This window comes from Paroedura picta, chromosome 1 (genome assembly GCF_049243985.1).
Source record: "Paroedura picta isolate Pp20150507F chromosome 1, Ppicta_v3.0, whole genome shotgun sequence".
Lineage (NCBI taxonomy): Eukaryota > Metazoa > Chordata > Lepidosauria > Squamata > Gekkonidae > Paroedura > Paroedura picta.
Window position 1 is genome coordinate 64,770,966 of NC_135369.1, and position 1,067,627 is coordinate 65,838,592.

At 43.6% G+C, this 1,067,627-nt stretch overlaps 4 protein-coding genes across 17 annotated transcripts; 2 read left to right on the top strand and 2 right to left on the bottom strand.

Annotated features, from left to right (window-relative positions):
- The first annotated feature begins 1,459 nt into the window (after positions 1–1,459).
- Positions 1,460–818,260, top strand: ALK (ALK receptor tyrosine kinase). 2 transcript variants are annotated; one of them, XM_077341212.1, is made up of 29 exons: positions 1,460–2,159; positions 237,134–237,253; positions 292,450–292,608; positions 418,353–418,554; positions 581,243–581,370; positions 654,328–654,459; positions 669,032–669,166; positions 670,851–670,951; positions 687,582–687,751; positions 711,161–711,255; positions 713,356–713,490; positions 748,239–748,401; positions 755,370–755,517; positions 761,809–761,940; positions 763,507–763,651; positions 766,895–767,077; positions 772,817–772,918; positions 774,377–774,529; positions 777,220–777,327; positions 781,829–782,015; positions 789,460–789,550; positions 790,067–790,131; positions 790,568–790,697; positions 797,062–797,159; positions 806,865–806,957; positions 808,290–808,391; positions 809,303–809,437; positions 810,622–810,712; positions 813,641–818,260. In XM_077341212.1, exons 1-29 carry the CDS (start codon positions 1,493–1,495, stop codon positions 814,343–814,345), a joined length of 4,875 nt encoding a protein of 1,624 aa, XP_077197327.1. In that variant the 5' UTR covers positions 1,460–1,492; the 3' UTR covers positions 814,346–818,260. The 2 variants fall into 2 exon arrangements, with proteins under 2 accessions (XP_077197327.1, XP_077197337.1); XM_077341222.1 differs by lacking the exons at positions 1,460–2,159; positions 237,134–237,253; positions 292,450–292,608; ... (8 more) ...; positions 748,239–748,401; positions 755,370–755,517 and having other exon boundaries at positions 761,810–761,940; positions 766,895–767,003; positions 813,641–818,257.
- Positions 818,261–822,340: 4,080 nt separating this feature from the next.
- On the bottom strand, positions 822,341–896,401 carry CLIP4 (CAP-Gly domain containing linker protein family member 4). Of its 13 annotated transcripts, none has more exons than XM_077341283.1 (17): positions 895,788–896,399; positions 876,425–876,572; positions 869,875–870,014; positions 868,731–868,824; positions 865,902–866,063; positions 860,262–860,380; positions 851,793–852,029; positions 846,512–846,647; positions 844,772–844,909; positions 841,995–842,081; positions 839,412–839,555; positions 834,919–835,053; positions 832,618–832,741; positions 829,803–829,867; positions 829,454–829,480; positions 828,816–828,888; positions 822,341–825,127 (listed from the first exon to the last, which is right to left on the bottom strand). In XM_077341283.1, the coding sequence occupies exons 2-17, from the start codon at positions 876,555–876,557 to the stop codon at positions 824,806–824,808; spliced, it is 2,136 nt and encodes a 711-aa protein (XP_077197398.1). In that variant the 5' UTR covers positions 876,558–876,572; positions 895,788–896,399; the 3' UTR covers positions 822,341–824,805. The 13 variants fall into 13 exon arrangements, with proteins under 13 accessions (XP_077197398.1, XP_077197379.1, XP_077197388.1 ...); XM_077341264.1 differs by lacking the exon at positions 895,788–896,399 and adding an exon at positions 886,115–886,172; XM_077341273.1 differs by lacking the exon at positions 895,788–896,399 and adding an exon at positions 885,974–886,065.
- A 261-nt stretch (positions 896,402–896,662) lies between these two features.
- Positions 896,663–909,737, top strand: LOC143839354 (photoreceptor cilium actin regulator-like). The gene is made up of 2 exons (XM_077341232.1): positions 896,663–900,524; positions 909,522–909,737. Exons 1-2 carry the CDS (start codon positions 896,806–896,808, stop codon positions 909,631–909,633), a joined length of 3,831 nt encoding a protein of 1,276 aa, XP_077197347.1. The 5' UTR covers positions 896,663–896,805; the 3' UTR covers positions 909,634–909,737.
- A 19,439-nt stretch (positions 909,738–929,176) lies between these two features.
- On the bottom strand, positions 929,177–1,043,246 carry TOGARAM2 (TOG array regulator of axonemal microtubules 2). Its single transcript, XM_077341373.1, has 19 exons — positions 1,043,175–1,043,246; positions 1,041,772–1,041,872; positions 1,016,251–1,016,385; positions 1,009,303–1,009,560; positions 1,007,546–1,007,769; positions 1,002,774–1,002,952; positions 1,002,469–1,002,515; positions 995,313–995,503; positions 993,194–993,344; positions 986,961–987,099; positions 971,706–971,811; positions 966,332–966,567; positions 965,246–965,404; positions 963,342–963,459; positions 962,997–963,094; positions 960,085–960,283; positions 958,679–958,895; positions 949,924–950,010; positions 929,177–943,497 (listed from the first exon to the last, which is right to left on the bottom strand). Exons 3-19 carry the CDS (start codon positions 1,016,342–1,016,344, stop codon positions 943,241–943,243), a joined length of 2,760 nt encoding a protein of 919 aa, XP_077197488.1. The 5' UTR covers positions 1,016,345–1,016,385; positions 1,041,772–1,041,872; positions 1,043,175–1,043,246; the 3' UTR covers positions 929,177–943,240.
- Positions 1,043,247–1,067,627: the final 24,381 nt, after the last annotated feature.

Below are 1,067,627 nucleotides of genomic sequence, written 5' to 3' on the forward strand. Positions count from 1 at the left end.
ATCCCCCAGTTAAAACCCTGGGGAAGAAAAAATGAGCTGGCCTGGCACCAAAGGGCACATATTCCATACTTTGCTCTTCAGCGTTGTGTGGTATGTAGTCCAACGCCTTTCTCCTAGATGGTAAGTTATATCTTGTTACAGCCATTACAGAGGTGGTGAATGAATGAAAGGTTTCGTGTTTACGTTCTGTATCATTTCATAGGGGCTTCCTCCTCTTCTTTTGCAGGTCTAATCTTTCAGTGCATAATTAGAAAACAAAAGTGCATGATTGCAAATTCCCTTGCAAGGGTGCTCTCATTTGCCGAAAACAGTCCGCCTCATTCGTTCTGCCCTCAGGGAAACGGAGCAGAACGCGCGAGAGAGCCCAGAGCGGAGCGAAGGGATCGCACTGTTTTTCTCAATGGCCGGCTCCTCTCCTGGAACAGGCCCCCACCCCAGCCCGCCCCCGCTCATTAGCATAATAAATCCCCCGCCACGGCCATTGGCTACGAAGCGCCGCGCTGGTGCGTGATGTCAGCGCTCGCAGAGTAATGCCAGGGTTGTGGCGCGTAGTTGGAGCCTGTAAAAATCCTCGGCGCGGCCGTGGCCGCAGACAGCAGAAGGGGAGTCGGGCAAGTGCGAAGTAGCAGCCGCGAGCGAAGCGGAGGCACGAGCAGCTTCCACGGCTCGGCTTTGCCTTGGGCTGCGGATGAATGAAGCGCTCGGGAGAAGGGAGAGGTCGGCCGCCGGCGGAGAGGCGCCGAGGAAGCCCCGCCGTCTGCCGGGCCCTTCGGCCAGCCTTCGAGGCCGGCGCTGAAGAGGTGGTCTGAGGGGAGGGGGCGCCCTTCCCGCCAAAAAGGAGGCGCGCTCCTCGCCGCGCGCCAGTGCGAGAGGCAGCCGGGGGAGAGTCCGAGGAAGGAAGCGCAGCCGGCAACCTGCAAGCGGAGGACCCTGCCGGGGGAGTCTCCTGACGGAGGGCCACCCCGGGAGTCCCGCGCTCCGCCGACCGGGAATCCGCTGAGCGGGGCCAGGGCGGCCAGGGCAGCGGCTCGGAGACGCCGGAGCCGGGCAGAGGGGTCGCGAGAGAGGGATCTTTTTGCCCGGCTGTTGAGAAGCCCGTGGCTGCCCCCGCCCTCCCCCTCGCCTGCGAGTCGCTCCGGACTTGAAGAAGGAAGCTCCGCAGGCAGGCGGCGGGGACCAGTCCCAGCGGGCAGAGGAGCCGTCGGGTGGCTTCGTCTCGCCCCCGAAAAGCCGCCGGGTGTCGGATCAGGGCGCGCCCGCGGCGTCTTCTCAAGCGCCCCAAGTCGAGGGATTCCGCGAAGCCAGACGGTGGGGCTGGCGAAGGCGATGTCGGCAGGGGGGTCGCCCTGAGACACCCCCCCCCCCCAGTCTCTCGAGGGCTCAAGGCGGAGACTCGCCTGGCCAGAAGCGAAGCGCACGGCAGGAAGGTTCCCTTCGGAAGCTCGCAGCTGCCTCCCCCCCCCCCCGCAGCTCCGCGCCATCCTATGGCAAGATGAAAGCTGCCGGGCTTCCCTCGCTTCTTCTGAAGGCGCTGCTCGTCTTTGCGGCGCAGCCTTCGGACGCGGGCAGCTCTCCGTCAGGCTCCTCTCGAGCCGGCCACCCGCCGCAGCGGGACGCCCCGAGTTTCTCCCGCCTGCAGAGGAAGAGCCTGTCGGTGGATTTCATCGTGCCGTCCTTGTTCCGCACCTACGTGCGAGAGCTGGTGCTGGGCGGCGGCGGCGGGGAAGCCCCGGGCTGGTTCCGGGCGCGCTGCAACCTGGTGCTCGACTGCCCGCCCCTGCTGCGCGCCGCCAACACTTGGCTTCCCCGCGGCGGAGCGGCGGAGCCGGCGGGCCGCGCCAGAGCCCCGTCCAAGGTGCTGAAAGGGGGCTTGGTGCGAAAGCTGCGCCGCGCCAAGCAGCTGGTGCTGGAAGTGGGAGAAGCCAGCCTGAGGGAAGGCTGTGCGTGGGATCCGGCCCGCGAAGGCGCCGAGGCAGAGGCGGCCCAGCTCGACTTCAACCTCACCGAGCTCTTCAGCTGGTGGATCCGCTCTGGAGAAGGAAGGCTGAGGATCCGGCTGATGCCCGAGAGGAAGGCGTCTTTCCTGGGCAGAGAAGGCAGCCTGTCCGCCGCGATCAGAGCCTCAAAGCCACGCCTGTCTTTCCAGATGGCCACAAGAGGTGAGCAGATCCTTAGCAACTTCTGGGTCCAGACACCAGTGACCACTGGCTGGCACGAGGGGGTAACTTGCTGGAAGGACCAAGTCTGCCAAAGCGTGTGTGTGTGAAAACTACTGGGAACCAAACAGTAAGGCCTGTGTGTGTGTGTGTGTGTAGGAGGAGATCCTTTTGATTTTCTGGAATCTCTCTGGTGCCCTTGATTAAAATGAGAGTAGAAAGAGCACTGAGTTTTCACTTATCTTGAAAAGGTATCACTGTTTTGTTAAGGTCTTTAAGGTCCACTCTACCAACAGCAACTATATGCCCACTCTCATTGCTTCTTTTACAGTCTATTGTCTGAGAATTTTGGAAGGATTCTGAACTTTAAGGAAAACATTACGCTATAAAGGGAGTGTGTCTCTGAGCAGCATTGGAAGAGTTAAATGAGTACCTGTTGTGCTGGCTTTTAATTCTTTTCATCCAGTTGGCCTAGAGTATTCTGTAGTATAGTTGGCAGTTCTGATAAGGTGCTGAAGGTTTGTAGACTGGATGTCTTGCTATGCTGACTTATTTGCTCTGTCCACAAGCCTTGGTGCTGACTTAGTCATAGCATGTGACCAAAGGCAAAATTTCTTCTTTCCTTGCTCTCTTAATGGTATCCCTGTCCAGAAAGTGGCCTGCTTAAGGGAAAACAGATTATGGTCACTGTCCTCAGAACTATCTGTACCTTGGAACAGTAGACGTTGGTGGGATGACAGAAGACTAAATGAGTAGTAGATGTCCTGGTTCCACAGGATTTTTTAAATATCCTACCGTGATGCATTTTTTAACATACAGTATTTGCTGGCGTATAAGACTACTTTCCCCCCTGAAAAACATGCCTCCAAGTGGGGGGGGGTCGTTCTATACGCCGGGTGCACTTCAGTTGGGATAGACATAGCTGCCCATAGTGGCCCATAGTACTGTAATGTAATGTAACAAACTCTATATTTTGAGTGGAAATGTTGGGGGGTCGTCTTATACGCCGGCAAATACGGGTATGTATTTCTGAGCCCTTATCTTACAGCTTCATTACAAGTTTACCTAAACTTTCCTAAGTAATAGTGCCATTGGGTCTATCTGTTGTTCTCAGGAAACAATCTACACAACATGGGTAAGGAGAAAGCTTTGCTGATTGAACCAGCTATACTGGTAAAAGGTTGTATTGCTTTTGAGTCAGAGTCTTTATACAATGGTTGTCTGTTAAACAGTGACTTTTGTTAAATGCAGTATAGAAGCTACATAGTCTGGACCAGCTTCACAGAAGTCCCTTATAAATATATAGAGATTAAGAACTAGCTTTTGCCAGTGGCAGTCCATTTCCAATACTCAAACACGTATGCTAATACAAAGTTCAGTTACATACTTTGGGGTTTGTTAACATCAGAAAATTTGTGCCATTGTAGTTTGTTGAAGTAAATTGCAAATTTCCCAGATCAGGATTATGGGTTAAACCGAAAAATGGGATATATTTCAAGGCAAAGGGAGCAAAATTAGTTCAATGCAGGAAGCATTTACAAGGTTTTTTGCTCCAAAAAAAGTGATTGAATTAGTCTGCCCAAATGGTCAGCTGGCTAAAACTTTGATATTAGTGACCAGGTTTTATTCCTTGATAGTTATTAACTATTTTAGTCAATATTCATTTATAAGTGATATGTCTTAAATATCTGAATCAAGAATTCTTATTGATTGTTTAACAGCATGATTAATCAGCTTCACATAAGGCATAGATGTGATGCAAACTCTGTGTTTGTAGAATCATAGAATGATAGAATAATAGAGTTGGAAGGTACCTCATGGGTCATCTAGTCCAACCCCCTGCACTATGCAGGACACTCACATCCCAATTGCTCATCTAATGTAACCTGCCAACCCTTTGCCATCACAGAATCAGCATCTCCATCAGATGGCTATCTAGCCTCTGTTTAAAAGTTTCCAAAGATGGAGAACCCACCACCTCCCAAGGAAGCCTGTTCCACTGAGAAACCTCTCTAACTGTCAGGAACTTCTTCCGGATGTTTAGATGGAATTTCTTTTGAATTAATTTCATCCCATTCATTCTGGTCTGTCCTTCTGGGGCAAGAGAGAACAATTCTGCTCCATCCTCATATGGCACCCTTTTAAATACTTGAAGATGGTTATCAGATGCCCTCTCAGTCGTCTCCTCTCTAGGCTAAACAGACCAAGCTCCCTCAACCTTTCTTCATATGTCTTGGTCTACAAACCCCTCACCATCTTTGTTGCCCTCCTCTGGACATGTTCCAGTTTGTCAACATCCCTCTTCAACTGGGGTGCCCAAACTCAACACAGTACTCCGTGAGGCCGCACCAGAGCAGAGTAAAGCGGTACCATCACCTCCTGTGATCTGGACATGATACTCCGTTTGATACAGCCCAAAATCCCACTTGCCTTTTTAGCCACTGAGTCACACTGCTGACTCATGTTCAATGTATGGTCTACTAAGACTCCTAGATCCTTTTCGCACATGCTACTGCCAAGACAAGTCTCCCCCATCTTATATTGGTGTATTTGGTTTTTCCTACCTAAATGCAGAACTTTACATTTGTCCCTCTTGAACTTCATTTAATTCAGTTTAGCCCACTTCTCGAGCCTATCAAGTTCATCAGAACAATTAACTGGAGATCCAAACTGGTAAAGATAATTGCAATAATTTTAAGCTGTCCCTTACAGATATACCCCTTAAACTCTATGAAGGGTGGGAAGCAACACAACAGAAAGGTTTCTTCCTAGAAGACAATTTTGTCCCATTCTTGCCTTCATGAGCAGAAAAAAAATTCTATTCACATATGTGGTAGTTGGGATTTTGCCCACTATCACTTGACGAAATTAGATCACTTGGATTGCTTTACAGAAAGCGGTTTGTGTACTGTATCATATTTTGTGTACAAATGAAATAGAATGTTGACAGTATCAGAATTTTTTGAGGGGGGAAAGGTCAGTGCATAGAGGTAAATTATGAAATGATAGTAATCCAGGTCTAATATAAAAGTTGAATTAGTCAATATTTTCTGGATTGTCTTAGTTGTAAAAATGTTTTTCAATGGCATCAGAATTCTTCTATATTTCAAGGATGCAATGGCCAACTGGCAGCCTCAGGACTAGGGATGGGCATGAACCGTAAACTTGCAGTTCAGTTCATGGCCAAACGGTGCACCAAAACAGTTTGTGGTCTGATGAACTAGTCCATTTAATCTTTTGTGGCCCCAACAAACATCATTTAAAGAGACCACAGTTCCTTTAAACAGGGTTCTCAGGAAGTAGCAAAAAAAAAAAAAACTTCCTCAGAAGTTTCTCAGAAAGCAGCCAAAAAAAAAAAAAACCTTCCTACTGGGCCCAACTTTGCTGTCATTGGGAAAAAAATGCTACAATAGTTGGCAGAAAATGCCCAATGCATGTGGTCTCCAGGTGGAAGCGTCCTCCTTTGTGCTGGCACCACCTTCACCACCCTGTACAGCCATGGCCCTGCTGCCATTGCATGGCTCAGTGCAGCTGTCTCCTCCAACCAACTAAACCAGCTGTCTCTTTTCTACTATTGGCTTCCTCCTCTACCAGCTTCCGGATAGGAGGTCCAGGGGCATCCTCAGGCAATGTGGGAGAGTGGATGTGCCCAAGCTCTCCTGGATTGGCAGGCAATGGACAGAGGCTTCATCTATTGAAATAGCACCTGACCTTGGACAAACTGCTTTGTTTTCCAGCTTTCTTGTGCAGTCTCTTTACACTTTAAATGGATTGTACAAGAAAGCCTGAAACAGCTGAATGGTGAGGAGTACTGTCAGCTGCTTAGCTTTCTGCTGTAGTGGAGAGGAGCTTAAAGAGTTGTTGTGTCCCTTTAAACCCTTGCTTTCTGCTCCAATGTAGAACTGGCATGAACCCCATGAAGTGCCTTAAAAGTTCAAGGAAGTCCATGACCCATCATGGACTTTGGTTTTTGAACCATGAACAGGGCAAAATTTGTTGGGTATTTTCCTTTGTGGTTCTGTTCACACCCATCTCTACTCTGAATGCAGCCTGTGTCCAGGTTCTCCTTGACTCCGACCACTTCCTATACATGCCTGGAAACTTTTACCTAGTTATGCAAAGCTATAGTGTGTTAATTTAGGGCAGGATGGTTCCATTCTGGGTTTGAGGTATCTTTTCAGTTTGTGCTGGGATGAGCACCAGCCAAAATGTTCTGCTTGATTCAAGTAGAGCTTGGCTATGGAGAATTTACAGGATGACCATGTTCTATGTGGCTCCAGGGTGTTGATCAGGAAAGATTTGTCCTTCCACTATGAAGAAACTATTCTTACTATATGCAGTTATTCAGTCCCTTTAGCTCCAAGAGGACCTTAACACTGTTCACCATGCAATCATTGAATTGCTTGTTCCTTTGGTAGTTATTTCACGTTGAACATCCTAAGGACAGTTGGATGCAACATAGTCCAGATCATGAATCAAAATGTTCCCCTTACACTTTAGTATGGAAACTATCTGGGGCTCTTTGCTTTTTCATCAGTGTTAAAAATTCCCTAATTAGCATCCTATTCTCTGTAACGTGCCATAAGGACATAAACTAGCATTTATTAAGTGGAACCCTAATCAGTGGAGTGTTACTGAGTAACCACATTGTTAATGACCTGCATAATAGTCTTAGATAAGTCTTTTAGAAGAAATGTATCTTCTTATCAGTTTGGAAGTAGAAGTGGAAGCATCCTGTTTCTGGCCTATAAAAGAATCAATGGGCTAGAAAGTTTAAAATTACTTCAGTGGGTTCAGTCTAGATTAAAAACAGTGTTAACAGTCTTAACAGAAATAAAAATTGGACAATAGGGAGTCATGTGCAGTTTTTGAGTCCTGATAGCAGACCTCCAATGGATGATAAAAGTTGAATTTCAGTCTCAGAACCCTGAAGAATGCAATTTTCAAAGAAATGAGGTAGGATCTTGAAGTCTTTGTGTCACTCCTAGGGTCTTTCCAGTCAAAGGTCATCCTATCTGAATGGCTAGGTTCCAGCCTGCGTATGTGTATAATATAATTATATATGTTACTAGACTTTCTGCCATTGGAATTAGCAGTCATTCAAATGTTCTCATTTAATAATCATGTTTGCTCTATTATTCAGGTATCCTATAAAAGCAGTGATATGCTAACAGCTCTATACATAATCAGCAGATCAACTACACAAAAGTTTTCATTATTGTTAATACCAGCCAAGCTGTTGAAAAAGGACACAGTTGAGATCTTCTTCCAATGACATCTAAGCAGTTGTTCCTTTGCTCTAGTTAATTGGAAACACATTGCAAACAAGGCAATCCTAAAATTAACAATGCAAAACGTCTACATTCTGTTTGATAAACAGTGGGTATTTCCTCATTTCCCTTTTAGGGAACTGTTCACGTAATTAACATGTTTGTTTGTTTTTTTGCTAGTAAAAGATGGAGGTTACAGTATGAGTTCTTTGTGAAATTGCAGCTGCACTTGTGTCTGACCCCTAAACAAGCAAGAAGTAACTGTAAATGTATGAGTCTCCTTAACTGTCACCCCCACTGTACTTTATTTAAAAGGTATTTAGCTGAAGTTCACCCTTTCTCCATTTAACAAACCACTCTAGAAGAGAATTCTATAAAGGATGGCGCTCAGCATGCATGTGCTGTATTATTAAGGAAAGAGCGAACAGAAAAATGCCTTTATCTTAAAGATAACTACAAATGCTCTCTGGAACTTTCTGCAGAACATGGCAGCAGAAATCTTTAGCTGAAAAGAATTTACATTCTCCTAAGTGGTATGCATGAAAAACCATAAATATGGGAATCTATGGGTTCTCAAACTTTCATATAGCAGTCTTTTCTAAGTGCCTTCATTGCCTTTCCCCATTTTCTTTATTTACAGGAATAGTCTACCAGTGACAACAAAATCTTATCAGTCTCAGTCGTGTCACATTCTGCAGTCTCTGAAGAGCCAAATTATTCCTTGCTGCAAAATGTGCTGCAAGAAAGTACTAGTTCCTCCATTCACTGGGAACAATATCACCCATGCGTGCTGTTGGAGGGAGCTGGCTCCCTCCTGACTACCATGTGAATAATATGCTTTGTACAAATATTCATTCACACGGATGTTGAATTCTTGATGAAACATCATGTGAACCAATGCTTCTTGTAAAGTGCCTATCTCACATGAGAGAGAAGGAGAAAGGGGGTAAAAGCATATTGGACCACCATGCATGGAAAGCTTCCTTCCATGTATGGGGTGGTCCCTAAACTGTGGGGTGAGTCAGTACAATGATGGGTAAATCTTCTGAAAGGGTTTTTTTTTATTTGTCCTGTCATTTGGGGATGGTTCAGTAATCTGTGGATCAAACTCAGGAGTTAGCTTCTGATGGTGATGAGTTGCTGCTTACAAAAGTGTATGTGTGGGGTGCATATTGAAGCACAGGCAGGGCAGTGAAGCCTGAAAATGATTCAGAAAGTCAAGACACTTTGATGCATGAGACTTATTGATATGTTGAGCAGCATTCTTTAAGATAGCAGTGCATAACATATTCACTTGAGACCGGTCAGTGCATTTCTCCTTATAGCATGCATGAGGATTAATACCAATTTAAATCACAGGGCTAGTTCTGAAGCTACTTGGGCATTTGCCAGTTGCCATGTCCTCATCATTGCATTCTTGCTAGAGTTACTGACATGTCACATTTTAAAAGCTGCTGGATATTCTTCTGAAGGGGTTCTTCAGTGTAACGCCTGGTTTCCTTTAATGATCCTTACATTGTCAGGGTAGCAATTATTTTAGTATGCAACACCCTGGAAAGTGTGTGTGTGTGTGGGGGGGGGGGGGTGGGACAGAGTGGTGACATAAGCCAGCCAGAAAAGACTTGCAGAATAGAAGTGTGGAAAGTTGTTAATGACTATGGGACAGAAGTGATTTTGGATTTTTTGAAGAATCATAGAATCATAGAATAATAGAGTTGGAAGGTACCTCCTGGGTCATCTAGTCCAACCCCCTGCACTATGCAGGATACTCACATCCCAATAGCTCATCCACTGCCACCCCCTTGAGCCTTCACAGAATCGGCCTCTCCATCAGATGGCTATCCAGCCCCTGTTTAAAAATTTCTAAAGATGGAGAACCCACCACCTCCCGAGGAAGCCTGTTCCACTGAGAAACCACTCTGTCAGGAACTTCTTCCGGATGTTCAGACGGAATTTCTTTGGAATTAATTTCATCCCACTGGTTCAACTCTACATGCTGGTGGCTGACCTTGGAGACAGAAGGATGTTGGGTTCACTTTCCTTTCTAATCATGTTTGTAACAAATTGTGTGATTCATTTTGGATTCTGCAACCCACTTAGGAGTTTTTGTAGCATGCATACAATATATTTTAGGCTTTTCCAAATTTGAATTACGAAATTTTGACTATGCTCAGTGCTGTGATACTAGTCATATTAAAATGGCTATAGAAAGAAAAAGGCTTACATGTATGTTGAGACATCCTTACATAAAACATTTTTTTAAAAAACCAGTCAAAGATAACCCCAACCTTTTTTTGGAATGATCAATTATAGAATGTAAATTCATAAAATGGACTTGTTGAGTTAATTGCATAGATATCTAGGGTGCATCCTTCTAGGGCTTATCCATACCAATTTATCAGGTTTTTGGGTTACTCAACTTGATGCAAAGCTGGAAATACAGGCAGTTGTGAGTATTCCAGGTTGTGTGGTTGTGGTCTGGTAGTTTTAGTCCCTGATATTTCACAAGTAAATGTGGCTGGCAATAACATGGCAAGATGGGAATATCTCTGTGCCAAAGTTTATGTGAGCAGTTGCTGGACATTTTACTTACTTGGTGTAGTGGTTAGGAGCACCAACTTCTAATCTGCCGAGTGAGGTTTAAATCCCTGCTCCTCTCCCATGTGTAGCCAGCTGGGTGACCTTGGGCTCGCTACAGCACTGATAAAGCTGTTCTGACCGAGCAGTAACATCAGGGCTCTATCAGCCTCACCCACCTCACAGGGTGTCTGTTGTGGGGAGAGGAAAGGGAAGGTGACCGTAAACTGCTTTGAGAATCCTTCAGGTAGAGAAAAGTGGCATATAAGAACCAGCTCTTCTTCTTCCTCTTCTTCTCAGGGAGGGGGCTAATGCATCACATTCCTGTCTTCGTACTCCCCTCCCCATGAGAAATAAACTGTTCACACACTCCACATTTAGGCATGAAGAGAATCGCATCTTATCATGTCCTATCCCTGAAGATGCCAGCCAGAGTTACTAGCAAAACATCAGGGACTAAAAGTACCAGACCATGGCCACGCAGCCTGGAAAACCCACAACAACCAGTTGACTCCGGTGGTGAAAACCTTCAACAGTTCATCAATTCAGGGAACACTTCACACAAATAAGAGATATGATTATTCAGGCTTTTAAAAGAAATCTCCAGCAATTTCCTATGTGGACTATGCCACTAGTACCCAGAGGTTCCCTCTTCTGTTTGATTTATAAAGAACTGGTCTAGTCACCAGCATGTAGATCTAGTGTGTATTGGTTCAGTACCCTCAACAGCAAAATAATTTTCTGTCTGGAAGTTCTCATAGAGTTCCTGAAGTAGGTCTCTCTAAGTATAAGCCACAATGCGCTTGCTTCTACTGGCTTCAGTGAGTTTATGTCAGATGAAGATGCTTGCAAAGTTCTGCTTAATTGCTTTTAAGATTGCAGCTTTAGGACTTGTTTGTAACTTCCTACATTAAGCAATTTCATCCTTTCAGGCTGCTGCACACATTGCATTCACCATGGGGAAGCTGCCAAAATAGCCCTGGTGTGGCAAATTGTTCCTGTTCCTGTCATAACAATGTGGAATTACTTACCATTTGGATCTTTGTCATCATGTGAGACTCTTCTATTCCAGGGGCAACCACCAGAGGAGATGTGGAGACTCATGGAGATATACATGATAAATAGTTCTATATGTTATGGCTGAGTCTTACCAAGTAGACTTTTTTGTCAGCAACTATTATATGTACTGTGATCATTACCTGCTGCTAACTGCTTAATTTGCTTCTATATAGCTGCAAACTTATCTCAGCAGTGGCTAGACAGAGGTAGTTCACAAGGATCAAGTATGAATCTGACAATGTATACTCAACCTCCTTATAAGGGAATTGATAGGAGCTGATCGTAATAGTAGTGTTGAAGAATATGTGGCCCTTTTGACAGAAACAAGCCCTCTTAGTCTAAAGATATATCTATACTTGGTATCTTTATCGGATTTACACCACTTTAAACATCAAGGCTTTCCCTAATACTGGCAATTGATGAGAGTGCTAAGAATTCTATTGAAGTTTGCTACCCCTCTAAAGTTCCCAGCATTCTGTAGGGGAACACAGAACTACTATTAAACAGGTTTAAATATAGTTCAAAGATACCCTTAAGGCTTGGAACATAGAAGAAGAAGAAGAGTTGGTTCTTATATGCTGCTTTTCTCTACCCAAAGGAGGCTCAAAGTGGCTTACAGTCACCATCCCTTTCCTTTCCCCACAACAGACACCCTGTGAGGTGGGTGAGGCTGAGAGAGCCCTGACATCACTGCTTGGTCAGAACAGTTTTATCAGTGCTGTGGCAAGCCCAAGGTCACCCAGCTGGCTGCACGTGGGGGAGTGCAGAATCGAACCTGGCATGCCAGATTAGAAGTCTGCACTCCTAACTACTACACCAAACTGGATAATAATACTCAATATCTCCAAATGGAGTATGAATTTCATGTCATGTCTTTTGTTTGCTTTAGTGATCCTACCAGCAAAAGCAGTTTGATAATGAGCAGCCTAAATGGAGGGCAGTAAAGGCTAATAGGAGGAACCACATCATGTAGCATTCATGTTTTTTTTTTACATTTTAAGTAGTATTGCTCTGATTTTGCTTAGATTTCTCATCTGTATTTCTTTTAATTAATGGGGATATTTAACCTTGGATGCTGTACAACCTCAGCTGAAAACTTTTATTGATCACTGGAAGTCCAAAAGCAACACCTGCCACCAATTCTCACTGATGTCTGTCAAATATGCAGGCATGTTTTAATGCTAATATGTTAATTGTTACTTTGACTGATCATGAATTATTTGTATTGTTAATATGTAAAGGGCTTGTACTACCAGTACCCTCAGTTCTGTTTTAAGTTCAGTTGAATTCCACGGGACTTGTGTCTGTGTCTTTTTCTGCACCTGGAATTTGCCCTAACCAACCACTCATACAGTGGCAGGGCAGATTCCTGGTTTTGCATGACATTGGTGCTGTCCCTAGACATCCCAGAGCTGGCGTAATTCTGGCCATCAGTTGCCCCAATGCAGATAAATCCATAGTCCTAAGATATTTCTTAGAAGTGAAATTTGGCATCAAGCTATGAAATCTGGATACTAGTTCATTTAAATTGGTTTTGTTCTGATGTCGACCCATACGTCAAATAATGTGTTTAGTCAAGTCAACTAGTATTTATCTGGAATCTTTCTTATCTGTCCACCAAGATTTCCTTTTTAAACACACTAAATTATATCTGTTCTTTATTTCCTGAGCGGTTTTCATGACAAATAATTTATTTGACAAACTATAGCCTTGTCCTCTGTTTGCAAACTGCCTGTCTAGAGTTATCGATGTTTCTGACTTGTCAGAGTTATTTGATGTGTAATTTCAGCAAATGTTTCTTGGTTTGTAACTTGTGTATGTGAAGGCCACTGTGCACATTTGATATTCAGAGTTCATGCTTCTTTTTGAAGGCTAAAGGTATGTATTTGTTCCTGCATCTTGTACCTCACACCTAGAAACATCCAGAGACAGTGCAATCCAGGTAGGGAGTCACATTGAATTGATCTGACTAGGAGTCTGAGCAAACTTGCTTAGGACAGCACTGTAACTACATGTTTGCCTTAAGAAAATAAATTTATTATTTGGATTTCTCCCCCGCCGCTATCGGCAAGCTGTCTTGCAGTGGATTGCATAAGAGATAAAACCCCATATAAAAGTTAAAAACATTATAATCAAGACCCAGCAGTGAAAAAAAGTAATAACCCTCCAACCCCCACCAAAGTGCCCCTCACCAATGCCTCAGAGAGAGTCCAGGAGTCCTGTTGATAGTCTTATTTGATGTCAGTTTGGAAGGGCCCATCAGATCTTCTGCACCTTGGACTCAACCAAAGACCTGGTGGAATAGCTTTGTCTTACCAGGAGAGCTCCTGCAGGGCCCTCAGCTCTTCCAGGAGCTCATTCTACCAAGTTGGGTCCAGGACCGAAAAGGCCCTGGCTCTGATTGAGGCCAGGTGAACCTCCCAAGGGCCAGGGACCACAAATAAGTTAGTGCCCACAGAGCACAAGGTGCTGCAACAGGCCTAGGGCAACAGGCAGTCCCTCAAGTATGTGGGTCCCAGACCATGAAGGGCCTTGAAGGCCAGAACATTGAACTTGATTTGAGCCACAACTGCCAACCAATGCAACTGCCTCAGCTCTAACGGTATGTGGGCCCTCCAGGGTGTTCCAGTGAGGACTAGCAGCTGCATTTCACACCATTTTTGATTTCCAGATCAAGGACAAGGTTAGGCCCACATACAATAAGTTACAGAAGTCAATCCTGGAGGTGACCATTACTTGGATCACCATGGCCTTTACACTTCTGTGACATTCAATTGTTTTTTGGTAAGGTTCCTACTAGTAACTTTATCTACTAAATACTGATAGGTGTTAATATAGTATACAGTCAGCTGAGTCAGTACATTTAACATATGACAATGTACCCATGGTTTCTTTTAAATGAATTAACAGTAGAGATTATTTTACAGAGATACATTTCTAGAAATGTTGAAGCTATGGGGAATACCCATTTTTTTGGTGGAGAGAATAGAAGTTTTGGGGGGAAATGAAATGTATGCAATACTTACTTGTCAAGTCTGAACTTATTTTACTCTTTTATAATACTATATATATTATACTATTGCCCTCTACTGAAAAAAAATTGCTGGATCCTTGAGACTCTGCCAGCTACCACCTGGTATCACACCTTGCATTTCTGGGTAAGGTAGTTGAAAGGGCCACCACGAACCAGCTCCTGGCATTCTTGGAGGAAACTTTGGTCTTTGATCCATACCAGTCAGGCCTCTGTCCTGGCCATGGGGTGGAGACCTTGATGGATGATCTCCGTCACCAGCTGGATCAAGGTGGTTTGGTTATCTTCATGCTTCTAGATCTGTTGGCTGCATTTGACATGGTCGACCACAAGTTGTTAGCCCACTACCTTGTTGGGGTGGGGATTCAGAGGACAGCCTTACAGTGGCTGATCTCCTTTCTCCAGAACCGGACACAGAGAATGGCAGTGGGGGAAGTGTCCCTTCATGCTGTCTTATGGAGTGCCACACGGAGAGATACTCTCCCCCACACTCTTTAACATCTTTATGCGCCCTCTGGCAGAGCTGCTTCAGAGTTTCATGCTGTGTTGTCATCAATATGCAGATGATGCCCAGCTCTAACTCCTAATGAATGACCGGTTGGAATCCCCTCTATTTACATTTGCTAGATGTTAGGAAGCAGTGTCTGGATGGCTCAGGCAGAGATGCCTGAAACTCAACCTCTCCAAGATGCAGGTCCAGTGGCTGGATAGAAGGGAACAGGATCAGGAAGCATGCCTCCCCTCTCTGGATGGGGTGTGGCTTACTGCTGTACCAACAGCCAGGAAATTGGGAGTGATCTTCAACGCTTCCTTATCTATGGAGGTGCAGATCACGAAGGTAGCCCAAGTGGCATTCTACCATCTGTCTTAGGCTAGGTTCCTAGCATCCTACCTGTACCCAGAACACTTGGTCATGGTGATCCATGCAACCGTCACTTCCAGATTTCTGTAACTTGTTCTATGCAGGTATTCCACTGTCCCTGACCCAGAAATTACAGTTGGTACAGAATACAGCTGCTAGGGTCCTCACTAGATCATCTTGGAGGCCCTTGTCCAGCCAGTGCTGGTTGACAATTGTGTTCCAGACAAGATTCAAGGTTTTGGTACTTACATTTAAAGCCATCCATGACACCCTGAATATCTGTGGGACCACCTGTCTCCTTATGTCCCCTGCAGGGCTCTTTGCTCTGTGGGTTTGAATCTGCTGGTGATCTCTGGTCCACGGGAAGTGTGCCTGGCCTCAACCAGGTCTAGGGCCTTTTCAGTCCTGACCCCATTCTGGTAGAATGATCTCCTGGAAGAGCTGAGGGCCCTGATGGAGCAATCACAGTTCCACAGGGCCTGAAAAATGGAGCTCTTCTTCCAGGCATTTAGTTGAGGCCAGGCTGTGAAATACTTGGGTCCTTCCTCTAATGGCCTCTAATGGCCTCCATGGCCCTAAATGCCCCATCCATCTTGGGCAACCTCATGAAGTTGGTAGGCATACTGGGACTGGTTGGGGAAATTGGGGAGGGTATTGACTGGTTTAGACCATTGGGAGGATGTGTTTTATTCTTGTTTTATTGTGCTTTTTTAAACCACCACGATCCAGCGTGGTCTGGGAGTGGCAGTCAATAAATCAATATATAAAAAAGTAAATAAAAATGCATCATATGTAGCTTATACTATTTCACGTATTTATGGAATTTAAAAGTATAATTACCTTACAGTATAATCCTTAACAGAGTTATACCCTTCTATACCCATTAATTTCAATGGATTTAGAATTGCTGTTAGTTTCCTACCATTACCATTAAACACATTATAGTATATGGGTTGTTACCAAAATTATTCACATTTAAACAATAAAAAACTATCCTTGTAAATATGTTGTGCATATCTAAGATTAGCATTATCTGATGTTGCAGATGGTTTTATATATATATTCAGAGGTTGCTCAGAATAGTGAAAGTACTATAAATTAATTAGTATATCTATAAACTTTTGCTTGAAATATTTAATGATTTGTTAGGAGAACCAGAATGCAACCTCCAACTCCCCAGCCAGTCTCTGAAAATCCTTCTCAAGCTGAGTTATGACTCTTTCGGTATACAAGGATATTCAGAAGTGTGTGTTATAGCATAAGCAGCCAGGCATAGATGAAAAAAAGGTTCTTTCTGAAATGAGCTACATTTGTCTTGCTTCTATAATTCAGAAAAAATTTGGTTGGAGAAAAATGTCATGGAAGTATAAATGCAGATTTGATAAGTTTGACCTTTCTTCTCTTCAGAACAATAAATGTCAGGAAGCTTAAAATGACAAGGTGGAATGGTTGGAGGTTATTTATGTGCTTAAATATTTAGGCAAGAAATGCATTTTAAGACTAACAGGGTGATCATGTGGTTCTGTTGTGCCAGGGTCTACAAAGCCAAATGACTCCCATACAGTTATCCTGATTTTGTGCAGCAAAGTGCAAGAGTACCGGTAGAAACAAATAACACAGCTACATTTTCACCAATTCTACCTCTAGCACGTTTCAGTCAAAACAGTGCCTGCTGCCCCATAGTGACATTTAGAGAACAGAGACTGAGATCCTAAACCCATGTCCTAGATTCACTGATTTCCAGCTTTCAGCCAATCAGTGAACAGACTTATGGTCTAGATTCAAGTAGATAGCTGTGTAGGTCTGATGTAGCACAACAAAGTAGCACCTTTAAGACCAACAAAGATTTATTCACGCTTGAGCTTCCTCACACTATGTACTACCATCATAACAGTGGGAATATAAAGCAAAAGTTAATTCTGTTAGTAAACTGTGTTACAACATCCAAATTCAGCTATATGATCATTCTTTGCTAAAACAGCCAATCAATCCCCTTGAATTCAGTTGTAGTTCACAAAAACATAGGAGAAATAAAACTGTCTATGTCAGTGATTAACGGCTGTCACTTTACCATGTGTTACTGTCCCCATCCGTCTCCACCCAAGTGTGAAAACATTCCTGCAAGTGAAAAGCTGTGCTGGCAGCTATCTTGTCCTGAGACCAGAGAGTTAAATGCAGAATTACATTACATATTACTAATATCACCTTATAGTCACATTGCCCCAAATAAAGTAAATTAAAAAGAAGAGAAGATTGTGAGGAATATGGATATATGAGTTAAACAAGGTTAGCATGCATAGTGAGATAAAGACCCTATGTCCTTGTTAAGTCCAGGGTATGTCATTGTTTTGAGTGTTTTAATAACTTGCATTTCTGCAGTCTCCCTTTCTAACCTGTTCTTGAAGTTCCTTTGCAATAAAACAGCTACTTTCAGGTCCCTTACTGAAAGACCTGGAAGGCTGAAATGTTCCCCTACAGTGGAACATACCCTGGACTCAACAAGAACATAGATTTTTTAAATCTCATTATGCATGCTAACCTTGTGCTGGTGCTGATACACAGCTAGCCTGACTGGCTTGCACCCTCATCCAGCACAGCACTATGTGTATAGGTGGGTATGATAGCTGCAGACAATACGTCTGCCTCCCTGGCATAGAGGAGGTTGTGATGCCACAGCTGATACAGCTGACCTGCCTAGCACATCAGCAGCAGCCACCCCCCCCCCCAAAAGAAAAGAAATAAAAAGGGGATAGGGCTGTTCAGAGTGCTGGCCATTTGTTTACATGGACTGTTCTGTATTAGCAAACCACTGGCTCTCCAACTATTTTCCTTGCCCTTGATTGGCTGAGGATCACAACTACCTCTCGCAGACATATGTGCTCTCATGCCACTCCTTCTCTTAGTGGCTTTCCTGTGTTGCTGCCAGGATGTTGCTCTTTGCCTCTTGCCTGATCACCATGGTAAGACAAAAGTAGGCAGAGGGTCTGGGTTTCTGAGCTTGAGGGACAGTGAGGTCAGCTACCAGGTGGAATCAGCTACTAGCTATTGGAATCAGTCAGCTGGTAAGAAAATGTGCTGCTATCTAGAGAAGATATTCCTTCATTCCCCATCCAGTATCTCCTTGATGTAAACACCTGAACATTCATCTTCAAAGAAGATAACATAGTCATTGAAAGCTCGCATTAAGAACTTCACGGTTTCCCTTCATGCTTCAAACCATGCCTACTAAGAGGTCCATATTGGTGGCAGGCACAGGTCTCACTTTCAGAAGCTGTATTTTATGTTGTATATAGGAAATAACAATGGTTTCTATTTACAGCCAGCTGACTGATTCCAATAGCACCTGCCACAAGAAAGTAGCGTGCGCATGTATACATCTGCCCCCGCTTTCCTCTCCTCCCAAATCACCGTTGGGCCAGCCTTCTTAATCAAAATTGTTTGAATGCATCACTCTTGCTGATGCCTAGGCAAGCAGAACTTGCATTTATCTCTCTCTATACACGATTATTCACACATTTTGGACATTCTCATCACCCTTTGTGAATGCTGGACTGTTTTATATGCTTACTATCAGAAATTGTCTGTAAATGACCACTGTAAATCACTGTAAACCCAAATATTTTTTTCCTATTTTTCTCTTTAAAGAGAAATAGGGTATATTGAAGAATACTGTTAGAAATGAGGAAGAACTTTCATTAATTCAAAGGGAATATTTGATTCATATTAGGCAATCATAGGCTGCTGGTCTATAAGAATTTTAAAGAAGCATGAGAAGTTGAGGAATGTATCTGTGCCAGTCCATTTTGAAGTGATTTGACACTAAAAATAGTGTGAGGAGCTACTACAGTCTCCAGCTAATTTCTTGTGCTTGATTGTAACTGATTGGCACTCTCCTTCCTGGTTTACTCCACTGGAAAGTTAGTACTTTATGAGAGGGGTAATAACTTTGCTGCAAAGGGTGTTCCCCAGCCAGGCCATTAATGTGTCTCAAATTCTTCCTCATTATCGCAATCTTTTTTCATTTATAAAACAAATATAAAAAGTTAATAATTTTGGCGTACCCACCTTGTTTCCACCTAATTTGATTTCTGGCATGGGTGGCCTTAGCTATAGAGCAACCAGGGAATCTGCCCATAGCCCTATGGCGGAGTGTGTGTGTCATGGGGGTGGGGGGCACAAGCCCTGTGCAGCTGCCACTACTGTCTCTGATGTTGCCATAACATTGAGTTAAACAGTGATGCCAGACAGAGACTGTGGAAACTTGAACAGTGAAAGTGGATTGCTATATTTATTTGTGCTTGTAGCTACCACTCCCGGCACAGCTGGCTTATGGCAGCTTACCATAAAAATGATAAAGCCCCATAAAACAACAGCAACATCAATCTTCATGGTGGGCAAAACTTATCTATTTCCCTCCCCACCAGGCCACACTAGTCCCCAATGGTCCACCATCATCCTTGGGATTGGATCCCGTGCCCAGCTGACCAGAACAATGCCTCTACAGGGCCTATAAATTGGTCTAAGCAGGGAGGGACCCAATATTTCTGGCCTGGCCTCAACTAAATGCCTAGCAGAAGAGCTCCATTTTACAGGCCCTGTGAAATGCTGACAGTTTCACCAGGGTCCTCAGCTCTTCCGGGAGTTCATTCCACGAGGTCAGGGCCAAGACTGAAAAGGCCCTGGCCCTGGTTGAGGCCAGGCAGGCCTCACGGGGACCGGGGATAATTACCAAATTCATACTCACAGAGTGAAGAGCCGTGTGGGGGGCATAAGGAGACAAGTGGTCCCTCAGATATGCAGAGCCTAGCCTGCAGATGGCCTTGAAGGTAAGAACCAAAACCTTGAACCTGATCTGGAAGCTAACTGGCAACCAATGCAGCTGGCTCAGTATAGGCTGGACATGGGTCTTCCAAAACAATCTTGTGAGGACCCTAGCAGCCACATTTTGTACCAACTGCAGTTTCCAGGTCAGAGACAAGGGAAGGCCCATGTAGAGCTTTCGGTGTTCTTCAGGGCCTGCAAGACGGAGCTCTTCTGCCATGTCTATGGATGAGACCAGGGCAGAGTGGAGATCAGTTGGGGGGGGGGGCGATCTTTAAGAAGTAGATACAGCCACTTGAACATCTGATGGTGTTCAGTTATGGCTCCCCTCCCCTGCTAGGAGTTGCATTGCTGAGAAGGGTAGATGAGTTATACCACCATGTTGTATTTTATGTCTCCGTATTTAATGTTTTTTTAATGGGGATTTATTGTGGATTTTATTGTCTATGGATTGATATTGTAGCATGCCACAAGCTGGCTTCTTGGGAGTAGTGGGAAATAAATTGGACTAATAGTAATAACAGCAACAACAACAATAATCTGGAAGTGACCATTGCATGGATAACTATGGCCAGGTGTTCTGAGGACAGGTAAAGTGCTAGTAGCCTTGCTTGGTGCAGATGGTAGAATGCTACTTGGGCTAACTTGATGATCTGAGCCTCCATAGACAGGGAGGCATCAAAGATCACCCCCAAATTCCTGGCCACAGGTACAGCCATAAGCTGTATCCCATCCAGGGAAAGGAGGTGTGGTTCTTGATCCTGCCTCCTTCTTCCTAGCAACAGGACCTGCATCTTGGAGGGATTGAGTTTCAAGTGACTCTGCCTGAACCATCCAGACACTAAACAACTGGCAAATGTTTCCAGAAGGTAGTCCGGCTGGTCTTTCACCAGGAGTTAGAGCTGGGTGTCATCTGCATGCTGATGACATCCCAAAGCCCCAGACCAACTGTGCTAGAGTAGATGTTGAAAAGCGTGGGGGAGAGTATTGCTCCCTATGACACCCTACAAGGGAGCGCAGAAGGGCCGGACAACTCTTACTCCATTGCCACATTATGTCTCCAGTTCTGGAGAAAGGAGATCAGCTACTGTAAGGCTATCCCCCTAATCCCTGCTCTGGTGAGGCAGTGGGCTAACAACTTGTGATCGCATCAAATACGGTTGACAGAGCAAAAAGCACAAAGATAGCCGAACCACTCCGATCCAGTGGCACCGGAGATCATCCGTCAGGGCAACCAGGGCAGTCTCTACTCTGTGGCCAGGACAGAAGTCCGACTGGTATGGGTCGAGGGCTGAAGTTTCCTCTAAGAATACCAGGAGCTGGTTCATGGTGGCCCTTTCAACTACCTTCCCAGATACACACAAGACCGGATAGTAGCTGGTGGGGTCCTGTGGATCCAGAAATGGTTTTTTCAGAAGAGGGCAAACCACTGCCTCCTTCAGCCCTTCAGGGAACTGTCCTGATGTCAGAGAGAGGTTGACAATATCCCTCAAAGGGCCTCCTATATGTCAGTCACCCAATTTGAGCAGCCATGATGGACAGGGATCCAGGTGGCAAGTGGTCACCTCCACGGACCCCAGCAACATGTCCACTTTAATTAAAGAGAACCATCTGAAGTCACATAGCTAGGCCATATTGCATAGGCACACCTTCTTGTGACTGACAATTGCCAAATGCAAAGGGAGAGAGAACATGCATGTTCATACACCAGACATGACAGACAGACATAAGGCATTTGTGTGGATCCTACCATCATCTCTTCCTCCATTCCTCCTTGAGTGATAGTTGTGATCCAAAGAAGCTTGCCATGGGAACAGGGTGCCGGGCTTCCCTCCCCTGTGGGCCAATAAGGCCCTGGGTAAGTCATTTCCTTTATTCTTGTACAGTGGTGGATTGGGTAGGAATGAGTAGGTTGTAAGAGTCCTCCCATAGCTTTTCTCATGGCTGCGGAATCACTCGGACCCCCTTGGGCATTCTAAATGCACAGATGTAAGTGCATTAGAACATTTCTTGTTTTTCTTTAAAAAGAGAAAAGCACAGAATCCTAAGAGAAGCAATGATTCCTGTACCTTGAAAGATAAAATATAATGAAAATATAATGGCATATATTTCACATGAGTAGGTGCATTCTAATTAAAAATGGGGGTATAAATATGCACATTATAATCCACCAGAAAGGGGGAATTTTTTGTCAAGACAGATTTGGCAAGGATTTTCTTTTTTGTAACTGACAATAACAAGTAAGTTCTATATGATTCTGAACAAACCACTATAAACAATGGGCATCACCTGTCATCCTTTAGGTTTTCAGATGATACATTTGGAAATAATCTGATCCTCACCTGAGAATGTGTCCTATGTAAAAGCAAATTCTTCCTGTAGTGAATGAGTTTATATAGTAGGATTCTGGTTGTTAATGCAAGAAGGAGATAAGAGCAGTTATGATGGAAGGTAACAGCTCCTCTCTGACCCTTTACAGTTCAGATGTTTGCCAAGACAGTCATAGGATAAAGACCTTCAGCCGTTCTCAGAACCGCTTACAAGGGCTGGAGTTAACTCTCCTTGCCACAAACAGGCTCCACAGGCTTGCTGCTCTAACCAGCCAAAGCAGCGGAGGGGCTGTTGTGTAGCTTGTGATCCAAGTGGTAGTCAAACCAGAGTTTGGTGTAGGGTTTGCCAGGACGGAGAGGACCAAGGCACCCTCAAATCCATGGTGTTGGTTCCTGGGTGGGTCATAAAGGAAATGCAGGTAACTGGTTCCTTAGAATTGAGGCTGGGCTTGAAATTTACTCTGGGAACCATAATAGGTGTGAAAACTTGCATCTGATGCTGAATTGAGCACTGATGATTCCTGAAACAGGAATCAGACTCACATACTGCCTCCCTGCCTCAGCAGTGTCGTTTGAAATAGGCAAACAATTATACGTTGTTAAAACTTTAAATATTTTCACTATATAATACAGATTAGATATAGATCTTGTATATTTTTGAAATTGTTAAAGCTTGCATTTCTATGGATTTTGAGAGCTGGGAGATTAAGAAAAAACATCTAAAGAGGGCAAAACGAGGCTCTGGCAGAAAGGGATCAATCCTTTTAAATTCATCTAATTGAGCAGTTTTGGTTGCATCCAGAAGATGGCACTAGCATGCTCAGGAGTACATATTGAGGTCCTATCCTGCAGAATTTTACATATATGTTTAATCCTATTGATTCATTGAATGCTTCATTGTGATTATAGTTAATATGCACAGAGGATACATTTCTTAGCAAAGGCATGGGCTGCTGATATGTACTTAATGTCTAGGTCTTACTATTGTACTGTATGCATAGTTTATACTATCCATGCTTAAATATGATGTTTTCTTCTTCTTTTTAAAGGAGTACGCAGAGGCTGTGACTTGAATTGAAGGACTTTGGGGCATTTTCTGACTTAAAATTATTCCTGCCTCAAGCAATTTATCAATCTGTAGGGCTACCTGGAATACTGCTTGTAATATTACATTAAGCATTATAGAAGAAGGAAGGAATCTTTCTCTCGCTTAGATTATGATCTACACCAGAGAAGCACACAGGGCCTTGAAACTCATTTTATAATGCTGGTGAGTGTTAGGAGTGGCTGAAACTGGTACATTCGGTTTCTTTCTTTCTTTCTTTCTTTCTTTCTTTCTTTCTTTCTTTCTTTCTTTCTTTCTTTCTTTCTTTCTTTCTTTCTTTCTTTCTTTCTTTCTTTTGATTTGGCTATGTCTTTCCCAACAAAGCACACTATCCAAGTTGTTCTCAAGATAAATCACATGGCACAGTCATCTAGACATTCTAAAATGGTTGTACAATTTCTTTATGTATTTTAACGTTGATTTATGCTCTGTTTCTCCCTACTGGGAACCCAAAGTGGCTTGCATTGTTCTCCTCTCCTCCATTTTACTCTCATGACAACCTCAGTAGGTTATGCTGAGAATATGTAACAGGACCAAGGTCACCCAGCAAGCTTCCATGGCAGAGTGGGGGTTTGAACCTCAACCTCCCAGATCATATTCTAACAATGGCAGAGCACAATTTGGCCTTTGGTGCCTTCTAGTTCTAATTGTTTTGTAGGGCTGATACATCCCACAAAATGAGACATGCAGAGTAAATTGAATTATGTTGTCTTATTAGACTAATTGCTTATGTAAAATGCAGAAAGCTTTCCAGCCCACATGTTCTCCATCAAGCAAAGCCAAAATAAGTTGTTCCTGTGGGTAAAGCCTAAAGAAGTGCAAATCTTATTAATCATCACAATTTGCTTTCACAATCCTTTAGTGCTAGACATAGATGACAATGTAATTTTGTTTATGCACAAAATATAGGCATTTGACAAAGAACCTGTCAATTTAAACTTGCAGACTCTTAGATGACTCATGCATCTAATAAATGATCCCATTTTACCTACTTGAAATCTCTTCACTGGGATATTAGACTCACATAAAACAGCTCCTTACCGTTTCAAAGGTTATCTAGTCTTAAATCCAACCAGATGACCATGGAAAGTTTAGAAACAAAGCAAGAGGGCCAAAGAGACTTGCCCTGGAAATTACTTTCAGCTCCCAAGGTTTGTTCATGAGTTTTTGACTTACTTTTCCTGAATTTTTCTAATACAATGTAAAACCATTTAAACCTATGCCCATTGCAGCAATGAATTAAATACATTACTTCTCCATTATATGATGCTCTTTCTAAGCTTACACACTTCCAAAGAGATTTGCTTTGGACCTCTATTTCCCTCCTTCGTGAAAAGAAAAACAAGAAATTGGAACACGGCTCCACCTTTAAAGAAGTACATCCACTAGTTTTTCTGCTGCTGAGTATTGCAGAGATAGAATGAATTAAAGGGGAAATAGAACCCAGAGGGTTAAGCTGCACCTGAAAAGTTCTACCTTTCGTTAGTGTACCAGTCTTTAGCACTAGGCCCCTCCCTCCTGCCCATATCTGTTTGCTACCTGGTTAAATCCAAATGTCCATTCCACGTAATTAGACTTTATAGATATAGGAAATATGACCTTATGATTTTTTCAGAAGCAGTTTTCATTATTGATGCTAATTACACTTGAAGCAAATGAGGAAAGATTACTTTTCAGGGCTTAAGAGGAGCCAGAGCAGTTATTATAGGTTAATTATTTTTTCTAAAGGCCCAGTTTAAGGAACAACACATTTTGTCAACTTTTTTCTCCCCCTTTCCTTTGGGCTGAATGAGATCTGATTGAAAAGGATTCAAAATGTAATTGCAGCAGTGACCTCGTCTATTGCCTGATCAGTAATCAGTAATTTTGCAGGAACACTTGGGGGGGGGGGGGGAAGGAAGGATGCAGGACGCTATTCTTTGCAAATGTTTCCTGCTAGTATTTCTAGTACCCTTTACACACCCTCTAAAACTTGGGAATGAAATGCTTAATTTTTGAATTGTCACAAAAAAGGATGTCCAGTTGAGAGGGAATCATTAGTGCAGATTGCATTGATACTGTGTTTCCCCGAAAATAAGCCATAGCCATAAAATAAGCCATATCAGGATTTCTAAGTGTTTGCACACTATAAGCCATAGAAGTAAAGCTGTCTCTCTCCCCCAGCACCAACCAGCAACAGTCTGTGGTAGGTTTGGGGGGGGGCACCAGGGCTCCGGGCTGGGAATCCGCCCTGACTTGGGGGTATTTCTCTCTCCTGTCTTCAAAGGAGGGGGCGGAAAAGCCCAGCCAAGAGGAGATAAAGGGAAGAGCTACCCGTCCTCTCTCCCACATGGCAGATTCTGGCGTGTACCACTTCCTCCTCGGCATGGTTTCAGCAATCCCAGTTTGCTCCCAGCAGCCACAGCAGGAGAGGAAAAGCGGTGAAGAGGGCGGTTTTGTAACCAGGGACAACCAGCAGCAACAAGTCAGCTGATGCTTGATGGAAGACTTGGGCGCCTGCAGCCAACTAGGCATTTCTACCCTCACCCAGCTTTTATCCCCCCTTTCCCCACCGTGGGGCATTTCTACCCACTTTCCCCCAATGTTTCTCCCCCCTGGCCCTTTTGAGGGTTACTTTCCTGGTGTGGGGGGGGCAGAGTCGGCACCAGCATGCCAGCCAGCACCCTCCTGCGGGCACAGAGCATCAGTACTCCGCCTCTCTACGCCATGGTGCTGGCTGCCCCAGTCGCTCTCACCCCCCACAAACACCAGTAAAGCTGCTGCTCCCCAGCACTGACCAGCAACAGTCTGTGGGTCTCTCTCACCCCACACAAACACCTTTGTTGATGGCATTGGATTTTCTAAATACCAATAAGACATGCGCTGGAAATAGGCCATAGTGTGTCTTCTTGAGGAAAAATAAATATAAGACAGTGTCTTATTTTCGGGGAAACATGGTATTTGTGTTAAATGTGGATTAAATCTCTGGGCTGAATCTGAACGGAGCTTTTATTCCAATCCCAGGTTGATTCAGACCCTGCCATCTACACTGAATGCGATTTCCATTCTGATTTGGGGTGATTTAAATTTTCCATCTGCAACAAACATGATTGATCTGGAGTGACCGTACCTTTCCCCCGCAATATCCTTGAGTGGATATAACCTCTCCAATCCTCCCCCCCCCCCCCCCACATTCAAAAAAACTATGACTGCACTGGCAGTAACAGACCAGGAGAAAGATCTTGGAGTCATGGTAGATAACTTACTGAAGACGTTGACTCAGTGCACAGTTGCAATAAAAAAGGCCAATGCTATGCTGGGTATTATTAGGAAGGGAAGTGTAACCATATCAGCCAGTATGCCCCTGTATAAATCTGTGATGCAGCCTCATTTGAAATATTGGTCACTGCACCTCAAAAAGGTGCACTGGAAAAAGTGCAGAAAAGGGCAACTAAAATGAAGTGTTCCATCCCCTTAATCATTTTAGTTGACTCTTTAGGTTAGGGTTGTTTAGCTTGGAGAAACTTGGAGAAACAATGATTGAAGGGTGACAGAGGTTTACAAAATATGTGTGGGATAGAGAAGGTAGAGAAAGACATACTTTTGTCCCTTTGTCACAGTGTAATAACTCATGGGCTCTCAGTGAAATTAATAGGTTTAGGACAGAAAAGAAAGTATTTCATCCAAAGAGACACAAGGAATTCACTGTTGTCACTTGCATCTGCAAGGATAGACAGTTTCAAGAGGGGACTGGATAAACATATGGAGCAGAAATGCATCAGTGGCTATTAGCAACAAGGTATTGTCTGGGGCAGTGATGCCCTGTATTCCTGGTGCTTGGGGTTACAACCGTAGGAGGGCTTCTGGAGTTCTGGCAATGCTGGTGGTCCTCTTGATGGTACCTGGGTTTTGGCCACTCTGATGGACTGGATGGATCATTGGCCTGATGCAACATGGTCTCTCTTATGTTCTTACAGGGGTGGGCAAAGTGTGGCCCTCCAGATGTCCATGGACTACAATTCCCATGAGCTGCAATTCCCAGGGCATGCTGGCTTGAGCTCATGGGAATTGTAGTCCATGGACATCTGGAGGGCCACACTTTGCCCACCCCTTATTATGTTCTTATGATGGAACATTAATGGTGGATAGTAAATTATAGTGTTCGAAGTGACAAAAGGTGATCCCTGTTCTCAGACAGCCCCCTTTTCCTGCAGCCAAGCTTTTTTACACTGCATACCTGAAAGTGATACTGATAGTTTGTTTTGAGTTCCAGGAGGTATGTTGTGCAGCTCTTAGAAGAAAGACAAGGAGCTTCCCATCTTTCAAAAGCCATATTTCCTCTCAGCTATTTATTCAGGTGTTTGAATTAAATAGCTATTAGCAAAACCAAATAAACAAGTATTTTAAGCAGCTGGCATAAAATGTTATGCTACAAGTTCTCCAGGTGTTCACACGGTCCTTAGGGGAAAATATAATGCCCACAGGCTGAACATCAACAAATATTTTATTTAAATACTGTCTGTTACAGCCACATATTTTATAAACCTCAGCTAAAAAATTACTTCCTTATGTCGCATCCTCCAAACAATTCAGCCACAGAATAACAAACAAGTCAACTGCTTTGGTGTCCTCAAATCCCAGTTGATTGCAGTATCTCATATGCAGTTCAAAATAGAAGGTGGGTATGTAAATCCTTATTTACTAGTTCAGTGCTTTTCCATGACTGAGAGGTGTAGTTAGTTGTCAGGAAAGGTACAAACACTGTTCTTACCCTCTCTCTAAATTAATGTTGGTTGTTGTTGTTGTTGTTGTTCGGTGCAAAGTCATGTCTGACCCATCGCGATACCATGGACAATGATCCTCCAGGCCTTCCTGTCCTCGACCATTCCCATTTAAGTTTGCACCTACTGCTTCAGTGACTCCATCCAGCCACCTCATTCTCTGTCGTCCCCTTCTTCTTTTGCCCTCGATCGCTCCCAGCATTAGGCTCTTCTCCAGGGAGTCCTTCCTTCTCATGAGGTGGCCAAAGTATTTGAGTTTCATCTTCAGGATCTGGCCTTCTAGGGAGCAGTCAGGACGGATATCCTTTAGGCCTGATCGCTTTGTTCACCTTGCAGTCCAAGGGACTCGCAAGAGTCTTCTCCAGCACCAGAGTTCAAAAGCCTCAATTCTTTGACGCTCAGCCTTCCTAACTTTCACAGCCATACATTGCAACTGGGAAGACCATAGCCTTGACTAGACGCACTTTAGTTGGCAGGATAATGTCTCTGCTTTTTAGGATGCTGTCTAGATTTGCCATAGCTTTCCTCCCCAGGAGCAAGCGTCTTTTAATTTCTTTGCTGCAGTCCCCATCTGCAGTGATCTTGGAGCCCAGGAAAATAAAATCTGTCACTACCTCCATTTCTTCCCCATCTATTTGCCAGGAATTGAGAGGACTGAATGCCACGATCTTTGTTTTCTTGATATTGAGTTTCAAGCTAACTTTTGCACTCCCCTCCTTCACTCGCATCAACAGGCTCTTTAGTTCCTCTTCACTTTCTGCCATTAGAGTGGTATCATCTGCATATCTGAGGTTGTTGATATTTCTCCCTGCAATCCTGATCCCAATTTGTGACTCATCTAACCCCGCCTTTCTCATGATGTGCTCCACATACAAGTTAAATAGGCAAGGCGACAGTATAAAGCCTTGCTGAACTCCTTTCTCAATTTTGAACCAATCAGTGATTCCATGCCTGGTTCTCACTGTTGCTTCTGTTGTTAATTTTGATTACTTGTATTCAAATTTACTGTTGTTGATTTTGAATACTTGTATTTATTTAGCAGTTTCAATCTGCCCTTTGGACCCAAAAGGCCTCCCAAAGCACCTAATAATAAGGCAAGATGTACGGTAATAAATGACAATAGAAATAAATCATTTAAAATATTTACTTATAAAAAAAATCATGCACTCTAAAAGGACAAGTGCCATCTGGAAATGATGTCACAACACTAGGAATTCATACTATAGTTAAAAAAAACACAGAAATGAGCAGATTTGTAGATTGTTACTTTGGGGTACAAATTAGAAGTTATAAAAACATTGTACCTCATTGCATGATAGTACTCCCTGTCTCCCATAGACTCTTCCTGGTTACCACCACTGAGCTGAAGGAAAGGAGGTTCCAATTTATTGTTTGTGACTCGAGTCAGCTCTGTCATGTATTCATCTCTGGAACAGATGCCTTCCCTCCCTGGGTGGCTCTTACAGCATCCCTTCCCCCAGTCTTTGTTCCTCCTGCATTCTGGAGCTGTTTCTGTTATCTTCTGTGGGTGGTACTGTTTGGCTTTTTTGTAAGGAATGCAAACGACTTTGCCCAGTAGTTCATGCTGTGGTGTAAAGTCTTTTGAAGTATGGTTGTGCTTTGTGGTTAAATAACTTTGCATAACTGTGAGAACCCTGCTTGGTGGGTAAATCTCTTGGAAGAGGGGAACATGGGTATATCTGTTCCTGGAAAACTCCATGAGGTGTTTTCAACAACGTACACTTTGTGATGGCAACGTCCTGTGGATGCTCCCTCAAGACCTTCAGTAAAGCTGCTTTTGCTCATCACTACAATGGGCCCTGAGTCTGCTCAGAGGTACACGTTCCCAGGGTCATGACAGGCTCTCTGTAAGGGTTCTGAGCACAGCAGTATTAGAATATGCAAAACAAAGTAACTTTTCTTCAATGGCTGCTTGAGTAAAGTACTCCTTTACTGAACAAAGTACCTTTTCTCTTCAGCAAAGAAGCAAAGTCCCCTGTGAGTATTCTAAGAATTCTTGACATGGTGTCATATAGACATAACCCCCTGTCATTTTATATATGGGTCTCCTGGCTGGAATTTATACAGTACTGAGGTCAGCTGTGATTGGCTGTAGGCTTAGTCGGTATCCTATGCCAGTGGTCCGCAAGCTTCCACTTGCCGTGGACCGCTGTGGAGTTGTGGGTAGAGAGGGCGGCCCGGGGGCCCACGCACGCGCGGCAGCCCCAGCGCAAACGCGCATGCATGGACTGCCGCGCACACGCGTTTGCGCCTGGCAGGGGTGCAAACGCGCATGCGCGTTTGCGTGGCCGCGGCTTCTCCTCCCGGCCCCTCTGGGCCGCGAGCAAATCGGCCGCTAAAGCAGGCGATTAGCTTGCGGCTCAGCAACCTTCTCTTCCCTCCCCAAGTGAGAAGCTTGCCAGGCTGCGAGCTAATCGGGCGCTTTGGCGGCCGATTTGCTTGCGGCCTGGCGAGCTTCTTGCTTTGAGGGGGGAGGGAAGACGGAGCTGCGGCCCGGTGCCGGGCCACGGCCCGCGGGTTGGGGACCACTGTCCTATGCTATGGTATCCATGGCTTGGCTTGGAGATGTGATGGGAGAAGTCATTTGTCTTTCTGATACAAGACATTCCAAAGACTCTCATATAAATAATGCCGGAATCTCATTGGCCAAATTTTGCATACGTTTCGACAGATTGATACTAAATGGCTCATTCCCCCAAGATCATCCTGGGGAATTCACATTTGCCTCTGAGAGAGGTAGCAGTGTGATTGACTATATATTGTTTCCCCCTGCTTTGAAAGACAATTAGAGGTATTTTGTATTGGAGACCGCACTGATAGCGATCACCTCCCACTGATATTGACCATCAAGACGCCTTCTCCCCTAAGGTCATCTCCACCAATTATGGGCTCTGAAAATGTCCAAGGTACCCTATGTAAGATCCCATGGTCACAAAGCACTGCTGGAAAGATCAAACATCTATTTACTGCCAGTACTTTAACAACATTTAACTCCATACCCAACATCAATGATAATCCTTCTAAGGTTATAAAAAATTACAATAATATAATCACTCACATTCATCAGCTATTTAGCCCCCAATCAAACTCACAGAAAATAACCCAAAGAAGAACCCTAAATCCCTGGTTTGATGATGAATGCTGCAAATTAAAATCTCAAATCTGTGCCATTTATCGTGATTATAGGGAATCCAGGCTAAGCTTATGCCTGCAGAATATTTCCATTTGAAAAATCAATTATATCAACTAACAAAGAAAAAGCAAAGTGATTATATTAAAAAACAATGGGAACTACTTGTGCAGGCTACAATTACCAACAATACAAGACAATTCTGGGTCCTAGTTTCTGGAGCTTTTCATGAGAAATTTTCTTTAACAAACTTCATCCCCTCCCTTACTTGGTATGAATATTTCTTAAACCTATTCCATGAGGACAGAGTAAGCTCCTGTAGTCTCCCCGAGATCAACCTGTCAGATATCCCAGACTGGGCCCCAGTGATGCCTGATGAAGTCAGGGCTTGTATTGATCAACTAAAGCCTAGAAAAGCACCAGGACCTAATGCGATCCCTCCTGAGTTGCTTAAAACCTTCCCAGACTGGTGGGCTCCTCTCTTGGCTGCTCTCTTTACTGTAACTAACAAAACAGGCTTAATGCCTGACTCATGGACAAATGCAATCCTTGTTCCAGTATTTAAAAAGGGTGACCGCTCGCTCCCAACCAATTATAGACCCAGCCTTCTCTCTATTGTTGGGAAACTATATGCCAAACTCCTATCAAATAAACTTACCTTGTGGTTAACTAAGGAAAAGATTCTAGGCCCTGAGCAGGTTGGATTCTGTCAAGGGAAATCCTTCCTTGATCATTGCACCATCCTTGCCCACCTTGTCAACAAATATAGTAAGAAAGAGGGTCTAAAGCTCTTTGCAGCTTTTCTGGACCTTAAGGGGGCCTTTGATTCTATCCCTAGAGATCATCTCTGGGACAAGCTGTTAAAGATGAAGATAGATAAAAGGCTCCTATATCTTATAAGGAAACTCTATTCTTCTACCTGTTGCCAAGTCAAAGTCACCCCACTTGGGAGTCTTACTCCTAAAATACCAATCAACAAAGGGGTAAAACAAGGATTTGGTTTGGCTCCCCTCCTATTTAACCTTTTTATAAATGACCTTGCTTTGTCCTTATCCCCCAATTCTGGCCATAGCCCCAAAATTGGTCTCTTCTCATCCCACTGCTTTTATACGCAGATGATGCGGTAGTGCTGTCTCATTCACAAATTGGCTTAAAACGCTTGCTGATTCAATTCCTGGACTTCTGTGAAGTAAACAAACTTGATCTGAACTTTGAGAAGTCAAAAATTGTGGTTTTTGGAAAGCCTTGGAAGCCTCTTAAATGGAATGTAAGAGGAAACAACATTGAACAAGTTAAAAGCTTAAAATGCAAATTGGGCTACACAGAGGAAATATGCAATCACATCTGCAAAAACTAGTGCCCTGGCAATTACACGTTTCTTCTACACCAGTGGTAACCAGTACGTGCCAGCAGCCCTCAAAGTATTCAGTGGGAAACTAAGTGCCCAACTGTTCCATGGCATCCCTAGTTGGATCAACGCTTTTAACCAAGCAGTTGAAAGTCTCCAATCTGTCTTCCTTCATAAAATCCTTGGGACCCCAAACTGTGTCTCTTACGCAGTCCTATGTCTAGAAACTAGCCAAAGACTATTGGAAACCAGAGCATGGTTGTTAACAATCAAGTTCTGGCTTCGTATTCATTTTAGATCTGACCCCAATAGTCTAATTTCCCTCATGCTATCTGAACATGAGTCACCTACTTAGGACACATTGAGGGAAAAATTAAATCTATAGGGATATCTTTAGACTCCTTGTATCTGATATCTGAAAAGACTGCATTTAATTTAATTTAATTAAATGCAGACTGTTAGACATAGAACTGCAGGAACTTAGCAGTAAAGCTAGAAATGTTTGCTCACCATTGAGCTTGGGGATCTCACCAAGCTCTCAGCCCCTAGCTGTGTACTTCTACCATCTAATCATCCCACAACAGCGTAGAGCATTCATGTTAGCTAGAACGAATGCTCTACCTTCTGCTGTTCTATATGGGAGATTTCAACAGATCCCATATTCAGCTAGGTTGTGCCCCTGTGGACAATGCTGTATAGAATCAATTGCACACGTTTTCTTCCATTGTCCATTTTATTCTTCGATCCGAGCCAAATTTCTTAACTCACTGTTGTGTAAAAGAGAACTGCATTCGGATGAACGAAAGACTGTTTCTTTTGACATCCCAGAACCCTGATATAATTGAACCAGTAGCAAAATGTTTACATCTTGCCATGAGAAATCATGAATGTATTATGTCTAAAGCATTATCTTTGCCTTTGTTCTCACTAGCAGTGGATCCTTTTGCATTTTCCCTTCTTATATTGTACTTTTATATGCTATTAAAGGCTTGTTGTTGTTGTTGTTGTTGTAATATTACACCAGACCTAAGGAATGGGCTGGGAAGGCTTGGAATATCTTGCTGTAATCCAGGCATAGGTGTTTGTTGTTCCAAGAACTTTAGAGACAGAGCTTAAAAGCAATACTAAACTTGATGTTCATCTCATGTTCTCCATAACTGGTAACAATCCACCAACTGCCAGTCCCCTTGGAGAACTCCCTCTAAAAGTGTCAAGGGCTCCTGTGGCCAAGACTGTAGTGTGGGGGCCTCCTCCCTTCCCTATGACATTTTCCTGATCTAAAAAGGTGCCAGGGCATTCTGTTACTGCCCCCCCAGCTGTCTCTTCCATTTGACCAATTATACACTATTCCTTCCCTTCCTTTTTGAACTCTGTTGTCAGTTGAAGGATTGGAGCCTTTTAAAACATTTTGAATTAAGATTGTTGATGTTTTACTATCTTGTTTTGAGTAACCATGTTGTTTTAATTGCAATCTTACTGTGACTGTTTTCATTTGACAATTGCGAACTGCCCAGAGCTCCCTCAAAAAAGTGGAAAGGGTGGTATATAAACCTAATAAATAATAATAATAATAATAATAATAATAATAATAATAATAACAACAATAATAATAACAATAATAATAATAATAATAATAATAATAATAATAATAATAATAATGTACAACCTCATGGGACAAATAATACCTCCTTGTGTCATTTAAAGTTGGGAAAATGCTGTGGGTAGATTTTAGAGCCCCCCCCCCCAGCACTGTGGTCCTGGTCAGAATCAGGGCCCCATGGCACTTTTAGTAGGAGTTCTTCATGGGGACCAGCAGCTGTTCTTTTCCTTCCAATGCACTGCCAATCTAAAATCTTCACCTCTTAGGATATAACTGAAAGCAGCATTAAATTTAAAGACCTGGTTCAATAATACTTTATGGATGAATATTATGGCTGCTTATGAAAGACTTAATGTATTGAACTTTAATACCAACCCAGCTAACCTCTTTGAGCTTTGTTTTGGGTGGGATGTAGAACGATGACAGCTGTACAGATTCCAAAGACAGCAAAAATGTGTGTTTAAAACAAGGATGCTCAAGCACTGATTTTGGGAATTCAGAGCACATGCAAAAGCCATTAGCTACACTTCATAAACCTTCTTGGAAGGTTCAGTGCAGTGTAGCTGCCAATGTTCTGAAAACAGAAGGAGGTATAGTGTGGATCACTGTCCTATTGCAGCAGCTCTCCTAGCAATAGCTGTCATTTCCATCTCGTGTGAAGAGACTTCTACAACCCAAGCTGTAGTGCAAGAGAGAACCAATGTGGTGTAGGACTTCTGTGTAAGTCCCCACTTAGCCATCCCCCTGGACAAGCCTGTACTCACCTCTAGAATGCATCCAGTCTTTGTGACGACGACACCAAAGAGGATGGTGTGTGTATGGGGGGGGGGGGAATCATGCCTAGTGGCAATCTAGCATCTTGTCCTCATTTGCACCTTTGCTGAGACAGAGCCCTGAAAGACAGGACTCTCTCACACTACAGTGATGTTATATTCTGTAATCTGCTTGCTGATTGAATAACTAGTTTTGTTTTACTAGACATTTTTGATCAGATTTAAATGTTACCATTCAAATATTAATTTATCAGCATTGACTGAATAGTCAAACAAACAGATGCTATTACATGCTGTTAAGTGGCTGCTGATTAAATTGCAGACATGATAAAATGTGGTATAGTATCCTAACTGGCTTTGGTACGTTTCCTCACGTTGATCTAGCTAGTTCATAGACTTGTCCTAGTGAAGCATCCCAGTGAAGCATCTAAATAGTCACATGCTTAACAAAAATGGAAGCTTAATTTTTTTTTTCATTTCTGTATTTTGGTTGAGCTTTCCCCCTTGTCTAGCTTGCATGAAGAATGGCTGTTTTACAATATGGCTGCTCACTTGCATCCCCTTGACTTCTCTGCTGTGAAAAGCAACGGGAATTCTAAGAGGCCCCAAGAGCACTTTTGTGGCCTTACTTTGACATGTCCAAATAGATGAATAATGGAAGTACTTAGAATCAATTTACACGTGATGGATATCCAGGAATTAGGAATCTCAAACTATGTGCAACAGAGCTTTAGGGGGGAAAGGGCTTATTGTAGAACAAGAATAATGGGAAGGAAACTTTTATTCTAACAAAAATATACAAGGTTGGCTGGGATACAAGACATGAGCAAATAGCTAAAGTATTAGATGAAAATCAGAGAGTAGTAGATACATGTATTAAAAATAGAATGTTCTGGTCAGAGTGTTCACAAGCTTTGCAATACACTTCCTTTCATGGACCATTCATTCTTTAGCCATTTTAATTTCCAAATCCATTTGGAGTAGCGATCCCCAACCTGTGGGCCGTGGACCACATGTGGTCCTTCGTTGGGCCCCGAAGGACGCCTTCTCCCGCCCCCCAGCCCTTTACTTCATCCCCCCCAGCCCTTTACAACACACTTCGGGTGTCATTGTCTCCCATCACTCCCAGATGGGACTGTCTCGTTGCAGAGAAACAAGCTCAGGGTTCCCATTGATTTGTCATTGTCATGAGTTAAAATTTCCATGAAAATAAAATGTTCCTTATGTTCATTGTTGTGGCGTGTCTGTATCTTACTTTGAAGGGATGTTTAAACATTACCATAGCGATCAGAGAGCGTTAGGGCAGTGGTTGAGAGTAGAGGAGTAAACTACCCCCCCCCCCGGGCCTCAGTAAAAGGCGCTGAGTGGTCCCCGGTGAATGGTCCCCGGCGTTGAGTGGTCCCAGGTGATAAAAAGGTTGGGGACCACTGATTTGGAGGATATCGCAGCTTTGGAGATTATGGTTTATGGCCTCACAACCCCACGGGTGAAGGGAACTTTGGCTCTCACAAACTTATACCCAAAAGATCTTCTTGGTCTCTAAGGTGCTACTGCACTCAGTCTTAGCTATTGTACTGCAGATGAACAGGACTACCCTCTGAGCTTTGTCTCCTCCCAAGCTTCAGTCTCCACAGGCGTCTGCCCCCCAAATCTCCAGCAATTTCCTATGCTGGAGTGGAAGATCTGAGCTCTGTTTATCATACTACTGTTCAATTATTCCCATCATCAATATATAAAGGGTTAGAGAAGTAAAGGAAGTTAGCGAGGCATAACACAGTGCTTGCCAAATTTGAAAGCAACATCTGCTGAGGAGCTTGTACATCTGCTTTAGGACAATCCTTGCAAGTTTAAATAGATTCTAGAGTGCTCAGACCTCCCATGTGGAACAGTGGCCAGCCTGATGGGACACTAAAATGTCACAGGTGCTAGAGTGTGTTCTGGGGCACAGTCAAAATTCCTTGCATCTGTGCCTTTCGGAGGAAGATTGGTGATGGTGGGAAATACGGCTTTGAAGAAAGCTAGTCTGCCTTTATTTATCTTCTTATTAAGGACCCTGGAAAAACAGGCTCTACGTTTCTTCCCTTATTAATTTTGGTTTTATAGGTGATTTGGCTTTCTTGATTATTTGAGCGAGTTTTTCAGTTCCATTTCTGTTGGTTTCAATGAGAAAACCAATAGCTCATTGTTAGAAATTGTACCATTTCCCCCTCGGGATTGTACTATTAATTAAGGAATCTTTCCAGCAGAATTTCAGAGGATGGATCCTGTTCAGTAGGCAGTGAGGGAAGGAGGAAACACTTGGCAAGGTAACTTAACAAGGCCCAATGCAGAAGTCTTCATTTGACAACCCACAAAAGTAGCTTGGCACAATGGGCACATGTAAGTAAATAAATAAGTAAAATGCCATGGAGCAGGTGCTCAAACAAGTCTAAGGGTATTTTTAGGCCAATTATTGGCCACTGCCGGCCACCATGGACTGGCACTGCTGCCTCACTCAGAACCAAGCCTCCATGCCCTGAGTTGGGCTGCCCACTCTGGACTGGGATTTACTGGGGAGGGATCTCACTGGGGTATAAACGTATGGAGCCTACCCTCCAGAGCAGCCACTTTCTCCAGGTAAACTGATGTCTCTAAATTGGAGATCCCGTATTTGCCGGCGTATAAGACGACTGGGCGTATAAGACAACCCCCCAACATTTCCACTCAAAATACAGTACTATGGGCCACTATGGGCAGCTATGTCTATCCCAACTGAAGCGCACCTGGCGTATAGAACGACCCCCCCACTTGGAGGCATGTTTTTCAGGGGGGGAAAGTAGTCTTATATGCCAGCAAATACTGTAAGTTTGAATTTCAGGAGAATTCCATGGCACCCCTGAAGTTTGGCAACACTAGTCCCCAACACCACACCTAGGACCAATGTGCACAAACTTGGGAGGGAGAGGAGATGCCACTATACTGCAAACTGGGTTTCTGGGGAGCCCAGTGACAGCGCTTCCACCAACATGTGCTAATATAACAGTGGTTGTTTTGTACCTTTACTGTTAACAGTGGTTTCAGTTCTGAACATAGTGGTATATAAATAACCTGGTATTGGTTATGGCTAGAGGCTTGTTCTTCAGGAGCCATTGATAATGCTCCCATTTTTAATTTGATGACAGACACTGGTCTAATGGAGTAGTGAAAGCTGTCTAAAAACATGCAAAATATTTCCAAACTGCATGTGTGAGAGATGCAAGCAATAAATAGCAGGATGATAATCAGATGCAGAATGTCTTATCTTTAAGCAGCACAGCTTGAAAGATGGCAATGGTGCTAGATAAACATAAAAGCAGCTATGAAGTTAAGGATGAATAGAGCAATATCCTCTAAACAGGAAGGAGCTGGAGCATAAGGCCCATATGAAGAAACAAGAATTATGGCTTGAAAAAGACACCTACAGCTGCTGAAAGTGAGAACATGTCTGGGTCTGGGATGGGCTGATAGGAAAGATCAATCAAAGAGGGCAGTATTATTCCTACTTGAAGGAATGTTGGATAATGCAGATGCTGTCCCTGCACTATATGCAATCAAAGGGCCGCATTACATTTCTTTTGCATAATGGTGCTTTTGCACTTTTATAGCAGGGATGATTTTCTAGCTGACTTTGTAGGAGTATATCAGGCTTATGGTTATAGGATTGGGCTAGCTGAACCCAAAGTATTCAATGCGTGTGGTTGATATATTAATTTGGAACAGAGCAAAAGTGTAAGTTTGTATGGGACCATGAACAGATGAACAGATCAAGACTCCCTTCTCTCTTCAACATTTCAGCTATTCCTCCCAATGGTTGCTCATTTCTCTGTCTCCCCAGATGCATCTATGCTGGACAGTATAATCCTTAAATGAGGGGAAGGCCTTGGCTTCTGTGCCCTGAATTCCCAGTGCCCAGAGGGACTGCTCAGTCACTGTGTGAGGCAGGAGGCTGGACTTGATGTATCATGGGTCTGATCCAGCTGGCTCATCTTATGAGTTCTGCAGGGATGTAGGCTTCAGTATATGCCCAGGCATGCTGACCCTGGGTGTCAGCCACGGTTTGGAATTTGCAGTTGTGGTTTCTGGATCCACAGAACAATCAGCTCTTTCCTCACTTTAGGCAAATAGTTTAAAAGTCAGTTTACGATATTGATATAATTGCTTTCAATTCAAAAAATCTCAAGACATCTAAGAAACCAACTGAGCATAAAACCAATTACTAAAAATAAAATTAAATCAATAAAATCAATGACTAAATCATGAAGTTCCATTAGTAAAATAGCAGTACTGTCATTAGCAGATATCATTTACTGAAAACTCATGAGAATGAAATAAAACATTCTTCACCTTCTGCTGGAAGTCAGCATGTTGGTATCAACATTGTTGGCATCAAACCCTGAGGAGGGTATTTCACAACTTAAGTAAGTCACCTCATCTTTGAAAGAAAACCATATGAAAAAGGCACTTGAGGATTATTTCAAAGGATAAGCAAGTTCACAGGGCTCTACGTCAATATCTACCAGTATTTCAATAACTTTCATCTGCATACAGAGTCACCACTTTAGTATAACTATATCTAACCAGAGCCCATAGTGATAGCTATAGGGGACTCTTCAATTCCAACCAAGCCCTGTGCCACAGTAAGTTATTTATAACAAATTTACACATTTAAAAACAATTGCATTTATATACTATATATACAACACAGTTTAGCTTATTTAACAGATTTAACACTGTCAGTTTCCTCTCTTTCCCCTTCCTTTGACCTATTTTGTACTGTGTCTTTTTAATTATTTGCAAATATGTAATTTATGTAATTTATGTTGCAAGTCCCTTGGACTGCAAGGCGAACAAACCGGTCAGTCCTAGAGGAGATCAGCCCTGACTGCTCCTTAGAAGGCCAGATCCTGAAGATGAAACTCAAATACTTTGGCCACCTCATGAGAAGGAAGGACTCCCTGGAGAAGAGCCTAATGCTGGGAGCGATTGAGGGCAAAAGAAGAAGGGGACGACAGAGAATGAGGTGGCTGGATGGAGTCACTGAAGCAGTAGGTGGAAACTTAAGTGGACTCCGGGGAATGGTGGAGGACAGGAGGGCCTGGAGGATCATTGTCCATGGGGTCGCGATGGGTCGGCCACGACTTTGCACCTAACAACAACAATTTATGTTTTGAGCCTATGCATTTTAGAAATGTATGTATGCTGATGTATGCCTGACCACTGAAGAAGGCTAGGCCAGTTGGTCCATGTTTGATGTTTATAATTGATTTTATATGAGGCTATAATTGAGGTCTTATAGTATGTTTAACTTTCATTGTCAATAAATACATGTATTTTGGTAAAATATTTTTCATTTTTCTACACATTGCACATAATAGGCTGCATGTTCATATTTTCATATTTCTTTAATGCATTTTGGTTTCTTAAATTGGGTATTCCTTATGTTCTTTCACAGCATGACTTGTGGACCTTCTGGGACTCCCCCCTTTGAAACGAATCAAGTTCAAAGGAGGAGCTGGCTTGGTGCCTGCTGCAGTATGTGGCTACTCGCTACCTGTAGGCAATATGCAGCAGGATTAAACTCTTTGGCTCTTTAAAGGGCTTTACAGCAGTAGTCCCCAACCTTTTTATCACTGGGGACCGGTCAATGCTTGACAATTTTACTGAGGCCGGGGGGGGGGGTAGTCTTTTGCCAAGGGATGTTGCCTCCTGAGCCGCTTGCTTTCCCGCCGGCGCTCCTGACTTCCTGCTGCCCACTGGGGGTGCTGCCAGCAGAAGCTGCGCAGTGCCATGCTAAGAGGGAGCCCCAGCCATGGCGGCTGCCAGAGAGCACCAAAGATAAGCCAGCGGCAGAGTGGCAGGGCAGCCCCCGAGGCAGCAGCTGGGGAGAAGGACGAGGGGCAGTCACAGCCCAGTACTGACTGATCCACGAACTGGTACCGGTCCCCGGACCGGGGCTTGGGGACCACTGCTTTACAGGAACTCTTATTCAAATACTTTAAATCAGAGGTCCTCAACCCCCAGTCTGCGGCCCGGTACCGGCCTGGCTAGCTGCTCGCTGCGAGAGGGGGGGGGAAAGAGGCAGGCACGGCCGCCGGCACTCCACTGACGCAAACATGCAAGTGCAGAGGTGCCGCGCATGTGCGTTTGCACCCCCTGCTGGTGCAAACACGCATGCATGGCAACTCTGTGCATGTGCGTTAGCGCCACCTGGTGGTGAAAACATGCATGTGTGGCATCTGTGCATGCGTGTTTATGTGCAGCTGCCGCGCATGCGCGGCAGCCAGGCCGCCGGCTCTCCCCCACCCCCGGAGGCGGTCCCTGACCACAAGAAGGTTTAAATGGACTGCTTTAAATGGACAATACAAATATCTTCCTGTTCTTCATTATTGTACCTGGTCTTTCTATTTTAAAGAAAGATGTTCAGTATGCATGCAAAAATACCAGAATATTTAAGGGCACAAGTGTCTTTCTGTACACACAAGAATTGCATATCTTTTAAACTGATCAGCTTGGTCATTTTGAAGTTGGGAAGAAGTGTGTAGGTCCTGCACTATATAATACATAGTGTATCCTTTACAGAGACACAGCAAAAAATGCTCTAACATTATTTATTTGGGTAATTAATGGCACACATTTTCCATTTTCCATCAAGGAGGCTTACATAATAAACCACATTCAATATATTACTAAAGAAAGCTCAAAGAATAATAAACAGAATAATAAACCAGCCACTTAAAAGCATTTTAAAACAGCAAATAAAAACAATTCAGTGTAGCTGATAAAATCCTATAATAAACAATTCAATTCAACTTTAAAGCAGCAAATTAAACCCCATAAATATTGGAATGTGAAATTTTGTGTGGCCAAAATTATTCCAAGTTAATTGACTAACAGTGCAGTCTTAAGCTTAAAGCGCATTGAAGTGAATGGTTTTAGAATGGTGTAAGTCTGATTAGAATTACATGGTAATGTATTTTGCAAAACTATGCCAGAGTAATTTAAGAAGAAGTACGGGAAAAAGCTAAAGAAATTCCAACTAGAATTTAACAAAATGAGATCTTAATAAGAAAGAAAAGATAATGAATTCCAAGGTAGAACTTCTCTATCTGTGTTCATGACCAGATTGAAAATAGCTTACTTTAGCTGCTCACAAACAATCAATAAGAAGTCAGAAATGAGAGTGGAGGCTCTCTTAAAGATAAGGAGTATGATACTCTCATCTCTGTCCTCAGAACCGTTCAGAAGCCAGACAGCCATGTGGCTGGTTAAATGGAGGAATTAAAGAACGGCCTTGTGAAAAGGGGGAAGCTCTATTTGGCATCAAACCCCTGCTAATTAACAAACGGAGGCATAATGCCAGTAGAGAAAAGCAGCCAAGGTGAATTACAGAATTACAGGGAAAGTATTGAGAATCAGTCTTTGTGGTAGTTGTGATAATTCACTGGACCTAAGTCATACATAGATGGCATATCCTAAAGCATCCTGCTGCACAAGTGGTTACAAAATGGAATACAATTTTGTGAGCTTTAGATGAGTGAAGTGTTTGAGGAGAGCATTGTTCAATTTCACAGGCTTTCTGAGTAATGCTATGTAAGCACCATCAAATTTGACTTCAATTGACTCCTTTTATCCTTGTGTGAGTTCCAAAAACCACCCCTCGCTTTTGAAGTGACTGCTAGTTGTGCCTTATCTGTTCTTTTATTTTTCAGAGATTCTGTGTGATCTAAGTGGTACTAAAAATGCCACATGACCTTTTTTGTTTGTGTGGTTTATATTCTCAGCAATAATGCATGTATTTCTCACTCATCACTTTGCTTCTAGAGAGCTTTTGCAAATTGAATTTTGTCAGAATGTTCCAACTCTTTGTAAATGAGTTAAATGGTTACCCCCACCTCTTTGATTTGAAAAAGCAGCAGCCCACGCTAGGTGAACATCATTGTGGCCACTTGGCACTGATTATTATCTGCTGTTCTCTTTTTCTGTACACATAACCTTGAAGAATATCTCACCACTCATTTATTTCCAGTATTTTTAAAAACCTAAGGTAGCTTCCTATGCTCAGGATGGGCACCAAAAAGCACAGTTGGGTGCATCTGTTCGGAGTAGGGCTGTTTGCAAAGCCCCTGAAAAAGTGTTGCTAATTTCATTGAAGCTCTTAACTTCTTTTGGAATGTTTCAGATGTGTTCCTCAAATAGGAATCTTCCCATTTGAATGTACTGATCTCGAGATTGTCCCTTGATTAATTTTGTTAAGCATATTGACATTTATATTGACAAGTTCAGATTTTAGAAGTGCACTTCCTTAGGTTCCTGACTTTCAAAATGAAATACCCTAAGTCATGATTGTTTGTAGATTTCCAATTGTGCCTCTTTGCTCTCTCTTTCTCCTGCCCCACCCCCCAGTTTCTACAAGAATTTCATGAGTATTAGAAGTCAGATGCTGCTACATAAACATCTCTGAAACACAATTAGATTAAAGTGTCCACTTTCTCAGTTCCCACACTCCAACCTCATCTCACACACCATATTCTTTTTTGATGCTTTTACTAGAGGGTGTTAATATTAATTTCTTTTGTCATCTGGATCTTTGTGAGTGATCCTCTGAACAGTGTCAGGTTTGTTAGAAACCCTGTCATAAATTAGCCTGAGTTTCTCCATGACAGTTAGATTGCTTGGTGCCTGGGAGCCCCAGGTCCTATATCATGCATGCTAGTTAAAAGTGAAACTATGTTATTATAGCCATTATCTCTGAATGTACTTTTCTGTGAGGCCTCTCGGCTGGGTCTGGTTCTGCTAACCATAACATCTTATCTCAGCTTGAAGACAGCCAAGGACATGTGAAAGTAACACTGTTTTTAATTGCATTTGTCTCCTCTTTCTTCCTCCCCTCCCTTGGGAACTTTCAAGTTTTGGGCGGGAGAATTGTATTGATAAGGAGAAGCAAATCTGTCCTCAGGCAGATTTGACTTCTCTAGTCTAGGTGTATGAAGTACTTCTCATTAAACTTTCTATTTCTAAGAAGTTGTTTGTGAGTCCTTGCAACGTCTGACAAACAGGCCTGATAGATTTTTTTGTAAAGGATGCCTGATCTTGTCTGTATCTTGGCTCTGTGTTGTAAATTAAATGACCAGACACATTAAAAGAAGTGGCAAGAAGATCCCTAAAACTACTCACAACTGGAATTCTAGCTTTTCTTTCCAGGATACTCATATTTCCATATCACATGTTACTTCAAAAGGCCAATGTGCAGACGTTTCTAAATTTTGCCCTTAAGGGATCATATGTGAGGACACATCTCCATGTGAACATCTGTTTTGAAAGAGAGTTGTGAATTTCTAATAGATACAATTCTTGTGTTTTTCTTTTTGGAAGATGAATGAGTTTTCACTTCGCACATTGGCCCAGAAGTGCAAGCAAGTTAAATGTGGCTCACCTGCATTATGGTGCTTACTGTAATGTGCAAAATCATCTAAGATATCTTTGACAGTTCCTATCAAAATATACTCATAATGTAGGTGGGTTATGGTTTACTCTGAGTGTCTCCTGAAGATTCCATTCCAATCACTAAAGTAGCTTCTCTGAAATGCCTTCTTTCTACTTTGTCTCTTAACAGGCATCACATAAGTACTTGTGTTGTACAGATAATTGGATATCAAGCCGAAAAGGCTTCAGCCTAGAGTCAGCTCCATCTCTTGCTTCTTTCAGCACTAAAGGCCAAAACTGGTTTCCTTTACTCCTGTAGGGTGATAGAATAAATTATCACTAGACTAACTGGAGGGTGGCAGACGTGGCAACTATTTTAATGTGATTACATGTGGCATTATATACTTATATCATTGTATGGTGGTGTTATTATCAAAGCCTGTCTGTGCAGATCTTATGTGACAAGAAAAATACAATGTTGTATTATTTCATTTTTCCCTTCTTGTGAAAAGGCTTGCCTGAGGAAAGCTATCATGCTGTGCCTACTCCTTGGTTATAAATATATGACAAATAAATGAGTGAAAGGAGGTTCAGCAGCAATGTAATGGGTTGTTAACTTGTGGCTCTCTATAAGGGAATGATGATTGTGGCAGCATTTGATTTGTGGCATATGAGAGCTGCACTGCCTGTAGAAGCAAGCCTCACTAGCAACAAAATGCATTCCTAAAGTACCTAAAAGAAATAAACTGCCACTGAAAGTACTGAGTCAATATTGATGATTTCTTTAAAAATTGATATGTTTACATACCATAGTCTTTTTGTTTTACATTTTGGGAAATATTGAAATATGATCATAGAACTGTAAAGCTTGTAAGGGACAAAGATAGTCCAATACCCCCATTGAAGCAGAATTTTACTTACACACACATAATATAAATTAGGTGTGTGTATCTTATGCACGTAGGATATAGCCCTGGCCCACAGCTAACTAGTCAAGGCCACTGAGGGCGGAACAGAGCCTTGCCTTCCTCATGAAGCGGCCTGTGGGGGAAATGGCCTGTAGTTTTCTGCTGCTGTGATGCTTCAGTGCCTCTCCCCCACACCCCACTCCTGTCCCCACAAGAGTTTGGATCCCTACTAGCTGTTTTTCATTATTTTACTCTGAATTATTCTTTTATTGCATTGTGAGGGCGTTTGGGTTTTAATCCTCATAGCCTAATATCCAGAACACAAATTTAAGAAATATGAAATGAACAAGACATAAATATGTTCCCCCTCCTTCCCCCATACTGTGAATATATAAGGCAGGGGGGAGTCAAACTGTGGCCCTCCAGATGTCCATGGACTACAGTTTCAATGAGCCCCTGCCAGCATCTGGAGGGCCGCAGTTTGACTACCCCTGATGTAAGGCATTGCCTTATTAGGAGGAGAGTAAGAAGCACAATCACTCACTTTTCTCCCTCTTGTCTCTGCAGTCAGGACTGAGAAAAAGGCATGCCAGAACAGAAGATACATGTTGTGTGTGCTCTGAAAGAGTCAGGTCAATCCAAGAACTAGTTGCCAGCCTTTAAAAATACAATATGTAGGATCTGACTTGAGTTGGCTGTCAGATTAACTTTCTGTCTCTAGAAATTTCTGAATGAGCCCTGGGATTGGCAGGCTCTGGCTCAGGCATTATAAATTCTATGCAAAATCACAAAACATAAACAGTTCCACATAGGCTATATTCCCCACACTGCATACAATAAATAACGAGCTTGTATCTGGTAAGGAAGGGGGGCGGGGCATTTAGAAAACATTTGGAAACCCCACACCAGTCTCTCAGAGACTCCCATAGGATACTCCCACGGGCTCAGCTGACTGATTTCTGCCCACTCACTGTTATCCCTTGATTTGCATTCAGTTGTTCTCAAGATTTCATCCCTTCTAGAGCATTTTCAGTGCTTCTTAGGCTATTTTTTAAAGTTGCCTATATTTTCTTGGTTCATTTATTCCTGAGAAATAGCTGCATGTAGTCTGAAACTTTGGGATAGGGATTAGTCCTCCCTAAATAGTGTCCCTCGTGTGCCGTGTTATCAGTGTCCAAGGCTTGGTGTCTCTCCCAAAGACTTTTGCTTTAAGTTGGATTTCTTTAAAATGGTGTTTAGCTTACAGCAAGCATTTCTGCTGTTGCCTGAAGGTTCCGAATGGCTGCAGTTTAGAGTGTAATCTGGAGGGTCTGACAAGGTTGCTTTGACGGCTGTCCTTTTGCAGGCCTCCCTATCTGTTTCTCTCAAACTGGAACGAATGCTACTGTAGCACATTACTGCAATATAACGTCTCCCTACAGTGGTGCACATTAATTTAAAGAAGCCGCAACACAATTTCCGGCTCCACTGAAGATTGTAATAAGCCTAGCCTTTTGTGCTTTCCAGTAAATTCCTTGGACCTGTTTCCAAGGACAGATAAGTGTTGCATTCTGTTTCCCTGCAGTGCTTATAGACTCCTTAATGCTGCCATCCTGTTTTTGCACATCTCAGCTCTTTTGAAATCCTCTGTAGCTTGGAATGCAACACTCAGATTTATTGTGGCCCTTGCACACGAGTGCTCTTCATGGGGGTCAGCAGAATAAAACAATTTGAAAGCCAAGGACTTGTTAAGTTAGTCTCTGAAGACTCTTCATTGAGTTCCGAGTCACACATGAGTTTCCTTAACGCCTCAGAACAATGGCCTGGAGTGTTTGGCTGTTACCTAGGACTAGTACTGTGCTCATTCACAAGGCAGCATTTTTGTTCCTTACTGTTCTCTTACTGTCGGCATCAACAAAGAGACTACATGCCAGTTGCTCTTGTATGTGCGGACTGAAAATTAGGGGTCTGTAGTAGGGGTTTTAATGTGTACCCAGTTAATCAGCTAAAACCATGTTGGTTTGTCCCTAATTAAATTAAGAAAGCATTTCAAAAAAGTAAAGGATAAATAGGAGTGTACACTTCAAAAATACCATTTTAATTCCACATTGATAAGTTGAGAAGGGCATGATTACCATTTTCATCAAATGTTGGGAGTGTTGTTATTCTTTTGGAAAGTTGTATGAGGAAAAATTTCCATTTTAATTACTTTCCAAAGAATATTCCCAGTTGAGTGAAAATGATAATCATGCCCGTTCTGAAATTACAAAAAAGAAATTAAAACAGTAATTTTTGAAGCAGCCCACTCAGAGGGACCAGAGAGGGAGGGAAAGCATGCCCTGGCTTGGATATGATCTGTGGGGCACTGGACCTTTAAACTGTCTGTGGGCAATAGATGTGCTTTCCAGAGGCCAAGGCTTCCATTCTTTGAAAATAATGGTGCCTCTAAAGGGCTGAGGTATCATGTGTGCTGGCTTCTCTCTAGCTACTCCTGCTGCCACCCTGAAACAATTCCCAATCCTGATACTTATAGCAGTGGTCCCCAACCTGCGGGCGGTGGCCCAGTGCCGGGCCGCGGCTCCCTCTCCCCGCCCCCCCCCCACAAGCTTGCAGCCCGGGAAGCTTCTTACTGCGGGAGGGCGGGGAGAGGGAATCAGGGCCGGGCCGCACAGAAAGGTTGGGGACCACTGACTTATAGGGAGTGAAATATTGGAACCAGGAATATTGGGGTGGGTACATTTCACAGTACTGGATGCTACCAATCTAATACTGGAAATATCAGGCATTTTTCTAAGTTAGAAATATCTGACTGTATATTCCACTAGATTAATGTGTCTAACCAAGAGCTCTGTTGATAGAATGGACATTTTCCTCCCTTCCTCCCTTCCCACAACAACCCAGATTTTATTTTGAGGATGGATGTTTACCTGCCACGAGCCACTGTGTAGGAATGGTGGGATACAAATAGAAAAATAAAAAATAATCAACTGACAAGGATTCTCGCTCCTTATGTGGAACATCTACATAAGGGGCAAGAATCCTTGTCCTCTGCCCACTCCTTCCTCCCCTCTCCCCCACCCCCTTTCCCTACTTGAGTGCTTGGCTCCTGGGTGGCACAGCCTCGATGGCTGGGGCCCCACTGAGGCGTGCTTGCTGCCACGGCCGCTGCCAGTCTCCCAAGGCTTCTCCTGCTCTCCAGAGAATGGGAGCAGCTTTGGAAGCCTAGCAGAGATGGCGCCATCCCAGCGAGCCACAGTGTTGAGGCGTGCTTGCTACTGCCACCCCTGCCAGTCCCCCAAGGCTTCTCCCATTCTCTGGAGTGTGGGAGTGGCCTCTGAAGCTCAGTGGAGGTGGCACCAACACATAGAGCCACAGAGCTGAGGCACGCTTGCCACTGCAGCCCCCGCCAATCTCGCAAGGCTTCTGCTGGTCTCCAGAACATGGGAGAAGCCTCGAAAGCCTAGGGGAGGCAGTGGCAGCACAGCAAGCTGCAGCGCTGAGGCGTGCTTGCTGCCGCCACCCCCAACAGTCTCCTGAGGCTTCTCCTGCTCCTGGCGGCATCACCAGAGCAATGAACGCACCTCAGCACTAGGCCTCAGTGCTCTGGCGCCACCTCCGCTGCTGCCACTGATGTGCTCTATAAGGCGGGATAATGGACGTCATGTCCATCTACATATCCGTTTGAAGGAGCGTGCCAGTAGATGTTCCACATCAATAAATCTTGCATTGCTGAAGACATCTGTGGGCTGAGCACCAACAGTAAACCACATGATGAAGAATGAAGCATTTTGGGGGAGATGTATTGGGTGAGGTAGGTAGGTAAGAAGGTCCCAGACTGTTATGGCTTTAAATGTGAAAACCAGTACCTTGAATTTGATTCAGAAAGCAATAGGCTACCACTGCAGCTGCTTATGTTCAGGCTGAGTATTGGATGACTACAAGGTATTGGTCAACAGCCTAGCAGCCACATTCTGTATTACGTGAAGTTCCCGAAGCAGCCTGAAGGGCAAATTGCAATAGTCTGACCTGGAGGTGGCTGTGGTATGTATCACCATGGCCAGGTCTGACTGAGACAAATAGGGAGATAGTTGATGAACCTGGCAGAGATTGAAATGTAAACAGAGAAAAACAGAACTTTCCCAAGGCAATTGGTACAATAAATTTTATATTTCAATAATTTTTTAAGAACCAACCAGTTATTGATATATAAAATTTATTGTACCAATTGCCTTGGAAAGGTTCTGTTTTTCTCTGTTTATGTTTTGAACCTTTCTTCCTTTCTCATATTGTAAAGAGATTGAAATGTGCCAGCCTCACCACTGAAGACACCTGTTTCTCTAGGGTGAGAGAGGCATCCAGCCATACTCTCAGCCTCTTCCTAGAATCCACCTGACGAGAGCTGGGAGCCACAGACTCCTCCCCACCACATGCCTTCTGTTTTTCCCTCTGCTCTTCTGGATCACTCAGGGAAGGTAACGTTATTAAAATGACAGGCCAGGCCAGAAAAAGGAGGCTCTGAGACCCCTGGGATCCCCTGCTAGGGCCAGGCTGCCTTGGGCTGGCCACCTTATCTGATCTTGGTAGCTAAACAGGAGGCCCCCAGGGGAAGTTCTGTAAAAACTTACTGACTGGACTCTGTTTTTGTTGTACCTGAAAGAACTTACGTATATCAGGTTTACAAAATTATGCATGAGATAGAAAAGTATTTCTCATAATACAAGGATTTGTAGGCACTCAATGAGCTGTAAGCATAAAACAGATAAAAGAAAGTATTTCTTCACCCAAAGAGTAATTAATTCACTGCTGTAAGAACTGGGGGCAGCTACAAGTAGATACAGTTTCAAGAGGGAAGTGAATAAGCACATGGAGCAGAGGTCCATCAGTGTCAATTAGCCACAAGATATAGATGGAACATTATGTCTGGGGCAGATTCAAGTCTGAAGTGTCAGAACAAAGTTTGAGTCCAATGACAACTATAAGACCAACCAAGTTTTATTTAAGGTATAAGTTTTTATCTGCAGATGTACACTTGCACACAAAAACTTATTCCTTGAATAAAATTGTATTGGTCTTAAAGGTGCCACTGGACTCAAACTTTGTTATTTCTGGGTTAGTGATGTACTTATTCTTGGTGCTTGGGAGGTAATAGTTGTTGGGCTTCTGGAGTTCTGGCCCTGATGGCACTTGGGTTTTGGCCACTGTGTGACACAGTGCTGGACTGGAAGTGCCACTGGCCTGATCCAACATGGCTTCTCTTATGTTTTCATTTTTTTATCTGTGTTTTGTTTTAACCACAGGCAAGTTTGTGCAGATTTAAACAAAGTTCACAGTTTAATTCAGGTGAAACCCAAATGCTTGGGTGAAATCCTCATCCATAGTACTATTAATTACATTAAATTAGTGATTTTTACATCAAGAAAGAGATGCTATCATCCAATGGGTCTTGATGGGGCATCCTTAAGAGAAATCCTTGAGATTTGGTTGAGGCTTTATTCACACATTCTTAGGCATATTATGTTGAGTCATCATGAAATATCATTGGTATTTCGTTTAAACAAACCAATTATTTCTTTATTTAAACATTTGTTATTTAAACAGGAAATCACTAGATGGCTCTTGCCCTTGAACCACAACTTGTTGATGCTTAGAACTGCCACATCAGTTACAGTTAGATCGGAGTCCATTAGAGACCAACAAGATTTTTCGTGTATAAGCTTTTGAGAATCATGGTCGCTAAGGGGTACTGCACTTGAATCTAGCTGTACAACTGCAGACCACCACAGCTGCCCTCAGAAACTGTTTTTAAGTAGTTAGATGACTTACCACCAGTCCTCCTCTATTTATTGTAGCTTATTCAGAAGGAAGCAGCACACTTAGTTCCCAGTTTAGGCCTAAATAAAAATGCAGCACAAAACAAAAAATCTGTGGATAAAATCAAAGCAAAACACAGGGGAATTTTGATTTGTATCATATGCTTTTGAGTGTCATTTCATTTTCAGTGATGCTTTTGCTATGTACTTTAAATGAACATACTTCCTGTGTTCTGCACACTTTATATTGGCTGCCTGCAGAGCAATCAATTATAAATCTGAAACTGCTGGTATTTTAAGGCCCTGAAGAGTATCTGTGCTGAGATGCTGCTAGCTATAAGAGGACCTTGCTGTTGTATATCAAGTCAGTGGTTAATTGGACCTTTGTAGTATGCTCTCTCTCTGCATGGGGCACTCTACTTAGGCCTCTGCCTTTATCCTTTCTCCTCCTTTTAAAAAGATACCCAAATATTCATTTTTTTCCTAGGTGTTTCAGTGACCCACTGATGGTTTTGTCTTTAAAAAAGGATCTTCCTTTTCCTGTACTGTTTTTCCTTTTAAAAAACCTGCTCTAAACTTGCCACATATCATAATTTGTGGGCAAATTATCAGCATGGTATCCTCTACACAGAACAGTTCGTATTCATTTTACAATCGCATTGAGGTTACAAAAAGTACAATATGATCCCTTAAGATGTCATATGAACAGCTGTTTTGTTGACATAAAGGATATAGCCTATTAGGATGCAGTGGGTTATGAAACCAGCCGAAATCAGATCACTAGTGGAGATAAGATTTATTAAATGGTCAAGGCATGCAGTCCCCTGGTCCTCTTGAGGCACATCGAAATGACATCAACAGATGGAAGTCTTTGATGCTTGGTTACTTGGCCCATAACAATATCAATAGCTTAAAAATGTGTCAGTGACAACTTGCAGCTCTTTGTTCCTCATGATGACAGGAGGGAGGATTGTGCTTCTCATGATTCATTTGAATGTCTCTGGAGAACAGCTTTCTACCAGCTTTCAGGTACCTCCATGCATCACTGTTACTTGCTTAGTGTTTAAATATCGAGAGAAATATCCCATTATTCTTTAAAAATAAATATCACTAGATCACCCAGTAAAGAAGAGACATGTAAAAAGCTGTATTTAGAATAATGTTCTAGTAATGCTGCTGGGCTGTCTGCCAATGTGGATGCTGCACACTTGAGAGAAGTAAGTTATGATTATAGGGTTATGGACACATATTCAAAATAGTTTAATGTGGAATATATGCCTCTTTCAACACAATCTGGAGTATAAAGAACAGCAAATAGGGCATAGAAGTTTCATTAGCTGTGATTAGCAAAGGATGAGCAACATACGAAAACACGGAAAGAATCTCTATCACTATTCACAGTGGAATTAAGTCTGTGTGTTTGTGTGTGTGAAACCAGGATCTTTTCTGCACCGGTGGTGCTGCACCAGGCTGCTGCCAGGTGTTTTGGCTGGGGCAGGTTGCCCCGCTTCTTCCTGGGTCCGTATGGGAGAGCATTTTCCCCTCCAGATCTGGTCTGCCCTCGATTTGTGCTTCTAGATGAGGCAGCCAAGGTGGCAAGGTTCCGCCACATGGCTCCACTGCCAGGAGCACTCCTTTTTATTTGTAAGAAGGTACAATGCAATCCCATCTTCTTAAAAAAAGCCCTAGGTGGCTCCATGGTGCTGTGCAGTGCTACAGAGCCATCTGGGGTATTTTGTTTCCCTTCCAGGATGCCATAGGTTGTGCGAGGGTGGGGAGGAGTTGTGCCAGTTTGGTCTGACCCTTGCCTGACAGATGGCCCTGGCCCAACATAGGCCTCAGTGGTACCCGCAGAAAGGAACCGACTGTGGAAGAATCCATGTTTCGTTGCTGCAGGGCAACAGAGGGTCTGAGTTGGGCCATCTGTAAGTGGGCGTTAGGTCCACAACTGGATGTGTGCTGACCTGGACCAAATTCCCCTGCACAAATGGTCTAGGGACCTGTGGCTAAATCTTAAAGTGGCTGAAGCACATAATAAATAGAGGGCTATGAAAAACCACCTAGTTCCATGGGTGGATGAGAGGAGGCAATTAGAGAGCCCTTTGTCAGTGTCTTTATTTGTTGGGCTCCATCCTCCCATTAATTGCCAGTCTTACCGTCCTTTTAGTCCTATCTCAGATCAACTCAAAATGCCTGTTAAAATACTTGCATACCAGGGATGTAAACGTAATAGACTATTTGTCCCATTCACAGGCCTACACCCAGTGACCTGCAATCATAATCAGCCAGTCACCAGAGGGGACAGCTAATTTTCAAGGATTAATCAATTTAACCAGCAAGAATTTTACCTTAGTTCCCAATCTCATTTTTTAAAAAATCTGTTATTTCAGTGTGCAGTTTTCCACATGTAGTGGCAAAAGGAATACTTATTTATTAGATTTTTATACCGCCCTCACATATGTCTCAGGGCAGTTTACATATAATGTCATGGGATGATAGATGTAACAACCTAAACATATAACATAGTCAAAAATAACATCTGTAACCATTGATCCTCTTAATAAAAGGATAAGAGGTTGGTGGGAGAAACTGGTGTTAATGCCTACCTACCAATCATGGAGGCTGTCCCACCTGTCCCAGTTACAGATTGGCTGTCCATCCATCGAATGGCCAATCAGGAGGGATTTCCTGCTCCTTGCGGCCTCCCCACAAGCCCTCCTCTTCATCCTTAAAAAGCCTTTCCTCCCTCCCTCCCTCCCTCCCTCTTTCTTTCCTTCCCCACCTGGAGATCCTAGCACTTATTGTATCCTGTGGTACAACGGGCTTTGCCCCTAGTCAACAATAATCCAACAGTGGTTCTAAATCAACACAATTTCAGTGGTCTTAACAACAATATAACAGGACCAGCAACTTAGGCAAGGCCCCCAGAGAGGTCAGACTGCTTCTGGCCATGGAGGGGGTGTCTGAGGGGACCTGTGGATGTTATTGGGTTTGGTTGGTCTCAGGCAAATGCCTGAGTAACCCAAGAGTAATTATTATTGGATAACACCAGACTCACACTGATGAATACCACCAAAAATGTTTGATGTAGATTATTTTTTCAGCATAATACTGGTAGCAACAGGAACTTTGCCATTATTTTCAGGGTTGTTTTCTATGCTCCCAGGCTAGCAATAGTTAATATTATGGTGTATCTCAAGAAGCCCTGTGCCATTACACAGAAAATGGCACTACCCATATTGCATCTCCAGATATCCTTATTAACCATATGGACAGCAAGGGTACTAGGACAGTCCAAAGACCACAGGTCATCTGGACTGTTAGCTCATACTGTGTTGCATCCCTTCACACACACATGCACAATAAGCATCATATAAGTCATGCTGTTAGTGGGCTGACTTAATGGTGAAGTCTTAATGGTGGGCTGACTTAATGGTGAAGAAAATGCTTTTTCTTAGTGATGAATTCCTGTTAATATTTTTTACATTCTATTTTTTTTTATTTAAAAGGGTCCTCTGTTTGCCAAAATTCATTAAAAACATCCCTTAGCTGCTTCTTCCTTCTCCCCCATGGCATTCCCTGTCAAACCAAGAATAATGGTCAAGTCATAATGAACTGTGAGATAGTTACTAAAATTTTATTTATTTATAAGGTTTTTGCCCTGCCTTTCGGCCTTCATATGACAGCTAAGGCTCCGTGCAGCTTATTGTTTCAAAAGTTTCAACTTTTCTCTCCTCCATTTGAGTACTACTTATTTATGAACAGGCGATGCACCACTCTTGCCTTAGTCTTGAGGCAAAACTGGCTGTAGCTGGAATTAGAGGGGGAAACAGTTTGTGTTGTGTTGATATCAGAAACTATGCCAAAAGCTACTTGTGCATTTTGAGAACAGGACAATAATGCTCTCGTCAAACAGCTTGTCCTAAAGGAGCTGTAGAAGTCAAGTGTGTAGATCAATCAATAAGTGTGTCATTTTAAAGAGATTTGTGAGCCTGCCCAGCAGTGTGGCTGCATCATAATATGTTGCCAGGTGGAATTCAAGAGTCTGAATCTCATTTCCTTCTAAAAATCAAAAGAGAAAAGGCTTGTGGTAGCAAGTCAGCTTCTTGCATCATCAAAGACTAATAAAACCAGGAGTAAAATACAGGGAAGCCAATAGCCTTCTGCCAGTACAAAACAGGTAGGACCAGTCCTTTTGGATGATCGTGCTCATTGCAAGCAGACATCACCACTGATTTTATTTTATGGACAATAGATCAAAAGTAAGATTCAGCTCCGTCTTTTGCAACTAATGATCCTCTCTAATTTATTGACGTCATAGTTGTTTCTGTAATGGCTTAGATTGTAATTTCGCCTCTAAATGTTAAAGTCTAAATATTTGTTGCATACAATAAGGATAACTATAATGATACCATTTCCTAATTTTGCTTTGTATCAGAAATACAGAAAGGAGAGCCCTTGGAAACTCTTTTCCCATGGCAAAATTAAGATAGAAGAAGAAAACTTCTGATACTAGAAGATAGACAGATCTCTAGGATATTGTTTCATGTTTTTATAGTCTTACTGATTCTATCAGAATATTGTATTGATCATTGAGGTAGGTCTATAAATCAAATAATAATAGCAACAAATAATATCTATGATGATGTCAGCATGGAGATCTGATTCATCGCAATCCTTGGATAGGAAACTCATTTCCTTGGTGATTCTACATAATAATGGGTCCTGCTTCTCTTTGCATTGTTTTCTATTATTTGAGATTGGATCTACTAGGTGGAGAAAATACGTTGCTTATATTCAGTTTCAGACATGCAGGACTAGGCTGCAGAGAATAAAAAGAAAGAGGCAAATATGTGGCTTTATTGGCAGGTAGGCAGAGTAGCTAATGGCATTGTCTGCCTTTCAGGAAACAAGAGGTAAATACTTTGTTCATGCTCACTGGCAGGCACATAGGTCTATGCAGAAAGAGCAGTGGATAGATGCAGGTGCTAATAATTAGAATGTAAAAGCAACTGTGAGGGACTTGACAAATGGCCCATCTAGTGAAACATACTGTTTCAGACAGTGACCAACCAGATGCCAATTAAAGGCTTACAAGCTGGTTACAGAGGCAATAGAAGTTCCATTTAGTCATGAAATTTCATGAATTTGCCTTATCTCTCTTTAAATTATCTTGATTAAGACAAGTACTTTGTTTTGTTTGCCCTGAGTTCCTTTGGGTTGGGATCTTTTGTCTCCCCCATGACAGACAACTTGCCCAGTTTGCAGATGCTGAGGAGAGAACAAGGACAGGCACCCAGGCTGATTCTATATTTAGTACTTTGTTTATTCCATTGTCAATCCTGCTGAATTCAGATTGATTTGAACCCGGGTCTTCATGCTTCCTCTCCCCCCCACCACCTGAATTGAAACAGAAGGCCTTCTGCACTTGATTGGGGAAGCTCAGAGAGGGAGGGGAGCGGTGGTCACGATGCTTAACTACCTTTCCTGAACTAGCAAAGGTCAGGTGAAGTCCAGCGAGCATTAGTGCTTCATTTATTCTCTTTTGACTTTTGGAAATCAAATTCAGTGCAGAAGGGAGGGATTTATTCAGGCTGGGTGTGGATAAAAAGCCCTGTGCAGACTGGACCCCAGTCTTTTCCTCTTGGCACTAGTAACAGTAAATTCACACAGAACTTAAGAGGTCAGAGTTGAGAAAAGATAGATCTCCGCATGTGGATGAACCACAGGCTAAGAATCTGAAATATTGCAATTATAATTTTACTAGTAATTAAGCCCGCTGTAGTTTAAATACAGCGGGCGCTAGGGCGGCAACGGGGGTGGGGGATGGCTGTATGGCCTGGGGGGGCGGGCGCGGACCATAGGCTTTGGATGGGCCGGGGCGAGGCTGTCCCGCGTTGTCTGGCGGCTTCTGTGGATGTCTTGCTGGGGCAGGCCATACCTGATGCATCCGTGGCTGTGGAACACGGTCGTTAGCTGCAGAGAGTCAAAGGGATGGATGTCCTTGCGGCTGTGGCCTGTGCTGGCGCCAGCTACTCGCGTCAGAGGCGGAGGCCGCGCGGTTGTGGCAGCGGCCAACATTGGTTGCGGGGCCGCCGTTGGAGGTGCGGCAGCGGCTGGCAACACCTGGAGGCTTCGCGGGGCGGCGTGGAGGTGCTGTCTGTGGGTGAAGGCAGGCACGGCGCTGGCACGGCTGTCGGCGGGACCAATGCTGCGGGGGAAGGTGGCGCTGGGTCGTGCGCTGTTGCAGCTGTAGCAGGAGGCGGAGGCGCGGCCGCAGTAGGTAGGGAGGCATGTGGGGCATTCACGAGGTGGGCCGGTCGCGTGTGAGGGCAGCGGCGGCTCCTCATCTGTGGGTGGCGAGGCAGCAAGCGGTGTGTGCGGGCGGGCAGGCAGCAAGACAATGGCGTTGGTCGACCGGATGCAGGCAAGTGGGGGGGGCTCCCGATTGGTTGAGCTGTGCGCGATTGGTCCCTGGCCGCCAGACTGATACTCAGAGGGGCCAATCGGCAGGCGCGAAGCCTGTGGAGCGGATTAAATAATCGGTTAAGGGCACCTAAGGAGGGCCCTGTCCGTGATAAGGAAGGGTGCCGAAAGGCTCCCTCCTCATGACTGACAATCAGAGGGCCCAATCGTCAGGCGCTTTGCGCCTGCTGATTGGGCCCTCTGATTGTCAGTCATGAGGAAGGAGCCTATCGGCACCCTTCCTCATCACGGACAGGGCCCTCCTTAGGTGCCCTTAACCGATTATTTAATCCGCTCCGCAGGAGCGGTTTAAAGATTTGAAGAGATGGAGAGAAGCCCCTCTCCCTGCTTTTTAAACCTCTGAGCAGGGAAGGGTGCAGTTTGGGAACTTGAAAAGGCATGTGGTTTTAGCCTGCCTTGGCACTACTTGCCTGAGATTTTGCATACAGAACCCCACATGTGTTGGGTACTAATTTATTAATTCTAAACAGCAGAAAACCAAAACATGTTCTAGGTGGGACATATATTTAAAAAAGAAACCTATTGCATTAAATAAATAATAGAAAACAAGATCTGAACTGCTGTAAAAAGTATAATACTGGTACAGAGTAATTTTAATTTTGTTCTCTTTTTATCCTATATTTTTCTCCAAAATTTCTTGTTGCCTACTTCAAGATCTGGCTTGGCATGGAAGATAAATTGAACTTAAATAGATGAACAGATAAAATGCTGTATAAACTCAGAAATAGCAGCATCAGCATCTTGACACTGATACTTGACCCACCCCTGCCACATATACTGTTTATTCAGACTAAATTGAATTCAGAAGAAGTTACTTGCTGGGGTGAGTCACTCTATCATATCCACCATTCAAATAGTTTGGGTGGAATCAACAGCATCAGCTCCAGAGAAGGGGACAAATCCATACAAACTACCTTATTACTAAGCTTTGAGGCTCAAAAGTGAAGTAGATGGATGGCAGTGAATCTTCAAGTATATCTTCTACCTCATGTATTCTTCATGATCTTTCATTATGGACCTCCTCTGTCTAGCCACCAGTTTTGGTAACTTTTTTTTGCATTGACTCCTCAGAAGTTACCCAAATATTGCATCATGACTCAGCTGCATTATTGAATCAGTCATACCATCCTTATCCATTGCTGTTCCTTTATATATTTGTGAAACAGCCTGGGGGGCTGGGACGTGTCCGGCTGTCCAAATTGGAATGCGGCCACTCAGCTGGCTGCACCCTGATTGGCCCTGCCCCTGCAGCTCCTGCCCTCTGTCCCTGGACTCTAGCCTTTTTGCTCTCAGACGCGCCTCAGTGCCTGGAGCCAGCAGCAGGTAAGGGGAGGGAGTCCTGGGCAAAGGGTCATGGTGGAGGGCTTGCTAACGAGGGCCTCTTGTCCTGCTAGGCTGGGCCTGCTGACAAAGGCCTCCTGGCCTGCTGCCTGCCTACTAAGGAGCTCTCTCCCAGGCCTGCTAACGAGCTGCCCAGCCCCGGCTTGCCCCACTTGATCTGGCTGCGAGCTGCGGCCCAAAGCCACCTTAAGCTGCCTGGCCGGGGGCCAGGGGAGGGGGCCATTTCAAGGCCCGTTCTTAGGAATGGGCTTTGAAGCTAGTATATTAATATGATTTTATTTGCTTACATTTGTATCCTGCTTCTTAGCCACAACAGGCCTCCTAGGTGGCTTATCATAAGAGATTTCTAGTTAGTATATTACATTGTTATAAAGGAGGGTTCGTTTCTCTTTTTAGCCTTGCAACAACCCTGCATCAAACCCTTTGAGCCAGGGAGACCCGAAGTCACATCCTCAACCTGCCATGATGCTCATATTGAGACATTAACTCTTTCTCACCCTGACCTACCTCACAAAGTTGTTGTGAGGGCAAAACAGGGCAGAGACAGCCATGTATGCTACATGGAACTCTTTGGAGGAGTGGGTGAGATGATGATGATGATGATGATGATGATAATAATAATAATAATGTTGTTATGTGCGAAGTCGTGTCCGACCCATCGCGACCCCATGGACAATGATCCTCCAGGCCTTCCTGTCCTCTACCATTCCCCGGAGTCCATTTAAGTTTGCACCTACTGCTTCAGTGACTCCATCCAGCCACCTCATTCTCTGTCATCCCCTTCTTCTTTTGCCCTCGATCGCTCCCAGCATTAGGCTCTTCTCCAGGGAGTCCTTCCTTCTCATGAGGTGGCCAAAGTATTTGAGTTTCATCTTCAGGATCTGGCCTTCTAAAGAGCAGTCAGGGTTGATCTCCTCTAGGACTGACCGGTTTGTTCGCCTTGCAGTCCAAGGGACTCGCAAGAGTCTTCTCCAGCACCAGAGTTCAAAAGCCTCAATTCTTTGATGCTCGGCCTTCCTTATGGTCCAACTTTCACAGCCATACATTGCAACTGGGAATACCATAGCCTTGACTAAACGCACTTTTGTTGGCAGGGTGATGTCTCTGCTTTGTAGGATGCTGTCTAGATTTGCCATAGCTTTCCTCCCCAGGAGCAAGCGTCTTTTAATTTCTTTGCTGCAGTCCCCATCTGCAGTGATCTTGGAGCCCAGGAAAATAAAATCTGTCACTATCTCCATTTCTTCCCCATCTATTTGCCAGGAATTGAGAGGGCCGTATGCCATGATCTTTGTTTTCTTGATGTTGAGTTTCAAGCCAACTTTTGCACTCTCCTCCTTCACCCGCATCAACAGGCTCTTTAGTTCCTCTTCACTTTCTGCCATTAGAGTGGTATCATCTGCGTATCTGAGGTTGTTGATATTTCTCCCTGCAATCTTGATCCCAATTTGTGACTCCTCTAATCCCGCATTTCTCATGATGTGCTCTGCATACAAGTTAAATAGGCAAGGCGACAGTATACAGCCTTGCCGAACTCCTTTCTCAATTTTGAACCAGTCAGTGATCCCATGTTCAGTTCTCACTGTTGCTTCTTGACCTGCATATAAATTTCTCAAGAGACAAATAAGATGCTCTGGTATTCCCATCTCTTTAAGAACTTGCCACAATTTGTTGTGCTCCACACAATCAAAGGCTTTAGCATAGTCAATGAAGCAGAAGTAGACGTTCTTCTGGTACTCCCTAGCTTTCTCCATGATCCAGCATATGTTGGCAATTTGATCTCTAGTTCCTCTGCCTCTTCGAAATCCTGCCTGTACTTCTGGAAGTTCTCGGTCCACATATTGCTGGAGCCTAGCTTGTAGGATTTTTAGTATAACTTTGCTAGCATGAGAAATTAGTGCAATGGTGCGGTAGTTTGAACATTCTTTGGCATTGCCCTTCTTTGGGATTGGAATGTAAACTGACCTTTTCCAATCCTGTGGCCATTGTTGAGTTTTCCAAATTTGCTGGCATATTGAGTGTAGCACTTTTACTGCATCATCCTTTAAGATTTTGAATAGTTCAACTGGAATGCTGTCACCACCACTAGCTTTATTGTTGCTCAGACTTCCTAAGGCCCATTTGACTTCACATTCCAGGATGTCTGGCTCCAGGTCAGTAACTACCCCACTGTGGTCATCAGGGATGTTAAGCTCGCTCTTGTATAGTTGTTCTGTATAATTTTGCCACCTTTGTTTAATCTCTTCTGCTTCTGTGAGGTCCCTACCATTTTGGTCCCTTATCATACCCAATTTTGCATGAAGCGTTCTCTTCATATCTCCAATTTTCTTGAAAAGATCTCTGGTCCTCCCCATTCTATTGTTTTCTTCTATTTGTTTGCACTGTTCATTTAAGAAGGCATTCTTATCTCTTCTAGCTTTTCTCTGGAATTCTGCATTCAGTTGGGTGTATCTTTCTCTTTCTCCCTTGCCTTTCACTTCCCTTCTCTCCTTAGCTATTTGTAAAGCTTCCTCAGACAGCCATTTTGATTTCTTGCATTTCTTTTTCTTTGGGATGGTTTTAGTTGCTACCTCTTGTACAATGTTGCGAACCTCCATCCATAGTTCTTCAGGCACTCTGTCTATCAGATCTAATTCCTTAAATCTATTTGTCACCTCTACTGTGTATTCGTTGGGGATATGATTTAGTTCATACCTGAGTGGCCTAGTGCTTTCCCCTACTTTCTTCAATTTAAGCCTAAATTTTGCAACAAGAAGCTCATGATCTGAACCACAATCAGCTCCTGGTCTTGTTTTTATTGACTGGATAGAACTTTTCCATCTTTGGCTGCAGAGCACATAGTCAATCTGATTTCTGTGTTGACCGTCTGGTGATGTCCATGTGTAGAGCCGTCTCTTGGGTTGTTGGAAAAGAGTGTTTGCTATGACCATTGTATTCTCTTGACAAAATTCTACCAGCCTGTGCCCTGCTTCATTTTGTTCTCCAAGGCCAAACTTCAAGGATCCCCCTTCAAGGATCCCCCTTCAAGGATCGCTGCCTTGTTGTGGCAAGGGGGCTTGCGTAGTTCAGTGAAGCTATGAGCTATACCGTGCAGGGCCACCCTAGACGGACAGGTCATAGCTGAGAGGTCTGACAAAAGGTGATCCACTGGAAAAGGAAATGGCAAACCACTCCAGTATCTTTGCCATGAAAACTCTATGGACAGTTCCAATAGGCATAATAATAATAATAATGGTTAAAATTGTGCAGGTTGTTCAGGCATATTTTCAGTCATGTATGCCATGATGAAGATGCTTGCTAGAGGATTTCAGACCTACCACCCTTAAATGCTGAGAGCTGCTTACCTTTATTAGAAGACAGAAGAGGCTTTGTTTCATATTCTGGATAACAAATATATTCCTGGAAGGGACTAGGTGACAACCATTAACTAAAGCTGTCTCAAGCCACATGCTGAAAACTGGGTCCAGGGACATACACAGAATAATGAGTGCAGACATGTGGATCAGCATCAAGGCCAAACAAAAATTGCCATAATTGAGACTTGAATTAAACAAATTAGACTGGGCAATCCAAAAACAGCCATATAGACTTTGTAGGAGGGCTTGCAAGGCCCTAATATTCCAGCTTTCCCCAGATTATAGGCAGGGGGCTCATGATCCAACCATCTTGCTGAAACTGGTCAATATAAGGCTTGGATGGTGACCTGCAAGGAATCCTGTGTAAGCTGCCTTGATTTCCATTGGGATAGAGCAAAGTCAGGATACAAATGGAATAAACACAAGTTGAAAGCTAACCATCAAGTGGGGCTCTGGAGGCAGGACAGGAAGAAGGATTGGGATGACCCAAGGAGCCTGCAGTCTAAGACATAGCCAAGACTGTTTCCATTCTAGCAATATTGTTTCGAGTTGAATTTCTAAAGGGTCAGCTTTTCTGTCCATTTCCACATTAAAATTTGCTGGTCCAGGTGCAGTCCCAATGTACTGTCTGACTTAGCATGCATTTTATGAGTTCCCAGCCTGGAAAATAAGTGGAGGAAAGCCCAAATGCAGAAACACTCGAGTTGACTTGCAGCATCTAAAGGAAATCCAAAGCAAGGCTAAAACAAGGTATGTCTCTTAATGCAGAAATGGTCCAACGGACACTGTCAGTCTTTATGAGGTTCTTAACTTTATGTTTTTCTTAAATTAAATGGCTAGGAGAAAACAAATTTAAACTAAATCCTGTCGACAAAGGTAGTGCTCCACTCAACTGGCAAACTGTGTAAAACTTGGAATGGTTCAAGAAGATAATAAGGGATAAGGAACTATGAACTGTACTACTGCGTATAGTATGCCGTGTCTATTGCTGTACATACAAATCCTACTAGATAATTTTTAACATGTTATGCTTTGTTTTAGTTTTGTTTTAAATGTCTGCATGGTTTCATATTTCTGCAAACCTCCTATTCCACTGCTTATTGGATATGTCATACTGTTGACTGCATTGACTTACAATGTGTAATATACCTTGAGTTCCAGTGAGGGGAATATATATATATATATATTTCATTTATATCCTGCAGTTGGAAGTTGGAAGTGACTCCTGGGTCAGGAATGTTCCTTGAGATTTGGAGGCAGGGCCTCAAGAGTCCAAGGGTGGGCAGGAGCTTTTTCCAGGTAGTCCCCCCCCCCCCGGAAGGCCACAGTGCAGGTTTGCATCCTAGTGTCCATTGTATTCCTGGGTACAACAGGCTTTGCCTTTAGTTCTATATATTTGTTTCAGTTTATTTTACTTTATTTTTTTCTAGTGTTTGAAAATATACAGGGCTAGAACTCAGTTGGTCAAAAAACTCATTTTTTAAAAAATGAGATGTTCAGTCAACTCTTTTAAAATCCTTCACTTTTGTCTCACTATGGGAACTTGGAATTCTGACTTTACAAAGCCTGTTCTTCAGTTTGATTTCCCCTCTTCCTTAGAATCATAGAGTTGGAAGGGACCTCCAGGGTCAGGGCCTTCAGGCTTTAGCGAGTATGAAAACTGGTGTCCAAATAGGAAAACTATATTTTGTTATTGCATAATGCAATGAATGAATAGCATAATGAATATTGTGATGAAAGTAAAAATGCCATTGTTTAAAAGAATTTCTGATAAAAAATTCTGAATGACCAAAATGCTTATGCTTTTTATCCGGAGCTACTGGGAGCTAAGTAGATGCTATCCTGGAAACTCAATTCAGTGGTGGTACTCCAGTGCATAATATAATATCACATGAAAGCTAAAGAGTAGTTCTTGATCTTCTATGAATGGTGTTCTCCCTTGCCTCTAGTTGCAAACTGCAATTATAGGGTGCTTACTGATTCTCTATTGAATCCCCCTAAGGAGGGGAAGGGACAAGCATGCCTGAAGATTGCAGTCAAGACCCTATCTTATGGAATAGCGCCTCTTGCCATTAGTAGGGTGTTTCTGAATAAATCTTAGAATAATGTATTGAGATCAGTAGATTGGCTACAGTTCATAATCGCTCTGTGCCTTCTGAGACCAGGGTAACCTAGGCTATACTATTCTGCCTGATAGTTCCTGTCCCATGCCAACAAAAGTGCAAATAGAACTGTGAATGGCTTCCTTCTGGAAGTTCCCATGGCAGTAAGCCAGTTAGTACTGTAATGAATGAGGTGTGCTTGCCCAGAGCCACAATGGAGTGTTAATTAGTTTCCAGTTTTGAAAACAATGTGAATTCACAGTTGATGGCACAGGGGAAAAACACAAAGCTAGAGCAATCTAACAAAATGCTGGATGCCAACTGGTGAAGAGCTTCTGGGTTCATTTTCAGTTGTTTCCACTCCTGCTTCACAGCTGGTTTGCAGAGAATGCTATAGGTCTGACACATGGAGTGACAGGTATCCAGGGTGCTTGCAGCCTAAATGCAATGGCATCTTTCAAAACAGTGATACTAGCATGCATAATTAAACAGGCATAATTAGAGCAATTGGGGTGGAATTATGCAAAATATCATGGTTTTGATATTCCATGTTACTGAAAAATGACTTAGTATTTAAAAAATATTCACATATCATTATCAAGCTTTTGAAAAAAAAATGACATGCATAAAAATGGGGAAAAAAAAGAAAACATAGGGATGTATGAACTCTTTAGGGTGATTATACCAAGGCTGTCACTGAGTGACATCATGTAACCTATTTGTTTTGTTATACCATGCAATATGACTTGTGGATTCCATACTGCAGTTTGTGTGTGTGTATTTCTATGTAGAATCATAGAATCATAGAATCATAGAGTTGGAAGGGGCCATACAGGCCATCTAGTCCAACCCCCTGCTCAACGCAGGATTAGCCCTAAGCATCCTAAAGCATCCAAGAAAAGTGTGTATCCAACCTTTGCTTGAAGACTTCCAGTGAGGGGGCGCTCACCACCTCCTTAGGCAGCCTATTCCACTGCTGAACTACTCTGACTGTGAAAAACTTTTTCCTGATATCTAGCCTATATCGTTGTACTTGAAGTTTAAACCCATTACTGCGTGTCCTCTCCTCTGCAGCCAGCAGAAACAGCATCCTGCCCTCCTCCAAGTGACAACCTTTCAAATACTTAAAGAGGGCTATCATGTCCCCTCTCAACCTCCTTTTCTCCAGGCTGAACATTCCCAAGTCCCTCAACCTATCTTCATAGGGCTTGGTCCCTTGGCCCCAGATCATCTTTGTCGCTCTCCTCTGTACCCTTTCAATTTTATCTACGTCCTTCTTGAAGTGAGGCCTCCAGAACTGCACACAGTACTCCAGGTGTGGTCTGACCAGTGCCGTATACAATGGGACTATGACATCTTGTGATTTTGATGTGATGCCTCTGTTGATACAGCCCAAAATGGCATTTGCCTTTTTTACCGCTGCATCACACTGCCTGCTCATGTTTAGTTTACAATCCACAAGTACCCCAAGGTCTCGTTCACACACAGTGCTACCTAGAAGCGTATCCCCCATCCAGTAGGCATGCTTTTCATTTTTCTGACCCAGATGCAGAACTTTACACTTATCTTTATTAAATTGCATCTTGTTCTCATTTGCCCATTTTTCCATTGTGTTCAGATCTCGTTGAACTCTGTCTCTATCTTCCGGAGTATTTGCCAGTCCTCCCAATTTGGTGTCATCTGCAAACTTGATGAGTAGTCCCTCCACCCCCTCATCTAGATCATTAATAAATATGTTAAAAAATACCGGGCCGAGCACCGAACCCTGAGGTACCCCGCTACTCACCTCTCTCCAGTCTGATGAAACACCATTGACAATAACTCTTTGAGTGCGGTTCTCTAACCAATTCCCTATCCACCTAACAATCTGAAAATCCAGATTGCAGTCCTTCAACTTATCCATCAGAACATCATGGGGAACCTTGTCAAAAGCTTTACTAAAATCCAAGTAAATGACATCAACCAAATTTCCCCGATCCAGCAAACCTGTTACTTGGTCAAAAAAGGAAACTAGGTTGGTCTGGCAGGACCTGTTGGAGACAAATCCATGCTGACTTCCTTGGATCACCAAATTGTCCTCCAGATGTTTGCAGATCGCTCCCTTTAATATCTGCTCCATTATCTTCCCCACAACAGAGGTCAGACTCACTGGTCTGTAGTTTCCCGGGTCATCCTTCCTCCCTTTTTGAAGATCGGAATAACGTTTGCTCTTTTCCAGTCCTCCGAGACATCTCCAGTCCTTAAAGAGGTTCCGAAGATGATGGACAAGGGCTGTGCAAGTTCTCTGGAAAGTTCTTTGAGTACTCCCGGGTGCATTTCATCTGGACCAGGGGATTTGAACTCATCCAGTGCAGCTAAATGCCTCTCGACAACCTCTCTATCCATGTTAACCTGCCACCCAGACACTATCCTTTGGCTACAGCCATCTCTAGATGTGCCTAAACACTTTGACCTGTGGGAAAAAACAGATGTAAAATAGGCACTAAGCCTTTCTGCTTTCTCTGCATCTTTCGTTAGAGTTTGTCCATCCGCACCCAACAGCGGGCCTATTGCCTCCTTTACTTTACGTTTGCTCCTCACGTAACTGAAAAATCTTTTCTTGTTACAATGGGCTTCCCTGGCCAATCTTAGCTCACTCTCAGCTTTAGCCTTTCTGATGATTGATCTACAGTGCCTAGTAACCTGTAGGTACTCTTCTTTAGAGCTCTGTCCTTCCCTCCATTTCCTGAACATTTTCCTTTTCTTTCTTAGTTCCTCTTGAAGTTCTCTGTTCATCCAAATAGGCTTCTTAGAGCTCCTGCAGTGTTTTCGTATTTCTGGAATAGTCATTGATTCAGCATGCAATAGCTCTTGTTTGAGTAGCGCCCACCCTTCACATGCTCCCTTCCCTTCCAGCATTCTCGTCCATGGTATGACACTCATCATGTCTTTGAGTTTATTAAAGTTTGCCCTACGAAAATCCAACATCCGCGTCTGGCTACAAGCTTCCTTGGCTCCCCATCTCAAAAGGAATTCTATGAGGACATGGTCGCTTCCCCCTAGGGTCCCCACCTCCTTCACCTCATCCACCAACTCTTGCCTGTTGGTCAGTATTAAGTCCAGTATGGCTGAACCTCTTGTGGGTTCATCTACCATTTGATAAATGAAATTGTCAGCCAGGCAGGTCAGAAACTTGCATGACTGAGGACGCTTCGCAGAGTTTGTTTCCCAGCACACATCTGGGAAATTGAAGTCACCCATGATGACAAGGTCCTGCCATTTGTATATTTTCTCAAGCTGCTCACAAAGTGCAGCATCCGCATCCTCTCGTTGGTCAGGCGGTCGGTAGCAGACACCAACCACCACACTGTTTGTTTTCCCCTCGCTTATTTTCACCCAGATGCTTTCCACTGTAGATATGCTCTCCTCCACTAGAATTTCCTGACAGGTAAGCCCTTTCTTCACATACAGTGCCACTCCTCCACCTCTTCGATCTATTCTGTTTTTTCTGAACAGTTCATATCTGTGTGCACATACACACCACACATCATTTCATCTCTAACATCTGCCAGGGCAGCTTGCAATAATATTAAAATAAATCAAATAAATCAACATATTGCCAAAGAAATGTCCTATAACTGTAGCTCACAAGAGAAACTAGATAATCTGTCCTGACAGTATCAAACACCAGTAACTAGCTAAGTCCTTAACAATGAAGCAGTATTAAGGCTTTCTTGAAGGACACCAATGATGGGGCTTTGCATCTTCTGGTAGAGTATTCCAGAGAAGATAGGAAATGCTAGATGCCTAGCCAAGCAGTTGAGAAGATGGGAAGGATGAGTGAGATGATTTGAGTTGGTACATGGGCTCATTCATGCCAAGAGATAGGTGCGTCCCACATCTCTAATGGACTATAGAGGCAAGAGATCAATCCTAAACATGTCTGTTCTGGTTTCTACTTAGATCTGTTCAGTAGAGCTTTCTCCTAGGAAAGTGTTCATAGGATTGCACTCTGAAAACCTTAATTGAGCCTAGAAGCAAATTAGTAGCTAGTGCAGCCATTTCAGCTGTCAGGAATCTGCTCATATCACTTTACAACTATCAGGGTGCCTATATTTTCTCAGTAGAACTGTGAAGGTAGAACTCAGTAGAAATCAGTGTGGTATATCTAATGCATAAACTCTATTGAAATTAATATGAATCCTGCAAGAACACATTTCAGTAAGAAGCATTTCCTGCTAGGTTGAGCAATAGCTATTTTAAAAAATTGTTTTAACATTCTTAACACACCTTTAACATGTTCCTGTAAAGCCTAAAATAAATGTTGCCCAGACCTCATAGACTAGTTGACAGTATAGTCCTGGTTCTACAAGTTAATTTCCTGAAAATTTATAATAACTGGTGAGCTTTATTTTGAATTGGATGACAGGGTAACAGTGTAATAAATAAGCATTTATAAGCAGCAAAAGTCAGTGCATATATGCAGTCACTTTCTTCACTGTGGAATCACCAGAGTGTGCCCTTACATATCTAACCTTAGGGAACAGGACTTCCAGGAAGGTTTAAACTCCCATTCTTATAATCTGAATAGTAACCACTGTCTGTGTGACCTTCCCTGAAACAATGGCCATGTCCCGCCCCCTCCTCAAGTGTATATCACTTTAACAACTGCAGCATTATAATGGTCTGCATCCTCAGTGTCTCACTATGATTTCTATCCCTCCATCTTTCACACCTGTTGAAGGAAGAATGGAAGCTTTTGGTTTTGCTTCACAAAAGGTAATCTAGGAGGATATGACAAAATAGACCAATAGAACAAAAGGAGCGGCAGCTATAGATTTGCCTTGGCGAAGTAGATGGCATGGCATTTCAAGACAGAGTCTCCATGGACAAACTTGACAGCCGTATTTCCTGGTCTATACTGGTGTGACTCTTCAGGGTGCACCTTCATTATATTCAAGCCTGTGAACAGGCAGCAATCCTCTTACATCCCCACGATCTTTTAAATCTATATTGTATTTACTTTAAACACTACCTCCTCCTGCCCTCTTTATTATTCCATGCAGATGGTTATGCAGAGTGTCGCTTTCCACTGAAACAATCTCCCGCTGCGACTTGCATACGGCCCACACACTTCCATGTAGTCCTGTCCCACAATGCAGTGGATCTGAGGAAGCTCAGTGGAAAGCAGAGGAAAAGGGGGTGGGGGGGAGGAAACAGAGCACAAGGTGTACATTTGCTCAGCCGGGGCTGCATTTTATAATCAAAACCCTGGGCGGAAAAGAAAAAAAGAATACCATACAAAGTATGGCCATTGATTTTTATTTAATTGTCTCCTACACTTTTCCGCACATAAGGGCAATTGAATTTAAAATGTTTACAGCTGGCTGCACAGCACTTTCTCATATTAGACTTGCAATAATGAGCTGTTTCTTGCTCCTCTCAGGCAGCAGGGTTCAGAAATACAGAAATCATGAAACCTCAGAGGTCTGAACCTCTTTAGGTCTGAGACAGAGAGGCCAAAAAAGGCAGCCTTGGATTAAGGATTAGAAATTTAATATGTTCTTTCAAGAGACTGCCAGACACCATGTGCTTCTTTTTAATTCCTTTCCTTGTTTAGTTTATATACACATATTGCATAATTATATATTAAAGCATGTACACAATTGCTTTTAGCCTTCTGCTTACAAGCACAATACTTTAATTTATAGACAATTCTAAATGGTTGAAGACAACACATACAAAAATGAGATGGATCATTTTTCCAAGCCCAGTACCTGAACTATGATGAAACCTGTACTGAGAAGGCAGTTCATAGGTTTGGGTGAAATCATTCAAATACTGCTGAGTGGAGAAAGCTTTCCTCCAGCCCAAATAGAGTAGTGGTTATAATGCCAGATTCAGATATGAGAGACACAGGTGCCATTTTCTCCAGGGAAACTGATCTCTATAGTTTACAGATGAGTTGTTATTTTAGGAGATCGAGCCTTCATGTGTAGGCTGACAACCATAGGAATGGAGAACTATGTAAGTTGCCTGGAGCTCATGGGAGGAAAGATGGAATAAAAATGTGTTATTGTCATTCTTGTACATTGTTTATGAAGATTTACTAGTGGAGAAGGCCAAGTTGTATAATGACCGGCATTCAGGACATTATATGTGATTGAGCAAATCCACGGCACCCAGCTTTTTCATTTTCCCAGGTGGATTGTTTGAAATCATAAAAGGGAAAATAATAAATGGTGAAGTGAAATCATGTTTGTTATTTTGCTAATCATATATTGGTTATAATGTATTGTTCTGAAGCATAGCAGAGCCTTTTATACAATCTAAGAGCATAATTTAGAACTTTTGATTTCACAGTTCACAAGCCCTGCAAAATTTTGAGACAAGATAGATTTTCTGGTTGGTTCTCTGTATACCTGTGAGGAATATAACTAAGATCACTTAACTGAAACGTAATGCTGCAGTCCTGTGCACACTTGTGTGAAAATAAATCCCATAGAATAAATTAGTATTTCAAAAGATACAGCATGATCAAGAACTAAAAGTCCAAAATGTTCCATAAACAAGGACATGTAATAATTCAGTGAGATGGAATGAAAATGTTCATGCTGTTTGGTTAACAAAGTTCTAACAGCCGGAGATCTGAGAACCCCTCAGGTAACTGGAGGACATAAGGTAGCAGGTTATCTATATGATTGCTATGGATAGGCATATAATTTTAGGCTTTACTTTGGTGGGCCTTAAGAAATTTCCTCTGTGAAGTGTGACAAACTCACTCAGCCAGCAAATTCTGCTCACATTCATGGTACATGTACCATGATGTGCGGTCAGGACGTTCACTTTCTGGAAGCAACCTGTTAACTGAGCTGTTTTGAAACTGTTTATACAAATATTGTTATGGGAAATCTTATTAGGTTTTGGTTACAAAATGAATCGACTGACAGGTTAGAGGGGCCAGGGAGGCTAAAATTTATATCTTGAGAGAAACTGCCTTGACTTTTATCCATGCTGTATTTAACTTGCTCTCATCTAATACATGTAATTTTTTTTTTATCAGGGATGTCTTGTTTTGAATCCACCTTTATTTTCTGTTGGAGTATTCACACTAGAAAACCTAGCTCTTGAACTGCCATGTTTCACTGAAAGGGCAGACTGTGACAGACACCCCCTGAATTGTACTGACAGTGATAACTAAGTTTCTGTTAAAGAGAACGAATGTATCTTTCCTTCTTTTTTAAATCTGTGGTTGCCTGTTAAGTTCCTCCGCCCTCTATTTAGCCAAGATTCTTCCATCAGCCCCTTGTGACCTCTCACGCTTCAGTTGTCTCCCCAGTCCAATATGTCTACAATTTCTCCAGTGCTCCAGTATTTTCAGATAAAAACTAAGTGCTATGATAGGGAAGAGGAAGGGACATTTGAGAAACAAAGCAGGCCACTATGGTTGCCAACTCCAAGTTAGAAAATTTCTGGAGATTTGAGGGTGGAGCCTGAGGAGGCCACGGTCTGGGAGTGTGCAGAATGCCATAGAGTCTACCTTCCAAAGCCACCATTTTCTTCAGGGGAACTATTGTCTCAAGATCATACGCAGTTCCGGGAAGTCTTCAGGTTCCACTTGGAGATTGGGCATGCATAAAAAAGGCGTGTGGTAGGCCCCCAGGTGACTATTGATGCAGACTGAGAAATACACCTCAAAATCCTTTGGGAGTTGCAAGAGTATTCTCTTCTCTGGAAATAAGTAATATGAGCAATGCCTCTAGCATCCCCTGTGATATCACAGAGAATGTTTGGGATTCTCTTCCTAGATCATACACTCTTTCCATTATTGGCAAGTTTGTAAGTTCAAAGATAAACCTCAGTAGCTTAATTAATACCATGTAATAGAATCACCTTATTTCCAGGTATAGAGGGTAGGAGTGAGATGTATAGATAGTTTTAATGTATTTTAAACCTGAAATGTATTGTACTGCTTTTTAAATTACTGTGTAAGCTGCTCGATAACCACAAGGCCTATAATAATAAAATTGAAACATAAATAAATAAACCAAAGGCAGTAGCTTCTCTGATATTATGTAGGATAGGGGAGATCATACCTAGGAATAAATTGAAGTCAGTATGGTTTCTTAGTCCAGGTACAAAAGTCATCATGGGTTTTTTTTCTTTCTGGTGCTACGCTGAATACCACCAAGCAAACCTGAGTCATTTAACTGTATTAAATCTTTAGGACCAAACTGCATGTTACAAATTTGAAATGCCAGTGTCCAGTTCTGTTGAAATAAAATAGTTTCAGTTGGGGGCAATGCATAGTTAAAGAATTTTGACAGGGCTATGTGAGTACTTAATGTCACTTTTTGACCACAATTTTTGACCCTCAGACTTTCCTCATAGGGCTTGGTCCCTATGCCCTGGATCATTCTTATTGCTCTCCTCTGCACCCTCTCAATTTTGCCCATGTCCTTTTTAAAGTGAGGTCTACAGAACTTAATATAGTGAAGGGCTCCAGATATGTACATATTCTCCAGATAAATGACTATAAATGGAGGCGTGGGGAGAGAGAAAAGCTGCTGGGGAGGGGGAGTCTCAGTCAAAAAGTGAAGACTTTAAGCACCCTCTCTCCTCCTGTCAATTCTTAGTTCAGACTGTATCATCTAGAACAGCCTTTCCCACATATATATGTGTGCTACATTAGATTGATTGTATTAGTGTTCACTTTTCCCACATGATGTGAGTTTCTGTGTTCTGTATTAAGTGTTTCACAAACTGTCTTTACAACTTCAGTTAACTCAAGTGGGAAAACAGTACAGAAATACATTTCTTTTTTGTATTGTCATATATATGCGGGCCTAGCCACCTCAGGCAAGTTTGCTAAAGGAGCAGCATAAGAAATTGATAAACAAATCAATCAATAAATATGGGGTGCAGTGATCTCTGTATTAATTAAGACCAGTACATGGGGCTTTCCTCATCCTCAGTTGGTATTTAATATCTTCTAATGATGCCAAAAACAGAATTTCAGCACACAAATAAGTGCTTGGATGGATGTGATTTGTGTGTGTGTGTGTGTGTGCGTGTGTGTGTGTGTGTATGGGGATAGTGGGGATACCCACAAGCCTCCCCTCTCTTTGGCACCCTATGGCACCTAACCTGGTGCCTACCAGGCCCAGTGGGGTCCATAGATGTTGGCTCTAACAGGCACATGCTAGCCAGCCAATCATTGGTTACTGGACCTTTAAGAATCAGCCAATCAGTGAGAGCTGCCCCTTTCAGATAGCCCTGTCTGACAATCAACTGTTTGGTGGCTCCACTCTTAGGGCAGGGGAGTAGCCAGGAAGAGACTTCTACAAGGCGGCCATTAGTGCCTAAGGGATGTGGCCATGCCTCCAGAAGTCCAGTGGGTAGTGGAAGGTTACTGGGAATGTCCCAGTCATGCTAAGACCTTTAAAAGGTTTGTGGGGGAAGTGGAGGAAGATGTACCAGCTCTGGCTGTTAGCTCAGAGGGGAGTAGAGCTAGAGGAGGTGGAATGAGTTACTGTTTAACCACCTCCCTGTAGCCCTGGATATATGTTACAGTGAGTACAACTTCATGTGCAGGCCTCACCTATTTCTCACCTATTTGTAAGAAATAACCAATATTTGTTCATTTTATAAATGAAGCCAGAATGAAACCACAAAATTGAAAAACCTGTAGGGGAACACTTCAGCCTTCCAGGACATTCAGGGGCTTTTTGCACGCCTTCAAAATAGCACAATGGTTGCCAATTGAAAACGCTACTGATTTGCTGTTTTGCACAACGTCGTCGACAATCTGCCACACACCTGAAACCAATCTGCAAAAAGCGCTTCCTTGTAGCGCTTTCAGGGAAATCCCCAAAAGTGGATTCACCCTCCGGAAAGCGATACACTCCTGCAACCAATCTGCAACACTAGCGAAAAAGACCTGTGTGTTAACATTGTTGTGGTTTCTTCAAAGTCCCTCCTCCTGAGCCTGTCCTCCAAACTTCCGGCGAACTGTTCGCCATTTTTTTTTCTCCGAGCGAGCAGGGATAACGCACCAGCGAGCCTCTTTCAGTTTAGAGGCTTCCCTGGCTTCAATCCCTCCCCTTCAGTCACTAAGCACACACATTTTACACATTCATTCAGCCGAAAATCGGGCCCGTGAGAGGGGGGGGATTTTTTTTTCACTCGGAGGCAGCGTGGCAACGATCAAATGACAGCTCAAACAGAGGCTTCCCCGGCTTCAGTCCCTCCCCTTCAGTCACTAAGCACACTTCAGTCACTAAGCATACTACTAAGCAGTCACTTTATTTTTTACACAGTCATTCAGCCGAAAATCAGGCCCGTGAGAGGGGGGGGGGTTCACTTGGAGGCAGCGTGGCAACGATCAAATGACAGCTCAAACAGAGGCTTCCCCGGCTTCAGTCCCTTCCCTTCAGTCACTAAGCACACTTCAGTCACTAAGCACACTACTAAGCAGTCACTTTATTTTTTACACAGTCATTCAGCCGAAAATCGGGCCCGTGAGAGGGGGGGGGGTTCACTCGGAGGCAGCGTGGCAACGATCAAACGACAGCTCAAACACCCCAGGCAGCTGGATGGGTCTCTCCGTTGCAACGAATCTACACAGATTCGTTACAATGGGTCTGTTTTTTTTTTTTTAAACTTTCTTAAAGGGAAAGGGGCTGTTTGGGAGCATGCTAACGGCTGCCCATTGGCTGCTTGACGGCCAGGGGCGGGATGAGCTCGGCAATAGCGCTTCCTTTCTAGCGATTTCTGCCGAGACCAGAAGCCTGTGGGAAACGCTACAAAACGCAACTGGATTCCACTACAAAGGCAGGTATGCATAACGACGAATTCCACTATTTTAAATGGCGATTTTTCATTCAGTGACCAATTTGCTACAAAGATCCCGGTGCGTAAAGCCCCTCAATAAGGGACCTGAAAGTAGCTGTTTTATTGCAAAGGAACTTCAAGAACAGGCTAGAAAGGGAGATTGCAGAAATGAAAGTTATTACAACCCTCCAAACTATGACTTACCCTGGACTCAACAAAGACGTAGGTTTTTTCATCTCACTATTCATGCTAACCTTGTTCAACTCATGTATCCATATTCCTCACAATTCCTCACAATTTATTTTATTTGTGATACTGTGATAATGTGACCATAAAGTAATGGTAATGTTATGGGATGTTGAGTTTACTCCCTGGCCTCGGGATAAGATAGTTATCAGCAATTACCTTGTAAGAATGTTTCACACTGGTATGGAAACAGATGGGGTAAGCACCATATTGGGGCTGTGCATTTTCAATATAACAGGAAGTGATTCACAATTAAGAACTTTTAAAAAGAGGAATGGGCTGAAAAGTTAGTAATCAATTCCCTGCATCTCATCAAAGCAGGCTGAGCACTACAATATCATTATGGAAGATCTATGGACAATAACTGTTGATTGGAATTCTGATGACAAAGAGAATTGGAGTTATTTCACAGCATGCAAAATGGGAACACAAACTTTTTAATTTCTCTTCTCAAATTCACTCTTGGCCATATCTTGTGCCAGTTTTTATCTTCTAAATTTTTGTAAGGTTCTTTCCTTTCCCTTTTCTCTGAAGCCACTCTTAATAGTGTAGTCCTAAACTGAACCACACTCTTTTAATCCCTTTGACTTCAATGGATTTAGTAGGATGTGGCTCTGTTTAAAATTGTGCTACACTGCTTCACTGTCCTCATCAGCCTACCTTCTTCTCATCCCATCTCATCTCTACTGCTTGGCTTTTGTTATGATTGCTGCTGCACACCTTATTTTCTCTTCTTGACACTTTGACCATGTCATTTGTTTGCTTTGTAAAACTTCATTGGTTCAGTTGATTGTTGCTATTACATTTAAAACGCCATGTCTCATGGCTAAATCATTTCATTCCTTTCTTTCTGATCTTTTTAATGCCAACTTCAGCTGTACATTCTTTCTTTGCTTCTGTGTCTTGTCTCCTTTTTCAACTTCTTCCTCATACTGTTTTTTCTCTATTCTTTGTTTTGTTTTTTAGAGTTCACTCTCCCCTGTTTGTCATTCTGCTACTTCTATGATTATGTGCTTATTATTTCTTAAGACCACTTATCCCAGGTTTTCCCAAACTAACCTTTTCTTACCACTGATCTTTTTGCTGAATTCCCTAGAATTTCTTTCACTCAGTGAGAACATTTAGACAGTTGCTTTTTCAAATTGTGTAGTGCCCAGTAGAAGGTGCTGTATAATAAATAATGATAAATATTGATTGAACAAGTCATTCTTGCTGCTGATCTATAAGTGATGTCATATTTCTTTATTATGGAGTGTGCTAAATCACTGCATGGCAATGATTGAAATGAATTTATTGTGACATCACTTTGAAGAAAAAGCTAACAAATTGGACAATAGCAGTTTAAACAGACTTTAGAACATTCTTCATCTTAAAAAAATAGGATTAGAGGGAAATAAAAGTAATATATTAGATAAAGATATTACCATAGAAATAAACTAACTGAGAATAAGTGCAGCCATACTTTGAGATGCTAATTGGTTATTATGGTTCTTTGTCAATATGTTTCTTTACCGTTTGTGTGAAAAGAAGGGAGAGTTTGGAAATGTACATAAGGTTTGGTCTGGACCCTGCATACCTGAAGGGCTACCTAACTGACTATGCCCCCTTGAAGAGTCCTGTGCTTGGCTTAGATGAACCTGCTGGTATGTTTGGCACTAGGGAAGTACAACTGGCCTCAACCAGGGCCAAGTTCTTTTTGGTCCTGGCCCCTCCCTGGGTGAACTAACTCCTGGAAGAACTTCGGGCCTACAGGAGTTCTCCCAGTTCCAAAGTTCCTGCAAGACAGAGCTCTTCCACCAGGGTTTAGGTTGGGGCCAGTAGACAATTGAATGATACCATCGTTTTAGCCGTCCCTAAGATCCCACCTAAGATCCCTAAGGGGGATGCAGAAACTTTGGTTGATGCAATTTGAAAGCAAATTTTAACTGTTTTAATTGTTTTAGACTATTCATTTTATCTGTTTTATTAAATGATGTGAACTGCTACAAGCTAGTACTACTGAAAGGGGCAGTATAGAAATGTATAAATAAATATCTCATTTTGTGTGGAAATTCTCTCACCATGGAGTTACTTGATCCTGCTATAGGTGCTATACCTAGAATCATAGAATCATAGAATCATAGAATCATAGAGCTGGAAGGGGCCATACGGGCCATCTAGTCCAACCCCCTGTTCAACGCAGGATTAGCCCTAAGCATCCTAAAGCATCCAAGAAAAGTGTGTATCCAACCTTTGCTTGAAGACTTCCAGTGAGGGGGAGCTCACCACCTCCTTAGGCAGCCTATTCCACTGCTGAACTACTCTGACTGTGAAAAACTTTTTCCTGATATCTAGCCTATATCGTTGTACTTGAAGTTTAAACCCATTACTGCGTGTCCTCTCCTCTGCAGCCAGCAGAAACAGCATCCTGCCCTCCTCCAAGTGACAACCTTTCAAATACTTAAAGAGGGCTATCATGTCCCCTCTCAACCTCCTTTTCTCCAGGCTGAACATGTTCTAAGTCAGATCTGGTTGTTAAAGATTCATCACTACTCTAACTCTTTCCCATATGAGTGTAGTTCCCTAATCCGTGTGACTGTTATACCATGTAGATTCCTGTCACGGAGTTTTAGCCTGAATGCCAAGGGTTCTTAGGTATGTGCAAACAGACTGTTGTAAAAAATATGTAGTTTATTAAAGGAAGTACAGAAGTTTATCAATACCTATTAGTCATAGCACAAGTCTCTAAAGCAGTGGTCCTCAACCCCCGGTCCGGGGACCGGTACCGGTCCGTGAATCAGTTGGTATCAGGCCGCAGCTCCTCCTCGTCCTCCGCCCCAGCTGCTGCCTCGGGGGCTGCCCTGCCATTCTGCCGCCGGCTCACCTTTGGTGATCTCCAGCAGCCACCATAGTTGGGCTCCCCCTTGGCATGGCCGCTGGCAGCGCCCCCCAGTGGCCGGTGGGAAGGCAGGGGTGCTGGTGGGAAAGCAAGTGGAGCAGGGGCTCAGGCGGCAGTGGCGATGTCCCTCAGCAAAAGACTACCTCCACCGGGCCTCAGTAAAATTGTCAAGCATTGACCAATCCCCGGTGATAAAAAGGTTGGGGACCACTGCTCTAAAGCAAGCAACTCAGAAAATAATAACTGTTGGCTTACTATCTAAAACTTTGAAGATTGTGTCGGGCAGCTCCATCTTACTTCTTGCAATTGCAGGCATTCAGTCTCAGAAAATCCCAGCCAGCCAACCTTCTCTCTGATTCTCAGGCCATTTATAGGTTTTTATAACAAAGGAAGTATAGGAGTGAAACAAAGAGAAATACTGTGCTATTAGCATTTTCTGCCACACAGTAGTTCTCTTTGTTTCATTTGTAAGTTTTGGCCTATCTGAATCAGACAGTGACTATGAACCAATCAGAATATGCTCTAGAACCATCTGGAGAATTACCTCATTACTCTAATTCTCCCCATAGTATTTCTGTAGCTCTCTGATTCTCATGGGAAGCCAATTATCCCATTCTATACTTCAGCCTTGAATATGACAAGAGGCCTGTGGGCTGCTAGGCACAAATGGGAACCCCTGCAAGATGGACCAGCTTGGTATATTAACCCTTGAGAAGAGGGCCTGGGGTTGCTTTGCCTGACAAGTGCACCTATACAGGAAAGCAATCCTTATGCTTATTGTGCTTATTTTTATTTATTTATATATCCTGCTTTTCTTGCTGATGGGGACCCAAAGAGGATTATCACATGGTTCTCCCCTCTTCTGCCATAACCTCACCATAATAACAGCCCTAAGGTCATCCAATGAAGTTCCATGACAAACTAGCCATTTGAACAGAGTTAACCCAGGTCTTAGTTTAACACTGTAAGAACATAAGAAAACCCTTGCTAAATCAGACAAATGGTCCAGCATGCCATCTCACACAGTGGACAAGCAGTTCCTCTGGAGGTCCAACAACGGCATAGAGGTCTTCCCCTGATGTTGTCTCCTGATATAGGGTTCAAAGGTGAATTTGGAGGTTCTCCTCAGCCACCATGGTTAGTAGACTTACCCTCTATCTAATCCCCCTTTAAAGCTGTTTATTCCTATGTTCATCACAAAATCCCCTGGAAATTTTAATCCCTCTCTTTGTACAGTAGTATAAAGCAGCATTTCCTTTTGTCTGTTCTGAATGTACCACTCATCAGCTTCATTAGAAGTCCTCAAGTTTTAGTATTTTGAGAGGGTGAAAAATCCTTTTTGTCAAATCTCTCCACTCAACAATCTCTATCATGCCTACCCTCCCCCCCTTCATCGCATTTCTAAACTGAAAAGTCCGAGACTCTTCAACCTTTCCTCACAGGGAAGGTGCTCCTGGCCACAGTATTGATCCTTGTGCGATTTACTTGCAGAAATTAACAATCCTTGTGGAACAGCTTACTTCCTTCACTTGTGAGAACTGTCCATTAATTCTTAAACCAGGCAGTTTAAGGTGGCTTTGGGCTGCAGCTTGCAGCCTGATAAAGTGGGATGGGTGGGGGCTGGCCAGCTTGTTAGCAGGGCCAGGATAGAGCTCCTTAGCAGGCAGTCAGCAGGCCAGGAGGCCCTCATTAGCAGCCCAAGAAACCCTTGTTAGCAGGCCCTCTACCAGGACCCTTTGGCCTGGGCCCTCTCCTTTTACTTGCTGCTGGCTCCAGGCACTGAGGCGCGTCTGAGAGCAAAGAGGCTAGAGTCCAGGGATGGAGGGTGGGAGCTGCAGGGGTAGGGCAGCTGGCTGCACCCTGATTGGCCCTATTCCAACTTGGACAGCTGGACACGTTCCACTGCCCAAGCTGTTTCACAAATATATAGAGGAACCATGGATAAGGACAAGGTCCTCAATTCCCTCCATAGCACAAATACAAAGATGATTAGGCAGTGGGATATGGAGGAATTGACCACCATGAACTTGAGTCAGCATGGCATGAAACCTCAAATGGGTAAATACCATTATTATAGTTAAGGGTGATGTGCTTCTATGTATCATTCCATCAAGATTCTTTTTGATGTGCACAGGAACTACTATGGATTGCTAAAACATCGCATACAAAAAAATTGTTTCACCCATATGTACAATCCTATCACAATTACTTTTCTTTGTGATGCTTCAATAAAATGCTGCAGAAGAGCAGAACAGGGATCTGTGTTCCATTGAAGCAAGGGCTAGGGATCTGTCATGCATACCAGTCACCATACCAGTAAATTCACTAAATTCAACTGCTACAGTAGAAGATTGACTCAATCTAAAGCAGCACCATTACCACCATGAACTTGAGTCAGCATGGCATGAAACCTCAAATGGGTAAATACCATTATTATAGTTAAGGGTGTTATGGCTACTAGGTATGGGGATCTGTGATAGTCTCTTATAAATGATTTAAATAATGGTGCTGCTTTAGATTGAGTCAATCTTCTACTGTAGCAGCTGAATTTAGTGAATTTACTGGTATGGTGACTGGTATGCATGACAGATCCCTAGCCCTTCCTTCAATGGAACACAGATCCCTGTTCTGCTCTTCTGCAGCATTTTATTGAAGCATCACAAAGAAAAGTAATTGTGATAGGATTATACATATGGGTGAAACAATATTTTTGTATGTGATATTTTAGCAATCCATAGTAGTTCCTGTGCACATCAAAAAGAATCTTGATGGAATGATACATAGGAGCACATTACCTTTCTGTAGAGGGAAAAGCCCTTGTCCTGTATGGCTCAGGTTAGGCTGCTTTGTTCAGATATTGGTAATGAAAGTAGTTCAGCTCTAGTTCCTATTTGGATGAGAAACCCCCAAGAAAATCCAGTTGCTACACAGAGGCAGGAAATGGCAAACCACTTCTAAACATCTATTGCTTTGAAAACTCCATACATTTTAATAACACATACATTTGCTGTGACTTGGTGGAACTTTTGACCACTAGAAGGAGAAACATAGCATGTCTCTCTGTGTGATCATAATTGAAATGAGACAATTCAGACAAATTGTGACAACCAGCCACAAATTAAAGAACAAATCCAAAAAACGCAGACTGCAACGGTTTGGCCATGTCTGCAGAATGAACACCAGCAGACTGCCTCATAAACTCACCTGACGAGAATGACCAACTGAATGGAAGATCCAATGACTGATGGCAAAAAAAATGTGGCATAAACAGATCAACGAAGACCTAAGAAACCAGTGATTGACTATCCACATGGCCAAAACTATTTCCACCAATTGCCAAGAGTGGAAACATTATAAACAAGGCAAAAAATCCAGCAGCACCTACAGCAGTGTATTGGCTCAGAGGACAACCTGCTCCACCAATTGCCAGCTAACGGATAAAAAAGAGAAGCATTGAAAATGCACTGAAAGAGACGAAAACATCCGCAAAGAATATATGCTCTAATCCCTGAGTTTTTTCCTGGTTACATTTGAATCCAGGATGAGTAGAAACTGGGAATAGAATGTGATGGGGACCTCCTATCCCTACTCCTAATTTATTGTACTAAGAAATTTACTTAGTTTAAATAATCATACATGGTTTAATAAAAATTATTCTATTTAGGTCATAATATATGATAGCATAATTCATTAGTCAGACAACTTAACAGTAAAATATAGCAACCTTCCTGTGGGATGCAAGGTTATGGGCAAGTGGGCCAGGTCACTGTTGTAAAATTGCCCTCTTAATATACTATTTTGATGAGTACAGTTCAGTACAAATTTTGCATACTGTGTAAATGAGTACTTCCTCACTGACTGTAATTACTGCCTTTCCGACTTCGGCTACAACAAGCTTTCTGGAGACTCTGGGGGAAGCAAAAAAAAAAAAAAACACCCTCAGTACAATAACTTTTTATTAAGTGACTATAACAGATGGCAAAGCATTCTTCCCTGGTCTTTCATCTGCTTGTTATGTTCCTTTCCTGTCTGATTTTAACAACTGTAAATGAAACAGTCCAACTTGACAGTGAGGTCCCAAAAGTGCACTTGCTTGAAATGTTCATGGGTGCATGGCTCATACTTAAAATCACGCCCAAGTAAATGTACTGAATAGAATTTACCTCCAGGTAAATGTTCTTAGGACTGCACTATAAATTGCTTACATATCCATAGGTGGAAAAAGTGGGAAAAGCCATGGACTAGGGCACCCTTTCTCCACTTTTTTTTACTGTTGAGAAACCCCCGAAATGTACTTCAGGCTGTAAGAAACCCCAGAAGTGGCACAATTATGCAGAATATGGTTGGGAAGAAGAGCTGTGTATACACGTACCTAGGGCCCCTCCCCTTCCTGCCCCTTCCAGGCTCATCATTGGCCATTCTGGGAGAGGTAGATGAGTCATCATGATCATATATGGTCATTTCACCTGATAAATGTTTAACAAGTTTTAGTTCAGCCGTGAAATAGGCTGCCTAAGGAGGTGGTGAGCTCCCCCTCGCTTGCAGTCTTCAAGCAAAGGTTGGATACACACTTTTCTTGGATGCTTTAGGATGCTTTGGGCTGATCCTGCGTTGAGCAGGGGGTTGGATTAGATGGTCTGTATGGCCCCTTCCAACTCTATGATTATATGATTCTATGATTCTATAAAAAATAATTACCTCTCATTCCGGAAACCCTCGTTGAGAAATCCTGGAGTAGGGTTTCCAACTCTAGTTTAGGAAATTCTGGTAGATTTGGGGTTAGAGCCTGGGGTTAGAGCCTGGGGAAGGCAGGGTTATGATGTCCATACATTCAAACCTCTGAAGTCTCCACTTTCTTTAGGAGTCTGGAGATCAATTGTTCTTCTGGGAAAGCTCTGTGCCCCACTAGGAAGGTAGCATACCTATCAATGCCAAAGTCTGGCAGCAACTACCTATGTTTTCCCCAGTAGGGACAGCAATGTTGTTTTAGATAGCTTAATATATTTTGGTTTTAACTTACATTGATTTTAAACTGATATACTCAGCCCAGATGGAGAGGAGCAGTGTTATAAATCCAGGTAAAAGGTAAAGGTAAAGATATCCCCTGTGCAAGCACTTGGTCATGTCTGACCCTTGGGGTGATACCCTCTAGCATTTTCATGACAGACTCAATACAGGATGGTTTGCCAGTGCCTTCCCCAGTCATTACCGTTTACCCCCCAGCAGCAAGCTGGGTACTCATTTTACCGACCTCGGAAGGATGGAAGGCTGAATCAACCTTGAGCCGGCTGCTGGGATTGAACTCCCAACCTCATGGGCAAAGCTTTCAGACTGCATGTCTGCTGCCTTACCACTCTGCGCCACAAGAGGCTCTTATATAAATCCAGGTATAAATAAGTAAATATACTTGGCTCCCATCTCAAGTAGCCAGTTTTGACAACTGAATGCAGGGTCCCCTCACTAGACAGCAGGTCCTCCCAGCCTGTCTTGTTCTTGACATGTGGATGTATTTACAGTAAGTAAACTGTGAAGTGCATGGACACTGCATGTTACATTTTCCATTCCAGCTGTCTCCTCCTTTGACATGATTAAGAATTTCTTGTTTGGAAAAAAATCTGGTCCTTTAATCATTGTAAACATGTGGTTTAATTGGTTTTCTCCCCACATGTCATGGCTCTAAACCATGATTCAGCTGAAGTATTGAATCCTAGTTCGTAGGGAGAAAACTCTGGTTCAGATGGGTGCTTGCATTACTACATCATATGGAACTGGAGCTTGTTTCTGACTAGGAATCTTTAATCACATGATGTGTGAAAAGAAAAGGGGGAGAAGATTTCCATGTCCACACACATGACCAAATGATGCATTTGTGCATATCTTGGCTCAACTGCAGCCTATTGTGATTCCTTGTAGTCTGCAGAGGAGCAGAAGAAAAAGAAAATTATTTAGTCTTTGTAAGTTGGGTTGAAAGTCTAGCTGCCAATATTAACTTGTATCCCATGATGCTCTAACTCCTAAAGCAAGATGGAATTTGCATTGAAATGTAGATTGCCCAGTCCTCTAATAGCTGCTGACCATGTGTTCCAAATCTTATATTTCTGCAAATGGTTGTTTTCTCATTAGAAAACAAATCTAATGAGAGCAAAAGAAAGAACACAGACTTATAATGATTTCTAGGTAATAGCTTTTATGCACTTTTTGAATTTGTACTCTTGGCAGCATAATTGATGAGAATGCTTATCATGAGCTACACGATTTCATTTGTGTTCTTAGAATTTAATTATATTTTATATTAAGAACTGTGTTGTAATATAATTTTGAAATAAAATATTAAAGAAAAGAAATCCTAAACTTGTTCCTGAACATCTGACTTATTTTCTGCATCCGCATCTGACACAAATGGTTGCATTAAAATCAAAAATGAATATGTTACTTTAGAAGTAGTATTGCCTCCAGATTTTATTTGTTATTAAATAAGTTCAGGTTCAAATATTTATTTACACCGAACCTTTGGTTTTAAAAATGCCAATAGAATTCTTACCTTTTTTCTTACATTCTTCCATCCTATATATCCAGGAGCTAAAATAGGAATATAAAGCATTAGTGCTGACTCATTCCTCTTTTGCACAGTTTGAAATACCTGAATTGATGTATCACCTATGTTTACTGATTGTATAAAAAGAGTTTAAAAAATTTAAATAGCTGGCCCAGTGATCTACAGCAAAACTTCTTCTTTATCTTCACTGCTGAGTGTACATCTTGAATAACATCTTAAATAAGAATAATAAAATAAGAATATTGCATGAAGCAACACTAGTCACAATAAATTATTCACATTTATATAAAGCACTTCAACTTGCATAGTGTTTTGTAACAGCAATATGTTTTCACAGCATCAGAACCAGACATTATTTTGCAGGTTTTGTGTCTGTAAAGTGTCATCAAGTTGCAGGCAATTCCATAGGGTTTAAAAGGGAAATTATTAAGCAGAGGTAGTTTGTCTTCCTTGGTAGTTTCTTGGAGGTTTCCTTGGTCTTCCTTGGTGGTTTCCAGTCCCAAGTACAGACTAGGGATCTGTTTGGGGAAAAACTGGATTGTTTTGCTTTGGCCCAAAGTGATTCAGACTGAATCTGATTTGCCTGAGTTACCCATAGGTTTTGTGGATTCAGTCAAATTGACTGAAGCCAAATCAATTTGGCACCACTGAAACCAATGGTGCCATTTAAGCCAATGAGAATGTTTCCCTTTTTGTCTTTTCTGGGCTCTGTGTGGATGAGGGTTTGAGGTACAGGCACCAAACCTGCAGCGTTGCTGCAGGAGTCTCACTTCAAGAGAACCTCCAAGTTCCAAAAGGGTTTGGGGCCTCTATATCAAACTCCCCCCCCCCCAAGAGCCTGGAAAAGACAAAAAGGGGAACTCTCCCCCCCTTTTGCTTTCCCTTTAAAGTTCAAATGGTCACTTGTTTGAATCTCCGTATCATGCTGAATGATTCCGTGATTCGAACAAGGTTGATTTAGTCATTTATTGGAAAATGGTGATTCAGGCTGGATTTGACTGATTTGGGTAATTTTTAGCTGATCCGAATTGAATCACACATGTCTAGTACTGACCAAAATGACAGTTCTCATAATGGAGGGAAGCATGGTGAAAACCATGGATGAATTTGAAGAGCTCCACGAGGATCTCTACAAATGAGGTGTCAGTGCTGGTAAATGTAAGGTGATGCACATTGGAACAAAAAATCCCAACTTCAGTTATAGGTTAATGGGGTTGAAGTTGGGGTCATAGTAGATTTCTCAATGAACGTGTCAACCCAGTAAGCTGCAGTATTGAAAAAGACAAACTCTTTGTTGGGGATCATTAGGAAAGGGATTGAAAACAAAACTGCTGATATTATACCATTGTATAGATCTATGGTGCAGCTTAGTCTGGAATACTGTGTAGAGTTCAAAAACAACAACAACATTGCAGAGCTGAAAAAACTGCAGAAAAGAACAACCAAGATGATTAGGGGGTTGGAGCAGCTTCCCTGTGAGGAAAGGCTGAAAAGTATGGGACTTTTTCATTTATAAAAGAGAAGACTGAGGGGATATGATAGAGGTTTGTAAAATTTTGTATGATGTGGAGAGAGTTAACAAAAGGAACTTTTTTTCTCTCTCCCAAAATACTAGAACTTGAGGGCATCCAATGAACTTGACTGGCAGCAGATTCAGGATGATAAAAAAAATTGAAAGAGTGAATAAAATGCAGAATTTGTTGCCAGAAGATCTTGTGATGTCCACAGGCATAGATGGCTTTAAAAGGAAGTTAGATAGATTCATGGAAAAGAGTTCTATCATTGGCTACTAGCTATGGTGAGGAAAGAAACCTCCTTGTTCAGTGGTAGGCAGGCTAGGACCTGTTATGAGGAGGCAATATCAGGGGAAGGCCTTGGCCCTCTAGAGGAACTGGTTGGCCATTGTTTGAGGCATAAATATGCACTAGGTCTCATTCAGTAGAGCTGTTCTTCTGACCCTACTTAGCGTCCATCTGACAAGACCAGGCTATACTACTCCATGGGAAGTTACCAGGGTTCAAATATTGCTGGCATTTTGGTTCATCATGGTCAAAGTCAAGGACATTGTTGTGTACCTAAAAATGTGCTGATAAAATGAAACTATGATTTCAGTTTCTCTTTATCTTGGTTCTAGTCATATCTCATTCCATCTTCAAGGCATCACTTCTTTCCATCGTCACGTACTCTTGTCATGTCTGATTTTGATATATGGTAATTAATTCCCAGGGACTCTTTATACTAATTCACCTGAAAGTTCAAGGATGTTATCATAGGATATCAGCTAATTAATCAAAGGTTGCATATTGGTCATTAATCAAGAATCTCTTGTGAAATACATTTCTTCAGAGTACTGAAGACATATAAGAATGTCATAAATAAGTGTGTTACTGTGTTAAAATAAATTTTAGCATTTTATTGAGAGAGATGATAATGTTTATGTTCAGTTCAGTTCAAATTTATTACAGGATAATGTTTGTGATGTTTCTGTCATTGGTGACAAAAATGTGGACTTTGAGACAGCTGGGCAGAACTAAAATAATAATACAATAAATCTTTGCACTGTTTTTATTATTCTCATCTCAAATATCCTTCCTTATTATGAGAGTTGAAATAGAATAGATTGAAATATCTCTCATCAGTAACTAGGACCCCAGATATATAATCTGCCCCCAACTTGGAGAGATTGTAGAATAGCTCAGTCGTAACATCCAATTAGCATAACTGTTACTTAGGAATGTATTTGAAATAATTGCTGTGCATTATTTCACTGTATGAACATATGTCAACAGTAATTAATTTAAACAGAAAGGTCGGATTTCCACTTGTCTGGTGGGGGTGGGGTTCCTGCCCAGCTGTGTAGCATTACTTTGGGAAGCCCCTGTCAGATGTCTGCCTTTCTGTCATTGCATCACTAAATGAAAAACTGATTTATTTTCAGCCTTCTGTGCAGTCCTCCATTGGGTCTCCTTTTGAACAGGTCTGCTGTGGAAAAGTTTATTCCAAAGCTAAAAAGTCCTCTAGAAGGCACTGCTCCTCCCTCCCATTGTTGTGAGATGTCCTTTTACTGCCCAGAGGATGGTCACATAGTCACAATGGTGGGAGGGAGGAGGCACCCACTCACCTTGGTTCCTTTTGTGCTGCCATTGAGAAAGGTTCTATCCATCATTGCTCCTCCTAATAATCTGAAAGAGAAGAAAAGAGAGATTAGTCATTTTGTTCCTAGTAATCCTTTTCCCTTCATTCAAACATGTTGCCTTATTGCATGCTGGGCAGATAGGGAAAGTTGTGCTGTTCTTTGCCTTGTGCCATTATTCTTGGGGATTCTGTGTGGCCTTGACTCCCAACCTCATTCTAAGTGGGCATTACTCCTAGTCCTCTGATCCCTAATGGCCCCAAAGTACTTGAAATTTGGTATCAAAATGCTACATTGTGATGAGCATAGCCTTTGCTTCAGAAAGGAACAATATAGGGATTTGCAACATGTGCCAGCAATTTACCCCAAACCTTGGAGCAACAGCGTTTGCCATCTCAAGGCAACCTTCTGGAAACAGGCTCTTAACTTCTCTGATAAACCTCCTAAAGCAAACTCCTCTGACCGCTTCTCAATCCATGGATCCATCTGCTTGATGACATTTATTGCCCCTGGTTCCATCAATTCAGAATGTTTTGGAGTCTCCCACTAAGAATGACTAATTTAAGTTCGAATAAAAAGACAGACACAAATGCCCAGGAACTATTGTGGAACAGAAGCCCAAGGAAAAGATCCTTAGCCAGTAATATTTTGAGACTCCCAGCTCTATTACCTTCCCCATATTAGAGCATTTTAGGGATATTTATAGAGATGTCTGAAAGAGATCTGCCTCTACATCTGCTACATCAAGGTACATAGAGAGAATGATGCCATGTTCCTGTCTACCTGGTTACTCCTTACTGAATGAAGAGCTTCAGAGAAGAACCATTTTTTTCATTCTTTTCTGACAGAAAGGAAGAGAAAGCTGGACATGTCAGGAAACAAGGTCTAAGTCTCCTCTGCCCAGACCATTAGAATTTCCAATTTCCAAGCTATCATGGGAGCCTAGCAACTGTTTTTATGGTAGAAAATCTTCTCACCTTGAGTTCCTTTCTGAGGACAAGAAGGACCTTGCCAAGATTTCCCCCACAGAGGCCATTAGGCTGTCTAAACAACAAATGAATGCTTCTCAGCACTCTATTGACTCTGCTAAAGGGCCATTGCTTCCGCTGTGGTGATTAGATGACATGCCTGTTTGCACTCAACTACCCTGCTTGTTGAGACCAGGAGTAAAGTCAAGGACTTACCTTTTGAGGGTACCACACTCTTCTCAGAATGTATTAATGAGACCCTGTCTCAAAGAAAAATCACCAAACAACAGGATCATTGGGTTATCTACAACCCTTCTCTACAGTGTCTGCCTGCTTCTAAATCTGCTCCCTTACCACAGAGATAAGGATCCATTCAACCCAACCTGGTTTCCATATCCTCCTCAGAGGCTGACTTCTTTCCTTCCCCCTGTCTTTTTGATGAAGGAATGGACCCAAGTTAAAGCCTGGGCAGCAACTACCGAGTGTCTTTCACCAAAACCATCATTCTGACTAGCCCAGTGTTCTGAACTAGACCCTACATTTTAGGACAAGATACTAATGATAAATGGGTCCTCTCTATTGACAATCAAGGTTATATGTTAGAATTTAGCTCATCACCCCCCTTTCAAAGAGTCTCTGAGACGGTTGATAACCTGAGTTAGTTATAGCTTGTCAAGTTGCTGGAGAAGGAAGCACATTTCCAACATCATTTTATTTTATTTTATTTTACATAGTATGCAGTGCAGTCCTATGCAGTTACTGTATTCTAAACCCATAATGAGGTAATCAGGAAAGAGTAATTTTGAATAGAATTACACAGATAGTTGAACAGATTATATTTTATATAGTACAGCTGGGACCCAGGAGAAAATTGTGAGAGAAGTTATCCCATGTTTCCCACCTTTGTTTCCTCCCCTTTCCCCTTCTTTCAATTTCTAACTATTTCTCCTTTCTACCACCCCTTTTCTTACTGTCTCTCTCTTGCTCATGCCTGTCAAATTTTCCTTTTCTTTCCACTCTCCTCTCTTAGAGTCAGTGTGGCATAGTGGCTAAGAGAGGCGGACTGTAACATGGATAATTGGGTTTGATTCCCCAGTCCTCCACATGAAGCCTGCTAGGTGACCTTGGGCCAGTCACAGGGCCATTCCGCACCAGGATCCATGTAGCAAATTGGTTGCGGAATGAAAAAATGCCATTTTAAATAGCGGAATTCGTCCTTATGCATACCTGCCTTTGTAGTGGAATCCAGTTGTGTTTCTATCGTTTCCCACAGGTTTCCGGTCTTGGCAAAAATCGCTAGCCAGGAAGCAATATTGCCGAGCTTTGTCCTGCCCCTGGCCGTCAAGCAGCCAATGGGCAGCCGTTATCATGCTCCCCAAAAACCCCTTTCCCTTTAAGAAAGGTTTAAAAAAAACATACACACACACGTTGCAACGAATCTGCATTGATTCATTGCAACGGAGAGACCCATCTAGCTAGCAGGTGGTGTTTGAGCTGCCGTTTCATCGTTGCCACACTCCCCCCGAGTGAAAAAAAATACCCCCCCCACACGGGCGCGATTTTCGGCCAAAAATACAGTGAAAAATAAAGGGAAAATAAACCAGCAAACGGGGCTGTGTGTTGCTTCGTGCTTGGTGACTTAAAACAGCTCTGGGAAGGGACTGCAGCCAGGGAAGCCTCGCTGGGTAAACGAAAGCTCGCCTGTGCGTTGATCTCCACTCGCTCCGAGAAAAAAAAATGGCGATCACTTCACCGGAAAATTAGAGGAGAGAGCTAGGGGGAGGGACTTTGCAGAAACCGCAACAATGGTAACACACTGAACTTTCCCGCTAGTGTTGCAGATTGGTTGCAAGAGTGTAGCACTTTCCGGAGGGTGAATCCACTTTTTGGGATTTTCCTGAAAGCGCTACAACGAAGCGCTTTTTGTGGATCGTTTTCAGGAGTGTTGCAGATTGTCAACGATGTTGTGCATAACAGCAAAACAGTAGCGATTTCAATTTGCAACCATTGTGCAATTTTGAACAAGTGCGGAATGGCCCACAGTTCTCACTAAACTCTCTCAGCCCAACTGGTATCACAAGGTGCCTGTTTTAGCAAAAGGAAGGGAAAGATTATTGTAAATCAGTTTGAGACTCCTTAAAGTAAGGTGACCAGATTGTCCCACTTTTGGAGGGACATCTGGGGGCACCTGGCAAATTGTACTTATGTTGAAATTTAAAATATATATATATTACAATACTATTTTTACATTCTATGCGTTCTATGAAACTTTTTGTTGCTCCATATAGACCAAATTTTTAATCAAGAACCCCCCCCCTCCGGTCAATGGTGTCTTGCTTTACCAGTGATGTAATCTGGTCACCTTACCTTAAGGTAAAGAAAAGCAGGGTATTAAAACCTCCTTCTTCCTGTCTCCCCACTATATTACTCGCTTGCTCTTTCTACCTCCCCACCTCATAACTTTCCCAGCGATCTGCCTACTGCCCTTTCATAGCAATGCCAGCTCTCTTGGCCACCTGCTTCCCTACCTCCAGGATTGGCAGCAGCATTACTAGCCACCCAACCACTTCCCCCATAGCAATGGCAGTGACTCTCCTGGCAATGTGCTCACTTCTTCCCTTGCAAAGAAGGAGGGGTTAGAAATATCCTCTCTTTGGAAATGTTTAATATTTTCCTGCAAACCTAGAGGGTTTCCCAAGTTTGTAGAAAAACCTCTTTATTGTCCAGCTGGCTCCAATATGTAGATTTAAGTATTCACAGTTCAGGGCAGAGTTAACAACCATTGATATAGATAAAAGGCAAAATAAGAAAAATTATCCACTTAACAGTAAGCATTTTAAAATCCCCATTGTCTTGAAAATGAAACAACTCTCTGACTGAAATCACTGTAGACTGACTATAGAATCCAAACCATGTTTACTCCAAAGTAAGCCTCAGTGGTCTCAGTGGTGCTTATTCATGGACAAATGTGCTATTCTTGAAGACTTAAGGTACTTAAAAACAATAAAACACCTGCAGTCACCAGAACTATACAAAAGATAGAAATGCAAGGCAAACTCCTTGTCCACATAATGTCTTCTCTGGGACTTGCTGCTTCAAACTTTCTAACCTTTTTTTTATCCCCATGGCCCCAAGTTCTCTTTTTTACTTTTAAAAGAGTCAGTCCTGCCACCATCTACTCATACAGGCAGCTGGAATTAGGATGGAAAGACAACTGATTGTCCACAAAGGTCTCTCCCTTTCTAGCTTTCTTTAGTTGAGCTAATAGGATTTCTCCAGGAACATCCTTCCTGGATGATGAGTGGTCATTTCATTCCTTTTGCTGTGATGAAAAACAAGTGGGCAGGGGTGTCACCAATGTAAGAAGCCATGGAGGAAAGGAGGAGCTCATGCATGCAGCTTGGGCCATAGTAGTTGCAGATTTATTTAATTAGAAAATAGTAGACATTTATATGTATGTTTCCCCCCAGTTAATTTACTGGACAGAATGGGAAATACTTGGACTGTTCAGTTCAAAACTGGACACCTGGCAACCCTATTCTCCACATATGTCTATCAGTTCTAAAATGACAGAGAAATCAACAGTTTGCTCAGATTTAAGCTGTTTAATCAGATTTCAAGACCAGTTTCATTTAACCAGATCTCAGAAATTAAAGTCACAGTGATCAGAGAAGCAGAGAATTGGGATAAATTGGCAATATCTGCTTAGCAAAAACAACAGCCTACCTTCTGGCAACTGCAATCTTCATTTGAGGCCCTTCTCTGAGGGGAAAAAAGCTAATCACCCGGTCATATACTCTTTCATTGCAGAAACATACAAAACATGAGTCTTGAATTAAGCCTTTGTTAGCTTACTGTCAGGGAAAGGGGAATTACAATCAGTTTTGCAGCCGTTTGGGTCTGGAACCGTGGATTTACAAAAAATATTGTGTGGATCTCAGATTCCATTTAAAATAACTTTTTCTTTTTGTTTTGATAGATGTGGTGAAAACTTGAAAAGAGAATTGCAGTCTGCTCCTAAAGGCACAGCTAAGAATGCCAATATATTGAATGCATCTTCGTTTTATTATAGTTATATGCTCTCACAGTTTGCTCTAGCAAAACGTACTTTTTTGTAAACAATCAAGGCAGGCTATTTATTTGCATGCTTTTTGGATAACAGTTCCTGTGGCACTTATAAAATTAAATGCTTAAACACACACACACACACAATGGGCATTTCAGCAAATTTTTTCTAAAACAGGTAGGGTGTCATTAGATAACAGCAGGAAGTTAATTACTTGGAAGAATTGTGCTACATCTTTTTACAAATACATAGTCTCCTGGATCATTTCCAGCATCCTCTGCCCTAGATGTGTTGCTTACAGATTTTCATTGTAGCCATTTGGTTTTTGTATTAATTATCTTGGGAAGCTTACAATTGTTGCCAACAGGCTGTTGACAAATGGCTGACTATAAATATTCCATATGGCTTCGCTCACCTGTAAGTATGCATTTTAAATTTGTAAGACAAGTGAAAAATCGAAAAGAAAAAAACTAGTTTGCTGAATAGATAGGACAATCTTGGTATTCTACTTATTTCTTGCTATTCTGGGCACAAAATTAATTTTATTACATGATGCAGTTTTATATTTAGAATATCTTGACAGTAAAATATGTTTTGCATACCTTCTGCTTAAATTTGCAGCACATTTTTGAATCATCTGTGTATAAAGTGTTTGCGTTCCCATTATATCCAAGAATATCAATACCATCAATATATCTAATTCTCAACATGGCGGAATCTATGGTATGTAAATCTAGAGCCAGCTTGGTGCAGTTGTTAAGAGCGGCAGCTTCTAATCTAGTGAACTGGGTTTGATTCCCCACTCCTCCTTCACATGCAGCCAGCTGGATGACCTTGGGCTTGCGACAGCACTGATGAAATCATTCTGACCGGGCAGTCATATCAGGGCTCTCTTAGCCTCACCTCACAGGGACCATTTCCGCATGGAGATGGATAATGCGTGCTGCCTCCTGCTGGCAAACACATATTATAAACCATGTGTTTGGCTACTTCTTGATGTGATCACACCACAACAATAAAACATTTTTCAATATTTCTTTTTGGGATTTTTTGTATAAGGGTCTTGATTTATGTTCATGTAGATTTCTGATAGGCTGGCCACAGTAATTGGACCCAATGATTGTGCATTCACAATAAGTATTAAAAATACAGAACATGGATGTCATGCTAACAGGGAGAGGATTTCTTCATTAAATGCCCCCCCCTTTCCTGTTCTTGCCCTACCACCAGAAAACAAAAACATGCATGTATTTTAGATAGGGATGCTGCCCGTTCCCAGTATTACTGTGCATACTGAAGAGAACACAACAGTACATTTTATTTCCACTGATACACAGGCATGCCACTTTGTGGTCCCATAGCAATGTGTACCGCAACATTAAAAAATATTTTTTTAGCAATATGTAAATGGAGATGGGAGGGTGGGCATGAGGGTGGGCAAAACGCTAGCAAGACTATTCCGTGTTTCTTCTTTCAGACAGGCTTGCCCCTGTTTGTGCCTTGTTGTGCGCTGTGACAAGAAAGGGCAAGTGGATTCTCCAGCATTCCCTCACTGAAGGGCAGTGGAGACGAAAAATTGTGCCAAACATTGGAGAGCTACGGGTTGCTGCCAACATCATGAAGCAGCAGCACTAAAACCCACAAACAATGAGAGGCTGGGAAGGGGCAAATTCCTCGTGCAGAAATGGTCAGGGTGTCTATCGTGGGGAGAGGAAAGGGAAGATGACTGTATGTTGCTTTGAGAATCCTGGTAAAAAAAAGCGACATATAAAATCAACTCTTCTTCTACAGCTGTTTTGGCCTTTAAGAGATGATTTGTTGGGGTCATGCCTAGCAGCAACCCCTGGATGATTTGCTACCATGTGACTTGCATGACTTATACAGCTTGGTACTGTTCAACAGCAACCACACCATGAAAGTTAGTATTGAGTAGTGGTTAGAGTTTCAGACTGGGATATGGGAGACCCATGTTTAAATCCCTACTCTATCATCAAAGCTCACTGAGTGACCTTGGGTCAGCCACAAACTCTTAGCTGAACTGACCTCAGCTAGGAGGATAAAAAGAACGGCGAACAATGTAAACTGCTTTGGATCCCTGTTGTGAAGCAGTGCAAGATATAACTGGAGTCAATAATAAATATAGCTTATAATAGAGGGCAAATAAAATTTAAGCTAGATATTTAAATGCAGAGATTAGAACCATAAACAGACAAGAAAATTTTAATGCAGTCCTAAAAGCCCAGGTTTGCAGAAAAATCTGATTTTTTTTTTTTAAATTGAGGGGTTGACTATCAGGAAATGACAGAAAATTATAGAAAGCAGATGTAGCAAATAACAGAAGCACCACCTGTAGCTTTTTTAAAAAGCATGTTCTCCATGCAACCAGAGAATATCGCTACCCCTCAAACCTTGGTACCCATCTATAAAAAATAGGGGAATAGGCAAGGCACTTTCCAGGGCTGTTTTGGCATTTAAGAGAGGATTAATTGGGTCCATATCTGGTAGCAACCTTCAGAATACTTGCTACCCACTTACAATTGGGGATGATCGCAACGGGTCTCGCCCGTGACTGTCACTGCACAACTCGGGCATCTTATTCCTGGGTCATGGCTGCCAAGGGAAGGAATGAAAGAAAGCTGAAGACAGGAGGCAAATAAAAATAAGTGGGTGGGAAGGAGGGAAAGAAAGAGAAAAATGGTACAGGCTATAAATACTTTTGGGGATGGGAAAGAGGAAATAATGGTGGAGGGGAAATGATGTGTCCCCCTGCAAACCCTTGTAGGTCCTCTACGTGTCATCACCTATAAAATTAATTTTAAAACTGTTCTACAGCAGAAGCCAAATCAAATCCCCACATGCCTTCCAAAGTGCAAGCCAGGGCTGGTTGATCCATGTAGTATAAGCTATGGGTCCCACACTTCCAGAGGCCCCATACAGTGTCTCTCCACCATGGTTGAAGCCCATAGCCTCTTTCATCCCCTCTTTTACAAAACTTGGACTTTCTAATGTGGAGGGCTCTTCTGTCTCCAATCTGGCTGCTCCTGCCACAATTGTACTTTGCTAGGGCCCTTTGAATCCTTAAACTAGCTATGGTGCTACAGGCCCTGAAAATCCTAAAACCACTCCTGGTGCAAGCAGTATTCCCCTTTCCCTTAAACAGAACACTGTACATTCGGAGCTAATCTGTTCATGGAAATAAATTGAGAAATTTATGTGAAGAAAATGTGCAACATTTATTTAAAAGCTTTCAGTTGAAATTCATCTCTATTGACTATTTTAGGATTTTTTTTTGCTAACTAAATAACCCTATTATAATGAAGATGAAGAAATCTGTATGATGACATTATCTCTATGGTATTATTCCAAACATCACAATTTTTGTTATGAGCTGTAATTGTGATATTTCAAAGGACCAGCCTTGCATCATGTTAAATACAGATTCATTTTAGTTAAATACAGGTTCATTTTATTCAACATGAGGCAAAGGGCAAGAGATAGAGCTCTTTTTCCTATGGCTCTTTGTCTGGGGATCACCCTAACAACTTTATCCTACAGGTAAAGATTCTAGAGTGAAGGAATTTATGATTTTGAAAGACAATAATGGATAGTCAAGACCCACCTGCAAGGAGTTTACTATGTTTCTTTTCCTTGTCATAAGTGTAAATTGATAGGGCTTTTAGAGGAGAAGATTAGGGGTCTGGAGGAGAGGATTAAAATTCTGCATGTAATCAAGGAAGGATTCGTTGATAGGAGCTGTGCAAACCTGCATATGAATGAAGACATCCCTCCAAAAGAGAACATAGGGGTTGACTTCCTTATGGAGCCTCCCTTTACTGCTGCAACATGAGCCCAAAGTCATCAAGCTAGATGGCACTTTGAGCCATCGGCACTCAGGAATAGATTTCAAGCCCTTGTGAAGGAGATAGAAGCAGCAACAAGGGCAGAGGAGGAACCAAAACAAATTCAAAAATTATGTGAAGACGACATGGGAACAAGAGGAAATGGCATTTGAAGGAAAAGGAAAGTGTTGGTTATTGTTGACTTTCTGCTTAGGGGCATGGAATGGCATGTGGCTAGGCCTGACCCCTAGTCCAAGAGGTGTTTGTTGCCGGGGGCAAAGATGTTATGGATCAGATGCCGAAAATGATAAAACCTATAGATCTCTACCCATTTGTGATGGTCCATGTGGGAACGAATGACATGACCATGAACACAATTGCATGTATTAAGAAGAAATTGGGAGGTGGCTGAGACAACTGGGGGCACAAGTGGTTTTCTATTCAGTGCTGCCTGTCAAGGTAAGAGAAATGAACCGGGAGCTGAAAGGATGAATTGTTGGCTGCCTTGGTGTTGCTGGCAGGTGGGATTTGGATTCTGAGACCACAGCATAGGTTTCCTAGAAGAAGGCCTGCTAGTTCAGTAAGGGCTTCACTTATTCAAGTTAGGGAAGAATGTGTTTGGCAGAAACTTGGGGAGATTCATCAGGAGAGCTTCAAACTGAAGACACAAGGGAAGGAGACATTCAATGTAAGGATTTTAATTCTTTGGGACCTCTTGGATGATTGGAGATGTGCCAGAAGACTGGAGGAGAGCCAATGTTATTCCAATCTTCAGAAAAGGGTGGAGAGATTACCTGGGAAACTACAGGCTAGTAAATCTGACATCAATTTCAGGGAAGATAATGGAGCAGATTTAAAATGGGATGGACTGCAAACATCTGTTGATCCGTGGAAGTCAGCGTAGATTTGTCTCAGCAAGTCCTGACAGTCCAACCTGATTTCCTTCTTTGACCAAGTGATGGACTTATTAGATAATGGAAACTCAGTTGATGTTATTAACTTGGATTTCAGTAACAAGGTTCCCCATGACACTTTGATGGGAGATATGTAGACTGGAGGAATGTAGACTGAATTTTTAGAAATTGGCACCGTGCTGCGGGTGGGGGAGGTGCGGGCGCAGGTGGGCCAGTGCACACAAACACACAAGTACGGCAGGTCCCGGGGGGGGGGGAGGCACGCCTGGTGGTTTGTGGTGTTGGTGTGCCAGCGCCCATGCCTCCCTCTCCCCCCGGTCCCTGGGCCTCCCTCTCCCCCCCCAGTCCCCAGCCTGACAAAGGTTGGGGGCCGCTGCTCCAGAAGATACCTGCTATTGTCATTCACTAGCTATTGTAAGTTGCTTGCTAATGTCATTTTGCATCTGAAAGCATCCACTTTCCAATATATAGGCCAGATTGACCAATTATGCATGAGGAAGATTGCCCGAGATGATGGTGACAGGCCGTCAGATCAAATCACTGATTATGCCTGACATTACAGCCATCCTGGGCACTTTTGAGCCCTGGTCCGACCCAGGTTCCCGGAAGGCCCACGTTAAGGGAACATGGAATGTTCCGTATTTCCAGGGCTGCCACAGGTCCTGGCATGGGCTGGGTTCTGCTAGCCTTCTCTGACCTAGCCTCCCCCGACCTATGGTGTCCCTGCAGGGATGCCTCTCACCCCTGCCAGCTCCGCGGCTCTGCATGACCCATGCCCCTGTTCCCCCCACCTCTGCCGTCACTGCAGAGCACTCCTGGTGCTTCTGGCCCAGAGAGGGGCCATTGCAGTGGGGCGGCCCACTTATGCCAGAGAGACCCTCCCCCATACACATGCGGGGGAATGGTGGGGCTTTCTTCCAGCGTGGCTGCCGCCATGCATAATGGGTCATTTACTCACATTCTAGCTGTTTTTGAAGAAGTGAGCAGTGACTCATGAAAGTTCATACCCTGCCACAAATTTTGTTAGTCTTTACAGTACCACTGGGGTCTTGATCTTTTCTACTGCTACAGACAAAGTAACTTGGCTACTCATCTTGATCTATCCCCAAGTTATGTTTGCTATAACACAAATTCAAATAGGGATTTATATGGATAATTTGATAATAAATGAATGCAAACTGCAACATTTCAACATATACAGAAACTATATAAGAGAAGCCAACACTATTAATTCCTATATCATAGATACAAAGAGCTCTTGCATAAAGATAGTCACCTGTCCTAAAGTCAGCCACTGGATTTATGAAAGCGATCTAAACCAAGGGGTTCTCAGTTCACAGCACAATTGCTTAACAACTATATTAGCTGTACATGTGTCTTGAGAAACATGGCTACTTTCATGTATATCTTTGTTGTTGTTAGCCATTCAGTTGTGTCTGACTCTTGGTGATCCCATGGCACTGCCCCCACCATAATCCCCGATCCTGCACCACTTCCCTCAGCCGTGCAATATTCTGGCCAGTGTCCATCCCAATCGTGTCCAGCCGCTACACCCTTTGTCGGCCTGCTTTCCTTTTTCCACTGACCAATCTGAGCATTATTGCTTTATCCATTGAGTTGGATCACATGGTATGGCCAGATTAAGTGTATATCTTTAAGAGTGTATAAAATATTTAGCTATGTGGTCCAACTTTACACCTGGTTTATACAACTTGCAAATGATGCATGTTCTTGCAAGTTTAGAGAATGGACTATAAATTGCCTGTCCCTGCAAGAAAAGGCCAATTACCCTTGATCCCATTCAGGATCAGTTAATGAGCATTATGGTAGGTCACTGGTTGCTCAGATTATTCCAGCTAAGTACTTCCAATGGTGGTGGCCTACTGCTGAGAGTAAGAATGTAGGGTGGTCATAATCTGGCATGTGACAGTTTTCTAGTGCCTAACCCATACAACATGGAATATGCATCAGAATAATAGGACAGACTGTGAAATCACTTAGCCCTGTATAAATTATTTGAGTTTGTTCAGAGCTTGGTAATATCCTTTAAATATGTTGGGGTTTTTAATTGCATTCTTACTCAAAGGGTATCCTCTAATGCAGTGGTCTCCAACCTTTTTATCACCGGGGACCGGTCAATGCTTGACAATTTTACTGAGGCCGGGGGGGGGGGGTAGCCTTTTGCCGAGGGATGTTGCTGCCATCACCTGAGCCCCTGCTCCACTTGCTTTCCCGCTGGTGCCCCTGACTTCCCACCGCCCGCTGGGGGGTGCTGTCAGCAGCAGTTGCGCAGTGCCAGGCCCCAGCCCGGTGCCAACTAATCCATGGACCAGTGCCGGTCCAAGGACCGGGGGTTGGGGACAGCTGCTCTAATGGGTGTAAAGTGCATCCTGATAATGTGTTGCATCCAACACCCGCATTGACTTAGCATGCAGAGTTACTGGCTGAGTACGTTCATCGCACTGAGCATACCAAATAAAATTTTCAGCCGTGCTTTATTTGTGGGCTAAATCTTTAATGAATCATGCATGTTAAGATGTTTAATTTAAGAGTTAACTAGGAAAAAAACATTATAAATATAACTGATGTTGAGACAAGTCTCATATGAGTTCCAGATTATTTGCTTATACATAGCAATTATATCGTCCAGCCTGTTGCTCAGAATACAAATAAATTAAGCTATTATCTAGAGAGGCGACTGTTAAATGGAGTAACTTGAATATTGGATCATGTATTCCATTGCAGTTCTATATAGCAGGAAACCTAGCAGTAGGGTCAAATATATTGAAATGCCTGTTGCTGAATAACAAAGAGGAGTATGACAGCCATCCATTCTCTTCATGTGAAATGTTTCTTTTGGCTTCACTGCTTCCTCAGAGTTTGCTTATAAGCACTGATGAAGCAGGTCAGGTATGCAGAACCACCACTTCTGCTCCCTAAGAAAAACCATTAGCTTTGACTTTATTCAAAATTCTTTGGATATTTTGTCTGAATTTTTTAACTTCCTGTGTGCATGACATTTTCTTGTGCAGAAGATTAGGTATTTGCATTTTTGGATGCCCACATACAACCAAAAATTTCATTAGCCTTACAAAAAACCTTGAAATTCCTCAAGCATATGGTCTGATCACGTACTTCCAAATCCCTCTCGGAATTTTGCTTTGGGTGAAAGTGGGTGGCAACAGTAGCTTGTGAAATGCTATATGGCAACATAGAGATTCTTACCCTTGGCCGGTTATAATGTCCACATCTCATCAGCCATCAGTGAGCTGTAAAAAGCAATACATGTGTCTTCTTGGCCTGATTTTGTCAGGCAACAGCCACATCACCTGCTCCGGTTCTTGAGTCTCTTTTTCGGTTTTTCATATGGAGCAGCTTCATCATTACAGCTGCAGAGTGAAGTAACTTAACAGCTGTACAGATCTTCAGTTCTCCAAAAGCCCCATTCACCCAATTTCTTTGCTTCCAAAGGGGTAGGGAAGAATCTCACAAGCAAAGTCTCTTCAGGGATCCACCATCACAGTTATTCTCCAGTTTGCATATCATTTCCCTCATCTATCTGCAGTGATGAGGCCACTTTGTGAGGATATCTGACATCTAAGGGCTCTTTCTCGCATTACAAAATGTGAGATATGGCAGATGAGAAACTACAGTTGAGTTCCACTTCTTGTTTCATATGCCTGTTGCAAAGGAGAAACTCTCCTGAGGAACTCATGAACAATAGATTTAGAAGCAGCTTATGTATATCTCCACAGGGATATGTGCCTGTTCTCCCTTTACACAGAACAGCAGGGTACAAGAATGTGTACGTCAATCTTCCTCTGTGCAAAAGAGCTCTGGGATTCAGCTGGAATGCTCTTGCACTGTCACAAACGATTACATTAAAAGGCCAAAACTTTCTTAAAATAAAAGCACATCCTTTGCCATGATTGATGCACTGACATACTAACAAAGTTGCCAAATGTATGGCAAAGGGCAAGACGACTGCAGCATAAGCTGAGCTAACCACTCTGGGATTTATTGTGGTGATTAATCAGGAGCTGGCTTAGAGGCCAGCTTCGAAGCATAGTGTAGTTCCCTCCTGAGATTCTACTCCTTCCTCCCATGCTCCTGCTTAAAGCACAGACTTGCATAAACATTTTAATATTGCATGAGGTTGTCTAAGCCTGAATGATCATGCAAATGTTAAAACCCTAGAATACAAGAAGGCCCCTAGAAAGAAGTCACTGTTCGTGGAACTTTCCCACCAGTTAAGAACCTGACTATTAAATTTCAGCCTTCACTAAGCTGGACAGAAAGAAAAGTTCTTCCCTCCTTTTATCTCATAAATATCTCAACACTGAGAAATCACAGAATCATGGAATTGGAAGGTACTACCAGGGTCATCTAGTCCAACCCCCTGCGCAATGTGGAAAACTCACAACTACTTGCCCACCCATAGCACCTTCAAGTGCATGACCAGATGATGCCCCCCCCCCAAAAAAAACTAGAATCCCTGGCCAGTCTGGCCTGGAGGAAATTCACCTCCCGACCCTTATGTGGCAATCGGCAATTCCCTGAGTATTCAAGAAAGGGCCACAAGAGCCAGGCACTGACACATCCCTTCCTGCCCACCCACTCACAATCTGCCTAAGTTTCTTAGCATCATTTCTGTCAGATGGATATCTAGCCTCTGCTTTAAAACCTCAAAAGGAGAACCCACCACTCCCAAGAAGGTATGCTCCACTGAGTAACTGCTTTGTCAGGATTTTGTTCTGGATGTTTAGCTGAAAATTCTTTTGAATTAATTTCAACCCATTGGTTCTGGTCCACTCCTCAGGGACAACACAAAACAACTCTGCTCCATCCTCTGTATCAGCTTTTCTCAACTTTTTTACCATTGAGAAATTCCTGAAACATTCTTCAGGCTTCAAGAAACCCCCAAAGTGGTGTGATAGTGCAGAATATGGTTGGGAAACATAGCTGTGTACTTGTCCACTTGGGGCCCCTTCCATTCTTACCCCCTCCAGATCAATCATTGGCCATTTTGAGGGGGGCATGAAAATGGTTATTATATAATCTCTCCAGGCTAAACAGACCAACCTTTCCTCATACAACTTGGTCTCCAAACCCCTCATCATCTTTGTTGCCCTCCTCTGGACACACTTCAGCTTGTCTACATCCCTCTTCAGTTGTGGTGCCCAAAACTACTCTAAGTGAGGTCTAGCCAGAAAGGAAAAGACTGTTTCCAAAGCCGACAACCTGTATTGGAGAGGACAGCCTTGGGAACCTAGTCTCTGAGTAAGGAAATTGTAGAATTACCACTGAAGTTCACCAGTTAAAGAAATGAACTCACATAGCTGGTTTCCATAACAGTGCAAAATTACCAGTTCCCAAATCCTTTCAACTATGTCTGTGTAACCTCTGTTGAAGGTGACTGAGCTCTCAGAATAAGACCAGAACATTGAAAGATGATGATTCTTCCATGTAATTTGCATACCATTGGCAGAGCTTAAATTTGCAAAGAGGGGTGCAGCATCAGGATGCTTAAAAGAAAGCAATAGTTTTGTTGTGAAGAGGAATGTCTTGGTATAGAAAGAGAACAGGAAGTCTTGTCTGGTTTGTTCATTTGATCTCTTGTTATAGAGACAAGCAGGGAGCAAGGAGCAGGAAGTCTCCAATGAGCCAATCAGGACACTGAAGAAGAGTATTTGAAAATGCTAAATACCTCCAATGCCACCTGTAGGATACACTTCATATTCTGTTCAATCATGCACAGCACAGATCTTGTGTATTCCAACATGTACTTTTGCCCAAGGAAAATGGCTGGCAAGGAACACAACAAAGAAATTATGTACTTCCAAAAGCAATACCCAGGGCTATGAGAGAATACTGGACAGGGAGTACTACGGCTCTTGCTCTGTGATTTAGGGTCTAGGGGACCACAGGCCTGTGCTTTCTCCATCAACAATATTCTCATTGCAATCTCTTCCTCTTTCCCCATACATTCTGAAAGGAAATATGACCAACAATAAACACCTGTGCTAATACAGCAAGTTTGAGGATTATGCTGTGTGAAATGACTGAGATTTATACACTGCCATTGGCCTTAAAAAATTGTTGATCCAAGAGTTCTATTGATCTTCCAGATCTATCTCAAGGGTCTATAAGCTTTGTCGTGGTGAGCTGCTCTGGCACCATGATGCTAAATTCACTTTATATTGAGTTGCACAAACAGTTGCACAGTCACCGTTACATCTTTATGAAGGCAAGCAGAGCAGAGCTTTGACTGCAAGTTATAACTTCAGCTCTTTTCAGCCCCCTCAGGGACTTTTCACACATTATAATTACTGCTATGGAGATAAACTTTTATAAAAAGGTGTTTGTCCAAATCATTTGAAGTCCAGTGAGAGTGGCCTTTTTGCTGTGACAGTACTGAATATGCAGTCACAACTTGAGTAAACTGGACACATTTCTTTCCTGAAGGAAACTTCTCACTGTTAAAGTGCCATTAATGTATTCTTCCAAATGATAAAATCTGAATCTGGCTCAGTTAAGGGGGTTATTTTCTCAAAACACCTGATGATTTCTTAGCATCATACTTTTCATACTGGGATTTCTCTGAGAAGTTTTGCTCCAAGTCAGACTGGATAATGAGCAAATCTGGGCCCATTCTGCACACGTAGGATAATGCACTTTCAATATGCTTTGGCAGCTGAATTTTCCTGTGCATTGAAAGTGCATTATCTATTGTGTGCAGAATAGGCCCTGGTGTGTATGTGTGTTTAGAAGTTATTCAGATGTGGTATAGCTCACTTATACTTGAATCATCTGAGAGTTTTTTCGTCTTCTGTGCGTTATCTGAATGAAATGTGCCTAATCTGTGATAGGGGTAGAGAATTATGCTTCAAAATATTGGAAACTGCAGAACTAGGCTAGGTTCTTTCCAAGGAATCCAGAAATCTCATGATTGTACAGCTGTGGTGATCCTCATGATATTGATTTGTAGATTACAGTTCTGCAGATTGTACTCTCTGAAGTCCTATGTTTTAAAGTCTTCCACATTTTGGGAATATCTGCAGCTGAGTATAGGCTTTATTGCAAGTAAATCAAAGTTTTACAGTAGGGGTTTCCAAAGGGGGTGGTATGCCCCCCTGGGGGCGACGGAAGAATCCAGGGAGGCGGTGAGGGAGGGTGTGTACACAGCCACTTCTGGGTTTTTTCAAAGTCTGAAGAATGTTTCAGGGGGTTCTCAACAGTAAAAAAATTGAGAAAGGCCGTTGTATAGGTTAAAAATCATAACTTGAGGTATCACCTTTCTGATTCTTTTGACTACATACATTTTCCAGCTTTATTAACAGTGCAGCAGTAAATGCCTGCCATTGCTACTGCACCTTTCATCTGTCAGAATGATCAAACTCTTAGCAAAATCCACAATTACACAGTGCTTCTTCTTCTGCTTTAAGGTGTTCAGAGAGTGCAAATAGAACAGGCTGTCTGCTGCCTCTTAGCTATCACATCTTATCAGAGAAGAGAAGACTGAGAATATCTTACATATATATTTGAGATGTCAGTCTACCTTTAATTTGACTCAGAATAAAAGTGTATGGAAATAAAGAGCGCTCCCGTTTTCTAACTACTGTGCATTTTATTTTGTTTATTAGTTCTGCAGAGTGGAAACATTCAGAATAAATAATTCATTCACCACCACTAATTTATTAGGGACATAAAAATGGCCATACTGGGCCAAACTAGAGTTCTTTAAAAGTATCTCAGGGTTTCACAATTTAACCACAATCCAGGAAACTATTTCAGGCAAGAAAACCATTTACATGGACAACAGAACTAGTGCTGAATAGCAGGGTCCATGCAGTACCACTACCTGCTTTGTATTTCCTTAGATTTATAAGAGATACATCACACAGTATGGGTGAAATGCTGTTCAAGAAATCCATGTACCAAACTTCACTTTGCATCATGATCCTTGGACTGGGAAAAGCTTGTTTTCTTTGCTGTGCATTTTCTAGGGCCAAGCAACATTCTGTGTCATGATGTTGTTTTTTCAAAAGGGTAAATGTATGGCCTTTATTATAGGAAGCCTCTGCCTAGCATCTCTGGTCCCTCTGGCAATTTGGAAAATGGTTAGGGAGTGGAGAACATTTTAAAGTTGAGAGATCAGAGGCCACAATGGAATTGCATGTGTTTATGTTAATGTTTGAAAGTTTTGCAAAATTTCCTGTTTTGTTAAAGGAACTTGCATTTTGACAGGAGATGTTCTGTTATCTGCTATGCAGCAGTCATCACATCTCCAGTCTCTCATAGAGCAGCTTTGGATATTTCAAGAAGACGTGTAAATGCCTTTGGCTTTTGTTTTTGTGTTTCTAGTATAATGTCCAGGGAGTAAGGAAGAAGCAATCAGAGTGTAGGGGATACAATAATGGATATTGGAGGGACCAGCGTTACCTTGGTTAGCAAGGATAAAATTAGAGAAACCAAAATATGCTGAACTCCTAAAGGAAGGAGAGGATTCAAGTGATCTTAATGATAATTACAATGGATAACAAGCATGAATCTCTTGTGCTTTCTTCATCTTGTAAAATCTACAACCATTCAGTTTACCCAGACTCAGGATTGTCAAGAAATGAACCATAGTAGCCAAGTCCAACATTAAAAAAGAGAATAGCTCACATTTGCGGCTATCCTGCTTAATGGAGTTGTTGGAAAGATTCTTACTATGGCAACTGAGTGACTGTAGAATAACAAAATGAGACCTCTCAGTGAATCTCTCAAACCTTTCTTTGACATAGATTACCCTATCCATAGTAGCCTGTTCTGGCTCTTTTTAGAAACTTACCACTCAGATGAGATCAGAAGTGTTTGCTATACTGCTTGTATTCCACAAAAGCAAACCATTTTATCATGGTTGTACAGAACAATATCAACATCGATTCAACTTCTCTCCATAGCTGGAAGCACAATTAGGCTTCAGAAAACTGCCAGCTGCTAAAACAACATTGTAAGCTGTTGAGGTGCAATTAGAAGAAAGTTTGATGACATGGTTGTAACACCCAAAGAGGTGCAAGCTACATTCAGGTGACACTTCTGCAGTACACATTTACAGTTTTATCAGGGCTTGACAAAGAAAGTTTAACACCCCAGCTAATTAAAAATGGATCAGGCTATCAGAACGAGGTTTTCTAAAGTGCTTTAATGAACATTTCCCCCCTTAAAAAAATCTTCCTATATCTTTTCTTCAGTTTACAGCACTTAATCTAACAATACTTTTGAGTCAGTGACAGACACCTTTTTCAGTGCTATTTTAAAAGGGATATAAAAATAAAGCAAAAGGACAATTTATTGCTTTTAGCTTTGATGAGAAAAGGAGCAAACAAATTTGAAAAATGTACTTCAAAATAACTTTATTTTACCAGATAATGTATCTGTGCTTTCCCATCTCCATTAAACCTCTCTTGTAAGCAGAATGTGAGAGCATTTCAAGCACTTCTTTTGTGTGCAAGTTCTTCTGAAAACCTTTGAGGCTTAATCATACTTACTGGCATGAGTTTGTGATGTTGCACGGTGTCTATCATCTGGCCTTTAAATCTCAAACTAGATAGAAATTTGTTGTCTTGAAAGTTCCAGGTTTAAGAAGCCTTACTATGGAGGAGCTAGTTTCTTTATCGTCTCAGTTCTTGTCCTAGAATGGCTTAGTATGAGTGAGAAAATGAAAGGGCCTATGATCCATTGGCCATAGTTAAATGAGAAGGCAATGCAGGGCTCCTCCATAAGGAATTCCCTGGGTTTCATTTTTAAGTGAACATTAGTCCATCTAAACAAGAGTAAGTTGTTAGTCACTCTCTACTCAGGTTATGGGTTCTTTCCCAGACCCACTAATGAATGTTGGCAGAGTTCAAATATTCAAAGAGGTGTACAGCACTAGGATGCTTAAAAGAATACAAGAGTTTAATTTTGAAAAGAAACAAACTTTCTATAGAAAGAGAAGAGAGAGACCTAATTGACTTTCTAACTATTGTTATGCATTCATTCCTGCAAAATATTTTTTTTTAAGCCATGAAATGCTGTGAAGTTGTCAAGGGCATTTTTGCATCCTGCCAGCCTTTGTAGGGTGGGGTTGGCCCCTACAGCGCTAAAAGGGAACATGGAAGAATCTGTATTCCCTTAGTGCGGGGCTTCTGGAGCTCGATCTGTGCCAGGCCTGGGAGGGGAGTGACATCATGGCCCATTATGCACGGCCGCCGAAACGGCGAATTTGGGTCACATCGAAAAAGCGGAGGGGGAAGACGCGACGCATACCGGTTATACACGGGCGCGACGGCGGCAAAACCCAGAGTAACCGATTATGCACGCGCCGATCCGGGCGCCGCTTCTGGTTGCGCCCCGCTCACCCGGAAGCTGCGCTTTCTTCCGCGTTTCACTGACGCGGCTTTTTCGGCGGCATGCACCGAAGCTGCAGCCGGTTGCAGCCGGCTCCGTGCGTTATCCGTGATTTTAGTCGCCGCCATTCCACCCCGAATGTGCGCTAAAACCCCCGTGCATAATGGGTCCATGTGGAGACAGGGGTTAGCCCAGGGTCCATGTTGATGGCCACCCCTGCCCTAGATATACAGTATGTGCTTTGGCTCATTTCATGGCAATGCTACTGATTTCAGCTCCCATATACATAGAATAATCTACAAATGCATACACAATTTCCTCACAGGAGTTAGTATGGACACTTGTTCTTCTAGCCCTGCGCTATCTTGATCTAACTGGCTATAGCTCTGAAAGATCTTTCCCAGCCCAGCTACTTTAATTTTTTTTTAATTGAACATGTCTAATACCAAACTTTGGTCCACCTATTTAAAAAATATGCATCTAGACCTTTTCCTCATGTAGATAAGGAAAAGGATAGGAAGAATTCTACAGATATTGCTGGAAAAGAAATAAAACTGTTAGTAGCTTCTGCATTCTGAACAAAGTAACTGACAAATGCTGACATTTAAAAAACTGTATGTGCATTAAGATATCTGATTTCAAGGGGATCCCTGGCCTTTCCCCTATATCCTGCCTTAATAGACCCTGCCACAAGCTTTTCCTGGCATTGCCATGAAAGCAGGGATGGCATTCTTACTTGGCTATCATGTCTGGAAAAGGGGATGGAGCCTGGGTGCCTACTCCTGCCTCAAACCACCTCCTTTCTCTCCCTCCTCAGTCCTCCCTGGGCATGGCCAGCTGACATCACTTCTGACCTGGTTCCAGAGCTCCTCAAAACCTGAAAAATATTCCACGGGCTCATCCACAGTCAAATGGTTTAGGTCTATTTACAGTGCCTTCTCCAATATGACTAAATTCACCTCTGCCCCCAATTTTTGACTATAGTTTTTTTGACACTGATTAGAAGAAGAAGAAGAAGAAGAAGAAGAAGAAGAAGAAGAGTTGGTTCTTATATGCCGCTTTTCCCTACCCGAAGGAGGCTCAAAGCGGCTTACAGTCGCCTTCCCATTCCTCTCCCCACAATAGACACCCTGTGGGGTGGGTGAGGCTGAGAGAGCCCTGATATCACTGCCCGGTCAGAACAGTTTAGGTATTCTTCGAGGACAAAATGAGATTTTGAGAAAGATCTGTGGTAATCATGGGCTTTTTATAAACCATCAAAATTCAGAAACATTGCTTTATTATCTCATTGTTTTTGTTTTGAGTAATAAACCATTTATTCCTTGGTGCTTCAAGGCAGAGTTCAATATAGATAGAACTGTACATGTTCACATAGTTACCTGTGCTGTATATGTATATTTGGAAGAAACCTATTTTTAGTGTCTGCATGAAATAATGAATTCTGTACTGTTTAGTAAATACCCCAGTGGCTGAGTATATGATTACATACCCTGGTTTTAAAGAAAAGCCAGAATCCACTAATCTTGGAAGGTTACTATCTTTCTTTTAACTTATGTCATTTTCTGATCAACTCCTTAAACATATAAATAAACCTGGAGCAGAAATGAACTCATGAATTATAACTCTAGGATCACTTTGCAGAGACAGCTGATAGTGGGACCAGTTTTTGAACAAATAAAAAGCTACATTGTTACAGGCTGACCTATGCATTTCTAAAATTAAAAACAATCCTTTCTAAAGCATTTACTACTTACTAGATTTTACTTATCTGCTATTTCTTTGTTATGTCTGAATTCTCAGTCAAACAGTTCATTTCAGCAATGGAAATTTCTGCCCTCCCTGTCAGAATCTGTTACTTGGCAAAACCACTAATAGAGTAAAAACTGTTGTACAAAAATGGAATTTTGTGATAGGTGCCTGTTATGCTTTGCAAAACAACTGCTTAGAATGGGAGAGTGGGAGGAAGTTTTTTTGTTGCATGCTTCATGACATGTAGAAAAGTGATCTCTTGGGACTCACTCAAAAGATGTCTAGAAGCACAGAAGGAAAATCGAGTAAGAGGCCACAGTAAAATAGTAAAAACAGAAGGGCATGGAGGAGGGTGTGCTATATTACATATATATCAGCTCCCTGAGAATGCCCAACCTGGCCTGACTTGTTCCTACATGGGAGGGGCTTGTAGAGGTACAGGAATTCAAGTACAGGTATCCTATCACTGTACATCTCTGAAATCTGCCAAGTGAAGACCTGGAACTTGAAGAAATGATGGCAAGCTCCAGTCAAGAGGTGCATTTCCCCCCTCCCTTCATCTTCCCCTCTGCTGCTTTGAAGGAAGCCTCTTTTCATTCTTCTTCCCCATATCTGGTTCTTTCTAAGATCTCATTTTGCTGCCCTAAGTGTCTTAGAGAAAGTGTGGCATAAAAATTTAACTTAAAGATAATGATTTTCCCCTGCTTGATCTGGATGGGAATATTTGTCCATTGTCTTTTTCTGCCTTAAGCTTTGTGGTAAACTCTGGTTATATATCACTGCATTGTGGAGTCAGACAGTAAGAGTAAGGACAGTGCACACGACAGCAGTTAAAATCATTTACATGAAAGTGATACCACTGGCTTATTTAACTTCCTGTGGATAATCACTGAGTCATATCTCCATACTAAACCTGAGGTCCTGGAGCCTGTCTTGTCTCCCATACACATTAGTAGCAACACCGCAGAAATTCATATTGTTGTTCACCACTGTGTTCAGTATTGTTATGCAGTGATTCTGCAGCAGCAAAAACATATCTACTTTGCCACGGTTTTATAGAAACAGTCTGGTTTGCGCTTTCATTATTCATGTGAGTCACAGTTTCTGATGGATGGAATCCAATTTGCTAAAACTCTATTAGCCCTTTGCTATGAATTATAGAGGGGCATCTAAGATTAAGTAGTTTCTGGGGACTGACAACATAAAAGCTATTAAAACTAAACTAAACTATTGTAGGTTAAATTGCTACAGAAGGGACAAATTCTCTCCATAGGTATATGATCAATGTAAATATGTGACCATGGCTTTTTAAAAGTGTTCTCAGGTCTGCATAGATAAAATTTCACAGAAGAAGGAAGGTGTATTGAAAAGTTATATGCCTTCTGTGGGTGTGTATGGTGGTACTCATCAGTATTGTGTACTGGCACGTTTTGACAGGAACATCCTAAGTCCTAAGGAAGGAATTTTGTGAAATCAATGTAACCATATATATGACTACTGTAAAAACAACAGCAAAACACTGTTTGATTTCCAATAAATACTATAAATGTTATGCTAAAGGTGCACATCAACATGCATATTTCCTCCGAAGTTTACTATAAAAAAATGAAGCACTCTCAATAGTGGAGACTCAAGTGGGTAGCCGTTTTGGTCTGAAGTAGCACAACAAAATGAGAGTCCAGTAGCATCTTTAAGACCAACAAAGATTCATTCAATTGAATAAATCTTTGTTGGTCTTAAAGGTGCTACTGGATTCTCATTTAATGGTGGACACTGTGTACTTGAGCAGAAGGCCAGTGGAAGAAGGGCATTTTTCCTTTCAAAATAGTCCTTTCTCAGTTGTTTTCTCTAGAAAGAAAACCTGTACATTGGGATTATAGGTGACCCAAAGGCTATTGTAGGGTTGCATGCTCTGGCCACTTCGGTGATAATGGAAGCCCGAAGTGGCTAGCACCATGGTACAGAGGGGAGGGATGCCAGCGGCGTGCCAGCCAGCACCTGCACACAGGTGCAGAGTTCTGCACTTGTGTGCAGGCACTGGCTGGCGCGCTGCTGGCACCCCTCCCCTCTATGCTGCTGGCTGCCTCAGGCTTCCATGATTGCCGAAGTGGCCGAAGCGTGCAACCCTATGACCCCCTTTGGGTCACCGAGGCCACTGCTGCACTGCCATGGCGGCAGCAGCAGCCTCGGCAACCCCCCTGAAAGGGTCGATCAACCCCCTGAGGGGTTGTGACCCCCACATTGAGAACCATTGCTTAATGGCTATTAATGTTTATGCCTGTTCTTTTGCTTTTTATTAATCTGGATGGTTGTTTCTATTTTTTAATCTTGTTTGCAAAATTTCTCCTGATTTTTACTTTTTAAATGATAGGCTTTAACTGTTTTGTTGATTTATTTATTAGCCATCTTGTCAGTAGCTTCATATAAATATTTCAATAAATAAAATGTTTTGTGATTTGATTCCTAAAAGGTTTCTATCAATTCTGTCATGGATTCAGTTGTTTCTGGTCCATGAAGAAGCAGCTGGTGTCTCATGAGAATAGAAAAGTAATGTGATGTGACATATTCTCAATGACATGAGATGTTAGTTGAGCAGAATACATAAATACTAGTGTTCTGCCACAGTGGACATAGATGTAAATTTTAAAAGACCTGGTTAAAGGGAACTGAAGGAAGAAAAGATGTAACTTGTACGTGAACGAGTGGGGAATTGTATAAAATATAAATAAGATCTTGGTAGAATTTTGTGGCTAACTTCATGGATATGTTGCATGGACAAGGGACCACTCTTGCAACTATTCAACTTAAAAAAAAGATGTTGAAGCAGTAAGCAGTTCAGGGATACAATGACAGCGAGCAGAAAATGAACAAGATGAATATGCAGTTAAGTTGGGGCTTTCAGGAAACATTTTGCCTCCCAAAGCATTGTTTTCATCTCAAAACATTTAACGAAGCCAACATTTGACACACCCCTATGCCTGGAGAGACAATTGAGATTTTTCTTTCTGATTAATTATCAGAAGAATCCGCAAAACTACAGAAACACTGGTCTGCTTTGCTAAACACTTTGATCCTTAGCAGAAAGAGATATGGGGGGGGGGGATCTCATAAGCCTTTCAGTTTGTTTCACCTGCCACATATAATAATGAAAACATTTTCCTTCTATATCATCAGTAAATGGCTCATTATTTAATTTGTTTTGCAGACAGATTTTGGGGGACTTATTTGGACGAGGGAAAAGAAAAAGGTATTACTGGGTGCATTGGTATTATTGGTTGAAGGCAGTTCAGTCAGTCAGCATTATCCCTTGGCCACAAAACCTAATGCTAAATAATGAGGCTTTTAAGTCCTGATTCAGAAAGGTCATATGGGCCAAGGGAAACTAAAATTTTGTTAGCTGTAGCTGGGCTGCTTGGATGCAGTCTAAAGCTAGATGAAACCCATTGGGTGGAGCTTTGTTCTACTTATGTCAATTAACATGTAGGAATGTAATCAGGGCTGGTTTTGGAGAACATAAAGTGTCAAGGTGGTTCTGTAGTGGGGGTGATAGCAGAAGAAGTGGGAGTGGGATCTGGAAAAGGCTTTTCATTTTACTTATGGGAAGGCATAATCCCGGGGACTTTCCACTGCTTGCAGTTTTGCTTGGAGCAAAGGTCAAGAACAATAAGAAAGGAAGAAAGCAATTACTTATACAGCTGAATCCCATTTGGCACCCTTTGCTGATTTCTGTACTTGGTCTGCATCTGTGATGCTGCTGAGCTAGTTGCTGCTCAGGGCACAAGTCCCTGTTTGGGTTGTACTTGAGAGCTTTACTCACTTGTGAAGAAACTGGTATAATTACACAATTTCTTTCTTCACATATGGGCTTCTATGTATACCATTTGATGTTGGAAAAAGCCAAGGCTTCATTTGAGCCAGGGTTTATCCTTGATTTTGGTTTCCAAAGCTAAAAGTCAGCCTAGTGACATATGATCCAAATAGTTGTCACTTTAAACAGCTGATACACATGGGACAGTGGTAAGAAAAATGGTTTTGTACACATTTTTATCCCCTTCTTACAGGTATCCCATTCATTACCAAGTTTTTCAGAAGGATGCGCAGAAGAAGGGGGAAAGTAGTGATAAAGTAATGGAACATGAACATCTATACATTTCTATGTATTTCCATTGGGTTGTCATGAAAGGAAACAGAGTAGTCCCTCAGGGGAAGAGGTTTCCTTGGGAGATAGCTCCTTCTTTGGAGGTTTTTAAACAGAGGCTAGATAGTCATCTGACAGAAATGCTGACTTTATGAACTTAGGCAGATTGTGCGTGGGTGGGCAAGAAGGGATGTGCCAGTGTTTGTCTCTCGTGGCTGTTCCTTGCTTACCCAGGGGATTGCTGATTGCCACTGTGGGATGGTGAGTGAATTTCCTCCAGGCCAAGTTGTATTCTGGAGGTTTTTTTTGGGGGGGATCACTTGGGCATGAAATTGGGGTCACTGTGGTTAGGCAGGTAGTTGTGAATTTCCTGGTTTATGCAGGGGATTGGACTACATGACCTGGAGGTCCCTTCCAACTCTATGATTCTATGTTTCTGTCTGTAGTCCTTACAACTACACATGGCCTCCCAACTTCACTGCTTCCCTGGGGGCAAATACCTTCTCCCTTCTGCTCTCCCACTCCCAGTACTTATAGCTCTGATTGAGAGCAGTTTTGTCAAGCTGAACCATCCTCTGAGTTTCATCACAGGTCAGTTCCATTGGCTAGGCAACAAAGTTACTGTGGGACTATGACATGTTGCAATTTTGATGTGATGCCTCTGTTGATATAGTCCAAGACTGCATTCCCCTTCTTTACCACTGCATCACACTGTCTGCTCATATTTAGTTTAGTTCACAAGTACCCCAAGATCTCGTTCACATACACTGCTACCCAGAAGTGTATCTCCCATCTAGTATGCATGCTTCTCATTTTTGTCTACTAGATGCAGAACTAGATGTCCATATTGAATTGCATATGAATTCCATATGAGCCATATGGAAGGGCGGTACAGAAATCAAACAAACAAACAAACAAATAAATCTTAGGCCCATTCCGCACAAGGATCAATGTGGCAAATTGCTTGCAGAAAGAAATAACGGAATTTAAAATAGTGGAATTAGGCGTAACGCATACCTGCCTTTGTAGTGGAATCCAGTAGCGTTTCAATCGTTTCCCACAGGTTTCCAATCTCGCCAAAAATCGCTAGAAAGGAAGTGATTTTTTCCATGCTTTGTCCCACCCCTGGCCATCAATCAAACGAACAGCCAATGGGCGGTTGTTATCATGCTCCGGAAAAGCCCATTTCCCTTTAAGAACAGGTTTTTTTAAAAAAAGAAAAACACACGTTGCAATGAATATGCCTTGATTCCTTGATTCCTTGTTTCCTCCTAACGTAGAGATCCATCTAGCTGGCAGCTGGCGTGTGAGCTGCCGATTTATCATTGCCACGCTCCCCTGAGTGAAAAAAAAATCCCCCCCCCGTGCACAGGTGTGATTTTCAGCCAAAAATAAAGGGAACTTGCAAACGGGGCTGTGTGGTGCTTGGTTACTTAGGGGAGCTTTAAAGCAGCTCTGTGGAGGGACTGCAGCCAGAGAAGCCTCGCTGGGTGAATGAAGGCTCTCCGACTCTTTGCTCTCCGCTCACTCTGAGAAAAAAAAATGGCGATTGCTTCGCCGGAAGTTCAGAGGAGAGAGCCAGGGGGAGGGACTTTGCTGAAACCACAACAATGGGAACACACAGAACTTTTTCTAAACTGTTGCAGATTGTTTGCAAGAGTGTAGCGCTTTCCAGAGGGTGAATCCACTTTTGGCGATTTCCCTGGAAGCGCTTTTCACGGGTCTGTTTCAGGAGTGTGGCAGATTGTGTGCGACATCATGCGTAACTGCGAATTAGTAGCGTTTACAATTTGCCACACTCCTGCTACATTTAACTTGTGTGGAATGGGCCTTATTATTTGCCTGCTTTTCCAGCATGTTCTGGTTTTATTGAACTCTTTGTCTTCTGGAGTGTTCACTGCTCCTCCCAGTTTGGTGTCATCTGAAAATTTAATTAGTCCATCCACTGTCTCACCCAGTCATTGTTAAGACACTGTAAAGAGAAAAGAGGAGTCTGAAAATTAAGACAAATATTCCATTTTTATATTTTGACATAATTTAGCACATTTCTTGCTGATATTGAGCTTCCCTGGTGGGACTTTTGTGCCCTGGCAACAAGCCTAGCTTACTATTCAAGAACTCATCTAAGTGGCTCAAGACTTATCTGAGTCATTAACCCAACAGCCTTAACAATCTGTAGAATGGAAATAATAGCGACATTTCATCATTATCAGTTCTCCCCTAAGCTTTAGTTCTGATTTACCTGGCCCTATTTCTGAAATGGAAACAATGTATTCAGAATCTTCCTTTTTGTGTGGTCATGGTGCTTTATTAAAGTGTATTTCCACAGATGTATGTATGTATTGATAAAACATATCAAAAATCTTAATGTCACTACATATGATTGTAGAGCTTTATTCTCTGTGTTGTAGAGCTTCATTCTCTGTAGAGCTTCATATGAGAGCTTCATTCTCTGTGTTGTTTTACCTATGCATATATGAATCGGTAAAGCTGCAGCAAACAGCATGAGCTTGAATTCTGTAATTGTCTTAGAAATTCTGATTGCATTGGAATGCAGGAGGAATCGAGTTTGGGGTGGAGCAAACCCACAGAGTGATACAGGAATGGAACATGAACATCTATACATTTCCATGTTCTTCCATTGGGCTGTCATGAAAAGAAACTGGGGGGGGGGGAGGGTAGCAGAACACTTGGGAAAATGAAGGGGCTCATGGGAAGTCCATGAACATCTGGAGGACCACAGGTTGACTACCCCTGATCTAGGGTACAAGTTTTAACGTTCGATCCAAACATTGGATCCAATGTATCTAAGAGACTGGATGCATGTTATGCTCCAGCCTGATCTCTCAGACTGATCAATAGCATCTTCTTCACCAGTTAAGGACATCCAAAGTATATGGCTCCTATAGAAACTAGAGCCTAGGTTGTTATGACAGAAATACAATTTATACAGAACATCAATACCAGCATCTCTAAGAGTTTTCCATCCCTTACTATCATATGATTCCATGCATTTGTCATCATTCCATGAATTTCTCCACTCCTGCTACTGCCCGCATACCTGTTAATGAGGAGCTGAGGGCAAAGAAACACACATTGCAATGACATTAGGCCATGTGAGTACACATATAATGAAATAGTGGAAGAGAATTGACATTGGTATGCTGTTTTATGTGCACCCCTATATCAAGTGTAATATGCAGTTCTCTACTAAGGCTTTCTACATTCTATTTCAGTAAGCTTTTGATTTGGGATGAGGACTTTCCCTTCAGTTTGGGGTGTTCCTGAACTGAACCTCTGAACTGAATCAAAAACCCTGAAACAAATCGGCTTCTGAAATGGCGGCCAGTCATTTAAACCTAACAGCTTGGCAGGTCCTCCCCATCAGATGTTAGATTTATATGGCTGGAATGCAATTTCACCAACTGTTTTTGCTCTCTCTCGCTTTGAAGCAGTGGGAAGGGGAAACCAGTCAGTGAAATGGCTGCCAGCAGTCCCCACTTGGATGGAGGGAGCAAAACAAATGGCATTTAAACCTAACAGCTGATGAGTGGGCCACCCTACTCTGCTGATAGGTTTAAATGGTCTGAATACCCAAATCGGACAAAAGTCCAATAAATGTGGGGGTGGAGGGGCATGAACGGCACTAAATTTGTCTTGCATTTTTGTTTGCGAGTTCCTTTGTGTCTAAACTTGTGATGGCTTGGATTTGGCTTTGAAATGGTGTTATAATGAGTTGTAAGAGAGGGCCTCTGGGATATGGTGGACTGAAAAACCAAATAAATATAAGGGAAACTGAGGGGAGGTTTCCAATGGATGTATAATAAAAGAGAGAGAAGGGAAGCAATTGAGGCATCCATCCCACTGACAGTTACTGCCAATTTCCATAAGATAAGCAGTTGGAAATGTATCCTGTGCTAATCACAGGAAAGCAGTATTCTCAGTGCAGCATGGTGGCTCCTTCCCCCTTGTGACTGTGTCCATGAGGCCAATCCATACAGATGATTTTTATGTGGTTCGTATCACCTGTATTTCTGTTAGATCACTGAACTGTAACAAGAATGGGTGAATTAGAGATGCAAGTCATAGGCTGATGGTTTGAACAGGCATGGGGGTGGTTTGTGGGATAAAGAAAGTCCTATGGGGAAATCAAAAGGCAGGATAGGCAAAGAAAGTTGAAGGCTCAGGACTTGAAGAATGTGGAATAGAAGCAAGGGCTGCTGTTGGGGATTCTTTTTTGTCTAATGTGCCATTACTCCTAAGGATAACTGTTTAGAAGTATATTGAGGTGTTTGAAACAATTGTGGATTGCTCTTTTTAGTTCTACCTTTTTAGGTAAAATTTTGCTAATTATAAGGGTTTCAGCTTTAGAGAAGTAGAGGAAACTCGGCACCACTAAATGTGAGTGGTATTGTGCCATATGACTCCCATTTGTAGTTTGCAAAATGAAAATTCAGAGGCCCAATAGCCAGCATGGTGTAGTGATTAAGGGTGGTGGAGTCTAATCTGGAGAACTGGGTTTGTTTCCACATTCTTTCACATGAAGCCACCTGGGTGACCTTGGGCCAGTTCTCTCCGAATTCTCTCAGTCCCACCTACCAGATGTGGTGAATATGTGAGGAAAGGAAGGAGAAAGTAAGCCACTTATGAGATTTCATAAGGTAAAGTGGTATATAAAAGCCAACTCTCCTTCTGTTTCATATAATAGGGACAAAGATATCATAGCTAGACCATAGAATGGTTTTGTCTTTAGAAGTGTCCTAGAGAATAGCCCAGTCTTCCAAATTCTGGCATATAGTCTTTAAATAGTTAACCGAAGAGAGCTTGTAATAGTCCTTAATCAATTCTCAGTCAGTGTTTTTTCTATCAATCTTTTCTGCTTAACAAATCAAAACAGGATCTTTCTAACATATATCACAGCTATTTAGTTAGAAACTGATGTTGGACAATCAAGTCCCCCTCCAAACACACACGTACCCCATTTATCATCATCACTGCCAGGAGCATTGGTAAAAACATTAATATCTGAACCTGGCCAAGTGGAGTGTTTGTTAATCATGCTGGAGGCAAAGAGACAGCCACAGTCCATGAATTCACACCCACACTGGTTTTGAAGGGTCATTGGTTGTTTTGCCTGCATGTTAATTAGATTAATTGAATTTCAAAGATATATATGGAATATATGAGAATCATAAGATCTTTTACAGAAGTCTTTTACAACATTCCCCCCCCCCTTCTGGCTAGAGCAAATGCTAAAGATGTACAGATTTGAGAAACCCCTAGTAGAGCACGGCCTTTCCCCCTGCCTTGTGTAGCCGTTTTGGCATCCTACCCACTCTCCCATAGTTAGGTTACAGGTTTTCATCTTGGGCGTTATTGTTGTATTTTTACTGTTTGTATGTTATTGTCACAGCAGTTGGGTATAAGCATGGGGAGGATTGTGTTGGGGAGGGCCAAGCTTGTGCACTGGCCTCCCCAGGTTATAGGGGCTCCCATAAGGGACCCTGAGGATGTGGGCCAGAAAGCACTCCACTAAGGGGTGAGAGGACCATGGTGTGGCTCACATTTCCAGGGGGCTGGGGAGTCCTGACAGAGGCTAACGCCCAGCGGGTTCTTTGAGTCATCACCTCCTGTGGGATGACAGGCTTTGTGTGGCTTGGTGAGCCTGGCCTGCTACTCAATTCTGTCCTGTGTGGTCTTCCATCTGCAAACAGGCAGATTCCCCCCCCCCTATGCTGTGCCACGTGCATTTATAATACAGCTGTGGACAAGTTTTGCCAAATGTATATGTCAGAGTCCTTACTTCTGACACAAATAATATTCCCTTGCACAAGCAAGATTGAATGTATTAGTGCCCTTTTTTGGCACTGTATTTTAGGTGACCCAAATTCTATTGGATATGCCTTTTTGTATGCTGTTGGGACTGCACCTGCTGGAATCCAGAACATGTTTAAATACTGGTTATACCTTCATTTCAGTCACAACATACCAGTTTAATAACTGATTTACTTGCTGGCCCTCATTGTTTTAAACTTTCTCAGTATACCCTTCATAATATTAATACTCTTCGTATTAATATTGACTCCCTGGCCTATTCAGGGGAGAGTTATATTCTCTTGATGAGGAGAAGGATATTGGAAACTGAGAAACAGCTCATTGAATTGGGGATGAATCAAGTTTGCTCTCCCAATTTCTTTGGTCTCTTTTTTACTCAGAACTCTGTGGCCCAATATTTCTCTAAGGCATTAGACCCAATTCATCCTCATGTATTCATGATGGCCAAGATGAATGTTTTTTCTATCAACTGTTAAAGGGAAATACCGAGGGGCTTTCTGCACAAAGGGCAATGTGGCTAAATCTGTGCGCTATTGAAAAACACTGCAGGCAAAAGCGGCAGATTGCGGTAACGAACACAGCCGTTTCTAGTGAAAAAAGGCTCTCCCACTAGCGCTGTTCTTGTAACACACAAATTTCCGGTCTCGCCGAAATCGCAATAGGGGAGGCAATATTTTTCTGTGCTTCCTCCTGCCCCTTAACAGCCAATTAACTGTTGTGTTTGTGTTTCCCTTTAAGAACTCTTTTTTAAAAAGCCGAAAACACCCATAGCAACACATATTCGTTCCTTCGATGTATCAGAAAGACCTTTTACGCATGTGTAGGAGCTGGCGCTTAATTGTTTACAGGCTCCTCAAGTAAAAATAAAAATCCCCCCCCCATGGGCGAGATTTGTGGCTGAAATTATGGGCAGTGTCGAACAAGGGGCTGTATTGTGCTTGGGAACTTTAAAGACACTTGCAGTAGGAGCTTTGTTTAACTTTTAATCACTTCTGTGGAGGGACTTTAGCTGGAGAAGCCTCTGAGAAGCCTCACTCGTTCGTTGCTTTCCCCATCTAAGGAAAAAAAATGGCGATTGCTTTGCCGGAAGTTCGGTGGCGAGAGCGGGGGAGGGACATTCTTTCTGCCGCTACATTGAGAACGCACATGCCTTTCACTGATGTGTTGCAGCTTGTGCGCAGAAGTGTAGCGTTTTCTCAGGGGGAATCCACTTTTCCCGATTTCCCGAAAAGCGCTACAACGAAGCATTTTTTGCGAGAGTGTTGCAGGAGTGTTGTAGATTGTGGTCGACATCATGCGGAACCTTGAATTAGTAGCGTTTACCAAAGGTAAGACTTCTGCTACATTTAAGTCATGCGGAATGGCCCCGAAACATACCTATGGAACAAAAGATATGTGCCAGCCATCTTGGTGAACCAGAAGCAATCACACATATATTAGTAAACTGTCCTCTATTTTTCAAACAGTGGTCACACCTAATTGAACTCATTTTGCAAGCTCAAAATTATCTAACTGTATATGTGACACAGTATTTATTAGCCAATAAGATCCCTGATATGTTGCAACATTTTACCTACTGTTTACTGGAGAAAGGTTCAGATACACTGACTGATACCTTTTTTTTTTTTTATTTATCATACTTATATACCTTGATTATACATCACATTTATTTTATATATCTTAATTGGAGGAACTCGGTAAGTTTTATTTTGTAATATTTGTTTATAAATGCTATTTGGCAATAATTGGCATTTATTATTTATTATTCAGGTTTACAGTGGCTAAAACATCTTTTAGTATGTCAATAAAGGTACTGTAGACTGTGAGCATGTGTGTATGTGTGTGTGTGTGTGTGTGTGTAGTGGAAGCTGCATGGGTTGCCCTATTTATTTTGCCAGCCTGACAAACTGATGCATGTTCATTAAGAGTTCCAAAAATGTATCACAAATATATACTTTAAAAAATCTTTCACAGTCTCACATTGCTTCCTGGAACTTTTACTCATGAAGCTGTATTATATTGAATTGGACCATGGATTTACCAAGAGTGATGTAGTGGTTAAAGAGAGGCAGACTCTAATCTGGAGAACTGGGTTTGATTCCCCACTCCTCCACATGCAGCCAGTTGGACTAGTCAGAGTTTTCTTACAGATGTTCTCTCAGAACTCTCTCAACCCCACCTACCTCACAGAGTGTCTGTTGTGGGGAGAGGAAGGGAAAGATGCTTGTAATCTGCTCTGGGACTCCTTCAAGAAGTGAGAGGCAGGGTATAAAAACTAGCAGTTCTTCTTCTCCTTCTCCCCTCCTCCTCCTGACGTGTGTGCTAACTGGCAACAGATCTGTAGGGATATTTCATATGATTTACCACTTGATCCTTTCAACTGGAGATGCTGAGGATTTAAGTTGGAATCTTCTGTATGCAAATCAGATGCTCTGCAACTAAGTTATAGCCACTCTCTGAAATTCTGAACCAGCAAGATAAATGCCACTAGCTGATGAATGCTATCTACTGCACAAGAGCAAAAGCAGCACATAAATTTGAAAAGTAACTGGTTTACAAGAATGCATAGCTTGCCCATCATTGACCCTGAGGAATATATGCAATTGGAAATATGTACCTCAGGTGACTACTTATTCACTGTGCTGAATGCCACCACTGTGCAAACACAACTTGAATTATATTGCAAATAAACCAATACATGATCATATGAAATACTCACTTTGAGAGAAACCAGACTTGGCAAATTAGGCTAATTTGATTTTCATATATCTTATTTACAAAAATGGACATTTCTCCTGGAGATAACTCAAAAGGGATGAGCGGTGGTGGTGGGGTCTGGTACTACAACAGAGGTGTAGATGTCTTCATCAGTGGTATTGTGGGCTCAGCAGTTGAGAGATGATGAACTTCCTCAGGTATTTGATCACTGAGGGTAACCATGACAATGGTTCCTCACAGAAGCTTCAACAACTGAAAGCAACTGGTGGATGGCTCTTGCAAGCCATGTTCAGATAGCTCTTCCCAGGAACCTTTACCATGTGGAAACACTCCCTTGCCATAATGCATGAAGTAGTCCTGGCAAAGGATACACAATAATACCTGCCTGTCAGATGACGGAACAGCATTCAGCCTTCGGATCACTGTAAATGCTGCAGATCTTCAATTCGGCTTTTGTGCCAAGTTTGTTGAAAATTTACTGTTTCAGCAAACTTTCCTGCTAGTAAATATGCTTGCTAGAATATTTCCAGGAAACCATTACAAAAGAGGTGTGAATGAGCAGTCATAACAAGTTCATCTTCAAATGTGAATGCATTTTTATGAGCAATTTTGGAGTCAAAGCCCAGTACAGAGGAGAGTCTTTCAGTTGTGCACAATAGTTCTATAAATCTCATGAAGACAAGCACCCTGTAAAAAGGGATTGTTGCTTTCTGCATTTAAACTGGAAGTATATGAAGGCTTTTTGCTAAGCTTTCTGATCACAGCAGTACCAGCAAACACAAGGGGAAAATGTAGAATAATAATGGAAAACAAAAGAAAGCCTTCAACCAACAGCAACAAAAAATGGAAAGACAAAAGGTTTAAGTTGAAAAGTATTTTTATACAAGCTGTAGATGCTATTTACATCTCAATAATTGTTATTTCAGGTAAAACAGAAAAAATCTCTACAGACTTCAAATGATGGATAGTGAATCAATCCATTTTCTGTTCCTATTGCTTTTTAAACACATTTAAGAATGTGAAATGATAGTGTGCTTATGGAAACACATCTATTTGTGATTGTTTTTAATTCATAAAACCATTAATTTAAATTATATAATCTAAAACCTTGTTTTGCCCTAGAACTATCACTGGAGGACAGCACGGGGGATTTTAAAGACTCACTTTCACGCACTTGACTTTTTGTTGTAGAGTTCTCAAATTTGTTAGTTGCAAATAAAAGAAGCTGTCCATCTTGTCATCAGCCTCTGTCTTGAAGAGTCTTGTTTTTATCTTGGATATGAACGGTATTAACAGTTTAATCCATGTTAAGAAGAGTCAGATCATATAATTCATATTCATATTCCTTAACATTTTACAGTCATCCAATTTTATATTTTATCCATTTTATATCCATCCAATTTCTTACACTTTTTTTAACCTTACACAACTGGACCACAAGAGGCTACATTTGTTAAATTATGTGCTTCTAGGTTTACAATTCACAATGTATCTGTCCATCTGCTGGAGAAATTAAGTTGGCAGTAAGCATTAGAGGAATCTGCCTGCTGTGGGTTTTCTGGGCTATGTGGCCGTGGCCTGGTAATTTTAGTCCCTTACATTTCACCAGTAACTGGCATCTTCAGAGGTAGGACATGGCAAGATGTGAATCTCTCCGTGCCAAAGCATGGAGTGTGTGAACAGTTGCTGGGAATTTTATTTACTTTGTGTGTGTGTGTGTGCATATGCACGCAGGCAATGTCACATTCCTGTTTTATCTGGGAGTCTCACAGAGGATGGATTGGAACTAGGAATCCATGAAGCTACCTTCTATTGAGTCAGGCCATTGCTTTATAAAGATCAGATTTATAAAGATAGTCTTCTCTCACTAGCTGCTACTTTCAACTGTCTCAGGTAGAGATCTTCTATTTAGTCCTTTAACGGTAGCTGCCCTGGATTGAACTTGGGACTTTGTGCATACAAAGTAGATGCTTTACATGAGCTAAACACTTGGGGAAGGGGCAGGTGACTGCTGTATACAAGTCAAAGTCCAGCTCATTGTTTTAAGTTTTCATCTCTTTAAGCCTTTTTTAATTAACCCACAATATAATTCCAAATGGAACAGTCAAAATAAACTTTGAGAGAGAGAGAGAAGTGCAAGGGGGTTAAACACTAGATATACATGAGAATTAGCAATAAGTAACCATATAGAGCAGTGGTCCCCAATCTTTTTATCACCGGGGACCAGTCAATGCTTTACAATTTTACTGAGGCCCGGGGGGGGTAGTCTTTTGTCGAGAGACGTTGCCACCGCCTGAGCCCCTGCTCCACTTGCTTTCCCGCCAGTGCCCCTGACTTCCCACTGCCTGCTGGGGGGCGCGGCCAGCAGCAGCTGTGTAGTGCCATGGCGAGGGGGAGCCCCAGCCATGGGGGCTGCTGGAGAGCACCAAAGGTGAGATGGCAGCAAAGTCGCAGGGCAGCCCCAAGGCAGCAGCCGGGGAGGAGGAGGAGGAGGAGCCACAGCCTAGTACCGACTGATCCACGTACCGGTACTGGTCCCCGGACCAGGGGTTGGGGACCACTGATATAGAGGATATAGAGCTGAAACTCAAGCTGGCAACCAATGGGAGTCCACTGGACATCAGAAGGCACAACTGGCACATTTATAGTGATTTTCTTTGGAACAAAGAGGGTTGGAGAATTTTTTTTCTTGTGAGTTCTAAAAAAGATCTATCTCATCGCTCATTGGGAATAGCATGTATATGAGGAGGGATGCAATGAAGAGTCATGCAGAGTTTGTGAGAGACACATCAAGGATTTTTACCAACCTTACCTCCTGGCACTATCTATTTTGTATTAAGATTAAAACGGCACAAGTGAAAAAGGTAAGGGAGAAAATGATGGTTCGATTTTGAAAATGGTCTCTAACAACTACCTGATGTTTCATAGAATAGATGGAGTCTGAGATTGCTAACAGAAAATAGATCCCCCCCTTACTTTATATATCTGTGTTGGATACTAAGCAGTAAGTTTACTGGCTTTACAATCTATACATCACAAATTTTATTGATAGTATGACCTTGAAATTGGAATGTGTTTTCTGATGGTTTAAAATCCATTGGAATCATAGGAGGAATGAGTCCAGCTATACATTGTGACTGATCTGGTCAGCCTAGAGCCAAATCCAAAAGGGAAGACTGAAAGTAACTATGAGTAGATTTCAGGCCTTCAGGTTTGAACAGCCACTCTACCATGGAAGCTTGCTGGGTCCTCACAAAATTGTTATGAAAATAAAATGGTGGAGGGGACTAAATATGAGCATAAACCATATTTTGTCATGAAATTCTCCCCAAACATTTCTTGAAATTATGTCCAGTTTGGTTTGGGTAATTTAAACCTAGCAGCTGAGCTCATTAGCTGTAAGGTTTAAATGCCTGTGAGCCATTTAAACTGTCCTTTTCCAGTCCCCCTTTCAGTGGGTGGAAGTGAAATGGATGACAGTGGATGGGGACACCTGTCATCTGTTAGGTTTAAATGGCTGACAACCATTTAAATCATCCATTTCGCTTCCCCTTGGTTGGAAGGGGGGAAGCAAAATGAATGATTTAAATGGATGGGCACACCCATCTGTGGTTAATCTGAAATGGCTGCCAGCCATTTCAGCAATCTATTTTGCTCCTCTCTACTTCTATTTATTTTTATTTATTTATTTATTAAATTTATATGCCACCACTCCCGATATCCAGCTTGTGACAGGTAACAGTTGATAAAACCCCGTAACAATAAAATCCCATTATAATACCAATAAAACATTCCAAAATCAATTACTTAGGAACACATAGCAGTAAAAATCTCAGCCTTCCCACACTGGTAAACCTGCAACTGGGGCAGCAAGGGGCTATGTCAATGAAGACACATCCTAAGGGGGGAGCCTGTTAGATTTTCCTGCATTGGCCTCAACCATAAATGGGAGGAAGTGAAATCAATCGCTGAACTGACTCGCAGTCTTTTTAGCCTAACAGAGTGGGAGGTGCATCCATCCTCTATTGGTATGAAATGTTGGCCTGGCAGCCATTTCAGCAGTCCATTTTGGTTTCCCTAACTTGGAAAGGAGGAGCAAAACAGACTGGCCCAAATTGGCCAGTTCATTCAGGGCTTAAGACTCACGTCTGTTCAAGGTTTCAGTTCAGGAATACCCTGAAACCCAAATCAAACTAGAATTTTCTGATTCATGCCTATACCTAGAGGGAAGAATGATATTCTGAGTTGATTTGGATTATCATTGGGAAGATTATTGGGTTTACATATCTGAGCCCCCGGCAGCCGTGCTCGTGCCTCCCGAGGTGTCAAGCCGCCGGCAAGGGAGCAGGTGCTCCCTTCACGGCGGTCTAACGCCGCCGGAGGTGCGAAGCGCCTGCCGCGGCATCAGCACACCGCCAAGGGAGTCTCCTGATCTGCCCCATCCCCAACGACTTCGCCCCTCTGCGGCAAGACGCCGCCATTCTCTCCCTCTGTCGGGAGGCGGCCCACGATACCGCAGTGGTGGACGCCACGGAGCCGCCGCTCCCAGCAGCCGCCACCGCCAGGACGCCTCGCCGCGTGGCCGCACATGCCACAGCTGGCCGCGGAGCCACCTCGACCCGCCGCACACGCCGGACAACTCCCTCGCCGCCTCACAGGTCAGCCGTAGTCCGGGGGGTCCCAAGGACAAGCCGCCCAACGATCACGGCCCTCCCCATGCCCAGCCTCCCCTCTGGGGACTCGCCCTCCAACGCTCCTGAGCCACCCCACCAACCTCCAGAGCCCTGCTAGCGCCCGCTGTATTTGGGCTGCAGCGGGCTTATTTCCTAGTATGAATATATTACAATGCAGGATTTTATAACTATAATATTTTAATTATTCTAACAAAACTGTTTTTAGGATTGTGGCTATGTTTTATTATATATGTTGTAAACCATCCTGAGCCCATGTCGATAGGGTGGTATAAAGATTCAATCAATCAATCAATCAATTTCTATATTTGTGAAAAAAGCAGTTTCTGGAAACATGTAGTTTGGACCCAATAGAACCCCCTTCCAAAGTTCACTTCTATACTAAACTGGAATAAATAATCATGTCTAATCTGTGTATAACTAAATCCAGGGACTAGGAACATGGACAGGAATTACAAACTTTTCTGGAACCTGAGAAAAGCCCCTTGGTTTCAGGAAAAATGAAATCTATAAATATACATTTGGGAACTTCTGGGGAAATATTCAGAAAGAACATTTCTAAAAACTCCAGACTTATCTCTCTGTAGGTATATTTATGCCAGGATAGAAAAAAATATTTTTCTATTCTCACACCTTCCCTACAGAGGAGATGCAACTGATAAGTGAACTGATAAGTGATTTATTTAGACTCTACTTGGGTTCTGATAATATCAAGGTCAATACAAAATAAGGAGGCTTTACCAGCAAAGGTTGACCCCTCACTTCTACTTATATTTCCTTTTTTGTTTTTTATCTTCATAAATCTGTAATCTTTTGGCTTGCTTTTAAAGATTGATTTGGGAATTACAATTCATCTTGGAAGACTAGAAGATTTTGATCTAACAGGGTTGTGGTGAGGATATTATAAAGGAGAGGAAAAGTTACTTTGGGACCCCACCGGGGACACCAAGTGAGATAAATAAAATAGAGTAGAGCTGAAGATGGAGAGCAGATAAAAAGTAGCTTGGAGGGTAGATGTGAAAGTCAGTAAAAGCAGTAACAGGGGAAAGTTAAGCGCAAGGTGGAGAGCCAAAGTTTGTGCTCTACTATATCAAACCATGCTGTGAGATCCAACATCACAGGCATCACCATCCTGCTTTGATCCAGGTATAGTCTGAGGTCATCCATAAGGGTAACCAGTGCCATCTTCACTCCATAGCTAGGCTGGAAGCCAGACTGCAATGGATCCAAGGCTGAAACTTTCTCTAGGTATGCCAATAACTAGTCCACAGTAGCCCTTTCAACCACATCATAGAATAATAGATGCCTGATAGATGTCAGGAATAGATTCTAAATCTCATTAATAATGGACAAATTCCTCTTGCTGGTTCACCTCAGCTTTTTTATTGCTTTTTCTTGTAATGGATCATGAAGAAGAATTTCTAAATTCAAGAAAAAGGAACAATCTTACTACCTCCTATTTCAAAACCACCATTATCTCCTGACCATACCACATGCTGCTCGTTTCCCTTGTCTCCCAAATTTACCTTGCAATGGGAAGGAATACTGGCAGTAGCAAAGCATCTTTCTCTCATCTTGTCTCCCTCCCTCTTACAGCAGCATTCTGTATGACCTTTTATGCATGGCAGTGGTTGCACCAGGCTGGTGACAGTTCCTTCCGCTGGGGTAGCATGCCCTGCTGCTTCCCGAGAACGCATGGGGGAAGGAATCCCCCAGTGCACACGGACTCCCCTGATATTGTGTGTGTACACACACAACGCCAGGGCTGGAAGAGCCTATCACACCACACGGTAGCAGAAGCAGCAGGGGGGGGGAATGCGGGGCATGGGGCTCCCACTGCACAATTGCAGGAGAGCAGCATGCTGCTATCCCACCATCGTGGGGGTGAGAAAACACACTGTTCAGCTCCACAGCACTGCAAAGCTGACTAGGGCATTTGGTGTCCCTGCAGGGACACCTTAGGTTTATGTATGGGGCTGGCCTGGCAGGGCCACAGATGGTGACCACGCAACATAGGGTATGTGGAAGCATCTGCGTTGCCTTACCATGGGCCATCCAAGGTCCTGATTCGGGCCAGGGCTGGGAGGTGGCTGGGATGGCATCGACGTCATGCATGGCCCCACTGCCTTGTTGCCACCAGCCCGGCCATTCCACCCTGTGCATAAAACAATTTTTCCTTATGCCTGCTGATCTTGCATTGTTAATTTGCCCAAGGTGGCTTATAACATTCTCCCCTTTCACATTTTATCCTCAAGCTTCTCTGTGAAAGAAGTTAGGCAAAGAGTATGTAGACTGGGCATCTGGAAATCTTCTGTGGCAGAGTGGGGATATGAACCTGGGACTCCCAGATCCTAGTCTGAACTAGTGAGAAAAGGAAGAGGGAAACCGTGCTGCTGTCACCACTGGGGCTGCTGCCCTTCTCCCCATTCAGTGGCAGTAAACCTCTGGGTGAAGTAGAATGCTGGACTAAATGGATCAGCTCCAGCAGGGCTCTTCTTATGTCATGTCATGTTCTTATGTTGTGTTCTTATGTCATGTTCTTATGATAATCTAAGGCCAATTCCGGACAACCACCAATGTTGCTAAATGTTTGCAGTATGCAGAAACGCTATATTTAATAGTTGAATTTTGTCATTCCGCACATCTTCAATTCTAGCGGAATATTGAATTCCCAGTAGCGGTCTATTCATTCCCCACAGGTTTCCAGTCTGACCAGAATCGCAACAAAGGAGGCAATATTTTTACACGCTTCTTCACACCCCTGGCTGTCAATCAGACAGAACAGCCAATGAACTGTTGTGTTCGTGCTCCCGAAAAGCCCCTTTCCCTTTAAAAACTGTTTTTTTAAAAATCATAAACACCAGTAGCAACAAATATTTGTTCATTCAGTATCTCAGAAAGACCTTTTTCGCTGGCTTAGGAGCTGACGCTTAATCGTTTACACACTGTTCAAGTAAAAAAAAAATCCCCCCCCCCCCGATGGGTGCAATGTCTGGCTGAAATTACAGGCAGTGTCGAACAGGGGGCTGTATTGTGCTTGGAAACTTTAAAGACAATTGCAGAAGGGAGCTTTGTTTTACTGTTAAACACTTCTGTGGAGGGACTTCAGCCAAAGAAGCCTAGCTTATTCGTTGCTTTAAGGGGAAAAAATGGAAAACATCTCTGGAAGCTCGGGGGTGAGAGCTAGGGAAGGACATTCTTTCTACCACTATTTTGAGAATGCACATGTCTTTCGCTGATGTGTTGTGGCTTGTGCTCAGAAGTGTAGTGGTTTTTTGGAGGGGAATCCACTTTTCTGGATTTCCCTTTAAGCGCTATAAAATTCCAATTTGTTGCTGGAGTTTGGCGGGAGTTTTGCAATTTGTTTACAACATCATGTGGAATGTTAAATTAATAGCGTTTACAAAAGGTAAGACTTCGGCTACATTTAAGTTGTGCAGAATGGCCCTAAGTTTGGAGGAAGAATGGGACATTTGGTGACTGGGAAAACCCTGTGGGACGCAATATGGAAATTCACCTTCTATTGAATAGGGAGAGTTTGTATTCTGAACTACTCCAATGGAAACTTTGCTCCTTTCTTCACCAGTTCTCATCATTCAGTATAAATATTCTCTTTGCAAGCACAGTAATGTGTAGAATAACAAACATTAATCTCAAGCACAATAAACTTCAAATTTTAAAGTATCTGTTCCCTAGAGTATGAGGAAACAGTGGATAAATAAACTTCTTATCATGCTCTGAAGTGTTGTAAATAAATTATTCTGAGATTATAAACAAGGTATTACAAACTAATCAATTCTGATTTAGAAAGAGGAGGAGGGAGCATCAGAATATTTCTTTGTTCTGGCCTTCTCCTGTTGATCCTCCTTTCCGCCCTCTCTCTCTTGTGCCACTCCTGTTTGACACAATTAGCTAGTGGGCAAGGCTTATCTTTCCTTTTTTCCTCTACAGCTTTTGTAGGTACATTAGAAAAAGGTAAAACTTCCCATTTCTAGACCCTTGATTCTTTTATTGTGTAGACAGTACTCTGAAAGGTACATTGAAAGGGAACCAGCGTAGCAGGCTCTAATCTCCCAAGCCAGATTTGATTCCCCACTCCTCCACATGCAGCCAGTTGGGTGAACCTGGGCTAGTCACAGTCCTGTTCTCACAGACCAGTTCTGTCAGAACTCTGTGAACCTCACCTACACCACAGGTGTTTGTTGTGGGGAGAGGAAAAGAAGGTGGTTTTAAGCTGCTTTGAGACTTCCTCAGGTAATGAAAAGCAAGGTATAAAAAACAACTCTTCTTTCAACCCTCCCTCGTCCCCCTTCGAACCCTATCCTGCTGTCAGATACTGTCTCCTGCTTGTCTTCAAGTGCATGTTTCTTAACATTTCTAGATAGGTAACATGTCGAGGGATCTCATTAGCCTTGGTGCATAGTTGCTTCAAGATATTTTCTTGCACCAGAACTTCTGCGATTCATGGCCAGATATAGAAGTGCTCAGGTTGATTCCTCGTGCTTACATCTGTTACATCTATGCCAAACTATTGACAGCTTCAGATTTCTTCCATTTTAATGAAAGTGCCTTAGATAAATCTGTAGTAGCAGCAGAAGTAGTAGTAGTAGTAGTAGTAGTAGTAGTAGTAGGAATCAAACCACTGACTAAGAGCATAGTGTAAAAACAGTTGGTGGCAATGAAACATTCAATGATTAACAGAGAATACCCCCTCTGTACCCATGGAAGTGAATCATGAACAGTTATTCAAAATATTCCCTTAAATGCTGTCTTTCACTTTAGCAAGATTATTTGCTAACTGCATGGATGACAATTTTATAGCAATGCAGTATCAAAAGTTGTAGCATTTTATATGTTGTCATATGCAAAATATAGGCATGGACTGAGTGGTTTTCCACATGAGACAGAGCACAGGAGGCAGCTCTCAACTGAGCTGTTGGGCCAGTTAGAAGGAGACAGGCTTGAACTGTGGAAGGGATATCAAAGCCAAAAAAAGGCCTGACATCTGCATGCAGGAGGACAAAGAGCCTATAAAAGCTTCTTGAGACATTTAGGGAAGCAGCCAAGGCTTGGCAAGGGAGGCAAGCAATAGGTGGGAACAGAAGATGCAGTTCATAGATGCAATCCAGTGTTTCTACAGGCACCACTGGGCTGATTCTGCACTTACTTTGTTTTTTCTAATGTCGATCCTGCTGAATTCAGAGCAATTTGAACTTGGGTATTTCCCCACCCCAAATTGAAACATAAAGTATTCTGCACTTAACTGGAGAAGCTCAGAGCAGAGAGGGGAGCCAAGTGCAGCAGGAGGCTCTTTTTTTCTTCTCCTGAACCGGGGAGAGGGCGGGGCGGGGAGAGGATTGGAGACAGCAGCTTCACAGTGAATGAGGAGGGGGAAATAAATACAAGAGGCAAATCTCTGCTCAGAGAAGTGTGGGCTTCTGGAGTGCAGTCACTTTAAAATAGGGCAAAAATAAATCTTGGGAGGGAAGCCTTGCAACCGGGAACCAGGAAGTCTTTGAACTGACACCGTGGCCAATCAGGGAAGACTGCTTTGCTACATCAGTGTTGGAGGCACAGAGCAGGATGTTAATTTGCAAAAAGCAGAAATCTACACACATATTGGTGGCTTTAAAAGCCGATTTTCAAATATCGTAACTCATATCCACTCCTGGATATTGTGGGGAAAAGGTAGAGTCACCATGGATCAATCATGCATCTTGCAGAGGGAAAATTTAAAGCACCCAAAATCAAAAGGGAAATGGAATTCAGTGCAGAGCAGAGTGGTTTATTCAGGCTGGGAGTGCATAAAAAGCAAAGTACAGACTCAACCCTGGTCTCTGCTGGGTTTTGGATTCCAGTCAAGCTTGGCTCCCTTTGCAACACTATTTCTGAAGGCACTACTCTCCAAATTGAATTATATTGGCTTCTTGTGTCTGCTCATTCTTTCTGAATTCATATTTGTTGTGCTACTCTCTGAACATCTACAGCAGTGAGTCTGCAGCACAACTGTCCTCTTCACCTTCAAGTTTCATTGAAAATGTTGACACTTCACAGGGTACAACAAACTCCTTGTACCCACTGGAATTTCTGACATTTCTTTATCCATTGTGCTATGTGGAAGATCATTATCAATCTTAAGACTAGTATGCTCAAGCAAACAAGGATCAGGGGATATAACTTTAAAGGGAGAAATAATAAAATGTTTTTGGTACAAGCATACATCTTTATGCATACCTGTCTGTTTCAGGAAATTATCTTTATTTACCTGGGTTTTGAAGATAGATCTGCCATCCAGTAAATCTACTTGTTAAGCTAGCAATTTAAGAAAGCTGTTTAGAGAATACCAAAGGATACAAAACAATCTTAGAGAATACTAAAGGATATTGCCTGCATTGCAATCTGCTTGGGGGCGTGTTTGGATTGCTGGATCTTTAATAATAATAATATTTTTTATTTATATCTGAAGAATATAATAGATCAGTGTAAAATAAACTTCAGAATTTTGCAGAAGACTGGGGCCATTCCACTAATGAGCTATTCTAAGGACTGTTAATGCTTATTTTCCTGAAGTAATCAGAAATCAGAGTAACTCAGAAATGTTCATAATTCTGCTTCCCACTGCTCAGTAAATCTTCAAGTGATATGTATAGCACACCTTTGTATGTGTCATGACAAAAACACACTGAGCCCTTGTAGTGTATGAGTTTTGAAGTATTTCCTCGTTGAGATAAGCAAGGTGTCAGCAGCCTTCCATCTTTACTGCTTGTGCCCTGCCAGGTCTGTCTCATCAACCCCGAGGCTGTCTAAATCACAGCACTGTAGTTCCTGCGAAAAGGCATACAGTTAATAGCCTCCCTGAAAATACATCTGAGTAATGCTGAATATATTTTAAAGTTTTTATACCCATTCTTTAAAACCCTGACTGCTACCTCCATTGATATACTGCCTGGAGGCATTGTCCTACAAGTTTAAAAAAATCATTGTATTGCTACCTGGCTGTCCTCTTCCTTATTTTTTAATTCTCTCTCCCTTGAAATATGATCGACTTTGTTCTTTTTCTGTTCCTACTCAATACACACATACAGACACACACACACACACACTACACATTCAAATGCACACAGATATTTGCTATTATTACTTATTAAATCAGGCTAATTCCATTTTTGACTGGGGTTACTTTCCATTCCCCCCCTCCCCGCAAACATTATCTGGGGCATTAATGAATGACTTGTCAGAACTATAGTAATATATACTTAAGGAGTTACTAAAGTAAAACAGCAGGTTATTGAACTATAAACATTTTAAAAGCTAATTTAAATGTTTTACTGAAATAAAATGATGCAAGAGGAAAAGAAGCTCTAAAAATTATTATGCTCACCAGTAGATACTTTAAAAAGTAAGGTGCTCTTCTTTCTAGCATATTAAATCAGTCTCATACTTTCTCTTCTCTTCACCAGTTCCATCCTGGGCTGGTCGGAAAGCAGCAGTGAGGTTACAAAGAACCTCCAAACACCATTCCCAGATGATCTGGCGGTCCCTTGGGAACTCACTATGCATTCTGAATGAGAAGATCCGTAATGCAAGACTTGAATGAAGAAGAGCTGGCTTTTTATACCCAACTTTTCACTACCCAAAGGAATCCCAAAGCACTTTACAAACACATTTCTTTTTTCCCCTCAACAGACACCCTGTGAGGGAGGTGGGGTGGACAGAGCTCTAACAGAACTGCTCTGCAAGGACAGCTCTAAGAGAACTATAACTAGCCCAAGCTCACCCAGCTGGCTGCATGTGGAGGAGTGGGGAATCAAACCCGGTTCTCCATATTAGAGTCTACTGCTCTTAACCACTACATGACAGCCTGTTCACCTGTCCATTCCCCTGCAAAGTCAGATCACAAGGAGTGATGCATGCATTTTAATGCACATGTCAGGTCAAGCAGGGTGATGGTTCTCCCAAAATATTTGGTCAATGTCTCCCTGAAGATGCTGGAATGTATTGTAAATTGCACACTCAGCTCATGTCCTAAGGAAGACACTTTGGGAATCCTTGGCAAACAGTCAAGGTGTAAAATATTAACTGACAGCAGAAACACTGTGGTATGCTTTTACTGGTACATGTTTGTTCATATCTACCACTCAGTCTGATATTCTGTGTAGGGCCTGTGTTACCCATTTTACCACAAACTTCATTTTCCCACTTTTTATGGTTAGCCAGCCCCACGTTCACCACATGTACCTGTTCTGCTGACTCCAGCAGACACTGTGGGTGGTTAAGAAGCTCTCCCATAATGGCATTTGGCATTCATATTATTTTGTATGGAGGTTGACCTAGAGTATTACCATCTGGAATGGTGCAAATACATTATGCTTTTGAGTGTCTGTTATATATTGTTTGTATTCTGACTACTAAAGGTAAAAGTAAAGGTATCCCCTGTGCAAGCACTGGGTCATGTCTAACCCTTGGGGTGACGCCCTCTAGCGTTTCCATGGAGACTCAATACGGGGTGGTTTGCCAGTGCCTTCCCCAGTCATTACCGTTTACCCCCCAGCAAGCTGGGTACTCATTTTACCGACCTCGGAAGGAGGGAAGGCTGAGTCAACCTTGAGCCATCTGCTGGGATTGAACTCCCAGCCTCATGGTCAGACAGCTTCAGACAGCATTACTGCTGCCTTACCACCCTGCGCCATAAGAGGCTCCAATTCTGACTACTAGTGGATGTCTAAAGGTTAAGATGATGAAAGGTATGGACTGTAGGTCTCCATAAGATGATGTTTATCCATCTAAATGGACATTTCTGAAGCTGATCCCAAACTGAAAGATCAAGTTTCTTAGAGTCTTTCAAGTTCTACATTATTATAAAACCTATTTTTATGGTTAAATGTCCCTGATAATCAATGGTTTGGGAGTATATGAAGTGAATTTTATCTCCGTTTCCGTATTTACAATGCAGCTTAATTGCGCTGAGCCAATGGGATCGCAAGATAGAAAGAAAAGTGATAAAACAAAATCTTTGAACAAAATCTTTCTATTTGACCTCTGACCCATTCTCACATTTCAATTGTAATCTGTTGTAATCTAGCAGTAAATCTCACTGAAATCAATGGTATTTACTTCTCCATACAACCTGCCTAGCCATACATACATGTATTTATTTATTTAGTATTTATTATATTTATATACCGCCCTCCCCGAGGGCTCAGGGCGGTTTACAGGAAACAGGAAAAGATACAGATAACCTTACTCAAAAAAATGTGTAATGCCTAAACCTACATGGTTTGTGATAGCTGTTGCTAAATTTTGGGGCATTTTTGTGGATTCTAAACAAGTAGATACCCATAAATATGTTTATATGTGTGACTAAGTTCAAATGTTTAGATGTGTGACTAAGAGCCCGGCAAGATGTGGCAACATTTAGAGCCATGGCGACACTGGATTTCTCGCAGTTTGTTTCCAGTCCTACCCATCATGCTGGCCACACCCTTGATTTGATCTTTGGTGCTGGGGTAGAGGTGGATCTGATGGCAATGGAGGTCTTCCCATGGTCAGACCACCATACCCTGAAGGCCTGGCTAAGGATGCCACCCCTCCCCATTTGGGTGACGGGAGCAGTTTAGCCCACCCATGTAGACTTATGGATCCGGTTGGATTCCTGAATGCTCTGCGGTACCTGATGCCTCCTGGTGACATGTTGGTGTTACTGGTGGAGGACTGGCAATCTCACCTATCTGCCACCATTGATAAGATCACTCCCTCTCTGATGCCCTCTCTGTCCTTGCCTCAAACTGGCCCCCTAGTATACCAGGGAGTTTCGGGAGAGGAAGACGGAAATGAGACAGCTAGAGTGAGTGTGGAGGAGGACCAGTGATGAAGCTTTGCATGCTTATGAAGGAGTATGAGATGGCGGTGAAGATGGCAAAACATGAGTTTTTTTGCCACTTCCATCACATTTGTAAGCTCTCACCTGGCACAATTGATTAGGGTAGTTTGGTCTCTTACTGCCTTCGAATGGGCCCCCAAAAATCATAGTCAATTGGATTTGAGCTGTGAGGCATTAGGGAGCTTTTTCACAGATGAAGTCCTGTTGCTCTGTTGCAACCTACCTGCCATGCTTGATATACTAAGGGAACTGGAAGTCCATGGCCGCCATGGGAGATAGCATTTAATGGCTTCTGGTAGCTCTCATTAAACGAAGTGGACAAGTTGCTAGGGTCAGTGAGGGCAACCACCTGTTCCCTTGATCCCTGTCCATCCTGGTTACACAAATCGAGTCACCAATGAATAGGAGCCCCCCTTAGGGATGTTATCAACCTCTCCCTGTCATCTGGGGAGTTCGCAGGGGCTTTGAAGAGGGCAGTGGTTCATCCTTTACTGGAAGAAAACATCACTTGATCTGCGGGACCCAGCCAACTGCTGCCCAGTTGCTCATCTTGTGTTCCTGGGTAAGGTAGTTGAAAAGGGCGCTCTTCCCCCTGCCACCCATTCCCTCCTAAATGCCTTTCACATAAACTCCAGCTGAGGCCTAAGCCACAGTCTTCCCTCCTCGGGCTGGCATGTGGCGAGGGGGGGGGGGTGCCTCTCTTGACTCCCTTCCAGCCACACTCTGGGACTGCAGAGACATCAGAAAGTGGAGAGTCGAAGCCCTGCCCTCTCCAGCTGCCTCCCCCAGCCCCGCACCACCTGCTCGCCCACCTGCCCGCCCACCTACCCCTCCTGACGAGAACTCACCCAACAAATTTGCTGTTGCTGTTTTTACATGAGCTGCTGCCGGCTGCTCCCCTCACTCTCTCCCGCTCCTGTACCTGGAATGAGCTCACTTTCCCAGCTTGCCTGCTTTCCTCCAAGCTCTCTTAAGAAGCTGAGCCTCAGCTGCTCCGAGCCGCTAGTGCACGCCTTGCCAGAAAAGCAGGGAGGCGGAGAAGCCCAGGCAACTTCTAAGCGCTGGGACTTCTGGGGGGCGGGGAAGCCTGGGCGATGCTTCAGCTCAGGGAGGCGGGGTGGCTGGGGCGGGAGAGGAAGGCACAGGCGTCGGCATTCAAGCAAGCTCTTTTAAGCGCTGGGACTTCCGGGACTTCCAGGCGTCGGCATACCAGTGGGCGAGGCATGGAGCTCTGCGCCTGCAGGTGTGCACCCGCTGGCTCGTTGATGAGGTAGAGGGTCAGGGGAGGGGGGAGAAGGCATCCTTCGCGGCCCACCTCCAATTAGCCGATGGACCACGTGTGGTCCCCAACCCACAGGTTGAGGATCGCTATCCTAATGGACTCTCCTGTGGAAACATTTGCCAGATTTTGGAAGACGTGGGCGAATGATTAGAGCTGAGCTACCTGAAACTCAACCCCTCCAAGATGGAGATCGTGGTTGGTCAGGAGGGAGACAGATTCAACTTAAAATCACACCATCTGCCCAGAACTTGGGTGTGATATTGGATGCCTCCTTATTGATGGAGGACCATGTCACAAAAGTAGCCTGACAGGCTTTTCCCATCTATGTCAAGCAAGGTTACTAGTGCCCAACCTGTCCTCTGAGCAACTGGCCACAGTGATCCATGCAACGGTCACCTCCAGGCTTGACTTCTGTAACTCGCTCTATGTGGGCCTACCCTTATCCATGACCTGGAAATTACAGATGGTGCAGAATGCAGCTGCTAGGATCCTCACTGGAACACCTTGGAAGGCCCATAACCAGCCAGTGCTGAGGCACTTGCACTGGCTACCAATTGCGCTCCGGGCCAGGTTCAAGGTTTTGGAGTTAACCTTCAAGGTCATCTGTGCTCTGAGCCGCACATACCTGAGGGACAACCTATCACCTTATGCCCCCTGCAGAGCCTTGAGCTCAGTGGCTATGAATCTGCTGGTGGTCTCCAGCCCACAAGACATATGCCGGGCCTTGACCAGGGCTGGGGCCTTTTCCAGGCCCCGACCCGGTAGAACAAGTTCCCAGAAGAATTGAGGGCACTGACTGAGCTTATGCAGTTTCATGGGACCTGCAAGCTGGAGCTCTTCCACCGGGCATTTGGTTGAGGCTGGGTGGCAATAAGGGCTCCTCCTCAGTTCGGCCAAGACATCAGGCTGTCCTTCATTTCATCTTTTCCCCTGAGGCATTGGACCAGGGGTGTTGTTGAACAGAGGGGTGTGGAGAGGGTTAACTGGTCATTGGACAGAATGGTTTTTGGTGATGATGGTTATATTTTATTGTGAGGTTTTTTAAATGTTGTAAACCACTGTGAGTCAGCTTGCTGGGAGTAATAATAATAAATCCAATAATACTAATACTGATATTAGGATGCTTAGGGCTGATCCTGCATTGAGCAGGGGGTTGGACTAGATGGCCTGTATGGCCCCTTCCAACTCTATGATTCTATGATTCTATGATATTACTACTAATAATGATAAATGTGGTCAGGTGCAGTGAAGGTTTTGGGAGTCTGATCCATACAGCAAAAGGGGTGCATGAGTGATGAAGTAGAAATCTGCTCCCCTTGGCCTTCCTCTTGCTATCTGTACTCTGGTGCCCGTTGTCTCAGCTGTGCTCTCATAGGAGAAAAAAACCTGGGATGTTTGCTGCATGGGATCTGTTGCGTTGTGCTGCCACCTGGTTTTTGGGTTGGACAGGTTAACCCACCTCTTCCTGGTTCCGCATGGGTGAGCATTTGGCCTGTTGTACCCCATCGACCCTGGATATATGCTTCCACAGGTCTTGCTGGGTGGCAAGTTTCTGTTACACTACAGGTTAGTGTAGGCCTTAAAAAACAACAACAACGTGGTATCGCGTAAAAATGCACTACTGGGTTTTTAAAAAAAATGCCCCAGGTGGCTCTGTCATGCTATGCAGCACAGCAGAGCTGCCTGGGCATTTCCCCCACATCTGGGATGACATGTCTGGGCATAGGTAGGGAGGAGCTGGACCAAGATTGCCCGATTCTTCCACAGTCATATGGCCCAGGTCCGACACAGGCCCCGATGAATCCTGCAGCAAAGAAAAGAATGCTGATGTATCTATGTTCCCTTGCCATGGGTCATCCAAAGACCTGAGTCACTCCAGGCCTGGGACTGCCCCAGACCTGCACCGATATTATGTAGCAGCAGGAATTTGGCCCGATCCACAATGAGTGGTGAGTCCCTCATGCTGTAGAGGTCTGGGAGAAAAGCATCTATGAGAAAAGTTGTAGGGAAGACAGTAGTGGATATGGGGACAGTTCTGTGCCCCTCGTCTGCATGCTCATTTTGCTCTTTGCATTGCATTCCTACCCCCAACTCACTTTGTTTATAATTGGACACTATCATTTATAGATTGATTAGCTATCATCATACATAGTTCTTTGTGGGTTTTTAAAATTAATAATTTCACCTGGGAAGATCAGTGGTTTTGCCTAATGTCTGCAAGGACATATACATACACAGCTGCAATTGCTAATAACATCAATCTTATTTATTTACCTTATTTTTGTGGGGATTTTCTCTCAACCATTTGTAACTGTCTTACTGTGACTGAAGTTATAATAATTTTTGTGCTGGAATATGCTAGTTCTGTAGTGTACATGATTCAAAAACATATGAAGAGTGTTCTGCAGGGAGCATTGGGGGAGACATGTGTTTATTGTAGTTAGACTGGGAATGTTTTGCTTTTTTCAAATAATCTCCTCCAGTGCCCTGATTGGCTCATTTGGAGACTTCCTGCTCCTTTGAGCATATCTCCTCCCTGCTTGCCTCCAAGGCAATGACTGTTGAAAACAGTTAGAACAGTTAGTTAGGTCTCTCTTTCCTTTCAACACAAGTTCTTTCTCTTAACAATAAAACTATTTTATTCTTTAAGCAGCTTGGTACTTTACTCTTTTTGCATATTTAAACTCTGCAAACAGTTTGTTTATATTTTGGGTCCTCTTTTTATTATTACATACACATTTGCAGAGTATTTTGTCAAGCCCTAATTATGAAAAACAGTAATTGCTTGAGATCTTTTAAATAAAATGCAGCTCCTGGCTCATAAACTTGAATTGCCAGGTTCAGATTCTTAACACTGAGCAAGTCTCCTTTTACTGGCATATCTATGCTATAAAACAGAAGTGCAGGGTAATGAAAAAGGCACTCCCCTGAAGGGTGTTCTGCCTTGAACTGCTGTGAATGAACAAAGCAGAAGCTTCCATAAATTCCTCCTGAGAGTACCTGAATATTTTCTGTTTACGTGGAAGAAATGCAAATTTATATTACCCAGTTTAGATACTCCTACTTTCCATGGTGATGTTTAATATTTTGCATCTTAAAAAAAAAGTTTACTGAGAATACAGCTTTGCTTGAATAAGAATATTTTGTGCTCTTCTTAATAGGCTTGTCCTGCTTTATATAAATTGGTACTGGATGCAGAAAATTCAGCCTTGTGATTTGATAGCAACATAACAACATAACTCAGTCACCTGACAGTTTTCTTTCCAGTGTTGGACTGAACAATATGTAAAACCATTCATCTGTCTCATTAGTGAATACTCCTGTTGCAGTCTCCAACCCATTCCCCAATCAAACAAGGGTTTGAATTACATGGGGGGGGGGGCTGCCCCCCAATGTCTTCTGATGGTCCCTTGGCTACTTTTTTAGAAGGCTGTGGCAGGACATGATTTGGCCTCCTAGCTCCTCTAGGCACTTGTATCTGGATCTTTCTGCCACACCTCGACGTCTGACTGAGGAGAGCTATCTGGTTGACAGTTATGCATTGCTTTGCTTATTTCAATCCTCCTATATTATGTGTCCCTATAGGATGTCTTTTTATTTTTCAGGCTATCTACCTTTCCCTGCTGTTTACATATATACACTTGGTTTGGTTAGGTACTGTTTCCTGTCAGTTTCTCACCACTCTACAAGACCCCACGCTGTCTCCAAGTCTACAGCTGTCTGGACTGGGACTGATCAGAGGATGAGGACGTTAGGATGGTTGACTTCTAGAGTTCTCAATTATGCGTAGGGAAATACTGGGATATTGGGGGGGAGGCAGTGCCAGGGTGGAGTAGGGTGGAACTATAATGTTACTTCCAGAAGAAACTTTAGGAATCATACCTTACCTCTAAATGAGGTAACTGGTGAAATTCTGGTGAAATAACTGGTGAAATTCCTAGAATGTCAATATGGAGGCCAAAAGAACACATTTAGAGTCCAGTGGCACCTTTAAGACCAACAAAGTTTCAATGAAGGCCATTTTTCCTTACACTCCTCAGTCTTTTGAGAGGAGAAGTAGGATTTTGGGCTAGAGGTAGATAATTCCCCACTGAGCCCAGGCAATGGAGAAGTCTACTGACCCAGCAGAGTTCAGAACCCTGGCAGATAACTGGGCTTCCTGATTCTCAGGGCCATCAGGAGAAAATCAGCCAGTCATAGTTGTCAGACCAGAAGGGCAGATAGCCCACAAGCAGAAGTTAGGCTCTGAAACTGGGTCTACTAAGGACACTACCAAGGAGATTTGCCTGTTGCCCAAGGCCCCCATTATCACCCCCAGAATCCCAGGAGCTGACAATAGAAAGCCCCAGCAGGAGCTCACTTCAGAAGGCAGAGTGCACAGTTGGCTGGATGGAGCATCTCTTCTACATATCAGACATGAACACCAGTCTCCACCATGAGACTTTACAGCATGCTGGACAGTGTCTGGCTGTAAGTGCCTGTAAACTACAGGCCACTGCACTAGGTCATATAAATAGCCTCAGAGCCTAACTAGGGGCCATTCCGCACAAGGACCAATGTTGCCAATTGCTTTCACAAAGCGGAAACGCTATTTTAAATAGTGGAATCTCAGCGTTCCGTATACCTTCATTTGTAGTGGAATCCAGTAGCATTTCATATGTTCCCCACGGGTTTCCGGTCTCTCAGGAATCGCTAGAAAGGAAGTGATTTTTTTCTGTGCTTGTTCCCACCCCTGGCCATCAATCAAATGGAACAGCCAATGGGCGATTGTTATCATGCTCCCGAAAAGCCCCTTTCCCTTTAAGCACAGTAAAAACACACACACACACACACATGTTTCAACATATATGCCTTGATTCTTCGCAACATAGAGACCCATCTAGCTGGCGTGTGAACTGATGATTCATCGTTAGCACGCTCCCCCGAGTGGAAACCCCCCCCCCCCCCGCACAGGTGCGATTTTTAGCCGAAATGAAAGGGAACTGGCGAACATGGGGCTGTGTTGTGCTTGGGGACTTAGGGGAGCTTTAAAGCACTTCTGTGGAGGGACTGTAACCGGAGAAGCCTCGCCGGGTGAATGAAGCTTCGCTGGTTCATTGCTTTCCCTGCTCCGAGGTGAAAAAAATGGCGATCACTTCACCGGAAGTTCGGAGGAGAGAACCAGGGGGAGAGAACCAGCGGTTGTTGCAGCCGCTACATTGAGAACACACATGTCTTTTTCGCAAGTGTTGCAGGTTGTTGGCAAGAGTGTAGCGATTTTTTGAGGATGAATCCACTTTTCCTGATTCCCCGGAAATCGCTTTAACGAAGCGATTTTGGCGCTAGTATTGCAGGAGTGTTGCAGATTGCTCACGATGTCATGCGGAACATTGTTTTAGTGGCGAAAACAAAATGTAAGACTAGTGCTATATTAAAGTTGTGCGGAATGGCCCTAGATATTGTAAACTGCACAAGAAACCTCTATACTGTAGCTGCTAGTTCCCAGTGGCAACCCTTGAGTAGGAATGTTCCTGAGAAAAAAATCCATACAGTTTTGGATTCGGCTGGGATCTGTTCAGCTGGAATCTGAGTCACTTGAACAACCCTTCAATGGTTCTGAATGGATTCAGCCAAAGTTTTTTGATCCACATATGCCTGTTCCCCTCCTTGCTGCCTTCCTTGGCATCATAGAGTATCTCTGATGCCTGAGAAAGCAGGGGGGGGAGGCATTTAAAGGGTATACCAAGCAGCGTCCTCCCAGCCATTCCCAGCAGCAGACAATGTTATCCCCTACCAGAGAAGGCTGAGGGGGGAGGCATTTAAAGGGTCCGCAATCAGTTGATTATGACACATCAGCTACTTGTTACATGCTCTCCCCCCACCTTCTTAGGTGCTGCCTGAGAAAATGTGTGTAGAGGGGAGGCATTTAAAGGGCCTGCCAAGCAACTGATAATGATACTTCAGCTGCTTAGCATGCTCTTCCCTCTCTTCTCAGGCACTTCCTGAAAAAATGGGAGGGGGGAGAGATTTAAAGGGCATGCCAAGCAGCTGATGTGTCATCATCATGCCTCCTTCCAGCCTTTTCTGGTAGCAGAGAAGTTATTTGAACCAAATCACCCATCCCCACTCTTGAGTAAATGCGCTGCACAGCCAAATTTGGAATTCCTGTCTTTTCTCCTGAGCTGGTTTTGGCAACTGAAACAATCCAGGGGCCACAAAGTTAGCATTATTTTACCTGAGGGATGCTTTAATGTGCAAGCATTCATTGCATGTGCTAGCTCTTAAAAGAGCAAATACCATTTCCCCTCTTTGCTGTTACCAGAAATGCACGTGTCCAAGACATGTGTCTGTGAGCAGTGGGGGATTGCTTTGCGAGAGATTTGATAATGCAACATTAAGGATTATTGCCAATGTTTATGAGGTAATTGAACCTTTTAGAACTCAAGGCAGAGAACAGGTAGTTATAGTGAAATAATAACAATCCTTATTAGAAAGAAAATAATAAAATAGGCAAACATATATCTGGCACACTAACAGTCAAGCAGGTAGGAAAATAAAAGGGGAAAAGGATTGTAATCAGTATTTTTTACCAGTCCTGAAGAGTGGAGACGCAGAGAGCAAAACAACCAACCAACAGCGGGAAGGGTGTTCTGAATGGATCCGAATAAGATGCACACTTTGGCTTGGCAAAGCCAGAGTTTTTATATGTTTTTGGGAGACGGGGTCATGCTGAGCTCATGATGGGGGCATGACAGGGGCAAGGTGAGTACATGATGGAATTTTCTATGGGTAGAAAGTTGGGAAATGGCCTAGCCAGGTCTAAAGATGTGTGTTAATGGGTCTACACAAAGAGAACCATCATGTCTCAATGGGTCTAGTTATGGAGGTGGGTGAAATGATTTCCCCTGGCAGATTGGCTTAGGATGAGTCAGAGGTGAGAGACGAAGGAGATTGCTTAGAAGCCTCTAGGTAAACATAGCTCTGCCGGCCACTCAATCAGTAATACAATGGAGTGGTGGGCGGGAAGAGAGGAAGGCAAGACATGACTCAGGCTGCAGCTGTCATGTTAAATCTGTGGCTAAGAACAAGCTGGGGAGAAGATGGAGTCTGGCCTTTTCAGGTCTTGGAAGACTTTAACAGTGTCTGGCTTTAGCATAAGCCTAGATGATTGAGGGGTGCCACTGGTCATTGGAGACAGTATGCCAGTCTGTAGAGCACAGTCCTGCCATACATAGTATTGCCCCTTGGGCTGTTTCCACCACCAAAAACAGCACAGGAGAAAAGGTGGAATTCCTTGTTCTCCTACACATTGATCCCAATCTACATCAGGCTGTGCTGCATGTTTACTCACAAATTGCCACTGGGAACTACAGTCTAGCTATCAGTCCCTGTGGTGAACTCATGCAGCTTGTAATATCTAGTTAAGCTCTGGCTGTTGCGGGATGAACAGCTCTGAGAGATCCTGCCAACCTTGACTCTGGCTGTGAGCTGATCTGCCAGCTCAAGCAAGACAGCCACCAGCTGAGGGAACTGTGCAGTCAAGTAGCAAGTACCTAACTGCTTTGAAACTTCCTTTATATGTGGAGCAGTGGCTGGATCCAGAATGAAGATAATGAACAAAGTATGAAAATTATTTTCTTGAATTAAGAAGATGGCAGCAGAATAGGTTTCCGCGCAGAACAGAATGAGGATCCTGTGGATATTGTTTCAGCATAATATTCAGAGGAAGTGGGCTGTGCAGAGGCGTCATTAGCCAAAGAGTGGGTGGGGAGGCCACATGGTCTGATTCAGCTTTGTGTGTGTGTGTGTGCCTGTGTGAAAGGAATAATGTAATTGCTGCCACTTTCATTCTTTGCCATCTCCCTTATATCTCTGTTGATATTCCTTCCCATGTGAAGTCTTTGTTAGGTGAGCCCGGCATTCAGTTCTTTTGTCCCCCAAATTCACAATAGACATCTTAAAGACTTCAGATAGAAAAAAACTGATGAACTGAATACAGTTCCTAGGCAAGAACATTTCAAGTGACCCAATCCTACACAGACAAGGCCTGTGGTGTGTGTGTGTGTGTGTGTGTGTGTGTGTGAGAGAGAGAGAGAGAGAGAGAGAGAATCAGAATCAGAATCAATTGTCAGGAGAAAAATACCTGCCTATCCATTATTCTCTCCACATGCCATTTTCTTCCCCATTCACAGCCCCCCCCCAAAAAAAATAAAGGGTACAAAACAGATAGTGAATCTGAATGGAAAAATAGTGTTAGGGGGTATCTACTAGAAGAAAATAATTCAAACAGGATGGAATAAATAGCATTTCTCTCTTACCTGTCAATCCTTCTCTGTTAGTATCCCTTCATCTCTGAGTCTCTGTTTACCATGATAGCATCCAGTGCCATCCTCAGCCTGCAGTCAGAGCCATGCAGGTAGAACCTGGGACTGACAGGGTTTGGGGAGAGGAGGGAGCCCACAGGGCATAATGCCACAGAGTATACCCTCCAAACCAGCCATGTTATCCAGGGGAATTGGTCTCTGAAGTCTCAAGATAAGTTGTCATTCTGGGATATCCTCAGGACCTTCCTGGTGGTCGGCAACCCTACCAGACCATCAGAGCTAAAGTATTTGAATTTACACCAGTGTGTTTGGCTTGTTTTGTACCCTTTTTGGGGAGGGGGGTCTGTGAATGGGGAAGAAAATGGCATGTGGAGAGAAGAATGGATAGGCAGGTATTTTTCTCCTGACAATTGATTCTGATATCATGAAAGATATCCACATGGATCTTTTGCTTTCGTTCAACATGTGCTCATGAAAGCTTTCCCCCCTGCTTTTAAGTCTGGAGAATCATGTGTCACAATTACTCGCCCAGGGATATCTATGCTGTGTGCCTTTTGAAAATATAGCAGCATCCAAATTAATTAGTTGTTAACACATTTTACTTGATTAAATGCTTTACACATCACCCTTTGATCAACTGAATTACAATTACAAAGAATCAACAATTCTTGTAGATTAAAATAACACAAGAAGCATGGCTTCTGATTTGCCTCTTGGTGAGGCATATAATCATATCTTTCTTCAGCTCTCTTGTATTCCTGCTGCTTCAGCTCTCTTGTATTCCTGGGATAATGAAACTTCAATCATGCTGTTGGACTCAAGGTCAAGGCAATTGAGGGCTGGATTTTTTTCCTACCCTTTAATACATGCTTATGGAAAAAGTAGTGATTTTGATCCATATTAGTGATAATGAATACAAATTGCAGAATGACACCTGTGCTTGATTCATGGATCCATTCCAGAGTTAATGTGTGGCCCTGTATAAATGGCAGTAGTGCATCCCTGTGTTTTGGTCCATGTTTCAGACAAATGGCATAAAAGGGTAAATGTATTTCAGTGTTCATGCAGGGTGATCTCATTCTTTCCTCAATCAAACCTCCATTTTATTTCCCTGATTACAGATGCTTTTTATTTTAACCTGAATCCTGGCAGAGCAAGCAAGTTCTTAGCTTGATGAACTGAAGCACTGGTACGTGCAATCTCCCCCTCCCCCCCCCAAATTCCTTTTTTTCTTCATATACTATGACAGTTGGCATACTGAGTTTCCAAAGGCAACTGGGTACTAGAAGTCATATCTCTTCCAACCTTTTGGGGGGGGGGGGGAATTCCAAAGAAAGAGGACGCCATGATTTCCTGAGGACCTCCCCTCTGTGACGCCACATGTCTTTTGGGCCCCCTACATGAGGCTTGACTTGGAAATTGGGAGCATGTTAGCAAAGACCCCATAAGACTGAGTGCAAGAATGCAGAGTTATGAATGCATCTTCCCTGTGATGAGGGGAATGTCACAATTTTGTTGTCCGGTAGAACTCCTGAGTATGGTTTTGTAATATTTCAACATCTATCAGCCATATTTCTTATAGCACATATGGTGCTATAAAGCTCATCGGGTTTTGCTCCTGGGGCCTATTCGATCATTTGTGATCATTGTTCTAGAGTTGCACTATATGTTAGAATCTGCAGTGTGTCATCCAATATCCTGGGTTTATTGCAATTTGAAAACAGCAGGATAACTTCTAGCCAGTAAATGAGAGAGGAGAGAAATAAAACTGTACCTGCTGTTTAAATGTGATTTCATAAAATGGTTGTTTCTTCCCCTTTCATGCAATAATACATATACTGTTATCCATTTGAAGTTCATGGATATTTATCATTTCTAGGCACGTGAATATATCTCAATTCTAATTCAGGAAAATAAATCTGTGCTCCACAATAAATGCTTTACATTATTATTTCTATACTTGAATGGCTCCACATAGCCTAACTCTCAAAGGGCAGCTAAAGCATTTGGGATTTAAAGTGCATCAAAATCTGCTGACATAATCCTGGTATATGGATGTAAAAAGTAATCAACACAAACACTTGATCTAAAACTAGACAAAACATACTGAATGACATTAAGGTTGTACTGTCACTTTTGGAGCCTGGAATCATCATTGGGATGCATAGTATCTAGCCATTTGTGATGCATAGACGGCCCAGTCTTATAGCAGCTTAGTTTGTAATGTATTTCCCAAGCTTGGAATACAAAAGCACGCAGCAACTGTAAATCTACAGGAAAATGTACATTATTCAAATTTATAACCATGATTGAACCATAGCATGGGACAATGACAAGAGCTCACATTTTTAATAAGATGCTGCATGGACCCAAGAATACAATAAGGTTCTTTACAGGTAAAGAGAATATGATTTTATTCTCAACAAACTGGATAAAGAAAACAAGTATTCCACTCCAATCCAGAGTGTCTGGCTTGGAGGTCCTTTACATTCTGCTACTCTGGCATGGTAACAAAATGTAAACTGATTTCTGTGCCTTAAACAGGGTGTCATTAAGCTTATGCTTTTGTCCATCTTGTAAGAGAAAAAGTGGAGCCTTAATTCTGGTTCTGATTATTAGGATAGGAGATCTGCCTCTCTCTGCCCTTTTCTATGGAGAAATCATCTCTGCAGTGAATTACTCTTGATTAACTAGCTGTGTTTATCTAATAGTTAAAGCCTGTTCCATCCTAACTTTTAGGGCCTGTCTCTTTTTCTTTTTCTTTCTACTGCTGATCTTTTGGGCAGCTGTACGTGGAGGCAGGTTTTCTGGAAAGAGCCATCTTGTCCAACCTGCTGCTCAAATAAGGATCCACTTAAGGCATCTCTGACAAGTGTCTGCCCAGTCTCTGCCTAAAGACTACGGGAACTCACTATCTTCCTAGGTGACCAATTCCACTCCTGAACTACTTACTGTAAAAAAAAGAGGAAAACAGACCTTCCTAGGTGATGTTGTCAGTGACTGCTAGTGAGGATTTCCACATTTTCTAGGCCATGTGGTCACATTCTCAAATGATGTGAATTGGCATCATTCATAGTGGCGGCTTCTGGTCTTTATTTGTAACACATCCTGAGTGAATGGTTTTAAAAGCATGGCTTAAAGACCCTAGATATTGAGACTAAATTCTTTAGCTCTGCAGTTGTTTCAACAGTGTTAGAGTTATACATGTGAAGAATAGAGTTTGCCCACTCCTGACAGTTAATTCTCCTGACAAAAGGAGGAAAGAGAGAGAAACATTGCAGCTGCTAAAAGGGAAATGACACTAAATGAATCCATTCTTTTGTCAAAAGGCCATTATGAAACCATAGGGAGAGAGTGACACAAAATCAATTCACTCTTATTATAATTTTATGATTGTGATCTTGCTGTTTGCTTGGATGCAGAGCTGATGTGCTAAAAATTGGCTTAGGAAGTGTTCAGACAGGAGCATCTTCTTTACATTGGCTCATGGGTTTGAGTAATTTTGCCTCCCAGGATAAATCTGGTATTAAAATTATATATCTGCATGATATCTCCTTTCTCTGGCTTGGATCTTGTTTAATTTACCATGGGCAGTCAAATTTTCACCAATAGAAAGCGGTTTTCTCACTCTCCCTTCTCTCTGCAGCTCAGATGCCTCCAGATGCTGCTCCTGTGAGATGGTCAACCTCTAGGAACAGCTTGAGGGGGGAGTTGGAGGGCTGCCATGAAAACAGGAAGTGTCAAAAGGGACTGACCTTGTAGTTTCCCATAGTGCCTATCTTCTAGAAGCTAGCAATAAGATGGTTACATAAAATGGTTACATGAAAATGGTTACAGAGATGCCAATGTGAACAAAGCGGAATAAGGCAGGCCAACTCCATATAGAAATCATGGTAGAACCATAGGATTCTGACACCCCCTTTTTCCTGTTGCTTGAATTGTAGGTATAAATTTAGTTGCTTGGCTGTATATTCCATGCACCTGATAAGAATCATAGAATCATAGAGTTGGAAGGGGCCATACAGGCCATCTAGTCCAACCCCCTGCTCTATGCAGGATCAGCCCTAAGCATCCTAAAGCATCCAAGAAAAGTGTGCATCCAACCTTTGCTTGAAGACTGCCAGTGAGGGGGAGCTCACCACCTCCTTAGGCAGCCTATTCCACCGCTGAACTACTCTGACTGTGAATTTTTTTTCCTGATATCTAGCCTATATCGTTGTACTTGAAGTTTAAACCCATTACTGCGTGTCCTCTCCTCTGCAGCCAACAGAAACAGCATCCTGCCCTCCTCCAAGTGACAACCTTTCAAATACTTAAAGAGGGCTATCATGTCCCCTCTCAACCTCCTTGTCTCCAGACTGAACATTCCCAAGTCCCTCAACCTATCTTCATAGGGCTTGGTCCCTTGGCCCCAGACCATCTTCGTCGCTCTCCTCTGTACCCTTGCAATTTTATCTATGTCCTTCTTGACGTGAGGCCTCCAGAACTGCACACAGTACTCCAGGTGTGGTCTGACCAGTGGCGTATACAATGGGACTATGACATCTTGTGATTTTGATGTGATGCCCCTGTTGATACAGCCCATAATGGCATTCACCTTTTTTACCGCTGCATCACACTGCCTGCTCATGTTTATTTTACAATCCACAAGTACCCCAAGGTCTCGTTCACACACAGTGCTACCTAGAAGCGTATCCCCCATCCAGTAGGCATGTTTTTCAATTTTCTGACCCAGATGCAGAACTTTACACTTATCTTTATTAAATTGCATCTTGTTCTCATTTGCCCATTTTTCCATTGTGTTCAGATCTCATTGAACTCTGTCTCTATCTTCTGGAGTATTTGCCAGTCCTCCCAATTTGGTGTCATCTGCAAACTTGATAAGGTGAACTCTGGCTTACAAAAGCTTATACTGGAATAAATTTTTCCAGTCTATGAAGTGCTCCTGGATTCCTGTTTGATCAAATCTGGAGTTAATTATAAGAAAATAAGAACAACCGTTTTGACTTAGACGAATTATAGTCCATCATCTGATTCAACATAGTGGCCAACAAGATGACATTGGAAAGCCTATGGGCCCTGCATGGAGGTCAAGGTCACCCCTCCCCAGCACATTCAGAGTGTCCCTACTGATGATACTTTATTTTCAGAATCTTCCTGATCCTTATTGAGATTGTAAGAAAGGCTTAGTGGTCAATTTGCTTGAGACCGAGGTAAGAAAGAGATGAGGACGGATAGAGAATCTATGGTGCTAAGCATTAATTAATAACAATAGGTTCAAGACCTTTGTTCTCATTTACTCTTACAAATGGCAAAATATGAGTATTATATGGAGTCCCAGAGATCAGCAGAACATTGCATAGGCATCACTGGTCTAGAGGCGGAACATTAGTCTGACAAAGTATAAAGCAGCCTCATCAGTCCATGTGTTGAAGTGCAAGGGCAGTTTTGCTGCCACCAGAATTGTGGTGCTGAACCTCTGTAAAGACAGAACTTGTTGAAAGGAAATAGCATTGTCTGGATCATCCAAAAGCATATATGAAGCAACAACCTAAAAGAAAAGGGACCATTATGCTCCCCCTGAATCACTTATCTTCACCAGAATTTTCTGATGTCAAGATCTAGAAATAATTTCAAAGATTAGACCTTTGGGTTCCGTTTGAATCTTTCAGGCTTGATCTGTATGCACTAAAACATCATATGATTTCCTTATTGCTAATAATATAATTCAAACACACATAGATCCAGGAGGTAGAAGATGATAAAACTGTGTGCTGGCATAGATTTATAGAGAGAATTTCTTTGTATAAGCTACTGCTGTGTCTAGAAGGGTATTTGGCTGTGTACAAAAATTCTACATGGAATAATTCAGTGTAGGCAGCCTAACAAATTAACTGCAGTGGGACTTTGATGTAACTCTGTGTGCGCTAGCGATTCCTTTAAGATATATATTCTTTTAACAGCAAGACAGGCTGACATTTATTGAACTTACTTTTGATTTGTTGGCAACATGTTGCAAGCCATTTGGAGGACATCTTTTTCACTTTCTGTGCACAGCTGCATGTGCTATAGCTTCATGCATAATAGAGAAGTTTAGCTCAGGCCTTTATAAGGGAACAGATATCTAAGTGGAGACCTAAACCTTTTTATCGAGTGTGATGTTGTCAAAAGTGTGTGGAAAACCAAACAGTCTGGAAGGACATGAGAACAGTGGAGGACAGTGACAATGTGCTAGCTGCATTCATTACCATAAGGTAAAAAGTACTATATAGGTTGATTGTAATAAAGCAGATCATAGCCCTCCACACCTCAAAGGTAAGACAAAGTCTAGGAAAGTTTGAGGCATTTGAAAATGGGCAGGATTTTTAATAGCTTCACTGATTATGAGCAAAGGATTTTCCACACTGGGTTTTAGGTATCATGCCAGGCTGCAGGCTGGAGTTTTAGTCATGGCAGGTTGTCCCACCTCTTCCTGCACCCACACGGGCGAGCATTTGACCTGGTGCACCTCATCTGCCCCCGATCTGTGCTCCTGACAGGGGGCTGGGGCAGTGAAGTTCCCAGTGCATAAACGGTCCTAGTGATTCTGTGCATCTGCTGTTTGCAAGTAACATTGAAATTGTATCGACCCATATGTTGATCTGTGGAAATTCACAATCACTTCTGATTAGGGATGGGCACAATCCAGGCTACAACTCATATTTTCCCATGCTTCCCAAACATTTCACCATTGTACGATTTGGTTCAGGGATTCAGCTGGCAACCATTTCAGGCTGACTGCAGGCAGGCGCAGCAGCCCTGCTGTCAGGCTAAAATAGCTGCAAGCCATTTCAGTGATCAGTTTTACTCTCTCTTGCTAAGAAGCCTGGCGGCACTCCCATCTGCTCTACATCTAAATAGCTGTTGGCCACTTTAATTGTCCCTTTCTCTTCCACTCACTTGAATGGGGGGGGGGAGCAAAATGAACTGGTTGGATCATTTTGATGCTTGGGCTAGATTCCGTTTGCGTGTTCAGTTCGAGAACACCCGGAACTCCAAACCAAACTGGATTTTTTCTGGTTCATACCTAACCTTACTCCTGATAGTGAAATTTAAACAAAGGAAAATTGTAGGACATCCTCCCCACCTACTTTGATACCACCATTTTCTGAAGTGGTTTTCTGTTATAGAACTAAAACTCTGAATTAGGAGTGTGGCAAATTATATATCCTTAAAGATTTTTCAGTTTCATACATGCATAAATTATTGACATTGTTGCATCTCTATAATATAAATCAAGATGACTATCTTGCTTATACCAAACTGGAGGGCATATCCTATACAATAAATTCTCTTGTGCAAACCCCATTGAAATCAGTGGCAACTACAGAAGTACATATGGTTCTTTATGGTGGGTAGTCTCCCAAATTACACTCTTCTAGGTCCCTTGAAGTTAAATGTATTAGAACAGTGATACATAGTGGCTTGGCAAATACCTGTGGTTCATCTGAGCACCATTCCTCAATGTGGCTTTTGCCACATGTTTTAGAAAATTAGGTGGGGCTATTGCTGGTGGAGTTGGCAGGTGGTTTCCATTTAGCACATAAAGAGGATCTAACTGCCCTGTCTCTTGCAACACTAGAGTTACACTTGGAGGGTATTTTAGCACAAGGAAGTATTTACCTTTTAACATCCAGCCTAAGAAAGAACCCTCTAGAACCTGAAAGCTTCCACATTGTTTTATGTTCTAAGGCTGTCTTAAAAATCCTTTATTCTGGATAAAAAAAGCGCTGGCTGAGTTTCAGTATAGGTAGGGGAAGACCACCCTACATGATCAAAGGTATGTACTTCAAAAAGATTATATTTATACATTTAATATACTTATATCTTATTTTATGTTTGTGTCTGCTGGGGTGATGTAGTCAAGTGGCTCTTTGGGTTGCAAATGTGGCTTTTCATGAGCCACTGAGTGAGTGCCACTCACTGGGTTAAGAAGGATGTAACTCTGCTTCGGACGGCACTGCAAATCACAGTAAGGGATATGCAGATGCCACATACTCTACCAAAACATTTTTGTAATTTTTTAGAAAGACTTATAGCTTTTCTCAAAATTGCTTTGATATTTTGGCAGGAACATCACCCAGATTTGCTTTTAGTTTTGCTTTGTATAAAATACTGAGACTATCTAACCACGTTTCCACTCTTTTGATAAAATTGGGTAGTTGATTCAAATCAGATATTTCCCTTGAAGATGAATTCAAATTTTCTTTTAATTTTTAGGCAGCTTTTGGCACAATTATTACCCAGCACTAAGTGAACTTAGTGAAGTGATTTTTAGTAAAATCATGAAGTCCACTTTCTTCAGAGGACTAGCAAATCTATAATAACCTCGTTCCCTACTGAGATCCAATTACATCTCTATGACATGTCATCAACAGATTTCTTTGTTGTGGGAAGGGTTGGTTATACGTACTGCTTACTAAAAAAAAAGAGTCTCTTAAATTCTGTCTTTGGAAGAGGCCATCTTCCTGCTTCCTGTGCTGCCCTGCTGGGATGCACCTACTTGCCTGGGTCGTTCTGCCAAGGCAGGAGGGCAAGAATCCAAGACCAGAGTCCAAGAGGTCAAAAGCCAGCGTGACAGTTCATACAGCTAGCAGCGTAGGCAGTGGAGCCAAGCTGAGCCAGGTCAAGAGCCAGATAAACAGTTAAAGCCAAACTGTGGTCAGAAGTCAAGAAGTAGATCTAGAGCTGGGAGCATATTCAAGAATCAGGCCAAAGTCAGGAACTAAGAGTCATTCATCCACAGCTTCACTGCAGCAAAGCAGAACAAGGAGCTGACTGGGAAGACAAGCAAGGGAAAATACACATTGTACCCATAAAGAACCTTGAGGCAAGGTCCTTCTGAAATACACAGACCAGGAGGGAGCAGCCCTCAGCCCAAGGGCTTGCAGCTGGATCTAACCCTCATCAGAGGAAGGAGGTGCAGCTGTGCCCCATCTACCTTGAATATGAGCTGACATGTGTGCTGATTTTCTGACAGCTGTCAAGGTAGATCTCCTTTGTTGATGCTGCCCTTCAGGGTTTGCCAGGATCTTGGCCTGGAGCCACTGGTGATTCTCCTCTGGTGAGTTTTCAGGGCTAGTGGGTATATCTTGTCCTGGGGTTGGGTCTCAGCTTGGCTGGTGCCAGGTTGCTTATCCTCCAGGACAGCAAGCACTTCCTGGTCTGTGGCAACTAGATCTCCTGGCACCTCCAGGAGATCCTCTGACACTGGAGCACCTTCTGGCACTAGAACGGAGGGTGCGGGTATGACATCATCCCTTTTCCAGCATGCCTGTGTGGGATACCTCAGCTATAAGGAGGACCAAGGTATTTTATTACTTCCCCCACACCTCTGTCTGCTTTCTGGTTTTGAAGACTTGGCCTTCTTTGGCTTTCTCCATGTAGACCTGATAAAGTAGTAGTTGGAGTGGGACTTCCTCAGGTTTCCAGTAACATATACATCAAATACATCATATACATGATGTATTTGTATATACATATACATCAAATACGGAGATACATCAAACCCAGGGGGCCGAAAATCAACCATACTCGAGCCCCCTCCAGACTCCGCCCCATCCCTCGTGACACTAGGGTGGAGGCAAAGGTAAACAACCCGCCTCTGACACTGGTGCTGTGCAACGCCAGGTCAATAAACAACAAAACCTCTACGCTGCAAAACGACTTTGTAGAGCAAAGAGCGGACCTGGCGTGCGTGACAGAAACCTGGACCAGGGACGGGGAAACGGTTGCCCTCAAAGATCTAGCCCCTGCTGGGTTTTCTGTCCTCCACCAGTCCCGGACAGCGGGGCGGGGAGGAGGGGTGGCAATCCTAACCCGAGAGGCTTTCTCCTTTAGAACCCTTCCTGCGCCGTCAATACCAGGCATTGAATGTGTTGGCCTCAGATGGGGATCAACCGAGAGCGTGGCCATCTGGCTAGTGTACCGCACGCCCAATGCACCGCCAGATGCCCTGCCTGCCCTGCTAGAGGCGGTGGCGGCCTGGACGCTACAGTTCTCCAGTCTACTAGTCCTGAGGGACTTTAACGTCCATGCTGAGCTACTGTCCTCTAGAACTGGACAGGACCTAGTGTCATCCATGGCAACACTAGGGCTCTCGCAATTTGTTGTTGGCCCCACCCATCAAGCAGGTCACACCCTGGATCTTATTTTCGGCGCAGGTTTGGATATGGATCTGGTCACAACAACAGCCGTGCCATGGTCAGACCACTATGCTCTAAAGGCTCGGCTAAGGCTCCCACCACCTCCTCAGTTGGGCGCCGAGCAAATTTTAGCTCGCCCACGGAGACTTATGGATCCAATAGGATTCCGGAATGCTCTACGGAAACCAATGCCTCCCGGCACTTCTCTCAATGGCCTGGTCAGTGACTGGCATAACAGACTGCTGACTGCCATTGATGAGATAGCTCCCCGATGCCCTATCCAGCCCTGTCTCAAGCGAGCTCCCTGGTACACCGAGGAGCTTCGCGACAAGAAATGGGAACATCTTATAGAATGCAGATGAAAGCCTATGAGATGGCGGTGAAGTCAGTAAAACGCAATTTTTACTCGGCTACCATCGCATCTGCAGACTCACGCCCAGCTAAATTGTTTAAGGTAGTTCGATCCCTCACTGCCCTGATTGAAGGGCAACAAAACAATAGCCAATTGGACATCAGCTGTGAGGCATTTGCAAGTCATTTTGCGGACAAAATCTCGACACTCCGCCACGACCTCCCTCCAACCTTAGATACAAAAAGTGAACTAGAGGCCCCATGGCCGTCTTTGGAGAAAATTATGAGTAACTTCAGACGACTCACGCTGACCGAAGTGGACAGGATTCTAGCGACAACAAGACCAACTACATGCCCACTAGATCCTTGCCCATCCTGGCTCTTGAAAACACCTGGCATAAAGATAATGGGCCCCCTCCGGGAGATAATCAACCAATCTCTAACAACAGGAGAATTCCCGGAGGGTTTGAAAGAAGCTGTGGTATATCTACTGTTGAAAAAAACATCTCTAAACCCACAAGAGCCTAACAACTACAGGCCTGTCTCGCACTTAGCGTTTCTGGGCAAGATGATAGAAAGGGCAGTCGCAAACCAACTGACAGAATACCTGGAAGAAGCTTCAGTCCTAGACCCATCCCAGTCAGGCTTCCGGCCTGGTCATGGGGTAGAGACAGCGCTAGTCGCCCTGATGGACGACCTCCGTCGCCAGTTGGATCGAGGCGGGTCGGCACTGCTGATATTATTAGACCTCTCAGCAGTGTTCGACACAGTCGATCACGAGCTTCTAGCTTGCCGCCTCATCGATGCTGGAATACAAGGGACAGCCCTTCAATGGCTGATCTCCTTCCTCCAGGATCGTGGACAGAGGGTTGCAATAGGAGAGAAAACATCAGGCCGCCGGCAACTTCCTTGTGGAGTCCCACAAGGAGCGGTCCTCTCTCCTATCCTATTCAACATCTTCATGCGCCCTCACGCACAGCTGGTACGGAAGTTTGGGCTGGGTTGCCATCAATATGCAGATGACACCCTGCTCTTCCTCCTGATGGATGGCCGCCCTGACTCTCCCCCAGAAACATTAGCCAGCTGCCTGGAAGCAGTGACGAGATGGCTCAAGCAGAGTCGTCTGAAGTTCAATCCTTCAAAGACGGAGGTCCTGTGGCTAGGTAGGAAGGGCCCATGCGAGGAAGCAAGACAAAGGGAAGAGGCCACGGGGACAGAAGGAAATGGAGTTGAGAAGAAAAAAAAAAGGAGAGTACTGGTAATTGGAGACTCCCTGCTAAGAGGAATGGATCGCCATGTGGCTGGGCCCGACCCCCTAACCCGAGAGGTGTGTTGCTTGCCAGGGGCGAAAATTAAAGATGTTTCAGAACGGCTGCCCAAACTCCTCAAATCTACGGATCGCTACCCATTTGTGATGGTCCATGTGGGAACGAATGACATGTCCCTGAATACCATCGCTCCTATTAAAAAAGACTATTAAGATCTGGGGAGGAAGCTCAAGCAAATGGGGGCACAAGTGGTATTCTCTTCAATCTTGCCTGTCAAGGGAAGAGGAATGCGTTGGGAGAGGAAGATAATGGAGGTGAATCACTGGCTGCGTAGTTGGTGCCGGCAGGAGAGATTTGGTTTCTGGGACCATGGGATAGGCTTTCTTGAGGAAGGCCTACTAGCACCTGATGGACTGCACTTATCGAAACTGGGGAACAATGTGTTTGGCAGGAACCTGGGGAGATTCATCAGGAGAGCTTTAAACTAAAGCCACTAGGGGAAGGAGACGATCAACATAGGGAGTGTATGGAAGGAAAACGATCGGAGGCAGCCCAACCGGCAAGGCCAGCTCATAGGGAACCAAAAGTAAAAGGATTCAGATGTCTTTATACTAATGCCCGAAGCATGGGCAATAAAAAGGAAGAGCTGGAACTTCTCATGCTGATGGAAAGGTATGATCTAGTAGGCAACACAGAAACTTGGTGGAATGATTCTCATGACTGGAATGTAATGGTAGATGGATATGAACTGTTCAGAAAAAACAGAATAGATCAAAGAGGTGGAGGAGTGGCATTGTATGTGAGGAAAGGGCTTACCTGTCAGGAAATTCTAGAGGAGGAGAGCATATCTACAGTGGAAAGCATCTGGGTGAAAATAAGCGAGGGGAAAACAAACAGTGTGGTGGTTGGTGTCTGCTACCGACCGCCTGACCAACGAGAGGATGTGGATGCTGCACTTTGTGAGCAGCTTGAGAAAATATCCAAGTGGCAGGACCTTGTCATCATGGGTGACTTCAATTTCCCAGATGTGTGCTGGGAAACAAACTCTGCGAAGCGTACTCAGTCATGCAACTTTCTGACCTGCCTGGCTGACAATTTCATTTATCAAATGGTAGATGAACCCACAAGAGGTTCAGCCATACTGGACTTAATACTGACCAACAGGCAAGAGTTGGTGGATGAGGTGAAGGAGGTGGGGACCCTAGGAGGAAGTGACCATGTCCTCATAGAATTCCTTTTGAGATGGGGAGCCAAGGAAGCTTGTAGCCAGACGCGGATGTTGGATTTTCGTAGGGCAAACTTTAATAAACTCAGAGACATGATGAGTGTCATACCATGGACGAGAATGCTGGAAGGGAAGGGAGCATGTGAAGGGTGGGTGCTACTCAAACAGGAGCTATTGCATGCTCAATCAATGACTATCCCAGAAAGACGAAAACACTGCAGGAGCTCTAAGAAGCCTATTTGGATGAACAGAGAACTTCAAGAGGAACTAAGAAAGAAAAGGAAAATGTTCAGGAAATGGAGGGAAGGACAGAGCTCTAAAGAAGAGTACCTACAAGTTACTAGGCACTGTAGATCAATCATCAGAAAGGCCAAAGCTGAGAGTGAGCTAAGATTGGCCAGGGAAGCCCAGTGTAACAAGAAAAGATTTTTCAGTTATGTGAGGAGCAAACGTAAAGTAAAGGAGGCAATAGGCCCACTGTTGGGTGCGGATGGACAAACTCTAACGGAAGATGCAGAGAAAGCAGAAAGGCTTAGTGCCTATTTTACATCTGTTTTTCCCCACAGGTCAAAATGTTTAGGCACATCTAGAGATGGCCATAGCCAAAGGACAGTGTCTGGGTGGCAGGTTAACATGGATAGAGAGGTTGTCGAGAGGCATTTAGCTTCACTGGATGAGTTCAAATCCCCTGGTCCGGATGAAATGCACCCGAGAGTACTCAAAGAACTTTCCAGAGAACTTGCACAGCCCTTGTCCATCATCTTCGGAACCTCTTTAAGGACTGGAGATGTCCCGGAGGACTGGAAGAGAGCAAATGTTATTCCGATCTTCAAAAAAGGGAGGAAGGATGACCCGGGAAACTACGGACCAGTGAGTCTGACCTCTGTTGTGGGGAAGATAATGGAGCAGATATTAAAGGGAGCGATCTGCAAACATCTGGAGGACAATTTGGTGATCCAAGGAAGTCAGCATGGATTTGTCTCCAACAGGTCCTGCCAGACCAACCTGGTTTCCTTTTTTGACCAAGTAACAGGTTTGCTGGATCGGGGAAATTCGGTTGATGTCATTTACTTGGATTTTAGTAAAGCTTTTGACAAGGTTCCCCATGATGTTCTGATGGATAAATTGAAGGACTGCAATCTGGATTTTCAGATAGTCAGGTGGATAGGGAATTGGTTAGAGAACCGCACTCAAAGAGTTGTTGTCAATGGTGTTTCATCAGACTGGAGTGAGGTGAGTAGCGGGGTACCTCAAGGCTCGGTGCTTGGCCCGGTACTTTTTAACATATTTATTAATGATCTAGATGAGGGGGTGGAGGGACTACTCATCAAGTTTGCAGATGACACCAAATTGGGAGGACTGGCAAATACTCCGGAAGATAGAGACAGAGTTCAACGAGATCTGAACACAATGGAAAAATGGGCAAATGAGAACAAGATGCAATTTAATAAAGATAAGTGTAAAGTTCTGTATCTGGGCCAGAAAAATGAAAAGCATGCCTACTGGATGGGGGATACGCTTCTAAGTAACACTGTGTGTGAACGAGACGTTGGGGTACTTGTGGATTGTAAACTAAACATGAGCAGGCAGTGTGATGCAGCGGTAAAAAAGGCAAATGCCATTTTGGGCTGTATCAACAGAGGCATCACATCAAAATCACAAGATGTCATAGTCCCATTGTATACGGCACTGGTCAGACCACACTTGGAGTACTGTGTGCAGTTCTGGAGGCCTCACTTCAAGAAGGACGTAGATAAAATTGAAAGGTTCCATGGAGAGCGACGAAGATGATCTGGGGCCAAGGGACCAAGCCCTATGAAGATAGGTTGAGGGACTTGGGAATGTTCAGCTTGGAGAAAAGGAGGTTGAGAGGGGACATGATAGCCCTCTTTAAGTATTTGAAAGGTTGTCACTTGGAGGAGGGCAGGATGCTGTTTCTGTTGGCTGCAGAGGAGAGGACACGCAGTAATGGGTTTAAACTTCAAGTACAACGATATAGGCTAGATATCAGGAAAAAGTTTTTCACAGTCAGAGTAGTTCAGCAGTGGAATAGGCTGCCTAAGGAGGTGGTCTTGGCAGTCTTGGCACTGGCAGTCTTCAAGCAAAGGTTGGATACATACTTTTCTTGGATGCTTTAGGATGCTTAGGGCTAATCCTGCGTTGAGCAGGGGGTTGGACTAGATGGCCTGTATGGCCCCTTCCAACTCTATGATTCTATGATTCTATGAAGTGCGCCTGCCTACCCTGGATGGCGTGGAGCTCTCTACAGCTCACTCTGCCAGGAACCTAGGCGTGATTCTGGACGCCTCCCTCTCAATGGAGGCCCAGATTACAAAGGTAGCACGACTGGCATTCTACCATCTCCGCCAAGCCAAACTACTAGCTCCCTACCTGGCCCCGGAACACCTAGCTACAGTGATCCATGCGACGGTCACCTCTAGACTGGACTTTTGTAACTTGCTCTACGCAGGCCTGCCCTTAGCCCTGACCCGGAAACTACAACTAGTTCAAAATGCAGCAGCCAGGATCCTCACGGCAACACCGTGGAGGTCCCATATCCGGCCTATTCTCCATCAGCTGCAATGGTTACCAGTTGAATTCCGGATCAGACTAAAGGTTCTGGTAATTACCTTCAAGGCCATATGCGGTCAGGGCCCAGTGTACCTGAGGGACCGCCTCCCCGCCTATGCCCCCAAAAGAGCTCTACGCTCTACTGCCTCCAATCAGCTAAGGATCCCTGGCCCTAAAGAAGTCCGTCTGGTCTCGACCAGGGCCAGAGCATTCTCTGTTCTGGCCCCTACCTGGTGGAACGAGCTCCCAGAGGAGATCAGGGCCCTGACGGTTCCGCAGGGCCTGCAAAAAGGAGCCCCTCCACCAGGCATTTGGCCGAGACCAGACGTAATCTACAGCGACCAAGGGCCCCTGCTCCCCTCACCCCCCCTCAGAATTCAATCAATAAGCCACCCCCCTTAGAATCCCATCTACAAGCCCTGGACCTGTTTGTATTATGATTGTTTACTGTTATACTGTGTTGTGTTTGGTTGCAATTGTTGGTTATCGATGTACATGTTCTACAGACTGTTTTATGTATGGTTCTCTGTTATAATGTAAACCGCCCTGAGCCTCCGGGGAGGGCGGTATAGAAGTATGATAAATAAATAAATAAATATAAATAAATATCCCAAGCTCCTTTAGAGACTGGTTTACCAGACAATGGGCTGTTGTCACTGTACTCTCTCCAGTCTGTCTTTACTCTTCCAAGTCTTTAAAAGCCTATCCAAGCCCCTCTTCCTTAGGGCTAAGGCCCATCCTATATTTCCTAAGGATGTTTTGGGCCTGCTGGGCCACCTACCTGCATCAGTGATTCCCCAGAGGCTGTCCTTCCTTATTTTGATTTTCTGTCACTGCCCAGCTGGCATTGTCTCACCATTCATTCATTCATTCATTCATTCATTCATTCATTCACTCACTCACTCACTCACTCACTCACTCACTCACTCACTCACTCACTCGTCAAACTTGTATGCCTCTACCCTTAGCTAGCTAGCCCATGGTGGCTTACAACATGATTAATAACAGAGACATCAGACAACAGTAAAAATCCCCTCCCACCCATCCCATCAGAACTGCCATATCACATATGTGCTCAGAAGATGGAAGGGACAGGTGCAAAAGGCATGAAGGGTACCGGAGGAAGGGCCACATCTTTCTCACCCTGATCTCAACCTAATGTCTGGTGGAAGAGCTCCATTTTACAGGCCCTGCAGAACTGGAGAAGCTCTGGCAGGACCCTCAGCTCTTCCAAGAACTCAGTCCACCAGGCAGGGGCCAGGGCTCATCTGATGGCAGCCAAGGATAGTTGCCCAAGGCCCTGCTAGGAGGGCAAGGCTAGCCAATGGTGGAGGCTGCAGGAAACTGCCAGTGGTATGATGGCATTTTGCCCGGCTCTTCAGAAGGAGTTAAGTAGCAAGTTTGTGGGTCTCTCTGCCCAGACGTATCTGTATGTTTGCTTTGTTCTCCATTTCAAATAACTATTATGTAATGCAGCTCATGCCTGTGAGCATCGTATATGACACTTCGTCTGTCTTACTCTGTCTCATAGGCCGTAAGAACAACAAGTTGTAATATGAGCACAGTTTTATTTTTTAGCATTAGTTTATTCTTACACAACTGAGACTGTTTCTGCACCAGTGGCTCGGGGCCTTTGACCTTTGGTACATCTCATCCCCCCCAGATTTGTTCTCCTGCATGGGAATCAGTTCCTAATGCAGAAACAGTGTCAGTATGAGATATTTTTGTGGAATGAAGTATGATAAGAAAGGTGAATGATGTCTCTTTCCTCATTCTTTAGCTGTCAGTGGATAATCAGATATGTGGATGGTTAGTGATTGTTGGTGTTTTTACCTTTCTTGTACTATTGTTTGCTTTCACCTTTCGTGCACCATTATGATGGCCAATAATTTAGGGGTGGCTAGATGCAGGAACAGAAGGGTCGTTAGCATTTCCACGGTGAAGCAAGTGACAGTGCTTTCCTAATTGGTACTTGGACTGATAAAGAAGAAACATTTATCCCAAAAAAAGGTGTCTAGCTGGAGAGGTGCTGTCAGATTGATGTTGTGAACACACATTACATCAGACAAGACCTGTTCCTCAATCAGGACAGGGAACCACAGTAAATTGGAAAATGTCATATATTTCCGAGCTTAATGATTCCATCAGTTTTAGCATAATTAAGATGCAAATGGAATGATATCCCAAAGCGTCAAACTAGCTTTGTGTAATCTAGAGAAAAGAGCCTCATGTAACCTACGTTTGTTTAGGAAAGGAACAACAATTAATTCCCTGGCAGTCTCAGTCTTCCCTTTTGTGATGATGGCATATCTTCAGTGCAACATGAATTTAGTGCTCGGAGGGCCAAAGCCAGAAGACCCCATTCTACACATAAATAGGAAAAGATTGTGCTCCCCCCCCCTTCTAAATCAGGCATATCCGATAGAATGCAGCTTCCATATTGAGTCTCAAATCAAGGGAGAGACTAAATAATGAAGTGTTATCAAGTTGCAACTGCTCATGGGGTTTTAAAGGCAAGAAATCAGCAAAGGGGATTTGCTATTGTCTTCCTCTGCATAACACCTCAGACATTCCTTTATTTTACACAGTACCCCAAGATCTTGGTCCCGTCCAGTATGCCTGCTTCTCATTTTTGTGACTCAGATGTAGAACTCTGTACTTGTCCTTACTGAATTCCAACTTGTTCTTATTCACCCACTTTTTCAACATATTTATATCTCATTGAACTCTATCTTCCTGGGTGTTCACTCCTCCTCCTAATTTGGCATAATGTACAGATTTAATGAGGAGTCCTTCCACCTCCTGATCCACATTGATAAAAATGTTGAAAAGTACCAGCGGTTTGTGGTGTCTCCTGTGGGGTCTGGCTCAACTCTGCTCTCCCTGGGCTCCATTCAGCACAGCCTTCCTGCTCTTGCTGACATTTGCAGATGCCGGCCCAGCTGAGCAACCCAAGCCAGCCAGTCACTTCCCAGGCCAGGGAACATATGGGAAGAGTCCTCACCATCCTCTGGGTGCTGGGAAGCTGGACCTCATGCAGACTAACTCGGTGAAATCTGTGCTGGGGCAACAAGACACGTGCCCACAGAGAGTGCTCTTAGTGCTGTCTCTGGCGTGCCATAGGTTTGCTACCATTGCTCTAGAGGATTATAAAACACCTTCTCTCCCTACTATTTCTCCAAATTGCCCTCTCCCAAAGTTGCTTTTCTTTTTAAAAACCAGTCAGAGACTGAAGTGCATATATTTGCACATAATGTGTAGCCGATCTCTTACTGGAGGCTTTGTTTACCTCACCCCACCCCCAAGTGCCCATGTGGTGCCAAACTATTCCAGTGTAACTTTTTGAAGGTGTACATGCTCACCAGAATGCTTTTAAAAATCCTTATGTGAGTGAGAAATGCTACACTGGGAATCATCCAAATAAAAGTAATTTCTAATTTAAACAGGTACTGTCACTTCATGGCAGGGAGTGCTAGGTATTTCCTTGAGTTATTTTCCCCCGGCTCTGTACTCATTTCCTAAGTACAGGAGAAATGCTTGCATAGTGCTATTAAACCCACCTGCCTGCCTGATGGATTAGTCATTTCAGCAGCAGGGCCCTTTTGAAGGGAGACCAGCAGATAATTGACTGTCAAACAGCTGAGCAATGTTAAGGTCAATTGGAGCTGAGGTTAGTTTATTTGAACAATGGGACAATCTTCCAAAGGGGGCCCTAATGCTAATAATAATAGCAACAACAATAACTTTCACTTTAATGGAATTATTCAATATTGCCAGGAGGTGGTGTGGGAAGAATGAACTAGAGAAGGAAAGGTGTTTTTTTGTTTTGTTTTTTTAAGTCAAGAAAGCCAGATTCACTTGTCCTCCTTAAGTGAATATGAGGTACCAACAATATGTAGGAAAATATCCTTGGGGGAAAAATGACCACATTGCAAGAACCATTGATTTTCCTGTTTGTCAATTGATTTTGAATTTCTGGTCTACCTGCACTGAATCTTTTTTGTACATATCTTTACTCAACAAGCATAATTCTACCCTAAGTAGAGGGAATGTTAAAAGGATTGAGGATCTGTTATTGATGCATTCTTATACAGTGTGAGGTTCTTTCTCTGATAAGCTAAAGTGTATCAGCTAAAGCTCCCATTTTCAAATGATCTGCATTTGGGAGACCTTTTCCAAATTAACTCTAGGAAATTCGCATGCATGATAGAAGAATTTAGGATATGGGGGGATTAGGCCCATGTGGGCAGTAAGAAGACATTCTCAATTCTACTATAATCAGTTTGTCCCTGAAATACAGAAATCCTTTTCATCTATTTAGGAATTTGGAGTCAGTTTTTAATCAATTCTGTCCTCTATAAAATCTATATAGTCTTTTCTGTCTGTTACTGTAAGAATGATCCTGCTATGTAACTTCAATATTGCTTAATGTATCATGTTAGTGTTTCAACTCTGTTTTCCCATTTCTGCAATTCAAAGCTTATTGTTTTCTTTATTGAATGTCCCATCTTGTTGGTTGTGTTTGATTGACCCTATGTAGTTGGCCTTTCAACTCTGTGAGAAAAGTAGACTACATATATAATATAAATAAATAAGTAAAGAAGCAAATAAAAGGAAGGAAAGAAAAACCATCCTTCAATAGAGAAAAATTGTAGTAAGACGAATCAATGGCTATATAAAAAAAACTTTGAACTTTGGAGAAAGAACTTTCCAAACTAGTACGCAGTCAGGTCATGGAGACCATTTGCTAAGACTCTTGTTTCTGACCACTTATCTGCATGAGTGCAGGATATGCAGCCCAACATGCTCCTGTTGCTGTGCATTGCAAGGAAAGATTAACTGCCTTTCTGGGAAGTTTGCCTGCAATAACAGATCTTGTTAGAGCAGATAACGGTAAGGATGTTTTCATGAATGCTTGCTGCAGTAACAATAGTAAACAGCACCAGTTCTCTTGGAGAGTCTTCATCATGGATAACATAAAAAGCATCAGTTTCTCCCTGCACGTGGACGTTTAAAAAAAATTGTAGTCCAATTGTTGTCAGGTTCACACTAGTCTAGGGGTGGACAAACTGTAGCTCTCCAGATGTCCATGAATTATTATTATTATTATTATTATTATTATTATTATTATTATTATTATTATTATTATTGAATTTATTTCCCGCCACTCCCTTGCGGCTCGTGGCGGGTTACAACAGTATAAAAACCCCATAAAATACATTAAAACCAATTAACATGTCAATAGTTAATGACTACCTGGCAAGAGCGGCTAATCAACTACCCATTCCCCCCCTAGCAAGTAGAGAGGGGATACTGATGGTACTCGTGTCTAATCCCAATCCTCAGGTCCTGGGGGGGCGTAGGTGTTAAGCCTGGTCTCAACCGTAAACCTGGCGGAAGAGCTCCGTCTTACAATTACCATGAGCCGCTGCCATGCTGGACTTGGCAACATTGACCCTCTTCATGGTCCCTACCTTTATCTGCCTTAACAAGATCTCTAATGGCAGACAAGTTTCCCAGAAAGACTGTGAATCTTTCCCTGCAATGCACAGCAACAGGAGCATGTTGGGCTGTCAGATCAGGAAGAGTCACAATTTAGCCCCTCCGGACCTAGTACATACTGGCAAGGTTGCAAGAGACAGATTGTGCTGCAAATTTAGTTGCCACAGAGTGGCAAGACTGGAACACCCACCTTAGCAGCTGGTCTGTGATCCTGCAAGGAACATCTTGAAAAATATGTTCGACAAAAAGAATCTTAGTTGACAGTGGGAGCACTTATAAGGGCAATGAGCACAAGAATTCCCCTATGACTCTGTTGAGCATGAACAAAGATGAAGATGGATGCCAAACTCTGTTTGGCAACCCAGGTGAGAAGCCATTGCCATCCTGTCTCATTCACATCTCCATCCTAAGCCCCTTATGCACATGGGGAGCCAATGATATCATAATGCTGTGTCTGCTCCAGCAGAGAGGGCAGTCTATAAATCCAAATAATTAAACATCACCAGTCAGCATCCTATGGCTATTTATTATTATTATTATTTATTAATCTACCCAACGTGGAGCAGCAAACTGATGAATGATATGCATGAGCACAGCCAACCACTGCCTGTTGATGAAGTCGTAGTCCCTTGATGTCACAGAGCCATCACCCATGTACAGAATGGGAAAAGGCAGGGAGAACAATGCAAGGAGAACAGAGTCACTGGCCACTACCATGGAGGCTGCTGGTAAGTGCAGTGCAAACTCTGGAGTTAAGATACTCCTTTTTACTAGGTAGGATTGCATCAAGGATTGCATTTTTCACAGTCAGAGTAGTTCAGCAGTGGAATAGGCTGCCTAAGGAGGTGGTGAGCTCCCCCTCACTGGCAGTCTTCAAGCAAAGGTTGGATACACACTTTTCTTGGATGCTTTAGGATGCTTTGGGCTGATCCTGCGTTGAGCAGGGGGTTGGACTAGATGGCCTGTGTGGCCCCTTCCAACTCTATGATTCTATGATTCTGAGGGAATTGATTGGCTAAAGGCTATTGGTAGAACCATCACTCATTAATCTGTCTGTTTAAAAGTGATGATCAACCATAATATTTATTTATATGGTCATAGACCAAGATACAAAAATATAAGAAATAAAAAGCTTGTGGTATTTTAGAATAAAAGATCAGATAATAAAGTGTTAAAAATTTAACTGAACAATATTCTAAAATATTAAAAGAACCTTTAACTATTTTGAATAGGTCAAAGGATCAATTTCTGGAACTTTAGGCAAGTTTCCTGGCCTTTTATCGAGCTTGGATCACAGTGGCACAAAATTTCGCCATCAACAGAGAGATCTAAGACTTTTCATCCAACAGAAGCTCTCCAGTCTGCTCTGCACTAGATTTAAATGGCATTGCATCTATTAGAGGGAGAATGAATAAGTTTGATATTCACTTTTCATTAAACTACAAAAATCTAAGATAATTATATTATCATTTTGCTGCTCCAAACAGCTGAAACTCATTGTGAAGAGACCACCTTTCATTTCAGGGAAGTTACAACTACCTGTCAGGAGAAAGTCAATGAACTGAATAATGCTTTGTATAGAGCTATTGCTAAATGGGTCCCAGGCTGTGGGAGACAATTCAGTTACGGTTATAGTTTACTGGACCAACTAATCTTGCATTGTGCTATGTAGGCAGGTCTTGACATAACATGGTTCATGAGTGAGTCTGAAATTACAAGTACTCAAAACTCATGGAAGAATAACACGGCTACTGACTTTTTGTAATATGTAGAACAAAGTAAAGCCTTCATGAAGTAAAGCCTGAATTATAGACACTTATCGCATGAAATAGGAATGAGATATTAGTCAGCAAGAAATTGTAAGTAATGAGCTCAAAATTTAAGATGTACATATAATTTAATTATATATAGTATCTGTTTGTCTCCCACAGTTCTACTCTGCAACACTATCCCTACCATAGAAAATCATCAGTCTACAAATCAGATCTGGCAACAACTTGTCAGCAATTTATTTATTTTTATTTACATTTGTAAACTGCCCCTATCGAACGTGTCATCTTTTGTTGGTTTACAACATTTATAAAATACAATTAAAACAGTTAAAGTTAAAATCAGCAAAATATTATTTTATTGATGATGACGTTATCCGTTCAGTCGTGTCCGAACCTCGGCGATTCTATAGGAAAGTCTTCGCCATGTGCCCTTGTCTCTGACAAGGTTGGTTCATGTTGGTTCATGGTCATCCCTGTATCGGCTTTAATCGTGTCAAGCCAGCGGATCCTTTGGCGACCAGGTTTCCATTTGCCACTGACCATGCCAAGCATTAATGATTTTTCTGGTGAGTTTGATCACATGATATGTCTGAAGTAAGTGAGCTTTAGCCGTAATATCTTCCCTTCTAATGACATTGTTGATTTGCTCCTCTCTAAAACTATCTTGTTGGTAACTTTGGCTGTCCGTGGTATTCGCAGCATTTGTCTCCAACACCATAATTTGAAAGCATCAATTCTCCTCCTGTCCTCCTCCTTCAGGGTCCAGCTTTCACATCCATAGGTTGTTATGGGAAAGACAATGGTGTTGACTAGCCGGCACTTTGTATTAAGGCTGATATCCTTACTCTTCCACATTCGGTTTATGCCTAACATTGCGTTCCAGCCCGGTGTTATTCGCTGTTTGATTTCATGGCTGCATCCACCACTTTGGGTGATCATAGAGCCATGAAAGATGAAATCATCAAACCATTCAATGTTCTCGTTGTCGATCGTGACTTTGGTGCTACTGCCAGTAGTTGTCATGATCTTGGTCTTTTTGATATTTAGGTATAGTCCCATCTTTTCACTTTCTTCTTTTAGTCTCTTTATCAAGGTCTTCAGATCACACTCCGAGAGTTGGTTCTTATATGCCGCTTTTCTCTACCCGAAGGAGTCTCAAAGTGGCTTACAGTCAGGGCCGTTGCGCATTCGTCCAAAATAGCACAATGGTTACAAATTGAAATCGCTACAGTTTTGCCATTATGCACAATGTCGTTGACAATCTGCAACACTCCTGAAACTGATCCGCAAAAAGCGCTTCGTTGTAGCGCTTTCAGGGAAATCCCAAAAAGTGGATTCACCCTCCGGAAAGTGCTACACTCCTGCAACCAATCTGCAACACTAGCAGGAAAGTTCTGTGCGTTACCATTTTTGTGGTTTCTGCAAAGTCCCTCCCCCTGGCTCTCTCCTCTGATCTTCCGACGAAGCGATTGCCATTTTTTTTCTCCGAGCGAGCGGAGATCGACGCACCGGCAAGCCTTAGTTTACCCAGCGAGGCTTCCCCGGCTGTAGTCCCTCTGTTTAAAGTCACAAAGCACAAGCATCATAGAGGCCCGTTTGCTGGTTTATTTTCACTTTATTTTTCACACTGTTTTCGGCCGAAAATCGCGCCCGTGAGGGGGGGGGGGATTTTTTTTTTCACTCGGGGGAGCATGGCAACGATGAAACGGCAGTTCAAACATCACCTGCTAGCTGGATGGGTCTCTCCGTTGCAACGAATCAACCTATATTCGTTGCAACAGGTGTTTTTTTTTTTTTTTTAAACCTTCCTTAAAGGAAAAGGGCTGTTTGGGAGCATGATAACGGCCGCCCATTGGCTGCTTCATGGCCAGGGGCGGGACACAGCTCAGCAATAGCGCTCCCTTTCTAGCGATTTTTGCCGAGACCGGAACCCTGTGGGAAACGCAACTGGATTCCACTACAAAGGCAGGTATGCATAATGACGAATTCCACTATTTAAAATGGCGATTTTTCGTTCAGCAAACAATTTGCTACATGGATCCCGGTGCGGAATGGCCCTCACCTTCCCTGTGAGATACCCTGTGAGGTGGGTGAGGCTGAGAAAGCCCTGATATCACTGCTTGGTCAGAACAACTTTATCAGTGCCATGGTGAGCCCAAGGCCACCCCGCTGACTGCATGTGGGAGAGTGCAGAATCGAACCCGGCTCACCAGATTAGAGGTTTGCACTCCTAACCGCTACACCAAAGCTGGTTCCAGGTATATACCATCATTCTCATTTAAAGGAAGGCTAGTGAGAGTGAAGAGCTGGATGTATTGCAGCAGGAGAGCCTATCGATGTTCAACATATTTACTTGACTGATGTGGCCTTAACCATAAGTCTGGCGAAAGAGCTTTATCTTATAGGCCCTATGGAACTGTGCTAGTTCTGTTAGGGCTATGAGGATCTCTGGGAGATCATTTGATCAGACAGGGACCAAGTTAGAGAAAGCCCTAGCCCTGATTGAGGCCAGTTGGACTTCTTTGGGGCCAGGGACTACCAGAATGGTTTGTAGTCACTGAGCGAAGCACCCTCCCTGGGACATATTCAGATAGCTGGTCCATTAGATATGCCAGGCCCAGATCACGTATGGCCTTATAGGTTAGAACGAAGACCTTGAAGCGACCCAGAACTCTATTGGGAGCCAATGTAGCTGCCAAAGTACCGGTCTAACAAGTCTATAGTATTTCAGTGAGGACCAATGTGGAAGCATTTTGGACCAGTTATAATTTAGGGTCAAGGGTAGACCTATGTAGAACAAGTTACAGTAATCCACTCTAGAGGTAACCATCACATGGATCACTGTGGCCAAGTGCTCAGGAGCCAGATAGGGTGCTAGTAGCTTAGGCTGGTGAAGATGCAAAAAAGCCAGCATTTGTACTCTTGACAAGGAGTCATAAAAAATCATGCCCAAATTCCTGGCTGTATATACAGTTGCCAATTGCACTCCATCCAGGTAGGGCAGATATACTTCCTGATCTGGCCTTTTCCTCTCCAGCCACAGGACCTCCATCTTTGAGGGGTTGAACTTCATGCAGCTAACCTTGAGCCACCCCGCCACTGCTTCAAAACACCTGGCCAACAAGTTTGGGGGTCATTTGGTCTATCATCCATTAGGAGATAGAAGTGGGTGTCAGCATATTGGTGATACCCAAGCCCATAGCTCCAGATCAGTCTGGCAAGAAGGCACATAAAGATGTTAAATAATGTCAGGGAGAGGACCACCCCCTGTGGGACCCTACAACGGCATTGGTAGAGGTGTGATTGATTCTCCCCAATTGCAACCCTTTGCCCTCAACTGTGGAGAAAGGAGGCAACCCACTCATGGACTATCCCCCATATCCCACATTGCTGAAGTGGTGAGCAAGAAGTATGCAAGGCCTTCTTTTGAAAGGACCTCATTTAGCAGTGGGTAGGGATGGAACCATGTGAACTTCACTTGTGAGGGAATTCCTTGCTCATGCTTGCTTAGCTACACATCTGTCATAGCTACACATCATACAGGAACATATTTCGAAGACCCTCTGGGCAATTCTATGTGGGAAAAAGTAGAACATAAAACATTGTGATGTGGTCCCAAAGAATTTAGGGAATTAAAATGAGCTATCATTTTGAATTGGGCACAAAGCTGAATGGCATCCAGCAAAAATAATTTTCACTAAATGGATAAACCCACAACTGGATTTTTTTTTGTACTCTATGATGTCAACAACATTTTTATGTATGTGTTTTATTGTGTGGAGGAACATGTACAGCCCAGACACAGATTTTCCAGCACAATGGCCTTTCTTTGGCAACAAATCCCATTGATTCCTTAGCAATAAATCCCATTGAATTCAGTGACACAAAGACTTTTGCCATGGAAATTCTAGCTTTGGATGGATAAAACAGTTATGTGATAGCACAGGAATTAATATTCACTACCTCCTACTGCACATTCAGTGTTCTGGTAAAAAAAAATCCAATAGAATGTCTTCTATAGAACCACTTTATCATGATTTTTCTTCCATCAAAGCATTTGAGTGAATTGGTTTTATGCCTGAGCCAGTAAGTGTATAGAGTACTGTGGTCTTTGTCTACATAATGCTTCAGTGATCATTTAGTGCAATGTAAAGAAAACCATAAAGGTAAAATGCCAGAATATGCGGCAGTGACCCTGCCGCTGTTGAAATGACAATAGACCCAAATTTTATTTTCTAATACAATATCCCATTGGTATCTTACGCCCAAATTCCACTGGTATCTTACTCTCAAACTGATTTCCAGGGTATATGCTTCTGAGAGCCAAATTTTCCTTTCTAAGTTTCTAAGGTTCCCCTGAAACTTGGGGCAAATGTTAAGCCTGTTTTAGTCTGTGATGCAGTTCTACATGTGGTGAAAAAAATAGGTACTCTTCCGATCAGCTACTTGTTCTTGAGAACCAGGGTGAATATTGACACTTAAGTAGTAACATATCCATTCCGGATGGTAGTGCATCTGAAAGTTAGTGTTTTAAAATTAGGTGAGTGATTTATGGCACTGAGCCTTCTGAAAGAAGCTAATATAGTGATCTTGCTCAATAGCTGTGCTATAAACAAGTTGTGTACTTAGTGTAAAACAAGCAAACATGTTTTCTGCTATGAAAGGTTAGAAAGGATGCAGTTGCTAAGGCGTTTTGTCACCATGCTGAGCTTGGCTCTTCCAGAGCCCAGCTATGATTCTAGGGAAAGGCTACAGCAAGAGAGCATGTGGCTGCATGCAAGCTGCTATTGCTCTTTTTTGTCCTTTTTGAATGCTAAATGTCCTTTTTTTCTGAATGGCTGCCAGCTCTCTGATGAGTTTGTACTTGCCTTTGTCTGCCCGAGTCATAATACAGTGCCACAAAGAAGATGAATCCCCTGAATGCAAGGAAAGAACGAACCAGCAATTGCATAGACATAGCCTTCCCCTATCCCTGTTTTTCCAGAATAAGATAAAGCACACAAATGGAGCCCAGAGTTCTCTTGAATTAACACTCTGATTAATAGATCCCACATGTCAAGTAAAAACGAAAATTGTTCTGAATATACTATATTAAAAATATATGAACCTAATTAATAACAAAAATTGATTCACGCATTGACTCCTCAGGTCAAGATGACACTCCCACCAAAGTTCTTGCATTTTGTTGTGTATTTATAATCACTAATGTATACTGATTTATGTAGTTTCTCTAATGCAGTTGCAGAATGATCCTTTCAGTTTTGACCTAGTGTACAGATATTATCACACCTGATTTGGAGGAGAGATTGGTGACCCAATTTTCCTTCATTCATCACCTCCTACAGTTCCACCATTTCCTTGATGACCTTGTTCTCTCTTTTTTCCTTCCCCTCTCTCCCGCTGCAAAGGAGAGAGAGAGAGAGAGAGAGAGAGAGAAATGGAGTGGAAAGCTTTCCCCAGTACCCATCTTTCCTAAAAGAAATGAAAAATATTAAGTTTTGAACACGCAGTGATTGGCATACTAGTGTGAAGGTATAATTCTTTATTGGAAACTCCTCTCCTTGCACCTTTTCTCAGCAACTATGTCTCCTAGTGTCCACTTAAGCTGAAGGCAGCTTATTTTCCCCCATGTCGATCATGATGCATAGGTAACAGTTATTTAAAAAAGAACAAACAAGAAAAACACAGCTTTACAATATTCCCTAGAAAAATCTAGTGAGAGTCCGACTATCACAGCATATGTGGAACACATACCTGCTGTGGGACTCCATGGTCCTGGCCCCCTCCCTCTCTGACACACATACATACACTTACACACACACACACACTTCTTTCCCCTCCCTTCTTGCCTCTCCTACTTACCTCTCCTTCCTGGTCCCTCCCCCCTCAAACTCTCCCTCTCCCCACAAATTCCCCCTACTCCCCTTTACCTCACCGACCTACCTTTCCTTCCGGGTCCCTCCCCCTCCTTCTCTCTCTGTGTGTCTCTCTCTCACACACACATATACACATATTCTCCCCCTCACCCTTCCTTCTCCTTACCTGTTGCAGCAGGAATTCTGCGGTTGTCTGCTGACAAATGCAACATCTCCCCCTCTTCCCAGGTCTGTCCTGCTCCACAGAGGGTGGGGCTGGCCTGGGAAGTGGGCTGCTGCCATGGCAGAGCTGCAAGGCCCAGCTCTGAGTCTCACAGCTCTGCTTCTGTAGCTGCCGTCTACTGGCACGCTCCCTAAGGTGGGACAATGGACATAATATCTGTTATTGTTTCTGTTTTAGGGAATGTGCTAGTAGATGAGTTCCACTTCAATAATATCATCCTTCTGAAATTAATTGTGAAATGGCTGCCTAAAAAGAATAGCCTTACATTTCTTAGGTTATACAGACAGCATAGAGCCGTTACCCCAGCCCCCCTTTCGGGAGGGTGGTTCTATAATATTGGAGCTGCTAGCATAGCTGGTACAAACAGTTATCTCACTCTTAGCCTGGAAGAAGCTCTTGAAGAATATGGGATGGTAAATAAGCTCATAACAAGTAAGGGAGAAATGTAGATGGCATGAAATAGCATTCCAGCCAAGACAACATTATTTATCTTAAATGAAGTAGTCAAGGATGGGCCCATCTGTGGATTCTTAAATTTGCAGATCAGGCCACACTGACATAAAATATAGTTGTGCAAACTTGGGGACCTCCCAGATCTGTAGAAAAATTGAAAAAACAAATAACATGGATGAGTTTAAATTCCTCCCCGCCCCAATAAAGAACATTGTCTGCCCATGTGCTATTGCAGGATCGCCTTTTCCCTTAGAACCCCCCAGGAGCATTACTATCCTCAGATCAGGGGTTCCCAGCCCAAGAGAGGCTACGCTGGCCTGATGGGAAAAGCCCTGAGCCATATGGAAGGATGGTATTAAAATATAATAAATAAATAAATAAATAAATCTTCCAAGGGAGATTGAAGAATCTTACTACACAAGGCTTGCTTATGGATGTTGCAATGAAATTGCATGGGAAGTGCAAAAAACGTTACTTGCATTTTCTGATGCTAATTAAAATGGATTCTTAAACATTCTTATTTCTTTTCCAAGCTTATGACAATAAATGAATCTGTTCTGAATTTCCACCTGCAATAGGTTCAGTGCTTTGATGTGTCTTTCAACATTGAATTGTAAATTCTTCTCAAATTTTAGTCCATTTTAGTATGAGAAGTTTGAAAAGTTACATCACTAACTTGCTTCCAAAAAGGTTTAGTTTTGATTCAAAAGCTTTTAATACAATATACACATAATACACAAGCTTTGCTTTCCCTTGTGACCTTAGATTCAATGTGTTCAGATCCTCTGTGAAATCCATTAAGTAAGTCAAATTAAAAATCCATTCAGGTTCAGAAAGTGCTTCTAGACCTTTTCTTTTCTCCTTAATAAAGACATAAATTTCATGATGAATACTGAAAAAATATTTGAGGATTTTGCCTCTGCTAAGCCACCTGACTTCTGCATGATAAAATACATCCCCATTTTTTGCATCTATCTCTGAGAGAAAATTTTGAAACTGACAAGTTCATGATGCCTGATGTAATTAGTGCTAGATACAACAATACACATTATGTTTTCCCACTGGAGAATCTTACTACACAAGGCTTGCTTATGGATGATGCAGTGAAATTGCATGGGAAGTGTACTGATTAATTTTAATATTTCTTCATTGATTTTTGCATCTACACCAATTTTACTTCCCACCATATTTCTTGCACCCTCAGTTGTGATGCTTTTCAATTTATCCCAACTCAGACCAGTATTTTCTACACACCTTCAAGTATGTTTTCTGCAGTGTGGTGCGTTTCGAACTCTGCAGTGCATACAACTCTTCTGTAATTCTGAAGTTGGAATCTATACCCCTGATAAAAATTAGTAGTTGAGCAATGTCTATAACTTCATTGCTCTCATCTAATGCCAAAGGGAAGAAAATCAAAACTTTTTGCCTTGACAACCAGTGACATATGCAGCTCTTCTCCTAGTTCTTCAACATGCCTGGTGATTGTAGATGCAGATAAACTGACACAACTAACACAAGATACCATCTCAGGGCACATTTCCTCCATTAGTTAAACCATGCACTTTTTAACAAATTCACCAGCAGAGAATCGTCTACCACTCTCAGCAATACATTTAGCAACATGATAGCTGGCCCTCACAGTAGACAGGTTCTATTCAACATGCTTTCTAATACTATTTTGCTACAAAAACATTGATTTTTTTTTTAAGAGAGTTTATCTTGTTCACTCGCACCTCTCCTTGAAATATTGAGTAGCTCTTGTGACAGGATACAAAGTGCCTTTTAATATTGACAGATTCAAGATATATCAGGGATACTGCTTTATCCTTGTTTAAAACAAAGAAGTACTCAGTAGTCCATTTGTCATTAAAGACACGGTGCTCATCTGCAATTTTTCATTTCTTTAAAACAGAACTTCCTTTTGCAGACATCTTATAGGGCTTTTAGCAGAGCAGAAGTTGCAGAATTTCAATGTTATCATTGAATAAATAAAAATATGAGTAGCATAATTTTAGGGGCCTAACTCCTCCCTTTCCCATTAAACCTACTCCACCCTAGCTGCTATTAACTGGGGATGTTCAATTTGATGATGGCAAGGAAGAGAAGAGACTCCCTTCCCCCCATCCACTACAGTTCTCAGAAGCACTAAGCTATATACTCAGGCTAGGAACAATTTGTTAAAACTGGATTGTGAATCCAACCTACCAGATGTTAGAGTTGCAATTCTAAGTACGTTGAATACTATGAGATTTATTTCTTAATAAATACAGTCCCTTGAAGTTTAAATATACACCTGCTATTACATTTTAATTTTAATACTGTAAAAATTGGGGGCCCTCCAAAAAAGGGCAGGTAGACAGAAAGAGTGAATGAGGGCAGCCTTCTACCTGGAACAGAGGATATGCCATTAAGTTGGCTTCAAATTATATGTAGGGGGCACATACACATCACTGCTTGCCAGCCAAGCCTCAATCATGAGAAGTAAAATGGCAGCCAGAGGGATGGGAACTTGGCTGGAGGAAGATGTGATGTGGTTGGTTGGTGAAGCAAGGAAGTTGTATGTGGTGGAGGAACACGGAATGAACGTAGATTGCAAAGCTGGATCTGGAGTTTTCCCCTTCATTGGCTTCTAGCTGGTGTTAGGATGCCTCAGCACAACGGCAGGAGTGGGAGGTAAAAGGGGCAGGACCCAAAACCCGACATGTTGCTGTTGTCTTTTTTGCAAGAAAGGGACAGAATGAACAGCAATAGATGGTGCCTCTGAGGCAGGAAGAACAGTATGGGTCTGAGGGAAAATGCCCTGAGGGTGATCGCAGCAGACAAACAGGTTGGAGGGCCACACACAGAAAGAGGTTGGGGGCTGCATGCAGCCCACAGGCCTCAGGTTGGTGTAGTCTATTCTACCATATTATTCCCACTGTAGTCTCTTCAGTGTGTCAGTGAGATTCCCAACTCCTTGAATAAAGCCAGTGTGCAGGGAGAAACATCTGGAAGCTGGAGTTATAGCATGCATCTTGGAAGCTAGTGTCTATTTTACAATAGAAAGTCTCCTTTAAGCTGTTCTGGAACACATCATCACTTAAGTGTTGCCTTTCCCAGGTATAGGTTTTGCCCCAGTGATTATAGGTATTGTAGAAGCCCCATGAAAAGGGACTTCCACCCACTGGATTCTGACTGCAGCAAACACCATCAGAATCTGAAGAAACTTGGTAAGGTTTGTTTAGAATAGTGAGTAACAATGTCCCCATCACTGTAAACCTCTCTGGCCCTATGGATAGAATCACTCAATATTTACTAGCTGATAAATCCCCAGAAATAACAGAACTAGTGGCTGAATTCTTGGCTAGGGTGATACAAAAGGATAATCAGCTAAGTAAAAAAATAATTCTAATCCATGGGCATTATAGTCGGTGTGAGTTACTGATTACTGAGCATTTGATAGAGGAATGTATATTTGATTATCATTATTTTATTTCACCTATTTGTTTTTATCTTATAACTATGTAATCATTTTGAATTATTAATGATCAACTACTTCTTTTATATAGACATTTTTATATGCCATTAAAGGTTTTTTTTATTTTGAATTTTGATTTGAGTAACAATGAGGCAGTCCCAACCACCACTGGGCATTATACTTGGATACAGAAACTGCAGCTTGTTTTCAGTTTTTCCCCTCCATGGCAGATGGCAATGAATCTTGTATCTGAAATATCTCATTTTCTTAGCATAGTTTGTGCCACTATGTTCATTCCCAATCTTTATGCAACCAGTCAATTTGGTTCCACAGCCTGATGCCCACTGCAATGGTTCAAGTGCAAATGCTGCACTGCACAGATAATTGGAATTCGTTGTAGTTATTCAGTGGCAGTAAGCAAAAGAAAATGTTTTTCTTTTTTACTAATATTTTTAATTTTATGTTATTGATGACTAAGCCTTATCAGTGGGTTTCTGGCAAATCTTACCTCATGTTAAATACATAGCAAAATATCCACAGGACAGAAAATGAATGCTTCTTTCATAAGGACCATGTTCTGTGCAAATGTTCTGCTTTTGCAAAATATGGAGTCCCATTCCTCTGAACCTATTTATTTGCAAAGGGAATTTTTCCAGTAGATATAGTTGACACTGTGTCCATAAAATACACTGATGTGTACAATCTGGGGAAGGTTATCTCTTGTATTGGTTTTAGGTTGTATTAAATTAAAGAATAATAGTGGACATACTTTTATTTCCCATTTCCATAGGGGATCCCTGTAAGAGAATCCTCATCTTTTTGAACAAACATGGAATTATTTCAGCTGAGCAACAGCTAATGTCAGTGGTGTACTAATTTATGGGCAATTATTTATCCATGTTTTCTCTCACTAACTTGCATTGATTTTTCTTTTAAGAAAACTTGACAAGGAATATTGTGAGAAATATCCTGTCATCTGAGTGGGAAAAAAGATTGATTTTAGAGGGTGAAAAATATTTTAAAAGGCCACATTTGCTGATGAAGAATAAAGAAAAATGTTCATTTGATGTATTCTTCTTAGGCAGTCTCCAAGACCAGAGGAAACGCAGGAGGAATAAACTAATGAATAATGTATCTGTCAACAGAGGGACAGGGGAAAAATATTTCCAGCTCTTTATGCAGCTTGGTGTAATGACTAAGAGCAGCAGCCTCTAATTTGGAGAATCATGTTTGATTCCCCACTCTTCCACATGTAGACAACTGGGTGATTAGGGCTAGCCACAGTTCTCTCAGAGCTCTCTCAGCCTCACCTACATCACAGGTTGTCTGTTGTTGGGAAAGGAAGGATATGCGATAGTAAGCTGCTTTGAGACTCCTTTGGGTAGTAAAAAGTGGGGCAGAAAAAAACAGCTATTCTTCATATCTTGGGTGACATTATTGTCCCAAATGGTAGAAGCGCAGAGGGAGCTGGAGAGAAATAATCTGAGCACAGATACAGTGATTAGCATAGTCAGAGGCACTGATGACTGTTTGGCTCAGCCTGTCCTATATCTTGGTAATCGTCAGAGCACTCATAAAAGCATAGCTCCACATGCTGACTGCACAGCCTGCCAGAGGGGACATGAGGGAGTAAAAATATGATGATGAAACAACAAAGATGAATTAAAGGATTAAAGGACACAGGGACTTCACAGTGATCCATGTACTGGGGTACCACATGTCTCTCATTCATAAATCATTATTCCTTTTCTACCATATCCAAAACTGGCAAACACAAATGTAGATATGAAACCACATGCACATGCTTGCAAATAAAGACATGATGAAATGTTTCCCCCAAAGAGGAAGAATATTAAGGCATTACTCCTCCGTCTTCTACAGATTGGAATGTATACAGTGTTTTTAGAGAGCACTGATATCTCCCTGATTCCTGTGACAATTCTGTAGGGTGGTGCTGTTGTCCTCTAGGTCCAGCAGAGGACTGAGGCTGAAGGGAAAACAGTTTTTGTGAGGCCATGCTTTATTTTCTGGCAAACACAAATGCTCATTCAGGAATTTTTTGGTTCTTTGCTTGGTCTTTAAAAAATTCATATGCCCAGCTGATTGTCATGGGTTACTTCTCTCTCAAAATCTCCAACATTTTCCTCTTCTTCCTCCAGTCTATGCCAACCAATAATCCAGGGTCATTTCCCTTTGTCTCATCTGATTGCTAATATGATGTTTACTATTGTACAATGAAATAAATTCACTTATTTAACTGAGTAGACTTATTGTACAGCTGAAGATGATTTTAAAAAAAAAAATCTTGGTCAAAATCCACATATCTGATAGTATGTTGTTTTAGTCTCTTGTAGTTTTTCTGTTTCTTTTAAAGTGCTGTTGATAACAGCTGCATGTGTATAATTCCTTTTATTGGCTTAGCTAACTTTTTTATTTACACCCCAAGGAACAATGGGTATATAGTATGTGATAGAAGATGAGTGAATGTAACAATGCACAAACATAGTCACAAAGAAGTATAGTATGATGGTCTTCATTTAGAGAGCTGCTTGCCAGGTTTCCAGAACTGTTCATAATTTTATCTCTAAGGTTTTATATAGTACAGGATTCAACCTTAAGCAGAAGAGAAAACAAGGCCAAGCATGAGCTGTATTTGTAGCATGCTTATTTAGGATCTGAACCAAAATCAAATGTCTCAGACTATAAAGATAACTGTGAGTCATGCTTAAGCAGCCATTGAGCTGGAAATGAAAATTGTTCCATGTGCAAATCAAATTTTCTACTGCAAAAATTGTTAATTTAGTTATATTTAAATCTAGCTGCTTCTAGAGAACAAGTACTAGCTACTGTTAAAAGATGCACTAGTATCTAAATTTTAAGTTGGTAGTTTCTCAGCATGTAAACTATTGTATAATGTATTTTTATAAATATATATATAAAATCACGAAGGTTCCCACTCCTCTTTCATTCTGCAGAATGTGTAAGACAAATTTTCAGGAAGACATTTTTATAAAGGGATTAGAATTGAACAGTTCAATAGGGTGTCTTCATGCTGAAATAGGATTGTAGTCTACTACAACAATTATAGTAAATATATGATATTGTTTTTCTGTCTTTTTGTATATTTTTATTTACATATACACACACACACAAAACATATAACAAAACCATCTGATAATCTCATATCCAGTATAAGAAATGGTACCATCATGTTGATGATTCAATCTTAAACCCCGCTGTGCCGCGGACTAAATAAAGTCCTAAGGGCTTAGGGGGAGGAGTTAGGGCGGGTTCTGTCCGGGATGAGGAAGGGTTCCTATTGGCCCCTTCCTCTGGACAGACCATCGGCGGGGCCAATCGGCAGGTGCAAATCGCCTGCCGATTGGCCCCGCCGATTGCCGCCCCAAAGCCAAGGGAGCAATTGCTCCCTTCCTGGCGGCCTGACGCGGCGAGAGGCAGCGCGGCTGGCGGGGGCTCCCTGGCCTGCGGCATGACGCCTCAGCTCCACCTGCGCCACAACAAGCCGTTTCCGCCTCCTGAGTCGCTGCCGGATGCGCCGCCGCCACGGGACATCGCCCCCTCGGCCCGCCCAGCCAGCGCCGGCCACCGGAGGACGCCTTGGGACCGCCGCCGCCACCGCCCACGCGCCGCGCCACACTTCAGGAGCCCCCAGCAGCAGTGCCGCTGCCCTCCACCATGGCCTGCCAGCCGCCCCAAACCAAGCCGCTCCCGCCTTCCGATCACTGCCGGACACCCGGAGCCACGCCAAGACACCAAAGACTCTCAACTTCCTCCTGCCCTGAAGCTCGCAAGCACTCCAGGTAGGCTGCGAGCCCCTGGCCCCACAGGACAAACCCGGTCTTGCAAAGCCAGCCCACAGAGCCCCGCAGCCCTCATGGCATGCCCTCCTAGCGCCCACTGCATTTTGACTGCAGTGGGCTTTTTTACTAGTCAAAAAATAAAACTAGAAAAAATATATATAGAAGAGTTGGTTTTTATACTCTACCTTTCACTACCTGAAGGAGCCTCAAAGGAGCTTACTCCTTCTCTTCCTCTACCCACAACATACATCCTGTGATGTAGGTAGGGCTGAGAGAGTTCTGAGATAAACTGCTTTGTGAGAACAATTCAAATAGGACTGTTGCTAGCTCAAGGTCACCCAGTTCGCTGCATATGGAGGAACTAGGGGCAAAGCCCATTGCATTCAGGAATACAGTGGTGCTAGATTGGGGGTGGTGGAAGAACTCTGTGGATGGCCTCTCCCTCCCCTTGGGACCTGGAAAGGCTGGAGGCACTGGGGAGGAAACTCACCGTCAGGGGCAGCTCTCAGGCAGCAGGGATCTGCAGCCTCCGAGCCTCAGAGGAAATGCAAGGAGGAGGAGGTGGTCAGGGGTGGGGGACAAAACGTGATTGGCTGGTTGCTGGACGGACAGGCAAGCCTGTTAGAGGAGGAGGCACTCAGGGCTGGGACAGCCATCCTAAGTGGGTGTTAAGGGTACTTAAGCCACGAGACCAGCTCCTCCTCCAAGCCCTTACGAGAAATATTAAGTGGAAAAGATGGAGATTCAAACCTGGCTCTCCAGATTAGAAGCCATAGTCCTTTAGCACTACACCAAATTTGTGCAGTGAAGAGGCAGAACTACCTATCCTATTACATTTCCCCAGTGTACATACAGCCCCCACACATTTAGAATTTCACATTTCTAATAGTTCTAACCTCAGACTCCTAAATTAATTTAATGAGATAATGAGATATGAAATTTGGTCTTGTTAACAGTCCAGCAAAACAGAAGAACTGAGTGTATATAAGGAGAGGCCATATAAGTTTAGTTTATGGGATTTATTGTAGATGTTGGACAAATGTAAGTACTGTATATATTTGCATATAAGCCAACCCACATATAAGCCGAGGCACCTAATTACACCACAAAACCTGTGCAAACTTATTGACTCGCATATAAGCCGAGGGTGGGAAATGCAGCAGGCTACTGGTAAATGTACAGGGTGGCTTAAGCGCTTAATCCATGTTCAATCATCACAGGCTCTCCCATCCAGCCTCCCTCCAAGAAATACAGAAAAATCAAGAGGATTAATAGCTGTTGGTTTTTGTACCCCACTTTTCACTTATCAAAGGAGTCTCATAGTGGCTTACAATTGCTTTCCCTTCCTCTCTTGATGCCAGACACCCTGAGAGAGCACTGACAGAACTGCTCTGTGAGAACAGCTCTAGCAGGAGAACCAAACAGTACCCCCCAGGCCAGCAAACCATAGCAGAACAATAGTACCCAAAGTTGGCAACCTACTACAAGTACCACAGCTACCAAACCAGGGGCTACAGTGCCCCCCAGAACAAAACACTGAAATAAAAATCTGTAAAATTGAAAACTGAAAGAACTGTAAAAGTCAACTTTTAAAAGAAACACAATCCCAGGAAAAAAGGCAAACAATGCTGCCCCTCAGATAAAAGAAGAAAGAAACACTAGAACAGTGGTCCCCAACCTGCGGGCCGCGAAGGCCATGGCGCCGGGCCGCGGCTCCCTCTCCCCGCCCGCCCCCCCGCAGTAAAAAACTTCCCAGGCCGCCCATGAGGGCGCGGCCCGATGCGCGGGCGTGGCCCGTGGGCGCGGCCAGCAAGTGCAGCCAGATTGTGGGCGCGGCCCACAGGCGCGGCCCGATGCGTGGGCGCGGCCCACGGGTGCAGACCGATGCGCGGGCGCGGCCGATGCGTGGGCGTGGCCGCGCCCCGATGCCCTGCCGGTCCCCAACCTCAGAAAGGTTGGGGACCACTGCACTAGAAGAAACAATAAATCCCAAAGCACCTCCAAAACCCACCCACCCCACCCACAGAAACCAAAAGAACAGTTTGGAGGAAGTGATTAGGAAAAGAAGGGGAAAAAATATCAGAATCCCTCAGTCAAACCATTGATATCCTACAAGCTGCCAGAGTAAGCTAAGCTTTCAAGATATTTGCAGAAGGCAATGGTTGGCTTGGAGCAATGAGCTCACTTGCAAAAAGCTTAGCTTTTAAACTCTTTGCAGAAGGCAATGGTTAACTGGGAGCAACTAGCTCACTTGCAAACAGCTCAGTTTGCAGATGCAATCCTATGAATGGCTGGCTGGGAGCAGGCTGTTAATCAATTACCCACGTATAAGCTGAGGAGGTCTTTTTAGTGCTAAAAACTGTGCTGGAAAACTCGACTTATATGCGAGTTTGTTTTCACAAAGCAATTAATTTGTTGTATTAACAATTGTAGGAAGGTACAATGGGTTTAAAAAGAGCTGTGTAAGGGGGATTAGTAAAGGGACCATGCACATTTAGTCACAGTATTTGGTTTGTTCTACTCACTGACATCCTTCTTTCCTTTTACTATACAATTGCAGAACTGCCACAAAGCAACCATCTCGCATTCATGTGCACCATTGCTATTGGATATTATCTCATGAAGTGTTTTATCATAGCACAGTTGCATTGTCATGTATTTGTAGACAGCCACACAACAAATTGGCTTGGTAGAATTGCATATACAAGGATGGATCCAGCACAAGGATCATACAAAAACTCCCCAGTTTACTTTTCTCTCCCTCAACCCCCAGCAGTCCTTGGAAAGTTTATTCCCATGCTGCCAGTACCTAAGTTGTCAGACAGCCATTTGATTTGGGAGGGCATATCATGGAAGAGACAAAAAACATTCTCATATTTTCTGAGCAGAGCTCTGATCACAGAAGAGGCAGTAGGGAATGATTTTGATGCCTTCCCCCTCCCGAATGTAGCTTCCAGACCTCTATGGAATTAGCTTCCCAGGATCAGAAAAACCCTCTGGGGGGAGAGGAAAGCCAGGAACATTTGTCAGCATTCTATCCATCAATGGATTGCGAGGCCATGTTCATTATTACATCAAAATGTTTTTTTTTCCAGTGACATCAACATGTATATGCATATCAGTATCAGAGTGCAGAGAAAGATTCTGCATACTGTACATACATAATACATTGTTCAACATTCGAATATCTTAGAGAAAGAGCAATGGATAATTTCCACTTTGAAATCCAGAGCACCTAAGTTGTAACTCCAAAATCAGGGAAGAAGTTGGAATGAAGGGGATTTCAAAAGTATCCCTAATTTATTCTTTCATGATCAAATCCAGTTTTTACTCCTTGTTTGGGAAAACACTCACCATAAATAAGAGTTTTAATTTAATCAATCAGATGAAGAATGCTTGACTAAGCAGTTCTTTATAAAAGCTATAAAATGAGCAGTCTTGTTCATTCCTTAACACATACATGATATGAGTGAAAGGAGTTTGATCTGGATACGAAAATGTTGCTGAAGTTACAAAGGTGTGAGACTGGAATGTATACCCACAGTTTCATGATGAAAGACAAAATATGGCTATGAATGTAACACATGAATAGATCCATATGGATAAGAGCATGTTAGTGTGATGTTTTTTTATTCTTTGAGGTCACTCTATCAGATACATGTTGGGACTATTTCCTGTATTTTCTTTGTTCCATTTATGCCACTAAAAGAGCAATTGTATGTTATATTTCATTTTTGTTACTCTTGTTTCACTGTGGTTTCATGGAGAATGAGGAAGGTTTTCTGCATGTCATTCAGCTAAGCACTCCTAGTGTGACTTTGGACAAGTCATCCACTACAGTCTAAAATTTTTATTTCTAAAATAGAAATACAATAGACTTTGCTACAGATGTCCTTAATCCTCCCACCGAAACAAAAAAAAAGAAATCTATAATTCTTTAATTTGAATTTGTTTCAGTATTCCAGGTAATAAGTGCCCTTATTTTTAAAACAGCATTGTAAATTACTTACTCTAGCAGATACTTTTATCTGAAAAGCAATGACAATTTAAAATATCACTCAATACAGAATTGCAAATGCAAAGTCTAAAAAGGTCCATTTTTGCTGCATGTTGAGTTAACATATGCACAGCCAAAAGCCTACAAATATAATCATCTTTAGTGAAAATATACTCAATTTTCTGGTTGGAAAATGCCCATTTGATGAGTATTTTTTCCCTTAGACCGTTTATGCACTGGAGGTTTCATGCAAGACTGCAGGCTGGAGTTTTAGACATAGCAGGTTGCCCCACCTCTTCCTGCACCCACATGGGGGAGCATTTGGCCTGGTGCACCTCATCCGCCCTCAGTTTGTGCTCCTGTACGGGAACTGGGGCAGTGAAGTTCTCAATGCATAAACAGTCTTAGTGTCCCTTCCATTTCTCTCCCCTCACTTGCATAAAGCCAATGTAATAATTATAAAATACTCTAGCAGTGTAGCTGTGAACACGGTTTTTTCCACCTACGTCAAGCCCAGCTATTAGCGCCTTACCTGTTCCCAGAGCACCTGACCACTTTGATCCATGCAACGGTCACTTCCAGATTAGACTATTGTAACTCGCTCCACATGGGCCTACCCTTGTCCCTGACCCGGAAATTGCAGCTGGTACAGAATGCGGCCACGCAGGTCCTTACCATGTCTTCTTGGAGGACCCACGATCAGCCCTTGTTGAAACAACTTCATTGGCTACCAGTCTGCTTCCTGATCAGGTTCAAAGTATTGGTGTTGACCTTTCAGACTTTACGTGGCTTGGGCCCTACTTACCTATGGGACGCCTATCTCCTTATACCCCCTGCAGGGCACTTTGCTCTGCGGGTATGGATCTGCTGAGGGTCCCAGGTCCCCGGGAGGCATGCTGGGCCTTGACCAGGGCCAGGGCCTTCTTGGTCCTGGCCCCTACCTGGTGGAATGAGCTCCTGTATAAGCTTCGGGGCCTGACAGGACTCTCTGAGTTCCACAGGGCCTGCAAAATGGAGCTCTTCCACCGGAAATTTGGTTGAGGACAGGTGGGGAGGCACCCTGGGGCATGAGATCTGGTCTGCCCCCCCACCCGACTTCAGACTCAGTATTATAGTTGCTGACACCCTCCCCTGGTTGCCACCCTGGGTCTTGACCATCAGCCACTGGATAACATCTGGAACATTTGCCAGAGGGACAAAGCATAGGAAGCATAGGAGGAGTTTTATCTTGTATTGTTTTATGCTGGAGTGTTTTTTTTTAATGGATGTTAATATCGGGGTGTTTTTATGAGAGTTCTGTTTTATGTTTTATATTAGTTTGTGAACCACTGCAAGCCATCTTGCTGGGAGCGGTGGTCTATAAATCGAATGAATGAATGAATGAATCCCGTTTGCTTGACAGCCATTCTTGGAAATGCCCTTTTCTTCCACTTAGCATGGTATACAATGGTCCATTGAGAATCCGGGACCTTTTTCTCATCTCTCCCTTCTTCTTCCAGACACAGTAGCTCTGTGAAGGGACAATCGCAGCAGATAATCAGTTGCATTGTTCCTAAGTTAAGGTAAAACCTAGAAGAGTATTATTGAAGCTTTGTAAACTATCTTAATTTTCATGGTTGGCAACACCAAATCCTGAAAAGGGATTTGTAGAATGAAGTCACATAATCAAGCACATCATTGATCTAAGCTTAATCTTCTGTAACAGCCTTTGCAAATGCTAAGAGGGGTCTTTTCCCTCTGTTCTATAACTCAAAAGTCTCTGCCAATATCTCAATAATGCTAGAGGCCCCTGGCGCTTTTCTCGAACACACTGCAGGTTTGCACTGATCAAATGAAAGCTGTTTACTCATTATTGTTTAAGATTAAGCTCCAGGTGGAGAATTACTCTTGATTTGGGGGGTTTAGGCTGATAATGTGAAAGAAATAAAAAAAGAAAACAAAACAAGCCCAGCTAATTCTTGCATTATGTTGACTGTGTTATGAAGTTTCTAGATTGGTTTTTCTAATGTATTGTATTACATTTCCCCAGGATTATCTGTAAACTTTGAAGTTAGTGCAATTACATTAAATGCATGCTTAAAGATGGGACAATAGTTTGCAAATTGGTATTTTAAATAAATAAACCTCTATTTTTCTATCTCACCCTTCCCATGAGGCTCAGGTCATGTACCAGCAATCCATAAAAACAATAGTTTTAAAATCACATTTTACATAAAAACAATTCAAAGACTAGCTGGTCTGCCAACTAGTTAATATTAAATATTAAGGAGGGTATTCCTCTTTGGGTAGATGTATTTTCCTTTGCTGTTGATGGATTTCTTCAAGAAATGTCTTCAAGGGAGGCCAGCCAATTATAATCCTGATCTCAATCATAAGCCTTGTAGAATAGCTCTACCTTACAGCCCTGTGGAACTGACCAAGGGCCCACACTGGGTCTATGTTAGGACCTGTGAGCTGCATTTTGGACCAATTGGAGACTCTGGATCAGCCTCAAAGGAAGCCCTGCACATAACAAGTTGCAGAAGTCTATCCTGGAGGTGACCTTTCTAACCCGGAGGTGACCTTTCCCCTGTATCCTGCCTTAATAGACTTGGCCATAAGCTATTCCTGGTATTGCCATGAAAACAGGGAACTGGTTATTTCCATTGACCCTGCAGAGGCATTTTCACATGGTTACTGTACCTGGGAAAGAGGTACCTACTGCTGCTTCAAACTGGCTCCTTTCTATTCCCTCTCAGTCTTCCTTGGGCATGGCACGGAGGCATGGCCAGCTGACAACACTTCTGGCCTGGTTCTGGGACTCCACAAAATTGGAAAAATATTTCAGGGGCTCCTTCACTGTCAAAGGGTTGAAAAAGGTAGCTCTGACATATCCCTTGTAAGATCAGTTGCCATTTAATCTTCTCTTATGTTCAGCCCTGGGAAAAATGGCATCCACATGGAGCAGACAGCATATTACTGACATTCACTAGAAGGAGCTGGCTAATATCCCTGCGATGTACTAACTGATATGAGAAGTGGGAGCCATGATAAAACTCCAACCATTTCTGCACTAGGAAAATGTTCCTGGATAGCCTTTGCATATAAGCGGCATATAAGAACCAGCTCTTCTTCTTCTTCTAAATTGCGTGAACCACCGGTGAGCAACCAGAGATAAGACTGTATGGATGAGAAAACATGCAATAGTCTCGGCAGCTTTGTCCCGCCCTTTGCATTTCCTGTTTTAATTTTTCTTTAAAAATGGCTCAGTCCATGTTGCAACGCGACCGCAAACCTACATTATTCAAGGTGAAATAAAATCATCTTTAAAGTGTTCATGATTTTCTTGGGATCAGGCAGGGAAAATACAGCCCCATTTCTGTTTTCTGGCAGTGGGGAATGATTTGCGAAAGGAGGTGGGTGGGTGATCTGGCAGCCTTCTCCTGATCATGCAGGGGTCTGTGCAGCTTGATTTCAAGCCAGCCATTAGCACAAAATGTCTTTCTGGGCTCCAGGGACAATGTTCAGCATCTCAGAAATCCACCTAGACAGAAATAAAAAACACTAGTATTCAAAAAAAAGTGTGTGGGGGGATGCTGTATCGTTCTGTTGTTTCTCCATAGCAATGTTGATTTTATTAAAGATGCATCTGTGCATTACCACATAGCAATGTGGTAGTGCCTTTAAAATAATTTTGGGGCTTGGAGGGAGAAGAAATTGTCAGTCCATAAGAGAACTGCTGTGCTGTGATTGGTGGCTTGCTGTGATGGACAAGCCAAGGAGCAGAGGGAGAAGTTTGGCTTGTTTTCCCTTGCGGCCTCCTCAGGAGGCAAAAAGCCTTGATGGGACAAAGGGAACATGCAGGAGGGGTACCCCCGTGAGGAGGGCTGCAAATGCGTTTGCCAGCAGGAAGCCACTAATGTTTTACCCCTCTGTGTGGAAATGGCCGCTTATTTTTTGTATGGTACACTTCCTATTTAATTTGAGAGACTCCCATAATCGTCCTATTAATAAGAACCACATTTCCTTCAAAGTGTTTCCAGTCTTTATTTGCAGAATAAGTTCCTTGGGTTCTGAACATGATTTGGAGATCACAGTTTTAATAATACTGTGTGCTTGGCCAGGATTATTCTACAGCTGAAAAATGTATAATTTATGTTACTGTTCTTTACTGATAACTAGCTCAAAACAATAGAGCACTGAAAACAGAGACTAGGCATTAAAAATCCTGACCAGGTAGCAACTGTAATCAGCAGGTGTTTGCTTAGAATGGCAGGCTGCCATGTTCCACATTTTTATATAATAAAACTCTGATTTTGACTGAAAATTAATTTTTGGTGTCACTTGTCACTTCTGCTTAAAAACAGGTTCCCAGTCAGGTTCTTGCCAGTGGAAAACAATAGAGAAAGAGTTGCTCACCCGTACCTTTGCATGCCTGTTTTTCAAGGGATAGCAGAGGTGTCCTGTAAAATTATGACCTTTTCTGCTATCTGCTCTTATTCTGCAGTCCCGTGTATGAGGTATCCGTAACACTATTTCCCTCCCTTATGTATTTGGGAAGCCTCCTGGGAGGAGACTGTCCGGTGCCCTGTCCATCCATGTCCACCCTGATTGGCCCTCCCCCTCCAGCTCCCACCCTCCATCCTTGCCTGCTAGAAGCCTTGTGGCTGTGGCCTCCATTGTCGCCCATGAGGAGAGAGGCAGCAACTGGGCTTTGCGGCCCACAGGTACGCTCCTGCTGGGAAGGAGTGGGGGGGGGGCTTTCCACTCCCATTAGGCCGGGAAGCGCTCTCGCCGTGGCGAGACTACTTGCATCAGTACCACCCCCGGGGGTGGGGGAGGGAGCTTCCCACTCCCTTTAGCCCAGGAAGTGCTCTCACTTGCTGGGTCAAAGGGAGTGCCTCCTGTGGCAGTGCCACCGGTGTGTGGGGGGCTTTCCACTCCCTTTAGCCCGCTTTGTGGGCCAAAGAGAGCTGCGGTCACCCTCTCACACCCTCCTGCCTGCCCCCCCTTTCAAAGCCCATTTTTAAAATGGGCTTTGATACTAGTAATAATCCATAAAACTATTTTAGTTGCAGGTAGGAATCTTTCCCACTGAAATTAATTTGTATGATCCTGAATACATGACAAAAAAGCGAGTTATCCTAGTAGTATACGGTTTACTACTAGATTCATTTTTCACCTACTCTTCACTTTCTTCACTTATGTTGAAGAAAGAATGATCACAGGTACAGCTTTTCCTACAGGTATAAGACAACTTGCATGTGCAATTATTATCTGTTATTATTTGCATGTGCATGTGCAAATATTATCTGTTTTGATTGACAGTGAAATGTACAAAGTCCTGATTCTCCTTTGTATCAGGTTATATGGCTTTGGCGTAGGAAGATTCTGACTACTTTTGAGAATTACTACAATTACTTTCAATAGAAAGAAAGTTTTAAGATTATCTCTTAATGACGTTTTAAAGTCAGTGATGTCAAAACCTTAAGGAATATTTAACAAAAAAACAGAAATGAAATTTTTGCAGCTGTTAATTTTGTTTAATATTACTAGATCTAACCAGAACCTGTATGAAAGTCAATACAGAACACAGAAATTAACTTTTTTCTGAATCTGTTAGGAGATGGAAATATTGAAGTATATCTCAGTAATATAGGATTCTATACTTAATCAATATTGCTTGGAATATCGCCACTGATGTTATATTGGCAGAAATGTTACTTAAATTACAGAGGCATTTTCATTTATTTAGCAAAGTATCTTTCTGATGTTTTGCCAAACCATTAAGTCTTTTATTCATTAAAAAAGATTTTGGCTGACTTTCTTTCCGGTTGCTCTAGGTAGCTTAATTTGGGCCCTTACTGGTTTCGCAGAATTAGGAAGAAGAAATCTTTACATTTTTGTTATTGGATCTTTTCCCATTTGGCTGTCAGGGACATTACTGCAGAGCCTCTTCAGTCATCATGACATTTGTGTAGAAAGAAGCAGGTACTTCTGTACAGCTGGGGATATGTCGACATGGACATGTGTCATGAGACAAAAGAAAATTCTGGATTGCACTTGTTCAGGAAGGCAGGAGAAGGAGTTTTAAAAAGTTTAAACTATTTTCAAGCCTCTGGGATAGGCATGGTTCTCAATTTTGAAAAATAAATGAAAGATGGAGAGGAATCGATTTCCAAGGTATGAAATTTATGTACAGTAGATATTTTTCTTTCATAATAGGATGTAATTTTCAAGTTATTAGACTAGGGATGGGCACAAACTGGGAAAACTTAGGTTTGTATAGGTTCATGGGTCTACATGAAGCATCTCCACAGCCTCCTTCTAGAAGGCCACTATTCATGTTTCCAGGTTTGCAGAAGTGCAAGTGATCAGCACTAGCATGTCTGCCAGAGATGACACAACATGTCCTTCCACAAACCACCAATGTTGCTTGTTTTGCTCAGGCAAATTACTGTGCACACATAAATGAAACTAACTTCTTATTTAACAAGCATTTTATTATTAGTGATGATGATGATGCCATGCACCTTGCAAACACGTGACTTCTAGGGCAGGGAAGCATGGCTAGCTGCAATAACTCCTAGGGTTACTTGAAGCCTGAAGAATATTTGAGGGGTTACTCCATGGTCAAAATGTTGAAAAGGACTGCCATAGAGTATTTCTGCTGCTAGAAGGACTGCCAACAGCAATGGGAAACTTCCATGCCTCACCCTTCCTGCTGCAGCGCCAGATGATCCTGAAATGCTGTCCCTGGCCACTTCAGGAAAAAGAGCTTTTAAGGGACTCTTTGGCATGTAAACATAGCAGGGAGAGTTCTTAACCCTTTCCATACTCCAGAATTACCACTAAATGACTTTCATAATCAGAATCTCAATTATAAATTCACCTTCACAAATGTCACATTTGTAATGACAGCCAGTGCCATTTAACGGTTTCAGTGGTAGTCAAAGTTTGAAGAGAACTGGGTTCAAATTCTAAGTTATGAGGATCACTGCAGTCCTAAGAAGCTAGCATGATGTAACGGTTAAGAGCAGCAACCTCTAATCTGGAGAACTAGATTTGATTCCCCACTCCTCCTTATGAAGCCTGCTGGATAACCTTGGTCCAGTCAGTTCTCTCAGAACTTGTTGGGATTTTTGGACTAGACTTTGTCCTAAGTCCCTCCAGAAAAATAGAGTTGCAGAGTTTTTCATAGAATCTATGATTTTCATAGAATCATAGAGTTGGAAGGGGCCATACAGGCTCCTTGCAGAGCATTTTGCAGAGCATTTTCAGTTAATGGCTACTTTTTTGTGGATTAGGCAAAGATCCATATTCACAGTGCTTTGAGGTTTAAAAAGAATAATCTTTACTAGAAATATTATACAGAATATATATCTGTAGCAGTGATCTTTATCTTCCTGAAGAAAAAGGAAAGTGGGCCCACCTTTTAAAAAAGGGCTTGGAAAATTCTACTCCTCATGGCAGCAATCCCACAAGAAACCATTTGGTGTCACTAGTGAGCACATAGGTACAATTTAATAACAACCCTTCAGGGTTGACTTCATAGAATCACTTGCTGATTGCAACTCCAACAGGACTCTATCAACCCTACCTACCTCATGAGGTGTGTGCTCTAGGGAGAGGAAGGAAAGGCAATTAAAAGCTGCTTTGAGACACTGTAGGGTAGAGAAAAACAATTCCTCCACCTACTTCTCCTCTTTCTCCTCCTCCACATGGCTAAGCCCACAGAGTGTTACATCTTTCTACACCCATTACATAGGTGATTTTAGAATGGTATAAGTCTTAGGATTACCCTGTCAGTGACCCTGGACTGGCCATACTCTCTTACCTTGGAAAACAGCTGCAACAATAATGTGAAGCATGTAGCATGCATGTACGGCATCACTTCTCAAAATGCACTTTCCATCAATACTACAAAACTGCAGATTTAGGAATGGCCCAATTCTAATGCACTCATGTGGGAGCTTCCACATGTATGAATCAGTTCCCAGTTGTTCTCTTCCCATGTAAATCCTAGATAATAACATTGAATTAAGAAACCTGATTGTGTTATGTTCCCTCTTTCATGGAGAAAATGTTATAACAGATTCTGTTACTTGCTGTTAGCTGTATTCCCAAATTACTCTGCTGCTTTCTTTTTCCTTGCTTTCTCCCCCCTGGAATAAGCAACAGGCTCCTTAAAGCCTTTACAATGGTGTCACTTTGATTTCTTCCTGTATTTCTTCAGCTTTTCATGAAAGGCTTTTGTAAGACTTATTACTGAAAACATTTCCTTCTATGTGCTATTAAATTATCATAAGGATGAAAATAATAGTACAATATATTTTCCTCTATCGTGAGATCTCATTTAATAAATGTCTTATCTGGAATACGTTTTTTTTTTTTTTTTGGCTCCAATAACGGTGTGAATGATGCCCAGCCTTCCTAGAACTGCAGTACCTGATTTTTCATTTATCTACACTGGAAGGCCCTGGATATGTTTATTTTTACGTGAGGGCTGTTGCACTTCTCTGTCCAGAAGATATGCAATGACCTCTGGTGGGGATATTATCATGTAGCCAAATATATCATTGTGCTTCAAATGATTACAGCAAGTTTGAATAAATGCTTATTAAATAGATAATGGGGGAAACTTGTATGCAGCACCATTGTTGTCAACAGGGCAATTGCTGTAGAGTTGCTGATTGCTAAGGCTGGATATCAAATTAATAGTCTTCAGATTAATTACTCGGCATTAGAAAATGTGCGGTGAATAGGAACTGCCTTTGGACACAGTGTGGATCAAACAGCACTGGCCTGTATTTGTGTGATATTCAGAGCATCATCTTCCAAGTTGTGGCTTTGCTGTAAGCTTGCATGCTTGTGTGCTTCACCAAGAAGAAAAATAACTGGTCTGATCAGTTTTCTACTTTTAGAATACTTAACTTGGAATTGGAAGAGGCCCTGCTTTTTTTTTTTTTAAAGTAAGCATGTGGTTGCGCCTTGACTGACAATTGAACAGAAGCCAAACAAGGCAGTCAGCCGTATTGCTGGACCAGTGAGGGCAAGGAAATATTAGTAAACAAAGCAGTATTTTGTTGGAAATCTATTTCTCTATGTAACTGCAGGTCATGAGAAGGTTTGTAAGTGGCATGCTTCTAAAAACTGAAGCAGCAAAGAATAGAATAATTTAACTGGAAGGGGCCATACAGGTCATCTAGCCCAACCCCTGCAAGACAGAGCTCTTCTGCCAGGTCTTTGGTTGAGGCCAGGGCAGTGAGGAAGATCACTGGAAGATCACACCCGCCCCCCCCCCCCCAGGGCTGGTGTTAGCACCTGGGCATTGCCAGCTAGGCCCTCTCTCCTCCTCGATAGTGGGTATCAACTTTGGTGTGGGGCTTGTTTTATTTATTGCCTGTTGCTGTGTATTTTATATTGTATCAGTATGTCCTTTTAATGGGGGTTTTAATGGGATTTTTAATGAGGACCTTGTGACCCACCACGAGCCATTGTATGGGAGCGGTGGGATATAAATCAAATAAATAATAAAAAATAATAAAAGAATAGCACATTTCTATGGTAAACATAGAGATGAACACAGTCCTAGAGCCTCATGATATCATTTCCCAGTACAAATCAGAAGTGACATCACAGTACCACACATCATCATGCACAGTCACTTCCCACCTTTAGTGATGGCTAAGTTTCCTGGGTACACTGATGATAATGACAAACATGCTGCAATGGAGAGGGTGGAGGAGTTCTTTTGATTTCAGGCTTATTGAGACTATTCTAATGAAAGTGAAGGAGAAGTTGAGGTGTGGGATTGGCTTTGGTTTGGGTGGGTGGTCTTTGGATTGCACACCTACAAGAGAAGCATTGCTTGCCTTGCTTCTTCAGGTGCAATAGAGGGCAACTTACTGAAGATGGTTACAGCTTTCTTTGGGACAGGTAACACGGTTCACCAAGAACAGGTGGAGAGTGTTGGGTCTAGCAGTGAGCCCTCCTCTCCTCTTGGCAATATCTGTGCAGGCAAAGTGTATTATCTAAGTGTAAAGATTAGGTGAGCATCTTGAAGCATCATTTGAAGAATGAAAGAGAAATTCCTCAGTCCAGGATGTTGGTGTTACAGTGCCTCTTATGGAACTGGAACAGGAACCCCTTGGGTGCCATTATCCACAATCCAAAGGCCTTGTGATGAGGAAGAATGGACATGGCACACCCACATGAAGAATTTTTAAATGAATGGCAAAGTAGTATACAACTTGACTGCTTATGGCTTGGTGCAATGGTCAGCCTATCCCTAAATACACGGATGTACGAATAGGGGAGGACACATGCTGATGCGTCCTATCGGTTGCCCACATGGTGATTAAGTATGGCGGTGAGTTTTGCTCATGGTTGTCGCAATTCCCTGTCTTGATGATAAAATGAATTTGACCCTTGATTACTCTAATGAATAGTGTTGACTCCTCTAATACCATGTTCATCTTCCACAACAGACTTGACACCTCAGCATTTCACCCCACCAGCTTTAAAGCGGCTTCTGAAGGAGTAGGATTTGTCCTCCTGTTTTATAGAAAGGAAAGGATAGAAAAGAGTTTTCATTTAGTCTGAAAATAAATGGTCTTACCGAACTATCTAGACATTTTATACCAACTTACTTCTTTCACCCCCTTGAGTTTATGACTGTCTAAATCCCTTCCTGCAAAAGTGAAATAACGTAGCTCCCATTTCCGCTGCCCAGATTCTGTGCTGTTGGAAAAGAATTTCCCGAAGTGATTACTGCGAGGCCTGAAAGAGAAATGATTACAAATGGCTGAGTTAACTGCTCCAGACGGCCTCATCAGTCATCATAATGCGGCCTCAGCACAAGTCTCTTCAGGACAGGCAACTTGTCATGACAGATGACACCTCTTTAAGGAGACTTCCTCCCCTGGCTTTTCCTCTAGCAAATCCTCAAGGGGGAAAGATGTTTGCAAATAATGGTTTTTAAGCAATAATCTCAGGAAAATCTCTTTCCAGCTGCCAACAGGACACCAGTTAGTGGTTTTCCTAAGCAGAAACTGGTGCTTGAATGCTGAATGTATCTTGCTTTCTGAACCAGATGGTCAAAGTACTTTTGCGGTGATTCAGCTATGGAGTCTATTTTCAAGTGAATTGATTAAAGGCACCGAAATGTGACATATGGATAGTGAACAGGGCAGGTATAGAATTGAGTTGCCTAGTTAATTAGTTGCATGAAGCCTCACTGACCTATAAATTGGAGACAATTCCATTGACTCCATTGCACATCTAATACATTCCCACATGTGTCATTAATCACTTCTATTGCATGATGTGCATTATCATTTTTTCAATTTCATGGCTATGAGATTGCTTAGAATGGGAAAGAGAAAGCACCTCACTGCATGGGTGGGAGTGATTGAGCCTACAATCCCAGGATCTGAATCCATTGTTCACAACAGGAAACTGGCACACCAAAGTATCATTTGCTTGTTCATCCCCTCTCAACATGCGAAACTCTGAGCAAACATAACCATATCATGAATAACATTTTCCAGAGCTACCAGCAATAAGATAAAATGTCTCCATTGACTCCAGTCAATGGAGCTGGAGTCCTATAACATTGCATAACATTACATTGATTTCAGGAGATTATAACTCCCATTTTGTAGATGGGGAATTGAACATGACCGATGACACTTTTCTATCTGTTACATTTGTATCCTGCTCCTCCTTCAAGGAGAGTGGCATACCTAGTTATCTTGTTGCTTAGTCTCATGATAGCCATGTAGGGTGAGTATGAGACAGAGTACCTGGCACAAGGTCACTTAATGAGCTTCATGAGTAAGTTGGGATTTGAACCGGTCCTGGAACAGGGGTTGGCTAATGCCTACTCCTGGCCTCAAGGGGGTGCCAAAGGGACTGCCAGAGATGGAGAGGGATGGCAGTCCCACCTCTGGATGAGAGGGAGGGTTTTTGGACCAACAAGGAGTCCCTAGCGGGGAGACCACGAACAGGGCAAGGGCTGTCAACCTGTGGCACCCTGGCAGGATTGGAGATGTAGGCACAGGCAGGCTGAAAGATGGGGCTGTGCCTGCATTTCCCCATGATGAGCAGGGAGTTTGGAGGGCCACCAAGGTCCTAAGCTGGGACCCACTACCACTGAGAGTGCAAGTGGAGACAGCATGGGGTACAGGAAGTGAGGCAGGACAAGGAATTAAAGGGGGCAGAAAGGGCACTTACCTATGGTACTGGAACCCACTGCCAAACAGAATCACAGAATCACAGAATAATAGAGTTGGAAGGGGCCATATAGGCCGTCTAGTTCAACCCCCTGCTCAACGCAGGATTAGCCCTAAGCACCCTAAAGCATCCAAGAAAAGTGTGTATCCAACCTTTGCTTGAAGACTGCCAGTGAGGGGGAGCTCACCACCTCCCTAGGCAGCCTATTCCACTGCTGAACAGGTGGAGGCAGGGCATGCCCAGCCCCTGGGTAGGCAGCCACAGCATGGAGAACCAGGGGAGATGATAGCCTTGGGAAGCCCTGCCAAAGGTGCAGGGGGGAGTTAGGTGCAAAATGCAACCCCACCTCCCTTTCCCCATCAAAGGGTCCAGTGAGAGAGTTCACCCACAGAATGGCAGCCTAAGCAGACATCGTGCGGCAGCTGGAAGAAGCAGGAGGAAGGATACCTACCAGAAGTCTTGCTGAGATGTGGAGTTTCCACTAACGGAGGCTGTGTAGCTGGGGAAGAGGGGACTCCAGTTTAAAAAATGGAGGAAGAGCAAGCAGGAGAGTATAAAAGGTTGCTAGGGCAGGGGGGGAGGGTTGTGTTGTGAGGGAACAGGTAGCCTTGTGATGAGTGTTATGGGAAAAGAAGAACAATACAATCAGAGCACCTTTAAGACCAACAAAGATTTATTCAAGGCATGAGCTTTCGAGTGCAAGCACTCTTTGTCAGACTAAGAACTGACCTTCATGACAGTAGGAATATATAAGCACAAGTTAATCCTGTTACATTAGTAAACTGTGTCACAGCATCCAAATACAGCCATATGATATTTTTTTGCCAAAACAGCCAGTCAGACCCCTCGAATTCAGTTGTAGTTCACAAAAACAAAAGAGAAATAAAACTGTCATTGCCAGTGATCAACGGCTTACACTTTACCATTTTGCTGCTGGCCCCATCTGTCTCTATACAAGTGTGAAACATTCCTACAAGTAGAAGCTGAGCTGGCAGCTATCTTGTCCTGGGACCAGAGAGTTAAATTCAAAATTACATTATATATGACTAACAGTCACATAATCCCAATTAAAATAAATTGTGAAATATGTGGATACACAAATTAAACAATGTTAGCATGCATGGTGAGATAAAATCCCTTTTTCCTTATTGAGTCCAGGGTATGTCATAGTATTGAGTGTTGGAATAACTTGCATTTCTGCAATCTCCCTTTCTAGCCTGTTCTTGAAGTTCTTTTGCAATAAAACAGCTACTTTCAGGTCCCTTATAGAATGTCCTGGAAGATTAAAATGTTCCCCTACATGTTTTTCAGTCTTGTAGCTTTTGATGTGTCCATTAATTCTTTGGCGGAGGGTTTGAGCTGTTTGCCCTATGTAGAGAACAGAGGGACATTGTTGGCACTTGATGGCATATAAAAGGTTGGAAGATGAGCAATTGGTGTAGGTGATGTTGTTAGGTCCATTAACTGTGGCATTGGAGTGTATATGGCAGCAAAGTTGGCATCTGGGTTTGTTTCAAGCTCTAGTACTAATGTCCATGTTCACATTATATGCTGCATTGTTGTAGGTGAGGAGTTGTTTGATATTGGGGGGCTGTCTGTGTGAAAGAAAAGGTTTACCCCCCAGTGCTTGGGAAAGAGAACTGTCATTATCCAGTAGGAGTTGTAAGATACTGATAATGCATTGTACTGTCTTGAGCTGAGAGCTATAGGTAACCACTAGTGGTGTTCTGTTGTTTTCTCTTTTGTGTCTGTCTTCTAACAGGTTTTCTCTTGGTATCCTTCTGGCTTTGTTAATCTGTTCCTTGACCTCACTAGCTGGGTACTTTAGTTCCAAAAAGGTTTGTTTTAGATCATTTAGGTGAGAATCTCTGTCCGTGGGATTGGAGTAGATGTGGTTGTAACGTAGGGCCTGGATTATACAGTGGATTGTTTGGTATGTTCAGGATGGTAGCTGGAGGCAGGCAGGTACGTTTGCCGGTCAGTAGGCTTCCGGTATAAGGTAGTCTCTAGCCATCCATTGTTTATTCTTACAGTAGTGTGCAGAAAATGTGTTTCTTGCATAGAATGGTTCATTGTCAGGTTGATAGTGGGGTGAAAGTCATTGTATGCCTGGTGGAAAGTATCCAGGGCTTCTTTATCATGTGTCCAGACAATAAAAATGTCATCAATGAATCACAGGTATACAAGAGGTGTGAGTGGGTGAGCATTCAGGAAGCAAGAGTAAACCAAAATATATGACAGAATTGAACAACAACATTATGTGAAAGTTTCTTGAAAGGGCAGCCAAGACAGCAGACAGCTGGCATCCCTGGAGCATCTCATCCAAGATTTTGGGAAGGCCATAGAAGGCTTACAAGCCTCGAGCAGCCAGATACTACTCCTTCTACAAAGTCTACAGAATATACCTGTCTACAGAATATACCTGTATCTATGCAAGAAGCCCCAAGTCATAGCCTGGCTTTTGAGAGAATCTCAATGGATACTCTTCATATGGGTTCCTATTTTAATTGCTCTGTTTTACATACAATGTGGTACACTGCCCTGAGCCTGCTTGTTGAGAGGGCAGTATAAAATTCAAGTAAATAATTAAAAAAATAAACTAATGTGGCTGTCTCCTGAGGCACCATGACTTGGCCAAGGACTATTGCTGAGTTTATAGTGTAGCTTCTGGTCCTTTATAAATTGTAGAGACCTGCCAACCAGATTCATGACAACAGGAACAAGAGGTGCTAGATTTCATCCAACTATCTTCTATAGCAGTGGTCACCAACCTTTTTATCATTGGGGACTGGACAACGCTTGACAATTTTACTGAGGCCCGGGGGGCAGTCTTTTGCCGAGGGACATCACCGCCTGAGCCCCTGCTCTGCTTGCTTTCCCGCTGGTGCCCCTGACTTTCCGCTGCCCGCTGGAAGGCACTGCCAGCTGCACAGTGCCACACTGAGGAGGAGCCCCAGCCATGGTGGCCGCTGGAAAGCACCAAAGGTGAGCTGGCAGCAGAGTGGCAGGGCAGCCCCTGAGGCAGCAGCCGGGGAGGAAGATGAGGAGGAGCTGTAGCCCGGTACCGACTGATCTATGGACTGGTTCGGTCCTTGCACCTGGGGTTGGGGACCAGTGCTCTAGACCAGTGGTCCCCAACCTTTTTATCACCGGGGACCGGTCCACACTTGACAATTTTACTGAGGCCGAGGGGGGGGGTAGTCTTTTGCCGAGGGACATTGCTGCCACCTGAGCCCCTGCTCCACTTGCTTTCCCGCCAGGGCCCCTGACTTCCCCCTGCCCACTGGGGGGCGCTGCCAGCAGCAGCTGCGCAGTGCCACGCCAAGGGGAGCCCCAGCCATGGTGGCCGCTGGAGAGCACCAAAGGTCAGCCCGCGGCAGAGTGGTAGAGCAGTCCCCGAGGCAGCAGCCGGGGAGGAGGACGAGGAGGAGCCGCGGCCCGGTACCGACTGATCTACGGACCAGTACCAGTCCCTGGACCGGGGGTTGGGGACCACTGTTCTATAGGACTGGCTCGGTGCATTAAGCTGTTTTGAAGAAATGTGTTAAATAATATTATATATGAAGTAAAACCTAGCAGAAGGAAGAAATTGGCACAATTGTTTTTTGAACTTTATCTGGCCTCACTATATGGGCTCAGCATTAATTTTGTTAGTAACAGCACGAGAGTGAGATAGTCTTTCTAATAACACAAATGGTCCACCATTACAGTGAGCCAAATGGAGCATTTTCTTTCCAGTTTCTTTTTAAAATTCATATCATATGCTAAATACTGCAGTAAGAACCGGTTTTATTAGAATGTATTATGCAAACAAGGAAAATAAACATATGCCTGATTTTTTGGGGGGAAATCATTCTGATAGGGATGGGGAAGAGTGAGGAAGCTTTATATTTGACTATTGCAAGTCCTTTTCAGTTACTCTCAAGTGTATAAGATTTCAGCAAGCACCACACACATTTTCAGCATCATTGCCACATCCATAAAGATTAGATTGTTAAGGTTTCTAAGATGCAGTTTAAGAACTTCAAGATGATGAATTCCATACTAGGCACTAAATTCTGTCCATCTACAGTGCTATCACAGATGTACCATATCTTAATCAAGTGTACAGCCTTTGGAAAAGTTTAAAAGGGCTTTAGTTAATGTTATTGCTGACATAGAAATAGCAAGTATACAAGATCTAGGTAAGAGTGTGCAAAAAAAATGGGGGTTTTCCAAAAAATCCCAGTCCAGTATGATATTGGAACATAGGATTTTTCACAAATCCCCAATAGACATGGGAACCTTCCCCCCCTTTTTAAAAAAGCTCCAGGATCTATGTACAGAGATCTTTCAGCTGTATGTAGATCTAGCCTTAAAGTCTTCTGCTAAGAGTGGGGTGGGGTGGGAAGAGCTGGAAGAGGAGTCTCTATGGGGATCAGCTGTTCTCTTCCTGTTCCCCCACCATTCCCAGGTGGAAGAAAGCTTGTTTTCTGCTGCCTGGGAAGGGTCTGTAAAGACTCACCAAACTACTGATTCTTAGGATCAACTGTTGGGTGCCCCCTCCCCTTCCAGTGGCATTTAAAGAGTCACCAAACAGCTGATCCTAAAGGCTCTCCCCCCTCCCTAGACACTTCCAAGGCAGTGGTGAGTGAGTATTTTTAGGCATATCTGAGATAAATTTCTGATCCCTAGCCATCAGTGGTGGCATTTATTTATTTATTTATTTTTAAATTTATATACTGCCGCTCCCCGGATGGTCTCGCAGCGGTTTACATCACAAAACATTAAAATACATAAAACCAAGAATTTCCAGGAATCTCTGAAAATTCTATGGCTTTTCTGCAGTTTCCAGCAATTCCTAGACATTATTTCCCACAGAACTGACATCACAATGTCATTGATTCCCCCCCCCTTCCCAATATATACTCCCTACCTGTTCTCCTGCTGGTTGGCAGGCTGGGCAAGCATAGATCTAGGCCATGTGTTAGCAGGACCTAAGCAAGCTTCTAGGTAGAAGCTGCATTCTTTTCATTGTTTCATACTTTTTGTTCTAGATAAAGTTTTCAAAGTTGTTTTCAAACCAGAAATAAAAGTTGTTTAATTCAGTGAGCTGTTTCTCTCAGGGAAAGAAGCACACACACATGAATGTGTGCATGAAAGTTAACATGGTATAGTTGTGAAGACTGGCAGATTCTGATCTGGAGGATTTAATTCTCCACTCTTCTGCATGAAATCTGGTGGGTGATCTTGGGCTAATCACAGTTCTCTCAGAGCTTTCTCAGCCCCACCTACCTCATAAGATAACTGTTGTGGTGAGAGTAAGGGAATGTGATTGTAAGCTGCTTTGAGATTCCTTAAGGCAGAGTAAGAGCCTCTTGTGGTGCAAGGTGGTAAGGCAGCTAATATGCTTTCTGAAGCTCTGACCATGAGGCTGGGAGTTCGATCCCAGCAGCTGGCTCAAGGTGGACTCAGTCTTCCATCCTTCCGAGGTCGGTAAAATGAGTACCCAGCTTGCTGGGGGGTAAACGGTAATGACTGGGGAAGGCACTGGCAAACCACCCCGTATTGAGTCTGCCATGAAAACGCTAGAGGTCGTCACCCCAAGGGTCAGACATGACTCGGTGCTTGCACAGGGGTACCTTTACCTTTACCTTTCTCTGCTTTAAAGGTAAATGTAAAGGTATCCCCTGTGCAAGCACCGAGTCATGTCTGACCCTTGGGGTGACGACCTCTAGTGTTTTCTTGACAGACTCAATACAGGGTGGTTTGCCATTCCCTTCCCAGTCATTACTGTTTACCCCCCAGCAAGCTGGGTACTCATTTTACCGACCTCGGAAGGATGGAAGGCTGAGTCAACCTTGAGCTGGCTGCTGGAATCGAACTCCCAGCCTCATGAACAGACAGCTTCAGACTGCATGTCTGCTGCCTTACCATTCTGTGCCATAAGAGGCTCTAAGGCAGAGAAAAGCAGGGTATAAAAATCAACTTTTCCTCCACTTCTAAGCTCCTAGTCTTTTAAGCTCCTAGACACTGTGGAGTGTCTGAGTGAGGGGCATTTAAAAGAGATTCAGATTCTCTGTCTGATGATGTCTCAATTACCACAGGGCTGCATGACTGTAGACATGATTCTCAAAGGCCTGGTCCCACCCCCAGGCAAGTTCTCTTGCACACATGCTGATCAGTACTTCAGGTCCCTGCCTTTCTGTTCATGTCAGAATCCTCTAAGCCTTGGCTTTTTAAAAGTCTTCACACATAGCAAAAGCTTGATGGATTATATTTTTCACATGTTCAAGAAACACAAGATTAAAAACAAACAAACAATCCACTTTGCTTGGAATTACACACCCATAACAGCAGCAGTCCAAGAAGATCTATTCTGGTTAACCCTTAGGCTAAGTCCTATTGCATTTGCTTTCAGCATTTCTTCAGCTGCTTTGTGCTTTTGTATACATGTATTTTCCTTCCATCACCACAAAACAGAGCAAAACAAAAGCCTTAGTAATTACAACACTTTGTAAAAATCACGTATTTCTGGTTCTCCAGAAGATCTCCAACCTTCTCTGCTGTAACTGCTTGATTTTAAATACAGTCCTGTTTGGTTAAACACACAGCCCCTGTGATGAGCTCTGTTTCAATTTCTTCTATGTGTGAGCAAAATTCCATGTCAGGGGAGGGGTAATTCCTCTACTTGAAAGTTCTGATTCAGGGACATTTCCATTATCAGCAAGCAGAATTTCGATGGCAAATTGTAGAAAAGGTCCTTTTTTCTCCTTTCTGTTTCTGAACTGTTTCTTTGGCCAATCCAATTTTGGTCTGGATTTCCAAGCTAAGTACTTCTACAAGACTTTATGTTGGGACTGGACATATTTGACAGAACTATCAAGGCTAGTCTGCTCTAGCCCAGACCATATACTCTCTGCCTGGCTGTCATAGGAATGCCAGACTCCCAGGTTGGGACAGGGTTCCCCCAGGCTAGGCACCACTGATCAGTTTGCTGGGAGGAGGATTACCTCTCAAAAAAGGGAAGAACACCCAACATTTCAGCAACAGGCCTATGATTTAAATGAGACCCAGAAGTGACTCTTGGGGACATTGGGATGATGCTCTTGGTTTTAGGCAAAAATTTTGGTAGAAGCTAATTCTACCATAGAGTAGTTGGGAGTGTCACCCTGATGTATCTACATTACCTCTGGGTCATGTTGGGAGTCGTGATTACATTGCTGAACTGTGTGATGAAACTCCCTGCTCCCAGTAAGCCCATCCCCATCCACTGCCACCCTAGTCCACATAAGCAGGGCAGGATTTCCAAATGAAACAGATTGATCCTCCAGTCTCTTTTTCCTATGTAACTCCCAGACCAAGGCATTTATTTATATCCTGCCTTTCTCCACCATTTGTATTCAGAGGGGCTTAAAACATAGTTCTCCCCTCCTCCATTTTCTCCTGTGTGATAGACCACACTGAGAGTTAATGACAGGCCCAAGGTCATCCACCTGGCTTCCTGGGTAGAACCCAGGTTACCCAGGGTCCTGGTCCACTGCTCTAGCCAGTATACCACACTGGATGGCCCTCACTGCAGGGATCTGTTTCTGGGGACACAAGCTGTATGGATCTCTCGGGGATCTTCTCGTGGTACATATGGGGTAGCTGTCCTGAGTTTGCAGAGATGAGGCAGGGTGCAAATATTGGGAAGAAAGAAAAAACCCTATAAAGGCTTTTTCTCTCCCTTATCTCCAGGATGTGGCTGATCTCGTTCTGGCACACATACTTCCCTTGCCTCCTGAACATTCTTTTGTGTGGCTGCACATGGGAGAAAGACGAAGTCTTTACGAAGTTCTTTTTCGATGGCTGCAAGCCATCACTCTCAAAAGCACTCACTTTCTTTTCATCCTTATCACTGCTGGCAGGCTCCTGGACAAACAAATCCTGCTGCTGTTCTGGTACAAACTGCACAACTCCGCATTCCAAACCCATCAGCTGTTCATCCACCTCCTGAATCTTCTCAGCCATCCCCAACCGAGTCCTCTGTAACAGGGCTTCTGGCTTCCTGTAGCTGCTAGACAACAAAGCTTTCATCTTTTCATAGTGCGGTGCCATGCCATGCACTGCCTTTGTTGCTGCTAAATCTCCATTTCCTGCTGGAACACTGTTTCTTGCTAGTGCTGGAACATCGCTTCAAGTCACTTGCCATGTTGCTGGATCTTGGCTTCATGCTGCTGAAACTTGGCTTCAAGCTGCTAGCTGTGCTTCTGGCTTTACTGACTGTTCAGAAACCAACCCATAGCTTCTTTCCAAGGAAACACAATGCCTTTGCTAGACCCCATGTTATGCACACTCCACTTCCCCATGCAGTAAAAAGTTACCATGCTAGTTCCCCCTGGAGGAGAGAGAGCACTGGGTTCTTTATTTTCATTGTAATTTCCTTTATTTTCAAGTATATAGATGGAGGATTGACAGAGCATACATGCGCTTCTAACCCACATCAGGTTCCCAGAGACAGATCCTGCATTGCTCAAAGTTACCTGAAGCTTTAAGACAATATGAAGAACTCAACTGAATCAGACCAAAAAGCCATGTGGTCCAGCATGTTGCCAGCTAAATCCTTCTAGGAAATCACTAGCAAAGCAAGAAGGCAATAGCCATTTCACACAACAATTGTTAATCAACATCATGCTGCCTCTGAAGAGAAAGGCTCTGTTCACACCATTATTTCTGATAGCAGTAAAAGACAGATCCTCAATGACTTTAAAGTCACCTAAACGAGTGGCCGTGATGACAAGAGTGTAAGATGCCTTGCCTTATACCCTGTGGACCCTGGTCTCAGGGAAGAACACTCTTCCCCAGGAAAAGGAGTGATGAAATGCTTAAATTGCCAATGGAGTGGAGATGAATTACATGCAAGAAGACAACCCATTTGCCCAATTGCCAGGAATGGGCAAGGTTTGAGTGGGGATTTTTGGACCTCACTTTTGACTACCTGAAGGATTCTCAAAGCAGCTTGTGATTACCTTCCCTTCCTCTCCCCACAATAGATGCTCTGTGAGGTAGGTGAGACTAAAAGAGTTCTGAGAGAACTGTGACTGGCCCAAGGTCATGCAGCTGGCAGCATGTGGAGGAAGAGAGGGGAAACAAACCCGGTTCTCCAGATTAGAGGCTGTCACTCTTAATCACTAAACCAAACTGGCTCTCAAAAAGAAGGAGATGGGAGCTTCAAGTTGATTGGGTGAAAAAGTGTCAAGTGACCCTTATGTGTGGTATCAATCTAAATTCAGGACTGAGTGAACGGAAGCCCACCCAGCTGGGGCAGGAAGGGTTAGGGCTATATCTGGACACACTGTTAGCAATGCTCAAGCCACAAACAGGAAGGGGAAAAAGTAGTCCCTGCCCTGAGTTTCCGAAGTTCCAGTAGGCTTGTGTCCATCCCAAGGAGGGGATGCTAATATAACATTTGTGACTTCAAAGTTTAGACTAGACTCGTATGTTTTCTTTTTCTTTCTTAATTCTGCATTTGTATTTTAACATAATTTCCCCTGTACCTGTGCTCTAGAGTAGCGATCCCCAACCTGTGGGCCGCGTACCACATCTGGTCCTTCGACTAATTAGAGGTGGGCCCCAAAGGACGCCTTCTCCCCCCCCCGGCCCTTTACTTCATCCCCCCCCCCCAGCCCTTTACAACACACTTCATTGTTGTGGTGTGTCTGTATCTTATTTTGAAGGGATGTTTAAACATTACCATAGCGAGCAGAGAGCGCTAGGGCAGTGGTTGAGAGTAGAGGAGTAAACTACCCCCCCCCCACCGGGCCTCAGTATAAGGCATTGAGTGGTCCCCGGTGATAAAAAGGTTGGGGACCACTGCTCTAGATCAGGGGTAGTCAACCTGTGGTCTTCCAGATGTCCATGGACTACAATTCTCATGAGCCCTTGCCAGCATTTGCTGGCAGGGGTTCGTGGGAATTGTAGTCCATGAACATCTGGAGGACCACAGGTTGACTACCCCGGCTCTGGAGACTTTTGTTTAAGAACTTGGTTTGTGTTCAAAAGACACATTTATACATCACAGACCACTAATTTCATGCCGAAGCTCCTGGATAGGTTGGGTTGGGTAGAAAAAGGCAGAAAGTGAAGAGCTAGAAATGCAGACACCTCATGCTCAACCCGTTTCCCAAGCCACTGGTAAATTAAGGAAAGCACAAAAACACTTGGGTGGTAGTCATTGCTTGAATGGGGAAATGGAGAAGAAGTGGGGAAAATCCTCCACCACGCATTCACACGTGCCCCCTTGCCCATGGTGACCATGGCTACCACCACACTTTCTGGAAGAAGATGTCATATCTGTTCTGTGAAGAACTTTCTTTCATCTCCAAGCTAGGTGCTGGGAACTGCATGTCGAATACTGTGTATCTTGAGATCTTTCAATGCTTCCTCTTTCTATTTCTCTTCTATACCCTCCCCCCACACACTCCTTTTCAGCTCAAAAAAATACAATGATAAGGTACTATAATTTTCTTGTCTCTGGCTTCCATTTGCAGTCAGTTCTGAGGTGCCTATCTGGGTGAAGATAAGAGCTTTTCATGTTTCGCTCAGGTGTTTTATGGCCTTCATTTCAGGAATGCTTAGAAAACTTTCATGAGAAATGCTTCCACATATTTAAATTTCCCACAGTTGTAGCCAGAGATGATATCCTTTACCTTAAGCGAAGTAGAAATATTGCAGTGAAAACAGACAACATAAGCACACTGGCATCCTTCCCAGTGAAGGGAATATGAACAAGGTTTTATTGTTACTGCCAAGACAGCTGGATTTTAGATGGAAATAGTCATCTCATTCTTTTGCTGGTTTCTAAGAGTAATACAGTTTTCCCACTCTTAACAAATGGGTAGTATTCTCTTTGCATTAAAAAAACATCTTGTGAGTTCATTATCTTTTTGCCAGGGGTATTTCTGAGCCCCAAAGCCTAATTTACCTAATAAATGGTATTAAACACAGAAAAGACAAGAAAATCAAAGATACAGTGCCCTGTAGCCATCATAATTTGTTTCCATTGTGCCTGTGTAATGCTTCAGAGTATTCTGTAGACTGAACATTAGCTTTAATGGCCTGAACTTTTCCAGGTTTTAGAAATTAAACAGATTGTAGATAATACTCCAGACATGCAAACTTGTACAAGTAGATCCCTCACTAGGTAGACTTTATAGCTTGATCATTTACATTGGTAAAAAAATGGCTCATTACTCTGGCCATTAGTTGCACGAGACTTCTGGATTGTGCCTTATCTTTCTGTCAGGATAACAGCTAAAACCACTATGATAAGGAGTGTTGCAAGAGCAGGTTAGAGTCATCTAGATTCCTTTGCTTTGAACAATTTGATGAAGCAGTTCTGAGTTCAGGTTGTACAAGGTTTCTAAAACATTTTTGACAGATTGGACTGCAAATATGTGACCTGGGTTGCTTTGGGACAATTTCTGCCTGTCTGGTGCTTGCTTTTGTGCCCAGATAAGTTTCCAGTATTTTCTTAGGAGGCTCTCAAACACTCATGTAATCAAACTGTGCCATAGAACAGGCCTTCTTTCTTTCAGACTGTTCTTCAGATTGAATCTTGAGCCACTGGATGACCAACCAGCTGTCCAAGAACCCTGGTGTTGTATTTTTAAGATTCAATAAATCGGCTTGAGTACTGTCCCAGTATATTGAAAGTTAAATTGGGCAAGTCTTTTTTAGCTGAAAGAGCACTCAGTATATTAGTTAGTATGGGAATGAAACTCTGAATAGGAACATGAACTGAACACCTCCAAAGTTTATGCCTTTGGATGTGGAATGAGGAAGAGAAGCAGTGGTAGTAATAATAGTAGCAGCATCTGTTCCTTGTCCATGAGGACTTGGATAAGGGGAAGAGAATGTAAAGAGTTACAAGTCTTCCAGATTCCAAAGCCTCCACTAGGGTTGCCAGGTCTGGGTTAGGTGATACCTAGAGATCCTCAGGATGGAACTGGCATTGGGTGGGATTTGGTGCAAGGAGGTGTCTCAATGGAGTATAATGCTTTGGAGCCCGTCCTCCAAAGCAGCTGCTTTCTCCAGGGGAACTGATCACTGTCTCCTGGAGATGAACTGTAAAACTGGGAGGTCCCCAGGTCCCCCCTGGAGACTACCATCCCTAGCCACCACGGAATTTCAGTGGAGCATCTTCTGTTCAGTGGAACATCTTCTGAGCAGATGACAATCAGCTTGTTGCCAGATGGAATATATTGATTTGGCCAAAGTCAGAGCAACAATTTCAAAAATCTCAGTAGGCTTCAGTACAGCAACCTTTTCACCAGTACTTTTTATCTTTTCCTATTTTGAATTCAGCTTTTAAAAATTATCTGATGTGAAAGTCAGAATAAGCCTTATCTCCCAAATAAAAATGAATGGTTGTACAGGAAAATCCTGTTCTGATTGTACTCTTTGGGCTGTGTGTAGATCACGGTTTATAGTGGCTTTGCTAGCATCTACCAATGGGATGTTCATGCACAAAAAGAGGGCAGGCCGAAGACCCCAGTGCATGTGGACTAGTGGTCTTCTACAGATGCATAGATGAGCATATTTATGCCCCATATAGACACCCCAAAATAACACAGATATTTACTGTGACCCTGTCTATGTTTTCACTGTTGGTACTCAATCTGTGCTAATAGTTTAACATATTATTTTTCCTCAAATCCTTCATTCATCCAATATCCTAGTAGCTCTTTTTATATATATGAAAAAGTTAACTTTTCAAACTTGTGACATTCTTACATGCACATGCTGGGATGAGGGGTCATAGGTTCCTTTTCCATGCCGATTTTAGTTAGGAGAGGAGATTCTAGAAATAACACTTTCCACCTCTCAGTGTGATAATCACAATAATTAGCAACGGTGCAATCATCTCCCTGATTTTTTTTTCTTTTTCTACCTCTTCTCATATGAAAACCCTGCATTTATCCACCTGGCCAGCTATTGCAGATGCAATTGTTTAAATGCACACATGGGTGTTTTAAAAGAAGGACTGTAGATCCCTGAGAAAGTGTCTGCTATCTTTTCTTATTAGAATTCCACAGCATATGAACAAGAAATAGTGTGGAGTCAACACACGAGGCACAGGTTCTAGGCAGGTCCTGCTCTGCTTGTTAACACCGGCATCACATCTCTAAATGAGGAGCCCTGAAATCCTGAGGGATCGGCCAATGCAGTGTCTGGAAAGTCACACTTTTTCTGTATCATAAAAAAGTCTGCTTTTCATATAATATCGGGGGAAAGAATAATCAGCATTGAGAGAAGAGGGGGACAGTGAAAGTAGCTAGTCTGACTTACAAGATAAAAATCATAATTATAGCATGGAATATCCTGCATACAAGGGAGGAAGAAAATGAAAGAAATAAAAATAGCATCCATCCTCATCTGTCTAGGGACACTGTAAGCTTATTGCTGTGCCATAAACAGCCTTCCCGATGACATGATTCAAACATGAACTTTCTGAAATCCCCTTCTGCATCTGTGTTAGAGAACAGCTGCTAGAAAAACCTTCCTCTTTTAAATATGAAATTAAAATTAATATTTGAGGTGAGGTGGTAGTTTTAAACATTCCAATAAGTTTAGCAGAGGTCTGCAGAAGTGTTTTTATTAAAGATTTTATTAAAGATTTCAATTCAGTAACACTATGCAAACACATAACACAGATCAAGTTTGAGACATTTCCCTTCTGACTTCTTTATTTGTGTGTGTGTGTGAGAGAGAGTGTGAACAACCACCAACATAGTTGGAAAGATGGAATTAATCCTCTAACGGCCTCCTCTAAAATCCTCTGACTTTTCTCCCATGGTCACATTACTGACCATTTCAACATATCCTCTGGAAATGATGTCGGTCCGTTTTGTCTTCCATTGCGCAGTGTAAAACAGGCACGCCACAGAAACTTGTAGTTACCAGGAACATCTTACTAATGCTGGCAAGTCATGATGCTTGCCTTCTGCCAGTGGTGAGAATTAAAGACCAAGAAGTTTTTCTTAGTTTCTCACAGGCTGGGATGTCCCCAAAACGTTTTGGAGTCTACCCCAAGCATTTCCTTACACTCAGTGCCATGAAAAATGCAGTGACTCGGTGTAGACCATATGGTACTGAGAAGGCCCCTCGGTGGTACCATGGGGTGTTTGTTTGTGGCAGGTTCAAAATGGTAGCTGAGAAGAGCCCTTCCACCATGTGAAAAAAGGTTTATTAAAAAAAAAATTCTACTCTTATTTGTGCAGGTTGACCCACCCCTTTCCAAAGTGGCCATTGATGGGCCTGGAGGGAGTGGGGAGGAGAGGGGTCCTGGCCATTTAAACCCTTGCCATTTGAGGCTCCTTTCACTTATTTATTATTTATTAGTTTGTTTAATTAATTGATTTGTATACCACCCTCCCATTCAGGGCAGCATGACAGGGAGGCATGGCCAGCTGACATTAGTTCCTGGTGCTTTGAAGCCTGAAAATATTTCAGCAGTACCTCAATGGTCAAAAGGTTGAAAAACGCTATGTTAGGAGGCTTCTTCTGGAAAGCTAACTTCATGTGTGCTGTGAATACTTAAGCTTTCTATACTTCAGACTGGAAGGGTACAACCAGCTAGAACCATAACACCTAATAGCTTCATGTCTGCCTTTTGTCTCTTTTTGTTGCTCCATCTTTTAGAACAATCTTTTAAAAAAATATTGCTCTCCGTAAACTAATGAAATAAATTTAGAAGCAGTCCTAAACAGGTCTACTCCGAAGTCAGTCCCATTTTAGTCAGTGAGTCTTACTCCTAGGTCCAAAAATATTAGGCTTACATCCTAAGAATACTTCAAGTCATCATTCCACCATTCAAGCTCTAAGTCAGTGGTGATACTGCCCCGTGTCCAATGGCTAGACACACTGTAATGCTACCAATACAAGAAGCCCATGGCAGACTTTCTAGTGAATTAGGACTAGTGAATTAGGACAGCAATTTTTAACTCAAGAAAGATTTCATTGTTTGTTTGCTTTCCATCAAAAAAAATTGCAGCATGTTTTCCAGGGCCTCATGCTTAATTTCACCTGGAATCACTGGTGAGTGTGGTTGGATGATGGCTCAGTGGTCAGAACCTGCTTTGCCCTCAGAAAGTTCCTGGATCAATCCTGAGCAAAGAGAATCTCTACTTCAGTTCAAATGAAGATCTCAGTTAAAAGAATCAGGTAGCAGGTGATGTGTAACTTCTCTAGCTAAGACCCTGGAGAGCTACTGGTAGTCAGAGGAATTATTGCTAACGAAGACAGAGAATTCAATATAAGCCAGCTTCATTTATGTGTATCCATCCACCCTTGTCTCTGTGGGAACACTCTTAGGCTTCAACCAGAGCTGCATTGGAGGAAACAAAGTGGGGTATTTTTATATGTAATTCTTGACATGGCTTTTCCATAAATCATTATGTAATAGAGTGTGTAACCAGTGGTGTGCATGTGCATTCGATTTTTGTTCCATGGTGTGCCCTATAATATTCAATAAGTTAACAAATGACACAATTAGTTCAAGAGAGATTTAAAGATTCTTAATGGTACCTAGTGGGAAAGCTGGTCTTAGACATGAGCCAGAGTTATAGCAGCTAGAACATTTCAGTGTTTATATGGGCAATAATTGCAGACTAAGAGAGCTGCTGCTTAGCTGGCTGGTAAATACATACACATAGAAAGTTAATCTGTAGGAGCATTTTAAAAGCTATATAATGTATTTCAAGATGCTATTTCAAATGGTTTTTAGCCAGCTGACAGTGCCAGTCACTGTAAATGCTTCCAAAACTACATTCTTTTTAAGCCTTAAAGAAACATCTTGTCATCAGCTACCACCTACTAATTGCTACCTGTATATGCTCCCCTCTCAGCAAGAGTTCAATACAGATTTTCTGACACACATAATACTGTTTATTTGCACTCATCAAGCTTTCAGAATCTGACATAAAATCTTTGCAACGTTAATACATTATTTAACATGTTTTCCAACTGGAAAAGATGAAGTGACGGGTTGTCACTGAGCATTTTGGAGGAGGGTTGTAAAAGGCAAAGTGGATATTTGCTGGGACAGATGGATCACATACATATGGGCCAGAAAGCCATGAATGACTTATGGTGACCCCAGCAAGGCACTTTCAAGACAAGTGAAAAGCAACAGTAGTTTCCCATTGCTTCCTTCCGCAAAGTCTTAAATGGCTAGTCCTTCACCGAAGACCGGCCTGTACTATTCCACATCCCAGCTGATAGACTGGACTACATTAAACATTTTAAAAACCCTGGGCATGATCTAGCCAGAGGTCAGGAAGAAATGTAACCATGTAATTAACTCACACATATAGACTGAAAAGTGTTTCTGAACAATGCCTTGGCTAAATAAGCTGACCTCTACATAGCCTTCTGACTAGATCATTTCACAAAATTACTATGAGTTCAGCTTCTCTATTTTCCTTTTCTAACCTGGGCTGTTCAATATGTACAGCTTATCAAGAGCCAAATTGGACTAGATTCACTGTCATGTAATTTACCAGTTAAAATATGGCAGGGAACTCGGGGGGGGAGGGGGGGGAGAGCACGGTAACTGTTTTCCATAAAACATTTCCTTCCCTGATCAAAATGGCCCCTGCTTTGCTTTTAACCCACATTCAGTAACTCCCTCACAACAGAAGACCAAATTAGAATACAGGATGATCTTGATAGGCTCGAGAAGTGGGCTAAACTGAATAAAATGAAGTTCAATAGGGACAAATGTAAAGTTCTGCATTTAGATAGAAAAAACCAAATACACCAATATAAGATGGGGGAGACTTGTCTTGGCAGTAGCATGCGTGAAAAGGATCTAGGTGTCTTGGTAGATCATACATTGAACATGAGTCAGCAGTGTGACAAAGGCAAATGGGATTTTGTCCAGATCACAGGAGGTGATGGTACCGCTGTACTCTGCTCTGGTTCGGCCTCCCTTGGAGTACTGTGTTTAGTTATGGGCATCCCAGTTGAAGAGGGATGTAGAAGAAGAAGAGTTAGGTTCTTATATGCCACTTTTCTCTACCCGAAGGAGGCTCAAAGCGGCTTACAGTTGCCTTCCCATTCCTCTCCCCACAACAGACACCCTGTGGGGTGGGTGAGGCTGAGAGAGCCCTGATATCATTGCTTGATCAGAACAGCTTTATCAGTGCCATGGCAAGCCCAAGGTCACCCAGCTGGTTGCATGTAGGGGAGTGCAGAATCGAACCTGGCCAGATTAGAAGTCCACACTCCTAACCACTACATCAAACTGGCTCTAGATCATGTCCAGAAGAGGGCAACAAAGATGCTGAGGGGTTTGGAGACCAAGACATATGAGGAAAGGTTGGGGGACTAGATGACCCAGGAGGTCCCTTCCAACCCTGTTATTATATGATTCTATGATTAAAAGCAGCTCAGTATGTCCAAGTTTATCAGGGAGATGGGGCAGAGCAGGTTAACTTCCTCTGAATCCAATCACAAACCTCCAACATAACATGCAGTATTTATGCCCTGCTTTATTTTTATGCTTTGTTTTTATGCTATTGGTGATTTGAGTTCATTGTGCTATTTTATTTGAATGCAATCTAAAGCAGGTCTCTCAAGGTGCCATCTAAATTTTCTAAATGAATAAATCTACAGAAGGTACTGTAACATTGGTCATGTTGTTTCTATCCCTTTCTTAATAATCCCTTGTCTAGATTTTTTTCCATTTTCACTACTGCTACACATTGAGTCAACATTTCCCCCAGTTACATACCACTATCCCCAAATCTCTTTTCTGGTCAGTCATTGCTATCATCCATGTAGAATCATAGAATCATAAGAGGTGGAAGGGGCCATACAGGCCATCTAGTCCAACCCCCTGTTCAACGCAGGATCAGCCCTTAGCATCCTAAAGCATCCAAGAAAAGTGTGTATCCAACCTTTGCTTGAAGACTGCCAGTGAACGAACATCATTTACATGTAAACGAACATCATTTACATTCTCCCTCCCTCCCTTCCTTCCTGATATATGGCAGTGTGCATCCCTTTGGAGAGGGACATATTCTCTGACGATTGTACCCCAAAAGCAACAGATGCACATCAAACCAGAATACAGCAAAATGATATACAGGACAAGTGACGGTTCCTGCAGACATACACAAAATAATAAAAACTTATTTTACCAGACAGAGCAGAAATTCTGCACCCCAGACCCAGTTAGCTAGAATTGTTTTTATACTTTAGGTTTTTCAAGTATACTTTCTTTTCGCAGCGATTCTCATAATCACTCATGTGGAAAATGAATAAAGAGGCCCTGAATTATTACAAAAGTGAATTTCTGGCTTTTATTCAAACAACTATAATTTTGCAATATATCCCCCGAGCATGCAGTGTAACTGAATGGAATTTGACCTAACATCTTGAAATTACCATTCATTAATAGTGGTTTAGAATTTGTAAAGATAGCTATTTCCCAAGCAACCCGCCTGGAACAAGCCCATTAGGCTAAAGACAAGCATGCAACAGTGTTTAGGGAAAGAATGAGTGGAAACTGTGATCAAATTTTGTTTTCTTCGGCTGGGAATAGCCCCTTTGTTCTGTATACCTGCTGTCCATTCTTTGAAATATAACTTTGCCTTGAGTAGTATTGTAGTGACTGACTACTTCATGAGCCAGGAAGTCTCTGACTGAAATTATGCACCTGTCATGAAATCAGTGGGTGGCTTTAAGCTAGCCATTGTAAATCAGGCTCACCTCCCATTTTCAAAATGGGATAAATTGTGCTAACTCATTCTGCACACATTGGATAATGCACTTTTAATGTACTTTAGAAGTGGGTTTTGAGCTGCAAAAACACATTGAAAGTGCATTATCCAACATGTGTTAAGCCTGCATCTGCTTGGTATGCAGAAAGTCCCCAAATTCAGTCCTTGGTGTCAGCAGATAAAAGGATCAGGTAGTAGGTGATGTGAAAGACTCTGGAGAAACTGTTGCCAGTCTGAGTACATAGTACTAATTTTGATGAGCCAGTGGAATGCACATGAGGATAGAACTCTGGAGACTGCCATAAATTATTATTGCAGATAGTTTATAGCATATGTGCATATAATATGATGTATGATTACTGGATAATTATTATTTTCAATACGTGCAAGTAGAATGCAAAAGACTAAGATACTACATATTTTGTGAATGTACATAGCAAGAAAAAAATAGTAGGTACTCCATCTGAATTTCTAGTGGATATCTCCAAGCTACATATGCGTGAGTGAGTATCCCTCTAATCCAGACCTTCTTTCAGTGCCTCACTAGTTCAGTCTATAACTGCTGCCTTGGAATGCCAGATCAACCCAGAATGCTTTCCTCCAAATTCCCAACAACATATTCTAATAGTATCATACAATGCTAAAGAGTAAAAGCACAGGAAGCAATCTGGAGTTCCTGTTGGGAAAGTTTAAATATGCAAATGAATTGAGCACTGGTCACTTAAAAAATAAATAGCTTTACTGAGAACTACACATCTCTTCCAATGCCTCTGGTTGAATCATGCACACTACAGATCTTGAATATTCCAACAGTTCTCCAGGCCTCCATAAGGCAGGTTGTATTAACAGTCAAGAAATTGCCTCTCTTCATCACCTTCTAATGGGAATGAAACCACCAAAATATAGCCCCCATGTACCCATCTCTAGAAGAGTAGCATTGCTAATGTAATCAAAAGGTCACTGAGCGGTTCAGGAGAATCAGCAGGGTTACATTTACCAGATCTTTCTCTCAGTTAAATTACTCCCCATCATCAAGCTGGAATAAACCCATATGGGACAGAGCCAGAGCCAGATTTTCCTATAGGCTAACTAGGCTTCAGCCTAGGGCCTCAAGATCAAGAGGGGCCTATATTCCACATTTTTTGATAAAGCTTAGTACCAATCACAACATGTTTCATTTAACATATCTTTAATCCGCTCCTGTGGAGCGGATTAAATAAAAGAGTAGGGGCTGTCGGGGAGGAGTTAGGGTGGGCTTCGCTCCTCTGAGTGGCACTCCAGGGCCAAGTGGCCAATGGCCACTTGGCCTGTCTCCCGAACACCGCGCCGAGAACTCTCCAGTCCTCCCGAGCTGCCATCCTAGCTGGATAGCTGCCAGGGAGTAGGCTCGGCCGACGCCGCTGGCCTCGGTGGAAAGTTCTTCCCCTCCGTCCAGCTACTGCCCTTCCCCAACTGCCCACTTCTCCCCTTGCCGGCCTCTGACCGACCTTTGCTGCCGTCCCCTAAACCGGCCACCAACCTCGCGGAGCTCTGACTCACCTTCGCCCCAGCCGCCACGGCCAGCCACCGCGTTCGCCGCTTCTGCCATCCCCAGCCCTCTCCACAACCTTCGGGGAAGCTGCCATGCTTCCCAGCCTCTACGCCAACTTCGCCGCCGCCATGCCCAGCCCGCATGCAGCGACATGCCCGATGAGACCACGAGGCCACCGCCCAGCCATTCCGCAACTACCAGCACCCGAAGACCTCGCCGCCTGGCCTCTACATTGCCGCCCACGGAAGCCCTCCCCCACCCCGCTGCTCCAGCGCCAGTGCAGCACGCAGCCCTCACCGGCAGCCCGGGACAAAATGGCTGCCCGAACCAGCGCCCGAAGACCACTCCTCACCTCCTTCATGATGCCACTGCCGACGGACACATGTGAGTAGCCTGCCCCACATGAGTTCCACCCCACTCGGCTGCCCCAGGCCCGCTGCGCCACCAGCCCGGCCCATGCCTGTCTTCCGCCTGCCTCCCGGCCCACACCAAACCCTTTCTGAGTCTCCCGGGGGAAGCGCAAGCCCTTCTAGCGCCCATTTTATTTCCATATAAAATGGGCTTTCTTACTAGTTGATATATATCACAGTAATTATGTATTTTATTATCTCTCATGTAATTTACAAACTTAAAAATTGGAGGTGAAAGGGCCACATAAGTGGAATAGCCTAGGGCCTCTTTTCATGTAAATCCGGCCCTGGACAGAGCAAAGGATAGAGCAAACTGAAGGGCAACAGCTGAAACTCTTCCAAGCATTTTTCAGCAGTTGTCCTACATAGAGCAAATTGCAGTAGTCCAATCTGGAGGTGACCGTTGTATGAATTAATGTGGCAAGGTCTGACCCAGACAAATAAGGAGCCTGTTCTGCAAAAACAGTTGCATTCAAAAAGCCACATAAAGGAATTAAGTGTCACATTCAGTCTTTCATTCACTTATGGTCGAGCTGTTTATCTTCCTATTCATTGCCCCTTGTTCAACAGCCTCTAAGACCATACCATCTTAATTGGTCTTCCAAACTGTCAGAGGTTTTCAGTTTGCATGAATTTAATGCAAAGCATGTCATATGGCAAGGATGGTTGTTAATGTTAACTCTACTGTCACAGCATGTCACCTTTGCATAAAACCAAACTGTGCAAATCTGTCAATCAATTTTTTAAGCTTGTCCTTCCTGCAAGAGCTCATGATGACATACATGGTTCTCCTCCCCAGCCCTCCTTATCCTCACTACCATGCTATGAGATTTAGTGGTCTTTGAATCAGGTGTTCTGAGACAGCCCCATGGTGGCTATGGTAGCCGCATAGTCCTGGGATGCCCCAAGCAAAGGTCGTGAATCTTAAGAACAAGATTCCAGCCCAGTAGCACCTGAAAGATAAATAAGATTTCCAGGGAATAAGCTTCCAAAAGTCAATGCTCCGTTCCTCAGATACATGAATACTGAAGAGTATTGAATATGGAATTGAACTTGAGAAAGTATCTAGAAAGGATGAATATGGAATTGAACTTGAGAAAGTATCTAGAAAGGATGACAGTATTTCAGTGCAAAAAGAAAGAAATATAACTTGCACCTTCACAGAATCACAGAATCATAAAGTTGGAAGGGGCCATACAGGCCATCTAGTCCAACTCCCTGCTCAATGCAGGATCAGCCCTAAGCATCCTAAAGCAATTCCATTACACCTTATGTAATGGAAGCAAGTTTACAATAGCACAGTTTATCTTTTCCCATGGATGCATATAGAAAGTTAAGAAATGTAATTTTATCAGCCCTCTGTATGCATGTTCAGATCAAGATATCTAGAGATGCCGTGGGCTTGAGAACACACTGACCCTACCATCTACCAACATGTGAGTTCTGGCTTTTTTTAAATAATAATTTTCCTTAAGAATTTTTTTGGACAAAACAAGATAAAAGCTTTAAAAACCCAATAGAAAATAGAAACAGAAAATACATACAAAGCAAAAGATAAAAGAAAAAGATAAAATTATAAAGATGAAGCTTCCGATTTTCTCTTTGATAATTAAGACAGGGGACAGAGGCATTGGCCACTTCCCCTCTTCATGCAAGGACTTAAGAGGGCTTCTGGTTTAAAATTGAAGTATATCTCCTGTGCTCCTCAAGTACATAGCCCCATAGAGGGACCTGCTTGTAGTATCTTTGTCTGATTTACTGTCCTGACCTTGCTTCCTTTCAACCAGTCTCCACTGGGGACAGATAATTCTCTGAACTACATGAGATAAGGGAATTTATTCATATCAGTCAAGGAAACACAGAAGAATTACCTGTTGAGTAAAGTAACATGAACTTCTCCCTCCACTCCTTGACTTTCAATCACAACAAGCCATCAATCACAGCACAGCAGTTCTCCTGTGGACTGAAACTTTCCACTCGCAGCCCCAAAATTAATATTTGTTGTTGTTGTTGTTGTTATGTGCGAAGTCGTGTCCGACCCATCGCGACCCCATGGACAATGATCCACTAGGCCTTCCTGTCCTCTACCATTCCCTGGAGTCCTTTTAAGTTTGCACCTACTGCTTCAGTGACTCCATCCATCCACCTCATTCTCTGTCGTCCCCTTCTTCTTTTGCCCTCGATCACTCCCAGCATTAGGCTCTTCTCCAGGGAGTCCTTCCTTCTCATGAGGTGGCCAAAGTATTTGAGTTTCATCTTCAGGATCTGGCCTTCTAAAGAGCAGTCAGGGCTGATCTCCTCTAGGACTGACCGGTTTGTTCGCCTTGCAGTCCAAGGGACTCGCAAGAGTCTTCTCCAGCACCAGAGTTCAAAAGCCTCAATTCTTTGACGCTCGGCCTTCCTTATGGTCCAACTTTCGCAGCCATACATTGCAACTGGGAATACCATAGCCTTGACTAAACGCACTTTTGTTGGTAGGGTGATGTCTCTGCTTTTTAGGATGCTGTCTAGATTTGCCATAGCTTTCCTCCCTAGGAGCAAGCGTCTTTTAATTTCTTTGCTGCAGTCCCCATCTGCAGTGATCTTGGAGCCGAGGAAAATAAAATCTGTCACTATCTCCATTTCTTCCCCATCTATTTGCCAGGAATTGAGAGGGCCAGCTGCCATGATCTTTGTTTTCTTGATGTTGAGTTTCAAGCCAACTTTTGCACTCTCCTCCTTCACCCGCATCAACAGGCTCTTTAGTTCCTCTTCACTTTCTGCCATTAGAGTGGTATCATCTGCATATATGAGGTTGTTGATATTTCTCCCTGCAATCTTAATCCCAATTTGTGACTCCTCTAATCCCGCCTTTCTCATGATGTGCTCCGCATACAAGTTAAATAGGCAAGGCGACAGTATACAGCCTTGCCGAACTCCTTTCTCAATTTTGAACCAATCCGTGATTCCATGTTCAGTTCTCACTGTTGCTTCTTGACCTGCATATAAATTTCTCAAGAGACAAATAAGATGCTCTGGTATTCCCATCTCTTTAAGAACTTGCCACAATTTGTTGTGCTCCACACAATCAAAGGCTTTAGCATAGTCAATGAAGCAGAAGTAGATGTTCTTCTGGAACTCCCTAGCTTTTTCCATGATCCAGCGTATGTTGGCAATTTGATCTCTAGTTCCTCTACCTCTTCGAAATCCTGCCTGTACTTCTGGAAGTTCTCGGTCCACATATTGCTGGAGCCTAGCTTGTAGGATTTTGAGCATAACTTTGCTAGCATGAGAAATGAGTGCAATGGTGCGGTAGTTTGAACATTCTTTGGCATTGCCCTTCTTTGGGATTGGAATGTAAACTGACCTTTTCCAATCCTGTGGCCATTGCTGAGTTTTCCAAATTTGCTGGCATATTGAGTGTAGCACTTTTACTGCATCGCCCTTTAAGATTTTGAATAGTTCAACTGGAATGCTGTCACCACCACTAGCTTTATTGTTGCTCAGACTTCCTAAGGCCCATTTGACTTCACATTCCAGGATGTCTGGCTCCAGGTCAGTAACTACCCCACTGTGGTCATCAGGGATGTTAAGCTCGCTCTTGTATAGTTCTTCTGTATAATTTTGCCACCTTTGCTTAATCTCTTCTGCTTCTGTGAGGTCCCTACCATTTTGGTCCCTTATCATACCCATCTTTGCATGAAACATTCTCTTCATATCTCCAATTTTCTTGAAAAGATCTCTGGTCCTCCCCATTCTATTGTTTTCTTCTATTTGTTTGCACTTTTCATTTAAGAAGGCATTCTTATCTCTTCTAGCTTTTCTCTGGAATTCTGCATTCAATTGGGTGTATCTTTCTTTCTCCCTTGCCTTTCACTTCCCTTCTCTCCTTAGCTATTTGTAAAGCTTCCTCAGACAGCCATTTTGATTTCTTGCATTTCTTTTTCTTTGGGATGGTTTTAGTTGCTACCTCTTGTACAATGTCGCGAACCTCCGTCCATAGTTCTTCAGGCACTCTGTCTATCAGATCTAATTCCTTAAATCTATTTGTCACCTCTACTGTATATTCGTCGGGGATATGATTTAGTTCGTACCTGAGTGGCCTAGTGCTTTCCCCTACTTTCTTCAATTTAAGCCTAAATTTTGCAACAAGAAGCTCATGATCTGAACCACAATCAGCTCCTGGTCTTGTTTTTATTGCCTGTATAGAACTTTTCCATCTTTGGCTGCAGAGTACATAGTCAATCTGATTTCTGTGTTGACCGTCTGGTGATGTCCATGTGTAGAGTCGTCTCTTGGGTTGTTGGAAAAGAGTGTTTGCTATGACCATTGTATTCTCTTGACAAAATTCTACCAGCCTGTGCCCTGCTTCATTTTGTACTCCAAGGCCAAACTTGCCTGTTATCCCAGTTATCTTTTGGCTTCCTACTTTAGCATTCCAATCCCCCATGATGATAAGCACATCATTTTTTGGCGTTGCTTCTATAAGGTGTTGTAGGGCTTCATAGAACTGATCAACTTCATCCTATTCAGCAGCAGTGGTTGGGGCATAGACCTGGATCACTGTGATGTTGAATGGTTTGCCTTGGATTCGAACTGAGATCATTCTGTCATTTTGGGGATTGTATCCCAAGACTGCTTTTCCTACTCTCTTATTGATTATGAAGGCTACTCCATTTCTTCTGCGAGATTCTTGTCCACAGTAGTATACCTGATGGTCATCTGAATTAAATTCACCCATTCCTGTCCATTTTAGTTCACTGATTCCTAAAATGTCGATGTTCAGTCTTCTCATTTCTTGTTTAACCACGTCCAGCTTGCCTTGATTCATGGATCTGACGTTCCAGGTTCCTATGGAATAAAAATCTTTACAGCATCGGACTGTCTTTTCGCCACCAGTTACTTCCACAACTGAGCGTCCTTTCGGCTTTGGCCCAGCCGCTTCATTCATTCTGGCGCTACTCGTACTAGCCGTCTGCTCATCCCCAGTAGCATATTAGACACCTTCCGACCTGAGGGGCTCATCTTCCGGCGTCATATCGTTATGCCTATTGGAACTGTCCATAGAGTTTTCATGGCAAAGATACTGGAGTGGTTTGCCATTGCCTTCTCCAGTGGATCACCTTTTGTCAGAGCTCTCAGCTATGACCTGTCCGTCTTGGGTGGCCCTGCACGGCATAGCTCATAGCTTCACTGAGCTACGCAAGCCCCCTTGCCACAACAAGGCAGCGATCCTTGAAGGGGGAAAATTAATATATATATTTTAAAAGGCGCTTCCACATTGCTATGTTGTAATGCCACAACACAGATGCATTTTAAATAAAAATCAACACTGCCCCACTGCTATGGAGAAACGGCAGCATCCCCCCCTCGTTTTTTTTGGAATTCATGTTATTTTGCAGTTTATTTCTGTGTGGATGGATTTCTGAGACGCTAAACATGGTCCTTGGAACCAAAAAAGACATTTTATGCTAATGGTTTGCTCAGGCCCCTGTATAATAGGGAGAAGACAGCCTGATCACCTGCCCCCCCCCACTTCCACAGCTCATTCCCCATCTCCAGAAAACAGAAAATGGTTGTGTTTTACCTGCCTGATCCCAAAAAGAATGTGGACACTTCAAAGAAGATTTTATTTTACCTTTGACAATGTAGGTTTGCAGTCATGCTGCAATACAGACCACACCATTTTAAAAGAATTACTCGGAGTAGGAAATGGAGAGGGGAGGGTGGTTGTGAGGGCGGAACAAAGCTGGCCAGACTGTCATGCATTTCTCCCTCCATTCAGTCTTATCCCTGGTTGCTCACTGGTTGCTTACCAGTGGTTCGCAAGATTTAGGGTGGTAAATCCAGGGCCATTCCGTACCAGGATCTATGTGGCAAATTGGTTGCGGGACAAAAAAACGCCATTTTAAATTGTGGAATTCGTCATTATGCATACCTGGCTTTGTAGTGGAATCCAGTTGCGTTTCTATCGTTTCCCACAGGTTTCCGGTCTCGGCAAAAATTGCTAGCCAGGAAGCGATATTGCCGAGCTCGTCCCACCCCTTGCCATCAAGCAGCCATTGGGCGGCCATTATCATGATCCCAAAAAGCCCCTTTCCCTTTAAGGAAGTTAAAAAAAACACACGTTGCAACGAATTTGAGTTGATTCGTTGCAACGAAGAGACCCATCTAGCTAGCAGGTGGTGTTTGAGCTGCCGTTTCATCGTTGCCATGCTCCCCGAGTGAAAAAAAAAATAACCCCCCCCCGGCACGGGCGCGATTTTCGGCCGAAAATACAGTGAAAAATAAAGGGAAAATAAACCAGCAAACGGGGCTGTGTGTTGTTTCGTGCTTGGTGACTTAAAACAGCTCTGCAGCCATGGAAGCCTCGCTGGGTAAACGAAGGAGAAAAAAAATGGTGATCGCTTAGCTGGAAGATCAGAGGAGAGAGCTAGGGGGAGGGACTTTGCAGAAACCGCAACAATGGTAACGCACAGAACTTTCCCGCTAGTGTTACAGATTGGTTGCAAGAGTGTAGCGCTTTCTGGAGGGTGAATCCACTTTTGGGGATTTTCCTGAAAGTGCTACAACGAAGCGCTTTTTGCGGATCGGTTTCAGGAGTGTTGCAGATTGTCAACGACGTTGTGCATAACAACAAAACAGTAGCGATTTCAATTTGTAAACATTGTGCTACTTTGGACGAGTGCGGAATGGCCCCCAGTTTTCTTGATTCCCAAAATCGTGACTTAAAAATCGCCAGTATGTAACCCGAATGCTGAACAGCTTTGGGATGTTGGCAACATCATGTGAAAGGGACTCTATATGCTGCCAACATGTGAAGGCTGTTCAATATTTTCCTCATAAAGAAATGGCCCTGAAGTTACAGCAGATTTGGGATGAGTGAACTGTAATGCCTCCTGTTCAACTGTTGCATCGTACTGCAGTAAAATATGTTCTACTTGGATCTGTGATATTAACCTTTGGGTATATAAAGGTAGAGTATCGAAAGGTTTTTCTCTTTAGCCAGAATGTATAAATGGTTATGGCTGCAAATGAGAAATGTAAATTAGAAACTTGGAAAAGCTTCAACGTTCTTCCTCTCTGTGGTTTATTGCTCCCTGCCAAACTTCTGGCTACTAAAAATGAAGCTGTCAACCTCCAGTTGTTAACTCATTCATTTATTTAAAAGGTTAGTGTGGCTGTTGGAAGCGATAGGGCATTTTGAATCAGAGAGCCAGTAGGTGGCATACTCCAGCTAGGGTTAAAATTCTTCAATATATTTTGATTGTAGACACTATCTCTACAGAGGATTCTCCTTAGCAGAATGTCTGTAAAACAATTTTTCATTGGATTTTTCTTTGGATTTTCCTTGAGAACTTCATTTTTATATAATAGAATAATTTTTTAATTGACTTGTAGGTCTAATAGTAATTTTCGTAAACAACCTGGGCTAACTGGGGGTTGTGCTGCACTGAATTTTCATAAGGTTTGCTTTGTGTTGTGAAATTTGCCATGGGGAGAGTTTCATTAAAAACTCATGTGGTACTTTTTTCCATGCATGTACACAGCCATTCTTTCTCCTCTGCTACTGCTTAGGTGAAAGGGATGGGAGACACTTAGTCCCATGATAAAGTTAGATAGCCTGTACCTTCTTGCATCGGGGTATGTATCCCATGGAGCAGTACACAGAAATGGCATGTTCTTAGCCCAGTGTACAATACCAGAGCAGAAGCCATTCTTCTGCACTCATTTTCAGTGGGATGCCCACTTGATATGAAACCCTTCCCCAAACAATAGGGACACCTTCCCTCAGCTTGCCAGCTCATGGCTGGGAATTATCTGGAGATTTTTGGGGAGGAACCATAAAATGGGTTCGGGGAGGTGAGGGACCTCAGCAGAGTATAATGCCACAGACTCTGCCCTCCAAATGAGCCATTTTCTCCAGGGGAACTGATTTCTGAAGATCCATTTCAAAAGCAGGAGCTCTCCAGGCCACACCCAGAGGCTGGCAACTCTAGTGTTCCCGCTTTCCTTTCCTCAACCCAAGTGTTTTGTATCGTTTTGCTGAGAGATGCAAAATGTTGCTAAATAGCCATGCTCATTGTACAGGGGGGAACATGTTCACTACTATCTGAAATGACACATATGTTCACTACTATCTGAAATGACACATATATTTTCATTTTCCTAATCTTTGCCTCCCTTCTCACACTGAATCACTAATTATCCATTGTGGTGTCTAACTTTGTAGCTATGTGCAAACATTTTACCCAGTATTCTACATTCAAGATATTTGGGAAGAGTTTTTGTCTTCTGATATAATCTTCACTCCCTATAGTAAGGCCAATTAACCTAGGAAATACTTTGAGATGCAGCTGCAGGGCATACCCATGAAACATAAAACTTCAAGGTTGCTTTAACAGTGCCAGAGAGACAGGAAGAGTCAGAGGGAGGCCAACTTAACTTTATGATACAGCACAAAGGAATATTTCCTCAGTTCTAGCAGCCATGAGTTTGACTGAGTGCTTAATCTGTAAAAGGAAAGGTGCCAAGCTTAAACCTTTCTGAAATAATTTACAGTGACCTGGATACTTGTGTAGACATAAGTTGTGGTTTCCAGAGGATACAGGCAGTCTACAAAAAGCCATCCAAAACATTCTATTATGATATAATTTAATGTTCTGATGCTGGTTCACAGTATAGATCCAAAACTCCTCTACCGATTGGAATGTCTTAGTAGAAAATTAGCACAGGGTTTTTCAGTCACTGCAGAACCAAGGATATTAGCTAGCTATACCTTTAAAGAAGTTAGCACAGAAAGCATCACAGACATTCAACAACTTAAGTGAAAGACTGGTTTTGTTATCTTTAAAGCATAAAGTCTTTAGGAATATCTGTATGTACAGCACCTTTGGACAACCAAGCAGCTTGGTCACTATCAGAAGCTCCTTCAGCATCACATAATCCCTTAGCATGGTTCCAATACATCTCTTTTTTTCTTTAGAAGTAAGCACTACTCCTTCTTCCTGAGTCAGTGTAATGTACAATCAGAGAACACAGTGCGCATGTATGCACCCGTTAAATGTAGTGAAATGCTTACCTTCCATAGTCATTATGACATCACCAACATCCAGCGTCTGGGCAGTAACTGGCTGGCTACATCCTCCATTTCAAAGCGCTAGTTGGGGAATCCCTAAAAGTGGATTCCCCAACCTATTTAGTGCTAGTTAAGGGAGAGCAACTAGCAGGCAACCAGCAGAGGGAAGGTATGGAGGCTCAACACGCGCTAAAGTCGCCTGCCCTCACACCCGCCTCCCTCTCCCTTGTTCCCAGGGATGGGAATTTCTTTTTAAAAATGGCTAACTTCCTGGAACAACAAATAGGCGGACCAGTGTGCAGGTGATGCCATAAATAAAATAGTTTTTTTTTTCAAAGTTGTAACACAACGCATACCTCTCAAAAGTCCCTCCCCCCATTTTAATTTTTAAATGTCTCAAAGGACTTGTAATCCCATAAGGGGTGGCATTCAAAAAGCACTATGCATAGACATTTCAATGGAGAAATATGCATTTTAAAAAAATCAGTGGGCATTGCAGGACCTTTAAAATATGGAGAAAGGGGATTGGTTGTCTGCATTGATTGACAGGCAGAAGCGCAATGCATATAAAGCATTTTGCTCTCTTCCGCCCTTTCCAGCAGAAGTTGTGGAGGGTGAGACGTGAGGAAAGGCACAGACAAAGGCAAGACAGCAGAAAAGGTGAGGAGGGGCTCAGAAGCATGAAAACATTTAGTGCTTTGCATTCAGCTGGCATAACACTTTTTAAACTGATGTGCCCAGTGATTTCCCACAGCCATTTTTTGAGGTTTTTTCCTAATTCCTAAGATATTGCAAAAGCATTTATCTGCTTGCCATGAAACACTAGGGAGTCTTCCAGCCTAACCTCTATCAGACCATTTCAGCAAGGGTAAATTAATTCCAGAATTAAAGCATGTGTACCTTGCCATATTTTAGGTGGAGCTTAGGTAGAGAGGTGACTGAAGCTGAGAGTGAGATACATGTTCTTTCTTCCTTTTTTTTTTTAGGGACCATAGCCCAACCATGTGGGAAGGAGCACGGCAGAGAGGTGGGCCACGCTGCCGCTTTTTCCTTCACCCCACTGCACTGCTCTATTTGGAGCCATGCTGCAGATCCAAGGAAAAGCAGTGGGACATAACACCACTTTTCCCCTCACCTCCCTGCGTTGCTCGTATCAGCAAAGCCCATGCCACTCTCTGCCGTCTTCCCCACAGCTTTTTCCTTTGCTCCTGCTCTGTACTGCTATTTGGAGCCATGCTGCAGAGCCAAGGAAAAGGGGCCACTTTCTCCTTGAGAAAGGAGCTCCCCCCGCAGCTCCCTTGAAAAGGATGGGGGGGGGGACACAAACATTCTGCGTGGCTAACTTTGAATTATTATATGTAGTTGCAGCTCTGCATTGCTATGCAAATCATTATTTTTTTGTAAATTATTTTCTATGATGGGGGTTGCTAGGATACGATGCTGAAAAGTGATTGGTGGCTGACACCATAGCACAGTGATTGACAAGCCAAAACAAGGGGGAGTGAGTTGTCCTAACTTCTGCTCAACCATCTGACTTGTCAGGAAACAAAAACCTGGGGCAAGACTGGGGGATAAAGCAAGAGGACACTCCTTTCAGGTAGATGGAAACTGCACGGTAAGTGGGCATGGATCTATAACATGGAGGCAGCATATCTTGGCTGCTTCTGTGTGGAAATGGTTTCATAGGGTCATTGTGAGGATAAAATGAAAGAAAGAGAACTCCATGCACTTCCATGAACTCCTTGAGAGAAGAGCAAGATAAAGAATGCAAATAAATAGACACAAACACAGTTCTATGCCCTGCCAGTAAGCTCTCTTCCATGGTAATTCCAGACAAAACAAAACAGAAGTCCAGTGGCATGACCTTTTACGAGTCCGAGCTCGGATGCAATAGTAAAAAAAAACAAAACAAAAATTCTTTGTATTTATCCAGAAAATTACAAGAGAGGGATAGAAGAAGAGTTGAACAAAGAGAGGCCTGCTGTCACCAGACAAATATATCTCTAACTCTTGATCTGCTGTGGCAGTGAAAAGGAATCCTAGATTTGCTGGGGGGTGGAAGATGGGCTGGTGGAGAGATAAACTCCTCAATGAGATCTAGTGATTTGAGGGCCAGCTGAAGAAATCTGACAGTACCTTGTGATACAATAAGGTATTTGTGGGACTCATTTCACCAACCAAAAAAGCTGCAATTTTAGCTTTGAAGGGCACTGGAAAGATCCAGCCACAGTTCTCACTGCAGCTTATCTAGTGAGAGCCTTAGATAGACATAATGGGCTAGTTCAGGTGTAAAGCAAATTTGACTGAATTCACAAGGGAACAGAAGTGAGATACAATGTGATCATTTCCCCACATGACCCAAGATGGGTAGCTATGTCAGTCCTTCTGCAGCAACAGAAAAAAGTCTAGGAGCATCCTAAAGAGTGACAAAATTTGTATCAGGGTGTGAGCTTTCATGAGGAAGTGATCGGTGACTCACGACAGCTCATAACTTGCCACAAATGTTGTTGCCACTGGACTCTTACTGTTTTCTACTGCCAAGTAAGCCTCTTATATATAGGCATAAAAACTGGGATTGGCCCTAATCAAACTATTTGTGTTCGATTTTGAATTTTCTGCTCACAGTTATAGGAGGAGGGGGGGGGGGAATGAAGCTGTCAAGCAGCCGTTCTTGTGACTTAGACGCTAAGCATTTAAGAGGTCCATGACATGGCCAGCTTGCCATGCCTCCGGGTTTCTGTTGAGTCTGCCTGCCTCCCTGATCAGAGCTGCCGAAGTGCTCATCTCACACTCTCTGAATCATGCTGGTCTGGCAGGTGTTTAGAGGGGATACTGATGAAAACAGCCAACATGAGGTCAGGGGGGAAAGGATAATCCCTAAAGGCTCCTATCGAACATTCTGATTTGTGCTGCTGAAAGGCAGCAGGGTGTGAAAGTACCTGCTGGATGGGGCAGCACTCCAAAGGCTAAAAATAATGTTACAAGCGAGAAATGCTCTGAGGTCACACCTTACGCCAAGGATCTTCAATTTCAGGCAAAGGGACCGTTCTGTACAAAAGTTAATATTTTTTTTCCCAGAGAAGCAATTTATACTTTGCAGTTCTCAGTCTTGGATTGGTGGGGGGTGGGGATCTTTTCAGCCACCAAAATGATATTGTATCCCAGGAATTGTTTGTGTAAGGAATTAGTATGAGACAGAGATTTCTACTTTCACTCGTATTCTTTGCTAAATGTTTGTTCTCTCTCTGTGTGTGTCTTATACAAAGGAAGAGAGAGAATCACTTGATCTTGTCTTGTAATTATACATATATGCACAAATGCCATAAGTTTAGTTTTGTGGAAAGTTTTATTCAATACACAGGAACATATGTGGGCCTTGATGAAAATACTGTCACTGGTCAAATTATAGCTACAGTCATATCAAGATTACTTTTTTGGGTGGTACTTTATCAAAACACGCACACTGGTGATATAGAAGGGGAATGGAGAGAGAAATAACATATGGCAAAGTACACATGATTCAATTCTGGAATTAATTTACAAAATTCTCCTAGATACTTTTCTGAAGCCATCTTCAGACATTCAAAGGCTATCAAGTAAATACATATTTACTTGGTCTCAGGAAGAGTGCTTGCACTCGAAAGCTCACACCCTGAATAAATCTTTGTTGGTCTTAAAGGTGATACTGGACTCTGATTCTATTGTGCTACTTTAGACCAACACGGCTACCCATTTGAATCTAAGTAAATACATATGTGTGCTGAGGAAAGAATGGGATGACCTGTTCAATGGAATGATGTGTCAGATCCTCATCAACTTTCATGAGGCATAGCAGCAAAAGAGGTATACTAAGGTAGCAAAACAAAGCTCATGATTATTCTTGTTGGAACTGATTTGCCAGGAAATACATTGATTATTATAACCCCAAGTTTCCACCCCTACTAGCATAAACATGCCCCAGTTAAAGAAGGTGGAGCTCTCCTCTCCCCCCCCCCCCCCCAAGGAAAAGGCAGGTTCCTCCAGTCACACAGAAAGTGCACAGAGTGCCTTGCACCCAGGTGCACATTGCATCATTTGCATCCAGCCGATCAAGGCAATACCCCTCGACAACATCCCACCTTCACCCACCCATGAGTTCATCCTCTGGGAAAGAATTTACTAATTAGACTACGCAGTACAGAAAGCCAAAACAAGAATAACTGTGGCTGGAGGCTGACAAACAGGCAGTTCCTGGCATGATGCACTGAGGCCCATGTGCAATTGAGATGTGCACAGCTCTCTGCATGATCAGAAAAGCAGCACAAGCTGAGAGAATCGTGTATATAAACATCTGAATGTGCATAAGCCCTTTGTGTGCATTACCTGCCTATTCATAGACCAGGGGCAGAGTTTGCTACCATGATCTTTCTGGACCCCATTCACATTTATTCTTCTCCCTTTAAACATCTGAAGACGGGTCTATTAAATTATAATTCAAGATGAATGGAGTGTGAGACAGAGTTAGCTTTTGGAACAATAAATGAAGAGAATGAGGCAACTCTACTAATGCCTAGTATTTGTACACATTTCAGCTTTTATCAGTTTGAAGACCACATCCTTAGTTTACAGAACATCTTCGAGACAGAGAACAAGATCCAGACAGTAAATCTGTCTACAAGATGCAGTGGTCATAATGCCTCACTAAACATTTTGAAAACTTTATTTCTCAGACATCTTTGAAATTTATTTTTACATTTAAAATGCCACACAGTACGTATTGTTGGTGCTTTTGTGTTAGTTTCCCAAGATGTTTACTGTTCTGCATGTATTAGCATCAAATAGCAAAGCAAAACAGCAGCCCTGAGTCCAGCTGCATCCATTTAAGACTACTAATAACAGTTCCCAGAACAATTGTTATATGTACTGCACTTTCAGCTTTCAAACTGCATTATCTTAGTCATTTTTATAACAATCCAGTAAGCAGATAAGCATCATTAACCCCTTGTTGTGGAAAGGGTGGTGGGTGGAGGTACTGAGGCCCTATAGAGCCAGCTTAGTGTAGTGGTTAGGAGTTATAGCAGCCCCATGGGGTTTTCAAGGCTAGAGCTGAATGGAGATGGTTTGCCATTGCCTGTGTATGCATAACAACCCTGGACTTTCTCAGTGGGCTCCTCTCCAATATTAATGAGAGCCAAATCTGCTTAGCTTCTGAGATCTGAAACGATTAGGCAAGCCTGGGACCTACAGGTCAGGGCATATTACAAGTGCAGAACCACATTTCCAGGGAGTCAGTGTGCTAACAGGCAGATAGGTGATATGTGATGTCTCAGTTTAGTGGATGAGCAGAAAAGCCATTAGTTTACAAATGCAGCAGTCCTAAGCAGGTATACTCAGAAATAAGTCCCATTTTATTGAGTGGGGTTTATTCCCAGGAAAGCATCCTTATGATTACAGACATAGTGAGGAAAAAATTAATGGTTTCCGCTCTTGACTCTTTTTCAGAGCTGACTATCCAAAAGGGGGTACACTCATAATCACTGAATGCCATTAATTAGCCCTTAATAGAATTTAACAAATTTAAACAAACATTCAATGTGGAAAAAATGGCGAATTCTCCACATAATTGCAATTAGTTCTTATGGGCAAGTTACAATAATTAGTCTACATCAATTATTTTCATTTTTTTATGGTTCAGGGGGAAAGAAATGCTTGGGATAGGCTCCAATAGTTTTGCGGATATCTCAACCTGTGAGAAAATTTCCTTCATACCTGTTCACTGAAATTGTTCCCCTGATCAGAAACTTTTTTGGGGGGGGGGGGGCGATTGTTAGGGCTTCCTCCATCACACAGTGATCCCAGTTAATCAGGAATCATCTAGTCAGTGCGATGATTTTATGACATGACATAGTAAATCTTATTTGATTACATACTGAGGGACCATCTCTCCCAGTATGTCTCCCAGAGAGCACTCTGTTCTCTATTAGTAATCCCTGTCTCCAAAGATATCTGCCTGCCTTGACCTAGACCAGGGCCAATGAGCTCCCATGTAGGATCTGGGCACTGATGGAGCTCTTATGGAGCTCTCTGCAGCAATGTGTAAAATAGCACTCTTCCACTAGACCTATGGCTGAAGCCAAGGCAGTTTAAAGCCATATGGGCCTCCCTCTTCTCCTTCCACTGCAAGCTCATCCTAGCAACCCTGTAGGCCAGAAGGAAGATTGGGAGGGAGAGGCTCTGTTAGCTGCTGATAGTTGTTAATTTTAGTAATTTTATGATATCTTAATTGCTTTATTATTTTTTCCTCCTGCTGAGAACCACCCGGAGCCCATTTGCAAAGAAGGGCATTATACAAGCTGGGGTTTTAAGACTGTTGCTACTCGCCACAAGCCTATGTAGGGAGTGGTGGGAAATAAATCAAATAATGATGATGATGATGATGATGATGATGATGTGCTTTGGGATTCATTGTTTCTTTCTCCTAGTGTTTCTTTCTTCTTTTATCTGAGGGGCAGCATTGTTTGCCTTTTCTTCTTGGGGTCATGTTTCTTTTAAAAGTTGATTTTTACAGTTCTTTTTTTCAGTGTTTTGTTCTTGGGGGGCACTATGGCTGTAGTTAGAGTTGTCCATTCTCCCAGTTTGGTAGCTGTTGTACTTGTAGGAGGTTGCCAGTACTGTTGTTCTGCTCTGGTTTGCTGGCCTGGACAGCACTGTTTGATTCTCCTGCCAGAGCTGTTCTCACAGTTCTGTCAAAGCTCTCTCAGGGAGAGGAAGGGAAGGAGAGGAGAGGAAGGCGATTGTAAGCCGCTTTGAGACTCCTTTGGTTAGTGAAAAGCGGGGTACAAAAACCCGCAGCTATTCATTCTCTTGACTTTTCTGTATTTGTTGGGGGGGGGAGGCTGGAAGGGAGAGCCTGTGATGATGGAGCACGGATTAAATGCTTAGGCCACCCTGAGCTCCTCTACTGGGGGACAGATCCCCTTTTTCACTTAACAGAGCAAGTTTACTGTTTTTCTTTGAAATAAATATTCAAAAACATTTAACCTACTGATGTCTCAATTAATGTAATTTCATTTATATCTGTTTTTATTTTGGAAATTTACCAGGAGCTGCTGCATTTCCCATCCTCGTCTTATACGAGTCAATAAGTTTTCCCAGTTTTTTTTGTGGTAAAATTAGGTGCCTCGGCTTATATTCGGGTCGGCTTATACTTGAGTATATATGGTAATTCTTTTTCTCCAGATTGTTGGCAAACATATGACTTGTTTCATATTTAACATTCATGATGTATTTGTGTTGTCTAGCTTGCTTTTACAAAGCTGATCTGATTTTACACAAACTTGACTACTCCATTCAATAAGCATCCTTAAAACATGGAAACAGGCAACTATTTATTTATTTACACAGATACATTCCTGTCCCCTTCTGACTAAGTCATCTCAAGGCCTTGCTTCTCCTGCTTCCCCACATGCATGGAAGCATCTCTCCAGCCCCGATGGTACAAGAGCCTCTTTGCTATTATGAACACCCCTGGACAGACCAACATTTTAACTGTTCTAGAACTGCTGCCCCTCCCATCATAAGTGATCAGCATTGTCAAACCTGACAGCATTAACCATTTGTTGACTGGGGAGATACTTGCATGCACCTGTGATCTAGGATCACTAGATTATCATCATTGGCAAGATTGGCTAATTATTGGTAAATTGATATGACTTAAACTAAATGTTCTTTGCTCTTTTCACAGGGTGATAGCAGCTAATTATCTCTTGTAAAATAGATGTACATTGTTGAAGTGCTTATATCAATATCCTATGTTTACATTGCTTCCTTTCATTTTATTGACAGGTCTGAGCATTTTGGAATCTCCAACAAATATTCCTCCACTTACTTTGGATTTTCCTGCTTGGAATTTGTCTTGGGTCATGAGAGATTCCTCTTCTTCCTTTATTCCCAGAGGGAGGCACTGTAAGTATTACCATTCTGTGTTTCTAGTAATTACTGAGGAATTTGATGCTAAAATGAGTATCTATCTAAATCAGTTTCCAAAAAGTATTCTTTGTTCTTAAGAAAATAACACAGTACTAATTTCAGATGAGATTCTAGTATGATATCCCAATTTACCTTACTAATGGGATAACTTTGCTAATCACATACTTGCCTCATTTAAAGCATCTTACTCCCCAATGGGGACCCAAACCAGCTGACGTTGTTCTCTTCTGCATTTTATCTTAATTACCTGAATGTGTGAAACTGCTATATTAATAGTTTATTTTTAAAGTGTATTAAGTCAATTTTCCAAATTTTCAGAAAGCTGCGCACAAGTTAAACTAAACATATTGGGCTGGATCTGCAGCTTGATTTCGCTGCTCAGTTTCCATCTATAGAAGGGTGGTAATAATACATAGTTGAAGCCTCTCTGTGGAGTTCCCTATCAAGGTGTCATTGTCTAGAATTGAGTAAAGGACAATTTATGGCATTGGGGTGATGATTGCACCTTAGATTTTAATGACACGTACTGAATAAGAAACAGCTTGTGCAAATTTATGCAGTTAAAATTAAGGAATGCAAAAGAACAAACTCCAAATCTAAAGAATTAGTTATACATATATCTAAAAGATACAAAAGCAGCAGCAAATTCCAATAGGCAGAGCAAAACACAATATTCAAGAATTTCATTACTGCTACTAATGCTTATCATCCCTAGGAATGCTTTCCCCCCATCTCCTCTTCCCAACACACAGCTTGCATGTAGAGTTGCCAGCTCTGGGTTGGGAAATACCTGGAGACTTGGGGAGGGGGAGTGGACAGGATTTGGAATGAGGAATATAATGCTACAGAGGCCTCCCTCCAAAGTAGCCTATTTTGCCAGCGGAGCTGATCGCTGTAGTCTGAAGATGAGTTCTAATTCCAGGAGATCCCCAGGTCCCACCAGGGGACTGGCATCCCTACTTGAATGGTTTATCATACCAGCAGTGATTAGAGGGCTGTGAACATTGAGGGATCTGCCCTTTCCTCTTTGCAGACCCATAAGAATCCTCCAAGTGTGAATGTCACTCCATAGACGGAAGATGAGTAACAAGCCAGGAGCTGGAGTGAATTCCTCACTAGCAGACCCAATTAAAACAAAGACACCACTGTGAAATAATTCAAATGTTTATTGGACAGCATCTGATGAATGGGGCTGTCAGCTGTGATGTTCTAACAAGGTTTCTGTGCCTTTGAAAACTGCACTGACAGACTGCAGGATCAAAGGTGGAACTGGGCCTAGTATTATGTGTCCACGAATTGTTCTGGTTAAACAGCATGTGTGAAAGTGTCCCAAATAATAGCTCAGCACAATAGCAAAATGCATATTAGTTTAATGCAGCTACTTGACATGTAGGCTCAGTGGATTGTTTGCATCACACTGTGACCAGGGCCATCTTTGCTTCTCAACGGTTGCCGGAAAAGAGACCCCAATATAATACCAAGTAATGTTTCCCGGTAAATGAGCCTCTTGTGGCGCAGAGTGGTAAGGCAGCAGAAATGCTGTCTGAAGCTGTCTGCCCATGAGGCTGGGAGTTCAATCCCAGCAGCCGGCTCAAGGTTGACTCAGCCTTCCATCCTTCCGAAGTCAGTAAAATGAGTACCCAGCTTGCTGGGGGGTAAACGGTAATGACTGGGGAAGGCACTGGCAAACCACCCTGTATTGAGTCTGCCATGAAAACGCTAGAGGGCGTCACCCCAAGGGTCAGATATGATCCGGTGCTTGCACAGGGGATACTTTTACCTTTACCTTTAATGTTTCCCGGTAGCAATCAGCATTATATGGGCTCAAACACTTTGCTTGTGGTGTGAGCTATCGAACTGAGAAAGTGGTTCCACCTAGGAACCAATTCGTATACATCCCTCCTCTCCCATGTGGGGGGATTCATATATTGGGAGATATAAGATCATAAATGGTTCAAAAATGAACCTGACCTTTGCAGAGAGCTGCATCTGCACTCGTTTCAGTTTCTACTGGGGCTTTTCCTAGAGATGTGAACCTGCATGGCTTGAATGTTTTGACCAGCAGTACAAATGGTTGGGGTGGCTGATACTGCTGGAATATACAAGATCTATAGTGCACACAAATAGCGGCCGCGACTGACCGCGGCCGCCGTTGACGCGGCGGGGGCGCCCAGGAGCGGCGCTGACCCACCTGCGTCAGCAGGCCGCGGCGCGGCGCGTGGGAGAAGGGCGGGGCCGCCGGCTTTAAAAGGCCACGTGGAGGCGGACCCGTCCTCTTTCCTCTTGGACCCGCGCCTGGACAGCTTGCTGTTCAGGCGCTCCGGGTGAGTAGGCCCGGGCAGGAACGGCGCTTCGGGTGCCTGCCTGCCCTTGCTTTTCTTAGAAGGGGGAGGATCGGGAGTCCCCACGGACCCCGAACGAAAAAAAAAAAAAAAAAAAAGAGGCAATCTAGACAGCGGAAAGCCGGGGCAGCTGCGTGCCGGGCGGGCAGGTCCGCGGGGGGAGGAGCCGTCGGCGAGATGCCTCGCCGGTCGAAGTCGGCCGCCACCGGCAGCGGGAGCGGGGCGGCAGCGAGTGAGCCGGGCGGCGGAGAAAAGGGGGCCGAGGACGCCAGCGCTCCCGCCGCGGCCCAGGGGTCGAGCTCCCGGGCTAGCCCCCAGGAGGGGGCGGTGGGGAACGCACGGGAGCGGCCCGCAGGGTCGCCTGCCTCCGGCAGGCCTCGACGGGGATGCCGCAGCCCGGCCCGGCCTTCCGCGTCCCGCGGGCAGCGCGAGCGCGGGCGGGCCGGGCAGAGAGGGGGGGCGAGCCAGGCCACCCCGGCCTCGGCCAGTGGTCGCGGGGGGGGTCGGGGGCCTCCACGGCGGCCTCGGAAGGGGGCCGCGGGCACGGCACGCGGCAGGGGGAAAGGACCGGGGACAACCCCGGATCCCCCGCGCGGTCCCCGGGCGGCCTGCGTCGTTCGCAGTCGCGGTCGCCCGGGGCCTCGCGGGTTTCGTGGAGGGCCAGCAAGCGGGCCAGCGCCCTACGGGCTAGTCGGGCCTGGGCGTCGGCCATCCCGGCGTCCAGGGCCCGCGGCCCCGAAGGGGCCTCCGGGGACTCGGGACCTTCGCCTGAGGAGGTCTCGGGAGGGGAGCCTCCGCGGTCCACTCGCGGGGGGGCCAGGGGGGGAGGTTCCACAGCAGGGGCCCGGCCCAGGGACGGCACCTCCTCCCCCTGGTCGCGGGGCCGACCCGAGAGGGCGTCAGGGACGTCCCGGTCTTCGGCGTCCAGTTCGAGCTGGGGCGCCCGGCGTAGGCTCGGGGCACCGAGGGACCGGGGCAGGGACGCGTATCGGTCCCCCTCTCCTCTGCGCCGCCCCAGCCGGCTCTGGGGGCTGGGCGCGGATAGGTCCAGCGGGTCGTCCGCACGCCCTTCCCGGGGGTCGCCTGGGGAAAAAGGGGGCAGGCCGCGGCACAGGCGGCACAGATCCAGTCACCGTGGGACGCGGCTCGATCGGTCGTCCCGATCCACGTCGTCGGGCGGGGCCGTCCCGGGACACTCGGCTGAGTACCGGGCTGGCTTTGAGGAGGCTAAGAAGCTTTACGGGGCCAGTCGGACGCGCCATCGGAGTCGGGCCCGGACGGACACGTCTTTTTCCGGCAGTCCGCCAGGGAGCGCCGATTCCAGGGGCCGCTCGTCTCGGGCCGGGCGTGGGAAAAAAAGGCGGCGTCAGACGCAGCGGAGGGCGCACAAGCGGAGGCGTACGTCGCGGCACAGCCCGCCCACTGGTGAGTCCTCTTCGTGGGAGGAAGGCGACGACACCATCCACGACGGATGGTACTGGATTGAAGGCGCCTACGTCCCGGGGATCCCGCACTGGCTCAAGAACAGGCGGCGGGATATGGTGCGCATGTTGGACGAGGCTGGGATCAGCCGACGGCGCCGGGAACCCCCGGGGCGGTTTCGAGACGGCGAGGCGCCGCCGGGGGTCCATCTTCCCATTAAGTTGCGGGAACGGATCCTCGACGGTTATTACGTCGATTTTTTCGAATTGGCTAAGTGGCGGCGCAAAGGCGCTGACACGGGAAAAAAGGGTGACAGGGACAAGGCGCAGTCCCAGCCATGCGAGAGGTCCATTCTCAACTGGCTCAAGGGCTTCTCTGAATTCCAGGCCCTCATATGCGGGGGGTATCCAGAAAGGGGGTGGCACCTCGCCCGATACCTTTTCACCGTCTTGGAGGCCTGGGAGGTGGGGGGGCGAAGAGGCCGCAATGGATTATGACAGGGAGTTCAGGGAACTCGCCTCCCACAACGCCGCCACACGTTGGGATCTCCGGCTGCATGATGCGTGGTTCATGCAGGTGGGGCCCAGCGCTCGGCTGCGGAAAAAACGTGGAAAAGGGGGTGCTGCTGGTCTGGGCCGCAAGCTGTCCGGACTGGTATGTTGGGACTACAACAGAGGCGGTTGCAAACGCCGCAAGTGCCGTTTTGAACACCGCTGCGAGTCCTGCGGCGGCGGCCATTCCATGGCTGCTTGTGCCCAGCCGTCTACCTCGCAGCCCTTTCGAGGGACCCGATCCTCCGGAAAGAAGGACGGGGGATCGGGTCCCGCGGCTCCTTCCACGGCTCCAAAATCCGGATGAGGCTGCGGATCAGCTTGGCGGGCTGGCTCCGACGCCCGTTCGGCTCCACGTGCTACTGGCGTGGTTGGAGCACTATCCAGATAGGGAGGCTGCAGCCTACTTGGCAGCCGGATTTATGAACGGTTTCCGGATTCCCTTCACCGGGGAGCGTGTGGCATCCACTTGCGGGAATCTGAAGTCGGCTCGGGAGCTGCCAGATGTTGTCGCAGCCAAGTTGGCAAAGGAGAAGGCTGCTGGGAGGATTGCCGGACCTTTCAGTGGGCCGCCGCTTCCGAACCTGCGCATTTCCCCGCTGGGCGTAGTGCCAAAAAAGAGTCCAGGGGAGTTCCGGCTCATCCAGCACCTATCTTACCCGAGGGGTGGGTCAGTGAACGACTTCATCCCTGCGGAACTGTGCACAGTTAAGTATACACCGTTCGACGCGGCTGTAGCCATGGTTCGCCGGTGCGGAAAAGGGGCGTTGCTCGCCAAGTGCGACGTTCAGTCAGCCTTCCGGCTTTTGCCCGTCCACCCGGATGACTTTTGCCTCTTGGGCTTCCGGTTCCTGGAGGGTTGGTATGTGGACAAGGCCATGCCAATGGGGTGCTCCATCGCCTGCGCGGCCTTTGAGGCTTTCAGCTCCTTCCTCGAGTGGGCGGCCAGGACCAAGGGGGGGTTCAGGGAGCTGGCACACTACCTAGATGACTTCCTGATGGCGGGTCCGGGGGGCTCGGACGCGTGCGCCGTTAGGCTGCGGGTATTTCAATCGGTCATGGCCGAATTGGGGGTGCCTTTGGCTGCGGACAAGACCGAGGGCCCTGCCACCAGGCTCACTTTTTTGGGGGTCGAACTCGACACGGTGGCGGGGACCTCCCGTCTGCCAATGGACAAGGTGGCTTCCTTGCGGGAGCTGATTCGAGGCATACGCAGTCGGCGGAAGTGTGCGCTGCGGGACATTCAGGTGCTACTGGGGCACCTGAACTTCGCCTGCAGGGTGGTCACCCCGGGGAGGGCATTTTGCTTTCGCCTGTCCTTCGCCACACGGGGGTTGTCCCGCCCCTTCCACCATCTGCGGATCTCCTCCGAGATGAAGGCGGACTTGGACGTGTGGGAACGTTTCCTGAGTGGCTTTAATGGTGTGGCCATTTGGCAGACACGGTTTGCCCCCGGGGAGCGTTTGCAAGTCCAATCAGATGCGGCGGGCGGCCATGGGTTTGGGGTCTACTTAGATGGAAAGTGGTGCGCGGCAGCATGGCCAGACGCCTGGACGGCGGAGGTACACCGCGACATGACTTTCCTTGAGTTCTTCCCCGTTTTGGTGGCGGTCCGCCTCTGGGGGCCGCAATTGGCCAATCGCCTGGTCGAGTTCTTGTGCGACAATCAGGCGGTTGTGCACATAGTCAACAAGCAGTCTTCCAAATCTCCCAGGGTCATGCGCTTGGTGCGGGCTTTTGTGTTGTCATGCTTGGCGCACAATATTACCTTCCGCGCCAGGCATGTTCCGGGGGTCACCAATGAGCTGGCCGACGCTCTCTCTCGGTTTCAGGTCGAGAGGTTCCGGCGTCTCGCCCCCGGAGCGGCAGCGGAGTCGGAGGTTTGCCCGACGGACCTCTGGGAGCTTGGCGCCACCTGATCGTGGAGGGGGTACTGTCGTCCCTGGCCGAGTCCACTCGGCGGACCTACCGGCGGGCCGCACAGGATTTTGTGGGATTCGCCCGTCGATTGGGAGAATCTTCGAGCTGGCCCATGAGGGAAGGCATGCTGCTCCGGTTCCTGGCGCACCTCAAGGGGACAGGCCTTTCCTGCCGGACACTGCGGGTCGTCTTGGCCGGACTTTCCTTTTGTTCTAAGGCCTTGGGATCCTGGGACCCAGGGAAATCGTTCCTGGCCCGTCAGGCTGTAAAGGGTTGGGGGCGGCAGGCGGGGTCTCGGACCGACCCCAGGCGACCCATCACACGGGCTGTTCTGTGCCGAATTATAGAACAATTGCCCGCGGTGGCGAGCTCTGATTTCGAGAGCGCCCTGTTCCGGGCGGTTTTTTCGGTTGCTTACCATGGTGCCTTGAGAAGCAGCGAGATGGTGGCACAGTCTCGCTCGGCACGGCTCACCACGGGCCTGCTGGTCTCAGACGTGGAATTGCTAGATGGTGGAGTACAGTTCCTTGTCCGCCGGTCAAAATGTGACCAAACGGGCAGGGGGAGCCACGTTTACGTTCCCGCCTCGCGGGGGTCGATTGATTGCCCGCGTCGGGCGGTCGGTGCCTACTTAAAAATCAGGCCCCGGCTGCCTGGGGCGCTGTTTGTTCATCGGAATGGGACCTGTCTGTCTCGCTACCAGCTGGTGGCCGTCCTGCGAGCCTGCCTGCGGAGGGCGGGGCTCCAGCCGTCCATGTATGGGGGTCACTCCTTCCGCATTGGGGCCGCCACCGAGGCATACTTGGCTGGCGAGCCTCCCGGGGCCATTAAGCGGAGGGGCAGGTGGCGTTCGCAAGCCTATAAGGCGTACATTCGCCCTCAACTTGTTGTTTGATTTATGATTTACCAGGTGTCCCTTCAGCGGCAGCAGTGGTCCACGTGGTGGGCCACAGCATCCCATACTGTGCCGGCAGACACGCGCATTCCACCATGTGGGGACCGCATCTTGGCCTCGAGCGAGTCTGCAGGATCACCTGGTCCGGACGGCGAGGTTTGCAGTGGTCATCTTTGCTGCGGATCGTTGCTGACGATGTCCGGCGTTGGGGCGTTCCCGATGTGCTGGTGATTCATCTGGGAGAGAATGACCTACCATCCCTGACTGGTCGCCAGCTGAGCGCAGCCATCGCTGAGGACCTGCAGATCCTGAAGCAGCGGATGCCTCGTACGCTGTTGGTGTGGTCCGACCTGCTGGATCGGCTGAGGTGGTGTGCCGCCCGGCGGCCCGAGAGGGTGAACTGTGCCAAGCAAAAGGTCAACAAGGCGGCCTTGAAGACGATGTTTTCGTTGGGGGGTGTGCATGTCCCGCACCCCAACATAACGTTCCGTTCCCCGCTGCATTTTCGGTCTGATGGGGTTCACCTCTCCGAAAGGGGGTGCGACCTCTGGTTGTCCGATGTGCGGGACGTTTTGGTTAAGATTTTGTCCAAGGGTTGGCGGGAACAGGGGCCTGCGGTTCCTGTTCAGTGGCGCGTCATGCAAGGTGGGGAGCCTGTTGGCGGGGAGCCCGGCTGCGCACGGGACTCCCCGGAGTAGGGGGTCTCGCTAAAGAGACCGGCCAGAACCGGGCGCGGCCTACCCGGCTGGGAGGCCAGGGGCCCGGGGCCAAGCGAGAGGGTGAGGGCCCTATGTAGGTGGACGCCTGTGGGGCCCTCAAAGGTCGCTTCCCAGGGACGCCGCGGCTGAAGGCATCCCATCCTCCCGGCTGGGAGTGAGGTGTGGAGCCGGAATGCCGCGGTGAAGGGAGTCAGCCGGCCGGCTGACGAGGAAGGGGCTCCCCTACCTGCATGCAGGCCAACCCTCCCAGTTGGAGGGCCTTTGGGTTAATAAACGGCTGCGGCCAATTTGTTGCCAAGATTGGGTCTGAGTCGTTACTGGATTAGTCGCCCACTGCTAGTCAACTCAAGAGAATGTGAAGAATATATTACAGGGGACATCAGAGGAGATATGTATTTAGCATACTTAGAATAGGACCCAGCTTGGTGTACTGATTAAGAATGGTGGCTTCTAATCCGGTGAGCTGGGTTTGATTCCTTGTTCTTCCTTATGCAACCAGCTGGGTGTCCTTGTTCTAGTCACAGTCCTGATAGTGTTGTTCTCACAGAAGAAGAAGAGCTGGTTCTTATATGCCACTTTTCTCTACCAGAAGGAGTCACAAAGCAGCTTACAGTCGCCTTCCCTTTCCTCTCCCCACAACAGACACCTTGTGAGGCACGTGAGGCTGAGAGAGCCCTGATATTACTGCTTGGTCAGTGCTGTGGTGGGCCCAAGGTCACCCAGCTGGTTGCATGTGGGGGAGTGGGGAATCAAACCCAGCTCACCAGATTAGAAGTCCACACTCCTAACCACTACACCAAGCTGACGGTCAGTCTTGCCAGAGTTCTCCTAGACCCATCTATCTCACAGAGACATATACTCTGAGCCGGGGGTCATCAACCCCCGGTCCACGGCCCGGTACTGGGCCCTGAAGGCCATGGCATCGGGCCGCCGGCAGCCGCACCTGCCTCCCCCCCCGCCACAGCAAGAAGGTAGGGAAGAGGCAGGCACGGCCGCCGGCCTGAAAACGAACATGCGGCAAGTGCACGCGTGAGCATTTGCGCCACCTGGTGGCGAAAACGTGTATGCGCGGCAACTACGTGTGTGCGTTTGCGCGACACCTTCTTTTCATCTTCTTTCCCATTTCTCAGTGCAGCTTTCCAACCCATATGGGTGTTAGATTACCTACAACTGTGGGAATAATCAATCCTGGGTTTGAAAAGTGTTGGAATATGCAACATCTTTAGTGTGCATGACTGAATAGAATGTACAGAAGGGGGCATTGGAGGACACATGTAGTTAGTATATTTAGGTCTGAAACATCCTGATATTACTCAAAAAATCTCTTCTGTGTCCTGATTGGCTCAATTGGTGGCCGTATCTCCTTTCAGCATACTTCCTCCCTGCTTGCCTCCAGAACTATTTTGCGGACAAAGTCCTGTCGCTCCGCCGTGACCTACCTGCCACGATTGATACAGTTAGTGAACTGGAAGCTCTGTGGCTGTCAAGGGGGTTAGTGTTTGATGGCTTCAGGCGGCTCTCTGTAACCGAAGTGGACAAGTTACTGGGTTCAGTGAGGGCGACCACTTGCCCCTTGGATCCCTGTCCGTCCTGGTTGCTCAAATCGGGCGACCAGCGGATAGGAGGCCCCTTGAGGGAGATTGTCAACCTCTCCTTAACATCTGGAGAGTTTCCCAAGGGGCTCAAGGAAGCTGTGGTATGCCCCTTACTGAAAAAGCCATCATTGGACCCGCGGAACCCCACCAGTTACCGCCCAGTTTCGCACTTGGCGTTTCTGGGTAAGGTGATAGAGCGGGCCGCAGCGGACCAACTCCTAGGTTTCTTGGATGAAACTTCGGCCCTCGACCCATACCAGTCTGGCTTCCACCCTGGCCATGGGGTGGAGACCGTGCTGGTCGCCCTCATGGATGATATCTGGCGCCATTCTCGTGCTTCTAGACCTGTCGGCCGCATTTGATGTGGTTAACCACGAGTTATTGGTACACCGCCTTGCCAGAGCTGGAATAAGGGGGACTGCGCTTCAATGGCTGGTCTCCTTCCTCCAGAACGGACGCAGAGGGTTGCGATGGGGGAGAGTATGTCGAGCCCTTGTGGGGTTCTGCAGGGGGCGATACTCTCCCCCACACTTTTTAACATCTATATGTGCCCTCTAGCCCAGCTGGTCCGGGGCTAGGGGCTGGGTTGCCACCAATATGCGGATGACACCCAGCTCTACTTCCTAATGGACTGCCGGCCGGACTCCACTCCGGATACATTTGCCAGCTGTTTGGAAGCGGTAGCTGGATGGTTCAGGCAGAGTCGCCTGAAACTCAACCCCTCCAAGACGGAGGTCCTGTGGCTGGGCGGAAGAGGGCAGGACCAGGAAGCATGCCTCCCATGCCTGAATGGGGTGCAATTAACACCTGCACCAGTTGCCAGGAATTTGGGAGTGACATTTGATGCCTCCCTCTCTATGGAGGCTCAGGTCATCAATGTACCTTGGATGGCATTTTTCCCTCTTCGCCAAGCCCGGCTACTAGAGCCCTACCTGTCCTCGGAACACCTGGCCACAGTGATCCATGCAACGGTCACTTCCAGATTAGACTTCTGTAACTCGCTCTATGCGGGCCTTCCCTGGTCTTTGACTCGGAAGTTACAGCTGGTCCAAAATGTGGCTGCCAGGGTCCTCACTGGAACACCTTTGAGGGCCCACATTCAGCCGGTGCTTCGTCATCTGCACTGTTTACCAGTCTGTTTCCGAATCAGATTCAAGGTATTGGTATTGACCTTTAAGGCTATACGCGGCCTGGGTCCCGTCTACCTGCAGGACCGCTTGGTTGCTTATGCCCCCCGCAGGGCACTCCGCTTTGCGGGTATGAATTTACTGGCTGTCCTGGGCCCACGGGATGTTCGCCTGGCCTCGACCCGGGCCAGGGCCTTTTCAGGCCTGGCCCCAACCTGGTGGAACGAGCTCCCAGAAGAGCTAAGGGCCCTGCAGGATCTACCAGTTTTCCGCCGGGCCTGCAAGACGGAGCTCTTCCGCCAGGCATATGGTTGAGGCCAGGGCAGCTCTCCTACTAATCCATCAGAGGATCCCCTCCAATACTGAGATCTCTAACATCGAGATCATTGTTAGATCTATTGTATTGGTGCCACCCTCTTCTGAATATTATTCTCTCCACCAGGCTGAACTTGGGGGGAACTCAGGTAACGAAGATCAGAATTGTGACCACCGCCGCTATATGTTATATGTGACTTGTTGTTGATGTTAATTGGGGGTTTTATGGGGATTTTATTGTGTTTTAACTATTTATGTTGTAAACCGCCCTGAGACCTGGATAATAATAATAATAATAATAATAATAATAATAATAATAATAATAATAATAATAATAATAATAATAATAATAACTAACAGACAGAATGAACAACAGAACAGGGCAGAAATCTCTCTGTCTGTATAAAGTTGTTTCCCTTCAATAAAACTAGTTTATTCTTTAAGCCAGTGGTCCCCAGCCTTTTTATCACCGGGGACTGGTCAACGCTTGACAATTTTACTGATGCCTGGGGGGGGGGCTAGTCTTTTGTCAAGGGACATTGCCGCTGCTGCCAGAGCTCCTGCTATGTTTGCTTTCCCGCTGGCGCCCCTGATTTCCCGCCTCCCGTTGGGGAGCACTGCCAGCAGCAGCTGTGCCGTTCCACGTCGAGGGGGAGCCCCAGCCATGGCGGCTGCTGGAGAGCACCAAAGGTGAGCTGGCGGTAGAGTGGCAGGGTAGCCCCCGAGGCAGTAGGAGGAGGATGAGCCGTGGCCTGGTACTGACTGATTCATGGACCAGTACAGGTCCCCAGATCGGGGGTTGGGGACCACTGCTTTAAGCAATCGGGTGCTTGACTCCTCTTTGCCTATCAAAATTCTGCCAATAAAAAGGACTGGTAGGATGAGTGAAAGTGGGAAAGATTTTCAACTATTGCACCTGCAGATTTTAGGATACAATCTAACTACGTAACATAGATTGTGCCTTTAATGTTGACCCTGCTACTCACTTTTAATAAGAACAGTCAGCAGAGGCCCCAGATGTATTGTTAAACCTCTCTTTATCAGCATCCTTTCTAACTCTCAGGTTTCAAATGTTTAAATAATTATGACAGAAAGAGCATTAAAATCTAAAGATTTCTAATAATATCATGCAGTACCTGCAGATTTCATGTGAACCCCACGCAACATATGGAAGTGATTTAGGAGGTGACCTCATTAAAGTCATTGAAGACAAAATTCATGATTCCCTTTAAAAACCAGCCATCCCATGGACAAGCTCCTGGCACTCCTGCAGTTCATGCAGCACTGGGAAAGCTACCTTCAGCATTCCTGTAGGATCCTCATGAAGGAGGATGAATCTATTGCTAGACTCTTGTGAGAACAGATGAGGTGGAAAGAGGCTAATAAGATTTACTCACCCCAAGCCTCTAATTATCTGCTTGAGGGAAAAGTTTGACCTACCTGTGTGGAGGCATCACATATTTCTCTAAATTTATGTCTCGACAAATCTTGTTGTTCAGTGCCTTTTCTTTAAAATGGCACAGAATGTCTACTCCTTGCTTTTATACTGGTTTGAACAGTGTAGACTTGTCAGTGCCATCTGAAGTAATCCATTTTTCATTCACTTGTAAACTTAAAAAAAACTCCACTTTTCATTTATTCTCTTAACATTCCTGAGAAATACAGTTATAGGAACTAATAAATTACTCTAACAATCTAGGATGCACACGCTGTAATTTTTGGGTTCTTTTAGGGTTCATCAGTGCAGGGGCCCCAGTTCCTCACATCTGAAGTAATCCACTGAATTTAAACCCACTGTTTACACCTGCTGACAAATGCCACTTTTATTGGATAGATCCTTTTCAAATGAGTGTAATGTCTCTGGCATGTAAATTACATCAACTCCGTCTAGCTGAAGGAGGGAGAGAGGATATTACTATTATCTCCTAACAATTCAGTACCCTTTAAAAATCATTCTGAGTCATCAATACAACAAATGATTATTCAGCCAAAGAACTGAAGATCGGAATAAAAACAGGCAAAATATATACATGCTTGTCAACATTTTAAAAAGGATACTGAGCTGAAAATTCCCCATATCAAAGGGAAATTTAACAATTGTAGGATAAGAGGATAAGAATTGGCCTCCGGGCTGGAAGCTGGTTTAACACCAGGAAGCAGAGTAGGGAAATAAATGGGTAATATTCACACATGAAAGACATCAATAAGAGCTGCACAAAACAGTTGTATCAGGAACAATGCTATTTAATTGGGGAGAGAGAAAATCTGGAGCCTGGTGAAAAAAAAAGTAGCAAAGTTTTAAGCTGACCACAAAGTAGTTAGAAAATCCTGTAAATGCTTTCTTGAAAACAAACAAATTTATCCTGTAGCCTTAATCACTTATCACCTAATCTGCAACCATTAAGGAGGCAACAGCAGATCCCTTGGAGCCAACAGGACAGGAAAGATCAGCCAGCAAAGCTGTCCTCTAGGGGGAAAATCCTACTTAATTTTGACATGTTAGATGAGCACAATTTCAACCTTTAGTCAAAAGAACTGACCATCAGTTGAAACAATTCCCATATACAAGTTTTTTTGCATTCCTGAAGAATGTAAAAACTACAGGCCTTTTATGTAGAACAGTGGTTCCCAATCGTACCCCAACTTTGGGGGTGGCTTCGGCGACAGCATGCTCATGCGTCCACGCAGGCTGTGGGCATGTGGGGACATGTGGCGGGCATGAGTACAGGCGCACCACACTAGAAGCAGCATGGAGGCGACCTTTGCCATGGCTCCGCCGCCTCTGCCTGCCGCTTCCACCAACACACGCCTCCACACGCTGTCGACACCTGCCGCCACCCACTGCCACTGTCACCCTGGGGAGCCAGAGAAGGGGCCAAGCAACCCCAAATGGGGTTGAGAACCACTGATGTAGAAGAAGAGCTGTTTTTTTTCCAACTGGCTTTTAACTACCCAAAGGAGTCTCAAAGCAGTTTACAATCACCTACCCATCCTCTCCTCTCCACAGATATCCTGTGAGGTAGGTGAGACTGAAAAAGCTCTGAGAGAACTGTGATTGGCTCATGGTCATCTAGTTGGCCACATGTGCAGGAGTGGGGAATCAAATGTAGTTTAATATGATGCTATTGGCCATGGTGATACTGGAGTTCTCACAGTTTGTCACCAGCCCCACCCATCAGGCAGGCCACACCCTGGACCTTATGTTTGGTCTGGGATTGGCAAACTGATGATGGCAAATGCCATCCTATGATCAGACCACTACTCTCTGAAGGCCTGGCCACAACTGCCTCCCCCACCTCAGTTGGGTGCCAAGCAAATTTCAGCTCTCCCAAGGAATCTTACGGATCCAACTTGATTCTTTAGTGCTCTGAGGGACCTAATGCCTCCTGGCACTCCTCTAAATGAGCTGTCAGTGGCTAGCACAACCAAATGCTGACTGCCATTGATGAGATCACCCCGATACCCTCTTTGCCTCCGTACAAGGAGAGCCTCCTGGTATATAGAGGAGCTTTGGGAGATGAAACAGGAACTGAGACTGATAGAGTGAGTTTGTAGGAAAACTCACAACAAAGAGTTAGAATGTCTTATAGATTCATTTATGAAGACTCTCAAAGAAGGGCACCAAAACAGAAGTAAATTGGCAATCAGTTGTGAGGCATTTGCGAGCTACTTTACAGACAAAGTCTTGACACTCCACCATGACCTTCTGCCAATTTTAGATACAGAAAAGGAACTAGAGGCCCCTTGGCTGTCTTTGGAGGAAACACTAGATGGCTTCAGATGACTCTTGCTGACTGAGGTGGACAGGATACTAATTTTTACAAGGTCAGCCATATGCCCCCTAGACCTCTGCCCCTCATGGTTAATACAAAGGAGGGATTGGAAGATAGGGGCCCTATCCAGGAGGTAATCAACCTTTCCCTGAGAATTCCTGGAAGAATTGAAGGAGGCAGAGGTAAAGCCTTTGCTGAAAAAAGCATCTCTGGATCCACATGAGCCCCCCACCTACCACCCTGTTGTGCACTGAGCGTTTCTAGGGAAGGTGGTGGAAAGAACTGCCATGGGCCAATTGACAATGTTCCTGAATGAAACTTCAGTTCTAGATGCAGCCAAATAGGGCCTCTGGTCTGACCATGGGGTTGAGACTACCAATTATACGTGGAGGGTCAGCACTGCTAATATTACTCAATCTTTCAGCAGTGTTTGACACAATGGACCACAAGCTACTAGCTCGCTGCCTCACCAACGCCAGGATATGATGGACAGTAGAGTTGGGTGCTTTGGTGTTTGAAGCAGCCACTCATGCCTGAAGCAGCCAGCGCTGTGTCATGGGGAGGGGGAGGGGGAAGGGAGGCACAGGTATCAACATGCCGATCGGCACACACATGCAGAGCTCTGCACCTGTGTAAGTGCGCCTGTCGGTGCATCGATGCCCGTGCCTCCCTTCCCCTCCCTCACTGTGATGCGGTGCTGGCTGCTTCAGGCATAAGCGGCTGTTTCAGATGCCGAAGCGCCCAACCCTAATGGACAGTCCTCCAGTGGCTAATCTCATCACTATCAACTTCCATATGGAGTCCCATAAGGAACAATTATCTCCCCTATCATATTCAACATCTTCATGCACCCTCTTGCCCAGCTAGTATGGAGATTCAGACTGGGATGTCATCAGTAGGCCAATAACATACAGCTCTTCCTCATGATGGATGGCCACCCTGGCTCACTCCCAGATTCATTAGCCAGATGTCTGGAAGCAGTGACGGATTGGCTCAAGCAGAGTCACCTGAAGCTCAATCCTTCAAAGACTGAGGTCCTGTGCTTTGGTAGGAAGGGATCTGGTGAGAAAACACGACTTCCTGACCTAGATGGGATGCAGCTACTAGTAGCACATTCAGCCATGAATCTGAGTGTGATCTCTGATGCCTCGCTTTCAATGGAGGAACAGATCACATGAATTGCAAGGCTAGCATTCTTCCACCTGTGCCAAGCTGAGCTACTAGTACTCTACCTGGCCTCAGAACAACTAGCCACAGTGATCCAGGCAATGATGACCTCTAGGCTGGATTTCTGCAACCCGTTCTACATAGACCTACCCTTATCCCTGACTCAGAATGTACAACTGCTGCAGAATGCAGTAGCCAGGGTCCTTACAGGAACACCCTGGAGGGTGAACATCTGGCCCACACTCAAACAGCTGCAGTGGTTACCAGTTGAATATCAAATCAGGCTTAAGGTTCTGGTAATCACCTTCAAGGCAATATACAGTCTGGGCCCTGAGTCCCTGAGGAACCACCTCTCCACTTACAGCCCCCAGAGAGCACTTTGCCCTAATACTAACATCAACAAACTGGCGATCCCTGGCTCCAGAGAAGCATGTCTGGCCTTGACCACAGCCTGGACTTTTTTGGTCCTGGCCCTCACTTGGTGGAAGGAGCTCCCAGAAGAGATCAGGGCTCTGCCAGAGCTGAAACAATTGTGCATGGCCTGCAAAATGGAGCTCTTTCAGCAAGCTTTCAGTTGAAGCTAATGAAAACACAACTAGAAACCCAGGGGCCCCTCCCACCACCAGCCTGCACTCAATAGAATCTGAAATCACTCTCAAAGTCTGGAATATTTCATTTAGTACAGTTAATAGTCACACATGCCAAAACAGTTATAAGTTACAAGTTATAGATGTGTTGTTGGCTCATGAATACTTATGTATTGTGTCAAGAAGTTGTATTGTATTGCTATTTCTCTATTTTCACCTTAAACCGCCCTGAGGTAAAAAGGGTGGGTGGTATATAAATATAATAAAAGAAAGAAAGAAAATAAATAAAGATAAATTGGCATTGTCCTATTAATCCAACATGCATGTCTCCATTTTGCCAATCTTCAGAGTGCCCCCACCACAATAAGTGTTTCATTAAGATCACCTGTATCTGGTAGGCCTATTTTACTCAAGAGCTTTCCATTCACATATATGGAATGAACAAATGGTTTCCTAACAGTTTTAAGCTTTGTTGCCTAATTAAGATTACAAGTGAGGGTTTAATAAAACTTCTATTAAACTTTGTTTGCCTAATAGTCTGATGGGACCCTTTTAATTAAGTGACTGGCATTGCTGAAGTGAGGAAATATTAGTCTTCTTAATTACTTTTTTCCTTGTTTTGTTAATTGATCAATGTCTTTGATTGAAAGACAAAATAAATTAATATTTTACATAATTCCTCCTTCACATTCATGTCTTCAAAGGGAGGTTGTTGGGGTTTTTTTTGAGTGTTTAAGCCCAGATCACATTTCAAAAACTGCTTATGATGGTCCCAAGAGAAAGTCATCAGCTTTATTTTAGGCTGCCAAAGGAATACTTTTGTGCCAGATGTTTGTGCACACCATCACTGTTCATTGTACCAATATCAGCAGTAATGGAAATCAGGCATGTTAAAAAAGATGTGTAATTCAATACAGCCTACATACATGGATGTAATTTGTCTCTGATTGCAAGCTGCTGTGAACACACAACATTGGTTGAAAGGCACCATCTTTATAGCCATGTGTGGCCATGATTTACAGATAGTTAAATCCATGATTTGGGGCCACATGGAGGCTAGATATATTTTTCCTGCACACTTTGAGGATTCCCCAGATGCGCAGAAAAATCTTAATTAATTTTTTAAAAAGAGGTTTAACCAAGGGGTTAAATCCACTGAGAAGTAAAGGGGCATTCTCACCTCTTGCTGCACTTGCTACCTGTTTGGTAGAGACTGGGAGCTGCTTTGAGTCTTGACATGGCAGAATTAGATGCCAGGAAATGCTCTGGGCCCTGCTGCAGTGGCCGCAGACATGAGAGTTGCTCCAGGCTTAGCAGCCACAGGCACTTTGAGCCAATTGTGCTTAGAGTGGCTCCCAGACACTGCCGCCACCAGGCTTCAAGGTGGGTGGTTGTGATGGACTTGCAAAGGGGGTGGTGGAGGAGATGGAATTCCCTCCTATAGGTTTTGCAGGGCCCCACTTGTCTTGTTCTAAGTGTGACATTCTTTGGGCCATTTTAGTTAATCTGAAACATAAAGGGAAGACTTGGGTAGATCCACATGGCCAACAGTGACTTGATAGATCACCAGACCAGGCCAGGCCAGGCCAGGCCAGTTCTTTATCCAAGGAGCTAGTACAAACCTTTGATGTGCTGACAGCACCACTAGAGTTTGACTTGCTTCCAGTATGTCTAACAAAGTGCAACTCTTTCCTTCAAAGCTGTATTTAAAAAAAACACACCACAGATCACTAATGTCTTCACAAGTAGGCATTATGGGAGAGTTAGCATTCAGACCATAAATGTTATATATCCTGGGATAGATGGACCACAAGCCTAGCTCATCAAAGGAATTTTCAGGACTTCCACTCTAACTCTTTGATTCCCTACACAAATTCTTCTTGCAAGAATATATTTTACCCTTCAGAAGTCGGGAAAAAAGATTTTAAAAAATGTGCATATAACTTGTGATGTGTGAATGAATAGTCGGAAAATTGTCAAATAATTAAGCTTACAAATGAATACATCACATGTTCATAATGGAAAATAGTGACGCATCCATATAGTTCATCACAAGAAGAAATCTAATTTAAGTCGGAATGTGGCTAGATTCCAGCGAACGGAGATCTGTCTGAAATGGCTTTTATCCCTGGTATGCACACCTATAATGACAGCTTTAGCTGTTAGGTACATGTCTGTGCAACATGGTCTTCTTACTTACCAGCCAGTATTTTCAAAATTGGAAATGTGATGCCATCATTTTTGCTGACCCTACTGGGCTGGACCCCAGGGCTCAGAGGAATGTGCTTCTTTTATCCAGGCAAAGGCAAGATGTTGTCAATATGTTTTTGAAATAAGCTTCCTATTCCTTTCAAAGCCTGATCCAAATCCCACTGAGGTCAGTAAAGCTGCTCAATTAATTCTAGCTGGCTTTAGACAAGACTGCAAGTTTTTGGAACGTTTTTCTCACTGGTCTCATTGCACTCATGTTTTCCCATATGGCACGGGCTGGAGAGTTTGAAGCCAAGAGCTGCTTAAGCTTTCTCTCAATATTGACTTAGTATTGCATATCAATCTCCAGTGTTCACTGCAGATGGAACTTGAACTTCAGGCTTATATGACAGGGCACACCAAGCCTGGTTTAGTGGTTAAGAGTTGTGGCCTCTGATCTAAAGAATCAGGTTTGATTCCCCACTCCTCCACATGCAGCCAGCTGGGTGATCTTGGGCTAGTCACAGTTCTCTTACGACTGTTCTTGCAGAGCTGTTCTGTTAGAGTTCTCTCAGCCTCATTTACCTCATGGAGTGTCTGTTGTGGGAGAGGAAGGGAAGGCAATTGTAAGTTGCTTTGAGACTTCTTGAGGTAGCGTAAATTGGGGTATAAAAACCAACTCTTCTTGTGTGTCTTAGCCCAGTTGACATGATTATTAACCTTCTCTGCTGAGAAATTATTGATAATATAATAAATGATTCAATCTTGTGCAAGTGTGTAGAATACCTAAGACAAATTGGCCTTATAAGTGAACAAATTTAGAGTCTAGGGGCACCTTTAAGGTATGAGCTTTTGTGTACACGCCCACTTCCTCAGACATTGTATAAATATCCGGCTATTTCATATTTTTGCTACCTAATAATTAATCAAAAATGATGCCTCCTATCTTGAAATAAAGTTCTGCCAGGCCATCATATACTATTATTCTAATCAATTTAGATAAGTCCTCCAGAAAATTTAAAAGGTACCTTCCTATAAAAAATGTCTTTGGATACTTATTTTAAAGCTAAGAATGTGGCTGAGAAGTTTTTTGATCTTATACAGATTCTTATACAACCAACACATTTTTATTGGGTTTTCCCCATTTAGGGATGAACTATACTTACAAGTACATGGGATTTCCATGGAAAGTGTCCTTTCTCCAAATTTAGCAATGTAATTTATGCTTGACTTTGGAAACAAATGGTTATGACATAAAGAAAATAATCAATTCTTCGCTGATATATTTTTCACCAGGTTTTTGGATGATATTTTCATTATTTACCATAATCCTAGTACCTTGCAGGAATTCACTATTTGGGCTAAATCTGTACATAATGCCATCAAATTTGAATGTAAATTGAATTCTACCACTATTTCATTTTTAGGCATGTTTGTCCATAAGACCAATGAAGGAATATTAAGCGTGACTGCATACAAAAAGCCGACAGACTGTATGGTGCTGCTGGATTTCAGCCAGCTGCACCCTGATTGCCCCTGCCCCTACAGCTCCTGCCTCCCTCACCCCTTGCCTCACAGAGTTTGTGACTCCACCACTCCACTTGCAGGGCCCCAGGTAAGAGGCCCAGCCATGGAGGGGGGGAGCGCTTTCCAAAGGCCTGGAAAGCACACCCATGGTCTTGCAGAGGCCCCGGGGGTGCTTTCCAGTTCACCAGGAAGCCATCTGGCCGCGGGAGGGCGGTGCTTCCCAAAGGCCTGGAAAGCATACCCGGGGCCTCGTGGAGGCCCTGGGTGTGCTTGCCAGGCCCCCAGAAAGTCATCTGGCCACAGGGGGGAGAGGGAGTGCTTCCCGGGGGCCTGGCAAGCACACCCGGGGCCTCGTGGAGGCACCGGGTATGTTTGCCAGGCCCCCGGGAAGCGCTCCCTCCCCCATCCCCCCACCTCCTAAGTGCTTCCCGGCTGCCTGGAAAGCCGCCCAGAAGCTGACAGGGAGGACCCTTTCAAAGCCTGTTCTTATGAACGGGCTTTGAGGCTAGTCTTTAACCGGACCTATTAAATAAAAGAGTAAGGCCACCTGGGGAGGAGTTAGGGTGGGCCCTGTCCAGGATAAAAACTCAGAGGGCCCAATCAGGAGCCGCTTTGGGCCCTCCGAGTGTCCATCCAGAGCCAAGCAGCCAATGGGGAGGCACGCAAATTGCCTTCCTATTGGCCCCTCACCAGGACAGACCAAAATTCCATTCACCCAGCCCAGTCTGGCTGCCAGTCTGCTCCTGACCACCGGAGGGAGAGGAGGTCAGTAGGGCTGCCAAGGGGGATGAGAACAGAGGCTTGGACACGCTGTGCCAGCCCTTTTCGCCCCAAGGCTGTCCTAACTGTCATGTCCAACTGGAAATAGCCTTAGAACCCTGACAGAGTTGGCCGGAGCCCCCCCCCCCTTTCAGGCCTGCTGCGAAGGAGCCTCTGACAGCCCCTGACTGAGGGAAGGAGGCCTTTCCAAGAGCAATGCAGGGGAGCCTGAGGGCCTTCCTTTTGAGGGGGGGACTTTCCCCTTCTGCCAAACAGTTGCCTGACAGGGAGGACTTTCCCCTTCTGCCAAACAGTTGCCTGACAGGGAGGACTTTCCCCTTCTGCCAAACAGTTGCCTGACAGGGAGGCTACAGAAAAGCCCCTTCTCACTTAAAATACTGCTCTGCCTGGAGGTTAGACACAGCCAAGCCATGTGTCTTTCTTCTTTGCAACTCTCTGCAGATTTGAGACCACTGTACAGCGTTATTCTGCAGAGGAAACTGGCTCTTCTGTGCCATCTGCACAACAACCCTGTGCAGTAGGCCTCAAGTCTTTCAATTCAACAACAACCTGTGTGGGAAGCCTTAAATGTTTCTTCTCTACCACAACCCTGTCCAAACTCGCCCTTTCTGCCTGGGGAGCTGATCTTTATACTCTGCAAGTGAGCTGTAATTCCAGGAGCTCTCCAGGCCACACCTGTAGGTTGGCTACCCCTGCATTTGAAATATTCCTGGAGGTTTGGAGGTGGGATTTCAAAATCGTACAATGCCTCAGAGTCCAGCCTTCAAATGAGCCATTTTTGCCTGCAGTTGGTAGGGAGTGGTGCAGGAGTCCCTCCTGGCCTGGAAGGGGTGACATGCCCTTCAGAAGTGGATGTGGAAGTAAGATGCAGGAACCAGCCAATCAATTAATTGATCATTTATCATTTCCATTGTGGAGAAAGACTAGGCCAGTCGACCAACAGAGGAAAGTCTGCAGTGATGCCAAGTGATGTCCATTGGCTATCTGAAATACTGGGAAAGGCCACATAACCCTTTGGGAACTCTCACATAAGCCTAAGGTTCCTTGGAAACCCTGGTTGGGAGTCCCTGCTCTGTCTTATAAGAATCTTTTTTTTAATCCCACATAGCTAAATAAGTCTTAAGAATTTTGTATCATTGTAGGATTTTAATGCTAACATCTGGAAAAAAACATAGTGGAACTCAAACTCTGTATTTGAAAATCACTGTAGAACCTCAGAGGAACGTTAACTTCTGATTTTTTTATGTTTCAATATTTTGTAGGGGGACAAGGAGTCTAAATTTGGTAAAATGATCAAACAGTGTTGAGCCTTTGTCCCATTAGCCTCCTTCTAATGTGCTTTCCAGAGCCTCTTGTGGCGCAGAGTGGTAAGGCAGCCGTCTGAAAGCTCTGCCCATGAGGCTGGGAGTTCGATCCCAGTAGCCAGCTCAAGGTTGACTCAGCCTTCCATCCTTCCGAGGTCGGTAAAATGAGTACCCAGCTTGCTGGGGGGTAAACGGTAATGACTGGGGAAGGCACTGGCAAACCACCCCGTATTGAGTCTGCCATGAAAACGCTAGAGGGCGTCACCCCAAGGGTCAGACATGACCCGGTGCTTGCACAGGGGATACCTTTACCTTTACCTTTAATGTGCTTTCCAGGCCCCCGGGAAGTCTAATGTGACAGAAACACCTCAATCTTCTTATCCTGTCCATCAGAAAAATGTATCTCTCTACTTCAAGCAGCCATGTCTGACCATCCGCAATCACTGTAAAGTTCTGTGCACCTAGAAGCAAGCCTCCAGCTTCAAAATGGCAAATACCTTTTCAGTAGGACAGCTGGTGCCTGCAAGAAATACCAAGAGAGGCTGTCTGGAATGCTGATATTTGGTTTCTATCTCTTGAGAGCTCGTTTCCTTGTTTTGTCACCACACAGATGGCTCCAAAGATGGCTCCAAAGAGCAACAGAGACAATTCTCACTCATGTAGAGACACATTGGAACTACAGTAAAAGCACCTTAACCTTGAAACTATATGTAAAGTAGTCTGATTCCATGTCTCAAACAAGGTTTGGGTAATCCTTTATCACACTGTGGACATTTCTGTGGACATTTCACATGTTTCCCCTCATGCTACCTCCATCATTAGCTGTTCGAGAGTTTAATGCTACAACATCTCTGTGTCAGGATACTATATTAGCAGACATAAAAACCCAGACTACCACTAATCGGCTTTCATTTACCATACACTGTAATTCAGTCTGATGGAAATTAAATTTCCATTGGAGATTCAGTTCTACCAACTTTTTCTTCTTGTGGATATGACCTTGTGGGCAAATATTTCAGTTTTACAGTGCTTTGCCATAGCTGAGTTTACCGAATCTGCTTTCTTATAGACAGCAGAATGGAAATGAGAGCTGTGCTGGTTATTCCCCCCCCCCCCCAATGAACTGTCTTACAAAACACATGATTAATGAAACTGTTCCAGCCTCTTTCTTTGCATGTTGATTTATGTTGAGTGATGATGAGTGATGATTTCTCACAAGTTTCAGTGATTTGAATTACAGTTCAAAGAGAAATAAGGACCATTTCATGTTTTAGGTTCTAAAGGCTGACTTGCAAACAATTCCATTAGGAAAAATGTATGGGCCACATTAAAATAACCAATATAGTTGCATAAATTGGAAGAAGGTTCCTTCAGTACTTACTGTGAAGAAATGCATTTTAACAGGTTCCTCCTCCTACACACACACACAAGAGATGAGGGAGTTACTCAATAGCTTTCCAGGCTCACGTTATTAATAAGGCTAGTTAAAAGTAATGAATGAGTCAGGCCCAGCTCCTCCAACCAGGAAAACAGAGTTTGTGTTTTTTTAAATGCTAGATCAACTTCAGGAAGAAGATTCCTGGAGAATGCCATAAAGTGGCTTTTAGATCTAACTGACCTTAGCAGTGGGTGGGACAATTGAAATAATAAAACCTCCTGGCCACCAGGAAGAAAGGCTGGTTTTGGGACTGGATCCATGAAATGAGTCAGACCTCTAGCCTTCAGTTTGGAGGGTCAGTCATTAGCCATTTGGTTGTCTGGAGAGCTGAATCCAGCTTTACCAAACTGGAGAACCAGTTTGGTGTAATGGTTAGGAGTGCAGACTTCTAATCTGGCATGCCAGGTTCGATTCTGTGCTCACCCACATGCAGCCAGCTGGGTGACCTTGGGCTCGCCATGGCACTGATAAAACTGCTCTGACCGGGCAGTGATATCAGGGCTCTCTCAGCCTTACCCACCCCACAGGGTGTCTGTTGTGGGAAGAGGAATGGGAAGGCAACTGTAAGCCGCTTTGAGCCTCCTTCGGGTAGGGAAAAGCGGCATGTAAGAACCAACTCTTCTTCTTCTTCTTCTTCTTCTTCTTCTTCTTCTTCTTCTTCTTCTTCTTCTTCACGTTAATGGGAGGCTCATAGAAAACAGAACTTTCTCAAGCAAAGGAGTCTGCCTTAAAATGCAAGCATGGCATGGAGTGAAGATAATATTCTGATATCTAATAGGGCATGTTTAATGAGATGGACAGAAGGATTGCATTTTGGATTTTCTTGCTCAAACTGGTGCAGGCTAACAGTATGCTGGTAAATGTTTTCTTATTAATAAATGCCTTTATCTTTGGATGCTGGTAGTGGTTCTCTGTGCCACATAGACCCCACCATCTTGGAAATACAATTATAAAGGGGAGCCTACGGAAGGGAGGGATGCTGGCAGTGGCAAGCAACTATTCTGCAGGTGGTGACCCTGGGGTTCTATGACCCTTCTGATTCTATGATTCCTCCAGGGGCACACCAGGCAGTAAATTGTCACTGTGGTGGCCAAGGCACAAAGCACAGGGCAGTGGGAGGCACAGAGGTGAGGTCTCAGACCTGATAAGGGAAGAGTTCTGACCCTATCCGCAGGCAGTCCCGTTTAAATGTCAGTGGTGGCAGCATTACCAGATAGAGACAGAGTGAATGTGAGAGAAGCCTCTCCAGAAGTTGGCAAAAACTGGGAATGGCATAGTACCTGCAGGCCAAAGCAGGCTCATTCTGTCACACTTATTAATGAGCTGAGAATTATAAAACATGGTAAGCCCCCAAGCTGGACTGGGTGACCCTTTGTGGTCTTTTCCAGCTCTGTGTGTTTCTGATAAGATGCAAGTGCAGCTTTCTGACAGCTTGTCATTTTTTACTTCTCTAAAAAGAGCACCAAACAGAGACACTTCGGGTATAACCAATATAACTGGTTGAAGCTTCTTGCTTTGGCAAAAGAGCAATAAGGGCATGATTAATTGCCAGGGGAGCTCCCCAGTTGAATTTATTTCCCTAGATAAGTGGGGACATCAAGAGATAAACACCAATTTCTGTTTTGTCTGTCCAGCAAGAAAAACTGTTTAACCATTTCAGACAGAGCAAAAGGGGTGGGATCTTATCTTTGCTCCACATTGTGGCTTCATTTTAAGTCAGCTCATGCACATTTCCCACAAGATTGATGAACCAATTGACTTAATTGATTAACGGATGTCTTATCTATGACAATGTTGGATTCCTATAGTGAGAATTCTTGTTTTTCTTTGATTCATGAAATAACAAGGATATTATTCCCTAAAGATTTATGGCTTATTCCACAGAAATTGGATAAAGGTGCAAAGAACTTCTAAGGCTATCTTACCTGTTTAACAAGAGATTATTTTACTGTATTCTCACTGGACTTTTCTAAAAATATGTTTTAAAAGCTTTTTATTGGTTGTTGAATGTACTGCTGGATAATAAAGATCGCTTGGTACGTCTCTACTTATACATTCCTGGGATACCATTCTAAAGATAAAATTTATGGCAAGGGAAGCTGTGTTGCTTTGGTGATGGTCTAGCAACAGAAGTACCTGTTATTTATTTATTAATGTTTGTATTTATTTCCCTCCTTCTCTCCAAGAACTCAGGGGTGGATTACAACAGAAATAAAATTACATCTGTAAAATTCCAATACAAACAGGAATGTAAATAAGTTAAATAAAGCTTTAAACAAAGCTACTTTAGATGTAAAAAGAAAGCTGCTTATCTCCTTTAAGGTATTATCCAATCTGGAAGAACTATAGCTTAGTTCAGATATCACACCAAATCATGTCTTAATTATGGCTTGGCATCATTTTCTGAATTGATATCAACTGGCAAAGCAAGATTAGAAACAAATGTAAATAGAATTTTGCACACAAATTGACATGAAACAAACTTATATGTCATTTGGATCTCCAGTAAAAGGGATCAGGCAGTAGGTGACGGGAAAGACCTCTGCCTCAGACCTTGGAGAGTTGCTGCCAATATGAGTAGATAAAACAAACCTTGGTGGACTTATGGTCCAACTCGGTATAAGACAGCTTTATGTGTGTGTGTTTGCTGGGAGCAAGCTGGACCCTAAGGATGCTGCCATATTAGTGGCCCACCTTGGTCACTCGTTTGGAAATTGGGGCTTGTGTAAGGTGACCAGATTTTAACATTGGTAAAGTAGGACACCATTGACCGGGAGGGGCTTAAAATCACAGTACATAATTACACAAACTTATTTTATTGTTAGTTTATAAATTAAATTAATTTGATTGTTATAAAGTAACTATATTTTTAAATTATTTTAATTTTAATCCTATATATTTTTTCTAAATAATAACAATAGGAACTTGTATTATTTTCTCTATGAATTTGCCATAACATAAGTCGTAAGAGTCACTTTCAAGGCCAGCACTAGACTTTTTGATGCCATTATAATATATAAATAATACGAGTACTGTCTGCTAAATTCAAGAAAATGTATGTATTTATGAAATAAATAAATAAATAAATTCCCTAAATTATCTGAATAGCTGATTTGTTGACATCACATTTTACACATTATAAGCACTGCTTGCAACTGCTTCTTTTAAAGTAAGCAGAAACAAGTAAGAAAATGTTGGGTGCTGAATTGTGCATCTAACCTTACTCCTGAAGCCTCCTGAGATTTACTCCTGTTCTGCTTCCTACCTCATCCAGATTTCCAAGTGTGTTGTGTGACACAGTGATCCAGATCTTATCCCGCTGCTACACCTACATTAACACCTATATTAGCATCAGATTGGCCTCCCTCCTGTCCATATAGGAGGCAATAGGCCCACTGTTGGGTGCGGATGGACAGACTCTAACGGAGGATGCAGAGAAAGCAGAAAGGCTCAGCACCTATATTACATCTGTTTTTTTCCCCACAGGTCAAAGGGGTTTAGGCACATCTAGAGATGGCAGTAGCCAAGAGATAGTGTCTGGGTGGCAGGTTGACATGGACAGAGAGGTTGTTGAGAGGCATTTAGCTGCACTGGATGAGTTCAAATCCCCTGAGCCGGATGAAATGCACCCAAGAGTGCTCAAAGAACTTTCCGGAGAACTTGCAGAACCCTTGTCCATCATCTTCAGGACCTCTTTAAGGACTGAAGATGTCCCGGAGGACTGGAAGAGAGCAAACGTTATTCCAATCTTCAAAAAAGGGAGGAAGGATGACCCGGGGAACTAGAGACCAGTGAGTCTGACCTCTGTTGTGGGGAAGATAATGGAGCAGATATTAAAGGGAGCGATCTGCAAACATCTGGAGGACAATTTGGTGATCCAAGGAAGTCAGCATGGATTTGTCTGCAACAGGTCCTGTCAGACCAACTTGGTTTCCTTTTTTGACCAAGTGACAGGTTTGCTGGATCATGGAAATTCGGTTGATGTCGTTTACTTGGATTTTAGTAAAGCTTTTGATAAGGTTCCCCAAGATGTTCTGATGGATAAATTGAAGGACTGCAATCTGGATTTTCAGATAGTTAGGTGGATAGGAAATTGGTTAGAGAACCGCACTCAAAGAGTTGTTGTCAATGGTGTTTCATCAGACTGGAGGGAGGTGAGTAGCGGGGTACCTCAAGGCTCGGTGCTCGGTCCGGTACTTTTTAACATATTTATTAATGATCTAGATGAGGGGGTGGAAGGACTACTCATCAAGTTTGCAGACGACACCAAATTGGGAGAACTGGCAAATACTCCACAAGATAGAGACAGAGTTCAACAAGATCTGAACACAATGGAAAAATGGGCAAATGAGAACAAGATGCAATTTAATAAAGATAAGTGTAAAGTTCTGCACCTGGGTCAGAAAAATGAAAAGCATGCCTACTGGATGGGGGATACGCTTCTAGGTAACACTGTGTGTGAACGAGACCTTGGGGTACTTGTGGATTGTAAACTAAACATGAGCAGGCAGTGTGATGCAGCGGTAAAAAAGGCGAATGCATTTTGGGCTGCATCAAAAGGTTGTCATTTGGAGGAGGGCAGGATGCTGTTTCTGTTGGCTGCAGGGGAAAGGACATGCAGTAATGGGTTTAAACTACAAGTACAACGATATAGGCTAGATATCAGGGGAAAATTTTTCACAATCAGAGTTATTCAGCAGTGGAACAGGCTGCCTAAGGAGGTGGTGAGCACCCCCTCACTGGCAGTCTTCAAGCAAAGGTTGGATACACACTTTTCTTGGATGCTTTAGGATAGCGATCCCCAACCTGTGGGCTGCTGACCACATGTGGTCCTTCAAATAATTGGAGGTGGGTCCTTCGAATAATTGGAGGTGAAGGACGCCTTTCCCCCCCCCCCCAGCCCTTTACAACACACTTCGGGTGTCATTGTCTCCCATCACGCCCAGATGGGACTATCTCGTTGCAGAGAAACAAGCTCAGGATTCCCATTGATTTGTCATTGTCATGAGTTAAAATTTCCATGAATATAAAATGTTCCTTATGTTCATTGTTGTGGTGTGTCTGTATCTTACTTTGAATGGATGTTTAAACATTACCGTAGCGATCAGAGAGCGTTAGGGCAATGGTTGAGAGTAGAGGAGTAAACTACCCCCCCCCCCACCGGGCCTCAGTAAAAGGCGTTGAGTGGTCCCCGGTGACAAAAAGGTTGGGGACCACTGCTTTAGATGCTTTGGGCTGATCCTGCGTTGAGCAGGAGGTTGGACTAAATGGCCTGTATGGACCCTTCCAACTCTATGATGCTATGATGCTATCTTTAAACAGCCCGTGGCGCCACGGGCGCCACAGACTATATAATTCGTTAAGCCCCCTAGAGGTGGGCTTTGTCCGTGATGAGGAAGGGTCCGGGTTGGACCCTTCCTCACGACAGACAATCGGAGGGACCAATCGGCAGGCGCGAAGCGCCTGCCGATTGGTCCCTCCGATTCCCAGGCTGAGCAACTGCGAGCCGCGCGCAGCGCGGCTCGCAGTTGCTCCCGGTCTGACGCTGCGGGAGGCGCAAAGCGCCTCGCGCAGCGTCAGACCGCCGCCTGAGGGAACCCCCAGCAGTCGCGCGAAGCGCAGCTGCTGGGGATTCCCTCCTTGCCGGTCTGACGCTGCGGGAGGCGCGAAGCGCCTCGCGCAGCGTCAGACCGCCGCACGAGGCAACCCCCCTTTCAAAACCCCTTTTTATAAAGGGGCTTTGAAACTAGTAATTCTATAAATAAGCTAAGGGTAGCGTTTTCAGCCCTGAGATTTTAGTCAATGCCTTCTTCTGTCATGACCTGGAGATATGCTCAAATTCGGCTTTCACAGCATATCTGTAGGGTCCCGGTGGTTGAAGATCTTCTACATTATCTATTGGACTGTGTATTCTACACAGACCTAAGGAGGACATTTTTAAATAAAATGATTCCAGGGGCATTATCTTCAGCTCATGACAAATTAGGATATCTGCTTTCTGACACAGATTCATTTGTGACACAAAGAGTTACCACCTTTGCATTGGCCATAAGATTCACAAGAACAGCTGATGAGCAGAGTGTGTGAGTTAAATGTAAGTTTCATTTTGTTTTAGCTGGTAATTGCAATATATTTGCCATTGTCTCTTGAACTTATCTACAGTTTTGTACAATTTTACTGTGCATTGGATCTTGCATCAGCCTATGGCCTAGTGCAATAAAGTTTGCTGGCTTGCCTCTCTCCTGTATCACACCCCACCCAGAGGTCTGGCTTATACTTCTAGGTGAGATTTTAGAAATTTAAAAAAAACGGTTTTAATGTGATTAAGTCGTATTATTGCACACATGCTGTCTACCGCCCTGAATCTGCTCTGGTGGAAAGGGCAGCTTGCAAATTTAAACTCACTGCCATACTAATTGGGGTCAACAGGCTAAATGGACTCCAGAGCATCATGGGCCACAACTCATGGCAAGAAAATGCGCACTTGAGAATTTTACACTCTTTACACTCCAGGAGCACTACCAGTCCCAGGACAGACCTAGCTGCAGGCACATGGGCCTCCAGGGCGAAAGGGGTGCCTTTAGTTAGAGAAAACTGAAGTCTGGAGAGTGGGGGGATGTTGTGGGGGTGCCCTGCAGAACGGAATCACCCCCAAAGGGAAGAGCCAGGAAGCTGCTGGCCTAAGTGGGGAAAAGCATCCTATGGACCAAAGCAGAGGGCTGTTGGATACTGTATTCATTTTTGAGCATTAGAATGGTTTCCAAGTAAGGAAACAAGGAGGATCTGGTCTGGGCCTAGATATGAAATGTTATGCCAAACATTTCCAAGGAACCGGTGTGTTCAATTTACATAAAATACAATTAAGGGGAGATATGATTAGCAGTCTTCCGATACCTGAGAGGCTGTCATTCAGAAGAAGATAGTGGGCTGTTTGCTGTCACTCCAGAGGATACAACTAGGATTAATTTATTCAAATTACAATATGATATATTCCACTATCTGTGGACTTTGCTGAGCAAGACTTTTCCATTTCCCCCTTTGCTGCAGCCCACCGAGCCACCTGGAATTGTATTCCTAGGGATCAACAGACCGTCAGGAACAGCACAGGGGACAAAGTGAGGGGCCGCAAAAATAGTTGCCTCCTATTCCGAATGCGGGAATAACATTTTGTTCAGAGCATGTCTGAACACATGGCAGTAAAACAAGTTTTGTGTAGAATTTCAATATGATAAGACGTGTTCAACAGTAGAAAACATTACCTTTGGAGGCCAGAGGCTGTTCTCTGCTAAAGCTTTTTTTAAAAAATTAAATTAAATTAAACAGAAGCTGGATAGCCATTAGTCAAGAATTTTAGTAATAGGAATGTCCTGTATCAACCAGAGGGTTGTTTTACATAACCCTTGAGTTGATTCCAATTTTATGATTATATAAGGACTCGTTGCTTATATATTATATTGACCATGTCTCCTCTATAATCTTAAAAAAGGAAACCTGAGTGTAAATATGCAGGACTACATCCCACCATATGCAGCCACTATCATTATGTTCTTGTGGATATTTATAGCTATTTGCAACTTCAGCATCTTTTCCTTGCTTTATCTCAGTTTTGAGTTGTATCAGCCAATCAGTGATCACAACATGCAACATAGCATATTCAGATCTGCCAGTGCTCTGATGTCACTGACAGCCCATTTAGAATGAAAACAGATTTTTCCTGGACAGGTCACATGGACCTTATCTAAATGATGCCATTTACCATATTACAGCAGATGACATTTGGTGTGAGTAGTTGCCACAAGCATTGGCCGTTTCAAACATTAATTTGCATTGAACGATGTGAAAGTCCCCCCCCCTTTGTTTTAAAACCCTTTGCTATTGTGATATATTTTCCCTTCTGTTCTCTCTTGGAGTTCTAGAGGTTCATATTCCATAAGCCATTGCAAGCTTCATAAACAAAGTTGTAGAAGACAGTACTTTGAAACATCAGATTAATTGATGGCTAAATACTCATCATGCTTTCAGATAATTTGGAATCAGAATTCTGTGGCCCACCAATACAGAAAGGTTCCAAAATCATTTATGAATAAATTAAACGCTACCTGCCCTAATACCAATCCTGTAGGACCCAACAGATTACTTCCTTCCATTGTGAGAACTGTCTATTGATTCCTATACTTCACTTCCTGTCATGTAACTAGCTTTGAATCCATAAAAGAAGCCAACCTCTTTTCCATGACTGCTACATTTACTCAGGAATCTTTCATGAGGTACCTTATCAAAAGCATTTCCACCTTTAGCTGATATGTTTATTTGCATACAGTATATTTTTCCTTCATATGTTAAGACTAGTAAGCAAGCCCGCTGCAGGGAAATGCAGCGGGCGCTAGGACTCACCGGCGGCGGGCTGGTCGGCGTCGTCGCCGGTGGTGGCGGCGGCAGCAGGCTTTTGTAGGCAGCAGGCAGGCAGGCTCCCTCGGGCGTCAGACCGCCAGGGAGGGAACCCCCGGCGGCCGCGCTTCGCGCGACTGCCGGGGGTTTCCTCGGGCGGCGGCCTGACGCGGCGAGAGGCGCTTCGCGCCTCTCGCCGCATCAGGCCAGGAGCAACTGCGAGCCGCGCTCTGCGCGGCTCGCAGTTGCTCAGGCTGGGAATCGGAGGGACCAATCGGCAGGCTCTTTGCGCCTGCCGATTGGTCCCTCCGATTGTCTGTCGTGAGGAAGGGTCCAACCCGGACCCTTCCTCATCACGGACAAAGCCCACCTCAAGGGGGCTTAACGAATTATTTAGTCCGTGGCGCCCGTGGCGCCAAGGGCTGTTTAAAGATGGTATGTGGTTGACATAATGAAGACTTCTTTTCTGAAACAAAGCTAAAAGGCCATTGCTCACTTGGACCGTTTATGCACTGGGAACTTCACTGCCCCAGCTCCTGCGCAGGAGCACAAATCGGGGGCGGGTGATGTGCACCAGGCCAAATGCTCTCCCATGTGGGTGCAGGGAGAGGTGGGGCAACCTGCCACAACTAAAACTCCAGCCTGCAGCACGGCATGAAACCTCCAGTGCATAAACAGTCTTGGAAATACTTTACAAAGCCTGTGACCCATCCCTGGTATCTACAGTTAAAAAGACCTTAAAGCAACTTAGACTGACAGACATAGAATGCTAGCCAAGTTATGTGGCTATAATGCTTGTTTTATATTTTAAGAATCACCCATGATTAATTTCAGTCTTGATAAGTTAATGTTAAATATGATAACTTTCTTAGTTATTTTGCTCATCTCCTAACACAGGAAGCATTTCAAATGGCTAAATAATTTTGGACTTTTCAGTGTAACATCAGATGATAATTATTGTGTTAAAGTGATTAATGATGGCATGCAAGAAAAGAACAGTTTTGAACTGATGTTGTATTTATGTAAGTCCTATGAAACCATTCATGTGGTATAGAAATTTACTTGCAGGTTCAGTCCTTGCTGATTCTCAGTGATATACTACAACTGTCAGAAGAGGAAATGATAGTGCCATACAGGGTTATATAGTTCATTCCCCACTGTTATAAGAAAGAACTAGATGGCTAAAAAAGACTTGTTTGAGGGAGATGCAGAATATAACAACTGATGATACACTGAAGAAAGCAGGATGCTGGACTCAGTGGACCTTTGGTCTTGTCTGGAACCAGCTAGTCTAGTATTGCACAGCAGTTGGTATGACCGACATAGCAATACAGCCTGGCAGCCACAGTTCATCAAATGAACCTGGGCTAGTCAATAGCTCTCAGTCTAATCTAGATCACTTAGATAGTGTGAGAATAAAATGAGGAAGACAGTGTTAGGCATTCTGAGCAGCTTGGAGGAATGCCAGGAGAAAAACAATAAAGAAAATTCTGGAAGAATGTTATGTTCCATTTCTCTTCATCTGGTTTCTTCTACAAATCTGAAAAGACAGGGCCCAAATTAGAGGGATTTTTGCAAATATAGGCCAGCCCTGCAATGGGAGGAGCCTGAAAGTAGGATTTACCTCTTCTGGAAACTTCTTGTACTGGGAAAGCTTTAGGAACCGGCTTTGCTTTTGAAATTAGTAATTGAAAAATCAATGTGTCACCTCCCTATCATGAATTAAGAGCTTATAGACCTTATAAATTAACTATATAGAGGTTAGTTGGTGTTAATAGAGGTCCCAGAGCTCACTGTGCAGAGAACTTCTCCCAAGAAAGCAATTTAAACACTATTTCTTCCCTAATGCATAGCTATGAATATTTATTTAGAAGATCTTACTGTAATAGCAATCTTTTAGCATTGTCTCCACTGCTTGTACTCATGCAAGCCTTTACGGTCTTATACTTGTGGTTGCCTGAGGTGAATTAAATACCCAGTTTTGCTCTTTCTACTAAGGTCTTGAGTAAGATATACAAAATATTTATATATAGGGTATACTGCATTCATCAGAAAAGACAGCATGCAGATATTCATGAGTCTCAGGCTTCTTGTATCCCAACAGAGTTCCGATAAACTGGGGCAGCCAATATAATAACATAGCCAACCAACTGGAATCTAACAACCATATGAGGCTCAGGAGCTGACTCCAGGCCCTACATAGAGACATAAACAGAGAAAAGCAGAACCTTTCCAAGGCAATTGGTACAATAAATTTTATATTTTGATAATTTTTTAAGGACCAACCAAAACGGTTTCTAGATATACTCCGTTTTCACAATTTTTCTTCAGTGGTTGATTCCTTATACTCTTATCAAGCAATTTTATGTATATAAATAGACCACAGGCTCTGTAAAGTATTGTGGGGAATGTCAGTCAAAAAACTGTTTTTTGTTTTTTTCTCTGTTTATGTTTTGAACCTTTCTTCCTTTTTTCCTACATAGAGACAGGCAATGGCAAACCACCTCTGTTAGTGTCTTGCCTTTAACCCTATGGGTTTGTCGGCTGTCACTTAATTGTACTTACAGCCAGCAGCAGCTTTTCAGAAAGGCAGTGAAGATATTACATTACCAATTTAAACTGGATGTTATTCATTGGCCTGATTTTGAGTGAAATTATACAGGGACTGCAAATTTCCTTTTGTCAATGAGACATCTCTGAAGTGCTATAGTCTTTTCAAACAGTGCTGCTTCCCCCCCACACACAGTTTTCACCATGCAATCTTCCTCAGAGCAGTCTAAGTTGAGTGATGTAGTGCTAAACCAATATAGCAGTTCAGTGCTATAGTGGCATTGTTGAGATGCTTTGATTTTGAAATTAGTAACTGACAATGTGTCACTTCCCTGTGATTAAGAACTTATAGTCCATATAAATTAAATGTATAGTGGTTAGTTGGTGCCAACAGTGGTCCCAGGGCTCACTGAGCAAAGTACACCCAAGAAAGCAATTTAAACACTATCCCTTCCTTAATGCATAGCTGTAAATATTTATTTAGATCTTACTGAAATAGCAATATCTTAGCATTGTCTCCACACCTTGTAGTTGTGCAAACCTTTGTGGAGTCAACGGAGTCAAGGCATCTCAATGGTGCTGCTATAGCACTGAAATTTATTGACCATTTCTGCATAAGTAATCTGCCCCTGGACAGCCTCTGGATGTTTATTTATTTATATATATATTAATTTATACCCCTCTCTTCCCAATGTAGTCAGCCCAGGGCAGCTTACATCAAAATAAAAGAATAAAATACAATTGTCATAAAACCCCCTTCAATTAATCCCCAGTAAAATACAAAAACAATCTAAAATTTCCATCAGATGGTGGAGCCCCATCCCTCCCCTACACCAGTCAGTGGATTGCCTACCCTAACTGCATCCATGCTCTGGTACAACCAAATATATCTTCTACTAGGCGGGGCCTCCAGTTCGTAGATTATTCCTGGGACAGCTCTTCCTCCCCAGCCTCAACCAAAAGCCTGGTGAAAGATTTCCACCTAACAGGCCCTGCAGAATGTTGATAGCTCTGTCAGGACCCATAGCTCTCCTGGGAGCTCATTCCACTTGGTTGGGGCCAGGCCTGAAAAGGCCCTGGCCCGGTCAAGGCTAGGCAAATATCCTTGGGGTCTGGGACAACTAGCAGATTCATACCCGCAGAACAAAGTGCTTTGTGGGAGGCATAGGTAACAAGCGGTCCCACAGGTAGATAGGATCCAGGCTGCAAATAGCTTTGAAAGTTAAATCCAAAACCTTGAATCGAAATCCAAAACCAGAAGCAGACTGGTAACCAGTGCAGATGTTGTAGCACCAGCTGAATATGGGTCCTCCGAGGTGTTCTAGTGAGGACCTTTGCAGCCGCATTTTATACCAGCTGCAATTTCCAGATCAAAGCCAAGGGAAGGCCTATGTAGAGCGAGTTACAGTAGTCTAACCTGGAAGTGACCATTGCATGGATCACTGTGGCCAAGTGTTCTGGGGACAGGTAGGGCATGGCCCATCTGGGCTACATTAGTGATCTGAGCCTGTGTGGAAAGGGAGGCATCAAAGATCACCCCAACATTCCTGGCTGAAGGTGCAGGTATTAGTTACACCCCGTCCAGGCATGGGAGGCACGCTGCCTGTTACTGCCCCTTCCCACCCAGCCACATGACCTCCGTCTTGGAGGGCTCAAGTTTTAGATGGCTATGCTTGAGATAACTCTGCCTGAGCGATCCAGTCACTGCTTCCAAACATCTGGCGAATGTATCTGGGAGGGAGTCTCGCCATCAGTTCAGCAGAAGGTAGAGCTGGGTGTCATCCACATATTGGTGATAATACAGTCCAAAGCCCCAGACCAGCTGGGCAAGAGGGCACATATAGATGTTAAAAAGTATTGCCCCTTGTGGTACTTCACAAGGAAATGTCAGGTGGTCTGATAACTCTTCTCCCACTGCAACCCTCTGGGACCGATTCCGGAGAAAGGAGACCAACCAGTTCAGCATAGTCCCTGTTACTCCAGACTTGGCAAGGTGGTGTATCAGCAACTTATGATCAACCACATCAAATGCAGCTGTCAAATCTAAAAGAACGAGTATAGCTGAACCGCCTCTATCCCTCTGGCGCCGGATATCATCTGCTAGTGCAACTAGCATGGTCTCCACCTCATGGCCAGGATGGAAGCCAGACTGGTATGTATCCAGGGCTGAAGTTTCCTCCAAAAAGTCCAGGAGCTGGTCTGCTGCAGCCCGCCCCACTACCATTCCCAGGAACAAAAGATGCGAAACTGGGCGGTAGTTGGCAGGGTCCCGTGGATCCAGGGATGGTTTTTTTCAGTAGAGGGCAAACCACAGCCTCCTTAAACCCTTCTGGGAACTCCCCCATAATGAGGGAGAGGTTTACAATTTCCCACAAAGGGCTTCCTATCCTCCCGTTGCCTGACTTGAGCAGCCAGGATGGACAGGGATCTAAGGGACATGTAGTCACCCTCACTGACCCCAGCAATTTGTCCACTTAGGTTACTGAGAGCCATCTGAAGCCATTAAACAATCTCCCCTGCAATGACCATGGAGCTTCTAGTTCGCAAACTGTATCAATCGTGGCAGGTAGGTCTCGGTGGAGCAACAAAACTTTGTCCGCAAAATGGCTTGCAAAAGCCTCACAGCTCAATTCCAATTGTCTAAACGTTTTACACCTTTCCTCCAGGGTGGTAAGAGACTAATCACCCGAAATAATTTTGTTGGGCAAGAGCATGCAGACAAGATTTCAGTGGCGTACAAGTCTCATTTCTTCACTGTCACTGCATTCTCATATGCCTTTGTAAGCATGCAATGAGATGCCTCATTGAGAATCTTCCTCCACACCCGCTCTAACTGTTTCACTTCCTTCTTCCTCTCCTGAAGTTCCTGGGAATACCAGGGAGCCCATTTGAGGCAAGGGCAGAGAGGACACCAAGAAGCAATCTCGTCAATGGCTGCCAATACGCGGGACTGCCAGTCCTTCACCACAGCAGCCAATGAGACGCCGGAGGGCATCAGTTCCTGAAGAGCATTCAGGAATCTCTTGGATTCCATATGTCTCTGTGGGCAGACTAAAATATGTCCATCACTCAACCGGTGTCGTGGTTCGGTCCTTGGTGGCTTGGGAACGGGACCGAACCCCGCCATCAGAGGCGGCCGCGATCACGGAGGTAGGGCATGGTGATCATAGGCAAGCCGGCAGCTGGGCGCCCCACCCGATCGTTGAGGTGGCAATGGCCGCTAAAGAACCTCAATGTCCCCCTCCACCTTTTGACAAGGGCCCGGAGATGGCCCTTTGTTCCAGGAAAATGGGCCATCAGGAACCCCGGAAAACCTCGCATATGTGCATGAGTCATGATTGTATCAGCATGTTCCCTCCGCAAGTACTGGGTGGGGCAGTACAGCCTAAGGAGGTGGGTTTTGTATAAAAGGGAGCTTCCACCTGGAGTTCGGTGGAAGCTCTTACTCCATACCAGCGGACTCCACGTTGCTGAAATAAAGCTTGTTCCTGTTGTACCGTTCACCAGGCCTGGCGTGACGTTTTCTTCAAAGGGGCACCCTGTTTTTCAGTTAGCAAGCGGGTTCCCGACATCGTAAGAGCTTCCCACCGAACTCCAGGGTCGGCATCGCATCCGAGTGCTTATCGGGACGGATCCAGAGATGGCGTTTTCAAGCAACGGGGCGGTCTCGACCCCCACGAACCCCGGGAACATGAGTTTAATGTCCCCGGGAGATTTCCTCCGAAAATCGGGGGGCCAGGAGCAGCTGTCCGGGACCCCGAGACCCTCGGCAGCGGCGGCCAAGGGAAGGCGCCGGGCCATGGGTTTCCCAAGCACGGCGGGGAGCGCGCCGAGGTCTGGGGGGTTGGCCCCAACCTGGGACACCCAGCTGAGGCAGGCGCTTCGCCCGGTAGGACCTGAGGAATCCCTAGAGGACCTGCGGCGGGCCATGGCGGACTTGGCCAGGCGCTTGCAGGCAGCTGAAGCCCGTGAGCAAGCTCGGGCCGGGCCCGGGGGGACTGGTAATACAACGGCGGAGGGGATCGTGTCGAGTGAGGACGTCTCCAGCGACGAGGACGAGCCCGGTACTGGTGAGCGGGCCCCGGACCCCGACCCGGAGCAGTTTTCAGTCCCGAGTAGGCGAGACGGCCAGCGGAGAGGCGAGATAGCAGAGGATCTCGGGGGAGCGGGTGGGCCGACGGGGCGGCGAGAGCCGGACCAACGCAGGAGCGACGTGCAAGGCAGGGAGTGGCACGGCGTCGTTGGGCAAGTTGGTAGCCGGTGGAGCGGAGCAGGACGAGACAGCGGACGCCGAGAATCCCGGATCCGGAGGGGGTCGGACTACTCTCCAAAACGTTCCCCCCCAGAGCTTAAGGCGCGTTTCGACGGGACGCCGGACGACCTCCCGCAGTTCCTCCTCCACGCGCTGACGCATGCCCGGAGGTATGGAGACCGGTATGAGGACTCCGAGGACTTGGTCTGGGGGGTGGCATCGTGTCTCCAGGGCAAGGCGGGTCAGTGGTACCTAGGGTTGGCCGAGCGCGGCGACCCGGCAACTCGGGACCTGCAGGACTTCGTGGTCGCGCTCCGCCGACGATTCCAGGACCCCCAGGCTGAGGACAAGGCAAAGAGTCGGATCAAGGGACTTCGACAGGGTACTAGGGGGGTTATGGACTATATAGACATTTTCCGGAGGGAAGCAGGCAAGGTGTTCTCCTGGAACGAGGAGACCCAAATCGAGTACTTCCGGGAGGGCCTTAACCCGAAGCTCAGGGAATGGGCCGTGATCAAGGGGACGGAAGAAGATCTGTCTACACTGGAGGGGTGGTGTTTTGTGGTCGCCAAGCTGGAAGCCAGCCTGGGTTGGGCCGCCGCACCCCCCCGGGAGGCCAAAGGCGGGTCAGCCGAGGCGCCGAGACCGGGCCCCGACAACTCTCGCCCCAAACGACCCCCGAACCCCGAGCGGGAAAGGAGACGCCGGGAAGGTCTGTGCCTGAAATGCGGGGGGTCAGGACATTTCGCAGCAGCGTGCCAACGGCAAGGGGGGGAGGACCGCGGGCTCTCCCAGGGGGGAGGTGCGACACGCCCCCAGCAGGCACGCCGGGCGGAGGACCTCCGCAACGAACCGGGAAGCGCCCAGGCGACGGGAAAACGGCCAGGACCTGCTGTAGACGGCGCCGGGCAGCAGGTCCCGCGGTGCGAGGGAAAACCCCTGCAGCATGAGGCGCGACCTCCGAACGTGGTAATTTTAGAGCTCCGGAACCCGGAGAACGGACTAAGTTGGGTGGGGGAGGCTCTTTTGGACTCTGGATGCGACCACAGCATGGTCCACCCTCAGATAGCCCGGGCTTTGGGGCTACCGAAGCGCATTCGGAAGGTTCCCCTGGTTTTCGTCCAGATGGACGGCAGCCCGATTCAGGGGGGACCTTTCGGGGAGGAGGTGGGTCCTATCGCCATCCACATAGGGGACCACCAAGAGCTGCGGTGGCTGATCCAGGTCCCCGTAGCGGGATATCGGGCGGTGTTGGGCCTGGATTGGCTGAAGGAACACAACCCCGTGGTGGACTGGCGGGCGGGGACCCTGAAGTTCGACTTGACGGTGGGTGCACGGCATCGGGTCCCCCACGAGAATTCCAGCCACAAGAGGACGGCGGCGCGTCCCAGGGGAGCGGCGGCGGCGCAGCAGGAGAAACCAGAGCCCGAGGTCCCGCCAGAGTACCGAGACCTCGCAGCCGTCTTCAGCGAGCGGGAAGCGGACGAGCTACCCCCACACCGCCGCACGGACTGCGCTATCAACATCCCAGAGGGGGCGGTACTACCCAAAGGGCGCATCTACAAGATGAGTGAGGGTGAGCTCAAGGACCTCCGGGAGTTTTTGGATAAAAATCTGGCCCGAGGTTTCATCCGGCCCGCTTCCAGTCCCATGGGAGCTCCAGTCTTGTTCGTCCGGAAAAAGGATGGGTCCCGACGGCTGTGCCAGGACTACCGGGGCCTCAACGCCATCGCAGCGGGGAACGCTTACCCCCTCCCGCTGATCCCGGATTTGCTGGCCCGGCTGGGCAAAGGGACTCTGTTCACTAAACTGGACCTAAGGGAGGCGTACTACCGGGTACGCATCCGGGAGGGGGATGAGTGGAAAACAGCGTTTAACTGTCAATTGGGACAATTCGAATTTAAAGTGATGCCGTTCGGCTTAAGCGGGGCACCTGGGGTTTTCATGAGTCTAATTAATGAGGTGTTGCAGGACCTTCTGTTTCAGGGGGTGGTGGTTTATTTGGATGACGTCCTGATCTACAGCCAAGATCCCCAAGAGCACGTGACCCTGGTGAGGGAGGTGTTAAAGCGCCTGCTGGCAAACCACCTATACGTGAAGCTGGCTAAGTGCGAATTCCACCGTCCCTCCCTGGACTATTTGGGCTACCGCATCTCAGCCCAGGGCATAGCTATGGACCCCGAGAAGGTGCAGGCGGTGCTGGCCTGGGAAAGGCCCCGCACCCGGAAACAGCTACAAAGCTTCCTGGGGTTTGCTAACTTTTTTAGAGGCTTCATCCCCAGATACTCCTCCGTAGTGGCTCCCCTCACGGACTTGCTAGGTACCAAGGGGAGAGGTCCTCGCGCCACGCGGCCCAGCGCAGCGCTCGGCTGGAATGAGAAATCGGAGGCAGCGTTCCTGGCCCTCAAGCAAGCTTTCGCGTCTGAGCCCACGCTACTGCACGTCGACCCAACCCAGCCGATGGTGGTACAAGTCGACGCCAGCGACGCAGCAGCCGGGGCGGTTCTCCTGCAGCGAGACAAGGCGGGACAGCTGAGGCCGGCGGCCTACCTCTCACGAAAATTCGCCGAAACGGAGCGGAACTGGTCTACCTGGGAGAAGGAGGCGTTTGCGATTAAGTTCGCCCTCACCGAATGGCGGCATTGGCTGGAGGAAACAGAGGAGCCGTTCGAGGTCTGGACAGATCACAAGAATCTGGAGGCGCTCCGGCAACCGCGATCCCTGAACGCCAAGCAGATGAGGTGGGCGGAGTTCTTTTCGCGGTACAATTTCAAGCTTGGTCACATCCCCGGCAAAGAGAATTTCCTCGCGGACGCCCTCTCCCGTCTGCCGCATTATGGGGAGGGGTACGCTCCCTGCACCAGGTCCGTGTTTGGTGAGGAGCAGCTGGGACGGGGGGTCGTCACTAGGCGGCGGGCCAGGGAGGAATGGGAGCCCGACCCGGCGACCGCCCCGCTCCGAGACCGCCTAGTGGCAGCCTATGGGACAGACGAGGAGCTGGCTGAGCTCCGGGACTCTTTGATTTTGGACTCCGGTCTCTGGCGGAGGGGGGAGGCTGTCTACGTCCCGGAAGGGCTACGACGGGAAGCCCTCAGCCTCTGCCACGATGCTAAGACCGCCGGGCACTTCGGTTTCGTAAAATCCTGGAAGTTGGCCCGGCGGCGGTTTTGGTGGCCCAGTCTGCGGCGGGACACAAAAGCTTACGTCAGTGGTTGTCCTGTCTGCCTGACCTGCAAGCCGGGGGTTGGCAAGCCGAAAGGTCTGCTGCACCCGCTCGAGGTCCCGACCCGGCCGTGGTCAGTGATCTCCATGGACTTTATAACAGACTTGCCTCCCAGCAAGGGGAAAACGGTGATCTGGGTGGTGGTAGATCTATTTTCCAAACAGGCCCATTTCATTCCTTGCGCCAGTGTCCCCAGTGCTTCACAGTTGGCTCGGATGTTCCTGGATCACGTGTTCCGACTGCACGGGCTGCCGGACAAGGTGATTTCCGATCGGGGCTCACAATTCGTGTCCCGGTTTTGGCAAGCTTTCCTGCGCCTGTTAGACATCGAGCAAGGGCTGAGCTCCGCTTACCACCCCCAGACGGACGGGCAGACCGAGCGGGTTAATCAAGTACTGGAGCAGTACTTGCGGTGTTTCGGTTCCTATCATCAAGACACCTGGGTGCCCCTGCTCCCCCTGGCCGAGTTCGCGTACAACAACGCAGACCACAGCAGCACGGAGATGTCGCCTTTTGCCGTCGTCTACGGGACAGACCTGAGACACTTCCCGGAGCTTGGAGAGGTCCCCGCCCGGGAATCGGCCGACCTTCGCGAGTGGGGGAAGCGTGCCGGGAGCTGCTGGAAGTCGCTGCAGGAGCAGCTCCACAAAGTCAAGGCAGCGCAGAAAGAGGACGCCGACCGGAAGAGACGACCAGCTGAGGAGATCCGACCGGGGGACCGAGTTTACCTTTCCACCCGGAACCTACGGTTGAATTTGCCCAGCAAGAAGCTAGGCCCTCGGTTTTTGGGGCCTTTCGAGGTCTTGGTCCCGATCAACGAAGTTTCGGTCAAGCTCAAGCTCCCCAAGAACCTCCGGCACATCCATCCCGTCTTTCACGTGAGCCTTCTAAAAAAAACTCCGGACGGTGACGTTTGGCACCCCGTGTTTTCCCCGCCAGCGCCCGAGGTCCTGCCGGGGGGGGAGCACCACGAGGTGGCGGATATCCTGGACTCTAGACTCCACAGGGGGAAGTTGCAGTACCTCGTGGAATGGAAGGACTTCGCTTTGGGGGACCGGGAATGGGTCTGGGCAGCGGACGTCCTTGCGCCCCGACTCACTGAACGTTTCCACAAGCGGTATCCTGGCCGCCCCGGGGGGTTGGAGAATGGACCTTTGGGGGGGCAGAATGTCGTGGTTCGGTCCTTGGTGGCTTGGGAACGGGACCGAACCCCGCCATCAGAGGCGGCCGCGATCACGGAGGTAGGGCATGGTGATCATAGGCAAGCCGGCAGCTGGGCGCCCCACCCGATCGTTGAGGTGGCAATGGCCGCTAAAGAACCTCAATGTCCCCCTCCACCTTTTGACAAGGGCCCGGAGATGGCCCTTTGTTCCAGGAAAATGGGCCATCAGGAACCCCGGAAAACCTCGCATATGTGCATGAGTCATGATTGTATCAGCATGTTCCCTCCGCAAGTACTGGGTGGGGCAATACAGCCTAAGGAGGTGGGTTTTGTATAAAAGGGAGCTTCCACCTGGAGTTCGGTGGAAGCTCTTACTCCATACCAGCGGACTCCACGTTGCTGAAATAAAGCTTGTTCCTGTTGTACCGTTCACCAGGCCTGGCGTGACGTTTTCTTCAAAGGGGCACCCTGTTTTTCAGTTAGCAAGCGGGTTCCCGACAACCGGGAAAGGGTTGGTATCCTTAAAGCCTTCAGGGCATGGTGGTCTGATCATGGTATGCTGATACTTGCCACCAGATATACCTCTACACCTGCATCAAAGAGTAAGTTGAGCCTGATGAGTGGGACTAGCAACGAATTGTTAGAACACCCCTGTTTCCATGGCTGTCACTAGGGGTGGTGCATCTGCATGATGCAGAGTCCTGGGGCGGTGCATATGCATGAACACTGAAGCCTTCCAAAATTAAAATCTTGGGGTATTGCAATGTCCAGGCATTCGCTGCCTCCAGCTGGGCCATCAGGGAATCTGACGGCATGGTGGTTGATCAGTACACCACCCAGATAGCCACGTTCTCAACCTCAAGAGGTTCAGCCATACTGGACTTAATACTGACCAACAGGCAAGAGTTGGTGGATGAGGTGAAGGAGGTGGGGACCCTAGGGGGAAGTGACCATGTCCTCATAGAATTCCTTTTGAGATGGGGAGCCAAGGAAGCTTGTAGCCAGACGCGGATGTTGGATTTTCGTAGGGCAAACTTTAATAAACTCAGAGACATGATGAGTGTCATACCATGGACGAGAATGCTGGAAGGGAAGGGAGCATGTGAAGGGTGGGCGCTACTCAAACAAGAGCTATTGCATGCTCAATCAATGACTATCCCAGAAATACGAAAACACTGCAGGAGCTCTAAGAAGCCTATTTGGATGAACAGAGAACTTCAAGAGGAACTAAGAAAGAAAAGGAAAATGTTCAGGAAATGGAGGGAAGGACAGAGCTCTAAAGAAGAGTACCTACAGGTTACTAGGCACTGTAGATCAATCATCAGAAAGGCCAAAGCTGAGAGTGAGCTAAGATTGGCCAGGGAAGCCCATTGTAACAAGAAAAGATTTTTCAGTTACATGAGGAGCAAACGTAAAGTAAAGGAGGCAATAGGCCCGCTGTTGGGTGCGGATGGACAAACTCTAACGAAAGATGCAGAGAAAGCAGAAAGGCTTAGTGCCTATTTTACATCTGTTTTTTCCCACAGGTCTAAGTGTTTAGGCACATCTAGAGATGGCTGTAGCCAAAGGATAGTGTCTGGGTGGCAGGTTAACATGGATAGAGAGGTGGTCGAGAGGCATTTAGCTGCACTGGATGAGTTCAAATCCCCTGGTCCAGATGAAATGCACCCGAGAGTACTCAAAGAACTTTCCAGAGAACTTGCACAGCCCTTGTCCATCATCTTCGGAACCTCTTTAAGGACTGGAGATGTCCCGGAGGACTGGAAAAGAGCAAACGTTATTCCGATCTTCAAAAAAGGGAGGAAGGATGACCCGGGAAACTACAGACCAGTGAGTCTGACCTCTGTTGTGGGGAAGATAATGGAGCAGATATTAAAGGGAGCGATCTGCAAACATCTGGAGGACAATTTGGTGATCCAAGGAAGTCAGCATGGATTTGTCTCCAACAGGTCCTGCCAGACCAACCTAGTTTCCTTTTTTGACCAAGTAACAGGTTTGCTGGATCGGGGAAATTTGGTTGATGTCATTTACTTGGATTTTAGTAAAGCTTTTGACAAGGTTCCCCATGATGTTCTGATGGATAAGTTGAAGGACTGCAATCTGGATTTTCAGATCGTTAGGTGGATAGGGAATTGGTTAGAGAACCGCACTCAAAGAGTTGTTGTCAATGGTGTTTCATCAGACTGGAGAGAGGTGAGTAGCGGGGTACCTCAGGGTTCGGTGCTCGGCCCGGTACTTTTTAACATATTTATTAATGATCTAGATGAGGGGGTGGAGGGACTACTCATCAAGTTTGCAGATGACACCAAATTGGGAGGACTGGCAAATACTCTGGAAGATAGAGACAGAGTTCAACGAGATCTGAACACAATGGAAAAATGGGCAAATGAGAACAAGATGCAATTTAATAAAGATAAGTGTAAAGTTCTGCATCTGGGTCAGAAAAATGAAAAGCATGCCTACTGGATGGGGGATACGCTTCTAGGTAGCACTGTGTGTGAACGAGACCTTGGGGTACTTGTGGATTGTAAACTAAACATGAGCAGGCAGTGTGATGCAGCGGTAAAAAAGGCAAATGCCATTTTGGGCTGTATCAACAGAGGCATCACATCAAAATCACAAGATGTCATAGTCCCATTGTATACGGCACTGGTCAGACCACACCTGGAGTACTGTGTGCAGTTCTGGAGGCCTCACTTCAAGAAGGACATCGATAAAATTGAAAGGGTACAGAGGAGAGCGACGAAGATGATCTGGGGCCAAGGGACCAAGCCCTATGAAGATAGGTTGAGGGACTTGGGAATGTTCAGCCTGGAGAAAAGGAGGTTGAGAGGGGACATGATAGCCCTCTTTAAGTATTTGAAAGGTTGTCACTTGGAGGAGGGCAGGATGCTGTTTCTGCTGGCTGCAGAGGAAAGGACACGCAGTAATGGGTTTAAACTTCAAGTACAACGATATAGGCTAGATATCAGGAAAAAGTTTTTCTCAGTCAGAGTCGTTCAGCAGTGGAATAGGCTGCCTAAGGAGGTGGTGAGTGCCCCCTCACTGGAAGTCTTCAAGCAAAGGTTGGATACACACTTTTCTTGGATGCTTTAGGATGCTTAGGGCTAATCCTGCGTTGAGCAGGGGGTTGGACTAGATGGCCTGTATGGCCCCTTCCAACTCTATGATTCTATGATTCTATGATTCTATGATTCTTCCATCCTAGGTCAACATATTTGATCCCCAGAATCGATGGCACAGGGAGAGCCCTGAAGGGAAAGATTTCCCAGACCAGGATTGCCAACCCATGCCCTCTACCATGGAGCTGACGCTGGTGAAGGACAGAGAACCCATGCGGCACAAGGTCTTACAAGAAAGTATGATTCTATGATTCTATGAAAGTGGTAGAGGTTGCTTACAAGGTCTTGTCTTCCCTTGCCAAGTCTCAGTCACACAAGCCAGCTCTGCCATGCCTTGCAAAATAATCCCACAAGGTTGAGGTCTTATTGTTAATCAACCTGGCATTGCAAAGGATCAGCGTCGGTTCCACCTTAGCCCTCACTCCTCCTTCTCTGGAGATTGGATGAAGGTTTGAAGGGCAGCACTTGTATTCACCAGGCCCACCCCATTGGAGCCCCATGGGTGGGGCCTTCCCAGACCAGCATCGTTTGCTACCCCCCCTGCTATTGAACCTTCTCCCACTGCTATGTCTCCCTTGGCCCAAAATTGTTGGAATTCGTGTCCTCGGTGAGACCCTGCCCCCAAAGCCTGTTCCCCTGTCCATCTGCAAAACTTCCACCCACTGTAGAAGGCAATGGTAGCAGTCGGCAGATAAGGAGGATGCAGTCAGACCAACTAGGAGTTAACTAATATTTCCTTTCTGTAATTAGCTAGCTAAGCTACCCCTATCCCTCTTACCCACCCTACCCAAGCACTCCTTCTACCCTCTGCAAATATCTAACAGCTAACTATAGGTAGCTGTCCACTAGGTAGTGGCTGGGATCTTGCGCCTTGGTGACTTTCCACAGCCGTCCTCCAGTGGCAAATATAATCTAACTAATTAAAGTAAAGAGAAGGAAAAAGAAAAGAAAAAGAACACCCCCAGTTCCTCTTAGGGTCCAGGAGACAGGAGCAGCTGCACTGAGTTATTCAGATCTCCTTCTGTTGATTAGTCTCGCTCCAAATAACCCAACCTCCAGAAGATGGCACTGTAATAACGGTCCGATCTCATCTCTGGTAGCAGTAGTTTAGACCGTAGTCTGAATGGGAGAGTCTCTTTCCTCCACTTCCGTTCTCATACTCCATGGGTCACTCCAAGTCACTCCTCTCCTCCCGCATCGTTCTTTTCTGTCAGCAGGAGCTTTCACAATCCATCACTCCTTCCTTGGACCACAGCAACCTTTACCACTTTCTAAAAACTATTCCACATCATCACCAAAACCTCAGCTGCACTCTGCCACTACACCAGTCAGTGGAATATGGCTAGATGGAAAAACTCTGAATATGTTAAAGCAGCTAGGTTTCTTTCCTTCCCAGCCCCACCCATGCCTTGCCACCACATGAGTCTGGGGGCTGGGAGCAGCTGAAGAAAGAAAGAGGAGTCAGACTTGCAAGCTCTTTCCCTCAGAGCCGGCTCTGCCAAGTCCAGTAACCAGATATTAAACTCTGGGAGGGTCTTTCTATTTGAAGCAAGAGTGGGGGGGGGGGAGGCAAGGGTTCTGGGATACTTATTGGTCGTGTTCCTCTCTCTGTTTCAACTGTTCAGTCGCTTTCCCCGACTCCAGTCCCCTTTTAGAGGGACAAGCGAGTTCTCGGAGCTACATCTCTTGATGTAGTCTAGAATGCATCAGTGTTCCGAAGAACTGATAACATATATCTCCCAAGGATGGAGAAAACACTCATACCTCCATCCTTGTTGCCATCTTGGAATTCTTTTGTTGGCGGCTTTTTGAGCCCCCTACACATGACGTTACCTGCATCCTGAGGCTGTCCATGAGCTGGCTTGAGTTTTGGCCAGATTTAACTTGTGATGAGGGAAATTGCCAGAACTTGATCTTCACCTTCAATCTTGCATCCCATCAGTGTGCAACCAGTGAGCAACCAGGGGTAAGCCCTTATACAGGGGGAAATGTGTGATGGTCTTGGAAGCATTGCCCCACCCTCACACCCACATCCCTGTTCCTGGCCACAGAATTTTAAAAAAATGGTGCTGTTCGTGCAGTAACACATAGGTGCATGCGCGAACACACTAAATGGCAAACAAATAAAAAAAATACAATGTTGCACAAAGTGAACATTAATACATTTTAGGGTAAATAAAATGAATGTACAGATATGTTATTTAAGGTAACATGCTTATAGTGAGAGTGGAGGCAGCATCCACCTATACACATTTATGTATTTCTATTTTGTTTGGAGCTGATAAATAGTCATGGAGGGGGATTTCATGTGGCAGACCTCTTGCCCATTGCCAGGCGTCTGCGTTATGGGGATATTTCTCCTGTGCTTAGAATACACATGCTTTTTCTTACTTTGCTGGCCATGGTATTGCTGTACTATGACATGAAATGACTGTGGCCGTGTACTCCACAGAGGAGAGAAACATTGCCAGGGACAAAGAAATCCAACTCGTGTCGGCCAATCAACTTGTCCAGCAAGGTTCTCAACCCAATCAGGAGTCGAGAATTCCCTTGGGTAGAGCGAGGCAGGAAAAGAGCCTACAAGCTCAGCTTGCTAGCCATTTTCTGTAAGTAACTGCCCATCTGAGATGGATTCCAGCTCGCAGGCTTCAGCCTTCTCCTCAACATCGCAGGCTACCTCCTTACCCTCCACCACTGTCACAAGGGGACCCACATTAAGGGACAACAAAGTAAGAGACCTCCTGGCCATCTTTTCTGATGAGAAGGCCCAGGAGGCTCTCAACAGTTCTCATCGGAACTGGAAGGTATTCAAGGACATGGTTTGCCAGATGAGGGCTCTCAGGCACAACTGGACAGGGCTCGAGTGTCATAGGCCCATTATGCACGGCCGCCGAAACGGCGATTTCGGGTCACATGGAAAACGCGGAGGGGGAAGACGTGACGCATACCGGTTATACACGGGGCGGGGCGCGACGGCGGCAAAACCCAGAGTAACCGATTATGCACGCGCCGATCCGGGCGCCGCTTCTGGTTGCGCCCCGCTCACCCGGAAGCTGCGCTTTCTTCCGCGTTTCACTGACACGGCTTTTTCGGCGGCATGCACCGAAGCTGCAGCCGGTTGCAGCCGGCTCCGTGCGTTATCCGTGATTTTAGTCGCTGCCATTCCACCCCGAATGTGCGCTAAAACCCCCGTGCATAATGGGTCATATGAAGACAAAGAGCCTCAGGCAGGAGTACTTTCATTGTGTGAACCACAACAGGGTATCCGGAGCTGCACCAGTGACATGCCCTTACTTCAATGTGCTGCGGGGCATCTATGGAGGAGATGGCACCAGTCACCCCAAGCCAGAGGACATTGATGAAGGGCCTTAGCATCCCGAGAACCATCACAGACTCAAGCCATCTTGGAGGGGGACCCAGGGACCCAATTCTTGATCCTGAACCTCATCCTGATACAGCAGGGGAATTCCAGGGTCACAGGTGCTTGGTGTCTCTAGCTGCAGGTAAGCTTGAAGCCCCAGGGCCAAGATTTGAGTGGCTAGATCCTTTGATGGGTGCCTGGCATCCCTATGTGGCTTTGTTGCTGTGTTGAGAGGGGTCACTGAAGGAAAAGCCTCTGCCCGTCTGGTACTCCTCTATCTCCAGCCACATGTTGGGTTCTGGAGATTTTCCCTCTCATGTTCCCTACCCCTCCCACCCCCCGTGCATCTAGCAGGCAGCCCAAGGAAACTTTTCTGGGCTGCTAGCCACAACCTATGCTTTTAATTTGCAGCACATCCACCTACTGAGGCAGCACCCCATGAATCCCAGGAGATGTCTCCTCACAGGGAGGACTTGCAGAGCAGCAATTCATCTGCCATGGAGATAGGTGGATGCTGCTGCCCATCAGCTGGTCTTAGGAAGGGAGAGGGAAGTCGTAGTTCCTATCACAGCAGGGTGGCCGGGTGTTAGGATTAGCCTCCCCCATGCACTGCTGCATAAGATCGGAGTACTTTGTGAAAAAACTAAACCTTGGTGGCTTCATTGCAATTGTAGACTTTGGTTGCCAACTGGCAGAACTCGGAGGCATAATGGGAGACCATCTTGGTACCTTGCCACAGCTTCTCTGCCAAACCATCAAAAAAGGGGTGGAGCTTCTGCAGCTACTGGAACTACCCAGGTGCTGTGATTGGGGCTGCCACTCCATCACTGTTATCCATTGCCATGGTGGTTGCCACTTCTGTGGCTGCAGACGAGGTTCCTTCTTCCTTGTCTGCCTCTTCTGTATATTTCAGCTTCAAGGGAGAAAGAAAAAGGAATGGAGCAAAAGGGTTGCTTAGAAGTGAGAAAGAGGAGATGGAGGGGATCGGAAATGCAGGAAAGAACATGAGGTTCATAAAGGTAAAGGTATCCCCTGTGCAAGCACTGAGTCATGTCTGACCCTTGGGGTGACGCCCTCTAGCGTTTTCATGGCAGACTCAATACGGGGTGGTTTGCCAGTGCCTTCCCCAGTCATTACCGTTTACCCCCCAGCAAGCTGGGCACTCATTTTACCGACCTCAGAAGGATGGAAGGCTGAGTCAACCCTGAGCCAGCTGCTGGGATTGAACTCCCAGCCTCATGGGCAGAGCTTTCAGACTGCATGACTGCTGCCTTACCACTCTGTGACACAAGAGGCTTCTTATGAGGTTCATAAACTAAAGCAAAGGAGACAAGCTGCCCCCAAGGGATGAAACTCTACATATCCTTGTCACATAAAAATCCTAAAGCGCCACAAATAAGTAGATAATGGAAAAAGCAGTTTCCTCCAAAAGCAGCTCAACCACAACTTTGTAACCCAACACAAGTAGGTTTGTATGACCAGGTAAATGAATTCTGCTAGTAACAAGTTACTAAAATGGGTCTGTCTGAAATGACAAAAAAATCCATAAGCCCACCAGTTACTAAAATGGAATACAAAGTCAGTTTGAAAAATGGCCTACATTACAGAATCTGAGCTTTGTGGATTTGTCACCTCATTTTGTTGAATATTTCTTTCTGGGTTATACAACTCTACGGACTTTCCATCAAATGCAAATTTGTGATATTGGCTTCCCCCACCTCCACCAGAAGTTGTGAAGAGATGTACAGCCAATGTACACAGAGATGTACACAGTCCTACCTTGGCAGCTCAGTCATAAGCAACAACTTCATTGTATATGAAAGAGTTTAGGATTGTATCCTTAATTTGGTTAAAATATAGATTTATCCCAATAAGAGTTCTAATTATGGCACTAGTGCATTGCTTTGATTTATCACAGTGATCTGTGACAGTTTCCTTCCTTCCTGTAGACTAGTGGTCCCCAACCACCGGGCCGCTCTCCCCGCCCCCTCCCCCAACAGTAAAAAACTTCCCAGGCCGCAAGCTTGCGGCACGGCAAGCTTCTTACTGTGGGAGGGGGAGAGAGGGAAGCAGGGGTGCGCACGCACATTGTGGATGCGCGGCTGGGCCGCGCATGCATGTATGCGCCATGCGTGACCAGAATCACCCATGTGCAGTTTCGGCCGCGCGTGGCGCATGCCCAGCATGCACGGCCGGGCAATCGCCCTCCCTGCTGCCGACAGTCCCCAGCCTCAAAAAGGTTGGGGACCACCGCTGTAGACTGTTTCCTAAATGTCCAGTGACTTTGGCTCCAAAGAGTTTCTAGCATGGATGTAAAAAGTAGATTTGTGATTCATTGGACCTTAGCAGCTCCTTTATGATCCATGGTGCTCATACAGCTGCTGCATAAATGTATACAGATATAAATCTCTCAGAAATGTCATTGCAAAAAGCTACTTCCTAATGCTGTATATCTAGTCATTTCTTTTGGTAGTGGCATAAAAAAGGGATATCTCTCCAGGTTCTGTTAAATTTAATTACTTTCCTCTACAGCTTCAGATTAAAAAAAAGAAAAGATGGGATTTATTTAAATATTTTGAAAACTTCCAAAGGAATAGGTAAAGGTAAAGGTAAAGGTATCCCCTGTGCTAGCACCAAGTCATATCTGACCCTTGGGGAGACGCCCTCTAGCATTTTCAGAATGCATTTTTACAAGCTAAATAATATCAGAATGTAAAGTATAGGTAATGACAGAATGTAAAGTATAGCAAAGATATGTATGTGCTAGAAATGCCTTTCCAGTTTGTTTCCCTAATTGTTAGCAAACAATTCCAGCAAAAAAAAATTAGGTATGCTAAGGCACATTTTTGTAGCAGCCAATAAACAGCAGGAAAAGACAATTACAAGTCAAGGCAGTTTATAAATGAATTTAGATAACATATGTATAATGTGCATTTACAACGAACTAGGTGCCTAATCTTGGTTTTATTTTGATTTTTAATTAAATGAATCATTTTGATTTTACACATGGCAAATGAAGCCTCTCCCAAGGCAGATCTTATCATATTTGAAATCCCATTTTCAGCTCAATTTACTGAGGGCAGAACAGGAAGTGTGGATTTCCTCTCATTATTGTCATAGGATAGAATGAATCCAAAATCAAATGGTACAACTATGTCATCATTCTGTATATCTGTGCAATATATAGAGGAATCACTTGTTCAATACACTGTACACTAGTATATAATTGAAACTCAGTTGCTATACATAAATGTAATGTTCCCAACATGAGAAAGAGGGAGAGAGAGAGAGAGAGAAAGAGAGAGAGAGAGAGAGAGAGAGAGAGAGAGAGAGAGAGAGAGAGATTTCAGGCATGAATATTGAGGGGTGTCCTGGGGTAGAAATCACTATGGAGAAAAGCCAACTATATGGGAATGGGGTAACTGTCCAGTTTTCCAGACTAAATGAAGTACATTCCTACATATATTAAATATATGTAAAAATAGGGAGTAGGTTTTGTTGAGTCTGGAAATAGACCTCAGATTAGTATTCTCTATAACCATTTTTGATATCTTCAAAAAATCACACATGCACACAGAGAAAAAAATTGAGTGGTGTCAAAAGTATATTCTACACAGTGTGTACTTGATAGCAACTTACACAATAATACGAGAGCTACATGCCACTCCTTGTTTATGATGCATTATGAATTGCTACTGAGTTTGTTATCTGTTGTCTGGTGTGAAGCCTGTGCTTGGAATGACAAGAAAGTTATCTATCCGTCTGTCTGTCTGTCTGTCTGAAAAAGTATAAGATGAATTTAAAGGTTTAATCATTTAACTTTGTCATTAAATAGCTGAATTATCTGAAATAGCTCTGAGAAAGGGCAAGGGTATTAACCTTAAGATACAAAAGTATGATGCCTCCAAGATGGGGTGAAGATCTATGCAGGTAGAAAAAATAGTAAGATGTTTAGCAGAAAATCTAATTGAAGTTTAAAAATTACTTAGGTGGTTTGGCTAGTGCCAAACAATTATTTGGGTTAAATCACAGCTCAAGACCTGAAAAAAAAATGATGTTAATGAAAATCTCCAAAGATGAATAGTCCCCCCCCCTCGAATTCTGATATTTCTCTGCCAGCTATAGACTTGGGGCAAATATTAGTAAACTACAAGAAAATGACTTAAACAGATTCAATCCCCACCATATTTCAAGTAAAGATCCACAACACCAACATGTTAATTTAAGCATTGATAAAGATAGCAACATGCAACACCTTAGGGGCAAATTTGATGGCACTGTGTCCAACCCATGGCCATGGCCACAATTTCAGGGCTGAACTCTAGGACTAGAAAATTGCCCCCCTCCCCCCCCCACACACACACTCATTCTTGCCTGTTCAAGTGCTGAAACAGCCAGCTTCAGCACTTGAAAAGGCACTGGGACAGGGACGTCAGAGCCATCTGGTCATACCATGCAGAAGGCAGAATCAGGCCCTTGGAAACATTTTTAAATGGCCTTAGTTATGCTCCCTAAAATGGCAGTGTCCACAGGTCAGACACTTGGATGCTGTGACATGTGGTTTATTTCTTTAGCAGCACAATCACTAAGGTTTGCTTTTCAAAAGCTGCTGTCCTAAGACACAGAATAATGGGGGAAGGTTTTTTTCTACCAGGACCTTTTAAAGATTGCTCCTGGTGCCTCTCACCTTGTACTCCTCATCTTGCTTCTTTGTTGTTGTTTGCATCTATGCACACAAGGGACAAAACAAAACATTAAGAGTTACTTACTTTGGGATGATAGACATAATATCCCATTTAATTCTTTCCTGACTGCTGCTTCACCTTATCTTGTACTAATCAACAGGGTGTAGTAGTTTAGGGTTGCCAACCTCTAGATGGGAACTGGAGATTTCCCAGAGTTACAATTGATCTCCAGATCAGTTCTCCTGGGACTTTGGAGAGCAAATTATATAGCATTATAACCCACTGATTATAACCTACTGATGTCCTTCCTCTCCTCAAACCTCACCTTCCCCAAGGTTCACTTCCAAATCTCCCGGTTATTTCTAAAGAAGGAGCTGGTAATCCTAGGTAATCCTATGACTACGGAGACCCAGGTTCAAATCCATACATACCTTTTATGGTGTGTCTTTGAGATAGTCACTTTTTCCCCATTCTAACCTCATGATGATAAATAGAGGCAAATTAAACATGCTGCGTTGAGCTTCGTGGAGGAAAGACAAGGTACATGTTAATAAGTAAAAGTCAAGAAAGGATCCTTCCAAGTTCTTATTATTTCTGGTTGTATAAAAGTAGTTTCTTTTGCAGCACTTAGTGATATTGAATCATACTGACAAACCACAGACCTGATATTTTCCTAATGAAGAAGAACAAACAAAGGAAGAAATTTGCAGAGCAGGATAATAATAGTTTGCTCAAACTTAAATGACTTTCTGTTTCTTTGTTTTTTTCCATTCCCAGTTTTCGACTGCAATTTTGAATTACCTTGTGATCTAGAATATTCTCCACCATTAAGAGGGGACCATAACGGGACCTGGCATAGAGTGACTGCAGATGAATTCTCACAGCTCCATTTATCAGATGGTCCAGAGAGAGATTACTCTGAAGAGTCAACAGAAGGTAAGCATTAATGCTGTAAAATCCTGTACCCAATGAATACAATGGTGAAAGTTCCAGTGACTTACATGTAGGATTTTAGCCACAAATATCTTATGCATCTCAACAAGTATTGAGACAGATACAGTATGGTTATTCTGACAGACTGGAAGCAAGCTTATTTTCCCACTAAAAACAGCAATAGGGATTTTCCTTTCGTGCATTGTAATTTAAGTGCAATATGATAATCCAGCCCAAATCAAAATGGGTGTGTTTATGGGTGAATTTTTACAATCTCTTAACAAATTGACCTTGTTATGTAAGAGCTGTGTTCTCATTGACAGTTTTTAAAAACGAGAAGTTTTTGTGATGAAAGTTTCAAGTAACCAGTCTGTCATTTCAGTCTCCTCGCAGACAGCATATGCATTTGAATTCCCCTTAACAGTTCTAGAACAGGGAGGGTGGGAGCTGTAGGGGCAGGGCCAATCAGGGTGCAGCTGGCTGCACCCTGATTGGCCCTGGAGAGGCCGGACAGTCTATCCCCCAACGCTGTTTCACAATTATTAAGAGGCACCAAATGGATAAGATTATTATTTGAATTTCTAGCCAACCACTATCTGTAGACTTGTTAGCATTTTGTTGGAGGGCTAGAAGACAGCATTCAACCTTGCAAAGTTTCTCAAAGTAGATTCATTACCAAGAAATTTCAGGATCGTCTTTAATGACAACTTTGCTTATGTCATAGAACTGTCTCCAGATTTCCTTTCCAGACCTATTACTGAGCTTTGTCCAGAATTACTCCAGTTCTGACAATATTGTCTTGTGTCGTGAGTGAACTGATTTCTGCAATACCCACGTAGCATGTGACAAGTATGCGGATTGCTGCAATACCATCCCATCTGTGGGACAATCTTTGCAGCATCATATCCGATGCAAACTTCACGTTGACCACATGGGTGGAATGTAATGCTGCTGCTACATATGTGAGCTAGCCATTAGTTTAAATTAAGTAGACATTGCTCCTGCAAACACTGCAAACTGCTTGCCTGAACAGGGGGAACAGTGTATTTCTGGAGGACTTCAGAGAACTACATGCAAACAGTGGAGTCAAACAAGCAAATTAATTATAACCATTAATAATTTTTCTCTAGTGAGATGAACCTTGGCAGGGCTCCTCCATTGGAACGGCAGTGTTATGATCCGCAGCTGACAGTTTCCTTTTATTCCTACAAAAGACCTCCTGACAATTTTGCTTCCAGCCAGCATTTTTCTATTCTATTTTAAATCATTTTAATTACAGCTGTTTGGCAAGAGATATTGTGTGTGGTCTGTTTCGATCTGAAATAATTAGGCACAGTAATTTCAGCCCCCACTGTTTGTTTCCTGCAAATGCAATTCCAATTAGCTGCCTCCCCATTTCAACTCTATTCATGGATCATCATGAGTAAGAGAAGCGAATAAGCAGAAATTGTAACCACCTCCAGAGAGTTTGCTGGGTTTAGCTCATCCTTGTCAACTTTAGTCAGGTTGCATATGCCAAATAACTGGCTATATGACCTTGGGCCACTCATAAGCTCTCAGCTTAACCTACCTCACAGGGTTGTTGTGATAATAAAATGGAGGAGAGGAGAATGATATAAGCCATTCTGTGTCCCAATTGGGGAGAAAAACAAAGTATAAATGAAATAAAACAAATAATCCCTGTGTAATTTTTTTCACTAGTTGCCATGCCAGAAGTATAGCAGAAGTATAGCTTCCTGAACCATCTAGGGAAGGGGTCCCAAGGTTTTCTAGCTGGCAAGCACCTTTTAAATTTTGACACAAGGTGGTAGATAAAACTGTGAAATACCTGCAGAGAGTGGAATCAAACACAAATGTTGGGGAGTGAGTTCATGTATAACTCTAATAGTAACTCTTCAATGTTTCAGGCAGATCCTATGTTTAACAGGACATCTTTTATGATGAACATATTATTTTAAAGAATTTTCAAACATACTCACAGCTTATCAGAAGCCTTGCTCGGCAAAATCACTTTTAAAAACAGTTGGTGGGTACAAGTATAGATGCTGGTGGGCTCCGTGGAGCCCCCCCCCCCGGGTCCCATATTGGGGATTCCTCACTGAAAGCAGCGGGCTGGAAAGCTAAATCACCCCTGTGGAAGATTATGGTGACAAAACATTTTGTGTACTAAGAAGTATCAAATGAGGTATCAAATACTTTCTCCAAGCAATAATTCCTTTTTTCCAGTGATAAACATACTGTGATAACCCTATGAGGAATGTGAGAGTTTGATTTTTCCACACTGGTGAAGAATTTAAAATAAAATGTTCGAGCCTGAATGCTTAGCTAGATGGAGGCAACCTTTCTATTTCTTGTAGAAGTACTGAGAAGCAAAGGTCATAGGAGGGAATGTATTGCAGCACTGGCAGTGAGAATATTAGCATTCAAAGACAATGAATTATTAGACTGTAAATGCTAACTGACTTTAATTTATGGTGCTTGTGACACAGAAGAATGAGAGAGACACTACAGGATAATAAAGTGAAAAGACAGAAAAAAATATTTTACCAGAACTAGAGAGGATAAATCAAGGCATGTGCTCACAAAAAACTGGTAACAAAGAAACATTTCCCTTCCTAATATGAGTATAATAAGAAATACCCAGATAGCTAGGAAGAAGTGTGCATGGAAGGTAAAAACCTCATGTCAGAAAAGTAGCATTGGCTGTATTCAAAGCAAAGAACATAGATACTACCGAAGCCTTACTATAGGCCCATCCTTGGGGATTTAGTCGGTGTCATCTTCACAGTAGTCCTGTGAAGACGACTTCACAGTCTCAGTGAACACATGTATAAGCTGCTTGTAAACCTGGTTGTAAAAATGAGCCAAAGGGTGTTCACTTTCAAATGAAAACATGGATCAGTACCTGGATAAATATGGGGATCCAATCACAGCTAAATCCAGAGGCTTTCTTGTTGTCTGTCTGACAGTTGGTCTCCAGGATTTCAGATGACACTTCATATTGGAGATTGCCTTATTGGTGATGCTAAGGATATGACCTGCAAACAGTATGTGCTCTAGCATGATTGAGCTATAGATCCATAGTAACACAGTCAGCAGTCCAGAGGCTAAAATATATAAGACAGCAAAATAGGCAAGGGATGACAGGCCTCTGGGTGCCTGTGCATCTCATTGGTGATCCATCAAGGGCATCCACATACTGGAGCCTATTTCTATGTGTGGATCTCCCTTGATGGGCTGGAGTTTGTTTACAATGTCTTCAGAATTACATGCCATTGAATGGACTTTGAGGGTATAACTCTGATTTGGATGGCACTGCTGTTTGGCCTCTCAGTCAGCAAGTCTTAACATGGGTTACGTTTCAGACATCTATATTTTCTTTGTGGATCAGCATGATTCTTGCATGATGACAATCAAATAGTGAAATCCTGGAATAAATGTAGAACAAAAAGAATTGCTCATTGGAGATGCTGAGACTCCTAGCATGGATTTGCCAGATGGGATTCTACTATGATTAGCACTCTCGCTGGAGTAGCTTATTATCTGCATTCAGCTGCTAAGTAAGGACATTTATAGTTGTGGGCTTGGAGGAAGCATCAACATGTTAGTAATAAGACATACTGCCGTCCATCAACGAAGTAATTGGGAGTAGCTGTCTCATCTGAATTTACTTGGTCATGGCTTTTTATATCCCAGTTTAGGACCATGGCACATGTGCAGAAGTTACTTCAGTCCCCCTCCCCACCCCCCACATGTACCATTTCCCCAACCTACAATTGTCTCAGGGGTGCAGTCTCAGTCTCAATTTAGTGTAGTGGTTAAGAGCAGTAGTCTCTAATCTGGAGAGCCGGGTTTGACTCCCCACTCCTCCACATGTAGCCTGCTGGGTGACTTAGGCCAATCACAGTCTTTTGACTAGACCTCCCCGAACTTGGGAGCCAAAGGCCACATATATATGATTTAAATTCTGAGAGGAAAACTTGATCCTTTTGAAGGACTTCATTAACAATACAATAAATTGAAAAACAACCACAGAGGAAAACCCACTTGAAAACGGTTTAATCTAGAGGCCGTTCTGGTTGTTTGGTTGTTCTTATGTACTTATATATATAAAAGAAGAGATAAGAAAGGTTTATTTATATTTATTATGAAATTGCCTTGTTTGGGGTTGGCAAAATGGCACAGGGTCCCTTCTCCATGAATCAGGAAGCACACATGGCAGGAAATGAGTCGGACATGAGTCAAGGGGCCCAGACTCAACTGATATATTCTGAAATGAATGAATTTGCCTGAAAGTGAATGAGCTGAAACAAAACCTAGGCAGGGCAGAGGGGGTCTTAGAAGGGAATAGCAGCATTCTGAAAGTGAACCTGTGATAGATGAGACTGCTGTTATCCTTTATGCCAATGTGAAGAACCTAGGAATGACTCATCTGCTTTTGAAAGTCAGTTGGTTGTTCTCATTTATATCCCACATAGAGATTCTCTTCTATTCCAGACAGGTGTGACCTTTGTGATCTATAGTATGGAACTCTGAGGCTTGATTACAATAATGTGCTGTCTCTAAAGCTGACCTTGAATCTTTTGAGACTCAGAAACTTCAATTAGTACAGAATGCAGCTTGCCTGCCTTTTATCTGGCGCTGGGTGATGCAACTGTATTCAACTTTTCTTGCATCTGCTACACAGGTCACTAGTTTGCTTATGAGCTCAATGAAACCTTTTAGCTTTGATCTTTAAAACCCTTCATGGACTAGAGCTTACATATTTAAGGACTGTCTCTCTCTGCATGAATCTGAGTACCATTTGCATTTGGCTAGTGTTCTGAAAAAGAAAAACAGACACAGGAAAAGTGATTCCTAGTTCCAGTCCATCTCCTGGGAAAATTCTTTGGCATGGAGAGATGTCCATTTTGCCATGTCGTGCCTCTGAAGATGTCAGCCACAGTTACTGGTGAAAAGTCAGGAACTAAAACTATCAGAGCATGACCACACAGCTCAGAATGAAGCTTGGATTTGCCTGATGAGCTTGGAAGTAACATTCCATGGGGGAGGTTGATCATGGGATAGTTTTAGTATATTGGCAGAGAACTGGGAGTGAATGATTAGTGTAAGGATCCTCCTGATGACCCATCCTGGGTGGGTTGGATGTTAGGCTGCCTTTACCAATAGCTGGATCGTATTAGTGATACTTAAGGGTTATCCAGCTGTATATAGCTGGAAATGGTTCACGTTGCCTTGATGAAGTATCCCTTTGTGCAAGGAACATGAATGTATTCGGCATAGCTTGGGGCTTAGCATGAAAGTTTTGTGTTCTTGAGAACAAATATACCACTTGAGGGAGACTGCACAATTCCAGCACACCCTTCCTCTTTCCTGGAATTTCTCCAGTGCCATGGCTGTACCCCAGGTGCCTTTATGAGACTCCCCAAGTTTCGTATCCCTTGGTACTTACTCTAAATGGGGGTGCCTATTAAAACAACTAAGACCAAAATAAATGACAGACCCCACTAATCAAGGGGTTCTTAGCTGGAGTAGGGGACAGTGTGCTTACAAGGTAGAATAAAAATATTTGAAATAAATAAATAGAAAGATATCCCCCCCCCGAGGCAAATTGATGGTTACCACCCTGCTGCAGGAATGGGCCACTGACATGCTCAGAGCTATAACAGCATTTTACTGTTATGAATGGACAAATCTGAATTTCCAAGATCTTCATAAGCAGTATGGACTTGCCTACATCTCATGATATCTCTTGTTCAGAATAAACAGCTCTTCTATGGCCACATTGTGCCAGTTTTTGTTTTAAATTTCAGCACAGCATAATGTCGAAAGAGAGCGGGGGGGGGGGGTAAAGATACTGCTTATACCAAGATCTATGAAATGCCACTAGGTGCTCCAGTAACTACACAACAGAAATGTTAGTGTGTGGAAAGAGGCATACAGAAAAGATTCTCTTTTAAGCTTGGTAAATCAAAGGCATTAACCTCATTAGTACCACACTTAGGCTTTGTTGATACAGCTTTTGTTCTCTATAATGAGTTTTATCCAAAAGAGCAAAATTACATCCTCATAGATTAACATGCTTGGATTTGATTGTGGGAGCACAATGCAAGAAGCACTGGAGTTCAGAACTGCTTTGTGCTTACATGTCTTTTTCTGGTAATCTTGCTTCTTTATAGTCTCTTAATGGTCTTCTATAACAGTGGTCCCCAACCTTTTTATCACCGGGGACCACTCAACGCCGAGGATCACTCACCGGGGACCACTCAACGCCTTTTACTGAGGCCCGGTGGGGGGAGGGTAGTTTACTCCTCTACTCTCAACCACTGCCCTAACGCTCTCTGATCACTATGGTAATTTTTAAACATCCCTTCAAAATAAGATACAGACACGCCACAACAATGAAGTGTGTTGTAAAGAGCTGGGGGGGGATGAAGTAAAGGGCCGGGGGGTGGGGGGGAGAAGGTGTCCTTCAGGGCCCACCTCCAATTAGTCGGACCACATGTGGTCCGCGGCCCACAGGTTGGGGATCGCTATTCTATAAGAGCCTCTTGTGGTGCAGAGTGGTAAGGCAGCAGAAATGCTGTCTGAAGCTGTATGCCCATGAGGTTGGGAGTTCGATCCCAGCAGCCAGCTCAAGGTTGACTCAGCCTTCCATCCTTCCGAGGTCGGTAAAATGAGTACTCAGCTCAAACGGTAATGACTGGGGAAGGCACTGGCAAACCACCCTGTATTGAGTCTGCCATGAAAACGCTAGAGGGCGTCACCCCAAAGGTCAGACATGGCTCGGTGCTTGCACGGGGGAAACTTTTACCTTTTTAATGGTCTTCTGAAGAGTGACTTTTTAGAACAAAACAAAGGAAGTGTAATGTACAATTACATATATATGTAATAGTAAATGTTCACTTATACCCTGCCTTTCTGCCTGCACTGGCACCCAAAAGGACATAGTGCTAAATAAATTGTAATTTTAAAAAACCTGGTGATGAGCCAGAGGAACATTATCTTTTCAGAAATCATGGAGGATTGATAACTACTAAATGCCTTTCAATATGATCATGTAGCTATTATTTCCCTAAAAACATAATTCTACATTCTTCCCTATAAATCAGTAAAAAATAATCACTGGCACAAATGAAATAGAAACAAAAACGACTCTGTTTTGACAGCATCCAATGCACTCAGCACCATTCCTAGGGTGGGGCAACCAGTGGTCCTGGACACCACTGTATGTACGGTGCACTGCTTGCAGCCCTCCAGTCCCTGGGGAGATGCTGCCAGGAGCCATGGGTCCCTGATTCTGTTTTCTGTCTGGGAAAGATAGGCTGCCTGTCCAGGTATGCCCTCCCATGAGAAAGATCTAAGGGCCCACCTCCTCTAGTGCTCCACTGTCATCTTCACCCCTCCCCTTTGCCCCACCACCTAATCTGGCATGGTTCCTCCTTCCTGTCCTGTCCTGTCCTGTCCTGCCCGCTCTGTGGAACTTCACTGCAGACCCAGAAGCTGCTGGCCAAGGTGACCAAGCCTGAGTCTGCATTCATTGCAGTTTCTCCAGGCTGCACCTGGGCAGGGAGACTCCATTGCCTCAGAGTGCACTTGTGCAGTCTTAAGGTAAGATGACACTGCCTCCCCCCCCCTCCGTTTACCTGCCAAGGGGCTTGACGGGGTTGTGCCTATTCTTGAAGGACTCTGGACTGGCTCCCTGTGGCTGTGCCACACTTATTTCACACTATGCTCTGTATGCCAGGGCATGCCTGGTTCCAGGCAGCCAATCAGACTGCTTCTTTGTGAGAGGCATGGGGAGGTGGCAGCAGGTGGCAGGTGGGTGAGTCCCCATTGCAGACAGCTGGCAATGCAGGTTTGGCATAGGGTTGTGGAGGCCTCCTCTGCAGCCCGACAACATCCTCCATTCAGGGTGTTGTCCCTTGTGGGCTGCTGCTCCACTTGTGTTCTGGAGGAAAAGGAGTATGGGGGGGGGTTCTTGTTGGACCACTTGCTCTGCCTTTACCTGCATGAGTCTGACTTGAAGTTGCCCCACACACTCATCAAGATTCAATGAGTTGTCCCTGCATCACCAAGCCCCCCTGGTCCATCATCACCAAGCCCTGCCTTCCTGCCACAAGTGCCAAATGGGCTAGGTACACCACTGAATGCACACCTGGAGCATACTAGGAAGTGAAGGGCCAAAGATGTCATCTTAGTTTTCAGACACCATGGGGACTATGTTATCCAGGACACAATTTAAGATTATACAAACAAACAAACAAACAAAAAACACCTCTGTAAGGTGCCAGAAGGACAGAAAGAAAGAATCAGTAAATCTCTTTGTCTTCTTCTGCCTGTTGGTTGGTCAGCTACCACTATATGCTCTGATAACAGCAGAAGTAAGAAATCTGGATTAGGGGACAGGAGGCAGTCAGAAGAGCAGTTCTTCTTTGACTTGGACATTTAATCTGACCCAGTTTTTTATAAGATGCCTGTTGTGTTATCCCAGATTTTCTAGTGATGCTCTTACTGGTTCAGGATTCTGTTTTGATTTATTTCGGGCACCAAACAGCATGGTGACCTCTTGTACCTTTAAATTTTATAGTGTCATTATTTTCTATGAGAATGGACCTGGCCTCTGGAGTTCTTATATTGGGTAGGGCATGCCTACCCATAGGAACTAGTATGTCCTTTTATTTCCTATGGGCAATAAAGAGGACAGGTCTACCTGTTCTACTGTCTTTATGAGGGACCAAGGGACCAAGCCCTATGAAGATAGGTTGAGGGACTTGGGAATGTTCAGCCTGGAGAAAAGGAGGTTGAGAGGGGACATGATAGCCCTCTTTAAGTATTTGAAAGGTTGTCACTTGGAGGAGGGCAGGATGCTGTTCCCATTGGCTGCAGAGGAGAGGACACGCGGTAATGGGTTTAAACTACAAGTACAACGATATAGGCTAGATATCAGGGGAAAAAATTTCACAGTCAGAGTAGTTTAGCAGTGGAATAGGCTGCCTAAGGAGGTGGTGAGCTCCCCCTCACTGGCAGTCTTCAAGCAAAGGTTGGATACACACTTTTCTTGGATGCTTTAGGATGCTTAGGGCTGATCCTGCGTTGAGCAGGGGGTTGGACTAGATGGCCTGTATGGCCCCTTCCAACTCTATGATTCTATGATTCTATGAGATTCCTGTGGGGCAGCCAAGACTTGAGGGAAACCAGAAATCAGAGTGCTGCTCTGCCTATCATTTTCTTGCCATCAGGGTGGATCTTGCTGGACTGTAACTGGGAAGAAAGACTAATGTTGGGTAGCTAAGTCTTGGACTCATTCTTTCCCCCCTTTTATTTTTTAGAGTGAGTATCTCTGTGTGAAAGTGTGCACATGTGTGTGTGTGTGTGTGTGTGTGTGTGTGTGTGAGAGAGAGAGAGAGAGAGAGAGAGAGAGAGAGAGAGAGAATTTGGCCCCAGGAGGCCAGTTCTAGCCCATTACCAGCAATTCAGTGGTGTGTCTTTTTTGGCAGCTTCTTGTCCCTCTACTTTTAAATGGCTATTATTTTCTACAAGAGCAAATCTGACCACTTGCGTCCACATAAAAAAGACATTGGCCCTTTAAAATGTAAGGGACCAGGCATTACCTAACAGCTGTTTCAGGGCCAATTTCCCCTCTCTCCCGCCTTGCTCCTTGCTTTGTCAAATCTGAAACACTTCCCAGATTTTGGGAAGTAAATTTTTATTACTTCTGAGAGTTTCAGGAGTGTTTTGGGACATTTCGGGAAATCCCTGAGCCAACTCAAAACAGCTTGTTTTTGATATATTTTTGACTCAAGAATATCCTAATGTACACCCACACTTAGAACTAAGATAAATAAGGCCTTGACTAGTTAAGTAAAAACACATTTCTATACCTCCTGCAGCATATTTAATCCTCTTTAGGGAGTTCTGGATATATTTTCTCTTTTGCTTTTGATTAATTTACATGCCAGAGCTTTCTGTATATCTGGAGAGTACCCTATCTGGGCTATGAGAGCTTAATTTTACCACTTTTATGATGGGCACAGAGGCCAGCATTTTACTGTCATATATAGTGCTGCTGCATTAGGACTCAGTGTGTAAGAGTGATTTTAAGTTTCTATAAAACCTCCACAGATACTACATGATCCTTAATACCTATACAGAAAGATGGATTGGAAGGGCATCTGGAAAGCACTGTATCACCAAAGCATTATGAAAACTCTCATTGTGGTTAAATCATCCTCTGGGGAACTGGTAATGTACTAATGGCTGACATCACCAGTCCAGCAGCTTTCTAATTTAAGAAAATGAGATGAAAATCATCCCAATATTCAATTCTGGAGTTTTAATTTTTTTCAGAGTAGAAAATGATCATGTTAGCTTTAATCCAGTTAAAGTGACCAACAAGGGCCTGCAGTGTAATGACAAGAACCGTGTTTTAGCATAATCAAGACAGCCGCACTTATGCCCTTGTATGTTATGTTTCTCTTTAATGCCACAAGATGGGTGCAATATGCTGAATCATGAGAGCTGAAGGATATAATTATAATGAAAATTATGATTTAGAAACTGTTGGCTGGTCTTGTTTTATAGTGCAGTAGCTAATTGGAGTTTATGTAGGCAGATGGCCAAACCTCAGTTTTATTCATCTGATTCCCATGAATCAGTTTGATCTGGTGAGTTATTCATTTAACTCACTGGGACTCTCAAGGGATGAAATAATAGAGGATTATGTTGTAAGGAGAGATCCTGGTGCTTAAGTCTGCAGTTCTACCCTGATCAATCAGATTAAATGCCAAGACATGGCGGCCAGTTATTTATTATTATTTATTTAATTTCCGTACTACCCTCCCAAGAGAGCCCATTTAGCTGAGGGAGCCAGTGGGATGTGGGCTGGAACAGAGTTAAAGTCAGAGCAGCACTATGGTGGGAAAACCTCGTCAATCATTCTAAAGAAATAGAAGGTATATGATGAATTGGAGGGAGACTGGGAAATTCAGCTTTTCAATAAAACAATAGTGTTATGCTGATGAGTCTTCATTTATCTTTGAACTACAACAATCTAGCCTTAGAGCTCAGTTGCCCTGAATGCTGAGATTGGGAGCTAGGTAAGGAGGAAGCTGTTTATTTAATCCTCAACCTGAGTGATATAATGTAGCAAGTTCTCAAGCTGCATAGAAATGTTTTGGAATATGTATGTTCTGATAATGAATCACTAGTTATCATTCCAGACAAGCAGTCAGGGCCTCTGTCTCCTTCATAATTTAAAAAAGACTCCTTAAGATAGGGTCAACTAATTAGGATCCCAGGAAGAGTTCCTGATCCTAATTAACCCTTCCACCACAAACTTTTAAACCAAATTGGTTAGAACACTTTCACTTATAGTAACCAGGACTGGCAGTAAGTATTGGTGCAGGGGCTCTGATTGTATGCAAACTCTGTCTGTAATATCCCCTTCCAGGATGAAAGTTACTAGAGGATCAAGCTGATTTTTTTCTCCACCACTTTTAATTGATGCTCAATTATGCCTTAATATTCTCCCTAACTGGGAAACTCTTCAAAGGAGAACTCCTTAGCCTATCTTTAGGTGACTCTGTTCCAAATTAATATGTACAGGACTATCAGGTTTGCTAATAATAACAGCAATGCATATGAAGTAGTGTCAAGGTCATGAAATCACCATCTTTTTACACAACTATTGTGTTTACCAGTCAGAGTTAATGTTCCAGTATCGTTTCCCTTTCCCACCCTCCTAGTTAGCCAGCAGCTTAATAATTTCCTTTGTCATGCACAGGGCAAAGCTTGGCACAGTTACTTTACACAAATACAATGACAACAAACCAAGCAAGAACAAGGTCTGCAGACCAGTCCAAAGCCAGGAAGCCAAAGGTGAATCCAGGGGTCAGAGGAAAAGAGGTTCCAAGGCTTGGAAGCAGTGCAAGGTCTGGATCTCTAGCTGCAAGAACAAGCAAAGATCAGCAATAAACAGAGCACAAAGGCAGCAGAGCAGGACAGACCAGGGCAATTCTCTTCTCTTCCCCCACTCCACTCAGCATGTTAATTTTATCTGACTCATCCCCAAAGCCCAGGTGATACTTCTTACCCTGTGTTCATCGTCCTTCTGGTGCAAGTCTTGATTTTTTTCCCCATCAGCTTGTCACTGTAAAGACTCTGGTTCAGGAATTATCATTGATTGCTGCTGGGCCATCATACTGGCACTAGGGTACTACTTCTTCTCTCTAGAGCTGTCAAGTGCTTCCTCCTTCTTCTAAGCTCTGCCAATTCAGGAGAACCTGATGGTGACTGAAGCTCTGATATCTGTGTCATTTCTTTCTTCTCCTGCTAGAATGAGCTGCCTGGCTGTGACTGGAAAACATCCTTGTCTCTCACTGGGTCTGCTTCTCAGCTCAGCCAGTAAGGTGGATATTCTACTACACTGGGGCTCAACTCTTCCATTTCCTCCTCCAAAGTGGCCACTGACTGGCCCATTACCCCCTTCCAGGTGTCTGAATAAAGGCAGCATAAGCACAGCAAAATTCTTTACTGTTGAACAGAACAGGACCAGTATAATGGTGATTCAAAGATCCACTACACTACAATAACTTTCTAAAGCAATGTTTCCTTGGCCCTACAGTTGGACATAGCTATACCACATTCTTTAGCTACTGTGCATAACTTAAAAAGGGAAGGAAGAGTAGTACAACCAATCAAAACAACTAGTCAAACGTGGGAAAGCAGAACCAATCAAAAGGACAGACAGACAGGCAAGGTACAATTTACTGGCAAGTTTTGAGGGTGGTGAATGTATTAACCAGAGGGGACAACTGGAGCCATTAAATTGCCCCAGCCCTCCAGCACAAATGCCCAAACAAGACCACACCCCCAAAAAATCCCACCTAAAACTGACAATCTGCAAACACACACACTAGGAAGTTCCCCATAAAAACAGGCATGTAGTTCCAATTGTAGTATCAGCAGAGGCACCCAAAGGAGACAGAGAGAAACCAGATCAGGGCTGTGGCCTGGAAGATGCCAGTATCTTGTTAAGATGTTTCACCTGGGAGCTCTGGAGTTTTTCTGATCATATTTGTTGGGGGGGGGATAGTGCCATTGTAGAGTTTGTACAGAAAGATAATTGCTTTATCCTACCACAGTTTTTTTTTCCATTTAATAAACTGTGGTAAGATCCTGAGGAAATAATCATATCAAGTTCTTAGACATTTGACATCCCTAGTTCCTTACATTTGAGTCTTTCTAGAAGAAGCAAAAATGTTCATGACAGTTTTCACAGATGTGTGTTGATCATTGAACAGCTTGCATGTGTGTAACAGCCATGACAATCAGAGTTTGAATTACCTGACACCATCTCAAAGCAGAACTTTCAGTGGAGACAGCTCACAGATCCAAGTAATTGAGTAATTGTGCTATAATGGGATACTCGTGTACAAGTGGGAGACTCACTTGGAGCAGATATCATTTCACCTCCTCTCTTTGCTTCTCCCAACAGTGACTACAACTTCTCTCCCCCTCCCCCTTTTTTCCCTCTCTCCCACTGGACTAACTATGTTTTTCCTCTTTCCATCGCTGATTTCCAGATTCCCCTTTTAATTAAGGTGACCAGATTTTAACATTGGTAAAGAGGAACACCATTGGGGGGGGGGTTCTTGATTAAAACTTTGGTCTATATGGAGCAACAAAAAGTTTAATAGAAAGCATAGAACGCAAAAATAGTATTGTAATATATATATTTTTTTAATTTCAACATAAGTACAATTTGCCAGGTACCCCCAGATGTCTCTCCAAAAGTGGGACAATCTGGTCACCTTACCCTTTTTACATTTTTGCTCTTCCCATATCTTTTGCCATTGGTAGTATGTCTACTCCTTCTTTGTTGGCACTAACCGGGAGGCACGCCTGGCCTCGACAAGGGCCAGGGCCTTTTCGGTCCTGGCCCCTACCTGGTGGAATGAGCTCCCTGAAGAGCTGCGGGCCCTGTCGGAGCTCTCTGAGTTCCGCAGAGCCTGCAAAACGGAGCTCTTCCGCCAGGCGTTTGTCTAAGGCCGGGTGATGGCCCGGGGCTAAGATCGGACCCTCTCCCCGGAGGGGGGAGGCCAGTACTAGACTGACCTGGTTCCCCAGAGTGTTCCATCCTATGCCCAATTATCCTCCGTTCCCTTCTGCTCATCCAGTGGGCCTGTACGGGAATAGTTTTAATCGCCATCATTGTGACTTAGTCATTGTTTTAATGGGGTTTTAATGGGGAATTTTAATGGTTAATATATTGTACCTGTATTAAAATGTTGTGAACCGCCGCGAGCCGGTTTCCGAGAGCGGCGGTCATACAAATCAAATAAATAATAATAATAATAATAATAATAATAATAACTGAAGTTTGAAATGCCAAGCAAGTTGTTGATGGAGCCTGTGGTATCTACCAAGACTCAAAATATCCAGCAAGATTGATTTATTTGAAATGGGGGGGGGGGGCTATTCAGCAACCTGTTTGGGGCTGCTTACAATTCAAATGATAAGGCAACAAATACATTAAAATCAAAGCCGATATCCTTAAAACAACTCACTAAACCAAGCCAACTGTCATGTGCCATGTCAATCTTTCCTGTGTTTTTCTGGGCTGGAGTTGAGTTCCTCTATTCCACCCCTCCCCTCCCATTTTCTTTGTGCTTTACAGCAGTGGTCCCCAACCTTTTTATCACCGGGGACCGGTCAACACTTGACAATTTTACTGAGGCCCGGGGTGGAGATAGTCTTTTGCCGAGGGACGCTGCCACCACCACCTGAGCCTCTGCTCCACTTGCTTTCCTGCTGCCCGCTGGGGGGCACTGCCAGCAGCAGCTGCGCAGTGCCACGCCAAGGGGGAGTCCCAGCCATGGTGGCTGCTGGAGAGCACCAAAGGTGAGCCGGCGGAGGAGTAGCAGGGCAGCTCCCGAAGCAGCAGTTGGGGAGGAGGATGAGGAGGAGCTGCGGCCCGGTACCGACTGATCCATGAACCAGTCCCGGTCCGCAGCCCGGGGGTTGGGGACCACTGCTTTACAGGACATGCTGTTCTGACATGTCATGTGAAATGCAAATCATTATGTGTGTCCTTGCTTTGAGGCTTAAACATTGGAGCTAGTTTCTAGAAGCAGCTAGGGTAATCTGACCACGATAGGTAGACTGTTCATCTCCAAGTTTCACTCATTTGTTGATCAAACGGTTCTGTCATGGGAACTGGTTTTCCTGCACGTTATTGGGGGAGAATCCTACTCTATATAAGTCCCATTCTTTCCCCTGCCCCACCTCCTGTCTTCATCAGTTCCTGGTTCTGTGAGTGCCTACTGATGTCTGTTCTTGTAAAGTGCCTTCAATAAAGGCTAACTTTAGCTGTGCTCTTCTTGCCTAGGACTCTGCTCTGTTGGTTCTGAGGGTCAGCTCCTGGAATACATCCTGTGGGTCATGACAACAACAGCATTAAAGCAACTAGTGCATTACAGCATAAAATAAACACTGAAAAATCTAAAATTCTGTAGATAAGATGAACTTTGTGCTAGAAGCAGACTATACAATTTTTGAGATATAACTACTTAATTAAAAGTCTGGGTAAAAAATAAAGGTAGGGGCTAGGTGCAGATGACAAAGGAGAACATTCTGAAAGTAAGGTCCGAGCACTGAAAAAGCTCTCTGATTGAAACTCGTGTCACTTCTGAAGGTGTGGTTACAGAGATATCATAATGTAGTTTCTCAAAGGAACAGGCATTGCTTTTATTTGAGATTTTCTAACCCTGTTTATTTTTTATTTCATACTAGTGGCAAAGCCCGTTCTTAAGAACCGGCTTTGAAAGGGTCAGACCGGGGTGGCAGCGAGGCCTTTCCAGGCCTTAGGGAAGCGCTCCCTCTCCTCCCCACCCCCCCTCGGCTGGATGGTTTCCCGAAGGCCTTGAAAGCACACCCAGGGCCTGTGCGAAGCCTTTGCAGGCCTTTGGGAAGTGCTCCCTATCCCCCACCCCCCTCGGCTGGATGGTTTCCCGAAGGCCTTGAAAGCACACCCAGGGCCTGTGAGAGGGCTTTGCAGGCCTTAGGGAAGCGCTCCCTCTCCTCCCCACCCCCCCTCGGCTGGATGGTTTCCCGAAGGCCTTGAAAGCACACCCAGGGCCTGTGCGAAGCCTTTGCAGGCCTTTGGGAAGTGCTCCCTCTCCCCCACCCCCCTCGGCTGGATGGCTTCCCAAAGGCCTTGAAAGCACACCCGGGGCCTGTGAGAGGGCTTTGCAGGCCTTTGGGAAGTGCTCCCTGTCCCCCCCCACCCCTCCTCAGCCGGATGGCTTCCCAAAGGCCTTTATAGCACACCTGGGGCCTGTGCAAGGCCTTTGCAGGCCTTTGGGAAGTGCTCCCTGTCCCCCCGGCCGGGCCTCTTACCTGGGGCCCTGCAAGTGGAGCAGAAGAGTCACCAACTAGCTGGCTGTAGCAGCCAGGCATGTCTGTGAGGCAAGGAGTGAGGGCTTGGTGAAGGTGGGTGGGAGCTGTAGGGGCAGGGCCAATCAGGGTGCAGCTGGCTGCACCCTAATTGGCCCTGGAGAGGCCGGACAGTCCGTCCCCCAAGACTGTCTGTCCATCACAATTATTAAGAGGCACCAAATGGATAAGATTTTTCTGCAATCCCGTAATTTCCCCTAAACCTGTAAGGGAAAAAAAATCCCTCATATATACCTCTGTACTCATTGTGTAGTTGTATCTATCCACACTCTGTCTTAGTTCAAACTTATATATGATGATGATTTGTGAATTACCTGTATTCCCTTTATTTTCTTAGGGCCACCATGGTTACAATATCCTGAAGATATTAAAAGAAAGTCTCATTCTGTCTTAGGGATGCTATTTTATTCTAAGTAAAGTTATTTTATCCTCCATGTTATATGCTATGGGAAGGGATGTAAAATGTTTATAGCCAAATCCCATCAGATCTTGGAACCTAAGCAAGGTCGGTACTTGGATAGGAGACCACCAAAGAAGATTCAGAGGAAAGCAATGGCAAAACACCTATGTTTAATCACTTGCCTTGAAACCCATGGAGTTGCCATAAATTGTCTGCCACTTAACAGCACTTGACACACACAGTATGCTATGGTATGTGTGCAGTTTGGAATTTTCAATATCAAGCTTTTATGGTTTGCAGATGGAATAATCTTATCTGATTTCACTATTCATTTAAAAAAGAAAACAGAACTAATTCCAAAAACACTGCTTTATTGGGGAAAAAAATCTCAGTGTAGATACTCACCCAAGACCCTTGGAACAGAAAATAGTAGCTTGGGTTGGTGTGTTCTTGACCTAAAACCTCTGATCTCAAAGAACCCAACCCTCCTGAAAGGAACTGATCTGTTTTAGACTGATCCATTTCACTTCTCCCTGCTTTAGAAGCAGGGGGAAGTGAAATAGTGCACTGAAATGGCTTGCAGCAACAAGCCGAGAAGCGCATGTGCCCTGCTGTTAGTCCCAAGTCATGCTCCCCCCTGTTAGGAAGCAGGAGCCTACAGATGTCTGTTCAATAAAGGCTAACTTTAGCCATGCTCCTCTTGCCTGGGTCTCTGCTCTGTTGGATCTGAAGATCTGCTCCTGGAATGCATCCGTGGGTTGTGACCACAGCATCATTAAAGCAGCGAGTGCATTACAGCTCATGCCCATCCCTACTTACCCCCTTATAATATAAAAATTCTTCAATTTGCTAATGAATTGGTTTTCCCATTATCCTTTCAGACTCCTGCGATCAAAAGGAGTGAACTTATCAAATGGAATGAATTACCTCATTTTTTATTTAGAAATTATGACTTTCTTAAAAATGAATGACTTTCCTTTTTGGCTTGTGTAATAAAATGTTTGTTAAATGAGGCTAGAGATACTATTTAAGAATTGCTTAGTAAAATGCACATGATAAATGAAGTCTACACATACAGAGGAATTAGGTATGCTAGAGTCCTGAAGTGACAGAATACAATGTTCTATTCAAACTATAAAAGGCACCGACATAAAAAATACTTGTAAGAAGAAAATTAGTACTTTGTGGAGAAAGTTTCCGGATCACTTAAGAACTATGTGATCTTTCACCTGCAGATAAAACGACAGAACCATTTGCTAAGGAGCTTACAAATTAATGTTTTATACATGGAAGGCCATGAAGGCAGTGAGAGGCAGACAGACATGGAGAAGGATATCCATTTATTTATTTCATTTATTATTGTATTTATATACCGCTGTCCCCGAAGGCTCAGGGCTGTTTACATGAAACAAGAGCGATACAGGTAACTCCATTTGTAATAATAATGTGGTGATAACAATAACATTATTTGGCACTCCCCCACATGCAACCAGCTGGGTGACCTTGGGCTCACCATGGCACTGATAAAGCTGTTCTGACCGAGCAGTAATATCAGGGCTCTCTCAGCCTCACCCACCTCACAGGGTGTCTGTTGTGGGGAGAGGAAAGGGAAGGCGACTGTAAGCCACTTTGAGACTCCTTTGGGTAGAGAAAAGTGGCATATAAGAACCAACTCTTCTTCTTCATTTACATAGTAATAACAATAACATTACAGATGGCGGAATACTGCAAAGAGTATTGAATTCAACTCATACTGAGGCCCAGTGGGTTGGGCAAATTTGTAGTGGTTGGTGTGGGAGAGAGGCTCAGAGGCCAATGGGAAGTGCTGGTTCAGGTGGACCTCAACAAAATGCCTGGCAGAGCTCCCTTTTCCAGTTCCTGCAGAATTGTTCAAGTTCCATCAGGGCCCTGATCTCCTCTGGGAGCTCATTCCCCACGTGGGGGCTAGGATGGATAAAGCTCTGGCCCTGGCTGAGGTCAAGCAGGCTTCCTTGGGGCCATGGATGACCAGGCAGTTGGAGATGGTGGAGTGTAAAGCTCTTTGAGACAGAGAGGCGATCCCTCAGATATACTGGGCCTGGACCACATGTAGCCTTAAAGGTGATAACCAAAACCTTAAACCTGATCCAGAATGCGACCAGAAGCCAGTGCAACTGTTGGAGGATGGTCTGGATGTGGAACCTCCAAGGTATTGCTGTGAGGACCCTAGCAGCTGTGTTCTGGACCAGTTGTAGTTTCCAGATTAAGATAAAGGCTGGCCAGTGTAAAGGTGAGAAGAACATGCTTCATTAGAGGATGATAACTCTGCAATTATGTCAAATGTTTTATGGAGAGGGTTGATTTAGAAGTGGAATTTCAATAGAGAAAGACAGTCTAGAAGGTAGGTCCAGATATAAGATGCAGCAAGAGAAGGAACAGAGTAGAATATTGGTACTCTCCATTTGATCATCTCAAGTATCTGCTACTTATTCTGTTGCCAAGTAGATGGCCAAACTGGCTCTTCAGTTGTCCATGGACAACAAGTACCATGAGCCCCTGCCGGCATCATGCATCATGCTGGCAGGAGCTTATGACGATTGTAGTCCATGGACATCTGAAGAGCCACAGTTTGGCTACCCCTGTCTTACTTTCAGCAGTTGGCAAAGGAAGAGAAGGATGGTTCTTTCTCTAATGGCACTTGACAGGGATAGTTATCTGCCCACATAAATTGAATCTTTCAAGTCCAGGTCCATGATACTTGTCATGATATTTGCCCACAAAATGGATACATATTTTTACAAGGATATGACTTTCCAAATTGCTATTTTTCATTTTCTTTCCTAGCATTATTGTGCATTGTTCTCTGTTTAAAGCTACCAAGACATTACAATCATGTCTCCTTTCTGTTTCAGTTGTTGTTGTTATGTGCGAAGTCGTGTCCGACCCATCGCGACCCCATGGACAATGATCCTCCAGGCCTTCCTGTCCTCTACCATTCCCCAGAGTCCATTTAAGTTTGCACCTACTGCTTCAGTGACTCCATCCAGCCACCTCATTCTCTGTCGTCCCCTTCTTCTTTTGCCCTCGATCGCTCCCAGCATTAGGCTCTTCTCCAGGGAGTCCTTCCTTCTCATGAGGTGGCCAAAGTATTTGAGTTTCATCTTCAGGATCTGGCCTTCTAAAGAGCAGTCAGGGCTGATCTCCTCTAGGACTGACCAGTTTGTTCACCTTGCAGTCCAAGGGACTCGCAAGAGTCTTCTCCAGCACCAGAGTTCAAAAGCCTCAGTTCTTTGATGCTTGGCCTTCCTTTTCTCTTCCATTTTCTTTTTGATCAAATAGAAAAGGTATAGTGAGGGCTGTTGTGTTGTAGTGATTAGAGTGTTGGACTAGGACCTGGGACAACCAGATCTAAATTCCTCACTAAACCATGGAAGCCCACCAGGTGACTTTAGGGCCATTGCAATATCTTAGCCTAACCTATCATCACAAGGTTGTTGTTCTGATGAGTACGTAGAATATGAGAAGATCAAAAGTAGGTTTTAAAACCCGTTCTTTTCTATGGTAAGGCATCTCAAAGTGGTGTACAATTGTGTTCCCCTTCTGTTCCCACAACAGGCACCTTGTTGTAGGTGGGCTTGAGAGAGTTCTGAGAAAAACTGTGTCTAGCCAGAGATCATCCACCAGGCTTCAGGAGGACTGAGGAATCACATCTGGTTCTCCAGATTAGATTCCACTGCTTTTAATCACTACACCATGCTATCAGGAGGCAATGATGTAAAGAGCCACTTCGATCAAGCCTCTGATCAAAGGGAAAAGCTATGCATAAATAATAATTTTAAACTAATAAATAAAATAATGTAATATAAACATGTACTCTTAGAATTCTTATATAGTCTTCCCTGTCTTTTCTTATATTCATTTTTGTCCCTCTTAATACTCCCCCCTTTTTCTTTTTCAAATTTCTGAAATATTCCTTTTATGTTCTACTTCTAAAACCAGACTCCTGGTTCATGCGCTTGTTGATTTTCATTATGTTGTTGTTATGTGCGAAGTCGTGTCCGACCCATCGCGACCCCATGGACAATGATCCTCCAGGCCTTCCTGTCCTCCACCATTCCTCGGAGTCCATTTAAGTTTGCACCTACTGCTTCAGTGACTCCATCCAGCCACCTCATTCTCTGTCGTCCCCTTCTTCTTTTGCCCTCGATCGCTCCCAGCATTAGGCTCTTCTCCAGGGAGTCCTTCCTTCTCATGAGGTGGCCAAAGTATTTGAGTTTCATCTTCAGGATCTGGCCTTCTAAAGAGCATTCAGGGTTGATCTCCTCTAGGACTGACCGGTTTGTTCGCCTTGCAGTCCAAGGGACTCGCAAGAGTCTTCTCCAGCACCAGAGTTCAAAAGCCTCAATTCTTTGACGCTCGGCCTTCCTTATGGTCCAACTTTCGCAGCCATACATTGCAACTGGGAAGACCATAGCCTTGACTAAACGCACTTTTGTTGGCAGGGTGATGTCTCTGCTTTTTAGGATGCTGTCTAGATTTGCCATAGCTTTCCTCCCCAAGAGCAAGCGTCTTTTAATTTCTTTGCTGCAGTCCCCATCTGCAGTGATCTTGGAGCCCAGGAAAATAAAATCTGTCACTATCTCCATTTCTTCCCCATCTATTTGCCAGGAATTGAGAGGGCCGGATGCCATGATCTTTGTTTTCTTGATGTTGAGTTTCAAGCCAACCTTTGCACTCTCCTCCTTCACCCGCATCAACAGGCTCTTTAGTTCCTCTTCACTTTCTGCCATTAGAGTGGTATCATCTGCATATCTGAGGTTGTTGATATTTCTCCCTGCAATCTTGATCCCAATTTGTGACTCCTCTAATCCCGCATTTCTCATGATGTGCTCTGCATACAAGTTAAATAGGCAAGGCGACAGTATACAGCCTTGCCGAACTCCTTTCTCAATTTTGAACCAATCAGTGATTCCATGTTCAGTTCTCACTGTTGCTTCTTGACCTGCATATAAATTTCTCAAAAGACAAATAAGATGCTCTGGTATTCCCATCTCTTTAAGAACTTGCCACAGTTTGTTGTGCTCCACACAATCAAAGGCTTTAGCATAGTCAATGAAGCAGAAGTAGACGTTCTTCTGGTACTCCCTAGCTTTCTCCATGATCCAGCGTATGTTGGCAATTTGATCTCTAGTTCCTCTGCTTCTTCGAAATCCTGCCTGTACTTCTGGAAGTTCTCGGTCCACATATTGCTGGAGCCTAGCTTGTAGGATTTTGAGCATAACTTTGCTAGCATGAGAAATTAGTGCAATGGTGCGGTAGTTTGAACATTCTTTGGCATTGCCCTTCTTTGGGATTGGAATGTAAACTGACCTTTTCCAATCCTGTGGCCATTGTTGAGTTTTCCAAATTTGCTGGCATATTGAGTGTAGCACTTTTACTGCATCGTCCTTTAAGATTTTGAATAGTTCAACTGGAATGCTGTCACCACCACTAGCTTTATTGTTGCTCAGACTTCCTAAGGCCCATTTGACTTCACATTCCAGGATGTCTGGCTCCAGGTCAGTAACTACCCCACTGTGGTCATCAGGGATGTTAAGCTCGCTCTTGTATAGTTGTTCTGTATAATTTTGCCACCTTTGTTTAATCTCTTCTGCTTCTGTGAGGTCCCTACCATTTTGGTCCCTTATCATACCCAACTTTGCATGAAACGTTCTCTTTATATCTCCAATTTTCTTGAAAAGATCTCTGGTCCTCCCCATTCTATTGTTTTCTTCTATTTGTTTGCACTGTTCATTTAAGAAGGCATTCTTATCTCTTCTAGCTTTTCTCTGGAATTCTGATTCAATTGGGTGTATCTTTCTCTTTCTCCCTTGCCTTTCACTTCCCTTCTCTCCTTAGCTATTTGTAAAGCTTCCTCAGACAGCCATTTTGATTTCTTGCATTTCTTTTTCTTTGGGATGGTTTTAGTTGCTGCCTCTTGTACAATGTTGCGAACCTCCGTCCATAGTTGTTCAGGCACTCTGTCTATCAGATCTAATTCCTTTAATCTATTTGTCACCTCTACTGTGTATTCGTTGGGGATATGATTTAGTTCATACCTGAGTGGCCTAGTGGTTTTCCCTACTTTCTTCAATTTAAGCCTACATTTTGCAACAAGAAGCTCATGATCTGAACCACAATCAGCTCCTGGTCTTGTTTTTATTGACTGGATAGAACTTTTCCATCTTTGGCTGCAGAGCACATAGTCAATCTGATTTCTGTGTTGACCGTCTGGTGATGTCCATGTGTAGAGTCGTCTCTTGGGTTGTTGGAAAAGAGTGTTTGCTATGACTATTGTATTCTCTTGACAAAATTCTACCAGCCTGTGCCCTGCTCCATTTTGTACTCCAAGGCCAAACTTGCCTGTTATCCCGGTTATCTTTTGGCTTCCTACTTTAGCATTCCAATCCCCCATGATGATAAGCACATCATTTTTTGACGTTGCTTCTAGAAGGTGTTGTAAGGCTTCATAGAACTGATCAACTTCATCCTCTTCAGCAGCAGTGGTTGGGGCATAGACCTGGATCACTGTGATGTTGAATGGTTTGCCTTGGATTCGAACTGAGATCATTCTGTCATTTTGGGGATTGTATCCCAAGACTGCTTTTCCTACTCTCTTATTGATTATGAAGGCTACTCTATTTCTTCTGCGAGATTCTTGTCCACAGTAGTATACCTGATGGTCATCTGAATTAAATTCACCCATTCCTGTCCATTTTAGTTCACTGATTCCTAAAATGTCGATGTTCAGTCTTGTCATTTCTTGTTTGACCACGTCCAGCTTGCCTTGATTCATGGATCTGACGTTCCAGGTTCCTATGGAATAAAAATCTTTACAACATCTTTTCGCCACCAGTTACTTCCACAACTGAGCGTCCTTTTGACTTTGGCCCAGTCGCTTCATTCATTCTGGCGCTACTTGTACTAGCCGTCTGCTCATCCCCAGTAGCATATTGGACACCTTCCGACCTGAGGGGCTCATCTTCCGGCGTCATAACGTTTTGCCTTTTGGAACTGTCCATAGAGTTTTCATGGCAAAGATACTGGAGTGGTTTGCCATTTCCTTCTCCAGTGGATCACCTTTTGTCAGAGCTCTCAGCTATGGCCTGTCCGTCTTGGGTGGCCCTGCACGGTATAGCTCATAGCTTCACTGAACTACGCAAGCCCCCTTGCCACAACAAGGCAGCGATCCTTGAAGGGGGTCTGTTTCAGTAGTGGTTAGATTTAAGCACTTTCTTTTTTTTTTTTAGAATGTCCTGTAAGCACAGTGGCTCAAGAAAAAGTGGCTCAATAATGCAAGGTTCACATTCATACAACAGCAGGCTTTTCTGTTACATATGGTGTCATGTGATTGTTTATCCTTGCTCCCTACTCTACACACTAACTTACCATTGTCCACAATGCCAAGCTACTTCTCAATAGAGTAGGCCAGGGGTAGTCAAACTGCGGCCCTCCAGATGTCCATGGACTACAATTCCCAGGAGCCCCCTGCCAGCATTCGCTGGCAGGGGGCTCCTGGGAATTGTAGTCCATGGACATCTGGAGGGCCGCAGTTTGACTACCCCTGGAGTAGGCTATAGGTAATCTTCTTTATCCATTCCAAGCCAATTGTTTACATCTTTAACAACGTATTGCTGGTGTGCTTTATCTGACAACTGTTGGGAGGGATGTTCCTTTACTTGGATGCATCTGCAACTCCAAATATGCAGCGTTTCATCAGGAATTAGAAATTCTAATTATTCACAGTATCCCTGATGCTTTCCATTGATGGAAGAATATGGGCAGGCCTCTTTCTGTGCCCTTGCTTTAGCAGTGGGTGTGGTTGGTTGATGGATGCTATGATGTGTCGCTCTGTCTTGTTCCAAAGTCATCAATAATTTGTCTAAAGAGTCGACCCTGCATATTTGTTGACTTGAAGGAAGGCCATGTTATATGGCATTCCTGCTCATTAGCCTCCAGCAGTCAGCACAAACCAATGGCATCATCATCCGCCAGTTTCAGGAGGACACTGTACAAGCATGGCATCATTCCTTGGCCAGCCTAATCCTTCATTGGGCCTTCTTGGTCCTCCTGATACACCACATCAGCAGCAAGTACCATTTTACCTTTAGCCATTGTTATATTGTGAGCTACCACGAGGCGTCATTGCTGAGAGTGGTGGGGTAAAAATTGAAATATAAATAAAATAAATATAAATAGATACAGTTTGTCTCTTCTGCACAAGAGGTGGAATGAGGAAGAGGCAGCAACTGCTACCCCCTTCTGTTATGGTTGGCCAGACATAGTGTTGACTGCTAATGGAACATCTTCTCATTCACCATGCTTATTGTCATCTTAGTGGGTGGCCAAAGAACAGTTCCTCCCTATATACTCAGTTAATTGAAAAACAAATGTGCATTATAGGGAGAATGACTTAATGAGATGGCTGACTGACAAAAAATAATTAATTTGCTGTTAATTGATAATAAGCCATTTTTATTACTATAGCCAAACAGTTTCTCATGACAGTGCTGAATTATTAAACACTTCTCTGTAGCTAGAATAACCTCATTAGTCATGCTACATTCTTTGGTGGCTGACAACAAATCATTTGCTTTTGTCTGGCTGAAATGACCTTACTACTTGGACTTCTCTCCCCCCCCCCCCCAGACCTTTTAAAGTATAATCTTCTTTTCTTTTTTCTTGCTGTGGCTTGGACAGTTTGAGCTCTGACATTCATTCTTCTACTATTGCCTGTCTCAACTTTTTTTTAATTGCTGAGAAACCTCAGAAACACTCTTCAGGCTTCAAGAAACCCCAGGATTGATGTCAGCAGGCCACATCTCCTTGCCATGCCCCCAGAAGTCATATCACCAGGAGTGATATTACCCAGACACTCCCACTGGATGGGACATCACACTCTGTCACCCCCACCCCCATCCCTAGCAGAAACAGCCCATCAGCCTACTCCTTTGGACTGGGAATAGGACAGGGACAGGCATCTACCGCTCCCTCATTCCCTGCCTCCCCCCAATACTTTGAGTACTCCAGTCCCTGCCAATGCAATGAGCCTCAGCAAGCAAGGCTTTTATGACTGGGCCCTTTCCACCACCTCCAGGCTCATTGGCCATTTTGGGATGGGTGGATAGATTGACATAACCATAGATAGTCATAACACCTGATAATTTTTTACAACATTTAAAATATTTTAAAAATTAATTAACTCCCACCCAATCAGGGAAATCCTTCTGGGGCTGTCAGGAAATCCCAGGGCAAAGCCAGCTTCTGGTCCAAATAAGGCACATACAGAGCTGAAATGAATTCCCTTCTCATAAATCCTGTGCAAAATGCTCCTCTCTGAATTTTGACAACATTGTTATTTCCAAAATTCCATATTTGACATTGATATTTGCCATTCAGCAATATGACAGTATCTGATGAGTGACATGCGGTATTATTTAGTGTTTTAAAGGTATTTTCCAGTTGGTATGCAATGGAAGGAACCGAGAGCAGACTCTGGGTTTTTGTTGTAACATGGGTAAATGACCAGAAGTGCCCTTTCCAAGCAACTGGCCAGCTGTTTATCCAGAAAAAGGACTGTGGCAGGCAGAACAGTACGTAGGAGCCAGTGAGAGTGGTACTCTGAATGAGTGTATAGCTTTGTATTTATTCATGAAATCTCACCTTTTATCCATTGTGGAACTTGAGGTAGCAGCTAAAGAATTCCCAGGAGGTTTCCTGTTTCAGCATTAACTAAACCCCAGGCTTCTTCATTTCTGCAGGGATGTTGGAGCACATGCCTTCCAACCACACCCAGGAGGGTATTGCTAGAATGAAAAAGTAAATGGTGTTTAAAAAACAATAGGGGTATTAAAGTTTATAATAAGCAAAATGCTCTTTGATGAAATTTACAACACTGAAGAATGGCTATAAAAGTTTAAAGTATGCACTTTGAAATTTAAATTATAACATGAAATGGGTTTTGATTTTTTCCAACATATTGTTTCCATTTTAGTTTTTTTTTCCTATTCAGTAACAGTGATATAACTTTACTAATGGATTGTTGAAAGTGTGTGAGATTCATAACTTGATTGATACATAAGAAGAATGAACATTAGATAGGAGTTTAATATGCATTGTTTAGATTTTAAAATAGATTTACTGGAGATAATTTTATTGCTCTCATGAACAGCACTGAGTTATTGAATTGTTTTCAAAGATTACCTTTGTAAATGCCATTAATGTACAGCCAGCAACTTGTCTGAAGGAAAATGGGGATCAGAACACAAGAAAAAATGTATTCTTCCTGCCTTATGATTCAGTTTTGTAGAATATAAATGATGGCTATAGAGAGATTTTTATTCATTTCAATGGTGCATTAATAAGACTGCATATGTTGGATTATTTAATTAATTCATAATAATAGTTCATAGCCAAAGTCTTATTTAGTTAAGTTGTGTGCAGACCAGAGGGACCTGCCAGAAGGGTTGCCCTTGTCCCTTGCCCCTAGGGTCTCTGAGCCTCTGACATTCCTCTCCTTCTCTCTTCCTTGCTTGGGCCACTTTCCCCTCTTTTGCCTCCTTCACCTAGCCCCGCTTGTGACCTCCTCCTTCTTGGTGTAGTGGTTAGGAGTGTGGACTTCTAATCTGATGAGCCAGGTTCGATTCTGCGCTCCCCCACATGCAGCCAGCTGGGTGACCTTGGGCTCGCCACGGCACAGATAAAACTGTTCTGAACAAGCAGTAATATCAGGGCTCTCTCAGCCTCACCCATCCCACAGGGTGTCTGTTCTGGGAAGAGGAAAGGGAAGGTGAATGTAAGCTGCTTTGAGCCTCCTTTGGTCTGAAGCAGCAGAACAACAAGAAAAAGAGTTGGTTCTTGTATGTTTCTTTTCCCTACCAAAAGGAATCTCAAAGCGGTTTATAATTGCCTTCCCTTTCTTCTCCCCACAACAGACACCCTGTGAGGTGGGTGAGGCTGAGAGAGCCCTGTTATTACTGCTCAGTCAGAAGAGCTTTATCAGTGCTGTGATGAGCCCAGGGTCACCCAGCTGGCTGCTGCATGTGGGGGAGGACCCGGGAATCATATGGGCTCATAAAATTAGAAGCTGCCGCTCCTAACCACTACACCAAACTGGCTCTCAAACAAAGTTTGAATCCAGTAACATCTTTAAGAGCAACAAAGTTTTATTCAAGGTATAAGTGAAACTGAATTTCCTCAACCATATGTAATCTGTATCTGAAGAAGTGTGCTTGCACATCAAAATTTATGCCTTGAATAAAACTTTGTTGGTTTTAATAGTGTCACTGGACTCAAATTGTGATAATTTGTATGAATGTGAATATATTACAGCAGCTAAGCCAGTCATTACATGATCATGGAAAATGCCTTCATTAATTACACCATACACAAGGTTTTAGATATGTGGCAAAGAGAAATATTCCTTATTTAGTCAAGAATAACTGTAACTTTAGAATCACAGGATTTCACAAATGGAAAGATACTCAGTTGCTAATCTGCGTAAAAAACGGTGACTTCATACAAAAAGCATCTTCGATAGAGGACTTTTAGGTTATTCCAAATTTATTCTTTTCCTGAGCTGCTCTTACTGTTAGCCCTTTTAAAGTATTTGAAAGGTTGTCACTTGGAGGAGGGCAGGATGCTGTTTACGTTGGCTGCAGAGGAAAGGATGCGCAGTAATGGGTTTAAACTACAAGTACAACGATATAGGCTAGATATCAGGAAAAAATGTTCACAGTCAGAGTAGTTCAGCAGTGGAGTAGGCTGCCTAAGGAGGTGGTGAGCTCCCCCTCACTGGCAGTCTTCAAGCAAAGGTTGGATACACACTTTTCTTGGATGCTTTAGGATGCTTAGGGCTGATCCTGTGTTGAGCAGGGGGTTGGACTAGATGGCCTGTATGGCCCCTTCCACCTCTTATGATTCTATGAACCTGGTAAGTTAAAGAATAGACACAGTTTGTGTTTCCATTGCTGATTTCAGAGAAGAATTGCTCTGTTGTTGTGAGCTTAGTAATTTGAGTTTGTCCAGATGGAACATACTGTAAGTGCAAAGTATTTTTATGCTCTGCATAAGTGATATTGGATTATTCTCTTTCTTACCAATAAACAGGTAGTGAGGAGAGGCCCATGTTCATGTCATCAAGTACAGTTCTAATAATATTAAAGTTTTATCTTCTTGAAACCAAATGAGATTTCTCCAAGCACAGCTATGTATCTGTATGCGGCATACGCTATGCAGACAACCACAATGCTATTTTTAAAATAGTGAGCAATCACCACAAGGAGTCTAACAGACTCTGCATTCTCTGTAATTACACCCAATTTTCCAATTGAATTAGTTCTTGATTTAATTCCTTTGCCTGCATCTGGAAAGCCTCAGCCTGATGCAGCTGTTGCAGCTTTGAGAGTTAATTGTTGCTGAACAGATTAAGAGTAACCCAGTTACAATGCATTTTGGAAAGTTGTTGAAATCTGATTCAGTTCTGGAAGGCTCCCCTTTTCTGTTCTTGTTTCTAGTTCAGTGCCTGGTTAGTAAGGGGGTCGGCATGAGCGGGATATGCTTGGCAACTGTTGTATTACAGACCACTCTAATTCACAATAAAAACATTGACAAGAATTTAAATGCAGAGAAGGACAGGCATGCCAAAATACAAAGGCTAATAGAGAAATGTCAGAGTCAGTTAAGCCGGAGGATGTGGAAATTGTTGAAAGGAAAGGCTAGTACAGCTATCATTACAAATGCTTCATGCGGCAAAAAGAAGGGAGGGAAATCCTTCATCATATATTATCCTATCATTTTCAGGTTGTGGTTGAATGTGAGCCTTTGGAGCAAGCACTACAGTGACCTCAATAATTTACCATGGCAGTATTGACCACATTAGCCTAATTTATTACAGGAAGGTATCATGACTCCTCTGGCCAGCTCAGTGACTCTGACTTGCAGTCCACCAGGGAAGAGCCTGAGGGGCCAAGGGCAATGACCGAGGAGGATCACAGGAACTGGGGAGGGAGGCAGTTCTGCTGAGGCAGGGGTTGACAATTTGTAATCCCAGAACTAGAGTAGTGCACTGAGAGACATACTTCCCTGCAGGATCCTGGCCAGAGAACAGCACAGACCCAGGAACTGCAGCGCCTCCTGGTGGTACACAGTTGAGCCCAGTTACCTCCCAGTTTATTTAGGATGAAGCCTGGGAAGACTCCCTTGCTGAATCAACCAGGCTTAAGCCTCATGCTCCAAGCCATCCAGTATAACCTAGAGGGAATCTAACTGGGTTTGACTTTAGGGAGCAGGGGGAAAGGGCCCTGTAATCTATATGGGCTGGTTGTATTAAATATAGCAAACCATCTTTAAAAGTCAACATTTTGCAAATAGAGGCATGTGGGAGGACTATAGTAACCATTCACCAACCACAGTACCTGCCAAAGTGATATTAAACTTTAAAAATAGCAGTTCTTTGCACACTCGAAAATTATGAATTTATTGGTTAAATAACTCCAGAGTTTTTATTTTTAAATTTTGAAAAACCTAGTTTGTAAATGAAGCCTGGATCAGACATTGCTAGCAAGTGTTCAGGCAGTTTTTGAAAGTGTTGAGAAGTCAATATTTTCACTTTGGGGGCATTAACTTGTTGAGGCAATGTTCTCCATACTCTGTGGGGCAGAATCTAGTGGGCTGGGGGGTAATAGCAATAGGTTTATGATTGTGGCTGGTAGTGCCTGCTTTAGGGGGCTGGGTTTAAGCCTGCCCTTTAGGATCATATGAAATTGACGTGAAAGCAATCTCTGCAGCCACCCTGTGCTCTGGTTTAACACCATCTATCCTGGCAGCCTTGGTTCCATGAGGTTTCAGTATGGAGGAAGTGTATACTTGTACTGTGCACTCTTCCATGCAGCAGTATACACAGTTAAAACAGATGAAGTGAAAATGATAATTCTAGTTTTTATTTAAAAAATTCTTGCAATCAGCAGATTAATCATTTCTAAGGGGAGGAAAAAGGTCATTGGCTTAGAAGCCAAGAACTTCCTCAAGTGTCCCCCCCCCCCATGGTTGTTTGGCTACCCTAGACACATCCTCACTTCCACTGACTTGCTTTCTCACCTCCTGATGAGAGGAATATGGATAGGACAAGAATAGAGAGAAAGTTTGTCAGTGGGAACAGACACAGAGATAGCAAAGTAGTCTGAAATCTCAGCTAAGAATCCTTTTGAAATAAAGTTGAACTCTGATTCCTGAAGCATTTGAAGCATCAAGATTGTATGGCAGGTAGTTTATTTTAACTGGGCAATGAAGGGCATGTCTATCGAATGCCTGATTCCATCAAGTGATGCAGCAGCCAATAGGACAGGTATGTGGAGCTTCAATTCCGATGCAATGTGTTCCTTGGCAATATAGCTGTGGACAAGTTCTATCTGCAGTGCTAATATTCCAACATAGCTTCTGTTCATGGTACAGCAGTGGCAAGGAAAAAAGCTTATTTGATGAGAGGAAAAGCTTATTTGATGAGAGGAAAAGCTTATTTGATGTAGTGGTTTGGAGTGTGGACTTCTAATCTGGCAAGCCAGGTTTGATTCTGCACCCACCCACATGAACCAGCTGGTTGACCTTGGGCTCACCATAGCATTGATGAGGCTGTTCTGACTGAGCAGTGATATCAGGGCTCTCTCAGCCTCACAGGGTGTCTATTGTGGGGAGAGGAAAGGGAGGGCAAATGAGACTCCTTTGGGTAGAGAAAAGAAGCATATAATAACCAATTCTTCTTCCTCCTCCTCCTCCTCCTAATATGAACGTCATCCTATGAACTATTTTGGCAGGTCCTAGTGACTATTGATTTCTTGTTCAGGATCAATGTCAGTCGCAAGTATTTAAGTAGCTTTTCAATGTGTTCAGGAAAAAATGTTGCTCAGGAAAAAATACTTTAAATATATGGAACACTTCATGTAGAGCTTCCTACACTCCTGTGTCTCAGTCAAACAAGTTTACTTCTGTTCAATAATGTTCAGAGTTTTCCAGGCAAATTTCTCAGTATATTTCTCCATGGGACCGCTTATGTTGAGTAAGAATAAGCAAATTGTGACCATTGTTCCAGGTATTCTCTTTCAGCAACTGAGGTATATAAGAGTAAATTAGAGTATTGTGTATAGGTCCCAAATTCATACCTTTAATGGGATTGATTGGTTCCATAAGGTTACTCTTCCACAAGCACTCAGGCTATGTTACCAGCTTTTTATAGTATAGTATACTTACACCAAACATAAAACAAATATTGGTAATCATTCAATACAGACATCAACGACTAAGTGCTTAGACTTTTTTATTAGAACTAAACTCAATTACACTGTTTACTAATGTACACCATTCAGTAGCAAGCCTGCTGTGAAAGTGCACTCAGCACAGATATATGTAAAACCATCTGCCAGGATTTGGGGAGACCTCCCCTCCCCCAGCCCTGTTTTAAGAGCATGGGTTTCCAGAGCCCTGGCTGGCTAGCTTTTGTGTCAACCAACAGGGTGCTCTCAATGTACAGTGCTGGTTGGATGGCTACTGAATCAGACAGTAAGTTCTTCCTTAAAAGATCAAAGGGGTAAATAAAATAAAAGCAAATAAAATGGTAAGGACAGTATATGAGTGCTTTGAAAAAAATACAAAAGTAATGAAGTCTCCATTGCATGTTTCAGTCATCTTTTCCTTCACAGCCTGGTTCGTGGTGTGTAGTCTCTCCAGGTGTATCGTTCCTCCAGGATGGCTAGGAAGGAAGGAGGAGGCTGCTACAGTTTATACTCCCTCCAGGAAAAATGCAACATTGTGTACTATGTTGTGTTCTCTGGCAGGGGCTCCTGGGAATTGTAGTCCATGGACATCTGGAGGGCCGCAGTTTGACTACCCCTGGTATGGATAGATGAAAATCCAGGAGAACAGAAAAGCCCAAACTACTATTTATGTTCATGTCATAAATCAAGAGGCCATCTGAGGCCAGCTGGGGTCCACCCAAAAGGGCAGAAGGCACTGGGGCTTGCCTTGGCACAGCGCAGCAATATAGCCACCGCTTCCCTGCCATTCTAGCCCACCTGCAGACCTTGTCTCCTGGCTGGAGCTCAGCCACCTGCTCCCCTGATAGGCACTTGCTTGTCGGTCCCCAGACAGCATCTCACTGGCCTAGCACTTGTGCGTTCTTTCTTGTCCAAGGCATCCCAGGGTTCTTATGGCCTCTGTTCTCAGCCGCTCTACCAAGGGTCTCCCACTCTGTTGCTTGGGGGCAGCGGTGGGGTGGTGAGGGCAACAGCGGCATGCAACACTCTGCCAACACTCTGCCACCACTGCTACTGAGAAGGAAGTTGGGGCTTGCCCCCTGGGAGCTGCTGCTGTCCCACCACAGCCCCTCAGCTAGGCAGGCTGGCATTTGGGTGGTGCTTCCTTCCTCCTCCTCCTCTCCTTTTCCTTTCCCCTCATGCTGAGGTGGCTGGTATTGACCGCCATCCCAGGCACCATCCCTTTCCTTTTTGCAGACCTGAATCTCTCCTACTTCCCTGCCATCCCCACAAAGGCCACATTTTGCCTCTGCCCTCCCTTCTTTAAGTTCCAAGATGGGCCTTTCTCAGATGTGCTGCTTTTTGAGTGCCTCCTTCCCCCCACTTCACCTTCCCTCCATTCTCTCTTTCTAAAGAATTCCAGGCCCTCACCTGAAGGTTGGCAGCCCACTTGCCTGAAATCCTGTTTTCCCCCACCCCGCATCATGATGTTCCCACATAGTGTGAGAATCACATCCTAACATCATTTTTAATATAATTATGTGCATTGAGCTGTTTAATTAAGTCCAAATACACAAAGAAGAAACAAGTAACAGATTCTCCTCATTCTCCCCTTTGTACTTTGAAATTTGTACCAACATTTTTTTAAAAATTGGATTGTCGGATCTTTCCAACTTTCCTAGTAGGCATACTAACTCGGTTAATTTATATGAAGTTGGTGATGAAAATGACTGTTGATTATAGCTTACTAGAGGCCAAGCCCATTGCATTCAGGAATACAACGCGCACTAGATTACGGGGGTGGGGTAGAAGAACTCTGCGGATGGGCTCTCCCTCCCCCCAGGACCTGGAAAGGCTGCAGGCAGCTGTTCTAGAACTCACCAGCAGGGTCCGCTCTCATGCAGCAGGGATCTGCAGCCTCCAAGCCTCAGAGGGAAGTGGAAGGAGAAGGGAGAGGATGGGGGTGGGGGATGGACGGCATTTACCTTTATAATTTATATGCATTTTATGAACTACTATGATCCTAGATGTGATTTGTTTTCTCTATAACACCTCATGGTCTTTTTACAGTCTGTTTTTTTTTTTAACATAATGTTACTTTTTATTATCTCAAAGTACAAGAATTTCAGTTTGGTTAAACTGAAATGTATGAATAATGCAGAGAGCTGAATATTTGTCTTGCTAGCTTCAACATTTGAAAAAAAATGATGAGACAAGTATAGTTATGTACTACTAATTGCCTCTTTATTTTTGTGCTATTTTCTATCAAAGTGTTTTTTTGTAAAAATATGACAGGACAAGTATAGAAGAAGAAGAAGAGTTGGTTCTTATATGCCGCTTTTCTCTACCCGAAGGAGGCTCAAAGCAGCTTACAGTCGCCTTCCCTTTCCTCTCCCCACAACAGACACCCTGTGAGGTGGGTGAGGCTGACAGAGCCCTGATATCACTGCTTGGTCAGAACAGTGTTATCAGTGCTGTGGCGAGCCCAAGCTGGCTGCATGTGGGGGAGTGCAGAATCAAACCCGACATGCCAGATTAGAAGTCCGCACTCCTAACCACTACACCAAACTGGCTCTAGAGAACACCAATAGCTTTCAAAAATAACATGGAATAGTTATTATTTATTATTATTATTTTTCAATTTATTTCCTGTTAATCCCTAAGCAGCTCGTGGAGGGTCACAATGTCTTAAACCCCCATTAAAACTCCCATTAAAATACATAAAACCATCACAACATGGCAGATGTCACCCGGGAGCTCATTCTACCAGGTATGGGCCAGGACTGAAAAGGCCCTGGCTCTGGTTGAGGCTAGATGTGCTTCCCTAGGGCCTGGAATGACCAGTAGGCCCTGCGGGGGGCATAGGGTGATAGGCGGTCCCTCAGGTATGTGGGTCCCAGCCTGCGTAAAGCCTTGAAGGTTAGAACCAAAACCTTGAACCATATCTGGCCAGCAATTGGCAGCCAATGCAGCTGCCTCAGCACAGGCTGGATATGGGTCCTCCAAGGTGTGCCAGTGAGGACCCTGACAGCGGCATTTTGCACTAGCTGAAGTTTACGGATCAAGGACAAGGGTAGGCCCGCGTAGAGTGAGTTACAAAAATCTATTCTGGAGGTGACCGTCACATGGATCACAGTGGCCAAGTGTTCGGGGGACAGGTAGGGCACTAGTAGCCGGGCTTGGCGAAGATGGAAAAACACCTGGCTGGCTACTTTCCTTTTTTTTTTTTAATAATTTTGTTTATTATTATATAAAGCATTTACAGAAAAATTGAGAAGAAAAAGCAACCAGCTGATATGGTTTGCCATCTCTTTTAACATACATATTCAGTTCCCATCACATATTATTCCTAATCTAGAAGTTTTTACCATTTTTCTTAGCCAAGTGATTGTTAATACATATGAGAGTATGATCTGTTATAAGAATACATTCTGTTATTATCTTAAATGATATTAGGTCAGTCCCCTTCATAAATTGGCCCTGACCCAAGAGTTACTACTGCCGTCTTGTTAATGCCTATGAAGTATGGTTTGTTATCCTCTTTTAGCATACATATTGACATACATATTCAATTCCCATCGCATATTAATCCTGATCTAGGAGTTATTACCATCTTTCTTAGCAAAGTAGTTGTTGATACATATGAGAGTATAATCTATTATAAGGATATATTCTATTATTGTCTTAGATGATATAAAGTCAGTTCCCTTCATATATTGGTCCTGTCCTAAAAGTTACTGCTGATGTCTTTCCCACAGGAAGTCAGGAGAATATTCCATTGTTCAACTCATCCTTCAGGTGGTCGCAGAAAATGAAATTGTGTTTTTTTCCATAGTAGAGTGTTTCTGATTGTCCTTCTGTCAGGGCCAGAGAAATCTCTTACTGAATTCTTGCTGCCAGTCGCCTTTGAGTTGGCTCTGAATACTTTATCAATCTGGATCTCTTCCTCTGGTTGCACAGGAATATCTCCTGATAGCTTCCTGGTAGCTGTCGCTTTTGAATAGACTCTTTTTATTTTGCTGATCCAAATCATTTTCTGCTCTGAATAGACTTCCAGGTTTTCGGTGCTTTCCTTCCTTGAATCTGTTTTCCCAGGTTCTTCAAAGGTACTTTGGGTTTTTACATCTCTGGCTCTCCTGTTGATTAACTTCCAAACATTGAGTTTTCGTTTGATTTATTATTGGCAAAGCTGTATCAGCTGTTCTCTCTCCGTCCAAAAGCTCCCCCTTAATCCCACGGATTTCCTTTTCCAGCTTATTGACTGCTTTCAGTATCTTTGAGTTCCCTTCGCATAACAAATGGAAAAGCTGTGCCTTAGTTAATTTCTCCATAGTTCCAGGCAGTCACAAATTAGAAACAGAAAGTGTCGTACGGTCTCGCGGGAGCACGGGCGATCCCAAATTATCAGTTTGTTGATCTCCGTATCAAGTCAGTTACCCCCACTGAACTTTTTTCAACAAAATATCAAAGTTCTTTCTTTGTTTGGTTAGTGGGTATAATTAGCTGGGAGTCTCTCACTCGGCGAAAGAGGGAATTCACTTGTAAATTGGTTGAGGAAGGGGGGGGGGAAGAGCTTGTGGAAAAAGAAAGGGAAGAGCCAGAAAGCTTTCAATTCTTACTGTTGCAGACTGCAGCTTCTGTCAGCGCTTCTGTCAATCTGGTAAAAGATGGTCTGGGAAGAATGTAGGGTCAGCTGGTCGTTTCAAGCTTGTAAAGTTGTTTGCGACAAGGACGCCATCGTGACCTTGAGCACACGCCGCTATTAATCCGGGGAATTCGGTCCCCCTACCTCCCCACGGATCTGTAGCACCCTCAGGATGCCGTTCCCAGTTCCTGGGGCAACCGGCGAGCAGATTTGCGTATCTGCTCAGGTCAGCCAGGTGCAGAAACTCCTGACCCTCGGCATGGCTGAAGAGCTGAACAGAAGTCCAGCTTTTTATGGCGCCATCTTCAGTCGACTCCGTATTTGTCGCTGGCTACTTTCCTGACCTGTGTCTCCATAGTCAGGGAGGCATCAATAGTCACACCCAAATTCCTGGCCTGGGACACGATGGTAAGTTGCATCCCTGCCAGGGTGGGTAAATGCGCTTCCTGGTCCCACCCCCTACTTCCCAGCCACAGGACCTCCGTCTTGGAGGGGATGAGTTTCAGGCGATTCTGCTCGAACCATTCAGACACCGCTTCCAAACAACTGGTAAATGGTTCCAGGGGAGAGTCCGGGCGGCTGTCCACGAGGAGATAGAGCTGGGTGTCATCAGCGTACTGATGGCAACCCAGCCTGAAACTCCGCACCAGCTGGGCCAGAGGGCGCATGAAGATGTTGAATCATGTGGGGGAGAGAACTGCGCCCTGTGGGACCCAGCACATGTAGGCTTTTGTCTTATGTAATAGAGAACAGCCTACTAGGTAGTGCTGCTACATAGACTCCTATTCATTTTAATACTTGGAATTTGACTCACCAAGTAGAAAACATCCAAGCACATCAACAATGTATTATGCTCTGCCCCATTGCTAGACAAGCTGTTGGCAAGGGGGGTGCAGTATGAGGCAGGTATCAAAAATAGGTTTAACAAAGCCCCGTTTGACTTATGTCACATGTCTTGCAGGTTTGTAGAAGAAGAAGAGTTGGTTCTTACGTGCAGCTTTTCTTTACCCAAAGGAGTCTCAAAGTGGATTACATTTGCCTTCCCTTTCCTCTCCCAACAGACACCCTGTGAGATGGGTGAGGCTGAGAGAGCCCTGATGTTACTGCTCGGTCATAACAGGATTATTAGTGCTGTGAAGAGCCCAAGGTCACCCAGCTGGTTGCATGTAGGGGAGTGCAAAATAAACCTGGCTAGTCAGATTAGAAGTCCGCATACCTAACCACTACACCAAGCTGGCTCTAGAGAACACCAATAGCTTTCAAAAGTAACATGGAAATCAGTTCTGAGTTAGTCACATTTCACCCCAAATAAAGAGCTGTAATAAGTAGAAACAACCATATCTTGTGTTACCTTGATTCAAATTCTGCAGCTTGATTTAGGCCTCAGTTCCACAAGATTTCATAAGGACTAAGGCACCCTAGCTACTAACAGACATGTCAGTTGCACAGTACACAGCAAGCAAAGCAGGACCTAGATTTCTTGGCTATAAGTGAAATTCAGAATGGAATGAATGGTCATTATTGCATGCCTTTGTCTAAACACTTTTCGGGGACTCAAGCTTCAATCCCCCCCAGAGCCCCAAAATAATAATAATAATAATTTAAAAAGTCACTTCCACATTGCTATTCAGTAACACCACAACACAGAATCATTTTTTTAAATTAACACTTTTGCATTGCTATGGAGAAACACCAAAATAATAAAGCAGACACCCCCTTTTGGGATTATTTGTGTTTTGGTCTCTATATATGTTTGGGTAGATTTTTGAGAGGCTGTAAATGGTAGCTGGGCCCTAATGACTGATTGTGTGTGAACAATAAAGCTTAAAAACAAAGAGCACAGACACCTGGCTGATCAGGAGAGGGCTGCTTCATTACACGCCCCAGCCTTTCCCCGTTAACAAACAAATGGCAGAAAACACAAACGGGAATGTGTTTTGGCTGGCCAATGTCAAAACCGATGAGGACAATGGACAGGAGATTTTATTTTAACATAGGAAATGTAGCTTTGCAATCCCGCAGCAACACGGACCATGCCATTTTTAAAATAAAACATTTTGGAGCAGGAAATGGAGAGGAGAGGGTGGGTGCAAGGGCAGGCACCCTCTACACATTTCTCCCTCCACACAGGCTTGTTCCTGGTTGCTCCCTGATGTGAAGCACTATAAGAAGTAGCAAATCCAGTTTTGGCAATTTCCCTCATCTTGTGGCGAATTTGGCACGAGCCCCTGTACAGCCTTGGGTTGCTGCTGACATCATGTGGAAGCAGCACTAAAACCCACCCTCAACAAGAGGCTGTCCAGGGGCAGATTCCTCGTACGGAATCAGTCAGAATGTTGCTGAAAGAGGAGTATATCATTAACTAGGCCTGGTCAGTAGACTGGATAGATCACAGCTAGTTGGCAACATTTGTGTGGATTTCTCTTGTTAAGTAGGGAGAATTCTCAAACACAGAGAAGCATAAGGAATAATGGTGGTAAAACAGCCAATCCCCTTGCAGGAATAGGATTCCCCTCTTTCAATTCCATTGCCCATGCAATGGGATTTTAACAGTACAGGGTATGTAACAAAGAGAAGCTCCAAGAATTGCCAGAAACAATTACAGCAATTCCTAGACCAACCCTTTAAAATAAACAACAGAATCATAGAGTTGGAAGGGGCCATACAGACCATCTAGTCCAACCCCCTGCTCAACCCAGGATCAACCCAAAGCATCCTAAAGCATCTAATAAACGTGTGTATCCAACCTTTGCTTGAAGACTGCCAGTGAGGGGGAGCTCACCACCAGGCAGCCTATTCTACTGCTGAACTACTCTGACTGAAAATGTTTTTACTGATATCTAGCCTATATCGTTGTATTTGTAGTTTAAACCCATTACTGCGCATCCTTTCCTCTGCAGCCAACAGAAACAGCATCCGGCCCTCCTCTAAGTGACAACCTGTGAAATACTTAACGAGGGCTATCATGTCCCCTCTCAACCTCCTTTTCTCCAGGCTGAGCATTCCCAAGTCCCTCAACCTATCTTCATAGGGCCTGGTCCCTTGGCCCCAGATCATCCTTGTCGCTCTCCTCTGTACCCTTTCAATTTTATCCATGTCTTTCTTGAAGTGAGGCCTCCAGAACTGCACACAGTACTCCAGGTGTGGTCTGACCACTGCCATATACCAGGGGTCCCCAACCCCCGGTCCGCGGCCCGGGACCAGGCTGCAAAGGCCATCGTACCGGGCCGCCAGCGGCCGCGCCTGCCTCCCCCCTGCAGCGAGAGGGGGGGAAAGAGGCCGGCACTGCAGCCGGCGCAGCAGCTGATGCGCCAGCGACGCTAACGCGCACACGCTGAACTGCTGCGCATGCGCGTTTGCGCCCCCTGGTGGCCAAAACGCGCATGCGCGGCAACTCTGTGCATGCGTGTTAGCGCCACCTGGTGGCCAAAACGTGCATGTGCGGCAGTTCCACCCGTGCATGTTTTTGAGCTACTGCTGGCTCTCCCCCAACCCCGGAGGCGGTCCCCAACCAGATGAAGGTTGGGGACCGCTGCCATATACAATGGGACTATGACATCTTGTGATTTTGATGTGATGCCCCTGTTGATACAACGCAAAATGGCAGTAGCCTTTTTTACCGCTGCATCACACTGCCTGCTCATGTTCAGTTTACAATCCACAAGTACCCCAAGGTCTCGTTCACACAGTGTTGCCTAGAAGCATATCCCCCATCCAGTAGGCATGCTTTTCATTTTTTCTGACCCAGATGTAGAACTTTACACTTACCTTCATTAAATTGCATCTTGTTCTTATTTGCCCATTTTTCCATTGTGTTCAGATCTCGTTGAACTCTGTCTCTATCTTCTGCAATATTTGCCAGTCCTCCCAATTTGGTGTCATCTGCAAACTTAATGAGTAGTCCCTCCACCCCCTCATCTAGTTTAGATCGTTAATAAATATGTTAAAAAGTACCAGACCGAGCCCTGAGGTACCCTCTACTCACCTCCCTCCAGTCTGATGAAACACCATTGACAACAACTCTTTGAGTGCGGTTCTCTAACCAATTCCCTATCCACCTAACTATCTGAAAATCCAGATTGCAGTCCTTCAACTTATCCATCAAAACATCATGAGGAACCTTGTCAAAAGCTTTACTAAAATCCAAGTAAACAACATCAACCAAATTTCCATGATACAGCAAACCTGTTACTTGGTCAAAGAAGGAAACCAGGTTGGTCTGACAGGACCTGTTGGAGACAAATCCATGCTGACTTCCCTGGATCACCAAATTGTCCTCCAGATGTTTGCAGATCGCTCCCTTTAATATCTACTCCATTATCTTCCCCACAACAGAGGTCAGACTCAATGGTCTGTAGTTTCCCGGGTCATCCTTCCTCCCTTTTTTGAAGATCGGAATTACATTTGCTCTCTTCCAGTCCTCCGGGACATCCCCAGTTCTTAAAGAGGTCCCGAAGATGATTGACAAGGGTTGTGCAAGTTCTCTGGAAAGTTCTTTGAGCACTCTCGGGTGCATTTCATCTGGCCCAGGGGATTTGAACTCATCCAGTGCAGCTAAATGCCTCTCGACAACCTCTCTGTCCATGTCAACCTGCCACCCAGATGCTGTCCCTTGGCTACTGCCATCTCTAGATGTGCCTAAACCCTTTGACCTGTGGGGAAAAACAGATGTAAAATAGGCACTGAGCCTTTCTGCTTTCTCTGCATCTTTCGTTAGAGTTTGTCCATCTGCACCCAACAGTGGGCCTATTGCCTCCTTTACTTTACGTTTGCTCCTCACATAACTGAAAAATCTTCTCTCGTTACAATGGGCTTCCCTGGCCAATCGTAGCTCACTCTCAGCTTTGGCCTTTCTCATGATTGATCTACAGTGCCTAGTAACCTACAGGTACTCTTCTTTAGAGTTCTTCCCTCCATTTCCTGAAAATTTGAGGAAATCTTTCTCAGGGTTATCTGTAAATGCAAGTGACGTTTGGGACATTTGGTAAGAAGTAAATCCAGAACTGCTATTGACTGGCTTTTTGGTTTATAGTTGCTTGGTTCTTAGTTATCTTCCAGAGCAGGTGGGTGTCTCATCTATAAGTGTGTGTGCCGTGTTGTTTGATCTAATTCAGATTCTTCTTACATAATAGCATTTTTTCTATATCTAGTGAGGCAGTAGACAGATGAATTTCCATTTTTGACTTCTTCATTATCTTTTGCTTCGTGTCATAGCACATCTGCTAGTCTAAAGCACTTGCTAGCCTAATCACTCAGTAGCTTTTGTCAGTTCTCTGTGTGGGAGGACAAGTACAATCCCTGCCCCTTCTTCATGCTGTAGCCCCACTAGTTCAGAATTGCAAGGGGAAAGGATTTAAGGCTGCCCCTCTGTCATCTGCCTTTTTCCTGGTTCTCAGAATTTGGGCAGCCTCATGTACATGTCCTCCTGATATCCTTTGAAGATAACTTCATAGGTCCCATCGTCCCAAGGTGGCAACCCCCTTCCAGAAGGCTAGGATAATTTCCTATTCACTTGCTATTGTGCACCTTCATTTGAAATCTTGAATTTTGACTGGGAAGAATTCTAGAAGTGGCCACAGAATGGTCCACCTTTTACTTCCCCTATCCTTTAAAGGTAAAGGTATCCCCTGTGCAAGCACTGGGTTATGTCTGACCCTTGTGGCGACGCCCTCTAGCATTTTCATGGCAGACTCAATACGGGGTGGTTTGCCAGTGCCTTCCCCAGTCATTACCGTTTACCCCCCAGCAAGCTGGGTACTCATTTTACCGACCTCGGAAGGATGGAAGGCTGAGTCAACCTTGAGCCGGCTGCTGGGATTGAACTCCCAGCCTCATGGGCAGAGCTTCAGACTGCATGTCTGCTTGCCTTACCACTCTGCGCCACAAGAGGCTCTTCCCCTACCCTTTATGTCTTCCTTTTCCTGAATGACTTCAAATATTAGCAGGACTATCAAGGACAATTCTAGTTCTCTAAGAATGTCAGTTCCTGGACTCAGAGATGTAATTCAGGCACTTAAAGAACCATTTCTAAGTGGCTGGTATATTTAGAAATTAGCTTAACTGGAGCAGAACCCTCGGAGGTGAAATGGAAGGGTCAGTCCTTGCCTCCCCTCTTGTTTTTACCCTTTCCCTCCAGTCCCTGTGGCAGCTCTGGTCAGCAGTGTGTGTATTTCTGGTCTCAGAGATTTGATCCACTTAGTGCCTGGAGGGACTCTGAAAATCTCCGACCCAGATTACATTGGACTGCTCATTTGAAACCCATTGGAATGGCATTGTATCCAATCAGCAGTCAGGACAGTAGGGATAGTATTCTGAATGCAAAATCACATTTAATCAGATTTTGCAATCATTTGCAACAAAAACACAAAATGTATCTAATAATACAGCTAACTACAGCATGATTGATTCAAATTTAACTTGTATAGGATTGTGCTTTCCTTGGTTTGGAAACAATTATAGAGCCACAGAATTCTGAGGATAATGTCAAATTATTAATTTACATGCCGAAAGGTAAATGCTATTGTAAATTAAAGGTGCATGCATTAAAGAGTTCCTGATGGAATTACTGAAAAACACTGCTCCTGAATATTATGACATAACCTGTCTTCTATAATATTATATTATATCTATATAATATTATAGAACTATAACTTTGCACTTTTCATTTTAAACAAGCTCCAAAGAACTGACACTACTCGCACCTCTCTCAATATTCCTGGACTCAGAGACTCAAAATTTCCTCTGTCTTCTTCATACACATTTACTTGGCTGGATTTCTGTGAGGGCCACAATTCGGTCAAGGCAAGACTGGCAGAGAGAAGAGCTATGATATAAGAATGATTTATTTAGTTTGTAATAATGTGTAGCTAAAACCTCTGTGGGGCTGCCAAGCTGTAAATGTGGATGGGGATTCCCCAGCCTCCAGGTCTCACTGTCTGCTAACACTGTTGGGATCATTTCTTTTGTTTGTTCAATGCAGTCTCATGTACTTAAAGATCTTACCATAAGTGGCAAGTGACAGCTCCAGGAATTGCCAGAAACTCTATGGTTTTTCTCTTTGTCATTTCCTGTAAGAACTTCCAGTAAGAAATATACAGAGATGCACTGCCAGGCACTACCTGTCAGGCTTACGTCTAAGACTTTATACTTTGCCATTGGATCAGAGAGAGGGAAAGCTGTCCATCTTCTCTATTGCTGCAGATTCTAGCCCAAAATTGAAACAATGGCATGTAGTGGTCCTTCTGGCCAAGACTGCCTGATGCAATTATTTAAGCTTGAACTACTAGCATAATGTGAGCAAAGGCAATTATAAAACAGTGTGTTTAGCAGAATAAGCAGCAAGGCAATGAGTTAATGTTCATACAGTAATTCCTGTGCACATTGTTGTTATTGTTTAAATTAACACTCTTTATTTTACAAAAAACACTTCAGCTGACTACTAAGATGCACTTTTGCAAGGACCAATTCTCATTAATCCTATGATAATGAGAGTTATCAATACATGGATATTTTTAAGTGAAAGAATAGGAGCAACCTGGCAAGGCCACACAAAAAGAGTAAATGGAAGTTCTAGACACAGATGACAAGAGTTCTGAATCACAGTTGCTTTTTTCTGAGGGCCACCATTAGTTGAAAGGTGACTCACAGTAGTTTGCATAAAATCTACATCAAGGGCAACAACTGCTTCCACAGTGCTTGATCAGAGTTTTTGTTTTTGTTTTTAAATCATGACTTAAGCCATAGATCTTTTACAACTCTGCCTCCTACATACATCAGGCTTGTCTTCCCAGCAGGATGTAATTGCCAAAGCTATTAATACTTCCAGGATCTAAGGGATGAAGGAAGTACAGAAAGTCATTGATTGTTTATTTGGGGTTTTTTTTGGCCTACATATGTACTTCTGGGGATCCGTTTTCATAATATTTAATAAGATGGTCAAGGAAAAGAAACACTCTTCAAAACTATGAATATTTTTATCCCATTACATACAGCTTTATTTTACAGTATATATAGTTTAAGGCATATTAGACTGAACAATTCTCCTCCCCCCCCCAAAAAAAATGAATTTCTATAAATGAAGAGTGCTGTTTTGGTCTTGTCAAGAGAACCTATGTCAGAAACTGAGTTTTTCAAATTAAAACAGTGTGTTTGTAAAATACAGTAACATTTGAGTACTGATTCACATCACTTCTGTGTTGTTTGGCTTTCAGTGTTGGGGGCAAGGAGCTGCGTTCTTTTACCTTTCCAATCCTCCCATGATAATTTATGTCTTTTGAACAGGGTTATAGGGCCTCGAAGTACTACACTTCTTAAGGATGTGTTTATTTGGGCTTCAGATTTAAGGAATTATAAGTTTGGGGTTCATTTAGACTGAGGCAAAGTGCTACCTACAAAGCACAGTAAGGACACCAAAATGGACACCCAGCAGTATTGCTTTATTCCACAGTCCCTAAACAATGCTACACCATGTGCCATTCAGTTTGCTTTTAGTAATTGCACAGTTAAAAGAAGCTGAGGACTAATTACCTGGCCAATTACATGAAATGGAGAGGGGGATCCCTGTTGGTTTTACCCTAAGCTATAGATGCTTCTGTGATTAGAGGTGCCTCTTGATAACGTAGTTTGGTTATTAATGAGGCATTTTACTACACAGGTTAAATAAACAAAAGGAAAGGTAAGTTTTCATTTCAAGGTGGTATCTAATAGTAGGACTGTATCTGTAATAGTTTAACAGTGATTCTGTTAAGTGTGGTTAGAGTTTCAGACTAGGATCTAGGAGACTCAAGTTTGATTCTCCATACTGGGTGGCCTTGCACCGATCATACACACTCTGCCTAAGATGGAAGAAATAAACAAGTGATCACAATAGTGAACTGAACCTTAGTAAATTGTATTTGTCCTTTGTCTTCTCTATAGCTGTTTGCTTGCATTGTGCAGTATCTTAGCACTTTGGTGTTTTTCCCTGTTTGCCTTGGGTCTGGTTCATATGTTCCCAGCTGCAGTATAGTTGCTTTGGTAATGACTAAAGGAAGTGATCATGAGCCATTGGTGGTTATTGGCTACACCTGCATCAACAATTTAGTGCAGTATTATTTTCTTTCAATTTTGCACACTATATTCTACTTAGGTTAGTCATGAGAGGGTGCAAGAAGCTGTAAAGGGGGTACTGAGGTTCCATCTACTGACTATTGATAATCATAACGTATACAAAGTCTTGTAGAAAATAGGCAGTTCTACCAAGAAAATTATCCCTATGAGGGATGTGCAGTGAAGAGGATTTTGTGAACATGAAATCTGTTTTGTACATTATACAGTTATGGCTTAACAGTGTTAACATGTCACAGACAGGAACAACGCAAACTGTAATTCCAGAAAACAAAGTAAGGTTTGTATTCTTCAGTTCTATGAAGGGTATTTTGCCCTTTGTCAGGAAGATACATAGCCTAACCCTCCTTTAAACTATGATCTAGAAAAGATGAGTGACTGCTGAGCATTACACAGACAACAGATTGATGAATAAAAACCTTATCGGGTTTTTTTTTTGTTTTCTTTCTAACACATAAAGCTGCATTTGTTTCCTATAACAAATAACGGCACACCAAATTGCAGCCTTCCTTTCTTATGTGTGTATTTAACTTTTCATGCATTTAAATGCATCTATAACAAACCATTTTCAAAAGAACAGAATGAGGTTGTGTTCACAAGGCCCTGAAAATGGGCTGAAATTCAGTACTAAGATATAAAGGGGTCCAGTGTACAGTGAAGCGCTCATGGGATAGGGTTATCATAATCTGTTGTCAATATTTTGCCTTTAAACAGTTAAACTTTTGACTTGATTGATTCCACTCCTAAGCTTAGTGCTATTCCCTTGTCTGTTGCAGGAATGCTCCTCTACTGCAGAGAATGTGCCTCCAGAGCTAGGAGCTTTCCCGCAAGCCAGGCCATCATCTTTCATTAAGCCAAAAAGCACCTAGCACCAGAGGAAAGCATTGCAAAATGGAGGACCATCTCTGCAGCAGACAAAAGGGAGGGGAGAGACAGAAGCAAGGCTTGGGATTCAGGTGTATATTCTCCTAAATGCTTCTGAGAGTTCAGTAGGCACCAACCATACTGCCACATACTGAAAAATAGAGGCTTGAACATACAGGGAAGAATTACGCAAATGGCATGCTTAAATTAGACTCACAGTCAACTGATGTATAAATATGCTAATTTTCATGCCTATTTGTTCTGACCATTTTGGTTCCACTTGCTTTCTTTGCTATTTTCTCCCATTTCATTTGTTTATTAAATGGCATTTTCTGTGACACTATAAAATCAATTATACGTCTTATGAATCTATTTTAATATCAGTTTGAATATCTGGTTTCATTGCTTTCAGTGGAAAAAAGACAACCTGAGCATCAATAACCCATAAAAGAAACTCCAGTTTTGAATCAAAGCAGAATGGTCATGAAATTCAGTATCATCCCTATTCAGATAGCACCTGTCCATCAAAGTGGTATGAATTCTGAACTGATTAGGCTGACTTGAGCTGCTAGTTAAGACTGAACCTTTGTTATACTGTATGATATATTAAAGGTTCATTGCATTTCTCACCCGCCTATCCCTCATGCATAGACTGAATTACAAAAACAAACAAACAAAAAACAAAAAACAAACCTAAATATCATAAAATACTAAACCCAACAATGTCCAAAATGGATGTTAGATACATAAAATTACTATGGAAGGGAGGAGGCCTTTACAGTCTAAGCAGCAATTGCACTAAATGAGTACTTCATGGGACAGATTTTCATGTAGAATTTGCAACAATGGAGGACATATGCAAGAATTGTCATCATGTATGGGCTTCTGGCGGGTTCAAAGGTAGTAAAGGTGAGCCTGGGAAACGAGGTGGAAAAGATAAATCTCTTGTCCTTTCCAAATATGCAGAGATAGTTTTGCAGCACAAGCCCAGCTGGCAGCCTTAGGCTGGAGTATTTATTGTATATAGGCAGGGAAAGAGGGGGAGCAGAAGACTCTGTTGAGCCCAGCCAGGCAGCTCACACACTGCTTTCTGTGGCCCACCTCCATTTGGTCAGTCCAGTGTCTCTATAGTCATGATTATCTCCCCTCCTTTCAAGTTCATCTCTACTCTGGACACAGTGTAGTTCTTACTGCTCCAGGAAGGAAAAATTGAGCTAAAGAATGGCAATGCACATACACACACATCTGAGAAAGAAAACATGAGAAACTTGAATCCAAATTGGGGGAACAGAACTCTGCTTCTAACACTGAAACTAATAGGCTGATTAGAATATACACCAGATGGATTTAGGAAAGTGAATGTGTGTTTAAAATTCATACCAAATGAAAATATAACTTGCTTTTTTAATCCATGTTTCTAAAAGTCCCCAAACCGTCATATTCCTCTCATTTCCCCCCTCACTTTTTCTTATCATCATAGCAAGTGAGTGATTCTAAACAACTTAGTCAAATCATTGTGGAATGGTAGAAACTTCTAATACATTCTTTGGCAGGGTCACGAAAGCAGAACTGTTTGCATGTTTTGAATTATTTTTGATGCAGGAGAAATATATTGAAGTAACAAATCTCATGCAACTAGCTTAATTTGCTCTATGGCATCTTCTGCTACTTACTTTTCCTTTTGTTGAACTCCTGATAAACTACCTGAAAACAACCCTTATTACCAAGGATGAGTATAAACAAATAACTAATAAATGTAGGGAGAGTGTTAGAAAAGCTAAAGCTCAATATGAGCTTAGGCCAGCAAGAAGTGCTAAATAACAAAAAAAAGGTTCTTTAGTTAAATTTCAAGTAAGAAAAAGAGTGGGGAATCTGTAGGACCACTGTGAGGCCAATAAAGTGAAATTATAACAGAGAATGAAGAGAGGGCTGAAGTTTTAAACTCCTATTTCTCCTCAGTCTTCTCTTGTGATGGAAATAGTGCTCAGTGTGGCAAAAACATATCACAACAGGGGAGACGGGAATGGTGGCCTAGGATCACTGTGGGGGCAGTCCATAAACACCTAGAATCATTCCACACAGTGTTAATGTTGCTAAAGCCTTACCGTTGTGTAACGCTATTTTTTTAACATTATGCATAACATCGTACACAATCTGCAACACTCCTACAGCACTCCCGCAAAAAGTGCTTCTGTGTAGCGCTTTTCGGGGAATTGTCAAAAGTGGATTCCCCCTTTTAAAAAAATGCTTCACTCCTGAGAACAACGTGCAACATATCCGGGAAGAAGTGCGGAAAAATATTGCCTCCTAGGTTGCGATTCCGGTGAGACCGAAAACTTGTGGGTAACGAAAACAGCACTACTGGGAAAACCCTTTTTCCGGTAGGAACGGCTTTAAGCGTTATCAAGACCTGCTGCTATTAATTGTAGCACTTCACAATGGCACTTACATTTGGCTACATAGGCGGTTATGCGGAATGGCCCCTGGTTTCATTAAATGAAACAAAGTGTTCTGGGCCAGATAAATTGTATCCAAGAGTACTAAAAGAACTTGCAGATGTCATCTCTGAACATCTGTCCATTCTTTTTGACATTTCTTGGAGAACAGGAGAGGTGCCAGATGAATGGAGGAGGGCAAATGTTGTCCCATCTTCAAGAAAGGGAAAAAAGAGGATCTGGGTAACTATCGACCCGTCAACTTGACATCTGTAGCTGGCAAAATTCTGGAACATATCATCAAACACTCGGTCCTTGATCAGCTGGAATAGAGAGTTGCGATTTATAAGACTCACCATGGGTTTCGCAAGAACATGTCATGTCAGACCAACCTTATCTCTTTTTTTGAGAAATTGATTACCTTGCTGGATCAGAGGAATGCTGTGGACTTAGTTTATCTGGATTTCAGTAAAGCTTTTGATATTTTTGTTGACAAGCTGATAAAGTGGGGTACGGATCCTAATTCTGTCAGGTGGATCAATAACTGGTTGACTGATTGTACCGAAAGGGTACTTGTTAATGGTTCAGCATCCTCTTGGAGATGAGTGACAAGTGGAGTGCCCCAGGGATCTGTCCTGGGGACTGTGTTGTTCAACTATCATTTGGATGAGGGACTAGAGGGGATACTTATTAAATTTGCAGATGATACTAAACTGGGAGGGGTAGCAAACACAACCAAAGACAGAAACAGAAGACAGGATGAACTGGTCTAAACTGAATAAAATGTTCAATATTAAGCAGGGACAAATGTAGAGTTCTGCATTTAGGCAGGAAAAAACATATTAACCAATATAGGATGGGGGACAGTTGTCTTGGCAATTGGATGTGTGAAAAGGATCTTGGAGTCTTAGTAGACCATACATTGAACATGAGTCCACAGTGTGACTCGGTGGCTAAAGGCATATGGGATTTTGAGCTGTATCAAACAGAATATCGTGTCCAGATCACATGAGGTGATGAGTAGTCAGAGTAGTTCAGTTAGAGTAGTTCAGTTTGAGTAGTTCAGCAGTGGAATAGGCTGCCTAAGGAGGTGGTGAGCTTCCCATCACTGGCAGTCTTCAAGCAAAGGATGGATAAACACTTTTCTTGGATGCTTTAGGATGCTTTGGGCTGGTCCTGCGTTGAGCAGGGGGTTGGACTAGATGGCCTGTATGGCCCCTTCCAACTCTATGATTCTATGGTACTGCTTTACTCTGCTCTGGTTCAACCTCACTTGGAGTACTGTGTTCAGTTTTCGTTGCCACAGTTCAAGAGGGATATAAAAACTGGAGCAAGTCCAGAGGAGGGCAACAAAGATGCTGAGGGGTCTGGAGACAAAGATGTTTGAGGAAAGGCTGGGGAAGCTTGGTCTGTTTAGCCTGAGAGGTAATCTGATAGACATCTTCAAGTATTTAAAAGGCTGCCATATAGAGGAGGGAGCAGAGTTGTTCTCTCTTGCCCAGGAGGGATGGACCAGATCCAATGGGATGAAATTCCATCTAAACATCCGGAAGAAGTTCCTGATGGTTAGAGCAGTTTCTCAGTGGAACAGGCTTCCTCGGGAGGTGGTGTGTTCTCCATCTTTGGGAATTTTTAAACAGAGGCTGGATAGCCATCTGACGGAGAGGCTGATTTTGTGAAGGCTCAAGAGGGTAGCAGGTTACCAGTGGATAAGCGATAGGGTTGTGAGTGTCCTGCATAGTGCAGGGGCTAGATGATCCAGGAAATCCCTTCCAACTCTATGATTCTATGATTCTAGACCCTTCTTTGACTTTCTCTTGCTGTAGTAGAGTTCTTTAATACCTCTACATAGGTTTTGATTAACAGATTGAAAATCTGCATCAAGAGTATGGAACTATCCTACATTTCTGATCTTGAATTATCTGGTTTGTTTTATTCTCCTTTGCTTAAAGGGCAAAATCTAATGCTTAGTATTCTGAAAGTGCAAGTTGAGTATTCTTGAGAAAGAATTGAGATGCTGCAGAAAAGATGGAAACCACGGCCAAAAGTAAAAAGAAAGGAAAGCAAGAGAAAACATAGAAGAAAATAACCCAAGGAATGAGTTGGGATTGGGGGACTGCATCATTCGACATTGCCACTGCTGGACCTAAGATACAGCCCTAGAGCTATGCAAGTGAGAAGCCAGGGTGTAGATCCATGCTGTTTTTGGCTGGCCCAATAACAGAGTCTAGCACAAAACTTCAACCAAGTTGCATAAAGTATTATTGAAGTAAAAGAATAATATACATAGCTGAAAGTGGGTGCAGATGAAAGATAGATTACTAGGTGGGTGGAAAGGAGAGAAGGAAACAAGATGAGTATTTGGAGGCCTGGGAAGGAGTACAGAAATAGAGTGGGAAAGGACAATCAGGGGAAAGTAAGGTTCTCTCTACAAATCTTTCTAGGTTTTCCACCATGCAACTCTGCCCAGCCAGATGATATGATTGGGCCCAGCCTGTCAGTATCACAGAATCACAGAGTTGGGGCTTCCATATTCACCTAATCTAACCTTCTGCAGAATGCAGGAAACTTATAACTACACAACTGGGCCAGACTTTGTTTAGGGGTGGCTGCCGGGGAATGAAGGAGGAAAAGCTGGATATGGGGGGAAGGGGGGATTTAGATTGACTGGTGGGTGAAAAGGAGAAAAAAAAGCAGGAAAGGGAGAGAGGCCACAGGAGTTTTCAGGGGAGAAGGAAATTAAATCGCTCCAATAAGTCTTTGTGAGTCCCCTGCTTGTATGTATATATGTCTATGTGTAAATTTCATTACTCCCCCCCCCAAAAAAAAATAGCATTGCTTGAACATCCAGGGAAATAACAGAAAATTCATGTTTTTGAGACCACATTTAGCACCCATTTTTTCAACTATTTTACTCTAAACCAATAGCTGAGAATAACAAGAATGTGAGATCACTCCCCCCCCCCCATTGAATATAGAGATGGAAACTACCATTTGCATGGTCTTTAAGATTGCAGCATTGTTATGTGATACAATAAAATGGCTCAGGATTAAATTAAATCTTGCCAAAAATGTATTGTGGTATTAGGCAAGTTACCTTCTCTCAGCTTCAGTCCTGCATCTGCAATAAAGAGACAGGTATGTTATAAGGATTACAGGATAACTGATAGGCAGGGACAATTATAACCCATGGCCAACTGTGAAGGTTGGGGTCTCACATGACATTAAAGCAGACGTAACATATAAAACTCGACCAGTGTGTTTTCTACCCCAGCCTTCCATGAGACAGACCTAATTCAAGTGGCTTCTGAATAAAAGAAGTTCAGCAGCCATAAGGAAAACAGAAAAATAACAGTAACTTAAATTTACTGTAAGGGATAAGGTAAAAAGGTAGTCCAGAAAAGTGAATAGAGCCTATTTATAAGAATAACACAGTCTTTTTCAAACTGTCTCCACACATTCAGTTATTTAACTAGTTTCCACAAAAGACAACCACTGAGAGAGGATCCCTCAAGTTTCCCATTCTCCACAGGTTCAGACCATACCTGTTCTGAGCTGACAATGTAACAGCATCTTCTCTTTCACTCTCCCTCCCTTTTTATCCCTTCCAGGGATCCCAATTGCCTGCAAGCAGCTTTCCTCATACATCAAACAAGACCAGAAAGGGTTGGTGTTTTCCAGAAAGGAGCAGGACCTTAGGTCATGGTGGCTGCCCTTAGGCCCCATACTGGGAGGGTTCCTGACCACCCACAGCCCTGCCACCCCACTGCTAAAGAATGGAAAAGGAACAAGCAGACTTGGGGCAGCGACAGCAGTTCCTGCCCAACTCACAATGTTGATTGGTCCTGTGAGGGGTGTGTGTGCAGGAGGAGGGTGGCAGTGATTCTGGATTTTTGCCAAGCACTAACTATGGTGATGGCTCTGAACATTAATTGCCTGTTTGTCTAATTAATGATTGGAAGGACTAGCTTATTCCCAAAAAATATATTCGATGTCTGATATCATTAAATCTTAAGCCAAAGTCTTACATCCTAATAGTGCAGTGCTTGGAAAAGTGTATTTGTCCCACTATGTCCTAATTTATGCTTGTCTTCATCCTCTACCCCTAAGATTGAGTCTAGAATGTAAACCTTCTCAAAATAAGCATCGTAAAGCCTCAATTTCCTCTAATGCATGCTTAATAAAATTTTATATTTCATCATAAAGTCTTTTGCTTAAACCTGTTTGCTATAAGCAGGAGCATTTGCAAAAACAGGTTGATTTTTAAAGATGGCATGCTACAGTGACTGTGATCAAATCATTTTATGCTCCTTCTTAATGTGATGATATTAGCAGGGAAATTCTATACCTAGAAAACAGAAAGGGTCTGATGTTTAAGGCATTAAAATGTAATAGTGAAAACCATATGTTTTTGAATGGCAACCCCAGTTTTGTTCCCGAGTCTTGCTTACCACAGCTACTACTAAGGCCAGCTCAGCCCTATTATGAATATTGCCCATCAGCTGTCACTTGGGAGAAGTTCTATCTAGTAAATTTGCATTCTGCCTATTCTGTCAAGGAGCTCAGTTTCCATTCATTCTCACATCTTCCACTTTATCGTCCCAACAACAACCCTGTTTGGTAGGTGAGACTGCAAGAGTGTGAATGACTCAAGGTCATTCAGCATGCTCCATGGTAGAGTAAGGGCATGGTCTTCCAGAACCTAGTGTATAATCACTCTATCATATAGGAAACTCCAGGTGCACTTGCTATCTATAACCTATAGAAGCCAAAAGCCACTGAAGAAGGAAAGCAAACAAATTAATTGCCTATTTCACTGAGACTAGACCTATAATTTCACAATTGTATGTACTTGTATTATTTATAGACCACCTGTCACACTGTGGATTACATAATGTAGAATCATAGAATAATAGAGTTGGAAGGACCATCATGGGTCATCTAGTCCAACCCCCGGCACTATGCAGGACACTCACATCCCTATTGCTCATCTATTGTAACCTGCCACCCCTTTGCCTTCACAGAATCAGCCTCTCCGTCAGATAGTTCAGCAGTGGAATAGGCTGCCTAAGGAGGTGGTGAGCTCCCCCTCACTGGCAGGAGACATCTAATAAACAGTGCAATAGGGCTAGGACTGCAGAGATCTGAAACAAGGCATCAGTCTTAAATATGATATTTAAAGGTGGGGTTCTCTCTCCCACCTTGTTCAACATCTTTATGCGCCCTCTGGCCCAGCTAGTGCGGAGCTTCGGGCTGAGTTGCCATCAGTACGCTGATGACACCCAGCTCTATCTCCTAATGGACGGCCATCCAAACTCTCCCCCAGAACCATTTGCCAGATGTTTGAAAGCAGTGACAGAATGGTTCAAGCAGAGTCGCCTGAAACTCAACCCCTCCAAGACGGATGACCTATGGCTGGGAAGAAAGGGGCAGGAACAGGAAGCGCGTTTACCCACCTTGGCGGGAGCGCAACTCACCATCACGGCCCAAGCCAGGAATTTGGGGGTGACCATCGAGGCCTTCCTGACTATGGAGGCGCAGGTCAAGAGAGTAGTGGGCCAGGTATTTTTCCATCTTCGCCAGGCCCGGTTACTAGCGCCCTACCTGTCCCCTGACCACTTGGCCACAGTGATCCATGCGACAGTCACCTCCAGATTAGATTTCTGTAACTCGTTCTATGCTGGCCTAGCCTTGTCCTTGATCCGGAAACTTCAGCTAGTGCAAAATGCAGCTGCGAGGGTCCTCACTGGCACACCTTGGAGGGCCCACATCCAGCCAGTGCTGAGGCAGCTGCACTGGTCGCCAATTGCGGTCCGGATCCGGTTCAAGGTTTTTGTTTTAACTTTTAAGGTTTTATGCAGGTTGGAACCCAACTCGGCCACAGAGAAGCGCACCTAGCCTCAACCAGGGCCAGGGCCAGGGCCAGGGCCAGGGCTTTCTCAGTCCTGGCCCCTACCTGGTGGAATGAGCTCCCAGGTGAGCTGCAGGCCCTGCGGGAGCTGTCAGCATTCCACAGGGCCTGTAAAACGGAGCTCTTCTGCCAGGTATATGGTTGAGGCTGGGATTGGCGAGGAAGAACGTTACCCCTCCTGGGGGTTTGAAGTATTCATCATTACCCTCCATCCCCCAATGCCCTTGTTCGGGTAGGGGAGAGTGGTATTTACCGCCGTGGTATTTACCGCCATGTTGGGGTTTTTTTATAGTCTTTTAGTGAGGGGTTTAATGGGGGATTTTAAGACTACTATTACCAGCCACAAGCCTGTAGGGAGTGGCAGGAAATAAATCGAATAATAATAATAATAATAATAATAATAATAATAATAATAATAATAATAATAATAATAATAATAATAATAATAATAATAAAAGTGTATCATTTAATTATTTGTCCTGACCATTCATGACCGGGGGGAGTATCAGTTTCAACTACAGAACTTCTACCACTTAATATACGTATACAAATTTTGTCTGGCTGAACTGCTGTACAGAATAAACTAACCAAACCTACAGTACTATTCAGATAGAAAATTGACCCAAGGGCATAAGGAAATGGAACTGAAACACCACAGTTATTGTACAGCTACAAAGATGTTTGGCAGCTGTTAGAGTCAGACTTTGGTAAAATGAGATCATCCAATCCAAGGTCTGGCTCATGAGTGAGGGTGGCTATCAAATATGGTATGTTGATCCATTGAACATTGCTGGGAAGTTCATATGATCCTTAATGGGTGGTGCAGTGAGATGAACACACACAAATGCACCTAACAAGAATGTCATCCAATTAGAATGATCAGGTGCTAGCCCTGCAGTTCTTCATCGTATTACCAGAACATTTTGCTTCATTGTGTGGGGGGAGCCCTCCTGTTTTATTTTTAAACTGAAGCAAAATGTTCAGGTAAGAGGAATTAACATTATCTGACTGGTCTCAGATATCACCAATGTATTTTCCTGCAGCCTGGCTCCAGTATGAAAAATCAACCAAGCTAAAGAAAGATGCTAAAAGAAACAGAGGGCAATGAGGTGAGGAAGAGAGGAAATGTCACACTCTCAGTCAAATCTCCATGTGCCTCCTCTATAAGTTAATAATACATCTGCCAATAGAATAGGGACCTTTCACTATCTGACCCCCAACTTGACTGGGGCACTATAGCCGCAGATGTGGTTCCTATTGAAATTGATGGAATTTATCTGCAGACTGATTTCCTAATAGAGCTAGCTTTATTGCTAAGAGGGAAAAAGTCAATTCAGATTTTAATAATGTGATAACAACTGAAAGACAATTTGAGACATGGGATTTATGGAAGAGGAAAACCCCACCCTTTCCCTCTCCTACTCTCTCACTTGCCAGCCAGCCCAGCCACCCAGAGTCCCTGGATCCCATGTGGCACCCTTTTAAATACTTGAAGATGGTTATCATATCACATCTTAGTCATCTTCTCACCAGCCTAAACAGACCAAGCTCCCTCAAATGACTTGGTCTCCAAACCCCTCACCATCTTTGTAGCCCTCCTTTGGACATGCACCAGTTTATCTGCATCTTTCTTCACTTGTGGTGACCAAAACAATACAGTACTTCAAGTGAGGTCTTACCAGAGCAGAGTAAAGTGATAATCTCACTTTGGCCCATTATGCACGGCAGCCGAAACAGCGATTTCAGGTCGCATGGAAAACGTGGAGGGGGAAGAAGTGAAGCAAACCACTTATGCACGGGACAGGACGCAACGGCGGCAAAACCCAGAGTAACCGATTATGCATGCGGCGGCCCCAGCGCCGCTTCTGGTTGCGCCCTGGTCACCCGGAAGCTGCACTTTCTTCCGCATTTCACTAACCCGGCTTTTTCGGCAGCGTGCACCGAATCTGCACGCTATTCCCCCCGTGCATAATGGGCCATAGTGCGATCTGGACATTATACTTCTTTTAATACAGTCCAAAATTATGTTTGCCTTTTTAGCCACTGAGTCCCACTGCTGACTCATGTTCAGTGTCTGGTCTACTAAGACCCCCAGATCCTTTTCACATGTTCTACTGCCAAAACAACTCTCACCCTTCTGATAGTGATGCATTTGATTTTTCCTAACTAAATGAAGAAGTTTACATTTATCACTACTGAAATTCATTTGATTCATTTTAGCCCAGTTTTCTAGCCTGTAAAGATCATCCTGTATTCTGATTCTGTCTTTTGGTGTGTTTGCTACCCCTTCCGTTTTAGTGTCATCTGCAAATTTACTGTGCCTCGTCTATTCCTTCATCCAAATCATTTATAAATATAAACTGAATATCACAGGCCCCAGGATAGATCCCTGAAGCACTCCACTCATTACTCCTTTCCAAGAAGATGATGAAACATTTACAAGTACCCTTTGGGTGTGATCTGTCAACCGGTTCTCGATCCACCTTACAGTAATTGGATCCATACTGCATTTTACCAACTTGTCAATAAGAATATCATGTGGAATCTTATTAAAAGTCTTACTGAAATCACAGTAAACTATGTTCCCAGCATTCCCCTGATCTAGCAAGGTAGTAACTGTGTTACAACTGTGAATATTTTTTCTAGAACGACTGTAAGCTGTGAGGTTTTCTTCATCTGGGCACATATCTAGATGCTTGTCCTATGTAGCTCTGTGAGTCCATTGAAGAAACCAGATTTTGGTGAAACAAAGTTTCAACTGGCTTTTAATGTAGACAACAGTATGTGATCTGAAATAAATTAACAGAAAATATGTAGAATGTACATACATTATTCTAATATTATATTTTTGAAAAAAAAACATTTTTGTTTTTCACTTTATCATACAAGGCTTTTTTGCACAGTGATTTATGGTATGTTGTATCATATCCACACATTGTACAACCCTTGTGTTTCTTGCTATCACTTGGAGATTGTTTAAGAAACAGGCCCTTCTCCCTTGGAGTGGTCATTTCTACAGCCTTGTAGAAGTCAGTACAGGACCCTTGTCATCTCCCATTTTCTGTTCACCTACCACTCCCAGGAAATGGCACCTCAGGATCCTCTAACATTCTGCTCAAAGGAGACCACTACCATACTAAGTACCCCCAGACATCCTGCATATTCATCTACTTAAGCATTTTAGGCAGCTTTTCTTCCCAGAGAGATTAAACCACCCTAAAAATGTTCCAATTTTTAAATAAAATACAAATAAATGTAGGACACAATACTTCAGGTCCCAGGTTGTGAGCCCTAGGCCAAGACCCCCCTGGCCCCTGCCTTTTGACTCATTTCTCTGACTGCAGCCAAATACTTACAGGCTGTTGAGGAAATACTCAGCCTGGGTGGAATTCAGCTGCATCTGAAGGCAACCCCACTGAGTCTTCAGCATTTTCTTTTTCTACCAAGAATGCTTTGACTACACCTGTGAGAAGAGGAGAATGTGTTTGCTTAGATGGAATTCAGCTGATGCTAACCTGCTGCCCACAAAGTAGCAGGATTTCTTCACTTCCTTCTTCTGCCTAGAATGCTGCTGGAGTTCCTACAATTCTGACTTCTCTGGTTTCTGGAGCTATCGCCCGGAGCAGGATCAGTAACATGCTTCACATCATGGCAAGTAGTTTTACAAAATTCCAATCAAATGGAAAGGTAATTCACCATTCTGCCCAGTTAGATGCTTGTAGAAGCATTTTTCAGGAACAATCACACCCCTATGCAGTCTATGACTTGCACTTCAAGCAGATCTCTCTCAGCCTCATTTCCTTGTCTATAAATAGGGAATAACAGCAACTAACTCCATCACAGGATTATTGTAAAAGCAAACTTCAATGAAGAACTTCACAAATTATAATTGCTACTAGCTTTAAGGCCCATTCCTAAGAATGGGCCTTGAAAGGGTCCCCTCCACTGGTCCTGGCCAGCCAGCTTAATGTGGCTTTGGGTCACACCTAGCAGCGGATCAAGTAGGGCCTGGACAGCTCGTTAGCTGGCCTGGGACAAAGCTCCTTAGCAGGCAATCAGCAGGCCAAGAAACCCTCCTTAGCAGGCCTTCCACCATGACCCTTTGCCCAGGGCACTCTTCCCTTACCTGCTGCTGGCTCCAGGCACTGAGGCGTATCTGAGAGCAAAGAGGCTATAGTCCAGGAACAGAGCTATAGGGGCAGGGCAAATCAGTTGCAGCCAGCTTTGTCCCTATTCCAACTTGGACAGCTGAACATGTTCCATCTCCCAGGCTGTTTCACAAATATATAGAGGAACAAAAATGGATAAGGATATAAATGATCAGTGAGAAATGATTTGTGAGAAACTGAACAGTCTGCACTTTGAACTGGTTGATTTCATTATATGATGGGTTGATTGGAGGTTTCCAGGCTATAAGTTTTGTGGTAGGTCATGATTTGTCTATTCTTTTCCAATGGCTATTCTGCAGTTCCACAGCTGAACATTGCTCGTCCACATGGGCTAAGAGGCTCAGTCTGGCCAGCAGTGGAACATTGCCACCTGGAGAGAGTTGTAGGAGCGTTCCAGTGCTTTGGTTTCCATCAATCAGGTTCTGGCTGTCTTGCCTAAGAAGCATTTGTGCAATAAGCTTACCCCCACACAAGTAATTTTTTCCCAGCACAGGAGATTATTATGGGAAAAGCCTGAGTTCTGTGTCGGGAAGAAGCTTTGCTTATGCTTTATGACTGGGGAGATAAATCGCAGAATACCCAAGATGTGTTGTTAAATACGTTTCTGTCTGGCAGACCGTTGTTTTGCTTTAGGACAGAGAAGGTGCTTTTGAGGGAGGTGATTCTGCCACTCTCTGACATTTTTTATTTAACATATGAGGCTTAAAGTGCCTCAAGATAGTGATAGGCACAGCAAATCTAAATTAATACATCTTGTGTAGCGTTGCAACAGGCAAAATGCCAGGATAAGAGAATTATTATAAATGAGTTCCTACAAATCAAGGGTTTCACTGATTCTACTGGATTTTTCCCTTTATGACTAAGAGCTGTGCAGCAGCCATGTAGGAACTGCTTGAGAAATTCTTCCACATGTTCCTGCTCCCTGAGGTGCTAACATCCAGTTCACCCAACAGTTTCCACTTGTGTATTGTACTATGCTTATATCCATTCCCTAGTGGAGAAGCTATTCTGTAATAGAGGGCACAAAGATACATTTTGTGGTGATATAAGCACAGAGACATAGAACTGCCTTATACTGAGTTGGAATGTCCTAGCTGGTAGTAACTTTGGGGATCTCAGGAAGAGATCTTTCATTTCACCAACAACCTGATCCTTTTAGCTGGAGACTGCAGGAATGGAACCTGGTACTTTCTGTAAGCAATGGAGATATGCTAGCTGAGCTGTATTCCTTCCTCTCTTCAGTTGTGATAACATCAAAAACATATTTCCACAAGGATAGAAATTGCCACAAACTGGTATCCCAAGTAGCCAACCAAGTCATTACCATTACTCTTTAGTAAGGCTACTTGCCAGCGGCTCTGTCTACACAAAACCAGGTACAGGTAGACAACATACAATGAAATAGACATGGAATCTACAGATCTCATAGTCCTTGGAAGAAATGATGTATAGAATAGGTTTTGTCATAGATACCAATGTTATCTCTCTGCACAGTTCATGTTTTGCTGCTTTAAATGGAAAATTAATTAGAAAGGGATGCTGTGTGCACTTCATTTTTTTAAAGTGATTGCTCAGAAAATCTCTCATGGGGAGGTGATGCTAGGAAGTGCGATTAAGTCACAGCTCACTCATGGCTACCCTGTAACGTTTTCAAGGCAAGGGACAGTCAAAGGTGGGTAACTTGCCACTGCATAAACAGCGCCAACCCTTCTTAGTTTCAAAGATTGGAGGGGGGAGGGCTTCCAAGCTGAGTATGCTGGGAGAAATTTGGGGAACAGATTCATCACTTAGAAGCAATGGGTATCCCCCCCCCATGAATACAGCAGATGTGTATTCATTACTCTTCTACAGGTTGTCAATTGCATTGCAAAACATACAGGTAAAGGTAAAGGTATCCCCTGTGCAAGCACCGAGTCATGTCTGACCCTTGGGGTGACGCCCTCTAGCGTTTTCATGGCAGACTCAATATGGGGTGGTTTGCCAGTGCCTTCCCCAGTCATTACCGTTTACCGTTTACCCCCCCAGCAGCAAGCTGGGTACTCATTGTGGCGCAGAGTGATAAGGCAGCAGAAATGCTGTCTGTAGCTGTCTGCCCATGAGGCTGGGAGTTCAATCCCAGCAGCCAGCTCAAGGTTGAAACATACAGGAGGGCAATGTAATAAAGTTAATAGGGGTGTAGTATAACGTAGTATAGTAGAGTAATTCAGGAAGGGGACAAGAATGTGGACTAAACCACTTTGTGTGGTATTTATTTATTTATTTTGGAATTTATATTCCTCCCTGTCTTTGGAAACTCATGGCAGATTACGACATTACATAATGCATAATCTCTATATAAAGATGAAGATTAATTAAAATAAAGTACCAAGTTTCTGCATTATATTACAATCTTGAAACATTAAAATATTAAATAATAAAACTGGGCATGGTGCTTTCTCTCATGGGCACAAGGGGGTGGGGGAGGAATCATTTGGAACTACAGTGCAGGTGTTCAGCCTGGTGAGGGAATATCTATGTAGATATGGAATACCTTGCTGTCACACATATGAGCTGAGGAATTGAACCAGGCAGTGTTCATTGCTCCACTCAGCCATAGAGCCCTACTAGGAGGGGGGAGGTGGGGCTTCCAGTTTCATTCCTGCCACCATTTCTATTGCCGAAAACAGAATGGGAAATGGGAAGCCCCTCTTTCCTAGCAGTGCTCTGGAGCCAAATGGTACAATGGAGTGCTTTCAGGGTATGCTCCCCATTTCATACATGTGACAGCAAGTAGGGCACTCATGTCCTGAATCGTGTTACAGATAATGTCTTGCTCAGCTCTGAGAATCATAAAAAGGCAGCCTACAAATAAAACAAATGCATTAAGTAAATGATCTAACCAGCACCCACTTCTGTATCCCAGTGAATTCCCACATCAGGCCACCATTTATTCCCATGTAATGGAACTACTGTGCTCCAGAATGAATGGTGGAAGGAATAACCATGAGCATCTAGGTACTTTGCTGCTGAGCTACTTGATCTGGATGAAGTGAGGCTGCCATTGTAGGACAACACACAATAGATCTAAAGACATGTAGCCTCAAGTCACATGGCAAGCAAAGCACTTTAGTCCACATTTCCACAGATTTCCAAGTGGAAGCATGTATTGTTTACCCCATAATTAGCACACTTACAGGATCTGTTTATCTGTTCAATACACACACTCATTCTACACAAAATTAAAGTGGCTGTACGTGCAATGCACGTACAATGTGCGTGCATTGTTTTCACCATATTTCCCACCCTAAGCTTGGAAGGAATGAAAAGCTGATACATGCTTTGACATACCTGGGGACAGATGGAAGAATTAGTTATGCCCTTGTCCACCATATGTTTATGTTGCCCTTGTTTACTTCAGGGAACACTAGTGGGAGTCCAGCAGACTGAGACTGTGATTCACAGCGTTGAGTGGCCCTTTATTTCTATGATCTTGTTCAAATGCTTTGCTTTTAACATTTTACAAATCTCTTATACACAATTTCATTGGGATGTACTGAAATGAACATTTTTCTCCACTTAGGGCAGTTTTTAAATATAAAAACATGGTGTGAATTTTCAGATTTGTTGATATCTCAGAACAAAGCTGCAAAGCACTTTTCTATCCACCTATACACAGTGTCAGGCATTAATAAAACACCCTGATGATGTTTAAAGAATTTTTCCCCCCCAGAAGATATTTATTTCTGTGCATCTTTCCTGTTCCAATTGGTTATCTTGCAATGTAAAATCAAGTGATCGCAGTGAGATACATATTTTTCTTAATGCCTCTTTGTTTAGGATCACAATATTGGAGATCACATTACTATGATTTAAGAGATGACAGGTTTCTTATTGCTCCTTAGGTGGAGCTGCTTTGTGCAATTTTCCTTTGCAATCCCAGCTGGGCTGGATCCATGGGCAATTTAAGCTTGCATGAAGGCCAGCCATATGTTCAGGAACCCACCAACCAATTCCAGCAAATAAATAAATGTATGCGTATATAGATAACAGCTGATAAATTGACCGTAAGACACAGCACCATCCATTTTTCCTTGCTTGTTTTCAGCATACCTCCAGTAGGTATTAGTTTAATATTTCATTTGACAGAGTGAATTGCACACTCAGGGAGCTTGTAGAGATTTAATTAAACACATAGACGGCCAAGGAGCAGTATATATTAAAACTTTTATTAAAAACACAGATAAGGAACGACGTTAATCAGCTCGAGAGTTCTTGCCCCTGCTTTCCTTAATGGATGATATTAGTCATTAGATCATTAGAACCCGCACGGAGCAAGTGCTCCTTCTTTCTTGCCTGCCATTTTTAATGCAACTTTCTTATGAGTCACCTTCCCTTTTAGGCTATCATAAATTTATTCCTCATCTCTTCCTCCACCCCCTCCCCCCAAGTTTTTTTTCTATTTTTGATTTGTTGTATGTCTTTCAAGGAAAGGATGTGTTAACTCACTAAAGAAGGCGGGACTGAAATGAAGGGGCCAGGCAGTGAATTAGCTTTATCAGTTTATACCATGCTTTGATTTATATTCTTTCTAGGATTTTTTTAAAGTGCAAAAGAAGTCCTGGCTTTCAGAACTAGCATTTCATCTTGTATCTCCTTCCAAACTCCTCAAGGCTGACATTAGTGACTTAAGTGAGATCTGATTTATGCATGCCAGCAGAATCTTTCTTCTAACAACTCACTCGGTTTCCAAGTAAAAATCCTAAAAAGGAAGCAAAATGCTTAAGGAATACTTATTCCAAATATCAGAAACATAGCATGTTTCAATGCTAAATCTGGCCTTTGGAACACTGATAAGGAATGATGACATAATGGTGGGAGAGAGAAAATACATCAGAGCAAGAGTAAATAAATGAATGAGTACTTCATGCCTACATTTTAATGTTGGGTGTGAGTTGTAATAGAAAACTGGATTGTTTAATGATGGACCATCAGTCACTGGGCTGGATTTGTAGGCCCCAGACTTTCTGCCACAAACAAAAATTGTGAGAATGGAAGCCCAAATGGTCTATGGAGGACCCTGGTTACTGAACCAATAAAATACCCTATTTGTCACTTATGACATAATTAATTGTTAGAACCTTCAACCTTTGTCAAGGAAAATAAAAAGAAAAAATGTAATCCATTCCTTTGTGTGTGCTTGAATTAACACATTCAAGAAAAAAAATTGAGTGTACATGCCAAGGGACCAAGCCCTATGAAGATAGGTTGAGGAACTTGGGAATGTTCAGCCTGGAGAAAAGATGTTCAGCCTGGAGAAAAGGAGGTTGAGAGGGGACATGATAGCCCTCTTTAAGTATTTGAAAGATTGTCACTTGGAGGAGGGCAGGATGCTGTTTCTGTTGGCTGCAGAGGAGAGGACACGCAGTAATGGGTTTAAACTTCAAGTACAACAATATAGGCTAGATATCAGGAAAAAAATTTTTCACAGTCAGAGTAGTTCAGCAGTGGAATAGGCTGCCTAAGGAGGTGGTGAGCTCCCCCTCACTGGCAGTCTTCAATCAAAGGTTGGATACACACTTTTCTTGGATGCTTTAGGATGCTTAGGGCTAATCCTGCGTTGAGCAGGGGGTTGGACTAGATGACCTTCCAACTCTATGATTCTATGATTCTATGCTTCTTTTGGCCAAATGTTCTATCTATCTTGTGACTGTAGATAGATAGATAGATAGATAGATAGATAGATAGATAGATAGATAGATAGATAGATCAATCAGCTCAGTTGCCTGTTTGTCTTCTTCTGTCACCCTCCATCTTCATTTCGCCTTCAGCTCTCCTCCTCCTCCTCCTTGCTTCCAGCCCCGTTCCTCCTCCTCTGCTTCCTTTTATTCTTCCTGCTACCCTCCTGGCCCCTCCCCTAGTGCACAAAAAGATGACCTGGGCATCTTCTCAGCCTGCCCCAGTCATACTGGTTGATGGCTTTGTGGCCACACCCTTCTAGGGAGTCTTGCGGCCATCCTCTCCATCAGCCTGGTCCTAGGCTCTGGCCAAGGTTGCCTTGTTGGCCGTCTTGGCCCATGGCCCACCTTGCCAGGCTTGAGCTGGCCCCACCCCAGGGCACAGCTGTGTGGGGCCAGAGTTTCCTGCCGACTTCTGGGGTGTGGCAACAGTGCTGGAGAAAGAGGTGGGGAATGCTGCAGGGAAATGGTGCCTGTCAGGTGGTGCTATGCCCTCCCTGCTGTTCCAGGCTGCTGCGACTAAGGCTCCACTGGCGGCCGTGATTCAAGCAGGGGAGAGGCGTGTCGGCTTGCTGTTTCTCTGGTGAGCACTGGAGCATGGTGGTGCGTGGGGATGGCAGTTGTGGGCAAGGTGGGAAGTGGGTTGGTGTGCCATGGCCCCAGCTTGGCGGGAAAGGTCCTCCACCTCTATCACCTCGAGATAGTTCAGAGCCATTGTGGGGCTTGGGAAGTCTGGTCTCCCACCCGGGGGTGAAGGGGGGGGCATACATACATACATACATACATACATACATGGCATGTTGAATATAGTTACCTCACTCTTAGCTTACACAGTTTTTATCCTAGTTCATTAAGCAAGCAGCCAGCCCACTGCAGGAGACCCTGGAACCTGAGAAGAGTTCCTTACATGGCCATGGCCCAAAAAAGGTGGAGAATGGCTGGTTTAGAAGACTACTACATGCCTAAAACCTCAACATAGAAGGATGACACTAAGGAGTAAAGATGGCAGGGATAAGCCTGGGAAATTTGGAGAGGTTTTTTTGGGGTGGAAGTGAGGGTGGGTCCCTCAGCTGTTGAGTGAAGCTCTAGGAATTTACCAGTAAGATTGAAGGACTTCCTAGACTAGAGCAATGTTCTACACTATTTTTGCTTTAGCTGCCAAGTTGAGCAGCAGTAGAAGACAGGAACATGGGGATAGGAGATTTCCATACCGGGCAACCTGACCACACTTGTGGTAGTCTTTCAAAAACTGTTTCCAATTAGTGAAAGAAACTTGATAGCATACATTGAGGGGATATATTATTGCTTAAAAGGCACAATCTTGTTTTTAAAACCTGATAATAAAAACATCCCGTTTTTAACTACAATATTAGTTTATATTTTTAATATTTTTCCTGAGTTTTTTTCCAGTTGGCACATTAAAATATGCCTAGGCACCTTAGGGTACAGCTCACTGTTCCATATTTAATATATTTGCAGTTATTGCTTTAATAATACTTGTACAAATACTTTTACATTTCATAAATATCCCAAGCAATACAGTTTTATACATTAACTAAGTTATACATAATACATGGTGTGTTCTTATAGTAAGTAAGTAAAGTAAGTGAGCTCTGATAAGAATATATATATTTCATTAACCATTTTTCCTTTAATCGTGAAAAAAGATCCTGTCTTCCTCCTCTTGGCTTCAAATATTCCAGATCAGAAATTCAGCTTTTACCATCACATCTATATTTTGGTTCTAGGTTATGCTGTCCCTCCTTGCTAGACTGTAAAAGGGGATGGTCTCGTAAGTTTTTAAAAAGCCCTTGGATAGCATAATGTTTCCGATTTAAAACTGAAGAGTTCATTATAACTCAGACTTCTGGACTGTGGCTCAATTGGGTTTAATTTGACTGCCGCTTAATTTTCTCCAAGAATGATTTCCCTGTTCATCATCTTCTCATTTTGAAAACAAATTAAATCCACTTCAGGAGATTAAATCTAACTCTCATTGATGCACATACAGACATACCCTCACTAAAGATCCTTCCTTTGCATTGCCTCAAGGTGCCTGCTTTCCCCATTTGCTGAAAACATCCCTCCTTTCTCTTTATTTAGAATGGGCAGAGCAGTCCTCTGTCACACTTAGGCTGCAACATACCTCAGTGTGGTCTCCCCTGCACCACCGCCACTGGCCATCCCTGACACTAGCAGAGCAGAAGAAGGGGGCACTGGGTTGCGCTCAGTTGCTGGGGCATGCAGAACCATCTTGGGATCCCCAATTGTCTCCTCAATGGAGCAAAAGTAGTCTGGGGTTGGAATGACCATCATTCCACTCTGGGTGCTCTCATTCCAGTCCCAGAGCAATCTGTGCCCAGAAACTGGCATATGAAATCAATTCTGCATTCATCTTTTCTTTTTTCATGTGTAGGAACATACGTCATGCCATCTCCTGTTTAGCCAAGGAGCTCTGATCTTAAGATTTGATTTACTCTTCTTTCCCTGCTTATGCCCTGTTGCTGCATTTAGGAATTTCTTTGAAGCTCCCCATTTATCTGCCTCCTTGGGAGTGTGAAGTTTCCCAGCTTGGGCTGGATTGATGCTTGGAAGTACAGACTTTTAGTCTCTGATTTTGTGTTCTCTGTTAGATAGAATCATAGAATCATAGAGTTGGAAGGGGCCATACAGGCCATCTAGTCCAAGCCCCTGCTCAATGCAGGATCAGACCAAAGCATCCTAAAGCATCCAAGAAAAGTGTGTATCCAACCTTTGCTTGAAGACTGTCAGTGAGGGGGAGATCATCACCTCCTTAGGCAGCCTATTCCACTGGTGAACTACTCTGACTGTGAACATTTTTTTCCTGATATCTAGCATATATCGTTGTACTTGCAGTTTAAACCCATACTGCGTGTCCTTTCCTCTGCACCCAATGGGAACAGCATCCTGCCCTCCTCCAAATGACAACCTTTCAAATACTTAAAGTAGGCATGCTTTTCATTTTTCTGACCCAGATGCAGAACTTTACACTTATCTTTATTAAATTGCATCTTGTTCTCATTTGCCCATTTTTCCATTGTGTTCAGATCTCATTGAACTCTGTCTCTATCTTCTGCAGTATTTGCCAGTCCTCCCAATTTGGTGTCGTCTGCAAACTTGATGAGTAGTCCTTCCACCCCCTCATCTAGATCATTAATAAATATGTTAAAAAGTACCGGACCGAGCACCGAGCCCTGAGGTACGCCGCTACTCACCTCCCTCCAGTCTGATGAAACACCATTGACAACAACTCTTTGAGTGCGGTTCTCTAACCAATTTCCTATCCATCTAACTATCTGAAAATCCAGATTGCAGTCCTTTAATTTATCCATCAGAACATCATGGGGAACCTTATCAAAAGCTTTACTAAAATCCAAGTAAACGACATCAACTGAATTTCCACGATCCAGCGAACCTGTTACTTGGTCAAAAAAGGTTGGTCTGACAGAACCCGTTGGAGACAAATCCATGCTGACTTCCTTGGATCACCAAATTGTCCTCCAGATGTTTGCAGATCACTCCCTTTAATATTTGCTCCATTATCTTCCCCACAGCAGAGGTCAGACTCAGTTTCCTGGGTCATCCTTCCTCCCTTTTTTGAAGATTGGAATAACGTTTGCTCTCTTCCAGTACTCCAGGACGTCTCCAGTCCTTAAAGAGGTCCCGAAGATGATGGACAAGGGATCAAAGGGGAAATGTATGGCAACTGGCTTTTCCCACATTTTGTTACCAGAGCCACCCCCCGGTAGATATAAGCTCTGCCCCCTTTTTGTTCCCTGTCTTTGCCAGTTCCTTTCTCTGTTCAACTCCTGAATATGCTCACTGTGCTGTTAGTTTCCCAATGAAGACTGTGCTGTTTTTGACTAAATGGGCTACTATATTCAATGGGAACTCCATATTCTCCCATTGTTCCCAATAGGCAATCCCATCAGTTGATTTAGTTTATCCCCTCTCAATAGTCATTTTGGGGCATCACATCAAAATCACAAGATGTCATAGTCCCGTTGTATACGGCACTGGTCAGACCACACCTGGAGTACTGTGTGCAGTTCTGGAGGCCTCACTTTTAGAAGGACATAGATAAAATTGAAAGGGTACAGAGCAGGGGTCCTCAACCCCCGGTCTGCGGCCTGGTACCGGGCCGCAAAGGCCATAATACTGGGCCGCGAGCGGCCGCGCCTCCCCCCCCCCGCAGTGAGAGGGAGGGAAGAGGCAGGCACGGCCGCTGGCATGCCAGTGATGCAAACGCGCATGCGCGGAGCTGCCGCGCATGCGCGTTGCGCCCCCTGCTGGTGAAAACGTGCATGCGCGGCAGCTACGTGCGCGTGCGTTAGCGCCACCTAGTGGCAAAACGTGCACGCGCAGCGACCGCGCACGCGTTTACATGCAGCTGCGGCGGCCGGGCCACCGGCTCTCTCCCACCCTCAGAGACGGTCCCCGATTACAAGAAGGTTGGGGACCACTGGTACAGAGGAGAGCTACGAGGATGATCTGGGGCCAGGGGACCAAGCCCTATGAAGATAGGTTGAGGGACTTGGGAATGTTCAGCCTGGAGAAAAGGAGGTTGAGAAGCAAAAGTTGGATACACACTTTTCTTGATGCTTTAGGATGCTTTGGGCTGATCCTGCGTTGAGCAGGGGGTTGGACTAGATGGCCTGTATGGCCCTTTCCAACTCTATGATTCTATGATTCTATGAATGCACTGTCGGCTGTGCCTAGTATCCTTTGTGACATCTGTCACCCCTCCAGGTGCCTGCCAGCTGGCACCACAGAAACAGCCAACTCTTCCATGCTACAGGAGACACTACCCCTCCCTTGCGGTAGGACTTTTGTTGCTGTGGGGTTTTTTGGGGGGGTTTTGTTTGCAAAAACACATTTTTTTGAAAGGGAACTAAATATGATGAGAGGCTGCCTCCCATTGGACTCTGTGCAGAAAGCATGTTGCGAACTTGAGCCAGGGAAATAAGGGAAGGAAAGCCCAAATGCTGAAAGGCTAGATTTGACTTGTGGCATCCGGGGGGAATTCAAAGTATGTATGTCTCCTAATGCGGAAACAGTCTGTGTTTTGACCTTGCTGTGTTTCTCTTTTTCTGTGTTGTGTTGCCAGTACTGATTGTGGAGCACATATATTATGACAATAAGCAAATACTGCCTGGCATAGGGAGGCAACTGAGAAATTTGCCTCCATCCCACCAGTCTTCAATGAAATGTGGCACAAAGTGTAAGCAAAACTTCTCCTTTGCCGAAGAAGTATAGCTCAAAACATAACAGGATAGCAAGCAGAAACCACTGCATGTATATAGAATCAAAGGCTTGGTTCCTGTATGAGCAGAGCCACACTATATGAATGCAGTTTCTGTCTGTTGCTGCAGCCTTCTTTCCTTTCCAAATCAAACTGAATGAACCCAAAAGAAAAGTGTGAAGGGCAAAATCAGAAGGGCAAATTGCCAAATTGTCCTCTGCTAATTGAGAAATGCCTTCTGTAAAGGAAGTGCTTTTGCACCAATGGGACAGCAACACAAGATGCAGGACAAAGCCTTCCTACAAAAAACAACAAATTGGTCAGTACAATCTCATTAATTAATTAATTAATTAAGATTTATATACCGCCCTCCCTGAAGACAAAACCAGCAAACTGTTCATTGGTAAACATTCCTGATACTTTCAACCAGATGGGAAGCTTTAGATAAGGTTCCGCATGATATTCTTGTTGACAAGTTTGTAAAATGTGGTATGGATCCTAATTCTGTCAAGCAGATCAATAACTGGTTGACAAATCGTACCCAAAGGGTACATGTTAATGGTTCAGAATCCTCTTGGAAAAGAGTGACAAGTGGAGTTCCCCAAGGATCTGTTCTGGGGCCTGTGTTGTTCAACATATTTATAAATGATTTGGATGAGGGATTAGAGGGGATACCTATTAAATTTGCAGATGCTATTAAACTGGGAGGGGTAGCAAACACAACTGAAGACAACAACAGAATACAGGATGATCTTGATAGGCTCGAGAAGTGGGCTAAACTGAATAAAATGAAGTTCAATAGGGACAAATGTAAAGTTCTGCAATACACCAATATAAGATGGTGGAGACTTGTCTTGGCAGTAGCATGTGCGAAAAGGATCTAGGAGTCTTAGTAGACCATACATTGAACATGAGTCAGCAGTGTGACTCAGTGGCTGAAAAGGCAAATGGAATTTTGGGCTGTATCAAAGGGAGTATCGTGTTCAGATCACGGGATGTGATGGTACCGCTTTACTATGCTCTGGTTCGGCCTCACTTGGAGTACTGTGTTCATTTTTGGGTACCCCAATTGAAGAGGGATGTTGATAAACTGGAACGTGTCCAGAGGAGGGCAACAAAGACGGTGAGGGGTTTGGAGACCAAGACATATGAAGAAAGACTGGGGGAGCTTGATCTGTTTAGCCTAGAGAGGAGATGACTGAGAGGGGATCTGATAACCATCTTCAAGTATTTAAAAGGGTGCCACATGGAGGATGGAGCATAATTGTTCTTTCTTGCCCCAGGGGGACAGACCAGAACTAATGGGATTTATTGATTGATTTATATTTCTATACCGCCCATTTCTTTGCAGCTCTGGACGGTTTACACTGAACATTATATAACTTACATGGAACTAAAAATTAATTCAAAAGAAATTCCGTTTAAACATTCGGAAGAAGTTCTTGACAGAGCAGTTTCTCAGTGGAACAGGCTTCCTTGGAAGGTGGTGGGTTCTCCATCTATGGAAATTTTTAAACAGAGGCTGAATAGCCATCTGACAGAGAGGCTGATTCTATGAAGGTTCAAGGGGTAGCAGGTTACAGTAGATGAGCAATAGGGTTGTGAGTGTCCTGCATAGTGCAGGGGGCAGGACTAGATGGCACAGGAGGTCTCTTCCAACTCTATGTTTGTATGGAATGTTTTCTGTTCTTATCAACTGTTGCTACGTTTTTAATTAGGATCAATTATGATGAAGATATTAAAGAGTGAGATTATTAGGTTTTCTGATTTGTTACTGAGTAAGTACTACTGTTTTGTATGCATTCCTGAAGCCTTGCTTAGCATTTAAGATCCTAATCTATGTTCAAGTATCATTGCTCGCTGATGATTAATAAAGCTTAATTGTCTTTTGGAAGAAGCACCTTTAACCCTAATGGTCCCTAGACAATTTCTTAACTGGTCTAAAGAAGGCCAAACTGAGGGGAGACCAAGGTCAGTCCACTGCAAAGCTATAGCTACTGGGCTCAACATTTGTTCTGCTGCTTCAGACCAATATGGCTATCCACTTGAATAAGTTTTCAGTACAATTAAACAATATTTATTACTGAGGGAGGAAAACGTCTTGTGTACCTTGTATTTCTCCTCAGTGGATTTTTGGCTGATTATGCATGGTGGCAGCCACACTGCGCAATTCCTAGCAGTGGGGTAACATGCTTTGCTGCTTCCCATGTATGCACGGGGGTCAAAATCTCCCAGTGCACATGTTCCGCACATGAGTGTGCATGCACAACTTTGGGGCAGACAGGTTCTCCTGTGCTGCTCAGCTGCGGGGTCAGGAGGGTGGGGTAGCATGTTGACACTATTCTACCTATCCCATCATCATGGGAGTCAATGAATGTCCTGTTTGGCTCTGCGACACCACGGAGCCAAACAGGGTGTTTGCATCCCTTCAGGGACACTGTAGGCAGGAGAGGAGCTGGGCCTAAATGGCATGATTCTTCCCCATACACATGGGCCCGGCCTGGCATGACCGCCAATGGAATCCACATTAAGGAAGGGAATTCTGAAAAATCAGCATTCCCTTCCTGCAGGGCATCTGAGGCCCTAATGCGAGCCAGGGATGAGAGGGAGACAGGCTGACGATGATATCATACATCTGTGAGCACTTGCCCTGCTGATGTGAGAGTCCTGGCCCAGCATGTCCATCTTATGTATAATCGGCCCTTCTAACTGAAAGAACTCTATTTCTTCTCATACTATCACCCACAGTGTAACACCTCAGCAGTTTTCTCAGGGTTACACCAGTGTCATCTTATTGTCAGTTGATTGCTCACATTTATGGGATGTAGATCAAATGGATAAACTTTCTAGAAATCAGACAAGACTATATATTTGTGTGTCTCATAGATATAGCTTATTTAACACTACCCCCCCGCCCGAAAAAAATTAAGTGTGTGCGTTTATTAAGACGTGGCTTTTGTCTTCCCAGATAGCTCCCATTATCTCATTGTTTCTGCAGTGTTTGTGTTGACAGGCAATTATTTTGTCCTACCTAGATAACAAGCTGATTATTCAAGACTCTGGGAAAAAAACAGCTTTCTGTAACATTGCACTGCAGCTAACAAAGCACAGATCCTTTTGCCTACAGTAAAAAGCCCACCAGCAAGACTGTTCTGCCCCAGCTTTTAGACCTGCCCCAGTATATGTCTAATAAAGTAAAAGTACAGGAATGAAATCAGTCCCTGAAATTATAAGTGTCTACTTCAAAGACTGGGAGGGGGCAGTTCACAGAAGCCCCCACAAATCCAATAAGCCTTTTTGGAACTTTGATTATAAGCAGAATTATAATTCTATTACAGAAATCACTACAGGGAGGGAAAAAGCCAAGATGAAAACCAGGCTACACTAATTGGGAATTAGAAGACAAAGGACTAACATATGGTGACTTGCATAGGTGCAAAAGATTTTCTGATTTCTAAATTAAATTAAGGAAGGGGAAAAATCCGCAGAAATTCTGGCCTTGCATTGAAGGACTAAGGATGCTCAAATTGCCACTACTATTTAAGTTGGCTCACTATATTTTCTGAGCTTGCTCTTGTGCCTTTAACAGGACCTGATTTTCCCATTGTTTTATTCCCATGCCAGGAAAAATTCCAGTGGCTAAATTTCTACATGTCATGGTACTATTACAAGCAAGGGAGGAGGAACAGTTGGCAATCCTATTATTACTACCACTATAAGATATTTATTTGGTGGCAACAGTGAACTAGAGCCCCTACCCTAAAAGAAAGAGAAAGCTGATTCAGCATTAGAGAGTTGGAATAGCAGCTCTGACCACTTTCAGGGGGTCTAAAAGTCAGTTTAGTAAAACAAAGGAAATTTCATTGTCACCAGTTACTGCTATTTTGAAGGATCGTTGTTCTATTTTTGATTACCTCCAAATTTTATATAATCACTTTACTGCCTCAACTTCCTGCATTTCATAGCTCAATAACCCTGCTGTTCACCAGTTTTCTGCACATCTAGTATATTTTTGCTGCAATAGGCAATCATGGCTACCATACTAGAATTCTTTCAAGGGCTATTTTGCATGACCCATACTGTTTTGCATGATAACATGAATGCTGCCTTGGAGTTCACACTGTTGATTGCTAATGCTGCAGCTTGCTTGCTGTCTCCTTTACAAATGCTACAGTATTGCTGAAGATTATTTTTGAAGATGATATTTCTTACAGGAAATGTATAATTTGGTATAGTTATAAAATAGTTAGCATGAAAAAGGCTTTGATATGTTTTGTCTAAACTATAACTTGATTTATATCATATATTTAACTCTCCTTGACATCTGGGAATCTATGCTGCTTTTGGAAGCTGAAACAGTTCAGCTAGAAGGAAGATAGTCAAGTCACTATAGCAAGTTTGAATGTATAGAAGAGAGTGAGAGGCAGAGCAAAGTTAGCTGGGCTGGAAACAGCTTAGGAGGTTGATTATGTATGTGCAGTACTGTAGGTCCATGCTCTCTTGGAGAATCTGAGGGAAGATCAGATATGGTATTATATACCATATAACATAGTAATATATTCCCCCCTCCCTGCTATTTGCTGTCCTGTCTTCAACAGGTAACTGCAGTTCTAGGGTGATTTCTATCAGATTTTTATGAGAAAAAATTAACCCCCACAGGATAATGACCCTAATCCAAATCCTCTTCTCCTATCTTTTGCCCCTCCCCTCAAAAACCCCTTTGTGTTTTCTTTTTTAAAGACAGCACTGAGGAGCCAGTCATGTATCTCAGATCTCATGAGCTTTATGTGCCAATTTTCTTACAAGCCGGTGATGTCCCCAAGACTCCCAGAGGGACTTCCACTCAGGCAGTGACCAGATCTAAGCCTGCTTACCTTCAGTGGTGCTTCTGGGCTTCCAGACCACATCCTGGGACCTTATTGGAAGCTTCTGGTGAAAAATGTTGGACTCTACATATCTGTCCCCCCATACATACACACACACACACACACACACACTTCCTAGCTTCCAGTCAGCTATTTTGAACTAAGATTTCCTCACTCATTTGTCTTCCTTACCTCAGTGATCTACTAACCAAGAGGTGCAGATTGGTGGTGTATTTAGGCTGTTCCCCAGGACCTTTGGATTTCTGAAATTATCAAAAGCTCCTAAAGTCCAAATTCTGAGGCGCTTTATGTATATGGCTATTCAGAATTAAGGTCCAATGCTGCATTTCCATGGAAACAAGAACTTCCACCTGCAGATTGTGACTTCCATGGCTCAGCTCTCCTATCCAAGCCATAAATGGCCCCTGGAACACCTATGGGGCCCTTGTCCCCCAACAGTACAATTTCAGGGCATTTGGGGATATCACTGGAGGGGGATATCACAGGCATAACCAAATGTTTATGTTGGGTTCCTCCCAATGTTTAATTAAACATCTGTACCCATGTTTCATACAAATTTAAAGGATGTTACTAAAGACTACCTTGGATTTGAATCTTCTGTCCAGTATTCCTAGGATCACATTTCAGTTTAGCTTTGGGGGTTGTTTAAAACACATATTTCATATATTGGCTTATATTATTTACTCTGAGTTTTATTTGGTACCCAGAACTCAGGGTGCAGCAAACTAATTTGAATATCACCCTGTTAAAAAGATTGACCCCTAACCAAAAACACTCAAGGTCCATTTATTATGACGTGTTGAAGCCAATGAATCTGGCTCTATATTGCATCCACAGAAATAAACAGCTAAATAAATGCTGAATGTTGATGAAGCAAAACTGAGATTATTAACAAGCTAATCGTAAACGTGCCTCCAGGGCAACAGGATTCTTCCAGTCAAAACTTCATTATCTTTCCAAATTCTGTTTACTAAGTAAATGAGATGACCTACTTATTTAAGTTATAAATTTCATTAGGGGGCTAATTTATTTGTTCAGCTCTCATCAATAACATCTTTTGTCAATGTTGTTGCTGCTATAGAGAGATGGGGGTGTGATGATGACACCTGAGTGATGATACTTAACAGCATTTTTGCTGCTCTACCCCTGTTACAACCTCGCTAGGACATAAGTTAAATGTCTGTTAATTTTCAGAGCTGGTTTTCAGTGCCTGGCTGCTGCTGTTGCAGAATTTGTGGCACAGTGTGTCTGTTTTCTAGGCACCTTCCATTAAGCTCCATACCCAACTTTCAATTTACATCAAAGCAAAGGCTAACAATGGGGGAAAAAAGGTAGTAGGATCCTTAAATCCTGTCAGGAGATGAATTTTCAGGTTTATTTATTTCTCATAGCCCATGCCCATTGCAATTGTAATGCAAGAAAGATCAGCATTTAAAAGAAAAAAAAATACAATACAGAATTTAAAAGTGCAAGAACAAAGCAGACCTCCAAACATAAACAACTATAATAAAAGAAGAGTAAACTTTGAATAGGCTGCCTAAGTAGGTGGTGAGCTCCCCCTCACTGGCAGTCTTCAAGCCAAAGTTGGATAGACATTTTTCTTGGATGCTTTAGGATGCTTTGGGCTGATCCTGCATTGAGCAGGGGGTTGGACTAGATGGCCTGTATGACCCCTTCCAACTCTATGATTCTATGAGAGGGAGAGACACACACACACACACACACACAGATAGATATGCACCTCCTGATGTCCACTGGGTCCTAGCGCCTATTGCATTTCTGGTTGCAATGGGCTATCTTGCTAATGTATATATGTCATGAATCACGATTCATGCCCCCAGATTGCCTGGCATTCCGGCATTCCTGATGCCCCTTTGAACCCAGTCTGCTGCGTATTTCACAGGCACTCTGAACCTGTCGCCATAATACCTTCATATCTCTTCTGCCTTCTTTCTGGTATCCAACCTCCCTTTGCATCCCCCTGATGTTCCCAGCAGGGTGATCTTATCTCTTCTGCCCTAACGGCCTTGCAGAGTGCGGAGACGAAACAGAGTTGTTACAAATTAGATCAAAGGTGGGCCATCTGGCTTAGCCTGAGAAACTTAGCACTCTTTCTGTGTTCCTTGCTCTCCCACCATAATTCCAATGTTCCGCACCCCTATGGTATGAGGCAGAGCCTCTTGTGGCGCAGGGTGGTAAGGCAGCAGAAATGCTCTCTGAAGCTGTCTGCCCATGAGGCTGGGAGTTCAATCCCAGCAGCCGGCTCAAGGTTGACTCAGCCTTCCATCCTTCCAAGGTCAGTAAAATGAGTACCCAGCTTGCTGGGGGGTAAACGGTAATGACTGGGGAAAGGAATGGCAAACCACCCCGTATTGAGTCTGCCATGAAAACACTAGAGGGCGTCACCCCAAGGGTCAGACATGACCCGGTGCTTACACAGGAGATACTTCTAGTTACAGAATTGCACAGATACATAAGTGCTGACCTGTAAGAATGGTTGTTGGCATGGTTTGAAAATAGATAGCTGTAAGAGTTTTCTAAGTTTATAAAGTTTATAAATTGTACAGCTGTACAAATAAGAAGCTCTATTGTGGTCCCTTTTAAAAACTTAAATTACTGAGAAAATTTGGATCCAGTTATAGTTTGCTCATGTAGCATGGCATTATGATCAAATTCCCAGTCTCAAAATTTAAATTCTCAAATTTTAAAGCCAAAGTCTCAAAGTCATGGTATCTAATGAAGTGTGTTATGCATATGAAAGTTCATACCTTGAATAAAACTTTGTTGGTCTTAAAGATGTTACTGGACTCAAAATATGTTGTACTGATATCACAACCCTATCATGACTTTGCTGCTTTGAAGTCTCCTTCCATCTTCTAACATGGCAAATGCCAAGGCTCAGGTACATAGCCAAAATCATAAGAGAGAGGAGATCACTTTACCAAAGGTAACCCGTGGAACAGAAGAATTGACTACAACAAAGCTGTGAGTTTGAGCTGGGGTAATATAGGTGGCCAGGGGCTTGCAGCCAGGAGGCCTGTGGTACCAATCAGGAGGCAGATGCCTATTGGCCCCTGTGTGTCTCCTCCCATGGGAAGGATACCATTGATGGGGCCACTGTCCTGGCTGGGTTCCAGGGAGTCATGGCTCCTGTCACTATGCAGCCAGATGGCTGTTGAGGGTCAGGCTTCCTTACGCAGTGCTGGGCCAACCTTCATTGGGGGAGGTTGTATTAAAGGCTGTGGTCATTTTAATGCCAAAGTGGATACTTACATCTGCCTGCTAGTTAATGTTAAAATTATCTCCTTCTGCCGTCACCTTTTTCTGCTTTCCTGTTCTGTTCTGAAAATGCCACCAGTCGTGGCTGCCTAAGCAGACCTAACTTAGCTCATCCTTCCTAGTTTTTGGTGCAAAATTCAAATATTAAGAGGGAAGTTTTATCATCTATTCTCAAGTCATGGAGCTGGGGAGAAACTAACCTTGCCCTAAGCAGAATATTGATTTTATGCAAAACAGCCTTCCACCCTCAGTTGACTTAATTGACCAAATCCCATGTCAAGTTGCTGATTACTGTCTTAGAAGCCTGGGCTTCCCCCTGATTAAAAGCATCCCATTCTCATGTCAGGAAATTCTGTCCAAATCACCTGTGGCTGAATTAGTAAAAACTGCCTGTAACTTTTAGAGCTTCTTTGGAAACCTCCAAAGTTAATTTGCCTTTCTAAAAATGAAAACTTCTACTAGATTCTGAACAAGTGATTACATTTTTTTTGAAATCTTGCCTTTGATCAATAGTGCTTTGTTTATAGTCATGGAACATTTGGGAAATTTTGAGATTATTTCTATAGATTTTTTAGAAACACAAAGTGGTCTTGTGGTTAAAGTGCTAGACTAGGACCTGGAAGATCTGGGTTTGAATCCCTACTTTGCAGTGGGAGCTTGCTGAATGAGTTGGGGTCAGTCATGTACTTTCTGCCTGACTTTCATCACAGAGTAGTTCTGAATTTAAGGGTCTGCACCCTGAGAAAGGCCATCTGTGGGATTGCCTTTCTGAATATTGGTCCCCAGAGAGTTCTTTGATCTAACACAAATCAATTAAGGATTCCTGGCCTCAGCCAGAGCCAGGTCCTGGATCCTGCCTGGTACAATGAGCTCCTGGGGGAAATCAAGGACCTGATTGAAATTGCCGCAGGGCCTGTAAGATGGAGTTCTTCCACCAGGCTTATGGTTGAGGCCAGCTAGAAAATATCTACATCAAAATTCTGGGCCTCCCTCCACTATCCTCCCTCCCTTCCCTCACCCCCTCCATGCAGCTAATAACTTACTGGCTGATTAATCTCAGCAGCTATTGTGGATGCTGACAGTATAAAATCTGTGATTTTATAGTTTATTTCATTTATATGTAAGTAAGTAAATAAAGAGAGGAAAGGAAAATGAAATAAGTAGTCTTATATCCCCATTGGGGAGAAAGATGGGGGTATGAATAAATGAATGGATTAATAACTAGTTTGAGTTTTTGCTGGAAAATCAAGTGCAAAGCTGACAGGGAAATCTGCTGATTTCATCTGTTGAGATTTCTAGCTTGAATGAGCTTTTTTTTTTTTTTAAAGGGTTTTCCATAGTGGGTTGGGTCTAATGCAAAGAACATGCAGAGATTGTGCAAGGATCCCCGATCTTCCTTTCTTTATCCTCCCTCCAGTAGTTTCTGACCCCGGGAAGTTTACTGATGGGCTGCAGGAACTGTGTAGAGTAATAGCCACATGACCAAAAAGGCTGCAGTAAGGAAGGCAAAGGAACAAAATCACTTCCTCTTACCTCTTCTGTCAGCAGAACTCCAGTTGTAGAAGAGGCAAGAGGATGTGTTTCCAGGCTTACAGAGCTCAATTCTCCTGCATGAAATGGCTGGTCTGGAAGGTGGAATCTGGTATATCATGGAATATGTTATTTTTGTTCCATTCACTGCTTTTGTTATTATTTCTTCCCCTTCCATCCACCATTCCCAGTAGCTGCAGATTTTCTTGGGACATGAGCTCCATAGTCAATAAGAATGGCAATTAGTAGTCCAAAGAGAAATGTTATAATTAAAGGTAAAGGTATCGCCTGTGCAAGCACCGAGTTATGTCTGACCCTTGGGGTGACGCCCTCCAGTGTTTTCACGGCAGACTCAATACAGGGTGGCCTTGCCAGTGCCTTCCCCAGTCATTGGGTGTGCAAAAATCTGACATTTTTCAGGTCAGGTACACTGAATCCCCAAAATATTGGTTATTTCGTGATATCCCCAAATCCCAGTATAGGTATGGCGTATGGATTTGGTAAATATTTGGGTGCTGAAGTTTTTTGTTCCCCATAGGATATAATGGAGAATCAGTCCAGTGGTATTTGGGGCATGGAGGGCTAGTTTTTGATGCAGAGGTAAAATTTGCAGGATAATTGCTAGTGTCTCTCCTAAAAAAACACTGAAGTTTGAAAGTTTGGACTAAGGGGTCAAATTCTATGGCTCCCACAAAGAAGGTGCCTCCAGCCTCCATTATTTCCAAAGAAGAGGAGGGAAACATTTAAACTTTAAAGAGAATGTGGTCCCCTTAAAATTTAAATGCCTTTTGCAAGCTGCAACAGCATGAGTGAACTTCAAAAGCATTTAATGGGACAAAATGTACTTTAACTGCCACTATCTGATTTGACCATTCCAAATAACCAAAATTCAGCCTAATGTATATCCGGTTGAAATAATGCCTCCAAAATATTAATAAGGTTTTTTTTTGGCTCATATTTGCCCATGGCACACCCCTAGTTATAACTTCTAGAAAGTAAATCTTGTGAGAACTGATGTACAGAGGAGATGACTTCTCGAAATAAATATTTTGAAAAACATGGGAAACAAGATTTGGGAAATAAGATTTTTCTTCTAATGCATACCTACTATGGCTCATTCAGCAGTTCCCAGAAGTTTAACTACATCCATTCTCATTATGAATGCTGAGTAGTACTGTTGATAGACTTTCCATTTTCAAATTAGTAATATAGATTCTATCACGATGGAAGGAGATGGCACTGGTGGGTACTTTTAGAATGTATATGGTACTGACAGAGCAGTATCTCAATGCAAGAAACCTCTAGGGTTGTGTTAATAACAGAAATTTGGGGGGGGGGGGATCTAAAAGGCTGCCATATTATTGCTCCCTGGAACTGTAAAATGTGAATGCTGACAGACACAACGTCTGAGAGCTGTTCCCTTGGGCTAGCTGGTAGTTCAGTAGAGATGTGCTGTCATTACAGGACTTTACAACATTTTCCTTAGAAAATAGGGTTGGGGCAAAAGACAGAAGGATGGATGCTTTGTGAAACCTTTGCCAACTGAGTGCAATAATAGCCTATGGCACCGCCACTGTAATTGAACACAAGGGAAGCTACTGATAGGCAATTGAGGTAAATCCCATGAGGCTGACTGTCTGGAGAAATAGGAGAATCCTGTGTTTACAATTCATTGCTGCATTACGGCTTGAATCCCTGCTGCTTTTGCTCACTTATTCCTAAGGGAGTTTGTTTTCTTCCCATAAAAGGTTGCTGTCAGGTCGATTTAGCCCCAGAAATGAGGCTTTGTAGAAACACATTTTTACTGAACCTGAGGATCAATAGAAAGGTTGCTGTGAGGGTCCTTTCTTTGAAGGACAATAACAACAGGGGTTTGCTCAAATTTATCTTTGCTTTCCTTAAGCTTGTGGCTAGGCATCAGAATAAAAAAAGCCCAAAAGGCTGGTAGAGCAGAAGAAAAGGAGGAAGAACAAAAAAAAGGAGAAAGGTATTCATGTTAGAATACATGATAATGTTAGCTATGACAATCAATACAAGCAAGATTGTATGGAGTCTGGAACTAGAGAAGGAAGGCCAGAATTCAGTGTTCACTGTAGATGCTTTGCGAGTTCACAACCACCAACTACTAATCAATCCGATCCTTTGTGGATAAATGCCCTCCACCCACGGTTTCTGTTATTGAGGTTGTTTTCTGTCTATGTGCAGGAGCACAGCTGCAGACTAGCATCTGCCAAAGGAGAGAGCATTGGAGAGTTCTTAGCACAGAGCACTCAAGCTTTTATATATGCCAATGGCACTGATCAAAAGGGGACAACAGCTTCCTACCTCATACTCTTCTGCCAGGCCACATCCTAAAAGAAGAAGGGTTGGTTCTTATATTATTATTATTATTATTATTATTATTATTATTATTATTATTATTATTATTATTATTATTATTATTATTATTATTATTATTATTATTAGATTTATTTCCCGTCTCTCCCGATAGGCTCGAGGCGGGTCACAACAACTAATCCCATTAAAATTCCCATTAAAACATCAATCTACTAACATGGCGGCTAAAAATCCCATCCCTCCCCCAATTATTAAGAGGTGAAGAGGAAAGGATAGGGGAGTAGCGTACACTCCAACTCCTAGGGGGGGGAGCGATGTCCCTGATTTGCTGACCCCAGCCTCAACCATAGACCTGGTGGAAGAGCTCCGTTTTACAGGCCCTGCGGAAAGCTGACAAATCCCGCAGGGCCCGCAGATCACCCAGGAGCTCATTCCACCAGGTAGGGGCCCGGACTGAAAAAGCCCTGGCCCTGGTCGAGGCTAGGCGCGCTTCCTTCGGGCCGGGGACCGAGCGTAAGGCCCTGTGGGGGGCATAGAGCGGTAGGCGGTCCCTCAGGTATGTGGGTCCCAACCCGCGTATGGCCTTGAAGGTTAAAACCAAAACCTTGAACCAGATTCGGGCAGCAATTGGCAGCCAATGCAGCTGCCTCAGCACCGGCTGGATGTGGGCCCTCCAAGATGTTCCAGTGAGGACCCTGGCAGCTGCATTTTGTACCAGCTGTAGTTTCCGGATCAGGGACAAGGGTAGGCCTGCGTAGAGCGAGTTACAGAAATCTATTCTGGAGGTGACTGTCGCATGGATCACTGTGGCCAAGTGGTCAGGGGACAGGTAGGGCACTAGTAGCCGGGCCTGGCGAAGGTATGCCATTTCTCTCTACCAGAAGGCATCTCAAAGTGGCTTACAATCACCTTCCCTTTCTTCTCCTAACAGCAGATACCCTGTGAGATAGGCGAGGCTGAAAGAGCCAAGCTACTAGCACTCTACCTGGCCCCGGAACACCTAGCCACAGTGATCCATGCGATGGTCACCTCTAGACTGTACTTCTGTAACTTGCTCTATGCAGGCCTCCCTTTGGCCTTGATTTGGAAACTACAGCTGGTCCAAAATGCAGTGGCCAGGGTCCTCACAGCAACACCATGGAGGACCCACATTCGTCCCCTTCTCCATCAACTCCAGTGGTTGCCAGTTGAATTCTGGATCAGGCTAAAGGTTCTGGTATAAGGCCATACACGGTCAGGGCCCAGTGTACCTGAGGGACCGCCTTCCTGTCAAAGAGCTTTATGCTCCACTACCACCAACCAGCTAATGATCCCTGGCCCTAAAGAAGCCCACCTGGCCTCAACCAGGGTCAGAGACTTCTCTGTCCTGGCCCCGCACCTGGTGGAATGAGCTCCCCGAGGAGATCAGGGCCCTAACAGAGCTGAAACAGTTCCACAGGCCCTGCAAAGGCAGCTTGTCCACCAGGAATTTGGTAGAGACCAGCAACATCTACAGGGCTTCTGCTCCTTCCCTCCAAGAGATCCATCCATGCATTCTGCTCTGGACCTGTTTGCAGCGTTATATTGTTACCTCTGTTATAATTTAATGCATATAAATACACCAGATTAGAAGTCCGCGCTTCTAAGCAATACACCAAGCTGGCTCTCAAAGGGATAGAGGCTGCTAATAGCCAAATGGCTAGAAAGTAAACACTTCCATTTGGGGCAGGGAGATCAAAATGATCCCCAGGTGAGACAGATTCACTGAGATGGATTTTAAATTCTAAGGGCATGGGAAAGAACTTTCTCTTCTTTTTTCAGCAGCTGTTTGGACAGGCACCATCCATGATGGCCTAACTTTTAACAAGAGACTCCATCATGTCAAGGATAATGGAGCCAACTAGAAGACCTAAGATAATGAAGAAATTTAAACTGTTGCAACTTTAAGTGATACTATCCTATCCCATGGAGGATATAGCTTTTATTAATCCTGAAGCCTTTTAGATGAATATAGTTTTATAATGTAATGGCTAGTATATTTTATAATATTCCCTTTTTGTAGATTAATTCATTTTATAGATTTTAAGTGCCTTGTTTATTCACATCATATCAACATGTAATTTACTCTTTCATATTATGTTTATATAGCAGTGTTATAGAAGAACTCATGTTATTCATTTATTTACATTATCGTGTAGGTAGCAATATATTATAGTAGTTTTCAGTGTTGGGAACATTGTGTAACCTGGGACTAAGTGTAAACATCCTTGAATGGAAGCACTAGTTCATGAATTCATCTGGTGCTGTGGCAACAGTTCTTTTCTGCCGCTGGGAAACCTGGGGCCTATCTCACCAGACTAACCTTGGTTTAGTCTAGCCCAGTTGGGGAATAAATAGAGACCTTACCCACAAGATTAAGTGGTGTACCTAGTTTACGGGAACCCATGTAGACATGCCTCAGTACTACCTATTTCACGATATTTGTACCTATCAAATGATGTCTTGTCTGAGAGGGGCCTGGGCAGTATTGAGTATAATGTTTGTTTACAAGAAATCTTTTCATCAATGGTCATTGTTAGTCATTCCTGTTAACCATTCTGCAATTCCAATATCATCTTTGATTTTGTAATCTCGTCTAATGGGGCAGCAATCACTTTCTGACAATTAGTACCACTCCAGAGGAAGGACCCAGTAAAGATGGAGAACCTGGTAGAATGAGTCCACATCTGGAGCCCTCACAGTACCTTTGACCAGCTTATGCTCCAGCCTGGATAGCTCCATTGCCAAGTCATTTCTTAATCTCCAGGACCTGGACAGCTTCCTTGATTACATCCCCTGCCAAAGTCCCTGTACCTTGTGGGTATCTCCTGCACTGGCTGGTTCTAAGCTACTAGTCCTGAACCTATGGCCCCAGTGACAGGCATGCAGCACACTGTGTTTAGATCACTTTCGGTGACTAGGAAAGTGTAGCTGCCAATTTCCATCCTGGGCGAACAGGCGCTGAGAAATGCGGTTGAGAATAGAGGCTGAGAACTTCCCACTTTCCTTAGGAGGCCCACTGTACCTAGTGAGAGCCATGACTACAGATTTGTTCAGTAATTTCCACATCTGGTAACATTCCAATTCTCAAAAACATTTTCTGACACAATATCTGACACATTGAATCCCCCCCAATAGTCTGAGTGAATAGTACATATGAGTGAATAGGATATCACTTTCTCATACTGTTTCTGTTCATTCCTAGAGAAGTTGCCCAGCCCACCGATTCTGAACTAGCTTATCCGTGCCTCTTAACTGTTTCCAACAACACTGTCAGAATCACCCTTTCTGTATCGCTCTCTGTTGAAGGGCATGTCGTTTCTGCTGGGAAACTGCTCCATGTAGAAGGCTTGTCAGCTTTCCCCCTCGTACTTCATTTCCATTCTCCTCAGCTGTCCAGCCAACTCTTTTGTCAGTTCTGTTATGTGCTGCTGCTGCCACTTAAAATAACAGTGTTGGGAATGCTGCACTAATGCCTTCCAGCACTACCTTTAAATAAGACAAGCACTACTGCTATTTTCAACCAGCTCTGAACAAATTGAATTGTGTTTCCTCATTTATGTTGTACAGTGGTGGAGAGCTGAAACGGAGGCAGGAATAATTGCAGCCAAGCAAGATAAATATTATAGATCAAAAACTTCCTAGCAGAACTCTGTCTTGCTCTGGCAAATTAGAATGTCAGTGAACTAAAGATAATTTGCTCAGAGAGCGGGTGGAATGATGAGAAGGCAGCGTCTTCCAGTCCGTCTCTTATTAGATAATTTAAGGGCGATTGGAAAGTGACTGAAGGTGGTTAAAAAAGAAGCAGCATTAGAACAAGCACAGCAACTACTTCTCATGGGTACTCTGAAATGAAATGACTGGCTGTGGTGGAGGGAGGATTCCTATAAGGACATTAAAAAAAATTAAGAGGGATTTTTTAAACCACCTTGAGTTATATTGACCTGTTTTTTCTAACCACACTGGTTTGACACCTATGCACGAGTACAAGTACTATTTATTGTATGAGGCCAAGGTCCTTTATGATTAGAACCCACAAGAAAAGAAATGTGAATGCAAAAGTAATGATGAACAGTAGATCAAGACAGTATTAAATGCATATAAGACCTGCCTTGCCAAAATGTACAGAAGATACTTCAGCCTTCAGGCACAGTGCTGGACTGCATTTTCTTAGCCACCAGAACAAGTGGTGCCGCTCTCAAGGAGATCTGAGAAGAAAAATTAATCTCTCCTCCACTGTGGAAGGATCCAAATGCTACATAATCTCAACAAGAAATTTGCTTCTAGTTCCATAGAAAGAACACAGACCACACATCAAAAGTTTCCCATTCATAAGTTTAAGGCTAGAAATCAACAAATAAAACAAATTGATGCAGGCACAATTTTCGATGTTTTCAGCTTGCATTCTTTCCAGTATGTGTCGTTGATGTCTGCCAGTAAATATATGCTTTAATTAAATGATAACTGCAAAAATAAACCTTGATTAAATTGCCCAGTCATATCAAGATTCCTTTTTGTACTATGAATATATCAATATTTGCTGGTGCACATCTATAAAATGTAAGGGTGGGGGGGACAAGATGGGAAGGAGCTGAAAACTGTGGCAAGCTGTACACACATTGGGTCTAAACAAGATCCAGAATTCATCTGGAAGATAGATGCTGCATCCATTAGTGCCATTTTGTAAACAAATTATCTGATCAGGCTATTTGGAATAATGAGATCTATGATGAAATCTCAATGGCAACAGCACATTGGTAATATAAAAAGAATGCATAATTTAAAAATCATACTGTATTACTTGAATTACATCATAAAATAAGTCAAAAACTAAAGTGACAGGCTGGAGAAATGAATGATATCTGACTAGATGGTTAAATTTCCTGCCTTCATAGATTTATGGGTGTATATTGCAGGGGTAGTCAACCTGTGGTCCTCCAGATGTTCATGGACTACAATTCCCATGACCCCTTGCCAGTTGGTTCTCTTGGACCAACAAAATGAAATGGTATCACCTGGGTTCCTATTCCAGTTCAGGAATATTTTTTACATGCACTTTTCATCAAAACAACTTATTTTTCAGTTCCAAGGAAGTAAAATATAAGTAGTTCAAAGAGCTAAAAGATATTTCACTCCTCAGAATCCTACTGAGGTCTTTTCCACTGGGCTTGCTCCCAGGAAAGTGTTCTTAATATTGTGCTGTGATTAATATGTGCTGTAACCAGCAAGTAAAAGTGTTGTCAGCACTGCGCCACAGGTGTAGGTAAAAGATCCCAGGGCTATAAGTAAACCTGTTAGTCTCCTAACTCAGTGGTCCACAACCTTTTCCAGGCTGCGGACCGGCGGCGGCGGGGAGCGCGGTTGGGTCACGCATGCGCGTTTGCACCATGCATGGCCGCAAACGTGCTTGTGCAACACTCCTGTGCATGCACGGGCGTTCCATGCATGCACGTTTGCGGCTGCGCATTGTGCAAATGTGCATGTGCGGGAGTGCCGCGAATGCAAACGCGCATGCGCGGCCCTGCGGAGGCAGGGAGCCGCGGCCCAGTGCCAGGGCCTTCCGGGCCGCGCCCCGGTGGTTGGGGACCACCATCCTAACTAATAAAGTACCGACAACCAGGTTGCAAGGGGAAACTTAGCTAAACTTTGCATCAATCATAGTAATGTCCAAAGCCTAATCGTTCAATCCCCGCCCCACATGCATAGCCATAATTAGAGTTATTTACAGGGAGTCCAAGTTAGAATTCTGATTCTGTGCTTTCACTCAAATACCAAGTATAGAGGAGTTATGATTTACAGAGAAATGCAGGACCCCAATCATGTGAAGGATCCATGATGCATTTGGACAGGTGCAGCGTCATGGTTGATAAAAGCTGCAAAATTGCCTTTCCTTCACCAGTGTGAAAGACGGTGGGAGATTTTGCCCTTCCTTTGCACCATATCCAGCATATCCTGGAATCCAGGTAGCATTTCTGGCTTCTGGGGAATTACCTTGGTCTGTAAGCTGCTTGTCAAACCATAGCTTGATGCTAAAAGTGGGCAAGTTCTGGGGGCACCCTTAGATATGATGAAGAGATTCAAAGGATGGCATGCACCTCAAAAAACTTAAGAGAACAGGAAATATTTTCCACAGGTGAAAAAGTATGGGTGGTTTTAATACTAAAGCTTCAGTTCAAGAAAAAAGGCTCCATAAATCTGATGGAAATGCTCCTATTGTGCCACCAGAGGAAATAAGCCCAGAAACCTTCCAGTTCTAACCTCACCCCTTCCCTTCTCTATATTCCGCTTCACATTTCGCACCAATGTATTGTTCCGGAATTGTGGGACAAACAGATTTGATCTGGTGAGTTAATTTCATGTAAATATAAATGTTTTCAACCAGTAAAGAAGTATGGGAACCCTAGCCACCTTTGCTTCTGATTACCTTGATGGCATAGAAAGAGACATGGACTGTGCAATCCTAAACTGAGTTGCACCCATAGACTTCCAATGGTCAGAAGGTGCTAACTCTGTTTAGCATTGCGCTACAAAAGTGGGATGGTGTTACAACCTCAGCATGGCATTTGGATGCTGAATAGCAAAGCAAAGTCTGTCATGCCGGACTCCCTGCTTTGCATCTAGCGAACCAGTCCCGTTTGCCTTTTATCAGAAAATGTGTTCTTTCCAAAGGATTCACTTTTCTAATTATATATGATACAACGTTACAGAGAATAACAACTATTGCAGAAGTCAGATTAAACTCTGACAAGTAGGAAATGTGTCCTGGTTGTTATCTTTTATTTGATTTGGGAAATTAATTTTCTATTTGGCTTGCTTTTAAAAAGGCAGTAAACAAACAACTGGAAGTCCTTGTTGCTGGCAAGCTGGTTGATGGTTGCAACATATAAATGAGGCTATGGAAATCATTTCTTTTCATTTGTTTATTTATTGAATTGTAAAAAAAAGCAAGGCAAACATGAAATAAACTCACCAGATCAAATCAGTTTGTCCCACAATTCCGGAACAATACATGGATGTAAAATGTGAAGGGGTATAAAGAAAAGGGAAGGAGTGAGGTTAGAATTGCAATGCTTATGAGTTGGCACAAGAAGAACATTTCCATCTGATTTGAGGTGTCTTTTTTTTATTTTTGCATCGAAGCTTTGGTATTAAAGCCTTAGTGATGATATTGTATCACAAGCCCCTCTATGCAAGTTGGGAATAGGGAATCACCAGAAAGGGAGAATGCTGTTTTAGGGAAGGAAGGAAACCTGAGATAAGAGCGGCCGCCGCCCTAAACGCGCGGTGGCCATTGCGGAGGTGGAGGCCCCCGCGAGAACAAAGAACGCGCCGCGGCGTGCAGTTTCCAGGTGAGGGACTGGTCAATGTGGGTATTTTATGCTGTTGTTATGGCCTGGGTTATTTTAATGTCATGTTGTTTTTAGTGGATCATTTTAATGCCTTTAGCTTATTTTTATTATTTTATTGAATTGTTTTAGTTGCCAGCCACCTTGAGCTAGGAGTACACAGTTGGATATTGCTGACCTGCTAAAATGCCAAATATTTCCAATTATGTTGGAATCAAGAATAGCTGTATAAGAAGCAGGACTCGATAGAGAGGAGAAATTATGTCTCAGTTGGTCCAAAGTGTTTCCAGGTGGTCAAAAGCCCTTTAAACTTTTTCACTTAATCTTAAAAGGGCCATACTTTTTATATGAGCCGTTTCCCCCCCAACTACCTAAGGGCCAATGTACCACATACCAGCTGGGGACCAGGGCATGCTGCTTTCCCCTCTTTCCTTCTGATATCTGAGGAGGTAGGGGAACCTGAACGTATTTTAAAAGGGCATGATTATTGTTTTCACTCAGGAGTGCCCCAAGTCTGGGAGGGCACTTGGGCGGTGCCAATATCATGTGGATATGGATTAGCCCCATGTCCATATGAATGCCAGCCCAGCCTTTTCCACTCGTGTGAAATCAGTCAGAGGTACCCTTTCATACTCCTATCCTATTGACAATGCTGGATTATTTATTCTCTTCTCACGCTTTCCGGAGATAGGGGATCCTGAATCTATTTTAAAATGGCATGATTATTGTTTACACTCAGGAGTATTTTTTTCTAATATTTATTACAGTGACTCTGATACAATAACAGTGCTTCAGATATTTATGAAAGTTATTATCATTCCCTTCCTAATGTTCCAATATGGAAATAAAATGGTTTTTGAGGAGTGCACCCTTAGGTAGCATATGCACTTTCTAAATAAACAATGAATAAATATTAAGGGTGCCCCAATAAAAAGCTTGAAAACCTCTTGGACGTGCTGAATCTTACCTTGGTCATAAAGAAAAGGAAGATACAGATGCATGCTCTAATGAAGTCCATAAAATTAAGGCAGAGTATCTCTGGGTAATCACACTGCTTGACCAGAATTGATAGATCTGCTGGAGGCTCATGCAGGAATCTTCTGTGTCCTGTTCCACTGGACAAAAGTTAATGCAATTAGGAAGCCGCTTCAAATAGCTAATCTTTAGACATTTCAGATTCAAGGCTTTGTGCTGTGCTAATGGAATGTTTCCTCTCCATGTTCTTGGGGACAACTTTTTAAACTCCTTAATTTGTATCAAGTTTCCTCTTAATAGCCTTCGCTTCTAGGGTTTCAATAATGATTCCTCTAACTTTCTCACAAAAAACCTGACTTGGATTTGAATTTGATCAGCATCCTCATTATTAACGCCAATTTGCCTCCCACCTTCCTAATTGTGTGTAGATTATGCTTTCCTAGGTGACAGTACTAAGAGAGGACTTTGGGGGTGGGGATGATGGTAAAATGTGTGCATGTGTGAGGGGTGGTGTTGCGATAACACCAGCACTGTAATAGGAGACACTGTCCCTGCAGAAATCCTTCCTTTTGGCATTTCAGCTTCCAGAGGCCAGCCAACCACAGCCAAGCCCCAGTGCAAGTATTGGATTAATACTAACAGAGCACTAAGAGGCTATTAACTGGAATAAGAAGATTAATAGAGGGCATGGGATTCAAACAGATAGTCAGGATTTCCATAATTGCGGAACTCACTTAAAAGGAAATTAGTGTGCTCTGCTTTCTAAAATCAAATAGCTAGTCAGGAACACAGCAAATGATATTAATGGTTGAGTTCAAATACTAATTCAAGGGGGTTTTCATGGCAATCCTCACCAGTACTGAGTACAGGCACCTTTTTGGAGAGCTCTTCGAAGTTGGGGGGGGGCTTTTAACAATCTGTGCAACCTTATATATATATGAGTATTAGCACGAACTAATACTAATAAAAATAAACATCAAGAATGAGTAATTGTGTAGCATATTTATTATGCAGGTCTGCAGAACATGAAAATAAATTTGGATCTCAGGAGGACACATATTATAGGTTACGGTATTGGAACTACAGTTCACTCCTCCACTCTACCTAAAATCAGACAAGCACAGTGAAGTAGCCTTCAGACATCAAGCTAATATGTTGGGTGGTGGGGGTGAGATGTCATGAAACTGAGACCAAAAGAGGGCTGATGATACAGTCACCTGCATTTGAGTCAAAAGTGAGGAGGAGGAGCTGATACTCACCCAGACAACATCCAAGAAAGTACGTTGTCCTCTTCCCCATGCACAATGGCAAAGGTGTGGAGAGGGATGCTTTATGAGGGCCCAGTCCTTATTTTTGTGAATTTGCATTGGGTCGTCCCAGGCTTTTGGCAGCTGCCTGAAAATGTCAACAACTGCTGTCTACCTTGGGCAAAGTCTTCTGCATAATAGAGTGGCCTTCTGTATCAACCAATCAAATATACCCAAGAGCATTTATCCCAAAAGGAGGTGACCCCTAGGGGAGAGAGAGGGGCAATGGCTCAGAGGTAGAGCACTTGCTTAGGACCCAGAACCAGGCCTGGTTCCAGGTTTTGAGGGGCCATGAACAGAGAGCTTCAAAGGCCCACTGCCATCTTCTACTTAAGACCAGGCTCTCACACATGCCTTCCTTTTCTTCCCAAACCTACCTGCTGCCCACTGGCCTGTGTGCCTTTTCCATTGCATCTTAGGATTTCTTCCACTACCAATGCTCACCATTGCTTTCCTCAGTGGACAGTGTATACTTGGCAGCACAGTGGAATGCTAGCAAATTAATGGATGGGGTGACAGCATTGGGCTCTGCCAGAAACTCCATGCACTGGCAGCTGCCTCGCATTAGAGTAGGTTGACACTACCCCTTCCCAGAAGAGTCCAGGTTCAATCCTGCCACCTTCAGTTGAAAGGATCTTAGACAGAAGTTGAAAGGATCTCAGTTCAGTTCTACCTCTTGTCTCACCATGCCGATCTTGCTCTTTTTCACTGCTCCAGACAGACGAATGCACTATCTCACTCTACTCCACAAGGCTGTTGCGTGGATGGTGCCCCCCCCAGCCAAGCTGTTTGCCCTGCTGCGACCCCTGTGAAAGGCTTGTTTGACCCCCAAAGGGGTCTCGAACCCCAGGTTGAGGACCACAGTCCTAGCTGGAAGACACTGCTGCTCGGGGACATGTGCATCCTCATAAGGAGGCTCCTGTGACTATGTGGAACCCAGCTTGCAGGTGCAGGCTCCGCCCCCAACCCAAACCACCAGCTGTGACATGATAGATAAAGTATGATATTGTGCACAATGAAGCAGTTCACCCAAATAATGCCAAAATATGGATGGAGGGTGGGAGCAACAAAGAAGCACCAGTGGTGAGTGGCAAGCAGTGAAGAAGGCTAGGCATCCCCACTGGAGATCCTTCTAAGCTCACCACACTGACTGCTGACACGCCCCAAATTGTGCAGCAGATCGCGTGTCTCATGCTTGGCTCTGGCTGAGACTTACTCTTCCTTTATTTGCCAGTGCCCTCCCACCTGAGCAATGGTGGCTGCATGCCAAGGAGGGTGGGGGCAGCTGTTAGATTTCCTTCATGTTGTATGTAGCCCCCTCTATCCTGTGTGGCTGAGTGTGTATACTTCTTTCCTTTATTAACAAGAAGCTGCATTGTCTTGAGCTGAACAATACAATACATTAAAAATGAGGATCACAACAAGAACATTTAGAAATAATAAAGAAAATATAATTATTTTACTAATAAAATAGCATTAAGAGATATAAACACCTACAAGTTGTCACATTACTGTATAGCAGAGGAGCATCTTACAGATATAATAAAAGACAAAAAAATGGCCATAGCTCTCTTCACCTCTAAGTTTAAATCTGCCAACAACAACAACAAAAAACTGTCTTCGGTACAATGGCAAGATTATATTTGCTCAAAATGGACAAGATCCAAAGCTTTTGTAATGAGGACCATTGATTGCAGGATAATTAAACATGGTCGATGGTTTCAATCAAGTTTGTGCACTCATAAAACATCCCAGAGAAACACTTGGTATGATTGCATGCCCAGTTGCATGAAGATTCTTCTTCTGTCAAGTATATTTTCCCTAACTTTCCTTCAAGAAATGCAAATCTACCTACAACCCCCTCTCCCAATTTTATCCTTACAACCCTGCCATGAACATCAGGCTAACAGAGAAGTCCTGGTCCAAGGTTGCCCAATGACCATCATGGCAGAGTGGGGGTTTGAACCATGTTCTCTCATATCTTAGTCTGAAACTCTGACCACTCTACCACATTGGCTGTGTTGTAGTCCTCCTTGTGTTTTTATGAAATGTGAACAATCCATTGATAACACAGCAGGAAAGAAGCATATTAATTGAAATTACCTGAAGATGAAGCAACTTCTACATAATCTAATTTTGGAATTAATTTTAGAAATTATCGTCCTGAGACCAGGATTAAAGAGAACTGATCTGCACTGTATAAGAAAAATCCAGAACAACATTTTATAGAATGGGACAAAAGTAGTCATCTCTTTGTTGCACTAGTCAAGGATGAAAGCAAAGAAAACAATAACAAGAATCTCCATTCTCTCTCTCTCTCTCTCTCTCTCTCTCTCTCTCTCTCTCTCTGTGTGTGTTTTAATGTATGTTCAAACATTTATATCACTATTATTGCTACTATCAATAGCAATTGATTAGCATGATTTGAGATTGTTGTCTCAAAAGCTGTCTCAAATTAACAAAAAAGTTTGAGATTTTTGCAGTGTTTGAAAGTGCATTAAAAAAGAGAACTTAAGTGTTATGTTGACCTTAGAAATTCTGCCCTCACTGTGAACTAGCTTTGTAACTGTCTTTCTTGTTAATTATATAAATTCTTTATTTGCTATCCTTTGACATTTTTAGATTATCACGTCACAGTATTTGTCTGACTAATGCTTCAATCAATTGACCAACATCCAAGTCACTGAGAAGTTGTTCTGTGCAACTCCCAAGGAAAAGCCTGGAAGCTTAATAAGGGATTAACAGTGCTGGAGTGCAGTTCCTGTTCATTTCTATGGGGCTTGTGCAGCGGGATGGTCAGCCATCCCAACCCTCTCCTGTTCCTATTCCAGTAATAGTAGATTAGATTACGCTAGTAGTTCTTGCTGTACAGGGTATCAGGATTTTCATTTGCCCAACAAGTGGGAACATGGAGTGACCCAGGAAATGGCTGCAATAATTTCAGTGTTCTGAAAGCTCAGCTGAAGGGAGTCCTTCTGGACAAAGTCACACTCAAGAAATTATGCTAGAAAAGTAGAGTTGCCAGTCCCCTGTTCTTTTAAGAGAGGTTCATTGGGGTTTTATTTATCAGGCATATGCCTCCATGCCATGAAAAGCTTCAAACTGCCCATTTTCACACATTAAATATCTATTAAAGGGACAGGGCATTTTTTCTTCAGGCAATTGGCAACCCTGTAAGAGAGGCAGGGCAACATTCGACTGGGGTCCTGCTACGCTGTACCCTGGTTCTTCAAGCCTGTCTATTAAATTAATCAGAAAAGCTTCAATTTCACCTCTCTGTTTAATTAGCTTCAGTTCAGTGAATATCGGCTGGGTTGTAAACCATCTCCAAGTCATTTATGAATTATGTTAAGACACTGTATAGTTATGACAGAATGTAATATCAAAAAATTATATCAAGGGTTTTTTTAGTGCATATTTAATATGCAACCCCAGCCTTTTTGAAGCTAATATCTTTGCAGCAGAATTTCCTAGCATAACATTTAGTATTTCTTAAGCACCTGAAAAAATCCCAAGGTGCTGTACAACAATAAAATATAGACTTTAAAGAAAAATAACAACAAAGAGGCTTGCCTACAGGCATACAACATAAACATTCTCCTTTTGCATTGTGCTTAGTTATGTGTCTTGCACCTGAGGTTCTGAAGCTTGTCCCCAGGTATAATTGCTTTCAACTTGCCAAATAAAGCATTGATGATATTGCCTGCGGGGTGTATTGCAGGCTTACATAAAGAAATGCAGCAGCTGAACCAAGGCTTCATCCAGCCTTGTTGATCGCAGTCGGCTTTTGAGAGAGAGAGAGAGAGAGAGAGAGAGAGAGAGTTTTTGATCAATAGAGTGGTGAAATTTCCAAAGGATCATGAGTAGTTGTTGTGGCCTGTTAGCTGGATGTTCTAGGCACACTTGTATGAATATAATAATTTAATTTATTTATTTATTTATCTTCACATTTATATACAGCGGTTTACATAGAACTGAGAAATATACAAGAAACCATACATATAAATAACTATTACATTAATATTATTAACTGATAATAACAGGTTAACAGTACAACATTAAACAATAATAATACAAACAGGTCCAGGAGTCTTGATGGACTTCTAGGGGGGGAAAGGGGCCAGGGGCCCAGCAGATGTTGTCGATTGTGCCTGGCCTCAGCCAAGTACTTGGCAGAAGAGCTCCCTTTTGCAGACCCTGAGGAACTGTTTTAATTGTTCTCCATTTATCTTTATAACCTAATAATAATTTGAAACCACGCTATCTCTGTGTAAAGCCAATACAGTCATTGCCTGTGTTATTTTCAATCCTGCCATTAGTAATTTGAGTGTGCAGAGTGCCATAAAGTTGCAGTGACCACAGCAGGGTGTTTTCAACGCAAATGCAGAGATGTTTTGCCATTGCCTTCCACTTCAGTCTTCCTTATAGGTCTCCCACCCAAGTACTAATGAGGGCTAACCATGCTTCAGCCTCTGAGATGTCATGAGATCGGTCTATAGCAGGCCGTTTCCCAAACAATATTGAGGCTTACTGGCCTGTAAATCTCTGCCTTTTGAAAACATGACATTTGCCAATTTCAAAATCTCAGGTAGTGACAAGTTGCATATTGTTAAGAAATCAAAAATTTCACATTTCAGTGAACAATCTTCCAGTATATATGCTATCCAGACCCAGTGATTTGTTCATTTAGACTTAGAATTTCATTTCTGGTCGGACAAACTCTCTGAACAAAGCTGATCCTTATATTGTGAGTAACTTCCTCACATTTTACATAATGGAGGCCAATGCAAAGAATTATTTCATCTTCTCTGCAATCTCCCTTTAGCAATCCCTTTCCTTCTTTGTTGTCTAACAGCCCATCTGCCTCCTTGGCTGGTTTCCTGCTTCTGTTTTATTTAAAGATGTTCTTATTGTTTGCCTTAATGGTTTTAGCAACATGTTCCTCAAAATCCCCTTTTGCTTGCCTTACTGAAATCTACCTTTGTTTGCTAGAACCTTTGCTTCTTCTGGTTGTCTTCATTTGGTCAAAACATTAACTATGTAAAAGGAAGACTTCTTTCTTTTAATGGCTTCCTTGACTTTTTAAGACCTTTCTTAATTAAGTATGCTGGCATCTTCTTTGATTTTGTGGTACCTATGCTAATCTGTGTTGTATATTCAAATAGATTCCACATCAGTGGCACTGCTCTGGGTTGGCAGTGCATTGTGGTAGAGCAGCATGTGCCACCACTTCCTGTGTCCACACGGAGGGCCTTTTACCATGATTGACCTTGTCCACCTGGATTTGTGCATCCCAACAGACACAGCTAGGGAGGAAAGGTTCCGCCTTGCAGGGGTGGTGGTGATTTAATTTGCATTTCTACAAATAAATTTTTATTTCTACAAATAAAAATAATGCCCTATTAGGCCCTGTGGTGCTGCAAAGCATTGTGGAGCTGAAGGGACATTTTTTGTCCCTGCCAGAGTACTGTAGGTTCACACATGCCTGCACCAGGCTAGGCTCTGTTGGTCCTAGGAACAGGTAAGGAAATCCAGAAAATACCTTTGTTCTCTTAAAGCAGGGCAATCGGGGTCTAAAGTGCCCCAGGCCCAGGAGAGGGCTGGCCTAGGGGTGATGTCATGTGGACGCAGGAATTAGCCCTGCTGTCATATGACTGGTCTCATGGCCTTTTCCCTGCATGCAGAATCAACCGTAATTTGAGCAGCAGTTATTGGGGATTTAAATAACTTCCAAGCATCCTGAAGATACTTATATAATATATTTGTTTATCACTGCTTTCCTTATGATAAATTCTAGATTGTAAGACAGCGTTTCCCAACCTTTTGGGGGTTGAGGACTGCCTCCGGGGGTGTGGGAGAGCCGGTGGCCCGGGCCCCTCGCATGCGCGGGCAGCTGCGTGCAAACACACATGCACAGAGTTGCCGCACATGTGCGTTACTGCCGACAAGGGCGCAAACATGCATGCACGGCAGCTCTGCACATGTTGGTTTGCGTCCACTGACGGGTGCGGCTGCCTCGTCCCCCCCCCCCTTGCAGCAAGAAACTAGCCGGGCTGCGAGCGAAGTGGCCTGGCGAGCTTCTCACTGCGGGGGGGGGGGAGGCAGGTGCGGCCGCCAGTGGTCCTGTACCAGGCCAGGGACCGGGGGTTGACGACCCCCGTCGTAAAAGACTTGGCTGCTTGTTGTTCACATATTTCCTTATATTACTATTAATGATAATAGCTTAGATTCACTGGAACAGGATTGTGCCCACATATTTTGGATTGTATTTTGAGCTACATTGGGAGGTGGGAGGTGAGAAAGTTGTATTCTGTAGGCAGAAATCGTTCTGTCTATGGAAATGCCCCAGGGGATCCAAGCCGATGTTTCATATAAGCTTCTGGACCATTTTCATTTAGCATGGATTGATAAAGCAAAAATTATAGTAATTGCATTCTACTTGCTGTGCCCTTTGCACAAAGTTAATTTTCGTACTTGCATACTATCTCTTAATATGGGTATGTTGTCAGCTGCATGCTTTTCCCTGTGCGCCAGATTAATTAGTTGTTTGAATTTAGCTGCCTTTTCTTTTCCAGCAATATATACACATTATGATAGGGAGTTAGTGGTTGAGTTTGTTTTGATTACTGTGGCCCAGTGGTAGTTAAGATTATAGATGTTAATTTTATGTAGACTTTGTTAATTTCACCCCCTCTGACAATTTCATTTTAAATACTATTTTCAACATGCTGAAATTCCTGTTTTCCTGTCACTGAAAGAACATTTAAAGAGACAGAGTAGACAAAATTCCTCTTTGAACAGGAAGATACATCCTTTGAAGTGCTCCAGAATACACTCTGACTGCTTCCGCACTAACAGTTTCATTTGGATTTGCCTTTTTAAAGTGTTGCCTTTTTCATCCATTTAGGCACTAAAATCCAGCTTTCTAGGTACAGACCCAAATTGCCCACTCACTTACCCTGGAGCATGGAAATTCCTAGTTACAGTGACGTCATCTTTCAAGGTGGAATCTGATTCATAGCTGCCAGAGATGCTTGCACTCCTGTTTTTTCCTGTGGCTACCATTTTGAATCATTGTGCATGCTCCATTCCTCATTGCCATCCTTCCTCCCTTTCCCTCCCTTCATCTGGAAAAATCTGACTTAAAAAAAAGGAGTGATTGCGTTATAACACTGTTGCCAGCTGTAAAAAATCCAGTTATACTGCAACAGTGATGTAACACAATAACCTACTTTCAAAAATCACATACTTAGGGGGTAGGAAGGAAGATGATCTAGGGCAGAGGTCTCCAACCATTTTATCACTGGGGACCGGTCAACACTTGACAATTTTACTGAGGCCCGGGGGGGTAGCCTTTTGCCGAGGGACGTCACTGCCACCACCTGAGCCCCTATTCCACTTGCTTTCCTGCAGCCGACCCTGCCAGCAGCAGCTGCGCAGTGCCACGCCGAGGGGGAGCCCCAGCCATGGTGGCTGCTGGCGAGCACCAAAGGTGAGCAGAGTGTCAGGGCAGCCGCTGAGGCAGCAGCTGGGGAGGAGGACGAGGAGGAGCCGCGGCCTGGTACTGACTGATCCACGGACCGGCACCGGTCTCCAGACCGGGGGTTGGGGACCACTGATCTAGGGCACAGAATGGTGGAATTAGGTGCATGCTGGAACCATGTTGTGAAACAAACATTGTTGGATGATGGGGGCCTGCGTCCAACTCAGATGTGGAAAGTATCGATGGGGATTTGAGCCTGGGAAATGTGGGGAGGAAAGCCCAAATTCAGCAAGCCTAGAGTTAACTTGCAGCATCCAAAGGAAGTCCAAAGTAAAGCTAAAACAAGATATGTCTCCTAATGCGGATATGGTCTCTGTTCAGCTCTTTCTCATCTACTGAAGATATTCTTTAGAAGAGAATTCTGAGACAGTCTGTCACACAGCTTCTCCACAGATAAGGTCGTGTTCAGGAGCAGAGTGGGAGGAAGGTCCAAGAGTTCCTGACCCTTTTTTGTCTGAACAGCTTCAGTATGCATTCACAAATCCATTACAAATGATTCCAAAAATAAAAATTCATATAATTCTTCCATAGTTTTAATGGTGCTTGTTTATATGTTGAAACAGAGGCAGAACTTTTCTACAGGCAATGTTAGTTTTCTTCTTATTTTGTATCTATTTATGTTTTTATTTATTTTCTGCCCTCTTTCTAGCAACGCCTGTAGGTTAAAACAAAACAGAAAACATAGATTAAATAAAATACAATTTTAAAGAAATTAAATTAATTCATTTAAACCAAACAAGCAAAATTTATTGCGCTAGGCAATAGGCTGTCACAAGCTCAAATGCACAAATTGAAACCATTCAACCATTAAAATCAATGCTGACTACTAGTTGCCTGATTTTCTCTCTTCTGCAGGGAGGGGCAGAGAGGAGGGTCATAAGACCCTTTAAAGAAGGAGTAATCAACCTGTGGTCCTCCAGATGTCCATGGATTACAATTCCCATGAGCCCCTGCCAGCAAACGCTGACAGATGCTCATGGGAATTGTAGTCCATGGACATCTGGAGGACCACAGGTTGACTACCCCTGCTTTAGAGCATGAAATTTAGTTCATATTTCATTTGTGGATTTCTGGCAGGGAGCCTTGCACTTCCAGATGTCATATTGACCTCAACCATAGGCCTGGTGAGATAGCTCCATTTTACAAGCCCCGTGGAACTAGTTTAAGGTCCTGCAGGGTTCTGATCTCATGATAAGTGCAGGGGTGGTCAAACTGTGGCTCTACAGATGTCCATGGACTACAATTCCCATGAGCCCCTGCCAGGGTGTTCCATCAGTTGCCTTAAACTAAATCAGACTATTGGTCTATTAAGATCAATATTGCCTACTCTGGATAGCAGCAGTTCCCCAGGACGTCACTATTTGTTCAGTTTAACAGGAGATGCTGCAGATTAAACCGATGAGCTTTGGCCTGCAAAGTGAATGATCCACCACTAAGCCGCAGCCTCTCTCCTTTGGGTGGTAAGATTGTCAATTCTTTGAATGGGCACATCTGGAAAGGGTGGTATGTGCCGTCCGCAGCCCATGCACATAGATACGGAATCTCTGGGTCTCAGGATGGAGTTTGGTGGGGTTACGGGACAGAGTTCATGTGCTCAGAGACTAAAATGGGCACACAGAACTAGGCAGAGACTACACAAAATACTAATTATACTTCTGTATCAAAATACGAAATATTTCTAATTATCTAAGGCAGGGGTAGTCAACCTGTGGTCCTCCAGATGTTCATGGACTACAATTCCCATGAGCCCCTGTCAGCAAACGCTGGCAGGGGCTCATGGGAATTGTAGTCCATGAACATCTGGAGGATCACAGGTTGACTACCCCTGATCTAAGGCACAGTTATCTGTGTCTCTGTCTCTTTCTCTGGCTGAGAAAATATGATGGTGTACAGGAAGTTGGAAAAAATAGCCAAAGACAGCTGAAGGGTTTTAACAACTTCCTTTTTTTGAGGTACAGAAAAACCTGGACTGAAAATGGAAGCAAACATTGGCTGCAGACGTTACGCTGCAAAACCCTTACAATTTGCAACAGAATAAATTCCTTTGCCTTAAAAGGCATTAAACAGTTAGAACAGTTTCTTTCTGATTATGACATCAAAAGATCTGAACTGGCCACTAGTCTAAAGCAAGAAAAACTAATCAGACCAGTGGAAAATTGGCCAGTTGGCAAGCCTTGCAATGGTTCATTTACAAAGGTAACTCATTTCAGAATAATCTTTGGGGTAGTAGGAGTACGGTTGTTTCACTGTATGTTTAAAAAGAATCCAAGCATACAAGTTGCCAAAGTGATTTGTGACAGATCTGTTTCCTGTCCACTTTTCCATATTTTAGTTATCTCCATCCTAGCTCCATCAGAAGAAAACACAAAATATTCCTGTGTTGGATGATACTGGGAAAACATGTTAAGGGGAATAAGGGACCAACCCTAAACAAGCCCACTCAATTTCCCTGCAAGTATCCTTAGAATTGCAGCCCTAGTACCTGATGCATGTGGATATCTTGAATAATTATGTTGCTAATTATTATGAAAGTTATGCCTTTCCAATGCAATTGGAAAGCACAGAACATCAATGCAGAAAGTAGATGGCAAGAATCCCAAAGCCAGACAAGTGACACAATTTGAAAACAGAAGCAAAGTGCAGGAGAAGATCCATGCTAAAGTCCTATACAATATCTAGTCCCTTATTTCTTCAAACTAACATCCAGCATAATTACACAATAACTTTACAGGGGGCTGAAGTTAACAACTTCAAATGAAAAACTCATCCCTCCATCTTCTCATTGCTTCACATGAGGGCTGAACTAGACATTAATATTAGTCTTCCCTATATTTAAAAACTGAAAGAGCCTTAGACTAGGCAGTGTTGGTGGAGAAATGCCTCTTAGGTCATTCCTCTCTGCTTGTTTTCCAGCATGCCATGTCCATGCTGCCCAGGTATGCCTTCTGTTCTGCCCTCGTGGGCTGGATATTAGTTTGAGAAGGGAGATTTTAAGTGGCGAACAACATGAAGGGGAAAAGTTAACCCACCTCCCCCACTTTCCGTCTTTCTGCTCTTGATTGCAGCCTCTCTGGATGCTTTTTAGTAAAAAGAAAAAAAATGGAACAGAAGAGATGTATCAAACTTGGCACCACATCTTGCTTGGCCCCTAGTCTCCCAGCTGATGAAACTCAAGTCATCAGCAGCATACGAAGTGGGCTAGAGTGCCATCTTCATAGCTTTACATTCTGTGATTTTAATGGAAATGCTTTTGCCTGTTCATTCCAGTTCATCAAAGTTAATAAAATGAAATATTTTGATTTATTTGTTCTCCATAAGGCCCCCAGTGGAAATTGCCTGTTAAGAGATTTTATAGCTTTAATCTGTTGGAGTGCTTTAAACTCATGCAATCCCCCCCCCCCAAATAATAAAATGTCCTTCAGTGTTAAGAAAGATGAAACTTATGTTTAGAATAACAATCTATTGGTTTAGCAAAAGGCTGTTAAATTGTTGCTTTATAATGGTGGGCAGCCTGAGGTAACAAGACTAGTTTTGAATTTGCTTTTCAAGGCAATGGAATAACAGAAATGAGACTCTCCTATAATTAGTAATGGAATTTCGTATGGTTGATATATTGAAATGCCTTAATCCAGCTACAGACTAATGGAGGCTTTCTGAAAGTATTTAGTATGCATAATGCGTTGTTCGTTATGTGTTAAAGAAAGATTATTTCCAAATGATTTTTAGTGTCTTACATCATGTAAGTTCTTTTGTGTGTAAAATTCTTTTGAGTTTTTTTTTAATCTACTCTTATGCCTGCTGCTTTGATTCATGGATACAGGGCATGTCATTCCTAGAGGGAATTTCAAATAATATCCTACATCAGTATAGACAAATCTCAATTAAACCAGAGCCAAACTCAGGGCCATTCTGCACAATGACCAATGTTGCTAAATGTTTGTAGTATGCAGAAACACTATATTTAATCATGAAATTTTGTCATTCCGCATATCTTTAATTCTAGTGGAATACTGAAGTCCCAGTAGCGGTCTATTCATTCCCCACAGGTTTCCGGTCTCGCTGGAATCACAACAAAGGAGGCAATATTTTTCCGTGCTTCTTCCTGCCCCTGGTCGTCAATCAAACAGGATAGCCAATGAACTGTTGTGTTCGTGCTCCCGAAAAGCCCCTTTCCCTTTAAAAACTGTTTTTTTTAAACCCAAACACCAGTAGCAACAAATATTTGTTCATTCAATGTCTCAGAAAGACCGTTTTCGCTGGCGTTTATACGCTCGTTTATATGCTCTTCAAGTAAAAAAAAAAATTCCCCCCATGGGTGCGATTTGTGACCGAAATTATGGGCAGTGTCAAACAAGGGGCTGTATTGTGCTCGGAAACTTTGAAGATAATTGCAGAAGGGAACTTTGTTTTACTGTTAAGCACTTCTGTGGAGGGACTTTAGCCAGAGAAGCCTCGCTTATTCGTTGCTTTCACCAGTTTTAAGGGGGGGAAATGGCGATCGCGTCTCTGGAAGTTCGGGGACAAGAGCAAGGGAGGGACATTCTTTCTACCGCTATTTTGAGAACGCACATGCCTTTCGCTGATGTATTTCAGCTTGTGGTCAAAAGTGTAGTGTTTTTTTCAGGGGGAATCCACTTTTCTGGATTTCACCCAAAGCGCTATAAACTTCTGATTGTTGCTGGAGTTTGGCGGGAGTTTTGTGGTTTGTTTGCGACGTCATGCGGAACGTTAAATTAATAGTGTTTACAAAAGGTAAGACCGGCTACATTTAAGACATGAGGAATGGCCCTCAGAAAGACAGGTGAAGATTGTGTAGGTAAGTTTTGTATTGCTTTCTATTATTTCTTTAGTATTAGAAGTGGTATTTATATTTAGTACAGCATTTCCCAACTAGGGTTATAGGTAACCTCAGGGTTCCACTAGAGCCCTGGATGGATTACGCCAGTTGGAGCGGATTTAATTTTTTAATATATATATTTTAAAAATGTAAACTTATCCAGGATGGTTTTCCTCTTATTTGAGTAGGTTGACCTCCCTTCTACCAAAATGTCTAATGATGGGTCTGGAGAGGGTGGGAAATGGAGGGGCACCAGTTATACAAATCTTTGCTGGCTGATGCCCCTCACATGTGGTCAGCCTTTTGGTGGCAGCTGAATCCCAGCGAGTGGAGTTCGTGGAGGGGGGTTGTTTGTTGCTTTTAAACTCTGGGTGGGTAGGAGGCAGAGGGGAGCTAACCCTGCCTCAGGCTAAGCCCAGTGAATCAAGCTGCTATGTAGTTTCAGGGCTTGGGAGTCAAATAGGGGTGTAACTCCCACTTGCTGTTGTCACAGCAGGCTGCTATGTAACTTCAGAGTTGGGCTGGGGCCTAGCCCCCACATGCTGCTGCAGCCTGGCATTTCAGTCCTGGGGGTGGGTGGAGCAGGCCACTGCTCCTTCAGCCAAGTGAGTCCTCTTGGGGTTGGTTGTGGGGGTTGTTTCATTTTCTTTTTAGTCTGGGTAAGTGGGTTGGAGGGTGAGAGGGGGGCTTATGACCCTTGGAGTTGGTTGGGTTGCTGTCTGGGTGATGTCACTTGCAGCGGCATGTCAATTCTGGAGGCATGGTGGAAAATGTGACCAGCCTACATTACTTACTTGACAGTCAAAAGGTTGAAAAGGACTGATTTAGTATGATATAATAAAGGTACAGGTAAAGGTATCCCCTGTGCAAGCACCGAGTCATGTCTGACCCTTGGGGTGACGCCCTCCAGCGTTTTCTTGGCAGACTCAATATGGGGCGGTTTGCCAGTGCCTTCCCCAGTCATTACTGTTTACCCCCCAGCAAGCTGGGTACTCATTTTACCGACCTCGGAAGGATGGAAGGCTGAGTCAACCTTGAGCCGACTCCTGGGATTGAACTCCCAACCTCATGGGCAGACAGCTTCAGACAGCATTTCTGCTGCCTTACCTCTCTGCGCCACAAGAGGCTCTTGGCATGATATAATAGGATACTGAAATCATTAAAAAAATTAGAGCTTCTTAAACTTAAAAAACAAACTACCATTCCTGTAGTTGAGAAGAGAAATTCTATAGTAAGCAGAGGTAGAATTTAGTTCATTACTAAATTTCTCCTAGAGCCACATTTTGAAAGTTTTCTCCCAGTAAAGCATCTGGTGAATTGTTAGGGAAGCCAAAAAAATAATAAGACTAGCAAAATTTCCCAAGGTGATTGTGTACAAATGATTTATTATGTATATTGTACACTGAGAGGAAGTGAAAACTTCATTATTTTGATACCTTTTAATTACCCTTTCCTTGTAGCTACCCCATGAAATTTACTATAACAACAACAATGTATCTTTATTGTCAAATGGCCTAGTCTGCCTCTGAAATAATATAAATGACTCTGTCTTGTCACTCATCTGGTAAAACATCAATTTCCGTTCATGCCATTAATTTGAAATGCTGCCAACAAGCTGGCAACTCTTAGACAAAAATCCTGAGTGCTGGATTAGTACATTTGTCTCCTACTGAATACTGTTGCAATTAGAGAACACTATATTTTAATGTCAGCTATATTAATTCCTTTGAGTTTATGATTAAATATTTTCCCAAGTCTGGCTTGAAGTGACAGCAAATTAGTAAGGAGCAACTTATAAAAGAGCTTACTCATTAATGAAGAAAACCATTATGGAGCAATTGGAAATAAAGTAATTGTAGGAAAACTCTTTGGACGTAAACATTAAAGGCCCAGGAAAAGTATTATTCAATATTCTTATTATTTGGTCAGAGGGAAATTAAGTGCTGGGGCTATAGATTAAGGCTGTTGTTATTTAAATTAAAACTGCAATAAATCAAAGCTCCTGCTGTGTAAAGCTGGCAAGAAATGAATATCTTTTTTTGTTGTACTTCCATAAGCAGGTGTATTTATATAGGCAATACTGTTCAGAACCTCAGCAAGTTTTTTGAAAACTAATTTAGTAATAATAGGGCATTTTAAGTTGAAGGAATATAATAGAGTGTATATTGTAGAGCAGCGGTCCATAACCTTTTTTGGGTTACTGACCAGTGGGGGGAGGGTGATCCGGGCCCCACGCATGCGCGGCAGCCCCCACACAAACATGCATGCACGGACCTGCTGTGCATGCGTGTTTGCGCTCCTGGTGGGGCCGGCAGCCTGGTAGGGCATGGCCGCACTTCCCACTCTCCTCCCCCCCCCGCAGAAAGAAGCTTGCTGGGCCGCAAGCTAATTGGCCACTTTGGCGGGGAGAGGGAGCCAAGGCCCAGTGCCGAGGCCTTCACAGCCCGGCACCGGGCCACAGCCCAGTGGTTGGGGACCACTGTTGTAGAGGGCTTTTCCTGAAGCACATTTTCCTCACAGCTAGTACAAAGTACAAAGTATGAAGAAAACAGTGCAAGGAATCACATGCAGACTTGTGTGAGTTTACTGTTCACTTCCCCCCCAGTCTCTTCTACCACCATGAAACCTTGCAGTATTACGTGCTGCATATAATGCAGTGAGAAAAGTTATGATTGTACATTGTATTTGTCATAACTGTCTTAGTAATGATATAGAATAAGCATGATATAATTATGCTATTTGACTGAATACCAAGAGGTATCCCACGAGTTGCACAACAGGCTTTCTGCTCAAGAATGGTTAATATAAGATAAGGCACAATAGGAGGCTTTGATACCAGGGATGGATGCAGAGGTAAAAAAAAAAAAAAGTAAATAATGTGGCTGATGACCTGTTGACACTAACTTGAGAGCCAGCACGGTAGTGGTTAAAGAACAGTGGATTCTAATCCGGAGAGCTGAGTTTGATTCTTCCACATGCAGGCAGCTGGGTGACCTTGGGCTAGTCTAGTCATAGTTCCTTTCGAGCTGTTTTCAAACATTCTGCATATGTTGGACTTTAGAAGTCGACTTTCGTGTTTTGTACAAGAAAATCCAGCTGAAAAAGCACATTCAAAGTTCATTGTTAAATATGTGCAGAGTGGGAGTTCTCTCAATCCCACCTGCCTGGGGAGAGGAAGGGAAAGGTGCCTGTAAGCTGCACTTGGAGTCTTTTGAGTAGTGAAAAGCAGGGTATTAAAAACAGCTGCTATGTGGTTTGCAATGTTCTGTAATGCTTGCTCAATCAGCCACTCCAGAAAGCATGATAATAGATAGGGTTCAATAGGAAGATTATGCTTATGGATGATGATATTTTCAGTCTTCAGTTTTAGCCAGCATTACACTTTTAATTAGCTTCTGTACCTGTCCTAGTCAATGTACCTGTCCTAGTCAATGTATCTCCCCATCTCAAACCTTCAAGGCCATACACGGTCTGGGCCCAGTGTACCTGAGGGACTATCTCTCTTCCTACACCCGCAAAAGAGCACTACGCTCCACCACCACCAACCGGCTGGTGATCCCTGGCCCCAAAGAAGCACAGCAGTCTCCAACAAGGTCCAGAGCATTCTCTGTCCTGGCTCCCACCTGGTGGAATGAGCTCCCTGAAGAGATCAGGGCCCTGCCCGAACTCTCACAATTTGGCAGGACCTGCAAAAGTGAGCTCCTTCACCAGGTATTTTCTGTAGGCCGGCCGACCCAACATCCGCTGGTCCTCCCTGACAGCCCCCTTACATGACTAAATATGACTAAATATGACCTACCTAAGGGTTCTGCTAAAATTGCTATCTTTGTTGAACAATGTTCTGTTGAAATATCCTAGTTGATATGTTATATGTTATGTTATAATTGTTATATTTGTTTTGATGTTCCATGTAATTACCTCATGATGTTTTATGTAAACCACCCAGAGCCATATGGAAGGGCAGTATAAAAAAATCTAAATAAATAAAATAAAATAAACAGTGTTGGCAGTTGAGCTTTGCAGCCAGCTTTTGCACATGTGATATCTTGCAGTTTTTATGGGGGTGGGGTGGGGTGGGGGCTGCTGCCAGGTGTTTGTGATGGGGCAGTTTGCCCTGCCACTTTCTGTGTCCTCCCTGGAGACCGTCCTTGCCAGCCAACCCCATCTAGCCTGGATTCCTGCCTCCGGAAGAGGCAGCTGGGGCAGAAGGTTCCACCATTTTATATATAAACACAGAATACAGGATGGGGCTAGACAGATTTTAAAATCTGATTAAACATTTTTAAAGTTTTTAAAATATACATTCCATGTGTAATTCCAAAAACAATACTTGTGTACCATTCTATAAGTGATATTCAATGACACATATGTCTGAGCATTTCATTATACAGGACCAATAGTGTATTACAGTGTATTAGAAGCACATGGCATGTACCTGACTGTTAACTAGGAATGAAATCTTTATTTAAGTACATCAACTTTTTGGACTGCTTATACATTTCCTATTGAAATGCAACTGGACGCAGTTTGTAAAAAAACGGAATGTGGAGTTAGACTGTCCATTAGATGCAACAAGCATGATGACTCCTTTGTTCTTTGCTTCCAGGAAATCTGAATGGCCATTGTGAATGAGTGCAGCATAGAGCATTTACTGAGGACACATATCTAACCACCACTTTTTCTCTATTTAGTACTGGTAGTGGGGAGGCATAACATTGATTCATGTCCACTTTAATTAGAGTGGCATGATGACAGAACCTTGCAGTGCTTTGCATGATAAATATTCAGCCTGTGATAAATCATTCAGTGTTCATCAGATTCCCCATTTATACAAGCCCAGTTGCCTTACTCCAGGGCAATGAGCATGAGGCTACTGTGAGACCCCAATGTTTGTGTTTTATTTTAATTGTGCCCATGATAGAACATGAAGCCAGCAACTTGTTCCATCAAGACTTCTTCCATCTAGGAGTTTAGTCTCAAGGTGCTAAGATATCTGGAGAAAAACTTGTTTGAAGCTGCATTGCTCTTTCTCTGTTATTCATTCACCCTGTATCATCCCCAAGGGCCTCATTACAGCTGTATCCTGTTAAGAAGAAAACAGTCCAAGGAAGTTAAATGTGAATCCTTAAAGTAAAATTTTAAAAATCCGCAAAAGACATATGTGAAAATTTCCCTGGCAGCTTTTCTCTTTTGTTTGTTTGTTTTTTGCAGGAAGAAAGGCAAGATGGGAAGAGATTAGGGGCCAGTTTCTAATTTGGTTTGGTAGCCTGCCAGCAAAAGATAGGAGTAATGGTATTTTTATGTGTTTGTTAAAATAGTACATGCTGTCTAGGTTCATGAATGTTATCTATTTTTTGTGCAAGTCTCAAAAATAAAAACAAAAACCTGTGATCTTTATCTCTTCTGAGCCTTTTATGTTGGGGCAGATTTTTACACGGATAGCAGATAATGTTATATGTTGGCTGTTATATTGGTCACACTGCAAGGATGTTGTGAAAAGGATTCTAAAAGGATTATATATTATGTGTTTAGAATATTAAATATTATAAGTGGGGACCATGAAACTCACAGGGAGAAATCCTATCCATCCTCCCCCATTCACCAGGCTTCTTCCACAATGATATGGGCTCCAGCGTCTCCTCCTACAGCTTGCTTCCAGTGCTGTTGCCACAGAAGAACATGTGAGGAGGAGCAACAACTCCCCATAACCCACCCCCTGCTAATGTCCACCATTTCTTCCTCAGTGGGACCTGGGAGATTAGTGTCACTATTTCATCAGTGGGGGACCTCCTTGTCCCATCCCCATCCCCAGTGCCACTGCCTCGGCAGCAGGGAGGCCTAATGGGTCCTGTGCTTTCCCTCCATTCCTCTTCTGTTTCACAATTTCGGCAGCTAATGGAGAAAGAGGATAGAAGTTTTTGCTTCTTCTCCTCCAGCCTCTCTTCCTCCTCACATCTGATAACACGTTTGTGTGTTTGCCAAAACAGCTGTTTTCTGGGATTTTTCTATACTCTCCTGTTTCCAAACCTGAGTCTCCCCTAGAATTGCAGAAATATTTCTTCTGTGTCTGCATGGTTCTAATTCACAGATTTAAGTATCCACAGATGGGGGCCATGTTGGCTAGTTACTCCCCCCTCCCTGGTTCTTGGGTACTAGACCTATATAGAATGGAGTATATTATGAATTGCAAATATGTATGATTATTTTGAAAATAAAAATATATTATTAAAAAAAGAACCATGTTTGAATTTCCCTGTTTTTTTTTTCTACATCCCTAGCTACTCCAGCCCACTGAGTCAACTACATTCAAGGCTGGGGACATGCTTTGGTTGTACCACCATCTTGTTCTATGGCATTTTATTGTTTGATTGTATTTTATTTTATGGGGTTTAGATTGGGGATTTTGTTGTTATAAGATTTTTTTTAATGAAAATAGGTTTTTATACTCATGCTGTGAACCGCCGCAAGCGAATTCACTGGGAGCAGTGGTATAGAAATCAGACAACCTGTGAGGTAGGTGAGTCTGAGAGCCTTCTGACAGGACTGCTGGCCAGAACAGCACTACCAGAGCTGCAATAAGCCCAAGGTCACCCAGCTGGCCACATGTGGAAGAGCAGGGAATCAAACCTGGCTCACCAGATTAAAAGCCACTGTTTATCTACATAGCTTATCTATAGATGATGAAGCAGCAAAATGGACAATGGAAGAGTAGACCTCATATCTAATTACAATTATAGTTCTTATGTAGAAAAATCTGACTGGACTTTGTTTTTCTTTATTTACTAATCGGGTACATATGGAGTTATCAACATTTTATTATTACTAAAAAATCCCCCAATTTATTGACATGCTTTAAAACAATTTTATGAGCCTCTTGTGGCGCAGAGTGATAAGGCAGCAGACATGCATTCTGAAGCTCTGCCCATGAGGCTGGGAGTTCAATCCCAGCAGCCAGCTCAAGGTTGACTCAGCCTTCCATCCTTCCAAGGTCAGTAAAATGAGTACCCAGCTTGCTGGGGGGTAAATGGTAATGACTGGGGAAGGCACTGGCAAACCACCCCGTATTGAGTCTGCCATGAAAACGCTAGAGTGCGTCACCCCAAGGGTCAGACATGACCCGATGCTTGCACAGGGGATACCTTTACCTTTACCTAAAACAATTTATCTCTACAGAGGATCAGTTATTTATTAAAATGGCGAACACTATAAAGTATTGTTAAAATATTGTTAAGGTGCTTTACAAATGATAGGAAAGTACAGCTGGGAAGATCAACTTTTGTGGTTTGCGTGTTATAAACACAGAGCATAAAAGATGGTATCTTGAAGTTGGGTTTTGAACCTTAGGGCGACATGTTCTCTTGGAGTTTGAAATTCTGGGGAAAGGAGAAGTATTGTCATATGACTGTGTGTTGCTTAATAAAAGTCAACATGGATTTCACAAGATTAAATCCTACCAGACCTATCTTATTATTTTTTTTTATAGAGTGACTAGTTTAGTAGATGCATGAAATGTGGGATATAGTATATCTTGGTTATAGTGAGGCCTTTCATAAGGACCCCCATGATATTCTTATAAGAAAATTGGTAAAAACTGGGATGGATAAGGTCACAATCAAATGGATTTGTAATTGGTTGGCTGATAGATCCCAAAGGATGTTCATCATTGGTTGTTGAAAGGTTGTCACTTGGAGGAGGGGAGGATGCTGTTTCTGCTGGCTGCAGAGGAGAGGACACGCAGTAATGGGTTTAAACTACAAGTACAACGATATAGGCTAGATATCAGGAAAAAGTTTTTCACAGTCAGGGTAGTTCAGCAGTGGAATAGGCTGCCTAAGGAGGTGGTGAGCTCCCCCTCACTGGAAGTCTTCAAGCAAAGGTTGGATACACACTTTTCTTGGATGCTTTAGGATGCTTAGGGCTAGTCGTGCGTTGAGCAGGGGGTTGGACTAGATGGCCTGTATGGCCCCTTCCAACTCTATGATTCTATGATTGGTTCATTTGCATCTTGTACAGAGGTGATCAGCGGTGTACTTCATTATTCTGTGTTGGGGCCAGTATTGTTTAAATTTCCATTAATGATCTGGATGAAGCTATAGAGGGTACATTGATCAAATTTGCAAATGACACTAAATTGGGTGGGATGGCTATTATTCCAGAGAAAAGGAATACTATTCAAGAAACTCTAGATAGATTGGGAAATTGGGTCATAGCCAACAAAATGAATTTGAATAGAGAGAAGTGTAAAGTATTACTTATGTCCGCTTATGCCCTCTGCAGGGCACTTGGCTCTGCGGATTCTAATCTGTCATTGGTTTCTGGCCCCAGAGAGGTACTCCTAGCCTCAACCTGATGGAATGAGCTCCCGGGACAACTGAGGGCCCTGTTGGAGCTGGCAAACTTTTGCAGGGCCTGTAAAAGGGAGCTCTTCCACCAGTTCTTTGGTTGAGGCTGGGTTAGCAAGATCAATGGGCCCTCTTCAAGTCTGGCTATACCAGTGGTTCTCAACCTGGTGGTCGGGACCCTTTTGGGGGTCAAACAACCTTTTCACAGGGGTTGCGGCAGGTTGAGCAGCTTTGCCGGGGGGGGGGCGCTGCCACTGTTTCCCACTGGCATGGTGGGACAAGAGGCAGAACTGAATTGAGATCCACCCCCCCCAAAAAAAATAATTTATATATATATATATATTCATGAATAATGGATCTTCACGTCATTGGACAGTTTCAGTTTAATTTCTGTGAAAGAAATTTGCATAATTTTATGGTTGGGGGGTCACCCCAATATGAAAAACTGTATTAAAGGGCCGCGGCATTAGGAAGATTGAGAACACCTGCACTATACTATTTAGTGCACCCTTGTTAGTTCACTGCAGGAGGTATGAGGGATCTTGTCATCTCAGAATATTTTAGATGTTTGTTGTTTTTTAGGATGGGGTTTTATAAGGATTTTATATGTAACCTGCCTTGAGTCCAAGGAGGAAGGCAGGCTAGAAATTTAATAAATAAATAAAAATATTTCATTTGGGTAATAATAATACATTGTATAAATATGGGGGATAGCTGGCTTGATAGTAGTACAAGTGAAAAGGACTTAGGAGTTCTGGTGGACATTAAATTGTATATAACTGAGCCTCTGGGGAGGGCGGTATATAAATATAATAAATAATAAAAAAATAAGCCAACAGTGCAATATGGCAGCTAAGAAGGCTAATGTGATAGTATGCTGCATTGCTAGAAGCATAGCATCTAGACTTCAGCAAGGGAAGTTATAGTGCCACTGTATCCCAGATTGGTTAGATTTTATTTGGAATATTGTGTCCATATATTATTATTATTATTTAGATTTATTTAAAAACATCTTCTCTATAGAGAAAATTAATGTATGGATTCAATACTGTTCTCAGCTGTGGGTTGGGAAATCCCTGGAGACTTTGGGGGTAGAGCTTGGAGTAGGCAGGATTTGGGGCAGGAAGAGGCAGGAGTATAATGTTATATTGTCCACCCTCCAAAGCAGCCAAGTTCTCCAGAGGAACTGATCTCTTTAGTCTGGAGATGAGCTACAATAACTGTCCTGTATTTGTTGCTTGCATGCTTTGTGTAAGAGTCTTTGTAACCAGCCTCCTTTTAAAAAGCAAGGACAATTCATAAACCAACATGAATTCCTCAGTCAGATATTCATTGACACACTGATGCTTGTCTTGTAATAGGTATATGAAGATGATTTAGATAGCACTGATGTTTGTTCTAATTGACTTGAATGAATCAATGAATCAATGTGGAGGAATGCGTCATATGAGCTATATGGTTAATCCTTGATCAGAAAAGGTCAATGGAACAACAATTGCATGGTAAAGTAGAACAATCTTGTATACAATTTTTCAGGATTCCTTTCATCAATAATATGAGACACAGTTGTCCATTTAGCCCCAGGATCCAAAATCCAGTGTCTGCTTTCCTCACGAAACAGAAGCAAAGAAGCACAACTGGGTATATAATTTCAAACTCCCAGTTTGTCATGGAAGTAATATACTATACGTTTTATTTAAATGATCCTTTTGTTTTTATGAACAGCCAGCTAACATTCACAAGAGATTTTCTAGTACTGCTAGACGTTATGATTGTGGTGGGAGGTTTGTTTGGCATAGTATAGAATGTAATAGATCCAGTGTAGTGTGAAGGATTATGTTAGAACTGGTATCAAAGCCCACTTTAAAAATGGGCTTTGAAAGGGGTGGCAGGCAGGAGGGTGTGAGAGGGTGGCTGCAGCTCCCTTTGGTCCACAAAGCGGGCTAAAGGGAGTGGAAAGTCCCCCCTGCTGGTGGCAATGCCGCGGGAGGCTTCCTTTGGCCCAGCAAGTGAGAGCAGTTCCCAGGCTAAATGGAGTGGAAAGCCCCCCCCTACCAGTGGCAACAGGGATTTGCAGCTCGCAGGGAGGTTGCAAACTCCCCTCCCCCCATCTCCCTCCCAGCAGGAACGTACCTGCAGGCCACAAAGCCCTATTGCAGCCTCTCTCCTCGTGGGCAACAATGGAGGCCGCATCCACAAAGCTTCCAGCAGGCAAGGAGGGAGGGTGGGAGCTGGAGGGGGCGGCCCTGGACAGACAGGGCCCCAGACAGTCTCCTCCCAGGAGGCTGTTTCCCAAATATATAAGGGAGCGAAATAGTGTTAAGGATGGCGAACTCAGCAGGCATGACTCCAATGTCACCATTATATTTTGAAATTGTTTAGAGCTGATTGTGCTTTTTGGTAGATGAATATCTCTCTAAATATGCAGTGAACATACCTCCAGGAATTGTGGTCAATTGTCCCATGCTGGTCCTTGGGTGATTAGGGAGTTTGTGAAAGAAACATAGCTTTAGAGCCCCCCCCCCTCTATCCATGTTTATCGTGGTTGGTGAATCTTAGCAGGCCATACGTAGGGAACATTTTGAATTTCTCATCTTTGGTGAATCAGCCTGAAAATCTCTGCTTCAGTTTTGCCTTCTCCCTTGTGCAGATTGAACGCACTATACTATATTTTTCACTGCTTTGTGTTGGTTTGTGCCATTTCCTTGCAACAAAATGCAAGCATTTTTTCAGTATTATTTTATGCATCAATAAATCAGCATTATACATTACATAGATATTTAGCATTCCCATCCTCCAGGTAGTGCCTGGTGATATCCTGGCATTACAACTGTTCTCCAGGCAATAGAGATCAGCTCACCAAGGCCCATTATGCACGGCCGCCGAAACGGCGATTTCGGGTCACGTGGAAAACGCGGAGGGGGAAGACGCGACGCATACCGGTTATACACGGGGCGGGGCGCGACGACGGCAAAACCCAGAGTAACCGATTATGCACGCGCCGATCCGGGCGCCGCTTCTGGTTGCGCCCCGCTCACCCGGAAGCTGCGCTTTCTTCCGCGTTTCATTGACGCGGCTTTTTCGGCGGCATGCACCGAAGCTGCAGCCGGTTGCAGCCGGCTCCGTGCGTTATCCGTGATTTTAGTCGCCGCCATTCCACCCCGAATGTGCGCTAAAACCCCCGTGCATAATGGGTCCAAGAGAAAATGACTGCTTTGGAAAGTGGATTCTATGGCATTATGCCCCATTGAAGTCCTTTCTCTCCCCAATCCCTACCCTTCTCAGGCTCCATCCTCCAAATTTCTATTTCCCCATCCAGAACTGACAACTCTATTTATTGTATGCATAAAGGACATAAAAGTGACAGAGTTTGAGTCCTGTAGCATCTTAAGAACAGCACAGTTTTATTTGTTGGTCTTAAAGGCGCCACTGGATTCATATTTTGTTCTACTGCTTCTGACCAACAAGGTTACACATCTAAATCTAATAGAAGTGACATGTGAAATATTGCATGAATTTCATTTAAATCATGCACATGCAAGACAGGCAGTAATAAGTGATGAAGTAGAACTGCTGACAAAAATACTCCTGGTGGAGAAAAGCAGCATATAAAAACTAACTTCTTCTTCAAATGTACCACTGTGGGTACAACGGCACCACTACCACCATAGCCTGCCAAGATGCAGCAGGCATAATGTGAACACCAAAGAGAGACATTTAAAAACTCTAATCTCTTTGGTTCCAACTTTAGGTTGCATTGTCTAAGTATGAGTTTTCCATATATGCGTTCTGCTTTGATTCCTGATCCCTATTTGCCTTGCAGGGGCCAAATCACAGCCAGTTTGGTGTATTGGTTAGGAGTGAGGACTTCTAATCTGGCATGCTGGGTTCGATTCCGCACTCCCCCACATGCAGCCAGCTGGGTGACCTTGGGCTCGCCACAGCACTGATAAAACTGTTCTGACTGAGCAGTGATATCAGGGCTCTCTCAGCCTCACCCACCTCACAGGGTGTCTGTTGGGGGGAGAGGAATGGGAAGGCGACTGTAAGCCACTTTGAGCCTCCTTTGCGTAGAGAAGAGCGGCATATAAGAACCAACTCTTCTTCATAATAATAATAATAATAAGACGGAGGCACAATCACCTTGGCAACAATTGACCACAACCTTTATTGAACATGTGAGTGTGGCACCCAACATGGGAAGGATCATACCTCCTTACGGTCAGCTGAACATAAGGCACCCGGTCAGTAGGCCCACAGGTGACCTCAGACAAACCTGAGGTGGCTCCCGATAAAACCCAATGGGCATTCTCCTCCGTGGGTCACCAACTTCCGAAGGAGATGCAAACTCTCCGCAAGTCATGCATCTCCTTAGCCCCCCACAGGAGCCCCAAAGCCTCAGGTAGGCCGGCACGCAGACTCGGCCACCCCTAAAATAATCCTCCCATGAGCCACAAACCACAGACAGTGACAATAACAATTAAACATGCAAAAAACACAAACATTGTTTTAACACACATATGACTTACTTTCCTAGCTTACTAAAATTAATCATTACCCAACTTCCACTCATCCCAAACGGTTAACAAATACTTTCCATAACTCATCTAAATGTCCAAAAAATATATGCAACTAGCCAACAAATAACTAAGGGTGGGTGGGTGGGTGTCTCGCTTGGCTGGCCCCGTGGAGGGAAAGAGACAAGCCCTGCGGAACGCGCTCCATAAAAGGAGATGCCTGCATGCACGGCTCCGCCCCTCCCAGCTGTCTTCTTGCCAAAGCCCCAGCAAGACGCTTGAAGCTGCCGGCGACAGGGACAGCCTAGCAGCCAGCGACTTGAGCCGGTGCTCCTGCCCCACAGTGGCAAAGAGCACCGCCGCTGACTCTAAGGTGCCCTTGTTGAATTCTGAGTCTATTGGGATCGCCTTTATTTTTTAAGAGCCATTCCTCACGGCTGCTGGGTAGCTATGTGGAACTCATGTTAGGTCCTGGGACTGCTTGGACTCCACTCATTGAAAATCAGAACATAATATTTGATTCTTAGATTTCCTGCCTGTACTAACCAAGTATAATGCTTGAAAGCCCTTGTGTCATGGTATACTATATTTTACACCTTTGAGAAATGGATGATTGGGTCAAAATAAGGTTTAAAAACGAAAGGCTCCTGGGGATACATTTCATGTGTCCTTCTGAAGAGTCTGAAAGAGAGCTTTTCCTACATGGCATTGGTGTTGCTGCAGCTGTTGAATTAATGCAGCAGCAATGTGGCTTCAGGATAACAGCTTTTCATACATTTTTCCTGCCCTACCCAGTTCCCATGGCAGCTCCTCCCCTCAGTTACAGGAAACCTTTTAGATGGCTGTGAACTCTGGCTTGTGAAATTCCTGGAGATCTGGGGAGGAATTTCATTTAAAATCTATGGTATACAATAGACCTCACCTTCTGAGGCAGCCATTTTCTCTAGTGGAATTGATAGCTTTAGTCTGGTCTGGAGATCATTTTAAATTCTCACATTAGTTAATGGTCTATCTGGAGGTTGACAACTCTAGGGCTGAATGGGGAAGGCCCAACATATGGTGTGCAGGCCAAAATAAAACAGATTCCAACATACTTATGGCTCTAATTGTTCTGTGGCGTTCTTTGGCATGATTCTACTCAACCTTAGGTGGATAGGGAATCACACTCAAAGAGCAAGAACTAACCAAACTGCTTTTCAGTTTATTATCATCAAAAAACAAAACAAAATACCCCAGTGGTAAACAACACAAATTATCAAATAGCCTCTGAATCAGCAAGGTTGTAATTTGCAATTATTATTATTTCAGCCTTCAGACTGTGTCTGCTAGCAGCCGACATCAGTTTGCTTTTTCTCACCTCAGTGATTTCAGCATTCCTCTGAGGAAGACATGATTAAATCTACATGATTTAGTACTCAAGTTTTTGAGGTTTTCAGTAGAAGGTGGAAAGATACACACAACTGGAATGCATACAATTAGCCATAGCGATAGCAGGGATGTACACATTGCATCGCCCACAGGCCACGTTCAATGCACGAAGGGCTTTCCTATGGGCTTTACAAAGCAGTGCTGCCATTTGCACATAGAATGATTGTTTGGGGAGAATAGAGGGAGACAGGTTCTTAAACTTAAACCGTACGGTTAAAAGCCAAATCGAATTATTCACTTCTTTGGGGGCTTTCCTCACATAATGAAGTGTCGTTGAGTCACAACTGACTAATGGCTCCCCCCTCATGGGGTTTTGAAGGCACGAGATGAGCAGAAGAGGTTTTTCATTGCCTTTCTCTGTATAGCAACCTTGATGTTCCTTGATGGTCGCCAATACAAGTACTAACCAAGGTTGACTCTGCTTAGTTTGGGCTATTCCCCAAATAGAAAAGGCTAATTAGATTAGAATCATAGAATCAATGAGTTGGAAGGGGCCATACTTAAAGAGGGCTATCATGTCTCCTCTCAACCTCCTTTTCTCCAGGCTGAACATTCCCAAGTCCCTCAACCTATCTTCATTGGGCTTGGTCCCTTGGCCCCAGATCATCTTCGTTGCTCTCCTCTGTACCCTTTCAATTTTATCGACGTCCTTCTTGAAGTGAGGCCTCCAGAACCGCACACAGTACTCCAGGTGTGGTCTGACCAATGCCATATACAATGGGACTATGACATCTTGTGATTTTGATGTGATGCCCCTGTTGACACAGCCCAAAATGGCATTTGCCTTTTGTACCGCTTCATCACACTGCCTGCTCATGTTTAGTTTACAATCCACAAGTACCCCAAGGTCTCGTTCACACACAGTGTTACCTAGAAGCGTACCCCCCATCCAGTAGGCATGCTTTTCATTTTTCTGACCTGATGTAGAACTTTACACTTATCTTTATTAAATTGCATCTTGTTCTCATTTGCCCATTTTTCCATTGTGTTCAGATCTCGTTGAACTCTGTCTCTATCTTCCAGAGTATTTGCCAGTCCTCTCAATTTAGTGTCATCTGCAAACTTGATGAGTAGTCCCTCCACCCCCTCATCTAAATCATTAATAAATATGTTAAAAAGTACCGGACCGAGCTATTCACCTCCCTCCAGTCTGATAAAACACCATTATCAACAACTCTTTGAGTGTGATTCCCTATCCACCTAACTATCTGAAAATCCAGATTGCAGTCCTTCAATTTATCCATCAGAACATCATGGGGAACCTTATCAAAAGCTTTACTAAAATCCAAGTAAACAACATCAACCGAATTTCCACGATCCAGGAAACCTGTTACTTGGTCAAAAAAGGAAACCAGGTTGGTCTGACAGGAACTGTTGGAGACAAATCCTTGCTGACTTCCTTTGATCACCAAATTGTCCTCCAGATGTTTGCAGATCGCTCCATTTGATATCTGCTCCATTATCTTCCCCACAACAGAAGTCAGACTCACTGGTCTGTAGTTTCCCGGGTCATCCTTCCTCCCTTTTTTGAAGTTCGGAATAACGTTTGCTCTCTTCCAGTCCTCTGGGACATCTCCAGTCCATAAAGAGGTCCCGAAGATGATGGACAAGGGCTGTGCAAGTTCTCCAGAAAGTTCTTTGAGCACTCTCGGGTGCATTTCATCCTGCCCAGGGGATTTGAACTCATCCAGTGCAGCTAAATGCCTCTCAACAACTATCCTTTGGCTACTGACATCTCTAGATGTGCCAAAACCCTTTGACCTGTGGGAAAAAACAGATGTAAAATAGGCGCTAAGCCTTTCTGCTTTCTCTGCATCCTCCGTTAGAGTTTGTCCACCTGCACCCAACAGTGGGCCTATTGCCTCCTTTACTTTATGTTTGCTTCTCACATAACTGAAAAATCTTTTCTTGTTACAATGGGCTTCCCTGGCCAATTTTAGCTCACTCTCAGCTTTGGCCTTTCTGATGATTGATCTACAGTGCCTAGTAACCTGTAGGTACTCTTCTTTAGAGCTATGTCCTTCCCTCCATTTCCTGAACATTTTCCTTTTCTTTCTTAGTTCCTCTTGAAGTTCTCTGTTCATCCAAATAGGCTTCTTAGAGCTCCTGCAGTGTTTTCTTCTTTCTGGTATAGTCATTGATTGAGCATGCAATAACTGTTGTTTGAGTAGCGCCCAGCCTTCACATGCTCCCTTCCCTTCCAGCATTCTCGTGCATGGTATGACACTCATCATGTCTCTGAGTTTATTAAAGTTTGCCCTACGAAAATCCAACATCTGCGTCTGGCTACAAGCTTCCTTGGCTCCCCATCTCAAAAGGAATTCTATGAGGACGTGGTCACTTCCCCCTAGGGTCCCCACCTCCTTCACCTCATCCACCAACTCTTGCCTGTTGGTCAGTATTAAGTCCAGTATGGCTGAACCTCTTGTGGGTTCATCTACCATTTGATAAATGAAAATGTCAGCCAGGCAGGTCAGAAAGTTGCATGACTGAGGACGCTTTGCAGAATTTGTTTCCAGCACACATCTGGGAAATTGAAGTCACCCATGATGACAAGGTCCTGCCACTTGGATATTTTCTCAAGCTGCTCACAAAGTGCAGCATCCACATCCTCTCGTTGGTCAGGCGGTCGGTAGCAGACACCAACCACCACACTGTTTGTTTTCCCCTCGCTTATTTTCACCCAGATGCTTTCCACTGTAGATATGCTCTCCTTCACTAGAATTTCCTGACAGGTAAGCCCTTTCCTCACATACAGTGCCAGTCCTCCAGCTCTTCGATCTATTCTGTTTTTTCTGAACAGTTCATATCCATCCACTTTTACATTCCAGTCATGAGAATCATTCCACCAAGTTTGCATCCCATGAATCTGTTTCTTCAATGCAAGGGTTTGATGTATGAGGGTTTGGCAGAAGAGCCTCTGGCATCAGGAAAGGCATGTTATGCTGGAGGAAGTTATGCCGCTGCTAGAAGGTGCTTCTGTTTGTTTGCCAATTCAGTTTGGCCTACACAGAATCTCATTATGAATATTTGAAAAGGGCAAGCCTCCTCTCTTCCTCTGGCACCCTGATCCAGTAAAGCAGGTGCAGCAGCAAAAGAAATGTGGGCTCTGGTAGGGAAGAGGAGTGTTCAGCTCTGGGTGGAGGAATGGTGAGGAATGAATGTAGAAGATAAATGAATAAGTTTACCCACTATATGCTGTGGTTTACCATCCATATTTCTTCTGCATATGCACCATCCAATTCTTGGGATAAACCCATATAGATTACTGTGGCATCTTCACGACTTATGTGGCATGAGTTTTCATGCCTAATTTATTAGATTGTATTAAATACAATCACATGTGAGTCTTGTGATTGCTCCCTACCATTTTGAAACTTTCCCTAATATTTATTATGACCTACCTTCTTGAATCTTCAAACATATGGTTTTTGATAATCAACACTAATATCTTTTTTAGATTATGATTTTGAACAGCACATAGTAATACATGAAGCTGTCTTGTACTGAATCAGACGATCTAGCTCAGCATTCTGTATTGTGATTGGTAGCTCTCTGGAGACTGAGAAAGGGAAAGGTCTTTCGAAACAGCTGCTGTCTGAGATCCTTGTACTGGAAATGCCAGGAATGAGTTCTTCCAGACCTGTCTGTGATAATCATTGTTATAAACACTGTTTCTGCCAGACTTGGAGATGTTAGGAAAATCTCAGTCTGCCTCGCTTAATTTAGGATTACCGAGACATTTTTAATATCTCCAACGATATTTGATTCACCAAAGTTATTCCTTTCATGCCTTTGTTAAGTATGTGTGTATGCGCCTCCACATGTTTGTGCACACATACACAAATCCAGAAGAATCTTAATTCTGTCCTAGATTTGGTCATTTCTTTATAGAAAATGTCTAACAAAGCAAATGCAATAAAATGTATTATTTATATCCTTTAATCTGACACCTTATTTAAATAAGATCAGGCCAGACAATTTATGAGCAGTTAAAACCAAACCATAATGTGGATAGGTGGTAGAAATTGCCATCAGGTTGAGCTGATTTGTGATGACCCCTGAGCTGATTTGTGATGGGGTTTTCAAGACAAGAGACATTCAGAGGTGGTTGGCCATTGCCTGTCTTCATATTACCACCCTAGTATTCCTTGAAGGTGTCCCATCCAAATATTAGCCCAGGCTGACCATGCTTGAGCATCGGAGATCTGACAAGATTGGATTACCCAGGGTTATCCATGTCAGGAAATATGATATGGATTAGATGCATACAAAATAAGAACGTTAAACTGCAGTAGACATTATGTCTCAGTAAACATATATCCTTCATTTAAACTACTAGTCTCTTTGCTTGTGGCTTTTTAAACTTTTGTTGTTGTTGTTTAATAGACATGGAAAAAGTATATTTTCTCTCTAGCACTACACATATAGCATGTCTGACTTTCAAAATATACAGTTCAAGATCTACCATTTCCGGAAAGTTTACATATCAGTCAAAAATAGTCCTTTATTAAGAATGTACATGGAGGACATTTAGATTGAATCATATATATGTGTGTGGCTATGTGTGGCTGTTTATCATCAAATAAGAGACAGCAGAACAGTGTTGGGGAATTGCTCATATCATTTGTTTCATATAACACTCCAACTGTGTGGAGCCATATCTACCATGGAAGGTCCATGTTTTTTATCAGCTGTTCCTGGTCAATCTCCTATGTTTCCAGTGTTGTATTATGTGGATGCCTTGATAAATTTTTCCTAGTGTGATTTGTTTTCTTCAGGGTATAGCTCCCTCCTTGGTAGCTCTAGTCTAGAACTTTAATTTCTAAATTAGTATTGAGTCTCTAGTATACAAGTTGATAAACTCAAACACTTGAGCACTAAAGTAGTATGTAACTAGGCATTTCACATAAGACCATTAAGTTTTTCTTGTATATGTTAAATAAAAAAGCACCCTCATGGCTTTCAAATTAATCAAAGATAAGTTATAAACCATTATGATATACAACAAGTAAAGTTATGAAGGCAGAGCAGGCTGTGATCCATGATATTAGAAATGGGACAATTTCTACTTTCTGAATTTCTCCTGAAAAAATGTAATCTCCCTTCTGAGGTACATTATATATCAGAAGTGCTTTTAATCTTACAAATGAATGTTAGACTTTTTCTTAGAAGAATCCTGACTCTTAAAAAAACATACCATGCAAAATAAGAACACTCCAGATTCAATCAAGCTGTTTTATTGCATCAGAAGCATAATTTGTTCAGACACTCTGGCATATCAAAGGCAATACTTACAGTTCCCTGTTCATAAAAACAGTCAGAGATCCCTTTTGAACTGGTACAAGAAGATTTGTCTATTATTTTCATTAGTTTTTATGTACTTCAACACATTTCTAACTTATCCTGCTGATTTTCATTCAACAAGACTTCAATTAGAAAGCTACAATATATTTTCACTTTGTGTTGCTCAAGAACTTATTTCTCCTTTTCCAAGTAAAATAAATGTTTGAGCCATTTATCACATGACTAAAAACTTGGATATGGTTGCTCATCTGAATATTCCATAACCAAAGTGGGAGAGGAAGATGGGAATTTGGCAACACATACCCACTTTAGTATATTCTGTAGAGATTCTATCTCTGTAGAGATAAAATCTTGTTGTGAATTAGGGATCCTAGGCTCAGGTGGGACCCGTGGACTACAGAGACCAATTTATTTGGAGAAAAAAAGCAGCTTTGGAAGAAGAAGAATTGGTTCTTATATACTGCTTTTCTCTACCCGAAGGAGGCTCAAAGCGGCTTACAGTCACCATCCCTTTCCTCTCCCCACAACAGACACCCGGTGAGGTTGGTGAGGCTGACAGAGCCCTGATATTACTCTCAGTCAGAATAGCTTCATCAGTGCTGTGGCAAGCCCAAGGTCACCCAGCTGGCTGCATGTGGAGGAGGGGCAGGGAATCAAATTTGCCTCGCCAGATTAGAAGTCCACGCTCCTAACCACTACACCAAGCTGGCTCTCTAAGGCCTCTTATGCACGGGGGGGGGGGGGAAGATCCACATTTGGGGTGGAATGGCGGTGGAGGAAATCACCAATAATGCACTCTGGCGGCGGCAGCCGGGTGCAGAGTTAACATAGGCCACCAAAAAAGCTGCGTTAGCAAAATGTGGAAGAAAGTGGAGCTTCCCGGGTGACCAGGGTGCAACCAGAAGCGGCGCCGGAGTGGCCACGTGCATAATTGGGGAGGTCTGTGGTATACAGGGCTTCTTGGTGTGCTTGCGCTCTCCCCTTCCGTGTCCTTCGGTTCTGCCAACAGGGCCTGTGCGTGCCGTGGCCGCCCTGCTTGGCAGCCCAGCCTCGGTCAGCACTGTGCACGCCTCCCTTCCTGTTTGCTCTGCATCGCCGCCTCATCGGCCGCAGCCAGCGGCTGCTCTGGGTTTTGCTGCCATTGTATTCCGTCCCATGCATTTGCGGTTTGCCTCGCTTCTTCCTCCACCGCGTTTTCTATGCGACCACCAACCACCATTAAGGTGGCCGTGCATAATAGGCCTGTGGCAGACTCTATGACATTGTATTTCATATAGGTGTCTATCCCTTCCCAACAACTCTATCCCCAAATATCCAGGAGTTTACCATCCTGGATCTGGCAACACTACATTTTGAAATGTTAGTGGAATTTGGTTGAAACATCCATTTGTACCAGACTAATCCTACAGGAGCCTTTAGAGCCTCTTGTGGTGCAGAGTGGTAAGGCAGCCGTCTGAAAGCTTTGCCCATAAGGCTGGGAGTTCAATCCCAGCAGCCGGCTCAAGGTTGACTCAGCCTTCCATCCTTCCGAGGTCGGTAAAATGAGTACCCAGCTTGCTGGGGGGTAAACGGTCATGACTGGGGAAGGCACTGGCAAACCACCCCGTATTGAGTCTGCCATGAAAACGCTGGAGGGCGTCACCCCAAGGGTCAGACATGACTCGGTGCTTGCACAGGGGATACCTTTACCTTTACCTAATCCTACAGGAAAAACTTGAGTCTGAGCTTAAAGCAAGTTCTAGGCATTTTGTTGTGTTTCTCATAGAAAACAGCAAATGTAACTTAAATCCTTGGCTGAAAGCAAATTAGTACATCATTTGTGTCATTTCCGGTAATCAGGTTTCTTTTTGTCTTCTCTTCCATTACAGGTTCATTTCTGTACCTTCGTACATCAGAAAGCATGAACTTCCTCATTCTGAGCCCTTGGCTGAGAAGCAATAGTGAAGAATGTACTGTTCAAGTAGCTGTCTACAGATACCCCCAACAAAGTGGGGTGTACATCGCTCAGGTCCTGCAGGTCAATGAAAGCAGCATGAAAATCCCATTGACCCCAAGCAGAGAAAAACATGGGTAAGTCCCCTTTATTCTTTAGAAAATTGGAATTTTTCTTTAAGGGCTTCTTGCCGTTTGAGGCATTCAGTATATGAATTCATAAAAAGTTTTATCAACAGAACCAGATGTAGACCTCTTCACAGCTTCAGCTTTCATTGTGGCAACCCAACTATTCTAGATCAATGAGAGCAGAAAAAGGTTCAAATGTCTGGCACAACTCAAATATCCTGACTTCTGATAAAAGGATGTAATAGGGATCAAACATGATGTGGGCTGGAAAATCCATAATACGATTTTCCTGTGGTTTTCTTTTTTTCTTTTTTTAAAGTGAAAACCGTCTACAGGAGCCCAAATCAGATTTCAGCCACATCTCTCTTTCTGCTTGTACTTTTCTAACCAATTTAAATTGTACCTCTCTATAAGTGGCTTAAACTATGGTACATTTTCACACATAGAGCAAAGAGCACTTTGAGGAGGAGGTTTAAATTGGGACTGTGGCATTCACGGGACAAGCTTGAAAATAGCCCTGATTTGATTTTGTGGGCCTTTTAACATAAAAATTGAGAGATCTCCCACATCTATCTAATGTGCTCTCAGTTACAGAACTCAAGGTCAAATGATCACATCTGCTACGCTGAATGTATTTGGTTGTATTATTTCCATCTACCCACACTGAGTAATTGCCGTTGATTCTGCTCACAGGGAAGCTGCTTTGCTTTTTATTCTGACATTTACTGTGATTATTTCTGATTAGCTGTTGTGTATCTCCCTGCCTTCACATTGTTTCCTCATTTGCCATCCTATCTGGTGACTAAATCAGATTTAATGTTAAATTTAATCATGACATATTAGTAGGGGAGAATGCAAATTCTGCAGTGTTAATAGTTTCTGCTAGCTTCTGCAAAATATGAATATGTTCTCAAAATGGACTTCATATGCAAGCTAGGGTTGTTACCCAAATAGGTAGCCTCCCAATTAGTTGGGGAAATAAAGGAGACATAGTGAGAGGCAGGTAACTGGGATCTCCAGTTTATGAAGGTCGTTCCTTCAAGAGATGTCTTGAAATAAAGCAATCCTATGTTTGCCTGGAAAGGCCTTTCTTAAGGAGAAATAAGGCCGTACAGTACACACAAGCACACACAAGGCTAACTAAAAGGAAATCAGGGAAGAGAGGGAAGACAACAATTTTGGGGTGGAGGAGGTTGCCAGTGGATCAGCTCTTTCCCACACAGTTCTAAACTATAAGTCCAGAATTATTTGTGGAGGTTTGTCTCTGGCTGGCATCCATTTCTGTATCATGTTGGACCAGACAATGTATTTGCACTTCTGATCCAGCTGACACCTATTTCTGTGTCATTTTTGGCCAGGCAGCATTTGTTGTTGTTGTTGTTGTTGTTGTTGTTGTTGTTAGGTGCGAAGTTGTGTCTGACCCATCGCGACCCCATGGACAATGATCCTCCAGGCCTTCCTGTCCTTTTCCCTTTCCCCGGAGTCCATTTAAGCTCACACCGACTGATTCAGTGACTCCATCCAGCCACCAGGCAGCATATTGCATTTAATATCTGAAATTATACTGAAGGAAGGGTGCTTACGGTTTTCTATATGTAAACTATCCCTCAATGAGAGGAGGGATCTGACTGCTAACAAGTTATATAACTTTTCCTAGCACTATAATACAAATTCCACTTCACCCATTATAAAACCAATTTATAACTCCCCTGTATATTTACATGTGTATTAAGTATCAAAAGGGTAAAGAAGTCAGAAAAATCCCAGCCTACAACTAATTCAGCATTGGAAAGCAAGATATATGGATTTAGACTCTGAATACTCTCTCCACATGGCTTTAATGAGGAAGTGGGTTGGTTATGTGTTTGACAGAATGTTGTCCTTATAGAATTTCTCTAATATTTGTATTTTTAACACATTTGAATCTTCTTCCTTTCCTTCATCCCTGCTGTAACCTGTGGTTGGTCATGTATGAAATGCGTGTGTTAACCGCCCCCCCCCCCCATTCTGATTGCATCAGTCCCTTGCCTGACATATAAGGGGGCTGGAACATGTTGCATTAAATACTGCATCTTTCAAAATTTCATTGGACTAGGAGAAGAAGGTAATTTTTGTGGATGTATTATTTGATTTTAATTCTCCTATGTCATTTGAGTTCTTTTCCCTAACATTTTTTAAATACTGTTCATCAGAATATCCTTGAATACCCAGCTGAATTACTAGGTACACAACTGAATTGCCATTCAGGACACGTGTATCTAACCAGAGCAGCAGATTATTTAAAATGAGGTCTCTGAGTTATATTTCAATCACATATATTTATTATAAGTAATTCAAAAAATAATTTGAACAAATCTTTTGTCATAAATTTGTCATTAGTTCATTATTCTTCCCTTTTTTCCATTCTCCTCCAAAACAATTTGAATTTGGTCCAATTTTAAGAATTAACTTTAATCTTATAGTTTACCTTTCCCTGGTAGGCTCAGATCAGGTAACAACAATCAAACATTCAAATAGAATTCCAATTAATAAATAAACATTAAAACATCAATTCAGTAAATCAACTAGGTTTTAAAATTAATTAAATAATTAGAGCCATTTTCTAATATTTTAAAACCATTGAATTGGTCACAGTGGCTAAATTGGGTGCCAAGAGGTAGGGTGCAAGTTGTTGTACCTGGTGAAGGTGGTAAGTGACTTGTAACCTGGGCCTCCATAGACAGTGAGGTATCCAGAATGATGATGAAGAAGAGTTGATTCGTATATGTCACTTTTCTCTACCTGAAGGAGTCTCAAAGCAGCTTACTGTTGCCTTCCCTTTCCTCTCCCCACAATAGACAACCTGTGAGGTGAGAGAGCCCTGATATTAATGCTGGGTCATAACAGCTTTATCAGTGCTGTGGTGAGCCCAAGGCCACCTAGCTGGTTGCATGTGGGGGAGTGGGGAATGAAACCTGGCTCACCAGACTCAAACAGCAGATCCATTTGTCTCCAGGGGCCATTTGTGAGGGCAACCTGAGCTATATCCACCCCATGGCCAGATCGGATATCAGACTGGAGTTCAAGAGCCAAAGTTTAATCCAGGATGTTCTATAGCTGTCCTGCTATCACATGCCCAGCTATCTGGTAGAATGAGCTCCCAGAGGGGATCAGGGCCCTAATGGAACTAAAACAATTCTGCAGGGCCTGAAAAAGGGAGCTCTTCCACCAGGCATTTGACTGAGGCCAGGCACAATCAACAACATTTGCAGGGCCCCTAGAAATCCACAAAGACCTGTTTGTATTACTATTGTTTAATGTTATGCTGTTACCTTGTTATTATCAGTTAATAATATTAATGTTATAGTTATTATAAATATGGTTCCATGTATAGTTTTCAGTTCTATGTAAACCGCCCTGAGCCTTCAGTAGAGTGGTATAAAAGGTAAAGGTAAAGGTATCCCCTGTGCAAGCACCGAGTCATGTCTGACCCTTGGGGTGACGCCCTCTAGCGTTTTCATGGCAGACTCAATACGGGGTGGTTTGCCAGTGCCTTCCCCAGTCATTACCGTTTACCCCCCAGCAAGCTGGGTACTCATTTTACCGACCTCGGAAGGATGGAAGGCTGAGTCAACCTTGAGCCGGCTGCTGGGATTGAACTCCCAGCCTTATGGGCAAAGCTTCCAGACGGCTGCCTTACCACTCTGCGCCACAAGAGGCTCTTTTAGAGTGGTATATAAATATGAATAAATAAATAAAATAAATAAAATCTTACCCAGAAACAGTGAGAGCCCAACAAGTAGTTGGGTCAGATGGATCTATCACTGTTCTTTTCAAAAGTTTCCTAACAAGCACTTACTTTAATTTCTTTGGTAAAGTTCCTGAAGCTAGGGACAGGTTGATAATCTCCCAGGGATGGACCAGAATTTCTCCACTGCTGGTTTTCACCAACCATGAGAGACATGGGTCTAGGGAGAATATAGCTGGCTGCTGGCAGCTGTCCACTTCATTCAAGGAGAGCAGACTGAAGTTGTAGTAGTAGTTTAATTTATTGTGTATGACTGTAGGCTGTAATATAAAACATTAGCAATATAAAATAAGTACAAATTATATATAGTATACTAGCAAGAAAGGTCATTGCAAGCAGTAATGAAATGGGCACTAGGACCCAGGGGAAACCGGGAGGTGCAGGCCTCTCGGTGTGTGTGTCTCTCTCTCCCTCTCGCTGTGTGCCTGTCAGTGTGCCTCGCAGCGGGAGGCATAGCAGGTAATGAGGGCTGGTTTGTAGTAGGGAAGTAGGGCTGGTGTGCAGTTTGGGGCAGCTCTCTATGTCTGTCTCTCTTTCCCTCCATCGCAGCTGGGCTGGCTCTCTCTGTGTGTCTCTCTACCTCCCTCGCAGCCGAAAGTGATAGGAGAGAATGAGGGCTTGTGTTTGGTCTGGCAGGGCTCTGTGTGTCTCTCTCTGGTGTGTCTGAGAGGAACGTGGCTAACGTCCAGGGAAGGAGGCCAGGAACTGTAGGGGCAGGGCCAATCAGGGTGCAGCCAGCGTTGCTGCACCCTGATTAGCCCTATTCCAACTTGGACAGCCGGACACGTTCCACCCCACAGGCTGTTTCACTAATATATAGTGGAACCATGGATAAGGATAAAATACAGAGTTCAGGTTAAAAGAAAGATATCAGAGAAATTCTTGTAAATTCTTATAATAAAACAATGCGAGACCAACAAGAAACTCATGACTTAATGAAGCTGATAAACCTATTATGTATTTATTTCCAAAAAACTTTCTCACTGGGCTTACAACTTCCTAGCAGCCAGAGCAAAGAATGCTACTTTATTAGTTATAAAGGATCATCAGCAGGTAGCAGCAATAAGAATTTTCAAGATCAGAAGAGGGAAAAGTCATCAAGATCTTGTCTTGTCTAGAAATCTGGTTCTGTGTTCTTTGAAAAGAAGACAGAATAATATATAATGTTGTATGTCCTCTGGAACTGAAACACCACATGAACAGGGGCATAATTCTTTTGGAATCTGAGTAAACCTTCTTATAATAAAGGCCAACAGCATAGTCTGGAATGGCAAAGTGAGGCCAGAGAGATTTTTTGAAGTGAACTAAATATAAAGCTCTTACATGATTTGTCTTAATTAATTTAAACAAAGGTGATAATTACTTATTGCATGAGGCATCAATCTTAAAAATCCAGTTTCATAAATTAAAACCAGGGATCAGTAGACTCATCAAGCCTTCCAGAATGGAATGGTGGAAAAGATTACTATAATGTTAGCCATCCAGGAATTATCAGTGCATCTCACTGCATCAAAACTTATTTTGCTAAGCTTGTTATTAGAAGCAGATCTTTTCTTGTGCCAGTATTTCAGTATGACAACATGTGTAAGAGCCCTTATTGCATCACTGTCCCTTTAAAACAGGGAAAAGGGTGAATTGCTGCCTGCCATGAGTGACAGGCGGGGGGAGAGTTGCATGTATAGCGTGTTGTTCCCCTCTGCCATTTCAGGCAGCTATGCAGAGTGCCAGGAAGTGCCAAAAAGCGGCAGAAGAACATGGGAGAGCAAGCAGGTAAGAAAGGGCGGGGGGTTAGCATCCTATTGTTTCACTGGCAGGACACTATTTTTTTAGATGTGCGGAAAAGCCCTCTAGCTTAATGAGGAAGGGCTATCCATACATGTACATCATGGAGCTTATACAAATCATGGGGTTTCAGTCAATATAGTTTATATATAACAATATATATTGTTATATGTTGTATGTCCTCTGGATTCAGCTTTTCAATAGACATCTGTCTAAGATAGAATTTTGTGTATGAAACTTTTTTTTTTTTTTAGTACTGGCACAATATGTAAGGAGAATATCTGTGTTTCCCACAAAGTAAAATCATTTTACTCTTTCTGGGCTTCGGCCAGCTGAAATATCCCCTTCCAGTTGAGTAATTAAGATTAATTGCCAGTGATGTCTCAATTTGTCAGACTCTGTGGATTCTCTTAGATTGTGGTTAGCAGCAAAACAGCAGGAACATAGTTGAGCAAACTGATTCTGGATGCTTTAAAGCTCTTTAAAACCCTTTGTTTAATTTAGAATTTAGTTTGAATATATATACAATGAACATTCCTGGTGTTCTGATTACCAGTGTTAGCTTCACGGTGTGGAATACATACTGAGAAGCATAATCTAATCCAATCATCGTTTTTTTTATCATTATGTAATAATGTGGGAAACTACAGAAAGAAGGATGCTGGGATGGCTTAGTCCTGTATAAAATATAGTTGACTATCTGATTGGTTAATTCTTCAAACTCATGTATGATCAACGAAAAGAAATGCGGATCCTGTAAACAAAAGGGAATTAGGCAAATGAAACCAAGCAGCCAAATCTAATTCATAATTAAGTGAGTAAGACTTGGAAATAGACATATCTCCTGAAAAGATGTGGAACTGTTGGCAGGTGCAGTATTTTTTTTTTTGGGGGGGGGGCTGAAATTTTCCTTCAGTACTAATAAAGACAGAGGATCTCTCTCTTAATAATTTAAGTAATATACTGAGCAATTTTGTAGTTGATCCATATACTTGATAACCAAGAACTGTATCGCACACAAATTACGGATGATTATTAGTAACAGCAGTACTACTTAGAACTTGTGCTTGTATAACTTCTAACAATGATGTCATTATAAGTATATTGTGAACAAAATTGTGCAGAATGCTTCTTAGGAAGACACAGGCTTGTTACAATGACAAGATGGAACACAATTTTGAAATACTTAACTTAGAAAACAGATATCTACCCATGTAGGAGGGTTTCAAACTGCCTTTTATTCTATTTAAATAATTGGTTGCTAAAAGATTATTTGTCATTTCAGATACATCCATTTTAGTAAGCAGCAACTAGTGGAATTTATTTACCTGTTCAGACAAAGTGGTTTGCATCAGGTTAGCAAAGCATGGTTGAACCACAATTGACGAAAACTGTTTTCTTCCAGTTTTTCCCTTTCCCCTGTACTGAATTACTGTGGTATGCTGTGTAAAATGTCCGTAGCACTTCCTGCACTGCCAGTTTTCCCCCACCATTTTTTCACCTCATGATCTTCCTTGGAGATTTTTTAAAAATGTTCTAAGTTGAACATTGTAGCACTAGAATGCTGTAGTGATACCACTGAGATCAAGTGACCATTGAAATCAAAGTGAGATTGGCATTTGTTACTTAGTAACAAGAGGAAACCAATCATTGATGACCTGAGTATCCATAGCCCAATGAGCTACTTCTTTCATCTGGCGCTATAATGCTCAAATTAGAATGTAAAAAAAAATCTCAGAGGAAAATTGCACAGCAAAAAAGGGCATGGTGGGGGGAGCGGCATTGTTTGAAATGGCCATAGCACTTCAGATATGACTCATAGAATCATAGAGTTGGAAGGGAAATCATGGGTCATCTAGTCCAATCCCCTGCACTATGCAGGACACTCACAACCCTATAGTTCATCCACTGTAACCTGCCACCCCCTTGAACCTTCACAGAATCAGCCTCTCCGTCAGATGGCTATCCAGCTTCTGTTTAAAAACTTCCTATTCTGTCCCACAGCTCAAATGCTGGCAGTAAGTGTTCAACGCAACACAAACATTTTTAGATCACTTAGGTATCTCAGTAGCAGACTTAAATGACTGCGGGAGTTCTAAGGGAAAAGTGATTCTTTACAAGTTCGTATTGGTGCAAAAGTTCGTATTGGTGATCCATCTGCTGTAGATGGCTGAAGACTAACAACAGAGTTCAGAAAGAAAGGAGAAGGGGTGTTTTCCTGCCTTGGCTGTTAGCCAGGAAATTGGGCTTAACTTCCAATCACATTTGGGGAACAAAGGAAAGAGCTAGCTTACTACAATTCCCCGCATCCTATCTCTTAAGTGAGACCTTTTGGTGAACGGCGGTATATAAATCCAATTATGAATGAATGAATGAATGAATGAATGAATGAATGAATAAATAAATAAATAAATAAATAAATAAAGTGACAGGGGAGAATATATCCTGTTTCTCAGCACTCTAGATAAAAGCTGCCTGGCCAGACGAACACTTCCAAAGATGGAGAACCCACCACCTCCCATGGAAGCCTGTTCCTTTCAAAAACCGCTCTGTCAGGAACTTCTTCCGGGTGTTTAGACAGAATTTCTTTTGAATTAATTTCATCCCATTGGTTCTGGTCTGTCCCTCCGGGGCAAGAGAGAACAACTCTGCTCCATCCTCTATATGGCAGCCTTTTAAATACTTGAAGATGGTTATCAGATTCCCCACTCAGTTGTCTGCTCTCCAGGCTAAACAGACCAAGTTCCCCCAACCTTTTCTCATACGTCTTGGTCTTCAAACCCCTCACCATCCTCACCCTCCTCTGGACATGTTCCAATTTGTCTACATCCCTCTTCAACTGTGGTGCCCAAAACTGAACACAGTACTCCAAGTGAGGCCCAACCAGAGTAAAGCGGCACCATCACCTCCCGTGATCTGGACACGATACTCCGTTTGATACAGCCCAAAATCCCATTTGCCTTTTTAGCCATACTGTCATACTGCTGACTCATGTTCATTGTCTGGTCTACTAAGACTCCTAGATCCTTTTCAAACATACTACTGCCAAGACAAATCTCTCCCATTCTATATTGGTGTAGATGGTTTTTCCTACCTAAACGCAGAACTTTACATTTGTCCCTATCGAATTTCATTTTATTCAGTTTAGACCAGTTCTCAAGCCTATCAAGATAATCCTGTATTCTAATTCTGTCTTTGGTTGTGTTTGCTACCCCTCCCAGTTTAGTATCATCTGCAATTCTCATTCATGGAAGGACATTTTCTGTGTGAAATTCTTATCCCTGTATCGTTTTACTTGAAATTGGATTGATGGAGCTTAAACAGTTCCGCAGAGCCTGCAAAAAGGAGCTCTTCCGCCAGGCATTTGGTTGAGACCAGACGTGATCAACAGTTATAGAAGGGCCCCTGCTCTCCTCTGCCCCCCCCTCAGAATTCCACCATTATGGACCTGTTTGCATTGTTGCACTGTTGTATTGTTTACAATGTCTCCTAGCTGTGAATGTTAAAGAACAGACACTATCTCTAAGTCTACAGCTGAAAACCCCAATTACTTATGGTTTACAGTAGATGCTCAGTGCAGGTTTTTTGTTTGTTTTAAAGGAATTAAGTAACCAGTTTCAAGCAGGTAGCCATATTGATTTGAAGCAGCAGAACACATTTAGAGTCCAGTGGCACCTTTAAAACCAAAAAAGTTTTATTCAAGTTATGAGCTTTCATGTGCACACCCACATTCTCAGACACAATATTGCCCATACCTTGAATAAAACTTTGTTGGTCTTAAAAGTGCCACCGGACTCTAAGTAGCCAGTTGTATGTGTTTGGAAGCCCTTCTGTGTTACCATTAAGAGGCAGGCTGCTAGGATTTCAATCAAATGAACGACTGGCTGAGTTAGTGTGTGTTTTTGTGGGGGGAGGGAACATCACTCTCTCCTCCCCAGCTGCTTATGAAAGCCGAATACGGGCTTTCGTGGATGTTAAATTTGGCAGATAAATGACTGTTCCTATGACTACACCAACTGATGATATAGGCAGGTGTCAAGTGTCCTTCATTTGTGTCCACAGTTATTTACAGGACAGAAAAATGGATGGCCTCTCAAAATACATAATGAAGATTTTCCTCACTCTTTTCTGGAAAATATATTTTTATGGATCTGGGCTGTTACTTATAAAGCTATATAACCCATCTTCATGTAAATTGCAGCTACTGAGTTAAATTATTTACAGCTTCTTATGGATGCTACATTCCCAGGACCCAAATGTTTTAATAGAGAGTGGCAATCATAAAAGAGACTTCTTAATAGAACTACAGAAATACAGCAGCTAAGACATCAGTCCTCATTAGGTATTTAGATTTCAGATATTTTATTCTTTATTTACATGTCAAGATTCCTTACCTGACAAATGTTTATCATCCACAAAATCTGTGCAGCATTTAATGTCTCCCCCAAAAGCAAAGTACACACAATGATTTTCCAAGGACTGGTACCACAAAATAGCCCTTTCTTGAATGTCCTTTTTCTGACATTAGATATGTGCAAGCTGCTCCTTCCCTAGCTAAAATGTATATCCATCTGGTACAGAAGGCTATTTTATTTATTTATCTTTAGATTTATTTCCCATTGCTCTCAGTAAGCCAGCTTGCAGTGGGTTACACATTAAATCCAGTACAGTAAAACCCATTTATTAATCATGGCATTATAAACACTCATGCATTTTGAGCAAAAAGGAAAAAAAGAGGACAGGGCCTGAGAGGGAAGCCTGTATAAGGACTGGCTCTGGCTGAGACCCCGCCCAGGTCTTTCAACCAGGCTGTGACATCACCCTGTGATCATATAGCCCTCCCACCTACTGGCCACATGCACTGTTCCCACCATCAGTTCCTGTCCCCCATCCTCTTTACTATCCCGGATCCTTCGCAGGTACAATTGGCAGCCTTAGGTCAGTCACGATTGCGTTTATAAACATTAATGCATTTTGAGCAAAAAAAAAGGAGGGGAAGATAATTCATATTCATTCATTGAATGGTAGGATACATGCCAGTGCTTCTGCACACTACTAGGTATTACATCATGCATTATCTATGAATATGTAACTTCACAGTCACGTGGCTTGTATTTTCAAGTGAAAAGTGCTGGAGTTTTATTATATCAATACGGAAAAGGCTGTATTTTATTATTTAGTTAAAATTCATTTTTAGTGAAAACTGAGGGGCTTTTTGCACGGCTTCAAAATCGCACAATGGTTGCCAATTGGAAACTCTATTGATTTGCCATAACGCACGACATCGTAGACAATCTGCCACACACCTGAAACCAATCTGCAAAAAGCGCTTCCTTGTAGCGCTTTCAGGGGAATCCCAAAAAGTGGATTCACCCTCCGGAAAGCGCTACACTCTTGCAAACAATCTGCAACACTAGCGAAAAAGACCTGTGCGTTAACATTGTTGCGGTTTCTTCAAAGTCCCTCCTCCTGAGCCTGTCCTCCAAACTTCCGGCGAAGCGATCGCCATTTTTTTTTCTCCGAGCGAGCGGGGATAAACGCACCAGCGAGCCTCTTTCTGTTTAGAGGCTTCCCTGGCTTCAGTCCTTCACCTTTAGTCACTAAGCACAAACCACATAAAAGCCCGTTTGCTGAAATAAAGTCCCTTTATTTTTTTACACATTAATTCAGCCGAAAATCGGGCCCGTGAGAGGGGGGGGATTTTTTTTTTATCACTCGAGGCAGCGTGGCAACGATCATACGATCAAACGACAGCTCACATTAGGCAGCTGGATGGGTCTCTCCGTTGCAACGAATCTACACAGATTCGTTACAATGGGTCTGTTTTTTTTTTTTTTTTAAAACCTTTCTTAAAGGGAAAGGGGCTGTTTGGGAGCATGCTAACGGCTGCCCATTGGCTGCTTGACGGCCAGGGGCGGGACGAGCTTGGCAATAGCGCTTCCTTTTCTGCCGAGACCGGAAGCTGTGGGAAACGCTACAAAACGCAACTGGATTCCACTACAAAGGCAGGTATGCATAACGACGAATTCCACTATTTTAAATGGCAATTTTTCATTCAGTGACCAATTTGCAACAAAGATCCCGGTGCGTAAAGCCCCTGAAAATTCAGAGAAGGAGGACTGTATCTTTCGAATTGTCCCCATGTGTGTCTTTATAGTGATGGACCTGTTGTTTCCTAATTCCTTCAGATTTATAAGCTTCTGAAGAAGAATGATTTATTCAGAGATTTATAATGTTAGTACTGATATATTGGTCTCTGATACCTGCTGTCTCTGTTTTTCAATTTTTAAGACGAACAAAGATTTATTTAAGGTGTGAGCTTTCGAGTGCAAGCACTCTTCCTCAGACTATGAACTGACCATCATGACAGAGTACTAGCACTCGAAAGCTCACACCTTGAATAAATCTTTGTTGGTCTTAAAGGTGCTACTGGACTCTGATTTTATTGTGCTACTTCAGACCAACACGGCTACTCATTTGAATCTGTTTTGCAATTTTGTCCATGTGGTGTGTAATGATTCTCCTGGCTGCTGCTTGTTCCTAACCCAGGATCTCATTTAGCCTTTTAAAACTAGGTGTAAATCCAGAGAGCTAAATGACTGGTTTTCACTTTGTGATGGAAATTTGTTCATTTCTTACTGTGTAGACAGAATTGTAGGCTCATTTTATTCTGTGACATAGGGTCATGAATGTGAACCAACATCCAGAAGAAGAGTGTAAGTTAATTCTGCAAGGCTTTTATGTACAAAAGAAATACATGAAGGCAAGGGGAAGTTAATCTAGTTCCACTATAAATTAAAGCATGAATCTGGTTTTCAGAAGAACTGAGCAATTGCATGTCCCATTGATTTCAAAGGGAAGAGGTGGCTACTTGACATATTTGACAATCAGGTCTCATGACAGAAGGAGAAAATATGTTTCACCAAAATTAATGCACTTGAAAGGCAGTGCAGTGATAAATTAATTTCATGTCGGATTTTCTCATATCTCAAGTTGCTCATTGTGTCAGCAAGTATCTTTTTTCTCCTACATTAGCCTGAATTACATGTATTAATATCTGATAAGGTCTCCACAGTTCATGTCCATTTACAGGAGGAAGAAAAAGAAAGTGCTGTCAAACATCGCTCTTTGATTGGGGTTAAGCCAGCCAAGCTTTTATTTATTTATTTATTTATTGCTTGCCCCTCATAGAGTGGAGATTAAGCAGTAATATGACAAAAGGAGCAATATGAGAAAAATATTAAAGCCATACTGTTGGAATAGGTACATTGCAAACCAAACATCTAGCTAGCTGATAAGATATCCTGCATAGGTAGACAGAAAATGATGTTCTATTGTGTCTGTGTCTATTAAACATGTACATGTTTCTGAGATAGCGAACATTTTCTATGTAAATTTTCTTAAGGTTTTTAAATGTTTCAGAAGATGCTCATGGATCCATTTGTTTGTGTAGGGTAGAAAAACAGAAAAGAAGAAGACGATGACAAAGAGTTGGTTCTTATACGCTGCTTTTTCTCTACCCGAAGGAATCTCAAAACAGCTTACATTCACCTTCCTTTTCCTCTCCCCACAACAGGCACCCTGTGTGGTGGGTGAAGCTGAGAGAGCTCTGATATTACTGCTCGGTCAGAACAGCTTTATCAGTGCTGTGGCGAGCCAAAGGTCACCCACCTGGCTGCATATGGGGGAACGCGGAATCAAACCCAGCTCGTCAGATTAGAAATCAACACTCCTAACCATTACACCAAGAGTTAGAAGGGGCCATACAGGGAATCTAGTCCAATCCCCTGCTCAATGTAGGATCATCCTAAAACATCCATGATATTTGTCCAGCTACTGCTTAGTGCCAGCGAAGGGGTGCTCACCATGTCCTTATGTAGACTATTCCATTGCTGAACTACTCAGACTGTGCTTCTTTTTTTCTCCTGATGGCTAGCCAGTACTGTTCTACACATAGTTTAAAGTCATTACTGCAGGTTCTATCTTCTGCAGCCAAGAGAAACCTTTCCCTGCCCTCCTCCAAGTGACAATTAGGAGACAGCTTGGTGTAGTGGTTAAAAGTGTAGTTGTTTATAATCTGGTGAGTTGGGTTTGATTCCCTGGTCCTCCTTATGCAGCCAGTTGGGTGACATTGGGCTCATCAGTTAAAAACCTTAACATAATTTAAATAGAACAGTCCTATCAAAAGCTCTCTTAGCTCCACTTACCTCACCAGGTACCTGTTGCGGGGATAAGAGAAAAGGAGATTGTAAACCACTTTGAGACTCCTTTTGGTAGAGAAAAGCCAGGGTGTAAAAATCAACTCTACTATTACTACTACAACAACTATTACATACTACTACTACTACTACTACTACTACTACTGGTTTCTCAAAAGTGAAATACTGAAGGCAGTATTTCAGTATTTCGTTGATCTCAGGCAATTCCCTTGAGAAGGAAAACTGGGAGGAACCTAAATAAATCAGGATGGTGCCATAAACAGCTTTCAAAAGAATCTGTTCCATTATATATTTCTGGTAAGCCCTTGGAGGAGGAGTGTGTCTCATGGCTTAAGAGCCACTCAGTGCTTAACATCCACTCAGGGTGGCTGTCCCACCCCTGAGTGCCTCCTCCCCCAACTGGCTTGCCTGTCACTTCAGCAGCCAGCCAATCACCTTCTGTCTCCCACTCCTGACCACCCCATCCTCCTTCCACTTCCCTCCAACGCTTGAAAGCTGCAGGTCCCTGCTGCATGAGAGCTGCCCCTGCCGGTGAGTTCCCTAACAGCTGCAGCCTTTCCAGGTCCTGGGGAAGGGGGAGTTTTTCCACCCCACCCCCCAATCTAGCGTCTGTTGTATTCCTGAATGCAACAGGCTTGGCCCCTAGTTGAGTAGTAAAAATGACTCATTTAGGAAATGGAAGGAGGACCTTATAACCAAGGAAGAATAAAACAAATAACCAAGTCTGGTAGGGAGAATAGCTAAAGCTCCTTATGAGCTTAAGCTGGCAAGAGATGCCAAAAACAACAAAAGGCTCTTTCATTATATTTAAAGTAAGAAAAAGAATAGGGACATGGTTGCACCATTGCGAAGACCAGAAAGTGACATTGTAACAAGTGATGAAGAGAGGACTGAATTGCTCAACTCCTACTTCTCCTCAGTCTTCTCTTGTAAGTGGAGTCGTGCTCAACATGGCAAAATCATTTCATGTGATGAGGGATGGGACTTGTAGCCTAGGATCACTGTAGGGTTAGTCCATATACACCTAGTTTCTTTAAATGAAACCAAATCTTCTGGGCCAGATGAATTGCATCCAAGGGTACTCAAAGACCTTGCAGATGTAATTTCTGCGACTCTGTCCATTATTTTTGACCATTGTTGGAGAACAGGTGAAGTACCAGAAGACTGGAGGTGGGCAAATTTTTTCTCAGTCTTCAAGAGGGAGAAAAAGGACGATCTGGGTAACTAATGACCCGTCAGCTTGATGTCTATAGCTGGTAAAATTTTAAAACAAATAATCAAACAGTTGATCTTTGAGCAGCTAGAGTGGATGGCTGTAATTACTAAGAGTTAGCATGACTTTTGAAAGCAAGTCATGTCAGACTAAACTTATCTCTTTTTTTGAGAAAGATATTACCTTGCTAGATCAGGGGAATGCTTTGGACATGGTTTACCTTGATTTCAGTAAGGCTTTTGATAAGGTTCTGCATGACATTCTTATTGATGAGTTAGTAAAATGTGGGATTGATCCTATTACTGTTAGGTACATCATCTTCTTGGAGAGGAGTGATGAATGGAGTGCCTCAGGGATCTGTTCTGGGCCCTGTGTTGTTCAACATATTCATAAATGATTTGGATGAAGGAATAGAGGGGTTCCTATTAACTTTGCAAGTGATAATAAACTGGGAGGGGTAGGAAACACACTAAAAGACAGAAGCACGATACAGGATACAGGATGATCTTAGGCTGGAAAGCTGGGCTATAATGAATAAAATGAATTTTAATAGAACGTGGAGCAGAGTTGTTTTGGACACGAAATAGGGGTTATTGTGTGAAGGCAGGTAGTTTGGACTAGATGGCCCTGCAGGGGGTTGGACTAGATGTCCCTGGAGGTCCCTTCCAACTCTATGATTCTACTTAAAGATGGCAATCATGTCCCCTCTTAACCGCCTCTCCTTTATTTTACTTATTTATTGAAGGGTGGGCGCTACTCAAACAGGAGCTATTGCATGCTCAATCAATGACTATCCCAGAAAGACGAAAACACTGCAGGAGCTCTAAGAAGCCTATTTGGATGAACAGAGAACTTCAAGAGGAACTAAGAAAGAAAAGGAAAATGTTCAGGAAATGGAGGGAAGGACAGAGCTCTAAAGAAGAGTACCTACAGGTTACTAGGCACTGTAGATCAATCATCAGAAAGGCCAAAGCTGAGAGTGAGCTAAGATTGGCCAGAGAAGCCCATTGTAACAAGAAAAGATTTTTCAGTTATGTGAGGAGCAAACGTAAAGTAAAGGAGGCAATAGGCCCACTGTTGGGTGCGGATGGACAAACTCTAACGGAAGATGCAGAGAAAGCAGAAAGGCTTAGTGCCTATTTTACATCTGTTTTTTCCCATAGGTCAAAGTGTTTAGGCACATCTAGAGATGGCCATAGCCAAAGGACAGTGTCTGGGTGGCAGGTTAACATGGATAGAGAGGTTGTCGAGAGGCATTTAGCTGCACTGGATGAGTTCAAATCCCCTGGTCCGGATGAAATGCACCCGAGAGTACTCAAAGAACTTTCCAGAGAACTTGCACAGCCCTTGTCCATCATCTTCGGAACCTCTTTAAGGACTGGAGATGTCCCGGAGGACTGGAAGAGAGCAAATGTTATTCCGATCTTCAAAAAAGGGAGGAAGGATGACCCGGGAAACTACAGACCAGTGAGTCTGACCTCTGTTGTGGGGAAGATAATGGAGCAGATATTAAAGGGAGCGATCTGCAAACATCTGGAGGACAATTTGGTGATCCAAGGAAGTCAGCATGGATTTGTCTCCAACAGGTCCTGCCAGACCAACCTGGTTTCCTTTTTTGACCAAGTAACAGGTTTGCTGGATCGGGGAAATTCGGTCGATGTCATTTACTTGGATTTTAGTAAAGCTTTTGACAAGGTTCCCCATGATGTTCTGATGGATAAATTGAAGGACTGCAATCTGGATTTTCAGATAGTCAGGTGGATAGGGAATTGGTTAGAGAACCGCACTCAAAGAGTTGTTGTCAATCGTGTTTCATCAGACTGGAGAGAGGTGAGTAGCGGGGTACCTCAGGGCTCGGTGCTCGGCCCGGTACTTTTTAACATATTTATTAATGATCTAGATGAGGGGGTGGAGGGACTACTCATCAAGTTTGTAGATGACACCAAATTGGGAGGACTGGCAAATACTCCGGAAGATAGAGACAGAGTTCAACGAGATCTGAACACAATGGAAAAATGGGCAAATGAGAACAAGATGCAATTTAATAAAGATAAGTGTAAAGTTCTGCATCTGGGTCAGAAAAATGAAAAGCATGCCTACTGGATGGGGGATACGCTTCTAGGTAACACTGTGTGTGAACGAGACCTTGGGGTACTTGTGGATTGTAAACTAAACATGAGCAGGCAGTGTGATGCAGCGGTAAAAAAGGCAAATGCCATTTTGGGCTGTATCAACAGAGGCATCACATCAAAATCACAAGATGTCATAGTCCCATTGTATACGGCACTGGTCAGACCACACTTGGAGTACTGTGTGCAGTTCTGGAGGCCTCACTTCAAGAAGGACGTAGATAAAATTGAAAGGGTACAGAGGAGAGCGACGAAGATGATCTGGGGCCAAGGGACCAAGCCCTATGAAGATAGGTTGAGGGACCAACCCCTATGAAGATAGGTTGGGAACGTTCAGCTTGGAGAAAAGGAGGTTGAGAGGGGACATGATAGCCCTCTTTAAGTATTTGAAAGGTTGTCACTTGGAGGAGGGCAGGATGCTGTTTCTGTTGGCTGCAGAGGAGAGGACACGCAGTAATGGGTTTAAACTTCAAGTACAACGATATAGGCTAGATATCAGGAAAAAGTTTTTCACAGTCAGAGTAGTTCAGCAGTGGAATAGGCTGCCTAAGGAGGTGGTGAGCTCCCCCTCACTGGCAGTCTTCCAGCAAAGGTTGGATACACACTTTTCTTGGATGCTTTAGGATGCTTAGGGCTAATCCTGCGTTGAGCAGGGGGTTGGACTAGATGGCCTGTGTGGCCCCTTCCAACTCTATGATTCTATGATTCTATGATTCATTTGGCTTATATACAATCATTCACTGGGAAGCCAGTTCTCCTGGCTGAACATTCCCAAGTCCCTCAGCCTTTCCTCTGTGCTCTCCTATGCATGCTCTCAATTTTGATCACATTCTTTCTAAATTGAGGCTTCCAGAACTGCACACAGTACTCCAGTTGTGGCCTGATCAATGTGATACACTGTGGGACTATGACATCTTGCAGTTTTGATCTGATGCCTCTGTTGATACAAACCAAAATTGCATTTGCTTTTTTAAATCACCATATCACAGTTTTACTCCTCAAGATTTCGTGCCATCTGCAAATTAAATTAGTAGTTCACCTATTTCTCCAGATCATTGATAAAAATGTTGAAAAGTACTAAGCCCTCTGACACCACACTGCTCATCTCCCTCCATTCTGATGAAACACCATTGAGAATTACTCTTTGGGTACGGTTTTCTAACCAGTTCCCTATCCACTTAACTATCTAAAAATGCTGTCTGCAGTCCTCTAGTTTACCCATGAGAAAATCATGGGGAACCTTGCCAGGAGTCTTACTGAAATCCAGTTAAACAATATCAACTGTTGGATACAAGAAACTGTTGCTGCTGAAAATGTTTTAATTTGTGCAGGATTCTTTTCCAAGATTCTTTCCCACCATCTCATAGAATCATGGAATCATAGAATAATACAGTTGGAAGGGACCTCATGGGTCATCTAATCCAATCCCCTGCACCATGCAGGACACTCACATCCCAATTGCTCATCTACTGTAACCTGCCACCCCTTTGCCTTCACCTCATGATCTTCCTTGGAGATTTTTTTAAAATGTTCTAAGTTGAACATTGTAGCACTAGAATGCTGTAGTGATACCACTGAGATCAAGTGACCATTGAAATCAAAGTGAGATTGGCATTTGTTACTTAGTAACAAGAGGAAACCAATCATTGATGACCTGAGTATCCATAGCCCAATGAGCTACTTCTTTCATCTAGCGCTATAATGCTCAAATTAGAATGTAAAAAAAAATCTCAGAGGAAAATTGCACAGCAAGAAAGGGCATGGTGGGGGGAGCGGCATTGTTTGAAATGATCATAGCACTTCAGATATGACTCATAGAATCATAGAGTTGGAAGGGAAATCATGGGTCATCTAGTCCAACCCCCTGCACTATGCAGGACACTCACAACCCTATAGTTCATCCACTGTAACCTGCCACCCCCTTGAACCTTCACAGAATCAGCGTTTCTGTCAGATGGCTATCTAGCCTCTGTTTAAAAATTTCCAAAGATGGAGAACCCACCACGTCCCGAGGAAGCCTGTTTCACTGAGAAACCGCTCTGTCAGGAACTTCTTCCGGATGTTTAGATGGAATTTCTTTTGAATTAATTTCATCCCATTCATCCTGGTCTGTCCCTCTGGGGCAAGAGAGAACAATTCTGCTCCATCCTCTGTATGGCACCCTTTTAAGATGGTTATCAGATCCCCTCTCAGTCATCTCCTCTCCAGGCTAAACAGACCAAGCTCCTCCAACCTTTCTTCATATGTCTTGGTTTCCAAACCCCTCACCATCTTTGTTACCCTCCTCTGGACACGTTCCAGTTTGTAAACATCCCTCTTCAACTGGGGTGCCCAAAACTGAACACAGTACTCCAAGTGAGGCCGAACCAGAGCAGAGTAAAGCGGTAACATCACCTCCCATGATCTGAAGACGATACTCCGTTTGATACAGCCCAAAATCCCATTTGCCTTTTTAGCCACTGAGTCACACTGCTGACTCATGTTCAATGTGTGGTCTATTAAGATCCTTTTTGCACATGCTACTGCCAAGACAAGTCTCCCCCAACTTATATTGGTGTATTTGGTTTTTCCTACCTAAATGCAGAACTTTATATTTGTCCCTGTTGAACTTCATTTTATTCAGTTTAGCCCACTTCTGGTTTGGTCCAATAGAAGGCATCTTCTAACCAATTCAGAGTGTTATTGAATAATCAACAGCCATACAATAGTGACCCTCTTGTAGTAATAAATGTCCTCTAATGTGATTTCTGTTATGACCAATTTAGCATTAAAAAATTGAGAAACCAAAGTAGCATATCCACAATCAGAAAAGGAATTGAAGCAGCAAAAGCGCATATTGCAGAACCTCATTTCCAACGATGCAAAGTCATTGTGGCTATCTGATATTTGTCTAGCAACTTAAAATGTGTGGACAAAGTATTGGATTATATATAACTGTGCACACAAGTAGACTTCATGCTTTTATTTATTGTCAGGCTTGTTTAATTGTAATTCGCAACCACCAAGTGTTAACTCATTCATAAACATTTCATATTTACCTAAATAACGGGACTTCCTTGCTGTAAGTCAAACTATACAGTTTCATGGAGTCTTCAGTTTAATAGCAAATTGCTATTAAATACAAAAGCTGCATAACCTGGGGCTACTTTATTTAGAAAATGTACATGCTTCCTCTGCACTCTGCCATAAAGATTCCAGGATGACCTTGGGCCAGCTGCTCTTTCAGTGGTGGTGGGGATTACCAGACATTCAACCCTTCTTGGAGGAATAATGGGATAAAAATCAAGTAAAGAAACAGGTGAATGAAAAATGTACCTCTACTAATTTCCTGGACAGTTGCATTAAAAAATAGAAGGGAAATAGCTCTCCTATTCCGAGTAAAGGCAATACAATGCAGGCCACATTTTCTACAGTCTCAGTTGGTTTTATTTGCCCACCTTTAATTCACCCCAGAACCAAATTTGACTGAGCATATTATTCAGGACAGCATCCTGTTCAATTGATGATCCTTGAGCAACTGAAATCACTTGGTTGAAGAAAGGCCCATTATGCATGGCCACCGAAACGGCGATTTCGGGTCACATGGAAAACGTGGAGGGGGAAGAAGCGAAGCAAACCACTTATGCACGGGACGGGATGCAAAGGCAGCAAAACCCAGAGTAACTGATTATGCACGTGGTGACCCCGCCGCCTCTTCTGGTTGCGCCCCGGTCACCCGGAAGCTGCGCTGTCTTCCGTGTTTTGCTAACGTGGCTTTTTCGGCAGCATGCACCGAATCTGCGGCCGGTTGCAGCCGGCTCTGTGTGTTATCCGTGATTTTAGTCGCCGCCATTCCACCCCGAATGTGCGCTATTTCCCCCCGTGCATAATGGGCCGAAGTGGTGCCAAAGTGGCAGCAGAGAAGAGGAACAGTAGCAGCAGATGGTTGCTGACAGCCATGAAAAAGATACTCACAATGAAACATATGAATCAGTACAGACTTATTTGGTTTTGACAAGCCTTTACTTTTCATTGACTAGACTAAAAAGGATTTTGCCACTGGTATTTGTTATTCTGTAGTGTTCTTAATGCTTAATCTAGAGAGCCTGGAAGGCTAATCAGTTAGGGCATTTAGTTCATGCCATTTTCATTTTCTTCAGTGGAAACTTGGGTCATTTAAAAAAAGAACAAAATATTGCCTTCCTGTCTTTGAAATCTGTAGCCTGTTCTTTTGCATTCTATAGATTATTGGCAGAACTTCTAGCTGTTAAGTTCTATTGATTTAATTCCCATTGAATTCCATAGAACATTTTCCCCACTGGAATAATGCAGGCACTGTGACTGAAATGGAATATATTGCAATAAGACAGAACTGCAAGGGAAACCCACACCATAGTTGCATTCTGATCCTGTTTGTCACATCTGTCATCTATTGCAATTTTCTTTGTCTCTCAGTTGGTAAAGTTATAGCTAATGAGAGGCAGACTCTGCACTCTTATCGATCCTTTGTAATAAAGAAATCAATTATTCTATCTGGCTGCTAAAAGAGCTGATATAATTACTCCCAGGGTGCATAATAGTGTCAGATTATTCCCTAATGGTACTAGTCACATAGCTATTTCATTTTATTATTTTGTTGCTTAAAGAATGCTTTGGGCAGGCTTTTCATATAAATGACTTTGTTAAGGATTTTTTTTCCTTTTCATAAAAAAGCAGACAACAGCAAGGCAATTATATTTTCATAACAGCAGTTTTGTAGCTTGACAATTGTCTGGGAGGCAGAAATAAATGGATACTTTATAAGCGTTGCCATTGACATAGGACAGCACATGTCCATTTACGTTTAATAGCTGGTTCTCTTATTCATGTGCAATGAATAAGCTGCCCTGTGGGAGGGAATCTAGGCTGCATGGAGTTCTACCCATCTTCAGGCTTTGTTTCAGCCATCAAGATCTCTTATCTCTAAACAGCTGGGGTAACTGGACAAGCTTCTGTGGGTTCTGTGTAGCATCCCTAGGGTACATTGACAAATATAATAAAGTGTTTTTTTTCTTTTTAAATGAATATATTTCTAATTTTCAACTTATCAATATCCAATAATCTCCAACAACCAAACGGGTTCCAGGTATTCTTATGCCGCTTTCTATATCTTCTTCAGTGATTGCCAGACAATGTCGTAGCAAAATATCATAATTACATTTCACTTAGGAATATGAGCCAATAACACATATCACATAGGCAAGAGCTCTACTTTTTTCTGGGGCTGTTTCACCACACTTTACTGTTTTTAAAAATTTGGGTCCAGGTTCTCCAAATCCAACATGTTCCCTGCTGCCAAACAGAAGCTGCAAGAAATATCATCTTTTTAAAAAGGGAACCCAAACAGGATGAAAACAGTGCCACAGGGTGAATGCCACTAAGGGGAGGGGATTTCCTTTGCTTCTCTGTGCTGAGTAAATGCACATTTGGTACACCAAATTCAGGAAATAACTCTTCAGACCAGTATACCCAATTCTTTGAAAACAATAACATTTAGTTTGGCCCTATAACTAATCAAGTGAGAGCCTTGTAGGGAGGATGACTATGAAATGACGCTAGCAGTGCGATCTTAAGAACACATTCCTGGGAGTAAGTCTATTGAATAGACTTGTGCAAGATTCTGAGAACACCTGTTAGGATTGCTCACTAACCATCCCAGCATCAAGAGTAATAGATAAACACATTGAATCTCTTTCTCTTCGCAAAGTACATAGGTGGCAATCATTCCTGACTGATGTTGGTTTTGTATTTTGCACTTTGAATGCACGTGTGCTATTCTTACTTGATACTCATAGTGTGTGATTTGTATTCAGGTATTTGTATCCAATGTAAATTGGCCTTCAGTGATCACATACCTTCCATATAGACCAGTTTTTAAAACAAGCCTGCAACTTATTTTGTAGTGCTTAACACCTTTGTTAGCTTTATTACAAATGTTTCAAAATGAATAGTAAATTACATGTACTGCGCAATAACTTAGAATATAATTTCTATTTTAAGTAACAATAGCAATGGCATCTTGTTCTTGACATAGAAAAATAACACTTAAATTGCAGTTGCTATCTGGCGTTATAATCATACCTGTTTTTAAGGAGAAGTCTGATAAAACTGCATAAATGGTAGAAGCTTGATAACACTTGTAATATTGAATGGATTTGGGATTTTTTTCACATAGCAGATTTTGCTCAAATTGTAGGGAGGATCGCCCTGCTTCAATCTTTTTATCTTGGTATCATAATGCCTATTATTTTGCCTTTGTTGTACTTGGAAGGCTGAAAACAAAATGTGCTTACTTCAGTTTGTGCCCACTGCCTCAACTGTGCATGAACATTAATATTTTATGAGTATGTTCACAAACTTACACAAATGCACAACAAGCTAACACAGATTTTGTAGACCTTCACAGTTTAGTGCTAATGTAGGTTAGCATATGTAGTGAAGTTAAGACCCAGTACCTTTCTTAAGTTACAGTGCAATCTACTTGTTCAAATCAATTATTCCATATAAGAGATGAATTAAAATACAGATGACATGAGGTCATTTTGAGGAATTGTTAAGAATGCATATTAACATATATAATGAATTAAGAAACTCATGTCCCTGTTGAGTCCTGGGAATTCCATTGTTCTGAGTGTTGTAATAACTTGCATTTCAGCAATTTCCCTTTCCATTCTGTTCTTGAAGTTCCTTTGCAATAAAATGGCTAATTTGAGTTTATCTATTGAATGTCTTGGAAGGTCGAAGTGTTTTCCCATAGATTTATCATTCTTGTGGTTCTTGATGTGAGATTTCTGTCCAGATCTGTACTGCAACTTAAGAAGGATATTGGTTTCATAGCCTCACTTCATATGCCAGCCTACAATCTCAGTAATCCCTCAGAAAGGCCAAATATCCTGTTATTTTATCTCCTTTTTGGAATAACTGATTTGAACAAGTAAATTGTAATGTAACTATGATATGGTGACCATTCGTCCCGCATCTCGCAGGGAGAATCACGCTTTCTAAAGAAAGGTCCTGCGACCTGGGGCTTTTTTAAAAAGTCCCGCCTGGCCCCACAACATCTCGGAACTGGCAAGCGGAGCTGGCCCCACCCCCACCAGCATCCTCCTCCTCCTCCTCCTCCTTGCCTCTCTCAGCATCAGATCCCCACCACCAGCCGCTTCCTCCAGCCCCTTCCTGTGTCCTTGCAATACCCAGATGGTCTACAACCTCTCGCTTGCTCGCTTGCTTGTCTTCCAACCCCCCACCCCACATGCTTTTCTTTTGGAGGGAAGGGGGGATGACTGGCCACTAATTGGAGCACATTAAGCCCCAGGCCACAATCGGGAGCAAGGAGCCTGCGGCAAGTGGAGCCTCCCAGCCAGCCTGGCTTTGGCATCGCAGTTGGAGGCAGAGGCCGGCCGGGAAAGTCTCCCACAGACACTGTGCCGCACAGGGAAAGGTGGCTGAATCGTCTCCGGCATCATCCGAGTCTCGCTCCATCCCACCCACCTTTTACTTGCCGGGCCATTTCTGTCCTCCCATCAGCACTTTGCCGGAAGAATGCGGAAAGAATGTGCACATGGGGAAGAGGCTCCCGGGATGATGCATGGCTGCAGTTGTGAGGACTGGGTGGCTTGAGCAGCTCCTCCCGCCCGCCCTAGCGGTGGGTTCACGTGGGATTACACATGTCCAAAGGGAGCCCGAAGACCACCGTGGAGACATGGGGCCACATGCACATGGATGCACATGGATGCACATCCACATGCACATGTACTTCCTTGGTGACCTGTGGCGACATGTGTGAACTGGGCGCTGGCTGGCTTACACAGGTGTGTGCATCACCATCATTGTTCCCTGTGGGGGGCAGCTGTGTGTTTGGGCTTTCTTCAGGCATGTGTGAATGGGGTGCATGGAGTCCATGCAGTAACACCAAATTAAGGTGCTTGAGCTCCCATGCTTTCAACAGAAACCGGTTCACACCTTCATCCCCCAAGATAGGTGTGAGTCGAGTCCTGAGACCGGCTCTGGGTAGTGGTGGTGCCTCTATCATCCTCAGCAGCGTCCTGTTTCCACCCCAGACGAGAAGTGGTGGCGCCCACTCTAGCCAGCCCCCTCCCCCCCAGACACCAAAGTGTCCCGCTTTATTAATGCTAAAATCTGGTCCCCTTAAACTATGTAATGCAGTGTAATTTGGGATGGTACATATATGCTTTTCTCCGGTCTACAAACAAGAACAACCAAATGCTTCAAGTACAACGATATAGGCTTGATATCAGGAAAAAAATTTTCACAGTCAGAGTAGTTCAGCAGTGGAATAGGCTGCCTAAGGAGGTGGTGAGCTCCCCCTGGCAGTCTTCAAGCAAAGGTTGGATACACACTTTTCTTGGATGCTTTAGGATGGTTAGGGCTGATCCTGCGTTGAGCAGGGGGTTGGACTAGATGGCGTTTATGGCCCCTTCCAACTCTATGATTCTATGATTCAAGGAAGATGATGCCCCAAGATTCTTCCATGCTTGACGGGACAAGCAGGGAGCAGAAGGGCAAGGTCTTTGCTAACTGCTACCAGCAATTGATTATCTATTTGCCCATTATTCTCTTAATGTGGAATTATTTATTGAACCCAAGATGTTTCCCATGCAATTCAATCTCAAGTGAATACAAACAAATCCAAATAGCTGCCCCCCCATTTATCTGATATCCGTTAACCATTTTCCTTTTGTTGTATGTTAATTTATCCTCACTCTTGCCTATAAGTATGAACTGATTACTTCCATTTCATCATATTGTATCTGAGGAAGTATGTGTGCACACAAAATACAAATGTGTTGGTCTTAAAGGTGCCACTGGACTCTAAATTTATTTTTCAATAAATAAATTCAAAGCAATAGATACCCTGTGAGGTAAGTGTGGCTAAGAGAACTCTGACAGTACAGCTCTGTGAGAACAGCTCTAACAGAACTTTGACTAGCCCAAGATCACTCAGCTGGTTGCATGTGGAGGAATGGGGGATCAGACCTGGCTTGCCGGATTAGAAGCCACCACTCATAGCCACTACACCAAACTGTGCTCTTTAAAAAAATGTTCATGAAGAAACAGGTTTTATGTTACAGAAAAGGATAAATTCAGTTGCACAGAAAGCTAAAAGAATGCATGCTTTTTGTATTGTATTTTTTAATAGATGTTGACTGAGGTGTTTTCTTCCAAATATCAGTTTGGGAAATTTACAGTAGCTTTTGTTGTAACTAGTGATGATGAGGAGGACTGGGAAAAGAACCCAGGAAGCTGATCATCCAGATGCCTAAAATACGCTATTAACTCCGGGGTGGGGGGGAAATGGTACGAATGTTTTCCAAGCCATGATGAGAGCATTTCACCCTGCTAGATTACATCCATCAGTTCCTGAAGCAAGTACTAGTAATGTAGAACCCATTAGAGTGAAAAATGGGAAACAAACATTACTTTCTGAGAAAGATGACTGTGGTGTGGGACAGACTTGTGGAATCTACATTGAACACAAAATGGCTTCTCTTGGGGAGTAGGCAGTTCCAAAATGGTAAAGATGAAGACGATTTATTAGCATTTGTATCACCATCAAGTACGTTTATGTAATTTTATTCCTAAATAGGGGGAAAACTGGGCCGTGGAGGGAAAACTTCACTACAATTGTTGTTTTCAGGTATGTTAGTTTTTCTTTATATAAATAGTCATGTTCCAACTTTCTTTTGAGATTAAAAGTGATTCATTTGATTAAAGATTTAAAAATTAGCTATATATATATATATTGCTAACTGGAAACCTCTTATCAGGAGTGGGTTAAGGATTCACGGGGCCTGTAGCACCAGAGCCAGTGTAAGGATTCATGGGGTCCTAGCAGAGTATAATTGTGGTGGGAGCAACCAGACTGCGGGCAAAGGGGCCCCACAATGGAAAGGAGTGTCATTCTGAGTGTCCTTAAAGATGAAAAAGGGGGAAGGAGAGAGCCCTGACCCAGGAGGGGTAAGGCACTGAGTGGGGCCCATAACACATGCTCCATGTGCTGCATGGATAAACCAGCCCTATCTCTTATTGATGTTTTGTGGGAAAAGGGGGGAAATAAATGGATTATCTGCAGCTTTGAGGATTAAGGGTGGGGAAAAATTAGATTTGGAGTTGATGATTTTAGATATTATTTAGAGTCAGGGAAGGCCTATGCCACTCCATCACACATACCGCCACCCCGCTGAGTCAAGTTAAAGTAAGATTCTCTTTAACAATGCTCTTCCAGCCTTTCCAGCATCAGTGACTCAAAAGTCTCCTGTTCCACTGAACTACTGTACCTATTCTCCCTTGATGCCACTCACATCTAGAGCTTCTATTCTCCATCCATTGTCTTCCAGAGGCTTCTCCCGGCCACTGGAGTGGCCTGGCTGGGGAGGGCCGGCGAGGCTTCTGCCGGCCCCGGGCACTCCTTCGCTGCCGTGAAGGAGCACCCGGGTCCGGCAGAAGCGGGAGAAAGGCGGCGGTGGGCGGAGGAGGCTTCTGCCGAGCCCGGGTCCGGCAGAAGCCGGAAAATGGCGACGGTGGGAAAGGAGCAGGGACGCCGCGTCTTCGACGTGGCGTCCCTGCTCCTTTCCCTAGTGGGAGGAGGGTGGCTGGAGGACTCACCGGGCAGGCAGCATCTTCTGTCTATCTGGTGACTCCCCAGCCAGGGCAAGCGAGGCTCGGGCAAGCGGCCAATGGGGAGCCGCGCTTTGCGCGGCTCCCCTTTGACCGCTTGACCTTGGACGGACACTCGGGGGGCCCAATCAGGAGCCGCTTTGCAGCTCCTGATTGGGCCCCCCGAGTTTTTATCACGGACAGGGCCCGCCCTAACTCCTCCTCACATGCCCTTACTCTTTTATTCGTCCCGCTCCTCCGGAGCGGGGAGAGGGGTATAAAGATGAGAACTGAGTGGGATAGGCCCCTTCTCCTGGCAGGAACTTGTCATTTTAGTGGATTTTATCATCTAGCTTTTCTTGGCCTCTCATGATAGACTGTCTTTTAATTCCAAGAGACTTTTAAAACACATGTATACTGCAACTACTTGTTATACCTTCTAACTACGATAAATTTTGAGAATAATTTTGTTAAAGTAGTATGAGTAGACATGAGGAGTCCTCTTACGAGAACTAGTGTCCTTTTGAACTTTTCACTCTTCAGAGCTTTTATTCTGTTGGCAGAGTTTGAATAGGGAGAGAAAGTGAAACACCAAGCTGCTTAAAGAATACAATTGTTTTTTTTTAAGAAGAGAAACATCTATATGTAGAAAGAGAAGATATGAGATCTAACTAACTGTTCTAACTGTTGTCTGAAGTCATTCAGTCTGTTCAATTGCTGTTCTTGAGGTAAGGAAGGAAGAAGGGTGCCCAGAGGAGCAGGAAATATTCTGTTAAGCCAATCAGGACACTGGAGATTATTTGAAAATCATCAGGAAGTTCCTATCTTAACTATGCTAAATATACATTATGCTCCCTGCAGGACACTCTTCATGTTCTGTTCAATCATGCACAATGCAGATATTGCATATCCCAACAATATCCACTGCTCAACTTCAGAGTGCCCCTGAAAACAGCAAAATTTGGAGGAGGTTTCTCTATAAAAAAGCCAAACTGGCATGAGACTATAGAAAACAATCTTGTCTGTTTGTTGAGTCTCTCTGATCCTTGTATCAATGGATTTTTTTCTGTTCAGCTGCTTGCTTTGTAATTGTTTCAGCAATGGATCTGTTGTATAAAGCCCTGGATTTCTGAATCTTATACATTAATATTTTGGGACACCAGGCTCAGCAGAGGAGATCCAACCGTGTATCATTCTGAGGCCCTTGCTTCCCTGCCAACTGTCATAAGAATCATATGGGGCCTCTTATTCTATATCATTAATTCTCTGAATCACTGAATAGAGTTACCAGTTATTTACAAAAAACAGCCCCTAGCTGAATAACTTCCTTAAAAAAAACAACTCTCTTTTCTTGCCCCTTCTTTAATAGGTTTACCAAACCTAATTTTCCAGCTGAAATAACAGCAGTAAAGGTTGACTCTGTCGAGAATAAGTGGAACTCTCTCCCTGATCATGCTGTGTTTGATCTTTTATCAGTCATGCAGTGGGATGAAAATACAGAAATACAAAATATAGCATGCCAGGGCTTTGTATACTAACCCTGTTTTCCCTGCCCATAGTCAGGCGTGTTCCCAGAGAATAAGTTAACCTCATGAGCTTTGTATTATTATCTATGGTGTTGATGTAGAAGAAGGTAAGCCTCATTAAGTCAGGCATGCATAACTAACTCACTAAGCTCAACAAAGCACTTTGGCCATGGATAGTAGCCTGCTAAGTGCTGGACAACCTTCCTGATTCCAGCAATCCCACAAAGGCAGCAGAACTGGACATTCTCCCAGGTGAGATGTCATACATGGCTGATAGGTCGTACTTACCTTGGAGAGACACGAATCACACAGGCTTGAGTTGCACAAATTTCTCAGTGAGGCCAAATGGAAATAAAGCCCAATGAGGCTGGCGAGCAAACAAGATTTGTTACAAATGCAGGTGGTTTAAATTCCTTTGGATAATGGCTCATTATTTATGTGTTTAGCACAGAAAAAGACAAAAAAAATGCATCAACTATAAGGCAGGCATCCTTTGTTCCTTTGTCTTTCACATCAGTTTATACTGCAGGCATTAGTAAGGGTTTGCCTTGATACTGGGAAAAGCTTTACTTACAGATTTCTGCTGATCAGACAGCTGATGAAGGTACAATAAAAGCCAGGTCACTTTTTTTCTGGTCAGTTAGCAACCGTAATTGACCAACAGATAATGCTGAAAATTTGAACCTGGACCTCATCCAAGAGCTCTTGCTCAGGTTTCAGTGAATTCTTGTAAGAATTTTCTGTTACTCTTTTCCATTTCGTCTCATTGAAATTCATAGAAAATGGATAAGCTTGGTTAAGAGTTCTTTTGAGCAAGTCAAGAACTGAAGTTACTAAAGGAAGATCATCATTTAACCTAACCGAGCTTCTGGGAAATTTGATCCCATTAATCAGCTTTAAATGCTACAATGCAGAGTTTAGTCTGTACTCTGGAATAATCTGGCATTGTCCTCTCTCACTCTTTGTAAATTTTAGGACAACTCTCATTATGGCAAATATTAGGACAACTTGCCTTACGACAACTCACCTTATGTTACATTAACCCTGCACCATCCTCAGTACCAGAATGGCATTCTAACCAGTATACGATGTTGGCTCACAAGAGGTGGCCGATGGAGCAAAACATGTGATTGCTAGTTTTGTGTTCTTTGTAATGTATGGCTTTAGAATTCTTGAATCACAGTGCTTATGAACCAACCATGATCTGGAAACACAACACTGCTAAGATCAAGAAGTGTTTTAATTTCCAAGGAAACTAACACAGCACCATACATTTCCTCACTCAAATTTAGTCTGCAATATAGTACAACCTGTGAGAAAGTGCTCTTTGGTGCACGCATGCCATTTCTAAGTACCCCCCCCCAAAAAAAACCCCAATCTTTTTTCCTTAGATTGCATGGAAAAGCTTTTCATACCAAATTAATCTTTACCCACCCCGTAGTTCCTTGTGACTTTTGATGCCTGCATTTGATTGCATTTAAACAGAAAGCTTCACTGAGCACAGAAATTAAAAGTGATGCTGTCTTTTCCTGCAGTTATTTTCCCTACACACTTGACCTAGTCAATATATTATAATAGCTGGTGAATATCTTATCAGGTTTTTTGATCACTTGCAGGGCTGTGGAGGACCTGGAGAGTCAGTAGGTGATAATCTTGTTGTTGTTGTTGGCCTTTCTGCATCCCACTGCACCTTGAAGGCAGAGGCCAGCCTATTTGTGTCCGTTACCAAGGAAAATCTAAACACTTCCACACATCAAAAAAATTAAATCAATATGCCAGCGTAATGGCATAGTGCTAAATATTATCGCTACTCTAGCCATTCCTCACCTTCTTGCCATCTCGCTGTAGTCTGACACCTGTTAGCGCTTCTTACACTCTTCAAGCACTGCTGGAGATGGTGGAAGAGAGCAACATGGTTTATATGTGACTCTCTTCCACCTGTCAATCAAGCCAGGTAGCCAATCTCCTTTCTCCTTTTTAAGGGCAATTCCCACCTTTTTAAAAAAGATTAATAGTCATAGATGCATAGTGCTTTTTATAATGCCACCCCTTATGGAATCATGAGTCTTGAATCGTTTTAAAATTAATCTCATTCCGTTTTTTGGGGGGGTTGGATTGTAGAGAGGCATGCTTTGTATGACAACTTTGGGACAAAATTCTTTTTGGCTTTGCCTGCATGTTTGTATGCCTATTCATTGCTCCAGGACATTTGCTTAAAAAAATTTCATCCCCGAGAGAAGGGAGAGGGAGGCGAGTATGAGGGTGGGACATTGGAGGTGGAGATAGCGCTTCTTCGCCTCCATACATTTCTGTAGCATGTAGTGTGCTGGTTGTCTACTGGGGAAAGCACTTTTCGTTTGGGGAATCCACTTTATGTGATTCCCCAGCTAGAGTTTTAAAATGAAGGATGTAGCCAGACGTTTGCTGCCTAGATGCTGGATGTTGGCGACATTGTGCGGAACACCCGGAATATAACAGCTACCTAAGGTAAGCATTTAGCTATATTTAATGGGTGTGTAAAGGCCCTGAGATAAAGTTTTGAGGAGCTGCCTACAATTAACCACCTGAGAATCAGCACAGAAGGATCAAGAGTAATTCCGCATAATCTGGTTGCCACTTATATATATATATACTAGCTTCAAAGCCCGTTCCTAATAATGGGCCTTGAAAGGGTCCCCTCCCCTGTTCCCCAGCCAGGCAGCTAAAGATGGATTTGTGCTGCAGCTCACAGTCGGATCAGGTGAGCCGGGCGGGAGCTGGCCACCTCCTTAGCAGGCAGTCAGCAAGCCAGGAGGCCCTCATTAGCAGGCCCAGCCTAGCAAGCCAAGAGGCCCTCATTAGCAGGCCTTCTACCACGACCCTTTGCCCAGGGCCCTCTCCCCTTACCTGCTGCTGGATCGAGGCACTGAGGTGCATCTGAGAACAAAGAGGCTAGAGTCCACAGACAGAGGGTGGGAGCTGCAGGGGCAGGGCCAATCAGCTGCATCCTGATTGGCCCTATTCCAACTTGAACAGCCAGACACGTTCCATTCCCCAGGCTGTTTCACAAATATATAGCGGAACCACGGATATATGCATTGTTGCTTTTTTGATGTTGATTTTCAAAGTATTTTACCTGAGTGCCACTTTAAGGGCCCTAATTAGCCTGCCATCTTGAGGGCCAAAGAATAATGTCTTTTGAATAATAATCTCATAACACTCACAGTGGCAGTCTCCAAGAGAATGCCAATTATCTCCCATAACCTACCCCTTAAGCCAGTAATCAGAACTTCAAAATAATGAATCAAATGTAATACTGTAGTCAGTGGGGAAAGTGCCATGCTATAGCTCAATCTTTCCAGATCTTGGAAGTTATACAGTGTTGGTGGATGGAGGGGAGACAACAGAGAAAGACTCTGCAGAGAAAAGCAAAATTTTTTAAAATCAGCATAGAAGAAAGTATAATGTGTGGTTGAGGCCTTGACTTCCATGAAGCAGGTGGGCTGCTGATGTTAAGGGTGGGAAGAGGGGGGATGTAGCATGTAAGGATAACACTATGGCTCTTTGGATGCCCCTAACCAGCAGTTCAGCATCCCTTCAAAGCATGCAAGCCTCTCCCCCAGAATGGTCCAGAAAGCCGGGTGGGGTAGTGTATTGGAATTTTTTGAAAAATTCAGGAAAGACATTTCCCCACCAGCTCTGAGGGATTTAAAGGGACCAAGATATATTTAAATGCTTGCCAAACAGCCTGCAGGATGAGCTTGGGGACTGCAGGAGAAGTGGTTCAAACTGTCCCCCCCCCCCCCGAGTCAATCTCAACAAACAGCTCATCTCTCTGCAGATTTGGCTTGGGTATGGTTGGAGTCCCAACTGAAAGCTTATAAGCTGGTCATTCCAGCAGAATCTTTTACCTCCTCCCTTTATGTTGTTAAATTTAAATGTCTGGCAGCCATTTCAGGGATTCATTTAACTAGCCCCCCTCCAAAGGGAGGGAACCTAAAAGGATCTCTGGAATACCTTGCAGCCATTCTAGCAATTCCTTTCACTTCCCACCTTTTGGAAAGTAGGGGGAAGCATCAAGAGAGTGTTTAAATATCCAACAGGTATTTCATGAATCCCTTTCATTTCCCTCCATGAAAGGCAGCTTGAAGTAGTGGTTAAAAGCAGTGGCCTCTAATCTGGAGAACCAAGTTTGATTCTCCACTCCTTCACATGTAGACAGCTCGGCATCATTGGGCTAGTCATAGTTCTCTTAGAACTGTTCTCATAGAACAGTTCTCCTAGTGGTCCTCCAACCATACCTATATCATAGGGTGTCTGTTGTGGGGAATGGAAGGGTAAGCAATTGTAAGACATTTTTAGACTCCTTCAGGTAGTAAAAAAGCAGGATACAAACTGAGCCCTTGTCTTCGTTTTCTTTAGGGGGGATGTGCTTGTCTTGGGTTTCAGCTCTCTGTTGGAAAGAAGCATAGATAAGCCAACAGAAAGACAGGAAGAATCAGTATATGAAAACAGAATGTCAAGAGGACAGACAATCAGTCAGACAGTCCAGTGAGTCAAGGATTCGTTAAGATAGTTCAAAGGCATCAGCAGAAGGAGCAGGTCACAGGGAGCTGCAAAGATGCATCTGCAGCCCAAGCCTCCTAGTCCCTAGTTAATCACTCTGTGATGACTCACAGGCTTCTGCAGCCAGCAACTGACTTGCTAACATGGCATAGTACCTTTTAGATTGGAGCTCTTTTCCAGCAGGTAGCTGGCATTGCTTAATTGGCTCAGATGAGTCTGGTGGGATGTCAAGACAGGCTGCTGAAGCTAGAGGCTAGGCTGAAGAATGAGGAGCTTCTACAACTGCTGTGGAGTCTAAGCCCTGGTTTGTCTACCACTCTATTCCCACCTGCTGGTCAAAGCTCTCTGCCTGTTGAACATCTGGCTGGACTTAAGCTCTCATCCAGCTGAGGCTCAGGTGAGAGTTCCTGGCAAGGCTCTTCCTCCAAGGGGTCCCTTCTTCACCTGGGTCACCTGTTTTTGGGTTCCTTATTCCCCTCATACCACCATTCTCCTCATCTCCTCTTTTCCCAATCCCCACGCTGCTTTCTCTTCCTGTCTGTCTCACTGTCCTTTCCTCCACTGTCCTTTATTTCACCATTTTAAATTCAAATAACATAATTTTATGAAAAGCCCTTTAGAAGATTAGGCGGAGATGTGTCTTTTAGTGATCTTGGGGAAACGGTCTGTACCTTAGATGTCTTTTGCATGCTGGAGGTAATGCCTGAAGTCAACATGGATAAAGTGTACACTTGATCACACAAGCCCTGCATGTATGTTTATATATGTGTTTGTATAAAAGATCCAAACCACATTCATTTTACAATTGAAACCTGGTACCAGTACTTGTATAAATGTGCAGTTTGTATCATGTGTTCAATTTGGTGTAGTTGTTAACAGCAGTGGTCTCTAATCTGGATAACTGGATTTTATTCCATTCTCCTTCGTATGCAGCCAGGTAGGTGACTTTGGGCCAGTCACAGTTCTCTCAGAACTTTTTCAGCCCCACCTACTTCATAGGATATCTGTTGTGAGATGAAGAGTAGGTAATTTTAAGACATTATGAAAAATGGGGTGCAAAAATCAGTTCTTCTCTTCTTCAGGTCTCTCTGTAAATGCACTGAACTCTATGTATGCATTATATACAGACTAGGGGCAAAGCCCGTTGTATCCAAGAATACAACAGGCGCTAGAGCTTGGCAGTGGGAAGAGGAAGGGGAGGAGTTGTCCAGTCTGTAAGAGCATGGGGTTGAATGTGTGTGTTGAGTGAGAGGTTGTGGTGGCATGGTGGCAAATGAGGGTATGGGTGTGGAGATATGGGTGTCAAGAACCTGTGGTGTGGAATGTTCATTGAGTGTGGGAGAGGACTGACCTTTGGGAATTTTGGCATAGTGGTTACAGATTAGCTTTCCAGAGCCATGTCCTCAGATATATGAAGGAAAATCAGACTGGAGACTCTTCTTAGGGAAAGATTACATGGCAACCAATTCCTCCCAGTTCTGCGTCATTTCCCTTCATGTGTGAATTAGGCCACATTCACCGAAATGCCCCTCTGCCCTAATACACCTGGGGTAGTCACAGTAGACAGGTGTTCACCCTGTTCCTTCTGACTCCCATGTTTTCACTGTTGGTAAAATGTTATGTGCCCACATGCTTCTTTCATGGTTGTTCCTTAGAAGAACGGATTTTTGTACCCTATTGCTTACTACCCTAAGGAGTCTCAAAGCGGTTTACAAACACCTTTTCCATCCATCTCTCCACAATAGTCAACCTGTGAGGTATGTAGGGTTGTGAGAGATCTGAGACAACTGGGAATGGACCGCAGTGACCCAGCAAGCCTCAGATGTCTCAAAGCATTTTCCAATCGTCTTCCCTTTTTCTCCCCATAGCAGACTCCCCATGAGGGAGGTGGGTTAGCGAGCCTCACAGGGAAGCTGGCAACCCTAAGAGGAAGACTTTCTGTGCACAGCAGTCTTGACCTTAGTAAGGTTTTTTATACTGTTTTTTTTTAATTTGCCAGGCCAAGGTTATTTGCCAGGCCAGTAAGTCATTCAGTTACTATGTGTCTCCAGACATTTACTTATTCTCTATTTACAGTTTCGGGCTGTAAATATTTATTTAGATCTTCCCGCACTTTCCAGACTCACAGGACTGATGCTGGTCTGCCTGTCTGCGCTCCAGAATACAAACAGTTGCTGGTAAGGGCTGGCCATAACCCATAGGCTAGGAGAGACACTCCTGCACCACTCCCTACCAACTGCAGGCAAACATGGCTCCTTTGAAGGCTGGACTCTGAGGCATTGTATGATTTTGAAATCCCATCTCCAAACTTCCAGGAATATTTCCAACCCAGGGGTAGGCAACCTACAGGTGTGGCCTGGAAAGCTCCTGGAATTACAGCTCACCTGCAGAGTATAAAGATCAGCTCCCCAGGCAGAAAGGGCTACTTTGGACAGGGTTGCGGTAGAGAAGAAATATTTCAGGCTTCCCACACAGGTTGTTGTTGAACTGAAAGACTTGAGGCCTACTGCACAGGGTTGTTGTGCAGATGAAACAGGAGACAAAAGAGCCAGTTCCCTCTGCAGAATAACGCTGTGCAGTGGCCTCAAATCTGCAGAGAGTTGCAAAGAAGAAAGACACATAGCTTGGCTGTGTCTAACCTCGGGGCAGAGCAGTATTTTAAATGAGAAGGGGCTTTTCTGTGGGCTCCCTGGCAGGCAACTGTTTGGCAGAAGGGGAAAGTACCTCCCCCCTCAAAAGGAAGGGCCTCAGGCTCCCCTGCGTTGCTCTTGGAAAGGCCTCCTCCCCTCAGTCAGGGCCTATCAGAGGCTCCTTCGCAGCAGGCCTGAAGGGGGGAGGGGGAGCTTGGCGGCTCCTGATTGTGCCCTCTGAGTTTTTGTCCTGGACAGGGCCCACTCTAACACCTCCCCAGGTGGCTTACTCTTTTATTTAATAGGAGCGATTAAAGATTATCCATGTAATCACTGTAAACAGGATCAAAGTGGAATCCTTTGCATTGTTACTCCCAGTGGGCTCAAATTGGAATTGACACTGCATTTTATTTATTTATTTATTTATTTATTTATTTATTTATTTATTTATCTATTTATCTATCTATCTATTTATCTATTTATTTATTTATCTATTTATTTATTTACTGCCCTCCCCGGGGACTCAGGGAGGTTTACATAATAACATAAGAACAATACATGGAATAGTCTATAAAACATTTGAATAACCATGCGATAATAACTGATAATTGTAAACATATAACAGTATCTTTAACCCTCCCCCCGCTCCAGAGGAGCGGGAGGAATAAAGGAGTAAGGGCAAGTGGGGAGGAGTTAGGGCGGGCCCTGTCCGGGATAAAAACTTGGAGGGGCCAATCAGGAGCCGCGAAGCGGTTCTTGATTGGGCCCTCCGAGTGTCACTCGAGGGCCAAGCAGCCAATGGGGAGCCGCGCAAAGCGCGGCTCCCCATTGGCTGGTTGGCCCAGCCTTGCCTGGGCCGGCTGGGGAGTTGCCGCTCAGAGGAAGAAGCCTTCCCCAGCGGTAAGTCCTCCTGCCGGCTTCCCCTCGCCCAGGGAGCCTTCTGCCGGGCCCTGGGGCAGGCTCGCCTGCCCTTGGGCCCGCCAGAAGGCCACAAAGCCCACTCCCGAAGTCCCGAGCCTTCTGCCAGGCCCTGGAGCAGGCTCAGCTGCTCCTAGGCCTGGCAGTAGGCCGCGGAGCCCACCACCCCCGTCCCGAGCCTTCGGCCAGGCCCTGGAGCAGCCGAACCTGCTCCTAGGCCTGGCAGTAGGCTGCGGAGCCCACCGCCCCCGTCCCGAGCCTTCTGCCAGGCCCTGGAGCAGCCGAGCCTGCTCCTAGGCCTGGCAGTAGGCCGCGGAGCCCACCACCCCTGTCCCGAGCCTTCTGCCAGGCCCTGGAGCAGCCGAGACTGCTCCTCGGCCCGGCAGTAGGCCTCAAAGCCTGCCGCCGCCTTCCCACGCCTTCTGCCGGGCCCTGGAGCAGCCGAGCCTGCCCTTGGGCCCAGCAGAAGGTCCCAAGGCCACCTACCTTCCTCTGTTCCTCCCTTCCTCCCAGCATTCCCTTTGCCCTTTCCTTCCTCCCAACATTCCCTTTGCCCTTCCCTTCCTCCCAGTATTCACTTTGTTTTTCCCTTTCTCCCTTCCTCCCTCTCTTCCATCTGCCTCTTTCTGGCTACCTGTTTCTCTCCCTCTTCTTCTGTCTCTATCTTCCTCCCTTTCTTTCTGTCTTTCTGTCTCTCTCCTTTTCCTCCTTCCTTCGCCCCATCCCTCCACCCGCCCATCATGCTAGGGCCCGCTGTATTTTGCCCACAGCGGGCTTAATATCTAGTAGTAGTATAACCAATAAACAATACAACAGTGCAACAATACAAACAGGTCCAGAGTATATAGGTGGTGTTCTGAGAGGGGGGCAGGAGGGAGCAGGGGCCCTTTGGTCGCTGTTGGTTATGTCTGGTCTCAACCAAATGCCTGGCAGAAGAGATCCTCCTTGCAGGCCCTGTGGAACTGTTTAAGCTCCATCAGGGCCCTGATCTCCTCCTGGAGCTCGTTCCACCAGGTGGGGCCAGAACAGAGAATTCTCTGACCCTGGTCGAGACCAGGCGAACTTCCTTAGGGCCAGGGACCCTTAGCTGGTTGGTAGCAGTAGAGCACAGGGCTCTTTAGGGGGCATAGGCAGGGAGGCAATCCCTCAGATACACTGGGCCCTGACCACGTATGGCCTTGAATGTAATTATCAGACCCTTTAGTCTGATCCGGAATCCAACTGGCAACCAATGCAGTTGATGGAGAATGGGCTGGATGTGGGACCTCCACGGTGTTGCAGTGAGGATCCTGGCCGCTGCATTTTGAACCAGCTGTAGTTTCTGGGTCAAGACTAAGGGCAGGCCTGCATAGAGCAAGTTACAAAAGTCCAGTCTAGAGGTGACCGACGCATGAATCACTGTGGCTAGGTGTTCCGGGGCCAGGTAGGGCGCTAGTAGGTTGGCTTGGCGGAGGTGGTAGAATGCCAGCCACACTACCTTTGTGATCTGGGCTTCCATTGTGAGGGAAGTGTCCAGAATCAAGCCTAGGTTACTGGCGGAGTGAGCCATAATGACCTGCACAGCATCCAGGGCAGGCAGATGCGCTTCCTCACATGGGCCCTTCCTACCCAGCCACAGGACCTCCGTCTTTGGATGGAACTTCAGATGACTCTGCTTGAGCCATCTCGTCACTGCTTCTAGGCAGCTGGCTAATGCTTCTGGGGAGAGTCAGGGCGGCCATCCATCAGGAGGAGGAGCTAGGTGTCATCTGCATATTGATGGCAACCCAGCCCAAACTTCTGTACCAGTTGTGCAAGAGGGCGCATGAAGATGTTGAATAGGATAGGAGAAAGCACCGCTCCCTGTGGGACTCCACAAGTAAGTTGTTGGCGGTCTGATGTTCTATCTCCTATTGCTACCCTCTGTCCATGATCCCGGAGGAAGGAGATCAGCCATTGAAGGGCTGTCCCTCGTATTCCGGCATTGATGAGGCAACGAGCTAATAGCTCATGATCGTTCTGGCACCAGAGGCCATTTCAGATGCAGAAATAGAAGATCTCCTGGAAGGACCAGAAGACCCAGATATCACAGACCAGGAGCTGACTCATTGCCCAGGGGACAACTGCACTTATGAGTGACCCACATGTAGACAATCGACTCTTGGGGACTCTATAGAGTTGTGCCTCAAGATCTCCTTTGGGAATACTGAATGGCTGAGTTTTGCCAATGTTCTGAGCATCTGCTATATTTGGGTCTCAAAAACAATTTATGACTGGATGAAATAGGTAGATTGCATGATTTTTCCTCAATTATTTATTTTTAGAGATGGGCATGAACCGGTAGAATATAGTTCCATTCACAGTTCATTGCAGGCCAAGTTGTTGAACCAGACAGCCATTAACTCCCCCCCCCCCAGTGCTTTCTGAGGAAACAACAGGTCTAAGTTGAATAGGTTTAGGAGTACACAGAATGGATCCTGTGCAAGACTAGAGACATGAATCTGACAAAGGATCTTTGGCTCACTCTCTTCTGCCATCCAAATTTAGTGATGATTGGATTATGGGGTCCAAGTTACAGCCCCTCCAGATGAGGTCCTGGACACGCTGGCTCATCCGCATTGATAACTGCCTGGAAGAGTAGTGGTTGGCCTCCACTACAGCCCATGCCTGAGCATAGGAGACACCCCTACCATCCAGTGCCCCACCAACCCCAATTAGGCGATGCATGTCCATGGCTGACTGCAGCTGAAAAGACTGCTAGAACAACCTCTGCCTGTACTGTGGGGGTACTGGTCATTATGTCAGCCAGTGACCTGAGAAAAAGACTCCCAAGCAACCTGTGGGAAACTCCTGCTCCTATCTGGCCATGGGCCCAGCCTCCAGCTGGCATTTCTTTGTTGTCTTCAAAGGCAGATTCATGTAGAGTGCATTGAAATAGTCCAACACTGAGGTTACAATGCTATGGATCCACATGGCCTGATTAGCTGAGTTAAACTAAATTGCAAGAAAGGGTTTGTTTGTTCACAGCTACAGTAACTTACCTTCTTCAGAAATGTAATATAACTTCTAGAGTCTTAACTTCTAGAACAAGTATCAGGTGAACCCTGTCCAAGGTGGGAAGAACAGTAACTTTTAAGACCTCTGCGGGCTGATAAATTAATACAGAGCAACAAGGTGGTACAGAGAGATAATAAACTTAATTAATATCAAAGAAGAGACCAGTGCTTTCTCCAACCTGAAACCAGAATGGAAGGGCTCAAGAGCTGATAAGTCATTCAAGAAGATATGTTATTCTTTCACCTTGTCCAAAAAGTGCAGATTAGAGACTGAGCAATTACTGAGCAATAATTTATCACAACATTGTTCTCCAATAATAGTTTTTAGAAGAAGAGTTGTTACTTCTATGCCAATTTTCTGTACCAGAAGGAGATCCAAAGTGGCTTACAATCGCCTTCCCTTTCTTGTCCCCACAACAGACACCCTGTGAGGTGGGTGAGGCTGAGAGAGCCATGATGTTACTGTTCAGTCAGAACAGCTCTATCAGTGCTGTGGCGATCACAGGGTCACCCAGTTGGCTGCATGTGGAGGAGGAGTGGGGAATCAAACCCAGCTCACCAGATTAGACGCTTTTATAACTGTTTTATGATGGAGAAAAATGCTTGAAGTCACAGATGGACATTGGAGTTCATTGAGCCTTAAGGAAGAACCAGGATGGACAAGAACCCCAAATATTAGTGGTGGCTTTCAAAAATCCATAGTCACTGTGGTCTATCAGAGAGCTGAGGCAAAATCATCCTTAAATGGACCTCCTAGTGCACAGAAATCTTGTCTTTTTTTCCTAAGGAAAAAGGAAAATAAGCCCTTTACACAGTTTTCATGGGAGATAAGGATGGAGCAGACCATTGACTGAGAAGTTGTTGTTGTTGTTGTTATGTGCGAAGTCGTGTCCGACCCATCGCGACCCCATGGACAATGATCCTCCAGGCCTTCCTGTCCTCTACCATTCCCCGGAGTCCATTTAAGTTTGCACCTACTGCTTCAGTGACTCCATCCAGCCACCTCATTCTCTGTCGTCCCCTTCTTCTTTTGCCCTCGATCACTCCCAGCATTAGGCTCTTCTCCAGGGAGTCCTTCCTTCTCATGAGGTGGCCAAAGTATTTGAGTTTCATCTTCAGGATCTGGCCTTCTAAAGAGCAGTCAGGGTTGATCTCCTCTAGGACTGACCGGTTTGTTTGCCTTGCAGTCCAAGGGACTCGCAAGAGTCTTCTCCAGCACCAGAGTTCAAAAGCCTCAATTCTTTGACGCTCGGCCTTCCTTATGGTCCAACTTTCGCAGCCATACATTGCAACTGGGAATACCATAGCCTTGACTAAACGCACTTTTGTTGGCAGGGTGATGTCTCTGCTTTTTAGGATGCTGTCTAGATTTGCCATAGCTTTCCTCCCCAGGAGCAAGCGTCTTTTAATTTCTTTGCTGCAGTCCCCATCTGCAGTGATCTTGGAGCCCAGGAAAATAAAATCTGTCACTATCTCCATTTCTTCCCCATCTATTTGCCAGGAATTGAGAGGGCCGGATGCCATGATCTTTGTTTTCTTGATGTTGAGTTTCAAGCCAACTTTTGCACTCTCCTCCTTCACCCGCATCAACAAGCTCTTTAGTTCTTTAGTTCTTTAGACTGAGAAGTTGCATAGAGATCAAAATTCAGATTTCTGAACATTAAAAAGAGGAAGAAGCACCCTAAAATATTGCTGATCAACCTTAAGTTCTCAAATCAAAAGTACCTGTAAGAATTTAAAATCTTTGTTTAACTCTTCTGGGTCATGATGGTATCTTTTGGAGGTATCCTGTTGTTTATAATTGCACCCAGCAGTTTCCTTGTTGATTTGCCCTAGTACAGTGTTCTCATCTTATGGGTTGAGACTCAGAAGTGTGTCTCAAAACCTCTGAAAGTGGATTTCAGGCCAAACCTCCCAAATGTTGTCTCTTGCTCTTTGCATCTTTTTCTCCCTTCCTAACATCACCTTCCTCTCCTCCTTCTTGACAATAATGAGGAGGTAAATTCTGCCCAACATCCAGTAAACTAACTGTAGTACCCAAAAGAAGGGTGGGAAGTATTCAGCATGCCATGGAAAAACCATAGGACGATACAAAGAGGCTTGTGCATGCATGGACTCTCTTGATGCTGTTCCTTCAGCACCCCAGTCTCTTGTCCAGCCCCCTGCAGTACCTCACTACCTGTTGAGGGAGATGTGCTACACTAAGCCCCTTGCTTCACTGCCATTAACTATTTGCATAACTCCTCAATCCAGTACTCTCTTGGCATGTCCCCTCAATGTCCAATTTTGACTCATCCAGCATAGGAGGCACAGGAGATGAACTACAACTTGCTTGGGGTTCATACTGTAGACAACTATACACTTTGTGTGATGTTCATTGGTTTTTCAAAGGCATCTTATCAGGCACTACAGAAAATGGAATGTTGGTATGGTCACAGATTGCCAAGATCATAGGTTGCCTATGGCACCCAAAAACATTGGTCCAGGCCTGTAAATGTGTACATGTAGGTCACTAGAGCAAAAAGGTTGGGAATCATTTCCCTAGTATACCAAGGGGACCTGAAAGTGTGAAAATACACACACACCACTAAATACACATATACCACTAAATAGTAAACTGTAGTTGTGTGTAGATAACTCATTCCCTACTTGATTGGCCCTCCCCAGGGGTGTGCTACCAATAGGGAGATAGCAGTCTTCCAATGAGGGCCAATCAGTTCAAAGTGTGCACAGGTAACTCACTCCCTAACTGATTGGCCCTCCAGGGGGGCATGCTGCCAGTAGTGATATAGCACTCTGCCAATGAGGGCCAATCAGTTCAAATAGCACTCTACCAATGAGGGCCAATCAGTTCAAATCACATGCAGACAACTCACTCCCTACCTGATTGACCTCCCTGGGCGTGCACCACCAATAGGGAGAGAGCACTCTGCCAATGAGGGTCAATTGTGGGGCTTACCTGTCATCATCTACTTCCTGCTGCTTGCTGGGAGGGGGAAGAGGTGCTTGTTTATCTGAAACGCCATGTTGCTGGTAAATTGACCCTTCCTCAGCATCTTCCCACATTCCATCTCTTCCAGGCAAGGGAGGAAAGCTAGCTCTTCCTTTGCCTCCTCCGTTGGTCTTAGGTTTCAGTTCTCTGCTTGAAGGAAGCACAGGTGAGCTGCCAGGAAGGCAGAGAAAATTAGTATTTCAAAAACAGAATGCCAAAGGAGTCAAAGGTTCATTGAGGTAGTCCAAAGGCATCAGCAGAAGGAACAGTTCCACAACCCAGGCCTCCCAGCCTCGAGTTAATATAGGTTGTCAGCAGCCTCTCAGTCCTCGCTCTGTGATGATTCACATTCTTCTGTAGTCAGCAACTGTCTTGCTAATATGATGTGGTGCCCTTTAGACTGGAGCTCTTTTCCAACACGAAGCTGGCATTGCTTAATTGGCTCAGGTGAGCCATGTGGGCTGACAAGGCAGGAAACTAAAGGTGGAAGCTGAATAGGGGAATGAAGACCTCCTGCAACAATTGTGGAATCTAAGCCCTGGTTTGTCTGCAGTTCCATGTCTCCAGCTCCTTTCTGCTTGTTGAACATCTGGATGAACTAAATTATTATCCAGCTGAGGCTCTGGTGAAGCTGGGAGCTTCTGGCAAAGCTTTTCCTCTGAGGAGTCCTCTTGAACAGGACCTGGGCTCACCCCCCCCCCATAGCACTGCAGCTGGTCATTGGAGTGCTCTTTGCCGCCCATCCCCCTTGGCCTTCCCTGCCCGACCTGCCCTTTGGGGAGGGAGGGAATTGAAAGGAGGCTGGCCTTCTCCAAGCAGCCTGGGCTTTGGGAGATGTGAGGTTGGGTGAGAAAAAGACCCCCATGACCTTCCCCACTCAGCCTGGCCTTTGGGAGATGTGGAGGGAGGGGCAGGAAGGAGGCAGTCCCCCTATAGCCTGGCCCAGCCTTTTGGAGATGGTGGGGAGAAAGATGGCAGCCCACCCACCTTTCTGGCCCAGCCTTTAGAAGATCTGGGGGGATGCTGGAAGGTAGCAGTTCACCGCTCCATGGCCTGCCAGGCCTGGCCATTGGAAGATGTGGGGTTGAATGGGAAGGTGGAGACAATAGTGAAGTGTCGACACTGTTGTATGAGGGTGGGGGTAGGAAGGTTAGTTCCACTCCAAAGCACCTGTTTTCTCCAGAACTGATGCCTTCCTTCCCTCCCCGCTTTTTCTTTCTCTGTCTCTTTCTCTCTTTTTCATCCTGTCTTTCTCTCTGTCATTTTCCAGAAGGTTTCCAGGCCCTCACCTGGAAGTTGGCAGCTGGTTTCATATGAAGGAGGAGTCAGGAATTAAGCACAACTCTTGAGATTAAAGTTTGCTGTTCTTTAACTACTTAATCACATTGAATCTCAAGATTGAGTGGGGAGCTGGGGGGAGAAGGACCAGATTCCAGGAAGGTCACAGTGCAGACTTACATCCTAGCACCTGTTGTATTCCTGGATGTATCGAGCTTTGCCTCTAGTACATACACATATTTTCCATCTCCACTACTCTGAAGTATCAATTTCTCTTTTCAAATTGCAATTGTGTACAATTTGCCCACATGCAAGTCTCACTGACTTCAGTAGAATTTATGATGATATAACCCGGCAAGCTGGAACAGTCTTTGGGTGCTAGGCATGCTTTAGTGCATGTTAAAAAGCTACACAAGCCTATCAGTTGATTTCAGTAGATGCTGGATCAGGTCCTTCACTCCCAGCCAAAACTGCAGTCAACCTTTAAAAGATTTCATTTTCCTAATGTGCTGTAAAATATATGAAGTGAGGGACTGTGTGGGCCGAGCACTTTCACATCCTCCAGCCTTAATGTAAACAGCATGTGGCAGATGGAGAGTTGAGTGCAGAAAGTAATGTAGTGCTATTTCACCTAAATATGAATTCTCCCCCCCCCCCTTTCATGTCTGAAAGAGAAACATGAGACTCTGATGTCCATCTCTCCATGGGCTAAGTAGAATTTCTATGCAGTTATTTCCTCCCTCTCTAAATGATGTACCAGAAGGTAAATTTTATCTTGTAAATTTTCAACAGTTTATAGAAAGATTGCTAAAACACAGGCAGATGTGAGATTTTTTGCAAAATATGTCCATTTTAGAAAATTGTTCAGAAAATGAAAAGAGAAGTTGAAAGCTGGCCAGACCCATAAACCAGAGCCTTACATAAGCATCTTGGTCTTTACGGACAGGGCATGAAGTCAAAGATATTAAAAAAAAAACTTTAAAAAAAACCATTAGGCCAAAACCAGGGAAAAATATTTTGTAAGGTCAAGGTAAAGGTATCCCCTGTGCAAGCACCGAGTCATGTCTGACCCTTGGGGTGACGCCCTCCAGCGTTTTCATGGCAGACTCAATACGGGGTGGTTTGCCAGTGCCTTCCCCAGTCATTACCGTTTACCCCCCAGCAAGCTGGGTACTCATTTTACCGACCTCGGAAGGATGGAAGGCTGAGTCAACCTATTTTGTATGATTACTCAAAAAATACAAAATTAATCCAAGCCAAGTTTCATAAACTTGCTGTACCAGGGTTTAAATAAACGCAAGGTAACTACTCATTATCTATTAACTTTGCATATTTAATTTAGCATAGTGCAGGATAGCCAAGGCCAAAATAGAATTCAGACAATCATGTCTGGCATTGATCTGGCTTGCAGTGCCAGGACTTGGCATTGCTTGATTAGCTAGTTCTTATGCCTCACTTTTCTCCAGCCCAAGTGGCTTACAATGGCCTTCCCTTCTTTTCTTCACACAAGCACCTAGTGAGGTAGCTGGGGCCGAGAGAGTTCCGAAAGGACAGTGATTGGCCCAAGGTCACCCAGCAGGCTTCACTGGAGAAGTGAAGAATCAAATCCAGTTCCCTAGATTAGAGTTCATCTCTCTTAACCACTACACTGCACTGGCTCAGTGAGAAATGAACTGTTAGATTTTAAGAACCTAAATTGATGGGGGACGGATGAGAAGCAGACGAGAAAAAGGGTTCTGCTTACATATCCCTGCTACAATGGAACAGGTCTTCTGATCCCAAACCCACCTGTTACTTTTACTAAAATGCCAAAATTAGATGCGAGATTATGTTTTCTTTCCCACCAAGATCATTTCTGAACTTTCACATAGGGCAAAATCTAGCAGACAGTTTTCCTGCACAGTCCTAACTGACACAAATGGCAACCAGCCCTGGAACAGCACCACGGTGCTTCTCCTCAATGTTCTTCATGCTGATCTTGTCTAAATTCATTTGGCTATTTTGCCTCTGATAAAATGGATGATTCAGCAATCACAAATATGGTCTTTTTGTGGTTAACCTCTACCTTCCTATGTACCATTCAGTCAGTTTTACTCCCTTTAGCCTCATTAAGGATAACTTTTCTGAATTCATAAAAAATGTTCATTGAGGCCCATGGCTGTATCGTAACAGTGATTAATTGTGTGATCCTTTAATCTCAGAACACACCTTCTGCCCACTACGGGTCAGGGGACAACAGTGTCATGGGCATGAAAGATGCATATCCCCTTCCAAATATATGAAGATGAGGATCCAAACAAAAAGCCCCATTGATTATATTATTTTAGATAACAAAAAGGAATGAGAAAAATGATGAATGAATGAATGTCATTTCTTTTTATGAAGCTTGCCTAACTCTACTCCTTGCTTCCTTCACTCCTTTTCTCTTTCCCCCTGCCCTATTGTTACTATGCAGTAGACAGGTGGGCAAAAAAGCCTTTCTCCCCTGCAACTCCACCAGCATCTCAGATGTGGCCTCAACATATGGCTCAAACATCCTACCTGTTGACAAACTGGCCACTACAGCTAGGCACCATTGAAACAACAGCTACTACAGAGAGAGAGGAGAAAGAGGGCAAAGGTTTTGATTCTCAATCATATAATTAGGAATGGAAACAATGTAAAAACAAATCATTTTATTTATTTAACTAGGAAAAGAGCCCATTGTAAATGAAATACAATGGGCACTAGAATGTGGGGGCAGAGGGAGGGACAGGGCAGCGCGCGAAGGAAGGGCACCTTATTGAGGAGGCGTCGTCGAGGGCGGGCGGCGGCGGGGTGTCCTCGGCTCATCGGCATGTCCGCGGCAGCCATTTGGAGTAGCGGGCGGGTCTTTTGCAGCTCCGACTGGTGGGGGTTCACTCAGGTGGCGGCCTGATGCGGTGAGAGGCGCGAAGCGCCTCTCGCCGCATCAGGCCGCCGGGCAGGGAGCCGCGCTGTGCGCGGCTCACAGTTGCTGGGGCTGGGAATCGGAGGGACCAATCGGCAGGCGCTGTGCGCCTGCCTATTGGTACCTCCAATTGTACCTCCAATTGGTACCTCCAATTGTCCAATCCGGACCTCCAATTGTACCTCCAATTGGTACCTCCAATTGTCCAATCCGGACCCTTCCTCATCACGGACACATCCCGCCCTAGAACCCCTTAGCCTTTTATTTAGTCCGTGGCGCCTGCGGCGCCACGGGTGGTTTAAAGATGGTTCTCTGGAGTAGGAAAACAATGTTGATATAAAATTTGCCCTGAGTTCCAAACTACTTCATTCTGGCTGCTCCATAATTGAAATCATTTAGTTTAAGATAGCCTGTGCATTTAGAATGGTGTCTGTTAACCAATTCACCATGGGCTGAAACAGAGGGAAGCAGCATTAGCCAACCAGGAAGGACGGGTTATAAAAATAAAGATGTATTTACTTAATTTTTGTGCACACCCTTGATCTTGCCATTTTGCATTACTTCCACAGCTTTTTTGGTACCTGGTTAGCACAATTAACTTCAGACTCCCAGGATAGATAGTGGTACCTGCACAGTGTGCCACTTTTCCCACCAATCTCTAGTTAACAGCTGTATCAGTTCCCATGTGGGTGATTTTAATTCCCCAAATCTCTCCTGTGGGTGTGTTTAATACATTGGATTAAATGCTGGAAACTTTTCCAGCTTGTTAACACTTTGCTAATTGACCAAAAACTTCCTCTCAACTTGTTGCAGTTATTTATGAAGTAAAGACTGAATTAAAGGCCAGGCCAAGTACTTGAGTCCTTTTCACACTATTACAAGTCTTTAGTGTTTTATGGGAAAGTATGGTGATTATAATGTACTTGACTAATAATGTAGCTTGACTAGACTTTTGTACAATTACTTGTCCATTCCTTTTATTAAAAAAAACCACACACAGTCTTATTTTTTTTGGAGGGGGGATGAGTTGTTATCTATTAGTGGTTGGTATCTCTTAGGATGATATTAGCATTTCCTTAAAATTCTCATATCACTATGCCTTTAAGTCTTTCAAACATAGTAGGCAATGATTAAGTATTCTATTCACTGTTGTTTTCTCATCTTATCAAGGGTCTGAATGCTGATGTTATACTTGCAAGAAAGCCCATTGCAACCAGGAATGCAATGGGTGCTAGGACCCACGGGACACCAGGAGGTGCAGATCTCTCTGTGTGTCTCTCTCCCTCTCATTGCGCGGCTCTCGGTGTGCCTCCCAGCAGAAGGCATAGCAGGTAATTAGGGCTCATTCTTAGGAGGGAAGCAGAGCTGGTGTGCAGTTTGGAGCAGCTCTCTCTGTCTGTCTCTCCGTCCATCGCAGCAGGGGGGCTCTCTCTTTGTCTCTCTCTCTGTGGCAGCAGGAGCCATAGCAGGTAACTAGGGCTCATTCCCCGCTGCTGCCTCGGGGGCTGCCCTGACACTCTGCCGCCACCTCACCTTTGGTGCTCTCCACGGCTGGGGCTCCCCCTCGGCATGGCACTACATAGCTGCTGCTGGCAGTGCCCCCCCCCAGCGGGCAGCGGGAAGTCAGGGGCACCGGTGGGAAAGCAAGCGGAGCAGGGGCTCAGGTGGCGGCAACGTCCCTCGGCAACAGACTACCGCACCCTGGGCCTCAGTAAAATTGTCAAGCGTTGACCGGACCCCAGTGATAAAGACGTTGGGGACCACTGCTCTGGAGGACAATTTGTTGATCCAAGGAAGATTGCATGGATTTGTCTTCAACAGATCCTACCTGACCAATCTGGTTTCCTTCTTTGACCAAGTGATGGGCTTACTAGATCATGCAAACTCAGTTGATGTTGTTTACCTGGATTTCAGTAAGGCTTTTGACAAGGTTCCTCATGATCTTCTGATGGGTAAACTAGAGGAATGCAGATTGGCTCTTTGGATAGTTAGGTGGATAGAGAACTGGTTTGAAAACTGCACCCAAAGAGTAGTTGTTAATGGTATTCCATCAGATTGGAGGGATGTGAGCAGTGGGATGCAACAGGGCTTGTACTAGGTCCAGGACTTTTCAACATTTTATCAATGATCTGGAAGAGGGGGTAGAGGGACTCCACATTAAATTTGCAGATAACACCAAATTGGGAGGAATACTGAACACTCCAGAAGATAAAGAGTTCAACAAGACTGGAACAGGCTGGAAAAGTGGGCAAATGAGAATAAGATGCAATTCAATAACAATAAATGCAGAGTTCTACATCTGGGTCACAAAAATTAGATGCATTCATATTGGATGGGGGATACACTTCTGGATAGTTGTGTGTGTGAATGAGATCTTAGGGTACTTGTTAACCGTCAGATAAATATGAACACACAGTGGGATATGATGATAAAGAATGCAAATGCAGTCTTGGGCTGTATCAACAGAGGCATTGCATCAAAATTGCAGGATATCATTGTCCAACTGTATACCACATTGGTCAGACCACACCTGGAATACTGTGTGCAGTTCTGGAGGCCTCACTTCAAAAAGGATGTATGCAAAATTAAGGGGGTGCAAGGAGAGCAATGAAGATGATCCAGGGCCTAGGGACCAAGCCCTGTGTGAAAATGCTGAGGGACTTGGGAGTAAACAGCCTGGAGAAGAGGAGGTTGCGAGGGAACAAGATGGATCTTTTGAAGTATCTGAAAAGTTGTCACTTGGAGAAGGGTAGGAAGCAGTTCCTGTTGTCAGCAGAGGATAGGACCTACAGTAATGGCTTTAACTACATGTAGAAAAGTATCAGCTAGATATCAGGGGGGGAAATCACAGTCAGTGTAGTTCAGCTGTCTAAGGTGGTAGTGGTCCTCAGTGTAGTAGCTGGACAGATGCTTATCATGGATGTTTTACGGGGTTAGACTATATGGCCAGTATAGCCCCATCCAACTCCATGATTCTATGAGTACTGTTTTTGTCACAGTAAAAAAGATTATGCACCTTAAAAGTGGTAGGCATGTTGTGAGAATCAAATGGTGCTAACACCCCCCCCCCACACACACACACAAACCCAATTTAATTCCAGGTTGTAATGCAACCAAATAGAACAAATACCAATGTGTGTGTGTGTGGAGGGGGTTAATAGTTTTGCAAGCCATGATACCAGTTGCTGGGTGGCCACAGGCAATCCCCACCCCCTACCCTCATTCCCTTAACTTGGGTTATTTAAGCAGCAGGAGAAAAAGCTGATGGTCTAAGCAAAAGCTGTGGAGATTGGTGGGATTCCTACAATAACACCCAGAAGTGACATCATATCCATGAAGCTTCCATCTGGAAGTGAGATTACATCCTCCATGCCACTCTAGGAGTTTCCCAAATCTCTATGGTTAATGACTATAGAGATCAGGAAAATTCTCAGCAGTGATGTCCCACCCCCCCCTGCACCTGCTCCAGACACTGCTTCCCAAATCTCATTATATTTGCTGACAACCCCAAGATGGAAATACCATAGGGTGAATCTTATAAGATGTTCCATGGGTATAGAATCATAGAGTAGGAAGGGGCCATACAGGCCATCTAGTCCAACCCCCTGCTCAACGCAGGATCAGCCCTAAGCATCCTAAAGCATCCAAGAAAAGTGTGTATCCAACCTTTGCTTGAAGACTGCCAGTGAGGGGGAGCTCACAACCTCCTTAGGAAGCCTATTCCACTGCTGAACTACTCTGACTGTGAAAATTCTTTTCCTGATATCTAGCCTATATCGTTGTACTTGAAGTTTAAACCCATTACTGCGTGTCCTCTCCTCTGCAGCCAACAGAAACAGCATCCTGCCCTCCTCCAAGTGACAACCTTTCAGATACTTAAAGAGGGCTACCTCCTTTTCTCCAGGCTGAACATTCCCAAGTCCCTCAACCTATCTTCATAGGGCTTGGTCCCTTGGCCCCAGATCAGCTTTGTCGTTCTCCTCTGTACCCTTTCAATTTTATCGACGTCCTTCTTGAAGTGAGGCCTCCAGAACTGCACACAGTACTCCAGGTGTGGTCTGACCAGTGCCGTATACAATGGGACTATGACATCTTGTGATTTTGATGTGATGCCCCTGTTGATACAGCCCAAAATGGCATTTGCCTTTTTTACCGCTGCATCACACTGCCTGCTCATGTTTAGTTTACAATCCACAAGTACCCCCAAGGTCTCGTTCACACACAGTGTTACCTAGAAGCGTGTCCCAGATCCAGTAGGCATGCTTTTCATTTTTCTGTCCCAGATGCAGAACTTTACACTTATCTTTATTAAATTGCATCTTGTTCTCATTTGCCCATTTTTCCATTGTGTTCAGATCTCGTTGAACTCTGTCTCTATCTTCCGGAGTATTTGCCAGTCCTCCCAATTTGGTGTCATCAGCAAACTTGATGAGTAGTCCCTCCACCCCCTCATCTAGATCATTAATAAATATGTTAAAAAGTACCGGGCCAAGCACCGAGCCCTGAGGTACCCCGCTACTCACCTCTCTCCAGTCTGATGAAACACCATTGACAACAAATCTTTGAGTGCGGTTCTCTAACCAATTCCCTATCCACTTAACTATCTGAAAATCCGGATTGCAGTCCTTCAACTTATCCATCAGAACATCATGGGGGACCTTGTCGAAAACTTTACTAAAATCCAAGTAAATGACCTCAACCGAATTTCCCTGATCCAGCAAACCTGTTACTTGGTCAAAAAAGGAAACCAGGTTGGTCTGGCAGGACCTGTTGGAGACAAATCCATGCTGACTTCCTTGGATCACCAAATTGTCCTCCAGATGTTTGCAGATCGCTCCCTTTAATATCTGCTCCATTATCTTCTCCACCACAGAGGTCAGACTCACTGGTCTGTAGTTTCCCGGGTCATCCTTCCTCCTTTTTTTGAAGATCGGAATAACGTTTGCTCTCTTCCAGTCCTCCAAGACATCTCCAGTCCTTAAAGAGGTTCTGAAGATGATGGACAAGGGTTGTGCAAGTTCTCTGGAAAGTTCTTTGAGTACTCTCGGGTGCATTTCATCTGGACCAGGGGATTTGAACTCATCCAGTGCAGCTAAATACCTCTCGACAACCTCTCTATCCATGTTAACCTGCCACCCAGACACTATCCTTTGGCTACGGCCATCTCTAGATGTGCCTAAACATTTTGACCTGTGGGAAAAAATAGATGTAAAATAGGCACTAAGCCTTTCTGCTTTCTCTGCATCCTCCGTTAGAGTTTGTCCATCCACACCCAACAGTGGGCCTATTGCCTCCCTTACTTTACGTTTGCTCCTCACATAACTGAAAAATCTTGTCTTGTTACAATGGGCTTCCCTGGCCAATTTTAGCTCACTCTCAGCTTTGGCCTTTCTGATGATTGATCTACAGTGCCTAGTAACCTGTAGGTACTCTTCTTTAGAGCTCTGTCCTTCCCTCCATTTCCTGAACATTTTCCTTTTCTTTCTTAGTTCCTCTTGAAGTTCTCTGTTCATCCAAATAGGCTTCTTAGAGCTCCTGCAGTGTTTTCGTCTTTCTGGGATAGTCATTGATTGAGCATGCAATAGCTCTTGTTTGAGTAGCGCCCACCCTTCACATGCTCTCTTCCCTTCCAGCATTCTCGTCCATGGTATGAAACTCATCATGTCTCTGAGTTTATTAAAGTTTGCCCTACGAAAATCCAACATCCGCGTCTGGCTACAAGCTTCCTTGGCTCCCCATCTCAAAAGGAATTCTATGAGGACATGGTCACTTCCCCCTAGGGTCCCCACCTCCTTCACCTCATCCACCAACTCTTGCCTGTTGGTCAGTATTAAGTCCAGTATGGCTGAACCTCTTGTGGGTTCATCTATCATTTGATAAATGAAATTGTCAGCCAGGCATGTCAGAAAGTTGCATGACTGAGGACGCTTCACAGAGTTTGTTTCCCAGCACACATCTGGGAAATTGAAGTCACCCATGATGACAAGGTCCTGCCGCTTGGATATTTTCTCAAGCTGCTCACAAAGTGCAGCATCCACATCTTCTCGTTGGTCAGGCGGTCAGTAGCAGACACCAACCACCACACTGTTTGTTTTCCCCTCGCTTATTTTCACCCAGATGCTTTCCACTGTAGATATGCTCTCCTTCACTAAAATTTCCTGACAGGTAAGCCCTTTCCTCACATACAGTGTCACTTCTCCACCTCTTCGATCTATTCTGTTTTTTCTGAACAGTTCATATCCATCCACCATTACATTCTAGTCACGAGAATCATTCCACCAAGTTTCTGTGATGCCTACTAGATCATACCTTTCCATCAGCATAAGAAGTTCCAGCTCTTCCTTTTTATTGCCCATGCTTCGGGCGTTAGTATAAAGACATCTGAATCCTTTTACTTTTGGTTTCCAAAAGTAAGAAAACAGAGGCTACCATTCTCAGTTCTCCTTCACATTGCAGCCCAATTTTGTTTGTCTTTTGTATTCATGCAGGTTTCCAAGATAGAGGCTTAAAATAAGCAGTCCCCTACTTCCTGTCCCCAAATGCAATGTTGAAAGAATACAGTTCAACCTCCTTAATGGGTAGATGAGTGCAGCCCTCATGAACAGACAAAGAAATATAGAAGGAGTCTTTCCTATATTTGAAAAGGCAGCATTCCTAGGAACAAATATTTGTGCATGCCATAGGCCTTTTACTTTTGATTAAGCATATTTCAATTCAGAGTATTATAGCATCACAGAATGGTGATATTAGCCGTACTTCTAAGTAAAGTAGGTTGAAGCCAAAATTGCCTCCACTTTGGGAAATTTGAGATCCATTCTTCATTTCATATCATTATTAGCCCTCATAAATCTTAAACATTATGTTTGAATCCATATAAGTCAGAAAGCCAACTTCCCGAGGCAGTTTAAGAGATTAGGTATGATGTCACTTGAAAAACTTCATGTTTTGAGATGTAAATGGATACCTTGCAAATGTCTTGAAACTTTTTATGCCTATTTACAGATTGTTCAATGCATTAGGTTTTCAAAAATCCCATTGCATTAGCTGGTGAGCCTAGCATTAAAAAAAAAAATCAACCTCATGCCCATTTTCTGTGTCATTTATTGACATCCTTTTCCCCAAAAGAAATATAACTAGAATATATGCTCTAAATTCAGTTTAGAAGGCAACCAATACCCTTTCTCCATTTGATCTATGGTGAGGTTTTGATGTGGACACATTCATGTATCAGTTCATTATTTAACTTTAAACCTATACAATTTTTTATGGAGTCGATCCCCCCCCCCCAAGTGATTCAGAGTCCTCTCACCTTTGTATTACACATTAATGGTTAATCATATTCAAAATGTATAGTAATTTGAAGATTATACATTCAGGTAATTTTTAACATGCTGCAATTTGCAAATATTAGTACTAGTGTTATGTAAATTATCCCAATACACAAAAAATCACCTCTATGATAGTTAATTAAATATGATTTGTTCAGAACACTAATGAATAATCTCTCTTATGTTTAATTCTTGTCCTCAGCAAACTTCAGAAAATTAGCACTGCTAATTTAGCACTTCTTCTGTTCCTTTCTCTCTCTTTTTGTCTCTTCCCTATTCAGACTTCAGATATACAAATCAGTGTGAGCTTGTGATAGGCTGTGTTTATGCATTCAGGATGCTTAACATATTATGTTAGAACAAAACCTCAGTTATTATAGACTTCCATGTGCTGTGCACTGTGTTGGCTCATGGACTTTCAACTGTGAGCATCAGCCACCAAGAATTCCTTTCTTTGTCTCATTGCTTGGTAAGATGCTCTTCAAACATATGTATGATATATGAGACCATATAGGGACAGCATCATCCAAGTCTTCATAACAATATTCAACACCCTCCCCCCCCCCAACATCTGCTGTCAGTTAAATAGGGCTAAAATTTACCTCAAATGACCATTGTGAGGATAAAATGGAGAAAAGCGGGAAAATACTGCTCTAGGTCTCCATTGGTAAGAAAGGCATGGTAATGAAGTGAATAAGTTCAGAAAAATCAATATTTACTAGAAAAACTGTGAGAATCCCCCTATCTTATGGTATGCTAATATTTCTATCATACATCTGAGATGACCAACGTTGGGAAGTCAAGAAGGGGTTGAATACAGGCCTGGATTTTTAGAAATTTTGGACCAGTTTTTAGCTTGCAGTTTAGGAATATATAAAGTATTTGAAATAAGATGCCCCCTTTGTAGTCCTGTGATGATTGAAAATATTCAGATGTTTGCTGTAAAGGAGGCTTAGTCCAGTTCTGTGTGGTCCCTCTGCACTCTCCTTCCTTCAGCTTGATAGCCATACTTAATACTACCTATTCTGCTGCCACCAGCTCCATCAGGAAAGTAGAATCCGGCTGATGGGAGGGGGAACTGGCACAGAGTTCTGGGGATGTTTGAGTTGGAATGGAGTTCTTAGCCTCTTGGCTGCTGACCCAGCTCAAAGATTGCTGGCACTCAGCACTCTACCTCTCCTTTCCCTAGCAGGCTTCCTTCCCTCTTGTAGGCTGCAGATTCTTCATGCTGTCGGTGTTCACTTCCCACACCTAAAGCCCATTTCCTTTCAAATAGCCTATTGCCTATAGTTCCCCTCCATCAGTCCCAGCTTCATCTGGGTACTAAAGTGATAAAGGAGAAGGAGGTGGCACTGTTTTTTCTGCTCTGTTATTTCTCTGTGTTAAAAAGAAATGTCTGAGGTGAGTGCAAAAATATTAGATGTGTGTCCTATTTGTTCATTGCTTTTGTCCTCTCCCTGTTGTGCTGCCTACCCACCAACCACTGCTATGCCTGTTCACCTTGACAGATATGACAGCAATTCTTGAGTTTTTTTGTTCTCTTCCCCACCAGTTTCCAGTATGACTGTCTGAACAGTGGAGGGGGCCAAAGCGGTGGCAGTTATCAAGCTATTTATTCCTTCTCAGTCACCCTCCTTACCCTGGCACCTGCAATGTCACCATCTCAGTGGCAGGAGGGGGCATTGGCTCCTTCTCCTCTGCTTTTACTGTCCTCCTTCCTTGCCAACCTAGCCGCCCAGCTGAAGTATCCATTTATTGAATACCACCCATCTTTGAAAGGTTTGGGATTTTCCCCATAAACCTGAGAAGTTATCCAAGTTTGCAGGAAAATTACTGTTCTTTCAGCCTGTCCCTGATCTACAGCTTTATGCATCCACAAATGGGACTGTGTTGGGAATTAAGTGTATTGATATACATTTTTTCATGGTTTGTGGGATCCTAAAGTCTAACAGGTTTATAGTGTATACTCAAATGTATACTCAAGGTTTTCCCCCATCCTAGGTATGCCTAGGTATGCCTCCAAAAATGAAGATGTTGTTGTATATACAGTTATGTCCCATAATATTTTGGGGGAGTCATCTTACATTCAGACTTGCCTTCTTTTTGATTATAGTATTATGGTATGTGATTTTGTTAACCAGAGGCACCTTTGTCAAATCTTGATGGAGCTGCAAGATGGTTGGTTGAGCTGCCAAGAAATAACATTCCCTCTGAAATTTATCTTTAATCATGTACATTCTAATAGTCTGTGGACTTAATTTTTTTGCTTTTAGCATATTTACACACACATAATTCTCACAAGGAAAATGATGAGGATGGATAAATTTGTACATATGCTTCAGAACAATGAGCACAAATGTGAACCATCGTCACATTTTTCTATTGAGATAAGTCAATGTTGTAGTAGTGGAATAGCTGTTATTCTGCTGCTGTTTTGTTAGAAATAGGATTGGGTATTATTATATACTAGCTTCAAAGCCTGTTCCTAAGAACAGGCCCTGAAAGGGTCCCCGCCCCTGGCCAGGTAGCTTAAGGTGGCTTTCGGCTGCAGCTCGCAGCCAAATCAAGTGGGGCATGTGAGGGCTGGGCAGCTCGTTAGCAGGACCGAGACAAAGCTCCTTAACAGGCAATCAGCAAGCCAGGAGGCCCTCATGAGCAGGCCCTCCACCATGATGATCTCGAATAATGGTTATCAAACCATGATCTCGAATAATAATGCTTCTGTCTTACAAATATACTGTCTTTGTGGGATAAATGCTGGTAGATTTCTTGGGTAAGAGCACTATAATTTTCCAGAGTTTTGGCTGTTATTAGAGTAGTTCGAAGGCATTGTAGATGATCTGTGTCCAGTAAGTCAGTTGTTGATTGATTTAGTTGAGGAGTCCACTTAGCACGACAGTAGGATCTACCTGTTAGCATTAAGGTGGGCTGATAACAGTCCTCGATATGAAGCCTTTGAGTAACAACATTTATATTAAGCATGACTGGAAAATGGTCACTGACAAATTTAGGAATAACTTTTAAGTTCTTAACATATGGAAGAAGATCCCTAGATACAATCATGTAGTCGATAGTGCTCATTCTAGCCCCGGATAAATAGGTAAATTCAGCAGGATGGTCTCCCTCTATGGCACCATTTAGTATATGGAGATTTAGCCTATAGGCCATTTGGGCTAAGCAGAAACCTGAAAAGTTTGAAATCTTATTATTGGAGCATCGTGTGAAAAGAGTTCCAGTGTCTTCATATGAAGGGGGTAAACATTAATTTTGTTTATATAGAATATAGTCATCTGGGCCCAATCTGGCATTAAAATCCCCTCCCAAGATTATAGATGCATCTGAGTTTGACAGGATAAGATCAGCAATATACATTTCTAATTCTGCCCACATAGCTTTAATCAAGAGTTTCTGTTTCAAGGGGGTCAGATATACATTTATTATCAGAAGACTGTGGTTTTTAAATTACAGTGGACACTGGCTGGGAGCACAAGAGAGAGAAAGCACAAGCACCTGTTATCTGTTGGCAGGAGGGTCTGGCCGTGAGGGGGTGGGCAAAGGAAGGCCTCTACCACACGCTGGAGAGCCAGTGGACGGGAACCGAGATGTCCCTCCCAGAAGTTTAGACTGTTGTGAGGCAGAGGACCTGGAAGTGGTGAGGCCCAGCGGTGGGCATGCATGATGATGGTTAAATAGAACTCCCTCGTTCAGAGGCAGTTTACCTCTCCATGGCAGTTCATCATTCTGTGTGTCTGGAAGTCTTCCTTGAAGCCTGAGGATGGCCACTTCGGAAAACAAGACAAATGAAAGACCTTTGGTTTGATGATACAGTGGGGATCTTCTTCTGAAAGCCACAGGGCAGGGAATTATTCCATCCAAATTTAAAAACAGAATTCAGGGATCTCCATCCCTCCCTACTCCCAGCCCCAACTAATTTCATAAGTATACTCTTTGGTACTGAAGGGTGCAGAGAGTATTCCTGGAAGCTTAGAAAAAAGGAAGGTTGAGGTAGGATCCTAAAAGGAGCAGGAACCTGATGGGGAAATGGATCTGTTAACATGAAATGGTTCTTGAATATCTTACCAAGTGCTACCTTTCCCTTGGGCCTTTAATGTATCACCCAGGTTATAAAATCATGTTTATTTCTCCTATTTTTTAGCATAATAACCTTCCCTTGAGGATGTTAACAGGGAGATGAGGGAGCAATAAATTCCATCATGCAAACCACACTCAGACCCCCCTCAGATCTGACAGAGTGAGCTGTGACACTCAAACACTCCTTCCCTGAAAATCTTGTTGAACCCCTGGTAAGTCCTCCTGCAGGACTCGAATTGAGCAATAAAAGTTCTTGCTGTGATATGGGTGCGTTAAACCTAAAACCTGTGTACAAACCTTTAAACCCCAAAATAGGAAACGTTCCAGAAATCCAAAATAAATCAGGAGAGAAACTGCAGGAGGAAGGGGAAAAAGTTTATTGCCTTTTAATCATAAATAAGGCTGCATTATAATTAGAACGGCTTGTTTTAATGAAAAGCAGATGCATTGGGTGCCATCTAAACTAAACATGAGTAGGAGTGTGATGCAGCAGTAAAAAGGTTTTAAAAACCTATGCTTAAAGGGAAAGGGGCTTTTCGGGAGCATGATAACGGCCGCCCATTGGCTGTTTGTTTGATTGACGGCCAGGGGCGGGACAAAGCACAGAAAAAATCGCTTCCTTTCTAGTGATTTTTGGCGAGACTGGAAACCTGTGGGAAACGATTGAAACGATTGAAACGATACTGGATTCCACTACAAAGGCAGGTATGCATAACGCAGAATTGCACTTTTAAAATAGCGTTTTCCGCTTTCAGGAACCAATTGGCAACATTGGTCCTTGTGCGGAATGGGCCTATATTTACACCAGCTTCAAAGCCCGTTCCTAAGAACGGGCCCTGAAAGGGTCCCTTCCACTGGCCCCTGGCCAGGCAGCTTAAGGTGGCTTTGGGCTGCAGCTCACAGCCAAATCCAGTGGGGCATGTGAGGGCTGGGCAGCTTGTAAGCAGGACCGAGACAGAGCTCCGTAGCAGGCAGTCAGCAGGCTGGGAGGCCCTCGTGAGCAGGCCCAGCCTTAGCAGGCCAGGAGGCCATTAGCAAGCCCTCCACCATGACACTTTACCCAGGGCCCTCTCACCTGCGTCAGGTTCCAGGCACTGAGGCGTCTGAGAGCAAAGAGTCCAGGGCCGGAGGGTAGGAGCCGTAGGGGCAGGGCCAATCAGGACAAAGCTGGCTGCACCCTGATTGGCCCTATTCCAACTTGGACAGCTGGACACGTCCCACCCCCTAGGCTGTTTCAGAAATATATAGAGGAACAACAATGGATAAGGATAAACTATCTTCAAATGTAATATGATCTGCCTTGAAGTGTGGAGGGGAAACAGGTGCATTATAAATGTTATAAATAAATGAATGAAGCTCTCGTGTTCAGTTTGACTTTGATTCCTATTCAAAGCTAGTTCCAGCTAAGGAAACAACTGAACACCAGCCAGGATTGCCAAAGAACTGCAGTAAAAATGTACTTCCATTGTCCTCAGCCAGCACCAACAATCATGCATGCTTTTTTGAATACACATTTGACTTGATCTTGTTTGTTTCCATCTCTTTACTTAATTAAAACAGCTCTGCAGATACATTAAAGGAGTTTCAGAGCTTCAGGTCAAAGGATATGCTTGGTTCTATGGTTGAAACTTTGACAGTCTCAAAGCTGTATTCCATCAGGGCAGAAGTGCTAGAGTGATAGAGTTGATGGGAGGGAATAAAGACAAGCAGGCTATTAATCTCCAAACTATTTCCAAAGGGCACAAATGTGTTCTAATTTTCATTAAGTTAGTTATCGATCTTTTCATAATGGCTTTTTTCTTTCCGTCAGTTTTAAATCTGCCCCAGCAGCAGTAACTATTGCTCAGTGTACACATTTAAATCTGAGGTTAATTGACGTAGGGATTTTGTAAGTGAAAAGAGGTTTCGTTGTTTCACTTTGCTAAAGCAATTGTTTCTAGACACAGTTCCCTGTTTACATCCTGCAGCCAAAACTTAATCTGCTAGACTGACAACATTAGTAATGATGGACAAAACAGCAACAACCTTATCTCAGCTCAGAATGGGCCCAGGATTTCAACCCTTTTAGAGATATCACTCCCCCCTAAGTATTCTCTGAAGAGTTTATAATCCTGGGCCCAGAGGCATTCTCACCAACCCATTGTAGCCTGTTCTTCCTCTTCTCCCTTCCTTTTTGCTCAAAGGGTAATTTTGGGAATGGGGCAGAGAAAGGAAAAATTCTGGCGAGTTCTCTGCCCTCTGGCTTCTTTAATTGTAGTGGCTATCCAGCATTTTTTGCTTCTCTTCACAATATTAGTTTGTTGCCCCTTCTTAATCCTAGGCCACATGTGAACTTTTCCTACCATGCTGTTTAGTCTCACAATACCCTTCTTTCTTCTTCTTTTCTCTTCAGGATGTCTCTCAACTCCCTGCCTTTCAACAGAATTATTATTATTATTATTATTATTATTATTATTATTATTATTATTATTATTATTATTATTATTATTATTATTACTATTACTACTACTACTACTACTACTACTACTACTACATTTTTTCTACCCTATCTTGTGAGACCATGTTCTCCTCCTTCCTCCTGCCACCATGCCTCCTGAAATCTGTTCTTTTGGCACTCCTATATCTTGTGCCTGCTGTTTATATAAATGCTTCGGTTCCCTCTCTCTACCAGCATCTAACAGATATCGAAGGTTCAGGTTATAAGTCCCAAATGAGGTTTTTCTTCTATTTTGTCTTAGCTCATGGCAACTGCTTCAGATGTAGCTAGAGTTGATTGGTTCTATTTTTTGCCTGGGCTGCATTTTGTACCTATAAGTGTTGGACTTGGTGTGACCCAGAAGATATTGCATTAGAGTGGAAATTTACTATGCAAGCTACTCAGACTTTGTGATGTTTACTTGCAGATGCTACCACTAACGTGGACGGTGCACAGAAGATATCTTTCAGGGTCTGCCATGCTATACATAACATCTTGAGAGCCAGTGTGGCTGTAGACGCTGCATAGGGTAGCAGAGTGTCAGACTAGGCTCTGAGAGACACAGATTCACATCTCTACATAGCTATAGAAGCTTACTGTGTGATCTTGGGATAGTTGTACACTTTCAGCTTAACCTATGTCACAGGGTGATTGTGAGGATAAAATGGCAGAGAGGAGAATGTTGTGAGCCATTTTGGTATCCATTGGTGAGAAAGGCAAGATATAAATAAAATAAACAAATCTCAACTTGGGCTGTTTTCAACTTTACATGATTGACCTGTAGAGGAAAAAAGAAGCAAAATAAAGACTCTGAAAATCATGGTTTTCAAGGAGTTTTCTATACACAGCTTTAAAAAGCATCAAAAACAATGTTCCTTATTCTATGTTCCATTGATTTTAAGTTTCATTTCTCTTAACATTGAATGGGAATAAAATGAAGCTTATTATTTGATCCTTGAAAATAGCTCTTGACTTTTTAATTAAATGCCAGAGTCCATTATGCCTAACTATAGAACGCTTTTAATATCTGGCATACAATTTTGGCCTGCAAGCCGCTGACCTGTATTAAGTACAGTAAATTCCCCATAGTAAATAACATCCATGCACTTACAGAGATACAATATCAAATACATTCATTTGGAGGCATTTATAGATCTGTGCCTGGTGGTTTTAATGTGCAATTTGGATAGTTCATCAATGAAACTGTCTGGAGTTTTCACGCTCTATGATTAAATTGCCTCTGCAGTATCCATTGAAACAGCATGGGCTGCTTACAGCTCATCCGGCTCATGCTGAGTTACGTCAAGAAGGTAGAGAATATGGCTAACAGATGCTCTGAATGTAAACCATAGGATCTTTAGGCTGGAAGGAAAGAGTGGGAGATCCAGCTCTCCTCACTGTTTTAGAACACAAAGTACACCTCAAAAAAGTCTTGCTTCTTTGGAATGACATAGGAAGAGCAATGTGTTGTACCTGTAGCATTGTCAGGACATTGTAGTCCCTCATCCCAATGTGTGTTTTCTGTACTGCCCTTATATAGGAAACCCAAATATCACACTTCATCCTTCTTCTGCTCACTCTTTACAATCTATAATTTGCACTTTCAGCACGTCCTTATCCTCATCTCTGTGCTCTTCTCACAAAATCTCCTTCACTCCTCTAATTCCAAGCCTTATCATACACCCTTCCATTTGGTATCTTCATTCATGCTTCCCTATGGCTGATCCCCTATGGAGGAAAACAGTGCCTCTTTGATACACTAAGACTGATTATGCATGGCAGCAGCCACACCAAGCTACCACCAATTTCTCATGGTGGGACAGTAAGCCCCACCACTTCCCATGTACACACAGGGACATGAAACTCACCAGCACAAACAGTTTGCCCAGGAGTTATGCATGTGCATATACAACTCCAGAGCTGGAAGATTCCATCACACCTTGCAGCGGTGGCAGAAGGAGGGGTGAGGAGTGCAGGGGTCCCTCCATCATGCTGAAATGCCCCTTTTGGCTTCACTGCACCATGAAGCCAAACAGGGTGTTTTGTGTCCCTGTGAAGACTGTAGTTCAGGGCCAGGCCTCTAAGGCCTGGCTCTTCCTATATGCACAAGCCTGGCCCAGCTGGGCTTCTGATGGCTGCCATGGCAAGAAAGGGAACATAGAAAAATCAGAAGCCCTAAAGCCGGCCAGGGCCAGGAGGGGGCCCAGACAGTGTCATTGTCATGCACAATCAGGGATTAGCCCTGCTGTCATGCAGGCACTGGCCCGCACTTCCCTGTCCGTGCATAATCAGTCTAAGACTTTTCCCTTCCCCTCATTTCTATCCAATGCAGGACTTTATTTGCTTCTTTTCTCTATCTCACATCTGCCTTAACAACTACAAAGAATATTTGGCATATTGTTTTCATCCTGAGTGTGTCTCATGTGTTTTTGTTTGTTTGTTAATGGACCACTATGTTGTTTTTATAAGTCTGAAACTTGTTGTTGCTTTTTTAGCCACCTTGAATCTAAGGAGATAAACATTATAAATACATATTAAGAAAACAAAAAACCCATAATTCCACGCACCTGTAGGGAAGCATTTACCCAGATCTGCTTGGAAGCAACCATTTCCAGCTTCCCAGCTTTTACAACACAGCACTCTTGCCTAAGGTGGTACCAGAGAGTTTCATCCTGCTGATATATCTCTACAGAGTAGCAATCTAAGACTGTTTCTGCACTAGCAATATCGTTCAGATTTGCATTTTTAAAGGGTGGACTTTTTTGTCTATTTCAGCACTGAAATCTTCCCCCTCACTTGCCCCACAGCAAAGGAATCCCCAGAAAATCTAATTTCATTTTTTTAAGTAGCATCTAATAGGGTCTAATTTGGGACTGTTAAGTGCAGAAACGTGTGCCACACTTGCCATTTTGAATCATTTGGGCATGCTACTTTCCACATCACGATCCTCCCTCTCCCTCCCTTCCTCCCCTGCATTACAACACTGTTTCTAGGTTTTTTAAAAAAATGTCTTGCACAGCAGCATTATAAAGTTGTAACACAGGTTTTTGTTTTTGTTTTAAATTACATTCAGGACACTTTGGGGGAAGGGGGGAGACAATCAAGGGCCCAGAACAATGAGATTAAGAGGTGCAACAAAACAAAGGTACAAGTAGGCACCATTTTGCAAAGCAAACATTTTTTGAAAAGGAGAAGAGATCAAAGCATGATGGGAGGCTGCCTTCGTCAGACACAGGGCCATTCCGCACGACTTAAATGTAGCCAAAGTCTTACCTTTCGCAAACGCTATTAATTCAATGTTCTGCATGACATCATAAACAAACTGCAAAACTCCTGCTGAACTCCAGCAATAATCAGAATTTTATAGCACTTAGGGGGAAATCCAGAAAAGTGGATTCCCCCTGAAAAAAACGCTACACATCTGAGCACAAGCCACAACACATCAGCAAAAGACATGTGCATTCTCAAAATAGCGGTAGAAAGAATGTCTCTCCCTCACTCTCACCCCCGAGCTTCCGGAGACATGATCGTCATCCCCCCCCCCTTAAACTGGGGAAAGCAACGAATAAGCAAGGCTTCTTTGGCTGAAGTCCCTACACAGATATGCTTAACAGTAAAACAAAGCTCCTTTCTGCAATTGTCTTTAAAGTTTCTGAGCACAATACAGCCCCCTGTTCAACATTTCCCGTAATTTCGGCCACAAATCGCACCTGGGGGGGGGGATTTTTTTTACTTGAAGAGCATGGAAATGATTAAGCGCCAGCTCCTATGCCAGCAAAAAAAGTCTTTCTGAGACAATGATTGAACAAACATTCGTTGCCACTTGTATCTGGGTTTTTAAAAAACAGTTTTTAAAGGAAAAGGGGCTTTTCGGGAGTACAAACAGTTCATTGGCTGTTCTGTTTGTTTGATGGCAGCTAGGATGGCTGAGGGTTTGGAATCCATTCCTTGTGAGGAGAGGTTGAGAGAGTTGGATATGTGTAGCTTGGAGAAAAGGAGGGCAAGGGTTTTATGATAACTGTGTTTAACTATGTAAAAGTAGACATGTTGAGGCAGGGAACAACTTGTTTACTGCAGCTTTAGAGACAAGGAATAGAAGCAATGGATTCAAATTACTGGAAAGGAGGTTCCACTTAAATATTTGAAAGCATTTTCTGACAGAGAGGGCTGTTCATAGATGAAATATGCTGCCCTAGAGGGTGGGAGAATCTCCTTTGTTGGAAGCTTTTAGGAGGGGAATGCATGAGCACTTGTCAAGAGTGTGTGATTTTTAAATCCTTGAGAAGTGACTGGCATTATGCTGTATTTAATAAACCGACAGTCCTTGAGATGGTGGGAAGCTGGACTGGATGGCCCTTTGTGATCGCAAAAAAAAATGCCATTTTCTCCAGCAATCCCTATACATAGTGTGTGGTTCTAGCCTGAAGCTTTAGTTCATTTCAAAGCCTTTTTTCAGAGACCAAAACTTTTCAGCTGAATATATGCATGTCATCTATCCATAATTTTCTGCTGACTAAGCTGAACAGCCCCAAAATCATACTTATTTAAATCAGCATTATATGACAACTGGCACTTGTTTTAGTCATTTAATAAAGCATGATCACAGAATAAAAGTTTTACTTTCTAAATATTCTGTAAATAAAATTATTCAATATTAGTTTCTATTTGCAATGGCCCAATATAAAAGTTTATTTAAAATAGTGAAGAACATTTGATGCGAATTTAAATTTCCCTAGATGAATGTGGAAGCATTAATAACTGAACTACACAAACTGAACTACACATTTGATTTACATATCAACAAATACTCTATAACAAAGTCTACTGTTTTACTATAATCTGTATTTTGGTTGGTAGTGCTACGCTATTTACAAAAAAAGTGTTTGAAAATCTTGCTGTACTCCCAATGCTGATTTTCTTTCATACTGAATATCCTGTTGCATTTGATTTGTTCACCTAGATAAGATGTATTTTGAGTGGTTTTGCATCTGTACAACTGACAGCACAAAGACAAGAGAAGACATTTATTTGCCTTCATTTAGACCAGTATAACCATTGACACTACAAGTAAAAAAATACAAGACATTTCAGTTCAAAATGTACAACATATTGCATAGATGTACAGTGGAAAATTATCCAAGAACATGCTAATAAAATAATAATAATAAAATGAATAATAAAAAGTGAAGACATTTTAATTTTTTTACATAAATGATTTTTAAAGAGATCTAAGATTCCATATAATTTAAAATACTGGTGGACAATCTAAAACCTTGTATAAAATAGGAATGCTTATTTACCCTTAAAAGTTACTGTGTATCTTAATGGCGGTGGCACAGAATTCAGCAGTGTAAACACTTGTATGGCTTTCCCCATCATTTAGCAGCATCTTTATCTTTTCCCTTGATGACAGTCCTGAATATTTGCCTAGAATAGGTTGTAGGAGTTTGCCTCGGATTGTATTATAAAACAGGGAATAGAGGAAGAAATGCCCTCTAGTTTCTTCCTGTCCACTGTTACAAGGACACGGCCCCTGGGGTAGAGGAACATTCCTGTAATACACTTCCAAAACAGCCTTGGCAGCATAAAGAATGGCCCATGGTTGTATAGTGCTTTCCTGGATTATTTATCTATTAAAAAATATTTATGGGTGGGGGACCGGACTTGAGAAGAACATCATTTCCCCTGTTCCCACTATTCTTTCCCATCCCTGGCAGCCCTTCGGTAGACTTTGTTCATGCTTCCTTCTCTACTTCCTACATGTACCTTTCATTTGCACCCATCTCCAGCAGTATTTATTTTTTCTTCCTTTATACCCCACTGTTCTGCACACAAGAGACTCAAAACACCTCATGTCATTCTCCTTACCTCCATTGTATAATCACAAGATCCCCGTGAAGTAGGTTAAGCTGATAATGTGTGACTGGCCCAAAGTCATCCAGTGAGTTTCTATGGCAGAGCAGTTCTCCCAGATCCTAGTCTGCAATTCTGCCACTATACCACAGTGGTTTTCATGGAGAGGCTCCTGCTGAACAGCAGCACGTAGTGGGGTTTGGAATAATCATGCAGATTGCATGGTAGCAAGTCACCAGCCACATGTTCTCAGGCTAACCTACCTCACAGGTTTGTTGAGAGAAGAATGATATAAAATGCTTTGCATCCCCCTTGATTAGGGGAAGAGATTAAAAGGTAGGTAGGTTGGTGAGTTGGAAGGGGAGAATTAAGTAGCTACCAAGTTCAAGGAGGTGCAGATTTCCTGAGACTTAAGAGGCACTGCAGGATATGTGACTAGGTATTGCCAGATCATGTCTCATTGCGTTTTGGAAGAGATTCAGCAAATGTAGAGCTGTTTTGAATGCTTGGAGAGCATTTACATCTTGTAGCCATGTATTCTTCCTGGCACTGGAATAAGCGTGGATGCCATTTAATAGACATGGAATCTGCAGTTTGAGGCTGCTGCTGATTTTGGCTGTTTAGAAATACACGGAGTAGCCTTGCATTTTCCAGACAAATTGCAGTGATAGCACAAGAGCAGGAGTCACAACCCAAGTTCATTTTGCAGCTCTACCATTGATTTTACTGAGGCGACCTTGAGCTGGTCAATAATTTCAGTGTACCTGTGATATCCCCACCTGGGAAATGGGGATAATAACTCTTTCCTCGAGGGATACCACAAGAACTCATTAAGGCAGACAAAGCACCTTACAAGCTATGAGACTAGAACACACTCCAAAATTGTCTGAATTTGTCATAATATTTTAGACTGATAATATAGAGAGAAGGAAAACAATCTGAAATGAGCATTTTAACCAACTATCTTTTCTCTCTTGCATGCTCAAGGGAATCAATTGTTTGAAGCAGAGAAATATGCAAGCTGCCTTCTAATTAAAGCTGGGTCTGTTACAAAAGGCTTCCAAATGCTGTAACTTCTGGGTACCACATGAGTTTAATTATCCCAAAGGCAAAGCTGGTATAATTTTTCAGTGTGAAGGCTAGATGCTTTACTGAATTGGACCACCCTGTAACAAGGCTAAAACTGCAGTGGTTTTAATTGCCCCTTAGGGACTGTGGGCTTAAATTTCAAACATCTTGACTATCACTTATAAATTGGAGCAGGCCAAAATATACAAATTAGGTATTGGCTAATTTAAGCTTCCAAAGTGCTATGTGACAGTTGTCATTACATGAAGAATTTGAATTTCAGTAGGTGAGCTTGATTTTATATGCTTCCAAGACACTTTTTAAAAAGGAGCAAGATATTGTATAATTTTAATTAAGTAAACAGGTAAAGAGACATAAGACAATCAAAGCGCTGCTTTCAGAAAGCGAAGGCCCATTAGCGAGAAAGATTTGGTCATGCTGAGATGGTATAAATTAGTGTGTCTGTATGTGTGTGTGTGGGGGGGGGAGATACAGCAAAGAACTGGGATAGAATTTGTATCTAAAAATATAAAGCCATAAGTACATGAAATAGCTACTCCAGTAGCCTAGATCTTTCATAAACACATTACATCTAGTGTGGTGACTGATGACTGGAGAGTGGCTAATGGGTTTTTTATTATAGGAGGTGAATAAAAAAATGCTGCTAGTCTTCCTTACTTTACCTCTTTCTAACCCAGGTTCTAAAACAATGAGGAAAAGGAGAACAAGAAAGAGATTAAAGACAATCCAAAATGGGTTATAAAGCAGCATAACGTAATGCAATGAAGAACATATTCAGATTAAAACAATAACAACAAACAGGCTGCCTTATTTCTTTAGACATATTTGAGACAAGCCCAACTCTTGCCATGTGGTAGGACTGCCTACAAAGTAACTCCCCCCATCCTCCCATAATCAATCCCTTGGTTTAAAACAACACTATCAGTTCAGTAACATTACATAGGCATGTTATGAATATGTCCAGGAATTTCTAGGAGACAATTTCTTTATTATAGGGAAAGAGAGCTTAAATGTGAACAGCTGTGGCTGCTGGTCAGCAGAGCTAGGGAGGAGTTTTACCCATGGTTCAGATTGGCAGGGGAGCCCCTGGATTCTTGCCTTCTTTACAGCAGGAAAGAATATCAGGTTATTCAGAGAAAGTCTGTATATTTTTATGGTCTCATCTGGCTGTCTGAGTGTGCTTGTGGGATCTGACCCAGCATATCCCCTGGGGACAAGATGCAGGGCAGCCTCCTCCATGAGTCCAGTATCAGGCAGGGCAGCATTCTCTGTCCCTTTCTGCTTTAAATCTCCTTTCTCCTCTCAGTTATCCCCCAACAGGCAGGTAGTGGTTTCCATGTCAACAGCTGGGCTGTCAGTGCCATCTGCCATTCCCTACCAGTGTCATGCTGAGGCTGAAGGATCCTGTAATCCATCAAACTGTGGTCTGCTTTCCCCATTCAAATGCAGACGTTGCCCCTCTGCCACCCTCACATGCAGAATGGGCGCAACTGAGGGATCAAGAGTGACGCAATCTCTTACCAACTCTGCCCTCAATCATGGCCTTTCCTGAGAGACAGCAGAAGCATGGCATAGTTTATCATATCCATGTGTGTGATGTTTTCTCTGTGGTAGAAGTGTGCCTGGGCAAGTAGCAATTACACAAATTCATGTTTTTCTACACTTATCCTTCTAAACAAGCAGACCTGCTTCTACATACTGATAAATATTGTGCTGGTTTTGGAGAAATGCAGCAAATTGCTATTGCCAAATAGCAGCACAATGGGTCAGGATAGGACTAGAGCATTTGGGTGATTGATTTTGTTGGAATCTGAAAGATCTGTAGTGTGCATGATTGAACAGAATAAGAGGAATGTCCTGCAGGGGGCATCAGAGAAGATGTGTAGTTAACATTTTTAGGTCAAGAACTTCCTAATATGTTTTAAAATAATCTCCTCTGTATCCTGATTAGTTCAACTGGAGACTTCCTGTTCCTTTGAGCATGCTTCCTTCATGCCTGTCAACAGAAGTGACAGAATGAACAAAACAGTTAGATTTTCTTTCTCTCTTTGTTCTTTGTTTTTTTTCCTAAATGAAATTATTTCATTACTTTAAGCAGTCCCAATGTTTTATTCCTCCTTGCATCTTTAAACTCTGCCAACAGATTTGTCATGTATGTATAACTCTTAGCACATATAAAACAATCCAAATAACAATATTTAATTGTTCACATTTTTACTTAGAAAAAACGAAGCTTTGAGTAACTGCAGTTCTAATTCAAAATCATGAAAATTACAACCATTATGAAATAAGCCCAGGAAGCTTTCATGCAATGAGAAGTACTTACTATCTATCATCTTGGGATCGTGGTGTGCCGGAAAAATACCTCCTGAAGAGAAAGGCAGTGCTTTCCAGGCACAATTTTAGTTATTTGAGCCTTACAGCAAGAGCCCTTTGGTAGGCCAGCTCTGTCAATATCAATGATCTCCCCAAAGACTGTATGAAAAACATCTTTTTCTTAGCGGTGAAATTGGTGTTATTGACTATGTGTCCTCAATGAAGGCTTTTGAACTGAATTATCTAAAACAAGCCAGTTTGGTTAATCATATCTGCCTCACCAGATTCACTCCCATTAACCATTATATAAAAGCAGTTTCAAAAGTTTCAAAAGTTTGCACGTCCTGCAGGAGGAAAAGTAGATACCAATTGAATTTCTGCTCTGTAGAACTGTGAAGCAATTTTGATGAGAGCAGGCTCTCTAAGGATTTTGAATACTTCAGTTTTTAAAAAACTCCAAGAAAGAACACAAAACAGCAGCGTTTTTAACAAGGCCTGAAGGGAACCATATATAATAAATACATTTGGAAAAAAAAAACTATTGAACCAAACTTTGTCAAACCACCAAAAATCTTTTGGATTTAATCTGGAATAAGTTTTAAAGTAAACTGAACCTGTCTAATTATTTCTACCATTTGTAAGTCATGGTATCTCTGAATTGATCTCAAATTAATACATCAGTATTCTATAGCACTGACATTTTGTTGCTGTGGAGAGGGCCCCCCCTTTTGAGAAATGACATCACCATATTGAGTGACCCTCTAGGAACCCTGGTGATCTCACCCTGTTGTGCAGTACTCTAGGAATCCTCCAGATCTCTGTGTTAAAAATCATAATAATTGAAGAGGAATCCTAGAGTGCCACAGTGATGTTGCTTCTGGTTGTGGGTCTGTAAATGACATCAGAGCATCACAAGATGCCACTCTCCCATCTTCACTCAGATCCTCTCAGTAGTTGCCAGTCAGGTACTGGCAAACCTAGTAGATTAAGACACAGTCACAGGATCAGTGGGTGCACAGACTCTCTTTCACATAACAAATGACAGAAATTGACAAACTGACTTTCACTTTATTAACTGCCTGGATTACAGCAGGAGGTGTGGTTAACAACACTCCCTTATTATTGAAACTTCTTCTGAGCTAGGGCACCAAATTCTTTCTCAGCCAAGATGGGTCTCTCCAGGCATTCCTGCTACCCTTTTCCCAAGTTACCAGCTGGGTTCAGCCTCCCTTTCCTTCTCCTTTGACTGGCTCTCCTTTCCTTCTCTGTCACTTGAGAGGCATGATGTCTTATTTGGTAGCCCATGTAGAAACCTTTTTTGGCTGGAGAGTAAAGCCTTCTCATGACCTGGTTTTGGCTCTGACAACCAGCAACGGACTTGTGTTCCTTCTTCTACACAAATTATAATCCACTTCCTATTAAAAGAAAAACTTTACTCAGCTGTTTGCTCCCCGGCAGAAGCTAATGCGAAACAGGCTGTGCTCCTGGGTCCTGTTGGGAGTATCCACAAAGTGGGAGTTACTGTTCATTTATATTACACATTATCATAGAGTTTGTATAAAGGATATAGAAGATTGTTAATTGTGCACCTTTTGTATACCTTTTCTAATTGTAAGATTATCTGTATACCTGTTCTATTTGTATCATTATTTTGATCTTTGACATTTCCTTGTGGTGAGTTTATTTATTGCCTTTCAACCTAGCCTACTTTGCTGGGTTGTAGTGAGAATAAAATGAGGAAAAGAGAGCTTTGAACACTGCTTTGACCTCCTTAAAGGAAGAATGGGGTTAAACACGTACTAGGTCAGTGCTTCTCAACCTTCCTAGTGCCGCTGTTGTGTGGATGGCTCCTTCTCGGCCAAGCTGCTTGCCCTACCGCGACCCCTTTAAAAGGGTCATTTGACCCCAAGAGGGTTCCCGACCCCCAGGTTGAGAATCACTGTGCTAGGTAGATATTTATTTATAATTTGAGTTTTATACCATCCCTTCCTGGGAGCAGGGTCGGGGCAGCTTACATTAAAAGCAATAGAACATTATAATATTAATTTAAAATGTAACTTTGATAGCTCTATCAGGGCCTGTATCTCAATTGGCAGCTCATTCCACCAGGCCAGAACCAGGGCAGAAAGGTCCTGGCTCTGGTTGAGCACAGAGGCGGGGTTGTATATAAAGAAATAACTATCTACCTAGTGCATTTTAAATATTTGGAGCCAAGTATCAGGAGCAAGTTAGTATTTGCTGAGCGTACTATTCTTTGGAGTACAAGTTGGGAGAGGCAATCCCTCAGATCCATAGGGCCCAATCTGCATAGGGCCTTAAAGATGAAGACCAGCACTTTGAACCAGATCTGGAACTCCACTAGCAACCAATGCAGCTGCTGGAGAGCAGGTCAAACATGAGCCCTCCTCAATGTCCTCATAAGGACCCAAGCTGCTGCATTTTGTACCAGTGGTGATTTCGGGCCAAGGGTAGTCCCATGTAACGTGAGTTACATAATCCAATCTGGAGGTGACTATTCCATGGATCACTGTAGTCAGGTCTTCCAGGGCCAGCTAGAGCACCAGCAGCTTTGCTCTACATGGCAAGGTACATTTGCCTAGCAAGGTACATTTGTGACCTGTGCATCCATTGAAAGGGAGGCATCAAAGGTCCCCCCCCCCGCAAGTTCCTGACAGAGCTCAAGAGTGTTAGTTGCATTCCGTCTAGATGGGAGTGACGTGCTTTCTCCCCCAGCTCTTTCTTCCCCAGCTACAGGACCTCTGTTTTTGTGGGGCTTAGTTTCAGAACGACGGTAGCTACAACCCACCAGACTTTGTCTTCTGCTTGCATCCTCCCTTTTGCCTTGTTTCCATTTTGCCTCTCCTGACTTGGCCCTTTGCTTCTTGTATTCCCTTTCGTGTAGCCTCCCCCCCCCCCCCCATGCCTTGCCTTGACTGGGATCACACAGGTTTAGCCAGAAGTTTCCATACCTTGGTCCCAGCCTCCTGCCAGGAGGAAACTCTTTATTTCATCTACAAAGTCTCTCCAGCCATGACTGGTAGGGAGTTCCCAGGGCATCCCCATGGTACTCCTTGGTTCGGAGAGTCTTCCATGCTGCAGCTGCAGCCAGATACAGATTTTGCCGAGCATCTGCTTTGGTGCCTCCCAGGCATCCACTGTTTACAACACCATTATTACAATGTTGATTGTGAATCATGCAAGTGAACTGAGGGAGAGAACCTGACCTTAACATTTTTAACCAGTGAGAGTTTACGGAAGTAAGCAAACAAATCATCTCATTGAAGCTTCAGAACGCTGTCACTCGGGATTGCTCATCCCCCCCCCCCACTCTTAGCTAAATGGAAAAATGTAAATGAGAAATACAGTACATGGAATACTTTGATATCCCACCATAAATCCATTTTGCCACTTTACGATTCTGCTGTTTCATATATTATACAAATAATACATTTGCATTTCCTCCGGGCTTCACTGTACATTTTAAGTCATGCCACAATGAGTGGAAATCAGCTCAACCTTGACAGCCAGATTTTCAGCTGCAAAGACTAATGTTGCGTCCCCGCCCCCGCCCCCGCCCCAAAAAAAGACTGCTTAAATGCTGTATGAGTGAAAATGGTGCTTACAACAACAAATCCTAGTGCTGGCTTTAATTTTATGCATATCAATTCAGAAGCATGCTACACCACCAGAAAGACTGCACTGTTATCTGCACAGAGTTATAAATCTGGAATTTATCCATTTATCTCAGCCCCCCCTCCCACAGCTTAAAAGTACAGGCGCAGAATGTAATATTGAAGTATTGACCTAGTGAGAATGTGATCCAAGATGACATCTGGTTTATGGCACACGAGTGCTTAAAGAATGACCAAACGGCACATTACCTGTCATTTTTATCTTTTGGGATGTAAAAGGAAAGATGGGGTGATTTTGAGCAGATAAAAATTGTAGTGTATTGGCCTTACGTGTTGGAATTCAACCTCTTAGCAAAGGCAGTTTCACTTCCTAGTTCTGGTTCAGTTATGTAGTTGTTAGCAGCCAAGTTTTCCTGAAGATGTGTTTTGTAGTTTGGTTAGGAGCCTTCTGCTTGACATCTCCTTCGTTATACTTAACAAAATTTCTGAAGAGAAATCCCCTTCCCCAGTTTTCAGCATGGTATCCTAATGTTGTTGACAGAGGGTTAACGGGCTAACCGAAGGTTAATGGACTATTGAGAGCCAGCTGGTATAGTGGTTAAAGAGTGATTGTAATCTGGAGAAATTTGATTCCCCACTCCACATGCAACCAGCTGGGTGACCTCGGGCTAGTCACAATTCTCCTTAAACTGTTCCCACAATGCAGTTCTGTAAGAGTTCTATCAGCACCACTTGGCTCACAGAGCATCAGTTGTGGGGAGAAGGGAAGTGTTTGTCAACTCTTTTGGGACCCCTTCACGTAGTGGAAAGTGGAGTAGAAAAAACAGTTCTATTATGTTCCAGGTGATGTTATTTGCCTTCATGTCTACATATTAATAGGACAGGATATTTCCCTCCTACGTGAGCCTCTTGACAGCCCCACCAGAGATTTGGGGTTGATGCCACATAACGAAGCAACCAAACTTCCAGGGATTTTTTCTCCTTACCCAAGATTGGTCATAAGAATGGCAGAATGCATCTGTTCTTGAAAACAGTACCATAATAACGGTTACACAAAGCCATAGCAGTAGTTTCTCATCTCCAATCCCCCTCCACAAATTTTGCAGAATTTGTATTAACAGCCGTAGATCACACCAGCCTTGAAGTTTTGCATTTTAAATAATGTGCTGCTTAGTCACAGTGTGCTTATAAACCATCCTCAAATGTCTACCCAGCAGCTAATGACCACCTCTCAGATACTCTTATAATTCCAGGAAACAGTGGCTGCAAACTGGGAAAATATTTTTTCTTTTTTCCCAAGAGTATTGTGAAAGTCACACAGTTCTCTAAAAATATTAAATCAAACTGAAAGTAACATAACTGCCATGGCCTCCATCTTCAGATTACAATTTCCTACAGCATTTAAAACCCTCTGTCTTCCCCCCCCCCCCCCAAATTCTAGACTAGTCTTCTTGAGCCTACTCTGATAGAATCATAGAATCATAGAGTTGGAAGGGGCCATACAGGCCATCTAGTCCAACACCCTGCTCAACGCAGGATCAGCCCAAAGCATCCTAAAACCTCCAAGAAAAGTGTGTATCCAACCTTTGCTTGAAGACTGCCAGTGAGGGGGAGCTCACCACCTCCTTAGGCAGCCTATTCCACTGCTGAACTACTCTGACTGTGAAAATTTTTTTCCTGATATCTAGCCTATATCGTTGAACTTGTAGTTTAAACCCATTACTGCGTGTCCTCTCCTCTACAGCCAACGAAAACAGCATCCTGCCCTCCCCCAAATGACAACCTTTCAAATAATTAAAGACGGCTATCATGTCCCCTCTCAACCTCCTTTTCTCCAGGCTGAACATTCCCAAGTCCCTCAACCTACCTTCATAGGGCTTGGTCCCTTGGCCCCAGATCATCCTCATTGCTCTCTTCTGTACCCTTTCAATTTTATCTATGTCCTTCTTGAAGTGAGGCCTCCAGAACTGCACACAGTACTCCAGGTGTGGTCTGACCAGTGCTATATACAATGGGACTATGACATCTTGTGATTTTGATGTGATGCCCCTGTTGATACAACCCAAATTGGCATTTGCCTTTTTTACCGCTGCATCACACTGTCTGCTCATGTTTAGTTTACAATCCACAAGTACCCCAAGGTCTTGTTCACACACAGTGTTACCTAGAAGCGTGTCCCCCATCCAGTAGGCATGCTTTTCATTTTTCTGACCCAGATGCAGAACTTTACGCTTATCTTTATTAAATTACATCTTGTTCTCATTTGCCCATTTGCCCATTGTGTTCAGATCTCATTGAACTCTGTCTCTATCTTCCAGAGTATTTCCCAGTCCTCCAAATTTGGTGTCATCTGATGAGTAGTCCTTCCACCCCCTCATCTAGATCATTAATAAATATGTTAAAAAGTACCGGGCCGAGCACCGAGCCCTGAGGTACCCCGCTACTCACCTCCCTCCAGTCTGATGAAACACCATTGACAACAACTCTTAGTAATAACTAACATAAGAATGCTGGGTACTCATTTTACCGACCTCGGAAGGTAAAGATATCCCCTGTGCAAGCACCGAGTCATGTCTGACCCTTGGGGTGACGCCCTCCAGCGTTTTCATGGCAGACTCAATATGGGGTGGTTTGCCAGTGCCTTCCCCAGTCATTACCGTTTACCCCCCAGCAAGCTGGGTACTCATTTTACAGACCTCGGAAGGATGGAAGACTGAGTCAACCTTGAGCCGGCTGCTGGGATTGAACTCCCAGCCTCATGGGCAAAGTTTTCAGACGGCTGCCTTACCACTCTGCGCCACAAGAGGCTCTGAGTACCCAGCTTGCTGGGGGGGGTAAACAGTAATGACTGGGGAAGGCACTGGCAAACCACCCCGTATTGAGTCTGCCATGAAAACGCTAGAGGGCGTCACCCCAAGGGTCAGACATGACTTGGTGCTTGCACAGGGGATACCTTTACCTTTACCTTTTTAACATAAGAATATCACAAAATACTAAGGCCTGCAAAAAGAGTTAGAGAGCCTTTGGGAGAAGGTTACCGTCATGTCAGTTGTCATTGGAGCTTTGGATCAGTGCCTGGAAGTCTCAAGAAACACCGGGACATTCTGGGCATTGAGCAAATATGGCCAGCTCATCTCCAGAAGACAGTATTGCTTGTAACAGCAAGTATTCTGTGGATATACATTTGCAATTCCCAACTCGGCTAGATCACAAATCGCAGAACTACGTCTATTAGTCAAATAGCAGACTATAACAATTTGAAATAATAATAATAATTTAATAACATTCAATAATGTATGAGAAATCTGAAACCTCAATGGTAGGACTGATCCAGATGTGAGGATTGGCCTTTATGCACATAATTTGTCAGTTGTATTTCAGCTGCATTAACTCCCTATGCAGGTAATCATTTTGTGATCATAATGGTACACTGAGATCATGCTGGAAGAATTCACAACAAATGCATGCAGTTATCTGCAGTATGACCTAACCATTTGCAGAATGCATTGGCAGTAGCTATTGATGTAGATCAGTAGCCAGGAAAAGGTCTGCAGGTGTTCTGTGGTTAGGCTGGTATTTTAAATTTTGTGTGATGACTCACTGACACATTGTACAGTTAAGTCACTGAAAAAGGAATGCACCCTGAACGTGGCAAACACTTCCTGTGCTACTTTCTGAACACATGGATGTAATAGGAAAGAACTGGTTGACAAGGTAAAAGTTGTGGATGTGTTTGGTAGTAGTGACCATGTGATTATGGAGTTCATGATCTTAGGGAAGAGAAAAGTTGTACATAGTCACACACACGGGCTGGACTTCAGGAGAGCAAATTTTAACAAACTTAAAGTTATGTTGGATAGAATCCCGTGGCCAGCACAATTTAAGGAGATGGAAGTCCAAGAAGGTTGGGAGTTTCTCAAAAGTTAAATATTGAAGTCACAATCATAGACAGTTCCCTTGAGAAGGAAAACTGAGAGGAACCTAAAGAAACCAGGATGGTTCCATAAACAGCATTCAAAAGAACTGAGTAAAAAAAAAAAAAGACTCATTTAGGAAATGGAAGGAGGACCTTATAGCCAAGGAGGAATATAAACAAATAACCAATGCTTGTAGGGAGAGCTTAGGCTAGCAAAAATGCTAAAAAAGAAAAGAAAGAACCCTTAGTTATATTCAAAGATAGAAAAGGAATAGGGACATGGTAGGATCATTGGAGGGACCAGAAAGTGGCATTGTAACAGGTGATGAAGAAAGTGCTGAATTGCTCAATTCCTACTTCTCCTTAGTCTTCTCTTGCTAGGAGGATCGTGCTCATTTTATGTTATGAGGGATGGGAGTTGTGACCTGGGATCACTGTAGGATTAATCCATGAACACCTAGTTTCTTTAAATGAAACCAAATCCTCTCGGCCAGATGAATTGCATCCAACAGGCTTCCTTGGGAGGTGGTGAGTTCTTCTTATTTGGAGGTTTTTAAGCAGAGGCTAGATAACCACCTCAAATGCTGATTTTATAAACTTAGGCAGATTGTGAGTGGGTAGGGAGGAAGGGATGTGCCCATGTTTGTCTCTTGTGGCTCTTCCTTGCATACCCAGGAAATTGCTAATTGCCAATGTGGGATGGTATGTGAATTTCCTCCAGGTCAGGCTGAATTCAGGAAATTTTTGGTTGAGGGATCACTTGGGCATGAAATTGGAGTCACTGGCAATTGGGTGGGCAGGTAGTTGTGAGTGTCCTGCATTGTGCAGGGGATTGGACTAGATGACCTTGGAGATCATTTCTAATTCTATGATTCTGTATAGTGGCTAAAATGAAATCAGGAAGTCCATACTTTGAATCTTCTCTCTTTCATGAACTCATTAGGTGGCCTTAGTGGGTGGGTGGGTCGCTTGGTCTCGGGAAACAGCGGGAGTTCGGGAAGGGGTCTGGGGAGGGTTGGGGTTAGCGGGCGGCGGGTGGGTGTCGGAGTGTGTGGCTGGGTGGGGCCGTGGAGTCTGAGAGGCAGCGTTCCTGCCCTTTTCACGGTCCCTCACTTGGCTGGCTGGCTGGCTGGTTGGAACAGCTGTCAGTCTGGGTGAGGGGCCGATCGCCGTTGGCCCCGATCCCGGACAGGGATGGCCTCCAGCGGCCTTACTGTTTTATTTAAGACTAGAAAGAAAGCCCATTTAAAAAATGGGCAGAATTCGGGCTTCAGGCGAGGCCCCCATACCTGGGAGCCTGTTTGGCCACTGGTGGGGACAGGCGGGGAAGTGGCGCAGCGTGGGGTTCGGGCGGTGCGGCCAACGGGGAAGGGAAGGACGCATACTCTGGAGTCCGGGCATGCGTGGTGTAGTTGAGGGGCGGGGGGCGGGGCATCGAGCTGAGCCACCAGGCATGCGCGTGAGTCCGCCCATGCCTGGTTGATTTGTGTGCCGTGCCGGCCGGCGAGCAGGCCGCACTGGCTGGTGGCGTGGCTGGCAGGCCAAAGGGAAGAGAGGGACAGGGAGCAGGAGGACCGGCAGAAGGTGAGGGCGGAGCAGGGAGCAGGGAGTGGCCGGGGGAAGGGTCAGTTGGTGTAGGGGTTGGAAGCACGGGGACAGGGGCTGGGGTAGAGGCAGCGGATGGTTGTCGGGGCATTGTGGCGGGTAGGAAGGGGTCTGGGGAGGGTGAGCGGGTGAGTGGGCGGCGGGTGGGTGGTGGAGTGTGTGGCTGGGTGGGTTGCTTGGTCTCGGGAAGCGGCGGGAGTTCGGGAAGGGGTCTGGGGAGGGTTGGGGGGGTTAGCGGGCGGCGAGTGGGTGTCGGAGTGTGTGGCTGGGTGGGTTTGTTTGTATCGGGGAGCGGTGGCGGGTAAGGAAGAGGTCTGGGGAGGGTTGGGGGGTTGGCGGGCGGCGGGTGGGTGGTGGAGTATGTGGGTCGGGGTGTGTTTGTGTCTCAGGAAGCGGCATTGTGTTGGGAAGGGGTCTGGGGAGGGTTTGGGGGTGAGTGGGTGGCGGCTGGGCGTGGGAGTGTGTGCGTGGGGGAGTCTTGGTGTCGTCGGCAGCCACGTCGGGGCGGGAAGGCAGGTGGGGATGGAGGGGGGTCGGAGGACTTACCCATTAGCGTGGTGTTGCAGGGTGGCGGGAAAGGAGTCCCCTGGCGGTCGAGGCCGTGGCAAGTGAGTGGCACTCGCGGCTCCTGATTCGCCCCTTAGAGAGTTTTTATCACGGACAGAGCCCGCCCTAACTCCTCCCCAATAGCCCTTAGGGTTTTATTTAATCCGCTCCGCAGGAGCGGTTAAAGATGAACAGATATTAATACTTAAGTACCTTTCTTGACTGGTGTAAGGATTATGATGTATATGAAATTATGATGCTAAATTTTGTTATGATAGAAACACAATAGACCGAAACAGAGATGCAAATTTGAGAATCCTTCTCTTACAAATTCCCTCTATTGTCTGGGTTTATATGTTTCTACTAGCAATAAAGCCCACTGTTGTTGGTAATGGCTACCCAAAGCCCTTTGCCCAGGTGAAAGTCACCCATGCCTCTCTGTCCCTGCCTCAGCCTGCCCTTTTTCCACATAGCTACTCATCTCCAGACGATAAAGATCAGCTCCCCAGGCAAAAATGGCTGCTTTCGAGATTGTTCTCTGAGGCATTATATCCTTTTGAGGATCCACACCCAAATCTCCTGGAAACCCCCGTTGTGCAAAAAAATATAAGCTCTAGAACTCAACTGAAATCACCCTCACCTTGCTTCAGCAAGTAAAATATGGGTGATTTCACCCATTTACAGTCTACCCTGAGGATTGCTTTGGAAATTCTGAGAGTCTTGGGTGGGGGGGAGTGCCTGAGGAAAGCACAATTTAGGGAGTGGAGAGAGGTAAGTGGGGATGTGATGCCACAGAGTCCACCCTCTGAAGCTGCCTTTTCTTCTACTGTTACCCTGGAACGTGCCCCCATAAAGGCGGCAGACTTCAAGAAGTCTCCTCCATATGCCTGGCAAATATTGGGCACTGGACAGGCTGGCACACACAGAGACCAGACTGACAGATACGTTATATGGAAAGTTGTTGGATACATTTCTTGGTCAAGGAGGTCAGGCTGGACTCCAGCTGGTCTGCTACAACAAGACAGGGGGGGGGAATCCCTTCTCCATTTCCTCTAAGCCAGTCCAACAGACATAAGCCTAAATGGGCAGTTATGGGTAGCACAATAGAACCAGTGCACCTTCCAGCCAGACCATCAGATTGTCTCTAGAAGAATAACTTTTCCTTAACTAACTAAATCTTCTTATGTCTATCTCAAGTGGAGCCTCTTGTCACACCCTTGTACCAATGACCTTTATTGTTCTTCCCTATCTCCATATCCCCCGATTAATGTGAGTTGTTGTGCACAGCCCAGGTGAGAGCCTGATTGTATCCCCACGTAGAGTTTAGAACATTAATCCTATCAGCATGGATCATCAAGGGTACTGTTTTTACATTCCCTGACCACGAGTCACACTCTGAGCCCCCAGCGCAGTGACCTCACAGTTCAAACTCACCTATCAGGTACTCATAATTTCACTGGTCACTTACCTCACTTCCCAGTGGGCTGACCCCTGGGCAGCCCAGGATTTTCAAACCCTTTATCCATCCCAACACTCACCTCCAAAGTGTGCTGTGCTCTCAACTGAACCAATGTGTTGCTTTGAGATTAGGTGCTGGTCATCTGAGTCTCCCTTCTTTGCTCGCCTGGAAACCGTCTTCGTTTCAGGATCAGATGCTAATTCCCCAGCAATTTGAGTAGCACTACATCAGACTCTTCAGGATTGTGCTCAGTTGTAATTCCAGAAGAACTCTAGGCCCTGCCTTGAAGTTGGCACCACCACCTGGCACTTGCCAGGGATAGTGCTCTGACCAGTCATTTCTGCTGGAAATGGACAGTGGAAGATTGGCTCTTTGTAGTAAGCACTAAGCATACTTTGGCTTTACATACTAATTCTTCTTCTGTCAAGTGATCACACCCTGATTATCCCCCCCACACACACACACACACCCTGTCTTATCCCAGGATCACTCCCCAACATCCTATGTTCTCACACCCAGAAATTACCCACAATTTCTTTCTCCCATACTTTTCTCCAATTCAGACATACATAAGGATATGCAGTGTGCCTCAACCCACATGCACATTTCTTTCTGTCCTCTATTATTCTCACTCAGATCCTACTCCAGTCTGTACACACCAAGCTCTCTACCACATCTAGTATTCTCACTTATACATCTACCCATGGATTTCACACAGTATATAGGGCAGTTCGTGTAAAATCAGCTATCTCTTTTGTTTGCTCGTATGCACTCAACCCGGCTGGACTTGACCTCCCCCTTCTCTATGGGTTGCACTCAAGGCCTATCACCCTTGGGAGGGGCCTGGTCCTTCTTTGCCCAGCTTGGGAGCTCACTCCTCTCCCTGGAGCCAGGTGGATAGCTCAACTAAAGAGGTTGCGGTCAAAGCATGGCCTAGAGCCACTTAGGAGCCATTGTGGGCCCAGTTGCCACTCCTGGGGCATGCTCCCTTGCCCTGCATGCACTGCTGTATGTGTTGCTTGGAACCCACCACCAGGGCCAGAGCCAAAGCCAGGACTGGGCCATTGTGCAACATGCCACACATGAAGGAAGGGAGGGAGGGGACAGCAGGAGTGAGGGAAGGAGAAAGGCTGCAATGCAGCAGCATGCTCCATCTCACCCAGTTGCTCACCATGAGTTCCTTGCTTGCTCCAGCCTCAGCCTCAGGCAGCTGGCAGGGCACCCAGAGCCCTGACTCAAGTCAACAAGCACCATCCTCTCTGGGCCCGACAGACCCAAAGCACTGCCAGTTCCCTAAAGCTGACAGGGCTCCACTTCTCTCTATCATTCCCTCCCACCCTTACAGTCTAAAGTTAATCCTACCTCGGCAGCAAAGGGCACAGATTATGGCTGCTGGCTTCTTTCACTGGAAATAAAAGCAGACTGCGACTACCCTCCTTCACCACCCTTGCTGTTTCTCCTGCCACTGCTAGGTGGACAGTAGGAACTTCAGCCTCCTGGTGCAGGGAGAAAGACCCACCTGGCAGCTGATCCCCTTGATTAACTGCTTGGTGGGCTCTTTAAATGCTTGACCCAACCACCTCTTTGACGCTGCAGAAAGAGAGCTCTCTGCAACCACAAAAGGGGGGGGGAACTCTGCCAAGCAGCTGTTCACAAGGATCAGCCCCTCTAAAGCTGCATGCTGGTGTCACATGGACCCATTATGCACGGGGGTTTTAGCGCACATTCGGGGTGGAATGGCGGTGACTAAAATCACGGATAACGCACGGAGCCGGCTGCAATCGGCTGCAGCTTCGGTGCATGCCGCCGAAAAAGCCGCGTCAGTGAAACGCGGAAGAAAGCGCAGCTTCCGGGTGAGCGGGGCGCAACCAGAAGCGGCGCCCGGATCGGCGCGTGCATAATCGGTTACTCTGGGTTTTGCCGCCGTCGCGCCCCGCCCCGTGTATAACCGGTATGCATCGCGTCTTCCCCCTCCGCGTTTTCCATGTGACCCGAAATCGCCGTTTCGGCAGCCGTGCATAATGGGCCATGGAGAAGACATCAGGTCGCCAGAAGAAGCCAAGCCTCTTGCCCGTTCTCAACAGCCACTGCTATAAGCAGAGAGTCATCACCACCACTGCTTGAGTTTTAAATGTATGGAATGATGTGTTTATATTTGTTTTAGAGGAATAAAAGCCAAATAAATCATTCTTCTCTTTTTTGCATAATTTTAAATGCAGATATTTTTGTTTGTTTCCTTAGTCTGTGGAGGATTTATTTTTAATTGGCACAGAATAGGAACAATTTAGCCTTCCATTGTATATCACCATTCAGGTTGGTTCAACATGGAGAATCAAATATTTTCTGCTGTTCAGAAAATCCAAACCTATATTCAGATGAAGGGGGAGTACAAGGAAAGACTTTGCCAACTCTTAGTCCATCTGTACTACTATACTAGAAACAATGCACGCTTTTTTCAAATCTATTTTGTTTGGAAACAGACATTAGGGAATAAAGGAACAAAATGTGCTGTCAGTATTACCTGAGGTTTTGGTACAATCTGAAAATGTCAGCCTTTTGACAATTATATACAATCGCTTTATTTCTTTTGCTGCTGTAGGTCATGCAAATAGGCTCTAACCTTTTTCATTTCATAATGTCACAAGCAGCAAGAAGTGTCCCTTAGGATGCCTGGAGGGCTATGTTCTCTTTTTTCCCATTTATATAAAAATGTAGAGTCCAAAATACTGTACTTCTCATCAAGGCGCAACATCAGTTTTAACCTTGCTGGAAATTGAAGTCCTAATATGATCAACTGGCAGTTTACCACGAATAAAGAATATCAGGCTTTGACTTTCATGTTAGGAAAACAATTACATTGTTTTTATTTTTAAAAATTGGTATACAATTCAGTTTCTTTGATTAGACATTTGTTTAAAAGGACAGAGATGGGTATGCAATTATAGTCTTCTTTGCTCTGTAATTTTTGAAATCAGCAAATGTGTCTTTCTGCAGGGAGGAAGAGTTAATAACTTCTTCATCCATTGAGACAGTGGCAAATCAGAAATGGTGGTTCAGTTCAGCTTCACAGGCAAAAGGCATCCAGGCCATGCATTATAATCTGCTTTTTCTTCAAGGAACTAAAAGGTGTGCATATAATTCCCTATTATGATCTCCTCCCCATCTCAACGCAATTGTGAGTCATCTGAACAATGTGAGCAAATAAGGGGGCATCATCTGGCCATGGAATCGGGGTCACTGTGGGTGGGCAGGTAGTTGTGAATTTCCCACATTCTACAGGGGATTGAACTAGATGACCCGCCCAACTCTATGATTCTAGTGTCAGCGAGTGTGCTCTCTCCCCATGATAAGCAATGTGATGCAGCTTTCCAAACACTGCTGATCATGGGAAAGGTGTGTACATGCAGACACTTCAGCCATGCATTTGGAACACACAAATGACTAAATGATTGCCAGGAGGCAGAGGATGGGGTCAGCAGTGCATGCTCATGTTCACTCTCTATCCCTGTTTAGTCAGCCAGTATAGTGTATGCAACATGATCTATATGGGCAAGCATAATGAGGGTTGCCAGCCAGGAGCATTTAGAGGATAAGGACTGCAAAAAACATAGTCATAGGATGCCATCATCTTCTTCCCTTAGTAAAGACAGCTTAAGCAGTAGAGATGGAAGGTTGCCTGCTGCAGCTGGAAACCTAGACCTATTCTGAAAACAATAGATAATGCACTTTCAATGCACTTTAGAAGTAGATTTTCCTGTTCTGCACAGGAAAATCCAGCTGCTAAAGCATACATTATCCTATGTGTGCAGAATGGGCCCTGGTAAGTCTAGCTGATCCAAGAGGTGTAGGACTTTGAGCTGTAGGTGACAGACACATTTTTAATGTCTACCCCTTCGAAAAATCTCCCTATACTTAAAAGCAAAATTAGCACATTAAAGAAAACTGTGTGTGCAGTTTGAAAGCCATAATACTTCATCTGCAGTCTTACAGTGGCTTGCAAAAGTATTCACACACACCTCTTTTTGTTTGTCTTGTTTTGTCACATTGCAACCTGGAACTAAGTTTGGGGTGGGAGGTGGGGGCAGTTAGCACCATTTGATTCTCGCAACATGCACACTACTTTGAATGTATAAAATTTGTTTTATTGTGACAGAAATAATACTCAAGGCATGAAAAACAGAAACCATGATAAGTATTCATCCCCCCCAAATCAATACTTTGTAGCACCACAATTACAGCTGCTAGTCCCTTGGTGTATGCCTCTATCAGCTTAGCACATTTAGCCACTGGGATTTTTGCCCATTAATAAAAAACATCTCCAGCTCCTTCAAGTTAGATGGGAAACATTATTGTACAGCAAACTTCAAGTCATGCCCAGATTGTGGTCTGGGCTTGGACTAGGTCTTCTCCCAACATCAACAACCTTCCCTTTAAACCATTCTATGTAGATTTAGTGTTTAGGGTGATTGACTGCTGGAATGTGACCCTTCATCTCAGTTTCAAATCCCTGGCAGACTGAAACAGGTTTTCCTCAAGAATTGCCCTGCATTTGGTGCCATCCATCTTTCTTTCAATCCTGACCAGTTGTCCTGTCCCAGCTGATTAAAATATCTCCACAGCATGTGCTGCCACCACCATGCTTCACTGTGCCACTTGGATTGCATTCTGGTGGAACCTAATTAAATAATTAAGTGGCTGGACCAAATCTTATTTAGGGGTGTCATAGCAAATGGAGATGAATACTTATGCAGAATACTTTCTGCTTTTCTTCTCTTGAGTACTATTTGTGTCCCAATAAAAAATATTTTACACCTCCAAAGTGGTAGGCATTTTGTAAGAATTAAACGGTGCTAAACACCCCCAGCCCAATTTAGTTCCTGGGTGTAATGCAACAAAACAGGACAAACACGGATGAGGGTGAATACTTTTGCAATTCAATGTAAATGATACAGAGCCTGACAACCAGTGAGAGACTGGTGATGCCATAGGGAGATGCCACTGGTTTCTGTGCGGTATCACTTCTAGGAAAAACCCATAGAATTTTCAACAGTTCCCAAAGGGAACTGAAATTGCCCAGTGGTGATTTCCTCCAGATTATATTTCTCCTGTTGACCATAGCAGCAGCCGTTGCAACCAGTTCTGCCCCTCATTAATGTGCAGACAAGGCCTAAATTTCTTTTTGGCTACTATAATACACTCTACACATTTTTAAAAAAATCTTTAGAAATAATAATTGATGTAATATACATCTGTCACTACAGTCTCAGATAAGTCAGGTGGATAACATTACATTGATCTGAGCTCAGTTTTCTTTTGTTTCTAGGCCTAATGCTGATTTTGACCCAAGTGATTAAAGCCAGGATTCCTGAAGGGTCATCTTTTCCAATATGAGCCTGTCTGCCTACCATTGCTTTCAGAGTTCAGAGACTAGATATGAGAGGGCCTTTTTAGTAATTGGAAATATTACAGAAAATGTGAGACACATCTGGCACCATCCTTTCTGGCCTTTAGGAAGATGGCTACATTTTTTCTTTATCATCAGACTTTCAATATAGGTGTCATATGATGTCATATTTCATCTCCTGGGTGGCCCGGGAAGATTGGTTCCGTGCTTAAGCAGCCCACTCTAATCCCCCTCTCCTCCACCTGCCCTTGCAGTCTTTCAAGCCTTCAAGCACTACGTAGTTCAAAGGCTATGGTAGCCTGAATGCTTGAAAGTGCCGCACATGTGCATTTTTGGCCGCGCATGGTACATGCGCGCATGCACGTTTGCACAATTGCCCTCCCTGCTGCCGCCGGTCCCCAGCCTGAAAAAGGTTGGGGACCACTAGTTTAATTGACACTGTGATGGGAATTATTACTACAAGAAAGAGGAAGAGTCCAGTAGCACTATAAAGACTAGCAATGTTTGTGGCAGAGTATGAACTTTTGTGAGCTACTGCTTATGTCTTTAGTTACATCACTATTTGAAGAAGTGAGCAGTAACTTACAAAACCTCTACCTCTTTTTTACAGGTATTAACACTGCTAGTTTGGTGTAGTTGTGAGGAGTGCGGACTTCTAATCTGGCATGCCGGTTCGATCTGCACTCCCCCACATTCAGCCAGCTGGATGACCTTGGGCTCGCCACGGCACTGATAAAACTGTTCTGACCAAGCAGTGATATCAGGGCTCTCTCAGCCTCACCTCCCTCACAGGGTGTCTGTTGTGGGGAGAGGAAAGGGAAGGCAACTGTAAGCCGCTTTGAGCCTCCTTCGGGTAGAGAAAAGCGGCATATAAGAACCAACTCTTCTTCTTCTTCTGTCTTGATCCATGGTTACTGTATTGGTATCATGATTCTGTTCTTAGTTTGATATTGTATTATTGAGACGCTGTTGGTTATTGTATTCTGTTTTGTTGTATTTTATCCCTTTTCCTTTGATTGCTAAGGTCTTTTGAGTGTTTTGTAATTATTTCTGGTTTTGATTATAATTTTTTGTTTTTGTTGTAATGTTATCATTTTAGTGTTTATTTTTTATTATAAACCACTTGGGAACTTCACCAAGGGAAGCTATTTCACCAAGAAGTGAGATTATTATTATTATTATTATTATTATTATTATTATTATTAATAATAATAATAATAATAATAATAATAATAATAATAATAATAATAAATTTGAATTCTGCCTGCTGGAAGTAACAGCATTGTGGTTTCCATAAACTCTAAATCCATAAAAAATAGGCAAGAGCTTCCTACCTGCGAGTGTTGGTTACTCTTTTAAACTACCTCCTGGTTCATTCATTAAAGTGTTAAGAAACCAGTCACTGAAATCAGTTCAGAGCTTGTTCTTCCGGAATAACCATTTGTATTTACAAATACTGAATTTCCACAGGCTGAGTATAGTAACTGCCATTAAATCAAGCATAGTCATATTTTCCCCTCAGAAATCCTGGGAATGTACATGTAACGAACTGTCATAATGCCATTTGTTTACTTTTGCTTAAAATCTGCTGTTCAAAAATCAAAATCATTGTGCATATTGGTTGGCCGTATTCAGTGAAACATTGTCTGCAGCAATTTCAAGACATCGTCCAGTTGGATAGTGATGTGGATGGACCTCCATTCAGAATGACTTTGCCTCTGAAATAAAGGAAATGATGGTTAAGGTAATAGAACTCTATTCACACAAAAGAAATGTGTTCAACACACTTCCCAGCCTGCATTTGTCAAAGTAGATTCCAGCACTAAGCCATGCCAGACACATCTTTTTACACAATATTCAAAAAAGCAGGAAAGCGTGGTCATGGATGACTTCAATTACCCAGATATCTGTTGGAAGACCACTTGTTAAATTCTTAACTTGTCTTGCCGACAGCTTCATTTCTCAGAAAGTAGAGAGAGGAACCAGGGGATCTGCTATTTTAGACTTGATTCTCATCAAAAGGGAAGAACTGGTAGATGAGGTGGAAGTAGTGGGCACACTTGGTAGCAGTGACCACATGCTTTTGGAATTTTCAATCGTGGGAAAGAGAAAACCTTTACATAGTCGTACATATAGACTGGACTTCAGGAAAGCTGATTTTCACAGACTTAAAGGTATGTTGCGGAGAGTCCCGTGGCCAGAAAGACTTAAAGAGATGAGAGTCCAAGAGGGCTGGGAGTTTCTTAAAAGTGAAATACTGAAATACGTGCCTTTTCGCACGGGGATCTTTGTTGCAAATTGTTTGCGGAAGGAAAAATCGCCATTTAAAATAGTGGAATTCGTCGTTTTGCACACCTGGCTTTGTAGTGGAATCAGTTGCGTTTTTTAGCGTTTCCCACAGGCTTCCGGTCTCGGCAGAAATCGCTAGAAAGGAAGCGCTATTGCCAAGCTCGTCCCGCCCCTGGCCGTCAAGCAGCCAATGGGCAGCCGTTAGCATGCTCCCAAACAGCCCCTTTCCCTTTAAGAAAGGTTTTTAAAAAAAAAAACAGACCCATAGCAACGAATCTGTGTAGATTCTTTGCTATGGAGAGACCCATCCAGCTGCCTAATGTGAGCTGTCATTTGATTGTATGATCGTTTGCACGCTGGCTCGAGTGATAAAAAAAAATTCCCCCCCCCCCTTCTCACGGGCTCGATTTTCGGCTGAATTTATGTGTAAAAAATAAAGGGACTTTATTCCAGCAAACGGGCTTTTAAGTGGTTTGTGCTTAGTGACTAAAGGTGAAGGAATGAAGCCAGGGAAGCCTCTAAACAGAAAGAGGCTCGCCGGTGCGTTTATCCCCACTCGCTCCGAGAAAAAAAAATGGCGATCGCTTCGCCGGAAGTTTGGAGAAGAGAGCCAGGGGGAGGGGCTTTGAAGAACCAGCAACAATGGTAACGCACAGGTCTTTAGCGCTAGTGTTGCAGATTGGTTGCAGGAGTGTATCGCTATCCGGAGGGTGAATCCACTTTTCTGGATTTCCCTGAAAGCGCTAAAACGAAGCGCTTATTGCTGATCGGTTTCAGGAGTGTTGCAGATTGTCTACGACGTCGTGGGTAATGCCAAATTAGTAGCGTTTTCAATTAGCAACCATTGTGCTATTTTTAAGCCGTGGGAAATGGCCCTGAAGGCTCAATCACAAACAATTCTCTTGAGAAGAAAAGATGAAAGGAGACTAAGGAAGCCAAGTTGGCTCCATAAGCAGTTGTCAAAAGATTTGAGGAATAAAAAAAGAGTCATTTAGGAAACGGAAGACTTATTACCAAGGATGAGTATAAACAAATAACCAATAATTGTAGGGGAAGTGTTAGAAAAGCTAAAGCTCAATATGAGCTTAGGCTAGCAAGAAATGCTAAACATAACAAAAAAAGGCTTCTTTAGTTATATTTCAAGCAAGAAAAATAATAGGGACACCATAGGACCACTGCAAGGACAAGAAAGTGAAATTATAACAAATGATGAAGAGAGGGCAGAACTGCTTAACTCCTATTTTTCCTCGGTCTTCTCTCATGAGGTAAATAGTGATCAATGTGGCAAAAACGTAACACAAAATGGGGGACGAGAATGGTGTCCTAGGATCAGTGTTGGAACAGTCCACAAACACCTAGTTTCTTTAAATGAAACAAAGTATTCTGGGCCAGATGAACTGCATCCAAAAGTACTAAAAGAACTTGCAGATGTCATCTCTGAACCTCTGACCATTATTTTTGACATTTCTTGGAGAACAGGAGAGGTGCCAGATGATTGGAGGCGGGCAAATGTTGTTCCCATCTTCAAGAAAGGGGAAAAGGAGGATCTGGGTAATTATCGACCTGTCAGCTTGACATCTCTAGCTGGCAAAATTTTGGAACAAATAATCAAACACTTGGTCGTAGAGCAGCTGGAACTGAGAGCTGTGATTTCTAAGACACAGCACAGGTTTCACAAGAACAAGTCATGTCAGACCAACCTTATCTCTTTTTTCAAGAAAGTGACTACCTTGCTGGATCAGGGGAATGCTGTGGACATAGTTTATCTGGATTTCAGTAAAACTTTTGATAAGGTTTCACATGATATTCTTGTTGATAAGTTGGTAAAATGCAGTATGAGTCCTAATTCTGTCAGGTGGATCAATAACTGGTTGACAAATCGTACCCAGAGGGTACTTGTTAATGGTTCAGCATCTTCTTGGAAAAGAGTGACAAGTGGAGTTCCCCAGGGATCTGTCCTGGAACCTGTGTTGTTCAACATATTTATAGATGATTTGGATGAGGGATTAGAGGGGATACTTATTAAATTTGCAGACGATACTAAACTGGGAGGGGTAGCAAACACAACTGAAGACAGCAACAGAATACAGAATGATCTTGATAGGCTTGAGAAGTGGGCTAAACTGAATAAAATGAAGTTCAATAGGGACAAATGTAAAATTCTGCATTTAGATAGGAAAAACCAAATACACCACTATAAGTTGGGGGAGATTTGTCTTGGCAGTAGCATGTATGAAAAGGATCTAGGAGTTTTAGTAGACCATACATTGAACATGAGTCAGCAGTGTGACTCAGTGTCTAAAAAAACAAATGGGTTTTTGGGCTGTATCAAACAGAGTATCGTCTCCAGATCACGGGAGCTGATAGTACTGCTTTACTCTGCTCTGATTCGGCCTCACTTGGAGTACTGCGTTCAGTTCTGGGCAGAGGGATGTTGACAAACTAGAACGTCTCCAGAGGAGGACAACCAAGATGGTGAGGGGTTTGGAGACCAAGACATATGAAGAAAGGTTGGAGGTGCTTGGTCTGTTTAGCCTAGAGAGGAGACGACTGAGAGGGGATCTGATAACCATCTCAAGTATTTAAAAGGGTGCCATATGGAGGATGGAGCAGAATTGTTCTCTCTTGCCCCAAAGGCACAGACCAGAATGAATGGGATGAAATTAATTCAAAAGAAATTCCATCTAAACATCTGGAAGAAGTTCTTGACAGTTAGAGCGGTTTCTCAGTAGAACAGTCTTCCTCGGGAGGTGGTGGGTTCTCCATCTTTGGAAATTTTTAAACAGAGGCTAGATAGTCATCCAACGGAGAGGCTGATTCTGTGAAGGCAAAAGGTTGGCAAGTTACAGTAGATGAGCGATTGGGATGTGAGTGTCCTGCATAGTGAGTGTCCTGCATAGGGTTGGACTAGATGACTTATGAGGTCCCTTCCAACTCTATTATTCTATACTTCTATGATTCTGTGATTCTATGATCATTCATTCTGAGCCGGATACCAAGCTGCATTGTCAGGAATCAAAAGATTCACACAGGATGTATAAAAGCAATGCAGGGGAGGAGAGATCTTGTCCTTTAGGCACTGTGTAAGTAGAAAAATTAATGCTCATTTACATTAAACAACTACAGCACTACATAGCCTGAATGCTTGAAAGTGTTGCATATCATTTTGACACAACAGCAAAGTTAACAGGGAAAATCAACATAAATATGAGCAAATGGTGAAATGATTTATTTACTCTAAGGGAACCAGACCTGCCATGATTGAACTTTTCATTCATAAGCGATATTATATTTCTGGATATCTTTGCCCAAAGAAGGATTGTGTTGTAGAAAATATAAAGTGTGTGGGCTCTTAAAGATGGTGGAATGAGCTCCCGAAAGAGCTGAGGACCCTGACATAGCTGACACAGTTCCGCAGGGCCAGTAAGACGGAGCTCTTCCACGAGACCTTTGACTGAGTCCCTCCCTGCAGAAGCTTCATGCTGGAAATCTGGGCAAGGACTACCTTCCCTAATGGTGGTGGTGTGCTGCTGTTACCAGGCATGGGGGGGGGGGGCGGCAGGAGGCTATAGAATTGGATTGTGTTGCCATTATTATTGTTGTATTGCTATTGTTGTAGTTTTGTTTGTTTTGTGGATTTTATTGTAAACCGCCACAAGCTGGCAGGGTCTGGGAATGGTGGTTAATAAATGCTTAGACAGACAGACAGACAGACAGACAGACAGAACATGGGAAAGGTTTTCCAAATTGTCCAGTCCCATGAACTGGTATTACAAAAGGAATGCCACCACTACTTTGACATAGCAACTTTCACTGGGCCAGTATTGTCATGGTGGCTCCGAGTTGTTCCACCTCCACCACCACAAGATAGGATAGTTGGACTATGTAAACTGCTGTCACTGACATCAAATATAGTTGCATCATGAAAAACTGATATACAGCATAGAAATGAGCAATGGGAAGGAGATCAGAATGACTAAAAACAAGTCATCTACATACCTTGCAAAAGGGTCCATCAACACCTTATGTAAAGATGCCACTTTGCAAGACACTTTCTGCTTGCTTCAGTTTTGAAAAAGACTCTGAAATGATTGACGTCTGAGTAGTTTAACACTGGTAATTATTTTAACAGATATTTTTTATATAGGAAACACCTGGGAAATTTCATAAATAATTTTGTGTTTCATGAATCTTAAGCACTATGATTGACAGCTTGCAAGGTACCATGAGTTTTTCTTGTCAGCAGCTTCTTATGATTAAACCCTTCCTCTTCATAATCCATTTCTTGCCTTGTAGTATTTTCCCATGGGTTGAGTCTATCAGATACCCTCAGATACCCATTTCATGAAGTGAGTTTGAATTTACTTCTAGGTTTCACTACCAATCAAAACCTCATTAGTATCTTGGGACATCTAAAAAGTCTGTATCAGGCAAATATATCCCAATGCCCAAACATCCCACTGTGCTGAAGTTCGTCCAGGTTTTCACTTTGGTCACAAAGATAGCATATATTCTTGTGCCTCCAGAAATTTTCTGAAAAATCTAAGCTAATTATTTTTGAAGCAGTTGTCTCTTCTGAGGAACAACTATTTGCTGTGTACCTGGTACATACTTTATACTTTGTTCATACTTTCACCAGGGAAGATAATTCAACATTTGCTAGGCAATTTTAAAACAGCCATAGGAAAAAAATCTGCATTAAAGTATAGCATCTGTTCCCTAATTCTTAAAAAACAATAATAACTGATTTTATTTTTCTCTTTTATGTTTCTGGTATTGTGGGGGGTGGTTTTAATTTTTAGGGGGAAAATCTTTTCTTGGTGCACTATTCCAGATCATAATTTTTATTCTTCTGTTTATATAGAACTATATAATACATTGTCTTTTATCTAAGCAATATATTTTTATAGATACATCTATATTCAGTCTGAGAAAGAAATGTAAAAATGCCAACATGTTGGAAAGAAATGTAAAAATACCAACATTTCACAAATGTGTGTGTATACTATCAGAGACCTGAGGAGGGGTATTGTTTCTTAGGCCATTTCCGCATAAGGAAAATGTTCCTGGACAGCCTAGGCATGTTGGTGGCATATAGTTGGTGGCACACCCCCCTACAGGATGTTGCCAACACCCGAAGTCTGCCCAGTAGCCAGGTTGCAATTTGGCCATTTTTAAATTGCAGTTTCGGGAATCCAGAAATCTGGATTTACCATCCTAAATTGCATGAACCAGCGGTGAACCACCAGGGAACAAACAGGGATAAAACCGTATGGAGGGATAAATGTGGAATAGTTTCAGCAGCTTTGTCCCACCCTTGATTCCACCCTCCCCTTTCCATTTCCTGCTTTGGGTATTTTTTTTTATGGTGTGATCTGTGTTGCAGCATGTCCACAAACCTACATTATCCAAGGTGAAATAAAATCTTCTTTAAAGTGTCCACAGTCTTCTTGGGAACAGGCAGGCAAAACACAGCCCTGTTTTTGTTTTCTGGAGGTGGGAAACGAGCTGGGAAGGGGTTGTGTGATCAAACAGCTTTCTCTCGATCATTCAGCCATATATGTGCTTTCTTTGTAAGCCTACCATTAGCACAAAATATATTTTTGGGTTCAGTTACCTGTCCAGCCTTCTCACAACTCGGGCAGGCAAAAACAGTCCAGTTTGCATCTTCTGGAGGTGGGAAATGAACTAGGAAAGGGTGTGGGGGGGTGCCTTCTGCCAATCATACAGGGGTCTGAGCACTTTGTTTTAAAGTGAACTATTAGCACAAAATGTCTTCTTGCGCTCTAGGGACAATGTGCAGTGTCTCAGAAGTGCAAAAACTACAAATCTCAAAAGGCAGGGGAGGGGGGGAATACTGCATCGTTCTGGCATTCCTCCATAGCAACGGGACAGTGTTGGTTTTATTAAAGATGCATGTGTGTTATGGCATTACTGCAGAGTAACGCTATTTTGGGGTGGGGAGGGGGGTTCAGCCCACAAGAGAACTGCTATGATGTGATTGGTGGAATGCTGTGATTGATAAGCCAAGGAGCGGACGGAGTTCAGCTTGTTATTGCTTGTAGCCTCGGCAAGAAGCAAAAAGACTTAATGGAGCAGAGGGAAAATATGGAGGGGTCTCCCTGTGAGGAGGGCTGCAAATGTGAGATACACCATCCCACATTTGCCAGCAGGAAACCACTCACATTTTACCCCTCCATGTGGAAATGACCTTATTTTTTAAAATGGAAATTAAGAGAAACCGCTCAGCCTATTACAAGACTCCATTGACATATCAGTATTTTAGTAACATTTTTTTAAAAAAGGGATGTGGTGTGATACCACTGATGATACCACCAATAACAACAGGAACTTCTCTTGAAAATCCTCATTATTACAAGCAGATGTGGAAGAAAATAAAGTGACTCCACAACTGTGAAAATGCAGTGTGTCCTTTTCTGCACTGGGAATTTGCCATGACCTTTCACTTATCCAGTGGTGGGGCAAATTCCTGGTTCCACATCATGTTGTGAACACAGTGGGGTCATCCTATGCCAGGCTTGACTCAGGTCCTCATTTGCTCTGCAGCAAGAAAACATGGATAATTCCACATTCTCTTTTTTTTTGCCCAGGGCGCCAATAGGGCCTCTGTCAGACCTGAGCTCTGGGGAAGGGAAGAGTTGGACCATTCTGGCCCAGTTTCCCCCACCCGTGGCCACAACTATAGTGTCCCGGAAAGAACAAAATGTGTCCCAGGAGGCTCTGCTGCGCTGGGCATTGTGGTGGAGCCACCTGGTGCACTTTTTTTTCTGTGTGAAGAATGTGGTATTGCATTGTTACGCTATACCATGTTCTTAAAAAAATAAAAATAAAATAAGGCCCTTGCCACCCTGGCTGCCTTGTACAGAGACACAAATCTGGGGTAGACCAGGTGCAGTGAAGAAAATGCTCCCCCAACTGGAACCTGGAAGGATTGGGCAACCTGCCCCGGATCGGATGCCCAGTGGCAGCGACACACAGTGCCACTAGTGCAGAATAGGTCAGAGAGGGCAAATGTGTGGAACAGCTATGCCAAAATTGATTTTAGTGCTTGTGGATCAACTCCCAAGAAAGTCTGGAGTAAGCTGAGCATGTGGAAACGCCTGATGTTTTCTAGAGAGTAGAATAACTGGAGCTCTTTTTATCTATTCACTGAGGTAAGTGCTTTTCAAAGAGTTTTCCTAAGCCATAGTGTTGTTTGTGATCCCTTGTAGGTGGTTCTACGAAGCCAACATGATATAATTATTAAGAGCATCATCCCCTAATATCGAGAAATGGGTTTGATTCCCTACTCAAACTCAAAGTGCTAGGACGGGGTCAGGATGCCAGCAACGTCATGCATACTCAAGGATTAGACCTGCTGCCCTGTTGCTGCCTGAACTTTCTGCCCCATGTATAATTAGTCTAACTGATCTTATCTATCTGAAAAGCCACAAAGGAGCCCTGCTTAAGTTTCACAGGGCACTGACCCTTTCAGTACTGTGATTTTCTCTGATAATACAGTGATGGTGTTGCACAAGAAAAATCTACATCATGGTTTCCTTCTTGTTCATTTTATTTTGGTATGGTGCCCCTGAATCACAATGCAAATATGCATTTACCCATGGGAATGAAATCAACAAAAGGTTTGCTAATTTGCACTGATTAGCACCTGCAGCTCCAAAGGGCACAGGGGCTCAGCTACTTGAATCACTCCTTCCAACAGGTGGTCCCCTTCCTGGGGAAAAAATTAATTGTTATTTTTTTTTCCCTGCAGAGAGTGTTTATATTCATCTGTGGTTGACAGTCTCTATATAATGCTGGGCTAGTTCTAGAGGACTTTGAAGTGGTTCTTTAATGATGTCTTGAATGATTAGAATAATGAGCATAAACCTGCTCCTGACAAGAGATTGGACATCTGCTGCTCAATTAGAGCTAATTAAGCTTGTTTAGAAGTGATTTGTGACAGTGCCATGAAGTATAACTCAAATTTTTTTTGTTCTCTCAACTTTTTACTTTTATAATTTCTCACAAAAAAGCCAATGAGTCCATTCACAGAAGGAAGAAGCCACCATAGGCTGCTTCTTTTGCTATCTGTTCCACATAATATATTTCTGGTAAGGCCTTGGATGAGGAGCATGGCTTAAGTGCCACTCAGTGGTTAACATCCACTCAGGGCTGCTGTCCCACCCCTGAGTGCCTCCTCCTCCAACCAGCTTGCCTGTCTGTCCTGCAGCCAGCCAAATGCCTTCCATCCCCCACCCCTGACTACCCCCTCCTCCTTCCACTTCCCTCTGAGGCTTGGAGGCTGCAGATCCCTGCTCCGTGAGAGCTGCACCTGCCAGTGAGTTCCCTTCCTGGGGGCTTCCAGCCTGCAGCCTTTCCCAGTCCTGGGAGGAGGGAGAGACCATCTGCAGAGTTCTTCCACCCCACCCACAATCTAGCACCCGTTGTATTCCTGGATACAATGGGCTTGGCCCCTAGTGCCAGTTATAATCTCTTTAATTTTCAAAATTATTCAGAACTATAATGCCCATGGTAACAAAATGACCAACAAACCGCAGCATTAACATACAGTATAAACTAGATCAATAAAACTGAAATCTCAAGAGGAAAAAAGAGGGTCTGTATCAAAGTCAAATATCCATGATATGTCATGATGGAATCCACAGTTTATGTTCTTTTTATATATTCTTCTAAAATATTGTACAAAACTATACATACCATTGGCAATTCTCTCAGTTAATCCATATAAAATAATATTGCATTTTATAAAATTAACATAAGAAACTATGTTTCAATGGGATTGCGATGGGTCGGATACGACTTCGCACCTAACAACAACATGCTCAACAAATATGTTTCCTGTTGTTTCTTAAAACTGATCTACTGAATTTGTTCACTTAGTTTCGTTATTTTGGCTAGACCCCAATATTTAGCTAGCATGCCAGGGTGGCAATACATGGCGACTAAAGTTCTGTCAGTCAACAGATTGCAAGTCAATTTAAAATAGTTATCAAAAGTGATAGCTAGAATTGTAGCCAGTTCTCCCTTTCTGCCTTCATAAGATCTGACAAAGTGGCTAATACATTACAGCATATATAACAAAATCACGTTTAAAAACCATTGAAATACACCCACACAAACCCCAATTTAGAGCCCAATGCAAGAGATTTAATTTCCAAAACTGAGCAAAGCAGTCACTGCAGACACTGAGCAATCTACCTCTCCCCACAGGCCAGATCCCAATAAAGCCTTGACCACCCAGAAGACTTCTACAGGCCTGTGCTGTGCAAATGCACTGGTGGAGGTGGTGAAGCATTGTTAATTTTCCACATCACCACAGATTAAGCATTAAAGTGAACTGGAGGCTACGTTTTGTCAAGTTCATTTGAAGTCTTTTTCCACTGTTTCGCAATCCATCTCTCTTCTCTTTTCATATGCAGCAGCATTTTGGTAAACCAAAGGTGTGACCAGCACAGGGTGTGGGGCCAGTTATTATTTGAGACAGACCCACCACTGGCTGCCTGAAAGGGTCTTTTCAGAGCACACAAATAAATATGCAGAAATTCCCATCTTCCCTCTTCCTTGTTTGTCATTCTTTTCTGTTATTTAAATGCTATTTAAATGATTGCAGAGTTTCTTGTAGGAACCACATTCTGCACAGGAAAGCTGCAGGTAAAAATGCCTTGGCATCCTCCTCCAAAAGCTCTGTCAGATATTCTGGTCACTTGTTCACTGAGACCAGGAGCTCAACATCAATAGTGTACTTGTTGATTCTAGACTCTTCTGAGTGACCCAAAATTTCTTCTCAGGCAATCCAGCTGTTGCCATCTTGAATCTGCTGCCACCAGTTGGAGCACATTTGTTAAGGAACAAGTGTAGTGCAGATCTTTAAGTTAGTTTTGCCAGTTTCCAGGTGGTGGCTGGACTCCCAGGATTACAACTGATCTCTAGTCAACAGTTCACCTGGAGAAAATGGCTGCTTTGGATGGTGGACTCTATGGCATTATGCTTCACTGAACTCCATCCCCTCTCCAAACCTTGCTGTTCTCATAATCCACCCCCAAAATCTCCAAGTATTTCCCATCCAGGAGCTGGCAACCCTGCTTTAAATTGTTAAAAATAAATAGTTAACTTGGAGAGGGCAACAACTAGAACCAAACCAAGCACTCTGATATGCAACAGCACCACCCATTGGTAGGGATGGAAACAAAATATGCCACCATGAGTTCCATGGGTGATAGGTGTGTGTATATAATAAACATACACTTCACTGGATAGTGCTGATGCCTAGCATTCCATCCCCTTTCCCCTTTCAAGGGGGTGGTAGGTTACAGTGGATGAGCGATAGGGTTGTGAGTGTCCTGCATAGTGCAGGGGATTGGATTAGATGACCCATGAGGTCCCTTCCAACTCTATTATTCTATGATTCTATGCAAAAAGCATGTTTCAGTTGTCTTTTGTGTGGAAATACCCATGATACATCTAAATCAGTAATGCCTAGATGTGTGTCTGGAATCTAACTTCTTGATCCATGCTCTGAGGACTTTGAGCTCCATTAAAAATGTCTGTTTAGCAACTTTGAGGTTGTCCAAGAGCTTTTGAGGCAAAGTTTAATGTGTGCCATTGGACTCAAATCAATGCACTTGCTAACGTTATCAGTGATATTTTAATAAATGTCCATTTTGGACTTTTAATCATATTTTCTGTCAGTATTCTGCAAACTTTAAAGCATTAAACTCTTTTGTTATTGCTTTCTCCATGATTTAGAGTCAAGCCAAAAAGACAGGTCATAACCATTCCCATTTGTAATATTTATGATGTATCAGTATTGCTTTCAAAATCACTTGTACATGCAATGCAAGAAAGAAAATACATCACAAATACAGTTTAAATTATGAGTATTCCTAGTTTTCAGTCAATTAAATCATTAATCAGGCTCATAATCAATATTAATTTCATTTTCACTGAGAAAATTATGAGAAAATATTTGAGTTATATCTATTATCTTACAGTGCTAGTTGATAATTATAATTTGCCCCATTTGTTTCCTGTCTCTTGAAGTTCATACTTATTTTATATACAATTTTTAATTAAATATACGTTTAGCATTTTTCTCATTAATTACAACAACTGTAGTACTTAATTGTTTTTTCTGCTTAGAAACCATTGTTTTTATTTGGAGATGATATGGGTAACTAGGGAACCATGATATCACTGCCAGTGTGAAATATCTGTGTGGAGGGGAGGGGTTGGGGGGAGTAAATATCTGTTGTGGGAGACCCCAATTTAATCAACTGGTAATTTTCTCCTTTCTGAACTGTTTTCCTGACCTCAGACAGTACCCCAGAGATTATGTATGACTTATTGGGGAAAACATATAGGTGATCTGTATATTTTCCTTAATGGAGGAACCAGAAACTGCCTAGGAGCCACTTCATTTTTAGAGACCAGTGCAGAGGGAATGACTGCCCCCTCTCCACAACGTGGTCCCAACCTGAATTTGCTCCTGTTACAGCAGCTGTTTTTTAAAAAATTGAATCAAAACTGGAGATCCAATCTTGAATATTCCAGTATCTCACTTCTTTTGTACACATACACACTTGACAATGTGAGAAAAAACAGGTAGCATATCCTGATATCCAAGATATATAGTAATATGTTTTGTCTGTTTGTAAATCAAGTGGTGCTGACTCCACTGGTATCCAATACCCTTCTATAGTTAAGAACCGATCACAGGAAATGTCAGCTGGTAAGTGCTATCAGGTTGCAGCAGACTTACTGAAAGTCTTCAAGGCAAGAGACGAACAAAGGTGGTTTGTCATTGCCTAGCTCAGTGTAGCAACCCAGGGCAAGATCAGGCTAGTCTGGGCCACTCAGTTCACAGCTGACCAGAGAACCCAACAGGTATGTCTTCATTCACAACCTACCCATTCCCTGTATCCCAAATACTTAGTTCTCAGCTCATTGCATCACTGAGGCTGCACGGTCGCTGAGGCAACATCATGATTGTGAAAAATCTCATGGTCTTCTGATAAGTTCTTAACCACTGTTGTGGAAATACTCAGTTAAATAATTTTGTTAAAGTCTGACCGCATGATATTCTTCCGTAAGCCGTATAAAGATCTATCCCCTCAGGCAGAGCAAAATAGCAAACACACATAAATATAACAGTGGTATGGCCATCCTGTTAGTTCCTGAGGATGACAGGGCCTATGCTTTGGGGAGGTGGGGGGGCTCATGAAAGAATGAGGAATGTAATAATTTCAAGCACAGACATGACTGTGCTTCTGGAAACTCCTCACATAATATTTACTTTTCAAAATTTTTGTCCTACCTTTTTGCCCTCAAAAGGGCCACCAAGGCAGTTAACAAATTAAAATGTGCATGGTAAAATCACATTTTGAAACCATTATAACCATCACCTCCCCATTTCAGATAAACATCCTCCTCCTGCTCATTGCAATTAAACCTGCCAACTCCTGCCACTACCTGACCCAAATGCTTGAGATGTTACGTCTGGATTCAGTGGGCGAGTGCAGGCTGATTGCATTTATTTTTTCACCTACAAGTATGGAAGCATTTCCAACTTTTCCTTAGAGGAAAAAGATTTTGGAGGTTGCCATTCCTCTAGTGCATAATTCCCACAGGAATACACCTGTTCTGAAAAAGTGGACTGTTGGCTTGGCTCTCATGTGTGAATAAAGGAAAATGCAACCTCCTTAGGAGAAAGCAGCCTAAAAGAATCCAAGAAAGACACAGTAGAAGGTCTCACTAAGGCCTTGTTTGCCACTGGAAAAATAGTTTTTTACCCCCACTGGTGAGATTTAAGGCCTCTGGTAACACATGAAGTTGCTGCCCAGGGCTGCAGTGTTTTCATGACCTCATAGTCAATCTCCAAGAAGAGCCATTCACTTGTAGCAGCTGCCAAGATAAATAACGCTTCAGCCACAGTGTAAAGGGGCTATTCCTGCAATATAGTCAGCACTGAAAACCAGAAAATCTTGGCTTTGTTAAAATCTGAGTCATACTTTAAGCAGCAGGGAATGAAAGTTTAAAAGTTGATAGCTTTAATCTAACAGAATCCTGAATGAATTTGTTTAAAGTTGCAGATGACAATTCTTCATGTCGCAAAAGATCATTTCCATAATTTTAAGACCTCAGACTGGAAATACTAGAAGTTCCAAGAAATGTAGCTCTCAGGGCTCCCCCCACCCCTGCCGCCACCACCCATCTCCTTCAGTGCATGGTAATTTGTGGTGTCATTTCTGGTATTCCATAAATGTAAGCAATTGTTCTCATATTTTGACAAAGCCTATCTATGCATGCATAAACAATTCTTCCTCACCCCTTATTACTTGAGGTATTACTTGAGGCATATTGGGCAATTGGTGACCTATTGTATACTGCTTGCAGTGCACTTCTGACTCCTACACTGTGGCAAATACTGGTTGATTCAACAACAGGTACATTTATTGCTTTCAACCCAGAAAAGACAAGTAGTGATGTAGAACTCCAGCACACATAGAGAGACCAAAGCCTCCATACATCACACAGGGAACAGAACTCAGCTCTTATAGGCTTACTTGAAGCTACCCTTACACGCATATGAAATATGTTCATACTAGATCAAAGCCCATCCCTAAGGACAGGCTTTGAAAGGCCCCCATGGGTGCAGACGGGCACCCTCCCCCCGCTCTCCCAGGGGCCTCGTTGCTTGGAGGGCTGTGGAGAAGCCATCCCCGGCTGCCCCCTGGCCCCGCCTGGCTCCTAACTTCCCCAGGGGCCTCCAAGCAGGGCCTCCGTGGCTTTGCCGCAGCTGCCCTACTCAGAGGGCCATGGGGAAGCCATCCCTGGCCGCCGCTGTCCGCACCAGGCTCCCATCTCACCGGGTTCTGTGGTGCTGGGCTGCGCTGCCGTTGTTAAGGGTGCCCTTCGCTGCTACTCTAGCTGTCACTATTGAGGGCCCAATCAGAAGGCGCTTTGCGCCTTCTGATTTGGCTGTCACCTGACTGGTCAGAACTGCTGTTCGTCCGGGTAAGGGGCCAATCGGAAGGTGCTTCACACCTCCCAATTGGCCCCTCACCTGGACGGGTCCCGCCCACTCTCCACCCACTTAGCCCTTAACGAATTATGAAGAAGGGAAAGATGTCTATTAGGTTTATATTCTATGTTGCAAAGGAAAGATTGTATGATGCTTCCAGAAGTATATTAAATATAAATATAAATATAAATATAAATATAAATATAAATATAAATATAAATATAAATATAAATATAAATATAAATATAAATATAAATATAAATATAAATATAAATATAAATATAAATATAAATATAAATATAAATATAAATATAAATTATTTGCAGCCTTTCTCCTAGGGATGGCAAGCAGTGACCTGGCAATGAGCATAAGTGACATGCCAGTATCATATCTGGATAAAATCACAGATGCGACAGCATTTTAACTGATCCACTGGAAACTTGGTGGTATAACCCTAGTGCAGACTTTTTCAACCTTTTGACTATGGAGGAACCCTTGCAATATATATTCACTCTTTGAGGACCCCCGGATGTGATGTCAGCTTGCCATGCTTCCCTGCCATGCCCCTTGGAAATGACATGTCACCAGAAATGACATCACCACCCTCACCTTCACCCTCTTTTCTCTCCCACCCCCTGTCTTTACTACTACTACCGCAGCTATGTATCACATAGGCTGGAAAGAAAAGCAGGAGTTGAGAAGACAGCCCAGGCCCCCAGATCACACAACAACCAACTCCCCCACCTTTGATTTTTATACCCACAGCCTACCCACTAAGCCCTCTGGGTAGAGGCAACCAGTCTGTTAAGGTAGGAGGGGAAAGGCCGCCTACCTCCTCCAGAGATCCTGCAGACCCCCAGGGGTCCACGGACCCCTGGTTGGGAATCCATGCCCAAGAGTTACTATGTTTATTGGACATCATGTCTGCTCCGATGTGATGTCAGGATCCTTATTGTCTGTTTCTCCCAACAGCCCAAGATGTTAGGGCAGGTAGGGAGCCTTTTCCAGGAAATTGCCCATTGGGAAGCCTACTTTCTCCCCAGTGGGGACCCCAAGCAATTTGCATTGGTGTCTGCTCTGTGACAGAGTAGGAATTCAGACTTGAGTCTTCAATATCCTAGTTTTGCACTTTGTGAGAAGCTGATAAGAAGCTGATAAGAGAAGCTGATAAGAACCTTGCTTTTAAAAGGATTTCATTAATTTCTTTCAAAACATTTCATTGATTCCAATTTTTGCTCACTCATACCTATTCTGCATGATGGCTGCTGCGCCAGACCACCACCAGGGAAGCATTTATTGCAGTGTACCTCGTCTGCCCCGGATATGTGCCTCCAGATGAAACAGCCATGGTGGCGAGTTTCCACTTCATGTGAGGGTGGTGGGGGCCTGTTGTTGTTGTTGTTTAAGAACATAGTAGCGAAACAGTGTTCCTAAAAAAAAACGGTCCAAGTGGCTCCATGGCACTGTGCAGTGCCACAGAGCCAGTTGGGACACTTTTGGTTCCTTCTAGGATGCCATAGGTCATGGGAGAAGCTGGGCCTGGACAGCTCTACTCTTCCCTGCCACATGGGCCTGGCCTGACATAGGCCCCAATGGCACCTAGGGCAAGGAAGGGAACATGGAAGAATCCGTGTTCCCTTTCCACAAGGTAACCGAGGGCCTGAGTTGGGCCAGCACTGATGCCACCTGGAAGAGAAGAACACCATCAATTTCCTGTGAATAATAAGTCAAAAATCGAAATCAAAATGGCACAAATGTAATAAAGTCTTTTTTCTTATTAAATGAATATATTTCTAATCTTCAACTTATCAGTATCCATACATTCCAGATATTGGCAACCAGAATGTGGTCCCAGGTATTCTTATCCCACTTTCAGTGTCTACCTTCCTGATTAGAGTAATGCCCCCTGTGAAAAGCAGAGCTCTTGCCTAAGTGGTTCATATTCTGGTTCATATTACTGGTTCATATTCATGGAGAAATGTGATAATTGTGATTTTTTGTTTAGATATTGACAGGCAGTCACCGAGGAAGACACTGAAAATGGGATAAGCATACCTGGGACCCCGTTCTGGTTGCTCATATCTGGAATTTATGGATACTAATAAGTTGAAATTTTTTATTTCGATTTTTGCCATCTGGAAGTGGACATTAGCCCTGCAACCAGAAAAATGCAGACAAATGCCTTAGTCATTGGGTGGAAAAGGTCTCAGAGAAGTTTCTTGGGTTACTCTCAAAATGTCCTAATTGTTCTATATCATTTTTTTCAATAAAAATTGGTTAAAATATTTCTACAAGTCTGTAGATCTTTATTTTGACACCTCTGATCACTTTGTTATAGGTAGATGGATTTTCTCTGGCCACAGTTCTGACCCTCTCTGGGGCTGCCAACTATCAGGAGGGTTTTAGAGATCCAGAATTACAACTGAACTTCAGATGAAATTTCAGTTTCTCTTTGGAAAATGGTCACTATGGAACAAGGACTCTGGCATTATGGTTAGGGTCCCTCTGCTCACCCAACAACATCCTCTCTAGGCCCCACCAACAGCAGTAATCATCTCCAAGGGGGCACCCCTAGAAGGGCTTAATGTCAGGGCTATCTCCTCCTAGATTCCCTAACAAAGCAAAATGTCCCTGAATTAACAACATTCTGTCTAGTCTGCCTTATCTCACTTGTTAAAAGAATAACTAACAGTGAAAGCTTTCTCTTTGTTTGGTGGGATCATACAGTGGGAAAGGAAGGGATGCTTACATTGCTCCCATGACCATTTTTCCATTCTTGGTCTAGTCTTAACCAGGAATGGTGGTTTTTCAGGAAAAATATGCATTGAATTTTTTTTCTGGAAAATGTTCCAATGCCCTATATCAAGTAAGATGAGATTTAGCTTATTTATTTTGACATATTCAGTAAATCTTTGCTAAATTGATGTCCCAATAGAAACAATAGAAAGAAATCAAGTGTAATTGAAATGTATTCACAGCTTTATGTGAGAATTAATTTTAATAGCATAAAGGTGGAGGAAAGTGCTGTCAAGTTGCAGCCGACTTATGTTGAGCCCACAGGGTTTTCAATGTAAGCGATGTTCAGAGGTGGGTTGACACAGATTGCCTTTGTTTGGCAACTCTAGTCTTCCTTGGCAGTTGTTGCCTGAAAGGCTCTTAATTTAGGAAACAGCTATGTGAGAGGGGATAACTGGCAAGAACTATTGCCAATGTTTTACAAGGAATTGTCCCTTTTTAGGTATCCAAGGCAGACAACAGATATTAAAATACAATAATTCAGTTTGATTAGGTCTAACACATAAGACAAATGATAAAGGTAAAGGTAAAGGTATCCCCTGTGCAAGCACCGAGTCATGTCTGACCCTTGGGGTGACGCCCTCTAGCGTTTTCATGGCAGACTCAATACGGGGTGGTTTGCCAGTGCCTTCCCCAGTCATGACTGTTTACCCCCCAGCAAGCTGGGTACTCATTTTACCGACCTCGGAAGGATGGAAGGCTGAGTCAACCTTGAGCCGGCTGCTGGGATTGAACTCCCAGCCTTATGGGCAAAGCTTTCCGACGGCTGCCTTACCACTCTGTGCCACAAGAGGCTCTTTTAAGACAAATGATAGACTATACTAAAACATATGCTATTATATTGCCACACTTACACAATGGCCAGGAAACTTTATAATGACTGATCTGGTTGTGGGGTGCACTGGAAAAGAAGCAGAGCAATGTGAATGAACCTGCACTTGAGCTGGGTGTCTGGCGTGATCCATACCAAGAAAGCTGGCGGGATCCATACCAAGAAACAGAGAGGCTGGTTGCCAAAGAGGCCAGCCACTAGAGAAGTGCTTTGCCAAGTCAAAAGAAGGGATTGTATACCTTTTTCCAGCCATGTACATGGCTGGAAACAGTTTGATCGCTCTGAAATGGCAGTGATCAAGGTTGACAAAAAGGGTTATTTGAGAAGAATGGGAAGCATCAGAAAGATTTTGGAAACGGACTGATAACAAATATCTGATTAGAGTAATTAAACTCTGGCAAGCTGGCTCAATGTTGAGACAGGAAGGGTACTTTACTGTAAACCAAATATTTTAGCTTTAGGATGAGGGTGAGAAAAGAGTCTGCCAGCCATTTGTTAGCAAGACAATGATTGGGAGGGTAAGAGTGTCAGGAAACATGGATGCTCTTTTTCTTATCAAAGATGTGTGCTAACACCCAGTTTCTGCATAGAAAGGTATGTTCAGGAGCTGAGTCAGTTTGTCCAAACGTGGTTCCTGATGCTCCCATATTGCCTTGTGATGGTGGTCTGCCTTGCCCTTGTGTAGACCAGTGTGGGAATCAGTGGTAGCTCAATGCAGGGACACGTAATACCAGTCCAATGGTGTAGGCTCTTGCCTATGCTAACACAGTCTTCCAAACATATACCAACCAGAGTTGGATTTCTGGTTTTCTTGAGGGCAGCATTATCTGAGCATGGAAATGGGGTCACTGTGAGTGGGCAGGTAGTTGTGAGTTTCCTGCATTATATAAGGGGCTGGCCTACTTAACCCTGAAGGTCCCTTCCAACTCTATGATTCTATAATTCTTTGATCTTATCCTGCTTAGCAGCTGAGATCTGAGAACATCAGGCTAGCCTGGACATTCTAGGTCATAATAATGCTTGTAACATTTTAAAGACAACATAAGATTTACTTTCCTTTTGAATTTAAGAGGGAAACAAAGAGACACTAATTAATTTATTTTATTTTATTTATGTTTGGATATATATATAGATATAGATATATAAAATTTGGCATATCCAAAACAACTGTGCATAATGTGTACATAGTAGTTCTCCATTCATCTGTTTCAGTAGAACTGAATTTTTTTCCACAGAGGTCACTAGGGTGTTTGCACTTGAAAGCTCTGATTTTGTTTTGTCAGACATCTCAGTTTTAGTTTCGCCGTTGATGGCATCACATGCACTACTTGTTAGCCCATACCATCCTGTTGATGCGCCTCTTGTGGCACAGGGTGGTAATGCAGCCAAAATGCTGTCTGAAGCTCTGACCATGAGGCTGGGAGTTCAATCCCAGCAGCCGGCTCAAGGATGACTCAATAAAACTTCCATGTACTTTCTCACACAATTCTTAGAAAGAACCTTGTGGGAAACTATGGAAATGGAAAAATTTTCCACAAGAAAATAGAGAATTGTGGTGTTAACAGAGAGTACTGTCATATATATAGACTAGATTTCAAGCCCATTTTAATTTGAAATAAAAGGGGGGCTAGATGGGCTGGGGGGGAGAGCACGTCCCGGCAGAAGCCGGAGGGAAAAGGGGGGTGGGGAAAGGAGGCTTCTGTCGGGGCGGAGATCTCCCTCGCGGCTGCGAGGGAGAGCTCAGCTCCGGCAGAAGCCGGAGGGAAAAGGGGGGCTGGGAAAGGAGGCTTCTGTCGGGGCGGAGATCTCCCTCGCGGCTGCGAGGGAGAGCTCAGCTCCGGCAGAAACCGGAGGGAAAAGGGGGGCTGGGAAAGGAGGCTTCTGTCGGGGCGGAGATCTCCCTCGCGGCTGCGAGGGAGAGCTCAGCCCCGGCAGAAGCCGGAGGGAAAAGGGGGGCTGGGAAAGGAGGCTTCTGTCGGGGCGGAGATCTCCCTCGCGGCTGCGAGGAAGAGCTCAGCTCCGGCAGAAGCCGGAGGGAAAAGGGGGGCTGGGAAAGGAGGCTTCTGTCGGGGCGGAGATCTCCCTCGCGGCGGCGAGGAAGAGCTCAGCACCGGCAGAAGCCGGAGGGAAAAGGGGGGTGGGGAAAGGAGGCTCCCGCCCCCCACCCTCCCCAAAGGCTCCCACGGCATCCTGTCGGCCCCGGTAGCGGGCTTGCCTGCTTCGGGCGGGATGGACACTTGGAGGGGCCAATCAGGAGCCGCTTCTCGGCTCCTGATTGGCCCCTCCGAGTTTTTATCCCGGACCGGTCCCGCCCTAACTCCTCCCCACTACCACTTAGTCTTTTATTCAGTCCGTGGCGCTGCGGCGAGGGCACTCCGGAGGCCGAGAGAAGGCCGGCTCCCACCACCACCACCCTCCCCAAATGGCGAACGGCCCCCGAAGCTCTCCCCAGCCTTCTCTTGGCCGGCGGAGCGGCCTCGCGTCGTCTACGACGCTGCGAGGCCACTCCGCTGGCCGGGAGAAGGCGGCGCGGGCGACCGCTCACCTGTCGCTGTGCGGGTGAAGCAGGGAATGGGGAGCCGCGCTTCGCGCTTCGGGCGGGATGGACACTTGGAGGGGCCAATCAGGAGCCGCTTCGCTGCAGCGAGGGCGCTCCGGAGGCTGAGAGAAGGCCGGCTCCCACCACCCCCACCCTCCCACAACGGCGAACGGCGTTCTCTCGGCCTCCGGAGCGCCCTCGCTGCGGCGAGGGTGCTCCGGAGGCTGAGAGAAGGCCGGCTCCCACCACCCCCACCCTCCCCAAACGGCGAACGGCCCCCGAAGCTCTCCCCAGCCTTCTCTTGGCCGGGAGAAGGCGGCGCGGGCGACCGCTCACCTGTTGCTGTGCGGGTGAAGCAGGGAATGGGGAGCCGCGCTTCGCGCGGCTCCCCGTTGCCTGCTTCGGGCGGGATGGACACTTGGAGGGGCCAATCAGGAGCCGCTTCTCCGCTCCTGATTGGCCCCTCCGAGTTTTTATCCCGGACCGGTCCCGCCCTAACTCCTCCCCACTACCACTTAGTCTTTTATTCAGTCCGTGGCGCCCGTGGCGCCACGGGCTGTGTACAGATAATCAGCTTGCATAGGTAATTAGGTGGCGCTCTGAGATTTTTCAGAGGTTGTTGCTCATCCTAAATACAAAAGCCTTTTTTTTTTAAGTCAGTACCTTCCAAGACAGGACTCAAAATAAGGTAATGGTAATTACAAAACATCCTCACTAAAGAATTCATTCACAGCATTTGAAGAGTCAGGCCCTTTCAAGTCCATTGATTATGGTGGACTAATAATGGCGTGACGTCTTAGGATGGCACTGAGGAACAAATATACTGATATTGCAGTTCTTTTTAGTGGTTAGGTTATATATTGGAAAACAGACTGGTACACAGAATTTTGAAGATAGAGCACATTTGTAGCCATTGAAGCAAAGCATTCTTTAAACAGCTGATTCTTGCAATTCGTGTGAGGTTTTTTCCCCCTAATCGAATTTAAACATCCCTTTGAAGTTCCTCTAATTCCTTAACACAGAGTTAAGTTCAGAAAGCTAATTCTTGCTCAGCATTTCCCCCCATCTATGTGAATGAATTCTTTAGTAGGATGTTTGAAGTTGAACCGCCCTGAGCCTCAGGGGAGGGTGGTATATAAATGTAATAAATAAATAAATAAATAATGTTGACTTATTTTAAGCTCTGTGTAGGATGGTACTGACTGACTTTTTCTTTTTAAAAAAACACTTTTTCATTGGATGCCTTGGTTCTTGCCCTTTAAACTCTGTCTATCTGCCTTTTATTGTGTGGAATGGATGACTCTCCTTGTGAAGGTCACAGGTAAGTCTCAGGCAGAGCATAAAGGGTGACTAAGCAGAAGAAGAATAGCTGCAGTCTCCTCTAGCTGGTAATTGACTCAGCTTGGCTATACACCCACACAAAAGGGTCACTGTGCCTTTCTTTTCCTAAATGACTTTATTCATGATGATTGACTTCATGGATTCACTAGTGCCCTTTGCTGAATGCAAAGTAACTGAGGATGCTCTCAGGTCTGGACTCACTGTCACAGAAGTGCTGATCAAGGTATTCTGGGACTGATTTGAGGAGGTAGGGAAAAGGTATCTAAAAATGAGCAAAAGATGAAGAGAAAATCAACCCTGAGCCATCTGTTTCTCACTCCCTGTTCTGTTGTCATGGACTTATTTGCACTCATTGTGCCCTATTACTTTTCTGGCAATAAAATACTGATTATAGCAGTAGCTTGCAAACTGGAATGTGATTATTTTCATCCTTGAGAGACAAACAGTAGCTGTTACCTTCCCCTAACAGATTGATACAGAACCGTAAGCTTGTCTGAGACCATGAAGGCAAGATGTCCAGTAATCAAGAACATTTACAAAAGATGGGATCGTAACAGTTGGACTTAGAATTTTCCTGTGATCCTAATATACTTTTCATTAAAAATAATAAACAAGCATGTTTCTTGGCCTCAAGGTTATTAAAAAAAAATCCCTACAAATGTGGACGTATTTTGTTAGTGGGAAAATTAAAGGTGATTTGGATTGGTAGTTGAATAGTCTAGAAATAACTCTATGGCAGTTCCACTATGGAAACAGCTCAATTATATTTCTCATCCTATCAGTCATTTATACGGTTGTGCATCAACACAACATCTCTTCTGCTGCTGAAACAGAAATGTCATCATCATGCCAAACATAATGCTCTAGGATTCACCCAAAACAAGAATTTTCAGTGAATCTTAGAGTGTAGCTCCCAGTACAATGATGCCATTGTTTTAATTGTGGTTGGAGATGTTTAATTGTTGATACATTGGATTGTGTTTTTATTGTTATACTGTGATCTACCTTGGGCCAGCGGTTTCCGGGAGAGGTGGGATAGAAATATATATATAAATAAATAAATTGCTGGTTTGGCAACAGAAGTGGTATTGCATGGCTACAGGAGGCTGGCACACCCATGAATTTTCACCCATTTGTCCCCTGCTGGTCAGCAGGGGCTTGGGGAAATGCCTGGGAAGTTTCTTGCTATAAGAGAAGATGTTTATCATAGATTAAGAGCAGGAAGACTGATCAGATATTTTTGATATGGAACACATGTACTGATGCATTCCCTAAAATGGAAATGATAATGGATATGATGTCCATTGTCCAACCTTAGGGAGCGCACCACTAGATGGCAGCTGCAGTGGCAGAGCTGCAATGCTCAGAGCTGGGCCTCAAAGCTCTACTGCAGCAGTGCCACTCTTCCCAGACCAGTCCTGACCTCTGGAGAGCAGGGCTGGGCTTTGAAGAGGGTAGATACCACAGCCAGCACCAGCAGAGCTCTGAGGCCCAGTGCTGGATCTCAGAGCTCTGCCACAGTGGTGCTCTTCTTCTCAGGCTGATCCTGCCCTCCAGAAAGTGGGGCTGGCCTCAGAAGAGGGGAGATGCCACAGCTAGCACCAGCAGAGCTCTAAGGCCCAGTGCTGGGCCTTGAAGCTCTGCTGTGGCAACACCCATCCTCTCAGGCCAGTCCTGCCCTCTGGATAGTGGAGCTGGCCTGGGAACAGGGGAGACACCATGGCCGGCACCTTGGAGCTCTGCCGCACCACTGGCAGAGGGCCATAGTACTCCTGCTGCAACAGGTAAGGAGGGGGAAGGGGGAGTGTGTGTGTGTGTGTGTGGCAGAGAGTGAGGGGAGAGGAACCAGAAAGGAGAGGGGGAGAAAGAAGGGGGCGTTGGGGGGAGGAGCCTATGTCTGTAAGTGTGTGTGTGTGTGTGTGTGTGTGTGTGTGGCAGAGAGTGGCCAGGGCCAAGGAATCCCACAGCAAGTATGTGTTCCACATACCCTGTGATAGTCAAACTCTTACTACATTTTATTAAAACACAGGAGGAACTCTAAGGCCAATTCACACATTATAAAGTTCTCCCATCCCCCACTTGGCAGGCCCACAGAAGTACTCTCAATTTTCGGACATTCCAGGGCTCAATTTTTATCAAGACTACGGGATTCTTTCTGACTGAAAATGGCTCCAGGGAGAAATTGTTTGACTCACTGTGGACAGTTACATGGAGGCATCAATTTATAGAAGTTTCCCCAGTGGGGCAGATGCTACTACTAATGACTACAAATTATGAAAACAATCTGGGGAGAAGGTTTAATCCAAATTAGGTCTGTATGCACATGGGAGTTAAGTTCCAAGTATGTAACTCTAGGTGTATGTTTTTTTTTTTCTAATTATATGAGGATTTTATAATATGTGAACTGGCTCTGACTGTCTCCACTGGACAACAACATCCCAGGACTTGTTCCTCACAATTACACCAGTATTTCAAAAGACATTATTGTTTTGAATCATCCTATGAGGACTGTGCTGAAATTCTAATGGGTATCTCTGTCTTCATGACAGTGTTCTTCTCCAATGGCTTTATGTGTTTTTGAAAGGATTGAAGATGGACATCAAATGAGTTTTTAGTTGTCGATTGTCTTTAAAGCAGCATTGTGACATACATCTCTACCCCTGCAGAAGTACCTATCTACTTGCCAGTTTACCCAATATATGTTTATGCAGTACTAGTTTTAAATAAAGCTAGGAAAGTTCTGAAAAAGAAATCAAGTTGGAGGGTCCTTCTCTGCTTTCTGCTAACACGTATCAATACAGAAGTTATAATCTTTCCTGTGCAATGATACATATTCTATATGGATCATGCTATTTTACTCATTTTGTAGCTTTTATCTTATTTGGTACATGAATCATTGCTTTGCATGGAGGGGGGGAGTAAGAAAAGGATTCTTTAGCTGATTATTTAGAGAGCTGCTCTGAGGAATTTGAAGTATGAGTGTAAGCCCCAGAAACCAGTTGGTTTTACCTAGAAGGGGTGGACTTAGCAAATGGAGATTAGCAACAGAGGAAGTCTGTTTGTTGGGGATGCAAATAAAATGTCCTGGGGTCACCTGGGGTCACAATGTCTCTCAAGCTGCAAATTATAGGCCAATGTTGCCCAGTTTGTTGGAACTGAACACCTTGGAAACAGAAGAAGAATCCAGCACCCTGGTGGGCTTGACTGGACTGAACTCAGCACAAGTTTTACAATCAACAACTGGTTCTTTAATTGAACTCAAAGAGATTATTGGTCACAATTTCCTGTTCCTTGTTACACCGGCATTTTAACTATATCAGTTTTTATTGCATTATTCTGTATGGCGGAAGATTTTAGTTCATTTTTCTTTCAAGGTCTATCCTGATTTAGCACTATAGAATCCATACAGACAAAGGCCCTATGAGATCTAATCCTGCTTCTTCCCTTTGGCAGGGGCTGTAGCTTATTAATCAACTGTCATCCCCATTTAAAAGTGTTCAGATAGCAGGTTAGGGAAACTTGTGTTCTTTTTCTGAAACCTTGGAAAGCTACTGCTTTTCAGTGTAGATATTGTCAAATTTAACATGGACTGATGGTAAAGGTAAAGGTAAAGGTATCCCCTGTGCAAGCACCGAGTCATGTCTGACCCTTGGGGTGACGCCCTCTAGCGTTTTCATGGCAGACTCAATACGGGGTGGTTTGCCAGCGCCTTCCCCAGTCATGACCGTTTACCCCCCAGCAGCAAGCTGGGTACTCATTTTACCGACCTCGGAAGGATGGAAGGCTGAGTCAACCTTGAGCCGGCTGCTGGGATCGAACTCCCAACCTCATGAGCAAAGCTTTCAGGCGGCTGCCTTACCACTCTGCGCCACAAGAGGCTCATTGGACTGATGAGTATGACTCAAAAGAAGCATTTTTATATATTCAGGGATCCAGTCAAATAAAAACAAATGTTTATCTCAAATAATCAACAGCCAAGCACATGAGTGTTTAATGTGGTATGCAAGCAAACGATCCTAGATTCTACTGGGGGGGAGGGGTACCCTGCTTTTTACTACCAAAAGGAGTCTCAAAACAGCATACAATCACCTACCTTATGTTTCCTTGTAACAGATACCCTGTGAGGTAGGTGAGGCTGGCCCAAGCTCACCCAGCTGGCTGCATATAAAGGAGTTGGAAAACGAACCCAGTTCTCCAGCCTAAATGCCACCGCTCTTAATCACTGGCTTAAAAGGATCCGGCAAATGTATTGTGAAAGACCTCTACCTGAGACCTTGGAGAGCTGCTGACAGTCAAAATGGATAGTACTGACCTTGATAAACCCTTCGTGCGGCTCAGTATGAAGAAGTTTCACGTGTTCATGTATAACACAAGGAATCTGATTTTTTCCTTGTGGTTAATAAAAAAAAAATAATATATGAGTTCTGCAGAGCACAAGCCCAACCAACCACATAGCATCAATAATACACATCTATGAGGTTAGCCTCTAGGGAAATTCTGAGGCCTCTCAAATTCTTTATTACAGCATTCAGCACATTTAATTCTTTCATTTTGTGACTGACTGTGCAAAGGATAGCAAAGATTTAAGTATCCCTTAAGCCTGCAAGCCCTTTGGGGAGCAAACAATCATTGTTTGTTTTGTACAGTGCCTTTCATAAAGAGTATCTGGTCTATGACTGAGATTCCCAGAAGACACAGCTATAATAAATCGGTGCTGGCCTGTAAATAAATAGTAACCAGTTACAACCCTGCTGTAGTGCCCTGAAAGGATCCAGACTTATAACTGAGAAAGGGTCAGTCACATATTACCTTAATAAATTGAGCTGCTAAGATGCATTCTTATTGCATCAGCTCCTTGGTAGTGGTTAGAGACTTCATTTTATGAAGGGGAGGATGCCAAACTTTCAGTGTCATTGATCTGGAAGTGCCAGTAATTCAGTGTGATACTTGAAAGTATAGATCTACGGAGGAAGAGAGCTGCTTAAATAAATAAGGTTGCATAACATTTTGTCTTCCTACCTCTCAGAATCTAGCACTTTCTCAGAATCTAGTACCATCCCTGGTTGGGCAGTTGACCCTAGCATAACCTCAGATACAAAGGTGAAACCACATCGGCCCTCCTGCTGTCTCCAGCATTGAACCTTGAAGCTGTGATGTTCCTTATTGCAAACAGGCCAGGAAGAAGGTATGCAGTCAGGTTCCTGCTCTAGTTTTCACACAGCAGAGATGGGCATGTTCAAATGTTAGCATGTTGGGCTTCCAGGCTGAGCTTACACTACAAGAGAGTTTTTTGAATCTTATGCAGGATAAAGCACTTTCAGGAAAAAAGGAATCTAGACATGTTAGATAGTTTTATGGGTTTTTTATTGACACAAACTTTAAAATAATCTGACTTCTTTAATTACATGAGAACATTCCTAGAATATACCCCAATGTAAAGACATTTCCAGAGGATGAAAATTAACTCATTCTAGCTGCTAGTTCTATGTAAGATATCAGCATAAAAGAAGAATCTTACCAGTCCTGAGCAAAGAAGGAAACAGACAGAAACAGTCCATTTAAAGAGGAAATCTGGCCTGGGAGATCCTTCACTTTCAAGCAAGTGAAGTAGAGGATTTACTGGAAAAAGAGGAGAAGGGGGAAAGACTTTGGAACATCTCTTTGATTTCCTCTGATCAACCAAAACTCTTTTTATACTTCGTCTAATTTACCTCGTACTTAAGTCCTGACATCTGCTGAAAGAGTCTCAGTACTCCAACCCAGTTTTGGATTTTTACCTACTTGCTGATAGGTTCTTCCACGTGGATTTTTGACAAAAAAATTCTTTACATGGTTATATGGTTTTTACATGAAAACACACAAGGAGGGCAGAGAGCAGTTCCTCTTGGCAGCAGAGGATAAGACCTACGGTAATGGGTTTAAAATATTTGTAGAGCAGTATGGACTAGATGAGCCTCTTGTGGCGCAGAGTGGTAAGGCAGCCGTCTGAAAGCTTTGCCCATAAGGCTGGGAGTTCAATCCCAGCAGCCGGCTCAAGGTTGACTCAGCCTTCCATCCTTCTGAGGTCGGTAAAATGAGTACCCAGCTTGCTGGGGGGTAAACGGTAATGACTGGGGAAGGCACTGGCAAACCACCCCGTATTGAGTCTGCCATGAAAACGCTAGAGGGTGTCACCCCAAGGGTCAGACATGACTCGGTGCTTGCACAGGGGATACCTTTACCTTTACCTTATGGGCTAGATATCGGTGGGGGGGGGATTCACAGTCATTCAGCAGTCGAATTGGCTGCCTAAGGAGGTGGTGAGCTCTCCCAACTGGTGGTCTTCAATCAGTGGCTGGACTGATACTTAGTTGAGTCACATAACTGCTGGGTCAGATCACTCTAGAAGTTGTAACTGATCCTAGACCATCTTTGAATTCACACTTGCCTGAGGGAACTGAGTCTTGGCAGAAAGTTATCCCTTTATGTTTCCACAGGTCCCCAAAATGTGTCCTTCTTAGAGGTACTTGACTGCTAGCTAAAAGATTAAATAGATATGTGGCATAGGTGTATACAAGCATGTAGCATAGATGTGCGTAGCATAACATAATTGTAATACATAAAATTGATAATGTAACTGTATGGAAAATAGATTTCAAATGTATGAGAAGAGGATGTAAGTAGTCACTGACATTCTAACTCATGTTCCAGATTCATTGAACTGCGTAAAGCCCCAAATTTGCTTCCCCAACTTCCAGCCTAACTTAATATCACTGTTAGCATGCTTTCAACAATAAACATTTAGATATGATATGACTACAAATAAGACTTTTCCCTAAAATGAGAATGTCTTATTCTATTAAATTCTGTTTTAAATCATACTCTTCTATGTGAAATTTTCCTTGGATTAAATCTACCTCAATTGGTAGGATTCCTTGTTTGGCAGAATTCTACTCTCTGCCTCTTTCTCAGACAAGCTGACCATATGTTTTTGGACTGTCACCTACCATAGCGATCCCCAACCTGTGGGCCGCAGACCACATGTGGTCCTTCGACTAATTGGAGGTGGGCCCCGAAGGACGCCTTCTCTCCCCCCCCCCAGCCCTTTACTTCATCCTCCCCAGCCCTTTACAACACACTTCATTGATGTAGCGTGTCTGTATCTTATTTTGAAGGGATGTTTAAACATTACCATAGCGATCAGAGAGAGCTAGGGCAGTGGTTGAGAGTAGAGGAGTAAACTACCCCCCCCACCGGGCCTCAGTAAAAGGCGTTGAGTGGTCCCCGGTGAGTGGTCCTTGGCGTTGAGTGGTCCCCGGTGATAAAAAGGTTGGGGACCACTGACCTATCAGATTGATTTTAGCCCCAGCTGACATAGTAGCCTACCTAAATACCTGTTCCTGAAAACCCTTTCTTTCTTTTCTGTCCTTCCACCATCATCAAACCATAAAGAAAATTAAGACAATTTAAAATGTCATTGCCCAGTGTTCCCCTAACAACTTTGCTTCTTGCCTGATTGTTTACCTTAGTCACTCTCTGCCACCGTTTGTACTACACTGTTCACCATAACTGAATTTGGGACTCTAGCAAGCCCAGGGCATTCTGTTGACATTTTTCAAATAGAGCTTTATGACCTTTTAAATTCCCTGTATACCCATGAGCCTGGTAATTTGTCATCTAACTCTGCATGCTAACTTCCTGGTGGTGATCTCCCAGAATCAGAACTGATCTCCGGGAGACAGAAATAAATTCCCCTGGGGAAAATGGCTGCTTTGGAGGGTGGACTCTAAGACATTATATCCCACTCCTGTCCAGCTCCTTCCCATTCCCTTTCCTCCCCAGGCTCCACCCCTAAAATCTTCAGGTATTTCCCAACCCCGAGTTGACAATTCTCTATCTTAACACACACACACACTAACCACATCCATTTATTAGTAAGGAGATACAGGGATCTAACTGATAACTGATTTCCGGACAAGGGTGGTTATTCAGTCTGCACCCAGCAGGAGCTCCATCTCATGCAACTAAACCAACTTATACAAATATCAGAGGGTAGAAGCATACAGTTTCATTGTAGCAAATGCCATAAATGCACCACAGCTGCCATGTTTAAATGCCAGCGATACTTTGTTATCTGAGGATGCCCCCCCCCCACTTAGGTAGCCTAGGTTAGCCTAATTTCATTACATCTCAGAAGCTAAGTAGGGTCACCCTTGGCTAATATTTGGATGGGGGGGTTGCAGCCCTAAAACCTAGACCTATTTCATTGTTCATTAGATGTCTCATGCTATTTGATTGCATTATTTTACATCATGTAATGCACCTTAAGTCTCAGTGAGAAAGGTATGTTATAAATAAATGCATAAATAAATAAGGTATTACTTTAAAGCTCTAGAGTCTGATAAAGCTGTTCTGATAGAGCAGTGATATCAGGGCTCCCTCAGCCTCACCTACCTCACAGGGTGTCTGTTGTGGGGATAGGAAAGGGAAGGCGACTGTAAGCAAGCCACTTTGAGACTCCTTCTGGTAGAGAAAAGCTGCATATAAGAACCAACAAGATGCTAAAGACAGCAAAGCCAATCACATGCCCTTTAGACCCATGCCCATTATGGCTGCTAAAAACAACCAATATAAGAATAGTCCCCGTCCCCCAGGAGATAATAAACCTCTCCCTCTCAACAGGATAATTCCCTGAAGGGCTAAAAGAGGCAGTGGCTCATATACTAGTAAAAAAAACATCTCTGGACCCTTGACAACCTATCAACTAGCATCCCTTCTCGCACTTAGCGTTTCTGGGGAAGATGCTTGAAAGAGCTGTCATGGATTAACTGTCAGCATGCTTGGAAGAAGCTTCAGTCTTAGACCTATCCCAGTCAGGTTTCTAGCCTGGTCATGGGGTAAAAACAGCACTAGTCACCCTGATGGATGATCTCTGTCACCAGTTGGACCGAGGCGGTTTGGCGCTGCTTGTGTTACTAGACCTTGCAGCAGTGTTCAACACAGTCGACCATGAGCTTCTAGCTTACCACCTCACCAATGCTGGGATTAGAGGGACTGCCCTTCAGTGACTGATCTTCTGGCTCCAGGATCATAGACATAGGGTAGCATTTGGAAAGAGTTCAGGGTACAGAGGAGAGCGACGAGGATGATCTGGGGCCAAGCCCTTTGAAGATAGGTTGAGGGACTTGGGAATGTTCAGCCTGGAGAAAAGGAGGTTGAGAGGGGACATGATAGCCCTCTTTAAGTATTTGAAAGGTTGTCATTTGGAGGAGGGCAGGATGCTGTTCCCATTGGCTGCAGAGGAGAGGACACGCAGTAATGGGTTTAAACTACATGTACAACGATATAGGCTAGATATCAGGAAAAAAATTGAAATTTTATCTGTACCAATTTTATATACGTCCTTCTTGAAGTGAGGCCTCCAGAACTGCACACAGTACTCCAGGTGTGGTCTGACCAGTGCCGTATACAATGGGACTATGACATCTTGTGATTTTGATGTAATGCCCCTGTTGATACCGCCCAAAATGGCATTCGCCTTTTTTACCACTGCATCACACTGCCTGCTCATGTTTAGTTTACAATCCACAAGTACCCCAAGGTCTCGTTCACACACAGTGTTACCTAGAAGCATATCCCCCATCCAGTAGGCATGCTTTTCATTTTTCTGACCCAGATGCAGAACTTTACACTTATCTTTATTAAACTGCATCTTGTTCTCATTTGCCCATTTTTCCATTGTGTTCAGATCTCGTTGAACTCTGTCTCTATCTTCTGGAGTATTTGCCAGTCCTCCCCATTTGGTGTCATCTGCAAATTTGATGAGTAGTCCTTCCACCCTCTCATCTAGATCATTAATAAATATGTTAAAAAGTACCGGACCGAGCACCGAGCCCTGAGGTACCCCGCTACTCACCTCCCTCCAGTCTGATGAAACACCATTAACAACAACTCTTTGAGTGTGGTTGGTTCTCTAACCAATTCCCTATCCACCTAACTATCTGAAAATCCAGATTGCAGTCCTTCAATTTATCCATCAGAACATCATGGGGAACCTTATCAAAAGCTTTACTAAAATCCAAGTAAACGACTTCAACCGAATTCTGCAATAGGTGTATGTGATGTATATAATTTATATTTATCAACATAGGTATGCATGATGTATATAATTTATTTTTAAAAGTCCGACAACAAAGAATGATATTCACAAAGAACAGTATATGTGGAAACTCAAGAAGATACCAATATTTTCTGGTACCTTATCATTTTGCTCAGCTAGCAGCAGCAACTTCTGGCACAAGAGTTCCTTGTGCTGCAAGAATGGGCCCTGCATTAGGGGAAAAGAGCTGCTATTTTATATAGAGAGAAGCCTGCCTTTCTGCCCTCATAAGGGCCACTAAGGGCCAGTGAGGCAGCTAACAGACCAGAAACATATCATTAACACAATTCAAACTATTATACAAAAACATAAAACCAACAAATGAAACATCAACTAGTTGGACAGAGCAGCACAATATAGCCCTCTGGTTTGTGTATGGATTGAAACTAGACCTTTCTGCTTTAAATTAATTCATAATTTCATTGTGGCATTTTTGACCTTGTTGCCTCCATTTTTGTTGTTTACTGCCTGGGAGCACTTTATTCAAATGCAGTGCTATGACTAATAAAATAAAAGGCAATTACATTATACTAATGAATGAAACTATATCAGCACAATCTGATTTAATGTAACTGACCTTCAGCTTACCAGTCTTCTGAATTTCCATTGGTTTGAGTAATGTTTGATATCATCATGGCCTCTGTAAATTTCCGTACATAGTTTTGTGTTGAAGAGCTATGATGTTTCACAGGTCCCAAATTTATTAGACAAATTCTGAAACTGGCATAATCCACCTCGGTAAACATGAAATGCATGCCATTAACTCCAAGCAGCCATGGTTTCTCTAGCTGTGACAATGTGGCTGTTTAAATGGGCTGTTTAAATGGGACACATGGTTGTTTTGTTTCCACTTATCTCATCAGGATACCAAGTCATCTCAGTAAGAGAAGTAGATGTTTTAAAAGCTCTTTTGCTAAACAGAAGGTCATGAATCTCCGTAGGAACACAACCAAAGGTTCCAGTGTGGTAATTATGTCCATTAGGCATTCACTGGCTTACTTATTCATGTCAGCAAGCAAAATTAACAGGCAACATGGAAAAGACAGAATATTGCCCTAGGATTTGCTTCTGTCCTGCTTGCTTTGAAGGTGAGATGATGATGAAGAAGAGTTGGTTGGATTTTGTACACAACTTTATCTGAAGGAGTCTCAAAGCAGTTTACAATCACCTTTCCTTTCTCTCACTACACCCTGTGAGGTAGATGAGTTTGAGAGAGTTCTGACAAACTACTCTGTGAGAATATCTCTAATAGGACTGTGACTACCCCAAGGTCATCCAGCTAGCTGCATGTGGAGGAACAGGGAATCAAGCCCTGCTTTCCAGATCAGAAGCTGCTGCTCTTAACTACTACACTAAAAAAGAGGGCGTGCTTTGCAAGCCCAGCAGAGCCAATGTCATTGTGACAATGCCAACTCAACACAATTTATGTCAATTGTGATTGTGACTGTAGTTTGTAGAAAGACTCCTTTCCTTAGCAGTGATGCACTTGCAGGAGTAGCAGCCCCCCACACACACACACACACAAGTACATCGTTATTCCTCCCTGCAGTTTCCTTGACACTTGGAATATTTTTCTAGGAATCAGAAGGGGTTGCAGGAACACAAGAAAATACATTTTGCGCACAGAGTGGTAACATACACACCAATGTCTACATATAGTGGTTTATGTCCATCTTCTGTAGCATTCACAAGAACTGTCGCATTCACAAGAAGTCCACAGTTCCAACCTACAGATATGAGCTGCATCTAACAGGATATCCATTAATGAAACGATCTTCTATCCCTATAATGCAGCTTCCTTGCTTCTTCCTTTCATTGCAGCCTAAAACATACCCCAAATGCTGATCATTGTGTGTGGGGGGGGGGGGGGAGAGGCAGCTTTTTGATGTGGGACACATCTTTTTGCACAACCCTGGGAAATGGGTACAGATTTGACATCTATAGCCCCATCCCAGGGATCCCACCAGAAGAGGCTGGGGCAGCGCAGGCCATTTTGGAAGGAGGCCAGGCCACACCCATGCTGCCCAAAGAGGCCGGGGCAGTCACAGGGCAGCGGGGCAGCTGGGCAGGGAAGTACAGTGGCTGGGTGGATTACTGCCAGCCCACCGTGCCAGGGGACATCGCATAGCAGTACAGAGGCTAGGCAGGCCAGCACCCGTGTTCCCATAATGCGGGCCTTTCGTGGCCTGCCCACACTGGCAGCGGGGGTGTGCATAATCAGGGATTTTTTCTGATGCCCTGCCACTCCCAGCACTGGCATTCCAACCCATGCATTATGGGTCAAGGTGAGTAAGATATGTTCAGTGGATTCAAGAGTTGTTATGCTTTTGGTAAGATATCTTCTTATGCTAGAACTGAAGTTTGTGGGACTGATTGATTGGTGTTTAATCAAATGTGTCAGTTATTCTTAAAGAGGACAAAGAAACTGCATATACACACACCATCAATATTTTGTAGTATATCTCAAGGCCAATGATGTGTCTTTAGTAAAAAAATGAATCTCACCCTCATTCCCATTATAACAATAGCTTCAGTGCCATACCTTGTCGTACAGTCATTTTTGATATACAAATGTACATCTTAAGAGGCTTCAGTAGATAACCAAATTGTATTCTAATTTCCATCAAAATACAACATTCTTCGCCTCTGGACATGATATTTTGAACACTGTGCATCAAGTAGATGAACAAAGAACTCAGAATGTATAACCTTTTATTTTTAACTTTGGAAAGGTTGTGATTATAAGATCATTCTGTCGTCCCGCAAGAGCTTTCCGAATTCCTCAGTGTAATAAATTTTTACAAAGTCAAAATATACAGAATTTGAGGTGGACAGAAAAGGATTTTGGTGTTATTTTTAAGCATATTTGCTTCACAGAAAGCTTCCAGAATTGTTATTCTGGTATAACAGCGATGATATTCTTCTCTGAAGGGAGTGTCTTTTTGTTGAAGAGTCAACATATTTCTCTGGGAGTTATATTTCTGATGTTCTGTGATAGCATTTTTGTTGTTGGGATGACAACTCTCTGTAGAGTATCTTTAATATAGATGCCTGGCCAAACCTTAATCTCAAAAAGTCTGCAGATACTCTAAGTAGTTGGTTCTCCTATGCAAAGGCAAGTAGCTGACAAACACAATTAACTACTGTGATGTAGACATGACCCAAGGGCCTCTCTTCATGCATCTTCTTTCTGGTTGCTACACTATGCAGACTCTATCAACCTACAAAGTTTGTTTTTCCCCTGTAAGTGGGATTTTCTATTTCCCAACTCTATATATTCATGCAAAATGTATTAGTGCTAGTTCAGGCACTTCTGAACTTTCCATCATCCAGGAGTTGGAACACTGAGTATCAAACTGAAAGTTCACGAAACCTCTGAGTTGGGCAGATACAAAGGTAGCTGTGATCTGTAGGTGAGATTTTATTCAGCAGCATTGATTGGTCTTCTTGGCAGACACTCAACTCTGGCAACTTCCTGGTCATGCTTGTTAAGGAAACCTTGAGGTGCAAGAGGCCTGCAGAATCGATAAATCTTAATTTTGATGAAAAAGGCAATGCCCCACTTGAAAGTACACATGCTTTACAACTGTGTAAGAAACAGAGTGTAAAATGGAAAATAAGCTTGTCTTTTGAATAGGTCCTCCATACTCAGGATACTATACACTCCATATTCAGGATACTCAGAATATGATACTGACGAAGAGTGTAAAATATCAGGGAACAAGACTAAGGTGACCAGATTTTAACATTGGTAAAGTGGGACACCATTGACCAGGGGGGCTATCCCTCATATCCCTGTGTCAACAAGGCAGAGAACCAAAAGCTCGTGGTCGACCACATCAAATGCGGCTGACAGATCTAGTAACATGAGAATGGCTGACCCACCTCAGTCCAGCTGGCACTAAAGATCATCCATCAGAGCAATTAGCACGGTCTCCACCCCATGGCCAGGATGGAAGCCAGACTGGTATGGATCATGGGCCAAAGTTTCTTCCCAAAATTCCAGGAGCTGGTCTACAGCAGCCCTTTCAACCATCTTACCCAGGAATACAAGGTGCGATACTAGGCAGTAGCAGGTGGGGTTCCACAGATCCAGTGATGGTTTCTTCAAGAAAGGGTGAACCACAACCACCTTTAGTCTCTGAGGGAACTCTTTGGTAGAAAGGGAGAGGATGACAATATACCTCAGGGGATCACCTATCTGCCTGTTGCCTGATCAGAGCAGCCAGGTGTCAGGAACCAAGTGGTTGAGACCCTGGAGATTCACACCAAAGACATCACTCTCGGGCTTCAGGTTGAAGTTTTAAGTAAAAATCTTTATTTGGAGAATCAGAAAAAAGATCAGAACATCACATTAACTCTTAGGAATCTTGACAGAGATGCTAGGCAAGGGGGGTGCAAGGCATATATAGCTAGGCTTGGGGGGAGGATTGGGGTAGCATTTGGCAGGAACTCTAGTTCATACAGAAAGAGCAATACAGTTTTCTTTTTGATCTACAAAGTGAAAAAGTAGCCGAGCCAGCCGTCTGGTATTTAGACTAATTTCTGAGCGAGAACAACCTTGAGATAAGAAAGTGAGAACTGAATGAGCCTTTGAAATGCAGGCAGGGACAGGATATGGGAGGGGCACTATCAAGTGGGCTAGGGAAGTTGTCACAACTCAGCAGGAAATCCAGGAGCAATAAAGCAAATCTCAAAAGGAGGTGAGAAACACGGGTCAGGAACTAGGGGTTCGTGACACCAGAACGGACAAGGATCAAGGGGACATGTGATCACCCTCACAAACACTAGCAATTTGTCCACTTTGGATATAGAGAGAAGCCTGAAGCCATCAAACTCAATCCCCACAACAGCCACGGAGCTTCCAGTTCACATTCTATATCAACCATGGTGGTAAGTTTGCGGTGTAGCGACAAGACCTTATCTGTAAAAAAGCCCACTAAACCCTCACAGCCTAAATCCAATTTGCTACTATTTTGGCACTCTTCCTTGAGGGCGGTAAGTGTCTGAACTACCCTAAACAATTGTGCTGGGGGAGAGCTAGCAGGACGCGATTTCTGTGGCAAAGTAGTCATGCTTCACCATTTTCATCGCCATCTCATACGCACTCATAAGCATGCAATGAAATGTTCTTGCTGCTTTGTCGCAAGTCTTCCGCCACACTCGCTCTAGCTGTCTAACTTCCCTCTTTCTCTCACAAAGCTCAGTGGGAAACCAAGGAGCCCATTTGAGGCATGGGTGAAGAGGGCGCTCAGGAGCAATCTCATTAATAGGGCAGCATTCTACCAAGGCCTCCAACAAGACGGCAGAAGGCATTGGGTGTTTCATAGCATTCAGGAATCCCTCAGATTCCATAAGTCTCTGTGGGTAGACTAATATACATCCATCACCCATCTCTGTCTCTGTGGGTAGACTAATATACATCCATCACTGTGGGGGGGGGGTGGCATCTACAATCTAACCCTCAGAGTATGGTGGTCCAACCATGGGATGATGTTGTTAGCCACCAGATCCACTTCCACTCCCGCACCAAAAACCAAATCAAGGGTTTGGCCAGCCTGGTGAGTAGGGCCAGCAATAAATTGCAAGAACCACAGTGTTGCCATGGCCAATACCAGATCCCAGCCAAGCCCTGGAGACGACGAATCTGCATGGACATTGAAGTCACCCAAGACTAACATCCTGGGGAACTGCAGTGTCCAGGCAGCCACTGACTCCAGCAGGCCTGGCAGGGCATCCAGTTGTGCAGTGGGTGAACAGTACTCAGATGGCCATGTTCTTGACCGACTCACACACCAGGCCAACACATTCAATCCCTGTGATTGATGGTGCCAGGAGGGCCCTGACAGAATAGGTGTTCTGGATCAGGATCGCCACCCTCCACCCCTACCATGGAGCTGGGGCTGATGGAAGAGCGAGAGCCGTTCCGCATTCGTCCAAAATAGCACAATGGTTACTAATTGAAATCACTACAGTTTTGCCATTATGCACAACGTCGTTGACAATCTGCAACACTCCTGAAACCGATCCGCAAAAAGCGCTTCGTTGTAGCACTTTCAGGGAAATCCCAAAAAGTGGATTCACCTCCGGAAAGCGCTACACTCCTGCAACTAATCTGCAACACTAGCGGGAAAGTTCTGTGTGTTACCATTGTTGCGGTTTCTGCAAAGTCCCTCCCCCTGGCTCTCTCCTCTGATCTTCTGGCGAAGCGATTGCCATTTTTTTTTCTCCGAGCGAGCGGAGATCAATGCACCGGCAAGCCTTCGTTTACCCAGTGAGGCTTCCCCAGCTGCAGTCCCTCTGTTTAAAGTCACCAAGCACAAGCATCGCAGAGGCCCGTTTACTGGTTTATTTTCACTTTATTTTTCACACTCTTTTCGGCCGAAAATCACGCCCGTGAGGGGGGGGGATTTTTTTTTCACTTGGGGGGGGCGGAGCGTGGCAACGATGAAACGGCAGCTCAAACATCACCTGCTAGCTGGATGGGTCTCTCCGTTGCAACGAATCAACGCATATTCGTTGCAACGTGTGTGTGTGTGTGTTTTTTTAAAACCTTCCTTAAAGGGAAAGGGGCTGTTTGGGAGCATGATAACGGCCGCCCATTGGCTGCTTGACAGCCAGGGGAGGGACACAGCTCAGCAATAGCGCTTCCTTTCTAGTGATTTTTGCCGAGACCGGAAGCCTGTGGGAAACGATAGAAACGCAACTGGATTCCACTACAAAGGCAGGTATGCATAACGACGAATTCCACTATTTAAAATGGCGATTTTTCGTTCAGCAAACAATTTGCTACATGGATCCCGGTGCGGAATGGCCCCGAGAACCCAGGCAGTGCTAGATCTTTCAAAATATGTTTCACCTTTGTGAGCCCAGGTCTTGGTAGTGCAAGCCAGGTCTACCCCGTGCTATACAAAATAATCCCGGAGGGTCAAGGATTTGTTCTTGATCTACCTGGCATTGCATAGCATCAGCACTGGCTCAGCCCTAACACATAGTGTTCCCTGATGTTGCGTCCTAGCACTGATATGTAAATGCTTGGTGCCTCCCTGTATGGAGTTTCTCTTTAATCACCAATGCTTGTAGCCACTGATGGACTTCTCTTCCATGAATCTCTCTAGCCCCTTTTATAGCCATCCATCCTCATGGCCACCATGTAGTGAGGTTCATTATTTAATTGCTATATATCTTCACACTGTTTTAACATCTATGCACCCCTGATATTGCTCTTTAACTGTTCTCTGATCCAGAGAATACCTCAGTTAATAGCAAATCTAATTAATTATATGCTGTTCTCAAATATGTTGTTGTAGTTCACCAGACTATGCCTAGAATAGTCTTTGAAAGAACTATTAGAGGAAGTACATGTAGAACATCATCATCTCTCTTTATTTAAGCAAAGCTTTATTCTCAACCAGTCTTAAAATAAGGTTGTCTGGTTTGTAAATGCTGATCTGACTTGACATTTACACTCCCCTTCAGCCTCAATGTGAAGCTTCACTTCTGCGCTCTCTAATAGCAATTTAATTTGAATTTGTCTCCTAGACAATTTTATTAAACAGTTCCATTAATTTGAAATGTTCCTGACTTCCAACTTCAAGGTGATGTACAGATGTCTGTAAAGAAGCTTTAGTCTTGGCTTGGGGGGATATATATATTATTGCTCATGCCACTTTGTTATCTTGTTTTGTATTTACTATATTTGTCTTTCTTGTTGTGAGTGAAAAACACCTGCCTGCGTATATGCTGGATTAATAATGAAAGTCCAAAGTGTTCATTGTATAAAGTGTAAGAATGTCCACAGTGCATTTCATACAATGGCTTTTATATAACACTGCCTCATAAGATCTCATCTATGAGAAAATCAAGCTTGGTCTAGTTTTAAGGACTAGTGATTTAGTGTGCAGGACTAGGATCTGGAAGACCCAGCTCTGAGTCCCAGCTTGTGCCACGAAAGCTTGCTGGGTGACTTTGGGCCAGTTGCACGCTCTCAACCTAACCTACCTCACAGAGTTGTTGTGAAGATAAAATGGAGAGGAGAATGTCAGCTGCGTTGGGTTCTCATTTGGGAGAAAAGTGGAGTATAAATTAAGTAAATTAAGTGAGAGCCAGTTTGGTGTAGGTATATTAAGTAAATTAGGCAAATTAAGTAAATTAAGTGAGAGCCAGTTTGGTTAGGAGTGCGGACTTCTAATCTGGCATGCCAGGTTCGATTCTGCGTTCCACCCCATACAGCCAGCTGGGTGACCTTGGGCTTGCCACGGCACTGATAAAGCTGTTCTGACCGAGCAGTGATATCAGTGCTCTCTCAGCCTCACCCACCCCACAGGGTGTCTGTTGTGAGGAGGTGACTGTGAGCTGCTTTGAGCCTCCTTCGGGTAGGGAAAAGCGGCATATAAGAACCAACTCTTCTTCTTCTTCTAAATGAAATAAATTTTCAGATGCAAAAGGTGTAGTAGTGAAGATGTAAGTGATTAATTGTAAAATGCAGAACTAGAGACAATGTTAACTATGACTAGGCATGGGCATGAATTGGCTCATGAACTAAAATACATGATGGATTTTGGCCCATTTGTGCTACGCAAAGCGAAGTCAACTGGCATGAACTTTCCATGAATTTTCAAACAATCTGTGCTGGTCTGTGAATGGATACATATCCAGACAGAATCTCTACCCTCAAAGAAAATGTTTACCAAACTTCAAAGCAATCGTCAAGCAGAATTCTCCAGCCTTGGAAACATTTTTGTCAGTATCAAACCAATCTTGTCAGTTTCAAGGGTTATCCTGCCCCCCCCCCCATTGCCAAAGTTCTTTTGTGCTTCCTTCCTATTTTCATGCAGGGACCTTGCACACTTGCTTTGATTTGCTACCACACTGCATTAAGATCTGTCCTTTTAATCTTGCAATACTAGTGATACTAGGTTCTTCTGGCTACTCACTTTCCACTGCAGATATTATCTAGATTGACCTATTGGGCTTGCACTGCCACAGTGCACCCCCCCACACACACACACACCCTTTCAGTTTCTACTGCTGAGATTCTCAGGAAATTTGATTCTGTTCTTCTGTGCTTCTATTGTTTGGCTTTTTTACTGGGGAAACAATGGAGAATGGGGTACCTTCTTTGAGGGGGACCATAACTCAGACCTCATAAATCCAATCACCAAACTTAGAAGGCAGGTAGAGGAGAGTCAGCCTGAGATCCATGCAAGTTTGGTATCTTTAGCACATGGCAAGACATTCTATTATGCCATGAACCTAACCAGTTTGTTTAACCCTTAAAAGTTTGTGACAGTTCATAGTTCATCAATCAGGCCCACTATGAACCATAAACAACCATGAACTGCATTTTTCCAGTATGTGCAAAACTAGCTATGATTTTTAGTATCATCTGTGATGACAGCTCTAAATCTGAAGGAGTAGACAGGGTAGTCTGCTGACATTAAAGCAATGAATAATCTTGTGGCACCTTAAAGGTTAACAAATTTATCATGATATAAATTCTTGTGACACAGAACCAACTTTGTAAATAAATAAATACGTATAAAGTGTTATACTCAGTTGGCAGAGATTTATACTCAGAGCTACAAATAGCAGAATGAGTTGGAAAGTTATGAAGGCAGGTAAGAAAGTCTAGCTTCCTAAACCAAGCTCAGTTACATTACCTTGCAGAGCACACATGAAAACAAGATCCAGGTAAGAGTGAAAACAATCCATTCAGGGTGGGCATGCTGATAAATAGATGAAGTCCATGAATTGGGAAGGTATACCTGCTAGTTAAGATAGGTTATGTTTTCCCAAGGTCAGTGCCCTTTATGGAAGCAGTGTGACTCAGCACTAATCATGGGACATGCAAATCTGAGTACCAAACAAGCCAACGACTTGCACTATGGTCCTGGGCTAGCCACACAATCCCTCTAAATCCCAATTTCCCTATAAAATGAAGAATTATATTCCTTGTAAGAGGGTTTGGAGTATTAACTGTCTAACCTCATCACAATACTCTTAGATTTGAAACCATTCTTTAAGCAATGGTTTTACTTGTTATTCTCCTTGCAATTCATTGCCTTTTCATTTGATGGAGAGCAATTTCATTTCTGGCAAAGTTCACTTTGTAAAATCAAGTGTAATCAGGCTTGGGTATACAAGGAGAGGAGGAGTGTAAAGGGGGTGAATCTGAAGAGCAATCAGGCATTAAGGAAGCATTATAAAAATCTAATCTATTTGCACATTGGATGCAAAACTCCAACTAAGGCATAATTACAAAAATGTGTTATCAGCATGACCTGCATTGTTGTCATCATTCTTCGACGGGAGATGAAAGAAACTTTGTTTTGGTCTTATTTGGTTTTCCTCTGGAAGGTAGAGGGACTAACTGTTTTAACTTCTCTTCTATGTAAGTAGTATAAGCTGTAAAATTGTTTATACAGGGAATTTTCTAATACATTCCCCAGTATGAACTATGTTTGGCTTGGAACCTGCTCTTGTGAAAAGAACCTTTCCTTCTATTGGGCAGCTTCCATTGCTGAGACTATAGAGAAAAAAGTGGCAGGCGGGGACCCCTCAATTTTTTTAAAATTTATTTTCAAAGGATCAGTGACCATAACATCGAACACAAGAACAGGCAGATCTATCTCAAGGTTTCCCCTACAGAACAAAAATTGATATCACATAGCATTTCTATGAGGCAAAATGGCATAACAGTCAGGAGTCAGCTATTGACTAAGCACGATCCAACCCAAACAATGGCTATTCATAAATATAGTAGATGATGTTCTAAATCAAAACACAATTATTCAAGGGTCATCTAGTCCAGCGGTCCCCAACCTTCTTGTGGTTGGGTATTGCCCCCGAGGGTGGGGGAGTGCCGGCGGCCGGCCGCTGCACACACGCGGCAGCTGCACGTAAACATGCGTGCGCATTTTCGCCACCAGGTGGCACTTACACACATGCGCAGAGTTGCCACGCATGTACCTTTTTGCCAGCAAGGGGTGCAAACGTGCATGCTCAGCAGCTCCGTGCGTGCACATTTGCGTTGCTGGCATGCCGGCAGCCGCGCCTGCCTCTTTCCCCCCCTCTCGGAGCGAGCAGCTAGCCGGGCCGCAAGCAAAGCAGCCGCTTCCCTCGTGGCCTGGCAAGCTTCTTGCTGCAAGGGGGGAGGCAGGTGCAGCCACTGGCGGCCCGGTACTATGGCCTTCGCAGCCCGGTACCGGGCTGCGGACTGGGAGTTGAGAACCCTCGATCTTGTCCAACCTCCTACACAATGCAGGAATTCCTTTAGGAATTCTGTCTGTGATTAACTGTAAGCACAGAACTAAAATTTCCTGTCATCGGTTCTGGGTCAAAGAGTGAGCTAAGAGTTAGGGTAAATGTTTTAATAAATAAATTTTTGATTCCAACTGCTATTTATTTTAGGGAGAGAAATACACATCAGATATTTATAAAGTTGTACGCTATCTATAATTTATTCTAGCCTAGATTATTAGATTCAAGGGCCCAATAAAATGAACAGGAAACTGGTAACTAATAAGTTGAAGTTTCTGATTCCATTATCAATTGTTATAGTTAACTGTTATATATTAGGATAAAAGCCTGGCTCAACAAAGTTGTTGGATAACCAAATATTGTCCTTTAAATGTCAGCCAGGTACACTATACTCTCACTCAAGATAGTAACTATCATTAGACTTCTTTTTAAAAAAACACCTCTTTAATTTGCTTTTATGATCACTATATTATGTCTTTTGAACTTGATAGAATTAAGCTGCACAGGACTGTAGTCATAATTTAGGACAGATGTTAGCAACTGGATCAAAGATTAAGCGTAGTAATTCAAGATCTGGACCAACAATAGGTGGTCATTTAAAGTAGCACTAAATAAAGCTCTGAAAAACTCACAGAATCATGTAAACCCACTCTGGCATCCAGGAATCTGAGTTTTACCCAGAAACTCCCAGTTCACATATGCTTGACAGTACGTAGGAACAATGTATTGTGTGGTAGGCCTTGAGAGGCCAGAGACCTGCTGCTAGTCAGAGAATATGGTACTGAGCTATATATCCGCCAGTGGTTTGACGCTGTATAGCATGGATTATCTGGTGTTGGCATACAAGGGTTAGGATGGCAGGCAGAAATTCTCCTACCAGATGGTCTGGCAGCCATGTGGGGTCATTGGGGTTTACAGCAAATCCATTCAAGGATCAGTCAGTTTTTACATTTTGGATGAATAGAGGCTCTCCAGCAACTCTGATGAAGCAGTTGTGTAAGTAGGCCGAGAAACAAACATGAGATAATGAGAATCAGGAATGGAGAATGCTGGCCGAGGAGGGCTAGATGGAATTATTTCTTATTTTTTTGGCTGCAGAAGGACTTGGTCAGAGCTGGTTCAGAGGATATTTGGACACAAAGCAGATATTTGTGTGTGTTGTCTTCCCCCATGAGATCAAGATGAGCCTGAACAGTGATAGCAATGCCACAGGCACTCTGCATGAACTCAGCTGGCAGCAGTGCATGTCTGAGAGGAGACAACAGGCATAATCTATGCCGGCTACCTCTCCCAGGCACCACCTGGGACCAGGTGGCATGCTGGCTTCCTTCTTATTGTGCCACTCCAAACAAATGCATGACAGTGCCATCAAGGAGTGGGCTGGTTTTCTGCCCAGCTGGATCCTGGGAATTTCTGTAAGTAATTGAGAGAACTGTCACAATGTCTTTCTGGCCGGTGAAGTAATTAAAGCTTCCCTGGCACTAAAGAATTCTGATTCTTTTCTTTTGGGTACCATGACTATGCTGGCAGCAGCTTGTCAAGTTTGTGTGTTCATGGCAAGCTTGAATACCCTAAGGAGCTCAAAACTGAAACCTTGGCATCTTGTAGGAAAATAGAGTCTTGTTCATAACTTTCCACTAACACCACTGCAACAGTGTAACAGAGGAACTCTAGGAGCAATTCCACACCCGTTAAATGTAGTGAAATTCTTACCTTAGGTAGTCATTATATTCCGGCCGCTTCACATGATGTTGCCAACATCCAGCATCCAGGCAGCAAACTGTTCGCTACATCCTCCATTTTAAAGCGCTAGTTGAAGAATAGCATAAAGTGGATTCCCCAACTTTAAAAGTGTGAGCTACAGGAGAGCAACCAGCAGGCCATCAGCCAAAGAAATGTGTGGAGGCAAAGAAGCGTTAACTCTGCCTCATATGTCCCACCCTCGTAACTGCCTCCTTCTCCCGTCTTCCAGGGGATGGGAAGTGCTTTCTAAAAATTAGGAACAGCCTGGAACAACAAATAGGTGGACAAGCATGCAGGTGATAATTTCCCCCAAATAATTTCCCCCAAAGTTGTAACACAAAGCATATCTCTCTAAAGTCCCCACCACCACCACCACAAAAAAAAAAAAATAATCAGGAATGAGATTTTTTTTTAAGGATTAAGACTCATGATTCCATAAGGGGTGGCATTCAAAAAGCACTAAGCATCTATATTTAGATGCATAGGCGTTTAAACAGAAGTATTGAATTAAAAAATAGCGGACATTGTGAGCCCTTTTAAAACATTGAGAAAGGGGATTGGTTGCCTGGCTTGATTGACAAGTGGAAGAGTTGTGTGTAAAGTGTGTTGCTCACTTCCGCCATTTCCAGCAGGCGATGTAGAGTGTAAGAAGCGCAAAAAGGCAGCAGGCAAAAATGAGACAGCAAGAATGTGAGGAATGGCTGGAGGAGCAATACATTTTAGCGCTACGCCATTCTAGTGGTATAATGTTATTTTTTCGATGTGTGGAAATGCCCTAGCTATTGCTGCTAAGTTAAAACATGTGTTGGAAAAGATCTGAGAGTTGCTGAGCTACCCCTAACTACTGTCATCATCTCACTCAGGTGGCCTCCATCCTCTGAGGATCACTCGCTCAGTGCTAATTAGCTTATTTCAAACACAGATCCATCAAAAGATTAGATAACCTGCCTCCAGAGCAAAGTCCTCATCCAGTAATTTGCAGAACAGTTAATGATAGCCTTCTGATCCATTTCTCTTTTCTCCTCTTTTTCCCTTCCCCATCATAGTCAACTCAAGAGAATGGGAGACTTTTCATTTCCTTCTAGCTGCAACAAAGGTTAGAAGGTTGTGCACAAATTACACATCATCTGTTAATGGTTTCTCTACTGGACTTGATCATGTACAATTATTGCAGAGGAAAGGTTTCATCTGCTGTAAATCCAGATGTGTAGAAGAGCGGGATTGTTTTTGTATTTCCTGTCACAGATTCATCCTATAGAAGGAAATGTCTCTCTGGGAGCTTGATGTTATTCCTCTGGCTTCCTTTTCTAAAATTTCTTATTAAAATGTTGCCACTGTGATCTGGATAGCACAAGTTAGCCTGAACAAATCAGATGTTGGAAGCTAAGCAGGGTCAGCCATGGCCAGCATATGGATTGGGAGACTACTACAGGCTTTCTCAAACAGGGTTTAGTAAAACCCTGGGTGGTGGTTTTTTTTTTTAATGGCCCTTTTTAATATATAGTCATGTCAACCTCCCCCCCCCCCTCAAAAAGAAAAGGCCAATGATGAGCCTAGAGGAGATGGGAAGGGGAGGAGCACCAGGTTGGCATGTGCACAGCTATGCTTTCCAACCATATTTTGTACGATTGCACAACTTGAGGTTTCTCAATGGTAAAAAAGTTGAGAAAAACTGGTTTATGATCATGACACAGAGGTAGGCAATAGCAAACTACCTTTGAACATCTCTTGCCTTGAAGACCCTATGGCAGAGGTGTCAATTTGTTACAAGGCTGAATGTGACATAAATGTCACTTTGTCCGGCTGGGCCATGCGTGCTATAAAATGTCATGCAAGGTACCAGAGATATTTTAAAACTGACTATGACACACCTCTTTACAACCCTCATTATCATCTAGCTAACCACTCTTTACTCAGTGTGCATAAGAGGTTTGGCACAGCTCAGAGAGCTATCATCTGACAATCAAGGTGCAACAACCAGACTGTTTCCAAACCCAGAATTTGGCCCAATTCACGGCTGGTGCTGTCACAAGGCTAATTCCTGGTTCCAGATTACTTTGGGGCTGCTCCGGGGCTGGTCCTGGTGTGACTCAGGCCTTTTATTGACCCTCAGTTGGCCCGTTTTTGCTATGGGCCTCATTGGGACATATGTTGAGCCCGGCCTATCTGGGAGGGGAAAACTTGGGTCATCCTGGCCCAGCCTCTCCCTCTCTCCATCTGTAGAACTGTGTTCCTAAAAATAAAAAATGCCAGGTGGCTCTGCCACACTGCACAGCATAGCGGGGCCACCTGGGGCATGTGTTTTTAATTTGTAAGAATGTGTGATTGCATAACAATCCAATCACAAGTTCTTACAAATATTTTTGTTAAGGTCCATGTTGCCCCGCAGCATGGTGGAACCTCACTGCTTTAGCTGCCTCATACGGGAGCATAAATCTGGGGCGGATGGGGTGCAGAGGGCTAAAGTCTCCCCCATGTGGGAGTGGGAAGAGGCAGGGCAACTAGCCCTGGGCCAGACACCAGACGGCAGCATGCACAATGTCCTCCATGCGGTAAAGGTCCCAGAGACTTTTTGAAGACTAACGCATTTCAGAAGCATTTCATGAGCTGGAGCATGAAGTGCTGCATTTGCTTGCTACAGATGTGGCAGCCAAAGACAGGAGGCCAAGTGACATCAACCAGGAGACCCCAACAAGACTTGCCTTAAAGAAACTGCTACAGTCATCAGGCTTTGGAGAGGAAGGGAGTGAGGCAACCATACAGTTTCACACTTCCCTCTGTCAAAATTCCAAATTCAGCAACAGGCTTGAACCACAAGGGGAATGGTGATGTTCCCATGTGCTCAGCCACTTTCCAAAGATAACAGCTCCACTTGAATTGGCTTCTGCATACTTTTATTTCATGCCAACTCTATGGCCTCATCCAGCCACCCAGAATATTACTCCCCACATACAAGTGCACAGAGATACATCCAGCACCTGCCTTTGCTGTGTGCAAACTAGGGTTGGCAGCTCTAGGATTGGAAGCACCTGGACTTCGTGGCAGAGCTGGAAGTGGGCAGGATTCGAGACAGGGAAGGACCTCAAAGGAGTATAATGCTATGGAGTCTACCCTCCAGAGCAGCCAGTTTCTCCAGGGTAATTGATTTCTATTGCCTGTAGATGATCTGTAAAACCGGGCGATCCCCAGGTCGCATCAGTGGAGTGGCATTCCTAGAGCAAACCCCACATACTTTTCTCAAAGCCTGTTCCCATACCTGACCCTTGCCTAACAACACCTGCTTCCATTGAAACTGTTAAATAAGACCACGGTTGTGTGCAGGAGGCTGAGGGAACAAGTGTGTGTTTCTGCTTCACCTCTTATTTCATAGAATCATAGAGTTGGAAGGGGCCATACAGGCCATCTAGTCCAACCCCCTGCTCAATGCAGGATCAGCCCAAAGCATCCTAAAGCATTTAATCTTCCCCATCCTACCAAAGGAGGAAGGCAGGAGAGGAGCCACACAGATTTGAGTTGGCAGGTTAGCAGGCTCCGGTTCACCCAAATCAGCAGGTCTCCGGCTACAAACCTCAGTGTTCTGCATGCGTGGTGCCTGTTACATAAGTACATGGGAGGTGCTGCACACAACACCTCCAGACGGGCTAGTTGCTCTGTTCACATGCTTACATAAGCAGACACCTTTGTTGAGCCAGCCAGAGGCTTTCCACAGGCACCTGTACCTGCAGGCATCTCCCTTGGGCTGCCTGCATGTGGGAAGCCATTTGGCTGGGCTCATGGAGGTGGGGCCAAAGAAATTCTGCCAGCTACATGCAAATAGCCAGCCATCTTTCCAGCAGCCCAGGTGCAGGAGCCCAGCAGGCTCTGACCCGAGGAGGAGAAGTCCAAGGGCAAGAGGCAGGTTCCAAGGGGGCTAGATACGCATAGCTTGAGGCCAGACCAGCCCTCCTCACCCCTTATGGCTGCCAACTCCAGATTAGGAAATCCCTGGAGATCTGGGGGAAGACTCTAAGGGGGAAAGGGGAATCTGCATTTGGGGAAAGGAAGGACCTCCTCAGAGGGTATAGTACCCTAATATAGGCCTTTCCAGTCCATAATCAGGTTAGTTTTCCCCCAGTTGCTTGTGGGCCAGATAAGAGCCCTGAAAGGGCAAGTACCAACCCACAAGCCATATGTTTGGCATGTCTGTCCTGTTGTTATTGTTGTTGTTGTTGTTAGGTGCGAAGTTATGTCCAACCTATCAAGACCCATGGACAATGATCGTCCAGGCCTTCCTGTCCTTCCTGTCTGCCCTATAGGGTCACTATAAATCAGCTGCATTTGTACAGAACTCCCACCCCCCAATTATCATTTCTATTGTGAGGCTTTCATCATTTCTTTCTTTTCTTGGAATTGTGTAGAATTACGGAGCAGTAAAAAGGCTGATGTGAAATACTTTGCTGCCACACATTTTTCAAAGAGAAAATATTAAGAATAAATATGAGGGACCTATTCCTCTTGCTGTAATGCATTTGTAAGAAGGATGAATTCTTGAGTCATGGGTTGAATGATTAAAGGTAGCTAGGTCTGGAATAAACATGATGCCTGAAGTATGGTGTGACTGTGACAGCAGCTGTGTTTAAAAAGAAAATAAAACACTTTGTCAGCAGTATTATAAGCATACAGCATTAAATTTAAATTGGACTAATCTATGCTATGTATGCAGCATTAACTTGCTTATACCTGAGTGATTGATTTCTGGCTTGTGATTGATCCTCATGCTTATATGTGTAGGTGCCAGAGAGTTGGTACAAGTGTGACACCAGCCATGCGGAACCTGCTTAGGTCCTTTTTTTTACGCCCTGTCTTCACATTTAGACTCTGAGAGAAGTGGCCAGTCAAATTCTGGATAGTATATGCCACACTTCATTTGTTAAACTCTTGTTACCTATATATTGTTTCAGTCTAGTGTAGTGGTCCCCAACCACCAGGCTGCGGCCCGGTGGCGGGCCGCCGCTCCCTCTCCTTGCCCCCCCTGCAGTAAAAAACCTCCCAGGCCTCAAGCTTGCGGCCCGGCAAGCTTCTTACTATGGGAGGGGGCAAGAGGGAAGCAGGGCTGCGCAAGCGCAGTGCACATGCGCGACCGGACCGTGCACGCGCCATGCGCAGCCAAATCGTGCATGCACAGCACTTTCACGCATGCGCATGGCGCAATCACTCTCCCTGCTGCTGCCGATCCCCAGCCTCAAAAATGTTGGGGACTACTGTTCTAGTTTATTAAATTGTTGTCTGGGCCAGGAAGACCAGAGGGCTGTCCCACAGTAGTAGACCATCTGCTTTGTATGTACACAGTTCCAGATTCATACATATTCTCTCTGGGTTGTCAGTGAAAATAATGTGATTTTAAATGTCCTTCTTCAAAGGGATGCCACTCAATGAACAAGATAATGTATACACTAAATATATACTGGGATGATAATCTCATTGTATTTGGTCTACCTTCATAAAAAAGAACAACCTTGCACTTTTTCCATATGCAGGTTGCCAGGGTTGCATACGCAGGTTACCCTCCATATCTGCAAGGTTCAGATGTGGGTTTCTTAGACACTTGGGGCCTTTTTATTACACATATATAGTTTGTACAGAATTTTCCCACAAAAGGAAAGATACTTTTAGTTAAATTTTATTTACTGAAGTTGGCTAGATTGAAGACAAGACAGAAACAAAAGTCAACTGATAATAAATATATTGGCTAATGCCTATCTATCTATACTTCGGCAAGTATTACACAAAGGGTTTCTAGAATTCCTAATAATTAAGATGCACAGTTATGTTTCACTCCTGCCTAGTCATATGCATGTTTCTGACAAAGCACAGTGTAGTCTTGCCTGATTCCCTTCCTTTCTCAGTCCATCATCAATCCGGCTTTTTGTCTATGAGGATCCCTTAACTTATAGTAGTACCTTTTGGGAGAAAGCTCTGGAAAGAAGGGGAAGATGCTAAAAAGCTGCCTCTTTGGGAAGAACAAGAATGCAATGTGTTTGTGAAGCTATGCACTGTTTGTTTTGTTACATCATGACTGAGTCAAGACTTCTTTGCCATTGCTGAAGCCCATAAATCTAAGGGGAGAAAAATCGTTGACTCCCAAGAAGTCATAGGTTGCATTAGAAACAGGCAACTGTTTGAACTTTTAAGTAGTGTTAAAAAAAAGGTAAATTTAATAGTTAAATATCTTCACATTATTATAAGTAAAAATTTAATAGTAAAATGGAACATACTTCGAGTTAAATAATAATTTATTCTACTTTAATGTGATTAAACACCTGTGATTAAACCTGTTGTTCAATAGCTGAGTAGCATCATAGTAATATATCAGTGCTGCTGGTCACTGTAGCAGGATTGCTACCCTGGTAAAGCAAATAAAGTCCATCATTTCCTCTTTCCCCCACCCCCCCAAATTGATTATGGCCTGTGGCTGTGTGCAAAATCTATAAGGGTTTTCTATTATTTCTTAGCAGAGAATGCAAATGCAAATACAAATGATCTATCTCATGTTATTCCGATAGTCCTTCATTAATCTGGATCGTCATATTGCAGAACAGATGGCATGCAACCTTATTAATCTTTGTAGTAGTACAAAACCATTCAATTCATAATATAAACAGCATAATCCATATTTCTAATTCCTTAGATAATCTTGAAAAATAAAATAAAAAGTCTGTTTAATCCAATATCAGATAGTGTTTGCAAATAGTTAACATCAAGTAATATAGGAACACAAGTTATCTACAACTGTAATTCCATGAAGAATAATTCAAAAGTAAGCACCACTGGGCAATGGAATTATTTCTGAACTAAAACTTAAGCCTGCTGTACCCAAAATACAGTGGGCGCTAGAAGCCCTCCTTGGGGCCCTCCCACCCTGCCGCCCCAGCCCCCCTCCCTGCCGCAAAGCCCTTTCCCCTGGCCCCCTCCCAGCCCAGGCTCCATGCTTCATGGAAGGTAAAGGAGCTGGGCTGCCGCGTTGGAGCACTGTGCGGCTCCCGATTGGCCCCTTGGCCCTGGACTAACACTCAGAATAGAACAATCTGCTTGTATCACAGTGTATGTAATAGAACTGTAAATTGATGTATTTTCTATCATACTTACATGGGAGGTGCCTCTTGTACTGAAATTTGATAGTTTACTTGGGCTATTTTATTATTTAATCAATTGTCTTTATACCTATTTATATTCTTTGTTTCCATGGATATCTGTGTAGAACACATTTCTTCTGGGAACTTTTTAAACATTTCACTCAACTGTGATGAAATCTGATATAAACATACCTATAAAGGGACTGTATATATCAAACTGAAGGATCAACTTTTAAGCTAAATAGAAGTGTGTGATTAAGTCCTTGCATGTATTTGAACTTTGGTCTGAATGACCGTAAATAAATATTGATTGATACCCACCTTTTACATTGATCTTGTGGCACAGAGTGGTAAGGCAGCAGAAATGTTGTCTGAAAGCTCTGCCCATGAGGCTGGGAGTTCAATCCCAGCAGCCGGCTCAAGGTTGACTCAGCCTTCCATCCTTTCGAGGTGGGTAAAATGAATACCCAGCTTGCTGGGGGGTAAACGGTAATGACTGGGGAAGGTACTGGCAAACAACCCCGTATTGAGTCTGCCATGAAAACGCTTGAGGGTGTCACCAAGGGTCAGACATGATTCAGTGCTTGCACAGGGGATACCTTTACCTTTACCTTTTAGATTACTATTAAAACCTATTAAAACCATGTACCATGTAATGGTTAAATGTGGTGGCTTCTAATCTGGAGAGCCAGGTTTCATTCCCCAATTCTAGGGATGTGCTTTTTGGACCACTTTGGGTCAAAATTGAACAGAAAATGGCTTATTTCATGCCCAAAATGGCCCAGAATGGCAGGTGCCATAAATGCATTTTGGAGCATTCCATGTGCCTTGGAGGTGGCCCTTTAAATTTCAAAGGAAGAAGCAGAGAGCTAGGAGAAACACTTGTTAGTTTCCCACTTCCTGGGCAAAGGGGAGGGAGGGGAGGGCCAGCTTGGTGTAGTGGTAAGGAGTGTGGACTTCTAATCTGGCATGCCGGGCTCGATTCTGCGCTCCCCCACATGCAGCCAGCTGGGTGACCCTGGGCTCACCACAGCACTGATAAAACTGTTCTGACCGAGCAGTGATATCAGCGCTCTCTCAGCCTCACCCACTCCACAGGGTGTCTGTTGTGGGGAGAGGAATGGGAAGGCGACTGTAAGCCGCTTTGAGCCTCCTTCAGGTAGGGAAAAGCGGCATATAAGAACCAACTCTTCTTCTTCTTCTTCTTCTTCTTCTTCTTCTTCTTCTTAAAATTTAAACAGACTGCAGATAGCTGGGAACTCTCTGCTGTTCCCAGCAGAGCTCACTGGGATGCTTCCAGGAGGCACCACAAATCCCTGAGGATGGCGTTTCTTCTCTCCCTCTCCCCAGAAAGGGAAATTTGAGCAGCAAAACCCACACCGCACACAACTTTTGTCTGCTGCCTCCAGGATTCCAATCCAAGATGCTTCCCACGTGCCTTGTAAGCTCTCCTATCCAAGAGACTCCGCCTCCTAGGAGTGGAGAGAAAGACATGCCCAGGTGCCAGGCAGTGCAAGTGCAGTCCCACTTTACTTTCCTGCTTTCCTTCCCCCAATTTGTTCAGCTGTCACACACCACTTCTCCAAGATGGGGGGGGGCTTTATTTCTTTTCTCCCTCTGAATCATCTTTTTATTTTTAAATTCACTAGTCTTTGGGTTTCGGGGGGGGGGGTCCTTCAGGCGGGGAGCTTGGAATTCTCTGGGTTTTTTTCCTTCTGTTTTCCTTTTGTTTTTTTGAGTGGGTCCTGCCTGTTTAATCTCTTTTGTTCTGTTGTGGGTTTTCATGGGGTGCTGGTACTGTTTAATCACAGAATCAGCCTCTCCATCAGATGGCTATCCAGACTATGTTTAAAAATTTCCAAAAATGAAGAACCCACCACCTCCCGAGGAAGCCTGTTCCACTGAGAAACCGCTCTGTCAGTTTAATGTTACTGTTTAAAGCGTAATATGGAGTTGGTATTTTACTGCCGGGAGACCCGTTGTTTGGTGTATTGGGGTTTATTTCTGGTTGTGCATCGGCCTCTAGATTTTGGGGGGTGTATTGGGGGGATGGAGTTCTGGCTGTTAGAAATCTATTTGTTAGTGGTGGTGGTAGTAGTGGTGGTGTGGTTGCTGCCTGGTGGCCTGTTGTTTGATTTGGGGTCTATTATTGCTGGTTGCAGGTGGGGGCTTTTATATTCTGTATTTTTTCCTGAACCTTTGTGTTTGTAATCTTACGGTTTGTCTGTTAGGTTAATTTGATGTCATTTCAGTTGATCTCCAGGTTTCCCCTGGAGGTTGGCAACCTGTGAGTCCCTGAGTGCTTCCAGATCCCCTCCTCTCACACACCCTGCAAGTTACAGGCAGGCAGTATCTCCTCCCCTCTCTCTGCTATGATGTTCAGTGGGCCTCCAGGTCTCACCTGGAGGTTGGCACCAAAGCATTGCTGGGCTAGCCAGCCACAACTCCCCCCCTGCAGCTCTGGCATGCATCCCTTTTCTCCAGGGGAGTTGCTGGGAACTGCTCTCTATGATGAAGAGTTTATTCCCATCGTTTCCTGGCTGGAGTATGGCATCTGCATGCTATGTGAAAGATTCCCACATTGCAAGTTCCCACCTTCTCCATGGCCAGGGTGGGGAGTTGCGTTAGAGGCTCCATAACTTCAGGGTATGTGCCAGAGCCTCTTCTCTGCACACCTCCCCATGTTTCCGACCGTTTGGACTTGGGGGTCCACTTCTAGGGGACCCCATAGAGGGGGTCCCTGTCTGGCCCCATTGTATTCTATGGAGCTAAGACTAGAGTAGATAATCTCTTTCCCATCATAGGATAGAATGGAGCTGGATGGGGACACCCTCTGTGATGTCCCCTAGAAGTGGACCCCCGAGTCCAAACATTCAGGAACATGGGGGGCCTGCAGAGAAGAGGCTCTGGCACATACCCTGAAGTTATGAAGCCTCTAACGCAACCCTCCACTCTGGCCATGGAGAAGGCGGGAACATGCAATATGCCATTGATTTCAATGGGGCCCATTGTTTTCTATGGCCAAAATGCTTCGGACAGCTCCAAAATGATTTGGCCAGCCCCGAATCTGAAACAGCTGTTGTGGACTGAGTTTAAATGGGCCGAAATGGATTCCACCAAACCTGAAATGGTCAGAATTAATTTCCGGATGCACATCCCTAAATCATCTGGGTGATCATGGGCTAGTCACAGTCGCAGTGAGGAAACACGCCTGCCTGCCCTGGATGGTGTGCAGCTCTCTACGGCTCACTCCGCCAGGAACCTAGGTGTGATTCTGGATGCTTCCCTTACAATGGAACCCCAGATCACAAAGGTAGCGCGACTGGCATTTTACCATCTCTGCCAAGCCAAGCTACTAGCGCCCTACCTGGCCCCAGAACACCTAGCCACAGTGATCCATGCGACGGTCTAGGCTGGACCTCTGTAACTCACTCTACTCAGGCCTGCCCTTAGCCTTGATCCAGAAACTACAGCTGGTCCAAAACGTAGCGGCCAGGATCCTCACAGCAACACCGTGGAGGTCCCACATCCGGCCCAATCTCCACCAACTGCAGTGGTTGCCAGTTGAATTCCGGATCAGACTAAAGGTTTTGGTAATTACCTTCAAGGTCTTATGTGGTCCGGGCCCAGTGTACCTAGGGACTGCCTCCCTGCCTATGTCCCCAAAAGACCTCTGCGCTAAACCGCTACCAACTGGCCCTAAAGAAGTCCGCCTGGCCTCAGCCTGTTCTGGCCCCCACCTGGTGGAATGAGCTCCCAGAAGAGATCAGGGTACTGACGGAACTTAAACAGTTCCGCACGGCCTGCAAAAAGGAGCTCTTCCGCCAGGCACTTGGTTGATGCCAGGCACAACCAACAGCAACTGAACAGCCCCTGCTCCCCCCTCCCTCCCAGAACTCCACCAGAGTGCTCTGGACCTGCTGTGCTGTTGCACTGTTGCATTGTTTGTACTATTATCTTTAAACTATCTTTAGACTAAATAAAGCAGTAAGGGCTGGTGGGGAGGAGTTAGGGCGGGCTCTGTCCAGGATAAAAACTCAGAGGAGCGAATCAGGAGCCACGAAGCAGCTCCTGATTCGCTCCTCCGAGTGGCACTCCAGGGCCAAGTGTCCAATAGGGAGGTGCGCTTTGTCCATCTCCCGGACGCCGCGCCTCCAACTCTGAGTCATCCCGAACAGCCATCCTCACCGGATGGCTGCTAGGGAGGACGCTTGCCCCGCTCCCTTGCCGCAGGACTGACTACTCTGCCTATGACTGCCCCCCCTCCGTGTTTGCCAGCATGTGACCGCCCGCCGCCATTACCTCCATCCCCCTGGCCAGGGCAGGTCGCCGCCTCCGAGGAACCGGCGGCGGCAGCAGCGGGTCTCATCTCTGCTAGTGCCTGCTGTATTTAGGAGACAGCGGGCTTATTTTCTAGTACTGTTATATTGTTATACTGTTACAGCCATTGTTATTAATATTATTGTATGGTTATTAATATTGATTGTTTCATGTGCAGTTCATATGTTATATGTAAACTGCCCTGAGCCACCAGGAAGGGCGGTATATAAATATAACAAATAAACAAACAAACAAATAAATCTTAGAGCTGATCTCACAGAGCAGTTCTGGCAGAGTTCTCAGCTTCTGTGGGGAGAGAAAGGGAAGAAGAAGAAGAAGAAGAGTTGGTTCTTATATGCCACTTTTCCCTACCCGAAGGAGGCTCAAAGCGGCTTACAGTCACCTTCCCATTCCTTTCCCCACAACAGACACCCTGTGGGGTGGGTGAGGCTGAGAGAGCCCTGATATCACTGCTCGGTCAGAACAGTCTTATCAGTGCCGTGGCGAGCCCAAGGTCACCCAGCTGGCTGCATGTGGGGGAGTGCAGAATCGAACCTGGCATGCCTGAGTAGAAGTCCGCACTCCTAACCACTACACCAAACTGACTCCTTTGGGTAGTGAAAGCAGTGCACAAAAAACAACTCTTCTTCTTATCAACTGAAATGTATTAGTCCTCTCAGAGAGATTTTTGAACTCTTTAATATGCTGATGAAGCTAACTCTTTGAACATCTTTTCTTTATTATTCTGATGAAGCTAACTCTTTGACTTAAAATCTCCCTATAATGACTTTCTGTGGGATGGTAAAATGTTTAAAGGTAAAGATATCCCCTGTGCAAGCCCCGAGTCATGTCTGACCCTTGGGGTGACGCCCTCCAGCGTTTTCATGGCAGACTCAATATGGGGTGGTTTGCCAGTGCCTTCCCCAGTCATTACCGTTTACCCCCCAGCAAGCTGGGTACTCATTTTACCGACCTCGGAAGGATGGAAGGCTGAGTCGACCTTGAGCCGGCTGCTGGGATTGAACTCCCAGCCTCATGGGCAAAGCTTTCAGACGGCTGCCTTACCACTCTGCGCCACAAGAGGCTCAAGAGGTAAAATGTTTATTTTCCCACAAATACAGGGAATGGTTAATTTAAAAAAAAAACAGACATTAAATTCAAGCCATACTTGAAGATAGAGCTATAAATGTAACTGAAGATTATTATTTATTAGATTTCTTACCAGCCATTCTCAGAAACTACTCACAATGGGCTACAATAGAATAAAACCCCAATACATAAAAACCCATAAAGCCCAAATGCTTTAGGATGCTTAGGGCTGAGCAGGGGGTTGGACTAGATGGCCTGTATGGCCCCTTCCAACTCTATGATTCTATGATTCAAATAACAACTTGCTCCAGCAATGAGAAAAAAAAACCCTCCTTAACCTCCCATGCCCCCATCTCCGTCAGCGCCTCAGAGCCACAATTCTCAGGGATGCCAAAAGATCTTGGTTGCGATCTCCCACCATGGCCTCAACCATATACCTTACAGAAGACTTTCATCTTACAGGCCCTGCAGATCCATTAAAGCTCCTGCTGGGCTCTTAGCTCTTCTGGGAGCTCATTCCACCAGGTTGGGGCCAGGACTGAAAAGACCCTGGCCCTGGTCGAGGCCAGGCAAACCAGTCGAGGAACAGGACTCATCAACAGGTTAGTACCCACAGAATGCAAGGCCCTGCAGGGAACATAAGGCAACAGGCGGTACCTCAGATATGTGGGGCCCAGACCACAAAGGTCAAAACCAGAACCTTGAACTTGATATGGGCTGCAACTGGCAACCAATATAGTTATCTCAGCACCAGCTGATTATGGGCCCTCTAAGGCAGTGGTTCTCAACCTGGGGGTCGGGAACTCTTTGGAGGTTGAATGACCCTCTCACAGGGGTCGCGGCAGGGCAAGCAGCTTGGGGGGGGGGACCATCCACACAACATCCTTGAGGGATAGATTGAGATAGAGCATTCATCTGTCTGGAGCAGCAGAAAAGGATGAGTTTGGCATGTTGGGACAACTGAGAAACCCTGGGGGGAAAAAATGATTTATATACAATCATGAACAATGGATCTTCATGCCATTGGTTAGTTTCAGTTTAATTTCCGTGAAAGAACACTTGCGTAATTTTATGGTTGGGGGTCACCACAACATGAGGAAGTGTATTAAGGGGTCACAGCATTAGGAAGGTTGAGAACCACTGCTAAAGTGTTCCAGTGAAGACCCAGGCTGCTGCATTTTGAACCAGCTGCAATTATGTGGACAGCCCTTCCCAGACAGCCCTTCATTTAAAAGAAAATCTGGTAGCAATAACATAAAAGCAACTGCACAGAGTGAAGGATTCTTCAGAGCCGAACTTTAACCCAAATGTCCCTGTACAATTTATTTTGAGGAAAAAGTAAACATGATACATCTGTTCACAATGGCAAAAAAACCATACTATATTAGTACCAAATCTGTAAAATAAATTCCTGAGGTGGAAAGCAAAGAGTATCATGTGAGTTGCATGTGAATTTCATTGGAAACAAACACAAATAATCATAAAAACAGGTAAAATACATGTGTTGTAATTCTACTCTAGGCATTAGTTCATCTGGAAACAGATGAATGTAAAGGAGTAATTTATTTACTTGGGCACAGGAAGAGAGCAAGCATTTCAATCTTTGAACTGTGGTGTTAAGGCTCCATATTTTCCTCTATGCTCTTTAACCTCTATATGAAACCATTGGATAAGGTCATCTGGAGATTTGGACTGAGTTGTCACCAATATATGGATGACATTCAGCTCTATTTCATGTTTCCAGAGGATCTCTGGGAGGCTTTAAAAATCTTAAATTGTGGGTGCCTGGAGGCAGTATTGTAGTGGATTTGGGCCAATAAACTGAAGCTTAATCTCAACAAGACAAAAGTGCTACTTGTGAGAAGAAGGATTTAAAGTGTTACCCATTCCTATGGTCTGGAGGTACTCTTGGACACAGGATAAGCAAGTGGCAGCTGTGGCCAGGACTGATTTCTACCAGCCACAAGAAACTCCAGAAATTGCATGATCATGCAGAACATGGTTGGGAAGCATAGCTGTGTATAATTTTTGTAAGGTAGTAATACACTTGTAGGTTTTAGACACTGCATCATTTTCCAAACTACCTGTTTTACAAGAAGCATCCTGAATATACATATTTGAAGGGACAGTCTTGGTTCTCAAAGGCAAAATTTTAACCATTATTTCTTGTTTCTCTTTATTATTTTACAGACTCTTCCAATAAGACTCTTCCAAATCCATTTTACCATTCAGGGATTACAAAAGGCCCTGTAAAATTTATCACTTCTTGAGTCAGGCCAGTTTGTGATAGCAAACGGTGTCTTGGGCGTGCTTTTCTTGGACTTGTGCCCTTGGTATTGTGCACATGTGGTTTCTGCTGCTGGGCTGGGCCTTTCTTCATCCGAGCAAAGCAACAGATGGTGACACTACAAGAATTCTGACATTTTGATCTCATAAGAAATTTATGTGAAGCCATAGCACTCAAAAAGCCATATGTTTTATACAGTTGCAATGAACTGAAAAGAAGGTAGAATCCTTAAAGAAAGAAGATCTTAAAATAAAGGCTTCCCGGGAACTGTACACAAGGCAGAATAGCACACAGGTCAAAAACATAATTAGTGATTATTCTGATAGTACTGAGATATAAATAACTAGATCTTACTACCATTTCTGCAGGCCACAGAGGAGATAGAAGCCCCTTTTAACTATTGAAAATATTATGCTGATATTGTGAAGATCCTGACTCTTGATGGAGTCCAACTTGTGACCTGTTCCAGGAATCTGGGTGTGATTCTGGGCTCCTCACTATCAATGGAGGCTCAGATCATAAATGTCACCTGCCTGACGTTATTCTACTACACGTTAACTAGAACCCTACCTCTCAACTCTTGACCTAGCCATGGTGGTCACTTTTAGGCTAGACCTCTGCAACTCACTCTGCACAGGGCTTCCTTTGAGACTGATTGAGAAGTTCCAACTATTCATGAAATAAACGGAGGCAACAGTCTGAATAGCAACCAGTTTAATGCACAACTTCACTACAACTCCTCATCTAACAACTAGCAGCACACAGAACTTATTCAAGGCTTATATACCCTCATTTCCTGCCCAAACTTCCCACGCACGGGAACAGCTAAATACAGGTTAATTCTATAATTTCTGCAACATATACACAATACAGATAATGCAATAAATAATCCTGTAAATACTGAGGCCATGTCCAAACCTGGGTTGAACAATGCAATACAGTTTCTGGTGGCAATTTAGTTGTTTTTTTTTCAACTCAACATCAGACTCCACTGTCAGGCCTGGCTCCCCACCGGTAGATTCTGGTGTTTTCCCTTACTCATGGGTTCACCTCCTGGGGCAGCTCCATTCTCTACATCAGTCCACTGTTCTACTAAAACAGGAAACACCAGGTTTGGCAGAATCCAACATCATGTTGATCTACATGGTGCATGAGAACTCGGCCATCAGATGTACTAATTCAGTAAATACAAGGGGCACATCACTTCAAGTACCTGCTTCAGACACCAATGTGGACCAGCACCATAATTTTGCATGTATACTAGGTCTGCTGGCTCAAACACATGTGCTTGTCCTCCTCCTGGCACCCTGTTTCCAGGCTCTGAGGCAACCATGTCCAGATGGAGCCAATCGGGCAGAGTCATATGTCATGGGGAGAGCAACAGTTCTGCTGGGCTTTGGCTAGATGCAACACAGGGCATTACGTGCTGAGCATGGAGAAAACTCGCAAGGTACTGACTCCAGGACATCGTCAAAATACAGCATGATGGCCTTGATTCCTTTAAGAGTTTGTTCCATAAAACTGACATAACCTAGGGGTTACACCCTAAATTGTAACCTTCACACCCAGAACGCCCCCTGATGTGTTACAATAGTTTGTGCCTTAGCAGCAGTACTGTCCATAGCAAACCTGTGGTATGCCTCAGCCAAATCTTGGTGAACCTCTTACCCCTTGCCAATGATGCCAGCAAGTGGAAGGCACATATGTGCACCGACCAATTGGGTCTAACTGGAGTTACAATTGGAGTCTCCCAATGTGTGTGCAGCACCAACTCCAACACCTTGTGTGGCATTAACTTGTCCTGTTCTTCATCAATTTTGTCTTTAAGAGCAAAGGTACATGACACGGCTTCAAACTCACTGATGGAACTGGAGGATCAAAGGTAAAGGGAATTGGATGATCCCTGTTTAGACCCAGTGGATGGGAACTTGTATAATAGGATATCTTAGGTATCTTGGCTCACCTGGTGGACAGCTGTGACTTCGATACCCAGAGGGCCAAACCAATTGAGGCCCAGCAAATTAGTGCAATGGCCAGGAACAACCAACATAGGCAGGCAGCCTAGGAAACCCCAGAAGTGCTTAGGGAACATGCCACTGCCCATGTCAGGAACACAATTCCATTGGAAATCATGCAAAGGTTACTAAGGAGGAGGAGGAAGAGTTGGTTCTTATATGCCACTTTTCTCTACCCAAAGGAGTCTCAAAGCGGCTTACAGTTGCCTTCCCTCTCCTCTTCTTCCTCTCAGATGGCTATCCAGCCTCTGTTTAAAAATCTCCAAAGATGGAGAACCCATCACCTCCCAAAGAAGCCTGTTCCATTGAGAAACTGCCCTAACTGTCAGGTACTTCTTCTGGATGTTTAGACGGAATTTCTTTTAAATTAATTTCATCCCATTGGTTCTGGTCTGTCCCTCCGGGGCAAGAGAGAACAACTCTGCTACATCTTCTATAAGACAGCCTTTTAAATACTTGAAGATGGTTATCAGATCCCCTCTCAGTCGTCTCCTCTCTAGGCTAAACAGACCAATCTCCCCCAACCTTTCTTCATATGTCTTGGTCTCCAAACCCCTCACCATCTTTGTTGCCCTCCTCTGGACATGCTCCAGTTTTTCTACATCCCTCATCAACTGTGGTGCCCAAAACTAAGCACACAGTACTCCAAGTGAGGCCGAACCAGAGCACCTCCTGTAATCTGGATGCGATACTCCATTTGATTCAGCCCAGAATCCCATTTGCCTTTTTAGCCTCCAAGTCACACTGCTGACTCATGTTCAATGTATGGTCTACTAAAACTCCTTTTCACACATACTACTGCCAAGACAAGTCTCCCCCATCCTATATTGGTGCAGATGGTTTTTTTCTACCTAAATGCAGACTTTTACATTTGTCTCTATTGAACTTCTTTTTATTCAGTTTAGCCCACTTCTTGAGCCTATCAAGATCATCCTGTATTCTGTTGCTGTCTTCAGTTGTGTTTGCTACCCCTCCCAGTTTAGTATCATCTGCAAAATTAATGTATCCCCTCTAAACCCTCATCCAAATCATGTATAAATATGTTGAACAACACAGGCCCCAGGACAGATCCCTGGGGAACTCCACTTGTCACTCTTCTCCAAGCTGAACCATTAACAAGTACCCTTTGGGTACGATCTGTCAACCAGTTATCGATCCATCTGACAGAATTAGGATCCATACCACAGTTTACCAACTTGTCAGCAAGAATATCATATGGAACCTTATCAAAAGCTTTACTGAAATCCAGATAAACGATGTCCACAGCATTCACCTGATCCAGCAAGGTAGTCACTTTCTCAAAAAAAGAGATAAGGTTGGTCTGGTATGATTTGTTCTTGCAAAATCTGTTCTGAGTCTTAGAAATCGCAGCTGTCTCTTCCAGCTGCTCAAGGACTGACTGTTTGATGATTTGTTTAAAAATTTTGCCAGCTACAGATGTCATGCTGACAGGTCACTCTGTTGTGCTGCCTCCAGGTGGCTCAGTTGTGCTGCCCCCTGCAGCTCATATGCCTTGCTGCTGAATCTCTCTATCTTCTTGGTCACTCTATGTGGTCGTCTCAAGAAGATGTGGGGGACTTCCTCCCTGGAATTTTCAGGGGTTTCCACTGGCAACCCCAGTGTGTTTCTTACCTGCCACACTGCCCCTGTGCTAGCCTTGGCCACTTCTTCAGAGAGCGCACTTTCCTGGTAAAGTCTTGCTTCACAAACAATTTCTTCTGGGTGGCCTCATCTCAAATGCCACAGACCAGCCTGTCACAAAACATGTCCTTGAGATTGGAAAAATTGCATCCCTGGGCCAACTGCCATAGCTCTGAAATGAACGTAGCAATGTTTTCCCCCAGTTTTCTGATTCTGCATTTAAAATGTGTGCTACTGCACAACTTCTGATGGCTTTGGGGTGAAGTGGTTAGAGAGGGCTACTAGAATGTCAGTAATGGCTGTTGTCAACAATTCTGGGGCCAGCAATGCCTTAGCCAAGGCAAAAGTCTGCGGTCTGCATAGACTCAAGGAGATGGCTCTCTTCTGGTCTGCTGAGTTGATGTAATTAGCCGTGGCATAAAATTCTAACCTTTCCTCATAGCCTTCCCACATGCTGGGACAGGATGGGTCAAATTTCTCCAAGTGCCCTTGGGCCACCATCCCACCTTAGTTGCCAGTGAAATAAACTGAGGCAACAGTCTGAATGGCAACCAGCTTAAAGCACATCTTTACTCCAACTCCTCGTCTAACAAACAGCAGCACACAAAACTTACTCAAGTCTTATATACCCTCAGTTTCCGCCCAAATTTATCATGCACAGGAACGGCTAAACACAAGTTAACCCTATAACTGCTGTAACATATATAAAATACAGGTAATGCAATACATTGCAATTCCAAAATGCACTGGCACGGTCCTTAAAGGGATCCAGTGGAGGGTGCACATGACACCAGTGCTTGCCCAATTGCATTGGCTCCAGATTTGAGACCAGATTAGATTCAAGGGTGCTGACCTTCAAAGCTCCCACTAGTCATCACCAAGCCAGCAAGGATTTATTTGACCAGGGCCCCTTCCTTTCCCGCCCAAATATGGTAATATCACCTGATATATTTTTTAAAAAATAAATAAATATATTTAAAAAATAATTAATTCCCACCCAATTGGGGAAACCCTTCCAGGGCCGTCAGGAAACCCCAGAGTTTTGTGAAGCCTGTTGAGAAAGTCTGTTCTAACTAGTACCATTCTGTGTTTGTTTTCTCCACCCAGCCACACTATGTATTCCTTTTCTGTATGTTGTTTCCTAATTGTCTGTACTTCCTCCTTAATCAGCTATTGAGTGGAATAAATCTCTTTTACAGTCTGAAGTGCTTGATCCTAAGGGGAAGTAGCCCCTTTAGATAAACAGTTTCAGCCAACGTACACCCACTAATAGCTCAGGCTATGCAAGGACAGTTGCAAGAGATTTATCAAATAAACTTTATTAAGAATTTACTATGCCTAGAGTCAATCTTTTTCTTCAATTAGGACACTCATCCTGGCAAACAGCTCCATCTGGAGTTGGGAGGGGAACTCAGAGTAAGGGAGGGGGAAGGGTAGACTTGACATCCCCTCTAACATGCTGCCAAGGTAGACCAAAAACTATCTTGCTCAGTATTATACTTGGAAAATTCCAATAACTGGAATTTTTCAGTTAGTGGTGACCACTGCCTAGTTCTGGTGCACTTGTGGTAGAAGATCAAAAACTAGAAAAAGTCTTCCCTGACAATCCTCTCTTCTTGAAATTCTCAAGTACCAGCAGCGGCAGGCAAAAGGGAGTGAGAGGAGGACCATGGGAAGAGCAGGATTGTGATAGTTATATCTCAGCCCAAAGATTGCTCCAGGTGATGGTTTGTTCATCTCCTCATCTCCCACGCATAACTTCTGGAGTCTTGCTTGCTAAAGCATAGGCACAGAATAGCACAGAGGTAGCCAAAAAAGACCACAGGGGAAAGTACATATAAAAAGCCTCAACCGCTTCAGCAGCAGCAAATATGAATGAACTCTCCGGGCTGCAAACTGCTCCTCTTAGAAATTCTTAAAACTGGAAATACGACATTGACATCTCTATAGTGGTTGCTTTGGTTAACATTTATATGGAGATAACATTAGGCTGGAAGTTTTACAGCAGTGGTCCCCAACCTTTTTATCACTGGGGACTGGTCAATGCTTGACAATTTTACTGAGGCCCGAGGGGGGGGGTAGTCTTTTGCTGAGGGACGTCACTGCCTGAGCCCCTGCTCCACTTGCTTTCCCACTGGTGCCCCTCACTTCCTGCCGCCTGTTGGGGAGCGCTGCCATCAACAGCTGCGCAGTGCTACACTGAGGGGGAGCCCCAGCCATGGTGTCCGCTGGAGAGTACGGCCCGGTACTGACTGATCCACGAACCGGGACCGGTCTCCGGACCGGGGGTTGGGGACCACTGTTGTACAGAACAAAGATGTTCTTCCTAGAGGACTTGTGAACTAGCATATTTTTATAGTAGTTTTCAGTACCTTTTCCTGGTTATTGAACAAAACAAGATATTTGGTGATGGAAATATGAATAGTTTACACAGTAGCTGAAATACATTAAAGGTAAAGGTATCCCCTGTGCAAGCACCGAGTCATGTCTGACCCTTGGGGTGATGCCCTCTAGCGTTTTTATGGCAGACTCAATACAGGGTGGTTTGCCAGTGCCTTCCCTAGTCATTACCATTTACCCCCCAGCAAGCTGGGTACTCATTTACGACCTCTGAAGGACAGAAGGCTGAGTCAACCTTGAGCCGGCTGCTGGGATCGAACTCCCAGCCTTAGACAGCTTTAGACAGCATTTCTGCCGCTTACCAATCTGCGCCACAAGAGGCTCTGCATTATCCTGTACCAAATCTAGATACAGGACAAGGTTGTTTTCTGGTTCCTGGTTTTTAAGGGAGCATATTACTAGTCAAAAGTGCCAGGATGTCTGAGCCATAGAACAAAACATTCCTGTATTTTCAGAGTATCTAGGAAAAGTATGGGATTGACCTCAACAAAAACATTCAGAAAGACATGGCACCTTCTCTAATATCAAAGACAACTTCTATTCTTTTGGTCTTTTGCTTTGTGGCACTTCTTGCCAAGGTAGTGGGGGGGGGGGAATAGCTATTAGTGGTGTGCTTTTTGAGGGGAGGTTGCTTGTGAAGCAGGCACCTGCTGTATACAAATTGGCCTGAAATCCACCTACTCTTTTCATGTGGATCATTCATATTTGAAACAAAATGTTTCAAGACACCCAAGCTGCAGGTTTTAAATTAATCTGGCCCCAAGTGGGCTTTCTGCTGTCCTGAATTCTGGCAACACAAAATAACTGCCTGACATCACCTCTGAAAGTTTAATATAGATTCTGTGGTAAACTATGGGAGGCCAGAGGATTTCAAAGTAAAGTTTATTGCACCAGTAACTCTGAAAAGTAATTCCTAAAACTCTTGACACATTAAGCAAGGTGGTTAGTGGTAACATAGAAATAGAAATCATTGCTGAGGGACACCAAATATATGGAATTAAATTCCATCTGCTTTGGAAATGATAAAAATGTTGCATGTGCAAACAGAGCAGCTGCATTTCAGTGTAAATCATCTCCAGAGTTAGCTCAGGTCCTTGTTTCTGTAGGGAAAATATTTCTATTAGAACTTTGACATAAACCCAGTTGCTTTTCCTACTAGGTTTTAAATAGACAAGACTGGGTTAAAGAGTTTGGGGAATCCAAATGGTGAACTGTATTTGAAGCACCATGTGAGTCTCACCTGTAAATCACAGTCATAGCTCTACTAGCACATCTGCACACAGAGAGGCATCCATCTAGCAGAAATCAACAGCACAGGAAACGTTTCCGATTCTGCAACTAATTAGGATATAGCATTTCAAATTTCACTGCAGTTAAGACTGGGGCTTCTGTTTTTAACCTATAGTCATGAATATAACCATCATGTTCTGAGAAGAGAAGAATTTTAAACTTATCCTATTTTGGGAGCTAGAGTTTCCTAGTTCCATTTCAGGACTTATTTAGCAAAAGTGTGGTTCTGGATTTAAGTCTCTTTCAGAAGTTAGATGTAATGGGAACCATTCGAAACACCAATCATGATGGTAACAAAATTCTTTGCAGTCTTGAAGGAACAGTAATAGTAAAGCACAAAGAAGCTCTGGGTTGTCCAAACTTCGATAGCAATATTAAGGCACCTTGCAACTGTTTTTCCCCCTGTACATCTCCCACATTTTAATGTAAAATATGTGCAGGTTGAACAGCACAACAAAGCCAGTATCTGAAAGTTCACCGAATGAGTCATTCATCTCAAAATCTTGATGGCTTTGGGATGACTTAATCAGACTGGGTGAAGGATCTCATGACTAAAATGAGTACTCCTTAGTCAGTGTGGATGAGTACTCCTTTAAAGGAGTTAGGGGGTTTAGAGATTATTCCCACATCTGGTGATCATTACTTCAGTTCTCAGGAATAGAAAGTTATCAATGTTTGTGAAATTGTTCCATTTCAGGTAGAGAAATGTTGGTTATTTCCTTATATAATAATTAATGCCTTCCATGTCTTTCCCCCATCATGTTCTGTATTCAAGTTTTAGAGGTACCAATTTTTATACTAAAGCAAACAAACTAATCGATGGATTTTAACCCTGCAAAAATGAAGGATATTGTCTTTAAAAATTTAATAATGGTGTGTTGTTTTAAAATTCACTATACCTTCTTGCATAAATCTAGAAAACTGACTGCATGACGTGACTGAAAAGGAGTCTCTCTTATACCTGTCAGACTCTATCAGTCAAGATCTGGAGTGCAGGAGAAGGGCTTCCTGCTTCTCCTTTTTAGCCTGCTCATGAGCAATGCCTTCGAAATGGGAAGGGGAGTATTCCTTTACCCTAGTTTCCTCTCTGCTTGGCCTCTAGCTGGGCCCTGGTTGCCTTTTTTCTTAGAGGACAAGAGCTGGCCTCCTTCCTCCATGGTTGTTGTCAGGCAAGCCTTATAAAGAAATACCTGGGGTGGGACTTCTGTGGGTTTTACTCTACCTTCCCGACCCTGCTTATTCTTCAACAGCCAAGGAAGGCCACATGAGGCTCTTCCCACTAGGGCTGGGCTGCCAGTAAGAGACGCTGCAGGCATCTCTTAGACTTTTCAGTCTCCTCAGAAGGAGGTAAGAGTGGATGTGGGGGGGGGGACCTTCATCCTCAAACAATATACTATCCAGATGCAAAGATAAACTAAATTCCTACAATATAAAACTTTGGGGACTTAAAAGCAGCACCCTAAGAGCTGACCCACATCACTATAATGGTCATATGACTAATATATGTTACACTTTTTACAATTTTATGCCACCACTCTGTGGAACCTACAGTACATATAAAACAATAAAAATAAAACATCACAAAGTTATTGGTTAAAATCCAGCCTTAAAATTTAGCATTAAAAACCCAGCCATAACATAAAAACATAGACCATAAAAATAGACTACTTAACAGTTTCCAGACTAAAAAACATATTCAAATGGTGTTAAAAGATCAGCTCTTAATTATAAGCTTGGTATCAGATGAGCTTCAAGGGGTAGTGCATTCCACATATTAGGTGCCATCTTTGGAAAAACTGGATGACATCCACCTCACCTCTGAGTATGGGGCTCTAAGAACAGGACTTCTGAGGCATAACTGATGAGCTGGACAATATGGCCAGAGGCTTCAAGTATTATGGCCTCAAGTATTATGGCTTCAAGTATTATGGCCTCAAGATATTTAGGACTTTAAAGGTAAAAACCAACATTTTGAATTGTATTCAGAAAGAAATGGACAGCCAGTACAGATCTTTCAACACCAGGATGATAGGGCTGGTGTATCCTTCCCCTGACAATAACTAGGCTTCTGCATTTTGGATGACCTGAAGTTTCTCATCCATTTTCAGAGCTAGCCCATGTAGATCTAACCTGGATATAATCAGAGCACGTATCTCCATGGTCAGATCATGCTTTTTGTGGAAAGCACATAGCTGGCATATTAGCCGAAACTCATAAAAGGTGCTGCTTGCTAGAAAGGAGACCTGGGCTTCCAGTTGGAGGCCAGGATCCAACAGTTCTCTCAAGTCATTAACCTGTTCCTTTGAGAATGTGTCCCCTTCCAGGACAGGGTCTCCTCAGTCCTTGTGTACCTTTGTCATTGACCAACAGCACCTCAGGCTTGTTTGGATTGAACCTCAGTTTGTTGCCCTCACCCATCACATTACTATCTCCCCACACCAGGCTAACCTGACTCAGCTGTTAAGCAGAAGAATAGTTTTATGCCACCCACATATTGGTGGCACCTTATTTCCAATCCCATGACACAATCTCCCAGCAGTTTCATGTTCTAGTTAAACTGTATAGGGACAGAGCCAAGCAACAGTGCTCTCAGCACCAGCTTTAGGCACCAGCTAGGCAAGTATGAGCAGAGTCAACCAAAGCATAGTATCCCTCCACTGCTAACTCAGCCAGCCTCTCTAGAAGGTTTCTGTGCTTGGTAGTATCAAATATCACAGAGAGGTCAAGAATAATCAAAAGGGATACACTCTCATATCATTCTCCCATATATGTCTCAAATATGGATTGAAATAGGTCTGACAATCTGTCTCCTCCAAGGCTGCCTGAAGCTTGTGTGGTGACCAAAAATGGAATGTTGGCCTCTGAGCAGTAGTTGTTCAGGTCAGTAGTAGTTGCCTTTCTCAAGAGGAGTTCCATAGCTGCCTCTTTGAAGGTAGTTAGAACTGTACCATCCCATAAAGAAGAACCATCCAGCAAACCCAGCCCTTCTTGACTCCAAAACCAATGAAGAGTAAGAGCTGAGTCTATACATAGTGGTCCGTACACGTCTAAGTAATTTGTCCACTTCATGAGGCTTCATCCATCTAAAATCATGCAGACAACTAGGAATAGACTGCACTCCAAAAGTATCTTGAGATTGCAGTACACCAGGGATGCAATCCTGTCATAATATCATGCTAGCCTGTCATTCAGGTTATCGGGTGATTTTTAATAGAGCCAACATGGTGCAGTGGTTAGACTGTCAGACTAAGATCTAAGATACCCAAGTTTCAATCCCCATTCTGCCATGGAAGCTTGCTGGGTAAGCTTGGGCAAGTTACACCTAGCCTACCTCACAGCGTTGTTTTGTGGATAAAATGAAGGAGAGGAGAATGTCATAAAATGCTTTGGTCTCTCATTGGTAGAAAGGTATAAATTAAATCAATAAGTAAAATAAATTTGCTCAACATTGAAGGAGCTCCAAAGTCCATGGAACTGTCTTTTTCTTCTCAGAAAAATAGATTAGAATGAGGGATTATTCCTAATAAGTATTTGAACCTAACCTCTTGAGTCCAAGGCAAGCACTTCATCCATATATCTTATTAATCTGAGAATTCTTGTACAAATTAATTTTTCCCCTATTTCATGAAGGCAGAATGGAGGCAATCCTTTTTACGGATAAAGGTTATCACTTCAGATTTACTACCTCTGATGATAATGTAGTAGCATCAAGATATGCTTGTAAAATCGGGAACAGAAGGTTCTTTCCAATACAGAATGTCTTCAGCTTGAAGTAGTAATTTATATTATTCTGTTGTTAGGACAAATATCTTGTCACTAGTCTATTAAACTCACTTGGAGTGGTTGGGACATTGTTCTATAAATGTCTGATGCTGCTGTCTGAAAGCAACTCAAGGAAAGACAATGGGGATTTTGTTCATTTTTTAAAAATTACTGTTGGATTTGTTTTGAGAATTTCTCTAACAGGCATTTTCAGGCACCTGTTCTTTTGTTTGCTTCCATATTATCAACTGCCATAAGCTAAACAAGAAATCATATTTGCTTTTATATAGTTTCCTTTCTTGGTTGACCCAGAGGAATTTGTAAAGAGAAATTAAGGAGACCAATGAAGAGGCACACTTACAAGCTTGGGTGGCGGGGAGTAGAACTTCTGCTGCAAAACTTCTTTCAGCATACACATACCATAGAATCATAGAATCATAGAATCATAGAATCACCAACATAGTTATGACCAAATTCTGGTCAGTGTTGAGGTTTATACCTTCAAAAGCTGCTGCATTCCTGTGATGTCACAGCCAAGAACTCCTTATCACAGTTTGGTATCCTTTCTAGCAAGGGACAAGTGAAGTACAAGTTCCCCAGCTGCTCACATTGCTTGGAAGACTCCATCATAGCTTCAAGTCTCAGACCAATGAGTTCCTTGCTTTTCACTTTACAGGTGCCCTTCTAGCATCAGCATCCACCCTGCCAGTATGCTTAAATAGCAGTGAGTCCTTCAGGGTTAAGGGATAGCTCCTTAACATTCTCAGATCAGCAAGTCATAAGAGGTTGCTTTAAGTGAGCTGCCTCCCTTGTCCATTCTGCTGCCTGTAAGTGCCCTCAGTTATTCACCATATCTCCTCTTTGACCCACACTGCTAATTTTCTTGGAAGATACATGGGCACTTGACACTTTCCAGTCTGGCTTCCAACCTGGCCATGGTTAGAGATGGTTCTGGTCATCTTGACAGACAATCTCTGGAGAATCTAGGTGGGTTGGTGCTGCTGTTCTTACTAGACCTGATGTCAGCATTTAACAGAGTAGACAATAGGCTTTGAGCTAGCCAATGCGGAGATTCAGGGCATGCCCCTTTAGTGGCTGCAGTCCTTCCTCTGTGGTCAGGAACAGAGGATGACACTAGGGAGGGAAGATCTCCCAGCAGCAGGCCCTAGACTGTGGGATCTTGGAGGGAGCAATACTCTCCGCAATCCTGTTCAACATCTGGACTGGGTACAGATGACACCCAGGTATGACAGCAATATGTGGATGACATATTGCCATGCTTAGTTGCAATGCTTAAGTACTAGACCGGCAGGAACTACCCCAAAGTTTTTCCATCCTCAGTGGTTCCAACATCTTATTAATTAGCCTTGGAGGTCTGGGTGACTTAATTTGTTACCACCATCTGGGGATTTATGCAATGTTAGGATGTTTTATTGGGTTGTTGTTTTTATGAATTGTGATCTTACTGTTTTATTATATATGTTGTAAGCCGCCATGATCCAGAATTTCTGAGAATGGTGGTATATAAATCAAATTATGAATAAATAAATGGCATGTAGTTATATCTGTTAATGTATGACTATCCATCAATGCCCCCAAACAAACTGGCCAGGTGCCTAGAGGCTGTGGTGGACTGGCTCAAGCAGAGTTGACTAAAGCTAAATGCAGCCAAGATGGAGGTCTTCTGCTGAGAAGCAGATAGTGATGATCTCAACCCTGGATGGGGTCCAACTGACACCAGTGACCTCCGCCAGGAGCATTATTTTGGATTCCTCCTCATTCATGGAGGCTTAAATTGTGAATGTAATTTGCCTGGCATCCTTCCATCAGGTCCCAACTTAGCCTGGATTATCCTTGCAACAGTCACCTCTAGGCTGGACTTCTGCAACTCATTCAATGCAGGACTTCCCTTGAGATTGATTTGTCAGCTCCAACTGGTCCAAAGTTCTGGGGAAAGAGATGTAGTCCACCTGACTGAAACACATGCATTAGAGATTTGAGGCTGGGAATTACAACTACTCAAAAAAAATCCTGAGAGTAACTTATTGCTTTGAATCTGAACTCCAGGTTTTGTAAATGGATTGGCTGTATGATTGTGTGTTTGGGGGGGGTGAGATTTGAAGCATCCCTGTGTGTTACATATTTCACAACTCCATTCATAGAACAAGAAAGTTGTGCATCTTTTAAATCACTGGGAAACATCTGCAGGAGATTTCCAAACACAGACCTGTGACTGAGCAGAGTAATAAAAGTGCCATTAGTTGGAGTTATCCATTTTAGGAATGTCTTGGCTTTCTGAAAATCTTTCCTCTTAAATCTAGAAGAAAACATATCTGCCTGGAAAGCCTGTATGATAGAGCAGGTGTGGAACACTCACTTTTGGAAATGTGCCTCTTATAAACTTGCCTTTTTCTTTACAATGTGTGTCTTGTGTTTTTTCTACTTGTTGTGTGATAAAAACAGATGGGTGCTTCTCCAGAAAAGAGTTGGACACCTTGAGAAACCATTTCGAATCTCCTTGGAATATATTGCTGGTGGGAACCAAAGTGTAGCTGCCATTGATTCATTTGCTATGAAGAACTGCAGCACAGGTAAAGGGCCCAGCTTTGCTTTACTCTAATACGTGTTGTTGCTTGTGGGTGGGGGAGGGGAGTATGGAGTGGGGGCAGTAACAATCTTCAGCATGTTAAATTTGAAAGCAATAGAAATTTTTTGGCAGCTTTCCTCATTTAATTTCTTTATCCTAATCCCAAACCACCAATCCAGGTTTTATTTTTCAGCAGTTTCTAACAGGGCTCTCAGCCCAAAAAGCAAATGGTGCTGCTTTGGGAAACTCTCAAACAGATGCCTGTCATTTTGTTCTGGTCACTAGAATGGATTAAAGGGAGGAAATGCAGAAAAAGTTGTTTTAAACATTTGTTTCTAAAAAAAATAGAAGAAATCATGATATTTTTTCTTTGCACTATTACTACTTTTATTGCCAAGGTTCAGCTTAGCTCATATGATCTATTAGCAAGTATGTTGTGAGGCATGCTGTACAAATTAATTAAGACCCTTTGGTTTCACAACAGGGGGAGAGAAAGTGTTATCAAAATAGATTTGCCTGAGGAATTGTTAGACCATTTCTGCACGAAGGGGTAAACGTGAGTGGCTTGCTGCTTGCAAATGTGGGATGGTAAATCTCACATTTGCAGCTCTCCTCACGGAAGACCCCTCCTGTGTTTTCCCTCTTCCCCATTGCGGCTTTTTGCCACCTGACGAGGCTGCAAGGGAAAGCAATTTGAACTTCTCCCTCTGCTCCTTGAGTTGTCAATCACAGCAAGCCACCAATCACAGCACAGCAGTTTTCTTGTGGACTGAAACTTTCTTCCCACCACAGCCCTGAAATTATTATTTTTTTAAAGGCACCTCTACATTGCTATGTGTTAATGCTACAACAAAGATGCATTTTTAATAAAAATTAACGCTGCTGTGTTGCTATGGAAAAATACTAGAACGATACACCTCCCCCCCTTTTTTTTGAGGGGATTCATTTTTTACTTTATTTCTGTCTGCGTGGATTTCTGAAACACTGAACATGGTCTCTAGAGACCAAAAAGTTATTTTGTGTAAATGGCTGGCTTAAAAACAAAGTGCTCAGACCTCTGTATGATTGGGAGAAGGATGCTTGATCACCCACCCACCCCCCTCTTTCCCAGCTCATTCCCCACATCACAAACTTCATGAATTGGTTTGATTTGTCTGAAAACTTTTAAAGTTTGTTATGGTTTGTGGTTTGGTTCATGAGTCTGCCGCAAAACATGAACTGAATTGCATTTTCCTGGTTCATGCCCACCCCATGTAAAACAAAATAAATAAATAAATAAGCTGTCCACACATTTCAGCTATCTTAAAATCTGAAGCGAATTTCCAAGCTGCTTCTTATACAAAATATGTGTGGAACATCCAAGAAAGCCCAAAGTCTTCTGTAAGATTACCCATTTGTTTTTGTCCAGGATGTGCCTCAGCATTCTTTCAGTACAAAAGTCAAGAAGAATAGCTGATGGCTTGGGCACATTGCATCATACATTGTAAAAGTTGTCCTCTATGGCAGTGATCCGCAACCTTTGTCAGGCTGCGGACCGCTGCGCCAGGGTGTGGGGAGAGGGCGACCCGGGGCCCCGCGCGTGCGCAGCAGCCCCGGCGTAAACGCGCATGCGCGGACTTGCTGTGCGTGCGCGTTTGCGCTGCTGGAATGCCGGCAGCCGCAGCTCCCTCTCCCTGCCCCTCCAGGCCGCAAGGAAATCAGCCGCCGAAGCAGCCAATTAGCTTGCGGCCCGGCAAGCTTCTCTTCCCACCCCCTCCCAAAGCAAGAAGCTTGCCGGGCCGCAAGCTGATCGGCTGCTTTGGCGGCCGATTTGCTTGCAGCCTGGTGAGCTTCTTGCTGTGAGGGGGGGCGGGAAGAGGGAACTGTGGCCCAGCACCGAGGCCTTCATGGCCCGGCACCGGGCTGCGGCCCGGGGGTTGGGGACCACTGCTCTATGGAATGTACTATGCTAAAACAAATTCAAGGCAGTGTGTGTTGGACTGATGCTAGACAGATTTTCTGTTGCTTTTCAGCACATTTGTGTTCAGTAATTTTCAAAAAGGCATTGTGGCTTCTCATATCTCCTTCACTAATTCATCAAGTCTAATCTTAAAGCCACTAAGCTAGAAGCCATCATTATATCTTGTAACAGTAAATTCCATATCTTTATAATTCCCTATGTGATTAAGTACTTCCTTTTATTTGTCCTGTATCTAATGTGCATTGGTTTAACCTGGCGATACCGACTACACCTGACTGAGTCCTTTTGTTCGTTGGTGGGCATCATGCAGCCATCATATCAGATATGGGATGAGATTCTTGGGCCTTGCAGACTAACACTGGCCCTTTTCTGCTCATAACAGCAGGACTTGGGAAGAAGTAGCTTCAGTCCTCCTCCTGGAATTGTTGCCCTGGCCTGGGAGATTTCTCGGGATTTGGAGGTGGTGCCTGTGGAAAGAGGAATTTAGGGAGGGATTTCACTAATTGGCCCTCCTAATGTGAAAAAATCACTGAAAATGGTGGTGACCATGGCAAGAGAAGCAAATGTTCCCATAAAGCATATTAACGTCTTTCATTTATACCCTGTTTTTCTCCCCACTGGGGACCCAAAATGGGTTACATCAATTCTCCTCTCCTCCATTTTATCCTCGTAACAACCCTGGGGAGTAGGTTAGGCTAAAAGTGTGTGACTGGTCCAAGGTCATGTAGTGAGTTTCCATGGCAGAATGGGGGATTTGAACTACCAGATCACAGTCCAACAGTCAGCCCATTTCATCATGCTGGCTATTACACCAGTTACTGTATATACTGTACCATAGGCAGCCTTTATCTGAAAATCCCGTTATGGCACAATTTCAAATTTCCATCAGTAGATCTTTCCTGTGTCTGAGTTTGGATAGTCCCCTTTTCCACTGACAAGAAGCTTTATATAAGTTTGCTGTTTGGGATTTGACTTCTGATTTGTCTAAACCATTTCCCAGTCCGGTTTGGTGTTCTGCACCCAAAGCAAGGGTCTTAAATCACAAGAATGACTGCAGTAGTTGGGCAGGTTCATGTGAGTAGTTGATCCTTTAAGTATGTTGATTTCAATTAATATAAGGTTTTGAAGGTCATCACCAGCACCCTGAATTGTGTTTGGAAACAAACTGGGATCCTGGGTTGATGAACCAAGACTGGATTAATATAATCCCTATAATCCCTATGACCCACTCCAGTCAACATCCTGGCTGCAACATCAAGTTAAAGGCTCAGTAGGCTTCGAAAAGTCTATGTAACATCATCATTGCTGAGAAAAATATCAATCCTCTTCTTTAAAAAAGTTGGAGCAGATTCTATCCTTATCCTCCTCCTCTACTGAGCACAGCTTGAAGCCTTCCTCCTGCCTAAGGAGATTTCCTTTAATGGAAGAGCCATTTCAGTTGGATGAAGGCTCCTTGGATGATGGTTAGCTCCACCACAGCATGTAGTATCTGAATGTTTTTGAGATATCAAGGCATTACTGCATGATGAAGCCCTATAGTATGCAGTGTCCTTGAAGTGAAAGGGCTTAGACGGTATAATTTGCATAGGATTGAACTAGCAAAGTTAGAAGAAGAATGTGTCTTACTGAACAAATATTTACAATGAAATGTAATGATTTCCAACTCATAAGAGGCTTCTGCTAGTAGCAGTTAAGTGCAAAAATTGTCAAATATTTGTGTCTGTAAAATTTTCTTGTTCCATTGACCATTTGACTTTTCATTTTTTGGGGAAAATCATCCTCTTTCAGCAGCAGATGTTGGCCCCATGAAAGGCACTGCATTACTGACCTTGTATATCTGGGGGGGGGGGGTTTAATCGTTTTGTGACAAGCTACTTACTAAAACATGGACCCAAAGCAAAGAATTTACTAACCATTTTTCTGCCATTGAAATTTGTAATTGACATTATTAACAGTCACCCAATGATTTGTCCATTTCACAAAGTACAGTAATTGGTACAGCAATATTTAGTAATTGATGGCAGTTTCAAGTAATAAAAGCTGAGTTCATTTCCTGAATAATGTATTGACTTATTAATGGTATTTAATGGCTTTCTTTCTAATACTTTCTTTCATTTGTTGAGTAATTAATTTACTAAATTATTTCACCCAAAAAGTCTTAATTAAATTAAAGTACCTAGTAATATGCACAATCAGATGACAAGTAATTGTTTTTTATTCCCTTAATATCAGTAAATTGACCATGGCTAAGTAGGGGATTTAAAAAAAACGAATAGAAGAAAAGAGGCCCGGTGCTTGTCGAATTTAGAGGTATGGTATGGCTGATAAAAACATCTTTTCTCATGCTCAGCAAGTCTGAGAAGAAGCAATTAGCTTTAGAATTTCTTACTTAGAAGTACAACTGCAAAAGGATGTTTTAGTCTTGTTTTATAAAGCTAACATCTGAAATGACTCAGCAGTAATCCTATTAATTGGCACTCAACTTTCACAATCTCTCCAAGCAGGCAAAGCCCTCTCTGTTGGCCAACCAGCAGCTGTTAAGGCTGCTCTGCTGGAAGATTCGCATAGCACAGCAACTATAGCAGTGGGGTTCAGGGAGTCACTAATAGCCCTCTTCCATAGCAATCAGGAATCCATGGCCCATCCACCTGTATTTCTCCCTGTGTGGTTCTACTTGCCACGCATAGGGTGGCCATTCAATTACAATTATTTAAGCCACTCCCCAGCACCCAGCAGCAAAAGTGGCTCCATAGACTGGAGTTTTGTCTCAGTTAATTATGCATTTGAAATTCAGAGACCAATTAACAGTCTGGGCTTCTGCAGTACAAATAAGGAAATGGAGAAATCTTGTTCATTCCAGTACATCATTTAGATCTGAGTGCTCTCATTTTGCTTTATACCACATAAGACATCATTGTGGGGCATTAATTGCTGCTCCCTGTATCATTAAATCATCCAGGGAGCCAGCTAGTGGTTAGGAGCATGGGTTTGATTCCCCACTCCTCCCTCACATGCAACCAACTGGGTGACCTTGGGCTCGCCATGGCACTGATAAAGCTGTTCTGACCGAGCAGTGATATCAGGGCTGTCTCAGCCTCACCCACCTCACAGGGTGTCTGTTGTGGGGAGAGGAAAGGGAAGGCGACGGTAGGCCACTTTGAGACTCCTTCGTGTAGAGAAAAGCGGCATATAAAAACCAACTCTTCTCTCTTCTTCTGCTAAAGTAAGGCATGTCCCAGGGTCAGCGAGAACCAATTGAATGAAATTAATTAAAAAGAACTTTTAGCTCACCATCCAGAAGAAGTTCCTGACAATTAGAGTGGTTCCTCAGTAGAACAGGATTCTTTGGGTGGGTTCTCCTTCTTTGGAAGTTATTTGTTGTTCCCTTTGGCTTTATTCTTAGTTTTTAAATTCTTTTGGTTTTGTGGATTACAATTATTTTTGTGAAGTTTTGTTGTTGTTTGGGCCATGTAGTAGGTTGTGGAAGAAGGAAGGCCAAAGGTTCCTACCTTCTACTTTGGTTCTGCTGTCCTTGCCCCCCCCCTCCCCGTAGCTTGGATTGTGATTCAATGGGTTGATCCTGCGTTGAGCAGGGGGTTGGACTAGATGGCCTGTATGGCCCCTTCCAACTCTATGATTCTGTGATTTTGTGTGATTCAGTGCTTGATATCATTCTTACTCAGCTGGCTTTTGCCAGAATGGCACTGGGTTCTGCTGCTGGCAATTAGTAGGTTGGTGTTGAGTTGTGTTGCTAGGCACTATTGCACTGGTTCTGCTGTCCTTGGAACCCCCACTCCCTCTAGCTCATGCTGTGATTCAGTGCTTTAATTCAGTCCTGTTGAGTTGGCATTTGCCACAATGCCACTGTGTTCTGCGGCTGGACACTTTTAAGTTCTACATGTTCTACAGACTGTTTTATGTATGGTTCTCTGTTATAATGTAAACCGCCCTGAGCCTCCGGGGAGGGCGGTATAAAAGTATGATAAATAAATAAATAAATAAATAAATAAATAAGTTGGCACTGGGTTCTGCTGCTATGCTTTGGTACTGCCACAGTGGCACAGGTTCTGCTGGACACATTGCACTGGTTCGGCAACTGGCCTTGAAAAAAATGCCCCCTCCCACACTTTTTAAGGCTGACTCAGGGATTCTCTGGGACATTCTGCTGGGCTTGTATTGCCTTGCTATCCCCTTCCCTGACACACACTGGAAACAATGGAGGATGAGGGCACTTTCTTCCAATGTTTTTTGTACACCTCTAGTGTTTATTCATTTATCTTCAGTATAAATACAAATTCATACCAATTCACATTATCACAAGTCAGTTCTAAAATATACATTTGAGATATAATTTAATTATATTTCAAAGTCTGTCAATTTCTGAATCAATATTCATTCAGCTTGGTCTTCTTCCATCAGTTCTCCATTTTTTAAGGGATAATGTGTACTTACTATGTCACACCACTGCACAAATTAGAATGCCTTTTAAAATTCAGAATGCTAATGACCTACAGAAATCTTAGACTGGCAAGGTCCTATAAGATTCCTAAGAGAAATGGATACTTTCCACAACCTACTTTGCCTCAATGAACATCAAGGATGATCTGAGCCATAAAGGATATTCTCCTCCCCCCCTTTGAATCCACTACATTTGTTTTTAATTTTGCCCTTGCTCTTAAATTAAAGTCTATTCTAATAGAGAAGCTGTTGATTCAATGTGAGGAGGTGAACTCCTTTATCTTATTTCTTGGCATCACATTTATTTTTGTTATCATTAATTGAGGCATTTAGTTTTTGTGGCATTTTAACTGCTTAGATTTACTGAAATTGTAGAGCAGCAATACCTCAAATAGCAAGTTATTTCACGCCCCAAACATTATTCCAACCTAATAAGAAAGCTGTATTCAGAAAACAGTTTGCAGGTGGATTGTGATTTCATTTTGAAACTATTATTTCTTGAAAAGACTGAGTTTTAAATAAACTGTAAACTAGATACCTGAGCAAAAATAATGTCTTATTCAAACTAATTAGTAGAAACTTAAAATTCAAACTACGTGGAGATCCTATATCTAATAGCTGATATGTTAGTATCGAATTTCTCAAGGATTTGTCAGTTTCACCACACCTGTGACTGAAATCATGCTGGAATTGCCAGAGATGCCTCCTCCTCTTTATACCATCATTTTATTTACAAAGAGCAGCTGTATGTTGTGCCAGTCCTGGATGTTTTCACTAGGGCATTCTGCAAGCTACAGACTAGCTTTTGTTTGACAGTATTAAGTATGAACCCAGATTAGAAAATGAAAAGAAAAAGATCTGGTGAATTCTTTATAGTCATAGATACCCTAAGAAACTTGGAATTCAGTTTCTGTGAATATATGGACAAAGAGCAAATATTAATTTTTTAAATATTAATTTAAATATTAATATTAATTTAAAACAAAAATAAATGAAATATTTGGTAATATTTGCCACGTTATATTTTCAACACAGAAGTACACCCATAACTTACCGTATTTGCCGGCGTATAAGACGACTGGGCGTGTAAGACGACCCCCCAACATTTCCACTCAAAATATAGAGTTTGTTACATTACACTACAGTACTATGGACCACTATGGGCAGCTATGTCTATCCCAACTGAAGTGCACCCGGCGTATAAGATGACTCCCCCCCCCCCACTTGGAGGCATGTTTTTCGGGGGGGGGGAAGTAGTCTTATACGCCAGCAAATACTGTATTTTTGAATCTACAAATGCCGCGGAGGTATTTTAAATGTGTGATAATAATGTCATCATCCATGAGGCTATTTTGGAGATAGTAAGGGAATCAGGGGAGCATTCTCAAGGATGGAGCGAGAAACAGGATTGATGCAGTTTTGGTTTTAGAATCTACCTATGCTGTAACATTCAGCTCTATGTGATTAATATTTTACTTACTATGGCCCATTCTGCACACATAGGATAATGCACTTTCAATGTGCTTAGGAACATCTTTTACTTACTAGGAACATCCAAGTTTTCCCTCTCATGTGAACACTGTATTGTTGCTAAGGGAGTATTATTTATTTGTTTGCTTGTTCATTCATTTAGACATTAATTAGAATATATGTCTACATTCACCCTATTTTTCCATGTTGTTTTTAGACATATGGTTGATTTGTAGAGGGTATTCCCATAAACAGAATCTCAAAAGGACTCTGACTTTTGAAGCACTCAGATCTCATTTGGGAGGGGGGGATATTTCTGTTTTATTTTAAATATAAAAGAGAGATAAAAACAGAAAACTCTTAGCAGTGCTTGGTAATGACCCAGAAACCAGAGCCAGTTGTATTTCTGGAGCCACGCAGACAGAGTTTACTTTTTCCCCACAACTCCTTTAATTAACTCTCTACTATTACAATTTTTCCCCAACAGTGAGGCAATTCTCAATCACTTATTCCACAGACTTGACAAAAATTATATACTAAAGTATGTGTGTTCATATAAGGAGGAATCATCAAATATTTTAAATTAAATGATAAAAATGGTAGACTATGAACATGAACTGTGACAGTGGTGGAAAGTAGTTGAACTAGGAAAAATCAGTATGACCGTTTATGCACTGGGAACTTCCCGTGCAGGAGCACAAATTGGGGGCGGATGAGGTACACCAGGCTAGATGCCCCCCCCATGTGGGTGCAGGAAGAGGTGGGGCAACCTGCCACAACTAAAACTCCAGCCTGCAGCCTGGCATGAAACCTCCAGTGCGTAAATGTCTATGACTGCCTCTGGAAAATAAGTGGTTGCAGCATGGAATAGGAAAGAAGAGAGCCAGACACATAGAGAGAATATTAACTTTAGGTGTTGTAAGGATTGATCATGAGTGAGAAATAAAACTAACACTTGGATAGGAGAGGAAAGAAGGGAAAATAAAAATGAGCTATAGGAATCAAGTAATTGTGGAGCAGTTAAATGTTAAAAGGCGTTGACAAGTTAGGAGCTTTAGAATGGGTAAGAATTACATTTATTAATGAAGTAAATTAAATGAAGGGGCTAATCAAACAGTCAAGTCTGGAAAGCATTAGTAAATAAATGGGCATCTGACTGAATAGACAGAGGACCACATAAACAAACAGTTGATCAGTCAGTTAATTAAACAAAATAATTGAACACAAAGGTAATCAATTAGTGTGTAAAAGTGATTAAATGACAAAGCAGACGTAAAGTCAGAGAAACAAAGTGATCAGATGAAAATTGGTACATTATGTCTGCAACAATTCACTTCACTCAGAAAAGAGGGTCATTACAAAGTGGGACTGCAGAATGATAAATAATCCTTGGAAGGCTTAGGGGTGATAGTTGCTTGAAAGAGCCCAGACTGTGAAGAGTCGGAGAGTGTAGGACCAAAGCAGCTTCAGCTAAAACAAATGTAATTCCCCAATGTGATTTGGAATTGGCTGCTTGTGTTCCTTGTTGTTCACATTGTTGTTGGTTAAAAAGTAATTAATGAAAAAAACAATAATATTCCTTAGATTTTATAGGAGGTTTTATTTTATTTTATTTTTTTTATATACTGCCCTCCCAAAATGCTCAGGACGGTTTACATAAAATGTCACAAGTATACATTGAAATCTAGTGGTAGTAACAGTGGTTTTAAAATTGTACATAAGAGATTATAACACAGTGGTTTTAAAATTGTACATAAGAGATTATAACAAAATATTATAACAGATTCAAAGTGTGATAACAACTCTCACTTTTAACATGAACCCATGGGAGGTCATCATAGGTCAGCACATTTTATTCCATAGTAAAAGAATGATGTGCATTTATGAAATTCTGGGGTTCACCAGCCATTTCTGGGCTTGAAATTTTATTTTTTTATTGCTGTTCAGCATGTTGCCTGGCCAGTCATACCCAGTTCAGATCCAATAATTTTATATGTGCAAGTAGGGTTTCTCCCCCCCCACACACACACACACACTGTAATGCAGTGGTCCCCAACCTTTTTATCACCGGGGACCGATCAACGTTTGACAATTTTACTGAGGCCCAGGGGGTTGTCTTTTGCCGAGGGATGTTGCTGCCTGAGCCCCTGCTCCACTTGATTTCCCGCTGGCGCCCCTGACTTCTCGCTGCTCTCTGGCGGGCGCTCCCAGCAGCAGCTGTGCAGTGCCACGCCGAGGGGGAGCCCCAGCCATAGCGGCCGCTGGAGAGCACCAAAGGTGAGCTGGCAGCAGAGTGGCAGGGCAGCCCCCGAGGCAGCAGCCGGGGAGGAGGACGACAAGTAGCCACAGCCCAGTACTGACTGATCCATGGACCTGTCCCAGTCCCCAACCCGGGGGTTGGGGACAGCCCCTAGTGCACACTTATTTATTTATTTGGAGATTTAGTATATACCACCCCTCTCAATAATACTGTCTCATGGTGGTTTATACAATATAACATTCAATAAATCCAATACATTTAACAATTATAAAATTAATATAATTTAAAATATCCTAAAAATCACAATTATCACTGTTGCATCAGCAGAAACAATAGGTAATTTGCAGCCAGCTAGGTGTTATATTTGTAGGAATTGGGGGAGAGAGGGTAGAAAGGGTGGGAGGCCTGAGATTTGAATATAAAGTTATTAATTATCTGTTAGTTATCTAGCTGGCCCAGTGAAAGAGTTCCATCTTGCAGGACCTGCAGAAATCATACAGAGTTTTGATAGGGCCTGGTCTCTCCTGGGTGCTCATTACACCAGGCAGGAGCCAGGGCCAAGAAGGCCCTGGGTATGGTTGAGGCCAGGCAGATTTTCTTAGGGCCAGGGGTTCTCACTGCTCAATCAAAGAGCTCTCTAGGGAATCATAGAATCATAGAGTTGGAAGGGGCCATACAGGCCATCTAGTCCAACCCCCTGCTCAACGCAGGATCAGCCTTAACCATCCTAAAGCATCCAAGAAAAGTGTGTATCCAGCCTTTGCTTGAAGAATGCCAGTGAAGGGGAGTTCACCACCTCCTTAGGCAGCCTATTCCACTGCTGAACTACTCTGACTGTGAAAACATTTTTCCTGATATCTAGCCTATATCGTTGTACTTGAAGTTTAAACCCATTATTGCGTGTCCTCTCCTCTGCAGCCAACAGAAACAGCATCCTGCCCTCCTCCAAGTGACAACCATTCAAATACTTAAAGAGGGCTATCATGTCTCCTCTCAACCTCCTTTTCTCCAGGCTGAACATTCCCAAGTCCCTCAACCTATCTTCATAAGGCTTGGTCCCTTGACCCCAGATCATCTTCGTTGCTCTCCTCTGTACCCTTTCAATTTTATCGACGTCCTTCTTGAAGTGAGGCCTCCAGAACTGCACACAGTACTACAGGTGTGGTCTGACCAGTGCCGTATACAATGGGACTATGACATCTTGTGATTTTGATGTGATGCCCCTGTTGATACAGCCCAAAATGGCATTTGCCTTTTTTACCGTTGCATCACACGGCCTGCTCATATTTAGTTTACAATCCACAAGTACCCCAAGGTCTCGTTGACACACAGTGTTACCTAGAAGCATATCCCCCATCCAGTAGGCATGCTTTTCATTTTTCTGACCCAGATGCAGAACTTTACACTTATCTTTATTAAATTGCATCATGTTCTCATTTGCCCATTTTTCCACCGTATTCAGATCTCGTTGAACTCTGTCTCTATCTTCCAGAGTATTTGTCAGTCCTCCCAATTTGGTGTCATCTGCAAACTTGATGAGTAGTCCCTCCACCCCCTCATCTAGATCATTAATAAATACGTTAAAAAGTACTGGGCTGAGCCCTGAGCCCTGAGGTACCCCGCTACTCACCTCTATCCAGTCTGATGAAACACTATTGACAACTCTTTGGGGTTTTCCGCACTCGTTCAAAATAGCAAAATGGTTACAAATTGAAATCGCTACTGTTTTGCAGTTATGCACAACACAGTTGACACTCTGCAACACTCCTGAAACCGATCCGCAAAAAGTGATTCATTGTAGCGCTTTCAGGGAAATCCAATTCACCCTCCGGAAAGCGCTACAATCTTGCAACCAATCTGCAACACTAGCAGGAAAGTTCTGTGCATTACCATTGTTGCGGTTTCTGCAAAGTCCCTCCCCCTAGCGCTCTCCTCTGATCTTCCGGCGAAACAATCGCCATATTTTTTTCTCGGAGCGAGAGGAGATCAATGCACCGGCAAGCCTTCGTTTACCCAGCGAGGCTTCCCTGGCTGCAGTCCCTCCCCAGAGCTGTTTTAAGTCACCAAGCATGAAGCAACACATAGCCCCGTTTGCTGGTTTATTTTCCCTTTATTTTTTACTGTATTTTCGGCCGAAAATAGTGCCCGTGCTTGGAGGGTTGTTTTTTTTTCACCCGGGGGGAGCGTGGCAACAATGAAATGGCAGCTTAAACACCACCTGCTGTCTAGATGGGTCTCTCCGTTGCAACAAATCAACGCAGATTCGTTGCAACGTGTTTTTTTTTTTAAACCTTCCTTAAAGGGAAAGGGGCTTTTTGGGAGCATGATAATGGCTGCCCATTGGCTGCTTGACAGCCAAGGGCGGGACAAAGCTTGGCAATATCGCTTCCTGGCTAGCGATTTTTGCCAAGACCAGAAACCTGTGGGAAACGATAGAAACGCAACTGGATTCCACTACAAAGCCAGGTATGCATAACGACGAATTCCACTATTTAAAATGGCGTTTTTTCGTTCCGCAACCAATTTCCTACATAGATCCTGGTGCGGAATGGCCCTTTGAGTGCGGTTCTCTAACCAATGCCCTATCTACCTAACTATCTTAAAATCCAGATTGCAGTCCTTCAACTTATCCATCAGAGCATCATGGGGAACCTTGTCAAAAGCTTTACTAAAATCCAAGTAAATGACATCAACCGAATTTCCACAATCCAGGAAACCTGTTACTTGGTCAAAAAAGGAAACCAGGTTGGTCTGGCAAGACCTGTTGGAGACAAATCCATGCTGACTTCCTTGGATCACCAAATTGTCCTCCAGATGTTTGCAGATCACTCCCTTTAATATCTGCTCCATTATCTTCCCCACAACAGAGGTCAGACTCACTGGTCTGTAGTTTCCCGGGTCATCCTTCCTCCCTTTTTTGAAGATCTGAATAACGTTTGCTCTTTTCCAGTCCTCTGGGACATCTCCAGTCCTTAAAGAGGTCCCAAAGATGATGGACAAGGGTTTTGCAAGTTCTCTGGAAAGCTCTTTGAGCACTCTCGAGTGCATTTCATCTGGCTCAGGGAATTTGAATTCAACCAGTGCAGCTAAATGCCTCTCAACAACGTCACTAGCCATGTTAACCTGCCACCCAGACACTATCCTTTGGCTACTGCCATCTCTAGATGTGCCTAAATCCTTTGACCTGTGGGGAAAAAAACAGATGTAAAATAGGCACTAAGCCTTTCTGCTTTCTCTGCATCTTCCGTTAGAGTTTGTCCTTCCGCACCCAACAGTGGGCCTATTGCCTCCTGTTGTATTCAGACAGTATTCAGACAGGCAGTCCCTCAGATACACAGGGCCTAGACCATGTAAGACCTTAAAGGTTATGACCAAAACTTTGAATCATATCCAGAATTCAATCGGTAGCCAATGCAGCTGCCACAACACTGGTCTTATGCGGGCTCTCCACAGCATCCATGTGAGAACCTGGGCAACCGCATTTTGTACCAGTTGTAGTTTCTGGAGCAGGGTAAGCCCGCATAGAGCAAATTACAGTAATCAAGTCTGGAGGTGATGGTTGTGTGAATCACAGTAATTAGGTGCCCTAGGGCCAGGTAGGGCACAAGTAAGAGTTGGGACTTTCAAAAGTTGAATGTCTGTATTATTGTTAAAATTTTACTTTTAAATAAAAATATTACTTTTATTGTGCACATTTTTTGAAAATAACTTTAGGAATTAAAAACATATCCAGCCCATAGGCTATTATGAGGTAGAAAAATGCCTGCTGAGCTACCTTTGTGACTTCAGCCTCCTTCGTCAAGGAGGCAACAAAAATCCCTCCCAGGCTTCCGGCAGAGTGTGCAGTTGTGAGTTATACCCCATCCAGCCTGGGTAGGTGTGCTTCCTGATCTGGTCCCTTCCTACCCAGCCAAATGACCTCCATCTTTGAACGGTTGAGTTTGAGATGGCTTGCTTTCAGCCATTCCATCACTGCCTCCAGACACTGGATCAATGCAGTCAAAAGGACATCTGGCCGATCATCTATCAGGAGATAGAGATGGGTGTTTTTTGGTTACTGATGACACTCAAGCCCAAAGCGGCTTTCACGGCCCGGTACTAGGCCGTAGCCCGGGGTTTGATGACCCCCGCTCTGAGGCACTGGTCTAACTGTCAGAAATTTCTTTAGATATATTGACACGGAAGAAGCCCATGAGACTCACAGGGAAGCATTCCAGCTCCTCATTACTGAGCCTGATGAAGTTCCAAGCACAGCCATTACCCCTGCCCCCAGCAGCCAGTGTCCTCCTTTACTGCAGTCAGGCTCTGAATGGTTGTCAGTTCTTCAGCCGCCATGGTTAGATATATAAATAATGGAAGTTGGATATAAATAGTGAAGTGCTTTCCTCCTCTCCCCCGCTTCTGAAATTCTTTTAGGATTTTGCTAACTTTACTTTGATGCTAATACAGAATTAAAGGGTGTCTGTGTGAAAATTCATTGTTCAAATAGTGTTACTGTTATTGCTATTATTGATTTATATAAGGCGATTAGTGATACCTGAGGCACTGGAAAATAAAGCAAGTATTATGTGCATTTAATTGCATTAATGAAACATTAAGGCAGAGAATATGAGTCCTGAAAGATCAATGAAATCAAAGGAATAAATCATGGAGACACACTGCTTATCCCATATTTTTCATGGTGCCCTTTAGTAACATGTCATAAATATCTCAGTTTAAGCCTTTCAGAAACAATTAAGACTTTTTTGTTTAGTTAGAAGAAAGAGTTGTTTAGGCCAAAATGTTGTTCAGCGTTCATTAGCAAGACCCCTGTCATTCAATCTTCTCCCACCTCTCCACTGCTCATTTAACTTAAATAATTTAAGTACTTTCTGGTACTTTTTACCCATCCATACTGCTCTTCCTCTTCTTTTATTTCAAGAAGAATTTTTATCTAACACCTTCACCTGAAGGACCTAGCATAGGTCACAAATACAGTACAAAATAATCTAAAATACATTTAAAACATAACCCCCACTCTGCTTCCTTGGCAGGACAGCACACAGAGGAAAGCAGATATCAAAGGCCTCTGTGCAATGTGTTTTCACCAGCTGCTGAAAACCATATAATTTAGGCACCTGGTCAATAACCAGAGGGAGACTGTTCCAAAATCTGGGGACCACCACAGAAAAGGCCATCCTGTATGTCACCACCACCTGAGAGAGCTGCAAGCAGGTGGAAGTGCAAGCAAGTTCTCAGTGCTCTGGCAGGTATCTATGGCAGAGGGTGCTCCTTCAGTTTTTGAGTGGCTCTCTATGTATTTTTGCCTGAAAAAAGAGACAATATACAATTGTCATAATGTTCACTATATTTCCCAAGTTGGGGAAGTTCCAGTATTAAACTGCTTGGACAGGTAGCTGGGACAGTCCTTCTGCCAAGTAGAAGCTTGAAAGGCAGGTGCTACCAAGCCTTCTAGTCACTATTTGGCTAGACAGCCAGGCAAGTGGTGGTCATAATGCTGAATGAATCAGGGATACCAGCCTCCAGGTGGGACCTGGAAATCTGCTAGTGTCAAGAACCAAGCCTGGATCCCTCTGGGTCACCACTCCCTCTTGCAGGCAAACACCATTCAGCCCCATGGGTCTTTGGGGTTAGATGCACACAAATAAAGCAGACGTTTTGTAAAATCATACAAACGTTTATTAAATAGATTTTTAAAGACAAAGTATTGATATGCGGTACAGTTCCTACCACTTAGTGGCAAAACCCCCCAACAAAGCTAACTTTCTATCTAATGGATTCAGTACCTGGTATCTTCTTGGATACAAAAATCCAAGCTAGAGGTTTAAGCATTCTCTTCACAGCTGTCCATCATGATGTAGCATGGCATAACAAGAGCACAGTGAAATCATAAAGTTACTTATGGCCTAATTATATATTTTTTTGCCATTTTGCACCAGGTTCTCCAGGAGATGTTAACATCCGCTCCTGGGTCCTACCCCCCCCCCCTGCATCCAATTACACAGCTGAACACAGGTTCTCATGATTGACCAATTACCACATTCTTGAATCTGGACTTGAAAGAGATAAGGATAAGTCAGCAGGAAGGCACAATTACAGTCACCTGCAAGCTGGAGCAGGCCTGCTAATAGTCATGTTAACCCTAGAGAGGAATTATGGTGCTTTCCCTCTCACCAGGAATTATAGCTCATCTCTACAGTACAGATATCAGTGTGCATGGAGAAAATGGATACTTTGGAGGGCAGATTCTGTGGTGTTATACTTCACTGAGGTCCCTGTGATCTCCAAACACCATCTCTAAATCTCCAGGTTTTTCCCAACCTCAATTTGGCAACCCCATCCCTCCATCCCCTGACAGTGGCCAAGGGGGACTTGGCAACCCTAGATTGAATAGCTGAACCAAATAGCCGAACAACAGGTTTTCAATTAAATATTCTTTTTAGTGGCATATAGGCAAAATCTTTCATTCTTTAATGATTTTTAAACCATTATTTAATGATTTTTTTCAATGTGTTAAGAATAATTATCTTTTTAACATACTTCAACTATTCATTTATAATTCACAGTATGGAGAGTTAAACTGACAGAAGGTGTTTTTCCTTTACCCTACCCCGAAACACCCACTGGATGCTTTTTCTATGACAGATTCCCTGGTTAAGTGCTAATATGAATTTTTAAGTATGGAAGCAAGAGCAGTAGTTCTTCCAGATTAATCAATCTGGCCTCAGAGTCTGTGATTTTAGCCACATACTTTCAATTCAGAAAGGCCAAACTAAGCAGAATAAGCACCACGACTATCCATTATAGTCCTTTTGGAGGTCGGATTTAATGATGAAGAATTCTACTTTGAGGGACTTTCTGCTGTATTGATCTTTGAAAGTGTCTTGGCCTCCCCACAATCTCCCTGTTCTCTCTTTTATAACTAACTTTGCCTTGAGCAACGTGTGCCGCTTGTGTGGCCTCATCGGCTTATTACTTCTGGCAGATTCAGCCTCTTGCTCATTCCATCTTAGTCTGGGTCAGGCAGTTCTTCTTACTCATGATGGGTATCCTTTTCTTTGTTTTTTAATGATAAAGCTCCATTGACTGTCCTAATCGTATCACAGAACCCTCAAGGCAGCTATATATTCCAACCAAACAGCCGCACTCTTATTTATTGGCTTGTGACGTTCTCACGACCTCATGAAGCAACCTTTAAAATAGCAGCTTAAAAAACCATATCCGTTCTGTTTTCTTTGTAAGCATTAGGAATAGTTGCCCATATATCAAATTTCCTCTAACATATTTAGGCACTAAAATACAACTAAAACTGATAAAAGATATAATGCATACACTACCTAGGAGGCATCTGCTTTCAGGAGGCAACATCAGCTAAGGCCTCAGCCTGTATGCCCTGTTGTTGGCTGTCCAGCTCTGGGTTGGGAAATACATGGGAACTCTGGGGACAGAAACAGGAGTGGGCAGGATTAGGGGCAGAGAGGGACAACAATGGAGTCTAATGCTATGGAATCCACCCTCCAAAACAGCCGGAAATACAGGGGATTCCCAGGTCCCACCTGGAGACTGGCAGGGGGTTGAAGTCCACCATGGTTTTTAGGAATCTGATTTTATTGTATGTTATGTCCGAATTGTTCTTTTGGGTTTTAATGGGGATATTGAGTTTTTATATGGACAAATTGTAACCCGCCACAAGCCAGTTCGGGAGTGGTGGGTAATAAGCCTGATGATGATGATGCTGACAATAATAAGAACCCTAGTCAAGAGGAACTGGTTGGCCATTGTGTGAGACAGGGTTTTGGACTAGATGGGCTTCACCAGGGCTCGTCTAGTCCCATTTTACAGTAAAAAAATATTTTATCCGCTTGAATTTTCTATCGTGCTTCTCCCCTATTTCCAGCATCTTCTAAAAAACCACATATCTGTACTCAAAAGAGTTAATGGAATTGTTGTTGTTGTTAGGTGCAAAGTCGTGTCTGATCCATCGCAACCCCATGGACAATGATTCTCCAGGCCTTCCTGTCCTCTACCATTCCCTGGAGTCTATTTAAGTTTGCACCTACTGCTTCAGTGACTCTATCCAGCCACCTCATTCTCTGTTGTCCCCTTCTTCTTTTGCCCTCAATCGCTCCCAGCATTAGGCTCTTCTCCAGGGAGTCCTTCCTTCTCATGAGGTGGCCAAAGTATTGCCTTCTAAGGAACAATCAGGGCTAATCTCCTCTAGGACTGACTGGTTTGTTCACCTTGCAGTCCAAGGGATTCGCAAGAGTCTTCTCCAGCACCAGAGTTCAAAAGCCTCAATTCTTTGATGCTTGGCCTTCCTTATGGTCCAACTTTCACAGCCATACATTGCAACTGGGAAGACCATAGCTTTGACTAAACGCACTTTTGTTGGCAGGGTGATGTCTCTGCTTTTTAGGATGCTGTCTAGATTTGCCATAACTTTCCTCCCCAGGAGCAAGCATCTTTTAATTTATTTGCTGCAGTCCCCATCTGCACTGATCTTGGAGCCCAGGAAAATCTGTCACCACCTCCATTTCTTCCCCAACTATTTGCCAGGAATTGAGATGGCCAGATACCATGATCTTCATTTTCTTGATGTTGAGTTTCAAGTCAACTTTTGTACTCTCCTTCACCCACATCAAAAGGCTCTTTAGTTCCTCTTCACTTTCTGCCATTAGAGTGGTGTCATCTGCATATCTGAGGTTGTTTTCTCCCTGCAATCTTGATCCCAATTTGTGACTCATCTAACCTCGCCTTTCTCATGATGCGCTCCGCATATATGTTAAATAGGCAAGGCGACAGCATACAGTCTTGCCGAACTCCTTTCTCAATTTTGAACCAATAAGTGATTCCATACCCGGTTCTCACTGTTGCTTCTTGACCTGCATATAGGTTTCTGAAGAGATAGATAAGATGCTCTGGTATTCCCTTCTCTTTAAGAACTTGCCACAATTTGTTGTGCTCCACACAATCAAAGGCTTTAGCATCGTCAACGAAGCAGAAGTAGATGTTCTTCTGGAACTCCCTAGCTTTCTCCAAGATACAGCGTATGTTGGCAATTTGATCTCTAGTTCCTCTGCCTCTTCAAAATACTGTCTGTACTTCTGGAAGTTCTCGGACCACATATTGCTGGAGCCTAGCTTGTAGGATTTTGAGCATAACTTTGCTAGCATGAGAAATTAGTGCAATGGTGCGGTAATTTGAACATTTTTTGGCATTGCCCTTCTTTGGGATTGGAATGTAAACTGACCTTTTCCAATCCTGTGGCCACTGTTGAGTTTTCCAAATTTGTTGGCATATTGAGTGTAGCACCTTTACTGCATTGTCTTTTAAGATTTTGAATCAACTGGAATGCTGTCACCTCCACTAGCTTTATTGGTGCTCAGACTTCATAAGGCCCATTTGACTTCACATTCAATGATGTCTGGCTTCAGGTCAGTGACTACCCCATCGTGGTTATCAGGGATGTTAAGCTCGCTCTTGTATAGTTCTTCTGTATAATTTTACCACCTTTTTAAAATATCTTCTGCTTCTGTGAGGTCCCTACCATTTTGGTCTTTTATCATACCCATCTTTGCATGAAATGTTCTCTTCATATCTCCATTTTTTTGAGATCTCTGGTTCTCCCTATTCCATTGTTTTCTTCTATTTTTTGCACTGTTCATTTAAGAAGGCATTCTTATCTCTTCTAGCTATTCTCTGTATTCAGTATTCAGTATTCAGTTGGGTGTATCTTTCTCTTTCTCCCTTGCCTTTCACTTCCCTTCTCTCTTCAGCTATTTGTAAAGCTTCCTCAGACAGCCATTTTGCTTTCTTGCATTTATTTTTCTTTGGGATGGTTTTAGTTGCTACCTCTTGTACAATGTTGTGAACCTCTGTCCATAGTTCTTCAGGCACTCTGTCTATCACATTTAATTCCTTAAATCTATTTGTCACCTCTACTGTATATTCGTTAGGGATATGATTTAGTTCATACCTGAGTGGCCTAGTGCTTTTCCCTACTTCTTCAATTTGAGCCTAAATTTTGCAACTAGCTAATGATCTGAACCATAAATGGCTCCTGGTCTTTTTTTCATTGACTGTATAGATCTTCTCCATCTTTGGCTGCAGAGCACATAGTCAATCTGATTTCTGTGCTGACCGTCTGGTGATGTCCATGTGTAGAGTCGTCTCTTGGGTTGTTGGAAAAGAGTGTCTGCTATGACCATTTTATTCTCTTGACAAAATTATACCAGCCTGTGCACTGCTTCATTTTGTACTCCAAGGCCAAACTTGCCTGTTATCCCGGTTATCTTTTGGCTTCCTACTTTAGCATTCCAATCCCCCATGATGATAAGCACATCATTTTTTGGCGTTGCTTCTAGAAGGTGTTGTAGGGCTTCATAAAACTGGTCAACTTCATCCTTTTCAGCAGCAGTGGTTGGGGCATAGAACTGGATTACTGCGATGTCATATTGTTTTGCCTTTTGAAACTGTCCACAGAGTTTTCGTGGCAAAGTTACTAGAGTGGTTTGCCATTTCCTTCTCCAGTTGATCACCTTTTGTCAGAGCTGTCAGCTATGACCTGTCCGTTTTGAGTGGCCCTGCATGGCATAGCTCATAGCTTCACTGAGCTACGGCAAGGCAGCAATCTTTGAAGGGGTTAATGGAATATCCTTGTATTATTCAGTCTGTTTGTGAACAGGTAATAATGGTTCACAGCCACAGACTGAACTTCCCTTGGGAATGCTACAATGTCCCCATTAAGGAGATGCCAGAGAGGGATCAGTTACATCACAGCTTATTAATTTTCTACCAAAGCATTTGTATGGACTGCTGGCTTGCCATACTGCATTTTCCAGTTTGGAACTATGGACAGAGAGCCAGTTTGGTGTAGTGGTTAAGAGTGCAGACTTCTAATCTGGCATGCCAGGTTGAATTCTGCACTCCCCCCACATGCAACCAGCTGGGTGACATTGGGCTCACCACGGCACTGATAAAACTGTTCTGACCAAGCAGGAATATCAGGGCTCTCTCAGCCTCACCCACCTCACAGGGTGTCTGTTGTGGGGAGAGGAATGGGAAGGTGATTGCAAGCCGCTTTGAGCCTCCTTCGGGTAGGGAAAAGCGGCATATAAAAACCAACTATTCTTCTTCCTTTTGCAGTATAAATGAATAGCATTTTTTTCATTTTTCAAGATCATAAATAAATGTTTTTTTCTCTTTCCCTTCCTTTAAAGGCCCTGCTAGACTACCCCCTTTTCCAACTTACTTATCTCTTTCCTTGCCCACCTAGCTACCATTATTTTCTCCCATTTGTTCAGCTTTTCCTCCTTCTATCTCCTTAATAGACTCTATCCAGGTAACTTATGACCTTCTTGCACAGTGGAGAAGCCACAAGGACTTCCAGGGGGCACCTCATTTCTCCCTGTATCTCCTTTCTCATACTATTTCTTCTTTCCTTCTCTTGACAACCTCCATATCCTCACCTTCTCTGCTTCCCCTTTTCTTCACATCCACCAACTAACCTACCTTTGATCTGCTCCCCATTGTCATCTACATTTATTAATTTACTAGAGGGCAAGCCCATGGTTGGCGATACATTTGGCACTAGCATGTTGGGTGTGTGTGTGTATAGGGGGGGAGCTGGTAGGTAGGATCTCAAGAGAGTCTGGCTCCTTCTTTCATCCCTCCCACGTTCACTGCCAGGGGCGTGCCGCTTGGTTGCAGAACTCCGCCTACGCACAGGGGAGGTTGTTGATGAGCTCAGATTCGCTAGTGCTTCCTGACTTCTAGGCAAGTGAGTCAGTGGAGCAGGTAGAGATCTGCCATCAGCGGCGCGACAGTGGGCAGGACATGTCCTAGGAAGGGCACAATGTCTAGTGGCTATACAGGCGCTGCCTCCTCTCCTTCCCCTGCCGCAGCTGGTGCCTCTGGCAACATGCATCCACTGGAAGGAGGGACTGCTTGGGCACCCTTCTGCAACATGGACAGTCTGAAGCGGCAGTGCTGGCTGGCAACCGTGGCTGCTGGGTGGCAGCAAGCTCCAGCAAACAAAGGGGACAGGGAGGGGGGATAATTGGAGTAGGGGAGGCTGGGTGTGGGAAAAGTGGGACAGGGGCTCTGAGCATGGGACACAGAGAGGCTAGCATGGAAAAGTCTCGTGGAAGACGGCCTGGGCTGCTGTCTTCCACACTCAAAGTGGGTGCACAGCAAGAAGAGCTGAAAGACCAAGAAGAGTGCAAGGACTTTCTCTCCCCAACCCATCCCCAAGGAAGTATTGACTGCTCGTCCCCGTGAACCCATTCTGTTGTTTTTCCCAAGCAATGTCGCAGTGGGCCTGGGACAGGCTATAAGCAGCCATTGTCCTCAGACAGAGCATGCCGGTGGCAGGGTGGAGGCATGGACTATGGCAGACACTGCATCTGTGAGTAAAGTGGCGAGTGGGCAGGGACGGAGGGCGGGAACTGAAGGGGCCGCACCCTCGTTAGCCCTATTCCCTCGGACACTCTCCACCCCCTGGGCTGTTTCAGAAATATTAAGAGGACCAATGGATGGATGGACAAGGATACCATACTTCTGTTCACAATTGGGATTTACAAAGCAGTTTGTATAATTCTCCTTTCTTCTACTTTGTGCTTACAGCAACTCTGTGAGGTAACGTAGGCTGAACATGTGTAACTGACTCAAATTCAACCAGTGACCTTCCAGATGCTAGTCTGAAACTCTAACTAATATACCACGCTGCCTTTCTTGGAGTGACTGTCATTGAACAGTAGTTATCAGCCAGTCCTGGGTGAATCATGCAAGTCACATGGTAGCATGTCATCCAGTGATTGCTGCTTGACTTGGCCCCAATGAGTCCTCCTCAAAAGCTAAAACAGATCTGGAAAAGGCACGTTCCTGTCAATCTGCCTTTACTGACAGAAACCAAGGTCTGAATGCTGTGTGGTTACCTAACAAAGACCACTGAGGACATTAGTTTATTAAAGCTATAGGTATTGCTTGCATTATTTTGCAGGATCCCTCCCCCCTCTTTTAAAAATAAAGATTTCTGATTTCCCTGCAAATCTTGGGCTTTTCTCAGGTTTGTAAAAAGATCTGTCTTGTCCGCTCATGGTCCAGTTTCTGGAGTTCAGTATCCAGAGATCTGGCTATGCTGAGAATCATATATATTGATGCTGAGGCAAACCTCTTAGTTCATACCACTCATGAATTGGACCATATACTTGCTGCATGTTATCACTATGATAACTGGAATGATTTAACTATGAACTACAATAACAGAATGATAATCAGAAGGGTTTGCGGGGGGGGGGGTTGAGGTTCATATCTATAATGTTAGGGGTGAAAGCTCTGTCAAATTAACAGCGGCCCTAAAGAACACCAAAATGAATTTCTTTTATGTGCACTGGTGCATCTTTATAGTGTCTGGTGAGTATTCACACATGTATTGTGAAGGAGATGAATGGAATCACATCGAAAACAGATGATTTTTCAGTAGCAGGATAAGTATCCAGCCTATATGGTATTTATAGAGAGACTATGTGGTCAGGGACTTGATTTGTGGAAAGGGAGAGAATAGATGTCATTTGTTGTGCTTCTGTCTTAATATCAGACCTTAGCTGAACTAGTGATATTTTAAATGTAACCCAGTTGTTTTGTCCTCACCTTATCACTCATTTTGGGTTTTCAAGTTCCTCAGCCAAGCATAGAAGCTGGTCTACAGCAGGTAACTTTTTTCCTGAGACATTTTTCTGGATCCATATTGGCTTTCACAACTGCAGATGTTTATGCCATCTGCATGAATGAAAATACACAACTTCTCCCACTAGAAAATGCATTCCCCCTCCAGATTTTGCCGTCTTATCTCAGGCAGCTAGCTTCTGCTTCTTAGACAATATCTGACTTCTTTTTTTGTCTTATCCTCTGACCTCCAATTTATTTTCAGGTATATATTTATATACCTCAGCATTTTCTTCATTGTCACATATGGACAGCAAATCTTAACATTTTTTTTTTACAGTGGCAGATTTATTCTTTGGTCCACTTGGAACATGAGCAGATGATGGAACCAACGTGGATTATATCAACTCTGTCACTAAGATATGCTATTAAAAGTTATTTAATCTAGTTTTTGAAGCTGGCCCCTCCAGTATAGTGCACACATTCCAAACCATAAATGACAGAATGAGCAATATCCCACCTAAGGCTGGAAGAAATGTCTCCAGTTTTAAGTGGGTCTTCCTCCACTGGAAGAACCACTTTAGGTAGAGAAAGTCTCATTAGAGAGATATGATACAGCCAATGTCTGGACTTGTCTTTGTACTAACTACAATATGTCTTCTTGACCATGTTTATGAGCCTGTACACAAAGCAAATAATGTCATTGTTGTATATGTTGATGATACAGATATAAACTAAGTTTCAGTCTGCTTGCAATGCAACTGGCTGTAGTCATCCTCATATGTGACAGATTGTTGTCATCTTATGCAAGAGCTATCACAGGAGTAAACGAGAAAAGGACGAGGAGAAATGTCATGATGTGTGACTTTGGACTATAAAAATGCCAGATGTATTGGGGGTTAGGGAAATGTAGTTTACTATTTTAATTGGTTGAAGTCTTAGAACTTTGTTTAGGGGAGAAAAAAACACCCTTTTTTAGTGCCAATCTACATTAATGCTCTGTGAGAAAGAGCTTATGCCTTTCCACAGGGGGAGAAAGGTCAGGGTGTTATCTAAATAATTCAGAAATAATTTGTAGCAATCACTATCTTGCTGGAGGTGCTATTGCCTTTTGGACTACATTGCTTATTCAGAGCGCAAGGTTACTAGAATGGCCTTTCTTCAGACAGTTCTCATCAAGGTTCCTGGTTTCTATTATGGAAATCTTGACTTTGGAATTGGGTCCTAGAAATCTGGCTGCCAATTGCTGTCTGGATCCGGTTCAAGGTTTTGGTTCTAACCTTTAAGGCTTTACGCGGTTTGGGGCCCACATACCTGAGGGACCGCCTGTCGCCCTATGTGCCCCGCAGGGATGTGTCTATGTGTCTCTCTGCGGGAGAAAACCTACTGATCGTTCCCGGCCCCAGAGAAGCGTGCCTAGCTCAACCAGGGCCAGGGCTTTTTCTGTCCTGGCCCCCACCTGGTGGAATGAGCTCCTGGGTAAGCTGTGGGCCCTGCGGGAGCTGTCAACATTCCGCAGGGCCTGTAAAACGGAGCTCTTCCGCCAGGTCTATGGTTGAGGCTGGGATTGGCGAGGAAGAACGTTGCCCCCCTGGGGGTTTGAAGTAGTCATCATTACCCTCCATCCCCCAATGCCCTTGTTCGGGTAGGGGAGAGTGGTAGTTTCTGCCGTGTTGGGTATTTTTATAGTCTTTTAACAGGGGTTTTAATGGGGGATTTTGAGACTATTGTTACCTGCCACAAGTGGCAGGAAATAAATCTGATGATGATGATGATGATGATGATGATGATGATGATGATGATGATGATGATGATGATGCAAAATGTGCCTCAAACCTTGGTTTTCTTCCATGGCTTGTAAACTTTAGGCCCAGGTTTTAATCCTGACACTTCCATGGAAACTTATTGGGTGACAATAGTCAGTCTCTGTTTCTGAGCCTAGCATGCATCACAAGGTAGTTGTTGTGCAGATAGAATAGAGGAGAGAAAAATGATGTCATAAGCCATTTTGTATCCCCATTGGGGAGAAAAGTGGAGTGTAAATAAATAAATGTGAGTATGAAATTGCCATCAAGTCTACCTCACAGAGCAAATGTCCTCAGTTCTTTCTCCCATTCTGTTTTTATACAAACAGTATATTTTGGAAATGCTTGAGGAGAACATCTTCCCTCTTGCTGGACTGAGAATAACATGCCTGTAATGACTTCACAATACTTGGTTCAGAGTTACCTTCAAGGTTTCAGAACCTTGTTTGCATACCCTTATCTAAATAGTTGGCAGACCAATCTTTAATAATTTCCTTTTATGACAGTGAATCTTTTCACTATCAAATGTGGATGAACGGTTAAAAGGTAAGAATTTTATGTTGACTGCATGCAAATCATGGGTTGAGTGGCCCATTTCTTGCTGAACTAGGACTGATATCCAAATACATTTTATGCTATATTTATCTTAAAGTTTGACACTAGACAATGTCTATGGCATCACCGTAGCTTAACAAAAAATTCAGTGGATATCTTTATCCATGGTTCTTCTATATGTTTGTGAAGCAGCCTGGGAGGTGGGACGTGTCCGGCTGTCCAAGATGGAATAGGGCCTGATTGGCCCTGCCCCTGCAGCTCCCGCCCTCTGTCCCTGGACTCTAGCCTCTTTGCCCTCTGAATATTTGAGCCCTACCTTGCAAGGTTGTTGTACAGATGAAACTGTTGTGGCGGTTCTTTGGCCTCCTGTTTCAACCCACAATGGAAAAATGGGCAAATGAGAACAAGATGCAATTTAATAAAGATAAGTCTAAAGTTCTGCATCTGGGTCAGAAAAATGAAAAGCATGCCTACTGGATGGGGGATACGCTTCTAGGTAACACTGTGTGTGAACGAGACCTTGGGGTACTTGTGGATTGTAAACTAAACATGAGCAGGAAGTGTGATGCAGCGGTAAAAAAGGCAAATGCCATTTTGGGCTGTATCAACAGGGACATCACATCAAAATCACAAGATGTCATAGTTCCATTGTATATGGCACTGGTCAGACTACACCTGGAGTACTGTGGGAAGTTCTGGAGGCCTCACTTCAAGAAGGACGTAGATAAAATTGAAAGGGTACAGAGGAGAGCGACGAGGATGATCTGGGGCCAAGGGACCAAGCCCTATGAAGATAGGTTGAGGGACTTGGGAATGTTCAGCCTGGAGAAAAGGAGGTTGAGAGGGGACATGATAGCCCTCTTTAAGTATTTGAAAGGTTGTCACTTGGAGGAGGGCAGGATGCTGTTTCTGTTGGCTGCAGAGGAGAGAACACGCAGTAGTGGCTTTAAACTACAAGTACAACGATATAGGCTAGATATCAGGAAAAAATTTTCACAGTCAGAGTAGTTCAGCAGTGGAATAGGCTGCCTAAGGAGGTGGTGAACTCCCCCTCACTGGCAGTCTTCAAGCAAAGGTTGGATACACACTTTTCTTGGATGCTTTAGGATGCTTAGGGCTGATCCTGCGTTGAGCAGGGGGTTGGACTAGATGGCCTGTATGGCCCCTTCCAACTCTATGATTCTATGTTCTAAAATAAAATCTGTCACTACCTCCATTTCTTCCACATCTATTTGCCAGGAATTGAGAGGGCCGGATGCCATGATCTTCGTTTTCTTGATGCTGAGTTTCAAGCCAACTTTTGCACTCTCCTCCTTCACCCGCATCAAGAGGCTCTTTAGTTCCTCTTTGCTTTCTTCCATTAGAATGGTATCATCTGCATATCAGAAGTTGTTGATATTTTTCCCTGCAATCTTAATCCCAATTTGTGATTCATCTAACCTCACCTGATATGATAAGGTCACATCACCCAATATATTAATTAACCACCCATCCAGGAAACCTTTCCAGGGCCATTAAGAAACCCCAGAATGCCTGATTTAGGGATTCAACATCCAGCATTTCACAGATCAAAGCAGGGAGAGACCTTGGCCCATTCTGCACACATAGGATAATGCACTTTCAGTATGCTTTGGCAGCTGGATTTTCCCGTGCAGAACAGGAAAATCTACTTCTGCATTGAAAGTGCATTATCTATTGTGTGCAGAATAGGCCTTCGTCTCAGGACCAGGATTAACGGCCTGAAGCCTTTCCCCCCACTATTACAATGCTTATAAGGCCTGCCCAGACCCAGAGCAGAGATGCTACTAATAGTGCAGGTTAGCCCAGTTGCCTCTATCAGCCAGTGCATCAGTTAGCTTCAAGAGCGACTCTACACAGAATACACTGTAGTAATATAGTCTCAAGATTACAGAAACATATGAGAGTACAGCCAGGTCAGTGGAAACCAATAAAGGGTACTGTTTTTGATACCAGTGTAATTGGAAAAAAGCACTCAGGCCAACAGTGACAATTAGTAGCCACATCTACTAATTGTCTTGGGTTCAAAGTACTTCCAGATTCTTAAACATATCTAGAAGTGCTGAAGTGAGTAAGTGAAATAAGGAATACATGAAAATGTGAATCCACATTATACAATAGAGTTGGGAGGAAATCACAAATCTGTAATCTGGAAACAGAAGCTTGTTTTAAGGAAAGCTTTATTTGCTACATTCCTGTATAACCATCTGCTCTTATACAGACATCCACATGTTAAAATGTTAGGATTTTCTAGTTCTATTTCTTTGGACAGAAAACAGACCTAGTATATTGTGTATGATGGCCTTGGACTATGGTGATTTCTAAGTATTTTTCAAGATTACATGGAAAGTATTGTAGATTACTAGACCTTGTATGTAAAATGCAAGTATCAGCTTGGCATTGACCCCTCCCCCTAAGGATATCCCCTCACATCTGCAAAGAGGTAAGATCATAGGCAATTTGGAGGTCAACTATGGAAATATTATTATAAATTATGCCATTTAAAGAGAATTTATGCCAGGGAGAAAGGGTCACAGAAAAAAACATTTTTCTGCTTAGCTTCAGAGAAGCTTATTAGCCTTGGCACTATTAAGCATCTCAGGAGGTCTTCCTTAAGGGGGCATACAAAAAAGGTTCAACTCAATTTTGACCCAACATATATATGGAGCTGCCATCAAGACAAACTAGATTTAGAACAAACAAATTATAGTTATGAATAAATTCCCTGGATTCCCCCCCACACCCATTTTTCAAGAAGGAGAAGAAGGAGAAGAAGAGGAGTTGGTTCTTATATGCCGCTTTTCTCTACCCGAAAGAGTCTCAAAGCAGCTTACAGTCGCCTTCCTTTTCCTCTCCCCACGACAGATACCCTGTGAAGTAGGTGAGGCTGAGAGAGCGCTGATATTACTGCTCGGTCAGAACAGCTTTATCAGTGCCGTGGCGAGCCCAAGGTCACTCAGCTGGCTGCATGTGAGGGAGCGCAGAATCAAACCTGGCATGTCAGATTAGAAGTTCGCACTCCTAACCACTACACCAAACTATATAGACGATAGGAGAGGTAACCTCCCTATACTCCTCACTTTCCACTCTATAGCCTCTCTCCACCAAGTGTTTTTCTTCCATCTGAACTCATGTCCAGTATTGGAAACTAGTTTACACTTACAAAAGAGGGCCCATTGTGGATAAGTAAATCGCTAAGAAAGTTTAGCAGCCTTCCCATAAACATTCTTTCCTTTGAAATCCTTCAGTTTGCACTCAGTTTGGGAAGCCCCATGTTTTAAACAGCTACTTGTAATACTAAATCAAACTACTACTCTATTTTGTCCTTGAGGTCTCAGTTACAGCGCTGTTCTTATTTTGCTGTAAAAGATCTTGTTTAAGTGGAGATGTCGTGGGATGTACCTGCGTTCTTCAGGATATAAAGCATGTGCTCTACCACTGAAATATAACTCCTTTGGCCTGGCTTCTCTTACCTGTGCACCCCAACAACTGCCTTTTATAGAACATTACCCTACCATCTCTTTCATATGTTCCCTTTAACCTGCTTTGGCAAACTGTTTTTAAAAATCACAGATTATACGCACCTTTTTAAATAAAATGCTGCCCTTCCATATTTAATAAAACCTTAATCTAGATTTTCCAAAACCTGTTTTAATATGTTTTTGGTATTGCACTTTATCCTTAAAGTATGAGGAACCTTTTAAAAATCTGTTTTCCTTCAGATTCCAAAGTAAGTTAAAAAGCCGATATAAAAGGGACCTATATATTGATACGCATTGAAAGTGGTAATTAATATGTACGAAATGTGAGTAAAACTCTGGCAAGAGAGTTCCTTCATTCAATTAATGTGCAGATTCACAAGACCACTTTCTCAAACGTAATGCAAGTTGACATTTGTCATAATCACACAGTAAAAATCCATTCACGACTAGCTGGTGTTAGGAATCCAGTATGCACTGAGACAGTAAAGCTCTGACAATTTCACTTTCTTAATTTCTGGACTGGCACACGATCCTTTCAAAACTGGACCCTTCCGACAACTAAGTTCCACATGGATTATCACCACCGTTGGAAGAGGAAATCATGTGAATCATGGAAACTATCACTTGATAAATGATAGTGTTGGATAGGATTCCTAATTTGGTTCTTGGTTTGTGGTAATTGCCTACTGCAATTAAAAAACAAAAACAAAATCCATAATAACTCATAACATATAAATGGACTCCAGCAAACATTCAAGTTATCAAGAGACATCTGCAATTAGCATACAAATATCATAATGGATAAACTTAATGTAAATTAAGTGCACCATAAAAGCAAGGGCCATTTCTAATTAAAGATGGACATAATAAAAGATGTGTGCAGAAACTTCTAGCAGCTTTTCTGCAATTAGCTGTTTAAAATTATTAAAGCGTGACAAGTCTGTAACCAAGAAACTTGAGCTGATTTTTTAATCTTTAGATAAACAACATGTAGTGTTAACTGCTTGTAATAAAGATAATGTATTGACTTACATAATGCAAGAAAGTATCAGTTAGCTGCTATAGCTCTTAGTGGCTTCTTACAGGTAAAACATCCTGCCTATTGAATGACACTAGGAGCGGATGATCTTACACAATTTGATTTCAAATAAGGTTTAACTGTAAATGGATACCCAGGCATGAATCAAAGTGTAAGATAAAGGCTGGAATTTGTATAGATCGTAGCACCATTTCCGGCCCTATTCACAGTGCTGTCTACCAATACAAACCACAATGAAGTTACAAGTGGAGACAGATGGCCTTCTAACGTCATTAGGCATATCCACCAGGATCTTCTCTTGCACAGGATCCATTAAAATGAATGACCTCCTGCAACTTCCATTTATCTCAGCTCCCATGAAACCACAACAGATCTTGGTTGATGGTGCCCATTGTTGCCTCTGTATGGATGTATTGTGGGCCAATGCAGTAGTTGCTGCAGCTTAACAGATGTTACTTCTCACAAGCAAGGGTACAAAAATAAGCAAAATAAGATATCTACATGAACCAAAAACAATCCTTCTCATTAGCACAATTGCAATAGGAGATATGATGCAATGTTGAGGGCAGCTCAAGTTATTAGTTCATGCCATTAATGTTTTGACAGAATCCAAGATACCTCAGAAAATGGTATCAAAATAAGAATTATTAAGAACCTTACAGGTCAGTTTTCTTGACCTGAAATAGGCTGAGGGTGCTATATGGCTGGTTGGGTGGCTGTGGAGGCATTATACCCTTTTGAATCTCCTCTTCCAAACCTCAAGGAATATTTCCAGACCAGCGACAGCCAACCTCCAGGTGGGGCCTGGAGATCTCCTGGAATTACAGCTCATCTCCAAACTATAAAGGCAGAATTGGCTAATTTGGGGCAGGGGTGGACAGGGCTATTGTGAAAAAGAAAAGAAGGGGACGACAGAGAATGAGGTGGCTGGATGGAGTCACTGAAGTAGTCAGTGCAAACTTAAATGGACTCCGGGGAATGGTAGAGGACAGGAAGGCCTGGAGGATCATTGTCCATGGGGTCGCGATGGGTCGGACATGACTTCGCAACTAACAACAACAACAAATGACCTTATATGGTCATGTTGACCCATCCCCTCTTCCCAATATGGCCAGTGATAGGCATTGATGTGGTGGCAAGGGACAGAGCCTAGGGCCGGCATTTATACAGATATGCTTCCCAATGATATTCTGCATGACTGTGCGATTTCTACAGTTCATGAAGCCTGAAGAATGTTTCAGGGCTTTCTCAATGGTAGAAGAGCTGAGAAAGGCTGCCCTAAACCAAGAAAATGGATTAAAGTGGGGGTCATCAACCCCTGGTCAGCGGCCCGGTACCGGGCTGCAAAGGCCATGGTACCAGGCCGTCGGCAGCCGCGCCTGCCTCCCCCTCCCACACAGCGAGAAGGAAGGGAAGAGGCTGGTGACGCAAACGCGCATGCACGCAGTTGCCGTACATGCACGTTTGCACCCCCTGGCGGCACCCAGGCCATCGGCTCTCCCCTCACCCCCGGAGGCGGTCCCTGACCTCAGAAAGGTTGGGGACCACTGTATTCTTGAGCAGTGGGTGAAATTTGAAAATTTAGTATTAGATGCTTGCTGTAGGCAAGCAAATATTAGGATTCCAAGAACTCTCATTGGGATTCTCTTATCCCTGAGATTGGAAACCATGAACTTTTGATGCATCAACACTGAGGTCTGACATGGTATTCATTACTGATGGGATTTGGCGATTTATAACTTAACTCATGAGATTTGTAAGCATCTAATTTACTGCATTAATCAGTGAACATCAAATGAGTTTGCAAAATGCATGTAAATCAGATTAATCTGTCAGTTTAATAGCCAACATAATTTTTAGTGTAAACTTGACATTAACTTTAATTTCCATACCATTAGCAGCTGAGAAAGCAACATCAACCCAACACTTACATAATGCTTAGCAAACATTAAGTAGTCATTTAGCCAAGTTTTGAAATTCATTTAAGAGGATGCTCTCTTAAGTAGTATAAAGAGTCCAAAGCCAGTATTGTTTGATAGGATGCAAATTATGTGAGGTCTATATTACCATCCTAGCCACTCTAAAAAAGGCTTTATCATGTCCAGATGAACTACATCACAAATCTTCCTGAAGTCAATGTATTTCTCTCCATCTTGGTTTTGGGTAAGAAGGGTATTGTAGGAAGATGAAGCAATAAATGCTGTGCCTCTGAGCTATGGCTCTTTCTCTATAGTTTGTGTAATGCGATAAAGAAAGAAACCAATTGGATTTTAGATGCAGTGCCCTGTGTTTTTGATTCAGTGAGAACAAGTGAGAGACATTTTCTGTTGTGCATGCAGAGTGCTTCCACTCATAGGTGAGAACAGTGAAGCTTCAGTACAGGTGGGGCTCTTCAGTCCCCCATTGCACATAGTCATGTTAATCTGCAATTAGCTTGTATCAAGATGTTTAAGGGATTCTGTTCCTATAGCTGCCTCTGCTGTGTCTGCCTCTTTGTCAGGAGACTTCAGTTCACAAGAGTGTAAATTCAACATGCCTCTTCTGCCAGTTCTTAGAATTGCCCTTAACTTTTTGCAAAGCTCTGCTGCAGTCCTGTCATTTTTTGCTAACATAATGACTATTGCCTGTGAAGAACTTGCAGATATTGAATCTTAGTGGGCCTCAACATTTTGTGATGTGTTGCTGCCTCTGGGATGGGGCTTCATTGATTTCATCCCTATTAGATGCTGGGGCAAGGCACTTCTATCATTTTTGCGACACCTTGGTGGCAGGCTCTTCAAAATTATATGGCTCACTAAAAACAGCAGTAATTACATCTGGAGTGAGGAGGTAGGGGGAGATTCCATCAAAGTGGAGCTCGGGGCATTGAGTGCAAATGCCACCTCACTGAAACCCGCCTCTTGCTGCCGCTCAAAGAAACACTTTGCAAAGTTGTATGACCAATTTAAGAGTCATTTCTTTGCTTTAGGTACAGGTTTCAGGGCAGTTAATTTTGCTGCTGCTATTTCACTGAACTTTCTAAATGTAGATTTTCAATGCATTATGGATTAAGGGCTGCTGCTTTGAGAAGCAGCAGGTGTGTTAATATTGGTCTGGAGACATTCATTATGGTTGGTGCACTGCTTTCACTTTATATTAAGTGAGCATAGTTGGAAAGAGAGTCCGACTATCGGGCGATCTTACACACACACATCCCCAACTGGTAGCTGCTACATAATAGGAAAAGTCTAGCTAAAATGTGTGGGAAGGGAGTGGGGAAAGCAGGTGCACTTTGAGGTCATCGGCAAGGAACAAATACAATTATAAGATCTGCAATCTGAATTTGTGGCTTTTTACATAGGTTTCCTAGGGAAGGCATGTACTTTTCATACATGATCCTCACATGCTAACCACTAGAAGTCATTTACTCATACTGCATATGGTCATTCTGACCCCAAGGGAGAAACACACATTCAACCATATAAATTGGCCTAGAAAATGGCAAGAGAGAAAGAGAAACAAAGAGTCTTTCAAAATCCAGAAAAAATCTGTACATTAATGGCAGCAGAAAACATCTGAACAATGACCCTACACAATGAGTTCTGTCAGAGCCAGTTTCAGGATTGCATGGAGCCTAAGCGAAGGAATATAACTGGGGGCCCCTTTCCACTTTTGTATGGCCCCATTTCCCCCCAACTACACCCCTTCCTTTGGCCCCTCCCCTTTCTTCTTTAACTACTCCCTTTTCTATTTCAATTTGCTTATTATGGTAAAAAGAAATTATGCAAAGTGAGAAAAAACATAATTATTTCACAGCACTGGCACTCATTTCCCACTGGCAGCTCACTTTAGTTGGTAAATGACTGACTACACCCAGTTTTGACTCTAGGCTTGATTCCTGATCGCATACATGGAAGTTTTGTTGTCCCTTCAAATGAAAAAATCAGATGAGTTGCCACATATGTGGGTACCATTGTGGATGAATGTCTGACTTAAGCTTATTTTAGATGATGCAGGAATCATGGGCCATTTCTCTTCCATGTGATATATTAGTTCATTTGTACAATTTACCATATTCATTTGTCACTTCAGGAATTCATGTCAGCAGCTCTGTTTCTCATGAACATTTTAGGTTATCAGAACAAAAAGAAAAAATGCCAAGTGATAAATTTTTATTATTATTATTTTACAAAATACCTATGTGTTTCAGGACTAGGTGAATGATTTCCCGTAATGAAGCTTGCATAGCGAAACACGCAGGGACTTCGAGAAATAAAAAAATCAGTCATCTATCACCTGGCATTTTTGCTTTTTGCTCTGTTGGCACATTGCTAGGTCTAGCCCATTTTTTCTTCATCCTTTTTCAAACCTGCTGCACTTGACTGGTGCAAATATCCCCCCCCCCCCTAACAGAAAAATAAACCTTGGTGCAATTTTATTTCACACATCGTTGTAGTCCTTTTGGTAGCCATCACTCCATTTTATATGTGACTAAAATTGTGTCCAAGAGTAGACTGATTTTTTCTACTCACTGGATGGGAGAGCTCTGCTCATGGTTCCAAAGAATTAGCATCAGCCATTGGTTCACTATTCAGAATAATGCTAATTTATACTGGATGGCATAACATTAATTTTGGATATGGGAGGCCCACCTTAAAATTTTGCTCAACTGTTAAAACTGGGTCAAATAATTATTGTCAGACCCACAGGGGTGTTATGAGAATAGAATAATTTAAGAAAACTGTTATGAACTGCCCAGATTGTTAAAGATGCATGAAAGTAATCTAAGGCTGCAGTCATTGAGAGTAAGCTGAATTGAACACAATAAGATTTACTTCCATAGGATTATATCTAAATCATATACCCATCCTAAAATTTATGGCCATCTCTCCCTTCACATTTTATGGGGAAATTGTACAAGTTAGCAAATATTGCCTGTTCAAATAATCACCTGATCTCTGACCAATTCCACTGCCTCCTGTTTTTGTTTTTGTTTTACTCCCCATGGGCCCAGTCTTCATTCTCTCCTTATAAGCAATAGCTCTGGGCAAATAGTTCTTAGGTTTCCCCATTGTTGCAGATAGCCCATTCCTACCACATAGAGCTACTTGATGGCTCAGTTGAACACATATGAAGGGCAACTCTATGCTGTTTAACTTATTCCTTAAAATAAATAATATATTCAGTAGCAAATACAGGATTTTGTATCATTATATACTTCCTCAGTTGTTAACTCTAACCTGTGTTTTTGGCCCTCATCCATGAACTCCTAGTGACACAAAACATGGAGTAAATACCTTCTATAGAATCATAGAGTTGGAAGGTGTCTCCAAGGTTATCTAGTCCAACCCACTGAACAATGCAGGAACTCACAACTACCTGACTACCCAGAGTGATCCCAATTTCATGCTAAAGTGATCACCCCACCAAAAATCTCCATAATTCATCATGGCCTGGAGGGAATTAATCTACCATCCCACAGTAGTGATCAGTAATTCCCTGGGTATGTAGTGAAGGACCACAAGAGACAAACACTGGCACATCTCTTCCTACCCACCCACTCACAATCTGCCTTAGTTCATAAAATCAGCATTTCTCTGACCCATTATGCATGGGGGCAATAACGCACATTCGGGGTGGAATGGCGGCGACTAAAATCACGGATAACGCACGGAGCCAGCTGCAATCGGCCGCAGCTTTGATGCATGCCGCCGAAAAAGCCGCGTCAGCGAAACGCGGAAGAAAGCGCAGCTTCTGGGTGACCGGGGCGCAACCAGAAGCAGCGCCAGGATCGCCACGTGCATAATCGGTTACTCTGGGTTTTGCCGCCGTCGCGCCTCCTCCTGTGCATAATCGGTGTGCTTTGCGTTTTCCCCCTCCGCGTTTTCCATGTGACCCGAAATCGCCGTTTCGGCGGCCGTGCATAATGGGCCTCTCAGATGACTATCTAGCATCTGCTTAAACTCTTACAAAGAAGGAGAACCCACCACCTCCCAAGGTTCCACTGAGGAACCTCTTTGTCAGGAACTTCTTCCAGATGTCTAGCCGAAAATGCTTTGGAATTAATTTCAACCCATTGGTTCTGGTCTGCCTCTCTTGGGGCAACAGAAAAGAACTCTGCTTCATCTTCTCTATGACAGCCCTTCAAGTGTTTAAAGATGGTTATCATATCACCTCTAAGTCATCGTTGCTCCATGCTAAACAGATCAAGCTCCCTTAATAGTAGTTATAAATAGGAATAGTAGATAAAAATGGTTGTCCATGGCACACCCCTTTATATCTATGTACTGCAGGTGAGGGAACAAGAATAGATGGTAGTAGATACCCCCGATGAATTGATTCGGAGTAGTTTGATGTCATATTCTAGAGGTAGCATTACTCAGACATGGGTAAGACTTCTCTTGTAGTGTTATCATTTCCCTGTGTATAGATTTCTTTTTACCATCCATCAAGCTCTAATGTGATATTTTTATACTGTATAAGTGCATTTTGACTTACTTGACCACAGATGAAGACCCTTGGGGATCAAAACATGTCTGATCTTTGTCCCTCATATGTTTCATGTGTTATTGTTGATTACATTACACAGTATATATATATATATGCATGTAATTATGATAAATATCGTATTTTAAACAAAACAATTTGCAGATTAACCTTTAGGTTCTTAACTTGTCTTGTCAGATTTGTTTCCCTTTTTGGTTATTTCCTGTGTAAGAACGCCGACAAAATAATTTGAGAAATGGGTCCAGCCAGCATTTGTGCAGTTCTTTTTTTCAATATAAGGAACCAGCAGGCCACTATCCTCCAAGAAGCCAGCCCCTTATTCTCATTTACTTATTTGCATAGCAATAACAGTAGTTCTTATGAATTTCCTGCTGTGCTTTGTAAAAATAAAGTAATCTCAATTCTGCTACGAGGCGCATCTAAGAACATGCAATGGAACAACATAGGCATGATTTCATTGCTGCTGGCTTCATTAAGAAGTTATGTAAGGCATAGAAACACTACATTATTTAGGTTTTTCTGGAATTTTCTAAGAACTAGATATGTCTTGATCAGAGATTGGATTCATTAGATACTATAACATGAATGCTAAAGTTTCTGTTCTTGTTTCTCATGCCATCTCAAAGTTTGGCAGGTGAGAAATCATATGCCTTGTTTGCACCATTTCCTCATTAAATCCTTAGGAAGAAATCCTTCAAAGAAACACGTTGCTTGTCATTATTGTGATTCCCTTGACTGTGTTAAGATGAGATTTTCAGAAGCCATGTTCATTAAATGGCTTTAAACAGGATTTCTAGGAACCAACAACAGAAGCAGTCACAGCCTTGTTCCCTGTTGAGTTCAAAAGTATTTGACATGCCGTCAGTGAATACTTCAATTGGTCCACCACAGGGACACCAACGCTGATTTCATGACACGTAAACACTACAAATGCAGCACAAGATAGCTATCATATTGGGCAGGAGGAAACAAATCTAAGGGGAAAATATGGTTTATGTGCAAAATTAGGTATTGTACAATACTAGTTTCTTTCTGTACTCCAGTCTTTGATTTGTTGACATGTTAAAGAGTTCAGAGGCTGAAATGAGTTGACAAGGTCTCCTGATTGACTAGTTCTATAAAAGTAGGATGCATATTGTTTCAAATGTATTGCCAAATGAAATGCCAGCTGAAAGTGGCCATAGCTATTGTGCACAGGTAAGCAGTGGAAATGCCCAGGATTTCATTTAGTTGACATTTGGCCATTATGCACATATAATTATTGTAATAACATTTCTCCTTCTTGTGGAACCACTGGAGCAATGACAGCAGGAACAATAGCCCAAGGCAGAAAGCTGGAGGCAGTGCTAGCAAGGGACTTCCCAGGAGAGAGAACAGTATAGAATGAAAACACTTAGGAGCCTGGCAGGAGAAGAAATGAATATAATAATTAAAACAACTATAATATTTGTTGTTGTTATTATACAACGAGGCACTCTGTGACAAGTGATTAAAAATAAATTCTCTAAACCAGTGGTCCCCAACTTTTTTATCACCGGGGACCAATCAACACTTGACAATTTTACTGAGGCCCGGAGGGGGGGGGTAGTCTTTTGCCGAGGGACATAGTCACTGCTGCCTGAGCCCCTGCTCTACTTGCTTTCCCGCCAGTGCCCCTGACTTCTCGCTGCCCACTGGGGGGCTCTGCCAGCAGCAGCTGCACAGTGCCACACCAAGGGGGAGCCCCAGCTATGGTGGCCGCTGAAGAGCACCAAAGGTGAGCCCGCAGCAGAGTAGCAGGGCAGCTCCGGAGGCAGCAGCTGGGGAGGAGGAGGAGCTGCAGCCCGGTATCAACTGATCTACGAACCGGTCCCGGTCCCCGGACCGGGGGTTGGGAACCTCTGCTCTAAACCACAGGCTTACAATAAACAAAATACAAAATTTTTAGGAAGGGTTTGGGAAAAGGACACATAAGGAAAGGTAAATCAGAAGAGGCAGAGGTTAAAAGCTCGGGAAGTTTTCAAAACTTATGAATGAATGAATGAATGAATGAATGAATGAATGAATGAATGAATGAATGAATGAATTCATTCATTCATTCATTCATTCATTCATTCATTCATTCATTCATTCATTCATTCATTCATTTGATTTCTATCCTGCTACTCCCAGACAAGTTGGCTCATGGCAGTTCACAACATAATAAAAACATAAAACCACATAAAATATACAATATAAAACAGATAACACATGGCAATCACAGCAATCCCTTATTAGGGCCTTATTCTTCATATCATCTATTCCTGACTATGGCAACCAGATGTAAATCTGGGGATGATGGTAGCCCCCTCTCAGGGGTCCAGGTTATACAAGGATGGGTAAGGACCTGCTCTTATCACCCAGTATTTGGCCCAGCCTCAAACAAAATCCTGGTGGAAGAGCTCTGTCTTGCAGGCCCTGCGGAACCCAGAGAGCTCCAACAGGGCCCTCAGCTCTTCAGGGAGCTCATTCCACCAGGTAGGGGCCAAGGCTGAATCTGCACTTACTTTGTTTATTCCATTGTCAATCCTGTTGAATTCAGATTGATTTGAACTCTGGTCTTCCTACCCCCCTCCCCATTGAAACAGAAAAGTGTTCTGCACATGCTTAGGGAGGCTCAGAAGGGGAGGGGGGAGGCAAGCACAGCCTCTTTCTTTGTTTTCTTGAAGGGAGGGGGAGAGGATTGGAGGAGCCAAGCACAACTGAGCCTCTTTCTTTCTTTTCTTGAAGGGGGGAGAGGATTGCAGACAGCAGAGAAGGGAGAGAAAAAAAATCCAAGACGCAAATCTCTAAGGTTCTGCTGAGAAATTAGGGGCTTCCCCTTTAAAGCAAGCTTATCACTTAGCTCCATTGGCCTTGGCCAATCAGGGCTTACCTACCACGGTCATCCCTAGCCAATCCGGGCTTCTCTACCATGGAGTCAGCCCTGGCCAATCAGGGCTTCTTTACCACAGAGGTCATGCTTTCTCAATCCAATTCTGAAAATATTGAGGGCTATTTCCACTCTTAAATATTCCAGGATAAAGGTATGGTCACTCCTGATCAATCCTGATTGTTGCAGAGGAAAATTTTAAACCGAACAAAATCAAAATGGACATCTCATTCAATGGAGATGGCAGGGACTAAATTGACCTGAGATTGGAATTAAAGCTCTTACAGCCAGGACCGAAAAGGCCCAGGGGTCCAAGACCCACAAACAGATTCATACCCGCAGACCTAAGTGCCCTGCAGAGGGCATAAGAATAGGTAGGACCGATAGGTAGGACCCAGACTGTGTATAGCCTTAAAAGTCAAAAACAGTACCTTTAACATGATTCGGAAGCAGACCGGTAACCAGTGCAGCTGTCTCAGCAACAGTTGGACATGGGCCCTCCAAGATGACCCAGTGAGGCCCTGTGCCGCTGCATTTTGTACCAGCTGCAATTTCCGAGTCAGGGACAAGGTTAGGCCCACTAGAGCGAGTTACAGAAGTCTAATCTGGAAGTGACCATTGCATGGATCATTGTGGCCAAGTGTTCTTAGGACAGGTAGGGGGCTAGTAACTGTGCTTGGTGAAGACAAAAAAATGCCGTCTGGACTACTTGCGTGATCCGAGCCTCCATAGATAAAGAGGCATCAAAAATAATGCCCAAATTACTGGCCATTGGTGCAGATGTAAGTTGCACCCCATCCAGGCATGGGAGACATGCTTTCTGGTCCTGTTCCCTTCTCCCCAGCCACAGGCCCTCCATCTTGGAGGGGTTGATTTTCAGATGACTCTGCCTGATCCATCTAGCCACTGCTTTCAAACTACTAGCAAATGTCTCTGGGGAGAGATTTGGCCGGCCTTCCATCAGGAGATAGACCTAGATGTCATTTGCATACTGGTTACACGCCAGCCAATAACTCCAGACAAGCTGAACCAGAGGGCACATATAGATGTTAAAAAGTGTGGGGGAGAGTATCGCCCCATGTGGTACTCCACAAGGAAGTACAAAGGGGTCTGATAACTCTTCCCCCACCGCAGCCCTCTGTGACCAGTGAAGAAGAAGAAGAATTGGTTCTTATATACCGCTTTTCTCTACCCAAAAGAGGCTCAAAGCAACTTGCAGTCACCTTCTCTTTCCTTTCCTCACAAAAGGCACCCTGTGAGGTGGGTGAGGCTGAGAGAGCCCTGATATCACTGCTCAGTCAGAATAGCTTTATCAGCACAAGCCCAAGCGGCAAGCCCAAGGTCACCCAGCTGGCTGCATGTGGGGGAGTGCAGAATCAAACCCAGTCACCAGATTAGAAGTCCACACTCCTAACCACTACACCAAACTGGTCAGCCACGTCAAGGACATTCCTCTGATCCCTTTGTCCCCGATGTGGCGTACCAACAACTCTTGATCAACCACATCAAATGAGGCCAATAGATCTAATAAAAGGAGTATGGTCAGTCCACCCCAGTCCAGCTAGCACTGGAGATCATCCATCAGAACAACCAGTATGGTCTCTACCCCATGGCCAGGACAGAAGCCAGACTGGTAAGTTTAAGAAAACCAAAGGTTGGATATCAACAGACAAACTCCAAAGAAAGGAAGTGTCAGAGAGGACAATGGAGGCATTACATAGAAGAACTATTCCAAGGTGGATCCAAAGGAGATTAGTTTTTTTTCTCCTGGTGTCTGAAGGCTGACAAGCTTTTTATCAGGGCTACAAGAGTGGAGTTCCAGAGGGAAGAATCTCCCAGAGATGAGTTGCTACAACCAACTAGCCACATGTCTGACCTCTGAAGGCAAAAGCTCAAACAGCACAGCCTAAGAAGGAAAATTTTAACTCTCAGAGGCAGATTTGTATGACAGTTGGTGGTTCAACTACCCAAGTTCCATTCACTGAGGCAAAGGTAAGAACCTGGACCGATTTGCCCCTGCTGCTTCCACATGACTTTGGCAGAAATCCGAGGCTGTGCAGGTGCTGGCGTGAGTTATGGCCAGAATTGCCTCGCAATGAGGGGAATCGCCAAAACTTGATTTGCCATTTCTTGTTGTGCTTCACATTGGGGAGCAACCAGTCCCTGAAACAACTAGTGTTCTGGGATTGGTGGCTTGCTGCGATAGATAAGTTGAGGAGGGGGTAGGGGGAGAAGTTTGCTTTGTGTTCCCTTATTGCCTTTTCGGGAGGCAGAAAGCCGTGACAATGCAGAAGGAAAACGCAGGAGGGGTCTCCCATCCAGAAGTTTGCAAACATGCATCTTCCAACCGTGCGTTTGCAAGCAGGAGGTGGCATGAGTTTAACTGGTTGGGATAGCTAATACCTGCCACAGAAAAAGCCCACAGAATGACTGTGGCCAAATGAACAGTTCTGGAAGAGGGATTCTCATGGAGACCAGCCCTCACCATCAGAAAATGCTTTATAATATTAAAGTGGAACTTCCTTTCCCATAATGTGACTCTGTTGCTCCTAGTCCTTGTCTCTAAAGTTTTACGCTCCGCCACCTCCAACTGGCTGGTGATCCCTGGACCTAAAGAAGCACGTTGGACCTCAACAAGGGCCAGGGTCTTTTCAGTCCTGGCCCCCACCTGGTGGAATGAGCTCCCCGAAGAGAACAAGCCCCTGCCTGAACTTCCGCAATTCTGCAGGGCCTGCAAAAGGGAGCTCTTCCACCAGGCATTTGCTTGAGGCCGACTGACTCAAACGTCTACAGGTCCCGTCCCCACCCCACCCCCACCCCGACTGAGAGGCCGAACCTACCGAGGGCTTGTCAAAGTTGCTTGTAGAAATGTTGTTTTAGCTAATATGTTATTGTTATTTGTTATACTGATATCTGTTATATTGTTATTGTTATATTGATATTGTTCTCCGTAAATGTTCTATATGTTTTATGTAAACCACCCAGAGCCGTAGGGAAGGGCAGTATAAAAATATAAATAAATAATATAAATAAATAAATAAGTTAGTCCCCTCTTCAATATGTCTGCCTTTTATATAAACACAGTGATCACATACCCCTTGCTCTTCTCTTTTCTAAGCTACACAGATCCAGCTCTCTCAACCTCTCCTCACAAGGCATGGACTCCAACCCCTCAGCCATCCTAGTTGCCCTTCTCTGAACACCTTCCAGCTTGTCAATATCCTTCTTGAACTGTGGCACCGCAGAACTGGACACTATTCCCAATGAGGCCTAACCAATGCAGAATAACTTTCTTTGCTCTTGTAGTATTCTATGACGAATAATCTGCTAATAATCTTGCCGCTGCTTTCTGATCCAAGAGAGGTTTCCTGGTAATCTTCAGAAACAGACCTACATATAATTCATTGCAGAAATATGGATGATTGTGGTCATCTTTTGCTGATCACATAAGTTAGACCGCCACCTATAGGTGATTAAATGCACTAGATGAGACTGGTTTTCTAGGGATGAATGAATGTATCTCATCCTTTTCATTATTCTGTAGTTAGTTCTGATCGACACTGTACTTCACCTGCCTCCAATTTTTGGAGAATTGTTCAAATTAATTTTAAAATTGGCCCACAATTGGCCATATTTCAACTTATATTTTTCTCTGGAGGCTGCAGGAACACAAGTGCACATCGATTAGATCACAGCCCAAAATGATTTGTTATTGTAAGGTTTTAATCAAAGAAAGTCCATGTATTCCTGCCTTATAGGAAGTAGAAGTGTCAAGAAATAAAGGAAAGATGATTAGGCTTTCTTCAAAAACCTTAACAGTTTTAGTACAGAGTTCTTTTTATTGTGCTTCAGGTTTACCAAGAGAGAAAGAAGCCAGAGATGAAGTAATGAGGGACTCCTTATTAAATTTGAAGATGACACCAAACTGGGAGGAGTAGTGAACACCCCAAAAGATAGAAACAGAGTTCAACCGAATAAGCTGGAAAAGTGGATAAAAGAGAACAAGGATAAGTGCAGAGTTTTACATCTGGGTCACAAAAACGAGAAGTTTGCATACTGGATAGGAGATAACTTCTGGGTGGCAGTGTATGTGAACAAGATCATGGGGTACTTGTGAACTGTCAACTAAACATGAGCAGACAGTGTGATGTCTTGGGCTGGATCAACAAAGACATTGCATCAACATTGCAAGATGCCATAGTCCTGCTGCGTACTGCATAGGTCAGAGACCACCTGGAGTACTGTGTGCAGTTCTGAAGGAAAGATGTGGACAACATTAAGAGGATGCAGAAAGTGACAAGGATGATTCAGGTCCTGGGGACCAAGCCCTATGAGAAAAATCTGAGGGATTTAGGAATGTTCAGGAGGTTGAGAGGGGGCATGATTGCTCTCTAAGTATTTGAAAGGTTGTCACTTGGAGGAGGTCAGGAAGCAGTTCCTGTTGGCAACAGAGGATAGGACCCACAGTACTGGGTTTAAACTATGTTTAGATATCAGTGGAAAATTTTTCACCATCACAGTAGTTCAGCAGTGGCAGTAAGGTTGGCGGTAAGCTCCCCCTCCCTGGTGGTCTTTAAGCAGCAGCTGAGCAGATACTTATCATGGATGCTTTAGGCTAATTGTACATGGAGCAGGAGGTTGAACTAGATGGCTTCTTCCAACATTATGATTCTATGATTCTTTTCAGGAGAGCAAAGATGCAGCTTTACTGAATACAATACAATACACTTCAAATCATTTTCCCAAGATATATGCTCACATGCCTAACCTGGAAATATAACCGACTGGTCAAAGGAAACAGCGTAAAGCAGTGATCCCCAACCCCCGCTCCAGCGACTGGTCCCGGTCCGTAGATCAGTTGGTACTGGGTCACGGCTCTGTCTAAGAAGTTAGGTGCTTCAGCCTACCAACGTCAACCCAATTTTGCAGAAGTCCAGGTCACAAAGCTCCCCTTCTCTATTCCTGCTCTGACTAGAACTCCCTCATCTCATGTCCAGGAGCGCCTTATTCCAAGGGCAGCCCACACAACTCCACGACGAGGTTCCTGCCCACTGTCTTCAGCAACCATGGTGAAAAGAAACAGAGGCCAGCTTGCTCCCCCGTCCTTCTCGTCCATTTGCCCAATCAGAGGAGCCGTAATGCCCGCCAGTTAAGCCCGCCCTTCCAGCACCATCCAATGACAGGTCCTCTAGTAGATTACTCCCCCCACCCTGGGCCTCAGTAAAATTGTCAAGCGTTGACTGGTCCCCAGTGATAAAAGGTTGGGGACCACTAGTGTAAAGGACATTTGTGCCCTTCATGTCACAGATCTGATCTTTACACCCCTTCTCTGCAGGCCTTACAAATATGTTACCATTCCATGGGACAGTCATGGGGGATTTGTGATGTGTGTTCATGGGATGATTTCATCTCCCATCCTGTAACACTCTCTCTTCCTGAGAACAATACTGACACCCTGCTTCAGCCCTCCTTCTTTCTTCATGTCTCCTTCTCTCCTAGGGGATTTCAGTCTCTGAGCTGATTTCCTGGTTCCTTTGGGTATCAGTGTTGCCTACCTTCACTTGTCAGATGCCCATAATGAGGCCTAATGTATCTTATCTGGGTTCTTTTCCCAAGCAGGTTTTCCCCTGGGCAAAGAGGATTTCTTTATTAGTTGATAATCTGCTAAAGCAGCAGAAATTGCTTGTGACACTTCTTTCCCAGTCATAATACTGAATCAGACCATTGATCCATCAAGCTCAGTATCGTGCAGCCAGGGTCTGATGCTCTCAAGAGATACATCAACTTCTTTTAGACATGAGACTTCATGATGGGTATCCACTTCTAGATAGGTGAAGGTACGGAACACTGGTCCTCTAAAACTGACTTAGTTTGAATGCTGTCTAGAAATCAAAAGAGGAAAAATGGCAAATTGCTAATGCATTTGTGTTGTTCTCTGATCAAAGGCTGGATAACTTGGAATGTTTAAATGCTGGAATGGTAAGATTTTCTTCTTAACGCTCACTGGCTGCTTTCCCCTGGTCTTCAATGACTGTTGAAAGTTGCCAAGAGCAGGAATAACAAAGAAGGAAAACAACTGTTTGTTCAGGAGAAATTATCCTAAGGTGAATGCAAAGGCAAAGTGCTGGCAGGTCTGCAATCCTCTGAGTCAATGACTTGACTCTCCTGCTAGAAGGAGGTAGTTGGCATGGATATGCTTAAGGACACTGAGATCTTAAGGTTCTCAATGATCCAATGAGCACTCAGTGCCCTGGGCCGGGAATGGCTGCCCTGCAAAAGCAGATCAGTGACAGCCAGATTCGCCATGGCTTCCTTTCAGACCAAATCAGCCAATGATACTAACAGAAAAAGCAGTAAGATGAGATGCCAGGGGAAAAAAAGACAAAGAGAGCAAGAATGAGGCAGGGAGAGGGAAAAGTCCAGCACCTTTCACAGGAAGCCAAATGTCTGACAACACTCATAGCCCATTATACAGAATGCTCACGTGCTAGCTGCAACACAAAGTACACAGTGCATTCCCTCCTCTTTGCCTACTCCCCCAACAATGCTCCACATTCCCCTTTACACAACTGTTAACACAATCTGCATGAACAGGATAAAATCTGCAAGTGACGAAGACATAAAATATTAGTTAGATGTCCTGGGGAGTGTACATCGTCAAAGATGTACATGATCATTTTGTGATTTCATATTCCTGTTTTCCAAATATATGGGGCAGTGGTGGGGGTGAGAGAATAAGTGTCCTCAGATCTGCAATCTGTGGAAGTGGTTCATAATATATGCTAGAGGAGCCCCTTGCTTTACAGTGCAGAGATCTTCCTCTGCCGCTGATTGCTGTTAATTCTACAATGTGTTGTTAGGAGCTGTTCATTGATTACTAAGCAAATCACAGTAGAAAATGACACGTTTGTATGGACATCCTGGCAAAAATATGCCTCATTTCCATGCAAGATTAATAGGAAGGACCTATTCCAAGGTAGATCGTTACAACCAAACAGCTATTTTTCTGTTTGGAACAATGAAGATAAATATTAGTCTAATATCAGCTTTTATCATTGAAAAGGCAGAGTGTGAAACTTTGGTAGTTTTATGTACTGAGTCTGTATTTAATTGTCATTTTTAAAGGGCACTATCTGCTGTGTAATATCATGTGGCCAACGGTACTCAAACGTTCATTGTAGAGATGTGATCAAGATGCAGAATGTGGTTCCAGTTTTGGAATATTAACAAACTGTCTTTAGTCATTTTTTAAAGTGAGTGTAAAATTTACAGCAGGACTTCAGATGCTGAGGCACTGTGGTCTTGGTTCCCAGTCAGTGCAACAATTACATCCTGTACCAAGTTTGGGGGTCATCTCCCTTCGAGTCATCTCCATGGCTAACTTGTTCATGGCACAGTCTTTTATGGTATATAATGTTTTGTCTCGTTCTCATAACATAGATATTTGCCCAGTCAATGTGAGTCTAGCTTAAGTCATCCGTTATCACACTTCTTCCTGTGTTGTTGTTGTTGTTGTTGTTGTCAGCCATGCTGTCGTGTCTGACTCTTGGTGATCCCATGGCACAGCCAGGGATAACTAATTTTTCCCATCTCACCTTCTAAAATGTTCACTATATGTATGTTTATTTTTAACACCAAGTACTTCAGCTCTCCCTTGTTAGCTTGCAGAATTCTATGATTTACATATAAATACCTTTACTTTGTTACCATCTCCATGCAGCTTTGACATGTACATTTTCCCTATGGTGCTTAGGTCTCCCTAAAGGTATTCCCACAGGAACAGTAGAATAAAAATTAATAGAAAACTAATGAAACATTTTCATCCTAATTACATTTAATTTCCAGGAGATTTATCTACATTCCTTTAAAAAATTAAATCTGCAGCCCTAATTACAATTATATTTGGATTCCACTGACATTGCAAATATTACAGGTTTTACATGTCTCCCAAATGTTTGTTCATTTATTACAGTCTTTATGCTCTACCTTATAATGTTACTGTGAATCAATAATAACAGCAACAACACTTTATTTTTGTATTCTGGCCTTCCTAGATAGCTCAAGGTGAGTGATAACATATAATGTTCCATGATTCAGACCAGCCTCATTTTTCCCCCCAGAGTATACTTTGGCAAGTTCTCCAAAACCTCAGAAAGATTTGCCTCTTTCCAAATGCTTTATTTTAGTTTTCTGCTTTCCACAGTCTTCATTTCCCTTCTTTTCTCACCCATTTCCCAAATTTACTTTTCAGTAGACAAGTCGAGGGTTGCAGCTACAGATGAACTTTCTCTTCCTCCTTTACTTTTCCTGGTGTGCTCTGAATACACTCCTAGTCCCTTTGCAAGCTTCCCTTCTACCCCTTTCCTTTTGCCAGACCTTTCTGTTGTGTCTTAGAGCTGGGTCTGAAGAGATTGAACTAATCTCTTCTAATTTAGCAAAGTTTGATTCTGGTGGTACCTTTAAGACCAACAAAGTTTTATTTGAGGTATGAGCTTTCATGTGCACACACACTTTCTCAGAGACAATGAAATGGGAATTACCATTTTCTATGGTGCAGACATAGGTTAAATCCCTAAAATATTATGGACATAGCACCTGGAAGTGACCTCCTCTGCAAAGTCACCCCCACCCCCAATTCATTCTCGCTGAGATCAGGACACCTGATAACTCTACTCAGATGTCAGACAAATCAGGGCTGGCTCCTCAAACAAACACACAGACATTTCCGTTCACATCTTCTTTGTTTATCAGACTGTTTTCTATCACTGTTCTTTTCTCCAGTTCTGTTGCTGTCTCTTAAATTTTCCACTTTGTTCCTCCCTGGTTGCTTGCAGTGGTGAGCACATCCTATTCATGAATCTCTTAATATGGATAAGGTGACCAGATGTTAAGATTGCTAAAGAGGGACACCATTGACGGGGGGGGGGGTTCTATATGGAGCAACAAAATTTCTCATAGAATGCAAAAATAGTATTGTAATTTTTTAAAATTTCAACAATTAAGTACAATTAACAAATATAAAACATTTTAAAAACTTATGTATAGTATTATTTTATTATTTGGCACATTTCTCACTAAAGTGATTTTTTTTTGTAGATTGCTGTAGTTGCTTAAAAGGTGCTTTGTGAGATGAGGGGCAGATGTGACAGTTATGGTGATGGACAGGGTAGATGGCATCCCAAAGACTGGCACAGCATGGGAAAGATACACTTCGCTGGGTAGAGAGCATAGTTTACAACCCAAAGGTAAAAACATGCCATCTCTTTGATGTGTTAACATCCCTCAGTTGACTTTCCTGCTTCTGGCAGGCTTGAACTCGAGCTCCTAGTGCCCAGATTGGCCAGTGCCCTGTCAGTCCATGTGGGAGGGGGATCTAAAAAGGGGAGCTGTTCCTTTGTTTGGGGTTCAGAGAGACAGACAGACAAAAAAGAAAGTTCAGTGTGAATGATGAAGGAGGATGTTGCTTGTAAATAGAGTCCTGGGGAGAAGTTCACTATGCAACAGTAAGCCTCCCTCGGAGGCTGAACCAGATGTTGAAGGATTGTAAGTTAACTAACAGGTGACCTTCCTTCCATTTCTTTTTATTTGGCTTAGCCCTACCTGGAACTATCTTGTTGTTTGTGCCTTGTAGTTACTACAGTTATTCAGCTGCGGAGCCTTGCACATTCCTTGCCCCTGGGCTTGGCTGCTAGACAGCACTATTGTAAGATCCCTCTTGGGTATAAGATCCCGTTCTGGTTAATGCCAGGTGAGAGGGGTAGTTAACTCACGGGCACTGGAGATATGAGAGCCCCAGAGTAAATTTTTGCCTCCAGCATGCCAGCGAGGGGAAGTCTGTGGGAGAAAGCATTTGACACCCTACATGGTGATAATAAAATGTTTTTTGCTAAAGTCGCCATTCCATCTTTGTTTCAGTTTGTTTTTAAATCTTTTACATATAAGTTGGTCTTACAATAAGCATTTCTATGCCCTTGTTCTTTGATGCAGACTAAAATTCAAGGCATATCAATCAAAAAGCCTGTAGTCAGCATTAGGACTAACAATAAAAGTAAAATTGTTTTTACTGAAAACAATTAAAGGTTGCCATAATTAAAATGAAGTGTACTTCCCTATCTTGAAAAATATGTGCTGAAAGGGAGAGATTATCCAGAGAAGGGGAAATTAACTGTAAAAAGGGTTTGAAATAGTTATAAGGCAGGGTAGATCTCAGGAGGAGAACCCCAGCATATCATATGCACACACACACACACATAGCAATAATAAGCAGGCACACTTACAAAAGGCACCAGGGAGAAAATTGGGAAGGTTAGGCCATGAGCTCCAAAGAGAAGGCAGCCAGAGAGGAGCTTTAGTGTGGTGGCCGAAAAGACAAAGCCCCTTCCCCGGCTCACCTCGTTTGCTTGCTTGCCCCACCCACTCTCTTCCCCGGCTCACCTCGTTTGCTTGCTCGCCTCCGGGCTGAAGTTGCATGTGCTGCCGTGCACCTTCCCTTCCCTCGCAGGTCCTGCCTGTGAAGAAGGCAACATCCAGGCAGGCGTGGTACGTGGCGTGGGGGCGCTGCTTGAGCTTGGAGAAGGCCGGGCAGCCAGGCTGGGCAGAGCCACACCGAGTGCTCACTTTGCAGCTGGGCACGGGACTTTCTAAGTACCTGGCGGGACGCAGGACTATATTGCCAAAGGTGGGAGAGTCCTGAAAAAAGTGGCACTAATGATCACCTTACACCTCAGAACAGTAAGGCTTTTCCCCTCCATTAATCTTCCAATAACAGCTTCTTGTGGCGCAAAGTGGTAAGGCAGCAGACATGCAGTCTGAAAGCTCTGCCCATGAGGCTGGGAGTTCAATCCCAGCAGCCGGCTCAAGGTTGACTCAGCCTTCCATCCTTCCGAGGTCGGTAAAATGAGTACCCAGCTTGCTGGGGGGTAATCGGTAATGACTGGGGAAGGCACTGGCAAACCTCCCCGTATTGAGTCTGCCATGAAAACGCTGTAGGGCGTCACCCCAAGGGTCAGACATGACTCGGTGCTTGCACAGGGGATACCTTTAAATCTTCCAGCAACAGTGTGGAAAGGTGGCACCACATGACAGGGGTGCTTCGTAAGCCTTTACTAAAGCTTCCAGTTAGATTAGTATTTCTGGTTATCTGCTCAAAACTCAGTTCTCAAGTATATGAGGACCTGATTCAGATTGGAACACCATGGGGGGGGGGAAGGGTGTTTAAACATTATCTCAATGCAATTTTCACAAAATGGCTCTGGTATCTCATTGCAAAAAAAAAAAAAATCTAGAGTTGCCAATTCCTGCTAGGAAAATGCCTGAAGATTTTTTAGAGCTGGTGGGGTGGGGGATCTGAAGAAGACAAGACTTTGAAGAGGGAAATGAGCTCAGTGGGGGTGTGGCCAGTGCTCTGGGGACAGGTAGGATGCTAGTAGTCTGGTTCGGTGTGGATGGTAAAATGCTACTTGGGCTCCCCTAGTGACCTACACCTCCCTAGATAGGTTGCATGTGCTGCCTAGATAGGGAGGTGTCAAGAATCACACCTAAATTCCTGACAGTAGGTATAGCCTTAAGCTGAACCCCATCCAGGAAGGGTAATCATGTTTCCTGGTCCTGGCCCTTTCTGCCCTGCTCAGGAGCGGCTGGAGGGGGTGAGTTTCAGGTGACTCTGCTTGAGCCATCCAGTCACTGTTTCCAAACATCTAGCAAATGTTTCGGGGGGGGGAGCCTAGGTGGCCATCCACAGGGAGATAGAGCTGGGTGTCATCTGCATACTGGTGATCGCCCAGCCCCAAACTCTGGGCCAGCTGTGCCAGATGGTACATATAGATATTAAAAAGCATGGGGCAGAGTATTATCCCCCATGACACTCCATAGGTGGACAGTAAGTCTTCCCCCACTGCCACCCTATCTTTAAACCCTTGAATGGTCAGATAAAAAAAAATTGCAGTCTGCTCCTTCCTTCCATTCCATGCCCCTGTAACTCACTGCAGATAGGGTAAAGCTCAATCCCATCAGTCTGAATAAAAAAAAGCTTCAGTGGAAGTATAATTAGCCCCCATGGTGACATATTGCATTAGTATTCACTGAGAATAGCATTTTAATTTTATTTGTATGCAAGTAGCCAGCAGAAATAGCTGCTCATGAGTCCTTCCTGCATCCTTTGAAAACAAAAGGTATGTTTATACAATATTTAATTAATTAAGGTGTCTCACAGCTTGGCACTGTGTTTTAATTTGCACCATCTTGCCCAAAATGTAGCATTTAAGAGATAACCTGGATTCTGGAAACCCATAATCTGGTAATTAAAAGTAAAGTCCTCTTTGATCCTCCTTGTGTCTGAAGGGGAGATTCATTACTGTTGTTCAATTTCATTTGTCCCATTTTGTTGTTGGCATCCAGGTGTTTCTGAATCTGAAGTGTTTAAAGACTGAGCACAAAAGGATTTTATTGGTTCTATTAAACATGATACTTAGAGTGACTTGGGAGTTAAGGATCTTGTTTTTCTATTATGTTGTTGTGCTATTGACTTCCTGGCTGACCTTGAGCATTCCTCTTTTATCACTGTGCCTCCCATTCCCCAAATCTTTTCAAGGGGGATAGCAATAAAAATAGCTTAGGGTAACTGGAAGCAAAGTGTTATCAGTGACAGGCCCTAAACACCAGGAAGGTCTAAGAGAAAGATATCACAACCACAAGCAAAGCAAACAGGTGTGTTGACATCACATTTTGTTAGATTTGTCTGATACTTAAGTCATTTGTTCTTTACTTGTAATTGGGGTTTCACTGGCAGAAATTTGTAACAAAAAAATTCAGGCAGCAAAGATTTCCCCATATTAGAAAGGAATGGTTTCTTTGTCCTGCATCAATTCTACTATGTAATATCTTAGTAGAGAGCCTTAGTAGAGAGCCAGTTTGGTGTAGTGGTTAGGAGTGCGGACTTCTAATCTGGCATGCCGGGTTCAATTCTGCGCTCCCCCACATGCAACCAGCTGGGTGACCTTGGGCTCGCCACGGCACTGATAAAACTGTTCTGACCGGGCAATGATATCAGGGCTCTCTCAGCCTCACCTACCCCACAGGGTGTCTGTTGTGGGGAGAGGAATGGGAAGGCGACTGTAAGCCGCTTTGAGCCTCCTTCGGGTAGGGAAAAGCGGCATATAAGAACCAACTCTTCTTCTTCTTCTTATCTAGTTACTTATTTTGGTGTAAATATTGCTATGGAATGTTAATAAAAATTTTCAGGGGAAGCAAAGCCAATGCTATGACAAGTACATATGACAAAGGTAGAAAGCCAGCTTGGTTAGTGGTTAAGAACATTCACATAGCAAGTTCTTGCTTTGAAGTTCTGGATAGATTGGAAGATACGGATTGTTTGGAAAATTGGGCTATATCCAAAAATGATTTTAAATAAAGAGAAGTATAAAGTATTAAATTTGGGTAATAATAATGTGATGCATAATGATAAGGTGGGGGATATATGTAGTACATGTGAAAGGGACTTAGGAGTTCTGGTGGACAACAAGTGGAATACGAGCCAACAGTGTGATATGGCAGCTAAGAAGGCTAATGAAATATTAGGCTGCATTGCTAGTTGCATAGAATCAGAGCAATACTGTTCTATTCCACATTGGTTAGACCTTATTTGGAATATTGTGACCTGCTCTGGGTGCTGCAGTTCAAGAAGGATATTGACAACTTGGAACATGTTCAAAGAAGGGTGATTAGGATGGCTGAGGGGTTGGAATCTATGCCTTGCAAGGAGAGAGAGTTGGACATGTGTAGCTTGGAGAAAAGGAGGACATTTTCTGACAATATGCTGCCTTGGAAGGTGGTGAAGGTTTGCTGGAGATTTTTAGGAGGAGATTGATGAATACCTGTCAGAATGTGTGATTTTAAGTCCCTGAGAACGTGGGGGGCTGGACTTGGATGGCCCTTTGTGGCCTCTTCCACCTTTGTGTGATTGTGATTTTGATCCTGTAAACATTTTGATTGGGCAGACACAGTCTCTTTGGAAAGTTTGTGCTGGACAACCTGCCATGAACTTGACTTCTCAAAACATAAACTGGCCATAATTTATCACATACTTTAGTTCTTGAGCCAGTTTGTGCCCAACCCTAATAATTATGTCCCTCTACAGTCTCCTCTCCTCCAGACTGAATATTCCAAAGTCCCTCAGCCTTTCCTTATAGGGCTTGGTCTCCAGGCCCCAGTTTATGTTTATCTCTCTCTTCTACAACCGTTCCATTCTGTCCACACCTTTTTTGAAGTGAGGTCTCCAGAACTGCACACAGTATTCCAGGTGCAACCTGGCCACAATTCTGCATCAAATCACAGCCCATTTATGGTGATGCCCTCATGGGGCTTTCAAGGCAAGAGATGGACAGAGATGGTCTGGCACTGCCTTTCTCTGTATAGTAGTCAGGTCCACCTTGGTGGTCTGCCACCCAAGTACTAACCATAGCCAACCCTGTTCAGCTTCCAAGCTATTACAAGATCAAGATATTAAGACCTCTGTGCCCTAAATACCTCCCACCAAGTGTTCTTTTCATCACCATTACATTCTGTATTCCTGTCATATTCGCTTTGATGCAGGGCCATAGTAATTATTTTTTTAAAAGAACCATAATTATGTTCATGTTCTCAATACTTCTTGTAGAAGCTCTAACAAATTACTGAATATGTCAAAGTACATTGAGCCAGCTTGGTGTTGTGGTTAAACAGTATGGAATATCTCATCCTAACCTACCTCATGGAATCTTTGTGATGGTAAAATAGAGGAAGGGCAGAATAAATGTGTAATAAATAAATATATAAAATATTGCTACTTGTATGGGAGAAGGAATAGAAAGGAAGCCATTCACCAACATTATGTGTTCACACATCGAAGAATGAATCAGTTTAGCTATAGCCTCTGGCTCTATAATTTAAAATAATGATGTTTATTTGTTTTTTTCAGTTAATATTTGGAAAGGCAAAATCTTCCCAAAAGGCAAATGAGGGACAGTTGGTGTATTTGAAAACAACACTAAAATGTTCCATGAACAAGTAGCAGCAAAAATCTTTATGGAATAGCTACAAGTGTGCATGTACACAAAAGCTTATACCCAGAATTAAATGTTGTTGGTCTTAAAGGTGCCACCAGACTCAAACTTGGTTCATCCACATACACTGAATTTCAAATTGGCTACTAGTTAGTGCATATCAGGACAAATTCCTTAAAAGAAACAGCTTGTACAATTTCTGAACCACCAAACTCAAATGCACACTGAAATGTATATGCAAATAAGCTTGTCAGTGAAGATTGCATTTCTTAGATGCATGTTTGAATGCACATCCTGATCTGCAACTAACACAACTAGTCTCACATAACTACATACAGGTTCCTGCAGATGTGCTTGATGGACAGAGATGCTTGAAGACTAAGTGTGATAAATGTAAGCACAATCAAGATGAAATCAAGGTGGTGCTAGTGGGATGTTCTTTGGACCAGAATAAAATAATCCATTGTTGTTGTTGTTAGGTGTGAAGTCATGTCCGACTCATCGCAACCCCATGGACAATGATCCTCCAGGCCTTCCTGTCCTCTACCATTCCTCTGAGTCCATTTAAGTATGCACCTACAGCTTCAGTGACTCCATCCAGCCACCTCATTCTCTGTCGTCCCCTTCTTCTTTTGCCCTCGATCGCTCCCAGCATTGGGCTCTTTTCCAGAGAGTCCTTCCTTCTCATGAGGTGGCCAAAGTATTTGAGTTTCATCTCAAATAATCCATACTGAACAGAATTGTCTTAAATCAGCCCTAGGCACAACAGGACTCCTTGAGAGTTGAGGAATCTGTCTCCATGCAGAAAGTCAGCAAGTTTGGATTCCAATGTAACTAGTAAGCAGCATGAAGTACAGTCACAGAGGTTCTGCAGAAGGTTCGGCTATTGATAATGAACCTCCCACACCTGAGGCATCAGTTTTAATGGAATAACAAGAAATCAAACTAAAGCAATCCATTAAAATGAAGGAGACAGTAAGAAATACAAGAGTTTAAGAAGAAGAAGATTTGGTTCTTATATGCCGCTGTTCCCTACCCGAAGGAGGCTCAAAGCGGCTTACATCCGCCTTCCCATTCCTCTCCCCACAACAGACACCCTGTGAAGTGGGTGAGGCTGAGAGAGCCCTGATATTACTGCCCGGTCAGAGCAGTTTTATCAGTGCCGTGGCGAGCCCAAGGTCACCCAGCTGGCTGCATGTGGGGGAGCGCAGAATCAAACCCGGCATGCCAGATTAGAAGTCCGCACTCCTAACCATTACACCAAACTGGATGAAAACTGGAGAGAAGATGTAGTGCCTATCTCTAGACTTGCTATCACAGGGTGCTGGAAGTAGGGAGATCTTCACAGGATGAGGGCTGAAGCAGGGATACAGCAGGGATACAGCTACTAGAAGTGATTCCAGAATCAAGACTTGAAGATTGCCATGCTCTATATTAGTGGTTCACAACAGCAGCTCAATGTGGCTAACCTTTGCACAGGACCTACCTGGTCTGCTCTGTGACATAGACCTCAGTTTGGTTTAGTTTCTGGACTGATGTTGGACCAAGCCTTGATCCTCTGCCAGCCTTGAGATTCAGTTCAGCCTCTGAATATGCTCCTGACTTCTGCCTGCCTCATTGATCATGCCTCTGACATCTGAACATACTGAAAAAGTGAGCAAATGAGAACAAGATGCAATTCAATAGGAATAATTGAAAGAGTTCTACATCTGGGTCACAAAACAGCATGCATAATGGATGGAAGATACACTTTTTGGTAGTAGTATATGTGTACAACATCTTGGGATACCTGTGGACTGTAAGCTAAATATGATCAGACAGTGTGATATGTTCATAAAAAAAAATGAATGTAGTCTTCAGCTGTATCAAAAGAGGCATCACATCATAATTGCAAGATGCCCTAAATTATTGTACGCAGTTCTGGAGGATTCAAAAAGGATGTGGACAAAATTGAGAGCCTATAGAGGAGAGTGATGAGAGTGATGAGGATGATTTTATTATTGTTGTTGTTGTATTTATTGCCTGCCACTCCTGGACAGGCCAACTCATGGCGGGTTACATACAAAGTTCAAAACAATAATACAATCCCCAATTAAAACCAATTAACACCCCATTAAAACCCCATAAAATTACAGAAAAAATACAAAATGGTACAGCAGAAATAGTAACATTCTGTCTTAACAGCTCCCACTAACAGCCAGGTTGGCTAGGACAGGGGTGTGACAACCAACCACGCTAATGGACTGGTGCGACAGCATATCTTCCAGAGGGGAGCCCCATCTGATCTTCTGTTTGCACTAGCACTGGCTTCAACTACAGACCTGGCGGAAGAGCTCCATTTTGCAGGCCCTGCAGAAAGCTGAGGGCCATTCCGCACAGTGTTAATGTTGCTGAAGTCTTACCATTGTGTAACACTATTTTTTTAACATTATGCACAACGTCATACACAATCTGCAACACTCCGGCAACCCTCCCGCAAAAATCGCTTTGTTGTAGCGCTTTTTGGGGAATCCACAAAATCCACAAAAGTGGATTCCCCCTAAAAAAAAATGCTAGACTCTTGAGAACCTGCTAGACTCTTGAGAACAACCTGCAACACATCCAAAAAAGACATGTGTATTCTCAATATAGCGATAGCAAGCATGTCCCTCTCTAAGCTCGCGCACCCGAGCTTCCGGCGTCGCGATCACCATTTTTTCCCCCTTAAACCGGCAAAAGCAACGAATAAGCAATGCTTCTTTGGCTGAAAGCCCTCCACATTGTCTGTAAAGTTTCCGAGCACAATATAGCCCCCTGTTCAACACTGACCGTAATTTAAGACAGAAATAGCACCGGGGGGGATTTTTTTTTTAGCTTTAAGAGCATGTAAACGATTAAGCGTCAGCTCCTACGCCAGCGAAAAAGGTCTTTCTGATACATCAAATGAACAAATACGCGTTGCTTCAGGTGTTTTCGGATTAAAAAAAACAGTTTTTAAAGGGAAGCATGAACACATCAGTTCATTGCCTGTTCTGTTTGATTGACGGCCAGGGGCGGTTGGAAGCACGGAAAAATATTGCCTCCTTTGTTGTGATTTCGGCGAGACCGGAAACTTGTGCGTTATGAGAACAGCGCTAATGGGAGAGCCTGTTTTCTGAGAAAAACGGCTGTGTGCGTTACTGAGACCTGCCATTATTAATTACAGCGTTTTTCAATAGTGCTCAGATTTAGCGACATTACCCGTTGTGTGGAATGGCCCTGTGAGTTCTCCCAGGCTCACAGTTCCGTTGGGAGCTTATTCCACCAGGTAGGGGCCAGGACTCAAAAGGTCCTGGCCCTAGTCAAGTCCAGGCATAATTCTCAGGGGCCAGGAATGACCAACAAGTTGGAACCCGCAGAGTACAAAGGCCAATCCCTAAGAGGAAAGACTGAAGGATTTAGGAATGTTCAACCTAAAGAAGAAGAAGTTGGCTCTCCTATTAGTAGTAGTAGTAGTAGTAGTAGTAGTAGTAGTAGTAGTAGTAGTAGTAGTTGTTGTTGTTGTTGTTGTTGTTTGGATTTCTTACCTGCAACTCTCAGAAGTGATTCACAGTGGGTTACAAGCAAGAATAAAACCCCAATACAAAAAAAAAAATCATAAAAATCATAAGCACAGAATCACAACCTACTCCGGCGACAAGAAAAATAAATACCAGCAGTGATATCAGGGCACTCTCAGCCTGACTCACCTCACAGGGTGTCTGTTGTGGGAAGAGAAAAGGGAAGGCGACTCTAAGCCACTTTGAGCCTCCTTCGGGTAGAGAAAAGAGGCATATGCTAACCAACTCTTCTCCTTCTTCTTCATCCTGGAATGGCTGGGGGGGGGGGGTTGTTTTATGAGCAAACATAACCAGAATTGCAGCAGAGTTAGTACTGCCTGTCCAATGAATAAACTACATGATTCAAGTGAACTGAAACAAAGGGTCCAATTCTATGAACATGGGCCTGGAACAAGGTGTGCCCATACATCTTTAACTGTTTGGGGGGGGGGTGGATTCCATGCTTTCTTCAGGGCAAAGAATAGCCAAATGTGATGAGCCTCCCAATGTAAACAGAACCAACAAGTCCAACAAAATTAACGTCAAAGCAAAGATTCCCAGCAGAAGAGTAGATTAATGTGGCTAACTCAACACATCCAATCTCAGACCAAATAATCCAAGCTAACCAATGGAAAGTTGTCCCATTCTAAAGAACCAATGTCAAACCAGAGAATTCCAGTAAAAAGAACCTGGGTGTAGTCTGCATGGGGCTTTTTACCCAGTCCCAGTTTGAATGTATCCCTCCTGTCTACACTGAATTTGATTGGCTTTAAATTTTCCCTCTGCAACAAGTACAATTAATTCACGGTGATCCTACCTTTCCCCCATGATATCCTGGAGTGGATATAAGCCTCAATATTTCAAAAACTGCCATGAGTAAATGTGCAGATCTCTGTTCTTTGTTAAATAACTCTGCCTCATGCTTCATGCCTCCAATGCTGTAGCAAAGAAGTCTTCCCTGATTGTTCAGGGCATCAATTCAAAGTCCTGGTTCCCAGTTGCAAGGCTTGTCTTAAAGTGACTGCGCCTCAGAAACCTCTTCTCTCAGCAGAGATTTGCCTCCAGTTTCCCCCCCTCCTCTGCTGTCTCCAATCTTCTTCTTCCCCCCCCCATTCAAGAAAATATACTCTTGCTGTGCCCCCCCCCTGTTCTCAGCTTCCACAATCTGTTTCAATGGAGGGGATAGAGGAAGACCTGAGTTCAAATTGATCTGAATTCATTATAATGGAATAAACAAAGTAAGTGCAGAATCAGCCCTGGTCAGTACCCCTAATATGTGATCCCATTCTCCTGTGAGAGCTGTCTCCCTTCTGTTGTCTGGTAAAACTGCAAAGACACACACAAAAAAATCTCACCAAGCTGGGGCTTTCAAATGCGCCAAGAATATGTAAAACTAGTAACAATGTGCTCAAGGAAACTGGGTGTCCTAAGGGAAGCGGGCAGGGAGAAGGGAAGACAGTCAGTGGACATGACGAAGCAGCCAGACCTATCTGACCCTGCACTGGCTGAGACTTGGTCAGGGAGGGAGTTCGTGCTTCTGGGCCTCTGGACACCTGGCTTGGATCCTTGACATAAACACGCCACTTGAGTCCAAGGCCTAACCAGTTCCCTTGGAGAAAATGGCTGCTTAGGAGGGGGGGTTCTGGGGCACTGTACCCTTGAGAGAAGCCACTCCCTCCCCCCTCCCCCTCTCTCTCAGAGGGCAGAGGAATCCAGGAGGCTGAGAATGGGAGGGGGCAGGAAAGACCCCTTTCCCTGACAGCTAGAAGTGCTTTCCCGTGAGTGAGTGAAGCTGAGTGTGTGTGTTTCTGGCCCATGCATGCGCACACATACACGCACACACACACAGAAAATGAAATCCAGAAAATGGTGGGTTCGTGCACTGTCAGTGGGACTGGAGCAGATGGAGCCGCAGATAGTCAAAATGGTAAAAGCTACACCCAAATGTGTCTTGATTTATTTGGGGTTCTGTAAACAAATGAATACTATTTGACAACCTTTGTCTCCATTTCATACTTTATAAAAACACTAGTAAATAAGCCCGCTGCAGTCAAAATGCAGCGGGCGCTAGCAGGGCGCGCCATGAGGGCGGTGCCTACCTCGTTGCAGGAGCTGGGTGGCTGTTGGTCAGTGGGGCAGGTGACAGCTGGCGGCGGTGGCGGCTTCTGGCTGGCTGCGTCGGGGCGGCGGTCCCGAAGCTTGCAGTGGCGTCAGCTTGTGGCTGGCTGCCCGGGGGGGCCATGTGCTTGCGGCAGTGGCAGGTGGCGGCCTGACGCGCCGGGAGGCGCTTTGCGCCTCCTGACGTGCCAGGCCGCCGGCCAGAGAACACCTGCCAGCCGCGCTTCGCGCCTCCCGACACATCAGGCCGGTGGCAAAGGAGCAACTGTAAGGCGCGCTGTGCACACCTCGCAGTTGCTCGGGGCTGGAAATCGGAGGGAGCACTTTGCGCCTGCCGATTGGTCCCTCCGATTGTCTGTCCAGGGGAAGGGTCCAATCCGGACCCTTCCTCATCCCGGACACATCCCGCCCCTAGTATGCTCAAAGGAGCAGGACACTGGAGGGGATTATTTGAAAAATGCCAGGAAGTTCCTGATCTAAATATGCTAACTATACATCTCCCCCAATGCCTTCTGTAGGATATTCTTCATATCCTCTTGAATAATGAACACTGCTGATCTTGCATGTTCCAACAAATACCACCCATAATTTTTACATTATCAGGTAACAGAGCAATTACCTTAGTCCATTAAATGTCTTCAAGATAAGGAGCGGATAAGGAGCCTCCTCTCTGAAGAATTTAATAATGAATTCAGACTAACACATTTCTAGTTTTCAAATGCTTCCCTAATAATAGCTAACTATCCCAATTAATTGGGCACACATGATAATTAACTTATAACTTCAAACACCATATAAAATGATCAATGCAGATATACCTTTTCAAATATATTGCTACTTTTAATCATGACAAAGAGCATTAAAAAGAATTTTAAACCACCTGAAAGATGAGCTGAACAATGGAGTACTCTCCTGGCTTCCTGTGGGAAAAATAGCAGTAGTAACCTTTAGGACAGGTCCAATATATGAAGGGAACTGACTTTATATCATTTAAGACAATAATAGAATATATCCTTATAATAGATTATACCCTCCTATGTATCAACAACTACTTTGTTAAGAAAGATGGTAATAACTCCTAGATCAGGATTAATATGCGATGGGAATTGAATATGTATGTTAATATGTATGCTAAAAGAGGATGACAAACCATATTTTATAGGCATTAACAAGACGACAGTAGTAATTCTTGGGTCAGGGCCAATTTATGAAGGAGACTGACCTAATATCATTTAAGATAATAACAGAATGTATTCCTATAACAGATCATACTCTCATATATATTAACAATCACTTGGCTAAGAAAAATGGTAAAAACTTCTAGATCAGGAATAATATGTGATGGGAACTAAATATCTATGTTAAAAGAGATGGCAAACCATATCAACTGGTCGCTTTTTCTTCACAACTTCTCTGTAAATGCTTTACATAATAATAAACAATAAAATTATTATATATAAAAAAAAAATAATTTTAAAAAGTGATTATACGTCTCTCATCTGTGATTGTTGGTCCCCAGTCTGATTGAACTATATTGCTACTTCTTAGCAATATTCCCATATACTTCTCAGACATGGGTCCCAGTACACAGTACATCCTACCCATTTGATGCCTCTTAATAATTGTGAAACAGCCTTGGGGGGCGGATGGTCCGGCCTCTCCAGGGCCAATCAGGGTGCAGCCAGCTGTACTCTCATTGGCCTTGCCCCTACAGCTCCCACCCTCCCTCACCAAGCCCTCACCCCTTGCCTCACAGTCTCCACTTGCAGGGCTCCAGGTAAGAGGCCCGGCCATGGGTGACTGGGGGGAAGGAGCGCTTACCAAAAGGCCTGGAAAACACACCCGGGGCCTCTCTTCCGAAAGACCTGTAAAGCACGCCCGGGGACTCTCTTCCCAAAGGCCTTCCCAGGCCCCCAGGAGGCGCTCCTCTCCCCCACCCACCCCCTGGCCCTCAGCACTTCCTGGCGGGCTAGTTAGCAGCTGGGAAGCTGATGGAGATGACCCTTTCAAAGCCCGTTCTTATGAAGCTAGTGTATTTATATGAGTGAGACCATGTGTATTATCTAGTAAAAGCTGTAAAATGGCATTATTCTTTTACTCCTCTCTATGGCTGTTATCTGAGCTTCTTTTTGGTATGTTTAACAGAGCTTGGGACAGCATTTCTTTTAGTCTGAAACAGCATCTTCCATGATCTTTTTACATCCATGATGTCACATCCATGATGTCACATCCATGACATTAGGTTAGGTGAAGCCTAATACACACATGCACTCACACATATATGGATAAAGACTAACATACAACATAAACAAGTAACTCAATACTTGTAAACTCTCTAGCTGTTGCATTCCAAGGTAGTCTGTGCATGTATTTGCAAATGTAGCTTCACTCTTCTTTCCTTCTCAAAATAACCAGTATCAATGGAAGGCAGAAAGAACATGGGGACAGTGGCACAATCAGCTATATTGTGCATACATATAAACAGGGGGGAAATTCAGGGGTCATCCCCTGATGGCCTGATATGTTCATTAGTTTGTGAAACTGCTTTGAGAGGAAAAGGGAGGGGGAACCAAGCTGATAATTCTCCATGAGCAAAAATTGTTCAGAAAAGCAAGGATATCCAAGGGATTTTGTGACCCTTCTATGGCTATCAAGCTATGCTGAGACAACATAGAAGCTATGTAGAAATTTAAAAGATCCATTTTCCAGATCCCTTGTCTCACTTGTGGCCCCTTGTCTCACTGTAGTTACTCAGAAACTCAAAGATACATGCTTTTAAAGGTCACTGCACACTGGACAGTGATTTGGTGTTCTGTACAGGAACATACAAACATACATATATTCCTTCTCTGATCTACTAAACTAGCTGAAGTCTAGATTTACAGTAGTTTGCAATCAGGATTTTCTAGAATCCTAGTCGGGAGTCCATCATAAACACTGGAGGAACTTCAAGCTGTCATTTCTTCTGCCATGTTGCAGCTTGAAGTACTATTTGTTTAATGTTACCACTTAAATAACACTTTATAAAACTGCTAGCCAGCCATGATGCAGCTTAATGGCTGGTGCAATTTATGGATACCACTGGTTACTGGAACACAGCTGTAAATATAAAGGATATCTACCACAATTTTTTATTTTGAACTGTATTTGAAACCATTCATTGCCACCCTTTTCCCAATTGCCTGTTTTTACGAGGCAATTCCTGGAGAGACCAAGCCCCTTTCCTTTCCTGAGCTCCACTGAGCGGAAGGAATGAAGACTGGAAAATGAAAAGCCAAATTAAATGTCCATTTTCAATATCAAATAAATCACTCTAATTAAAAATTAATTTAATGCCCCAGCCCTTGCTTCTGCACTTGAATACAAATGCCTCTATTTGAACATACAATTAAAAACAACACAGCACATGTATTGTGCTCATTCTCTCGTACTTATTTTGCAATCTAATTTTTTTCCTGATCTGAATGTGAAAAACAGAAAGCTGAACAGCAATTTACCTGGTGACATAAACTTCCAATAACTCACACAGTGCATGTTGCTCTGGTTTGTGTACACTGACCTATAAAATACAAGCGGTGTATGTGTGTGCAATGCATATCTAAGCTCATTCAAGCTCCTTGTCAGCTGTGATAAATGAACAGACAAATGCGGTATGTTGTTTCACAGCAGTAGCGGGTAGAAATTTCCTGATGGCTGATTGAGAATGATGGTTTTTAAATGATTGCAATCAATGGCCATTGGGAGACTAAAATGTTCAGTGTCTTGGGAGAGAAGCCTATAAGGCATTGGAGTGTCTTTTTCTGTAGCGCCCCTAGTTAGCCAGGTCTCAGGGTCTTGTCAGGCATCACTCAGGGCCATATGGATGCAACAGTGATAGGATGGACAGTAGATACATCAGAATCAAATCCCTGCTCCCCTGCTGCTGAGGTCAAAGGGTGACTTTGGACAAGTCAATGGAGTCCTTCTGATACGCTGGCAATTGGAAGCCACTGCAATGCCTCCTTTTCCTGTGCCACAAATGCCGGGGCTCTTTTCAGAAGGTGAAAGACTAGCATGGGGATGGAATCATCTGGGATTTCAACAGCTGTGATTTGCTAGTGTGTTCTCACCACACTGAATTCTGAATGCAGACCCTCAATTTATGTCTGGCATTCCACATTTGTGGTTTTCTCCAGCACTGTCCAGGAGTCCATTCATGGCTTGCATTTTACACTTTCATTGGGAGAGTGGGCGTTCTCACCTCCCAGCATACCTCCCTTCCTTCTTCTTTTTCTTTTTTGATCTGAGCATGTGCAGTAACACAATCAAAACCAAGTACCAAGCTAGGATGTCCGTGTTCATATATCTCACAAAATCATATGTAAGACTTGCTATAGTTAATAAACCAACTTCAAACCATAGATCCTGGTGAGACATATCGTTAGTGGAAAACCTGCATTGGTTTTATTATGTTCCTGGTAGGTTACTGATACAGAAATAAAATCAAACAATAATACTGTGACTCAACTATCACGTTAATGCCACATTCTGGCTTCCCCTGATATTGCCATTCAGATCTTAATGGTACTTTGTGAAGAGAGGGTTATTTTTCTTTGCTCTTGTGCAGATCCTTATTGGACTTTGCTGAAGTTAATTTTGTGGCCTCCAGGTGCACACAACAGACACTGCTTGCGATATGATAAGTCTGGCAAAATTATATAGAACCATCACTAACAAAACTGGAAGGGATTGCTCACAGCCATCAACACCCCCGCCCCCACCCCAAGATCACATATTTTTAGTGGTGCTGTGACCCTGATTACAGTATAAGAGCAGTGCTCCATGAAACAGCTACTGCAAGCCAATAAAAAAGCAGGCAGAGTGCAGAGTGCCCTTTATAGAGACCCAAGCCCTTTCTTTAAAAAGTCTATGCGGGGGAAGAACTTTTTCCTTCCTGAATTGATTTGCACCATAAAATCATCTTGGAAAGAAATAGGGGTTGTTTGCCTACATGCTTCATTAATTTTTAGTTTTGTCAGGCAATATAAATAAAAGTATCAAATGCACATCTAATTGAATCACTAGTGATTCCCAAGTCCCTGTAGTCCCACAGAACATGATGTAGCTGTGTTGTTTAGCAAGCCTGGCTGAGTCAGGCAAACAATGGCTCATTCAGGTACCGCCTCCGTTTTTCTGTTTATTGTGCAAAAGATAAATCGGAGTTGTCAGCCGGAGGGATTTGCAATCCTGATGTGCTACTGATGTGGCATCACTCAAACACAGTTCTAAAAGATGCTGGAGCCCAGGAATAAGGCAAAGCTGCCAAAATAAGGACATGATGTCTCTCAAACATTGTACTTCCTACTAAAGTTGAGACAGCAAGAATGTGTACATTAAGCTCTTTCTTTCTTTCCTTCTCAAACCTAGTTGCCATATTTTTCTGCCGCTCTTCTGTTTTCTGGGTTGTATAACTGTAATATGTTCAGCACTTCCCTATAATGATACAATTCATAATCTTTCTGTTGCTTCTGTAGACTGCTGATTTGAATTTCTTGAAATGCTAAATGCCCTTATGAGGAAATCAGTAAATTTATTTATTTAATTAATTAAATTTAATTTATTAAAATGGGTGAGAAAGCCCTGCCAGGAATGGTAGTTGCCAGGAATCCAGGGCCTAAATCAACTCTCTTCTGCAAACAGGAAACGATACCTTGTCTGGCTAATGAAACAAGAAATTGCAACATGGTTACTGGAGACCATTTGAGCAGCCTTAGTAAAGAGGCCGTATGGAACAGGGGAGTCTCCACTTGAAGAAGTATAAAGCACTCTTGTCAGAAGCCACCTTGTCATCATCATCTTCTTCTTTTGTCATCGTCACAGCTGACTTACGGTGACCATGTAGGATTTTCAAAGCAAGTCATGATTAGAAGTGGTTTGCTGTCGCCTGTCTCCATATCATGATCCTGGTATTCCTTGGCCGTCTCCCTTCCAAATGCTGACCGGGACTGACCCTTCTTAGCATCCTAGATCAACCCAGATCAGGGCTCTCTTGTTAAAAAAAAACCTAATCATGCACATCTACCTACCAGTCTATCTCTGAAGGCCTTATTTCCACTGACCCCACTCCCTCAGCCATATCTAACAGGCATCTTTCACAGCTGTCTGAAAATCTTACATCTATCTACACATAATTTTTTTTTTAATCCTGATCCAGCAAACCTGATGATGGTTGTGTGGCCTGTACTCAATTGTTGTATCACTTGTAAAAAGACATTAACTCACTCTCCCAAATCCCTTCCCAAGTAACCTGTAAGTGAGGTAGAAGGGAGCTTGTATAAGCAGTGATTATGCCAGAGCTTCAGGGGAACATTTTCTTTTTCAGATCCCTTTTATGTAGTTTAGACATGTGCTATACTATACCTCTACTCATTTACCTGTGGCAGAATACAGCAATTAGAAAGGTTGTATTCCTTACAGGTTTTTCTTAAAAGTGAGCACTAGGGAGAAAAAAGTATACAATATCTGGAATGGAGCCAAAAACATCAACGATTTTATTTTCTGTCTTCTGAGAGATTGTAACAAAGAAGGAGCAGAGGATAAACAAGTAAAATTAAAGCTATAAAAATTATTTGATGGTTTTTTAGTTTTACGGCTCTATGGAGCCCATGCCTCACTTTTGGCATCTCTCATTGTTTTACTCTGTAGGGTTATGTTTCTTAACGTTATCATGAAAAGATAGTAGGTTATTGAGTGAACTGTGTGCATTCACATAGGAAAAAGAACAGAGAACAGTTTGGTGTGAGGTTCTGTTTCCTTCAAAACAACAGATTACCTCAAGGGTAACATAATTGTCTAGGGTGGGTGGGGAACAGGGTTGCCAGCGAGCAGCTGGAAATCAGTGGGAGCTGGGGGTGCAGGTGGGGACATGGGAGGGCAGCATCAGGCAATTCCATGATATCATTTCCAAGGAAAACCTAGAAGTGATGTCATACCTCTCTGGGAATCTGGATTCTTGTGATTCCTAGAGTGGACTGACATCATACCATCACCCAGTGGTGTCTTTTTACATTATTTTTCTCCCGACAGTCACAGGAACACTGGTGGCAATTGACAGGGGCTGAGGATGCCCCTAGTGGGCAAACTGGCAAGCCTGGTAGAGAAAGTTATATCTGAGCTGTTTACATAACAGCAATTTCAGTTAGGACACTAGAGCCTAACTAGATGACACATCTGTGAAATAATCTGTAGAAGAATTCTCCATGGGTTTGGTAAACAGCAGTTGCAGAGAGCCCTAAATTGGGATAGGGAAATGGTCTGGTGAGACCGGACATTAAATCTTTTCCTTGTGCCATTTTTCCAGTCTTTATTGACTCTCCAGAATTGATTTTCCCCTTGAAACAAAAACAAAAAAAACCAATATTAGGAGAGAAGAAAAAGGCCTCCAGTTTGGTGTAGTGGTTAGGAGTAAAGGTAAAGGTAAAAGTCATGTCTGACCCTTGGGGTGACGCCCTCCAGCGTTTTCATGGCAGACTCAATACGGGGTGGTTTGCCAGTGCCTTCCCCAGTCATTACCGTTTACCCCCCAGCAAGCTGGGTACTCATTTTACCGACCTTGGAAGGATGGAAGGCTGAGTCAACCTTGAGCCGGCTGCTGGGATTGAACTCCCAGCCTCATGGGCAAAGCTTTCAGATGGCTGCCTTACCACTCTGCGCCACAAGAGGCTCTTTGGTTAGGAATACGGACTTCTAATCTGGCATGCCAGGTTCGATTCTGCACTCCCCCACATGCAGCCAGCTGGGTGACCTTGGGCTCGCCATGGCACTGATAAAACTGTTCTGACTAAACTGTTCTGACCAGGCAGTGATATCAAGGCTCTCTCAGCCTCACCCACTTCACAGGGTGTCTGTTGTGGAGAGAGGGAACGGAAAGCGACTGTAAGCCACTTTGAGCCTCCATTGGGTAGAGAAAAGTGGCATATAAGAACCAACTCTTCTTCTTCTTCTAAAAGAACCAGCTATTTACACGTTAATCCGTTCTCATATGTTATGTATTTTGGTGCTTATAAACTCATGCCAAACATAAATTAAATCTGTTCAGCACATATCTGTAGGTTCTACTCACAGAATACAGCCATGTGCACAAAAACATGTCAATATGTTTAATCTTTTGGGGGGCTGTGGACAAAACCTATGAGAGGAGAAAATAGTACCTACCCTATAACTAAGAGGAAGTGTGTGCTGCCATGTATTATAATAATGAGAGATATCAATTAGAAATGATGCCAAGTAAGGTTGATAACTAAACAAGATCCAGTCCAGCTATAGCTAACTTGATTGCCATCATTTCCAATTGCCATCAGCATATTCTTAGGTGGAGCAGCCATCAGAACCTCCCTTGCTACCAACCCATGAGTCCTTCTCTCTTCTGCTCACAGGAATACTGCCAGTAGCCACGTGTTCCTGGCTAATAATGCTACCGGGGAAGGACTGGCAGGTGGTGCACAGTGGTGTTTTCTTTTGTGTTAGCCATGCAATGCCCCATGTTGTCAGGAAAGAAGCTGCAGATAGTGCAGGTGGCTAGTACCACAGGGGCTCAGAAGGCTCATGAGCAGGCAGGGGAGGACAGGCCAGGGAGGATATGCTGGTGAATGGGCAGGAAGGAGAGTACAAGCAGGGGGCAAAAGGGAAGAGGAGTCCTATGCACCATCTGTTCAAGGCTCCCCTAAACCTCCAACCTGCCCTGATTTCCAATATCGAGTAAAAATTGCAATTAATGTGTTCTGACTGTTATCCTGACACTATGCTTTCTGGAACTTCCTTTCAGTTCCCCAGGAGGCAAGGGAGTCAACAAAGGGAGAGGGGAACTCAGCAGACAAATGCTTGATGGGGATGTTCTTCAAACAGGATAGTTAGCAAACATTTCCACCATACAGGACTGTCCTGTATGGCAGTTCTGTCGTAACATTTCCAGTTTCTGGTGGTTTTCTCAGTTCTGTGTCAGCAGAAGTCCAATTTGCATGAACTCTCCCGTTATTTCACAGGCTTAGTTGTAATAAAGCAAACAAATACATGTTAAAGAACAAAAGAAACCCAACATGACCCAAACTAAAACTTCTGTGCACACCCCTCATATGTAAAGATAATTGATAAGACAGAGCAGTTTTAAAATGTCACTACTGTCTCCATGAGCTGAATATGTTACATCCAGCTTTAATCCTGAGGCTTCACCGCAAGAGACAGCTTGTATCTATAGAACTATTTTAGTCCCATCACTGATACAGTTGTCCATATGGCTTGGGAGAACTGGAACTGAACTGTAACCTCATCAACTGTACACTGCCAACTGATGAAAGTGAAAGCCGGTCAAAAGAATTAATGTTTAAATGCTATTGATCCTATAAGAAATGAGCTGGCATAGATCACTATGTGGTAAACAGAAGACACTATCAACTGGGATGTTCTCCTATGTAAGTCTCATAGCAAGAGCATGGTTTGCACAATTTACATATATTTCTGTGGTCCTTGAATAGACACAGGCACACAGGCATGTTAACACGAGTGTGCATGTACACACACACACACACACACACACAAAACAAAACAATGGCTATCGCTATATTTTCAGCCCCATCATCATCATTTATCCTGCCCTTCCATCTTTAAGTGAACCCTTGGGTTAGTTAGAAGTTGCCATTTTTAAAATAACCCGTACAATTACAATTGCAACACAGACTACAGAATCTAAGAGCTGCTGTGCTGGATCAAAGGAGTGGTCTATCTAGACCAGTATCTTCTTTCATGCAGATGTCCAACAAGCAGGAGCACAGAGGCCAAACCCCCAACTGCTGTCCTCAAAATCATGAGCCAGGAGACAACCACCGGTTTTTCTGGGACTAACAGCCAACGCCAATTATGCCTTTGACTATAAATGCATAATTTAAAATTAGTAGCATTAAACAAAAATATACAGTAGCATAACCAATAACAGTACAATTTAAAAGTACTGGTTTAAGAGTTAGGGGAAATGCCTGCAAAAATAGACCCTTTTGGCTGGTGGTTCCAAGGCCCAACTACAGAGAAATGTTCCTCCCCCTTGTGACCTCACATCTACATCCAATAGCAGGAGCTATGGTTGCCAACTCCAGGTTGGGACAATCCTCAAGATTTGGGGGCAAAGCCTGGTGAGGATGGAGTGTGGAGGAGCTCAGCTGGGATGCCATAGAGTCCACCCCTCAAAGCTGACATTTTTTCCATTGAGACTGATCTCTATACTTTGGAGATCAATTATAATTCAGAGAGAACCCCAGGCCCCACCTGGAAGTTCTAGCTGAAGAGAAGAGACGACAGTGAAATAAAGTTCTATTGATTTTAAAGTTCCAAGGATTTTCTGTGTGTATGTTATTTCAATTCAAATCATTAAAAAACATAATAAAAAACAGGATCAGCTCCAGGTCATGTTGAATCCCTCCGGTGTTCTGATATTCGAAGAAAATATGATACAGGCTTGATACAGGTTGGGAACATACGTTCCTTTTACTTGATTACAAACACCTGTGGTGCACCTATTCCATGGAGCAGTATGATTCGTTTAGAAACATGCATATGGCTCTTGGGGAATCCCGGTCTTTGAGACAGTTACCTGGGGGATTCTCCTAGACATACGTGAGCTGGTGGCCAATAGATACATGAAGATAACTTTGGCTTTGACTGTATTGTTTTGTAATACATATTGTGGAATGTATATTTTATCTTGTAGAAAATTCAACTCTGGTAGTGATACAAATGGAATTAAGGTATGTTCTAATAAGGAAGATTTTTTAAAAATTTAGTATTGAAATCTTTAATGTGATCATTAATATGTTATAATGTTGTGATTCATATAAAATTGGGAGTTAGCCACAGATGAAGGCACCTGTTTTCTGAAAACGAGAGTAGAAACCTAGGACCTAGAAAAACTCCAATTTTTCGAAAGAAGCTCCAATCTTTTATTACTATGGTGTGACTTTGATTTGAATTGAAATAACATAATAAATAAAGTTATTTGAACTTTAAAATACATGGAACTTCATTTCACTACCATACAGTCATCTCTTTGCCTAGCATTTCATGGATTCGAGAGTTTTCCTTTTTGGCCCACCTGGAAGTTGGCAAGCCTAGTAGGGGTGCATAGACCTCTGACAACAGTCACAGAATAAGTGTCTCCTTTGCTAACAATGCAATGTAAAATTATTTTAGTTTTAGCGAATGTTAATTGGAAGTCTTGGGAGGGAAGTCATCATGGTATAACCTGAACTCCTCAGAGTTGGTACTTGAATAGGTAACCACCAAGGAAGGCTCTGAAGCAGAAGGTAGTGGCAAACCACCTCTGCTTCTCACCTGCTCTGAAAGACCCTTGCTGTGGTCTCCATAAAACAGTTGTGACTTGATGGCTCATGCATGTATAATCAAAAGGCTACGACTAGAGTAGCTCTCCATTACACTTTTGGATGCATAAACAGCTTAACATTCTTTTTTTATATATCAGTTCTACCAACCAGAGAAACTTTGTCTTGTCTTTGTTACTTCTGAGGAAGTCCTAACAATATAGTTAATTTCCAGGCTGAATGTTTCATGAAAACTCTTTTGGACTGGAAGCAGGACATTATGGGCTATGTTTCCAATGCTGCCTGCTGAAAGAGAACATTAGGGGCCAATGCTGTCAGCCCAGCTCAAAACTAACATTCGGCTGAAAAATTGCAATGTGTGTTGAAGGGACAGAGATGAAGGGAAGGAATGTGGGTAAACAGACCTTTTCCTGAAACTTCCTAGTAAATTACAACATGATAGCAACTTACAGGGGGGAAAATCTCCTGGAGATGTCAGTAACTTAGTACTTGCTGAAACAAATGGGAATTTCACAGAGTGCAGCTAATTTGTACCCATAGACATACCAATATAGATGAAGAGAATCAGATGAATGAACAAACTCTGATGATAATGACGTTTAAGAATCGGTGAGTACTAATGTTATATGAGTTCTCTATCCCCCAGGCAATTTACCACCTTGAAGCTTCCTGAGCACTATGGATCCTTTGGCGGATAATTGAACAAGCAACATAACTAAGCATATTGGATTTTTAACTTTAAAAGTACAAAGAACTGGACAGTGTTGGCATGGATCTCTTTTTTCTTTTGTTTCTAGGCTCTCCTTCTTCCCCCAAAATGGCACTGCAGAGTTCTTTCTGCTGTCGGAATGGAACAGTGATCAAGCTGGGACAGGTGTGTGATTTCATCAGGGACTGTGAAGATGGAGAAGATGAGGGACAGCTGTGCAGTAAGTATATTCAGGACTGAAGTCTCCTAGCAATGCTTTGTCATGAACCATCAGAAATCAACCAATGCCTGCCCATGAGCAAAACAGTATCTGAAATGGAACTTGAAATGCTTCATGGTATATATGGAATCAAACTATACATGTCTTTCTCTGGGGCATTTTTCCCAGCTAAATCACCCACCACCAAATTTCTGTTTCCCATTCAAGAGAAACAAATATGGGAGCCTTAGAGATACTTGTATATTTTCACCCGTTGGGTAAACAGCAGTTTGGGGGAGAGAAGGGGAAATACCAATCAGGAGACTGCAAGGGGAACAGCATAATTCCATTAATGGGATTCTCAAAAGCTGTCTTTTAAACAAAAGAAACAAAAAAAATTAGAGACCCATTTCTGCCCTATTGCATTTTGTTTGACTCTCAGTCATCAGGGAAATGGTCTATTTGAACAAATAAGGGACCATTTTCACATGAGGAATTTGCCCTCTCACTGCTTGCAGGTTTTAGTACTGCTTTCACATGACGTCAGCAGCAAACCATGGCTGTGCAGGAGTCGGTGTGAGTTTTCATCCAATTTGCTCCAGAATGAGGGAAATCACCAAAAAAACACTATTTCCCTTTCTTGTCGCACTGCAAATCAGGGCGCAAACAGGAGCAAGCCCATCTGAAGGGAGAAACGCGCGGCAGTCTCAGTTGCATTTTTTTCGCCCTTGCACCCGCACCCGCCCTCCACTCTCCATTTCTGGATTGATTTTTTTTTAATGGCATGGTCCACATTGCTATGGGACCACAAAACACCGTGACCTCAGTACAAATAAAATGCTCTCTTCATTGTGTATGGTAATATTAGGATCAAGCAACTAAAACACATTCCTGTTTGTTTGTTTTTTGGTGGTGGGGTATGAATGGGGAAAGAAGAGGGGGGCATGTGATGAAGCTGCCATTTCCCTCTTAACTTTGTGTCCATGCTCTGTGTTTTAAATCTTTATTGTGAACACACAATCATCGGGGTCCAATAATCATGGCCAGTCTATCACAAATCTACCCGAACATTAAAGAGAGACCATTATTCAAAGTATCCCGAAATGGGATCTAAGCAAATGCTTTATTGTTGTGCCGTGATCCCCATAGCAATGTAGAAGTGTATTTTTAAAATTAATTTCAGGACTTGGGAGGGACAGAAGTTTGTCCCCAAAACAACCACTGTAAAGGGTTAGTGGCTTGCATTGATTGACAACCCGAAGAGCGGGGAGAGAAGTATGGGTTGTCCACACTTTAGGCTTCTCCACTGCCTCCTTGGGAAGGGAAAAGCTGCAACAAAGCAGCAGGATAACGCAGGAGGGGGTCTCCCATCAGGAAGCATGCTAGCATGCAGTTTCCTGTCATGCATTTGCAAGCAGGAGGTGGCGTGTGTTTTATGCCTCTGAGTGGGAATGGTCAGGGTTTTTGTTGCTTTGGGAGTACAACCTACATCTGAGTTGAGTCCTTTGTTTTGCATGAGCTATGGGTTGATGGCTAGGCTTTTCCGGATGTTTATTTTGGGTTGAGTTGCTTCTGTGATACCAAACTGCAGTGCTGATTTACTCAGTGTAAGGTGAGAGACTAGCGTGCCAAGTTTCCTATTATGTGAATTAATGGACTGGAAAGGTTACATGGAAATGCTCCATAAAGAGAGAGTTTTCCTCAACAGTATAACCCTTGTCAGCTAGAGGTCTATCTAAGGGCTGCAGATGAAACCTCTCCAAAGTCTGAAAAGGAGCTCTCTCTGTCTCACAACAAAAGGGCAAAAGGGAGGGAAAATACTTGATTCCTGCTGCTGACACTATAAAACGTAGTGATTCACACTCCAGTCACTAAGTGTGGGAGGGCAGAAGTGGGTGGAATTAATTTTAGGGGATGTATTTTCCTGGCATATCTTCTTGTTGAAACAGGAAATGAGTAGGGAGAGTTTGGGATTGAATACGAGTAGTGACTACAAGGCAATGGCAGTTCTATGGAGGCCATGTTTATGAGTGAACACTGGTGATGGAAGAGAGCTGATTCATTTGCACTCTGCTAGTAGATGTGAGCCAGTATGAAACTATCCAGAAAAGAAATAGTAATAGAGCATTTTTATAATACAGAGCTCTTCTCCACAGCCATACTGCAAGTGTTCTATAAATTGAGGACTTATCTGCCCAGTCATGTTTGGATTATTCATAGTACAGGCTGGATGTTCTTTCATCCTTCTAGTAGTTTATAACTGGCTTACTGACTTTTCCCTCTTCTTATTGGAGAATAATGGCCTTAGAAGAGGCAAACTCATCTACGACTGAGCACTGTGAAATTTGAGTCCAGTGTCTCAGTGCATCACAAAAAACCCCACACCCACCATTAATAAAACCACAACCCTGAGGTCAAACATAAATTGCCAATTCTCAGACAGAGTATGAGTAGAAAACCAAGAGTTACTCATTTCACAAGTACAGAATGCTGATGATTTGGCATTTGATTTGTGATGGTTATTCCATCATTACTAGCCATCACTTGAAGATTTGCCCCACTCTCATTTTATGCATCATTCTGCCCATTTAGGGTCCAATTCAGCAAATAATCCAAAACATTAAAACCAACTTTTAAAATACATATATATCAAAACACAAACTCATAAACAGTATGCCCACACGAATTACCCATGGCTAGGCCAACCAGTAAGCAAATCTAAGTGACTACCTGGTGATAGTGGAAAGTGCCAACAAGTCAGAGCTGACTTATGGTGACCCTCTGGGGTTTTCATGACAAGAGAAGTCAGAGGTGGTTTACCATTGTCTGCCTCTATGTCATTACCCTGGTTTTCCTTGGAGGTCTCACATCCAAATACTGGACAGGGCTAGGGTTACTAGCCCCAGTAGGGAAATATCTGGAGTTTTTGAGGTTGGAGCCTGAGGAGGGTGGAGTTTGAGGAGGGGAGAGACTTCTGTGGGATATAATGCTTTAGAGTCCACCCTCCATTTTCCCAAAGTGGCCATTTTTTCCAGATGAACTGATTGCTTTGTAATTGCAGGAGATCTCTAGCCATCACCTGGAAATTGGCATCCCTAGCCAGGGTATCCCCCTTTAGCTTCCAGTATCTGAGTTATCCAGGTCAGGGCATGTGATTACCTGGGATGCCAGGCTTTGAAGGCCACTGAAAAGGTCAGATGAGCCCCCGCTGATGTCCGGAACGGAGGTTTGGCATTATCTAGCCTCTACCTCCATATCTGTTGACTATGGTTTTCTACAATTGCCATGAGGGAACACAGAGGGATTTGGAAGAGTTTATTTTTATTTTTACATTATTCAGTTTGAATCCCCAATAAGTAAAGCACTATAGACTTCTCACTTTCCATTTAATGTGGGCTGCAAAGTCATAGTTTGCCAGGGCACCAAAAATACCCTGGACCAGCCCCAGAACTCTCCCAGATTCATAAATGATAACCATATAAATATTTTTGTGAGGACTGCACAAAGCCTTTGCTAATTTGGATTATGGAAATCACAATGTGCTCTGTATGAACCAACAAGGTATGAACCAGGACAATCACAATGTGCTCTGTATGAACCAACAAGGTATGAACCAGGACAATTTCTGACAAACAAACTAGAGACTATAAACTTTCAATAGAATTGCAATAAATAGCTGTCATTGGCTTGCAGTATGTAGGAAGCATTACAGTAAGTGAAGAAGGCTGTGCATTCAGACTACAAGACAGCCAGAGGTTCATAAAGACATATTTATGACAGAAGAAAGCGGTGCACAGGGCTAGCAACAGCTCTTTAAATACATCTCTATTTCCACTGTCACAATATGCTTTCTTACCATTTTTTTCTAGGTTATAGGCAAGGTGTTTTCTGCTTAGATATCACCCCTGACTGTTTACCTGTTTACCCAGACACTGAAGTGAATTAAACTGGAGTTCCTGCTGAGCTATTTTAAGAATTCTGAATGTACCTGGTTATGACACATTATGCAGCCCGTATCCTGAGGATGAGTAGCAAAACCCTCAAAATCTGGGAGGTTGGAATCTGCTGTCTGATTTGTACAGTTCAGGAGATGATAAATGAATGTCACAGTTTAAATTCTTTAAGGTGGTGTGGATTTTAAAAAATAATAATACCAAGCATATTATTGGTACTGTGCTGAATTTTCACAGGATCTTAGATGGCTTGAGATATTCCTGGAATCACCTCCTCACAGATTGCTTCCCTATTGTTTGGAGCCTTCACGGTTAGCTACCGAAGAACATTTCTTTTAAACATCGCCTTGGATCTGCTAGCTATATGGTCCCAGCTAATTGGGCACCTCATAGTGTTTTCATGGCACTCTATGGCCAATCATGGTTGGATAGATGAAGACATCACTGGAAACAAATGGTGTCTTCACATTACTCTCACATGGAATGGAGGAAGGGTGATTGGTAGAATGGGGAAATGAGATGGCCACGGCTGAGGCAATAGGATCAGCATTCCCTGTCCTGCTGTGAAACTTTATTTGAAAATTTTAAGTTCTGACTTTGTGACTAACAGACATCCTTCCAAGGGGGGTGACAATAATGAAAGAAACAGAACTCCCACAATGAAAACACTAGGTGAAACAGCAGTATATGTAAGAACCACAGGAACATAAAGGAAAACTGCTAACAAAATGGCATAGATAGAAACACTGAGCAACAAGCCAAGGGTGGGGAAAGTACCCCTTGCCTTTGGAAAGTCTAGACAAACAGGGCAGACTTCTTCCAGTCCCTGAAAGACAGGGGTGATAAGAAGGAGCAGCACAATTCAGTAAAAGGCCTTGCTTCTCAGAAAGAACTAGAGATGTGCACAAAGGTGGGCTCATTTTAGTTGTATTTATTTTTGTACCAAATATGTTAGTTTTATTGTATTTGTTTCTCATTTCCATTGAACTCCAGGTTCTGATGGCATACACCAAAGAGTCCTTGGGGAACTCAAATGTTAGATTGTTAATCTGTTAACCTGTAGATGTAAAATTAACCAATATTGTTACATCAAAGGTATCCAGAAAGGATCCATGAAATTACAGGCTTATTAGCTTAATATCTGTTCCTGGTAAATTAGAAAGAGGTATTAAAAATAGAGTGATGAAGCATATCAAGGAACAAAGCCTGCTTAACAAATATCAGCTTGGTTTTTGCAAAAGGAAGTCCTGCCTCAATATCCTTTTTTGGAATAATTTGAGCAGGTTAACAAACATGCGGATAAGGGAGGTCCCATAGACATTATAATCTTGGATTTCCAAGAGGCTTTTGACAAGGTACATCACCCAAGACCTATGAATATAGTTAGCAGTTCTCTTATTGTTAAACAGCAGGAAGCAGAGAGTAGGGATAAATTGACAGTTTTCACAGCGGAGAGAAGTGAGCAGTGTAGTTCCCTGAGGATTGATATAGGAACTAGAGTTATTTAATCTGTTCATTAATGATTTGGAATTGGGGCTGAACAGTGTAGGGGACAAGTTTGCAGTTGATACCAAATTATTCACTATAGTAAAAACCAAAGTGGATTGCGTAGAACTATAGGAGGATCTATCTAGATTGTTTAAGTAAGGCACAAAGTGGCAAACTAAGTTCAGTGGTGATAATGTAAAGTGAGGCATATTGGAACAAAAATATGCTAATGGATTCTGAACTGTCTGAGACCAAGATTGAAAAGGATTTGGGGGTTACAATGTATATCTCTAGGAAAACATTGAAGCAGTATAAGCAGTAGTGATGAAGTCAAGCTCCATGTTGGAGATCATTAGGAAACATATATATATTAAGAATAAAAAGGCAAATATTGTAATGCTCTGTGGTGTGGCCTGATTTGGAATGCTGTGTGTGTGCAGTTCTGATTGCAGACTCTCAAAAAGGATACTGCAGAGCTTTAAAAAGTACTGAGGAGGGCAACCAAGGTGATAAAAGTTGTTTGATCCCTTTTCCTATGAAGAAGGGATAGAGAGTCTGGAACTGGGGAGGGGGTCATAACAAAAGTTTAGAAATTATATGTGGGGAAGAGAAAGTTGAGAGAGTTTTTTCTACTTTACCTAGCATACAGTAACTTGGAGCACCAATGACCTTGATGAACAATAGGTATAAGAAGACAAAAGGGAACACTTCTTTAATCAACAAATAATTACATTGTAGAATTCACTGCCAGTGGAGGTAGTGAGGGCTACAAGCATAGGTAGCTTTAAAAAGGGGATTAGACAGATTTATGGAGAATAGATTCATCAGTGGTTCATAGCCTAAGGTGACCAGAAATCTGTGGTTACAGAGCGGGATGCGCCGCCGCTGCCACCGCTCTGGCAGGCGGGCCCTCCCTTCCCCCCCTCCGCGACCCTTAGAAGTGGTGGCAGCAAGTGGGCCCTCCCTTCTCCCCCCTCCCCAACCCTTAGAAGGGTGGAAGCAGTGGCAGGCAGGCCTCCCCCCTCCCTCTTCCTCCTAGCCCCTCCCTCCCCAATTGGCGTTAGGGCGACAGCGGCCCGGGAAGTGGCAAGGTCTGGAGGCAGGAAGGCCGCCCAAGCAGGCGGCAGCAGACCTGGCCAGGAAGCCCCACCCTGGAGCCCGGAGCCTGGGCGCCTGTGCGAGAGCTTCCTGAGGCCTGGCACCTTTGCAGGGGCCTCCTGAGCCTGGGCTGCCTACTCAGCTGCCTGCTGCGTAGCAAAACTTTTTTTTTTAATGTAAAAAAAAAAATTTTTTTTAATGAGAACGCCGTGTGACAGGCGGGAAACACTGTGGGACACAGGGCAAATGCTCCCAAAGCAGGACAGTCCCGCCAAAGGCGGGACAGATGGTCACCTTATCATAGCCTTGGTTAGTAACAGAAATGTCTCTATTTAGACAACAGATATCTGAAAATCAGAGCTAGGAGGTAATATCAGGGAAGCCCATAGCCTCTTTGCCCTGTTTGTTGACCACCCAGGGCAACCAGTTGGCCACTGTGTAAAATAGATTGCTGGCCTAGATAGACAACCAGTCTGCTCCAGCAGGGCTGTTTTTTGTTTCTTAAAACACATGATCTATTTTTGTCATACTGGACAGACTGGTTTACGGTATCGCATTTTGGTTTTCGATATCGCATTTGGCGTTCCTGGGCAAGGTGGTTGAAAGGGCCACGGCAGACCAGCTCCTGGCATTCTTGGAAGAAACTTCGGCACTCGATCCATATCAGTCTGGCTTTCGACCTGGCCACGGGGTGAAGACAGTGCTGGTCGCCCTGTTGGATGATCTCCGCCGCCAGCTGGATAGGGGCGGGTCGGCAGTGCTGGTCCTTCTGGACCTGTCGGCCGCTTTTGACACCGTGGACCTTGAACTATTGGTCCACCGCCTCGCCGAAACGGGGATACGGGGCACAGCTTTACGCTGGATACGCTCCTTTCTCCAGGACCGGACCCAGAGGGTTGCAGTGGGGGATGAGCTCTCGCTCTCCTACAGACTTCCGTGTGGAGTCCCACAGGGCGCGGTCCTCTCCCCCACATTGTTTAACGTCTTTATGCGCCCTCTGGCCCAGCTGGTGCGGAGCCTTGGGCTGGGTTGCCACCAGTGCTGAGGCAGCTGCACTGGTTGCCAATTGCTGCCTGGATCCGGTTCACGGTTTTGGTTTTAACCTTCAAGGCTTTACGCGAGTTGGGACCCACATACCTGAGGGACCGCCTATCACCCTATGCCCCCCGTAGAGCTTTACGTTCTGCGGGAGAAAATCTATTGGTCGTCCCCGGCCCTAGGGAAGCACGCCTGGCCTCGACCAGGGCCAGGGCCTTCTCGGTCCTGGCCCCTGCCTGGTGGAATGAGCTCCCGGGAGAGCTGCGGGCCCTGTGGGATCTTCCATCGTTCCGCAGGGCCTGCAAGACGGAGCTCTTCCGCCAGGTTTACGGTTGAGACCAGGCTTAACATCTACGCCCCCCCGGGACCTGAGGATTGGGATTAGACACGAGTACCATCAGTATCCCCTCTCCACTTGCTAGGGGGGGAATGGGTAGTTGATTAGCCGCTCTTGCCAGGTAGTCATTAACTATTGACATGTTAATTGGTTTTAATGTATTTTATGGGGTTTTATACTGTTGTAACCCGCCACGAGCCGCAAGGGAGTGGCGGGAAATAAATTCAAAAATAATAATAATAATAAAATACCAGATGCTGGTGTAGGCCTCCCCAATTCTAGTAAATCTACTAATCCCTACTGGTTACCTGACAATCTTATTAGGTGGACATGGAGATTGAGGGAGAATGAATTCTTATTAACTGTTATGAAAACTCTGCATCCCCCCTAGATCACTTGTGTGTCTCACCAGGGTTTATGTACCACTGGGTGACAATCAATGATTTAAATAATCCTTGCTATAACCCTGTAAAGTAAAACAGTGTTATTATCACTATTCCCATGTAGCAGATAGAAAATTTGAGAGCCACCTTGGGGTAGTAGTTAGGAGCACTGACTTCTAATCTGGGGAGCTGGGTTTGATTTCCTGCTCCTCCCCCAGCTGGGTGAACTTGGGCTCGCCACAGCACTGATAGAGCTGTTCTGCCTGAGCAGTAATATCTGGACTCTCTCAGCCTCACCTGCCTCACAAGGTGTTTGTTGTGAGGAGAGGAAAGGGAAGGTGACTGTAAGCTGTTTTGAGACTATTTCTGGTAGAGTAAAGTGGCATATAAGAACCAACTCCTCCTCCTCCTCCTCCTTCTCAGAGATGGATTTACAAATGCTGCCTCACGGCTCATAGCCTACAACAAAGAAAGAATAATATTGAATAGCAAAAATATTGCTCCATTCAGACCTCACTGTTCTATTTAGAATATTTTCAGAAGGCTACAGTTCTCAATGGTTCCATAATAGAAATTGAATGTACTTTTTAAAGTGGCCAGCTGTGACGGAGGTGGCCACTGAGGTGAAGTGGTTAAGAGTAGTGGTGAAGTGGTTAAGAGTAATGAACCAGGTTTCATTTTCCTCTGCATGCAGCCAGCTGGGTGACTTGGGCCAGTCACAGTTCTCTTATAGCTGTTCTCACAGAGCAGTTCTGTTAGAGCTCTCTCAGTCTCACCTACCTCCTACGGTGTCTGTTGTGGGAACAGGATGGGAAAAAGTGTTTATAAGCTGCTTTGGGACTCCAAGTAGTGAAAAGCGGGGTATAAAAAACAGCTATTCTTTATCAAATAAATCAAGATTATAACGAAGATGAGACTTTGTCTTGTTAATCAAAAATTTGCTATGGGTGCACAAGGCTTCCATGGATCTCCTGCTCATAAGCATTGCTCCTTTTGCTTCAGTGGACATGGAAAATCTAACCTCACATATACTGGCTTGCATAAATCTGCTTGCGAAAAAGCTGTGTGCGTACACTGGAGCACTGGCGAGGCTTTGAATCAAGTTGTCCAAATTTATTATGGTTATTGAACATTATGGCATCAGTAAAATGCTCCTTTTCTTTCTTCTTTTTCTCTTCCCCTGCCCCTTTCCTTTTCTTATTTGGTATTCTGTATCTTTCTTCTTGTCTATGTTAGATTTTAAAATCAAATAAAAGTTTTATAAACTGGGATTAAAAATGCTAGGTTTTCACTGCTGTTATTATTTTAGAAACAAAGTTACTGATACACTTCTGGTTTTGCACCAAATTGAGGTTGGCTTTCTCTAGACCTGCTGAATTTAAAAAGCTAGTGTGCTAGCAACTTGCAAACTCCTGTACTTCCTCATGTATTATCCTGCTGTCTTAAAAAGGTTCTATATAGAACGTAATATTGATTGTTTAGCTATCGGATTTTTCCACAATCAATACAATATTAAGTCTAATGTGCTCTGATAAATGCGAGAACTGTGCTGTTCCTATTTTCTGCTCTTCTTACTCCAACTCTGGGATCTTTAAATAAATACTTACATTTTAGACTGCCCTATCCTTATGGATTAGAGAGCACTGCAAGTTTTCATTATATTTTTCACTTTCCTATTTTCTATTCTATTTTTAGTTTTTATCAGCAGTGAAAGGGTGGGAGTAAAGGGTTGGAATGTGCAAGATCTGCAGTGTACATAATTGAGTAGAATATAAATGGTGTCCTGCAGGGAGGATTGAAGGAGATGTATATTTAGCATAGATTGGATAGGAACTTCCCAATGATTATAAAATGATCTCCTCCAGCATCCTGATTGGCTCAAGAGGAAACTTCCTGTTTTTTGAGCACATTTTCTCCAGCTTGTCTCCAGAAAAGTTGTAGAACAGAAGAATAAATGCAGACAACAGTTGTTTAAAGTATCTATATCTCTCCTATTCATAGTTGTTTCTTTTCTTATCTGACTGGTTCTCTGCTCTCTCTGCATATTAAGACTCTGCTAGCACAAAGCAGGTTACACAAGTGCAATAAAATTCAAGGCAGCCATGGTAGTTCAAAGATTAACAAGTTGGGCTCAGTTCAATGGAAGAGTTGTCCCATATACATTTCACTCCAGTAGAGACATTTTAAAGAACTTAATTTATTATTATTATTATTCGATTTATTGCCCGCCACTCCCTTGCGGCTCATGGTGGGTTACAACATTCTAAAACCCCATAAAATCCATTAAAATCCAATTAAAACAACTACAGTCCAGCAATTATTTGTTAGCAAGCTAACCCGACAAGATTGGCTAATCCACTACCCTTTTCCCCTACTAGCAGGTGGAGAGGGGGTATTGGTGGTACCCATCTCTAATCCCAATCCCAATTCCCGAGTCCCGGGGGGGGGGCATAGATGTTAGCCTTGGCCTCAGCCGTAAACCTGGCGGAAGAGCTCTGTCTTGCAGGCCCTGCGGAACGATGGAAGATCCCGCAGGGCCCGCAGCTCACCCGAGAGCTCATTCCACCAGGCAGGGGCCAGGCCTGAAAAGGCCCTGGCCCTGGTCGAGGCCAGGCGTGCTTCCCTAGGGCCGGGAACAACCAACAAATTTTCTCCCGCAGAGCGTAAGGCTCTGCGGGGGGCATAGGGCGATAGGCGGTCCCTCAGGTATGTGGGTCCCAACTCGCATATAGCCTTAAAGGTTAGAACCAGAACCTTGAACCAGATCCGGGCAGCAATTGGCAACCAGTGAAGCTGCCTCAGCACCGGCTGGATGTGGGCCCTCCACGGTGTACCAGTTAGGACCCTAGCAGCTGCATTTTGCACTAGCTGAAGTTTCCGGATCAAGGACAAGGGAAGGCCCGCGTAGAGCGAGTTACAGAAATGTATTCTGGAGGTGACCGTTGCATGGATCACCGTGGCCAGGTGTTCGGGGGACAGGTAGGGCGCTAGTAGTCGGGCCTGGCGAAGCTGGAAAAATGCCTGGCCCGCTACTCTTTTGACCTGTGCCTCCAAGGTCAGGGAGGTATCAATGATCACACCCAAGTTCCTGGCCTGGGACGCGATGGTAAGGTGCGTCCCTCCCAGAGTGGGCAAGCGCGCTTCCTGCTCCCGCCCCCTACGTCCCAGCCACAGGACCTCTGTCTTGGAGGGGTTGAGTTTCAGGCGACTCTGCTCGAACCATTCTGTCACCGCTTCCAAACATCTGGCAAATGGTTCCGGGGGAGAGTCCGGGCGGCCGTCCATGAGGAGATAGAGCTGGGTGTCATCAGCGTACTGGTGGCAACCCAGTCCAAAACTCCGCACCAGCTGGGCCAGAGGGCGCATAAAGACGTTAAATAATGTGGGGGAGAGGACCGCGCCCTGTGGGACTCCACATGGAAGTCTGTAGGAAGTCTTGTAGGAAGTCTACACATGGAGTCTGTAGGAAGTCTGTAGGAAGTCTCCACATGGAGGTCTTGACAAAGACTCTGTAGTAGAAGTCACCAGAAGTATGATGGCATCACTTCTAGCAGCACATGACATTGCTACATTGACAGTGATGATGCTGAGATGCTGGTGTAAGCCTCTCCTGCTGCCAGTAAATCCCCCACATGGGCCAGCTGATCAGAGGCAGAGGTGTGAGATGCCCCACTCACATCTCCTGATGACCCTGTCTGCCATGCATTATCCATCTGTAATGTGGTTTTTCCATTGCTGGCCAGCTGCATATACAGCTTAATAGCAATGGTGGGTTTCTTTGCAGTGCAACATACATATATCTGAATGCTTGTAAGTGAGTCCTCACAAAGTAGTTACTCCTCTCTAGGCCTGTATGGGAAGGACCTCACCCATTTGTAGTTTTGTGTGTTTAAGTGTCTTCCCTGTTAGGAGTTATAAACCAGTTGTTGAAGCTGCCAGAGGCTCTTGTATGTTACCTGTGTGCTAAGTACTCTTGTATGAAAGATGCCAGAGGAAATTAAAGAGAGGAAATGGCTGCTAAAGGGGTATAAGCAGGGGAAATGGCAGTCAGTTAGGTAGGGGAATCTTAATTTTCCTACTCACACATCAACCATTCTGGCTTTACTGTGACATCTCCAAAAAGATTTACCAAAATCCGAGGAAACATCCCCCACACACACACACGCACAAATTATCTATGATGCATGGGGGGGGGGAGATAATGTATTCTGAACACACTGAACTGAGTTCGATAAACCTTATGGAAGCCAATTGTGACTTTTATCAGACTAGCAGAATAACAACATGCCACAACCCCTCCAAGATAGAGGTCCTCTGGCTGAGCAGGAAAGGGGCGGATCAGGAAGCACGCCTACCCACCTTGGCTGGGGTGTAGTTTAACATCTCACCCTTGGCAAGGAACTTTGAGGTCTTTTGGGCCAGATGAACTGCATCCAAGGGTACTAAAAGAACTTGCAGATGTCATCTCTGAACCTCTGTCCATTATTCTTGACACTTCTTGGAGAATAGGTGACGTGCCAGATGATTGGAGGTGGGCAAATGTTGTCCCCATCTTCAAGAAAGGGAAAAAGGAGGATCCGGGTAATTATCGACCCGTCAGCTTGACATCTGTAGCTGGCAAAATTTTGGAACAAATAATCAAACACTTGGTCCTTGAGAAGCTGGAACCGGGAGCTGTGATTTCTAAGACTCAGCATGGGTTTCGCAAGAACAAGTCATGTCAGACCAACCTTATCACTTTTTTCGAGAAAGTGACTACCTTGCTGGATCAGAGGAATGCCGTGGACATAGTTTATTTGGATTTCAGTAAAGCTTTTGATAAGGTTCCACATGATATTCTTGTTCACAAGTTGGTAAAATGCGGTATGGATCCTAATTTTGTCAGGTGGATCAATAACTGGTTGACAGATCATAACCAAAGGGTACTTGTTAATGGTTCAGCATCTTCTTGGAGAAGAGTGACAAGTGGAGTACTCCAAGGATTTATCCTGGGCCCTGTGTTGTTCAACATATTTATAAATGATTTGGATGAGGGATTAGAGGGGATACTTATTAAATTTGCAGATGATACTAAACTGGGAGGGGTAGCAAACACAACTGAAGACAGCAACAGAATACAGGATGATCTTGATAGGCTCGATAAGTGAGCTAAACTGAATAAAATGAAGTTCAATAGGGACAAATGTAAAGTTCCGCATTTAGGTAGGAAAAACCAAATACACCAATATAAGATGGGGGAGACTTGTCTTGGCAGTAGCATGTGCGAAAAGGATCCAAGTAGACTATACATTGAACATGAGTCAGCAGTGTGACTCAGTGGCTAAAAAGGCAAATGGGATTTGGAGCTGTATCAAACGGAGTATCGTGTCCAGATCACGGGAGGTGATGGTACCGTTTTACTGTGCTCTGGTTCGGCCTCGGAGTACGGTGTTCAATTTTGGACACCCCAATTGCAGAGGGATGTTGACAAACTGGAACGTGTCCAGAGGAGGGCAACAAAGATGGTGAGGGGTTTGGAGACCAAGACATATGAAGAAAGGTTGGGGGAGCTTAGTCTGTTTAGCCTAGAGAGGAGACAACTGAGAGGGGATCTGATTACCATCTTCACAGAATCACAGAATCATAGAGTTGGAAGGGGCCATACAGGTCATCTAGTCCAACCCCCTGCTCAATGCAGGATCAGCCCTAAGCATCCTAAAGCATCCAAGAAAAGTGTGTATCCAACCTTTGCTTGAAGACTGCCAGTGCGGGGGAGCTCACCACCTCCTTAGGCAGCCTATTCCACTGCTGAACTACTCTGACTGTGAAATTTTTTTCCTGATATCTAGCCTATATCGTTATACTTGTAGTTTAAACCCATTAGTGCACATCCTTCCCTCTGCAGCCAACGGAAACAGCATCCTGCCCTACTCCAAGTGACAACCTTTCAAATACTTAAAGAGGGCTATCATGTCCCCTCTCAACCTCCTTTTCTCCAGGCTGAACATTCCCAAGTCCCTCAACCTATCTTCATAGGGCTTGGTCCCTTGGCCCCAGATCATCCTCGTCGCTCTCCTCTGTACCCTTTCAATTTTATCTACATCCTTCTTGAAGTGAGGCCTCCTCCCCCGCAGCCAGCAGGGATCTCTTGTAGACTTCATACTTTGCAAAAGGACAGAATTATCAAGGATTTCTTCATTTCCTATGGCAAGTTGGAATAGCCCCAACAACAATATACTTATTAAAGAGAGTTATTGGAATACTTTATACTGTGCCAAAGTGTTATTGATCAGTACTCGTGACTCTCCCTCTTGCAGAAAAACTTCCCTCTGGCTTCTACTGCTCCTTTGAAGATGGAGACTGTGGCTGGACTCAAAGTTCATCAGCCTCCCAAGACACACATCTGTGGCGAATTGGCAATCTACAGCATAACCACTTCTGTTTTCTAAAAGGTATGGTTACCTGATAATGGGCAGGAGGGTTTGGAGTTGAGGGCATTGAAGGTGAAATCAGCTGTGTTGCTGTGTCACTACAAGAGAAAACCCAGGGTAACTCTAGGAATCACTGGAAAAACCATAGAGTTTCCATAGAAACACACAGTTTCCAGTGAGTCTTAGAGCTACTCTACACTACTTTCAGATTTTCCTTGGAAGCAACATAGTGTTGAAGCCAACATTGCCAGGGTTTTTAAAAGATATCCCTGCTACCACTTGGAGGAGCAGCAGCAACTATAGCTGCCAGCGGGAAGCCTAGCAGCCCTATAGCAGACTATATCATGCCATCAGAGCCATCCTAAGCAGAGACAGCATCCTAAACCCACTCACAGTCTTTGTATATAGCTTTTTTCAGATGTTACAAGAAGGTAGAATGTATGAATACCTGCCGTGATCCTTCCTCAGTGCATTCATTCTACACCCTCTTAAGGCCAGGGTTGGGAGTGCATGCAGAACCTACATTTTTCCCTTCTAAATAACAAATGCATAGGGCCTAGAGACAGATAAGGACCACAGTGCAGGGGCAAGTGATTAATCCTTTCTCTAATACCAATTTGCTGATCCAAAACAGACCTACTGCACTGTTTTTGGTAGTATGCCATGTGGTAAAAAGGAGGGCCTGTATTAGAGTTGCCAACCTTCAGGTGGGGCATGGGGTTCTCCCAGAATTACAACAGATTTCCACACTACATAGATCAGTCACTTGTAAAAAATGGCAATTTGGGGGCACATATTTGGTGGTATACTATAGGAGAATCTAGGTAAAATCCCAGATTCCCCCTTCTACAGGCAGCACCCCGAATCTCCAGGAATTTCCCAGCAGGGCACTTATCAGCTTCACGGGGCTGTTATTCTTAAGGGGACATGGGAAAGAGTTAAATCTACGCTCTCCTGCACCATGATCCTGATTCAGTTGGAGCTTCCTGTGCCCATTGATTAGACTGAGAAAGTGCTTGGGAATTCCAGGCAGAGAATTGCCAGGATCTTATAAGTCTGGCCCATAAGGCGTTTGCAAAAGAGCTTATATCTCATCTCAGCTTATTTGAGAAGGAAAAGGAAACGGCTTCATTCCCAAGGTTTAGTGATGCAGTGCACCAAGATTTCCATTTTTTAGCTCTCTTCCCACATCCTTTATGATGCTAAAGTGACCCTTAACCTCCAGTTCCAGATAAAATATTACTTCTGCATCTTTCATAACAAAAAAGGTTCACTTGAAATCAAATTTTTAAAAATTGGGTGCATTTTAAAAATTGGATGCACAGATCAAGTGAAAAAGACACGAGAACAAATCCCTAGTCAAGGATAAACAGAAAAATATTGGTTGCGGAGGAAGCAGCCAGAGCACTTGCATATGATTCCAAGGAGAGACCCTTGTGTATATGAAACTGCATTACTACATCCAAAGAATATTGAAAAATGCCCTTTGCCATATGTTATCCGTCTGCAATAAGGAAGCCCCTAACATTTATGTTTGCTTGCACGCATACACGCGCAACACTATCAAAACAGAATAAACTGGAGTGCTTCAGAAAAGTTCAGCTAAAGCTTTAAATAATCTTGTTCTAGTAACACATTCTCTCTCTCTCTCTCTCTCTCTCTCTCCTTCCCCCCCCCCTCTCCCCTCAATACTTTTTTCCCCCAGAATGTACTCTTTTGCTTAACACGAGTGAGAGCTCAGCTGCAGAAACGGTTGTGGTGGCAAGTACTGTGTTTCCATCACCAATGAAAAACTCTCCCTGTGAGGCAAGTATTGTTTAGCTATAAATAAGTCAGCATTGTTTAGATTTGCAAAGAATGGGGAGCAAAATACAAATGACAAAGACCATGAGTCTATCTCATGGCTGCCAATACCAATTTAAAGCACTTGTAGTTCTTTAAAAATTGTCACAAGGCCCCAATCTAAACCAGGCACAAGGCATGGCAGACCCACATACCATTTTTGATTTTGCACCTGAAAATGTGGTGGGGGTGAAGGGACAAGAGCTCCTGGGGCTGCCTGCTGTATACCCAATCTGGATTGGGGCATCACTGTAATTTTGAAAGAACTACACATGATTTTAACATGGTGTTGGCAGCCATGGGATGTACCCATCACCCCTTTGGCCCTGAGATACATATCTTACCAGTGTAAGTGCCTTCCTGTAAGCATTTTATCTGAAGTACATGGAGTGTAAGTGACTTAAAGCTAGGATGGAGGGATTATGCTCTCCACAATTAGGGGAACGGAGAATCCCAACCTCCATCTTGCCCACCCACATCTCCTCCCCCCATTGTCTGCTCACCAGCTGTTCCTGCCCAACGTTCCCTTCTTGTCTAGTTGCTACCTTTTCCCACTCACCTGCCCTTGCAGTCTTCCATTCATCCACTATCTCTGTTAGTCTTTTGTCCTTCCTCCATCTCACCTTTCAAGTCCAAGCTGTCACAGCAAGGGTGTATGTATCAAAAACAGGATGGTGGGGGAGCCCAATTTTAGCAGTCATGATTGCCTCTACAAAACCCAGTGCACTGTTGGAATTCCTTTTCGCATAACATCTGTGCACATGTAGATGTTATAATTACTTGAGGGTTGGGAGGTGACACACACCTAAAATAGTTTGTATTTTTCTAAAGACCTGGGAGTTCCCTTGAGTTTGCAGAAATCTACCTTAATGCAGATTTTTTGTTCTTCATGTAGGCTGAGCATACAAGACTATTACTTATTTATTTATAGGCCACCCTTCCTTTGGGGGCTCAGGGAGGCTTGCAACATAATAATGTAACATTACTTTCTAAAATAATATATAAAATCCTGATTTGGTTAATTAAAATTAAAGATTAAACCCAATAGGGGGCACATAAAGTGCATATTTATTGATTAAGAGGCAGGTATTTTGGGCATCACAGGTAGGGAGGCCAGACAAATGATTGTATTTCCAAACCTCAACCAAAGGCCTGGCAGAACAGCTCTGATCTCTCTAGGAAGAGTGTTCTCTTTTTCATTCCTGGCTCTGATGGAGGCCAGTTTAATTTCTTCAGGGACAGAGACCCTGAGCAAATTTTACTTACTAGCTCTTAGACTTCTGGGGGGACATAGTAGAGGAAGTGGTCTAGCGGATATGGAGGTACATTAGAGTAGTTTGGAGCCTAGAAAGGCCAAATGTCCATCACTGCTCCAAGAACTGGAGGTACCACAGATAAGCTGGTCTTTTTAGGGAAAAGGAAGTATGGAGAGTGGCATTTTGCATTAGTTAGTACTGTGGGAAAGAATATAGGCCTATGTCTGTCAAAAAAAGAAAAGAAAACACTTAATTTTAAAAAAACTGATTGGGGGCAGGAGCATGGTGAGGTTAGGGAGCAAGGCTTTGAACACCAGAACCATCCCTTCCTCTGAACTGTAATTTTCACCCTCTAAATGATAGATTCACATTAAGTAAGTAGGGAATAAGAATTGTAGTGTTTGGCCTTTAGAAGTAATTAACGTTGCTGGAGTAAATCACTAGTGCTCTTTAGCTGTGGTAATAAAATTACATACCCAAGAGGTGTATAAAATTAAAATTGGAAACCGCTTTACCAGTAATGCTGCAGTGAGTGTATGGTAATCAGAATGGCATTGTGCAAACATGAACTGCTGGGCAGAGGATATGAAAAGATCTAGGACTGTGAATTCTCATCATCCAGAATGCAAGAGATAGAAGGAAGAGTCTGTATTTTGTGGCATCCATATTTTTTGAAGCTCAGTTTTTCTGTCAATTAATTATTGTTAATATTCACATTATCAGTATTTTACAAGAGAGTGTTTTAGGGGTTCCCTCTGTATTTAGACACCCATTTTGAGACACAGTTGACAGGAGAGCGAATTTTCAGTAGAAATACTTCACAGTGGCTGATTCTGAAAAAATACGGACTTATTGGGAATGAAATCCCTTTAAGCTGTGATTGTTGCTGACTGCCAGGCAGAGGCAATCATATCTTTGTAATCTCTCATCCTCTCTCCTTTGCCTCTTTCAATTGATTTATTCACTATAACCAGCCTTTTTTCCTACCTGGTTTGCAGTGTTTCCTTTTGTCTTCTTCATTTGGCGCATAATTCATAAAACCAAGAATGCCCTTAACTGTCAAAAGGTTATCAGAATCAAACAAATGGAGAATGTTTTCCAGAGATCTGATTAAGGCGAGACCAGTCAGACCCATCCTACACAGAGGTGGCTGCACTGGGCTACCACTGGGTGTTTACAATGGGGCATTTTGCCCTGCTGCTTCCAGTGTCCCCATGGGGGACTATTTTTATCAGTGTAGCCTGTCCACCCTAGATTTCTGCCTACTCATGAAAGGCTCTGCTGCTGGGGGGGGGGGGGTAGGGGCTAATTTTTGTTTTGTTTAGGAATGCTGTATTGCTACCATGTTCCTAAACATTTTTTTTAATGTCCCAGGCAGCTTGGCAACACAGCACCATGAGCCACCTAGGGCATTTTGTGTCCCTCCTGGGATAGTCAACCCAGGGTAGGGAGAGGAGCTGGGCCTGGAAGGCCTGATTCTTCCCTGCCAGATGGGCCTGGGCCAACGTAGGCCCAGATGACATCCACAACAGGGAAGGGAATGGCAGAAGAATCATGTTGTCTTACTGCAGAGCAGATGAGGGCCTGATTCAAGCCAGTGCTGGGCCAGGGCCAGGCTGATGTCATCTGGATGCGGGGATTAGCCCTCATGTGGAATATGTCCCTCATGCAGAAAAGGTCCCAATGTGAGCAAATCCCCCAAAGTACCTAAAATATAATCAGGTCCTAAAATGTAGAACAGCTTTATATTTGAGAATAGATTATAACTAGGGCTAGTGTTGGCATAAGAGTTCTTGGGTTAGTCTGCTAGTAAGAATATTCTTGGTCTTCCCTCTTTGGTTTTGGGAAACAATAGGCTTCGTAGTCCTACATGTTTCCTTGGAATTTGATGAATTCAGTAGAACTTCTGATTTCATATTTTTCGTCCCACTGTTTCAGTATGAAAATCCTTGCTTCACTGTATTTCTCCCTGTGCAATGGAACTTGTGACTGTTCAATTTTTGTGCCATTTTCCCCTCCAAAACATGCAATTTTCACCTTATTGCACAGCAGTAAATATTACTCAGTATTGCCTATTATATGAACAAATATACACTATATATAAATAGCAAGTAAATTGCCTATAAAAATATACAAGTGTACAGAACAGAAACAAAGCTACAGCACCAAGTAGCAAACAAAACCATTGACAAAAATGGGGGGGGGGGAGAGAAACATACCCAGTAACAAAGTAAGGAAAGCTTCATCCTTGATCCCAAATTGAATTTGCTTACAATTGTAGTCTTTGTTCACATTCCTTTATTTATAATTTATAATTTATTTATAATTTGATTTATATATCGCCATTCTCAGAAATGCACTCTTTCCTTCTCATGCAGCTTTCATGATTTTAGGGTTAGGAGACTTTTTTCTGTAATGTTTATTTCCATTCTGCTGAACATCTTCTTCAAACAAGGACCTTTTCTGCATGAACAGCTTACTGCAGATTTTCTGAGCAGTCAAGCCTTTAAGCTTGACTTTGGATTCGGTGCCTGCTTTTACTCACCATTCTTTTTTCTCCAGTGTATTTATTCAGCTACAATTTTAAAAAATGCAGTTTTCTTCATTTGGGTGCGAATGGCACTTGTGGCATGTGGGGGGTGGCATCTAAAAGTTTTTTAAAAAATTGAGTTAGTTATCCTATAGCAGCTGTGCAGTAGTGGTAAGTAAGCGCCTTCCATGGTTCAGTTACTTGAATGAAAGGGAGCATACACAAAGGAGCAAAGGCATAATTTTAAATACAACATACTGAAATTGACCAAACTGCATATGCCCAAACAAGCCCAAACAAGATGTCATAGTCCCATTGTATACTGCACTGGTCAGACCGCACCTGGAGTACTGTGTGCAGTTCTGGAGGCCTCACTTCAAGAAGGACATAGATAAAATTGAAAGGGTACAGAGGAGAGTGACGAGGATGATCTGGGGCCAAGGGACCAAGCCCTATGAAGATAGGTTGAGGGACTTGGGAATGTTCAGCCTGGAGAAAAGGAGGTTGAGAGGGGACATGTAGTTCAGCAGTGGAATAGGCTGCCTAAGGAGGTGGTGAGCTCCCCCTCAGTCTTCAAGCAAAAGTTGGATACACACTTTTCTTGGAGTGTTGGATACACACTTTAGGATGCTTTGGGCTGATCCTGTGTTGAGCAGGGGGTTGGACTAGATGGCCTCTATGATTCTATGATTCTATAACCTCAGCAGAGCCTACAGGGAGAGCTGCTTCTGGGCAGCTCTGTTGGGAAGTCCAGTTTAAAGAAGGCTGTCCAGCAGAGCCAGCAGAAACAGTTCTCCCTGCAGGATTAGCTCCTTTGTGGACTCTGTTGTGCAGTCTGGTGTAAACTGGGCTTTCCAGCAGAGCCCCAGCAGGGGAGAGTTCTCTCCGCAACATCAACTCTTGAAGAGACATAAAAACCACCACTTCTGAAAAGACTCCTGCCTGTACCTTAGCCTTTCTCTATGACTCTTTCCACCCCCCAACAGCCACAGTTTAGCAATCAACTCATTTTGCTAGACTTATCAAGCTTGTTTTTTTTAAAAATCATATAATGAGAAAAGTAAATGAAGGGGGAGGGTGGCAGAAGGTGAAGATTGGGAGGAATGACCATAATGTGGGCAGTGGAAGAGTAGCCTCCAAGCAGTGAAAAAAGGGTTGGGGGGAATCTGAGGAAAATCATTATGTGTTTGATTTACCTTTGGATGGGAGCAAAACAAGGGGAAAACCATCACAAAACCACTCTAAGAAAATATGGGAAACAGCAACCAGAAAGCAAACTAAGCACTGAGGGGAGAGAAATCAATGCAGAACATTGTGAGCCATCATGAATTGGCTAGCCTGGAGTGGTGGCCTACAAGCTTGATAGATGGATAGATACCCAATGGATATGTACAGTGGAGGCAAGGGGCAATAAAAAATACCAAACAAAACCCAATGGACATAGATGGCAAAAATTCAGAAAAACCGCCATGCATAAGAGGCCAAGGAGAGATCTGCAACTCCAATTTCTTTTAACATACATTCACTTCCTGCTCTGCCTTTGCTTTTCATTTCTCCTTTGCTTCTCAACTCCAGTTTCATTTAATGCATATATTTACTTCCTGCCCGGCCTTTGCTTTTCATTTCTCCTTTGCTTCTCTCAGGATTTTCCCTACTTACCCTCCCAGGACACAGGACATGGAAAATGTAAATATTTTTGAAAATCAATTGTTTCACAGACCAGTAAAGTGTGGATATTCTTCATAATCTGCCTGTTATCTGCCAGATGAATAATTTCTCAGTATGTATTATTTCCTCCCTACACACACAAGCTATGTTCATAAACAGAGTGAATAATTGAAATGGTTTTTGGAAGCAGATTGGGGAGAGGGAGAAAAAGTTGCGCTCTATTTCTGCCCTACTTCCGTCACTCTTGATAGCACTTAAAAGCCAACCACACAGACCTAGCACTGCAGCTGTTGGCAATAATGATTCAAAAGAGTTTGGCAATGGCTTCCTCTCTTGCCTTTCATATTGTGCAAGAGCCTCCCTTCTCAACAAGCCTTTGTGACTTCAAATACTCTTTTACTGGAGCAATCAGTCTGTGACCAGAATAATTCAACAGCACTTCTGAGCCAATTGCTCAGAGAACCAAGTCCTTGCCCCCTAATTATCCCAGAGGATTGGAACAAGTTATCATCCTCATAATGGAGTTATAGCTGCAAAATGTGATTGTGAAATTAAAATTCTGCTTTTCCATATTTATTTCCTCTCCATCATTTCCCAATCGGGCAGGCTTAGAGTCACGTGTCAAAAGTGTGGCCCCCCTCCCCAGCTGCTTAACCTCTTTTAAACTCTGACTGCTCAAATGCTCAGCATATCACAAGGAGGCTGTGTTCTCTGGCAAATGGAATTTAACCATACATTTCATAAGGATGCTGTTAAACTAAACAAGGCGTGTCTGAGATTTTACCTCAGGGGCCTGACCTGTATCAGTACTGATGCTCCCTTGATGCTTGCCTTAAATGCAGCTCGATTTGTAAACCAAAGCAGAGTGCAAAGATAATGGAGCTGAGATGGAAAAAGTTAAAAGCAATCCTTCAGAACTTTATTATTTATTTATATTTATATACCACCCACTCTTATGGCTCAGGGTGATTTACATTGGAAAACTTCATAATGTGGTACAGTATAACATTTTGATTTGGAATACATATTTTTAATGGTGAGAATGGTTTAGAACAGTGAGAATTTATAACATAATACAGTATAGGACATCTTGGAATTACTGATCTGATATAACATTCAACAATATTTGGTTCAGTTTTTCTGCACTATAGGTTTGTTCATCTTTTGTGGGTGCAGCTTGATGGTGGGAGGGGACTTTGGACTCTGGGTAGTGGTAGATTCATTTGCCTTGACTGCAAGCCTGGTGGAAGAGCTTCATTTTGCAGGCCTTGTGGAATTGTTTTAGGTCTGGCAGGACCCTTATGTCATCTGAGAGCCCATTCTACCAGGTGCTAACCAGGACCAAGTAAACAGCCAACCTTTTTGTTTCCCCTTGTTTGTATTGTTATGGTTTTGCATTATAGCATGATTGTGTCTACTCCTCCTTAGTCCCCTTCTAGGGTTGTTATCTCCAGGTTGGGAACTACTAGGAGATTTGGGGAACGGAAGCTGAGGAAGGTGGGGTTTTGGGGAGGGGAAGGATGTTGATTGGGCATTTATACAACAGAGTCCACCTTCCAAAGTGGCTGCTTTCTTCAGATGAATTGTTCTCTGTCACCTGGACGGTTTTCACCATGCCATTATGTCACTCTGTCTCCTGCTTTTTGCCTTGGGATGGCATTCCTGATCTTTTCCCATATCTGCATGGGGAAACCTTTGCCCTGCTTCCCTCCCTCCCCCGTTTGCTCCCAGATTTGTGTCCACATGTAATAGCTGAAGGACTGGAAGTGAAAACTTCCCGGCTTTTTTTTCACTTGTCCATCATCATCATGTGATGAAAATTCCCAGTCACCCCCAATGCCATTTTGTCGCATTTGAGTATCCCCCTCCAAGTCCGAAATCTTTTTAAAATTGCCATAATTGCATTATAACACAAAACTATAACAATACAAACAAGGGGATACAAAAAGGTGGGCTGTTTTATTGTGCCATAACCCCCCACACACACACAAACACACAGACTGTCCCCAATCTCACTAAAACCAAGTATGAAGTTGAATCATAAAGAAAAAAAAGAGAAAGAAGGAAAGGTGCCAACTAAACATGGCGGCAAGTGGGGGGGGTTGCTATTTTATTATATTTGAATTGCCTTGTGACATGATTGGCCATTTTTTTTAATGGTTGCAACGGTAGATGATGGAAGTTACACTTGGGGGGGGGGGAGCAATGGCTGGGAATACCTGACTGGGGATGGCCTGAGTTTTCCCATTTCCACATGGCCCAGTTGGATCCCACACAACTGCACATAACTTCATGGCAATATTGTGGCATCTGAGATGTAGTTATGACAGCCAAAATGGCATCCTAACTCCTATGAAAGACGTAACATCATTTAGGTTGCTCAGTAGATTTATTAGTCTGCTTCTTGTCCTCCATATATCAGATGAGGAAGGAGACAAGGGAAGCCATCAACTTCACCAATTTTGATGTCATCTATGTCAAGGAAGGGAGGAGGGCTGGACATGCCTAGACATTTGGGAGGGGCAAACAATGCTTCTATTGCTATGTAGACCAAAGTAGGGCATGATTCCTGTTGCACAGTAGCAGATCCACCAAAGGCCATGGAGTTTCACCAGTTGATTAATCTTTGTTCACTGAGAATGCAGCAAGTGATTTAAGTTTCCATGTTTCACTTTGCTTTTACATAGAAGCCATGTCCAAGAGCAGAATGTTAAAATATTGTTTTTATAGTATTCCTGGTCCTTTCCAGATTTAAAAGGAGTTCCAATACTATTTGTGTAGAGATGTGAATATTTCAGGCTATCACTTTCCTACATGTCACATCTTCATTTTTTATATATGACTCTTTTAAAAAGAGAATCCATCGACTATAGCAAGCAAAAATTGTTTCCATTGCAAATGACAGTAAACTACATGCCCCCTAATGATGTATCTATCCATCCACACATAAAACATGCTCTGACCTTGTAGAAATGTCACAAGTCACAAGAGGATTAGACCCATCTAAATCTGTATTGGATTGGTGTTGAAATATATTCTGTTTCAGCTGCTATCTCCTCTGCCATGCACCTACTGTATGATTAAGTTTCTTCTGAGTTTTCTGAATATGGAGCATCCATTTAACGGGCATACACATTAGAATACAAACTTTCAGACTTCTCTGCCACAAATCTCTTCCTCAACATGCCTGCTTGAGCCATGCAATAGATAACAGAGAAGGCAGAAACCTCAAGTGGGATAAAATTTTAATTACAAAGCAGCTGGCATAGGTGACCTTCCTATATAGGTTGCCACCTCTACTAAAGAAGAAAGAAGGAGAGCATGGCTGTTTTGCGTATGTTATTTCAGCCAGGGTGCAAACTCCAAATTATGCATAGCCTAACACTAAAGCTCTGCTGGGAAATATTTGGGGCTGGGAAATCATAATCCAGCCAGGTAGGTTAAAACTGTCCAGCTGGCAACTCTGATTCCTGCAAGCAGTAAGGTCCATTTCTGTTGCCAACCTGTAATGCATATTATTCTGTTCCTCCTTTATAAGACTGGCAATGCCATTCTCAGGAGCATCCCATCATTTTAAGTCCACTGGAAATCAGTGAAGGGTGGAGCTTTGCTTAGGATGACGATGAGTCTCTGGCAATGGCCCCTGACAGCATCCAAAGCTGCTGTTGGTTTTTCATTGAGAATATTACACTTATCAGCCCCATACTCATAAAAAGGCTCATGTTGATGAAGAACCTGAAATTGGTTCATGCCTGAGCATTCCTAATGGGGAAAATATCACGCTCATACATAGGAACAGACCAAAATTAAAGATATGGAATGTCCACGGATAGAAAACAAAGAAGTGATACAAGCTATGTAACATGCCAGCAACTTGCAGGGGTCTCTTGACTAATGATTTCTACATGCCCTGGAAATGAACTCTCTCATACATCTTGTAATGTTTCTAAAGAGGTGGCAGAATTCATCAGGAATCCATTTGGCTTTGCAGCTGACATTGATGCTCAGGGCGCATCCTGGGTCTAGGATGCTGCCCTGGAAGGTAATCACAGAACAACAGAAGCATCAGCCTTGTTGAAGTTGTGCCTCAAGGTGATTTATTTTAACCCTGGACCCAATCAACTGATAGTTCTCCTAATTCATTGTACAGCTGCCTGTTTAGCAAGTCAGCGAAGCTTTCAGCACACTGATGAGACAATATCAGCCTGGGATGGTTGATTACATTCGTAATGGTGTTTCTGGCATCTCACAACCAATTCATTTTAGGGGAGAGGTTTGGAATGAGGGGATAAATACCATAAAAACAATAGCAGCAAGAGCCCAGAGTCAGATCTTTTAAAGCATGCCATGACTGGTTTTTAAGGCTCCATAATACAGACAACATCACCTGTCATCACTGATGGGTTCATCTGTAAAATGAATGGCCGTCGTATCTTTTCTAGATCCATTCAAATCGTTGTTCTTGGTCACCTCACAGATGTGAAGGCCCTGGAATGTCCTGCTGTAGAGATTTGAAGCTGCAAAATGAAAAGTCAAAACCAGGCTATATGCCAGTTGATTCTGTGTAAACACGCCATGTAGTGTTCTTTGTGGTTGTGCCGGGCTCTGAGATATGAAGCTGTTATTTCCTTTTATGCAAGCAGCTGACATGTGCAATCTGTAACATCTACTAAAATTTTGGTAACAAGTTTGAAAAAGGAGGAGTTGGTTTTTATACTACCCAAAGGAGAATCAAAGTAGCTCATAATCGCCTTCCCTTCCTCTCCCCACAGCAAACACCCTGTGAAGTAGGCTGAGCTCTGACAGAACTGTTCTACAAGAACAGCTCTGAAAGAACAGTGACTGAGCCAAGGTTATCCAGATGGCTGCATGTGGAAGAGTGGGGAATCAAAAATGGAGAGGTCTCCTAGTCGGCCAAACTGATGAGCAAATTTAACACAGATATTTTTATGGCATTATCATGATACCTTCTGTGGCCTGTTTGTAAAAGGAGGATTTCTGAGCTGAAGTCCTCCCTGTTTCTTCTTTTGGGGGCTGAAATCCTGTTTAACATTCCTGGGGTTACCACATTCAGCATCTGTACAGCAAGGGCAGTCTAGATGCCCATGGACATCTAGATGGCTAGATTTCCAGGGACTACAATTCCCATGAGCATTCGCTGGCAGGGGCTCATGGGAATTGTGGTCCATGGACATCTGGAGTGCCGCAGTTCGACTACCCCTGTGCTACAGGATCAAGACTTGTGGCCTGGCCAAAGCAAATGACTCCACTAGGATGTACAAGTTCACTTCTTCCAATTACTGTATGATGATTTTTTGTCCTTTTGCCATAAAAAAGGGCGACTAGTGATGGGCAGGGAGGGATCTCAGAAGATAGAAGAGAAATGTTAGTATGCAATAGCCAACCAGCACCATTTTCCTCAGCACTGTCAAGCAACATAATCTGAAGGGTATTAAGCCTTTTATGCTGCAGGAACAAGTTTGTCCCCTGCTTTCTGGCACAAGTTTGTTTTTTTGTTGTTGTTTGATTTGTTTTTTTTAAGGCAACAATGGTATTTTCTGCCTAGGGATGTACATTTTTCATTTCCCTTCGGCTGCTGTGGCTGCCAATACAATACAACATGTTCATGGTTTCTCCATGGCAGATTTTCCAATATTTTCCCCGCCCTGGTCCCCACTCAGTTGTCTTCCCTCTAACAACCTGATGGGAGGGAGAAAGATGCATCCCTGTGTGTTGAATTCAAACCCATTAGTTTTGAACTTCAGTGACATCATTACTATTTGGGGGGCTAGTTGCTACAGGAAAAATGGTATGTTCCTCTAAATGTGTATATTCCAGGGTTCCCAATGGCACCATGGCACCCACAAATACCTTTCTTGGTCCCCACCAAGTTTTTAAAGAAAGTGGGTAGATCCAGGTAGCGCTGTTGTCCAGTAGGGCTTTTTATTAGCCACTGAAGGTAGGATAAACTATTCAGATTAAAATATCATTGTTTCAGGGACAGCGGTCTCTATACTGTTTTGTTTTATTCTCTCTCATCCCTCTTTCCCAGTGTATTCTTCGATTATGCCTCTTCTGCCGTGCACTTGGGCTTCCTTGGTGTATGTGGCTTTGCTTCCTGTAGCAGCCATTCTGTGGTTGTAGTAATGCCTGAATTACGCTAGGATGCCATGTAAAATTTCTCTCTTTCTCATTCCTTGTGATACATCAAACTATTTATTTTAATGCAATAAACATTTTATGCAATAGGCATGATTAACCCTCTTTAAATCAGTAGTTACAGTTGTTACACTGCCTTTGTATGCATAGCTGTTTCTGAACAATTGACATCAGCCAGCCCTTCTGAGACAAACAAAGGCATGGTCAGCCAACATCTGCTGCAATACCCGTGTTGTTGTTGTTGTTAGGTGCGAAGTTGTGTCCGACCCATCGTGACCCCATGGACAATGATCCTCCAGGCTTTCCTGTCCTCTGCCATTCCCCGGAGTCCATTTAAGCTCACACCGACTGCTTCAGTGACTCCATCCAGCCACTACCCTTACTCTTCTCAATGAGACACTTGCTGTTAACCCCTGTGGGAATGCCACATTTTGACCCATTATGCACAGGTCGGAACACCCGCACTGGCAGTGGCAAGGCTTTGGGGAAAATCCCCGAAAATGCACACCACTGCCGCCGGCGCGGGTGTGTCCCGGCACAGGCCCTCGGAAGACCGTGTTAACGAAATTAGGGTTCTTCCACAGTCCCAGGACTCCCGAAGGCACAGGCAAGGCCAAGCCACCCGAGCCCTGTGCATAATCGGAGGAGCCAGGCTTTCAGCTTTCAGCCTGGCTCCTTCCCTGACCTACAGTGCCCCTGCAGGGACGCCTCTCGCCTCTGCGGCTCCACAGCTCCGTGGAGCTGACAGGGGCGACCCCCCTGCCATCATGGGTGAGCAGCATGCTACTCCCCACCATCCTGCAGTGGGGGGGCCCTGCCCCCAATTTTCCCCCAGCCGCTGTCGCCACTTACCTGCACTCCCAGCACTCCCAGCACTCCCAGCCCCACGTTACCTGCGCGGGGACGTTGCACTGGGACAGTTGGTGGAGCTCTGCCTCCGTGCATATACGGGGGATGGCGGGGCTTTTTGCCCCACTACAATGGCACAGTGGCAGCGTGGAGTAGTTGCCGCTGTGCATAATGGGTTAAAGAAATGCTTTGTAATTTCTTGTATTAAAAATCTGAAAGCAGAATGCTATAATAGACCTTAAGAAACAAACATAAACTCATATCTTTATACAGACTCTACTTCAATTTACTTTTTAAATATTTCACTATTTGATCCATCATCATCATTTAATTTATATACCGGCCTTCCATGCGGCTCAATTTATCTTGATATATTTTATTATAAACCATATATTACCAAAATCTTTTATTTTTATTATCCTCTAATTTAATATTATTCTTATTCTTGATTTTCAGCTATATAGCAGTCATTTCTAAAGAATATTTTCAATTATATAAATTGGTAACATTTGAAACAAGAAAATCAGTTTTGATAATATGTTTATTTTTAATGACAAAAATCCTTCTTAACCACGAAATTCTTAACCTGCCCCATCTTTGTAAATCTTCATTAATGTTTGGAAAAACTTTTTATAATTATGTTTACTGATATTTTATCAGTTTGTCAGTAACATTCCATTATTTTTCTATCCCTTCTTCTTCTTTAGTTGCCATTAATAACATTATATTTTTATTTACTTTATCTCCAGAAAAGGTTCATTCCATTTATTTGTTCCATTGTATGTTTCAAAGAAACATTTAGTTTTATTACTGACATAATATCATAAATCACATAGCTTTTCATTCTATATTCTTCTTTATCCTTTTTTATTCCAGAGATCTTTATATCTTGTTTAATTGTTATAGCCAATGTTTCCATTGTGAAAATAAATATTTATTTATAAATAATAACAGTGATATTGTACAACCTTGTCACGTTCCTTTTGCTATTTCAGTTTTTCCCATTAAAGAACCATTTATTAAAATTCGAACTTTTTGATTTGTGTAAATATGTTGCATCTAGTTTAAACATTTTGTTTCTTATATTTCATAACACTTAAAAAATGACCAATGTATGTATGTAAATGGAAACTGAAACTGTTTTTTTTTAAAGAAACAAAAAATAATAATCTACATTTGGATTTTTTTGGGAAAACTCAGTGGAATAGATTTAGGATTAGTTTCATATGAAATAGCAGCTACTGAGCTTTATGATTTTCTGTAATATTTTTATTTTTGAAAATATTATTTATTGTTTTGTTTTATGTTGTTAACTGATTCAGGTACATTCTGCACAGTGACCCATTATGCATGGCAGCAGCCACGCCGGGCTACTGCCGGGTATTGCACTAGGGCAGGATGCCCTGGCGCTTCCCGTGTACTCATGGGGGAGGAATCCCCCAGAGTATATGAGCTGCCCCGGCATAGCGCAGGTGCACGCACACTCACAATGTTGGGACTGGAATCCCGACTCGCTGCCTGAAGGCAGCAACAGCAAAAAGGTGAGTGGGGAGGGAGTGGGGGGAATGGGGTCCCCACTGCACAATTGTGGGAAGCGGCATGCTACTCTCCCACCCAGGTGGGGGTGGGGGGACTCCCTGGTTGGCCCCGTGGAGCTGACAGGGGCATGCAGCGTCCTTCCAGGGACACCATAGGTTGAGGGAAGGGCCAGGCTAAAAGGCCCGGCTCTTTTCCTTATGCATGGGGCCGGCCTGACCCAGCCCCCACTGGCATCCACATCATTCCAGGGCCAGGGCTGGGATGGCGGCAGCAGGGTGCATAATTGGGGCTTCCCTGCTGCCATCATCCTGGATATCAGCCCCATTCATAATTGGTCAGTGTGGTATATAAATCTTTAAAATTAATAAATAAATAAATGGGGCTCTTCAAACATTAAAGAATCTCCAGAGAATACAAAACTTACTAGTTTTTACAGATCAATAACTGGATTTGAAACCATGAAAACAAAGAGTGTTTTTTAAAAAACATGCTCTGAAACAGAACCCAATACTCTGACTATTGTCATGATGCCACATAATAATTTATTATAAATGTATCTTCAGCAGGTTGCTTTGTTCAATAGTTTTGTATTGTTCTTGTGAGAGCATTAATCTGTGCCTGCAAAAATTATATCTTTCTTGTTATGCTGATTATTAACAGGTGGCATCTTTTTAAAAAAGAATGCCTATTAGAAAACTGGCCAAATTTCAGAGGATTATATTTCATCTTGGCAATGACAGCAAGCAAGTTCTAAAATGTGAAGCACCAGGAAATCATTTATATACATGAATAAGGACCACAGTGGGACTTAGTTACACTAGACCCAAGTGAAATCCTGGGGACCACTTTTGGATATGGTATTTTAATTAATAAAAAATCCAAATACCACAGGATCGTAATTGGGAAGTGTATAATAACATGCAGAGAGGAAGAAAAAACTAATTTTTGACGGGAATATCAAGGGAATGAAGGTATAATTGCTGGCAACCCCCTCTTATTGCAGACATTCTACTTCTCTCTGCAGCTGCCTGAATATAAAAGAGTTCATTACTTGAAAAGCTGTCAATTTTAACTTGTATCTATTAGGCCATGCCTAAAGGGAGAGCGAGTGAGATTCCTGCTATTTTGGATCACACAGATATTAACATTCTTCTTTTTATAGAGGCAGGTACACTTAAGATAGATAGGAGTTGACAATTCTACCAGAGTAGTAAGTGCTATATGTCAGATGCCAGAGATTTCATGCCTGACCTTCACACACGCCTAAAATGTGCCATGAATAGCAAAATAGAGCGGGCTGTCAGGATAGGCGGTATAGAAATTTAATAAAACACAATTTCAGCCTGGAACAAGAAAAAGAAACAATAAAAGGATGTACTATGACTATGCAGAGCTATAGCACAAGAAATATACATTGTGCTGCTCTAGCATAACATACCTCAACAAAGCTCTCAAGAGAAACAAAAGCAAATGATAAAGCAGATGCTCTATAAATTAGCAGACATATAAATTAGCAGACATTTCACTTATCATGAAAAGGCAAACTTTTCACTGATTACTGCAAATACAAATCTTCTACCAAATAGGTTTCCATGTTGTGCCATTTCTCTGACTGATTATGCACGGGCTGGAATGCCAATGGTGGTGGTGACAGGGCTTCGGGGAAAATCCCTAATTATGCATGATGTCGCCGCCATCTGAGGCTCAGCCCAACCCAGGACCTCAGAAAACCCAATTAAGGAAACATGGATTCTTCCATGGGCCTAGAACCGTCGCAGGCACAGGCAAGGGCTAGGCGGGCTAGCCCTGTGCATAATCGGAGGAGCTGGGTTTTCTGGCCAAACTTTCCTGCCAACCTATGGCATTCCTACAGGGACACCTCTTGCCCTTGCCAGCTCTGTGGTGGCTCTGCAGAGCTGACAGAGGCATCCACCCACCCCCACCAGGGTTGGAGAGTAGCATGCTGCTCCCCACCATTATGCAGTGGGGGGCCCCATGCCGCTGGTCCCTCCCGCGCTGCCACAGCAGCAGAACACTCCCGGCGCTTCTGGCCTCGCAGTGCATTGTGGGGCCATTGCATCAGCGCAGCCAGTATGTGTCGGGGAAGCCCCTCGCCCATGCATACTTTTTGCCCCACTGCAATGGAACAACAGCAGCCTGGTGTAGCTCCCACCATGCATAATGGGTCTCTGTAGAGTTTTCATGGCCATGGTGGATGCCCTGGCAGTCAAAATGGCAACATATCACAAATATATGTTCTTTTTATCGTTTCACACCCTGATTTCTGTAACGTATACCATTTTCTTTATGGCAAGGGTGAACAGGGTATCACCTGCACATAAGTAAGCTGCTAATATCACCCTCCCTGACTCATGCAACACTAAGCCATATGTCTGTAAGACCCTACCAATTAGCCAGTTGTTTGGAAGACAATGTGGAGAAGCTTTTTTGGGGTGCATAACACCACAATGTATCCTTGTCCTAAACAGTGGCCAGGAAGAATTGCAGATAATCTTTGGGTAGGAAGAGTTTGCCAGTGGTGCTCTTTGTGTGCTTGCTTTTAATTACCTGTGTACTGATCCTTCCTTTGTAGCTTCGAATGTCATGGCTCCTCCATGGTGTCTTGCTTGGAGATGTTTCTCTGGTCCTTGTCGAGAACAAAACTGGGAAGGAGCAGAGCAGGAAGCTCTGGCACTTTGGTAACAGAAAAGGAATGGGGGTCTGGCAGAAGATGGTCAGGCCTCTCTCTGACGTGTCAGACAGGTAGGAAATCTTATACTTCTTTTGCATTAGGCATTTCTCAGTTCAGTTCAGAGGTAACTTAACATTCTTGTCAGAAGAGCTCCCAGAGACTAAGAGTTCTTACCACCATTCGGCTCCCTGTGGCTCAGCTGTTTTTAATTAATTAAATTAAACTTTATTCTTAGAACCAAGCTTTTCTTGTGCGGTCCAGGGTGGATAACAAGAAGTCTCAAACAATCAGATACAACATAAACACGAGTTTTCCTTCAAACTCACTGTAGTCATCTCAGCTTCTCTTTCCACATGCATAGGTCTATTGTATACCATGGAGCTGGCTTCAGTCACGAGCAAAGAGGGCTTCCAGGAGCGATCTCATCAACGGGCTCTGAAAGGCAGCTATGCCAGTCTTCCAATAGCTCATTGACTAAGTTGCTGGGCGGAATCTGATCCCACCCAGCCTTCTGGAAACAATTGGACCCATGAGTCTCCTTGGGCAACCATAAATCAGTTCTCCACCTACACAGGGAGGGTGCACTGTATTGATCCAAGTCTTTAGGGCAAAGAGGGCAATCTGATTGCCTGTACCATATCAATATTTATCCCCATCCCAAAGATCAAATCCAGGGTGTGTCCTGCTTGATGTGCCAGTAACAAATTGGGAGGATTTCAGTATTGCCATAGCAGACACTAGGTTTGAAACCTGCAAAGAACAGGTTTTCTCTGCATGGATGTTGACATCCCCCAGAATTAACAGCCTGAGGAACTGCCAGGCCCACCCAATCGCCAGCATCAGGAAGTTCAGTGGGGCATCCGCTGAAGTGTTACACGGCTGGTACACCAAAGGGATGACCAAATTCTCCACTGCATCCCACATCAATACCTGGAATCTTTAGGACAGGTAGTGCCCTTAAGGTAAAAGATTTTGTGGATTTTGTTCCCTTAATATCCTTTCTGATCTCTCCACAAACTATAGAGACTGCTTTAAAAGTTCATGAAAGTTTGTGAGGGCAGGTCCACCAAGAACTTCAGTTTGCAAACCAGGAACAGAGCAAAATGCGTTGTGGTTCAGTTCATGCCCATTCCTAGAGTAGAACTGCTTCAAATGACTCCTTGTGGATCAGAATCAAGAGATAGCTATTGGAAACCAGTTGACAGGAATATGGGGCCTATCTCGTAGGGGCCCACAGGATGCAGTTCTCTCCCCCATGTTCTTTATGTTCTTTATCTCTATATAAAACCCTTAGGACAATTGATACATAGTCTGGGGGTTGTTATCAATATGCTGATGATACTCAGCTGTTTATATCCTTATCCAAATCACTTGATGATGCACTAGAGAGAGTAACTGAATAACTGCCTGGCCAAAATGGCTAACTGGCTAAAAGTGAAGAAACTGAAATGAAACCCTTAAAACACAGAGGTAATGCTGGCTGGCTGTTGAGGGACACAGTTCTGTCTACTTTTGATGGAGTTCAACTTATCCTTGCTGACTCAGTTGAAAGCCTTGTAGTCATATCGGAGCCAGCTTTCTTATTGGAGATGCATCTGTACAAAGAGATCAACTCAGCCTAGCCAATAAGATGGCCTTTCACCTTGATGTAGCTTACCTGGGCATCTGGATCCATGCCACAGCAACATTAAGACTAGACCAAAACAATACAGTGTATGTTTTCACCTCTCAGAATCCACTCAGAAATTCCAGCTGGTGCATAATATCACACCTTGACTATTAGCAGGAGTTAGATGGAGCATGCATATTATTCCCACTCTGTCCATGACCACCTCTCTCTCTCCCTCTCTCCCTCTCTCTGCTATACCATGAGAACGTTACTCATTTCAGTAGGGGCTTCTGCAGATGCCAACCTGCAAATGGGCAAAACCAACACCAGCCCATACATGTGCTTTCCTGTTGTGGCTCTCTCCTCGTGGAATGGCTTGCCTGAGGAGGTCAGGAATGTTCCTACTCTCCTGACTTTCTGCAAACTATGCAAAACTGAACTATTCAAGAGGGCTTTTCTGCACCAGTTAATAGGGTTGCATTTTACAAAATGGTTCACAAACTTACATCGAGAAATGATTGAAAATGTGGTCTGTACAGCTGCATATAGCTTATTGTAAGTAGGATCTTATTATGCAATTTCTGTCCCACTTAATGTGTCAAGTTAATACTTATGCTCTGCTTCAGTTCTTTCTGGTGGTTCGAGATTTCTAAAATCCTAATGCATAGGTTATTGAAATGTCCCACTGTGCCGATTGTATTGGCTCACTGTGGGCAATCCACCTTGAACACCTCAGAGAAAGACAAACTATAAATAATGTAAATAAAAAAATAAGACATTAGATTAAAAGGCACATTTACTGTTCACCTTATGAGACTTCAGTAATTCTTTGTGCAATTTATTATGAACTCTTTCTCTTCAAGAACTCTTTGTGCAACGCAGTGCCCCAGGAATAATGAGTTTCATTAGACAAATTATCTTGTTTCCTGAGATACTATGTAGAAATATATTTTATCTTGCTGACTCTTGAAAGGGCACAAAGGCTGTTAATACAAAAGGAACAGCACCAATTCTGGATACACAATTAATATAGAAGATTAAAATATCAACATTTGTCTTAGTTTGCCACTCCTTTCCACTCTCTGTCCCTTCTATAATAAGGCCTAATTGTTTTATTCCATTGAGCTATATTTCATTTATATATGCTTTTCTTTGAAGACTTTTTCAATTTTGCTAACACTTTTTAGGACTTACAGTTTATGTATGTGTTGCCAAGGTAATTTCTCTCTTAAGCTATATTCATACTTCTCTCTTTGTGGCATTTCCTCGTGAGGCCCTGTTCTAACATTTAGATTTGAGTCTAGTAGCACCAGGCAGACCAACAAGATTTCTGGGGGATGAGTTTTCACTCTTGAAATATTAAACCCAAAACATCTTGTGGGTCTTTTTAAGGATTCAAGGCTAGCTGTTCTGTTGTACACAAACATGGCTACCCTCTGAAATAGTTCTGACATTGACATTCTCCATAAGATTTTATTGATTTCATTGTATGTCCAAATGGTTATCCTTGAATATGTTTGACAATTACATGAGTACATTACGCCTTCAGTTTCCCTAAGAAATCAAATCCCCTGGTAGTCCCAATTCAGTCACATGAAGATGTTCTGGGGCTGAGGCAATAGTGTAATTGTTTTATCAGGATGATAATGGAGGTAATAAGGGGAAAGTAAGAGTAACATGAAATGGACCCAAGCTAGTGGAATCTAATGCATTTAAACTTCAGTCCCCGCCGTTCACTCACTAGGGCTGCCATTGCTCGTCGTCATCACTCTCACTAGCCAGCCACTCATCAGCCTTTCCTCTGCCTGCCCTCCTGGCAGACATGGGGGTGTGCAGCAGCAAACTTTGCTTTTCCTTCCCAGCCAACCTGCCTGCAGAGGAAAGTTAGCAGTGGTGGGGCTGGTGTCAGTGGACGTGGCAGCAGAAGAGTTAGCAAGAGTGCCTTTCCTCCCCCAACCACCTGCTGTGCTGCCACTAGTGGCAGATAGGTATAGTGGGCACTGGATGACTCCTCCTTCCCTATCCACATCAAAGAGGCAGTAGTAGTGGCACTAGCAGTGGAAGGAGGGCTTGGCAGTTCCCACTTCTCCCTCTGCCTGCCTAGGAGAAGCAGCAAAGCTGATGCTAGCAGCAGGATCTCTAGCAGTTCTATTTAGCTGGCTCCTCCCATCCTGCCCTTCCCATTCACAGTGAGTTCTTCTGTTTGGGGGGGGGGATTTAAAATCTCCCCTTCATTTTTTAAAAATGTTCAGATTTTAATGAAAACCTGGGTGTCTCCAGGTTTGTAAGAATATCTCCCTTTTCTCTACATGGTCCCAATCTATGTATTTGAGGATCCACAGCTGAGGATTAGCGTGTGCTTAGATGAGACTTTAAACATGAGTTTAACATGTGGCTGTACTCACGTATAAAATAATGAATCGGAATGGGTTCTTGAGCTCAGGTGCAGTGGCAGGGGAGGTTTTGTAATTCCTTCTCTTTGACTGAGCATACTTACCAGAGAAAAAGACTTGGGAGGTGGAGGTGGGGTGTAGCTGTTTGTCTTAATGCCAGTTCTATGTAATGGCATAGGAGACACATAGAACCAGCACTAAAACAAAAATCCCATACTCTGGGCCCGTTTCTGCTTGCTAAAGTGCACTGCGTAGAATAACAAAGCTGCTCCTGCTGTACCTGCACGTGGGGGCCCATTTACACACACGCACATCAACCCCAATGCCTTCTGTAGGATATTCTTCATATCCTCTTGAATAATGAACACTGCTGATCATGCATGAGTCAACAAATACCACCCATCAGTTTTACATTATCAGGTAACAGAGTAATTACCTAATACTGCATCTTACAGTCCTAACATTCTAACCTTTTTCTTTCGTGTAGTAAACAGTCTTTCTGACTATTTCCTCTCTCATGTTCCTGTACTTCAGGCTGCTAAATCCATTCACATCTTCAGTTCACTTGCTCTTCTCTTCATCAGAGGAGATGTGTATTTAGTATAGTTAGAACAGGAATTTCCTGATAGTTTTCAAATAATCTCCTCCAGGATCTTGATTGGCTCAGTTAGAGACTTGCTGCTCTATGAGCATATTTATTTATGTTCATGTTCATGTTCATGTTCATGTTCATGTTCATGTTCATATTTATATTTATATACCACCCTCCCCCAAGGCTCAGGGCAGTTTACAGGGAACAGGAAACAGATACAGATAACATGAGGTTAGTGGCAGTCGTAATAGGAAGGGGGGGGGGCTGAGGGCCAATTGGAAGCAATTGTCCGGGTCGACCTCAAGCTAATGCCTGGTGGAGAAGCTCCCTTTTGCAGGCCCTGCGGAACTGTTTGTGTTCCGTCAGGGCCCTGATCCTCCCTTCCCTGCTTGCTTCTAGAACACAACAGACAGAACAGTGAGACTATTAAGCCTCTCCTTTTTCTGTACAATACAAAGTTTTCTTCTTAATAAAGCTATTTCATTCTTTTAAGCAGCTTAGTGCTCCGCTCTCGTTGCATATTAAAATCTGGCCAACAATTATTGTTGATTCCCTTCTCCTGCTGCAGACACCCAGTTTGCACCACCACCATCCACATAGGCACACAATTCCTCCTGCTTAACTGACCTGAAGGGATTGAGTTCAGGAGGGAAAGAACAGTGCAGCAAGGGAGATAATGCAGGAAATTCACCTTCCTCTGACATGAGCACAGTTCTGCTGCTTAAAAATCCCTGCCATGGTCTCTGCATTCTATTTATCTGGAAATCTTCAAACACACTATTGGAATCAAGCAGGTTCTTTCTTTCTACATAGAGGCACTCCCTATGTGCAAGCAGTTTAAAGGTAAATTGATCCTCATAAATACAGATTCTGATGGCATAAAACTGACTGAAGGTACAGTAGCAATATCAGCAGTCTCCTTATCACAGGAAGAAACAGTGTATGTGCAAAATGGATGGACTTCCTTTTGTTTATTTACCACATCACTGACAACAGCCCAGTTGGAATTAATTCCATCATGTGCCGGCACATCACTTATATTCAGTTACTTCTATTCCTGGTGAGCATTAGTGCAGGAGCAGCTTTTTTATCTGGCCCTACATTTTGCTTTGAAGTGAGGAGAAATAAAAGTCATTGTTTAATGCTTCCCATTAATAGCCTAGCGTAGCATGAAACTAGCAAGAGCTGGGGCATATCGCCACTCATTACCCTTAAGGCAAATGGAATTCAAATGGAATCATTTCCTATGGATGGAATTAAAGAAAGCCTATAAAAATGAGATGTTCTGAACCACACAATTCCCATATGGTTAGTCTGTTGCAAACACATAATTTTTATTGCAAGTGTTGCTAAGACGATGGCAGTGCTGTGGTTGTGAGGATCAATGTACAAGATTTCAGGGTGTTTGGCCTTCACTGCATTGAAAAAGATGTTGGTGTTTGACCTATTGGGTAGGAGGAAGACAAGGAGGTGGGGGGGGGGGTTGATTTATTAATTATAAAATTCCCACATATTGATATTTGATTAATCTTTGCCTCTGGATTTTTTTTAGAAAACCTGTTCATGTGCTTTATTAAGTAGAGGCAAGCTGATGATAAGAAACAGGCTGAGGAAAGGGTAGAGTAAGAAAATGCAAGAGATTGGGGAAACAATGCCAAGAATAAGTCTAAAGGAGGGCAGAGAATACAGGAGAATTTGTTTACTTAAAATAATGAGACATACCTTTTTCTCTCACAGTGATTTTCAAGACAGCTTGTATCAGATTCAAAGGTAGTAGTGGTGGGAGACTGGCTGGACAGACAGAGAAATAAGTTCTGAAGTAAAAAGATCAGACTCTGTCTCTGCCTGCCATGTTCTGGTACATGTATCAATTCTGTACATTTTATATATGTTTCCTTTGCTTCACATTTTGCACTGCTAATAGTAGACAGCAGAAATAGGCTGTGCAATGCCTGAAATCCTGTCCAGAGGAAATTTTATTCACTGATTTACAGGACTTCATCAATGATTGCCCATCTACAGCCACTGTCATTGCCTATCATTGCAGCCACTACAACAACAAATTATTTTTTAATATTGGCATTAATTGATATATGGGGGAAATTACACTGTTGTAAAAATCAATATGAATGACTACTCAGCAAATTGGTGTTCCAGCTCTCAGTTAATTTATCTATATGCTAGAGACAAGGAATCCCATATTCAGGAATACAATGGGCACTAGAGCTTGGTGGTGGGAAGAGGAAGGGGAGGAATTGTCCAGTCTGTAAGGGCATGGGGTTGAATGTGTGTCTTGCGTGGGAGGTTGTGGTGGCATGGTGGCAAATGAGGGCATGGGTGTGGAGATATGGGTGTCAAGAGCCTGTGGTATGGACTGTTCATTGAGTATGGGAGAGGACTGACCATTGGGAATTGTGGCATAGTGGTTACAGATGAGCTTTCCAGAGCCATGTCCTCAGATATGTGAAGGGAAAATCAGACTGGAGATTCTTCTTAGGGGGAGATTACATGGCAACCAATTCCTCCCAGTTCTGCATCATTTCCCTTCTTGTGTGAATTAGGCTACAGACACCGAAATGTCCTCCTGCCCTAATACACATGGAGTAGTTACAGTACACAGGTGTCCACCCTGCTCCTTCTGTCTCCAGTTTTTCTGTCTCCACTGTTAATAAAATGTTATGTGCCCACATGCTTCTTTCATGGTTGCTCCTTAGAAGAAGAACTGTATTTTTGTACCCTGGTGTTTACTACCCAAAGAAGTCTCAAAGCAGTTTACTTTTCCCATTGTCTCCCCACAATAGAAAACCCACAACATACAACCTGTGAGGGATGTGCACTTTCCAGATTCACAGGACTGATGCTGGATTCAAATGAGTAGCTGTGTTGGTCTGAAGTAGCACAATAAAATCAGAGTCCAGTAGAATCTTTAAGACCAGCAAAGATTTATTCAAGGCGTGAGCTTTCGCATGCAATATGTGACGAAGAGTGCTTGCACGCGAAAGCTCAGGCCAGGATTGATGCTGGTCTGTCTGTCTGTGCCCCAAAATACAAACAGTTGCTGGTAAGGGCTGGCCATAGCCCATAGCCCAGGAGAGACACACCTGCACCACTCCCTTCCAACTGCAGCCTGCAAGCCTCTACTGCTCATCTCTAGATTATAATGATCAGCTCTGCAGGCAAAAATGGCTCCTTTGAAGGCTGGACTCTGAGGCATTGTACAATTTTGAAGTCCCACCTCCAAACCTCCAGGCATATTTCCAACCCAGGGGTAGCCAACCTCCGGGTGGGGCCTGGAGAGCTCCTGGAGTTACAGCTCATCTGCAGAGTATAAAGATCAGCTCCCCAGGCAGAAAAGTACTTTGGACAGGGTTGTTGTGGAGAAAAAAACATGTAAGGCCTCCCACACAGGTTGTTGTGGAGTTGAAAGACTTGAGGCCTATTGCATAGGGTTGTTTTGCAGATGAAACAGGAGACAAAAGAACCTCCACAACAGCATCCAGTTTTCTCTGCAGAATAACTGTGTAGTAGGCCTCAATTTGCAAAGAATTGTGAAGAAGAAATACACATGGCTTGGCTGAGTCAAACCCCTGGCCAGAGCATTATTTTAAGTGAGAAGGGGCTTTTCTGTAGCCTCCCTGTCAGCCAACTGCTTGGCAGAAGGGGAAAGCTCCCCCCCCTCCAAAGGAATGCCCACACCCATGCCCTCAGACTCCCCTGCGTTGCTCTCGGAAATACCTCCCTCCCCTCAGTCAGGGGCTTTCAAATGTTCCTTCCCACCAAGCCTGAAGGGAGGGGGTAGGGAGAGCACTCAGCAGCCTCCTGCCAGCTCTGTCAGTGTTCCGAGGCAAAGTGAGAGAAGTTACAGTTGGACATGACAGTTAGGGCAGCCTTGGAGTGAAAAGGGCTGGCACAGCCTGTCCAAGCCTCTGTTCTCATCCCCCTTGGCAGCCCTACTGACCTCATAGAATCATAGAGTTGGAAGGGGCCATACAGGCCATCTAGTCCAACCCCCTGCTCAATGCAGGATCAGCCCAAACCTCCTTCTTCTCCCTGCGGTGGTCAGGGGCAGACTGGCAGTGATGTCTCCAGATTGCCCCTGGTTGGGCTGGGCTGTGCTGTGCTGTGCTGGGCTGGGCTGGGCTGGGCTGGGCTGGGTGGGCGGGCACTGTTGGAACTTTGGCCAAATGATTAGGCCCAAGTCCTTAGTGGGTGTGACCTGTCTGAAGCAGGGCCCAATCGGGATGCACTTTGTGCATCCCGATTGGGCCCTGCCTCTGACAGGCCCTGCCTACTCCCCGCGCACTTAGCCCTTAGCGAATTCTTATAAACAGCTCCCGCTGTTACAGATATCCCAGATTGATTCCTCATTTTATATGGAAATTTAAGACATGAGCTATTTTCCAAATTAACTTAAATCAGTCAAATTCTGCCAGGGTGGGGTACATAGTATTGTAGTTATAAGCAGCTGTATAATTAGTCCTAAATCATTATTTTCCATTATATATTCCCATATGTTGGTTGAGAGATCTGGGATCTCTGCGTATGCCGCACTCATATGATGGAAGAAAGGCAAGATATACCATATTTGACGGCGTATAAGACGACTTCCCCCCCCCTGAAAAACATGCCTCCAAGTGGGGGGGTCGTACTATACGCCGGGTGCACTTCAGTTGGGATAGCTATAGCTGCCCATAGTGTCCTCCCGATGCTCGCCCGGTGCACATAGTTTAAGGTGACCAGAATTAAGGGATGCTGAGGCGGTGGCGGCCCCCCCCCCCGACTGGGCTCACCAACTCTGCTGCTGTCTTGTGAACTCCTCCCGGCTCGGAACTCACGGCAGCGATGGGCCCTCCCTCCCACAAAATACTCTGAAGAGGGAGAGGGAGAGAGAGAGAGCTCCCGAAGGGCCAGCCGGGTGAGCCAGTGGTGAAGGAGTGGAGAGGGAGGAGGATGCTGGGGGGGAGGTGCCCTCCCTTTCCCTTTTGCGGTTTCTGGTGTTTTGAAGCTGCCCCCATTCAGGAAGAGAGCACACACGGCCTGAAAGCTTGGCGTGCAGGGAATGCTACTCCTTGCTCTGCCCTCCGCTCACTTGCTTGCTCCCTCTTTGTTTGCACTTAAATAAGCAGAGGAAGCTGTTTCAGTTCAATGCACAGAGGCACCGCCTCTGAGTGAGTGAGTGAGAGAGAGAGAAGAGAGAGTTACCCCTTTTTGGGGGGAAGGGAGGTTATCACTAATCCGAGCATAGTTTCTTGCTTTCTTTTCTTTCTTTATGGCTCTCTCTCTTTCTCCCTCTCCCCCCCCCCCTTTCTGATGCTCTTTTACGTTTTATTTGGTGTGTGGAAGAGGGGGTAGTCTTATACGTCAAGTATATAACAAACTATATTTTGAGTGGAAATGTTGGGGGGTGGTCTTATACCCCCAGTCGTCTTATACGCCGGCAAATACGGTAAATAAGATAAATAAATAACTTTGAGATCCTAAGGTAGATATCTTCATTAAGAAGACCAAGACTAATCTCCCCAAATTTCTGACTAAACAAGGAACACACCAAAATACACATATAAAGTCTGAGCCAAGAAATTACACAGAAAGACACTTCCAATGTAAGTCTAACATTGGGTTATAAGTGCACTGTGATCAGTGAGGGGTACCATTGGTACTGAATTTTACAACATTTTTTCATGTAGATTGGAAGTTATTAACCTAGAAGGTACATTAATCCAAATCCAATTCCCCTCCTCAATCAAAGCATTAACTTTTTAATTCATCTCCCATTTTATCACACACCAGGAAAAGATTAATCTCAGTTCAACAACCATAAATATATTTTTTCTAAGGGACCTTTAGCATTAGTACTTGTTTTTTTAAAGGCGGAAGCTGAGGTGCTCAGGATGTTGGATTTCTTACTCCTTATCACCTTCATTTGGGTCTCTGTGCCTGCACAAAATATACAAAGCCTTGGCAAGGTTTGATTACCTTTAACAGCTGAATGACGGTTATCAGTTCTCTAGAAGTTTATCTCAATGCAGATATACAGTAATGGTATTACTCTCTCCCATCCCTCATCTGTAAAATGGAATTGTGGTTTTCTTCATTGTAGTTTATGTGCAAAAGCACTTTGTCATGGAAAAACGTGGGATTCTGCTTATGGAGGAAAAATTGTTGAAATTCAGATCAGATCTAAAATGTAAAATATTCAGGCCTCCTGTGTCCAAAGCTCTGTTTCCAGATTGTTTCCTTTCTCCCCTTGCTCATGCTGTATGACATGTTTTCACTAGCTGCTTTTCACTTTCCATAGCCATCCCCCTACTTAATTTACATTATCCATGGATTTGCCACCCCATCTTTTGGCTTGTTATATCTCTTCCCATGACCTTTGTTTCTCCAAGTTCCAACATTACCCCATTATTTAACATGAGAACCCCTGCTTCCTTAAGGCCCATTATGCATGGCCGCCGAAAAGGCGATTTCGGGTCACATGGAAAATGCGGAGGGGGAAGACTCGAAGCAAACCAGTTATGCACGGGACGGGGCGCGACGGCGGCAAAACCCAGAGCGGCGGGTGTCAAGGCATCGATGCGGAGCCAAGGGGAAGTGAGGCGAGCGCGCCGCTGCATTGGCGAGTGTCGGAGGCCAGGAAGGGCGGAAGCAGCCTGCGCAGGCGTAGCCCTGCCGGGTTTGTCAGGCACGGAGGGGGAGGGAGCATGTTTCCCCTTCCCCTTAGTTTACTCCCAGTTCGCCTCTCCCCTTCTTTGCTGCCCCGGTTCCTCTGCCCCATAGGTTTCCCCTTTATATTGTTTCCCCTACTTTAAGCTTTGTATTGTATATTTGTGCTTTGTTCATTCACACTGTTTTATAAAGTTTTTGTATTTTCTTAGAGACCTCACCTCCTTTTTTGTTTGTGGTTGAGGTGTGTGTTTGGGAATGGGTGGGAGGTGGGTGGCCGGCCTCTCTGCCGTCCTTAACCACAGTGATCCCCTCGCCCCCCTCCACTGTGAGCTCTCTGGCCGCCTTTCCGTCAGTGTTCCTTTGGGTTCCCCCCGGCCTGCGCTGCCGTTCGTTCCGGCAGCCGCTTGAGCGGTCGCACCGCCTCCGACCCTCCGGCCTCCCCGATTATGCACGCGGTCAATTCGGCACCGCCTCCGGTTGCGCCCTGGTCGCCCGGGAAGCTGCGCTTTCTTCCGCGTTCCACTAACGCGACTTTTTCGGCGGCGTACACCAAATCTGCGGCCGGTTGCAGCTGACTCCATGCGTTATCGGTGATTTTAGTTGCCGCCATTCCACCCCGAATGCTCGCTAAAACCCCCGTGCATAATGGGTCTAAGAGATTCCATCTCTCTCCTTTGTTGTCCCCATATCTACAATTCTCTCCTTAAACATCTTCTTTGCATCAAAACTTGATCTTCCCCCTTTGGCTTATCTACTTAGTCGTCATTCCAAATTAGGTAAGGTTGGTATAGAAATTGAATAAATAAATAGTGATAATTGCATCAGTCTTCTCTTTCTCGTTTGTTTTCCCTTTGGTGTGTTTTAGATTGGATGCTTCTCTGTGGAGCTGTTTTGCCAGTAAGGCAAATGACACAGTAATGTAAATTAGATGTATTATATTAAATACTAGATTAATAGCCCGTTGTAGTCTGAAATACAACGGGCGCTAGCATTGGGGGAGGTCAGAGAAATGAGTGAGAGAAAGGAAAGTAGATAAAAAGGAAGCAAGAATGGGAGGAAAAAGGAGAAAGACAGGAGTGAGAGTGAAATATGGGGAGAAAGAGAGGGGGAGAAAGGCAGGGAGAGAATGACATGGAAAGAGAGAAATGGAGAGAGAGAGAGAGAGAGTGCAATGCCCCCCCACCCCCAGTGACCGAAGCAGGGGCAGGGAGAGTTGGAGAGGAGGTGGCATGTTTTCTTTGAGCAGGGGTGAGGGTTGGCATTTGTTGGAGGGAGGGTAGTCCCTGCAGGCAGTCCCTAGTGGCATGAGAAGGCGTGGCTCGCCATCTCCAAGCCTCCCTTCCCTGCATGACTTGCCCTCTCCATAGGCTGCTTGTCTCTGAGCAAAGTGTAAGCAAATTTCTCCTCCCATGTCTGGTGGTCTGTCTGTGTACCTGTCTTGTCCTGTGTGAGGTTTGTGTCTTTCTCTCTCTGTTGAGGTCAGCTGTGGCTCTGTAGCTGGGTGAAAATCCCTGTCTCCCGGCAGCCCTCTCTTTCTCCTGCCCCCACCAGTAAGCCCAGCGAGTTCTGCAGTTGGTGTAAATATCTCCTGCTCTCTCGCTTTCTGTGTGCAGCTCAGCCTTGTGCCTCTGAAGCAGGGTGAGTGTGTCATGCTGTGGTTCTCTGGGTACGGATCTCTGCCTCGAGGGGGGGGGATTCTGGCAGCCCTGCCTGCCTGGGTAGTCGGACAGCAGGGGCTGGGCGCGGCTTTCCAGGAGAGTATCCCCCCCCCCGTCTCCTGGGTCTGACAGGCCATCCTCGTCAGGCATGGGGCCACGTGCTCTCTGTCGCTACGCACCTCAGGCTGGAGCCTCTGAAGCAGGGGAAATGAATGGGCGTGAAAAGGGCCCCCCCTCGGCACCGAGCATGCCCAGCGGGCTAGGGAGGGGGCGGGTGTGCTCTCACGCCTCCCAATTGGCCCCTTCAAGTTTTTATCCCGGACTCGCCCCGCCCCTTTCTCCTCCCACCTACCCCTTACTCTTTTATTCTTACTGCTCCCGCAGTGCGGTTTACAGATAGGTTAACTGATGCTACTGATATCTTAAGTATAGGCTTCACTACATTTTCAACCCATAAATATTTGCGGGTTGAAAAGTTCCACAAAATCTCCTTTACTTGTTCTTTTGCATGTTTTGCTTCAACTTCCACATTAAAAAAAACAGAATTTGCTTTGTTCTGAAGTGTTTCCAGATAATCATGGATCACATACACAAAACGTAATATGATGATGTCTCGGAGATCTTAATAGACCAGACACTGAACATGAGTCAGCAGTGTGACTCAGTAGCTAGAAAGGCAAATGGGATTTGGGGTTGTATTAAAAGAAGTATAGTGTCCAGATCATGCAAGGTGATGTTACCACTTTACTCTGCTCTGGTAAGGCCTCACTTGGAGTTCTGTGTTCAGATTGGGGCGCCTCAACTGAAGAAAGATGTAGTGAAATTGGAGCATATCCAGAGAAGGACGATGAAGATGGTGAGGGGTTTGGAGACCAAGTATATGAGGAAGGGTTGAGGGAGCTTGGTCCATCTCAGCCTGGAGAGATGATGACTAAGAGGTGATATGATAACCATCTTCAAATACATGAGGGACTGTCATATAAAAGATGGAGTAGAATTGTTTTCTGTTGCCCCAGAGGGTCAGAACAGAACCAGTGGGTTAAAATTAACTCAAAAGCATTTTCAGCTAAACATCCGTAAGAAGACCCTGACAGTTAGAGCGGTTCCTCAGTGGAACAGTCTTCCTTAAGAAGTGGTGAATTCTCCTTCTTTGAAAGTGTTTAAGTAGAGACTAGATAGTCATCTGACAGAAATGCTGATTTTATGAACTTAGGCAGATTGTGAGTGGGTGGGCAAGAAAGGATGTGCCAGTGTTGTCTCTTATGGCCCTTCCTTGCGTACCCAGGGAATTGCTAATTGCTACTGTGGGTAGATTAATTTTCTCCAGGCCAGGCTGGATTCTGGAAACTTTTGGTGGAGGTATTACTTGGTCATGAAATTGGAGTCACTGTGGGTAGGCAGGTAGTTGTGGTTTCCAGCATTGTGCAGGGGGTTGGACTATATGACCCTGGAGGAATCTTCCAAGTCTATGATTCTATAATCACACAGTCAGTGAGATCTTACTTCATGTGAGATCTTACTTTGGTGAGATCTTTCTTTGGGCTGATCCTGCGTTGAGCAGGGGGTTGGACTAGATGGCCTGTATTGCCCCTTCCAACTCTATGATTCTATGATAACATAAGAATGTGAATAAAAAAGTGAATACAATACTTCATGTTCTCACTCTGAGGTGCTGAATGTTTTCACCTAATCATAGCCCACTTATTGAAAAAAGCAGGAATGTGGGCAAGGGGCCACTCTACATTTCACATAATTCTTGATGCAAAATTTCTCTGCATCATAAAGATTTTGGAATACGTCAGGTTCCTGTAACACAACAACTTGACTTGGTATCTTTGGTCACTGTTTTCCATCTAGTGAGGCATGTATATGTCACTTTTCATTTGTGTGCATTGCACCTTAAAAGCAATAGGAAATTTAAGCTAGCTACAGCAGGAGCTCATAAACTCCAGGAGGAGGCTGGGGCCATGTTAAGAATAATCACACAAGATGGTAGGAGATCTTGTCATTCAAGGAAATACCATTTTAAAGTTGGAGGACAGTGAGCACTTTATCTCTGTAAGTCTCTACCTTGTGCTCAATTATCTCACTCTGAGTGTATGTGAGTGATTCTCATGTTTTCCTTTTGATAGCCATCCTTGACTTTAATGGATTTTCGATTGTAATGCTTATGGAACCATTCATGGTTTGGAGCTTGAGGAAAGCTGTGATTCTGACTGATGTCCCTGCAAACCAGCATTAAAGGCTCAGTAGACATCCTAATCCTTAGGTCCTAGAGTGTTATTAAAAGGAAAGCACTGAAAAAGAATAAATACAAAACCACAAACTGAGCTCTCCACCCTAGGGTGGAAAGTTCCCTGCTGATCCACAGTGTATATGTGAAATGAGTCCAGGTCCAGTATCCATTCTGAGTGCAGGAACTTGGAAGCACACTGACATGCTCCATCATGGTTGAAAGGATATGCTTCTCTTTAAACAATGCATTCACATTTATTGTACATATGACAGGGATGACCTATCACGCTGCTAGCCAAACGCTTGCTACTTCTAGTGTGATATTTTAATTGAGTCATTTTCAGTTTGTTTTGCTCATTAACAATTGGATTAATTTTTATATTATAGGCATCAGACAGAGATAAAATACACTCAGACTCGGATGCACTGGGGGGGGGGGGAAAGGTGAACAAGATGCAATTTAATAGAGATAAATGTGAGCTTTTGCATCTGTGTAGTAAAAATGTTATGCACATATACCAGATGGGCATATTCTTTTAGGCAGCAGCATGTGTAAATAGGATCTTGAGAGTTCAGTGGACTGTAAATTGTGTATGACTAATCAGTGTGATGCAGCAGTAAAGAAGGCAAATTCAAACTTTGGGTCCCTTAACATATTCATAGTGTCTACAACATGAGGTGTGATAGTACCACTGTATACTGCATTGGTCAGACCCTATTTGAAGTATTATGCCCAGTTCTGGAGGCCTTTTTATAGGAAGGACATAGAAACTTTAGAGTGGGTGCAGCAGAAAACAACAAGAATGATTAGGGGTTTGGTAACGAAGCCTTACAAAGAAAGGCTTACAGGGGTTCTCCAACTTGGGGAAGAGGAGCCTGACTGCTCTTTTAAAGTATTTGAATGGCTGCCATTTAGAGTAGTTAGGGCTCTATTTCAATTGGTAGTGAAGGATAGAACTTGTAATAATAGGTTTAAATTGCAGGTGGGGAGATATCAGTGAAATTATTAAAACCTTTTGGGCAGTAAGGGAAATTCTGCATTTCTTTGCAAGGAATACTATATAGACCATCCTTTTTACATGAAGAGGAGATGGTTCAATGCTCACCTTTTCCTCTGTTTAGGATTATTGCAGAGAGGGGAATTTGTAGGACATTTTAGAGAACATTGATTCATAGTCAGAAGTGATTTGATGGCAGTTAATATGCATACAAAGTTGAGGTTGTTTTTACATGAAATTAGCAATACTACTAAGTCACAGAAACCTGACCCTCAGTGATCTTTCATGAAAAGGGATCTCAGATCCTTCATCACAGGGCCGCTGCTCTGATTTTTTGTGTGAGATAGAGGATTTCATCTGCCTGTCTTCCAAGAGTGTGCAAAGCACACATATATTTTCCTCTTTTACACATACTCATTCTACATGGGAATAGGTGTGGTAACATATCCTAGAATAGCTTCTGTCATTTAGCATTTGCCTTCCAGACAATTCTATCAAAACATTTGATATTCCACCCTGAAGGCATTCTGCCTTATGAGAATGGGTGGGATGTAATCTCTAACCCCACCTTCACCCCGCCCAGGTTGCAGTGCTTGCCTTCAAGGAATATGCATCCCTGCATTCCCCATCTAATTGCCATGGCTTTGATCCATGTTCTTCAGCTCCCTTTGGCTGCTTTTCAGCCTAAACAAGTGGAAGATCCATTCATGAATTTCCTGGCAGCGCATCTTGTAGACCCCTAAAAACAACTTTAGTTAAAAATGAGTGCATAAATCACAAGGATGTAAAGCTCTTTAAAGAACAGATGGAGCAGTAGTGCACCTTCTGATGCAATCTCTTGGGGGAATCTGAGAGGTGATGCTGAACATGCCGCAAATAAGTACTGCCTGGTTCACTTTGTTCTTCGCTCTCAAATAGCTGAACTAAAACTCACCCAAAGCCAATTTCAAAATTAAATATTAAACTTGCCCCAGTTGTTAAACAGGTTATTCAAAGAGGAATTTTGAAGGTGTCTGTTTTCCCATCAGCTAAGTCATATCCTGATTTTCTAAAAAGAAAGCAAATCCTGGCAGGACCATCGTTAGTACATTGCTGATCACAGTGATAAAGTCTTAGTTTGGGGGCACATATCTCCTGTTTCAGGATCCATTTCAGGTTGTTAAAGGAATATCAAAGCAAGTCATTGGAAGGCTACAACCTTTTGGGAAAATAGCTTATATTGCCCTAAGTGATATATTTCATAAAGTTAAGAATAAAGTCCTGCTGGATCAGACCAAAGATTGGTTTTCAAAGAAACTGGTGAAGGAAAAGCAGAATATGGTCAGTGGTTCAGAACATGTAAAGATAAAAACACTAAATCCTGGGCTGATTCTGCTTATTCCTCCCCCACCCCCCTTGTCGATCCTGCTGAATTCAGATCTATTTGAATCTGGGTCATCCTCTTTTTTCCAGAATTGAAACAGACTGTGTTCTACACTTGTGTGGCTCCTCTCTCCTTCCAGTTTGATTGGGGAAGCTCAGAGCATGGAGGAAAGCAGTGGTTATGAAGGTCCAGCCATCATGGAAGGAGCACAAGGCTGGAGAGGGGTTTATTTCCTGCTGTTCTACAGCCAAACCAAGTGGGGGGAGGGGGGTGATGAAGCATGAGGCTGTTTGTTTATTTTTATTTTTCTGAATGAACAAGTGGGGAAGAAGTGTGGGCTTTGAGCCCAGTCACTTTAGAAATGAGAGCAAAAATAAGTCTTGTGAGGGAATGGCAACTGGGAATCAGGCAGTCTTTGAACTGACACCCTGGCCAACCAGGAGTTAATCCAGCAAAACACAGAGTTCTACACTTAACACTGGGGCTCTGGGAGTGGTTTTCTCAAACATAGTGAATTATATCTGCTCCTGGATATCACAGGGGAAAGGTAGTGTCACCATGAAACAATCATAGATGTTGAAAAGGGAAAAATTAAAGCACTAAATTTCAGAATGGAAATCAAATAACATATAGATGACTTTAAAATTCAGGGTCACAGGGATAAAAAGCCCAGTGCAGATTTAGCCCAAGTGATACCTCAGCAGCCACTTTTGTAATTCCTAAAGGCAACCAGTGAAGGAACCCCTTATGAATCAGATAAGCTTTCTGGCCTTCATGATTGATTCATAAAGTATGAGAACCAAATAGTTTTAAAAAATAAAACAAATATATAAAACATGTTAGGTACCTCTGTTTTGTTTTCATTAAATATTTCACAGTACGTCTATTAACTGCAGACAAAGGTACACAATTTCCCCCCTAACTGACTACAGAAGAAATCTGCTAAATACAAATTGTGCAATCTGCTACATCTCAACCGCTCAACTGGAATTAATGAGACTAGTCCATCAGTTTGATGGGAATTGTAGAGATGTAACAGTGGGCAGGTATTAACCCATTGCTTTTACCAGGCAATTTGGATGGCCAGCTTTCCTTTGGCTTGCCTCCATTTATCATTTTTCAGGACTGTTACGCTTCTCCTCCTGCCCTCTTCAACCCAATGTGCTTGTGACTTCTCATAAATGGATCCATCTTGCAATGACAGAGAAGATGGATGAGTGCAGAAAGGGGTGGAGGAAACTACAAATGATATACAGTCTTGAATTATGTGAATCAAATTACTTAAGCATCTTTTTGAATTTGTTGCAACTCTCATTTATGCCAAATTGGTGTGAGAAGTGGTAGGAAAAAGGAATTTGTTTAGAAGTTCAATAATCCTTGGCATATGTTTCTTTTTATTTGATCCATGATAAAATATATTATATTATGGAAAGTTGCCCTAGACTATCATTGCAACATGACTCTGAAGATTTTATTTGGGGAAATCCATAATGAATTGTTGATTGCATTTGCTAATAATTATTTTATAGGTGTTGGGTTATTTTATCTAGCAGCTCAAATCACTTGGGCATCTAAAACTAGTTTTTAATATAGTGCAGAGAATTAATGATATCAGTTCTCGTAGTTCAGAATCAGCAGATAGGCATACATCCGTGGCCTTATAAATTAACTCTTTAGCAAATAAATTGTCAAATGAAATATCTACTTTTTAAACTATCCCTCTAGGTCTTAGTCTCGCAAGTCTAAGGGTTTTTAATTTAGCCCTACTTTCAGTTTTGTTGGTGAAGAGATTTAAGCAAATTTGTCTGCCTTGAAAGAATATTTATTTGTTGAAATAATGTTACAGAGTCTGTTTTACATAGAGTTGCCAGCTCTGGGTTGGGAAATGTGTGACTTAGGGGGGAGCCGGGAGTGTGCAGGATATGGGGTGGGGAAGGACCTCAGTTGAGTATAATGTTATGGAGTCCACCCTCCAAAGCAGCCTTTTCTCCAGGGGAACAGGTCTCTGTAGTCTGGAGATTAGTTATAATTTCAGGAGACTGACTGATATTCCTATTTGTGTATTGTTCTGGATCTCAATTTAATCTGCTGATGTCCCGAGAGAGCATCAGAATTTGTGGTTTCATCATTGCTTCTTGTTACAAATGAAAGGCGTATATTATCAGTGGCAAAATTCTTTTCTACTACTAGAGTGCAATTTTAAAAGACAAAGTCTGTGTAAGAGGACATTTTACTTATGTTCTATCAGATTAGTATGGTTATTGGACTGAAACAGAAATAAACTGAACTAAGCTTTCATATGAGGATGCATTACATATATAAAACTGTGTTTTGTGGATAAAAGAAGATGTGACAGTTTTAAAAGGTAGCTGAAAATCAGCTTAAAATGTTCTAAATTTTAGGTGTGGTTAGGGGAAGGGCACATTTTGTGGGCATTTTTGCTACCCATGAATGGTGCCTCTCTGGTTTTTCACTCCTTTTGAAAGGGTATGAGTATCTGATTATGAAGTAAGAAGGATGATGTTTCCACTTTGATCCAGTGGTTTAGCATAGTTTAACGTGGGCATAATATAGAATGGAGGCTGATTCAGATAGCCATGTGAGGGCAATAAGGGGCAGTTTGCAAGTATCAGTACAACTAGATCTGGATCAGTGCAAAACTCTTGCTGGAACAAAACTTCTATTGCAGTGCAGTATAACAGAATAAGGACTTTGTTTGGCAGGTTTAGGGGAAATTGTCATGTAACCAAAACTCAATAGACTATGCCACCCAAGATGTCATTGTTTGTTAGATTTATTTAAATGAATTTAATTAAAATATTTGCATTCTGTCTCTGTATCTTTTAAACATTCTAATTAAACGAGTAAAAAAAAGGAAAAGGACATTGCAACAGAATTCACCACCCAGTATAAGAACAATGATTCTATGAATGGAACAGCTAACAATTCCTAGTATAGAGGGGGAGGGAACATAAACGTCTTGATAGTACATAAATATTTGAAGCCTGAGAGTACAAATTTAGTGTCCGGTGAACTTCTATGGAGACTGTGTATGCATCTGAAAGAGCCCTGCCTCACGTACCTTGCTCCAGAATGGGACAGCAAATAGGGCCTGTTATAAAGGTTTCTGCTGATGGCCTATGATCATACAGTGAAAAAGGGGGGGAAATCCTTAAATGGGAGAGAAGCTGTAGAGTATTGGGGATATGAAGAGTTGTGGGGGAAAATGATGTATGGCATTTTGAAGGGGTTTTATGCATATTTCTTTGTGTCAGAAATAATCCCTAATGAAACCACAGTGCCAGTCTAAGGATTGCCTCAGATAATAAGTTAATGTATTCATATATGTAATCTGCTTGAAATTGTATAGGTCCAATTAATAAAGAAAGAATAGTTTGTTTTTTTATATGATGCACACATATATCACAGTATTTCTTTATTTTTCCATTCATACCTTGCCCTTCCCTGAAGGCTCAAGGTAGCTTACGAAAGGGTTTAAATACTCAACAAATCAAATATAAAATTATGCTTAATCAGCCCAATTAATTCAAAGTCTACAGCCGCTGCCTCTTTATGAGGAACTTATAGGTGGTTACTGAACCCCATGTGGGCATATGGAGTCCTTCGAGGGTTTGTCTAGGGAAGTACTTTCAAGCGGGGAGGCCAGGATCTTGGTGTTATTTCTCAGCCTCAACCATAGGTCGGGCAGAAAAGCTCTGTCTTACAAGCCCTGCAGCACTGTCTAAGGTTCCTCAGGGCCCTGATCTCATTGGGTAGAACGTTCCACCAGGCATTCTATTAGAAAAGGCATTCCCTCTGGTGTATTAAAAGGGATAATGACCCTTCTTGGATTGTGCTCATCACCTGTAGATTGCATAATTATTTGTATTTTTAAACTATACTGTTTTTTAAAACCTGCTACTCAATTAATCAAGGGCACATTTTAATCAGTCCAAAGTTTTCATCTCACTGATTAATCTATTAAATGTTGCAGCACAACCAAGTGTTAGACAGATTATTTTATATTTTTGATACCAATATTACAAATTAATTTTGATACAGGAATAACTGAAAATTCATCTACTGGGGGCTCTTGTTTTACTGGCAAAACAAGTAATGAAAGACCATAAAATAGATCAGTGTTCAATTTTTCCATCCAGTTTCTTCTAATGGAAACAGTTTCCTTGTTTTCAGAAATCATTCAGACAGCAAATACAATCCTATGAGTTGGGAGTAAATGCCACTAAATATAAGCAGACTTACATTTCAGTAACTTGGACTGTTAGTAACATAGCTTTCGCTGCTAGAATCTTGCACTGGAATCTTTCCTTCTTTATTCTGAGAAAATTGAAAGTGTGCCAAAATGTCAAAGAATAAAACTATGTATTTTTCATCTCTTTTCCCTGATGAGGAACTCTTTCAGTTTTGGCCTTTGAACTGATTCACCCACGCACAGCCTTGGTCACTCTTGATCTTGTCTATCAATTACTGATTTGGCTCTCAGATGAGGATTATTCCCTGTTTTTCCAGCATTGTATCCTTTCCAACACTGTATACAATTTACCTTTATGATCTGCCTCTTGCTCTTTCCATGACCAACAATTTGTTCACTCAGTGGCTTTATTAGACGAACCATTCTGTCACTTGGGTTTAGTCCTTAGACACTGAACTTTCAGACTTCAGCTTATCTGTATCAGTAACTTGTGTCTCATTTGCCCTACTCTCTCAATGAACTATTTTTTTCCTTCTCCTACCTAGCTGTGAAACATTTCACCCATTCATTATCTCTGTTCACAGTCTGATACAGTTGAACATTCCTAGAAGAGAATGAAAACCAGCTAATCAGCTAAACAACAGTACTAACTTTTCCTGATCCTCACCAGCTCTAAAATTCCTTGGCATGTCTTCATCTTTGACGTTGAACTAATGCCTTCTACATGCCACTTCCCAGTCCATTGACCATTTGCTCTTCTTTTTCAACAATAAAATGAAAACTATCCAATTTCTATTTCTCCCTCACCATTTTCTTCCAGTTCTCCTCTTTCTCACACCTTTATTTATGCAAGTCTTTAATCAGGCTCTGCATCCACATGGTCCCTTAAGGGGACCCCCAAAAACTAGGGGAGGTCAGTGCACAAGCTTGGCCGCTCTGAAATTGACCCTTCCCATGCTCCAATTCCACTTCATTTGCCCAGGTCTCTCAATGAACTATTTTTTCCTTCTCCGACCTAGCTGTGAAACATTTCACCCATTCATTATCTCTGTTCACAGTCTGATACAGTTGAACATTCCTGGAAGAGAATGAAAACCAGCTAATCAGCTAATCTGCTGTTAAAAATCATTCTTATTATTCTCTTACCATGTTGTGCCCTTTTAAAAAATCTCTGCACTTGCATTCTCAGTTCCTAGAACCAGCACAAATTCTTCACCTTCACCTTTGAAGTCCTGTCCCCCCACCCCCGCATCTTTGGTCATATCCTAATATGACCTCTATGAGCTTCATTACCCTCAACCTTCTTGCTCTCTCACATGTCCTTACCCTTTCACCCTTTCATCCTTTTTCTTTTTTTTTTTCTTTTTCTTTTCTTTTCTTTCTTTTCTTTTTTATGGAGCTTTTGGCATAACCATGTAGTCTTGGTTCTTTACGGAAATGATCCCTAAGCACATGTTGATGGAATGAATGTATGTCTCTGCTTCTATCTCCCTTTGTTGTTTCTGTTCTGTCACATTTTATACTGAAAGCTCTTCAGGGAAGCAACATGTCTTTTTCCTCTGTAAAAGATGAAGTAATAGCAAGTATCAAAATGCCTGATACTAATTAAGACTCAAAATACATTCTCTTGCACTGGATGTATCAGATGTCTGGATGTATCAGAACCAAAATTTATAGGAAGTTTGAACAACCTTTGTGTATCATCTGCCATACAAACAGAATGTAATAACTTCTCTATTATTCTTTATAGGTTTTGGCTTCAGATTGAAACTTCGTGGAAAGCTGGATCCGAAGCCATCATTGCTTTTGATAATGTCTCTCTCAGCCTGGACTGTTATTTAACAAGTGAGTTCCCTGTGATTAACTTTTTATCCTGCAGTTCACTGCCCCTGTATTGAACTCCCACAAATCTACTTGTGGTGGGTTTCCTCCTTACAGAGATGTAAAACAGAAAGTGCAACTCAGGTTTTTCCTTTTATCATTTCCACATAGTTTGCAAAGCTGTCCTGAGAAAGGCAGGCCCAGTTGAGGGAGTCTGGCCACTGTTCTCAGTGTATTTTATTGCATAGGCTTATATACTGTCCTTCCAGCAAGCAGGCTCTAGGTGATTTACAACAATCATCAATTAAAACATCCTGGTTGGCAATGTAGCTCACACAGAGCAGAAAAAAACAAAACCCTACTGAGCAAGCAGCACCAAGCAGGTCTGAGACATTTGGGGATGGGCTCACACACCTTGTCTTCATACCACTTATTGCTGGCATTGCTCCTCTTAACTCTCTTCCTGCTTATAGTATCAGCACAGAAGAATCAACCTGATGAATATCTTGCCAGCTACACCCCCCCAGTAGCCCAGCAATCACTCCTCCCACCAACAGCTGAGCCACAACTGCATATTTTTAAAGACCCAATTAAAAGGTTAAAGGAGGGGGGAATGTAACTTGGCATTGCCATTTTCAGATGGACATTGCCATTTTAAGTTGGATTACTTGAAAGCAGAACTCTACAGACAGCCTGCGGTGTCCCTTTAAGTTGGAACTAAGAATGTTGTTTTTTGTTCTGGCTTAAATGAGAAAGTGCCAGGAGCTGTTCACAGAAGTAGCACAACTTTGTATAGAAACTCCACACAAAACGGAACCATGTTGTATGCTACTCACAGGGAATTCTCCAGGTGGAGACAGCCCAGGAGGCTAGTCTAGGAAACAGTGAGAATTTGGGTTATCCCACAGTATGACTTGTTTAAACATTAAAGCCCCAAAGGACAAAAGGATTGCTACTCCAATATTTATTTATTTGTTTGTTTGTTTGTTTATTTATTTGTTTATTTATTTATTTATTTATTTATCGCCCTCCCTGAAGGCTCAGGGCGGTTTACAGGAAACAACAAAATACTACAGGTAACTCACATATGAAGTGAGATTGCCTTCAGAGGGCTTTTCCATGTTCCCCCACATTTGGGACTGAGGGGAGTAATGAGAAGAAAGAGGGTTTGTTCCTTATCAAATTCATCTACTTCCATTTTTGCTGTCTTAATGCTGCAGGACATTGCAAACATTCATTTTTGTAATGATATTTAAGATATTTTCCTCATGATTTCTGTCACTACTTTTAGTTTAATGAACAACAATACTTCTTATAGCACTATAATTACTGCTACATATAGTAGCTTTATATCTATAGGCTGCTCTGCATAACTGCGGTATCTTTCTTTGTTGCTTTGTACAAAAGTGTTCATGGTATTCCTAGCAACACCTTTCTAGTTGATTAGTACTGGCAGTGCTGCTGCATATTTATGTGGTTCCTTAAGCTGTGCATTGGCCTAACTGCCTTTCCTGTCCTCAATCCCTCATCCACTGAAATTTTTGCTTTTTGCTAACTTTCCCTTCACCCAGTCCCCCCTCCGCCGTGGAGCCACTGTATCTCTAAAGCAAACCACTCCATTCAGTCAATGCCATCTGTAGCTCTGTCCTTTATTTCTAATGAGTTCCATTTGTTGGTACATTTCTGTGTCCGAATGCCAAATGCCAATGTTGTTGAATTTCAGCTTCTGTGATTAGAGGCTTGGTTTTTAAAAAATATTATGTGTAGCAGTTAAATTGTGATTGAAGATGAATTGCACACTGCCATTTTTAAAGCTAAACATAAATGCTGGAACTGGAGAATTGGGCAGCATCCACTGTGATTCTTCTGTTAGCAGTTATATCCCTCCATCTTGTCAGTATCTTCAGTATGCATGCCATCCTCCCCACCCTCCTCTGTTTTTCCCTCCATTTGTTTGGGATCCCACAGCAGTGGTGGATTCCAGCCTGCCCTGCCTTTTTTTCCACCATCAAACTCTTGGCCCAGTTTGATCAGCCACCAGCTGTTGTCCTCCTCGGTCTGCCAGACCAACAACTCACCATTGCAGCACAATTGTAAACCAGACTGCTTTTTTGTGTGTTCCAGTTAATGAAGAGCGGACACATCGAGACAGAATCCCAGAGGTGGGCAACCTGGCAGTCGAAAGGCGTGGTCATGAAAGGGAAGCTGGCAGTCCAGGAAGCTCAAAGCACTTTTACAATGGCTCTGTTGACCTGGCAGGTATGGAGGTTATATCTTGGAAGTCATTATGAGAATGCAGCCCTCCATCCGGCATAGTAGATTGATTAGCAAGTGGGGGAATAGTGCAATGGAAATCAGAAGTCAGAGCAAAGTATTCACTGTAAAATTTCTTTCATTTATTTGACTGCTAAAATAAATTCAGAGGGCTATGGAGAAAAAGGATTTTTTTAAGGTTTCTTAATAACTGCAGGCCTTCTTTATCTGGTAGATCTGTCCTGGTCATCCATTTTTCAGATCTGTAGACCTCTAGGGGGCATATCCTTTCTCTTTTCTCCTGGTCTAATTTGTGTTGGTCCTAGGGTAATTTGTACATTTCTAACAAAGTCTTTGCTTGATTTTCCTGGGGAAAGGAGCTGGAGAGAATTATCCTTACTAGTTTCCTTTCATTGTCAAATTCTGTTCAGTTCAAAGTACATATAGTTGCCCCCAATTGTTGATCATATCTGACATGCTATTGGATTGTAACTTGTTTGGGAGCTACTAGAGGAAAAGATGCTAGACTATGACAAAAACATATGGAAAACCATTCTAGGTCATGCCAGGCATCTGCTATGCACAGCATTCTTTCTCTAGTAACCGGATGGAGGTCAGTTAGAATAATTCAGATGTACTGCTCAGAGAAAACCTACTCTCTCTCTAAGCATCCACATTAAAACAGCAGCTCTTCTGTGTGGCAAGCTACATGGGATACAAGTGTGTGTGTGTGTGTGTGTGTGTGTGTGGTGGTCATATCTTCAGATACATAATTTAGCTGCAATTACTGGCCTGGAAAATCTGAACTGGGACCTGGGTACTAGGAAAGGATAGTTAACTCTCACATACTTAATATGTCATAGCAGCATGTCTGGGTATTTAAAGGGGAAAGAAGGTGTCTTTTTTAGGCTTATGTGGCCAGAAGGGAATCATGTTCAATCATTCAAATTCCCAGCACCTCAGCCCTAATTTATATTTCCTCCCCCCCCCAAAAAAAATCTGCTTTTTTAGAAGCTAAATTACATAGCTGGGGATATGGTTACAGTTTCCCAGCATCACATGTAGCTTGGCCCCAGTAGTAGGATATCTGAACAGTGGTAAATCCAGTACTATTACAACTGCTAATATTAGTACTACAGTGAGTAACATATCCAGATTTCTTTCTGGAAGATACAAGAGAAGACAACGTCCCATTTCTACCAGTACACTAATCTCTTATCTTTCTGAAGTAAAAATGGGAAATTTAAGTTAACATTTTGTAATTGAAATATGCTGGGAAAATGTGGGAACCAAATTAAATGGTTTGGCCTTCTTTCTGCTGTGTGGTGCAATGTACTTTCTGGGTTCAGCACTGCTTCCAGCCCCTACAGTTTTTCCCAGAAGCAGCTGGTGTGGCAGCACCTCCCAACATGAGCCATTTGGAAAAGATTTCAGTCCAAACACAGAAATGGCACTGACTCTTCTGATAGCTCCTGCAGTGCTTCTGAAGGTTACTGATGGCAGAAGATAAAGGTGACTGATGGGGGGTCTACAGTGGCTGCCAGGAATGAGTAAAAGGGTACAGATGCATCTGCTATAGTCAAGCTGCACTCTTAAGTCCTTTTTCAAAAGTGGACATGGAATATCTAGGGAAATGAATTACTGTCATGGGAAATGCCGTAAACATATATATTAATGCTGTTACTGCTGATTACATTAGAGTGTTTGCACAGCACTTTTGAGACACGAAGTGCTTCTGGAATGTTGCTCCATTCATTTCTTTCCATGTGTCTGACAAGAGGGAGATTCCTGGTGCTGTGCTTGAATGTGTAACGTTAGGTCATAATTACCACACTACATCTTGTGGGGTTTGTTACATGTCCCCTATAAAAAAACAGGCTTGCTCTTGAGTTGCCATTCCCCATTGCAAGAACAATAAAGCAGGTCAGAGTAAGCTACTTATGTGTAAAATGGATATTAGCACTCTTTTTTTCTGTGGGGCAGCTTACTCTTGAGTCATTTAAAGGCAATGTAGCCCATATTCCTTTTTAAAAAACCAGTAGCACAGAAAACTAATTTTAGCATGCAGAAAAAACAAATTAAGGTGGATAGCCATATTGGTCTGAAGTAATACAACAAAATTTGAGTCCAGTGGCACCTTTAAGACCAACAAAGATTTATTCATGGTTTGAGCTTTTGTGTGCATGCATAGTTCCTCAGACATTGGAACAGGGATCATAAGGTACAGATATAAGGAGAAAGTTAATTAGTAGCAAATTACAAAGCAGGCAGTGTGGATGTTCACTAGAGAGCCAGCTTGGTGTAGTGGTGAGGAGTGCAGACTTCTAATCTGGCGAGCTGGGTTTGATTCCCTGTTCCTCCACATGCAGCCAACTAGGTGACCTTGGGCTCACCACGGTGCTGATAAAGCTGTTCTGACCAAGCAGTAATATCAGGGCTCTCTCAGCCTCACATACCTCACTGTTGTCTGTTGTGGGGAGAGTAAAGGGAAGGCAAATGTAAGCCACTTTGAGACTCCTTTGGGTAGAAAAAAGTGGTATATAAGAACCAACTTTTCTTCTTCATCATCTCTTTCAAACAAATCTAACTCTTTTCCATGATGGTTATTGGCAGTACTATCCTAAACAGAGTTACATGCTTCTGAATCCATTGATGTCAATTTTATTAGAAGGGTATAAATCTGATTTGGATTGCACTATGGGGCACCTCAGTTTCAGGTCCATTCCGCACCGGGATCCATGTTGCAAATTGTTTGCGGAACGAAAAATCGCCATTTTAAATAGTGGAATTCGTCGTTATGCATACCTGCCTTTGTAGTAGAATCCAGTTGCGTTTCTATCGTTTCCCACAGGTTTCCGGTCTCGGCAAAAATCGCTAGAAAGGAAGCGATATTGCTGAGCTGTGTCCCGCCCCTGGCCGTCAAGCAGCCAATGGGCGGCCGTTATCATGCTCCCAAACAACCCCTTTCCCTTTAAGGAAGGTTTAAAAAAAAAACATGTTGCAACAAATCTGCGTTGATTCGTTGCAACGGAGAGACCCATCCAGCTAGCAGGTGGTGTTTGAGCTGCCGTTTCATCGTTGTCACACTCCCCCCGAGTGAAAAAAAAAATCCCCCCCCTCACGGGTGCGATTTTCGGCCAAAAATAGTGTGAAAAATAAAGGGAAAATAAACCAGGAAACGGGCCTCTGTGTTGCTTGTGCTTGGTGACTTTAAACAGAGGGACTGCAGCCGGGGAAGCCTCGCTGGGTAAACGAAGGCTTGCCGGTGCGTTGATCTCCGCTCGCTTGGAGAAAAAAAAATGGCGATCGCTTCGCCGGAAGATCAGAGGAGAGAGCCCGGGAGAGGGACTTTGCAGAAACCGCAACAATGGTAACGCACAAAACCTTTCCGCTAGTGTTGCAGATTGGTTGCAGGAGTGTAGCGCTTTCCGGAGGGTGAATCCACTTTTTGGGATTTCCCTGAAAGCGCTACAACGAAGCGCTTTTTGCGGATCAGTTTCAGGAGTGTTGCAGATTGTCAACGATGTTGTGCATAACGGCAAAACTGTAGCGATTTCAATTAGTAACCATTGTATTTTGGACAAATGTGGAACGGCCCTCAGTGTTGTTCTCTGTAGCATTATTTGTTAAGTTCCACATCAGGCTGGTGATTTCAGTATTTTCCCCCCCCCACTGTTTGAGATAATTTTGGCTTTGTTTTTTATTTGGCCTGCACAGCTCATCACATGAATTCATAACTTCATTTTTTTAAGGTGGACTTTTATACGGATTTGTGTCTCCCATCGCACCTCCTGTTTACAAATAATAAAATATACATACACCCTCTTACACAATTCCTTGGAGTAATCACCTGAAAAACATTAATAAATTTGAAGCTACCAGATTTGTCTAATATTGATATCCATTCGTTGTTATCAATCTTTTAAAACAACGGATATTTTGAAATGGAACGTTTTTAGTGGAAAAATAATACACTGGGAAAAAATTCATCCTACATCTCTGGTGTCTCTTGCATCTCTTTTATGTATTAAAGCTCCACAATCCATTATTTGAAGCTCCCACCCCAACCCCCACAGGGGATCAGTTTCTGTCCTGGCTGTGAGGCTACTAGTTCTGAATTCAGTAACTGAATTCTTGGGGGCTTTACGCACCGGGATCTTTGTAGCAAATTGGTCACTGAATGAAAAATCGCCATTTAAAATAGTGGAATTCGTCGTTATGCATACCTGCCTTTGTAGTGGAATCCAGTTGCGTTTTGTAGCGTTTCCCACAGGCTTCCGGTCTCGGCAGAAATCGCTAGAAAGGAAGCGCTATTGCCGAGCTCGTCCCGCCCCTGGCCGTCAAGCAGCCAATGGGCAGCTGTTAGCATACTCCCAAACAGCCCCTTTCCCTTTAAGAAAGGTTTTTTTTTTAAAAAAAACAGACCCATTGCAACGAATCTGTGTTAATTCGTTGCAACAGGGAGACCCATCCAGCTGCCTGGTGTGTTTGAGCTGTCGTTTGATCGTTGCCACGCTCCCTCCGAGTGAAAAAAAAAATCCCCCCCCCTCTCACGAGCCCGATTTTCGGCTGAATGAATGTGTAAAAAATAAAGGGAAAATACATCAGCAAACGGGCTTCTCTGTTCTTTGTGCTTAGTGACTGAAGGGGAGGGACTGAAGCCGGGGAAGCCTCTAAACTGAAAGAGGCTCGCTGGTGCGTTTATCCCCGCTCGCTCGGAGAGAAAAAAAATGGCGATCGCTTCGCCGGAAGATCAGAGAAGAGAGCCAGGGGGAGGGACTTTGTAGAAACCGCAACAATGTTAATGCACAGGTCTTTTTCGCTAGTGTTGCAGATTGGTTGCAGGAGTGTATCGCTTTCCGGAGGGTGAATCCACTTTTGGGGATTTCCCTGAAAGCGCTACAAGGAAGCGCTTTTTGCAGATTGGTTTCAGGTGTGTGGCAGATTGTCGACGACGTTGTGCATAACAGCAAATCAGTAGCGTTTTCAATTGGCAACCATTGTGCTATTTTGAAGGCATGCAAAAAGCCCCTAAGGGCTTTTTTCAGACTCTGATGGGTTAGGCTATAGATCTGCAGTACTGGCCACACTTTGCTTCTTGTTTCATTCTTGTGTCACTCTTGGCTCCCTGAGCCAAGTATTCTGACCATATGACCCTTTCATTTTGTTTCCTGGTCTTTGACCAACTTGCTGCTAACCCTCTATCCGAAGGATTCAACTGCATAGCCATGTTAGTCTGAAGTAGCACAACAAAATTTGAGTCCAATGGCATCTTTAAGATCAACAAAGATTTATTCAATGTGCATGCACATTTCCTCAGACAACAGAGCAAAAATCATAAGAGTATAGATATAAGGAGAGAGTAAATTAGTAAACAGTGCTAGGAGGAGGAAGAAGTGATGGTGGTTATTATATGCCGCTTTTCTCTACCCGATGGAGTCTCAAAGTGTCATACATTCACCTTCCCTTTCCTCTCCCCAAAACAGATGCCCTGTGAGGTGGGTGAGGCTGAGAGAGCCCTGATATTACTGCTTGGTCAGAACAGCTTTATCAGCGCTGTGGCGAGCCCAAGGTCACCCAGCTGGCTGCGTGTGAGAGAGCACGGAATCAAATGTGGCTCGCCAGATTAGAAGTCTGTACTCCTAATCACTGCACCAAGCTGACTCTCAAATATGCAACATTATTATTATTATTATTATTATTATTATTATTAGATTTATAGCCCGCAACTCCCTTTAAATCCCCATTAAAACCCCATAAAAACAATAATAACATTGCCAATATTACCGCCATGGCAAGAACGGCAGCTCAACTTCCCCCCCCCTCCCTCCCACTACTAGCGGGTGGAGAGGAGGTCCTGATGATGTTTTGCTTCGGGTCCAGAACCCGAGTCCCCGGGGGAGGCATAGATCTATTATCAGCCCCAGCCTCAACCTTAAAACCTGGCGGAAGAGCTCCGTCTTGCAGGCCCTGCGGAACGTTGAAAGATCCCACAGGGCCCGCAGCTCACCCGGGAGCTCATTCCACCAGGTCGGGGCCAGGACCAAAAAGGCCCTGGCCCTGGTCGAGGCCAGGCGTGCTTCCCTAGGGCCGGGAACAGCCAACATGATGACAAATATTGGCTAGTTCCTTGCTAAAATAACAGAATCTGTCCCTTGGGTTCACTTGTAGTTCACAAAAACAAGGGGACTATAAAAATGTTAGGGTCATGATTAATGGCAGGTGCTTTCCCAGTTGTGGAAAGAAGTATGGTAATTAAAAGACTTGTTGCTAGTCCCACCCAGGCATGGAGGAATCTCTACAAGTGACAAGCCCTGCTCTGTTTGTTCTCCTGTCCGAAGACCAGAGAGTTAGATTCTAAGCCCTATGAAGATAGGTTGAGGGAGATTCTAAGCCCTATGAAGATAGGTTGACCAAGCCCTATGAAGATAGGTTGAGGGACTTGGGAATGTTCAGCCTGGAGAAAAGAAGGTTGAGAGGGGACATGATAGCCCTCTTTAAGTATTTGAAAGGTTGTCACTTGGAGGAGGGCAGGATGCTGTTCCCGTTGGCTGCAGAGGAAAGGACGCGCAGTAATGGGTTTAAACTACAAGTACAATGATATAGGCTAGATATCAGGGGGGGGGGAATTTCACAGTCAGAGTAGTTCAGCAGTGGAATAGGCTGCCTAAGGAGGTGGTGAGCTCCCCCTCACTGGCAGTCTTCAAGTAAAGGTTGGATACACACTTTTCTTGGATGCTTTAGGATGCTTTGGGCTGATCCTGCGTTGAGCAGGGGGTTGTATTAGATGGCCTGTATGGCCCCTTCCAACTCTATGATTCTATGATTCTATTATTCTAATTTACATTACATACATACTTTCATCACATTATGGTTCTATTGTCCAAAAAGAAATGAAGAGGGCATTGTAAGGCATATTGACATAAGAGTTGAATGAGGCTAGCATATGTAGTGAGATAAGAAACCAGCATCCCTGTTGAGTCCTGGGAATTCCATTGTTTTGAGTGTTGTAAAAGGCTAAAGTATTCCCCTACAGGTTTTTCAGTCCTGTAATTTTTGATGTCAGATTTTTATCCATTAATTCTTTGGCGGAGGGTTTGACCTGTTTGCCCTGTGTAGAGTACCGAAGGGCATTGTTGGCATTTAATGGCATATACAATGTTAGAAGATGAGCCTTTTATGATGTAGGTGATATTTTTAGGTCCAGTGATTGTGCTTTTGAAATGTATGTGTCAGCAAAGTTGGTATCTGGGTTTGTTGCAAGCTCTGGTACCAAATCAGATGTTGCATTAACAACAACCACAACAAGAAAGCCTTTATTGGCATAACAGAGGGAAAGAATAAACAGAAATAAAATACAGTACAAACATGGTGTGAACCAGGTTTGCAAAACAAAACAATTACAGACAAAAGTTTGTTTACAGCAGTTGTAGTCTTCATCCATTCCAAGTTGGCAACTAAAATCTGGACTAAGGTCAGTGAAATCGCATGCATCTTAGCAGTGTCCTTCTCATTCAGTTCTATCCCAATGCAGTGTTTCCCATCTAGTTGGATAATATTAGCCTTACATAAGGATACTCTCCAAGCTGGATGACAACTCTCAAAATGAGGGCAGTCTAAGATTAAATGATCCAGTGTATCTGGAGTGGGGCACCCAAAGCCATTGGGAAACAGGGATCTTATTAAATCTGCCTTTTGTTAAATTAGAAGGAAAGATGTTCATTCTGGCTAGCAAACAAGATGTTGTGGGTGAGGAGTTGTTTGAGATTGGGGGGTTGTCTCTGCACAATAAAAGGTTTGTCCCCCCAGAACTTGGGAAAGAGAACTGTCATTTTCCACTAAAAGGTGTGAGTCACTTATTGTGCACTGAATTGTTCTGCATTGAGAGCTATATACAACCATTAGTGATGTTCTGTTATTGTCTCTTTGGGGCCTGTCTTCCAACAGGTTTTCTATGGGTATCCTTCTGGCTTTGTCAATCTGTTTCTTGATCTCATTGGGTGGGTACTTTAGTTACAAGAAAGTTTATTGTACATCCTTCAGGTGAGAATCTCTGTCTGTGGGTTTGGAGCAGATGCAGTTGTAACGTAGAACCTGGCTGTATACAATGGATCATTTGGTATGTTTAGGATGATAGCTAGAGGCATGCATGTATGTTTGTCGGTCAGTAGGTTTTCGGTATAAGGTGTTCTCTAAGCATTTATTTTTTATTTTTACTGTAGTGTCCAGAAAATTTATTTCTTGCGTAGATTGGTTCATTATCAGGTTGAAGGTGGGGTGAAAGTCATTGTATGCCCAGTGGAAAGTATCGAGGGCTTCTTTATACCATGTGTCTGAACAATAACAATGATTCACAGGTATAAGAGGTGTGAGTGAGCGAGCATTTAGGAAGTGTTGCCCCAAGTCTGCCATGAAGATGTTGGCATATTGAGGGGCCATGCGGGTGCCCATAGCTGTACCATTGATCTGAAGGAACAAGTTGTCACCAAATCTGACGTGGTTATGAGTGAGAACAAATTGGCATAGTTTGGTGGCTGAGTCAGCTGTGGTGTTGTTAGAAATTCTATTTCTTATGCTTTATAATCCGTCTTTGTGTGGTATATTGGTATACAGGGGTTCCACACTGACAAAGCTAGAAGACATTAGCAGAGATATGAGAATAGCTGGTGAATGACAAGAGCAGGCTTGACTGGATTAGGTGTGATATGCAGAGAGGTACTAGGCATGGAGGAATCAGCATTGGTAATCATACAGAAAACCTAGGTCTTGATTGAGTCCTGGTAGATACATTGGCTTGAGCTTCATTATCAGTTGCAATTCAGCAATCTTTCTACTCTCTCTTTGAGAATGAAAATAATTTGTAAGAGAATTTATTAGTCCATTAGTAATACTGAAAAAATGGGTACATCTTAGAGGGAAAAATAGTATGAGGAAATGTCACAAAAGATTCAGTTCCCACTAGGGAGAAGTAAAATGGAAAGAGACTGTGGGAATGAAATAGCATGAATGAAAACAATTGACAATCCATCAACCCATGGAACACCCACTTTACAAAAAGAGAGATATCAGCGCCCTCTCTGGCAAACATTGTCTGTTATGCATTCAAGCTAATCTTGCTGGTCTTAACTGAGAGATTTGACACAGGCATCTCTCAAATATCCCATTTTATGTTTGTGCTTGATTGATAATCTGAACTGGAGTAGGGGGCAACCTCCATGCCTATTGCTTTAGTTCACTTAACAGGATCAGCATATGAAGCATAGATATCATCAGGCCAAAATAATGACAGTAGCTCTAAACTTCCACAAACGGAATTATCTCTTTAATACAGTACTAACTCTTTTGACCTCTATCTATACAACTGTCTCGGCAGAAATAAATGAATGAAAATGCCCTTATGCAGTAAGCAGAACTACATTCATACTATCCTCTGGGTTATTACATCAGTGTTAGCTTTCTATATTAGAAAGCAGAACTGTGAGATTTTTCTCTGTAATCATACTAAGGACTGTAGTTGGCTTCTGGGTGAGAAGTTGTAAGATGGTACAATACTTTATCATGTACCATCAGCCTAAAATATCTTGCATAAGGCAAAAGTAACTGAACTTTGACTTCAATTGCAATGTTACTGAGGCAGAACATTTCAGATAGATCCAATGAGGAATAAAACTAAATTCAGCATTCTTTTTAAAAACTATGTTATGTTTCTGTATTTTCAGTGTGTTAGTACTGAGAGGATTTCTGCACAGCTCTAAAGGAGTGTTATCCTCACCATTGGTAAACTTTTTAAAATTTTGCACGACGTCATACACAATCCACCAACTCCTTGCTGAACTCTGGCTCATCATTCTGTTTGTAGCGGGAGCTGAGGAATCCCTAAGTGGATTCCCCCCCAAAAAAGCAGTTGCCTGCTGCGAGCAAGCAGCAGCACAACCGCCAAAAAAACATGCATTGTTTCTGTTCTGCCCAGAGCCATAAAGAATAAGCGGTTTAAAAATACAAATAAAGAAATAAACTGAGCATCTGATTCATCCCACCCTTGGTCCCGCCTCCTTCTCTACTTCTGGGAGATGGGACTACCTTATTTTTTTTTTAGTGGCGAAATGCCATTAACGCAGAAATGAGCATGCGCCTTGTCCTGGCGATCTCGCTGAAAAATAAAGAGCCATTTCATAGTGACTGAAAGCATTCCCCTCCAAATGTCCTGTGCTTTAACTGGCAAATATGCATTTGTACATGTATGTTTAAATAAAATAAAGGAAAGGGTGAGGATTGAGTCTCATGAACGTCACGACATTTCATTGGTTCTCCACCTTGATTGACAGAGCAAGGCAGCATGAATTGCTAAATGAAAGAGGCACCTTGTTCTCCTCTCCGGCAAAACCAGAAGCCGGTGCGGAGCACAAGAAGCGCTGAAGACTAGCGAGAAAATGGCTGTGTGCAAAATAAAGGTAAGGCAGAGTGTTTTTGGCGCTAGCCCATTCAGTAGCCATTACGCTAGATGGGGCAGGGTGCAGAAATGCTCTGAATGATCCCACAAGCAACATGTTAGTGTCTAAATATTTTCTAACTTTACAGTTTCTAAAAGCCCTAAATTTTAGAATTTGGCTTTTAACCACACTTGAGTACCTCAGCACCGTAATTCAGTGGAATCCTAACTGCATAAATTCAGATCCATGACTCTCTGTCTACTTGATGGCAGCAAGTGCAGAGAATGTGGGGCTAAGCCCTGTGTTCAATATCAGAAGACAGTCTCCGGTTAATAAACAAGGCTTGGCTTCATAGTGTCTTTTTTGTGGCCCAACAATAAATTCAAGTACCATAGGCCTGAGCTCATGAGGGCTGTAAGTTTGATAACTGTACCTATAACTGCTAGGCTGCTAAACTGGCAGCATCAGCACCACTGTAAAATCCCTGAGAGGGCTCTGATCAATAGGAACCTCGCCAAAAGTAATTACAACTAATGTGAGCTTTGGCTTCTCTGATGGATCACAGGTTGCAAGGTTTCCTTCTTAACAAATCAGATTAATTCAAAGAACGACATTTCTATTGCAACTGAGATAGCAGAGTAATAAACTCTCCTCCTCTCCCCGCCCCTGGTCTTTGAATTAATCCAAATTCCTACACCATTGAAATCTAACTAAAAGCACCACATTAGATGATGCAGACATACATTTGGAGCCGTTCTATTGATTTGTTTTTCCATGGGGTTTATGCTATATTTCTGAGCAGCATGGAAACTGAAATCTCCTGTTGATATCTTTCATGGGTTAGGTCAGCTAATTCCAGCAAAAGCACTGAATATTTATGACTGTCATACTCATCCATTTTTAGACCAGGTCAAAGAGAATACCTTTTCAGCATTGCTTCTCTTAATCATTGCTAGGATCCCTCCATGTTCACTAGGGTGCATCTATGTATTGGCCACTTAACTGCCATGAATTTCATGATGGATGCTTGGTAAATACTCATTCTACTGTTAATGAAAATGCTTTTTTTTAACCCATATTTTCTGTCAAAAGTCCATCATCTCATCATAAGCAGCAAAGAACTTAAGAATCAGTATAGAGTAAAACTAAGGTCACTGAGAATGACTATCTTGGTAGATTAGTTTTGTTTACTACATCATAGTGGCCATGGAATCCCTTTGTAAACTCCAATATAATTGTAGATATTGTTCTGTTGCATGCCCACAGACATCATGATAAAGGCAATCATGACAGAATATCACCTATTCAAGAGGGAATAGAAGGAAATGGAAAAACAGGAGCATTTACCGGATTTCTAAATGTAGCTCCCTTTCCCAATATGCAGAGCCAGTTTGGTGTAGTGGTTAGAAGTGCAGACTTCTAATCTGGCATGCCGGGTTCGATTTTGCACTCCCCCACATGCAGCCAGCTGGGTGACCTTGGGCTCGCCATGGCAATGATAAAACTGTTTTGACCAAGCAGTGATATCAGGGCTCTCTCAGCCTCACCTACCCCACAGGGTGTCTGTTGTGGGGAGAGGAAAGGGAAGGTGAATGTAAGCCACTTTGAGCCTCCTTTGGGTAGAGAAAAGCGGCATATAACAAACTTCCTCTTCTTCTTCTGTTCTGAGATGTTGGCACAGTGAATACTAATCTCCATCCATAACTTAATACAAATCATAGTATAGATTGGAAAGCCTGGAAAGACACACCTGGAATAGCCTTTCGCATTCCTGTTTCTCCCATCTCTGCTGAAAAACTGCAGTGTTGTGTAGCACTTAAGTTGTGGCCTTCTGTACCTTCATATCATTGGAATAAACTATGATACCCAAATGCTAGTTAGTAAATACATGTTAGTAAAGGTGGAACTGTTTCCAAGCTAAAGCACAGTAAAGAAAATTGTCAGTTTTAATAGGGGAATCCTGAACATAGACTCATACTTAATTAGGGAAGAAGCTGCAAGCTGTAACAAACATCTTTATGGCACACACATTGTGGGCCAGGAGTCAGATGTGGATTTGGGAAATGCTTCTACTTCAAAGGAGGAGACTGTGGGGAAAACATAAGAGAAGCCATGGTGGATCAAGCCAGTGGCCCATCTAATCCAACAAGCTGTTTCACAAAGTGACCAAAACCCAGGTCCCATCAGGAGCAGGGCTAGACCTCCAGAGCTCCCACTGTTGCTTCTGAAGCAGCAAGAATACAAAGCATCACTTCCTCAGAAAAGTGTTCTATCTATACATTGTTGCTGATAGCCATTGGTGGACATCTGTTCCAACAAAAATTCTCTCTTGAAGCCATCTTTGCTTGTAGCCACCAGTACTTTCTGCCATAGTGAATTCCACATGCTAATTACTCTTTGGGTGAAGTACTTCCTTATATCTGTTTTTCCTTTTACTGCTCATTAATTTCATTGAGTGCCCAGGAGTTCTTGTATTGTGAGAAAGAGAGAAAAGTATTTCTTTCTCTACCTTCTTTATCGCATACATAATTTTGTAAACCTCTATCATATCACCCCTCAAACTTTGTTTCTCCAGGCTAAAAAGCCCTCTAACGTTTCTTTATAAGGAAAGTATCCATCCGCTTAAGCATTTTAGTTGCCCTTTTCTGCACCTTTTCCAATGCTATATCTTTTTCTGAAATACAGTGACCAAACAGTACACAGTATTCCAAATGTAGCCATACCACAGATTTAGACAGGGGCACTATGATTGATTTTCAGTTCCCTTCTTGATCATGAGTTCACTTTTGAGTTCTGAAACTCTTGGATGTATGCCATCTGGACGTGGTGATTTGTCAATTCTTTAGTTTGTCCATCAGTCATAGGACCACCTCGATCCAACTCAGGAGAGGGCAGGGACCTCCCATTTTCCACAATAAAGACAAAGGCAAAAATGCATTCTGCTTCTCCACCATTTCCCTATCATCCTTTTAAAATCCTTTTAGCCTGAGATGGTTCCTGAGAACCAATCACTGGCAGAAACATTTTCATGGATTCTTCCACTCCAGAAGAAACAGACCTACCTCCTGGCTGCTTCACTTGCCCCGAGCTCTAATCTCCTTTTCAATATTGTCAAATACCCATTATTATTCCCAAGAAATCCCCATATTCCTGCTAATCAAAACCTGAATCCCTCCCTTCCAAGACTGAAGATATGGTCCTCATCTTGCTCTACTCTTTTGACCTATCTCGTCTGTTCTAGCTTCTTCCTTGAACAAGACAGTAACTGTGTAAATGATATTTCTAAAAATATAGAAAGATTGCTGATTGATTTTGTTTTGTGTATTTTTGTTGGGGTAATTGAATAGAGTATATTTCCTGGAGGTAACTGCAAGTAAAAGAAATGGAAGCTGGAGAATATAGGAATGTTATATACAAGAGACATACTATAAAAGTATGACAGGTATGAAAACATAGGTCCATAGAAGGGAAAAGCAGGAACAGATGAAACTCTGTGCAAATAGTATAGAGAAATATACAAGTAGAGAGGAGACAACTGTCAAAAATCATTCTGGATCCCAAACAGTGTGTGAGGAAGGCAACTTCTTCACCTCCACCATTCCACTTCAACCCTTGGCCCCTTGAAATTGTACTCAATCTAGTGTTAGTGGATCCACAAGGAGAGTGCAGGTATGAAAATGTGAAGGGCTGCTTGTTTTTACATTCTCCTTTCCTGTTCTCACTGTATAGATTTCCTCTTCCACTGCATTTCAACCTATGTGTATATTTATCACCAGACCCGCCATCCACTCATGAATTTGAAGAGGCAGGCTCTCTATAAAAGTTCATGGCACAATGATAGAAGCCACAATGTTTAAAATTATCTCTTTAGTCATTATTTCATCTCTAGTGAGAAGCAAGACTCTGGTCTGCTTATAACCATGTCAGAAGGGCATCTCTTCCTTTCCACAAGACCATAATGATGGAACCTTTGGATGCACATCAAATATAAATGTTGTATATAAGTAACAGAGCCTCTTGTGGCGCAGAGTGGTAAGGCAGCCGCCTGAAAGCTTTGCCCATGAGGTTGGGAGTTCAGTCCCAGCAGCCGGCTCAAGGTTGACTCAGCCTTCCATCCTTCCGAGGTCGGTGAAATGAGTACCCAGCTTGCTGGGGGGTAAACGGTAATGACTGGGGAAGGCACTGGCAAACCACCCCGTATTGAGTCTGCCATGAAAACGCTGGAGGGCGTCACCCCAAGGGTCAGACATGACTCGGTGCTTGCACAGGGGATACCTTTACCTTTACCTTATATAAGTAACAGAAGGGTCCACCCATAATTATTTTACAGTCCAATCCTAAGTGGAGTGAATCGAACCCAAAACCTCTGAGGGTTTAAACTGGAGTAACTCTGCATGAGATGGGCCTGCAGGATGGAGCTCTTCCGTCAGGGTCATGGTTGAGGCTGGGGCAGAGAGAAAGATCAAACACCCCCCTCCCATGCTAAGAAACAGATAAGCCATGTTTGGCACTGGGTTATGGCTCCCTCTTACCACTCTCTCTGTTTGGTATTGTTGCCGGGGGGTTATATCACCATGTTTTTATTCGATGTCTGTAATCATTTTATGTCCTGGTATTGTTATATATAACAATAAAAATATAGAACCGTGGATTCCTCAATGTGAACTCAGAAGAAAAAAGGAAATCACGAGGCACATAGTAGTCTTCTCTATGTTTATAGATGAAAAGGTTATATCATAAAGTCTAAATGGTCAAACATATGATCAAACATAAAGAGTCAACCAAAATGGGATCCTAGGTTAAGTGACCCGCATTCTGTTTTCTCTTCGTGAGTGGTTGCTCTTCCAATATACTGTCACAGTAGTAGTCGTAGTATCACATTGGCAAAATGCTCATAATCGTCTGGGGATTTCATTGGTGACAGGGGCACTTTATGAAATCCCCAGACAATTATGAGCATTTTGCCAATGTGATACTACGACTACTACTGTGACAGTATATTGGAAGAGCAACCACTCACGAAGATAAAACAGAATGCGGGTCACTTAACCTAGGATCCCATTTTGGTTGACTCTTTATGTTTGATCATATGTTTGACCATTTAGACTTTATGATATAACCTTTTCATCTATAAACATAGAGAAGACTACTATGTGCCTCGTGATTTCCTTTTTTCTTCTGAGTTCATATATAACAATACAACAACAACAACAATAATAAGCCGACTTCAGTGGATTTAGAATGGTATAATTCTGTTTGGAGTGTACTGTTAATCTCATAGATTTAACATTGTAGTCTTTATTGTGAATTAAACCTTTCTAATACTAAACTGTATGAGTAAAAGAAATACTTCATTAAGCAATTATTGTCTTCGCCATCAAATTCACTGTCAACTTGTCAAGTGCTGTGTCTTCTTTAACCATCAAGAATTCAGTTTTCCCCCATGTGGCCAACATCAGCTTCGACAAGTTGTTTTGTGTTTTGGATGGGATCATCTGCTGCTGTTCCTCTCATTTTACATTCAGAGTCTAGCCTCCCCACAGCAGCTGGGTTTTGGAGGTCTTTTGGAGTCTGCCAGAGGGAAGGTCCAGCTTCAAGTGCCACGTGGCTGATTCTCGGAAGACTGTGACTCACATTAGTTAATCAGATGAAGGAGCTGAAAGGAACAGCGGAGCAAGTATTAAGTACAAGAAAATTACATTTGTTGGCTCTTCATATGCAATTATACTAACTGAACTGTTGGCATAATGCAATAAAGATGTCTGCAGAATTGTATTTCTATATTAAGTGGCAGTTAAGTCAGTGAATGAACAGCTCCTATCACCAAAAAGATTGGTTTCCTATGCAGTTGAGGTAGATGTGTTGAGATTAGTGATTGGATCTAATAGTCTCTATAGTAACTATCTCCTTCCCTTCAAAGAAGCAAAAATACTATTTAATTATTTGTTACCAGCTAAATACCCATCATCGAGAGGTACGGAATTCATATAGTTTATGTTGCAAAGGCCTCATTGCAGCCCTGCTCATAGGGCCGTATAGCAGCCCCTACATCAGTGGTCCCCAACCCCGGTCCAGGGACTGGTACCAGTCCATGGATCAGTCGGTACCAGGCTATGGCTCCTCCTCGTCCTCCTCCCCAGCTGCTGCCTTGGGGGCTGCCCTGCTACTCTGCCACCGGCTCCCCTTTGGTGCTCTCCAGCAGCCAAAACCAAAAAAGAAACACAACCCAACCTTAACAGGTAGGAACTCAGAAGTTGAGCTGTACAATAAAATAATGTAAAACTTGTTGATTATTTATTATAGTGCACAATTAAAAACAGAATAAAAACTTCATAAAAACTATACAGCACATAAGACCAAACGTATTTCGACTCTACTGGGTTTTCCTCAGTGGTCAGAACTGTGATGATACACTCTATATAAAATACCTATATTCAACTCTTTATGAAGTGTAGCTGAGTGGTTAAATGGGATTCTGGAAGATAAATATTGAAAAATATCAGAATGAGCATGATTAAAAAGGAGAGTCTGATATGTAATTCGTTTAAACATAGGTGGTGACATACTGTAAATTATGGCTCCAACCAATATATATAAATTTTATCTTTTTTGGAGACCACCTCCTATGATATGTATCGAGGGTCACCACTCTTCACTATTATTTAATTCTATACTGAGAGTGTATCTCATGTGCGTCAGAAAAAAAGTTATATACTCTGGTTTCTCTTCAGATTGTATATATCTTTCGCCTAATGTTCTCTGGTGGCTGCCATGGCTGGGGCTCCCCCTCAATGTGGCACTGTGTAGCTGCTGCTGGCAGTGCCCCCCAAGCGGGCAGCGGGAAGTCAGGGGCGTTGGCAGGAGAGCAAATGGAGCAGAGCCGCCGGCGACGTCCCTCGGCAAAAGACTATTCCCCCCCGGACCTCAGTAAAATTTTCAAGCATTGACCGGTCCCTGGTGATAAAAAGGTTGGGGACCACTGCCCTACATAATATGGGTCACTGAGAGCTCAGAGTTCCAGAATCAGTTCCATCACCCCAAGAGTAGCTATTTACTTTTCCTTATAGAAGTCAATAACAACCATTCATATATGTGGGAAAAAGTAAACGAGTGGATCTGAGGAACATCAAGTGAACTGAAACCAGTTCTCTGTCCCTATTGATTCAACCAATGAGAATAAAGACTCTGAGCCCAGGTATGGGGTATGAAAGTTATATAAGTGTAGGCCAGGATTCCTTCATCCCACACACACATACTTTTTCACTGTTTTAGGCCTCTCTCTACAACAGAGCCAGTTCGGTGTAGTGGTTAGGAGTGCAGACTTCTAATCTGGCATGCCAGGTTCGATTCTGCGCTCCCCCACATGCAACCAGCTGGGTGACCTTGGGCTCGCCATGGCACTGATAAAACTGTTCTGACCAGACAGTGATATCAGTGCTCTCTCAGCCTCACCCACCTCACAGGGTGTCTGTTGTGGGGAGAGGAATGGGAAGGCGACTGTAAGCCGCTTCTTCTTCTTCTTCATCATCATCATCATCTGTGGTCCCAGCATGGCTCTCAGGCTGCTTTACCAGCAGCAGCATGCCTCGTGTGGCTCCCAGGCTGCAGTGGTGGCTTGCCTGGCACATCCCCTGGGCTGCAGTGGTTGCGGCATCCCCAGCACAGCTTCTGTACAGCTCAACAGCCACGAAGCCTACTATAGGGCCCCAGGCTGTGTAGCTGCCACCAGACAATACAGTGCAGAGCCTCATGCTACACAGCCACCATCTCCATTGGGCCCAGCATGATACCCTGGACTGTGTAGCCACTGCTGCCACTGGACCCTGGATTGTGCAGCTGCTGCTGGGCCAAGTAAAGTGGCCTGGGCTGCACGGCCACTGTTGCCCACAGTATGGCATCCTGGGCTGCATAGCCACCACCAAACGTGGTATGGCATCCTGGTTTGCCCAGCTGCTGCTGGGCCCAGCACATAGACCCAGGCTGCATGGCCACTGCCACCTCTCGTGTGGAGTGCTGGGCTGTGCAGCAGCATACACAGAAGGAGACATTCACATGCTCATCTCCCTTTCAGCTTCTTTGACATTTATCTCTAAAATGTTCATTGATTGTCACTGTGTTTACCATGGTTCTCTAGTCTTCATTCCTCCTCCAACATCCCAACACAAATAGCTTAGTTTGCTTCTCTGGCTTCCCTCAACGCTCCTTTTGCACAGCTGAGTAGGCCTCTTAATTTCCACACTGCAGAAAGCCCATTACTCTCTCCATTATCCTACATCCTTTCAGTATCCTCTGCTTAGCTACACCCTAGACTTTGCTAGCTTGAAGGCCATCGTTCACATTTCCCTCCACCATTAACCTTTGTTACTCTCATTGCTGAGAGAGGTAATGGCTATAGGCCCCGCTTCACCACACACAGGGAAACTATTAAGCAGAAACAACAGAAATGAAAAAAGTTTTCTTCTTTAGTGTATTAGATGGTTTTCTTGGACATTATTGAGGATATGTTTTGTCTCGCTGCCTTCAGTGCACATTTGGGAGAGTGAATGTGAATCAGTCTTCCCTCCCAGAAATGAAGTGGCAAGTTATATTAAGGCATGTCAAGCAACAAAATGGGGATAAAAAGGCTAGTCTAATAATCTGATATTAACTCTCCTTTCCTGTCTCACTGTTTCTACCCCAGTTTCAATCTTTTTTAACTGACTGGGAGGGAAAACAGGCTCACAATCATGAGTAGCTTCCAAATTGACCAGGAAAGGCCCCATTTGTAGCCCTTGAACATTTGCCGAACTTTTGTCCAGTTTGGCTGTTTGGACCATTTAAACCTTACAGGTGAGCAGGCCATGTCTGCCAGTCAGGTGTTAGGTTTAAAAGACTGCAAGCTATTAAGCACGTGAAACGGACTGGTTAATTAGCTGCCGGGCATTTAACCCTTCTGGGTGACCCCCCCCCCTCTTTCTCCCAGCCGCAGCAACCGCTGCCAGGGGGTCTGAACTAGCTGGTTTGGAAAAATTCTAACATAGTTTGGGGTTAATTAGGGAGCTGTCCTGAGCCCCAAACTAAACTGGAATTTTGTGTCCATCCCTAATAAAAGCAGGCATGCACACAGCATTTTGTATTTGCTAAGTACTTCACAACATCATTATTCAACTGGTCAGCCTTGGGCCACAGCTGGGGGACTGCAGTGACGAAAAAGGTAAAGGTAAAGGTATCCCCTGTGCAAACACCGGGTCATGTCTGACCCTTGGGGTGACGCCCTCCAGCGTTTTCATGGTAGACTCAATACGGGGTGGTTTGCCAGTGCCTTCCCCAGTCATTACTGTTTACCCCCCAGCAAGCTGGGTACTCATTTTACTAACCTTGGAAGGATGGAAGGCTGAGTCAACCTTGAGCCGGCTGCTGGGATTGAACTCCCAGCCTCATGGGCAGAGCTTTCAGGCTGCATATCTGCTGCCTTACCACTTTGTACCACAAGAGGCTCTCTGCAGTGACTACCTTTTGAATAAATCCTTCAGCTGTTCCTTTAATGGTAGTTTTGTCTACAGTACTTAGAGGGTTTAGCTCTATGTCCTTAGCAGCGTCACCTACTGAATTCTTTGCAACAAAGCCTGTCAAAAGGACAATTAACAACCTTCAGCATAACCCAATTGAGAGTGGGTTACCCAAAGATCACCACTGGCATTTTCATCCCATTTATCTTCTTTAAGCTTTTCCAATAAGAGAAGGGAAGATGAATAAAGAAAGAAAGCTTGGGTGAGAAACTGCATAAGAGATAATTACTTAGGCTTGGTATCACACATGTAGGGGAATGAGGCGGCGATGTAGTAGCATAAACCTGGGATGATAGAATGGATTGCACCACTTCACACTGTAGGTGTACGGTCATGTTTTAGAATGCTCCCATATATTTTAAATTCCCTGAAAACAAAAAGCATCAGAGTAAGGAAAGACATTTTTCTTTGCTTTCCAAGTTTTCTGTTTGAAAGTAAGTAGCTTTTTATGCAAACCATATTCAGAGCTGGAATCTACAGGTCTCTGCCTCCTCTTTCTTCTTTTTATCTGTCTATTTATTATATTCATATACCACTCTCTCCTTGTGGCGCAGGGCGGCTTACAGAGAACATAAAAGTCATAAAATAGATACAATATAGGTTTGATAACAGTGAGAATTAATATTAACAGTGATAACAGCAATAACAATAAAATAACTAATAACTGAACTGTTAAATATCAACTGCAACTCCACAGATTAGTCAATGCAATTTTGCCCCATGGTGTACTTGGTGGGCATATCTGTTGAGAGGTTCTGGGGCCCAGTAGTTGTTGTTGAGTCAATTGGCCTCAACCAAATGCCTCGTGGAAGAGCTCTATATTGCAGACCCTGCAGAACTGTGATAGCTCCAACAGGGCCCGGATCCCCTCTGGTTGACTCCTCCTGGTTGAGGCCAAATGTGCTTCCTTGCAGCCAGGAATCACCAGCCAGTTGGAGCTGGCTGAGTGTAGTGCTATTTGGGGGCATAGGCAGATACACTGGTACACTGGGCCCAGACCACATATGGCCTCAAAGGTGATTACCAAGAACTTAAGCTTGATCTGTGATTCAACTAGTAACGAGTGCAGCTGTTGGAGCATGGGCCATATGTGGGCCCTCCAAGGTGCTCCCATGAGAACCCTAGCCACTGCATTCTGCAGTTGTAGTTTCCAGATCAGTGTTAAGGCCCACATAGAGCAGGTCACTGGGATACTATATTTAGTCTTTGTATTGTGTTTCTGTTACTCTTTGCTTCTCGTTTATCTTTATCAATTTTAAGAATTTCATCAAATATCCCTAAAGACTTTTCATTTCGTTTGCCTACACGAATAGTTTTTGTTTATTCTTCCATGATAATGTCCCTGATATCAATATCTGGTTCATGTTCTATTGAATGTGGTAATACAAATCAGTTCTTTACATGTTCATGAATGTTGTTTACGTTGTATTTTAGTGTTTTTCTACAGCTTTATTTTAATCTTTGATACTAACAATTTGTGGTCTGTACCACAATTGGTTCCTGGTCTTATTTTGAATAGAACAGCGCTTTTCCATTTTCTGCTTCTGGTCATATAATCTATTTTATTTCTGTATTGGCCTTTACATTTACTATAATTTGTTTGGTTTCTTGAAGTATGTATTCGCATTAAACAAATTGTTTTCACAGAATTCTCCTGCTTCATATCTTTCTCCAATATCTTCTGACAATATTTGATTCTGTTTTATTTACTACTTTTCCAATCATCTATGATTATCAGTACATCTTGTTTAGGTATGTGATCATTTTTTTCATAGACACTTGCTTAAAAGCTTTCAATTCCTGCAGCATCAGCATTTCTAGTGGGGCATCAACTTGAATGATGTCTATATTCCATGAAGTTTGATTGATATTATTCAGTTAAATTTTGCATTATATTTTGATTGCCTGTGCTACATCTCACCTTGCTATTAGAACACATCTGTTTCCACATTGTTCATCAGTTCCTGAGTAAAATGCTTTGTCATTTTCTGACTGAAAATGTCCTAATCTTTGGTTCACTCATTCCCAGGATTATAATGTTTAAATGTTTAAATGTTCCACTTCTCATTTTATTATTTCCAGCCTACTGTGATTCATACTGCTCACATTGCATGTTCTGGTTATATGTGTTGAATGGCTTTTGACTTTCCTTTTGCAGCCATTCATGCCAACAATGGAACATCCTTTTAGCTTTATTACAGTTACATCATTATGAATATGACCACTATTCATACTGGTCCTCAGCCCTTCCCCAGTAATTGATTGAAGCACTATATCTTTTTTCAGTTTGGATTGTCTCATCATAAGGATTTTGATGTAATAATTGTTCAGAAGTGGTTTACCATTGCATTCTTCCGTGCAGTACTAACCAGGGTTAGCACAAGTGGCACTGCTGTTGTCTACAAAAGATCTTCTGCCAGTGTCACCTTTAGTACTGCTGCTGTCCAGTAGCTACTACCCTTCAAGGATTCCCCTGCCACCATCACCATTGAAACTGCCCATTGTCTTCTGCTGATGCAGCCATTGATCCCTGAAGTGGGTAGATGAATCTTAGTCTGGTGTTTCAGCTGTAACCATTCCACCTTGAGTGGCTCTGCTAGTTGAACATTTTAACAGAGTCTAAACTGATTATGGTTTAGCTTTACTCACCTCACAAGGGTGTGCATCCAAGAGGGGACAAGAAATATATCAGTCCTCTGATGTCTTGCATTTGGTTTGCTGGATTGCAAATTGCATAGACCTATCTTGTGGTAAAGCTATGAAATAAAACACTATTATTTGAAGTTGCCTTATACAGAATCAGACCAGTGGTCCATCAAGTATTGTGTACTCAAACTGACAGCTGCTCTCCAGGGTCTCAGGTACAGAAGTCATTCCCATCACCTACTGCCTAATCCTTTTTAACTGATGATGGGGACTGAACCTGGGGATTTCTGCATGCAAAGCAGATGCTATTTCCCTGAGCCAAAGCTCCTCTCCTATTTATATTTTAGAAATCTGAAACTGAGACTGAGGGGGTAATGTTTCACTTAAAGCCATCCAGTGAGTCTTTGACACAGTTGATATTTCAAATCCAAGGCTTTGTCAAAAGGACAGCTGCAGAGATATATCCATAACTGAGAATTCTTGAAATACTAGCAGCTATAATTGACTAAGGTTCAAAAAATATGAAGTTATCTACCTAAATATTTAGTCATTTGAAATAAATATCAGTGGTGTCAGTCTCACTAGTGATGCTTAACAACAACTTCCAAAGTTATATTATGAACTGAACAAGTGAAAAAAATGCTCCTGAAGATTACATTGTGCTAGAAACTGCTAGGTGTATGAAACCTGTAAGGGTAATGCATTTTATCGTCTCCAATCTTAATAAAAGCTTTTCTTGAGTAAATCTGTTTAATTAACCATTGGCTCAGAACTACTTATGTTAATGCACTTAGACCTGTGAGGCACAGCTAAGATGTTCCTTGCCATTCTTCTTACATTTGCATGCTCACATTTGTGAGCAGTGAAATTACTTTCCACTCCAGCAGAAAAATATGTGCATTTTCTCCCTGAAGGTCTGACTGAACTTTCCAAAATCATTTCTAAGATGCTCACAGTTGTACATGGCTTTTGTACAATGACCAATCTAGATTTATAAGATATAAGAAGAGATAAGTTCAGAATGACAGGTTTCCCCAATCAGACTCATGGTCTCTAAGAACTGGTGGATTCCACACACTGAGAGTCCAGTTTCTGAAATGAAGAAATAATTCTGCAAGCCAGATGTAGACATTCGATAATATTTAATAGAATGAGGAGGTGACAATTCAGCTTTTATCTCTTACTGCCTGACCTAATGCAATGTCATTGTGTTGACTGGGATAAGAGATAGCCTCTGATAATTTGATTCATAAATTATTTAGAACCGAGGGTGAATCATGTAGTTGCCAAGTTGCTGATTATATCAAATTATTCTGCATGGTGAAAATCAAGGCAAATTGTGAAGAATTCTCAGAGGCTTTTTCTAAATTGGGTGAGTGGTCAACAGCTTGGTAAATGAAATTCAGTATGAGTAATTTAAATGATGTATGTTGTAACAAAACATTGTTTTTTAATATTTACTGCTGGACTGCAAAGTGACTGGGACCAAGGTTACAAGAGATCTTGGGGTTCTAGTGGATAGCTCTATGCACATGATGACTTCAGAGTACAACAGTGGTGAAAAATGTGGACTCTGTGGTTTGTTAGTAAAGCAGTGGAAAGTTAAATGAACAATATTGTACAGCCCTTGTACAGCGCATTGATGCAACCCCATATGGAATATTGTGTTCAGTTCTAGTCGCCATATCTAAAAAGAATATTGCAGAACTGGAAAAAGTGTAGAACAGGGTAACTAAAATGATTAAGAAACCAAGTATTTCATGATTATGAAAAAGCCAACTAATGGGAGAATTGTCAAGTTTTAAAAATTATACATGTGGTAACAAAGGTGGACTGAGATTCTCTCTCTCTCTCTCTCTCTCTCTCTCTCTCTCCCTCCCATTATGTTTGATCTTGGAGGCACCCAATGAAGCTGACGAGCAATAGGTTCAGAATGGACAAAAGGAAATATTTCTCCACTTGATCAGTAATTATATTGTGGGACTGCCATTAGATGAAATGATGGCCACAAGCATAGATAGCTTTATAAGGGTGTTAGATTCATGGGTATAGATCCCTCAACAGCTACTGGCCATGGTGGCTAGAGGGAACCTCAAGATACTGAGCCACCAAACCATAGAAGGCAGCAGCGTCAAGGGAGCTTGGACTCTACATTCTGCTTGTTGGCTCTTGGGTGCTAATGTAAAATAGGACACTAGACTAAATGAGCACTAGTCTGATCCAGCAGGGGTCTTCTGATATTCTAATTGCATGTAATTCTGTGATCTTTTTTATCAGCCTTATTTTTCAAGTACTGTTGCTGGGGCTACTTTTTTGAGAAGGGGAAGCAAGTCCTTTCCCTCCTATTCTTTTCCCACTATCTGAGTTTTCTCCAGCAAGTATAGAATCATCATAGAATCATAGAGTTGGAAGGGGCCATACAGGCCATCTAGTCCAACCCCCTGCTCAACGCAGGATCAGCCCTAAGCATCCTAAAGCATCCAAGAAAAGTGTGTATCCAGCCTTTGCTTGAAGACTTCCAGTGAGGGGAAGCTCACCACCTCCTTAGGCAGCCTATTAGGCAGTATAAAAGCGTATGGGAAAGGAAGTTTTTCAATACACATTGCATTCAACACACACAATGCAGTCATACTGCATTCCATTCTGGGGCCACCAACTGGTTGGACTGAAGGACAACAATCCCAGGGATCAAGTCATCTGGAGGACCCTGAAGCAAGTGTCACACTGTAGCCACAGGATGAATTATTTTACTTGTAATGCAGTTCTGCATTGCAGCCACTAGAGGTGCAAGGAAGGCAGAGCATAGTAAACAGGAGTCATTCTGTGACCTTTTCCGCACCTCAATGTTGCCACTATTTCCCACCAAGTTGAATTCCCAACTGATGCTCCAACGTTGTGACACCCCTTCTACATTTATTTTGGGGATTTTTTTCTTGATTTCAGACCCAACCCTCTACAAGTGTCCCTTTGGAAATGGGTTGTGTGGCTATGTCATCGTGTGTTTCATCAGCAACAGAATCATCATTTTTTGTGCATGTGCAGTAATGTTATAAAATTATTTTTTAAAGGTTGGATGTATCATGGAGAACAGCATGGTTGCTGCCTTTCCAAACGGCTGACGATTGTCTAATTTAGCGGTCCCCAACCTTTTTAGGGTTGAGGACCGCCTCCGGGGGTGGGGAAGAGCCAGTGGCCCGGGCGCCACACATATGCGTTAGCACCCCTGGTGGTGAAAACGCGCATGCGTGGAACTGCTGCACATGCACGTTTTCACCACCAGAGGGCGCTAACGCATATGTGCGGCAGCTCCGCGCATGTGCGTTTGTGTCCGCAGGTGTGCCGGTGGCCGTGCCTGCCTCTTCCCCACCCTCTTGTAGCAAAAAGCTAGCCGGGCCGTGAGCGAAGCGGCCACTTTGGCAGCTGCTTCTCTCGCGGCCTGGTGAGCTTCTCACTGCGGGGGGGGGGGAGAGGCAGGTGTGGCGGCCTGTTACCGAGGCCCCTAGTCTAATTGGATACACCATAATATTGTTATATATTTATGAAGCATGCTGAATGTGTCATCATGTACATGGGGAGCCAGTGTGGTGTAGTGGCTGAGTGGTGAAGAGCAGATTTATTCCCCTTCCCCTACATGCAGCCAACTTGATGACCTTACACAGTTCTCTTAGGGCTGTTCTCGCAGACTAGTTCTGTTAGAGCTCTCTCAGATCCATCTGTCTCTCAGGGCATCTTTTATGAGGAGAGAAAAGGCCATTTATGGACTACTTCATGTAGTGAAAAGCAGGGTACAAAAAAAACAGTTGTCTTCATCTACTTAATCAGTGATGGAACCTCCGTTATTCATACCCAGTCATGTTATAGCATCATAACATTGTAAAAAAAAGTCTGGATGTATTGTGGGGAACAGCATGGTTACTGCCATTTCAAAGGTCTTCCTCTCCTCCTTTAGTTGCCAACTGAGAAAATGGCTGATGATCATTATTCACACAAATGTGAAGCCATGAATGGAACCTCCTTTTTTACATATGCAGTAATATTATAACAATATAACATTGTTTAAAAAAAGAAAAGAAAACTCTATAGGAGCTATAGGGGAAGAGAAAGTGGGGAGAATGAAAAAAACAACACAAGCACATGGTATCGAAACCTACCCATCCAAAAAATCAAAGGAAAGGAACTTCATGTGTGACTAATTACCCAGAGAGGACTACATGAAACCTTGCTGCCCTTTTTGTCCCAATATTATAACATTGCTATATATTAATGAAGAAAAATTCCTTGTAACTTAATATTATGTTAAAAATGGCAAATGTCTCAGGGACAACTTGGGTGAGAGCAGGAAGACAGGAGGTGGGATGAATACACCTCAGAGTGGAAGCGTAGTGGGAAATCAAATTTGAGTTTGGGAATTTCTCACTGGAAAACTGCTAGTTAAGATCTGAAGTAAAATAGTGTGATAAAAGATTTGGAAGCCACAGTGTAAGGTGGCATGAAATTCAGATATATTCCTGTGGAAGGAACTTTTTTTGCAAGAAGTTTCACATTGTTTGATTCTTTTAAAAATGCTAATATTTTGCTCTTCTGCAGAAATGGTCTGAGTTTGCCAGCCAGGCCTTTTTGCTACCTTTATTAGGAGGCTCCTGCTAAACCCATTAACCAAGCCAGCATTGTAGCAAGGCAGGAATAGCCACAAAGAGCTAGTTTATGTCAGGATGGAACCTCCTAAAAAGGTTGTTATCCCTGTTGTATTCCTGAATGCAACAGGCTTGGCCCCTGTTAATATATGATTGTTTTAATTTGTGTATATTATATTTGACTTGCAGAAAAGTCAGTTGTACAAGAAAATACAATAGGCTCTAGAAAAGTGTTGCTGGAAAGGGCTGATGATGATGAGTTGTGGTTGCCACAGAGCACCCGTAGCTTCCTTCATGAAGAGGAAGAGGAATATGCCCTTTAGAAAAGAGCTGTATCAACTCACGTAGCAAAAGAATGTAGAAGGGTTAAATCCCCTCTCAGCTCCTCACGTAGCCATGTTCTTAATCTGCCCCCCCCCCTACACAGGGATAACTTGATTTGAGTTTGTGGATGGGACTCTGTTACCTAAAGATGAACTGTAATTCTGGAGGATTCCCAGCTCCCACCTGGAGGCTGGCGTCCCTATACCTCAGTGAGGCACAATGCTACAGAGTTCCCCCCTCCAAAGCAGCCATTTTTGTCTGGAGTGCTAATCTTTATAGTCTGAAGATAAACTGTAATTCTGAGAAATCTCCAGCCACCACTGGGAGGTGATAAAGGATTTGGTCTCTACCCACTGAAGGCCCTAAGCTAAATCCTTCAAAGCTCCAGGGAAAAGCCTCTGTCTGACAGGTTGGAAAGCTACTGCCAATCAGAGTGGATGGATAGTACCAAGTTAGAAGTACTAATGGTCTGGCTCATTATAAGGCAGTGTGAGCTTTCATCAGCTATTTGTGAGTCAGAATATCTGTATATACATAAGTATTGCAGTGACTTGACCTCTGCTTCGGGTGACTCACAGAGATTTGGCATACCACTCCTCTCAGGCAAGGTAAATATTATTTACAACTCCTATCACCTTCCTGATCTGAATCAATTTGTTCCTTTGTATGAGGCCCACCACTTGCCCTCTAAACCCCTGCCCTCATGGCTTATCAAAAGGACAGATGCAAGGATAAGGGTCCTCTTCTGGGAGATAATCAACCTCTCCCTTTCAACTGGAGAATTCTGTCCTACACCAAGCTCAGTCAGGCTTCCGGCCTGGCTGAGATAGCACTGGTTGCTCTGATGGATGTCTTCCACATTCAGCTGGATCAAGGTGGGACCAGGACCAAGAAGGCCCTGGTCCTGGTTGAGACCAGGTAAACCTCTCTAATGCCAGGGACCTCCAATAGATTCATACCTGCAGAGTACAAGGCATAAGGAGATAGGCCCTCCTACAGGTATGTGGGGCCCAGACCATAGATAGCCTTAAAGGTTAACACCAAAATCTTGACATTGATCCAGGCTTCAACTGGCAACCAATGCAGCTACCTCAGCACAGGCTGGATATGGGTCCTCCAAGATGTCCCAGTTAGAACCCCAGCTACCACATTTGACACCAGCCGGGTCAAAGACAAGGGTAGGCCAGCGTAGACCAATTTATGGAAATCTAATCTGGAGGTAACAGTTGCATGGATAACTGTGGCCAAGCGGTCCGAGGACAGGTAGGGCGGTAGTAGCTTCGCCTGACGCAGATGGAAAAACATTTTCCATGCTACTCCTTTGACCTGGACCTCCATAGACAATGAGGCATCCCAGATTGTATGATCAGTGCTTAGGACAGACAGCCATGTGTAGAAGACAGGCAAGAAAATCTCTAGGCATCATCTTCTACCTCCAGAAATAGGAAAATTATTGACGAGGTCCACTGGGAAGGGGGGGGGGGTTATACCTGCCACAAATGGATGGACAGATGACCTGTCAGATCTTAGAAACTAAGCAGGGTCGACCCTGGCTCATATTTGATAAGAGATCACCAAGGCAGGCAATGGCAAACCATCTCTGAACGTCTCTTGCCTTGAAAACCCAATGGGGTTGGAAATTGAGCGGGGGGGGGGGGGGAGAGGATGCACAGTCTGAATTCTCTGTTGGATTTTATGTCCAATTTATTTAGAAACAATATAGGACAAGAGAAAAATCAAGATGATTATATAGCCTCAGGCATGAGAAAACTCATTCCCATGAACTTGGTATAGTGAGTGAAGTCATTTCCTACCCAGCCGCCATTCCTTCCCTCCTCCTTTGTATCATCAGGGCTTCTGTGAGAATTTCGCACCCAAAATGAATAGAGGTTGACAGCAGCAATGCCTGGTTGACTGGCTCCTCTCTTTTCTAAACTGACAAGTAATATCAGAGCCCCTGGACATCAGCTGAATTTTCAGTTAAAAGTTCATCTGTCAGAGAATAAGATAACTGAAGTCAATTGTTAAGGCAACAGTTTGTTGCTTGAGAAAATATGAACTTCGGAGTTTACATTCAGGAACTTTGTTAAAATCTAGACTGGGGAGTTTGCAGCTTGCAGGCATGCTCTGGGTAATAAGCTTATCCAGCCAGTGCCGAGTCCCTGTGTTATGCACTGCAGAACAAAGGGAGAGCCGTGCATTTGCCAGTACAATGCACGGCCACATTATGATTGTTTGCAGATGGAAAACGCTACACTGCAGTCTCTGGAGCTAGTTAAAGGGTTCCATTTCAGCACAGCTACTTTCATCTGTGGAGATCAAAAGCTATGCTCCAAATTGAATTACACAAAACTGCCAGAACATGTGGCAACCTGTAGAAACCAATCTGTATGAAGTTTTAATGGGTTGTGTCTGACACCCTGCAGTTTATTCCCATCCTTGGGGGAGGGGAGGAAAAATCAATAAGGTACACTGGAGAAACGTTTGTTGTTGCTCTTTTATTGGAAGCTATCTCCTCTGAGGTTGCTTAGTGTTAAAAGAACTTTGGATGCTTGTTTTGATATTCTCAAGGCTTCAGGCAAGTGTTACATTTAATAAAGATTTTAGATCAATTTAAGTTTCGTGGAAACTACTTGGAAGATGGAGAGAAATTAAATCAGTCTGTTGTGCAGACCTTTCCATTGTATTTACATTCAGATGACACAAGTGGCCTCTTCACAGACATAAAGGGCTGAAAAACAAAGGAGAGAGGATGCCAACAGTTTCCCTGGAGCTTTAAGATACTATTCAATTTTTGCAGATCTCTAACTCCGGGATCAGTGATATCCATTTGTTCACCTTTTGGTTTTCTTCTTCAAAGCCAGCTGATTGGCAAGTTTGGGAGACAGGATTTATGACGAGGGTTCCCTTAGGTCTGGATCAAGAAGGAAATTCGTTATGTTCTTGTAGGCTGAACCACCCACACACACTGGAGACTGGACATGTGTGAAGCAAGTGGCCAGCCCTTTCACCAGATGGTTCTGTCCGTCCTTGTCAGAGTATGAGTTAAAGGGTCGGTGTGAATGGACTCCTGGAGCTGGAGTTATTTTGAGGGCCACAAATCTAGTTTGCAGTCTTGTGCATAGTTGCCAGGTTGAAATGAATGAGATTTGAACACAGTAACTATAAGGTATTATACAATCTTAGACCCAAATGTGCCTGTAAAGCTTTTGTGTGAATGTTTAAGTGACTTCTTGGTTATAACTTGATTGTTTGTTTTCATTCGGATGATGGTGAATTTTTCTGAAAATGCAATTATCTGGGGGAAAATTCTTATCTTTTCTCCTCTTGTCGGGTATGGTAGCTTTTAAAACTAAATATGTGGTTTTATCATCATCTTTCATTTCTCTGTCTAAAACAGCATTTCAAAATGAAATAAATGGAGATGTCAGGGTTTAAGAATCATTTTTAACTTTTTCGGTGTTGGATGGCCTCTGTCTTGTTGGGGTAAAGGAGTCAACAGGAATGAATTTGCTTTCTGAGATGATATCTCTTGAGTGACATTTCTAGACGAACAAACAAAATAGGCTATTACACAACTATAAGTGAAAAGGATAAGATTAATTGGCTGATCGCAGGAACCCACTGTGCTGAGATCACAGCTCATGGAGATCAGGAAGTGAGGTCCCAACAATGGCAGAGTTGGGGAAATCTAGATCCAGTACGCTGACTGGCCCAGTCATTGACACTTCTCACTAATTCAGGGCTGAACAGTTATTTAGAGGGACAGGTTTCTGGACCAAAAAGGTGAACTGTTTTGGCTGAAAATCACATATGTTGGTCAATATATAACTATGAGCACCAGACATTTTCTCTCTCTTTCTTTTATGCCTAAATGTATTAGCCTCTTTGTCCAGAGTCAAGATCTGTAACTGAATGGACTTAAAGGTTGAACCTTTGCTATACTTGGAAACAGTTACTGAATTGCCATTATTTCTCAACCAGATATGGGGATTTTTCTTTGCACCTTCATTTTTCCTGTTTTAATCTTCTCTATTGCTGTGTGGCTCCCCCTCCCCCTTTACTTCTTTCAAGGTCGCCTGCTCCCACCTGCAGGAGCACATTTAATTTTTCACCAGAGATATGTGGACTGTCTCTTATTATTCCTGGAATAAGGCTTTTGCTTGCTTATTTTATCTGGCATATGTTCCACTGCATCTGGCTCAAGCCTAGTGGGATAGCAAAGTGTTAATACACCAAGATTTCTGGCAGGATGGCTCTCCGTTTTCTTACTAGTAATTAAAATGATGAACATAAATTTCTGCAAGAGACCCTCATTTTCTGAACTATTGCAGTATTTTAGGGAAGGCTGGTAGTCTAACTAGCTTTCTATATAGAACTCTTACATCATAATTTAAAATTCTGCAGATCCTTCCATATGGGTTTTCTTTTTCCCCCAAGGCAATATGGAAATAGGAACTTTATGAGTGCCTTTGACATCTCATTAAAGTTAAAGCAAAACTCCCATTTATATTACAGATTAGGATTATGTTGCTCATGCCTTGATCCTATGAGCTGCCGTACCAAAGTGTAAGGTTCTAACAATGGGACAAAGGGATGAGTCATTCCTTAAACTTTTACCACCTACCTTATCACTAGTATAAGACAAATAGCAATATGACAGTGTAAAAAAGAGATTGGCACAAACCAAATGCTCCCTGTGAACGTGGGGAGGGCAGAAAAGAGGGGATTAAATAACTCTTGAGCCTTTTAAACCCTCTGGTTCTTCTCCCTGCCACTTTGAAGCAGGTGGGAGCAAAACCAGAGAGCTCATTATGGGGTGAAGTACTTCCCAGAGACATTTCACCCCCTCCTGTTTGCTGGGTGTGACCAGTATAAAGGAAGGAGTGAAAGGTCCCCTGGGAAGGTATTTAACCCCTTCCTACCTAGCAGTCACGGTAAGCCAGCTAAAAGATGGGGGTGGAGTGCCATGGGGAGGCACTTCAGCCTGTAAATTCTATAAGCCCAGCTGTCTCCAAGCCCACTTACATCGTTTTTTTTAAAGGGGCTGTGCTAGGTAGCATGAGGCGGCTGAGTTGGTGTGGAGAGATGTCTCTATACAAGCCCAGCTGTCTCAGGCCTGCTCACTCAGCCCATTTAAAGGGGATGCACCATGTACCCCAAGGCAGCTAAGATGGTGGGGAGAGCCTTCTCCATGCCAATTCATCTGCCTTGGATGCCTGGCACAGACCCTTTAAATGGGCTGAGTGAGCAGGCTCAAGACAACTGGGCCAGTTTGAAGTCTTTCTGTGTGGACTCAGCAGTCACCCTTGGGCTCCCTTATGCAGCCTGTCCAAAGAGGCTGCACCAGATGGCCCAAGATGGGGATGAAATGTCCCCTGGAAAGCAATTCACCACTTCCTTTCGTCACTGTGGCCAAGAGAGGGGGTGGGAATCTCCCAGGAAGGAACGTCCTTGCATCTTTCTCCTGGGCATGGTGAAGAAAAGTAGACGTATCCCCAGGAAGGCACTTTACCCCTTCCTTTTAAATCCTCCTTTCTGCTCACTGCAGCTTTTCCTCAGGAGCAGATAAAACAGCTACCGTATTTGCCAGCGTATAAGACGACTGGGCGTATAAGATGACCCCCCAACATTTCCACTCAAAATACAGAGTTTGTTACATTACATTACAGTACTATGGGCCACTATGGGCAGCTATGTCTATCCCAACTGAAGTGCACCCGGCGTATAGGACGACCCCCCCCCCACTTGGAGGCATGTTTTTCAGGGAGGGAAAGTAGTCTTATGCACTAGCAAATACTGTATTTAAACTCAGCATTCTACTCCTATAAAAGCTGTTGGGAACTGAAAGCAGAGTTTAAACCAAACAACTGAGCAGAAGGGAGCTCCCAGCCACTCAACTGTTTTTCTGAAGAGCAGAAATGGCTCTTCATGAATAGTGCAAAAATTCATGTTCTTCAATTCCCAGTTCTTCAATTCACAAACTCCAGTTTATTAACTCCCAGCATGCCAAAATTCATGACAAACTTTGTTTCATCATCCAGTTTGTGCCCATCATTAGGGCAAACTGCTCTGAAGTTCACTGCTTTGTGGAACAGAAAGTGAATTTCCAATCTGTCTATAGCAAACGACCCCTAAAGAGATACAGCTAACCGGACCCCATAATGTATCCATTATAGTTCCTGCAATACAGTAGAACATGCCATTTCTCTAACGATGTCATCACACAGTGGCATCATAGAAAGCCTTTGTGCATGCATTGTACCACATTACAGGAGCCATCACAAATACTACTGTCAAATTCCAGTAATCTTAATAGTCGAACCAGAGTTTTCAGAATTCAACAAACTGATCATTTTGAAAGGGCATGAAAGTTTGGTAGTGTTTCAAGTGAAGAACATAGGCCTTCCATATCAAACGTTTCTGTCCATGAGATTTACATGTTCAGCTGCCCTAAAGAACAGGGGCATTGATAGTTTGCTTTAGTTGTTTTATATTATGATCCCCAGTTTAAGCAGCAAAAAATTATGTATTGAAGTTGTATTCTAAAGATCCTCAGGCTAGATACATAGCTTAAATTCCACAAAATTGCTCAAGACATTCCCGTATCTATCAAGAATAAACTTCTGCCAAGAAATACTATCCATTTCAATATTTATGGAAAATGGTGATTAATATTATAGTGCAGTGACCCTTTCATTACTTGAAGGTATGAAACGGTGTTGCAAAATTATCTGGTAATGAAAATATGCAATAGTGAATTTTTCTAAAAAATACTACTAAATTTTCATATGTTCTAATGATTCTGCTGGTTGTTTCACAGTTTGTTTCTACAGTCCCTTTATATTTTGGGGGACAATTATTCATCAGACATTTTAATGAAATTATCTGCTCTGAGCCCCGACAATAGGATGGTTACCTCTAACATATGGTGTGATTTAAGCAACACTTTTCTGCATCTGTACCAATGGTAACAAATATTTGTTGTTCCCTTCTGAAGAATGCAAAGATGTATATTTACAGGAGCATTATGGAACTGTGGAGTTACATTCCAGTGCCTTTCTCCCAATGGCACATAATGCATTTTGCTTCCATTAACATCAGGTAAATGTCGCAAAACCAGAGAAGGATGTATGTGCTGTTCAAAGTATATTTGCATGTGTCTCTTTCAGTTCATTGGCTATTCACCACTTGTGGTGCCAGCGGACCTGAAGGGCCCATCCAGACCCAATGCAATGATGCCTATAGGAATTCCAACCTCAGTGTAGTGATAGGGACAGAGGAAAATTTCCCAGGTGTACAGATTTGGAGAGTGCCTGAAACCAATACTTACAGGTAAGAATTCTTCTGTTGTTTTATTAGCCTTATATCTGAAACATTCTAAAACCCAGAATGCAAGAAGTAATCATGAGGACAGTGCCTCCAAGCATGAGTCAAATTAATTAGTCAAAGGTATAACTCCTCTTTTATATTGGTCTTTACTATTTCCTTTTGCCCACTCCATTTGGACAACAGGTTAGAAGTTATTAGATAGAGGTATAAAGGCTTGGAATTTTCCTGTGTGCTTTCACCATTACGGAATCTTTCCTCACCTAATTTTAAAGTTTTGGCAAGCAAAAAGAATTGTTAACCTGCCTTACCTCCAGGGACATCATACTGGGCATTTTAAGAATGGTTTAATACTGCATTTCTGCAGATACCCTTGGAAACAAGTCCTTTCATATCAATGAGACTTGCTTGTGGGTAGCCTAATTTGAGAAGCATGGGCATTGCCTTCAGAATGATTGACATTATTCATATGCACATTTAATTATTAATCTATTTATTTGTATGCAATTCAATGACAGCCATTTCAGCATTTCAGCTCTCACACCCCTTCTTCATGGCAGCCACCGTACTGGGCTACCACCTGTTCTTTGCAACTTGGAAGTTAGCCCTGCCGCTTCCTGAGTCCAAACGAGACAGTGTTTCCTGGTCCACCTCCGATTAACTGTCTCCACATTAGGCATCCAGGGTGAATGAGGTTCTACCGTGCTTTGCAGTGATGGGGAAGAAGGGGTAATTTTCACAAAGGAGAAAATTTAAACAAAATTTAAATGCCCCAGTCAGTTCTGCACCACTGCAAAGAACCGCAGAGCTGACTGGGACATTTTTTGTCCCTTCTAGGATGCCACAGGCAGGGAGGAGCTGGGCCTGGAAGACCCAACTCTTCCCCTTCCATATGGTCCTAGCCACTGATAGACTCTCTTCGTGCCCAGGGCAACAAAAGGGGACGTGGAAATATCTGTGTCCCCTTGCCATGGGGTCATGGAGGGCCTGGGTTAGTGCAGGCCTGGGCTAGGACCAGGGTGGTACTGACATTATATGGAAGTGGGGATTAGCCCCACTGCCAAACAGGCACCAACCCGGCTTTTTCTCCCCATGCTGTGAAATATACTGGGTGAATTGTGGACACATGAATCTTTACCTATAAGTATATCCACAATGTGAACATCACTTTTTTAACAGCATGAAAGAGTTCTTCTTACCACCTTCTGTTTTGTGGGCAGAGTTTAAATTTGCAAAGGGGGGTAGAGCACCAAGCTGCTTAAAATAACGAAATAGTTTTATTTAGAAGAGAAACATCACAGAGGAACGCTGACTCTGTGCATACAAATGGTTGCCTAATTGGAGGAGCCTCTTCTGTTGAATTGGAAGGGCCAGCCCATTCACTGAAGAGCTCCTTGGATGCCTTGCAGTGCATACAGACCTCTGGATCCTGATGTGAAACAATTATTTAAAATGTTGATATGGCATATAAACAAATACTTTCTGTCTCCTGCTTTTCATTTGGTTTTTATTTGGTCTGATGCCTGTGAGTTTAGCCCAAAGGCTGATCAATGCCCATTCTACTATAAAATCATCATTAAGATAGACTTAACAAGGGGTCCTGCTTAATTAGCAACATTTTAGCCCGCTAGTGGTGATGTTCAAATATGTTTGTGTCTAATGTAAATAGTCTTTTACTAACTAAATATTTATTAATGTCTTTGCTGATTGAAATGAGTCAGCAGTGAAGCCACCGGTAGCTGAGCTCTATGCTGTCGACAATCCTGTTAAACCAGTCCCTTTCCTCCACTGGAGCAGGGAATCTCGGCATTCTGTTTACATACATTTTTTATTGAGTGGTGTGAACATGCCACTGATTTTCAGGTTGGCAGGCCTCTTTGCTGAAAATCATGGTAACGTGTTTAAATATCTGAGGTACAATGTGCTGTTTTATGCTTTACCCTTTTTTGGTTTTGATTGGAAAAGTGACATTGCACGATAGATTCCAGATATTGAGCATCCATGACTTAATGTTACAGCCATACAAAATAACGGAGCAGGCACCTAGTGAAATTGACTAAGAGAGGCACCAAATCTGCTCGCCTACCCATTTCCAGGGCGATTGATGATAATGAAAAAACTAATGATGTTTCACTCAACCATCCAGAAAAGAATGACTTGCCTGTGGGGGAATGGGTGAGAAGAATTTTTCAAGGCTGGCATATAGTATGTACACGTATAAAATATAACCCCAAAGCAAAGGAGAAAAGTCGTAAATTATATGCACAAAAGTCTCATTTCTTTAATGTTAATGCCTAAGGAAGAAGCAAAATTCACCAGCAGCCCCAGTCTGATTCTGCTTTATGATACATTTGCAAGTAGATGAAAAGTTTGAGGTCATCAGTAGACTGACGTGTTGTACAGGAGATGGTACACGTGGGAGCTTGCATTTAAATAACTGGTGCCAACCATTTGAGACTTGCATGCTACGATGGTAACAAAGTCCTCGGCACTAGCATGACTTGGTGGTTGATGCCAGTGGTGCCAGCCAACTTGAAACTGCCAAACCATCTGTTTATGGGGCCGGAAAAGTAATGTCTTCAGGATTAGTTGAGGGAGGCATTGTCCTCCCAGTGGCATATGTCTTTTTTTACCTGTAGCTATTTCAGATCATTCTATGCAGAAGTTTATTTTCTCTTTCAGCAACTCTGTGCTTTGTTGTTTTGTTTCCACACATTATCCTCCATTCTTGTTCAAATCATGACCAGTCCAATCTTTTCCAGTAAAGAAAGATCTTTCCCAACATGCCATTGTCTAATTTCACATACGTTGGGATAAGGTACTTTCAATGTGCTTTTGCAGCTGGAAAAGCTGTACTTTTCTTCTCCAGTGCATTGGAAGTACATTATCCAACCTATGCAGAATGGGCCATTGTTGGGATGATACTTCTCCTGTGTGCAGAAGGGGAGGCATGTGTTCAAATTAAAGAAATGTCCCCTTTGCTTATTTCCTCTGCATTTTGACAATTTCCCAACACTGTTACTACATAACAGCATACTAGAGGCAAGTATTTTTCTCTGCTCTCCCAATTAGCATTTGAAAAGTGCTCTGTCACCTTCCCCCAAGCAGCAGGGAACCAATTAATCTTTTCAATGTAAACGAGCACAATGGGATATCCAGTACCTTCCAGTAATTAGCATTACTGAAAAATGCAGGTATTGTGTTAACAATTCTATGCAAAGATGCAGGGTGGTGTTTTTTTTCTTTCTTACAGATGTAGCATTGTGCCATTCCTGAGCATTGCTACACATGCACCATTTTTTTAAAGTAGGTGGGATTAAATCTCCATCTAGTGTGAAAGGGAATTCATGATTAACTAGGGTAGGGGGAAACGGATCCCCCTGTCCTGTGGGGAATCTACTGCCAGTGTGAACTGAATAACAATCGCATTTCTCTCCAGTTCTCCAAGAAGCAACAAGCTTCAGGGGCGGCACTTATACTTGGTTCCTTTTGGAGGGGAGTGCAGTAGATTCTCATCATGTGTTTTCTAAGATTTCCTTTATTTGCAAATGCTCAAGGAAAGCACAGGTAGGTGAGATGATTTGGTACCCTACATCAGGCCCCAGAGAGAGAAATTTTGCATCCTCAAGATGCTTCCTAGCGGTTTCTGCCTGTCTCTGCCACTTTAGATTAAGCACATAGGATGATCTAGATCAGTGGTTTTCAACCATTCTAATGCCACAACAGTTCCTCATGTTGGGGTGACCCCCAACCATAAAATGATGCAAGTGGTCTTTCACAGAAATGAAAACAAAACTAACCAATGGCATGAAGATCCATTGTTCATGATGGCATATAATCCATTTCCCCCCCCCCCCAGAGTTTCTCAGTTCAGTTCTGCCTCTTGTCCCACTATGCCAATCTTGCTCTTTTCTGCTACTCCAAACAGACGAACGCTCCCACCCCCACCCCCACCCCCACCCCCCAGAGTAGGTATTTTCAGACTTATCCCCATCCTAAAGAAAACCTAAAATGGAATCATGTATCCATTTTACTGGAGGGAGAATACTTTCGAGGGGGGGGGGGGAAATGAACAAAAGTTTCTGAATAAATCAGAAAAATTACCTGTGCTGCCTGTGGGATATATGCTACCCTCTCTTTGGTTTTTATTCTCCTTAACTCAACCAATACATGGAATGTGCACCCCTACCCCTAATCTGTCCCTCTTAATAAAACAGTAAGGGGTGTTGGGGTGGGCTGAGTCCGGGATCAAAACTCCTGGATTGGCCCCTTGGCCCCGGACTGACAAGCGGAGGGGCCAATCGGAAGGCCTGCTGCAAAGGAGCCCCTGACAGGCCCTGATTGAGGGGAGGAAGGTGTTTCAGGGGAGCCTGAGGGCCTTCCTTTTGAGGGGTGGGGGACTTTCCCCTTCTGCCAAACAGTTGGCTGACAGGGAGGCTACAGAAAAGCCCCTTCTCACTTAAAATACTGCTCTGGCCAGGGGTTAGACACAGCCAAGCCATGTGGCTTTCTTCTTTGAAACTCTCTGCAAATTTGAGGCCACTGCACAGCGTTATTCTGCAGACAAAATTGGTTTTTTTGTCTCCTGTTTCATCTGCACAACAACCCTGTACAGTAGGCCTCAAGTCTTTCAATTCAACAACAACCTGTGTGAGAGGCCTTAAATGTTTCTTTTCTACCACAACCCTGTCCAAAGTAGCCCTTTCTGCCTGGGGAGCTGATCTTTATACTCTGCAGTGAGCTGTAATTCCAGGAGCTCTCCAGGCCCCACCTGGAGGTTGGCTGCCCCTGGGTTAGAAATATTCCTGTAGGTTTGGAGGTGGGACTTCAAAATCATACAATGCCTCAGAGTCCATCCTTCAAAGGAGCCATTTTTGCCTGCAGTTGGGAGAGAGTGCAGGTGTGTCCCTCCTGGGCTATGGGCTATGGCCAGCCCTTACCAGCAACTGTTTGTATTCTGGGGCGCAGACAGGCAGACCAACATCAGTCCTGTGAGTCTGGAAAGTGCAGGAAGATCTAAATAAATATTTACAGCCTGAAACTGTAAATAGTGAACAAGTAAATGGCTGGAGACACATGGGAACTGGCTTGACTTTTTCTAACCTTGGCCTGGCAAATAAAAAAACAGTATAAAAAAACAGTATAAAAAACCTTCCTAAGGTCAAGACTGCTGTGCACAGAGAGTCTTCCTCTTAGTGTTGCCAGCTTCCATGTGAGGCTCTCTAACTCACCTCCCTCATGGGGAGTCTGCTATAGGGAGAGGAAGGGAAGACGATTGCAAAATGCTTTGAGACATCTGAGGCTTGCTGGGTTACTGAAGCCCATTCCCAATTATCTCAGACCTCTCACAGCCCCACATACCTCACAGGTTGACTGTTGTGGGAATATGAATGGAAAAGGTGTTTGTAAACCGCTTTGAAACTTTGGGTAGTAAACAACTGGGTACAAAAGTCTGTTCTTATTCTAAGGAGCAACCATGAAAGAAGCATGTGGGCACATAACATTTTATCAACAGTGAAAAAATGGAGAAGAAGGAACAGGGTGGACACCTGTGTACTGTGACTACCCCATGTGTATTAGGGCAGAGGGGCATTTCGGTATCTGTGGCCTAATTCACGCAAGAAGGGAAATGACGCAGAACTGGGAGGAATTGTTTCCCATGTAATCTTCCCTTAAGAAGAGTCTCCAGTCTGATTTTCCCTTCACATATCTGAGGACATGGCTCTGGAAAGCTCATCTGTAACCACTATGCCACAATTCCCAAAGGTCAGTCCTCTCCCACACTCAACGAACATTCCACACTACAGGTTCTTGACACCCATATCTCCACACCCATGCCCTCATTTGCCACCACGCCACCACAACCTCCCACACAACACACACATTCAACCCCATGCCCTTACAGACTGGACAACTCCTCCCCTTCCTCTTCCCACTGCCAAGCTCTAGCGCCCGTTGTATTCTTGGATACAATGGGCTTTGCCCCTAGTAGCAGGAATAAAGCAGATGCACGCACACATTTGCAAAACAGGATCCTTCTTTTCAGATGTCTGTATCCCCCAGAGGTAGTCTTATTAGGCATTACTATTACTTGACCAAGTTTTACTTATTTCAGTGAGAGGATCACCAGCTCTCTCAGAAACTGTGTAAATTTGCAGACTTCACTCAGCAGCAGAACAAATGACCTCTTTGTAGCCACTGGCTTTGACAAACATGGGTGACCCCGGCTTTGCTGCTGCTTTTTCCTTCACAGCTGGTGAATGAAGCACTAACAGTGTCTCTCTGGGTTCCTGGCTTTATTGCTTGTATGCAAAATCTACTCATACATAGAAAAATATGGCCCCTAATTGCAGCCAATTAGCCCTGCCAGCTTGCCTTGCTGATAGTGCACCTCATTAGCCATTATAGCTTCCTGCTGCAAATCAGCTCAATAGCTCCTGCTCATCGTAGCATCTGTTCAAGGGACCCTATCCTGTGGCCATCGTTTCCTCTCTCATGTCCATTGATACCTCGCTGAAGAATGATTGTTTGGGTTACTGAAAGTGACATGAACATAGTCAGGTCAGCTTCCAAAAATTTCTCTTGCTTAGCGAGCCGCTTGGAACTCTGCCGCCACTCTGCGATTGTTAAGCCTTTGCTTCAATCTGTCCGCCTTGGAAGAGTACCTTCAGAGTCTAGGCATTATTATTAAAAGGCAGACCCAAGATGAACAGATGCTTTAAAAAGAAAGGCTGGGACAAGGAAGAATCTGGCAATTACAGATTCAGTACCAAGGAAGAACAAATTATCCTGTTGTCCAAATGGGTTATTCCAATTGTACTCGATACATATATATATATATATATATATATATATATATATATATATATATATATATATATATATATATATATATATATATATATATATATATATATATACATATATATATTCCATTGCAGTTATTCTTAATCTTTGTTTTCTTTTCCTTCCAGCATCTCAGTGTATGGGGCAGCTGGTGGCAAAGGGAAAAACACCATAATGAGGTCACATGGTGTTTATGTGGTGGGGATTTTTAAACTCCAGAAGAATGATGCCTTGTATATTTTGGTGGGGCAGCAAGGAGAAGACGCCTGTCCTAGTGTAAGTGATCATCCCTCTTGAGCATTTTTCATTTACTGGAATCTTTAGGGCCTTAACTATTTTAAATTTGTTTCTCAATATATTTCGTGTTGGACATGGGCTAGAGATTTGTTTGTGTTCTTAACCACTCTCCAACAATCATAACCTCTCTCAGAAGAATAACTGTCATTCGAAATGTTCTTCCTTTGTACGCGGAATGGTTGTTTATTGTCATTTGTGAATTAATTACCATATATAATAAAATAAAATGTACAGGGTACTTCCGACAGTGTGCTGGCCCACTGATTGGCCCTCTGGTGGAAGGACCTCCCCCTGAGGGCCAATCACAGTGCTGACACACCACCGAAGCCTCATTGTGGCCTGCCTCCTCGCAGTTGCTGCAGACTCAGGAGCTTGTCTTTTCACTGTTACTCGCCCCTCAGAATACTGCCTGTCTTCTCTGCAGAACCCATGCTGCGGATGTCACCCACCTTGATGCTGCTGGGGCTTGGGAGGCTTACCTGCCCACCCCCTTGAACTTGCTGGGGCCCAGCCAGCTCTGCAGACCTCCTCACCACCTTCCCAGCCTCTGCCTGATGCTATGGGCACCACCCCCTTTCGTTATGGCCATGCTGTGCCTGCAACCCTCTTTCTAGCCCTAGTGTCACCAGACCTGTGTGCTTCACCCCAGCTCCACAGTGCTCCCTGCCCTCCTTACCTAGAGGTCGGTCGTGTGTGTTTCACTGCTGCCCACCAGGCCTCTGGTGTAGGCAGCATGGGCGCCAGTGCAGGTGGGGGGGAGCAGTCTCCCCACTGCCAGTAGTGAGCCCCGCTGTCTCCACCCTGCCCACCTACCAGCTCCTGGGGTGCCTGCCACTGCCTCCATGTCCCATGTGAGGTGCCTTCTGCCACCAGCTTGGCCTCCCACCCAATGAGAGTGTACAGGATGGGGGAGGAGGCTCCTTCTGGATCCCTCCTTGACTAGCAAGACCTGTCCTGCTACCTTCCGGCCCCCATGCAGTGCCAGAGCTACCATGAGTCCACCCACTACCTGCCCACCCCACTCCCTATGAGGCAAGGAGCAGCACAGGCAGGGCAGTGGGGTACTGCTCCCTCCCAGTCCTGCCCACCTGTGGCTGTTGTGCAAGGAGGGCCTGCTGCAGCTTGCAGCCAGAGCGAAGGCTTTTAAATACCACTTCCCTCCCCCCCCCCTTCCCCAGTATGCAGAGACTGCCGTAGATGTTGCCACAACAATGTCTATTTTAAAAACAGGCTAGGAGAGGCTAGCCACCCCCCCCCCCAAGCCCTTGTCATTGGACCATGGGTAGAGGGGACTGAAAGCACTGCTTCTACTGGTATGTGGGGCCCCCTGCCAGTTTGTAGCCCACTTTTAAAGTGGGCTTAACCACTAATAAATTATAATTGGGAGGGCATTCAACAATATTCCCATCTTTGCAAATAGCCAAAGCATGTTCATTTTTTTAAAATTCATAATTATGTTATTATACAGTTGTAAGCAATACAGTCTTTTAAAAAAAAATATTGAATAGTGACATTGGCTGGATACAAAGTGAAATGCATGACCTCCTAGTCTCCAGCATCCCTAAGGGAAGAAGAACAGATAATTAAGCATTAATTCATGAGTGTCCCTGGAGAACCAGGCAGCCGTTTGAAAATAGGAAACAAGCAGGGGGGAAAGTGCAAGAACAGAAACCTTTGCTGAAGAAAACTACCTTGGAATATCTTGCATGTGGAACCCAATTTTTAAGTGCCACATGGAAGTGTTGTTAGAATTCTTTTTGCAGCTGAATGCAGAAAGGGGCCATGCATTGCATTTGTGGTAGCTGCTCAAGGAAGGTATGTGCTAGGGAAAAGCTTTTCCAGAGTTCATACTTATAGGTTCTGGGCTCAGGGGTCTATGTGCTGAGAGATTCAGGCTCAATGGCAAATGGGTCCTGGGAGTTCAATCCCAGCAGCCGGCTCAAGGTTGACTCAGCCTTCCATCCTTCCGAGGTCGGTAAAATGAGTACCCAGCTTGCTGGGGGGTAAACGGTAATGACTGGGGAAGGCACTGGCAAACCACCCCGTATTGAGTCTGCCATGAAAACGCTAGAGGGCGTCACCCCAAGAGTCAGACATGACTCGGTGCTTGCACAGGGGATACCTTTACCTTTATAGCTGATGCAGTTGGCTCCCTGTCCTGAAGAGAGCACTCATGTTACTATGCCTTCCTGTCTCACAGAATTCACTGGTTATAAGTGGGCCTGTTCATGTTTGTGTCTGCATGAAAGAATATGATTACAAGTGAATTGCATGTTAGCATGATAGATGAGATTAATGTGGGTTCTGCTTCTTTTCTTTTTCTAAAACATATTTGAGTTTGCTTTTGGCTTTTGAATGAAAAGGTCTGAGATGAGATGAAAGGGAGGTGATGTCCTTTGAAATTGCATCATGCCATTTGCACTGGGCATTTACCATTCTGTGGGGTTCCTGATAGCATCCTACAGGTGGCTAAGGTCCAGATGGGAGAGCTGATGCTGTTATTACAAAATGAATGCAGGAAATGGGGTCTATAGTGCAAAGGCTCAGGCAGTAGCAGGAAAAGTCTTGAACAGGGCTGTCATTCTATCCCTAGTTACATCAGTACAAAAGGTTAATATATTTTGGAGTGTGAATTATCCAAACTCAGACTCCAAATTTGTATCCATAATCTGGGCATTGCAGCACAGCATAATATATGGAGTCATTAAATTACAGGCCACTGTAATCTTAGCAAGGATTTATTGAGTGCTAATGTAATTCTTTCAACAAGGCAAAGAGATTGCATTGACTTGTGGAAGTGGCTTTAACTTGATTGGATTGTAATCAGTTATGCCTTTGCCATGAAGCCTTCTTTTATAAAAAAAAATCTAGTTGTGATCTATTGGTTTCTCTGGATTGCTGCACTAAATCATTTGATTAACCATTCCTTTTCCAGTTGTGAATAAAACTTGGCAGGTGTAGAGGACGGAGGTGGGTGGGCATGGCACATATAGCCTTCTGGACTGGCTGTAGAAGCTGCCTATTGATCAACAAGGGTAACTTCTTTAAAAGTATGAATTTAGGACCAAGTTTATTGGGGTCTCTTTGTCAAGATCCATGTAAAAGGATCTTAATCTGGATTTAGTTAATATCATCCAAATTAGTTGCTTTAAGATCCTTCTGACCCTACAATGTATATACATTACTGGATAACTGCACACCAAATAAATTCTGAGAGAATCCAAGGCCCAAATATGCTACCTGGCATTTTTTGTTGTTGTTGTTGTTGTTATTTCTACTCCTCCAATTAAAAAAAAAGCATCCAAGAGTTTCTAATAACCTAAAAATGGTAAAAAAAAATCCAATTCAAAGCAAAATGGCAGTTTTGAAACACACATATATTCACTTTTTAATCAGATATTATTAAAAGTACGTACTTTACTTTGTGTTTTTAAAAATAATATTGTAGGTTCAACATGAACTTACATTTCCATTGCGGAGATACCAATATAGAAAAGGCTTTATCCAAAGCTTCTCCTTCCCTGATCTCAAATGGCTCACAGGCTTTTAATGAAGGTGCCGATGGTTGGGCAGGCTCATATGGAACCAAGAAAACCTTACAAAATTCTGACCTAAGACTGAAAGTTCAAAAACTGAACTTTGAATTATGCCTGAAAGCAAACTAAAAGGCACTGAGTTCTTTTAGTAGTGAGGAAATGTATTTCCAGTTGCCAGTACCAAGGTATAAGAAGAAGAGTTGGTTTTTATACCCCACTTTTCACTACTGAAGGAGTCTCAAAGCAGTTTGCAATCACCCTCCCTTCTCTGCCCCACAACAGACACCCAGTGAGCTCTTAGAGACCTGTGACTGAGCCAAGGTCACCCAACTGACAGCATGTGGAGAAGTGGGAAATCAAACCCAGCTGTCCAGAATACCCCACACTGGCTCTGTAGTAGCTGTCAGCTGAAGTTTTCAAATAGTCTTCAAAATCTGCTTATGAGAGCATAGTTCCTAGAGGCAGTCCTGACACTAAAATGGAGGCTTAGATCAGTGAATGAGCCAGCATTGATTTGATGTGATATGAACATTTTACATTTCCCTCCACAAAATCAAGCCCAGTGCTTTTCATTGGCACTAATTCTCACATTTAGCTTCCGGTCATCACATGCAGAGACAGTTTGATATACATGTCTGTGTGGCCAGACTTTGGTGTTTGGCAGGTGAATTGACTTGCCAAAAAGCATTCTGTTTGCGGCAACATGAAAGCATTCTGTCTATGGTGCTGCATAATATCCACAATGACTAACTATTGGGTTTAAAGTCATCGTGATAGATTAGGCGGACCTTCTGTTTGATCCAGCAGTGCAGATTTTATGTTGTTGTTTTTACATGTGAATCATCCTTATATTGTGCCCATCAGGTACATTCTTAATCCCCTTCCACTAACAAATCTGATATCCCTTGCCTTGCGTGGGGTGAGATATAGCATTGCTGCTGTGCTCTGCAGCCTAGCCACGGCCACCTATAGTGTAACATTTGGGTGAACATCACAGTCAAGGGAACATGTGCAGATAGGCAAATGAGCTCACTAGGATTCTGGATTCTGCTACTGACCTCTCCTCCGCCTAGATGTGTGTCTTTGTTTCCCAACCTGTGAGATGGTTCCAATAAATGTTTATTTAAAAACCTCTTGCAATCTGCATGAGGGCCAAAAGTTCATATAAATTGGCAGGAAAGAGGAGTGTCCCCCCCCCCCCCCGATAATCTTCACAGATAAAACCGTGCCATCAGTTTATGGGACTGTCAGTCTAAGGCTTTATGAGCACAGAGCCACTTTGAAAAGGTTACATTAAGCAGCACATTAGCCCTGATTCTAAGCAGAGCAAGAGTGTATGCTCTTCTTCACTAAGCTCATAGTCCATTATGTATTCATTTCCCAACTGGTGTGACCACACCAGTAACTACAATTCTGTGCCCCACTGCTTGTAAATACTACAAGGAGAGGAAAAGTCATAATGCATAATGCATAAAAGAGGAGGAGTTGCAGTTGGTAAAATTTTATATTAGAGGCAAGTTGATGTGATGTGGAAGATCTGTGATCCCATTTTCAGAGGGTTTTTTTTTTACTTCAAAAGGTGAGGGGCTTCTGATCTGACCAAGGAAGTAGCGCTAAATGAAGGGATAATTCTTTCCTCTATACATTATCCTCAGTCTAACATACGTATACCATAAACTGCTATTAGCATCTGTTAGCTCGCAGAAAGAGCCCTAGAATTCATTGGTTGCCATCTAAAGTTGGCCAAGTTGACCAAATTCTATTTTCCCTAAGGCTAAACGCTTTTCTGTACCCCCCACCAAACTCTATGACAAAACCTGTTCATTAGCAAGTAAACATGGAATTTCCTTAGTGACTGATACCTCAGTTACAAACTGTTTATTTTAAGTGGTGTGCTAATTGTCTGAATGTTAAGGCTCACTAGGAGAATCTCTTTTCTTGCCAGGCAGTCCCTTGGGTGTAAGTGTACAATAACCTGTCTCCATCAATAAAATGCCCACAGTTACTTGGTTTTGAATTACTTTTGCATTCTTTCTGGCACATTTGCCAGTCAGTCCTATTTGTATTTCACACCACTGGGAGACTTACATGTGGCTCTCTTGATAGTTTGTTGGGTGAGAGACAGAAGATGGTTGGGAGTTGTTTGATTGGAGCTTACTTCTCTGACACTCTGGACCACTTTAGACAGTCTATCCAGTATGACTCGACTTCCTGCTGTTTCTCCAGTTGAAGGAGGCCACGTGGTGTGGAAGCAACTTTGTGTATAGAAGGTGTGCTGCTTGCCTAAGAAGGGCCTGCTGGTATCAGCTTTTCAAAGATTCCAAGCTCTTAATTGGAGTTAGAGAAAGACAGCCCAGTGGGAAGTGCAGGGCTTTGGACAGTAGGGTACTCTGCACGTTCCCAGAGGGCTGCCAATCCTTCCAATACACACATGTTTCCTCAGCAGGGCTAATGGCTTCAAAGGAGAGGGCAATTTAGTGCTAGTGGAAAAGGTTAAATATTCTTTCCCTATTAGTCACTTTTTAAAGTCAAATTCATAGCCTCACACAGCTATTTCGAAATAAAGATGAGAGGCTACTACTTTGTAAGGAAAGGCAACATGGAATCATTTTAATAAAGGAACGGCAAAGGGATATATGCTCATGGATCTCCTGTGCTGCAACTATTTTGGCCCTCAGTGCATATAGAATCCCATTCTTCGTGTCTGAACTTGGACTTGTTCTTTCATCTGCAGACCAACCACGTCATACAGAAAGTCTGCATTGGTGAGAATAATGTGGTTGAAGAAGAAATTAAAGCAAATAAGACAATCCATGAATGGGCAGGAGGAGGTGGTGGCGGTGGAGGAGCAACTTATATATTTAAGGTACACACAATTTCAGTCCGTACAGATATGTTAAGCTACACCCTTCCTCTTGAATGAACTTGATTTATTGACTTTCCCTCCAGCTCATTCTTTTGAGGATAGAATGGCAGGTTGCTACAAATAGGGAGAATATTAATTTGGCCTTCTGGTGAACATTTCAATTGGAATATATGCTGTCTGAGACATTTTTATGTATGCATGTATGCATGTATTTATTTATTTATTTATTTATTTATTTATTTATTTATTTATATACCGCCCTCCTCGAAGGCTCAGGGCAGTTTACAGGGAACAAGAAAAGATACAGATAACACATGGTAACAGGTGATAACAGTAATAACAGTAATAACATTATAACAACAGTAACTTAACATGATCATAACAATAACATTAGCAAATGGAATTGCAAGAGCCTCCGCTCAACTCTTACTGGGACCCAGTGGGCTAGGCAGATTGGTGTCAGTCATTACTATTTTTAAAAACTCTGAGTTTGTCTGATGTCATGTCTAAATTCAGAGTTTTGAATATACATCTCTAAATAGAACAGTCACAGCCTTTTGTTGTTTGAGTGGCCATGTCTCCAGGAAAGGCTCAGGTAGGAAAGATAATGCCTAATGTACTGAAAACCCACATGGGTCAGTCTGTTCCTGCTTCAAGGTTCAAGATTGTACACAGTTAATGTCTTTACTTAGGATTTAAAATGTCTCAATGTACATCACTTTGTCTATGCTTTATCACTAGACTTGTCACCAGATGCTTTACCCCAGGGGTAGGTAAACTTTGTCTTGGCCCAAGTGCCAAAAAAGGGACCATCTTGTGAAAACATTGTGTGCCAACAAGTAAAATGGCTTGTGCTTAGATTCAAGTGGGCAGTCGTGTTGTTCTGAAGCAGCAGAACAAATCTAGAGTCCAGTGGCACCTTTAAGACCAAAAGAGACCTTAAATAAAACTTTGTTGATCTTAAAGGTGCCACTGGACTCTAAATTGGCTTGTGCTTTGTTGATGATACTTTGCCCAATATGGTTGAAGCAAACCAAGCCCCAACGTTGCTGTTGGTATCTCAGCAATTCACCTTGGCATTTGCTGGTGGCTGTGCAGTTCTCAGAGGCAATGACAGACATAATGCATGTTTGTTGCCTTTCCTGCACTACCAGCCCCAGCGGTGTTACCAGTGCTGTGGTTGTTTGGGCAAAGTGCCAAGTAAACTTGCTGCTATTAGTATGCATGTCAAGGTTTGTCTGCTTTGTACCAGAAGTTCCATGTGGTTGACGGTGGAATTGGATTCCCGGATTACTTAGTCATAAGGCAATATCTGTTACCCAGGTTAGTGGGTGCCACACACAGAGTGGTAGAGGGTTGGAGCTCTCTAACAGATACATACTCACAGGTCAAAGAGGCCAGCAACAGCCCTGGGCGTATGTTGAGGTATATAAATAAGGCAATAATAATTTGGACTGTTCAGCAGTCCTACAAGTTTGCATTTTGTTGCATGTGGGGAGCAAATGTGTTGTTTGCATATCTAACACAGCTAAAATCCAGCTTCATTTTTCAATTCAACCTGTTAAGATGGAGAATGGAAAGCCAGTGCCCTTGATCATTGCAGCAGGAGGAGGTGGCAGGGCCTACAGGGCAAGAGCATATACATTTCACCCAGAAAGGCTGGAGAATGACACAGGTGTCCCGGGAGAAAGTGGAAAATCGGGAGTGGCAGGTAAGGGATAGACACTGATACATTCAGAGTTCCTTGCCCTGCAGTGAAGAGACAGTTAATAAAAGCCCTTGGCAGTTAGCTGAAAAAGCAATATCATTTGGGTAGAGCATTGTTTAGTGTTTGTGCAGCATCTTTTCTTCTTGTTAAAGAAACAAGTGGGTGAACAGTTATGATCCAGTTTGTCTCTTCATCATGGAAGCTGCTGCAAAGATAACTTATTCCCCCCAAACTTCCATCTGCCCATCTCCCTTATTGATCTATATAATTTCTTCGGATCACAAACGACTGTCATTAGCAAAGAAGAACATATCACGAGTTAAAAGTATGAGTGCAGAGTCCACAGCTGTGACTTTATTTCCCTGCTGTGTCACAGACTTGTTGGGTCACCTTGACCAAATGACAAATATTCATAAGGCTTCTTTAAAATGAGCTCCTTATTTAAACTTTGAACCCAGTTTTGTTGTAAAGGAGGAGTCAAAACTGCTTAAAGTCATGACTTTTGCCTATTATTCAATGAGGGCTTTCCCTCCCCAAAATATTTTTAATAATACTTTTGGAACTCTACAATGTACTTCAGGTTAGTATATCTTGAATATAAATTAACATCGAACAGGACATAGATTTAAGATCAGCTAGTCCCACTTGACAACATATACCTATCCCTTCATGCTCATAACTAAACTAGTTTAATTGTAGACTATTAATCTTGCTGAATATTATTATGGGGCACAGAAGTTAATAGTTATCCCAGATTAATTTAAAATACAGGGGAAATAAAATAAGATTACTAGGAGCAGAAAAAAGAAATGTCCTTCCATGCCAGCAGTGGTAATTTGCTGAAATATTTTTGACACACTGTGTTCTGAGAAGGATTCTTCTCCTTCTCCGGGTTCTTTTACTTTTGGAGTTTTCTATTTTGCACTTATCTACCTATTGCCTAGTCTTAGGAACAGGTCTCGCTTCAGCTATGTTTCCTTGTTAATTCTGAGGTTAGCACTAATGCTTATTTCACAGTCCCTTTCACAGTCTTATTTTCAAAGAGTTTTCTCCTTTTTTAATTTTGCAAACCCAAGCAAAATAAAGAGGTTGCACATGCATACTCATATGCAAATTGGATGTTGTTTTAAATGCTACCTTGTCTATTCAAAAAATGGAAAACAGACACCCCGAGGAAGAAACAAAGACTACACATAAAGCAAACAATTCAGAAAGCTATCATACTGCAGAAGAACAGGAAATGGTGTCCTGTGAGCCAAATTAATAAAGATTTTTATAAGAGCTGTGTGGGAGCAACACAGAGCATCTATGCATCACTTCCGCATTGATAAAAAGGTGTTTCATTCACAAAAGTGTGATTAGGATGCATATATTTAAGATTCTGAATCATTCTGAGAGTGCATTTAGTAGTCACAATAGCCTTGGTTACCAGACAAGTAACAACTTCTGATCTGTGTATAAACCGAAGTTCATCTGTTTCTAGCCTCTCTGGGAAGATTTCTCCACTATGCTTCAGTTCTTGTGGCTAGGCAACTGAAAGAGGCAGTACTCTTCAACAAACTTTGATTTGTAAATTCAGATGTCACAACAAACTACAATTACGTAGCTGAGAATCCTGGCTTGGGGCCATCCAATCAGCTCCAGTGATATCGAAGCATCAGAACTAGCTGGGGTTTGCTGAAACCCCAGTTTGTAAGTAGTTTATTGTGGTTCCTGAATGTAGCCAAACTCCGGGATTCTAAAGATTCTTCAAAAAGACTCATCACACTGCATCTCCACATGCAGAAGCACATTCTAGTATGAGACACTAAGCCACCTGAAGGCCAGCAGACTATGTGGCACTTTGGATCAGAAAGTGCTTAATCAGGAAGAAAATCTTTTGAAAGCATTTTTTCACTTTCATACAAGATTCAAGTGTTTGAATAGGAGAGAAGTCCCCCTGCACACAGTCAACAGCTAGTATAAATAGAAGATCTTTTGAGCTTGGCATATGTAAGTGCCTACAGTGGATAGATGAATAGCACCAACAGTTCATTCATCATTTTGACTAAGCAAACAAATTTAACAATACATGGCTAATGCCAGCACTCTGTCTTTGGCCTTGCCATGGTAAAATTTAAAGCACACAAAGAGAAGCCAACAATCGTGGGCCAAGACCATACATTCGCTGAGCCAGTGAGAGTCTTTGCACGATGACAAAGCAGATGTAGCCTTCCACCCTGCAGAGAATGCCATGTGTGGTCCAGATGCTCCATTCAGGAATCAGATTTGCACAGACCTGACTGGGAGGAATGAAGGATTGTGCATCTCTTCAATATATATATATATTTAGTTATATAAATGTCAAATGGGGTTAAATGTCAAGTGGGGTTTCCATAAAGAGCCCCAGTGTGTGTACATGACACGGTCTCTGTGACATGTGATGCCTATCCCTCCAGCACTCAAACAGTCTTGCATACCTGGAAAATATTTTACCTGGTCCCAGGCCCAGTCTGCTTTCTACTGTAGATTCTGATGGTGGTACTGTTTGGATAGAAAAAGGTCTGCCTCTCTATGTTTATTAGAATGACTGCCTCAGAATGTCTCAGGGAGTCAAGACAGAAGATAGAGCATGAGCTCAAAGACATTTTGTGAGAAATATCGTCTATTGTTGGATACTCTCCCCTTTTACCAATGCTGGCCATAGAGTCTGATGTCCTACAAATGCTTTATGTACACTGCTTTAACTTCCCTCCTTGAAATCTGTGTTTCAGTTTTCCTGCCATTCTGGTTTGCCCTGCTGTTTGGGCTGGGAAGAAGAGAATGGTCACAGGATTTGTCACATTGACCATCTGTTAACTGACATCGTATTAACTCCCCAGCATTAGAGGTCAAGGGCATGTTTAGTTTTCAAATTATATTGTACTACAAATATAAGGTTTAAGTGTTGCCCCTCCCCATATTCCTGAGACCTTAAACTGTCTGGGATAAATGGATTTCTAGCAGATAATTCTTAGTCCCCCTCCCAATAACAGGATTTCTTGGTTCTGGTATTTAGGCCCATTTTGCATCTTACTTACCGTTGCATTGCAGATATTCCCTCGGGTTCTTACCCAACTGTTTCCCTGTGCTTTTCCAGTCCTTGTTAGGGACCCATGTCACAATCATGCTATTGGGGAGGTGTCTTTGGAGTGTGTGTGTGGGGGGGTGCATTTTCAGATGCAACAGGAACTAATGTGAGCTGTTTTTCCTTCTGTTGAACTGCAGGTGGTGGAGGTGGCTGGAATGATAACACTTCCTTCCTCTGGTCGGGAAAGTCCTTGCTGGAAGGCGCTACCGGTGGAAAATCCTGCCCCCAGGCCACGAAGAAGTGGGGGTGGGAGACAAGAGGGGGTTTCGGAGGGGGTGGAGGGGGGTGCTCCTCAGGTGGAGGAGGCGGAGGATATATAGGTAAAGTGGCTTCGTGTTCAAGGTGTCCCTTCCCCTCCCCTAGTGTTAATGCTCAACCTAATGCTGAAACAAAAATTGCCTATCACTGACATGCCTATTTCTATACCTGAATCTATTTAATTGAATGCTATACAATCCATTGTATTTATGCAGGGCAGGGGGTTAAGAATCTGCATGGCCATGATTGTACCCATTTGACTATCCTTTGCTAGAATGGATCTTCCAAAGGTAAAAGCCTGAGGATCCCATTGGTTTATTTGGAAAATAAAAGTTTTTAGCCCTCATAGCTATGGAAAAAGAGCTTAAATGCATTGACAGTTCCAGGCAAAGGATCTGCAATCATGGAGGATGTAATACAATGAGTCTACAGTGCTCAGAAGGGAAGAATGTCTGCAGCTTTTATAGTTAATTGCTCTCAGTGCCTTCCAAAATGTATCATGTCTTTCTTTCATTTGTAGCCCTGATCTTTAAAAAAAAAAAAATCAAAATTATGCCATAAACACATTTTGAAATCATCAGTGAAAAACACAATGTATATACATTTCAGGCTTATTTCTGACTTGATATTCCACTTTCAGAGTCTGGTGGGGAGAAAGGTTTATGCAGAATTCTGGACCCCCTGTGTATATGTTGCCTTTCAACTATAGGTGTACATGCTATACAGACTAATTTACACTTTAGTCAAATAACATCAGCAACAAAACCATTCTAGATTTCATATTCTGAAAACTAGGGGCTTGTCCACATGGCTTGGGAGTTTTTGTGGCTTGGATGGCACAAATTCATTACATTAGATCTCAGAAATTGGAAGTACAACTCTTCCAAACTCTGCTGTAATACAAAGTTGTTACTAATGCAGATGGCACCATCCACATGGAAGAATGCTGGGCAAAATTAACCCTAAGCACCTACATTGGGGGAATTCCTACCATGTGGACATGCTTCAAAATCCTACTGAGAATTATGAATTGTGATAATGTGTTGAAATTCTGGTTCTGACCAGTGGGGAAAATCAGAAGCCATGTACTGTGCTTTATTGCATAAAGGTATTTTTGCCACTAACATACAAAATGTAAAAGATAAGTAACTCAGTCTTCTTAGATTCAAGTGTGTAGCCATGTTGGTCTGAAGTAGCACAACAAAAATTGAATCCAATAACATTTCTAAGACCAGCAAAGATTTATTCAAAGTGTGAGCTTTCGAGTGCATGCACACTTCCTCAGACAAAATGGAACAAGGATCATGAAAGTACAGATTTAAAGAGTTGTCTGAAGCTTAACCCTTCAAAGACAGAGGTCCTGTGGCTAGTAAGAAGGGACCAAGCAAGGCAGCATGCTTGCCCAACCTGGATAGAGTGCAACTAGCAGTAGCCCACTCTGCCAGAAACCTGGGTATGATCCTTGATGCCTCTCTCTCTCTATGAAACCGCAGGTCACAAGAGTAGCACAGCAGGCCTTCTACCACCTTCACCAAGCCAGGCTATTAGCATCCTACTTGGCCCCAGAACATCTAGCCACAGTGATCCATGCAACCTCTAGACTAGATTTTTGCAACTTGCTCTATGCAGCCTACCCTTATACTTGATTGGTTCAGAATACCGTGGCCAGAATCCTCACAAATACACCATAGAGATCCCACATCCGGCTGGCACTACAACAACTCAACTGGCTCCCAATGGAATTCCAGATTAGACTTCAGGTTCTGGTAATTATCTTCAAGTCCATATGAGGTCTGGGCCTGACCGTCTCTCTGCCTATACCCCCAAAAGAGCACTACACTCTGCCACTGCCAACTGGCTAGTAATCTCTCGCCCCAAAGAAGTTCCTCAGACCACAATAAGGGCCAGAGCCTTCTCTGTACAAGCCCCAACTTAGTGGAACGAGCTCCCTGAAGAGATCAGGGCCCTGGTCGAACTCCCAGAATTCTGCAGGGCCTGCAAAAGGGGCTCCTCTACCAACCATTCGACTGAGGTTAACCCAACCTAAAAATATCCACTGGTCCCCTCCATAATCTGAATGATTTGGACCTCCCAGGGGCTCTGTTAGTTGTTCTATTGAAAATTGTTCAATGAATTAATTATGGTAATTTGTTAAACTTATATTATTTTAAAACTACATTTACTGTTAGAATTGTTATAGGTATGTGATGTTGTAACTGTTATCTATTATGTGATGTTCCATGAATCCCATGATGTTCCATGTAAACTGCCCTGGGCTGTATGGGAGGGCGCTATAAAAATCTAAGAAAATAAATAAATACGGGTAAATGAGTGGCAAATCAGTAAACTGTGCCATTTTTTTCTCACCCATAACCACTTCAGATTTGGTGACAACTTGTTCCTTCAGATTAATGGTACAGCCAGGGGCAACTGCATGACCCCTCAATATGCCAACATCTTCATGGCAGACTTGGAGCAACACTTCCTAAATGCTCACCCACTCACACCTCTCTTATACCTATGATTCATTCATGACATTTTTATTGTCTGGACACATGATAAAGAAGCTATTGATACTTTCCACTAGGCATAAAATGATTTTCACCCCACCATCAACCTGACAATAAATCAATATACGCAAGAACTACATTTTCTGGACACTACTGTAAAAATAAACAATGGATGCCTAGAAACCACCATATACCAAAAACCTACTGACCAATAAACATACCTGCATTTCTCTAGCTACCATTCAAAACATACCAAACAATCTGTTGTATAGAGCCAGACTCTACGTTACAACCGCATCTGCTCCAAACCCACAGACAGAGATTCTCATCTGAAGGATCTACAACAAATCTTCTTGTAACTAAAGTAGCCACACAATGAGGTCAAGAAACAGACTGCCAAAACCAGAAGGATACCCAGAGAAAACGTGTTGGAAGACAGACCCAAAAGAGACAATAACAGAACACCACTTGTTGTTACATATAGCTCTCAACTCAGAACAGTTCAGTGCATCATCAGTGACTTACAACCTCTACTGGATAATGACAGTTCTCTTTCCCAATGACAGTTCTCTTTCCCAGTTGCACACAAACAACCCCCCCATTCTCAAACAACTCCTCACCCACAACAATGTGACATCTAATTTGAACATGGACATTGGTACCATGTTCAAATCCAGATGCCAACTTTGCTGCCACATACAGTCTAATAACTGGACCTAACAACATTACCTACATCACCAAAAGCTTATTCACATGCTCATCTTCTAACATTATATATGCCATCAAATGCCAACAATGCCCCTCTGTTCTTTACATAGGACAAACAGGTCAAACCCTCCGCCAAAGAATTAATGGATACAAGTCTGACATCAAAACTTACAGGACTGAAAAATCTGTAGGGGAATACTTCAGCCTTCCAGGACATTCAATAAGAGACCTCAAAGTAGCTGTTTTATTGCAAAGGAACTTCAAGAACAGACTAGAAAAGGAGACTGCAGAAATGCAAGTTATTATAACACTCAAAAAAGTGGAATACCCAGGACTCATCAAGGACAGTTTCATTTCTCCAATCTTTTTGTGAACTACAACTGAACTCAAAAGGACTGATTAGCTGATTAGCAAAGAATGATCATGTTGCATAATTTGGGTATTATGACAGTTTACTAATTTGCCACTAATTTACCTTTGCTTTATATCTGTACTCTTATGAACCTTGTTCCATCTTGTCTGAGGAAGAGTGCATGCACATGAAAGCTCACGCCTTGAATAAATCTTTGCTGGTCTTAAAGGTGCTATTGGACTCAATTTTTGTCAATCTTCTTAGCCAGTCTTTGGTTCTCTTGCTAATATCTGATGTTTTCCTGGGCAGCTAGCACCACATCACATTGGAGGCCAACTGCCACAGGCCTTAAAGCCATCAGTCAGACACTAAACCGCTATTCTTGGCAACTAGGTTCCAATCAACAGTAACCTTTAAAAAGTCTCTGTTGTTAATCTCTTTTGCCACCCCAAATCTTCTCAATATTTGGGTATTCTCCCACTTTTAAAATTACTAGTTTCCTTTTTAACTACACCATGGAACAAATGGAAACGGGGCTGGTTGTGGTGAAGTAATCATCAGGTAATTTTGTGTGTTTTTGTGACTGGTTATTTCAGTGATGTGACACATTTTGGAATCATGTTTAAATTGTACTTGCCACATTCTGAAAAATGTGAAATCACGTTTAACCCAAAACTTGGCAAACTGGTTCTCAACACAATGCTGAGAATTGACAAGGCATTCAGATGACCTGTTACCATGTTATAATAAAATGATTTTTTGGTGTCTTCATCACATCCATTGCAACCCCTAAATGGGCACATAACCCTACCTTTTGCTGTAAGAAAGCAATTTATTCATGTTTGAAAGTTAACTGTTATGTTTATTAATGTGTACTGCCTATAAATAACATGTGATTATTTAATTTTGCAGAAGTACCTTTTTGAGTTTTCTAACTTTCCTAGTGTAAAATAGAGAATTTAAGAATTGGTGGATTAGTTGCTTGAATTGGGCGGGAATAGTTAGTAGTGATTAGAAAGGAATTTGTAATAGTAATAAGCTGGAGTCTAAATGTAATGACCTTTGGGTGGCTCCATAATATCTGTCACCATCTCAGAATGGTTATGAGAATCTGTATTCCTCTATTCTAGATGGTTGCCCATGAGCAAATGGGAAAAAACAAGAAAAGCAATCTGGTCATTGTGTTTATTGTATGGAGGCTTGACTTCTTGTACATGGCGTTTTGCAATCTTTCAGCCAAATGACTATGTGGAGATTTATGGTGTAGCATTCCCCAAATAGCAATTTTTCATGCCCGGTGCTTCATTAATACCACAAGTCTTATTAAACTTGAAGCCTTGGAAGTGAAAGCCTAGAGGCACACTAAACTTTGATCCACTATAGACTCAACTGAATTTGCCAGATGAATTTTCAGTCAGGTGCTCCCTATTTTGTAATAGAGATTATTAGCACCATGCTTTTGCCTCCTATGGTGACAAATTCCATCGTGGTTGTCATGTTAGCCTATTGCAGGGACACTACTGTATATTCATCCATGGGTCAGAAGCCATTTTATCAGATGCACCTCCATGAATAGATATAGCAAGATCAATAGTGTACACAAACCACACCTGAAGACGGACACTTCCTTTCTGTAATGAAAGACTTTTTTTTTGACTTTTTTGACTTTTAGTCCATAGAGTAAAATTTGCTGATGAATTCTGGTTCAGCACCCTCACACTGTATTCCCACTTGAACCTTTCTGGAGATGACCTTAAAACCTGCAATAAATAGTCCTGGAAGAAGAAATTGTGTTTTCAAGGGCTTCTGTTACTATCTTAAATGTGTGATTTATGCCCTTCTTATTTTGCTCAGAGACTTATCTGTTTGTCCTGTGTTAAAATAGTATCTATACATGAAAAGAGAGTAAGTTGGCTGGAAGTGGTTCACACCCACGCTAACTGAATCTTTCATTCACTTTAGTAGGTTCTGTATTTATGTTTCTGCATGGTAGTGTAATGTACTTTCTGCTGTTTCTTGTGCCTTTTGGCATCACTTGGACAAAAATAAGTTTAATCTACTAGATTCAGGGCAGATAGATTTGACCACTCAAACATCTGACAAAGCAGTCTCTGGCCCATGAAATCTTATAGCAGACTTTATTTGCCTCCCAAATGCTTCATTATTCTTTTATTTATGTTTTTAATTCAGCAATATAACTATATTCTAAGATATTTTCCTGTTGTCCATAGGTGGCAATGCAGCAGAACTTAATGATCCAGAGATGGATGGAGAGGATGGTGTGTCATTTATTAATAGCAAATACGGTTCATTGTATACCCCAGCTCTAAAAGGTATTTTCATCAACTAGGGAATTATTTTCATTCTGTGCTTGCAAAAAACTTGGAGTTTGGAGAAAGAAATACTGACTATGGGAACCTTGTCTCCTGGGGAAGGCTGTGTATTCTCCAACATTCACATGGTCTGGTCTCCTAAGAAAACAATACTCATAGTTTTGAAAAACCATCCTATTGTGGCTTTTCTAAAATTCATGGGTACAGAGCAGTACATACATACATTCCCTGTCTACTTCATGAACCCTTCCCAATTTCCAGTCCTAATCATTTGCATTATCTGACGCTGAAGTCATGAGCAAAGGGTTTCATAGCTAAGAGACCCTTAAGATTATCTCTGGATGCACCCATCATCAGATTGGAGTAGTCAGCCAGTAGTCAGTGGTAGTCAGCCACTAAGGGCATGTCTTTTTCTCCTGTGCCCTAAGGCAGGGGTAGTCAATCTGTGGTCCTCCAGATGTTCATGGACTATAATTCCCATGAGCCCCTGCCAGCAAATGCTGGCAGGGGCTCATGGGAATTGCAGTCCATGGACATCTGGATGACCACAGGTTGACTACCCCTGCCCTAAGGAACTCTCTTTATGCAGCTGTTCACCTGATGCAAAATTTGGTTTGCCTGTTTCGATCATTGCAATATCCAGCTTGCTGTAGTAGTTAAGAGTGGCAGCCTCTAATCTGGAGAACTGGGTTTGATTCCCTGCTCTTCCACATGCAGCGAACTTTGGAGTATTCACAGTCCTGTCAGAGCTCTCTCATTCCCACCTACCTCACAGGGTGTCTGTTGTGGGGAGAGGAAGGGAAGGTGTTTGTAAGCTGCTTTGGGACTCTTTTGGGTAGTGAAAAGCGGGGTATAAAAAACAGCTCTTCTGCTTATTTTGTTTGTTTTTTTCATTTCTATTTATTATTGGAACTATTTGTTATTTCGCCTTATGCAGTCCTTTTTCTTTTGGCCTTTGGAAATCTTTAAAAAACAATTGTGGGTTGCTTGCTGATTTTTTGCCATTTTCTTAATCAGTTTTTCCCTGTATTGTGTTAATGTTTTTAAATAAATACTATATAATCGCTTATCTGCAACCCCACAGAAAATTATTTCCCCACTGAAAATAGTAATTTGCAGTATTTCGGTCTCTAATGAAATCTAGTTAGCTCGACTGGTAGGTAGCTTCAAACAAGACATCATGGGATGGGGGACACTTTCTGTTCTGTGCACTTGCATGGAACATTGGTGGTAGAAACCATTCATATGTAGCCTCTGGATGTTGCAATCGTATGTACACTCTACAGTGATAGAAGATATGCAAAGTTAGACATTACAGGCACATATAGAGAACAGGAGATGTTCAGCGGGTGGTTTGGTATTATCCCTTTTTGGTCCTTTATGTACATTGTCTTATGTGAGTTTTTGACTTGCAATTCCCATGCAAATAAGTAACTTTTCCCTCTGAATGTTCTCTAGTGACAGAAGGACATGGAGAAGTTGACATTAGGCTGCATGTAAATTGTAGCCACTGTTATAGTGACATGTGCCACGTGGATCCAAAGACCCTGGAAATTATTTGCAGTTGTGCTCATGGGTATATGTTGGCAGATGATGGTGATTCTTGCATAGGTAAGAGAATTGACAGGGAGGGTCAGCTTTGGGCTTCATGTGGCATTCAGAATGTGTTGCGATTTCATGTCTACATACGATGTCTTAGATCAGCAAGAACTCACTGAAAGGATAGTCAGTCATTATATCAAGGGCACTACAATACAGAGCCCCAGGGAAACAGGCCTTTGTTACAGTGCAATTATTTGAGAATCCCCAGTATGAAAGTGCATATAACTTGCTACCTGGATTAGTTTAGGTAATAGTTCCCTAGAGCAGTGGTCCCCAACCTTTTTATCACCGGGGACCGGTCAACGCTTGACAGTTTTACTGAGACCCCGAGGGGGGGTAGTCTTTTGCTGAGGGACATCGCCGCCACCTGGGCCACTGCTCCACTTGCTTTCCCGCCACCGCCCCTGATTTCCTGCCGTCCACTGCGGGTCGCTGCCTGCAGCAGCTGCGCAGTGCCACTCCAAGGGGGACCCCCAGCCATGGCGACCTCTGGAGAGCACCAAAGGTGAGCTGGCGACAGAATGGCCGGGCAGCCCCTGAGGCAGCATCCGGGGAGGAGGACGAGGGGGAGCTGCGGTCCCGTACTGACTGATCCACAGACTGGTCCCGGTCCCCGGACTGGGGGTTGGAAACCACTGCCCTAGAGCTCAGAACATGAAGTCTCAACCGTAAGTGCATATTTGCCTCTCTCTCAACATCATAATATATCTGATCAAATTAGTTCCTGCCTCTGAAATCTTATATTCCAATGTGGGAGATAATACTGTGTCTTTTGCCTTCCTATCTTGTCTCATCCCCTCCCATTCATCCCATCTGTTGCCTTTGCATTGCACAAAAATGCAGGCGAACCTTTGCTGTAATCAGCTTTCCTGGATCTGTGACCTCCAATGGCTCATTGTTCCACTTTCCTCAATTAAGAGCAAGCCATTGAAACAGATGGTTTTCTATCAGGAAATTAACACGGGCACTCAATGGATATGAAAGCAAAGCCATAAAAAAAACTGGAAGAGAGAAAATGTTTAAATTAGCCGGGCTAGAAATCAAAGCATCTGTCAGCCTCATCTAGAATGAGTCTGTGCTATAGCAGAGTAAGGGAAAGGACTGTGAAATATTTTTCTAAAAATACATTCTCGCCAGAAATAAATTATTTGTCCAGAAGAGGAAGACTGCGTGCACCAGGCTGTGGCCCATCTCGTGTCAGGACAGGAAACCAGCAACCGTGTTCTCAACTGCCCATACTTCAAAGATATACTTGCCATCTGCCCAGCCATCTAATCTTCCATCCTTCCAGCCTTGGTAGAAGGAGTGTTCTGCTTCCCAGAACACAAGTCCCCTGCACTGAAGCACAAGTAGGAAAAATAGCTCTTCCTCCTGTACTCTGTGTCGTAGGAAATGCTGAAAAAAGCAGTTAACATGAAGTATGCAGTCTACAACATGTTATACACTTTGTTCTGACTTTACCAGGAATGCATTTCCTAGTCATCATGTTTTCCTTGGTAGCTAATTGGTATGATGCCGAGAGCGGCCTTATCTCTTCAGTGCAAATCCAGGTTTCTTGTGAAATCTTCACTTACCAGGAAACTGATGCAGTTCTGTAACATGCAACTCTCTCATGTCTACCTATACAATGCGATGGCTTTTAAACATCATGTTTTTTAAGATGTAGACTTTTTAAAAATGGATGCATCCTAAAATATAATGTGTGCACAGACACCAAAATTTAACACCGTCATTAGTCTATACTAATAGACTAATAGGGAAGGCAACTGTAAGCCGCTTTGAGCCTCCTTCAGGTAGAGAAAAGCGGTATATAAGAACTAACTCTTCTTCTTCTTCTTCTTCTTCTTCTGTATAGTCTTTACAATATACCAAAGCAAAGTGTTTTATATGTGGCTTCCATTACCCTGTTCATATGTTCAGTGAATGCACATACATCCTGCCTGTATGTATGTACATCGGTTTGTAATAGGATTGCTAGCTTCCAGTGGGCATGTAGAGACCTCCCAACATTATAACTGATCTCCACACAGCAGAGATCAGTTCCTCTGAAGAAAATGGCTGCTTTGGAAGGTGGACTCCATCTTCTTCTTCTTCTTCTTTATTATACCCCAATGAAGTCCCTTCTCACCCCTGCCTTTTCCAGGCACCCCCCCCCCAAATCTCCAGGAATTTCCCAAACCAGAGTGAGAAGAAAGAGCTCGTGTACTTTCACTGCATTAATACTTGTTAGGTTTGTATCACCCATTCCAGTACACATGTGTTTATTGTAACATGAGAATTACTCAAAGCACATACCACAAATAATTAAGTTCTACATCCTGACAGCACAAGTTTTCATTTTTCTAAAAAAAATTACTATCATTTGTGACTTGGAAAATAGGTTTAAAATTGCAAGTAATGCTTCTGAAAATGCAGGAGGCTGACTGAGGCCAGGTATGCTCAGGAGGTGAAGCTTCATTATCCTGTTCGATACACTGCAACTCCCCCAGGGTTCAATTGGGGTTTCCTGGATGCAGAATTATTTTTCCAACACAGTGGGAGTGCGGGTGGCTTTAGCCCAGCCATTTTGACCTCTTGCTCCTTGAGATGTTCCTGGCTCCTCTATGATAGATATGAGGGTGCATGACCATGTGGCCACTTTTAATCCTGGTGCTGTAGAGGTGAGTTGAAATGCTCAATGTGTTTTTTGTCTTTTCCAGCTGAACCAATACTGCCTGATAACAGTCCTCCTCTGTCCTTGGTCTTGTCTGTAGTAACATCAGCTCTGGTTGCTGCCCTCATTCTTGCCTTCTCAGGGATTATGATAGGTGAGTTTCTTCCAGGCTCAGGGTGTGAGGAAAGCAGCAACGCTGCAGCACATGATGCACTCTAATGCCTAAGTTGCCACCTGACTTAACACCATCAGGTTACCATTATGGAAGTTTTAAATTTCTGTTGTTTAATGTTGATATGAATCAAGTGATCTATACAAGTTGCATCTGACATGCAGAGTAACCCAGTTTCATATAGAATTCCAGCACCTCAAATACCAAATGTTGTTGTTTCCATAAGCTTTCAAATACAGTCTTCAGCTGCCTCCTGAAGATTGATGAAGGGGACCAGCTGCACCTCCCTGGGGAAGAGGCTTCATATTTGTGGGCAGCTACAGAAAAGCCCCCCCCCCCAATCTACCCACCAAATGAGCATCTTTTATTGGCAGGACTGTCTGGTGGGCTTCTCCCTGCAATCTTAATTCCTGTGCAGGAATGTAAGAGAGAAGATGGCCTTTCAGATATGCCCCAGCATTCTGCACTAGTTATTGGTTCTGAACCCTCTTAAAGAGTAGACCCAAGTACAGCACATTAGTACAGTCCAGTCTAGATATAAGTAAGGTTGGAATAGACCCAGGGAATGCACCAGCTGGACAAATGCACTCTGAGACACAGCAGCCACCTGGTTTTCTAAGGTGACTGCCAAGCTGCAAATTTGGGCTTTCAAGGTGAGTATAACCCCACTCAAGACAGAGGAATTTGAAGTCCCTTGTCTGCCTTTCCACTAACCCAGGGAACCTATGTCTCATCAGGATTAAGCTTCAGCTTGTTCACCCTCATCCAGTCCATTGCTGACTCCAAACACCGGTTCAGAAAATCAACAGAATCCTCAGGGAGGATTTTTTTTCCAGAACAGCTCTAACTGTGGACTCTTTGAGTATACTCTCCCTTGCAAGAAAGCATTTACAACTTCCCTTATCCATTCAGTTAGCCTCCCTCTTGCAGCCAAGAAGAGCAAGGGTTGAGAACACAGACAATAGGTCTCACCTGCCCAAAGATCTTGTCCATGTCCTTGGGATAGATAAGCTGAAAGTTATCCATCTATTTCAGTTAAGCAGATGTCAATGGTACATCATCTTAAGGGTGATTATATCAGCTGCCTGGGTCATCTCTCTATCCAGAAAGCAATCAAAGCCTCAACAGAATTATCGGCAACTCAGGTGGGAAAATCGTATCCAATCAGGATCCATCACGAAATAGATGGGATGGCAAGAGGTCAGGGACTGGATGGAAGAATTAAGATCTCTTTCACTACCACTTTTCTGTTAGATGATTTTCATATGCTATTGGCCCAAAGATATCATTGAGGACCTGCTGTGAAGAAACAGAAAATGTTTCTCCTTATGACCCCCACAGGGCTTTGAGTATGAATCTGTTGGAGATTCCCAGCCCAAGGGAATTTCACCTGGCCTTAAATAGGGCCAAGGCCTTTTCAGTCCTGGCCCCTACCTGGTGGCATGAACTCCCAGGAGAGCTACAGGCCCTGTCAAAACGTTCTCCGTTCCACAGAGCCTGTAAAATGGAGCTCTTCCACCAGGCTTTTGGTTGAGGCCAGGCCATGGAAGATCTAGCTGCTCACAAAAGATCAGGCTCCTCCTGAAATAGTCCCCCCTGAGGCATTGGTCTTGGTATTAGTAGTTGAGCCTGGGAAGGGGGAGGGAGTTGTCACCATCATTACAGATAAAGGGCTGTAGTAAAATCTAACATCACCTAGTGGAGAGGTGACCAAACTGTGGTTCTCCATATGTTCATGGACTACAGTTACCATGAGTCCCTGGCAGTATGGCCAACAGGCAGGGGCTCTTGGGAACTGTAGTCCATGGACATCTGGAGAGCCACAGTTTGGCCACCCTTGACCCAGTGCAAAAGCATATGTACTCTGATGATATGTGGTTTGGGAGGAAAGGGCTGAGACCAAGAAAGTGTAGAAATGAACTAAATCACAATTCAGTACACTACATCTGAACTACATAAGAAGATACATTGCCTGGGATCCAGTGGAGTGTTCCTGCAGACAGAAGGGTCTCAACCTGTACAGCTGGACTTCCCTACTTACTCCCTCTGGCTGAAGTTCCAAATGTGCCCCTGGGGCAGGAGCGGGAAGGCAAGAAGGTCCTGCTGTGTAGATTGAAATCTTTCAACCTGCTGAAAAAATCCCTTGGATCCAAGCCACTAGTTCTTTTCCTTACAAATAAAAATGCATTTCCCCACACTTTGAATAAAATTGGGTATACCCACAGAAAATGATACAATAACTCCAGTAGCCAAATCAAGCCATTCCTGACCTAAACAAATTACACACAAATTACAGTTAATCATACTATTAGAAGCTAAAGATAAATCTGTTTTTCTGTTCTAGATGCTTCCCTTCCCTCCACTCCATCCTGAACTTCCACATTTGCCTTTCCTTCTCAAGCCCTTGAAAGAGTTATTAAAAATGAGTACGGCTAGGCAGAATGTGGAGGAGCGATAATAGTCTCTCAAATCCATACTTACATTACTATCAGCGTTGCTGACCTCCATCCACCTACACCCAAGAAACTTCTGTTAGAACAGATATGCTACTCTATAGAATTAAATCTATAATCCAACTACTACAGTACCATGTTAATGTGCCCAGAGACAGGAATGTGCTGTGGGAGCTACCATACACAGCTCCAATTACTTTTTCAAAGTAACTTTTTTGCATGTCCAATTAATTCTGGTCTGCATTTTCCTCCAAGGCATGTAATGCTCCCATAGGAACTTGAAAGGTTAAAACAAGGACTGAACAGACCAGGTTGGAATCCATAAAAAGTTATTCTGAAAAGCTTCAAAATCCTTCCAAGGTCAGAAAGTGTCTAAGGAAAAAACAGTAAAGAAAACTAGCTGGAAAACTTAGTGGCATTCTTCAGAGATATCTCTGTAATGAATGATTTGGCTTTCTAGAGTCCATGCCGGGATGTATATTTTGTTACAAGAGAAGGAAGATAGCACCTCTATTATAGGGATGGGCATGAACTTGGACGATTCAGTTTGTGGTTTGTGGTGTCTCCAGTTTGTGCACCATGGGCTGTTAGGAACTTTTGGGGCTTAATGAACCTGTTTGGTTCATAGAATCATACAGCTAGAAGGGACCTTCGGTGTCATCCATCCAACCCTCTGCACAATGCAGGAAATTCACAACTATAATGACCTCAATTCATTGCCCAGATGATGTCCCCACAAACCAGAATCCCTTACCAGTCCGGCCCGGAGGACATTTGCCTTCTAACTCCAAAGTGGCAATCGGCATTTCCCTGGGTATGCAAGAAAGGGCTACAGAGCCAAGCACTGACACAACCCTCCCTGACCACCTACTCACAATCTGCCCAAGTTCACAGCATCAGCAGTTCTGTCAGTTGGCTATCTAGTTTCTGCTTAAAAGCTTCCAAAGAAGGAGAACCTACCCTCTCCCAAGGAATCCTGTTTCACTGAGGAACTGCTCTGTGAGGAACTCTTTCCAGATGGTTACCCCAAAATTATTTTGAATTAATTTCAACACATTGCTCCTGGTCCAACCACTGGGGCAACAGAAAACTACTCTGCCCCATTTGCTGGCAGTGGCTCATGGGAATTGTAGTCCATGGACATCTGGAGGACCACAGGTTGACTACCCCTGCTGTATATGACAGCTTTTCAAGTACTTGGGCTATCATATTACCTCTTAGTTGTCTTTTCAGGGTAAACAGACCAAGCTCCCTCAACCTTGATATAGTAGAATGCTCTCCACTCATGTGCTAGAGACACCTAACTCACAGAGGAACTCCAGCTGATGCTCCTCTACCCTCCCTCCAAGTTTGGTGAGGATTGGATTAACAGAGTCTGCCCCAGGAGATGCCCCAGGGAATTTTTTTCTGAGAAAATGACAGACAGATTCAAGAGGTTCAAGAGTATATAGAATGGATACTGTAAGCTAGAGAAATCAAACTCAAGGCTGACTCTTTCCTGTTTGTCCTCCATGTTTGGTGAAGATTAAATTAATGGGGTTCAAGTTACATCCCCCCAAAGAAGGTTCTTCCATCCTCCATTATGTCCAATGGGGAAAAAGCAAGGGCACTAGATACCTAGCAGAACAGAATCAAAGGCCCTGAGAATCTCTGCAGTAGAAACTGAAGGATTTTCACAAGCCCAGCAGATCCAGTATCACTGAGACAGTGTAAACTCAATAGGACTAAGGCAATGCTAGGAAAATGTTTTGAGGGAAATGCCAGGGTTCAAAGGTTTATAGAAAGGACCCCCAGCAATTGACACACACCAAACACACAATTGGTGGGTGCAGTTGGTGAGTGCCCAAGCCCTCTATCTTGCAGTTGGCTAGCACTTGATGATGCTGATCAAGAAGTCCAACTATCGATGCGTCACAATGGGTCTTTTAGACTTCTCCACATTTCTTGAATGTGTAGATATGGGAAGCAGTACAATAGCTCCATCCCACTGAGTAGACTACATCCCTAACTTCACTGTGCTTTGCTTCTAGTGTACCGCCGGAAACATCAGGAACTGCAAGCCATGCAAATGGAGTTACAAAGTCCTGAATACAAACTGAGCAAGCTGCGCACCTCCACCATTATGACTGACTACAACCCCAATTATTGCTTTGCAGGAAAGACCACTTCTATTAGTGACCTCAAAGAGGTGCCTCGGAAAAATATTTCTCTGATAAGGTAAACAAGTCTTTCTGACATCTCTCTGCACCACAAAAGAAGCTCTGCAGCACTCTACCACACAAATGCACATGAGCCAAGTACATGCATTGTACTTCTCTTTTCCTGTTGCATACTAAGACTGATAAACAAGCATAAAAAATTACTACAGGAGTTAAGATAGTCTTTTGCATTTGCCATTCTGATAATATAAGAAATTAGGGGCCAAGCCCATTGCATTCATGAATACTATGGGCGCTGGATTGGGGGGGTTGGAAGAACTCTGCGGATGGCCTCTCCCTACCCCCAGGACCTAGAAAAGCTGCAGGCAGCTGTGAGGGAACTCACCGGCAGGGGAAGCTTTCATGCAGCAGGAATCTGCAGCCTTCAAGCCTCAGAGGGAAGTAGAAGGAGGAGAGGGTAATCAGGGGTGGGGGATGGAAGGCGATGGCTGGCTGGTGGACAGACAGGCAAGCCAGTTGGAGGAGGGGGCACTCAAGGGCGGGACAGCTGCCCTGAGTGGCTGTTAAGCCCTGAGTGGCACTTAAGACATGAGATACACTCCTCCTCCAAGCCCTTACCAGAAAAATATTATGTGGAAGAGATGGGTTTTAGCTGGGGTCTTCTACAGTTTGCTTGTTCATTTGTTTTTAATTTTGATTACATTTTTAATTCATTTTAGAAGAAAACACTTCTTTGTATTTAAATAAATGATAATATACGAGGGGGACAAAATGAAAACATATTTACAGATTACAACTATACAGACAATAGCAATGTTAAATTGGTTACATTCTGAACAAACCCATGTATTTTGACATTTGTTATCCTGATTCTGTCATCAGATGGTTCCACGGAATGACATTTCAGTCATATTAATATTCTTACAATGAAAAAGGATCTCTCATGCATCATTAAAGTGGCCCAAGCACTAAAATACTAATGGTTTTTTGGGAGACTACAGAAAAAGATGAATTTGGGGTAAAAGGAGCTTTAGATTTTCTTAGGAAGCTCTTAATACTTTCAGAATGAACAAAAATTGTTCCTTAGACTCCCTTCTCACTCTGCATTTATGCCAGGGTTCCTTCTACCTCTGCCGTGTCCCAAGGGGAGACAGATATTTTCACAGCTTAGGGATCCCCAGCTGGTACAACAGCCACTGTGCTCACAGGCTCACAATTTGTTTTATTTGGACAGTTAGGCAAGAAATGCAATGTCTGCTTGTTGTAGATGATCCAAAAAGTATGAAAAACGAAACGTATGAAAACTTCGAGATTGCTTAGGCACTGGGGCTGAGTTGCCCAAGGTTTTAGGTGCTGCTGGAATCTGGCGCAGTGACCTTTAGGAAGTTCTCTCAGTTCCTAGATTGCTGACAATGCCCATGACATCAGCCAGTGCAGCAGCACAGGAGTAAGTTTCACCAGACAACATGATTGGCAGCCAGCAACATTAAGCCCAAACTTATTAGGAATCAAGTGGCATGAGAAAATGTTTTACTTGCATTGTAGATCTGGACTTATAGCTGGCTGAAATGTTACCCCAGCTTACACAATTTCATGTTTTTTTTTCACAATGTAAATGGGTCACCGGTTGTTCCATGCATACATGTGCACTAAAGGTCAGAAAGACCCCCAGAGTGAATGAATTTATATTGATTCAGAATTTCACCAATACAGCAGTATTGACTATTTATCTGTGCAGATCCATGCAGATTTTGACTGGGAGAGGGCACATAGATGAGGAATGGAAAATAAGATATGTTAATGGTAAGCTTTCAGGCATTACTGATCACAAAGTCTACTATAAATAACAATCCATAGCAGAAATGTGCTGTATGTTTGCAGTACAATATAGTTTGGAGTATAGTCTGTGATAGGATAGTAAAACCAATTTATGAATGGAGAGGGATCTGAATACCTTTGAGGGTAGAAGAAGGGGGATTTCGTAAGGTAGCATTCTTAACAGAGAGACAGGCAAATGGCTCTTTGGTTATAGAGATAAATCTTTTCCTTTATATTTCTACAATGGTAGGGACTAGAGACTTATTTTTTAAATGAAAGGGTGGGTTCAGAGAACCCGATTAACATATTGGTATATTGCTATAGCAATATAACCCTATTAGATTTCTGATCTTAAAAAATAAAGTCCTCTCATGGCAAGGGGGAGGAAGCAGCTACCCTGAAAACTATGGGAAGCCAAGACCCCATCTGCCATTATCTGGCAGTGGGGGCTGCTTATGCCACTTCTGTTGCCAACAGCAGAAAGAAGCCTCAAACTGGGACGATGCTGGTCCTGTAAGTCTGGGGCCAGTTCATTCCTCTCCCTTTTGAAATGTAAAGGGTTTCCCTGGAAATCAGCTGTTGGGAAGAGAGATGCTAACAGCTGTTCCTTGAGCCAGTTTACTCTCTTTTCATTTTGTTCCCTAAACTGCTGCCAGAGAAGGCAAAATTAGCTTTAAGAGAGGTTCCAGAGGTTTGTACGCCCAAAAAACCCCTTAGGTTCTTTTCAACTCCAGATGGCTCCAAACCTGAAATAACTCAGGAAACCTGAATCACCTGAATCTCAATATTGATTTGGCTTTCTGTTTACATGCCTGTCTGTCAAGCTGGGGTGGGGGGGAGTTCAGACTAGCCTCCCCATAAGCCAACAGCTAACTGATTTGGAGAGTGGCTTCGTTCCCTGGGATTGGCTTGGGCTTTTCAGGGGGGTCAGTTCCAATTTCCCAACTGAACAAGGCCCTGACAGCCAGCTGCTCTGGAGAAAGGATTCTCTCCCTGGATCAGTTTGGCCCATGTGTGTGTGTGGGGGGGGGGATTTGAACTACATACCCACCTGCACAACCCCAAAGGCAGTTCATCTGAGGAGATACTTCTCTCCATATCCTCCAATCAATCACAGCCCAAATCAAACCAGGAGAGAAGCCTCTCCCTAGTTCAGCTGGCTGGCAGGCTGTATGGGGGAAGGGGTGTTGACCTCCCCTCACACACACACACACACAGCTGACTGCCAGCATCTGCCCACTGTAAGGCTATAATGGCTCCTAGCCATTCTAGCAGTCCAATTCACTTCTCTCTGATCTACCCACTTATCCTGCCAACCTTCCCAGTTTTCCATTGGAGCATTCAGTTCTGCAGTTTCTTTTTGCTCAACTCATACTAACCAAGTAAATTCCTTTGAGTAACCTATCACTCAAGGCTCTCTAACTCTGTGAGATATTAACCCTTCACAGTCCTTCACAACTTTACACAGCACATGGGATTTTAAAGGGCAGTCCTTCACACATAAATATCTCACCTTTCTTCCTTGGAACGCAATAGGCATTCTCCCAACCCCTTCCCTAGGCATTCTCCTATCCCAGCCGAGTAAACAATCACTGCTTAGATGTAGCATCATAAGCAGGCCCTTTTATTCAGGAACATGAAAATAACATCATGGCCCTCCTGTTTATAATTGCTATGCCCTTCTTCATTTCGGTTGGCATTACTTCTGTTAAGGTACTAGGAATCATAAGAGATTCTCATGCCATGTTCTCTCTGCTACCCTTGCTGTAGGCTGACGTCTACTGATTTGCAGTGTCATTATTGAAGAACACTTGAGAGGACAGTATGATAGTTATGAACTCAGTGGCAGGCTTGTGATACCAGGGGGTAATAGAATTCTACCTGGTCCTGTGCTGATTCTGGCTTATATTCTCAGTCTGATTGCCTCCAAGACATCAACCTTAACCACTGCTGAATCTAGTGGCTTTGTAGTAACCATAAGAACAATTAAGAGACCTGTGTTTCACAGCTGAAAAAAAATGCCATCTGTATCCTGAGAAAATGTGATATTCTTAAAGAACGGTACCTGCATCCCCCTCTCCCCCCCCCCCCATGTAACACATAGGTAAGAAGAGTGGTTTTAAACTATCTGGAAAGGCCCTGGGAAGTAAGCATCTGCAGAACTTGATGTTTCCATGTTCCAAATGTGTACATTCTAATTATAAACCACTAGATGTATTTTTCAAGGCAACAATCAGTCTATTATATTCTTCAGAAATCTGTCACCTTCTCCTGGGAGTGGTCCTTTGAGGCACAATAAAGCTTCCACTCCTCTGTATTTTTTTGTGTTCATGTCTGGAATAATAATTGGGGGATGTCTGAGGGGGTAGATTCTTTTTTGGTAATTGATGTGTTGTTTTCCATCAGTTGTTTTTCTTGGGAGAAAGCTATTTGTTTTGCACTGGGCTTTCTTTGTATTTAGTTTGATCATTTCCCCCTGCAGTTTCCTAGAGGTTTAAAGCTTTCCGTCCTCTTCTGTATGTTCATACCCCCCCCCCAACCAATTGTGAATCCCTTTCCATGTGAAATCTCAGGCTTCATCTCTGATTAATACACCCTACCCTCAGCAAAACATTTCTAAAGAGTTACCAGAGCTGTCAACTCAGTGAGACCCATATTTGCTACATTGTGTTGCTAGACATCCAAATTCCTCATGGGATTTGACTACTGCTGCATGTACAACAGTTTTTTAAAACATTCTTTATTAATCATAGACTGAAATAAGCAGTGGCACCAAACTGGTGTAATGAGCACACAGGAGAAAATCTATTTTAACAGGATGCATGATTTATTTATTTGCTCATTTTCTGAATTCTTTAAATAATTGATCTTGAAATCCACTTTATAAAAATTGTTCAGTATCTTCAGTAATAATGCTTAGACCTGACACATAGTTTCTTCTAAAGTAAGTCTGGGATACCATATAAAATGTTCCCATTTGCAGATCTAAAATGTGTAGGTCACAAACTAAATCACAGCATTAGCCTACAATATAAAGAGTCAGCACTGCCATGGCAATAGATACCCTGATGCAGTTAAGTAAATCGGAATATGCAACCAAGCTTTCATACACATCTCTTACAGGAGCCATGGATAAAATTGGGGACCTATGAACATAATACAGATGCTTCTTTATAAGCAACTAGATATGTATCAAGGCCACTGTCCATCAAAAACAGAAACAACCCAGATAGGGAAGATAGTGTTTGAATTGTTGTTGTTGTTAGGTGCGAAGTCATGTCCGACCCATCGCGACCCCGTGGACAGGAAGGCCTCCAGGCCTTCTTGTCCTCTACCATTCCCCGGAGTCCATTTAAGTTTGCACCTACTGCTTCAGCAACTCCATCCAGCCACCTCATTCTCTGTCATCCCCTTCTTCTTTTGCCCTCAATTGTCCCAGCATTAGGCTCTTCTCCAGGGAGTCCTTCCTTCTCATGAGGTGGTTTTAATTATTATTATTATACAAAGTATGAATAATGCAGGTTTCTGGTTGTCATGTGTCCCATCTCGGTCCTCATGATTTCCTGTTTTAATTAAGCTCCAAAATCAGAGAGTTGCTTTACCTCTCTAGTAATAGCAGGAACAAGACAGCAAACCAGAAAACCTCACCTAGAATGAAAGGGTTTCTCCTTCAAAAGGAATCAAAGGATTGAATTGTCATCTGCCAGCAAGAGAAAAAGAGCACCGATCCACACAAAAGGATGTGATTATAATCAGTTTGATACAACACTCAGGGAGAGCTATCTTTGCTAGGAGCAACAAGAGAGGAGGAGCCTATAGGATTGTCTGTGCTGAGTTGCAGAATTCCTGGAGATTTGGGGAGGAAAGCGAGCTCAGCATAGATGGGATGACATAGAATCTGCCCTCTGAATCTGCACTCATATGGCATAGAGCATTGCAGTGTTGGGGCAAGCTTGAACTATAGCTGGAAAATCCTCACCAAGTCATATGGTCAATCCTGCAAAACTTCATCATACTTTGGACATGACCTGTGGCACGTTGGCCAAACAGGTGGTTCATACGGACTTAGCTCATACAGACTTTAATCTTCCCTATCTTAAAAGGTGAGGCTGATTTACAACATGAAGCTAGATGACTGAGCCTCATCCATTTGTAACTCTGGGTTATAAAATAGTGGGGCACATGTTCAGTGATTAAGTACCCCATAATCAAGTGGCTTTGGGGAAATACATCATTCTGACCTTCTCAGTAAAAGTGGTGTTTACATTTTGACAGTGGGTATTGCTCTCCAGTAGGCTGAGGGCACTGCTTGCTGGCAGGTTCCTCTGCTGAAGGGCTGCCAGTGCCAACAGTAGCTTTGCCTTAATAGTACCCCATAAAACCCGGACTTGACTGGTGTCACAAGCAGAGGGAACAAGGTATATAAGACCGTAAGGTTCAGTATGGTAATAGGGAAAGGCAGCTGCTTGCGTTTGAATGAAATCCGATCAGGGATGGATAACAATAACATTCTGCGTTATTGGTATTTTCAGTTAAGGAATTACATAACAATAGATATAAGGAATGGGACCTTGAAGACTGCTGTGACAAACTTCAAAATAACTATTATGAGCAATAAATCAACAAAAGGAATGTTATAAAAAAAATGCCATGCTTTAATAGACCTACAAAGTCAACTGGGAAATAACTTTAAGAGAAAATGGGGGGAAACGACTAGGAAGGTAATAACAGAGAATATATGGAGTAGAATTTTCACTGTGGGTTCAGCAGCATCTCTCTGTATCCGTTTCAAGGAAAGCTGTTATAAGGTTATGCATAACTGGGATTTTACATCATATTGGTTAAATAGCACTTCTTAAAATGGCTAGGACAAGCGGCTGGTTCTCAGAGCTCTCTCAGCCTCACAGAGTGTCTGTTGTGGGGAAAGGAAGGGTAGGCCTTCTTTGAGACACCTTCAGGTAGTGAAAAGCAGGGGACAAAAAAAAACCAGCTCTTCTCTTCTTCTTATCCTGAGCATGCCAGACAACGTTTTCATCTTGTAAAAAAACATTATTCAAGCAAGTTTATAATTAATTACAATAACTTCTTTGTTCCTGTAGACATTTTCATGGAATACACGGTTTGCAAATAATGCTTTGTTGTACAATCCAGTAAATAAAAGCCAATGAATATTAATTTGGAATTCTGTAATTATAGCAGAAATCTGGTCTGTTCCCAAACAGTGAACAATGGTGAACTCCTCAGTTAGGAAAAGATTAGCTAAGATCTGGAAAATTTGGGGAGGTGGGGGAAATTAATAAAGTGCACAATTGCAAGGAAATTGAGATGGGAAAAGAATCTTTGCTAGATCTTGCCATGATCTTTAACTACCATGAATAGCAATGTACCCTTTATAAATACAAATATATATGTTTTGAATTGGTTTAGTGTTTTTTTTATAGTTGTATGTGTTTATAGTTCACTGAGTTCATTCTCCAAGCTATTGTGCTCCGAGACAATTATATGATTAAAATTAATTTTAAAAGCTAAAAATCAGAAGCTCAGAGAAAAGATACCTCAAGCTGACACAACTCAGACTTTGTGAACATTTAACAGTATGATGGAAAGGAGGTCAGCCCATTTTATATATTAGCATAGTGATAGCAGTAAAGTACATTCAAATGTTCTTGTTCTGATTTGTCCAGAGGATTGGGCCATGGAGCCTTTGGGGAGGTGTATGAAGGTCAAGTGGTTGGAATCCCCAGTGACCCCAGTCCATTGCAAGTAGCTGTCAAGGTAAGTGAAAAGTGAGATAATTGACTGGCAGTGCGTGGGTGGCAGTTTTAAAAGGAAATCAACACTGCTGAATTCTCAGGTGCTTGGGGGAGACTGCATTCCTGATGATGGCATTTGCTGGTGGCATTTGATGGGAACTGAAGAATACAGACTTGCTATTCAGCAACATTCCATTTTGGTTTCCAGGCACATCTTTGGAAGACACTGAACAAAGATCTTGTTAGTAGAAGGACATCTTAATTACTCATAGTTGAGCACTGCATTTTTTTCCTAGCCCGGGTTTGGCAGTGCCAGTCAAGATGGTATAGCAAGCAGTAAAAGTTCTAAAAAGCAGTAAAAGTTCTAAAAGTTCTTGGGATGGGGATGAAATGGGTGGCAAAAGGTTTACCTGCTGATTTCTGCTAAGAACAGCGGCCACTCTGATCTAAGAATCTATACAGACGTCTTGCGAGCCTCCCACACAGTCTTGCAGGTCCATGAAAGCATGCTCACATCTGTCTCTCGATTCTTTTCTAGACTTTGCCAGAGGTTTGTTCTGAGCAAGATGAGTTGGATTTCCTCATGGAAGCTCTTATAATCAGGTGTGTTGATTAAAGCTGATTAAAGCCTTTCCATCTCGAGACACATTGAACAGAATAAAAAGCCACGGGTAGCTATTTTGTACCTGCTTATATGTAGATAAGACCATTTTGATAATACTGTTGAGAATGTACAGGGTAATAAATGATTCATTATTCTAGAAGCAGATGAAAGCTTGTTGCAGGACTGGCAATATGCGTATGACCTTCTTCTCATGCCATTACAGACACCTCTAGGACTGGCAGTCTGTCAACATACAGGCAGACAGGCTTCAGTATTACAGTTCCTTCTTGTACTGAGTTCCCAATCCAAGACATTTCAGTCTCTCAGTTTACCCCTCCAACCAGACCCTAAGAATAGCTTCTGATCTGCAGGTGAAATCTGTCAGGCGAGTCTGTGCCTTTTGAATTGAACATTGTTTCTTCATCTGTCTTGCAGCAAGTTCAACCATCAGAATATAGTGCGCTGTATTGGGGTTAGCTTGCAAGCGGTGCCACGTTTTATTCTGCTGGAGCTCATGGCTGGAGGAGACTTGAAATCTTTCCTGAGGGAAACACGACCTAGACCGGTAAGGGGAAAGTAATAGCTTAATGCTTGGATCTGAAAGCCGTTTCCTTTTGCCTCCCTTTCGCAGATCTGTGGTTAAACATAGCCTAGTTTTCTTTGCTTGCTTTAAAGAAAGAAGAAAAAACATCTTTGCTGTGCATTTTTCTGTGGCTCTGCTGCGTCTTTAAAAAGATCATTAGTATCATCAACTGATGTTATCCTGCCCTGATAGAATGTCAGAGTGATCAGGCAGGCATTTCAGTCATGCAGCTTGAATAAGGATCTCTCTCTTGCTGAGTCATAAAAGAAAAGAGTGACTCTGCCATCCTAAAGCTTGTTCTATGGCTTCAGGATATTTTGGTTGCCATGTTGGCCCAGAGAGTAAAAAAGATAGTGAATTTTTCGGACTGATTCTCATGCTGGAATTTCAAAACTTTTACAAGCTTTCAAAAGGCATACATTCTTCTTCCAACATAAGGAAACATTAATGGCTACAACTGACCATGCATAGCTATATTGTCAGATTTGGGGACCTTCCCACAGGATTGCTTTGGCTCTTTGGGTAGGTTGACAGTCCCTGTGGTGCTTCAGAGAGGAACTGGTGTTTGCAAGGGACACCGAGAAGGCAGGATTGGCTCTGGGATGCTGATAGCCACATTTCATCATATAATATCTTCATATAAAATTGCATTTTAAAATTACTATCAAATTACTGACCAGCTGCTACTATATGATAAAAAACTATATGGCTTTTTTTCGCTGCCATGCAGAAAATTTGAAGCCACGACTCAGTAGAAGTCCAAACAAATCCAGTGTGTGTTGGACGCAGTTGGATCACAAACACGCATGCATTTGCAAGAAAAAAAGTTTGTTACTCTAGAGATAATAAGATAAATAAAAGCACAGAGGTCCCCTCAAAATGAAAATGGCACACAGAACATTAGAGCCATCCTGATGGATCAGACCTAGGCTATTTTTCAACAGTGGCCAGTCATTTTGTATTGAGAAACCTACTGGCAGGAAAGAAAGACAACACTAGTATTAAAAAATATGGTGTCCCAAACATGGGTTTTTTTATTCAATTATCATGGCTATCTAATAGCCATTAATAGAACTGAAGATATCCTAGTCAGTGACCATTAGGGGTATGTAATCTTTTTCTTGATATTTTTCAGGCCAGGTCTGTTGGACCTGAAAAAATGTCAAGATCCCAAAAAAACTCTGGATCCCAATTCCAGCAGAGTATCTGGCTCTAGGATTTTTCAGAAATCCCAAATGTTTGTAGCCCAATAGACCCAAGTAAAAAAAAAACAGTGTAAAAAATCAGCAGCAAAGCCACTAAAAACAGCTGACAGGTGACTCAGCTCAGGGTCTTTTGAGCAATTCTTTTAAGATGGACTGCCCAAAAGAGATGGGCAAGCAGCCAACCCTACAGGGAGAACTCTCTCCTCAGGTCCAGCTGTGGCTCTGCTGGGCAGCCCAATTTAGACCTTCCTGCCCAACAGAGCCCACCAAAGAGAACTCTCCCCATAGGCTTGGCTGGGGAGAAGCTGACCCCAGGATCTGTGAACCATGGGGAGGTCTCTCTCTACCTCACACAGACCTGGCTGGGTTGGCTTCTCCTGCAGTGTGGTTCCAGGACCTGCTGCACCGCAACTAGCAAACCTGTGATTTTCTTTTCTCTTACACAGTACGAACATGATTTCCCTTCCTTCCATTCCTTTTCACCTAAGTTTGTAAAATTATCTATTGGGAAGTTCTGAAACAAGGTCATGAGACTGAAAGAGACAGAGAACAGAGGCCTTGGAACTGGAATTTGCAGATACTCGCACACCACAGACTTCTAAGGAGTTAAAAGGACTTCTCTGCTCAAGGGGTTTGCACATAAAAAAGCAATCAGGAGAGGTTCGGGGAAGATAAGCAGTAATTTCCCTCCTCTGTATCCTGCAGCTTGTTGCTCAAAGCAGTGATTATGCTGAACAATGGAGTCAGTTTGTTGTTCGGTCACCTTTGAGAAGGTTTAGCCTAACAAGGGGACATGTCACTTTAATGCTTCCAGCACATCCCTCCCTCTGAGCCACAGCTACACGATTTCCAGCTGGCTGTATCATCCCTTCATCTGGGGAACAAGAGCAGCATGGAGCTATAAAGTGAATTTCTTCAAAATTTCAAGGCTACTTCAGTGCTCTGTATCTCAGTATAAAATGGGCCCAAACGCTTCATGTCTCAAACAAATTACCCCGTTAAATTGTCCTTGGCAGAGCGCATCTACTTTAGCTGAGACAGAATAAAAGGCTGTACAAGCTTGTTTTTTAAGGCCAAGGAAAAGGTTTTACATAAAATTTAGCAGTAGCTTCGTCTACAATACCTGTGAACTGTACCTGTTGGGTTCTTCTGTGCCAGAATGACATAGAGTTCCTCAAATTGCAAAAATATACGCAATTACATGGATGCTGTTTTCTCTAACCTGTCTCCTGAGAGAGTAAGATACAAGAAACGAAAGAGGTGACCTAAAAACTGTGTTCAATCTCCTCTCCAAATATTCACATTTCTTGGGTTTAAACATTAGAAGGATACTGGAAACTGCTACAACTTTGGTTACATTAAGTCCCCTGCAAACATGTCTGGCTCTTCATGCAAGAAAAAATAGATATCTAATGCGGTGTCTTCTGCCGTCTTGTTGAGCAGTGCCCATGCCAGCTGTGCTTGTTGCAGCAAATAGCTTTAGACATAGGATTGCCAACCCATTACTACTACTGATCTCTAAGCAACAAATGTCAGTTCAGCTGGAGAAAATGGCTGCTTTGTAAGCTGGACTCTATAGCATTACATCCCATTCAATTCCCTCCTCTGCCCAAACCCTGCCCTCCTCAGGCCCCACCCCCCAAATCTCTAGGTATTTCTCAATCCAGACCTGGCAACCCTATTTTAGATGAGCTGTCTGGAGGATCATCCTCTTCTGTAATTCACCACTATACTGTAAGCAGCCCACTATCCCTCGCCTCTATGTCCACATACCTGAAGACAAGACACTGTCAGAATCCTTCCCTTGCTACCTGTGTTCCTTAATTAGTGTGAGAATCTGTCTGTGTTGGAATAGCAAGTGTCAGGAACTTCAGTCATGAAAGAATTAAACTGCTATTCCTGTTGTTTACTTGTTTCTCTGGTTAGCTTAGAACCTGTAGCGTGTCGAGTAACAGTTTCCCACCACGCAAGAGGAACTGCCATGCAAATGAAGCAGTCCTTAGAAGCACTAATTGGTTAATTACTGTATTGGCCACTGGTAATATATTTGCTATCACAACATAGAAAAAGGAGATTTGAGATGTAGTTTCCTGTGCCCTTGTTCTCCCTGGCACAGAGTTGAAGAAGCCAAGATGGTGTTTGTTATTTTATATGTATACCTTTCCTAATCCTTTTAGTAAAACTTTTTATAGAAGCTATACACACATGTCTGCATGATTCATTCAGTTTTAATTCCAACAGCCTCCCTGCAAGATGTCCATAGGCTTTTTCCTATGCTCAAATATCTGAGCCTATTCAGAAAGAATTATTGACTACAGCTGAAGTCATAGTGCAGAATTGACTAAGACAAGTGCTTACAGGGGGAAATAAATACATTATTTCCGTTTACTTTAAAATTTTGAAGTAGATGTAAACATAATTGAGCTTGGAGAGGATTTGGGGTAATTATCTGAGAAAAGTCATTTTCAAAAAGTAAAGTAGATTGAGTGGGAGAGATTATGCTTAAGTGTCACAACATCTGTCAATGAAACAGAGGAGGAAATGCCTGGCTTACATTGCTTTAATAAATGTAAAAGATGCAAAATACAGCAGTTTCAGATGTCCTGCTGGAATTTGCTGTGTTTCACCTGGAGTTTCCCTTTGTCTACACACAGCAAACTCTGACAGCAACAGGAATCTTGTTTTCACCTGTACCCTTCCCTGGTCTAGAATAGAAAACTCTAGCAGTAGCAGTTATCCTGCCAGAGTTTGTTTCCTTTCTTCCCAGCTCCACTTGCCAGAATTTACCATTCAGTCCAGGGTAGCAAAATCTGGCAGAGCAAAATGTATTAGCAGAATATTCTACCTTTCTCTTGTCCAAAGGCATCAATAAGTAGCTGGGGCACATGCCATAATGGGATTTAGTGCTTGTCTTTTGTTGTATCTGTTTTCCAGTAAAAAAAATGTTGATACATACCAATGTTTGGTTTGAACTTCCAGCCTCCTGAAGTTCAAGAGTGTGCAAAACCCAGGAAAGTCACATGTTTTACCATGAAATGCTACTTTTTACCTGCATGTGCTCTTGGTCCATAGCAAAATCAACAGAATGCAATTTGCTGCCTTTTTTCTCTAGTGTCTTACTGCAGTGCTAGCAGTATCCAACAGGATCACTTGCTTTGCTTGAAATAGCTTTCTGCCACCTATAAACCTCTACCAATCCAGGGATAACAAAATCCAGAATAGCAAAACCTGCTATGTAACAGCACAATTTATAACCAGCTTTTATTAGAGGTAATTTGAAACTCCAGTTCTTGACCTTTGCTTCCTCACTGTATGATATACCAAAATAATAAATCAAAGCCCCTGTGCAGAAATCCAGCTGTACAGTGGAAAGAGCTTTATGCTTACTGCCTGTGAGCATGGAACTTCCCTTGAATACAGAATTGGCAATCTGGGCCTCCAATCAGTTCTTTTATTTCCCAAACAGATAATCAGTACAGTCTATTCCAGCCTTTCTCAACTTTTTTACCATTGAGAAGCCCCTGAAACATTCTTCAGGCTTCAAAAAACTGCAGGAGTGGCACAATAATGCAGAATATGGTTGGGAAGCATAGCTATGTGCACATCCACCAGGGGCCCTCCCCTTCCCACACCCTCCAGACCTGCCATTGACCATTTTTGGAGGAGTGGGTGGATTGGTGAGTTGGCATGAACATATATGGTCATATCACCCAATAAATGTTTAACTTTTTTTAATATATATAAATTTTATTAACTCCCACCCATTTAGGAAACCCTTCCAGGCCCATCAAGAAACCCCAGGATTTCACAAAACCCTGGTTGAGAAAGCCTGGTCTATTCTGATGGTGTTGGCCTTCCTCTTGATATCTCAAGAGATGCAGTCTTGAGGAGTAGATGTGGAGAGGAGCAGCCCTGGTGCCAGGTGTTTTGCAGAAGTACAAGAGCTGATTGTCAGGAATCAAGCTGAGCCCAGCTAGCAGAGTCTGTGATAAAGACACATCTGAGATCCCACAGGTAGTTGTAAATCCAAGGAAGAACTTTATTAAACAGAGTTTACATACAGCTAAAGCAAGTCAAGGCCTCCTAAGCAAAGATCTTGATAGTAACGGGGAACAATAGTCAGTTCAGAACGGATATAGGGTTCCCTCAATAATGGAGGAGTACAGAGGCATTTTGGCGGGAGAGCAGAAGGGCACCAAAGGTGCTAAGGTTCACAGGATTGCCAGATGGCTGGAATCTAATCTCTACGGTTACAGCCTTGTTGAGACTAGGCTGTCTATGCAAGGTCGCTGGAGAAGATTGATAAAGCAACGGAAGAAAACTGCTGCTGGGAAAGTAGGGGAGTCTTGGAGCTTGAGGACAGATTTACAGGTTTACAATCCCTGACCTTGCCAGGCTTCAGAAAAGGAAACTAAGCAGGCATGAATTGAGTTTCATGACACTGATCCAGAACTTGAAAATAGGAAATCTGCTTCCATGTATAGATTGCCTTGTAGGCACATAGTGCACATGTCACCTGTTCTTTCCACTCATTCATCTAGGCAATAGGGAAAGAAGAAGTAGATGGAAAATGTTCCTCTTCTCTGTACATTTTCATTGTAATGCTCAGTGCATCCAGATGTTGTAGTAAAATGGACTTTGGTTTGAAAACTAGAAAACCATATCAGGTTATTTATATAAATTGCCCCATGCAGGATAATTTCCCCCTTTAAGTTTACTTTATATACATGGAAGCTGCAGAATTCAAAAGTTTTGTCAGCCATTGAGATGACAGAGGAAAGGTTTGATGGTGTATAATAGGATAATTACTAAGGAAGGGCAAAGGAGAAGAAAGACTGTTATAGCCTAACCCTTGAAATAACATTTTTAATGCCCTCTAGTTTCTAAACCCTGTGCAAAACTGTTAATAGCTTTTTGCATTTCAAATAATGTGACTAAAACATGGCAAGGCTCTTTGGAAATAAGGTACACTGAAAATTTCAGAACTCTAAAAAACTTACCAGATTTCAGAAGCTATTGAGGCTATGCAGAGTTAGCTGTCCTTTGAAAACAGTTCCTTAATGTTGACTCATCCAGACAGTAGCTCATACCTGTGAGGATATGTACACAATTACCAATTTGGTCTTTGTATTGTTTTTTAGAGCCATCCTTCCTCCCTGACCATGCTGGACTTACTTCATGTGGCCCGTGACATTGCTTGTGGCTGTCAGTATTTGGAAGAAAATCACTTCATCCACAGGTAAACAGAAGCATTTTGTTGTTGAAAGACCACTGCCTAATGCTCCTGTTATGTGTGTTATTATTGGCCACAGGCTGACTAAAGAATGTGTACGATCGCAAAGCCAGCTGAGCATGATTGTGCACTACTGCCCCCTAGAGGTTCAGTGTCTCAGAAAATAAAAAAGAAACAAATGCCAGAGTTCAAGGAGCAAATTGCATGTCATGTTACCACTGTGGAATTCCAAGCTTTTTAAAAAAAAATGGGTCACGACACTAATCACTGATTTACTAATTCCAAAAGCATGCTCCTACTAAGCTCCATTAATACAATTTAAACAATTAAATCACCTAAAATAAACACAGTTGATAAAATAATATTCGCTTAGATATTAGCTTGTTTCAAAGATATTATTTTGGGAAATGGCTCTTCCATATTTTGTGTAAATATCCTCTTATAAATACTTGCAGGAAAGTTGCAGAAAATCTAAAAGGTTAGTGGTCCAAAAACAATGCTGCTTCAGAGAGATTCATGCCCTGAATTCTTTGTCAGATCTATTGTTGACAAAGTTCACATACAAAAATCTGCTTGAGTACAAAAAAGAGTAGCAATGCAGTGCAAATGGGATCATGGAGCTGAGGGGCTGGAGCCCCCCTGGGTTTGGCATGGTGTACTGAGGCTGCATGTGATCCTCAGCAGTTTCCAACTCCTAAGGATTTCTACAGGAAAACCTTTATGAAATTATTGATAATGTCTACAGCAGTTCACACAAGAGCTTTCCCTCAGATGTGTCCATCCCGCAGATGTGTCCATTCCCTCAGATGCTTTCCCACACATGCGCAGAATTGAAAAGTCTGCTATAGGAGATGATAGTACATACATCCTACAACTTCATCGGGATATGTTTTTGGATATTGTAAGGGAGCACAAAGTTAAACTTTTAGCTCTTTGTGAAGTGGTTGATCTGTTCTGTGGAGAGCAAGGAAAATGCCTGCGTAAACTACTACTAGAATTAGCTAAACATATCAAAACTAGATATTAAGCCTGCTGTAGAAGAAAGACAGAGGGTGCTAGAGAATGGGGAGGCAGACTGTAGGCAAAGAAGGAAGGTATGGAAGGGAGAAAGAAGGGCAATGGGTGGTTGAAAGGATGGGTAGAAGGGAGAAAGAAAGGAAGTAAAGGAGAGAGACAGGAAGCAAGTGAGAGGGAGAGACAGAACGAAGATGGAGAAATAGAGGAAGTCAGGAAGTAAGGAAGGTAGGCAGAGAGGTAGGTGAAATAGGGAGGGACAGGAGGGGTGTGAAGGGTGGGGGCAAATCGCGGGGGGGGCAAATCATGGGGCGAATCGGGAGGGGAGGTGGCGAGGAAAGAGGGGGTAGAGAGGAATACTTGGATGCGTGTGGATGCATGGAGTGGGGGAAGGGGTGGGAGAGCATGGTGGGTGGGTGGGTGTGCGTGTTTTGGGGGGCGGGGAAGCAGCGGCAGGGCGATCGTGCGGGGGGACAGCCAAGGGGGTTTGGCTGGTGTGTGCGTGTGTGCGTGTGTCTGTGGGGGCGGGGAAGAGGCGGCAGTGCGATGGGGAGGGTGGCCGGGGGGGGTTGTGTGTCTCTGTGGGGGCGGAGAAGCGGCAGCGGGGCAATCGTGGGGGGGGGCAGCCAGGGGGGGTTGGCTGGTGAGTGTGTGTGTGTGTGTCTGGGTGCAGGGAAGCAGCAGCGATGCGATAGGGGAGGCGGCCAGGGGGTTTGTGTGTGTGGGTGTGGGTGAGGGGAAGCCAGCGGGAGTACTCACCATTGGGGGAAGGCTGCTTCTCCTTGTGTGAGTACCCAGCTGGGCAAGGCGAGACTGGGCCAAGTGGCCAATGGGGAGTCAGGCTTTTCACGGCTCTCCATTGGCTGCTTGGCCCTGGAGTGGCACTCGGAGGGCCCAATCAGAAGCCGCTTTGCGGCTCCTGATTGGGCCCTCCGAGTTTTTATCCCGGACAGAGCCCGCCCTTTCTCCTCCCCCTTAGGGCTTACTCTTTTATTTATTCCGCTCTGCAGGAGCGGTTAAAGATAGGCCTTACTATACATGTTTCTTCCCGCACCACAGTCAGGTCATTCTCATGTCTTCAAAGAATAAAGACCTTTCTAGGGTCAAGCATGACACAGGCACGGCTCAATCACATGGCTTTTCTTCATGGCCATAAACAGATTTCTCAGGATATTTATCTTAATGTTATAGCTAATGAGTTCATTTAAAGAACATCAATTAGAACCAACACATTCAGTGTCATTTAAGGTTTTTTTAAAGATATTTATTTATTATTAAATGTATACCCTGTCCCTCCCGATAAGTCGGCTTGGGGCAGCTTACAAATAAAAGGCAAACAGCCTTTGCAATAATAAATGTAATAAAAACACTAAAATCAACACACACACACACACACCCCAAATTAAAACATAACAATCAAATCCCATGAATGACAAAGCAAGGCAGATGACGGACAAAAACCAAAAACAACTCCCCAAGTCCCATCCAGTCACCCATACCACGCCATTAATGGCATATGATGGAAGAACTGGCAGTCAGATGTCAGGGCGGGACCCACAGATGGATCAATCAGCCCCAGGGTTCTCCCCCCACCACCACCGGCCTCAACCAAAAGCCTGGTGGAAGAGCTCTGTCTTACAGGCCCTGTGAAAGGTTGATAGCTCCGTCAGCTCTTCCAGAAGATTATTCCAGCAGGCAGGGTTGAGGCCATGCGGACATCCTCTGGGCCTGGGACAACCAGGAGATTCTACTGACAATGCAAAGTGCCCTGCAGGGGGCATAGGCAAAGAAGCAGTCTCTCAGATAGGCAGGACCCAGGCCTGGAGGATCATTGTCCATGGGGTCGCGATGGGTCGGACACGACTTCGCACCTAACAACAAAGGCCACATATAGCCTTAAAGGTTAAAACCAATACCTTGAACTTGATCTGGAAACAGACAGGTAACCAGTGCAGATGACCCAACAAAGGCTGGATATGGGCCCTCCAAGATGTTCTAGTGAGGACCCTCATAGCTACATTTTGTATCAGCTGTAATTTACAAGTCAAGGACAATGGTAGGCCCGCGTAGAGTGAGTTACAAAAGTCTAGCCTGGAGATGACCATTGCATGGATCACAGTGGCCAGGTGGTCCGAGGTCAGGTAGGGTGCTAGTAACTAGGCTTGGCAAAGATAGAAAAATGCCGACCTAGCTACATTTGTGATCTGAGCCTCCATTGACAGGTAGGTATCAAGAATCATGCCCAAATTCCTGGCAGCTGGTGCAGGTGTTAATTGCACCCTGTCCAGATCATGGGAGTTAGGCTGCCAAATCCTGGTCCTTCCCACTCAACCACAAGACCTGCATCTTAGAAGGGTTGAGTTTCAGGTGACTCTGCCTGAGCCATTCAGCAACTGCTTCCAAACAGCTGGAAAATGGTTCCAGGGGGGAGTCCATCTAGCCATCCAGTAGAAGATAGAACTAGGTGTCATCAGCATACTGATGGCACTCCAGCCAGAAGCCCCGAACCAGCTGGGCTATAGAACACATATAGATGTTGAAAAGTGTGGGGAAGAGAATCACTCCCTGTGGAACCCAATATGGGAGCGCTACAGGGATCGACCGATCTTCCCCCACTGCCACCCTCTGTGACCAGTTCCAGAGAAATGAGACCAGCCGTTCCAAGGTGGTACCCCTAATCCCGGACATGGCAAGGCAGTGGGCCAACAACTCCTGGTCAACCATGTCAAACATGGTCAACAGATCGAGCACAACGAGGATGGCTGCCCCTCCCCAATCCAGCTGGTGTCGGATATCATCCACTAGGGTGACCAGCACAGTCTCCACCCCATGGCCAGGATGGAAGCCAGACTGGTATGGGTAAAAGGCTGAATGTAACATCTTGACAAGTGGGTTGTATTTAAGGCAATCTGTATAGCGGAACTGGGATGTGTAGGTGGGGTATGGCAGGAGAGAATGCTTCTGGGAGCAGAGAAAGGCTAAAGGGATTAGGAGAATATTTGATTTTATTGTGATTTTTAAAATGTAAAAAAATAATTTGTGTTGTTAATTAAAGTTATATTTCATCTATCTGAAGATCATTTGTTTAAGCTAAATATGCTTTATAAGTTGAACCTAGAAAGCAGAAATTAACTATGTGCAAGAATGCAGTCATTTCCCATAAATTGATTTACGTGATTTTAATAATAATTTGTTCTGAATATCTTTGTTGTTGAAGTGGATTTTTAAGCATTGTGCCAAGAAAGCAAAGTATATAAAATCCTTGGTGGCTTGACTTCTGTAACTCACTCTACATGGGGCTAGTCCTTGATCCAGAAATTATAGCTGGTACAGAATGCAGCTGCAAGAGTCCTCACTGGAACACCTTGGAGGGCCCACATTTGGCCACTGTCAGCTGCACTGTCTACCAGTTGTGTTCGGATAAGGTTCAAGGTTTTGGTTTTAGCCTTCAAAGCTGTCTGCGGTTTGGGACCCTCATATCTGAGGGACCACCTATCACTTTATGCCCCCCCCCACAGCCCTTGTACTCAGTGAACATGAATATGCTGATTGTCCCCAGACCAGAAGAGGTAGGCCTGGCATTGATCAGGGCCAGGAGCTTTTCAGGCCTGGCCCTGACCTGGTGGAATGAGCTTCCAGAAGATCTAAGGGCCATGACAGAGCTTGCATAGTTCCACAGGGTCTGCAAGATGGAGCCCTTCCACTGGGCATTTGGTTGCGACAAGTTGGCAATAAGATTGAGGGCCTCTCCTCAATTTGGCCAGGACATCATGCTCTTCTCCTATTACATACTGTCCCCTGAGGTGCCAGATGGGGGAGTTGTTAATCAGATAGGGAATTGTCAATCAGATGGGGGGAGGGTTTTAGTCTGTCATCAGATGCAGAATGGTTTTAAGCTGGTGATGGTTATATTTTATTGTGGGGGTTTTAATGTAATCCACCACGAGCCAGATTGCTGAGAATAAATAAATCAGTTTTATTTGGAGTCATGACTATGGGCACTGTTCTGAATTGCCTCAAAATATGTTTTTACTCACAGGATATGAGTTTAAAGTGAGATGCTAGCTGCCTAGTACTCTGAACTCTGTACATTTCCCCTCCCTAAATCCCCTATGACCGCCACCTCCATAGGCCCCTCCCTATGTCACTGGCTCCTCCCTGTGATGTCACTGGGCCTCTGGCCTGGCCCCAGCCCTCAGGGAATTGAAAGGTCTATGCTTCTGAATGGGATTCATTGATATTAGCCTCTCACAGTAAGAACTCAGCCAAATTTTTGTGTAGGTCTCTGACTCATATGGATTAAAAAAAAAAAACATTCTCCTAACATTATTCCTACTGGAGTCAGAGAATCCTTCTTCTCTGTGGTATAAAGCAACCCTTTGGCCAATGGGAACAATGATTATACCTCTGCAATGCAACTAATTGAATGCCCCCCTGGTCACCCATGAAGCAAATATTGTGCAGTCTAAAAATTTTCTCATAAGAAGGCACCTGGCCCAGGTGGGATTCCATTAGAAGTAATTAAAAATAATTTGAATTGGTGGATGCCATTAGTTGCCATGTTATTTTATTCATAAGATGCCTCCCTAAATTATGGCAAGAAGTCATCATTGTCCCAATTTGACCCAGCAAATTATCATCCTATTACTTTGTTTTCTGTATTAGGGAAGACTATCTCCTCCTTTTTGCTGGACAAATTGCATGACTGCCTGCAGCATTCTAACATTCTTGTTCCAGAGTAAATTGATTTTTGGCCAGGCCACAGATCATTGTGCAGTTCTCGCTTAACTAGCCTATAAATATTTGGTTCTACTTCCTAGAGGAGTTCTTTTTGATGCCTTTATGGATTTCAGGGCGGCATTTTACTCTGTGCCTAGATGGTGTCTTTGGGGAAATTGAAGGCAACTTCTATAGATCGTCACCTTTTATGGCTTATTCATCTTTATATGAAAACTTCCACCCAGGTGTGTTGCAGTTTTGATGGACAGCTCTCTGAGAAGGTTAGGACAATCAAGGCTGCTAAGCAAGGCTATTGATTGTCTCATTTACTTTTTAATTTATATTTAAAGGATCTACTGAGAACCCTTAAGAGACACCAATTTTGCCCTCCCATCATAGTTGAGCAACTTATTTCAGTTTTGTTATATATTTTTCTAGAACTAGAGATGGTCTTAGGAATTTAATGAAAATCATTTTTGCTTTACCGTGATCACCAGTCCTTATAGGTAAATTATTCTAAATATACAGTCTTGGTCTTTAGTAAGTCTCCTTCTATTGCCAATAATCCCTGGACACTAAATAATCAAACATTAAGCAGATAAAAATTTACTGTATCTGGGTGTTTGGTTCTCCTTTTTCCTAAATTGGGACAGACAGGCAAAAAACTTGTTTAAAAGTAATAGAAGTGATAAAAACAATCATTTGCTTCTGTTATATGGGGAAGAGATCTGGCACAGGGGAAATGGAATGGAACAGCATCAATTGACTCTGGGATGACAATGCTAAAACAGGCAGTGACATCACTATACCATAGGAATTTTCAAATTTCTATGGTTAAAAAAAATAGAGAGTTGGAATTCCTGGAGTGCTGCAACATCACTTCCCATTTTTTCAAAGCAGGAAGTGATCTCCTGGCAGTATTTATTTATTTACTTACTTATTTATCGATATATCTATTTATTTTATTATATTTGTATACTGCCACTCCAAGCAAGCTGGCTCCCGATGGTGCACATCATATAAAAACATCCCATAAAATTTTCAACATCTCAACATTCCTAGCAAATCATAAAATTCCCATACAATCTCTATAAGCAGCAATTAAAATAACAATAGAGTCAACATTTAACAATTAGCAATTAAACAATAAAACAATTAAGCAATTAAGATGGCGGTAATAACAACCCAATTCTTCGCAGGCTTCAGTAGGGTTGTAGGACCACAGATGGAAAGATAGGAGGATATCCTTCATTCAGGCCCACTCTAATACCAGGCCCAGGCACAAAGGGGGCCCAATCATATAACCTGGGGCCTCCGCTCAGCCTCAACCAAGCACCTCCCCAATGTTCCTAAAGATTGCCAGTAAGGGCTGGCAACATTATTGATCAACCTGGAGCCCCATGGAGTGAGTTGAGTTGTGTGATTTGTGTCAATAAAAAGCCAAATGACATACTACAATTTAGAATACTACAATTTAATACTGACCAACAGGCAAGAGTTGGTGGATGAGGTGAAGGAGGTGGGAACCCTAGGGGGAAGTGACCATGTCCTCATAGAATTCCTTTTGAGATGGGGAGCCAAGGAAGCTGGTAGCCAGACGTGGATGTTGGATTTTTGTAGGGCAAACTTTAATAAACTCAGAGGCATGATGAGTGTCATACCATGGACAAGAATGCTGGAAGGGAAGGGAGCATGTGAAGGGTGGGCGCTTCTCAAACAAGAGCTATTGCATGCTCAATCAATGACTATCCCAGAAAGACGAAAACACTGCAGGAGCTCTAAGAAGCCTATTTGGATGAACAGAGAACTTCAAGAGGAACTAAGAAAGAAAAGGGAAATGTTCAGGAAATGGAGGGAAGGACAGAGCTCTAAAGAAGAGTACCTACAGGTTACTAGGCACTGTAGATCAATCATCAGAAAGGCCAAAGCTGACAGTGAGCTAAGATTGGCCAGGGAAGCCCATTGTAAAAAGAAAAGATTTTTCAGTTATGTGAGGAGCAAGTGTAAAGTAAAGGAGGCAATAGGCCCACTGTTGGGAGAAGATGGACAAACTCTAACGGAGGATGCAAAGAAAGCAGAAAGGCTCAGCGCCTATTTTACATCTGTTTTTTCCCACAGGTCAAAGGGTTTAGGCACATCTAGAGATGGCAGTATCCAAGGGATAGTGCCTGGGTGGCAGGTTGACATGGACAGAGAGGTTGTCGAGAGGCATTTAGCTGCACTGGATGAGTTCAAATCCCCTGGGCCGGAAGAAATGCACCCGAGAGTGCTCAAAGAACGAGACCTTAGGGTACTTGTGGATTGTAAACTAAACATGAGCAGGCAGTGTGATGCAGCGGTAAAAAAGGCAAATGCCATTTTGGGCTGAATCAACAGGGGCATCACATCAAAATCACAAGATGTCATAGTCCCATTGTATACGGCATTGATCAGACCACGCCTGGAGTACTGTGTGCAGTTCTGGAGGCCTCACTTCAAGAAGGACGTAGATAAAATTGAAATGGTACAGAGGAGGGTGATGAAGATGATCTGGGGCCAAGGGACCAAGCCCTATGAAGATAGGTTGAGGGACTTGGGAATGTTCAGCCTGGAGAAAAGGAGGTTGAGAGGGGACATGATAGCCCTCTTTAAGTATTTGAAAGGTTGTCATTTGGAGGAGGGCAGGATGCTGTTCCCATTGGCTGCAGAGGAAAGGACACAGAGTAATGGGTTTAAACTACAAGTACAAGTATAGGCTAGATATCAGGGAAAAAAATTTCACAGTCAGAGTAGTTCAGCAGTGGAATAGGCTACCTAAGGAGGTGGTGAGCTCCCCCTCACTGGCAGTCTTCAAGCAAAGGTTGGATACACACTTTTCTTGGATGCTTTAGGATGCTTAGGGCTGATCCTGCGTTGAGCAGGGGGTTGGACTAGATGGCCTGTATGGCCCCTTCCAACTCTATGATTCTGTGATTCTATGAAAATATTTACCTGCAATCACATAGCAGATTCAGGTACCATACTTGTCCAAACTCCTGAGGCTTTAATCCAGACGAGGGTTTTGATTCTGGGGGAGGTAGGGGCTTTGTCATCTCTCCTGCATGCCATTTCTTAGCTGAAGTGGCCATGGGGGAGAGCTTTTTGTCCCATTGTGCAGGGCCTTTCCTCCTCCAGCTGTTGTTCCAATGCAGGCCTTGTGGATCTTGCCATGTGGCTGCAAGGAAAGCAAGACAGGGATGCCCCAGCCTAACTCATTAGAAATGTAGCATGTAGTTTATCCTGAATTCTGGGTTGAATCTGGTGGCCTGAAGGAGTCCCAGAACGAGTGTGTTTGGGGACTCTGTTTCCCTGGCAGCCATGGGCATGGGGGAGGATGAGGATGCGATACAGGAGCTTGCCTGAGGTTACAGTGAGTTTATGACTGAGCCTGAACCTGAAAGTTCCTTATTTGTTCATAGCTCCTACTTCAGCGAGTGTGCTCAGTAAATTAATTAAAAACTACTTGTATGGGAGAGAATTACTAAAGGATGACCAGCTCATTGTCAAACCAGTATAACCATTATATACATTTTACAAATGTGGAAACTGGCTAGCGCCTTAACCAAGGCCAGACACCAGTTCCTGGCAAAGATGGTACTTGAGCCCAGTTCCGTCTTTGCAGCCCAAATCTATGTATGTCAAATGAGCCGCAGGTATGCCAAGAACAGGACATATTCTCAGGTAAATATACACACAAATGTGGCCTTAATCTTTTGCCCAGCACTTGTCATTTACACATGGGTGTAATTTTTGGAAAGTTCTCAAATTATTTGAATCTTTAACTGGTGAATCTCCTATCAACCTTTTAGAAAAGCAAATTAAGTTTTCAATAGTCAATGAATTCTTTCCTTAGTGTTTCATGAGTTTCTCTTCCGAAGGCATATCATAACTGAAGGTTTCACAACAACATGAATTTTAAAAAATTGAATGATCCAGAGCCTTCCTCTTTTTCTTCCTTAGAGACATTGCTGCTCGAAATTGCCTTCTCACTTGTAAAGGACCTGGGAGAATAGCAAAGATTGGAGATTTTGGGATGGCCCGGGACATATATAGGTAAGAAAACACAGTTTATTGGCATCATCTGGTGGAAGGTTATTACTTGGCCAGGGAGTGTTTGCTTGGCTTAACTTCTTCGCAAGGGAGGGAGGGTTGTAATATTTGGGGACTGGTGCAAGAATGACTTCTCTGAGATATTTCCAGATCCATTTGGGAGTATTAACATTTACTTTTGAGTTCTGGGCTCTTTCCAACTTTCTTAGATTCCCCCACCATCATCATTTTCTGTCATTCTCCTGTTGCATGTTGTTTTTATTGCAGCCCCCAACTCACCTCCACCATATTCCCCTTTTTCCACTCTGAATGTCACAATTCTTTATTGTGACTGCACAAATCCAGCTTCATCCTCCTTGGGTTTTGACCCCATCCCCTTCAACCTCTCTGTCATTAGTAAATCTCTCCATTTACAGCATATCAAAGAGGGGAGAAGGGTCAGAGGAATGTAATTACCCAACCTGGAATTTAGCCAGGATGATCGAATTAATGATTCTGCACTTGTAGAAATGCCAGGGAGGTTTTAATGATGGTGCCTATTGTCAAGACTTTTGCTTACTCCAAATCCATAATGCAATACTGCTGTCCATACAGTGCCCTCCAATGTTTGTCTGAAGAATTACTTGAGTTTATGACAATGAATGGAGTCACTATTATCATAAGTATTATTAACTTAACACCAGTGTTACAGGGAGTTTGTTTGGAATGTTTTCCATGCATGAATGTTAGTTAAGGATCATAAGAACCTTTGCCACAAGAAGACAGTTCTTTATGGTATAAATGGAATACTGTATTGAATGAGTAGCATGTGTTTGAATTGCTGCCATAGGGATTCCCAGGACATTGTTGTCAATCTGCTTAGCCCTATTAATATATTTAACATATACTTCCCCTGTGGTATCTACATAAGGCATCACCACTGGAAAATTGTATCATCTGTATGTTATCAGAGTAAAAATCACCCCAGGTTGCAGTGGATTCAATTTACAATCCAACAAAAGAAGTGCAGACAGAAATGTTACAGATACTGGAAGGTTTACACTGGGTTGGTTAAATCAAAAGGGGATGATGTTTTATTTGCTGGACCATGCATCCCCCATGATCTATGCACCTTACTCCTTGCCTTCCTTCATGTGGATGTACTTCATTTGTCCTCCTAATCCCAGATCGCAATCTGTTTATCATGATTTAGCTCCCCAAGCAGTGCAGTGCATGCTGAAGGGAGGGGAAACACGGCTTGCATTCTTCTCTGTGTGAATTTAATGTTAACCCAGAAAGCACCACTTCCCTTTAGAATCCACCTCTATTGCACAGTCTACTTCTGTTCCTCATCAGGGCTAGCTACTATAGAAAAGGAGGATGTGCAATGCTGCCGGTCAAGTGGATGCCACCTGAAGCTTTCATGGAAGGGATATTCACCTCTAAAACAGATACCTGGTAGGTCTGCTCAGTACTTTCCATCAATTTTGCAAGGAACTGGCTGATCAGTGTTTAGAATACTATTCTCTACCCCAGGCGTAGTCAACCTGTGGTCCTCCAGATGTCCATGGACTACAATTCCCATGAGCCCCTGCCAGCAAATGGCAGGTTGACTACCCCTGCTCTACCCTATACCTCCTGAAAGATATGGAACTTCTTACAACATTGCCTTTGGATGTGTGAGTTATACAGGATTTGAGCTCCTTCTTGAGTCACTCAGTAATGCCAGAGGCTGGAAGTGACTTTGGTGGTAATTCATATTCCAAAACAGTTTTGTTGAATAATAAAATACAATAAGTAGCCAAACCAACCTCAACAAAAATCAATATAACAATAAAGCAGCCAATCCCCCCAACTATAAGTAATTATTTAATATTCAAGTATTTTCATGCCACCATTAGACATTCAGTTGGACCTTGCATGGAGAACATTCTAGAGCAGGGGTAGTCCACCTGTGGTCCTCCAGATGTTCATGGACTACAATTCCCATGAGCCCCTGCCAGCAAACACTGGCACGGGCTCATGGGAATTGTAATCCATGGACATCTGGAGGACCACAGGTGGACTACCCCTGTTCTAGAGGAGCGGCTGCTGAGGAAAAGGTCCCTTCTCTGATACTCATTGAAGGAATCCATGTCAAGTCTACTTCCTGCTCTAGCATCATCCTTCCCAGAAACTGCAACAATGCAGTGCTGGAAGAACCCACATAGGGCATCTCTCATATGGCTTCAGTCTTCAATGCCACAAAAAGTAACATCACAAGTAACCCACAGCTAAAAGTCTTTTTATACATATTGTTCCCACTCTAGATATCCTTGCACAATTTTCATTCTTTGTATTTCTGTCCTTATTTATTGTTCCATGTCCAGGTCATTTGGAGTGTTGCTGTGGGAAATATTCTCTCTTGGATACATGCCCTACCCCAGCAAAAGTAACCAGGAGGTTCTGGAGTTCGTAACAAATGGAGGAAGAATGGACCCACCCAAAAACTGCCCAGGCCCTGTGTAGGAAACTTTTAAGAACCTTGGTGCCCTTTAAGTGTTATTCATCTTATGTTTTGGAACTCTTTCTCTTCTGGAAAGTTCTTTTAGCTTCATTATTATATAGTTTATCCACCTATTACAATGAGTACTGTTATTAGCTGCAGTGGTCAGCAATTGGAGACATTTTAGTAGGTAATACTAATCACTAATGATGGATATTCAGAGTCTCTATCCTCTTAATACTTCAAAAGGCCCTGGCTTTTCTTTCAAACAACCTAAGAGCCTCTACAAAAATTTTCACATAATGGCATTAGATGTGATGCTTCCAGGAAATGAATCATGAGGGATGCAACACTTTCCCTCAACTCACATATCCTCCCTTATTCTGCTCCTCTTCTACTAACTTCCTGTTCACATCGGTTCATGATTCACCTTGTTTCATTCTCATCTTTTTGTATCACTTCACGTTCTCCTCCCCCAACCAATCTTCTCTCAACACCTGCTCACTGCCTTCATTAAGGTCTGTCTACACTACAGACTGAAATAGGACAAATCTTTCTTCACTTGCAATGATCTCTGCCAAAGTACCCTGGACATTCTGAGTTCTGTAATGCCCAATCTTCAAAGAATTCTCAGTTTGAAATATAGTTTTCTGGAGGGAAAAAGCCGTAACTAACTGCTAGCAGTGTAGGCTTATAAAAGCTAATGTGATATAATGGTTAAGAACATTTTCACTCTTACACCATACTGACTCTCAGGCCCCACTGCATCTCCATCCCTAGGGTATTTATAATGGTGTAGTCTACTTTTCCTTGTGGGAAATATTCAGTCCCCTTTTGTATTAGCAACAGCTACAATTAATCAATGTATTTTGAAAATGGTACCCAAATGTCTTTTTGGCCATTAATCAGTGCGTTTAAAAAATTATTTCTGCTTGAAGAAATAGTAAAGATTTGTATTCATTTTAAAGTATATCTTCTGTATTTAGGAAATTATAGAATGATTTTAGCAAGATCGCTTCTTCATCTACCAATGGAATGGGGACATTAACTTAAGTCAGGATCTGAATGGTTTAGGGACTACAGAGGTAACTGAAGAGTTGATAGGAATTGTGTTGACTTCCCTTCTGCAACTAATCAGATGTTCACCTAAAACAACCGTCTGTTTTCCTGCTGTTGACCATCTTCTTTTTGTTGGTGTTCCAGGTATCGGATAATGACTCAGTGCTGGCAACACCAGCCTGAAGACAGGCCAAACTTTGCTATAATATTGGAGAGGATTGAATACTGCACCCAGGTATCTGTGACTATTTGGTTCTGCTGTCTAATGTTGTCCACTGTAAGCAATGCTCAAAGGGGAACATGAGGAAGAAGAAATCACTCAGATAAGCCTTCCTTAGGACAGCATAACAGAAGTACTTTTATCTTGGGTCCAAAACATCTCAAAGTTTTAACAAGATGCAAAGAGGTGGTGTAGGAAGAGCTCCTGCCTCAGACTTCTTCCCTTGACCACTCTGAAAGTAGCTGCAGTTGTAGTGAAACAAGACTAGATCACATAAGTTTGTTAGTGGTCAGTGATCATGAGTTAAGAAGCCTGTCAATATGAGGAGTTTTTCTTATTTACTAGCTTCAAAGCCCGTTCCTAAGAACAGGCCTTGAAAGGGTCCCCCTCCCCTGGCTCCTAGCCAGGCCGCTTAAGGTGGCTTTGGGCTGCAGCTCGCAGCCAGATCAAGAGTGGCGGGTGGGGACTGGCCAGCTTGTTAGGCTTGGGACAGAGCTCCTTAGCAGGCAGTCAGCAGACCGGGAGGCACCGCCTAGCAGGCCAAGAAGCCCTCGTTAGCAGGTCCAGCCAAACAAGCCCTCCACCATGACCCTTTGCCCAGGGCCCTCTCCCCTTACCTGCTGCTGGCTCCAGGCACTGAGATGCTTCTGAGAGCAAGAGGCTAGAGTCCAGGGACAGAGGGCAGGAGCTGCAGGGGCAGCTATTGCAACTTGGACAGCCAGATACGTTCCACCCCCAGGCTGTTTCACAAATATATAGAGGAACCATGTATAAAGATATGATTTATTACCCACTGGTCCCAGCAATTGGCTCACGGTGAGTTACAACATTCAGTCCCACAGTGAGGGGACAGCAGCAGTAGCTGCCAGTGACTCAGGAGATGTAATGGCTTCCTTGCACTGGCTCTACCACTGTACATGTGCAAAAGAGCCTCTTCTCCCACACTGAAGATTGACTATTCTCAAAGGCTCTGTGGGCATAGGCATCAAATTTGCACTCCACCACAGAAAAGTAGAAGTTTGGAGTCCTGGAAAGAAGCGGGATCTGACCTAGCTCTCCACAATTCATTTTCTGCCTCATATTTTCCACATGTGAACAGTTCCGTTTGCTGCCTTCATTAGTTACCTGCTCCCCACCCTCCAGCAGCCTAGAAAATGATCTCAGATTTCATTCTATATCATCTTTATCTGCCCCCCTTCTCAATGCAATTCTCACAGGTCTGTAATTCACTGGCGCAACAGCCTTCCTTTAGCTCAGCAAACCCACAATTCCATAGGATAGCTTGTTAATAACCATCTATTCCAGAAGCAGATATTCACAAAACACATGAAAATGAATAGCATTTCCATGTTAACAAAAAGAAGACGCTCCGAACTGAACCTAAGCTAAGCTAGAAGTGAGGCATGGAGGAGAAAGTTCGTTCTGAGTTCTCTACAGCCATTCTCGTTCATACAAGCATAAGTTCTTGGGACTGGCAAGAACACTCTCATGTTTTATCCTCGGCATGTCTAGTAAAGTCATCTGAAATGGTAGTGAAATGTAGTGAAAATACAGATTATTGTGCAGGAGCTGCAAAGAAGGAAACTCCTGTGCTTTAGGAAAAAGGGTTAAAAATAAAATATCCAGGACCCACGATGCACTTTGAGGCTTTTCATTTTGAGAAGAAAAATGTCCCTGAGAGGGACATGATAAAAGCTTATAAAATTATGCATGGAGTAGGGAAAGAGAGAACTTCTACTGTCTCAGAATTTGGGTGCATCCAGTGAAGCTGAAGGACATTAGATAGAGTGCAAACAAAGGAACTCTTGGTGTGTAATTAAATTGTGGGAATTACCACTACTGTATGGAGTGTTGCTGCACTGGGAACTTCGCTACCCTGGTTTCCATGCAGGGGCAGAAATCTGGGGCAGATGAGGGGCACCGGGCCAAATGCTTCCCTGTGCGGGAACAGGAAGAAACGCAACCTGTCCTGACTCAAACTCTAGCCTGCAGCCCGGTGTGGAGCGACCAGTGTGTAAATGGTCTTAGTTTGTTTTGTTTTTTTTAAAGGATTAGACAATTCCAGGGAAGATAAGTCCATCAGTAGCTGTTAGCCACCAATTGCTAAAGGGAACCTCCATGCTCTGAATCTGAGTTGCTTAGTGGCAATAACATGGGGAGGCTTTGTTTCTATTATGTGTCTTTTGAAATGTCTGGTTGGCCACTGTGGAAAACAGGATGAAAAAGTTAATTGTTCTGATCTGGCAGTGCTCTTGTTAAGTTCTTAGTACTATCTTATCAAAGCTACATAACTCTTAATTATGACCCCTGAAGATAAGATGTCATTTTACAGTAAGGTAAAGGTAAAGGTATCCCCTGTGCAAGCACCGAGTCATGTCTGACCCTCTAGCGTTTTCATGGCAGACTCAATACGGGGTGGTTTGCCAGTGCCTTCCCCAGTCATGACCGTTTACCCCCCAGCAGCAAGCTGGGTACTCATTTTACCGACCTTGGAAGGATGGAAGGCTGAGTCAATCTTGAGCCGGCTGCTGGGATTGAACTTCCAGGCTCATGGGCAGAGCTTTCAGACTGCATGTCTGCTGCCTTTGCTATTAACCCAAGGAACATTATTTTTTCATTTTCAACATTTCTTTGTCACTTTTTCAGGGTTCTGCTGGCGGCAGCTTACAATTAAAATATAACCATATTTAAAAGCCATTAAAATAACCCATTGGACATAAACAGTTTAAATTTACTCATAGAACAGAAGCAGTCTATTACAAAGCTGATAAGACTTTAAAAAAACTAATTAAAAGCTTGAATTAAAAAAAATTGATTTGGCCTGGTGCCTAAAAGAAAGTAAAGTAGGCACCAAGCAAACACTATATGGAAAATTGTATCAATAGAGTTCCCATGTCAAGCAATACAGCCCATGGTTGATAGTCCTATTGTTCTTTCTTATAGGATCCAGATGTAATCAACACTGTTTTACCTGTGGAATATGGTCCATGCATTGAAGAAGAAGAAAAGGTCCCCGTGCGCCCTGAAGACCCTGAAGCAATCCCTCCCCTGCTCGTCTTGCCACAGCAAGACACAAAGAGTGCTGAACAGCTCTTGCCTTCCCCACCCTCTCTGGCCTTAGCTGTTCCTGCAGCAAAACCACAAGTGAAAGCAGTGAGGGCAGAGCCAGCTGTCCATGCTAATACACAAGCAGCCCTGGAAGGGGGACATGTCAACATGGCATACACTCAGTCCAATCCCTCTACTGAGCTACACAAAGGGCGGGGGTCCAGAAACAAGCCTACCAACCTCTGGAACCCAACCTATGGCTCCTGGTTTTCTGAGAAGCCAGTTGTCAAAAACAATTCACAGGTAGAAAAAGAGGCAACTGAGATGGAAGGTTCAGGTCATGAAGGGAACTGTACTTTGGGGCCCAGCATTGTGACTGGAAGGCTGCCAAGTTCCTCCCTGCTTCTAGAACCATCTTCACTGACAGCCACTATTAAGGAAGTGCCTCTGTTCAGGCTCCGCCATTTCCCCTGTGGAAATGTTAACTACGGATACCAACAACAGGGCTTGCCCTTGGAAATCTCTGCCCCACCTTGCGCCAGCAGTTATGAGGACCCTCTTCTTCGGAACAAGATCCACGTAACTCACCAGGGGCCTTAAAAGCCCCCTGCCCTCTGGACTCTCCTCCCATGTGACTCATGAGCCTTGGAGCAAACTTCAGTGTCTCTAGTCCACAAGAACAAAACAAGGTTCCCTTCCATGATGTGCCAATTTCCTCTGAAGTGCCACCCTTTGAAGCCAGGTTTTCAGATATGCCAAGAGGCTTCAGTTGTTCAGAGCCCCTTCCTACACAGAACAAATGATAACACCATTCAGTACTCTCAGCAAGGCCCAACTCACAATTGCATAAAGTCAACTGCATGATTGTTCGCTATATCCTTCCCTGTGTGTGGCTTTCTCTTGGTTGTTAATGCGCCATTTCAAGATTCACTGTCCATAGTTTTTTATGCTTTGGGATTTCTTATACTGCCCAATGCAATATTTGGGGATCCTTCCTGATCCCACAAATGTGCAGAGAGGGTGGGCCAATATGCTGGAGTCATGCCAAGAACCAACTGAATAACGCAGGCTCCCAGAGCACACATTCACCAGGCAGCACTGCCGTTACAGCATGGCCCTTCTCCAAGCATACAAAGCCATAGCGCTGTTGGCTAGGCAGCAGAAACATGTCAGCCTCACTGAAGTAGTCCCTGAGATGGAAATTGCAGTATGTTAAGGAATGTGGTCAAGGTCAGAGCAACATTGTAAGATTGGTGTGGAGAAAGAAAGACAAGCCCTTTTCCTGCCTTCTAATTCCTGGCCCTGCCAGGAACAATCCAGTCATCAAAAGTGGTACTTATTCTTCAGTGGGCATTTGTGATCCCAGATGTTTGGTGATGAAGACAGGAAGTTCCACAGCGACAAGCAGATTAACAATATGTAGGGCAGAGTTTGGGCATACCCATGTCATTGTGTTCGTGTGTGCCCACATTGCTCTTTCCAGCATGTTGGACTATTGCTATTCAATTATTTTCATCAGTGTTCCTGATACTTTTAAGGGTTGAGATAAAGGCCTTTTGAAAGTGATGGATTTTGAGAACAGGAATTACAGACAGCCTGCACTGGTCAATTCCCGCACTGGCCTGGTTCATCCAGACCAAATAATCAGGAGTGCAGCAATTCCTTGGCCAGCCCACATCGCCCAAGCCTTTGATGCATGCTGAATTGTGACCTTATAATGGCATGGTGGCTGAGTTGGAGAGCCATTCTAGCCATTAACGACTACTGAAGCCATTTGCCAGATGAAAGTACCCATGATAAAGCAGATTCAGTCATGCAAGCATAGCTAGGAGAAACAACTTTAGAATGGGCATAATGCTTATTATATGTCCATGGAATCATGACTTAAGATCTCACACCGCTACTGCAGGGCTGCAAAGATACTGTTGTAGGCTGTTGGCCATGAAGGCTCTAAACCAAGTAATCTTTGTTTCTCCTTTGGCCCTCAGAATCATGTGGATGAGCCACTGGGGACATCTGCTGCATAACTTCATTGGAATAAATGAGAACTGTATCTGCTCTTACTAGACTTGTTGTATCATGCATTTCAATAACAATACTCTCAATTATGACTCCTGCACCTGTCCCCAAACCATATAAATGAATGCAGCTGCAATGATATGCACAGTTGCACTGCCAAAGCCCATTGGTTTCATTGGGGTTTCACGTGCAGAAGCGCATGATCTTCTTGAATGATGGATTGATTTTTCTGTGGATGAGGGTCACAGAAGCAAATGAATAGAGAATGAAATAGCTCAGAACCAGAATCCTTAAGAATGATTTACAGTTGGACAATCTGCTCACACAGTCCTTTGCACAGTAATGGGCCAGGAGGTTCACGGATGCTGCTCTGAGCTCCAGGGAAGACAGCCAGGATATAAATTAGCTTGGTGGCTGAAATAATGCTTTCCTTTCCCATAGTAGAGCAACCCATAGTGGGAACTTTGTTGAGGGCTCTTGCCTGTTCCTTCTTCTCTGTTAGCAAGTCTATAGTTGTGCATTTGAGCTTCTAATTGGCTATAGATTTTAGATGTAACAAGCTGCATATACTGTAGTGGCATGCATTTGGTTCGGGTGGACTATAATGGCTCCATCAGTTAAAATGGAGACAAATCCGTTTGGGAAACCCGAATCTCACCAAATTCGAATTACTATATCAAACCAATGATTCAGGTGATTTGGGATTTTCTGAATCAATTTGAGGTGATTCAGCCTGAATTAAAACTGATTTATGTTTTGCACTTCTCCATTCCCTAGATCCTGTGCTTGTCATTTACCGTTGCTCCCCAGTAGGGGGCATGCAGTGCCTGCATGAATTTTCTTGGTGGTAATTAAAGGAGTGTTCAGGATTCTGTGCAAATGCACAAGTTTTTTTCTACCATGGAAGCTTAAAGGAGCATTCATCTGCTGTAAAGGGTTATTTTCCAGTGTTCACTGTCCTTACAAGTGTGGCTTTTGAACAATTGTGAACTGCAGGAACCTCACTCTGACTATTTCATGGCTAGAGGGCTTTCTTCTTTGGTACAGGCAACTGTTTGTTTTGTGTTACAGCCTCAATGGGCTTTGTTAAAATTGCCTGTTTCTATTATAAAGATAGAGAAATGTGAACTGCAGTCTTGGAAGAAACAAAGAGAGTCTGATTTTATTCTCTGGTGCTTTTTTGTGCAGTCTGCACCACCCAGCATGCATTAAGATGCTAAATTATTTTGCAGCAGGGCTATTCATGCTCTAAAGTCCAGTTGCACAAGTAGCAGAGACAGGTAGCAAAAAAATATATTTTCCTAGCTCTAATACTTAGGCTTCAAAAGATGTACTTAGGCTAGGCACAGCTGTAAACATTAATGCAGCCTGCAGCAGCATATGTGGTGGGCATTAGAGGGGTGGAACCTCTCTATGGAGGAAGACATCCAGGAATTAGCTGTTCTTTAAAGGCAGAAGCTGCTGAAGGAACACAGCACGGGCTCTGCCTTTTAACTTTAATAGTGTAGTGATAACACCCTACAGAAAAGAAAAAGTGGGACTGAATTTGTCAGGGAAGAATAGAGAATACATTAACTGTTGCTGCTTGCTCATCGGAAGCCTCAGTCCTGTCATTCCAACCTGCATCTTGTCCCTATTATTTACAGCACAATGTGGATTACATTAGAAAAGACAAGACCTGCTCAGAATAAGACAACCCATTATGGGGGAAATCACAGCAGGGGAATGGAAGCCCACGGCACCAAGAGAAGACAATCAGAAGCAAGGCATCTCAGAGCATCCCTGTAGCTTTCCTCCTATGGAGGGGCAGAGGAAGAAGAGCAAAGGAGAAAGGGGTGGCCCTTGTGCTCGGATGATAGGCAAATTATTCAGTAGAGTCATATGATCCTGGTAGCTGGTAGGTGCATCTTCATCACTCTCCTCCCTGATCCAGCGCATATTTAACTGAGACTTGAGACATCTCATGTAAACACAGGAGGTCAGCATAAGTGTACCACACCATGGGAGTGTTTCTCTTCATCCTAGTTCTGCAGAGGGTCTAAAGAGTCAGTTGTGCTGAAGCATCATCCATGGTCATTTTACATTGCATGACCAGATCAGTCTATTGTATGTTAAGAATTTCATTTTGCAAATCTGCTCCTATAGGCAAAGCCATTTTCTAGGCCTATCTCTAGAGAAAGTAAGACCATTTCAGTGTTCTTTCACCAGCTACATAAGCCCACACATACAAGACTTTCCCCGATACCCAACCCCTCCTTCTGTATCAAGGCTTCTTCATTAGGAATGTGCGTCACATGTGTACAGAAGCTTATGCAACATCGCTCATAAATTACAGGGCCTATGCATTTCAGGGATCCTTAACGAGATAAAATATTAATATATGGTCATTAAGTATTTTGTATTGTATTTGTATTGTAATCAAGTGTAGTGAAGCAAAAGGCATGAAGACAAATAAAATGACTGTAAAGGCTGTGTTGGGTGTGTATTATCTCTGCACTCAGTCACCAAACTAATGAGCCTTTTTATTTTAGAAAATGAACTGATAACTGCAGCCAAGAGGTAAATTGCAAAGACTGGTTGGGCATCTACCTAATAATGAGTGCAGCAAGGTTCTTAGGCTGGAAATAATAAGCATTGTTGTTGTTCTAACAAGCCCTGTTTTTCCCCCTTCCATCATCAAGAAAAATTCTGGCTGAATGAAAATTACTGTAGATCTGGTTACTATATAGTGATTAAAGTCTTCTGTTATTGGCAAAATACTAACCCAGGATGGGGAATTATAGCTATAACCATTGGATTTTGTAAGAAGTTGTCCCATGAAACATTGTTTACCTTCACAGAAATACCTCACATTATTACATTCAAGTAGATTACTGGGAAGAAGAGGCAAACAAAAGTTGCCTTTTAGAACATTCACTACATTTTATATCTTGTTGGGACTCTATAGTGGCATTTTCTTTCTGACATGCACCATTTGAATGTTGCACACATTCTTTCTTATACTGCTGTATACTGTTTAAGCAGGCATTTTGAACATGAAAGACCAGTCTTCCGCAACAATGAAAAAATGATAAGGAGGCAGATTGTAAAATTAACTTGACACTGTGCAGTAATGTGAAAGCTGGTTTCTTTTATCATTTTAGTGAATCTTGCCCTACTTCCACAAAATATAGCCTCTGACTTTGGACTTCAAAGAACTCCTAAATCTCAGAGTTTTTATGATTACAGTAGTGGTTTTCTACAAGTTAAAACAAATTATGTAGCCTAGAAAATTAAACTCTACATACTCAGCATTTATTATTATCCTGCCTTTCCATTCTACAAAGAAGAATAAAGTGGCTACTGTCCCAAGAATGTAATATGGGAGAGTACAAAACACATTTGCTGGAATAAAAACCAACTACATCCACGAATGCAGTGTGTGACTTCAAGCACAATACCAAATCTCCTCAGCTGATTTCACAAAAAAACCCAGCATTTGCAGTGGATCTGCAGTGCTTCAGAGACCAGTATGGGAATGGCAGATGATTTCGTAGGGTCAGAGAAACATCACTCTCTTAAGATCCCCCTCATCTGTCCCCCTTATTGCTACTGCTACCATCACTCTGCTGTTCCCTCCCTTTATCACTCTATGGTTATTTCTTTTGGTATGTGAATTTCATAGTTCATATTCAGCCTGTCAAAGAGACTGCAAACAGAGGTTGAGAAAGAATGCCTCATTCACAACTACCAAGCATAACCTTCTGAAACATGGATATTGCCACTTTATTACTTAGCAAGCAGGAGGGCGGAGGACATAATCAATAATAAATTATTCGCATCTCTGCAAGTGTGGGAAAGGTTTGTAGGGTGAATGCCCTCTTTTCTGCAAAACTGAAGAAAGGAATAATGTGATTCCACCTGCTCCAGTAGATATCCAGTTAAGTCTTACAGCGAATGCATGGTCGTTTGCTTCATTAAAAATCTGATTAGAGCAATAGTACTCATCCCATGGTCAGTATATGCAGATATTATTAGCCAAAAGAGACACATGATTACTTTATGCTCTGTGAGCCACCCCACCAGATATACAATAACATAAAATAGTAATATTAGTAATGACTACTGAAGAATTACACAACTATAGGGTGGAAAAAGGAGAAATTTAAGATTTTCTGTTCCATGGCTCCATCATTGACCAGGGAGACTACAACCAAATCAAGAGATTGAGACTGGGCAAGATAACCATGAAGGGTAAGGATGTGTCACTGGCAACCAAAGTCAAGTTCATTCATGTCTTTACTATGTATGAGTGTGGAAGTTGGACAGTAAAGAAAGCAGACCGGAAAGAACATTGATTCATTTGAAATGTAGTGTTGGATGAGGGTTTTATAGATAGCATAGACTCCCAGAAAGATGAAAAAGAGGGTTCTAGATTAAATCAAGCCTGCACACTCCCTAGAAGCAAAAATGACCAAAATGAGACAGTTGTACTTTGGTCACATTATGAGAAGACAAGACCCACTGGAATTTTATGGAGTTTTAATGGGGGAGGGTTAATTGGAGATTATATTATTCTTTGCATTTTTGTATGTAACCCGCCATGAGCTGGCTTGTCTGAGAGTGGCAGGTAATAAATCCAATAATTGCAATACAAGACAATGAAGTTAGGAAAAGTTGGAAGGCAGCAGGAAGAGAAAGATCCAACGTGAGATGGATAGACTCTCAAGAAAGCCACTGCCCTCAGTCTCAGTCTGAAAGTCCTAAGCAAGATTGATAACAATTTGAAGGACAAAAATTCATTGGGTTGTCTTAAGTTGGAAATGACTTGACAGCACAATACAAAGAAGAAGAGTTGGTTCTTATATACAGCTTTTCTCTACCAGGAGTCTCAAAGTGGCTTACATTCGCCTTCGTTTTCTCACAACAAACACCCTGTGAGGTGGGTGAGGCTGAGAGAGCCCTGAGATTACTGCTCAGTCAGAACAGCTTTATCAGTGCTGTGGCGAGCCCAAGGTCACCCTGCTGGCTGCATGTGGGGGAGTGTGGAATCAAACCCGGCTCACCAGAAGTCCGCACTCCTAACCACTACACCAGGATGGTTCTCATACAAGTTAACTCTAATCTTTTAATGACCAGAGTTCTTCTGCATATGTAGAGTTCTCTCTCCCTACTAGAGTTTAACCTTATTCAGCTTTTGGACATCTGTCTTTCCCACTCTCTCCGAAACCCAAGGAACAGCAAATAAAGCAAGACAGGGAGATTGCCAAGCTGACTGAAGGAGAGTAAATTGGTTGGAAGAACAAAATGTAACCCCCTCCCCCACCCCACTACGGCCCACTTTCTCTTCTCCTTGGCTAGCTCCTGTAGTTTTAGTTGTACTCGCTTCTTCTCTGCAGCCAGTCTACTGTCCACAGAAGAGCAAAGATGAGACAAATGTGGCTCATGAATCACAGAGTATCACTAGATTAGAGCAAATTTAGCATCAGGGCAAACTGAAGAACTTCCTAAATTCCTGGATTATGGCCATGACAGGGTAGCAACAAAGATTTAATCATTTGGGAGATACATGTTTACAATGAAAAGCAATGGTAGCAAAACATGTGTTACCATATTAGGGGTGTGCAAAAAAAAATACTGGTATTCTTTGGGTTTGGATATATTAAACCCCAAAATATCAGCATTTCCAGATATGCAAAATTACAAAATATAAAATTTTTTAATTTGCAGCACACCTGCTCATGCCACTTCTCAAAAAAAAAAAAAAAGTTTTGAAAATATTGAATCAGGGGTCCAATTCTATGAACTCTCAAAGAAGGTACCTCAATCCTCAATTCTACAAAGAAACAATGGAGGACAGGAATTTAAACTTTAAAGGGAAAGACATCCCCTCAAAATTTAAATGTTTTTGCAAGTCATGGCTGTGTAACCGTGAACTCTGAAGGCATTTATAGGGCTTGCATTCCCTTTAAAAGCTTTCTCTAAGTAGAGAGTTCACTCCAAAGGGATTTAAAGGTATGGGGAGTCTTTTAAATGCAGGGATCCCCCAAAAACCAAAAATTTTCAGGCCAGCCATTTTGAATAGCCATAAAAAACAGAAAAAAATCCAGCTGAAATAACTGTTCAGTTCTGATTAGTTGAATGCACACCCCTAATCTATACTCTATACAAATCTTATGTAAACTGCCAGAAATGGGAAATATACTCCATCTTGGTGTAATGGTTAAGAGCAGCAGCCTCTAATCTGGAGCACCAGGCTTGATTCCCCACTCGTGTACATGCAGCCTGCTGGGTGATCTTGGGCCAGTAACATTTCTCAAGCTCCCTCAGCCTCACCTACCTCATGGAGTGTGTGTTGTGGGAAGAGGAAGGGTAGGTGATTGTAAGCCGCTTTGAGTCTCCTCAGGTTATTTAAGTGAGGTACAAAAACCAGCTCTTTCATCTCTCTAAAAGGTACCATAATATCCATACATGAGTATATTCTGGATCAGGTGGCAAAGAAAAGCAAACTTTTGACAGAACAAATGTTACGCATTTTTTCCTCTAGTAAAACATCCACGTGTCAGAAGGATATATAAATCACAGATAACATACAAAGGCATTTAAAACACCTGCTTTATTACAACTGCCGCTCTCTATCCTAGATACATATTCTGTTAAAGTGATACAAAAAAAAAGACAACACCTCATTTGCAGTACTTCAAAATCATCTACAGTCATCCAACAGCAATGGGTACCATTAAAGTCAAACAACTCTCAACAGCAGGTTCATGACAAAAGAAATCTAAACATCAAGGAAACAGATGCTGGACATGGCAAGGTTCAGTGCATCAAAATACATCTGCATCCAAAACTACACATCACTGATTTTCAAATTAACTATATTAAAATATGCTTAGAATTGCAAGTTACAGCCATTATCTTTAGTCAATTTTTTCCATTAACTAGAAGGCAATATTCTAGCTTTTGTATGTTTAAGTGCAGCTCAGGAAAATAGTTCTAGCATTGCTTAAAATATAATACACTTTTACAAACAGCTAGAATGCAGTCTGAAAACAGAAGACTAATATTTAACTTTCAAGTACAACTAGACTAGCCTCCTTTTTCCCATTGAGGAAGTCCTTGTGTTGCTTCTGCAGCTTTGAAATTAATGATTGCAGTTAAAATATGCTGAGCAAATAAAATATGCATGGTTTTAGTATGCATTAAAATTAATTTATAAGTCAGTCAGTTCTTTCAGAAAAGCATGTTACAGCAAAGTTATCATTATTATATCCTCAAATGCTGCTCAGAAGACACACCAAATTTAACATAAGGTCCTAGAATCTAGGCAACCGTGAAGCAATTATATCAAAAACAAAGCAAAGATTGCTAGGACACAGGAAAGAATTAAATGCAACATTATGACTAGCTGTTCCAAAATCAGGCCTACAGTGATACAGAAAACTTATTGCACTGTACAGACCACAAAGGATTTACTGGTCTGGAAGCACCAAATTGTCAGTCTACCTTAATTTTCTACTCTCTGTTAGCAACTGGTGGCCTCTTGACCAGGTGGGCAACTACCATATGGCAGAATGCTCTATCTGTTATAGTTGCCTGTGGCTAAAGCCACCAAGTTCTTCTAGGCACCTGAGCTTAGAGAGGGGAAACTGACAGCTGCAACCACTATGGAATGGCTCTGAGGTTTTCTGCAGTTTTTCCTTCTTCAAGGCAGCAATGACTGGGCTGCCCTGGGATGATAACAAAATTCAGAATGTTGGCTATGGGTGTTGCTCCAATCCAAAGAAATTTTTCTGCTTCACACTAAAGGTAAAGGTAAAGGTATCCCCTGTGCAAGCACCGAGTCATGTCTGACCCTTGGGGTGACGCCCTCTAGCGTTTTCATGGCAGACTCAATACGGGGTGGTTTGCCAGTGCCTTCCCCAGTCATTACCGTTTACCCCCAGCAAGCTGGGTACTCATTTTACCGACCTCGGAAGGATGAAAGGCTGAGTCAACCTTGAGCCCGCTGCTGGGATTGAACTCCCAGCCTCATGGGCAGAGCTTCAGACTGCATGTCTGCTGCCTTACCACTCTGCTCTGCTTCACACTAGGAGGATACATGTTTCCTGAAGGATATATTGCATGTAACCATCCCCAAAGTGACTCACTGACCAATATAATTGCTGGCTGGAGAGCTTTGCTAGAGGATTTTCTTAATGTATACAAAACACTGCTGTATTGTAGTTTGAAGCCTCAGCAAACAAAATAGTTCCCCCCGACACAGAACATCTAGGAAAAACCTTTCCAGAGAAGAGAAATAAAAGTGCATAATACATGTTCCGACAATATTTTCTAAAGTGCTCCTAGCATGCTGCTCTTTTTTTTGACTCACACACGTATCCTATAAAAAAAGTGCTTTTACTACAAACCTGAAAATATTTGTGCTGTTTTATGTTTTATTAGCTTTTTCCCTTTTTTTATTTAGTCTGCTCACGTATGTAGCAGTAAAGCAGCAATTCTCCTCAGACACTTTTCAATTGGTTACTTTGTGCTTTAGGGAAGCTGTCTGAATAATAAACTACTAGTTTTTCACAACCTTCTTTTTTTAAATACAGTCAAGTTTCCCCCCTCTCTTTATTGCTATTCATTTTTTTCTTCTAGAGAAGGCCAAGATGGTTTCACAGGCTGACAGACTAGTGTTTTGTTTAACAAGTTCTTGAATTGCAGAATGTAAAGCATTACAGCTTCGTTAGAATATGGGATGAAAAGCTCATTTATGGAGAGGCAAGGCAAGTCAGTGGAATCAGAGAGAAACAATCTATAATAATATGGCATCTCACACCCAAGATGTCTTTTCTGCAACAGACTCTCAGGCAAGGACTGCTTTGAAAAGAAAAGCTATTACCATGTCTTTCCTCAGAGTAATAATGCATCTGTGATCTGGCTAGTCTGTTGTATGCATTATGGATGTACAGTTTTAGGGTTTCAGAAAGAACAGAAAGCCATGCAGGTGATGGCCAGATTCCCGTGTGCGCTTTATTTCACAGACTCTTGCTTCCATTCTGGAGCCGGACACTTCAGCAGATGTCATCCACAAGTTTCATCCCATTAATCCCACGATAGGTTACTCTGCTGGGCCTCACCAAAACTCCGTAATTTGGCCTGCAAGTGAAATACCGCTTGTCCCCCACTGAGCCGTCATTCTTGCCCTTGGCACTCCGCAATTCCAGGCCAAGCCATACCCCAGGAGCAAAGTTGGTAGGACCAATGTAGCGAATTATGCCCATCTCGCTGGAGCTGGTTAGGAAGACCTGGGAGCCCTCGTGCAACTTCACAGGACCCTCAGTACTCATTGTCGTGGTGTTGCTCCAACTGCGTCGTAAGGCAGAGTTTTTTGACCTAAGGAGAGAAAAGGAGGCAGCAGCCAATTGGGTTTTCTATCTGGAAAAATAGCCAGAGAAAGCACATGCGCACACAGAGGAAATGTGTCTCGTTATTTAAAGGAGAAAGACTGAACAGAGTACTTCGGTTCTGGTATCGGTAGCAAAGTATACACTAATTTACTTCACAAGGCCATACAACGCCTTCACTGTAACCCCAAGAGGAAAGCCTACGTATCTTCTGTACTGGTTAGAAGAAGAAGAAGAAGAAGAAGGCAAAAGAAAGGCAGGTTCAAACAGTTAGCAACTGGAAAAGAAGAAAAGAAATTTAGGTTTTACCTGGAGGGCACACATTCAACCTGGGCTCCAAAAGCTACACACATTCAACCTGGGCTCCAACAGCTCCAAGTTGAATTCTGGATGAAGTTTAATGGTACTGGTGCTTTCTTACCCATAAGGCCATCTGCAGTCCATGTCCGGCATGCTTGAGAGACCATTTTTCTATTTACAACCCCCGGAAAGCATTACACTCTGGCTAACACCAACCTACTGATGGGCCCTGGCCACAATTAGATACGTCTGGCCTCAACCATGGCCAGGATATTTTCTGGTGGAATGAGCTCTCAGAACACATACAGGCCCTGTCAGAGCTGGCACACTTCCGCAGGGCCTGCAAGGTGGAGCTCTTCCACCCGGCTCTTGGTTGGGGCTGATGAAATGTGAACCCCTAACTTCTACCCACATATTTCCCATCGACCACAAACAGCAGGAGATATAGTCTGACTAGATAAGAAACCAGACTGCTGATGCTTAATATTTTAATGGAAAGTCATTATTCCTGTTGTTTTCAATTGTTTTAATTTAATTTTAAAAGTTTAATCTCTTTGTATATGAAGAAAAGTTGGTTCTTATATGCCACTTTTCTCTACCCAAAGGAGTCTCAAAGCAGCTTTCCTTTCCTCTCTCTACAACAGACACGCTGTGAGATAGGTGAGGCTGAGAGAGCACTGATATCACTGCTCGGTCAGAGCAGTTTTATCAGTGCCGTGGCGAGCCCAAGGTCACCCAGCTGGTTGCATGTGGGGGAGTGCAGAATCGAACCCGCCATGCCAGATTAGAAGTCTACACTCCTAACCACTACACCAAACTGGCTCTTGGTATGTACATGGAATGCTGCTGGTCTACCAGGATGGGTGCTATAAAAATAACATGAATAATAATAATCATAAAGTGAAAAATTATTCTCAAATAAGAGTGCCACAGTATGACTGTGGCAGACTCGAACTCTACTATCCAAACTCAAACTCTACTAGTGTCAGTGACAGCAACCACCTGTCCCTTAGAACCCTGTCCGTCTTGGCTGCTCAGATCGGGCGACCAGTGGATAGAAAGCCCCTTGAGGGAAATTGTGAACCTCTCTCCCTAACATCAGGAGAATTCCCTGAGGAGATTAAGGAGGCAGTGGTGCGCCCCCTACTGAAAACACATGGGACCCTGCCAGCTCCCACCCAGTTTTGCCCCTTGTGTTTCTGGGTAAGGTAGTAGAGTGGGCTGTGGTGAGCCAGCTCCTAGCATTCTTGGAGGAAACTTTGGTCCTGGCCACAGGGTGGAGACTGCATTGGTCACCTTGACAGATGATATCCGGCGCCAGCTGGATCGAGGCGGATCAGCCATTTTTGTGCTTTTAGATCTGTCGACCATGAGATATTGGCCCACCACCTCGCCGGGGCCAGGATTAGGGGGACTGCACTAAAGTGGCTGGTCTCCTTTCTTCAAAACCAGACACAGAGGGTTGTGGTGGGGGAGGAGTTGTCAGCCCCTGTTGGTCTCCCATGTGGAGTGCCACAGGGGGTGATACTCTCCCCCACGCTTTTCAACATCTATATGCACCCTCTAGCCCAGCTGGTCTGGGGCTATGGGCTGGGTTGTCATCAATATGCAGATGACACCCCACTCTACTTCATAATGCACAGCCAGCCAGACTCCCCCCCCCCCCCCGGATACATTTGCCAGTTGTTTGGAAGCAGTGGCTGGATGGCTCAGGCAGCCTGAAGCTCAACCCCTCCAAGATGGAGACCCTGTGGCTGGGTAGAAGGGAGCAGGACCAGGAAGCGCGCCTCCCATGCCTAGATGGGGTGCAATTAACAGCAGCACCAGTAGCCAGGAATTTGGGGGTGACCTTTGATGCCTTCCATTCTATGGAAGCTCAGGTCACAAAAGTAGCCCGGATGGCGTTTTTCCATCTGTGGCAAGCGTGGGTACTAGCGCCCTACCTGCCCTCTGAACACTTGGCTACAGTAATCCATGCAACGGTCACTTCCAGACTAGACTACTGTAACTCGCTCTACACGGGCCTACCCTTGGCTTTGACCCAGAAATTGCAGCTGGTACAAAATGCAGCTACAAGGATCCTCACTAGAACATCCTGGAGGTCCCATATTCAGCCAGTGCTACATGATCTGCACTGGTTACCAGTCTGCTTCCGGATCAAGTTTAAGGTATTGGTTTAACCTTTAAGACTTTGTGACCTGGATACTATCTATCTGCGGGACTGCTTATCCGTTTATGTTCCCTGCAAGGATCTTTGCTCTGTGGGTATGAATTTACTGGTTGTCCCGGTCCCCCAGGTTATATGCCTGGCCTCAACCTGGGCCAGGGCTTTTTCAGCTCTGGCCCCAACCTGGTGAAATGAGCTCCCAGAAGAGCTAAGGGCCCTGTTGGAGTTGTCAGCTTTCTGCAAGGCCTGCAAAAAGGAGCTCTTTCACCAAGGTGTATGGTTGAGGCCAGAGCAGTACCCGATGTTACCACCTGAGGATCCCTAAGGCGAGGTCAATCAGGTTCCTCGCTCCCAGGGAGAGAGAGAGTTATTGACCCATGTTGAATCGGGAGTGGTTTGGTATTTTATTGTTCACCATCTTGCCATGCTATTATTTTGTTATTATTTTGTTATACTATTATTTTGTATTATTAAGGGGTATTTTAGGGGATTTTATTATATTTTATTTAATTTGTAAACTGACATGAGACATTCGAGAGCAGTGGTATATAAATATAAACATAAATAAATAAAATAAATTGTTTCTGGACAGTCATAACTATGGGGGTCAGAGCTACAGCCTTAATCACTGAAATACAACATATTATCTGAGCATGGAGTCTGACACCAAGCCCACTACAACCTTTTCTTGAAGTAAGGCACTAATTTAAAATAGCCAAAAATAGGAAAGATAGAAGTGCTGTTTTCAGAATCACCCATTTGCATCAATCATGCCTCAAACTGGTAGCAATTAGACAATAGTTCTCTGAAATGGCCATGGGCCTAGCATATTTCTTCACTATTTTAACATTTGCTATTTACATTTTAGGCATTTTTATAACAGTTTTATATGGCAAATGACTACTCAAGACAATTCTCAAGAGGATACATTACAATAAAAACAATGAATAGAAGCACAACAGTAACACAAGTCAAAAATGTATTTAACAATTTGTAAACCAGCCTCAGATTGTCATCCAGCACCATTACAAGAATAGACAGGAAGCAAATGCCTTTTTTGCATTATTTCTTATAACCATTTTGAATGAGCTACATGCTTTTATTAAAATGGCCTCCTAAGTGCTCAACGCATGCCTTAAAGAGAAGGGTGATTTAATTCTTTTAAGTGCAGAATGTATTCTGCCATTTAAAAAATGAGAGAGTCACTCACTTGACAGAGGAATTTCTCCTATTTATTTCTTTTTGGGAAGATGCAGAAGTTGTACTGAAACTTCGTCGAAACCCTGAAGAAAAAACAGCAGGTGAACTTTCGGCATTCCTAAAATGTGGCAAACTATTGCATGTCACTGCTCTTCTAGAATGAAAACGCAGCACAGAAAACTAGAATCAATAGCCTTTCCTTCATTTATTCACTCTACTATCAACAGGACAGGCTGAGGGTTCCCTGTTCTTAAATTTTCCCATTCAAATAAATGAATATGGTAAAATACTCAGACCCGTTTACTTAATTCCATGTATGGGCTCATTCAATTCATATTGCAGGCCAAGGGTTTCCAAAACCCACAACTTCTTGCACTAGCAAAAATAATTTGATGTGGCAATAAACTCGCACCCAAACTATCCTTTCTGTGGAGCATTTCAGAGAAATGAACAGCCAGTTCATCAGTGATATCTGAAAAATGAGCCTCCATACAGGATGAGACCCCCTATGACAAAGAAAAGGGTCCAAGACTTAAAAACATACCAAACAGGGTTAAGAAAGATCTTGCCTTTCAAGTCTTCCTGTTTCATTTGCCCACCTTCATCTCCCACATGTACCCAATTAAAAATGTATGAATGAATCTGCACCTTCAGTCTGGAGCCAGTCCATTGCAGCTGGAGGCATAAAAATGCAAAACATAACAAATCCCTCTTATGATAGCAGGGAATGGGTTAGAAAGTGTGTCAACAGGCACCTCAAAAACTGTCTCCCCCCCCCCCAAGTCAGAAAGGTAGGATGCCAAATAATTCCTAAACCATCCAATGAAATGTTATCTAATTCCCTCTTAAAATTCTCCAGCAAATAAAGAAATATTACACAGAATTCTAAGCATCTGCATTGTGCTTTTCCTGTAAGAACTGAGTACCCATGAAATTACAATTGCTGCAGGCTGCATTGATAATATGAAACAACATCATCAGAGAAGAAAGTTCTTACCAGGGAAAGAATTATTCATTTTACTTGATGAAACATCTGTCAGAGAATCTAATGAACCTGTTAACCTGCAAATGAAATTATGTTATCAACACATCTCTTTTCAAAAAATCATCCCACTTTTTCATTTCCGATTCAGCCAAGCTGTTTCCACCAGAAATTGATTACAGTGTCTACAAAAACCCTTCAGATTCCACCAGGCTAAGATTAAATTTGATCCAATTTAAAACACATGTGATAGTAAATGAAGAGCCAAGGTATCTCAAGAATCTTCAAGACACTCTAAGTCAACTATGGGTAAACAGATAAGAGAATTACAAGACTAATGTGGGTCTTCCATGAATGGACAGGGGATCTGCTCCCCCAGGATCTCAGACTCTGCAAGGGTGCTCAAGATCACCTCTCATGATTCCCTCAGAAGTTCCATGTATGCAACTTGCTTCTTTCATGTAGAAAGTCTAAGGAATAAACCATGAGCATAACTGTTTAATCCTGAATTGTGTGAGGGGGAGACAGGCAAGGCAGTTGAAGAGCTCTGAACAGTGCTAATCTAACAGGCAACTCCACCCATGGGCAGAAGATTAACTTCATGGAAATTGTCCAGCTATGATCTAATGTCCAGCTATGATGTAATGTAGCCTTTTGATTTACTGGCATTCCCTCTCATCTTCCATCTCTTTCATTGATTTAGAATGTATCTGTCAAGATCATATTTCATTCTTCTAGCTACCAGCGTTTCACCACTCTAAACCGCTTCCCATCAGCTGCTTTAAGTAGACTTTCATTCCAGGATCTTCCTGACAATTTTCACCACCCCTCCCCTTTCATACACCTTTGTACTTACTTTCAGTGGTATCTTGTCATCTGCCGTCAACCTCCTTTGCACTGTCTATTTCACTCCCATGCCTTCCACCCCCTTGCATATCTTACCTTTTAATGAAGCCACTGATTTAGCTTCCTTTAATCCTCTGAAACTCCCTCTCTTTGCAAACTCACCTAGACATTGCCATTCAGCCATGTTGTGTTGCTACCACAATACCATTGCAACACAAAGACTGCCTGAAATGGCCTCTGCAAGGCAGCCACTCCTATGAGGCAGGCAATATAGGCGGAAGACTTTAGCAAGTCTGTTCCATGTACTGACTCACTGCACAAAGCACTGCCATGTCACATGGACTCCCTCTGCACACCAGCAAGCAGCACCAAGATTTGATACCCAGAGGAGAAAGGGACATATCAAATTCCCCTGTATTATGCAAAACATCTATTAAGAGAAGCACAAACTAACTTGTTACTATTAGTTAACGATGTGGATTCCCAAATTCTCCTTAAAGAAACTTCTCATCACTGGAAGTCAAGCAAAGTTCCTAGGCAAAAATGCTTTTCCCCTGTTGAATTACTGGACATCAAAGGACACCTTTATAACCTCCCCCCCCCCCCCAACATACACACTCTTTTGCATTATGTAGACTAATCTGTGGTGGCTGTGATGGGCAGCTGTGTTTGTTTATTCACATGCCTGTTCCTTTAACATAAAAATAGCAGCCGTGAAGGGGGGGGGGATGTGCATCAAAAGACTTGTTATGGATAAATGAAACATAAGCCTTTGCTTTCACATCCCCATGAACCACCAACATACATACTTTTATCCCCACCCTGGCTGACCTCTAGTATTGCATCAATGCTGGAAGAAAAGCACCCAAAGTGATGGAGAATGATGGGGAAATCAGTAGGTTCAATTCACCTTAGCTGTGCTCATCTTTCAACATTCAGTAAAATATTCTTCTTCTTGATATGCAAATAAACATGACCTAATATGGAAACCTTCTTACATTTCATTGAGCCCTTACTCAACTCACAAAGAATGAAAAGCTTTTACATTTTCATTGGCACCAAAGAAAGGGCTTTATAGAAGTCAAGAAACATCCAAGGACTGTCCAACATATTTTTTGATGTGAGACACATCTTTCAGTATGCCTCGTCAAACGGAAATGTAGATGGACATGATGTCCATCATCCCGCCCACAAAGTGTGCCAGAACATGGAGGGCCCAGCCAGCAGCCACCCTGGGCCCTGACAAAGGGGGCCCTGACAAAGTGACTCCAAAGCAGGTATGTGTCTCACATACCCTCTGAGAGTGAGACTGTCAGGACAATTTTTTTAAAAAACCTATTCATTATATTAGGGAAGGCTTAAATACATACGAGCCTTATTGATGGATTCTACATTAGCACAAAAACTGGCTACTTTTTTTTGCCAAGGTGGTTTCAAAACAATGGTTATCTAAACCAGAGTTCCCCACCAGAATGTCATGGCAGCAGCCTCAATCTTTGCTGGCCTACAGAAAGTGTTTTTAGAAATTGGGTAGGGCCATTTGGGGCTTCTGATTGGCTACTGGAGATCTGACTGGATGGGTAGATGAAAATAACTTTGTTACAGTGGCAGCTGCCACTACAGTGTTGGATTTATTGGTTTTATTTTCTCATTCCTCTTTCCCAGTGTATTTTGTAAATTACTCTTTCTCTCCTGCACTTGGACTTCCCCTGCATGTGTGCTTTCACCTCCTGCAGCAGCCATCTTGTGGAAGGTTCTACCTACTGCGGCAACCATTTTATGGTTGTGCCTACCATCGTATGTCAGAATTCCAAAGGTGCACACAGCCTCAAACATTTTGGGAACTCCTGATATAAACCCCGGCAGCTGAATTATATGGCACTCTGAGCTTTCCTCCTATAGGAAGCAGCTACTGAATAAAAGTAGTCCAGGTTTGTGCAGGGCAACCCACTTTAGTCATGATGTCATTAAACAACACACTCACTTCTGCACTCTGGATGGCGGTGCAAAGACTCCATAGCTGGGGAGGCAACTGAAGTAGTGCACACCTGCAACTGAACCATCGTTCTTGCCACGAGGCTTGTCCAGTTCTATTCCACACCAAAGCCCTAAAATAGTCAAAATTGGTCATTCTAAGAGTCACGGGTAGGAAAAATATAATATAATATATTATATATAATATAATGAACGGGTAGGAAAAAAGTTTTTTAAAACAAAGCACCACTATTATTTGCAATTATTTATTTGAATGCCCGAGAACATTTGCTGTGATGCTTAGAAATTTAAATGCAACATTAGCACAACAAATAGGAATTAAGAAATAAAATGCTTCAACTAGTTTGAACCATTAAGACATACAAGCGTTTTCCTAAATTGATCCAATTTATAAAAATAGTACTTAACCTCATTCCAGTTCTTAGTTAAGATAATGAAAAAGGGAACTGGTTCTAGGATGCTGCCAATCAATGAAGATTAATTCTGATCACTGCCAATGTATGAGAACACTGGAGATTGCCATCTTCAGTCGTGTTCCAAAATGTCACAAGTGGTCACTTACAACTGAATGATTGGTTAGTTTCATTCAATTGCCCTTTGAAATACAAGGGACATTCGGTGCATAAATGGAATGAAGCACTGCTAGACAATTCACACACACCCCCCTCCACCATTAAGACAGACATCAGACAGCAACAAATTTAAATGGTACAATTTGTGGCACACTTGTTAATTCTGAAGAAAGAAGAGGAATTCCACAAGGCCCCATTACCATGACTAAAGCTCTCCAATTCCATGTGACTCAGAATTAACATTCAAGACATTTGGAGCCCAAGGTGCACTTTTAAGGGCAATGTTAATGACAAGCCAAAACAGCCAGAACTCTATTATGTGGTTCAAAGGCTCGGCTGGGGAACAGCTCCTTTCTTCTTGTCTTCAAAAATCACAGAGACAGATTTTCTGCTACTGTATCAGCAACAACGCTTATGCAGTAGAATATACTATTATGTGCTCTGTTTGAAAGCTGTCATCTAAAGTGAGATGCTACCATGGAAACATTTTCAGCAAAGGAGCAAATTTTCCCTGAGGTCAAAATTTTTTCTGTTACGTCAAAAAACCAATCCAGCACTACGTATTCTAAGAGGGATCACAGCTTAGTGATAGAGTAAATATGAGGCATGCATAAGTTCCCAAGATGAATCCCAATCATCTTCAATTTATTTATTTGTGTACTTATTTCATTTGTTCTCTGTCTTTATCCCCAGCAAAGACTCAAAGTAGCTTACATCACTTTCCTTCCCTCCATTCTAAAACTATCTGCAGCTGTAAGCCTAGGAGGACCTCTACTAAAAGCCCAGCCACTTTGCCATCCAAGACGATACTATCAGCAAGACAGACCAATGGCAATTTCATACGTTAATAATAAATGAATATGGTTATGTCAGATACCACCCCACCCCCCATTATCTTCTGGGCTCTCAGGCCCCTTGTTAGCATATGAGTAAAAGGCATGCAGAGACCAATTTACTACCTGTTATAGGTAGCTGGCATCTGATGCCCTCTTAACATGAGACAGAAACAGCAATAAACATTTTAATATGTGATAGCATCAAATTGTAAAAAATTATTTTCAAAATGCAATAAATTAGCCGGCCAGAATTTCAACATATGCCCTTATTGTTTCCCAAGGGATTCATGCCACCCTGTCCAATTAGATTAGGCAACACGTTTCATCCACCACAGTGTTCTGCTCCTGTAGTATGGCCAATAGTATGTTCTAGCGCTGTGCATTTGGATATTTCTAGTCTGAATAAATATCCAAAGAAATATTTCTTTTTCAAAAATTACTATAATTTTTAGTTTCCAAATGGTTTCTGGGATTTTCTGAGGAAAAGGGTCCCAGAGATATTTGGGAGAAACTAGGAATGCTGGGGACAATATTATAAGGCTCCCCAGACTGTTTTTCTTTAATTTTACTGTGTGTCTGTGTCAGTCTCTTTTTGTCTCGTATTGGCTTGCCAGGTAGGCTTGGCTTGGATTCTGTGCTTTGAAACTGGCTCAGTTTGTCTTGCAACACTGTGTTCTTTGCTCAATTTAGGTTGGGTCAGATACCTGGTTTGACATTGGGGATATACTAAAACAAATAACAGGATTGCCCATTGGCAACAGTGGGAGACTATGGAATGCCCATAGGTTATAACTGGAGCCAACTGACATGGATGAGGTTCCCAGGACACTACAATATTGCTGGGGGGGGGGGGGGGGGGCAAGTGCCCAATCACAGAGTTACCTGGTGCAAACTTTGTTGTCCCGTAGAATCTAACTATTCCAGTCCTCTGCCCTACGACCAGCACTCTGTCTCCAATCTGAATTTCTCCCTCATCAAAAGGATTCCTTCTTGCAGATGGAAAGGTACTGTTTCCTCCTGTTCAAATGAATAATGTGACACCAAGAGAGAGTTTGAAAAACATCAAATGACAGAGACATGATTGCTAATTATTCATATAAAGCTATGACAGTAAATGGTGCCTTAAGAGAATGGAACACAGTCTTTTGGATGACTAATCAAATATGCATGTGTGCTCTTAGAACCTTTGCAAAGTTAATATGCGGCAATTATCTGAAAGCAAGTTCTGATAATTAGAGGCATTTGAAGTCAAAAAGTTTTAGAAACCGTGCAGGGAAAACCAGTACCTTAACTGCAGCAGTTCATTACATAGAAAAAACAAGTTATATGACCATTAGAGCAGTTTCTCAGTGGAACAGGCTTCCTTGGGAGGTGGTGGGTTCTCCATCTTTGAAATTTTTAAACAGAGGCTGGATAGCCATCTGACGGAGAGGCTGATTCTGTGAAGGTTCAAGGTGGGTGGCAGGTTACAGTGGTTGAGCGATAGGATTGTGAGTGTCCTGCATAGTACAGGGGGTTGGAATAGATGACCCATGAGGTCCCTGCATGATTCTATGATTCTATGACTTCCACTTCATTTGTGGAATAAGTTTTTGTCCTTATTCTGTCCCAGGCTACGTTGCCATAATACAAAGGAGCAATGTTTTAGAAGCATAATGGTGCGTACGCATTGATGCATTTCAGGTCAGAGATTACCTTAACATCACATCACAACACAAACAATAAAACTACTTCTAACTTTCACCCTGTCTAATCTTTAGTTTGGACTCCCACCCCCATATGATACCACATCAAAAGTGAATGGTACTTCTGATGATATGCCAGCCCTCTGATTGGCCCTCGGGTGGGGGGAGAGCCCTCTCCCCTAAGGGCCACTTAGAGGGGCTTGCACAATGTCAAGAAGTATCAGGGAGAGCTCTGACTGACCCTTAGTGGCAGGGTCCTCTCCCACTGAAAACCACTCAGAGGCTCTTCCCTACCCACCCCTCCTCCCACTTTATCTGAGCATAGAGAGCCAGCAGGAGGTAAGCTGCACAGCTTGGGACGCCACACCCTGCTCTGCTGTGTGCTAGAGGCCACTGCACTCTTTTTCAGCACACCCACCTGTAGAGTGCTCCTGTAGAGTGCACTGCCCCAGCCGCCCAGCTGCACTGTATCTGCTTTTAAAACTGGCTTTGCCAATAGTACACAAATAAATATCATTTAGAAAATAATAAACCATCTGTTCATGGAAATGTCCCCATATGCCTCTGTTCCCTCAGCCTCTTTTGGCCACTTGGAAAAAAGAACAGGTTTTTATATCCCGCTTTCTCTAATTAAAATCTCAAAGCTACTTACAATCACATTTTCTTCCCCTCTCCACAACAGTCACCTTGCGAAGCAGGTGGGGCTTAGAGAGCAACGCTCTAGCAGTTGATCAAAACTCTATGCCAAGGGTTCCTAGCATGCTGCCTGTAGGTGCCATGGCACCCATCAGCATCTTCCTTAGTGCCTACCAAGTGAGCGGCATGAAATGGGGCTTCTGCCCAGCAAGGCTTCTGACTGGCCACTGGAGATGTGATTGGCTGTGCACGTTCTTTAAAACATTGCTTTGGCTCCACCTCCTGAACCAGTCAATTTGTGGCAGCCATTTTGTGGCTGCATCCACCATGCTATGTCAGAGTTCCAAAGGTGCCCACGGGCTCAAGACCTTTGGGCACCCCTGGCTTAAACCACAGAGTTTTGCCTACAGCCAATACAGCACCAGCAACATCATTACATCATCAGTGATCTTTTACTTGGGAGGTAATTCAGAGGTGGCCAAACTGTAGCTCCCCAGATGTCCATACAATTACAATTACCTTGAGCCCCTGCCAACTGCCATGCTGGCAGTGGCTCATGTTAACTGTAGTCTACGGACATATGGAGAGCCACAGTTTGGCCACCTCTATGCTAGTTGTTCGCCTTCATGAGTGCAACCTTAACTTCTGTATTTATGTACATTTGTGGTGTAGAGGTGAAGAGCGGCAATCTAATCTGAAGAACTGAGTTTATTCCCCACTCCTCCACTGCAGTTGGGTGGGTGACCTTGGGCTAGTCACAGTTCTTAGGGATATTCTTGCAGAGCAGTTCTGTTAGAGCTCTTTCAGCTTTAACTACTGCACAGGGTGTCTGTTGTTGAGAGAGGGAAAGGCCTTCGTAAGCTGCTATGGGCTGCCTTCAGGTAGTGAAAAGTGGGGTATAAAAAAACAGCTCTTCTCTATATTGTAAAGAAATAATGAAAGGCAGTTTTGCCTACTCTGATTGCAAGTATAGGAGAGCAGACTTGTGAGTGACAAACACAAGGCTCATTCAGAACATCATGCGAACCCTGAAACATCGTGCAAACCCACCCTGTGGTGCTGGCTAGGGATGAGGGTGGGAGAGGGTAGTCAAGGGATTATGCCACCTTCTTGGTTCTGTTTTTAAGGGGAGTGCTGATTGGCTTTATTGGGAGGTTTATCTGTTTTTTAATATAACCTGCCATGAGTCTACAGAAAGTGGCAGGATAGAAATTCAAAAAATAAATAAATAATGCATCAATAAAAACTATCACATGGAGACCATAGAAAACACGGGGGCAGTGCTCTTAACAATATCATACCTGGTACAGGCAACAGGGCGCACAAGAGCTAACAAGGCAATCTCATTTCTTCTCCCCACTGTTTCCTCTTCCATCGGAGAAAACTGCAGTACTGGCCACTGCACAGTGGGAAAGCTGCCAGGGCTTCATGGGCAGGGATCTCACTTTCCCCTACATTACCTACCCAAACTATTTCCTCTTTTCCATCTACTTGCTACCCCCGTAGCCTCACCTTCCCCTTCTTCCTACTCTCCCTCCTTCACGCCAACTACCCTATATCTACTTGCTTGGCTATATCTACTTACTTCATTTATAACCTCTTTCTCCCCAGTGAGGACACAAAGGAGTTTATATCAGTCTTCTCTCCTCCATTTTATCCTCAACACAGTAGGTTAGGCTAAGAATATGTAACTGGCCCAAGTTCATTCAGTGAGCTTTCACAGAAGAGTGGGAATTCTAACCTGCAGCTCTCAGACCCCAGCATGAAACTCTAAGTAATATACCACGCTGGCTTTTATGGGAAGGCCACTTTGTAACTGTAACACAATTGATGAGTCATGCAAGTATGGTGGCAGCAAGTAGAGTAGTGGTTAAGAATGGTAGCCTGTAATCTGGAGACTCAGATTTGATTCCACACTCGTCCACACACAGCCAGCTGGGTGACCTCGGGCCAGTCACAGTTCTCTCAGAGCTCTCTCAGCACCCCCTACCTCACAGGATATCTGTTGTGGGGAAAGGGAGGGTAGGTTATTGTAAGCCACTCTGAAATTTCTTTGGGTAGCAAAATGTGGATACCCCCCCCCCCCAGCTCTTCTCTCTTTTCTTTTCAGTGATTGCGGGAACAGCCCCAATGAGTCCTAACTCAAAACAGCCCTGAAATGGCCCTGCCCCCTGCCTTTTTCTTACAGAAACCAGACTTGAAGGCTGCCAATGCTGCTGAGATTGCCTAGGTGATGGCAACAAAGAGAACATATGTTTCTTAAAGCCACAGGCACTGCTTCTGTTACTAAGGGAGCAAGCGCCTGATGTATTTTTTATTTTTAGATTTCAGATTTCTCTGCAAACCTGGGGCTTTTTCAGGTTTGTGGAAAGATCTGTCTAATGTGTTTGTGGCTCCAATTTTTGGATTTTCCAAATTTGGCAACACTGAAAATTAGGTATATTGATTGATGATGTTTAGGTCAGCCTTGCATAATCCTGGGGTAAAAACTCATATTGAAACTCTGTAAGTATCTTGTCTGAAGCTTTAACAATTGCATTCTGCAAACCAAAACCCTAGAGTTACTCTGGGCACTAAAGGCCAAATCCACACCAGATACTGGGGAACTTTGACTAGATCACCACACATGAATTTTGCTGCAAAAGGCTGCCATACCAGATCTCCAATGTAAATCATTGTCATGGTGCTGGGGAATAGACTTTAAAGTTCATGATATTTCCACAACTGGAAATGACCCCTCCCCCACAGCTGCAGCCTGGGGCAGGAGGAAACTATATTATTGCTACTTGTTTTGGGGTTTTCCCTATCACAGGATATAAAGCAGCCAAAGAAAGTCAATTTTTGATGAGGACAACATGATAGGGGGAATTAAAATCTTTGTAGTCAGCACAGCAGCCTGAATTCCATATTGAGACAGGCTGTAGCTGCTTTTTGCAAAAGACAAATACATGTAAGGGAATCTTCAATCACATATAGCTTGGTCCTAAAAGGGCTTCTTCCCTTTTCATCCCCCGTTGCAATAGTATTTTTTTAAACAATTAAAGGTATACATACTAGGGCTGACTTCAGATGCTGCAGAACGGGCTTTAAAGTCTTCTGTTCTACTGTTACTTGTGGAATTCCATTTCTTGGGACAATTCTGCTTGCCGTCCAAAGAGGTAGTAGATGATGAAGAACTGCTGGAACCAAGAGAAGCTGCTGACAAAATATAAGTTATTCAGATGCAAGGCACACAAGATGAGGAAAAGATACTTGCAAAACAGAAAGTGTCGTCATTTAAAAAAAATAGTCATTCACCCCAATGAATGAAGCAGCAGCCACCTATACAAAGCTAACTCCCCATGATGAACTCCACTTAGTCTTTCAAGCCTAGTTTAATATTGTGCAATACTTATGAGCAATGGAGCATAATTGTAAAAATAACGCATCTTTGAGCCATAAAAGACATCAGCCCTTTGCTTTGGATAGTCAGTCTATTAAATCTTTATGAGAAACAGGGGGAAGTGACATTTTGTGGGTGAATTATGAAGTGTGTGGATTAGTGCCTACTGCATGCCATTACCGAGCATATTAATATTAAAATCCTGTCTATAAAATAAGATTGGGAAGTAAATCACTTTCATTTCAATTTGTGAAATCTTGGTGTTCAAGCTGCCAGTAAGATTTACCTCTAGCTTTCTTCTCCGTATATTTTCTACTTTTTGCCTCTTTTATCCAGTATCAAATAATACAGTTGTTGCTAAACCAGGTGTCTGATCCAGCTTAAATACTTCCATCATGGTGCCTTCATGTATCTCATGGCTTTCTCTCAACTTTTCTACAATCTTTCCTGTTTTATTAGCATCTTTTTTTGAAAAAACAGCTCCCAAGTCAGGGTGACTGAAACATGGACAAGAGTGTCCGCATCTCCCCTGGTCCTGCCCATGTTGACGACTCTCCTGCTGCCAAGTGCTGTGCATTGGCTACCTCCCTTCCCCTGCCTCTTCATGTGTGCTTTGTGATTTGTTCTTGAACCGGCCATTGACAAACTGCTAGGGCATTATAACTCTATAGTGATTAATAAAATCAGAGTCCAGTAGCACCTTTAAGACCCACAAAGATTTATTCAAGGCATGAGCTCACACCTTAAATAAATTTTTGTTGGTCTTAAAGATGCTACTGGACTCTGATTTTATTGTGCTACTTCAAACCAACATGGCTACCCATTTGAATCTATAGTGATTAGTTGTTGTTGTTGTTAGGTGAAAAGTCGTGTCCAACCCATCGCAACCCCATGGACAATGATCTTCCAGGCCTTCTTGTCCTCTACCATTACTCGAAGTCCATTTAAATTTGCACCAACTGCTTCAGTGACTCCATGCAGCCCCTCATTCTCTGTCGTCCCCTTCTTCCTTTGCCCTCAATTAGTGATTAGTTAATTGTGGATTTAAAACACAAAAAGCCTCTCTAATAGCATGAACAGCCAACACAGGGGTCTGAACCAGGTAAAATATGGGGCAACTCACTATATGAAAACTCCTTTGCCACTATGCTGACATCAGAGTCAACAACAAAACCACTTTTGAGAATCACCACCATGTGAAAGACATCTGTGAGACAAGATTCCAATCCTTATTGAATCTTTCGTTTTCATTCCCCATGGAAGACAATACTAATTTATCTGCTGTTAGAAATGCTTTTAGGCAGTTGCATGTGTTAAATTTTAATCATGTAATGGTAGGACATACAAAGCACAGTGCCTAAAATTGTGCTTCATAAACTACATGCTTGCTTAAAAGTAAATCCCACTTTGCTCAGTGTGGCTCACTTCCAGCAAGTATGTACAGGGATTATATCCGCAGCCTCTGAAGGACGTCTCAAACAATGCTAAAGGCAGCCTTACTGCTGATTAAATAATCCCTATCACTTTTTTCAGTGTAGTTCGAGATAGTCAATAAACACAACACATTGAGTGTCTAGAAAGTACCCCCAGATAAGTATAGTGACATGTAGCTGTGGTGACTGAGAGGAACCTCCACATTCAGTCACTCAACCCCTGAATCCCATTGCCAGAAGACCAGGGGAAGGCCTTGGCCCCATGCCCTGTTGGTTACTGTTTGAGACAGGATGCTGGACCAAATGGACTATTGGTCTGATCTAGCAAGGCATTTCATATGATCTTCATTCTTATTGGCTCACATCTTTAATATTAGGTAAAACCTGGTATTAGGTAAACCTAATATTTGGTAAATGTCAGTAAACAACAGGCTTTATGGATTCAGGACATAAAGCTATTTTTAGTAGCCTAATTCTATGCCTGTTTTGAAAGAAGAGTCAATGTTTTTTACCCCATTTTTCTCTACCAGGTCTTAAAGCAGCTTACAATCACCTTCCCTTCCTCTCCCCACAAAGAGACATCCTGTGAGGTAGATGGAGCTGAGAGATCTTCTGATAGGACTGCTCTGTGAGAACAGCACTATCAGGGCTGTGACTAGCCCAAGGTCACCCAACTAGCTGCATGTGGAGGAACAAGGAATCAAACCTGGGTCGCCAGATTAGAAGCTGCCACTCTTAACCACGACACTGAACTGAGTTTTTGTGGCAAGCCTCTTGCTCATGCCAAGTGCAGCAGCTCATAACTTCTCAAGAGCATATTACCTTCTTTACCAGTTGGACTTTTTGTTCCTTCTTCACTTCCCAAAAATGTGGATTCTGCAGCAGTCTCCTTTTTCACTGTAGGTAAGCCTGTCATCCCAACCAAATAAATTGAGTCACTACAGTTTAGTATGAAAAGTTTCATCTATGGGGAAAATATGCTATGGAACTAATACGATGTTGAATGAGATTGCACCTGGAACAGAAATATTACATAAAACTACAGCTCTCTTCAATTACGCTGGCCCCTAGACCATTAAGGGATTTGAAAGGTTAAAATTGAAAGGTTAAAATGAAGGGATTTGAAAGGTTAAGATTAAGTCAGAATATTGCAGAACTCTAGCTCAATAGTAAAGCAGGTGGCTTGAATGTATGGAGGTAAATGGTAGCTGCTGAGCACAAGCCTATTCAAATAAGTCCAGCATCAGAGGTTGAAAGTTCTCTAGTGGAAATCCTGGATACCTGCTCTCAATATTCACAGCCAGTCAATTTATACAACAACATTCTAAATTATTCAGAGCTAACAGCAATATCTTGTACCTTATTCCCTTTAAACAAGTGTAAACAATATAATACAGTATTTCTTATGTATTAGCAATAAAATCACCCAGGATATGAAAGATACCCTAAATCAATTATTTCAAATAGTTAAACTGATTACCACTATGTGTAAGGCTTACATGTACTAGCTCCCCAAAACTCTGATGTGCCAAAACAAAATCTACAGATGGATATGGAAGAGAACTGGTACAATCTTCCAACTTCAGTGAATAGAGGAAGGATATGCAGTGGGCAACACAACTATTAACTCAATTCCAGTAAAGTACAAGAAATAACTTAATAGGGTATTCAAGAAACAGGACTCTTCTACATAGGCATCCCTAAAATCAGGGCAACTCCATCTTGACCATGAGCCTCTGAAGAGTCTGTTCTATTTATGTTGCTACTTACCAAATGCTAATTGAAATTTCTACCTTTTCATAAGGTCACTAAGTCATGGCAGCATTAAGGGTTATTAGTTGCCTCAGACTGCATAGCCACATTAGACCCAAGACACTAGTCTGAGGAATATCCCCTTCACCTTTGAAATGATGCTTCAAGGCAGTCAGAAAACTCTGCATTTCTGAAATGCTCTGTATTTCTGACCTCCACTTTAGTCACTGGATATTACCAATCCCATCACTGACCTGCAGTAAAATAGGCACATATACACACCCCAAATCTAAGCCTGATTTATGAGGTTAAAAAAATAGTTTCCGAAGGTGGCAAGTCCACATTGCAGTCTAGAAGGGGGTGCCTCATTTGTGGACTGAGGATAGAAAAAGGGAACCAATACTTTTAGACATGTCCAGACCCTTCTCCTAGTTTGAATATAGTTTCATCCGGACCTTTTCAGGAAGGAATAGAAAGCAGAATCATCTACTTGTCTAAGAATAAACTATGCCAGACCAATAGCACCGAACCTAATTAGATATGCTTGGAAGAATGATGTCTGATGTTCCATGAATTTGCTATGTCAGATTAATAATAGACAACCTGGCACAATTAGCAGAGAACAAGAGCCTGCAATTGATCCGATTGGCAGCCATCAGAAAGGGCAAATTTATACTCCTCATCAACTTAATCCTACCTTCTGGCTTAGTCCAGTTGTTGGCCTGGCTTTCCAAACCAAGTAATGAATGTAATCTATTTTTAGATGCTTGTCAGACCAACCGCAAGTGATCAACAAGTTTATCCAGATCAATTTACCATAATTTTACTCTCAGGAAATTCTGATTAAACTATTAGTTAAAAAAACAAGATTTCTAAAAATAAAATAAAGATATAAACAGAAAAAAAATCAGCAGCAGCTTTTCTCTATTTAAAAAGTGTGAAAAATATTTTCAATATTCCATGTATTAATTTATGAATTTCTTATTTAAGAGAACCTCCAACCTTATAGAGAGGCACACTAAAACAATTGGGGAGGGGAGGAAATGAAGTTTCCCCATTAAACAGAATGAAGACAGAAGGCTGGACTTGCTTATTTCTCTGTCATAAACATTCCCTGAGGGATGGCTCAGATGTAATGTGACTACCATGTCTGGCCTTACGTGCTCCCTCCCCTCTCCAACTAGACACTCTAAAGCTGTGAGGGCAAAAATACCTAGGTCTTTTCATTTTAACAGACTGGCCTGCCACATCAGGTCAGATGGCATGCTAACTGCCTGAAGCTGATACAGTAGAAGTTATAACTCTGACTGTGGCCACTGGGAGGACTATTAGGAAGCTGAGAGGAGACCTTTTGGCCTCACTCAACAGTAATTTACTAGTCTTTCCTTGATTACTGGAACTCTTTAAAACATTTGAAAACAACTTTACATTCTCAACACTCAGCTTTTTTACTGTGAAAGTATGAACTCCAAAAAAATACAAATATTACATATTCTGTCTAGAATATGAAGTGACTCCTGCAAGTCTTTGTGGGTTTCCTACTTATTATAACTCTTTCTTGTAGAACTATAAAATCAGAGTCCAGTAGCACCTTTAAGACCAACAAAGATTTATTCAAGACGTGAACTTTTGAGTGCAAGCACTCTTCCTCAGACTTGTAAAACTGACATGGTTTCATTCCGAACAATATTTTCAGCTAAGACAACAGCTCCAATAAGGTGATCTGGCTTTTTTACTGCTTCTACTAGTAAACCATCTAAACAACAATCTGCAAACTGTTCTTGGGGGCAGAATATTATTTAATTTCCTCATGGGCTCTTTAGTTACATTTTTTTAAATCTGCTTACCAGAATTTACTTTGGAAGCAATATGCTTTACATCAATTTTCTTTGACTTTATTACAGGCAAAGGTCGTGAGATTGAAGTTCTTGAATTCTTTTTGCGTTCTGAAGCTTTACTGATTTTAGAGAGTGGTGCAAAGATACCTTGCATGGAGAAGAGACAAGAAAGATAAAGACTATTCATTACAGAGATCAGCTATTCTTCAATAAACCTTTTCAAATATTTATGACCATTCAAGTTTTTAGAGTTTGGATAAGTAAAGTAGACAGTCTTGTACTTATTCATTAATATATTATTCAGCCTTACAGTACTGCTTCATATAACTGAGGTAGGGGAAGATTAAATGCATTATAATTGTAAACACTTGTGCTTTAAAGCATATAATCCTATGAATTGGCTAAACTTTCATTAGGCCTGCTCGTGAGACAGCCATTTTGCCACCAATCCTACACTTCCTACATAATTCTTTCACAATACAACATTTATCACTTCTGCACTGCCACAGGTAATAGAGGCTCACCACAAAACACTCATACTAGCACTAACAGGAGAACACCAGCCAAAGGACAATGAAATCTATTGAGCAAGCATGGAAAGACAAGTACCATTTCTGCACAGTGGTCAAAATGGTGAGATGCCTCCTGCCTGTGTGCTATTAAATCACAGTATTCCTCCCCTCCACACTTTAAAGCATTCCTGCCATGTCTTCCCCTCTCCACATGCTGAGCAAACAACAAACGAGAGAGTGACGCACTTTTTCACTCAGTGCTCCTTGGCTTGTCAAACAATGGGGCAGTCTATGCCAGTCCACAGTCGCCTGGCATCCAGGAGCCCTTCCCACCCTCCCCGACTACCTAGTAAGCCGGGTGCAGTGTGCATGCTGGCACGCCTGCATGCCGCTAGTGTAGCCTCCACGCTGCCTGCATAGTGCCCGGCATAAGAGGTGCCGGAGAGGGCAAGAAGGTGTCCTGGATGTCGGGCAGCATGCAGGCTGTGCCTGGTGGTGTGCACATAGCACCTGGCTTACAGGGTACTCAGGGAGCACAGAAAGGGGTCCTAGATGTCGGGTGGTGTGCAGGCTGCGCCCAGCTTAAGAGGTGATGGGGAGGGAGGGGGAGGGAAGAAAGGGGTCCAGGGCAACTGTGGACTGGCATGGACTGTCAAAGCAGCAGGGGGGGGGAGGGGAACACAAGGGATAGGGATCTGAAAACTGCAGGGGAAAGGAAGGATGCACTTAGGTCGGAACAACTACAGGGAGACTTCTGCTGCTTGAAATGATGCCTCCTCTGCTGGGCAGGGAATGGAGGAGGAAGGGCAGGAGTGAGGGCAGGACAAAGCTGGCTAACAGCACGTTTCACACTCCATAACTTCCTCCCGCTGTTTGCAGGATTGCCGGGGGATTGAGCATTTTAGGGTGGTGAATCCACTTTGTGCAATTCCTGAAGTTACAGGTTAAATTGGAGGATATTGCGAACCAGCCTCTGCAGATAGGCAGCGTCATATGGAGGGGCTGGAATATGCCACCTGCCTTCGGCTAGGCGGCTACATTACATGCGCACGGAAATAGTGAAGTAGTGAACTACTAAGGACTTTCCTAAATAACAAAGTCATCCCTTTTGGGTACAAGCAATGACATTGTTGGGAAGGAAAGCAAAGTAACACAAGAAAATGACAAATATATGACCAAGTTGAAAAGCTTTTTAAAATTAAAGAAATTCCAGCACATCTAAATCAACAAATGGTACCGTGTTTTGGTGCACACTTGAAGTACTGAACTTTTCCAACAGTTCCATTGTTTTTTCCTTCAGGTTCATCCAATTCTACACCAGCCCACTGCCCACTGGCAAACTCTGTTGGGCCACAAAATTTTAAAGTGCCAACCTTTAAAAAAGAGAGAGAAGGATGCTTATTTTGTTTGTATAGCAAGCATTTTTAAACAGAAAAATATACTTGATTAAGAGACTGAATCCTTGTAGTCAATCAACCCAAACCAGAGAAAACCACTGAAGTCAAATCCTGTTTAAGACCGTTTATGCACTGGGAGCTTCACTGCCCCGGCTCCCATAAAGGTAAAGGTAAAGGTATCCCCTGTGCAAGCACCAAGTCATGTCTGACCCTTGGGGTGACGCCCTCTAGCGTTTTCATGGCAGACTCAATACGGGGTGGTTTGCCAGTGCCTTCCCCAGTCATTACCATTTACCCCCCAGCAAGCTGGGTACTCATTTTACCGACCTCGGAAGGATGGAAGGCTGAGTCAACCTTGAGCCGGCTGCTGGGATTGAACTCCCAGCCTCATGGGCAAAGCTTTCAGACGGCTGCCTTACCACTCTGCGCCACAAGAGGCTCCCATGCAGGAGCACAAATAGAGGGTGGCTGAGGTGCACTGGGCTAAATGCTCCCCCGTGTGGGTGCAGGAAGAGGTGGGGCAACCTGCCATGACTAAAACTCCAGCCTGCCACCCGGCATGAAACCTCCAGTGCATAAACGGTCTAATGGGTTCACAATCCTCAAGCCTCACAATCCTGTGGATCATGCAGGACAGCCCGATCTCATCTGATCTCAGAAAGTAAAGGTAAAGGTATCCCTGTGCAAGCAATGGGTCATGTCTGACCCTTGGGGTGACGCCCTCCAGCGTTTTCATGGCAGACTCAATATGGGGTGGTTTGCCAGTGCCTTCCCCAGTCATTACTGTTTACCCCCCAGCAAGCTGGGTCCTCATTTTACCGACCTCGGAAGGATGGAAGGCTGAGTCAACCTTGAGTCGGCTGCTGGGATCGAACTCCCAACCTCATGGGCAGAGTTTTCAGACTGCATATCTGCTGCCTTACCACTCTGCGCCACAAGAGGCCACAAGAGGCTCAGAAAGTAAACAGGGTCAAAATTTGAGTGGGAGACCACCCAAAAAATGCCAAGGTGAGACAGGGAAGCAGGCAACAGCAAACCACCTCTAAACTTCTCTTGCCTTGAAAACCCCACCAGGGGTTGCCAAAGATTTAGCTCTGACCTCATATAGTTATCTGTCCTTGTTTGTATTGTACACACAGTTAAAGGCCTACGATGACATTACGCCCACAAAAGATGGGATGCTCCTGAGATGAACTTCATAATTCTAGAGTACTGATGCACTCCATAAGGCCTGCCTGCAGGCCACAAACAATCCAGCTAAGGCAGAAAGAGGTACTGACAGGATGGAGTTCCAACACTGCTACCACTAGAAACTTCTCACCATCCTAGAGTAGAGACATAACAAAAGTTGGGGGAAGGGTCAGAATGTCAATTCTGTTCTTCACTGAGCTGTTAGTTAACATTCTCATTCTCCCACACACGACCTCTCGCTCAGAATGCAAGGGAATGGAGGGGTCAGAATGCCACTCTGATCCCAAAGAACAACTGAAAGGCAGTGTTCTGATCTTCACAAACAGTTATGGGGGCCATAACAAGGCCTGGGCCACCTAGTTCCAGTCATAATCCATTATGACCCAACATAATTGAGTTGTGCATTTTAGAATCTGCCTATCTGTCAGCCTCCTGCCATGGCTGTTTGGGATTGTTATTTGTAAGGTATCACTGAGGTGTCAATAATAACCTGTCAGTGCCAGCTGTCAATGCGTGGTCATCTGTGGGGGGGGGGGCAGTGGGTCTGAGAAAATTGCTCAATCTATTTTTATTGTTTTGTTTTGCCTGTGTAGTCTAAGTGCTAAATTTCCATTAGGAGAAAGGACTTAATGTGTGTAAGGGAGCTTGGATATTTTCATGTGAGTCTGGCCTTGGTCAGCTTGACACAAATGATGCAATGTGCAACTGGATACAAGGCTACACCACACACCTTCCATGAGAACAGAGGAGCCCGTCTTTTCCTTGGGAAAAAGGAGAGTCTCGCCTTCTTCAGATGGGGCACATTTAGATCTGTTGGGGGTGGGGACTCTTGGGATTAGATTGATCAATGTATTGCTTATCAAATCAGTTTCAACAAGAATAATCATGAGGTTTGTATTGCTATGTCAATGAGCTGCTTTTGCTAATACGCCAAGACAGAGCTCTTCCATCAGGCTTTTGGTTGGGGCCAGTGATTGGTTAACATTGAGTACTGCAATATATTTTACCATCCACTGTCCACTATGGATCATCATCTTTAACCGCTCCTGGGGTTAAATAAAAGGATAAGGCCACCTGGGGAGGAGTTAGGGCGAGCCCTGCCCAGGATAAAAACTCAGAGGGCCCAATCAGGAGCCACAAAGCGGCTCCTGATTGGGTCCTCCAAGTGTCCATCCAGGGTCAAGCAGCCAATGAGGAGGCACGCGAAACACCTTCCAATTGGCCCCTCACCAGGACAGACCAAAATTCCATTCACCCAGCCCAGTCTGGCTGCCAGTCTGCTCCTGACCACCAAAGGGAGAGGAGGTCAGTAGGGCTGCCAAGGGGGATGAGAACAGAGGCTTGGACAGGCTGCACCAGCTCTTTTCGCCCCAAGGCTGTCCTAACTGTCATGTCCAACTGTAACTTTGCCTCAGAACCCTGACAGAGCTGGCAGGAGGCTGCAGAGTGCTCCCCCTCCCCTCCCTTCAGGCTTTCTGTGAAGGAGCCTCTGACAGGCCCTGACTGAGGGGAGAAGGCCTTTCCAAGAGCAACGCAGGGGAGACTGAGGGCCTTCCTTTTGCGGGGGGGGGGGGCTTTCCCCTTCTGCCAAACAGTTGCCTGACAGGGAGGCCACAGAAAAGCCCCTTCTCACTTAAAATACTGCTCTGGTCGGGGGTTAGACACAGCCAAGCCATGTGTCTTTCTTCTTTGCAACTCTCTGCAGATTTGAGGCCACTGCACAGTGTTATTCTGCAGATGAAACTTTTTTTTTTGTCTCCTGTTTCATTTGCACAACAACCCTGTGCAGTAGGCCTCAACATTCAACCCCATGCCCTTACAGACTGGACAACTCCTCCCCTTCCTCTTCCCACTGCCAAGCTCTAGCGCCCGTTGTATTCTTGGAGACAACGGGCTTTGCCCCTAGTCCATTAAAAGACACTAGAATGTAGTTTGGCTTGGGTGAAATTAGAAGGGCTCTGGAAACTGGGCCATGGAGGCAGATACTGCATACTTGAATGCCATTATCATTGAACTGTTTTGCTTTGTAATCTAATTAGAAATTTCAAATGATTGTATATTATATATATTGTTATATACCATCCTGAAATCAAATAAATAAATTAAATATAAGTGTGTTTATTGGAAACAACGATGGGAGATTTGAAAATGCACCTCTGTCCTACAACAATATTAATACCAGACTGTTTGTACTCTGTCTGATTTCCTGCTGCTGTTTGAGACACATTTGGCAATTTAAAAATGAAAGCCAGCCTCCATATACCAAAAGATGAAGTATGTGTTAGCAACAAGAAGAGATAGATTCAAGAATCATAGTCTGATCTGTATTAGTGTTTTAGTAATAAGATTGGTAATAGAACCTATTAGAATTCAATTAAATTCTTTTTTTAAATCCCTACATTCCTGTTCATTGTTCAATCATATTTATCTGATATCCCATTTTTAAGACACTGCAATTTTCTTATCCATTTATAATTTTAGACAGAATTTCATATATTCAATTACCTTCAGAAAATGATTTTTCATATATAATGCAATACTCTCAAGTGTTTATTTATGCCATTTTCTTAGAAAATGAATCTGCAGTCTTCAAACAGATTGTTCCAACTTGAGACAGCTAGATTTGTCATACCTGTCTAAGATTACTTTAGCCAAAACTGAAGCTTTTCTAAAGGAATCTAGAGCTATAAGCTTGCAAGTACCAATAAAGTTCTAAAAAGAACTGTTAATATGCACTGATATAAAAATTCTCAGAAGGCTGTGTTTGCTCAAAGAAATTTCTGCAACATTAAGTGTCTACAGAGACCTTAACACACACGTGAGCAATTTCAGATAAATTACTAGCATAAAACCACACTTTCATAAATTATTAAAACCACAATATGATGAACTTATAAATTACTGGGTAGAAAATTGCTTATAAAATGAAATTTTTAGCTGCTCTGCATTCTTAAATAAGATTACTATTGGCTAAAAATTACTCTACCTTTTACTAGTTTCTAGAAATAGAATCCAGAGTGGCTGAGACACACATGACCCTTACAATAGATTTAAAGGATGGCAAGACCAGAAATTCTTGCAACATAACTGCTGTCTGCACAGATGACAGCTGTCCAAAGACCGTTTAAGCTGAGGGGGGGGGGAGAATAATTAACTATCCATTTTAGAAGCCTACACTAGCAGGCACATGGCTCTGAATCCCATGTTTTGAACACTGGTTTTAAAATGCCAAGTGCACTGTTGTTTCAGGAATGTACAATGGTGGAAACAGGAAAGGAAGCCAGCTTTCAAAAGGTCAGGTAAATATGACTGACATGCTGTTTTCTTGGTTCATTTCAGAACACGGAACAGCTGCATGTCCTCTTGTGACAGTTAATGATCATGACTATATGTGGGTGGGACCTGCTGAACTATACAAAGATGCATAGTTATGTATACCCTTGAAATTAATCCCCATGGATTCATTACAGGATTAAGAAAGTTCTGTAAAAACAAATCCGGACTTTATCTTCCAGCACTGATGTGCCTATAATATGGAGGGCAGAGCAGAACAAACACAAAGCCTTGCATAATAGCCTTACACTTCTTTATATCTTAGAACACCAGCAAGCTCAATGACAATTAAAGGTCCCACTGCTAAAGAATCACTGCAGATCATATTTCTATAAGAAATGAATGGGGCCATAAATATAGCTAAGTTACAAAACTTTTCACAAAGAAATCATCACAACATGATACAAAGTATCTAAGAATAAACAGAGAGCTTCAGGGGATTTTGTGGGGGCAACAGTATTCCTTCCTATACTATATATTGTCTGTTATACTCTCACTAATTCTCAAAAGGAAGAAATAGAGACGGGATACAAGTTTAATGGGGCAAGCAACAGGAGAACCTAGTTCTACTTTGCACAGCTCCTTTATTCAGTGTACCTTCTGTCCAGCAATGACAACTCGATCGCCCAGCTTCAGACCAAGTGATCCAAGCATGGTTTTACCGCTGATATTATCATAATTAGGAAGCATGGCCTTGGAAATGTCACATGAGAGAGGCACTGCATCTAGGAGCATCTGCTTGATCTCCTTAGCACTTGCTGCTGCATCTGCCATCTCCAGAGGCATGTCGACAGGATCAGGAACCACGTCTGCTGGTGTCTGTCCTTTGTCATTCTGCAGAATGGAAGAGGAGACAAAGGTGTCAGACAAAATATCATCACAAACACACATTAGCATTTTTTTAATTAACATTTTTATTGAAAGTTTTACACACCCACACAAAAGACACACAATCTATAAAACATTACTACCTACACCACTTCACCCCCAATAACAACTAATAATAAAGACACCTCCCCCACAAACCAAAAACATACAATAACAACAACAAAAAACGTTTAGGAAAGACCCCCGACTATCTACAGATCAGGTTCCTTAGTTTTCGAATACCACATGCACAAAAAATATTATTGAAAATCCAAATTTCACAATTAAATCATTCATTGGCCATTCATAATTATAATATATATCCTTAGTTAAAAATAATAATATGATGAAATACATATTTACAACTAATAAATATTTACTTTAGAATACACTTCATCCTTGTCTTAACTAATTTATTCAACATAACCAATAATACTACTCTCATTTACCTTATTACTTTTAAGATAATTTACAAATGGCTCCCAATTTGTTATAAAACTATCTAGCATTTGGTCTCTCATTAATATTGTTAACTTATCTAATTCTGCATACTCCTTAACCTTATCCAACCATTCATTTACACTTGGTATTTTTTCATTTTTCCAGTATTGAGCATAAATTATTCTTGCTGCTGAAATCATGTAAAGTAATAGTATTCTCCTTGCTTTTACTATTTCAGGATCCCAAATATTTAATGTATAATTCTGGTTTAAGTTTCAAGTCAAGCTTTGTTATTTTCTGAGTATATTGATGGATCTGTACCCAAAATTCTTTTGCCTCTGAACATGTCCACCAAAGGTGATAAAAAGTACCATCAACCAATTTACATTTCCAACATTTTGTTAAACCATTTTTGTATATTTTAGACAATAATACCGGAGTCAAATAACATCTATACAGCATTTTGTAGTAATTTTCCCTTATATTAGTTGCTAATGTAAATTTTATATCTCTTTTCCAAACCATCTCCCATTGCTGAAGCTTAATAGTGTGCCCTATATTTTGTGCCCAACGAATCATTGATTCTTTTATCACTTCCTTCTCAGTATCTTTTTTAGTAACATATTGTAGATCTTTGCAATTAATTTCTCTTTTTGTTCATATATACACAGATCAGCCTCATTTTTTGAATTTTCAAACTGATAAATCTGTCTATCAGTTTTAAATTTGTCATATAACTGTCTATATAGAAACCAATTGAAGGTACCACTTGGTACTGTTATATCTTCCCTCTGTTTAAATTTTATTTGCTGTTCAGAGTAATCTAACAGATCTTTATATTTTAGATACTCCTCTGAGTGCCATTTTTCCCTACCATATAATGCCTCATGTGGCGACACCCAGTATGGAATTTTTGGCCACAATTAGTTCTTATATGCAATCTGGATTTTCAGATCGTTAGGTGGATAGGGAATTGGTTAGAGAAGATAGGTTGAGGGACTTGGGAATGTTCAGCCTGGAGAAAAGGAGGTTGAGAGGGGACATGATAGCCCTCTTTAAGTATTTGAAAGGTTGTCACTTGGAGGAGGGCAGGATGCTGTTTCTGCTGGCTGCAGAGGAGAGGACACGCAGTAATGGGTTTAAACTTCAAGTACAACGATATAGGCTAGATATCAGGAAAAAGTTTTTCACAGTCAGAGTAGTTCAGCAGTGGAATAGGCTGCCTAAGGAGGTGGTGAGCGCCCCCTCACTGGAAGTCTTCAAGCAAAGGTTGGATACACACTTTTCTTGGATGCTTTAGGATGCTTAGGGCTAATCCTGCGTTGAGCAGGGGGTTGGACTAGATGGCCTGTATGGCCCCTTCCAACTCTATGATTCTATGATTCTATGATATTTAGACCAAGTTCTAAACAGTGCCCGCCTTATACAATGATTTTTAAATGTTTGATGTATTCCTGCTTTCCCAAACCAGAGATATGCATGCCAACCAAATTTTAAGTCATGACCTAACTTTAAAATATAATTATTTCTTAACGTTAACCAGTCCTTGATCCAAACAAAACTTGCAGCATGATAATACAGTTCTAAATTTGGTGTTCAATCCACCTCTTTCTCTACTATCAAACAAATTTATTAACTTTATTCGTGGTTTCCTTCCCTGCCAAATAAAATTTGATAATTCCTTTTGCCAATCTCTAAATGGTTTCTCAGATGATATTATAGGGATTACCTGAAATAAACATAACAATCTGGGTAAAATATTCATTTTAATAGCTGCAATTCTACCTAACAGAGACAGTGGTCTTTTGCATATTAAGTGCCAAAATTTTAGATTTCTGATTATTTATTTTAAGCTGATACTAAGCTAAACTTCTGAAATATTGACAAAGCTTTTTGAGAAGATGATATTGGATCTTCTAATAACAGAACTATATCATCTGCAAAGGCCCTAATTTTAAATTCTTCTCCTTTAATTTTTATCCCCTTAACCTCATTATCTTCCCTTATTTTATTCAATAATATTTCCAAAACCAAGATAAATAATAATGGTGAAAGAGGGCATCCCTGGCGTGTACCTTTTCGTACATGACACATCTGTGAACACTGTCCATTAATCTTAATATTTGTTACCTGTTCCGAATATATCACTCTTATACCTTTCATAAATTTCTCTCCTAATCCCATCTTTTCTAAGCATTTCTGCATAAACTTCCAATTAACATTGTCGAATGCCTTTTCTATATCTAAGAAAATTAAGGCTGCTGGTTTATCTATATGTAAATTCAAATATTCTATCACATTAATCACAATTCTTAAATTATCTTTAATTTGTCTTTTATGAAGAAAACCTGATTGTTCTTTTTTAATATAGTCTTTTAAAACACTTTTCATCCTTTGAGCCAATATATCTGAGAAAATTTTATAATCATTATTTAACAAAGCAATAGGTCTGTAGCTTTTAACATCCAATACCTCCTGTTCCTCTTTGGGAATTAGTGTTATATACGATTGTTTCCATGAACTAGGGACTTCCATTCCTTCCAATATGTCATTCATAGTTATCTGCAGGGGCAGTAGTAACTCATCTATACATGTTTTATAAAAGATATTTGAGATCCCATCGGGTCCAGGAACTTTATTCAATTTACTTCTTCTTACACTCTCTATAATTTCACTTACTGTAATAGATCCATTTAAAAGTCTTCGTTGGTCATCTGTAATAGACATTACATTATGTTGACTTAAATAGCTTTCAATTATTTTTTCATCTATTTTCTGATCCCTATATAAATTTGAAAAAAACTGAACAAAACGTTCTTGAATATTTTTCTCTCCTGTTAATACTTCTTGTCCATCTTTTAGTTTTATTATTCTTCTTTTTGCTTTTTCTTGTCTCAATTTAATAGCTAGCAATCTACTTGGTTTGTTAGCAAATTCGAAATTATTTCTTTTAATAAATTTCATTTTTTTCTCCATATCAGAATCCATTAACATAGAGAACTGCCTTTGAAGATCTTTCTGATTTTGCCTTAACTCATCATTAAAGGGATCTGCTTTAATTTCTTTTTCAATTTTTCTCATTTCACCTATTAATTTTTTCTCCTTTTCTCGCTGTTTCCTTTTTAATCTTGCACTCAGTTGTATAAAAATACCCCTCATAAAAGCCTTAGCAGTGGCCCATACAATGTAATTCTTGACTCCATTATTTAAATTAAATTTGAAAAATTCTTTTATTTGCTTTTTACATTGTTCTACCATATCTTTGTTTTTAAATATTGCTTCGTTTACTCTCCACATCATCCTCCCACTGTTCGTATCCTTAAGTACCATTGATACAGCATTATGATGTGAGAATACTTTAGGTTCAATATCTACTTTTAATGTTTTCAAAGCTATATCTCCTGAAACCCAGATCATATCAATTCTAGATAGTGACTTATGTCTATCAGAATAAAAGGTATAACCTTTCGAGTTCCCATTTTTCAATCTCCGTATATCCATCAGATTCAAATCTTCTATCATATCAAAAAAAGGCTTAGGAAGCTTTCCTTTTGGATTCTTAACCAATTTACTTACTTTTTAAAATCTAATTCTAAGTTTACAACCCCATTGAAATCTCCCATTAAACACCAACTTTCATATTCCAAAGATGAAATTTTTTTAGTTAAATCATAGTAAAATTTCTGTTTTCTCTCATTTGGCGCATATATTGCTAACATCATAATCTTCTTGCCTAGCAAACTAATTTCCACCCCTAAATATCTTCCTCTGTCATCCTCGATAATTTTTTGTGGAGATAATAATGGATTAATATACATCACAATGCCATTCTTTTTAACATTATTTGAAGCTATAAATTCATTACCCAATGATTTATTAATTAGCAAATTACTGTTATTTTTCCTAATGTGTGTCTCTAACAAACAAGCTACATCTATCTTTTGGTTCTTTAAGTAATGAAAAACCTTTTTTATTTTCTGTGGTATATTTAAACCATTAATGTTCCAAGACCAAATTTTATAACTTATCATTCAATAATTAATATAAACAAAAATACAGGTTTTGAGTCTTATCCTCTTGATCCTTGATTTTCCTCTTCTGTCTTTTCTTCTTCAGTTGAAAAGTCTCTTTCAAATTTCTGCCAAAAATCTCTTGCCTGTTGTAATGTTGTCAATCTATATTTTTTTTGTTTTCCATTTAAAGGAGACTCCCTCTATTTCTTCCCATTTGAAAATTATTCCATTCTTTTTCAAAGCTTCAGTCAGGAAGCCATATTCTCTTCTTCTTTTTAGAATACTAAGGGGGATTTCCTTCATAATAGGTATCTCCTTTCCTTCACAGACAAGTCTTTTTGTAAAATGCAGTTTTAACACATCATCTCTAGTTTTCTTCCGAAGAAAGAATACCAAAACATCTCTAACAATATTTTTCATTTTAGAATATCTTGAGTTCACTCTGAATACTCGGTCTATTTCCACTTCTAAAGCCTCCTCTGTTATGTTAATAAATTCAGCCAGTATTTTAATCATTTTTTCTCTAATATCTTCAGCCTCCTCCTTCTTAATTCCTCGAAATCTCAAAATCCCTTCTCTGTCGCAGTTCCAGACGTGCCTGCTCAACCATCAAATTCTCATGAACTTTAACAATATTTTTCTGTTCCTCATTTATGCCTTCCATTTGTTCATTCATCTTTTTAAACTCTGAATTTAACTTTACAGTAACAGTTTCTATAGCTTTAAGTTGAGTTATTTCTTTTTTCAACTCTCCTAGTTCCACATCCATTCTTGACAACTTATCTTCCATTTTGTTTAACTTATCATCAATGCCGTTTAACCTTGAGGTTGCATCAGCTTTAAATTCAGAGAGCATTCCTATTAAATAGTCCAATTTAGTTGAATCAGAATCTGTACTATTTTTTCTCCTTGAGGTGGCCATATTCTCTCAAACTCTCTAAATAATTAACTCAATATAGCCTAATTTACCGTTTGGTTTTTTAAACAATAAGTACCATATGACATATGCAGCTTCCAACTCCTCTTTTATGTCTGCAGACAGCTTTGTTCAAAAGTCTTCTAATATATAAGAAGGGAGTCCTTGTTACTCTCAAGTAAATTGTTACCGGCAATTAATTATAGCTTGGTATAGCAAAAACTCCTTTTTTTACATCTGTCAAGAACGTAAGTCAGCACGTTTCTTTTCCAACCTGGTATGTAGACAGCCTCCTTATTCAAATACATTCATCAATCTTCTTTAAATTGGAGATAACAGCCATTAGCATATTTGTTCTAATAATCAGCCTTTAAAAAAATCAAAGACCAAGGTTGAAACTGTTTTCTACTCCAACACTTAAAAACAGTTTTTGACATTTCAGGAACCTGATTACCTGGTTTCTGGTCCACCTGATGCACCACCTCCTGGAAAAGGCTCTGCTAATCCTTGCCACCATCACAATTTTAAATTACTGTAATGCAATAAAGTCTCCTCAAAAAGTTTTATTAATGCAGAATAAAAGATGGTGAGTGGTACAATTGCCCAAGGGCATATTTCACCAATCTTGAAGAAGCCAATTGCAACCTTACATCAAAAGTCCTAAAAACAGACTGAGATATGGTTATCTTCAGGATCGCATACTCCCATTTGAAAATTCTATAAAGTATGCCCAGTTTAATAAGGTAATGTGGATGACACAAGGAACACGGTATTTTCTTAGCTAGTACTTTGTTTGTGGAACTCTTTCCTTCCTAAGACACCCTTGGCATCTTCTCTCACAAGTTTCATTCACCAGATACATAGGCCATTCTTCTTCCAGGCTTTTAAAGAATAGTTTTTAGTAGAAGTTACTCTACCTTTGCTCCCATTTTTCTTCACCTCAGTTTAATTACTGCCAAATTCACCTTATTCTGATTTCTGATTGCTACCAACACTGAAATACTTTAAAAATGCAACAGCTGCCATTTTATTGCTTTAAAGTTGTTGTTGCTATGTTACTGATTGCAATTTGTTGATTTTTTATTCACTTCCTTGAGAACCTTATGTTCATGAGGCAGCATATAAATAACTTAGAAAGATACACACACATACTACAAGTAAATCGAAAAACCATACAGCAATAAAATAACAGATCCTTCATAAAACTGAATTCATCTTTGTTGGCCTTTTGCTATTGGACTCAAATTTTGTAAAACTGCCTCCTGTTATTCATCTCCCGAGGGGGGGGGGGATTAGAGGTGTTCCTATTGGTGGATGTTGGTGTTTCCAATGGGGAAATGAAATTATTATCTGGCCTCAGTCATAGGCCTGGCATAGGCCTGGCAGAACAGCTCTGTTTTGCAGGCCCTCCATAAGTACTTGAAGTTCTGGAGGGCCCTGATCTCTTCAGGCAGACTGTTCAACCAGGCAGACTCCTCATACCATATCTTTCTGTGGCCAGGCTCAGTGAAGTTTCAAATACAATAAACACAATAAAACAATAATACACTGAATGCTCTAAAATGTTCGCTACTTCTACATATATTCAGTATTCAGTGGTGGGATTTTATTTTGGAGAGGGAAGGAAGGTCCATATAATTTTATTTGCTTGGTCTGGCCTCAGTTGTATGCCTGGTGGAATAGTACCATTTTGCAGGCCCTGTGGAATTTGAATAGTTCCATCAGAGCTTGGGTCTTGGCTGGCAACTGATTTCACCAAGTTAGAGCCAAGGCTGAAAAGGCCCCGTATATGGTTGAGGCCAGACACACTTCTTTCAGGCCAGGGGCTGGAGATTCTAAGCAGATTTAGACTGCCTGGCCTTAAAGTTCTTTGGGAGAGGTAGGGGAAGAGGCAATCCCAAAGATATAAGAGTCCCAGATCATTTAAGGCCTTGAACATAAATCAAAACCTTGAATCTGATTCAGTCTCCAATCTGGAGCCAGTGCAGTTGGGAGAACACTGATGTTGTATGTACTCTCCACGGGGCTTTTGTCAAGAGCTGAGCAGCTACAATCTGGATCAGCTGGATCAGAGTAGCCTGAAGGGTAGCCCTGCATAGACCGAGTTACAGAAGTCTAAACTGGAGCTGACCATGGCACGGATCACAGTGGCTAGGTTAGACATTGTTAGGTGAGGTGTAAACTGCCTTGCCTGACGTAGATGGAAAAACATCTGTCAAGTGACATCTGTGACCTGGGCCTCGATAGATGGGGATCCAGGACCACATCCAGACTCCTGATGGTGATTGAAGGTGTTAAGAGTTGGGAGTTTTACCATGTCAAACTGCTGGTCTATTTTGATTCAGATGAATAGCTGGGTTGGTCTGAAACAGCAGAACAAAGTTTGTGTCCAGTGGCACCTTTAAGACTAACATTTTATTCAAGGCAGCTGCTGAATTGTGCTTGCATATGAAATCTTATACTCTGAATACGATTCTGTTGGACTTAAACCACTGGACTCAAACTTTGGTATACGTCCATTTAGTTTAGTATTGTTTATTCTAAGCAACAGTAGATCCCCAGTGTGTCATAAAAAGAAAGGCATTTCCCAATACTCTAATATCCTTTAGCTGCAAATGCTGGAGTTGGTTCTTGGACCTTCTGATCCACAACCAAATTTGATATTTGTAAATATATCTGAATTGTGTTTCCATTTATGCCTAAGGACAGGCTATCGTGTCTACTAGACACACATGCAAATACTTATTTCCTGTATTAATGGGAATTCAGACCTCTTTGTTATTCTCTGGGAGACACAGTGAAATGGTTACAGACAAAACAAAATCTTACCCTAAAGGCAGGGTTAGCTCCATGTTCCAATAAGCACTTTACAGCTCCCGTGCAACAGTTGAAGGAAGCAATATGCAAAGCTGTCCCAAAATCAAAGTCACTGCAGGTAGCATCCACATCTGCAATTAAGGATCATGCACATGAGATAAGGGACAAGTCTAAGGATTTTTTTTTTGCATTTTTAATCTTTAATCCAAATGCTAACCACAATTGATAGTATTTCATTATACCTGGTGCTCAAAGCTACTCAAGCTAACATAAATTAAAAGGTATTTTGAACACAACATGCTAGTTTATATTACACAATATTTAGATTCACTATTTTGAAAAGCCTTTAATAGTCTGCTTTCAAACCATTTAATTTGATGGTCTTTAAAAGGGGTCAGACAGATTCAAGGAGGTTAAATTCATGACTGCCCACTAGCGATAGTGAGCAAAGGTAATATCCATATGCAGAGGCAATAAATCTCTGAAGGCTGGTGCAAGGAGGCAACATCCAGGGAAGGCCTTGGCCTCTGGGGCAACTGGTTGGCAGCAACAGGATAGTGGACTAGAGGGACCACTGGCCTCATCCAGCAGGGCCCTTCTTATGCTCTCGTGCTTCAGAAAACGTTTCTTCCAAGGAAGCATCTGCCAAGTGTCTTTCTAAAAAACAATTCTGTTAATCCTGAAAAAAGACTGCAGTGTGGCTCATCAGTATGCCGGCTGAGCCTGCATTATATTATATACTCAAGTCTTGACCAGGGCCTCTTCTGCATGATGGATAAGCTGATGAAAACTCACTAAATACACTGTTGTTTTTCTGATCTCTACACAGAAGAGTTAATTTACTCCGCAAAACTGATTTTGCTCAGCATTGTGAACTGCCTCTTCGGTGCTTTAAGCGTCTTTTAAGCGTTGTTTCTGAAAGATGCTTTTCACCAATTCATTTCTCCCCTGCCTGCCTAAGACGGTATTTTAGCCATGCAGAGAAGCTCTTTAGTTATGCAAATTAGTGACTGCATTCGAGAACAAAGTGGAGTTGGCAAAGCTACAGGGGGCAGGGCCATGAATTGCTTCATGCAGAGAGCATTGCAACGTAGTTTTTCAACAGATTATATTCAATGCAGAACAAAGATTGTAATATAATAAAGCGGTCTAAACTGGTTGTTTTTTAAATTGTTTTATTTGGCTCCATGCAGAATACCTCCAAGTTTCTTTGCTGCCCCCCACCCCACCTTATCAAGTGTCACTTTGCATTCAAAAATAGGGACTTGGACCAATGCTTCAGCTCTCTACATGTGGAACATTAATAACAATTACAATTGGAAACCAATATGACTGCATGCAACACAATATGTCATTCATAGTGTCTATGTGGATTATGAGACTCAGACAGGATAATTCAGTGAGCCTGGCACTCACAACTCCTGGCTTGTGAACATCCAACTTTTCTGCAAAACCAGACTGTGTTCTGTTTGTAAATCAAACCCCTAGAAATATTTAATTATAGCCATGAGCTCAATTAAACAGGCTGTGGCAACTTGTTCCAGAGTTTTAGCCTTCAGGCAGTCAAGCAAACAAGCTTTGGCTTTCAAGGTTATATAAAGCCCTTCCCTTTCCCAAAGCACATTTATAAAGGGAGTATACATCCAGCAAGTTGGAGGCAAAGTGTTTACAATCAGAGGTAACATGTTACTACAGATCCCAATGGCTGGAAGCAAGTTATATGTAGCAATGGAATGTGACTGCTTGGTTTCAGCAAGAACGCCTTGCCGATCCAACCTTTGGACTGGCACCCTGATCCAGCCAATGATATGTGCACCCCTTAACAAATAAGTTTCAACACAGCAATTAGTCCTACCGGGGCACAAAGATTGCAGTACATAAAGTATTCAGCAGCTAGGGTTTAGGATCAGTAGTCCACTGCCATTTGGCTACAACTATATGGTCAATTCATGACATTAGTAGTGTCTCACAATCCCGGTGGGGGATGGCAAGGTCCTGACTGTTGCTCTTACTTCCACAACAGGGAAGACAGAATGACTAACGTCCTTCTCACCACAACCATCACCCCTCTGTTCCTGAAACATACACAGCATAACTACTTACCCTGCAGCACAGAATTTATACACACTGGCAGTCTCTGTTTCTAAACAGAGGCTGGAGAGCCATCTGACGGAGAGGCTGATTCTGTGAAGGTTCAAGGGGGTGGCAGGTTACAGTGGATGAGCTATAGGGTTCTGAGTGTCCTGGATAGTGCAGGGGGTTGGACTAGATGACCCAGGAGATCACTTCAAACTCTGTGATATTATCTCATCTGAATTCCTAGCTTTCATTAAAAATACTTAATAGCTAGCCCTCTTTGTTAGGTCAATTTTCACCTTTTATCTACCACAAAAAGGCCTAGAGCCTTAGAGTTTAGATGGGGGTAAGGAAAGCTGGGGATCCAGAGGAACTAGCACAACGGTGATCAAACTGTGGCTCTCTAGATGTGCTGGCAGGCCCCATGGTAGCTGTAGTCCATGGACAACTGGAGAGCCCCAGTTGGGGCACTGCTGAACCAGCAGATGGTGGCAACACATCATTATAATGCTATAGAGGTCTAGCAATTTAAAAAAATTCTCCAAAATCTCCCTCCTATGGTAAACAAAATGCCAGCTGCAAGAGGTTGAGAGGAGGAAAATGGTGCCAATGTGAACCTTCCTGTCCAGACTGCCTGATAAGGTACTTGCTTCCCCAAAAGGATCAGAGAAATGCAGGTTTGGTGAAAGAATGTGTCAAGGACGGTGAAAAGATGACTGAAGCACAATTAAATTGTGATTGCAGAGATTTATTCATTTTTCTTTGGGGCTACACATTGAGTGGGACTGAGATGCTGCCAAGAATTAATGTCATGTTCTCCTAATACCGGCAACACATCTAATGTTGGATAATGCACTTTCAGTGTGCTTTTGCAGCTGGATTTCCCTGTGAAAAGCAAAAACGACTACTTTTAAAGCGCATTGAAAGTGCATTATCCAACACGTGTGGAGTGTCCTTACGCTCTGCACTTTCCCCACCAGCCAATATTGTGGAGCTGAGCCAGGCTAAGTGCTACTACATAGCACAAGAGATAATTAAACATGGGGATGCCCTCTTTTAGCAGCTCCTCTATTATGTAACAAATAATTCCAGCCTTAGAGATTTCCTGGAAAACTGTAACAGCATGAACTAAAGGGCAAGAAAAATGCAGCACAGAGAAATGCTTCAAACTTTCCTACAGTCTTCAAAACAGAGTCATTGACCAACTATGAAAGGACTCAAGAGTCAGAAAATAGGCAGTACAAACAAATTTGCCTTTGTTTCTCCACTCTTACATTATATAACCAGCACTCTCGGATGCGAATAAACCCATGGCACATTTTTCCTCTTTTCCCACACATCTCATTAGCAATTTACAAGGTCTTCACCTCTCAAATAAACTTCCCCATATGTCTATTAACAATGACATCCAAAAGACTGATTCAGAGTACTCCAGCATTTCCTTTCAGACTGATAACTGAAAAATATTAGCATTAAAGAAGTTATAACATGTATTTATTGAGCTATAAATTATATGAAGCTATTTTTATGACCTGCAGGTTATGTACTGCAATTGTAATAGAATAGAATATAAAACTGCTACATGAAAAGACATCTTTGTAAATTAGAGTTCGGAACTGAATGCTTGAAATTGACCTGGCGTATTAATAATCTACAGAATTACACAAATTTAGATTAGCAAAAGTGAATTAAGGGGGGAGGACATAAAGGGGCAAGATTAGCAATTTAACATTAACAGTTTTTCCTGTACATCACTATCCCTGGGCAGTTTCCCAAACCTGACAATGTGCCAGTGCTAAAGAACAGAACATCCCTCCAGGAAATAGTGCCATGTAGCATTGGGGCTACAGTGAGAAGGAAACTTGGAGAGAGACCGAAGGAGAGTCCTTCTATAAACACAACCAACAGTAAGATGTTTGCAGAAAAGGAGGGGGGGGGGGTCCTGCCAAGTCACCCTCCTCACTGAGGCCTCCAAGCTGTATGGCACCTCATTAACAGGATCCCCTTAGCTTGGGCCATAGCTCAGTGTTAGAGCATCTGCTCTACCTGCATAATCCAGTTAAAGGGACTGACAGGAAATGATGATGTGAAAGACCGCTGCCTAGGGCCCTAGAAAGCTGCTTCCAGTAGACAATACTGAATGCTAATGAACTAACGGTCTGATTCAGTGTAAGGCAGCTTCGTGTGTATGCAACAAGTCTAGTTGACCGAGCACTAAAGCTCTTTGCAGCCAAGGTCATTCCTCACCTACTATATGGCATCGACATCTGGGGCTGGAAAGAACAAATAACCAACAGCTTGGAGCCCATTCAGAACTTTTTTTTCAGACGTATCCTGGCTCTTCCAAAAGGGTCTCCCACAGCCCTGATGAGGGCAGAGCTTGGTTTCCCCTCACTCAAAGCCCGTGCCCACTTAGCTATTCTGAAATCTTGGAAGAAAGACGCAACAACCAAATCAGATTCTTTAAGCCATCAAAGTTTTAAGCTCTTATTGAGCAAAGAAAGGACTTGGTCTGACTTCTTTAGCTCCATTCTTTTACGCTATACCATACCAAACGACTTTCTGCATACATCAGCCAATATCTCTGATGTATGTGATTGGATGTACGTGATTGTGTGTGACCTGCAACACTATGTTTTGGCTGGTCCCCTGTACTCTGAACCCAGGGGCAAATTCCTTGCCAAGTTACTACCAAACTCACACCCCACTTCTGATTTTGATAAAATCGCCTATCTGTTATCAGATGTCGACCCTTATATTTCATATAGGGTGGCACTTTTCGCTCTGGCCGGAGGAAGATTTGAGCCAAAGCTTTTTTACAGGTGTCCCCACCTTGATACACCATGTTTCTTTTAAATTGTAACTCAGTAGCCCTCGTCTACAATTTTATGTACGCAATATTGGAGAAATATTGTTTTATCTGTACTTGTACCATATTGTTTTTAATTATGTTTTGTAATGGCCTTTGGCTAAACACAATAAATGTTATCGTATTGTGTATGCAACAGTGGCATTTTCATCCATCACATTGCAATATTGGTGTACCTTTGGATCTAATCTAATGCATTTTATGTGGTTGGATTCCAAATCCAGTTCTTACACCGAATGCATACTCATCTTCTTAAAAAACTGAATCTCTGAGATTCAAATGTGATATATGTGAATGTCAACTGTCCATCTAACTACATACATATTTTAAAAGTATGTGAACAGAATTTGGTGTGTTTGCTCCATTAAAACAGGCAGTGAAACATACTTATTACATGATATCATCCAGATTTCTTTGCATTCTTCGCAGCACCCAACAGTGGCAGCCAATTATATGGAGAACTAATGGGGGGGGTGCATAGCAGAACAATATTAAAGGATATTAAAATACAAACAAGTTTAGACAGGAAGGAGGCAAATCTATACACGGCTGCCATTTTTTCCAGCAGCCTGCATTTATCATGAAATCTAAGTCTGCCTTAAGACATCCATCTTGAATTATTTTTCAGCCACCTTCATATGCATGGTCCGATGATACTGACAAGTATGCAAAACACAGCATCTATGGCTATTTCCTTTGATACTTACCTTTCGGTTTTGCATTTTTTAAAATAACATTAATAAGCTCTGGAACATCAAAGTAAGCAGCATAGTGCAATGCATTCATATTTGTCCAACGGCTCCTCAAACTGATATCTGCACCCAAATTAATAAGCTGCGAGGCAAATTTGGCAGCAGTCTCAACATCACCTGCAAAACAGATATTTTAAAAGGCATTTTATATCTTGTATCTGGGTATCAAACAGGATAGTGCAACACGTCTATGAATGGAGCACACATCCAGAAGACATCAGCAAATTTATAACAACAGTCATGAAGCCAAATAGAACAGAGGTTTCATCACAAGACAGTTCTCAGGACTAGATGGGAAGGTACTGCCTGCAAAAGTGAAACCCTGATAACCTCAGATGAAACAAAGCTTTGCAGCACAGACTTGCAGCAAGGAAACTAGATGTCATTGTTATTTTTTTTCCAGACAACAAGCAGATTTCAGATTTTCATCTGAAGGGATATTCCCTTCCTCACAGAAATTTTGTAATCTGTCAAGCAGCTTTAAAGCTTTGATTTGTGGAACTGTCCCAAAATAGCAGAAGATAAAAGAAGGGCCCGCAAGTTCCATTATGTTTCTTAAACCACAAATGTTGGAGCACAACGTAACACTGCTCCTGAACCTATGCCTATAATAGAAGAGCAGTCATATCAGTAACTCTCTGGTTCCAACCAAGCCATGGTGCAGCGAGTTGTTTGGTGACATGTACATCAAAGTACATCTGACCAGGACTTTCCGGCCAATATTGATAATACCTGTTGACTAGAATATGATTAGAGCAAAGTAAATGTGAGTGCTCTGAATAAGTAGCACCTACACCTACAGAGTGTGATTCCTCAAGAGTATGGACACAAGCACCAAGGATAAAGCAACAGATTATTTTAGGAAGTACCCTCTGAGTACACCATGTCCTCCTATGAGAATTTACTTAAATATTCACTGTTAAAATCATAACAAGATACTAATTTTCCATTGTGTGCGATATAATAATGGTTAAGCATCTGGGAGACTCAGATTCAATCGTGCCATGAAAGCTTGCTAGGTAACTTGGCCCTAGCCTCTTGGTCTAACCTCCATTACAGAGTTATTGTGAGGATAAAATGTAGGAGAGGAGAATGATGTAAGCCACTTTGGTCCCTACTAGGGAGAAAGGCATGGTATTAAATAAGTAAATTTAATTTATATCATCTGCACAGGAATTACTGTGCGCAACTTGGAGAAGATGCTACAAATTAAAGTGATACATGAAAGGCGGCATGTTGACAGACCTGTGGATAAATATTGGAGAGGAGTTGGTCTGGCAATCTCCTTTCAGGGGCAGCTCCTCTTAGCAGACCTGGGCTCATTCTGTAAATGTTGGATAATGCACTTTTAATAAGTTTTTGCAGCTGGATTTTCCTATGCAGAATGGGATAATCTGCTTCTAAAGCGTATTGAAAGTTTACTATCCAATGTGTACAGACTGAGCCCAGGAGAGTAAAAGACTGTCCTGACCCCCACCGCATCACACAAAGAAACTGAACTATAGAATAATAGAGATGGAAGGGATCTCCTGGGTCATCTAGTCCAACCCCCTGCACTGTGCAGGACACTCACAACCCTATCGCTCATCCACTGTAACCTGCCACCCCCTTGAACCTTCACAGAATGGGCCTTTCCATCAGATGGCTATCCAGCCTCTGTTTAAAAATTTCCAAAAATTTCCAACCCACCACCTCCCGAAGAAGCCTGCTCCACAGAGAAGCCGCTCTAACTGTCAGGAACTTCTTCCGGACATTTAGATGGCAATACTTTTGAATTAATTTCATCCCATTGGTTCTGGTCTGTCCCTCTGGGGCATCAGAGAACAACTCTGCTCCATCCTCTACATGGCAGCCTTTCAAATACTTGAAGATGGTTTTCAGATCCCCTCTCAGTCATCTCCTCTCCAGGCTAAACATACCGAACTCCCCCAACCTTTCCTTACACATCTTGGTCTCCAAACCCTTCACCATCTTTGTTGCCCTTCTCTGGACACGCTCCAGTTTGTCTACATTCCTCTTCAACTGTGGTGCCCAAAACTGAACACGGTACTCCAAGTGAAGCTGAACCAGAGCAAAGTGGTACCATCACCTCCCATAGACACAATACTCAATTTGATACAGCCAAAATTTCTCATTTGCCTTTTTAGTCACCGAGTCACACTGCTGACTCACGTATGGTCTACTAAGACTCCTAGATCCTTTTCGCACATACTACTGCCAAGACAAGTCTACCGCATCCTGTATTGGTGTATATGGTTTTTCCTACCTAAGTGCAAACTTTACATTTGTTCCTATTGAATTTCATTTTATTCAGTTTAGCCCACTTCTTGAGCCTATCAAAATCATCCTGTATTCTGATTCTGTCTTCTGTTGTGTTTGCTACCCCTCCCAGTTTAGTATCATCTGCAAATTTAATAAGTATCCCCTCTAATCCCTCATCCAATCATTTATAGATATGCTGAACAACAGATCCCCAGCACTGACCTATCCATGTAGTCAGTAATGCTGACTACAGTGATGTTACCACTACTGAGGATGACTGGAATGACCCAGCAGACACTCAAAGATTTCCAGGGATTGAACATGCGCTCAAAGATCAGTTATTTGAAACAGCTTCTCTCTCGAGGCATAGGGAGCCACATGGATGTAACTCCTCCCCAATTTGGAACATGGGAGCAGTATACTAAGGGAAAGAGTGAGAAATGAATAACTTGGAAAGTACAATCCCCCCTCCTGTCATAAGAACAACCACTAGTGATCTCCAGCTCCAGCTTATTTACTTACCAATACCATGTGCCCCTGACTTGCACGTGTAATGCAGAAGAGTCATGTCAGTCAACCCATCCCTGTCATTCACGTTGCAGCCTCTCTTAATAATCTGCAGAAAAGACAATAAGACAATAAGACAGCATTGGACTCCGAAACAGACAACAAATATGTCTTAACATCAGGCATGTAAAAGTACTGCTATTGCACCAAAGTGGGAAAATTAATCTAAGGACATGGTATGAGCAATTCAGTTACACGTTGCACAAGAATAAAGACCAGCAAGGGCCTAAAACTCTTCAGCGGCATGAACAAGTGATAATTTTACAGCTCTCACTTCCTATTAGTACAAATCCTTCAACTGCCAGATCTGAATAAACTGAAAAAGATACTAAAGAATTTTATTAAGCTTAACTTGTTACTCAGTTTCTTGACATTTAGCAAAAATACTACTGTTGTGGAAGTGGACTGACAATACTATATTTCATCATGGTACAACATAAAAAGAGAAGATCTGGCTTTGCATGTTTGGCAGAATTACAAATTTACTAGGAAAACAGGAATGGAAGGATTCCCGAACTCATTCTTAACTGGAAAACATAGGAGCTCATGGGCTATATTCTGCCTCAATGTATTTTGTAGAGCTATCTGGCTCTTGCCATAAAGCCAATAGTGCAATTGTAAAGAAAGTTATGCCCTTGTAAACCCACTGAAGTCAGTAACTTTAGAAGAGTGTAGCTTTCCCTAGGATTGTGCTGCAAGATTTTAACAAAAGCCAAATATCTAGACTACAAAGGCTCTAGGACTGTAATATCCATTAAATAAATAGTAGTTGTATATGAAAGAGCCTCTTGTGGCGCAGAGTGGTAAGGCAGCAGACATGCAGTCTGAAAGCTCTGCCCATGAGGCTGGGAGGTTGACTCAGCCTTCCATCCTTCCGAGGTTGGTAAAATGTACCCAGATTGCTGCTGGGGGGTAAACGGTAATGACTGGGGAAGGCACTGGCATACCACCCTGTACTGAGTCTGCCATGAAAACTCTAGAGGGCGTCACCCAAAGGGTCAGACATGACTCGGTGCTTGCACAGGGGATACCTTTACCTTTAGTTGTATATGCCAAACCAGAACAAAAAATGTATTGAAGAACTTATCAAATTTCTCACCTCATTCCCAATGATATGAATGTTCTGTTGAACTTGAGGCACCCACTGTCTTAAGATAGCAAATAGTTCAGACACTGATGTTTTGGGGTTGAAAAGAATTTCCTGGCATGCTGCATCATTGGGATCAAAAAAGGAGAATTCTGTGGAGGCAAAAAGAGAAGATCTCATTTCTGAAAGAGATTTCAAAGGAAACAAAATATTCCTAACACATTTGTCAACACGTGTGTACCTATTATACCAGGAATCGCCAACTTTTAGAGCCTGCGTGGACTTTTGGAATTCTGACACAGTATGGTGGACACAGCCACAAAACAACTGCTACTAAAATAGCTGCTGCAGGAGGTGGAGCTACCTACTTATTTCGGTCATGCCGTGAAGATTCTTATGTTGTGATGGCAGCTGCTGCCAAAGCAACATTTAAAATTTATTTGTAAAGGCACAGTTATAAGAAGCCTTGTTGGGCAAAAGCCCCATTTGGCCTCACCCACTTTCTAAGAACACTTGGGCACAAGTGTTAGGGACCCCTGCTCTATACAAAAGGATCTGTGACAAGGAAGGAATTCAACATCCAACTACAGGCCAGGAAGCATCCTATATAGGGTTGGGTGGTTTGGTGCACCTCAGCCAGTTTGGTGATCCTGGAAGCCCGAGGTGCTGGCCACCTCAGGCTTCCACGATTGCCGAACCGGGCATGGCACGCCAAACCGCTTGATGCTGCAGTCAGGAACTGCATGCATGCTTAACTTTCTCCATGCCAGCTATTTCCTCTCTCAAAATAATCTCCCAGGCTACTTCCTTCCCTTAGCCCAAAGCAGAGACATATTTTTACCTGCAAGGGAAATATCAGTTAGAAGACGTGGCAATTTTGTCAAGAAAAAAAAGCATCTACCAGGGAAATGACTAGAACCCATCCCTATAGCTCCCTCCCATTTTTCACTCCTAACTACAGCCTCAAGTTGCTGCGTTTTACTAAGTAAAGAAAATGCTATACTGGATTCTACATTACATTCTGTCATATAGCCTTCACAGCTCTAACTACAAAATCCCTGGGTGTTCTGTTGACTCTCAGACTCTTCCTCCCCTCCACTCACACACAAACAAGTACAGTTATATAATCCAGAGTTATTAACATCAGAAATACTCAAAGCACTGAGTCAGCAACATCAGACTGACTTGCTCAGAGAATCAAAAGCGGCAGTCCTCCGTATCTTCCCTCACAGATCTATGAAGCTGGAATGGATTTAAAGAGGTGGTTTAAATAAAACTACTGATGTATGCAAGCTGTTGGAGCAGACCGATCAATTCATTGGGCATTTAAAAAGCTGTATAATTGAACTAGTTTTATTTATGGCACAATTAAACATTTTTAGTACCTTCATGCCTAGGTCAGTCATCAGATGTGCTATTAAAGTTTGAAAACTAAGCACCCTCACCCCTGTTTACTGAGGGATTGCATTCCTAATTGAGTAATTAGCTTTGACAATTGGCTTCTTCCCAGCACAAACACTTAAGATACTGAGGATGAAAGAGCAAAGAACTTTGCAGGAAACCTCGGCTTACAATAGGGCAGTTTCTCAAAAGCCTGAGCTTCTCAGAGCATAGAAGCTAAGCAAGGCTGGCTATGGTTAGTGCTTGGATGGAAGATCTCGGTTGCTATGCAGAGAAAAACAATGGCAAAAAATCCCTTTGCTCATTTCTTGACTTGAAAACCCCAATGGGGTCACCATGGGTAAGTTGCGACTTGACAGCACTTACTAGTTAGTTTCCATGCCTTAAAGAGAAGAGATTGTAGCCAAAAGGAGGCATAAAGTCTGACAAGAAGAAGAAGAAGAAGAAGAAGAAGAAGAGTTGGTTCTTATATGCCGCTCTTCCCTACCCAAAGGAGGCTCAAAGCGGCTTACAGTTGCCTTCCCATTCCTCTCCCCACAACAGACACCCTGTGGGGTGGGTGAGGCTGAGAGAGCCCTGATATCACTGCCCGGTCAGAACAGTTTTATCAGCGCCGTGGCGAGCCCAAGGTCACCCAGCTGGTTGCATGTGGGGGAGCGCAGAATCGAACCTGGCATGCCAGATTACAAGTCCGCACTCCTAACCACTACACCAAACTGGCTCTCTCAAGGCAGTCTTGGGGAAACTGTAGCTACAAACTCCAACTAAACAAATCTGATTCTAGGCATGAGAGTAAGGAAACAGCACAGATGATAAGGACACCCCAATAGAGTGACTTTCATCATGGAGGTACTGACACAAGGAGTACCTGCTGCTGTTTGACATGTCATATAGACGATGGCACTAATTAATACCTTTGTCAACAACAAAATGAAGTTCAAATCTGTTCTACTTAATATTTCTTGTACGGCCTTGTACGAGGAGCGCGTCTCATGGCTTAAGTGCCACTCAGCGCTTAACAGCCACTCAGGGCGGCTGTCTCACTTTATTTATTTATTTATTTATATTCATATACCGCCCTCCCCGAAGGCTCAGAGTGCCTCCTCCTCCAACCAGCTTGCCTGTCGGTTCAGCAGCCAGCCAATCACCTTCTGTCCCCCACCCCTGACCACCGCCTCTTCCTTCTACCTCCCTCCGAGGCTCAGAGGCTATAGATCCCTGCTGCATGAGAGCTGCCCCTGCCGGTGAGTTCCCTGCCCGTGGCCTCCAGCCTGCAGCCTTTCCAGGTCCTGGGGGAAGAAAGAGGCCATCCACAGAGTTCTTCCACCCCCACTCACCCCAATCTAGTGCCCATTTTATTCCTGAATGCAATGAGCTTTGTCCCTAGTATTGCAGACAAGATGCAAGCTGGAAGGCAAGCAGCTAAAAACAGACTATTCATGCAACATGCTCTTAATTATTAGAATGGGGATTTTCAAATTCCAAGGAGCCTTTTCCCACATGGACTCCTTCACAGAAGACTTCCCTGCATACTGTAGAGCATCAATTGAAATAAATACTGAAACAGGCGATACAAGGGGTTAAATGCTGTTAATCAACATTTGCAATTTTAAATGTTCACAATTTAAAAAAAAACATAAAGGGGCTTTTGGTAGACAATCTCCCATAGTCAACTAGAAATTGACAATATACAGCACAGAACCTTTTTGAGCAGGCAGGACATATTTATTTATTTATATTTTTATACCGCCCTTCCCTACGGCTCTGGGCAGTTTGCATAAAACATTTTTGAACATTCACATAGAACATTCACATAACAACATATCAACTGGAACAATTAGAACGGTACTTCAACAATAACTTCACAATCCCTCAGTAGGTTTGCTCCCTCAGTCTGGGGGGGCACCTGTAGGTGTTATGGCTCAGTCGGCCCCACCAAATGCCTGGTGGAAGAGCTCCTTTTTGCAGGCCCTGCAGAATTGTGGAAGTTCCGGCAGGGCCCTGATCTCTTCGGGGAGCTGATTCCACCAGGTGGGGGCCAGGACCGAGAAGGCTCTGGCCTTTGTTGAGGCCCGACGTGCCTCTTTAGGGCCAGGGATCTGCAGCCAGTTGGAGGTGGCGGAGTGTAGAGCTCTTCTGGGGGAGGCGGTCTCTCAGATACACTGGTCCCAGACCGCGTATGGCCTTAAAGGTGATTACCAAAACCTTAAGCTTAATCCGGAATTCAACTGGGAGCCAACCAAGTTCCTGGAGTACCGGCCAGATATGAGATCTCCATGATGTCTTAGTGATAATCCTGGCCGCGGCATTCTGCACCAGTTGTAGTTTCCGGATCAAGGATAAGGGTAGGCCTGTGTAGAGCGAGTTGCAGAAGTCTTCAAATACAACACTACAATGGCTAGCATTTACAGAGAGTGCAAGTTTAAGCAACCAGCAGGTTCTGCTGGCTTTACTGTTTATAATTCTAAAGGGTTTAGAGTTTAACCACTTCTCTTAAATTTCTTTGTTATATATGTTGCTGAATAATTTACTACTGCACTTTTGAAACCAGGAATCTACTTCATATTCCATTCTGATATTAATTTAAAGTTATTGTGTATAGTAGTAGTAGAAACTTTTGCTGAGCAAGGCCAACTTTCTACCTGTCATGTTATAATCAGTAAATATAACATGTTTTCAAAGTCCAGGAATTTAATGTAATTGAAGGCCACAGTACTATTTTATACTATACTAACAGTAAATGCTGTTGTACAAAAGAAGACAACAGACTGTAGGCCACCCATGCTCCCTTTCAATACGCCTCCAGCCTGCCAAGGTGGGGGGAGTATTGAAAGCGACCATGAGCCACCTAATAACTGATCATGAGCCTCAAAGCTATCATGATCAGCTATAACATGGGGGGGGGGGCAGACCCTTTAAACTCTCCTGGCCGTGGCGGGGAGAGTTTAAAGACAGCTGTAACCCTCCCCCACATTACAGATGATTATTGGTCTTGTATTGTAGCCAAATACTACTTCTGCATATATTAACTTACTTCAGTTATTGCCCACATTTCTAGATGAGAGTCAAGGGGATTACAAAACAAAACATAGGATAAGAAACCCAATAAACAATGAAATAGGACTAGGATTACAGAATTAGAAAACAATAAACAAACCCTGTTTATGGCTTTATAGGATGCTTATGGTGGTGAAGGTAGCTATTTTATTTTTTTATTTATGATTTTATTTGTATACTGCCACTTCCATCACTGGCTTGCAGCAGTTCACAACACATACATACAATAAAAACAAATCATAATAACATCACAAGCATAAAACACCAATACATAATAATACATTAAAACATCCTAAAACCACAACATTCAAATTTCACACAACAAGACAGCAGTATATTCTACAGCCTAGCAGAAAAAACCCATTCCCTCAGCCTCTAAAGCAGTTGCATAAACAGTTTTATGCAACCTCCATCGCATCTGAAAGCTCACAGCCAGCACCATTGTTTAGGATAATTCAGCCCCTTACCGACCTCAAAGGTCATCCAGTTTTGCACATTCTGAGAAATGACATAAGTGAAAGGGTCTTCCTCATCTCATCAAGAGGCAAAGGAAATCTTTGCCCAATGGAATGCTCAGATACAACTGGCTGATCCTTTGAGTATTTCTGATTGGAGCTTTGAGGGCCATTCCGCACCAGGACCAATGTTGCCAGTTGTTCACAGAATGAAGAAACGCTATATCAAATAGTGGAATTTCGTCATTCCGCATACCTCTTTTTAGTGGAATATAGAAGTCCCAGTAGCATTTCATTCATTCCCCACAGGCTTCAGGTCTTGCTGGAATCGCAACAAAGGAAGCAATTTTTTTCTGCGCTTCTTCCCGCCCCTGACCGTCAATCAAACGGAACAGCCAATGGGCTGTTGTGTTCGTGCTCCCGAAAAGCCCCTTTCCCTTTAAGAACTGTTTTTTTTTTAAACCAAACACACACGTTGCAATTAATCTGTGTTCAATCATTTTGGAAAGACCTTTTTTGGTCTTGATCTCCAAACCGCTCACCATCTTTCTCAAGTTATCAACCAGGGCTGAATCTGCACTTACTTTGTTTATTCCTGTTGAATTCAGATCAATTTGAGCTCGGGTCTTCCTCATTTACTTTCCCCCGACTTGAAACAGAAAGTGCTCTGCACCATTTGGGGAGCTGAGTGAGGGGAGGGTGGAGATTTTCTCCTCTTTTGAAAGCCAGTGGAGAAGCAGCACGAGGGCTCTTTCTCTAATGAGCGCAGGGGAGGGGAGGAGGGAGCCGAGGAGGGAGCCGAGCAGCCAGCCAGCCTAGCCAGTAGCCTCTCAGAGAAGAGGCAAATCTCTGCTGGTTCTGTAGCACAGATTCCAGAGGGAAACAAAGAAAAAATAAATCTTGGGAGGAAAGTTTTGCAGCCAGGAAGCATTTGAACTGACGCCCCAACCAAGCAGGGCTTTTGTATAAAGTTGGAGGCTCGGCAGCAAGTTAGTTTGGGGAAAAGCAGAGAGCTGCACCTTTAGTCATGCAATATTTAAAATATCAAGGGTTAAAAGCACTCCAGGATATCATGAGGAAAAGGTAGGGTCACTCCAGATCAATCATGTTTGGTGCAGAGGGAAAATTTAAATAGCCCAAAATCAAACCGGAAATCACATTCCGTGTAGATGGCAGGGACTGAATCGACCTGGAATTGCAATAAAAGTTCCGTGCAGACTCCACCCAGGTCTCCCCAGCCCAGCTCTCTCACTCACACAATGTTATTGGCACTAGCCGATATCTGCATAAACATTTCACGCAGCATTTCAAATCAAAATACATGTTGATGGGGAGGGGGGTGATAAAAATAATCCTGATTCCCCAAACCAAAATACTGGTGGGAAGATCCATAACAAATGTGCTGCCTTAAGGGAAAGCATCTGATTCATTTATGAATTCACTGCAAGATAAAGGGATTGCTTGTGAAAAAGCTAAATATGATTGTATATTAGATGTTATGATGCAATAGCTGTCACTCTGCAGTTTTTAACCTCTGTGTATCTCATGAAACAGCAGCAACCCTTTGAAATTAATTGGAAGGCACCTTTCCTGACTCAGCATTCTGAACATGCCGCTGTAAATTTTCCTCTGCTACAAAATATTCTTACCGCATTCAGAAGGCATTGGTGCAGCAGAAACAGAATACGTAACAGAACTTTCAGAGCCTGGAAGGAAATACTGGTATCTTCTTGTTGATGAGTTTCCTTCTATGGAAAGGTCAGGAAGATCTTCAATGGTCATCTTCTAGAAAGCTACCTTTAACAATGAAAGGAGAATTCCATTGAAGATGACACTTTGAACTATTATAATCTGTAAACCGCGGGAGCGGTAAGAATAAAACAGTAAGAGGTAACTGGGTGGAGAAAGGGTGGGGCGAGTCCCGGATAAAAACTCGAAGAGGCCAATCGGGAACTGCGAAGCGGTTCCAGATTGGTCCCTCCGAGTGTCAGTCAGCAGGCCGACCATGTGAGCGAGCCACCGCATTTCCTCTGAGTGTCAGTCAGCAGGCCGACCGGGTGAACGAGCCATGGCATTTCCCTACGCCGAGGCTGGGATCCTGGGGTGGGAGGGGGCCTCAGAGTGGGCTTTGCCGCCAGAGGCCCGGAGCCTGGGTTGGGAGGGAGCCAGGGAGAGGCCTCTGTGGCCGGGAAAATTCCTTTCCCACCCACAAAGCCAGGAGCCTGGGGTGGGAAGGCGCTGGGGAGAGCTCTCTGCGGCCGCCAAAGCTCCTTTCCCGCCTGCACAGCCGGGAGCCTGGGGTTGGGTGGTGGGCCAGGGAGAGCCCTCTGCACCTGGCCAAGATCCTTTCCCGCCCACAAAGCCAGGAGCCCTTCCCTCCTCCCCCCTCCCCTAGCCAGCCAGACAGTTTAGAGAGAAAGCTGAGAGACTGATGTTTGGCAGACAGCATGGAGAGCCCAGCATGCAGGGAACACAGAGACAAAGGCAGAGAGACACCAATAGATCTGGAGAAATACAAGCACAGAGACACAGACAGAAACAGCAAGCAGATAGCAGAAGTCCAAAGCAGTCCCTGATACAGCCCTCCCCCCTCCCCTAGCCAGTCAGACAGTTTAGAAAGAAAGCCGAGATAAGGATCTTTGGCAGACAGCATGGAGAGCCCAGCATGCAGGGAACGCAGAGACAAAGGCAGAGAGACACCAATAGACAAATAGAGAGACAGAGACATATACACACAGGAGATAGAGAGCTCACACTAACAGCCAGAGGTCCAAAGTAGTCCCTGATACAGCCCTTCCCTGTCCCTCCTCCCCCCTCCTCTAGCCAGCCAGACAGTTCAGAAAGAAAGCAGAGAGACGGATCTTTGGCAGACAGCATGGAGAGCCCAGTATGCAGGGAATGAAGAGACCAAGATAGAGACACACCAGTAGACAAATAGAGAGACACAGACATATACACACAGGAGAAAGAGAGCTCACACTTCCCCCACCCACCCCCCTTAACAGAGAGAAAAGCCCAGATGGACAGATGCAGGGATAGCAGAATGCAGGGCACAAAGACAGAGAGTGAGAACATGGGAGACAGCATTGCGATACAAGGATGCATGGAGATATACAGGCAGAGATCCCAGCCAGTCCATGCTACAGCCCTTCACCCCCTCCCTCCCACCCCACACAGACAGGCAGAAGTGAGAAAGTTAGCCAGGAGAAGGATGGCTGGGAGACAGAATACAGATCCAAGGATGCATGGATGGAGAGGGGGAGGGAAACCGGGAAGGAAGAGAGAAAGACAGAGGGACAGAATGACATATGGAGAGATACAAGCACAGATAGACAGAAATAGACACAAAGGACATAGAGAGATCACGCATCCCCCCCCCCCCCCCCCAGCAATAACAGAGACAGAACCAGACATGAAGATAGACAGGGCTGCCGGAAAGAAGGGAAGAAATACAGGCAGTAAGAAAGTTCGCAGAGACAGGGATCACTGGCAGCAGTACAGAAGATAAAGGGATAGATGGCTGCTGAGATGGAAGCTTAGAATGAAGGACGGAAGGATGACACCAAGAGAGAGAAAGAGAGATGGCGAGACTGAGACAGAAAACAAAACACATACAGGAGAGTGAAAACAAGCAAGCCAGGAAGGAAGGAAGAACAGGAAAGAAGGAAGTCAAGAAGGAAGGAGGGGGGAAACAAAGGGGGATACACGGATGGGGCCTATAACGGAAGACATACAGAAAGCCAGACAGTTAGAACACACAGGGATGGATGGAAGACAGAAAGCAGGTAAAGAGATGGGTGGATGGACGTGTGCATCGAAGAATAGAGGGAAGGAAGACACAGACACAAATAGAGCTATACAGCCAGTGATAACCCCTATTCCTATAAGGTCTCCCATCCAAATACTCCCCCATCTGGACCGAGGGAAAGGCAGGGCAACCTGCCCTAGCCCCAACACCAGGCATCAGCCCAGCACAGTGCCAATGGTGCAGAATAGGTCCGTGTGAATCCCTCCTCCCAATGCCTGCAGGAAAACATAACTCTGGTAACAAACACATTCCAGAGAATATCCAGAATGTAGTTGGTACAGAGCCAACTACAATGGTTAGCAAACTTTGGTCTAGGTCTGAATGGAAGCCACCCAGCTGACTAAATGTGTCACCTTGAGCTCCCCAGGGGATAGCGGAGTCCACACAGAACAAATGTTGGAATTTGACAGGCTTTATGTTTTTTGCAAGTAAAAACTGTCAAATATCACTACCACTAATTATGATTATCAACGTTCTAACTACTTCAACTACTGCTAATATCCTATTAGCAAAATGAGCCAGTCTTGAGTAGCTTACTTTGGAGATATTCAGAGTCCAGCAGAGTCTCTCAAATTTAATCAAAACACACTCTTCAGCATTTATGTAAGTTATTTAGGCCAAGCCCCCATAGGAAAGGTACAGAAAGTCTTAGCTACTTTCTTTACAAACCTGTGTGCAAAATAATTGGTCATATTAATATTATATTATGAGGCTGTTATATTATTAAGGCTATGGGATGCCTTACATGATTTGGGAGTGTCGTCCCACTTAACCCACCTCATCAGTTCATTGTAACCAACCAGGAGGCCACAGTACAAACAATATATGGAGACACTGATTGGTTCAAGGTCAGCCAAGGAGTGAGACAAAGGCGTAACTTATCACCCTTTCTTTTTAACCTTTATGCAGAGGTAATTATGCGGAAGCTTAATCTGGAAGAATCTACAATCGGAGTCAAAATTGGAAGTTGTAACATCAATAATCTCCGCTATGCAGATAATGCAACACTCCTTAGTGAATCTTAGCATGATCTGAAGACCTTGATAAAGAGACTAGAAAAAGACTATACCTACATATCAAAATGACCAAGATTATGACAAGTACTGGCAGTAGCACCAAAGTCACGATTGACAAGAACATTGAATGTATTGATGATTTCTTCTTTGTTGGCTCTATGCTCAATCAAAGTGGTTGATGCAGCCATGAAATCAAACGGTGAATAATACTGGGCCGGAAAGCAAAGTTAGGCATGAATTGAATATGGAAGAATAAGGATATCAGCCTTAATACAAAATCAACGTTGTTGCCTTCCCCATAACAACCTATGGATGCAAAACTGGACCCTGAAGAAGGAAGACAAGAGGAGAATAGATGCTTTCGAATGATGGTGTTGGAGACGAAAGCTGTGAATACCATGGACAGCCAAAGTTACCAACAAGATAGTTTTAGAGAGGAGCAAACCATGTCATTAGAAGGGAAGATATTACGGCTAAAGCTCACTTACTTTGGACATATCATGTGATCAAACTTGCTAGAAAAATCATTAATGCTCGGCATGGTCAGCGGCAAAAGGAAATGTGGTCACCAAAGGATCCGCTGGCTCGACAAGATCAAAGCCGATACAGGGATGACCATGAACCAACTAAAAGAAGCAGTCAGAGACAGGGGCACATGGCGAAGACTTTACTATAGAATCGCTGAGGGTTGGACATGACTGAATGGATAACATCATCATCATCATCATCATCAATATAATAGGTCTCAAAAAGACGCACCATAGAAAATCTCAGGTATTCCTGCCCGTGCCTCTGAAGGTTGACTAGAGGGCACACTTTGCGGATTATTGACTTGGTAAAGTATTCCTCCTAAGATTACAAATAACTTTAGGGCACAGTCGTTGCTATTCATCTATTTATTTCTATGTAGCTCAAATCAAAATAACATTTGAATAGAAGGGGGCTTACAGTTTGCTTGTCAATCAGGCACACAGACAGGATGTGTGCTGGAATACAGCAATGGGCTGGCAATAATTATCCCTATATCTGAAGAGTTAGCCTCTAAAGAGATTGATTCCTGTATATTTTACTAATGACTAATATGTTGGCTAGGAAAAGACAGAAATGGTAAGAAATGAGGTTCATTGGTGGTAACACTAAACTTATAGAAATCCTGTCAAAAGGAGCCACCCAGAGTTTAACTTTCAAGAATCATTTTTTCTTTTCTTTTTTTTTTTCTCAGTAAAGAAATTTTTTCTCGGGGCGGCCTTCTGGCGGTCCCAGGGGCACCCTCGCAGCATCCTGGACACCGGCAGAAGGCCGGCAGAAGGCTCCCGAGCAAGGGGCCTGGGGCGGGAAAGGAGCTTCCTCGATGCAGCGTCCCTGCTCCTTTCCCCAGTGGGAGAAGAACCCGGGCGGAGGACTCACCGCGCGGCCATCCTTCAGTTTCTGCGCAGTGAGTCCCCGGCTGGGCCAGGCAAGGCTCGACCAAGCAGCCAATGAGCCAGGCGCAGCTCTCCATTGGCTGCTTGGCCCTGGATGGACATGCGGAGGGCACAATCAGGAGCGACTTCCCGGACAGAGCCCGCCCTTTCTCCTCCCACATTGCCCTTACTCTTTTATTTAATACCGCGGGAGCGGTTACAGATGTTCGTGAATATCTTTCAAGCAGGAGACATTGTAAACGTCCATACATTACCCACAGGGAAAATGCTGAGTGAAATTTTATACTAGTTATTTGCAGTTATAGATTCGTGTCTTTGATCTTAACATGAGTAATTAAGAATCTCAGTGAGTCAAACAATCCACAAAAAGTGTTGTCACACACATACTGGAAGAACAATGTTTGAACCCATTGGCACCTTTGAAAACAAAAAAGTAGTTCTAGGTTTAAGCTTTTGTGTTCATGCTCACTTCTGATAAATTGAAACAGTCACCAGCCATTATATATAGGTAGCAGGTAAGGAGGATATTGCCAGGAAAGGCCAATTACAGCTAAGATAGGATTAAGGCAATTGGTCAAACCTGTTAATAGCAGCAGATTAGCAAACAGCATAATAAAAGGTTACAAACAGAGGAGATAATTGAATATTAGCTTGTGCTACGAGCTAAGAAACTGCCATCTCTATATGTAAAGATGAGGGCAGGGCCAGAACCTCGGATTGGTGGGTTCCATTTTCCTGAATGTTGTAACTCACCGTTCTCCCACAGATTTCTCAGTAAAGTGATTCTTGATGTCAAATGTATGTTCATTTAGCCATTAGGGTAGGGTTTGACCTATTTGTTCTATGTATAGAACTAAAAGGCAGTTGATATTTAATGGCATATGTAATATTAGATTCAGTGACCCTGTTGTCTTGGACCGTTTCCACACTAACGATATCGTTCAGATTTGCCTTTTTAAAAGGCCAGATTTTTCATCAGTTTCTGCACTAAAATCTGTCTTGACAGAATCGCCCTCTCACTCACCGTGCAGTTAAGGAATTACGGAAATTTAATTTTTCAAGGCAGAATCTGATTTAGGCCAGGCCAATGGAGAAACCCTCATTGAGGGTTTCCCCTGTCCACCATTTTAAGTTGTTTGTGCATGCCCCATCCTCACTGTCATCCTTCCTCCCCACTCCCTTCATCCTGAAACATCTGACTGTTATTTTTTAAAGGGGATCATTGCAGTACAACACTGTCTCTAAGTATTAAAATGGCAGTCTTTTTCATTACACTGCAGCAGCATTGTAATGGGATAACCTACATTTCAATGGGATGAAATTACTGCAAAAGAAATTTCGACTAAACATCTGGAAGAAGTTCCTGACAGAGCAGTTTCTCCGTGGAACAGGCTTCCTCAGGAGGTGGCGGGTTCTCCATCTTTGGAAATTTTTAAACAGAGGCTGGATAACCATATACAGAGAGGCTGATTCTGTGAAGGTTCAAGGAGGTGGCAGGTTACAGTGGATGAGCGATAGGGTTGAGAGTGAGCTAAGATTGGCCAGGGAAGCCCATTGTAAGAAGAAAAGATTTTTCAGTTATGTGAGGAGCAAACGTAAAGTAAAGGAGGCAATAGGGCAACTGTTGGGTGCAGATGCACCCGAGAGTGCTCAAACAACTTTCTGGACAACTTGCACAATCCTTGTCCATCATCTTCGGGACCTCTTTAAGGACCGGAGAACTGGAAGAGAGCAAACGTTATTCTGATCTTCAAAAAAGGGAGAAAGGATGTCCCTGGAAACTACAGGCCAGTGAGTCTGACCTCTGTTGTGGATAAGATAATGGAGCAGTGGTCCCCAACCTTTCTGAGGCTGGGGACCGGCAGGGCATTGGGCCGCGTGATGCGTGGCCCGGCCCTGATTCCCTCTCCCCACCCTCCCGCAGTAAGAAGCTTCCCGGGCCGCAAGCTTGCGGCCCGGGAAGCTTCTTACTGCGGGAGGGGGGGCGGGGAGAGGGAGCCGTGGCCCAGCGCCATGGCCTTTCCGGCCCGGCACCGGGCCGTGGCCCGCATGTTGGGGACCACTGATCTGGAGGACAATTTGGTGATCCAAGGAAGTTAGCATGGATTTGTCTCCAACAGGTCCTGTCAGACCAACCTGGTTTCCTTTTTTGACCAAGTAACAGGTTTGCTCGATGGCGGAAATTCAGTTGATGTTGTTTACTTGGATTTTAGTAAAGCTTTTGATAAAGTTTCCCATGATGTTCTGATGGATAAATTGAAGGACTGCAATCTGGATTTTCAGATAGTTAGGTGGATGGGGAATTGGTTAGAGAACTGCACTAAAAGAGTTGTTTGTCAATGGTGTTTCATCAGACGTGAGGGAGGTGAGTAGTGAGTAGCCTCAGGGCTCGGGCTCGGTCCGGTACATTTTAACGTATTTATTAATGTTCTAGATGACGGGGGTGGAAGGACTACTCATCAAGTTTGCGGATGACACCAAATTGGGAGGACTGGCAAATACTCCGGAAGATAGAGACAGAGTTCAACGAGATCTGAACACAATGGAAAAATGGGCAAATGAGAACAAGATGCAATTTAATAAAGATAAGTGTAAAGTTCTGCAACTGGGTCAGAAAAATGAAAAGCATGGAGCTTTTGGGGGATGGATGGGGGATATGCTTCTAGGTAACACTGTGTGTGAACAAGACCTTGGGGTACTTGTGGACTGTAAGCTAAACATGAGCAGGCAGTGTGATGCAGCGGTAAAAAAGGCAAATGCCAATTTGGGCTGTATCAACAGGGGCATCACATCAAAATCACAAGATGTCATAGTCCCATTGTACACGGTACTGGTCAGACCACACTTAGAGTACTGTGTGCAGTTCTGGAGGCCTCACTTCAAGAAGGACATAGATAAAATTGCAAAGGTACAGAGGAGAGCTACGAGGATGATCTGGGTCCAAGGGATCAAGCTCTATGAAGATAGGTTGAGAGACTTCGGAATGTTCAGCCTGGAGAAAAGGAGGTTGAGAGGGGACATGATAGCCCTCTTTAAGTATTTGAAAGGTTGTCACTTGGAGGAGGGCAGGATGCTGTTCCCGTTGGTTGCAGAGGAAAGGATGTGCAGTAATGGGTTTAAACTACAAGTACAACAATCTAGGCTAGATATCAGGAAAAAAAATTTTTATAGTCAGAGTAGTTCAACAGTGGAATAGGCTGCCTAAAGAAGTGGTGAGCTCCCCCTCACTGGCAGTCTTCAAGCAAAGGTTGGATACACACTTTTCTTGGATGCTTTAGGATGCTTTGGGCTGATCCTGCGTTGAGCAGGGGGTTGGACTCAATGGCCTGTATGGCCCCTTCCAACTCTATGATTCTATGATTCTATGAAAGCATTTTCAGTCTGTACCTTTATAAAAGGTTAAGGAAAGCTTTGTGTTCTGCTAGAAAATGTGTCATAATTTTGGAAGAGAAGTCATGCCAAAGTCAAAGAATACATTGTGCTGTGGTTTCATACATAAGAATACATATGTTTCTGTATGTAGCTCACATACAGATAATATTGGCTCTAAGTCAGTGGTCCCCAACCTCCGGTCTGGGGACCGGTACCGGTCCATGGATTAGTTGGTACCGGGCCGCGGCTCCTCCTCATCCTCCTCCCCAGCTGCTGTCTCAGGGGCTGCCCTGCCACTCTGCCACTGGCTCACCTTTGGTGCTCTCCAATGTCCGCCATGGCTGGGGCTCCCCCTTGACGTGGCACTGCACAGCTGCTGCTGGCAGTGCCCCCGAGCGGGCGGCATGAAGAAAGGGGCGCCAGCAGGAAAGCAAGTGGAGCAGGGGCTCAGGCAGCAGCAGCGACATCCCTCAGCAAAAGACCCCCCCCCCCCCCGGGCCTCAGTAAAATTGTTAAACGTCGACCAGACCCGGTGATAAAAAGGTTGGGGACCACTGCTTTAAGTGATTGGCCAACAAGAACACAGAAACTAGTTTGACCATAAGAGACAACTACTTACTTAGCACTCTATAAATGGCAGAGAAATATTGAGTCTGGTCTTCTGAATCTCTGGCTGGTGTCTGATACCACAGCATTACAGCGTCAGCCATGGAATGCAAATACTGAAAACTATCCATTTGTTTAAATATATTGTGCCTTAATACTGCTTATAGTCCTATATTTAAATAATTTAAATAATCTCTTAAGTTCTGATGGTGCTTTAAAAATGCACCACTTTTTAGAAATGTCTAGTTGAAACCCAACCCTTACCCACGGAACTGTCCTGTTTCTACTGTGCCTACAAATAATACAAAGGAGGGCATGTTCAGGGGATGTCTGGCCTTGAAAAGCACAGCAGCTTGCATTTAATATACATCTTTTTCCAGAGACAGAACATTGCAGGCAGTTAGGACTTTTTCCTTTTTTTTAAGTGCATTTCTAGAAGTAAGTCTTTCCAGCACTCAAGGTCCTCAAGGTGAAAAATTACACAAATGCACCAGCCTCTGCGACAAAAATGGAGATGGAAAGGCACACTCCTCCCGCCTGCCAACCATTTTTATGCTAACCCTACTAGGAACTCGGGAGTTCTGCCCAACCTGCAAAAGTTACACCTACACCTGTCAGCAACACAAGGGCAGCACAAACTCCAGTGCCATTAGTGCCTTTATTCCCATCAGTTCCTACCACTACACACACATACACCACAACATGACTGCGAAAGTCACATTTGCCATGGAAACACCATCCCGCGCAACCTACAACATACCCACTCTACCCCCCCCCCCCCAATGAGCACGTGCGCCTTCTGCTGTCAATCTCACCCAGCATGGCCACGAGCCAGTCATCACTGCTGGTGATCTCACGCCCCCGTCGCCCCACACTCCTTGCTCTCTCGCTACCCACTGATTGGGAACGAGTACCAGCCACCAACTGTCCCTTCCCCGAGAAAAGCCAGAGCCGTCCTCCCCTCCCCCTTACCTGTCCCGGTCACCAACGGAGGCTGCTCCCCCACCCGAGGGCGAAGAGAGGCGCGCGAGGAAGATGCTCCCGCACCCACGCGCCCCTTCCCTCCCTCCCTCCCTCCCTCCAAGCGGAGGCCCCGCCCACAAGCTCCTGTACCTGCAGCGTTTCTCCCCTTAGCCCCGCTCCCGAACTCCCTCCGCCTGTCAACCGTGACCCCAAAGGAGCAGAGCGACGGACCTTACCTCCCTCTTCCCTTCACTCGGTCTCGGTTTAACCAATCCGAGGTTCTGGCCCTGCCCTCATCTTTACATACAGGCCCCACCTCCGACGCCTAGGAAACAGCCCACGGAGCTACGCCCCCACTTCATCCACCGGCTTCTTTCCCTGCCTCCAGCTAGTACGCAGTGGGCATGCGCGCCTGCTGTCGCCCTCCGACCTGCTTTATTGGGTCCAGTGGCGTGGGATACAGCGGGGTCCTCAAGGTGGGGCAGACGCCAGGGGGACATGCTGCAGAAATGTGGCGTCAGGGTGGGAAACGCAGCCTCGCCAATAGATGAATGTTCTCCGTAGCCGTGTGCTTCAATAAATTCTCTCGAAAGCAGATGTTTCCCAGCCATTTCAGCGTTGAGTAAATGGCGACCAGAACGCAATCTCTTGCTTTTGGATTAATAGTTTTGTGCCCCGTTCGACGTAGCTTTGGAGTTGAGCGCGAGTGGATTCGCATGGCTACTGTTTGACTTGCTTTGACATTGTAAACGGAGGAATAAATGGCGACAGCTTTGTAGCTAGACTGTTTTGTGATGTGATTCACTGTATGACTAATTTATATGTGGTGTACTAATGCTAATGTAGTCTTGGGGGAAAGTAGACTTTACGTGTTAGGGCTGTGATTAGGCTAATTACTACTCATCATTTTTTTAAGTGGCCTGACTTAAAGGTGATGCTGGGAAGCCAAGACAGTTTTTGATGCATTCTTGCAGGTGACCCTTCGGTCTCATCTAAAATGACATGTCTTGTGTTCTTAATTAAATTCTGATTGTGCAAAATGGAAAATTTTGTCAGACCTAGCCTGCTCTTTTGCACTGAAAAGCAAAAATGTTAATGTGAGCAGATGTCACTTCCAAGTATGGCAAATCCAACACACTATTTTTCATCTGGATAAGGATATATGCACATTTGGAAAATGAAGTAACTATATAATGGACGAAGAGCCTCTTGTGGCGCAGAGTGGTAAGGCAGCCGCCTGAAAGCTTTGCCCATGAGGTTGGGAGTTCAATCCCAGCAGCCGGCTCAAGGTTGACTCAGCCTTCCATCCTTCCGAGGTCGGTAAAATGAGTACCCAGCTTGCTGGGGGGTAAACGGTCATGACTGGGGAAGGCACTGGCAAACCACCCCGTATTGAGTCTGCCATGAAAACGCTAGAGTGCGTCACCCCAAGGGTCAGACATGACTCGGTGCTTGCACAGGGGATACCTTTACCTTTATATAATGGACGTTGGAAGTCTGAACTAGACGTAGTATATTGTGTAAGTGTTTTAGATAAGATAAACATGCATCTGAATTGTAATATTTCACTGTATAGTTAGGAACACATGTTGACAGAATGTTCAATCTTGGAAAAAATAACCCTGCACATAGAAAACCAACATGTTGCTTGGCAAGATCTGTCCAACTGGAATACATTATTACAAAGTTTGTGTGTGTGTTTGCTGTATGCTGTAGTATTCAGTGAGCTCCTACAGTTAGGGTTGCCAACCCCCAGATGGTGATTGGAGATCTGCTATTAAAATTCATTTCCAATTATTAGAGATCGGTTCTGCTGGAGAAAATGTTGCTTTGGAGGGTAGGTTATATGGCACCCACCCCCGCCACAAAACCCACCCTCAAGCCTCCAGGAATTTCCCACCCCAGAGCTGGCAACCCTACCTGCAATCAAAAGCAGCACAGCCCAGTCACAGATTTGCTGTATTTTCTACTGCCATAATCCCAAACTCATTTTTTTAAGTTGGAAGAAAGACAAGATCAGGCTGGTAAGTTGCATAGCAAGTTAAAGATGTCTGCATTTGAAAACAGGTGTGACTTTAGGGATTCCACAGTTTGGTAAGAAAAACAAGGGCTGGGCCCACTTCACATGATGAAATTAACTGGAAATTCTGGACTTGCTTCTTGGGATAGACTGGTCTATCACACAGTTAGCACATTCTTTGCCCAAACTGTTTTAAGGATAAACAAGTTCTTTGTGGTTCCAGGGCAAAGAGCAGTTTCTATTTATGTAGAAAGAATAATGCTGCCTCTCTAGTCACCTGCTCAAAGCAGCTTACAATTAAGAAAAGAAAGGACACAATCGTTAAAATGGCCAAGGCATACTAGTATTACCATCCTGGGACATAGTTGTACACCCACTGTAGTGCTTTTATCACATCCAAGATGGCTTTCCTTGATATGACAAACACTGGCATCTTGAATGCAGTGCATATGTGTTAATTCTTCTATGCATATGGTGTGTTGCACGTCAAATCACTGCCAACTTATGGTTACCCTATGAATTAATGTCTTCAAAACGTCTTGTCATTAACAGCCATTCTCAGGCACTGCAAACAAAGGGCTGTGGCTACTTTTATTCAGTAAATCCATCTCATGTTGGGTCTTCCTTTTCCTGCCTTCAACTTTTCCTAGCATTATTGTCTTTTCATAACATGATCAAAGAATTGTAGGCTCATTTTAGCTTCTAGGGATAGTTCAGGCTTGATTTAGTTTAGGTCCTGTTGAGTCTTTTTGGTAGTCCACATGATCTGTAGAACTCTCCTCCAACACTGCAGTTCAAAGGAATCTGCTTTCTTCTTCTCAGCTTTCCTCATTGTCAAAGGTAAATAATGAGGAAAGCTGAGAAGAAAGCAGGTTCCTTTGAACTGTAGTGTTGGAGGAGAGTTCTACAGATCCCAGTGGAGAATACTATGGCATGAATTATCTTGATGTTAGTTGCCAGCAGCATGCCTTTCATGGCTGCCCTCTGCAGTCTCCTTCTGATTTCTTGGGTGCACACCCCCTTTTGGTTGATGATGAAACCAAGGAATATAAACTCTTGAACAATTTCAATTCCTCAGTTAGTCATTAAAGTTGTGTAATTCCTCAGTTAGTAAAGTGGTGTCATCTGAATATTTCCAGTTGTTAATGTTGCTTTCTCATTTTCACTCCACCTTCATCTAAGGGTGCTTTCACACACACTAAATGTACTTTTACTCCACTTTCAGTGTTTTTTGCAACTATGTAGAGTGGCAAAATCCACTTGCATATGATCACTGAAGTGGATTGAAATGGCATTGTTTAGCATATGTGAAAGCACCTTCAATCTAATCCATACCCCCCCCCCCTTTGTGCTGCCCTCACTATTCTTTCTGCTAAGTGTCATTTGTCCCCAGATTGCTATTGAAGGGCAATTTCTTCCTTGAAAGTTCCTCATTCAGACTTATTCTTTGTCTTAGCTAGAGATGTAGTTAAAAATCTGTGTCTTTCCTATTTCCTGTCTTTCCCTACTCTTCAATCAGGCTGGGCACAAATACTATGCTAGTTTGGTGTAGTGGTTAGGAGTGTGGACTTCTAATCTGGCATGCCGGGTTTGATTCTGCGCTCCCCCACATGCAACCAGCTGGGTAACCTTGGGCTCGCCACAGCACTGAGAAAACTGCTCTGACCAGGCAGTGATATCAGGGCTCTCTCAGCCTCACCCACCTCACAGGGTGTCTGTTGTGGGGAGAGGAATGGGAAGGTGACTGTAAGCTGCTTTGAGCCTCCTTCGGGTATGGAAAAGCAGCATATAAGAACCAACTCTTCTTCTTCTAACACCTAAAGCACCTTAGAATGCCAGATCTTTCTACCGCCATCCTCTTTCTCGTTCTCTGGGGGGTCTGATCTGGTGACATAGCAAATATGCTCCTTTTTTGCCTCCATCTGTCAGCACATCTCTAAAATAAAGCAAATACTAAACGTTTCCAGTGTTACCTGCTGCCCAGGTAAGTACAATCCTCAAAAATCTTCATGAGCTCTAGTGTTCAGCCAGCTCTTTGAAGCAGAATAGACTACTGAATGCACTTGTGATCTGATGCTGAGAAATTATTATTGTTGTTGGTTGTTTATTCGTTTATTAGATTTATTACTCACCTCTCCCCAGAGGCTCGAGGTGAGTCGCAACATATAAAACCCCAGTAAAACCATACAATAAAACCTTAAAAAATAACAGTACACACATATATCATTTATATCCAGTGACTATTTCATAGACCACTCAAGAGCTGTTTCAGGTGACTGTCATATGGTAACACAAAAAAAAAAAATTAAAGTGGAGTCAACAGAAAATAATATAGGCTCTAAGGGAAACACAAAAGAAGACATATCTTTGACTCAGGATGTCCAGCATTTCGTCACAAAATCAAAATCTAAAGCACCCTCACTGCCACAAAACCTCTGCTGCTTGGGAGTGGGCATTGACTGCTGCTCTGGGTCCGGGGCCAAGTGACTGCTTGCTGGCCCTCAGAGCTCTCAGCTCCACTTCTCTCATACGGTGTCTGTTATAGGGAGAGGATGATTTTAAACTTCTCATTCATTCATTCATTCATTCATTCATTCATTCTTTCATTCATTCATTCATTCATTCATTTACCACCCTCCCTGAAGGCTCAGGGCAGTTTACAGGAAACAACAAAATAGTACTTGGTAACATCATTCAGGTAACAGTAAGGCAGGAACAACAACAATAACATTAACATAATAACAATAACAACAATAACATTAAAGGAAGGTGAAACTGCAAGAGTATAGGGAAGCCGTAAGAATAAATGACACGAGGCGAGGGTCTGTACGAAAAGGCCTCTAGATCAGAAGGCTCTGCGGTATTTATTACTTCCCCCCCCACCAAGTTAGACAAAGGAGCTTCCTGAAGGCATCGTGTACTTTCAGGATTGGTTTAGGTTACATTCCAAGCCATATAAGGAAATAGGTCAAAAAGGTCATCTCTGCAGGCTGGGGTCAGATGGAGAAGTTTTAGCTAACCAGGAGTGTGGTTTGCCAACACTGTCATCTAAAACTCCTACACAAGAGCCTTAGCTCAACTCGTACTGAGGCCCAGGGGTTGGGTGGATTTGAAAGCAGTCATGGTAGGAGGGAAGGACTTGGGGGCCAACTGGAAGCGATGGATAGGTCAATCTCAACCAAATGCCTGACACCTGAGGCCTCCTGAGTGACTGTGGGCCATTCCAGGTCTCTCAGAGCTCTCAGCCACAATACTCTCATAGGGTGTCTGTTATGGGGAGAGGAAGAAAAGATGATTTTAACCTGCTTAAACACCTGAGGCCTGCTGGGTGACTGTGGCCTATTCTAGTTCTCTCAGAGCTCTTAGCCCCACTTCACTCACAGGTGACTTAGGGGAGAGGAAGGGAAGGCAATTTTAAACTGCTTAGAGACACCAGAGGCCTGCTGGGTGACTGTGGGCCATTCCCAGTTCTCTCAGAGCTCTCACAGCCTCACATCCCTCACAGGTTGTCTATTGTGGGGAGATGAAGGGAAAATGTGATTCCTTCTTTGTGATTCCTTTTGGTAGTAAACAGCAATGTAGAAGAATCCATCTTCTAAATGGCAACAGTGAAAGAACTATGTGCGCACATAGCATTATATCAACAGTAAAAAAAAATGGAGCCAGAAGGAGTAGGGCCAGAGAACTGGGACTAATTGGTTGCCATGTAATCTCCCCCTAAGAACAGTCTCCAGTCTGATTTTCCCTTCACATATCTGAGGACATGGCTCTTGAAAGCTCATCTGTAACCACTATGCCACAGTTCCCCAAGGTCAGTCCTCTCCCACACTCAACTAACATTCCAAACCACAGGTTCTTGACACCCCTATCTCCACACCCATGCCCTCATTTGCCACCATGCCACCACAACCCCACACACAACGCACATATTCAGCCTCATGCCCTTACAGACTGGACAACCCCTCCCCTTCCTGTTCCCAATGCCAAGCTCTCTCTATCTTAATCACTCTCTTCCTTTCTACCTCCTTCTCTCTTTGCTATTTCCCCACCCCCTGCTAAGCGTCCGTTGTTCAGCTACAACAGGTTTTAGTTCTAGTGTTTAATATAATTGCCTATAAGGAAGGTCCCTCAGAACTGTTAGTCCATATATGAAACCAATGGTAAATTTTCCTGACTCCCATTAGAATCATAGAATAATAGAGTTGGAAGGGACCTCATAAGTCATCTAGTCCAACCCTATGCAGGACACTCACTATGCAGGACACTCACATCCCAATTGCTCATCTACTGTAACCTGCCACCCGTTTGCCTTCACAGAATCAGCCTCTCTGTCAGATGGCTATCTAGCCTCTGTTTAAAAATGTCCAAAGATGGAAAACCCACCAGCTCCCAAGGAAGTCTGTTCCACTGAGAAATCGCTCTAACTGTCAGGAACGTCTTCCGGACGTTTAGATGGAATTCTTTTTGAATTCATTTCATCCCATTCGTTCTGCTGTGTCCCTCTGGGGCAAGAGAGAACAATTCTGCTCCATCCTCCATATGACACCCTTTTAAATACTTGAACAGGGTTATCAGATCCCCTCTCAGTCATCTCTTCTCCAGGCTAAACAGACCAAGTTTCCCCAACCTTTCTTCATATGTCTTGGTCTCCAAACCCCTCACCATCTTGGTTGCCATCCTCTGGACACGTTCTAGTTTGTCTACATCCCTCTTCAATTGGGGTGCCCAAAACTGAACACAGTACTCCAAGTGAGGCTGAATCAGAGCACAGTAAAGCGGTACCATCACCTCCTGTGATCTGGACACGATACTCCGTTTGATACAGCCCAAAAACCCATTTGACTTTTCAGCCACTGAGTCACACTGTTGACTCATGTTCAATGTATGGTCTACTAAGACTCCTAGATCCTTTTCGCACATGCTACTGCCAAGACAAGTTTACAACCATCCTATATTGGTGTATATGGTTTTTCCTACCTAAATGCAGAACTTTACATTTGTCGCTACTGAACTTCATTTTATTCAGTTTAGCCCACTTCTCAAGCCTATCAACATCATCCTGTATTCTGTTGCTGTGTTCAGTTGTGTTTGCTACCCCTCCCAGTTTAGTATCATCTGCAAATTTAATAAGTATCCACTCTAATCCCTCATCAAAATCATTTATAAATATGTTGAACAACACAGGCCCCAGGACAGATCCTTGGGGTACTCCACTTGTCACTCTTTTCCAAGAAGATGCTGAACCATTAACAAATACCCTTTGGGTACAATTTGTCAACCTGTTATTGATCCACCTGACAGAATTAGGATCCATACCACATTTTACCAACTTGTGAACAAGAATATCATGTGGAACTTATCAAAAGCTTTACTGAAATCCAGGTAAACTATGTCCACGGTATTCCCTGATCCAGCAAGGTAGTCACTTTCTCAAAAAAAGAGATGAGGTTGGTCTGACATGACTTGTTCTTGGAAAACCCGTGCTAAGTCTTAGAAATCACAGCTCTCAGCTGTTTCAGCTGTTCAAGGACCGAGTGTTTGATTATTTGTTCCAAAATCTTGCCAGCTACAGATGTCAAGCTGACGGGTCGATAATAACCCGGATCTGACTTTTTCCCTTTCTTGAAGATGGGGACAACATTTGCCCGCCTCCAATCGTCTGGCACCTCACCTGTTCTCCAAGAAGTGTCAAAAATAATGGACAGAGGTTCAGAGATGATATCTGCAAATTCTTTTAGTACCCTTGGCTGCAGTTCATCTGGCCCAGAAGACTTTGTTTCATTTAAAGAAACTAGGTGTTTGTGGACTGTTCCAACACTGATCCTAGGACACCAATCCCATCCCCCTTGTTTTGTTACATTTTTGCCACATTGATCATTATTTCCCTCACAAGAGAAGACTGAGGAGAAATAGGAGTTAAGCAGTTCAGCCTCTCTTTGTCATCTGTTATAATTTCACTTGCTTGTCCTCGCAGTGGTCCTATGGTGTCCCTATTATTTTTCTTTCTTGAAATATAACTAAAGAAGCCTTTTTTGTTATTTTTAGCATTTCTTGCTAGCCTAAATTCATATTGAGCTTTAGCTTTTCTAACACTCCCCCTAGAATTATTGGTTATTTGTTTGTACTCATCCTTGGTAATAAGGCCTTCCTTCCATTTCCTAAATGACTCTTTTTTATTCCTCAAATCTTTTGATAAATGCTTATGGAGCCAACTTGGCTTCCTTAGGATCCTCCCATCTTTTCTTCTCAAGGGAATTGTTTATGATTGAGCCTTCAGTACTTCACTTTTAAGAAACTCCCTGCCCACTTGGACTCCCATCTATTTAAGTCTTTCTGACCACGGGACTCTAAGCAACATACCTTTAAATCTGTGAAAATCAGCTTTCCTGAAGTCCAGTCTATACATACGACTATGTAAAGGTTTTCTCTTTCCTATATTGATTGTGAATGGTTTGTCATTGGAGTGTTAATACTGACAGAATGTTGTTAATTACACCATTTAATGATGCATAAAAATATAATCAAGCGCAACTCAAGCTGGATCTTCAAGAGCAGACAAGCCCTATCAGTGACTTGACAGAATTTGAAACAATCTTATTCCCAGCCAAACCACACATCCAAGGACAAATATACAAGGTTTTATTAAAATATATAACAGGGACCAAACAGTTCAAAAATTGCATGGTTAAATGGATGCAGAATCTAAATCATAATATTTCCTTAGAGGAATGGGAACAACTTGGGGAGAGGAATATTAAATGTACTAAGTGACAGTTGAGAAGAGAAAATTGGTATAAAATATTACATTTCCTATGTATCCTGCTAATATATTATTAAGTATCATGCTAATGAATCTTCCTCACAATACTGAAGAACTTTTTTTTAATGTGACTATGGCTGGGAGAATCATAATTGCACAGTATTGAAAATATCTGGAGTTACCCAAGGTAACAAACTTGACAAACAGGCTTGACAAACCTGGAGAACTCTGTAAGAGGATCAAGTTGTCAAGCTAAGTTAACAGAGGACCACTTGAAGAATTGAAAAACATTATTATTATACATAAAATAATAAAAACTGTGTAAAGAAAAAGAAATTGATGACCTAGTTCAATGTCCCAAGTTGTAATATTTGTGCATTTATTAATTAAAATTACATTTACGTTTTCTAGATCTGGGTGGATGTTCAGGGGTGGTGGAAAGTTCCGTCAAATGACAGCTGACTTATGGGAACCTTATAGGGTTTTCTGTCTTCTACATTTGATGGTCATGACTCATTGAGTAGTAGTACAACTTCAGTCTCATAGCATGAACATTATTCCTTTGAAAGCACACTGTGTCATAACAAGCCATGTATTAAAACTATCATAGCATGCAATAGCGCAGATCAGAGAAAAGTTGGTCAGCTCTTGACTCCCTTTTCCACAGGTGTCCAGAGCATGAGAATCTTCTGTATCACCTATAGGCTGCTGGCCAGTATTCATCTTCTGCAAATGAGATAATTACCCACCATTTCTCTGGGGTTGTGATACTAAGATAATGCATGTACCAATCCTCACAATTAGTAATTCTAACCAGAGAGGTACAACACCTGTGTGTGTGTAAAGTTATAAAATCAACAATTAATTTTCATTGAGCAGGGGGGAGCTGCGTTGCATAAAGATGCTTCTTTTACAAAACTGCATTAAGAAATTTTAAATAATTTTGACCCTCTTTCTTACCAATTCTACCATTTCTTATCATCCTATCATTAAAAAAAAAAAATGTTCTGTTTACATCTTGTTTATTGCTGCTAAAGACTTACCCTTCATTCACCACGGTTGCATTTCTTTCCAAAAGCTGGCATGTTTTATCCCGGCAATAGTCCTGTGAAGTGGCTTAGGTTGACTGGAAATGACTTGACCACAGCAGCCCAATGGATTCGTGGCTGTGCAGGGAGAGGATGTGGGTTTCCATTATCCAACTTGGAGACATTATGTAGAAGCATGAAATGTGGGGCTACTGCAAAAAGGTTCTGCAGTGTGGCATGTTAGGTTGCAGGACTGATAGTAGTAGATAGTTGAAGCAAGTCAAACCTCTCCTCTTGGAGAGTCCAGAAATGACTTGCATGTCATAGAAATGTCAGAAAAAAGTGCTGTGTTGAAGCTGTAGATCAGAAAACTCCTGGCTGAGTGGCCTGATAGGCTTTTCCATCACTCATATCTTTGTGTCTTGTGCTTCCTTCCTCATCTGTATTATTCTTCCCAAGGTCATCCATTGTCCTTGTAGTGTCTGAGCAACTGGCATTTCCCTCACGCACACACACCACAAAAAATTGCATTTGTTCAAAGAGCTGACACTTGTACAACTGCCTCTTGGTTTGGATTTCAAAGCTCCAAGCGTACTGCAGAAATGAGGAAAGGCAGGGGAAAGTACTGCAATGAGTACAAAGCTACTCAAAATGTAGTGTATAAATAGAAAGCACAACAAACTCACTGAGAGCTACTTAGCCTAATGAGCTTAAACTCTTATTTCTGGCTACATCTGTCAGGATAAAGATACATGAACACTCTTCAATCCACTGTTTCTAAAGGCAGCTGAGCTCTTATGCTACTGGTTTGCAAGCAAATGGAAATTTGCTAATCGCTGCACACTTTCATAAGGGAAACGTTGGAGTGGGGAGTACCTAGTAACCAACCAGGAAATCCACAAAACTGACAAAACTTTCTTCAAAACTATCAGATCCTCTCATCACCTGAACTTGTAAGTTTGATTCCTTTTTACTTGTTACTTGATCAACTGGATGTTTTTTGGCAGCAAAGAAAGCTGGGAAGGGGAGTGAAATGGGCTGTGCTCCTTCTCATAGTGTGACTGCTATTCAGAATGCAGAACGTAGAAACAAGCCCTTGAAGAAGGGTATCTGGCCGGGTGATCCAGAGAGTGAAGGTGTCTCCGTTCATCTGAAGATCAAGGACTCCTCTTCTTATGTTATTGATGACTTGGGTCAGGGAGTGTCTCAGGGTAAAGACTGTTTCCTTGAAAACACATCAGATGAGGACAAAAATGTTAATTTCCGTTCCTCCTCTGAGGATCCTTCACTTCTTGAGGTTTACCAGGAAGAGAAGGACATGGGCATCTTGGTCTCAGAGTCTGAGATTGCTGCGTCTGAACTGACTGAACCTTACCAAAATGTGGCTGAAAATGTGAAAAGAAAGCAAACCTTTTGCAAGCCACAAAAAACTGTTCTGGAATGCAAAAATGAAAAGCCAACTCCAAAGAGAGGAAAGAAACAAAAGAACAGGCATGGAAATCAAGATAATTATTGCAAACCCAAAGACAAATCCTGTGCAACTATATGCAAAGAAGAGGGAAAGGTGGATTTCCCAGATCTGCTTGTTAAAGCCCATCAGAACACATATGCCTATCTCAACCCCAGCCTCTCCACATATAAGAGTATTTTGACCATAGCCCACCAGGCTACAGAAACACAACTGATTTTACAGCAGATGGTAAGCTTTGTATTGTTTCGTTTTGATGAAATCAACCACCTTCTGGAAGAAATTGCCAAAGATGGAGAACATCTTCTCAAAAAAGTAGATGGCAACCTGTCTTGGCCTGCTGACAAAGGAAACCCAAAAGAACAACCGGATCTTTTGCAGCAGTTATTGCACTACACAGTCAACAAAATGCAGCTGTTAAATGGAACGGTGTCCTCTTTGACCTCTGAGGTCCTGCAGGAGTCCTGCTGTTTTTTGCAATCAGCAGCTAGCAGTTTAGAAGAAAAACTGAAAGCAAAACAAGTTTTTGATGAACGCTTGCTCAGGACGATAAAACTCCTTGAAGCATCTATAGCTGGGTCTTATCGTACTCACCCTGATGATAGTACTCTGTATTCTGAAGACAGTGGAATTGGCATTGACAGTGAATCAGTCAAAGACTTGAATCTTCTTGATAAACAAGGAGTATATGCAAACTGTGATTCTTGTTCATTTCATCAGTCTCTAAATGAGACCACTGGGAATGGAACACCATCTGCAAGAGAACAGCGGTGGGTGTGCCCCTCTGCATATGCCACGACAGGACCCCATGACTGTGCACTGAAAAGCCATTTTAATGATGTGTTTTACTCTCCTGCTCATATTAAGAAGGTAGCATCTTCTTCCAAAATAGCAGCAGGAAGTGTAGACACTGTCCTCCAACATCAAAGCATTGGCATCAGAATTCCTTCTAACTCTGCGCATTCTGCTGTCATCAATGAGGAAGAATGTGAAGAGTGTGAATCGACCGAAGCTTCTTCCACAACTGAAGATAATGATGACAACAGCCTATCTGAAGAAGAAAGGGACAGTATTCTGGAAAAAGGAAAAATGGTGATAACTAAAAGACCAACAATTGTACCCACATCAAAAGACATTAATCTGAGGCGTTCCACCAAGCAAATAGAGACTCCCGAGAAACAAAAGATTATATCGAAGATGAAAGATGCCATCAGTGAAAAGATCAAATTTGTCCCTGCAAAACCAGAGAAGAGGGAATGGTCAGAAGATGAGAATGGAAGAGCTACCCAGGTACAACGGCCGAGTACGGCCACTAGACGCCCGAAGACCAAAGTTAAACAGAGACGGTCTAGATCTGCAGAGTCTCTTAAAAGTCAAGCTGAGGACCCAACTCTTCTAGAACTGCAAAGAACTCAAAAGGCCCTCAATAACAAGTTGGAAATATTTTACACACATAATGAAAATAAGGATACAAAATGTAAATTCACATCCATGAACCAAAAGGAAAAATCCAGATTGCAAGATGATGAACGTGTGACTCATAGATCTTCCACCAATAAACTGAAGGCATCTCTTGCTAAAAATTTCAGCATCTTACCTAATCAAGACAAGGTCCCTTTGCTTAGGCAGGATCAAAATGCTATCAGCAAGAAGCCTGATGGAAGGAAATATGGAAAGCTTGTCACAACAACCAGGTTTTCTCAAGAGCAAACGTCCACCAAGGAAAATGAGCCTCCTGGGACTCAGAAATTGAACAGTGTTGCTTGCAGTCCACCTCGTAAATCTGTTAAAAAGCTCATTGAAACCTTCAGCCCTCCAGAAGGCCTTGTGAAACCCATAAGTTTGAGAAGTTTAGGACCAATCAAATGTGTCCAAAACTTTGGACTTCCAAACATTACTTCCAATCTCTCACTTCCAAGAGGGCTCATCCCTTTAAACCAGAAGCACAGAATTGCACCAATAGAGGATCGGCATTGTCCAGTGAATCCTACCCAGCATGCTTTTGATCCCACAGTTGAACCTGTACTTCCAAGTGGGAATGGCACAAATGAAGAAATTGATGAAGATTGCATAGAAAATCTTCCATTGCCACCTGCTGAAATGTTAGTGGGCCTCTCATCTGACTGTGCTCAAGATGCAAGGACAGAAAACAGCTATTCAGAAATTCCCAACAAACCTGCCAATATGACTGAGCATTGCACCACTAAGAAAATTTCCCAAATTTCTCAACGAATGAAAGCTTCATTGATTTTTATGGATTTGCTACCAAGCAAGAACCTCAACAGTTCCAACTTTATTGTCAACAAAACATCAAAAAGCACAGTGGATTCCAAAGCAAGGAAATGTTGCTTGGAGTTGAATTCTATCCATATGTCTGGGACTCCATTAGCCTCTCAAGAGGACTATGAAGTTAAAGAGGCTGCTGATTTGTATAGACAAAACCATAAAATAATACCTCTTCAACATTCCAAAGAGAGTCCAGAACAGGATAAAAGTGACACCAGAAACAAAGAATTCAGAGCTCCTCTAGCTTTGGATCAACAGCAAAGCTCACCTGACTTAGTTGGTAAAAATGAGAAAACAACAGATTTTGTCAGGCGAGTTTCCCCAGGAAGGAGCCCTCCTTCATCACCACCTAGTGAAAGAAGGTTCCCAAGCCCACCACTGCATCATAGACACATCCATCCAGCTTCCTCTCCAGTGGTTCATAGGCAGCCCAGTCCTCCAAGAAGCCCCAAAGCAGGAAACCCTCCAACACAAAGGAAAATGCCTTCACCGCCATCCCAACAAAAACTACCTAGCCCTCCAAAGGGGCGCAAGCAACATAGCCCACCAACCCACTGCAAAATATTGAGTCCGCCATCCCACCGCAGAAAGCCAAGCCCACCTCCTTTCTCAACTACATCTTCCCCATCAGCTTCTCCATCACGGTTGCCTAAAGGATTACAAAACAGCTTGGACTCTGGGGATGAGCAACAGTCTGCCTCCCCAAAGATTGTCAGCAATGCGCAGTCAATATTTTGCCCAGCTACTTGGTCATTATTTGAAGCTAAGCCACCACTGCCACGAAGCAGCTCCACCACAGATGCCATCCTGAGGGGCCCTCCCAAAATATCTACACAGGGTGATAACTCAGAGGCTGAGCAACAGAGAAGGATGGACCTCAGGGTTGCCAATCCCCATTCATTTGTTAGGAGAAGCTTCTCTGACCATAAACTCAGATTCCCATTTCCCTTGCCATTGTTTCCCTCAGCTACCAGTGAACCTGTGCTTAGTCAAGCAAGGTAAGGGACATTCTACTAAATGTCTTCAAGTATCATTACCTTGATTTATAGTTAAAGCACGTAACAGCATTTTCTTGCATGAATAATATTCCTGGAGCCAAGGAATGAAAAATCTTAAATGTCTTTATTGACAGCCTTAATGTAGTGTAATTCCTCAGTAGTCATTACTTTTGTCTTCTTGATGTTCAACTGTAACTCTGCCTCGGCATTTTTTGCTTTAACATTCACCAGTAATCACTTCAGGTTTGTTATACTATTATTGTAATATACATAAACTGAACATGAAGAAGAAGAAGAGTTGGTTCTTATATGCTGCTTTTCTCTACCAGAAGGTATCTCAAAGAGGCTTACAATCACCTTCCCTTTCCTCTCCCCACAACAGAAACCCTGTTGGGTAGGTGAGGCTGAGAGAACTCTCATATTACTGCTTGGACAGAACAGCTTTATCAGGCCTGTAATGGGCCCAAGGTCAACCAGCTGGCTGCATGTGGAGGAGTAGGGAATTAAACCTGGACTCCTAACCACTATACCAATTGAGGTTGTCAGTGGTGAAGTTGGCATACTTATTCTATATCTGCACAGAAACTATATTCTTAATAGAATCTATCTGAAGATATACTGACCATTTTGTATATGAATTATTCATATCATTTTCTTATAATATTTCTTTGATTAAAATTTAAAATTTATAATCCATTCTGACACCCAGAATAGTGCAGCTGCTTGACGATGCAATTTGATATTTGATACAGCTTGACCTCCTCGTTTTTTCATCCTGTGTAGTGCTTTAAATCATGTTCTTGACTTCTTTTCATTTCATATAAAATTATTTTATTTATTATTTATTTATTAGATTTTTATACCACCCTCCAATATGGTTCAGGAGGATTTACATATAACATCATGGGGTGATACATGAAATGACTTAAACACAGAACATAGTCAATAGTAACATCAATGATAATCCAACAGTGGTTCTAAACCAACTCAATTTCAATGGTCTTCATGTCATATTCCATCTCCAGGGCGGCTCTGGAAGGTTGGCTTAGGCATAGTTGGGTTAGCCCAACCCCCTGCTTCAGCCTCACACTCCTGGTTCCCTTTCATCTGTAATTTACAACCCACAAATGTATATGGCCACCCCCCCCACACACACACACACTGGGAACTTGGTCTTATCAATCAGTGTCCTTGGTTCACAGAGAGGCAACAAAACAGCCAGCTGAGGACTATCTCCCATCCGGGGAAGGAGATTTGATGTCTTGAGAGTTCATGCCTAAAAGATCAAAGGCCTCCTCTATGTGAACCATTGTTTCCGGCTGAACACCCAGACCTATATAATACTGGGGGGAATGATAGTTCCTTGTCTCTGTCAATGACTCCTGTTCCTATCTCTGCGTGTTCTGCTCTGCTTTGTAGATACTCTCAATAAAACCTGCTTTTTCCTTTACACTCCATGGAGTCATGTTGGGATTTTGTCTGAGATAGGGTCTCTTCCCCACATCAGGATCCTTGAGTTGTGACACCTAATCAACAAAAAACCCAGCAGGAACGGCAATTTAGATAAGACCCCCAGAGAGGTCACACTGGTTCAGGCCATGAAGGGGATGTCTGAGGTAGACCAGTGGATATTATTGGGTTTGAACAGTCTCAGGCAAATGCCTGGTAGAGGAGTTCCCTTTTGCAGGCCCTTTGAAATTGTAGGAGTTCAAGCAGGGCCCTGATCTCTTCTGGGAGTTTGTTCTACCAGGTGGAGGCCAGGAAAAAGCTCTGGCCCTTGTTGAGGACCGACATGCTTCTTTGGGGCCAGGAATCAACAGAAGGTTGGCAGTGGCGGAGCATAATGCTCTTTTGGGGATACAGGCCGAGAGATGGTCTCTCAGGTACACTGGGACCAGACCACATATGGCATTGAAGGTAAAAACCGAAACCTTAAGCCTGATCTGGAATTCAATTGGGAGCCAGCTGAGTTGTTGAAGTATAGGCCAGATGTGGGATCTCTATGGTGTATTGGTGAGAATCCTGGCTGCAACATTCTCAACCAGTTGCAGTTTCCGAGTCAAGGATAAGAGTAGGCCTGTGTAGAGCAAGTTGCAAAAGTCCAGTCTAGAGGTGACCGTGACATGGATCACTGTGGCTAGGTGTTCATGGGAATTGTAGTCCATGAACATCTGGAGGATCCCAGGTTGACTACCCCTGATCTACAGCATCAAATGCTGCTGACAGATCTATTAGTATAAACAGCACTGACCTGCCTTGGTCTAGCTGGTGGCAGAGGTCATCCATCAGGGTGACTAGCGCCATTTCCACCCCATAGCTAGGCCGGAAATGCGAATGAAATTACTGAAGTTTCCTCCAGGAAACTTTTTTGGTTCGCTGCAGCCCTTTCAACTAACTTCCCCAGGAATGCATTGTGCGAGATGGGATAGTAGTTGTTAGGCTTATGTGGGTCCAGGGATAGTTTTTAGAGCAACAGGCATACCACTACTTCTTCTACTTCCGGGAATTCTCCCATTGAGAGAGATTGATTATTTCGCGGAGGGGGATCCCAAATTTTATGCCCATTGTTTTTAGGAGCCACAGTGAGCATGGGTCTAGTGAGCAAATGGTTGCCAGTTTTTGAGAATATTTACATTTATAAAAATTGATAACATTTGAAACAAAAAACTCAATTTTGGTAATATATTTTCTTTAATTGCAAACATCCTTCCTAACTACAAAATTTTTAACCTGTCCAACTTTGATTGCCCAAACTTTCTGATAAATGTTTCAAAGAAATATTTAGTTCTATTACTGATATTATGACAATATCATCCACATAACTTTTCATTTTATATTCTTCTTTATTTTTTGTATGCCAGAGATCTTTCTAACTTGTTTAATTGTTATACCCAATATTTCTTTTATGAAAATAAATATGGAGATATTGGACAACCCTGTAATGTTCCTTTTGCTATTTAAATTAGTGACCCATTCTAGCTTGTTGACATACGTAAATCCTTTGTATCCAATTTAAAAATTCTGTTCCACAATTCATATTTAGCACTTTCTTTAAACATAACCAAGATACATTGTCAACAGCTTTCTAGGAACCTAATGTAATTTCTCCTCATTTTCTTCTTGACTATTTAATCACATCCAATGAATGTCTAATATTTCAAATATCACTTTGGGACAAATCCTCTTTGATTTTCATGAACTACATCTGCAATACATTTTCTTAACCTCTCAGCCATTATTGTTTGTAATCCACATTTAATAATGAGATTGGCCTATATGTCTATGGTGAGAGTGGGTCATTCCCTTCTTTGTATACAGTTATATTTGCTTGTTGTCAGGCTGCTGGCATGTTTTTTTTTTCCTCTTCTATTTCATGCGTTACTTCTTGCAGAAATGTTAGTACTATTACTTCAAAATACTTATAATAAGTTGTTGTCAAGCTCTCTGGTCCAGGTCCAATGCCTAATTATTTTTCCCATTATATCCAACTTTTTCTAGATACACTTTATTGTAGGGAACTGAGGCTGCTCTCCTTTCTCTTAAAGTTTGAGATGATTATGCTCTAAATTTTCTTCAGCTAAAATGATGATAAACAATGCTGTATTGCCTAAACAAGTTGTTTAGCATATATCCCAAATTCTGGTATTTCTTTTTGGGGAAAAAAGATCTTACTAATAAGATACAGGTGAGCTCTGGGTCAATTTACTGTAGCAAACAGGGAAATTAAACTCTAATGTAAAGAATCAGCTGCCTAGAAAGACTGGGGCTATATTAATATAAAGGGACTTTTGGGGGGTGGGTACTCATCAAAATACTTATGTCACACATACCCATCTGTTTTTCTTTTAGAATGGCATTTAGAACTTTGTTTTATACATCTTTCAGGATTTTCCTGCTTGTTATTGCCTGCATTATGCATTATATAGTTCTCTCTGTCTCAAGATACTTGGCTTGCAGATATCCAAGGGTTATGGGTATCCAAGGGATGCTTCTTGCTGATATGAAAAAGGTGACAGCTCCTTTCTCTCACTCTTTCTTTTTTGCATTTGTGGCATTTAGAAGGAAATTTGCTTCAAAAAATGTGATTAGGTGTTACAAGGGCTTTCATGCCTAATGGTATATCGGCCATCCCACCATCTGATATATTATTAGGCTGACCATTTTACAGCTAGTTTTATGGCTTAATCTTTACATTGCAAATTGTTTCATGCACAGTAAATATAAAATTTATTTCCCCAGTTTGCAGTTGTCCATAAAGGTAAAGGTAAAGGTATCCCCTGTGCAAGCACCGAGTCATGTCTGACCCTTGGGGTGACGCCCTCTAGCGTTTTCATGGCAGACTCAATACGGGGTGGTTTGCCAGTGCCTTCCCCAGTCATGACCGTTTACCCCCCAGCAAGCTGGGTACTCATTTTACCGACCTCGGAAGGATGGAAGGCTGAGTCAACCTTGAGCCGGCTGCTGGGATTGAACTCCCAGCCTTATGGGCAAAGCTTTCAGACGGCTGCCTTACCACTCTGTGCCACAAGAGGCTCATTTTGTCCAGAGGCGCAGTTGTCCATAGTCACAAATAAATAAAGCGTACTGAATAGCCTTGTACTACAAAAAGGGCAACATGACACCATCCCATTGTTTCCACACCCACAGGCAATGGCCAATGTGGATTGGGGTGGGGAGACTGGTGTTGAAGTCCCCCCCCCCCAACTATTGGGTTATGAAGGAGAGTGCAAGAGGAGATATGAGGCTGTTGTTTTCACTTGAGCTCTCAGGGAAGCTCCAGAGAAACAAGCCTAACTTTATTTATTATACAATCAACAGAGCCTCTTATTTTTTTTCACTAGGGGCAAAGCCTGTTGCACCCAGGAATATAATGGGCACTAAGACGTATGCCTACACTGTATTCTCCCTGGGCCCTCCTTCCCTCTTCAGGGTCTAGCCTTTGGCTGGAAAACAGCTCTGAGGCATACATTGACACAGCACAGATGCACACAGAATAAATCCTGTTAATCACAGAATAAGAATCACAGAATCATAGAGTTAGAAGGGGCCATACAGGACATCTAGTACAACCCCCTGCTCAATGCAGGATCAGCCCAAAGCGTCCTATAGCATCCAAGAAAAGTCTGTATCCCAACTTTGCTTGAAGACTGCCAGTGAGGGGGAGCTCACCACCTTCTTAGGCAGCCTATTCCACTGCTGAACTACTCTGACTGTGAAAATTTTTTTCCTGATATCTAGCCTATATCGTTGTACTTGTAGTTTAAACCCATTACTGTGTGTCCTTTTCTCTGCAGCCAATGGGAACAGCATCCTGCCCTCCTCCAAATGACAACCTTTCAAATACTTAAAGAGGGCTATCATGTCCCCTCTCAACCTCCTTTTCTCCAGGCTGAACATTCCCAAGTCCCTCAACCTATCTTCATAGGGCTTGGTCCCTTGGCCCCAGATTGTCCTCATCGCTCTCCTCTGTACCCTTTCAATTTTATCTACGTCCTTCTTGAAGTGAGGCCTCCAGAACTGCACACAGTACTCCAGGTGTGGTCTGACCAGTGTCATATACAATGGGGACTATGAAATCTTGTGATTTTGATGTGATGCCCCTTTTGATACAGCCCAAAAAACGCAAATGAAGGTTGCGGACTGCTGGCTTAGAAGACATACCATTCAAATTCCCCGCTTAACTCAAAGCCATGAAATTAAACCAGTGACTCAACCCCAAAGCTCTGGATCTGAATCGTTCCAGTCTGGGGTACGTTTGCATTCGCTCAGGAGGACTCCATCAGTACTTCTCTCTGTTAATGGTCTAAGTATTTAAAAGCTATGATAACACGCTATTTGTCAAAAAATTGGCTCATAAATTGGAATAAGGCACAAATCAAAAGGATTAAAGAAGGATTAGCAAGTGCCAGTACGGACTATATAGAAAGATATAATAATGTGTGCTTATGCACAATTTCTCTCCTTCATTGTACAGTGTTTAAGTGTGTGTACATATCTGCTGAATCCTCTCAAAAAGCTCCCCAAAATTTCTGCAATAACCTCTTTGTTTAACCTTCCCACCTACTAATGAAGTAATTCATTAACTTTTTATAAAAATCTTCTGCCTCTGGAATAACAGGTTTAAGAACTATAGACTGGATTATAAAATTCATGTTTCTTAAAGGCAGTGTTATCCAGAGATGGGAAGGAATATCCTTAAGAAATCAATGTGAGTTTACAATGTGACCTACTAAGTGATACTTTAGAAGGTACACGTAAGGAGGTGGGTATAGAGGATTATTCTTTGACATTTTTCTTTGAACAGTTGAAACTTGCATCCTGCCCTTCACCTTATGCCATATTCAAAGTTATTTTGCAACGTATCAATTTCTGTAGTATCAATCTCCCAAACTGCCCTCTGTTAAAGAAAGGCAACTCCAGAGTGGTCTTGGACATAAAGAACTATTTTGGCAAGTGTCTGGCTCTCAGCCAGTGTTACCCGTATGATTCTCATGAGTGTTTCCCTCTGAAGAAGAAAACAGAAGCATCCTCAGCAATCCTGCCACGTACCCTTCATTATGGAAGGCAGGGGAACATCTCAGGGATTGAGGTTCTTTTAATTCTTAGTTTAGAACAGAGGACAACTAAGGTTGATATGAAGCTTTTGAACTCTGGTGCTGGAGAAGAGTCTTGCGAGTCCCTTGGACTGTAAGGCGAACAAACCGGTCAGTCCTAGAGGAGATCAGCCCTGACTGCTCCTTAGAAGTCTAGATCCTGAAGATGAAACTCAAATACTTTGGCCACCTCATGAGAAGGAAGGACTCCCTGGAGAAGAGCCTAATGCTGGGAGCAATTGAGGGCAAAAGAAGAAGGGAAGGACAGGAATGAGGCAGCTGGATGGAGTCACTACAGTAGTCGGTGCGAGCTTAAATGGACTCCGGGGAATGGTAGAGGACAGGAAGGCCTGGAGGATTATTGTCCATGGGGTCACGATGGGTCGGACAAGACTTTGCAACTAACAACAACAAAGGATGATATGATAATAAAAGGTTTATAAAATGACATATGGCATGAAGAAACTTTCTCACTCTCTGCCATGATGCCAAAATTTAGAGTCACCCACAAAGTTTATTTACCGTATTTGCCGGCGTATGAAAAGTTACCATATTTGCTGGCGTATAAAACGACTGGGCGTATAAGACGACCCCCAACATTTCCACTCAAAACATAGAGTTTGTTACATTACATTACAGTACTATGGGCCACTATGGGCAGCTATGTCTATCCCAACTGAAGTGCACCCGGTGTATAGGACGACCCCCCCCCCCACTTGGGGGTATGTTTTTCAAGGGGGAAAAGTAGTCTTATACGCCAGCAAATACTATATTTATTTCTTCAATGTATTGACTGCCAGTCCCAGAGGCTCGTGGCGGTTTACTAAAACCCCCATAAAACCCACTGAAACCCCATTAAATGACTATAACAGCAACAATCAACAGCAAGTAAAGATGTCGGAACCCTAACCCCCCCACACCATTCATCTACTAGAGGGAGGAGAGGGGAGAGACAGATGGGGTCCGTTGTTGGCAACAGGGGGACCCCAATTGCTCTTCCCCAATTGTGAGTAGATTCAGGCCAGCCCTCCCCCATCTTATTTTAGTTGTGAGAATCCTAATTTTAGATAGCTTTTAAAGGAGTCTGGCCACAATCATGGAGATTAGGGCTTTCGTTGTCATTGTTTGTTACCTGGATTCTGTGGAATTAAAAAATGCGAAATAAATGACAATAATAATAAACCGATGATGCAGCTTGCATATTCAGATACTGTTGTCACTCTGAGCCCAGGTTCTTTTGGGGTGGGGGTGAGTGCAAGAGCAGGAGAAGGCTGTCATCTTCTGCTCCTGCTTGACCCATTATGCACGGGGGTTTTAGCGCGTGTTCAGGGTGGAATGGCGGCGACTAAAATCACCGATAATGCACAGAGTCGGCTGCAACCGGCCGCAGATTCAGTGCACGCCGCCGAAAAAGCCGTGTTAGCGGCACCAAATTGACCGCGTGCATAATCCGGGAGACTGGAGGGTCGGAGGCGGCACGACCGCTCAAGCGGCTGCCGGAACGAACGGTGGCGCAGGCCGGGGGGAACCCAAGGGAACACGGACGGAAAGGCAGACGGAGAGCTCACAGTGGAGGGGGGCGAGGGGATCGCTGCGGCTAAGGATGGAAGAGAGGCCAGCCACCCACCTCCCACCCATTCCCAAACACACACCCCAACCACAAACAAGAATGGAGGCGAGGATACAACAAGTTTATAAAACAGTGTGAATGAACAAAGCACAAATATACAATACAATACAAAGCTTAAAGTAGGGGAAACAATATAAAGGGGCAGAGGAACGGGGGCAGCAAAGAAGGGGAGAGGCGAACTGGGAGTAAACTAATGGGAAGGGGAAACATGCTCCCTCCCCCTCCGTGCCCGACAAACCCGGCAGTGCTGCCCTGCGCAGCCTGCTTCCACCCTTCCTGGCCTCCGCCTCCGACGCTCGCCAACGCAGCGGCACGCTCGCCTCGCTTCCCCTTGGCTCCGCATCGATGCCTCGACACCCGCCACTCCGGGTTTTGCCACCGCCGCACCCCGTCCCGTGCATAACCGGTTTGCTTCGCGTCTTCCCCCTCCACGTTTTCCATGTGACCCGAAATCGCCATTTTGGCAGCCGTGCATAATGGGCCCTTGTGCGCTTCCTGGAGGCCATCCACACATGAGGTGCACATGGGGCATTTTGCGCAGGGCACAGAGTGGCTGGCTAGCTCTCACTTGAGGATCCAACTGAGGACCCAAATTCTTTCCAAATTTAGTCAATGGCTCCATCTGGCATGGTCCAAATTTCTTCAGTAAAGAGCAGTTGGTCCTTTCAAGATGCCTGGTGGTGTTGCTGATTCAGGATTTAAAATGCTCTGTTTTTCATATATTTGTTAAAAGGTCCAGCTTCATTTTGTCTTAAGCACCATTTTTCTCCCCAGCATGAACGAGAAGCCTAAGAAAGAGGGGGATCCTTGGAGCAGCACATGTTTCTCTGATCTCTGCATTGTGGGCGAGGGACTCCAGAAGGACTTTGGGAACTGGAAGGACTGAGAATCTTTTCCATGACTGAACATCTGCCTATTTCACAAGAGAGTGGTAGAGCACAAGCAACTGAGTGCTTCTCCCCTCCTGTTAACATTCATTTGGTTTATAATGTGGTGGAGTAGAAAGAACTTTCTGAATTGTGTAATGATGATTTTTTTAAAAGACACTGCTTAGGTGTAATGTAGAAATGAAGGATGTAGGCAAGCCATAGATTTGCCTACATCCATAAATTTGCCTACATCAGGGGAAGGGGACATAAGCCCATTTATTCCCTTCTTTTGGTATTAATGTGTTTTATAAGATTCTGTATTGGTTTCTGGCTTTTTACAATTTCTACGAAGTATCATGTATATTCATGTAAATGTTCCATACATTTTAATTATCAACTTTGTATATTTGTGAATATTAACTGTGTAATATTTATTTTAAAATATATTTGTAACTTTATCAATCCACTGTGAACAATTCGACTATATTTGACTATACAATAAATTCTTATTTTAAGTTGCAAGGATTACCTTTGTAATTCTATGGTGTTGAAGCAAAGGGTCATTACTGCAAAGGGTCATTGAAATCAAGGGTCATTGAAGTCCAGTTCTTAGCCCTGATTCAGCAAAATCCAGTCCTCTAAGACTGGCTCACTGTAGTTTCTCAAGCCTGTGCTACAAGGGTGGTAGGGTTGTTTTACAAACAGCCAGGGGATTTATTTGGTCCTTTTCTTTGTACTAATGAAATTACTAAACCCTCCATCCATATGGCTGTGCATGAAGGACACAGAGATCCAGCAGCCAATGCAGCTCAAAGCTATAGTAGTTCCTTTTTATGTTTTCTTCCTTCCATACTTCAGCTGACAAATGATTTAGGCATTTTAGATTTAGGCTTCCCAACAGCTAAACTGAGATTCAGAAATGTATTCTATATATAGCAAAACACATTTCTCAAAGTTTTGTTGCTTTCTAGATTTTAAGTACTTTAAACAAGAAATGGAGCCCAGGAGCCTAAATGGGTGAGAGCATGCAGACAGGAGCAAGATTTATCCCCCAACACTTGGGCTATCAGGGAAGGGGGCAGATACATCTTCCATTTGAATAGCATCCCCGAGGGACACTTAGTGTCCTTGGATTTATTCCATGTAAGTGGAATGGGAAAGTAAAGCCCTGCACTTGGAAACACAGTTGCACAACCTGCCCCACTGCCAGTGAATGACCCAGGCTGTACTCAGGGCCACGGTCAGCATACCCCGAGGTGGGGCAGCTGCCAGGGCTCATGGATTTGGGTGGGGCCACAGTTGCTGACTCTCTACTCATTCATCTCCACTGATGCCTGTCCTTACACTCGTCCACCATTTTTTCCCGGCTGTATATGCCGCCTAGCACTGCTAGAGAAAGGCATATGGGTTGTGCACAAAGCATAAGCCTTCCTGGTGGCCATAACAGTGGCACACCTGGCTGCACCTCCCACCAGTGCCATTTGGGGAAAGGGTGGGCAGGCAGTGTGGGTTGTTGTGGTCACAGGTGTGCAGAGTAAGGCTGCACAGGCATGTGGGTGGTTGTACAAGAAGGGGGGGCTAGTAGAGGGCATAGGGTTCAGCACTTAGGCGTGCAAAGCAGCCATTCCCACGGCATGGGGGGGAGAGAAGGTGTGGGTTCTCTGCCTGCGTGTGTGCACCGACTGGTGCACCAGCACCAGTGCCTCCCCCCCCCCCCCCGCATTGCAGCACTGGCTGCTTTGGGTGGGATCAGCTGCTTCAGACGCCGAAGCACCCAACCTTAATGGGGGACTCTGGCCACTCTCTGCCCAGAGTCCCTTTAAACGGATCTGTCCCTGCCCCTTTTGATAGAGATCTTGCAAGGTAGAGTAGCTTCAGAGACCTACATCTGTATATCTATTTTCTATTTCTCCCACCCACCATAACAGGCATTTGGCAAGTTTACAGATGTGGTAGTTAATCATTTCCTAAATTTCACTGGAAGTGATAGGACTGGGAAAATTTTATACTAGTTTTCCAAGAACAGCTTTTACAAAGTTGTATGTCCCTGCCTTGAACACACTGCTGTTTCCTTATGCAAAAGAATATATTGATAAACATCTGACATTAAAAATGGCAATATTCAAAAACCATTTCAGTGTACTCTGTTCAGTGTACACTGTTGCTGATCTAAAAGTACTTTGAGGAGCTGGGAGAAAGAGAGCATTATCTCAGGAGCTGACTCAGGAGCTAACTGCTAGCTCCGCCCTCTGCTGAGTAGGCCTTTGTGCTATAAAAGGCTCTTGCTTGCCAGAGGAAGGCAGTACTTGGAGGAGCTGGGAGCCGTTGGCGCGCGCAATACTGAAATAACCAAAGGACTCTTGGGTTCTGGATCAAACCAGAAGGCTCTAAGATAAGGTGACCAGATTGTCCCACTTTTGGAGGGACATCTGGGGGTACCTGGCAAATTGTACTTATGTTGACATTAAAAATCTATATATATTACAATACTATTTTTGCGTTCTATGCATTCTATGAAACCTTTTGTTGCTCCATATAAACCAAATTTTTAATCTAGAACCCCCCCCCCCCCGTTCAATGGTGTCCCGCTTTACTAATGTTAAAATCTGGTCACCTTATTCTAAGAAGTAAAGGGAAAGAGCAAAATGACTCTTGGCTGTAGGCTCATTGCCGGAGGATCAAGCTGAAGGATTCAGTGAAGTGTAGGACTATTTGAGAAGCATTTCAGATGAATCAATGCGGTGTGAAAACTGAAGAATCTAAGGTAGTGAGATGTACCATCTGCGGAATGTTTGTCTTCTTTCCTCGGGAGGACAGTTCTTACAAATGCAGCAAATGTAAATTAGTGGCTCTGCTAGAGGAGAAGGTCCAGGGATAAGAGAAAAGATTGAATACACTGCAGGAGGAGGGAAATCTATCAAAACAAAATCAGGAGCAGCTAACACAGGGGGGTAAATGGAAAGATGTTACACATAGGAGTAGAAGAATAAGGAGAAGGTCTGACCCACTGGTGCTCAGCAATTGGTTCCAGGATCTGCCTGAAGAGATTAATTCAGGAACACAGAAGCATGTGCAATCCCCCATGAAGAGCAAGCCCCAAAGAAGACCAGGAAAAAAGTCACAGGCCCCCACAGGTGAGAGTTCCAGGTCTTATCCCCCAACGACCCCACAAAGCCCAGCAAACACTTCATCAGTCCCTACAGATGAGAATTCGAGGTCTGCTCCCAAGGGTACAAAGAAACAGGTACTGGTAATTGGGGATTCCCTGCTGAGAGGCATAGAGGCTGAAGTGTGTAGACCAGACTTGCTGTCTCGAGAGGACTGCTGCCTACCTGGTGCACGCATAAAGGTTATCACAGAATGGCTGGACAGGCTCATCAAGCTCACAGATCATTATCCCTTCCTTCTCATCCATGTCGGAACAAATAATACTGCCCATCAGTGTATGGAACATATTAAGAAAGACTTTGAGGATCTTGGGGAAAAGATAAAGGACCTGGGAACACAGGTTGTGCTTTCATCAGTCCTCCCTGTAAGTGGCTGTAGCTTAGGAAGAGAGAGAAAAATCATGCAAGTAAATGACTGGCTACATCACTGGTGTTGTCGGGAAAGGTTTGGATTTCTGGATCATGGTCTCTGATGTCAATATGAGGGGCTACTATCATGAGATGGTGTGCACTAGCAAGGGATGGAAAAAGTATTTTTGGGAGAACCCTTGCATGCCTGGAGAAGAGGGCTTTAAACTAGATCCAAAGGGGGAGTGAGATGTAAATGCAGAACTTGGAGTGATGGGAAGAACTCAAGATGAGAAGATTGCAAATCTACAGGGAATGGCACATAAGCAGGAAACTATTAACTTGCAAGAAAGTTCAAAAACCAAAACCATGGGTCACCCAAGGAATGGATTACGATGTCTCTACACTAATGCACAGAGTATGGGAAACAAGCTGGAGTGACTAGTAGTCCTAATACAGGAAGGGAGCTATGACCTAATAGGAATCACAGAAACTTGGTGAGATAATACTCACAACTGGAATACTAGAATCGAGGGGTACAATCTATTAAAAAGGCAGTGAATAGACTGCACCCTCTACTGAAAAAACCATTGCTGGATCCACGGGACCCCGCCAGCTACTGCCCAGTTTCGCATCTTGCATTTCTGGGCAAGGTAGTGGAGCAGGCCGCAGCAGATCAGCTCCTACCATTCTTGGGAGAAACTTCGGCCCTGGACCCATACCAGTCTGGCTTCCGACCTGGCCATGGGGTGGAGACCATGCTGGTCACCTTGACGGATGATATCCGGCGCCAGCTGGATTGAGGTGGCTCGGCCATTCTCGTGCTTTTAGATCTGCTGGCCACATTTTATGTGGTCGACCATGAAATTTTGGCCCACAACCTTGCCGGGGGATTAGAGGGACTAAAGTGGCTGGTCTCCTTTCTCTGGAACTGGACACAGAGGGTTGCAGTGGGAGAGCCTTTTTCGGGCTCCCTCAGATGGCGATACTCTCCCCTACACTTTTTAACATCTGTATGCACCCTTTAGCCCAGCTGGTCCGGCGCTATGGGTTGGGTTGCCATCAATATGCAGATGACACCCAGCTCTACTTCCTAATGGACGACCGGCTGGACTCTCCCCCCCCCCCAGATATATTTGCCAGATGTTTAGAAGCAATGGCTGAATGGCTCAGGCAGAGGCGCCCGAAATTCAGCCCTTCCAAGATGGGGGTCCTGTGACTGAGTAGAAGGGACAGGATCAGGAAGCGCGTCACCCATGCCTGGATGGGTTGCAATTAACACCGGCACCAGAAGCCAGGAACTTGGGTGTAACATTTGATGCCTCCCATTCCATGGATGCTCAGGTCACAAAAGTTGCCCAAACAGAGTTTTTTCATCTGTGCCATCTACTAGCACCCTCTGCCCTCCGAACATTTGGCGACAGTGATCCATGCGATCCATGCACTTCCAGAGAAGACTACTGTTACTGTAAGACTACTGTAACTCGCTCTACGCGGGCCTACCCTTGGGTTTGACCCAGAAATTGCAGCTGGTACAGAATGCAGCTGCAAGGGTCCTCACTGGAACATCTTGGAGGGCCCATATTCAGCCAGTGCTACGCCATCTGCATTGGTTACCAGTCTGCTTCCGGATCAAGTTTAAGATTCTGGTTTTAACCTTTAAAGCTATACATGGCCTGGGTCTGGCTTATCTGCAGGACCGCTTATCTGCTTATGCCCCCTGCAGGGCTCTTTACTCTGTGGGTATGAATTTACTGGTGGTCCTGGGCCCTCGGGACATACGCCTGGCCTCAACCAGGGCCAGGGCTTTTTCAACCCTGGCCCCAACCTGGTGGAACGAGCTCCCGGAAGTGCTACAGGCCCTGCGGGATTTGTCAGGTTTCTGCAGGCCCTGCAAGACAGAGCTCTTCCACCAGGCATATGGTTGAGGCCAGGGCAACTCCCGGCGTTGTCAGTCCCTCGCTCCCAGATAGAGGGTAATAGACCTTTACTGGATGGGGGGAGTAGAGTGGGTTATATATTTATTATCCGCCATCGTGATATTGTGTTTTAATTACGTTTTACTGGGTTTTTATGGGATTTTATTGTTCTTATGAATCTCTGTAAACCGCCGTGAGACTTTTGAGAGCAGCGGTAAATCAATCAATCAATCAATGGTACAGACGAGAAAGGAAGGGGGGAGGTGTAGCAATATATGTTAACTTGAATTAAAGCCCATTATAGCTGATACAACGGGCGCTTAGCAGGGGGTGGGGAAATAGCAAAGAGAGAAGGAGGTAGAAAGGAAGAGAGTGATTAAGACAGAGAGAGCTTGGCATTGGGAAGAGGAAGGGGAGGGGAAGTCCAGTCTGTAAGGGCATGAGGCTGAATATGTGCGTTGTGTGGGGGGGTCGTGGTGGCGTGGTGACACTGAGGGCGTGGGTGTGGAGATATGGGTGTCAAAAACCTGTGGTTTGGAATGTTAGTTAGTGTGGGAGAGGACTGACCTTTGGGAATTGTGGCATAGTGGTTAAAGATGAGCTTTCAAGAGCCATGTATTCAGATATGTGAAGGGAAAATGAGACTGAAGACTATTCTTAGGGGAAGATTACATGGCAACCAATTAGTCCCAATTCTCTGGCCCTACTCCTTCTGTCTCGATTTTTTTTACTGTTGATATAATGTTATGTGCCCACATGCTTCTTTCACTGTTGCCATTTAGAAGATGGATTTTTCTACACTGCTGTTTACTACCAAAAGGAATCACAAAGTAGTTTACAAACACAACTTCCCTTCATCTCCCCACAATAGACAACATGTGAACAACGGTTTAAACAACGGTTTAAAATCATCTTTTCTTCCTCTCCCCATAACAGACACCCTGTGAGTCAAGTGGAGCTGAGAGCTCTGAGAGAACCAGGAATGGCCCACAATCACCCAGCAGGCCTCAGGTGTCAGGCATTTGGTTGAGGTTCCAATTGGCCCTCAAGTCCTTCCCTCCTACCATGACTGTTAACAAATCCACCCAACCCCTGGGCCTCAGTACGAGTTGAGCTAAGGCTCTTGCAGTTTCTTTAATGTTATTGTTATTGTTATTATGTTAATGTTGTTGTTGTTGTTACCGCCTTACTGTTACTTGAATGATGTTACCAAGTACTATTTTGTTGTTCCATGTAAACCGCCCTGAGCCTTTAGGGAGGACAGTAACTAACTAACTAACTAACTAACTAACTAACTAACTAACTAACTAACCAAATAAATAAATAAATAAATAAATAAATAAATAAATAAATAAATAAATAAATAAATAAGAAGTTTTAAATTGCCTTTTCCCCCTTTCCCAATAACAGACACACTATAAAAGAAGTGGGGCTCAGAGGTCTGTGAGAACTGGAATGGCCCACAGTCACCCGGCAGGCCTCAGTTGTCTCTAAGCAGTTTAAAATCGCCTTTTCTCCCTTTCCCCTTAACAGACACCCTATAAGAGAAGTGGGGCTGAGAGGTCTGTGAGAACTGGAATGGCCCACAGTCACCCAGCAGGCCTCAGTTTTCTCTAAGCAGTTTAAAATCGCCTTTTCTCCCTTTCCCCTTAACAGACACCCTATAAGAGAAGTGGGGCTGAGAGGTCTGTGAGAACTGGAATGGCCCACAGTCACCCAGCAGGCCTCAGTTTTCTCTAAGCAGTTTAAAATCGCCTTTTCTCCCTTTCCCCATAACAGACACCCTATAAGAGAAGTGGGGCTGAGAGGTCTGTGAGAACTGGAATGGCCCACAGTCACCCAGCAGGCCTCAGTTTTCTCTAAGCAGTTTAAAATCGCCTTTTCTTCCTTTCCCCATAACAGACACCCTATAAGAGAAGTGGGGCTGAGAGGTCTGTGAGAACTGGAATGGCCCACAGTCACCCAGCAGGCCTCAGTTTTCTCTAAGTAGTTTAAAATCGCCTTTTCTCCCTTTCCCCATAACAGACACCCTATAAGAGAAGTGGGGCTGAGAGGTCTGTGAGAACTGGAATGGCCCACAGTCACCCAGCAGGCCTCAGTTTTCTCTAAGCAGTTTAAAATCGCCTTTTCTCCCTTTCCCCATAACAGACACCCTATAAGAGAAGTGGGGCTGAGAGGTCTGTGAGAACTGGAATGGCCCACAGTCACCCAGCAGGCCTCAGTTTTCTCTAAGCAGTTTAAAATCGCCTTTTCTCCCTTTCCCCATAACAGACACCCTATAAGAGAAGTGGGGCTGAGAGGTCTGTGAGAACTGGAATGGCCCACAGTCACCCAGCAGGCCACAGTTGTCTCTAAGCAGTTTAAAATCGCCTTTTCTTCCTTTCCCCATAACAGACACCCTATAAGAGAAGTGGGGCTGAGAGGTCTGTGAGAACTGGAATGGCCCACAGTCACCCAGCAGGCCACAGTTGTCTCTAAGCAGTTTAAAATCGCCTTTTCTCCCTTTCCCCATAACAGACACCCTATAAGAGAAGTAGGGCTGAGAGGTCTGTGAGAACTGGAATGGCCCACAGTCACCCAGCAGGCCTCAGTTTTCTCTAAGCAGTTTAAAATCGCCTTTTCTCCCTTTCCCCATAACAGACACCCTATAAGAGAAGTGGGGCTGAGAGGTCTGTGAGAACTGGAATGGCCCACAGTCACCCAGCAGGCCTCAGTTTTCTCTAAGCAGTTTAAAATCGCCTTTTCTCCCTTTCCCCATAACAGACACCCTATAAGAGAAGTGGGGCTGAGAGGTCTGTGAGAACTGGAATGGCCCACAGTCACCCAGCAGGCCACAGTTGTCTCTAAGCAGTTTAAAATCGCCTTTTCTCCCTTTCCCCATAACAGACACCCTATAAGAGAAGTAGGGCTGAGAGGTCTGTGAGAACTGGAATGGCCCACAGTCACCCAGCAGGCCTCAGTTTTCTCTAAGCAGTTTAAAATCGCCTTTTCTCCCTTTCCCCATAACAGACACCCTATAAGAGAAGTGGGGCTGAGAGGTCTGTGAGAACTGGAGTGGCCCACAGTCACCCAGCAAGCCTCAGTTGTCTCTAAGCAGTTTAAAATCGCCTTTTCTCCCTTTCCCCATAACAGACACCCTATAAGAGAAGTGGGGCTGAGAGGTCTGTGAGAACTGGAGTGGCCCACAGTCACCCAGCAAGCCTCAGTTGTCTCTAAGCAGTTTAAAATCGCCTTTTCTCCCTTTCCCCATAACAGACACCCTATAAGAGAAGTGGGGCTGAGAGGTCTGTGAGAACTGGAGTGGCCCACAGTCACCCGGCAGGCCTCAGTTGTCTCTAAGCAGTTTAAAATCGTCTTTTCTCCCTTTCCCCTTAACAGACACCCTATAAGAGAAGTGGGGCTGAGAGGTCTGTGAGAACTGGAATGGCCCACAGTCACCCGGCAGGCCTCAGTTTTCTCTAAGCAGTTTAAAATCGTCTTTTCTCCCTTTCCCCATAACAGACACCCTATAAGAGAAGTGGGGCTGAGAGGTCTGTGAGAACTGGAATGGCCCACAGTCACCCGGCAGGCCTCAGTTTTCTCTAAGCAGTTTAAAATCGCCTTTTCTCCCTTTCCCCATAACAGACACCCTATAAGAGAAGTGGGGCTGAGAGGTCTGTGAGAACTGGAGTGGCCCACAGTCACCCAGCAAGCCTCAGTTGTCTCTAAGCAGTTTAAAATCGCCTTTTCTCCCTTTCCCCATAACAGACACCCTATAAGAGAAGTGGGGCTGAGAGGTCTGTGAGAACTGGAGTGGCCCACAGTCACCCAGCAAGCCTCAGTTGTCTCTAAGCAGTTTAAAATCGCCTTTTTCTTCCTCTCCCCATAACAGACACAGCTCTGAGGGGCAGTAAGCAATCACTTGCCCCCCCCCCACTCAGAGCATCAGTTAGTGCCTCAGCGCCCACTCCCAAGCAGTGACAGTTTTAGAAAAGCTAAAGCAATATGAGCTTAGTCTAGCAAGAAGTGCTAAAGATAGCAAAAAAGACTTATTTAGTTATATTTCAAGTAAGAAAAATAGTAGGGACATGGTAGGACCACTGCTAGGACAAGAAAGTGAATTTATAACAGATGATGAAGAGAGGGCTGAACTGCTTAACTCTTATTTCTCCTCAGTCTTCTCTTGTGAGGGAAATAATGCTCAATGTGGAAAGCACGTTATACAATAGGGGAGATTGGAATGTAGGCCTAGGATCACTGTTGGGACAGTCCAGAAACACCTAGTTTCTTTAAATGAAACAAAATCTTCTGGGCCAGATGATTTGCATCCAAGAGTACTAAAAGAACTTGCAGATGTCATCTCTGAACCTCTGTCAATTATTTTTGACACTTCTTGGAGAACAGGTGAGGTGCCAGATGATTGGAGGCAGGCAAATATTGTTTCCATCTTTAAGAAAGGGAAAAAAGAGAATACAGGTAACTATTGACCTGTCAGCTTGACATCTGTAGCTGGCAAAATTTTGGAACAAATCATCAAACACTCAGTCCTGGAGCAGCTGGAACAGAGAGCTGTGATTTCTAAGACTCAGCACAGGTTTCCTAAGAACAAATCATGTCAGACCAATGTTATCTTTTTTTCGAGAAAGTGACTACCTTGTGGACAAAGTTTATCTGGATTTCAGTAAAGCGTTTGATAAGGTTCCACATGATATTTTTGTTGACAAGTTGGTAAAATGCGGTATGGATCCTAATTCTGTCAGGTGGATCAATAACAGGTTGACAAATCGTACCCAAAGGGTACTTGTTAATGGTTCAGCATCCTCTTGGAGAAGAGTGACAAGTGGAGTTCCCCAGGGATCTGTCCTGGGGCCTGTGTTGTTCAACATATTTATAAATGATTTGGATGAGGGATTAGAGGGGATACATTAAATTTGCAGATGATACCAAACTGGGAGGGGTAGCAGACACAACTGAAGACAGCAACAGAATACAGGATGATCTTGATAGGCTCAAGAAGTGGGCTAAACTGAATACAATGAAGTTCAGTAGGGACAAATGTAAAGTTTTGCATTTAGGTAGGAAAAACAAAATACATCAATATAGGATGAGAGAGAATTGTCTTGGCAGTAGCATGTGAGAAAAAGATCTAGGAGTCTTAGTAGACCATACATTAAACATGAGTCAGCCGTGTGACTCGTTGGCAAAAATGTAAATGGCATTTTGGGCTGTATCAAATGGCTGCATCATGTCCAGATCACAGGAGGTGATGGTACCGCTTTAATCTGCTCTGGTTTGGCCTCACTTGGAATACTGTGTTCAGATTTGGGCACCCCAATTGAAGAGGGATATAGACAAACTGGAGTGTGTCCAGAGGAGGGCAACAAAGATGGTGAGGGGTTTGGAGACCAAGACGTATGAGGAAAGGTCTGGGGAACTTGGTCTGCTTAGCCTGGAGAGGAGACGACTGAGAGGGGATTTGATAATCATCTTCAAGTATTTAAAAGGCTTCCATATAGAAGATGGAGCAGAGTTGTTCTCTCTTGCCCTGGAGGGACGGACCAGAATGAATGGGATGAAATTAAGTCAAAAGAAATTCTGTCTAAACATCCAGAAGAAGTTTCTGTTAGAGCGGTTTCTCAGTGGAACAGGCTTCCTCGGGAGGTGTTGGGTTTTCTATCTTTAGAAATTTCTAAACAGAGGCTGGATAGCCATCTGACGGAGAGGCTGATTCTGTGAAGGCTCAAGGGGGTGGCAGGTTAAAGTGGATGAGTGATAGGGTTGTGTGTATGTCCTGCATAGTACAGGGGGTTGGACTAGATGACCCATGGACTCCTTCCAACTCTATTATTCTATGATTCTAAAAGTCACCATTCTCCAGCAGCAAAACTTCACCAATTTTGAATGTTTTCTGTTCTCTTCACTATGTTTGAATTTTGTTTTCCTCTTACCCTTTGAGCCTATTATTCACAATTGTTTTTTTCCCCTTTTTTTGCATGCCTGCTTGTCTGTCTAGGGAAACCACTCTACTTGTATCTGACAAGGGGGCTCTCATCCATAAAAGCTTATGCTAGAATACAACCTTGGAGATCTTTAAAGTGACACAAGATCCGTGTTCATTTGTGCTGCAACAGACCAACAGTTTTCCCTCTAGAATTTGTGCTTATGCAAACCTAATTATGACTAGCAGGTTCAGCTTGTATTTACAGACAGTGTCCTAGAGCAGTGGTCCCCAACCCCTGGTCCACGGACCAGGACCGGTTCGTAGATCATTCGTTATCAGGCTGCGGCTCCTCCTTGTCCTCCTCCCCGGCTGCTGCCTTGGGGGCTGCCCTGCCACTCTGCTGCCGGATCACTTTTGGTGCTCTCCGGCGGCCGCCCTGGCTGGGGCTCTCCCTCAGTGTGACACTGCGCAGCTGCTGCTGGCAGTGCCCCCCAGTGGTTGGTGGGAAGTCAGGGGCACCAGCAGGAAAGCAAGTGGAGCAGGGGCTCAGGCAGCAGTGATGTCCCTCAGCAAAAGACTACCCCCCCTCCCCTGGGCCACAGTAAAATTGTCAAGCGTTGACAGGTCCATGGTGATAAAAAGATTGGGGATCACTGTCCTAGATGAAAACCCTTAATGAACAGTAAAATGGCTCATACAGCTCTCATCACATTCCACTGACCTTGCAAGAAAGTTCAAAGGGTGTTGGCTTTCCTAGCACAGTCACAAGGCAAGGGCTTCATACAGCCTTTCATCTGCAAGCCTGTACTTGAACAATAGCTATGCTGGCACTGAGATCATGGGTACCTCTTAAATCCTGAGTTGATTAAGCACTGGGCTTTTGAAAGTAATTTAACTGTCTAAAAATCAATCTGTACCTGAGGCCAAGGTCCACTCTGCTGCTGCCCTCCCCCTCCCCAATCTGCACTGTTCAGGATCAACCACCGAGTCACTCCACTAATTCCCCGGCATATTTGAGAGTGGATTTTCTTTGCTTAATTGGATAAATGTGCACCCATTGCATACTTTTCTTGTTTTATAAAGCAAACAAAGTTTACATCCTCCAAACTCTTATTCATCCTCCAAACTCTTATTCATTAAAAATGCTTGGGACTGTGGATTGGCCTACACAGTCATACTTCTATCAGACAGAGGAATCCAGAACTGTCTTTCTTAATGGGCTTGGGTACTCTGTTGTAACATGCAGCTCTTGGGTGTTTTTTCCCACCAGTCATGTAAAATTTCCTTGTCAGCATAAGCAATATCTATAAAAGGGCTATGTTTATTTTATCTATTATTTATTTATTATTTGATTTATAGAACACCGCTCCCCAAATGGGCTCACAGGAGTTTACATCATAAAAACATCAAAACACAGTAAAAACCCCAATAAAATCTTCCCAGCTAACATTATATCACAAAGGCAGCAGTGGTCACAACTCCGATCCCATTCCCCCTTGTTCAGCCTGGTGGAAACACCATGCCAAGGAATCCCTCACCAAGGGAAAATGCTGTGATCTGTTTTGGAAATTGACTGAGGTGAAAAGTGTAGTATAAATTAAGAAAATAAGTAAACAAGTAGAAAAAGACATGATGGTTGGTGCTATATTCTTCGGTGGTATGCTGGTTCCATAACATGAAGGTGATTTCCAGCTTTTTCATAAGATGAAGGCAACGTGTAGGCCTGCCTCCTCCTCAACACATTCAGTTCTACACAAAGTCACTCATTCCAAGGCTCCATTGTCTCCTTTTCTATCTGCGTTGTTTGCCATGCAGCTCTCCATAGCCAGTGTTCCTGTGCAACTGTATTTGGGGTGGAGGCATGGCTCAGTGGTAGGCAGAGTATCTGCTTGATTACAGAGGGTCCCAGGTGCAATCCCTGGCATCTCCAGTTAAAAGGATCAAGCCATTGCCTGTCAGAGTAGGCCATACTGACCTTGATAGACCAATGGACTAAGTGTACAATAGTTTCATGTGTCCTATACATTGGGACATCATGATATGGAGATATACCAGGCAGAGAAGCAACACCCCCCCCCCCCATCTAGTTACACTATATAACAAAGGCTCATAAAAGCAGAAACACAGAATAAGTGCAAACTGTAAATTAAGCAGGTCTGGGAGTGTGGCATAGATTTTCTGAATAAATTTTGTGCATTGCATAAATCTTCTCAAATTAGCATGCTTTATCCTGTACCACAGATATGCAGATGATACCACTCTAATGTCAGAAAGTGAAGAGGAACTAAAGAGCCTGTTGATGCGGGTGGAGAGTGCAAAAGTTGGCTTGAAACTCAACATCAACAAAACAAAGATCATGGCATCCGGCCCTCTCAATTCATGGCAAATAGATGGGGAAGAAATGGAGATAGTGACAGATTTTATTTTCCTGGGCTCCAAGATCACTGCAGATGGGGACTGCAGCAAAGAAATTAAAAGACACTTGCTCCTGGGGAGGAAAGCTATGGCAAATCTAGACAGCATCATAAAAAGCAGAGACATCACCCTGTCAACAAAAGTGCATTTAGTCAAGGCTATGGTATTCCCAGTTGCAATGTATGGCTGCGAAAGTTGGACCATAAGGAAGGCCGAGCGTCAAAGAATTGAGGCTTTTGAACTCTGGTGCTGGAGAAGACTCTTGCGAGTCCCTTGAGATCAGCCCTGACTGCTCTTTAGAAGGCCAGATCCTGAAGATGAAACTCAAATACTTTGGCCACCTCATGAGAAGGAAGGACTCCCTGGAGAAGAGCCTAATGCTGGGAGCGATCGAGGGCAAAAGAAGAAGGGGACGACAGAGAATGAGGTGGCTGGATGGAGTCACTGAAGCAGTAGGTGCAAACTTAAATGGACTCCGGGGAAAGGTAGAGGACAGGAAGGCCTGGAGGATAATTGTCCATGGGGTCGCGATGGGTCGGACACGACTTCGCACATAACAACAACAATCCTGTACCAAATAATAATGTTATGGGGAAGAGTTAACAACATGAGGAGGGCTCCAGGTTAGAGCCTTGACTGATGTGGCAAATCTTGAGCAGTAGAGGAGTGGGAAGAAGTTGACTGCCACTAGAAGCCCAGTAGTGAAATAGTCTGGGTGAACACAGAAACTCTGCTCTGTGGCAGCTCTTTCAAATGCTGCCTGTATGCCTCCCAATGCAACTCTATAGTGATGTTTTTTTAAAAACTTGCTTTAATATCATTATCATCATCTATAATAAAATGTGATAGGTACTTCCAATAAAATGCAGGCCCTATGATTGGCGCTCAGAGGGAAGGTCCTCTCCCACAAGGACCAGAGGAGCTGGAACACCATCAGGAAGTACCATCTGATTGACCCCTCACTGGGAGGTCCCTCTCCCACAAAGGGCCAAGCAGAGGCTCTTCCACATCTCCACGCAGGTCAATGTGCATACCTAGCCTCCACCGTGGGTGCCTGCCATTTTGGCTAACCTCTCCATGGGCTCAGGTACCTGCTCTTCTGGTCAGCCTACCTGCCTCCATAGGGGTGCTACCAGCTTCTGCCACACACTGGCTCTGCCACACCCACAGACTTCCTGGCCTCTGAGGATGGCAACAGGAAGCCGCACCAACATCTTGCCGCACTCACAGCCTTCCTGGCCTCCATGAAAAGTGGTGGGGAATTGGGTGTGCACTCTACCTTGGTCCTGCCAGGTCCACATCCCTCCTGTCCTATGGGGAAGGGTGCCAGAGCCCGGCTGCATGCTCCACCCCAGCCCTGTGCTAACATGACCCTCCTACCTTCCAGGGTAGCTGTAAACTGCACCACCCTACACATACAGCAGCTTCTTGGATGCCAGTATAGTGGGGGTTGACAGGCCCCCTCCCCCAGTTTTAAAATGGGCTTCCCAACTGCTGTTGCTGTTCTGTGCGAAGTCGTGTCCGACCCATCGCGACCCCATGGACAATGATCCTCCAGGCCTTCCTGTCCCAACTAGTATATATGTAATAAATAATGTACCGCATAGAAGATGTGCCATGTGCATAGTGTTGGTCAGCTGAAAAAAGTAACCACATGCAAGAGCTTTCAGCCCCTTTAACGTCCTCCACATAATCTGATATTTCAAACTACACATAGTAATGAATTGCATGTACCTATCTTTGGGCGATGAGGGTAAAAATATTTTACAAAATGCAACCACCGTAAGAGACTCTAACTGAAACCAGAAAACCAACAAAGACTACTGATTGCCAGTAAATATTATCCCCTCCCCAAAGTTTGTTACCCTGCAGAAGAAAGAATATAGGTACTTGCATCTCTGGTGTTTGGTTGGAAAGAGAGAGGTGGAAAGAATTTTTACAAGAAAAACTATTGAAAATAAAGTCAAGTTGATCCCCTTACACTTGTCTTTCACTCTACTTGCAGCTTTTATGGCAGATTTTAAAGATACAAGAAGAAGCAACAAGGAGTGAGTTTAGGGAGGCTCAGAAGGGGAGGGGGGAGCTAAGCACAGCAGGAGCCTCTTTCTTTCTTTTCTTGAACAGGGGGGGGGGATTGAACACAGCAGGGGGGGGAACCAGGTGGCAAACCTCTACCAACAAAAGTTAAGTCTTCTACTGAGAGAAAATTGGGGCTTCCTCTTTAAGAAAAGCTTGGTAGCCTTGGCTAATCAGGGCTTCTCTACCACAGACTCAGCCCTGGCCAATCAGGGCTTCTCTACACGTCTGCTTCAAATGCACAGCAGCTGGAGTTTCTCATGGTTTCTCAATCTGATTCTTAAAATATTGAGGGTTAAAAGCACTCTAAGATATTCCAGGATAAAGGTAGGGTCATTCCGGATCAATCATGCTAGTTACAGAGGGAAAATTTAAATCAGACATCAAAATGGAGATCACATTCAGTGCAGATGGCAGGGACTGAATCGACCTGGGATTGGAATAAAAGCTCTGTGCAGCTTACACCTTAGTTTGGCCCTGGGCTGTTATGCACTGACATGAGGACCTGGCACTTGCATCTGCCATCTCATCTGTATATCTCTTAAAGTACAGTAGCCTCATCCTTCTCCTCTGTCTGTGAATCCCTAAGCCAAGAGTTGGCTGGGAGTATAGCAACAGGTGGGGAAGGATTGTTCAGCTCTATTTATATCCATCCTCTTCTCAAGTGGCTCTGCTTAGCTCAGAGGTAAATGATCATGGGAGGAACTGAGCAGCTATGTCCTTTTGTGGTAATACCTTTCTGTTGGGTCTCATTTCATTTAGCATATTTGTATTCAGATCAACTGTTGGCCTGATTTCCTTTGAGATTTAATTTCAGATTTTATATTTTTGAGCTAGGGATCCAAGCAAAACAGACTGCCCCCCCCCCCCGTCCTTAATATGAATTTGTAAGTATAGCTAGGTCTTAGTACTTTGCTAGATATTTCTGTGATAGAAATTTCAAATCTGTTGGTAAGTTTAATTTTATTCCTTGAAGGGTAGGGAAGGTAGACTAATAGTAAACAGCAGAAGCTCAAAGGTAAATTCTTATGGAGAGCTGGTTGTTGAGATTCCACAGAAAACTAATTGTATAGACTGCTGGGAGTTACCTATTGTATTTAGCAAATTTTCATCCCTTCTTTCCAAGGACCTCAGAGTAGAAGAGCTGGTGTTTGTTTTTCTACCCTACTTTTCACTACCTAAAGGAGTCTCAAAGTGGCTTACAATTGCCTTCCTCTCCCCACAACAGATACCCTGTGAGGTATGTGGGGCTGAGAGAGCTCTGAGAGAAACTGTGACTGGACCAAGGTCACCCAACAGGCCTCATGTGGAGTAGTGGGGAATCAAATTCAATTCTCCAGATTAGATATCACCACTCTTAACCACTACATTATACTAGTATACGTGGGTCTCCTCTTCATTTTATCCTAACAACCTGGAAGGTAGATTAGGCTGAGAGAGTGATTGGCCAAAAGTCACCCAGTAAGTTTCCCTGACAGAGTAGGGATTTGAAATTGGGTCTCCCATATCCTAATCCAATGCATAAATCAATACACCACCCTGGCTTTCAGTACTAGAACATAAATATAGGTATGTCTGAATCCCATTTTCAGTTGATATATAGGAACAGAATTATGGAGCCTACCATACCATTCAAATACTGAATTTCGAGGCAAAGAACCACAAATCAGATACTATTCAAAACAGAAAAGTGATATGGGGCAAAACTAACTGCCTAGTCATATCTCAGGAGTATTATTATAAGAGAATCACAGTGCCCAATAAAGAAATTAAAAGGATGAACATACTGAAAACAGCATGAAGTCTCTTTGACCAGCGTCCGATCACAGTGTCAGATTCCTCTACAACAGTGGTCCCAAACCTTTTTATCACCGGGGACCACTCAACGTCGGGGACCACCCACCAGGGACCACTCAACACCTTTTACTGAGGCCCGGTGGGGGGGGTAGTTTACTCCTCTACTCTCAACCACGGCCCTAATGCTCTCTGATCACTATGGTAATGTTTAAACATCTCTTCAAAATAAGATACAGACATGCCACAACAATGAAGTGTGTTGTAAAGGGCTTCGGGGCCCACCTCCAATTAGTCGAAGGACCACATGTGGGCCGCAGCCCACAGGTTGGGGATCGCTACTCTACAAGATTAAGTACCTAGGTGAATGCTGGTGTGACCCATACGAAGGCTGGTATGACCCAGACTGTAGACACTGCATGTTAACAGCCATTTCTGGAATTGTGCTTGCACTTTTCCCAGCAACTATATCCACAAGAATAGTTGCTGGATCCCATATCTGTACAGAAATTACACAAATTTGACTGCATTTCTCAACATGAGAAATCCAGATGTCCCTTACAAACAAAAATAATTGAATTTTGCTGTTATCCATGGTTCCTCTATATATTTGTGAAACAACCTGGGTGGTGGAACGTGTCTGGCTGTCCAAGTTGGAATAAGGCCAAACTCTGATTGGCCCTGCCCCTGAAGCTCCCGCCTTCTGTCCCTGGACTCTAGCCTCTTTGCTCTCAGACGCACCTCAGTGCCTGGAGCCAGCAGCAGGGAAGGGAAGAGGGCCTTTGGCAAAGGGTCGTAGTGGAGGGCCTCCTAACAAGGGCCTCTTGGCCCACTAAACAGGGCCTGCTAACAAGGGCCTCCAGGCCTGCTAGGCTGGGCCTGCTAACAAAGGCCTCCTGGCCTGCTAAGCGGGGCCTGCTAACGAGGGTCCCTTGCCCTGCTAGGCTGGGCCTGCTAACGAGGGCCTCTTGGCCCACCCCACTTGATCCGGCTGCGAGCTGTGGTCAAAAGCCACCTTAAGCTGCCTGGCCAAAGGCCAGGGGAGGAGACCCTTTCAAAGCCCGTTCTCAGGAACGGGCTTTGAAGCTAGTTGTTTTATAAAATCTATTTGTACAATACCCAAGCAACCTATTAATATAAATGATATTCCAGTAATCATTAAGTGTTAATTCCGGCTATTAGGAATTTTTCTTTTGCAGATGCTGTTTTAATTCCCATAGTACTCCATCCTCTACTGAGTCTCAGCCTTACAGTTTTTTAGTCCATTGATGAAGGGGGTTGGTGTTCTTCAACACAAAACTATATGGAACTTTCCCAGTTTTCTAGGATCTTTCTATTCAGTGCGTAAACAAAAAAGTATAAAGTTTGCCTGAGTCATGTAGTCCGTTGGGATGGCATAGCTGAACCTCACAGATTTTTTTTAATTGGTTCTATTTTTAACAGTCGTCTTGAAAAGGTATGTGTAACCCTCTGATCCTTGTGTGCAAAAAGAACAAAACATGTTGGGATGCATACACATACACAATACAAAACAAACCCTCAGAGAAATTTTGGTCTGCCTTGAAACCTTCTTGTTTCTCTGCTGTGAGTTTGTACATCTTCCAGTGTATAAAAGTCTGGTGAAGGTCAAGCTGAGTGGGAACTGGAATGCCCTGTTTGTCAACAGGGTGAGTCATGCAACTTGAGCTGGTACAGAAGCTTGCCAACCCTCAACAGTACTGACGCTATCTTTTTTTGGGTAATGTTAGGTAAACAGGATCATGATTCATCTTTTTGACTGCTATGGCAGAAGCTGCCGATTATGCTGCAATTTAGGTGATTTCCACGATCCATTGGGTTAATGTGGCTATCGCCTTCATATAATAAAAGAGGCAGCTACCATGACCTCAGAGTTGTCCAGATATGAAAATTTTTTATTGTACCCTGTCAGTTCCATAGCATTTCTGATCACATCAACAGCAAGGTCCAGTTGTAAGAATTAGGCCTTAATCTACTCACTGTCCAGTTATTAAAGCATTCTGGTTTTATTATTCTAAATCTTTTTATAAAAAGGGTAGAGCATGTATAATCTCCATCTGACTCCACCAGTTCTGTTAATCTGACATTATATCAACAATATCTCATGAGTGCCTTGCTAGAAGTGCCTTTCTTTCTGAGCTGGCAGGTGGGTACCTAAACGGTACCATTTTAGATAGCTCGTTGTGACTGACATGATCAAATGATCTTCCATACAAACAAAATTCTCAGCATATAAAGTATTAGATGTTTGTTTTCCTTCCTAATGTTTTATTTTCTGTATGAATGGAATATTTTTATGGAGTGGTATTCAGGTATGGGAGCCTCCCATTAGCAATGCAAAGTGATCCCACTCAAACATATTTCGATATTTCCTGAAAAGTCAGCCTACACCACTATCTCAGGGCTTCAGTTTTTGCCTTTGATGAAACAAGACATTTTGGATTCTGACTCCTTCAAGCATTATATTTTTATTTCATAGAACTAGGTTATAAAGGCCAGGCCAGCTGGCTTTTCCCTTCTTCACCCCCTGAAATATCTAGCTATGCTAGTAAAAGAAGCAGAGTCCTGTAATTTGTGAAGGCGTTTCAGTGCAACATCTTTGCAAACAGAAAGAAGCCCAGGCTTCTGGAAGCAAACCTGATGAATGTTTGTGATTATAAGCAAATAGACACGCACACATGCCCCGTTGGCACAAGTATAGTCCGCTATTTGCCCATTGTGTAAACTGCATTTCTGCCACCTCCCTCCTTCCCTCCCTTGATTAATATGTATTACATAATTAACTGTTCTTTTTATACAGATAAAAATTATAACAGTACACACAATTCTTTTAAAAAAAATAATAATCTAAGCCCGTAGGAAACAAAGGCTGATGAAATTAAATCTTAGAAAAATATGTGATTTCCATTTTACAGCAAAATATATTATATACAATTTCCATAGTCCATATACAGAAAAGAGCATAGTTAAATAAGGACAAACTCTGTGTCATTGTTTACCACATTTCCTTTCTGGAGGTGGGGAGACTGCGAATAGTAAACCACAGTACAAAAAGTTCATGGATCCAGTAGTCATTGATGTAATAACAAGAATTGTGCTTAAAATCCTGACCTCTACTTAAGCCACCACTACACAAAACTTGACGTTTAATGCAGATACAATTGAACAAAACTCAAAAAAGGGAAGAGAGAAAACCCCAGACAAATACAGGCCAGTGAGTCTGACCAGTCAATAGAGAAACTTGCAGAAAACAATTACATCCTTTGGAAAGTAAGGATTAAAGCCTTGATGATTGAAAAGGAGATTTATGACGTGACTAGCTTCAAAGGGGACGGAAGGTGGCTTGGAAGTAAAGAACAGTTATTTTCGGCAGAAATAAAATGCACAGACCACACTGCAGTCCTAAAAAGTGTGTGTGTGGGGGGGAGGTTTGCCAGATGAAGCAACTCTTTATCTGGGTGAGATATCTGGGAATAAAGCAGCTGTGGGGGAGAATTACTGAAAGCACACCATGCTTATGTAGGAGTCTGCTTGGTTCTCAAAAGGATGCTATTCTCAGCAATGAGAAATAGAAGTGGGAGTTGGGAAGGTACAGCTGAACTTATTGTGAGCAAATAAATTCTTGGGGCTTGCAGCAGCCCGTCCTGCTTATCCAAAGAGAAAGGTGGGGGGGGGGGATGCTCGTGGGAAACCGAACACGTGGGTCTGGAGTAGGGCGAGCAGAATAGGAACAGGAGCCCCACAGGGTTGTGGGTCTGGACGGCGGCAGGCGGGAGGAGAACAAAACAGGTGCAGGCAGGACTTTGGCTCTGATTCTGGGTGCGTAGCGAGGAAAGCAGGCAAGTCCTCGAAGCCACGGGCCCTTCAGAGTGTGGCAATTCAGGACGCAAAGGAGAGACGGGAGTCCTCTGCCTTGGCCATGTGGTGGGGTGAACACGGCCTGCCCCGAGGAGGAGGAGGGAGCCACGCCCGGGAGCCCTACTCTCTGTGACGCGGCTGAGGCCCAGGACGTGTGCGGGCCGGTTCATGTCCAGCGCGGTGGTGCAAGGGCAGCATTGGTAGAGCCGCTCCGGCCGTGCAGCCAGCTCAGGGGCGGTGAAGCTACCGGTGCCACCACACTAGGGTTTGAGCTGCTCATCGGTGGCCCCAGAGCCAGCAAGATGGCTGCGACCACCGCCACTACCTTTCCCAAGCAGGCTCCTTTGGTAGCTATGGGAACCAGCCAGCCAATGGGTGGAAACAGGCCCCACTGCCATGACGGGGAGGGCGGCATTGACGGGCAATAGGGAAAGCACTTGGGTGCGGCCTGGGCGAAACGCAGAGGGCTGCTGTGGGCTGGGCATGCCGGCGGAACAGGCAACAAACAAAGCCGCTCTGTTGCCTCTCCCTGGGGTGCATCATTCCGCTTGCCTCTCAACAGCTCCTGCTAACCCTCAACGCCGCTTCAGGCAGGCGCTAGCAGACCCTAACTTCTGTGGAGAAGCGGGTCCTGCTTTCCTGCAGTGGTGCAGGGTAGAGCACCAGTGTTTTGCTGATGTGGACGGTGCTCCCCTCCACCACCTGGCGCCTGGTGTGCTTGCCAGGCCCTGAGGAAGCGAATCTCTTCCCCCTACTCCCTTGGAACGCTTCCACACAGCCCGGCCACCGCTTCCCACACCATGGGACAGCGGCCGGGCTGTTGAGAGGGGAAATCCCTTCCAAAGCTGGTTTTATATAATTCTTCCAATAAGTTTATAACTTCTGCTTGATATCGATTCTCATTTGAATCTGCGACTTCCTGGCCATAGAGAAACTTTCCAGCCACCGGGGTGGGGAGGAAGTGCTTCCCTGCCACCAGCCAAGCACACCTGGTGCATCACCGAGGCAACAGGTGTGCTTGCCGGGCCCTGGGGAAGCAATATCTTCCCTCCTACCTTCCCTGGAACACTTCCATGTAGCCCGGCCACCGCTTCCCATGCCACGGGACTGTGGCCGGGCTGGTGAGGGGGAGATTCCAAAACTAGTTTTATATAATTCTTCCTATAAGTTTATAACTTCTGCCCGATATCGATTCTCATTTAATTCTGAGACACCACATGTTTATATGACTCCGGAAGGCTTATCAGAATAAATATTTTCAAATCACTTTCCCAGCACTTCTTAATTGTTTCGCAATGGAAAGTATTTCATCAAGATGAATTCTTAAGTTACCGCCCTCTGGCAGGCGAATTGAGCATAGCTGTTTAGTCAAATACAATTTGCTTTTCAAAGACCGATTATGCATGGGCCAGAAAGCCCGACATGGCAGTGACAAGGTTTCGGGGGAAATCCCAGATTATGCCTGACATCGCCACCATCTGAGGCCTGGCCTGACCCAGGCCGTGGGAAGGAACGCGGGTTCTTCCGCAGTCCGGAGAGCACAGTGGGCACAGGCAAGGGCTGGGTCGGGCCAGCCCTGTGCATAATCGGACAAGCCGGGCCTTCACGCCCGGCTCCTCCCCCGACCTACAGCATTCCTGCAGGGACGCCTCTCGCTCCTGCCAGCTCCGCAGAGCTGACAGGGACAACCCCCACCCCCACCATGGTGGGAGAGCAGCATGCTGCTCCCCATCATCATGCAGCAGGGGGGCTATTCCCCGATCCCCCTCACTGCCACTGCCGGCGCTTCAGCGTGATCCCAGCACTTCCAGCTCCATGTTGCCTGTGTGGGGCCGTTGCACTGGGACAGCCAGCATGCTCCCTGGAAGCTCCGCCCCATTTATAATTGGGGGATGGCGGGGCTTTCAGCTCCGATGCAACGGCATGGCAGCAGCTTGGCATAGCTGTCGCCATGCATAATAGGTCAAAGAGACGCTGATATAAAGCTTCCCTAATTCGTCCCAAATCTCTTTGGCAATTTGCATATCTAAGACCCACAACAAGACCCGCAATCAGCTGGCTGCACCCTGATTGGCCCTATTCCAACTCAGCCAGACTGTTCGTCCCCCAATGCTGTTTCACAAATATATATAGGAACCAATGGATAAGGATTAATTACTTAACAAGGAATCGCTGTCTAATGAATCCCTAATTGCTCTCTCTGTAAATGACAAAGGACCTGTTTGCTTCAAATGTAACAGGAGAGGCCACATTCAGCGGGAATGCTAATGAGCAAAACAAAGGCAAGATGCTGCTGTAAAAACCAGAGTCAACACAGCCAAATAGCCTCCCAAAGAAAGAAAGGGAGCAGCAATCCAAACAGAAAGCAAGAACAAGATTTTAGATGCCTTGGTGTCTCCCAGCATGTTTATCAAATATAAGCAATATTTGGTACCTTCATTCCAGAGCAGTCGCTCATATGAGTGGGAATGCAAATGAGCAAAACAAAGGCAACACCTTATGAACTCTGGTATGGGCAGGAGCCCAGTGTGAATCATTTAAAGGTGTTTGTGTCTAAAGCTTATTCCTACATTCCTAAAGAGAAGCGAGCCAAGCTGGATCTTCGCGCTGAAGAAGGCATTTTTGTTGGCTACGCAATGGGATGTAAAGGTTACAGGATCCTTAACCCAGAGACAGACAGAGTCACGATTCACAATGCGGTGTACATTGATGAGAATCCTAGAGGCATGAAAACTGTGGACATCAGGGAATCTACATCAGAAAGAGATACAGCATTGCAACCAGAAACAGTGTTTCTCAGTGCTGTGGAGAACACAGAGCAAGACTCAACTGCAGAACCTCAGGAACCAGAAGGGGTTGCAGAGCCAGAACAATCATCCAGAACAAATATAGGAGAACAAATAAAGGATGATTGCAGACAATCATCCAGAACATATAAAGGAGTACCACCAGACAGTTTTTCTTATCTGGTAAAGGCAGAAGCAGAGCCTCTTGTGGCGCAGAGTGGTAAGGCAGCCAACATGCAGTCTGAAAGCTCTGCCCATGAGTCTGCTATGAAAATGCTAGAGGGCGTCACCCCAAGGGTCAGACATGACCTGGTGTTTGCACAGGGGATACCTTTACCTTTAAAGGCAGAAGCAGCACCTGAACCTTCCACATGGAAAGACATTGACCGTTTATTCACTGTCCCACCCCACTATTAGGAGCACAAATCGGGGGTGGATGATGTGCACCAGGCCAAATGCTCCCCCATGTGGTTGCAGGAAGAGGTGGGGCAACCTGCCACGACTAAAACTTCAGCCTGCAGCCCGGCATGAAACCTTCAGTGCATAAACGGTCATTGAAAAGATGCCTGCCAATGAAGCAGCAAAATGGAGAAAAGCTGCAGAAGAAGAGATTGAATCTTTGATAAAAACCAAACATGGACACTCACAGAACTGCCTCCAGGGAAGAGGACAGTTGGATGCAAGTGGATCTTTAAAGCCAAACTTGGAGCAGAAGGGGAAGTACAAAGGCACAAAGCCAGATAGGTTGCCAAAGGATACTCCCAGAAATATGGAGAAGACTATGATGAAACCTTTGCACCAGTAGTGAGACACACTTCAATTAGAATGCTCTTGATAGCAGCAGCAAGAAAGATGCATGTGGAACATCTGGATGTAAAGACTGCATTTCTTCATGGAGACATAAAGGAAGAAGTCTACATGGAACAGCCACCAGGATTTGAAAGGCACAGAGACAAGAATCTTGAATACAAGCTGAAAAGAGCATCTATGGACTGAAACAGGCTGCAAGATGCTAGGATGAGAAACTGATCTCCTAACCAAGGAAGGGTTTAAGCAATGCAAAGCTGAACCCTGTCTCTACTCGAGATATAGAGACAACTGATGGACATTTCCTATTTTATGTAGATGATCTGCTTTGATGTTAAGAAGCCAAGAAAGACTGTGAACCTGAACCTGAATCGAGAAGTTGAAGTGAAGCAACTTGGAATACTAATAAAACGTAGAGAAGATGGGAGCTATCTTCTCAACCAGAAGCAGAAAATTCAGGAATTTCTGAATTTTATGAATATGAAGGAACTTAAGCCAGCACCAACTCCAATGAAGACAAACATTTGTCCTGGTCAGCTTGAATGGCCATGGTTAAGATGAACATGTTGCCCAAATTTAACTTTTTATTTCAAATGTTACCAATAGAGATCCAGGAGAAAACACTGAGAAAATGGCAATCAGTGATTAATACATTTATCTGGAGTGGAAAAAGGCCAAGAGTTGTTTTTAAAATACTTCAAGATGAGGAGAGAGGAGGACAAGGTGTTCCTAATTTTAAATTATACAAAGATCTAGCAGCACTTACATATATAGTGGACTGGATACGGGAACCACAAGAGAACTGATATTTGAAAGAAAAACCATAGGTAGTAGCTTCCATGAAAGATTGTGGCCAGCAGGAAAACAAAAACAAGAAGCAATATCAAATACCTGGATTAGTGGACTTTTGACCGTATGGTCAAGGTACAACAAAAGACTATCTCCAGCACCATCAATATTGAAATCGCCAATTGAAGCATACTTTGGCAAAGCTCAACAGAAAAGACTGACTTGTCTCCAGTACAAAGACTTAATACTAAAAACCTGCAAGTTTAAGGATATGCAAACAATAAAGAAAGGAGTAGAAATTCAATGGTTAGAGTACAACCAATTATTATCTAGATTTAAAGAAGAGTTTCAGCAACCGTTAAATCCAGAGGCTCCAATACCAGAATTTGAAAACTTGATAATTCAAGATAAGCCTCACTTGCAGGGTCAAATATATAAACTGTTATTAAGATACGAGATGGAAATGGAACGGGTTAAGCCATGTATGATTAAATGGATGCAAAATATTGAGACAAATGTGACAATAGAACAATGGGAACTAGCATGGTCTAGAATCCCTAAGTATACTAATAGTCAAATATTTAAAGAAAACTGGTATAAAATGTTTTACAGGTGGTACGTGACACCAAAAGTGATTGCCAAAATTGCTAAAAACTGTGATAATAAATGCTGGAAATGTGGTGACAAAGTAGGTTCTTTCTTTCATACGTGGTGGAAATGTGAAAAAGTTTATAAGTTCTGGGCAAAAATACACACCATTGTGCAGAAAATGTGGGGTCTTAGATTTCCTATGAAAGCTGAATCTATGCTATTAAGTATACCTCCGCAGTGCCTCCCAGCTCATACCCAAAGGTTATTTTTCTATGTGACGACGGCAGCAAGACTAGTTCTGGCCAAGAAATGGAAAACGCAAGAACTACCTTTGATAGAAGACTGGTTGAACAAACTAGCGGACTTTGCTAAGATGGCCAAACTGACACTGATAGTTAATGGAAAAACAGAATAGGTGTTCCAAGAACAATGGGGCCCTCTGAATTATTTAAGAAAATAAACTAAAAGGGGACATGAAATGGGGAATTGTGTATCAAATGAAGAGCATAACCTATCTTTCTCTGTATTAACAATGTATACTATTCGTTCTGTTTTATCTTTATCTTTATGAAAATAAAAAAAATAGTGTTTCAACAAAAAGACAAACTTTTGGGAACAGAGAGGAATTAGTGAACCTTTCCTTCACAACAAGCAGTACAGGGAAGCAGTTGGATAACTCCGGTATATCAGCACACTGACACGTCCAGATATCGTGGCAGCTATTGGCTTATTATGCAGGGAGATGGAATCACCAACCAAAGGAGACTGGAATGCAGTCAAGCAACTTACAAAGGTACTGCACACCTGAAACTAAAGTTACCGACATGTGACAATCCCAGACTGGTGGGATACATGGATGGTGATTGGGCAGGAGACACTACTGACAGAAAGTCAACAAGTGTACACCTGTTCTACTATAGCAGTGTAGTAATAAGCTGGAGCAGCCAGAAGCAAGAAAGTGTAGCTGTTTCCACAACAGAAGCTGAATATGTATTTGCAGCATAAGCATGCAGACAACTGAAATGGATACTGCAACTGATGCAAGACTTTGGGATAGATGAACCCAAGCCAGTGCAACTTTATGAAGACAACCAAGGATGCATAAAGCTTGCACTAACGGAGAAAATCAACTCCAGAACAAAGCACATTGATGTGAATCATCACGAGAAACATGAGCCCGAGAGTGCTCAAAGAACTTTCCGGAGAACTTGCACAACCCTTGGCCAACATCTTCGGGACCTCTTTAAGGACTGGAGATGTCCCGGAGGACTGGAAGAAAGCAAACGTTATTCCAATCTTCAAAAAAGGGAGGAAGGATGACCCAGGAAACTACAGACTAGTGAGTCTGACCTCTGTTGTGGGGAAGATAATGGAGCAGATATTAAAGGGAGCGATCTGCAAACATCTGGAGGACAATTTGGTGATCCAAGGAAGTCAGCATGGATTTGTCTCCAACAGGTCCTGTCAGACCAACCTGATTTCCTTTTTTGACCAAGTAACGGGTTTGCTGGATTGTGGAAATCCGGTTGATGTCGTTTACTTGGGTTTTAGTAAAGCTTTTGATAAAGTTCCCCATGATATTCTGATGGATAAATTTAAGGACTGCAATCTGGATTTTCAGATAGTTAGGTGGATAGGGAATTGGTTAGAGAACTGCACTCAAAGAGGTCAATGGTGTTTCATCAGACTGGAGGGAGGTGAGTAGCGGGGTACCTTAGGGCTCGGTGCTTGGTCCAGTACTTTTTAACATATTTATTAATGATCTAGATGAGGGGGTAGAGGGACTACTCATCAAGTTTGCAGATGCCACCAAATCGGGAGGACTGGCAAATACTCTGGAAGATAGAGACAGAGTTCAACGAGATCTGAACACAATGGAAAAATGGGCAAATGAGAACAAGATGCAATTTAATAAAGATAAGTGTAAAGTTCTGCATCTGTGTCAGAAAAATGAAAAGCATGCCTACTAGATGGGGGATACGCTTCTAAGTAACACTGTGTGTGAACGAGACCTTGGGGTACTTGTGGATTGTAAACTAAACATGAGCAGGCAGTGTGATGCAGCGGTAAAAAAGGTGAATGCCATTTTGGGCTGTATCAACAGGAAGATCACATCAAAATCACAAGATGTCATAGTCCCATTGTATACGGCACAGGTCAGACCGCACCTGGAGTACTGTGTGCAGTTCTGGAAGCCTCACTTCAAGAAGGACTTAGATAAAATTGAAAGGGTACAGAGGAGAGCAACGAAGATGATCTGGGGCCAAGGGACCAAGCCCTATGAAGATAGGTTGAGGGACTTGGGAATGTTCAGCCTGGAGAAAAGGAGGTTGAGAGGGGACATGATAGCCCTCTAAGTATTTGAAAGGTTGTCACTTGGAGGAGGGCAGGATGCTGTTTCCGTTGGCTGAGGAGAAGACGCACAGTAATGGGTTTAAACGATATAGGCTAGATATCAGGAAAAAAAATTCACAGAGTAGTTCAGCAGTGGAATAGGCTGCCTAAGGAGGTGGTGAGCTCCCCCTCGCTGGCAGTCTTCAAGCAAAGGTTGGATACAGACTTTTCTTGGATGCTATAGGATGCTTTGGGCTGATCCTGCGTTGAGCAGGGGGTTGGACTAGATGGCCTGTATGGCCCCTTCCAGCTCTATGATTCTATGAAGGAAGATGGGCTTGTTGAGCTGTACTACTGTCCTATGGATGAAATGACTGCAGATGTACTCACCAAGCCACTCTCCAGAGAGAAGTTTCAAAGTCAATGCAAGAAGATGAACCTTATGGACTTTGTACACTAGACCTTGAGAAGGCGTGTTGGAATAGGCAATGTCTGGTATACAAAGTTAAGAAGAGAATACCCTGAAGGGGACAGCAAGAAGACAGTTAGTTAGGTCAGAGAGTTCAGGGCCTTTCTACTTTTTAAGTGTGCTTTTTGTTTGTGCCTAGATTGCTACTCTCAGGGCAATTTCCTGCTTCTTCTCGGAAACCTCTCTGTCTCTTCTACTTTAGGTAGCCATGTAGGAAGACACTATCCTATCTGTCTCTGCACTATCACAGTATGTCCTTCCATAAATAAATCCTTTTACCTCCTTTAACCTAAAACACAGCGTGTGCATATCCTTGATTTATTTTACTCTGCTAACATGTGGAACTCAACCCAGGTCCTAGTTCTGGATGAGACATCTGCCCTGGCCTCAGTTGGGCTTCAGCCTTGGTTTAGGACCAAGACAGGACTGTTCCTTTGGCTAATGATTTCTGTTTACATTTGGATAAAGGCTTGCTGGCCCTGTTGATTCTACTGGATCTATTATTAGCCTTCAATAGTTGACCGTTTGGTCCTGATCAACCCGCCTATTTGATATCGTTAAATCCAAAAATTCCAAAGCATTTTGGTCAGCTGTAAGGGGGCCCTTGAGTAGGAAGATTTGTAATTCAGAACCCACTATTGACCCCCAAGTCTGGGTTGATCATTTCACCGCTCTATTCAATGTCCCAGCAGCTCCAGGAAATCTGTTGAATGATTTCATTCCAACTAATGCCTCTAGATGGTTCCCAGTATTGCCTGACGAAGTAGAGGAATTAATTCTGAGCCTCAAAATAGGCAAAGCCCCAGGCCAGGATGCCCTCTCTGCAGAACTTTTAAAAAACAACCCCAATTGGTGGGCCCTAACTTTGGCCAATTTATTTACCTTAATTGATCTATATGGGATTTTCCCAAGTTCTTGGTTGAATTCAATCATTGTTCCCATGTTCAAAAATGGTTACTTTAATGACCCTAATAATTTTACGCCTTTTAGTTTATTATCAATAATAGGTAAGATTTATACAAAACATCTTGAACAGTGCCTGACTGGGCTCGCTCAAAAAGAAGTATAGGTCCAGAACAGATTGGTTTCTTGCAGGGTAACTCTACTATAGATAATTGTTTAATTATCTCATGTCCGGCTGAGAAATATACAACCCAAAACAGTAAGAGGCTCTATACAACTTTTATAGACCTTAAAAGTGCCTTTGAGAAGATAGATAGGGATATGCTCTGGAATAAATTGCGATTAATGGGTATGGAACCAAGACTTATGTTTCTCATCCAAAAACTCTTTATGTCCACCTCCTGTCAAGTCCGATATTCCTCAAAGGGGGACCTAACCTCTAAGGTCCCAATGACCAGTGGAGTTAAGCAAGGCATAATCTGGGATTTTCCCCGAAACCCTGTATTTCTCTGTTGCTGTATGCCGATGATACTACAATACTCTCATATACCAGGGTTGGCCTACAATGCTATGTATCCACCTTTTACCAATATTGTCAAGATAATAAGCTAGTAATTAACTATAGTAAAACAAAAGTCTTGGTTTTCTCTAAGAGCTGGCACCTGATGATTTGGTCTATTGGAGGCACTTCAATAGAACAAGTCAAAACATTTAAGTATCTAGGTGTGACTTTCCAATATAACCAGAACTGGCATTTCCACTGTCAACGAGCTGTCAATCTAGCCAAATTCTCATCTTCCCTGATAAAACAGTTTTTTTTCTCTGTGAAAGGTAACCTATTTATTCCTGCAGCAATTAAAATTTGTAATGCCAAAGTGATGTGCCAGCTCCTAGTTGGATGCCCCCTATGGGTTCCTGTTTTTAATAAATCTGTTGAGGGTTTTCAATCTGCTTTTTATAGGCAAATTGCAGGGGTTCCCAACTGTGTCACCTATCATGACATCTGAATTTGGCCAAATTAAAGTACAGACCATGGCCTGGATAGCTACTTTTAAATTTTGGGCCAGACTCTATTTTAGAGTAGAAACTGGTAGTCTTCTAACTTGTCTAAAAAGTGATCCTTTTAAATTTCGATGGTTCCAGGCTACTGAACAAAAATTAGCCTCCATTGGCATTGATCTGAACTCCCTACTATCTCTGGAAGAAAAATGTATCTTCCGGATCATTAAACAGAGATTATTGGAAGATATCAGGAGCTCATGCCTACCCAACCTTGAGTTTGTTCCCTGGCATTCTTTGGCATCTCTATGCAGAGAAATTTTATGCCTACATTACATCTTCTCGATGCTCCACCGCTGAGAAGACCTTTTTTTCTTGCTCGAATGAATGCTTTTCCCTCAAAGGTTTTAGAGGGAAGGTTTAATCATATCCCATATCAGGCAAGACTCTGCCCATGCATTTCTGGCTGCCCTGATTCCATTTCACACATTTTGCTAGACTGTCCCTTATATGAGCGATGTCGGTATGATAGTTTTGTTGCCTTGCTGAGAAACAAGCCTTCTGAAAGTAAGTCTAGGACCGTGCAATTCCTGCTCTCTGACAGAGATCAGAGGTAACCATTATAGTCGACGGAGTCCTAATTAAGATACTTTTATAATATGCTGCCTATTTTGTATTCTATATTTTATAGCTCATTTTATCATTTTAAGATCTGTTCGGTTATGTAACCCCATGGCCTATTTTATTATCTCGTTACATTTTTAAGTCCTATTTCTATACGTTTTACACTTGTTTTATGCCAATTAAAGGTTACTGACTGACTGGTCCTCATCAACTGTCTTCCCTGCATTGCCCTTGGTTCTCCTTGTTCCCTCAGAGATGGTCTTAGAAGGTTGCTAGTGGGGAGAAAAGATCTTCCTGACAAGACCTGAATTGTGAGGTTCTACAGGGTACGATTCTTTATCTGATGTTATTTGACATATATACTCACACTCTTGATGAGATTATCATGTGGTTTGTATTGGAAAAATTCTTGTATTGGAAGAATTCTGTTTGGACGTATATCCATGCCCTTATGGCCAAAAGTGTTCCTTATGACCCATTATGCATGGCGGCCACTACATCACGCGGCCGGCGTGCCATTGCAGTGGGGCAGGATGCCCCACCACTCGCCATGTACACATGGGGGCTGGGCATACGCGGCTGTCACGGCATAGCGCACACAAAAGCGCTAAGCCACGAAACCCGGGACGCTACCGGGCAGGGTAAGTGGCAGCGGCCGGGGGGGAGGTGGGGAGGAGCTGGGGGGAGTGGGGGGCAGGTCTGCTCCACATGCTATGGAGGGGAGAGGGGGATGCACCTGCCAGCTCTGCTCCGCTTGGCCAAGGGAGCTGGAGGCGGCGGCTGCCGCCTCCGCCCTACTCCCTACTTTGCTCCGCCTGGCCGAGGGAGCTGGAGGTGGCGGCGGCCGTCTCTGCCCCACTCCCTGCTTCGATCCGCTCAGCCGAGGGAGCTGGAGGCAGCGGCGGTGGCCACCTCCGCCCCACTCCCCGCTTCACTCTATCGAAGGACCTGGAGGCGGTGGCCACCACCTCCACTCCACTCTCTGCTTCACTCCGCTCGGCTGAGGGAGCTGCAGGTGGCAGCGGCCGTCTCCACCTCCCTCCCTACTTTGCTCCACTCCGACAAAGAAATTGGAGGCAGCAGCTGCCGCCTCCACCCCACTCCCTACTCAGCTGAGGGAGCTGGAGGCGAGATGGCGCGGGGTGAGGTTGGCGGTATGTCAGGGCATCAGGGAAAATCTTCAGTTATGCAAGCCCCCACTGCCAGCGTGAGCATGGCCCGGCCCAGTGCCACAGAAGGCCCGCGTTATGAAAATGTGGGAACTTCCGTGGTTTCCTGGATTCCGCGGATGCCTGCAGGGTCTGGGGCGGGCAGCGCCGGGCCTTTTGGCTTGTCCAGCCCCAACCTACGGTGTCCCACTCTCTGCCTCGTGATGGGACGAGCACTGTCGCGGGACATTTGTGGAAGGTGACGGGACACAGGGCCATTGGCCTGAAGGTGGGGCAGTCCCATGAGAAGCGGGATGGATGGGCACCTTACCCATCCTTGAACTGTTGAACTGGAGTTTTGCAGATACTGGTTGGATTATGACATTATTTATCAGATTGGATTTTTACATTAATTGGATGGAGTTCTGCACCAGTTCAATTATAATAAAATTCATTAGTACAATTCTATACTGGTTGTATCTGCCTTAAATGATAAGTGTTGTGAAGTGGTGGCTTAATTGTTTCATCCTAGGATTTTAAGCGCAATTCTTGTCATTACATCAATGATCCACGTACTTTGTACTCTGGTTTGCTGTCTGCATGATTCCACCATGGTTTTCTTTTCTTGTTTTTGACACTGTATATGTCCTCAGAAGCCATCACTGGAGATCCATGTTGAGAAGGTCCTGGAGGTTTCTGATCACATGTTGAGATTGGTTGGAAGCATATTCTTCCAGTCTATGTCCCATTTGCTTGTGCAGGCTCTTGGTAAGTTTTGCAACCACAGTCCTGACATTCCCAGTTTTTCCTGATAACACACCATTGCCAATCATGTTGCTCAGGAAGTACCAAAGAACAGGAAGGACATGTCGCTCCACAATCTGATGTTTTCGTGGATAAACTAATGCCACAAGAACTGCAAGGTAGAAAACAGAAGGCCATCTGAAATTCAAAGATTAGTCCACACAATCAGTTTCAGAGGTTTGTCATACACTACTCTGTGTCTAGAAAAAATGTCTCAGCGACATATGCTCCAGTGATCTTCTAGTTACTCTGAATAGTATAGCTGTGCTTATCAAAGTGTATTTGAAGAGCACTAGAGGCCTTAGCAATGGAGGAGGATAAGTACTGTTAGATGTTTTTATACTGATACACATGCTCAACAAGTCTCAACATGCTAAAGTATCAGAGACCTATAAGGTGAAGAGTTACAGGGCAGCCCCCGAGGCAGCAGCCGGGGAGGAGGACGAGTAGGAGCCGCGGCCCAGCACCAACTAATCTACGGACTGGTCCTGGTCCTCGAACCAGGGGTTGGGGACCACTGCTGTAGGGTTTTGGAAAACACAGCTACCAAAGCCTCTCACTATTAAGAACTAAGAAACTAAAGAAGTTTCTATAACTTTTAATAAATAAAACATTTTATTTTCTTTGACTTTAACAATATCTCAAGTGCCGTTCTGAAGGGGCTTTGATAAAGAGGGCTCCTGCCTTTCTGTTGATTTTCCAGGGTTGAGTTAAAAGCCAAATTGTCATTCAAATACAGAGTGGGACAGCCTGATTTATAACTATAAAGAAACCATGGAATGGGAAGGCAACCGTAAGCCGCTTTGAGCCTCCTTTGGGTAGGGAAAAGCGGCATATAAGAACCAACTCTTCTTCTTCTTCATATTACTAGAGTAGCTCAAGCAAAAAGAGAACAGAATTTGTATTTTGCAGTTAAAATCTACCTCTGAGGGAGGAAGAGGGAATGGGGTTATCATACCCCCTCATTGTCAATCTTCAAGAGGCAACTGAAGACAGTTTTATTTAGGACTGCATTTTGATTGAATTAGATTTTATTATTTGCAGTATTAACAGGAATTTTAATCTGTTATTTTGATGTGATTTATCATTGCTGTTTCACTGTGGTTTTTAAATCTTTACTGATATAGTAAGCCACTTTGAGTTTCACAAGGGAGAAATGCAGCTGATAAAAGTTTTAAATAATAAAGCAGTTCTAGCGTCAAAGAATTGAGGCTTTTGAACTCTGGTGCTGGAGAAGACTCTTGCGAGTCCCTTGGACTGCAAGGCGAACAAACCGGTCAGTCCTAGAGGAGATCAGCCCTGACTGCTCTTTAGAAGGCCAGATCCTGAAGATGAAACTCAAATACTTTGGCCACCTCATGAGAAGGAAGGACTCCCTGGAGAAGAGCCTAATGCTGGGAGTGATCGAGGGCAAAAGAAGAAGGGGACGACAGAGAATGAGGTGGATGGATGGAGTCACTGAAGCAGTAGGTGCAAACTTAAAAGGACTCCAGGGAATGGTAGAGGACAGGAAGGCCTGGAGGATCATTGTCCATGGGGTCGCGATGGGTCGGACACGACTTCGCACATAACAACAACAACAATATGACAGGGCCCTCTTAGCAGGGCATCAAGACCGTGGAACTCCATATTCAATCGCATATGTTCAGGATCCACTCTTAAGAGGTTCAGCAAGAGAAGATTAACCTTTCTAGGCAAGGGCAGGCTTTCTCAACCATGGTTTCATGAAACCCAGGGGTTTCTCAACATCCCCGGAAGGGTTTAATGAATGGATGGGAGTTAATACACAGACAATTCGTTTAAAAATTGTTAAACATCTATCAGATGATATGATCCACTTCCCCTCTCAAAATGATAGGCCTGCAGGGGAGGGGAAGGGGAGGGGCCCTAGTTGGGTGTGTATACAGCTGTGCTTCCCAACCATATTCTGCATAATTGTGCCATTTCTGGGGTTTCTTGAAGTCTGAAGAATGTTTCAGGGATTTCTCAATAATAAAAAAGTTGAGAAAGGCTGGACTAGGGGAATGCTTAACCAGTTAAATCTCTGCTGTTTGGGGCTTTTTATCTGGCCATTGAATTTTTGTAAGCTGAATATGGTAGTTCCTTCATTGTTAGCATATCTTGCAACTAGCTTTTATTTACTTTTATTAATTGCTTTATCTGTTGTTGTATCCTGATATTTTCCTTGCTTTATGGCTCTTGGTGCTTCTGTATTTTGTTTTGTTATAAAATTGGGGGGAGTATTTTTATTTTTACTATAAGCTACTTTGGGAGGTTTTTTTGAAAAGTGGGTTATGCATTCTTAAACTAAATGAATAAACTGATAAAATGTTTTTATTTGTTAATTACATCTTAGTTACATCTTACATCCCTAGAGATAAACTCGCTGATGCTGTGACATACAAATAAAAGCAATTTTCTATTTGTTTGCCCCACTGCACAAGGAAATAAATATGACAAAGCACTATTTGGTTATAGAAAGAGCTACACTGTAGGCTTTTCCATTCCTGCTTCCAGAAGTGGGGGGACCCAGCTTCATGGGGCATAAAAAGCAGGAATGTCATTCAACTGTGGCGGGATGAGCAGATCTTTGCCTGCAGAACTCTGCAAGCTTTTGAATTAACTCCATAATAAAGCACAAAACAGCACATGTTTTCTAGTGTTTACCTTTTATTATATACTAGTAAAAAAGCCCATTGTATCCAGAAGACAATGGGCGCTAGCAGGCAGGGACCAGAGCGAGGGGCAGGCGAGGGACAGAGCAAGGGACAGGCTACCTGAAAGAGGAGGCGGGTGGCGGCTCCTCGGCGTCTCCTGGTTTTTGGTGGGGAGTCCCAGGCGTGGTGCGCTGGGCTGCGGCGGCTCCTGTGCGTTTATTTGATCTTCTGCGGCTGGGGGGGGTGGGTTCTTTCTGCTGCTTCTAGGAGGCCACGCCCGCGGATCGGGCCGCGCCCGGCCGCGCCCGCGGGGCCGCACCCGGCCGCGCCCGCGGGGCCGCGCCCGGCCGCGCCCGCGGATCGGGCCGCACCCGCGAGCCGCGCCCGCGGATCGGGCCACGTGGGCGCGGCCTGGCCCTGATTCCCTCTCAGCGGCTGGAGTCTCGGCGGCTGGAGGTTCTCGGCCGCTGGAGTCTTGCCGGGGGCTCCCTCAGGGGCCGGCCTGACGCGTCAGGCCGGGAGCAACTGCGAGCCGCGCTGCGCGCGGCTCGCAGTTACTGGGGCTGGGAATCAGAGGGACCAATCGGCAGGCGCTTCGCGCCTGCCGATTGGTCCCTCTGATTGTCTGTCATGAGGAAGGGTCCAATCCGGACCCTTCCTCATCCCGGACACATCCCGCCCCAGAACCCCTTACTATTTTATTTAGTCCGTGGCGCCCGCGGCGCCACGGGCGGTGTACAGATGAATTATATATACTGGCATGGTGCTGTTGATATTACTACTGGGGGGCTGGAGATTTGAATGCTGTTTTGTTGTTGTGCTGTAATGTGGGGATAATAATTCAGATCAACTTTGTTGTAAGGATTCAGATACTGTATGTGCGGAGCTTTGAAACTTCTGAACCCTACAGACCCTCCATATCAATAGACTGTAATATTAATACTCAATCTTGATTGATATTATTACTGTCCATTACCTGCATATCCATGTCCTGCACAGTGCAGGGGGTTGGACTAGATGACCCATGAGGTCCCTTCCATTATTATTCTATGATTCTATGATAATATTTAGAAATATTTTGCTAATCTATTTTTAAAAAACAGTACTATCATGGCACTAACAATATGACTGTGACTAGATTTCTGATATATTTCATATACCACATGGTGAAAGGATTAGGGACTGTGGACTATTCTATTGTGCAAAGTTCTGTAAGTAGGATCCTAATACATACATTCTGACTCATTGAATACATCATGTGAATCAGGTAAACTGGGTTTGAGTGACCTCGTCGCAGTACTGATAGTGCTGTTATCACATACATGCTTCCCTGGGATTGTTGCCCTAACTTAATATATGGGGGCTTCAGATCATCAGAATTGTGCTTGGGGGAACTTTGGAGACAGACCTCCGATTGGTTGCCTCCACAGATTGACAGGCCAAGGAGAGGTGAGTAAAAAACCATATTGCTCTCCCTGGTACCTTTTCTCCCTGCTAGTGAGGAGCAGAAAAGGCAAGACACGGTGGCAGGAAGGCCGTACATTGTGGAGGGGAGAAATGGCACAATTGACTATCCCGCAATTGTGTCAGTTTCGCTTTCCTTGCAGAAATGGTAAATGAGGCAATGAAATTATAACCAAACTGAAATTTAGAGTGAAACCATAGAAACCAGCTACAATGAAGGCAAACATTCTAAAAAGCCTATTGCATATGCCCTCACTCCATAGCACAACAGGAACAGCTCCTGGGACCCTGGCTCTGACTCCCCTAACCTTGCGAGTAGATAAGGTCTGTAAACTTGCTCTACCTTAATATGAGGGCAGATTGTGTAATCCTCAACTCCTTCCCTAGTGGGATGGGAATGCCCCAAGGATCTGTCCTAGGGCCTGTGTTGTTCAACGTATTTATAAATTATTTGGATGAGGGATTAGAGGGGGTACTTATTAAATTTGCAGATACTAAGATGGAAGGGGTAGCAAACACAACTGAAGACAGAATCAGAATACAGGATGATCTTGATAGGCTTGAGAACTGGGCTAAACTGAATAAAATGAAAGTTGGCTAAACTGAATAAAATCACATGGCCCAAGCAGTAAAGCCCACATGGCCCAACGTGGCCCCCAGGCTCAGGAAACACCCACCCAAGGGGGAGGCCAGGTGCATGGCATGGCCCAAAAGGCCAGGAAGAGGCCACCCAAGATGCCACAGCTCATCACTTGACCCAACCAAGTGAAGCCAGCTGGGTAAAGGAAAGCAAACCCAGGGACCCTGCCAGCCAAGCAAGGGGCATGCCTGGCAAACAAAAGCATAACAAGAAAGGAAGGGCAAATACCTGGCAGTCTTGTACCCAACCACAGCTGGGACCAAGGACCATGTCAGGAAGGACCTGGATGCCACAAAACAATGCAGCCCCCTAGCCCCAAAGCTCTGCCCCTGCACTGCACAGTGGCTGAGCATGCACTCCCCCTGGCCAGCCTCCCTGCCTGACCCTCCCGCCTCCATGGATGGTGGCATCCTCCTGCTGGCCTCCCATCCCCAGTGTCACATAGAAACAACGTTTGTAGTGCATTGTTTATTGAATGTCCCATTCTGCTGATAGTTTTGATTTATGAGTAATGACATATTTTATATAAAGGGCATTTTTAAAGAAAATGAATGAGTAATGGCTGAGGGATAGCCTATTAAACAATCATCAATCAGGATTGATACTCTGAAATCAAAATAACAAATATCTAGTTGTTGATCTCAAATTCAGGGCTACTAAGGCAATAATAAAACTGAGTTATTCTTTTGTGAAGTCTAGAAGAAACGGATGCAAGGGTCACATGTAAGCCACCATTATTTCTGAACAGTAAGGCCTCCAAAAGCAAGTTGGGAAACAGCTAAATTCAGTCTTCAGTTCCCATTAATTTAATCAGTGCCTACATAAAGTTCATGGGGTCTTCAGTTATAGCCTTTGGGAATCAGTAGGTAAAAATTCACATTTCTTTCTTATTTCTTGGATACATTTCAGGAAAGGGAGGAACAACTGATTTTAAGTGACCTTAATTCTGCCAAGCTTGAGCTTTCAACACTGCATTTCAACAGGGAACTATCACAGTTGAATGTAAGGCTTGGTTATTTACGCATTTTGCTGTCTGAAGTAGCCATATCAGTTCCAAGGTTGCAGCTATAAATGGCACAGGGGGTTGCAACCTCCAGTGACACCGCTGACCTTCTGAGGACACTCAATGAGCAAAAGTGACAAGTGCAATTCAGGTCTCCTTCTATGGCCAGTGGCTCATAAAAAAACTATTATAATGTTTCAGAGTCAAAGATAAATTACAAATATGAAAGTCTCCCTGAGGAGCTGACTTTAGATCTATGTCTGTTCTATGGGTTAAAATCTCAAGTTTAGCTTCAGGAAGAGAGTGGGCAATAAATTACAAAGATGATGGCATCTTGCATTTTATGTTGCCTATATTTATTTAATTTCATTATATAGGCTTTAAAAAAATCCTGCCTGTCTCCTCAGAGGGACTCAAATGCAGCTTACACATCAAAAAAAAAGTTTTAATTGTACACCTTCAGAAATAATTTGCATGTTATGAATCTCCACAGAGGTGCATTGCTGACAATGTGCTCAAGCACCTAAACCAGAATGTGAGAAGCAGAAATTCAGGCCAAATATGCCTGAGGGACTCCTGAGAGTGTGCTGGCCCACTTATTTTAGAAGGAAGATAAAAGGTAGCCCTCTGATTCGCTTTGAATGGTCGTAAATGACACGGGGCTGTGCCTTCTGTGGTTACCCGAGCAGTTGCTTTGTTCAAAGGCAGAAAAAAGGCCTAACCGCGTGCTTTCATTTCCCACTGACACCTCAGTGTGGTGAAGTTGTCTGTTACCTGACAGGCGGTCTGTCATATCCTGCACAGCTTGTCCACTGACGAAACGCACCCTGTTGGCAAGTGTTTGGAGCAGCAGAACTTTATCTGCAAGGCACAAAACAAGTGAGGGGAGAGGGGATTGTTACATAAAGCTGATACCTTTGGATTAAAACATCTTTTGTTTAAGCATAAATTGAGAATATCTCAGCTTTTCAGAATACTTGGATCATAACATGCATATCGCTCCACTGTTCTAAATGTAAAATATTTTATATAATGTCATTTAACAATACAGAAATCTGTGCTTTGGCATTTGCTGCAATAAAGAGAAGCTAGTGAAGGAAACTACCATCCTGGAGGGATTGGAAGAAATACTATCAGAAAGATGGCCAAATTTGTTCAGGATCAAAAGTCAAAGGAGATTTGCTTACCTTTCCCAGGCTAACAACTAAGACTTGCTCTACTCCTTTTTCTTATTAGTTATAATCGAGATGTACATCCCTCATGTTCCAGCTGTACCTTAGTAGAACTAAAATGGACCAAAGGGACCTTTGACCCACAGGTGCCTCCAGGCATCCTCAGCTAGCCATCCTTACCCTGTCCATGACATCACAGAATACCTGGCCAAATGGCCCTCTGGTCCCATCCCCCTGCTCAGCCACAGGGATGACAGCTGCTTCACCAGTTTCCAGCCTGCTGAGGTCACGTAGAATGGCACGGCAGCCCTCAGCCATGGAGAACAGGCTACCACCTGCCTGTATCCAGGCCATTGACTGCTGGAATTCCACCACTTACTTTCACTTCCATACAGGTTCCTCCACTAATTCTTCCTCCTTTTTGTCTCTGCAAGAAGCCACAAGTCCATCTAGATAGATACAGCATCACTTAAGCAGAAACCAGCTGAGGAACCTCATTGGGACTGAAAGTCCAGCTTCAGATAAGACAAACAAGAATGTACTGGGACTCTCTTTGTCTGGCTGCCTTGTACTCGGTCACCCAAGTGGGCCCGCCAGATACCATTGTGATTCAGTTAGGTGAGAACAACCTGCTAAAAAAGGGACTTGCCTCACTTCAGCCATGGAAGGAGATTTGCTGTTTTTCTCTCAAAATTTTCTTGGTTGGAGCAGCCTGTGAAACATGACTGGTGGGGTCTACTTCTCCTAGGAAGGGGGGGGAGTTCCACAAGGAAGGTGAGCAAGACTAAAGGATAGTCTGTGGAAATGGCAGGTGGCTCCATTATTCACCACCCGGATATTTCTTTCAGGCAAGTGGTTCTGATCAGAGTGGAGAAGAGGTTTAGCTAGGTGGAATTTACAACACTGTTGTTTCTTGGCTGCAGCTGTAGGAACCTTGGCAGAAGTTGGGTGGTATCTTTCTGGCTCTGGTAGTGGTTTCAGGCTTTGGACCTATTGGGGGGGAGACTATGCCTGCATGCCTGCTTCACCCAAGTGGGGACTCTCTTGAGGGATCATGGGAGTCAGGTCCTGCAGCAGGATGCCCAACCCATGGGCTTTCAGCTAGCTCTGCTTCAATGTAACTCCACTTTGTTGCCATTTCAGCATGCAGGTTGGGTTCTATCAGATGACCGGCAGGTAACCTAATACCTTGATCTGTGCCCCATGACACATCAATGCTCTATCAGCTGTAATCCATAAAGCTCTGGACTGTTTTTAGTCTACCTAGGTCTCTGTGAGCATTTGTGTTCTTGTTCCCTTTGCTGCTTCCTCCTCCTATCCTGAGGACCACAATGAGCTCCCCCCTCATACTGCCTAAATCATTAGCAATTTATGCAACCAAGAATCAGCAAAGCTGAGGAAACAGAGAACAGAAAATCAGTTTTCTGCTTGACACTCACTATATTCTGATGCCAATGATATATGCTCTGAGCTAGACAACATTGTTATTTCAGTGATGAATAAAAGAAGATAACTGCTTGCTTCAGCAAGATGAAAAACTGCTTTGAAATGCTAATAGGAAGAGGATGGGAGCTGTGTGGGGTATCAATTATTGATAATCATTCAATGTCTCAGTACCCATAAAAATTTTAGTTCATCTTTAAAGTGGCCTTTGAATCTCATTTTAAAGCAACCACAGTACATGTGTACTACTCTCTTTTTTGGCATTCTTAGATGGGTTTTGTATGTTGAAACACCTGCTGCCCATGAAAGCACCAATAAATAGTTGGCCTGAGTTTAGCTCCAGAGTGACATTTAGAGGAACTGAGTAAAGCACAAGAGCAAAGCTTTCCTTTCCCTGCCCCTAAAGGTAAAGGTAAAGGTAAAGGTATCCCCTGTGCAAGCACCGGGTCATGTCTGACCCTTGGGGTGACGCCCTCTAGCGTTTTCATGGCAGACTCAATACGGGGTGGTTTGCCAGTGCCTTCCCCAGTCATTACCGTTTACCCCCCAGCAAGCTGGGTACTCATTTTGCCGACCTCAGAGGGATGGAAGGCTGAGTCAACCTTGAGCTGGCTGCTGGGATTGAACTCCCAGCCTCATGGGCAAAGCTTTCAGACGGCTGCCTTACCACTCTGCGCCACAAGAGGCTCTTGCCCTGCCCCTAACATGGTCCAATTAATGATAAATTAGTTCATCAGTTCTGACACATGAAGCTCAACGCATAATGGCAAGGACCCTTCAGAATTCCTCCTGGCATTTTGTCTAAATGAAAACTACCTTTACTCTAGCAAATCTGCCTTTATATACTAATGCTAATATACTAGCAAGAAAGCCTGTTGCAAGCAGGCATGCTATGGGCGCTAGGACCCAGGGGACACAGGAAGGTACAGATCTCTCTCTGTGTCTCTCTCATTCCCTCTCCCTGCATGTCTCTCAGTGTGCCTCACAGCAGGAGGCATAGCAGGTAATTAGGGCTCATTCTTAGGAGGGAAGGAGGGCTGGTGTACAGTTTGGGGCAGCTCTCTGTCTGTCTGTCTCTCCCTCCATTGCAGCAGGGGTGGCTCTCTCTGTGTCTCTCTCTGCCCCCCTCGCAGCAGGAGTGATAGGAAGGAATGAGGGCTCATATTTGGTCTGGCAGGGCTCTGTGTCTCTCTCTGTCTCTGGCATGTCTGAGAGGAACGTGGCTAGTGTCCTGGGAGGGAGGGTGGGAACTGTAGTGGCAGAGCCAATCAGGGTACAGCCAGTGTTGCTGGCTGCACCCTGATTGGTCCTATTCCAACTCGGGCAGTCGGACACGTTCCACCCCTCAGGCTGTTTCACAAATATATAGAGGAATCATGGATAAGGATTTTGAATTTTACTATTTTATAACTTTGAGTAGCCTAATACAACAGATTTCCATATATGTGTTCTTCAGATTATATTATCCAAGCAAAGGAGTAAGGGCCACCTCCCATATGACTTTTTTCCAACTGACAGGACATCTTTAGACAGCCAAAAGTGTGTTAGCTATAATGCAGAAAGTAGGGCAGTATGGTGAGGCAGACTATCCCACCAAAGTCTGGTTTCAAGGACATCTCCATTCAGCTTCTCACATCCCAAAGTACTGTCCAGAGACTATGAAAATAGGCTGCAGAGGAAAATCCTGCATCTCCACAGAAGATTTATAGCCTATGGTTGTGAAGGGTATCAGAGCATCTCCTTTGCATCCAGAATGTCCCAAGTGACATAATCAGCAACTCCAGTTAAAAGGATCAGGTAGCAGATGATTTGAAATATGAACTGATCTTTAAAGCAGCCTTTGAGACTGGATTTTAAAGCAACCACAATGCAGGTGCATCATATATATGTGTGTCTATGTATGTATGTATGTATGTATGTATGTATGTATGTATGTATGTATGTATGTATGTATGTCATTCTGGAGAACTGTTTCCACTCAGAGTAGGCCAATGAACTGACTCATTATAAGGGAGCTTAATCTTTTTACCTGAGTGAAGTAGCTGTGCAGGATAACTGAACTAACATTTAGGACATGTGCAATGCATTCCGCATACTCATAATCAGTGACACCAATCCATACAAGGCTCATTGTATAAATTAATAAGTATTAAGTCAGTCCTAGTGTTCAGTACCAAATAACTGATGTTTCCAGCTGTTTCAAGCACGTGAGCCAAGTCTCGGTATTCCTTTGTCATTAGTAATTCCAAATAGAGTAATCATTCCCTAGACAGCAATTTGTCCTTACAAATCGTATAGAGTATGCATAATAGTAAGTCAACTGATGCTTCAACACTCTATGGTATTTCTGACACATCCACTGAAAGCAGTATTTCTAGTGCTGACATAAATCTATGGGATATGGGATTTACAGCAGTCCTTGGCTGTGTAGTTATTGGCAATAGCATTTTCAACCTATGAAGAAGAACAATGTTTGGAACACGCCATCATTTATATCTCGATTTATGCTTGTTTGTTCTTCAGAAATGAACTCAGTAAACCATAAATTTCCTTCTAAAAAAGAATACAGGTTGGAAATATTTATGAACTGCAGACAGGAGAATGAACTGCTAAAGCCCATAATTTAGGGTTTCCACACAGTCAGCCTGCTTATTTAGGAAAAGGGCCCCTCAGATCAAGAACATAAACCTCATTAGGAAGCCCAGGTAAACACCAATGAGGTTCCCAAAATTAAAAACTTCTTCAGGCGGATACAGGTGACAATTCATCACAAGCGGATTGCTTGTAAAATCAACATATACCCCCAGAAGAGTTATACGCTCTGCCACTTCCAACTGGCTGCGGATCCCTAACCCTAAAGAGGGACGTCGGACCTCAACAAGGGCCAGGGCCTTTTCAGTCCTGGCCCCCACCTGGTGGAATGAGCTCCCCGATCAGGGCCCTGCCGGAACTTCCACAATTCCGCAGGGCCTGCAAAAAGGAGTTCTTCCACCAGGCATTTGCTTGAGGCCGACTGACCCATAACATCTACAGGTCCTCCCCACCCCACCCCACCCCACCCCAGACTGAGAGGTCGAACCTACCACAGGAGTGTCAAAGTTATTGTTGTCAAAATACTGTTCTAGTTGGTATGTTATTGTTGTTATATTGATACTTATACTGTTCCATGTAAATGTTCTTAAATGTTTTCTGTAAACTGCCCAGAGCCATAGGGAAGGGCGGTATAAAAATCTTAATTAAGGTGTGGAGGTTTAGTAACATGCACCAGCCTGTGGCCTTTGACTACAATCCAAGGACAGTTGGGGTTCCACGTACGTATCTTCATTTGATGAGTTTACCAATGATATGTGATCACCTACATTCAACTCTTGTGTCTCTATTACACATGTCTCTATTATAAATCAGAATGAGCTTATTTGTAACATGAAGGTGCCTTATACTAAAGCAGACCATTGGTCTGCCAAGGTCAGTACTGCCTTGCAGACTGGCAGCAGCTCTCCAGGGTCCCAGGCAGAAAGTTTTTTGCATCACGTGTTATCTGATCCTTTTACCTAGAAATGCTTGGAATTTAATCTGGGACTTTCTGCATGACAAGCAGATCCTCAGCCAACTGAGCCATGCCCCTCCTTTATGAGATTGCTGTATATGAAGACCTCACTAGGGCGAACTTTTTCAAAGGAAATTGGAAATTTCCATATTCAGAAGGGTTATGTTGCAATTCACAGTCTCAACACATATGGTCGTATTGATCTTTCCTAGCACTGAAAGATCTGAATCACATCTCTTCCTCATTTGCTTTGGTTTCATCTAAAGCCATTCTACACTCCTACCACACAGTCTCCATTGGCATATTTAGTTCTCCAAGGTAAAAGCTTCCTAAAACTCTTTTCAGTATGAACATGTACTACAGAATGAACTGCAAATGAAGTAGTAGAGTCATGAAATAAGAGAGGGGACAGTACTCCGTGAAAGAAGAAAACTAGCATACAATACCTTGTCCTCCTAATATGCCAATTTTCTCCATGCAGGTCTTTTGTGTACATGGGATAAAGATTTTGGCAATTACCTTTAAGGCCATACCCGGTCAGGGCCCAGTATTCCTGAGGGACCGCCTCCCTGCCTATGCCCCACCACTACCAACCGGCTAATGATCCCTGACCCTAAAGAAGTCTGGCTAGCCTCAAACAGGGCCAGAGCCTTCTCAGTCCTGGCCCCACCTGGTGGAATTCGGGTCAGTGAGAGAAAGGCTGACAGTTCCACCAGAGGCTCCCAATCCACCTTTGGCCTCTCCGGGGGGAGAAGAATCTGTGCGCGAGGAGGGGGAGGTGCAAGCATTGGGAGAGGGTCCTAGAGCCTTCAGAGAAACCCCAGGATGGCTAGCGACGACAGAGAAAGGAAAGAACACAAAGAAGAGCACGCCGACATCCAGCAGAGTGGGGAGGAACCAAGAGGCGGCTGCCGGCTCTTCCAACCCTGTGCTGGAGGGGCCAGGGGCAAAGACGGCTGCCCGCCCCAATCACCCACCCGGACTAGAGAAGCTAGGAGCCTAGGCCTACCTTCCCCCCCGCCGGCTGCCCATCCGCCTCTGGTCTCACTCCCCCTCTCCCCCCCTTTCATGGGTTCTGTTCTTTTGAAGCCGCCCCCACTCAGGAGGACAGTGAGCGCAGTCTCCCCAGCCTTCTGTGGCAAAATTGCTCCCCCTGATAGACCTCTCCTGTATGGGCCATCAGAAACGGGATTGCAGCTTTGCATCAGATTTCAGTACGCGATGTATTTTTTTCATCTCCCCAGAGAGCCTTGGGAACTGTAGTTAACGAAGAGGGCTGGGAGGAAATTTTGTCTTTCACACCAAATCTTCAGAACTGTCAACAGAACTACAAGTCCCAGGAGTCTTTGGAAACAGCCATGACAGCTAAACTGAGACAAAGTCAACCTTTTGCGGGTTCTTACAAGCTGCGATATTGGGCAGGGGACCCAATGGACATGGCACACTGCGGGCAACTGGTCTGGGGAAAGCCCCAGATATCGCCTCATTGGAGTCCTCCGGTGACCCAAGAGAAAACCTAATTCTGGAGCTAAATGAAAGGAACACGGGAGCGTGAGAGCTCAGGGGGGAAAAGAGAATAATATCTACCTGCAGCAAAGCCGGCTATCGCAGACTCAGGGCAGACCTGGAAGTGCTGTGGGAACAGAAGGGAGGGGTTAGAAAGGCACGGGGAGGGAAGGAGTGCAGGGATAAAAGAGGAGGTGAAGGAAGCACGGGGGCGATGCCCCAGGTGGGCTTAACCCCACATGGGTGAGCCGGACGGCTCTGGCATGGCGGACTGCAGCTGGTGAAGGCGGCTCGGGAGGCGGGCTACATGAGGCGGCCTGGGGGAACACCGCCTGGGGGAACGGGGAGCAACAAGCAACCGTGGGGCCGCAATGCCTGTACCCCCCCCCTCTAGGCCGGGCCTCATAGGCTGTTGCAGCCCTGCGCAGCCACAGCAACTGCCCACAGGAGAAATTGGCCGAGAGGAGCCAGCAGCAGTACTTCTTTTAAAAAAGCGGGATTTTCTAAAAATGCCACAGGACCTGGGACTAATTATGAATGATCGTGACAGTCCCGCCAGAATCCGGACGTCTGGGCACCTTAAGTTTTCACCTGTGTTACACTTTAATGTTAATATTATTACTGTTGTATGAAAGTTGTTATGAAAACTAAGTTGTATGCACCATTTCTACGTTTTATATAAACTGCCCTGAGCCTTAGGGGAGGGTGGTATATAAATACAAATAAATAGATAATTTCAATAAATAATAACTCTAATCTGAGCCATTACCACATGGGGAGAGTACTACCTTATTCTGCAGAATGTGTATATCCTTCTTTGCCCATCCCCACTGGTTTTCAGAGCACCCCAAATGCTATTTGAAATTGATATGTTCTGAACATCCCCTCCCCCCACATGAAGCAATACATAAATTTCTCCATTACTACTGAGCAGAGGTCTAGACAGGACATGCTTTCATTACACTGTATCAACTTCTAATGATGCGTGATCCCCTTACAGCCTGCAATATTTATCTTGAGCGACCCTCCCTGCAAAGGTCATCTTTCATTTCAAATCCAAGTTGGCTTCCATTCCATATATATGACATATCACTTCTTGTACGAATTTAGCGCAGGTGAAAAGGTGGCAGATTTACAGCCCTGGAGACTAGTTTCTAAGTAGCTTAGTGTTTTTTAAAATTTCCTTCCTTTACTTATTGCTGGCATATTGCTAATAATAAAACATAAGTATAATGGGAACATAGGACTATGATCTTAAGCCAATTCATATTTGTACCAGTCGTATGGACATTGGTGAAGTTACTCCAGAATAAGAGGGGTTTTCTCTCTCTCTCTCTCACCTCATCAGACCAAAATTCAAGTTGCACAACAAACCTTAAAAATACTGTCTTTCAAATTACAGTGTGCCAAACCTAGATCCTTTGAACTCCATCAGTGTCCTCACTCTGTTTTCTAAGAATAGAAGGAACAGCTGGATAGTGAATACGCAACCATCTCAATTACTGAAACTCAACAGCACAGCTCAAGTGGCAGAAGAAAAGTGTCCTATGGGTCCCAGAATCTTGAGATGGGTAACTCATGGCTATGATAGCTGGCATTCGTGCAAACTGCTGAGTAAAACAACAGCTACCACAGAGAGAAATGACAGGTTTTAAAGGCAATGGTCAATCTCAGCACGTTTGTGAGGAACTTTCATAACCTTAGAAATCCTCTAGGATGGAGTTAGATAATTGCCCATTCCTCAACATTGGTCTATGGAAGGCTTACCAAGACCTACCTTCAGGGCATCTGGTAGGCTGAAAGATGAAATAGACAGGTTATGCCTTAAAAAAAACACACACACAGAGAAAATAGCCATTACCTAGACTACTTATCATTTGGTCCAGCACCTTCACTGCCGCAGTATAAATCCTAGAGTTCTTTGAGTTGAGGTTATCAGTGACTGCAGTCACTATAGAGGTGATGACTGGACTTAAGCCATCTTTGAGGATTGGGATCATGGAGGCCAAAGATTCTAATGCATACTGGTTCACTTTCTTGTTGGAGTCCTGGAGCCGTGGGGTAAATGCATCAAAGATCTGTTAATGTGAGAAAAGAACAGGTAAATCTGTGGTGTCTGGCGTACAGCAAAAATAGAAAACAAAGGTTTCCCTCAAATTATTGTTAGCTCAGCACCCTTTACAGAGGATCAGAGGCAAAGTGCAGCAAGTAAAGCAAAGCTCACAGAACAAGACTTCCCTGCCCTGTCCCCCAATTTTGTATGGGGGAGGGGTCAGAAGGCCCTCAAAAACAGTGTGGAACAATGGGAGACTTGGTTCCAACCTTCTTCCTAAAATAATTATTTCAAGGGGAAAGGAAAAGAAATGACATGCTATTGTTCACAAATGCATTTCATGTGTAGCATGTAGTTTGGACAACAGATAAATAAACCTGAAAGGGGGTGGGATATGAATCTGTTGAGCCTGGATTCTCAGGTAAAATGCCTATGACACTTTTTCTCATGGACCCTTATCAATTGATGCCAGCATAGTCAAGAAAAACAGCTGGAAGTGTGACCTGATTCTTTTGAAAAGTGTTGCATATGAGGTAATAAATAGTTCCCTCTCTGGCACTCTGTTATTCCTGCATGCAAATAATCAAATAATGTGCAAGCTTGTAGAAACCTGCCCTAAGAATATTCCTTATATTTTGATTATCCAGATACAGATTAGTTTGGTGATTACAGATACAACTGTGTGTCTCTGACCAAGGAAATCAATACCTGCCAAGCATCTCTGCACTGTGGTCCAGGAAAATAAAGGCTAATGAAAGCTAGTGTGGTGTTGTCATTACAGTGTTGGACTAGGGTCTGGTAGACCCAGGCTCACTCTGCCACGGAAACTCACAGGGTGACCTTTGGCCAGTCAAATTCTTGGTCAGCCTATCCAGCTTATAAGATTGTTGTAAGAATCAAATGAAGCAGAGAACCCATTTGGGACCCACCACTGGGAAGAGAAACAGGGTACAAATAATAAAACAAGTATATTTTTCATTATTCTGGTAGATTCCTTGGTAAACAGCACTGCATTTTCAGCGAGTGCAATCTCCATTTTTTCTCTGCTCATAGGAACAAGAGAGCCAAGGAGCAGCAACTGTTAGGGAGGTTGCCTCCAAAACAGCTGCAAACTTCAGTGACTTAAACTAGAAAAGGATCGGGCCAGAACGAGCCTCATTGAATGGGTAACCTATGTTAAAGCTACTGGGATAGCATGGAAACATTCTCTGTACCTGGATGATATTTGACAAGACAAGCTGGGGGCTGTTCTTGCAATACTCCATCATCAATGTTATGCATTCCATTCGTATCTGAAATTCCTTAGCCACCAACATCCTATTCAGCTCTTTGAGTTGTTCCATGACTTCTACACTGCAAAGGGATGAACGGCGAGCCATGAGTTGTGGCAGGGCTAAGGTACTGGAGATGGACCTGGTATTGAGGATTACAGGCTTTTAAATCTTGTTGCTCCTGAATGATCAAGAAATTATGTTATCCAGCACTATTATTTATTTATTTGTTTATTTATTTATTTATTACATTTGTACACCACCCTCCCCAAGGGCTCAGGGCAGTTCACATGAAACAGAACAGAAGCAGTACAGATAACTTAGATTAACAATGATGAATGAAATGAAACAACAAGCAACCTGGAACCGTAGAAAAATTAAACATTAAAGTAACTCATACTGATAGCCGAGTGGGTTGCGTGGAACAGTGGGTGCTGTAGGAGGAAGCTCGGGAGGAGGGCCCTTGGGAAGTGATAGTACAGGTCAACCTCAACCAAATGCCTGCCAAAGGAGCTCCCCTTTTCAGGCCCTGCGGAACTGTTCAAGTTCCATCAGAACCCTGATCTCATCTGGGAGCTCGTTCCACCAGGTGGGGGCTAGGATGGAGAAAGCTCTGGCCTTGGTTGACGCCAAGCAACCTTCCCTGGGGCCAGGGATCACCAGGAAGTAGGAATTGCTAGAGCCTAAGGCTCTTTGGAGGGGGGTGTAAGCAGAAAGGTGATCCCTCAGGTACACTGGGCCCAAACCGCATATGGCATGGAAGGTGATAACCAGAACCTTAAGTCTAATCCGGAATTCAATTGGAAGCCAGCGCAGCTGTTGGAGGATGGGCTGGATGTGGGGCCTCCAAGGTATTGCTGTGAGAACGCTGGCATCTCCGTTCTGGACTAGATGCAGTTTCTGAATCAAAGTCAAGGGCAAGCCTGTGTAGAGCGAGTTGCAGAAGTCTAGCCTAGAGGTGACCGTCGCATGAATCACTGTGGCTAGGTGTTCCGGAGCCAAGTAGGGCACTAGATGTTTGGCTTGGTGAAGGTGGTAGAATACCAGCCGTGCTACCATCGCGACCTGAGCCTCCATTGAGACGGAGGCATCAAGAATCGCGCCCGGGTTCCTGGCGGAATGGGCCACTGATAGCTACACTCCATCCAGGGTGGGTAAGCACACTTCCTTACTTGGGCCCTTCCTACCCAGCCACAGGACCTCTGTCTTTTAAGGGTTGAGCTTCAGACGACTCTGCTTGAGCCACCCCGTCACTCTTCTAGGCAGCTGGCTAATTTTTCTGGAGGAGAGTCAGGAGAGTCAGGGCAGCCATCCATCAGGAGGAAGAGCTGGATATCATCCACATATTAGTGGCAACCCAGCCCAAACCTCAGCACCTGTTGAGCAAGAGGCTGCATAAAGATATTGAATAGAATTAGAGAGAGAACTGCCCCTTGACGGACTCCACATGCCATTTGGTGACAGCTTGATGTGCTCTCTCCTAGTGCTACCCTCTGTCTGCAATCCCAAAGGAAGGATATCAGCCACTGAAGGGCGGTTCCTCTGATTCAATGAGGCGGTGAGCTAGAAGCTCATGATCAACCGTGTCGAACGCTGCTGAGAGGTCTAATAATACAAGCAGTGCCAACCCGCCCCGGTCCAACTGGCGACAGAGGTCGTCCATCAGAGCGACTAGCACTGTTTCTATCCCATGGCCAGGCTGGAAACCTGACTGGGATAGATCTTGGATTGAAGCTTCTTCCAAGTATGCTGATAGTTGGTCTACAACAGCCTTTTCAAGCAACTTCCTCGGAAACGCTAAGTGCAAGACGGGTGGAAGTTGGAAGGCTGTTGCGGGTCCAAAGATGAACCTTGAAATGTAACTTTTCCCATTAAAGTCAACTTAAGCAGAATAGGAATGGCATGTATGCTTATATAGGATTGATTTCTATAGAATATGCTAGTGTTCTGATTATCTAATCTGAGTATCTAATACTGTCATTGTTTGATCAGATCTAGAATGGTTAGATTATATTTCAATAAATGCTTATTAGCTGGGAAATAAAAGGTTTTTACTTTGAATCTGGAACAAACAAAGAAATCTCAGTAACTCCCTTACAGATGGAGAGCTGTGCCCTACAAAGATTGAAAGAGCACTCCATTATCAAACAGCACTGTGATCTAGTGGTTAATATGTCCTTTAATCTAGTCAAAAAGGTTTTTAATCTCCATGTGGCTGTTTTAAGTGATGCTCCCTCACAGGAGGGTTATAGCAACTGCCACAGAAGGCTTAGGAAGAAATGGATTAGGATACATGGGAAAGACAGCAAATTATTTAGCATGATTGTCCTTTTTTAATATTATGCTTTGCATAGGTTCTGGCCCACAAGGGCTTTTGTCAGGAACCATGACATGAGTCCGCCAACTGTGAGGACTCAAAAATTAATGCAGATAGAAGTAATTATATCAGATTAAAAAGACAAAGACTGGAAATGGTAGAAAGAAAGATACAAGCTCTCCTGCTATGTATCCGTTCTGCATGTCAAAGTTTAAAAGCCCACCGTGGCATAGTCCTCTGGGTTTTTGTGTAAATTTACTTTAGGTTAAATCCCATGGAAAGTTTCCGTTAACAGAAGGACGGGCAATTTTTGCCATTTGTCCCCTCCCCTTGCAGATCCCAGGCACCCCCAATGCTGTTCCAGAGATCTTCTGTCCCCAAGAATAGCATTTTGCACTGCAGCAGAAAGGAAAAGCCGAGGAAATCCTGCTGTGCAAACAGAAATCTGTTCAGATAGTGAGGATTTCCTAAAGAATGTGACATTTTGTTTTCAGCCCAGGAGATATATCTTTATGGATAAAAGAAAAACACTCCGTACCCGTTATCTGAAGGCATTTTGTCCAGTGTCAAACTACCACTTTTTGAACCTCTTTGGATTTTTGCTGAAGGAGCTTGGGATGACTTCCCTTCTGTCCCCTAGGGTAAAAAAATAAAATAAAAAGAGTAGCCTTTTTAATTAAAATGGTCATTTCACACATTCCAGTAAGGATTCCAGTAAGGAATGGTTCCCAGTCTTTACACAGTGTATCAACGTTCTTTGTAAAATTTGAACAGCAGAGGTGGGTACAAAAACATGAGCTTCATTCCTATGTACCAAATGTGCCTCTCCTTTGAACACCTGACTGGACTTTTATTCCAAATATTTTTGTGCCCTCATACTTACTTTCTGCTTAATTGTAGCCATGACATCACGCAAGTCACGCGATGGAGGACACTGCTTCAAGTACTCATTAAATTTTGAATGGGACATAACTACGTTCAGCATCTTCCGGCCATAAAATCTAGTGTAGGAAGGAGAAAGTTAATTTAGAGCAAAATCTCATCTTCAGGTTTCATTGAACCTTTCAGAAACTGGGTAATGGCTCCTCCTGAAGTTAGTATTGCTACTGAAATGCAATACAAATTGATAGATTGTTTGCAAGGTCTTTGTTCCTTTCAAACATAAATTATTGTAGTCATCCTTTGCGCTTTTAGAGCTAATAGAGTTCCCTACAGATAATGAGGAAATAAAAAACAGGCAAATAAATATGCTGATTTAATATATGCACTTATTCATTTGTTTTCAGGAGTGTATTTCCAGATTTTTTTTTTCAAGGAGAAAGCCCAAGACATTTTGTTGCTTTTGTATACTCCTATGATCTATCAAATGGTACGGGTTCTGGTTTGTGGAACAGACCCAAGGTAATCCTTATGAATGTTAACAGGAATCTGAGCACTATCATTTACCTGCTTTTCATGCTGTAAGATCTACTCATTGATTTCTGTAACACATTAGTGTTATAGATTTAGTGTCTGTGAAACAAAGAATAAGCTTATGCTTATTTATGTATGCAGTGACTGCCAAGAAATCTCCCTCCTCAAGTTTTAAAGACCTGTCTGAATAATAGAAACAGTTATTTGCTTGTGGCAAAATATTGGGTGTTTATTTTTATATAAAGTTACCTCATTCCTGTTGCCTGTTCCCCTTATAAGTTCTAAACTGATTCCTACCTGACCATCTCCCCTCAAAGAGAAATAAAACAGTTTGTTAGCTTTGATTTTCCATTAACCTCTTGTGTGATACTATCCAACAAGGACAAAAGAAGGATTTTAGTCTCTCCCCTCAGTATTCAGGTTGAGTCCACATGAAAATGAATGGATGGTACAGTCAAAGGAAAACAAAGGAAAAAATGGGGGGCTACTCAGCTGAGAACACAATAAAGGGAAATCCTGTGAGGAAGGGTGAATTCATCGTAGCAAGTCTGCCTAAATGTTCTTCACTTTAGCTGCTTTGGCAATGCATACCAGAGACATGTCAGAAATTTAAATGCCCTCTTATACTTGATATGCATACTGTTATTTCACAGGAAACATAATCAACAGCAAAAACTATAAAACAGACCTATCTTAAATTGACAACTACCCAAAGTCAAAGATCCAAATTAAGTTTGTCTAGATTCCTGAAATATATACTGATGACATGTTTCACCGTTGACTTTTCTTCAATATCTGATTTAATACCAGGAACATTTTTACTGACTTGTAACCACATATTTTAATTAATTTCCATGTATCCTCACCAAATAAATAAATAAATAAACAAACAAACAAACAAATAAATATTAAGTTCATCTGGATCAAATGCCTTCTTTGCTAAATTCTTCTAGCAAAGAAGCAGAGTTGTAAAAAAAAGTAAGTAATTGTCTCTTTAGCTGGCCAATATCAAGTTTGCATGCTGCACAGCTCAGTGTCTGTGGCAAAGTCTTTACACTGTCTAGAATGTCTATGTCCAGCTACAATTTCTGTACTATTAAGCATGGCTTTATAGCATTTGGGCATCAACTACTGGTTAAAATGCTGTTGTGTATTTTTCTTCTATAAATCTTACATTCAAAAATGACTTTTGTTAAAAATAAAAACTTGTCAGCTGGGAGGGGGGGGAATGGACTCAGCCCACTGATCCATGCAACATTTATGCAATTAAAGGCCTCCAGTGGCTTCATATTGCAAAGCAACACTGAAAAGATTGCCCCTCCTGTTATTACACACTACAGTATTCCATCTTTTAGAAGGAAAGGAAGCTGTTACCTTGTGTCTTGATTGCAGTCCTGAGCAAGTTTGACCAGAGTCTGCACCAGCATCTCCACACTGCCTCGTTTGGCTGAAAGCAGCTTCTTAGCCCCAATCTTTTCTATAACTGTCAATAAGTGTTCAGCAGCACATTTTCGAACACCAGTATTACGATGGCTGGAAAGAAATGATATCAAAGCAATCAGAAACAGGATGCTCTTTGACCCCCAAGGCAATAAAAGCTGGGTCCTGGAAAGCATTAATGGTTGGTGGCAATAAACAGGCTACTTTGATTAGAACAGAAGGTTCCAGCCCATTTTTCCATACTGTGTCAGCTTCCCTTAGAGAAAATCATCACTCAGGTGCCTTAACAGGTCCTTTTAGGGTCCCTGGTGTGTTTGCCAGCAATTCTGCAACACTACAAACATATTACTCATGGCTAAGAAACCAATTACCTTAATAGAGACACCGAGCAGCTGACTCGCTGGTAGTATAAGAATCTATGCCCAACTCCCTCTGCATTTGCAATGCAGGTAATCATGAAGCACAGTAAGTGCAAGAGGGTGAGTTGAAGGACAGTGAAACACTGGGGAATAGTATCTGAAATTTGCCAGCATTTTTAGCCAGAGGGTACACAATTCTGAATCCACAATTTTGTTTATTCCGTATCTAGAAATTTAGGCTCGCATTTAGGGGCTACATACAAAGACATACTTTATATATTCTACAGCCATGTTTCAGTTGCTACATATGGATAAAAAGGAAAGGCAAAGTAGGGCAAATACATATTCTATATTTTACTGGGTCCCAAAGTTATAACCCAGCTGAACTCACAAAGCTTGATGCCAGAAACTGATAGTCTCAGGAACTCGCGGTCTCTATGGCATCCCAATAACTGGTCAGTATAGAAGCCAAGTAGTCAGTTGACTTGCAGCTGTTCTCCCGGCCTCTCCCATCTTTATTCACATGGGGATATGGGCTTTTGTTCACCAGCTGATGTCCCCTACTATCTTGCCCAATGCTCTGTAATCCTTAAAGCTTCCTGCCCATGCTCTGATACTCATTAAGCAGTGGCAAAATGTAAGAGAAAAAACAGTTACATACTTAACTCCATTGGCCATGAGGGCTGCTAATGCTCGTGAAGGAGTCACACTTCTTGCCATGACTCCTAAGCACTGGTCAGCTGCTTTCTGGATAAATTCACTAGAATCCCCTGACTTCTGGAGAAGGACTCGGGTAATCTCTTCAGTCTCCTGATCCATGTGCTTCTTCAGGTTCTTGAAGAGTTCAGCGAGGGTCCCAATAGCAAACTGAGACAATTTTGATCGGAGGTTATTAGCCTGGTAAAGGAAACGTTACGGAATTAAGAGTTTAAAAGCCACTGGATCACATTTGCAAGTTTTGATTCTACTACTAGTGAACAGACTAGTTCAACAACGAACAGAGATCTGGTTGGGTGTAGTGGTTACAGATGCCTAGTACGAGATGTCGAACTCTTACAGAAGAGTGCTCCATGCTTCTCACAGAGTTAGCTTTCAATGACTAGCAAGGACTGAATTCCCATAGTAGATCCTATAGCTGGTATCTGAGGGATTCAGCCTAATCACCCAGCTCTGGCAAGCAAGCCACACAAATCAGAATACCTTTCAACAACTATTTTTATTTACAAACTACACACAGTTGTAGCGTCCACAGACCCTAACCCTCCAGCTGAGGCCTTTCTCGGAGCCACATAGTACAATCCTATTGATCATGCAAAAAGTCCTCTAGATCAGTAGTCATGGTCATTTCGGCCATGCACGGCCGAAATCGCGCATGCGCGCAAGTGCCGCACATGCACTATTTCAGCCACGCATGGTGCATGTGCGCATGTGCGGCTGGGCCGCACATGTGCAATGCGTGGGTGGGCATGCACAGCATGCGCGGGCGGGCAGTTGCCCTGCCGGTCCCCAGCCTCAAAAAGGTTGGGGACCACTGCCTTAGATAATTCAGCTTTGCATAGCTCTCTCTGTCTCTCAATCTCTCACTATCTCACTCTCTCTGAAAGCCAGGTTTGCTTATGCTCTGAGCACCATCCTACTGCTGTGTTTCCTTGGAGACTGCCCTTCCCTTTGAGTTTAACATAGATATCTTGAGAGGAGGTGAGTGTGACAAATGGGTGGAGCTGCCAGTGATCAAAAAGTGTCTGGCAGATCCCTTGGCCATACATCACTTTTTTTAAAAGGATAGCAAAAACTCATCACCTGGACTATTAAAGATAAAACTGGCTAAAATACAAAATGAAAGATGGAGCTATATCTCTGAACAAGTACTAGTATAAGGAAAGAAAATAATCCGTTTATTTTTATATACACACTCAAGGAACCAAGGGACTCTCAAGGATTGTGGGCAATGTCTCATTTCACTCCCCTTACTATGTCTTCTCTCTGTTTTCTGAAAGCTCATATGCCCTTTCCCCCTTTTTTTGCTTCTTTCTCCCCTTCCCACATATCAGCCAACACACCGTTCCTTCCTTCCCTCCTCCTGTAACAGCCTTTATGTGGGAAAACATCATGCTAGCTGCATGGTGCTGGCTGCCAGGACAGGCCTGGCTCAATTTCACAGTGGATAATGCACAAAGGCTTACAGGAAGCAAGGGATTGCCACCTCCATGTTAGGAAATACTTGGAGTACTGGATGTTGAAGTCTAAGGAGAGCAGGGTTTGGGGAAGCAACCCTCACCTTTTCCTGCTTCCTTCTGCTCTTCAAACCTACTCACTCAACTTTTCTTAGCCCTCCATCTCCAGATGTTTATTAACTTCATTTGTACCTTTCTCCAACGGGGAACCAAAGTAGCTTGCATCATTCTACTCTACACCATTTTATCCTCACAATAATCCTGTAAGACAGCCTTTCTCAGCTTTTTTACTGTTGAGAATCCCCTGAAACATTCTTCAAACTTCAAGAAATCCCAGAAGTGGCATGATCATGCAGAATATGATAGGGAAGCCTAACTATGTACATGTCCACTTGAGGCCCCTCCCCTTCCCACCCCTCCAGTCCCATCATTGGCCATTGTGTGAGGAGAGCAGGTCAACATGACCATATGTTATCATATCACCCAATAAATGTTTAACTATTTTATATATATAAAATTAATTAACTCCCACCCATTCAGGAAACCCTTCCATGAAGGATGTGGAAGGCTGAGCTTGTGCAACTGGCCAAATTACCCAATGAGTTTCCATGGCAGAGTAGAAATTCACACCTGAGTTTCCTAGACCTAATCCGAAATTCTAGATGTTATATCAAGGAAATTTGTGAATTTGTTGATGAATATTTTAATACGATTGCTTAAGGAAAAGGCTTTTGCTTTAGTTTCACTTATTATATTGGTTGCTGGCTCTGGCTGGGTATGCCCTAGCAGGGCCCAGATCAAGCCTTTCCTATGTTCTAATGAAGCTGTATTCTCCTTTGGTACTAAGTGCTGTGAAATGACTAAGTGTTGTGAAATTTTATGTCTTTTATGCAATGACTACTATTGAAAAGCAGGAAGCAAATAGACCTAAGTCAGTCATGGAAATCATGTGGTAGAAAACCATCCAAAGTTGCTAATGGGTCCGGTCCCATGAGTCTTCCTTCAAAGGCCACAATACCGCTGAAAGGGGCCTTCTCCCTCTCACATGCCTTTTACTGATAGAAGCCAAAGGCTGAAGGCTGCAAATGTTATACTGGTAATTGCCACTGAGGGCATTAGTTTCTTAAAGTTACATGCACTTCTTCTATCATTCAGCAGGGGGACCTAGATAAAGCTTCCCTCACCAAGCAGTAATATCAGGGCTCTCTCAGCCTCACAGGGTATCTGCTTCATCATGCCTCCCAATGAGGTGGCGGAGAAGCAGGAAGCGTGGACAACCCAAATTTCTCCCACCCACCCCCCACCCCCGCACCTCAGGTTGTCAATCAATACAAGCCACCATTCCCTTCACAGCAGTTGTTTTGGGGACTCAAACTTCCTCCTCCAAGTCCCAACATTATTTTAAGAAAATACACTTACGCTTTGCTATGGGGAATTGCCACAACAGTAAAACATTTATTTTTAAAAACTTGGAATTCTATGTTGCTTTGGGATTATGCCACAACAATAAAACATTTCCTTACATCTCTTTTTGGGATTCTTTGTATAATGGTCTCCTTTTATGTTTGGGTAGATTTGTGGTAGGCTGGCCATTGTAACTGGACCCCAAGGATTATGTGTTCATGATAAAGGTTTAAAACAAAGAGCACGGACACCAAACTAATAGGGAGAGGGCTGCTGCATCACACGCTCTCCCCCATTTCCCCATTCATACCCCACCATCAGAAAACACAAATAGGAATGTGTTTTAGCTGCCCAGTCCCAATATTACCATACACACTGAAAAAAAAACATTTTATTTGAATTGAGGTTATGGCACTTGCAAGCAAAGAGAAAGCAAGAGGACTGGCGCGATAGTAAGAATTGCTTAGGAGGCAATGATAGAAGTATATTTCTAGGAAACTGAAAGTTGTGCCACCAGACTCAAAAGTAAGGAGTTATCAGGCTGTAAGCTAGCTCTTGTTCTTCTCAGTGTTGCATGCCTCATGAGTTTGTGCTGTATTCAATAAAATTGCATTATATTTCTTTTTCTATTTCCCTACAAAAAAATTCAAGTCTGCTTCATTTGCACACTCTACTCTGGAGAGCCAGAGGCTTCAGAGGACGGTTCCTTGACAAATAAACAAATTCATGGAGGATTAGGATCAGTGACTCCTAATCATAATGAGTATCTACTCCCTCCTAAACCAGAGGTAGAATGCCATTTTGTATCAGTTGCTGGGAGCTCAGGTAAGATAATGTTGTTGGCAGTCTTCTTACTTGTGGGCTTCCTAGAGGCAACTGGTTGGTCACTGTGTGAACCAAATGCTGAACTAGATGGGTCTTTGGTCTGATTTAGCATGTCTCTTATGTTCTAAGCCAATTTCCTTGTAGAAAAGCAGGGTGTAGTGGTTCAGAGTGCGGACATCTAATCTAGCAAGCTGGGTTTGATTCCATGCTCCCCACATGCAACCAGCTGGGTTACCTTGGGCTCACCACAGCAATGATAAAGCTGTTCTGACCAAGCAGTAATATCAGAGCTCTCTCAGCCTCACCCACCTCATAGGGTGTCTGTTGTGGGGAGAGGAAAGGGAAGGCGAATGTAAACTGCTTTGAGACTCCTTCGGGTAGAGAAAAGTGGCATATAAGAACCAACTCTTCTTTTTCTAAACACAAATAAATAAATAAACAATAGTAGGATAAATGGCCATGATTAAAGCGGTCAAGCAGGAATGTAGAGATAGTTTTAAAAAAGATATATACAGGAATATGGGCAAAAGATAGATGTTTATTTTAGTTGACAGGCATGAATGGTTGACCTAATCACTGGTCCTAAATCCAAGATACCAATAGTGATAGCAGATGAGAAAAATAATGCCATCAGCGGCAGTAGAGGAAAGGCAAACCACAGCTCTGAAAAAGTTTAATTATGGGCCAAACCTTCAGCAACATCCATGGGTCCCTCCCCCCTCAGGCAGCCCCTCCCTGACCTGAACCAGCCTTACTTACTTAAGGGTTTGTCTAAGTTGTAGTTGTTGTTATATTACCCTGACCAAAGTAATTGGAGTCCTGTTGATTTAAATCCACTGTTGGATTGTTGGTGATGTGTTATTTTATGTTATTATATGTTCAGACTGTTCCATGTATTACCCCTGTAATATTGTATGTGAACTGCCCTGAGCCATAAGGGAGGACTAATAATCTAATAATAAATAAGTAGATGATGGATGGGTAGGTGGGTGGATGGGTAAGTGACAGGAGATGGATGGATAGATGGATAACTATAATCGATTTATGGTATTATCTGTGTGTGTGTGTGTGTGTTCAAAGCACTTGATATGTCTGATATTTGACTAGACATCTTGTGAATCTCACTCTTAACACTATTTTTAAAAATGTAATTTTATGAGTTTAATAGTTATGGAGAACAACTATCAACTGGGGAACTGGTCAGCTGGGTATGGCCTCCCAAATTCTATCCATGAATACTTTTTCTCTGACCTACTTGGAAGCCATCCCTAATCTATAGTCATTTTTCCTCTTTTTGGTCCAACACCCCATTCCTAGCCAAAACAGAGTTCTGACTTTCTCAAAGCATTAATTTTCCGTAACAGTTTTATACAAAATGGAGTCATTATACTCATGATTTCTATGCATTTGCATGATTAGTTCTGTGCATAATTGGGATTCTTCTGTGCAGGTTATACACAGTATATTCATTATCTATTTTGGTACAGGTAAATAGAAAACTAGGCAGATATAAAAATAGACAGGATAAAAGCTGCTCAGAGAGACATGTTTGCTAAACAGAAACAGATTGGAAAGCATCAGGTAGCACACAGAGAAAAGCGACCAAGCATATGTTAAATACACATTGCCCACCTCTTTCGTAGCTGCCAAGGAGACATTATGAAGCCTACAGAGAAGAACTTCTGAATGGAATTCTGCCAGGCATCTGATGATGAAGAGTCCTCTCTCCTTCAGCTCCCTGAGAGACAATTAGCAGAAAGATGGAGGGAGAGAAGAGAAGGAAAATTATTACTCTTGCCCAGTATTTTGCAGAAACGGGATTTCCAACAGTAGCCAAAGAGTCTGAAAATGTGATGTGTCACACAAAGCACATATTGAGAAGTCAAAAAAGCTAAAAGTTGCTGAATGTAACAGAAACTCTTACCTACCAGGGCTTTAAGACCATTGGCGGGGGAAGAGGATGTCTGTCACCAGCCAATGTGCCTGACAGAGTCTCCTGTGAATGAAGCTGACTGAAAGAGAATGATTGATTTACTAGTTCCACATGACAGGCTCCATCCTTGGGAAGGACTGACACTTTCCCAGAAGACTTTCTCCAGGGAGGCCCAAGAGACAAAGCTTGCATTCCCTTCCCTTCTCTGGCTCATAATCCCTTCCAACTCTGCTTTGCTGAATTAACAGTACCATCTGTTGGTGAGTGGCAAAAGCACAGGGCCCATGAAAGGCTCTTGTTTGCTTGCTGATGCTTCTTCACAAATACACACGAGGCGTAAATCAGAATTTCCTTTAAATCAGTCTCACAAAACACTGCGGGCAAGAATGTACATTCAATTCTACTTCTGAGCTCTTCTCTATCCTGCTGTCGGGGACCCGCTTGCTAACTGAAAAAACAGGGTGCCCCTTTGAAGAAAACGTCACGCCAGGCCTGGTGAACGATACAACAGGAACAAGCTTTATTTCAGCAACGTGGAGTCCGCTGGTATGGAGTAAGAGCTTCCACCGAACTCCAGGTGGAAGCTCCCTTTTATACAAAACCCACCTCCTTAGGCTGTATTGCCCCACCCAGTACTTGCGGAGGGAACATGCTGATACAATCATGACTCATGCACATATGCGAGGTTTTCCGGGGTTCCTGATGGCCCATTTTCCTGGAACAAAGGGCCATCTCCGGGCCCTTGTCAAAAGGTGGAGGGGGACATTGAGGTTCTTTAGCGGCCATTGCCACCTCAACGATCGGGTGGGGCGCCCAGCTGCCGGCTTGCCTATGATCACCATGCCCTACCTCCGTGATCGCGGGCGCCTCTGATGGCGGGGTTCGGTCCGGTTCCCCAGCCACCAAGGACCGAACCACGACATTCTGCCCCCCCAAAGGTCCATTCTCCAACCCCCCGGGACGGCCAGGATACCGCTTGTGGAAACGTTCAGTGAGTCGGGGCGCAAGGACGTCCGCTGCCCAGACCCATTCCCGGTCCCCCAAAGCGAAGTCCTTCCATTCCACGAGGTACTGCAACTTCCCCCTGTGGAGTCTAGAGTCCAGGATATCCGCCACCTCGTGGTGCTCCCCCCCCGGCAGGACCTCGGGCGCTGGCGGGGAAAACACGGGGTGCCAAACGTCACCGTCCGGAGTTTTTTTTAGAAGGCTCACGTGAAAGACGGGATGGATGTGCCGGAGGTTCTTGGGGAGCTTGAGCTTGACCGAAACTTCGTTGATCGGGGCCAAGACCTCGAAAGGCCCCAAAAACCGAGGGCCTAGCTTCTTGCTGGGCAAATTCAACCGTAGGTTCCGGGTGGAAAGGTAAACTCGATCCCCCGGTCGGATCTCTTCAGCTGGTCGTCTCTTCCGGTCGGCGTCCTCTTTCTGCGCTGCCTTGACTTTGTGGAGCTGCTCCTGCAGCGACTTCCAGCAGCTCCCGGCACGCTTCCCCCACTCGTGAAGGTCGGCCGATTCCCGGGCGGGGACCTCTCCAAGCTCCGGGAAGTGTCTCAGGTCTGTCCCGTAGACGACGGCAAAAGGCGACATCTCCGTGCTGCTGTGGTCTGCGTTGTTGTACGCGAACTCGGCCAGGGGGAGCAGGGGCACCCAGGTGTCTTGATGATAGGAACCGAAACACCGCAAGTACTGCTCCAGTACTTGATTAACCCGCTCGGTCTGCCCGTCCGTCTGGGGGTGGTAAGCGGAGCTCAGCCCTTGCTCGATGTCTAACAGGCGCAGGAAAGCTTGCCAAAACCGGGACACGAATTGTGAGCCCCGATCGGAAATCACCTTGTCCGGCAGCCCGTGCAGTCGGAACACGTGATCCAGGAACATCCGAGCCAACTGTGAAGCACTGGGGACACTGGCGCAAGGAATGAAATGGGCCTGTTTGGAAAATAGATCTACCACCACCCAGATCACCGTTTTCCCCTTGCTGGGAGGCAAGTCTGTTATAAAGTCCATGGAGATCACTGACCACGGCCGGGTCGGGACCTCGAGCGGGTGCAGCAGACCTTTCGGCTTGCCAACCCCCGGCTTGCAGGTCAGGCAGACAGGACAACCACTGACGTAAGCTTTTGTGTCCCGCCGCAGACTGGGCCACCAAAACCGCCGCCGGGCCAACTTCCAGGATTTTACGAAACCGAAGTGCCCGGCGGTCTTAGCATCGTGGCAGAGGCTGAGGGCTTCCCGTCGTAGCCCTTCCGGGACGTAGACAGCCTCCCCCCTCCGCCAGAGACCGGAGTCCAAAATCAAAGAGTCCCGGAGCTCAGCCAGCTCCTCGTCTGTCCCGTAGGCTGCCACTAGGCGGTCTCGGAGCGGGGCGGTCGCCGGGTCGGGCTCCCATTCCTCCCTGGCCCGACGCCTAGTGACGACCCCCCGTCCCAGCTGCTCCTCACCAAACACGGACCTGGTGCAGGGAGCGTACCCCTCCCCATAATGCGGCAGACGGGAGAGGGCGTCCGCGAGGAAATTCTCTTTGCCGGGGATGTGACCAAGCTTGAAATTGTACCGCGAAAAGAACTCCGCCCACCTCATCTGTTTGGCGTTCAGGGATCGCGGTTGCCGGAGCGCCTCCAGATTCTTGTGATCTGTCCAGACCTCGAACGGCTCCTCTGTTTCCTCCAGCCAATGCCGCCATTCGGTGAGGGCGAACTTAATCGCAAACGCCTCCTTCTCCCAGGTAGACCAGTTCCGCTCCGTTTCGGCGAATTTTCGTGAGAGGTAGGCCGCCGGCCTCAGCTGTCCCGCCTTGTCTCGCTGCAGGAGAACCGCCCCGGCTGCTGCGTCGCTGGCGTCGACTTGTACCACCATCGGCTGGGTTGGGTCGACGTGCAGTAGCGTGGGCTCAGACGCGAAAGCTTGCTTGAGGGCCAGGAACGCTGCCTCCGATTTCTCATTCCAGCCGAGCGCTGCGCTGGGCCGCGTGGCGCGAGGACCTCTCCCCTTGGTACCTAGCAAGTCCGTGAGGGGAGCCACTACGGAGGAGTATCTGGGGATGAAGCCTCTAAAAAAGTTAGCAAACCCCAGGAAGCTTTGTAGCTGTTTCCGGGTGCGGGGCCTTTCCCAGGCCAGCACCGCCTGCACCTTCTCGGGGTCCATAGCTATGCCCTGGGCTGAGATGCGGTAGCCCAAATAGTCCAGGGAGGGACGGTGGAATTCGCACTTAGCCAGCTTCACGTATAGGTGGTTTGCCAGCAGGCGCTTTAACACCTCCCTCACCAGGGTCACGTGCTCTTGGGGATTTTGGCTGTAGATCAGGACGTCATCCAAATAAACAACCACCCCCTGAAACAGAAGGTCCTGCAACACCTCATTAATTAGACTCATGAAAACCCCAGGTGCCCCGCTTAAACCGAACGGCATCACTTTAAATTCGAATTGTCCCAATTGACAGTTAAACGCTGTTTTCCACTCATCCCCCTCCCGGATGCGTACCCGGTAGTACGCCTCCCTTAGGTCCAGCTTAGTGAACAGAGTCCCTTTGCCCAGCCGGGCCAGCAAATCCGGGATCAGCGGGAGGGGGTAAGCGTTCCCCGCTGCGATGGCGTTGAGGCCCCGGTAGTCCTGGCACAGCCGTCGGGACCCATCCTTTTTCCGGACGAACAAGACTGGAGCTCCCATGGGACTGGAAGCGGGCCGGATGAAACCTCGGGCCAGATTTTTACCCAAAAACTCCCGGAGGTCCTTGAGCTCACCCTCACTCATCTTGTAGATGCGCCCTTTGGGTAGTACCGCCCCCTCTGGGATGTTGATAGCGCAGTCCGTGCGGCGGTGTGGGGGTAGCTCGTCCGCTTCCCGCTCGCTGAAAACGGCTGCGAGGTCTCGGTACTCTGGCGGGACCTCGGGCTCTGGTATCTCCTGCTGCGCCGCCGCCGCTCCCCTGGGACGCGCCGCCGTCCTCTTGTGGCTGGAATTCTCGTGGGGGACCCGATGCCGTGCACCCACCGTCAAGTCGAACTTCAGGGTCCCCGCCCGCCAGTCCACCACGGGGTTGTGTTCCTTCAGCCAATCCAGGCCCAACACCGCCCGATATCCCGCTACGGGGACCTGGATCAGCCACCGCAGCTCTTGGTGGTCCCCTATGTGGATGGCGATAGGACCCACCTCCTCCCCGAAAGGTCCCCCCTGAATCGGGCTGCCGTCCATCTGGACGAAAACCAGGGGAACCTTCCGAATGCGCTTCGGTAGCCCCAAAGCCCGGGCTATCTGGGGGTGGACCATGCTGTGGTCGCATCCAGAGTCCAAAAGAGCCTCCCCCACCCAACTTAGTCCGTTCTCCGGGTTCCGGAGCTCTAAAATTACCACGTTCGGAGGTCGCGCCTCATGCTGTAGGGGTTTTCCCTCGCACCGCGGGACCTGCTGCCCGGCGCCGTCTACAGCAGGTCCTGGCCGTTTCCCGTCGCCTGGGCGCTTCCCGGTTCGTTGCGGAGGTCCTCCGCCCGGCGTGCCTGCTGGGGGCGTGTCGCACCTCCCCCCTGGGAGAGCCCGCGGTCCTCCCCCCCTTGCCGTTGGCACGCTGCTGCGAAATGTCCTGACCCCCCGCATTTCAGGCACAGACCTTCCCGGCGTCTCCTTTCCCGCTCGGGGTTCGGGGGTCGTTTGGGGCGAGAGTTGTCGGGGCCCGGTCTCGGCGCCTCGGCTGACCCGCCTTTGGCCTCCCGGGGGGGTGCGGCGGCCCAACCCAGGCTGGCTTCCAGCTTGGCGACCACAAAACACCACCCCTCCAGTGTAGACAGATCTTCTTCCGTCCCCTTGATCACGGCCCATTCCCTGAGCTTCGGGTTAAGGCCCTCCCGGAAGTACTCGATTTGGGTCTCCTCGTTCCAGGAGAACACCTTGCCTGCTTCCCTCCGGAAAATGTCTATATAGTCCATAACCCCCCTAGTACCCTGTCGAAGTCCCTTGATCCGACTCTTTGCCTTGTCCTCAGCCTGGGGGTCCTGGAATCGTCGGCGGAGCGCGACCACGAAGTCCTGCAGGTCCCGAGTTGCCGGGTCGCCGCGCTCGGCCAACCCTAGGTACCACTGACCCGCCTTGCCCTGGAGACACGAGGCCACCCCCCAGACCAAGTCCTCGGAGTCCTCATACCGGTCTCCATACCTCCGGGCATGCGTCAGCGCGTGGAGGAGGAACTGCGGGAGGTCGTCCGGCGTCCCGTCGAAACGCGCCTTAAGCTCTGGGGGGGGAACGTTTTGGAGAGTAGTCCGACCCCCTCCGGATCCGGGATTCTCGGCGTCCGCCGTCTCGTCCTGCTCCGCTCCACCGGCTACCAACTTGCCCAACGACGCCGTGCCGCTCCCTGCCTTGCACGTCGCTCCTGCGTTGGTCCGGCTCTCGCCGCCCCGTCGGCTCACCCGCTCCCCCGAGATCCTCTGCTGTCTCGCCTCTCCGCTGGCCGTCTCGCCTACTCGGGACTGAAAACTGCTCCGGGTCGGGGTCCGGGGCCCGCTCACCAGTGCCGGGCTCGTCCTCGTCGCTGGAGACGTCCTCACTCGACGCGATCCCCTCCGCCGTTGTATTACCAGTCCCTCCGGGCCCGGCCCGAGCTTGCTCACGGGCTTCAGCTGCCTGCAAGCGCCTGGCCAAGTCCGCCATGGCCCGCCGCAGGTCCTCTAGGGATTCCTCAGGTCCTACCGGGCGAAGCGCCTGCCTCAGCTGGGTGTCCCAGGTTGGGGCCAACCCCCCAGACCTCGGCGCGCTCCCCGCCGTGCTTGGGAACCCCATGGCCCGGCACCTTCCCTTGGCCGCCGCTGCCGAGGGTCTCGGGGTCCCGGACAGCTGCTCCTGGCCCCCCGATTTTCGGAGGAAATCTCCCGGGGACATTAAACTCATGTTCCCGGGGTTCGTGGGGGTCGAGACCGCCCCGTTGCTTGAAAACGCCATCTCTGGATCCGTCCCGATAAGCGCTCGGATGCGATGCCGACCCTGGAGTTCGGTGGGAAGCTCTTACGATGTCGGGGACCCGCTTGCTAACTGAAAAAACAGGGTGCCCCTTTGAAGAAAACGTCACGCCAGGCCTGGTGAACGATACAACAGGAACAAGCTTTATTTCAGCAACGTGGAGTCCGCTGGTATGGAGTAAGAGCTTCCACCGAACTCCAGGTGGAAGCTCCCTTTTATACAAAACCCACCTCCTTAGGCTGTATTGCCCCACCCAGTACTTGCGGAGGGAACATGCTGATACAATCATGACTCATGCACATATGCGAGGTTTTCCGGGGTTCCTGATGGCCCATTTTCCTGGAACAAAGGGCCATCTCCGGGCCCTTGTCAAAAGGTGGAGGGGGACATTGAGGTTCTTTAGCGGCCATTGCCACCTCAACGATCGGGTGGGGCGCCCAGCTGCCGGCTTGCCTATGATCACCATGCCCTACCTCCGTGATCGCGGGCGCCTCTGATGGCGGGGTTCGGTCCGGTTCCCCAGCCACCAAGGACCGAACCACGACACCTGCATATCCATACTTGCCTCAAATAGTGCCATGGATACACAAAGGAAGCTTTTCATTGCCTCTTGTGAAAACTATCTGTGAAAAAGTAAAGAAGGTGCAAAAAGAAAACTAAAAGCCCCATCCAAAGAAAAGGAAATGCACAGTACCCCCATGAAGCTGGCCACTAATCCCATTTACAGTAGAGAAAACATGAAACAGCTAAAGCTGCTAAACCATGGCTTCACAGAAGTGAGTCAGTTCAGAAAGAATAAACCAAAAAAAGTATAACTAAAGTAGCTAATTAATTCCTAGTGGATAATGTTTTTTACACTGGGAGACTCCAATTGCTGTCACATTGACTGAGTAAACATATGCTCAAGTCATGCTATAGAAAGGAGATTGCTAAACATCATAAATGACTAGGCACTGGAACAGTTGATAGTGATCTGGGACTTGTTTCTAAGCAGATCTCAAAACCTGCTTAGAGAGGTAGAGGTTGTTACACCAATTGGGAACAGGGATCACAATAGTATTCAATAGAAAGTATTAAAACAGCATTCAATAGAAAGGTACCCTTCAAGTCCAAAATTGTAACATTTGGTTTCAAACGAGGAAACACAAATTAGGGGATTAGTAAAAAGGAAGCTGAATGGGAAACAAAAGAGAGTCAAATCCCTACAGCAGTGGTCCCCAACCCCTGGTCCGGGGACTGGGACCGGTCTGTAGATCAGTCGGTACCGGGCCGCAGCTCCTCCTCGTCCTCCTCCCCGACTGCTGCCTCGGGGGCTGCCCTGCCACTCTGCTGCCAGCTCACCTTTGGTGCTCTCCAGCGGCCACCATGGCTGAGGCTCCCCCTAGGCATGGCACTGCGCAGCTGCTGCTGGCAGCGCCCGCCAGAGAGCAGCGAGAAGTCAGGGGTGCCAGCGGGAAAGCAAGTGGAGCAGGGGCTCAGGTGGTGGCGGTGAAGTCCCTCGGCAAAAGACTACCCCCCCCCCCGGGCCTTAGTAAAATTGTCAAGCGCTGACCGGTCCCCAGTGATAAAAAGGTTGGGGACCACTGCCCTACAGGATGTTTGGAAGCCATTTTAAACCACACTAATTGAAGCCCAAATCAAATGCACTCCACAGGGGTTTCTTGACCACCCTGGAAGGGTTTCCAGAATGGGTGGGAGTTAATTTAAAAATATATTTATTTAAAATGTATCAGCTGATATGGCCTCCCCCACTCCCAGGTGGGCATATACACAGCTATGCTTCCCAACGACATTCTGCATTATGATGCCTCTTTGGGGGTTTATTGAAGCCTGAAGAACACTTCAAGGGTTTCTCAATGGTGAAAAAGTTGAGAAAGACTGCAATAAATCAACAAAGTTTAAGATTCTGCGTATAAGCTTTTATGTGCACATTTCAAATCAAGGAAGCTATAAAAAGAGGTGTCTTAAAAAGTAAAATGTTTACCCCAATTCATTGAACAGGGGGGGGGCACAGGGGGGACCACCGACTCTGGCAAAATAAGTGTAAATTAATAATTAGACATGCAAAAAAAAGAGTTTGAGAAGCAGATTGCTAAAAGCATCGAAACAAACATTTGAAAAAAATATAACCAGAGCAAAAAAAAAAACATCCAGAGAAGTAGTGGGGCTTTTTAATGACAAAAGAATAAAGGGATTGCTAAAGAGGAGGAAATGGCAGAGAAGCTCAATCACTTTTTTGCATCTGTGTTGACAATGGAAAATGTGGGCCATATAACCATGTTACAGTCCCTGTTTTCAGGAAAGGAGACTGAAGAACTAGGTCAAATTGAGGTGACCAGATATGAAGTTCAAGACCCACAGGGGAAATTAAAAACCAATAGATCTTCTGATGCCAATAGATCTTCTCAAAAAAGGGAGGAAGGATGACCCGGGAAACTACAGACCAGTGAGTCTGACCTCTGTTGTGGGGAAGATAATGGAGCAGATATTAAAGGGAGCGATCTGCAAACATCTGGAGGACAATTTGGTGATCCAAGGAAGTCAGCATGGATTTGTCTCCAACAGGTCCTGCCAGACCAACCTGGTTTCCTTTTTTGACCAAGTAACAGGTTTGCTGGATCGGGGAAATTCGGTTGATGTCATTTACTTGGATTTTAGTAAAGCTTTTGACAAGGTTCCCCATGATGTTCTCATGGATAAGTTGATGGGCTGCAATCTGGATTTTCAGATAGTTAAGTGGATAGGGAATTGGTTAGAGAACCGTACTCAAAGAGTTGTTGTCAATGGTGTTTCATCAGACTGGAGAGAGGTGAGTGGCGGGGTACCTCAGGGCTCAGTGCTCGGCCCAGTACTTTTTAACATATTTATTAATGATCTAGATGAGGGGGTTCAACGAGATCTGAACACAATGGAAAAATGGGCAAATGAGAACAAGATGCAATTTAATAAAGATAAGTGTAAAATTCTGCATCTGGGTCAGAAAAATGAAAAGCATGCCTACTGGATGGGGGATACGCTTCTAGGTAACACTGTATGTGAACGAGACCTTGGGGTACTTGTGGATTGTAAACTAAACATGAGCAGTGTGATGCAGCGGTAAAAAAGGCGAATGCCATTTTGGGTTGTATTAACAGGGGCATCACATCAAAATCACAAGATGTCATAGTCCCATTGTATACGGCACTGGTCAGACCACATCTGGAGTACTGTGTGCAGTTCTGGAGGCCTCACTTCAAGAAGGACTTAGATAAAATTGAAAGGGTACAGAGGAGAGCGACAAGGTTGTCACTTGGAGGAGGGCAGGATGCTGTTTCCGTTGGCTGCAGAGGAGAGGACACGCAGTAATGGGTTTAAACTTCAAGTACAACGATATAGGCTAGATATCAGGAAAAAAATTTTCACAGTCAGAGTAGCTCAGTGGTGGAATAGGCTGCCTAAGGAGGTGGTGAGCTCCCCCTCACTGGCAGTCTTCAAGCAAAGGTTGGATACACACTTTTCTTGGATGCTTTAGGATGCTTAGGGCTGATCCTGCGTTGAGCAGGGGGTTGGACTAGATGGCCTGTATGGCCCCTTCCAACTCTATGATTCTATGCATACTCCTAAGAATTGCCTGGCGCTGCAATTTCCCCAACCTTGAGGAAATGTTGTATGACTGACTTGTGTACAGTCTCTGAGACAAATAGATGCAGTGGCACCTTTTTGCCAGAAGTGAACTTTTCACCAGAAGGAACCTCACATTCCAGATGGCATTGGATGAAGCCCTGGCAGCAGAAGCCACGAACCAGTACACTCAGGAGGTCTGCCAGGCTCAAAGCCTGTCACCCCCGGAAGCCCAAGCCTGAACCAGTCCTCTCTGAAAACCTTGAAGTGGAAGTCGAATGTATGCATGTTGCCTCTTCTGCACATTCAGGCTCACTGCAACATGAAAAAATTCCCTGGGCCAGCTGTGGGAGAAACCATCAGAGACACCTATGCAAATTCTGGGACACCAAATGCCTGGCATGTTCTGGTAAGCATGGCCACATCGCAAGGGCTTGCTGCTCAAAGAGGCAACCTAGCAGCACCTTCATAAATTCATCCCTGAGTAAGGAAAAAAACCTATTAGGGTTCTAGCCTTACCATGGCGTATGAACCGGCAACACGATCAACTCACTGTCCAATGGCCTGTCTGAGTACTCTCAACAATTTCCCAAGAGACTCTTAAGCAGCTACATCCTAAGGGGATGTAGGTTCCCATCGCCTACTACTGCAGCCTATCTTCAGTTGAACAGAACCATGCCCAAATCAACAAGGAAGCACTCACAATCATAATGGGTGTCAAGAAGTCCCACGACTATGTCTATGGCTGCTGCTTCATGGTAGTCACTGATTACAAGTCTCTGCTGGGCCTCTTCGCACCAGACCACCAAATTCCTCAGACCCTCTCTCCGAGAATGCTGCATTGATCTATTTTCCTCCTCAGCTATGACTATGTGCTCTACCACTGTCCTGAAAAAAGGTATGGATAATTCCAGTGCCCTCAGCCATCTGCCACTGTCAATCATTGACTCAAATCTGTCGCCCACTCCTGGGATCCTACTCACGGAGACTCTTCCACAGCCGCCTCTCCACTCTTCTGATATTGCCATCCATGGGTCCTGTCCCACATCTGCAATTGGATGTGGAGGGGGTGGCCCAAGGGGTGTCAGGACTCTGTATTCTCTCCCTTTGTTTCCTGGCAGCATGAACTGTCCATCTGTGAGGAGTGGGACCTGACCTCCAGGTTGGGCCCGTATTCCACACCTTCGGACAAACAGTTCTTTGATGTTAAAGGAGATTTCCCAGACCTAAGATGGATTCAATGGATTTATTGAAGCAGGTTTGTTAAGTACAACGGCTGTCCCAAGTTGCAGAATGGAAGAAGAGTGCCCCTTAACCTGGGTGTAAACTGCACGGAGCTTTTATTCCAACCCCAGATCGATTCAGTCCCTGCCCTCTACACAGAATGCGATTTCTGTTTGGATTTTGGGCGATTTAAATTTTCCTTCTGCAGCAAGAAGGATTGATCCGGAGTGACCCTACCTTTATTGTGGGATATCTCAGACTGCTGCTAATCCTGAATATATTCAGAAAATCGCATTGTTTTGAATCTGGGCTCTCCTCCGTGGCAGAGGACCCGTGATTGGCTACAGGTGGTCATGTGACAAGCCTGCCCCAAAGGAGAAGCCCCTAATTTCTCTCAACTTCTGTTGCCTTTGGATTTTTTTGTGTGCCTTCTTCGTTCCCCCCCTCCCTTCAAGAAAATAAAGGATTTTTTCCTCCCTCCTCTGACTTCTTGGATCCTCTCCCCCCTTCAAGAAAACAGAGAAAGAGTCCCCATTTGCCTCCCCCCCTCTTCTGAGCCTCCCTAACCACGTGCAGAAGACTTTCCTGTTTCAATGGGGAGGGGGGGGAAGAGGAAGACCCGAGTTCAAAGCGATCTGAATTCAACAGGATTGACAATGGAATAAAAAAAGTAAGTGCAGACTCTGCCCTTATCTCAAGAGCGGTTTGAAGAAAGGGAACCGTTGTGCTCTCTGTTCACTCAAGGAGCCACCTCTTCAAGGAGTAAAAAAATAAGGCTCTCATGTCTCTCCCCACCTTTGGTTGACAGGTAAGTTTGTATTCCCAACAGCCTGAGAGTCTCCCTCTCCCTCAGCATCCTCCAGACCTGTTATGACAGTCTCCTCTCTCCCAGCCTCTGCCAGCCCTGTTTCCACAGTCTCTCGTATTCCCAGCTTTTGCGAGGCCTGATTTCCACCATCTCCCTCTTTTCCAGCCTCTCCCAACTGCCGTTTCTTCCCCCTCCTCCCTCCTGTAGGCCTCAAGATTCTGCGCCCATCCTGTCTGCATTCTTCCCCAGGCATGGCTTCCTGTTTCCTCTTGTTCTCTCTTGTTTCCCCCATCTGTCTCTTTAAGTCCCCTTTTCCTTGTTCCCCTCTTTGCCCCCCTTTTCCCTATTGTTCTACTCATGCCTTTCTCCAGCCCTTCACCTGATGAGGGAGGCTCCTGCTGCCTCATTGCCGGCAGAGACCCCTTCGTCTGGCAAATGGCCTGGGAGTCGTCCCTCCCCTCCCCAGAGGCAGTTCCATCATCCGTCCCATCCTCTGCGCATGTGTAGAGTTTCCCCCATGGTGGAGAGTCCGGACAGCCATCCGGACACCATCCTCAAATGCTACCTGCTGTGAGGAAATAGTGTGGTCATTCCAACTGTGACTCCAGGTGCTGGCTGCCCTGCATAAAAGTCCTTTGGGAATCGTTCACATGAAAGCCCTGACTTGGCACTATGTATGGTGTCCGGGCATCGGTCCCAAAGTTGAGGTATGGGTCAGGTGATGCCAAACCTGCCAAGAAAGCTGCCCAGAAATGTCATAAGCTCCAGTGCAGAATTGGAAATTCAGAGCTGCGACCCCATATAGACTCTTCTTGCCCAGTCCATGGTCAAGCATTCCTGATCACAGTGGATTCATATTCAAAGTGGCTGGAGGCCATGCCAGTCTCATCCATGATGTCAAAAGTTGTCATCAAGGCACTGAGTCGAGTCTTAACCACCCCATGGTCTCCCTGACACCATCATTTCCAATAACAGGGCTCAGGTCCAGGACTTCATGGCTGCAAGCCTGATAAGACACATCATGTCACTGCCATATGACACATCCACCAATGGCCAAGCTGAGGGGATGGTCTACTGGATCACCCAGGGAGATTTGGGACAATGGCTGGCCAACTTCCCGATGTGGCAACACATCAATCCTAGCTCATCCACCAGGAGGATTCCAGCCGAGCACCCACAGGCAGGCAGCTGAGGACTGTCCTGGACTGGATCAATCCTGATTTGACATCCAATTGGTCTCCAGGTCCAGAGGCACACACTGCCCCAAGTTCCTTTGCACCAGATGACCCTGCCTACGTGAGTGACTAGGCCCAGCCTGGATTCCAGTAGTAGTCACCAGGGCAATGGGGCATGTCTCATATCATGCCTCATATCAGGTTCAACCACCAAATGGACACACCTTTCAACAGCACATGGACCAGATGTCGTGGTGCCTGCCTGATGTCCCTGCAATGTCAACAGCCAACCTGGCACTAGAGCCTCCATCAGTAGAACCATCAACATATGGGATGCTGTGTCTGCCTGGGATGACATGGGGACAATCAAACCTGAGGCAGCATTGATGCCTTCTGAGGTTGCCCCAGCCCAGTAATGAGCACCCCTTCAGAACTCCACTGTTAACAAGTACAGACTCAAGCCCGGTACCTACAGAACTTGGTGTGCCAAACTGGCATGTGTGTACTTAAGGGGGGAGTGGTGTTGTGTCTGTGGGATCCTGAACCCCTGCTAAGGATTCACAGGCTTCCAAGTTGCAGCCAGTCATTGAACAAATTTATGGAGCAATCACAGGCTTCCATTAACAGCCAGTAGCATGTCTTGCTGGGAGGTTTGAGTATGTATGTAAGTTCCACAGGTCTGGTTGTTATTGTTCAGTGTTTTCTGATTCCAGTAAAGTTGTTGGTCGTTTGGAGCTCAGTGTCCATGTCTTACTGAACCCACAGCTTTAATAGCAACCAAAAAGGGGTTGGAGCACTTTCCCTATGAGGAAAGGCTGAAGAAAAGAGATAACTAAGGGGGGACATGACAGGAATTTATAAAATTATGAATTGGATGGCAAGAATTGACAAAGAGACATTTTTCTCCCTCTTCCAAAATATGAGAACTCAACGGCATCCAATGAAACTGATGAGCGGTGGGTTCAGGACAGACAAAAGGAAATGTTACTTTACAAAGAGAGTAATGAAAACATGGAATTTGCTTCCAGAGGATGTAGTAATAGTCACAGGAATAAACAGCTTTAAAAGGGGATTAGATAGATTCATGGAGGATATCAATGTCTACTACTTTCAAAGGCAGCCCCATGTAAAGCCCATTGCAGTATTCTCACCTGGATGTAATTGCAACATGCACTACTATGGCCAGATCACTTTTTCAAGGAACATATCTGTCAAAGCTGATAAAAGGCATTATATTGGATCTTAGCCAAATGACCAAGAAGCAAACACAATGACATAAGAGCAAAGGAATTGGTAGAAATGGGATTGCCAACCTCCAGGTGTGGCCTGAAGATTTAGAAAATAAAAAATGGATAGTCATGTTAGTATCTCTGTAGCAGTAGAAAAAAGCAAGAGTCCCACAGCGCCTTAAAGACAAATAAAATTTGCAGCAGCTTTCATGAGTCACAATTCACTTCTTCAAAGGCTCTTGCACTCCTTTATTTATTTGTATTTGTTTGTTTGTTTGTTTTTGCATGCATGCATGCATGCTGTTTATAGCCCACCACCCTCAGCAAGCAGGCTCATGGTGGGTTACACTAAAACCCCCAATAAAATATACAACATTTGTCACCATTAAAACACCCATTTAAAAAACCCTATGGCGGTAACAATTCAAATCCCATAGAGCTAGTTAAAAATCCAGTTGCAGGGGGACCCCGAGCACCACCCCAGAACCACAGCTAATCGGGACTTCCATTTAAGATCTTCCTTCTACTTCTCTGCCGGGGGGGGGGGGTGGTATTAGATCTTCCTGAGTTGGCCTTATCCATAGATCTGGCGGAAGAGCTCCATCTTACAGGCCCTGTGGAATGTGGAAAGCTCTTTCCACTAGGTCGGGGCCAAGACCAAAAAAGCTCATGCCCTCGTCAAGGCCAATTGAGCTTCCCTGGGGCCCAGTATCACCAACAGTTTATTACCTGCAGAGTGCAAAGCCCTGTGGGGGGCATAGGGTGATAGGTGATCCTTCAGATATGTGGCCTATGCAGATAATTTGTCCTGGAGAAAATGGCTGCTTTGGAGTGTGGGCTGTATGGCGTTACACCCCTGTCCTTCTCTCCAAACTCCACCCTCCCTAGGAAGCATTTCCAAAATCTCCAAGAATTTTCCACCTGGATTTGGGAACCCTAGGAGGTGGCACATTCTCCATTCTCTCTTTTCCTTACCAGTCATTACTGTTGAGCAAATTCAAAGCTTCCAGTAGCCCCTGCTCAGGGTGAGACAGGGGATTAACTTCTAAGGCTTCTCTATTTACAATGTCCTCTTCCCATTCTGGAGAATTCAGGTTTGCCGTCAAGGAGTTAGCTGTAAAATTAATATAATGGCATTGATAGAAAATCATAATTAAGGCTATAAGTAAGGTTGCATTATACAAAACATATATTTTACTTGTTGCATGGCATGTGTATAGTATAGTCACAAAATCCAAGGATTGTCTGGCAGCCAGGCAAGAGATGTTTTGGAGATGGTTTTCCATTGAAGATATCTGGCTTGCCTGGACTACCCAGGTTTACAAAGTGTATACTTTCAATATATCTCAGTTTCCTTATAACTGAAATTTCTACATGGACATGGTTTGAATTAGCTGGAATAATATGCACCATTTAAGACATCAGTTTTTTAATTCAGTTACACTCTTAACACTAGACAGACAGTTCACTATAAGGAGTAGATGAAATGGTTATGACCTGATCCTCAGTATATTTACTTGGAAGTAAACACCACATTCTCCGTATTAGATAATTGGTGGAAGAAGAAGAAAAAGAGCAGATTTTTTAATGCTATGCTTTTCACTAACCAAGGGAGTCCTAAAGCAGCAAATAAACACCTTTCCCTTCGTTTCCCCACAACAGGCATCCTGCGAGATAGTTGGGGCTGAGATAGCTCTAAGAGAACAGCTCTGCAAGAATAGCTCTCAGAGAACTGTGACTACCCCAAGGTTACCCAGCTGGCTACATGTAGAGGAGTGGGGAATCCAACCCAGTTCTCCAGATTAGATTCCACCACTCTTAACCCTCATACCCTACTGGGTCATTACAGCAAAGTATAGAGAGAATGGATGCATCCAGTGGTTTCTCACACAGAGATACAGTACATTTTTTTTAGCCAGGTGTAGCAATGAAGATCTGGCCCCCCCACTCACTTCCCTTTTAGTGCTCCCCTCCACTTCCCTTTTAGTGGGGGTAGAGATCGGGTTAGTTATTGAACCTTGCCGCCACTCTTGGCCGCTATAACTATGTTGTTAAGGATTAATTGTGGGTTCATGCTTTTATGATATTGTTTTAATGGGATTGTTTTATGTAACCTGCCTCGAGCCTCCGGGGGGAGGTGGGATATAAATAAGTTGATGATGATGATGATGATGATGATGATGATATGATAAAATAGTTATGTGAACAGAATCCTATTGGATCAACAGAATCACCCCCAGAAACGTTAATTGGATAAATGTGCTCCAAATACCACTATCACCTGACTGCAGCTATCTTTTATCATGGCTCACCAGCTCAGTCTCACCAGTACTTCAGCCAGTTCAAGCCAGTGGTGACTGTGATGGCAACTCAACAGCAGGGGAGGAATGCTGCAGCCTGTTGACTAAGGAAATGCTTGGGTTGTTATAACAGATGCAGACCCTCCCCCAAGTTTTCAACCAGAGCCATCACCCAAGTATGGGCACTCCTCAAGATTTACAACTGGAACCATTGACAAGCACGACCTCTTCTCATGAGGAGGAATTCACCTATGCTGCTAAAGCATCAAAGAGAGAGGAGGAAAAGGCAAACATGAATACCACAGTAAGTGCTCACACCGGCAAGAAACTGCTGGTTCCTTTTAAAGGACAGGGAGGGGCTGCTACAGTCAAAAGTATACTGGGTACCTATATCCAGTTCTCAGTTCCAGCTCCCTGCTTTCCCTAGTGACTCCCTGGATCAGCATTGCTTCCTGAGTCCTTGTACCTTTATTCAAGACCTGACTACACCTCTTGGGTTTGTTCTCTATATCCTGGCTCCTGGCTCCTATGCTACAACCTTCATTCTGGAGCTGACTACACTTCTTGGACCTCTCTACATCTTGACTCTAGTGCTTTGATCTCTGAACTGGACCTGAGCATGGCTCTTGGAACTCTTGCTTGGGGACTTGACTATACCAAGCTATTCACAGCTCAGGCCTTGCCTATCTGATGCCCCCCACAGGGCACTTCGCTCTGTGGGTGCTAATCTACTGGAGGTTCCCGGCCCCACAGAAGAATGCCAGGCCTCGACCCAAGCCAGGGCCTTTTCAGTCCTGGCCCCGACGTGGTAGAATGAGCTCCTGGCAGAGCTGAGGGCCCTAACAAAGCTATCAGAGTTCTACAGGGCCTGCAATGGAGCTCTTCCACCAGGTCTTTGGTTGAGGTCAGAGTCAGGAACAATGGTGGGCCCTCCTCAGGCTATGCAGTAATATTGAATGTACCCCACCCTGGGGACTGCAGAGATGGGGGGGGGGGGAATTATACCACCAATCTTGTTTTATCCTCTTTTTAACTTTGTTTTGTTGTTCTGTTATGGGATGGGGTTTTATCATGTTTTAAGGGGGGTTATATTGTACCCTGATGAGCGGAGAGTGGCGGACAAAAAAAATCTAATCAATCAATCAATAAAATAGGATTGTCTGCCAAATCCAGATGCTAGGGTCCTTTCTGTGACTTACTGGCACAGAGCCTTTTGCCTTGGCCGGAAAACACAATGTCTCATTAGATTAAATGCTTAACTGATTGATCAAGAAAAACCACATATGAATAAAAGCAATAACTCTGAAGGGGAAAAGTTCATTTTGCTGCTAGATCATGTCCAAATGTAAACAGGTACCATCTTCAAAGAGGCATTCCCACCTATGTGAATTTGGAAGGGGACATATTCCTTGTAAGATGGCAGCTGGCATCCAAAGTATTTCTATTTAAAACAGTCATTCTTTAAAAAAGAGGTGTCTTGTTTATCAATCAAAAGGTTTTTGATGAGCCAATTATCAACCTTAATTTGAATGAAACTTTTCTGCATGGACTCACACGTGGGATCACTAGAGAAGGCCATCTCAGGAATTACATGAGAAGAGGTTTAAATACACAAAGATAAGTTACGGCAGTGGTCCACAACCTTTTTATCACCGGGGACCACTCAACGCTTGACAATTTTACTGAGGCCCGGGGGGGGGGGTAGTTTACTTCTCTACTCTCAACCACTGCCCTAACACTCTCTGGTCGCTATGGTAATGTTTAAATATCCCTTCAAAATAAGATACAGAAACGCCACAACAATGAACATAAGGAACATTTTATTTTCATGGAAATTTTAACTCATGACAATGACAAATCAATGGGAACCCTGAGTTTGTTTCTCTGCAACGAGATAGTCCCATCTGGGAGTGATAGGAGACAATGACACCCAAAGTGTGTTGTAAAGGGCCGGGGGGGGGGGGATGAAGTTAAGGGCTGGGGGGGGGGAGAAGGCGTCCTTCGCGGCCCAACTCCAATTAGTCGACGGACCACATGTGGTCCGCAGCCCACAGGTTGGGGATCGCTAAGTTACGGGACCTTGCGTCACAGCCTGGTTCTGGCAGAGTGCTGACTTCTTGATGTTTAATCAGTGCGTGTCAGCTGCATTCAAGTTAACTGGGGAGTGCGGCATTGTGCCTTTTTTCTTCATTTGGAACTAGTAATCAAGCCCACTGTACCTAAAATACAGCGGGCACTAGGCATGGGAGCCCCCGGCAGTTGCGCGGAGCCGGGGGCTCCCTTGGTCCCTTGGTCGGCAGCCTGGTCGGGGGTTCCCTTGGTCAGGCTGCCGGCAAAGGAGCAACTGCGAGCCGCGCTGTGCGCAGCTCGCAGTTGCTCTGGCAGGGACTCGGAGGGACCAATTGGCAGGCACAAAGCGCCTGCCAATTGGTCCCTCCAATAGTCTGTCTGGAGGAAGGAGCCAATCGGCACCCTTCCTCATCCCGGACACATCCTGCCTCCCAAGCCCTTATCGTTTTATTTAGTCCGCAGCGCCCGCGGCGCCACAGGCTGTGTTAAGATATGCAAGGCTATTGGAGCAGCTTCACAAGTCAAAGACTTCAATGGATGTAACTCTGCTTAGCCTTGCAATGGCAGTGTCTGAAAATTGTCCATATAGGTGTTTAAAGCAGGAGATTTGTTACTATGTGCATAAGTGCCCCCTTTTATAAAAATTTCCTCTAGGCTATACTTTAGTTAAAATTAAATGTTAATAAAGAAATAAACTCTTTTGTCCAACACCTGGTTTTGAAATATATGTGGATTTGACGACATTGATGAAATCTAAGATTCAATCATGTCCAAGGCCACTCTGTGATTCAACTTGGCTATTGCTAAGATAGCTCTATTTTTTAAATCCCTTTATAAAATATAGGAAAATCTTTGATGTAATATTCTAAATAAGTATCAATGATTATCGAAACAAAAATATACAATGACAAAATACCTTGGTAGGGAATTGTTCTTCAATAAGTGCCTTACTTCAGTACTATTCAAATGCATTTAAGGACATAAAAGTACATCCCATATTTTCACTAAAAGGATGATCAAATACATTGACATGAAGGTGGGATAGTTCATGGTACTCCAGCAAACAGAACGGAAATACCAGTTGCAACAACATGGGCCTGGTCCCCCCCCACACACACACACACACAAGAGGGTAGGAAATGCTACCCTCACTGTGGAACCAGAAGCAAGTGAGACGGAGGCAGGTAGAGATGGGTCTGCACCCCACATCCCCATGCAGCCTACTGCTGTCCAGAAGCATCATCATTACTAAAAGAAGAAGAGTTGGTTCTTATATGCCACTTTTCTCTACCCGAAGGAGGCTCAAAGCAGCTTATAGTCGCCTTCCCTTTCCTCTCCCCACAACGGACACCCTATGAGGTAGGTAAGACTGAGAGAGCCCTGATATCACTGCTCAGTCAAAACAGCTGTGGTGAGCCCAAACTGGCTGCATGTGGGGGAGCGCAGAATCAAACCTGGCATGCCAGATTAGAAGTCCGCACTCCTAACTACTACACCAAACTGGCTCTCTTGTCTCTAGGAATTTTGTCTGCCCCATGGCCCAGCAATGCCCCATTCTCTGACCTGTAGCTCACAGCTGGCTTTTGCTGAATTCTCTGTGGGCAGAGAATAATTTGCAACCATTGACAAAGAGTTCACCTCAGAGACAAGACTAGCTAACACAGCAAGAGTAGGCAGTGCCTGGATCCTGTTAAGTCCCAGTTTGAAGAGAAGCACATTTCTGCAGAGACATTTTTAGTTCTGCTATTCATTTAATAAAATTTAGCATATTTTATGCTTAAGGGTCACAAATTTCTTTTCCTGTGACAGGCAGAAATTCAACAGGTGTTTCATTTTTCTCCCTAGGTTGCCAACTTCAGCTTGGGAAATTATTTGATATTTGGGAGCCTGGGAAGGAGCTCAGTGGGCATATGAAACTGCCATTTTCTCCAGGGAAGCTTATCTATGTAGTCCAGAGATCAGTTATAATTCCAGGAGACCTCCAGGTCCCTCCTAGATGTTGGTAACCATCATCATTATACCTTCATGCTGGAAAAAGAAGAACCTATTGAATTTCTACCTGTCATGCAACAGTCAAAGTCCAAGAAATTTTGTCAGGAACAAGGACCAACAAGGGACTAAGCCCTATGAAGATAGGTTGAGGGACTTGGGAATGTTCAGCCTGGAGAAAAGGAGGTTGAGAGGGGACATGATAGCCCTCTTTAAGTATTTGAAAGGTTGTCACTTGGAGGAGGGCAGGATGCTGTTTCTGTTGGCTGCAGAGGAGAGGACACGTAGTAATGGGTTTAAACTTCAAGTACAACGATATAGGCTAGATATCAGGGAAAGAATTTTCACAGTCAGAGTAGTTCAGCAGTGGAATAGGCTGCCTAAGGAGGTGGTGAGCTCCCCCTCACTGGCAGTCTTCAAGCAAAGGCTGGATACACACTTTTCTTGGATGCTTTAGGATGGTTAGGGCTGATCCTGCGTTGAGCAGGGGGTTGGACTAGATGGCCTGTATGGCCCCTTCCAACTCTATGATTCTATGATTCTACGATTCTATGATAACAACCCTTAGATTACCTGACTTCATAGCTTGATTATTTTCACTTTTCACATTTTTCATTCTAATCTTTTCAATGCAAGGCTGAACTGGTGCACTTGAGTTAAACATTTATTTATTTATACATTCAATTTATAGGCTGCTCATCCCACAATGAGCTTGCAGCAGTTAACAATGAATAAAAATAAATAAAATAAATATTAATAAAATGATTAAAAATTAGGAAAATCTCAATTTTTTAAAAATACCCCAAAACATTTAAATAACTATTTCCTCCCATTGAAGTGACCACATACCTTCTTGAGCAGTTCTCTGTAGCTGGTCTTGAAGCTTCATAGATCTTTCTCTTTCTCTCTCCTTTTCTTTTTCGTTCCGCATAAGCTCTATCTCCCTTAGCTGCTTCTGACGCATTTTCTCCTGAGCAGACTTGGATATGGTCACATGGATCTGGACACAACAGAAAGGTAACACCATAATGCATGAAACAGATCGTTGCTATATAAAAGGGTTACTGAAAAATTACTTCGATGAGAAATTGAAACTGTACTGCAGCTAGGGGCTTAATTACCCACTGCCTGCAAGTGTAAGTATAAAATATCAATGGTCAACTTAAAAAAGAGGGGGGGGGGGCAACTTTGAGAGCTTTTCTGCACATGATAAATATAGTGAAATGCTTACCTAATGTAGGAGTTATATTCCAGCCACTCAGCATGACATGGCCCACATCCAGCATCTGGCCAGCTGACAGCTTACTACATTCTCCATTTTAAAGCGTGAGTTGGGGAATCGCATAGAGTGGATTCACCAACCTAAAAAGTGCTAGCTACTGGAGAGCAAGCAGCAGGCAACCAGCAGAAAGAAGGTATGGAGGTTCAAATGTGCTGAAGTCGCCTGCTTTATCCTGCCCTCACACCCGCCTCCCTCTCCTTTGTTCCTGGGAATGGGAATTTCTTTTTCAAAATGGCAATATGCCTGGAGCAACAAATAGGTGGACATGCAGGTAGGCAATGCCAGAAATAAAATATTTTTTTTCAAACTTGTAGCACAGGTTTTCTTGAAAGTTTTCTCCCCCCACCACCAAAAAAAAAAAATCAGTCTCAAAGGACTCGTGATCCCATAAGGGGTGGCGTTAAAAAAGCTCTATGCATCTATGATTCCATGCATAAGCACTGTAATGCATAAGTATGATTTTTTAAAAAGTAGCAGACATCGCAGGACCTTTAAACTGCATCAAAATATGGAAGAAGGGGATTGGTTTCCTTAATTGATTGACAGGTGGAAGTGTGACGCATATCAAGCATGTTGCTCTCTTCCACCATTTCCAGCAGTAGATGTGGAGGGTGAGACATGTGAAAAGGTAGCAGACAAAGGCAAGACAGCAAAAAGGTGAGGAGAGTCTGGGAAGCATGATAAAATTTAGCGCTTTGCCATTCAGCAGGCATAACATTATTTTTACTGATGTGCAGAAATGCCCTGAAAATGGATAATTTGAATAGTGAAACATATCCAGGCCACCTCCACCTCCTCCAGAAGCTGCTGTTCCCTCAAGTCACAGGCCCAAATCTAGCCTAATGGGATAATTTAGAAATGTCTGTGTGGCAAGATGAGGTGTTCTTATTCCATCCCTTTTGACACTTGAGATGGCCTGAGGGAAGAAAGCATCCCACCATGTGGGCCTGGGATTGCCAGGCAGCAGAAGGGTTAGAGACAAGGACATGATAGTGGACAGTGTCACAGACATGATGATATACCTCCCCCCTTCCCACTGACCACATCATGCCTGCAATGCTACTGCTGTGTTTTGCTATATGTCCACTTCTGCCACTTGAAGCGATGGCTGGTACCAGGAGCTTGGGGCAAGGGATCTTCCACCACAATCAGGAGTGAGCCCTCACAACACGTTTAAATTGTTCTCTTGGGCTTTAAAATGGTGGTGGCTCACAGATATGATGGCCATTCGAGTTCCTATAGCATTGAGGCGAAGGGCTCCACAGAGTGATACAGTTAAGAAAGAATAATCTGGTTCCTGGTGGTGTCTGAGAAGAAGCAGCAGCACTGAGTTTGTTAAGATGCTTGCTGGCTTAAGTTGCTGTTAAGGCAATATGGCTCAGGTTGTATATATGAAATAAAACCTTTTCAGTCCTTCACAAGCAGTTGAGATCAATCTTTTGTGTAGCCTGGAGGGATTGGCCTAGGTACTCATTGTAACAGTGGTGATCAATCAAACTGACATCAGGCCTAAAGCTCAATTGGCACCAACCAGTCCCTTACTAGTTGATCTCACTCTTTTCTTCCCTGTCATACCTTTCTTCCCTACACTCAGTTAACTGCTGTTTTTAAATGTCCTAAAATGAATTTCAGTGATTCCACCAAAGGGGGAAATCAGCACATAAGAAGGGGAAAAACAGCACATACCCTTCCATTACTTTGCTTCCACTCATCCTCTTTTAATAGGAGCGGACTAGGGAGCTGGCCACCTTCCTCGAACAGCCCCAATTTGAGAGGGTGTGTAGTTAAAGGTGGCATTGATTCGGGAGACCCAGCAACCTTCAGGTTGGCAAGCATTCCACTTCGTAGAGGTGGCAAGGAGTCCAGTGCTCTACTTTCTAATGAGCAAACAACAAACATGTTAGCATGGACAAGTATGAAACAGCCTAAGCCAAGGCGTTATAAAATATATTAAGGTAGACGAGTCTGCAAGATCTTCCACCGGATTGAAATAGTTTATTGTAAGTGACTACAAAGAGTAATGGGCGTGAGCTAGAAAATGAAAAGGCAAACTTTCCTACTTCTGAGGGTGACCATAATGTGGCCTTTTCTAAGAAAGCAGTCTAAGAGGAATATTATTACCTTTATATAAGTCTAAAGTATGGCTATGGAATACTGAAGGGGATTCCGACCATTTCATGTCAATTGAGAGAGAGAGATCATAGCACTTGGGAAGGAGCTGAAAAGGGCAATCAATATGAACTAAAGGTTGGAGAAACTTTCTGCTGAAAAAGGCTAAAGAATTCAGGGCATTTTAGAGTCACAAACTGCACAGGCATTATCATGTAAAGTGTGTGTAGTGCAAACAGAAAAATATTTTGCCTCCTTTCATAAAATAAGAATTTAGGGTCACCAACTAAAACAAATTGGCTGTAGAGGAGCAGCCAAAATAAAGGACTTCTTCTTGTAACACAAAAGGATCTGTTGCAAAATGGAATGAGGCCACCCGTTACAATCAAAGACACCAATATAAATAACTGAATTCGTTTGGGTCAGAAAGGCAGATTGTACTCATCTATGTTTGTATCAAAAGGAAGGTTTTCTCACTACTTTACGGTGATTATACTAGGCCAGTACAACTTAAAAGATTGTGTAACTACCAATCATGAATACATTCATATGATTAAATAAAGAGTATCAGTCCCAATCCTCACAACAACCCTGTGAAGTAGATTGGGTTGGGAATGTGTGACTGGCCCAAAGTCACCAAGTAAGCTTCCATGGCAGAGTGGGGATCTGAAATCAGAGGCATGGTCAAATGAAATGAGGGAGGTGCAGAGACCCTGGTATAAAATAAAGGAGGGGCTGGCAGGTAGAAAGCACAGGTTGGAAGCATCTTAGTTCACCACTGACCTCCGCTTGCCTGCTGTATTCACTTCTTATTTCAGACCCTACATTAACTACCTTACAGCACTTCATTGATAGAAAAGGAATTTTGTTTAAGTGATGGCATGTTCTTGTGCTGTACGACAACAGGCACGTATTACAGCTGAGGCAAATAAATGCTCTTTCCTCTTTAACAGGCAATTAAGCACTGTTTTCAAAAAAAATTAGCAGTTGAAGTGCCTGCCACAATAAATCCCTTCCTGAGACATTCCTTGCAGTGGACTCATTATCAGAGCTAGCAGCTCGGCCCCCTTGAAATTAGCACCTTTGACCAAGCAGTCACTCTCAAAACCTCATTTTCACACACAAGGCAGGACTTGCTCTCCAGCAGAGCTGGCAGCAAAGAGAACTGAAAATGCTGTGTCTTAAAAGTAAAAAAGCCACACCAGAAAGTAATCTTAGTTTACACAACATTGCTATTTAAAAATCAATAGCATATTCTCTATTGTTAAATGGTGAGATAACAACTGGAGTACAGGATTAGCCTGAAAAGTGGGATTTTTTTAAAACCATTCAAGCCTGCACATTAAAAAGCCATAATTTTCCCATTCAGCAGATCAGAATTACAGGTTCATATTGTTACATACTCCAATGACACAGTGACTAGGACTGTGGCAATGGAAGTAGATCCTGTCAACTTCAAGACCGGTGCTCCTGACCCCAAAGGTTAGTTAGATAAACAATTTAGATTAAAGCCTGGTTCATGTATCATCAAAGTGTTATGGTGTGACATTGTGCTGGCTTTGCATCTCACATTCTCCTGACAATACGAAATTATATTGCATGTGAGGGGTGGATCATGTAGGAAAGTCCCCTATCCACGTCCCTCCATCCCCTTGCTTCCTTTTCCTGAGGCCAACAGCATTGACTCAGAAGCTTCTCTCGTGTTCTTGCACATCCTGTCATTTTCTCATTTCAAGTGCTTTCAATATGTCTGGGAATGTAATCACAGCAAAGCTTCTCAGTTCGCCTGTAGTTTTTATTAAATGGATTTTCATCCCATCTTTCCTTGCACAAATCAGCTCTCATCATAATAACAGATTTAAAAATGCTTATGACAGTTTTCTAAGAAACCGTATCCAAAATTGTTTCATAGTGTATACAAATTCTTAGACTGCTTCTCTGATATCTTTATTGCGATTCTTTGTTTTCTGGTTCCCAGACCTGGACCTCTCGGATTCATTTATTATTTAAAGTATTAATTTATATGCCATACTCTTCAACATACCATGCAAAAAGCTTTACAATATAATAAGTCCTGATTTCTCCTTGAAATCTCACTGAGATCCAGAAGGGTATCCACGAAGGAATCAGAAATGTTTCTTTGATGTAAAAAACTGTTGCTGTATACCAAAATCAAGATAATTGATACTATGGTATTTCTCTTTATTATGTATGGATGTAAAAGCTGGACAGTGAAGAAAGCTCACAAGAAAAAAATAGCCTAATTTGAAATATGGTGCTGGAGGAGAGTTTTATGGATACTGTGAATGACCAAAAGACAAGTAAGAGAGTTCTTCATGAAATCAAGCATGAATGCTCCCTAGAAACTAAAATGACCAAACTGAGGCTATTGTACTTCAGTCACACATGAGAAAACAAGATTCACTGGAAAATACAATGCTAGGAAAAGTTAAAGGCGGTAGGAAAAAGGAAAACCTACCATGAGATGGATTGACTCAATAAAGGAAGTCTCGGCCTTCAGTTTGCAAGACCTAAGCAAGACTGTTAATGATCTGATGTTTTGGAGGTCATTAATTCATAGAATCAATGTAATTTCAAAGTGACTTGACAGCACATAACACAGTCTTCACAGTACAATAAATATCTAAAAGACCAAACCAAGCCCGGGGTGGGGCATCGTTCAACCACACTAAAACCGCTTCAAACAATTTAAAAGTCTTAGCACAATGCTAAAACAGCAACAGTCTTGATGCTTAATAAATATCCAGGGGGCTGCTCAACAGTCTTTACCCAAAAGGCCCTACCCCTGATAGCCATGCACCTTAGCTCTGATGGACAAGGGGATGCAAAACAGGGCCTGTACCAACAACCGTTACATCCCACCAGGTCACACAGATGAAGGTGGTCCCTAACATACCTTGGCACCAGGCCATATAGAATATGAATGATCTAAACCAGCTACTTAGATTTAGGATAGATATGTGTATGTTTGTCCTTGCCTTGCCAGATCAAAGTGGCAAATGTTTCTTTTAATAGGATTCGAAAACAATAATCACACCAGTGTAGAGGTAGATTGGTTGTGATTTAATTCTTATAATTAGCAGGCAGTTGCAATATAGGTGTTACAATTTCAAGGCAATCATACATACAGTACCTAATGAGACAGGGTCTAATTTCTAATCAGCTGCTGGAAGCCCAGTCAGCAGCCTGAGGTGTACAGCATCCAGCGCGAGATTTGTACTGAGCTTACAGTGTCCAGCTAACAGCTACTTTTAAAGCTCAAGCTAAAAATCTAAACAAGTGGGGTCTCTTCCTACCCAACACAACATGTAAAAACTCTCTTTCCATAATAAAAATAGAGGCTGGTGAAGTCTCCCAATTATAATGCACCACCTGTTTTTATCAAGCTGAGATCATATGAATCTTCACCCAGCTTCCTGTGTCCAAGTTCAAAAGATTTAGATAAGCATGTTGACATGTGAGCAATACTCGCTCCTGACAACTACGTTTCAGCTAGAGAGCAAGACAGCTAAAAGCAAGGCTTATTCTTATATTTAGACCCATAAAAATGGAATATATCTATATGATGTGAGAAAGGACAAAAACCTGTCACTAACTCCTCGTGACAATATCTTCTGCATTATTTCCCCTACAATCCTTAACTCATTGCCAGAAAGTAAATCTGTTTCATCATTTTGAACATGTTAAACTTTCCAAGTTTTTTTTCAGTGGTAGCTTTATATGGAGTGCACCTACTGTGATCTAACCTGGAGCTGATAAGAGCATGGCCAGACCTCCCTCTCCTTTTGAGGAAGGGCTACAACTGGTGAACCAGTTTCAGCTGGTTAAAGACATTACAAACAATTCAGATCAGGACCTAATACCACCACCAAACCAGAGTAATTTGAAACTCATTTCCATGATCACTATCAACACCAACCAAGTATCTGAACTGAGCTTTGCATTATTTGCTCTTATTCAGTCCCTTACCACCTCTAGCCACCAATGTGTCCTCTGCCATTCCTGACTTTAATTCAAGAAGAGGAAGAATTGGTTTTATAACCTGCTTTTCACTACCCAAAGGAGTTTCAAAGTGGCTTACCATCACATTCCTTTCCTCTCCCCACCCTGTGATGTAGGTGAGGCTTTAGCTGAGTGGTTGTTGTTGTTGTTAGGTGCAAAGTCGTGTCCGACCCATCACGACCGCATAGACAATGATCCTCCAGGCCTTCCTGTCCTCTGCCATTCGCCGGAGTCCATTTAAGTTTGCACCTACTGCTTCAGTGACTCCATCCAGCCACCTCATTCTCTGTCGTCCCCTTCTTCTTTTGCCCTCAATCGCTCCCAGCATTAGGCTCTTCTCCAGGGAGTCCTTCCTTCTCATGAGGTGGCCAAAGTATTTGAGTTTCATCTTCAGGATCTGGCCTTCTAAGGAGCAGTCAGGGCTGATCTCCTCTAGGACTGACCGGTTTGTTCGCCTTGCAGTCCAAGGGACTCGCAAGAGTCTTCTCCAGCACCAGAGTTCAAAAGCCTCAATTCTTTGACGCTCGGCCTTCCTTATGGTCCAACTTTCACAACCATACATTGAAACTGGGAAAACCATAGCCTTGACTAGACACACTTTTGTTGGCAGGGTGATGTCTCTGCTTTTTAGGATGCTGTCTATATTTTCCATAGCTTTCCTCCCCAGGAGCAAGCGTCTTTTAATTTCTTTGCTGCAGCCCCCATCTGCAGTGATCTTGGAGCCCAGGAAAATAAAATCTGTCACTATCTCCATTTCTTCCCCATCAATTTGCCAGGAATTGAGAGGGCCGGATCCCATGACCTTCGTTTTCTTGATGTTGAGTATAATGCCAATAAAGCCCACCATCCAAAGCAGCCATTTTATACAGGAGAACTGATCTTTGTCATCTGTAGATCAACAGAATTAGCAAAAGATTTCCAGGAGACACCTGTTGTTGGCAACCCTAGCTAGCTTAGTCTTGCCTTCCCTGCCTTCTAATCCCACAATTTATTTTTCCTTCTTGATTGATGATCTGCTTTCAGTGGTTACCCTAACTTTGGCCTGTCTACAAATATTATCTTGGACAAATGACTGGCTGTCTTTCTAGATAAAGGTTTGCCAGAGATGTATAAAACTCATGATGAATATGACAACACAGAACTGAAAGGCTCAGTGACCATGAGCAACTCTGGCAAGACCCCATGATTATTTTCATTTTCCCATCGATGGATTTTTCAATTCCTCTTTTCTTCTGTGCAGACATATGAATTCATATGCCATTTTACCTGCTCAGAAATGACAAGATCTCATCGCTCTAAATGCATTTGTTATGCCTTTCTTCCACTGTTAACTTAATAGACACATAAAAGTCATACGGGAAGGGTAAAACATGCATAAATTTCTCTGCAATTATGTGTTTTCTCCAATCCAGTCTGCAGAAAGTTGTTGAACATGCCCTCTATTGGGGAAACACATGTCCCACTCATTCTTCTTGTATACATTGTAAATACGTCTGCCTCCAGGTGGTGGCTGGATAACTCTTCAGGCCATTCCGCACAAGGACCAATGTTGCCAATTGCTTTCACAAAGCGGAAACGCTATTTTAAATAGTGGAATCTTGGCGTTCCGCATACCTTCATTTGTAGCAGAATCCAGTCGCGTTTCATTCGTTCCCCACAGGTTTCTGGTCTCGCAGGAATCGCTAGAAAGGAAGCGATTTTTTTCTGTGCTTGTTCCCGCCCCTGGCCATCAATCAAATGGTATAGCCAATGGGCGGTTGTTATCATGCTCTCGAAAAGCCCCTTTCCCTTTAAGCACAGTTTTAAAAAAAACAACACACAGTTTCAACGAATATGCCTTGATTCTTCGCAACGTAGAGACCCATCTAGCTGGCATGTGAGCTGGCAATTTATCGTTACCATGTTCCCCTGAGTTGAAAAAAAAATCCCCCCCCCCCCGCATGAGCGCGATTTTTGGCTGAAATTAAAGGGAACTGGCGAACAGGGGGCTGTGTTGTGCTTAGGGACTTAGGGGAGCTTTAAAGCACTTCTGTGGAGGGACTGTAGCTGGAGAAGCCTCGCTGGGTGAATGAAGCCTCGCTGGCTCGTTGCTTTCCCCGCTCCAAGGAAAAAAAATGGCGATCGCTTCGGAGGAGAGAGCCAGAGGGAGGGACTTTGTTGCAACCGCTACATTGAGAACACACATGTCTTTTTCGCAAGTGTTGCAGGTTGTTGGAAAGAGTGTAGCGATTTTCTGAGTGTGAATCCACTTTTTCCAATTCCCCGGAAATCGCTACAACGAAGCGATTTTGGCGCTAGTGTTGCAGATTGCTCACAACGTCATGCGGAACGTAGTTTTAGTGGCGAAAACAAAATGTAAGACTAGTGCTATATTAAAGTCATGTGGAATGGCCCTTGGGATTACACCTAATCTCCAGGTGACAGCGATCAATTCACCTGGAGAAAATGGCTGTTTTGGAGGGTAGATTATTTGTCCTTGTACCCTGCTGAGATGCCTCCTTTCCCCAAACCCTGCCCTACTCAGGCTCCAAACTCTCCAGATATTTCCCAATCCAGAACTGACAACCCTAAGGCATAGAAGTCCCCACCTACATCTAATGAACATAACCTCATAAGGATCCCCAATAACAAGCATTGTGGATTATTTGAGAAATATATACTCAATACTGATTTATTCTTTTAATAAAATGACAACTCAAACTGTACTTACCTGGAACTTTGTGGGAGTTCTCCTCAGCATTGCTCACTAGCCCTAACCTTAAAAATAATTGGGAAGTAAAAAAGAAACATGAAGATACAGGAAAAATGGAATGGGTTTTCACAAGATAAGTATTACAACTTGCTCTACCAGAGTGGACTTAGCAAGTCACAACTGTGCAACGAGAAGCCACAGTTCCCATTTCTGTTGTAAGAAGCCAGTTTTTAATCAGGTGCCTTTTTGCTATGGGGCAAACTGCATCTTTCTGCAGGCAAGGCCTTCTCACTCAACTTTGGGGAGGCAAGAAAAGGAGTTACCTAGACTTAGAATATTCCTCCACAGCAACAGATGTCGAATCAAATTGCACTGAACTTAAAAAAGATTTCTGAAAGTTCTGAGCATTTTTTCCATGAGGCTTGACTGGTTTGTGTATGGGTGGGATCAAAGCAGCACCAAACTTTTTCCTGATGTTCTTACTGATGTTGCCATGTAGGTTCTGTGGAGAAGCACAACATAATTCAAATAAAAGTGCAATAATGGTGAGCTTTATAGCCCTAACCAGGGACTGGAGGAAAATGTTGACACGTTACTGAACATCAGGACGATGTGGAGGAACAGAACTCATAGGACCTCAAGGCATCAGAAGCTCTATCTGCAGATGAGTAGACTGAGTACAGAAGGAGCCCCCATTTGTTTGAAGCAGTCCAGAAGGCCACAACCCTGTTCCAGCTCAGCAGAGATCTATTATGTAGCCCACAGGAGGATGACCTATATGGTAGCCCACAAATCTGTTCCCTGTGTAATGAATTATTCTGCACAAACACTAAGCTGAGGCTCTGCATTTACCTGTTGCCACTGAAGAGCAAAGAATAGCATATGGTAGTTAGAAGTGCCTTTGGTGAAAGAGAAATGGATTGCTGATGCCACATGTAGGAATAGATAGAAACAGACAGAAGACAATACAGGGGGGAAAGAAGAAGAGTTTGTTCTCATATGTCGCTTTTCTCTACCCGAAGGAGTCTAAGAACGGCTTACAGTTGCCTTCCCTTTCCTCTCCACACAACAGACACCCTGTGAGGTGGGTGAGGCTGAGAGAGCCCTGATATTACTACTCGATTAGAACAGCTTTATCAGTGCTGTGGCGAGCCCAAGGTCATCCAGCTGGCTGCATGTGGGGGAGGAGCAGGGAATCAAATGTGGCTTGCCAGATTAGAAGTCTGCACTCCTAACCACTACACTAAACTGCCTCTAGGAACTAGATTGTCACTTAACTGAATATCTCAACTTCAGTCAATCACAATATTCCTGATGATCTATTAAAAATAGAGGATCAGAAAATGACCAAAACTGGATTTACCATATGGATGCAATGATCAATACTGGTACAATAGCTCAATCAAAAGTTTTAAGAAAGATGCAACTTCAAAACTTTTTAAAGAAGAAACTTTAAAAACTTTTTAAAGAAGACAACCATAGATTCATAGTGAATACGAGCACTTTCACAGCAAAGATGGCATTCACCTATCAGAGGTTTCAAGCAATACAGTTTGAATTGGCCAGTTCCTCCACCCCCCTGAAGCTGAATGTTTTGTGTCTGTGCTAATGAGACAGTTGAGGACCTTATGAATTATGTCTTGGACTGTCCCCTCTATGATGATCTGAGAAATAAATTTATTAGGAAAATATTGTCCATTACCTGGGGCACTATGAAATTTGAGAATTTGATTTTTTTTTTCCAGTAATGACCCTTGTGTTTCTAATAGAATCACACTGTTTGCCCTCACTGCTAATGAGGGCAAACACCAGTGAGGACAAAAAGCACAATTCTATTAGAAACACAAGGGTTATTATTGGAAAAATCAAATCCTCAAATTTCAGTGCCCCTTGTAATCGGCAATAGTCTTTTCTAATTCAAACCTTGTAATTCATAGCCAAGTTTAGCTATCTTTAGTTAACAGCATATAAGCTTTAAATCAATACATATTTATATAGAATATTTAATTATGTATAAATTATGTACTAGAGATTATTGCGACAGCCTTTGACTGATGCAATAAAACTTTTACTATTAATAATAACTGATATATCAGCTTCAGTGAATAAGGGAGGCGCACAGTGATGCCATCTCAGTACATGTGACTTAAACTCTGTTGGTGCTCAACAAAGACTTCTCAATTACATAGAAGTCTTCAGAAGGCAGAGAGATGCGGAGTTGTGAGGCATTAAAGTACCACTATTTCAGCAAAAGCATTTCATTTGTCTATGTTTCAACACTAGCCGGCATCACCACTGATGTGAGCCCTTCTTGTCTTTCCTCCCTTCATCAGTGGAATTTCAGCACTCCTTTTCTTTTTTTCAAGATGTTATTGAGATGAATTTATATCAGACTCTCCAGGATGTATCTATTCCTGTCAGACAGCCTTGAATTTCTGCCAGTTTTGTAACTACTGTGACCTCCGATTCACATCTGCTTCTTAAGAGTTCATTAATTTCTTGCATTAGTGCTCCTCCTACAGGTCTTCATCAGCTTCTCAGCCTAGATGATACAGTGTGATCACTGGGCCCTTGGTTCTCTCCAAATGCTACTTAATAATTTGTCATATCTTCCTAACTGCAAGTTATTAACTCCGAAGTAGCTTCATATCTCATTGGCTGTTCATATGATCTTCCTAAGTAAGGATTTGTGATTCAAGAACGGATGGTTGAAGCAGTATATTTCACTTAGCTGGCATGTTCCTAGAAGACTTCTGGGGTAATTTGGCATGAAACAGCCTTCGGCTATGTAGGCTGGTGTTACTTCTCCTTCTCAATGATAACTTTTTAATAAACAAAGCCAGAATAGAACAGAGCAAAGACCTAGGCCCATTCCGCACCAGGATCAATGTGGCAAATTGGTTTCGGAAAGAAAAAACGCAATTTTAAATAGTGGAATTCATCGTTATGCATACCTGCCTTTGTAGTGGAATCCAGTTGCGTTTCTATCGTTTCCCACAGGTTTTCGGTCTCGGCAAAAATCGCTAGGAAGGAACTGATATTTGCCGAGCGTTGTCCCGCCCCTGGCCGTCAATCAAACGAGCAGCCAATGGGTGGCCGTTATCATACTCCCGAAAAGCCCCTTTCCCTTTAAGGCAGGTTAAAAAAAAATAATAACATGTTGCAACGAATCTGCATTGATTCGTTGCAACGGAGAGCTGCCGTTTCATCGTTGCCACGCTCCCGTGAGTGGGAAAAAAAATCCCCCCCCGTGCACGGGCGCGATTTTCAGCCGAAAATAAAGGGAACCAGCAAACGGGGCTGTATGGTGCTGGGTGACTTAAAACAGCTCTATGGAGGGATTGTAGCTGGGGAAGCCTTGCTGGGTGAATGAAGGCTCGCCGGTTCGTTGCTCTCCGCTTGCTCTGAGAAAAAAAAATGGTGATTGCTTCGCCGGAAGATCAGAGGAGAGAGCCAGGGGGAGGGACTTTGCTGAAACCGCAACAATGGTAACACAGAGAACTTTTTCGCTAGTGTTGTAGATTGGTTGCAAGAGTGTAGCGCTTTCCAGAGGGTGAATCCACTTTTGGGGATTTCCCTGGAAGCGCTACAACGAAGCGCTTTTTGCTGATCGGTTTCAGGAGTGTGGCAGATTGTGTACGACGTTGGGCATAATTGCATTTTAGTAGCGATTACAATTTACCACACTCCTGCTACAATGAATCTGTGCAGAATGGGCCTATTCCTGTCTTTCAGACAGACAAAAGCATACAAGTGTCCCTAACCCCCATAATTTCCAGATATGTAGGTAGATTAAATTTATTTATTATTTTTGACATGTAACTAAATTATACTGCATTGTTTATGCTGAAGAAAACTTTTTTCTGCCAGTAGTTCTGGAAACTTTACACACAAAGTTACTTTATGTTAAGTTGGAATCTTTATCTGCTGAGGCCTGTATCATCTATTATAGAATCACAGAATCATAGAGTTGGAGGGAACCACCTGGGTCATCTAGTCTAACCACCTGCACTATGCAGGACACTCACAATCCTATTCTGTCAGGCATTGGCTTCACAGGTTCTCAGGAAGGGGTCTTTCACATCACCCACATCACCCATAATCTGATTCATCCAGCTGGAGGTGCCAGGGATTGAATTTGGGACTTTATGCATGCCAAATGGATGCTCTTCCACTGAGCTATGGCCCCTCCTCATTTTCAAAACAGGAAATCTGTAAAAACATTTCTAAAAGCTGCACAAAGTAGTATCTTCACTCAGAAACAAAGGTAGGCCCAAGGCATAGACTAAAAGTTTGGGGAGCAACTGAAATTCATAGATGTGTTTGGGATGCAAAATCAGTAGAGGGTTATCATGTGGGAAGGGACAGGTGGAGTGGTTTTTGCGTGCCATTGCCTCTTTCCCCCACTGCACTTGGGTCCACAGTGGCTGCAGCACAGGATCAGGGAGCTTGGGACAACAAAATGGAGTTATCCTTGCTCAACTAAATGACTACCACAATTAACAGTGAGAGGAACACTGCAAGTCATGGATACTGCCAGGTATACACACTGGTATACACATTCCTTCAGCAGGTACTGAGCAGGTACATGTGGGCATGGTAGATCTTATAAATAGATTGTTAATACCAGTCCAACAACCTCTGGGTCTTCTTTTATATACATGTAAGTTTCCCAGTGCAGCAAACAGCAGATCTCCCCAAGAGTTTCAGGACTCAAACACGGTGTGGGACAGTGGAGATTGAAGGCTTTTTTCCTTATGTGTTGAAGAGCTGCTATCAGTCAGAGTAGACCATACTGAGCTTGATAAACCAATGATTCGTTATGAGGTAGTATTATATGTATAATTTCTACCCATCCCACATTTTCTACCATGTGGGTATTTCATTCTTTTCTCCTAATGCTTCTGCTGTAGACTGTGCAATAAGGCTTAATCAAAGGCAACTCAGGCCCACCAACCCAGATAATAAACATGTCATGTAAGCAAACTCTTTGGACATTTTTTTCCATTACAAAAACATGGAATTAATTCAAATTCTTGACCCTCTTAGGTATATAAGTTTCTCACTACAACTCAATATCATTATTTGACTTTACCTGTGGTGGGGCTGCTTTTGGCTCAAGGTGATCCCCTCCAGTTTCCAAGTGGCCCATGCCATTCTCCAGCATTCGATGCTCTCTTTCATCTGCTGCCTCTGGGGAGGTAGGGATGCTCTGAATAGGCGGTATAGGTTTAGAAGTAATCAGCGGTCTTTGAGAAGCTGATCTAGAAACAGATGGTCTCAGGGAAAGTTTTCCAGGACCAGAAGAGTCAGCTGAGCCTGCCAACACAGTACACAGTATGACTTTAGAAAATGGAATTACTGGGACGCTAATTCTTCATGAGGTGGGTCACAGAAAGGATGTTCATCTCTTTGAACTTAAGCTGTAGTGAGCAACACACCATATTCTTAATAAAGGCAGGTGCTTTCAGCATCCTAGCAAATTGCACATCTCAGACTCATTCTTGCAATGATCCCCATCATCCCTGCTGGTGGGCTGGGCACCAGCTCAGGCCATCATCCCAGATGTGAATGGGCTGTTGCAGCTCAATCCACTGTAGATCCCAGAAAAGGGGGGAAGTAGGCATGTCTCTAGTTGGTGCAGGAGAGGAACAATAGTTTTGAAAGCAACCTTGTGATAAACTATGCCTATGAATAATGGCATCTGAAGTAGAAAGGAAGTGAGGGCAGTGTTACACCTTACAATTTTAGGTGGACTCATGTTCATTTATATTGTTGGGACTCAAGGTGGAATGCAACATATAAAAACCAATGCAATCAAACAGCAACAAACAATGCAATTTGAGTACAACAATCAAATTATGGGACCATGCCATCAAAAGACATGCTAGCACTTGTCACACTATACGTGCTGCATAAAATGGAGTACAAAAGTACATGACAATGCAGTGAAAGCAAAAAAAAAAAACATACTATCAACTATGCAGTATGCTACAGCGCTAGACTCTTCATGAAAGCACCCTCCTGACCTGCTCTATAGCCCAATTGTTTCCATTTTAAATATGCTCCTGAAATATCAGACTTGCACTGTACTCCAAATAAGGCAGCTACAGTTTGCAATAACTTCTTGCAGATATACGATCAGTTGGTTAACAGTTGATTGACGTACTAGCAGCAGACTGGAACCTCTCTGCATTTGCTAAGTGTAGCATTATGGTTAAAAAAGCTGGCATAGATCTAAGCTTAGACTTAGGAAACCACCCTTTAAGTTCTGTGTTCCCTGGGAGACATACCATAGCATAGTGATCCCCAACCTCTGGGCCGCGGACCACATGTGGTCCTTCGACTAATTGGAGGTGGGCCCCGAAGGATGCCTTCTCCCCCCCCCCAGCCCTTTACAACACACTTCGGGTGTCATTGTCTCTCATCACTCCCAGATGGGACTATCTCATTGCAGAGAAACAAGCTCAGGATTCCCATTGATTTGTCATTGTCATGAGTTAAAATTTCCATGAAATTAAAATATTCCTTATGTTCATTGTTGTGGTGTGTCTGTATTTTATTTTGAAGGGATGTTTAAACATTACCATAGCGACCTGAGAGCGTTAGGACTGTGGTTGAGAGTAGAGGAGTAAACTACCCCTCCCACCGGGCCTCAGTAAAAGGCATTGAGTGGTCCCCGGTGATAAAAAGGTTGGGGACCACTAGCACATCTCTGTCCTCTAGAATCTGTTTAAATTACTGAAAGGTTGGAGGCTCTAGGATTCAAAGTGCTGCACATGCAAAAGTGTGGCCCATATTATAATCATAATTAGTATCCATCAGGAATCAGTGAGCAAGAACCCATCGTACCTTTCTTTGATTCAAAGATACCCTCGGACATCCTCCTCTTCTTGAGCTTGTCCTTGATCCAAGAAGTTTCCATGGCTGCGCTGCTCGCCTCTAACTTGCTAGGATTTTCTTCCCTTAAAGACCAGGGTAGCTGAGAGGAGTCATTTAGCATTATGATGTCCATCTGCTTTTTCTGAAGACTACTCCTGCTCTCCAGCCTCCTCAGTTGCCCTTTGCCTCTCTGCAAACATGTATTCTTCGATATTAAAGGAGGAGTGGCTACAGGATAAGTCAATGCAAGATATTTAGTTATGTCAACTGGCTACTGAAGAATCCATGCAGTTATACATAGAACTAGAAGAGGGTTCTTGATTAAAGGGATCAGATCATGGGTGAGATGGGTTCACTGGTTGCAAAATAGTAAAGAGGGCTACTGTAGCACAGATTATTTTGGCATGAACCAAAGTGGGCATCCCAGTTTTGGGGGGACATATTCCAATCTACTGAGGCACCTGCATTTGGGCTCTCAGAAAACTGAAAGTTGATTGACGCCTTCCCATATTAGAAAAATTTCAAACATGTTTTGTGAGTAAGGAACGAAGAAATAACTTTTCCTTATAAGTAATCATTTTGTTTTTTTAGGGAACTGTTTCCCACAAAGAATACAGGCATTGATGGGATACACAGTCAGTACAGTACTAGAAAGGTTTCATGTAGGCAATGTGAACCCTGTAGCTTATATATCTTATCAAAAAGGTCAGGACAAGTCTCTTGCGTTGCTTTCTTTAATCTTCTAGCGTGTGCCAACACCAAGGAATCCGTCAGCTGTTTCTGTTTTAAATTCCTATCATTGAGCTAATTGTCACATTACCAGAACCAATGGGAAGAAATTAATTCAAAAGAATTTTGGCTTAACATCTGGAAGAAGTTCCTGACAGTGGAACAGGCTTCCCTGGGAGATGGTGGGTTTTCCTTCTTTGGACGTTTTGAAACAGAGGCTAGATAGCCACCTTGCAGAAATGCTGATTCTGTGAACTTAGGCAGATTGTAAGCAGGTGGGCAGAAAGGATTGTGTCTGAGCTTGGCTCTTGCGGCTTTTTCTTGCACGCCCAGGGAAATGCTGAATTTCCCCCAGACCAGAACATGGATTCTTGGGGGGGGGGGGGTGTCAGAGGGAGAACATCTGGACATGTAATTGGGGTCACTGTGGGTGGGCAGGTAGTTGTGAATTTCCTTCATTCTGCAGGTGGTTGGGCTAGATGAACATGGAGGTCCCTTCCAACTATATTATTCTAACTTAGTTTAAGCTAATGTTATACCATACATCTTCTTCTGAAAGCCATTCCTCCTAAACTCAACAATAGGTACATGTATGCTTATCTGGCCCAAATCTGTTATCTTTAAACTACCCGCAGCGCCGCGGGCGCCGCGGACTAAATAAAGGAGTAAGGGCTGGTGGGGAGGAGTTAGGGTGGGCTGTGTCCGGGATAAAAACTCGGAGGAGTGTCCAATTGGGAGGCGCGCAAAGCCCGTCTCCCGGAGCCCACGCCGCTAACTCTTCACTCCTCCCGAGCCGCCATCCTGGACGGATGGCCGCCAAGGAGGAGACTCGCCCCACGCCGCTGGCCTACGGGAAAGCGACTTTCCCGCCGCCTGGCGACTGACTTCAACCGCCCAGGGGCCTCCCCGCAACACCCACCCCTCTCCGCACAACACTGCCCGCCTACCTCGCCCAATGAACCCGGCCCGCCATCCCTGACAGCCCCGCCACACGCCCTTGCTGCACCCGGCATAAGAATGCGTCCATGCCCCACACCTCTCACCCCCTTCCCAGCCCCACCCCATGACTCACCCTTCGCTGCTTCCCCAATCCCTGCCTTTCCCCAGCCGTCGCCGCCACTGACGCGTCCGCACCCCGAACACAGCCCCGCCCAGCCGCTCCGGCGGTCCTGGCCCACCACTGTACGCGCCGCGCCTCGAACGCCGCCAGAGACACCGATGCTGCACCGCCCGCGCCGCCGATACAATGCCAGAGCCGCGCCGCCGCCGCCTGCCCCGCACCTCCAATGCTGCCGAGAACGCCACTGCTGCTGGCCCGCCCGCGCCACCGCTGGGACGCCCCCGCTCCGACAGCGCCGCTCTGACGCCACGGCCACCGCCACTGCTGACCCGCCACCCCCGCGACGCGCCACGTCTTCACCCGCACCACAGCTCCCGCCCGCTGAGGACCCAACCCCACGACACACAGGTAGGCCACTTCCCCCTGATGCACCCCCGGCTGCGCTTCGCCCTTCCGTGGTCTGAGGGGGGGAGGAGGATAAAGGCTTCTGTGGTCCACGCCTACACAGAAGTCTTTGGGAGTCGGCGGGGTGGGGTCCAACGGCTTCTAGCGCCCATTTTATGGTCACTTAAAATGGGCTTTAAATCTAGTAATATCTGAATGTGGTACAAATAAAGCAGATAAATCTTATACCTAGGAAACAATGACTCTCAGAGGGAGGTGTCCTTAGGAAGGAAAAGACATTTAGGAAGGAAAACACATTTAGGATCTGCTGGATCCGAATTATATGTGTAGACTAGGGGCAAAGCCCGTTGTATCCAAGAATACAATGGGCACTAGAGCTTGGCAGTGGGAAGAGGAAGGGGAGGAGTTGTCCAGTCTGTAAGTCATGGGGTTGAATGTGTGCGTTGTGTGGGAGGTTGTGGTGGCGTGGTGGCAAATGTGGGTATGGGTGTGGAGATATGGGTGTCAAGAACCTGTGGTGTGGAATGTTCATTGAGTGTGGGAGAGGACTGACCTTTGGGAATTTTGGCATAGTGGTTACAGATGAGCTTTCCAGAGCCATGTCCTCAGATATGTGAAGGGAAAATCAGACTGGAGACTCTTCTTAGGGGAAGATTACATGGGAACCAATTCCTCCCAGTTTGCGTCATTTCCCTTCTTGTGTGAATTAGGCCACATTCACCGAAATGCCCCTCTGCCCTAATACACATGGGGTAGTCACAGTATACAGGTGTCCACCCTGTTCCTTCTTTTCCATTTTTTCACTGTTGATAAAATGTTATGTACCCACATGCATCTTTCATGGTTGCTCCTTAGAAGAACGGATTTTTGTACCCTGTTGCTTACTACCCAAAGGAGTCTCAAAGCGGTTTCCAAACACCTTTTCCATTCGTCTCTCCACAACAGTCAACCTGTGAGATATGTGGGGTTGTGAGAGATCTGAGAGAACTGGGAATGGGCCGCATTGACCCAGCAGGCCTCAGATGTCTCAAAGCATTTTCCAATCGTCTTCCTTTTCTCTCCCCATAGCAGACTCCCCATGAGGGAGGTGGGGTAGCGAGCCTCACAGGGAAGCTGGCAACCCTAAGAGGAAGACTCTCTGTGTACAGCAGTCTTGACCTTAGTAAGGTTTTATATAATGTTTTTTTATTTGCCAGGCCAAGGGTATTTGCCAGGCCAATAAGTCATTTCAGTTACCATGTGTCTCCAGACATTTACTTCTTCTCTATATACAGTTTCAGGCTGTAAATATTTATTTAGATCTTCCTGCACTTTCCAGACTCACAGGACTGATGCTGGTCTGCCTGTCTGTGCCCCAGAATACAAACAGTTGCTGGAAAGGGCTGGCCATAACCCATAGCCCAGGAGGGACACACTTGCACCACTCCCTATCAACTGCAGGCAAAAATAGCTCCTTTGAAGGCTGGACTCTGAGGCATTGTATGATTTTGAAGTCCCACCTCCAAACCTCCAGGAATATTTCCAACCCAGGGGTAGCAAACCTACAGGTGTGGCCTGGAGAGCTCCTGGAATTACAGTTCACCTGCAGAGTATAAAGAGAAGTATAAAGATCAGAGTATAAAGAGTATAAAGATCAGTTCCCCAGGCAGAAAGAGCTACTTTGGACAGAGTTGTGGTAGAGAACAAACATTTAAGGCCTCCCACACAGGTTGTTGTTGAATTGAAAGACTTGAGACCTACTGCACAGGGTTGTTGTGCAGATGAAACAGGATACAAAAGAGCCAGTTTCCTCTGCAGAATAATGCTGTGCAGTGGCCTCAAATCTGCAGAGAGTTGCAAAGAAGAAAGACACATGGCTTGGCTGTGTCTAACCTCCAGGCAGGGCAGTATTTTAAGTGAGAAGGGGCTTTTCTGTGGCCTCCCTGTCAGCCAACTGTTTGGCAGAAGGGGAAAGTCCCCCCCTCAAAAGGAAGGCCCATAGGCTCCCCTGCGTTGCTCTTTGAAGGAAAATGCCCCCCTCCCCTCAGTCAGGGCCTATCAGAGGCCCCTTCGCAGCAGGCCTGAAGTGGGGGAGGGGGAGGGAGGGCACTCAGCAGCCTCCTGCCAGCTCTGTCAGGATTCTGAGGCAATTTGCAGTTGGACATGACAGTTAGGACAGCCTTGGGGAGAAAAGGACTGGTGCAGCCTGTGTTCTCATCCCCCTTGGCAGCCCTACTGACCTCCTCTCCCTGCGGTGGTCAGGAGCAGACTGGCAGCCAGACTGGGCTAGATGAATGGAATTTTGGTCTGTTGTGGTGAAGGGCCAATGGGAAGGCGCTTTACGCACCTCCCCATTGGTTGCTTGGCCCTTGAGTGGCATTTGGAGGGACGAATCAGGAGCCACTTTGCAGCTCCTGATTCGCCCCTCTGAGTTTTTATCACGGACAGAGCCCGCCCTAACTCCTCCCCAATAGCCCTTAGGGCTTTATTTTATAACCGCAGGAGCGGTTAAAGATAAGCCTAGAGGTAGCATTTTTTATCTGAATCTACAAGGTCAAGTATAAATTTCTCTGCTGGACTCCACCATAAATTTGCAAGGGTCTCATTTCTGTTTATACCAGAAACCTACTGAGCGACAAACATTCCTGCATGCCTCCAGCTACCATTCTTAACTTACCAAGTAATCTGTTGTATATGCTATAGTTGCATCTGTTCCAATCCCACAGACAAAGAGACATTTACCGCACTGACAATGTCACTCTGGGCTGCAGCCTTCTGATTAAGTCAGGGCATTTGCCCTTGTTCCGCCACACTGCAGGGTGGGCCTGGTTTTTCTATAATTTTAAGAATGTGGTATTGTGGTCTACAGCAATATCACATTCTGAAACATAAAAAAATGCCCCAGTTGGTTCCATGGTACTGCACAGCACCGCAGAGACACCTGGGGCATTTTTTCACCCTTCCAGGACACCATAACCGAGGGAGAAGCCTAGGCTAGGCCAGCCCGACTCTTCCCCTGCTGCACAGGCCTGTCCCTACCGAGGCCCTGTTGCCACCCGAGTCAACATTCCCTTGCCTCAGGGTAATGGAGGACCTGAACAGGCTATGCCTGGGACAGCCCAGACTCACTGCCAGTGTTGAACAAAACCAGGAATTTGCCCTGCAACTGAACGAGAGCTAAGGCAGGGCTAATTCCCGGTACAGAAATTGTCAGATTCTTCAACAAACCCTTTTGGAACTAAAATATCCACCTGATGAATGCAAGAAACAGATTGACAAAGCCAGAGAAAACCTATTGCAATCCAGGCCCAAAGATCCAATAACAGAACACTACGCATGGCCACATACAACTCAAAACAGTACAAAACAGTGACTTGGCTGGGAGAGCCAGCATGGTGCGGTGGTTAAGAGTGGCAGCTTCTAATCTGGAAAACTAAGTTTGATTTCCTGCTACTCCACCTGCAGCCAGCTGGGTCACCTTGGGCTCATCGCAGAACTGATAGAGCTGTTCTGACTGAGCAGTCCAGTTAGAGCTCTCTCAGCCTCACCTACCTAACAGGGTGTATGTTATGGGGAGAGGAAGGAAAGGTGATTGTAAGCCGTTTTGAATCTCCTTTGGGCAGTGAAAAGTGGGGCATAAAAACCAACTCTTCTTTTTCTTCTACAACCTCTACTGGATAACAACCATAAAGATAGATTCAAGTGGGTAGCCATGATGGTCTGAAGTAGCAAAATAAGAACTGAGTCCAACAGCACCTTAAAGACCAACAAAGATTTATTCAATGTGTGAGCTTTCGAATGCATGCCCTCTTCCATTTTGTCTGAGGAAGAGTGCATGCACTGGAAAGCTCATACCTTGAATAATTCTTTGTTGGTCTTAAAAGGTGCTATTGGACTCAATTTTTTGACAACAACCATTATCTTTCATAAGTATTGGGGAGGAAACCTTTTCTTACCTCCCCCCCCCCATCTTAAACATCTTCTCACTCACAATAATACAACATCTAATATAAACATGAATACTGGAACTAGAGCTTGCAATAAACATAGATGCCAACTTTGCTGCCACATAAACTCAGACAACACAATGATTAGGCCTAACAATGTTAACTACATCATCTCAGGCTCACTCACTTGCTCATCTTCTAACACTGTATATGCCATTAAATGCCAACAATACATGGGCCAAACCTTACACCAAAGGTTACATGGACATAAATCTGACATCAAGAATCACAAAACAGAGAAACCTGTAAGAGAACACTTCAATCCCTCAGGACATTAGTGGGGGATCTCAAAGTAATTGCTGTATTGCAAAAGAATTACTAAAACAGACTAGAATGGGAGATCTCTGAGATATAAATTATCACAAGACTCAGAACAATGGAACCCCAGGGCTTAACAGAGCTATTTGTTTCTTATCTCACTACACGTTAATGTCATTCAGTTGTCACATCTGTTTGTAAGCTTTCATTATGCTGTATGCTAATGCTATTCACAGGTTTTACCAATTGTCTCAATCCAATTTTATCATTAATTGGCTCTTCCTGGCAACATCCTCCTTACCCACTAATAATAGTTGGTGACTGTTTCAATGTATCTGAAGTAGTGTGCATGCACACAAAAGTTTATACCCAGAATAAACTGGATTCTGAATAAACTCTTTTACCCATTTATAGGAGGGAATTTGGTGTTATCATCTCTGACCTGGGTCAAAAATCCCTCCTATTCTAATACATCCTTACCTTCATCTGCTGACAGCCGCAAACTGGAATCAGTGCTCCCTTCTCTCTGCAATCTACGTGCTGGGATCGTTTCGGGGGGACTCCCGAAGTGCATAGCTAGATGGTCTTGATACTCCACTTTAAAATAAAAGGAGCCTGAATGAAATAAAACAAAAGAACAATAACAGGAAGTCTCCAGGAATCTGTCTTTATGTCAAGTATGAAGACACTAATGTTGTCTTTTTTCTTTTTTAATAGCCTGTACCAGCTAGATTACCCCTCAAATATGACTTGATCCCGTTTTCACATATGTCTCTTTCACACAGTTCCCCCACCGCCCCATGGATTAAGCACAGGGAAAATACAATTAGTGCATGAAAAGGACCCTTTGTGGCCTAAAGGCAATCTAGCCAATGAAACCAAATGCAAAGTGTATAAACAGGTTTCCTGGACAGTAATCAAGAGTAGTTTAGCTGGCCTGAATGGTGCACGGGGGGAATACCGCGCATTTGGGGTGGAATGGTGGCGACTAAAATCACTGATAATGCACGGTGCCAGCTGCAACTGGCTGCAGATTTGATGCACGCCACCGAGAAAGCCGCGTTAGCGAAACGCGGAAGAAACCGCAGCTTCCCTAGCGACCAGGGCCCAATCAGAAGCGGCACCAAAGGAGCCGCGTGCATAACCGGGGAGTTCCGGGTTGAGCGCCAGAGCCACAATCGAAGCGGCTGCTGGAACGCCATGGCAGTCAGGAGGGCACCAAAGGGAATGGGGACAGAAAGGCGGCCAGGGAGCCCAAAGGGGAGGGGGATCAGGAGCTTCGCGCCTGCCGATTGGGCCCTCCAAGTGTCAGTCTGGAGGAAAGGGCCTATGGGCACCCTTCCTCATCACGGATAGGGCCCACCCTCAGAGCCCTTAACCGATTATTTAATCTGCTCCGCTAGGAGCGGGTTAAAGATATTATTAGATAAGGAGCTGCCAATTTGACAACACATAAAGGAAATATGGGAATAAGAACTTCATACAAATATAAAAGAAGAGGAATATTATAAGATATTTAAGTAAGTTCCCTTTAATTCAGTATTTAGAAATGTTCAAGCACACGCGGTCTGGGTCCAGTGTACCTGAGGGATTGCCTTACACTCCACTACTTCCAACTTTCTGGTGATCTCTGGCCCCAAGGAAGCCTCCTTGACCTCAACCAGGGCCAAACCTTTCTCCATCCTGGCCCCCACCTGGTGGAATGAGTTGCCAGAGGAGATCAGGGCCCTGATGGAACTTGAACAGTTCCGCAGGGCCTATAAAAGGGAGCTCTTCTGCCAGGCATTCGGTTGAGGTTGACCAGAACCACCGCTTCCAATCAGCCCTCCCCCAAGCCTCCCTCCTACAACCATCACTGAAGACTCACCCACCCCACTGGGCCATCAGTAAGATGTTCTTACATTATTGTTCTCTCCAATGTTCTACTGTTCATAATGTTATTGTTATTACAATATTATAAACTGAGTTATTTGTACTGTTCCTGTTTGATGTAAACCGGCCTGAGCCTTCAGGGAGGGCAGTATATAAATATAATCTGAACACCGCCCGTGGCGCCACGGGCACTGCGGACTAAATAAAAGAGTAAGGGCTTTAGGGGCGGGATGTGTCCGGGATGAGGAAGGGTCCGGATTAGACCCTTCCTCCGGACAGACCATCGGAGGGACCAATCGGCAGGCGCGATTTCCGCCCCAGAGCAACTGCGAGCCGCGCGCAGCCTCCCGACGCATCAGAATACAGCGGGCTTGAATACTAGTCAATAAATAATAAATAAATAAAAACATGAAGAAAGGCTGGTCTACCCAGTGCAAGCAATGCAAATGTGGGTGGGTGGTATGTTCTCTATGTTATATCAGGGAACTGATGTCTTGAATTACTAAGGATCTAACTACCCTGAAGACATCCCATGAGCACACCTCTCCCCCTAAACTGATGACATCTCTATGCTGAAATAGAAAATACAGTCTTCTGAGAAGTTGGCATGAGTATTTTCCTTCTATGCTGAGAAGCATGCTTGGGTGACAACAAAGCAGGATAGGACTGACCTCCCATAATGAAGAATTCCTGTCAGTCACAGCCATAACCTATCCCTGGCAATTGCTGGAAAGGATCTGGAGTCTTGCAACGTGAGGACAGTAATCTTTGAGACAAGTGGACACTCCCATGAAGGCCAAGACACAGCTCTCATGCCATGGATAACTTGTTTACTGAAGCCTCCTTATGGTGACTCTGACTTCTATTGTTCTCCTGCCAGGTACACCCCACATTTTAAGAAATCATACATTATGTTGAGGTCTGTGGCTATGCCTGCCTGCTTTTAGAACTGAGCACAAACTGCATTCAAGCATGAACACAGCTTGTTGCCACATCCAAACACTCCCCTGAAACCTCCTTTCGCCCGCTTCCTCTTTCTTGTGGAGGTATCTCAACATACTGGAGATGTTTTGCCCCCACAAACCGGGATTTTGTCATGGTGGTTGTGGTTTGTGGAGGGAAATTAACTCCAGTTGGTTGAGACACATGTATTCAGATGGAGCTTAATCAGCAGAGCTATCCTAAGCAGAGTTATATCCTTCTGTCCAGATCTCCCCCATCTCCTACTCAGGAGTCTGGACTTTGCCACCCTACCCCTGCCCAATGTTGAGACTGACCAGAACTACCTGCATGCTGGCCAAGGTGGGCCACTGGCTCATGAGTGGCAGGAGCCTGACAAAGACACCCCAGGGAAGCCAACGACACCACAAGAGCCTCACTGTGGGCCCACCAAAGCAGCACAAGAACCGCAGGGTATAGCCTGGCAGTAACCCCAGCCCCATGGCAATGACGACTCCAGGTGGGGAAGCGATCCTCCTCCTCTGGGCCAGCTGGCAGGACAGCCAGGCCAAGTCTGGGAGAGGCAACATGGGCAGTTTCCATCCCCTATGGAGGGGGCAGAGGATGCCAGGAAGACTGAAGGGCAGCACTGATGAAAGCAGCCTGATGCTGCACCTTCTTTACATATTCAAACTCTGCCAATATTATGCCCACTGATAATGGACATAGAAGAGTGTAACTCTACTTGGGATTGTAAAGTACCAGAAGGTTTTCATTCAAGGGTTGTGTGTGGGAGAAGGAGTGATGATTAGAGTGCAAGCAAAAAGCTGAGTTCATGCTCGACCGCACTTTAATTACAGCTTGTTGTGATGTCTGAATGAAGCCTGTGTGTGTACAACTTGGTTCATTGTGGCACAACCAATGAAAGACAACCAACACAAACAAACAGAAAGATTACATGGAGGTTTACATAGAAACCAGAAGGTCCACAGAGGAATAATGCAAATATAGCCCCAGTTCTTGTAAAGGGACAGAGGCCCTGTTAATCATACTTGTCTTTGGGTTGAATTGTTAAAAACATTCAGTTCTGCTGATACTGCAGCTTGTGAAAAACATCTTTTACTAGGTTCTAAATCAGAGACGAGCCCTTTCTACCATAAAGCAACTAGAGCAAGGACCCAAAGTGACTGATTTGTGTGTGTGTGGTTGGGGGGGGGGGGGAGGAATTGAAAAAAGGATTAGAGGTACGATGCATGGCTAAACCATGACAAAAGAAATGATGAGCCTGAGACAGAACAATCAGAAATATTTATTTATTCTTCCAATAAAAATGAAACACTGAGAATGGCTCAGCATGAAATAAAGCATCAAGGATAAAATACCAGGCAATTAAAAGTAAATTTAGATGCCTGTTAATTTATCATACCACAGCCTGCCAGCCATTTCTCAGCCATCTTCTCCATGTAGCAATACATTTACATTTCTCCTTTATATTATGCTGCGCTACATGAATGTTGAAATTTAATCATGTGGCGGTGTTGGGTAGTTTCAAAGTCAATTTGAATGTGTCATTCTCAAGGAGTCACACTGCTGAAGAAAAGGATGCTGCGCAGAAAACGAATCGGAAGCAAGCATGGGAACTGCTCAAAGGCTCTCATGCTCCCCTCTGCTTTGGTGGCAACCAGTTTTATGATAGAAGAACAGAAGAGTTCCCTCTTCTCCTTAGCACAGGGAAACCCGCAAACGGAGAAGGGTGGGAAACTCAGCCAAAAGTATAATCATCAGGAGGGTCACAGTTTATCACCAGCTTCTCCCTCTAGCTCCAGCCAACTCTGACACTGCCCTGACAGCCACCTGGCTCTAATATCACAAGTCCTGAGCCAGATACAAAAGGCATCTGTACAGATTTTGACCTGTGCCTACAATTCCATGTCTAAAGTGAGAAGAGTGTGTGTGTTTATTTTAGATTTTTAACAAAATGCAAAACAGAGAATGGAAAATAAACTCTCTCTCTCTCTCCCCATATCATGCTGCATTCCATGCTAGAAGTAGCCCCTCCTGTGGGAATATGCAAAATCTGTAGTGTGCATGATTGAATAGAAGACAGCTTTATGTGTGTACTAGAGGCAAAAGCCGTTGTACCCAGGAATACAATGGGCACTAGGATGCACACTTGCACTGTGGCCTTCCTGGGGGCTGGCTGTATGGCAAAAACTCCTGCCCACCCTTGGACCCTTGAGCCCCACCTCCAAACATCCAAGGAACTAAGCCCTATGAAGATAGGTTGAAGGACTTGGGAATGTTCAGCCTGGAGAAAAGGAGGTTGAGAGGGGACATGATAGCCCTCTTTAAGTATTTGAAAGGTTGTCACTTGGAGGAGGGCAGGATGCTGTTTCTGTTGGCTGCAGAGTAAAGGACACGCAGTAATGGGTTTAAACTACAAGTACAATGATATAGGCTAGATATCAGGGGGAAAAATTTCACAGTCAGAGTAGTTCAGCAGTGGAATAGGCTGCCTAAGGAGGTGGTGAACTCCCCCTCACTGGCAGCCTTCAAGCAAAGATTGGATACACACTTTTCTTGGATGCCTTAGGATGCTTTGGGCTGATCCTGCTTTGAGCAGGGGGTTGGATGATTCTATGATTCTAATCTCAAGGAACATTTATGACCCTGGGGTCACTAACCTCCTGCTACAGCCTGGAAATCTCCTGTTTCATGATATTGAGAGGGCTGGTCTGAGGTCTGAGACCAGTCCATATTAAAATTAAGCTGTCAGGATGAAACATGATAAGATCACCAATGTTTTTGCAGTGGCATCCAGTGACAGATGACTTATTGCAAGTTTTCCCCATAAAGGAAGATTTTGGTCTTTAGGTTATTCATTCTTTACCTCATGGTGCACACCACAATTCCTTAAAGCACATTATTCTTCCAAGAGAAAGAGGCTACAGCCATATTCATAATGAGGTGGATTCAACCATCTTCTGTGTCACCTTTCTCCAACCTGAGGAGACTTCCTTCAACTTAAGCAGCTCTTCCTCCAATGGAACTGCCTCACAATTTGGAGGAAAGCTACAAACTCAAGTCAAAAAGAAAGATGGGACATAAATATGTTAATATATCCACAAATAAATATATATATAAATAACTTTCACTCAGTGGAGTGTTAAGAAAAAAGTAGGATCCACTACAATACAAAGCAAGAGAGTCCAATTTTGATTACAAGAACCAGTTGCAGTATGAACAAGCAAGAAATCAGGGCAAACTGGTTTGCAGTCCAAATCCTGGCAGTAAACACCAGAATTTTATGCCAGGAGCACATAATTATTCAAGCATTGTGTTCACTGTTTTCAGAGTACATATCGTTACTGTCTCCACTAGAGCAGCAGCCAAGCAATGCTAATTTCTGGAAGGTGGTTTACGGATTGTTCCACACAGTTTTTTTTATGGCTATACAAAAACAATCAAAAACACAGATTATAATTTTATCCAGTAAGTATCAAATTCAACAAAATGCTTCTCATTGATCAAATGTGTTTTGAAAAAAGCTGTTAGACTGAAGAAGGTCAAGATGTCAGGAACTGAAGAGATGCATACTGCAAGCCAATAAAATGCTCCCTTCCACACTTCTCCACATCCTCCATGTGCTACTGGTGCTGATTTCAGCGATTAATCAGATAACAATACTGTATGTTTTCATTAGCAAGAATGCGATTTCTCACATACATATTTATCACTTGATGTTTCAAGAAATAATGTGCATGGGAAAATAGATTATTGCCCAGGTACCATCCACCATGCAATTAAACTGTCCCCATTTATTGCGGACATCCTTCTTTTCTATCTAATACTTGTGGCCCAGCAAATCATTGCGTCTGTTTTGACTTTGTCTGTGCACGTGCATCCATTCCATCTTTCCCCTGTAACTGCCAAACCAGATAGTAAACACTGGTGAATATGTTGGAGTTGGAGTTATAAGGGTGCACAACCAGATGCAGTATGAGAGTCAATAATCCAGTAAATGTCGTGAAGTTAAAAAAAAAAAAAAGGAAAACAGTGGACTGTTTCCTTGTACATCCCGTTCAGAAACCAGTGTAGAACATACTGTTCTGTAGTAACTGAACACAGCACCTATGTGTTACTGGGCAGAGGAGGTTCAGTTATCCCAACACCGTAGCTCAGGTGATGAGGTCTGTTTATCCACTGCATTAGAAATGGGTAAAGGTCAGAGATGTAAAGAGGCTTATATTGTTGGTCCCTTCCTCTCATTTGGGTTTGCCCCAAGAGAGTCCCCATGTTACAGCTATGACTTCCTGGGAGGGGCACATCCACCCTCTTCCTAACACCAGCTCCTGTCCTGCAGCAGGTGATCAGCTGTCTCATCCCTTGCTGCAACCCCTCAACCCATTTTAGAATCATGCATGACAAGTCAGGCATGCTCCATGCTCTCTCAGCCTTTTTGTTTGCTTATTTGAGACTAGGAGCCAAGCCTGCTGCATTAGGGAATACAACAGGCACTAGATTAGGGGGGGGGAGTAGAAGAACTCTGCAGATAGCCTCCCCCACCCCTGGACCTGGAAAGGCTGCAAGCAGCTGTTAGGGAACTCACCGGCAGGGATCTGCAGCCTTCAAGCCTCAGAGGGAAGTGGAAAGAGGACGGGGTGGTCAGGGATGGGGGACAGAAGACGATTGTCTGGCTGCTGGACAGACAGTCAAGCCAGTTGAAGGAGGAGGCACTCAGGGGTGGGACAGCTGCCCTGAGTGGGTGTTAAGCCATGAGACACACTCCTCCTCCAAGGCCTTACCAAAAATATTAAGTGGAACAGACTAGCAATAAAGCTCATAGTACAAAAAATACAATGGGCTCTAGAAAACTGTTGTTGTTAAGGGCTGTCTATTGCCCAGGTGGGACACACCCACAATCTTATGTGAGGAGCAAACGTAAAGTAAAGGAGGCAATAGGCCCACTGTTGGGTGCGGATAGACAATCTCTAATGGAGGATGCAGAGAAAGCAGAAAGGCTCAGTGGCTATTTTACATCTGTTTTTCCCCACAGGTCAAAGGGTTTAGGCACATCTAGAGACGGCAGTAGTCAAGAGATAGTGTCTGGGTGGCAGGTTGACATGGACAGAGAGGTTGTCGAGAGGCATTTAGCTGCACTGGATGAGTTCAAATCCCCTGGGCCAGATGAAATGCACCCTGGAGTGCTCAAAGAACTTTCCGGAGAACTTGCACAACCCTTGTCCATCGTCTTCGGGACCTCTTTAAGTACTGGAGATGTCCCGGAGGACTGGAAGAGAGCAAACGTTATTCCGATCTTCAAAAAAGGGAGGAAGGATGACCCAGGAAACTACAGACCAGTGAGTCTCTTGTGGGGAAGATAATGGAGCAGATATTAAAGGGAGTGATCTGCAAACATCTGGAGAACAATTTGGTGATCCAAAGAAGTCAGCATGGATGTGTCTCCAACAGGTCCTGTCAGACCAACCTGGTTTCCTTTTTTGACCAAGTAACAGGTTTGCTGGATCGTGGAAATTCGGTTGATGTCGTTTACCGTATTTGCCGGCGTATAATACGACTGGGCATATAAGACGACCCCCCAACATTTCCATTCAAAATATAGAGTTTGTTACATTACATTACAGTACTATGGGCCAATACGGGCAGCTATGTCTATCCCAACTGAAGTGCACCCGGTGTATAGGACGACCCCCCCACTTGGAGGCATGCTTTTCAGGGGGGGAAAGTAGTCTTATACGCCAGCAAATACTGTACTTGGATTTTAGTAAAGCTTTTGATAAGGTTCCCCATGATGTTCTGATGGATAATTTGAAGGCCTGCAATCTGGATTTTCAGATAGTTAGGTGGATAGGGAATTGGTTAGAGAGCCGCACTCAAAGAGTTGTTGTCAATGGTGTTTCATCAGACTGGAGAGAGGTGAGTAGTGGGGTACCTCAGGGCTCGGTGCTCGGTCTGGTACTTTTTAACATATTTATTAATGACCTAGATGAGGGGGTGGAGGGACTACTCATCAAATTTGCAGATGACACCAAATTGGTCCGTCTGGTCTCGACCAGGGCCAGAGCATTCTCTGTTCTGGCCCCTACCTGGTGGAACGAGCTCCCAGAAGAGATCAGGGCCCTGACGGAGCTTAAACAGTTCCGCAGGGCCTGCAAGAAGGAGCTCCTCCATCAGGCATTTGGCCGAGACCAGACGTAATCAACAGCGACCAAGGGCCCCTGCTCCCCCCCCACCCACCTCAGAATTCAATCAATAAACCACCCCCCTCAGAATCCCATCAACAAGCCCTGGACCTGTTTGTATCACAACTGTTTACTGTTATACTGTGTTGTGTTTGGTTGCAATTGTTGGTTATTGATGTATATGTTTTACAGACTGTTTTATGTAAGGTTCCTTGTTATAATGTAAACCGCCCTGAGCCTCCGGGGAGGGCGGTATAGAAGTATGATAAATAAATAAATAAAATAAATAAATAAATAGAGACAGAGTTCAAGAAGATCTGAACACAATGGAAAAATGGGCAAATGAGAACAAGATGCAATTTAATAAAGATAAGTGTAAAGTTCAAAATTGAGAAAGGAGTTCGGCAAAGCTGTATGCTGTTGCCTTTCCTATTTAACTTGTATAGGGACTTGGGAATGTTCAGCCAGGAGAAAAAGAGGCTGAGAGGGGACATGATAGCCTTCTTTAAGTATCTGGCCGTCGTGGACTGCTGCTTGATGCGGGGAAAGGAGCAGGGACGCCACGTCAAAGATGCGGCGGCCCTGCTTCTTTCCATCCGCACGCCCTCCCAACTTGCACGGGAAGCAGGGAAGGGATCCCATGCGTCCCGTGCGCCCTTCCCCCGGACAGCATGACACCGCTGCCAGCTTCCCGAACCCTACCGCCACCCCCGCACGACCCAGGTAAGCCCCTGCCCGCCGCTACACCCCCCACTCGTACGACCCCCCCATCCCGATGCCCCACACCTCCTCCGTCGCCACCCGCGCGAACACCCAACCTCCAACAAGCGCTGCCGACTGCACGCTTCCCACACTAAACCCTACCCCCACACACACGAGCCTTTCCTACCCAACACACCCACCCAACCTCCGACGCGCCCCTACTTGCCGCCTCGCTTTAAGTATTTGAAAGGTTGTCATTTGGAGGAGGGCAGAATGCTGTTCCCGTTGGCTGCAGAGGAAAGGACACGTAGTAATGGGTTTAAACTACAAGTACAACGATATAGATATCAGGAAAAAGAATTTCACAGTCAGAGTAGTTCAGCAGTGGAATAGGCTGCCTAAGGAGGTGGTGAGCTCCCCCTCACTGGCAGTCTTCAAGCAAAGGTTGGATACACACCTTTCTTGGATGCTTTAGGATGCTTAGGGCTGATCCTGCGTTGAGCAGGGGGTTGGACTAGATGGCCTGAATGGCTCCTTCCAACTCTATGATTCTACTAGAAACAAAGCCCATTTATAAAAACGGGCGATAAGGATAGGCTTGGGGAGGTGGCGCAGCGGCAGTAGGTAGGGGTGGGTGGAGGGTGGAGTATGGGGACAGGCCGGGCTGGCTACGGGCAGCAGGAGTCGAGGCGGCATTCAGGGGAGTCGAGCGGAGGCAGAAGGAAACCACGCATGTGCGGGAGTCGCCACATGCGTGGTCTGGCAGGCGGAGGTGGGATGGAGTAGCGTGGGGGAAGCGAGCCACGCATGCGCGGATGGCCGCACATGCATGGCTCAGTCTGTAGCCATGGCAGCAGCCGCACGGGTGGCGCAGGCTGTCCACGGCGTGGGAGCCGGGCGGAGCTGGCCGGGTGAGAACGCGGCGGTCAGCGAGGCGGAAAGGAGGGGTGCGTCGGAGGCTGGGTGGGTGAGTTGGGTGGGAAACGCTCGTGTGTGGGGGGGTAGGGTTTAGTGTGGGAAGCGTGCAGTCGGCTGCGCTTGTTGGGGGTTGGGTGTTCGCGCGGGCGGTGACGGAGGAGGTGTGGGGCATAGGGATGTGGGGGTCGTAAGCGCGGGGGTGTAGCAGCAGGCAGAGGCTTACCTGGGTCATGCCAGGGTGGAGGTGGGATTCGGGAGGCCGGCGGCGGTGGCGTGCTGTCCGGGGGAAGGGCACACGGGATGCATGGGATCCCTTCCCTGCTTCCCGTGCAAGTTGGGAGGGCGTGCGGATGGAAAGAAGCAGGTCCCTGTTCCTTTCCCCGTATCGAGCAGCAGTCCACGACGACCAAGCAGGGAATGGTGAGGCGTGCAAAGCTTGGGCCAGGAGTGACAGTCGGAGGGGCAAATCAGGAGCCGCTTCGCTTTGCGGCTCCTGATTCGCCCTTCCGAGTTTTTATCACAGACTGCGCACGCCCTAACTCCTCCCAACTTGCCCTTAGGCTTTTATTAATAACCGCAGAGCGGTTTACAGATGATTCTATGAATATTCCACCCTGGCTCAGCCTGCAGGCTGCCCTTCCTCTCCACCATTGCTGCTCAACTATAAAGATCAGCTCCCCAGGCAAAAAAGGCTGCTTTGGTGGGGGACCCTGAGGAATTGTACTGTTTTGAAGCCCCACCTCCAAACCTCAAGGACTACTTTCAATCCTGGAGCAGCCAGCCTCCAGGTGGAACTTGAAGATCTCCTGGAGTTACAGCTTACCTCCAGACTATAAAGATCAGCGCCCTAGGCAAAAATGGCTGCTTTGGAGGAGGCACTCTGAAAGCCAGCTTGGTGTAGTGGTGAGGAATGTGGAATTCTAATCTGGCGAGCCAGGGTTGATTCTGCGCTACCCCAAATGCAACCAGCTGGGTGACTTTGGGCTAGCCACAGCACTGATGAAGCTGTTCTGACTGAGCAGTAATATCAGGGCTTTGTGTCTCATCTACCTCACAGGGTATCTGTTGTGGGGAGAGGATAGGGAAGGCAAATGTAAGCCACTTTGAAACTCCTTCTGGTAGAGAAAAGCAGCATATAAGAAACAACTCTTCTTCATTGAAGCCCACTGAACTTTAGGGATGCCAGCCTCCAGGTGGGACCTGGGGATCCCTCAGAATGACAGCTCACCCCCAGGCAGCAGAGATCAGTTCCCCTAGAGAAAATGGCTGCTTTGGAGGGTAGACTCTGGGGCATTGTACCCTTTTGAGGATCCACTCCCAAATCTCCTACTTGGTGGGGTCTTTAAATGCTTCTGGCACTCCTCTCTGAAGCTGTGGAGAAGGCCAGGCTTTCTGCCATGACTCCTGCAATTCATCTTCTGGCCTCTGCAAAGATAGGCAGCAGGCCCTTTTTGTAGCAACAGTCTGCCTCACTTTCCTGGCATGGTCTGTTGCTTGGCTGGGATCTCTGCCCTTCTGAAGCCTGAGGCCTACAGTTATTGTTCTTGTCTGCAAGGCCAAGTCATTACATTTGTACCACGTCTACAAGGCTTTTGTACCTTATGATGGAGGAAAGGAAACTCAAGGAGAAATTGCAAACTGTATTGCAGAGGGACTCTTGGCTAATTCTACATTTCACAAAGTAGTAAAGACCTTTAAACCATAAGAACTCAACCCCCCAAAAAGATTTTTGTTTCGGAGGGGGGGGGGAACTAGTTTCATAAACAGCAGCTCAGTCTACAGAAATCCACAGGTGAAGCTTTTCACAGGATGAAAAGTATCACCATGAGAATGTCAAGTCAAGTCAAACTTTATTGTACTAGGCCATCGCAATCTCATAGGTCATAGGCCATCGCAAGATCAAATAACAATAAAATTGTTAAAAACAAACACAGAGTAAAAAATTACACTTGACCCATACATTCTGCTCGTTAGCCCTCAGCATTTGCCACAAGGCCAGCTCGAATCATGAGAATGTAAAAGCCCTGATGACTCAGACTAGTGGTCCCTCTAGCACAGCAACCTGCTTCATAAAGTGGCCCATCAGTTGCCCTGGAGGAACAACAAACAACAATATGGAGATCACAGCTGCCTCCCAGCACAGGGTGTTTGCTGCACCTCTGTACATGGCAGTTCCCTTAACTCACCATGGCTTAAGAGTTAATATGTCAAAAGTTGTGAGCTGTTAAAGTTACAGAAATAAGGGTCAGACAACAGTTGGCAACTTCACATTACTCACATATTCTATAGTTTAACTTCCCTGAGATACAAGGCCTGATTTTACTCATTTGTACCGCAATTTACCCATCTGAAAGACATAGGAGATAATTTACCTACCTTTTGTGGACTTTTGATGCTTGGGAGAGAAAGAGTCTTGTATCCATAAGGGTACTTTTCATCCTGTAGCTGTTTCAGAACGATTTCCCACCATCGGAGCTAAGACGAAGTCTCACAAAGTATCACCAAGCACAGAACTCTCTCCAGAGAGGGAAGAGAGTAACTAGCAAACATCTCTAATAAGGAGCTGAGGGAGTGCCTGCCTCCTGCCCCTTGGAGGAGCTGAGAGTCTCTAAACTTGTTTTGTCAATGACAGAAAGAAGGCATCTTTGCAAATGGTCTCAGGAATTCCAAAAGCGGGTGGAGCCAGTTCTGGACCTGCCTTGCTACTGGTGGCTGGCTAATAGTCTTTCTCAAGAGGCAGGCACACACATTCCAAACCAAGACCCAAATGTCTAGAAAGGTTTCAGGTTGGGATTTCCTCAACATCAGGCCCTTATAACCATGCTTTTAAGTAGACAGCCATCAAAACCTCATTGATACTTGACAGCTGCACACTCAATGCTTGAGTAGACCTGACCAGCATTCTGGAAAAAATCTGAAGCATTTGCTAGGGGTGGTTGAACAGTTACCAAATGAGATCAACAAGGAGACTCTATTTTTAGCCAAGGGATAGCTCAACAAAATATCTTGTTTTTTCCAGAGAGGTAAAGAATCAGTGCTTCCTATTTCTTGCTAACAAGGAAGACGTGAGCTGACAAGCTTCCCCCCCACACACACACACACCTACACACACACACACACACACAGTGGTTCACAACCTTTTTTCAGACATGGCACTTCTGGAACGCCCACACACACACGTATGTGCAATTGACATTTTGTGAGAAAAAAGTAATGTGCATACTCTACTTAGAATAGGGATTACCACATCAGTTTATGGCATCCTGGGCTATTTGGAGCATAGGCAAAGTTTTTTAGGTTCAGTCTGAGGGTGACGTATTGTTCTGGGCAGTTAGTGCCTTGGAGTTCAAATAGCATCAGTCACCTACATAAACTTCCTAAAAAAAGGGTAGAGATTATTGGTGGAATACAACCCGTATTCTCAATCAGAGGACATTACAAATGCAGGTCCCATCCCAGATGTGACTCCTTAGTGTGTGTGTGTGTACAAATATGATGATGATTCATGCACTAACTAGAAAAATGGCTCTATAGGTGTGTGACTGCCCCCCCCCGTCCAGTACTGCAGATACAATTCCTGCAGATAGGCAAGACGTATAATTCGGTTTGGTTAGCAATAGTACTCTGAAGCAGTTAATGTCTTTCAGATCAGGTTCATCCACAGAATTTAAATTTACCCAGAGAGCCCACTCAATATGCTTTGGGCTGTCAAATAGCAATCATAGCCTCTTTCCTCTTTCACCAAAATGCCCTAAGCAATATATGTAGGGCTGTTTTTGTTGTTAATATAACTCACTTTTTCTGAGATAGATATACTTTCCCCTGTGTTTCTTTGTCATCCTGCATTGATTTTTCTCCATTCAGCATTCAGTTTGCTTTCTGATTGCTGTTCACCTGGGTTTTCTGAGAGGGTTTTTATGCCAATTTTTCCTTGTTTCATTCGTACTTTGAAGATAATTAAAAAGCATACACATTCCTGTGGATTTCCCCCTTTTGATGCCCCTTAAATGTCACTCCTTGCCACATTGAGGTTGTTCTGCCCACTTTGCACTTTCTGCCATCCTCCCTCCTTCATCAATGTTTAAGCCCCATTTCCCCCTCATTTTTAAATTGTGGATTTTTTTGAGAAGCAAAAAATTTGCAAGGAAGGGTAGGAAATTATCATTACTATGCAGCTCTGCTAGGGCAACAGCAAAAATACCCCTCTCCATTTTTTTTTCAACATAATGGCACAAGATTTAAAAAGCTCTGCAGGACTGTTTCTGCAGTGGGGACTTCGCTGTCCCGGCTCCCGTACATGAGCACAAATCCAGGGTGGACAAGGTACAACGGGCCAAATGCCCAAAGGAAGAGGTGGGGCAACCTGCTCTGGCTCAGACTCCAGCCTGCAGCCCAGCATGGAGCCTCCAGTGTGGAAACAGTCCAGGGCTTCTGCAGAGGGTTCCTCTACCATATAAATTACAGCCCTGCACAAAGCATGCTGGAGTTGCAGTCAATGTAGCACAGGCACACATAAACATACACACACATTGCCAGTGATCACTTATTTCAATGTCAGTGTCAGTAGGTTCTACTTGGTGTTGGTTGTAGTGTTTAGGAGTGTGGACATCTAATCTGGTGAGCCGGGTTTAATTCTATACTCCCCCACATGCAACCAGCTGGGTGACCTTGGGCTCGCCACAGCACTGATAAAGCTGTTCTGACCGAGCAGTAATATCAGGGCTCTCTCAGCCTCCCCTACCCCACAGGTTGTCTGTTGTGGGGAGAGGAAAGGGAAGGCAACTGTAAGCTGCTTTGAGATTCCTTTGGGTAAAGAAAAAGCGGCATATAAGAACCGACTCTTCTTCTTATCAACATATTCCCCCGTATTATGAGATTGTGTGACTCCCATTTTTCACAGTGTTTGATAAAACAGCAGTGCTCTGCAATATGGAAAATAGGGCTTCACACCTGTTTGTCAGTTTCAAAAAGTCTTGTCAATTTCAGCATCAGGGGTTTTCTCCCTTTGCCTGCTTTCCTTTCTATTCCCTTTCATTCAGAAAACTAATGATAAAATGTATGTGCAAAACCTGAACCATGGATTTAAATAAAAAGGGTTTGCTGAATGCTACTTCACAATTGTTTAATTTTTTTTAAACTTTGGACCTTACCCCCCATGCCACAAGTGTCATCCCACACCGATTTAGAAAACTGATGGGTTTTTTTTAGTGTAGCTTCAGAATAAATACACTGGGGTAAAAAGAACAGTGTGTATGGTGGCACAGAAGCCAAGTCAAGATTAAAGGCTTACTGAAAATCTGCAGTAAGATATGCATGCAATGTCTATGGTCTATTTGCAGCTCACTGAGGACTGTTTGATAAACATCCCCACATTTATACATGTCCAGGCATTCTATCCAGTTGTGTAATTTCCTGCTGCTCCGTAAGTCATTTTTATAGCTTTTCAGGTCTAGGGAGAAAGATACTACTACATAATTAATTCTAAGACTAACAAAGTTTGAATCTAATGGCACTTTTTAAACTAACAAAGTTGCATTCAAGGTATAAATTTTAGTGTGCACACTAAAGATGTTTGTATCTGAAGGAATGTGCATGCCTACAAAAGCTAATAACATTTATTGGTCTTAAAGGACTCAAACGTTGTTCTTCTTCAGACCAACATGACTACCCACCTGAATCAACAATTCTAAGGTGAACTGTGAAATTACATAACATGCATGATCCTCAGCTAAGGTACTTCCTTCAGCGTAAATAGCCAAATAAGGGGGAATCAGACAGCAGCCAGAACAGAAATCTGTTCTGATTACTCACCTGCCAGCAAACAGAGCTTAGAACACCCTCTTCACCTCAGGAACCTGATAACCCCTCTATTAAATCTGCCATCCCTTGGAAAGCCACAAATGACTACAAGTGTCTTCCTCATTAGCACCTTTTGCCTTCCCTTAGGTCCAGGTGGCTGTTTTGTGAAAGCCATGGTTATCCATAAGGACAACCTACCGCTGCCCTGGGCTAACAAGCTCACACTTAGCAGGTTATACACACAGAGCAAGCAAACAGTGTCACATACTATGAATAAACAAGGCTGCATAGCAACCACTTCTCCAAAGAAATCTTAAGATACAGGTGTGAGGAAGAGGTTTTTCTGGTAGGTAGCTCCCTGGGAGTTTTTATGACAAGCACCCAAGGGATCTTTAGAGAACCCCTGAAACCTTGAAAAGGCACAAGCCTAAAGTAACAGTGGAGAATGCAGCACATTCGAGTCATGCCCCTGTTTGTGACTAGCTCTCAGAAGCACCCACATATCAACTGAACACCCCATCCCAGCAGCCAAGCAGGGATGCTTTGATTTCTTCCATATTTGTGAATGAGAAGAAAAACCTGAATTTTACTGAAACAATAAAACTTCTCTCAGACCCATTCTGCACAGCGCTTCCTGTGTACCCAGAGAGCTTTCGATGGTGCACCCTGTCCATCCTGGATTTCTGCCTCCACAAGAGGCAGCAGGGGCAGAAATTTTCTGCCATACAGGGGGGCAGCGGGGGGCATTTTTTTCCTGTTCAGGAATGTGGTAGCAACACCACATTCCTAAACATAAAGTTCAGTGGCGCTGCCAGGGCAGGATTTTCCTATAGGCTAACTAGGCTTCAGCCTAGGGCCTCAAGATTAAGAGGGGCCTATATTCCACATTTTTTATAAAGGTTAGTACCAATCACAACATGTTTCATTTAACATATTAATATATATCACAGTAATGATGTATTTTATTATCTCTCATGTAATTTACAAACTTAAAATGGGAGGTGGAAAGCCACATAAGTAGAATAGCCTAGGGCCTCTTTTCATGTAAATCCGGCCCTGGGCGCTGCACAGCACTGAGGAACCACCCAGAGCATTTTGTGCCTCTTCTGGGGACATGGTAGTCAGCCCAGTGCAGGGGGAGGAGCTGGGCCTGGAAGGCCCAACTCTTCCCCTCCTGATGGGCCTGGGCTGACATAGATGCCGATGGTGTTTGTGGCAGGGAAGGAAACACTGGAAGAATCCACATTCACTTGCTGTGGGGCAAATGAGGGCCTGAATCAGGAGAGTCCCAGGACTTGCCCAGGTTGGTGCCAATGTCATCTGGAAGCGGGAATTAGCCAGCCTGGCCTTTCTCCAACATGTCAAAAAGGTCTTGCACAATTTTCCCTTACCTGTGTCTGCCTCCCGGCAGGGATCACTCATTCTGTAACACACCTGAGAGTACAAAGCATGCTGATAGTTTCATGTCATCTACTCTAAACAACACTGAGGGAGAAACTACCAACAGGCTAATGTGGATGTGTCTAATGATTCTTGCTTGTTATTACCCAATGATATATCCCAACTCTTCAACACCAAAAAGAACAAAATCATCTTTCAAATGTGTCCATGAAGGTACCCATATCTGGCTAAATACACAAGATGTCCTCATGGTTGTATTTAGGGCAGTGCTGCCAGAATTCATTTTGGAAAAGTAAAGGTAATTTTACCCTGGCAGTGGCTGCAGTCCCTTCCAGAATCCAAGATTCAAGATAGCCCTGCTGCCCTCCTAAAAGTTGCAAGTTGTTTCTCTCTTGATTTGCACCAATGCTCAAAGCAAAACTTTGTTATGACACAAGCGCCTCTGCCTACAACCTTTGCCATCACAAAAGCCATGTCTACCCTTCAAAACAAACAGGCAACTTCCGTGTGCTCGAAAGGAAAAACATTACAGTGTTTCAGACTTAGGCAGAGTCTGCACTTACTTTTTTTATTCCATTGTCAATCCTGTTGAATTCAGATCGCTTTGAACTCGGGTCTTCCCACCCCCCCCCATTGAAACAGGAAAGTCTTCTGCACGTGGTTAGGGAGGCTCAGAAGAGGGGGGGAGGCAAATGGAGACTCTTTCTCTGTTTTCTTGAAGGGGGGAGAGGATCCAAGAAGTCAGAGGAGGGAGGAAAAAATCCTTTCTTTTCTTGACGAAGAAAAGGGGGGGATGAAGAAGGCACAAAAAAAATCAAAGGCAGACAGAAGTTGAGAGAAATTAGGGGCTTCTCCTTTGAGGCAGGCTTGTCACATGACCACCTGTAGCCAATCACGGGTCCTCTACCACGGAGGGGAGCCCAGATTCAAAACAATGCGATTTTCTGAATATATTCAGGATTAGCAGCAGTCTGAGATATCCCACAATAAAGGTAGGGTCACTCCGGATCAATCCTTCTTGCTGCAGAAGGAAAATTAAAATTGCCCCAAATCCAAACAGAAATCGCATTCTGTGTAGAGGGCAGGGACTGAATCGATCTGGGGTTGGAATAAAAGCTCCATGCAGTTTACACCTCAGTCACAGCCTTTGGTAGATTTATAAATTCAGCTAAATTGTAAAACTGAATAAGCTGCAGTAGCTGAGAAAATAGTGTCATTGCTATAATGGGTCATGACCCACAGACTGGTGGCTAGAAAGTCAATTTTTTTTCCATGAGCAGAAGAAAGCAAGTCTGTGTAGCTGAGCAAGGTTAATACTAATTAGCATCATTTGTATGCAGGAAGCATGGACAACTAACCCTACTGAGAGAGGAGTGGGATGAAGTTTGATAGTCAGGTCAGGAATCTAGAAGGACATCACAACAAGCAGCTTGCATGCAGGGGGTGACCCGCAGCAAGCATTCTGTGGGTAGAAACACTCATAGTTTCTATGCCAACTCAAACCATACACGGAATAAAGACATATGGCTATAGAATGTCTATAGAATGAACACCAATTAAATCAGGTGGTGTTGAAATGAATGCACGGGACGGAGGGAACCAGGATTGCACCTACCGGGACCGCTGTAGGCTTTCATAGGTCTGATTTGCATGCCCCATTTGCACAGAGGCCTGTGTAGGCTCTGTTGCAGGCAAAATCAGGTCAGGTTGTGCACTGGGCTCTTTTGGATGTGTCCCTGCAGACCAGAGGGCCCAGTGGGCTGCCAACACTTTTCCTGGCACTTACCATGTGGGTAGGGCTAGGGAGGATGCTTGCCCAGCAGGGCTTCTGCTTGACTTTGCAGGTTAAAATAATGTAGTTTCAGCAGTCTTCTGTCCCACAGCTCAAGTGGCTGTAGAGCTGCTTCCAGAAAGTGTTCAACTCAAACCAAACGTTTTTAGATCACTTTAATTAGGCATCACTTACACGATTGCAAAGGTTCTTCTACGGGAAAAGTTATTCTTTATAAGTTCGGATAAGTGGAAAAGAGTGAGGCAGCCATCTGCTGGTTATGGCTGAAGACTAACCAAGAGTTTGGACAGAAAGAGGAAGGGGCATTTTGCCACCTTGGCTATTACCAGGAAATTGGGCTTGAGTTCCAATTGCATTTGAGGAACACAGGAAAAAGCAAGCCTACTACAATACCCAGCATCCTTTCTCTTAAAGCGACAGGGGAGAATATCTCCTGTTTCTCAGAACTCCAGCCAAAAGCGGCCTGGCTAGACAGAACAAGCAGCATCTCTCTCTCTCCTCTTTCTAGAGTATTTTTTGAATCCTGTCTCCTTTGTAGAGTTGGGACTTTGAATACATAGAAGTCCCAAGTCCCATCCAAGCAATGGCTTTGATATGAAATGAAAATCTGCAGAGGAATACACACCCATTTGCAGATCTACCTCTGGGGAAGAAGCAGTTTTGAATCCTCCAGAAAGAACAGCATTAAATAGATTCTGAAACTCTGTATATGGTCAAAGACCTTCCATTCTGTATTGGCCTCAGGATACAGTGAGATAAAAAGCTTCTAGACATTTAAAAAAATTAATTAGGACATGTATATGCCATCTCCACCAAGTTCTGCTTGACAAGAACTGACATTCGGGTGGTGAAATCTCTGAGGCCAGAGGAAGAGCTTCAGGTCAGGAATATAAAAGGCCTTCTAATGGGCAGAGGGTGGACTTTGCCTGCTTTATTGTTCCCCATGTAAAGCAATTTAAAAGAAAACTCTGCAAAATGTGTGTGCACTTGCCTAATTTGCAAAAAGAGTCACAGAATACATTGTTTTCTTCTTGCAGAGGTTTTAACCCAGAGACCAAGCTGGGGTGCTCCTGATCCGAACTGTGACGAACTCCGTCAAACACATTCATCCATCCCTGGCACAAGGAGGCAAGGAATTAACGCTTGAGACTTTTTTGTTCTTAAGTGCAGCTCATGGCAATGCATTTGGGGTGCATTCAAGTCCACACTGCTTGGTGTGCTGTTTGCTCCTGTAGCAATTTAAAGGGTCTGTTCAGAAGCGGCACAGTTCAGAGCAGTAAATAAAACCTACTTGGCACCAGTTCCCAATTGCTCCAGTCAGGAACACAAACAAGAAGCACAAGAACAAAAAGAACTTACCTCCATCCTCAAATATTCTGAACACACCTGGACACTTTCCCAGCAGGACAGATATGACACTGAAGCATGTCCCCGCTTTGCGCCTTCCCATTGGCCCCTTACCAGGACAGACCAAAATTCCATCCCAGCCAGGGGCAATCTGGAGAAATGGCTGCTCCTGACCACCGCAGGGAGAGGAGGTCAGCAGGGCTGCCAAGGGGGATGAGAACAGAGGCTTGGACAGGCTGTGCCCCAAGGCTGCCCTAACTGTCATGGCCAACTGTGAATTGCCTCAGAACCCTGACAGAGCTGGCAGGAGGCTGGTGAGTGCGCTCCCTCCCTCCCCCTCCCTTCAGGCCTGCTGGGAAGGAGCCTCTGACAGGCCCTGACTGAGGGGAGGGAGGCCTTTCCAAGAGCAACGCAGGGGAGGCTGAAAGCATTCCTTTTGAGAGGGGGGGATTTTCCCCTTCTGCCAAACAGTTACCTGACAGGGAGGCCACAGAAAAGCCCCTTCTCACTTAAAATACTGCTCTGGCCGGGGGTTAGACACAGCCAAGCCATGTATCTTTCTTCTTTGCAACTCTCTGCAGATTTGAGGCCACTGCACAGCGTAATTCTGCAGATGAAACTGTTTTTTTTGTCTCATGTTTCATCTGCACAACAACCCGGTGCATTAGGCCTCAAGTCTTTCAATTCAACAACAACAACCTGTGTGGGAGGCCTTAAATGTTTGTTCTCTACCACAACCCTGTCCAAAGTAGAAACTGTAAATAGTGAGAGGGAGAGGAAGGGAAGATGATTGGAAAATGCTTTGAGACACCTTAGGCCTGCTGGGTCACTGTTGCCCATTCCCAGTTCTCTCAGACCTCTCACAACCCCACATACCTCACAGGTTGACTATTGTGGTGAGACGAATGGAAAAGGTGTTTGTAAACCGTTTTGAGACTCCTTTGGGTAGTAAGCAACAGGGTACAAAAATCTGTTCTTCTAAGGAGCAACCATGAAAGACGCATGTGGGCACATAACATTTTACCAACAGTGAAAAAATGGAGAAGAAGGAACAGGGTGGACACCTGTGTACTGTGACTACCCCATGTGTATTAGGGCAGAGGGGCATTTGAAGTCTGTGGCTTCATTCCCACAAGAAAGGAAATGACGCAGAACTGCGGGGAATTGGTTGCCATGTAATCTTCCCTTAAGAAGAGTCTCCAGTCTGATTTTTCCTTCACATATCTGAAGACATGGCTCTGGAAAGCTCATCTGTAACTACTATGCCACAGTTCCCAAAGGTCAGTTCTCTCCCACACTCAATGAACATTTCACACCACAGGTTCATGACACCCATATCTCCACACCCATCCCTCACTTGCCACCAGTTTCTAGTGTCATCTATTTCTACGAGATCTTTCAAAAACATTATTTCCCAAAAGTACACTTTTTTTGGATGGGAGCAAGTCTCTCTTCTAGGCCTGAAATATTGAATGAAGCATAGATGATCATTTCCCAAGTGTGCTTCTTTTTTTTATATATATAATTTTATTATTTATTATTATATAAAGCATTTACAGAAAAGTAAAAGAGAAAAAAAAGCGACCAGCTGATATGGTTTGCCATCCTCTTTTAACATACATATTCAATTCCCATCACATATTAATCCTAATCTAGAAGTTTTTACCATCTTTCTTAGCGAAATGATTGTTTATACATATGAGAGTGTAATCTGTTATAAGAATATATTCTATTATTATCTTAAGTGATATAAAGTCGGTCCCCTTCATATATTGGCCCTGACCTAAGAGTTACTACTGCTGTCTTGTTAATATATATGAAGTATAGTTTGCTGTCCTCTTTTAGCATACATATTAGCATACATATTCAGTTCCCATCACATATTGATCCTGATCTAGAAATTATTACCATCTTTCTTAGCAGAGTAATTGTTGATACATATTAGAGTATAATCTATTATAAGAATATATTCTATTATTGTCTTAGGTAATATAAAATCAGTTCCCTTCATATATTGGCCCTGACCTAAAAGTTACTGCTGCTGTCTTTCCCACAGGAAACCAGGAGAATGCTCCACTGTTCATCACATCCTTCAGGTGGTCGCAGAAAATGAAATTGTATTTTTTTCCATAGTTTTGGCTGATGATTCCTATATAGAGTATTTCTGGTGGCCCTTCTGTGAGGGCCAAAGAAGTCTCTTGCTTGATTCTTGCTTGCAGTCGCCTTTAAGTAGGCTCTGTATACTTTGTCAATCCGGATCTCTTCCTCTGGTCGCACAGAGATATCTCCTGATAGCTTCCTGCGTGCTGTTGCCTTTGAATAGACTCTATTTATTTTGTTGATCCAAATCACTTCCTGCTCTAAATAGACTTCCAGGTTTTCGGTGCTTTCCTTCCTTAAATCTGTTTTCCCAAGTTCTTCCAAGGTGCTTTTGATTTTTACGTCCCTAGCTCTCTCCCCCTCCTGTTGATTAACTTCCAGACATTGAATTCTCGTTTGAAGTATTGCTGGCTGAGCTGTGTTCTCATCAGCTGCCTTTTCCAAACCGTCGGCTCTGTCCAAAAGCCCTTTCCTGGTCTTTTGGATTTCCTTTTCCAACTTGTTGACTGCTTTCAGTATCTTTGAGTTCCCTTCACACAACAAATGGAAAAGCTGTGCCTTAGTTAATTTTACCATAGTTCTAGGCAGTCACAAATTATAAACAGAAAGTCTCGTGAGGTCTCGCGGGAGCTCGAGGGATCCAAAATTATCAGTTTGTCGATCTCCGTATAAAGTCAGCGTCCCCCACTGAACTCTCTCCAACAAATCTTTAAAGTCTCTCTTTTCTTTAAGCTCTTTCTTTGTTTGATTAATGAGAGTATTCAGCTGGGAGCCTCCCACTTAACAAAAGGATTCACTTGTAAATTGGTTGAGGAGGGGGGGAAGAGCTTGTGGGGGAAAAAAGGAAAAAACCAGAAAACTCACGGTCTTTACTGTTGCAGACTTCGGCTCCTGTCAGTCTGGTAAAAGATGATCTGGGAAGAATGTAGGGTCAGCTGGTCGTTTCAGGCTTAAAAATTTATTTACGACAAGGGCGCCATCATGACCTTGAGCACATGCCGCGGCGATCCGGAGAACTCAGTCTCCACGGATCTGTAGGACCCTCAGGATGCCGTTCCCGGTTCCTGGGGCCACCGGCAAGCAAGATTTGCGTATCTGCTCAGGTCTGCCAGGTGCGGTTGCTCCTGACCCTCAGCATGGCTTAAGAGCCGGGCAGAAGCCCAGCTAGTACGGCGCCATCTTCAATCGTTCTCTCTCCCAAGTGTGCTTCTAATCAACTTATGAAGGTGTGGACTGCCAACTGAAAAGAACCTTACAGAATTCTAGAAGCAGAACAGCTTCTCCTAACTGTTTAAAAGGACAATAGAGATGACCAAGTGGTTATAAACACAGGACAGTACATGGAAAACAGTTGGCTGTTTTCACTGCCCAATTACAGTTTTTGCTGCTACCGTCCCACCCTTTTGACAGATCTCTACCTAAATTTCTAGTTGCCGATCTAACAGTTACTTCTGGACTTGTAATCAATAATACTTAATTCAATTCATAAACAATGCTGACACATAATAGACGCAGCTCCAGCATCAGAAAAACACCCCAAACAGAGAGATAGGTAGATATACATTCCAGCTGCAGCTGCAATCAGTAATACACCTCCAGTAATGACAGGCCCAACAGTAAATATCCAGGAATTAGACAGGGAGGGCTCAACAAATCATTGCATTCCTAGAGCTGTAAAACACTAGGTGCCAGGCAGTGGCTATTCAAGGACTAAGTGGAAAGGAAGATGGAAAAGAAGGCCCACAAAACCTCTCTCTCTAGCAGCTGTTTCACATTCAAACTTTACTAAATTTCACACAGGAGGAGTAAATATACACATAAACCTGCATGTAGAATAATAAAGCTGTGTCAGGAAAAGACTCTTTGAGCCTGGACAAAACAACACGATCAGCAGACTGTGTCTGTGGGGTCTAAAATCAAAGACTACAGGGCATGGATCACTTAAATCTCAGAAGGCAGAGAGCCTGAAGGGTCCCTTAAGGACTAACATGAATATTGTTTCCTATAGAGAAGTGCCATGAAAGAAACAGATTGTTTCAGTTCCTTGGATGCTGCTGCAATTTACAGACTGTAGGGAGTAATTTTCCAACTTCCAAGTGAACCAACAAGTTCTCCTGGAATTGGAGTTTCTAGCATCATATACCTGGGAGATTCGGTCTCCAAACTCCAGGCACCACCCCCAAATCTAGAATGGCCAGGTCCCTCCTGGCAGATGAGGGGAATTTACTAGAAAGAAGATGAGCTAGGCTTTTTGGTATCCAGTGTTTTACTACCCAAAGGAATCTCAAAGTGGTTTACAATCACCAGAGCGGGGAGACACATCTGACATGCAGCAATGTGTCGATGTCACTGGCCACATGACTTGGAAATGATGTGACTTCCAGGATATCAGAGGGATGAAGTTGACCAAAATTCTACGATAAATTTGGCTTTTATCATAGAATTTTTGCCCAAATACCAGAGTGTCACCCTTAATGATCCAGACCTAATTCTTCACCAGCATTCCCTTTGTTCCAAAGCATTTAAGAGAATAAAGTCAGTCTTGTGGAAAGCACAGTTCTGGCATCTGTTTTCCCAAACTGGCAAAGAAAGGGAAGCTAAGAAACCATACTAAGTATTTATAAGGGACATTCATTTAATAGCAAAGAGGAAGAACAGAACTTGGGACAAGTGGGGAAGTCAGTATAGGTAAGATTTTTGCAGAAAGCTATGCTAATTTAAATTCTTCAGTAGATTTAATTCAAGGATACTCCAAGTCAGAGGACAGGACCTATTTCCGATGTCCAAAACCTTTCAATGGATAAAACTGGAGCTCTAATCTTACAGCCCGACTGAAAAGAAAGCAGGGCACCAAAGCTAATTGAGGTCATGCCTAAAGAGCTATTTTGTTCATCTTCTTTGGGTCACTGAGGGCCAAATTTACCTTACCTGATTTTGGATTGGCACTCCTCCACAGATGCAGACACTGAATCAAGATGCTGTCGCAAATGTCTCTTCAAGAAGACTCAACACAGAACTCTACACCAAAGCTGTAAAGAGGCACAGGATGGATTATTACTGACTGGGAAAAGTACATCATCAATAAAAGAAATAAGATTGTATTTTATGGCACACTTAGAGACTTTTAAAATTTTGGGATTAATATTTGTGGGTAAACTCCTGTCACAAAAACTTATACCACAACAAACCTTTGCATTGAAGGTCTACAAAAAAGCATAGCTACTTTCCAGATAGTATTCACAGTGGTAAATATGTACTCTGTAGTTTTTGGAAGCTGACAGAGCAGGAAACCCTTCCCTTTAAAATTCTTTCCCTTCATGTTGGGTTACAGAACTCTTCATTGGGGACAGAGATGATAGAACACTACAGTCCTGTGGAGATTTATCCCAGTCGAAGAATGTAGAATAGAGTGGCCTCTCCAAGCCTACAGTTAGTCTGGTGTAATTAGCAAGTGTGTCAAATTCTGTTCTCTTGAACCAGCACCTGTCCATACTGTGCGATATCATAAACAAGCATCACAAAAGAATTCACCCTGCAAATGGTTCTAAGACACTTCTGTACCTTTAGCCAAATTTCAGACCTTGTCACATAAATCAGTCAAGGGTTACATATCCTAAGAAAAGCTTTCTTTCTGTTTTAGTGATTCTGTTAGGGGGTCCTATGAGTAACCAACTAATCCTCTGGATGAAATTATCACATACCTTTTTCCAGGACAGAAGAAAGATGGCCTACACTAACACCTATAAATCCAAACTGAAACTAAAAGTTCATTTGATGGGTGGGGGCTTGATAAGTACTTTTACTTTTGCTTATCACCTCTAGGCGAATTTCAGGGCAATCCATCCGTCAGTGCAATCTATTCTTCTTCCAAATGAGGAGATTCTTCCCTGCTTCTTTTCCCTTGGTACTCTTCCACACAGGATAGATACACTCATCAGTACTACGATTACAAAGCCTGCTCTGTACTTTCCTTTGAAAACCGGCATGAAGAGTCTTCAGCAAAGATCCACAAGCCCAAGGAAGTTCTGAACAAAATCCATGGCTTTTTTCGCACCTCAAGGCAACAGAAGGCATTTTGATTAAATACAGCTGCATGACGTGAAAAAAGCCCAGTGAGAGAATGCATCTCTAAAATAATCCCGCCTTAAAGAAAACACTTCTTATCAGCTCTAGTTTTCACAGATATTTACTGATGGGCATTGGGAGAAAGGAGAAGGAAGGGGGTAGAGAGAAGGGGGTGTGCAGCACCTCTATTCTGAAAATAAGTAGCACAACTTGAGAAGAAAGAGCAAATTTCCCCCACTCACATGTTTCGTTTCCACTGAACTTACCGTTGCCAAAAGTGGCACAAATAGTCTCGACCAACTGGAAGAGAGAAAGAGATACTCTTCACTCTAGTTCAGTTAGGTGAGTATGAAAAAGAATCTTGTTGATGCTGGCATCTCATAGCAACCGTTGTCATGGTTATAAATCATTTCTTATTGCCCTTGCTGGTCAGCAACAGAATATAAAGAATGGGTTCACTATGTACAAGGAAATGTAATATGCAGGCTCTCTAGTATGGTGTTGGGCCCTGATGAGAGTGTGGCCAATTCTGCTGCTGCCCACTGTTCGCAAAACAGAAAGACCCGTCAGCTTGTTTCTTCACTTTCGGCTGCCCACTATTCAACATGCCCGTAAAATTAGCAGAATGGCTCCCAGTTAATAAAGAGAATTTCTGAAGTTACAAGAAAACAAAATGAAACACACATGCTCCCTTCTATTATTTATCTATCTATCTATCTATCTATCTATCTATCTATCTATCTATCTATCTATCTATCTATCTATCTATCTATCTATCTATCTATCTATCTATCTATCTATCTATCTATCTATCTATCTATCATCTATCTATCTATCTATCTATCTATCTATCTATCTATCTATCTATCTATCTATCTATCTATCTATCTATCTACTTACTTACTTACTTACTTACTTACTTACTTACTTACTTACTTACTTACTTACTTACTTACTTACTTACTTTATTTATTTATTTATTTATTTATTTATATATACCACCCTCCCTGAAGGCTCAGGGTGGTTTACAGGAAACAGGAAAAAGATACAGATAACATATGGTAACAACAGGTGATAACAATAATAATATAACAACAATAACAATTAACATGATAATAACAATAACATGAGAGAATAACGGAACTGCAAAGAGCCTAAGTTCAACTCTTACTGAGGCCCAGTGGGTTGTGTAGATTCACAGCAGTCATAGTAGGGGGGGGCTTGGGGGCCAATTAGAAGCCATGGCTTGGGTCGACCTCAACCAAATGCCCTTTTGCAGGCCCTGTGGAACTGTTTAGGTTCCGTCAGGGCCCGGATCTCCTCTGGGAGCTAGTTCCAGGAAGTGGGGGCCAGAATGGAGAAAGCTCTGGCCCTGGTTGAGGTCAAGCGAGCTTCCTGGACCAGGGACCACTAGGAGGTTGGAGGTAGTAGAGTGCAAGGCTCTTTGAGGGGCGTAGGCAGAGAGGTGATCCCTGAGATATACTGGGCCTTGACCATGTATGGCCTTAAAGGTGATAACCAAAACCTTAAGCCTGATCCGGAATTCAAGCTGGAGCCAGCACAGCTGCTGGAGGATGGGCTGGATGTGGGACCTCCGTGTTGCTGTGAGGACCCCGGCAGCCGCGTTCTGGACCAGCTGCAGTTTCTGGATCAAGGATAAGGGCAGGCCAGCGTAGAGCGAGTTACAGAAGTCCAGCCTTAACTTAAAGGTAGCTCTGCTGGATCAAACCCCATGTCTCTTCAGTCCAGCACCAGATATCTCCAGATGTTTCCAGGAAGCCAATAAGTAGGGCATGGAGGAAAGCCTTCTTCTGCTCCTGCAACTAGCAATTCGAAGCTCAGTATCTCAGAGACTGGAGGCTTTATATAGCTTGTCCTGTGGCTACTCACTATCAGCTCATCTGTAACTTTGACTCCTCTAATACATACATGATGCAGGGTGTTAGAGTGCAGAATTAGACTACCTGATAAAGGAAATAGCTTTCTCAATTAAAAAAGACAGCATGCTGAATAGTAAGATAGAGAAGACCAACATTGCTGCTTAGTCATATGAACGATGACCACAGCTCATGAGATTAGAGGACTTGTGGAAAGTTGCCATCTTGGACCACAGCTTCCATTGCACTGCCACCTCCCAGGAGGACCAGATATGTGCACACCCAAGAGTCTCATTTATATTGCTGCATGGAACAACAGTTCTGGGAATTAAGCCATTGGCAGTTCAAATGCAAGGGGGGGGGGAAATCAGGCTGTTATCTAGGTGCTGACTAAGTTTCTCAGTGCAGGAGAAGCAAAGAACCACCAACCAACTGAAGGAACTAAACATCTGCTTGCACAATGAGGAAAATGAGTGGCTGTGCTACAGAGGGGGAAAGCATTATTATTAAATACATGACTGGAACCCATCTAACTTCAAATGGTGCAAATATGGGGAAGGAATGCTGCTCCTACTCTTCCCTGTGCCCCTCCTAGACCATTTATGCACTGGGAACTTCACTGCCCCAGCTCCCGTGCAGGAACAAAAATCGGGGGCAGATGAGACGCACTGGGCCAAATGCTCTCCCGTGTAGGTGCAGGAAGAGGTGGGGCAACCTGCCACAACTAAAACTCCAGCCTGTAGCTCGGCATGAAACCTCCATTGCATAAATGGTCCTAGAAAGACAATTCTAGGTATTGAGTGGCCAAAGGAAAGAAAGTGGCACACATCACAAAACAGTCCATATGACCAGGGGAGCATGTGGGTGCCTGCTGAGTCTCCACTTTCTGGCTGCCCCCTTTCATGCAGCATCACATACTGGTTTCCAAGGGTCCTCCAACACTCAAAACTAGAGAGTTTTTTAGGAGCTGTATCAGGAAGGAGGAGGGGAAAAGCTCCTCCATGAATGTAATTCAATACTCACTACGGTTCTGTTTGTAATCAATTTGGAACTGTTTTTGTGTATTGTTAACATTATCTCTATAGTGACTTTACAGGCAGAGACTTAGGGTTGCCAGGACCCCCTTGGCTACTAACAAGGGATGCGAGTGAGAGAGACTCCACCTACACTGCCTCAGGCAGGTTACAGTGGATGAGTGATAGGGTTGTGAGTATCCTGCATAGTGCAGGGGGTTAGACTAGATGACCCAGGACGTACCTTCCAACTGTATGATTCTATGATTCTATGATTCTCAGCAGTTATCATAACAATCATGAATGGTTGGCCAGTACTATTACCTTATATAGGATCAGACACCTGTCTAAAGCCATAATTTGGGCGGAAGATTTCTCACTCCGGGTATGAACTACAAACATCAGTTCTGTTACTTCTACATGCATTTATTGCCATTTCCAACATGCTAAAATACTGAATTAGACATATGGTAGCCTGTAGGAGAGTGGCTAGGAGTCCACCAGAAGATTCCTATATTCAAGCAAACGCCAAGGGTCTTTCCACACGCCATTAATGTAGCATCATACTTACCTTATGAAGATGCTATATTTTTGGCATTTTGCACAACGTTTCCAACCTCCCATGTCCAGCCAGCAAACCTAAAGCAACATCTGCCATTTTAACGTGCTAGTTGGGGAATCACAACCTATGTAGCACAAGCTACAGGAGAGCAACCAACAGTCCACCAGCCAAAGAAATGTATAGAAGCGAAGAAGCGCTACCTCTGCTTCAAATGTCCCGCCCTTGCACCCGCCACCCTCTCCCTTCTTCCCGGGATGGGAGTTTTTTTTTAAGTGAACTGCCTGGACCATTTAATAGGTGTACAAGCATGCACGCAAAGCCAAAAATAATTTTTCCCAATGTTGTCACACACAGCATGCCTCTCTAAAGTCCCCCCCCCCATCAAGAATGAGATTATTTTTCTTAAGTGTCAGGACTCATGATTCCATAATGGGTGGCATTCAAAAAGCACTATGCATCTATGATTAGATGCATAGGCATTTCAACTTAAAAAATTGTGGGCATCACGGGCCCTTTACAGCGTTGAGAAAGGGGACTGGTTGCCTGGCTTGATTGATGTATGGAAGAGAGTCACATGTAAAGTGCGTTGCTCTCTTCCGCCATTTCAAGCAGGCATGTGGAGTGTATGAAGCACGAAAAGGCAGCAGATGGAAGTGAGACAGCAAGAAGGTGAGGAATGGCTAGAGGCGCAATAATTTTTAGCACTACGCGATTATGCTGGCATAACACTATTTTTTGATGTGTGCAAGTACCCCAAGGATTTCAACTAAACGTAGAACCCTTCATTGCAGACACAACTTCAGAACCAGCCTAGACAGGATTTCCTCCCAGCTACTAAACCCCCATATGATTGGTTAAAATACAAAAAAGGTCAGAAACGGTTTGATGTATATAGAATATCAAGACAGAAGAAACCAGCCAGGTAGAACTTGTTCACAAAGCCGTCAGGGGCTGCAGAGAGAAATGCTGCCCAGAGAGCAGAAGGCTGCCAATTTTAATTCATAGTTGGTGTTATTGGCTTGAGAAACTGTGGCCTGCATAACAAAGCACTGTTGTGAACAGAAATATTTATTCTGTAACTCGTTCTATGTGGGCCTTCCCTTATACTTGCTCTGGAAATTACAACTGGTACAGAATGCAACCACCCAGGTCCTCATTCTAACATTGTGGAGGACCCACATAACACAGGTTCTTCTGCAGCTGCGCTGGCTTCCGGTCAAATTCTGGATCAAGTTTAAGGTGTTGGTATTAACCTTTAATGCCATATATGGTCTGGGTCTAGCATATCTTAGGAATTGCCTATCTGAATATATCTCCTGAAGGGTGTCAAGCTTTTGATCACTGGCCCCAAAGAAGTGTGTCTGGCCTTGACTGGAGCCAGAACCTTTTGGGCCCTGGCCATGACTTGGTGGAATGAGCTCTCATGTGAGATCAGGGGCCTTGTCAGAACTTCAACAGGACTTGTAAAATGGAGCTCTTCCCCCAAGCCTTTGGTTGACGCCACTGAGGATATAATCAAGCAACCTACACACACACACTCCCTGTTCCCACTGTTCTACCAGGAACTATTCCATTGGGCAATGGGTAGCCTTCTGGTGGTTGAGATATTAATCCTAGTTGTATTGACAGTTTTAATGTAATTTGGTTCCAACCTGGTTTAATTTTTTAAAGAACTCTGCAAAATCTTTGGGGAAAGATAGCAGATTGTGCTGTCAGTCAGTTTAACAAATTGAGTCTGACATAATCTGTAAGATTTGTTCTTCATTGGATGCTTGGGAAGAGAGAAACAGGTTTACCAGTACAACATTTGAAATTGAAAGTGTATTGATTTCATTTTTGCCCTACAGTCTCTGGATGGTTCATCATTGTTGGAATATGCAAGATCTGCAGGGTTCATGATTCAAAAGGATATGAAAAATATCTTACAGAGGGCATTGGAGGAGAGGTGTAATTAGAATATTTGGATCAAGACCTTCCTAATATTTTTCAAATAATTTTTTTCTTGTGTCCTGATTGGCTCAGTTGGAAACTTCCTTCTCCTTTGAGTGTACTTTCCTTCCTTTCACCTTCAGATGAAGAACAGTTAGGGAGACTGCTAATCCCTCTCCACACTCTTTATAAAATTGTTTCTATTCTCAGTAAAGCTCTTTATTCTTTAAACAGTCAATGTTATACTCCTTTGGACATAGAGATAATGATGCTATTGCCCAATCTCAGATCACCAATTGCACTACAGAAAGAAGCTGCATACCATTGTCATGAATCATTGGAAGATAGGTTGAGGGGCTTGGGAATGTTCAGCCGGGGGGAAAGGAGGTAGAGAGGGGACATGATAGCCCTCTTTAAGTATTTGAAAGGTTGTCACTTGGAGGAGGGCAGAATGCTGTTTCTGTTGGTTGCAGAGGAAAGGACGCACAGTAATGGGCTTAAACTACAAGTACAACGATATAGAAGAAGAAGAAGAAGAGTTGGTTCTTATATGCTGCTTTTCCCTACCCGAAGGAGGCTCAAAGCGGCTTACAGTCACCTTCCCATTCCTCTCCCCACAACAGACACCCTGTGAGGTGGGTGAGGCTGAGAGAGCGCTGATATCACTGCTCGGTCAGAACAGTTTTATCAGTGCCGTGGCGAGCCCAAGGTCACCCAGCTGGTTGCATGTGGGGGAGCGCAGAATCGAACCCGGCATGCCAGATTAGAAGTCCGCACCACTACACCAAACTGGCTCTCATAGGCTAGGTATCAGGGGGGAAAATTCACATTCAGAGTAGTTCAGCAGTGGAATAGGCTGCCTAAGGAGGTGGTGAGCTCCCCCTCACTGGCAGTCTTAAAACAAAGGTTGGATACCCACTTTTCTTGGATGCTTTGGGCTGATCCTGCGTTGAGCAGGGGGTTGGACTAGATGGCCTGTATGGCCCCTTCCAACTCTATTATTCTGTGATTCTGTAAACAGAATCTACAGAGTTGCTAGACAGGGCCAAGATCTCCTAAGCAAAAGATTTTAGCAATAACAAGGAACAATAGACACTTAAGAGCAGATATAGGTTATTCTCGATAAGGGAGCAGGGACATAGGCACTTTGGCGGGAGAGTAGAGGGCACCAGAGGTGCCGGAATTCACAGACTGCCAGATGGCCAGAGTCTAATCGCTACAGCTATATTTCTGTTGAGTCTTTGCTGTCCATGCAAGGTCGCAAGAAGAATTTGATAAAGCGAAAGGAAGAAAATGCCCCACTGGGAAAGTAGGGGAGTCATGGAACCTGATGACAGATTTACAGTTTTACAACACCCGGCCTTGCCAGGCTTCAGGAAACAAAACTTAAACAGGCATGAATTGAGGATCATCATAACAATGCATTCTAGCTGAAGAAACAAGGCTGAGATTCAGTAAGAGCCATGAGACAAACTAGATACAGTACCCTCTAGAGTGAATTCATAGTGATGTACGTAGCCAAATAAAAATAGAGGCCCCTAGCAGGAACAAATATATTCTAAGTTTTATTGATGATTTCACAAAGTATATAGTTACCTAGTTAATCGAGGAGAAAATCCAGGTACTGAAGAAGCTCAAGGCATATGTTGCAATGGTAAGCAACCATTCCAGAGAAAACCATTGGGCATTTGCACAGACAATGGAGAAGAATATGTGGGACATGACATTATTATTATTATTCAATTTATTCCCTGCTGCTCTCAGCAAGCCATCTTGTGGTGGATTACACAATAAAACACCACCAAAAAAAAACACACAGTATAATATCCCTGTTAAAATATATACCCTCAGCCACTATAGGCTGCCTCTCAGTGCGCCTTAGAACAGGGGTAATTTGCTGGCAGGGGCTCATGGGAATTGTAGTCCATGAACATCTGGAGGACCACAGGTTGACTGCCTGTGCCTTAGAGGACTACGAATGGCAGCAGTCCACTAGCAGTGATGATCTGGCCCTGGGGCAATCTCTTCTAGGGGGTCCTGATCTTCCCTGCCCTGCCTAAGCACCTTGAACTTTGTAGGTGAAACACCAGCAGAACACCAAGAACCAGAAGAGAATGCTAAAGCTGAGGTCAGGTGATTAAAGGTAAAGGTAAAGGTATCCCCTGTGCAAGCACCAAGGCATGTCTGACCCTTGGGGTGATTCCCTACAGCGTTTTCTTGGGCAAATAAGGGAGTACCACCAAAGACGCTAACCAAATCAGAGCACATGGTAGAAACTTCCACATAGGAAGACATAGAGACGATACCCAACAGTAAAGCAGAAAGGTAGAAGAAGGCTGCAGAAGAGGAAATTGTGGGGTTTTAAAAGTTATAGTCCAAGTTACAATGAAATTACAAAGAATATTTCCTGACTTTACAAAATAATTAATTATCTAATGCCAGGTCAGAAACCTAAAGTCAAGGCAAGTTTCAAAGTGCATAGTGCCAACACCAGTCAGCCATATTAGGAAGACAGTAAACAGATTAGACAAAGCATTGGAAACAGCAGATATTGTCACAAGATAATCTCTTCCCCTCGTTGTCCAGGATGCAATTCACCATTTGTTTTCCACATTGGGGTAATAAGCCATAATGCTTTCATTTGGATTTTCATGGTGCCCGCCATTTTGAGTTTTTGGGCATGCCCCTTCTCTCATCACCATCCTCCCTCCGCCCTCCAGCTTGGAGAGCCAGCTTGATGTACTGGTTAGGAGCACTGACTGCTAATCTGGGGAGCTGGGTTTGATTCCCTGCTACTCCCACACATGCAGCCAGCTGGGTGACCTTGGGCTCGCCACAGCACTGATAGAGCTGTTCTGCCTGAGCAGTAATATCTGGACTCTCTCAGCCTCACCTACCCCACATGTCTGTTGTGGGGAGAGGAGAGAGAAGGCAATTTGAGACTCCTTCGGGTAGAGAAAAGCGGCATATAAGAACCAACTCTTCTTCTTTTTCTCTCTTCCTCCTCTCATGGGAGCTCAGCTCTTCCATATGCCCTATGTTCTCCCCCACTCTTCCATTCCACATTCCCTTGATCAGCTGCCCCCTTCTGCCCCCTCCCCCCCCAAGGTGATCTATTAATTTTTTTAAAACCCAGCAAGGTTATCACATACCAACGCTGGGGTACTTTAACAAGGAAGTGGGTTTTTTGCCCCGGGAAAGGCAGGTGAGGGGCTTCCCCAGCTGTCCTTCCCCATCTGAAACTGCAGGTGTCTTGTACCATGGCACAAGGTGCCCACAGTCTCAGATGGGGGAAGGGCAGCCAGAGAGCTCCCTGCTTGCCTTCTCCAGGGTAAAAAGAATACTCGCTTTCTTGTTAAAGTGCCCCAGCATTGCAACATGATCACCTTGGTTTTGTTTAAAATGTCATAATCTAAGGTTTGCTTTATGAACTCAGGTTTAATGGTAATATGACCCATACAAAGATGGAATTAATAATCTTCCTTTTTAAAATGTACAGGCAAACCTGTCGCTCTTTTCCCAAGCTTCTAATGAAGAAACAATCTTAGACCTTAGATGATCATGATTATGTCAGACTTTTGTTAAACTGACTGAACACAAATTGCTGGCTTTCCCCCACAGATTTTTCAGAGCTGTTTCAAAAAAATAAAACAGGTTAGAATCACAAGCACACATCTGAAATCACAAGGAATTCTGTCTGTAGCATAACTCTGACACCTTATGGTCAGGTCTGGTATTTATAACTAAACTACTGTAAGCTTGCCCAAGGCCTGCTGTGGGGAAATGTAGAAAACATACTTTCAAAATGTGAGAGTCCTCAAAAGTTATCAAACTAAACGATCTAAAAGAACAATAAAATCATGCACTTGTCACCTTGTATATGAAAAAAAACATTTTTTTCTTGCCCATGTTTTGGTACAATTCCAATTGGGAGGTAATTCAAGAGCCAACAGCCTCCCAGGGTATGGTATTTATTTCATTCATTCAACTTGTATTCCACCAACCATGGCAAGCCTCTTGTGGTGGATTCCATAATAAGCCCACGAAAAAACAATCCCGGTTAAAATTGCATTAAAACCCATCAACATACCATTTACAAAAACATGGCAGTAACAGACGCCATCTCTCTCCAAACTGTTGCGGCTATTCAGGGAGCCAGGGGGATACTTAAGCTAAATACCATCAGCTGATAATCTTTTTTAAAAGGTGTATTCCTGGGGGGCCATCTGATCTTCCACGCCATGTCCTCAACCACATACTTGGCAGAAGAGCTTTACTTTTAGGCTCTGCGGAATGCCAAAGGCACCCGCAGGGCCCTCAGCTGTTCTGGGAGCTCATTCCACCAGGCCAGGGCCAGGACCGAAAAGGCCCTAGCCCTGGTTGAGGTCAGACGATCTTCCCTGGGGTCAGGAACAACCAATAAATTGGTAACCGCTGAGTGTAAAGCCCTGCCAGGGGCATAGAGCGACAGGCGGTCCTTCAGATATGTGAATCCCAAACTGTGAAGGGCGTTAAAGGTCAAGACAAAAACCTTGAACCTGATTTAGGCCATAACTGGTAACCAATGCAGCAGCCTCAGCACAAGCTGGATATGGCCCTCCAAGATGTTTCTGTGAGGACCCTAGCAGCTGCAATTTGAATGAGCGAGTTTCAGAAATCAATTCTGGAGGTGACCGTTGCATGGATCACCATGGCCAGGTGTTCCAGGGACAGGTACGGTGCTAGTAGCCTTACCTGACAAAGGTAGTAAAATGCCCGGTGGGCTACCATCATGACCTGTGCCTCCATGGTCAGTGAGGCATACAGGATCACTCCCAAATTCCTGGCCTGGGCTGCAGTGGTCACAACCCTGCCAGAATGGGTAAATGTGCTTCCTGCCCTGTTCCCTTCTTTTGCAGCCATCTTAGAGGGGTTGCATTTTAGGCAACTCTGCTTGAGCCATCCAGCTATGGCTTCCAAACATCTGGTGAGTGGTTCCAGGGGGGAGTCTGGACAGCTGTCCATCAGGAGATAGAGCTGGGTGTCATCGGCATCCCTAAGCTCTGGACCAGCTGTGCCATAGGGCACATAAAGATGTTAAACAAAATAGGGGACAGCACCACTCCCTGCAGGACCCCACATGGGAGTTGACAGGGCCGCAACAGCACATTCCCCACTGCTAATGTATGGATCTGGTTCTGCAGGAAGGAGCACAGCCAAGGAAGACCTGTGCCCTATATTCCCGCCCCAGCCAGGTGGTGGGCCAATAACTCATGGTCGACCACATCAAAGGCAGCTGACAGATAATGAGGCTGGCCGAACCACCTGGATCTAGTTGGCGCCAGAAATCGTCCATCAGGGCTTCCAATATGGTCTCCACCCTGTGGCCAGGATGGAAGCCCAACTTGTATGGGTCAAGTGCTGAAGTTTCATCCAAGAATGCCAGGAGCTGGTCCACAGTGGCCCTTACTACTGCCCTACCCATAAACACAAGATGCAAGACTGGGTGGTAGCTAGTTGGGTCCTTTGGGTCCAGCAATGGTTTTATGAAGAGCGGATGAACCACTGCTCTCTTCAGCTGCTCAGGGAACTCCCCAGTAGATAGGGAGAGATTAATAATATCCCTGAGTTGATCTCTTATCCACTGGCCATCCCCTTTGAGTAGCCAAGACTGATAGGGATCAAGGGGGCAAGTAGTCTCCCTCACCCTTTCCATGCCCTAGCTGTATGGGACCACCCTACTATGAAAAGGAAATGGGTTTTTGTCTACAAATGTTTGGATCCTGAGCCTCATTTCTAAATTTGCTGGTCTCTGGGTTCCTTCCAACTATGTGCACTTATTCTTGTAGAGATTTCAGTGTGTATGTGCAGCGCTGAATTCAAGGATCTATACATTGAAAGATCAATCTAGCGGCTGGCATTAGAAAGAGAACAGGTCAAGATGTCTAATACCTTCTTTAAAATACATGTAGGGAAACACCACTGGAATACATCAGTAGTTCTAGCATTCCTTCTTCCAGCAAGAGAAAAATAAGATACTTCTTGGATGTTGGTGGACCCTTGGAAACCAGCATGTGATCCAGAATGGAAGGGGACAGTCAGAGGAGGTAGAATCAGCAGACACTCAAACATAAACTCCCCCAGTCACATGGATTATTTTGAGACTAGTTACAATTTCTTCCCTTTGGTGACCCAATGCCTAAAATCAACTTTCTTGGAGGAGCACAGGTAGTGAGACTTTGAGTGCTCATTGCAGAGCAGGAGGCTTTCCTTCATGCCCTGCTTGTTGGCTTCCTGGGGACATTTGGTGCTGGATTTGGGGTCTGAGACATGGGGATGTGTTGAACTTTATGGAAGTTGTGCTCTGAGCCTTTCTGCTTTCTCTGCATCTTCCGTTAGAGTTTGTCCATCTGCATCCAACAATGGGCCTATTGCCTCCTTTACATTACATTTGCTCCTCACATAACTGAAAAATATTTTCTTGTTACAATGGGCTTCCCTGGCCAATCTTAGCTCACTCTCAGCTTTGGCCTTTCTGATTATTGATCTACAGTGCCTAGTAACCTGTATGTACTCTTCTTTAGATCTCTGTCCTTCCCTCCATTTCCTGAACATTTCCCTTTTCTTTCTTAGTTCCTCTTGAAGTTCTCAAGATAGGGGTGCTTCACTCCCCCTTCTCTCTACTCCCTTCCTCCTCCTTTCTCTCAATGCCCATAAATAAATGTCTGTGAAAACTAGAGCCGTTAAGAAGTTTCTTCAGTGTTTTCTTTAAGGTGGAATTATTTTAGAGATGCGTTCTCTCACTGGGCTGTTTTCACGTCATGCAGCTGTATTTAATCAAAATGCCTTCTGTTGCCTCGAGGCACGAAAAAAAGGCTTGGACTTTGTTCAAAACTTCCTTGGGCTTGTGGATCTTTGCTGAGGACTCTTCATGCTGGTTTTCAAAGGAAAGTACAGAGCAGGCTTTGTAATCGTAGTACTGATGAGTGTATCTATCCTGTGTGGAAGAGTACCAAGGGAAAAGAAGCAGTGAAGAATCTCCTCATTTGGAAGAAGAATAGATTGCACTGACGGATGGATTGCCCTGAAATTCACCTAGAGGTGATAAGCAAAAGTAAAAGTACTTATCAAGCCCCCACCCATCAAATGAACTTTTAGTTTCAGTTTGGATTTATAGGTGTTAGTGTAGGCCATCTTTCTTCTGTCTTGGAAAAAAGTATGTGATTATTTCATCCGAAGGATTAGTTGGTTACTCATAGGACCTCCTAACAGAATCACTAAAACAGAAAGGAAGCTTTTCTTAGGATATGTAACCCTTGACTGATTTATGTGACAAGGTCTGAAATTTGGTTAAAGGTACAGAAGTGTCTTAGAACCATTTGCAGGGTGAATTCTTTTGTGATGCTTGTTTATGATATTGCACTGTGTGGACAGGTGCTGGTTCAAGAGAACAGAATTCGACACACTTGCTAATTACACCAGACTAACTGTAGGCTTGGAGAGGCCACTCTATTCTACATTCTTCGGCAGGATGCTGTTTCTGTTGGCTGCAGAGGAGAGGACACGCAGTAATGGGTTTAAACTACAAGTACAACGATATAGGCTAGATATCAGGGGAAAAAATTTCACAGTCAGAGTAGTTCAACAGTGGAATAGGCTGCCTAAGGAGGTGGTGAACTCCCCCTCACTGGCAGTCTTCAAGCAAAGGCTGGATACACACTTTTCTTGGATGCTTTAGGATGCTTAGGGCTGATCCTGCGTTGAGCAGGGGGTTGGACTAGATGGCCTGTATGGCCCCTTCCAACTCTATGATTCTACTAGTAATCAAGCCCGCTGTATGACTAATACAGCGGGCGCTAGGTACTTACTGTCTTGCGGGTGCTCCGTGGCGGCGGGCTGTCGGCGGGGGCTCCCTCGGTCGGCGGAGCCTCCCCTGGGCAGTGGTCTTTCGACGGCGGCTCCCTCAGGCGGCGGCCTCTCGCCGCGTCAGGCCGCCGGTCAGGGAGCCCCCGGCAGCCGTGCTCCAATTGGTCCGTCCGATTGTCTGTCCGGAGGAAGGGTCCAATCCGGACCCTTCCTCATCCCGGACACATCCCGCCCCAGAACCCCTTACCGCATTATTTAGTCCGCGGCGCCCGCGGCACCACGGGCGGTGTTGAGATGATTCTATGATTCTATGGACAAACTGGTGGGGAAAAGTTTATTTTGTGCTCTGCCTGGGCGATTATCTATTCATTGCTCCAGGCAGGTTTTTTTTTAAAGAAAGAAAAGAAAGCCCTGTTCCAGATTAAGAGAGAGGGAGGTGGGGAGAGGAGGCGGAGCCATGGCACTTGGATAGCTCGAATACTTCGAGCTCCTGTTCCACTGAGGGTCAATCACTGCTGTGATTGACAGAATCGGGTTTTGGGTACGCTAACCCAACCATAAATCTTCTCAGGAATTCCTTGTGAATCTCTGGGGCCTCTCTGTTCCGCAGGGAAATTAATCTCCCACTGGAACGTAAGCTCAGTGTGCACAGGGTCCAGCAAGCGCCGTCCGCCATCTTAAAATCTTTTTTCCTTTTCCTCTTTTTTCAACTCTGCAATCTACAAAGCTTATTTTAATCTACAAAGATAATTGGATACCTCCCAGCAAGACCTTCGACTCACCACAACTCCGGAGTGAAAACATCTGGCAGACATCAGAGCCTACAAACAGTGAGTGGGGTTTCCCTCGGCACCTTCTTCCCTGGAATGAACTCTCGGCGTGGAGAGTTGCTCTCGCTAATCCAAACAAGCCAGAGTGACAGGATTTATTACCACTGAGGGGGTGAAGCAGCCAAATTCCAAGATATTGAGTCATTAATCAACGCAGAGATGCAAGTGCTTTTCCGCTTCTCCGTCTTTACTTTTCCCCCCGTTTCTGGCTCTGCTTGATGCCACCTCATCATGAGGCAGGCTAATTTTCTTTTCTAAGCGAAGAAGGACTTAAATCAACTCAAACTAATAAATAACAGCTCTTATTATATCTGTTTTTGGTCTTCGAAGATAAGAGAGATTAGAGCCGTGGAATCTCGCGAGAACTAAGCTCTAGAAACATTCCTTTAATTCAAAACAGACTGTTGCTTTCGTTAGGACTCTGTAGGACCTCTACTGGCTATTTGCAAAATTGCAAATATATTTTGGAAACAACATATGCATAACTGATTAAGTCTAACAAAATTCCAAACCTGGAACATGTTTTCGTTTAAAAAATTTGCATATCTTCTAGATAAACAAACACAAGACCTGAAAGAATCTCTAAATGGTTCACTTAAAAATATGCTCATGGAGTTTAAAGGCATTAAGGAAGAAGTCTCTAACAGGAATGATGAACCAATAGTAGTGGCTGATGATAGCTTTAAACAAGATGGAAAATTACCAGCAGAAGAGGAATCTGAAATTATGGAGATGGAAAAGGGGATGTCAGAGTCTTGCAGCTCAGATAAGGACACCCTACCTGAGAAGATATATAGCCACTCCAAAGCAACAATACACAAGAAAGACATATGGATCTGCGGTGAAAGCAATCGATTGAAAGGAGCTTCATGGAAAAACATCTGTACTGATATTGGAGTCCAGGAGGTACAACTGCTTCAAGATTTATCGATGTATACTTCGAGGGAAAGACTACAACTGTACTTTCCCAGCCAAAGACCAATAGGACAGAACATTAGTCAACGGGAGCCACAAGACGTAATAAGCCTCGAAATGAGACCTCCTTAAGAAGCTTGGGGAATGGAAATGCAACACAGTGGTCGAAATTCCTTTCCTCTTTTACCTCCTGTATGTAGCCATATAGGCAATATAACTAGTTAAGAAGTTAATCTGGGGTCTAAGATCTTTTAAGTAAGCTGAATCTGTATTATTAAACCTAATTTCGCACTGCCTACTAGCTCAAAATCAAAGCATAACTAAAAGGAGACACCTAATGGAATGGGCTTATATTATAGTGTGGGGTTTTAGATTTCCTATGATAGCTGAATTTGAATTATCTAGCATATCTCTGTAGTGACTTTCAGCCTAAATTTAAAGCATAACTAAAAGAAGGTTTTTAACTGAGGAGGTGTAAATATAACTAACGAAAAATCTATTCTATTAATTAATGAAGACTCCATTTTATTATTTCTGGTATTAACAATGTATACTTATACATATTTGTTTCTCTTCTTTCTGTACAATTAAGTAGGCTTATTCTTTTTTTTTTTCCTTTTTCCCTTTTTCTAGTGAAAATGTGGAGGGCTCTAGGACTACGTTAAGTATAAACTGTTTATGATTGTTAAAACTATCAGAAACTATGCAAACAAATGTTGAAATGATGGTAACAAGGTAGACTTCTCTTTTTAAATGTGGTGCAAACGTGAAAAAGTCTATAAAAAGTCTATAAGCTTTGGGTAAAAGTCCATAATATTGTAGCCAGTTTATAATCTTAAATGGAGAGAAGAGGGTTTTTAAGATTGAAACAGGGAACCAAAATGTTTTTCCACAGTGCTTCCTAACCCACATACAGAGCTTCTTCTTCTATGCGACGACGGCAGAAAAACTAGAATTGGCCAAGAAATGGAAAACGTAAGAACTACCCTCGACAGAAGACTGGGTGAATAAACTAGCTGATCTTACCAAGATAGCCAAACTGACACTAAGAGGCCTTTCAAGAACAATGGGGCCCTTACCTGAACTATTTACAAAAGGGATTAAAAATGGGGAACCAAGTGTATCAAATGAAGATTATAGCTCTCCTTTTTTGTATTAACAATGTAGATTGCATGTATCTCACTGTCTTCAACTCTTCAATTCTGGAAAATAAAATAAAAACTTTCTATAAAAAAAAAAAAAGAGAGAGGGAGGTGGGCTCAAGGGCGTACACTGGAGCTGGAAATCTAGCTACTTCAGCCACTTTGGCAATGCACACGTCTTGTGCGAGTGTCTTGCTGGTTGCTCTCATCCTGCTAGCACTACATGGTAGGAGTAATCCAGTTTTGTGGATTCCCCTGCAAGCACTTAAAAATGGAGGATGTAACACGGCATGTTTACAATGTCGTGTAAAACGTCAAAAATATGGCGTTTGCAAAAGGTAAGACTCCCACTATAATTGGGGGCGGAATGGCCTTCAATATATTCCTTCTAGTTTGTCATGACTATCAAGCCAGCTGTCACACAGTTTTAATAGTCCGTACTTTACTTTTTTTTCTTTTGCCAACCTTTCCTGATTTTTCACCCTTGTCCTGATCATCTTAAAATATTGGGCTATAAATAGCCACATGATTGGCAGACTGTACTATCAGGCATAGATGGAGCCCACTGTTGTTTACTCGTAATATTTTATCTTGGTAAGAATGCCACAATATCTGTGGGGCTGAGAGAGAATGACTAGGCCAAAGTCATCCAATGACTTTCAGTCTTAGGGGGGGAGGGGGCAAAGCATATAAACACTCAACTTTATCTACATGGTAGTTTGTTTTGAGTTTGTGAAAACTAGAAGATTTCTATTGTAATGCAGCTTGAGTGGTTTAAAGGTTGCATTCTTGAATTGCAAGATGGAAGCCCTAATGAGGGAATTACTCTAGAAAGAACATCTGTCACTTTTAACAGAAAAAATACTCTACACAGGAAGAAAGGTCTCCTAAAAGAAAGAACTAGGAAAGCAAGGGTGGATGGCATTACAGTTAATTCTGTAAACTGCAGCAGCATCTGAAGGAACTGGAACAATCTGTTTTTTTCATGGCACTTCTCTATAGGAAGCAATATACATATCAGACCTTAAGGGACCCTTCAGGCTCTCTGCCTTCTGAGATTTAAGTGCTCCATGCCCTGTAGTCTTTGATTTTAGACCCCAAAGACAGTCTGCTGATCATGTTGTTTTGTCCAGGCTCAAAGAGCCTTTTCCTGACACAGCTTTATTATTCTACATGCAGGTTTATGTGTATATTTACTCCTACTGGTGCCTCCTGTGTGAAATTTAGTAAAGTGTGAATGTGAAACAGCTGCTAGAGAGAGAGAGGTTGTGTGGGCCTTCTTTTCCATCTTCCTTTCCAATTAGTCCTTGAATAGCCACTGCCTGGCACCTAGTGTTTTACAGCTCTAGGAATGCAATGATTTGTTGAGCCCTCCCTGTCTAATTCCTGGATATTTACTGTTGGGCCTGTCATTACTGGAGGTGTATTACTGATTGCAGCTGCAGCTGGAATGTATATCTACCTATCTCTCTGTTTGGGGTGTTTATCTGATCCTGGAGCTGCTGCTATTATGTGTCAGCATTGTTTATGAATTCAATTAAATATTATTGATTACAAGTCCAGGAGTAACTGTTAGATCGGCAACTAGAAATTTAGGTAGAGATCTGTCAAAAGGGTGTGACGGTAGCAGCAAAAACTGTGGGGATTTCCTTTTCTCCATGGGGACTGATCCCTGTTATTTCCAGGCCATTTGCCATTCTAGCAAAACCCCAGGTCCCAACTAGAGATGCCTCAGAGTCATATCTGTCCTGCTGGGAAAGTGTCCAGGTGTGTTCAGAATATTTGAGGATGGAGGTAAGTTCTTTTTGTTCTTGTGCTTCTTGTTTGTGTTCCTGACTGGAGCAATTGGGAACTGGTGCCAAGTAGGTTTTATTTACTGCTCTGGACTGTGCCGCTTCTGAACAGACCCTTTAAATTGCCACAGGAGCAAACAGCACACCAAGCAGTGTGGACTTGAATGCACCCCAAATGCATTGCCATGAGCTGCACTTAAGAACAAAAAAGTCTCAAGTGTTAATTCCTTGCCTCCTTGTGCCAGGGATGGATGAATGTGTTTGAGGGAGTTCGTTACAGTTCGGATCAGGAGCACCCCAGCTTGGTCTCTGGGTTAAAACCTCTGCAAGAAGAAAACAATGTATTCTGTGACTCTTTTTGCAAATTAGGCAAGTGCACACACATTTTCTTCTGGTTGCAGAGTTTTCTTTTAAATTGTTTTACATGTGGAAACAATAAAGCAGGCAAAGTCCACCCTCTGCCCATTAGAAGTCCTTTTATATTCCTGACCTGAATCTCTTCCTCTGGCCTCAGAGATTTCACCACCCGAATGTCAGTTCTTGTCAAGCAGAACTTGGTGGAGATGGCATATATATGTCCTAATTTTTTTTACAAAATTAGAAACGTTTTATCTCTGACCGCTGTATGCTGAGGCAGATACAGAATGGAGGGATTTTGACCATATACAGAGTAAAGTTCTGCATCTGGGTCAGAAAAATGAAAAGCACGCCTACTGGATGGGGGATACGCTTCTAGGTAACACTGAGTGTGAACGAGACCTTGGGGTACTTGTGGATTGTAAACTAAACATGAGCAGGCAGTGTGATGCAGCGGTAAAAAAGGCAAATGCCATTTTGAGCTGTATCAACAGGGGCATCACATCAAAATCACAAGATGTCATAGTCCTATTGTATACGGCACTGGTCAGACCACACCTGGAGTACTGTGTGCAGTTCTGGAGGCCTCACTTCAAGAAGGATGTAGATAAGATTGAAAGGGTACAGAGGAGAGTGACGAGGATGATCTGGGGCCAAGGGACCAAACCCTATGAAGATTGGTTGAGGGACTTGGGTATGTTCAGCCTGGAGAAAAGGAGGTTGAGAGGGGACATGATAGCCCTCTTTAAGTATTTGAAAGGTTGTCACTTGGAGGAGGGCAGGATGCTGTTTCCATTGGCTGCAGAGGAAAGGACATGCAGTAATGGGTTTAAACTACAAGTACAACAATATAGGCTAGATATCAGGAAAAAAATTTTCACAGTCAGAGTAGTTCAGCGGTGGAATAGGCTGCCTAAGGAGGTGGTAAGCTCCCCCTCACTGGCAGCCTTCAAGCAAAGATTGGATACACACTTTTCTTGGATGCTTTGGGCTGATCCTGCATTGAGCAAGGGGTTGGACTAGATGGCCTGTATGGCCCCTTCCAACTCTATGATTCTGTGATTGTACTTCTTCGGATACAGCCCAAAATCCCATTTGCCTTTTCAACCACCAAGTCACACTGCTGACTCATGTTCAGTTCATGGTCTACTAAGATCCCCTAGATCTGTGGTCCCCAACCCGCCTTGGCACCGGGCCGCAGCTCCCTCTTCCCGCCTCCCCCCGAAGCGAGAAGCTCGCCAGGCCGCGAGCAAATCGGCCGCCGAAGCAGCCGATTAGCTCGCGCCCCGGCAAGCTTCTTGTTTCGGGAGGGGGGGAAGAGAAGCTTGCCAAGCCACAAGCTAATCGGCCGCTTTGGCGGCCGATTTGTTGGCAGGCCGGAGGCAGTCCGCGCATGCGCGTTTGCGCTGGGACTGCCGCGCGTGCAAGGATCCCCGGGCCGCCCTCTCCCGCCACTTTGGAGCACTAGTCCGCGGCAACCGGAAGGTTGCGGACCACTGCCCTAGATCCTTTTTGCACATACTACTACCAAGACAGAACTTCCCTATCCAATAATGATGCATTTGATTTTTCTTCCCTAAATGTAGAACTTTACATATAGCCCAATTTTCCAGCCTGTCAAAATCATCCTGTATCCTGATTCTGTCTCCTGCTGTGTTCGCTACCCTCCCAGTTTAGTATCATCACCAAATTTAATAAGCACCTCCCATGTATTCAAAGTCCTAAGTGTTCAAAGAAGACAAGAGGACTCAAAAATACTCTAGAAAGAGGAGAGAGAGATGCTGCTGCTGAAACTACATTATTTTAACCTGCAGAGCCAAGCAGAAGCCCACTTGGTAAGTGCCAGGAAAAGTGTTGGCAGCCCACTGGGCCCTCTGGTCTGCAGGGACACATCCAAAAGAGCCCAGTGCACAACCTGACCTGATTTTGCCTGCAACAGAGCCTACACAGGCCTCTGTGCAAATGGGGCATGCAAATCAGACCTATGAAAGCTTACAGCGGTCCCGGTAGGTGCAGTCCTGGTTCCCTCCGTCCCATGCATTCATTTCAACACCACCTGATTTAATTGGTGTTCATTCTATAGCCATTCTATAGCCATATGTCTTTATTCCGTGTATGGTTTGAGTTGGCATAGAAACTATGAGTGTTTCTACCCACAGAATGCTTGCTGCGGGTCACCCCCTGCATGCAAGCTGCTTGTTGTGATGTCCTTCTAGATTCCTGACCTGACTATCAAACTTCATCCCACTCCTCTCTCAGCAGGGTTAGTTTTCCATGCTTCCTGCATACAAATGATGCTAATTAGTATTAACCTTGCACAGCTACACAGACTTGCTTTCTTCTGCTCGTAGAAAAAAATGGACTTTCTAGCCACCACCCATTATAGCAATGACATTATTTTCTCAGCTACTGCAGCTTATTCAGTTTTACAATTTAGCTGAATTTATAAATCTACCAAAGGCTGTGACTGAGTCTGAAACACTGTAATGTTTTCTCCTTTAGAGCACACGGAAGTTGCCTGTTTGTTTTGAATGGAAAAGCTGCGTTTGAACTGTAGACATGGCCTTTGTGACAGCAAAGGTTGTAGGCAGAGACGTTTGTGTCATAACAAAGTTTTGCTTTGAGCATTGGTGCAAATCAAGAGAGAAACTACTTGCAACTTTTAGGAGGGCAGCAGGGCTATCTTGAATCTTGGATTCTGGAAGGGACTGCAGCCACTGCTTGGATAAAATTAGTAAAGTGGGGCTTTCCACTAGCTTTGATTGTTAGAGTTGGATTGGGGACCCCAAGCTTTTTGAGCCTGTGGACATCTTCAGAATTCTGACACCATGTGGGGGGCACAGCCAGAAAATGGCTGCTTCTAGAGGCAGGGTCAGCTGCAAAGTGGCTGCCACAGCTTACCTTCAGTGACAGTGTGAAAATCCATGTGCTGATTAAAACTTCAATGGCCAATCAGAAATCTTACAGGGCAAAAGCCCCACATGGCCCCATTTACTTCATAAAAACAGGACTAGAAAAAAGTATTGGTGGGAAGCATAGTACCCATGAGCATCACACCAGGGCCCCCTGGGTTAGAACGGTTGGAGGAAGCACCTTAAGTTGAAGGAAGGCTTCAGATTTTGCTTAAGGGAGTGGAAGGATACAAGCTATTATCTTACTTCAACTCGTATCAACCTATATCAAGAAAAGGCTTAGATATGTGTACACCAATGCCATCACTGGTTAACTATGTCTTTCATCTTTGCAAGAAAACAAGTCCATTATCATATCTTCCTGTTATCTTAGTGGAATAATCTCACAACACTACTTAGTTATGAGAAAATACATGGACATTGAGATTCATGGTCCATTGCATGCTAGTTTTGTGCATCTTCTATCTCTCAGCCCCAGCACTAACTTATTATCATGAGAGCATTAAAGTGGTAAGAGCCCAACTCTGTCCCATCTTTATTTGACTTCAATACTTACTAGATCAGATCCCAAGGAAGTACCCATAAAAATATACTCTGTGTATAAAACAATCCATCAACCATCTTTCAGAAATTAGCATTGCTTGGCTGCTGCTCTAGTGGAGACATTAATAATATGTACTCTGAAAACACTGCACACTATCGTTGAATAATTGTGGACTCCTGTGCCTGGCAAGTAATTCTGGTCTTTAATTACTGTCAGGATTTGGATTTCAAACCAGTTTGCTCTGATCTCTTGTTTGTTCTTACTGAAGTTCTTGCTTGTAAGCAAATTGAAGAAGAGTTGGTTCTTATATGCCACTTTTCTCTACCCGAAGGAGTCTCAAAGTGTCTGACAATCGCATTCTCTTCCATCTTCACACAAAAGACACCCTGTGAGGTAGGTGAGGCTGAGAGAGCCTTGATATTGAACTCTGTTGCTTTGGATTGTTGTGGGTTCTACTTTTATCCTACCACTCCACTGAGCTAAGTTTATGTATGTATGTATTTATTTACTTATTTATGCATGTATTAAATATTTATGCCCCATCTTTCTTTTTGGCTTGATCTCCTCTAGGACTGACCAGTTTATTTGCCTTGCAGTCCAAGGGACTCACAAGCGTCTTCTCCAGCACCAGAGTTCAAAAAACTCAATTCTCTGATGCTCGGCCTTCCTTATGGTCCAACTTTCACAGCCATACATTGCAACTGGGAAGACCATAGCCTTGACTAGAGACACTTTTGTTGGCAGGGTGATGTCTCTGCTTTTTAGGATGCTGTCTACATTTGCCATAGCTTTCCTCCCCAGGAGCAAGCGTCTTTTAATTTCTTTGCTGCAGTCCCCATCTGCAGTGATCTTGGAGCCCAGGAAAATAAAATCTGTCACTACCTCCATTTCTTCCCCATCTATTTGCCAGGAGTCTATTTGATTGGGAATGCTTAATTCAGGGTGCATCACATTATATTATAATCAATACAATGCCAATTCATACTGATAATTCCTGAAAGCAACAAAAGGGGAATATTATATGTTTATGATTATTGTAACCATAGCTTTGGCTACTGATGGAAGAGCACTGGTGTCAAATACTGGAACTTAGTCTAGTATTTTAGTTACATTATGTGAAAACAACACCACATCCAGTGGTCAGGGGTGACATGGCAACCCTATCTACAGCCAGACCCTTTAACTGGAGATAGGGGCTGAGCATAACTAAAATATAGATTAGTAATTACTTGAAATTAGTGTGATATAGCACAAACAACACAATTAGTGAACTTATTTAAATTAAAGTTGGCAGCTTCTATAGATGATTTTCTTTCTCAAAAAAGCATTCTCAGTCTCTAGTCAAAAGCTCATCAAATACTATTATACAAATATGGGAAGATTTAGTTTCATGTAAGCTCTTAGTGGTCCCCTGCTGACTATTTCATATGACTGTTTATATTATTTGTGATTAACTGAATTTAGCAATTCATTTGTAAGCTGTATTGAGCCATTCTGGGAGAAAGAGCAGAAAGGAATTTTTTAATAAGCAATTTAGTGTGTGCACCTTATTTCAGGCTAGCAAGCCAGGGATGGGGTAAGTGGAGACAGCAGCCTCTAGGAAGAACAATGGAGGTGTCTCTGGGATAGGGGACGAGAAAATCCAAAAAGGCAAACATCTGAACAGAGGAAGAATGGGCTTTCAGAGCACTTTTCTCCAATTAAGTGGATAATATCCACTCTCAAATATTCCAGGGAAAAGGTGGAGTCAGGAAGCTGCAGATGGAATAATAACCCTGACTGACATCAGACTGGAAATTAGATTAGGTGCAAATTGCTCTTTTAAATCTGAGCTGATAAAGGATAAAAAGCCCAGTGTAGATAAGACCCAGGTAAATATTTCTTAGGCCTCACTAGTTCTGGCTTTATTAGGATCACTTAAGCTCTTGAATCTCTCCAGCCAAAAATTTTGGTATTGTTCAATACAACTGGATAAATGTATTCATTAGTAATCTCTTCAGGCACTTTCCACACACTAGATACACGAGCTGTTTCTACTTCAGGTGGAATTTTTTACTGTTTCTGCCCCGAGTGTTTCAAACTGCTCTTACTTACTTAACTACGGTACATTTAGTTACCAAACAGATCCTGTATTCTTTTCCCTTGTGGCCTATTTATTTACACTTAAAACATATATATTCTTCAAGTTTTCTCCTAATCTGAGGAGTTTGCGTTGCGGGGTTGGTTTTCTGAGGTATTTTTTCCCTGGGGGAGCCAGACTTTTGGTTTCCTGAGGTAAAATATTTTCCCTCCAAATTCTCCAGCAGGGAATCTATAATTTCAACTTTTCCTGCTATATTCTCTGGCTTTTTGCCCCATACAGTCCTTTCATATTCCCTGGGGATGACCCAATTAAACTGTTCTAGCACTATTAAATTCACTACCATTTTTAGTTTTGGACACACTGCCAGTCAACCACTGGTTTAATAGTCTGTCTAAAAGACACACCAATTGACAGTAGTTTTCATCTGATTTTTTCAAAGTTCCCTAAATTCTTTTCTGCCATGCATTGCTCAGCAGTTAATCCAAACCTGTTTTTCACCCTTTCTTTAAAGAGACCATAGGTTCTAGGGAGTTTTTATTCCTCATTTCCGAGTAGATATCATTTAACCACCCACATATCTGTGAGCAGATACAAATCATCCTTTCATTTGCAGCCACTTGAAAATCTTTACAAGCCTTTTCAAAGTTAACAGAAAAATGTTCAGCATCATCTCTTTTTTAAAAAATGTGAAATTTCTTTTGATCAGAATAGTAAGCTTCACCACAGTCCTTCCTTCCATTTTAAATTTATTTAATTTGATTTCATGTTGCCTTTGGGCCACTCTCCATTTAATTTACTTCTCTTCCCTCTGTCTTTCTCTCTCTTAATTCCAGTGTCTCTAGGGTTTTTTGTTTGTTTGTTTGTTTTTGTTTTGTTTCTTTTTGCTTTTTCTAATTTAGCATTTTATTTATTTATTT

Excerpts from the sequence above, each read along its gene's own strand:
- ALK (XM_077341212.1), top strand. The coding sequence starts at position 1,493 with ATGAAAGCTGCCGGGCTTCCCTCGCTTCTTCTGAAGGCGCTGCTCGTC. Across the intron at positions 237,254-292,449 it reads TATTCCCAGAGGGAGGCACT|TTTTCGACTGCAATTTTGAA; the intron begins GTAAGTATTACC and ends TTCCATTCCCAG. Across the intron at positions 748,402-755,369 it reads CCTGAAACCAATACTTACAG|CATCTCAGTGTATGGGGCAG; the intron begins GTAAGAATTCTT and ends TTTTCCTTCCAG.
- CLIP4 (XM_077341283.1), bottom strand. The coding sequence starts at position 876,557 with ATGACCATTGAAGATCTTCCTGACCTTTCCATAGAAGGAAACTCATCA. Across the intron at positions 870,015-876,424 it reads ACCAATGCCTTCTGAATGCG|AATTCTCCTTTTTTGATCCC; the intron begins GTAAGAATATTT and ends TTGCCTCCACAG. Across the intron at positions 839,556-841,994 it reads AAGTCCAACTGGTAAAGAAG|CAGCTTCTCTTGGTTCCAGC; the intron begins GTAATATGCTCT and ends ATATTTTGTCAG.
- LOC143839354 (XM_077341232.1), top strand. The coding sequence starts at position 896,806 with ATGGGCTGTGCTCCTTCTCATAGTGTGACTGCTATTCAGAATGCAGAA. Across the intron at positions 900,525-909,521 it reads CCTGTGCTTAGTCAAGCAAG|CATGAACGAGAAGCCTAAGA; the intron begins GTAAGGGACATT and ends TTTTCTCCCCAG.
- TOGARAM2 (XM_077341373.1), bottom strand. The coding sequence starts at position 1,016,344 with ATGCACTTCGGGAGTCCCCCCGAAACGATCCCAGCACGTAGATTGCAG. Across the intron at positions 971,812-986,960 it reads TTGCTCAACAGTAATGACTG|GGAGCTGAAGGAGAGAGGAC; the intron begins GTAAGGAAAAGA and ends ATTGTCTCTCAG. Across the intron at positions 963,460-965,245 it reads GACTGCAATCAAGACACAAG|ATTTTATGGCCGGAAGATGC; the intron begins GTAACAGCTTCC and ends TTCCTACACTAG.